The 994,607-nt window shown below is 40.5% G+C and overlaps 1 protein-coding gene across 6 annotated transcripts; it reads left to right on the forward strand.

The window, feature by feature from the left end:
- The first annotated feature begins 57,147 nt into the window (after positions 1-57,147).
- PCDH9 (protocadherin 9) lies at positions 57,148-974,817 on the forward strand. 6 transcript variants are annotated; one of them, XM_050947401.1, is made up of 5 exons: positions 57,148-57,692; positions 58,869-62,039; positions 646,696-646,897; positions 647,677-647,733; positions 969,292-969,371. In XM_050947401.1, exons 2-4 carry the CDS (start codon positions 59,004-59,006, stop codon positions 647,715-647,717), a joined length of 3,279 nt encoding a protein of 1,092 aa, XP_050803358.1. In that variant the 5' UTR covers positions 57,148-57,692; positions 58,869-59,003; the 3' UTR covers positions 647,718-647,733; positions 969,292-969,371. The 6 variants fall into 6 exon arrangements, with proteins under 6 accessions (XP_050803358.1, XP_050803327.1, XP_050803347.1 ...); XM_050947370.1 differs by lacking the exon at positions 647,677-647,733 and having other exon boundaries at positions 969,292-974,817; XM_050947390.1 differs by lacking the exon at positions 647,677-647,733 and having other exon boundaries at positions 646,822-646,897; positions 969,292-974,817.
- The last annotated feature ends 19,790 nt before the right edge of the window (positions 974,818-994,607 follow it).

A 994,607-nucleotide genomic window follows, 5' to 3' on the forward strand; every position in this document is an offset into this window, starting at 1 on the left:
TTCTGGTTTTAAAAGCTGTGACTGTATGGCAGTGTAAGTCCTGCCTTGTGATAGCACAGTGGATATACGCTAGAGCAATGGGCCCCAAATGGTGGGTTGCGGGAAGATTCCAGATTGGTCACCACATTTAGATCCAAATTAACCCATTCCTGGGCCTTGGCCTATGCAAACATACACTTCTCCCAGCCTGGTGCGGAGAGGAGGCACACACCTCTCAGCAGCGGCTCCTGTCCCATGGGGCTGGGCCCAGCTCCCACTCTAGACATTGAAACCCTAACACACAGGCTCACAGAGCCATTCAGATTTGGGCCAACCATCCCTCCATGATGGGCCAGATGGGTCAGATGGGCCAAACCTGAGTGTCACTGTGATCCTGTGTGCTTGGTCACAGAGAAATCACTCAAATTTGGCCTGGCTGATCTTCTATCATGATGGAGGCGTGGCCAAGCCAAATCTGTGTGATTCTGTAACCACATGCAGCAGGTTGAAACACCTGGAGCAGGAAGCCAGGCCCAGACCCGCTGGACAGGAGTTGCTGCAGGGTGAGGGAAGGGTGGGCTTATTCTCTCCCCTGATCCTTGAACCTCCCCTCTGCACCAGGCCAGGATTAGGGTGCAGTGCCAGGATGAAGGGTGAATATATGTAATGGCAAGTCACAAAAAAAAGACAAAATGCAGTTGGTAATCATGTTAGCAGGGCTGCTGCAAGGATGTTTCGTGCCCTAGGCAAAACTTCCACCTTGCGCCCTCCCCCATCCCCGAGCCCTGTGGCAGCTCCCCACCCCACTCCTTCCTGAGGCTCCCCCCTGTGGCAGCTCTCCCCCCTAAGCTGATTGGCACCACAAGCCTGGGAGGTGGGAGAAGTGAAGCAGCAACAGCATGCTTGGGGAGGAGGCAGAGCAGGGGTGAGCTGGGGTGGGAGTTCCCCTGCAGGCCGCCCCCCCTTACTTGCTGCAGGTGGCCCTCCCCATGCCTCCCTGTCCCAGCTCCCTCCGCCTAAATGCCAGTGGCGACTGGGGCAGCTGAAGATCTGGCCACCCCGGTCACCGCCGAAGAAAATGCTGCCCCCGCAAATCCTAGCGCTCTAGGTGACCACCTAGGTCACCTAATAAGTTGCACCGGCTCCGCATGTTACTAACAAGTTTGGGAACCTCTACATTACAGCTTTTTACTGTTTTAACTACACTGATGTAGATAAACTCTGAATACCCTCTGTATTTCATTAATATAGACAGGAACCAAGGTCCAGCTCTTCAAAGCTATTATGGTGCCTTACACCTCTTAATTTACCTTTAAGAATCTGGGCCCAAGCAAATGTAGTTTATATGTCAAGGAGCTGGAAGAATCTTGACATATAAACTTCCCAATCTTGACTTATAAACTGCATCAATTTAAACTCACTTATACTTGACCAGACTTGAAGTAGATTTATTGGAGTCCAACTGAGTGTAATAGGGAAGAGATCTAACTTACACCACCTTACACAGCAGGTCTGGATTTGACTCACAGAAATTAAAGACAGAAAATGCCTTTTCCATCACCTGCTGTCTATTTTCTAGCGCACTGTGCAATCCAGTTACCTCATGTTCACTCACTCACTCACTCATGCCCGTCACCCCAATCGGGGTATGGGCCGCCAACAACAGATCTCCAGAATCCTCTATCCTGGACCATTTGTTCTAACTGGTTCCAGGTATAGCCCATTTTTTTGCTATCAGCCTGAAGGTCATGTCACCAAATGTTTCTTGGACGGCCTCTTTTCCACTTGCCTTGAGGGTTCCACCGCAGTGACTGTCTGGTGATGTTAGTTGGCTGCTTGCGTAGTGTATGTCCTATTCAGCCCCACCTTCTCCTTCTGATTTCTTCCTCTGCTGGGAGTTGACAGGTCCTCTCCAAGAGGTGGATGTTACTGATGGTGTCTGGCCAGCGGATCTGGAGAATCCTTCTGAGGCAGCTATTTATGAAGGTCTGGATCTTCCTGATGGTTGTTTTGGTTGTCCTCCAGGTTTCAGCTCCATACAATAGGACTGATTTCAGACTGGAGTTGAACAGTCGAATTTTTATTGCCAAAAACAGCTCTCTAGAGCTCCAGATGTTCTTGAGCTGTAAGAAGGCTGCTTTTGCCTTACCAATCCTTACTTTCCTATTTCAGATGAGAAGGTAAGGTGACCTTGTCTCAGCGAGCAATTAGTTGGCCAATAGTTTCATGGAAATTCTTGACTAGCTAGGAGGGCAACAGTGCAACATTATTTAAGGTCATACAACTCTCAAGCACTTAGGCACGCAGGAGTAAAATGCATATGCGGAAAATACCTTGCTAATTTTCACTTCACTAATCTATTTGCATCATAGTTCACACACAAAACCCAGCAGTTTATCCACACCTGTCTGTTACTGTTTAACAGAAGAGTGCTGTAGTGATTCCCCATATGAAATATTACTAAGACTTCTTTACTTTTACAAAATAAACTAGACAAATGTACTAGTATTTTATGAAGTGTTATAATACATAAGTAAAACTAAACTACATCTTTCAAATATGTGAACAATGCATAGGTGTGATGACTTATCCTTGGGGTTTTTTTTTAAACTATTTGTTCACTCTGGGCAAAATTCAGTTCTCAGTCAGGAAGAACTCATTAACTTGTGTGTGTGTGTGTGTGTGTGTGTGTGTGTGTGTGTGTGTGTGTGTGTGTGTGTGTGTGTGTGTGTGTGTGTGTGTGTGTGTGTAAGAGGGGTTGAAGAGAGAGTGTAAATATATCCTGCAAATTAATGTGCATTATTCACCATTGATTATTTTTAGTAAAAAATAAAATACTACCATACATATGCTATGTCATCCATGAAAAATATTTCTCTTTGCTATGTAATCAACATAGAATCATAGAAATGTAGGTTTGGAAGGGATCTTGAGAGATCATGGCACCCAGCCCCCTGTGTTGTGGCAAGACCAAATAAACCGAGACCATCCCTGACAGATGTTCATAGAATCATAGAATATCAGGGTTAGAAAGGACCTCAGGAGGTCATCTAGTCCAACCTCCTGCTCAAAGCAGGAACAACCCCAACTAAATCATCCCAGCCAGGGCTTTGTCATGCCTGACCTTAAAAACCTCTAAGGAAGGAGATTCCACCACCTCCCTGGGTAACCCATTCCAGTGCTTCACCACTCTCTGAGTGAAAAAGTTTTTCTAATATCCAACCTAGACCTCCCCCACTGCAACTTGAGACCATTACTCCTTGTTCTGTCATCTGCTCCCACTGAGAACAGTCTAGATCCATCCTCTTTGGAACCCTCTTTCTGGTAGTTGAAAGCAACTATCGATTCCCCCCTCATTCTTCTCTTCTGCAGACTAAACAATCCCAGTTCCCTCAGCCTCTCCTCATAAGTCATGTGCTCCAGCCCCCTAATCATTTTTGTTGCCCTCTGCTGGACTCTTTCCAATTTTTCCACATCCTTCTTGTAGTGTAGAGCCCAAAACTAGACACAGTACTCCAGATGAGGCCTCAACAATGTCGAGTAGAGGGGAATAATCACGTCTCTCGATTTGCTGGCAATGCCCCTATTTATACAGCCCAAAATGCCATTAGCCTTCTTGGCAACAAGGGCACACTGTTGACTCATACCCATCTTCTCGTCCACTGTAACCTCTAGGTCCTTTTCTGCAGAACTGCTTCCTAGCCATTCGGTCCCTAGCCTGTAACAGTGAATGGGATTCTTCCGTCCTAAGTGCAGGACTCTGCACTTGTCCTTGTTGAGCTTCATCAGGTTTCTTTTGGCCCAGTCCTCTAATTTGTCTAGGTCTCTCTGATTCCTATCCCTAGCCTCCAGCGTATCTACCACTCCTCCCAGTTTAGTGTCATCTGCAAACTTACTGAAAGTGCAGTACACGCCATCCTCCAGATCATTAGTGTTTGCCCAACCTGTTCTTAAAGACCTCCAGTGCTGGAGATTCCACAACCACCCTTGGGAGCGTATTCCAGAATTCAACAATCCTTATAGTGAAAAGCTTTTTCCTAACCTAAATCTTTCTTGCAGCTGTGGACCTGAAGAACAATTGATCACAGTCCTCTTTATAACAGCCTTTACGATATTTGAAGACCGTTATCAGGTCCCCCGTAGTCTCTTCTTGAGACTGAACATGCCCATTTTTTTTTAACCTTTCCTCAGAGGTCAGATTACATAAACCGTTTATAATTTTTGTTGGTCTCCTCCAGACTCTTGCCAATGTAACCACATCTTTCCTAAAGTGTGGCACCCAGAATTGGAAACTGTACTCCAGCTGAAGCCTCACCTATACCGAGTACAGGGCAACAGTTATCCCTCATGTCTTACATATAACACTCCTGTTAATACACTCCAGAATCATATTAGCCTTTTCCACAATTGCCTCACATTGTTGACTCATAAGCAATTTGTGATCCACTATAACCTCCCAGATCTTTTTCAGCAGTACTGCCACCTAGCCAGTTATTCCCTATTTTGTAGTTGAGCTCTTGATTTTCCCTGCCTAAGTGTCATTACTGAATTTCATCTTACTGATTTCAGACAACTTTTTTAATTTGTCAAAGTTATTTTGAATTCTAATCCTGTCCTCCAAAGTGACTGTGCTGCCCATGGGAGCCAGATGAGCTTACTCAATTAGGGTGAACTGCAAACAAAATGGGGCAGACAAACCCAAGAAGCTAGTGGATATTCCAATACTTAGATTTACCAAGCCAGCACAGAACAGCTTCTATAGTACCTCACTGGTTACTCAGAAGTTCAAACACCGCAATTCCCTTAAAGTGCCCAGCCTCAGACCTCCATCCAGACACACATGTCAGATATGATGATGATTACTGAGAATCTTATCTCATCATACAAAATAAAAGGTTCTCCTGATCCCAAAGGATCAGCCACATACCCAGGTTCAATTATAACTTAGATCTTACCCAAAATACACACTATTAGCCAATTCTTATTAACTAAGCTAAAGTGTATTAAAAAGAAAAGAGAGCGAGGGTTGATTAAAAGATCAATATACATACAGACTTGAATTCAATTCTTGAGGTTTAGATACATAGTAGAGATGACCTTGTAGTTGCCAAAAGTTCTTTTAGAAATAGTTGATAGGTTATAGTCTAATGACTCCAGTCTGTGACTGGGGGTCTCAATCCTTATGGCTTAGGGTTTCCCCTTCTTGAAACCCAAAGCAGATCTGAGATGAAGCAGGATTGTTTCCCAGGGTTCTTATACATTTCCAGCAGCCTTTCGGCCTGAGAAAACAATAGACTTAACTCTCCCAAACATCCTGGCAATTAGCACAGGGTAATTTATCCATTAAACTGTTTAAATACAGGTTACCACAACCTTCAAAGAGACATAGAGACAATAATACTATTTCACTCAAGTATCTTCCTAAACGTTAATATTCTTTTTTTGATCTTTGAATCGAAGCTATAGCAATAGACAAGACTTGTTTGCTTACATCCTAAGACCTGAGCAAACACCTACCCTTCTACTTCTAATAATGCAGACTCGCATTTCAAAGGGCTATTCATTTACATATCTTCCTAACAAGTCTCTAAATTTCACCCATGAGTCACGGCCCTCTGTGAGTTAATTAACTCTTTCTGGCTCTGTCACCTTTCAATGAGATATTATATTACACTCATAACATCACAACCATACTCTCCACTCTATTATCCAAGTCACTAATAAAAGATATTGTATAGTACTAGACCAGGGGTAGACCTGTGCAGGATCCCACTAGATACATTCTCCCAGTTTGACAGCAAACTGTGATAGCTCTATTTTCACTTCAGTTTTTTAAACAATTGTATATCCATCTTATATTAATTTCATCTAGATCACATTTCCCTAGTTTACTTATGAGAATGTCAAGTGGGACTGTCAAAAGCCTTATTAAAATCAAGATATATCATACCTATTTCTTACCCCCATCCACTAAGCCAGTTATCCTGTCAGAGAAAGAAATTAGGGTGGTTTGGCATGATTTGTTCTTGACAAGTACATGCTGGTTATTCGTTATGACTCTATGAGTCTACAGGTTAAGGATCAGCAACCTTTGGCACGCAGCTCACCAGGGTAAGCACCTGTCTGTTTACCTGTTGCTTCCACAGGTTCGGCCGATTGTGGCTCCCTCTGGCCGCGGTTCACCACTCCAGTGCAATGTGGGTGGTGGGAAGCAGCAGCCAGAACATCCCTCGGCCCACGCTGCTTCCCACAGCCCCCATTGGCCTGGAGCAGTGAACTGTGGCCAGTGGGAGCCGCAATCGGCCAAACCTACGGACTTGGCAGGTAAACTGGCCCGGCCCACCAGTGTGCTTACCTTGTTGAGCCGTGTGCCAAAGGTTGCTGATCCCTCCTCTAGGTGTTTATAAATTGATTATTTAATCATTTGTTCCTGTATCTTTCCAGGTTTCAAAGGTAGAATGACTGGTCTATAATTCCTGGGTTCCTATTTGTTCTCCTTTTTAAAGATAGGTACTAGGTTTAACCTTCTCAGTCCTCTGGAACCTCACCCATCTTCCATGAATTGTTCAAGATAACTGCTAAAAGTTCCACAATTTGCTTCAGCTAGTTCCTTAAATACCCTAGGATGAATTTTATCAGGCTCTGCTGATTTGCATACATCTAACAAATCTAAATATTCTAGAACTTGTTCTTTCCCTATTTTGGCTTGTGTTCCTTCCCCCTTCTTCTTAATATTAATTGTGTTGAGTATCTGGTCACCATTAAACTTTTTTAGTGACTGCTAATTAGGCATTAAACACCTCAGCCTTCTTGATGTTGATTGTTATTAGTCTCCTTCCTCACTAAGTAGAGGACCTACACCGGGGATTGGCAACGTTTGGTACGCAGCTCACTCTGGCACACAGCTCACCCAATGGGGACTGCGTGAAGCGGTGCAGGCCAAGGGATGTGCTGGCCACCGCTTCCCACCGCCCTCATTGGCCTGGAGTGGCGAACCATGGCCAGTGGGAGCCGCAATCAGTCAAATCTGCTGACTTGGCAGGTAAACAAACTAGCCTGGCCCACCAGGGTGCTTACGCTGGCAGGCCAGGGGCCAAAGATTGCTGATCCCTTACCTACACATTCCTTCATCTTTCTCTTGATCCTAACCTATTTAAAGAACCTCTTCTTATTGCCTTTTATGTCTCTTACTCAGTGTAACTTATTTTGTGCCTTAGCCTTTCTGATTTTGTCCCTGCCTGCATACTTGTGCTATTCTTTTCTACTCTTCCTTAGCAATTAATCCACATTTGCTTTTTAATTGTCAGGTCACAAAAGAGCTCCTGATGGAGTCTTATTGTCCTCTTGCTATTCTTCCTACCTTTCCTTCACATTGGGATAGTTTACACTGGGATAGTGTCTTTAATACTGTCTCCTTGAGAAATTTCCAGCTCCTGAACTCCTTTTTCCCTCAGTTTTTCTTCCCTTAGTATCTTACCTATCAGATCTCTGAGTTTGTTAAAGTCCGCTTTTTTGAAGTCCATTGTCTTTATTCTACTACTTTCATTGCTTTTCCTTAGAATCATTAAATCTATCATATATGATAATTTTCACCCAAATTGCCTTCCACCTTAAAATTTGCAACCAATCCTTTCCAGTTGGTCAGAATCAAGTCTAAAATGGCTGTTCCCATGGTTACATCATCCACTTTCTGAAACAAAAATTTGCCCCCCAATATATTTCAAGAACCTATTGGAAATTTTATTTTTGCTGTATTATTTTTCAAAAAGATGTTTGGGTATTGAAAGTCCCGCATTATTATGAGGTCTTATGTTTTGGATATTTCTGTTATTTGTTCCAATCCACTGCCTCTTTCTGACACCTATCCTGATGTCCCCTCTATTTTTCCACTTCTATTTTTACCCAGAGACCGAACTGGTCTGCCTCTCACCTCCTTCTGGACCTGAGAACAAGTGTATATATTCTTGCAGTAAAATGCAACACTACTTCCCTTTCTATCCTACCTATCCTTCCTCAACAGTCTATACTCCTCTATACTAATATTACAGTCATGACACTTATGCTACCAGATCTCTGTGATACCAGTTAAACAATGGTTTAGCTTATGGACTAATACTTCCAATTCTTCCTGTTTATTCCTCATATGTCTTGCATTTGTGTGTGACATATAATGTTGGGCAGATTGCCTCACTGATTTCCCTCTTGTTGCTTGTATGACCCTACTGTCGCCTCCCAACATCAAGCCCTCTGTAAAGGTTGCCTTTTTTATGCTTACCTGTGGACTTTTACCTGCTCCCTTTGAACCTAGTTTAAAGTCCTCCTCACCAGGTTAGTAAGTCAGTGAATGAAGATACTCTTCCCTTCTTGGTCAGGTGGAACTCATCTCTTCTCAGCAGTTCTCCTTCATGGAAAAAACATTCCATAGTAGAGGAAGCCAAAGTCTTCCCATCTACACCATCTGCACAGTCATGCAGCCATCTCCATGCTCCAGTCTTGGCCCTTACTATCAATATGACACCTCCCTTTCAAAAGCAGATCTAATAGCATCAGAATTATCATTATGTATTTTGAATACCAAACAAATCAACAATGTTACACACCTGTATCACCTTTAATTCCAATCTACAGTTGGTGCTTATTAAAGTGGAGGAGTTTTTAAAAATATTGCATTCAAAGATGAAAATTTACTAGAAATTTTTAAAAATTACAGGTCCTTTACAGCAAATGAAGGCGTACCGCTTAGAGAAGAGTAAATGTACCCTCACATATACTTGATGCTGATTCAATCCACACAGATGGCAACAGGGATGCAAATGAAATGTGTGTTTTTTATTGTTATTATTTAATATTTACATCAGTGTAATGCCTGGAGGCCCCAGTCATGATTAGAGCCCCATTGTGCACTAGGCTCTATACAAATATATACCAGTGTGTTTTGGTTCCAGCTCCATCACTCTCCTGCTGCACAGTAAACTCATTGATGACTCATTTGTATTGCTCCAAGAGCCATTCAAGCATATACAGGGTTGAATTCTTCCAGCTGCTCTGAAGAGTTTACAATCTAAGCAGACAAGTGACATACATTATATTCCCTAATAAAAAACCCTTTGTTTAGGCAAAATTTATACTTGAAAATATACAGCAGTCACCTCAAGGTGACAGTCCTCACAAGATTACAGTAGTTGCAGTAGCAAAAAAAGTAAGCATTAAGGAGTGAGAAAATCAAAAGCATTTAACAGTACAGAAATATGGTTACGTTTCCTGCCTTAAATCTCTTAAGTTAGACAGATACATTGGAATGTCCCTTCACACTGCTGTCCCTGTGGTTTCCTTCTCCCTAGCCCACTACTCTGCTGTCCCCCATGCTCCCTCTCGCCTCCTGCTCCTCACTATGCTGTTTTTCTCTTTCTTCTCTGCTCCAGCATTCTCATACTCCTTGCTCAAACCATCACATCCCTCCACACCAATCCCTGCACTTCGTTCAGAGAGCTTAAGGGGGGGTTGCAGTAACTAGCAGTTCCAGGAGCTAGATGAGGGCTTTGGAGACAGAAAAGCATGAAGACATTTCCTTCTGTAGACAAGATGAATCCAATGCACTTAATTTAAAATAGTCCCCAGTTTTAATTCTCAAGGTAGGGCCTGACAGAAAGTATTAGAAGATTGTAGCTGTGGTGACCACGACTTTGAAAATGAGCCTTAATTTACAACACATTGTTTGACGAATGTCTGTTGTGATGGAAATATTAACCTATCCCCACTGACAAGCCTCCCTTACCTTTCAGTTTGAAGTCTATTTCCACCAGGAAACAGGATCAAAATTTCCTCCCCAACCCCTTTTTTAAGTGAAATTTTGGGATGTCAGTGATCACATAACTCAATATTTTAAGCTTATCATACCTGTTGTGCCATTCTGATATTAATAACTAAACTCTTGATAGTGTTTGAAATTACAGTGCAATCAACCAATCCTGTGAACTAGTTCTCAACTAGATATTCTGGTAACCTTCCTTTAAGTTATCTCTCTCTCCTTTTTTGTAACTATTGTGACAAAGTCAGTTCTGACAGATATTAGAGAGTGATGGAGGGCAGATATAGCAGCTCTAGAATGGTGAAGGACCTGTTCCCTATGAGCTGAAAAAGGGTTACCTCAGGTTAACTAGAGACACCTGAGGCCAGTGACCTTTATAAACCCCTCTTCTGGGAGAAATGGGAGATAAGCTGCAGCAGGGGAAAAGTTTTCTCCTCAGTAGAAGACAGCTCTCCTTCCTACTGGTTAGGCACCTAAATACTTTTGAGGATCTGGGCCTACTGTAATATTAATAATGAATGGTGGGGGTAAGATGAGGATATTAATCTGTACATGTCCTTGTTCTGTACAGGATTAAAACATTGGACCAAATTTATTCCTGGTACAATTCTATTGATTTCAGTGGAGTCATACCAATATCGGGCTAAATTTATATCGGGAGTAACTTTATTGATTTCATTGGAGTTATACCACAGGCTCCTATTGTTAGAATCAGAAAGCACTCATCAATTTGCTTTTCAGTCCACATTCCAAGTAATGTTTTTGGAATGTGTTTCCTTTCCTTTTCTTTTGAAATCAAACAAGAACATGATGTACTGATTCTTTGTAACAAAATGTCTCTCAGCATTTGCTGGGCATCCCACTTAGTCTCCATAGGGCTTAACACTATGTCATTTAAGTGGTGCTACATGAGCATTACAGTGATTGCAACGGGACAGGCAGGGGCCGTTTTCTGTTTCAAAGTCATAATCTGAACTCTGACATCCTTGACAGTGGCACACATCAGATCAGAAGTTCTTGCTCCCAAGTTTGTGCTAGCGTGGAGTGACATAACCAACAGCCTTGATTATCTCCCTTTTTAGATAGTCAAACCGCACAAGCTGCAAAAAGACAATGATAAGAGCATGGTGTAAGATCAGAAATTCAGACATTAGCACTAAATCATAGGCTTGCAAATGCCAATAAATATAGGATTAATGGATGCCACTGATAGAACCTCTAGGTATGAAAAAAGTCTTGTAATGCTTTTTAAAACAACATAAATAGAGCTTTGGAAAGCATAGAAAGCCCTGTTTTGGTGACACAGATGGGAGTAGCAGCCCTTACCAAATGAGGGTCAGATTCTGCTTGTAACAGTGGCCTGAGTTACTCCAGATTCATACTGGTGCAACTGAGAGCAGAATTTGACCCTGAAAGACTTGCATTTCAGTAGCAACTCTGTTCCTTGCCAGAAACAGTCCTTAGAGAACACAGTTCAGTATGCATTGCTCTCATGATATTTGGTGGGCCCAAGCATACTGTTCTTGTGGAATGGCATAGCTCTTATAAGTTTTTGATCCTAGGAGAGTGCTGCACACATGACTGAACCCCAAGAACAAAAAAAGCTGGTTTGGGAAATGGTATGTTTTGCAAAAAAATTCACAATATCATTTCCAGAATTTGTTGTGAATTTTGAAGGAAGACAACAATATTTTATTTTAATTTTATTTGGTAAAAAATCATAAATATTTAAAAACAATTCCATGACATTTTTTGTTAAAAAAATGCCATTTTTCATTGAAAAAAAAGTTTTGAATTAAAATATTTTGACTAGCTCTACTGAGAAAGAAAAAAAGAAAGCATAAAGGAGATGGTAGCATCTGAGAATGTGGAAGACAAAAGTGCAAGAAACTCCCTGAATTATGTTACAAACAGTCATAGAATCATAGAATATCAGGGTTGGAAGGGACCTCAGGAGGTCAGTCCAACCCACTGCTCAAAGCAGGACCAATCCCCAACTAAATCAATGAATAACTCTAATTTTTTTCAGTGTGGAAAAAGAGGAGCAAGAAGATTCAATCTGATCTATGTTATGCTGAACCTATATTTTAAATTAACACCGTGACCTTGAGTCTTTTCTCACTCACACTTGTTTTTTACTGGCTACTCCACTGAATTCTGCTGGTTCATGTATATTTGTGTGAGAGGAGAATCAGGCCCAAATAATATAAAGAAAAGGATATACTGTATATTTCTGATGCTATTTTGGGTTTGAAATTTTTTTTATTATTTTTCTTTTTAAATTATTTTTTTTAAATATCTATTTTGCCATTGAAATCAGAAAGTCAAATTATGTTTTGTTTTTTTTTAAAGTATTAGGACTTACAGATTGGCCACAAAATTGGCCTTTAATAAGGGTGGCCTTCAGTATTTACAGATGAATTAGCCAGCAGCTGAAGGTCATCCTTATTAAAGGCCAATTTTGTGGCAAATCTGTAAGTCCTAATACTTTAACAAAAAACAAAACATAATTTGACTTCCTGATTTCAAAGGTAAAATAGATATTTTTTAAAAGAAAAATAATAAAAAAAATTTCAAACCCAAAAAGCTTGTTTTTAACATATTAGTGACTTAAACTAAAGAACTGTTAAAGGTTGTGTAAAACATGCATTCATTATCAATCAAAGAATAATCAAGCAATGTTCAAACTCTGCATTTCAACAGAAGTCAGCGACTAAATTGAATCACTAACCTTTATGTAACTGCAAAATATCATATCGAAGAATGACCCTTTTGCATTTCTGCACAACAATATGGAATGGGAGTGGACAGAAAAAACAACAATAAATCATATCAGGGTATAAGGAAATATGTAGAAAGAAGAATTTGTGCAAGGTGTTACTCAGAGTACTTGTAGCTTTGGCCTCATAACTCACATGGCACTTGAGGCATGTTCCAGTAGCTGTGTCTACGCTTCAAGCTGGCAGTATGACTTCTAGCTCGAGAAGGCATACCTGCACTATCTCTGATAGAGTCAGTGCACTAGAGTGTAGCCATGGTGGCATGAGCAGAAGCATAGGCTAGCTGCTCTGAGGACAATCCCGGCTGAGACACTAGGTGCATACGTAACCTGTGTCTGCTTGATAGGGTTCTCTGTCCCTCTCTACTGGCAGCTAGGTCAGCTAGAGTAGTGGTTCTTGAACTTTATTTTTCGTGGACTGCTTGAAAATGGCTGAGGGTCTTGGCGGACCACTTAATGATCTTTCCAAATGTTTGTACCATTAGCTAACTATTGTAAAGTCCTTTGGATAAAAGTGCTGTTTTTAAAAAGTAATAATAATTAACATTTTTGTTTCTACAAATAAAAGCAAATAACTCATATTTTAATATCAGTAGTCTTACCTTTCTAATGTGATGGATGTGTCCTCGCTGCGGCAGCCCCTGGGTTGGGACTGGGAAGGAGGAGGGTGTCTCCCTCTCTCCCCTGCTGTGGCAGCCCCTGAGCTGGGACTGGGAAGGAGGGGAGTCTCTCTCTCCCCCACCATGGCAGCCCCCGAGCAGAGGCTGGGAATGAGGGCCGTCCTCCCCAGCAGCCACAGTCCTGGAGCTGCAGAAAGTCACCTCTTTCTCTGGCCGCTGCAGCCCTGTACGTCCCAAATTTCACCCATCCCCTATATTCAGCCCACTGCCCCCTCCCCCAAGGACACCACCTCACCTTTCATGTTCATCTTCTCCAGAGACCAGGCACCTAATTAGTGGAGCCACGCTGGTGCGGCACCATTAATTAGGCGGGTGGCCCTTCATTCTCTCGTGTATGGCCACCCAGGCACACACGTTAGAGGGAACTATCCACGGATCACCAGAATGGAACTCGCGGACCATTGGTGGCTCATGGGGATTGGTCCTGCTTTGAGCAGGGGGTTGGACTAGATGACCTCCTGATGTCTCTTCCAACCCTGATATTCTATGATTCTATGGACCACAGTTTGAGAATCTCTGAGCTAGAGATTGATGAGTCTCCTACAGCCTTGGCTAAGAGAGATTTGTCTTTTAGCTCATGCATTAAGCTCCAAAGGTACCACGTTTGATCGCACCAACAATGACCAGGGTCTGTCTGTGTTACACATACTAAGGGTGGCTAGCCACACAAATCTCTACCCCCTATTTTTAGCACACTATCTTGATCCAAGTTAGCACCAAGTTAGCAGGTTTGTCTCCTCGAGCTAGAATTTATACCTTCCAGCTCAAAGTATAGACATACCTGCAAATACACATCCTGCTGTGGTTTATAGTCCTAAATTGGAAGAATTATAAACTCTGGCAACAGTTAACAAACCCATATGAAATGGTATGATGTAGTGAAAGTGCATTTGCTTGCATTTCAGAGCCTTTCTTGTCCTTGGGTATGTGATGCCCTTGTACAAGTGCAAGGCAAAAATAAACTGTTTTCCCCTTAACCAAACAGATATAGCCCCACGATGTGAAATTACTGAAAAGATGTGATTTGGGGAAATTACAGTTCCTTGCTTAGTATGTATTGTGCATGCCCTGCAGCCTTCCCTAACCAGTAACTCCCAATTTCATTTAAATTGTAATGATTTCCTTTAAGGACAATTACGTGCCCAAGAGCAATGCATGCATAATAATGCTGCTTTGGCCTGGTTGAATGTAGAGGAGAGTAATAACTGTTTATTAATATGATAATTAACTGTTAATGCTTAGCAACCTAATTATATCTGTTAAACAACTTACAGTTTTGAGACAAATTTTGGAAGAAGGAATTCTCTTAAAAATAATAAAATGCTATGAATATTATAGGAAAGCTACAATTACACTTTAAAAGGCTGTATTCTGCCTTGACTTATACCAAATGGATTCTGGATTTTTACGTATTGTGAATTAAAATTGGCTGTAAGGCCTCTCTTGCGAGCGGTGTTAGATTCTGGTGCATATTCAGAAAAGCCCAAGTACTTGAGGTGGCTGTGCATAACTGAAAAAGTCAGAAGAAAACTAACTAGTCCCTCCAGCTGAGAACATTGTATATATAGGGCCATTTAAAAAAAAAATCACCTGTTTCTGTACTCGCATACACTCACGGGGTATTTGACTCTAAGTGGGTGAATCTCCACTGAAGTCAAGAGAGGTACACAAGCTCAGAACAGTGAGGAATTTAGGACCATTTTATTATAACTTACGTTTCAGTGGCACACAGATTGTTCTACATGATGAACAGATGTAAAGGAAGACACAGCCCCTGGTCCAGAAAGCTTATAGTACAAAAAGACTAGCTGGAGTTTGAAAGATTTTAAAAGTTTAGGAAAAGACCCACCAGTGGTCCTAAATTAGGGATACATTTGTCCCAATACATTTATGATGTCCTATCACAACACCTTAGTTATTGGAAACTTCTGATAATTTCTCCTAATATTACTTGTACTTGCAACCTATATGGTGTACTCCAAGGGCCACTTTTCCCCCATCCATGTACTATAATGTTACCAAATTTCTCGTTCATAGACATTAGAGTGCTTTACAAAGGAAGGCAGTATCATTATCCCCATTTTACAGATGGGGAAACTAAGGCCCAGAGAGGGGACGTGACTTGCTCAAGGTCACCCAACAGGCCAGTGGCTGAGCCAGAAGTAAAACCCTGGGTACCTATCCAGTGTCCTATCCACTAAGTATGATGCCTCCAAATACTTGCCCCTGATCCCCCCGGCAAACAACACTTGGTTGAAGAGATAAGAAGATACTCTAATGCCTTTTAAGTTTCTTTGATCATCTTCTATCCCTGAATTTTGATAAAAGCCACTAGTCCTGATACCAGTTATTTCTCTAGTACTTGCTATCACACCAAGTCTGAGCCTGGAGTCTGAATGGCTGGTTTGCTGTCATTTCACCAAGTGCACTTTGACTAATCTATCCCACAGTCATCACCATTGTATCTGAAACCCTGACAAAATTATATAAAGCCAATATGTTTGGGGTTTTCTTTTGTTGTTGTTCCTTAACATCTTCTAATAAATCTAGCACATGTGGCCACTGCTTTATGAAAATATATTTAGAAAAGTAACATCCTGAATGAAGTCATATCTGTGATCCTTCTGGTCTCTTGTAGAAGGAGGCCTATGGCTGCAGGGTAAATGCTATAAAATCTCTGTTTCCTGTTCTACAGTTGTCACAAGCTATAAAAGCTCTGTTCCCTGTTGCTATAATTCTCAACATAGATATTGCCAGCTCCATTCTTCAGCATAAATAATTGACGTGGTAGGACCTAATGCTGGAAAGAAAGGTATCTGTGATGCTTGGGTGAAGTCCATTTGAATATCAAGACCATGATCTTGAGTTTAATCTGGTATTGGAATTGAAAGCAAGTGTCATTTGCAGAGCACTGGTCACATGGCCTGTGTTCACTTAGCTGGAAGAGAGACACATATTGAACTAGCTGGACAAGCACTTTACCATATGATGTGTTTCTTGTAGCCATGTCAGTGCCAAGATATTAGAGAGAGGGTGAGGTAATATCTTTTATTGGACCAACTTCTCTTCTTGGTCTTATTGGACCAAGCTTGTCTCTCACCAGTAAAAGTTGGCCCAATAAATGATATTAGGTTAACCACCTTGTCTCCCTAAGCACTTTACTGACATTCCAAGGGCCTGGCAATAGGTTTATATTAGAAGGGAAAATGGGATGATGAGGAAATTATGGCCTAATTCAAAGCCTACTGAAAATGTCTGTCTTTCCACTGACTTCAATAGACCTTAGATCAAGCCCTTACTGAGCAGATATCATAATGCCAAAATGAAAATGTATCTTAATAATAGGGATTTGAATTCTACAGTTATTGGTTAGAAAATTGATTGACAAAAAATTTATCCTCGGATGCCTTTTTAGATCTAGTGTAGGATAGTTTCATTTTCTTAAAGGTGGAAGAAGAAAGAATGCATGCTGAAATCTTTGATCTCATGTAAGAAAATCAAATATAAAATGGGAGCTCACAATATCATTTCTCTGTGTTTACAAACTTGGGGAAACTCATCCATCTTTCAGCAAAGAAATGGATTATTGGCAAACTAAAATGGCTGAAAGTGTTTCGATATCTTTCACCAAGCTATTTCAGGATGATTCATTTATTGCATTAAGAGCTATTAATACAAAATTTAAGATCCCTGACTTTCCACTTTTTTCTTTATTTCAGAATTAGAAATTTTGCTGCAGTGAGGACAATTAATTCCTATATTATTACAGAGCTGACGAAGTAAAAAGACTTTTTATTTTTCCATAAATCTTTCATGGATCTTGCAGGCAGATTACATAGAGCGTTAGGAACTGGACTGACAACAGAGGTGAAAGGCTTGCTAGCCAAATCTCAATCTCTTTAGCGAAAGTATTTTTTAAACCCATGAAAACATGCAATAATTATGTTTTTCTACAACTTGGATTCACATGATTATTAACAGAAGCCCAATGCACTCCACTGCTTTTAAAGGGAATCAGTTCTACAGTGCTTTGTTACCCCCAGTTACAATCACTTGCCCATAGCTCATATTATCCAGAGAGAAAAAGAATACAATTTAGTGACTCCCCATACATCAATGCTTTCTTTCAACAACCTTGCTCCCTAGACATACAAAACAAATAAGCAAAGAAAATGCAAAATAGAAGCTTTCAATCTTCTCCCATCTTTTAGGAATTCCATACTCAAGGACCTAGTACAATTGCTATGCAAAAAAGAGGAAAATATGGAGTGTAAAGTCCTCAGAACAGTGACCTTGCCATTTTTTTAACTTGTCTGTAAAGCACCAATGGGTTTCTGTAAATAATCAGTGCTTACATGTGTTTAGTAAAAAGAGTTTGCTGACCCGCAAATAACATTTCTACAGCTGGATTCCTAAGAGGCACACACTTCAACCCTGCCAAGGAGGTGGGGACCCTTTCATTGGTTGCATTCCCCACCTCCCAGGATGTAAGCAGCCAATCAGATCCACAGCAGAAAGTAGACATAGCTCTTCTCAGGAGCAGAAAATGCCCAGGCCATCACTGCAATTCAGGGTGACTCTGCTCCTTCTTCTCAGTTTGTGAGCAAGGGGACAGTTCTTCTGCTCTTCTCCCACCCCTTTTTCCTCCCTGCAACATCCAGCCTTGGATGAGGGAAAAGAGTCCCCACGGCAGCCCACTCCAGGCTTGAGAAAGGGGACTGACGAGCCCCAGGAGCTGCAGGGAAAGCAGTGTTGAGGCTGGAGGGTAGGGAGAGAAGGGCAGAAGATTGAGGACAAAATTGATTGAGAACTGGAGGGATAGAGCAGAGGTGGGGCAGAACTGATGTGGGAGTAAGGGGACCAGAAAATGGGATATTGCTTTCCTTTCTGTAGAACATATTAGACCTCCACTTTTTTCAGACCACTGTAAGCCTTGAAAATAACAATATTAAAAGAAAGGGAAAATTATTCTCTGGTAAGTCCTTTAGTTGTTATCTTCTTCTCATCACCTTATATCATTGCAAATCTTTCTTCCAGTTCTCTGTTCTTTGACTTCCTACCCTAGAAATTTCTCAGGAAGGAAGTGAGAGGACTAGGTCATCATATATATGTGTGTGTGGGTGTGTAGTGTGGGTGTGTATCTATCTAATCAAATCTATCTATCTATATACACACACAGACACATTTACACATTTTATATATATATATATATATATATATATATATATATATATATATATACACACACATCCACACATACTCACACACACAGAGAGACAGATTTTTGCTTCCTTCCATCCTAATGGGCAGATCTATAGGGCTGTATGTCATTACATGCTGTCATAACATTTCTTCCCAGATCTGGACCTTAGCGTCCAGAATATGGGTGTTAGCATGAAAACCTCCAAGCTTAGTTACCAGCTTGGACCTGGTACCGCTGCCACCAGCTAAGAATTATACAGTGCCTAGCTCACTGTGGTCTCCCCAAAACCTTCCCTGGGGGACCCCAAGACTCAGATTCCTTGAGTCTCACAACAAAGGGAAATAACCCCCTCCCTTTGTTTCCTTGCTACTTCCTCCCAGGCTCCCCTCCCTGGACGACCCTAGGAGATTCCCTGCTTCCAATCCTGGAAACACAAGTACCGAGAGATCTAATCTCTCCCCCTCACCCAGAGGGTATGCAAAGTCAGACTTAGTAAATCTAACACAAAGAGATTTTCCCCTTGACTTCTTCCTCCCACCAATTCCCTGGTGAGCTGCAGACTCAATTCCCTGCAGTCACCACTAAAGAAAACTCTAACAGGTCTTAAAAAGAAAGCTTTATATAAAAAGAAAGAAAAAAGGACATTAAAAATGGGCTCTGTATCAAGTTGACAATATACAGGGACAACTGCTTAAAAGAAAAATGAATAAACAGCCTTATCCAAAAAGAACACAATTTAAAAACATTCCAGCAATTACACACATGTAAATACAAAAGAAAACAATATAAACCTATTGTCTTACTATCCTTGTACTTACAACTTGGAAACAGAAGATTAGAAAGCCAGGAGATAGAAAAATCACTCTCAGAGCCGAGAGGGCACAGACACAAGACAAAGAACCAACAACTCACACCGAAAACTTCCCTCCACCCAGATTTGAAAAAGTCTTGTTTCCTGATTGGTCCTCTGGTCAGGTGTTTCAGGTTACTCCTTTCCAGGTGAAAGAGACATTAACCCTTAGCTATCTGTTTATGACACATGCTCTCTCTATAATGTCAACACATACAAATCCTGGAGCGTGTTCTCTCCTGGAGCCCATTTATTGTTCTTTGTTGAGTATAGTGATTGTCCTCAGCAGCGCACAGAATAGGGAAGACAATGCATGCCACAAGGCACTTACCAATACCATATGAGTTAGACACAGTACAATTCACATGAATTAATACACAAATAAATTCAATGATACATAAGTCCCAAAGTATAAGTAAGTTTTCATGATTTTTTTCCCCATTGTGTTTCCCTGTGTTGGTGCAGGGTGAGGAGTTTCCTTATCATCACAGGTGTAAATTCAGGCATGATCAAATTTGCTGATGATGGAAGAATTGGAGTAATAAAACAACAGAAGTGGAGAGAAGCAAACTGCAATGTGACGTGGAAAGATATGAATAGTGGGGTAAAGGCAATGAGAAAAGTAAAGTGATACAAATCAAGACAGAAATAAAGAGGCAAAAATTAGGGAAGAGCCATCTGGAAAGCAGCAAGTCCCAGGAAGACCTGCAGGGAAGAGTAGCTGCAAACTAATTAAGAGCTCCCAATGCAAGTCCGTTGTGAAATGCTGTTTATATCTCACATCTTTATATAAGAAGCTTCCATATTAATTGTTTATGAGTGCCTATTCAGAACTGGAATGGGCTGGAGTTGCAGAAAACCATAAAATAATTGCAGTGTTGTGAAGCGATTTCATTGCAACATGTCAGCATCATGTATTGATGCAGCACTGTGGTGACCAGGGTCACAAAACAGTATCAGGACATTACATCAAGATTCTGTGGCTTTTTTCCATTGTTAGATATCTTCTTCTATGTGTGGGTGCCTCTTCTTCTCCTCCAGTTCCATCACTCAAGTAATGGGGATGGCTCTGGATCATTTCAGTCTGTTTCTTAAGTCCCACCATATGTGGTCTTGCATGTACCAAGTGTGGGGAGAGCTCCTATGATCAGTATTGCTCACTCTGTTCATTCCAGTCAAACACTGAAGATTCTTGAACAACTGCATAGACTGCCCCCAAGAGATGCACATTGAAAAGTTTTGTCTTTAACTTCTTGAGCCTCAGACTAAGTATTGTTGTCTTGAAGGTAATATACAGAAAGGAAATTAATTAATCACACTCTCAGAAAATATTAGGATAAGAAGCAATGGCCAGAAACTAAGGAAGGGAAAAGTTAGGCTAGTTATTAAAAAACGTTCCCAAATGCATAATAAGAGTTAAACACAACCCTCATGCACACAGGGACAACTATATTATCTTCTCTGGAGTTGTCCCAACTTACAGCAGGCTGAACTGGTTCTCAGAGTAATTAGTCAGCAAAAGAAACTCTTAGGAGAATGGACTGAAGCACTATCAACACAGACATTCAGGAAAACTTTACATAAGACTAATGACACAGAGTTGTGCTAGATCAGTTTTACCTTCCTAATAAGAATAAGATTAAGACTATAATATCAAGTGTGGAAAGAAAATGTGTGTGCCAGAGTATCAGTTTACTAAGTATTTAACAGTGTTGCACATCTCAGTGGTATCTGGGATAGATAAATAATTTGGTAAATAGGCCACATGACTGATACACTCCACCATTCCGAAGTAAGAGCTGAACCCTGGTGTTACCGCACATATAGCTGAAGTCTGCCTTTGGCTACATGTGGGAGACTTCTGCTGACATCAATAAGAGCCACAGGCACATAGGCAAGGGCAGAACTTGGCCCACAGTAAAAGCCTTTCTGGAAACCAGTCAGGGTTGGGTGGGGGGAAACGGGAGGTTTGGAAGAAACTGACTGGAATGTAAGGGGAATAATGATTTCCTGCTCAATTAATTTACAAGATTTATCCTATTACATATCAATTAAATGTATATTTAAAACATGTAATTGAAAATGTTACTAAAATATGGAAATTGCACTTAAAGTAGGGGAATTTATTTTGTTCTACCTCGAATATCCACGGCTGTAACTTACTAAATGGGGCATGAAATGATTTAAATGTGTGGCTTCAGTTTTGCCACTTTTTGTAAAACTAGCATAAAACATAAGCATCATGCTTTCATAACAACCACAAGTCAAAGAAATGTAGTGAAAAATGTTTTTTACCATACAAACAAAAGTCCATATCCACTGACATATGAAATATATAACAAAGGACAATGTGCAGAGGAGAAGCAAGGAAGATTCTTTAAACTCCATAGCTATATATTAGACTATTATTTAATCATTATTTTTATATAATGTCATAATTATGCATGGTGTTTTGCAGAGCAAATAAAGATGTGAAACTTAATCCTGGTCCTTTTGAAATAAATGGCATAACCCCAACTGATTTCAATGGGACCAGGATTTTTAGTCAGGGTCCCTACTTTAGGAGATTACAGTTTGCGGCCCTGATCATGCAAATACTTATGCACAAAACACTCGGTGACATTACTCACATTCATAAAGTTATTCACATGTGTAAGTGTACTCAGGGTTGGTGGGCTATCTTAGCCAGGACATGACATGACATGACGTGATGTAGGAAGAAATGACGTCAGGAAAGCAGAGGGAGGTTTGTACAGGTGTTAAAATGTTGCCTGATCATATCAGCAGCACATTATAATTCCCTCTTCTGGTTACGTTTTTGTTATTTTGTTTTTATTCTGCTTTCATTAGGTTAAATTGGGAATGGGATTGTTGGAGAGACTGAGCGTTTTGAAGAAGGATTACAAGGAGCAGGTTGTGTGGGATGCAGGATGATGAAGTATACGCCAGGTTCAGTGGGAAGCGTAAGAGAAGCACAGATGTATTTGTCTGGAAATCATATAAGGGTGGGGTTGCCAGAGAGCAGGAAGGGCTAAGAGGGAACTGAAATTAGCAGAACACTAAGCCTGAGCTGGAGAGCTGAGGGAGACAGGGGACAGGTGTAAGAGGTGCAGAGGTATGTAGAGATGTGAAGATGAGAACACCATCTTGACTGTGACTCTAAGAAGAAATAGACCAAGTCAGAGCAATAGGAGAGAGCAGCATTTCATAGACAGAAGCTGGGAGCCGGCTAGACCAGAAGGGAGGAGGGGGAAAACTCTGAGAGACTGGCAAAGCGGGGAGAGAACAGAACAAAATTGGAAGAAGTTGCAAAGGAATTTATCAACAGCCTGGATGAGTGGATTATGGGAGAGAGAAGTCAGAGTTACACTGAAATTATGGGAGTCCCATAAACATGTTGAAATTATCTACAATGATGGAGAAAGAGGGAATAAGGAGATTTTGGAGGGGACAATGAAAGATTCTGATTTTGTAATGCTGAGTTTATCAGAAAGGCTATAAATCCTTATGCTTAAAGACATGAATCACCCCTAACTAACAGAGGCTAGGAAGAACTGTCCCCTATAGGCATACTATTTCATAATTGCCATTTCATTTTAGTGTCCCAGGTATCTGGTTCTAACCACCGACAAGGCAACACTAGATTGGATGGACTACTGGTCAGGTTTGGTATGGTGATTCTTATGCTCCAGTAAGGAAGCCATTGAAGAAGTGGTCTAAGAGGTAGGAAGAACACCAGTCCAAAACCAGAGTCACAAACCCGAGTGAGGACAGGGTTTAAAGGATGAATATGAGAAATCTGAAGGGACAGAACAGAAAATATTAAAGGACTCTAGAAAATGTCAGTGTTACTTTATTCTGAATTTGATTTTGAATGCACAAATGCAAGTATTCCCAAAAAGGAATATTAAGCGTATATACACACACAAATATATGTACGTATCTAAATGGATCTTTAAAATATTGAATATAACAACAAGGTTTAATGAAATCACATTTTATCATTGTAGTCATAATGACTCTTAGGACTTTAGTTCCTTTTCTATCTATGAGCTTGGTTCAGCAGAACGATTCATGGTTTCTCATGGTACATGAGCATATGAAGGTCATGGATTTGGACTCCACACCTGGCTGAACTACTCAGCAGAAATGCAGCTGGGCCATGGAAACCAACTTTGCTAAATTCAGCATGTGTCCCGTACAACGCTGCTAGGGACTATGATTTCATTTAGACCAGTTTCTTTAATTCTGTTCCCCCTGTACAGCACTAATTCAGGTTGGCCAAGAAACAGTATTCCATAGTGGTAAAAATTTAACAAGAAAATGGATTATCACCCTCTAAAAATCACAGATTGCTAGCTAGGTGCCCAGAACTGTTTTCAGGTTTGCTTTAAATCATATCCTCTATAATCACAAAGGGGTCCTTCACTTTCTCAGCAAGGACTCCATGACCTCAGTCGACATTTTAATGTGTAGCATTAATCTTCCAGTTACTGCATTCAGGATTTTAGAGATGAAAGTAGCTGCCAATCAGCCTTGAATAGTTCTTTCTGCTTATATGGATATCAGCCAATCTGATACCATGATCTAAGGTCATTTTCCAGATATAAGTGTATAAAAATATATGATTCCAAATTTGGGTGTTTGTGCACACGTAGAAGATTATCATTGTTAATAATATTTCCTATTTGCTTATCATCATCATTATGTTAGCACTATGCAATACACAAAAATCAAGAAAACCTTTCCCTTCAAGCCCTTAAGAGATCAAGAAAGAAAGAAATTTGTTTTCTTTTCTTTTCTTTGTTTAATTTATCCCCTTAAATATAATAAACTAATTTCTTAGGGCCAATACCGAAGAAGCGGTTTTTAGAAGAACTTTGAATAAGTAGAGAATGCTGTCCTAATGGAACTGGAATTGGGAGAACATTTTGCAAATGGCAGCACCATGGATAAAGGAAAAGACAAGAGTGCAAGAGGACATGAATGGGGAGTGAAAATTAGAGTAGAAACTTGGGACAAATTGGTCTGGAACTAAGGAGTTTGCTGAGCCTGCAAATATCATATGCATTTCTGCTGAACTAGTCTTCTAAGTAATAAAGTACTGCAAGGGTGTGACCAAGAACAGCAACATAATTATTTTGAAATTAAGATACACCAGCAACCACACCAATAAATTGATAAAGGGCCTTTTTTTTATACTGGCATAAATTGGTCTAGCCCCATTTAAATCAGTGGAACTGCCTCGCATTACACCAGAATTTGGCCCATAGGATGTAGCTATCAGACAGCGCCATATTGAATGTTAAGTAAGAAGGTATTAAATATGATCATTATTTTCTTTCAGTGTCAGTTCATGGCATCCATAGCATAAGCAGTAGTTTGGAGAGCTATGTCACATTTTCAATTACATAGAACTTACGGATAAACCCAGTTTGCAGGTTATTGTTGCTCTGGACCTTTAGTTCTATTGCACAGGTGGAAAGATCTTCAAAGATTTACAAAAAAATCCCAAACCCAATTTAGCTTCTGATGGAATCTAAATGATAAGCTGTGGAGGTAATATCTGCTGTCATTTAAACCTGCTAGCCCCACTGAACCCAGCAGGGCTGCTCAATATATATGACCACAGAATTTGAAGCACTGTTTCTGAACTGCCTTATTATATATTTTTTAAAGCCTAGTAATTATCCCAGGAAATATTTTACAGGAATAAATGTTGCTTATGCATAAATGCACATTATTTGACTCCTTCTACACTGATTCATTTTCTCCAAACCAAATGTATACAATACAGTTACATCTGTGCCAATTTTCCCAGCTTGAACATTTAAATATACTCTTGCTTCTTATCCAAATTTCCATATTATGTTTTCTTCAGCCATTTAGAAGTTATGTTACAACTATCAGCAGCAATAATTCTTGATTTCATAAAATGCAGAGTTTGACAAGCAGTCCAAAAGTCTCCATAAATTAATTGAAATGCTTGCCTCTGCAGAGGTATTGAAATCCTTTCTTGTGATCACACTTCCTTTGTTGTTGTTAAGTATCAGAGGGTAGCCGTGTTAGTCTGGATCTGTAAAAGCAGCAAAGAATCCTGTGGCACCTTATAGACTAACAGACGTTTTGGAGCATGAGCTTTCGTGGGTGAATACCCACTTCCTCAGATGCATGTCATGCATACATGCATCTGAGGAAGTGGGTATTCACCCACGAAAGCTCATGCTCCAAAACGTCTGTTAGTCTATAAGGTGCCACAGGATTCTTTGCTGCTTTTGTTGTTGTTATTGTTCTTCTTTGCCTTTTTAAATTGAGAAAGTCTTGAGAAAACTGGATCTCTTTCAGAACACAGAGGAATGCACTTCCGTTCAATACAAGAGCATGGACTGAAAATACTTTTTCCATTTTAAAATGTTTCTGTGTTTTTAATAAATGTTACTGTCATCTCCTGTGAACCAACAGGAAATAGCAATGAGTCTTATTGAAAGGAAAGATTTTGTTACAGAAAATGTTGATCTTCTTTAGGAATCATGATACATTAGCCCTAACTAGCTCAGGACCATGCAAGATGGGGTTCTGAAAGGCATTCACCATTTTACCCCTTTAAACCGCTTCATCACTCTTCTGACATACAGATAAAACCAGGGGCGGCTCTAGGTATTTTGCTGCCCCAAGCACGGCAGGTAGGCTGCCTTCAGTGGCTTGCCTGCGGGAGGTCCCCGGTCCCGTGGATTTGGCGGCACACCTGCGGGAGGTCCGCCAAAGCCACGGGACCAGTGGGCCCGCCGCAGGCAAGCCGCCGAAGGCAACCTGCCTGCCGCCCTCGCGGCAACCGGCAGAGCGCCCCCTGTGGCTTGCCGCCCCAGGCACGCACTTGGCATGCTAGTGCCTGGAGCCGCCCCTGGATAAAATAGGAGGAGTGTAAGAATCACATCTTTCTTCCATCAATACTGCTTCACGGTCAGCTATCTGGAATTATTACTGAGTGATTCTTGGATTATCACTGCAGTGAACAGGAAGTCAAGTTGTGAAATCAGGTTGTTGGTCCTCTAACAAGTAACACTAATGACAGTATAACAAACTGACACCAAAGGGACCTGTCTGTTAGTTTTCAGAATAATATTAATGTACAATAGTAAAGTATCCACCAATAACGATCTAGATTGTGAGTTAACGATCTGATCTGAGCAACAGGTAGTGTGTTGTTGCACTGATACTGGAGGAGACTGGGACAGAGATTGTGACTCACTAAGTCACTGTGGCCTGGAGCCACAAAAGGAGTTAGTGTCACAGTGTCAGTGTCACAATCCCTAGCTTTCACATGCCTAGAAAGTCACAGCTATTCACAAAAGTTACATGTGGAGCGCTAGGTGCCTAAGAATGGGATTGACAAAAGCTAGCACATTAGACAGGGAGCTGCCTGAACTAATGAATGGGAGATGCTGAACAGAAGGGGGAGTGCTAAGCCCAACCCTCTCATGGAGCTAGGCACCTAATTGCAGCTTGCAGAGAGGCTCCTATCTCCTCTTGCGATTCTCAGCTGTGAACCTTCTCCTGGAGTTAGGCACCTATGCTGTTTTAGCCAGAAGCTGAGGAGAAGGAGCATCTCCCTCGTAACTTTTAGCACAGCAGTTAAGGTACTCACCAAGGATCTGGGATCCCACCCAACCCAAGGTTCTCCTCTGCCTGAGGGGCAGAAGTGATTAGAATAGGGATCTGCAATCTCTCTGGTGAGTGCCCTAAACTGTGGGATACTCTGATAGGTGAAGTAGTCCTCTGTCAATCTCTCATGCTGAAGTTGTTGCACTGTGGCTCAATAATTACAGAGTCATTACAGCAGAAGGACTGGACCCTGGGTCTCCCACATCCTAGGTCGGGGTTGGCAACCTCTGCCATGCAGCTCACCAGGGTAAGCACCCTGGCAGGCCGGGCCAGTTTGTTTACCTGCTGCGTCGGCAGGTTCGGCCGATCGCGGCTCTCGCTGGCCACAGTTTGCCGTCCCAGGCCAATGGGGGCAGCGGATAGCAGAGCAGGCGAGGGATGTGCTGGCTGCGGTTTCCCAGGTAAGGTAAACAATCTGACCCGGCCCGCCAGGGTACTTACCCTGGCGAGCCACGTGTCAGAGGTTGCTGACCCCTGTCCTAGGTCAATATTCTAATTACTAGTTTCTCATACTCTATCTCTCTCTGGTCTAAATGACTCCAAGTATTTTTTTTACCAAGGCTTGTATGGTTCCCAACATACCTATGCATACACTGCCTGACACATGAGAAGCAGAGTCAAGGTTCTATCCATTCCTTCCTATTTCTCACCCACCTGCAAAAGAATGGAACATAGCAGATTTGCAGAACACGCTTTCCTTCCTATGCTGTGAGTGTTGGTATAGATAGTTAGTGTAATGTATTTGTGTGTATCTTAACCCTTTAATAAAATCAATGGAGTCATATCAGGACTGTATTTGACTTGGTAATAATAGATACATTTTATTTATATGATTCCACTCATTTCAGAGGATCCAAATCCTTTTACAAACATAGGAATCAGTTCAGTCACTAATGAAATGCAGTCCCCCTAAGGTAAATTCAACAGCTTTTTAACAGCACACTACTCTATATAACAGTTTAGCACTGGACATGAAAAAAATCTGGAATGGGGAAAATACTGAAATTAATAGGCAGCAGGTTTAAAACAAACAAAAGGAAGTATTTTTTCACATAACACCCAGTCAAACTCTGGAACTCTTTGCCAGAGGATGTTGTGAACGCCAAGATTATAACAGGGTTCAAAGAAGAACTAGATAAATTCATGGAGGATAGGTCTATCAATGGGTGTAAGTCAGGATGGGCAGGGACGGTATCTCAAGCCTCTGTCTGCCAGAAGCCAGGAATGGGTGACAGGGGATGGATCACTTGAAGATTACCTGTTATGTTCATTCCCTCTGAAGCTCCTGGCACTGGCTACTGAAGGAAGACAGTCTATTTGGCTAAATGTACCTTTAGTCTGACCCAGTATGGCTGTTCGTTCTTATGTTATATACTTCACATTAGATTCTGACTTAGTTTATACTGCACTCCACTGAGTAACAAGAAGATTTTGTTCAAAGTTTTAGGAAGCACCTAAATTTTCAAATAGCAAACATTTTCAAAAATGGGTGCTTAAATTTAGGTTGCTAAATCAATATTTATGCAACTAAATTAACTGCTTAATGTTGTGGCAATAAACAAGGGTTTTATTAAGATCTTAAAGCCTTTTGATGTGAGATCTCCCACTCCTCCATTAACACTATAGCTCTAAAATCCATATTTAGACACCATAATAAGTGATCTAATTTTCAAAAGTGCTTAGCATCATGCAGCTATCAGTCTGGATGAACTAACAGGTGCTCAGCACTTCGGAAAATCACACCACTTCTCTAGGTACCTAAATATAGAGTTAGGAGCTATACCATTAATGGGGTTGGGGGAGGTCTCATGCCCATATGGGTTTAAGAAGTTAATAAAACCCTTGATTACTGCCACAACATTAAGAGTTCAATTGTGGTTCAAGATGTTATACGCCCAGAGCCCTTAGGTTGCTAATTACAGTTACAACTGCACTATTAAAAAATCCCCTCAACTATTTATTAAGTATAAAGACAAATAATTAAGACAAAATGTTAGAGCATTTGAAATTTGACAGTTGACCGGAAGGCACCACTTTACTACATTTGCCAGCTCTTTCATGAATAAAGAGAAAAAGAAAAAAACATTAATTGAGGACATAGAGGGGATTCCCTTAAAAGGTTCTTTATAGTTTTAGAGATGTTCCTTATACTTAAAATGGGGAATAAAGCTAGAACTGGTAATAGGTAAAAAACTGGCAAGAACTTTGTAAGAGCACCCAGTGGATGGAGAATTCATGTCTTCTTACTGCCATCTTTCAAAGGAAAACTCTTGAAGAAATTTGGTTTTGCCATTGTAAAGAGTGGCAAATTGTTCTAGCTCTGGAGTTAACCACAGGAAAATATCCAGAATGAGGGAGGGTTCTCATTGTATGTATTTTCCCCTGAAACATCTGCCACAGCCTCTGGAATGTTGAACATGGAAAAGTACTTTCTCCTGTAGTATAACCTCAATATTTTATGGTCAGGTTGGTCATCTGTTCAGACTTAGATCCCTTGTTCAGTCAGTAATGTCTACTGACAGCAGCTGAATCTGGATACTCTAGATTATTAGTACCCATTCGAAAGAAACTAATTTGTTTGCGTTTAATGGAGCCTCTGACAAGTTCTCTGACTCATGTATTTTGTGGAAACTGAGGAAGGCCCCACTCTGTCTTTGAGGTACTTTTTTGCAGGATCTCTGGGATAGGTAAGTGTAAGAAGATATTGGTTACAATACCATTAATTTCCTTCTCCTTCACATGAGATGTTATTGGTAAACGTTTTGTGACCAAAATCCCTGTTTCTTTCCCATTAAATAAGAGTTAACACCCTGCTAAGACCTCCCATGTGCGTAGGTTAAATTAAAAATGCAAGACTGAAGAATGAAGTCCCAATCATGGTGGCTAATAAACAATATAAATATCTGTTTAATAGTTAACAAAGATCAAAAGCCTTTGAGAAGGCAGAATCAGACATACAAGCCAAACTGTGGTATCTATGCCCTTGTGGGGACAGCGTGCAAGCAACCTAATATGCAATGGGACTCTTCAGGCAGTAGCAACCTTTCGTATTCTGTAAGAAACTCTGTGGACTAGTGTACGGCATGGACTAGTGTACAGCCTTAGTTGCAGTGGGATTCTTAGTAGAACAATCCCTACAACTGCTGGGCCTACAACAGTTTAGTGGCTCTTGTACAGAACAAGCAAGGGTAAGAGGAAGAGGTTACCTACATACTCTCTCCCAGCCTATGCGTAAGAGCTTCTGACAGTCTGGCCTCACTTGTGATAAGGCTATCTGTCTGTCTGTTGTTTTGTCACATTAAACCGGGTTTGTTTCTCTTATCACTAGAGCACTCTAAAATCTCAAGAATAAAACTGTGAGAAGGAAAACCTGTTGGTTGACTACTCCTTTTCCCTTAGTACTTCCCAATTGGTTAAACTTTTCTTTAATCTCTGGTTGCTTCTGTAATAAAATTGAGATTTGGAAAGACTGGGAATAGACCAGCTAGGGACTCCAGTAACCCACTATAACCCTTGACAAAAACCCTTTGTGTGACAGAGAGCAGACATCACTGCTTGATAAGTTTTTGCCATGAAATTCTCCTTGGATAAGAGAATGTTTAAGGTCAAATCCATGGTATCTACACTGAATGCCAGAAAGTTTAAACTAGAAAGAGATAGAATGAGTTTTTTTACTGTTAGCAACACCCCCCACACACACACACCTCCACTCTCAACCCCTGGAGACTTATATAGAGAGATATAATGTGGAAGAAACTCTCAGCCTCAGAAGCCATTCTTACCCTGTTGAAATCAAGTCATAGTCTAAGTAGATAAGCATTTTCACTTCCACGAACCACAGGAATTGGATGACAAGTGTCATAACTAGATTTGGCAGGAATTTTGCATTCCATCTTTTGAAAGAAAGAAAGAAAGAAAGAAAAGAAAGAAAGAAAGAAAGAAAGAAAATAGCTTTTAAGAAAAATTGACAAAAAAAGTTATTGTTTTTTCAAAATTTTCCTATAAATTTCAAAAATGAATGTAAATATGGAGGTTTTAGATTTGTTGTTTTCCTGTTTTCTCTCCCTACCCACTTCTTTCTTTCTTTCTTACAGAATAGCAAAATGAAAAAGGCAAAAGTGAAAAACAAAACATGGACGTCATTCATTTTAGTGCACATTATGGCAAAAATCAGAAAAAGGTTGGGGGAAAAGGCATAAAATGAACATTTGAAATTTCAAAAATGCTATTAAAAATACTTTTATTAAAAAACTGTTCCATTTTGAGCTCTGCAAAATAGAAAAACCTTTGAAATTTAATTTTGTGTGTGTGAGTAAAATTGCTTTTCTATTTTCAACCAGCTCTACTGCTAATCTGGTAAATAAGTAAAACAGAAACCAAAGACTTTAACCTGATACATCATGCATTTCTATGAGAATGTTATGCTTTTTAAATTTTTTGAACTTATTTTTTATTTTATTTCAGTACTTAGCATGCATACTGCATGAATATCATTGAAAGTTTTGCTAAGGTCTATTTTTGTAAATTTTATATTATATATTTATTTACAGTTGTTTTAAGACTTCAAGTTTTTCATGTTGTCTGTGTGGAAGGACTGGGCATTCATGAAAGAGTTTTTGGTCTAATGCTTGCAAGTGGATGGTAACCCCACTGAAACATAAATATGAAGCTTTTCCATCTCAAAGGCCTTTACTCTCAACATTCTGGATCTTCTCTACAGTAAGGAAGGCACCTCTGCCTAAGGCCTGGTCTACACTGGGGGGGATTGATCTAAGTTACACTTCTTCAGCTACGCGAATAACAAAGATGAAGTCGATGTACTTAGATCTACTCACTGCTGTGTCTTCACTGTGGTGAGTCGACTGCTGCCGCTCCCCCGTCAACTCTGCCTGCGCCTCTTTCAGCAGTGAAGTACTGGAGTCGAAGGGAGAGAGCATGAGGGTCGATTTATCGTGTCTAGACTAGATGCGATAAATCAACCCCCGCTGGATCGATCGCTGCCCGCCGATCCAGTGGGTACCCTAAGTTTCTTAGTAAAAAGAGAGCTTTGAAAATGGAAAATATATGCATCACTTCTATCACAAATTTTAGAAGAAAAAGTCAGTGATGAAGAAAAGAAATTATTGAATTCCCTGTATACCAATTCTAGAAACCCAGGTAACAAATAAAAGGCATTCGAATTGTTCAGTTATGAGTATAAATTTGATCTAGTTGGTGTTACTGAAACAAGGTAGGATGATTCACATGACTGGTGTATGAAAATAAATGTTTATAACATATAGAAATAATCTACTGGGGCAAATGGGGAAGGGGAATCACACTCTGTATCAAAAATAATGTTGCCAATTTCCAAGTCACTGATAACTTGAATGAAACTGATTTTGAATGCTTATGGATCAATGTCCTAACAGATAAAGCACAAGATGGGGTATTAGTTGGTAATGTATGTATGGTGATACACCGTAATGAACAGGATGACTTCCTCTTTACGCACCTATCTATAATGTCTAGGGCAGGGGAAAACCCTGCACTATCATGGGTAACTTCAAACTGAGGTTTCATGCTGCCAGTATTAAAATATCCTTACAATTTCTAATGTTATTGATGACAATATCCTAACTCAAGAAGTGTTACAAAGGCAATTGTATATTAGACCTTGTCCTAACAGATAAAAAGGAACTGATCACAGAACTAAAAATTAATGGTAGTTTAGGTATAAGTGACCATTATTTGATCACATTTATAATGTGCAAAGAGAATAAACTCCAAACCGGAAATATACATACACACACACACGGTGCTTTAATGGGACCAATTTCACAAAGCTGAAAATAATTGAGTGAAATCATTTGGGAGGAAGAATTTAATCAAAAAATGTAAATGATAATTGTGAATCATTTAAGAAGATCTTCTTAGATGCTGAAAAAGCCACAATTTGACAACTGAGAAAGAAGGCCAAGCTGGTTAAAAAAAATGACTTAGTTTAGTGTGAAAGTGAATGCAACTATTTTACACACACACACACACAAACACACACACACACACACACACACACACACACACACACCCCAAATGGAAGAAAGGTAAAATTGATAGTAATGAATATAAATCAGAAACTAGGAATTGTAGAAAATTGATAAGGGAAGCAAAGAAATGCAAGGAGAATTTTTTAGTCATCTCTGAATCCCCAAACTATGAAGGAGCCATGCCTTCAGATGAAGGAGACATGGATTGGAATGGAGGATTCAGCTGAATCCTGCAAGAGGAGGTATCGACTCAATTGCATGGTGATCGAAGAACACACCACACCAGGAAATAACAACACCAAATTTGTCATGGCCATGCTTGGGGCTATGAGGATGACTTGGGCTTATTGCACCTATATTTTCTGAAGTACCTTGAACAAGAGGGAGAAAGGTAGAAAGGCATAAAATAGTGGAGCATCCTATATAATAAGGAAGGCATCTCCCAGACACCCATGACCTAGATCTGCTTGTGAGCAGAAATTGAGGGCATTTCACATCCTCTGGTGTGGCAAAAAGATCTATATGGGGAAATCGCCAGCAGATGAATATGCACTGATAGACTCTTATATCTAATTCCAACTTATGGTCTTGTGAGAATTGTCTGGTCAATGAGCCTGCCATGGTGTTCTGGAGTCCAGGCAGGTATGCGGCTGAAATGCTGATGTCACACTGGATACAGCAGTTCCTTAATTTCAGTGATTCTGAGGATAGAAAATAGGACCCTGCTCTGCCTTGTCTCTTGATGTAGAACGTGCAGGTGATATTGTCTGTCATTATTTTATGGTCCAATGTCTGATCGGTGGTAGAAAATGTTGGCACATGTTGTGAACTGCTCACAGTTCTAAAAGGTTGATGTGCATGGAGAATTATGTGGGGGACCACCTTCCCTGCACTGTGTGGGTCTGAAGGTATGCTCCCCAACTAATTAGGGAGACTTCAATTGTTAGAATCAGGGATAGTGCTGGTTGGAGAAAAGAGACCTCCAGACAGACATTTTGGGGTTGTTTCTACCAGTGTAATGAGTTCTTGATCTTGTTAGGCATGGATAGAAGTTTCTGAAGACTGTGTCTGTGAGGTACATATACTGTGCATAGCCATGCCTGGAAACAGTGCATGTGTAACCTGACATGTTTTACCATGAAGGTAGCTGCTGCCATGTGGCCGAGCAGCTGGAGATACGTCCTGGCAGAGAACTGCAGGCTGGTTCTCCTGGTGGATACAAGGTCGATTATTGTAGAAAGTCTGTGAGTGGAAAGAAAGACTCTGGCCTATATCACATCCAGGTGTGCCCCAATAAACTCTAGATGTTGTACAGTGTCGATTTTTATATGTTTATTTGAAGACCGAGGTGCGAGAAATGATCCATCTTCTTTCATATGGCATGAACTGCATTGGGTTCGGATGGAGCCTTGAGGAGACAGTTGTCTAAGTATGGAAATATGATGCTGTGTTTGCATAGGTAGGCTGTCACTACCACAAGGACTTTGAAGAATACTCAGGGCGCTGTAAAGAGTCCAAAAGGTAGCACTTTGTATTGGTAATGATCAGTGAGCAGAGTGTATGGCGATGTGAAAACACATATCTTGGAGGTTGAGTGCTGAGAACCAGTTCCCCAGTGCTGGGATAATGCTTGATAGTGTGACCATCTTGAAGCATTTCAGCTTGGCAAACTTGTTGAGGTTTTCTAAATCTAGGCTCAGTCTCCACGCAGCAGATTTCTTTTGGATCAGAAAATAGTGGGAATAAAAACTTTTCCCTCTGTGTTGTATAGTACCGGTTCTATGACTCCCAATCACAGAAGGTGATTTACATCTTCTCATAGAAGGTGTTCATGAGAAGGATCCCTGAAGAAGGATGGGGAGGGCATGGGGTGGGAGGGACAGTAATGGAATGGAATATGGAATCTTTGTTGATTATTTCCGGGACCCACTTGTCTGAAGTGATTTGCCACCATGATGGATAAAAAGGGGGTGAAACGGTCACCAAAATGGTGGGTTGTTAAACATGGTTGCAGCAACTGGAAGTGGGGGAAGCTTCTTGGAGTGTCGACCAAATCTTCAAAATTGTTCAGACGAAGGTGTGTGACAGGTAGACCCCCTAAGGCGGCATTTGTCTGCACTTCAGAGGGGGTCTTTTTGCTTTGTGATTGAACAAGTTAAGTCATTTCCAATCCCTTACATAGGGGGTTGCCCTAGGGTCATGTTGAATCTGGATCAATTAACCTGTTAGTTGTGTAGCCCTTTCTGGTCCTGTGTCACAGAGGGTAATTAAGAGAGGTTTACTCACCATGTGCAGTAACTGACATGAGAAGAGAAGAAGTAGCATGGTGGTGTAATCTCTTTCTCCATTTCTTCCTGCTGTTCCTCCATCATTACTGAGTTGACATCAGGTGGTTGAGAGATGGATGAGGATGACAATCATGCATGTTTCTGGCTCTGCACTATAGATGGTTTGGGAAACTGTGTCCTGTACAAAGCCTATGGGTCACTGTAGGGCCAATATGTAGGAACTGGTATGTGGGTCTGCACTCACAGGAGTCTGTACCAGGGCCCTGGTTTGGTTCCAGGTTCTGAATAATGCGGACAAGCAGAGGATTGTCTTTGTGGGTGTTCTGGATATGCAGGTGGCATAGAGTACTCTTCATCCTCTTCCTCACTGGGAAAGGATGGTGCAGGTCTCAGAGGTGAAGAGGAGCAATGTTGTGACTCCAGAGAAGAGGCATGAAGTATAGGGAGCTTGCTACAGTGGAGCAGAGCCTCAGGCGTAGCAGAAACAACCAGGTGGAGCAGACAGGAGCATCACTGGCACCAGTGGTTGTTTGGAAAGTGAAGGAACTATTACTGCCAAGGGTAGAGTGCATTCCCTTGAGCAGTCAGTGGATGTAGATAGCTTATGTAGTGCCAAGAGTTTGCCCAGTGCTGAGGGTTTTGTCGGTGCCAAGGATTTGATCAGCGCCAGGTAGTCGGTGCCAAAAGATTTGTCGATACCAACATTGTTGTCAGTGCCGAAGCACCCAAGATTGTCTTGGATGAGGCAATTGGTACCATTTTTGGATACTCTTGCACTGTGCTTCTCAGTCCTGAGAGTCAGTGTGTCCGCCTGTGGTCCTGCCCATTGAGGGTCCTTGGACTTCTGTTTAGCTCCAGTACGGGAGGTACCTTGAAGGCTGTAGAAGCTAAGTCTCAGCCCTACGGATGTTGAGGCTACTGGCCTCACAGGGGATGGCTTTCACTGAGGTGGTTCCTTGGCAGGCAATGTAGTGATCCGTTTATTCCTGTCTGAGCAGGAAAGAGAGGATTTCCTCTTGGATGGCTGCGGCAAGTGGGTGTGGCTGATTGAGCTGAGGTAGAGAGCCACCCCAGAGAGGTATCAGAGCCGGGGTACAGCTGGGCATAGAGAACTCTCCATGAGGAAAATTTTCAGTTGGAGTTCTTTGCTCTTTTTGGCCCAGGAGGTCAAGCTGATGCAATGGGTGCACTTAGGTGCGACATGGCCCTCACCGAGGCAGCAGATGCACCATGTGTGACCATTGCTCATGGGAAAAGCCTCCTGACAAGAAAGAAACCTCTTGACCTTAGGAGATCTCAGCATACTCCAAAGGGGGAGAGCTCCCAGTCAGGGAGGGTTTAAAACAGGTAAGAATAAGGTAATGGGGAGGGAAAAGTAACTAAAAGATTAATTTTTTTAGGGGCAGAAAATGTACAGAAATGGCTAATCACTACTAACATAAGGTAACTTAATGAGAGTACATTTATATATTCTCGTATTCTATATTCTCTATATATTCTTTTTAGGTAACCTCATCCTGTCCCATAGCTTCAGATAACTCCTTTTTTCAGAAGGTTCCCACCCCCCATGTCTCCACCCATAATCTTTATACTAAAAGCTCCTTCTGATCACCACCAATGCCCTACTTCAATGTTGTGTGGTGTGTACTGCAATCTGCATCAATTCTTTTCCCTCAGTGTCCTCTCTCCCTATCCAGTCTCTAAATAAGTCCTGTCAATGTTTTCTTTATAATATAACCACAGTCCATCCTTCCCTGTCTATCGTATTGGTCACCTTGGTTAACTCCCATTTTGATTTCTTTAAATTTCTTTTCTGTGCACACCTATCCTCCAATCCCAGTTCTTACAAAATTCCTCTGATAAAATTGTCTTCCTCCCTTGACATTATAACCTTGAAACTCATAATTTGTTTCCTTTCTTTAACCACATTACATCTCTTAATTTTGCCCTTATATACATCTCACTTTCATTAACTTTACTTGTGCTCCCTATTTTGTCTTTCCTTGCAGTTTCATCTCTTGTCTCATTCTTGGTCTTCTTTATTGCTGCCCTCTCTGCTTAGAATAGTTTCCAACTTCTTTTCTACCAAATTCTCCCTGCACCTATGTCATCACTAGTGCCAAATTTGAACATCTTATCTGAGGTTAAATAATAAAGGGTTTTTTTTAAGGAGCACACTTACTATTTGCTTTCCTCTGACATTCTCCCCTCCCCTTCTGCTCTTCCCTGTTGGAAGGCCCAGCTGTCTGTTGCTCATGATTTTGTTCTGAAGGGTCTTCACTTTCCCTCTCAGTCCTTTGGCTGAGATGCCTGGCATCCCACACCAAACCCCTAAGCGGTATCCTCCAAAATTATGGATGAAGGCAAACATTAATGGGTATATCATATGGGCTAATGTGAAGAAGCCTGCACTGCAACAACATATACTGACCCCAACTTGTGGATACCAAGGGTATGTCTACACTTAAAACACTACAGCACACAGCTGCAGCTTCTCCACTGTAGTGCTTCAATAGTTACCACCTACACTGATGGGAGTGGTTGTCCTGTCAGCATAGGTGATCCACCTTTCTGAGAGGTGGTATCTAGGCCAATGGAAGAATTCTGTCTTCCATCAACCTAGCATTGTCTACACTGGTGGTTAGGTCAGCATAGGTATATCTCTCAGAGGTATGGATTTTTAGTGAGAGACATAGCTATGCCAATGTTAATTCCCAGCATAGATCAGCCCTAAGAGATCTTCATTATCCAGTCTGGTCAATCTATGACGAGAAAGGTGGATGGAGAGAAGGGGTAGGTCTCTGTAACTGTGGGACATTTTACTAATCTTCTGTCCGTGCATAGTTGTTCTGAATCATGTCCATTGACTTTTGGACTTCATCTTGAGGTGGTGGGCATTCTTTGCTCAGTGTCCCCCACTGGATCCCTTTAGTCCATGTAACCTGCAGCCCAGTCCTTGTTTTTCATTCTTTGTCTGTCATACACTCAGTTAAATTCTATGCTCTGTGGCCTCTCCCTCACCTGAACAAGTGGGATCTTTGGTGTAAAAATGGGCTCCATCCACCATCCCATGATTTAAATCAGATTAGGATCTAAAAAATTGTGAATTTCACTTTGATTTTTAAAAAATTCTGATAAGCAAGTTGCTGAACAAAGATTTTATTTATTGTTATTATTAGATTAGTGTCTAGGGGCCTCAAATGAGGTTACAATCGTGTTGTGTTTATCACTGCACAGACATATACTAAGACACAGTCCTTGCCCTGAGAGCTTATCCTTTAAATATACAAGACATACTAAGGGTGGGAGAAATAAAATATTACCATCCCCATGTTATGGATAAGCAACAGATTAAATGACTTGTCCAGAGTTACACAGGAAGCCTGTGTAAGAGTCAGGAACTGAATTCTAATCTTCTGCACTGCAGACTTGTACTGTAATCATCTAAATAATGGGAGACTCAAATGAAACTATTAAAATATCTGCTATTAAATTATTCTATTTTATGGCGAATTAAGTGTATGAATTTCAAATGTCTATTAAAATGTAAATAATAGCACATAAATAAAATATTAGATACATGAACAACAGGGAGAAATCAAAATATTAGAAGTAAAATAAAATCAGATAAATTTAGCTGAATAGTACACATAGTCATCGAAAAGAAAAGATAAAGGAAGGTAAGTAAAGTGTAGCACATAGATGATTTAAATTAATAGCGGAAATCATGTATATAAAAGAATTTGGAAAAGTACATGAGAAACAATGAAACATGAGCAATCTTAAAAATTCCCATCACTTTGAAAGATTATAATAGTTTCAAGAGCATTCCCCATATGAAAGAAAGAGATGGGAGAATCTTTCTATTCAGTAAAACTTTTGAAGTGCAGGTATCATAGAATTATAGAATATCAGGGTTGGAAGGGACCTCAGGAGGACATCTACTCCAACCCCCTGCTCAAAGCAGGACCAATTCCCAACTAAATCATCCCAGCCAGGGCTTTGTTAAGCCTGACCTTAAAAACCTCTAAGGAAGGAGATTCCACCACCTCCCTCAGTAACCCATTCCAGTGCTTCAGCAACCTCCTAGTGAAAGAGTTTTTCCTAATATCCAACCTAAACCTCCCCCACGGCAACTTGAGACCATTACTCCTTATTCTGTCATCTGCTACCACTGAGAACAGCCTAGATCCATCCTCTTTGGAACCCCTTTTCAGGTAGTTGAAAGCAGCTATCAAATCCCCCCTCATTCTTCTCTTCTGTAGACTAAACAATCCCAGTTCCCTCAGCCTCTCCTCATAGGTCATGTGCTCCAGCCCCCTAATCATTTTTTAGTCCTTCTGCTGGACTCTTCTCAATTTTTCCACATCCTTCTTGTAGTGTGGGGCCCAAAACTGGACACAGTACTCCACATGAGGCCTCACCAATGTCCAATAGAGGGGAATAATCACATCCCTCAATCTGCTGGCAATGCCCCTACTTATACACCCCAAAATGCTGTTAGCTTTCTTGGCAACAAGGGCACACTGTCGACTCCTATACAGCTTCTCGTCCATTGTAACCCCTAGGTCCTTTTCTGCAGAACTGCTGCCTAGCTGTTCAGTCCCTAGTCTACAGCAGTGCATGAGATTCTTCTGTCCTAAATGCAGGACTCTGCACTTGTCCTTGTTGAACCTCATCAGATTTCTTTTGGCCCAATTCTCTTATTTGTCTAGGTCCCCCTGTATCCTATCCCTACCCTCCAGCTATCTACTACTCCTTCCAATTTAGTGTTGTCTGCAAACTTACTGAGACTGCAATCCATGCCATCCTCCAGACCATTAATGAAGATATTAAACAAAACCGGCCCCAGGACTGACCCTTGCCAACTAGACATGGAGCGATTGATCACTACCTGTTGAGCCTGATGAGCTAGCCAGCTTTCTATCCACCTTGTAGTCCATTCATCCAGCCCATACTTTAACTTGCTGACAAGAATACTGTGGAAGACCGTGTCAAAAGCTTTGCTAAAGTCAAGGAATAACATGTCCACTGCTTTCCCCTCATCCACAGACCCAGTTATCTCCTCATAGAAGACAATTAGGTTAGTCAGGCGTGACTTGCCCTTGGTGAATCCATGCTGACTGTTCCTGATCACATTCCTCTCCTCTAAGTGCTTCAAAATTGATTCCTTGAGGACCTGCTGACTGGCCTGTAGTTTCCCAGATCATCCTTCTTTCCTTTCTTAAAGATGGGCGGTACATTAGCCTTTTTTCCAGTCATCCAGGACTTCCCCCGATCACCATGAGTTTTCAAAGATAATGGCTAATGGCTCTGCAATCACATCCGCCAACACCTTTAGCATCCTCGGATGCAGCACATCCAGCCCCATGGATTTGTGCTCATCCAGCTTTTCTAAATAGTCCCAAACCACTTCTTTCTCTACAAAGGGCTGGTCACCTCCTCCCCATACTGTGCTGCCCAGTGCAGCAGTCTGGGAGCTGACCTTTTTCATGAAGACAGAGGCAAAAAAAGCATTGAGTACATTACCTTTTTCCATATCCTCTGTCACTAGGTTGCCTCCCTAATTCAATAAGGGGCTAACACTTTCCTTGACTTTCTTCTTGTTGCTAACATACCTGAAGAATCCCTTCTTGTTACTCTTAATATCCCTGGCTAGCTGCAACTCCAAGTGTGATTTGGATTCCTAATTTCACTCCTGCATGCCTGAGCAATATTTTTATACTACTCCCTGGTCATTGGTCCAATTTTCCACTTCTTGGAAACTTCTTTTTTGTGTTTAAGATCAGTAAGGATTTCACTGTTAAGCCAAGCTGGTCGCCTGCCAGATTTACTATTCTTTCTACACATCTAGATGGTTTCTTCCTGCAACCTCAGCAAGGTTCTTTAAAATACAGCCAGCTCTCCTGGACTGCTTTTCCCCTCATGTTATTCTCCCAGGAGATCCTCCCATCAGTTCCCTGAGGGAGTCAAAGTCTGCTTTTCTGAAGTCCAGGGTCCGTATTCTACTGCTCCCCTTTCTTCCTTCTGTCAGGATCCTGAACTCGACCATCTCATGGTCACTGCCTCCCAGGTTCCCATCCACTTTTCCTTCCCCTACTAATTCTTCATGGTTTGTGAATAGCAGGTCAAGAAGAGCTCTGCCCCTAGTTGGTTCCTCCAGCACTTGAACCAGGAAACTGTCCCCAACACTTCCCAAAAACTTCCTGGGTTGTCTGTGCACCGCTGTATTGCTCTGCCAGGGTGATTAAAGTCTCTCATGAGAATCAGGGCCTGCGATCAAGTTGCCGGAAGAAAGCCTTGGCCACTCATCCTCCTGGTCTGGCGGTCTATAGCAGACTCCCACCACAACATGACCCTTGTTGCTCACACTTCTAAACTTAATCCAGAGACTCAGGTTTTTCTGCGGTTTCATACTGAACAGTTTATATCCATCCATGACAGTACTCCAGTCATCTGAGTTATCCCACCAAGTCTCTGTTATTCCAATCACATCATAGTTCCTTGACTGCGTCAGGACTTCCAGTTGTCCCTGCTTGTTTCCCAGGCTTCTTCCATTTGGGTATAGGCACTTAAGATAACTTGCCGATCGTCCTGCTTTCTCAGTATGAGACAGGAGTCCTCCCTTCTTGTGCTCTCCTGCTCGTGCTTCCTCTCAGTATCCCATTTCCCCACTTACCTCAGGGCTTTGGTCTCTTTCCCCCGGTGAACCTAGTTTAAAGCCCTCCTCACTAGGTTAGCCAGCCTGCTTGCGAAGATGCTCTTCCCTCTCTTCATTAGGTGGACCCCGTCTCTGCCTAGCAATCCTCCTTCTTGGAACACCATCCCACGGTCAAAGAATCCAAAGCCTTCTCTCCGACACCACCTGTGTAGCCAGTCTTTGACTTCCAGGATTTGACGGTCTCTACCTGGGCCTTTTCCTTGCACAGGGAGGATGGACGAGAACACCATGAGAACACCACTTGCATCTCAAACTGCTTTTTTCTTCTTCCCAGAGCCACGTAGTCTGCAGTGGTCCGCTCAAGGTCATTCTTGGCAGTATCACTGGTGCCCATGTGGAGAAGCAGGAAGGGGTAACAATCCGAGGGCTTGATGAGTCTCAGCAGTCTCTCCATCACATCGTGAATCCTAGCTCCTGGCAAGCAGCAGACCTCTCAGTTTTCCCGGTTCGGGCAGCAGACAGATGACTCAGTTCCCCTGAGGAGGAAGTCCCCAACCACCACCACCGGCCTCCTTCTCTTGGGAACAGTGGTCGTGGAACCCCCATCCCTAGGACAGTGCGTCTCATGCCTTCCAATCGGTGGAGTCTCCTTCTGCTCCCTTCCCTCAGATGTATCATTTAGTCCACTCCCTGCATTACTACCTGTGGAGAGAACATGAAAATGGTTGCTCGCCTGTATCTCCATTGCTGGTACATGGACGCTCCTCTTTCTTCTTCTGGAGGTCACATGCTGCAATTTTCTTCCCCGTCCTTCTGTCCCCACTTCACAGCCTGCTCTGATTTTTCAGAAAGCTGTGCCCATAGAAGCATATCCTGATGTCTGGCCAGGAAATCTTCATTTTCTCTTATGCAATGCAGGGTCAATACTTGTTTCTCCAGACCTCGAACCTTCTCGTCCAATATGGAGACCAGTAAGCACTTTGTACAGACAAAGTCGCTTCTGTCCTGTGGAAGAAAGACAAACATGGCACAATCTGTGCAGCTTACAACAGCTGAATGCTCACTCTCCATATTACTGTACTTTGCAATTGAAGTCTAGAATTAGATTTTCTTTCACAAAATAAAAATGTATTAAATGTAGTTAAATTATATTTTCAATAGCAACCAATAAGACATATTTTATGCTTCCACATACAGTTGTGTGTGCAAGTGTATCCCGTTCTAAAAAGCATTCACAGAAAAACAACCTTTCACCAGGAAATTAGTTCACATTATCTGTCCATTCCTGATCCCATTAAATTCCATTACAAAACTCCTACTGAAGACAATAGGAGCAGGATGTAGCCCAATTTGTAGTCATGAACAATTATGTACCAATTTAAACCCCATGCAATTCGATGGGGTTCCACAGGATATAAATCAGAACAGAATTTGGCTCAACATATATTTAACGCTCTGAAATGCCAGTATCACTTAATTCCAATAACAAAAATTTTAGGGAGGAAAATCAAATTAGAATAGAAGTGTACCCACACTAAATTAGATAAGCCAATAGAACAGCGGAGTCTCATCTGAATGTTATCCTCTTCCTTCCTCACTTAGACACCTTCTCATTGCAGCAGTTGGTTGTTTGCAACTTTTCTTGTTAGACAATCATGTGTTAGATGTAATATTGCTCATAATTACAGCAGTCACAGTCCTATTACTATCATTATTCCTGTAATTTGTACTTACATAAATGTAAGCTTATTGTTGAATGCAAGTGATGTCAACCCTCATAATGGATGGTCACTGTAATTATAACAGAATTATTAAAAGAAAATAGCTTTTTAGCCAGTATTATCTTGTCAAAGATTTCATCTCCAACTAGTTAACTTGACAGCTTTACTGAAACTTTGTATAATTAAATTCTTGTATCATGTAGCTGTCTTGTTTGATTTTATTTCATACTGCATTTTTAATTAATTTAATTAACTTTATAGCCTGATTAACAATTGGCATGCTTCTAATGCAGGTCATTTATAAAACAGATATTAACTGGTGTTCTAATCAGTCTATCCCACTATACATTCTTTACAGGTTGCAATCTTGGCCCATGACTTAAATTAGACTGAGCCACAGATATTTAGATTCTTGCAAAATAATGTAGGATCATTGTACCTTCTCTAAGTCCAATCTTTTTTGAGATATATTGGAAATGGAAAAGGCACAGAAAAGGGCAACAAAAATGATTAGAGGTATGGAATAGCTTCCACATGAGGTGAGTTTAAAAAGACTGGTACTTTTCAGAGACTACTAAGGGGGGATATGATAGAGGTCTATAAAATCAGAACTAGTGTGGAGAAAGTAAATAATGTTCTTTACTCCTTTCCATAACACAAGAAGGAGGGGTCACCAAATGAAATTAGTAGGCAGCAGGTTTAAAACAAACAAAAGGAGGTATTTCTTCACAAAACGTGCAGTCAACCTGTGGAAATCATTGCCAGAGGATGTTGTGAAGGTCAAGACTATAAAAGGGTTCAAAGAAGAACTAGATAAGTTCATAGAGAACAGGGCCATCAACGGCTATGAGCCAGGATGGGTAGGGATGGTGTCCCGTCCCTAACCTCTGTTTACCAGAAGCTGGGAATGGGTGACGGGGACAGACCATTTGAAAATTACCTATTCTGTTCATTCTCTCTGGGGCAACTGGCATTGGCCACTCTCAGAAGACAGGATACTGGGCTAGATGGACCCTTGGTTTGACCCAGTATGGCCATGCTTATGGTAGCCAGAAATAGAAAAAGGCCATTGAGAACATCAACTCACTTTCCTGGTAAAGGCAGTGGATTATGGAGTGGGAGCACAAGAGAAGTTTTGTTTTCCAGAAACAAAGGAGCACTACATCAATTAAAATGCAAAAACAATTTTTTGTTAGGAAACAGTTAATAGAGTTTTTATCCTGAAAAGGACATGAGTGAAAAGCAGGATTGAGGTCAAATTGTATAGATGATATTCAGGATGTTTTTATGTTATGTTTATTATTATTACTTTAGTTATTGACAGCATATATCTCATGTTGGCAATGGAAACCTCTTGCTAATGTCAAGTTGTCTGCATATGAAGAGAGCCATAGGGTACTTCCTTTTTAATCGTTTTAACGAGTTACGGTCCTACAGTGCGTCAGCTGCTATTGATCAATGAGTGACTCTGAATAACTTTGAAATCAGCACATGGTGTAAGTTAATGGAATACTGGAACAGAAAAAATGTTAAGTTAAAAAAAGGAATGAATGACGAGAGATCTGTAACAAGTAATTTACTTGTTTGTTTCGTGTGTAAATATGTTTGAAAATGGGATATGCTGCTGCTATTCATCGTCAGTGCAACATTGCTTTCTTTGGCAATAAAGATATGGTATGGCTAAACATAAATTTTATCAACTTTTATTTACTGTTACTTAGACTTTTCATTATTTTATAAAGCATCTTAATACAATTTGAATTGCATCAAATTAGGGACAAGTAACTAGAGCTAATTATTTTAACATGCATTGGTCAAAACTACATGATATTACAGCCTATGGCCTTATTTTCTATTACAGCAGTTTATATAATATTATGTCACCTTAATTGAGCTAAACCAAAGATTCACAGCAATAATGGATGTTAGTTTTAATTTCTTTAAAGCAGGTTGATTAAATTAACAGCCTTGAGGCATCCAAGCATTTTGTTGTGACAAGGTACTAGGTTTTCAGGTGTTCATAAAGAAAAGCATATTTGATAGTACTTCAAAAAAATAATGCCATGGTAACTGGTTATCATCATGCTTTTACTTTGCTTGTCAAAGTCTGTATAGGAGATATTGGTTTGTCAATGACATGCAATACCATAAAATATCCTCTAGATGACACTGTTTACTGCAGTTAGAAGACTTGCAAGGCTATAGAAACAAGAGTGGTGAATTAAACAGAATAAAGTTGATAAACTGAGCCTAATCCTGCCCCTGTTGATGTCTAACATCAATAGCCAAAATCTTAATGGCTTCAGTGGGAGCAGGAACAGGCCCACTATTTGTCTCTTTAGTTTCATGAACTTTTTTTTCTTTTAACAGAAAAGACTGATCAAAATTGAGAAAAATAGTTCTTATCAAAACCTAAACTATGAAATGTGATGTCTCTTAGGATTTTTAACATGCCCCCATGCCACTCCCAGTTAATTATCCTGACTGGCTTTGTTAAACAGTAACACTATAAATATTACAACTTTTTTTCTAGCTATTCTTTGTTCTGTGGTGTACATTTGTTGTAGCACACCAAATTTACCTTAATTAGATCAATTAGCCCTATTTAGATGTACATGCCTTGAAGTAGGATTAATTATGCTAGTCTGTGTGTGTGTGTGTGTTTGCTTGACTTTTATAGTCAGGATAATAAAGACAACCTGACATTTCTCTGAAAGAAAAAAGGTAATAGAAACTCCATCTTGAATTTCTCCACCACCAAACACTTATTGGGTAAAATTTTGCAAAGTGTTTAAGTCACTTAAGAGCTTTGGAAAATGTTACCTACTATTTTCAAAGATCGCATACAGTATGCTTTGGAGTTATGAGGGCTACATTCTACTGTGTTACCAGAAAAAAACGTTATGTCAGGGTAACTGAGAAGATAATTTGCTCCATTGTACTTTTAATCCCAACTATTCCTTGATTAGTGTCACCGGAGTATTACCATTTGTAACTCTATCTCCATGCTGTATCAATAAAAATAACCCGGACCTTTTGCCTAAATTTCTGCCGTGTTGTCTGGATTATCAATGTTATTTTCACTCCAGGACCCAGATGTTAAATGGAGACATAGGCCCTGATCCTTTACTGAGTTTTGTGTGGGTGGAATCCTGTGTTAATGTATTAGTCATCATTCCAGACTGTAGCCCTAGGACTGCAAACACTAGGCTTTCAATTCACAGTTTAAGTAAGTTCAGTCATTGTAGGTGTGTTAGAGGCTTGAGTATGCTTTACCCAAACATCCAAAGAGAAATCCTTACAGCTGGCTGCTTCAATCTATCAAGCCAGCCCCTCCCTCACAATAAGTTCTGGGATCTCCCTCTTCTTCTCTTACATATCTTCAGGTAAGTGCAGTGGTGAAAGTAAGCTGGTCCGGTCTGGTACAGCTTCTGCAGCGGTGATTTAAAGAGCCCAGGGCTCCAGCCACTGCAGGGAGCCCCGGGCCCTTTAAATCACAGCTGGAGCTCAAGCAGCCGGGCTTGGGCAGGGATTTAAAAGGCCTGGGGCTCCAGCCCCTGTGGGGAGCCCCGGGCCCTTTAAAGTGCTGCCCGAGCCCTGTTGTCGGAGCTCCGTTGAAGCTTTAAAGGGCCCAGGGCTCCTCATAGTGGCAGAAGCACTGGGCCCCTTAAAGCCCCACCTGAGCCCTGCCACTCTGGAGTAGCGGTGGCACGTCTCCGATGGTGATTTAAAGGGCCCGGAGCTCTGCAGCGGCCAGAGCCCTGAGCCCTTTAATTTGTCCCTGAGCCCCAGGGCTCCCAGCCACCTATGCAGCTGGTAGCTCTGGGGAGATTTAAAGGCCCTGGGGCTCCCAGCCACAGCCAGAGCCCCAGGACCTTTAAATCTTGAAATACCTCACCTCTTCCGGTTGAGGTCCTGCCTCTTCCGGTTGAGGCCATGCCCCCGCTCAGGAGTCCAGCGTACTGGTAAGTCCTTTAAGTTTCACCCCTGGGAAAGTGCTGGGCTCACTGCTGGAGAACAGGATATCTGTTGTGGAGAAAGCAAGAGAGACTGACTAAAGGTGACTCTTTATGAACAACGTTGGCCCATGTCGGCCCATGTTACTTGAGCACAGGCTGAGGTTTGCAACTGAGTATCGAACCAATACTTTTGTGATTTGAGTAGAACATTCTCCATGGCACTAAAAAAGACCCTGCATAAAGCACACAACCAAAATAACAAGAAACAGCAATGTGAGGATCTTCTCTTAAACTTTCATATAGATCTCATATATGTCTACACTACAGCAGGTGCCATTGCAATCAGCATAAATTTGCACCTTTTTGGCAGGCTCACCTTAGAGGTCATGCGTGCAATAGGCATGACAACCGAATTAGCCCCACTCAGAGCTGCAAAAACATCTAGTGGAAAAATATGGGGACATTTGCACTGCTGAGCCCTGTGCTATACCTTTTGTAGTTGAACAAAAGTCTTTAGTCCTCTGGCCTATGAAGCCGACTACTTTCATGAACACTACACTCATTTTAAATATGTATTTTAACAACTTTTCTATAATATCAATTTCAAAATTTCCTATTTCTCACAACATTCAGCAGTGTCTTAATGCCCCAAACATGCCTGACCACACTCTTTTCACATCCACTCTACATCTTCTCCCAGGAACTTATGCCACAAGAGGAACAGTCCTACCTCTTAAGGCTCCCTGTGTTGTTACAAACAGGAATACATAACTGAAAAGTAACACAAGTGAGTCAAACAGTAATTGTAGGCCAAATGCTGCTCTCAGTTAAACTGATGTCAATCCAGAGTAACTCCAAAGACTTCATAGGAGTTACTCTAGATTCAATCCAGGGTAACAGTGGAAAACAATTAGCTTTGTGATTATTGCTTCCCATGAGTATGATAACATCTGGAGTGGAATGGAGAGGTAAATCTGAATTTATAATGAGTGACATACTTCAAAATGAACTACATGTAAAAAGTCCTCCCCAATATGAGCTAGAAGAGAAGCTTAGCTACATTTTGCATATTATGCTTCTCTATTTCCTCCCCTAGCTTCAAATATATCTCATTAGGAACTTTGATCCCAGTGGGTTTGCTTTTCTATTATATGAATATCCCATCATCAGTGATAAACAGTCTAGGGACGCTGAACAAAAGGAGATACACCAAATGTGAGAACAATTTAGAGATACACATAAAATGCTAAATGAACTGTATACCTTATATAAACTTAATGTGTTCATTTCAATGGAAAAATGTCATTAGGAGATGTACAATAAAAAAATTAAAGGATTTCCACATAAAACTATTGACCAAAATGACCCAGTGGGAAGTAGGCTTTGTCTCTGCAGCGCCAGGCTTGGGTATGAGGCAATCAGGGTTAACGTTTTAGAGAGAAGGCCCTCAATCTTGTCTAAAAGCTGTTTGGGCTTTAGACAGATATGGGGGAAATGCAGGATGTGAAGGAGAATCCAAGTACTGGGCCCTGTAAGTACATCTGAAAATAAAACCTCTTGGCATATGATAGCAAAAACAAACATTGCCAGAAAACACCATGGTAATTCTGGGAAATTTTGAATTTTGCTTTCCTGTAATTTAACTCTTTCATCCCCAGCATAGACCAGAGGAATCTTCTCTCACCCCATGCTTTCAGTGGTTGGACTAGCTGCTGGGTGGATTTGAGCTCAGTGCCTGTGAAGCTTTGCTATGAGTCAGGGAGCCCAGTCCCACCTGCATTTAATCTATTGGTGTAGACAAAGCTTAGCAGCACTATAATTTGCTCTAGCCTGGTTCCTCTCTTTGATGTTTCTTGTAACAGCTAGAAATTTGACAAGGAAATCCATTAATGATCAGTCCACGGTATGTTGTTGCTGTGATAATTGTGTAAGCACGACTGAATGATGCTTCTATAGATAGGTGCTTGCTTACCTCCTAAAGTGTGTTGCCCTTGGAACAACAGATACATTGATAAGGAAGAGGGCAAAATGACAAAGTTTGATTGTGTTTGTGTTGAAAAATCTATTGTTTGTTTATATGGGAGGCAAAATCCAATTTATTAGTAGAGATTAGGGGAAGCCATGGAAATCCACCACCAATTCCGTCCCCTAAGCTGTTTCCTGGCTCCAAATATTCAATAACTTCCCAGCAATAGAGAGTACCATCTCATCCTCTATATTTTTTCCTGTGGTTTGCATTATTGTTTGCTAAATATATTACAACACACTATTTACCTTGCTTGTAATCTTTGTGTAGCTTATGCCTTCCTAAAGAATTTTCTTAGTTAATCACTGGATGGGACAGTGCAAATCATGGAGCTCGGGGAAGCCAGAGTCTGGAGTTAAGGCCTTTTCAGTAGATTTTGAACTCTTCACCAGAATCTAAACCCTGCTAGTTGCAAAGATAGTTATCACTATGTAAATAAATGCATAGCTCTCGTTACACCTACAGAAACACACTGAAAATATAGCACCTACGGAGGTGCAAGTTCTACCTATTGATTAAATGAGCTATTAGCTTCAATTGGTTCAATCCTGACATTCAGACACAACCCTACATTAGGAACACTCTGGAATCACACAACACTAAAGGGAGTTCTGAGAGGACTTAGGCCTCAACAAGGGAGAATTTCAACTAAAGTATGCTGGCAAGCAGAGGGAGTGTGCCCACTATGCATCCTTTAGTCAATGCAGAAGGCTTTTCCCTGCTGCTCTATCTGGAGTGTGTGCACGAGAAGAAAGAAGGCAGGGGCTGATGGATCCTCTCCTTGTCTTTGAGGTATCTTGTGTCTTGAAGATGCACAGAGGGACTGCAGTTGGGCTAGCTTCTGGAAGGAAAGGAGAGGAAGAAGACAGATCTGAGTTCCTTATGCCCTCCCCTCTACTGCACACATGCAGAGTAGTTGGGCATAGTCTTCCCCAGTGTAAAGCTGTGACCCTTTAAATGCTTGTACTGACATAAAGAAATAGGTCCCATGTCAAAAACCAGAATATAATAAATTTTCCTTAGACATGTTAATTTAATTTTTGGACCCTTGGTTTCATTCATAAGTTTAGGAAAGGTAGAAATCAGAAAACTAAGATGCCAACTCATGCCCTTAAACAAAAAGAAGTCATATATCTATCTATCCTTGAAATCAAGCATCTCTATGTTGGATAGATGTAGTCCTCCAGCGGATGTATAGTTTAATCAGGTTGCACCATTCTGATAACCTTTACAAATGGTGATGTGTGGGGCTTAGATAGGGATGAGGACTGAAGAACAGAAAATATTTAGCATAAAATTCAGAAGTGATATAAAGGACGGTGTAAATTTCACCTTGATAAGTGAATGTGATTGAGTGGACATTGGTCTAAATTGCATATTATTTTAATGTGATCAGCATGAGCAAGGACAGAAAATGTAGACTTGAAGCTGGAAAAAGTTATGCAGAAGATATAACAAGGCTCTTCCTGCTTGTCTCATTTTGATCCCAGTTTTACACCTGTGTAACTCCATTGATCAGATTTGCATAATCTTGTCAGGGGAGATTATTATTACCCAGTGAAACTTTCTTCAGATGCTATTTTGTCTAAAAGTCCTTAGAGCCCCTGGTTCCTTCTGACTTTTTCTTTTTCACACATCTGAACAATGTCTCTCAGCAAGTTATGCTAGTTATTTGCAAGTCTTGGAACATTTTCTCCTTCCACAATAACAAATTGGTTGTATTCTGCTTCTAGATTCTGATTCAAAAGCTATTTTCATCAAAATAAATGACATGAGGGTGGCAAAGAATAAAATATATTTTTTATGTGCCACATGTAATTACATACCTTTTAAGTGGACAAATAATTGCATTTTAAACTTTACTTGTTTATTATTCTCATTTTGCCATTTCAAAATTGATTTCCATTGTTTTTATTAAATAGTTGCCAGAGCCCTGGGAGGTAAAAATTCTCCTAAGCAAACAATTCAAGTCTGTCCATTAATCTGTACCTTTAAATAAACGGCAATAATGAATGAGAGTTCAGCACCTTGTTGCATTGTATGACAGTGATTAAACACTGGCACTGCAAAATGCCAGTTTTCAGCTTTTGAATTTGGAGACCAGTTAGAGCCATGAACCTGACATTTGTAATCTTTGTCAGTCAAAATATATGGCAAATTCAGTTAAATTTAGTTCTGTCATTCAAATGGAATAAAGGTTGTCACCTGCCCCTTTTGTGATTTCATTACCCAGGAATGAATTTATTTTCCTGAAGAGAGACCCATTGAAAGGGCCTGATCCTACAAACATTAATCACTTGACTAGTCCCATTGGCTTCAATTATTCAACATTAACTGACTTTTTATTGCTGTTTTTAAAAGTTCAGATTAATGTACAGATTTGAATTGTTTGCTTAAGTGTTTTCCCCCCTCTCAGGACTCGGACAACCATTTAGAAAAACAATGAAAATCAATTTTGAAATGGCAAAAAGAGAATAATAAACAAGCACTTTTTATAATGCAATTATTTGGCCTCTTAAAATGGTGTAATTACATGTGGTTACATAATAATACAGAAATATGCACGCTTTTCTTTATTATTAGATTAAGTTCTGTTTACTCCCATTACTTAATGTCATCAAAACCAGAATCAATTTTGTGTGTGTGTGTGTAATACAAACTTTTTGGACACAAATATAAAACAGAGTGACAGGAAGGTTTTATCTTTGCACAGCATGTGATTATTGAGACTGCAGCATTCATGCACACTTATATCAGGAGCATCTGTACCAGTGTGACCACCATGGGTGTTTAGATATGTGACTGTAAGGATCAGGATGTGCCCCCTACATATACAGTAAATATTTTTTTTTATTGAGTTCAGTGAAACTATTCATGCAAGTAAGGGCTCAAAAATCAGGCCCAAGCACTGTGGAGAGTAAGACAAGTAATTTTTAAGGAGCTTCCCACATGAGACATGAATAAAAAAGGAATTGTAAAATCTAAACTATTGCGTGGTTAAAATATGAACTAAAGTAGAAGCAATATCATCTATGAGGAGAAAACAACAATACACCTATTAAGATTTCTTAGAGCTATATGGTCCCTTCTGTATATGTATTTCCCTTGGTCTGCACAGAAAGTGGGGACAGCATCCTTTGTGGCATTATTTGGTGAGGTTTTGGAAAATGGGGGTGAAGCAGGGGACTACCTTATTCTGTGGCACTGTCCTTGTCTTAGCCTCTGGATTTGCCTGTGGAATTCAGGACGTTGCCATATTACTCAGCAGCAGTGGAGGAAACCAGCCAGCCATGGGATGAGAAAGAGGCAAGTTTGAACAAAGTGGAGGCAAGAGCCCTCCAGGTAGGGTCTCCTACCTCCATGGATCAGTAGGATTCATAAGGGGGGGAGGTCTTGGCCTCTGTCAACTCCACTGGACTCCAAATCCCCACTTTTGAGGGGTCAATTAAAGGAGGAACCTCATAAGGTTTTCCAGGCAACCTCCACTAGGTTTCTGCAGTATTGGCAATCTCACTCTGAGTTATTCCCTAATTATTATTGAAATTCAATTGAATTTGGTAATTTTTAATCAGCATTTCAAAAACAAAGCCTCCAAATATTTGCTAGCATACAATATTTCATTTAAGCACATAGAGAAATCTGTACTACATTTATTTCACTTTCTGCTATATGTTAAGAAAGCAGGCACGCCATAGGTACACTAGGTTAGGCTCTGATGCACATCGTGATGGCATGCAGTAGAGGAGCTCATTCACCAAAATATGAATCAGCAATCCATAAAAAGTGTTAATGTTCTTATAGGATTGTCCTGCAGTCTCCAGGAATTAAAGATTATGTCATGTGATGAAACCTCCAGGAATCCATCTAACCAAAACTGGCAACCATAATAGATGAAAAGGCGTTATGCCTCCTTAATATACCAGGAGAGGCAATATGAGGTATAAAATGATCAAGTGACCATAGCCAGTTCAGTGAAGCATGATAGCATTTTATGCTCAACAGTCCAAGATTAAAATCTTTAGTTAGCTAAGCATAATGTGAGTCAGTTTCATGTATAAGGTATTGAGTGAGCCTGTGTGATACAATGTAACCAATTCCATTTAGTGCAATTTGACTATAGCTAATACAGAATAATTGGAGTCAGTTTCTAGCATGCTCCAGTTTGAGTCAAATGTGATATGGAAAAGAACTTGATATATAATAATATGAAGAGGAGACCATATAATGCAGTGGATGAATAGTTAATATGCTAAAATACAGAAGGCAGTCTAACAGGTTATAATGTGATTAGGGGCCTAAATACTCTAATACATAGACAAAAGCCTAATATATTATGAAAAAGATAGGAGACTATTAAAGAACAGTATAAATAATAGTACATAGCTGAACAAATCATAACATCAAATACTATAGTTTTTCCAAAAATAAGTGTACTGGGAGGAACATTTTTTAGAAGATAAAACATGGCTCTTCAAGCAAACATTAAAATAAGGACTTTTTAGAGCCATTCTTCACATTTAAAAGGCTGTATAACAGTGTACTGGGCAATCCTGATTCCTGTGCCAGAATACTAGTTTTTATTAATTTTCTTTCTGGAAGATTAATAAAAGTAGTTATGACAGTTCTAACCCATTTGATACCAGGAGTCATGATTTCACAATTTATTGTACTATACTAATGCAAACAGTGTAGTCTGAAGACCTACCTTTTCCAAGAGGTTAACGAAGTCAGATTAGTTAAAGAACTGCAGCATTTTACAGCAAGTACACAAACATTTACATGACAGCTTGTATTTCAAGCAAACATCTTTGGCTTTTTAACATATTCAGCTTCTGAAAAGAGCAGATACGTTTTAACTTTTTTTGACTTGTGAATGTGTTACGTCCAGCAGCCATTAGTTTAATCGAATTTGATTATTTCTCTTCCTAACCTTTTATAGGGCTAACCTTGTGTACATGTGAAGAGCTCATTTATGAGCGCAAGATAATCAGTTCTGACTAGGAGTTAAAGTTATCCCTAAGCAAACAGAAAACTATTCAGTTTAGCAATAAAGTTAAATAATTATTATTAGACAATGTGATGTGACTACAATGTGACTTTGAAATGACTGCAGTGTGATTAGAATAAAAATGTTATGTGTCTGTGATGTTTCTAGGAGAAAAACGTCTGTGATGCCATACGCTGTGACATGACTCGTGTCAGAAAAAATGTGTGCATTATTAATGAATACATAGGCACAGTATTTCAGGAGCAGAATATGTTATGCAAAATGCTAGTAGTTCTAATTATCTTCTTTATTAATAGTTGTACTGCTTTGTACAGTAATATTATGAAGGAATTATATATTTAATTCTTTCACAGCAAATTATTTCTAAATGTTTTGGCAGTAAGGTTACTCTTTCTTGTCAATTCCTTGACTTTTGATGCTAGGGCTACAGCCATCCTTCCTGTATTACAAAATGCACGCTTTTCTTTATTATTAGATTAAGTTCTGTTTACTCTCATTACTTAATGTCATCAAAACCAGAATCAATTTTGTGTGTGTGTGTGTAATACAAACTTTTTGGACACAAATATAAAACAGAGTGACAGGAAGGTTTTATCTTTGCACAGCATGTGATTATTGAGACTGCAGCATTCATGCACACTTATATCAGGAGCATCTGTACCAGTGTGACCACTAAGGGTGTTTAGATATGTGACTGTAAGGATCAGGATGTGCCCCCTACATATACAGTAAATGCCTATATTTAATTGAATGCACTGGTTTTCTGTATTTGTACATAAATACATATATGAAAACCTAATATACCATGATAGATGTCTACATATAATTGATCAAAGATATGCAACTTAAAATGGGCACAGTACGTATTCATGTTATGGTTTTAAGACCTGAAAATCTTATATTGATACTATTCTTGTTTTTATATACATAGATTTGGTGGTCATAAACAATACCATAATTACTTATTGTGGCCATTTTAACCTGACTTGTTAAGTTTCATAGGTGTTAGATGATGCAGTATGTAAATTCAGGCTGAGAAAAGCTAGCGATTTCAAAAAATATTCAGAATAGTTTATTCATGCTGCAGATGTTGAAGAAATGCATTATGATCCTATTCTTGTGGCACGTTTAAAGGTAATTAATTGCAGAGTAGGTTATCATTTTATTCTAGCAGGCTAGTTGGACAAACTAAATGTGTCACATGCAAGAGGAGCTTATTGTTTTTATTACTGATTAGACAATAATCAAGAATGTCTTTCCATTTAATATTGCAGGGAGTAAAAAAAAAAGGGGGGGAACATTTTTTTTAGAAAATTCTCCTCTGAGCCTTCAGAAAGGAAAATGAGGAAGGTGTACAGGAGTCAATGGGAACCGAGACTGAGCTGGAGTCAGAGAAATCTGAATTATAGATGAAGAGGCATGTATTAAATATAAAGTTGAAACAAGTTGAGGAGGGCCAGGGAGCGATATTTCATACAAGAAGAGGAGACATGCCGGCCGGAGAGATCCCTCCAGCAACTCTGAGGGGGGGAGGGAAGGGTTTGACGCACAAGCAGCAGTACCAAGCACAGCACCGGGCTCCTGCGGTGTCGGAGCCAGGAGAGCGGGCAGAAGCGGTGCACGGTTGGGGAGCGGGGAAGTCTCCCCCTCCCCTGTTAAGAGCAGCTGCCCCCACCAAAGGAGACTGCTCCGTGAGAACCAAAGGCAGCAGCTGTATCCAGGGCAGACTGGGCTTCTGCTCTCAACCAATCCACTCCCGCTGCTGTTGCTGTAAAGGCTGCACCAGCTCACGCCATGCAGCACCCCTCATTCTTCCCCTCCCGCGCACTGCTGTGACTGGGGACCGGGGGCTCCCCGCTCCAACGCCGCGGCTGAAACGCATGTGGCGCCTCGCGTGGCTCCCCGCAGGCTATCGTGGGGCGTGCACACGCCGCTAAAGCCAGCGGAGAATATACCGAGCCGAGGCCCGCCGTCCCGGGGCAGTTTAGCACCGTGCGGGGCAGCACTGCCGCCGGCCGCGCTCCCCTCCCCTGCATTGCAATCCAGGAGCACACAGCCACGTCCCGCCGGCAGCCGGGCGCATGCACCGACTCCCCTGCCCACGGCTGGAAGGCAGCGGCGGCAGGAGCCTCCTCCCGAGGGCTGAATCCACAAGGTCCCGGCTCCCGCGCCATCCCCCCGTGCGTCTCTCGCGCTCCAGTCCGCCACCACCGCCGCCGCCGCTGCCCGCAAACCTATTAACCATTCCGCGCGGCGGCGGCGCCAAGCTCCGCTCACCCCCCTCCTCAGCTCCGCCTCCCCTCGGCCCCGGCTGCCCGACCGACGCGCCTGACGGCTAATGCCAGGGCAGCACCGCTCCAGCCTCCACCCCCTGCCGCTGCAGGCCAATCGGGTGCCACAGGAGGGGGGGCTTAGCCATGCTCACACCCTTCCTCTGGGCTTATTGAGAGTTATATCAAGAAATTTCAGTTCAGAGAGAGAGAAGGAGAGAAAGAAAGAGACACTAGGAGGGAGAAGGGCAGAGGAAGCGCTGTAGCTTCCTTCCATCACTAAAGCAATAACCTATTAGGATTTTCTTTGGCACCTATCACCCCAGAGATGCAAAGAAGGAGAGAGAAGCATCAGCCAGCCCAACTCTGACATTTCTAATAAGAACTTACAGACTTAACATGCCTGCCTCTCTACACTGAGGAGACAGGGATGGAAAATGTGTGCAGTGTAGAGTGGAAAATACCCCTGATCTAAAGAAGTGTACTGGCTTTTGTGTTTGCTGGTTGGTTGCGGTGGTGTATGCACGTTAAGCACCAGAAGGATCGTCGCCGGATAGAAATGAAACGTGGAGAGGATGACTAACGACAGAACTGTGAATTTGTTCTCTGGAGTTGCTAATTTCCCACCCCGAAGCAACACATTTCGCAAAGAGCAAGCGTTTGGCTGCTGCTGATTTCTCCAAAACTGGTGGTTTAGCAGATGCTTTGTGCTGTATGTGTTGGATCAGATCCTTGCTGAGCCGCAGCAGATCGGCAAAGGTACACAACCAGTGTAAGTGCAAAGTTACACGTGCACCGTGCACTGATTTTTTTTAAATACTAAATATATTTATCTAGGTAGAGAATCTGTGTTTCTGATTCAGTTGCTGTTCGTGGCAAAGGCTCACCTACTCGGCTGTCTCTGCATCCCTACCTGCATCACTCTGCTGGAAGTGATCACAGGCATCAGCTACTGTGCAGCTTTAATGCAGATAAGATGTAGTGCTTAGGCGCTGACCAGTTCCACTCAAGTATGTAGATGCCTGGAGCCTTGCACCATTTAATTTGCGGTTAATAGAGCATTTCGGCAGAAGTCCTTTTTTTTTTTTTTACCTGCATTATCAGTCTGCAGTATTTATGTGTGGCAGCCGCTAATAACATCCCGAAGGGAGATCAGTGTCAGTGTAAAAGACTGCACCTTTTCCTCTCCTCCTGTGATCAGAACATATTTTTTCCTGCATGTTCTTTGCAAACATTTAGGTTGCTTCTAAGTTGCATTTTGAATCCCCAATCCCTCTGATTTAGAATGTTTTAACAATCAAATAAAGTTTAACGTTATTAAACATAAGGTGAAGTAGCCAGCATCTGGAGACGAGACATCGAGCTTACTGTGTAAGAAACTGAGAGTCCTGTTATTGTCTCTTTAGTTAACAGGGATGTGAAGTAGCCAGTGACGACTGCTGCAGCAGCAGCATGTCCGGGTGTTTATTTCCCAGTACGATAGCAATAGTGGGAGATGCAAGGCACCAGGAGGAAAAAAAAATCTGGTTAGCCAAAAAAAAAAAAAAATACACGGAAGGAAACAACAAATTACATTTGGCAGCTGACATTGCAGTTAGCACAGAATCCTAGAGAAGTACGGCAAGATTTTTCAATGGCACCAAATGGCTGGGTGGAGTGGAGAATGCACATTACTGATTATTACACCAGGTGCTAACAAATGATTTGGAAAGTACGTGTCGAAACTGTAGCTGCCTTTAGTACGGCAAGTAGTTAATTCCATTCTCGGTATGTGCAATTAACGGGATATTGGTGCATTCGTCCGGGATTGGTTGTAAAAGGGAGAAGCAGGGATATGTACAGTCTGCAAGTGTGCACTGCAAAAATGAGTAGTAGTTCTTGGTGGTTGTGGATTTGTTTTGGTTTTTTTGTGAAACAATAATGCTCGTCTGTGTGATTGTGTTGACAGTTGCTGTCTCCAAATAAGAAATGAGATGTAATGCATCCTGCAGTCCATGCACGCCTCCTCTTGCAAATCGTGCACCATTCCTCTGTGGAAATCTTTAAATCCTAAAATCCAGAAAAAGAGAATAAACACATTATCATGGACCTGAGGGATTTTTACCTGTTGGCTGCTCTGATTGCCTGTTTAAGGCTGGATTCAGCTATAGCTCAAGAACTTATTTACACTATTAGAGAGGAGCTGCCTGAAAATGTACCCATAGGAAACATACCAAAGGATCTGAACATTTCTCACATCAGTGCTGCCACAGGGACCAGCGCCAGCCTCGTCTACAGACTGGTTTCTAAAGCAGGGGATGCCCCTTTGGTCAAAGTGTCCAGCACCACCGGGGAAATCTTCACCACCTCTAATAGAATAGACAGAGAAAAACTCTGTGCTGGAGCCTCCTATGCTGAAGAAAATGAGTGTTTTTTTGAACTTGAAGTGGTTATTCTCCCCAATGACTTTTTTAGGCTGATCAAAATAAAAATCATTGTAAAAGATACCAATGACAATGCACCTATGTTTCCATCTCCTGTCATCAATATTTCCATACCTGAAAACACGTTGATCAATAGCCGCTTTCCAATTCCATCAGCAACTGATCCTGACACAGGTTTCAACGGTGTACAGCATTATGAATTGTTAAATGGGCAGAGTGTCTTTGGACTGGATATTGTTGAAACTCCGGAAGGAGAGAAATGGCCTCAACTGATCGTACAGCAAAACTTGGATAGAGAGCAGAAGGACACCTATGTGATGAAAATCAAAGTAGAGGATGGAGGAACCCCTCAGAAATCCAGCACAGCCATACTGCAAGTCACAGTAAGTGATGTCAATGATAACAGACCAATTTTTAAAGAGAGTCAGGTGGAGGTTCACATACCAGAGAATGCCCCAGTAGGCACCTCTGTAATTCAGCTTCATGCTACAGATGCAGATGTAGGAAGCAATGCAGAAATCAGATATATTTTTGGTGCCCAAGTTGCCCCTGCAACCAAAAGGCTGTTTGCTTTAAATAACACAACAGGGCTGATTACAGTTCAGAGGTCCTTAGATCGAGAAGAGACTGCTATTCACAAAGTGACAGTGCTGGCCAGTGATGGTAGCTCTACTCCTGCTCGGGCAACTGTTACCATCAATGTCACTGATGTAAACGATAACCCTCCTAACATAGACCTCAGGTACATTATAAGTCCCATCAATGGCACAGTATACTTATCTGAGAAAGATCCTGTCAATACAAAGATTGCCCTAATTACAGTTTCAGATAAGGACACTGATGTGAATGGCAAAGTGATCTGTTTCATTGAGAGAGAGGTCCCATTTCACTTGAAGGCAGTTTACGACAACCAGTATTTGTTAGAGACCTCTTCCTTGTTGGACTATGAGGGCACCAAAGAATTCAGCTTTAAAATTGTTGCCTCTGATTCTGGCAAGCCCAGTTTGAACCAGACTGCACTGGTAAGAGTTAAACTGGAGGATGAAAATGACAACCCTCCAATTTTCAGCCAGCCTGTAATTGAGCTGTCAGTTTCTGAAAACAACCGTCGTGGTCTATACTTAACAACTATTAGTGCCACAGATGAAGATAGTGGGAAAAATGCAGACATTGTTTATCAGCTTGGCCCTAATGCTTCCTTTTTCGATCTGGATCGAAAGACGGGAGTTTTGACAGCCTCCAGAGTTTTTGACAGAGAAGAGCAAGAACGTTTCATTTTCACTGTAACTGCAAGGGACAACGGCACCCCTCCTCTGCAGAGTCAAGCGGCTGTAATTGTTACTGTGCTGGATGAAAATGACAACAGTCCCAAATTTACTCATAATCACTTTCAGTTTTTTGTATCTGAGAACTTACCAAAGTATAGCACCGTGGGAGTGATCACAGTGACCGATGCAGATGCAGGGGAAAATAAAGCAGTGACCCTTTCCATCCTGAATGATAATGAGAACTTTGTGCTGGATCCTTACTCTGGAGTTATAAAGTCCAATGTTTCTTTTGATCGAGAACAGCAGAGCTCGTACACCTTTGATGTCAAGGCCATTGATGGAGGACAACCTCCTCGCTCTTCTACAGCAAAAGTAACAATAAATGTCATGGATGTTAATGATAACAGCCCAGTTGTCATCTACCCACCTTCTAATACTTCTTTTAAGTTGGTGCCACTCTCAGCAATCCCAGGCTCTGTCGTAGCAGAAGTATTTGCTGTGGATATAGACACTGGAATGAATGCTGAACTTAAATATACAATTGTAAGTGGAAATAACAAAGGTTTATTTCGTATTGATCCAGTGACAGGTAATATTACTCTGGAAGAAAAACCAGCTCTTACTGATGTGGGGCTGCATCGTTTAGTGGTCAACATAAGTGACTTGGGTTATCCTAAATCCTTGCATACTCTTGTGCTTGTATTTTTGTATGTAAATGACACTGCTGGAAATGCCTCTTATATTTATGACTTGATACGTAGGACTATGGAAACACCCTTGGATCGGAACATAGGGGACAGTAGCCAACCCTATCAAAATGAGGACTATCTTACTATCATGATTGCTATAGTGGCAGGTGCTATGGTTGTGATAGTGGTGATATTTGTCACGGTTCTGGTTCGCTGTCGACATGCATCTAGGTTCAAAGCAGCACAAAGGAGCAAGCAAGGTGCTGAATGGATGTCTCCCAATCAGGAGAACAAACAGAACAAGAAAAAGAAAAGGAAGAAAAGGAAGTCTCCTAAAAGTTCTCTTTTAAACTTTGTTACCATTGAGGAGTCGAAACCTGATGATGCTGTCCATGAACCTATCAACGGGACAATAAGCCTTCCAGCTGAGCTGGAGGAGCAAAGTATAGGAAGATTTGACTGGGGCACAGCACCACCAACAACCTTTAAGCCTAACAGTCCTGACCTTGCTAAGCATTACAAATCTGCCTCTCCACAGTCTGCTTTTCATCTTAAACCTGACACTCCAGTATCAGTGAAAAAGCATCATGTGATTCAGGAACTTCCGTTGGACAACACCTTTGTTGGTGGTTGTGACACCCTTTCCAAACGCTCTTCCACTAGTTCAGATCACTTCAGTGCCTCAGAGTGCAGTTCCCAAGGAGGCTTCAAGACAAAGGGCCCCTTACACACCAGACAGGTAAATGAGCACTTTTACTGGTCTATAAGTACTGCATACAAATGCCCAATCAACCAGTATTAAAGTGCCAGAATGTCTTTTGTTTAGGTCTACTTTTAGCTTGGTTATAATATGGAGAGAGAAAAAAACAACTACTTACCATCTGTCTGGGGACTTGTAAAATGCCTCTGATATTTCACAGTTTTAAGAGTCACTGATTATTAAAAAGAACTACATGTGCACATATACACACGCATGCAAACACACACACTCTCACATATCTATGTGTGCATAAACAACAGATCAAAAATGGAAATAAATTGTTAAAAGTCAAATTGTTTTCCCACAAGTGTCCCAGTGTAAAGGTTACTGAAGAAGAAAAACTGTGTTTTCTAATATGCCAAATTCCACTCAAAGAGAAAATTTGACTGTTTCAGGATTAATGTGTTACTTTGGGGATATGTAAATTCACTTTTAAACTTCAAGTGAGGCTGGTTTGAGTGTCTCTTATATTTCAAACTAATTTGGAATATTGTTAAGTTACTGTTGTTAAAGGGGTTCTTATTTTTTCACTTACAAAGATAGCAGACTTTCCAAGGAACTTCAGCTGTGAAGCATATGGTTTGTTGGTAGGATATAACTAAGCCATAAGGAAGTCTTCCTCTATTTTGATTTTTAATTATTTTGTTGTTCTAGAGTAAAGTAGGGGGTCTAATAGAAAGTTTTTTGCATATTTTCAAAAATGGCCAAAATATACTTTCAAAAGGAATGCATTTGCTCTAAATATAACTTAATTATGCAGAAAAAATCAGCCCATTGTACATATTTTCTCATCTTAGTTATGCATGTGATCTCTCATAACTCATTTTAAACTGTGAAATATGCCATATGAAGAGGGATTAGGAGGCTGATAAACTCATATTTCAACCAAATCCAGCATTAGTTTTTCTTAGGTCTAATAATTCTTTGCTAATAAAGATTTAAATGCAGCGCTGTCTAATTTATTTCATTGATGCTTGTCTTTTGCCACTAAATTAGTATGTCAATATAGCCTGTAGATGGCACTAAGGTACTGTGTCGCTTGTGCTGGCCAGGTGCCAATCCTGCAGTAGATAGGAAATGGGGGAGGGAGGATCAAAATAGTACTACAGCCAAAGAAACCTTTTGTTTAATCATAGTTGCACTGGAGCAACCAGTAGTTAAATTTACGGGTTTGCAAAGCAGCTTCTTAGTGCTTAGCTTTCACTGCACCAACCTTCTAGGGTTTAGCAATCAACTTCATATTACTGTAGTCATTGTAATCTTCAATATATGGTGATTTGTCTGAATTTATTAGGGGTCCACAAAGTATGTATTTTAGAACAGCAGGCAAGGAACATTTAACCTCGCCTTTGCAAAAAAGATTTTGTCAGTAGCAAATTTAGGACCAAGTACTTCCCTTGCTGTTGCATTAGCCTTATCTGAGATGAATGTGATGTTCCCCAAACCATGTCTTGACTTTTGGGTATCTGTAAGGTGTCATACTAACAAGACACCTTGTTTAAAACAGACACTTACAAGGCATCTGCTGTCTAGGTAACTAAAATCCAAAATCCAAAAATCTTCAATAGACTTGAAATGAGACACTGACTAAACACTTAGAAAACTCTCCACACAAAAATCTATCTTTTACAAGGACTATAAAGCCAGGTAAACTCTCAGAATGTTTTATGCACTACAGTAGCACTCCTGTCAGCATATTTTTGTTTAAATGCTGGTTTAAAAACCTCCACTGCAGAGCGCTCTGGGTAATCTGTGGTTGTTCAGATGAGGGAATACACTCTTCCCCCATTTTAGTTACAAAATTTGAAAACCTCCTTCTTTGGTGTTCAGAGGTGCTGTTAATTTAACTTAAATTAACTTCCAATGTTCTGTTAAAAGAATCACTCTTAATCCCCTTCAGCCTCCCAAAGAAGTTAAAGGAAGTTCAGTTCACTAAAACGATTTACCTGACAGAATATGTCAGCACTGAACAGTGATGCTGAATGTGGGCAGAAAACCTATAGGCAACATTTTCACTTTCTTTTTTGTTCTTTACGTTAAATAAATGTTGCTTGAGTTTTAGTAATAATACCAGCCAGTATACTCACATTCTTGTATTATGGACCTGATTCAAATCCTGTTGTAGACAATGGAAAGTTTTTCATTGACTTCCATGGATTTTGAATTAGTCTATAGAAGAGGTATAATGCTACATGGGACTGAAAATGCAACTATATTTTATTGTTCTTTCGATTTGAAGAATTATTATAATTGAGCTTTTCCATTCATAAGCTTGATTTTTTAAAATAGATTTTCCAGTTGATCAGTGTTACAGGAACTAAAGTTTTTGACCTTATAACATTTTCTGATGGTTGAGTTCAGCCAACAGTGGCAGCATGAGTTAGCAGTCTGGTGTTTTGCTATCTATGATCTCTAGAGTTGGAATGTATCTTTGCTACTGTTCCCTGTGATGATGCAGAAATTAAATATAGTTTAATAGGTATGGGTTGTTGGGGTTTTTTAAAGCCTTGTTGATATAGAGTATGTCCATAAAGTAGAATATAAAATTTTAAATAAAATCTTTCTTATAGAATGTTAGGTGAAAATAATGTAAGATCTGAAATGCATTTTTTAAAGTCCTTTGTGAAAAAGTGTTTAATTCTGTGCCATTGTACTGTTTTCTTGCATTTACAATTGAGGATTTCTGTATTTTATGCTGAAAAGCTATAGCAAAGTGGTCATCTGCATCTTTTGCAGAAAGTATTTATTTCTGTAATTTGGAAAGGGTCCATGAAATGTTGCAGAGAATGTTGGAATAAAAAAGGGAGAAGGTTAGGGGAATACTTACCTGAGAAATGTTATTAGGATATATTTTCCATTAAAAATGTTATTTAAGATTATTATCCATAATGAAAACACATATACATAGCATTAAGTACTGCTGATAAACTAAAATCAGGCAAAACTCCTATTGACTTTAAGTCATCTGCTTAGACTGGATCCCATGATAAAGTCTTTCAGGGCTCCTACATTTTCAGAATACTTTGTTGGGCTTTGGCTATGTGATTGCCATTAAATCCAATGGGAATTGCTTGTCTAAACTTCTGTACACCACTTTGAATTATGCTGGTTGGTGTTTCAAAAAGTGCCCAGTATAAAAACGAAAGCCCTCCCCAAGTGCCTATGATGCAGAACACCTGGTAGCTGCTCTGAGCAGAGCACTTCTGAAACTTGAACTAGGAAGTGTCTTTTCAGAGCTAATTAACATAAATAGGAATGTGAAAAGAATGTTACCCACTGTCAGCTCTTCTTGCTCAGATTCTGTAGTCACTAATATGACCCATGAATAATACTGAAATCTATGCAGGGTGTTCCATCAGTGTTCATTTCAGTATTCAACTGAACAAAAACAGTATCCAAAATATTGAGCCAGTGCATCAAACAACTAAGTACAAAATACAGCAGAAGACAGCATGTTGCATTCTTGTGTGTGAAAAGTTTTCTTTTATAAAAACCCTACTCAGTGCCATAATTTAGCAACAGGATAAATAGTGAAATGATAGACAGTGAAAGTCAAATCACCATGCTTTATTCCAATTTTACACTAATGTAACTCTGTTCCAACAAATTTGGAAGGAGTTAAACCACTGTAAAACTGCAGTAACGTAGGCCTAAAAACCTTACATTAATGTCACATTGAAAGTTACGAGCAAAGACTTCAATTCATGAAAGCATTCCTATTCAGAATAGCGCTTAAGTGTGTGCTTAACTTAAAGTGCATACATATATCCCATTGAAGTCAATGGATGTAAGCACAGGATCAGAGGTAGTCATCTGCTTAAATGTTGTCCCAAGTAGGGATGGACTACAGTACATTCTTAAGTACTTTTCGGTATCTGGGCCAAAATTAAACCTGTTCAGAAATGTGTACAATTCCACTGAATTCAATCAAGGTAAACAAGCACTGACTTTGACCGTACATTTTCAAGCACTCAAAAGACAGAAAATACAAAAATTTAAGGTTCTAATAGTAAACTTAACTTACATATTACTCATATTGCATATTCAAGTATATATTTAACTGCATAACAGTAATGCAACATTTTCTGTGGGGCCAATTCTTTGCTCCTTATTCAGTCAATAGGAGTTTTGTCTGAGTACGGAGTGAATATGAAGAATGAAGGCTCAGTATTATGAGTGAAGATCACTTAAGCTTGCTCTGTCATATGTAATTTTTGGCATTTTTTGACTTTGGTTTGTTTAAAATTGTAACCTGAAGCTTCTATATTCAGTTTCTCTATTTTTTAAGGAAAAAAAAAAGATTAAAACATTAATGCATCAAATGTATTCTTCCACAGTTGCAAAATTGAAAGTGTGCGCAACTGTGGTAATCTACAGTGAAATAGCAGTACAGAATTTTTCATAGCTTGTAAAGATTACCATTACATATTCACAGCATTCCATAGTCCCATAAATAGGATTGTTCTTAGTGGCAATTTTTTACTGCAGATGCGCAAAGTTGCATTTTCTATCAACTATAATTTCATTGTTTCAATTATTTATGCTTATGGCTATTTTATTTTTACATGTTAGCCTGGACATGGTGAGGGCTAGCCACTGAGAGAACTTCAACATATAAAATACAGCTGTTTTTGAGTTATGTATGTCTTAAAAAAACTGGAAATGCTGAAAAAGTACAGTATGTTTTTCCACCTTTGCATAGCTCAAAATAGGATAACACATTTTGCTCAAATGGCTAAAGAAATTTATCTTTGAGCTGAGACTAAGCATGGAAAATTTCAGCTGAAAGGGAGAGTTTTTCAGCAGTTAAGAGCATGTGAAAACTCATGGTTATAATGGAAATCTGAACATAACTCTAAGCAATAATACTGTTTTCAATTGTGGCACTGTAAATGCTAAGCTATAATAAGGAACATTTTGTGTATACAGTTACATACGTTAAAAGCCTAGCAAGCTTCCTTTCTCTTTAAATCGGTTTTCCATGCAGACAGTTTTTGTCTGAATCACTGCAGTCTGTTCTCACCTGGATGTGCAATGCATAACTTTCGTAAATGCTAATCAGAATCACATCATACACAGCAGAGAGAATAGGATCCTAAGAGTTTAATGCTATTGGGGTTTTGTGATACTGTTCTTTTGTGTTTAGGGACAAGAAGGGATCTTTCTAGTTACCATTTCAGATTTTCATTTCCAAAGAATCTATTCTTCTAGCAAAACCATATCAGCCACACTTTATTGACAGCAATTTTATTGTAGCTAGAGGCTTTACAGTAGGCTGTTTATTGCTGTTCCCTAACTCAGTTGACAGCAATTGGGGAATTAATTTTCTTGCCCCTGGTGTGCTTTCTTGGATATAAACAACAGATGTTAAAGATATGAAAACAGTGACCCATTTACATTTGACAACTCTTTAAGTACACAGTTTACCTGTGTGGATTATGCAGAAGTTCATATTGGGGCAGAAAACAAACACATACAAAATTTAATGTGAGGGAATGCTAAATAATAGGTAAAATTGCTCCATGGATGCTATGCTATATATTTTCACATTAGAGTTGTTTATCCATATATCAAGCATGTAATACACTGACACATATTTCATATATACGCACACACACGCACATGTATCAGTATATCTATCCAAACAAACACACACACACACACATATATACAGCTCTTATTTATGAACTAGCCTTCTCAGTTCAGTCTCATTGTGCCTGCTTACTATGGGCCTCATCTGACCCATCTGGTATTCAACATACTGAATATAATGTACCAGTCAGAAAGCAGTATGTTCTGAAAAATCTAGCAATAGCCACAGATAGTATTTGGATTTACTTAGCACCTTCCATCTAAATAGATTCTAAAATCCTTTAAAACCTTTATTTATTCATTCGCCTCTGAAGTGCAGTTCTCTCTGGTACTTCCTTTAGTGCAGGTGTTGATTCAATACAAACACGGAGGGAAAAAGTGAAACTAAATCATCAACATTTCCTGCTGCAGTCTTGGTTTTTCCTTTTAATTCACAGCCTGTGGTGGAACATCTTGAGGATGATCTGTAAAATCATATATGCCAGATATATCACTGGAGACAAGTTTTCTCTGATTTACATCCCACTCAATCCCATTAACAAGAAGAGTATTATCCAGGAGGATGTAAATCATGGAGGAATTTACCCCATATCTATAGTCATTGTCATATTTCTGTTAGAAATCAACATGAAGACATAAAGGGCCAATATTTTTCTCTAGCCAGGATTTCAATCAGCAAGAAACTTAAGATTTGTCTCAGTTAAAGCATATGACTAGTCCTAACAGGGTTTAAGTTTGCTTAAGATTTAGCATCTTACAGAATTGTGATCTTAAGGGCTTGTCTACACACAAAAGTTGTACTGTGTTAACAATACCATTATAGTTTGAGTGGTATAACCCTCTTATTGTGGATGCAGTTATATCATTATAAATATGCATTAAACCAGTGTAATTTCTGTATGCGAAGGGGAATAAGATAAATTGGGATAAGGCGCTTTTATAGTGATATAACTGTGCCCTGTACCAGTATAACTATTTTGGTTAAAAAAAACAAAAAACAAAAAAACATACCTCTAACCAGAATAGATTACTGGTACAAAAACTGTGTGCAGACTAGGCTCACACAGCATGGATGTAAGCCAGATAAACATAAGGCCCTTATCTCTTTATGTCTATTTCATATTGTTCTCATTAAAAAAACTGCACAGGGTGTAAATCATGGAAGAATTTGGCCCATTTTGTCAATTATCTCCACATTTTTAAAACAGCCTCATCTAACCTATGATTTTGGGAGCAGAATGCATTGTGAGTGAAAATACATTGTTGTTCGATTATCTGATTTGTAGGCATATTTAGGTAATTAGGTGTCTAAATGCTAGCAGGTTCACCTACAAAGATCATGCCTATAATTTCCCCTTTCATTTTCTATTTCAGCAGTTAGCAAGGTTAGCAAGAATGAAAAGTTATTATAAAACCTCTGTGTATCTTTGTAGTGGTTCTGCCATCATACCACATGAAAAGTGAAACTTGAATTGTTCACCCTTTGTCAGGAGATTATCTAGCATTATTTCAAGTTGCCGTGCAGTTGCTGTAGTTTTCTGTGAAGTCTCTTTGTAGTCATATTACATTTTGCAAAATACCACACTATATTTTGCATTAATAAAATCTCTATGTCACTGTTGTAGTATTGTTTTAATTAGAATATGCATGCTCTGCCGACAGGAAGAATGCAATGAGCTCTCATTTACACACTGTTAATAGTAAGAATTAAAATTTGAGGCCAAATCTTCAGCTGGGGTAAATCAGCATAACTCTACTGAAGTAAATGAAACTCTGCTGATTTACCCAAGCTGAGGATCTTGCCTGGTATTTTTGTTTTTAGAAAAAACTACTGTGTCGGGGAATAGGTGATGTCGATATTAAATATCCAAAATATAAAATAACGCTGAGTAAAATAAATGTTGTCTTGACTGAACTCCAGATTAATCCATTTTGAATTCAATCAAACACAGTGCAGAAATCAATCTGTCTATCACCTTTATTGACTTCAGTGGGAGCAGGTTTTGGATAGCACCTGCAAACAGCAAAAAAGACAAAAAAAACCGAAAACAAATATTTCTGCTGACTTATGGATGGAAGGTGAGAAATACAGAATTTTATGTGTTCATTGAAATCAATTTGTAAGTTGCTCAGATCTCAGAAATGATAGGAATGTTTCAAAATGCCCAGATACCACTAAAACAGAAGATCTGACTGTCCATCTATCCATCTATCTGTCTATGCATCTCTCTAGAGTTTAATACTATTGTTGTTTTAAGGTACTAAGTGCAGTCTACTTTTGTTGAAGTCAATAAGAGTTGAAAGATATTATTTTGTAGAAAGTGTTCAGCATCTGCCAGTTTGAGGTATTTTTATTAATATTCTTAATTGTATGATTTTTTGTGAATCAGTTCCTGAAAAATATATACAAATATTTTTCTATCAGTAATAATGTTTACTTTTTAGCCTTATATAGCAGTATTGTCCTTAAAATACAAATAAAACCCAAACAAAAATTCTTATTTCAGTTGTGAAAGAGATTTACCATCAGCCTGACCTGTTGTTGATTCATCCAGTTGGAGATCTGTATATTTATTTATTGACATTATTCAAACTTCTGGAAACAAAGTAACTTTGGATATCTTTACTGTAGATGCCCATCTTAGTTATGATAGCTATACATTCAGTGGCTTCATTAGAACTGTAAAGCACAGAAAGTAGGATACCTTCACATTTTATACTAACTCCAATGTTGTGTATGAATCTTTGGGCCTGATCCTTCAAGTCTTCTGTATATGTTAATTTCACCACTGCAGGTTCAAGCCAAAAACTCTTAGTGAAGTCAATAGTAACGCTTGCAGGATCTGGCCCTCTGTTTATAAAAGTATATTTATGTCCATAGTGTGTATGTATAGAAACATGCACCCAGTACACAGTAACATTTGAAAAGCTTTTCTTTGTAATATGGGCCCAAACCAATGTCCCCTCGAGTCAATGGAAAGACTCCCATCGACTTGAATGGACATTGGATTCAGTCCTATATGCAGTTAGTTCTCTTCCTGTAGTAAGTGCATTGGAATGCAAGTTATTTTGGTTTGCTGCCTTTGAACCAGGGAGTGAGCTTCCTATGTTTTGTCTCACTGTAGATAATTCCTTGATACAACATTTTATGAATTTACTATCACTATAAAAAGTGTGTTATAGCTTTCTGGTATATAACTAGAGCTATTAGAAAAAAATACTATTCTGTTCAACTATTCAAGCCATTGTGTTAAAATATTTCCAGTATCTCTTTTTGTGTATGTGTCTGTAGCTGCCTGAATTTTCAGTTGCTTGTCAGTTTGGTTCACTTTAACCGTGTCAGAAATACAGGTCAAAATATCAGTAAAGTGTTGGTCTAGTTGGTAACAGGACTTGAAATTGCATTCAGGTTGTGACAACTGTATCCTGAAACATGCCTCACACTGAAGTCTTCAGCATTCCGAGCAGCAGGAGGTAGACTGTGCACCAATAGTAAAGCTATAGTCATCCCTATATTTTTAACAACTGCCAGATAAATAAATTAATTAATGAAATCTGCATCTATCTAAGGGATAGTAGTAAACGTCACCTGTTGAAATGTAATCTCTCATGTACAGGGGATGAACTTTTCTGTTTGAGGTTTCATCAGTTTTTATTTCAGAAAGCTGTTAAATCTGTCAAACATTTCAGATGGAAAAGAATGCCTGCCTTTTTAAAAAAATTTTATTTAGCCTTTGTTTGCTACAAGAGCGCAGGGCTGTCAATCACCAGAAATACAGAGTGAGACAGGATAGACATGTTGCCATGATTGACAAACTCCCATTTTCTTCCTGAAACCAAGATTAGTTAAAAATGGCAATGCCTGATTATGACCTGGCCTTCCTGTGAAAGTAGATGAGAGGTGTGGATATGGCCAAGGGAAGCCACTTATAATATGCTCTGGTACAGTTGTTCTGGACTCCTGGAGGCATCCTTTTGAAAGGGGTGGTTCAGTCTATGGGGTTTGTGCAGCTGTAGCTGAGCAGCATTGTAGAGCATTCTGAACTGACTGTTCATTTAAGCTGTTCATCTATCATGGATCTGTTTTTGCATCCTCAGCCATTAATTGAATGAGATGTGAACATATTTGCTTTGTTTTCTTTGTGTGTGTGTGTGGTATTGATGCATTAAAGTTTACCTCATGCGGTCCATCAGATTTAGAGTGATGGAGTGAGATCATTTCTACATGGATTGCCTAGCAGTCATGGCACATAGTATGGCAAAGGTTCGTCAAGGGCTTTTGGAAAGCTACTTAAATGCCATAAAAAGTAGTTTCCTGTATCCACTTCTCTTGAGCTGGCTGTTTTGGATGCCCTCTGTCATTAGAAACATCAAATAATAACAACAACAGTGTGTTGGTGTTGTCAGCTTTGTGTGACCTCATTAAAAATCAGTGCACTGGTTACTGTCATGTGATTCCTCAAAGTTGTATATTGCCGACAAAGAAACTGCCAAGTTACTAATTGGTTTTCAGTAGATTTTAATAACTGCTGCACTTCTTGCTGTGATTGTATCCTTTGCTTCTTGCTGTGATGGTATCAAAGCTATCTGAACATCTTCAAATTTTACTATTACCCAACTTTGCTAATGTGTAGGCTTTGGCCTTCTTCTATGCTTTAGCAGTTGATTAAGAAATACTTTAATCCCTTGCAGGGTACTGAGAAACTAATGGCTTGTGTAGTATTTTAGTCTTTAAGCTTCCATTGTAAATGGTATGAAAAACTGAGTCACTTGGCTGATGCTTAAATATATCTTTCCCTTTTACTAAATTATAGTCACTATCATTTCTTGTTTCTCTTTTTAATACTCAGAAAATGAAATCTGGAGATATTTATTTTTGTAGGAAGTGTGCATGCACATATTAGAAATCTGAGATTTCCCCCCAAATGAATATTATCAGAGAAATGATTCACAGATGATTTTCTGTATGATCTGTTATTGCACAGTGAACTCAAAAGCATTGACTGTAGTAAGTACTTTAAAGGAACTAAGTGGCTTCTTTAAAATTTGAATAACAGAATGCTTTTGGAGGAATATTTTTATAGAATGTTGATAACGTGAAGTAATGCTTTCTAATCTAGACATTTGCTTGTACTTGTTCCTACATTACTGTTTTTTTTGTTTTTTGTTTTAAATCAGATTAAATAGAGTGATTTAGAGATGCTAATGAAAGTCAGAGGAAAAAGACAGAGAACCCAGCCCTGCAATACTTATTCTGGAAAAACTCCCATTGAAGTTTGTACAACTAGGCTGAGAGAATGAGGGAGAGGAGAGAGAAACTAAGACCTAAAAATACTCATCATTTGTAGGTGTGTCCATTTTCAGGTGCCCAGCTTGAGATATCTTGATATTGATTTCCAGAGGTGCTATCTGGTTGCTGCTCCCCTTAGTTGCATTTGGAATTGTGGGTGCTAAAAGTCAGACTTCTATGATTCTGAAGTTGTGCTCCAGAATTTGAGGTATTCCTAAAGTAGTGGACAGACAGTTGAAAATGTAGTGCTAATTAGATTAACAGAGACTGTTAATTGTGAACAGTCATATATGCTTATTTTAAAATTGATGAAACCTGCTTCACTTGTAACCTAAATCTGATATGAACCCCGTGACGTCTTCTAGGTATAATAGCCCACTAACAAAGGCAGGCTACTAGTATGATCTGGTAAGGTAACTTCCATGAATCACTTTCTTTCTGAGTATTTAGGACCTAAAATGTATGCCAGAAATGTGTAGATTTTGGAGTTAAAATGTTGCCGTTTTTGGAGAGCTATGAAATATTTATTTTGAAGTAGCCTGCTGGAATCCATTGGCTAGTTCTGTAGACTACTATATTTGTGATAGTTGAGGCAGGCACACAAAATATCTCATTAATGTTTTTTGGGCAGACTCTGTTGATACCACGCTGGCAGAAGGCAACATCCGAGTTAGGTCTGGTGTCTTGCTGCGATTTATGAAAGAGGATTGATTCAGAAAACAAACAAGCAAACAAAACTATAAACAACCACAAAGCAGGACCATACAAGTTGAGTTTCAGTAAGTGGACAGTACTTGAATTCAACAGTTTGCAAGGAAGATTGGGATGAAATCTGAAAACACTTATGAAACCATACAGCTGTCATTTGGCTAAAAACTCAGTGTGGATGTCTGAACTTTCAGGAAACAGAATAGGTCTGTTACTAAGAAAGCTGGCAGTGCTTATATGATACACAGGATGATACTGACTCTTGAGTCTGCATGTTTAAAACAGTATGTTGAGAACTTTTAATAGTACAGCTTCATAAGATCCCTCATGGGTCTCTTTGTATATGGCGCACATCACAGATGGCAACAAAATGGACTTACCTTGTCTGGAGCTGATTTCTGATGTCTGTGTCATAAGCAATTCTTGCATTTGGAACTTAGGTCAAATAAACCTTTAAGTCTGTGAATCAATTTAGAAGGAAATGACTCGCATTGGAAACTATTTCTATGTTTGGTAACATTTACTTGCTACTCTTGCACCATTCTAGGTATTTTGTTAATGCTCTCACATTTTGGGCCAAGTGCAAGCCTGGTGTAAGAATGTGCAAGCCTGGTGTTGCAGAAGCCCTTATTCAAAGAGTCCCTAGCTACCATAGAGCCTGTGTAGCCAGCTCCCTGCGTCCCCCAGTATAGGTGATGATTCTAGGTTTGCCAGCTCGATGATTGCAGAAAACCGAACACCCTGCCCTTCCGTGTGGCTCAGCCCCTGCCACGGGGACTCAGCATGCTGACCCTGCCCTGAGCGCTGGTTCCGCAGCTCCCATTTGTTGGGAACCATGGCCAATGAGAGCTGCGGTGGCGGTGACTGGGGGCAGCACACAGAGCTGCCTGGCTGTGCCTCCACTAGGAGCCAGAGGGAAATCTGGCCACTTCCTGGAGCTGCGTGGAGCCAGGTAGGGAGTCTGCTTTAACCTCACTGTGCTGCTGACTGGACTTTTAACAGTTCAGTCAGCAGTGCTGACTGGAGCCTCCAGGTCCCTTTTTGACTATGAGTTCCGGTCAAAAAACAGATGCTTGGCAACTCTAGATGATTCGGGAGCAGGAGGAGAGGGCATGTCTGGAGTACTATTTCTCCTGCTGATGACATTTGTAATCTGTCAGTTGTTACTGGTAGATATCTCTTTGGGAACCATAGTCAGTGAGCATAGTGTAAAGCAGCCTCAAGATTGCGCTCCATTATGCCAGGGCTGAAGGTAAACCAATCTCAGAATCAGGCAGCTGCTCTGGGTACTTTGTGGTTTTCACCAAAGCAGCACCCAGCAGATATTGGTCCCAGCTGAGAATCCAGGCCAAGGTATCTAGGGCAGTTCTTTTGAAAGGCCTAAATTAATCATATTCCTTTTTAAACAATTGAAATTAATTCTGTCCTAATTTTCAAAGCTGTAAGTGTTTTTTGCCTGTTGTGATTTCTTAGTGGGCTTTCATTACCTTTGCATCTATACAGTTTCACAGATAATGACAGGCCCTCAAAACCTGCAGAACATTGCATGTAACATTGCTTCCGCAACTATTTACCACTTCATTAGCTTTTTCAATAGTGAAGATAAGTTAGCATTTTGTCATGAAATTTGAATTGCCAACTTGTCTGACTGAAACACATGAACCAAGGCATAATCACTCTCACGAAGTACATTAATGCTTGTATAAGCAGATGCAATCCCCTAAGAAAAGAAAATTTGAGTGGGGTGTTTTTTGTGATGGCGAAGCCAATTTTTTTTGACATTTTCTCCAGCAAATTTTACTGCTTTGCAGAATATCTGAAAATACAGTGGGAGACATTTATCTCTTGTCTAAGTGGGAGCAAATCAACTGACTGCAATAAACTTGATCAGAGCTACATTTGTCCATACAGTTCACATGTTACACTTTAAATGTAATTGAACCACCGGACCTGTTTCAGTGTGCTTTTTGTCTTAAAGTTATCAGGCCAGATTCTCACTAAGGACTTTTTACATCACAGGAAAGCGTGCACAGCTGTGATCGATACCCACTATACGGCATCTTTATACTGCCGAGTGGTGGTAAAGTGGAAGTTGGCTATGACTTTGCTACAGAAAAACGGTGTGGTTTTATACTGTGGTAGCCATCTTAAAATAAAATTGTAGTGGAGATGGACACTGTGATTTTTAACCTATGTGTAACCAGTTGAGGTTAACACTAGGTGTGTAGTACTGGGATCAGCTAGCTACACTGAGGACTTTAACCATCAGTAGCTGTCTCACATTAGATATCTCAATGTAAAAAATACCCCCTTTTTTCCCCATGAAGACAAAGCCTTAATGTAAATGAAAATCAGGCCTGATACCATTAAGGCAGACTTTCACTGAATTTGGTCCCATGGTTCATGGAGTGAAATAACATTACTTTTAGGTTATCAAATTTCTCCCCAGTCACACTAGTGGCAGAACCCTTTAAAACTCCTGCCAGGTTCTCAGCACCATCTGTTACACTACTGATACATATCAGCTTCAATGTCAATGCCATACTTCTGCAAACTATTCATTGTTGCATCAGTGGTTATCGTTCCATTCAGTGAAGATAACTCATTGAACCCAAACAAATGGAATAATCTCTAATTTCACTAACAGAAGTAACTACTCATAGCCTTTCTCTTTTACACCCATAGCTTTTCACTTTTACACCGTCCAGAAGTTTTGCAGTTTTGACTTCTGTCAAAGTTTTTAAAAGTTTGGTGATGGTTAGAAAAATCACGGTAAAAATAGCATCATTTTCCTCAAGAGATCTATTCCTTGTGTACATTGAGAGTCTGTTCTGTTTGCCTTTTCTAAGAAACAAACAGGCAAACTGTTTATTGCTTTTAATTCTGTTAGCACACCAGCACTGTGATGGCAGAGAGAAAGTTGTATCCTCTTCTGGCTCACGTATTGTCAACCACATTTTTAACCAAGATACAATTGCAAAATATGTAGTACTGATCATTATGATTGCGTCAGAACAATCCTAGTTTGATTTCCAGTGTTAGCAATTAGAGAAAAAAAAAGTTTATCTGTAAATAAAGCCCTTTATTGCTTTTCAGTAACTCCAGCTCCAACACAGAACCCCATGATGCCATTCTGACCATCATTTTTTTTGGAGTATCACCACACTTCAGGGTTTGCTAGGCCCAATCTTGACCTCGCACTTGAGATTCCGAGGATTAGAAGGGCCTGATCCAAAGCCTATTGATATCAGTGGGAGTCTTTCCATTAACCTGAATGGGATTTGGATAATGGAAAGACTCCCATTTATATCAATAGGTTTTGAAACAGACCCTTTGGAAGGGCAGAATTTGGCCCACTGCACTAATCATTTTTGTGCTGTTCAGCTTCACTATCACTAATCAAAAGAAGGGTTGGATTTTTGCTTAGCATGAAAACATCGGGACAAGACTTTCTTCACAGTTACAGAATGAAGGAGGCAAGCAGGTCAGAATAAATGTGTTGTTTTATACCTTGTGCTTCAACTTTTTCCTTTTATCTCTCTTGTATCTCTTTGAAAAAATTCCTTTACAATATCTTATCTCTTCGCTTTTGATCTACCTCATAGCCAGTTTTTAAATGTAATTTCCACTTCTGAACATTCTTGGTAATTTGCTTGCCTCTTTATCCTCCACAGATGCTCCACCCATCTGAGGATCCTCTCCTTTATAACATCTTCGTTGCAAAACTGCCTACAAGACAGTGAATCTGGTTCACAGTCAGTACTTACTCAGCAGGAGACATTTCTCACTCACATTTGATACCTGCTGGCTGCTGCTTTCAATTATGCCCTATACTGGAGAGCAGAACTGTTGAAGTAATGGAATCAATGATGTAATCAAACTAGTTAAAATGCTAGCAAGGTAGCTACAGGGTTCTGGACATTGTCTAATTCCTGCATAAGCAAAATAGTGACAGGTCCTGCTATTGTTTTGTTGCTTTCTTAGATGGCAAAAAACTAGACATTTGTTCATTGTGAAATCACATCCTGAGATATTGTTGAATCTGCCCTGCTGCTAATTATCAGATGACTGTAGGTAATGAAAATAACCTTTCTTTTCCACTAGAAATATCGTATTGATCAAGTAGATGCATTATTTTTGTGCGTTCCTGGTCCTGTAGTACATATGGATTTATTTGATATGAATTAATGGTGCTGTTTCCCAGAATTTGGGTATTGGTATTTTACCAGAGGAATGGGCATTTCATACATTGCATCTTGGCACTGAGAATGACCAGAGAAAGTGGCTATGATTCACATTTACACTAAGACTATTTAACAATGCTCTGGTTGTGGAAAGGGGCCTTAAATTGGGTATAAACACAATGTACCCTGGGCCTAATTCTGGTCTCACACTGGTTTTCCACTAATGCAATTCTAGTTATATCGCTGATGTTATCCTGTGTGGCAGAATAGAATCAGACCCATAGCCTCTATGCAGTTGTCCTCCTCCTCTTTCTCACACACCCCACAGCACACATTATATGGGAGGAAGGTTCTACGGCCCTTCTGGAGCCCTCAGAATCACCAGCATACATTTTCCCCCTTTGCACTGTGTTACTGCCATCCTTCTTCTGCTAAGGCTGCCTGGATGGCAGTCTCTTGGGCACTCTTGAGTGGTTGCTGTTTATTAATGTGAGGTATTCTGTCTCTTTGAATAGCAAAAATGCAAGAAAAGAAGGCTAAGTCCTTCCCCCGTATGGCAATTCAGAGCATGACCAGTAGGCTGGCCATTTGATGTTATTGTAATAATATCTTCATTTCAGTGCTGTATCTAACATGTAGCTCTGTCTTCTGTTTTGATTGTTTTATCATAAGGTTTTCCAAGTATTACATACGGCCTTTAAAAGCTAGAGCTCAAATCCCACTCTGAAGAAGCATGTGGTATCAGAGGACTCATAGACTCATAGACTCTAGGACTGGAAGGGACCTCGAGAGGTCATCGAGTCCAGTCCCCTGCCTTCATGGCAGGACTAACAGTAATAAAAATCTAAGTAGTGGTGTGATTCACTAGAGGTGACCTGCAGTACAGTGAGTAGTTATAAAGGCATTGTAATAACCTCTGATGTTACATGCCACTTGTTGTCATGCTCTACATTTTTCCTCTTACACATCTCCTGCATGCAATTTCCACTTGAGATTCATTTTAATGTATCCTTAATATGTTCCTTAACATGTTAATGGCACTTTGACGTCTTAAGAAAAGAGGGCCAGTGCCAAAACTGTGGAAGATTCTTTAACCAACATACTAGTTTAAATAATTCAGCACTCATAGTTTTAAGACTCAAAGGCATTTTTACCTGTGTAGATGTAAAAATTAGATGCATGTTTGGGGAGATCACTACTGTCAGACTTTAATCTTAAGGACATAAAGAAGCTGTACACTTAACACAAGCTTGTACTGTTTTGAAATAGATGCCATGATTTTCCGATCATGTGTGAGAACAGAATCTCAAGTTTAGTGTAGGAGACCTGTGGTAATTTAAGGTAGTATAACAAAACAGTGACATCCATTATTTTAAATCCAAGGCCATCAGAATTTCAAATTATGCTTCTCCCACCTACTGTGGCAATGTACTTCAGAGGAGACTTTAGAGAAATTACTTACTTGACTCTTAGGGCAAGTATACACTACAGCACTACATTGGCGCAGCTGCACCGACGCAATTGCGCCAATGTAGCGCATCTGGTGAAGATGCGCTATGCTGACAGGAGAGCAGTCTCCCGTTGGCAATAATTACTCCATCACTGCAAGAGACAGAAACTATTTTTGTCGGAGAGTGTCTTCTGCCGACATAGCGCCGGTGTGGACAGCACTTAGGTCACTGTAACTTATGTTGCTCAGGGGGTGTCTTTTTCACACCTCTGAGTGATATAAGTTACATCGACTTAAGTGGTATTGTAGACCAGCCCTTAGAAAAACACCATCAAGAGGAACTTGGCTTGTCCCTTGTCTGGACTGGAGTAGTCATTCTGATAGATTAACCTGAAGACAAAGAGCCAAATCATGGAGTGCTTACTCAGGCGAAACACCCATTTGCATCCTTTAAAGTTTTGCTTGAGTAAGGACTGTTTTCCTGGAATCACTGAGTTCCTTGGACAAACCATTTTGACTTTGATCCACTAAAGCAGAGCAAGCTCCTTCATCTGGCACATTAAATGGAAGCTCTGCTAGAAGCGGAAATGTAGTATTTTGCCTTTGCATTTCAATTGAGTCAGAATTTATTATTTTAAGCTTAGGTGATAAGCATCTCCAAGCAATGTAACATCATTTACAAAGCCAGGTGACAGATCGCTTAAATACGAGGATACAGTTAGGCATGTGGATTCTGTTAATGACAACAAAAATAAATGAATGTCATATTCAAGCTTCCCTGTTCAGTTCTTTCAGAGTAACTCACTTCTGACTCGAGTCTGGGATCTTTCTTTGACACAGAAAATCTTTTATGCACATTTGCATGGTGGGCAAGCATCCAAGAGAAAATAGTTAGAAGTCTAAACCCACTTCCACTTTTGACCAGATTTAGATTTGAACCAGGGTGGCTAATGTTGAAAGACATGTATAGCACTGTGCAAGTAGGACCTCTCACACACAGTTTTTCTCAAAAGTCCCTAGTCCTGATTCTCTTCTCACCCACTGCATTGATTTCAGTGGAATTACTCATGATTTATACCAGTGTGAGAAGAGAAAGAATTAGACTCATGATTTCTAAAAGAAGCAGGGGATTTTTTCCACTTGCACTCAGGCTTGTGATAAATTCTTAGATTTGTGCCAAAAAATATGAAAAGAAGTCACCAACTGTTCTGCAGCTCTTTCGGCAATTATCACTGAACACACACCATGGTTCAAAATGGCATGAGCACAAAGAACTGCAGAAAGCAAAATCTATGTAAATTGCAAACAAACAAGTGATGCAAACACTAATAGTACTTGGTTAATACATATTGATTGTAAAATCTAAACAACATTTCCGTAATCCAGTAAATGTTTCGATTTATATAATAAATGATTGGAGGGTTCATGAAAACAGAATGTTTGGGAATGAATTTCTCTCTGAGCAGTATTGAATATATTCTATTTATGGACCCATAATATTTGTTAAGCAGCTCAGTGAAACCAGTGGACATAACAGGGTGGGCATTAGGCTGAGATCATAGCAGCAGCTCCATGCTTTGGTTGCTGTGAGAGTCACAGGAAGAAATAGATAATGTTGAATAGGAAGTGAGAAATACTGTAATCTGATGATTTCGTATTTTGGCAGAGTTCTTTGTCTTACTATCAAAGCAGATATTTAATACTATACTGAAAAACTTGCCATTGTTACTGTGACATAATTTTTGCTATCATTCATGGATTTGACAATACAAAGCAAAAACGTTTGTAGATCATGGGAAGCAGTAGAGGGCAGAAGGACTTGGACACCTCCATTGAGTAGCTCAGTACTCTCCATCTTTAGGATGCAGTGTGATTGGCTGGAACAGTATGCCTGCACCAGGCCTCAAGTTGGAATCGGCATGTTCAGGGTGCCTAGAAGTAAAGGTGGTTGCTTTCCCTGATAACTTTTTGCCCTGATTTCCCATTGTTCCCCTGGGTCCACAGAGACTAGGGGTTGGATTCTGCCATCTCTTGAAAACCAGCTTATGGGACGTTTGTGATTTTAGCACTTCTTATGCTGCAGTGGGCTTAAGCCCTCCTTCTGCTCTGGGGACTTCGGCTTCTCTGCATGTTTGCTAATGGCGGGGAGCATGACGGCACTCCCCCCTCTCCTTTGTGCTACTACTCATGGTTAGTTACCTTTGTTTTATTTCACAGAAAAATAAACAAATGCTTACAGGCAAGACTCATTAACTTTGTGAAGTAAAACAAATGGGGACATAAGTAGTTCTCTGGTATCTCCTTTGACGTGCATTGTTTCACCAGAAGATAACTACGCTAGTTGATGAGGAGGGCTGGCGTAATGTTCAGCACAAACTTCTCTCTTCCATGTTTGAACACCAGCGGGAATCCCAGGCCTGATTCTGAGCTCTTTTGTGCCTGTGCAAATCAAGAGCAAATCTAGAGAAGAAATAGGGATACACTGGTGTAAAACTGATAGATGTGAGAGGAGAACTGGGCCTTCTGGACAGAAGTGGAGGTTTTTCTAACTTGCTGTTTTCAGTATGTTAGTTTAATTTGCATTGTTCACAGAATTTCATCTATTTCTTGCACATTTGTCTTCTTCCTCAGTTATAGCTCCCTGCTTTTGCAGGAGGAATACATATAAATGAAAGTGTGTGCTCTTTAATAAGAAGTAGAAGTTTTTTACTAGGAGGGGCTGAGATTTGGCTTGAAGTGATAATTGCAATAAATAAGCTTGAGAGAAGTGAATCCTGCTTTTTTTGTTGCCATGGTGTTGTCACTGTGGGTGTTACTACTACGTGGACTTCAGTGTGTAGGTGGCTTAGACAAAGGCTTGCTTGGTAAAAGACGTTCTATGTAGATACAGCTGTAAATTATGCTCGGACCAGCATTGTGGACTTGCTAGCACACATTGCACTTTGCTGTGCCTACAGGGACTATTGTGACCTTGGATTAAGTCCATCCCCAAGGGAGGGCATCCTCAGGACAGCCCTACCCACTGCTGTCACTGTGCCAATTCCCTGCTGGATATCAGGCAGAGTGGAGGATTCAGGACGCTTGCCCTGCTGCAGCTCCCTTCCACACAGATTTAGTCAGTCTGCACTAGAGCTGGGTGAATAACTATTTCTATTCCGTGGCAGTTCTGAAAAAATAATGTTAATAATAATAATAAATATTGGCTTGAGTCAAAACAGATTTTTTTTGGAAATTCCTCACTATTTGGTCCTATTTCACTTGCTTTGATTTCAACGGGAGCCCAGTCATCTCAATGGAGCTTGGCCCAGTATGTGTTCATTTTTTCACTAATTTTCTCCTTCCTGTGCTTGCTCAAGATGCCCTCCATTCCTAGCATTTGCTCACATTCTTTCTGAGCCTGATAAGTATGTTTCCAGGCTGGGAGGATGCGTGCTGTGTATGCATAAGGGAGTGTAGTGGGGCACAGATGAGGAGTGATTGCTGGTACAGTTAGGATGAAATTAGGGAATTTATGTCTTTTAAAAGTATGGGCCCAATCATATTCCTCTGTAGATGCATGGAAGATATTCTGTAAGCCCAGAGAGGTGAATGTATGTATGGGGGAGTCAGGGGAGGCAGTAGAGCTGATAAAAGAGGAAGAGGTTGAAGAAAGGGGTACATTCTGCCCCTGCTGGATCTGCAGAAATCAGGGTGGATGGATAATACAGCTCCAAGTTGTCTTTCATGTAGGCCCCCTCTACAGTGAAAATCCCCTTTTAGGGTATCCCCAGGGCAAGCGCTGGCTGCAGAAGCCCTGATATCACAGCTTCAAGAGGTACCAGGGAGTGGGAAGAAGGCATAGAACCTCTACATTGATGGCCTTCACCTTTGTCAGATCCTGCAGGAAACTGGTTTGTGATGGACTTTGTCACCTTTTCCATGGGGAAAACCCCAGTTTTTGCCCTATGACATCCCCATGACATGTCTCTGTCAGGAGACCTTCTTCCAAACATGCCTGCATAAAGTTTTGCCAAGGGAGGACGTAATCAGGATATCTTCTCCTAAGGCTTTCTAGACATCCTGGCACACATTCAGCTGGTCTGGGGATGGATACTTGACCTAACCATAGTGGCTGGATAATGCCATTATTCTAGAGAAGCATTTTTTTTAGTGGGATCCCTGCAGCTTTGTCTAAAATTAATATTCTCATTTGCTTCTTGTCTCAACAAATACTCTTGATACAAAGTGAAGCATCTAATGTGCTCAGATTACCTAGACAACATGATAAAATTAAATTTGGATTAATAAAGGAGAATGATATATATTCACTGTGATCATTTTGTAAGATAATAAAAATACTGGAAGGTTAATGATGTCCCCTATCATCAAATAAATTGCGTTCACATTGTTTCCAGTAGACCCAGTTTAATTAAAAAATGTTTTAAAATTTGTTTTTTGTATTACAGATTAAAATAATCAATTCACTGTTTAAATGGCCCAGATAGCACAACATATAGCTTTTCACAGCAAATAACGACAGGATAGTATCAGAGGGGTAGCCGTGTTAGTCTGGATCTGTAAAAGCAGCCAAGAATCCTGTGGCACCTTATAGACTAACAGACGTTTTGGAGCATGAGCTACAGGATAATAATACCAATATTAAATTAAAATAGTGCTTGGTGGATTTTTGTTTGGTTAACTCTGTGTTATCTGTGGGTGCAGTATTTTCACATACATGCACAGATTCTCTTAATGCAACAGTATAACAGTATTCATTGTCACACATATATAGTGCTTTAGATGGGAGAGAGACCTTGGGTGGGAAAAGGAACTATTGGTTTTGAAATCTAAAACTGCAAGTTATGAGAAGTGGAGTTGTTGGGCTTGATCCTTGTTTACATGAAGGCCAATTTACACCATTTTGGTAGTATAAAGCAGCATAAAATTAGATGTAAATTATATTTACACTCATGTGAAGACCTATTCACATTCTCAGAGCTATGCTGAATGTCTTTAGTATAAATGAGGCCCGTCAAATATAAAGTAGATAGTAAATATAATCTAATATTATTAGGTAGCTAGTGTCAAACATAATGAAAATAAAAATAATACACTAAATAAAAAAGTATTTCATACATAATTTTTGAAGTATTTTATGAAGGAAGGTAAGTCTCAATATCCCCATTTTACAAATGGGGAAACTGAGGCACAGTGCAGTGAGTGGCACAGTGTCACAAAGCAGGTCACTTTCAGAACCAGGAATAGAATATAGCTTTTTATTAATATACAGAATGATGCACGGTAAGTGCAATGAGCAGTATGTAGAATAATTAATTGAATGAGGTGTACAGTTGATGTTTTCATGAGGGAAAACTTAGCAAGGTGAGAGATGAGCATGCCAGCACTGGCAATTGCATCAGCAGTTTTTTGCATAGCACTGTCAGGGACAACTATTCTAGAGACAAAGCTGTTTGATTAATCAAATCAGATTTCCACTGTAACAATGCAGAGAGGGTATGTCTGCCGGCAATCTAATTTGAAATCAAATGTTTATGGATTAATGAACACAAGACAATTGCTTCCAAGCTTCTTTTCAAACAAAAGATCTTAGGTCCTTAGAAATGTGGATAAGTAGACAATCATTAGCCAGGGCTGGCAGTATAAGTAGACCTCACTCCCCAAACAAACTCTCTTTACAACCAAAAAAAAATAAAAGTCCTTGGGTTGTTATTTATTTGGTTAAACCGTAAAGTGGCATAAATAAGGGTAACTCCATGTATTTCAGTGAACCAGGCCCCCCAAGTTTAAAGGAAATAGGAAACTAATAGATGGTCTAATATTATAATTCAATAACATTGAGTTCAATGGAACTGTGCCTTTTTACATCAATGGAGGTTGTAAATCATAATCTCCTTCAAAAAAAGAAATCCAGGGCATGTTTTGGAATGACCCTTTTGCTAAAATATATTGGAAAATTCAGCCTCCCTTTTGTACTCTTACGTGAGGTTATTCATGACATTATCTTTAAATTCCTCAAACAATTGGCTTATTATAAAAGGAAACGTAATCTAGTTGAGCATAAATGAAACTTCTTCTGCTTTTATAAGAAACAACTCTGAATTAATTCAGGTACCATTTTGTGTTCCCTTTGGTCCCTTTCTTCCCTAAGAAGACTATTTGCTTTGGTTTGATTCTAAATTGGTGGTATCTAAATGCTCCCCATTGAGTTTAACAGTTAATTTTGCATATTGGAAAAAGAAATCTTTGCTCTGATGTTTTATGTCATCCCCATGGTGCCATAGACAAATAAGAAGCATACAGCTCTTATTGAGTCAAGAGAATAGTACAACTTTTCTGAAGAAAATTGGCTGGCTTTCACTCACTACATAAAAAGTGGTCAGTTAAACACAGAAGCAGCTGGAAGTGAAAATCCTCCTGTTGTCAAAGGTGAAAATTAAACTGCTTCCTGCTTTGACTTGTTCCTTCTCCCTCGAAGATTATTTTATCTTTATACTGTAATGTTTATACCACTGGTTAAGGCCAGCTTGTTTACGTGAGCTGCTTGGACTCAATTTTACAAGCTTTCTTCACTTTGGGTAGCACTTGCTTTATGAGTAGTTTCATTGATTTCCATGCAAAATATACCTGAGTCTCTGAGTTTGAGTTTTAAGACTGGTATTTTCAAAAGTGTTCCGTACTGGCCTATGTTTACTCTGTTTGAAGTCAGTGACTCAGCTATTGACTACTGACTCCAGGAACAGCAGAGAGGCCAATCCTGAGTGCTTTGGAAAATCCCTTCCAATGATTCCTGTGAGATGGCTTATGTGAGTAAGTGTCACTCAGTATAAGGGTCACCGAATCAAGTTTTATGGGTTTTCTGCAGGACTTTATCTAAAAGTAAATGAGAACATTTTGAATGGACACTTTAGTGCAGGGTTTCTCAAACAGGGGTCGCCGCTTAGGTAGGGAAAGCCCTGGTGGGCTGGGGCTGGTGTGTTTACCTGCCTGTCCACCGGTCTGACCGATCGCGGTTCCCACTGGCTGCGGATCACTGCTCCGGCCCAATGGGAGCTGCTGTTCTACTCATCCACATTTCTTCCAGCAGCTCCCATTGGCCCAGAGCAGCACTCCGCGGCCAGTGGGAGCTGCGATTGGCCGGACCTGCAGACGGGGCAGGTAAATACACCGGCCTGGCCTGCCAGGGGCTTTCCCTACACAAGCAGCAACCCCTGTTTGAGAAACCCTGCTTTAGTAGGGGAAGAAATAGTTGCGAAAAGTTGGACAGAGAACATCATGTTTAAAATCCGTTGAACAGGTACTGCATCCTAAAATGTTGTCTGCAACTATAGAAAATATTGTTTTACAGTTTAAGTGATATGTTGCATTGGGACAAAGCTCCTTGCATTGGCTACTCTACATTAAGCAACATTGTCTGCAAATCCCAAGCAATTGTTCTTGGCTTAGAACATTTCACTGACAAATCATTTTCAGTGGTGTTTTAGCTGTGGGTTGGTCCCAGGATATTAGAGAGACAAGGTGGGTGAAGTAATATCTTTTATTGGGCAAACTTCTGCTGGTGAAAGAGACAAGCTTTCGATCTACACAGAGTTCCTCTTCAGATCTTCCAGCTACATTCAGCTCTTCTGGGAAGATCTAAAGAGGAGCTCTGTGTAGCTCAGAAGCTCGTCTCTTTCACCAACAGAATCTGCTCCAATAAACATATTACCTCATCCATCTTGTTTCTCTGTATCTCACATTGTTTCTACTGCTTCTTTGTAATTTCAGAAGTTATGACGAATAATATCCATGGCAAGGTGAATAAGATGATATAACAATTGTCTCACAACATTATGCATATATAGAGCAATGTATAAGACAGTGTATAAGATGGAGCTAGGCTGTTCCAGTGGTGGCAGATGACAGAACAAGGAGCAATGGTCTCAAGTTGCCGTGGGGGAGGTTTAGCTTGGATATTAGGAAACACTATTTCACTAGGAGGGTGATGAAGCACTGGAATAGGTTCCCTAGGGAGGGAGTGGAATCTCCATCCTTAGAGGTTTTTAAGGCCTGGCTTGACAGAGCCCTGGCTGGGATGATTTAGTTGGGGATTGGACTAGATGACCTCCTGAGGTCTCTTCCAACCCTGATATTCTATGATTCTATGACTATGAGACATGTAGGGAGCTTTGCATCAGGAGAGTGAGACAAAGTTATTTTACTGCACCAGAAAATATGGCTTTGTACAACTTGCCCAGAGAACATCAACATATAGGCAATATAGGAATGTGTTACCACAGAGTTCAGAGTCATTTTCAGTACTTTTAAGAAGACCAGCTTTACTTCTCTTTTGAGAGATCCCAAACTACTTTTCATCTTTATAATAAAAAAAATGTCTAGAGATCCTCAGCTGGTGAAAATTGGCATAACTCACTAAAGTGTTTGGTGCTACGCTGATTTACATCAGAGGAGGATCTCTTCTTATGAACTTTGGGAAAATTTAATTTTGTGGGATTAAAAGAAGGGTGCAGAACATTTTATGGCAATGAACTATGATATGGGCACTGTCCGACTTCCACTGAAGTTACTGGAAACATTTCCACTGGAGTCTTTGGATCGGATCCTAAGAGATAACAGTTGGCAATTATTTAGGAATGTCATTAGATCAAAGGGAGTTAAAAAACCAAAGGGCATAACAAGTTGTGAACTTCCAGCCTTTGACTGAAACAGCTTACAGTATAAATTAGAAATAAAAGAGTTAGTGAGTCAGTGGATGGGATATGGAAGGATGAGGATTAGAACAGTGAGAGCATGCAATATGTTCATAGTCATGTACGAATCTCATTTGCTACTGTTAGGTTTTATTATTATTATTTTATTTATTTTATATTTAGTATTTGTTTTTTGATATAATGTGGTAAAGTTTGGGGCAGTGTGTGGAAGAGTTCAGGAAAGGAGCCAAATGGAACTTTCCTATCAAACTACAAGGGCAGGTCTTTCCAAACCTTCTGCACTTGACAGAAATGTGTTTCAAGACAGTGCATGGCGCTAACATTTCCCTGGTGTAGCTAGGGCTTTGGCAGCCATGTGATTTTTTTTAAATTGTGCTAGACTAGAGAGAGCATTATCAAGAGCACAGATTTGTAGACTGGTTTACAATGATTATACCATGGTTTAGCCTTGTCTACACTGACAAGAGAAACTATCCTACCACCTCATATTTGAATATAGCATTGACTAACATAAGCTGCAAAGTAGACTGGGGTGATCTGTTCAGAAGGACCCATATTACTTATCTGCACTTAAATATTTCTGCTAGAATCAGCAGTGGGTAGAAGTTTGTCTTTTGCCTGACGTCTCTGTGCTGGTGAGCAGCATTTCTCAGTTGGATACAAACTCTCTAAATATATTTAGAAATGTATTATTTTTATACCCCCATTACCACAAGAGACGTCTTGCTGTTTTATACAGTGTTTTGAATATACCAGCCTTATGTTGCTAGTTTCTATACTGGCACTTTTTTATATGTGCTAAAATATTGCCACCTCATGTTAAGCTTCCAATATAATCCTTGAAACTGGTCATAAATAACGTTTACAGTGTTCTTATCAGTAATGAATGTGTTAAGTATGGTTTAAGTTTGAATGGAGTAACATCAGATTTAAATATAATTCTGCATTGCAGAATTTTGTGCAGGTTAACCTCTGTGCATATTACAGAATAAAATAAACTAGCTCAGTGATCTGGAGATGGTGTACACTGTGCCCATGGGTGAATGAGATTGATTCTTGCAACAGTCTGCTAACAAACTTGTTTAGTGTGTGAAGTGCATGTAGATCATGTAATCAGATTCATGGCTGCTGTTCTTATTTAGGGCACAAGGTGTTGCAGATTTCTAGAAAATAGTAAAATACAATCTTAATTTAAAATATGAAAAAAGAGGAGCCATACGTAGGAGGTAAAATAAATCAACTTCAGACACCTCAGATATCAGAGGAACAATGCTTTTTAGTTTTCCTGTGTTTTGATCATTACCGTTCAGTTATTTTGAGGTTGATTTACTTATTTATTTTTATTTATTTCAGAATTAAAATTCTAATGAGCTCTCATATGTGGAAGTGAAAGTTTTTACCTAATTAAAAAATGCTGTTAAACATGTCACTGAATGCGGACCTTAGTGCAGTTAATTAGCAAACAAGCTTTTATTGCAGAGTTCACTAGATGATCAATCATAGATTTTTAGATAGTTGGATTCAGCTGTTAACTCTTCCTGTCACTGGGATAAAACCAAGATTTACAAGTTTTAATTCATCAAGCCAATCAAAGAAAATAAACAGTGTTCTCTGATATGTGTATTTTTAAAAATTGACTTCAGACCAAATGAGATGGAAATAGAAATACTCGGGGTGTGTGTGTGTGAGAGAGAGAGGAACAGTATCATTTATGAAGAATCTCGTATTTAACTTGAACAACCCTGAAAGGGAATGCTCTCAGTAATCACTCTTTAACAGATTCAGGTGGAAGAATGCCAAGATTTTTGTTACACAATAGGTGCAATCATGTGATAGAGTTTCCAGTTGGGAGTTGAAAACTGAAAACCTGACATGCATAAGTGAATGAAGCTGCCCTGTGTGATGTGTTGATTTAGTGTTTTTCCTCCTTAAAAATACAGCTGGAGTTCTGCCTTTGTCTGGGAACTGAACAGACAAGGCTATGTGAGACGCAAAATTAATTTCACATTGACATTCTGGATGTTGGTGATAATTTGTACTGACATTGTGACTATTGGTTATTATTGTGACAAGCAGGCTTGATCCAAGTGGACATTGTAAGAGCCAAATTTAATAGACTTATCATTGTAATTTTCTGCCTTGAGGACAACTGAGACTTTCCAATGTTCCTTTACCACAACAATCATGGATTACAATATATGAATATAACAAGTCCACAGGATTGGGGGAGGATTGAGGGGATTAATGGAGTGTGACAAAATTGCACCTAAGGGGGAAAAGTCTGTAGCAGTATGGTGATGTGGTAGACCAGGCAAACTGGCAATTGCTACTGATCTTTACACATGCATGTCTTCAAATAAAGTGTGTGAAAGTCAAGCGGAATGCAACTATGTGGCTAAGGCTGTCACAATCATTCATGTCATCAAATGCACAAATCACTTAATACTATCGTTTTAAGTATTTCAGTGATCAATTACATTAAGCATCAATAGATTGTAGGCATTGCATTAAATCATTTTATGCTCTGTTATAAGCTCTTATCCTGCTAAACTAAATCCTAAAAAAGATTAAAAATGTAGGGTTAGGCCAAGTCTCTTTAAGAATAATTAAGAAATATAATTCCTGTTCTGTAGGAGTGTTCCAGCCTCAAAATGTTAGAAACACTGATATTAAAATAGGTTTGTTGTCTGCATTTATTTGCTGATATGCTTTTAAATAAGACCCCAGTTCCTCATCTCTTTAAAAATGTCCATCTTACAGCAGAATATATTTTAGTCCTGCTTCTCATGGAATATATTAGTAACAATATTGGCATAAGCAGGGATTGCCAGTTTTGGGTCTGGTTCTCCTTTCACATAGTTGTTCACATGGCAGTCTATTGACTGCAGTGCAGTTACATCTGGGTGAAAACAAAGAGATTAGGAGTATGACACTGGTTTGTGTCATGAAATCCCGACTCTTCATTTCAAGCATATTTAGAGAATCAGAACTAGATGCTTTTCTCTTTTCACTCGTGAAAATTTGGAGTAATTTCTTAGACTTCAGTGGTGTGGTTTTAGATTTATGCTGGTGTAAATGCCGGCAGAACCTGGTCCTACAACATCCTTCTTCCATGGATATTACTGTGAGCGCTGCATTATTAATTAAAAAAAATAACAAAACAAGTGGTTAAATGTTGATCTAGGAAGAACTATACAAGAGGGACAAAATTAGCAAAAGAAGAAAAATCACAAACATTTATCAGTGGCTGAGGTCATAGCTCATGTGTTTTGAATCGTTTAGAAAGTGCTTTTGCAGCAGTGTTGACTGAAGGTCATGTTGTTATTTAGGCTTTTTGCTTGTACGCCAGCAGGCAATTCATTAATTCCATTAGCCATCCACTCCGCACACTGAGATGTGCAGATGTAATTGTCAACAATTCCTACAGTATATTTAAGCTGTCAAGGCTTCTGTAAGACTTCTGTTATCCTGTTTGGCGATATCAGTAGAAGCAGGGAGGGTTATTTCATGTCGTTTAAAAGCAGAAATAAAGAGAACTTTGTATTACATAATCTATCCTAAAAGATTTCAACTTCACTATTAACTTAAAGTGACATTCCAGCACAGAAATGCTGAGTAGATTTCTAACTGGCAAAGTTTCTGATTTTTTTTTAAATGAGTTTCGAAGCCATTACAGTGTTCTCTCTAAACCCAAACCTGTATTCTTTCTAATAGCCAGATGGACAAGTTCTCTTCTTGTTCTCAATGGCACAGTGATATATCCAGTGGCCCCTGCACACTGCTCCATGTGGGTTGATTCTGGTGCAGAGTACAGCTGAAGCCAGTGGTGCTCTGTGCAGATACACAGGTTTCCTCCCGCATGGATCCAATTGCCCGATTGGGGCCTATATTTTTTTATACCAACATTTCACCCTAAAATTTCGGGTCGATAAGTGAGAAGAAAAAGTGACAAATGACAAACATGTTTTGTCTGTCACTAGTTTATATTCTTAATATTAACTGGTTGTTAGTTGCTTTGATGACTTTTGTGTCTGAGTGATGGTCAGAGCCAGATGTTTAGAAATGAGAGGCAGGAGATATTCTTGATTTATGAGCTCAGTCAAAAGTAGATTATATCAGAGTGTGTGTGTCTGCCCTCCAAGTGAGGCACTGTTACCAAACAATGCCCTACAGAGAAAAGTTTATTTTCTCACGTAGAAGAGACTGTTACCTTGAAAAGATTGCAAGACTGCTTGGAGTGAAATGCCTCATATTTAACCGTGATGCGTGAGTCCTGGAGAGATACACAAGAATTTAACTTGCTCTTCTGCTCTAGTAGCCTACATAAAAATAGCCTGCTCTCTCTTGAGATCTTAATACACCATAAAGCCTTAGTGGCATTTAAAAATCTTTAACTTTCAGTTAATATACATTTCAGCATGTTGCTTTTCTTTTAACAATAATGACTATAAAGCTGTGCTGTCCTTTGCCATGCTTTGAGCTGTTCAGATAACGCACTGCAGGGTGGTTAGGTGTGACTCAAATAGGCCCACTGTGCGCTATTTGAATGGAAAGTACTTCTTTTCATTCATCATTGCTTAACTAGTTTTCTGGTTATGTGTTTCTTAAACTTTCTGAGTGACACCCCTATGCCCACAATTCCTAATTTGTTTAAGGTCAGTGCCAAATATTTGACACTCTGTTAAAGCTGTTATTCCTTAAACTCTGTTTGTAAAATGGTCAGGTTGCTGATCATTTTCTGATCTTGCAATAGTAAATGCATTTCATATATTTCTGGAGAAATACTTTGTCACTGTGTAACGGATGATTATTCTCTGAAAGATGACAAAATGTGGTAAAGGAGTATGTCTGGGAAGAGGTTCCCCCTATTGTGTGATATAATGTATGAGTAATCATAAATGTAAAACACTTGATGTGAAAATTTCCTATATAATTATTATTCAGTAGTTAGTAGGCACAGTATACTATATTACTCCTGTTATATATTTATATGGTGGACGCTATGTATTCATAATATGGTTTAACATGTATACGTAGTATCTACCCATCTGAGGGATATTCTTCCCCCAGATTGACAATTGAAAACTGACAGTTTTTTCTTTTCTTTTCTTTTCTTTTCTTTTCTTTTCTTTTCTTTTCTTATGAGCCACTACAGCGTAGAAAATATTTAAGGATAGCAGTGTATTTACTTCTTCTTTACAATTCTGATTGTTGAAAATCTCTCTCTCTCTCTCTATCTCTCTCTCTGTATATATATGCAAGAAATAGCTGAAAAAATCAGGTAAAATGTTTCAGTGTTTTAAAGTAGTAGTAGATACCATTGCTATGTATTTATTACAGATATAGTTTAAAAGAGAAGAAGATGCTGTCAATGATTCTGGAATATTTTCTTCCTTGTAGTGGCCACTGAGTTGAATGGGAATTAACTGATGTGTATAGTAATGCATCTTTCAATTTATCATTTCTAATCAGTGTTGGGCAGTGAAAACCAACAACTGTCTTTTACAAAATGGATCTTTGTGCACTCTGATTTGATTTAAGAATTGATTTAATAAAAAAAGTATTCAAATAGTTGTACATTTAAAATGTATTAAGTTCAATTTTTCTTTTGCTATATTTTGTAAAAAATTTTCAGTGTAAACGGTATGCTTCTCACACATGTCAAATCAAAAGTCCTACTATTTATTCAAAAATATATTTACCTAATGTAATTGGAAGCTTATTGCACTCTCATAAATGTATATATTGTGACTTCAAAAGTATGTACTGAACTTTTGCTTAAACTACTAGTATGTGGATTTCTTTCAAATTTATTTTTAATTAATGATATTAAGGATAAGGTCCTTTACTATATGTACTTTAAAATTCACAATAAAGTTTCAGAATTTGTTTTATACAATGCTGAGGTTTTGTGTTGAATTTTATTATGGAAATCTGCTTGCACTGATACCTTGGTAAGGTCCATTCCTTGAGCTGCGTATGTAAATCTGCTTCACATCATAATGATTTAAATCGGGTCTGTCAGATGAGAAATGGCCATATCTCCTTTCAATGAAGAGCTGTCTTCTTTTAAACAGAAAAAGCTGCTCTGCTGAAGAAAGGAACTACTGACACCTATGTAATCTATGCTTGAGAAGGCAAAAGCCAAGAATTCCTAGTATTTCAGTGTACTGGGCACAGTGATGAGGAAATATATACAGTAACTGGTGGGTCGTTCTAGCCAGAAGAAGCTACAGAAGAAGCTAGGTGGGCTAAGGAATAAACATGGAGGAAAACATTTAGGTACATTGGGTATATACTAATGAGTATATCCATTTAAAAATTCTAAATCACCATTTTATAACTTCCTATGAAGGAAAAAATCATTCACAGATTTACAGTGTTAAAATACACTGTTCACTCGCTTTTATAGCTTTTCATTTTTGCTGTTTACCTAGCTATTTTTTTAATGCTCTTTTATTACCGCATTCTGCAGCAGTTACTTAGGCAAAGCTTTTGTTGACAATCAGTGAGGATTTCTCCTGAGTAAAACTGTTTTGGATCAGCCTCTTAAAAGCTCCTAATTTTTTCACTTCCTTTCTCTATGTCCTTTTGTAAATTTAAAAAATGACATTGTTTGCTTATAAAACCTCTCAGTAGTCTTTTTCTTGACAAAATATCATCACCCATTTATAACATCATCAACTGATTGGGACAGCATTGCTCAGGAATAGAGGTTTTTTATTTCAGCTAACTGCTGTGGCAGAGCTAGCCAAGAGCACAACATGTTATAATTTTTCCCTGGGAAACAAAAAAAATTAGGGGCATTAAAAAAATTATTGACAACACATTCTTAGGGCCTGAGACTTCTCCCATTAAAGTCCACAGTAGTTTTGCCATTCATTGTAGTGGAACTGGGATCAGGTCCTTAGATTTTATAGATAGAATTTTCAAAAACACTCAGGGTCAGCCTACTGATTTCAGTGGGAGCAGAGTTAGGTGAATGCTGAGCAGTTCCACTCTATACAGAGATATATATCCCTTTACAGTGCAGTCATTCACATTTACATTTTTGAAATCTAAGAACATGCCCATTTCAGTATTTATTTCAGAAATCCAAATATATTTTCTAAACTCTGGTTCTGCTAAAGGTTAGCTAATTCAAATAGAGATTTTGTAATCAGAACCTGGCAGAGCTATTATATAATTGAAGGGTCAAATTCTGCCATCCTTCGTTTCCTATATGTATGGTTCCCAGTAAAATCCAGGTCAACACTGGATCCCAATGTAGAAAACACTTTGGCCAAGTCACTACTGACAAACAACTTTAATAGAGTTACACTAGTGAAGAATTTGGCCCCCTTTCTTTTCATGATTCCTTAAAAAATCTGAAAAAGAAAGTTGAATTGTAATTTGAAAAGCTGAATTTGAAATTCATGCTCTTAAAACACCTTCTGGTCATTGCAGAGATACCTAGTATCTCCATGCTTTGCTGTTTCTGCAACATTTTATATCATTTGCATCATTAAAGCTACGCTATAGACAGCCTCTCTCAACATGCTCAGTTGAATTAAAGCCCTGATACTCCAAGCAAGAAAGAAGCAAACTTTTTCATCCCTAAAATGGAAAAGGATATTAAAGTAGTCTCATTCGAGGAAACACTCAGGACCAACAGAAGGTAGGCTGGATTGTCTGTATCTTGCAAGTATAGCCAGGGTCAAGGAATAACACCAGTGCTATTCGATAGCATAAAAAAAGAGGATTATTCATAATTTTCAAGAATAAATGTCATACCATAGTCTATTGCCCATTTTCATGCTATCCATCATCAGTTCTATCTGTCTTATTTCCATGTCATTCATACTGTAATTGTCTTTTGATGAATGCCCTTCTGTTGCAGGCTGTTACTGGTGTTCACATTCCCTCTCCTCCTTATCACAATATACTCTAATATCTTTTATTTTAATACAGGTGACAATGGTCAATGATTTGTGTAATTTAGATCCAGATCTCATAGTCTCAACTCAAGTTGGTGAGCACTTCTAGATTTTACGAATGGTCCTGTTGATTTCAATATCATACAGTGCTCTTGTGAGTTAGTGCTCAATAACTCATGAAAGGTTGTGTGATTTGACTCTTAGTATATTGGTTCACCTGTGCAGAATTTGCACTTGGTAAAGGTTATATTGTCTTTTGTTCATTATTAAGTAACATGATGTTAGGGCAGAAAGAATTAAACCTGCTGTCCCTGAGCAGTGGGCCCAATTTTGATAATAAAATATCAGTTTTACAATACTGTAACTTGATGGGTATAATTTCTCCACATGTGTGAGATCAGAATCAGAGCTTGGTACTGTCCTCATACAAACCAGAGTGCAGGCTCAAGATCCAATTTTTCAAGTCATAGAATCATAGATTCATAGAATCATAGATCCCTTAGGACTAGAAGGGATCTTGTGATGTCATCTAGTCCGGCGCCCTGCACAGAGTCAGGACCAAGTAAACCTAGACTATCCCTGACAGATGTTTGTCTAATCTGATCTAAAAAACCACCAGTGATGGGGATTTCACAACCTCCCTTGGAGGCCTATTCCAGTACTTAACTACCCTTACAGTTAGAAAGTTTTTCCTAATAGCTAACCTAAATCTCCCTTGCTGCAGTGTAAGCTAATTACTTTTTGTCCTACCTTCAGTGGACGTGGGGAACAGTTGATCACTATCCTGTTTATAACATCCTTAGACTATCAGGTCCACCCTCAATCTTCTTTTCTCAAAACTCAATATGCCCAGTTCTTTTAAGAATTCCTCATTGGTCAGGTTTTCTAAACCTTTCATCATTTTTGTTGATGTCCTCTGGACTCTCTCAATTTGTCCACATCTTTCTTAAAGCATAATGCCCCATACTGGACACAATTCTCCAGTTAAGGCCGAACCAATGCAGAGGAGAGCAGAACAATTACCTCCTGTGCCTTACATACAGAATAATATTAGCTTTCTTTTTGCAGCTGCATCACATTAAAGACTTACGTAATGATTACCGTGTGGGCCTAAGAAACAAGGAAAAATGGCAAATTTGTTATGTATCCAATAGGAATGTAATAAATATTCAAGCTCAGCAGCAATATTCTACAGAAGTGTTGAACTTTAAATCAGGCATTACTCTGACTGAACAAACATAACAACATTGTCAGCTTTTAGTTGTTTGATGTTGCATACTTTTTCTACATTATGTGACATTTCTTTATCCGTCAAGTTATATGTTAACAAAAGCAACTGGAAGTTAGACTCCAGCACTTTCCTCTATATGTACGTATTTAATGGGATTTTTTTAAACAAAATAAAACATTTCTTTTGCCCATGGATTACTGCAGAAAGAGCTTGAGCATCTTTGTCTTGCAGTTTACTTGAAAGAAGAGGCCGAGACTGGAGTGAACTTTCCAACAGCCAGTGTGTGACAAAGCATGCTTAATAGGAAATGAAGTCAAATGTTTTTCTCTTTGACAATGGCTTCCCCTAGATTTGATGGAGAGCAGATTTACTGTAGGAAATTGTTCAATTCCATTCTTGCTTGTTCACTTTGCATTTCATACAAAATGTTTTCTTGCATGCAACATGAAGCAGAATTTTGTCACTGTACTGTAGAGGAAAGAAACATAATGTTCTTTGGCGGTCCCTGACAAGATACATACATTAAAACTTTTAAATCTAAATTTATGGGGGAAATGTATGTCATGTCCCATCATAGAGCTTCACAACCATTGCATTCATTGCCACTGGTTACTAGCAAAGCTGTTCTTTCTTGTGTTTGTAGCTTGTTTCCTCTGTAAGTGCAAATACTTACACAGAGCTATATTTGGGAGATTGCTTTGTAAAGCTCTGCAAGTAAATAAAGTCTTGTTCATAAGCACTTTAACATGTAACTGTTGGATATCTTTTTTTTTAACCTATTTACAAAAAAGTTCAAGTCTTTTTCTCAAACTACCTAATTAGATTTTTTTTTCAGGTCACAACTCACTGTCTTATCAAAAGGAGTGGGTGGATTAGAATTTGGATGTATGAGAAATGCTAAATGGAACTGTTCAATACTGCTTTGACTGTGGCCAGTCAGACTGTGGTGTCAATTAAAAACTAAGAACAACGTACCGGTAATCCTTTGCTGAATCCAATTGACTATGACAGTTTGTAGAGTTAGTAAGTGTGGAGCATGTTTTAACCAGTTATAAAGCTGTTTAGATGGATCAGAAAATATATTGGAGAAAGATTATGACAAACGTAGAATCCAATTCCTATGTCACATCATCCTTCTTTTTACCTTTTCTATTCTTATTTTAATGTTAAGTACTTGAAATACAGTCCAACATTCTGAACATGTTTATTACAAAATAACTTAAGACCCTTAGTTCCTCTGAGAGTCAGTAGCACCATATTTTCAATCTGAGAATACGCAGCAAAATGCTCTGACAATGCTGAATCCCTTTTCTTTTTCCATATTCTGTTTTACATATCCTACACAAGGATTGTACTTGGAAATTTGTCTTTCCTAGGTAGTGTCCTAACTTCGAAGACCCAGTTTGCATCCCCTGAGCAGGTTCTTGCATTTGTTATTAAAGTTGAATGATCACTGAGGCTAGTGCCAGTTTAATCTTGAATGGGGAATGCAGGATCTGCCCACTCTATTGTTCTTTGCAAACCAACTGTCACAGCTCGGACCTCCTATGGTTTTGCATGTGGGATGTTTATAGAAAACAGTGGGCGTTTCTGTGGGGATTATGGCAGGATTAGGAGACATTGCAATGTATCTCGTGCACTGAGAATTTATCTCTATACAGGCTCTTAACCCATGTTTGTAAAATAATTATTTTTGCAGTGGTATGCTCCATATTATAGAAGTCTTCGGGCCCTGTGCAGTAATACCTGCTCATGATAGGCTTGAATTAAGAGTACTTCAGCAGTGTTAACTCTGCATGCTTCTGTGTGTTTTTGTATTTTACTCATAACATTATTTTGACATAGCTTTTTTTTGCTTTGCTTCTTTCTCTTTTCTGTTCTACTGATCTGTAGCTCACACCGGCATGGTCCCCATAGGCTTCCACTGACTATGTTTCATATTTTTTCTAATGAATATTCTTTCTTATGTGGTCTCTCTAGACTTGTGCTGACATTGCTTCTTTTCACCGCGACACAGTGTCATCCTGTTAGAGACAAATTTTGACATCTTTAAAACTTATACTCTTAAAAAGGAATATGTCAGTATTTTTACAGTAATGGTCAGTATGTGGGGCCATTACAGTGAAATGCTGTAGTGTTCTTTTTTAAATATGACAAGAATGTCAAGTTAGAGTACAAGAGGATGGTAAATTAGCATCATTTAGAAGAAATAATAACTTGATCATATGCAAAAAAATAGTTGTTTGCCAAACGTAGATATCTGTTGTTTTGCTTGAATAACTGAAACTCTCAAGCTAAAATTAAAGGGACACTGTCAGTACATTTAGGCCAAAAACATAAGTTTGAAAATAGAAAAGTTTTACCAGTGCTAATACAAATACTTCCATGCTTTAAAAAAAATAATTCAATAAAACCGTCATAGATATTCTCTGGCACTGTTGGAAACACAAACATTACTTCATTGTATTAGTGCCAGAGCACTTAATGCTGAACCTGACTAAGCAGCTCTTAGTCAGTGTCTGTCTCTGTAGCTTCTCCATGCTTGATATTCCCAAGTCTGTCTGTCTACCTACCTACTCAGTCTATAGTATTTCTCTAGCGTCTATCACTGTATTCAAGTACTGAAAGTTCTGTACTCAGAGTGAAATTCACTGCTCTGCAGAGGTTCCGTATCACTGTATCATTTAAATACCACTAAGGCATAGGCTTAAGTGGGAGTGAAATGGTGCATAAACTTTGCTCTGGCCTTTTGCATATTGATAAGCTTCATCAAGTGACCACGGTTGAGACCCTGATAGTCCATTACGAGTGAAATACACTAGTAAACAGCATACGTGATAAACCTGTATTTATCTGATTCTTTCACATTAATAATTTAAAGTGCTATGTGTAATAGAGGTAAGGACTTTTTAAAAATTAGACTAATAAATACAAAGTCCCTGTAAAAAATAAAGTTTTATAATTAAATATTAGGTGCTTTTTGTTTCTATAGCTTGTTTGAAATAGATGGAAAAAGGCTGTTCCTGTGATATTTCTAGGACTGGGCACTTAGAGGCTGTTAAAAACTGCATAACTAATTATCCTTATTTTTTTGTAGTTGACAAAAATCTATTAAACACATTTTAAATTCTGACCGACAATTAAGTTTAAACCTGATATAATAAAGCCAATTTATCCTTACAGTGTGATTCAGTTCTGGAAAGTGACTGTGTTAAAGTGTTATCCTGGTGTTCCAAGTTCATTGTCTCTCAGTCATTAGCATATGAAATATACCCAATTTTGCTATTCAGAAAAGATATTTTTCTAATGGCTAGCCCAGAAAACTCATCTGGCTTCTGGCCGTCAGGCCAAATTCTGCTTTCAGTGTCATGGGAATGAATCCTCTGTCTTCAAATTATGCCCTTGTTATAGGGGTAAGGTGGGGTTTGCTTCTTTGTGGAAAAGGTGGATCGAACCCAAAAATGTGGGTGGCCCTGTCTAATCTGTGTGGAACTGCATTATTTCCAGAGCCCCTCCATTCCATTGCATGTTAATGGCAGCACAGAGGGGGCTCACAGCATGAGATAGTGCTCTCCAAAGGTACTTTATGACCTTTTTGCTGAATCTCAGTTGGGTTAATATGGGGTGACAATGCATGAAAACTGTCATTCCTCCATCACGTCCATTCCCTGGCCACTACCTCCCGAGGCACGAATCTGGATTGCTACAGAGGAAGATCCAAGCGAGGGAGAGACAATGCTATTCATGTGGTATTGCCTCCCTTTGTACTTTGTCTCTTGGAAAACACCAAGTTTTCATACCTTCTGACCATGATGGTGGAGGAGAAGATTTGGATATATACCAAAAATAAACAAATAAGAAGGAATATAAAAAAGAAAAGAAAAATATTTCCAAATGTAAACTCTGAAAGGAGGAGCTGCAAGCTTACGGCCATATAATTCCTGAGTCCTACAGAGGCACTAGACTCCCGGTCTGATCTTTTTTCCAGGTGTTCTGCCTCTGTGGAAGCTGTGGAGTGGTTTGGAAAGATGGGAGGAGAAACAGTCCGGAGGCCCTTTAGGACCTCTAGCATGATATTAACAGCTCTCTACTTAGAGCATGCAGGAGGTGATCTTTTTCAAAACACTTTCATTTTCATGGTATTAAAAAGATGTACAAAAACTGACCGTGCCCATGAGGTCCAGGAGTCGGATCATTTCTCTCTTTTGTGAGTGGGCAGCTGTAACTTAAGGGCTGCATGTTGAACGTTAGCTTTCTTGAGATAATAAAGTCTTGTAGAAGAGAAATATATAAAACTAGATCCATGGAAATAGTAAAAGGTCATTGCCATGGAAACCACAGGAAACTCTCAAACTATGATTTTGAAAGAGTCTGTCTCTGAAGCTGCAGAATGCTTGAACAATGAGATTTGTTTTAAATTAGAATTCAATCTCTATCTTTTAAGTGATAGACACTTAAAAGTGTTATTTCTAATTTAATGCAATCTTTTGCTAGGAAAGAGATGAATGTATATGTCAAAGCCCACTATTGTTAAGATTGGCCTTCAATAGAACTCTTTTGTATCTTTCCCTGCTTTTGCCTCCTGTTGTGAATGGCTGAGCTTTTATACTGAGCATGCCAACCTTTTAGGATTTGTGGCTGAGGTTTCCATTTGCTGTGGTTTCATCTGCTGTCTACACCTTAGGCCATAAATCCAGCCTCAACAGACTGCTGTCTGGAATACTTTATGTATATAACTTATTCACACACAGTGATGAAACAAGGTGAAAATAACTATACAGCAAAAGAGCTACCTTTATGGGTAAGTTCTGTATAACAGGGGTGAAAGCAATAGGGTTCTATATAAATTACTGTAAAAGTTTATAGAAGTTAATCTATCCTAGATTTTTTTCTTAGATCTCCTTTTTAGAGAATTTTTAAAACATCCTATAATTAAACAAAAAATATTCTCTAGCATGTTACAAAATTCTGTAGAAAATGTATCATTCTCTATTTAATTCTATAGGTGTTTTTTCCTGTAAGGGTAGAGAAGATTTCTGAAGTTTTCATAATAAGAAGGTAGTAGCAGGATGAAAAAAATGGTGGAAACAAGTCAATTAAAGGTGGGTTTTAAGCCACTAAACATATGTGCACTTGCTTTCAGTGCAGAGATATAGGCAAATATGAATGTTGTTTGTCACAGCCTCAGAAGTCTGCTACATTGTCTGTTGTTTTTTTTTTAAATGATACTATATCAACATTTCAACAGGCAAGAGCTTTCAAGCAAGGTAACACATAATATAGGAATCCTTAACCAAGATAAAGTTAAAAGTAGTAGTAGAGTAGAACAAATCATAATGAAAATAGGCTCAGAGATCACTTCTTCCTTCCTTCTTCATCCTCATCTTCTTCCACATAGTGTCTTTCATCCAAGGCTGTCAAAATGCTTCACCTATATTAAGCCTCTCAATCTGTGAGGTAGGTAGATATTGTTATTCTGAATTTGGAGATGAGTCAGTTGAGACTCAAACAGATTAAGGCTAAAGTTTCAGAAGTGTTCCTTAATTTGACGTGCCTCTGGTTTTGGATGCTCAACCCGAGACCACTAGTGCCTGATTTTCAGGGGTGCCAAGGACCTGCAGCTCGTTCTGAAATCAATTGCTTTCCTATAGAAAGGCATCTGATAAATCACTGTAGAAGCAGAAAATCTGTTTAGGAAGTGACAAGTGAGAAAGCAGAGTTAGTTATCCACTGGACTGCAGTTCAACCTGGATATGCCTTATATGGCTTTTTTTCCTGCCATTTACAGTGTTGGTAATCAAAAACAGAGCACAGAAGACACTATTAGCCTTGTGCAACATCATTGATATCAAGGTCACTGTCCAAGGTAGGAGTCAGCACAGTTGGCCCATACTGTAATGTTGACATGTAGATACTCCATTTTAAATGGAAGACGTTTTGAATAGGTATAAAACATTCAAATATTATAAAAAAGTATAAACATGCAATGGTGCGCTGTGAGGGAATTACAAGTCGAGCTCCTGGCAACAAGCAGCTGGTGCTTTTTGTTGTTGTTTGATGCCCTCAGTACATATATGTAAAAGGCTGTTTACAAATTTTTCCGAGTGTTTGGCATTATGACTAACTCTGCACTGCCTCGTAGTGGATATTGTTGTAGTCACCCCAAGTATGTATTACATTGCTATGCTGTTACTTGGGTGGCATTCGCCATGATGCCTCATTTTCTTAGCGAATATCAGCTTTTGCTCTTGGTTTGATTGGATGAGGTTGTTAGAAATGACACAGCGCCCTTCTGCTCCTTTCTTTGTTTCTTAGCTTTGGCCAGCTCAAGACCCACAGGTGGAAGGGAACAGGTTGCACTGATATTAGACTACCAAGATGTCCATGATCCATGCAATTTTAGGCTGAGATTTTCTAAGGGACCTAGAGGAGATAGATACCCATCTCTACTGCACTGTATCTAACTTCTGCCAGCTCTTTGAAAATTGCAGCCTTAATTAGTAAATCTACAGAATACAAATTAATTCAAATACATTGAATTATTATATGGTGAGCTCTTTTTGTCTTCAGATTAGCTGAGCTGCCATTGAAGTCATACCCCCTGTCTGACAATGTCCTATTTCCTGATTGTTCTGGAAATCAAAGCAAATATTGTCCATAGACATCGAGACAACATCTCTTATGTGAACAATTGTTTCCATGAGGAATCTGCTGAATCCCTACTGGAGTCTTCTATCCCGCTGCTTCTACCTCTCCAGTGTAGAAGCTTTGTGTCAGAGCTCTCATTTCTCTGGCGAAGAAATACTGAACTAGATTCCTCTCAGAGGCTATGTACTTTGACGGAGAGATTGCTGTTGAACTGCACTCTGAGCAGCATCCACAGCTCTCTCTCTCCCTTCATCTTGGTCCTGATCCAAAGCCATCAATGGAAAGAATCACAATGACTTCAAGTTTTGTCTTGCAGGGAGTAAGAAACCAAAAATGAAAATTAAATTGAGCTCTTTTAAATGGCAACAGAAACTCCTGGGGCACTTCATTATTTTTCTGCTGTGAAGTATTACTGGTAGGGATTTCTGATTACAAGTCTTTTACTCCAGTATGTGGTGGATATAGGGTCTGATTCTATAGTTGCTCTATGTAGGAAACTTGCTTTGAAGTCAGTGGGAGTTGTGGAGATGGGGTGGGTACATCTCTGGATGGGTATGTTGTTGGTGTTTGCCTGAGAGTCAACCTGAAAAAATGTAGATCAGTCATTTTTATATGAATTACTTCCTATGTTGTAGGTGCTGGAAGTAGGAGTGCTGGGGGGTGGCAGCACCCCCAGGCTTGAAGTGGTTTCCATCATGTACAGGGTTTACAGTTTGGTTCAGTGTCTCTTAGCACTCCCATTATACAACCAGGATCGATTGGTCTGATTCGCCCCTGCCTTACACCACTTTTACATCCATATAAAGGTATTGACTTCAGTGGATTTACTCCTGATTGTTCTTCATTTAAATGAGAGGGGAACCAGGTCCAGTCCAGGTCAAATCCTGCTGTCATTGGGAGTTTTGCCGTGGGTATCAGTGGGACCAGAATGTAGCCTTTTGTGTATTCAGTTGTAAGGTATATTGTTGTTGGGTTTTTTTTAAAGATGGCCTCTATTTGCACAGTGCGTTTTCTCTTACACTGTTATTATCATCAAAGGAAGTAGGACATCATTAAAACTGCCAGTGCTCAAATGTGAATTTTCAAGATTAAAATAAAAGAAAATATGCTTTTAAATGTTTAAGGTAGGTCAAAGACTTCACTTAAAATGGGGGTTGGTGGTTTGACCACACAAAAAAAAGTACTAGGCAATAATTCAGTAGTAGTTTTCCTGCTCTCAATGACTATGAAAGTGGGAAGGTGGGAGAAAATCAGTTTGATTTTTTGATAGTATATTTAGCTGTTGAAAGGTCAAATGCAAGTTTATAAGAACATAATAAGAACATAAGAATGGTCGTACTGGGTCAGGCCAAAGGTCCATGTAGCCCAGTATCTGTCTATCGACAGTGGCCAATGCCAGGTACCCCAGAGGGAGTGAACCTAACAGGCAATGATCAAGTGATCATTCACTTGATCATTGCCTGCCATCCATCTCCATCCTCTGACCAACAGAGGCTAAGGACACCATTCTTTACCCATCCTGGCTAATAGCCATTTATGGACTTCACCACCATGAATTTATCCAGCTCTCTTTTAAAACACTATTATAGTCCTTGCCTTCACAACCTCCTCAGGTAAGGAGTTCCACACGTTGACTGTGCACTGCGTGAAGAACTTCCTTTTATTTGTTTTAAACCTGCTACCTATTAATTTCATTTGGTGACCCCTAGTTCTTGTATTATGGGAATAAGTAAATAACTTTTCCTTATCCATTTTCTCAACATCACTCATGATTTTATGTACCTCTATCATATCCCCCCTTAATCTCCTCTTTTCCAAGTTGAAGAGACCTAAACTCTTTAATCTTCCTTCATATGGGACCCTCTCCAAACCCCTAATCATTTTAGTTGCCCTTTTCTGAACCTTTTCTAGTGCTAGAATATCTTTTTTGAGGTGAGGAGACCACATCTGTACACAGTATTCAAGATGTGGGCTTACCATGGATTTATGTAAGTGCAATAATATATTGTGAGTCTTATTCTCTATCCCCTTTTTAATCATTCCTAACATCTTGTTTGCTTTTTTGACCGCCTCTGCACACTGCGTGGACATCTTCAGAGAACTATCCACAATGATGCCAAGATCTTTTTCCTGACTCGTTGTAGCTAAATTAGCCCCCATCATATTGTATGTATAGTTGGGGTTATTTTTTCCAGTGTGTATTACTTTACATTTATCCACATTAAATTTCATTTGCCATTTTGTTGCCCAATCACTTAGTTTTGTGAGATCTTTTTGAAGTTCTTCACAATCTGCTTTGGTCTTAACTATCTTGAGTAGTTTAGAATCATCTGCAAACTTTGCCACCTTACTGTTTACCCCTTTCTCCTGATCATTTATGAATAAATTGAATAGGACTGGTCCTAGGACTGACCCTTGCGGAACACCACTAGTTATCCCTCTCCATTCTGAGAATATACCATTAATTCCTACCCTTTGTTCCCTGTCTTTTAACCACTTCTCAGTCCATGAAAGGACCTTCCCTTTTATCCCATGACAGCTTAATTTATATAAGAGCCTTTGGTGAGGGACCTTGTCAAAGGCTTTCTGGAAATCTAAGTACACTATATCCACTGGATCCCCCTTGTTCACATGTTTCTTGACCCCTTCAAAGAACTCTAATAGATTAGTAAGACACAATTTCTCTTTATAGAAACCATGTTGACTATTGCTCGACAGTTTATGTTTTTCTATGTGTCTGACAATTTTATTCTTAACTATTGTTTCAACTAATTTGCCCAGTACTGTCGTTAGACTTACCGGTCTGTAATTGCCGGGATCACCTCTAGAGCCCTTTTTAAATATTGGCGTTACATTAGCTAACTTCCAGTCATTGGGTACCGAAGCCAATTTAAAGGACAGGTTACAAACCTTAGTTAATAGTTCCGCAACTTCACATTTGAGTTCTTTCAGAACCCTGGGGTGAATGCCGTCGGGTCCCAGTGACTTGTTAATGTTGAGTTTATCAATTAATTCCAAAACCTCCTGTAGTGACACTTTAATCTGTGACAGTTCCTCAGTTTTGTCACCTAGGAAAGCCAGCTCAGGTTTGGGAATCTCTTTAACATCCTCAGCCGTGAAGACTGAAGCAAAGAATCCATTTAGTTTCTCCGCAATGACTTTATTGTCTTTAAGCGCTCCTTTTGTATCTCGATCGTCAAGGGGCCCCACTGGTTGTTTAGCAGGCTTCCTGCTTCTGATGTACTTAAAAAAACAGTTTGTTGTTACCTTTGGAGTTTTTGGCTAGCTGTTCTTCAAACTCCTCTTTGGCTTTTCATATTACACTCTTGCACTTAATTTGGCAGTGTTTATGCTCCTTTCTATTTGCCTCACTAGGATTTGACTTCCACTTTTTAAAGGAAGTCTTTTTATCTCTCACTGCTTCTTTTACATGGTTGTTAAGCCGCGGTGGCTTTTTTAGTTCTTTTACCGTGTTTCTTAATTTGGAGTATACACTGAATTTGGGCCTCTATTATGGTGTCTTTAAAAAGCTCCCATGTAGCTTGCAGGGATTTCACTTTAGTCACTGTACCTTTTAACTTTTGTTTAACTAACCCCCTCATTTTTGTTTAGTTCCCCCTTTTGAAATTAAATGCCACAGTGTTGGGCTGTTGAGATGTTCTTCCCACCACAGGGATGTTAAATGTTATTATATTATGGTCACTATTTGCAAGCGGTCCTGCTATAGTTACCTCTGGGACCAGCTCCTTCGCTCCACTCAGGATTAAATCTAGAGTTGCCTCTCCCCATGTGGGTTCCTGTACCAGCTGCTCCATGAAGCAGTCATTTGAAGTATCAAGAAATTTTATCTCTGCATTTCATCCTGAAGTGAAATGTTCCCAGTCGATATGGGGATAATTGAAATCCCCCACTATTATTGGGTTCTTAATTTTGATAGCCTCTCTAATTTCCCTTAGCATTTAATCATCACTATTACTGTCCTGGTCAGGTGGTTGATAATAGATCCCTAATGTTATATTTTCATTAGAGCATGACATTTCTATCCATAGAGATTCTGTGGCATAGGTCGATTCACTTAAGATTTTTACTTCATTCGAGTCTACATATTCTTTCACGTATAGTGTCACTCCTCCCTCTGCATGACCTGTTCTGTCCTTCCGATATATTTTGTACCCCGGAATGATTGTGTCCCATAGATTGCTCTCAGTCCACCAGGTTCTGTGATGCCTATTATATCAATATACTCCTTTATCACAAGGCACTAGGTTCATCCATCTTATCATTTAGACTTCTAGCATTTGTGTACAAGCCCTTTAAAAACTTGTCCCTGTTTATTTGTCTGTCCTTTTCTGATGTGCCAGGTTCTTTTTTATGTGACTGTTTATCATCTGATCTGGCCCTTACATTATCCTCTTCCGTCTTCTGCTCCTGACTATAACCTGGAGATTCTCTATCATCAGAGTCTCCCCTAAGAGAAGTCTGTGTCTGATCCACATGCTCCTCTGCAACAGTCTGCTTTCCCCCATCTCCTAGTTTAAAAACTGCTCTACCACCTTTTTAATGTTTAATGCCTTTCTTATCTTTATTTGATATTTTTGAGCATTATAGGAAGGGATGGATGAAATGAAGGACTGTGGAAAATATTAGGAAACTAGATAAAAAAAAATCAACAGAGAAATTATCATTCATTTTGCACTTGCAGAAGAATGCATATTAAAAAGTCCCAGGGAAGATAAGCATATTAGTCAAGAACTCAAATTTTCATTAAGAGAAATGAAACCATTCATCATCATTATTAGTAATTTATTACTTATGTTCATTTTGTTAGTGCTTGCCATGTGGTAGGTGCTGCCAATGCACACAAGGAGGATCAATCAGTGCCTGGAAGGGTTTACCACCAAAGGCTTTCATTGTAGAAACTGGTCTGCACAGGCAGACCCCAGGTCTCATGTGGAAACCAATTGACTCCAACAAGACTCTTTATGTGCCCAGCAGTCTCTCTGCGTGGAGTAGCTTGCAGGGCTGGGGTGTAAGGGCTTAGTCCTAATAACACTCAAGTTTAGGGAACTAAGTTATTCATGCCCATAGGTGTTTTTAATAACAGGTCCTAATTTCAGAAGTAACTTAAGAAATGGAGGATGAGCAATTCTCAACTGTGTCAGCCAATGGACTAAAATATAAATAGAAAGGCAACCAGCATGAAATTTTAAACTAAAATCCTGTCCTCAGTCCATTTGTATTACATCATGTGAGTGTCACAAGTGGTTTAATCTTTACTGCTCTAATTGAAGAGAAGAGCAGAGAAGATTAGTCCTGGAATGCTAAAGATTATCAATATTTTTCTATCCAAAACCACAATGAAAACAAACAAAAATATGTGGTAATCATTCCAACTGCAGTCTGATCTAGACTCATCCAACCTAATTTAATCTGACCTATCAATCGTTAAAAATATTTTCCTATTAATAATAAATATATATGATTGAACAGAAACGATACACGTTTTATTCAATAGCAATGATAGCCAAGCATTTATAATTAATGTTAAGATTTTATCAAATAGGGCCATATTGTGTTATCCAATGTGACCCTGGTGTGCCATCTGGAAAGTTAAAGGGAGCTAGAAACTGGCTCTGTCAGAGATGAATGTCCTGCTTTTGTCAGCCTACTGGCTTCAGGCCTCTCCCTCCCTCTTCCCTGCTGGGGTGTGTTGGGGGCAGGAGTTGGAGGGGTCATTGTGAAGGATATTCATTACACTATACCTGTGTTGCATTGGCATTGGGACTATTAAGGACTCTGGGCCAGTTTCACAAGTTAAAGCTGTTTGGAAACATTTCTAAGTGTCATAATGGCTGGAGCAGACCTTGAGAGTCATGGAGCTAGAACCAGCTTCATTTCACTGCTCCTGAACTCAGGCTCAGGAAAGGATCAAGTCCATTATGACTGCTTGTTAATAAGTTCAATAGCTGTATATAATTTTAAAAGTGAATATCCTGCTCAAGATTATCAGCTTGTGTACAGTCACATAGCTCTTTGGTGGAGATATGGTCTTTATTTTTTGTTTAACATAATGGTGAGCTTATTGTCAGTGCTGATAAAAATAAATATTAAAGTGTAATCAGAATAATAATTAGTAATAATGAGGTCCAATATCCATTTTTTTCTGTGATGTAAGTCAGTTGTGAATAATGGAAGTTGCACCAGGAATAAATTTGGCGGGCTAGGTCCTTGGATAATATGTGTACACTGGGTGCACAATATGATTGTCATGGTTACTTGAGGGTAAAATTCTGCCTTCATATATACAAGTGCAGGACCAATCCATTAGAGTCTATCGGAACTCTGTGCATGAACTCAAGGACTGAATGTGGCCCTTAGCTGCGCATTTTCGACTCCTTAAAGTGTTTTAAATCTCTCCTTAATATTCCATGAATGTAGTTGTTTGTACTGAATACACTGTAGTTGCTTTTGTGCAGTATTCTATGTATCTCTGTCTGTCTCTGTCTCCTTTTGTCTGTCAGCCTCTATTTTTTTCCCTTTCTTTCCCTAACATATTACATTTATTTACATGGGTTTGCACTGAGTGCATTACTTGCAAGTAGCAGAGTGAAATACAGATCCTATATGAGTAATAAAAGCACTGGTTCCTAACAACTGTACATAAATATAATATTTTAAGGAAGGTTATAATGTTTGATGTATTTCACATCTTCCTAGAGATGCATTGTTGGCCAGGTAAGCGATTTTCATTATTATTTTTTGTCTGTTTCCCCAAATCATTACAAGAGCTTGTGCAAAAAGAACATATAACCATACCCCCTGCAGCTATAATGTAGGGCTGATGATTTATTGCAGTTAATTCACATTAACTCAAAAAATTACTCATGATTAAAAAATTAATTGGGATTAATCACACTTTTAATCACACTGTTAAACAATAGAACACCAATTGAAATTAAATATTTTGGATGTTTTTCTACATTTTCAAATATATTGATTTCAATTACAACACAGAATACAAAATTTACAGTGCTCACTTTATATTATTTTCAATACAAATATTTGCACTGTAAAATGATAAAAAAAATAATATTTTTCAATTCTCCTCATACAAGTACTGTAGTGCAATCTCTTTATCATGAAAGCTCAACTTACAAATGTAGATTTTTTTTTGGTTACTTAACTGCACTCAAAATCAGAACAATGTAAAACTTAGAGTCTACAAGTCCACTCAGTCCTACTTCTTGTTCAGCCAATTGCTAAGAGTTTGTTTACATTTAGGGGCGATAATGCTGCCTGCTTCTTATTTACGATGTCACCTGAAAATGAGAACAGATGTTTGCATGACACTTTTGTAGCCATAATTGCAAGGTATTTAGGTGCCAGATATGCTAAATATTCATATGTCCTTTCATGCTTTGGCCACCATTCCAGAAGATATGCTTCCATGATGATGATGCTCGTTAAAAAAATGTGTTAGTTAAATCTGTGACTGAACTCCTTGGGGGAGAACTGTATATTTCCTGCTCTGTGTCGTACCCACATTCTGCCATATATTTAATGCTATAGCAGTCTCGGATGATGACTCAGCACATGTTCATTTTAAAAACACTTTCACTGCAGATTTGACAAAACACAGAGAAGGTACCAATGTGAGATTTCTAAAGATCGCTACAGCACTTGACCCAAAGTTTAAGAATCTGAAGTGCCTTCAAAAATCTGAGAGGGATGAGGTGTGGAACATTCTTTCAGAAGTCTTAAAAGAGCAATACTTCAATATAGAAAGTACAGAACCCGAACCACCAAAAAAGAAAATCAACCTTCTGCTGGTGACATCTGACTTAGATGATGAAAATGAATATGCATCAGTCCACACAGCTTTGCATAGTTATTGAGCAGAACCCATCATCAGCATGGACGCATGTCCTCTGGAATTGTGGTTGAAGCAAGAAGGGACATATGAATCTTTAGCGCATCTGGCACGTAGGTATCTTGGAATGCCAGCCACAACGGTGCCATGTGAATGCCTGTTCTCACTTTCAGGTGATATTGTAAACAAGAAGTGGCTAGCATTATGTTCTGCAAATGTAAACAAAATTGTTTCTCTGAGCAATTGGCTAAATAAGAAGTAGGACTGAGTAGACTAAAAAGCGCTAATGTTTGACATTGTTTTATTTTTGAATGCAGTTATTTTTTGTACATAATTTAACATTTGTAATTTCAACTTTCATGATAAAGAGATTGCACTACAGTACTTGTATTAAGTGAATTGACAAATATGATTTCTTGTTTTTACAGTGCAAATATTTATAATAAAAATAAACATAATGTGAGCACGGCACACTTCATATTCTGTGTTGTAACTGAAATCAATATATTTGAAAATGTGGAAAACATCCAAAAATATTTACATACATGTTATTCTGTTATTGTTTAACAGCGCGATTAATCACAATTATTTTTAAGCTTATGATTAAGAATGATTAATTTTTTTAATCACTTGACAGCCCTACTATTTTGTTCAACATCCATTGCCTCTATCATATGCAAGCTGACAATGCTGATAACATAACTTTTACAGACTGAAACAATGTCAGGCCTCTCCTCTTGGATATCAATAGGGATTTTGCCACTGACTTCAGTGGGAGCAGAAATGGGCCTAGTTACCCATTTAAATCATCCATAGTGAAATGTAGAATCTTCCCACAATTTCTTGGATCCAGTTCTGAACTAAGTGACACCAGTGTAATCAGTAGAAACTCCTTAGAAGTCAATGGACTTGCATCCACACAGCATCACTATCAGGGAGAATCATGCTGAATCCTTGTATAAATGAGTGCATATACAACGAGGAAACATGATATTTATTTATAGATATTTACTTTTAGCATGCAAATTACAATTACAATTTTAGGAGTGTCTTTTCTTCCCACATATATACATAATTCCTGTTCCCTTAAAGGGAGTTGCACACATATAGAGAGATAAGAAAAGCTTCATAGAAATTTGAGCTGAAAAGCGATTCTAAAAATGACACTATGGAGTTCTATTTCCATTTTCGCTCAGTGACTTCCATGTCAGTGTAGTTCAGAAGCCAAAAGATGACTTTTCTAATCGGCAGGTCTGCAAACACAGTCTTGGATGTGAAAATCAATGTGTGTTCCTTCTGCCTCTCACATCATCCTTACTAAAAAAAACTCTGCAATTCCAATTTAGATAAATTATTTTGTTGATGATAGGCGAAACAGAACAGAATTTAGGTCATTCTTCTACAGTGGTGTTGTCTGTGTAGTGCAAACAGTAGTAAAAACTTGATATTAAAATAATTGAATGTGAGTTGCAAACAGTCTGAGCAGATAGGATAAGTAGGAAGAGAAGGTATTATTATAACAGTTAATTTTCCGACTATGACCACATGTAAATGTTAATCACTAAGGGCCAGATCCAACTCCCATTAAGTCAATGAAAGGACTCCATTTGGCTTTGGATTGGGGCCTACATCATAGAACATATCACTTATGTTATTGGTTCTGTCAAGTAAATGTAAATGACACTTTGGAGGCTTGTCTGTGTATAGTATCCTTCACAAGAGTTCTTCATCTAGACTGGACATTTGGACTTTGTTGTCAATCTTGTTGGTCTTATCTGGTGTTCTAAACCTTGTTCCTGAAAGAACATCATTTTAGTGTTTTTGGAAAGCTAGGCTGATAATTAATGTGTCATCTTTTTTTCATGCTTCAAACAGAACTTTAAGAAAGCTGAGTATTTATTTCTCTCACTGCGCTCTTCTAGTCAAGAGAAGATATAACAGGCAAGAATGATTTAAAATTAGTTTGATGGAATCTAATGATTCTTGTAATACAGCACCAATATGCACCTGATCCAAGAATTTTTAATGGCTAGAGACCACAGGTGTCTCGAGACATGCCATTTCCCAGTTTTGGCAGGCTAAAAGCACTGAGACTACAGTGTAAGTCAGCTCTGTCAGAGGACATGTTTATGTAGATTTCAACACTCTGACATTGCACAGTTCCCTGAGGGCTCAGGGAAACATGAGGAAAGATGTTTATTATTGGTTTCATTTATTGAAGAAGAGTGCTCGTGTTTAGTGGGAGGATCACAGAGGCACAGTGAAACTCAGAGAGGTCCCTAAGGTTCACATACTAACTCTCCCAGGCTTGTTTGTTCTTTTGTTTGTCTGTCATTGTGCACAGAACAGCATGGCCACTATGTTCCTCCTGAGTCCAGATGCCAATTGGGGATCGGTGAGAAACACAGTGCAGCAGAAGGGAGGAAATATGTTTACACAGACCTGTTCTGGTGTTGAAGTTTATGCAGAAAAGAGTGAGGCTGTTCTGTGTAAGTCACTTGGTAATGCTAAAAGTGAGGGTTGCTTGTCATCTAATGGAAACTTGCTACACCTTCTACTAACTTTTATTTACTTCATAGAGCAAAGAACTCCCAAGTTCACTCAAGCACATATAAAGTTTTCATTAGCTTCAGGTCAAGCTGATCAGACTGTCTCCCCCAGCTGAAACTGGTAAAGCATTGAATTAAGGCAGGTCTGTGACCCAATGGGCAGTTGATACATTTTTGTTCCTTATGGATAGTTGTGGCTCATCTCCAGCCTGTGTAAACACTTCCTCATTCATTAGTGTCACCTAAGAATTGATTCTCTATCAGTGTTCAGACAGCTTGGAAAATGGCTTTATTTTTTATCTTCCTTCATGCTGACCCCTTTCCACTGTGTGAAAAGACTGGTAGCTATTTGTTTTCACTATGGAGCATGGGGCTGTTATTCTGCCAGACTGCAGGAGCCTGAATTAAATAATACATTTTGGGTTAGATTTAGCACCACCTAGAGCTGCCAGGTATCTGGTTTTTGACCGAACTGCCTGGTCGAAAAGGGACCCTGGTGGCTCCAGTCAGCACTGCTGACAGGGCCGTTAAGGTGCAGCTGGGCTAAGTCAGGTTCCCTGCCTGCCCTGGCTCCGCACAGCTCCCAGATGAGGCCAGCATATCTCAGCGGCCCCTAGGTGCAGGGACAGCCATGGAGGGTCCGCACACTGCCCCCACCCAGAGTGCCAGCTCTGCAGCTCCCATTGGCCAGGAACCTTGGCCAATGGGAGCTGTGGGTTGGTGCCTGAAGACCAGGGCAGCGCACGGAGCCCCTGACTGCCCCTGTGCATACTGTCCACTACCATGAGCCACTTGAGGTAAGCGCTGCCCAGAGCTCGCACCCTAACTCCCTGCCCCAGCCCTGAGCCTCTGCTTGCACACAAACTCCCTCCCACAGCGCACACATCACATTCCTTCCCACACTCTGAACCCCTCAGCCCCAGCCCAAACCCCCTCTGCACCCCAAACCCTCATCCCAGCCCCATACCAGAGCCTGCAAGCCCAGCCGGAGCCCTCCTGCCCCTGCACCACAACACCCTGCCCCAGCCCAGAGCCCCTTCCTGCACCCAAAACCCCTCAACCCCAGCACCACCCCAGAGCCCGCTCCCCCAGCCAGAGCTCTCACCTCCTCCCACACCCCAACCCCCTGCCACAGTCTGGTGAAAATGAGCGAGTAAGGGTGCCACAGAGCAAGTGATGAAGCGAGGGAGGGGCAATGGAGCGAGCAGGGCCAGGGCCTTGGGGGTGGGGCCTCGGGGAATGGGGTGGAGCAAGGGGCAGGGCAAAAGTGTTCAATTTTCTGCAGTCAGAAAGTTGGCAACACTAGCCTCACCACTGTATGGAAGAAAATGCAGCGCTGCCATCCCCCATGAGGAACTCCTATAAAGAAAGTACTTCAGGGGTCACAGTCCTTTCTAGAGCTGCCAGTGCATGATGGGAGCATGAACGCTGCATCATCCCTTGGAAAGCCGCAGCCTGCTTCTCTTTTGGGGGCTGGCCAGCTTCATTGACTGGGGAGAGGAGACAAGTGGTCTCACCTAATCACCTTCTCCCCCATTTTGATACTCAGTGGTGTGTTGAAGGGGCAGTCCCGAAATGCAGGGACGGCAAATACTCCTGGTCCTTGCTCTGTGTGTGCAAAGGATGAAAATTTGCTCCCATGCACCAGAACAAGGTCTAGCTACAATGGGACTCTACTTCCTTGGACTATAAAACAATATCAGTGTAGTACACATCAGCACAACTGTTCTATATTCATCTGTTAAAGGTGGCACACAAAGATAAGACATCAAATAACTGTATGAGTAGCTGCTGATTGCTCCAAATAGTCAGGTTAGAAGAGCACAACTCATTCTTCCTTGTCCTTTTTCGCAGGTCACATGACATCCATCCCTGTCATTGCTGACTAGCTCCGATGTGATGCCCCCAACATATGCATTGCAGTGGTGTCACAGCCACCACACAACCTCATGGGAGCATACAGCTATCCCATAGTAGGTTCAGTGTGTGCCAGATTTTTAATATACTGCAGAGTGTTTCAGAGTTTCACATGCATTAATTTATACTCTTTGTAGCTATAAATTAGTACAAAAGAAATCTATGCAATATAATTAAAATAAAAGGACACTTCAATGCCTCCTTTGTCCTCTAGTTCCAATGTGTTTAATCTCTCTGTTACAGTAATGGTCAAAATCACCTCAAATCAAATTGTCCTGTGTGTAACATGGGTGAGACCACCAGGACTTCCCTGTAGCAGAGAAGAGAGTTTTGTCTACATTTAGCAATAGCAATACTGTAGTGATCCAATCACACATTACTGGGCTAGTGCTGTAACATACTGTAATATTTCTTTTTAAGTCTCCTGTAGTATTTGCAGTGTAACAACATGATTCATGCTGGACATCTCTTTGGAGACAGAGCTGGCCATCCACAACATCACTGTTCACTTGAGTGAAGTTACTCCTGGGCATAATCTTTGTGGGATTAGACCCTTAGATAATCATATGCAGATTTTCCATCTTGGTGTGGCTCTTGGGGGCATTCCAAAACATTGGTACTTTTATTTTTAATTTGGTACTTAACTTCTTCAATTCAATTTTCAATGACACAATTCTTAGATTCTGAAACAACTTTTATAGAGATGTCATATTGTATCTCACCAGATGTGTTGATTTTCTGGTTACAAAAATTAATTAAAAAAATACATTAAAATATTCATAACCTAGAGTGACTATGCTACATGCAATTTTTTTGCTATTCTGTATGCAAAATATTTGAAAACCATATCACATAAAACTTTATTTTTACAACCCAACACGAAACCTCACTGAAACTGAATCACATTTATGTCTGTCCTTATTATCTGCCTGTCTATAGATCTTATTTGTCTGTTGGTCTAATAGATGTGTCACTCTTATCTACATATTTTATCTGCCTATACTGTCTACCTACCTACCTATCTTATCCATCAAATCTAATCTAGTTAATCTATTTTAGGCTTTTCTATCATGCTTATCATGGTGGTGCATAAGCACCATATGCCTCGATCCATTTCTGCTTTTTTTATTTAAATGAACATTTTAAAAATGTTGTTAATTGGAATCAGCTACCAAGCATAATTTTAGCTCATAATTAGGCCTTTTCCTTCTAGAATCCCTTCCCAGTCTTCCTAATCACAATGAATTTTAGCTAACTCAATAATTCTACAGGGGGGGAAAATAGCTTTAAGTTAGGATTTCTGAAACAGGGGTTGCCGTTTGTGTAGGCAAAACCCCTGGCAGGCCGGGCCAGTGTGTTTACCTGCCCCGTCTGCAGGTCTGGCTGATCGTGGCTCCCACTGGCCGCGGACTGCTGCTTTAAGTACTTTTGCAAATCCTTATTGCATAATTGTACTAAGTATTTTTGTGGAAACCAGAAAATAAAGTTCATATCCTCTTCTGTCATGAACTGGAGTTAGTCCATTGAAGTCCATGGAGCTATGACAATTTTCACCATATGAGGACCTGGCCTAAGACATTTAGCAGAGAATGATGCACATGATGTAGTCACTTTAAAAATAAGTTAAGTCTTTGGATGCATTCACAGGTTTTCATTGGTGTAAGTGACCACAGAACACATTTACCTGAAGGCTGAGTTTGACCCTAACATTTCTTCCCCATTTATATTTTGATACTATTTAACATTTGTTTATTATTTCTTTACTTGTTATCTGCCTAGAGCCAGAAATAACTTGCATAGATTAGTTTAAACATCTTTTCCTTTGCGGCCTATTATCCCTGGACTTAAATAAGCCATGTAATGTTCAAGCAGATAATGATTGTTGTTAGTAATGGTAAGGTACGTGTGAGGTAGGTGAGCTCTTTGTGCATATGCCATAGGTTTATTTGTTTACCTGCTGCATCCTAGGACCCCACTGAAAATGTGACATTGCATCATGATTTTGTCCTGCAGAGCAAGAGTTTAATACATCATCAATCCCAGTACACAACTTACAACTTATTCAAAGTAATGTTATAACTGAGGACCATTAGCAACCATTCTCAGCTCCTAGGAGAGCAAAGGCTTACCTTGGATGCAACTTTGTCTTACTGGGGAAGTATGAGTTAGTGACAATACAATGACAAGTCTGTCTCACCCTTGATCTTACTAGTAAGGCTGAACCTACCTGTGAGAGCTTTCCCCACAGCTTCTTTGTTGGACTTATTGTCACTGATCCACCAGTTATAAAGTAACATGAAGACAAGATAGTGCTTCATAGAGTAGTCACTATGCTACAAAAAGGGAGTCAAATATGAGTGGATTAGTTACACACCAAAATAGCTTCCTGGTGTTTTTAAAAGTGGTGCAAGTGCTTCTTGGGCAGGGTCAGCAACCTTTCAGCAGTGGTTGCCGAGTCTTCATGTATACACTCTAATTTAAGGCTTTGTGTGCCGGTAATACATTTTAACGTTTTTTAGAAGGTCTCTCTATATGTCTATAATATATAATCAAACTACTGTTATATGTAAAGTAAACAAGGTTTTCAAAATCTTTCAGAAGCTTTATTTAAAATTAAATTAAAATGCAGATCTTATTAGTTTATTGTGATCCTTGCCCTTGATTTTCCTTGCTGAGTTTTCCAATGTCTGGTGGCACGTATTTGGATACTTTAAGCTGCACACAGGCTTCTGAGTGATCAATTGTTAACCGGCTGGAACCCCAGATCAGCAACTGAGGTGAGTGAAGCTGGCAGGACTGAGCAGGGCCGGAGGCCTGGACCCCGTCTGGCACGGGGGCCTGCCCTGGAACTCCAACCAGAAGCAAGGTGAGTGGAGCTGCGGCGGAACCCAAGCTGGCAAGGAGCCAGCAGCCAGAACCCCAGAGCGGGGGCTGATTGTGTCAGCCTGCCCAGCTCTGGGGTTTTGATGGTGGGCTGCGCGTCTCCGCCCGCCACCGCTCTAGGCTTTCAGCCACCAGCTCCTGCCAGCTGGGGTCACAGCCCGCTGCCAGCCTGGGATTCCTTCCCCTAGGCCAGCAGCGGGTGCTGAGTGAGACCCCAGCTGGCAAGGGGTCAGCAGCGCTCAGCACGCTGCCGCTCTGGGGTTTGGCTGCTGGCTCTTGCCAGCTGGGGTCTCAACCTGCTGCCAGCCTGGGGGACGGAACCCCAGGCCAGCAGCAGCTGCTGAGTGGGACCGGTGGTGGGACCCCAGCTGACAGGAGCCGGCAGTAGAAACCCCAGAGCAGTGGCAGGCAGAGCGGCTCAGCCTGCCCCGCATGCCAACAAAAATCGGCTCGCATGCCACCTTTGGCATGTGTGCCATAGGTTGCCGACCCCTGTTCTAGGGTAATAGCTTTTTTCAGAGATATTGTGCACTTAAGAAAGTAAATTACTGTAACATTATAACATATGTGTATAACTTTAGTGGCAGGGTGAGGAGGGAGACAGATGCTAAATTTAAGCTGCTTTAAATCTAAGTCTGCACAAATGGGTTTGAAAAATAACCCTTCTACCTTTTGTGCCATACATTTAGAACTAGTTATGAGTTGAAGACAAAATAGCTTTGCTTAATTTAACAGCCATCTTTTCTTTGCATGACATTCTAATAGTTCCAGCAAAACTAGATTTATTGTCTTGCTCTCTTGCTTGCTTTCTACCTTGTATGTTGGATATTATACATGCCAAAGATTCAATGAAAACCTGAGCATTGTTCCAATTGTAGTACAGTTTGATGCCATTCAGCGTCTTATGATCCAATTTAAGTATCTAACATTCTTGAAACCTCTTTGTCTCAAATAGGCCCTTATGTACTCTTCTTTACTTAGGCAACATTCCAATTGCATATCAGACCTATGTAGATCTAAAATTAAATTATATTATTATAACATGGAAAATCATGTTTAGCTGGGCTAATTCAACTTTTTCAGAAGAAATATCTAGAATTAAACAAAAGTATTTGTTTCCCCCTCTACCTACTGTAACTTAATTTCAAACTGATTTGGTCATATTCTACAATAAAATTGCAATTAATATATTTTATCCTGTTCACACATGTTTACATTGAAGAACTCTCACTTTATAAAATATTTTGCTTACTGTCATTTAAGGTGCTGAAAAAGAACAATACAACTTATTGAATACATGCCAGTTTGTTCTTACGATAGCCAAGAACCAACATCACAGAGTTCTCCTCACCATGATAAATATACTGGGCATGCAAACAGAGCAAGACAAGCTGAAAATATTAATGCATCTTTGCCTTGAAAATACTAATTGACTTAGTCTTTCCAATCTGTTCTTTACAAAGGTGGAAGGCGGATGTTGCAGATTAAAATCAACAACAAAACACTAGCTACTGTGAATTAGCAGGACAGAACTAGGGGGCATCTAGCAAAACATAAAAACATACTAGGAAATATAGAGCAATAATGTAAATTTGAACAAAGACCATAGCCCTAAGGATAACAAGGGAAATCTTAAAATCTATAAGTAAAAGCCAGTGAAATTAACTTAAATTCTGGAGTAATGTGATGGGTTGATTTAGTGCAAGTGTCTCCTCAGGCATCTACAGTCTGTAATAATAGCAATACCATTGTGCACAGTGAAGCATCAAGGAAACCAACAGTGAACTGTAGTACAGTAGTTCATTGCTGAGATAGCAAAAGCTTACAACAGCAATATTAGCAGAAGTGGACTTAATCATGTAACATTCCTGAGGGAGATGAAAAAGCAGCCCCGCTAGAGTATTTATATTGTCATCTATAGTCAAATAATAGTCCATTAACCCCTAATCAGAGCGGTCAAAATACAATGCATCTTAAAAGGCGGCATTTGAGAAACTGCCTTCCCTAGGAAATACTGAGGCTCAGTCCAAAGCAGCTTTGCCCTATTGCCTATAAGTTCAAATAATGGCCAGAGATCCAACTCCACTGTTCAGCATCCGTGGGACAGCCCAGATGTTGCAGAGACCAGATCAGATAAGAGTCTTGTGTATCTCCAATGTTGTATATGAATTTGTGAACCTCTGATGATTAGAAAAGAGAACACCAGGGAACATACAGATTCTAAAGAGCACTGTCTCCACAAAGGATCATCTTCTTGGGATGGCACCCTATCTTGAAGCTAGATGGCGGTGAAAGTACATTTATCAATGGCAGATGATAACATTTAAAAAAAAAAACCCAAATTTTCTCAGGAAGGTCAGCTGCCAAGGTCCCCAGCTCTCCTGAAGTAAAGATGCTGAATCCTAAATAGCTGGGCCAGAAAGCAAGCTTGTATCAGAAGCTGGGCATTTGCCGTTCTTCAGCAGGGCAGCTTTTGTTCCATGTTAAGGCCGCAGTTCAGCAAAACTTGTTTTTCTTTGGGGAGCAGGGGCGGGGAGGGGCTGACATTGGACTGCAGCTGTGATACTGATACTACCTCAATGGATCTCTTCTTAACACCGTGAAAGGTTGAGACAGAGCAAACATTTTTACCAAGCCCCAAGGGAGAAAGTAAGATCCCTGGAGCAAAGAACTGATTATCACAAATTCACACAGTAATCTGACATTTACAGTTGACATGAAATCTGAACTTTACACTAAAGGACACTTAGGTACTATGTAGTACATGCAGTGTCTAAGCCATAGGGTATTTCTTCTTTCCTCCTTAGTTCCAGTACATATTAGGATTAGTGCTTAATTATTTTATCTAAGAACTACTAGCTTTAGGCGGTCATTCTTACATAGAAGCTTGATTTAGAGGGGTGTGTTACAAATTTGCACTGGGTGTTAAGTAGTATAGCAACACTACTCCATCTCACTCAACTTGGCTCCAGTCCCATCACCTGACATTAGGAGTTCCTGTCACTTTTTCAGCTATTCTAAGTGCTGGCCATACTAATACATAAAGACAGTATTTTGTATTGGGTTTAGACAGCAAATATTTGCAAATACATTTCATATATATAATCCTGTTAAAAATTAAAGGTTATGGATAGAAGTCTGGGCTAAACTGTGACAGACATTAGCCATGGAAGAATGAAAAAGCATCAACAGTGCAAAAAAATGTAATCTAAAATACCTCTTCCACAGTTTCACATAGTTATAGATGTATGTGTATTTTAAATATAGACAGTCTGACTGACCTCTTTGTTTTATTACAAATTTAATCAGTGTTAACGAAAACAAGGCCCCCAATGTAGTTTTGGAGTAAGTAGGTATGTTGCTAATTCTCTGCCTTCTCTTTTCTTTATTTTCACCCAGGATGTATTTCAAGGAAGCTGTTAAGCTACAGTAATTGCAGTAATTTCATGAATCTGTATGAAGATTTTCCCTTTAAAGTTTAACACTTTGCTAGTTCAGTTTAGTAGCACCGGTCTTTGTTCTGCAAATTAAATGCAATATGTTTGCTGTGTTCTTGTTTTTTCCACAAAGATTTCTTTTAACTCTGCCGGAACTGACTTTTTGTTTTGTTCTGCTTTTAAAAGTAAAAAAAATAATACCACTAAATAACTGGCAGTTCATTTAATTAAATCCACCACCCCGAAAGAGTTTCTCTCTTGTACTGGACTTGAAACTCACAGTGTAAATGTAAGCCTTTTCTCCAGCTTACTGGTGCTGGGTATATGTGCCCTATTCAGAGTGTCAGCTAACACTAGTAATTATCCTGGACTATATCTGATCTCTACCCAGTAGTGCTGGAGATTCATTAACATGGCCTATAATCTCTTTGGAGCACGAAGAAGAGGCTTTTCCCAAATTGACTCCAGGGTCTGTGCTCTGATTGTGCTATTACTCGGTGGCCATGGGTGTACTGATGGAATCACTCCACTTCAAATACTACAACCAAAAGCCCTTTTCTATTTTGGTTTACCCCGTTCAGTCTCAGATAGAGCTCTGCTGGCATTACCAACCAGCTGCTCCTGCAAAAGAGCTCTATCCAATCCTTTCTCTGATGCATCACACTGGACTGCCAGTGGTTCCTGTGGCTGGTAGTACTTCAGGACGGGGCACCGATTAATCATTTATTTCTGCATGTAAAATGCTTGGTGTTGGGGACCTGCCCACTCCTATTCAACATCCTGCCTTGTGAACTCACACATGGGTTCTCCTGCTGCAGCCAGGTGTGGACAGAAATTGGACAGAAAATGTATGATGTCTTTGAAGTGCTGTACCCCTTTCACATCCACTGGAGCTGGCTTGTCTCTATGCACTTCAATCTTGTTGGGAACTGCTTTCACTCCCTCTGCTATGAGCAGATGTCCAGTATATGCCACCTCATCCTGGTTGAGTCACACTTTCTCTGTGTTCCATTTTATGTCCTTGTACCTGCATCGCTGTAGAAAAGCTTGCAGATTTTGGTCATGATTCTGTCACAGCTTTGGTAGGATTATTCCCTTCACCTGCAATGAGGATATCCTCTGCACCCAAGGCAGTCCTTCAAGCGCTTTGCTGAGTCTTCTCTGGAACACCTCTCAGACATGTCCATTGGCATGTGCAGGCATTTGTAATAACGAAATGGTGTGGTCAAAGTTGTCAGCATGTTGGACTCTTTCTCCAGGCCTATGTGCCAAAACCATTCTTCACATCAGACCATAAAGATTCTGCTTTGGAAAGTTCTGCCAAGTTGTCCTCAACTGTGAGCAGTGAATTGTGGCATCTTTTCAATGCCCAGTTCAGTGGCTTTGAGTCTATGCAGATGCATAATTTGCCAGATGGCTTCTTTACTACCACCATGCTGTTTACCCAGGCTGTACTGGCTTTTATAGACGCACACTTATAAGCTCCTTCTGTATTGGATTACATAGTATGACTGGAATTTTCCTTCATGGTAAGCACACAGGTTTCATCGTGGGGTCTTCTTCCAGTCACAACTCTCCTCTGAGGCATCTGTTGCTTTTGAAAACATCCTCATGTACCTTTAAAATTGTCTCCGTTGCTTCTTGCACTGCAGTTATAAAATTCTGATGCTGCACGTTGATTAGATCCATGGCTTGTATGTATAGAGGGATCTGTGGTGCTTACCATCCCCCAACACAAATGTCAGCCGGTAACATCTGTTCTTTTTTGGGTTAGTTACTAGGAAGTCTCATTTTCCTGTGTGCTGCATTATGCCCTTTTTGTACATTTTTAGATTGTGCCTGCTCTTTGTAATGTGTGTTTTGGAGTCCAGTACACCCCGAGGAATCACACTGCAGGAGACCCCACTATCCAGCTGAAATCACACAGGGTGTTTCCCCATTAACATTGTTAACTTCATGGAAGTTGGCATTATCCCTTGTTGCTTTCCTGTCTTGAAAACCTGAACCTGATATGCTTTTTGACTTGAGAGAATATGATCATGGCTATCTGATGTGCCATCCCCCCTCTTCTACACGTCTGCATGAATCTTTCTGAAACCTTCCTCTGCTCTTGCACACACTGCTAAAATGGTTAATTTTGCCAGATTCCTGGCAATGCTGTCCTAATGCATGTCACTTTTTCCTTTACCCCCTCAGGCTGTCTCCCACAGTAAATGCATTTCACTATGGATACCCTGGCCACCTGCTTTCCTTCACTGTTGACTTACTGCATATACTTCTGGGTGTGTTGCTCCTCCTAGGGCTTTCATCCTTTCTCTTGGGGCTTCTGCTGCACGCCTCTTGTCTAAGCATCTGCCTAATATCAGATTGCCTAGTTGCAGGAGTGCTGGAATAATCTGTGTAGTAGGGGTGATGAGGGTCATTGAACCAAACTGTAAACCCTGTATATGATGGAAACCACTATGCCTTGTTGGTACAGCCATTCCCACAGGTGGTGATCCCAAGTGCTGCAGACTATCTTGTCCCAAGTTACAAGAGTGTGTCAAATACTCAAAATTGCACGTAGCAGCCAGTGTGCATAAACAGTAACATAGGGGTTTAATCTCCCTCCCCTTCAGATTGGTCTGTAGCGAAACACCTCTGTCACTCCACAGTTTTGTTCTGCTTTGGAGAGCAACAGTTCCGAGGACTCCTAGGAGTGCTGTGAGGCTTGAGGCAGTGCTGAGTTTCAGAGTGGTGCAGACCTGTCTGCCTTGTTCCCCAATAAAGTACAACACTACTTTCCTATCATCATCCTCCTGCACGGCCAGGTCTGTGTACAGCTGGAACTCCTCCTTCTACGAGCTCCTTTGTGTCTACAAAATCCAGGGCTCCCAGTTCCATGGCTCAGGCTGCCAGCTGCTGCACTTCAGAGAACTCACAGCCCTGATGCTGTTGCCATGTTTCCTTCACAAATTGCGAAGCTGAATGCTTCTTAAGTTGAAAAAGTGGAATTTTATTCAACACTGTTCCATACATGTGGCTGAGTTGCTTCCAGGCTAACTATCCTCATTCCCTATTCTACTGATGTCCTGTCCATAACAGTCCTTCCAGGGAACATTGGCCCTCTGACTCCAATGATCATGATAAAAGGATGACAAATCTAAGTGTCCTGATACCCACATTGCTAGCCTGTCTTCTTTGACTACTCTACTCTTGGGCATCCTAACCCTTGTAAACAGATGTTTGCCAATTTTTAATCGACAAGACTGTCAAAGACCTTGGCCTTTCTTCCTCTGACCTCCTCCCTGTAGAAAATTTCTGAGATACCTAGTGATCAAATGTGTTCATCTTCCATTAGGTCTAAGCTGCCACCTGAACTTCCATTGCAACAGCTTCCATGCTCCCTTCAGAAAGAGAATTTCCATCCATTTCTTTGTCAAAATGTTGTTTAAAAGATAAGATTTACCATTGTGGGTTTGTGGTCCTGGGAAGCATTCTACCCAATTATGACTTGTACAAAACTTAGAATAAACAACTATTCCAGTTACTATACTGGCCTACGGACCAAAAAGTTTGCCCACCCCGATCTATATGAATAGCAATCAGCTCCACCACTCTGGAGAATCACCCATAGGTCTTCATTTATTAAGAAAGAAAAATAACTTCCGTATTAAAAAAAGTTGTGGTATTATCTGGGCTTACAGAGGGCAAAGTAGCTGCTATGACATGCGAAAGACTTGAATACTGATTGACTCAAGTTTTGATTTACCTGAATCATGGGCAAAAGGGAGGGGAGAATATTCCTTCCAATGTAGCAGATCTTCTGAGTCACAGAATGAAATTTCCAGGATAAAAATGGCCTTTTCCCCAAAACTTTTCTTTCGTTGTAGCTCTTTTTCTACACAAAACCAGAGCTGTTACACATTTTGTTTCCCACACTGTTAGCCTTTATTGGACAGATGGAATTTGCTGATTTGCAAATAGGCTATGGAGGAGGGAATGGTTAGACACTTAGCCATAGGAAGTGTCTGAACACTCTCCCACATTAGCTTGGCATTGGTATCATGGCATTTTGCCTTGGCCTTGACATGTACATTTCAGTGGCTGGACTGTAAGCTCTAGAATAAACTACTGTTTGGCTGATAAGAGAGACTTTTTATCGGGTGATCTTTTCTTTTGTATTTACAATAAAAATTAACCTTTCAGAAGTTGTGTTAACTTTCAGTCTGAGGGGCCAAAACAAGCAGTGAAAACAAGAATTCCCCAGCAACAATCTAGTGCGTAAGCTCTTTCATTTCCAAATGAAAGTGCAGACAGGGGTTTCTTTTTATAGTAAAGATGTAGATGCACATGAAAATATCAGACTTTTAAGTTTTCCTAATTAAGCTCCTCCTCCAAACATGATTATGAACCTCTCATGGCAAAATAATAATCAAACCAGAGACTAACATTTTTAGGATGTCACAGCATTGCCTTCCTTGTATTTTGTACTTTTATAAATAGTCTTTGACAATAGCTACCTCACTGTGTCTTTGATTTTGGTCTGCATTTTGAATATATTGCTCTTCTTGTGTGCATTGCCATCACAATGTATAAATAGTATGATTGTGGATGCCTGTTATGCACCTCTTCATACACTCTTTAGTGCTGCAGTTGCTGTTGCATCTTTTCTAATATTTACATAGCAAATTGATCTATTTCTAAGTGTTTCTGTCTGTTCTTTATTTCTTACTGCTGTGGTTATGATGATTATTCTGTATCAGCCTTCCAAATCTATGTTGCTGCACTACAGCAATGTCAGATAGTGAAATCATCCAGAAGCTTAGTAGGGGGATTATATATTGAAATGATTACTAAGTCAGATATTTTACGTTAAGAGAAATCTATGAGAATAAAGGTTTTGTCATGACTTGTCACAGATGTGGAAATGGATTGTCACATACTGGAAGATGATAAGTGAGATCCCCCAATGGTAGTCCACAACATTGTTTGGCTTATCAGTTTGCATTCTGCTCAGTTAAAGTTATATTTATCATTTTTTCCCCATATGAACTTTGGTTATCTATTGCTGTATAGCCAGACATTTATTTATGTTTGAAGCAGTGATCTTCTACCTGAATATATAACATTAAACCACTGAAAATTCCCGTTTGGCTGCTTTTTAAAAAAAAAATTTAGTACCTTTGCAAAAGTTTTATTCTTTGCTCCTTTAGATGAAGATACATTGTATTGGTTTGTACATGAAGATAAACTAGGACGAATGCCAGTTCTCTTGATTATTTTACAGAAATTCCAGACAGCTTAGAAAGTAGTAGCTGCTTAATGTATGTTTACTATGGTAAGTCTACTGATGGTGCATTAACAGCTGTCATCAGGAGTATCATACAAAAATGTTGGCGTCAGCAAGCGCTGAGCCTAATGGCACTCCTTGCGAGCAGATTATAGAGAGAGTGAAAAAGGATAGATGACTGTTTTAGGCTCTTGTCCTTCATCTAAGGGCAAAGAGGGGTGAGACTGTCACTTTAAATGATAGTTCTCTACTTCAAGCAATAGTTTGTTAGTTATTAACGTTACACCAAAGTTGATTTTTATGTACTAGAGACATTAACTGAAATGCAGAGGGCGGATACATACTCATAATTTTGTTCTAACGTTTAAGTGCTTTCCTTGTAAAGCCATCTAGCCAGAGATCCTGTGAGCACCAAAAGCAATTACTTCACTCCTTCAGTTTGGTCTAAAAAGAATACTATTAAACTCCTTGTTCAAAATGTATTGTTCCAACAGGCAACTAGAAGAGCGGTCTGCTGGGACACAAGTACAAGGAAAAAAGTATAGAGCTCTCCAGTGATAATTTGTGGCAAAGAAAGTGAGACAAATTTACCAAAGGAGAGACTCTTTTTCCAATTTAAAATGCACACTTGAGATTCTTAGGAAAGAATGCTAGAGTTTCTAGGGAGTGGTCACCTGGGATCTTTAGAAATCACAAGATTTGTGAAAGTTGATATAAACTATAATGTACTGTTGGATACTCAGCAGTTTTGAAAATATGGACACTTAAGTGCCTAAGTATGGATTTAGGAGTCTAATGTTAAGATCCTAATTTTTGAAATCCTTGGTCATGGATGTTGTGGATAGGCACGAAGATTGCTGTCTATCTATCTATCTACAGTAGAGACCCGTTTATGCGCAGATGTCGGGAATCAAGCCATCCCGACCGCATGATAACGGACCGCGGGTTAAGAGGGCCATGCTGAAATCTTAAGATATCTATATATACATGTATAATTATCTAGGGTTACATACGTATTCACAGCGTCCCAAATACTGCAGGCCTATCCGTTAACGGCGCTTTGCAAAAATATAAATTCAAATGTGTAATCTAATAAAAAGATTATTACTATTACACAGGGGTGAAAGTAACTCAGGACGCTTACCGGTACGGGACGGGGGTGGCTCTGGCCCCTGGAAGGGCAGGGCCTGGGGTGGAAGGGGCAGGGCTAGGGATCAGCATCCCCCAGCCAGCCCTTCCAGGCTGCCTGGACCACACTGCCTGTGGTTTCCGTGGCAACTTAAAGGGCCCAGGGCTCCAGACGCCACTACTGTGGTAGTGGCGTCCAGAGGCCTGGGGCCTTTTAAATAGCCAGTCCCGGGGCAGCTGATCCCTTTGACCCCCCATCGGTGGCCAAGGGTGAGCAAAAGGGGCAGGGACCTTAAAGCGCTGCAGGGTCCTTTGCTGCGACAGCACTTTAATGTTGCTGTCCCTTTCCCCTGTCAGTGGTAGAGACATACCACATGTTTCCGCTTCGCATTTCTTGTTGATTTCTGTGTCAGTGAGTTAGTGAGCAAAGCTGTAGCGCTACATAGCAAGTTCCTGTATCGCGTGTTAATGAGTCTTGCATGTTAAATAGGTAGCACTGGGAGGCATGGCGCTAACGCGCATTAAATGGATTTGCGCGTAAACGGGTCACACGTAAACAGATCTCTATTCTATCTATCTATCTATCTATTTCTACATAGGTTGTGGGCATGTTCAAGTCGTATTTTTCAATAGTAAGTTTATTTACTAACAAATAACAAGAACAAATCTATTGCTGATTCCTTCTTTTATAATAAGCACTGACAAGTTTAGGTCAGAGTATTAAAAGAATTAGGGATATTTTCTGCAATCCTTACACAGTCTCAACTTTGGCAAAACTCTCACTGAATTCAGTGGCATTTTGTCTGTTTAAGGACTGGGAATAAGAAGTTGGATTTTGTTCTTGATGTGTCACTTGAAGTTTTGTGTTAGTCCATCAGCTATCCCAGCTATTCATTAATTCTTAAGAAATTATCTGGACTGTAGTCGTTACTTAATTAAGTGTGTACTTAAGAACTTTCATGGAATGTGTTAACTGAAGAAATGTTCTTGGCAAACACGAGACAGGCAAGCTTTAATTTCAGTGCTTGTGATGATTTCCAATAATGTAAGAAATTAAAAGCAACAATCTCTTCTTTTAAGCTGCTCTTAGTATAAATGAACGCTACTTACAATGAGATATTGCAGTCATTGTCAAAAGCCGTTTGGTATAAGATTAAATCATTTCATAGTTGTATTATTTTCAGTTGGGGAATTACAGATTTGTTTTATGAGAGCTTGCTAATGAAAAACTTCACTGGAACTTGAAGGAATAAAGAAATTGCTTTTGTGATGATTTAATATTATAAGTGTTTGGGTAAACAGAGATGATAATTTTAATATATTTGAATTGTCACCTGAGATTATACAAGCGCCTAGTTTATCTTTTTACTGAACAATCACAGGTAACAATTTACAATATATTTTTCATATATGGTCTTGGAGATACTTCCCTTAATAAATAGAATTCTTCTATGTAACAGAAGCAGCTTTATTCCTCTGCTCTGAATAAACTTAAAATGTAAGAAACTGTAGGAGTAATCTCAGTCAAAAAAAATGATGTTTTTTACATCCTCATTTTGACGTAGTCAGGGCTGGTTACAATCTTTGTGTATTTATTTATACTTGATGTATTCCAATTCTCATTAATGCTCATGGAATCACTACAGTAACTAAATCTGCCAAAGCTTTTGTTTGATTTCCATTCCTCTGAATGGGCCCAGTTTAAAAGAGCTACTTGTTCTACAAGATGTCTACTTAATTATGGCAATTGTGCAAGCACATTTGTTGGTCTAATTGCTGAGAAAGATTAGCCAAATTCAGGAGAAAGTAAAGAAGGATGGGTGATCAGGAAAGTACAGTTTGTATGTAAATAATTTTACATAGATTTTTCCTGTTAACTTTTTCAGATGTTGATATTAAAATTTAATGGTGCATTTAACAAAGATTTTCTGTTTCACTGATCATGAGCCATACAGCTATTTTCTCTGCTTGCAGAAGCAATTTGTTTCACAGAAAGGATCTTTTCCCCCCAAATACATTAGCACCAAAACAGTGAAGACCAAGGAATGCACAATCAGTTTTCATTTTTCTGTGATGCAGCGAATGGTGTTAAAGGCTCTGTAGCGCCTTATCTTCTTCACCCACTCAGGCCTGTATCCTCTTAGTTAAGAGTACTGAAGTGAGGCCAATTTTTATTTTCTGATGCAGACTCCTGCAGAGTAGAATCTAGGTCAAGACCTTCTGACCTTATTCTATGCACAGTCCCTTCTAGTGCTCAGTAGACATGATATTTGATTGCTGCAATGTGGGTTGGGAGTCTAACAATTGAAAATTCATGGTGCTTATGCTGTTTGGCCATGTCGTGTGAGTGCTGTTGCTTTACAGTAAACTTTTTTAAGCACTAGTTGCTAGACATCACTAAACAACCAACCAACCAGGCCTACTTCTCTAATTCAGCAATTATATTTTTAGATTTAAGAATTTCACAGACATTTGCAACACTGTTGCCATATTATCATAGTACAGTGGCTCTCAACCTTTCCAGCCCTACTGTACCCCTTTCAGGAATCTGATTTGTCTTGCGTACCCCAAGTTTCAACTCACTTAAAACTATTTGCTTACAAAATCAGACCAAAAAACAAAACAAAAGTGTCACAGCACACTGTAACTGAAACATTGCTTCCTTTATCATGTTTACCATATAATTATAAAATAAATCAATTGGAATATAAATATTGTACTTACATTTCAGTGTATAGGATCTAGAGCAGTATAAACAAATACTTGTCTGAACTTTTAGTTTGTACTGATTTCGCTATAGCTTTTTATGTAGCATGTTGTAAAATCAGGCAAATATCTAGATGATTTGATATACCCCTTGGAAGACCTCTGCATAGCCACAGGAGTACTTGTAACTCTGGCTGAGAACCACATAGCATGAATCCATTGGCTTCTTCCAGATGAAGATGACAATTTTAATGTGTGCATTCTTTGACACAAAATCAGCCTGAATAACCAATCTGCTATTTAGCTATAGATAATAGCTATACACACACCTCCTTAGGGGGACTTAACTAAAAGTAATGGGACTAGAGAATAAATGAAGCAAAGAAACTTAGCTTGAGTATCAGAGAAAATGCCTAATGGTGAACTCTATTAGATGGTGAAATAGCTTCCTTTGGGAAAATGTGGAAGCTGCATTATTTGGACATTTAAAACTGAACTAGATGCAGCGCAAGAAAATATACTGAATGGAACAATCCGGCACCAGCAAACTGATGGACTAAGCGAATAAATATGTCTTTTATATCTGTAATTTCTAGAGCTAGGGAAAAATAGGAAAAGTAAATGTAAATTACATTTTTATTTTTTTTATTTTTGTTAGAGTAGTCGCATATTACTCAGTTCAGTAAGAGCATCAGAATCTGGCACTTAATTTTAACAAGATAAACTTGTAACAAGTTTGTAATTTTAACAAGATAAACTGTGTTCTACAAGTCCCTTTTAATTTAACTCTGTCCCGGAGTTTCCGCAATCTGTAGTACATTAAAATCCCAGTCTTTCCATGCACCTGTTGACATAATTAGCATGCACGTGCCTGCTGATAAGCATAACATGCATGTGAAACTATGGCTGTCAAGAAATGAAATACTCAAAAATCTTCCAGACATTTGATAGAACTGTGCCATCACATGAGCTGTATGGAGCCTTAGGCTCCTTAGCTGACTTAGTTTTTAAAGAAGAGGGAAAAAAGAGATTTAGATATTTAGAGGGAGGTAAAGTCAGAGAGTGCTGTGTCAGGTGTTTCAGTCATAGACGAGCTTAAAGCATGGAAGGAGCAATGTATTAGCAAAGCAGGCCTGATGAATAATTCATCTCTGTCTTACACATGTCTGCTGCTGTACCATTATTTAGGTAAGAATATTATATTGTTATTGATTGCACCACTTGCTGATACATTTCATTTGCTGTGAAGTGTGTGTGTTGTGTGTGTGGTTTTTATCTCTGACTCTTATACCATCAGCAAAGAAACTTATATATGAGATCTATTGAAACTTAAGAGGCCGTGTAAGTGTCCCAGATGACCCTCCAGATGGGAAATGAAAACTTGCATGAAGTTCCAGAGAAAGAGAATAGTAAGAATTCCCATACACACTTTTTTTCTAATTGACAAAAATTATTTGTGAGAATACCACAAGCTGCCCTGTTTACCATAACAACAGAGGGAAAGCCAGAGACTGCATGTCATCCTGCAGTGCTGCATGAATGTTCTGAAGAGAAACCCATAAACGGATTCTCTCATGAGACTAGGTCTCTAATGTAGCTGTGATCAGAGCCAGTCCCCATTTAAGAGCCAAGCTCTTTGCTTATGCCCCTGCAATCGCTGATACAAACAGAACTTCAGCCTGCAGTGGGCTAAATGCCCAAAGCATTCCATGGGCAGGCGTTGCAGTCAATGTGTGTCAACTGAATGCAACAAACAAAACTCAAGTTTAGTGGAGAGAGGACACTGCAGAGAGCCGTTGATGACTCCCTGAACCTCAACCACCCAACCATGATACACGTACAGCTTCACAGAAGTGGGTGTGACTCACCTCACTGGTGTAGGGTCCCTAAGGAACCTTTACCAGTGGAGAGTCAGAAAGGCCATTTCTGGATTACTGTGTTCTGTCCTGGTATCCATGCACTAAAAATAATGTTGGAAAAAATAGAGAGAAAAGAGCCACAAAAATGAGAATCTGCCTTGCAGTGAGAAACTAAACAAGCTTAATCTGTTACTTTTATCCAAGAAAAGGTTAAGAGATCACTTGATCATGATCTAAAATACGTACATAGAGAGAAGACTGCAGAGAGTAGAGGACTCTCTGACCTAGCAAACAAAGGAATAACAAGATCCAGTAGCTGGCAGATGAAGCTAGATGAATTCAAAGTGAAAGCAAGACACTTTTTTACAGTGAGCGTAATTAACCATTGGAACATGGTGGATTCTCCATCACTTGATGATCTAGCTCAGCCATGATCTATAGGGTTTGAGGTTAGAATCACTGGATGAGGTTCTTGGGGCCTGTGTTATGCAGCAGTCACACTAGATAAGTATAATGGTCCCTTCTGGCCTTAAATGCTATGAATCTTCACTTGAAGAAACGTGGCCTTAAATCTGACAATCCAGGTGTGTGTTCGTGTGTGCACGCACGCCTGAAAACTGGTGGAGTGGAATATGTCTAACACTGCATCTGTTGGGTGCAATGAATGCTACAGCCACCTCTTTAATCCAAGAGGCAATAGTTTTCCTGTACACTGGGCAGATGCATGAAGTCTGAAAGCTTGTATTAGTTCTACCATTCTTTCACATTAGATGCAAGAGAACTTAGAGCCTGGCAACCCACTCTGAACCTGATGGGACTCAACTCCTTGTGTTGGGTTTGGGTCAGGTCATGTCTGCAAATAACTCAACCCTCTCAGGCTTGGGTTTGTTCAGATCATCCCTGATCATGTCCTCCTGCCTGTGGAGTTGCCGCTGAAGAAGCTCCTTGTCCCATTCTTGGCTGCCGTTGCTTCTCTGCATTGTGTGAGCTGTAGAGTGGGTTTGCTGATAAGTCACAGCACCTCTCAGTCTGAGGGGCTTGCAGCCACCACTGCGACAACCCCAAGGGCAAGAAGCAACCAGAGATAGATTGCGGGCACGGGTTGTAAAGAGTGGGAAGCCCCCACCATGCTGAATGACAAGGACGAGGCAGTGGAGCTGGCCCTGACACGTGTTCAGGGGAAGTGTTGGGGTCAGGTTGGGTCTGAAAACGAGACAGCATGCTTGGATTCGATTCAGTTCATCTGTGCTCTGGTTGGGTTTGGTTCTGGGCTGGGCTAAGACCAAAAGAGCTCTGTGAGGAATAACTTAAAAAATGGTAAAGGCATTCAGAAGGGCAGGAATATTTTGTGTGTAACCACCCTAAATTAAATATTCCACTCAATTTATACCAGTGATAACTCAGCCTGTGCCTCTATAGCCACAAATCTCTATTTAGGGTTCTGCATGTTGATGTACTGGAGCCCATGAACTCCCAAAGAGATCTCCTTATTCCACCCAGTTTCAGGCAGATTGAATAGATCACTGTCTACACATGAGCTTGAGGGAGGTTTAGGAATTATCAATCAATAGCATGCTTTAAAAACTTGTCTTTCCACTAACAGTTGGAAATTGGTTCAGCACCATAATATGGACTTGGGAGTCTACCTTTAAACACCCATTTATGAAAAATCTTGCCCTTAAGTTTTGCCAAGGAAAATTGTGTATGAATAACTGTATGGTCGCAGAACTTTGTTGATTCATATGTAGGCGAATTCAAGTGTTTATCTTACATCAAAGAGTTCACACAGTTCTACAATCTAGTTATTGAAGATCAATTGAAAAAAATACATATATCTGTTTAGTCAGTGTTTTCAGTTTTGGTATCTCAGAGTTAAAATGAGTGGAAGGAATCCCATCCATCTTAACAAACAACTTATGTACAGTAGATTCATTATTTACTTCTAGACAGTGATCTGCTGCTAAAATCTTAACAACCAGTTCTCTATAAAAAGTTCTGATTTAAGGGATGTGCCACAGTATGTATTTTTTGTACCAATAGAGTTAGCATACGTCCGTATTTTCCCAGGAGAAATTTTTAAAATTTACCACCCAGACAGCAATTTAAGAACCTAAAAGCCTGACATCTCCGGGAAAATACAGATATATGTTAACCCTACCTAAAGTTCTTTTTAAAAAAGATGTGCCTGAATTAGAAATTAGGTCCATTTCACATGTGTGGGTCCCCGCCACTCCCTTGGGGTGTGCTAGGGTGACCAGATGTCCCAATTTTATAGGGACAATCTCAATTTTTGGGTCTTTTTTTTTATATAGGCCCCTCACCCCCGTCCTGATTTTTCACACTTGCTGTCTGGTCACCCTAAGGTGTGCACACGTATGGGTCCCAGCTGCTCTCTGCCCCCCTTGATTGAAGCAGGTGTGCAGGGTTACTGCCCTGAGAACTGCAGGGCACCAGTGGACATGGGGCTGGCTGCAGACAGGGGCGTGGGGCAGGGCAGCTAGAGGGGAGTGTGACACGGGCCAGCTGCAACAGGAGCTGGCTGTGGGCAGGTGGCGCAGACGGGCTGTGGCGGGAAAAGGGGCTGTGGAAGCGGTCACAGGGGCTGTGGGCAGGGAGCAGGGGCTGGCTGCGGTCAGGGGCTGTGACGGGGGCAGGGCGGTGGCAGGGGCTGTGGGCAGGGGCAGGGAGTACAGAGAGGAGCTGGCAGGGGGTGCAGACTGGCTGTGGTGGCGAAAAGGGCTGTGGGCAGGGGTCACGGGGGGTGGCAGGGGCTGGGGCAGGGGGTGCAGAGAGGGGCTTGCAGGGGACGGGGGGTGGCAGGGGCTGGGGCAGGGGGTGCAGAGGGGGGCTGGCCGCGGGCAGGGGGTGCAGAGAGGGGCTGGCTGGGGACGGGGGGTGGCAGGGGGTGCAGAGAGGGGCTGGCAGGGGACGGGGGTTGGCAGGGGCAGGGGGTGCAGAGAGGGGCTGGCAGGGGACGGGGGGTGGCAGGGGCTGGGGCAGGGGGTGCAGAGGGGGGCTGGCCGCGGGCAGGGGGTGCAGAGAGGGGCTGGCTGGGGACGGGGGGTGGCAGGGGGTGCAGAGAGGGGCTGGCAGGGGACGGGGGGTGGCAGGGGGTGCAGAGGGGGGCTGGCCGCGGGCAGGGGGTGCAGAGAGGGGCTGGCAGGGGACGGGGGGTGGCAGGGGCTGGGGCAGGAGGGGGCCTGGCCGCGGGCAGGGGGTGCAGGGAGGGGCTGGCAGGGGACAGGGGGTGCAGAGGGGGCCTGGCCGCGGGCAGGGGGTGCAGGTACTCACACGGGGAGAGTGGCTGGGAGCAGCCCGAGCCGGAGGACGCAGCCCCGAACCCACCATGCAGTAGCAGGAGCCCCAGGGCCAGAGGTCCAAGGAGCAGGAGCAGCAACAGGGCCAAGAGGCAGTCCACATGGCTCTCTCAGAGCTGCACATCGCCCCCTGGTGGTCGGGAGGAGGAATTACATGCCACCCGGACCGGAGCCCATCAAAGCTTCCCTCACAGGTTCTAAAACCGCTTCTAAGTTTAACAACCAGATCCTGCGAACCCCTGCAGCTCACCCCTGCTTGTAGAGCTTTTTTGTAATTCTGATTCATTTTTAAGGATTAGGGGTGGAAAAAGATATTAATCCAGTGGGCTGCTTGCAAAATGCTATTGAAAATTTGCACTAGCTCTGGGACAATTAGTATAGGCTCATGTTTACAATAAGTCATATAGTATCAGTTATTTTACTTCTGATGTACTGTAGGAGCAAGATGTTCCTGATATGCTTGTCAGAAGTAGGACAAAATGTGCACTCTGTTAGTCTGGTAAACACACATAATCAATCTGAACTTCATATCTTAATTTTTGCTTTCCTTCAATTACCTTCTGCAGACAGACATACCTCTCAACCTCCTAAATGCTGAAGTTGAGATTTTCAGGAAATTTAGATAAATGATTGCAGAATTTGGCTCCAGATGTACAGGAGTCCTTCAAAATGTATAGCAAAGAACTAACGTTGCCAGCAATCATTTTTTCCATGAATATAGGCAATTGTATCTTTTCTAGTGTGATGACTATACATATTTTGTGATTATTGTAGTTACTGTGATAAGTGTACCATATCTGTAAACTTGGCTGTAGTTATTTAAGTTTAAAGTCAACTAAAAATGCAAAGATTGTGCAATGTTTTTTTCCTTCACCATAAAACGCTTGATCCTGTAAGATTCTGAACACTATGGTCCAGTCTGGAAAAGCATTTAAGCATGTGTTTAACTTTAAACATGTGGTCCCATTAAAGCCAATGTCTCTCTCTCGGCTATGGGAGGATTTCTGTTTCCTGCTTTCTAATCTTCTGTTTCCAGGTTGTGAGTACAGAGATCATAATACAATAGGGGTTATTGTTTTTTCTTTTGTATTTACATGGTATAGTTGCTGGAATGTTTTAAATTGTATTCTTTTTGAATAAGGCTGTTTATTCATATTTCTTTTAAGCAATTGACCCTGTATTTGTCACCTTAATACAGAGAGACCATTTTTATGTATTTTTTCTTTCTTTTTACATAAAGCTTTCTTTTAAGACCTGTTGGAGTTTTTCTTTAGTGGGGAACTCCAGGGAATTGAGTCTGTGCTCACCAGGGAATTGGTGGGAGGAAGAAGTCAGGGGGAAATCTGTGTGTGTTAGATTTACTAGCCTGACTTTGCATACCCTTTGGGGGAAGAGGGAAGTACTTGTGTTTCCAGGACTGGAAACAGGGAGGGTGGCGTCCCTCTGTTTAGACTCACGGAGCTTGCTTCTGTGTATCTCTCCAGGAACGCAGGGAGGGAACACCTGGAAGGGAGAAGGGAAGGGAAATGGTTTATTCCCCTTTGTTGTGAGATTCAAGAAATTTGGGTCTTGGGGTCCCCAGGGAAGGTTGTTGGGGGGACCAGAGTGCCCCAAAACACTCTAATTTTTTGGGTGGTGTCAGCTTTACCAGGTCCAAGCTGGTAACTAAGCTTGGAGGTTTTCATGCTAACCCCCATATTTTGGACGCTAAGGTCCAAATCTGGGACTAGGTTATGACAACTGCTCATGTGGTTAAGGCTAAGCGCGTGCTTAAGCGCTCTGATGGATCAGAGCCAGACTGCAGTCAGTTAGTTCAAAGCTAGAATAATGGCAGTGCCTGCATAGCTATCCCCTAACTGGTTGCTTACCTCTACCTATTTCCAGAATCTGTCTTTTACAGTTTCAGCTGCTTTTAGATCATGTGGAGGAGGATCTACATATGCTACTACCCATGGGCAGGAACAGGCCACAGTCATCCTCAAGATTGGCTGGTGATAAATGGATAGCATGAACATTGTGGGAAAGAGTAGAAGGAATACTTTTTGTTTTCTTGTGCAAATGTATCAGGCTCTCAAAAAGAGAAGCACTCAAATTATTTGGGGACATGTTTTTGAATGCCGGTGTTTTTCATAGAGATGTGGACAAAGCAGTGAGACATCTAGTAAACTTATGTATGGGGTTACCAGGCTGAGGGAAGATGGAAAATAATGTGAAACTGAACTAAAAACCTTGTAATAGAATGAGAAATGGTATGATGTGGGAGTGTTTGTTGAAGTGAATGAAAAGTGTTTCTGCTGAAAATAAAGTAATGTCTTGCTCACTATGAATCCGTGTGTCTAACATGTGACCCATGAATGGAGAAAACACAAACCCACAGTCACATGACCAACTAATGATGAGTACACAGACTCCCTAACTGTCTATCATGTGATTTGGGGACATGTTTTTGAATGTTGGTGTTTTTCAGTGAGGCCTTTTGACCTGATAATATCTAGTACCTACCAAACTGATGCCTTTCAGTTACACTAAACAATTTACATTTTGAGGGGACTGACTGTCTAAGCAGCAGTTCTGCAGAAAAGGACCTGGGAATTACAGTGGAAGAGAAGCTGTACATGAGTCAGCAGTGTGCCCTTGTTGCCAAGAAGGCTAATGGCATATTGGGCTGCATTAGTAGGAGCATTGCTTGCAGATCGAAGAAAGTGATTATTCCCCTCTATTTGGCACTGGTGAGGCCATATCTGGAGTATTGTATCCAGTTTTGGGCCCCCCACTACAGAAGGATGTGGACAAATTGGAGAGAGTCCAGCAGGGGGCAATAAAAATTATCAGGAGGCTGGGGCACATGACTTATGAGGAGAGGCTGGGGGAACTGGGATTGTTTAGTCTCCAGAAGAGAACAGTGGAATCTCCATCCTTAGAGGCTTTTAAGGCCCATCTTGACAAAGCCCTGGCTGGGATGTTTTAGCTGGTCCTGCTTTGAGCAGGAGTTGGACTAGATCACTTCCTGAGGTCTCTTCCAATCCTAATCTTCTATGATTCTATGATTATCATACTTGTAACAAACTGGATTGGTTTACAGAAGATTCTGAAACAGTGTGGGGTCTGTAACTGTTCTCAGTGACAGACTTTCAGCTTCATAATGAATGATAACTGACATTAATATGAAAAGGCTACTGTGGGCAAAGTGTCTTTTTATGTGGTTACCAGTCTGAGAGAAGTTGGAAAGAATGTGAAACTGAATTAAAAACCTTGTAACAGAATGAGAAATGGTATGATGTGGGGTGTTTCTTGAAGCGAATGAAAAGTCGTATGCCACAGAATAAAGTAATGTTTCGCTCACCATGAATCCATGTGTCATGTGGCAGATTCCTGAGACTTAGAAAATACAGTATGCTTTCCGTCTGCTCTTCTTCTACTTCAAACCCTCTCACTTTCCCCCTCCCTCTCCTTCCCTTTCGTCACTTGTACCTCTTTCCTTCCCTTGCTTTACAGTGAATATTTGATTAGCAGCTACTCAAACACTGTATTATCCAAGTTCCGCTTCTTGTAGCAGTGCCCCTCTTCCTTTTCACGTCTCTCACAGTGGCTCTTTATCCTGGCAGTTTTCATCACTGCTGTATTTTTGCAACTCTCGCTCCCATCACCATTTTCCTTTCATCTGCTCCCTATGATTCTCTTCCCCTGTGGTTTTTTTGCTGGAGCGAAGGGACGCTGTCAAGTATTTTTGTCCAAGACAGAAACAAAATCAAATAGAACTGTTCAGTGTTAAAACAAACAAAATCACCTCAATGGAAAAAAAAAACTTTTTATCTATTGAAATATTATCCTGCAGTGGTGGAAACCCAAACATCACTTTGCTGTGCAAAGGCTTGATACAAAAACCACTGACGTCTATAGGAAACTCCTGTTGACTTAAAGTGGGCTTTTATTAGAGCTGGCTGGAAGATGTGAACATTTTTGTAACCATAGGATCTGAGCGACTCAAATATTTATTTATTTATTGTATCTATCCTCACAATATCTCTGTGAGCAAGGGATTAGCCCCATTTTACTGATTGGAAACTGAAGCACAGAGAGACTATGTGACTCAGCAAAGGTCATACGGGAATTCTGTGCTAGAACAGGACTCAAACACAAGTCTCCTGAATCCCAAAGCTAGCACCGCAACTGTTGGGTCACCTTTCTCAGTGGAAACAAGAACCAGAAAATGAAATTGGCTGTAAACCAAAAGTTAAGCTGCCTCATAGAGTGTCACTGTCTAAATAGAGCAAAAAGTAAAGAAATAGTATGAAAAGTTTTCAGAAGTGCCTAAGTGTCATGGAACTTAGGCACCTAAGTGGTTTACAGGACCGTAGCAACAAAGAACGTGGCCCTCTCCGAACATATGTCCGGGGCCCCTTACAATGCAGAAACTGGAATGCAGTATTTATTTTATACAATATACAGGGTTCATATTATGTATACATAGGCCTACAGTGTACATGTGTTCCGTATTTACGCAAAGCGCTTCTTTCGAGCCTTGTTCTCCGCAAATTGGTTAATCAATGCATCATAGTCCAGAGATCTGGCAATCTTGTTTTCGATTGAGATAACTGCAAGTGCAGAAAGCCTGTCATCTGTCATGGTTGAGCGCAGGATATTCTTGATCAGTTTCATTCTGCTGAAGCTCCTTTCAGCACCAGCGACAGTAACTGGTGTGGTCAGAAGAATTCTGATGCAAATGCAAAGATTCGGATATATTTCCTGAAGGCTGTTCTTGTATATGTAAATTAAAAAATTGTTTGCCATGACAAGTCCTCTCTATTTCTCGATGACATAAATAGAATGATTCAATTCCATTATGAGTTCGTTGGCATCAATGTCTCCCATTTTTCTTTCAAAATTTTTGCTGTGATTCTCCAGTTCATTTTCTCTGTGACACTGCTTCAGGCTGTTAGCGTTGTACAGAAATCCAATTGTTGTACCACTCCACGAGTTGGTCAAATCGCGACAAAACAGAAGATATGGCCTGATCAGTGAGAACAAGAAAGAACTGCGATTTGAATTTTTCTTCGGCAGAAAGATGACTCGAATCATCAGCACATTCGTAATCAAACATTCTCTTCTTACGTCGCACCCTGGTTTCTGGAAACACCTGCTCAATACCCATATGCTCTGCTATTTCACGTGCATTTGTGACCACAGAGTTATATCCTGTATTTCGATAGTCTTGCAAAAACTTCATTATAGCACCGACTTCTGCCTGCAGTACGTCAATTGACACATCTGGTGACTGAATTAATTTGCTGGTTTTATTGATGTGAAATAGTATATCGTACCACGTGTAAACAGTCAGAACAAAAGGCCACGTAGTAACATGGTCTAAAAGCGCATCGGCTTCTGTTGCTGTATTGCCATCTTTCTTTTCGAGTGCATATTCTCGCAAAGATGACAAAGCATTGCACAATTCTTCAAAGTGATAACGCAATGGCTTCACAGCATCAATTCTCGACTCCCAACGAGTGTCGTATAACACTTTAACAGATATTGGCATATGTTCTTGAAGTATATCCCAACGTGAAAGTGAAGAAGAAAAGATAACGTATATTCTGTTAATCAGACCGAAAAAGTCAACGGCATATTTCGATGACTTTGCCGTGTCTGAGATCACAAGATTCCAAGTGTGAGCTCCACATGGTACATACAAGGCACGGTCATTTATTTCTAGCATGCGGGCTTGAACTCCTTTATTCTTTCCTCTCATATTTGCGCCGTTATCATAAGCTTGGCCTCTCATGTCAGCAATGTCTATTCCTAAGTTGTTTGCCTTTTCAAGAAACGCTTCCAATAAGCCCTCGCCAGTTGTATCAAGAACATTAAGAAAACCAACAAACGCTTCACGAATATTGACACCATCTTCACCGTTGCATTCAACAAAGCGTAACACCACAGACATCTGTTCTTCATGTGACACATCGGGAGTATAGTCCAAATTAACTGAATAATATTTTGCTTTTTTAAGCTGCGCTATGTTGGCCTCTTGAATGTTACTGGCAACAAGTTGAATCAGCTCGTTTTGGATCTGTGGACTGAGGTACTGAACATGTGTCTCTGCCTTCTTAATCCTCTATAAAAGTTCACTGAGGACAGTATCATACTTTGCAAGCAATTCAAACAGTCCAAAAAGTTGCCATTCGAAGGATCGCTGAGCTTTTCATTACTTCCTCGAAATGCCAAGTTTCTTTCGGACAAGAAAATAACGACATCAGTCATGCGTTTGACAACATTTCTCCAGAAATCTCTTTCTTTCAGAAAAGCCTGCAATTCGAGTTGGTCAATAGATATACGGTTTACTATGCCTGACCGAAGGTCAAACCATTTCACCATACAGTCTTGATGACCTTTGCCTGTTTCATGCTGCTGAAGTCTTTTTGACAGTGCTTTCCAAGCAGATGTTCCACGACTAGCGGTATGTCGCCAGTGCCAAATAATTTACAACAAAAACAAAAAATGGCATCTTTCTGAACTGAGTACATTAACCATGAACGTCTTATTTTCTCGCCATTTGCCATGGTTCGATAGAAATGATACTTGTGAACCTCCGTCTTTCCTCGTTAAATGGAAATTCGTAACTTTCATTCTGCTGCGGTGGGCCACGTGCAACAATGTCACACACTTGCCTGTCCAATATTATAGACGGCCAATCTCCTGGATCATCAGTCAGTGGTTCAGAGTCAGATACTTCTTTCCCGGCAGCAGCTGGAATATCTGTCACAGTTGTTTGGTAGAACAACTGGCTTCACCTTCGACCTCACTTGAAGCACTTCTAGATACTTCTGGATACGATTCGTCGCTGCTAGCGCTGTCCATTTCATGTGCCTGTACCTGTACGTTGGATTGCAGCGCAAAATACGTTGACAACTTTGGAATTTTCTCAAGTTCCTTCTCGGCATCTTTTGCTGCCTTTCGTTTACTAGCTCCGCTCTTATACATTCTCTTAGACATCACAAAGCATGCTTCTGCATTGGAAACGAGAAAAAACTAAACAACTAAATTAATAAAATTCATCCGCCGACCGCCATTATGAACGCAAATACACATTCTTTGAATGGGTCCAACTAAAATTCGAAACTGACCGACAGACAACTGATGTAGCCAATAGCATTATGATGTGTCATAACGACTTCACGGTTTTGTCAGTAAAACCAACATGGATTGTGCAATAGCGTCAATAAATGTCACTTACCTAATTATACCTTACATTCTTTTTGCCACTTTTAGGGGCCCCCTTCCTTGCGGGACCCCCTGTGGTCGGAGGGTACGGAGGGCGCTCACTACGCCGCTAGTGGTTTAGCACTTATTAAACCATTGTCTGTAACACAGATGAGAATTTTTAATGCAAATTTTGTGTTAAGAATTTGCGTTATAATTTGTTATTCATAAAATGGATAAGTGTGTTTGTGTGTGTGTGTGTGTATGTGTGTGTGTAAGTAAATGGCTGCTCCTCAGGATTTTGGAATGTTAATGTAAATCCAGAGGTGCTGGAAAGTGGACACAGGACATAGTATGTGATTAACAATAATACATTAATTTCTCACATGGCTCTACAGCTTACCACATGCATATGCATATATATGTCTATGCATATTACAGGTGATTCCCATGTAAGAAAATTCAGAGCCACATAAGAAGTATAATATACTCCTTTGACGGTCACTTTGCCCACTTATTCATCTCTCTGGAACTTTAACATCCCAAACCCCAGATCAGCATCAAAAGCTGATACTTGTTTTATTCTTTTTAAAAGATAGAAATCAACCTATTGGAGGAATATTCCTCCTCCTCCATCAATATGTGCAGATACCCTTCCTTCCTGCCCAAATTTACCTCTGCCCAAGGCCCAGCAAGAACAGTGTTCAATGTGGATCTTGAAACAACCTTTCCTATAAATAAAAAATGTAACAGCTTTAAATTCCAAAACCCCACAGCAAGGCTAGAAATGGGAGTTTATAGCATTGAGAAGCGGAGATACTCAGTTCCCCTGTGTGGACTCAGCACTCACTTGAATATGTGGTTGCATTATACATAGTGGATTTCAAAGTCAGGAGATTTTATGTTTAGAAAAGCTGCTTGTGAGATATCAGGCTTTTGAGAATAGATATCTGAAAAGGACTGTGACACAAAGATGAGATAAATAATGAGATATGAGTACTGAGGAGGACAAGTGTGGAAACAGTAGAGAGGAAATAGAGTGTGTCACTTGTTGCTCTTCTGGTTTAAATGGTTAGATAGCAGGTTTTCTTAAGTGTTTGTAGCAATGTGGGAAACCCTTGGAACACTACTATGGAGAAAAAGGAGTAGGCTCAAAAATATCCTTTGCATTTCAACCAAGAGTTTTGTATTTTTCCCTCTATACATAGTTTGCCTTTTCTGGAGATAAAACATGCTCAGAAATTTACTGCCTTCCACATTGGTGCCTGTCTTTTGCACACACTGTCTTCACTCTCCTAACGGTATTTAAATTCTCCTCCACTATTTCAGCCAATGATATTTCTTTGCCAGTGGCTTAACGCTGTCCAGTAGCGTTTTGTCACCGTTTTACCCGCTCTCATCTCTTAAAGGGGAAGTAGTAGTTTTGCTTTCCTTGTTTTCTGAAAAAAAATGACATGTCAATTCTTCCTTTATTCTTTGAATCTAGCCCCTCCTGGTAGTCTGTATACTCCCTGATTTTCAGTGTGCTGAATTGCAACATCTGGATGAATCACCCTATGTTCTAGGGATTGGCAAAGGGTGTCATACTTCAGGAAATGCATGTTTGGAATGGTGCCAGCAGGTGTGACCGCCACCATCTTGGTGGCCAACGGGATGGCAGCAGTGTGTGGAGCCCCGTGGCCCACCCGCCTAGGAGCCAGATCTGCTCCTGGCCACTTCCGGGGTGCAATGCGGTGTCAGAACAGGTAGAAACTAACCAGGTTCTGAAGCTGAGAGCTGTAACAGACTCACAGTCTGTGTGGATCAGGCACAGATGGAGATTCATAATGCACACTGGCAAGTTTATATATTTCCTCTGGTTCATCCTCAGCAGCTGAAGCTTATAGCAGTTTGAATTCCAGATGAGCTCCATATCTATGATGGTCACCATGCTATGAATTGTGCTGGCACCTTTAACAGACTCATTCCTCTGTGAATCAGGCACAGAGATGGACATGGAACACATACTGACCAGTGGGTTACACAGGCACAATTGAGTACACTGTTGGAGGCAAAGCAGTAATACATATTATTCATGTTTGAAATGTCATGCTGGGACAGTGTGCTTAATGTAGGCCATCTGGTCATTTTACATGTTGTTATTCATAAAATGGATAAGACAGTGTGCGGGGGCAGGGGTGGGAGGATGCTCCTCAGGATTTTGGAATGTTAGTGTAAATCCAGAGGTGCTGGAAAGTGATGTGATGGACAGGTCTAACTACAAGGCTTCATAAGGAGCACAGAATTCCTTTTCTTTATCTACTTTATGTATTTGCAGGTTAGCAGTTGAAATAAGTCAATTTGTTGGGTGAGGAAAAAAAGACTCTCTTTTTGTTAAAGTGAGAAGAGAAAAATATTAATCTCTATCAGGCACTAGGCTTTGAGAGTCTCCTCTAATACTGTGGTAGTCCTGTGTTGTGCTGCCAATTCTATTTTTTGGAGCCACCCTGCCTTTCTTACTTTTTCTCATCCTGCTTTGGAAACTGTACCAATATTAGTAAAAGCTATTACTCATAATTTCAATGCAGACTTGGTCGGTATCTTTTAGGCTCCAGACCTGAAAGAGGCTCCGAAAAGATGAATGCATTTTAAAACCCTTATTAAAGTGAAGATTCTTCAGCAACATGCTCTCCTCTTTCTTTCTTTCTTTCTTATATTGCTGGTGCTTTTATGAGAAATACAGGGGTAAGTACCTGTATATATTGCCATCCAGCAGGGCCATCAATCATTTTGAAGCTGAAGATATTTTCTGGAAGATGCTCAGGTCCTTTCATATTGGAGGTAGTGTGATTCAATCAGAGATATGAAAACATTCTTTGACCTTACCATTGAGACCCTGATTTTCACTGGTCTCATGTTGTCACTGTAAAATAAAAGCAGAAATATTGGAGATGCATGGTAGTGAAAGAGACATTCTGGTTTTTTTTTCTATTAGTAAAGCAGAATCAGAATTCTAATGCTTGCTTCTCTGGGCAGTCTGGCACAGATTTGTTTCAGATACTGGCTGTAGATTGCTAATTTTGTAAACTTGAACAGAATTAGATCAGGCATGGAGTTCTGAAAGTTACTAATTCATTAGTTCACTGCTTGGCAGAGAGCTGTTTCCCATCAAGAGTGAGGAGCTGCTGTTCATGGGCAGACTTCTGCACCTGTGTGGAACCCAGTGAATCACTGGGACACTGCATGAGTACAGGCGTTCAGTACAGGGGTGTTGCTTTCATGTTATTTAGAACACATCATCCTGAAAACTAACAGAAGGTGTTTGTTCCTTTTAACTTTTTTGGTGTGCTCAAGTTTTCATGTATGTGATAGACCAGGGGTTGGCAACCTCTGGCACGCGGCTCGCCAGGGTAAGCACCCTGATGGACCGGGCCAGTTTGTTTATCTGCTGCGTCGGCAAGTTTGGCCGATTGCAGCTCCCACTGGCCGCGGTTCGCCGTCCCAGGCCAACGGGGGCGGCGGGAAGCGGCGCAGACAAGGGATGTGATGGCCATGCTTACCCTGGCAAGCCACGTGCCAAAGGTTGCCGACCCTGTGATAGACAGAAGTGATTGGCAGCATGCATTGTGTGCTGTGCAAGCTTTATTCATTATACACATTTGTCATTACACCTACTTTAAGTCCTTACCTGCAACATCATACTTGGCTGCTTCTGAGCAGAGACTGTCAACAATATCAGCTGTGTTCTTCATCCAAGCCCACAACATGACCTGCAGAACATAGCTCTTGCCTATCACAGGACCTTCTTCTCTACTCTTGACCAACTCAGGCCACCCAACTCAATGCTATTACACAGTGCATGCAACCTCTTCCTTCACTGAATCCTCTGTGCCCTCCCCTTCTCCATATTAAATCCCCCCTTAAGAGAAAGAAAGTTGCAAGGACATTATTTATTATTGTATATTATCATAGGACCTAGGAGCCCTAATCATGGATCAGGACTGTGTTGTGCACTGTTCAAACACAGATCAGCAAGTCAGTTCCTGCCCCAAAGAGCTTACAATCTAAGTATCAGAAAAAAGACAGCAGATGGATATGGACAGATCGGGGAGCACATGGAAACAGACAGTTTTGGTCAGCATCATAGGCCATGGTCTCTGCTTAGCATCAGTCTAACTTGTCTAATTTTTTGTAGGTATCACAGCAAAGCAGGCCAATGCATGTCACACATCACTGCTGCTTGTTGCCTCCCTTCCCCTTTCCTACATTAGTATGTACTGTCTGTCTGGACTACAAGCTCCTGGAACCAGGATTGTTTCTTTTTTAGTTGTCTGTAAAGATCATAAGAAATTATGTGGGCTATACAAACGATAAATAATAATAATAACAATTTGAAATCATGCTACACTTTTCTGGTTTAGGCAGACAGACACTACACGAGGTTGAGGCCACCACAATCATTTCATTTGTAATATAGCACAATGAATGCCTGATGCTGTTTGCATTGAGACCAATGACACTTCAGTTGATGGGAATGGGAACAGGATCAGGTCATACATGCAAAATTCCTGAGGTAATAAATTACTCATATAGTGATTTTTATTATTTTAGCTCTTCAAAATTCAGTACAAACATGAACTAATTAGTTCTCCCAGCTCCCCTCTGAGGCAGCGAAGTACAGTAATCACCATTAAACAGAGAACATTTACCAATAGGTACCATTCTGTAATATTTGACTTACCACAGAATTTCTAGATAGTTAGATTAGGAAATAGGGAATTTTGCCATTAATTTAGAAGAGGGCAGGATTGTGCCCTAAATGTGGAATCGCAGGTTAGGTGGTGTGGTTACCATTGGTAAATATTGACTTTTTCATGGCAACCATTAACTATTATTATCCCCATTTTACAAGTGAAAAGGAATCAAAGCAGAGAGGGTTAGTGACTTGTCTCAGACCCCAGATGGAATCGTGTGAGAGCTAAGATTAAAGCTCGGGAGCTCTGAACTGAGAGCCATTAACCCTGCCCACAGTCCTTTAGAGCACATTACCTTGCAGGTGAATCACATCTGACTACTCTTATACATTTCTTAACATGGTCCAAGTTTGCTTTTGATGTGCCTCAAAGGGGAACACGTTCAACATTTCAGTCTCTTAATTAACTGCGCACTTCACTGAAAATTTATATCTGTGTGACTGGAGTCGATTATTACAATTAGGGTATTAAACTAATATTCAAACTATATATTTTGGACATGTACTACAATAACCTTAACCAGTGAGATGAAGGATGGTAGAAGGAGCAGCACATATTTATATAAGTGAATGCTAATTTTTACATCATAATTTAAGCAGTATTAAGTATTAGTCATATCCTCTAGATAGATATTGATAGTTTCTGTTAGGGTGAGCTAGTATAGCTGTTTCTTTGCTCAGCTTGAAGAGAGCTTTAGCCTTGAAGAATGAGGTTTTAGTTGCTGCAGGTACTTACTGTTAATGTATTATTTGATGTGTGCGTCTATGTAGTTAGGGGTCTGTGTAACACACTGTATATAGTGTTGTATCTGTGCATTGATAAAAATTACACAAGTTGCATTCCAGCATTGGGGATGCCAACTGAGTCACTGTAGCAGCTGGCAAAGCAGGCCACAGTATAGTGAAACTTAAATAATTTTTGCTGTGTTTCCAGTAAAACTGCTTCAGAACCTAGGTCTGTGAAGCAAAGTATGAATATGGGGAGAGTGTAAGAAAATAAGACCGGTTTGTGTTCATGTTATCCTTCCCTACAGATTCATTAGCACCTTCTCCACACATTGACTCTTTTAATATCCTAGTTCTTCACACTGCTCTGCTTGGGCAGAGCCTTGCATGTGCAGAATCTATTGAAGTCATTGGAGCTCCGTGTGGGCACAAGAGTCTTCTATATGGGGTTTGGTGCAGGATTAGAGCATTCATTTGGAGGTTTTGTGTAGTGAAGGGAATTCTCTTCATGCTTTGTCGATTTTTAGGGGGCGCCATTGGCATATCCCAGGGCAGAAGTTAGTCAAAATACTTTTTGTTTTTTTGCCTTCCCCATGAACTGCAGAAGAAGGTTTTTCTTTCCACAGTAATCCATAATACACAGTTTGCACAGTTTTAAAGCTGTCACTACCTAGAGACAATTACCAAAAGGGAATGTCATGGAGAAGGAGAAAAAAAAAAACGACTCAAAACCCAACTCCCTGATCTGAAGGATCACCTTCATGATCCTGGCTTAGATATATAAGTCAAAATCCAAAGTTTTATCATTCCTCCTCTCACCGGGATCTGCCACATAAAGCTTTCATGCACTGAAAGAAAGGCATGTGCCTTTTTTAGCTTCAAAATGGAGCTTCTCAAAAGTAGAACTTTAAAGGTATACAGTAGTGGTTGAGAATGCTGATCCTTACATTCGCTACTCAATGAGGTTTGACAAGGTCATACCATAGGATATGCATTGTTTCACTGTCACAGTGGGAAGTACAATTGCAATATGTGGGTATATAGCACCAAATGAGCCTGCCTGTCTGGTATGCTGAGGACTTGTCTACACTTACTAAGGGTTTGACGTGCAATGATTGATGCATCGGTGGTCACAGACCTGCTAAATCGACTGCCGATTGCTCTCCTGTCGACTCCTGTACTCCCTCTGAATGAGAAGCGCACAGGGAGTCGACGGGAGAGCATCTCCAGTCGACATTGCATAGTGTGGATGCCGCAGTAAGTAGACCTAAGTATGTCGACTTCAGCTATGTTATTTATGTAGCTCAAGGGTTCTCAAACTTGGGGTCAGGACCCCTCAGGGGGTCACGAGGTTATTACATGGGGGGTCGCGAATTATCAACCTCCACTCCCCCAAACCTCACTTTGCCTCCAGCATTTATAATGTTGTAAAATATATTTAAAAGTATTTTTAATTTATAAGGAGGGAGTCACCCTCAGAGGCTTGCTGTGTGAAAGTGGTCACCAGTAAAAAAGTTTGAGATCCACTGATGTAGCTGAAGTTGCATAAGTTAGATCGATCTCCCCCAGTAGTGTAAAGAAGGCCTTAGTTTAGGTAGGCTGAGATTGATATAACTAGGTTCCTTTAGACCACAAAGCACAAGAAGGAGCTGAATGAGCAGGTCAGATGCTCTTTTAACCTTACAACATGAAACTCTTTGCACTGATTAGCTTTTTCTAAAGGCCTCTCAATGAACAAGAAAATTACTTTGGTTTAAAATGATGTAATCAGTAGGACCCACAGTGCTGGGAGGAGGAGGCTGTGAGCCCTTTGCCTAGAGGATGTCACTGTCTGGAGTTTTTGCAGGAGGAGGAAAATGACAGATCTAGAAGATGGCAGGTATGCAAGGTAAATTGATATCCTTCTTGATTTTGCAGTGTGCTTATTTTCTTTAATGAGAATTCTTGTTTAATTAAAACTAAAAATTAGCCATGTCTTTATAACAGAGTGTGAGGGTTACTGTACAGAGCTGAAAAGAAAATAAACACATTTGCTTTCTGTGTCCCACTGCACATGTGCAGCATGCTTGTTACCTAGGAGAGGAAGGGCTGCTCCTCAGCTGTAGAAATTCAAAGGAGGGAGGAAATTTCTCTAATTGGTCCCTAACTGACTGGGGAAAGAGGTGTTTCGCACAAAGAAAGTGACTTAAATATGTACTATCTTGTTAGAAGGTGTTTTTGTTTCTACATAAACTGAGACAAGGAGAAAAACAAGCACAAATTCCGGACCCTTGATTAAAATTAATTAATCTTGCAGAAATCACAAATAAAGGATGACAATATATATATTCAAAATATCTATATCTATGTATTCTCAGCACCACTGTGAACTACTGGCTTCTGAGGACTTGTGTTAAAAAGGTAGACCTGCATTTAAATGCTGATCTCAACTTTTCACTAGGGACCACTAAAAAGTCTTTCAGTAGAAAAGGCCCGGATCAGCAAAACATGAAATCATTATAGCTGCAGACTTTCTAGACCTGGTTTGTATTAGATGTTTGGAAAAAGACATTTGTTTAAGGATGTGAGGGTTTTAATCCTATCTGTAATGCTTAATCATCTGCTGTGAAGAAAAAAAAACAACCAGTGTTCTCACTGTAAGGTCACTAAACAAGGACCATGTAGTACAGTTTTCCATCCTCGAGCTGACATTCAACAGTTCACCTGCAAACTCATTGTTAGGATTAAAAGAGACCCTGACAAACTAGAGTAACAGTTATGTATAAATGAGTGATTGGAATGTAGAGATTATGAGCCTGATTCTCCTATCATTCAAAATGGTGCAAATCAGGAGTGATTCCACTGAAGTCAATGGCATTGCACTGGTTTAAAACTGTGTTCAGTGTGATCGAAAATCAGACTTTATCTATCTTTGGCTACATCTACAGTATGAGCAAAGAGTGTGATTCCCAGCTTGTGTGCACATATGCGAGCTTGATGAGTGCTTGCATGAATATAAATAGCAGTGTAGCCACAGTAGAATGGGCAGTGGGAGTGGTGGCATGGCTTGGCTGTGTCAAGTATGTATCCATGGGGTTCAGGCAGGTTTGTAGTTGGCAGGGCTAAGCGATGCTTGTGCAACCACTGCCTATGCTACTATGGCTACAGTACCATATATACTTGTGCTAAGTCTCATTGAGCTAGAGTAAGAGTGTGTGGATGTAGCTTTTGTTGGAGAAGGTTTCTAGAATATCCCAATATTTTGCTTCTTTACTTCTTGTCACAGTCTCAAAACAAAGTGTCAGGACAATGCTTTGTCCAATTACAGAGTGTTGTGTCTCTCTCTGAAGCCTACCAATGCCTTTCTGAATGTCACCCAGAATTTGGTCACATGAAAGTAATATTAAGCACATCCCTCCTCCAAGTCACTGAGCAAGGCTAAGACCTTAAGTGCATATCCACACATGGTAGGACAATGTAGATGAGGCAATATTCTCCCCCAAATCTCTTTACTGGCAAGAATAAAGTACTTCAGTTTTAGTTCAGATAATTTCAGTAGTTTTTCTATTTATTTCCACAGAGAACAGTCACTATCCGCACAAAATATAGGTTCTGTAAGGAAGTAAGACGGGCCAAAATTTTGCTGTTTACCCCAGAGTTGTATTTACATCCTGTGTCCCTACTGTTGTTATATTGTTACCTGCACTAACTGGTTTGCTGTGTAGATACATCTTAAGTGTGTCATGGAAAAGATCACATACAAAACAGATGTAGGAAATCAACAGGTTGAAAAGTTCAGAGTTTCAGTTCAGTAGTTCAGTTCCTATTTGCTTGCACTAAAAATATCAACCCAAGAGCTGATTTTTCAAACTCAATGATGCATGCCAGGTATCTGAGACAAGAATTTGGCACCAGTGGTGTAGGAACCATTCCCATTAGGAGATTTGTGTGTAACTCAGTGCTGAGTGCAATAAAGTAAATGTGTTGCTTCCCTTAAAATAATGGGAGATAGTCATCTAACCAGCTTTGAAATCCTCCCTCCACAATAACTATTGAAATCTTGACTGCTGCTGAATATTCCAGTTACAGTAGATATGCCCATGCACCTGCTGACCGCTGAACAATCCAAGTATGTCCAGGCAGAAAATGCTATGCTGCTTGGTGAACCAACCCTATGTAAGTAAAACATACCTGCTGAGCTGCTGAATATTATGGATATATCCAGGTGTTGCTGCTTATGAGTGTTAGGTGGAATGTACTCATCCAAATGAAACAATGGTCACACACTAGGACCACTGGAACATCAGTAACAAAGAGGCTTATCTTGCCCTTTTGTTCTTTCTCTTTAATTTTAGTTGACAATGATCTATATATAAGAATAAGACAGAATGTTCATCATAATCCTGGCAGAACTTTCCCTTTATAAAGATGTCACAGAGCATTTTTGTTATAATTATGAAAAACAGAAGTGGCTCAGCCTCAAAAGCTGAGTAACATCTGGTACATACAAATCTAACACAGTAGAATCTATTTGCAACTTGACTTCACAGCAGATCACTAGCATGTTAGCAAACACCTATTTAAGTAGTCTGAGAAGTGATAATTTGCCTTTTTTTCCTTTTGGACTGTGTGACTCTCACTTGTGTATGTGCTTTCCCTCTCCCTCCTCCCCCCGTTTTAAGCAGAAAAAGCCTCTTGTCATAGTCAGTGTGTTCTGAGCCTCAGTAGATGATGTAAAACAAAACAGCCAAAACACGTGATGTGACAGAATCTATCTGAGCTGTTTCTCATGTTTCCCACTGAGGGGGTAAAAGACAATGCATAGTACAAAGAGTCTTGAAGTGGGATTAGAAATTCAATGTGACTGAATGTGAGTAAAATGTCTAAGCATATGCCTCACAGAAAATTGGCAAAAGGAAACTGCACATGGCTCAGACTAGTGCTTCTATGGTAAGCTGTAATTTAAAGGATCAGAATCATTATTTTTGTAAACATGGAACAGTTTAGAAGTAGGTTGAAATACATTTGTGTATAGCTGCTTTTGTTATAAAAATCATCAGTTTAACATTGAATCAGCCCAGATCCTGGTGAACAGGTGTCCAGAATGCAAAACTCACTTGGCAGTAATGAGTAGGCTTATAGGCAGTCTCAGAAGAATAACTGAATGAATACTGAGACTAAATTATCTGCTCATGCCACAAGTAGTTGCTTCAGGTCAAAGACAGTGTAATTATTGCTGCATCTGCCTATGTTGTGCCTGTTTCAAGGATAGCAGTTTTCGGGGAATTCAGCCTTGCACCTTTCACAAGCAATGAAAGAATAAGACGTATGGAAGTTGTGTTGAATCTGCTGGGAAAAAGGAGGCCAGATCCTCAGATAGTATAAATTGTCATAGCTGCATTGTCTTCAGTTGAGCTACAACAATTTACACAAGCTGAGGATCTGGTCCAAAGGCTGTGTGTGTATGTGTCTGTATGTGTTTGTGATAATATATATTTGTATTTAAAATGACCTTGCACAGGAAACCCTACTCCCAAGTAGAGTGAGATGTTGCAGGTAATCAAGTAAGCAGATTTATAAATGAGAAAGAAGCTTGCTGGCTAAACATGCCACAATCAGACGGTTAACTCAGTAGCTGACAATCATGTTCTCATTGAAATGGCATGGTTGCAACATCACAGGGTTGAGAATAACATGCTATTGTGGTTGAAAAAAAACAGGGCATTTACCAGCAGTAATCAAATAGTGGACTCTGGGATATCAGAACTGTTTCCTATTCTTAATAAAGAGGACTACAGTCGTATAGCAGATGCCATTGGATCATAGCAACTGGTAAATGATGGTTTTTCACGGTGCCCACTGGACAATTTGTTTTCCCAATCCTGCAGGCTCCTTCATGGTGATGGACTCTTGCACCCATGTAGAACCCCACTGACATAAGCAGGGGTTCATGCAGATACAGGGGTTCATCTACACAAAGAAGTGTCATCCCTTTAGGAAAAAAACCCTCAAAAACAAAAGAACCAATCCCCGCCCCCCGAAACAATTTGTTGTGTGTATAAATGTGAATTCCTCTTATAATTTCAAATGTGTTACAAGTGAGCCATATGCAAACAGAATTAGAAAAGTTTTATCTTTGTTAAATGACTTTATACAGATCAAAAATAAAAACTCAATACTCGCTCAGTAGCCCTTGGAAAGTTGTATTTCCTTCCTGTGGCAAAATGGCTTATTGTTTGGACATCAAGCAAAAATAATAATTCATGAGTCCAGCAATAACTTTATTAAATAGTCTTCCTTATATTGCCTATGAGATACATATTTTCTTCTCAACATACCAAGAAATATTTGTTTGTTTGTTTGTTTATAAATACTACATTAAATAGGCAGGAGAGAAAGAGGTTATTTAGCTATTACAGAAATAAATGAATTATAAGCAAAAATAGGAGATAAAACTAGAAAAAACCCTCACATGAATGACCAAAGATTCAAGGCCAGATTGAGCATGAGTCTCACACACAACTTCCAGGAAAATTTGTGGTAGAGAGGGGAATTGAGTCTACATCTACTAAGTGTGAGCCCAGGGCCTAAACCATGAGGCCATACTTCCTTTTAATTAAGGTCTCCATTTGAGAGATGGTGCATGTTAAGGTGGCTAGGAAGGTGGAAAAATGTTCTGCTCTGACAAACATAGGCTCATGTGTGAGGGACCTTGTATTGAGGTATTTGTACCATGATCCCTGTGGTACATTTTAATGGGAGACAAGGCTGAGGTAACCATTGGAAAGAAGAAATCTTGTGTGAGATACTTAAGACTCCATACATTTTGTCTGTTGTCTGTTGGAGTGATAGGATGTGTGTTAGAAAACCAGACCTACACTTCATGCTGATGAGGTATCAGCTATCCATGGTTTCATACAGGATGAGGCTCTTTAACTGTCTAGAAATGTGGAGCATTCTTTCCCAAAAGGTTTGGTGGTGCTGCTGTCATGATACGTCCATCCTTGATATTTCAGGTCTAGGAAGTGAGAGTCTGGGAGAGGTATTGAATTTGGCTGTTCCATAGGACAATACAGAGAGCTACCATTAAGCCTTTGGGCAAATCAAGACAATGTAAAATAGTCCATGCTCACTAACATGAGCAAGGGTTGACAAGTTGTCATAAACAGATAGCTAAGGGTTAATGTTCTTTTACCTGGAAAGGAGTAACCCGAAACACCTGACCAGAGGACCAATCAGGAAACAAGACTTTTTCAAATCTGGGTGGAGGGAAGTTTGTGTGTGAGTTCTTGTCTTCCGCCTGTACTCTCTCTCGGCTATGAAAGGATTTCTGTCTCCTGCTTTCTAATCTTCTGTTTCCCAGTTGTAAGTACAGAAAGGACAGTGGTTTATATGTTTTTTTTTGTATTTACATGTGTATAGTTGCTGGAGTGTTTTGAATTGTATTCTTTTTGAATAAGGCTGTTTATTCATATTTCTTTTAAGCAATTGACCCTGTATTTGTCACCTTAATACAGAGAGACCATTTTTATGTATTTTTTCTTTCTTTTTATATAAAGCTTTCTTTTAAGACCTGTTGGAGTTTTTATTTAATGGGGAACTCCAGGGAATTGAGTCTGTAGCTCACTAGGAAATTGGTGAGAGGAAGAAGTCAGGGGGAAATCTGTGTGTGTTAGATTTACTAGCCTGACTTTGCATACCCTCTGGGTGAAGAGGGAAGTACTTGTGTTTCCAGGACTGGAAACAGGGAGAGTGGCATCCCTCTGTTTAGACTCACGGAGCTTGCTTCTGTGTATCTCTCCAGGAACCCAGGGAGGGAACACCTGGAAGGGAGAAGGGAAGGGAAATGGTTTATTCCCCTTTGTTGTGAGACTCAAGAAATTTGGGTCTTGGGGTCCCCAGGGAAGGTTGTTGGGGGGACCAGAGTGCCCCAAAACACTCTAATTTTTTGGGTGGTGTCAGCTTTACCAGGTCCAAGCTGGTAACTAAGCTTGGAGGTTTTCATGCTAACCCCCATATTTTGGACGCTAAGGTCCAAATCTGGGAATAGGTTGTAACATGAAAAAAAAAACATATAAACCACTGTCCTTTCTGTACTTACAACTGGGAAACAGAAGATTAGAAAGCAGGAGACAGAAATCCTTTCATAGCTGAGAGAGAGTACAGGCGGAAGACAAGAACAAAGAACTCACACACAAACTTCCCTCCACCCAGATTTGAAAAAGTCTTGTTTCCTAATTGGTCCCTCTGGTCAGGTGTTTCAGGTTACTCCTTTCCAGGTAAAAGAACATTAACCCTTAGCTATCTGTTTATGACACAAGTATTCTGTCTTGCCATCAGCCCATAGTATTCTGGTTTACTATTCTACAGTCTGATGCATGTACATATGCAAATGTATTGGAAGGAATATAGCCAGAATTGTATTATTGCCACAAAATAGTATTGTCATGAATAGCCTAATAAAGGGATCAGCAACCTTTGGCATGCGGCTCGCTAGGGTAAGCACCGTGGTGGGCTGGGCCAGTTTGTTTCACTGCCATGTCCGCAGGTTCGGCCGATCGCGGCTCCCACTGGCTGCGGTTTGCTGTCCCAGGCCAATGGGGGCGGCGGGAAGCGGCGGCCAGCACATCCCTCGGCCTGTGCCACTTCCCGAAGCCTCCATTGACCTGGGACAGCGAACCGCGGCCAGTGGAAGCCATGATCGGCCGAACCTGCAGACACGGCAGGTAAACAGACTTGCCCAGCCTGCCAGGGTGCTTACCCTGGCGAGCCGTGTGCCAAAGGTTGCTGATCCGTGGCCTAATAAATGTTCAAATATTTGAAGCCCAATAAAAAGTTCAAAATATTTTATAAATTTGAAAAGTAAGAATCATTGACTGTTTACCAAATAGAGTTCTGTGTTTCCTTTTAGAAATAAACAGGATGATAAATAAGTTACTAACTTGGCTCTTCTGAACATTGCTCAGTCCTTACAAGGAAACCTGTGAAGTAGAATATGTAGACTTCTAATGAAGAAAGAGATTCTAGGCTTTCTTTTAAAAGATGATTCTCCTGTGTACCCCTGTAAGATATGAACATTGACCAGCAAGGCAGTGTGAGTAACCTATATGTTGGGTTAGGTCAGGGAGCAGAGGAAATACTCTACAGAGTGTGGGCAGTAACTGAGTTTGGACACAGCAAGACACAGAGAGAGGTGACAAGTAGCATTTTTAGAATCTCACAAAGAGAACAATATTTTAGACTCTGTTATTAAAGGGAAATTATCCTGACTGTACATCTGTCTTGCTGCGTCTGAACTCTTACTCCCTGCACCCTGTAGTTTGTCTGCTCTTACTTTTCTTTGCCAGCCTCTGTGACTAATTCTTAACACCAGTTCAGAATGAAGTCTTCAAAGATCCCCAAATTGATCGTCTTCCTTCATTTCATCCAGAAAAATCTTAAGTAGCGACCTCTCTTTTATTAATTTGTATCACAACGTAATTATTATGCTTACTGTGGATGTTTAATTTATTTGTGGTAATAACACTTCACACCTATGTAGTGCTTTACATTTTCCAAGTGCTGTGCAAACTGACTAATGTTTGTGTACTTTAGTGAGTTGCTTTGTTAAAGGTAGGGTGGGGAGTACAACACTGCTGATGTTTTATTTTAATTATCAAATGGTGCAATTAATAGTTTATTTTAAAGTCTCAGGTAAATGGCTGACACTGTCTCAATGTCAGCTTGATTGAGAATGAATTTGAACCACTTCTTTGTTTCCTTTTCCAAAATATTGGGCAAAATGAGACCAGATCTGAGAACAAAGAAAAGTCAACATTATTGCTGGTCAAATTAAACTTTAGAATATATAATATTTTATAGTAAATATGAAATAATTTATATTAAAGGTATTCAAATATTTATTATTTGCATTTCAATAGCCCCTGAAGACTACAGCTATGATCAGAACCCCACTGAGTGAGGCAATATGCAAACACTTAGTAAGAATTTTCTTTCTATCTATCTATCTATCTATATGAAGGAGAGGCAAAATAATGCATTATCATCAACTGCATTTTACAGATGGGGAAACTGAGGCAAGGAGTGATTAAGTGAATTGCCCAAGGTCGCAGAAGAATCCTGCAGTAGATTTGGAAATTGAACCTACTTCTTCCAAGTCCTAGTCTAAGATCTTAACCACAAGGGCATCCTCCCTCTCCAAGGCAAATCTCAAGGCAGCAGCAAGGGAATGGAGTTATTATCCCTGCATTATTGTACTCTGATCCTGCAAGAACACTTAATATAAATATTAGGGATGAAATTCTGGCTCAGATGAAATACATAGGAGCTTTGCTATTGACTTTCGCCCAAGATTTTGGTATTCTGTTATTGACCTCTAAATTGGCCAGTACTAAGAGTTTATCATATTTATGCGTATTTTCTGTTGTGCTGCGGAATGTGCAACCTATTGGTAAATTGTATTTGATGTAATACTAAAGTATGATTTTGCCTTCTTTTGTATCGTTTAGTAATTGCAGTTCCTACGTTAATGGTCAGGCTGGATTAATGTCTGCATAGTATACTAGAGATTTTTATTTTATTGCTAACATGACAGAAAAGTCCATCAGGTCTATGTCAAAGTCATTCAGAAGGTTACTGGTGAGACACTTGATACTCTACATATATGTGATTAATTTGCATTGGACAGTATTAGAGTCTACTCTTATTAGGGATGACAGTTTATTTCTAGCTATTAAAGTACTTTAAGTGTTTTGTCTTTATTAAAATTCTTAAGCTTTTACCATCCTAATTGATGACTAGTCAGATCCTTTATCATCCCCATAATGGATATGAACTCATGAAAGGATGAACCATAGTTCGTGATTTCTTTTTTCAAATAATTTCAAATGGGGGAAGCAAAGAGGACAATAAATAACTGTATATACAACTTCTGCAAGTGGCTTGTATCAGAGACTGGAGTTAAATGATCCCTGAATTTGTGTCTTGTAGAATGCAGTCACGGCACACATGTATTGCCGAATCAATGTGAAATCTTAGCCCCCTTGATATCAGTATTAAAACTTGCATTGGGGCCAGGATTTCATCCTCTGGTATCCACAAGAAAAATTTTGTAGAGCTATCAGAGTAGAGGGCCTGAATCATTTACCCATTTACCCTCAGAGTTTAAATGAGCTTTGTATCTATGACTGTTTTGTTTTTAGTGGTGTCATCGTATTTGCAAAGTGATGCTATGTTTTCCCCAATCTGTGTGACCTGTGTTTTTCTGCTCTCCAAACATTCTTCATTATGAACATGCTGTAAAATTTTAGGTATTGTTTAGTTTCTTTGATTTGACTGATTAACCCTGACTGTGTGTTTTAGTTAATCATATCCTAGACTGGATTCAGCATGCTATTTATAGACTTGGGTGTCTCTGTTAAAGATATGGGAAGTAGATGGGTTTCTCTTATTTTTAGGGAAAGCTCTAACTTGTATGCCAAGTTATTATTCCTAACTAACATGTTCAATGCTTGCTTTTCAGTGTTCATTTTGGTTCTAGTTGAAGGCATTGGGCCAAATTCAGTCACAGTGTAAGCAGGTATAGCTGCACTGAAGTCAATGGAATTAAATCCTGTAAGTCTGAAGCTGAATTTGGCCAAATGCCCGTATACATTAACTTTCAGAGGATCTGATCCCAGAGCAGTGGACATACAGAAAGCTTTTGCCTGTCAGACTTTTTCAATTACTTTAGAATAAAATGTATGACATATTTCTCTATTATAGTAATTATTGTTCTCAAGGGATAATCAAGACACGAAGCTTTCCTTTCAGACAATGCTTGCTGCCTCAAGGGGGAAATAGTAAGCATGCAGAGTATTCTTAGACAGCCTTTGTCACTCACAATAGCTTTTCCTAGATGTACAGTAGCTGAATGCCAGGGAATCACTTGATTCATTGTGAGGACACTTTGTTATGTATCTGTCTTACAGCCCCAAACTGGTTCGAAGATTGGAGTAGTTTATTAAACTTCCAGCTAGGTTTGTACTGATGGTCCATTGTAATGAAGAGCAGAGTGGCATAATACTTCCCACAGTGATATAATGGGGGCATTTTTAAGCAGAGCGGTTTGAAAGTACATTTTAAGAGGGAGGTTATTCCAAAATCCAAAACGTCTACAAATCCGGCGGAGTTAGGGAGATGAACAAGGAGACTGCATGGAAAATAAAATAATGTATTCCCCTCCAGAATTTGTTTAAATATATGAGGACCTGATTTTCAGAGGTGTTGTGCACCCCGACCTCTCATTAACTTTAATCAATATGAGAGCTGCTTGAAAAATATATAGGTATTTTCTGTATAGAAAATATATTTTCTGTACACTGTGATCCTCAGCTGAAGTGAACCAGCATAGCTCCATTGAGATCACTGGAGCTATGTCAGTTTACACCAGTTAGCTCCCAAACTGGAGAGCAGGAGGAAGTAGGGGTTGGAGGCCAATAAGAGCCCTTCTATTGTGTAGCATCCACAGCCAACAGACAGAATGAGTAATCCTCTCACTCTCTCAGCTTGCGGCTACTACTTCTGTGTGACCTAGCATCTGGAATCACTAATGGAAATGGAAGTAGGTTGTCATTTCTTGTCACAGACAACTGCTGTTCAGAAAAGAGAACAAAGGTTTTAAAGTAAAGGTAAAAAATACTTTCCCTTTACAATTGCCATTTATTTAAATATCAATAACACTGTAAAGATATTTCATTCATTTCCTTTCTTTTACAAAGCTAAACTTCCACGAAATTGAGGGGAAAATGCCTGAAAGTTACATCTAAATGATCACACTGCAGCAGAACACGGAGAATGGTATTATCTGTTGTTTACCTCTGCATCCCCTGTATTTCAAACCAGAAAATGAACCTCTCTGTGATTTACAATGAAGTTACTTTACACCAAAGCGGCAGTATCTAAATGGCACATTTGTTTTTTGTCTGTGTTTTTTTTAAGTATATAATTCTGTAAAACTGTAAATAAACAAGCAGAATTAATGCATTTATCATGACTGCCTGTGCTGGATATACCATGAGTAATGCTGTTAGTCATTCCACTTTCAGCCACTATAGGGGCCATGTGTGTAATGGATTGTGCAGCCCAGCTCTGAGGGATCAGGCTTCTGTACATAACATTACATTGACAGAGGGACTAGATTTTCGTAGCGAAAGGTGGGAGACCTGTTAGGGTAGGAATGTAGAGTGGTTTTTGTGGTCATCACGGAGGTAGGCACAGGAGATGTTTGGTGACCGGGAAGGGGAAGAGAAAAAGGCTGCCTACTCCCTCTTGAGCTCAGTAACACACATTCCTCTTGCCAGCTTGCAGGTTTGTTTCTGCATGCAGGGTTGAGCTAGTCAGAGGATGCATTCAGAGGAGAGGGAGTGGGCTCACGGGGAGGTCTCCTGGGGTCTGCAAGTGTTTATAACAAGCAAGACAAAATGCTTGGACAGACCCTGTAAACAGGGACATTCAAGTGTTTCAGGAACATACTGTCACCCTAGGCATCACATTCTGTGGGGATTCTGTGAAGGGAGAGCTATAGGGATTATTCCCTGTATATCCAGCCCTCCACCACAAGTTCCCATTTACTTGGGCTGTGCTGTCAGGCTCTATCAAAGCAGAGAGAGGAATGAGCTGCTCATGTGGAAACCTAAAAATACAATGCTTTATGTAATGATACCTTGTGAAACTGATGTGTCAGAGCCTCTTGGCCTGCTGATAAAAGTGCAAAGTGGTTTGTTGAATCTATCTACTCAAGAGGTATTCCTCCAAGTGAGCCCACTTCGGCAGCTGAGCAGGCACCTAGTCTGGTGACTTTCCAGGATTCCATTGCTTGATTATAAAGAGTTCCCAGTTTCCTGCCACCTAACCCCAAGATTAGACAAGTTGACAAGTACATCATTTATACATGTGGCAGGAGACCTGGCCTTGGGTGTTTCCACATCTTCAGCCAGTAGAAATGGTGCATGTTACTTAGTGACATATTTTCCTCCCTAGGGTGGAGGTGGTGAAGGGTAGAAATGCGGTCTGGCTGGAAAATGATTGGTGGCCAGCCACTGAAACGGAATTATTGTGACTATTTTATTCTTGAAGTCCTAGTCAGTGAATTTCAGAAGTCCTGAGCGCTAGCAACTCCTATCGAATTCACTGAGAGATTCAGCCACTTGGAAAAGAGCTGCCTTTGAGTAGGTCAGGAGTCGGCAACCTATGGCACGTGTGCCAATTTTTAATGGCACGCTGCTGCCTGCTGGAGCAACGTGCCATTAAAAATCCTGCCCAGCCCGGCCCACTCTTCTCTGCCCTCTGCCCCCCCCATGGCGGCAGGGCATAGGCATGCACACGGGCTGTGCTGGGTGTGCCCAGGCACACCCTAATGCAGGGTGTGCAGATGGCCCCACTCTCCTGGCACCGCATGCCATGGAGTCTGCGCTCCCGGGCTGGAACGCCCGGCTGAGTGCAGCAAGCCGCCAGCCCCTCCCCCACCTTCCCCCCTTCCCTGGAGCCATTCTGCCACGTGCAGCACTTTAGGGGCGAGGCTGCGCGCTTCTGCGGGGCAGTGTTTGGCTCTATGGGGAGGCAGACACACTCCCCCCTCCGCAGGAGCCCTGCCACCGTGCGCAGCACTCTGAGGAGCAGGGCTGTCTGCTCCTGTGGGTCAGTGTGTCTGGCTCTGTGGGGAGCAGAACATGCTGCTAGAAGCCTTGCGGTAAGGGGTCTGGGGCCGTGGGGGTTGGATAAGGGGTGAGGGCAGTCAGAGGACAGGGAGCAAGGTGGGTTGGATAGGGAGTGGGATCCCAGGCGGGGTGGTTAGGGGCGGGAGGTCTCTGGAGGGGGCAGTCAGGGAGTGGGGGGGGGGTTGGATGGGGCATGGGAATCCTGGAGACTGCAGAGAAGAAGCGGGGGCAGGGTCTTGGGGGAGGGGGGTAGGTGGCATAGGAGCATATCCCCTCCAGCCCTCTGCGTGACCTCCCCCCACACCCAGCCCTCTGCCCTGACCCCCTGTCACACATACCCAGCCCTCTGCCCTGAGCCCTGTGACCCCCCAGGCCCCTGCCCTAACTCCCCCTACACACCCAGCCCTCTACTTGACTCCTTCACCCCTCCCATGACCCCAGCCCTGACTCTGGCACCCCCACACATACTCAGCCCTTCCCCCCACCCTGACACCTGCACCCCCTCACATGGCTACAACCCTCTGCTCTGACTCTTGCATCCCCTACATACGCAGCCCCCCCACACCTCATGCACACACACCCACATCCTGACTCTTGCACTCCCCACACCCCCACCCCAACCCTGAGTACCAAATAGGAGCTCCTGCACACATATCTCCCCTCCACATTCCCACGTGCACCCCTCACACCAAATGGGAGCTCCCCAGGTAAGTGCCCCACACCCAAACCTCCTGCCCTAACCCTGACCTCCCTCCTTCATTCTAGCTCCAGGCCAGACCCTTCACCCCCAGCCCTGTGCTCAGTGCACTCCCACCCTCATCTCAGTGCAGAGAGAGGAAGAGAATGGGCCAAAACCAGGGAGAAGGTAAGTACCCACTGTATGTGGGCAGGGCCAGGAACCCAGACTGGCCATGGGCTGAGCGGGTCCAGCAGCTGGGATCCCAGCTGGCAGGAGCTGGCAGATGGAACCCCTGAGCGGTAGTGGGCTGAGTCACTCAGCCCACTGCTGGTCTGGGGTCCTGGCCACTGGCCCCGCACAGCCCGCTGCTGGTCTGGGGTTCTGGCTTCTGGACCCTTGCCAGCCCAGCTCAGCCCACTGCCAGCCTAGGTGAACAGAACCCCAGACCAGCAGCAGGCTGAGCGGGCTGGCAGCGTAAGATCAACATTTTAATTTAATTTTAAATGAAGCTTCTTAAACATTTAGAAAACCTTGTTTATTTTACAATACAACACTAGTTTAGTTATATAATATATAGACTTATAGAGAGAGACCTTCTAAAAAACATTAAAATGTATTACCGGCATGTGAAACCTTAAATTAAATGAAGACTCGGCACTTCTGAAAGGTTGCCGACCCCTGAGTTAGGTGCCTGCGTATGGAGATAGGTGCCTAATAGTAAACATCCTTGTTGGAAAGGTTTGGTTTTGGAACAAATGAAGTCCACAGCTATGCAGTTTGGGAAAGAAATATACTAGCTCCTAAAATAAGCCTAGATGGTGCAGGGTCATTTTCTGAAACAGAAAATGAAATGTGAACAGTCTTCGTACCTGAAACCTGCTAGATGGCTTTAGTGCCAGATATTCATAATTTGTGACTGATGAGGATGGTTTTGCAGTTAATGAAAAACATAATATCTTTTCTTCCAAGACCTCATATCCACAGTTAAAGTTGGTGCTGTAAAATAGATACCAGTGCTATAGTGCAACCTGAACCTATGAAACTCATTACCTCTCAACTGGATTGTGTAACCAAATGAACATCTCATGCTCTTTAAAGAACAAAATTGCCAATTGTCTAAAATGTTGTTTTTTTTTAAATTGCATATGCTGACAAAACGTGGGTAGTTCTTACTGATCTTTACATATTTTCATGTAATTCCTATTTCAAAAGATTACATCTCTAAAATAACTCTATTTCTTTTTGTTTGAAGCAAGAGTAGCGAGGCAGAGATTTCACAGAGTTACATTGTTAAGTGTTTTGTAACCTCTTGTTGCATTCCAGTGCGGGGGATTTGCTCTGATTGCCTCATCCTACATCTCTCTGTTTCTAAACTACTAAGCCTTGTTAATAGTCATGAGAGTCTATAAAGATGCTCAGAGACAAGGACTGAAAAGTAGTCAGAACAAGAAATGAATTACTTTAATGGAGCAAATTTAATGCACATACAGTGTGACAAACAATGTCAGAAGAAAAATCTGCAAATCATATTTGAGACTATTGTGCTACATTTTAGCTCGCTTGACAGAAGCCACTTTGATTTACACAGAATCAAGGATGAGTAAAAAACTAAATGTACATAAAGTGTCATGAGCAGCTAGACTGCTCAAGGGATTATTCTGGGGAGCATGTTAGTAACTTCATTTCCCTGGCTCTGGTAACAGCAGGATCATGGAGAGATAGGCTGCTGGTGGCCTTCTCTCCCCCATAGTGACAACTCTACCTTGCATACCTTTCTTTATAGATATCCCATAACAGAAACTGCTTTTCCCAGGAAACATCCATTCCCTGCATATGCTTATCTACCATTATATACTCCCCTTCACCATGCATGCTTTCCTTCTGAGCCATATGCCCCATGTGCTTTCATTCTATGAAACGTCCACCCCATATAGAATATCCTTTGACAGTTCACATAGAGATCCATTTGTCTATGGGTCTGACTATTCAAGTTGGCTCTCTAAGAGAGGGATTTTGCTTTCATGCACATTCACCTCCCCAGGCAACAGGAGATGGCCCTTTTTGCCAAATTTTGTCAAGCCCTCAAAAGAACAACAACAAAGAAAGAAGGAAAAGCATAATATTGCCAGCCCCAAGCATTCTAAAATCACAAAGTCGAGGTCCCAAAATCACAAGATTAACTTAAAAATTATGAGATTTTGTGTTGGCCTTTTGGTTTTTGAGAATTTGGGGTCAACTTGGGTAATGTTTCAAGCTTTTCACTGCAGTTGCAGGGGCTAAAAACTTTATTTACGTATTAAGGAAAGCTGAGATTCACATGTATTCCTATAACTCTAGGTTTGGGGTCTACAAGGAATATTGCAAGCCTCGTGATAACATGTTAAGCGTAGACAACACAGGAAGTGGAAGCATTTTTGCAATCCTTCCTTCCTTCAGCGATGCCCATGAAGATAGATGAGGATCCCAGTTTGATCCTTCCCCCTCACACCACAAAATAGGTGGAAGTGGGCAACTTCTTGTGGCCTAATCATTGCTTTCCCTTGAGTAAAGAGATATAAATGGGAAGGGAAGAATTACTCCATCCCTTACCTTCATCTAAAGGAATTTCCAGACTGGACTTAAGGCATACATTTTTGACAGTGAGGGTAATTAATCATTGGAACAATGTATCAAGAGTCATGGTGGATTCTCCATCACTGACAGTTTTTAAATCACGATTGGATGTTTTTCTAATATTATATGCTCTACGGATTATTTTGAAGAAGTTCTGTTAACTGTGCTATACAGAAGGTCAGACTAGATGATCACAATGGTCCCTTCTGGCCTTAGAATCTATGAATCGTGAATGAAAACCCTCTATCCAGCAAAAGGAAAGCAATAGGTAGTTTGTCATAACCAAATATCTGTTATTGGATCAGGGAGGTGACATTGGAGGAGGAAGTATTGCTCAATCTGATCAATCTCCTCGATGAAGGAGAATTTGAGGAGGCTGTTGGGGTCTCACCTGCAGCCACTGTTTATCTTCTGTGCAAGAAAAAGACTTGTTCATTAGAGGTCTGTGCACTTTGTTTAGAATTGAGCCCAATAAAGTAAAAAATAAAGTATTAGCCAATAAAGATAATGTTAGAGAAAAGGGACACAATATGTTTGTTTAATTTAAATTGTTTGGTTTTGGGTAGTCGGGCTAATTTCTCTGAGGGACTGCAAGCACATTCCTGGAGAAAGGAATTCATTGTGTATATATAACCTAAGCTGAGAGGATCACAGTAACTCTGCCTCTGCCATTGCAGAGTAAATCCAAAAAATATTGAAAGGCAAAAGGCTCTGAAATCTACTTTGATGATGAGGAGTATGAAAGACACGTTTCATAACAGGACAGGAATATGCAGATGTCTGTATTTGTGCAGCCCTCTAGTGTTTTAGAGATTAAATACCCATGAATGATGAGACATCCTGCAGTTTTTCTGTGGCTAAGGAAGCTTGCCTGCTCTGCTAACCAACTTCCCTATTGTGATTATTAGCTGAACAGTAGAGAGGGAGCAAACCTGATTCAAGTAAATGATACACGCACCAGTAGCTTACACACATACTACTTGTATGGAGAAAGTGACAAATTCCAACAGCTTATCTGATGCAGTGCAGCAGCTCACTGAAAGTAGGCATACTTTCTGCAGATATTTTTTTATAATGTAACTCTTTTCTGTCAGTTCCATAGTTGCTAGAAGTAGTCTATCTCGTAAGAAGTCCTGTAAACTAGAAATTCCTGCCACACATATACTAGAATAAATGGAATTGTGCTGTAACTCTGGCTCAGTTCCATTGAAATCAGTGGAGTAGCATCTGTTACTCCAGAGCTGAATTTAGCCCATTACATCAAATGTGTGCCATTCTACCACGTTAACCATGTACTGGGTATTTGTGGCAAAATGTTTCTGCAGAGCTGTCCCCTGTACTGTATGTATTATGTCCCTGTTGAGCCATAGTGCATTAAAAAAAAAAAAAGCATGTCACTATATTGCTGCAGCATAAGAACTGCATAGGACTGAAGTAGTGAAGAGGTAAAGGGAATTGACAGGCCTGACAGAGGATGAAGGACATTGATTTTAGACTTCTCAGGGCAGAGACTGTCTCTCGCTACACTCAGTGTAGACTGTAGAGAATCATGCACATTTAGGGCACCATGTACCCTAAATAAAGTAAACTAATGTTCATTGTGAATTTTGAGCAATAGGGCTGTTTAGGTAGCAGCAGATTTACAGGAGATGCAAATGAGCATATGTGTGTGTGTGTATATATATATTGTCCCTGTTTATTTAGAAATCCTACCGTAAGTAGGTTAGAATTCCCCCACCCAGTTGGAAGGTTTTATTCCTATAATAATAACATGCTGGATCTGTATTCATAGTCTGTTGCTCTCTCAGACACTTCGGCCATGGAAGCTGGACAGAGGGATCAATAGTGTAATACATGCGTGGTCATTCCCATATGCATGAGAAGCTCCTTGCATGGTCTGTTTATTAACCCATGCTTGAAAAAGTATTTTAAAAGTCGTGTTCTTGTGACAAAGAAGGGCAGCAGAAAATGCAAGTAAGACAAAGCTAGAGCTTAGATTTCTGTCCAAGCTCAGCTATGAAACCAGAAACCTTTTTTTGAGTTCTCTCTAGGCTTTTTGTTTGTTTTTAATCTATAGTGTTGCTAACCTATTGGTAAACATCATACAACAATGCTAAAAAACACAGCTGGCAGAGCTTACACAGTCACCCAGAGCAACAGAGGGGATTGTTCAGGGAAAGGTGACAAAGTTTCTGCTAGTGTACGTTGATATGTCACTTCACTGGGAAAGTACTATATTAATACATCTGCTGCCTTCTGTGTAACAAAATTCTCCCTTCAACCTGCCTCCCCCACAAAAAAAACCTCCAAAGAAACCTAACAATACCAACCTCACTCACCAGAAGCCCCATCTAGCTGTGGCCTGATTCAATAACAGCTCCTCCCTATTTCCCCACTACAGAAGCCTCCAAAATTTTGTGGGACAAGGATTTTTGGCTCTTTTTGCATAGAAAACAATGAGAAGACCACTGAAGCTTTCACATGGAAGTGTAATTTACCTCCCTAAATCAGCCTGGCACCCTGGCCCCAGTAGGCTTCAACCAGAAGAAGGGGAAGGAGTATTATCACCACCATCTACTCTTTGAGTTTCTGCCAAATTAGAGAAAGGAGAACAGCTTTGAAAATGGCTGGGCTGTGTCTTAACCTTTATGGTGCAGGCTTTTAGAGGAATATTCCCAACCAGTATATTTGCCCTGGCAAAACCCCTTACCTGATCGAATAACTTACTTCTTGAGCATTACCATCCCCTGGCATAGGGGATATTAGTGAGAGGAGGGTTTCCGTCTCCTTAACATCCTCTCACTGTTACTTGTACTTATGTGTTTATGCTGGTGCAAGCCCAGTGAGTTCAGTGGAGTTGCACATATATAGCTGAGTGGAAAATTTGACCTATTGAATGCATTTAATAGAATCTAGCCTTCTATGCTGCTGTATTTTAGTTTATTTTACTAGAAGGTCATTTCTGTGTTGCTCTGTTTCAGTTAAACTTCAGTGAATACTAGCATAGCTTTTTTTTCTTTTCCACAGTTTAATGATGTGTCAAGCTATTGTGGTAACAAATTAACACACAAATTATCAAGAAATATTTGACATTACTGTAACAATACAAAGGGTTACGGTAATACAAAATACTCCAAGTCAGTGATAGGTCTTCAATACAACATAACCACTATGTTCCTTCATTTTACTATCCCTCACATTTTTATGCAATCATTTTGAGGTGCTTGAAAAACAAGTGATTTTTAAGCTATGTAAATTGGTACCATGACTCTTGACAATGGTACATGTTAAAAACAGTTTGTCATTAGAAGTTAAAGCTGAGCATGGAAGAAACCATACTTACATTATATTTTAAAGGCAAACCTCATGCTCCCTTGATCAGGAAAATATAACTAGCAGCCATTTTGCTGCATTAACACAACATCAAAAGAAATCAACAAACTGGCATAGAAGAGAACTGTTCTATCTAGCAGAATCCACATGCTCCTTATGTCTCTGTCCCTTTCTCGGTTACTTTTTATATTCATTTTTGGGTGAATTTTTAAAAGTAAAGATTAGGAAAAACACAGATATAAAATTTTCCTTACATAGCAAGTTTTGGTTTATTGCTTGACAAAATGTACCTTATTTCAGTGGGCGTAGATACTATTTGCTAATCATGTTGAAAGCTACAGGGCATTCTCAAAATTTAAACTCTGTTCATGCATCCTTAATTCCAGTTTTGAGGGACAACAATATGTGTTTGGAGAGATTGAGAACACAGTTTAAAGCCATTCCCAGCACAAATAGTTTATGGCAGTGGGACATGGGCAGTGTTCTTTTGAAATGTCATTTGTCCTTTGGAATATCAGTCCTTCACATGTGAGAGGCCACTAACACATGGAGGAGCATTGGAGGTGCAATCAGTGACATATACTGTGACCAGAATTCTTCCATCAATGACACTCATGCCCTCTGTGGTGTTACCTGACTATAACTGGGGTAAGCATTTCGATTGATGCCTAGTAGAAGCAGGGGATATTTTATGTTGAAATCTTTCTTAAATTACTGTGTGTAAAACAGATTCTCTAATCAATGATTTTTCAGGAAAAATATAAATCAAGAATAGCACTGCTGTAGTACCGGTCCAGGTTTGTACTTTTTGTTTGTAATTGACTAGGCTTTGACAGAAAAAAAAATCAGTTAAGATGCAAGGCTTTGCATTTTAAGTGAGGGAGGCAATCATTGTCTGATACCCTGCTCCCCTCCTCCACCAACTTTCATCAGAAGGAAGGGCAACTAGTTGAATGTTTCTAATCCTCAATTTATTGACCTATAATATCAAGCCTGGTCCTGAAACCTTTATTTTCTTTGAAGAATTCTGTAATAATCATTTCCTGGCCAAACAACCCCATTTTCTAAATCACATACTTTGTCTCCTGTCTGAGTGAGCCTTGCTCCAAAAATATTCTCTCCTTTTTTGTTTTCATCCAGAGCAGTAATAGTATTTTGGACTCAATCCAAACATTTGTAGAGTGTCTAGCTTCCTAGTCAAATCTTCTCTCTCTCTCACACACACACAACTGCACACACTTTATATATATAATGGGGTAAGGACAGGAGGTGAGTGCAGAACTCACATATAGGACTGGGGTCAGGAATAAATGCACAATAATCTATAAAGTGGCTTGTTTTAAGGATGCAGACTTTGTGGTTTAAAAAGAATACCTTGCTCTTATATAGCCATTTTCATCAGTAGACCTCAAAGCACCTTACAAAGGAGATGAGAAATCATCATCTCTAATTTAGAGTTGGGGAAACTGAGGCACACAGAGAGATGTGACTTGCCTAAGATCACCCTGCAGGCCAATGCGGAGTAGAACCTCAGTTTACTGAGTGCCAATCCAATGTGCTATCCATCAGGTCTCACTAACTCTCTTAAAGCAATGTGTTTTGTTCAAATAAATCACACAGACATGAAGATAGCACAGTATTTTGAGAAGAGTGGTCTGAAGGCACCTCTCACGTCTTCCCACCCTGCAATCCCAACATTTAGGGGGCTAATTATTAGTATTATTTATTTGCTGGGGATGTTCTGAGATGTTTATGGTAAATAAAATATTCCAAACTAAGAACAGAATTCCTGATCTTGCCCTTTGAAAAGAAAGCAGCAGATGTAATACAGGCCAATGAAGTACAGGACATATGCCCAGTGGCTGGAAATTAGTGACTAGCATAGCTGTGATACCTTGTGAAACAGAGAGAATTTTCAGAAAGTGGAAGAAGGGGGTTCCTTGGGTACATTAGTTGATATGCTGTTACAAGAATGAGGGGCAACATGGAAAAAGTTACAAAATTGAGAGTGGCTAATAGAGAGAGACAGAGCATGCAGGAAAGAGGCTTGAGCAGAGTGTAGGGAGCATTGTGGAGTGCAGGAGGAGAGGAGGGAAAAGATGTAGGTGGGAGCAGAGTTATGGAAAGCACTTACAGTTTAGCAGAAGTTTGGACATTAGTGAAAGAAAATGCAGAAGCAGAAGAGAGATATGGTCAGTGGGAAAAAGAAGATGACCTTTGCATTTGCCTTTTGGAAAAGAGTAAGCAGTTGCATTATTTCAGCTAGGAAATAGCTAGAGCATGCAGAGGTGTGCTGGTTGAAGGGAGGAAAGGCACATTTTGGACAGTGTAAATAAACAGGCAATGGGATTTGAAAAAAGCCTGGATGAAATGGAGAATAGGAAAGAGGGGCCAGAGATGACACCTGGATTGTGAGCCTGCTGGGTAGGAAAAATGTTAATGTTGTCAACAGCAATGAAGAAGTGAGTGCAGTGGAGAGGATTTTGGTGGAAGATGCTAAACTCACGTTGTGGTGATGATGAGCTGTCCAAAAGAAACAGGATGCAAATGGACAGATAATAGAGAGGTGGCTGGCTAGTTGGAAAAAAACTAGACTGGGCAAGTGGCTAAAAGTCAGGGATAGAGAATTAGGCTTTGTCTACATGCAGAAGTTACCCCAGTCTAATTTAAATTTTTTATTCTGAGTTCATTATAAACTAGTGCAAAAAGTTTATACTGGTTTAAGCTTAAATCAAACCAAACTAAACATGATTTCCCAACCGGGAAAACCGAGAAGTATACTGCTTGCCAGGAGCTAGGATTCATGATGTGATGGAGAGATTGCCGAGACTCATCAAGCCCTTGGATCGCTACCCCTTCTTCTTCTCCACATGAACACCAGTGATACTGCCAAGAATGACCCTGAGTGGATCACTGCAGACTACATGTCTCTGGGAAGAAGGATAAAGGAGTTTGAGGCGCATGTGGTGTTCTCGTCCATCCTCCCTGTGGAAGGAAAAGGCCCAGATAGAGACCGTCCAAATGTGGAAGTTAACAAATGGCTACGCAGGTGGTGTTGGAGAGAAGACTTTGGATTCTTTGACCATGGGATGGAGTTCTAAGAAGCAGGAGTGCTAGGCAAAGATGGGCTCTACCTAATGAAGAGAGGGAAGAGCATCTTCGCAAGCAGGCTAGCTAACCTAGTGAGGAGGGCTTTAAACTAGGTTCACCGGGGAAAGGAGACCAAAGCCCTGAGGTAAGTGGAGAAGTAGGATGCCAGGAGGAAGCACCAGCAAGAGAGCACAAGAGGGGAGGACTCCTGTCTCACACTGAGAAACCAGGACGATCAGCGAATTATCTTAAGTGCCTATACACAAATGGAAGAAACCTGGGAAACAAGCAGAGAGACCTAGAAGTCCTGGCACAGTCAAGGAACTATGATGTGATTGGAATAACAGAGACTTGGTGGGATAACTCGCATGACTGGAGTACTGTCATGGATGGATATAAACTGTTCAGGAAGGACAGGCAGGGCAGAAAAGGTCTAGGAGTTGCATTGTACGTAAGACAGCAGTATGACTGCTCAGAGCTCCAGTATGAAACTGCAGAACAACCTGAGAGTCTCTGGATTAAGTTTAGAAGTGTGAGCTATACACCACCAGACCAGGGGGATGAGGTGGACGTGGCTTCCTTCAGGCAACTAACAGAAGTTGCTAGATCACAGGCCCTGGTTGTCATGGGGGAGGGACTTCAATCACCCTGATATCTGCTGGGAGAGCAATACAGCAGTGCACAGACAACCCAGGAAGTTTTTGGAAAGTGTAGGGGACAATTTCCTGGTGCAAGTGCTGGAGGAGCCAACTAGGGGCAGAGCTCTTCTTGACCTACTGCTCACAAACCATGAAGAATTAGTAGGGGAAGCAAAAATGGATGGGAATCTAGGAGGCAGTGCCCATGAGATGGTTGAGTTCAAGATCTGACACAAGGAAGAAAGGAGAGCAGCAGAATACGGACCCTGGACTTCAGAAAAGCAGACTTTGACTCTTTCAGGGACCTGATGGGCAGGATCCCCTGGGAGAATAACATGATGGTGAAAGAAGTCCAGGAGAGCTGGCTGTATTTTAAAGAACCTTACTGAGGTTGCAGGAACAAACCATGCCCATGTGTAAAAAGAATAGTAAATATGGCAGGCAACCAGCTTCGCTTAACAGTGAAATCCTTGCTGATCTAAAACACAAAAAAGAAGCTTCTGAGAAGTGGAACATTGGACAAATGACCAGGCAGGAGTATAAATATATTGCTCTGGCATGCAGGAGTGACATCAGGAAGGTCAAATCACACTTGGAGTTGCAGCTAGCCAGGGATGTTAAGAGTAACAAGAAGGGATTCTACAGGTATGTTATCAACAAGAAGAAGGTCAGGGAAAGTCTGGACCCCTTACTGAATGGGGGAGGCAACCTAGTAACAGAGGATGTGGAAAAAGCTAATATACTCAATGCTTTTTTTGCCTCAGTCTTCAGAAACAGGGTCAGCACCCAGACTGCTGCACTGGGCAGCACAGCATGAGGAGGAGGTGACCAGTCCTCTGTGGAGAAAGAAGTGGTTCAGGACTATTTAGAAAAGCTGGATGAGCACAAATCCATGGGGCTGGATGCACTGTATCCGAGGGTTCTAAAGGAGTTGGCGGATGTGATTGCAGAGCCATTGGCCATTATCTTTGAAAACTCATGGCAATCGGGGAACATCCCAGATGACTGGAAAAAGGCTAACGTAGTGCCCATCTTTTAAAAAAGGGAAGGAGGATCCGGGGAACTACAGGCCAGTCAGCCTCACCTCAGTCCCTGGAAAAATCATGGATCAGGTCCTCAAGGAATCAATTTTGAAGCATTTCAAGGAGAGGAAAGTGATCATGAACAGTCAACATGGATTCATCAAGGGCAAGTCATGCCTGACTAACCTACTTGCCTTCTATGATGAGATAACTGGCTCTGTGAATTAGGGGAAAGCAGTGGATGTGTTATTCCTTGACTTTAGCAAAGCTTTTGTTACAGTCTCCCACAGTATTCTTGCCGGCAAGTTAAAGAAGTATGGGCTGGATGAATGGATAGATATCTGTGGATAGATCATCCGGCTCAATGGATAGTGATCAATGGCTCCATGTCTAGTTGGCAGCCAGTATCAAGCGGAGTCCCCCAAGGGTTGGTCCTGGGGCTAGTTTTGTTCAATATCTTTATTAATGATCTGGAGGATGAGGTGGATTGCACCCTCAGCAAGATCGCAGATGACACTAAACTGGGAGAAGTGGCAGATACATTGGAGGGTAGGTATAGAATACAGAGAGACCTAGACAAATTAGAGGATTGGACTAAAAGAAATCTGTTGAGGTTCAACAAGGACAAGTGCAGAGTCCTGCAATTAGGACAGAAGAATCCCACGTACTGCTGCAGACTAGGGACTGAACGGCTAGGCAGCAGTTCTGCAGAAAAGGACCTAGGGGTTACAGTGGACAAGAAGCTGGATATGAGTCAGCAGTATGCCCTTGTTGCCAAGAAGGGTAACAGCATATTGGGCTGTATAAATAGGAGCACTGCCAGCAGATCGAGGGATGTGATCATTCCCCTCTATTCTGCATTGGTGAGGCCTCATCTGGAGTACTATGTCCAGTTTTGAGTCCCACACTACAAGAAAGATGTGGAAAAATTGGAAAGAGTCTAGCGGAGGGCAACAAAAATGATTAGGGGGCTGGAGCACATGACCTATGAGGAGAGGCTGAGGTAACTGGGATTGTTTAGTCTGCAGAAGAGAAGAATGAGGGGGGATTTGTTAGTTACTTTCAATTACCTGAAAGGGGGTTCCAAAGAGGATGGTTTTAGATTGTTCTAAGTGGTAGCAGATGACAGAACAAGGAGTAATGGTCTCAAGTCGCAGTAGAGGAGGTTTAGGTTGGATATTAGGAAAACCTTTTTCACTAGGAGGGTGGTGAAGCACTGGAATGGGTTACCTAGGGAGGTGGTGGAATCTCCTTCCTTAGAGATTTTTAAGATCAGGCTTGACAAAGCCCTGGCTAGGATGATTTAGTTGGTGTTGATCCTGCTTTGAGCAGGAGGTTGGACTAGATGACCTCCTGAGGTCCCTTCCAACCCTGATATTCTATGATAAACCAAAATAAGTTTTCACAGAGCCTTTCCACTGCTTTAAATAAATTAATTCAAAAATGAAATCTTAAGTGTCTGCAATTTTCCTGTGTAGACAAACCCAGAGCCTCAAAGAGAAAAAGGTATCTGGGAGAAAGAGCATATATAGGGAGAGATGTAATGGGTCAGGGATGGAACTCTGTTCTACTATGACAAGAGAGAAGGAGACAAATGGATGAGAAATACCAGTCTCTCCCCTAAAGCAGACAACAGGGGACTGATTACTGAGATAAGAGAGCAGGGGTAGATTAATACAAAGTTCCTGGATACTTGGAATGGAATCTCCTGGTCGGATGGGGGCTTGAGTATGTTATATTTAGAGTAGCTGATGCAACACAGCATTCAGTGGGTTGCTAACTGTTTCTGCCTCCCTTGAGTAGAAAGTCACGGGCTCAAGGTTGGAAGGGAGAGTAAATACTTTTGAGGGGCTGGAGGAAGTGTCTGTCTGGGAGAGATGAAACTGTGACTGATGTGGGCTCCATTTAAACTTGATTCACCCAATGAAAGGGAAATCACAGTGAGAAAAAGGAGAGAAGGATCAGCCAGTGACCAATTATCTGACACAGCAGTAAGATCAAGAGCAATGAGAATGAGAAGGCCATTGAATTTGAAAGAATTTCAAAGGCTTTTTCGATGAGATGGGTAACTGAGAAAAACTGATGGTAAAGGAAGAGGAAGCAAAAAGAACACCTGAAAGGACTACATGGAGCTAAGAAGGCATAGGGTTTGAGAGGAGGAAGAAGGGAGGCCCAAGCTCCCAAGCCCATTATAAATGATTTCTGAATCTGAGGACTGTGCCTGCCTTTGCAAGGATGAGGAAAGCAGGGATGAGTGTAAAAGGGGCCTATGTTTCTGACCTTTCTCACTCATGCCTTGATCCTGTGCCAACTGAAGTCAATGAAAAAAGATGTCGGTGGAGGATCAGGTTTCACACAAGGGTCAGGCACAGTGGTACTCACCTGAGTTCAAGGACCATTCAAGTGTAGCTGCTTGTGTTAGCCTGTCCAGAGAGGGTGGAGAGCAATAAGAAAGGTACAGAACGTTTCTGAGCTGAGAACTGTTCTCTTACTTTTTACAAGGCTTTAAAAAGGGCAGTGCTGAATCCTGGGAATCCTGCATTTTCTCCACATTTTCCTGCATTTTTGGTAATTGTCCAAGAAGCACTGAAGCAGAATCATCCCTCAATAGAGTAATGGTGGTGCTGCTTGTATTGGCACTGTGATGATAAAAGAGGCGGAGATCAAAAAAGTTGGTGCTGAGAGAGAGACACACAAAAAGGGGAGAGTGGCCGTTCCTTACTTTATATACCTTTACCATATTACTGCTTGGTCTTCTCTCCAAAATAAATAGTGTTATTATTTTAAATCTGTCTTCATATCGTGCTTCCAGTTCTTTTCATTGCGTCTCTGGATTTTTAAAATTCTTCTTTTATGAGACAAAGTAACCAGAACGAAACAGAGTAGTTGAGGTCTCACAAATCCATATATATACAGGCATTATTTTCATTATTGTTCTTCAACCATTTCAATACACTTAATTTTCTGTTTGCTTTTTGACTATTTTTATACTCCAAACAGTTTTTTTTAGGTGACAAATCTGAGGAACTGTCCCAAATTCAGGTGAAGTGGAGGAGGTCTTGGAGCTAATTGATAAATTAAATAGTAATAAATCACCAGGACCAGATGGTATTCATCCAGGAGTTCTGAAGGAACTCAAAGTATGGGATTGCAGAACTACAGACTGTGGTATGTAACCTATTACTTAAATCAGCCTCTGTACCAGGTGACTGGTGGATAGCTAATGTGACACTAATTTTAAGAGACACCAGAGGTGATGCTGGCAATTACAATTACAGTAAATAACAGAATTATCAGACACATAGGTAAACATGCTATGTTGGGGTACAGTCAACACGTTTTTTGAAAAGGGAAATAATATCTCAACAATCTATTAGAATTTTTTGAGGGTGTCAACAAGCATACGAACAAGGGTAATCCAGTTGGTATATAGACTTACTCCTGTGGGAATTCTGTGCCAAAAAGCCAAAAATTCTGTGCACAATATTTTAAAATTCTGTAAAATTCTTCAAATGTTATTTGTCACATAAATGTGGAAGCTCCAGCATGACACTGGAGAGCAGAGACCACAGACTGCACAGAGGTGGGAAATCACTATGCAGGTTCCCCCTGGGACACAGACTCAGGGGTGAGGCTGCACCCAAGCCTGACACAGTGCAAGGACCAGGGCCTGCCCTAGAAACACTCAGAGCCATGCCCCTCCATGCCAAGTGCACCAGGTGTGGGTAGGCGGGCTCAGCAAGGGAGGATCCAAGTGTGGAGGGGTGGTGTCTGGGTTTAGGGGTGATGTTGCTTGGTAGGGTGGTCTGGAGGACTCAGTGTTGGGGTCCAGATGTTGGGGGAGCGGGGTGGGATCTGTGTGTGGTTGGTTCATCGGGGTGGTCCAGATGCTGGGGAAGTGGGGCTCGTCTGGTGGGGTTCTAGGTGCAGGGCTGAGGTGAGGCTTCGTGGGAGGGTCTGGGTATGAGGGGGTCTGGATGCATGAGGTTGAGCGGATGGAGGAGCAACTCCCTGTACAGTGATCCCTTCCCCTGCAGCTGAGGAGTGATGAGCACAGGAAGGACGAGGGGTGACGGGGGGAGTTTGCACAGCTTCCTACAACCCGGGGAGAAATCTGGGGGTGGTTCTGACACAGTTCTGGATGCTGTGCAGAGAAAGAGGAAGTCCTGTCTTCTCCAGCACAGCTGGGATTAGACCACTAGACCAGAGTAGGAGCCACTAGCCGGATCTTCCCCAGTCCTGCCCCCTGCCCCACAGTGATTTTTCTCTCTGCTGACTGCTCTGGGCACCTGAAACATACTGCTGAGGAGGGTTGCATGACTGCTCTTGTGGTTTCCATTTGCTTCCCTGTCAGAAAGTCACTTTTCTGCAGGGGAAGCAAAGAAATCTGTGGGGGATATAAATTCTGCATGCGAATGGCGCAGAATTCCCCCGGGTGTATAATAGTGTACTTGGACTTTCAGAAGCCCTTTGACAAGGTCCTATATGAAAGACTCTTAAGCAAAGTGAGTAGTCGTGATAAGATGGAAGGTCCTCTCATGGATGAATAACTGGTTAAAAGATAGGAAACAAAGGGTAGGAATACATTGTCAGATTTCACAGTGGAAAATGGAAAAGAGTAGGACCCCTCATAATCTGTATTGAGACTAGTGCTGTTCAACATATTAATAAATGATCTGGAAAAGGAGGTAAACTGGGAGGTGGGAAAGTCTGCAGACAATGCAAAATCACTCAAGATCAGAGATCGGCAACCTTTGGCATGTGGCTCGCCGGGTGCCAAAGATTGCCAATCCCTGCTCAAGATAGTTAACTCTATTCTTATATACCATTCTTAATACTACTGAGATCTTTTTTTTTTTTTCTGAGTAGTTTCAGTTAATTTAGAACCCATATAAGTATAAAGTAGTTCACATGATTTTTTCCCATGTGTATTACCTCACCTTTGTCTACACTGAATTTTATCTTCTTTTGTGTTTCTTAATCACCCAGCCTTGCTCAGTCTGTCTGAAATTACTCCCAGTCTTCTAAAATCTTGATTAATCTGTGTCAATTTGAATTTGAGTTTTAAAGGTCCTATTAATAAATTTAATGGTTTTTAATTTTTTGTTTTGTTTTGAGAATGGCAAAATAGTATCAAAGGTTCATTCAAAATACAAAAGTTCAGCAGAGCTACCATAAGCAGTTTTGTCTCTTGTAGTTTGTGGGAAATGAAATAAAGTGAAAATATCCATTCATAACAAGAAAATGTAAAGTCAAATAGGCCTTGAGTTTTTAATATTTAATTTTCTGCATTATAAAGCAGACTCTTCTTCTCTGCCTCCCCATAAAGGCAGAAATGGATAGGATTAATTAAACATTAAACCATAATTCTTCCTAAAGAAAAGTTCTTGCTGGTCACATTTGATATAATTTATTCCCAAAGTGATCTTTCCCACATTTGATTTTTAACCCCCATCTTTGGTTTAAAAATAATTTATAATAAGGAAATAAGCATTGTGCTATCCTATTATTCCTTTATCTTTTTCCTGGGAGAGAAGGGGTATTATTTAGTCATTTTTTCTTTAATTAAATACATCATTTGTAGACTGATTCCATAGTGGAAATGTTTTATTAGATTCAGTTCAGCCACTGATTTGGAATTGGATACAGACAGTCATTCTGTAGAAGTAGGTAGGTTTCTAGGTTCCTAGACCCTTGGGAAGGAGCAGATTACTTCCTACAGCAGTGGTTTTCAAACTGCTGGTCGCGACCCAGTACTGGGTTGCGGAATGTAAGGCACTTTGTCATGGCAGCTCTGGTCAGCACCACCGACCAGGCCATTAAAAGTCCTGTTGGCAGTGCTGCCCGCTAAGGTAGGCTAGTCTCTACCTGTTCTGACACCACACTGCACCCCAGAAGTGGCCGGCAGCAGGTCTGGCTCCTAGGTGTGGGGGGGCCACAAGGCTCCGCATGCTGCCTCCACCCTGAGCACTGGCTTCCCGGCCAATGGGAGCTGTGGGGGGCGGTGCCTGTTGGTGAGAGCCACGCGGAGCTGCTGGCGAGCCTCTGCCTGGGAGCCGGACCTGCTGCTGGCCGCTGACTGGGAGTCAACAGAGGTAAGCCTGCACCCTAACTCCATGCCCCAATCCCCAGCCCTGAGCTCCCCCAAACCCAGAGTCCCTTCCTGCACCCCAAATCTCATCCCCGGCCCCACCCCAAAGCCTACACCCCTCAGCCCAGAGCCCTGACCTCCTCCCGCACCCCAACTCCAGCCCTGAGCACCTTCCACACCCCAAACCTTTCATCCCCAGCTCCGTTGGGTCGCGGGCATCAACAATTTTCTTTAACTGGGTCACCAGAAAAAAAGTTTGAAAACCACTGCTCCAGACTGTTTGCCTTCTAGAGGAGGGAAGGAAGCCAAAGGAAGAGCCACTTGCACGTTTAGCTAATCCTATGCAATGTCAAGAAGGTGCTACTTCCTTCAGTGGAGTATTGCTATGGGCTGGCAGGATAAGGAAAAAAAGAAACATGTGAAGGGAAAATGTTAAACTTAGAAGGAGCAAACTGTTGGCTAAAAAAGAAAAAATATGTAACATATATATTGCTGTCTCTTGAATAGTATAAATATAAATCATAATTACTTAAATTACAGAGAATAAATTTTTGAAACTGCAAACATACTTATCATGAACTTAATTGCAGCACTTACTGTATTCTTTTGTTCTTCAGTCTCTTGCTCTCTTATTTGCTAAGTGATGACATACCATGTGCGCTCCTCAGATCTATCAAAAAAAAGCTGCACAGCTCTTCCAGTTCACAATATAAACATAACAGCAGAGATGATAAATAATGATTAATGCTGTGTTTCCACAAATTGTCCTCATAGAATTTTAAAATTAAAAAAAGGGAATCACTGGAGTTTGTGTATGGGTATGTCCAAAAAGAAAATTCATTGCCATCAGTCAGCTAGAAAGCGGTAGCTTGGTCAGTGTCTCTCTTAATTTTGAGAAGATACATAACTATAGCAGATAGGCTGAAAATGTATTTATTCTCTCTATGTCCCTTTGTGAAAGTGAAGAGCAGTTCTATAGATCACTTAGCCAGTCCCTTTTGAATAATAACAGGAATCTCCAGCACGTCTCATCCTTCCCACAGGGGTATATTATGTTACAGCCTATGCCATGGCACCTGTGGAATCCTAAAGAAATTCAAGAGAGGAAGAGAGAGACCTACCACTGTTCAGTTATATAGAACCCGTGACTGACAACAAAATCTATCAACCATTTCCTCTATCTAAATTGTAACCAAAAGAGGAATTGACAATAAATGCGAGGTGCTTGGGTCTCAAATGTTAGTGGGAGAGGTAGTGGAAAGGAGAGAGTAGCCCACTGAGTGCTATGAATAAGAAAATTCCATCTAAGGGAGATCTTTGTGACTCCCAACTGCCATAATTTTGATTAACCTTGCTGTGTTTCAGCACAGGGTCATGCTATCCTGTTGATACTCTTCCTTTGAGATGTCAGTCACATTTCAATAACTTTTCAGCATGGGCTTGTAAGAGCTCTTCATTGACTTTGAATAAGGCAGGTTGCTTATGAATGCAGCTTGAGGTGTCATTCGCATATTCTTGCATTGTGTTATCTTTGATTGGCGTGTCTGAAGTTCTGGAAAAAAAATTCAGGATATCCAACTGCCCCTGTTTTGGCAGTGCAGTCCCTTCACTTTTTATTTTTTTTAATATCTTCCACTCATGTGAAGATAATGAGTTTTGATAGTGCTTTATTTCAATGTTAAAAAACACAGAACAGAGTTAACATACAGGTGTAGCTTCTCAGGTTTTCTGTTTGTCTGAAGTTTAGCTCCCCCCAAGCCTGCAGGGCTACAATTCCACTAATGGAACACATTAGATGTCACATGCCAAGTCAGTACAACAACAACCTAATTACTGTGATGAGAATTCCTGTGTGATCTTCTCCTTGGCAAAAGAAGAATTGTTAAAAGGATCATATAGTATCTAGTTTGATCTAAAAATATGATGCATTCATCATAATAAAGAAAAGCAAGTCTAAGAAAGGACCTAAATGTGACTCCCACTAATTTTAGACTTCCCGGTAGATTTTTGTCTGCCTTGCATGGTTTCATAGGGTTAAGCTCAAAGCAGGTTGAATGATATAAACTCATTTCTAGTTTTGCAATTGTTATTATTAGCAACAGACTCCATAGCTGTTTTTGTGGAAGTTTCATTGTGCAGCTGTCAAGGTTCCTTCCCCACTCTGAACTTTAGGGTACAGATGTGGGGACCTGCATGGACACTTCTAAGCTTCATTGCCAGCTTAGATCTGGTATCGCTGCCACCACCCCCAAGCACTACTTTTCTTCCCTGGGTAGTCTTGAGAGACTTCACCAATTTCCTGGTGAACACAGTTCCAAACCCCTTGGATCTTAAAACAAGGAGAAATTAACCATCCCCCCTCCTTTCTCCCATCAACTCCTGGTGGATCCAGATCCAACCCCCTTGGATCTAAAAACAAGGAAAAAAATCAATCAGGTATTAAGAAAAAGGCTTTTAATTAAAGAAAAGAAAGGTAAAAGAAAACCCTCTGGGAGAGATTAGCATACCAGCTACTCAGATTCAAAGCACAGAGGATGTTCTCCTGGGCAAAAATCTTAATACACACAAGAATACCCAAATTTGATAATTCCCTTAATGGTACCAAGACAAGTTACAAAGAAAATAAACATAAACCTATTTATCCCTTTCTAAAACTTACTACTCTGATAAGAGGCTGGTTCCTTGATCTTTTTCACTCTGGCTGAAACTGAAACTGACTAAACAAAGGAAACTTCCCTCCTTCCTTTTGAAACATTTTGTTCCCCCATTGGTTCCTCTGGTCAGGTGTCAGCTAGGCTAGGTGAACTTCTTAACCCTTTACAGGTAAAAGAGGCGTTAACCCTTAACTATCTGTTTATGACAGCAGCGAATGTTGTGTCCCAGGACAGTGGTTGTTGTAAGACAGTATTATTCAATAATCGGATTTATAATATAGTGTTCCAGTTGTAATTCAAGGGTTGTTCCATTAATTTTAAGCAAAATAAATATTTCTCTGACACAGCTTCTTGAGGTTTATCATCTCATTTTCAGGAGTGCCCTAGCTCACATAAACAGACACTTCCCTTGTCCAGTGTTAGCAGAAAATACAAGGGTTTGTGATGGGGGAGTGGGGAACTGTATAATGTAAAATACTTCATATCACTCAGAGACAGAAAAGTAAATAAGAGGAGTTTCTGTTCTCATAGCTACTACTGTAACTTCTCTGCTCAGTATGAAGGAAAGAAGGAGTATGTTATTTTAAGTAGCCGAAGACTAGGAGTAAAAAACCAAACTAAAATCCCTATCACAAACTTAGTCCTCTATAACCAGAGAAAGGAGAAGACATTATGAAGTCAATTAGGAACCTTACGTTTCTAATCTAGTCTTGAGATACTGTGCTGGGGCAATGCCAGTACAACCACCTAAGAACTATACATAGATACTGTTGATGGAGTTGTTAATTTACAATGGAACTTTGAACTAATCAGTTAACTTTTGTATGCGTCAGTTTCCCCACCAATTAGATCTACCACATAGGAGTTTTGTGAGTCTTGGTTAACTATTGTTTGTGGAGGCTTTGAGATCCTGGGCTAAAAATGCACTAAGTGCAACATTTTTCAGTATTAGCCCAGACAAAGATTTCTCTGATTGTAAACAGTAGTTTCTTCCTCTGACACATTTCTTATTTTCCTGGGGAATGCTATATTTTATCTGCAGCAGCTAATAGTATTTGAATTAACCCCAATGTAGCTTCTTTTGTTTTTTTGGAAAAATAAAGGGCCTACATTGAAAAACAAAAAACAAAAACAAACCCAAACCAGTCCTGAGATATGCAGGACTGTATGTGCAGTTGTGTATGTGCATTGGCTTGCCAGTTATGATTGTATATGAAGATGGAGTGGTTGCATTCATAAATGGCTAGATGCCTAGCTAGCAATTATCATATGTTATCATCTTATACAATCACAGTAATTTCATGTGAATCTGAGACCTCTTTTTAATTAATGAAAAGGCCCAATATAGTACTGTAATCTTTACCTGAGTGTTTCTTTTAGTCAGCTTATATGTGGCTTCTGTTACTGTCTGTGTATGTGAGAAATGAATATTAAACTATAATGAAAGTTTTCTGGCTAGATAATAACATTATGAGCCTCATTAATATGAGAGTTGTTAGAATGCTCAAGAAGTATCATTTTTTGAAATGTACTGAAAACCATTGATATACTGACCTCATTCTCCAGTCACTTGTCTTGAAAACTAACTAAGCTGTAAAAAGAAAATGTGTATTTCCCAGTGGAAAACCAAGAGCGAAAGACAGAGCTGCGACACGACTTCAGATAGTGCATTGTGAGGGTCATTGTCTAGTTGCTGAGAAGCATATGAATGTCACTAGAAATGATTATGGGAGCCCTTTTATGTAAAATCATAGGTCATATTTAACCAGCATAATATAATGTGTAATGAAAGCCTCATGAGAGGAAAAAAAAGCTAGATCTACATATTGAGCTCTGGGTAGGAACTGTTATTAGCATTCTCTTAATTGTTCAGCATTATCTCCAGAGAGAGCTATTTTTTTCCCTAGAGCCTCACACTTGGAATTACAGAATCTTGTCTGAAGAATCAGAGAAGTTAGGAAAAGATAGGAGAAAGATGGAACTAAGCATTTAGTCTTCCCTGCTCCCAATGCTGTTCGTTCCCTACAGTGCTTTATTTTCTAGTACCTTGTTCAATCCTGTTTTAAATGTCCCCAGTCCTGGGGCTCCCACCACTTCTGTTGGGAGATTGTTTCACAGTCTAACAGGTCTGGCATCATTAGAAAATGTTTCATGATATTCTGCCTAAGGACTCTACTGTGGCTTTTACAGCAGGACTTCAATAATGGGGCAGTGAAGCCGTATTGCACGGTGGCAGTGGAAAGAACCGCTCTGCCTACAGGGAGTTAAAGCAGGCAGAATGCCTCCTGGGCAGAGTGGGGCGCATGCTTACGAGTAGCTCTTAAACCTCCAGTTCAGATATGCAATATGAGCTGCTCCAATTATTGCTCTCTTACCTGAAACCCTCGTATAGGAGTTGGAGGCCTTGACCACACCTCCATTCTCTCCAGCCATGTCCCCTGTGGGATAAGCCTCTGGCCATTCTAGCCCATTTTAATGAAGAAGCACTATCATTCTAGCTGCCCCCTGAGCAAGCAGAGTTTGGATATGGGCTCCCTGCCCCTCTCATAAGAACACAAGAACATAAGAATGGCCGTACTGGGTCAGACCAAAGGTCCATCTAGCCCAGTATCTGTTTACCGACAGTGGCCAATGCCAGGTGCCCCAGAGGGAGTGAAGCTAACAGGCAATGATCAAGTGATCTCTCTCCTGCCATCCATCTCCATCCTCTGATGAACAGAGGCTAGGGACACCATTCTTTACCCTTCCTGGCTAATAGTCATTTATGGACTTAGCCACCATTAATTTATCCAGTTCCCTTTTAAACATTGTTATAGTCCCAGCCTTCACAACCTCCTCAGGTAAGAAGTTCCACAAGTTGACTGTGCGCTGTGTGAAGAAGAACTTCCTTTTATTTGTTTTAAACCTGCTACCTATTAATTTCATTTGGTGACCCCTAGTTCTTGTATTATGGGAATAAGTAACTAACTTTTCCTTATCCACTTTCACTACATCACTCATGATTTTATATACCTCATCATATCCCCCCTTAGTCTCCTCTTTTCCAAGCTGAAGAGGCCTAGCCTCTTTAATCTTTCCTCATATGGGACCCTTTCCAAACCCCTAATCATTTTAGTTGCCCTTTTCTGAACCTTTTCTAGTGCTAGAATATCTTTTTTGAGGTGAGGAGACCACATCTGTACACAGTATTTGAGATGTGGGAGTACTATGGATTTATATAAGGGCAATAAGATATCCTCTGTCTTATTCTCTATCCCCTTTTTAATGATTCCTAACATCTTGTTTGCTTTTTTCACCGCCTCTGCGCACTTCGTGGACATCTTCAGAGAACTATCCACAATGACGCCAAGATCTTTTTCCTGACTCGTAGCTAAATTAGCCCCCATCATATTGTATGTATAGTTGGGGTTATTTTTTCCAATGTACGTTACTTTACATTTATCCACATTAAATTTCATTTGCCATTTTGTTGCCCAATCACTTAGTTTTGTGAGATCTTTTTGAAGTTCTTCACAATCTGCTTTGGTCTTTTAAAATGGTCTCTCCTCTTAGTTGAACTCATGCTGGGATAGCCAGTGCAACTGTTATCTTTTCTTAATTTTATTCCACTTCCCTTGGCTATATAAACCACATACGTGTGTACCACCCTAAACAATTTATCTCTCTGAAACATTAGGCCAACTTTTTATGTTATAAAAGAGGCCTTTGCTGGGTTATCTTAAGTAAATCGGAATGCTGGGGCACTCTGTCAAAAGTACATTCACCTAACATTAATATTTATGTAGCTCCTTACATTCAAGAAACACAGCATGTTTCACAAATTTAACTGAATGTCTCCCAATACCCATCAGATACAAAATGGAGGAGAGCGCCACCACCATTATTCAACTGTGCATATGGGACAGAATGTAAAGAAGGATACCATAATTTATGGTATGGAGTTACAAAAATTACCAAAGTTTCTCAGGACTTAGTTTTAACCTTTTTCACCTATATGGAACTCATGGAAACTTCTCTGTGGAAGGGCTTCAGCAGGGTAGATTCAAAAGGGAAGGAATTCTTAAAGACTAGAGGAATATTCCTCTTCTGGGGGGGCAAAGCTCCCTTCTATGTGCAGGGGAGCATGATCCTGATTTAATAAAAATCCAAATCTGAATGTGAAAGTCTACAGTAGTAGCAGCTGGAACTGAATTTTCGTTTTTAGTGGGTTTAGGTTAGACCAGGGGTCAGCAACCTTTCAGAAGTAGTGTGCTGAATCTTTATTTATTCACTCTAATTTAAGGTTTCACGTGCCAGTAATACATTTTAACATTTTTAGAAGGTCTCTTTCTATATGTCTATAATATATAACTAAACAATTGCTGTATGTAAAGTAAATAAGGCTTTTAAAATGTTTAAGAAGCTTCATTTAAAATTAAATTAAAATGCAGAGCCCGCCAGACCAGTGGCCATGACCTGGGCAGTGTGAGTGCCCGTGAAAATCAGCTTGCGTCCTGCCTTCGGCACCCGTGCCATAGGTTGCCTACCCCTGGGTTAGACCCTTATGTACCGAGCACCTTGTTAAGAATCTACTGTTTGCAAGTCACAGAAGGATAAGGTACCTGTCCACTGAAAGTGTTTGTACAGAGATAACACAAAACAGACAGAAAACATACTGGGGCACTTAGACATTCTGCCACAAAGGGGCTTGAGGTTTTGTTGTTGTTGCTTGTTAGTAGAAGCAACATTTTTTACTGTTGTATCATCATGATTGTTCAGCTAGCAGAATTATTGTGTTTTGAGTAGGGATTTGAGATTTGAAAGCATATTGCTCATGCTAAACAAACAGTAAATAATGAGACTGAAGTGTTTTAAGAAAGTCATGAGTATTTTTATATATTTTTATAGACAAGGCAAACAATCAGTGGTTATTAGAAGTAGTTTGGTTCATGAGGCTAGCTCTCATCTGCACCACACCTCTTGAGTCATTCACAACCAGATGAAAATAAAAATCTTAAACCTCAGTGCAACTGTTATAAACAGAGCCTCAGATCTGTTAACACGAATCACTGTACCATTTGGAGCATCATTGATTTCAGCGGTGTTTTGCCTAGACACAGGTGTCTGTACTTACAAATTGCAGGATTGAAGTCTAGAAGGGAACATTACAAACCTTCTCAAACTTTGAGTAATTTTGGGTCCAGATCTAAACTTCCTGGCTTTAGCCCATCTCTAAGTAGAAACATGTTAGAATTTCAATCTCATGATAGACATATCCACCACCTAAATCTTGTATTTTGTAGCCAAAAGAAGCACTGCTGAAAAGGGATTCTGTTTTTCCTTGATATAGTCTAAACCAGTGGTTCTCAAACTTTTTTTTTTGTAGACCACTTGAAAATGGCTGACAGTCTCGGAGGACTACTTAATGATCTTTCAAATGTTGTTTGTACTGTTAGCTAACTATTGTAAAGTGCTTTGGATAAAAGTGCTAAATATAAAAAATAATAATAATAATGTTTTTTTGTTCTACAAATAACAGCACCCAACTCATATTTTAATATCAGTAGTCTTACCTTTCTAATGCGATGGATGTGCCTTCTCTTCCCCCCTGCGGCAGCCCCCGAGCTGGGTCTGGGAAGGAGGCGGAGGGGTCTCTCCCCTGCCACAGCAGCCACAGAGCTGAGGCTGGGAAGGAGGGCCATCTTTCCCCAGCAGCTGCAGCCCTGGAGCTGGGGAAAGTCACCTCTTTCTCTGGCCATCACAGCACTGCATGTCCCAAATTCCTCCCAAATTCTCCCCCTCTTCTCACCCCACTTCCTCCTCCCACCTACCCCTTATTCCCCCCAAGACCATCACTTCACCTTACACGTGTGTCTTCTCCAGGGTCTTGGCACCTAATTAGTGGATCCACGCCTGCATGGCTTCACTAATTAGGAGGGTGGCCTTTCATTCTCTTGTGTGCGGCCATCCAGGCGCGCAGCTTAGAGAGAGCTATCCATGGACCACCTGAATGGAGTGGTCCACGGACCATGGTTTGAGAACCTCTAGTCTAAATATTATCCTACAAAGCTTTGTGCTTAAATTCAGTGTTATAAACCACTGCTACTGCAGAGGAACTATTTTAAATCCCCAAGAACAACCAAATTAATAATTATATGATTAATTCCAGGTCATATTGCTCTTTCCTGACTAAATAAACTAATTTAAATATGTTGCTTGTACTACATTTGGATGCTGACCCCAGTAAATTGTGGTGACATCCAGAAAATTACTCATTAGGAAAAGGTATTTGGAACAAATGAGCTGTAGTTTGAAGGAGCAAATGTGCTATAAATCTCAATTTTTATGAATTTGATGTAATTTCTATTTTCGGTTCTGGTCCATCTTGTCTGGAACATTTCTTCTTAACAGGGTTGCTGTACGATTTGTGTATCCACATAGTAAGGGACTTTGAAGAAGTCTGCTCCCCATGGCTTTAAAGATTAAGTGAAAAAAGCACATTTTTCCTCACTAGAAAGGTCTTTCTGAAACAAAAGAAGAAATGCTGAGGACCCATTTTTAATGAAAAGCTGTTAAACATAACAAAAATCCAGTGTACCATATGGCAATTATGCCAAAAGATTGAATTTATTATCAAATAAAACTGTTGGCTTGTACATTTCACAGTTTCCTCTTTTCTCAACCAGTGTGTTTTTAGAGGTTTTCTGTAGGGTTAGTTGCCCAGACTTCTGCAAAAACAACAGTTTGTCCTTGTCACAGGAGGTGTTAGGAAATCAAATCCAACTGAAACAGCGAATGAAATTACAGACTAGTTCTGTCCCAGCTGCATAACATGTGCCAAAAGCTGATTTTCCATAAAAAAATGTAAGGCAATGGACATAAAAATCTATTTGCTCTGTTATGGGAAGGTGTTTCCCCTGTTATGGTCTTTCATAATTTTCTCTGATACTTAATCTTTCTGCAAAACCCCAGTTCATTCTCACCACAGTTAAAGGAGATTCAAGTGTCTTTCTTCAAAGGTTTTCATATAACAATTTTGGCTGGATTACTATATAGCTCCAGTGAAAAACGTTGAGCAAGATTCTCAGATGGTAAAAATCAGCATAACTGGATCATTTTAAACCAGCTGCAAATCTGGGCTGTTGTTGTTCATTTGCGGAATAATGTTCTTTTTTCAAAAAATATATTGTAGACTCCAGAGTAGTTTAACCATTCATAATACAGAATTTTCTTCAGAAATTTCCTCCAGCATCTTCTGGTTTGAGGGAGTCTCCCAGGGGACACTTGTATCCTTTTTAGTTCTGAGAATGTTTTCTAAACTTTTTAAAAAAACGTATATCTTATATCTGACAGTTTTATGATACCTATCCCCTTTTTCATCTATGATCTTAATTAGGAGGTCACATTAAGAAAAGTGCTTCCTCTCTTCTCCCCCCGCCCATCTCCCCATGTAGCCATTCATCTATGAAAGTGGAAGTTGATATTATTGCCTCAGATAAGATTTGCTCTCTGAAGTTGAGTCTCTGAAGCAGTTAACAAGTGTAATTTCATAGCATGCATACTTAGACGACATTCATTGAGAGCTTTCAATGCAGCCTGCATTCAAACCATAAAATTATACTTTCTTATGCAGCCACTTGTCGAATGAACTTTAAATGAGTGATCAGTGATGCTTATTACATTCAAATTCTATTGCCAAAAAGTGTGCGGAGGGGGATCAGAGACGTGAGACCCACTCATTTTCACTTGGGTATGAAGTGCGACTTTCACAATTAAACTGGCAAAGAGCCTTGAGGCGTGAAAGGGAATCCTTCAGTAAGGACAATGGTGCTTTTCTTTGGCAGTAGGAAAAGATGCAAGAGAACACAAATAAGCTCCCTACTCCTGCACTGAATGGCTTCATTCAGCTTTGCTCGTTCACCAGTATTTCACTCCTATGCCAGTGATTGGCATGGAGAGGAATACAGGGAAACTAGTCCAGTGAAGCCCTCTTCACAAAGAGGGATAGCCCAGTGGTTTGAGCCTTGGCCTGCTTAAATCCAGGGTTGTGAGTTCAATCCTTGAGGGGGCCACTTAGGGATCTGGGGCAAGAATTGGTCCTGCTAGCAAAGGCACAGGGCTGGACTCAATGACCTTTCAAGTTCTAGGAGGTTGGTATATTACCTTACCTAACTCACTTATCTATAACCTGTCAAATTTGCCACCAATTAGTGTCAGTATAATAAACTCTCTACAAATGTATCCAGACAGTTTGTTCTTTAGATCACTTCCATTATCACAGCACATCTTTAAATTTCTCCCACTCTTTCATTCCCCTTCTAATTTTCCTTTTTTGGCATCTAATGTAAGAGAAATAGGATAATATGAAGCTGTGAACAATGTTTTGGACGAGTTCATGTTGGTATTTTATAATAATTCATGCTGATTTCCCTGAGAGGAACATTATGGGTTTAATGCCTTGATTGCATTTCTTTGGTGCATTTATTGTTGCTTTGGGGAAAGTGTGGATGTTGGGTTCAATGGACCATAGAATTTTGAATTAACCTCTTTTTTCCCTAATCATGAATATAATGGTTTTCACAGCCTGTTCTTCTTTGGTTCTTTTTTAAGAGGGGGGAAGAGATGTTCAAGTTTTTAAGGTTCTGAGATAGGTATAGAGAAAGAAATATTCATAAGGAAACTTTGTTTCAAAAGAATTTCTTAGGTTTCTGTGACGATGCGGTTCTGGCGGGACCCAATTGAGAGTGCCAATTCAGGACCAATTGCTCAAACAGGGCAGTTACAGCCCAAGGCCGGGGTTTTTCCACCTCTCAGGCAAACCAAGCCAGCCAGACAAAAATGACTTCAGTTTCACCCCACTGGCTAACCACAAGTCACACAAGCAATTTCCTTAGACACTCCAGTCTCCCAGTATCATCACCAGTGCCACCTGTCCTGGGGATGAATGGTTATGAAAACCAACACCCCAGTAAAACAAAAAGGTTCTCTCGATCCCAAAGGACCAAGCCCCAGACCCAGGTCAATATACACTTCAGATCTTACCCACAAATCACGCTGTTGCCAATCCTTTAGAATCTAAAATCTAAAGGTTTATTCATAAAGCGAAAAAGATAGAGATGAGAGCTAGAATTGGTTAAATTGAATCAATTACATAAAGTAATGGCAAAGTTCTTAGTTTAGGCTTGTAGCAGTGATGGAGTAAACTGCAGGTTCAAATCAAGTCTCTGGAGAACATCCCCCGCTGGGATGGGTCATCAGTACCTTGTGTAGAGCTTCAGTTTGTAGCAAAGTCCCTCCAGAAGTAGGAAGCAGGATTGAAGACAAGATGGAGATGAGGCATCAGCCTTTTATAGGCTTTTCCAGGTGTAAGAACCTCTTTGTTCTTATTGTGGAAAATTACAACAAAATGGAGTCTGGAATCACATGGGCAAGTCCCGGCATACTTTGCTGAGTTACAAGGCGTATCTGCCTCCTCTCAATGGGTCAATTGTGTAGCTGATGCTCCTTAATGGGCCATCAAGCAGGCTAAGCAGAGCTAACACCAACTTGTCTGGGGCATCACCCAGAACTACAGCACCAATTTGAAATACAGACAGTATACAACCTATACTTATAACTTCAACTACAAAATGATACAGACATACAGACAGCATAATCATAACCAGCAACCCATAACCTGGTCTTAGACACCTTATATGACCCCCTTTACATAAGATTTGGTGCCACTACAGGACCTTGGTTGCAAACCATGTTCTATATGGTTTCAGTTTATACCAATAACATTACAGTTTCTTTTCCCATAAGAATGCCCCACATTGTTTCAACAATGAAATATTCATTGCAGTCCCTAGGAGTGAAGGATGAAAACCATTTGTACTACATTCAGATGTGGCAGTTTCAGTTATACATCCCTGTGTTTGGTGAACGCTTACGATGAATTTGAGAGGCTCCCCTAGATGATTTTCAAGAGTCTTATTAAACACTACCAGGAGCCCTATTTTAGGTAAATGCCTCATTTTCCTGGAAGTTCTAATTAAATAATGTAATTTACAAGATGGAGATTAAAGAGAGAGAGAGAAGGAGGGAGAGAGGTTTTCCGTGATTCCTGGTTGCTATGTTCAAGGCATATTCTGGTTGTAAGGAACAATTCAGTCAACTAGAAATTTTGCTTCGGGGATCCCCATGCATCAGAGGATCAATCTGAACTTTCCACTGTTTGCAAAACTTAAAATGCTTATTCTTCATGTGCGTGTGAGGGTGGCAGTGAGGGGGACGGAGGAAGAGATGGAGAAGAGAGGGAAATGGACTGGTGGCGGTTGAATGGGAAAATAGAGGAAAACATAATTGCAAAGGAAGTTTCTTCATTACTGCATTGGTGTCATTGTCGCAGCAAAGACAGAATATGCCTGGCAGAGGAGAGCATGAGTAGTATTATAGATGGTGAACATGTACTGGGGCAATGAAGGAGTCACGTTGGGACAGGACAGGGAATTAGCAAACTTTGTTTCAAAATAATAGGATTTGTATGTAACAAAAGAATAATTGACACTTGTAAAGTGACTCTCAAAAGAGATTCTCAGAGCATTTTTCTAACATTAACTATGCCTTACAAAAGCCTTGTTGATTAGGTACAGTTACGCTCATAGTATAGATGGGTAAACTCAGGCAGAGAGGTTTAAGAGACACTATCGGTTTAAAAATTATACATGTTTGAAAACACACAGATTTCTTTAATGACTGTTGGTACTGCTTGGTTTATTACAGTTGAAAGAATTTTTAAAATTAAATTTGTTTTTCATTATTTAGTTTCAGCTGTGTGTTTATTCTGTCCATTTTACTCTATTTGAATAACGAAAGTTAAAATGAAGAGTTTAACATGAGGTGGTTTAATTTACTGGCAGACATACACTAGCACCATGCTGCAATATTTAGGTTGAAATACTACAAGGGAATATTTGAAACCATATGAGCTTTAAATTGAAATAAATAAATAAAAAAACTCTGACAAATATGTTTAATAGTCTTGTTATTTATTTTAAGCAGATCTGGGTTTAATTTTATATTTTTGGGCTGGGGGATTCATCTAATAGCAAGTCAGTGGAAAACTCTGAGTCTGCTCATCTAAGCACGAATCATGATTGTGGACATTTAATAATACTGTGTTGTAATTTACAGTTTTGCAAGTGCATTGAAGGCAGTGGGTGTCTTTTCATCAACTTCAATGGGCTTTGGATTAGAACTGAAATTTGGATTGATGTAGTAAACCTTTGGGACATTCTACCTGTGTTTCTGGCTTGCACTAAATAACATGGGCAAGATTTGTTTGCACTCGGAATTAGTTTAACTGAACTGGTATTGTCCACAGCTTAGTTCTTAGTGAGGACAGGGATGAACTGTGGTCATCACCTGTTCAGCAAAATCATTTCAACAATCAGTTGTCAATAATTTGTTTGATTTCTAGTGCAGACAAGGTTTAAGAGCAGCCTGCTGAAATCAGAGTCTGTTCTCGCTTTGTTCAATTCACTCCAGTAAGCAAATAGGACTTGCCACTTGTTTTTCCCTGAAGCTGAGTTTCTTGCTAAAATTTCCCACCATTCTTAATACTGTTTCAGCTGCATTGTTGATGGGAAGCAATAATGTCGGCAAGACTCTGGGCAGCTCTGGCATTTTAACGACCATGGGCTTGTTTTTCTGGAATGCCCAGCACTCATAACTGTAAGTGATGTCAGTGGGAGTTGTGAGTGCTCAGCTCTGTTGAAAATCAGGCTCTGTGTCATCTAACCACACGTGTGACAGGGGTTTTGGCAAATGTTATCTCTTCCGCTGTTGCTACCGCCAATGGAGCTGAACCATTAATAGTGAAATTGGGAGATTTCAACAACAATTTCCTGGTATTGACAAGGCCTAAATGATTGTACTTCCATGAGACAAAGTATGCACAGTTGTGTTATCAGAAGATCAAACAATTTGGTTAAACAAAAGCAAATATAAGGTGCTCAGCTTGATAACATATGGAACAAAGGTAATTACTGAGGATGAAAGGCAAAGCAAGGCACTTAGCATGCTTGTTATTTGTCAACGAGTAACCTTCAATATCTCAAAATGGTGCAGTTCAAGTTTCATGCCAGGGTTGTGGGAATGCATCAGAAATGGTGATTTCAAAGTCTGATTATTTAAAATGTATTGCAGTGACAAATGCAATGGAAAGCTATTCATAGGCTTGCTCTATACTCAATTGCTTCTTTTAACATATTCATTTATCAGATATTTGACTAGGAGGAACACAGCCTAACGTTATATTGATGTAAATTGGTGCAGAACAAAATACATTCATTTGTTAGAATTGCACATGCAGCAAAGCAGCTGATCTTTACTATATTTCATATACTAGGTATTTATTTGGTAAATATTAGCATGTGTGAACTTATTCTTCTTGTAAATGTATTTCTGTATTATTTTAGAGTGCCAGTTTTTTATGATAAATGTAATGAAGCTGTGATACACAGGAAAGAGCCTGCTCTTCATTTCCTGGCTTCTGTCATATAACTTGTGTCAAAGTTACAGAAGCTTATACCTTTGTCACATGGAAGGACATTAAGTTATGATGAGTGTGCTTTACAGCAGGATTTGGCAACCTCTGACACGCGGCTCGCCAGGGTAAGCACCCTGGCAGGCCAGGCCAGTTTGTCTACCTGCCGTGTCAGCAGGTTCAGCCACTTGCAGCGCCCACTGGCTGCGGTTTGCCACTCCAGCCCAGGGGGGGCTGCGGGAAGCCGCGGCCAGCACATCTCTCGGCCCATGCTGCTTCCCGCAGCCCCCATTGTCCCAGAGCAGCAAACCACAGCTAATGGGAGCTGCGATTGTCCGAACCTGTCGACCTGGGGTTAGGGTGTGGGAAGAGGCTCAAGAGTGCAGGCTCTGAGCAGTGCTTACCTCAAGCGGCTCCTGGAAGCAGTGGCATGTCCCTTCTCCAGTTCCTATGCATGGTGTGTCCCCTGACCTGGAGCGCTGGGCTTAGTTTGCCCACCCCGGGTTCAGACAGAGCCTTAACATCACCTCATGGTATTGTTCTATTTATAATATGTCAATCTGAGTGATTTTTACTATACTAGAGAATATGACATTCCAGATAATATACTGTTTTGGAAGGTATCTGTACTAGAGTGTTTCCATATAAAAATTCACCTTATCAGTTGAATCTAGTAGGCCTGTATTCTTTCCTGTAACTTGAAATCATAAAAATAAATAATTTTTAACATTGGCACAGGTGTCCTTTTGATCTTAAGAATGGTTTCCATTCATATTATCTCTTATATATATATTTTTCAGACATGTGGATCATTATAACATCATTTTCATTTGTATGCAAGTATTTTTTCAAAGTACTAGCTTTTGTAGCCTTTTCTAGTTCCATAGCTCCATTTCCTAGATTTATTTCTGAGAGCAGCATTCAAAGCAGCACTATGAGCCTTAAAATACCATATTTCAATCGGTTTTTCTGTGAAATTTGAATCTGATTTAGTCGCCATTTTGAAAACAAATGGAATAAACATACAATTTGAATGTGGTAAGATAATAACCAAGAATTCTAGATTTCTGTGTAAACTCTGACATACTTACTTACGGTATCATAACATTTTGGGCTTTCCATGAATATAGTTGTAGGTTCAGCTCTAAAATCTCCAACATGCACTGCTACAGAATAAGGTTGGATGTCCCAGATTATGAGTGTGTGGTGGGGATTGTTTTGTTTTTTGAACCTGATTGGATCAGTGTAGAGCTGCATTTGAAGGCAGTTCTGAAGTTGATTTGCGTGGGATTAGGATCTTGTCAAAAGTCAAATCACTAATACTTCTGCAGTATTTTATGCATGTAGTTTCATGTTACAAGAAAAGAGAGACAAGCTGGGTGTGGTAATATTTCTTATTGGACCAACTTCTGTTGGGGAGAGAGACAAGCTTTTGAGTTTACACAGAGCGCTTCTTCAAGTCCTTCTTCTGACCTGAAGAAGAACTCTGTATAATCTCAAAAGTGGATTGCTCTTGAAATGGTTTTGACAATGTAAACAATGGGCAGGAGATTATTCTCCTAAATTCCACATGCCCAAGATGGAGGCTACCTGCAGCTGAGGAGTTAAGTATCCTGTTGGCAGTACAATATTGGAAAGGAGTCTCTCTCCTTCCAGTGCAGTAAAAATATCACTAATTGGAAATGCTAAAATATAATCTTATGTTTAGTGATACCCTTGGCAAATTTCGGTACATCTTGTCAGTAGCATCCATTTGACCTTCTTGGAAATAGGCCAGTTTCTTATAGATTTACAAGGAGCGTTTATAAGTAGTTTGTCAGGAGATGGGGAAGGGGAGAAGGAGAATGTTGGCTGTGGAAAGTAGGGGAGTCTACATCTAGAGCAAGACATGGTATCAAATAATTAGATCACTTTCTGCGAGGAGGTGGCTGTAGTTTATGGAACCGGGAGGTGAAAGGAGAAACCTGTAGCTGGAGATCTTGGGTGCATTTTGAAGTGAGTACAAGAGTGGTGGCTGAGGAATTGAAATGAGTGTTTAAGGGTTAAGTGGAATCTTTTTATAGATTATGTTATTAAAGATATATACTGCAGTAGGTATATAGTGTATCGATGACATGCTAAGAGTAATTGAGTAATCAACTGCTACAACTGACATAGACCATATAAAATTTTCGATGCTATTAGGTCATAAGAGATTTCAGCTTGTGTTATTGTAACTAGACAATTGCAAAGAAAGACAGTCCTTTGTTATAATATTGTTTGTCAGTAATGTGTCAGGATTGCTAGTGCACCATAAGCACTTAAGGGCTATTTTCTGAAACTGTGATAACTAAATTTCATGCCAAAGATGTCTAAATTTGGGAGATTCTAACAGCCAAAATGTAGCCATAATCATTTCTAAGGGGTTGAAAACATCAGATTTAATTTTACAGTGACAGTAAATTTTGTATAAGGAGAGAACAAAACAATGTTTTTAACCCAGCAGTATCCAGAGAGCATAATATTGCTGCCAGCAGGGTTTTTTTTTTTTGTTTTGTTTTGCTTTGTTTAATCCCAAGAACTGCTTGCTCCTGCTTAGTCAGATGATGTCAGATGCCTTCTTGCTGGAGGCAACAGGGTGAAAGGAGGCAGGTCCAGTTTAGTCATCTGACATTCATGCCATTTTAGTCTATCTGATACTAATTTATCACTGTCCCATATTTCACAAGGATGAAATGAATCTCCCCAAGATAATACCAGAGTTGATTCACTATGCAGCTACTGTATACGTGTTGTAGAGTTCATCATATCCTGTTCATCAAACACTGTTTTGAATGGCGTGCAGTGTTTGCAAAACACAATAAAGGAATAAAGCAGCCTAAACAGCAAATAATAAAATAACTACTACTTTTTAATTTAGGGCTTTTGAGTCCAGAAAATATACTGGATTAACAACCCTATTGCCACCGTCAACTATGATTTTTGAAGTGCCATCATGCAGTTGACTTAGTTAGAGTGTTCATAGTGAACTTTTAGCAAGAGGGTAGGTCCAGTCACTCTCAAAACTCTAATCACTAATACAGAACAGATTATATTTAAAGGGAGTGGTGGAAGATGTGATGTACAAATCGCCTAAGAATTTTGGATGTAGTCTTTAAATCAAGAGGTGAGGACTTTAGTAACTCAGCTAGGGATTATGGGCCTATGACAGGAGTGGGTAGATGAGGTGCTGTGGCAGGAGGTCAGACTAGATGATCATGATGGTCCTTTCTGGCCTTAAAGTCTGAGTCTTTTAGCTGTATAAACTGAAATGTTCTTGATTTGCAGTGCAAAGAGCAGTTGTTATGGCCAGGTTGTCATAACCTTCGTTCAGCTCCCCAAGACCACAGAGGAGTAAAAGGAAGTGAGTCCAGCCACCCCCGCCCCCAGTCCTCTCTTTGGTCTTGCTCAGATTGTGACTCCAGCCATGGGTAGGAGAGCAATGGCTGCTGATTAGATACTATGAACGTTGGATGGGGAGAATACAGGAAGTTGGGGTCTAAACTCCACCCCCAACTTCCAGACCATAGTATATGGCCAACATCAGGGAGGAGCAAAGTAGTTTATCTCTCCTCCACACAAAGTCCTATCTCCCCAGATTAAGGGGTAGCAGGAGAGGAATTGTGATTGAGTCACAATTTATTCTTTGGATTGTTTGTGTGGTAGTGCAGCTATATGGGTTCCTAGGTGCGATGGTAATACAAATAAATAATAATTAATAACAATTAATAAATGATGCTCCTTATTCTGAGCTACATTATAATTTTACAATCTGTTCTGTGTGAGAACTAAATCCATCTACATTGCATACACTGATTTTGGTAGATATTGGACAGCATGCGATAGGTACTATCATCTTAAGGACACTATTGTCAGTGGTTAGAAACCATTGAAGTAGACTTCAACACTTGGAATATTGGAGAGAATTCTAATATATGTTACTATGATTAGTACTGGAGAAATCCTCTCTATTATTGATTTCCTTTTTCTTGGAGAAAGAGAGTAATAAAAATAGATTCTAGAACAAATGTAATTGTCTGTGTTCTCTGCTGTATGAAAACTTCCATTTTAACTATTAAAGAGCCATGTGCATTTTCTGCTAACATGTATTACTTAACCAGAAGATGGCACTGAAAAAGAAGTTCCAATTTTAGCTCTGTTATCACTACATTTACAGAGGTAAAGGGACAGCTGAATTAGAGAAGAGACTGTTTCTTTCATTTTGTGTTGATACAGGCGACTCATTAAATCTCATGTCAGGTTTGCAGCCTCTACAGAAAGCCAGACTTTTCAGAGAACTTCAACCTCTTAAGAAGTATAGTTTGCACACTTTGGAAGTTAATGAGCTATCCTGCAGTTATTAGTTGATGTTTTATCAATGGGTAGGTTCTGGGATTTGATTTGACTTTCAGATTGTAACTTGCTCTCCTATGTGCTCCATGACATAAGAGCTAGAGTAACTGTGCTTTCCAGTCTGCTAAAATCCTCCCAAAACAGATTTGACAATAATAAATGTTGCACAATGTAGAGAGTTAGCCAAAAAGTCTTATGTGATTATCAAAATACCTGAATTGCATAATTCTTCTTCCACAAAGAGATTATATCACCTTCAGATTGTGAACTCTAAAATCTACAAAGTTGGCCCTGGAATAAGTGAGCACATCTCCCCTAACACAATCCATACTTGGGATAGGCCCCCATTCCAGCCTTTGATGGGAAGTGAGCAGGGTCGCTGTACCTGTGCAAACCCTTAATGTAGAGAGGGTAAACCCCAAGGATAAACAGCATTGCTACAAATGACTACTTACCTTGCTTACATTAGGGATTTGTACTGGTACATCTATGCCAGTAGCAGGACTCCGGTGGAATAAATTGAGACACTTGTCCCAGTGCATACAAAGTCTTAGGGCCAGATCCAAAGCACCTTGAATTCAATAGAATACCAGTAATGCTTAAAGTGAGGGGAGGTCACAGACCAAGCAAAAATATTTTTTTTAAATTGTTTTTTAAAATGAGCTGGGTCACTGAGGGGTGCACTTTTAAACACTCTCTTTTGCCAAAGCTGCTGCTCCCAGTTTATGGTCTTCAGACCACTTTAAGCACTGGATCAAATTTTGTCAGCTAAAGGTATCCCTTCAGGGAACTGCAGATAAACCCAGGAGCTGATGTCAAGTCTGATTACCTGTTTCTGCTGTGTGCCCAATGACTTTTTTCATGTCTCTTGTTTGGCTCTCTTTGCTATTAAACCAAAAATCAGCAGAACTAAATAACGTAGTGGCATGTTTTATGAAAAGGGAGATAATTTTCATGTACTTCACCTTCTTTCATAGCCTACAGAGAAGTGAAAGAATGCGGGTCAGTTAAGCAGAGATTAATTTTGCTTGAGGATTAATTTTTGAGGAGGGTCAGGACAGGAGGCTCCTGGGGGGAACTGAAAAAAAAGCATTTATTTTATACCAATCAGGCCTTCTTGTACTGACATGCAGTATTTTTCCACTCCAGGAAACATGGTTAGACATCCTCTGATACCCTGGAGGGTTTAAATCAGGGATTGAGCTTGTTAGCCTTCTTACACTCTGGAGAAATGTACCCATTTTTTGAATGATTGTTTTTCTTTCCCAAGTGTATTCCTGCCTAAGTGCTTTCAGTTTAAAATAAGAACAAAGCTCCCCACACACATATCCTCAAAAGACAGAACAACTTTTGACGATGTTTCTTGTTAGCATTGTAGTGCACCAAGGAATTTTTCCAGAGGTGCTGTATGAACAGCCTGAAGTACAGCTGTTCTGCTCCAGCTAAACAGGTTCAGAGGGAATGAGGAACTTAGAGAAATTTGTAGGCAATCAAGCAAAAAGAGAAATGCACAAAGAATCAGCGGATGTTAGCAGCTTTTGCAACGATAAAAAGAGAAAAGGAAGAATAGGCAATGGAACAAGAGCAGCGAGAGAAGATGACTCTGGAGGCAATTTTAATAACTATTTCTCCAAACCAAAGAGAAGCCGGAGTAGTTATTTACTTTTGTAAGTCAAAATTTATTCAGTCTTGGATTTCATTGGGATACCTGCTGAACAATATTTTTGCTTAGAATATGCAGACATTAAACCAAGTGTTTTCTCTCTTTTCTAGAATGTTTTCCCTCATTCACACAGTGACTAGAACATGAGACTGGCAGCCATTTAGATTTTATTTCTGTCACTCTCACTCACTCATGCCCAGGCTCAAAAAAGCTCTTAAGCACATGGTTAAATCCCATTGATTTCAGGGAAGCTTTCATGAAGTGGGGCCTCAGGGTATGACTTTGGGCAAATTAATAAGTTTTGGTGCCTCTGTTCCCCATGTTTAAAAGTGGGATAATAATACCTACCTCCTATAGGTGTTGTGAGGCTTAACTCTTTTTAATATATGCAAAGCATTTTTAAAACTTTTAAACTATAGAAGTGCGATGGATTATTATCTCTCATTAACACTAACAGGAGTTCTTATATGCGCATCTTGTTGTTGATTACAGATTGCTCTCGCCCCTCGCTCCACCGATATGGCCACCAGGTGCCCGTTATCTACCGGGTAATGAGCGTTGGAATAGGGCGGAGGTTCGATCACTGGATGCCCTGGGGGGGGTGACAAGTGCCCAAGGGTAGTGACGGGGATAACGCAAGCAATCAGTCGTAGTGTTAAAGATTGAGGATTTATTAAATGAGTCACAGATAAGGATAAGGGACCACACGATTAGTTACAACTTGAGCTTACAATATAATACTAGAACAAATAACACAAACACTACAATTACAAATAGAAGCTGGCCCTGGTATTTTTCTAAGTCCCAGTAATTATTCAGGTCGTCCCAGGGGTTAGTAAAAGTGATATTGGTGCTATTAGTAATCATAAATGCAGCAACTAATCTTATTAAACACAAATTGCGAGGCTCGACTGGTCCCCCTTGCGTTCAAGGTTTCCTGGTCAACGGGTTTCCCCTAGCAGGAGCCTTGGGGCGGCTGGAACCAGTCTCTGCCTCTTATCTAACAGCACAGATATACAGATATCCTTAACAGCTAATTCTACTTACACATACAAACCACAAAAGTTTCATTACGGCCGGCAAGCAGTCAGGCTCTGGGAAACGCGTGAGCCAGGAGAGAGCTTCAGGTTGATCAAGCCTGGATACGGTTCGACGGGAATTCGAGTTCTCTCTCCCCGTCCCCGGGAGGGGGCCAACAATATATAACGAATTTTTCGTCATAATTTATGATAAGCCAATTGCGGGGTCGCGAGTGGCTCATGCCCATACAAGGGAGGCAATCGGGCCCCAGCATCTCTACCCAGGAAGCAACCGTCGTGAGGGGAACTTCCCCTCCTCAGGTCGGCCGACCGCAAGGTGCTGTTTCCTGTTACAAGTTCTGCTTTCTGAGCAGCTATGTGATCAGTGGCAGTTCTGGGGGCTGGGGGAAAATTCCGTTGGGGGGTGGAGGCCGGAGCACCTGCTGTCTGGCCCTGGGGCCCAACTTGGGGGTCTAACACTTGTAAGGAGAATGAACTTTCTTACTATCACTTGTTCTGGGGATGCTCTTAATGGGCAAATTCTCAGTTCCTATAAATTGTCATAACTCCATTTAACTCAATATTGAAAAGTATAATCCTTCAAGTAGAAGCTTCTTGGATCACCTCCCAGCAATGGGGTGAGGAAGGTAATGTTTGCTCAGTGGGACTGATTCTTGCTCCTGGTGCACTCATTTAAATCTGTCCAAAGTGGATGTAAAATGCTCCCAAATCAGACTAGCATAGCATTTTACACACTTTGCACAGGGGTAAATGACTATACTAGGAGCAAGATAGGGGAGACTCAGGTCCAGGGTGTTTACAAGATATGGTATTTTATCTGCTATAATACAAAATAGTCTTTTAATATACGTATGGGACAGAGCTTAGAGTAAAGGTAAAAGAGTATGTCAGATAGTGTTATAAATATATTCACATATATGTATAGGAGTTTATCACGTGAGATGTTATTGAAAATTTGAATGTCACAGACATTTGATAAACCATTAAAGACAACTGAAGAACAGTTATGTGAGAGAGAGTGAGAAAGAGAGGGAGAGAGAAAGGGTGTAAAAATGTGTTGCGGCTACTGCAATTTTTAAAAAAATATTTCAGTGATTTAAAATTCCCCCTAGGAGTATGTTTGATCTTCCTGAGGTATATAACAGAAGTTATGGAGTGTCATGGAGCACAGGGTCCCATTATTATATTTCATTTGTACTTTTATTACCTGAGGGTAAGTGCAGGCAATAGAACAAGGTGTCAAAGTTACTTTTAACCTTTGGTCTTCGAAGATGCTAGATGAAGGGTTGAAAAGGATTTTAAGTTATTATCCTTAGAATCTCCTCACGCCCTCTCCGTTTGCAACCACTGCACATGAATGTTATCCAGTTTGTAATGTCAGCCCCTCCTATTGTGCTCCATTTAGACCTGTTGTTTGCTCCACAGGCAACTTCGTGCCTTTGCTTCTGCTTTATGTGACATGCTATAGGTTTTGTCAGATATCTTCAATGTAATTCCTGCTTAAGGAAAAAAAAATTAAAAAGAGAAATACTTCATTTTGTGTGCTGGGTAAGAAGCAGTAGCATGATGTAATTGTTTAGAAACATATATGTGGGCCAGAGATTCGGTCTGTCGTGCTTTGAATAATATGTGGCTTATCCTTTGGTGCCAGAGAGTAAAAATTGGAGAAACTGACGAATGTACTTTGAAGTTAAAAACTGGACTGTGTTTGTCATTAGGGAAATGTTGGTATTGGCAGCATTGTTAAAGGACTTCTGGCTCCTGATGTTCTTAACTTTGTTCTTAAATTGAGACATAAACTGCTCACAGATTTCAGACAGAGAGTGTACCGGGTTAAGTACCGTCTCTAAGTTAAAGAAGCCATTTAGAATGTCTGGCAGGAGAGCAGGGCAGTTAGCTTTGCTGTACATTTCAAAAGGAGCCAGAGCCACATTATTCCATTTTTCCCTGTGTATCTTCAGAGATTTACATGAACTGCCCAAGACTAGAAATTCACTTTGAAATCCAGAAAGCCTCTGAGAAAATACTCTTCCTCTGATAATGCTGAATATCTACATCTTGATTTTTATGACAACATGAGACTCTAGTCTTGGGATATTAACATAACAGTTCTCATGAAGTAAGTATTCTCCCTAGTACTAAGATATCAGTTTCTCTTACAATGACTGGCAAATTTATTGATTGCTTACAATAGAGGATTGCCATGGAAAGTAGGGACGTAAATATCGTTTAAAAAGTTAACCATTTAAACTATTAAAATTCTATCATTTAAACAGTTAACTTATTAAAGGGAGAGGGGCTGGGGTTGCTCTGGCTGGCGAGGCGAGGGATGGGGCCAGTTAGCTGGCTGACAGGATGGGCTGGGGGCCGGGGTGCAGCTGGGCTGAGGTCTTGCCTTGGTCGGGGTCCAGGGTACAGATGGTGCAGCCGGGGCTGGGGGCCAGATTGCTCAGCCGGGGATTGGGGCCAGCTGGCGCGATGTGACGCAATGGTTAATGTTGGTTAACATTTTAATGGAAAGGTGTAAAAAGAAAGAATGAAACAAACAAACAAACAAACGAAAAACATTGTTAAGTCTCATCCCCTCCCTCTCCTCCTCAGCGTATGATAGTATCAAGCCACATGACATTTCTTCTGGTTTTGAGTAAAAATGATGAACCAGACCTCCATAACTTACCCATGGCTTTAGAAAGCACAGAAGTAAATATAGAACATTACAAAAGTAATACTAAATATTTTACTTCGGAGCAGATCAAGTAAGCGCTTCAAAGAAGTTAAATCTTCAGCACTCTGTAATGCAGTGTAAAATATTTTTAGTTTCTGCTACAAAAATATATATTGAAAGAATGGCACTTGTCATATTAACCCTGATATAAAGCTGATAAAAGTAATCCATTAAATGGGTTTGAGGGGCGGGAATCTAACAAAAATCTAACTTCCAACAATTGTAAAAAATGTCTTTCAGATTCATTGTCTGTTTTATTTTCCTAGTCCAACAGTCTTCTTTTGTTGTGGCCTCTACCATCCAGTTGGTGCCATTTGGTGCCTTAGCCTTGCATACGAGACAAAATTTTGGTTGAAGTCATGTTGAGTAAAGCCAGCTCAACAACAGGGATGATTGGTTAAGTAAACTTATGTGTTACGGATTTATTTCACAACTGTGGTTTGCTGATGTTTTTTAATTCTGTTTTTGGAATTTTCCTCATTTCCTAAGTGGTAGCGTCCTTTGTGTTGCAACCCTTCTGCCAGGTGGGTTCAATATCTAGGGGTTCCTTTTTAACAGTACAACACAGAACTGGCTCGAGCCCTAACTCAGTAACCTGGGAAAATTACACACCACCTCCTAGGCACTTCTAAGAGGCAATACTTCCCCTCTTGCAAGCACTAAGAGAGAAGAAACTTTTAATAAAAAGAGAAAAGTAACCCGGCATTAACTTGGGAAAATGCTGCAAGCATGATTCATAAGCATAAGCTACAAACATAATTCATAAGCATAAGACCACGAGAAAACACCCATCCCAGAGTACCTTGGGCAGTATCCTTTGCCTCAGGTTCTCACCTTATGGTGAAAAAGTCCAACAAACAAACTAAAGTTCCTTTACTGTGCCCCTTCCTTCTCCCTACACCACACCCCACTCACAGTTGTCCTTAGTCAGTGAAAACCAAGTTCAGAGTGAATTTGTGTGAGTTCATATCTCACCGTGGGGGGAAGGAGAAGGCACTTTGATCGCTCTGGCAATCAGAGCTTGCTCGCTGGCTGCTCTGCCGGTGGCTGCTCGGTCTGCCGGCCACTCCACTGGCCACTTACTCCACCATTGGCTGCTACACCACTCACTTGCTATACTGTTGGCTGCTCGCTATGCCATCAGCTGTCTACTCACTCCACCATTCAGTCGCTCCACCCTCAGCTCCTCTGCTGTTGGTTGCTGGCCCCACCAGTCAGCTGCTTGCTCCACTGCAATCTCTGGGATGTCTTGAAGTCTGACCATTTAGCACAGCTTTCAGTGTGTTCAGCTGTTAGTGGGGAAGCTTCCCTGCTAGTGGAGGCTGGGCAGTCTCTTTCACCAGAGACACTGTCCTACAGCAGGTCTAATGGATAGATCTGGTTATCAGTGATTTCAACTCTATTGATCCACAAGAAAAGCCTCTCAGTTGAATCCTAATCAGCTCTTGTCCTTACACAGTGGAGAGTCACATGGTGTCTAGGACCCTTAGGCAGAGCCCATACCATCAGGTACAAACACTTATCTCTACCTGCTCTCATCTCCACTGAGCTTTGACACCCGTACCCCATACCTAGCAAGAGCAGTTCAGTTGAGGGTGAGTCCCTCAATCAGGGCATGCCAAGCACAGTTCTCTGCCCTTTATTCACACAACAAGTGTAACCACACTTTATTACTTCTGCCCCTGCCCCAAATAACAAAGTAACTTGTGATCCAACACCAGCCAGAAGTGATCATATGGGCAAAGCAGTTCGATCATGCTGCTCACCTGGGCACAGGACTGTGTCTGTGCAAACAAGGTCAGTTCCTGGAGTCTTCTCTCCTAGGTCATCACTACATGTCAGGGGAGAGCTCATTCAGTTTGAAGTGTTTATAACTTTTCATCCATTCCCAAGCAGTGAGTGAGACATGAATTTTTACTTTCATTATATGATTCGATATTAAAGAATGTATCCGCATGTTGCATGTGACTTGGGGAACATGTTTTGTTTTTTTCTCTCTGTTGTTTAATTTTTATTAATATTAATTTACTGATATCCAGGAGAAGTATTAATCTATCGGTGTTACATAGTGGTATGTGACTTTTGAATGAGCTCTTCTATAGTACTTTTTATCCATAGATCTCAAAGCACTTTACAAAGGAAGTCAGTATTATTATCATCCTAATTTTACAGATGGGGAAACTGAAGCACAGGGAGGGAAGTGACTTGCCCAAAGTCACACAGTAAAGCAGCCACAGAGCCAGGAATTTAACCCAAGTCCTAGTTCAGTGCCCCTACAAACTAGGCTACACTTCATCCTTTAGTAGACACTGCCTGATGTTACGCTCCCATACACACAAGAAAATAAGAATGAACCAAAGATTTTTACAATGAAAGGAGCATAAAGAAATACTTAAAAATTAATGTGCAAGCTTACCCCCTACCACACGGCTTCGTGTTCACATAGCGGGGACATATTATATAGTACCATTGTATATTCCCAGGAAAATTAACTGTAGTATGCCGTTTGCAATGAAAATAAAAGGTACCATGCTTGTGTAGAGTTCTCCAATATATTAATAGTCCCTCAGTTTACATTTAAATCAACGTTTCTTGAGAAAAACATATTTTTTATTCAGCAGTACATTTCCTTTTTATCAAAGTGTATATAGATTGCATTAAGACCTTTGTCAAGCAAAATTTCTGAAAATGTAGCTGACGTTTTCATAAACAGCAATTTACATTACAGAGAAACTGTTCACTTTTAAAGTAGGTAGCTAAACATACAAATATCTTTGTAACATGTTTCTAAACATACAAACATGTTTGTAAACATACAAACATGACATGGCCATGTCATTTGCCAATTATCTTAAATAGTCCAACCTTTATATATATATATATATATATATGGACACTCAATTTAAGAGTAATCCTTAAATTTGTTGGTGCCAAGAAATCTTTGTGCCTCTATTTAACATTCAGAGATGTAACTGGAATTTACATACCAAAACAAAGTCCATTCCAGAAAATGGAAAAGTGTTTTCTAATGACATACTGCAAAGAAATGAATAGGCTGAGGAGGAAATCTGTCTGACACTGCTCCATACGTTATGGCACATTCTTCCTTCAGGTGTATATATGTGCAGCTCCCACTGAAGTGAAGATAACAGGCACTGTGTCTGGACATTCAAGAGCAGAATTCCTTGTCAGGAAACATGTAAAGACTGAAGCTCTTAGCCTGTAATAAAACTCCATTCATGTTGTGCTTCTAAAAGGAGCTGGCCAGCCCTATAGACAGCTGTCTTCTGTCCATAGAGAAGGTTTCCATGCAGGCAAGTTGTAATGCTTACTTCCCCACATGTCTAGCAAGTGTAATTTAAACCTGACCTGGAAAGATCACATTTAGGAGAAGAGAAGGTAGGTCAGTCTCTGTGATCACTCAGTTCTTGTCCCTGTTAATGAGATGGCCAACAAGGTGCATGTTGTTTAGATATATGTCCATTGGGAATTGGGTAGAGACCATCAACTCATTTCACCAGGACGATTAAGCAGCCATTACTTTATGATGTTGCATGATAATAATTTTCACTGTTGACCTTGACCAGATTAGAACTGGTGATCTAGAGGTGACCCATCGTCTGATTATTTTGATTAAAGTAAATAGACCCTAGTAATACATCCCTGACTCACTCCTGTGACATTTATATGGTTCTTCGACTATATACTTTTGAACGAGTATGTATTTCTTTCAAACTTTCTTCAGCAGAGCCTTACAGCAGACAGTCTGAGTGACTGGTGAACTAAATAGAGATAAGGCCAGATTGAGTCATAAAAAAAATAAAACCTATTTCTGCCATAGACCCGTCATGCGTGAATGAACATGGAAGCTTGAATAAACATAGGAGCATGGTCAAAAACAATTTTGAAGGGATCATTTCCATGGATGAGCTTTTTGAAGTTTGAAATGAAGTCTTTTGTGGGCAGGAGGAGTATACATAACAAATGATGAAGGCAGTTTTTCTGCTGATGACTTTGTTGACCCTTTTGGGGGGCTATAGGTCTGTTTCCTGTCCTACATTTTCCCTGCCAGTTATGCAGCATATTGCATGCTTCCAACACAGTTCATTCATAGTGATTAAGTCTCTTTCAAAAGAGACTTAGAACCAGCTTTCTTTGTAGCAAGAAACTGAACTTTGGACAGCAGATTATCCTCCTTTATTTAAACAACCATGACGATGATCTTGGGATATGACCTCCAATAGGTAAGCATTCTCAATGTTCTGTGATCTTCTAGGACTCACTTGAGGGAATGTTAATTTTTATTACCAGTACGGAAGATCAGGAAGAAAATAATTGCTGAAACTTCACATAAAGAGTAGTAGTGGATTTTGTGCTTGGTGTAAAAATCCAAAATTTCCAACTAAGACTACAAAGTCAATTTAGCTTTCAGACAATCAGACAATGTTATGTCTCCCAAAGTTCTGTTGTTATTATCTACTCAGGAATTGACTTCTATATGGTATAGTTTAAAAGTTGATTTTTGTTTTTCTTCCACTGCTCAGTAGCATAAATCAGTGGGTAGTAGACTTCCAATCACTATGTGGCTCCGATAATACAAAGCATCACAGGAATGATATCTCACTGTGGGAAAAATGGATACTCTATTAATTACGTATGCCATTTATTTTATGTGGGGGGGGGGAGAAGGAAATATAGGATGTTTGTAAAACTGAACAATATAGTGATCTGGAGCATGGAGCTTTGACTTCTATTGCATTCTGCCTCTATGTGAAATAAACTATAATAATGTAATGCAAAAAATCATTTAGTTTAGCAGTATATAATGCACTTCACTACACATTATGACTACCTGTTAAGAGAGTGCTAATATGTCTGGACAGTAAAGGCAGCATCAGCTAACAAGGAGAAGATTTCTCCCACAACGTCATTCAGCAATGGAAGCTTCTCTTTGGACAGGGAATACAGAGTAGAAGATTAAGTTGTGGAGTTAAAAGAAATACAGGTGGTCAGTGGACTCAAAGAAAATGTTTGAGCCTTATCCTCCTGTATATATCTGCAGATAATGATGTTAATATTTATGTACATAAAGGAAGATTCATTGTGTGTATATGTACAAACAGAGTCCCTATTCAAATATACACATGTATTTTTATTTTCCTTTCTTTTATGAGTCACAACCTTAATTTTAAAGTTAAAATGACTGTCTCCTTAATTCATTGGTTTGTTTCTGCATCACAGCATTTCACTGCTCTGAGACCCTCGAATTATTGAGGCACAAATTGGAAGGGCTAAGAGCAGAGCATCAGCCGAAAAGAACAAAGTTTGTAGGTATAAAAAAATAATCCTAAAATGACAATGGTCCCACAGGAAGGTCTTACCTTCCTGATACTATCCATGTTTTTCGTGTTTCAGAATGCTTGTTACAACTGAAAAGGAAAAACAAAAAATGTGGCTCTTAGACTCCCAGTAAACATAAACCATTTCTTATCTTACTTCTGAGCCCCTCTCCTCCGCCTCCCTTCCCTGTCTCCATTTACAACTTCACTATTCTTCCTGTCTCCTGGGACCATAACCTTAGTGTAATCTTTGACTGTTCTCTCTGCTTCCCTCTGCATATCCAAGCTCTTGCTAAGACAAACTGCTTCTTTCTGACTTCACCAAAAAATCCATATTTCCTCACTGTTGCTACTGCCAAAAACCCTTGTCCGTGTGCTTTTTACTCGAAATCTTCTTCATTCTGGCTTCACTGCTTCTCAGCTCCCTCTATCAATCCACAGTGCTGCTGCTAAAATCTTTGCAGAGCAAACCACAAAGGGTGCCAGTTACAAAGGTGTTTTCTTTCCCTAATGTGAGCACTGATCCATTAGGAACTAGACTGAGATCTCACAAACTTATGCCATATAATGAACAGCCATCAAATGGTGCCAACTTAATTTATTCCCAAACTGGACTGAATTTGACACAGTAACCTAGCCCAGAGAAGGCCTATAATCCATTATCTATCAATTCTCTGAACTTTAATTTGCTTGCATTTGTCAATGTATTTCACAGCTTTTATGTTACATATTTTTTAGTACATTTTACCTTTTGTCCTTCTCCCTTCTGTAGCAGGGTATATGGCCCAATAAGTAGGATACTGGATAGGAATTCAGGAGTTCTATTCCTGTTGTAACAATAGGAAAGTCATGGACTCTCTTTTCCCTAGTTTCTCCATCTGCATATTTGCTGCTTTTATAAAGTGCATTGAGGTCTACAGATGAAGAGAGCAATTTAAGAACTAGGTATTATTGTTATTAGGCTGATTTTGACAGAAGCCTCAGTCCAGCCTCTAATTTGGCATTCACATTTTTTGTGGATACAAATACTTACAAGTGCAAATGATGCCATTTAAACATATAGCTTCCAGAGTTTACCCATAAAAGCAAGTGCAGTAGTTATATGTCTAACTATGCTTAAGTGGCATCAGTTGTAACTACACAATTGTGACGTATTGGGAGGCCACATCTAATAATCAAATCCTCTGTATAAACCTTTCCAGCTTCTTATCAGAGTTTATGTGGACAACTCAGGAAATGAAGTTATTCATATTCTGCATTAACTTTTATTTTAATCATCTGCATTTCGAAAGGCATATTGTTTTAGAAAGGTGCAGATATGATGTATAATCATGATGGATTGAGAGATGTAATACTATGCTATAAAAAAACAAATATATAAACTTAACTGTGGCAGCTGTTGACTTTTTTGACAAGTCAGGCACAAATCTCAAAATAGTTATTTCCACCCTCTTTCAATTTATAATTTAATAGATATTAAAAGCTTATTGTAATAATACTTGAAGAAACAGTAGGCAGACCTGGGAACTGGAGGTGCCACCGTTATCTCCTCATAGACACACAGGGCCTGCCCTATGGGAAGAAGGTTGGGGAGGCACAGGGCACAGGCCTCATCTCACCATCTGCAAACCACCTGCAGGCTAGGTTTAACTGCTACAATTCTGCCATGGCCTCACCAAGCAGTAAATCCCACTTCAGCACCATTACAAAGAGCTTCTCAGTGTGCTGAGTTGCTGTGGTAACAAGGCATCTCCATGAGGCACCAAGATTCAAACCTCAACTTTCTCTTGCTGCATTTTGCAATGGCAAGAGTGAACTGTGACATTTAAGTGAAATCAGAATTTGCCCTAAAGTCTGTATGTATTTATCAGCTGAAGAAAAAAAAAGAATATGCAAAATGTATTTTTTAGCTTTTAGGACTTCTTGGTTAGGCTGTGACTCACTTGCCTGGTCTGACAATCTACCTCTGAAACCAACTGGGCTTGAAAGTTAACATATCTTAACATATGGAATCCAATTCTGTTTTTTCCCAAATCCATAAATCACATCAAAATTTCAATGGAAAATGAATGGCTACTGGCTAAATTCTCAGCTGCAGCTCCATTTACAGCAGCACAGTATTTGGCCCAATATCTAAATAATTGATAACAGAATTGTGACAGTCAGGGTCCAGATATCCCACGGGGAGAATAGGGTTTCTGAACCCCAAAGAATAAGCAACTGAATCAACTGATTGTATACAATAGTATTGTACTGTAAAAGTGCATGGAGTAAGGTCTTTTATGAACGCCGGTGACACCGGTCATGAATATAATTGTGTGATGTATGTGTGGTTATTGTATAAATTGTTATGTATGTGGTCCGGAAATATGTTTCTAAAATATATTCAGACCAAGCAATCTGAGTAGAGCAGATAAATGGGTTTGTCCCTGACAAAGAAATATGGATTCACCCTTCTGCGAGGGTCAGGTTTTGCAAGCAAAGGACAATAGAAGTATATTTGCATACAAGGTAAACAAAGTTGTCAAGCTAATCAAAAAAGCAAATTGACCTGGGAGTGAATTAAAGGACTGAAGAACGAGCAGCAGGAACAAGGGAGTTTGTCTAGACTGACTTTTCAAAGAATACAGTCCAAAGGCTTAGTGGACTATAAAAAGAGGGCAAAGAAACTAGCGATTTATATCTATGAAAGATGGGTCCTCCTGCTAAAAGAGATCAGAGAATGCTGACAATTTGGGTGATTAAGAAACTATGTTAGGCAAAGCTCTATCTTTCTAGAATTAAATTTTAGTCACTAGAAAATGTTATTTTTGTTTTGTTTGTAACCCTTTCATATCTCTTTCACTCTTACTTGAAATCACTTAAATCTATGGTCTTTGTTAATAAATGTATTCTTCGTTTTATGCAAACCTTCTCAGTGCTGTGTATTAAGCTGGAGTGTGTAACCCTAGCTGAGCTCACAAGCTGTTGGGTATACTAGCTCTTTGGAGGCAGTGAACTTGATATTTCCTCTGTGAGTGTCCAGTAAGAGGAATAGGACGTTGCCTGAGAGACATGTCTAGGGAACTCAGGAATTGTTACTTGCAAGGGAAGGTTTGGACTGGCAGAGTCCTGTCGAGTTTGCTGGCAAGGCAGATGGGCTGGTTTGCTAGGAAACTGACACACAGCTTAGCAGTGGCAAAGCTCTCACTCTTGCTAAGGCAGAATTGTAACACAGTGGCCCTCGATTCTGGGTGTCAGGATGTCACAGCCTTCTACGATTTTATGAGTCTACCTAAGTAAATAGAAAATAGGCCATGACAATGATTAAAAACAAACAAACAAAAACATAAGGGACAGAAAGAGAGAGATCAATATCTGACAAATAGAAAGGGAGACAACTATTATTTTCTAACTTCTAAGAGATTTTTGCAGTCGATAAAGGATAAAGTTCCCTTAAAACAAACACAAACAAAAAGTCCTGGGTAATTTCATGTCTGTGTATCTGAGTAATAGCAGATCTATTGTATTAAAAATCTGTTCCTTTAAGAAGATTAGGAAGTTTAAACCTTCAGCAGGTATTAGACTTAAAGAGGTTTTCTGACACACAGTATTGATATAATTGATGCTAAGGAGATTTATTTATGTAACTCGGTCATTATTTTTTATAATAATTTAAGAGAGAGGTTTCTCCACTAGACAGTAAATTTTGAAAGCCCACACATAGCTCAACATGACACTCCTATTTAGAGAGTCACTCAGCTAATGCAGATCTTTGAAAATGTACTCTTGTAGGAGTATATTCTACTACAAACACAGGAATCTGCACAGAGCGGTGCAAAATCTAGTACATTTAATTTGTGACAAGTTACAGTGGACTGCCAAAACTGGGCTAGTGCTTTTTCTTGTTCATCAGTGCATTTTGCTATCAGAGTACAGGGACCTGCATTCTCCATTTAGAGGCATCAATGCTTCATGCCCTTTTTTTCTGCTGACCATTTTTCTTGTTAGTTTGCTTCTTCTCATTGCTGGTGAGTAGCTTATGAGAAATAAACCACTGAGGCACATCAGACCTTATAAGAATAGTAGACCAATGAGTAACTCAGTAGCTAACTGAGTTTTTCCATTCTGCTGTCTTTCTGTTGTGTGGCTTGTATTAAAAATAAAATGAAAAAAAAAGACTCCTGCTGCATCTCACATTGATATTTAACATAACTGTAGAAACTCCTTTTACCTTAATTATGCCAGTGACATGTATTTTTGTTTAGCTTTCTAATTATTTATTTATAGTTGACATGAAAATGTTTCCCACTAGACATCATTGACTGCACCTAACCCAGTAGTGAATTTCCTTTGTGAGACTTTTGTTATTATAACACAATTAAAATAGCACATTAATTATGCATCCTGCTATAAAACTGGATACAGCAGAGGAAATAAATGCATATTAATAATACATTAGTTATTAATCTGTATGCTTGTCATTTGAATGAGATGCAAACTACTACGTCTTCTATTCATGAAGACTACCAGCAGTCTGCATGTTAAGTCCACTTACATCTCACCCCTGCAGAGGGATAAACTTTTGTTCAAGGTCATCTTGTGCTACAAAATTACTCTGTTGTTAGTTGTCCTACCCAAGATAATGTACAAGCGTAATTTTGTTATTAAGCCAAAATTTAAAATTGACTATGGCAACTGATTTGATTGCATCATAAGAACATAACATGAGAAGGGCCATACTGGATCAGACCAATGGTCCATCTAGCCCAGTATCCTGTCTCTGACAGTGGCCAGTGACAAATATTTTTGAGGGAATGAGAAGAACAGAGTAATTTTGTGTGATCCACCCCTGTCATCTAGTCCGAGTTCTACCCATCAAAATGTGCTAGAGTCTCTATTAGGTTTGGCAGCACAGCTTTGTGCTCATAAAAAAAGTAGTTGAAGCTTAAATCACTCAAATAGAGGACATTGTTGGAAGAGTCTCATAAAAAGTACAGATTTGTGCTAACTGCAGGGGATGCCAATTATAAAGCCAGTCCCACCTCTTGAGGCTATCCAGAAGGTTCTGGGAAAATCAACACTTCATTGGATTGCTTCTGAGGGTTGTTAATAAGGCTGAGAGTGGACTAGGTTGAATATCACAAAACTGTGTCTCTTTTGGTTGCAACCAAGAGAGGGTAATTAATGTCTTGTGCAACAGGAAAACCCCGGCCACATCCTTCAAATTTTAGTCTAAATAGTACAGCTGCAGAGTAAATAGGTCCAGCTCATTATTATGCCATGATTTTGTGGGAGACATTTGTTTTTGTTTTCTTCAAAGAAACAGTTTATTTAAATTATGGACTCTTTGGGCTGAAATCTTTATTGGGAGCAGGACTGTAAAGCAGAAGAGTTTAAGGGCAATTTTTATGTTCCCAATTTCAGTTCCAGCATGAAGAGGATAGTGATATTTTCCTCATTGCTTTGTTCTCTGAATGTTTAAATAAGTTCTGAATATTAGGGCCAGGGTATGAGTATTTTTTTTTAATATAAGGTTTTGAAGTGAGCCTTTGCTCCTTAACCTAACTAGGTATATGTCACCTCTCTCACCTTGTCTTTAAATACTATATACACATTCAGTAATTTCGGGTGCTAACGTTTTTGTCCAGTTGCCTCAGATTTGGCACTGCAAAATGGATGCACCTAGAATTAGTATATGCTTTTTTATGACTTGATTAACTGGATGAAAAGGGTCACAGAGGTCAGCACGTATAATAATACTTAGCACTTATGTATCACTTTTCATCAATAGATCTCAAAGCTATGACTGAGGAGGTTAGTATTAAATGGAAGCACAGAGAGGGGAAGTGAATTGCCCAAGGTCATCCAACAAGTAATTGGCAGAGCCAGGAATAGAATGTAGGTCTCCTGACTCCCAATCCAGTGTTCTATCCTCTAAGCCAGGCTGTCTCTCCTCATCTACATCACACTATCTCTGCAACAGATAGACCCAGTCATTGTTAGCGACATAGATTTAGATTTTTGCCAGTTGGCTTTGTATCCAGAGAAGCTGCCATACTGTTGATTTGTACAGCATGATTAATGAGTCTGAGCAGTCAATCATCTGTATATAATGATAATAAGGCTTCTCACTCTCTATCTCTTTCCTTTCTGTGGCTTAATCTCTTCTTACTATTTTCTCCCAACATGTCCTTTACTGTAAACAAACATGCTGGGTTTTACTCTGAAAGTAGATGGTGGCAGGAAATGAAAAAGTGTCTGGCAGAATATCTTGTCTAAGAGAAGAACAAAGACTAGAGACCATTTCCTCTTTCCTCACATGCTAAAAACCTTCCAAAGCTCCTACCAGAATGGTCAACATCCCCACCTACTGTTTCACCTTGAAAATGCAGTCACACTACAGCTCTTGGGACAAGCTCAGTTCATTGCAGAAGCGGGCCTCTGGGGATGGAGAAACCAACAGTGAACTGCTCAAGAAGACCCCATCACAAACAAAAGGAAAGAAAGCTGAAAACCCAAAATACTAATGTTTTTAATGTTTGTGTCATTAAATTGGTTTCATTTTAAAATGACATTGCAAAATTATATATTCACTGTTTACTTTGTGTTGTAAAACCCCTGAGTGTTCTCTGTGAGACTAAATGAAATGATCTGGCGGGCTGCTGAATGTTTTGGCTGCTCTAGGGTTCTTAAGTAGAAGTGGTTTTGCATTTTTTTTCTTTTCCTTTTTTGGTTGGATAAGTCATAAATAATTACTCTCTAAAGACCTGGTTCTGCCATACTTACCTAAGGATTGAGCACTGCATTTTATTAACCCTACAGAGAAACAGCACATTCATTCAGAGTGAGCCACAGTGGCATTCTGGAAGAACTATATTTTCATAAATGCTTGTAATCTTGTGGTGTAAAGCCTTAGTTATTCCTAACTGTTCCTTGTCTTGTAATCTGCAGAGCACAAATAATCATGGTTGTTCTGTAAGAACAAAAGAATTACCCTTTAATTCCAGCACTGTTACATTGGTGCTTTCCACATTTAAAACTAACTGTTCCTGCACTTCCCTTTCAGCTTTGGTGGTGATGTTAGTAATTACAGTACCACACAGCCTGTCTATATATGTTAGTGATTATGCTGTATTAATCTCTCAGGGCCTAAAGGCTGTGAGAAATCTGTGAAGATGCTAGAAGATCAATTGGAAGTGAAGGCCTTCTCCACAGAGGATTTCTGCTCCCCTCCTCCATGTCCTGCCAATAGTGCTCCAGTGGGAATATGCTTATGCACTGTGGGAGGAGGATTTCTACTGCACATAGGAAACACTCAAATTATATAAAGCATCCAACAATAGCTTTATAAACCTCAAACCCATCTCTAGTCCTGAGTTGAATACTATACATCTTATAGCTAAAGCCACTGGTATTTTGGTGGGGAAATTCACTTTGGAGGGAAAGATATTTTGTGGCATTTTTGTTTTTGTTTTTAAGCAGACAGCTGCTTAAAATGTATACAGAAGTCCAGTACAAGAATAGATAGATAGTGGGTAGGGTGTGAATGAAGTTGTCAAAGGTTCTTTGGCTGGGAAGCTGGGAAAAGATGTAGTTGGACTTCTAACGTTCTCACCAATCTGACAGATGTAGTGAGAGAATCCTTTGTCAATACTTGGGAAATACATGAGCCTTAGGAGTTGAGATTTGGTAGGGATGGTTGCATATGGGATATGAAGTTGTGGAGTGATCTAGATTTCTTGATAAGCTGGCCGCAAACAAACAATATATGTTTTAATATGGGTAAATGCAATGTATACATCCAATAACAAAGAATGTAGGGCCATACTTATAGGACGGGGGGACTCTATACTGCAAAGCAATGACTGAAAAAGATTTGGTGATTGTGGTAGATAATTAGTTGAACATGAGCCCCAAATGTGATACTGTGGCCAAAAGAGCTAATGCAATCTTGGATGAATTAACGGGGGAATCTTGAGTAGGAATAGTAAGGTTATTTTACCTCTCTGCTTGGCAGTAGTTCGACTGCTGCTGTAATACTGTGTCCAGTTCTGGCGTCCACAATTAAAGAAGAATGTTGATAAACTAGAGAAGGTTCAGAGAAGATCCAAAATAATGACAAAAGTATTAGAAAACATGTCTTATAGTGACAGACTCCAGGAGCTCAATCCATTTATCTTAACAAAAAGAAGGTTAACAGGTGACTTGATTACAGTCTGTAAGTAAGTACATGGAGAACAAATATTTGATAACGGACTCTTCTTCGAGTGATTGCTCATATCCATTCCAGTTAGGTGCGCGCGCCGTGCGTGCACATTCTTCGGAAGATTTTTACCCTAGCAACTCCGGCGGGCCGGCAGGTCGCCCCTAGAGTGGCACCGCCATGGCGCCTGATATATACCCCTGCCGGCCTGTCCGCTCCTCAGTTCCTTCTTACCGCCATGTCGGTCGTTGAAACTGTGGAGCACGGCATAGCTGTCCTCCACGTCCCTAGCTCTCCATTGTATCGTTGTTCTACTAGTTGTATTTAGTTGTAGTTGTAGTTAGAGTATAGAATATTAGTTCAGTCTAGCAGAGAAAGGTATTATCCAATGGCTGAAAGATAAAGCTAAAAAAATGCAGCCTGGAAATAAGGCATACATTTTTAACAGTGAGAGTAATTAACCATTGGAACAATTTACCAAGGGCTGTGATGGATTCTCCATTATGGACAATTTTTAAATCAAGATGGGCTGTTTTTGTAAAAGAGCTGCTCTAGGAATTATTGTGAGGAACTTCTATGGCCTGTTTTATACAGGAGATCAGACTATATGATCACAATGGTCCCATCTGTCCTTGGAATCTATGAATATATGGAACACTTTCCATCTATGGAATGGTTATTTTTTCGTCTTTCCACCACCAGCCAACTTTCCCTCTCAATAGCATCTGTGGTGCCTTCTGGGCTTTATGAGGCTGGGAAGGTCATATATATATTTTGGCAGAGTAGGACCCAATCATTGTTTTCTCTCTTTCTCTCTCTCTGCCTAGAAACTATTGAAAAGAATATGCCCAGTCTGTCTAATGATAAAATAAAAACACAATACAAGTGAAGTGCCCTGGACACCACTGCTTTGTGGTTTCTCCATACTAATGCTTTGACAATATGCCAAGGCATGACAACTGAGCCTGAGACGCAAACCAAATCTGGAGTGAAAAAAAAAATAATGTAAAGTTAAAGTGAGTAGGATGTCAGGTTTTTTGGCAATAGGAGCATCTGTAAAATGAAACAATGGAGAATTCTCCCCTCCCCCATCAGCTGTCACTTTTTTTATTTTCTTATTTGTTTGTAGATGTTTGTTTTCCTTAAGATTAAAATGTGTCTGATAAAGGATGTCATGATAGTATCAGGTTAACAAAGGACATTTTGAAGTGATTGCTACTCTCTTTTTCTACAGCTCTCTCTCTCTCTCTCCCCCCCCCCTTCACGCTCACAGAACGACAACTAATAATACTTGCACATAGGGCCCAGTTTGACAAACCGTCTGTGTACAGAACTTCCATTGACCTCAATGAGAGTTCCATACCTGGAGGGCTTGCAGGATCTGCCCCTTACTGTATATAGTTCTTGTCAGCTTCAAAACACTGTACATACATTAAGTAATCTTCCCAATACTCCTCATAAAGGGCATGTTTTATTACTGCCCATTTTACAGATGGGGACACTTGTCCTCAGGAAGCTCAGGTGACTTATTCAAGGTCGCACAGCAAGTCAGTAAAAGAGACAGTGTTCCAATTCAAAATTACTGGCTCCTCATTCTGTGCTTAGTTTACGTGAAATAATTGGCACGGCAATTAAGATACAATTTTAGACGTTTGAAATATCTAGGGAAAAACATATTTGTACATATTTAGTACACGAGCAATACAGGAAAATGGCTGAGCTATAGTAACTAACATTTGAATGATATGTTAGAACCCCGCTTATTTCAACGTAAGTTTTAATTTTCTATCTGCTAATACCTACATTCCTTTCCTCTGACTCCTTCCCCTTTGGTCTAGTTTCCCCTGCAGCTCTTTCATCCCTCTAGCCAGTATCTGCTCCCAAGTATTTTGCTTTCAAGGAGAGATTGTCTCTTTGTAGCAGATGCCAGTTCCACTCTGTGGGATTGTAAACAGAAAGTACCCATGACAACTGATTCATTCCCCCATAGAGACCACACAGGGTATCTGTGAAATGTCTGCATTTTCAAAGAGCAAATCTTGTCTCTGACTCAGGTTCACAGAACTGAGTGCCAGAGCAGGTGCCAGGAGAATTCTTTTTGGCTTGTGGTGTGTGAATGAACTAGTGTATGTTGAAAACCACAATCTCCATTGATGCTGCTTTCAGCATTCTCTGTATGAAGTGCAGAGAACAGCGTTCAGTCCACGGTATAATCATTTCCCCCACCCCTGAATTGATAATAATAATTTGTACCTGTATAATGCCCCTCATTTGAGAAGTGCACGCTCTGCAAACATTACTTAACTGAGCTTCACGATCCCTCTGTGAGGCAGGTATTATTAATCTCTTTTTTCAAAACAGATAAATCTGGGAACTGTGAAATACAGGGCTACGTTGTGTCTAGTCCTGCACAAGTGTGCAAGAAGGAGACTATAAGAAGCCTTCATCCACCCCCTCCTACATATGCATGGGGATAGACAAAGTGCCTTCCAGAACTGCAAGGACTGGAAAAAGATATAAGATGTAGTGCTGACAGTGCTACTCTTCTTCCAAAGGTAGAGAGGCAGAGAAGGGAAGGGCCGTGTACTAGGCTAATGTGGCAGGGGAATGAATGCTGCTCTGTATAAAAGGGTGTAGCAAGAGTTGCAAGTTACACACGCTCTCCTGTGCTCCTAGAAGACATGGTGACTGTCACAGGCACAATGACTTATCAGTTGGCCTCCTGTACACAGCTCTACCTCTCTCCCTTCCCCCAAGTCTAATGCCAACTTAGAGCTACAATCTTCCCCATTGTGATTTGCCAAAATCATACACAGGCTTTGTGGGAGTAAAACCCAGGAATACTGTCTCGTAGACTTAACGCTTTATTAGAAACCAGACGGTAGATACCTCTTTCTTTTGTTCATTTTTTCTGTTATTAATCCCACTCTTGCGTGTGGAGTAACTTTCATTTTTTTGGAACAACAAAGCTATAGTGAGCAGAATATTATCAGCAGAGACACTAAGAGAGAAGAAAGAGAAAGTAAATGGGTGTGAGTAAGAAAAGGTGTCTGCAGGACTTGGGGCTAGAAGAAAATTTAATGCTGGCTTTTAAGGGCCCAGGCGGTTTGCGCTGGGATCGAACATTGGCAATGCTGAATTATTTTAAAATGACAGAATCCTTTATGCAGCCATAAAAATTGTTGCTTCTTTAAAGCTACTTTACCAAGGACAAAAAAAGGTTGAAACATAATCTACTTGAAGAATATATGTATTGGGGTTTACCCACCATTAAATATACATTCTAATCGTATACTAGGTGTATACGCTGGCTCTTAAAGCCAGAGCCTGATTGGGAGGGGGAGTGGAGGACATGCAGTATCAAGCAGTGGGTGCTAAAGGCATTTTGACTGCCTAGGCTAGGAGTAGGCATAATGCCTCCAGGGGTGCTGGGGAGATCTGTGTGCATTGGCAGTACTTCCTGTTCTTTATGTCTTGTGAAAAGCTGTAGCATGCACAACCAACGGCAAAGCCCTGAAGCTGCTAATCCACAGAGGGAAGAAGACTATGGCCATGCTGCCACCCAAGGAGACACATCTGCCTTAGGACATTGGCAGCATCACTAAGCCCATCATTTCTCTTGTGCTCACAAAATGTCTACATTGTTGCTGCCCTCTCCTGTTAATTTGGCCCGAAATGTGTATGACCTGATTTGTCTATTTGACATTTCTAGAAGACAGAAACCTGAGAGGTTTAAGTCACAAAATTAGCATTGGTTTGGTAGCTAGCAGTTCAGAACCCGTGAAGCACTTCTAAACACTTCACAGTTCAGGCAGGCCCAGGATAGATACACTAGGACAGAGCCTGAGGTGTGTGAGTGTAGCTTTGTATCTATCCAGTGAGAGGGCTTGTATTCACAACAGGGATACGTCGACCTAAATTACACTACTCCAGCTACATGAATGACGTAGCTGGAGTTGACATAACTTATGTTGACTGATCCCAGTGTCTTCTTGGGGAGCAGGAGTACTGGGGTTGACCAGAGAGCACTCTGCCGTCCATTTAGCGCGTCTTCACTAGACCCTTGAAATCGATCCCTGCAGAATTGACTGCGGCAGTGTTGCTGTCCCTGGTAGTGGAGACTATCTCTAAGCTCTAGTTCATAAAGCTGCCATACCTGCCCCCAGTGGATTTTCTGTGTATAGCATGATACTCTGGTGCTTAAGGGTTAATGTAGTGGCACCTTCTTGCAACTGCCCTAGGGTGTATGGTTGGGGTGTAGCTCCTGGTGATCTCAAGATGCTGGAAGGATCTGTCCCTTGAGGCCATAGACAGCCAACCCATAGTAAAGTCTTGACGCTGGCCCAGTACAGATCAGCCCAGGATTGGTAGAGCACAAAGATGGTTTAGTCCCGTATGCACAAACCCTTCGTGAGCTGCACCATGTAATACTTGAGGCAAGTCAAGATCTTTCTTCTGATTGGGTTCAGAAAAAAAACTTTTAATTTCTTTAGGCCATTTTTATTACTGCCTCTTTAGTAGTTGTTTGCCAAGTCAGCACTTTCTAAGAGAGATCTTAAATTGTGTTCCTCAGTTCGGAGTGGTGTTCAAAGGAAGTCAATAAAGAACCAAAAAAAAAAAAAGTAATTGAAGAGGGAAGGAACTCTGACTTGTCAATCTGTACATAAACATTTGAGCATTGCAGAACTCCTCCCGCAGCACTAGAACTGCAACATTTATATGAGCCCTGAAATTTCTAATCTGCAATAGTTTTATTGAATCTGAAGCGAACTGTTTCACTCATCCAGAAATTCATCCATTTGAAACATGTTTTGACACATTGTCCTGGGAATACCCAGTGAGATCTGTTTTATTATTTTTTACTTTTTGCAGGTTCCAATAGCCTAACTTGTCAGTAGCACAAGCAGAAGAAAGGGGAGGGTTTGGTTTCTGTAACTCACTTCCTCCAGTGTGGACATCTTTGCTCAAAGTAGTTTCCTATTGTTGATGAGGGACAGATTCAGATATCTTAGGATCAGATGCCTTTGTTCCTCAAAGGGTAAATTTCACTGATATTAAGTATCTCCTGGCTGAACTGAGTGGTAGAAAATGAAAGGGAGAATCTGAAGGAGCCAAAAATTATACTATTAAATTGCTCTCAACCAGTTTTGAATTAGAAGCAGAGGGATAACCCTTTGGTAAGGGATCATGGGTCCCTAATGGAGACACCAGATTCATTGTAAAAAAAAAATCCCTTACTTATGTTTTGGAAATACAGAATGATGAAAATTCATTATAACATTTTAAGGGGAAATAGAAGGCTGAGAGTCTAATATTCAAACTTTCAATTTATACAGAAAATCCAGGCTTGATTCTGGAGACAATCCTTTCAAAGTAGCTGAATGATGGTCTATGTGTGATTTAATAAGTGACAATTGTAATGCTTGTGACAAGTGGAGAAGCTCTCAAACACTCTGGCTTTGTTTTGATTGCTCAGTGAAATCATTGTAAATGAATAAACCCAACATTACCGTAGTCACTGAAATAAATTCCAGCCTAAAGGGAAAAAGGTTATCAATACCAGGGCCACTTTTATGCATAATTCAAATGAGTTAATGTCACACAAATTATATAATTAAAAGGCCATCCTTCTATAGGTGTACCAGTAGCAAAGTTACTGATTTCAAGAGTCTAATAACATATGTGAGTTCCTGAATAAAGTAGACTGTTTTCAGCATGAATGGTTGCTTCTGAAGTGACATAGTCTGTTGCTAAAATTGACATAAATTACTATATGCATAGCTGTATTTAGCAACAAGTAGAGATTAACTGTATGTTAGCTTTCCACTTTCTAGTTACAAATTCTCCTGTAAAGATCTGGTTCTAAACAGAAAGTGAAGCATTTCTTTTTGCCAGCTGAAAATCACCGTGTGTTTTGATGACACAAAACAAGTATCACTAAGCGTCGGGCGACTCTAGACATTTAGCCACCCCAAGCATGGCGGCATGCCACGGGGGGCGCTCTGCCGGTCGCCGGGAGGGTGGCAGGCGGCTCCGGTGTACCTCCCGCAGGCATACCTGCGGAAGGTCCACTGGTTCCACGGTCCTCTGGTTCCGTGGCTTTGGTGGACCTCCCGCAGGCATGCCTGCGGGAGGTCCTCCGGAGCTGCGGGACCAGCGGACCCTGTAATAACCTAGGTCCCAGATTTGGACCTTAGCGTCCAAAATATGGGGGTTAGCATGAAAACCTCCAAGCTTAGTTACCAGCTTGGACCTGGTACCTGCTGCCACCACCCAAAAAATTAGAGTGTTTTGGGGCACTCTGGTCCCCCTGAAAAACCTTCCCTGGGGACCCCAAGACCCAAATCCCTTGAGTCTCACAACAAAGGGAAATAATCCTTTTTCCCTTCCCCCCTCCAGGTGCTCCTGGAGAGATACACAGACACAAGCTCTGTGAATCCAAACAGAGTGAATCTCCCCCTCTGTTCCCAATCCTGGAAACAAAAAGTACTTTCCTCTTCACCCAGAGGGAATGCAAAATCAGGCTAGCCACTTCAACACACACAGATCTCCCCTGATTTCTTCCTCCCACCAATTCCCTGGTGAGTACAGACTCAATTTCCCTGCAGTAAAGAAAAACTCCAACAGGTCTTAAAAGAAAGCTTTATATAAAAAAGAAAGAAAAAATACAAATAGTCTCTCTGTATAGATGATACAACACAGGGCAATTGCTTAAAAGAATATTGAATAAACAGCCTTATTCAAAAAGAATACAAATCAAAGCACTCCAGCACTTATATTCATGCAAATACCAAAGAAAAGAAAACCATAGAACTTACTATCTGATCTCTTTGTTCTTATACTTAGAAACAGAAGACTAGAAGGTAGAAAGTACTTCTCCAAAGCTCAGAGAAGGCAGGCAGCCAGAAAACAAAGACCTTAGACACTCAATTCCCTCCACCCAAAGTTGAAAAAATCCGGTTTCCTGATTGGTCCTCTGGTCAGGTGCTTCAGGTGAAAGAGACATTAACCCTTAGCTATCTGTTTATGACACGCCCCCCAAATTGCAGACAGTGGGGAAGCTCACTGGCGGCAATTTCCTTCTAGAACTTGAAAATAAACAGATTAATACAACACATACACCTTTACATATACTCCTAAGTATATAACTAACAGACTTGTACATTTTAAGAACACTTTTTAACTACTGAATTCTGGGAAACTCTCACGGGAGAGTGCATCAGCAACTTTATTAGAAGCTCCTGTGATGTGTTGAATTTCAAAATCAAAATCTTGGAGAGCTAAACTCCAACGAAGAAGTTTCTTGTTGTTCCCCTTGGCAGTATGAAGCCACTTTAGTGCAGCATGGTCAGTTTGTAGTTGGAACCGCCGTCCCCAAACATATGGGCGTAGCTTTTCCAGGGCGTACACAATGGCATAGCATTTCTTTTCACTGACTGACCAGTGACTTTCCCTCTCAGACAGTTTCTTACTGAGAAACACGACAGGATGGAAGTTGTGATCTGTTGCTTCCTGCATGAGCACTGCTCCTATACCACGCTCAGATGCATCTGTGGTTACTAGGAATGGCTTGTCAAAGTCCGGGGCCCTGAGCACAGGGTCAGACATGAGCGTTGCCTTAAGTTGGGTAAAGGCCTTTTGACACTCATCAGTCCACTTAACTGCATTTGGCTGGGTCTTTTTGGTCAGGTCGGTCAGTGGGGCAGCGATTTGGCTGTAGTGGGGTACAAATCGCCTGTAGTATCCGGCCAAGCCTAAGAAGGATTGGACCTGCTTCTTGGACCGTGGGACAGGCCACTTTTGGATAGCATCCACCTTGGCCTGTAGGGGGTTTATGGTTCCTCGACCCACCTGGTGCCCCAGGTAAGTCACTCTGTTTTGGCCTATTTGACACTTTTTGGCCTTTACAGTTAGTCCTGCCTGCCTGATGCGCTGAAAGACCTTTTCCAGGTGTAGTAGGTGTTCGGGCCAGGAGTCAGAAAAAATGGCCACATCATCGAGGTAGGCAACTGCAAATTCTCCCAGTCCAGCTAGTAGACCATCTACCAGCCTTTGGAAGGTGGCGGGTGCATTTCGAAGGCCGAAAGGAAGGACATTGAATTCATACACCCCCGCATGGGTGACGAATGCTGACCTCTCCTTGGCAGGTTCATCTAGCGGTACTTGCCAGTACCCCTTGGTTAAGTCTATTGTAGAGATGAACTGGGCACGTCCCAACTTTTCCAATAGCTCATCGGTACGTGGCATTGGATAGTTGTCCGGACGAGTTACAGCATTGAGCTTACGGTAGTCCACGCAAAAGCGTATTTCCCCATCTGGTTTGGGTACCAGAACCACTGGAGATGCCCATGCACTGGTAGATGAGCGGATTATACCCATCTGTAGCATGTTCTGGATCTCCCGTTCTATAGCAGCTTGGGCATGAGGAGACACTCGGTAGGGTGGGGTTCTGATTGGGTGCGCATTACCTGTATCAATGGAGTGGTATGCCCGTTCAGTCCGTCCTGGGGTGGCTGAGAACAATGGGGCGAAGCTAGTGCACAGCTCCTTGATTTGTTGCCGCTGCAGACGTTCCAGGGTGGTTGAGAGGTTGACCTCTTCCACGCCACCGTCTTTTTTCCCGTCGTAGTAGACACCGTCAGGCCACTCAGCATCCTCTCCCTGGACTGTAAACTGACAAACCTGTAAGTCTCTGGAATAGAAAGGCTTGAGAGAATTAACATGGTACACTTTAGGCTTTAGTGAGGAATTGGGAAATGCTATGAGGTAGTTTACAGCTCCCAGGCGCTCTTGGACCGTGAATGGCCCTTCCCATGATGCTTCCATCTTATGGGCCTGTTGCGCCTTCAAGACCATAACCTGGTCTCCTACCTTGAAGGAACGTTCTCTGGCATGTCTGTCATACCAGGCCTTTTGCTCTTCTTGAGCATCCTTTAGGTTCTCTCTAGCAAGGGCTAAAGAGTGTCGGAGGGTGCTTTGTAGGTTGCTTACAAAGTCCAGAATGTTAGTTCCTGGAGAAGGCGTAAACCCCTCCCATTGCTGCTTCACCAACTGTAATGGCCCCTTAACCTCGTGACCATACACAAGTTCAAATGGTGAAAACCCTAAACTGGGATGTGGTACAGCCCTGTAGGCAAACAGCAACTGCTGCAACACTAGGTCCCAATTATTGGAGAATTCGTTGATGAATTTTCGTATCATGGCCCCCAAAGTTCCATTGAACCTTTCAACCAGGCCATTGGTTTGATGGTGGTACGGGGTGGCAACCAAGTGATTCACCCCATGAGTTTCCCACAGTTTTTCCATGGTCCCTGCCAGGAAATTAGACCCTGAATCTGTAAGGATGTCGCAGGGCCAACCTACTCTGGCAAAGATGTCTGTTAGGGCCAGGCACACAGTGTTAGCCCTGGTGTTGCCTAGAGCGACTGCTTCTGGCCATCGGGTAGCAAAGTCCACTAAAGTCAGTACGTACTGCTTTCCTCTGGGCGTCTTTTTTGGGAAAGGGCCCAGAATATCCACAGCTACTCGCTGAAATGGGACCTCAATTATGGGGAGTGGCTGGAGAGGGGCCTTGACCTGGTCTTGAGGCTTTCCCACTCTTTGGCATACCTCACAAGACCGGACATACTTGGCAACGTCCTTGCCCATCCCCTCCCAGTGGAAGGACTTCCCCAACCGGTCCTTGGTTCTGTTCACCCCAGCATGGCCACTGGGATGATCATGGGCTAAGCTTAAGAGCTTCCCCCGGTACTTAGTTGGAACCACCAACTGTTTTTGCGGCTGCCATTCTTCCCGGTGTCCACCAGAAAGAATTTCCTTGTATAAAAGTCCTTGGTCTATAACAAACCGGGATCGATTAGAAGAGCTGAGAGGCGGTGGGGTGCTCCGTGCCGCCGCCCAAGCTTTCTGAAGGTTGTCATCCGCTTCCTGCTCAGCCTGGAACTGTTCCCTTGAGGCTGGGGTCACCAGTTCTTCCTCAGACTGTGGACTTGGGCTTGGTCCCTCTGGAAGCGATATAGGTGATGGGGTTGTTTCCGTTGCTGGTGTACCGCTCTCCGCTGGTGCACCTGAGGGTATTTCAGGCTCTGGCTGAGCCTTTTGGGTATGGTTGTCTTGTGCTTCTGCCAGTTTTGGCTCGCTGGCGCCCTCTGGCGTTGAGTTTGAAGATGTAGTTGCACTTGCTGGTGCTGGTTGCTGTTCCAGTTCCGGGCCTGGGACTGGAGATGCTGTGGCTGTTTCAGTGGTAGGCATGGAATCCGGGTCCACTACCTCTGTCTGGGTTTCTGGTAACACAGACGGGGCCTCTGTGGACGGCTCAGGAACAGGAATGGGTCTGGAAGCTTGCCTGGTTTGGCTACGTGTAACCATTCCCACTCTCTTGGCCCGCCTCACCTGGTTGGCCAAGTCTTCCCCCAGTAGCATGGGGATAGGATAATTGTCATAGACTGCAAAAGTCCACATTCCTGACCAGCCTTTGTACTGGACAGGCAGTTGAGCTGTAGGCAAGTCTACAGCTTGTGACATGAAGGGGTAAATTGTAACTTTGGCCTTTGGGTTGATGAATTTGGGGTCAACGAAGGATTGGTGGATAGCTGACACTTGTGCCCCCGTGTCTCTCCACGCAGTAACCTTCTTTCCGCCCACTCTCAAATTTTCCCTTCGCTCCAAGGGTATTTGAGAGGCATCCGGGCCTGGGGATCTTTGGTGTGATGGTGGTGTAATGAATTGCACTCGCATGGTGTTCTTGGGACAGTTGGCCTTGATATGTCCCAGTTCATTACACTTAAAGCATCTTCCATCTGATGGGTCACTGGGCCGAGGTGAGTTACTGGAGACTGGTGAGGTTGAAGGGTAGGGTATCTGTGGCTTTACTTGGGTGGTATGTGGGGTCTTTGGCTGTCCTCGGTTGTAGGGTTTATGGTCTGTGTGCCCCCTGGGGTAATCGTTCCCCTTGACAGTAGCTTTCTTGCTTTCTGCCAGTTCCATCCATTTGGCTCCAATCTCCCCCGCCTCAGCGATATTCTTGGGGTTTCCATCTTGTATGTACCGTGTGATGTCTTCAGGAACACCATCCAAGAACTGCTCCATTTGTATGAGGAGGTTCAGTTCTTCCAAGGTTTGAATGTTGTTTCCTGTTAGCCAGGCCTCATAGTTTTTTGCAATGCAGTAGGCGTGTTTGGGAAATGACTCCTCTGGTTTCCACTTTTGGTTTCTGAAACGCCGACGGGCATGATCTGGGGTTATCCCCATCCTGTATCTGGCCTTGGTTAGGAAAAGTTTATAGTCATTCATTTGGTGCTTAGGCATTTCAGCTGCCACCTCTGCTAAAGGTCCACTGAGCTGTGACCTCAATTCTACCATGTACTGGTCTTCGGGAATGCTGTACCCAAGACAGGCTCTTTCAAAATTTTCCAAGAAGGCCTCGGTGTCATCACCTGCCTTGTAGGTGGGAAATTTCCTGTGCTGTGGAGCAATATTTGGCGCCGGGTTGTTAGGGTTGGCTGGCACAGGCAGCCCAGCTTTTGCCAACTCCAGTTCATGTTTTCTCTGTTTTTCCTTCTCTTCATTCTCTTTTTGTTGTTTTTCCATTTCTCGGCGGTGGGCCACCTCTTCTTCTTCTAGTTTTCTTTTGTGTGCTGCCTCCTTGGCTGCCTCTTTGGCTGCCTGTTCTCTTTGGTAGGCTGCCTGTTCTCTTTGGTAGGCTGCCTCTTTGATCTGTTCTTCTCTTTCTTTCATCTCCATCTCTTTTTGTTTTATTTCCAGTTGCTGTTTGTGTTTTTCCATCTCTCGCCTGTGTTCAGCTTCTTTGATTTGTTCCTCAGCCTCCATTTTTGTCTTGGTAGACATGGTTCCTGTTTTCTTGTGTTGGGGTGCCCTCCGGTGTTTATCTTCTGAACTGCAGGTTCTCTGTTGCCTCCTGAAGTCTGCCTAGCAACAGTGCCATTAGCTAATCTTCAATGTCAAGTAAACCTGAAAAACCACTTTATTTGCATTCATATAGTGCTGGTATGACTCTCAATGGGAGTGCTATTGTGTGACAAAAGACTGTTAATAGTCCTTAACGACTTCTGCTTAACATGCAAGCCACAAACTGCCAGAGAGAGCAGAAAAAAAAAAATTTCTCTCTGGTTCCCTTTTAAAACCAAACTGTTTCTCTCTGCTAAAAAGCCCTTAGCAGAGAAAAGAAAAATATAATATTCCTACTGGCTTCTGGATTCTGTCTATATCCCACCGCTGCTACTCATGTAATAACCTAGGTCCCAGATTTGGACCTTAGCGTCCAAAATATGGGGGTTAGCATGAAAACCTCCAAGCTTAGTTACCAGCTTGGACCTGGAGATTCACTCTGTTTGGATTCACAGAGCTTGTGTCTGTGTATCTCTCCAGGAGCACCTGGAGGGGGGAAGGGAAAAAGGATTATTTCCCTTTGTTGTGAGACTCAAGGGATTTGGGTCTTGGGGTCCCCAGGGAAGGTTTTTCAGGGGGACCAGAGTGCCCCAAAACACTCTAATTTTTTGGGTGGTGGCAGCAGGTACCAGGTCCAAGCTGGTAACTAAGCTTGGAGGTTTTCATGCTAACCCCCATATTTTGGACGCTAAGGTCCAAATCTGGGACCTAGGTTATTACAGACCCTCCACAGCGGACCCTGCACCGGCATAGTGCCCCCCGGGCATGCCACCCCAAGCATGCGCTTGGCATGCTGGGGCCTGGAGCCGCACCTGCTAAGCATTCAAACTCTGCATTTTATCAGCTTGCCCCAACTCTCGTTTTCCCTTCATCTTTTCCTATAGACAGCTACTACCAGCTGATGCAGTGTATCAAAGAGGGTTGGTTGGTTGCTTTGTGATTCTGGGATGTCTGATTTTTCACATGCTTTCTCCCCAGTTTTTTCCTACCCTTTGTGCTATTTGGCTTTTGTGTCCTGCTTCACATCACCAGCTTTTTCCACAGGAGCCTCCCACTCCCAGTCTTTCCCTCCAGGCAGCCCAAATACAGCAATGACTTTAGGCTGAGAGGACAAGATACAGCAGCCTCTTAAAGTCTATCAAGGATGCTTCTTTTTAAGCCAGCGAGAGTTCCTCTCACAGCTGCACAATGCAGTATGTTTTGGTTTATTATGCTTCCTTCTATCCACAGGGTACCTCAAATGCTTTATAGATTAGTGAATTAAATACTGATAAATGAAGGCAAAGGAAGACAACACCCCATGCTTAGCATAGACAGCCCTGTATAGCAGAACCTGTTTTACAGAGAGGAAGAGATGTTGTCTGGTTATTCCGTACTCTTGGCAAATGCTTTTTAGGAGATTTTTTTATCTTCAAATTTGGCTGCCACCAAGCCAGTGCAAAAGGCGAGTTGATACTTTCTTTGAATGCTTCATTGCGTAAATGCTTCATTAATTAAAATGTGCTTTATTTCATGGATATGTGAAATCTTTTGAAATCTATCCTACGGGCATAGAGTTATTTCAGAATCTAGTGGTCTCACTTCCAAAATGCCCATAGCCAGACTGTTGGTTCTTTAGTCCTAGTGTGGATTTGGTCCAACGGCCCCCAGGCCCAGAAGCAATAATGCTACCACCTGAGTCATCATGATAGAATGATATTGATACAGTGTTCACTCTACCAGAGCAAGGGCACAGCCCCCACATCACTCAGCTTCAGAAATAATAGGCTATGTACTTGATTGTTCCAAAGTCAGCATATAACCATGCCCCTAACAGGTCATCGAGCCAGCTCACAAATCAATTTGTAATTAGTAAAACCTAAATTTCACTCTAATTACCATTAAAATATTTGTTGCTTGTCTGCTGCTGTGGTTAAAATTCCAAGTTAAAATTCTGGCTTTATGTCACATATGGAAATGAGCTTGCTGGCCCATCCCAGTCTCCAGGTATGCCTATCACAAAAAAAAAAAAACATGCACGGTTTAGTATGATTAACAGCATTTGCTCAAATGATGCTCAGGACCAGAGTAGCTGATGTGGTGTTGGTCACAACTGAGGTGTGTTGGCAGCTCTGTGTAGCGATCTGTATACCTGCTCACGTTCTGCCTCCAAAGACCAATCTTCAAAATTGGCCCTATGGCTATTCCACTGTGGATAAATAGTCACTAAGACAGAAGGACTTTGTAGGCCATTGGTTAGAGCAATCATATAGGAGATACCAGGTCCTGTCTCCCTGTTCCAATCACTCTTTCATTATTTTTCCATAGAGGAACATCTTCAACAGGAAAGATTGAATATCTCATAGCTGGAGCACTCACCTGAGAGGTTGCCCTGTTGAAATCCTTTTGCCCTCTCTGGTGAGGACTGGAGGTTTGAACCAGTGTCTCCCACATCCCAGGTGAGTGCTCAGACCACTCCACTGAAAGTTCTAACCTAGGCACTCATAGCAGATTTTCAGTGGGAACTGATGCAGTAGGCAGCCTCTGAGTATGCGCACTGGACCAGGCCCTGCATGCAACGTAGTTGTCTAAATTGCTCTGGGACTTAGACGGGAAATAGGTATCTGGATGCTCACAGTGAGGCAGCAGTGTGGATGCCCTGAGGGAACTTTTATCCTGAAGACTTTGGCGCTGAGTGAGTAGAAGTGCCTATCTGGTTTGGTGGGAATTCTGTAGATCACAGTGGAGCCAAAACTGGACTTAGGCCCCAAACCTGAGACTTAGGCACGAAAGGACCTTTGTGGAGCCCACCCTGAATGCCTTGTGTGCATGTAAATGTTGTGAACACTAGACTGCAAGCAGAAACTTATAGGTCAAATGAAACATACACTGAAAATTTGGACAATAATATTTTGGGAATAAAACCATGTTTGCTATGCTTGTGATTCAACACAGTTTTTACTGCTACAGAATCAGTTTGGACGAAACCTTTACACAGAATGCTGAGCTCCTTTCAATTTTATATTAATGCGATACTGTTTGTGACAGTAGAGGCCACTGACTTTAAACGGGAGAACAATTTCATAAGGAGCAACATCATTTTAGGAAACTTTTGCTGTGTAAACAGGCTGGGAAAAACGTTTTCAAAATGATTAAAAGGTCTTTGAAAATATATTTCCAGCAATCGAAAACAAATTAGCTGCCAGTTAACACAATGATATGCTTTAAAAAGGGGGTATTGAGTATGAAACCAACAGCTTTATATGATGCAAGTTCATAAAAAGGAAAGACATAAAAGCATCCCCACAACTGTAAAATGTTAACAAAGCATTTGGAAAATTAACTGAAGATTGCTCTATAGGTGATTAGATTTATCTGGAGATCTTTTTAAAGAGATATGATGACTACATTTTAATGAAAACACTTACTTTGGTGACTTTAATAAATTGGGTTTAGTCTGTAAGAAAACATGAAACATCAGATTCTTTGACAAGATAGAAAACATCACCTTTCAAACACCAGGCAGAATTTCAGAGTAGCTATTAATCTATCCATTACCTTGCCAGTGCTGGGAAATGATTGCTACATTTCCAAATGTCATCAGAACTATTTGAGTCACAGTACACATAAATGGAGCTGCTGGATATTATTATGAGCCTTGTCTACACAGTTTAGCTCAGGGATTGGCAACCTTTGGCACGCGGCCTGTCAGGGAAATCTGCTGGCGGGCCGGGCTGGTTTGTTTACCTGCAGCGTCTGCAGTTTAGGCCGATTGCAGCTCCCGCTGGCTGCGATTCACCATTCCAGGCCAATGTGGGAAGCGGCAAGGGATCCAAAGGTTGCCGATCCTTGGTTTAGCTCCTCCAGCATTACCGGTGTTGTTGAGCATTGATAACCCACCAGAATTTTAAGCACTTTGTCTATCTCTGGTCTCATTAACACGGTGCTTAAAATGCTGGCAGCAGCAATTGGCTCACAACATTTCTACCACTAGAGGATCTCCACCATTGTTAACAACAGTGGAAATTGTTTGCAACATTTCACTACGGTAAATAAGATGTCTTTCACAGGAGTGTAATGGGCTGGGGCTCTTTGTTTGAAACAACCTGTTACAGACGTTGAACTGCTGCAAAAGTGTTAACTGGGGTTTGTTCACTCACTGGTACAGCTAACTTATTGCTCCACCAAGGTATAAGGGAGGTGGATCTAGTCAATAAGTTTGGTACAAACAATATCCCTAGAAGAAAGGTTTAGTATTATTTGCAATCGTATTTTTGTTAATATCTGTCCCCTAGCAGAGTGACTTTTTAAAACGATTCTATGTTGTTTTGTTTGAAGTGTAGTACGTGGTTCTAGAAGATTCAGTAAGAAAATATGACCCTCTTTGTTTCTAAGAAAACTTTACAACCAGAGTGAGCATTAACAATGAACTTCCATCTCTGCATTTGTTGAAAATTTTACACATTCCATTGTAGTCTTTCTTGTGTGAACCTAAAAAGTTAGAGGCTTCTTAGTTGGTGCTTAGCGTTTATAATGCATTTGCTTAGGCCGATGTGCTCATAAAATTACAAAAACATTCAAAGTTATACCATGGTGCATAGTGGTTTCATCTGTATGAAAGAAACTGAATCTTTCCTCTCCAGACATGCTAGAACATGAATATCATCGCTGCAGTTTAGCAGATTCTATTGTGCTGTCAGCTGGTGTTTGCATTGTTACTGCAATTTTTTGGGGGGGATATGTTTATTTATAAAGGAGTTATGAGATTGTGAGTGAAGTTAGAAAAGATGGTTTCCTTTGGCTTGAAAAGAAACCAACCCTAATCAGCAGGGCTTGTTGTCAGTGGTGCTGGAATCTCTCCATGAGTGAATGTAAAGCGGTTTCCTGTCAAGTTTAGTTAGAGTTCTTTTTCCCAGTGTTGCCTGTCATCCTTGTTTAGTATACATTGAAATTGTACATTAATCCTGTGCTTCCTTTAAAAGATACATAAAAAAAATTGTGTCTGTTTTTTTTTAAACTGACCAATACAGCTAAATTCTGATTTGAGAAGAGATGTGATGTAGATTATTGCTCACTGAGAGAAATGGAGATGTTTCAATCAGTGGGACCTGTCAGAGTTCTTTAAAAAATTCAGCCATATTATTAAGTATCCCATTATAGCCCAAACTACTTTAACGTCTACTTCTCCAGTTTGAACCTAGTCTTGAAATCTTTTGCAGCATGTTGAACTGGGGAAATGTGAGGTTATACATATAGAAGAAAGGGGAACTATGATGCATTGGGTGAAAGGGAAGCAAAAAAATTCTTCCTTTGAAACAAGAACATCTCTCCATACTGTGGTTGACACAGCTCCAGGAAAACTGTAGTACCATTTTCCTGATCAGAGATTTCTCTGTTTCCTGATGAACAAATTTTGATATGGATTATCTCTTTTGTTAGTTAATACATGGTTTTATAATGGAAGTGTAAGGAAGAATCCCTATAGTAAGTAGAAAGGGGATATTTTTCAGACCAATAGTTTATTGGCCAAAAAATGCGGTTTCGGCTGAACCGAAACTGTTCGAGAATTTGCCCAGATTACTTTAGGTTGGATAGAAAAAAAACCAAAAAAACCTTTTCCAGGCTAGCAAAGTGTGTGTCCCACTTATAGTCATTAGGCCACAAATGAGGGCACGTAACTAGGATGTAGAGGCTTTAATTGCTATACTTTAGAACACAGATGTAAAATCAGATTTTGTTTGAGCATCCTAACCACCAGGGTATACATTGTTCGGGGGTGGGAGTGGGGAATCTCTCCTGTTGAAGCTGTTCTACTTTTTATGAAATACTTCAATATTAATTGAAGACAACAAGTGAGACTGACTCTATAGTCTGTAGATTAAGGCACTCATTTAGCAAGTAGAAAATGTGGATTGAGATCTCTCTGCCTGTTTCAAAGGAGGGATTTGAATCCATCTCTCCTCCCATGTGAATGCTTACTCAGCAGATTGTAGAGCTGTTTGCTTTTTGGCCCAATGAATAAGCAGTTAGTCAAAGTGGAACTGCTTCAAGAGGCTCAAATGAGAGCATCCGTATAACACAGTGGTTAGCATGCTTATCTAAAGGCAGGGAAGGTTTAAGTTTAAGTCTCTGTTCTAGAGTGGGGATTCAAACCTAAATTTCCTGTATCCCAGGCAAATGCTCTCTCCAGTGGGCTAAAAGTTAAAAAGGGAGAAATTAATGCATGTGGTTTGTTGAGAAATTCCAAACATTTCTGGAGCCATTTTTTCTGGTTTTTCAGTTTGCTGGTTGAACTGAAAAATTATTTATTCGCCCAGCTCCATTTATGACAGGCACAACACAGACACACCTCATTCCTAAGAATGACTTCCTAGTTCCTGCTAACTTTGGCTAAGTGAAAGTTTGCCCACTTATAGGAACTTTTTTCCCAGCATGCTCTTCTAGGGCTGACCCATTATATTTGGCAGAACCAAGCAACTAAAGTCCTTATATGGCCATATTGCAACTGGCTGCTGTTTACTACAGCTCCTTTTTTCTAGCAAGTTAAGTGTTCTTAGCTCCTGTTGTTTCTCCCACCATGGTCACTGGATGAGTAGTTTTCTGTTCCCAGAGTGACCAGAGCAGGGGCTGCATGAGAGTAATCAGGAACCTGCTAGAACCAGTTAAGGCAGCCAGGCTGATTAGAACACCTGCAGCCAATCAAGGCAGGCTAATCAGGGCACCTGGGTTTAAAAAGGAGCTCAGGGAGGGGGGGAGCCAGAGGTGAGGAAGTGCATGTGAGGAGCTGGGAGCAAGAGGCACAAGGAGCTGAGAGTGAGAGGCTATGCTGCTGGAGGACTGAAGAGTGCAAGTGTTATCAGACACCAGAAGGAAGGTCCTGTGGTGAGGATAATGAAGGTGTTTGGAGGAGGCCAGGGGGAAGTAGCCCAGGGAGCTGTACCTGTCATGCAGCTGTTACAGGAGGCACTATAGACAGCTGCAATCCACAGGGCCCTGGGATTCCCTCAAGCCTCCCAACTCCTGATCAGACACAGGAGAAGTTGACCCAGACTGTGGGGAAGATCACTGAGGTGAGCAAATCTGCCAAATAAGCACAGGATCCACCAAGGTAGAGGAGGAACTTTGTCACTATATATATCATGAGGAGAAAGGTATAGTTTCACAGCTATTCATGTCCTGTCAAGGAAACTGTTAGAACTGTGAAACCAATAAAAGAGCAATTCTTAACATGGTTTCAACTATACTGTCAGCTTTGTCTCAGGGCTGTGTGGTTACAGAGTCCAGTTCTGAATCAGGCTGTGGAGTTTATCTCTAAAGCCCTCTGACAGTTCCAAGCACATGAGCTGAAATAATAGTTTCCTACCTCACAAGATTGTTGTGAGGATTAATTAATAATGTAGTGTGCATTGCGATGCTCAGATGACAGGTGCAGTGCAGTAGAAGTGCCAACTGGTCTTAATTATTCGTAATAGTGTTTAGTTGGATGCATACTTTGTGGTAGTGAGCACCTGCAAATCTAACAGTCCTGAGGTTGTTGGGAGGTGCCAGTGCTCAAATTTTCAGAATTCGGCTCATTATTACTGGAAGGAGCCATGATGACATGAAAGGCAAAGTATTACTGCATACTAGAGGATTACTTCTGTTTCAGCGAGATCTGAAAACCAGTGCTTTTTTCTTTCTTTTCATTTGTCTGCTACCTTTTGAGGCGCTTACAGTAAAGAGCGATTGAATATCTGATTAACATCGTGTAAGAACCCTTTTTGCCCAATTTCCTGATGAGATGCCAAACCAGTCCAAATCCCCTGAGTTTTATAGGAGACGTAATCCCACGATCCAATGTCAGCATAATCCCTCCAAGACAGCTTAAATATTTGTAGTTCTTTCTTAAATCAAGAAATCCCTTGAGGTTTATACCAATCCCAATTTAAAAAAAATAACTTGACCTGAAAACCCTGGAGGAATATTTGAATGAAGTTGTCTCGCCTCCAGCTCCTTGGCTAAATTGCTCTAACAAGATATGAATAAGATATACAAGGTCACAATTTATAATGGGATATGAAAATTATGCATCCAGTGAAAGGCTAGGGGAAAGAAAGAAGGGGTAGCCCTCAGGGGAGAGGCAGCATTTATTGTGATTACTAGAAGTGGGCCTCAGTGGGCTAGGATTATTGTACTTTAAGTGAAATTGATTTTGTACATGATTTGATTTTAATCTAGTTTAGATTAATCAAATTCTACAAGGAACAGATATTTAATTTAGTACATTAGGATGAAAAGGACATCAGTTCAGAGAAGTTTAATGCATATGATGTGATAAAAGCGGTATCTGATTATGAGAGGATTTTTTATAATAATTCCTTTTTATTTTGCTACTACTTGGGTAACTTTTTCTGCTCATAATATTTTTTTCTTGTACTGCTAAAATTTTAGCTTCTTTAATGGTATTTAGTCTGATTTCCTGAGGTAAGATAATAATTAAAAAAAGCGGGGGAGAGGTGAGGGTGAAGAAAGACAGTGCTGTAGGTGTTCTACTGGGGCAAGCCAAAAGTTCTCTCTCATAGTTGGACACTTGCCACAAGCAGGCTCCTTAGCAAAGCGAGTCATAGCTGTCTTGTTACAGAAAGCAGTTGTAAACAGGGGGCCTGTGAAAACCAGTGTCCTGCAATTTTCCAGTCTACTGTTTTCTAATCTAGAGGAGTTAAAACACTTTTCAATTTTGAATATGCTGCTGTTGAACAGAGGTCTGTTACTCTTTAACAGTTAGGACCAGATGGAACTGTTTTCAGAGGTTAATGTTGGAGCGGGGAGAGCCATCCATGCACAGAATGGAGACAAAGGAAAGCTCAGATGGTGCATATGCAGGTTTCTTTTTCTTATAGAATAATTTTATAAGTATTTTTCTTTCTCTTTTTTTTCCTGAAGTCTGATTATTGGAAGACGCAAGTGCTGTTGATTCACTGGCTTCCCTACAGGTTATTGTAGATGAATCAGTGTACCTATTCTTTCTCTTTCACTGAGGAATAATTTTGGTTCTCGTGCTTAATGAACAAACCTTTTATATGCTCAAGGAAAAGATTTGCTGTGCTGGAAAGGACTTTATATTATCATCTAGCATTACAATGATTTGCATGGGTCATAATGATCTACATGAGTAAATAATAAAAAAAAGAAATGAGGGAGAATTCTTACATCGTAGATGCAGGGCATGAGTTGGCAGAAAAGCACTTTAATACATCATCTAGAGATGCTTGATTATATGTCACCTGGTTGTGCTTGTGTTGCAACAAATACAAATGCTTTTTCCCCTTTTGTAAAAATATTATTAAGCTTTCCCGTTTGCTGAAATGCTTTACCATAGAAGAGGAACAGGGGGAAAAAAATTGTATGTATTTAACTGCCTGTGAGTAGCACTTAGAGCCCTCCCTTTCCATGCAGAGATCCAAGCATTTGTCTCAGACATTGCTGATATTACAAGTTTAAAGATGTGTTTTTTTAAATCAATTTAGTTAAACTGGGGCAATGTCCCTGTGTGGACACTCATAAGATAGATCGATATAAGGCAGTGTGTGTGGGGGGGGGTTGCATTGGTTTAAATCAAATTAAGAACTGATTTTAAACAAGTGCATGTTTTCTGTATAGACAAGGGTTTGGGATTCCCCCTCATAAGTATCATTTAAGGCAGCAACCTTTCAGAAGTGGTGTACCGAGTCTTCATTTATTCACTCTAATTTAAAGTTTCACGTGCCAGTAATACATTTTAACATTTTTAGGAGGTCTCTTTCTATGTCTATAATATATAACCAAACTATTGCTGTATGTAAAGTAAATAAGGTTTTTAAAATGTTTAAGAAGCTTCATTTAAAATTAAATTAAAATGCAGAGCCCCCCAAACCGGTGGCAAGGACCGGGCACTGTGAGTGCCACTTAAAATCAGCTCTCATGCCGCCTTCGGCACATATGCCATAGGTTGCCTACTCCTGATTTAAGGCCATGCTGCCGAAAAGTTGCAGTCATTGTGTCTCCCTCTCACAGACTGCTGGGAATTGATAACAAGGATCTCTGGTGGATAGGGCTGCTCATGCCCCAGGAAATGTTTGGAAAGACAAGCTGAGTGAGTGGTCTGGTCTGACAGGGAGGCACTATGTCCTTTCGTGGTTTGGAAGCTGGGCTCCTTTGCTAACCAGCCAAGCAATAAAAGTCCTGATGTCAGTCTTGAGCCTGATGAGGCAGCAAAATTGGACAGTGCAAAAACTATTGGTTTAGTTGTAATATTTCACTCTGATGTTTTGCCCATGAAAGGAAACACTGTACTCGGTCATCCGTAGATGAACATTTGCTGTAGAGAGAGATTATCCACTCAGATTGTTCACTTTTAATATATTTTTTTAGCTATCAACTTTGTTTACTTGTCTGCATTTCACTATCTGGCGCAAATAAGGCTTATTTTGCTTTTGGTCACATGAGGTCTGAGTGAGGCAGTATGAGATGCAGTCAGGGTTGAAGTAACAAAGTATTAGTTTGGTCTATGCCTTATCAATAATCTTTGATTTCTACCATGTACAAATGCTCGTGTTTCAATCCAGCTCCTTCTTTTTCCTTGAGATTCTGGAAATAATGAGAATTCCTTTGTCGTCACCAACTGTAAATCCTGTGCTGAGATTACCTCAGTTCATTTAGCTGGAGCTTTTCAGGGACACGTTGGCAGGAATTGATTTCCTTATTTTAGTCCTTTAGCTTTTTGGATTCAGATCCAAAGGCATACTTCAATGAAGTGAATTCTGCCCTTACATCTATTTCAGACAATTACCAGAAAACATTATGCTAGGTAGGGGAGGAAAGCAGCTTTTCTTTTTCCACATATAAAAGTGCTTCACAATTGTTAAACATTTTAAAGCATTTTGATTCATGTTACAATCCTAACTGGTCTTTCTTGAAAGTGGATGAGGTGGAATGGAGCAAAACAAAGAACCACTTAACTCTGGACAGTGACTGATAGGATAAACAGAACACCAAGAATATTGTCATTTTTATAGTGTCACATTTGCTAACCCTTTTTGCCCTTTAAATAGTCTTAAAACCTTAAAGGCTACATTCAGCATCCCAAATCTACCACAGAGAATTTGAAGGAGGTTGGCGTACTTGGCAGTGTCTGCTGAGAACAGAGCTGGCACGGAACAATAGAGTAGTGGTATCTCCAGGAGAGTGGGATTAGGTAACAAAGCAGATGGAGTGGTAGCTTTAGAGGTTCAGCTAATCCTCTGTAAGTACAAAGAGTAAGAATTTAGGCTTGATCCTGCTGCCCTCACTCAGGCAAACTCCAGGGTATACTTCATCAGGCCCAGAGAGTCCAGTAATTTTGCCTGCCTGAGCTTGTTTAAAATGTTTTAACTTTTTCATTACCACAGAGTACATCATATGAAGTATGTGAGTTTATTGCAGGAGTTGGCAACCTCTGGCATGTGGCTCGCCAGGGTAAGCACCCTGGCGGGCCAGGCCAGTTTGTTTATCTGCTGCGTCAGCAGGTTGAGCGGACCGCAGCTCTCACTGGCTGCGGTTCACCGTCCCAGACCAATGGGGGCAGTGAGAAGGGCCAAGGGACGTACTGGCTGTGGCTTCCCACCATCCCCATTGGCCTGGGACAGCGAACCACAGCCAGTGGGAACCGCGATCGGCTGAACCTGCTGATGCAGCAGGTAAAAAAACTGGTCCGGCCTGCCAGGGTGCTTGCCCTGGTGAGCCGTGTGTCAGAGGTTGCTGACCCCTGGTTTATTGCGTTAAGTAGATCCAGGAAATGGGCCTATATGAGCTAATTATATTATTTTATTTATTTATTTGTTAGAGAAGTGTAGATAATGACATGTATGATGAATTTTGCTTAACAGTTTCCATTATGAAACCCTGTCTTCAGTTGCTTCTAACTTTTCCAAAGCTGAACTGTTTAGGTTGAAAATTTCCATACAGAGTGTCTACTTGAGGTTGAATTTTTTTGGAAACTAAATGGCTGCTTTTAGCTGAAACAAGACTGCGGGCAGTTAGGGAAAAGGTTATTTTGCCCATGTTAAAAAATAATTTATACAACAGTTTAGAAGAGAAGCTCCGGGGACTCCATGTTTTGTATCAGGGACTTGAAATTTGGCTGTGGGGAATGTATCTTTTGCCATTTTTGTGAAAGTTCACCCAAATGTTGAATTCTAATTATCTGAAGAGTCTCAGTTACCACATGCTGAGGAGAGACTTGTTAGAGTCTGGCAGTTAAATTGTCTGAGGACTCCATTTGTACTGAGCATTTTCCAATACATGCTCCTATCTCCAACCAGACTTCTCATGCACCACCCCAAAAGAGCAACTGAGCATGTTTCATTCCAGGGCTGTAACTGCTGAGCAGGACTTCCCGTTCCCCTTCCCGTTCCCCTTCCCCTTCCCCTTCCCCTTCAATAACTCCTTCCAATTCCCAGAAGCCACTGTGGGGTAAGTGACACCGTTTAGGGCAACAACACCAGTATTCCCCCTTTATGGTCCTGTAAGGGTATCCACTTTAGGCTTCTGGCTCACCGGCTTTTGCTTCTCTTGGGTGGAGACGCATGTCTCCCTCTCTCTCTCTTCTGACTGGTATAGATGCTGCTCAACTCCTTCTGAGAGAGTCGTTAAAAACTCTTAAAAGGCTGCATAATGATACAAAAATCCAAGATGAAGAGGAGAATTCTGTGCTGACTTTCATGTGGTACCTCCTCTATTGTGTCCACTGACATGCACATGTTGTAAATCAACAGAGAATTCATCTCAGAATATACCTACTAGGTCATTGGCCCCTTGGCCACTGCAGGGTTGTTCACAGTGAAAGCAAAAATAGACCACACTTTTCCTGCAGTACTTCTGTCACTTCAGCACACTGAACTTGCTCTGTTCCAGCAAAATAAAGACAAGAGTGATTCCTCCTATCTCTCAGGCTACACAGTTCCTTGACTACTATGAATTCCCTTGCAAAAGACAGGCTGCCTAAGCAGCCCACTGCTTCACTTCTCTCCTCAGAGACCATCATAGTGTAACTGTCACAGTTAAGAATTAGATAAGTTCACAGAGAACAGGTCCATCAATGGCTATTAGCCAAGAGGGTCAGGGATGCAAGCTCATGCTCTGACTGTCCTAAACCTCTGACTGCCAGAAAGTGGGACTAGATGACAGAAGATGAAACAAATCGATAATTGCCCTGTTCTGTTCATTCGCTCTGATGCACCTGGAACTGGTCACTGTCAGAAGATAGGACTATTGATCTGATCCAGTATGACCACTCTTACGTTCTTAATGCTCATCATTCTGTTGTGAGATATTTACCACATAGCCCTTTCTAAGCAACTTTTATTTTTAATGTGAAAGCATTACAGAGAAAGACTATTAAAAACAAGCAGGCAACCTACATGTAAGCTAATAAGCTTAGCAGAGATCACCCCAACTCCAACCTAGGGCTCTGGTTGGTGACTAGCACCTCAGACCCTACACTGGGTTTTTTCCTGTAGTCACAAGTTCATTACAGCTTCAGCTCAGAACCTGCCTTAAATCCTGTGGGTCTCAGTGGGCTGAAGACCTGCCAGCTCTTCTCCTAAATTGGAGAGGGCCTGTCTCGTTGCTGGATCAGAAAGAAAGCCCTGAGTCAGTTTTAACTCAGGCTATTTAGTGAAAAATCTTTTCTTCCCCTGGTCCCTGAAGAATCTAGTTTGCCATTTGTTAGCCTCTCTTCAGGTAGTGGTAGCACTCTGGAGATGTTACAACCTGAGTGAATTTGCCTAATCACCTCCAACTGTTTTAGAATTTAAACATTTGTGGTTTTTAATACAATGAATTCCTAAAATGCTTAAATGTAATTCAGTAATGTTTGTCGCGGATATTGTCATGTCTGTCAACGTGGGACACCTGTACTGAGAGTGGGAAGAGTCTCCTGTGCTCTGGGAACTCCCCCTGTTCATGCCCTAGCAGCATGCAGCTGGAGTAGGAGGCAGCAGCCTGATGGAATGAGGAGGAGTGAAGAATGGGGGAGGGAGAACAGGCCGAAGCTGGCAGGGGAAAATAGCTGGAAGGGGGAAATAGGAGCCGAAGGTTGGAGCTGCTCTGGGGATGATTGAGGTTTGTCTAATGAAGGGGCTTGTTGTCCATAGAACTCCTGCCATATTTGTTGCATAAGGTGGAAAGTGTGTAGTTAATATGGCAGGGAATGGCAGGAAGAGAAAAGATGGTCTAACGCCTAGGGCAGTTGAATGCTCCCCTGGAGAACTAGATTCTGTCTCTGCCTCTGCCACATGGCTGCTGTATTATACTAGGCAAGTCATATAAATGTTGTCAAGTGATTAAAAAAAAATCATGATTAATCGTGCAATTAAAAAATTAATCGTGATTAATCACACTGTTAAACAATAATAGAATACCATTTATTTAAATTTTTGGATGTTTTCTACATTTTTCAAATACATTGATTTCAGTTACAACACAGAACACAAAGTGTACAGTGCTCACTTTATATTTTTATTAGAAACATTTGCACTGTAAAAACAAAAGAAATAGTATATTTCAATTCACCTAATACAAGAACAGTAGTGCAATCTCTTTATAATAAAAGTTAAATTTACAAATGTAGAATTATGTACAACAAAAAACTGCATTCAGAAATAAAACAATGTAAAACTTAAACAACAAGTCTACTCAGTCAGTCTGAACCAATTGCTCAGACAAACAAGTTTGATTACAATTTTCAGGAGATAATGCTGCCCACATCTTGTTTAAAATCAGGCATTCACATGGCACTTTTGTATCCCGTGTTGCAGGATATGTACATGCCAGATGCACTGAAGATTCATATGTACCTTCATGCTTCTACCACCATTCCAGAAGACATGCATCCATGCTGATGATGGGTTCTCCTCTATAATGATCCAAATCAGAGCAGACTGTCACATGTTCATTTTCATCATCTGAGTCAGATGCCACCAGCAGAAGGTTGATTTTCTTTTTTTGGTATTTCAGGTTCTGTAGTTTCTGCATGGAGTGTTGCTCTTTTAAGACATATAAAAGCATTCTCCAGACCTTGTGCCTCTCAGATTTTGGAAGGCACTTCAGATTCTTAAGCCTTGAGTCGAGTGCTGTGGTACCTTCTTTGTGTTTTGTCAGATCTTCTGTGAAAGTGTTCTTAAATCAAACAACATGGGATAGGTGGTCACCCGAGACTGCTGTGACATGAAATATATGGCAGAATGCAGGTAAAATGGAATAGGAGACTTATAATTCTCCCCCAAGGAGTTCAGTCACAAATTTTATTAACATGTTATTTTTTAACGAGCATCATCAGCATGGAAGCGTGTCTTCTGGAATGGTGGCCGAAGCATGAAGGAGCATATAAATGTTTAGTATATCTGGCAGGTAAATACCTTGCAACACTGTATACAAAAGTGCCATGTGAATGCCTGTTTTCACTTTCAGGTGACATTGTAAATAAGAAGCAGTCAGCAGTATCTCTGTAAATGTAAACAAACATGTTTGTCTTAGCAATTGGCTGAACAAGAAGCAGGCCTGAGTGGACTTGTAGGCTCTAAAGTTTTACATTGTTTTGTTTTTGAATGCAGTTATGTAACAAAAAAAAATCTACATTTGTCAGTTACACTTTCACAATAAAGAGATTGCACTGCAGTACTTGTATGAAGTGAATTGAAAAATACTATTTCTTTTGTTTATCATTTTTACAGTGCAAATATTTGTAATAAAAAATAATATGAAGTGAGCACTGTACACTGTGTATTCTGTGTTCTAATACAAATCAATATATTTGAAAATGTAGAGAAGCATCCAAAAGTATTTAATAATACTTTGGTATTCTGTTGTTTAACAGTGTGATTAATTTTTTTAATCCAGTTAGTTTTTTTGAGTTAATTGCGTGAGTTAACTGTGATTAATCGACAGCCCTAATATAAGCCACAGGTCGTCAGTAACTGCTTCATGTGCTGGGTGCACAGCTTGGGACACTTACACTTGGATATTAATTTACAGAAATACTGAGCACTCACATCTGTAACTGAAATAATGGGAGGTGTGCTCTGAAGTGCTGTGTGATGCTAAGTACTCTGAAAAGTCAGGCCCATGATTTGTCAAATTTGACACCCCAAATTGGGCAAAATTTTGACAATGATGAGGAGAAAAAAAAATTGCATGTGATCATGTAATTAAAGACTATATGATAATTCATATGCACAAGGGTGGTGAATTAAGGGTGCACTGGCACCTTTAATTCAGACATTTCCAAACTTTTGGATACTCAATTTTGCAACCTTAATATTCTTTCAAACACAGGGATTTTTTTCTGTAATTATTGGGGCCCACCTTTTACATCCCCCTAACATTCCGTTCATTTCACCAGGCTTTCTGTAAAGAGCTGCTACCAAAATGCATGCAACAGTGAAGGAAGTTAAGCTGCACATTATCTTACACACCCATTTGTTACTCTGGGAATAGGGTTAACCTCCTACGAAACTGTACATTTATCTTCCCTTTTAAAGCTCACAAGAATTTTCAATGATGCTCATTTGTTGTAATACCTGTTGGGGGAGGGAAAAGCCTGTGCAATTACAAGTTTTCTTATAGCCATTGCTTATCAGCGTCTGCCTCCTAGTCAGCAGCCTGTTCCTGGCTTGAGCAGTGCAGTGAAGAATGACTTCTGTGCCAGCAGAATGGAAACTCAAAATGAGATTGAGTTTAAATCCACAGCGGGGACTTGAGCACTTGGCACAGGAGATCATAGGGTCATTGCAGTAAGACAGGGAACATTCATGCTTGTTGTGTAAGAAATACACCAGCTATTCTAACTGCAGTACTTCAGTGTTGTGTGTGTTTGTGCGTGGTATACACATAGCTTACCAACCTGTAGAAAAATAGCTACTCCATAAAAGTCTTTGTCGTCTTAAACGAAGGCATTTTAGTTTTACAAAAACTAAGTATTTATTTTATTATTGGACTCATCACTTCCAACACAGAACAAAATGGTGTTTTTATTTACTTTTTGACAAATGGCAAATACATGGTATCCTGTGAAATATGGGAAGATTCCCCTGGATATCAGAACTCACATAACCGAAAGCAATTGTTTTTCCAATTGCCACATTTTTAAACAAAATAATAATTCTTTTTCTGCAACATTGTTTGTGATTCATATATCCTTTTAATGCCTTGCACATACACCATGATGTGTCTGTTCTGGAGTTATCGATATTATATTCAGAAATCAGGATCAAGATCGTTCAGTAGGAAAAGGTTCTGCTAATAGATACCTCTAGCTTTATAGCAGGTTTTCTCCCCACTGCTTATTCCAGGTTAGGTGGGTTACCTTGTATAGTTCTTGATAAACATGAAAGACCAAAAGAGAAAGTGCTCCTTCATAGAGAGCCAATGTGACCTCTGGAACTAGAGATGCATATTAATCTTGCAGCCAATAAAGCTGCCTGAAAAATACATGAAATGTGTTTTAATAGCATTAGCAGTAATAGTTTCTTACTGTGAAGGGTAGGTGAAAGATGACTGAAGCGGATAGAAAAGAAACATGTATGGCTGCAAGGAGTTGACATTCAGATTGTATTAGAAAGACAGGCAAAATTCTACAGACACAGAGATGAGGGGAGCTGCAGGAAGCTGAGTCTCATGAGTGGACTTTTATGGGCAGAACGTATTAACAGCTGCAAAAGTTGGGTTAGCTGACATCACTGCAGGGTCATTTATGAGCTCTGTTTTTCTTTCATGTTTACGGAGTACTAATCATCAAAGTATCTAGATACTGCATATCTTTTGCTATGCGCAAATGCCAGTGTTCAAAGGTACCATCCAAAGAGCATGACAGATTCTTTCATGTGGCCAAATGGGATATAACTCGGAGTGATATTTAATATATTCAAAGGATAATATTGGTTGAATATCAGGGAAAATATCAAATTGTGACCTCCCAAGGAAAGTGCTGGCAGGCTAGTCACTTGTGTCATTTAAAAATAGATACCACAAAGCTCTAGAGAATACTCTAGAATATGGTATAAAGGAGGATGGACTGGATGACCTAACACCAATAGATATTGTACATCTCTTATTCCTACGATTCTGTTATTTTTATGAGTTAGTTGTAAATAATGGTAGTCCCGAATGAAGCCATATTTTTTTTAAAAGCCAGATTCTGACTTTGACCAGACTAAACAGTGACTTCAGTGAGGATACACTGGATTTATTCTGCACTCTGAAGAGAAGCAAAGCTTGGCAGGGCCGCCCAGAGGATTCCGGGGGCCTGGGGCCATCGGCGGCAGGCGGCTCCGGTGGACCTCCTGCAGGCGTGCCTGCGGAGGGTCCGTTGTCCCATGGCTCCGGTGGAGCCTCCGCAGGCATGCCTGTGGGAGGTCCACCGGAGCCGCGGGACCGGCAAGTGGCAGGGGGCCCCCCGCCCGGCGAAATGTCTAGAGCTGGCCCTGTTCAGCGGCGGAGGGCCCTTCCGTTCCGGGACCCACCGCCAAATGCCCCGAAGACCTGTGGTGGGGGCCCCCCGCCGGCGAATTACAACCGAAGCGGGACCCGCTGCCGAAGTGCAGCCCGCCCCTGCCCTGGGTCTTCGGGGCACTTCGGCGGCGGGTCCCGGAACAGAAGGGCCCCCCACCGCCGAATTACCGCCGAAGACTGGGTTGCACTTCAGTGGCAGGTCCCGCTTCGGCAGTAATTCGCTGGCGGGGGGGTCCTTCCCCCCGGAGCAGAAGGACCCCCCCGCCGGCAAAGACCGGGAATGGAAGAAGCTCTGGGGCCAAGCCCTGCAAGAGTTTTCTGGGACCCCTGGAGCAAGTGAAGGACCCCGCTCCAGGGGCCCTGAAAAACTGTCGTGGGGGCCCCTGCGGAGCCTGGGGCCTGGGGCAAATTGCCCCTCTTGCCTCCCCCTCTGGGCGGCCCTGAAGCTTGGAAGGAATACACAGGCATAGAAACACTCCCCTTGAGAAGCTGAACAGAACTTGTAATAAGACCGGAAAAAACTCCTTCTGGTGCTTCCATAACGTCCCTGGACAGGGCTCACCTTCTGGAACAGGAATTTTGTAAAGCTTGCTTTAACTGGAATCCCCTTTGAATTGGGCTTCTCTGACTGCCTAGCACATGGATCGGCAACCTCTGGCACGCAGCTCGCCAGGGTAAGCACCCTGGCGGGCTGGGCCAGTTTGTTTATATGCCGTGTCGGCGGGTTCGGCCGACCGCAGCTCCCACTGGCTGCTGTTCGCTGTCCCAGGCCAATGGGGGAAGCGAGAAGCCGTGGCCAGCATACCCGTTGGCCTGCGGTGCTTCCCGCAGCCCCCATTGGCCTGGGATGGCGAACCACAGCCAGTGGGAGCCGCGATTGGCCGAACCTGTCTACGTGGCAGGTAAACAAACTAGCCTGACCCACCAGGGTTTTTACCCTGGTAAGCCACATGCCAGAGGTTGCCGACCCCTGGTCTAGCAATTTACTAAGTAAAGCTGAAGTCCTCTGGTCATGTTAAAGGACCCAAAACATCTCTCCAAATATTCATTTAATCTTGTGTCTTTTTCCTTTTCTTCCATCTGTGTCAGCTTTTTCTTGCCCCCACTCTCCTCATGTTTTTTAGAGTGGCCATAGTATTCTTCCAAAGGGGCCTCTCAATCAGTGGCACACACCCAATGGCCTAGTTTGGAACTAAGCTACCCCATTGAACCTTCCCATTGCACAATGTTAATGATCATGTTTGGTTTTTTAAAATATCATTCTACTATTTGAATGTTACTATCGTCTTCATAAATAAATATGACCTGACTCATTTCTGGCCCTACATTTACTGTGGTGTATCAGAAATTGGGGACTTAAAACTGTAGGCTCCTAATTTTTAACCTTTCATTCTCGTTTTCTATCTTCCACAGTGTTTTCTCTTATTCTGATTTATTTTTATTTACTTTCCCAATAGCCATGCAGTAATTCTACCTTCCTTGTCTTCTGTGTGCAAAACACTAGCTCTTTGCAGAGATTCCTATTTTGTTTGTTCCTCTGTGGGGTCTGGCTGAGAACAGCTTTAGCATGAGAGGAAACATTAGCATGATGGCTAATTCTCTTCATCGTCTTCATCTTAGAACAGTCTTTGAACAATATTGTATTCATAAGTGCTCAATATTTACAAAGCAACATCACCACATAAAGGAATGCATTAATGTTCTTCTGTTACACTGTGTGTGGTTGTTGTTTTGCTTATCTGCTATGAAAAGGTTCTAATGCATATTGTACCGAACAAATATAATATATTCTGCACAGCTAAAGTAGTGTGTGATTACATCAGTGACATTTCAGCTATTGAATGTGGCTCCTCACACCCTTAAATAGAAAGTCTGAGATGGCTAGATCTGTGTGGTTCCTTTTTCAGGAGGAATCATTAGTTCTGTAGGGTACGTCTCAGGGAAAAAGCCTGTCCTTCAATGAGAGATGTGTGTTTGGGGTTCAGGGGGCAGGGGACGCACACAGGTGCTGGATGTTCATCTGGTACAAGAGCTAGATGGCTTAGGGCTAGCAGTATTCACTGTGCTAATATATTCCTCTTTAGAAAGAAGTAGTGTGCATGTCACCTATATTGTTCTGCTGGCCTACACATGCTCCCTACTCCCTGGGCCTCTGGTATGCTATTCATTATGATGAACAAGCCTCAACCTTGAGATACCAGTGCAGCTGCTAATGGAAAGAGGTTCTTTGTATCTCTATACTTCTCTACCAAAGTGGAACTGCAGAGGTAGAATCTCTAGCTCTTGGAATCTTGGGGACTGCTGAGATGTTACAGAGTATACAAGGAAGGAGGTGTTACTTTGCTAAATTCCTACAAGTACCTCACGCACTGTCTGCTTTACCTTGAGTTATGGTTTTGCTGCAAACTCTTGAAAGAATGAGAGTCAGCGAAGATTTCAATTAAAATAGGCAGCAGGAAGGTACAAAAGCAGCACTTGTTATGTTGTGTCTAGGGGAAAGAAGGTGAAAGTGAGGAATATGGAAATCAGAGAGCTAGAGTATGTATAGTGCTGCAAGATCTGCTGTACAAAATACTCGCTTGCTTGTCAGTAAGACCTGATTTTTGGGAGCAGATCATTTGCTATCTCAAAGAAGACAACTTGCCAGTTTCATTACTTATGTCTCATCTACAAGATATAGACCCTGTTCAAATCATTAAAGTACCCATCCTAAGCTTTCATTAAGTTTGAGCCAAATGTCACCATCTCCTCGAAGTGTGCTGTAAGATTACAATATGTAGCTGCCTTCTGCTTACACATGAGTAAGCTTGTGATAACTTCACTCTAAAATGGATTTTCTCTCTCTCTCCTCTCACCATCCCCCCATTTTTTTACTTGCTTGCAAAGGTTTAATTTTCACAGGCTTGCCAAAAGCATGATTATACTTGATGCCTATAAATACCCAGTAGAGATCAGAGAGAGAGAGAGAGACTCGTTTTTAGAATTCTGGAGAATTTGCAAATGTAAACTGAAAGCACCAACAGTGTTGGAAGTGTGTGAGTTGGATCACTGATTTCCACTAGGGCAAGCTTTATTCAAGGGGAAAATATGGTTAAATTAGGTGCAGGCAGGTATGAATTACTTTCACATCTCTAATGAGAATTTCAAATTGCCTGCTCTTAGAACCTCAATGCATCTACCTAAAATTGGATGGAAAACTATATCTACAAACAGCCAATCTCCTGCTGGGAAAAATAATATATTTACCTTTTAAAACCTGGGCATTTCATTACACTGTGTCATGCTAAATGATCAATACATCTGATCAAATACATCACATACATAGGATGCTGTATGTGTACGCATGACCTGGTAACAAATATTGAAAGGAAAGTGCATACTGGATGCTGCTCGTTCTTCTTGTTATTGTACTGGAATTCATTGGGCCAAGTTCTGCTTTCTGTTCATCTGCAAATTTGACACCATCAACTCAGGATTAAACAAAGACTGTGAATGGCTTGCCAATTAAGAACCAGTTTCTCCTCCCTTGGTTTTCACACCTCACCTGCTAGAACAGGGCCTCATCCTCCCTGACTGAACTACATCATTATCTCTAGCTTGCCTGCATATATATACCTGCCCCTGGAAATTTCCACTACATGCATCTGACGAAGTGGGTATTCATCCACGAAAGCTCATGCTCCAAAACGTCTGTTAGTCTATAAGGTGCCACAGGATTCTTTGCTGCTCTTTCATCATTGTGAATGGTGCAACTCCACTGACATCTGTATAATGAAGAGCAGAGTTTGGCCTTTATTCTGGCTAGCAAAGAGGAAGAATAAAATCTGCAGTAACACAGGACAGATCACTGTTTGCTGACCTCAGATGCAGTACTATGTTTCAGGACACAGCATGTCTTCAGGGCACATTTTTTGCCTCTTTACACAGCACTTGGCTCAAGGAGCTCCCTGAAGTTTGGATAATACTGTTCTGACATATATGTACAGTAAATAGTATTTAGATTCATGATGATCCTTTGAAACAATCTACACTCTTGTTAACTCAACCTGTGCCATGTCAGAAAACATGAATGGGGTGCGCTACTGTTCTTCTCCGTCTTTAGAATGCCATTGATGCCCTGTCTAAATCTCTTCACTAGCTATCGCCTTCTCCATCAATTTGAACCTCATAGGGTATGAACCAAAGTCCACTGAAGTCAACAGAAAGAGTCTTGTTAACACCCGATGACTTTAGATTGGGCCCATATCCACAAAAGGACTTTAGGCCCATAGAAAATGACTGGATCAGCAATGTATACCCCATCACAGGATTACAAACTGCAAATGGACCACAAGGGGTTAAGGAGCTGCTCTGGGCTCTGCTAGATCTGCCCCTCCAGACCAGCAAGGCATTCAAAGCTGGAGCTTGAAAAGAGAGCAGAACATCTCACTTGTTGGCAGCCCCAGGAAGAGAACAAACCTTTAACCCTCAGCTTCTGAGGAAAGGGCTGACTGAAGGCAGGAGCTTTGCAGAAAACTACTGCTCCTGAGGCACGGGAGAGACAGATTCTGATACACCTTCACGGGGATCGCTCCCCTCTATCTCTGACTAACTCCATTTATTTCTGTTAATTCCCCTTGCTCTTTGTTCACGGACTACCCTGAAACGAGAGAGACTTTGAAGTGACTTGCCAGAGTGCCAAGTCCCAGGAAGAGGCAGGCCACTGCAGAGGCAGAGCAGCCACTGGCAGGAGACACCAGTGGAGGGAGAGCTGCCACACCATGCCTGGGCATGAGGAGGTGGCACAAGTGACTTGACCCTTTCAAAGCTCCACAAACCCTGAAATAGATTCCTAGGCTTCCTATATAATGAATGGGAAGAGGGAAGTGAATAAGAATGTGATCCACAAAAGCCAGCATACTACACGGGGCATTGTCTGAACTAGCCAATGGTAGATGCTGATGAGAGGGGTGTGTGCTATGCCCCGTCTGTCAGAGATATGTGCCTAAATCCTTACTGCTGGGAAGCATCTAGCTCTGCTATCGATCCACAGCTGGGAACCCCTTTCCTGGAAGTCATTTGGCAGGCATCTAACTCTGCACAAAATGGCGGTGGCTGGGGGAAGAAAAGGAGCTCCCTCCTAAAACTTAGCCCAGCGGACAGGGTAATCACTTGCAATTTGGGAGACCCTGGTTCAAATCATCCCTCTGCCTGATGAAGAGAGAGGATTTGAACAGTCTCACTGGACTATGGGATATTCTGATATGGGTCTCTCTGTCTCTCCTGTTGAAATTGTTCCACGGGATGAAATAATTAAATATTAGTTATGTCAGAGTGAAAATCACTTCCTACTCCAGCGTTTAGGGCACTCACCTGTGAGATGACAGATATCTGTTCAGATCCCTTCTCCTCAGCTGGCAATGGGGGAAGTGAACTAGGGGTCTTCCAAATCCCAAAAGTGCTAAAGTGTGTAACAGAACTCCTCTCCTCCTCAAATCTACCCCCTGCCATTTTGTATGGAGTCAGGTAGCCGCAGAGTACACTTACTGGATGAGGTCCTGCAGGTGAGATAGGCGGAGCAGTGCCTATCTTCTCCTGCTTTGTGGATCATGTTGGGGTTTAGGTAGGAAATAGGCCATCTATACATACAGTGGGGATGCGGTGTGCATGCCTAGAGACAGAAACTTACTAAACTTACGTGATTGGGCAACTTTTAGTGAAAAGCATAAGCACTGAAGTGAGGATCCTACAGGGTTAAGTGGCAGTCAGGTGGCCCTGTTGTCCATTGTAGTGGTGCCTAAAACTGGGATTTTGGCATCTAATCCCAGATTTAGACATTTATATCCCTTTGTGCATCCAGGCCAAATTAGTCACTCTACAACTCTTTTCCTGCTTGTATCTTTGTATGTTTCTTCCTTTCCTCTTGCTACCTTTACTTCAGTGAACATCTTGTCTAACTGGTCTCTTCTTAACTCTCTTATTTTGTCTTAATGCCTTCTTCTGTGCTGCATTTTATTCTAGATCTTTCCATTGACTTCAGTGGGCTCTGGATCCTAGCCAAAATGATTACACTCTCTTCATTCAAATACTTCCTTAAGTCATGTCTTCTATAAAGCATTTTAGAAAAAAACCTCACCCTGGTGGAAGAAATTAAATTTTTAAATGATATATTCACACAGAGATGCAAAGATTTTAGAAGCTGCTCTTCTTAGAAAACTGCACTCTTCCAAAAGGCATGATTTTTTGGTTTCCTTCCATGCACTTCTCTACCCATTCTCCATCAAAGTCTGTTATCATTTCATTGTGTTGACATTTTCACATAGATTATATGCAGCTGATGGAAGTGACCTTGTCTTTGCACAAGGCACATTACAGGAAAATGTACACATGGTCCTCATATAATAATAAATTATAATACATACAAATGAAAAATATATTGTGTACCCTAAAATATTATGTTGTTTTATGATCCGATGCTGTCACCTAGCAATTATGATTTAAAACACCCAACCAGATTCACCTTATCGGCTCCAGGTCAAAAGTTAAATAAAATGATAGTATTGTAAATGCTGGAATGTTATCTTGGCTCTTTAATCCCTTCTGGCTGTTGCACATTCAATTCATGTCGCCCCATGCGAGCACAAGGGAGGCTTTCCATTACTTTCAATGGAGATTGCCTAGGGGCACATTAAAGAGATACTGACAGGTGGATAGACATATTTTTTAACCAATCTGAATACATGAAGGGTGCATGAGTCATGTGGGAGTGAATGGAATGGCTCTCTGTTCCCTTCTTTTCCCTGCTGGTTTTTTGTATTTGTTTTTCTTTTGTTTAAAAAATATCTGACAACTTTCTCCTCCCTGTCAAGCCATGCATGTAATTTAAACAGCAATTTCTGTTTACATCTAGTATATGTATGTCTCTGGGTGTACAAAAAAGCAGGAATGTATAGGCATGAATCCTCTGGGTAACCCTGGAAAGTAAAAATGTAAACATAAGCCATCATTTGGTGTATTTCCTCCAATATTGTGTCTTGTGTTTGCGTGTGTGTGCTGCGTGGGAGACCTATTTTGATGGAGGCAAAGATTGATATTGTCCGTCTAATGGCAAAATGAGTCAAATATAATATGAATTTATATTTATAATTTAGATACAATATTGGAAACAGAATCATTACTTCATTTATTAATAAATCCATCTGTACTGATTTCCAGTAAAACCAGTACAAACTCCATTTACAGTGTTGAGGTGGCACTAATCTATACTAGAACCTGTCTCATATATTAGCGTTAAAAAATGAAATTTCTTACTAATTGATCAGATGCAATCAAAGTTGAAGCTAATAAATATACAAAACAAATTAAACATCAAGACATATTCTGAAATGAAAGGTTCAGTTGTTCCCCAGCTGATAAGGACTCAGATTTAAATATAGAAGGATTACTGTAATTTTTACATATTAATAAATTGGTTATGGATACAGAAATAATTATTATATGTACTTATCATAGCATCATATGTCAGGCAACAGGGAACCTACTTTTTTAAGATGCCTTGAACATCTAGCTGGCTAATTTTTATTTTCACCTGATGTAACATGAAGCAGACGTTTGTGTCTGAAGAAATAATGATGAGTAGGGCTGTTTGGCGTAAAATAAATAGTATATGGAAGGCATTTGCATGTTGCTTACTTTAAGATCAGAAACCTGGTAGATTATGATTGGATAGGTTTCAACAGGAGATCTCTTTTTTTTCCTTCCTTCTTGGAGACATTTCTTTTTACTGTTGGCATCAAGCCTTCACATTTATAAACAAGATCAAAAGTTTGGGGAAAAACTCAGTCTGAATCACTTTTCCTTAGTTCAGATTACTATTACTTACCAGGATGTTATGTGATTCTCTTTCTTATTGTCTTGCAGACATCTTCTGTAACTGAGATAGAGAATTAATATTGTTATATACACAACAGTGGGCCATGGTTTAGGCAGGATGAGGAGGTGTAACTTGCATGAGGTGATAATAAGGGATACGACAGAATGGGCTGCGTTCCTTAACTGTTGAAATTGCAGACTTTCATACTTTTAATGGCCTTTTTTAAGTTGAAGGATAATTCCATAGAGATTATAATATATTTACTGGAGGTCAAGACTCCAGAGATACACAAGGACAGATCCCCAGCTGGTGTAAATCAACATAGCTTCATTGACTTCATATGGAAAAAGGTTGTAGCTAGCTGCTTTGGCATAAATTAATCTCTGTTGATTTACATTAGCTAGAATCTGGCCCATACTTTCAACCTGAACATTTTCATATCTTTTGTTTGTTTGTTATTATCTTTAGCTAACTAGTTATATACAGTACAATTGGAGAGATTATTTTAGGTTTTGTTTAAACTTTCCTTCTCCACATGACTCACATTTCCTGACCCTAGAAAGTTAACATTTACACTTGTTCAAACAGGGATGCCTTAGTCCACGAGACTTTGTGACATGCTTTTAGGTGCTGTCCGTTTTTGTTAGAATAATTTGTTGTACAGTTCATCTAACTTCTTTGAGTTCAGTAGAAGGTCTTGTGTTGGTTGCTGTAGCTATCTGTGCAAGTAAATGAGTTGCCACTAGTTACAACCTTTTTTTTCTTCTTCTTCTTATGCAGCAGTAGTCAGGGAATGAAGGACGGGATAAAAAAATCAAATTGGATGTTAGAAACCTGAAGATTCCGAGAATCATCATTTTCACAATTAACTGTGGAAGTTGAATAAGTTAACCTTTAAAATGTTCTTTATTCTGTTATGATCAAGGAAAAAAGTGTCACTCTTTTCTTTTGCTGATGCCATTTACAGGTTAAGATTAGAGATGTGTGCCGCAGGTGCCCTGTGTACAAGCAGCCTTTGCTCAGTGAAGATCCTCACTGGGTAAAATAAATCAGCCAAAACAACTAAAGAAACTAAGGGAAGGTTTCCAATTTTTTTGGCAGCAAGTGATCCTTACCCTGAATCATCCTGGGTAGTAGTCGGGTGAAGAGACTCTGACTCACATGAAACTGGAACTCTGGGTAGGGAAAATCTGAGGCAAACTGAGCAGAGCTTTTGCTTCTCTCATCTTTGTCATCATATTTTTAATTTGTACGATCGTCTCCTCTTACTCCTACATCTTTGGTACTCTGAGATTTGCAGCCTTATAATGAGCTGGTGACATACAACATGGGTCTGATTATCTACTCTGTTACACCAGTGGACTTACTGGTGAAATGGAGTAGAGAATCATAGTTTAGAAGAAATTATTTCCATGTGCTGAAATAGCTTGAATAGTTTCAGGACTTTATCCATTGTTGTTTTAGTTATGTATCTTGTGCACCATTTTCTAAGTGTGCAACAATATACATACTGGTGTTAACCACTTGATATTGGGATCACAGATGAAATAACTCAAGACATGTGGTGAGCTTCATTAGGAAAGGGTGCTGGAAAATGTCCTGGATTCCTCCCAAGAGACAGGAGGAATCACTCTAGTCCTTATTTTGCTCAAACAGAGCAAGTTCAAAGATTATCGTGTTTTTCTCTCTTTCTTCCTGGTGCTATGCATTGTCTGACACTAGTCACAGTGGAGATAGGAAGATCTTTAACATAAAATACCTCACCTTCACAGACACATGCTAATAAGTGCGTTGCCAGCATTGCTAGGAGAAACAGGAATGTGTTGGGTAGGGCTTTCTTATCAGAAAGAAAGCAGCAGAACCCTGTTGAAAGGGGAGTGGAAAAATGGATTAGATCCACAATCTCAGCAGGACTCAAAGAGGACTTAAAGCTTCTTAATGCCAGCCCTATTTCAGTTGCTCCTGCTTAGCAATCCAGCAGTTCTGGCCAGAAGAGAGGCTTCTTGGGAGCTGTTGTCTACTGCACAAATTTAGAGCAGTTCTGAGTATTGGAGAGGCAAAATTGTAACATAAAGCAACCTGTGCTGTCCCTGCTCAGGTGTGCTGAGTGCTGCTCTGGCACATCTGGCCTCATCCATTTAACAGACAATGCAAATATTTCTGGATAGCTGGAATGGGGTTTTCCTGTTAACCAGATAAGCTTGTTTGTGGGACAGGCAACATTATTTCTACTGAGCAAAACTCCTGCTAACAGTTGTGGGGTTATAAAAAGTGATAATATCTAGTATAATAATATTGCATTTCTCTAGTACACTCCATAAAACAATCTCAAAATATATAGCCCTTATGTGTTCCAGGGATATAGTATTTCACCAGGTCCTAATGTATGCCATACCACTTCAGCTGGTCCATTGAAAATTTGGGGTTTGCTTTATAAATCATGGCTTGCGGCATGCCTTAGGGCATAGTACTTGTGAGGCTGCAACGATACAATAATTTACTGTGTATGTACTGTACAGTTACCCATACTTACTTCAACATAAAATGGCACATTTACACATAAGACGAGCACAAAATGGTCCATGTGGAACTAGTTGCACTTCAGGTAAAGTTTCCTTGTAGTGGTCTGAAATGTGAAGTGAATTTTATTTTAAACTGTACAAAAAAGCAGAAAGTTGATCAGTATTCTCTTTTCCATTTCAGGGCAATGGGGGGTTTGGCCTTTGTTTCTTTTAGGAATGAAATTATTTTCTTTTTTCATGCAGCCAAGCCCATTTTCAAAGTAATACAAAGTAAAATAAAAATGATGGGAAAGAAAGGGAGTCTAAGCCTCTTGAGGTTGGTTGGTGTGTGTGGAGAGTAAACTCATTTTATTTAGTGTAACATGGAGGTTTCTGCTTGGCTGGGTACAGAGAGAGAAGGAACTGATTTTATCTTGCATGTGCTGAAGTGACAGAAGTACTGCAGGAAAAGTGTGATCTGTTTTTTGCTTTCACTGTGAACAATCCTGCAATGGCCAACGCGGCAATGACCTAATAGGTATATTCTGAGATGAATTCTCTATTGATTTACAACATGTGCATGCCAGTGGACAAAATAGAGGACGTACCACATGAAAGTCAGCACAGAATTCAGAATTCTCCTCTTGGAGTTTTGGACTGGGCTTGGTATCATTATGCAGCCTTTTAAGAGTTTTTAACAACTCTCTCAGAAGGAGTTGAGCAGCAACTATACTAAGAGCTGCTTTCTCACCAAAAGTAGCTTTCTGAAAGATGCTCAGCAATATACACCTCGGTAAGCAGAGAAACTTGAATTACTCACACTGCCATTCAAATGCAAGTATCACCCGTACACAGTGGCTGATCTGACAAAATTGTGAATCACAGGTGGCAAAAATGAGTCCAAGACCAGAATCAGCTCCTCTGAGCCTCAATCCGGTGTTGCTTATTTTGGTGTAAATCTATAGGAGTAACTTCACTGAACTAGTGGGACTACTTGTGAAAATAAGGGAGCTAAATCCAGTTCACAAGAACAAAAGGGGAAAAATACCCCACAGGTTAAAATGCCCACTGAAATTGCTGGGGATATTTTTACATTGTTTATGAAACTACAGTCAGATATCTTTCATAATGTAAAAATGTTTGAATCTCACAGAGAGCTGAGGAGTTTGGGAGACCTGTACAGCTTGCCTCTTCCTAAATAGATGGGGTAATCTGGAAACCAGCCTCTCCAACATGTAGTGTGGTATGAGTTAAGCCCCAATTTTAATTTACAGTCCATAATATAGTTTCTTTGGCAGGGATTCATAAATCTCAATTTCATCCATACGACTGCTGCATGGTAATGGTGCTTTCTCTGGAGCTGCCTCTATCTCCACTGAGCCTGCCTCTCAGAACACGTAGGCTTCAGCTGTAGGAATATCACCCGATACCAGTCTTCTCAGACGTGTAGCATTATCAAAAATGTGCTGGTGCCTCACATTGTTATGCGGGTCCATAGTCATTAAAATTTTATCATATAAACCATGCTGTCTGCATCGAAGAAGAATTGAGAGCCTTGGTAGAGGATGATCACATATTTTATCAGAATCTCCCGAGAGGGAAAAATCAGCAGATTCAGAGCAGGAGGGAGCCAGGACAACATTCTCTTTCATTTAAATATAATATAATGTCAAAACCCCTGAAATTGACCTTTATCTACTGTAGTTCCTTTCCCCCTTTTCCCCAGAGTGGCTCATTGTCCCATGTTTGCATGACAGTTCAAGCCAGTTGCACATTGTATCATTTTCATATGTTTCTCTTGTAAGGCAGGTATTAATCGAGGGATGCCAGTGAGAATTAAAGCAAAATAAAGGAATCTATTGATTATAATGTTGACTTAGTGGTCAGACTGTCATGTCAGTAGTTTCAGAGGCTGTCTGGCTCTGCTTAGTATGAATACAGATTTAAATGAATAGCCAACTAACCACACAGAAAATTCTATAGTTGAATCAGTCAAGAAGAGGTTTAAATAAAAAGAAATAAGCTAAAACCATGCTTAGACCAAAATCTTTGGATTTCCTGCTTTGCCAACCAACCATCCTTTCATGTTGTCCCTAACAAATCTGATTCATTTTGGGATTTTCTTTTGATTGTGAGTACAACAGAAATAATACAGCAAGCACAAATAAGATACTTCACTTTTCTTTTTTCAAAGAAAAAAAGTACTTCATATAGCTCAACTAGTTCATAGGTATTCAGGATTGATAAAAAGTAGAAAGAATGCATTTCACACATTTGGAACTTGAAGAAAAGAACAGAAAAACTACATTTTACAAAACATCGACTAAATTTTAGGTGCCTTAATTTTAAGAAAGTACGTGCAATTCCAGTTGAAGTCAGTGGGAGCTGTTGGCAATCAGCAGTTCTGATAATCAGGCCCTAGATGTCTCCAGACAGGTACCCCAAAAACAATACTTAAAATCAGTTGGTACTTAAATCAGTGGACACTTTTGTGAACGTTAATGCTATTAACTTGCCAAGTGCTATAGAGGGAGTTAGGATCAGAAGTTGTGAGTTCCTGGCACCCAGTCCAGGGTTCAGATGAGAATAAAAAAGAACTTTCTTAAAAGAATAAAAATAAAGACACTCCAGATCCATTGGAAGTATAGAATATGTCCCCTTTCTCATGTCACATAATCACATGGCTTATCACGTTAGGCTGAATGGAATGAGTCAGGTTCATAGACAGGAAGAGGCAAACCCCTAATTTCCCAGTAGTAGAATAAGGTTGGCCTCTAACTGTACATAAAGTGAAAGCTGAATTTGGCCTTTTTGCTGTAAAGCTCAGGAACAGTGTCAAAGTCTTCAAAGGTAATTAAAATAAATCCATGAAAAAACACTCATGCTCCTGTAATTAAGGAACCAATATTGTTCATATTTTTTTGTTCAGAAGTAAAGTTTGCCCCTAGAACTAACAGCTCCAAGATTTGCACATAGTTTTCTTTTAGCTTTTTCTCCCCACACATTTTAATCTGGCAGATGGTGTAGATCTAGGGGCTAATTAGTAAATCATTATTTTTACACGTGTGCATGGCCTCTCTGTAGTTTTACTACACTTAAGACTTAGAAACTTTTTTCAGCTGTTGTCTTTTCTTCTACCTTAACAGGAGAACCTGCAGCTTTTTACCCGTGTAACAGTGATGGGCCAGCAGTGCCAATTCTGAATAGAATTACTTTTGAAAGCGGTTTGTCCCATGCCCTATAATGACTTAAACAACTATTTTAATCAGTTGAAGTAGTGCATGATGTCCCGCTGAGGGAACCCTGGGGAAGTACAGACAAGCAAAGAAAGTTCAGTGCTCAAAGATCCATCTTTTTTAATGTGTTTTCTTATCTAATGCACCCCCACTTATACTACGTGAGTGAACCTATATGTGCCAAACTTACATTTTATATCTTCGACTCTTGGAAGTGAGAGGTTGCTAGGCAGGCTCTGTAAATGCAAGACCCACTTCTTCTGGTGTGGAAGCCTCCACAGCAGAGTCTCTTCGCACCCTTTCTCTGTAATGCATGTCCTCTGTAGACCCAGGACCTGTGGGGAGGGAAGGTTAGTGAGAGGAGCATGAGTACTAACCTGGAGCCATTGTGGAGGTACAGGTCATCTTCATGGATGGCCTCTCACAACTGGCAAATCTCAGGGGATCAGTGGGCTCATTTAACAGAATTCAAACCTGTGAGTGGCAAATAATTCAGAGACAACTCTGCACAGGGAATCTTATACAGTTTACTTCTTCCCCAAAGCAACTTCCGGTGGGTTTTCCCAGGGGAATGGGTGATGTGGTGTTTGGGGATTGTAGTTGCTAGGCAAATAATTAAAGGTTTTGACAAATACAAATTTCTCCCTGTCCCCATAATCCCTGAATATGATGAACCTGTAAGCAGTTATACTTCTAAGCATCTGCTTACTTTCCATAAAATTCAGCTAGATTACATTGTTTCTGTGCTTTTGACATTTATCTCCTCTGATTAATTTCTGCTTACAGGGCTGCTGAGACGTATTTAGGCCTAAAAGTTTGACAGAATTCAAAAGGGCACTGTCAAGGTACTATTCTAAATACATAATATTTTTTTCTCACTTCTGTTTATATGATAACATTTTAGATACTTGAAGCTGAAATCTGGTTCCGTATCAGTGTTTGGTTTTTAAAAAAAATCAGTTGATCCAGAGCATAAGCATGGATAATTTTAGCTTCGAACAGAAAAAAATGTTTGGCAAAATTTTAAGTAACTGAAAACAAGTACTTCAAGCATTGTGCAACCTTAACCATGAACATCGCTCTGCCTATAATATTTATTTTAAAATTTCTTGACACTCATGTTTTTTTTTAGCTCTGGGAAATATGATGAGTAAGGAGAGATTTATTGTGTTTCTAAATCAATCTAAGCAATACTTAGCCCTTGCATAGCACTAATTTTCATTCTTTTTAAATGAAAGCCCTTTTAAAAGGTGAAAGGCATGTGTTTTCTCCATATTGCTTATGGAGAAACTGAGGCAGGATGTGACTATGTGACTTGCCTGAGGTCAAACTAGCGAGTCAGTGGCAAAATTGGGAATGCCTATGATTGGAATCTATAAAGGAAAACACAGCTGCTCCTGAAAGTACACAATACACAACAAAGAAACAAATGGTGATAATTGTAAAACAAGGATTTTACAAAGTGAAGAGGCGGGTAACTAGTGGCCTCAGAATGACAGATGAAGAATCAAAAGGAATCTACAACATTATTTAACTTATCTGTTTTTTTGGAGCAGAATCAGAATCAGAGATTAGAAGAAATGAGAGCACTGTCAATACTTTGTATGTATGAGTATGTGCATTACTGATACGTGCATGTGTATAAAAAATATCTTACCATAAGCTTTGCCTTTCCCACAACTCTATCCTTTTTCTTTGCAATGTCCTTGATTGAGAAATGCTATTTAAGTTTCCTAGGCACCATGCAGTAGGCTTTTTCACTTGTCTTTCTTATTTTGGCATTCAGTCACTTGATGTGGGTGAATACAGAGGCAAAATGAGGACAGATGCATGGAATTAAGTGGCAGGCCACAACTTTTATTAAAATTAAATGCAGAAAGGAGAGCTGTAATTAGACATTTTAGCACCTGGGGCAAGCAAGCATATTTGTGCCCCCTGCCATTTTCCACCCAGCATTTTTCTCCGTCCCTGTTTTTTTACTGCCTGTGCAGCTTTGGGCTGCTGCCCTATTTGCCGCCGTGGTTACGTCCCTGTTAATTGGTTGCTGCATAGGGGTTACAGGGCTCATGGAGTAAGTTGTCCTCAGTTTACCCCTGAGGATTCAGCTCTCTCTGAGTCCTAGAACACCCCTCCAGCCCTGCAAGAGGGACAGAGGGTGCACAGGGTGAGGACCTAGGCCTGCAGGGACCACATGGTCTCAGATTATCACATGAGCTCAAGGCCCAACACCCCAGATCCCAGGTCTTTTACCTCTGGGAACCATTCATGTTATTCTTTTAACCGCATTGGAAACCGGCCACAAGTTGTGATGAATAAATAGCTCCACCACAGTACCTTAGTTAGGTACTAAGGACGTTCCTATTCAACCCACTGTGGCTTGAAGGTGCTGCGAGGAAAACAAACAAAGAAAAAATCCCATGTCCTCTGCCAATTGCCCCAAGGGATCAAAACATTCCTTACTGACCCTCAGATGGGTGATTGGGATTGGCTAGAGCCACAGCACCTGTCAGGCTGGTGTCCCATTCCTAGTTCAGGTGGATAGGGTGGACTGCTGGAACAGAGCTGAGAGAGGCTCCATATACAGGGCCGGTGCAAGGATGTTTCACGCCCTAGGCGAAACTTCCACCTTGAGCCCTCCCCCGTCCCCGAGTCCCTGCCCTGAGGCACCCCACCCGCAGCAGCTCCCCACCTTCTGCCCTGAGGCACCTCCCCTCGCCCCAGCTCACCCCTGCTCCGCCTCCTTGCTGAGCACGCCATCGCTGCTTCGCTTCTCCCATGTCCCAGGCTTGCAGCGCCAATCAGCTTAGCCATGGCGGGGCAGGGGTGAGCTGGGGCGGGGAACTCCCCTGCGTGCTGCCTCCCCTCCCTTACTTGCTGCAGGTGGCCTTCCCCGCACTCCCCTGCCCCAGCTCCCTCCGCCTAAATGCTGGCGGTGACTGGGGCGGCTGAAGATCTGGCCACTGCGGTCGCTGCCGAAGAAAATGCCGCCCGGTCGCCTAAATGGTTGCACTGGCCCTGTCCATATGGTCCCTGCACTGGACTAAACCCTGGGAGCTGGGGAATGCTGGCCGATCAACACTCTTCTCTCCCTGCTGGCCAATGGATATCAGAGACTCCTGGGAGAAGAGCTTCCTATTGTCCCTTAGTGAGTGTCTCCCTCCCTTGCAACTGGGACTGTTCCCCTTTCCCTGATGGTATTCCTGGAGAAAAGAGCCTGCTCCAGATGTAGGATGCTGTAGGAAAGCATCATTCAGCACTTCTGTTTTACCAGGCACTGTACTTCGTTTTTATCTCTTTCTGCCAGTACTCTAGCAGGAATTTACTGGAGGGATAGGAGGATGTTCTGTGAGAGATAAGATAATATAGTTCACACACTGATTTCTAAACAGTGCATACCAGATTGATAGCACAGCAAGTAAACAACAATAACTACTTCTCTGCCATACATGTCTACAGCTATCACTAAGGGACACTGCCATGTGAAACCTTTTCTTCCATGCAGTGCTGCACAGCTGGGCATGGATACCGTGATTTACAGGCCATTGAACACAATTCCAGCCATCCTACTTTGAATCAAAGTTTGCTCTTAAAGGATAAGTCTGTGCTTTGTTGTTCTTTCAAAAAAAGTCAACTGAATTTTCCACCAGATTTGTAAAGTCCTAAATCTTTTTTGTTTAAATGATTAATCGTTTTCCCACTGAGCCTTTTACACGGCAGAACAGAACTATTCCCTGGCTGATTTAAAGGCAGAAGACAGAAATGGGCCACTCCAGGCTTCCTGTAAACAATTTAGATGAGAACAATGTGCTAACAGTACCATGTAGTTTTCAGAGGCTGCTTATTTTGCTGAGTCACTGACAAGCTGTCACATCAACAAGAAAACAATTTCTTTCAATTAGAAACTAAGACGCATGATGTCCTTTAAATATGGCTGGGATAAATGGAAATTCTATTATATTTCACTTTTTTGTTCCTTGCTAAGGAGCGAGAACCTGCAGAGGGAAGCTATGTATATTTTCATAAATGTCAAACTTCTTTCATTTTTATTTTTCTTTAAATATTTCTGAACTACCTTTTCTAAATCCATTTTCCTGTTGGCTGCTTGTCACTGGTTACCATAGCAACAACCTCTAGTAGCAATGAGTCTGGGTTGCCCACTGTGAACATCCTCACATTTAAGCCTTGCCAAGGCTAGCTATTAATCCAGGGCTCTATACTGGCTCAACACAGTAAGATTGCTCTAATTTCCTCCCTTCTGCCATGCTGCCTTCCTGAACTGATAGCACTTTCCCCAGGTGCATGCCTGTCAGGCAACCCACCATTAATTTTCATGCTTGTGATTCTTGATTTGGCTATGGGTATTTTCAGGAAGTGGACTGTTGGTGTCTTTAAGTGCCTTTAATAAAATATCTCGAAGAAACAATTACTTAAAACCAATTTTTAAGGATAGCGCCTCTCTCTCTCTCTCTCTCTCACGCACACACACACACACACACACACACACACAAAAGAAAGAGAAACTTATTCTTTAGAAACATACTATAGGCAGTTTATAATGGAAAATTACACCCGCCAGTAATTCTACTTGTTGATGTTTTTGAATTGCTTTACAAACCATAGTGAAGTGATTACCTTTTCAATGGGTTTGGGGGTGTGGTAGGAAACAGGAGACTAATGCAGAACAGGCGTGGATGATGCAGGACTTACACCCAGCACTCCAGCAGTCTTAAAAATATTTCAAGACCCAGCATCTTCCCTTTAGTCAGCCCCTAAGGGCAGCTGAAAACTCTTTGTAAAGCAGAAGTAGCAAAGTGGTTAAAAGTAGTTGAATGGGAAATGAGAGCTGAAGGAGAAAACTGCAGTGTAGTGATTGGTTTGATTTGCTGAATAAATTGCTATTTTCAGATTCAATTTGTATCAGTAGGCAAAGCACTGTATACCTGGAGAGCCTGTCACACTTGGTATCCAGAACTCTGACGCAGCCAGTCTTAAACAATCTTTTCACTGTTGTCAATAATTATAGCAACCTGCCTGCCCCCTCCCAAAAAACACCTTGATGGCATTGGCGTTTTATTTTAAAACATTTAATAGCAGTGTTTCTCCTGCTTGCTTCCTGGAAAGGAACAATTCACTCCATAAATACGCAGAATAATGTTGCTATTCTCAACGGGTAATTTTCAAAGTAGCCAAGAGGTGCTGCTCATTCGCCAGAAGGATTTAGCTTTATTAAATGTGACTGAAAGCTGGAAGCATAATGTGCCGTCTCCCTAATGCACTGAAAATTACACTTTGTTAATTTATAACATATGATGTAACAAAGAATGGAATAGGTTAAGCATGTAAGTATGTACAATCACACTCAGACAGTTAACATTTATTCTCCTTTGCAATCCATATAGTTTTTCAGGATTGTGAATATTTGGCTTCTAGGTAGGGCTTTTTTGCAAACCCTGCTGGGTTTGTTTTGCGTGAGTTCACAATCTGAACCCTGCAGGTTTGTTTGGAGGTTGGAAGAAAATCCCTGTGGGTTTGGAGATCTGAGTTCAAACTACTGTGATGGGGAGGGAAGGAGAAACCCAGCTGGGACTTGCAGGGGGCATCTGTGCAACCAGCATCAGTACATGTGTGATAAATTTTTGAGATCATAGGCTGAGATGTGCAAACACCAATCTTAAACATAAGGCTCTGTTCAAGAAGGTTCAGTACAAATAATTTCCAGAGTCCCACTTTGTATGTCAAAGGCAGTTGGAGCTTAAGTTTTATGGTTCAGTATCTTTGTCCTGAGGCCCAAATTATGCTGGCCTTACTCATCTATATAATTCCACTGACTCTAATGGAACTGTTAAATTAATAAGTCTTTGGCCGTGTGTGTGTGTGTGTGTGTGTGTAATATTTTTATATGTATATGTATTTTATATATGTATGTAATTTTATGGAATGGTCTGCATACAACTAGGTCACTGACAGAACAAATAAAATTAAAAGCATGCGTTTACACTCTAATTCCTTGAAATTTGTGAGATTAAATCTTGAGTATCAAAGCATACATTAAAAGCTTCAAATACTAAGGTTCAGTTTAAACTATGAGCTGTTTTGTAAAAATTGCAGACTCTTTGGGATAGGGAACATGTCTTATGTGTCCAGGATATTTCATAAACACTTGTGATGCTATAGAAATGATAAATAAGTATTCAGAGTATTATTTATTATGTGCAAAATGTCAAAGTTCAAATTTTAAGAGAGATGAAAGGACAAAAAAGTAAGCGACATTATTGGTCTATTAAAGTTGATAGAAAAAGTCCTATTGACTTGAAATGAGTCTAGGATATTCACTGTATGTGTTTTCTGGTTGTATCTGTTTTTTGCACTGCTGAAACTTTTGCATAACATCATTTTTTAAAATATGATGTGATATAGATTTATTCCAAAATGTAGACTAACTTGTTAGCAAGTGATGGTGAGAGGGGAGAAAAAAATTACGTTTATCTTTGAAAAGTAGTATGTGTGCATGTTTAAATACTACAGCATTCTACAGCAGTTCTGCAACGCTGCAATAGTATGTAAACTGTAGTGTTTTAAGGACCTGATTTTGTACCACTAAAGTTAATGTCTAGGGCAACCAGACAGCAAATGTGAAAAATTGGGGCAGGGGGTAATAGGAGCCTATATGAGAAAAAGACCCAAAAATCAGTACTGTCCCTATAAAATCAGGACATCTGGTCACCCTATTAAGGGCAGATTTACTGTTGACTTCAGTGGGAACAGAAGTGAGCTTTTATAAATGCATGATGTGGGGATACCATTGTATTTTTGGAGAATGAAGGGAAATTTGAATCTCAGGAGAGTCACAGGTTTGGTTTGTATAATTCTTCCTAGGGTATGTCTACATGGTAATTAGACACCTATGGCTGGCCCATGCCAACTGATTGAGGTTTGCGGAACTTGAACTGCAGGGCTGTTTAACTGTGGTGTATGCAGCTCACACCTCACAGATCCTAGAGCTAGTAGTGCAAGTAGGATGGTCCGGTCTGGTACGCCGTACCAGTAAGATATTTATAGCCAGTATGCCATGCCGAAAAGACACAGCAGGAGCAGAACATGTAGCAGCTGGGTGACCTCACGTCGGCAGCTCCTCCAGCATGGCTGTACCATCCCCAACCCTTCCACTCAGCTGCATCTCCTGAGTCCTGTTTGGGGTCTGTACAGCAGGAGGACAGGCTGGGGGCGGTACAGATGCGCCGGAGGAGCTGCGGCCCCACGTTCTGCTCCTTTTGCTGCTGCGGTTCCGGGGAGCCCTGCGATTTGTTGCAACGGTAGGAGGACAGAGCCTCCCCACCAGGTAACATGGGATGGATCCTGGGGATAGGGGGGAGTGTGGGGTCCTGGTTTGGAGGCGGGGAGGAGTCATGTGAAGAGTCACGTAGGGAGGTCACGTGCCCCCCTCCCTTTAGCTAGTGCAGCATACTGGTAAAAAATGAATTCTACTTGCATGACAGGCTCTAGGCTGGGGTTCTGGGCTCTAGGCTCAGGTCCAAGCCTGGACATCTACACAGTAATTAAACAGCCCCTTAGTCTGAGCCATGTGAGCCAAGTAAGCTGGCACAGGCCAGGCCAGCTGTGGGTGTCTAATTGCAGTGTAGACATATCCGTAGTGTAAAAGCTTATCCAAGGCTTATCTGGACCAAACCAAATATGTTTGGTCTAAGTAGACTTTAGGGACAAACCTCTTTTTCCTTTTTAAAGTTAATCGTGTTCTCACTCACATCAGTATATACTGGTATAACGTCACTGGAGTTACTTCAGTGTTTCCAGCTATCACTGCATAAAGGGGCAATTCATTGTTCCTTCTGGTGAGCAGTTGTTCTCCACACAATTATGTAATTGAGAGGAGAATCAGATGGATTTGCATGTGGTGGATCCTTCCCCCTGCTTGGAGATCCATTGATTTCAAACTGCAGCGGGAAGCGGAGAGCTGCAGCCCAATATTTGTCCTTAAGAGACCGGGTGTCCTGGAGGCACGGGAAGAGGGAGTGGGGAAGGACTGTAAATGATTTATCTGCTTCTGTTGAATGGTAAGACCTGGTTATCATCTGGGTTTTACCTCATGTTGTCCTGTGTGTGTGTGTATAGTGTTCCAGTTGGGTAACTTTTGTCCTGACCCTGCAATTTGTTAAGTTCAATTCCAGTTGAAGTCAGCACCCTGCAAGATATGTTCCTTAATGCAAATCTGCATCTATTTTGCTCAGTCCAGCAGTATGAATAAATTTTGAAATGTTATTCTTAATTACAGTTGACATTTGTGAACCCGGGGTCAAGCCAGTTGCTGAAAAATGGCAACTTAACAAATTTGGAGCAGCATTTTTTGACAGTGTCATCAAAGACCAATGGAAGACACTAGAAACTAGTTTTCAACCTGCCTTAATATTGGTTTAACACTCTATGTTTAAACCAAATGTTTGATATTTAAATATTAAACATAACCATTTTCCTCCAGACTGTTAAACCAACATTAAAGCAGATTGAACACTGACTTTCTGTCCTTTACACTTGGACTCCTGTATTGCTCATGTCACAGTAAACATATATTTGCAGTAAGATGGCACACACTAGAATGGCCTGATTCTGTTCCCATTGAAGTCGATGGAAAACTCATGCCAAGTCAAGGCTGAGACTCAAAAACATCAATGGTTATTACTCATTTGAAGAAAGAAATACACTTCTGAGTTTATTCATGGTGACAAGTGTTCTTGTTACCACGCAAACTAATGGAATGTTGGGCTGGATAAAACTAATGCAGCCTTCCTTTAAAGATGTTTTCTCAATACTTCTGCAGGAACTTGAAGTTCAGGAAAAGAAAGAGATGCTTCAGCTTGGATGACTGACAGGAAGAATTTAAATGTCCTCTCTAGTATTATATAGGGTGTACTGTTTTCAGTGATTGCTACTTTGTGGTCAAGAATACACTAGTCATATACAGAACAATGTATGTTCTATGCTTGGTTGAGCAATACAGTTTACCCAATAGTCAGTTTTTCTCAAGAACTTGCAAGGTGATTAAAATGAGGGCAAAGACTTCTTTTTCTGACTGTATTGTCAGTCAGAGATATGTCTGCTTAAAGGAGTCCTCAGTGCAAATTCCTATCTAGTAAATACTCTCCTTTCTCAAAAAGATCAAAGATAATGTCCAGAATTCTGCTCTCACATTTGCACTCCAGAGAAGTCAGTATTTTAAGGGTAATATCTTGCTATACATCGTGATGTATTGCTTATGCATCTAAAAAACAAGATCAGTAAAAAGAGAAATGTCACTCATGAATTGGTAGAAGACAGACCAACATTGTACTGTTATGTTGGAAGGTGTTAATGGCTGTCATCAATAGCACCCGGGATAATAGGTGTACTAAGTACCCTTCCTTCAGGTTGAATCATAGCAATGAAGGGCTAGAAGGGGCCTCAGGAGGTCATCTAGTCCATCACACTATGCTGACGCAGAACCAAATAGACCTAGACTGTCTCTGACACGAATCCCATACCTAGACCATCCTTTGTCTATCTTGTTTTTAATAACTTCCAATGATGGGAATTCCACAGCCTCTCTTTGTAACCTAGTCCAGTACTTAACTCCATTATAAAGATTTCCCCAGTATATAACCTAAGTCTCCCTTGCTGCCGATGAAGTTGATTACATTTTGTCCTACTCACAGTGGACATGGAGTACAATTGCTCATAAAAAGAGCAAAAATGCCCCTTTATGTGGTGCTAGCTAGATACACTAGAAGCCACCACCCAAGAAACTGGGCCACATGGCAAGGCCTGATTGCAGAGAAAGGAACAGGAAGTGGGTGACAGAACTTCTTTTGGCTCAAAAGAAAGGCAGTTTTTAATTTCTGAGCAAGGGAACTGCCTGTGTTCAGGGAAACATAACTTTGTGTGTACTCTTAATAAATAAACAAGATTGCAGGAAAGACATATCTGACATATTATCCCTTTCTTCTTCCAACAGGAATAACTTGGCAAGGCCCTGAATATTAGCTAAGCTGTCATATCCAGAAGAGGCAAACATATTAATTATTGTACTATATTAAAGACTGAAGTCACAGGGTGTATGTATTGTCCTGTTCATACAGTATGGAATTTTCTCATTTTGTTCTTCAATACACCATTTTGCTTCAAATATTGTAGGAATTCATCACTTGTTATAGGTGGATTTGTCTGACTTCTTGTCAAATCAGTGTTCATTTACAGAAATCTATAAGGCACTTTACCCTGAAGGCATTTGGTTAGTCAGTGCCAGCATGAACTGCCAGCTTTTACTGATTTTATGATTCCAGCTGCTTTCTTGGTGAACAATCTGCTCTGTCTTCCTTTACTTTGTGAGAGCTTGGGCTCCTTTTAATCAGCTTGTTAATGAAAGTGAGGCATCTCCTCTTTGAAATTTTTATTGGCCCCGACCTGCTCAGTAGAAGATGACAGAGGATTGATTTATCTTTTCTTTTTTTCTGTTTTTAGCCATTTTTATAACAAGATGATTAAAAGCTGGCACTGACTTACTGAATATGAGGCATCGTATTTAGATAATGATGCAGACAATAACTCTGGTGATAGTTTAAATCAAATACTGGTAAACATGATCACAAATAAAACCTGGTTACTTCTTGAATGGTTGGGCCAGGTATGAATGTTTGCTTGTGTCTCTGGATTATTTGTCATTGGTAATAGTTAATGGCTTTGGATTTCAAAAATTGATGAAGAACAATCAAATCGAAGTAGCTATCCCCAAACAAATTAAACTCCTGTAATGGAATTATTGTGCAGGGTGCATGGGTATTCACTGGTGCACACGTGCACAGTCTCCAGAGGTATGGCTCCTTGACAGATGGTGAAGAAATCATTCTGAAAGGGAGTTTAAGGGTGTTTCTGCTCTTTCTTCCTCTGTAGGAAATGAAAATGTTAAGTAACTGCAGAGCAACCCCAGCAGCAGGAGGGGAGCTGCTTTTTTGTACTAATAAATAAGTTATTTTACTAACTGACTTCTGCCTGCATCCTAATTCCATTGATTGTTTGTGCTAGCTCAACAACAAGTAGATTGCAGAATCATATAACATGCCCATTCTGTGTCGCTCTTGGATGTGTATTGAGGTAGAAACAATAGTAGTCCCTTAGCTCAGGATGAGATGAAAGGGGGAGGGAAATGGGAACATTTTTTAATCTTCTGCAAAGAGGGGGATATTTTGCATGGTGTCACATTCCATTGGGCTCGCTCTTTACAATATATTCTTCACAACTTGCCTGGCAAGGTGAAAATGAGTGGTAGTATAAAATGGGTGTAAAATACTACCTGATCAAGGTAGGTCTTTACAGCCACATTGTGAAAGTGTAAATGACTAAACTGATAAGTGAAGAAGTAAGCCCTTCATACTAAGGCCATGTCTGCACTACATATGTCTACACTACACTACACACTACACTGCACTGTGCTATGTCAGCTGGAGAGCTTCTCCCACGGACATAGCTACCACTGCTTGTGGAAGTGGTTTTATTGTGTTCACAGGAGAGTTCTCTCCAATCAGCATAGAGAGGCTACGTGGGTGATCTTAAAGTGGCTCTGTTGCATTGGTACAGCTGAGCCGGTGTAAGCTTGCTCGCATAGATATGACCTAATTTTCTTGAATGCTTGGAGTCAAATTATAACACTGAGAGTGAGTGGAACTTGAGGGTGAGACGGGCTTATGGTGACTGAGGAAAACAGTATGTTTGAATAAAGCATAATGACTCCAGGACAATGATGGAGGATGTATGGATGTGTAATTTAAAGTGGCAGCTTTATACCTGTGCAAAAGACCAGTGTGCCTTTTTTCCATTTCTTTTTCTTGTGATGTTCGGTTAGTGTGTTTACAGCATTTTTCCTTTTTTTGCCTTTTAGCCTCTTAAACAGTTGTTATTACTGCTGTGCAGCACTGCAGCTGCTCATTCTCTCGCATGCATTCAGGACCTGGTCATGCAGCCGTTTCACATTAGGCATTCCCATTGACTTCGCTCAGAGAGACTTGTCTGCAGCAGCACAATCATTTCAAATTCTGTGCAATGATTTTATTCGAACCAGGTCTCCTTCTGCAGTATAGCTGTAAATTGGAAAAGCTTCTTAAGTGCCCATTCTGAGTTTCCTTTTTGGGTGTGCAAGTTTCTCTTCAGTCTTAAATTTTTTTTCAACAAGGATTATTTTTTATAATGTGTACTTAGGAGAGCAAACTGAGAAATACATTTCACCAAAATTCAGGGCCATTTGATCTGGTTTTTCAGTTTGGTTCATTTAAATGGTAAGATCTTGCTACAAAGATCAGATCTGTAACTAAATTCAAACTTGACTAAAGTTTGGGATGTTAGAATCCAACATTGGTTTATGCCCACCTCTATTACATTGCACCCAAAGTGCTGATACATCCAGTTCCTCAGCATTAGAAAATTTAGGGCCTGATTCATCATTGCCTTGCAGCTCGTTGTGTAGTTTACCCGACAAAGTGGATGCAAAACACGACTAAATCTGTATGCACTCACTTTGCACTGAGGTAAAGCTGTAGGGCAACCATGACTAAAACCTAGCTTATTCTGGAACATTAGCACATTCCGTCTTCCTCCACTGCATTGTACAGTGCCCAGTGATGTGGGGCAGAACAACAGCTTCTTTGTTACTTTTCAAAGAAATCTGGAAATCTATCTGACTGCCTGTAACTCCCCATAATGGGGGACAGAATTGGTGCAATTGCTGGGTGAATTGCAGGGTGACCAGGTGTCCGATTTTTGGCTGGAACACCTGATCGAAAAGGACTCTGGTAGCTCCAGTCAGCACTGCCAACGGGGCCGTTAAAAGTCAGTGGTGCTGCGACACTAAGGCGGGCTAGTTCCTACCTCTCCTCACTGCCACCGTGCGTGTTCCCCTGCCTCGAGCACCGGCAGGACAAGAGTGCCTGCAGTGGATAGCAGTGTGTGGCGCCTCCTGCCTCCCCACCACCCGCATAGGACCCTGACCTGCTGGCTGCTTCTGGGGGATGCACAATGTGGTGCCAGAACAGCAGGCAGTCTGCCTTAGTCCCGTGGTGCCATTGACCGGGAGCCACTGGAGGTAAGCCCACACCCCCAGCCCAGAGCCCTCACCCCTTCCTGTACCCCGACTCTCTGCCTCAACCTGAAACTCCCTCCAGCACTCCAAATCCCTTGGCCCCACCCCCCAGCCTTGAGTCTCCTCCTGCAAACCCCTCATCCTCGACCTACCCTAGAGCCCTCCCGCACCCGAACCCCCTGCCCCAGCCAAGTGAAAGTGAATGAGGGAGGGAGAATGTTGTGAATGGGGGCGGGGCCTCAGGGAAGAGGCGGGGGTAGGGCCTTGGCCTTGGGGAGGTGTTCGGTTTTGCGAAAATAGAAAGTTGGCAACCCTAGGTGAGTGCAGAGAGCCTTGACTCAGATGTTCCTGCTCCCCCCCCCACACACAACCCTACCTGCTCAAGAAAAAGGTGTTTTGATATCTGCTTGGTGAGAGCCCTATGTTTGTTCCAGAACAGAGTGAGACCATGGTTGTTTTCCGTAGCTTGTTTAAATCCTTCCTAGGTTGCAAGTCACTTGTTCAGCTGTCAATCTAATCTGCTCACAAGAGCAATGCTCAAGTTATAAGCTTCAGATAGACATCTTTTAAAAAGATTTTTGTTATTTCCCACTTTCCACTAAGAGCCACTGGAAGAACACTTTAATATAGGAAATAAAAAATGCTGATGTCACTTGGCAACCCTGCCCAAACAAATGCAGATCACGGCATAATGTCCATGATCACAGACAAGTGGAGCAGATAGATTTTCTTTGCCATGCATGCCCCATCCGTTTGAACAGGCAGCATGCTGAAGTGCACCGGGAGCTGGTTCTCTGAAGGGCTGGGAGAGCTGGGTTGGTTTAAATTTCAATACACTTCTTACTCACAAGGATAAGGCAGACAGGCACAGCAGGGAAAGTTGTGTCACCTGCAACCTTTGTGACCCAGCTTGCATTCAAAACAGTTGGTAGTAAATCAGATATTTGGCTCAAGTTTGGCAATTTCAAGTGTGTAGTCCACTGATATGTGCCATTTCAAAGGATGTGTACATTTTAAAGAGATTATGCTTTTAAAAAATAAACAACTTTCCAAATCGGACTACTTTTAACATTGGATGTTAGACACTCTGAAGCATCTCATTGTATTCTGATATCGGTCCACAGGTGATTTATACACAGTTACCATATGCATCAAGGAGAGGCTAGATCTCATTTCATTTTTTTAAATAGATGCTTGTGAAAAATTTCAAATTGGAGTAAAATTCATCTTATTACTTTTAACAGACTCAGCTGAGCACAGGAATATATATGTAGTAAGAAGAGAGAGTTCATGAATCATAATATTCTAGTCACAGTTTCTGACATTTCCTGAAGTGGAGAGCTGCTATGTTGTTTTAAGATTTAGAAGTCAATGCATTTGCCTTTTAATAATCAATAGTGGCTGTTGATCTGAGTCATTCATGAGATTTAGACTGCATCCACATTTAAACCTTGTATATTCAGCAGGAGATGGAGTATGCTTGGAAAATGGGATTTCTCTCATGGTTATGTAACCCTTCTGCCCCTCTGAGTTGGCAGCAACAAGGGCCAGGTTCAGTATCCAGGGGTTCCGTTTCAGTAACACAATGCATAACCGGCTCGAGCCCCCACCCAGTGACCTGGGACACTCACATACCACACCCCCCTGGGCGCCTCTAGGAGGCAATACTTCCCCTCTCGCAAGCACGGAGTCTGAGTGTAGCAAAATCTTTTTAATAAAGGAAGGAATCAATGCGGCATCCCATTGGAGAAACACCACAAACAGGGTTATAACACAAACCATAAACAAAAACCCACCTCCAAGTACGTTTGACACTGTCCTTTTTCCCCTTAGGGTTTTAAGTCCAATCACCCCGAAGTCCAACAACCCAAAAGTCTCTGGTCAATGCCACCCCAGAGTTCGAGAGTTTATCTGTAGAGGTCCCTCCCCCCAGCCTGCATAGAAAGGGGCATCTTACGTGGTCCGGGGCCAACTGCCCTGCCTCTCCATGGGTTCTGCTTCCACCTTCTCCACGAACTGCTCCACTCCGCTCCTCCAACCATCCTCAGAAACTGCTCCGCTCCGCCAGCTGCTCTGCTCCATGAGCTGCTCTAGTTTTCCCTGCAAACTGCTCAGCTCCGTTCGCTCTGTGGGCCGCTCCACTCATCCCACAGCTACTCCGCTCTGCCAGCCGCTCCGCTGCCACCAGCTGTCCCGTGAGCCGCTCCAGCCGTCCCCACAACTGCTCCACTCCGCCAGCTGCTCGGTTCCACAGTATAGCTTCAGGCTCCCCTACTAGTTAGCACAGTACTCAGTGCTCTCAGCTCAGTAATTTCAGCTCTTTAGTGATTTCAACTCTTAGTGATCTCAGCTCTTAGTAGGGGAGCCCCAGTGCTAGTGCACCATTAGCCCAAAGTGAATTCAGCTCAGTAACCTGTATTTAGATTCTTGAGGGAATAAAAAAAATCAACTCTGACATTCCACAGTGGAGAGAAGAGGGGGTGGAACTGGTGCTTCTAGCTCCACAAGGAGACTGCACCACCAGGCACAGATACTTGTCCCCAGCCTCTCTCAATTCACTGGGTTTTGGAACCCATGTCCCTTGTCTAGCAAGTACCACCCAACTGAGGGTGAGTCATTTGTCACCAAGCAGTCCCACAGCTCGGCAGTCTGGGATAGGGTAGGCGTGCCTATGCAAATACATTCTCTGAAATTCTTTCCACCAGATGTCAGGGTAGAGCTTATCCTGACTCTGCTTACATCCTCCCCCCAGCCAAGAATTTGTCGTCCCGACAAATCACATTCCTTACTATACCAACTTATTGGTCCCCTCCAAAAGGCATTAGATAGCCCACTTTAGCTTTCACAAACCTGTGAGCTAAATGTATAGGCTCCTCACTAATCACCCCAGGTGCATCGTAAGTTAACCGTTTCACTGGTCTTATTACCCTGTCTCGCCTATTGAGAATCTCTGTTGCTATGGTAAGGGGGACATCCTCTTGAGTGACGGATGGGGAGGTTTCCTGTGAGTTCCCCTTGGATAATGGCATAGGCCCCTGCATTTCTAGTTCTAACAGTGGAGGGTCGCAGGTGCTCTGGACATTCTCCATCTGTATGTCACCACTGTCCAATAGCCTGTGTTAGTCATTACACGGGGGTCCCACCAGTGGCTCAGGGATGTCAGGAATGGGCCTAAATACTTCTGCCACAGAGTTTAGGGCGGAAGAGGATGTGCTCTCTTCTGATTCAGCGGATCGAGACTGAAATCTTGTCTTCATCCCAGGATACACATGTCTTCCTCCTCAGACTCACTCTCAGATGTGCTGAGTAGGGGTAGGTTAGCTGCAGGGAGCCGGCTGTCCACGTTGGAAGGCGGCTTTGGCACAGCACCTTCGTTCTGCCCAGTTGCCCGGTTGTGGCCAATCTCATAAGGGCTGCCTACCAATTCCCCCACAGGGAGCAAAAGGTTTCTGTGCACGGTCTTTGTCTGCCCTGTACCCTCTTCAGGTTTGATCTTATAAACCAGCAGGTCTCCTAGCTTTTCCATCACTAGGTAACGTATTGCTTTCCACCTGTCAGCTATCTTGTGTTTGCCAGCAATACCCAAATTTTGCAGCAGGACTCTGTCCCCTGGCTGAAGCTCTTGCAGACGTACCCTAGCATCATATCGATGTTTGTTGCGGCCTGCATTCTTCTGAGCTGCAGATGTAGCTAAGTGATAAGCATCCCGCAGCTTTTCTCGTAGTCGGGATAGTTATTGCTGGTGAGTTTCATAGCTATCTCCATCCTCGGATACACCAAAGCACAGGTCTATGGGTAATCTTGGTTCTCGCCCAAACATTAAGAGATATGGGGTGACTCCTGTAGCGTCGTTCTTTGTGGCGTTGTAGGCGTGCACTAGAAATGCGACATGTTGGCTCCAGGTTGCCTTCTGCTCTGGCCGCAAAGTCCCTAACATATCTAACAGGGTTCGGTTGAACCTCTCTGGCTGAGGATCACCCTGTGGGTGATAAGGCGTTGTCCTTGACTTTTTAATTCCTGCTATCCTCAGCACCTCCTTCAGAAGGTGACTGTCAAAGTCTCGTCCCTGATCCGAGTGTATCCGGGATGGGAATCCATAAACTGAGAAATATTTTTCCCACAGTACTCGAGCGACGGTAGTGGCCTTCTGATCACGTGTGGGGTATGCCTGTGCATATCGTGTATAATGGTCGGTCACTACTAGAATGTTCCCAATATTCCTCTTATCTACTTCTAAGGACAAGAAATCAATGCAAACCGGCTCCAGAGGTTTGTTGCTGGTGATGTTCTTCAGATATGCAGCCCTTGTGGGCAGAGTTTTCCTTTGAACACATCGAGCGCAGGTGTCACATTTTCTGCGAACATCTTCGGCCATCCGAGGCCAATAGAACCTACTGCAGATAAGTTGCAGGGTCCTCTCCATCCCTAAATGTCCAAAGTCATCATGCCGGGCCCTCATGGCCAGGGCTCTGTACTCTTTTGGCAGCACTAGTTGATTCCGTTGCTTTTGCAGAGGGTCTGTGTTCACGCTGTGTAGCACTCCCTGAATCAGTTTCAGTTTGGTCCATTCTCTCAATAGTAGTTTACCCTCTGGGGTAGGTGGGACAACCACAGCTGGGCCTTGCCCCTCTCTTTTGGCAAGTAGTGTATCACGAATGTCAATATCTTGCAGCCGGGCTTCCTGCCAGTCAGCTGCATTGAGCATGGGCAAAGGAGATTGGTCCAAAGCAATATAGTTCACTGAAGCAGAAGGCACGCATTCAGGGGGCAGGCCCAAAGCTTCAGCAACACATCCATGAAGGCTCTCAGGGGCCTCTGGCTCTCGGCCACTCACACTGCAGATAGCTCTCACGCCATCCGTGGGTATCACAGCAACGTCAGGTGCCTGCGGATGTCTGGACAAGGCATCTGCATCTACATTGCTCCTCCCTGATCGGTATTGAATGCTGAGCTCATAGCTAGCCAAGGCGGCCACCCATCTCTGGCCTGTAGCATCCAATTTAGCACTTGTTAACACATAGGTCAGTGGATTGTTGTCTGTCCACACCTGGAACTGAGCACCGTACAAGTAGTCTCGAAATTTCTCAGTGATGGCCCATTTCAAGGCCAAGAACTCCAGCTTGTGGATGGGGTAGCGAGTTTCACTGTCAGACAGACCTCAGCTGGCAAAGGCTACCGGTTTGCGTTTGCCTTCCACTTCCTGATACAGTACTGCTCCCAGACCCTCCAAACTGACATCAGTATGCAGGACAAACGGTTTGCTTGGGTCAGCAAAGACTAGGATGGGAGCCTGAGTTAGGCAAGTAATGATTTCCCGAAAAGCCCTCTCACATCTTTCATCCACCGTGGCCCAAATGGTTCGAAGGGGCCATAGTGTCTCTGCAAAGGAGGCTTTGGAGGCCTCCGCTTATTCTGGGTCTTAGATTTGTTCTTGTTGGACTTGTATCCCCTGGTAAGATCATTCAGAGGTTTTACAATCGTAGCATAGTTCTTCACAAATCTGCGGTAGTAGCCACTAAATCCAAGAAACGTCTTGAGTTCTCTGTAGTTAATGGGACGTGGCCAGGTAGTGAGTGCTTCTATTTTATCGGGGTCAGTACTCACACCCTCTTGGGACACGATGTGACCTACATATTTCACTGAGGTTTGGCAGAACTGGCATTTATCGATTGAAAGCTTCAAACTGTATGCCTCCAACCTATCGAGCACTTTAAGAAGTCTTTCTTCATGTTCCTCCAGGGTTCTTCCAAACACAATCAGGTCATCCAAGTAAACTAACACCTGCAGTAAATTCATGTCTCCCACGACTTTTTCCATAAGTCGTTGAAATGTGGCAGGGGCCCCAGAAATCCCTTGTGGCATGCGTTCGAACTGGTAGAACCCTAACGGGCAGATGAAGGCTGTCTTCTCCTTATCCTCGTCTCCCAGAGGGATCTGGTAGTATCCACTCCGAAGATCCAACACAGAGAACCACTGACTACCCAGCAAACAGTCTAAGGCATCTTGTACTCGAGGCATGGTGTACTGATCAACTGTAGTGCGCCTGTTTAGGGTGCGGTAGTCAATACACATCCGGATTTTTCCACTCTTCTTACGAACGACCACAATGGGTGAGGCATAGGGGCTTCGTGACTCTGTGATGGTACCATTCGCGATCAGCTCTTGAAGATGATGGCGCACATCTTCCATCTCTGAGAGGGCAATCCTCCTAGACCTCTCCCTGAAGGGTCGGGGATCTTGTAGCCTGATATGGTGTTCCACTCCCTTTGCACATCCCACGTCCCACTCATGTAGTGAGAATACCTTGGATCTCTCACAAAGCTTCTTCCTCAGGCGATCCTTCCACTCCTCAGACAGCGGTGAGTCCCCGAAGTCAAACTTCACAGGATCTATCACTGGAACTTCAGCTTCACACTGGGGTCTCACAACGCTTTCAGGCTCAAAGATGTCTGCAATCTTCTGCCCTGGTTTTACAAACACATCACGGCGTGTTTCATTAGCAACCGGTATCGTCACCTCCTCCTGGGCTTCAGCAGGTAGGGTTATGACTCCACTGAGAACCAGCACTCCTTCTGGGAGCCCTCCCTTGGTTGGCTGCTCTACCACAGCTAATGTTCCCTTACTGCCTTTTAGGCAGGTACTCCTGACAATCACTTCCTTTTCTGACATGGCAGGCACCACTAAAGGGACCGGGCCCGCATACCTCAGTGCTCCTACTGGCAAATCAGGCATCACTTTTCTTGTGTCCTCAATTTTTCTGTAAGCCGTGGCACAGTGTGTGTGTATCACCAAGGTGTTCAGATATTGGTCTCCTGCTTGCTGTCTGCAGTAATCGGCCAGTATCCTAAAGAGGCTGGAGTTGATCCCTATTAGCACAGACACATCAGAGGCTCCTTTGGGGTCAGGACATATTAAAGCAGCAGTGTCTACCTCTTGCTTTACCCCAGCAACCTCCTCTGGGAATTCCAGGTGCACTATGGCATACCCTTGATAGGGGTATTCATCCATGCTGAGGCCACACAGACCAATGCCAGTCAGTGGCTGTATGGGCAGGTGCCTAAGCATCTGTTGGTAGAATGACTGAAATATAATAGTCACTTGAGATCCAGTGTCAAGCACGCCCCTTCAATCCTCACCATGACCTCTGCTCGAGGCCCTATCAGTCCTGCAGGGATCCCAGCTGGATGGTCTCTTCTGGGGGAATCTTCAAATCCTCTAGGCCTAGGTGGTCTCTGTCCCCGGACCTTCTGGCAGCTACTGGATCTCTTCCAACTAATCCTCAGCTTTTCATACACTAAGGAGGGGTTCTCTTCCTTATGGCAGTTAGCAGCACTGTGCCCATCCTGACCACACCGGTAGCAAAAGAATTGTCCTTTCCCCATTCGGCGAGGTGGGACGGTGACTCTAGATACTGACTACTCTATCATCACTGTCTGAGGCTCCTTATTCCTGGAAATCTTAGCTCGGTCAATGATGCTTTGCAGCTCAGCTATCCGTTCTGTCAGGACCTGCATTTGTTGGGCAAGTTCCTCTGTGGTGCTCACCATCAGTACACTGGCCATTGGCGGTGGTGTCGTTCTGGCTGGTTCCAATGTTTGGGCTTCCCAACACTCGCTGGCTGCCTGCCTTTCTTCTTCTTGCCTGACCTCCTTTATCAGCTGGGAGTAACTTGGGGGATGTTCCTGCCGTTCTCTTAGTCGGAGATGAAGTAGGATTGGGTTCTGATACTGAGTCCCTCTTACAACTTGAGCCAGTCTGGTCTGATCCACCTGCTCAGCAGTCACTGCTCCCCTCATAACAGCTCTCTGAAGTAGTCTCTCCAGCCTCTGTATATAGGCTGAAATTTTCTCACCTCTTTGCTGTCGGGAATTAATGAATTTACAGTAACTGTCTTCAGGGCCCTCTACGCTCCCAAAGGTATTATCAAGGGCCTCTAGGCAGTCCTTCACACTGACCTCAGGGTCAATGAGCTTCAGGGTGCGAATTACATCTAATGCTGGGCCACTAAGGCTCTCTATTAGACATCGTTGCTTTTCTACATCAGGTACGGCCCACTCCTGCAGCATTTCAGTCGTATGGTCCGACCAGAGTTCAAACTCCTCTTCCCCATCAAATAACCTTAACTTACAACAAGAATTAGACGTAGCATAGGCCAACGCAATCTTTTCCAATATATGCCCCAGTGCTTTTGCCCAATCATAGGCTGAGTCTGCCGCCCCTGAGCTAGAGGCTGCAGGACTGGGGCCCAACAAACCCGACATATTAGCCATTATATAAACAGTAGTTTCCTCAAAATATAAACACAATTATTTCCCAATACAGTGGAACACTCAACTGGTGCTTGCGAGGGGTACTGACCCAGGCATCCCGGACGAGCCCCCAAAAATGTAACCCTTCTGCCCCTCTGAGTTGGCAGCAACAAGGGCCGGGTTCAGTATCCAAGGGTTCCGTTTCAGTAACACAATGCATAACCGGCTCGAGCCCCCACCCAGTGACCTGGGACACTCACATACCACACCCCCCTGGGTGCCTCTAGGAGGCAATACTTCCCCTCTCGCAAGCACGGAGTCTGAGTGTAGCAAAATCTTTTTAATAAAGGAAGGAATCAATGCGGCATCCCATTGGAGAAACACCACAAACAGGGTTATAACACAAACCGTAAACAAAAACCCACCTCCAAGCACGTTTGACACTGTCCTTTTTCCCCTTAGGGTTTTAAGTCCAATCACCCCGAAGTCCAACAACCCAAAAGTCTCTGGTCAATGCCACCCCAGAGTTCGAGAGTTTATCTGTAGAGGTCCCTCCCCCCAGCCTGCGTAGAAAGGGGCACCTTACGTGGTCCGGGGCCAACTGCCCTGCCTCTCCGTGGGTTCTGCTTCCACCTTCTCCACGAACTGCTCCGCTTTACCAGCCACTCCACTCTGCTCCTCCAGCCATCCTCAGAAACTGCTCCACTCCACCAGCTGCTCTGCTCCATGAGCTGCTCTAGTTCTCCCTGCAAACTGCTCAGCTCCGTTCGCTCTGTGGGCCGCTCCACCCGTCCTACAGCTACTCCGCTCTGCCAGCCGCTCCGCTGCCACCAGCTGTCCCGTGAGCCGCTCCAGCCGTCCCCACAACTGCTCCACTCCGCCAGCTGCTCGGTTCCACAGTATAGCTTCAGGCTCCCCTACTAGTTAGCTAGTGCACCATTAGCCCAAAGTGAGTTCAGCTCAGTAACCTGTATTTAGATTCTTGAGGGAATAACAAAATCAACTCTGACATTCCACAGTGGAGAGAGTGGAAATGGTGCTGCTGGCTCCACAAGGCAACTGCACCACCAGACACAGATACCTGTCCCCAGCCTTTCTCAATTCACTGGGTTTTGGAACCCATGTCCCTTGTCTAGCAAGTACCACCCAACTGAGGGTGAGTCATTTGTCACCAAGCAGTCCCACAGCTCGGCAGTCTGGGATAGGGTAGGCGTGCCTATGCAAATACATTCTCTGAAATTCTTTCCACCAGATGTCAGGGTAGAGCTTATCCTGACTCTGCTTACATCTATAATGAAAGTTTTACATGTAAAGTTTTACATGTTTAAGCTGAGGGAACACTACAGTGAATCCTCCACCTGACACAATGGAAGCTAAACAATGCAAGCTTTTTCTCTAATGAGGAAGCATATGAGCAGTTTCTTGTTGAGATTTTAACTAGAGCCTCTGGTTTATGAGCAAATGGCTCTTGGGTGGAAGTACTTGCCATTTCTGTGTTTGAAAACTGTTTGAAAGTCTTCTTTAAGCAAAATGTGATTTCATAGGTAGCCTGTTCATTAGAATGCTACCCACTAGTGGCATAAGAGCAGCAGGTTACCTCAAAGAGTGACAGGCCTGTGTACAACTGGGGAATGTTCAGTATAATGCCAGGGTAATCTACACACACTGACTCTGGATACATTAAAACTCCACCAAAATTAGAATAGAATTAGAATAAAAGTCCAAAAATATTGTACACATTATAATTCTGATCTATAGTGAACTTCCACTTATATTTAGGTTTTTCTATGGGGAAAAATGATTGAATTGTCAGTGGGCTCCCCTGAAATAAATCCTAGAATACTCAAGGAGCTGAATGGGGAGATATCTGAGCCATTAGTAAGGCTATGATTTAATTACGAGTATTTTTAGTAATTCATTGGCAAGTCATGGGCAAGAAACAAAAAAGCGTGACCTGTCCATGTCTTATACCATAAATACCCCTGATTGAAGAATCTAGGGGTAGGTGCACCAGCGGCTCCTATGGCCACCACCATGGGGGGAGCACCGGGAGGCAGTGCAGGGAAGAGAGCCCAGGGGGGACAGACGCTGCTCTGGCTGCCCTGGGACAACTGTCAGGAGTCACAGAGCTCCAGCTGCTCAGGCATTCCCCATGGCCAGATGCATCGGCCACTGCTCCGGTGGTCCCTGGAGCAAGCTGCCTGGAGCCGCTGGAGCAGCGGCTGGGGCCACGACCGCTCCAGTAGTTGCTGGTATAGCTGTTTCCAGGACTACCAGAACAGCTGGCTCCAGGGCCAACCACTTGGGCAGCCCAGGTGTCAGCCACACTGGCTGCTGCAGAAGTCATGGAGGTCGCAGGAAGTCATGGAATCCGTTACTTCCTCAACCTCTGTGACATACACGGAGCCCTAGCCATTAGCTATTATCTTCAAAAAGTCAGGGAAGATGGAAGAGGTTCTAGAGGACTGGAAAATGGCAAATACAGTGCCAGTCTATAAAAAGAAAAATAAAGGCAATGTGGGGAATTACAGTCCAATCAGCTTAACTTCGGTACCCAGAAAGGTAATGGATCAAATAATTAAGCAATCAGTGTGCAGACACCTAGATGAAAATAAGGTGATAAATAACAGTCGGCATGGATTTGTCAAGAACACATCATGTCAAGGGAACCTAAAAGCTTTCTTTGACAGGATAACAAGTCTTCTGGATAGGAGGAAGTGGTAGATGTAGTATGTCTTGACTTTAGTAAAGCTTTTGTCTCGCATGACCTCCTCATAAACAAACTAGGGAAATACAACCTAGACGGAGCTACTATAAGGTGGGTTCACAACTGGCTGAAAACTGTTCCCAGGGAGTAGTGATCGGTGATTCACAGTCAAGTTGGAAGGGCATATCGAGTGAGCTCCCACAGGGATCCGTTCAGGGTCTGATTCAGTTCAATATCTTAATCAGTGATTTAGATAATGGCATAGAGAGTACACTTATAACGTTTGTGAATGATACGAAGCTGGGAGGTGTTGCAAGTGCTTTGGAGGATAGGATTCAAATTCAAAATGATCTTGGCAAACTGGAGAAATGATCTGAAGTAAAAAGGATGAAATAAGGACAAATGCAAAGTATTCCCCTTAGTAAGGAGCAATCAGTAGCACACATACAAAATGGGAAATGAATGCATAGGAAGAAGTACTGCGGAAAAGGACCTGGGGGTCATAGTGGATCACAAGCTTAATATGAGTCAACACTGTGGCAAAACAACAACAACAAACAAAATAAAAACAGCAAACATGATTCTGGGATATATTAGCAGGAGTGTTGTAAGCAAGACACGAGAAGTAATTTTTCTGCTCTACTCTGTGCTGATTAGGCCTCAACTGGAGTATTGAAGACATTTCAAGAAAGATGTGGAAACATTGGAGAATCTCTGAAGAAGAGCAACAAAAATGATTAAAGGTCTAGAAAACATGGCCTGTGAGGGAAGATTGAAAAAAAGGTTGGTTTAGCCTGGAAAAGAGAAGACTGAGAGGAGGCATAACAGTTTTCAAGTACAATAAAGGTTGTTACATGGAGGAAGGAGAAGAATCGTTCTTCTGAACCTCTGAGGCTAGGACAAGAAGCAATGGGCTTAAATTGCAGCAAGGGCCATTCAGGTTGGACATTAGGAAAATCTTCCTACCTGTCAGGGTGGAATAAATTGCCTAGGGAGGTGGTGGAATCTCCATCATTGGAGATTTTTAACAGCAGGTTGGACAAACACCTGTCAGGGATGGTCTAGATAATACTCAGTCCTGCCATGAGTGTAAGGGACTGGACTAAATGAGCTCTCGAGGTCCCTTCTAGTGCTATGATTCTATGATAAATAGTAGCCAGCTCATTGTTCAACACCAACAGAAGAAAAAAAATATGCTCCACTTTTTTAAGCTGAAAAAAGAGAATTTCAACATTTTTTCTTTTTTCTCTTGTGGTTTTTCATGATATACGTGTTTCATTAGCCTTTTTCATGCTTTGACTTAAAAAAATATCCGTCTGTTTAAGAGCCTTCAGAGGTTGCATTCCTTAATTTGTCCTCCCCAGCATGCAAAGGGGAATTCTTTATGTAATAAACAGACATAAAACTCTTCAAGATAGCAGCTACTGAAAGTGTGGAAAATGAGGGAATAAAATACAGAAAGAGTATTCTTGAAGAAGGGCTATTGTAATTTTGCACCTAGAAGTCCAACTGAGAAATGAAAAGTTCCTCAGTAGGAAGCTTGTCTTCATCATGAAGCCAGCACTCATTTTTGTGCCACTGGCCAACTCACTCAAGAGAGGCCTTTCAGCTGAAATAGCAAGGATATTGTGTGGTAGGACAGGTGTGAGATGCATTGGCAGAGTTATTGGAAGAAGCTAAGCCTGACTGGAGACTGTAGTATGACAAGATCAAGCCAGTAGTTCAAGTAATCACACTTTCCATGAGGATCCACTTTATCAGACTTGCCTAAAATTTAAGACAGAAAATAAGCAAAAAAAGTCAGCAAGTGTAGCTCACTATCTCAGAATTACAAGATGCCATGTGAGCACACCAGGTGTGCTATTGATCTCCGGTAGAGCAAATAATCCCAGTCTTAGCACCACTGTCCCAGAGGAGGGAGTGTAAAGCATCCAATGTCATTTCTTAGAAGTTGCATTATGGGATTACTCAGAATTAACTCCGATTTTTTTTTCCATGTTGGATGGTCTAGAAATAGACAAAATTCTTATTTGGCTGGTGGAATTAAGGACAATATTGGACACAGTGTTAAGGTTTGCAAAAGTGCTCATACCCTTCTTTATCTTTCTACATCTTTTTCAACACTTGCCCATGTGTGATTTACATTACCTTTAGTACTCTGTTCCTCCTCTACAAATGTTTCTTTCCCTTAAGTGCTTGACTCATCTGTTTAAGTCACTTACCTTCTGCAATGTCCATCCTCAGCTGATATTTCAGTTTTTGTCATACTACGTTGCAATGCAGACTCAGGGAATGTTGAATCACACCACACTGAGAGCACAGGAAAAAGCTAAAAAAAAGATGATTTCCAAAATTTGTAGAAAATATTTATTGTTTTTACTTCAGCTTTGCACATCACATTGTGGGGGGAAACTGTCAAATACTACACAGGTAGGGGCCATATAAATAGATAGGTTGGAAGCCACATTGTCAGCCAGATATAAGTTCATGGTGTGTAGTTGAGGTTGGGGCATGAGTTTGTCAGTAATGACTCCCTGATGCTAGGGGCCAGTCCTGCAATAGTCTTGGCATAAGGTAGAACATCCTGGGTGCTGATCTACATCAGCTGGCTATAACTCCAGAACTTTGTGAAAGGAAAGGAGGATTGGGCCAGAGAATACTGCCTGGCACATTAAACTCCAGCAATTATGGAGGTTAGGAGAAGTGAAATAGGAGTGGAGCTGTCTCTGGTACTCATGAACTGGAAAGCAATGTAATTCACAAATTGTTTAATTTATTTGTGGGTTTTCTGGTCATCAGTCACTGAATAACATAAACCAGGTGAAACAATGATTCCGAATTTGCTTATCCATGTTCATTCACCAGGAGAAATTGTGCTGTCCCAGAATTTGTTTTTGCTTTCCATCATCTCTCTCTGTTTCAGTGATGAATTAGGGAAAAATACTCTAAGTAATAACTTGTCTGTTTCTATAGCACAAGATGACTTTATGGAGGCTTTTAAACACGATTAACCTTTGAACATTGGTCTTCCTGCTGAAATGACTGCTGATTTAGAGCTGTGTCATCATCTCAGGGCCTGGTCCTACCAACCCTTATTCACATTGGTGCTCCTTCTCACATGCAAGTAGTGAAACCCATGGGCCTAATGATGGGGCTAAGGGTTTTCAGATGGATTTGGGCTTCCAAGACCCTTGTGTAGCATGACCAGATGTCCTGATTTTATAGGGACAGTCTTGATTTTGGGGTCTTTTTCTTATACAGGCTCCTATTACCCTCTGCTCTCATCCCAATTTTTCACATTTGCTGTCTGGTCACCCTACCCTTCTGTGTGAGCCCTGAATAATAGCTGAACTTGAGGCATGTTATAAATAAGTTTTAAAACACATTCAAAATCTATTTTAGTTTATTTGAAAATGCCTACATTACTATATGGGAATGTCAGTGACCAACTTAATTGTATTTTGGGCTGCATAAGCTCCAAAGGCCCAAGATATTTATAATGTGGCACTCTCAGGCCAAGCACCCATGATGTATTTCTAAATCAGGATGCATGCTGAAGATTTTCATGTTTTTTTTTAATGACACTGTGGTGGACTTAAAATGCACAAACATGAATCATAAAGTTCAACTATACATGCACAAAATTATTAATTTTTAAAGTTCATAACTTTAAAGCCATGTTTGTAGGAAACTTGTTCAAATTATCAACTTCTAAAGTCTCAATGGGATCTACAAAACAACTCAGCTTGATGTTTGTCTTGCATCTTATTTTTGGTCACACAAGCACAATGTATCTGACTGAAACCTATGAGAAAAACAGCCTAAAAAACCCATTAGTAATAGTTCTGTTTGTTCTTGGCGGGAGAGGAGGCGTGTGGAGATTTTTGGCCTGAGAAAGACCATGATAAGTTTCAGCTCCAAAATAAGTTGTATGAGACATTTATGAGCAGCTTCAGGGGTAGGGGGGAAAGTGGTCCATCTGTCTTAATACAACTTGTGTCTCAGATAGTTGTCACGCAGTTTCTGACTAAAAAGCTAAATTCTCTGCTGTCTCAGAATTTGTTTGTGCTTTTCCATAATCTCTTCCCCTTTCAGTGATGAATTCTTGTTTGCATATGGTCGTGATTTCCTCAGACTTTTACATTTGGTATTGAAGTTTTCAGTGCTTGGTGTCTATAAAGTTTGAAATGGAAAGTTTGAGTTATGAGAGTCTGAAAAAAATATTCCTCTCTAAATTGCCTTTTCCCCCATGCAAACAATGCATAGTGGTTGAATTTGAAACTTCAGATTCAGTATGTAATCAGTCCTTAGTACTTTTGGAAATTTTGGCCAAAAAATTAAAAGTGACTACTGATGTTTGGATGCCCAAATTTTTTGATGCCCAACTTGACACCTCAAAAAGGCCAGGTTTTTGATGCTGAGCCCCTTAAGGTGACTCGAGTTGCTCAGCCAAAAACTGAAGGTCCCAAAATCACTACTTGCTTTTGAAAATCTTGGCCACATTTAGTTGGATAATGATAAAGAGCCATATTATTGCTGGCTGTCATCCAGGTGCTCTTTGTATGCATTGGGGTGACTGCAAGTGGAATAAGGGACTATCACATGTTCACTCCCTGCACTGCATTCTCAGAATGTCTCCACATCACTGCAAAGGGGTTGGAGAGGCAGGTCTGTGTAGGCAGCCTCCCAACACATTGGAGTTTAGGGAAAGATCATAGCTTTCTGGGGTACAGTTCCCTCCTCAGTCTCCCTGTGGGGCAGACACAGTGGCTGCTGTTTTGTGAACATATGCACAACATTATACATGTAAATGTCTCATTGAAACACACACTGATTAAGTCCTCCAAAAATACCACCAAGAATTTTAGTGTTTCTATGCCATTTTTTGTTGCAGTGCAGAGTATTCTACAAATTCTAAGCTTTTCAAATATTTTTAACATGCATTGCTATCCTTTTCTGTTGCCATGCTACAGCCATCATAATGTAAGCAGATGTGGTGCTTCCCTGTAAATGTTATTTGCAGAAGTCTCCAGAAAGCAATAACAAAAGTATCCATGTATCCTTCCCGTATCCTTCTTTCATCCTAAGCATTTTAGTAAAGTTCTAAATTCTGTCCCTTCCATAGTCTATTCATTCCATGGAATGTGTGAATTCTGTCCCCTAAATGAAATGTGAACTTCAAAGATTAGATGGTACCATTTTAATGGTAAGATTATTAACAAAGAATGTTTTCTCTCTCCTTAAAACCACCAACTTTATAAAAAAAAAAAACACCACCAAGCAAAACACAACCTATGTACAGTTAAGTCAGAATGTTAACAAATATTTACTTGCATATACTAGGCATTTTGCAGAAGGTATTTTAAAAATCTTTTAATGCATGTGTGTGTATATATATACACATATATAAGCTACATTTACTTATATAGCTAAATTATGTATATCACTATATATATTATTTAGCTACCAGATTAAAAGGTAATACTCAATGAGAGACTACCTCATTTGTGCAATATGGATGAGTTAATGTGACTGTAAGAGCCTTAATTTTGCATAACTGAATAATACAGTATATTGTGTCATATGTTAATTTTAATATACAGTTTACAGGTTTTTCAAATCTGAATACTAAGCAGAAAGGCAGTGTGGAATCAATTGCAATAGTTTGCAATAATTTGAGTTCTTTCATGCAGCAGGGCTATTTCAACTTCATTCTTTGCTTTTTAAGGTAATTGAAGGGTTTAAATTGAGAGACTGGAAAGAAGTCAAAAGAGCACTTGAAACATACATGATCATTATTATAACAGTTTGTAACCAAATCTCGTTCTCCTAAGCAGTATTTATGCTTATACTATTTTTTCATTTATTATGAGCTAACAAGATAATCACTTACATTATGTTAGTATCTATCAGTAAGCATACCTTTACAATAAAAGAGCCCAAAATATGGACCAGAATTGCTGTATTTAGCTGCAAATGTAGCTTCATTATATTTTGCATTTGTGTTGTATTAAATAAGTATGAGGCTATATAGTTTTTTCCCACTAGGTGGCTTTCAGTTGAAAGATATTTAATTGTTTTTATTGTCCTGTAATATTTCCCACTAAGCCCTGATCCTGCCCACATTTAAGAAAGTGAGCAACTTAATACATGAGGAGTCTTTTGAGCTCACATCCGTAGCAAAACACGAGCAGTAATTCTTCCATTCTACTCCACGCTGATTAGGCTTCAGCTGGAGTATTGTGTCAAGTTCTGGGCATCACAATTCAGGAAAAAATGTGGACAAATTGGAGAAAGACCAGAGAAGAGGAACAAAAATGATTAAAGATCTAACAAACATGACTTATGAGGGAAGATTGAAAAAATTGGGTTTGTTTAGTCTGGAGAAGAGAAGACTGAGAGGGACATGATAACGGTTTTCAGGTACATAAAAAGTTATTACAAGAAGGAGGAAGAAACATTGTTTTTATTAACCTCTGAGGATAGGACAAGAAGCAATGGGCTTAAATTGCAGCAAGGGCAGTTTAGGTTGGACATTAGGGAAAACTTCCTGTCAGGGTGGGTAAGCACTGGAATAAATTGCCTAGGGAGGTGGTGGAATCTCCATCATTGGGGATTTTTAAGAGCAGGTTGGACAAACACCTGTCAGGGATGGTCTAGATAATACTTAGTCCTGCCTTGAGTGCAGGGGATTGGACTAGATGACTTCTTGAGGTCCATTCCAGTTCTTTAATTCTATGATTTCTATGATAGGCATTTGCAAGATAGGACTTCCTTTGTCTCTGACAGTGACCAGAATGAGAGGCCTCAAGTGAAAAGGCAAAACCCCCTTGAAATAGGTAGAGGTGGGGTAGGTTCCCCCCCCCCATGGAAATCTTATGCTAACCCATTTAGTTATATTCTGCTTTTTTGCTAGTATAAGGATCACAAGAATATCCAGAGTTATGTATCCATGCCCTTGTTGAATCTTGCTAAATTCTTGGCATCATTGACATCCTGTTGGCAGTGAGCTCCACACTCTGTGCTGTGTGGAAAAAATTACATACTTTTATAAGTTTTGAACCTGCCGCTTTTCAGTTTCATTTCATGTCCTTTTCTTCTTGAATTCTGAAACAAGAATATAGAAGCTCCTGATCAACCTCTGCTTTCCTACTAATAATTTTATATACTTTTATCATACTCCCTCTGATTTATCTTCTAAGATAAATTATTCCACTTTTTCAATCCCTCTTCATATTCATTTCCCCCCTGTTTATTCTGATGACTCTTCTCTGAACCACTTCTAATTCACTAATAAACTTTTTGAGATGAGGTTACCAGTATTACACACTGTATTCTAGATGAAGCCAAAGTATTAATTTTATATAATACTATTCCAGGGGTTGGCAACCTCTGGCATGCGACTTGCCAGGGTAAGCACCCTGGCAGGCCAGGCCAATTTGTTTACCTGCCATGTTGGCAGGTTCAGCGGACCGCAGCTCCCACTGACTGCGGTTCGCCATGCCCGACCAATGGGGGTGGCAGGAAGCAGCACGGGCGAGGGATGTGCTGGCCGCAGCTTCTGCATGCTTACCCTGGCGAGCCGCGTGCCAGAGGTTGCCAACCCCTGTACTATTCTCTATTATCCTCCATCTCATTTTTATGCATCCTAACAGTGTGTTGTTTTTTTTTGACTGCAGCTGCACTTTGAACAGAGCTCTTCATTGAGTTGTCTACCATGATGCCTGGGTCCTTTTCTTGAATTTATGCTGTTAATGTAGACCCCTGTAAAGTGTATGAGTAGTTATATTCCCTGCCTCCAACATGCACCACTTTGAATTTTATCTGCTGTCCTGTAGTCCGTTCACCTAGATTGGTTAGGTCCCTCTGAAGATCCCAGTTTTCACTGGACTTGGCTAATGTAAATAATTGTATGTTATATGCAGATTTTGTTACCTTGCTGCTCATTCACTTTTTCACACCATTAATATATATTAAACACCTGAGCCCTTTATGGAACCATGGGGCACCAGCTGTTAACTTTTGCTGTACCATTTATTCCTACTTGTGGGGAAGTGGGTTTGTTTTGTTTGTTTGTCTCAGTGAGTTTTTGATCCATTAGCAGTACTTTGTTTTTTACCTTTTAACTACAGTACTTAATTCTTTTAGTAGCTTCTTGTGAGGGACCTTTTCACCACTACAGCTATTCAAGTGAGTCCAACAAGGTTAAGTGGCTGTTTCCATCATGCCTGGATCAAGCATATATATGAGACCACTACACTGTGTCTGTAACTGTGGAGAATAATGGCAGAAGATGGGAGATTAGTGAATTCAATCAGTGTTTTAGGCAGATACATTAAATATTGTTACATATTGAAGTGACATTTATCACAACATTTCCAAACACTGTCTTAATGAGACCCTGGCACTTAAGAAATTAGTCAGGACCCCAGTCTTTACACTTAGGACCTAGCTTTGTGTGAATGTGACATGAGAAAACTGAAGGTAAACTCTAAGCAGCTATTTATAAAGATCTTATATCTTTCTTTCTGAACATGTCTTCAACACAGATTTTTTTAAGGTTGGGATCCACATATGTAGTCAATTGTAATGCTCTTTTTTTGTTGGGGAAAAAAAAGCAAAGAAATACCTATTTTTAGGTTTAAATTGTCCTAAAAAATCCCCGTGCCTGCTCATCTCCTGGTATTTCTCTCTTTCTCTCATGTGCTCCCCACCCTCGCCCTGAGAGAATCAATGTCTGCACCATCAATCATAACTACCTGCAGCCCATAACAGAATCCAGGAGCTATCATGCTCCTTCTGTGAGAAGATTACTTGCATACAGGAAGGCTTCTCAGGCAGCCTGGAACCAGACACCAGGAAGAGATGCATACTACCTTCTTTCCTTCTCCTGAATTCAGTCTGTGGACAATGAAAGAAATCTAAGACAGTGCTTCTCAAAGTGGTGGTCAGTGGACCGAGCCATCAGCCATCAGCTGCCAGTCTGCGGTGAGTTTCCTCATAAGAGCGTTGAATAGGATAATAATATGGCACCGGTCCCTGGCACATTGGAAAAAAATTGCCGGTCTCCCACATCAGATAGCTTGAGAAACACTGATCTAGGATGTATGAATGGAGATGTGACTCAACACTTACAAATCACTCCCTTCCTGGTTGGCAAAGGAGTCAATGACAATTAGGACTTCTTCTGACTAAGTCTGATAAAATGTTACTTGAAAGGGGCATTGCACCTCACACATTAAAGCATGCTATAGTCCGACCAACCCTAAAGTTTTCTTCTATGGATGAAGTGGAGATTACCAACTGCTACCTGATATCAAGTCTGTCTTTTCTGAACAAGTTTATTGAGAAAATCTGTCCAGAGCTGGTACACAAACATTCCTGGTCAAGTGTCAGGAATGAAACAGAAATTTCACCAGTGGATATATGTGGATTTTTCATACTCATACAACTATATTATCACTCATTGACTTTTCTGCATTGTTTCACAGAGTCCATCACAAGATATTGTGACAAAGTTCCTCTTCTACCTTGGTGGGTCCTGTGCTTATTGGCAGATTTGCTCACCTCAGTGATCTTCCCCACAGTCTCGATCAACTCCTCCTGTGTCTGATCAGGGGTTGGGAGGTTTGGGGGGAACCCGGGCCCACCCTCTACTCCGGGTTCCAGCCCAGGGCCCTGTGGATTACAGCTGTCTATAGTGCCTCTTGTAACAACTGCATGACAGTTACAAGTCCCTGGGCTACTTCCCCATGGCCTCCTCCAAACACCTTCTTTATCCTCACCACAGGACCTTCCTCCTGGTGTCTGATAACACTTGTACTCCGTAGTCCTCCAGCAGCACATCCTCTCACTCTCAGCTCCTTGTGCCTCTTGCTCCCAGCTCCTCACACACACTTCCTCTCCTCTAGCTCCTCCCTCACTGACTGGAGTGAGCTCCTTTTTAAACCCAGGTGCCCTGATTAGCCTGCCTTGATTGGCTGCAGGTGTTCTAATCAGTCTGTCTGCCTTAATTGGTTCTAGCAGGTTCCTGATTACTCCAGTGCAGCCCCTGCTCTAGTCACTCAGGGAACAGAAAACTACTCAGCCAATGACTAGTATATTTGCCCTCTACCAGACTCCTGTACCACACTGGCCTGGGTCTGTCACAATATCAAGAGGTCTAGAAAAGGATAAATAGAATTGTCTACAGTGACTTCCTTGCCCTGCATACCAATGCAGAACATATCAAGTGTTACTGATATTAATACAGAACAACTTTAACAAAGATGTATAACTTTACTCTTTTGATAGAAGACTGAAAAGAAAAAAATGCTTCATACTAGTAATCTTGTCTATTTTTGGAAGACACTAAAATACTACAGTGTGGATGTATAAGAAGTTGAGTAGGATAGGATATCATAATTTGTTCAGACACTCCTGCTATTAATAAAGGTTAGGAAATCCAATCAAAGAACAGAAATTCTGCCATGTGATGTAAATGACCACCATATAATTTATTTACAAAAGTACAAATGTCAAATACTTGAGTTCACAGCAAAGAACCATCCAGAGGCAAATTTTCAGTCTGATTCATAACAGTTTTGCCAGCCAAACCCGAGAAACCTATTTCATGTTAGGCAAATGAAGGCTCAGGTTTTCAGCCACTTTGCATTTGGAATACACATAGGAAGCCTTGGGAGCACCTTGTCACTCCGGGCTGGCTCAAACTTAGAATATGTTATCTGCGTATGCTTGAGTGGAATATATTTTCTGAAATGCTTTCATGTTAAATAGCATAAAGAATGAATATATGCTTCTTTCAAGAGTGCATTGTTTGGAGGGGGTGGAGGTGGAAATCACAGAATATGTGTTGGTATTTCCGGAGGCTGTCACTCATTAAATGGTGCTTCTAGCCCACGCAATTTTAATGTTATCCACCATGATTTAATACATCAAAGAAATAAAGGGTAAAATATTGTCTGGGGTGGTTTCTCCTTAAGGAATAAACCCTGAAAATACTCCAATACAAAATGGGAGCATTTTTCACAGGCATTTTTTTTTTCATTCTCCATTTCACACAGAACCTTCATCAAAACTAATGTGAACATAGAGAAGATTTATCAGAGGCTCTAAGGCAGGTTTCTTAGATCTCCCTTACACTGAGAACGGTACACATCCATCTGCCTTCCCAAGAGATAAGCAGCAAATCAGAACCCCTGACAGATATTATGTTTTAAAGAAAGTGTTTTTAATAGCTATCCTGTTAGCCTGTAATAATGACTGGTAATAGTTCCCAGGAAGTGGTGTTTAAAGTTTACAGTTTTAATATATAGAAGAGTAAGTGAAATGATATATTGTGAGTGAGTCGTGAAAGGATTTAGGGTGGAGAGGACACTTATGGTACATTTGAAAGATCCTGTTCCATATTTTTAGACATATGAAAAAAAAAACCATCAGTTTCCATTTACATTAGTTTCAGTGAATCTTAGCAGCAGGTTTGGTCTCAAATTTTTTGCACCCCTCCCTCTTATGGTCTGGCTTTCAGGTTCATACTAACATTAAACTCAAGATGAAGTCTGAACAAAGGCGACTTGTGTTTTTTATTTTGTTCTAAGCAAACAAGTTTAATTAGGAGTCTCCAGAGATGAAACTTGCTATTTACTGAAAACTTGTTCATGAACTCTCTGATAAGTTTTCTCTAGAATCCAGAGCCAGCAAAATGCTTCAGGAAATGTTTCTTTAATCAACCTTGACCAGGTTCATCATCTCACCCAACAACTGTGAGAGCAAAATCTGTTCCATGGTCTTTGATGGCCCATTAATCCTTCAAATACGTTGATATAATATTTTGATATCATTTCTGCACAATTCTAGTTATGCATGTCTGCATAAGATAACCTGCGATGAGGGGTGAAAAATAAAACTCTCTACTCAAAAAAATCGTATGGTGGAACTGTATACAGTTCCTAGAAAGAAACTACTGAAAATTGTAGTGCTAGATGGACAAATCCATTAATTAATGTTAGTTACAAATTCCTTTCATATTGTTTCAATTTGGAGAAATAGAGAGTCTATCAAATTTAGTGTTTGACAGGTGATGTACAAAATATGTTGCCAGTTAGCTATAATGAAAAGAAATTTCTCTTCCAGCTGTCTCTGATTACAAGATACTTGCACAGTTTCATACATACAAGTGTCTCTGATTCAAAAATACCGATGTTCTTGACCACTTTGTGATGTGATATTCATATTTAACCTGCAGTATAGACACTTTAAAAAAATAGTATATAGCAGACTACACTTTGACACCAGCTTGCTCACATGATATTTATTCTCAAGGGAGCTCACTTTTGAGAACATAATGGCCAGTGTTCTTCTGTCTAATAGATATGAAACTAAGGGTTTAATCCGTTGGAAGGCTTATTCTGTGTCCTTTTCTGTCAAGAAAATAAACTGCTGTCATTTCTTGCAATAAGCTTATGCCCAGTGTAGTCAAGTCATTATGAAAAAGAATCAAAGACTTTTACCTCTGCTAAAAATGCATAATTTGTTAAGTGCAAGCTGCTCCAGTTCCAGGACTAGAGTTCCTATATTTACCTTTGGAGTTTGCTGAAAGGGACACCATTATGTAAAAGATGATACTTAATAACATAAAAATATTTACTTGTGTGCTTTAGTATTAATGAAACAATTATTACAATTTTAGGGCCAGATCCTCAGCTGGAGTGTATCAGTGAACAGTGAAATTAGAGTGGTCTGTATCTAGTCAATTTCCATTTGATTTTTCTTTTATCGGCAGGACTATTATGTTTGGGCAACAAACACAAAAGAAGAAAGTTTTAAATTCTTTAAATAAATATTTCAATTGATATTTTCCTTTAATTACTAAAATATTTCTATTACATTTTAAATTTCAATTCTGTTTTGTTTATTTCATTATTTTATCAGAACTAAGTTGTGGCTCAAAGATACTGCAATGTTTCTCTTTAACATGTTGATGCATGGGAATATTGGATTTTCAAAGTGACAGAGCTAACTAGCCAGATACATTTCCTCTCTCTAACCACAACTGTCAATAAGAGTAACACTGTCAATGTCGCAACAGATTTGATGTTGCATAATACTCATCCTTTTTTCATTCAGTGAAGCCCCTGAGACAAATATTTAATTGACAAAAGAGATAAATGGTTTGAAAATGCACTATATCCATGCCTAATCATGAAGGGAGATTGTTTATGAAGCAGCAACAGTTAGTTTTTATTTTATTTTGATATTCTCTGAAGCACTTTACAAAACACTTAGATGAATACAATACGTTGGGAGAACAGTCAACATGTCTTTTCTAAAGGGAAATCAGGCCTACTCATCTATTACAATTTATGAGGATCAACAAATATGTCAACAAGAGTGATCCAGTGGATGTAGTGTACTTTGACTTTCAGAAAGCCTTTAACACGGTCTCTTACCAAAGAACAGTGGACAGGCATGAGATAAAGGGGAAAGTCCTCTCCTGGATCATTAAATAGGTAAAAGCTAGGAAACAATAAATTGTCAGTAATAAATTGTCAGTTTTCACAATGGAGGGAGGTAAATATCAGAATCCCCTAAGAATCTATACTGGAACCAGTGCTGTTCAACATATTCATAAATGATCTGGAAAAAGGGGTGAACAATGAGGTGGCAGATGATACAAAATTACTCAAGATAGTTAAGTCCAAAACTGGCTGTGAAGAGTTACAAAGGGATTTCACAAAACTGGGTGACTGGACAACAAATTGGTAGGTGAAAATCACTGTTGATAAATTCAAAGTAATGCACACTGGAAAACAATCTGAACTATACATACAAAACAATGGGGTCTAAATTAGCTTTTACCCCTCTAGAAAGACATCTTGAAGTCATTGTGGATAGTTCTCTGAAAACATCTGCTCAATATATAGCGGCAATCAAAAAATCTAACAATGTTAGGAACCATTTAGGAAAGGGATAGATAATAAGACAGAAAATATCATAATGCTCCTACATAAATCTGTGGCATGTTCACACATTGAATACTGTGTGCAGTTCTGTTCACCTCATTTCAAAACAGATATATTAGAACTGGAAAAAGTTCAGAGAAGGGCAACAAAAATGATTCAGCTTATGGAGCAGCTTCTACACAAGGAGAGATTAAAAAGACTGAAACTATTCAGCTTAGATGAGAGATCGCTAAAGGGGGGATATGATAAAGGTCAATGAAATCATGAATGGTGTCTAGAAAGTGAATAAGAGTTATTTAACCCTTCAGATAACACAAGAACCAGAGCTTCTTAGTTAAAGACGTAAATAGGTAGCAGGTTTAAAACAAACATGAGAAAGTACTTCTTTACACAATGAGTTAGCCTGTGGAACTTGTTGCAAGAGCATGTTGTCATGGCCAAAAGTGTAAATAGATTCAAAAAAGAATTAGATAAGTTCATGGAGGTTAAGTCATACAATGGCTGTTAGGTAAGATGTTCAGGGATGCAACTGCATGTTTTGGATATCCCTAAATCTTTGATTTCCTGAATGACAGGAGATGGATCACTTGATAAAATCCCATGTTCTGTTCATTCCATCTGAAGCATCTGGCACTGGCCACTGTTGGAAGACAGGATAATGGGCTAGATGGACCATTGGTCTGATCCAGTATGGTCATTCTTATGTTCTTAAAACTCACATATAGTTTCAGAGGGGCAGCCGTGTTAGTCTGGATCTGTAAAAGAAGCAAAGAATCCTGTGGCACCTTATAGACTAACAGACGTTTTGGAGCATGAGCTTTCGTGAGTGAATACCCACTTCGTCGGATGCATGTAGTGGAAATTTCCAGGGCAGGTATATATGTGCAAGCAAGCTAGAGATAACGAGGTTAGTTCAATCAGGGAGGATGAGGTCCTGTTCTAGCAGTTGAGGTGTGAAAACCAGGGGAGGAGAAACTGGTTTTGTAGTTGGCAAACTATCAGTTTTAAACTTAAATCATGAGTTTAAAGAACTGAATACTGGAAAGTGGTGATAGATAGAAGCAAATACAATAACTGAGAAATATCACCAAGGTGGTTATTACAGAAAGATATTGACATGTAGTGCCTCTTAGGAACCCAATGTTAAAAGAAGCTTCTGAACTTTGTCCTCTTGGTAATAACAGAGTTCCCAGAAGACCAAATCCATGCCATCACTGCACTAATTGACACCTTTGCTACTCTCAGCAGAAAGGTCAAGACTCAGTGGGGCACAGGAGATGGAAGTACCATCTTATCCCTAGGTAGCTGCATAGATCACAAGGCCTTCTCGTCTTGCAATCATCTAGTCTGACCTCCTGTGATTTAAAAGTTACCAGTGATGTGGCACCACTGGCTGAGGATTCAGATTTATTGGCAGGCTATAAGGAGCAGGGGCAGTTCTTATTTCCACTGGCAGTGTTTTAGCCAATTCTGTAGATGAGCAGATTGCCACTTTATTTTATATAGTGCTGTTTTTACAAGCAACATTCTATGCTTATTTAAATAGGTACCTATAGATATATAAAATAGAGTAAGAGACAAATTAAGAGGTATGAACTAGGCAAGTGGGAAAAAATCATTTCAGATATGGAAATAGATGGTCAGTCAATGAGTCAGACTGTTCCTGGTGCAGGACGACTTACTGATAACAGAAACTTCAGAGGTTAAGTCTTTCACACAAACATTTGTTGTGAAGGAAGAGAAAGGAGATGAGCGCTTGACAGGTGGAGTGAGTGAAGAGAGCAATATAGTATGCCAAAGTCTATGAAATATACTGAATAACTCCATAATGGACTTTAAAAAAATCAAACAGGTCCATTTGGGTCTTGGTACTGAATGAAGTGAGTTAACAAAGTTGTTTGATGCAAGTGACATGGGCATACTTGACACAGTATGTGCACCAAGATGGGTAGCATCATAATAGGCATCTGTCTTCAGGCTGTTAGTATGATACCTTCAGAAATACTTGTACATATGTGTGGACACTTTTATTATTATTTATTAACTGTTATAATAGTACCATCACCAACAGAGATTGGGGCAAGTTTTAAGCACTGTACAAACACATGAGAGATAGTTCCTGCTCCAAAGAGCTTATGGGCAAAATAAACAAGATATTGGGAGAGGAAATAGAGGCCCGGAGAGATGAAGTGATGTCCCTAAAGTCACACAGTGTGTTGTAATTTTTTCCTGCCATTCCATGGATGGTAATGTGGTTTGCATGAGTTAGAGAGAACTTACAATACACACACATTTTGGCCAGTCATTTATGAAAGCTTTTACTTTCAGCGATAAAACAACCATTTCTACTTACAAATGGTGGTATTTTAGTAAACAGGCTCATTTTCATTCATGAGGAATCAGTGGCCTTCTTAGAGAATTAGTTCTTATACACTATTTATGACTCTTCTATTTTTAATTCATTTTGATTATTTGACACATTTTTAAGAGAATTCAGGAATTCCGCAACCAGCTGTCTTTAAATTTATTGGGTCATTAGTCACTGTACATGTGGATGGGAAATCTCAATTTTTCATCTTCAAAACTGAAGGTTACTAAAGGACACTCTACAGACTTAATTTACAGTTAAAATCCTTTCAGGTGTCTTTATAGCATATAATGAGTGGAAAGGGAATTTCTAACCGGAGCTCCTTTCTGGATTCCTAGCTATATCTAAAATAAAGAATTGTCATATTATGTTTGAATAAAATTGCTCAGATCTCGTCAGAGCTGTCTGCCTCCTTGAGAACAGTTGTATCCTGAGAGGGCAAATGCTGAAGGTGAAATCCTCATCCCATGTAAGCTGGACTGGCGCTAGGGGTTTGAGCGCCCTAGGCGCACGGCAATTTCGCCACCCCGCGCGCTGGTCCTGCGGCTCCACTGGAACTGCCGCAGCCGTTCCTGCGGAGGGTCCGGTGCTCGTGGCTCTGGTGGAGCTGCCGCAGTGATGCCTGCGGGAGGTCCACCGGAGCCGTGCGAGCAGCCGACCGTCCGCAGGCACGACTGCGGCAGCTCCATCGGAGCCTCCTGCCGTCCCCTCCGGCAAAATGGTACCCACCAATTATTCTGGTGCCCTAGGCGATTGCCTAGGCTGCCTAAATGGTAGCGCCAGCCCTGCATGTAAGTCAGAAGGAGTTCATTTACTTGAATGCAGCCACTTTTTGTCTCCTCTGCTTGGGTGTGACATTAGTCACTTGCTGCAGATCTGGAGGTGCTGAGGGTTTATCAGGCCTTATACGGGGAGTTAGTTCCACAGCTTTTCTGGTTGATGAAAAGCACTAGGGAACTATGAGGCTCATTGTTGGTTGAGGTTCAGTGTTCCCCATTGCTGGGTTAGGGAAGTCTTGAAAGTGGCCATCTTTGGATCAATCTGTATTCAGCCCTCTTTTTTGTAGGGGAGGAGGAGAAAACATGACTAAATAGACTGGAGCAGGGCAGCTCTTATGTGTGGAGTCCTCAAATTTCATTGTCATGTAAGTTAGGTTTTCATTCCTGGCATGGGACAGCAACTTCCCTAGCTATATTTCAGGGGTCAGCAATCTCTGGCACGCGGCTCGCCAGGGTAAGCACCTTGGCGGGCCGGGCCAGTTTGTTTACCTGCAGTGTCGGCAGGTTCGACTGATCGCAGCTCCCACTGGCTGCAGTTCGCTACACCAGGCCAATGGGGGTGGCGGGAAGCCGCAGCCAGCACATACCTCGGCCCGCATCACTTCCCACAGCCCCCTTTGGCCTGGGATGGCGAATAGTGGCCAGTAGGAGCTGCGATCAGCCAAACCTGCCGACACGACAGGTAAACAAACTGGCCCGGCCCGCCAGGGTGCTTACCCTGGCAAGCCGCGTGCCAGAGTTGCCTGCTATACTCCTGCTATATTGGCTTATGATGCCCTCTCAGTGATGTGTGAAGATAGTGTCCATGCTAATTAGCTCTGTCTGTAGCCTTTGATCCTGTTGACCATGAAGTTTCCCTAAAATGTCTAAAGCAACAAAGAGTCCTGTGGCACCTTATAGACTCACAGACATATTGGAGCATAAGCATGCTTCTGACGAAGTGGGTATTCACCCACAAAAGCTTATGCTCCAATACGTCTGTGAGTCTATAAGGTGCCACAGGACTCTTTGTATCAGAGGGGTAGCCATGTTAGTCTGGGTCTCTAAAAGCAGCAAAGAGTCTTGTGGCACTTTATAGACTAACAGATGTTTTGGAGCATGAGCTTTCATGGGTGATACCCACTTCGTTGGATGCATGTAGTGGAAATTTCCAGGGGCAGCTATATATAAGCAAGCAAGAAGCAGGCTAGAGATAATGAGGTTAGTTCAATCATGGAGGATGAGGCCCTCTTCTAGCAGCTGAGGTGTGAAAACCAAGGGAAGAGAAACTGGTTTTGTAGTTGGCAGACTATTCACAGTCTTTGTTTAATCCTGAGCTGATGGTGTCAAATTTGCAGATGAACTGAAACTCAGCAGTGTCCTTTGAAGTCTGGTCCTTAAGTTTTTTTGTTGCAGGATGGCCACCTTAAGGTCTGCTATAGTGCGGCCAGGGAGGTTGAAGTGTTCTCCTACAGGTTTTCATATATTGCCATTCCTAATATCATGACTCTTGGTTGCTTTTTACAGATCCAGACTAACACGGCTACCCTCTGATTCCTAAAATGTCTGTGTTCCATAGCACAGTTGGATGTGCTATCTTTTTGTGTTCCTTTTGTTGGTAAGATATTTGAGGGTAGTTCAGAACAATTGATCTGCAGGGAGTTTCCTTTGTCTGCTGTTACTGCTCAGTGAGTGCATAGCAGCTTTGGGAGGGGTAATGAAGGGTCATGGACTGTGCTGCATTTAGTATCGCTGTCTGTGCCACTTTCTTTACACATGTTCAAAATTTGGGATTTTTATTAAACAAAGAACTTTTTGGAGTTCAGGTAGCAACTGTAGTCAAGAGTAGGTATTTTCCTCTCTGCTCCTGATGAAGGGAGTGTAGCCTTTAATTTCATATGCAGGGCTTGGTAATATGCAGGTAATAGCTACTGTGCTTCCTCCTGTCTCTGAAAAAATGACCAGGTACTTGCATGTGTCCTGGGCAGATACTTTAGTCCTGTCTAGAAACTGATATTGGCTTTGGTTCTCTACTGCTTCGTACCTTTCATAGTTATTTATATCTGTGCTGTATGGTGTAAAGTGCTACCATTCTCAAATTGTGATATTTTACATCCACTTTGCATGGATGTAAATGACTACACAAAGTGCAAAGCAGTAGAGAAGCCAATATTGATTTCCCTTCGAGAAGATGAAATTGCCTGGCCTGCTTGAGTTCTCATAAGGATGACCAAAATAACTGCTGCTTAAACTGAGTAAACTCCTCACTTTTCCTAGTACCAAAAAAAATCTGATTCAGTACCCAATATAATAAAAATAATCTAGTGAAAGAAAGGGAGCTACATAAGAGATGCTAATATTGTAAAGCATTTTTTTCAGATTACATAATAACAAAAGGTTAACAAATAATAATAAAGAAATAAACAGCATTTATAAGTTCATCCTTTTGTAGTCATACCCTGCATATAAAGTATCTCCCCAATCAGTTTCAAAAGCTTTGGAGGAAATTCTGTTTTCAGTTGCACCACTGTAACCTTAGGATAACCTCACTGTTGCCAAAATTATTATATACTCAGATAATAGAGGGAGAACCTTTTGGGCCTTTCATTTTTGCACCCAAGAAGTGAATCAGATCATCATATAGATAGAAAATTTTCATCAGAAACTACTCAGTCTGAGGTTATAGTTCACTACATAAAAACTATGGCTTCATTACCTAAATAGAGATAGTATTGAGTACAGCCTTACTCAATATGATTCTTTGATCACTTTTACTAGCAATGACTATATCTTTCTGTTTTGTTTTTACACCACTGCATATTCACTGCCACCTCCTTCTGCTAATATTTTACTGTTTTAAAGGAGAAAGTACTTCTTCCTCCCTTTGAATCAGATACAGAAGTGTGCCTGGGGTTGACTTGACATTCAGAATTTCATCGCACTCATATGCTTTGTTTTGTTACTCACTTCGTTTTTTTATTGTACACATCCTAGTAGGGTTACCAGGCAGTTGAACATCCGGTCAAAAAGGGACCTTGGCAGCTCTGTTCAGCACAGCTGACGGGGCTGCTAAAAATACAGTTGCCCACAGAGGATGACACCTCACGGTTCCCGGAAGCAGCCAGCATGTCCGGCTCCTGAGCACAGGGGTGGCCAGGGGGCTCCATTTGCTGCTCCTTCCCTGAGCACTGGCTCTGCAGCTCCCATTGGAGCCAACCCCCATCCCAACCCCCTGTCCCAGCCTGGTGAAAATGAGCGAATGAGTGAGGGTGGGGAAGAGCGAGTGATGGAGGAAGGGGAATGGTGTGAGCGGGAGCAGAGCCTCTGAAAAGTGGTGGGGCGGGGCTGGGCCAGAACAAAGGTATTCAGTTTTCTGCAATCAGAAAGTTGTCAACCCTACATCCTAGGCATTCACTCTTACATCCTGGATATTGCCATATTCAGAGAAAGTTTTGGAAACATTTTCCCTTTTAAACATGCTCTTATTAGTGCAGTAGAAACACATCGGCTGTACATGAACAAGAAGCACAAACTACAAGAGAGAACATTTTAGCATATCTTAAGTCAGTATTTTTGCACATTTGGTATTACAGCTTGTTATGTGCGGAAATGGGAGATTGATGGGCACTGAACTCTGAAATTTTTACTCTTCTAGGAAAAAACAGTGCTAAGTATATTTGTTTATTCAATGGAAAAATCAAGTTCACTGCCTGTTGTAACACAGTCCATTTTTTTTAAGGAGCAATACTGTTCCTACTGAAATAAAATTAGATTAAACCCAACAGACATATATGGAAGGATTCATCTGTGCCATGGTATTGCAGCCTGGTATTGCATCAGTGGTGCTAAGCTGCACTACCTCATAGATGCCCAAAGAATTAAAGACAACATTGATCTCAGAATTCTCAGAATGTTGGGGCTGGGTTAGAAGTGGGGTGGGGGAGGGGTTGATTGAGGGACTTTCTGAAGCCAAATCATATACTGATATGGACATCAGTTCTGTAGGGGGACACAAGTTAAAGCGGTGCAGGTACCGCAAAGAAGCATAGAGAAGGAAGAGGGTGATGGAGCAGGTCTGTCAGCCTGCCCTTTGTGCTCAAAGTAGAAAACAAAGTTAAAAAAATTAAAGACGGGAGCAAAATAAATATATTAAACATGCTTTGTGTGCTTAAAATTCATAAACATAGTCTGAAATATAGCAGCAGCAGAGTGATGAACTTGCCCCTTTTCCGTTTTCTCAGTAGTGGACACTTTCATGCAACAGCACTCAAGCACAGCTTCTTACGGCAGGTGTTTTTCCCATACTGGGAGTTCACTGCCCTTATTTTGTTAGCCTCAGCATTTTGAAAGCGTCTGCTCACCCATGTGCTTGTGAATATATCACTGTCCATGCTGTCTTTGCCTTTTGTATTTACTGGTGTCTTATGCTTCAGGGTTTCTGATGCCCTTGAGAAGTTGTGACCATTCTTTACATCTTTAAGAGTGCCAACTCATTTATTAAGACAGAGTCTGTGAGGCCTGGATGAATTTATTCTATCTAACATTTAATAAAACATTAAATTAAAAATGTGATATGCTGTGACATGCTCAGTATTACCTTTCAAGGTTTAAATTTGAGAGGCATTAGGCCCTCCTGTTCAGAACATGACATGTTATCAATCTTGTGCTTAGGTGACAAGGCCACTGATGTTTTCCTGAGGCAGTTGTTTAATAATAAATTTTTCATTGCTGGCATGTTCAATAAATGGATTGCAACATTTACACCCTATCTGGAAGTTTTACAAGTTCCTTATAAATATCAGTAATGATAATAGTTAATAATAGAATAATGAATTTATGCTCAAAGAACCCAAGATCAATCAAGGAAATTAAATCTGGCCTGGGCCTCTGCTGCTGCTTTTGGGCTTTTATACCCTAAAGTGTACCCTGTGCGGATAGGCCTATCTGGTGATTTCTTGAATTTCTTAAATGTTTCACTTGTCATATTAATTTAAATCTTTAATCTGCAAACATGTCAAGTGTATCAAGTGGCATATTAAATCAATATTATATTGCAGATGACATCTCTGAAGAGGTTGCAATTGTGTAGTGGAATGTAATAATAGGAATAATAAAAAGAAATTGCATTTTGATCTTCCCACACTTGTTATCACAATGCTGTTCACCCTTCTTTTAAAAAGAAACATACAGCTCTGCTTGTGGAGGCAGACCCTTTTATAGAGCTTTGCCACACATTCAAAATGCAAAGTAACAAACAAACAAACAAACAAATCCAAATGGGGAAGGCTTGTCAGTTACTATTAGGAATCTAGAAAATCATATCTATTAAGAGGGATTCCATTGCTAAACAAGCGTTAACTTGGCATTTAAAACAAATGGTTATGGTCCCATTGGAGTTCCTGATAGTCAGGGATAATATCATTAAGAGGGTTAATAAAGGAGGAAGCAGAAGTGTATATCCCTTACTGTTTTCCACTGCTTTTCACCTTGTGTGCAGGCATTTCTGCCTGTGCAAAGTAGGAATAAAACACTATCATTCCATTTTGGCAGTGATCCTGTTAACAGGCTCTTTGCACAGGCATAAATGATTATGCAATGGATAGAGCACTGGACTGGGACTTGGAAGACCTATTTCTTGCTCAGCCACCGGTCTGCTGGTTGGCTTTGGGCAAGTCAACATCTCTTCTCATTTATCTATGCCTCAGTTTCCTCATTTGTAAAATGTGGATCATGATACTGACCTCCTTTGTAAAGAGCTTTGAGATCTATTCATGAAAAGTGTTATATAAGACCTGGGTAGTAATATTACACAAGAAGAATGTCAGTGAAGAATTGAGCCCTGGCTTTCTAAAGTCTTAGGTCCTGACTCATTATATTGTCACACCAAGTATTTTGAAAAAAAGACACAGGCCTGCTTCCAAAGGCAACACTTTACAAAAAGCTTCGCTGTGCATTTAAAATTCAAAGTAGACATTTTGTTAAATGGAGAAAAATTGTCAGTTATTTGGAAGCTAAAAAAATCAGATCTATGAGGGAAAAAATCTGGTTCTAGACTAACAGAGGGCCTGATTCTGCTCCCTTTAAAACACTTTTAGACCAGCTGGCATCAGTGGAGCTATTCCTGAGATACCTTGAGAATAATCATGTTCAGTGTGTATGTGTGCACAGATTACAGTTGCTAAATCTGCAAGGAGCACTACTAGATTCTATGTGGGTTGTGAGTGGCATGGATAGCTTTTTGAGTGCAGATTTCCTATAAGAGTGTTCACCATAGATGTGCTATTAAGTCTTTGACATACAATAAGTGCACAGAAAGAGTTACTGCAGTAAACCTGTCAACCTATAGGTATTTAGAAGTGAATTTGAACATATAGTATCTAGTCTCTATTCCAGAAACTGAAGGCAAATTTATTAAGTTATATCCTACTTAAAATACTAGACCAATCCAGTTTTATATAAGTAAATGCATTATTTTCTCCTTTATTCTGTTCAAGAGATTAATTCTAATACTACAGGCCTGCAAAATGTACCTATGTTTGCATGAAGCATGGACCTTTTAAAATTTCCTCTGTCCTGCAGGAAGAGAGGAGGGACCTTTTTTAAAGAACCCCAAGTTTTTCAATAGACTTTACCCTGAAGGACAGGAGGGATTTGAAAGGGCCAAGAATTGAATACATTGTGAGTAAGAGGCTGCATTATTATAGATGTTGGAATCTTAATGAAAAACATTTCATAGAAATCCACATGGAAAGATGTGGTTTTAAAATGTGTCCTCAGCGGATTCCCACTCCCATATCATTAACATGAATCTCATATGTACAATCAACTGCTATTCATTTACTGTTCTCTCACTCTCTTTATCTCAGAGCCACTTAATTCAATACACTCTGGTTTTCAAGGAATCTTGAAGTGACAAGTAATCTCATTTCTTCCACTTTGCTGTACAAACAGATACAGTTTTGAATGAGGCAAACCTTTGCTGCTACTGAATAAAAATCTTCCTTTATGGTGATCCATCACAGTATTAAACAAACTCTCCCTCACTACTTTTGGATCCAAGCCTAAGGATGCACCCCTCTCCTCATTTAGTGTCTCTCCACTTTAGGGTATGAATCTTATTTTCCCCTTAAGTACAACAGTAGCCTCTATTTAATACATCAGTTGCAGTTTAAAAATCAGCCCATGCTAACAAACTACTATGTGAGGTCTCACAGTTATTTCCTATTCTAAGTAGATAGCAAAACTGCTTCTCTCAGATGTATACGACTAAGTTGTTTCTTCCATTTTAATACTGCTCGACTGCCTGAGCACATGAAAGCCAGAACTCCATTTTTTTTAATTTGACTGTTTGAATTCAGAATTCAAGTGCCACATTTTGGCACTCAAATGCACGTTTTTATATGTGAGCATTTGAGCACCCTAATGTGGGATATTGGCACCCAATTTTTAAAAGTGGGCTTAAGATGTTAATGATAGCACAGTGATATCAGTTTTTTAAAAAGGGAAAATAAAGATGCACATGAAACTTTGAAATTCAGGTTTCCTTTCTGAGTTTCCAGATTCTTCAGGCTTATTATATAGAAACACAGGAATTGCCCTAGTGCATCAGAGTAGTGTTCTACCTAATTCAGTATCCTTTCCTCTAACTGTGGAGAATGCTAGAAGCTTCAGTGGAAGGTGCAGAGAACTCCAAAGTGGACAATTATGTAATATCTTTCCCAGAGAAATTCTTTCTTTCTAAGTCATCAGTTAATGGTTGGCTTATGCACTGAAGAATGAGAATTTATATCCCCCTATATAAAATAATGTATTGTGTCCAGTGCTACTGTGGATCTTTTTGAATCTTACTGAGCTCTTAGCTTCAATAATTTCTTGTAGTAAGATGATAAAATAGTTTCCTGACACCAACTTTCTCTCTGTCTGGGGGTGAGTTGCTCATTCTGATGAGATCATATTCACCAGAGTCTTTCCTGGCCTTAATGTGAGATACCCTTTTTCCTAGAAGTGGCCAGCTTCTTGTCCCCTGGAATGGAAAAAAATGTGCTTCATCCTCTCAATTCTATTAATAGTGTTTAGATACTAATGGATTGGTCTTGCAGTATTGAGTTTGCACCTGCTGATAGTTACCAGCTCAGTCTTGATTCAGTCAGATGTATCAATCATTTATGGACCGTGGACAGATTTCAGGGCAATGTCTCTTGGAAAATAAATAAGAAAGGATTATCTGACCTGTGATCTACATAAGATTTATAACAAGTGGGGTTGAAGTAAAAATAATTTTAAAATAGACTGGTATGGATTACAGGAATATGAAATAATAGGCAATAGACCAGCTCCTCAGCTGATGTAAATTGGCATACCTACCCTGAAGTCAGTAGCTACGGAATTGGCCCAGTAGCAAATCCTAAAAGGTATACCAAGGCACCATTGGTTTGGATGTTCACAGGAGAGTTCATACCTGGATGCTGAAAGGGCAGGGATGAGAGTTGGTATATGAAAGCAAGTTTAAAACAGAATATGAAGGAAGGAAAATGTGTATATTCCTGTAATTTGTTACTTGAGTAAGGGAAGGTGCTGGGCTAAGACAGGAGCGGTGCCTGGGTTTTTGGCGCCCTAGGCGGGGGTCCTTCTGCGCTCCCGGTCGTTGGTGGCAATTCTGCGGCAGGGGGGGTCCTTCCACGTTCCTGGTCTTCGGGGCACTTTGGCGACGGGTCCCAGAGCGAGTGAAGGACCCACCGCAGAATTGCCAACGATGACCCACCGAATTGCCGCCCTCCCAAATCCTGGCGCCCTAGGCAACCGCCTAGGTCACCTAAATGGAAGCGCCAGCCCTGGGCTAAGAAGACTCATACTTAAATCATAGCTCTACTCTGGAAATTGACTAGGTAAAAATGACAGTTTCATATACACCAGGCCGGACCAGGTAGTTTTTGTTCTTTAATGCAACTGTCAACCCTGTGGAACCAATGCAGCTATGGGAGAGTAAATTGGATTCTTTTGTGGCTCATGCATCATCAAAAGAATTGTTAGCCACATCCTATTTTCAAGACTGTTCAACTCACTGTCTTCAAATTAAGTCTTCAGTTACACCCATGCAACCCCACTGAAAGCAATAGGGTTTCACAGGTGCAACAGAGAAGAGCATTCGGCCTGCAGAATCTGTATTGATGGTGGTCATGCATGAGCTAGAAAGGCAACAGATTGGCTTTTAAATAGCATGCTGAGCAGGGCCGGCTCAAGGTTTTTTCTGCCCCAAGCAAAAAAAAAAAATTGTCTGCCCTCACCCCAGCCGTGGGCTCTCCCCTCTCACCTGCACTCCCTGCTGCCCCAGCCCTGGGCTCTCTCTCTCCCCCACCACGTGCTGCCGCAGCTCTGGGATCCCCCATCCCCCTTTCCCGCCCTCCTCCAGTTCCCCCCACGCACACACCCCCTGCTACCCCAGCCCTGGGCTCTCCCTCCCCCCCCACCTGCACCCTCCTTCCACCCCAGCGCTAGGTCACTGGCAACTTGTTCCCAGGGCGGGTCATTCAGCAGGAATTTTGGATGTGCACAGAACACAGACAGAATTGGTTCCCATATGGTTACTGAACTGCAGTAGAGTGTAACAATTTTCAGTTTGTGTGATTGGAGGATATCTGGATGCATATTATAAGACTGTCCTCCATAAATGAGGAAAGTTGAGGTGCCTTTATTATTCTTTTGTTCCACTCTTTGTTTCTATGGGGAATTTTCCAGTGCAATATCGCTGTCTTCCTTTTAAATAATAAAACAAAAAAACAACAAAAAAGGCAATGGCTGTTGAAAATAGCAATTCCAGTCCTAAAAAACACTGGGAAGCATTTCTTGTTCAATTTTATCCTACTTTTTCTACGGCAAATTACAGTGGCTCAGTATATTTGATTTGGGAGAAATGAAGTAACAGCTGCCCAAATTGAGCTTGAGCACTCTTGAATTTTGAGGTGTTCAAATCTGGAAGGCAGGTGCTAGATTCCCTTTCTGAATATTAGCTAAATCTGGAAAGGAAAAGTCAATTTCTGCTTCCATAGCTCAGAAGTGGAAATCCTCCTACATGCCTGGTACTGTATCTAAATCTGCCCAGGTCCAGAGCCTACCCTCCCTTACTTTTCATTTTAAATTCTAGTGGGATCCACGTACCTCCCTTGCTAGGCTTCAGATAGAGACCGGCACTGTCCATTTAGTCCACCCAATTCCTTCTTTGGGGGCTGCAAGGTGATGTCACACTCAGGGGCTGCTCCAGGCCCGAGCATGCCAAGCATGTGCTTGGGGCGGCATGCTGCGGGGGGCGCTCTGCGGTCCCCGGGAGGGTGGTAGGCAGCTCCGGTGGACCTCCCGCAGGCACGCCTGTGGAGGGTCCGCTGGTCCCGCGGCACCGGTGATCCACCAAAGCCGCAGGACCAGCGGACTCTCCGCAGGCACGCTTGCGGGAGGTCCACCAGAGCTGCTTGCCTCCCTTCCCGCGACCAACAGAGCACCCCCTGCGGCATGCCGCCCTGCTTGGGATGGCGAAATGTCTAGAGCCGCCCTGGTCACACTAGTATCCCTAATCCAGTCTGGGGATGTCTTCTGAAGGGGATATCTGGGCCAAAGCCTTCCAGTCCTTGGGCACACTTGTTCCCCATTCACAGTGCCACCCTGTTCTAGCAGTGAGCTCTCCGTTCACAGCAAGCTGCAGCATGAGGTTTCAGCTACAATACTCCCTCACCCTCCCTTTCCCGTTGATAGTGGCCAAGGGAATGCTGGGACATGTAGTTCTTTCCCTGCTCCAGGGCTAGCTCTGTTGGTAGGGAGCTAACCAAGGAACTACAGCTCCCAGGGCTCCCTGTTGGTTCTCAGCTCCCAGGCTGGATCCCTGTGGGCTGCCGCCCCTGCAAATGTGCTGCCTCAAGTACCTGCTTGCTTTGTTGGTGCTTAGAGCCACCCCTGGTGCTGAGACTACAGTGCTGGAAGATAAGCTGAGCAAATTTTGATGGGCAGCCAATGTGGAACTGCACTATGCCATTTTTACAAAGCTGCTTTACAGAGAAGGGCCATACTTGAAAGTTGTTATGTAGGCATCCTGCTTTCCAAAATACAGAGTGATCTCTGAAAACATTACATTTGATTGACACTGAAGTGTCTTTGTATTACAAAATCATCTGAAACTTTGAATCTCTATGTTTATTATTATTTTCCTGCGAGCTTTCCACTTGTTTAGCGTGGTCACTAGACTGTATGTAATAATGAGGGGGCCAGTGAAACATCCAGTGCAGAGAGAGCACCCTGGAGTGGGGACACCCTAGTTTTTGCCCTAAGTGACCACGACAAGGTTGGAGGTCGTGCCCTCCAGGAATCCTTGGCCCAGTCTTGTTGGGGTTGCAAGGACTCTGCCACACAGGAGAGTGGAAGGGGAGCCCTTGAGGTCAGGCAGGCCTCTGGGTAAAGGAAGTGGAAGTGAGGACTCAGATCCTTTCACTAACCCATTTCACTGGGGTATTGTATAAGCCAGGAAAGTTCCCTACAATAGCTTTCACATGCATGTGTGTTTCTCTTAGTATATTCCAGAATACAATCCTTGCTGTCTCACTGATAGAGAGAATTTTATGGACATAATCATTTGATGTTCGTTTCCTAAGCTTGCTTGATCTTGTTTTGAAGTATCAAGATTTTTCTATCTCAGGAGAAGAATAGAAACAAATGTTTTGTTGGGAAACCTTCCATGATATATCCAGATTTTTTTTTCCCCGGCCAGCCTTCAAAACCTCCAGAGTCTCTTTACCAGACATTTATCAAATTTAGTTAAGGTACCATCAACTCTCTTTAACACAATATATACATAAGTTGCACTGTTGTGGCAGACTAATAAAATATATCAAACTTCCCCCAAAAACAGATTTGTTTTTTTTCCAGGTTGAATGCAGCATGTCACGCATGAAAGTAGTTGTATTTATTTAACTAAGCTGTTTTGAAATTTAATTGCTTCCAAATGTTCTTTAAGGTATATTACTCTGGGAAGCCTCCTAGGGAAAGCAGTGGATATCTTGCAAAGAAGTAGCTTTCAACTATTCCAACCTGCAGGCTAAAACAGTACTAACATTAATGTTTCTACTATAACTTGTTCATCATGCTACTATTTCATTTCCTGACTTTTTTTCCCCCTCCTTTAATATGCTGTGAGAGTCTTAGGAAAAAGAATGTGGCAGTTGCTGGTATGTCAAGAGCTTAGCAGATTAGACACTCTGTCACATGAAGTGAGAAAATAAATTCTAACAAAAAATTAGGTATCTAAAATAATGTACAAGTACATTGGGTTGTTAGCTCATTATTCCTAAGAAGTGTGGCTCAGAGCAGATACTTAGAGGAGAGTCTATCTGGCGAAGTGGCATTATGAATGGGACTTCATAGGGACATGGGGTAATTTCGTAAAGAGCTATTTCCACTATCAGAAAGTTGTATTCATTACTTGATCAAGTTAGTTGGGGAAATAAAGTGAAGACAGTTTCTTAAACATATCACATTTGGGAAAACACCATTTAAGCAGAGGATTGGAATCTATTTACTGTTACTAGCTACAACATTTAATTCAGAGGAAAATTGTATATATTAATAAAAATTCTAATATTTTTTGGGCATTGCCTGGCACCAGGTTAACAGACACATGGTGTGGGATCAAACTGCTGTTGGTAAGGTGCAAAGTTATGGAAACCTAGGAGCAGTTTTGCTGTGCAGTCTGCTGGGGGAGTCTTCAAATCCTCTGATTTGCATCTGCAGAGTGGTTTGCAGATGACCAAACAATAGCTCAGTCTGCTATGTTGATCTTTTTACACAGTGTGTCCCCTATCTCCTCAAATGCCAGCAGTTCATTTGATACATATCCCAACACCATGTGTGTACAGAAAGGGCTTGTCATTTGATTCAACTGCACTTTGCTTTATTTGCAAGGACCACTCAACATGCCAAACAACACGCAAGCTGCACTGCACTAGAAATTTAAAAGTGAGCAGTGTTTCTGGATTGTGCAAATGGTAGAATCTGTAATGAGACAAAACCAACCATGAAACATCAAATTATGTTAAAAAAAAAAAAAGAAAAAGAAACAAAAAAAGCAACAACAAAACCCAATCAGGAAATTGCTCCCTGACCCCACAGTATGATAGAATCTAATCCTGCAGTTCCTGAGTTCTGAATAAGAGAGTGACTTATAACATCTTTTTATGAAGTATCAAAATTGCCCCAAAGTGACCACATCATATGATAGATATCTGGCTTAAGAAGAATCAAAATGGAGGAGATGTAGATTGACTCAGTTTCGAAGAAGAGAAATTGGTCATACTGGACTTGTGAAATATCCCTGTACACAAAGATAAGCAAAATCCCAGATGGCCAGGCTACACAATTCTGGGCCTTACCACTAGCTCTATGGGTGGCTGGACCTGAATGACAGCTGTGAGGATGTTCAGAATGTGAGACTTCTAACCCAGGCTTACTTGATTGGAACCAGACATCAAGGCTAGTCACTCATACTTCACCACCTTTAAAAGGAGCAATTTGGGCCAGAGCCCTAAAGGGAACCTTGGATAAATGATGGTCAAGGAAACATATTGGGAAACATTGTCGCTAATGGCAGTATTGCTAGAGATTCCACATGTGCCAGAACCAGCTCATGCCGACGGGTAAACACTCCTTTACTCGCTACCTGACAGCAAAGAGGGGTGAGCAGTATTGAGGCTACCTTCCTAAAGCACTATGTAGGTGTTTATCCCACGAATTCCCAGGGATTATACTGAGATCTGTGCGGCAAACACTTCTTCCTCATTATAATGCTTCAAAAATAGAACCTTTTTTGCTTTTTGTATTAAAACTGAAATGAGACAATTATTCTCTCTGATTTCAAATATTTCCTCAGCAATGACCTTTTCTTTGGGCAATCTTTAAAAGACAAATACACCTCTTCACACTTAAATTGATGACTAGTATAAAGGGTTTATGAAACAACCTATTTGACTTCAAAGGAAGATATTTCAATCACCATTCCAACATTTCTGCCTTACTAATAAGTGAACTAGATGCTTGTTTGATAATTGAAAGGATAGTAAGTACGTATGTTCTGTCTATTTAAATACTTCCTATGGTACTCGTCCTTCGTACATTATGAGAGGGTCATTTCCTGAATGTCATGGAACACGTAGACTTGCTGTGATGAAAGCCAATCCTGAGTTGAGAACAAGAAGTTCTTTTTCACATTGGAAAAACTGGCACAGGACTGCTACATAACCATTCACTTTTTAAGGTCAAACCATAAAAAATGAAGGACAAATCTGATTCTTGACAATTTTTTACACAAATCCCGGTTGACTTCAATGGGCGCGCCAGTTGTACTACAATGGCAGGACATGCCTGAAATTTACTTGAGGGTTTCAAGCTTTTTTATAGGTTACACTGAATACTGATCTGGTTTTAAAGCAGTACGTAAGGGTTCTTTTTTTTTTTATCAGAACTTTCATTGCATACATGGTTTGTTAGTTTGTTCGTTTGTTTGAAACAGTTTTCCTCTTGCAAAGATAGCTGTATTTGGATATGGAAACTCATTAATCAGTGACAATAGAGGCTTTTATATAGATTTTTTTATTTAGTTATTTGTTAATTTGTGAAATTTGGGCGGTGGAAGGAACCTTTTATGATGACACCACCCATAATGCATGTTCTCCTCAAGGCTGTTCACAAGTTACTGAGCCTGAGATTCATGACTTTAAAGCCTTTTCCTGTCATTTACTGAATGATGCTCATTCACTCTGTTTAGAATTGGGTTTGATGTGAGGTCAGATGCAGGGTCACTAAGTCACTTGACCTGTTTTCAATGTTTTATTTCAATCCTGAAACCTGAATCCTTTTTATCTTGTGCAACATCAACTGAGTGCAAATCCTCTTGGTATGCTGAGTTGTTTTTCTACTTACTTTGTAGTGCTTTTGTTTACTCAACATTGCTTTCTCATATTCTATTTACAAACATCAGATAACTTCTACTGTGAATTATGTAACTTAATGCCTTGTAAATGTTAATAGTCTTGATATGCAAAATGTACTCTATTTATAGGTGCCAACAATGATAGCTTGACTATTCCACAGGAAATGCTAAGATCTGTGTATAAATCTCTCTCTCTCTCTCTCTCTCTGTCCTCTCACTCACACACACACACATGCTTTAGTGCATTAGGGATGTGTGTGTGTGTTTCTGATCACTGATAGGCTATCCAGGGCCTAATCCTTAAATCTTCACTGTCAGGTGAATAGAATTGTGTGGGAATTAGAATTTCTGTTCCATGGAAAATTCTGCAATTTCAGGGTTTTGGGTTTTTTTTAATTCTAAATTGGAACAAAAATTCAGAATTGTGAATTTTACTGCAAAATTGAACTTTTGAAACATTTCAGGACCATCTGAGCAGCCCCAGAGATCCTGGCTTCCTGCCAGCCCACCCACCAGCCAACTGGTTCCGTCAGGAAACCAAGCAGGCAGTTCAGTTGTCCAGCCTGCCTGGTTTCCATCAAAAGTTTTGATAGAATCAACACATTCCTGAAGAACATTTAGGTTCCATCTAATCAGCATTTTCCAATGGAAAACTGTTCTGTGGGAAATTTTTGACCAGTCTTACATGTGAATAATCCTTATGGGCCACTTTCTCACATTTTACTCACATCAAGTAGCGTACCTATTCATGCAGTACGGTTCTTCTCAACTTGATTAAGGGTGGCAGAATATGGCCCTATGTAAGCAGTTCTTTGGAAGACACTAGAGCACTGCTTGAGTGGGTAAGGATTACTCATGAGTGTTGTTTTTTCATCACATAAATCTATTACAGCGCTAATGCATATACCATAGGTCAGGGATCAGCAACCTTTGGCATGCAGCTCGCCAGGGTGAGCACCCTGGCGGGCCGGGCCAGTTTGTTTACCTGCCGCATCTGCAGGTTTGGCTGATCGTGACTCCCACTGGCCACGGTTCACCGCTCCAAGCCAATGGGGGCGGAGGGAAGTGGCAGCCAGCCCATCCCTAGGCTGCGCCGCTTCCCGCAACCCCCATTGGCCTGGGACAGCGAACCGCAGCCAGTGGGAGCTGCGATCGGCTGAACCTACGGACGTGGACGGTAAGCAAACCGGCGTGGCCCTCCAGGGTGCTTCCCCGGCGAGCCGCATGCCAGAGGTTGCTGATCCATGCCGTAGGTTATTGAGCATGGTAATTCTTTGACATTGGGATGAATCTGAGGTTCTCAATCTTTAAAGTAGTCAATAAACCAATTAATGTATCAACAGCAAAAGCTGTTAAGCAGCAGTGCAATAACACTACTGATCCTGCCACTGATCTCTGAATTGGTATAGAAGGAAAATAATTCAGTATTGTTTTATTCTTTGTGCTACTGGATCAAAAATATAATAGCACTTGGCACTAGAATAATGGAAGGAAAGGACAAGTGTCTTTGAAATTATTTGTTAAATAATCACTTTTTGAATAGATGGTAATTTAAAAAAGAAAACAACAGCAAAAACAAATTGATAGTGTTAGCTTGTAAAATCTTTGTTTAGAAAATATAAATGCCCTTTATAAAACTTGCAGACTGCTATCAATGGAATTAAATGAAGATTTTCATTCTAGTACCTGACACCCTGTGTAGCAGACTATGCCACACCTTGCATCTTGTTTCCCCCTCCCTTCTTCCTAATCTTGAAAGCCTCACGTATCATTAACAATCAAGTCAGGCTTTCTGTATCATTACAAATAAATACCTTAACACTCTGTGCACGTTAATGCAACAGAACAAATCTTAGCACCAATTTGGAGGCACTAAAACCCATTAGAGCACTGGCCCCAGAAAGGGTAAATCGTTGAAAATGCACTAATTATTACTTGGGCTCTTTGGAAGGATTTTGGGTTGATGCCAGATGTTAAAAAGTTTTTCAGTGACTGAGTTATTTGGGCAGCTCCCAGAATGAAACCAGTAACCAGAGACATTTTCCTTACTAGCTTGGACTGATGCGTTCTGGTTTTGTAGAATTTTTTGTGCAAAATGACCCATATTTGTCAGTTCCAGTGTGTAGCACTGGGATGTGAAATGAAACTACCACATTATGATCCCTAAGACCGCTTTATTCAGTATGCATTTTGGATGTCCCAGTTGTATTACCATTGTCATCTTGCTGCTCTTCAGCAAGGAGCTGAAAAGTAGCCAGCGCATATTAATAAATTGGTAAATGTTTACACCAATGTCATGGCTGGTACAGAGCAGACTTTCTGTAGGGGAGCTAGTCTGTGAAAAATGGGGAATATGTGAATTTATGGATCTGTCAGGTCAGTTTCATGGCTAAGGGAATGGGGTATAGTGAGTATCGACCAGCAGAGGATTTATGGCTAGGATTGACTATTGTTGTTTTGCACAATGGATTGTTTCTCACATGTCTCATAAATAATGTGCAGCATTTCATTCAGACTGATGAATATACCAAAAAAAGGTTTCCCCCCTTTTGCTTTGCTCTGAAACAGTGAAAACATCTTGTCCTTTATTTGTTCTGCCTTTGCATCTACAAGGTCTGAAAGAGAAGAGGGTAAACCATGCATACATTCATTCAGGTATTTTTTTTTCTATGAAAAAGAAGCCATATGCAATAAGCTGCACTGGTTCTTGGTCTCTCTTTATCTAATTTGAGTCAATGCTTTATTAAACTTTAACATCCTTCATGTTCGTTAGGGTGCAAACATTCATGGAAAGTAGAAGGCCAAATTCTGTACGAGTGTAAATGGGATGCTCTCCATTCCATTGACTTCAATGGAGTTTCACCCATTTGAACCAGCAAAGAGTTGGCTCACAGTCTTTAAAATGCATGTTTCTTCAAATAAACTTTGAGTAAAGCTTCTTCCCATGTCTATAGTTGTCCATTCATGTGTGAGTTGATAAAAGCACCTGCCTTTTAGCGTTACCCTCTTACTTATAAAACTGAACTTTATTAATTCATTATAATCCCTTTCAGTGACAACATCAGACTACTTCTACCTCTCTTTCCTTTCCTATATTCACTATCATTGAAGATAGTGATGGGGAGAAATCTGTTTTAAATACCCAGGAGAAATATTGTAATTTCTGTTGTGCTTTCCCCTCATTGATGAGCAGTTTCCAGCCACAAGTAGTGGCAGAGCTAATGGTATTTGAATCTTGTATGTTTTGAGGAACAGCAAAAAAATCAGGCCTCAGTTCTAGGGCATCCAGCAGGGGTTGTTTTAGATACTGAAACAGGCCTTTTCATTCATTGATTTAATGTACATTCACTTGGAAATATTGTTTGCAAAGTCCTGCAATCACACAAGATTGTTAGTGGCATGGCCAGGATAGCAAACTCTTAATAGATCTGAATTAGAATAGATCTGAATTAGATTTGCACAATTTTCCCCTGATATATTAATATCTGCCTTATGTATTGAAGGGAAATTACTTTTTTGAAGGCACAGTGAGAAAGATACACATTTTTATTTTGATGAGGACATCCAAGCAGTGGTAAATCGAGTAAATATCATCAGTCTGTTGATTTAGGTCTTTATTGGCAAGGTGCCCAAAGCTCAACACAATTTATATCCACAGGTCCATCTGGAGCGATGCCTCACCACAGACGAAATGGGGGTCTAGGCCACTGGTTCTCAAACTAGGGCCGCCGCTTGTTCAGGGAAAGGCCCTCGTAGGCTGGGTGGGTTTGTTTACCTGCCACATCCGCAGGTTCAGCTGATCGCAGTTCCCACTGGCCATGGTTCACTGTCCCAGGCCAATGATGGCTGCAGGAAGGGTGACCAGCATGTCTCTCGACCACGCCAGGGGGAGCCGCGATCGGCCAAACCTACAGACGCAGCAGGTAAACAAACTGGCCCTAGTTCAGGGGTTCCCTGAACAAGCAGCAGCCCTAGTTTGAGAACTACTGGTCGAGGCAACATAGAGGGTGATGACTCAGGCAGGAGTGATGGCTGGTGATGTGCCGAAGTTCAGCTACTTTTGTGTTGTTATGAAATGAGATTCAGAATCAAACACACATTCTGCTAATGGCAGGAGGGCCATGAGGGACAAAAACTGAGGTATCTAGGATTATCAGATAATCACACGTTGACAATATCACAGTGATGATGACCTTTCCAATTGCTTCTTTTACCTAAGGGGAGAATAAACCATCCCATCCCTCTGGGTACTGTGGGTGACAGAGGGTAAGCACGCATCTGCCCAGAGCACTGTGAAAGGAAAGTGCTTCCTCAGCCCAATTATGAGCCCAACGTTATAGTCTTATATTTAATACTTTTGTGAATCTCCTAATCCTGTCCCACTTCTCTAGTAACACCCACACCTACCGCTCCCTACAGGTGTTCACATCTTGTATTCGAGTAAGCAATTGATAGTCTTTGAAAACTGCTTTAGCTATATGAATGTTTAATGGCGGGTTTTACTGTTGTAAAGTATCTGTATCAAGCATCTCATCTCTTGAAACATATAATTACCTGAAGAGAGCAGAAAATTTGATTCATGTTCATGATTTGTATGTAAAATCTTTTATTGTCTATATTTTTACCTGCATTTTTTGCATATTGTGTATTTCTAGAAGATCATCTAGTGTATATTTTTATAATATAAATTATTAGGTGCTAAATCATGTACATGATAAATAGAATGGAGTTGTTTACTAGAACTCAGAAGAGCTGAGTTCAATCTCTGACTCAGACTTCCTCAGTGATCTTGGGCAAGTCAATTAATTTCTCTGTGTCAGTTCTGCATCAATGATATTGGCATAATTATATATTTTAATCCATCCCTTGTTCATCTTGTCATTTAGACGGTAAGTTTTTGGGAGCAGGGCCTGTCTTTTAACAGTTGTTTTATATAGCAACTAGATCAATTTGGCCAAAAATCTCATTGGGAGTCTGCAGATGCTCCGGTAATAAATAAAATGTAAATATGCAAATGACTATAACATATTACAGACATATGTGTAAATATTAAACCATAGCCAGTGAAACCAGTTCCTGGTCCCTGTTACACTATGTAGTGAAGCAGAAAGAGAAAGTGCAAATGTTGTACTATATATTTTCTGTGTTTATCACCAATCTATTTGAACTTTCTTTTGAATTCATCAGACTGCTGTGAGAGGATCCTTGTGCTTTAAGCCTACAGCGTCTGAACAGAGTCCAAGCACTACCCCTGATTGGGGTCTCTAGGCACATTTTTGGGGTGCAGATCATCTGTCTAGCACAGGGTTTCTCAAACAGGGGTCGCCACTTGTGTAGGAAAAGCCCCTGGCAGGCCGGGCTGGTGCATTTACCTGCCCCATTCACAGATCCATCCAATCATGGCTCCCATGGGCTGCTGATAGCTGTTCCGGGCCAATAGGAGTTGCTGGAAGAGGCGGCCAGTAAGTCCCTCGGCCCGCGCCACTTCCAGAAGCTCCCATTGGCCTGGAGCAGCGATCGGCCAGACCTGCGGACGGGGCGAGTAAACACACCAGCCCGGCCCTCCAGGGGCTTTCCCTACACAAGCGGCGACCCCTGTTTGAGAAACCCTGGTCTAGCATTCTGTCCTGAGAGTTGAGATGTTGTGGTCCCGATGACCCCTCAGACTCCTACGTAGCTTAGTATCAGAGGGGTAGCTGTGTTAGTCTGGATCTGTAAAAAGCAACAAAGAGTCCTGTGGCACCTTATAGACTAACAGTCGTATTGGAGCATAAGCTTTCATGGGAATACCCACTTTGTCAGATGCATGAATACCCACTAAAACTTAAGCTCCAATACATCTGTTAGTCTATAAGGTGCCACAGGACTCTTTGTCGCTTTCTAAATAGCTTAGACACCCTCTCTTCCAGAATTCCAGCTTTGTGGGTGCTCTGGGTTCACAGGTTAACTCTTCAGGGGCACACGACAGGTATAACATATAACACACATACAGACTTTGCACATGATTCTAAAACACTATTTCTTATTACTTAATAGCATGAGAAATACACAGGTCTATAAAAAGTAATAAACCCTACATATATTTCCCTGACTTGGGTTCCTCACCACTCTGGGGCATTACTTGGGCTGGGGTCAAGGTATTATGGGGGTCTCCTGGATCCTTCTGCTGCAACTCTTGATTTCTGATCTATGGACCCTCCATCTCACTCTGTCAGCTTGCTTCTTCTGATGTTGGTTGGTCCTGCAGCAAAAGCGGGCCCTCCCCTGTTATTAAATCATATCCATTTCCTGTCCAGAACTTCCTGCCTTTCTCTCTAAAGCCTTCCCCCATGAGTCCTTTTCAACCCCCTGGTCTGTCTCCTCTGTGTCTGTCTTGTTTGAGAATGTTGCACTCTCCAAAAGTCAGCCCCTGGTCCATCGCCTGGAGAAAAGTGGTTCACTTTGCTTTAGCCAGCCTCTTTAGTGTATCCATTGTGCAGCCGCCACAGAGTGGTTAAACTTAACTACTCTCCATTGTCCTTAGTCTGATGGGTACATGATACTGGTCCTGTATGCCCATGATGGATTCCATATTTACATGGAGATATTCAATGATACAGCAATTTTCATAGTAACCACTTCATAATATCAGTCAGAACTCATAAATTGTACAGACAAATTCCCCAAATCATCATGGAGTAATACAAGAAGGAGTTGTTTTAAAATCTGGTGTTGTGTGGAGAGCTCTTTCTCTGCCATCAGATAGGGGACAAACTTACCTTGGAGGCTAGGTTCAATGAATTTTCCCAACCGCCTCTTTTCCCTTTTTTTCTCTGCTACAACAATCACATTGCTACTGTGATCAACCCTCCCTTTGGCTAAGAAAGGGCAATATGGTCTCTAATGCTAACGTGTATCTATTATTTGATACCACAGGGGATTGTCCAAAGACCATCCCAAATCTCACTTCCCTGTTTCCCAGTTCTCTTGGGCTTTTTGTATGGCTGTCCTTACTATGGGACTCAACCTAGGTTCAGTCTATTATTAAGATCCTTTTACTCAAGCATACCCCTCTAACAGCCTAATCAAAAGGAGTGCTGTATTTTTCCATCAAACATTGATTTTATCCTTGAATCCCATGTTGCTCTTCAATTTGTAACACTCTCAATATATATAAGGCACTGATTTTTATTTAGAGCTTGTTGGTTATCTTTGCCACAGATGAATAGACATCTCGTCTTAGTAATAAGTGGGAGGAGAAGCAAAGTATTTATATGCTGCCAAAAATGAAATCCTTCAGGAAAACAGGTAGTTTTGGGCTAAGTGCTACAGTCTTTGCTGAGAGCTCTCCCTGCATTGACTTCAGTGGCAGTTCTAAAGATGGAAGTATAGAAAGATTGGTCCCTCAGTCCTTAGTTGGCTAAATGATCATTGGAATCAATGGACACTTTATTGATAATGAAGATTCTTTACCATTGTAATGCAGTTACCAAAACAAACTCTGAGAGTGAATTAAGCATTATGGTCTTGAACTTGTAAGGTGTTGAAGATTCCAACACCTCACAATGGAAGTGCTTGTTACATTGCAAGACTGAAGTTTTTGAGACTAAGACACTTCCATATGGGCAAAACTAGTTACAATGAGTGTGTAAGAAAAAAGGTCTTAGAGTTACCTATGGTATAGATTTATTTAAAAATTATTATTCATGGGAATTCACTGAATTTATACACACATGCTTGCTATTCTCTCTTTAATTGTAGCCACAACATACAAAAAATAATGTTTCTATTTCTACAGTTCCTTCAGTCTGACAGAGTATACAATATCACCAGGGAAAATATAGATAAAAACATGTTTACAAATTTATTTTGTTTCTTTACCTATCAAGGTACAAAAGTCTTGCAGCTTCCAGAAGTTATTGCAATAAAAGTAGTCCGCATTCTGATTACCAGACAGATAGACAGATATTTTATCCATCCATCCATCCATTCACATTGTTCCTTTTTCCTTTAATATTAGTGTGGCTCAAGGAACATGGATTTCTCAGCAGGACTCCAGGATTACAGTGGTTGTATTTTTGGAATGGATTCTAGATCGTTAAATAATCTCTAAATATAACCTTAGAAGAGCCATATAAGAATACCACGTCTAAAACTGTCAGAGACATTTCACCATTTGGCTATGACCCAAGGGCATTTTTTATTTTAATTTAGAAATTTTAATGCAGACATGCATAGCATTAGGGTCCAATTTTCAGATGTTATAAACACTTTAGTGTCTACACTGTTACATTTAATGACCAATAGTGTAACTAGTAATTCTAGAGTATTATTTATTTTTAGTGCTACTACTAATGTAAGTAAATGTATTTATGAACCTCTGAAATCTCCTCTCTACCTCCACTTTGATGCTCAGAGGACTGCACAATTAAAATACAAAGTACTTAACATAACATTTAAAAAGAAAAAAAACAAGTATAAAGATAGTGCTAAGTGCATGGTTGGGCAGCACTGACTGAAAAGCCAGCCCATTTCCCATTCCAAAACACAAAATACACATAATTATGTATCATGGAAAATTGGCTTTGCAGGGGGAATTGCAAGGTGGTTGGGGAAGAGGAATAAAATCCAGTTGCAGGACCACTCCAGAGTTCCTACCTCAGTTTCTGGGTTATAATGTTAGGCACCTAAATACATACAGTACTTTAGGTATCTAAATGATGATTGTGGCACCAAAATGTCAATTTATATTCTTCTTCTTAAGTTTAGGCACCTGCGTATGAAAATTAGACCCACATTTATCACAGAATCACTTTTACAGTTTGATTTGAAAAGTTGCTAAGCTCCTCAACCTCCTATTGACTTCAACAGAAGTTTTGGGTATTTAGCATATTTGAGAATCAGGCCCTTGGTTTTAATTAGACCAAATATTTGAATTTTCAATGTGTTAAAGATTAAACTTAGCTATAGTAAAAGCTAATAATTAAAAAAAAATTAAGAAAAAAGCATATCTGTGCTCTCTTTATGAGATATCAGTGATCACTTTCCACAACTTGTAATGCTTCTTTCATTTCCTCACCATTATATGTCTTCGTTGGCAAAATTAATTCTCAAATCTCTCTACCTTCCCAGTGATGATAAAACTGTGTGTGGTTAGTAAGCCTTTCTTTCTAGGCTCCTCTTAAGTTTAGGTAGTGTAGGATCAATTGGATTTGCTTGAAATCTTAAAATTTGTTCAAAAGATATTTCCACAAATTTTGAAAATAGACATTTAATAAAAAAAAAGAGTAGAGACTAATGCATGAGACCTCAAGGAATGTCAGAAAAGAGATGCTATGACATTATTCTTTATGTTGGGCAAAGCTTAGAAGAATCTGCCTGGCAATATTTCTTATTTTCTTCTCTTTTTAAGAAGAAGAAGAAGGATTTTCTAAGTTTGCCAGGCTCACAAGTGAATAGTAGGCAAAAAAGAGATGCTGATAAAGTTGACAGGTCAAAACACATTGTGTCCAGGGAATTCTGAGGTGAAGAAAAGCTTAGAAAACAGATATAGATGCAGTCACCAGATTCCACAGCTAACTTTTTTGTAGTGCCTCACAGCAGCATATACAGACATACATGCAGGCTTCCCTAGTATCATTTCCTAGAAAAAAATCTTAAATTTTTCTTGACCTCTGCCTTTGTGAGAGTTATGAATCTCCTTAATGTGTAGAGATAATGGATATTTGCCACTCTAAGGTGGTTTAGTAGGAAGATGCAGGTAGACCCATTAACTCAGACCAAAGTATATGGGGATGGGATACCAGAGTTCCAGAAGCTGGCTACTTCTCCAGAAAAAAAAAATGTCTCTCTAACTCCTCTATTTGTAGTGACTTCCATGTGTAGGGATATTGTCTCATAGTCCTTTCGGAAGAGTTAAAGGACAGCAGTCTATGGAGACTTTTATAGGGTGAAAGTGAAAAATGACACTGCTTTACTATTCTACATGTTTGTTTTATATTATGTTTCTACCTGTATAAGACTGGATGAACCAAATACAGATGGGATGGTTTTTCTTAAAACAAACAAACAAACAAACAAATAAAAACAGTGTACCACTTATGAGCAAGTCTACAATAACAAACCAGTGTGTACACGTGTTGGATAGAAGCATAAATTAGTCAGGAAACTTGAGTGTTGACTGAAATTTCTAATTAAATAGTAAATTCAGTGGAAGTAGGATTAGGGAACTGAGAACTTTTGAAAAACCTTATTCCAATTTAAAAAAAAAAGCAACTTTACAAAATATTCTTTGGCACATCATTATTCAATCTTAAGTCAGTGAAAAATAAAATTATTAAGGGCCTAATTTTGCCATGCTTGCTCACATGGAGTAGTACTTCACTCTGCAAGTAGTTAAGCCTTCTTTAGTAGTGACTATTTAGGAAGCAAGGATGGCAGAATCTGTTTTGCAGCTCTGAAAATATTCTGCTTGTGTCAGCTGTAGGATTTTGTACTGTGAGCAACTCTAGTTCCTGGTCCATAGTTCCTTTTCATGGTCTTTGCTCTCAGAATGTTTCACATATCTTTTTGGAAAAGAGAAGGAAAGAACAATTAAAAAATGTGCTTTGGAGGGTTAATTAATACTTCTGCCCGTGTCCTCCCTCCCATGCAATCTCCTGTATTCATTTTTGAAACACAGCACTTGAAAGCGTTGCTATGAGGCTCACTTCATGCAGTCGTTCTCCTTTCTCTGTTGGAAGTCACTGGTTACGCCTCAGGCTTGCCTCAGACATGTGCACAAAATTACCATTTGGAATAAGTATGAGCTGATCTTGCTCAGAGCACTACCTTACATTTCAGCATCTCGAGTCAGAACTGTTTTACTTTCCTGCTGACTCAGTAGGGATTTGCATGAAATAGTAAAAATTAGGGTTTGAAGAAATCTTAGGTCATATAGCCCACCTGCATATATAACACAGTGGTGGGCAACCTGAGGCCTGCAAACCATCAGGGTAATCCACTGGCAGACTGCGAGTCTGGGTTCACCACTCCCAGCCAATGGGAGCTGCGGGAAGCAGTGGCCAGCATGTTCCTGCAGCTCCCATTAAAAATGTCAAATGTATAATATAATATAATTATAACATACTGTGAATAAAATGTCAGCTGTTTGGTACTTTTATTTTAAAATTACTATATATGTTTGAGATTTTTTTTATGATGAATGAAATGAGATAATTAGTGAGGTAATTTCGAATATGACATAATCTAATACATAGCACTCATCAAATTAAAATGGTTGATCAGGAATTATTCTGTGTGTAGTAGCATTAATTTTTTTGTCCTTCGTATAATGGCATAAAAATGCTTCTGGAATGGAATGAGGTCTTTCCTTGAAACATATTCTCTATTTACATTGCTTGTAATTTGTGTTATGTATCACCAATTATATCTTGGCTCTTTGCCTGTCATAGTGGATATTCTGTTACAGTTTCAAAATCATCTCCTCTAGGAGATCGGGTGGCTTAGAACAGTGCATTATATTTCCAACTAAGACTGAATTTAGGAAAAAAGTAAGTTTTCCGGAAACTTTTACTAATGGAGGTTGGATAACTACCAGAAATGATGCTACTACAACAAAGATCTGAGGTAGTCTAGATTGTGCTCAGTTGTCACTTGAGTAGCAGCTTGCTGTGTCAGTTGTCAACATTGCTCTTTCTAGTGTCCTTTAATTGTATTCTGTTTAAAATAAATACTTCAAAGAGACACCTGCTGGGGAAACCAGAAAAGAATCTCTGCAGTATTCTGGCAAACAGATGCAGTTACCCAACCCTGAACAGTTAATTAATGTAAACTTGAAGACAACAGACTTGAAGTAGTCATGCCTGTTGTTTTCGGTAAGGAGACAGGTGAAGTGACTGGGCCGCTGAAATGTATGTTGTATTCATGCAGCATGTATTCATCGGCATAGTCTTCTCACCCAGTTGCTTTGGCTATCTGCTCATGTACTTAAACACATGATCTGTAACACAGGACAGAAAATGCAAATAGACTGTTAACTTTTTATCTCGGGTTCCCCTGCCCCACATATTTTTTCACTTCCTTTGAAAATATGAGAGACGTTAGAAGATATTAGAAATCTTAACTGCAATCTGTAATTGTGAAGGGGAGAGACACATTATTAGTAAAGCAAAACCCAGTGGGAAATGTAGGACTCTCAAAGCCATTTTATAGAATGACAGATAAAAATGACTAAGTAATCCAAGACAAGGTCTACAGTGCATGACAACTATCTATATTCCAAACTTAGAATCTCTACTGATATGATGTTTTATCTGATGGAGGATAACCTACTTCTGGTGATTAGTTTAAATGGAGCCCCCAAGAAAAAGACCATTTTACTTGAAGGAAAAAGTAATCAGACTCTTTTTTTTTAAGTCTTTCCTATTTACAGAGAAAGAACAATTTGACTGTCAGAGAATAGCTAAGTGTAGCGGTCCATGGTAGTCAGGTTAAAAAAAAATCTGTTGGTCAGCTCATTTAATTGAGGATAAAATGTGTAGCCTTTCATAAATTTCCAGCTCAGACACTCGGGATTTATGATGCAGTAACTTTACTGAAATCTCCTGGGAAACAGAGTTCAGCATTCAACTCATATTTTTCCCTCATCAGGATGATTTTTGAGCTAAACTTCTTTTTTTAAGGTGCCTATGTTGTACTCACAAAATGTGTACGTACATGGTGAAACCGTGCATTGGGATGCACAAAACACACATTTGCATAGTTATAAGAATGCAACTTTGCACACAGAAGGTACTTGCATGTCCAAATACCCCCTTTACACATGCAGTTAACTTTTAAAAATGCAGATACATACTAGTGCATGTGCACACACATTTTGTGAGCACAACTATATGTACTGAATATTTGACCCACTGAGTCAATTATCTCACATAGTAGGGATGAGGGGGCAGTGACTATTTCTAGTATATATTGTAGATTAAAGTATCTCTTTTATTTGCTGATTGTGATTTACAAAAGACACTTAAACTCATTCTGTTGTTCTATGAACCTAGTGTAATTCCCTTATTTTTTTAAGGGCACAGGCCACCACTAACACACTAATATGGGGCGAACTATTGTTAGTGTCAGATCAGAATTCATTAAACTACAATGTGGGATACAGCAGTCCATTATTAAAGCCAGGTTATGTCATAGCATTGTTGTCAATGAGAAGTTGAACAGTTCATGGAGGATTACTAGTGCAGTCACTCATAATTAGTCTACAGAATGTAGAATGTCAATTTGCAACAGCTTCAGATTGTTTATGCCCACAGGGCCTGAAAACTCAGTTTAACATATTGTAGTAAATCTTACTGTTATTTCCTTGACTTGTACTGCTCCTTGTCTCCCAGTGAAAATTAGACCTGCCACTCCCCCATCTACCCAGCTCCCTATGCAAAAAATATTCATTTACACAAAATGACAGTATCAAAATAAAATGACATTGATGCATTTTTTCCTAAGACCTGAAATGATATTTTCCAGCTTCATGAAGGACATAAAGCATGTTCTATGGTTAGCAGGAGTGTGGCAATAGCTGAGGTCTAGCTAAAGTTAATGTGGGTGGAAGTTGATTTGCTTGTCTAAATTCTCTGCATTGTTGTGTGCATCTATAGGTTTAACAATTATGCTAGTGAAGTACTCTGCTGTCACAGCTGGGTAGCATGAGTAAGAGGTGACAAGAAGATCACGGTTAGGGTAATTTCTAACTGATGCTGTTAAGCCTTGATTTAGGCTTCTTCTGCACAGCTTGGCCCATGCGCACAAAACAAAACTGTTGGACTGTGCTGAGATCATATAGCCTGACTGAGCATGTAAAGTTAATGTAAAATACTGTGGCATTGAGATTGCAGATTCAACTCAGTTGCTGTGAGAACTTGAAAACAGACAGAGACTCCACTATTCTCTTTGCTCTTGTACATCTTGCAACTCTCAAAACCCTTAAGTTCATTTTTCTTCTGTTTTGGAGAGAATGGGAAATTACTATTCATCACAAAAATCAACTTCTGAAGGGCAGATCTGAAGGATAAAAGAAACCTCTGCTTATCCATATGTGTATTAGGTTACCAGCCTCTCATAGATTGGTGAGACTATTAAACAGGCATCCTAGTACAAGCAGCTAGTGATGCCAAAGTGTAGCAATGGCTCAGTGGCGATATAGATCGAATAATCAGAATGTGTATTTTGAAAAGGAAATTAGGTACAGGCATTTGGATCTCCAGTACATTCATGTCACATCTTTGACACTATTAGATGTGTATTTAAGAACAGGAGAAAAATGTTTTAAGTGGTTGTAAGAAATGATTTCTTAATTGCCAAAAGCAGCTGATAATAATTTGGGAATTTAGTGTTTAGTTTTTATTTGTGTTTATTTCCATATAAGTGACTGTTTACATAATAATTAGTGCTCTCAATTAATCGCAGTTAACTCATGTAATTAACTCAAAAAATTAATTGTGATTAATCACAGTTTTAATCATGCTGTTAAACAATAGAATACCAATTGAAATTAATTACATATTTTGGATTTTTTCCACATTTTCATATATATTGTATTCTGTGTTGTAATTGAGATCAAAGTATACATTATTTTTATTACAAATATTTGCACTGTAAAAAATAATAAAAGAAATAGTATTTTTAAATTCATAGAGTCATAGAATATCAGGGTTGGAAAGGACCTCAGGAGATCATCTAGTCCAGGGGTCGGCAACTCTGGCATGCGGCTTGCCAGGGTAAGCACCTGGCGGGCTGGACCAGTTCGTTTACCTGTCACCTCCGCAGTTTTGGCCGATCGTGGCTCCCACTGGCCGCAGTTCGCTGCTCCAGGCCAATGGGGCGGCGGGAAGCGGTGTGGGCCAAGGGATGTGCTGGCTGCTGCTTTCCACCACCCCCATTGGCCCGGAGCAGTGAACCACAGACAGTGGGAGCCACGATTGGCCAAACCTGCGGAGGCGGCAGATAAAAAAACTGGTCCAGCGTGCCAGGGTGCTTACCCTGGTGAACTACGTGCCTGAGGTTGCCGACCCCTGATCTAGTCCAAGCCCCTGCTCAAAGCAATCCCCAGTGAAATCATCCCAGACAGGGCTTTGTCAAGCCTCACCTTAAAAACCTCTAAGGAAGGAGATTCTGCCACCTCCCTAAGCAACCCATTCCAGTGCTTCACCACGCTCCTAGTGAAAAAGTTTTTCCTAATATCCAACCTAAACCTCCCCCACTGCAACTTGAGACCATTACTCCTTGTTTTGTCATCCACTACCACTGAGAACAGTCTACATCCAACCTCTTTGGAACCCCCTTTCAGTTAGTTGAAAGCAGCTATTAAATCCCCTCTCATTCTTCTCTTCTGCAGACTAAATAATCCCAGTTCCCTCAGCCTCTCCTCATAAGTCATGTGCTTCAGCCCCCTAATCATTTTTGTTTCCCTCTGCTGGACTCTTTCCAATTTTTCCACATCGTTCATGTAGTGTGGGGCCCAAAACTGGACACAGTACTCCAGGTGAGGCCTCACCAATGCCGAATAGAAGGGAATGATCACGTCCCTTGATCTGCTGGCCATGCTCCCACTTATACAGCCCAAAATGCTGTTTGCCTTCTTGGCAACAAAGGCACACTGTTGACTCCTATCCAGCTTCTCGTCCACTGTAACCCCTAGGTCCTTTTCTGCAGAAATGCTGCCTAGTCACTTGGTCCCTAGCAGTGCATACATCTCATACAAGTACTGTAGTGCAATCTCTTTGTTGTGAACGTGCAACTTACAAATTTAGGGTTTTTTTTTTGTTACATAACTGCACTCAAAAACAAAACAATTTAAAATGTCAAAGCCTGCAAGTCCACTCAGTCCTATATCTTGTTCAGCCGATCACTAAAACAAACAAGTTGTTTGCATTTACAGGAGATAATGCTGCCCTCTTCTTAATTACAATGTCACGAGAAAGTGAGAACAGGCATTTTCATGGCATTCTGTAGCTGGCATTGCAAGGTATTTACGTGCCAGATATGATAAATATTCGTATGCCCCTTCATGCTTCGGCCACCATTCCAGAGACATGCTGATGATGCTCGTTAAAAAGAATGCATTAATTAAATTTGTGACTGAATTCCTTTGGGGAGAATTGTATGCCCCCTGCTGTTTTACCCACATTCTGCCATATATTGCACGTTATATCAGTCTCAGATGATGACCCTGGACATGTTGATCATTTTAAGAAAACTTTCACTGCAGATTTGACAAAACACAAAGAAGGTACCAATGTGAGATTTCTAAAGATAGCTACAGCACTTGACTCAAGGTTTAAGAATCTGAAGTGCCTTCCAAAATCTGAGAGGATGAGGTATGGAGCATGCTTTCAGGATTCTTAAAAGAGCAACACTCTGATGCAGAAACTACAGAACCTGAACCACCAAAAAACAAAATCAAGCTTTTGCTGGTGACATCTGTCTCAGATAATGAAAATGAACATGCATCAGTCCGCACTGCTTTGGATTGTTTCGAGCAGAAACCATAATCAGCATGGATGCATGTCCCCTGGAATGGTGGTTGAAGCATGAAGGGACATAAGAATCTTTAGCGCACGTGGCACGTAAATATCTTGCGACACTGGCTACAACAGTGCTATTAGAATGCCTATTTGACATTGTAAACAAGAAGAGGGCAGCGTTATCTCCTGCAAATGTAAACAAACTTGTTTGTCTGAGTAATTGGCTGAACAAGAAGTAGGACTGAGTGAACTTGCAGGCTCTAAAATTTTACATTGTTTTATTTTTGGGTTTTTATGCATAATTCTAAATTTGTAAGTTCAACTTTCATGATAGCGATTGCACTACAGTGCTTATATCAGGTGAATTGAAATATACATTTTTTTACAGTGCAAATACTTGTAAAAAATAAATATAAAGTGAGCACTGTACACTTTGTATTCTGTGTTGTAATTTAAATCAATATATTTGAAAACGTAGAATACATCCAAAATATTTAAATAAGTGGTATTCCATTATTGTTTAACAGTGTGATTAATCACATGATTAATCACAATTAATTTTTTTAATCGCTTGATAGCCCTAATAATAATACCACTGTTGTTTCGGATCACTCCATGATAACGACTCACACATCACAACTGTACATCCTTTTTTTACATACTCTATTGAATTCTAGTTAAGTATTCTGTCTGATTTTTAAGAGTTCACTATATCTGAGAGAATGCAGTTGGATCATGTCAACAAGGTTTGGATACTAAATTACTTAACTGTTGTTCAGTGAATTTCCTGAGGTTGATAATTTAGTGGGTGAAGATAGAAAAAGGCAGGAGAGTGGAGCTAACAACTTAGAAAATCAGTATATAAAGAAGAGGGTTTCAGTGTACACTTGTCTCAGTTCAGATGGAGAATTACTAGTTCAATGGATTGGCAATGAGAGAAGAAGAATGGTCTTCTGGTTAAGGCACTTCAATTGGGATGCAGATGTTCTAAATTAAATTCCAATTATTTCTTCCATGCCTTAATTCTGATTAATCATGCGATTCTGTAAAACTGGAATAATACTTCCTTATTTCACAGGCATTTTGTGATAATAAATGCAATCATATTCGAGAGGCCTATCATGATGCTGACATATAGGATATGGTCTACACAGCATTTTGGAGCCTGGGGAGTGAGCCTCCCAGCCTGGCTGACAGACTTGGGCTAGTGGGGCTTGTGCTAGCACTCTAAAAATAGCTGTATAGACATCGCTTTTAAGTTGTGGCTCAGGCTGGAGCTTGGGCTACAAAGCCACGGGTAGCATCTCTGTCTCTCTCTCTCTATCTAGTTGAGAGCTAAAAAAGAAATTAAGGGCAACATCTTGTTTTAATGTGGGTTTTTAAAAACAGCAATGACCTTTGGAAGTTGTATTGTCTTTTTGCTAGTTTGACAGAATCCATACTAGCCTGATTTGTCACAACATAGCATCAACCGCTGAGGAGAATTGTAGAACCGCTCTCTGCTTCTTATCTTGTTCTCTTTCATCTTCCTTATTTCTTTCTGCTTTTGTGTTTAGCCTTTAGTTCAACCTAAAGACACCTTCAGCTTTACCCACGGGGAGGAAAAGCTAAGAAGAGGTACAAAAACACATCTATATGAATATCAGTATGTCAGGGAGAGAGGCATTCATATCAGAAGAGGATTAATGTCTCTTTTCTAGTGACTGGGGAGTAGGAAGAGGGGTGAGAGGGGAATGGCAGTGTGTAGAAAATGAAATGAGAGAGCTTTTGCAGGTAGTGCCATTACAGAAAAATGGTGTGGTTTAAGGGTTAAAGCAGGGGACTTGGAATTACATTTCCTGGAACATATTTAGGTTTGTACAACTGACTTCTGTGACCATGCGTAACCTACATGTCTGTTCATTCACTAATATAATATATTTACTTTATGTGTGTGTTGAGACTTATTTACTTAATGTTTGCAAAATGCTTTGAGGCCCTCAGGAGACAAATGAGTATAATTAGTAATGGCCGATATTAATTGGTCCATATTCCTTTTATACCCACCTTCCACTAACTGGTTAGGAAGAATGGCGAAACAGAAAAACTGTTAAACCTGATTCTTCCCTACGTTGCAACTTGTGGAGTCTGGGAACCTCCCACCTCACAGGGTGTGAGCGCCTTGGCTCCAGTCCAAGCTCAAACATCTACACTGCAATTAAACAGACCTTTAGCCTGAGCCCTGCAAGCCTGAGTTAGCTAGCACTAGGGTTGCCAGTTTTGGTTGGATGTATTCCTGGAGACTCCAGGACAGGGGTGAAAGTAACTTACCGGACTTACCGGTATGCAGGGCAGCCGGAATCCTGGGCAAGGTGGAGTGGGGGTCGGCTCTGGGACCCCAGAAGGAATGGGGCCTCAGGTGGAAAGGGCAGGGCTGGAGCCGGGCCTCCTGAGCCAGCCCTTCAGTGCTGCAAGGCCCGCACCACCCAGGGCTCTGGCAGTGATTTACTGGGCCCGGTGCTCTGGCCACTGGCACGGTAGCAGCAGCAGCAGCAGCAGCAGAGTCTGAGAGCCCCAGGCCCTTTAAATTGCCATTGGAGCCCCAGGATAGTGGCGGCGGTGGCTGAGAGCCCCAGACCCTTTTACATTGCTGGGACCCGCAGCAGCTGCCCCTTCCCTGCCCTCCCATCAGCGGCCCTGTCAGCTGTGTATCAGCAGCCACTTTCTTACTAGAATGCTGGACCAGACCAGACTGGCTTACTTACTTTCACCTTTCTCCAGGACAATCCTGGAGAACCCCAGCTGATATGATTTTAATGGCAGGGAGACACACACAGAGATCTTCTTATCTAAGTAGACAAGCCAACGTGTAAGAAGGCAAATCAGAATGGAGCAGTGACATATCAGTGACATAGTGGCACAACCTAGAATAGGACCTAGCTCTCCCAAGTCCCAGTCCAGTGACTTGGAACATTTTGCTTCTCTACAACAACCTGCTTGTTATAAATTATAGAGACTTCCAAGATACTAAGGGAAGATTCTTTGGTATATTGTTCACAACTTTTCTGTCATGTTATCAATGACATCTGTGTTTTAACAAATTTTCAGATGAGTTAATTCTCAGGAAGCTTTTATAATATAAAGAATTGTTAGACAAACTATGACTGAATCTCAGGTAGACAATGTGTTCCCTAGGGAATGTAAGTTTCAAAGGTCTGACAGATGTATTTCAACTCAATATCAATATTAAGAGCAAATGTCTGTTCTATAATTGTGTATATTTTTATGACAATTTGTAGAATATAGAGGGAAATAACTGATACTGTTGATCAAAGTACCAATATTTACCTATGTCTTCTCTAAAACAGACCCTTTGCAGTGAGTTACCATTCCATTAATTCACCTCTCTCTTACCTGTAAAGAACTGTCCTGGAAAGACAGTGTTTAATTCACCTGCAGACAGTATTGTTTCATGTAGTTAGTACTGCGCATTAAAAATGATTTTACACTTCAAAAAAAAATAAATAGAAAAAAATAGGACACCAGATTCTTAACCTGTTAGCTGGAGGAACACTGACCTGACATACTCTGTCTGTGTAAATTAGATGAACATTGATCAAAAGAAATTTGCTTGTGTCTTTGTGAAGACAGTTTTTTATGAAGCATTATTAATTTTCAGTTGTATATTTAAAATCTTATTTTTGGTTTCCAGATGTTAATGAATCCTACCATTTATTAGTAGGGTCCTACTAAATTCATGGCCATGAAAAAGGCATCACATACCATGAAATCTGGTCTCCCCCCTGTGAAATCTGGTCTTTTGTGTGCTTTTACCCTATACTGTACAGATTTCACTGGCGAGACCAGCATTTCTCAAATTCGGGATCCTGCCCAAAAGGAAGTTGCAAGGGAGTCGTAAGGTTATTTAGGGGGATTGCAGTATTACTACTCTTACTTCTGCACTGCCTTCAGAGCTCGAAGGCTGGAGAGTGGCGACTGTTGGCCAAGTGCCCAGCTGTGAAGGCAACTCCACACCAGTAGCAGCACAAAAGTAAGGGTGGCAATACCATACCATGTCACTCTTACTTCTGCGCTGCTGCCTTCAGAACTAGGCAGCTGGAGAGTGGCAGCTGTTGACTGAGGGCCCAGTTCTGCAGGTAGGAATATGATACCATGCCATTCTTACTTCCGCGCTGCTGCTGGTGGCGGCTCTGCCTTCAGAGCTGGGCTCCCAGCCATCAGCTGCCACTTTCCATCGGCCCAGCTCTGAAGGCTGTGCTGCTGCCAGCAGCAGCACAGAAGTAAGGTCAGCAGTACCACCACCTCGCCTACAATAACCTTATGACACCCTCCACCCACAACTCCTTTTTGGGTCAGGACCCCTACAATTAAAATATCATAAAATCTCAGATTTAAATAGCTGAAATAATGAAATTTACTATTTTTAAATCCTATGACCATGAAATTGACCAATATGGACCATGAATTTGGTAGGACTCTATTTATTAGGAATAAGTTACTTGGTACAGTTCGTTCAAATTTTGTTGTATATCAGCTGATAGGCATTCCTTAAAGTCAATATGTCTGCCTCCATAACTGCAAATACAGAGTAAGCTGCTCATACTCCCTATGAGTGTTCCTGAAAGTCCTACTTAAAATAAGAGGGCTACAGATTTTCTTTTTGCTTTGTTTTTGTACAGCGCTTAACACGATTTGGTCCTGGTCTATTACTAGGGCTCCTAGACACTCTAGACTCTCATAGTACAAATAATAAAGAATAATACAGATTGCACTTGTGGTCACATTTTTTTGGAGTCTCTGTGGGAGTCTGAGGGTTTGTTTACATGGAGACAATCAGGAAAGTTAATCCGAATTAGCTGAAGGTGTGAATTAAAAATGGATTCATTAATTATTTTTGGGGCTTCTCTAAGAATAATTTTGGGGAAGTTCCATGGTGTGTGTTTTCTACAAGAGTCAGGCTACACCAGGGATCGGCAACCCTTGGCACACAGCCCGCCAGTAGCAGGCCAGGCTGGTTTGTTTATTGGCCACATCCGCAGGTTCGGCTGATCGCAGCTCCCACTGGGTGTAGTTCACTGTTCCAGGCCAATGGGGGCAGCAGGAAGCGGCACGGGCCAAGGAATGTGCTGGCCACCACTTCCCGCCACCTCCATTGGCCTGGAACGGCAAACCGCAGCTAGTGGGAGCCGCAATCAGCCAAACCTGTGGACGCGGCAGGTAAACAAACCAGCCTGGCCCAGCAGGCTGCATGACAAAGTCTGCTGATCCCTGGGCTAGATGAACACAATGGTTCCTTTTAGCCTTAAATATATGAAAACCACATTAAACCACTGTGTAGACACTCAAATTCGGAATTAAAGTGCCTTTAATGTGGTTTAGTTTAATTCACACGCAAGTGAAATCACCTTGTCACCTGAAATCATCTTGTCTCAACACTGAGAGCCGTCTGGCTAAGAATATCAGACTAGAAAAGGGAAAGATGCAAAGTGGAATGCAAAGGAAACTGTGAAAACCTATTGCAGATGTTTACGTTAAAGCTTTGGCTAATACTATATTTCCTGAACACCTGTAAAAGAAGAAAAAACCATAAACACAGAATTTGAAGAGCATTAGTTTACTGTAGTACCTTTGAAAGTGTGTGTGTGTGCACATACATTATGTCTTGTTACAGCATATGATTAATTTAGTATAGTGTTTCTCAAACTGGGGTCGCCGCTTGTGTAGGGAAAGCCCCTGGCGGGCTGGGCTGGTTTGTTTACCTGCCCCATTCACAGGTCCGGCCGATCGCGGCTCCCACTGGCCCCGGTTCCCCACTGCAGGCCAATGGGAGCTGCTGGAAGCAGTGTGGGCCGAGGGACGTACTGGCCACTGCTTCCAGCAGCTCCTGTTGACCTGCAGCAGCGAACCATGGCCAGTGGGAGCCGCGATCGGCCAGACTGCGGATGGGGCAGGTAAACAAACCGGCCCAGCCCGCCAGGGGCTTTCTCTACACAAACGACGACCCCAGTTTGAGAAACACTGCTTTAGTATATATTGATGAATTGATTAAATTTCCATTTCACATTACAGGTGATATTTCCTGAGTCTGTTGCCAGATACATTCAGGGCCGGTGCAACCACTCGGCGAACTAGGCGGCCGCCTAGGGCATCAAGTGGTTGGGGGCGCCAAAAAGTGCACTCAGGGGAGGCAGTGGAGTGGAGGTGAGCTAGGGCAGGGAGGCGCAGGGAGGGCTGCCTGCAGCAAGTAATGGGGGAGGGGAAGCGTGCAGGGGAATTGCTCCCCACCCCTACTCACCTCCGCTCTACCTTCTCCCACTGAGCATGCTGCCCCTGCTCTAATTCTCCTCCCCTCCCAGGCTTGCCATGCCAAACAGCTGATTGGCGCAGCAAGCCTGGGAGGCGGGAGAAGTGGAGCAGCACTGGCATGCTCAAGGGAGAAGGCAGAGCTGAGGTGAGCTGGGGCGGGGAGCTGCAACGGGGGGGAGGAGGGGCTGCCCAGGCGGAGTGGGGGTGGGGAGCTGCTGCGGGGGGGGGGCGCCGAGGGGGGGTTCCCCGTCTCTTCCCCATGGCCTCTGCTCCGTCCCAGCCCCAGCCCCACCCCGCCCCGCCCCGCCCCTACTCCCCTAAAGACTGCAGCCAGACCCAACTCTGCACTCACCGCATGGTAAGTGGAGAGACCTGGCCCCAGCCTGGTCTGCTCCCCTGGCTCCCAGCCGCGCAACCGGCAAGTACTGGGGGGCGGTCCTCCCACCTCTTCCCCCAAGCCTGGGAATCAGGGGAGCCGAGCAGCCTGGGCCCAGGCCTCCAGCGGAGCTGCATAGGGCACCAATAGCTAGGGACTGCCCTGGATCCCCGGGCCGGAGGGGGGGCACAAGGTGGAAGTTTCGCCTAGGGCCGTGAAATATCCTTGCACCAGCCCTGGGTACATTAAGTGACCCAGATGTTCTAATGTAGAGGAAAGTGACATCTATTTAAAACAAGCAGCATGTTAAAAGTTATAAAAAGAAAGGAGGGCATCTGTTTAAAGAAGAGATAGCTATAAACAGACCTGAGTTTGAAAAGGGCTTTCTATTAACATAGCCAAGTTGAACAACTCTCATTAATCCTGCCTTTTTTATGCTTGTCCCTTTATCTCATACAAGTCTTAATTTTCATTTGGCTACCATAATTAGTTAAAAGATATAGCCCTTTTCTAAGCACCATGCTATATGACAAGTAAATAAAATGTAATTTGGTATAAAGGTTTTATGGTTATGATCTCATTACTCACCACAAATGGAATTTTTTGTGCATGTTTCATGACTTAAGATGACTGATTTATTCATAAATAACTACTCTGTTTCATTTGTAAAGGAGTGTCTTATAGTTTGATTTTATGTTAATAAGCCATATTGTGTAGATTGCTGAAAACTGGATTTAGGGATATGTGAAATTTGCTTCTGCTGACTTTCTTTGTCTGGAATTCTAAATAGCACTATTTGGGCATTAATAGATACAGATTATATAATTGCCTTTGAACTACAAGGTAGAGTAGTAGTGGTATGCATTCAGTGGTGAAACAAATGGGAGGTGCAGAAATGTTCCAATGGCAAATTTTGCCTCTGTTGGTGATTGTCTTAAGTGCATGGTGTATAAAATACATTGTAAGGTAGTAGTGGTGGCTGGATATGCCTCTCTGACGAACAAGTAGGCAGACAAGATTGTAATCCGATATCACTTCATAAATTAAATGGGACATCAGTATAGCTTTATGCAAAATTGTGCATGCATATTGCATAAAACAATGTATAACAAGGTCTCAAACTTTAAAAAAAAAAACCCAAACAATTTTGGGAAATGGAGCTTTGACTAAGTAGAGTTGCAATGTTTTATGCACATTGTTGCTGGTGGGCTGTAAAAGACCTGCAATTGTCCTAATCCAAAAATTTCAGTTAAGCAGAGGTCGGGTAATAGGGTTTGTACGGTAGTTTTATGCTTGGATGTGATATAAGTAAATATATAGATATCTTCTTACACAACCATACATATAAAATATATTATATTTTAAATGATTGTCTCTTTCCCTGTGTTACCGCTGTGAGAATGAAGAATTGGCCTCCCATCATTCTCCACTTATTTGTGAGACTCAGTGAGAATATGCGCACTGTGTACCGTAGAATCATTAAAATGTAGGGCTGGAAGGGACCTTAAGAAATCATCAAGTTCAGTCCCCTGTATTAAAGCAGGACCATGTAAACCTAGACTATCCCTGACAGGTGTTTATCCAACTTTTGTTCCTAAATACCTCCAGTTTCCTAAATTCCTCCAATGACGGATTTTTCAACCTCCCTTGGGGGCCTGTTCCAGAACTGAACTACCCTTATAGTTAGAAAAATTGTCCTAATGTCTAACCTAAATTTCTCTTGCTGCAGGTTAATCTCACTAACTTTTGTCCTACCTTCAGTGGATATGGAGAGCAATTCCTTTTCACAACCCTTATATTTGAAGATTGCTATCAGGTCCCCCAAGTCTTCTTTTCTCAAAACTAAACATGCCCAGTTGTTTTGTAAGGTTTTCTCACAGGTCAGGTTTTCTAAATCTTTTATCATTTGTGTTGCTCTCCTCTAGACTTTTTCCAGTTTATCCACATCTTTCCTAAAGTGTGGCACCCAGAATGGGACACAGTACTCCAGCTGAGACCTCACCAGTGCTCAGAACAGGACAATTACCTCCCACGTTTTACATACGACACTTCTGTTTATAATACACCCTAGGATTATATTAGCCTTTATCACAGCTGCACCACGTTCTTGATTTATATTCAATTTGTGATCCACATTAGCAAAAGAGGAAAAAAATCAGAGGGAAAGGTTGCAGACCAAGCTGGTTAAGCAAGCATCTGAAACAAGTGATTAAGAAAAAGAAAGCCTGCAAGGAATGAAAGATGGGATGGATCAGCAAAGAATGCTACCTCTTGTAGGTCAGAAAGTGTAGGGATAAAGTGAGAACTGCTAAAAGCCAAGCAGAGTTGGACTTTGCAAATGGAATTAAAACCAATAGTAAAAGGTTTGATAGCCATATAAATAAGAACACAAGGAAAGAAGTGGGACCTCTAAACACTGAGGATTAAAGATAATCTAGACATGGTCCTGTCATAACCTTAGTCCCAGATTTGGACCTTAGCGTCCAAAATATGGGGGTTAGCATGAAAACCTCCAAGCTTAGTTACCAGCTTGGACCTGGTACTTGCTGCCACCACCCAAAAAATTAGAGTGTTTTGGGGCACTCTGGTCCCCCTGAAAAACCTTCCCTGGGGACCCCAAGACCCAAATCCCTTGAGTCTCACAACAAAGGGAAATAATCCTTTTTCCCTTCCCCCCTCCAGGTGCTCCTGGAGAGATACACAGACACAAGCTCTGTGAATCCAAACAGAGTGACTCCCCCTCTCCGTTCCCAGTCCTGGAAACAAAAGCACTTTCCTCTTCACCCAGAGGGAATGCAAAATCAGGCTAGCAAATCCAACACACACAGATCTCCCCCTGATTTCTTCCGCCCACCAATTCCCTGGGGAGTACAGACTCAATTTCCCTGAAATTTCCCAGAAAAGAAAACTCCAACAGGTCTTAAAAGAAAGCTTTATATAAAAAAGAAAGAAAAAATACATACAAATGGTCTCTCTGTATTAAGGTGACAAAATACAGGGTCAATTGCTTAAAAGACTATTGAATAAACAGCCTTATTCAAAAAGAATACAAATCAAAGCACTCCAGCACTTATATTCATGCAAATATCAAAGAAAAGAAACCATATAACTTACTATCTGATCTCTTTGTCCTTACACTTAGAAACAGAAGATTAGAAAACAGAAACTACTTCTCCAAAGCTCAGAGAAAGCCGGCAGACAGACAAAGACCTCAGACACAAAATTCCCTCCACCCAAAGTTGAAAAAATCCGGTTTCCTGATTGGTCCTGTGGTCAGGTGCTTCAGGTGAAAGAGACATTAACCCTTAGCTATCTGTTTATGACATCCAACACTTAAGTACTTTGCCTCAGTTTTTATTGAGGCGAATGAAGAAGAAGGGATAGTGGCAGACTAATAGGAATGGAGATATGGAGGTAGAAATTACCAGAAACTCAAACAACTTAATGAGACTAAAATAGGGCCCTGGATAATCTCCATTCAAAAATATTAAAGGAAATGGCACATAAAATTACAAGCCCAATAGCAAGGATTTTTAATGAATCTGCAAACTTGGGGGTTGAACCATATGACTGGAGAAATGCTAATACAGTTCATATATTTAAGAGAGGGAAAAATGTGATCTGGGAAACTACAGGCCTGTTAGTTTGGCCTCAATTGTGTGCAAGGTCTTGGAACAAATTTGGAAATGGAAAGTAGTTAAGGACATAGAAGTTAACTGTAATTGTAATAAAATACAAATGGTTTTATAAAAGGTAGATCATTCCAGACCAACCTGATCTGCTTCTTTGAGAAGATAACTGATTTTTTAGACAAAGGAAATGCAGTATATCTAATCTATATGGATTTCAGTAAGGCATTTGATTCAGTTCCACGTGGGAAATTATTAGTTAAATTGGAGAAAATGCAGATTAATATGAGAATTGACAGGTGGATAAGGAACTCATCAGGGTGAACTGTCCAGGAACTCATCAGGGTGAACTGTCCAGCTGGAAGGAGGTTACTAGTGGAGTTTCTGAGAGACCAATCTTAATTTAACATTCTTATTACAGACCTTGGCACAAAAAGTGGGAGTGTACTAGTTGGGAGGTGTTGCCAATACAGAGGAGGACCCGAATATCGTACAAGATCTGGATGACCTTGTAAACTGGAGTAATAGAAATGGGATGAAATTTAATATTCCAAAGTCATTCCTTCAAGGATTAACAACAAGAATTTTGCTATAAATTGGGGATGCATCAGTTGGAAGTGACCAAGGAGGGAAAAGATCTAGGTGTATTGGTTGATCACAGAATGACTGAGTCACCAATGTGATGTGGCCATGAAAAAGGCTAATGCAGTCCTAGGATGTATCAGGCGAATCTTTCATTAGAGACAGGGAAGTGTTCGTACCATTATTCCAATTACTGGTGAGACCTCATCTGGAATACTGAGTGCAATTCTGGTCTCCCATGTTTAAAAAGAATTAATTCAAACTGGAACTAGTGAAGAGATGGGCTACTCGGATGTTCCCAAGAATGGAAAACCTACCTTCTGAGAGGAGACTCAAAGAGTTTGGCTTGTTCATCACAATCAAAAGAAGGCTCAGGGGAGTTATGATTGCTCTCTATAAATATATCAGAGGGATAAAAACCAGGTAGGGAGAGGAGTTATTTAAGTGCCAGTGTGAACACAAGAGCAAATATATATAAACTGGTCATCCACAAATTTTAAGCTTGAAATTAGCAAAGGTTTCTAACCATCAGTTAGAGGAGTGATGTTCTGGTACAGACTTCCATGGGGAGTAGTGGGGATAAAAAACATAATAGGTTTCAAGACTGAGCTTGATAAATTTATGGAGGGGATGGCATGTTGCCGAACTGTGACTGCTTGCAGCAAATGTCTCCCAACAGCCAGTGATGGGATACTAGATAGGTAGGGCTCTAAGTTACTGCAAATAATTCTTTCCCAGATGTCTGGCTGGTGGGTGTTTCCCGCTTGCTCAGGGTCTAACAGATCACCATATTTGGGGTTGGGAAGGAATTTTCTCTTGCGTCAGATTGGCAGAAGCCCTGGGAAGTTTTTGCCTTCCTCTGCAGCCTGGGGCACAGGTCACTTGCTGGTTTAAACTAGTGGAAATAGTGGATTCTCTATTACTTGAAGTCTTTAAACCATGATTTGAGGCCTTAAGTAACTCAGCCAGAGGACCTATTACAGGAATGGGTGGGCCAGGTTCTGTGCCTACAATGTGAAGGAGCTCAGACTAGATGATCATGATGGTCCCTTCCAACCTTAAAGTCTATGCGTCTAACCCCAGATCCTTTTCAGCAGTACTACCACCTAGCCAGTTGTTTTCCATTTTGTAGTTGTGCATTTTATTTTTTTTCCTTCCTAAGTGCAGTACTTTTCTGAAGTGCTGCACTTGTCTTTATTGAATTTCATCTTGTTGATTTCAGACCAATACTCTAATTTGTCAAGGTTGTTTTGAATTTTAATCCTGTCCTATAAAGAACTTGCAATCCCTCCCAGCTTGATGTCATCAACAAATGTTGTAAGCGTACTCTCCCCAGCCATTATTCAAGTCATTAATGAAAATAAAGTACCGGGCCCAGGACTGAACCCTGAGGGACCCCACCAGGTGTGCCATCCTTGTTTGACAGTATGTCTTGTTTTCGATTATCAATATGAAATGATCTCCAGATAGTAAGGCAGACAAAAAGTGTGTTCTGAATGGGCCAGAGAGAAATCAACCAGTCAAACGAATGAGAAATAGAATAAATAATCTGCAGCAGTGGATTATTAAGGTGAATATATGCAGTCTTGCAACATTTTTGTTTGTGTAGTTTTCTTGCTACCTAAATATACCTCTTCAGCAAACAGACATAATACACACTGTAAGTCATCCTCAGTAAGATATCTGTTTAGAACTGGTTATAGAGCAATAAGAAATACAGCCTAACTTATTCATTCTCACCACATTTTTTTTGTTTTTTCCACTGAAATGTAAATAATGATTGATGTCGTTAGACTTTCTCTCAAACACATCATAGTTACGTTATCTTTAGTGAGTATCTGAGACATTCTCTAGAATGATAATGAGCAATAGTAATACTTCACACCTTTTGAAACTTTCATTCAAAAATCTTAAAGCGCTAGAGAAACATCCATTAATTACTGGAACTCTCACATCTGTAGGAATATATACAGTAGAATCCCATTCATTCGGCCCTCCATTATCTGGCTCTCTGTATTAAGCGAACAACCAGTACTCACAAATCCAGAAGTGAGTGATCTCTCTTGTGGTCATTAATTGGCACTTTTCCATTCTCCAGATTATCCAATTTTTTGATTATCTGATATGGCCTTGTCTCGATTAGGTAAACGGGGTTCTACTCTATATCCTTCAAGCTATTTCACATGCCACACAGTCAAAAAATCAACTATATCTGGCATGACTCATTTATTTATTATTTATTCGTTGATTTATTTATTTATTTATTTATTTATTCGATTTATTCAGATATCAAGGAAGGCTCAATGGCAGACAGGTAAATACATGGTTTCACTGAAGTTTAGAGTTCAGATTTAGCTATCTATCCAACCTTCTTAGTTCTTATATTTTCATTTATCCCAAGAGAATCTAAGCACCTATATACTGGGGTATCTGAATTCATACAAATGATAGAACTCAGAATGAGAACTGTCACAGCAACTTAAAACATCTGGAGTAATTCCACATGTAATAATAGCTGTTACATTTTTTAAAGGGTGTTAGTCCATTAAGGCAAAATGGGTCACATGCTACTTGTTCAGGCATCGTGTTACTCTACCTTATTAAACATGGTGACATTTAAAAACAAGTACTTTGTGGGGCTACTTATGATATTTTTCTTTTGCCATAAACCTCATATTTGCAAGTCAAGGGAGGGGAGGGAGACTAGGTTCACATACTAGAAAGTGGGTCAAAACTATGTGGTATCTTTTTGTCAATGCCATCTTATAGCGTACTGTCCACACTATACTCCATACAATAGTAAATCATCGGGGTTCAATTTGATCTTCCATAGAGCAATCCCCACTGACTTTTCCCCCCATAGAATTGAATCCACTGAAGTAATTTCCATGAATGGAACTGTTGGTAAAATGGCTCTGGAACTATTAAATCACTAGTAATTTTCAATAGGAAAGTAAGGGAAATTAATACTTTTTGTAGGTTTGCTGTGATCATCCAAACTGTAAAAATATTGAGCAATTCGTCAAGGCTCTCTTTTAATACAAATAAAATTATTTCTCACAGGATGATTTAAAATAGTGTCCTTTGTTCCTTATTATGACTGACTACAACTTATCAGAGTCCTTTGCTGTATATTTTGGTTGCATTAGCGCAGGGATTGGCAAACCTTGGCACACGGCCCACCAAGGTAATACCCTGGTGGGCCATGCTGATTTGTTTACTTGCCATGTCTGCAGGTTTGGCTGATCACGGCTCCCACTAGCCATGGTTCGCTCCTCTAGGCCAATGGGGGCAGCGAGTAGCAGTAGCCAGCACATCCCTTGGCCTGTGCTGCTTCCCGCAGCCCCCATTGGCCTGGGACGGCGAACCGTGGGCAGTGGGAGCCGCGATCGGCCGAACCTTCAGATACAGCAGGTAAACAAACCGGCCCAGCGCGCCAGGATGCTTACCTTGGCGGACTGTGTGCCAAAGGTTTCCAATCCCTGCATAAGTGGATTCCTCTAACCAGACAAGGAGAAGTTTTCTTTAAAAAGCTGGGTGCAGCCCCCTGCTGCACCCTTGCCTAAACCTACATTTTTGATGGATTCATTCTGTTTCATTTCAGAGCTGGATTTTTATGTAAGATTAAAAAGATTTGTATTTATAGGTTAAATGGAGATAGACCTGTCTGGAGTTGCAATTTTAAGGCTAGACATGATGAATATCTAACAGAAACTCAACCTGCTCCTATTTCTGTAGCACAGATGCAAAAAAGAGTAACAATGAATTTGAAACAGGAGCACTAATATGATCTTTACAGTTTCATATTTAACTTGGCTTGACAAAACTAGGCAGTCAAAAGACTGCCTGTTCTTTCAGTGGTCACAGCAGCTGCTGTTTTCTTCATATAGAAGTAGAAATCTATGTAGGATAAATTGGACCAAATGCCACAACTCACTGTTTTATGAGTGGCAAGGTATGTCAACAATGCAGAACATTGGAATAAATGTCAATTTTCTACCTTAAATATAAAAGAATTTTAAAGTATTTTGCAAAATTCAGGCCACTGAAACTCACATACATTACTGTTGCTTGTCCTGGAGAACCAGTCACCTTCATCACCAATAGGTGGTGAGTTTCATGTATTAAGTTTGTGGGTAAACAGATGTGTGGACTGCAAAAGTTCTAATCTGCTGTTTGGTTTAGTGAGAAAGATGCATGTGAACATGTTCTGGTCCCCACCAAGCAATGTAGATGGTGTCGGATTATGTTTGCGTTCAAAGTGATATAGTTCATTTCTTTGTCATTATGATTTAAGTTCTTTAAACAGAATAGATTACTCTGAGAATAGATCAACAGTCAGTAGACTTTCTAGATGAAGTCTTATGTAGAGATGTTTCACTGCAGTGTACAATGCTAATAAAACAAAGAAAATACTTTTTTTTTTGTTTAAGGAATTCACCATTTGATATGAAAGGTACCCATTAAATTCTTCAACAAATGTTTAAGCTTGAGTGAACAACATACGGCATAGGGTGCATGTAGCCCAGCAAAAAATATTTTCATTTCATGTTTGCCTGAGCTTGACTCTTGACATCTCAGTGGTTTTTGAGGTCTCAATCCTGGAGCTTGAAGGAGGAATAGAAGACGAAAACTCAGAGTGACATTGAAGGAAGAGAAGAACCAGCAGGAAACAGAGTTAATAGAGCATGCTAAATTCTTGATAAGAATACATCCATAGCCTGTAAAGTAATTAATTATATACTGGTATATTGTTAATAGCCCTACATGGGCTTGCAAGAAATAGGGAGAGAGAATAAAAAGAGCCATCAAACACACACTCACTTATGGCTCTGAACAGTCACATTTCCTGGACTAGGCCACAATCCTAGTCCAGGAAATCCCTGGATGAGACATGAGGAGCTGGAGAATTTGCCACTAATTGATGTCAATAGATACTCCAAAGAGTGTGGGAAGGTGGTGAAGTTGTCACCTCACTGTATACTGCATTGACTGATAGCAGAGCCAGCAGGACAACGAGCTCCCACTACACCCTATATAAGGATGAAACAGCAGCCGCTGTGGTGCACATTCCCTTAGTGCAGCTAGGAGCATTGTGCCTGCCTGATGCAGAATGCTTACAGGAAATCACTTCAGAGTTCTGTGCCCCTACACCTTTTCTTTTTCCTTAAAAGCTGTAGCAAATTGCCTAGAAGTTAGGGAAGATGGTGTATATTGAAGGATCAATGTACAAATTAAAATGGGAATTTACAAGTGGCTTCACCAAATATATCTTACAGCTCTAGTTTTTATACTCTAGTAGAGTATCCATAGACTGACTAAATGTATGGGGAAAGAATCTGACATTACTATATATACTTTAAAATGATTGGGCAAACATTAAAAATCTTTGAAGATTTTTTAGACCACTACAAAAGGCTTCCCAAGGAAGACAGATTCTGGGAAGACGTTGAATACTAAAGAAATACTACAGTCCTGAATAGAGAGATGCTGTAGTGTGCTGAAGCCAAGAACTTTGACTCTTGTCTGTTTAATCTGAAGGTTGGTGGCCAGCAGTCTCATCACTCTGAACTGTGACTTTTGTCAGATTTTATAAGCCTAGTAGGATCAGGCCTGGTCAGTGCTTGGAAAGGAGCTCTTCAGTGAAAATCCTGTGGGTCGGTTCTTCAGAAAGGGTCACTCTTCCTTTAGAATCTGTACTGCACATACACCCCAACTTGTCTCGAGGTGCAGGGCTGCTCCTTTCATTAAAGTACCAATTACTTGTGGTTATTAAGAATGCCAGTGCACGTTCAGCAAAAGAATGGTCAGTAGTCCCAGTACGTTGAGCAAATTCCAAATACATAATGATATCAGCTTCCCTAAAGCCTAAACTGGCACTTCTCTCCCTATTTTAAAGAGAGTTGTGTTTTTCATCTGTATCCAGAATTTCTTTTTCAAGTAAGCTTCAAATGACATACAGTAAAAAGTGATGGACAATGTCAATATAAAATGATTTCATTCAGTAGAATTTTACAAGACAATTGGGAAAGAGGGAAAGAGAGAATGGGCAGAAAAGCCATAAATAAATCCTTTAAAAATGAGATAGCATTCCTTATGTAGGTTTCTCTAGAATAAGGGTGAAAAAAGGTGTTTTGTTTTGGTGTGCTATTAAATGTGTGCTTTCCACTCTGATAGTGGCTGGATGTCAGAACTAGTTATTCCTGTAAATGTATAATGAGCAAGGTGGATTGAGATCCTTCAGGATGAAATTATTAATATTTTACATGCACACGCATGCATACACACAAAAGATCTTGAATTTTAGACCCTTATCCTGCAATCAGATTCATGCAAGTGGTTCCTGTACACAAACGTACAGCTTCATTGATGTCAGTGGGGTTCCACGTGAATCTGATTGCAGGATCAGGGCCAGTATGTGTGATGTTTGAGGACGCCATGTTGCAATGTGTAGCCAGTAGTTATTTTCTCTGATACTGCAATGACTTAACACATGTGCTTAACTTTAGGCATTCTAAGTAGTCCCATCGACTCCTCACAGTGCGTAACATTAAACACTTATGTAAATCTTTGGAGGATTTGGGGCCTTAGGTAGGAAAGGACAAGCTGGTTTGATGGGAAATGAACTATATCTGATTGTGTTCACAGATCACCTTGGATAATTATCTTTCCTCTCTGGTTTTAACCAATCACCTTGTTTTGCTGAAATGCATCCAGGAGTCTTATTGAGTTGAATGGTCCTGAGGCACAGAATGGTGTTAACCAGTCAGATTTCATATGCTAATAAGTGAATCCTTATTTGTTGCCATGAAGCCTAGAAAAATCTATTATTTACCTTCTGGGAGGTGAACTGTAGGTGCTTTCTGTGTTGCCAACTTCATGTCTTATATAGAATGTTAGCTGTGAAGGAAAAACTGTTACGCATTTGAAATTCATGGCCTTAAAGGAGAGATTTCCACATTTCTGGCAAAGATGATTAGAATGCATGTAGCAACACATTCTGTGAAAACATTACACCTCTACTTCGATATAACGCTGTCCTCGGGAGCCAAAAAAATCTTACCGCGTTATAGGTGAAACTGCATTATATCGAACTTGTTTGATCCGCCGGAATGCGCAGTGCCCCCCCACCCTGAGCGCTGCTTTACTGCGTTATACCCAAATTCGTGTTATATCAGGTGGTGTTATATTAGGATAGAGGTGTATATTAATATGTCTGAATTACTAAAACTGCCCTTACATGTAGCACAATCTGTTTGAGGATATTGCTTTTAATTTGTCATTATAAATATGTTGTTACAAGGATAAAAAAATATAAATGAAATAAGCACCAGGTATCAGTGCTCCCAATAGACAGTCTGTAATTATTTCCCAATAAAATAGATGACTGTACACACATTCACTGGTTTTTTTTGCCCTTTGTACTCTATGCCATGAATTCAAGTGTTGGATCAGAAGGATTTATTGCTTGGTAATTCAAATGGTAAACATAGGGAGGATTTGATTAAACAGTTTAAGACAATGTTTCCTAAAGGCAGTAACTTATTTAACACTTCAGGAAGATTTTCCAAAAGGCTGTGTGTTATTTTAACAACAGATTATTTCTGACAGCAGTGCTCTTCATATTAGAACATTGTCAAAAGAGGTACATACACAAGAATGAAAAACAGCTGAAATACATCTCCTGCCAAACACATTCCTGGGCATGCTTAATCTGGCTGTCCAATCATATAGCGCAGCTCAAGGAAGGTATTCAACAAACATCATTATCTTAGGTAGTGAATCTATAAAGTAGTTTTTATGTTCTTGTTCTTCACTGAGCCTTGAGATCTATAGTCTTTTTTGGGTAGGAGGAAGGAATTCATCTTCCTAATTTTCATTATGGTCCCATTTCAGCTTTTTGCAATCTGGTTGCTACAAAATTAGTTACACTATTCTAAGTGATGATGAAGAAAAACACAAAATGTGGCTTCATTACAGTAAATTCTTAATCTGAATTAAGATCCTGCATCTTCTATTGTAGTCACCTGGTATATGCCTGCGGCATGTTTATCTGGGGAATCCCACACATTATTACACCTATTGACAGTGAGGACAAATTCAGTATCATAGTTCTCTTCATGTGCTGTGCTAATATTTACTCAACCTTGTTAAAGTGAAAATGTAATTTTGTTTTTGAAATTCTAGTTGTCATCAGTGAGGGGCTTGATTCAAACCCACAGATCTGCCCACTCTCTAGTGTTTGGGAAGATCTCATTCAAATCAAGATCCAAACTTTGTGACTCAGGCCTCTCCTCCCTTCTTTTCACAATCCTCTGCCAGGTCACTGGATGTCTGTCACTACCATTAACTTCAACACTATAATATCTAATATGTTCTGAATTTTAACATTCCTAATGTCAGGAATTGATGCCATGTGAGGCACCATAATTCACTTTCAAAAATCCAAAGCTGATCTAGCCTGACAGAGGAGGTGGCTGAAAATGTACTAGACAAATTCAGAATAGAAATAAGTTTCACAGTGAGAGCAATTAGCAACTGGAACGGTTTACCTGAGGATGTAGTGGATCACTTGACATCTTTAAATCAAGATGAGGAGGGCTCTGAGTTACTACAGAGAATTCTTTCCCATGTGTCTGGCTGGTGGGTCTTGCTCACATGCTCAGGGTCTAACTGACTGTCATATTTGGGGTCAGGAAGGAATCTTCCATTGTGTCACACTGGCAGAGGCTCTGGGGTAGAGCGCTGCATGGATACACAGTTTATATCCACGGCTACAGATAGTGATCAATAGCTCCATGTCTAGTTGGCAGCTGGTATCAAGCGGAGTGCCCCAAGGGTTGGTCCTGGGGTCGGTTTTGTTCAATATCTTCATTAATGATCTGGAGGATAGTGTGGATTGCACCCTCAGCAAGTTTGCATATGACACTAAACTGGGAGGAGTGGTTGATACACTGGAGGGCAGGGATAGGATACAGGGGAACCTGGAAAAATTAGAGGATTGGGCCAAAAGAAATCTGATGAGGTTCAACAAGGACAAGTGCAGAGTCCTGCACTTGGGATGGAAGAATTCCATGCACTACTACAGACTAGGGACCGAGTGGTTAGGCAGCAGTTCTGCAGAAAAGGACCTGGAGTTATAGTGGATGAGAAGATGGATGTGAGTCAACAGTGTGCTCTTGTTGCCAAGAAGGCTAACAACATTTTGAGCTGTATAAGTAGGAGCATTGCCAGCAGATCGAGGGACGTGAGCGTTCCCTTCTATTTGGCATTGTTGAGGCCTCACCTGGAGTACTGTGTCCAGTTTGGGGCCCCACACTACAAGAACGATGTGGAAAAATTGGAAAGAGTCCAGCAGAGGGCAACAAAAATGAAAAGCGAGCTGGAGCACATGACTTATGAGGAGAGGCTGAGGGAACGGGGATTATTTAGTCTGCAGAAGAAAAGAATGAGGGGGGATTTGATAGCTGCTTGCAACTACCTGAAAGGGGGTTCCAAAGAGGATGGATCTAGACTGTTCTCAGTGGTGGCAGATGACAGAACATGGAGTAATGGTCTCTAGGTGCAGTGGGGGAGGTTTAGGTTGGATATTAGGAAAAACTTTTTCTCTAGGAGGGTGGTGAAGCACTAGAATGGGTTACCTAGGGAGTGGTGGAATCTCTTTCCTTAGAGGTTTTTAAGGTCAGGCTTGACAAAGCCCTGGCTTGGATGATTTCGTTGGGGATTAGTTTTGCTTTGATCAGGGGATTGGACTAGATAGCCTCCTGAGGTCCCTTCCAACCCTGATGTTCTATGATGCTATGATATCTGTGAATATAAAGCAGGTATCCATGAATCTACAGGACTCTAGCGACAATGAGCAAGACCAGCAAAGCCATTGCCAGTGAATGGGCCAGGAACCGCTGCAACGAAAGCAGCTACATGTTGGGCCACCACTCGCAGGAGCCAGTGACCAGCCCAGGCAGCTCCTCTGGTGTGCCTGTACTGCCCTCTGCTCTTCCTACTGGGGTGGGCTCCGGGCTCACAGGAAGCTGTCCTTGATCACACTCATGTTTGCAAGCAGCTCGCACGCTCCCGGATAAGAGTTGCTGCGTGATCGTGATGATCCTTTCTGAACTTATAGTCTCAGTCTGTTGGGGATATTTGTAAAATATATGCTGTAGCTCAAGAGATGTTATGGACTTGATCCAAGAAAAACTGGGTGAAATTCAATGGCCTTTTTTTTTTCCAGTAGGTCAGATTACATGATCATAATAGGCCCTTCTAGCCTTTAAAAATAAATCCTAAGAAAATCCATATCCAGTCATTGTTAAAGGGTCTGATAAAAAGCCTGATCCTGAAATCATTGCTAAGGCAGAATTTCCATTGATTTAGTGGAGAGCCCAATTCTAAAATCCCTGTGGAAAATGAAATTGCATTTGAATCCAATAACTATCCTGGAAGTCCTGTGGGGAATAAGTCAATGGCTGTATTGCTAAAAACTGAAATGAAGAGTTAAGGAATGGGCCCTCTGATTTTTTTATTTTTCTGAAAAAAAGTGAAGAATTGGATCCTAAATGGAACAATGCTGTTGTATAGATTTTAACATGTTGTTTTGTGCTTAGAGCAGTGTAGTGGCATACAAAAATACATAAGTACTGTCCTTGGTTCTACCAATGACTCACAATGTTCAGGGACAAATTATCCTCTTTGTAGTTCAGTTTACGTGTCCACAAGCTCAGCAAATGTTAACTCATTGGGATGTTGTGAAGCCTAATTAAATAGTTCCAGACTGTGTAAAGAAAGGCATTGTTCTGCTCTGAACAGAATCTACAGACACTGGCCAAAACTGAGGCTCTTTCTTTGTTTTGGCTTAATTAGTAACTCAACAGTAACAACCAAAGTAACCCTCAACTTACTCTTGTCTGTTCCTACAGTATCTACTCAGAGTCCTCTGTGTCCTAGACCTCCGTTCCCTCTGTTTAAAGAGCCACTCCCATCTCCTATCCAGGTGGAATTAATGAGCAACCTGCCACAATGAGTCAGTAGGAATGTACTCTTCCCTCCTGGATTCCAACTCCTGCCTACAGGGTGGTTCAACAGAAGAATGCTTCCCTTCAGTTACAGGCGCAATGCAAATAAAAATGAATATTGCTACTTTCTTTTTATATATTTTCTTTGAGTATGAGATCATGTCAGAGTAGAAAATATCTGGTCTAACAATTTGGGCAGTGTTACTGTGGCATCAGCAGAGACAGAGAAGCTGGATTTCTGTCACTGACCATTTCCATTATACACCTCTACCCCGATATAACGCGGCCCAATATAACATAAAATTCACATATAAATCGGTAAAGCAGCACTCCGGGAGGGTGGGGGAAGGGCAGCACACTCCAGCGAATCAAAGCAAGTTCAATATAACTCAGTTTCACCTATAATGCTGGAAGATTATTTGGCTCCTGAGGACAGCGTTATATTGGAGTAGAGGTGTATTTTACTCTGTGTTAGAATGAATTAAACCCTAGAGCAAGCTCATGGAGGAACAGCTGACATGTTTAATGTTCATCTGTAGATAATGTCAACTGTGCAGGCTGAACCCCAAAAAGCAAGGTAATTCAGATTTAAAATCTAAATCTTTAAATACATCCTTCAATAAATAAGCGTGGTTGCCACATGGTCTTCCAAGAGCAGGCCTTTGTAACTATCTTGCTATAATGTAAGCAGAGTATTGGTCAATAGGCATCCATAGTAAAACATGGTAAAAACGATTATGTGGAAGTTAAAAACAAAAAGAAAACAAACAGAAAAAATCTCATTATTTTCAATGATTCCCTATGAACATGTCATCTTAACTTCTCTCTATTAAAACAGAAATTCTATTTTACTTCCTGTTCTCATTTACTTAATATTTTAAATTTCTTATGTATATCTATTATTTACACATATTTCTTAGAAATACGAGTACTTTCAGGTCAGAATTACCTGTGTGTTTGATTTTGAGTAATTAGATTTGTGGATTGTGGATGGGTGTTGGTTTGTATTGAATGAGGAACATGTTGCAGTGTGAATATCATGTCTGGTTGTGATGTTAACTCATTTAGCTTTCTATAAAATGTCTATAGATGTTTAAAAACAAACATATGTACTCATCTCATATTTACTGTATATACGTATGACTTGGGCTGCTTTCATCTTGTTGGCAAATGCAAATTGGGTGGTGAGCTTGCTGTTACTGTTTCTATCTGGGGAAAATTAAATATTAAGTAAGCCAAACAAAGATAAAGCAAAACCCCTCACAAGGCTTTATCATTAGAGCTGTGTGTGCAATGTACATGTTATTCTGTATATTTATACATATTTATATTGGCACTAGAAAGGGTTCAGGAAAGGGTAACTAAAATGATTAGAGGTGTGGAGAGGGTCCCATATGAGGAAAGATTAAAGAGGAGACTAAGGGGGGATATGACAGAGGTATATAAAATCATGAGTGATGTGGAGAAGGTGGATTAGGAAAAGTTATTTACTTATTCTCATAATACAAGAACTAGGAGTCACCAAACGAAATTAATAGGCAGCAGGTTTAAAACAAATAAAAGGAAGTTCTTCTTCATGCAGCACACAGTCAACTTGTGGAGCTCCTTACCTGAGGAGGTTGTGAAGGCTAGGACTATAACAGCGTTTAAAAGAAAACTGGATAATTTCATGGTGATTAAGTCCATAAATGGGTATTAGCCAGGATGGGTAAGGAATGGTGTCCCTAGCCTCTGTTTGTCAGAGGATGGAGATGGATGGCAGAAGAGAGATCACTTGATCATTGCCTATTAGGTGCCCCAGAGGGAGTGAACTTGGCATTGGCCACTGTCGGTAGATGGGATACTGGGCTAGACAGACATTTGGTCTGACCCGGTACGGCCGTTCTTATGTTCTTATATGTACGCACGACTGTTAGTTTATAAATGTGACTTCTTCAGTTTGTAGCCTATAGAGCTATCTTAGCCTTTTATTCTACTTAGCAGTAATGCTTAATCCAATGTTTTTACAGCAGGGATCAGCAACCTTCAGCACACGGCCCATCAGATAATCCGATGGTGGGCTGCAAGACATTTTGTTTACGTTGACTGTCTGCAGACATGGCCCCCCAAAGCTCCCAGTGGCCGTGGTTTGCAGTGGGAGTTACGGGAAGCTGCGGGCCACAAGGACATGCTGGCTGTCACTCCACACAGCTCCCGTTGGCCGGGAATGGCACACCGCAGCCACTGGGAGCTGCAGGGACCCATGACTATGGATAGTCAACATAAACAAAATGTCTCACGGCCCACCAGCGGATTACCCTGATGGTCTGCATGCTGAAGGTTACCCACCCCATATTACAGGATACAGGCCTGTAGGTTCTTTTGGGCCACCAGGCCAACCTATTGCAGTCTGCGGGTTGACCTGATGGCCCATAAGTTCTAAGGGGATTGTGCAAATCTTGCTTTGGTTTCAGTTCAGGTTAAAACTCAACTGAAATGATCAGGATTTGCTTGATTTTACCCCAAATTATAAATTCTACGTTCTGCATCATAACTTTAAGTTTCAACTAACAAGTTTTTTAATCTAGCCTAAATTTTCGATTTGCAAGAAAATTTTTGGCCACTTTTGATTGTGTTAAGAGCTTTTCAACAGTTGCATATGTAAGGTTGAGTTTACATACAATACAGGAGTATTGCCTCATTTCTGGTATGTGGCTTACATGCCACACTGCTCTTAATATGAAATTCACATTATAAGATTCAACTCTGGCTCTATGATTTTTAACTTAAAATATGGATTTCCTGTTAAGAGTAGGAGTCCTAATAACTCAGTTTGCAGTCTCTTTGTTTGATCAATTGAGTTGAGTCTAAAGGATTCTCTACATTGATGGGTGAAACCTTGAACGAATAGAAATGTATTTTCCATCAACACATTTGGAGAAGTAATTTTAAGTCTTCACAATATGAAAGACTTGTCTGGGAATGTCATGTTCCAAATGCTCTGCTGAGCAGGGGCAGCTCTAGGTATTTTGCTGTCCCAAGCACGGCAGGCAGGCTGCCTTCGGCAGCTTGCCTGCGAGAGGTCCCCGGTCCCACAGATTCAGTGGCATGCCTGTGGGAGGTCCAGCGAAACTGTGGGATCAGCGAACCCTCCGCAGGCATGCCGCCGAAGGCAGCCGGCATGCCGCCCTTGCGGCAACCAAGAGAGCGCCTCCCGTGGCTTGTCGCCCCAGGCACATGCTTGGCGTGCTGGTGCCTGGAGCTGCCCCTGCTGCTGAGCTACTCATTAAAGTGTGTGTGTGGGGGGGGAAATCTTGGGGGGAAAAACTGTTGCTCGGCTAGATTATGACAATCTCCTCTCTTAAAATGAATCATAAAATCAACCCAGGGAGACTGTAAGTTGTTTTCAAAACTACCAACTTCTCTGTATGAACCATATTGAGAAAAAAACAACTTTTTTTTTTAACTAACAGTTTGAACAGGGTAGATAATTAAGAATAACAATCACTCTCTTTTAATGTCAATTTAGCATTTAATGGATCAAATTAGGTGTTTCCGCATAGCAATTTTGTATGCAAAACAGACAACCTAATGTGTGGTTCAAGCCTAAACAGCTGAATATCTCAGAAATGTTTTTAATTAGCTATGTTGATGATCAATTAAAGAAAACTTAACTTGACCCAGGAAATACATTTGTAATGTAAAAATGTTTGTGTCTGTGTATCTTTTGTCATAGGAAGCAAAGCACTATGTATGCAAAAACTCCAACTAATTAATCAATTAATTTCCCAGTCTTTGTCTGCAGCATAGGATTATTTTCCATACTCTTTTTTTAAAGTGTCTGATTTGTTTCTCATATGAATACTTGCATAAAAATTCTCTAGGCCTTTAGATCTTCTCCTTCTATTTTACATATTTCATTTTCCTCAGGTTCTAAGAAGGCTTTGTGCTGAGGGACTCAACTGGCACAATGCCCACAATTAATGATAAGCCTTTCCTTGTCATACATTCTCTGCATCATTGGAGAGTAAACTAAAAGAACATAACATATAAATCCAGAGGCTGAATGCAAAATCCAGCACTTCACCTTTTCTTCCTGAGAGTGAGCATGAATGATTTTATATAGTTTAAAGGTAAAATGGTGACAACTGATGTCCATGTCTCCGAGGAGGATTTAGAAACTTGCTTTTTAGAAAAAATAACTGCTAGGAGCTATTGTTTTGTATATTTATTTTTAAAAAAAATAATTGTAACCCTTCTGCCCCTCTGAGTTGACAGCAACAAGGGCCAGGTTCAGTATCCAGGGGTTCCGTTTCAATAACCCAATGCCAAACCAGCTCGAGCCCCCACCCAGTGACCTGGGAAAATCTTACACACACCCCTAGGTGCCTCAAAGAGACAATGCTTCCTCTCTCACAAGCACAGATCTCGGTGTAGCAGAAAAGGTTTAATTACATGAGAATAACAATAAGCACTGAATTGGGAAAACACCTCAACTAGAGTTCCTAGACCAAACCGTGAGCAAAGACCCACCCCAGGAAATTGGGCTGTGTCCTTTTCCCTGGGCTCTTGAGTCCAGCAACCCCCAAATCACCCACAGTCCCAAAAGTCCTACAATCCAAAAGTCTCTGTCCTGGGTGAGTGCAGCCCCAAAGTTCAAGAGTCTATCTGCAGAGGTCCCTCTCCCCAGCCTGGGTAGAAAGGGGCACCTTACATGGTCTGAGGCCAACTGCCCTGCTTCTCCGTGGGGTTCTGCTTCTGCCTTCTCCACGAACTGTTCCGCTTTACCAGCCACTCCGCTCCGCTCCGCCAGCCACTCTGCTCTACCAGCTGTCCCATGAGCTGCTCCAGCTGTCCCCGCAAACTGCTCGGCTCCACTTGCTCTGTGGGCCGCTCCACCCGTCCCACAGCTACTCCGCTCTGCCAGCCACTGCTCCACCAGCTGTCCCGTGATCCGCTCCAGCCGTCCCCACAAACTGCTCCACTCCGCCAGCAGCTCTGTTCCGCAGTATAGCTTCAGGCTCCCCCACTAGTTAGCACAGTACTCAGTGCTCTCAGCTCAGTAATTTCAGCTCTTTAGTGATTTCAACTCTTAGTGATCTCAACTCATAGTAGGGGAGCCCCAGTGCTAGTGCACCATTAACCCAAAGTGAGTTCAGCTCAGTAACCTGTATCTAGATTCTTAAGGGAATAAAAAATTAACTCTGACATTCCACAGTGGAGAGAGGAGAGGTTGGAACTGGTGCTTCTGGCTCCACAAGGTGACTGCACCACCAGGCACAGATACCTGTCCCCAACCTCTCTCAATTCACTGGGTTTTGGAACCCATGTCCCTTGTCTAGCAAGTACCACCCAACTGAGGTTGAGTCATTTCTGTCACAAAGCAGTCCCACAGCTCGGCAACCTGGGATGGGGTAGGTATGCCTATGCAAATACACTCTCTGAAATTCTTCCACCAGATGTCAGGGTAGAGCTTATCCTGACTCTGCTTACATAATATTTTCATATATTTAAAGCCTAACACATTGCAGACTTGAGTGAATGCTTTTTCTCATTGCTCTGGCATTTCTAGAACAGTGAATAGGATAAGACACCATGTTGGTTTCAGTACTGCAGACTGACACATGATGTCATAATATATTCTGATACTGCAACCTGGAGGGAAAAAAAGGTAATGGGGAGGAGGTTATTAGATCTTTATAAAGAGGAAGAATCTTTTAGATGAAGCAAGGAGGGGGAATTTCCTAACTCTCCCCTTAAAACTAAAACTTTGAGGGCTTGATCCTGCAAGGTGCTCAGCACCCTTAACTCCCATGTACTTGAAGGAGGACTGAGAGCATTCAGCACCTTGCAGGATGGAATTGTATATGAATAAAGCCTTTGAATAATGTAACAATTAGGGCTTTCTGCAATGACAATTATGTTTATATTGTCTTGTATTTGCTATTAAGGACTTGATCCAACCTCTCCTGAAGTCAGAGGAAGGATTTTCCAGTGATTTCAGTGGGTTTTGGATTAGGCCCTGTAAATTAAATCCCACTTCAATTAAATCAAACTCTTCTCCTCCCCCCCCCCAAAAAAACCAAACACTAAAAAATATATGGAGCTTAGTGATGTAAGCAGAGTCAGGATAAGCTCTACCCTGACATCTGGTGGAAAGAATTTCAGAGAGTGTATTTGCATAGGCACGCCTATCCTATCCCAGACTGCTGAGCTGTGGGACTGCTTGGTGACAAATGACTCACCCTCAGTTGGGTGGTACTTGCTAGACAAGGGACATGGGTTCCAAAACTCAGTGAATTGAGAGAGGATGGGGACAGGTATCTATGTATGCCTGGTGGTGCAGTCTCCTTGTGGAACCAGAAGCACCAGTTCCACCCCCTCCTCTCTCCACTGTGGAATGTCAGAGTTGATTTTTTTTTATTCCCTCAAGAATCTAAATACAGGTTACTGAGCTGAAATCACTTTGGGCTAATGGTGCACTAGCACTGGGGCTCCCCCACTAAGAGCTGAGATCACTAAGAGTTGAAATCACTAAAGAGCTGAAATAACTGAGCTGAGAGCACTGAGTACTGTGCTAACTAGTGGGGGAGCCTGAAGTTATACTGTGGAACAGAGCAGCTGGTGGAGTGGAGCAGTTGCGGGGACGGCTGGAGCGGACCACGGGACAGCTGGTGGCAGCGGAGTGGCTGGCAGAGCGGAGTAGCTGTGGGACGGGTGGAGCGGCCCACAGAGTGAGCGGAGCCGAGCAGTTTGCAGGGAGAACTGGAGCAGCTCATGGAGCAGAGCAGCTGGTGGAGCAGAGCAGTTTCTGAGGACGGCTAAAGGAGCAGAGTGGAGCGGCTGGTGAAGCGGAGCAGTTCGTGGAGAAGGTGGAAGCAGAACCCACGGAGAGGCAGGGCAGTTGGCCCTGGACCACGTAAGGTGCCCCTTTCTACCCAGGCTGGGGGGAGGGACCTCTACAGATAAACTCTCGAACTCTGGGGTGGCATTGACCAGAGACTTTTGGGTTGTTGGACTTTGGGGTGATTGGACTAAAAACCCTAAGGGGAAAAAGGACAGTGCCAAACGTACTTGGAGGTGGGTTTTTGTTTATGGTTTGTGTTATAACCCTGTTTGTGGTGTTTCTCCAATGGGATGCCGCATTGATTCCTTCCTTTATTAAAAAGATTTTGCTACACTCAGACTCCGTGCTTGCGAGAGGGGAAGTATTGCCTCCTAGAGGCGCCCAGGGAGGTGTGGTATGTGAGTGTCCCAGGTCACTGGGTGGGGGCTCGAGCCGGTTATGCATTGTGTTACTGAAACGGAACCCCTGGATACTGAACCCGGCCCTTGTTGCTGCCAACTCAGAGGGGCAGAAGGGTTACAGTTACAGTGATACAGGATTGGGCTCTTAGTGTGGATTTAAGAGGTATAATAAATGTCTGTTAAATAAGATTGCCTTTGTGAGCCTTAATGGGGAAAGGATAAAAAGAAAAAAAACCCTTTGAGACTCACAGAGCAGGGAAAATAAGTTAGTTCAGATAAGGAAAGAGAAGAGTTTAGATCTTGTTTGAGTGATACAGTATGTGTTCCCTGTGATTCATTACTAAAGTATTTCAGCAGCGAACAGTAGCAGTCTTTCCTATTTGTCACAAAAGAAGTGGAATCTGATTTAAGGGAGGAGGATTCTATTTTGCTGTTCTGTCAGTAGCAGATGTACATGAGTTAGGATCAAATGTGGTTTCTTTCTCCGATTTCTCTGTTATTGCGCCGAAGGCAGGGGGGGAGAAAACAAGTACTTACAGAGATCCCATCCTTGATTGGTTTCAGTGGTGCTGTTAGGAGGTTTGAAAAGAGAAAATCCCTTCTAAAGGAAGATGTCAGAGAGGCACAGCCATGTGAGCCTGTGACAATGAGCCGAGTTTCCCAGGATCTTGACCAGCGGTGGATCAAGGAAGTTGCAAAAGTGACAGTTTGTGTATGAACTTATTGTGCAGAGGTGCACGCAAAAGGGAGAACATAAAGAGTCCAGAGAGCTGATGAGGAAATAGGGTAAATAATTTCAAATGTCTTCTCATATTCTGGGAGCTAACATTACCATTGAGCATCCAGCAGTGTGTACATTATGACTGATGCAGTTGGTGCCCTTCCCAGGAAACCAAGCACATTATTTGCATGACTTGTCCAATCTGAACAGCCCCACCTAGCAGTGCTATGAGCTGCCCTTAAGGAAATGCCCTATAGAATTTATTAGAATGTAACCTTTCTCTAGCTTTTCTAAAAAAAACTTTCAGACTCTAACCGAGAATTATATCCCTACTATTGAAATCTAGAGGAAGATTTAAAATAAATGTATATAGATATAGATACTCAATATTCAATAAATATTCAATTCTATAAGTTTTTAAGTATACCTTCTATAGAACTCTGGTTTCACCCCATTACATTCTATGGCACTTTCCTACAAAAGCGTTGAATGCCAATCAACTGCCTTTTAAACTACAGATTTAATGGGATCATCAGCTAGCGTTCAGAGATAAGGAACAAAAAAAGCACTGGTTAGTCACATATTTTACATTGTGAGAAGGGCACTCACCAGACTGGTTTTTGTTGTATTTGGATGCTACTGAACTTACACGGAGCAAGACAGGTGTGCCACATTGAAGAGCCTTTTATTATAAATAAAAAAGTTTTAATCTGTATATAATTTAATAGCTCAACATGCGTAGTGTTAAATGGGACAATATTCAGAACAGTTCAGTGCATTTTCCCCTTATTCCACAAAGATGTAGCCCTATTAGCCTTCCTCCCATGAGATGCCATGGCATCACAGCAGAGCAGAAATCCTTCTGAGAGAGACGTGCCAAAATACTGACTATTCTTATGGGACACCTTAGCACTTGAAAGGAACAGGACAGATGAGGTCCCACCTCATGAGAGGGAGTATGACATCAGACTTCAAAGGAACCAGAAGAGCTAAGGGAGGGGCACCTGAGCCATCTTTTTGACATGTCATTTCTTCTGCCAGCTTGTTATATTACAATAATACATATGACTTTATGGCTCTATGAATGCACACACACACACAGACTGTAGGTGTTTTGTACTTGTAGGGTACCTATTATTTCTTATAAAGAGAAAAATATGAAAATTATAGCAACATAAAGAATTAAAAAAAGCAGTGAAACATTTGATATGAAATTCAGTCCAATCACACACAGTATCCAGAAGATTTCATCAAAATCTTAGGTGTCTTAGATCTAGACATCCTTTTTTAAAACTGTTAATATTAATATTTGCAGGCTAGGTAAGAGAGGGTTCCAAAATAGTGAAGTGTTTTCCCCTACCTGTCCTCCTTTACAGTGTTACCCTTTCCTGTCTCCCCACATCGCCTCCCATCCACACACTTTATCCTATCCATGCTTCTTTGTGCTCCCTCAGTCCTTTTGTACACTCCAGAATCATTTCCATATTAGAACACACTTACCAAAACATGACCCTCTCCTCCCAGCTCTTTGGCTTTGCATAGACTGTCCTGTCCTTGCCAGGCCTAATGCATTCCTTGGATCCCCTCCGCCAATTCAGTTCTTTCTATCTGTAACATAGTGTGTCTGTGTGAAAAGAGACAGGCTTTGCTAGATGGAACTGTGGTGATGCAATTTGCTGGTTGGGGATTCACACAGTACATGGGCCATAGTAGAGGGCTGCCAGGCAAAACCAAAGAGATGGAGGAGATATCCATTCAGGGGTATGCATTAGAATAACCGCTACCACCAATGAGCTGCTCTTGAAGATTCTAAGGCAGCAGTCGGCAACGTCTGGCACGCAGCTCTGTAAGCACCCTGGCAGGCCAGACCAGTTTGTTTACCTGCCACGTCCTCAGGTGTGGCCAATCGTGGCTCCCACAGGCCACGGTTCTCCGCTCCAGGCCAATGGGGGCTGCAGGAAGCTGCGGCCAGCACATCCCTCAGCCCACGCTGCTTCCCGCAGCCCCCATTGGCCTGGAGCGGCGAACTGCGGCCAGTGGAAGCCATGATCGGCCGAACCTGCCAACGTGGCAGGTAAACAAACTGGCCTGGCCCGCGACGGTGCTTACCCGGGCAAGCCATGTGCCAGAGGTTGCTGACCCCTGTTTTAAGGATATGTCTACATTGCCAGCTAAGGTATGTCTGAAGATTGGGGAGGCATACCTGTTGATAGCTTTAATCATGGTAGCACGGGTAACAATGTATATGAAGATGTAGTGACCTTGGCTTCCATGCTGACAAGCAACTCAAGTACATACTCAGGGCCTCTGGTGGCATTTTATTGGAGGTGGCAAACCCAGACTGCCACCTCTTCACTACTACTGTTACCTGTACTAACTAGATTAAAGCTAGCAGGGCTAGCCTCCCTGTGCTGCAGTCACACTTTCACTTGCAATGTATAGTTGTTCTAAAAATCCTAGAGACTAACAAATTTATCTGAGCATAAGCTTTCGTGGGCTAAAACCCACTTCATCAGATGCAGGCAGTGGAAAATACAGTAGAAAGATATATATACACAGAGGACATGAAAAAATGGGTGTTGCCATACTAACTATAGCTGTTACTTTCTTTGTTGGGTCTGTCCTGTAGTAGGTGACTTCTGAGTACTCTTCTGGCTCTGTCAATCTGTTTGGAATTAATTTGCAAACTGGACACCATTAAATTAGGCTTGAATAAAAACTGGGAGTGGATGGTTCATTACACAAAGTAAAACTTATATCCCCATGCTAATCCTCCCCCCCCCGTTACTCATACCTTCTTGTCAACCATTGGAAATGGGCCATCCTGATTATCACTACAAAGGTTTTTCTCCTTCTGATAAGAGCCCAGCTTAACTGATCACTCTTGTTATAGTTAATATGGCAACACCCATTTTTTCATGTCCTCTGTGTATATATATCTTCCTACTGTATTTTCCACTGCATGCATCTGATGAAGTGGGTTTTAGCCCATGAAAGCTTATGCCCAAATAAATTTGTTTGTCTCTAAGGTGCCACAAGTACTCCTTGTTCTTTTGGCTGATACAGACCAACACGGCTACCAATCTGAAATCTAAAAATCCTGTAGTTGAAAATATCCTACCATTTTTCTTCCCCACTCTACTCTTGCAGAGCCATTACAGTGACTACTGCAGAGCTATGGGATAAAGTTATTGGGGCAGCACCAATTTTTTTTCCACTTTGAAGTAAACTGTGAAGAGCCCACATCCAGATTCTTTAGCATCTATAACTAGATCTGTGGTATAGGACTAGTTAATTGGACGCATGTGTAAGTAGGGACCCCAAGTGTTGCCTAAATAGAGTTGCTAGTAAGTGTGCATTAGGGACACATATCCAGTAGCCCAGAAAGAGAGCTGAGAAGTGAGGAACAGAAAGAGGCCCATGCTAAGCCCTGAATGAAGTAAGTGATGCCCTTGCAGGATTCACCTGCTAGGGAAGAATTCACTATGTAGAAGCAGGGTTAAAATGATTCATTCTTTCTGATCATGCATGCACTGCAGTAACTGGAGTAAGTACAGGAGGAGAGAAAGCCACATTAGTTTTCCTTCCATAGGTGTATAATCTCACCCAAATTGTCATCATTAAAAGTAAGGAACACTTTTATTGTTTTCTTAGAGACGTACCTCTACAGCACAACATACTATTCTTGAATTAAAAGGAATTGTGTGCACAGCTGCTTGTGAAAGGGAATGAAGCTGACTCTCTAGCTCTTCTGTCATGATGAATTCTGGAACTAGCTGTTAAGAATCCTTTTGAATGAGTAGCTTCAAATTGATCCAGTTTTCTGAAGAGGTTGGGGCCCAGTGAATTGAAAAATAGCATTGGGATTAAAAAAAATAGAAATAAAGTTTCTATACTATAGATTTAAGTTTTGTGCACCCTGAGGGTGAGGTTGTATTGCAGCGATAATTCGATAGTATATGTTTGCGTATTTCAGCATTCTTTTTAGCTTGCATTCTTTATCTTTCTTTTCTGCAACTTATCTAATGCTTTTAAAATATACGTGTATATATTATACTTGTGTGCATATAAAATCATTCATACTTTATATTAAGATTTCTTTTAGAAATTGTTTTAAAGGGTTAATAACTTATTAATAAATGTTATAATCGTGTTACCAAGATGAGTAGTATGTAATATAGTAACCAAGAAAAGATGCTGGTTATAAAAAAAACAGTCTATTGACCAGTTGGACTCTTTAACGGTCAACAATTGCTCATTTATTAAAATATTCATTATTCATTTATCATCTCTATAAACTATTTATAAATGGAGCTATAATAAAGTGTGACCTATATATGTATGTACCATAGAACACTTTAAGTTCTAGTTTTTTCCTTTTTCTTTTTAGTGATGATGTTTTGAAGACTTCATCTATTAGTAAGATACCTAAAATCAGTATGAGCATTTGTTATGAATTGTCAGTTGGACTTTTCTAAGCAGGGAAACACCCGATCCTTGATCTATTTTGCAGTTCTCTTATGCTGAGTGTTATATATTCTGTATTTATTCTGTGTGAAAGTGGTCCAGATATGAGTTTTGCAGGTCAGAGGGCACTTACTTTCTTTTTGATTTTTAATATGATTTCCATGAGTATTTCAATGTTTATTCCATTTCTCTAGAAAGCTATACTGTGCCCTATTGTTTTTTATCTAATTCAGATTTCTTAGGTTCTCTGTAATGTGTATAACTAACTTATTTCCAGTCTACTGGAAACAGTATACTGCACAAGTTAATATAAATTCAGTGAGAAGAGAACTAAATATATGTATCTATAGCCACCTCCAGGCTAGTCTGTCACAATGTGTTTTACCTGGGGCTGACCCTCAAGGCCCACCCATAAAGCAACATCTGCTGCACCATGCTGTAGCCCACCTCCTAATCAGGTCACCAGGCCATGATCTCTATTCAGTATAAGCTGCTAGTTCACGACTGGGTCCAGGTACTTACCTTCAGTAACTTAAATGTATTAGGTTTTGGCTTAGAAATTGCCTCTTTGTGCACCCTGAGACAGCAGCTGGGAAACTTTGGTAACAGTACCTAATTTTGACTGGGAGGGTGAAGGTGTTAGGGAATTCTTAATGGAGAGCTCGAACCTGTGGAATTAATTATGTGAACAAACCTGAGTCCACTTTTAGGGTTTAAGCAAGATTCTCTTCCTTGTATGAGCCTCCTAACTGAATTTTACAGCCACCACCTGAATTTGTATTCCTTTAAGAGAGATTCTGAGGAGAGAAAGGAGAAGAGGAGATTAATGTTCCCGTGATAGGTAATTAACGTGCTTCAAAATTTTGTCAAATGAAGGGTGCACAGGTACTACAGTGACGGAGTGCTTGAAATACAAGTGGGTGATAATTGTGTATGTGCATGTGTATGTCCACATCTATCTTTGCATGCTGACGCTAGAAAAATCTTCAGATCCTTGTCTGCAGTTCACAACTGGCTCCTATTTTTATGCAGAGCTGGATCCCGTCACTAGAACAAAACCACAAATGTCATGGACTATTGCAAGTTTGACATCAGATCCAAATTTATGCAAGGGTCAGATGTATTTAGATTTGGGATTTTGGTGCAGTTCACCTGTAGTAGAGGAGGTTCCAGCTCAGGAGTCTAACTACAGAGCAAACTTCACCAATGTAGAGGAAAGTTTGAATGTAAGATTTTGGTTTGGGCTCACTTGTAGTAGAAACTGCTGGTTTGGTATCTCCACCCCACTGCTGTTTCCTGCCCTCCCAGTGTTGACCTTTTATAAATGTTACTTCTGGTTGTTACAGTAGGAGGAAAAATGCAACATATGGCCCTGGTCCTGTATCATTAAATTGAATGGGAGCTTTAACATTAATTTCAATGAGCATGGGATCAAACCTTATATGTGAGGAAAGGGTAAACAAACCATGGACCTAACTTTCCTCTCACTTGCACTGTTCTTATACTGGTGCAACATAATTGATTTCAGTGGAGTTAGTCCTGATTTTCACTGGTTTAAGAGAGAGAGAGATATCATGGCTCATGCCTTTTCTGATGCCTTCGGAAGAAATCTTTACCCTGTCTCTTCAGCCCAGCAGTAAAAGTTCACAGGGTTAGAAGCGCTTCTCACCATGAGTAAACTGTGAAATGTATGTGTCTCAAAGCCACCAGTCATATCCTGTTCCAAAGCCACACAGCAAGTAGTGTTAATTCTTTTTAGCACTCAGTTTATACATCCTGGATTTCCAATCACTGCTTCTTGCAAAAGCAAATTGTACTCTTTAGAGCTAATGATCCAAGTTTATCATACTCAGTAATACCCTTTGGATGGTAGATTATAGTCAGGCTTTAGCTTGGATCATTATGGTCATAGCAGAAAATACAATAAATGTTAATATATTAATTATAGTATAATAGGATAGCATGACACTATAATCTATTTACAGAAAAAAAAGCCAAGAGTGATTAAAATAAGCATTCTTACAGAATGCCACCAAAGGTGCTTGAACAAGTTGCATTATTGCAGTGAGACAGCAGAGACAACTTGAAATCTCCATCATAATGTATTGGCACAGCAGCACAGGAAAGATAATTTCAGGAACCCTATTGGTATCTGAACAAAAGCAGAAAATCTAAATAATTTACACCTACAATTTCATAGATTCATATATTTATAAATTCCAAGGCCAGAAGGGACCATTGTGATCATCTTGTCTGACCTCCTTTTATAGCAGTCCATAGAATTTCCCCAAAATAATTCCTAGAACACATCACTTAGAAAAAAATCCTGTATTGGTTTAAAAACTGTCAGTGAGGGAGAATCCACCATGACCTCTGGTAAACTTTGAGTGGTTTATGAGTTCATACCTTTATATCCCACAGAATCCAAAGTCAAATAGTGGTTCCCATAGCATTCCCACTTGAATTTCTCAAGTAAGTCCATTGCTCCATAGTCTCCTTTGTATTCTGCCATATCTCATAATGTCATGGGAGGAAAAGAGTCCTTATTATAGGAATTGACCAACAATCCAGTAAAAATTATAGCATAAAAATAATGTTGTTAATAATAAACAACATATTCATCCTTGGATGAGTATAGCTTGACAGTGTCAAACTAGCTTATCTTCTATAAGGGAAAATCATGCCTCAGTAACCTATTAGAGTTCTTTGAAAAGTTTAATAAAATAGCAGCTAGCAATGAGAAAATGGACACAATTTACTTGGCTTTTCACAAAGCTTTGGACAGAAGACTATTAAGGGAAATAAATAACCACAGGTTAAGAGACTAACACTTGTCGTAGATTAAAAACTCTTTAGATGATAGAAAACAAAGAGCCATAGTAAAAGGATGTTCCTCAGAACAGAAAGAAGTTAATGGGGTAATGAAGTTGCCTGACCCAAGGATCAAGACTGGAACAAGGATGAACAGTTTCAAGAGAGCATTGTGGAAATTTGACATCATATATCATTTTCCGAATATAGCCTTTAGTTCACTTTATATCAATTTACTTTATCATTGCTGCAGAAAGAAAAATTTTATATGACTAGTGCAAATATAATCTATATGTTTTCTGGTGCAGGGTCATCATTTTCAGTCTTATATATATATTTCTGAAAAAGTCACCTGTCTTAAAATCCGAGTAACTTTCTCCAGGGTGAGTATCTATCATGTAACATGTATCATTGTCATGCTTTTACAACATTCCATAATTAACAATAACTCTGCACCTTTGAAGAGTTTGGATGCTTATATGGATAGCAAGAATATCCAGTGTTACAATAATTTGTTAATAATCACAGAATCATAGAAATGCAGGGTTGAAAGGGACCCCAAGAGGTCATCATGTCCTGCTCCCTGTGCTGAAGCAGAACCAAATACAGTAGAACCTAAGAGTTATGAACTCCTAGGGAATTGTTCATAACTCTGAACAAAATGTTATGATTGTTCTTTCAAAAGTTTACAGCTAAACACTGACTTAATACAGCTTTGAAACTTCACTATGCAAAAGAAAAATGCTGCTTCTTTTTTTTATCTTTTTTAGTAGTTTACATTTAACACAGTACTATACAGTATTCATTTTGTTTTTGGTTTTTGTTTCTGCTTCTGCCTGATTGTGTACTTCTCATTCCAAATGAGGTGTGTGGTTGACTGGTCAGTTCGTAACTCTGGTGTTCATAACTCTGAGGCTCTACTGTAAATCTAGACCATCCCTGGAAGGTGTTTGAGACCATCCTTCACAGGATGAGAAGGGAGATAAAAGGTAGTGTTTCAGGATTTAAACCAATCTCTGACTCCTAAGGATTATAGGGAACAGTTCACTTCACATCTGCTTAACATGGTTTTTTTTTCTTTGCACTGTGCTTGGAAACATCTGGCACTTGCCACTGGGAGATAGGATATTGGACTAGATGGTTCACATTACTAATCCACTATTGGAGTTCCTTTGTTTCTGTGTAGATAGCTTGTTGCTTAATTCTGCATGTAGGACTTGGTGCTAGATTTGTACCTACCCCTATGCTGGTCCACAAGTTGGAAGCTGTGACATAAGAGGCCCCAGGTCAGGAGCTACTAATCCAGTCACTGTGCTCTGAGTGCAAGGATTGAATGAAGATAGTGCCCATGGCAATGCTACCTGTCAAAGGAAGCAGAAGGTGGAATTGGGTGGAGAGTTGGGAGTGTGATGGCTGTGCCTCCTGCAGCAGCCAAAGGAGATGGTCTGATACAGGAGTCAGCAACCTCTGGCATGTGGCTCACAAGGGTAAGCACTCTGGCAGGCGGGGCCAGTTTGTTTATCTGTCGCGTTGACGGGTTCAGCCGATCACGGCTTCCACTGGCCGTGGTTCGCCGTCCCATGCCAGTAGGGTGGCAGGAAGCGCCGCGGGCTGAGGGACATATTGGCGTGGCTTCCCGCTGCCCCCATTGGCCTGGGAGGGCAAACCACGGCCAGTGGGAGCTACGGTCTGCTCAGCCTGCCGACACAGCAGATAAACAAACTGGCGCGGCCCACCAGGGTGCTTACCCTGGTGAGCCGCGTGCCAGAGGTTGCTGACCTCTGGTCTATTATGAGGGAAATTGCACATTCTTTCAAAGGCTTTAGCCATAGGATATGTCTACTCTGTAATTCGACACTCATGACTGGCTTGTGCTGTTTAACTGCTGTGTAGATCTTCAGGCTTTGCCTGGAGCCCAGGCTTTAGGACCCTGTGAGGTGGCAGAGCTACAGAGCTCAACCTGTAGCATGGGCCTGAAGGTCTCTACCATAGTTAAACAATTCCTTAGCCTGAGCCAGCTGGCATGGGCCAGCCACTGGCTTTTAACTGTAATGTAAACATACCCATAGTGTCTCTGGCTTGCACTCCCTGCCATTCACAGAGGTAGTCTATCTGAGGGTATGTCTACATCTACAATTTTGCGGCGCTGGTTGTTACAGCTGTATTAGTACAGCTGTATAGGGCCAGCGCTGCAGAGTGGCCACACTTACAGCAACCAGCGCTGCAAGTGGTGTTAGATGTGGCCACACTGCAGCGCTGTTGGGCTGCTTCAAGGGGGGTTCGGGGAACGCGAGAGCAAACCGGGGAAGGAGACCAGCTTCCCCGCGGTTTGCTCTCGCGTTCCCCGAACCCCCCTGCAAACCGCAGGGAAGGAGACCTGCTTGCTCGGGGGTTCGGGGAACGCGAGAGCAAACCGCAGGGAAGGAGACCTGCTTGCTCGGGGGGTTCGGGGAACGCGAGAGCAAACCGCAGGGAAGGAGACCTGCTTGCTCGGGGGTTCGGGGAACGCGAGAGCAAACCGCAGGGAAGGAGACCTGCTTGCTCGGGGGTTCGGGGAACGCGAGAGCAAACCGCAGGGAAGGAGACCTGCTTGCACGGGGGTTCGGGGAACGTGAGAGCAAACCGCAGGGAAGGAGAACTGCTTGCTCGCGGGTTTGGGGAACGCGAGAGCAAAATGCAGGGAAGGAGACCAGCTTCCCCGCGGTTTGCTCTCGCGTTCCCCGAACCCCCCTGCAAACCGCAGGGAAGGAGACCTGCTTGCACGGGGGTTCGGGGAACGCGAGAGCAAACCGCAGGGAAGGAGAACTGCTTGCTCGGGGGTTCGGGGAACGCGAGAGCAAACCGCAGGGAAGGAGACCTGCTTGCACGGGGGTTCGGGGAACGTGAGAGCAAACCGCAGGGAAGGAGAACTGCTTGCTCGCGGGTTCGGGGAACGCGAGAGCAAAATGCAGGGAAGGAGACCAGCTTCCCCGCGGTTTGCTCTCGCGTTCCCCGGACCCCCCTGCAAACCACAGGGAAAGAGACCTGCTTGAAGGAGAGGCTTCCTCAGGTATGCTGGGATACCTGCTTATTCCACGGAGGTCAAGAAAAGCGCTGGTAAGTGTCTTCACTTGATTACCAGCGCTGGATCACCAGCGCTGGATCCTCTACACCCGAGTCAAAACGGGAGTACGGCCAGCGCTGCAAACAGGGAGTTGCAGCACTGGTGATGCCCTGCAGATGTGTACACCTCCTAAGTTGCAGCGCTGTAACCCCCTCACCAGCGCTGCAACTTTGTGATGTAGACAAGCCCTCAGTCACTACAGCAAGACAATGTCTTGTAATCTTACACATAGTTTATTCTCAGAAAGTATGGAAGCTCAGGAATTGGCTTTCACGCTGATTGTTGGCAGTTACAAGTAAATGAAGTAATTCAGCCCTAAGGAGAAAAAGAAGCACAAACTTTTGAAAATAATCAAAATGAAAGAAGCCCTTTGCACTAAACTCATTCAGGGGCATGTCTCACCCTTATCCTGTTTTCCTTTTTCAAACCAACATCTAGTTGCACTTTCATATTTGCTAAGTCTCTAGATTGTCAAGCTTCGTTGTATAATAACCAGCTTATTATAGAAAGTGGCAAATGCCATGCTGCCAATCATTTGTCCCTCATACTAACAGGTGCACTGCCATTGTCAGTGTCAGGCTGAATGCTGGGGATCAGTTAGACAGGTGGAGTAATTTGCTTATCTTGAAGTGGCAGGAGGGGACACCTTATCAAGGACAAAAATGGGGCTTCACGTGGTACATTTAGTATTTGGCTGTATGACCTGGGGTTTACACTATCCAGGCAGAAAGTGATGCACTGAACAGATACTGCTCTTTAGAATCATATTCCTATTACTTTCACTTATCTTGAAAATCTCTCTATTTCAGTTCCTCCTCCCCACCTCTTTTTCTTTCTCTGCCAAGCTGGCACTGAGTGTCGAGGAGTCAGGGCTCTGCACCTCCCACTGCCTGCGATTCACTGTGACTCTCAGCCAGCCAGTAAAACAGAAGGTTTATTAGATGACAGGAACACAGTCCCAAGCAGGGCTTGTAGGTACAGCCAGGACCCCTCAGCCAGGGCCCTCTGGGGGGCAAGGATCTTAGACCCCAGACTTGGGTTTCCCTGCCTCTTCCCAGCCAGCCCAAAGCTGAAACCAAAACCTCCTCCAGCAGGCTCTCTCTCGCTCCTTCTCTCCCCCCTCCCTTTGTCCAGTTTCCAGGGCAAAGGTGTCGACTCCCCCCCACCCCTTCCTGGCTCAGGTTACAGGCTCAGCTACCATCCCTCACCTAAAGTCATCCCCTGCTCTCCCATCCCCCATGCAGACAATCCCAGTAAAACTAAATGACATTCCCAGGTCAATCCACCCCATTCCCTGCTGCATTACACAACCTGTTACCAGTATCCTTTTAGTAACTGCTGAATGCTAAATTCTTGAAAGGCCTGATCATTTCACATAACAAAAAAGAAAACAAATAAAAAACCAACAACACACCACTCAGGGAAAGAAACTCACTTTGTTACCTATCCAAACTGAGAGGCACAATTTATCTTGTCTGTGTATATGTCTGTGTATCTAATCTGTCTCTATATATCTTATCTATCTAGGGCTTTGTTTTGCATTCACCACTATTATATGATCTGGCTGAAATATTCTGAAATCAGATTTTGTATAGACAGCAGTATAGCCCTTGCATTGGACATTTAAATTAAAACTTTTTTTTAATCCACTCTGTGAATCCACTTGGGGATTCATGCACCCCATTAGGAAATTAGGCTCAATCAATCTATTTTATTGTGGTTGCAGTGCTAAATCTTGAAAGGGTTTATTCAGAATGAGTGCCAACTTTTGCTGTACTATTGGTATTATGAAAGTAAATCAGCTCTGTGGTGTTAATATATACTGTTGACAATGTAATTTTAATGTTTCCTGTAGAGTTTAAAAAATTGGGGGCTTTCCACCCCATTGGATTCTGATAGTCTTGCTTCTTTAAATATATGTTTTTGTGATCCTTCCATTAATGATGCATAATCTTTTTTGAGGAAAACACCATTGATGCCAGAGATAAAGGGTACAAATTTCCCAAGAAAATTTGACCTCTAACGAAGAAAATAATGGGTTTCCAGGAGATCGTAAATTAGAACTCTTTTAGCAATAGGACCTCATGCAGAAAAATCCTTGAGGTTACAAGGGTTTGTTCTCTCTCTCTCTCTCTCTCTCTAATGTGTGTGTGTGTGTGTGTGTGTGTGTGTGTGTGTGTGTGTGTATTATATGATAAGGCCTGCTTCCATGGGATACATTAAATCTTCCACTGGAAAAGTTGATTGATCAGGGAAAAGCCACGCTTTGCTTTTGTAAGGCTCTTCTACCACAACAACTCCAAACCATCACCTCCCCACATAAAAGACACAAAAGACTAAACTGTGCCAACCCACTCTTGTGAGACTTTGTGGTCTCTGCTAACCCTCATATATGTCAGTGCCACTAGGAAGGGACTGAAAAAGGCAACAGCAAAACATTTATTGAAATAATTTGAATCAGGAGACTAAATCATCTGAGGGAACAGGTTAAGAGAACCATTAAAAATGCTTGTGACTAACAGGCCATATGAGTGCAGAATGGACCCTAGGACTGCTACTCTCTAGAGTCCTTCACTTCCAGGATGGCAGTTGAAACTCAGTTTTCATCTGGTAGGGAGATGCTTGTTTGTATCTGAACACTGTTAGACAGTTAAGATTTTATTTCACTCAGTGGTGTGTGAAAGCAGCTCTTTAGGAAAGCTGAACTGTTCTACTAGACCTTGCTGCTGCATTAACGGTGCTGCATAGTAAACTGTAAAAAGTTTTGCCTTTGCCATCGGATCATTCACACATTCATATGAGCCGCCGATGCTAACTTTTTTTATTTTTAACAGTTTACACAATATAGAACTCAGGTGCATGCTAGCACTTGCCACAGTCAGCAGTGGCTGCACACGGGAACATTTAAAAAAATATATTTTTTTTGACAGAGCAGCAATGAGCAGAGACACAAAGCCCTGAGGGGGCTTCTCTTAAAAAGAACAAGTTTCCTCTGCGTGGGCATTTATGTGCACAATTCTCATTAGCATTATAGAGGAACACATAAATCTCCAAGCATCCAGACAAGGCTATATAAACTGCCTAAAAATCTACCTGCTTTTTGCAGTATAAAAGGCTGCAAGTGTGCATGTATGGCTAAAATTGTTACAGCGTGCAAACCCCAGTGGCTAACTTTAAAATGAAACCTTGTGCTCAGCTTACATACGCGGCATTCATTTTTCAACAAATTTTCAGCCTGCCATTTAAATATTATCACTTAAATGCACAGGGGATTTCATGTATTTTGTTGTTAACTTCAGGTGCCACACTGGCAACTGCATGTGGAAAAATGGTTTTTATAGTTCTCAGCTTTCTGCTCTTACAAGGGTCTGAAAAGAGATGTCTCCGCTGTAGGTATTTTTGGGATGTTTGTGTCACTGCCAGCTTACTTCTTCCAATGGAAACGATTGTAGAACAAGGATTATGTTGAATAGGTATTGGCAGATTAGGCAGAACAACCTACCCTTACAAACATGATATTGAGGAGGAGGAAATGAAATACTAAGTGAAAATGTCAGCAGTATCCGGTATATGGTTTTGTAGGTTCCACCCCCCCCCCGGCCATTTGCTTTATAACCCTCCAAACCACTTGATGTGAGTAAAGTGTCCTCTAAAAGCATTTTTTGGATGTCAAATGCATACTAAGGAAATATGCATCATCATACGAAGAAAATATGCCCAGTTTTTGCAGTGGTATACCACTGAATTTTTATGCTGCAGTCCTCACTAAAATTGCTGTATGCTTTTACTGCTGCTTTAGGAGGATTTGAGCGGTAATTGAAGATTGGGGAATGGTATGTGCAAAAGCAAGCTACTTGGACAAGTACACTCCTTTACACCCAAGGAGCTCTTGGCTTCAGTGGGAAAAAAGAAAGGCAAAATATAGACCCAGGTGTTTGAAGCTCCAGGGCTTCATTTAAAGGTCTCACTTCTGGTCAGTCACTAAGCACTCATTGAAGTCTACTGAAGTCTTGCAATTGATGTCAGTGGATATTGGATCTGACCTTAATAGAAGCTGGCCACTGAGTTTCCAAACCAAGGAAACCTCATGTGTGGATGCTCAGAGCACACACTTTGACAGGTGTAAGGAACTGAAATCCATACTGTCTCTCATAGGACACAGTGACAGATCACTCCTCTAAAACTATGTATGTCCATAAATATCAATCAATATAAGCAAAAAGCAAAAGTAGGTGACAGTCTATTAAAAGCTATTTAAAGATTAGAGTTAAAATTCCATCGGATTTATTTAAGATGAAAGGAAAGCTACCTCTTGGAAATTAAATCTCATTAAGTTATCTCCCTATCTCACTTCATGTAATGTAATGTCCCCTGCCCTCAATCCTTGCTGTTCTGCAGATCTGAGATTCAAATAGGGTGCTTCAAGTGGGTCACCCATTGAAGTCTCTTCTTTTATAAGTGTCTGGCTATTAAAAGTAAAACTATCCAAATTATTTTCTAAAGTATAACAATATATTCATACCACAACCAAGTTGACGTTGCTGAAGAGATTGGAAACTTACCACTGTCGCTTATTTTTTTTTCTAATTGATCAAACATGCATAATGATTTGTTTTTCTATCACTGGAAAGCCTTTTTGGCCTACAGTATGTGTTTGTGGTGTTCAACTAAAATATGTGTCCCATTTTTGTAAGTGTGTAGATGGCTTAAACTAAATGATGAAAATCTAGTTATTCCTCCCCATAAATTCATGCAGCTGTTAAACTATCAACCAGACATTTTCTCATGCCTTGCCTTTATGATGATTAACCTGCAAGCAAGCAGATTTAATATTAATTCCTCTCAAGTCGGCTACATCTACTCTGACCTACAGGTGTGAAGCCCCTGCTCATGTATACCTCTTGCTCTAGTTCTCATTGAACTAGAATGAGCATAAATAGCAGTGTAGCCACAGTAGCACAGGTAACAGCAGACCCAGCTAAATTGTGCTGCATATATACTCACTGGTTTCAGGTGGGTTGGTACTTTGCATAGCTGTGATAGGCCTCTGCCATGTTAATGTGGCTATGGTATTATATATACTAGTACTAGTGTCTCTGAGCTAGTGCAAGTCGGTGCACATCAGCAATGGAATTATACTCTTCGCTTGTAGTATAGATGTAGCCTTTGTTGCAGGCTCCATAGATAGAGATCATTAAAATGAGTAAAATTCATTTCTATTTTGTCTGCAGTGTATACTCAGTGGATTGTGCTAATTTTGTTGCTGAATATACCCAAATATGAAAGATAATCAGCATGGATGTTGGATCAAGTTCAGAGAAAATGTAAGGGAAATACTCCCAAAATCTTTGGTGTATTTAGGATTGGGCTTTCTAGCTAGTCTGCCTTCAGATAGCTCCACTATATTACACAGAGACTAAATTAATATCTAAAGTGTTACAGTTCATTGTGGATGAGTGATAATGGGATTATTGCTTGTATGCCCAAAGCATGACATTTTAAATCACATCATTCTTAAAAAGCAGTTATAGTCAGAAAAGTGACTGCGTGAAGATGACAGTGTAGGGTTCCATATTTATTCTCTTTCAACAGCTTCCCTATCAAATTTGCTCAGCTTATGAGTGAAAAGATGATTTTTTCTAACTGCCAGCTGTGCAACTGAAGCTGCGATTTGAAAACTGACTCACACACCCTATCCACACAACAAATAAAAGACTCCGGTATTGAAACTTATATGACAATTCTGTTGATGATGGATGAGACAGACTAGAAGCTAGCTCAGTCTTCCATCCAATAATTGAATTGGCTCTTGTTGCTAACAGTTGTCAAAACATTCTTTATCAGTACAGTAAACAGATGTGACTCTACAAATAAGGAGCAAATATGGTAAAGAAAAAATGTTCTTTTTTACGTCATAATTTTCATCCATAGATCCCAAAGTGCTTTTTACAGGGAGGTATTGTTATTCCCATTTTACAGATGGAAAGAATGAAGCACAGAGAGCTGAAGTCAAGTTTCCCAAGGTCATAAATGATTTTCATAGACTACAATTTATCATTTTAATGCTGAGCCAGGATTTACTCTCAAGAATACCAGAATATTTTTTCCATTCATAACAAGGTATTGGAGCTGTAAATTGAAAAGACATCTCAAATGGTGACTTGCTTCTCCTGGAATAGTATCACTAAACTCATGTTATGTACATTATGCTCCTTTCAGTGTTTCCTCTTCCTCTCCATTTCTGGATACCTAATCTTCCTAACAAACCCCAAACATAAGAATAAAGAGAAGCAAAACCAAAAGCCAATCTCTGCTCTCTCCACTCTGATTGTATATTGTAACCTCCCATACCCTTTGTCTGTCTGTCTCTTACAGCGTAATGGGTCCCTGATCTCAGCTGGTCTCTAGGTGTTACTGTATTTGATCAAGTCAAAAATCTAACATAAACTTTATCACTCCTCACTACGCGTTCTTCCAAACATTTTACTAGACCAAAGCTTCATTATACAATAAATGAGTCTTTTAGCAATAGCCAACTGCTACATATAGCAAGCTCCTGTCCCTTTATTATTTTTGGGGGAGAACAATGGAAATTTATTGTTACTGGCCACATGAACTGGAGTTAAATTCAAATGGGAAAATTGAAAGTGATTGTCAAGTTCATCATTTCTAATACAGTAGAGGCAAATTAGAGTTATTTGCAGCAGAAGTAGCAGCAGATTGCGTTATAAATCATATCATTGACAGACAATTACATTCAAAACTTTTCAAGCATGAGGCAGTGGCAGTGTTTATCTACCAACAAACTTGATCAAGCCAGAAACCACAGTGATTTTGAGTGCATGAAATTTTTCGAGGATCTGCTTATCCTGTGCTCTGGGTGTCCCTAAGCCTCTGACTGCAAGAAGCTAGAACTGGATGATAGAGGATGGATTGCTCAATAATTGCCCTGTTCTGTTCATTCCCTCTGAGGCATGGGCCGCTGTCAGAACACAGGATGCTGGGGCTAGGTAAACCACTGGGCTGACTGAATATGGCTGTTCTTAGGTTCTAAGGGCCTTACTTTTTTTTTTTAACCACACCTCTTCCTATTTGCTGGTAATACACTCCGTGTTAAGAAGGGTGTCATACTATCTGGAGTGGCTCATGATCATGAGTGTGTGTCTCAGGGCAGACTGTCAGAAAACTGGGCAGATACCTCAAACTGGTAGTGTGTTCTATAATAATATTTCACCAAGCCAGTAACAAATGTGAACTCCTGGATCACTATACCAGTCTTACATGGAGTCACAGATACTCCAGCCTATCTTACCACCCAAACAAATTGGAGTGTGTGATAAAAGGCCACTTACACCAAAATCACATCACATTTAGGTTGTGTATGGTCCCAAGAGACCAGTCACTTACCTTAGATCAATTGGTACTCTAGATCTTACCCAAAGGCAAAGCTGATAGCCAGTTCTATGGTAAATTATCTAAAGGGTTTACTAGCTAAGAAAAGGAAATGAGCATTATTGAAAGGTTAAAGCTAGTAAAATGCGTGTTTTGGTGAGTCACAATCAAATGGTAGAAGTGATGTAATAAATTGCCAGTTTCCCAAAAGTCTTTTCAGCGTACCCAGATTGTCTCTGGGGGTCTGTGCTTTCCACCTGGGACACTTCCCTGTAAGAGTCTAAATAGTCCAGGGATGAAGGATCTTTCTATGAATCCACAATTATAGCTTCTTCTCACAGAAAACAAGCTGACAGGGTCACGACCCACGTGGGTGTTTCCTTTGATGAGGGAGAGTGAGGAATGCCTTTTGAGTCTTTGGCTCTGATAATCAAATACAATGACCATTGCTTGAAAATTAACACTTTTCTTTTAAAGTTTTTCATTTGAATTTCTCATTTGATGGGTTGTTTAGTTACAGGAGTATATACAATGTAAATGTTTGCTACTACATTATAATGGGATACAGAATCACAGAGTTAGAAGGGACCTCAGGAAGTCATTTAGTCCAACCCTCTGCTCAAAGCCAGGGCTGCCAGGGGGCAAGTGGGGCAGTTTGCCCCAGGGCCCACAGGGACCCCATGAGAATATAGTATTCTATAGTATTGCAACCTTCTTTTTAATGGAAGGAGCCCCTGAAATTGCTTTGCCCCAGGCCCCCTGAATTTTCTGGGCAGCCCTACTCAAAGCAGTACCAATCCCCAGACAAATTTTTGCTCTAGATCCCTAAATGGCCCCTTTAAGGGTTGAACTCATAACCCTAGATTTAGCAGGCCAATGCTCACTGAGCTATCCCTCCCCCTATGTGAAAACAATGCAAGTAACATCTGATTAGTTTTCATGATGTTTAAACACCAAATACAATCTTATACATTTAACAGTCACTTTGATCTAAACTAATACACAAGTAAATTGGCCTGGCTATGCATTTGTAAGCATTTAGTGAGGCCTGAGGCTTTCATATGAGCTGGCACCTGGTCTGCCAGCATCATAAGGGGGATGAGCTTTGGCTATGGCTACACTGGCGCTTTACAGCACTGCAACGTTCTCGCTCAGGGGTGTGAAAAAAACACCCCCCTGAGCGCTGCAAGATACAGCGCTGTAAAGCCTCAGTGTAAACAGTGCCGCAGCGCTGGGAACATGGCTCCCAGCGCTGCAAGCTACACCCGTAGAGGATGTGGAGTACGTGCAGCGCTGGGAGAGCTCTCCTTCTGAACACAGAAGGAGAATAATCTTTTATTTTGGTTACTGTCTGGGTCAAGGAATAGAGAAGGAGATTTAATTAAATAGTTGCTGATCTACAGGGGTGAGGCCAGTGGATTTAACATAGCTGGATTGGCAGAGACCTCTTGACAAAGGTTTTCCTGAAGGGTTATTGTATGAACTCTATAAAAGTGAGGACTTGATTGCCACATTTAGGCACAACTTAAGGGCATGGCTACACTTGCAGATGTAGAGCACTTTGAGTTAAACCAGCCTTCGTAAAGTGCTGTAGGGAAAGCACTTCAGTCTGTCCACACTGACAGCTGCAAGTGCTGTGGCGTGGCCACATTAGCAGCTCTTGCAACAGTCACAGAGAGCAGTGCATTGTGGTAGCTATCCCAGCATGCAAGTAGCTGCAACATGCTTTTCAAATGGGGGAGTGAGAGGGTGGAGTGTGACAGAGAGTGTGTTGCGTGTATTTGGGGGTAGAGAGAGTGGGTTTGGGGGGGCTGAGAGCATGTCAGCATGCTGTCTTGTAAGTTCAGACCCCTGTTCCCCCCTGCCTCTCTCTCTCTCACACAGCATTCCACAGTAATGGCTTGCTTTGTCTCCGAGCAGATAAGCATGCTGGATGTAAGAAACGGAGCTTTGAAAGGGCATATCCACATTCCTGCAAAAATTCCAAAACAGTGACAATAGTGGCCACTTGACTTAAGGGGATTATGGGATGTTTCTGGAGGCTGATCAGAGCGCAGTAATGCAACACCTCAGTCATACTGACGCTGGGGTGTTTCAGCTGAGGCACACCAAGCGTTAATCTTCTCATGGAGGTGGATTACCAGGAGCGCTCCAGCTGCAAAGTCCAGGTGCTTTAAGTGCCTTGCTAGCATGGACAGGTAGTGAGTTACGACGCCCGGAGCTGCTTTAATGTGCTATAACTTGCAAGTGTAGCCATGCCCTAAGAGGGGTGTTTTAGAGCCACACAACCTCAAGGGGAGAATGGTTGATGGAGCTCCTGATCATGCAGTGGCCGTCCACCCAGTGCCTCTCGCCAAAGAGGTCACAAATTTATCCCCACTGTCGCACGCCACTGCTATGCCTCATCACTGGCCACCTGGAGGAGAATAGGGAGAGAACAATGACTGCATTCCTTTGAGCATAGGAACTATGATTCTTCTGGGCCCTTATACAGAAGGGGATCCTTAGGACATTCTATCCACACTCATGTAAAGGCATGCAGAGCCTAGTCCTGTTGTATGAAATGTCTGAGTAATTGGTTAGAAGGTAGAAAAAGGTTGGACTTGACCTACCACAGATTAAGCTGTGGAGGCCGTGATCTGGCTTGTCGGAAAAAGTGTGTGGACCCTTCAAGGGCTAGATAGCCAGAAAGTGACTTGCTGCCGCAGCTTGAGACAGGTCCGATCTATCTTCCCCCAGATCACTGGAAGTGGGACAGTGCACTATTTAGGTCCATTTAGGTGCAGGAAAAGCCCTCTTTTACCAGGGTAACACCCATCCTTGCGCCTGGAGTAGTTAAATACCAGATTTTGTCATGTTCTGCTGTGGGCATTACACTAGTTGCTCCTTAGTCGGAGGAATGGGAAGGAATTTCGCCTTCACCACCAGATTGGCCAAGGCAAGGTGATTTTTTTTTTCCTTCTCCACAGTGGGTTGGGCGCTTAGTTGGTGTGAACATGAAACGGGATTTATGCTATGATGTCTCTAGTCATTATGTAAGCATGGGTGGATAGCCAGTCTGGATACTACATAGGGAGGTGATCAGAGAAAATGAATTGGGAAAGGATTTAAAGAAAATATTCTTTAAAGGAGCAGAAACTGGGAGGTGAGAGAGGTTCAGGGCTCTTATGAGTGGTACAGCAGAGAGCCAACCCCACTTCCTTTATAGGCCCCCTCATTTGAAAAGGGGGAGTGGTGGGATTATATATATATATATATAAAATTACCCGCACTGTACACTTTTATCTGCTGGGTACTCCCAGACATGCAGGAATAAAGTTGTGGCCTGATTAAATGACCTCCAGTGTCTCCTCTCCTTTTTCCAGCATAGCTGGACAATGAAGGCTTTCATTCTTCATGAATGTCGGTAAGGAACATTGTCTCCAGGGAATCTATTCTGAGTCCCATTCCCTTAGAGCTTTGTTGAAAGCATTATAAAAATGAATGTGAAAGCATTACATTTGCAGATAATATTGAATTAAGGGGAGTAGCTGACAGAGAAATGTAGCTGTTTTGCAGGAGAAATTTTATAAGATTGAACTTTGAGGAGTATGAGATTTAGGGTCAGCCACTGTCTCCTGAAGGGATCCCTTTGTGCTCTGGATGTCATCAACCCTACATCACATTATATCCCTAAGCACCTGTCTCCTGTTATGAAGAATTGGGGGTGTGCTAGGGATCCAGCATAAGTTAGAACAGCTCTCTAATTTGGTCTCTAATTTGTCCCAGGAGCTGAACCATCCCAACAGATCAGAGGAGCATAAAGTTGGAATACCATTTTATCACTTTCCCCTCATATCCCTACTCATGAGCAGCTTGGCTAGTCCTGAGGATTGATCTAGGGTTGCCAATTTCTGAATTGCAAAAAATGAACATCCCTGCCCTGCCCCCTTCCCTGCTCCTTCTCTGAGACCCTGTCCCTGCTCACTCCATCTCCCCTCCCACTGTCACTTGCTCTCCCCCACCCTCACTCACTTTCACTGGGCTGGAGCAGCTGGTTGGGGTTTGGGAGGGCTCTGTCTGGGGGTGTGGACTCTGGGGTGGGGCTGGGGATAAGGGGAGTGGGGTGCAGGAGAGGGCTGGGACCAAGGGGTTCAGAGTGTGGGAGGAGGTATGGGCTCCAGCTCGGGGTGTGGGCTTTGGAGTGGGACCAGGAATGAGGAGCTTGGGGTGCAGGAGTGGGCTGAGGGCTGGGGTCAGAAAGTTGGGATATTGGGGTGTGTGCAGGGTCCCAGCGGTGTGGCTGCCAGGTCCCTGCAGCCCCTAGGCACATAGCAGCCAGGGAGGCTCTGCACGGTGCCCCCGCAGCTCCCATTGGTCACAGTTCCTGGCCAATGGGAGCTCCAGAGCCGGCAGTAGGGATGGGGGAAGCGCATGGAGCCTCCCTGGCTGCCCAAGCACCTAGGGGCTGCAAGGACCTGACGGCCGCTTCAGGTAGACACACGGAGCCAGGGCAGGCAGGGAGCCTGCCTTAGCCCCGGGTCCCCGCTGTGCCACCAACTGGACTTTTAATGGCCTGGTCAGCACTACCAACTGGAGCCGACTGGGCATTCTAGTCGAAAACCAGACACCTGGCAATCCTAGATTGATCCCCTAATATGTTTAGGTTTAAAATGATGAATGTGGACAGAAATAAGGTCCAAGGCAAGTATAGTTTCATGGGAATGAGTTCAAGTGGTAGAGTAGAAGGATCTATACATAGGTGACCAGACATCCTGATAAAATCAGGACCATCCCAATATCTAGGCGTTTGTTTGGTCAGTACGCAATTTGTCCCAATATTTCATGGTACTCCATTTTTTTTCTCTGTCGGTGACACCCTCCCTCTCCATGTGTCCCGATATTTTCTTCCTCTCATCTGGTCACCCTATATGCATAATGATAGAGCGAAAAATTAAAATATTACTCAAATGTGCAATAGTAGTAAATAAGTTTAATAAGGTCAAGTATTGTATTACGGGACACATATTAATAGTCTGTGGATACTATAAGACAGTAGATTCTGCTATCACATTATAGTATACTGACTAAACATACATTAATTGTAGGGCAAAATTTAAAAAAGAATGTGATTGGGTCAAGTCCCTTAACTTTAAAATGTCTGCATTCACTTACACCAGGAGTCAGTTTGATCGTACATTCTAGTTTTGGTTACCTTACTTGAAGGAAACTATAATTACACTGGAGCAAGAGCACAGCATAGGGGTACGAAGACCATGCATGGAGTGAGAATGCAGCTCATATGAGACAGTGACAAGATCTGAATTGAGAGTGGCTAGTATTTGTTGTAACATCCACATGAGATCTCTGGATGGACTAGAACTAGAGGCCATGAAGTTTATATGGAACATACAACATACAAATAGTTAATCACATATTTTAGAGAGAGAGTGATGAATAGGAGACTGGGCTTCTGAGTTTCATAATGGGTTCAAATGATACAGCTGTGGGAAAGAAACAGACATTAGAATGTATTACAGCGGTAGTAAATTAAAAAGGAAAAGAAAAGACCAAGCTGTGTTTCCCTTTGCAAGGACTTCTACAAACATTTTATCTGGTGAATCTACATTAATTTGCATTCCATATAATTCACTGACTATGAATAAGTAAATAAATAAATCAGGGGTCGGGAACCTCTGACACACGGCTCACCAGGATAAGCACCCTGGTGGGCCAGACCAGTTTGTTTACCTGCTGCGTTGGCAGGTTTAGCGATCGCAGCTCCCAATGGCCACGGTTCGCCGCTCCAGGCCAAATGGGGCGGCGGGAAGCGGCGCAGGCAAGGAATGTTCTGGCCATGGCTTCCCACCGCCCATAAATTTCACAGAACTCTGCCCATAAATTTACCATGGTCAGTAACCTTTATCTAATGTGTCTGCTAATGTCCTTTTCCTATTGTATCCAATACTGTAACATGTAAAGAATGGAGACTAAATTTGTTCTGCAAACTGTGAACTTGTAGAGGATTCTGTTCTACAGCCTTCCCAAAGTCTAGGAACATCTTCATTTGTCTGTTTGGTTTTTGTTCTAACAGCTAGAATTTGGTAGGAAGGCTCGGGGGCGGCTCCAGGCACCAGTGCACCAAGCGTGAGCCTGGGGCGGCAAGCAGTGGGGGGTGGCCTGCCGGTTGCTGTGAGGGTGGCAATCAGGCTGCCTTCGGCGCCATGCCTGTGGGAGGTCCACCAGTCTCACGGTTTTGTAGGTAATTCGGTGGATACAGTGAAGGCACAGGACCGGCGGACCTTCCACAGGCATGTTGCCAAAAGCCATCTGATTGCCATACTTGGGGCAGCAAAATACATAGAGCCGCCCGTGGGAAGGCTTTAACAAATGGGAGAGACTTGCAGCAGGTTGTAAAATTCATTTGCCTTTAGCTAAGGCTAATCTCTTCTAGTAGTTTGTTCCACAAATAAGCGCTCCTTGTTCAAGAATGCTTTATCTCATCTCTTATGATATTGTTAGCTGCATTGTTCCAAAGGAGCATGACTTTCTTAATAACACAAGGAAACAAATTTTGTCTGTCTGCGAGTCAAGTGATATGGTTCTGTATATAAACATATATTTAATAACTAGTATGCAAAATAATTATATATTTGAAAGTGAAGGAAAATAGCTTTGAAAATATATTAAATACAGGGACAAATCTGAGTTAGAATACTTAAGCTCCAATCAAGTGATATGATCTTATCATAGTGATATGATTATAGTGATATGATCTTATTGGCATAACAAAATACTTAGTGGACAAGTTTTTGTAATCTGTTATCCAGCTCCATTAATCTCTTGGTGTCAGGTTCAACAAATTTCTTTTTAATTGTGTGCATAACATTTTTAGTGTATTCATTTTGCGCTTATAAAGGGGTATATACACCTGTCTGTATTGACTGAAATCAATAGGACTAATTTTGTGCTTACAACTATGTACAGACATTTACTTTTGGCAATGGAATCTGCCTTTGCAAAGCTGATTCTTTTTTATGCATTCCACTATGTAAAGGTCTGTTTAATATTTGCCATTAACGTCCAGGCAGGGCTTGTACAAAGCAGCTTTGTGGTATCCATCTTTAGTTTGTTTTCAAATCACAAGAGCTATCACCTGAAATCGCTTCCTTATTCAAGTATCAGAGGGGTAGCCGTGTTAGTCTGGATCTGTAAAAAGCAACAAAGAGTCCTGTGGCACCTTATAGACTAACAGACATATTGGAGCATAAGCTTTCGTGAGTGAATACCCACTTCGTCAGACGCATGCTTTTTCCTTATTCAAGTGTCTACCCTCCCAACGAATCATCAGGATTATGTTCAAAACCTAGGTATTGAAGTTATTTTGTTTTTTGTTTTTTTTTTAACTGATGAATGCTGCATTTGAGCCTTATGATAAGATTTCATTATAACAATAAAGAATCCTGCGGCACCTTATAGACTAACAGACGTTTTGGAGCATGAGCTTTCATGGGTGAATACCCACTTCGTCAGATGCATGTAGTGGAAATTTCCAGGGGCAGGTATATATACGCAAGCAAGAAGCAAGCAATAGATAATGAGGTTAGTTCAATCAGGGAGGATGAGGCCCTGTTCTAGCAGTTGAGGTGTGAAAAGCAAGGGAGGAGAAACTGGTTTTGTAGTTGGCAAGCCATTCACAGTCTTTGTTTAATCCTGAGCTGATGGTGTCAAATTTGCAGATGAACTGAAGCTCAGCAGTTTCTCTTTGAAGTCTGGCCCTGAAGTTTTTTTGCTGCAGGATGGCCACCTTAAGATCTGCTATTGTGTGGCCAGGGAGGTTGAAGTGTTCTCCTACAGGTTTTTGTATATTGCCATTCCTAATACCTGATTTGTGTCTATTTATCCTTTTCCATAGAGACTGTGTTTGGCCGATGTACATAGCAGAGGGGCATTGCTGGCATATGATGGCGTATATTACATTGGTGGACATGCAGGTGAATGAACCGGTGATGCTGTGGTTGATCTGGTTAGGTCTTGTGATGGTGTCACTGGTGTAGATATGTGGGCAGAGTTGGCATTGAGGTTTGTTGCATGGATTGGTTCCTGAGCTAGAGTTACTATGGTGCGGTGTGCAGTTACTGGTGAGAATATGTTTCAGGTTGGCAGGTTGTCTGTGGGCGAGGACTGGCCTGCCACCCAAGGCCTGTGAAAGTGTGGGATCATTGTCCAGGATGGGTTGTAGATCTCTGATGATGCGTTGGAGGGGTTTTAGCTGGGGACTGTATGTGATGGCCAGTAAAGTCCTGTTGGTTTCTTTCTTGGGTTTGTCTTGCAGTAGGAGGCTTCTGAGTACACGTCTGGCTCTGTTGATCTGTTTCCTTATTTCCTCGTGCGGTATTGTAGTTTTGAGAATGCTTGGTGGAGATTTTGTAGGTGTTGGTCTCTGTCTGAGGGATTAGAGCGGATGCGGTTGTACCTCAGTGATTGACTGTAGACAATGGATCGTGTGGTGTGCCCGGGATGGAAGCTGGAGGCATGAAGGTAGGTGTAGCGGTCGGTAGGTTTTTGGTATAGGTTGGTGTTAATGTGACCATCACTTATTTGCACCGTGCTGTCTAGGAAGTGGACCTCCCGTGTAGATTGGTCCAGGCTGAGGTTGATGGTGGGGTGGAAGCTGTTGAAATCGTGTTGGAATTTTTCAAGAGTCCTCTTCCCATGGGTCCAGATGATGAAGATGTCATCAATGTAGCATAGGTAGAGAAGGGGCGTGAGTGGACAAGAGCTGAAGAAGCATTGTTCCAGGTCAGCCATAAAAATATTGGCATATTGTGGGGCCATGCGGGTGCCCATAGCGGTGCCACTGATCTGGAGATATATATTGTCATCAAATTTGAAATAGTTGTGTGTGAGGATAAGGGCACAGAGCTCAGCAACCAGTTGTGCTGTGGCATCATCAGGGATACAGTTCCTAACAGCTTGTATTCCATCTGTGTGTGAGATGTTTGTGTAGAGAGCCTCTACATACATGGATGGTGTTTTCTGGAAGGTCACCAATGCATTGTAGTTTCCTCAGGAAATCAGTGGTGTCACGGAGATAGCTGGGAGCGCTGGTGGCATAGGGTCTGAGTAGAGAGTCCACATATTCAGACAGTCCTTCAGTGAGAGTGCCAGTGCCCGAGATGATGGGGCATCCAGGATTTCCAGGTTTGTGGACCTTGGGTAGTAGATCGAATAACCCTGGTCGGGGCTCTAAGGGTACGTTGATTTGTTCCTGGGTTAGTGTAGGGAGTGTCCTGAGTAGATGGTGCAGTTTCTTAGTGTATTCCTCAGTGGGATCTGAGGGAAGTGGCCTGTAGAATTTGGTATTGGAGAGTTGTCTGGCAGCCTCCTTTTGGTAGTCAGACCTGTTCATGATGACAGCAGCACCTCCAGTTTCTTCTCCCTTGGTTTTCACACCTCAACTGCTAGAACAGGGCCTCATCCTCCCTGATTGAACTAACCTTATTATCTATTGCTTGCTTCTTGCTTGCATATGTATACCTGCCCCTAGAAATTTCCACTACATGCATCTGACGAAGTGGGTATTCACCCACGAAACTTCATGCTCCAAAACGTCTCTTAATCTATAAGGTGCCACAGGATTCTTTGCTGCTTTTACAGATCCAGACCAACACAGCTACCCCTCTGATACTTGACATTATAACAATATCTCTGCTATCAAGCTAGAGCAGGCGTCGGCAACCTCTGGCACGTGGCTCGCCAGGGTAAGCACCCTGGTGGGCTGGGCCAGTTTGTTTACCTGCCACATTGGCAGGTTCGGCAACTTGTGGCTCCCACTGGCCACGGTTCACCCACCCAGGCCAATGGGGGTTCGGGAAGCGGCGCGGGTAAGGGATGTGCTGGCCATGGCTTCCCACCGCTCCCATTGGCCTGGGATAGCGAACTGCGGCCAGTGGAAGCCGCGATCAGACGAGCCTGCTGATGTGGGAAGTAAACAAACTGGCCCGGCCCACCAGGGTGCTTACCCTGGCAAGCCGCGTGCCAGAGGGTGCTGACCCCTGAGCTACAGTCCCTTGACTTCCAACTGTACTAATACCCATTATATTATCTTAACACTCACAATCCTGGACTTCTGTGTCAAGGTTTAAAATAAGGTTAGTCTGTTTTGTAAAACAAAATACCCCTTTCCTGGGATTATCATGGGTTTCTTGGTGGATTTTGGGAGGGAGCGGTTTTTCAGTTCCTAAAATTGTTTTCTATTAGGAAGTAGGTTTTGTTTTGTTTTTTTTTAATTTAAAAGCCCAATTTGGAAACCAGAGTGTTGTATCAGAATAGCCTCCTGCTGTAGCAGTGCATATGATATCATAATTGTATGTTATATAAAGAGTGGAGTTGGCACTTGTACCTTTTTTCTTTTATAAATATTATCATGTGGGGGTAGGGAAATTATGGATTGTCAAATTGTGTTATATAGTTTAATTTTTTATAGAAAGAACAGATTTTATTTATAAATGGTCACCTGTAGGTATGGTTATTAATGTGAGAAGTTATTTATTGAGGTAAACCACCTCTGTTAGACAGTGAAATTCATCACTCAATACTTGTTTAGATACATGCAAAATACACTGTAAACGTTCTCTAAATTTCAAGGGTATTAATGCTCCCGCTAAGATCTTTTCAGACTGCCTTGACATTAGGGCTGGGGATTAATGACAACTATACATTTGTTGCTTTTCTTTATATAGGTTTATTGACTTTCATATTCAACCTTGCATGTTCACTCCTTTCCATAACCTGAAACATTGCTCTAGAATCCCATTTTGTTAATATTCATCTTGCTTCTACATCTCTAATCTGTGCAGTTTAAAGGACACAAGGTCTCATTCCCCCCAACTACTGAATGTTAAAAAGGTCACAGTACCCAAGTGACCTGAACTGAAGTTGCAAGCCAAGCTTCTTCAAAATAGCTATCATAGAACAGAATGCAAACTAAGTTTAGTTCTCAAATATTTGGCCCTCTAGAAAATATAGTACATATATTTATACTAGGCTTATACTTGCAGGCCCAGCTCCAGGGTTTTTGCCGCCCCAAGCATAGGAAAAAAAATAAAAGCCACGATCACAATCGGCCCCACTGCACCGCTTTCTTGTTTGGCAGCAATTTGGCAGCAGGTCCTTCCCCCCGATTGGGACCTGCCGCCAAATTGCTGCCGAAGAGCCCGACTTGCTGCCCCTTCCCCGTGGCTGCCCCAAGCACCTGCTTGCTGAACTGGTGCCTGGAGCCAGCCCTGTATACTTGAATGGTCAGTGACCAATGATAACTTATAAAGCACAAAAGGCCAGACCTGAAGAAGAGATCTGCATAGCTCAAAATGTTGACTCTTTCACCATCAGAAGTTTTTCCAATAAAATCTATTGCCTCACTTATCTAACCTCTCTAATATTTTGGGACCAACACAGCTACAACTCTGCAAGTGACATATGAAGCATAAGGTTATTTTAGGGTAGGGGTTCCCAAACATGGTTCGTGGCTTGCTCAGGGTAAGCCCCTGGAGGGCTGTCAGATGGTTTGTTTACCTGAGTGTCCACAAGTATGGCCACTTGCAGCTCCCAGTGGCTGCGGCTCACCATTCCTGGCCAATGGGAGCTGCGGGAAGCGGTGGCCCACTAAAAGAGCTGTGGATTAACAAATAAATATTAACAGTATATAACATGAGAGAAAAAAATATGGCAGTATAATCCAATAGTCACAATGCTGATGTGGGAAGTAAACTGAGTATAATCCAATAGTCACAACTGCTGATGTGGGAAGTAAACAAACTGGCCCGGCCCACCAGGGTGCTTACCCTGGCAAGCCGCGTGCCAGAGGGTGCTGACCCCTGAGCTACAGTCCCTTGACTTCCAACTGTACTAATACCCATTATATTATCTTAACACTCACAATCCTGGACTTCCGTGTCAAGGTTTAAAATAAGGTTAATCTGATTTGTAAAACCTGGGACTCTGAAGACCTAGGTTCAATTCTCTATTTTCCCATAGAGTTCCTGTTGTATCCTTGGCTGAGTCAAAAATCTAGGCACCTAATGGCATCTTTAGGAGCCTAAATACTTTTAAAAATCTGGGTCTTAGTCTCTCTGTGTCTCACTTTCCCAGCTGTAAAATGGGGATAATAACACTTTCTTACCTCATAGCGGTGTTGAGTATTAAATACATTAAACATTATGAAGTGCTCAGAAACTACGGCTATGAGGGTGGGGGGCACATAAATACACTTCTAAGAAGTCATTGCGGAAGTGACATCTTGAAGTTCTTTGTCTGAATTCTGCGAGCTCAGGTTGGCTTGGAAAGTGATTTGATAGAGCTAAAAAGGAAACAATCTACTGAGTTGTTCTCTTTGGGTCTCCTGGATCATTTGGTACTATAATAGATAATGTTTCTGGGAACTGCATTTGTATATCTCCAATTCCATCTCTGAAGGAATGGGTAAGAGGGAACCATCTCCAGGGGTTGACAGAACCATTACCTCCTTGGGAAGAGTGGCTCTGCTAACACAGATTCTGCTCTAACGCTCACAGGAAAGGATCTGTTGTTACTAAACACTTCTCAGAAAGGAGGTTGCTATGATGTGACAGTATAAATGTTTAAATTAATAACCAATAATAAATTACTTTTGCAGACATTTGTGGTTTATAAAAGAGATGATGAGGAAGAAAGATAGATGATCTTTCTTCAATATATTTTGCTTCATGCTATATTTTGATCACACTTACGAACAATAAAACTATTGCTCCTTAACTTGCTCAATTAGCTATGTGGTATTTGTGAAAGAGACACTGAAACCAAACCCTGATTACTACTGGATAATGCTTATCTCATTTTCATGTCAAGGTTCCTTCCCCACTCTGAACTTTAGGGTACAGATGTGGGGACCTGCATGGACACTTCTAAGCTTAATTACCAGTTTAGATCTGGTATCGCTGCCACCTCCCCCAAGCACTACTTTTCTTCCCTGGGTAGTCTTGAGAGACTTCACCAGTTTCCTGGTGAACACAGATCCAAACCCCTTGGATCTTAAAACAAGGAGAAATTAACCATCACCCCTCCTTTCTCCCACCAACTCCTGGTGGATCCAGATCCAACCCCCTTGGATCTAAAAACAAGGAAAAAAATCAATCAGGTATTAAGAAAAAGGTCTTTAATTAAAGACAAGAAAGGTAAAAGAAAACCCTCTGGGAGAGATTAGCATACCAGCTACTCTCAGAGACAACAGATTCAAAACATAGAGGACGTTCCCCTGGGCAAAAACCTTAATACACACAAGAATACCCAAATTTGATAATTCCCTTAATGGTACCAAGACAAGTTACAAAGAAAATAAACATAAACCTTTTTATCCCTTTCTAAAACTTACTACTCTGATAAGAGGCTGGTTCCTTGATCTTTTTCACTCCGGCTGAAATGAGACTATAAACAAAGGAAAAACTTCCCTCCTTTCTTTTGAAACATCTTGTTCCCCAATTGGTTCCTCTGGTCAGGTGTCAGCTAGGCTAGGTGAACTTCTTAACCCTTTACAGGTAAAAGAGGCATTAACCCTTAACTATCTGTTTATGACACATGCACTAGGAGATAAATCCTGTAGCCCTCAAACAGACAAAACTCCCACTGATGTCATTAAGAATTTTGTTTGAGGAAGGATCACATGATTTTATGCAGGGATCATTTAGATTCTCTCTTATATAGGTTTATCATGCACAATATTTACCAGTACTTGTCTTTTGTTTTCTTCTACATCACATCATGATGCATCACCATCATAATAACAAATAGCCTGTCAACACATTTACTGGACTGCAGCCCTCTTGGGATAATCACTAAATTTTCATCAAGACTGCAATGATTAGTGTTTGATTATGATAATCAAATGACTAATTAACTATCAGATTTCAGAAAAGATTTATAAAATTAAAAAAAGAATGTTTCCAGAATAGTTGAAGACTGAAATTTTAGCCACTTCCATTTTCTACAGAACGCTTAGATAATAGGAGGGAATTGAAGAAATGTAATCTTTTGTGGAAAAGTGGTGTTCTCTCTCTGTGTGTGAGTGTGTGTGTGTGTGTATGTGCCTATTCACACATTTTGTTTAGGCCATCATCATTGTAGTATCTGAGCACAACTCAGATTAATTAGAACAACATGATGGGGTTTCTAGTGCACTTCATATCGCAATACATAACACATCTTTGTTCCTGCCTGTTTTGCCCCTCTCTATTTTGAACCTTCTGATGAATTTTCAGAGGTGTCACAATCAGACTAGACATCAGACTAGAAGCAGGAAGGGGGTCACATCTCACAGATTTACCTCACTGCAGTACTGCATAATAGTGCTGACATGCTGTATATATCTTTATTAGTCAATCATCATATGTGTGCAGGGACGGATTAAGACCTTTAGAGTCCTAAGCACTGAAAAGATTATGGTGTCCCCCCCCCATATGTAATTCAAAATAAAAACAATACCAAAACATGAAATAAAAAAATATCAAAATGACACAAAACTTACATGTATGCTGAAGTTAAAATAGCTTCTTTCTAGATTTTCTGATTGCAAAATTCTGGATAAGTTCATCAAAGTTGATTCGATGAAGCATGTCCGCTTCCATACACAATAGGGAAAGTGAATCAAGTCTGTCCTGACACGTTGTTCTCTGAGGGTTTTTTATTCTGTTCAACTGAGAAAAAGAGCATTCTGCAACACAGTTAGTAATCATCAATGTTAGAAAAATACGTAGTGTGAGCTCTACATTTGGAAATACACATTGTATTCCATCTTTCAGTATTGTGTCATGAAGATCAGTGTGACTGAATTTCATTTTTCCTGTTTCATTAAACTTTGCGCGCATATAACAGTGGAACTGCCATACTTCTCCACATGTTCAACAGGGTATGAGTCAACTAGCTTTTGGGAACCTTGTGAATATTGTTCGTCAGATAAGACCATATCATTTAGAAAAGAAAATCTACTTGATACTTCTTTGTATACTTCACCTCTCCTCTTCATATGAGCTTCAGGTCTATCAATTATAGTGTAGTAAGTAAATACACAAAATTTGTCTCTAGGATTCAATGCTGTTTCTGTTGCACTCCTATCATTTGCTTGTTTTTTCCTGACTCACTTGCCGGACTGGGCTTCTTTGTAGTTAGTATCAGGCAAGATATCTTTTGCTATCTCTTCAAATCTTTCGAAATCATTCCTCACAGTGTGTAAGTGGTCTGCTAAAAACATGACAGAGGTCTGCACCATGTTTTCAATTCAATTGTCTTTCTTGGAGAGCTTGACCTTTGTGGTAAAAGTGTTGTAAAATTTCATTCCACATAGTCAACATGAATACAAACTCTAGTTCTGGCGTCTTGTTTGCAATGTTTTCTGGCTCTCATATAGTTTCTCCCTTTTGTGGTTGGTCTTCAGCTATACTTTCTATGCATCCACAATCTTTGAGCAGGACTCCAGAATTGCACTTGATGCCACTGCATGTGCCTCCCAGCGAGTATTAGAAAGAGATTTCAACACACGATTATTGCCTAAATATGTTTTAAGAACTGCCCGTCGGTGTGTTGAGGCAGAGAAAAATGTATAAAGTAACTGGACTGTTAAGAAAAAACCTACTGCCACTGGACAGCAGTAAACAGTACTGTGGCCAACAAGATTGAGAGAGTATGCAGCACATGGTATGAATATGGTATATTTGTTCAGTTCTAAAAGCTTCTTCTGCATTACTTGATAACGCCCTGACATATTGGCAGCATTGCCATAAGATTGACCTCTGCACTTTGAGAAATCTATTTTGCAGACTTGCCACAGATAATACAGTACTTGATTTGTCATTTCTTCACTACTGTGGCTTTTCAGATTGAGGAATATTATAAATCGTTCAACTGGTTTTCCATCTGTGGGAGACACATATCTTAGTACAATACTCAATTGATCAATATGTGAGAGATCAGGTGTAGAGTCGTACACTATTTTTTTCTTTCTTTTATATATATATATATATATATATATATATATATATATATATATATATATATATATATATATATATATATATATATATATATATGAAAGAAAAAACGAATCAAGTACGTATAACTCAGGAGAATATATTGATGATAAAACATAAATTTATTGCAATACTGTCATAAACAGATAGCTAAGGGTTAATGTCTCTTTCACCTGAAGCACCTGACCAGAGGACCAATCAGGAAACCGGATTTTTTCAACTTTGGGTGGAGGGAATTGAGTGTCTGAGTCTTTTGTCTTTTGTCTGCCTGCCTGCTTTCTCTGAGCTTTGGAGAAGTAGTTCTACTTTCTAATCTTCTGTTTCTAAGTGTAAGGACAAAGAGATCAGATAGTAAGTTATATGGTTTCTTTTCTTTGGTATTTGCATGAATATAAGTGCTGGAGTGCTTTGATTTGTCTTCTTTTTGAATAAGGCTGTTTATTCAATATTCTTTTAAGCAATTGACCCTGTGTTGTATCATCTTAATACAGAGAGCACATTTGTATGTATTTTTCTTTCTTTTTATATAAAGCTTTCTTTTAAGACCTGTGAAGTTTTCTTTACTTCAGGGAAATTGAGTCTGTACTCACCAGGGAATTGGTGGGAGGAAGAAATCGGGGAGATCTGTGTGTTGGATTGCTAGCCTGATTTTGCATTCCCTCTGGGGGAATAGGAAAGTACTTTTTGTTTCCAGGATTGGGAACAGAGAGGGGGGAGTCTCTCTGTGTAGTTTCACAGAGCTTGTGTCTGTGTATCTCTCCAGGAGCACCTGGAGGGGGGAAGGGAAAAAGGATTATTTCCCTTTGTTGTGAGACTCAAGGGATTTGGGTCTTGGGGTCCCCAGGGAAGGTTTTTCAGAGGGACCAGAGTGCCCCAAAACACTCTAATTTTTTGGGTGGTGGCAGCAGGTACCAGGTCCAAGCTGGTAACTAAGCTTGGAGGTTTTCATACTAACCCCCATATTTTGGACGCTAAGGTCCAAATCTGGGACTAAGGTTATTACAAATACGTGACAGGATCTGCTTTCCTTGCATTATTTCTATCTACGTTATAGGACACCTCCCTCGGTTTAGGTGGTGATAAGTAATAAAAAGAGAACAGAAAAACAGGGAAAGAGTGTGTAGTGGACTGTAAGGAAGTCTAATAAAGTTCTGATTTTTCCCATGACAACTACTTCGATGCTTTTTTTTCAAATATCAAATATCTTTTTTTTTCAAAATTCTCTTTTTTTTTTTGGTGCCCCCTGCTTTGCTGGTGCTCTAAGCATGTGCTTAGTCTGCCTATTGGGTAATCCAGCCCTGAATGTGTGCATGATGAAAGCTGTGTTGTTTTGGGGTTGCCCTCCTGGAAAAGTGTGTGTGTTCATGCACAGGAGGTGGGGGAGGAGAGAAAGACTTAATAAACTCTCATGTCGTTTGTTAAAGGATGCTTTAGGTGCAATTGAAGGTACCAGTTCCATAGGCAGCTCCTTCTGTCTCATGGGGTTCTGTGCCACACATTTACCTTGATGTCTCACTTGTCCTTCATCCTAGTTCAGTTTACACATTTCAGAGGGAGATGGTGGCATTATGGTAATTTGTAATAGATTCCAATGTTACATTTCTCCACATCTTTGACCATAGCAAAGCCAGTTGCTAGGATGAATAGAAGGTAGTGAACATCCCTCTGAGAAAGAACTAACTGCTATGGCTATATGACAAGGGTAGGCAAACTTTTTGGCCTGAGGGCCATATCTGGGTATGGAAATTGTATGGCAGGTTAAGAATGCTCACAAAATTGGGGGTTGGGGTGTGTGGGAGGGGGCACAGGCTCTAGAGTGGGGGTGTGGGTTCCAGGGTGAGGCCAGAAGTGAGTGGTTCAGGGTGCAGGAGGGGGCTGTGGGCTGGGGCAGGAGGTGCAGGGGAGAGAGATCGGGCTGGGGCTAAGGGGTTTGGAATGCGGAGGGGACTCTGGGCTAGGGCAGGGGGTTGGGTTGTGTGGGGAGGTTAGGGCTTTGGCTGGGGTGCAAGCTCTGGGGTGGGGCTGACGATGAGGGATTTGAGGTGCAGGAGAGTGCTTTGAGCTGGGACTGAGGAGTTCAGAGAGTGGGAGGGAGATCAGGGCTGGGGCAGGGGGTTGGATTGTGGGAGGAGGTGAGGGGTGCAGGCTCTGGGTGGCATTTACCTCAAGCAGATCCCAGAAGCAGTGGCATGTCCCTTCTCCAGCTCCTAAACAGAGGTGCGGCCAGGCGGCTCTGCATGCTGCCCCATCCGCAGGCACTGTCTCTGCAGCTCTCAGAAGCAGCAGCAAGTCTCCCCTCTGGCTCCTACGTGGAGGCATGGTGCCAGCCAGGTGGCTCTGCATGCTTCTCCATCCACAGGTGCTGCCCCTGCAGCTTCCTTTGGGCGCAGTTTCTGCTCCCTAGCTGCCTGTATGCGCAGGAGCTGGACAGGGGAATGCTGCAGCTTCTGGGAGCCGCACGGAGCCACAGCATGCACAGAGCAGGGCAAGCCCTCAACCCCGCTTCCCGGCGGGAGCTCAAAGGCTGGATTAAAAGGTCTGATGGGCCATATGAGGCCTGCAGGCCATAGTTTGCCCACTCCTGCTATGTGAGATTTAAAGAATAAAGTGTAAAGTAGCTGTGCAGATATCGTACATGTTTTGTGCCTGGGGGGGAAAAAACGGATTTCAAAGGGAAGAATTTTTCACCTATTTTTCACTTAATCCATAGCTGCTTCCTCAGAAAGTATCTCTTTCATTCAGAGATTCCTATCCAAGCATATAAGAAGATCAGTTTTTAGTGAGTTTGAAAAGAAAGGTGGCCCACATGTATGTAGGATCTGCTTCTTAAGAGATACCAAGCTTTTATAGGGAATTAGATGGAAAGACTATCTAAACATCATACTTTATAATCTGAGTTCTTCGCTAAAGTTAGACAGTGTCTGAATCAAGATAAGGATCTTGCCTCAAAGATCACTGTAGTTTGTTTCTCTTGCAGCCTAAACATGGGAATTATTGAGCTTTTAACTATAAAAGGACTCTCAAAGCAGGCCCTGAAACCATAGAATTTCTCTGTTGCTAGAGTAAAATACTGGTGGAAGCATCAAAGGCACAGTTCAACCATGTCTGCTCTTTTAAAAAGAGAACTGAGCAGGGGTCATGTGGGAGGACACTATGATAGGTAAAATTGAAGTAAGGTTTCAGTCTACCTTTGAATATACACTGGCATTCATATGATTTTTGAGAGCATGAATAAGAAACTCTACAGTCAAAGAACTGCTGCAGGAGCCTGGTTTTGGCCTTTTTAAAAATCTCAGTTACAATTACACTTTATCTCCAAAAAAAGAGGCGAATAAAGCCCAAGGACTTGATTCTGCATTCCTTACTCACACAAAACTCTCATTGAGTTCGGTGGGAGATCTGTGTTAGTAGTAATTGTTTGCAGTTATTGACTCTATTTACTCACAGTGGAAGAAGTACCTAACAGGTAACTTTCCTTATTCTTCAGATTTCTAGGATACACAAGCTGAACCAAAGGGAAATCTTGATGCAAGCAAAGATTCAATGCCCAAAATTTTCATTAAAATGACTATTTACTTCAGGTGTCACATGGTGGTTGGTTTGCTTGGTTGGTTTTTTTGGATGCCCAACTTGAGATGCGTTAAAGGTGCCTGATTTTAAGAGGGCAGATGTTCATCACTTTGTGAAAATCATGTACCTTTACAGCGTCTTAAAGTGGGAACTGAAAATCTTGGTTAACATCTTTAATTTTGGGACCAATCATTTATTCTATTGTATCTTTTTGGTGATAATGAGATTGTTAATTGACACAGTTGAACTCATCACAGAGGTTATCTTTTCTTGACCTATCAGCAGAAAAATATATATTTCAACCCTATCAGACCAATTTCATTCTTCCTTTAGAAGTGCATTAGCGAACATTCAGGTTGTAATAGAAGTTACTGAACATGAGAAGTAAGGATGCATTTTCTGCTGAGGCAAAAAGAATATCAACTCTATGTCGGTGTTAATATTCTCTCTTTCCTGTATTTGAGAAAGATTTATATTTGTGTCCTCTAGGGGCTTTGGGACCTTTTAGGGCTTCTGAGATGTCGGAATGTTGGGTGGATTAGTTTGTCACTAGGTTCTCTCAATTGCCTTACAAATATAAAGTGAAAATGATCTTTTCATATGTTTTTTTAAATTATACATTGGTATTACATTATTACACAGAGTTCAAAATTCCATCTATTGCTCTATTCTTATCCCTTTCATTATTCAGTCCCCAGAATTAAAGAAAGGGTTCTGAATGCAGGAAATCCAAGATGACCATGTCCTTATAACCATTTGGTTATATTCTATTCAGAGAGTGTCTTTCTCATCTTAAAGGACTCCCGAGTCACTTTTTAAAATATACTGATAAATTATACCTTATGTTATAGCTGTATATCCCCATAAACTTAAGTGGGATTACACAGATATAGCTGTGGAAGAATTTGGCCCTATCTATTGATCTGTCTGACTAATTATCCTCTCTTCACCTGCCACCTTGTCTGCTGAAATGCAGATGCTTCTGTGGTGGATCATAACAGCTGTTTTATACTTTCTCGCATCAAAACTGTACAACCACTTGGGGAGAGAAAGTAAAGCTAAAACCTGAAGACAGGGAGTAAGCACTGTAATTCCACATACCAGTAGATGTTCAGTCAGTTCTTTTTAGCAGATACCAGAATTATTCTGTGGTAATTCAGCTGGTTGGAAAGTTCATCTGTTGAAGTACAGAGCAGATTGAATTCCCCCTCAAGATATAAAAGGGGTTAATCCTCCAGAGTATAGAAAAGAGCTCAAAAGTGCCAAGTAAGAGTCAGATATGAGCTGTACTTATACCACTTGAATTCTTTAGTAGAGGCTGTCTACTTAGAAACATGCTGAATGAATTCCTTTATCTGTTAATGAACATATCTGATGTATTATTCCTTAGGCAGACTTTGGTCCAAAATAGCATTTGTATTCAGCTGGATGTGAAGTTACAAATGCCTATATTTCCTGCATCAGTTTATTTAAAACATAATGTTAAGGTGCAGTCAAGAAATCACCGTGGCCTGTAATGCAGATTCGCAGAGCCAATCCAACATGTTCTTCTTTTTTAATTAAAAACCTTTCAGTACATTTTTCCTTTCTATGAAATGGATTTTTGGCAAGGAAATAATAGTGTGTGTGTGAATGGTGGAGTAAAAGGGAGATGAAAACAAAGAAATTGAAAGTACACTTTGATATACATTTTATTTAAATACATACCCATAGCAACTAGGTCAGAACAGGTGAATAAAAATCAAATCTAACAGCACGAACCATTTAAACTTGGTCACCGTTATGTGTGCAGAACAGCTAACATTTGTGGCCCAAACCAAAGGGGTTTTGCATTGCTTCTGTTTTGTGAGTAATGACTTGAAATTGCATCTGGCATGGACATATTAAGATGGAATGGTGGACAATAATTGAATGTGAATGGTCTTTGCAGTTGGACTTCAGAAACAAACAATTGGTCCTTCTAAGAGCAAGGCTTTGTTTCCCATTTTGCCCATACACTCCCTACTTTGCAAGGTTTTCATGGCATACTTAGTGCTTTTGTTGAATTCTAGCAAGTCTAGTCTAGTTTGTATATTACAGCACATTCAGAGAGACCCTGCTGTGTAAGTTTCACACCGGGTGCTGTTGTTCAATTCTTAATTAAATTACCTAGAATTCCATTGTAATGGTACACTTTTTAATATGTTTCTTGCAAACCTTTGGTAGATTACTTACAGCAATAACTGAAGTCATTATTTTTCTTTTAACAAGTGTGATGACATAAGTAATACACACACACCTCTTTGAATCAGGGCTAATTCTAGCACCAATTGTATCATCATTTAAGGAAGTCTTTTTTCTTATTTTTATTAACCTGTTAAAGGAAGAATTTTGAAAACAAACATACTTTTACTAGCAACATTTCCTTGGATATTTTTAAGCAATATCTTCAAACTATGTCAAAGGGACTGCAGTACTGAGTATCCTGAGTACAAAGTACAAAGGGAATTAAAACAAAACAAAATAAAACAAAACAACAACATGTAATCTCTTTATCTCCTAATCCTGATTGAACATGAGCCTTTTGAAGTTGGAGAAACTGACTAGCCCATGTCATAACCAGTACCGGTGCTGAAAATCTGCCTCTGTTCTCATCAAACTGAGAGAAAAAATCCAGTATTGTGTGTATATTTGTGAAGAGATTTTTTTGTGTAACAGCTGTCAGTACGGCTGATTTTAGAACTAGCCATAGGCCTAAACTTTTCCCCTCCTTTGTTTTGACCTTGACTTTAGTTCTTTGAGTTTGTGTTTCTTTGGCACAATCCGTTCAAATATATACACTGGTCTCATTTATATTACCATTATTATTATGACTTTTTTAAAAAACAAGCTAACGTAATAGAATAGAAGCAATAATTTACTCACTGTTTTGAGGTGTGCCCCTGTCATGGTATAATTCCCCACTCTGAACCTTAGCGTCCAAAAGATGGGGTATCAGCATGAATTCCTCTAAACTCAATTACCAGCTTAGTACTTGTAGCGCTGCCACCAACCAGGAATTCCAGTGCCTGGTACACTCAGGTCCCCCCAAAACCTTGCCCGGGGACCCCCAAGACCCAGTCCCTCTGGATCTTAACACAAGGAAAGTAAACCCTTTCCCTCACCATTGCCTCTCCCAGGCTTCCCCTCCCTGGGTTACCCTGGAAGATCACTGTGATTCAAACTCCTTGAATCTTAAAACAGAGGAAAATTCACCTTTCTCCCTCCTTCTGTCTTCCTCTCCCAGACTCTCCCTGAGAGAGACAGTAATCCTAACACAGAGAGAAAATTAACCTTTCTCTCCCCCTTCCCTCCTTTCTCCCCACCAGTTCCCTGGTGAATCCAGACCCAGTCCCTTGGGGTCTCACCAGAATAAAAAAACAATCAGGTTCATAAACAAGAAAAGCTTTTAATAAAAAAAAGAAAAAAACAGTAAAAATTATCTTTCTAAATTTAAAATGGAATAGGTACAGGGTCTTTCAGCTATAGACACTGGGAATACCCTCCCAGCCTAAGTATTCAAGTACAAATTAAAATCCTTTCAGCAAAAGATAAATTTGAACTCCTTCCAGCCAAATGCACATTTGCAAATAAAGAAAACAAACAAAAGCCTAACTCGCTTTATCTACCTAGTACTCACTATTCTGAACTTATAAGAGCCTGTATCAGGGAGATTGGAGAGAAACCTGGTTGCAACGTCTGCTCCCTCTGAGCCCCCAGAGTGAACAACAACCAAAAAACTAACAGCACACACAAAAACTTCCCTCCCTCAAGATTTGAAAGTATCCTGTCCCCTGATTGGTCCTCTGGTCATGATAGCCAGCCTCACTGGACTTGTTAACCCTTTACAGGCAAAAGAGAGATATGAAGTACTTCTATTCTATTAACTCTTACTTATCTGTTTATGACAGCCCCATGAAAACACTTTGTTCCGTCATACTTTAACCAAAAGTGTTCAGAGTGTGACAGACCATAACCAAATAGGGAAAGTTATGAAACACTGTTCCCTTAAAGCCGACTTTTGTTTCATATTAGTTAAAGGCTTCAAGGTGGTGACACCATCCATTCACTATCTTTGAAGTTAATGGGAATTGATGAGCTCAGCACTTTGATGGATCTCTACTTGGAGTGGGTGCATTTTTTTTTCAAAGCATATTCAGTGAACTGGATGTGATGGCCAGGGCCAAATTAACTCTCCTGTGGGCCTGGGGCTATCAGATTTTGTGGGGTCCCTGGGGGTTTGGAGTGGGGGAGTGGGCTCAAGACTGTGGCAGAGGATTGGAGTGAGAGAGAGGGTGCAGCTCCAGCTGAGGGGTGGGCTCTGGGGTAGGGCCAGAGATAGGATAGAGGGTTGGAGTGCAGCAGGAGGTTTGGGAGGTGGGCTCTGGACCCCCTGCCACGGGTCTTCGGGACACTTCGGTGGCAGGTCCCAGAGCGGAAGGACCCCCCGCCACCGATTTGCCGCTGAAGACCCAGAGCAGAAGAAGCTCCGGGGGCCCGGGCCCCGCAAGAGTTTTCCAGGGTCCCCGGAGTGAGTGAATGACCCTGCTCTAGGGACCCTGAAAAACTCTTGTGGGGGCCCCTGCGGGGTCTGGGGCAAATTGCCCCACTTGCCTCTGCCCTCTGGGCAGCCCTGGTTCTGGGTAGGAGTTTGGGTGCAGGAGGGAGCTCAGGGCTGGGACAGGAGTTTGGGGTGCAGGTGGGGGTGCAGGGTCTGGGAGGGAATTTGGGTGCAGGAAGAGGCTCTGGGCTGGAGTAGGGTGTTGGGATGCAGGTGTAGGCTCCATCTGGTGGGCATTTACCTCAGGCGACTTCTGGTTGGCAGCACAGCAGGGCTAAGGCAGGATTCCTGCCTTCCCTGGCTCTATGCTGATCTGCTTCCTGAGGTGGCTGGCATGTCTGATCCCTAGACAGAGGGGCTATGCCGCTCTGCGCGGTGCACGCTGCCTGTGCACGCAGGCGCCACCCCTGCAGCTCCCATTTACCATGCTACCCAAACAATGGGTGCTGCAGAGCTAGCGCTGGGGGCGGGGGCAGTACACAGAGATTCCCTGAATGCCCCGGTGGGCGGTTGCTGAGGCAGGGACTGATGTCCGGCCTGTGGCATGGAGACTTGCCACAGGCCAGATGAAAAGAAGCAGCGGGCTGCATCTGGCTCACAGGACTGCAGGCCTCTCTTAGCCCAAGGCCCTGGGCTGCAGCCCCTAAAGCCCCTGCATTAATCTGGCCCTGGTAATGCGAGGAATTAATCTTTATAATCCTGAATTTTCCTGCTTTCTGATATGTTAGACTGAGGTTTTCAAGCTGTGGTCCAGAGAGCTGTTCTTGGTGGCATTTAAAGCATCCTCTTTCACAGGAGTAAATCATCCATTAGTCATCATGCAGTGACATTTGTTGTACTTGCAGCCCATTCAGGATTTCCAGGAGTTTTTTTGGACTAGGAAACTTCCTAAACAAAGCCCCATCTGCACCTCTATGAATGATTGCTGGGGTTTCTTTGAAAATCCAAATTGGAGTGTTAGCAATCACACAAGTGGACTGAAATCAGGTTGCAAAGCAATCTGAAGAGATTCACAGATTCCCAGGCCAGAAGGGACCTCTGTGATCATCTAGACTGACCTCCTGTGTAACACAGAGCAGAGAACTTCCCCAAAATAATTCCTAGAAGAAATCTTTTTAAAAAAATCCAACCCTGGTAAATTGTTTCAATGGTTAATTACTGCCACTCTGAAAAAAATTACACCTTATTTTCAGTATGATTTTGTCAAGCTTTAGCTTCCAGCCATTGGATTGTGTCATGTCTTTCTCTGCTCAATTGATGAGCCTATTATTAAATATTTGTTCCCCATGTTGGTACTTATAAACTGTAATGAAGTCATCCCTTGACCTTCTCTTTGTTAAGCTAAATAGATTTTACTCCTTGAGCCTATTATTATGTTTAGGGTTTGGGGACTACAATAAACAACTAAAGAGTCAATATTAATAAATGTATAGTCCTAGAATCAGAGAAAGAGAGGAAATAAACAGCTCAGATACAATATTGAGAGTTATAATCAAGCAGCCACATGCTGCCATGTGACTGGCACATGCATATAGTGCCTAGTGGTTTGAACGGGAGTCAGGTCTAATGATCAGTAGGAGTCACTCCTTGTGGTCAGAGCTGGAGTCAGGAGCCTGGAGTTGGAGCGTGAGGTCAGAATTGGGGTCAGAGGCCAGAGCCATGGGTAAGAGCTGAAGTCAGGGGTCAGGAATCGAAGTCGAGGCTCAGAATTCTGTCATCTGGATGTTAGACAAGGAAGGGCCAAGGCTGGGGCCAAGGCAGGAGCGAGGCTGGAACAAGGTGCAAGAGGGTCTGGGAACAATCAGGCAAAGGAGCTGTTACAGCCATGTGCACATGCTTTGAGTAGCCACTGAACTTCAGCTGCTGCTGCTGAAATTGACCAAAATGGATAATGAATTTGGTAGGGCCCTAGCTATGATGGTGGTGCTTTGCCACTGGACTGCGTAATGCATCTAGTGCTGTGTGTTGCGTTCCGCTTCTCATGTCATACCCAGTTGCCACCTAGTCTTGGCGAAAGAAGGGCAAAGTATAGAAGTCCTACTTGCTGGCACATAGCTTCTGCACTGTCAAGACTCTTGGAATGCCTCCTCTTGGCACCAGCTGGGAACTGACCATACTTTGTAGTTTCAGGCTAAATGTGTGAGGGATCTCACTGCAGCATGGGCCCCAGAGGGGCAGTGTGCAGTACCTCCAGTGTGTGCATATGCTCTGGTGATCACCTACCATTCCCCAGTTATGGGTAAATAGTCCCCACTATGTATTTATATATTGAAGAGGGAATAAGAAAGATAAACAGAGCAGGATTGCATCCTAGATGCATGCCAGATACATTCTTTCACTTCTTTCAGTCTTTTTTATTAAATAATAAACATTTCAAAATCATGGAAATGTTATTTTTAACAGTTCTGTTGCATCAGTAATGATTGGTAAATATTCTGAGGAAAACAAATAATATTCCAGGGGCCATATTGTGTCGTTTCTATGCAGTCCCACTGTCAATCATGGGAAATTCTACTCAGAAATATATGACCTCTTTTGTGCTTATCCTTTCTGTGCCAACTCGTGGCACAATGCACTTCAAAATGACCGACATGTTAAACCCCACTATATGTGACAGATCCTTAAGTGTTCTGCAGTTACTAAACACTGTGATAATATATGATGCTAAAAAGAAATCACCTTTCTTTTCAAACCTTTCTTTTCAAACAGTTATTACACTAAAATATGTACTGTGATTTAAGGTAATTTATGCTGTTTTTTCCCCTGTTGTTCTGTTCAGTCTGTTGTGGTATCTGGTATAGTTTTTGTCTCAGTAATTGCATGCTTAATCAAATTGGTTTGGACATGCTCCAAGCAAATTTAACATGAACTAAACTTGACCAAGCATATATCAGCCATAGTGAAAAATATTCTCTGCCCTTCATCAAATATAGTTATTTCAGAATAAACAAGTAAATTCTCAGCTTGTTTATCATTGATATTTGTTTCTGGTAACACCACAATATTTCAGAGGCTGCACAAGCATAGAAGAAAGCACAATCCCTGCCTGAAAGCAGTTGTTGTCTAAGGCCTGGCTCCTACAAACACTTAAGTCTAAGTCACTTTATTCATGTGAATAAGTTCGTCTTTGGTGGCAGTGTGGAGTACTCACATGTATAAAGCTATGCACATCATAAGAATTTGCAGTATCAGTGCCTAAACTATATTTGGCCTGCCTTATTTAATTTGATATAAAATTTGCACTTAATTTTTGCTTTGAGAACTTTACAGAACAAGGTTGTGTGATAGTCTTTTTTTTTACTGTTGTTCATTTTAAAGCTCTTCCTTCCCTCCTTAACAAGTGGGGTTGGGGGACGAATGGCATGGACAGATCACGACACCTCCTTCAGAACTTGGATCTCAGACAAAGACAGGACATTTGACAGATATTGACAAAAGGGTTCACTCTAGCTTCTAGATGGAATCAGGAAGTGCTACAGAAACATTTTTTAGGAGAACAAAAGACTTGCTAAAGAAATAAAATGCAAGGAGCTTCAGCACTGGATGTCTACAGCACTGAATAAATGGTAAAGCTGAGGTAGTGCTAAATCAGTCCTGATGTTGGTTGGGATTTTAATGCAGCCCGTTGCATGAAAATAAGACTCCTGCCTCCTTAATTATAGCAAATCCCTTTTTGTAATTACTCTGCTGATCTTTTGCAAACAAGGCTGATTTTGTTAGGAAGGGTAGGAGGAGTAAGTGAATAATAGCACAAACTACTGTTGGATTCCAGAATGGAAATAGTATTTAAAAAGCTGGTTTAACAAAAGAAGCTACTATTTGTTACTGATGCAGAATATATTTTCAATAGTCCAAAAATAATTCACTCTCTCTCTGTTTCCTGATTAGAAGTATTACCAGCTTCTGTATTTTACAGGAAATTATGTGCAAAAATCTCTATAGAGAACATATAGCTGTTTTAGAATTCTAGTGAGATGAGGTAATGCTATGTAGCCAGTGCAGATTGACCCTGGCATACTGAATATAGTGTTGGGAAGAAATTTAGGCATTCATTAAAAATCGTGGCTACATATTAAAATAAAAGCAATGAATTGAAAGGAGACTTCTGGGGAAACAAGTGATAGATAAGTGATCCCAAAGTGATGTCTAATCGATAAAGTTACATGAACTATTTGCAGCTAATTAGTCAACTAATTTTGTCATTTGGTTCTCAAATTATTTGCAAAAATGCTTTGACCATTAAAAATGTGTTAGTTCAGAATTTGAAGATTTATACTGTTTATGGATTTTTCATTATATATTTATTTTGACTATATATTTAACTATTCTTTATTTGTGGTGTGACTAGCTACCTATTGGATATGGTGTTACTTTTCTTTTGGATTAGATGATGATGTATTTTACTGAACAAATGTTGGGATTTTTTTTTAAGTATCTCTCTAGTGCTGAGCAATTAACGTTGTAGTGATATAGTCTGAATAACACTGGTCTACAATTTTTGAGAAGTTGTCTGCTTCAGAGGTAAAATGTGATATTTATTATATATTTTGATGTGCTGAATTCAAATATGACAATTAAAACAACTGATTGGCTACTGTTTCTAAGATATTTAAGTTTTTACATTTTATGTCTATGTATATTGTGTAGATAGTAGAGTTTTAATCATAAATTGTAAACCTAGGTCTTTTCATGTGTTTATGGTTGCTTTACATGATAATATTTCACCTGTCCTGTTTATGTAACACTTTAAAAATCAGCAAAAGGGTTCTATAAATAACATTTATTATGAAACAAAAGGCAAAAAACTATTATGTACATAGTTTAGTCCTATTCAGTGTCTACTCGGCGCTTCTTGGCTTGTCTCTTGTATTCATTAAATGGAGCATCTCTTGCCACTGTCCAGCAATAGTCTGCAAGCATTGATGGGCTCCATTTGCCCTGATAGCCTGCCAGGAGATTCCACTGCTGTAGTCTGGAGCCCAACAGCTCTGCCTTACTCTTGGGTAGTTCCAAATCCCTGACAAGGTCATTCAGTTCACCTTGTGTTATGAGTTGTGGTTCAGAGGAGGAGGATGGGAGAAAGTGTGGGTCCTGTGACATTGATGGTTCAGGACCAGAAGTTTCATCCTCATCCTCTTCCTCGTCTGACTCAAGTGAGAATGATTCTGGTGCATCAGGAACCGGCAGTCCTTCTCCGTGGCGTACTGGGCGTATAGCTGATGGAATGTTTGGATAATGCACAGTCCACTTTTTCTTCTTTGACACACCTTTCCCAACTGGAGGCACCATGCAGAAGTAACAATTGCTGGTATGATCTGTTGGCTCTCTCCAAATCATTGGCACTGCAAAAGGCATAGATTTCCTTTTCCTGTTCAACCACTGGCAAAGATTTGTTGCACAAGTGTTGCAGCATATGTGTGGGACCCACCTCTTGTCCTGATCTCCAATTTTGCAGCCAAAATAAATGTGATAGGCTTTCTTAACCATAGTGGTTAGACTGCGCTTTTGTGATGCAAAAGTCACTTCACCACAAACATAGCAGAAGTTATCTGCACTGTTCACACAAGTACGAGGCATCTCTGCTCACTTTGGCTAAACAAAAATGTGTCCCTTTGCAAAATCAAACACTGACAAATAAGAGAGCACGACACTGTATGATTTCTAGAGCTGATATAGGCCAATTTGTTCAGCAGAGTGATGTAAGCTTCGTTATGATTGCATCATCCATGACTTCTAGGAATAACATGATGCAATTCGTATCATGTATGACGCAATACCAGCTTCAGATTGCATCATTCATTGTTTTGCTTAAAAAGCAAGTACTGTCCAAACCCAGTCAGAGATTTATTCATAGATCCAGTCAAAGATGTATTTTAGTCATTTCTGGTTTAAATTGAGATCTCTTCCCTTTATAACTCACTTATCCTCCACCATTCCCAAGTCAAGGGTCGTATATACTGACCCAATAGCATATTTTGAAAACTAGAGCCAATCAACAATTTTAAGTATCATTTTCGTTCTCAGTGACCCAGAATTGGTAAAGTTGGACTACATTTATTTCAGAAGCATTTTGGCTGTAGAGCAGTGTAATTGAATTTGATTTACAGAAATCATCTTACATATTAGGTACACTTTTTGCTACTGATCTGTCATATGTACCGCAAGATCTTGGAAAAACACTGCAAAATGTAGATCTATATATATATTTGTGATGTCTTCAGAGCCAATAATGTTTTCTTGTAAGAATGGTTTGGAAGCAGATGGTGACCATTTAATCAGTTTCGAGACTCTGACTCTAAAGTGGACAGTAGGGAGCCAAGTCCTCTTCACTTTACTCACAAAAATAAGTCCCGCTGACTTATGTGAGTGCTAATCCTGTGACTAAGATTAACAGGATTTGTGAGAGGATATTTCATGAATAAGAGCAAAAGATCATACAAGAAAAAAAAAAGTCCATCACTTGCAAACATCAAAATGCCAAATACAATATATGCTAAATGTCATGCATCATTGTAAGCACCCGGAGAGTAAAAGGGTTATTAGGAATAGTCAGCCTGGATTTATCAAGAACAAATCATGCCATACAAATTTAATTTCCTTCTTTGATAAGATTACTGACCTAGTGAATAGTGGGGAATCAGTAGATGTGATATACCGTGATTTCAGTAAGGCTTTTGTCACAGTCCCACATGACATTCTCATAAACAAACTAGAGAAATGTGGTCTAGATGAAATTACTATAAGGTGAGTGCACAACTAGTTGAAAGACTGTACTCAAAGAGTTGATATCAATGGTTTTCAGTCAAATTAGGAGAGTGTATCTAGTGGGGTTCCACAGGGGTCAGTCCTGGGTCCAGTGGTAGTCAATATTTTCACTAATAACATAGATAATGGAGTAGAGAGTAGGCTTATACAATTTGCAGATGACACCAAGCTGGGAGGGGTTGCAAGCACTTTGGAGGACAGGTTTAAAATTCAAAATGATAGTGACAAATTGGAGAATTGGTCTGAATTCAGCAAGATGAAATTCAATAAAGACAAGTGCAAAGTATTCCAGTTAGAAAGTAAAAATTAAGTGAACAGCTACAAAATGAGGAATAATTGGCTAGGTGGTAGTACTACTGAAGCTTCTGCAGGCTATAGTGGACCACAAACTGAATATGAATCATCAATGTGATGCAGCTGCAAAAAAAGACTAACATGATTCCGGGGTGTATTAACAAGATTGTTGTATGTAAGACACGGGAGGCAATTGTTCTGCTCTACTTGGCATTAGTGAGGTCCCAACTGGAGTACTGCGTCCTACTCTGGGCACCACAATTTAGGAAAGATGTGGGAAAATTAGAGAGAAACCAGAGGAGAGCAACAAAAATGATAAAACGTTTCAAAAATCTGACCAATGAGAAAAGGTTAAACTTTCTAACTTAAGGGTAGTTAAGCTCTGGAATAGGCTTCTAAGGGAGGTTTTGGTTTCCCCATCATCAGAAGTTTTTAAAAACAAATTTGACAAGGATGGTCTAGGTTACTTGGTCCTGCCACAACACCGGGGCTGGACTTGATGACTTCTTGAGGTTCCTTCCAGCCCTACATTTCCGTGGTCTTTTTTTTTTTTTTTGGCGGGGGGGGGGGGCGCTGGGAGATGACGAATAGAGGCGGGGAAGAACCTGTGTTGGATCTGACAAGTTATAAGCACTATTTCATGGTAATTAAAATATATTTTATTATGAATTTCAAGCTACATTATTACAATTTAACAAATATTTCAGAGAATGTAAATACTCTTCAAGAAAATAAGCAGTTATAAGAAGCAGACATATTCATTTGTTCTGTTGAGATCTCAGAATTAATTCTGTCTTCCCTCACAAGGTGGAAAAGAATTACCTTGCAAAAAGATAAGAAAGATATTATGCAATATTAAAAAATGGATGTTTATAGTGGTGTTACAGGAATTCAGTTTGTTTGGGAGAAAGCTGAAACTAGGGGCTCAACTCAGTGGTGATTGTGCAAGATAATCTCCCATTGAAGGTAGTAGCCTTCTGGGACTGTTATAGAATTTGAAGCAGTATTTGATGTAAATGGCTCATAAATGTTAATAGCCTTGCAGATTAAGACCCAGGCCTTCATTTGACACCAGTACTGAACTGGGAACCAGTGGAGAGTGTGAAGCAGTGGTGTTATGTATTCTTAGGGAGTTTTCTCACAAAAGAACTGGGCAGCTACATTTTTAACATTACTGGAGAACCTTTACATTTAACCCCAGATATAGTGAATACAGTGATCTAGTCTGGATGGTTTAAAAAAATGGAATTGTGTGACCGTATTCTCATCCAAGATAAAAGGGTGTAGCTTACTGGGTAACTAATGGTGGAAGTAGGCATTTCTTGTCACTGTCCCTGTCACTACACTATCTAGTACAACCTGACTTTTATGATCTACAATCTGGTTCTCATAGTTGATTTAGCAAAGAAGACATTACGACTTCATCACACTATATTACAGGATTTTGTCTTTGTATTTATGCTTAAGTTTCACATATCTGCAGCCATTTGCATAGACTTGCGTTGTTTGGAGCATATTACATCTCATTTTTCCTGAAATACAGCTCATCAGTGTGATAATCACCTTGCGCTATATCTAGTTGACTAGCTTGTCATGATCATTTTATAATGTAATGCAGTGTAACACAACTTAGTAAGGGCGACAGTATTTTTCTCACTACTTTGGAATCCCTGTGCAATAGTTTCACACATGCTAAAGATGGGAGAAAGACATTCTGAGGTATATTTCTAAGGAGATGGCATGTTTGTACTGATCACTTCCTCTTTGATCACTTGGGATGCTTTCTGTTATGTTATCACTTCATTATGTTGCCTTTTTACATACTCTGCTTTTCTCATGACCTTTTGTATATGTTATTCATTTATAAATACTGCTCATATAAAAACTGAACAACACCCAAAAAATAAATCCCTTCTCTTTTTTTCATTGCTCTAAAGTAAAAATGTGCTCTAAGATATGCACCTAAACAAACACACATAAAATCTACTCTGAGAATGAGTTCAAAGTACTGATGTTTTCTTAACCTAGACAGCCTCAGTATCAATTATCATCTGATATCATGATAATTTATCAGCAGATATGATTTAAGAATTGCCCTTGAATCCAAGAAAAATTAGGGACCTTTGTCAACTAAATTTTATTCATGTGAAGCAACATTCTGATATCGTGCCACTTATTTCCTATTGAAATGAATGGGACTACTCACAGAATAAGATCATATCCACTAGTAATAATTGAAAAATATACCAATCTGCTAGAACTGGAAGGGACCTTGAAAGGTCATTGAGTATGTCCCTGCCTTCGTTAGCATGACCAAGTACTGATTTTGCCCCAAATCACTAAGTGGCCCCCTCAAGAATTGAACTCACTACCCAGGGGTTAGTAGGCCACTGCTCAAACCACTGAGCTATCCCTCCTGCCTCTGAGTGATGGTGACAAAACCTGACCACTAGAGTTTAGGATTTCTACAGCTATCAGGAAGCCTGGCAGAATTTCCAAGGTAGTTTGATTTAAAGGAATAATTTTATGCATCTGAAATAATTGTTGTATGGAAACAAGAGGCCAATTAAAGTTGTTCGGGTAAATTGAACTCTGTATTTCCATACTTAGTAATAGTTTTTGTAAATACATAACCTTGCTTTTAAATGTCCTGTGTGTGCATATATGTGTGTACTATACACACACACACGTAAACTGCAGCATTCTACGTACTGTACTGAATCATATTTACCACTTTTTTCCAGGTTAATGATTTTTTGGGGTCTGAGATTAGCATTTTGTAGAATAATACAAAAGTTCCATCCAGCTTGTCAAAAACCGACACAATGGTGATGTGCTATAAGAGGGGACACCTCAGCAACCCCTTGCTAAAATTCCACAACCAAACTGAAGGAAGAGTTGGAATAAGGTGCCTGACTTTGACTGGGTTCACAGGTCTAGAGGAGCTGTTGTATAATCTGCACCAGGACATGGTTTATCTTTGCAGCCAGAGTTCCCTAACCCTGTACTTGGGTGGCTACACACAGTGCTGGCTGGATCTATATTAGTTCTCTCAAAGACTATGGGTGAGTGGAGGATTATGGGCAACTGCTTCCCTGTCTCAAACAGTTGGAGGGGAGGGTGGAGACATGATCCTGTTCTGTGATAAGAGAATATATTTGGGGATCATAACAATGGCTGCTGCTCTTTTAAGAAGATAGGTGATGTAATGAGGGGAGAGCAGCTTAAACACTACTATTTTTTTTAGGATGAGGGGTAGAGGGAACAGAGTGGTTCAAACACCTATGCTGATTTCTTAGAAGGGTAGGGGGGAGCAGGGTGATTTACAATCTCTTTTAGTCTGTGAGTGGATGACTGCATATGTGTGGCTGAATGAGTGTGTGCATATAAATATGAGTGAGTAGATGCCCAAGTGCATACGTGGATACCTGTGTGCAGGTGGGTTCATACATGCAGGCAAGAGAGTAAGTGTGAGTCATGCTGGTTAGGTCAAACTGTCATTCTGTACAAAGCGGGGAAAATACTTACGAAGAATAAACAAACTTCTATGTCAAAAGGACCAGATTTTCCCAAATGGCTGGTATTAAAAGAAATAAATATTCAAACTAGAGCCTCCCTACTTATCTTTCCTCAAGTCATCACCTTTTGAAATAAACAGGTGGAATGTCCAATTGAATTTAGCATAATTTAAGATTTTTTTTTCTGAACGAAGTGTCAACCCCTACAGAAAAGCATAGCTAGTATAAATTTGTTTGTCCCTCCTTCATTACAATTAGGTAAATAAATTTCTGAATGAGCAAGCTGGGAAGGAAAAAATGCATGGATGTGGTAGGCACCTCTTTCTTTCTCCCCTATGTCTTTGTAGGTACATGTACCACAGATCAGCTAAAGGAGACTATTTTCATGGAGCCTTAGAAGCCCATCATGAATAACACGGCAATTTTATTTCTCTACTTATTTGTTTTGATTAATTAAAGAACCCATCTTTAAGCTCTGGCAGATTTACCATTTCAAGCCAAAAATAAAATCTTATTACATACTTGGTGAATTCAATGCACTCCGTGAAATTAATAAACTGTGTGGGACAACAACATGAAAAGCTAATAATTAACAATAGTCATCAACAATTCAGCCACCTCCCTATCCCATAAATCTGATTTATCTCCAAAGCCTAGTGAAGTCAGTCAAGGATGAGGTCAGGCCTAAAATGCCCCAGAAGAAAGGATGAGCTTTGCAGACTTTATTATACCATTTAAAGTAAACGGGGAGGGGGGAATAGAAATGTTGTGTGTGTTTAATGTATTTGCTTTGTTTGCTCACTCAACCCAGTTGTGGGTTTGGATGTTCAGCAAAGAAATGGACCTTACCTTCTACTTCAGTGCGTTAACTTCCTTTTTTTCTTTTGCCAGCAGAAATAGATAGCAATAGCAGTGGTACAAAAATTTCAGATGTTTTTTGCCCCCTGAGAGCAGAAACCTAAAATAATATGGTGATAAATAAAGTGGGGGATAGCTCCCTTTGATGGATACCCCGTCAGCCAGTTAGCTGTAAAATCCCTGTTGGTAGCTGTTCCGTGCTTGCTTTACCTGTAAATGGTTAACAAGCCCACAGGTAAAAGAAAAGGAGAGGGCACCTGACCAAAAGAGTCAATGGGAAGGCTAAAACTTTTTAAAATGGAGAAAGAAGCTTTCTCTTTGCCTGTTGTTCTCTGGGCTGCAGAGACATGGAGCAATAATACTATAAGTAGGAATGCTGTGTAAGATTTGAATCAAGTATGAAAATGTATCTTCCATACTTAGAAGACATCATTTGGATAGGGAATGTTTAGTTAGATGCTATCAGGTTTATTTCTTATTGTGGTTTGTGGATCTCTTCTGTACTAACCTCAGATGCTTTTGTTTGTTTGTAACCTTTAAGCTGAACCCCCAAGAAAGCTATTTTGGGTGCTTAATTTTTGTAATTGTTTCTTTTAAGATCTAGCAAAAAGACTAAGTTCCAGAGGTATTTTTTTTCCTTTTTGTTTTTAATAAAATTTACCATTTTTAAGAACAAGACTGGATTTTTGGTGTCCTAAGAGGTGTGTGCATATGCTGTTTGATAAGCTGGTAGGCACAGCTAATTTCCTTTGTTTTCCTTCTCAGCTCTTCCCTGAAGGGAGGTGAAAGGGCTTGAGGGTACCCCACAGGGAAAAATTCCCAAGTGCTCCTTCTGGATCCAAGGGGTGGGTTTTTTTTTTCTTTTTTTTCTTTTTTTGCATTTGGGTGGTGGCAGCATTTACCAAGCCAAGGTCAGAGAAAAGTTGTAACCTTGGGAGTTTAATACAAGCCTGGAGTGGCAAGTATTAATTTTTAGAATCCTTGCAGGCCACCACCTCTGCACTCAGAGTGACAGAGTAGGGATTCAGCCCTGATAATATGAAAATCAAAATCTCGGTATTCTAATGCTCACAGAATGTAAATGAATTCTTGTAATGTCTTAAACTGCATGGCATGAAACTAACAATAGAAATGGGCGACATTAGAATTGCACATTAGTAAGCGTTTGTCTTAGTGGGCAAAGTATAGCAAAATAAATGTCTGTTATTTGAGACATTCATTTCTAATATTTGTTATTTAAACTTACAAAAAAAAAAACCCCAAAACAAAACAGAACACAATGTAATATCCCAGAAGCAAAAACAAGGGGCAGCCAAACTTCAATCCTGCCTTGCCATTCACGGAAGTACAGAAGACCTGTTATCTTTTAACTGATGAATTGCTACAAGTTTTTCTCTCCTCTTACATTCGTCTCTTTGTACAGAGAACACTGAAAATCTGATTTCTAAAGGAGACTGCCAGATCTGTAATATAATTTAAGTATTTATAACATAAGGTTGGGCAATAATTTAAGGGCCTTTGTCAGGCTTAAAAGTATGCATTTCCTTACTAATTTTACTTACAACACTTGAATGCATTTGATTAAAAACTACTTTTTAAAATTTTGTTCTTCTTGTTTAAGTTTTGCAGTTATTTGCTTGGAAAATGAAAAGAGACTAATTATACTTCTGAATAGCTGTCTCTGTGCATTGTTAGTGTGCCCAGCCTTTGTGGTGTCTAGGTACCAGTTGTTACAGACTGGACAGTTTCACTTTTGTTTGTTTGTTTGGTACTTATGCATGAGCACAGTGCTTTGGTATTTAGCTTGAATGATTGCTTTTGTTAAACTGATTGTTTTAAAAGCATTGTTTCCAACGGGGTGTGTTGTTTGTCTGTTTTTTTAAGAAAACATTTCTATTGATCTTACATTTTGTAAAAACTTTTTTAACAAACTGAATTTTGAGGTAAATTGGAGCTGTCATTGTCCCTTTAAATGTGATCTCACTTGTCTGATAAATTACCATGATCATTGCTCCTGCTATATCACCAGATTTGATTTAAGGAACTACTCTTGAAACCCTGTCAGAAGTAACCTTAGTCTAAGGAGTAATTCCACTGAAGTCAATTAGATTACTTGTGTGAGACAGGATTATTCCTCTGATCACAGATTGCTGGATTAGGCTCTTACTTGTGAAAGAGGAAGTGGACACAATTCTCAGTTATTAAACAAAGATTAAAAACATAGGACCTAGTCTAGCAAACAGTTACTCATGTGTGAGGTTAAGCATTGTTAGGCCTAAATAAAAATATAGCAAACAAAACCAGGTATGTCAACCTGACCAAAGTCAGGCTAACAGAGGTTTGTGGGTAATCCCTGAGTGAAAAACACTAAAAAGCAGCAGCATGTCTCACAAGCGCTGGGAAAAAGTGAGATAAAAAAGAAGCTGCATTCCTGGCATAGTACCAGATGTGCTGTGTTTGGGGCAGCTCCTTCAAAGAACTGATAAGAGCCCTAGTTTCCCAGCCTTCTTGTTTTCACTCCCTGGTTTTGTTCTTTGTTTGTTTTTAACTCCCCTACATTTCTAACTTTAGGCATGCATGTATACTAAAGGTGTCTAGTTTCTAGTTGTTAAAAAAAGGGGGTGGGTTGCTCCAGTAAATAATTTATAATGCGACGGAACTGTCTATATAGGCTTATACTAAAATGTAAAGGGGGGGCTGGTTCTCTCAAAAAACAAGCTGCTCTCTATTAATGCGTGCACTTGTCAATAAAAAGCTTTTAATCAAACCTTGCTGGTGTTGCCTGTCTCTCTCGCGGTCAAACAACAAACTTTGCCGTCTGGGGTAAAGTCCCTAACAGCATGCATGTATAAAGGTTTGCAGGATGGGGAGCAGAGATGAGAAGCTGACCAAGCAGAGGAAATTGAAATTGAAAGTTCTCAGAAGTACTGAACATTCAAAAGTACTGAGTAAAAGTACTCAGAAGTAATCATGTGAACTCCAGAAGTGGTTTAAATTCTTTTATGGTATCTTTTATCTAGCTAGGTATTCTTAGCTATGGACCACATCACTGTAGTAACTGAGTAGATCACATGAATTGGGAAAAAAAAATAGAAGTCAATGTACACCTTCAGAGTAATGCTTTTTTTCAGAACCCCGTTGGTTGTGCTAGCAGGTGGAAAATTAGTGTGATGCACCAAAGATCTGGAAACACAAAGAATTTGAGTGTTTCCTAGAATTGGCTAAAAGATAGAGTAGTGGGGTGAGAGATGCAATTTTGTAAATTTTGGCTCTTGTTTTTTTCCATGAAATTTTCCAGACAGCCCCTCACAACACATTGATTTTGAAAACAGAATTTGAATGCCAGGCTGCTTTGTATATTAGATTGTCTCTTTGGACTTATCCGTCCGCCTGCTCTTCTTCTCTTGGAACTGTTCAGTTCTCTTATCATCCTCTCTGGCTACAGCCTACACCTCCTGGTTTTTCAATTGCTGGAACACTGTATGCACGTATGTCTCAAGATTTTTCCCACAACTGTAGAAATAGTGTGTGTCTATTTGTGTGTCCATACCTTGCTGACCCAATCATTGATCTAAAGAATGAATTCAATAAATAAATGGATTAGAATATTAAAGTAATGGATTATCTGTGTCTTTTAACCCACCAGAAAAAATTATGTCTTTTTTTTTTTTTTTTATATTTCAGGAAGGTCAGTTGGTTAACTGAGCAGAGTTTGGTTCCTCGTCAATTATGGATTGATCCAAAGCCAAATGAAGTTAATGGGTGGATGATGTGTGTGTGCATGCACACGTGCATGCTTTGATTTAGTCCCGTAATGCACAGATGTTTGCTCTTTGGCATTTAGCCATGTTGTTGATTGAATCCAATTTCTAATAGAAACAAAAATAATTAACTGTTGTTTGTATGCTGTTGATGTAGTTTTAAATTGTTAAAATATTTTAGAGAAGTAACATTTGACATGCTTTTAATTTTGTCAGTGTAGATGTAGTATGTAGTGAAAGAAGAACCTGGCAACACATCTAATTAAATGTATAGCTTTGTTATAGAAAAGGGTTTTAAATTCAGAGACTTCTGTTATTCACCTTGAAATAAAAGATGAAATACATAACCATGTTGCCCTCCCATCCCTACATCGTGTAAATGTCCCAGATTCATCAAACACTGAATCAAATACAGCAACCAACTATTGCCAAATTCTGGAATCTCTGCTAGGATGCCTCACTGATATTAGACGTCACACGAGGCTGGATCTCAGTATGAATAGCTGTTCCCTGTCACTGTCTTTGACGCATGACCTGAAGTAGTTTTACAAAGTGATCTGGTGTGCAGTGTATGAATTTCTGCGATAAGACTTCTTTCCTTGTAGGGATGAAATCCCCAAATCAATGTCAGATTAAAATCTAAACTCTCAGAGTTTGGGGGAGTAGTGGAAAGGGTTTTAATAAGTGTGAATTTTAGATTTTACCCTGGGAAATTTGGCAGATAGACCAAGTGTGAAATTCATGGGAGCAGATGGCTGATTAAGATATCTGAAGACAGAACTAAGAAGGTCTAAATTAAAATTGGGAATAACATTTTGGTGGAGTGAGCAAATATTCTGTGTTTCACCTGGATTTATAACACAGACTTTGCTGGCATTGAGAATTTGAGAAAATTAAGTTCTTGCCTGCACCTTTGTGAAACTGAATGATAACATTTCAATATCTCTCAGTAAAAAGAGTATCAAATTTAATTGCTTCTATTCAAATGTAAAAAAGAAAAAAATAGCTACTTGAACTACACACTCACGTGTGGACACACACAAAGTGGATACAGGATTACTAACATAGCCAGCAGAGTGGATCAATAAGGTGAAAGTCATTATATATTGAACCAAAAACATTGCAGCACAGAATAAATAAAAAAGCACAACTTTGATACAATTTCTTTTCTAAAAAATTGTATTTACCAGGGTAATACATACACATTCTTTGCTAGCTAGAGTTGATTTTGGCAATGATTGCCTAGAATCTCTGTGAAATTAAAATATAGGCATATTTTATATGCCTTTCTCTGATCACTATTGACTTCTTATCTCATCATGCTTAACACAGCAATTTTGGCTTTGCTAAAAAAAATTATTTCTTTATATAATATTTGTATTGGCATTTAAAGAACTAACTTAAAACTATAATTGACAAATCATTCATGTGAAAATAGTGGAAAGTTATCTTAAAGGAGTTTTCTGTTTCTTGAGGTAACAATGGAAGTATAAAATGAAAAGGGAGTAAAAATTACTAATAGAGATGGAATTTCATTAGAAGCCTTGTCATCACAGAAGCCGGGCCCTGTGGCTACTAATGTCAAACTGGAGATCTGTCTCCACTTTCTCATATATATTTTAAGAAAATAAGAAAAATCTATCATAGTTTAAATAAATAAATAAAGCCTGGGCTGGAAAATGACTGCAAGGGACAATCTGGCTTGGAATGCAGTGGATCATTGTTTCACAATGGCCAGTCCATGGATCGGTGCTGGTCCCTGAGATCTCCCTCACACAGTTTAGGAAGGTAGTAAACTGGTTCCCTGGTATCAGAAAGGATAAGAAACACTTCACTAAATGATGTATTATAATGTGGGGGAGAGAAGTTAACCAACACCTATTGAAGCCATAGGGAATTTTTCTGTTGACTTCAGTAGGCATTGGATCGGGTCCCCAAGGTCCTTGTACTATCTAAATTGTGTGGGACATATTTTTCTTCACCTCTGCATGAGTGTGCAAGAGAAGAGGGCACAAGGGAATTTCTCCTCTTTTTGCAAACCTACGGTAAGGATCTTGCCCAACGTTCAGGAAATGCAGCTCTGCGGAGCTAATGTGGCTGTGAATGCTATTTTGTGCCTGAAGTGGGGTGAGGGAGGAGCCATGGCTTTACTCCTAGTTCTCCTGCTGTAGACAGAGGTGGTCAGTCACAGAAGGATGCAGTGACCGTCTTTAAAGTCAGCAAAGTGATTATTCCTGAAGCCTGTGGGATTGTGCCTCTGTGAGATACCCATGTCACCTCCAAGTCCAGGGCTGTAGCTAAAATACTACAGTTGAGCTCAGTGACTGTTGGAGTTCAGTCGAGTAAAACTTGTTGAAATTAGACACGGTGGTTTTCAGTGACCTAATTATCAATTTTTTTTTTTATTTCCCCACTTGCTTTATGAAAAAGCTTTTGCAGTCTAACGTTCACAATTCTGGCTACGATTTGGCTTCATCTAATTAGAATTGTGAGTTCCTAACAGTACTCAGTGTACATAGAGTAAACTTTGTATTAGAAAAGAGCACAAGAGATTCTACATTCAGGCAAGGATTATGTACTTATTAGCGAGATGGTTTTTTTGGAGGGGGGAAGAAATTTAGTGAACAGCCTACAGTAATTACAAATCACTGAAACAAATGAAGTCTCACCAACTGTAATATTCTTACCTCAGATATTTTTATTAAGAGAGATATAATATAAAGTGTAAATTTCCTCTTAGCTCTGAGATACCAACATAGAGATTTCATAGCTCTATGAAGCTGAAAAGCAGTGTTTCTCAAACTGGGGTTGCCGCATATGTAGGGAAAGCCCCTGGTGCGCTGGGCCAGTTTGTTTACCTGCGTCGTTACCACTGGCTGCGATTCGCTGCTCCAGGCCAATGGGAGCTGCTGTAAGTGGCGCGGGCCGAGGGACTTACTGGCCACTGCTTGCAGCAGCCCCCCTTGGCCTGCAGCGGCGAACCACAGCAAGTGGGAGACGTGATCGGACGGGGCAGGCAAATAAACTGTCCCAGTCCGCCAGGGGTTTCTCTACACAAGCAGTGACCCCAGTTTGAGAAACACTGCTGTAAAGCATTCAGATAACGAAGGTATCTGTAGGAGGTGTGAAATTCCCTTATTCACTGAACTCTGTGGTAGAGAAAGAGCATCCACTTTGCTCAGTATTTTTTAAACCTGTGTTCTACCATCTTTCCTTAGCCACAAAAAGAGGGTATGCCAATTTTCTCAAATGAGGAGCAAGACATGACAGGACACTTGATGGTGTCGACACTGGCAGTAAATTTGATGGACAGCACCAAACCTTGCTGTGGCCTACCTCCTGCTAATTAGCTGTTCGGAGGAACTCTGTGCCACAGGCACAGTCTTATCAGTAAAGGACATCTTTGCCATTCACACTGACAGCTGTGATGCAGCTGTTTGTGAAAAGAATGGAGTATGTAGGGGGATGAGGCTGAGGCGGAGGAGGATTTAGAACAAGTTACAGCTCCCATGTCTTGCTCTGAAGCCATCCTGAACTATAATAAATATGCAGAGTAGAGAATAGAAAGGTGGGAATCAAAATGTATAGAATCAAAATGTAGACTGGACATAAAACAAGAGTGAGAGTGAAAGTGAGAATAAGAGAAAGAAAACATGCTGCCCCACGAATACTTTGTAAGACAACTGGCGCTGTATACTCCCATGATTAATGCAGGCCTAGGGATTTGCTTATGGATTTAACGTACAAATGTTCATGTTTTTCTGTAGGTTGTGTGCATGTCCATGGATATTAATGGGGAAGCATGCCAGGAAGTCCCACATTTGAGCAAGATGTAGAGAAGCATGGCTATGAATAATTTATTGAGGTGCCTTAAATCTGATGGCTTTGGAGACAAGCTGGGAGGAGGAGTTTAAGAAAAAAAGAAAGGAAGAAGGTACTTGCTTAAGAAATGTTGAGAGATTGGGTGCGGAATTAAATGGAGAGAAAGCACCCATCTGCTTGTCAGAGAGAGCTTCCTTTCTGATGCAGTAAACCAGAGTGGTTAGAGGACACTGGTTGTTGTTGTTATAATTTTTTATTGAGTTGTTTTTCACTTTTACAGTGTGAACTGTGCGTTAAGTGCTTTACTGACAGGTTTGAAGACAGATCCCTGACCCAAATTGCTTACAGTTTAAATGAACAATGTAGAAATAAAGCTAGGAGCAAAAAATCAAGAGATTGAGATGGTGACATTTTGAATAATGCATTTTTGTTAGTCCCATTTGATTTTTGTTTGGACTTTTTCATAGGGTAGGAAAGATTATCCCCTCTGGATGGACGGCTGGAGTATATTTGCCTTTTGGCTATACAAACCTCACAATACAATGGTAGGCTGAGACAGGGAAGGCCACTAATAATGGGGAAAAGTTCATTAATACTTGGTTAATTTATCTGTTTCTGTATTTTTTTTCCTAACAGTTGGTGTCATTAGAGATGAATGAACTGGTAGGGTGAGGGAGAAGAGAGAAACCTGGGCCAGAACACAAACTAAACAATTGTTGAAGCTTGAGGGGAACAAAATATCACTAGTTTATTCTTCAGTACTTCCTAAAAGCAGAAATATTGACAAAGTTTCCATCCTAGACAGGGGCAGGGAGTATCAGAAATTTCTGGAAAGAGCTTGCTCCAGAAATTTCTGAAAAGAGCTTCTTTAAAAGTTTCCAGTATAATTTTACAAGTCTCTGTGGGTGGACTGATTTGGATAGTACCAAAACTTGAGATGTTACTGTGAACCAAACCTTTTAAGAATAATCCTTTATTACTGATTGAATGTGGGTTTCACTGCATCCAACGTCTCTCTTCTCTCTTGACACATAGTTAACATAGCTGATAGTACAGTGCAGTCAGTTGCCAGAAGTGTCCCAAAGCTGATGTTTCTACTATTATTGCAAAGAAATTACACACCCACTGTCAGAGTGTGGCTGGCCCTTGTTAAATGAAGAAGATCCAGCTCCCCTGTGCCAGAGCAGGTGCTCCCATTTCTCCAGTTAAGAAGGCAGGGCAGTGCTTGAAGCTATAAAGGATCAGGGAGATCCAGTAAAAGAGTGAGCTCTGGTGAGTCTGGACTGCTAGAGACAGTTGAGGGGTGGGGAAAGCATGTGAGAGTTACTGGAGCCAGAAGGTGTTTCCTGGGGGAAGACTGAGGGCAAGGAGAGCAGCAAGAGGGGTTTTCCGGGTGGCCTCCCCAATTCAGAGAGCCAGAATTAAAGGGGTGAGGGTAGGAGGAGCAGCAGAAGGCATTGCTTTCTGGCTCTATGCTGGATAGTCTTAGCTGAAGGGTGGAGAGGGCTGAAGGCAGGGGAGCAGCTTGTGAGCGGATGTGTCCATACCGGAGAGGTCGATCCAGGGAACAGTGAGAAGGTGAGGAGGAGTGAGGGAATGTCGTTTGGTAAAGATGAGCTCCAAGCAAAGAGGCTGTGATGATTCCTGCTAGGAAGAGTGGGGTTCCACTCTATTTGGAAGGCCTGGGGTGGCTGTCTTGAGGCAGAAGAAGAGCACTGACAAGGAGTCTAGGTGTGGTGGAAGACACTTGAGTATGGTATGGAAGGTCTCCCAGCAGAAAGGCTGCTGCAGGTGCCTGCTGGAAAGAGCAGAGGTTTAAGAACTGCATGTGCTGGGGGTTATATGGACTGTGTTTTGGGGGCTTTGTTTACAGACTATTTGCACTATGTTTGGTAATAAACTGGCTCTCGGGAGGGGTAAGCAAGAGAGCCTGGTGGAGAGTGGTTGGGTTACCGGAGGGACTGAGCCGAGCATGCCGCTCATGCCATGGTCTGCTGCAGGAGGGTGCGCCAGTTGGGATTGCTTTATGACACACCTTTACACACCTCCCTGAATTTAAGCTCTTGCTAGATTTTACTGCCTAGCCAGCTTCTTCATTCTATTTTGCAGTAGAAAAACAACCTTCACTTGCCAGATTTTTATATATATATATATATATATATATATATATATATATATATATAATGTCTTTGTTTACTTATAAAAAGACATCAGATAGGAAAGATGAAGTTATGCCCTGGGGACTCTTTCCCAATAAGAAAATAAGAATAATGGATATTCGTCCTCTGCTTTATAGTAGGACTGTTTCCATCATTTTTTATTTGTTTGTCTATTATATATCCTGTACTATATGTGGAGAGACATGTAATGCCTTCTGGTGACATTCTGTTGATTTTCACTCATGACTTGTGGGGTAATTCCTATTATCCTACTGGAAACTGTTAGGTATTCCTCATAAATATTGGATGCGGCCACATAACCTCAGGTTTATCTTTCAGGTTTCATACGAGTCTAATGATGTCTCTGAAATTTATTTTTAGGGGAAAGCAATTTTGCTCAGAACCACAACTAGTTGAACCCATTTGTTGTAAACACTTTGTCCTTTCGATTAGCCCTTCTTTCTGAACATGATTGTCAGAGAATTGAACTTGGTTTCTACAAATATGATGATGTTTTATAATTGTTTAAATAGTTTTCAGAAACCATGCATGGTCAGTGCTCCTTTGAATAGTTAGCATTTGATATCCAATCTATATAAACTAATAACCTAACTCAATTATTTAAATGAGACTATTTGTGTCAGTACCACCTAATCATCGCAGTGATTTAAGCGTTCACTGTCTCTCCCTAGATTTGGAGAGTGAGCATATTTCTATATCTTCCAGATGGAGAACTAAAAATGTTTTAAAGGTTTGCTTGTACTGCATTTATAGTAACATTTGTTCAGTAAACGAAGTGTGATGGTTTGTTGTGCCACTAATAGTTGATGTTCCAATATAAAGAACATAGATTTATAAGCAGATATAGCAACATTAAGATGCATTCATATACTAGTTTTGTTTATAAAGATTTTTTTTAACTATGGGTATGGATATATTATTGATCCATAGGAAAACAATATCCTTATATACTATTCACATAGTCTTGAATTGCTAAAAGAACATCTTTCTGAAATATGCATGCATAAAATCACATCTTTGTGCAGTCTTTGCATTAACAAGAACAAAGTGTTAAAGATTTACTGCACAGTTATTCAAGCAAGTTATTTGATGGATACTCTTGCTATGAGCTGTTTAGATCTTGGCAGTGGTTGAGTAAAAATAGAACCATAAGGAGGCATGAAAGTTAAACTGGACTTCAGTTTGGATGGCTTGGGAGAATGGCGGGGAGGGTGGGGAGTGGAAATTGGGTAGAGAGAGACAGGGAAGAAATCCTCCACCCAGGCCTTTCTGTAAAGTGGGAAGATGGATGACACTAGTAGGTCCTCTTAGTCCTATCTCCACCACACACACCATTTTGCTCAGTGAGAGCAGAAGCCTGTTGTGAAGTTGAAGAAGGTAGAGATGGTCGACATTTTTCCAAATGTAGGATTTTCTTCTGAAATGTAGAGGTTTTTGATCAGCTCTAGGGAGTTGTTTAACTCCTTGCACACACACCCCACAAGCCCTTCTCCTACCCTCCTTGTACATAGGGTAACCTCAATTTGCTCCTTAGGGCCTGATTCATACCCACTGGAGTGGCAGATTTCATAATGATTTCAATAAGAACAGGACTGAGACAAGAGTTTTCTACAGTGTGTGTGCCTTCTCATTGCTCTGTGGGGATGCTCTACTTAGAGAAGTAGCAGTAGCTTCTCTTTGCTATTTCATTCCTGAGTACAAACCCATGGCTTCCCTGCTCCCCTATGGGCTATTCTCCTATAGGGGATCAGGAGGCCCCTTCTTTGGGGGCAGGGGGATATATGCAGAAATTGCCTCCTGGGCCAGAGCATTAAATAGTTGGCCCTGAAGACAGGTTGTGACATTCCCCAGAGTTCCATCTGGACTGTGGAACCATTGTGCCCCATTTAACTCTCCTGCCCAGGCTGTCACCTATACTGCTATGCTAGTGAACAGCAAACCCCTATAGGCTCTGTTCACTCAGCCATCAGTATGCAGCAGCACACCCAACAAAGTTACATGAAGGCTCTCGCAGCCACTCATGAACTGTATACAGGGAGACACCCGCAAATTTTCTTACCCCCAGCCTTGCACCTCAGGAATGTACATCTTACACTGCTCAAGACCCCCTTGATCACAGTAAGCTCATTATTAGTTTGTCATACTATTGAAGGGTATGGATATGCACGAGCCCTTGTAACCTGAGTACATTCCCCAAACTTCAATCAAAACCACACTGGCGTAGATAAAACATTAAAACAAGTGTATTAATTACAGAAAGATTTTAAGTGATAAGTAGTATAGGCATAGAAATTCAAAACCGGTTACAAAAGGAAATAAAAGATAAAATTACCGTCTAATTCCTAAATGTTATCAAGCTAAGACAAGTTTGAAGTAATACAGTTTCTCTTACCCCAAAACCTTCAATGGTCTGTGCTAACTGGAAAAAACTTTTTTCAGTTATGACCACTCTTCTCAGTTTAAACGTGTCTCTGTCTTCCTTCAGCGTAGGTTAGGCAGGAGATGTGAAGTGATGATGTCACTTTCCCTTATTTTATACTCTCCTCTAGATGTTGGAAAGATCCTTGCTGTGTAATGGGGGTTAAGCAGCCCCATGGTGTATGTGCTCGAGCAACTGTCTTTCATGTTAATTGTAAATCTTCTTACAGTGGTTCTCAAACTTTTGTACTGGTGATGCCTTTCAAATAGCAAGCCTCTGAGTGTGATCCCCCCTGTCAAGGTATTTTTCCCCCAGTTTGAACTTCAGCGTCCAAAAGTGGGGACCTGCATGGACACTTCTAAACTTAATTCCTAGCTTAGATCTGATAGCGCTGCCACCAGCCAAGATATAGTGTTTGGCACACTTTATGTTCCCCCAAAACCTTCCCTGAAGATCCAAGACCCAAACCCCTTGGGTCTTAAAACCAGGAGAAATAAACCATCCCCTCCTTTCCCCCTCCCAGACTTTCCCCTCCCTGGGTTACCCTGAGAGGCTGCACTGATCCAAACTCCTTGGATTGTAAAACAGAGAGGAATTAACCTTCCCCCCCGCTTTCCCCCCACCAATCCCTGGTGAGTTGAAACCTAATCCCCTTGGGTCTTAAACAAGGGAAAAAAATCAATCAGGTTCTTAAAAAAGAAAGCTTTTAGTTAAAGAAAGAAAAAAGTAAAAATTATCTCTGTAAAATCAGGATGGTGAATGTTTACAGGGTATTCAGATTCATATAGCCTAGAAGGACTCCCTCCCCCCTAGCCTGAGATTCAAAGCTACAGCAAACAGAGGTAAAAATCCTTCCAGCAAAATACACATTTACAAGTTAAGAAAACAAACATAAGACTAATCCGCCTTTTCTAGCTAGTACTTACTATTTTGAACATGAGAGACTGTTTCAAAAAGAGTGGAGAAAGACCTGGTTGCACGTCTGGTCCCTCTTAGCTCCAAGAGCGAACAACGAACAACACAAACAGCACAAACAAAGACTTCCCTCCACCAAGATTTGAAAGTATCTTGTCTCCCCCATTGGTCCTCTGGTCAAGTGTCAGCCAGGTTCACTGAGCTTCTTAACCCTTTACAGGTAAAAGAGACATTAACCCTTAACCATCTGTCTCACACTCCCTTATAAATTAAAAGCACTTTTTAATATATTTAACACCATTATAAATGTTGGATGTAAAGTGGGGATTGGGGTGGAGGCTGACAGCTCATGATGCCCCATGTAATAACCTCACGACACTCCTGAGGGGTCCTGATCCCCAGTTTGAGAACCCCTGGCTTACAACTCCCCTGCTGCTGAATGGCTGGTGATGGTCACTTAACACCTGGCTGAATATTAGTCACCTCTTTGTTGCCACTGAAGAGCTAGTCTGTGGACATTTCCCAGACTCACGCCATGTTTCAGTAACCAGGACATAGCAAAATCTCATAATGTCACATACAATGATCATACATACATTTCAATAGGACAGTAATGGTCTACAGATTATGCCTTTTCCAAAGATGCCTTACAAAGCATACTTTGCACAAGCCTTATAATAGTTTTGTAAAAGCAGTGACCAGAATAGTGTAGACTGTCACACAGGTAGTGATGCTTTCCTGCTCTACTAGCCGTGCCAGCATTTTGGAGATTGCGGGCTATATAGGGGCTGGAGCAGGATTGTACTCGGATGGCTAACTTGAGCTGTTGCTTGAGCCACCATGGCCATGGTACTACTATTGGCATGCTAGCTTTACTTGAGGTAGCATCTGCCTACCCGTGCTTGACACACACTCCCAGCTTCTGTGTAGACATCCTGCAAGGGAAGAAGCAGGCTTCAACCTGGGTGGATCTGAACATAGAGACCTAGAGGTTGGGCAGAGGCAGTGAAAAATCCCAGAGAGAAGATATAGATCAGACTTTGTTTTACTGCTAATTTGTTTGTTAATTGTTCATAGTGCAGGCGATGGCAGTGTGCATGAATTTGGAACATACGGAGAGGATGGGAAGTCACCTTTTCACAATCACTCATGTGCAGGCACACTCTCACACATTTGAAGGTGCCAAATTCACTTGTGAGGGGGGAAATTGGAGTTGTTGTTTTTTTCCCTAGGAGTAAAACAGTAAGGTTTCTTAAGTGTTAGTGTCACTTGAGTGCAGCTGTGAGATAAACTCCTTGGGGAAAAATTTTGACACATACTCATGAGTACTCAGCATATACCATTGGGGCACCTGCTTTGCTTTTCCAGAGTGGTCTGTCTTGTTTTAAGCAAAGATCTTATATTGGAGATTTTTATGATAATCCATAATGCACTGGTGCCTGCTACAATCATGAACTATCAGGTCTCTCCTCTCTGTGAAATTAAAATAGTGCCTCTGGATGCTGTAGATACAATCTGTTTGTTGGCATTTCTATCTGTTTATTGAGTTTGTAAAGAGATGAACAGGAAGTGGTTGTTCAAAGAAGCACAATTTTTAATCTAACGTATCTGATATACTCAGTGATAGAGTTCGAATATACATAATTTTCCTGTGTAGCTGAAGAGTCCATATAGCAATGCATTTTTAGTGTCTCGGATTCTATCTCTTCTAAATGAATATTTTAAATAAATGAAAAGAAGCATTGAAATGGAAGTTTTTGGGGAAGCTTTGTTTTTTGAGCTTTCTTTCCTGAAATTAAATTAACAGTTGCTGCCTCCTTGTTTAGTTTCCCGAAGCTTCATTTTTAATCATTGACGTTTAATAATGTTATCTCAACAACAATTTTAGGGCAAATGTTTCATTGCTGGGACTCAGCAGCTGACCAGGGATTAGTGAGGCAATGCACTTGGATCTTGGGTGCAGAGACCTCCTTATGAATCTTGTTAACTGGATTCACAAGAGGGTCGTTGTTCTTGGTTTTTTAAAGTTCAATCACTTTATTGAGGGGAGCTAATTTAGCAGCACCAGTAGACATAGGCGTAACAGCATCAGTCAATCAACACAAATACTTTCCTACTGAGACTCCCCTGTGACCTTGAGGAGTGTGACAAATGACTTGGAGGATGGAACAGACAGATACCTTGTGATAAACCAAAACAAATATGTTCTGCTAGTTGACGAATAAAAAATAAAAATGAAGAATGCGTGTAGATCTAGGTTTGATTTAAAACAAGAGTTGATAAGTTCTGTAACTACCTTGTGCGGCTTTGGCTCTGGTTGGAGAAGTTCAGTTTCTCAGTAATCAAGACTTCTTTAATAGATCTTAGTGCAGTGTTTAGTTGGTCAGTGCTATAGTACTTTATGGTTATCTGTGCTTGATTATGGTTGGATGTTGTAGCAGTTACTGATAATGAATCTGGAAGCAATTTATCTCATCAAATACAAGCAGAGGGAAGGGAATCTGCAAGTTGAATCTCCTAGCTTGGATTTACTTGGCTTATTCTAAAAATCTGCAGAATAGCAATTAAATGACAGGAAGCTTGATAATCAAACATTAAATACAGTAATAGCAACAATCTACAGTCTTGCTAGAGATATTGTACACAGAGGATTTTATTTTAAAATGAACTTTAGTTCTTGTGAAAAGTGATGTAAAACTGTTCTCTAGCTCTTCTGAGAACAGTTTTTGCATTGGTAGCAACAGTGCATGCTCTGCCACCCTCCAAGGTGGGTCTGAACAGGAGAAAACTCTGCAGGAAGAGTAGCCTCAGTCTCCATATCTATTCTGTCTTGGTGTATCATTTGATACTGCCTATTACAATGTAGACTGCTGCCACTGTACAGAGACCACCAACTCCTATCCCATCCATACACCTGCCAGCCCTCATCTAGTATATTTGCCCTCATCACAATATTATCTGAACACTTTCCAAATATATAATCATAGATAACACTAATAATATATCTCATGCTTTCTTTCTTTCCAGCCTATAGAAGAAAGCTTGATGGACATATATTTTTGATTGAATGATTGCTTTTGGTGTATGAAAGAAAGAGAAACTGAGTATGGAAAAGCCAAGTCAAATCTGATGAGTTCTTTAGCTTATTCAGAAAGCAGTGAGACCTCTGGTTATTGTTACCTCTTGTAGGAGTGAAGTTAATAGGTAGCAGTTTTAAAAGAAACAAAAGGAAGTATTTCTTCACACAATGCACAGTCCACCTTTGCAACTCTTTGCCAGAGAATGTTGTGAAGGCTAAGACTATAACAGGGTTCCAAAAAGAAGATAGGTCCATCAGTGGCTGTTAGCCAGGATGGGCAGAGATGCAAACCCATGCTCTGAAGTGGCCCTAGCCTCTGTTTGCCATAAGTTGGGAATGTACAACAGGAGGATGGATCACTTGATTACCTATTCTGTTCATTCCCTCTGAAACACCTGGCATTGGCCACTGTCAGTAGACAGGATGTGGGGCTAGATGGACAATTGGTGTGACCCAGTATGGCCATTCTTATGTTGAATATTCAAGGCCTGTACAAACTGGTTTTTGCCTTTAATCCTCTCACTCCTGGGGAATCATTTCATTGTTTCAGCAAACATAGTGGTCACAGAGGAAGGAACAATTTCTCCACTAGCTAAAGCTAACTGCATGGAGAGGTGAGACTATTAGAACAGAAAGCTTGCACAGATCTTGGTAGTCAGTGGGGAGATAGTGCAAAGAGCAAAGTATTGGGGTGATAGTCTACTATTTTTTGTACCTGAGAGTTTCAGGGTATGCGGCTTCATTCTTTGTATGAATTAGTCAGCCGTCCTGATATCACACAGTCATGGGTCACTATGGCCAGACTGGGGTCACAGGGTGCCAGGAGGAGCAGCAAAGGGAGTTGCCTGCAGGCTCTAAGATGGAGCCAAGGATCAGAGAGGGCTGAAGTCTGGGGAACGGAGGAGGAGCTTTCTTACTGACATCTCCACTGAACCCACAGGAACCATGAGAAGGCCAATGAGAGTGAGGGGTGCTCCCAGTAGAGAGGCTCTACTGGTTCCCATTGGGCAGAACAGAATTGCCTTCAGTTGGAAGGCCTCAGGTGGCTGTCCTGATCTAAGACAGCAGCGGACTGAGCGGGAGTGTGGCAGGGGATGTGGGATCAGTATGTTACATGTCTTGTTTGAACTATAATGGGGGAATTCTGGACTATGGTTGTGGGACTCTTGTTATGATTTATGTGCATAGGACTGCTGTAATAAATAAACCCCACAAGGGCTATATTTATACTAGGAAAGATGTTTTGGATAATCTTGGGGGAGGGGAGGTCTGAAGGAGAGAAACTGAGATAGGTGCACATTTCATGCCACAAACTGAGGCATGAGGGTGCTCCAAACAGGCCTGCCCTTCTTACAATATGGCATAATCCTCTGACCAGTTGCAGATGTTTTCTTGGTACCCCACAAGGTCATTACAGATCTGGGTGACTTTCTTAATGAAATATAGGCTGCTGCACAAACATCAGAAAGTAATAACGTTTGGTCTCCATCAACATGGCTTCACTCCAACCAGTAGAAGCTAAAGGCTCAGTACCCCATTTCCAAAATGGAGGTTGTCTTTTTCTAATGCCAGGCTAGACTTGTCAATGCATGAAAAAATGTTTTGGTTCATTAAGATCCACAGCACCACTAGTTAATCAAAGGGAAAATGAAAGGAGTGGTATAGGCAATAAAATACCATCCTCTTCCAATACTGAAGCTGGTCAAACTCAGTGGTAAGATGCCCAGATTTACACTCATAATCAAGTGTTCGAATGTGGTGCTGAAGTGGCAGAATTGCAAGTCAGAATAAAATAAATATATAAAGCATTACCTTGTGGAGTAGTTAAAATAATCTGGAGGAGTGTATGCCTGTATGGGGAGGAGGGAATGACAATCGCTACAAGACCCTGGAAAATGATTGTTGAAAGAATTCTGCTGCAGTTCCAAAAGTCCTGTGTTAAATTTACCAACAAGGGATGTGCTATCAGAGGGCAGCAGACATGCATCAGGAAAAATCCAGGTAGCTGCTTGCAACTGAGGTTTTTAATGAGGTCAGTAACTCAGCCCCGTTGAACAATTAATTTCTGCAGCACCTTGCTGAATGTGCTTCTTCTTTTGAAAGTGTTAGATTCCTTCCCCACTTAGATTTAGCTGTACTTTTCATTCATGCGAGGCCAAATTGGCACTATTTAACTTTGCTGCCCACTCATTCCCTCATTTGCTATAATGAGGGCTCTCGGAGTGGGTTTGACTATGGAAAATGACAAGCAAATGGGATTATAGGATTAGACTGAGGTTAAAAAAAAGATATCAAGTCAGAGCATTTAAGGTTAGAATGAGCCATGAAATGAGAATCATAATTACGACATGCTGTGTTTAATTAACAATAAATAAATAAAACTTAAAATTAAAAGCCTCAAGATTCAGCACCTTTTCTGTCTGGAAGATTCTACATAGCCCAGACATTTGCCCTAAGGGTAGTTCATATCCCATCTGAACACGTCTTATGAAAAGATTTTCAGAACTGTTTCTGTTCCATACTCCCTATCTTGTCCATCCATGAGTTCTGTCCATATTAAAGATCTTAAAATGGTTTTTAATCTGTGTAACTTGGGTACCTGTATGGCCTCCTTGCTACCTGAGTGCCTAACAATCTTTAGGGCTTCCCTGCCTCATGGGGGGATGTATATTATTCTTACCATTTCACAAATGGGGAACTGGGGTATAGAGAGACTGTGCGACTTGCAAAAGGTCAAGGAGGTAGAACAGGGAACTGAACCCAAGTATCCAGAGTCCCAGACCAGCACTTCAGCCATCATATCATTTATCCCACTGCTAAATCTGCTTCTTAATGACTTTCCTCATAAAACAGCAACAAACTTCCATGGAAAGTTACCATCTGTTATCCTTAATAAAAATTAAATCATAGACTTTAGGGCCTTATCAAAACAGATTTGGTTTGTCCCAAGAAAGAAGTGGTAACCATTCCTCACTAGTTTACGTCATTACTAGGGGGGGACACTGCCTTAGAGTTAAATTTGCTTCCATAATACAGAAAACGGATCCACTTGTTTTGTTTAATATTGAATTCCAGAAATACTTAGGGACAAATTCTAGACAAACTTGCTCCTCATGTTCTTTAACTGAACCAAAGGGATTTCCACAGGGTAGAAGTCCCTTGAATTTGCCTTCAAATTATTACATTGTAGCTATGGCAAACTTTATTTTTTCTTTAGCCTTACCTGCAGAGTTCACAAGCTGTCAAATCAGGGACTTAGAGGACTCTTACTGACTTCCTGCATGATCTTGCAAAAGTAACTGAGGGACTAATCTTGATCTTTTTACTGTCAGAGCAGAAGTAGCTCCAAAATTTTCTGTCTTGGATTGGCTACATTAAAATGTACTTCATATGGATTTTATGAGGCATAATTACTTGTTTGTGAAGTGCATTGAGAATCTGGGATGAAAACAGTCTATGTATATGCCAGTTTATTTCTTTAACTATGTTGGTCCATAGGAATTTTCAGTCATATGTGTCATATTGGATCACTGGTCAAATTTAGGATTTATTCATTAACAAAGATGGGATGGAAAAAATGAGCCAGTAGATCCTGCTGTGACCTACTAACATTGGGAAATGTTATGAAGCCTAAGGATCTCATGATTTAAGAATGGTGTGCAGGATGTTACATGAAAGGGAAGCTGACGTGCCGGGGGGAGCTAAGATATTACCAAATGACATTGTTTCTGAATAAGGTTATTTTTTCCCCGAAAAAAATGCTGACAAGCAATGAGGTCTATATTTAAAAAAACAAAATAAACACATCCTACTGGGATCAATGCCAATAAGATGCTAAATTGAGACCTTAGATTTTGGTTATCTTTTTCATGCCAGATGAAGAGTATGGTTTGAAAAAATTAAGTATTCTGTATAGTGTGAGCTATAAGCTCCTGAGCCCAGCCTGAAAGAGAGAAAAAACCTTGAACTGTAATGAAATGAATTTTATTTTGCAGGCACAGGGCCCATGCTATTTCATTTCATTACCAGGACATGCTGAGCGGGCTGGGAGCAGCAAGTACTTCAGGCAATGCAAGCAGATGATAAGCATTTCATCATGGTCCTAAACATATTAAATTTTTAGCTATAAATTTAATCAACAGCATCTACGTGACATGGTAGTACTCCCCCCGCCCACTTTCCTTCTCCGCCCCCTCCTTCTCTCCTGCACTGCAAGCATAACTTGCATTTGACCATTCTGAAAAGAACTTATTGGAAAATTTGCTTGTCCATTAACTATCAATCAGGTTGTTACGTGCTGTGCTTAAGGAAAATGGGGAAACAAATATTACAGCATCAGTAACTTTAATAACAGAGAAATACCATTAAGCACATTCAGCTTTTTTTTTCTTGTGCTTTCTAATCATCCTTCATATAGAAATTCATCTAGTTCTCCTATCAGAACTCTTTGCCTGTTTATTTTATTGGATCTTTCTTTAAGCATATAATAGATTTGATTAAGAAAGATAGTGATTTATAAGCAGTGATGATAGGCAAACATCAAAAGGAACTTCAGAATTTCTGAAGCATTTTTTTATACCTTTATGGACAACCGTGGTATTAAAAAATTGGCCTGGAAATCCTGCTAGAACAAACTTTTTTGGATGTTGAATATACAACCTTAACTTCATTTCTTAACTTGAGCGCAAAATGATGCAACTAGAGCTGACTGAAAAATATGGACAACTCTATACATTTCTGGGGAAAAGTGTTCCTATTTTTGAGCATCTCTACTTATGAGTTTTCATGGTTTTATAAACAAAGGTATGGGTTTCTTTGTGTTTTTTTTTTTGTTAATAGAAAAAACAAGTTTGAAAAAAAAAAGCCATAGTGCAGCTATGTGGCTAGACACCAGGCAAGCACCCTACTCCATGCACAAATCTGCAATCAGTGGCATTTTTACAGCTCACCTGAGGAAGACCATAGGAAAGAACATCTCTCCTGCAGGTTTTAATGCAGAAGACATGTAAAGAATCTATTTCTCTAAGTTCTTATATGGCCCCTGCCACCACAGTGCTTTCTTCAAATAAATATAGCAATAGGGATCTCTCTCTCTCTCTCTCTGTCTCTCTCTCTCTCCTCCTTCCCTGCTGGTGAGACTGTGGCAGGGATTCCACAGCATACTTTAAAGCAGGGGTTCCCAAACTTGGTTCATAGTAAACAAAAGGAGGGGCAGGGTTCAGTCCTTGAGGGGGCCATTTAAGGAACTGGGGTAAAAATCTGTTTGGGGATTGATCCTACTTTGAGCAGAGGGTTGGTCCCTTCCACCCTAATATTACCCTGAAGAAGCCACAAACCAAGTTTGGGAACCCCTGTCTTAAAAGATGTAAAGTGGATATGAGAAGGCCTCTACCTTGACTTAAATGAACTTTTGGATCTAGGCCTATATGCCTGCAAAACATTTGTCCCTGTGTAGGAAAGTTATCCAAGCACAACACAAACAGTGTTGCCATCTTTACATGTGCACTTTAACCATGACCCAGCAAAGCACTTAAGCATGTGAGTAGTCCCATTGACTTCAGCCTTTTTTTTTTTTTTGTAAAGTGTACTTCATGTCTAGGGAGTGCAATTTTTAGTAGATTTTAACTCTAGTATTCTGGTGAAGACTGGTTTAGAATTACCTAAGTATTTCTGCTCAGTGACATCTAACTCCATGCCAAGCTTCAGCTTTATACACATACACTAAGCAATCTCAGGACTAGAACAGGAAGCACACGGCACGAACAAAACACTAAAACTCATTTTTTAATAACAGGGAACGGTATGGGTTTGATTTTGTTTTGTTTTTTTTTCCATCCACTCTCATCACACTCATTAATGGCTGAACCATTTTGCTTGATCTTAAAAAAACACCAAGAGGAATGAAAATGGGCAGCTTTGTGGGGAAAATGGAAAATTATGCAACTTTAACTATACCTTTTGTTGCCACTTCTCATGTAGAGCCATATTATAATACCCTTGCTCAAACGGAGTGGTCCCTTACTCCATGTACACCTCTACCCCAATATAACGTTGTCCTTGGGAGCCAAAAAATCTTACCGCATTATAGGTGAAACCGTGTTATATTGAACTTGCTTTGATCCACTGGACTGCGCAGCCCCGTTCCCCCCGAGCACTGCTTTACCATGTTATATTTGAATTTGTGTTATGTCGGGTCACATTATATCGAGGTAGAGGTGTATTCATTGATTTCAACGGCGCTCTTCTGGAATATGGTGCTGCTCAGTGTGAGTAAGAGTAGCAGAATGTGACCTATAATAAATAATGTCATTAATTCATAAACATGGACCTTCTCTCACTCTATTTCCTGTGGAACTATAAATCCTGAAAGCTATGCCTGAATTTCCAGGAAAACCTCAGAATTAACAGGGAAAATAAATAAATCCTCATATGGAGAGGACACTATTCAGTAAAACTAATATTTGTTTAAAGATTAATTGAGGAATATTAAACATAGTTTATGTAATAAGATTGGGATTAATATGTTCTGATATGTAGGTTAATCTTAAAATAACTCTAGTCTTGCATGACCTGCACAGTCAACCTTATTTTACTCTGTCCTCACTTCTTGTACTTTGGCTGATTAATGAATTGGTCTAGAACTCATTTCTTCTTTTCATGATTTCTATAACTTTCTGAAAACGTGAATTGAATGTGAATTAAATTTGCTGTGTGATCTCAACATTCCTATCATGACAACAGGAGGCTTGGAATGTATAAGTGATGATCTGTGCTGTGACCTTCAGAGGGCAATTATATCCAGAAGCTTTTTTAGGCAGCTGTGTTTGGTGCCACATTCTATGTCCTGATCATCAAAGGGGTCACATGCAGAAATTTTGTTTTGAAATCTCAAGAGCCCTTAGGAGTTTCATTCTTTCAGGGGTTGTAGAAAATTCTTGCTTCCTTTCTTCACACAGTGCCCCACAGTTAATGAACTACCTCTTATCATAGCTTTTAAAACAAAATGCTACATACCACTTGGGATTGCAACTAGTGCTTTATATAAACATTTTGTTTTCTTTGATTTATGCACTAGTGCTTTACTAATGCAATTCTACACAGAGTTTGTTCGACTTATTCACTGCCTCTGTGCAATGGGTTGAGAGATTCAGAGATTTTTTTCCCCTGCAATAATAACTCTCAAACCACTTTTCTATGCCCTTTTTCCTAGAGCACCTTTTCAGCTTGCACATATTCCTTCTTTGTCCTTTCGTTCCAGAATTTATTTGCACTGCATAGTATTTTTGTCTTGAAGCCAAGACCATAAATTCATTTCTAGTTTAAAGATAACTTCCTTTTCATTACCTACTTTGCCTTCTAATTTTGTATTACTAGTATCTTAGCATTATCATTTGAACACACACACTTTCTCGTTCTCTCTCTCCATAGTTAGAATTTGGGGCCTTAGAAAAGTTTTCATGATCTCCCTTCCTTGTGTTTTTTTTTTCCCTTTGGGGATATAGTTTTACTGTCATGCATGCATTTTCATCTTGCCTTTTTTTTAAGATTTTGAGCCAGCTGGCAGGTTCCACTCACCAATTTGTATGATACTGCACATAGCGCTCTGAACAATTGCACTTGATGTGGTCCTCAGGAGGTAGTATTTCCTGAAGTGATGTCACTGTGTCAGCCAAATGACAGTCTTCTGAAAATAAAGTAAAGTGTAGATACTGGCTTTGGCAGCAAACCAAATCATCAGCTTGCAGATCATCAAACACGTGTTTTATGAAGAACTTTGTCTGAAGAGCTTGTTCCAGGCACATCTAGCTATTACGCACTCTCAAAAAACTTGTAAAACCAACTGTGTTTTATCTACAACAGGGCTTCTCAAATTGGGGGTCCCCTCAGGGGTGTGTTCTCGACCCCTCAAGGGTGGGGTTGCAAGCTGTCAACCTCCACCTGAAACCCCACTTTGCCTCCAGCATTTATAATTGTGTTAAATACATTAAAAAGTGTTTTTAATGTATAAGGGGGGGAGTCACACTCAGAGGCTTGCTATGTGAAAGGGGTCACCAGTAAAAAAAAGTTTGAGAGCCACTGATCTGAAACAATGCCAGTTAAGCTGGATGATCAACAAGATGTGTCACAGAAACACAATAGTCAACTATCCCTTTCCTGAGGTCGAGAACATCACTTGAGCATAATGCATCCAGCATCCACTAGGTGAGAATCATGATTTCTGAAGTTCCATTTCCTAATCTGTTCTGATAGTCCCACCTCAGATAAGAATGCCTATACAATACTTGAGCTTACTCAAACACTACCACTGTGTTAAGTAAGTGACAAAAAAAAATCTATAACAGGAATTGAAGTATATAATTATCACAGAAAAGAATGCAAGGATTTTTTTGGAAGGAGAGGTGCAGAGGGATTGGTTGTCGAACAGAGGGTCAAGGGATAACTTGATTACAGCCTAGAAGTACCTGCATAGGGGACAATTATTTGATAATAGGCTCTTCAATCTAGCGGAGAAAGGTACAACTTGATCCAATGGCTGGAATTTTGAAGTTGGACAAATTCAAACAGTCAATAAATTGTAACTTTTTAACAGCGAGGGTAATTATCCATTGGAACAGTTTACCAAGGGTCATGGTAGATTCTTCATCACTGGAAAATTTTAGATAATGATTGGATGTTTTCTTCTTAAAGTTCTGCTCTAGGAATGAATTTGGAGAAATTCTATGAACTGAGTTATGCAGGAGCTCAAAATATATGATCACAATGGTCCTTTCTGACCATGGAATCTATAGGAATGTCATTTTAGTTAAGTAGCAAAAAATTATTGAACAGCGAGTGGAGATAGTTTTGCAGTGCATTTCTCTAAGAGATTTGTCTGGGGCGAGTGTGAATGCTTCATCCTGAGTCACATGCTTCCGTCTTGGCTTTGATCTACATAGTTCTGGAGGAATACAACTGTCTTTGTAGTTCATACACTGAAATGTGATCTCTAATGTAACTGGGGTCAAATCCATTAACTGTCTTGAAGACTTCAAACTGGAAGTTGAAACAGAGGGGTAGTCAATGGATGGAATGGAACACAGGTTTGCCTAAACACGGAGGAGGTGATCAGTTGCTTTCTGTACTACCTGGAGAGTTTACACTTTATTTTCACATTCAGCTTCAGATACAGTGAATTGCCGATAGTTCAGTTCAGAGGGGAGAAATGCATGTGTCACTCTGGCCAGGAGGAAGGGATGAAGTTTGCTAGAAAACAGAAGGTGCTTTTAGATACTGATAGTGCCTTGTTGTCAAAGCTTAGTAGTGAGCGAAATGGAATAATGAAACATTGTCAAATGAAGACCTCAATTCAACGAGAGGACACATGCCCATTATAATTCTTCAGTGTGCTATTTCCTTTCAACCAGCATCACTCTGGTCTTCCTTGGGTTGAGTCTGAACACAAACTTTCTCAAAAAGTCATTGTTTTGTGTTGGTGATAATGCAACAGCAAGTGGCTTACCTCTTCTTCAGCCCATAGGCGGGGTGAGGTAAGGGGAGATAAATGCATTCTGTTCCAGCAAGGGAGGAAGAGTTGCCCACACCTCTCCTGTTCTGGCCCATATCTGATTAGCTCTACCCTCCTGGCCAATCAGAGGACCAAAGGAGGAGACCAATTGCGCTGCCCGATACAAAGCTGAGCTGTAATTGTTTGAAAGTGCAGTGGTGCCCTTGACATTGTCTAGGTTCCTCCAGTCAGTGAGGGATTGGAGTGGAAGCTGGGTGTGTCAGTTTGGGAGGAAGGGAACACCACAAAGAAGTTCAGCTTCGTATGCTTAAATAGCCTGAACTCCAATGTTGTAGCAGCTACTTTTTTAGCAGATATGCATATTGAAAGCAAAACATTGACTCTCAATTTCCATGCCTAGTTGTTGCTACTGTTGGATCCTGTAATTGTCTGCTGCTTCCAATGTCAATATCACTGTCCTCTTCACTGGTGCTGAGTAGCTATAATTCCCCACCCCTGGGCAATGCCTTGTTTTCTTTCTTTCTTTCTTTCTTTCTTTCTTTCTTTCTTTCTTTCTTTCTTTCTTTCTTTCTTTCTTCCTTCCCCCAAACAAAAACCCATTGACTGTGCGTGTATATATGTCCATTCTATTGTACTGATTTTTCCACAGTACTAATCATGGCTTGTATTTGTTGAGCCTGGAACTGCATCAATAACACCTTATTAGTGATCTCATCTCACAATTCCAGAAGAATGGAAACAGCTGAAAGTCTGTAAATAGGAATCAGAGTATCAGCCCTGTTAGTCCGTATCCGCAAAAAGAACAGGAGTACTTGTTAGAGACTAACAAATTTATTACAGCATAAGCTTTCGTGGGCTACAGCTCACTTCTTCGGATGCATAGAATGGAACACACAGACAGGAGATATTTATACATACAGAGAACATGAAAAGGTGGAATTATGCCATGTACATTGGCCAAACCAGACAGTCTCTATGCAAAAAGAATAAATGAACACAAATCTGACATCAAGAATCATAACATTCAAAAAACAGTGGGAGAACATTTCAGCCTCTGCCACCTTCAAGTCTGTCACTGAGTGGTTAGAATTTTGCAACAAAAAACTTCAAAAACACACTCCAAAGAGAGACTGCTGAACTCGAATTAATATGCAAATTAGATACAATTAACTTAGGTTTAAACAGAGACTGACTGGGAATAGTTGGGTCATTACACTAATTGAATCTATTTCCCTTTGTTAAGTTCTCCTCACACCTTCTATGGGTCATCTCAATTATCACTTCAAATTGTTTTTTTCCTGCTGATGATAGCTCATCTCAACTGATTGGACTCTTCCAGTTGGTATGCATACTTCCACCTTTTCATGTTCTCTGTATGTATAAATTTCTCCTGTCTGTGTGTTCCATTCTATGCATCCGAAGAAGTGAGCTTTAGTCCATGAAAGCTTATGCTGAAATAAATTTGTTAGTCTCTAAGGTGCCACAAGTACTCCTGTTCTTTTTGTAAACACGAAGAGGGTCCACATTTTTGACATTACACAGACTTTTTTTTTTTTAAATTCTGATTCCAACCCTATGCCCCATTTCTCATTAGGCAGATGAAATCTTAGGTGTTATTATGTCTGGGACTCAGGAGTTCTGAAATTTGATTATTGGATGTGTAATGGAAGTCCTGCATGATGTTGGGGAAATATTTAGTCTCACTGTCTCAGCTCCCTATCTGCAAATGGAGGATACTACCTTTCCCCAGTCTTTGTCTGTGTTATCAATCTATTTACACTAAATTCTCCGAGGCAAGGGCTAGCCCTCATTATGTGTTGCTATACTGCATAGTGCAATGGGACTGTTAAGTACTACTGAAATACAAATAACTAACAATAATAATGCTTTCCTTTCCCAAATATTGTGTACTCTATCACACTAAAATCAACAGGACTATTTTAACTAAACACCTTCAGGTTTGATTTGGTGAAAATCATACCCCCTTCTTCAACACACGTGATGTCCAGCTGCTTGGTCTATAATGTCCCGTTCCAGTTTAAGTTCCATTGTTCTCTGTAGTGGTATTCAGTCTTGGTTAGTCTGAACCAGTTTGCAATGTACTTTGCCCATTACTATTAATAATTTTATGGTACACTTGTTAAAAATTGGGTTACATCTTCCACTTCTCAGATATCAAAGCATATGGCAACACACTTTCAAAAATTGGCCTCTTATTCTGGGTAATTCAGTTTCTGGGTAACTAACTTGAAGCACTTTAAAGATTCCCAAGTTGCCCACTCAAAAATAGCCATTTCACTTTTGAAAACATTTCCCTAAACACACACATTGCAAAGCTTTGCATTAGCAAATTGTAGATTTCATTTGCTAGGGGCTTTGTAGGGGCATTGCCTGACTATGGTGTCTTCTCACTTTAGAGACCCTGACCTTTTCCTAAGACTCATTCTTTACCCTTTTATGGAAGTGTATGAATTCTGTAAAATATGAAATTCTTCCTTTTCAATGCCTCAAAACTCTGTTTTATAGCAGACACTAATCTCTCAGGATATGTCTACACTAGAAATGTAAGTCAATGTATAAAGTCTAATTACAGCCACCTCAGTAATTAACTTTGGAGGTGCATGTCCACACTACCATCCTTGGGTAAGTGGTGCTTGTCCTCACCAGGAGTAAGCAGTGTGGGGGGCTGAGAGGGGGAGTGTGGGGAGCTGAGAGACCAGGCTCTCAGCTCCGCTGGCAGCTCTCTGCTGGTAGCCAGGCTGCCCCCCAGGGTCCTGGGCAGGCTGCCCATCCCATTCCCCACTGGGAGTCGAGGAGGGGAAGCCACCCGGGGCTTCTTGCCCCTGGGAAGTGGGGTCCAGCTGCACTGACTTCTTCCCCTGCTGCATGAAGAAACGACAGATGCTGTGCCACTCTAGCTGCCTTACCTCAACCTAACTGTGTAGTGTAGACCAGGCATCGCCCTTCTCATTCGTGAAGACAGATGTACGTTAAGTGTGTGTGGGTATAGGTGGTATGTACTTTTCATATTCTCACTAGCTCATGTTATAAGTCTAATCTGTGGTGAAAAAAGCTGAACAGGTTCTGCTCCATGGTACTGGGCTTGATTTGCTGTGGGTTGCTGTTATAATTATTGAATGTTTTTGTAATGATTCTTTGTTAAATTGCTGGATGAGAGTTTGTCAGCAATAATCTTTCATAAAACTACAAGGTTGCAAGTACAGTATATGATACAGGCACCTCATGCAAAAAAACCAGACCTCTAGTGACTGAAAACAACATGACAGGGACTGAACATTAAAGAGTAGGATAAATTGACTACGGAAATAGGAAATCAATATGCAAGTGTACAGCAAAAGCCTAGAGAAAAGCTGCTAGCAGTGCAGAATACTGGGGAAAGTGTTAGCACTGAAAAATCATCATCATTTTTCAATATATTAAATATAACGGCTTCTTGCCAAAAATGGGAGTGTTTCCCTTCTGGCAGCACTTTGACATTTTATAATGTGTTTCAGTATTGCTGGCATATTCCCAGAGAGTGGAAACTGATACATTATTGTAATAGGAGAAAAAAATGTCCAAACCACCCACTTCCCTCTGTGGAGGCTTTACATTTGTGGTTTTGTGTGCAATTAATCAAAGCCCAAATGCATTTGTATCCTCTGAACAGTTAGGGAACACTTCCATATTTTCACTCTGGAGCAGAGACAACTGATGCAGGATGCCAATGGAAAATTATTCTGGGAACAATATTTTTATATGCTAATACTGTTCATATGGGTTTTGTAACTAGAGTTTGAGATAATGGATTGTGACTTTTCAGTTGTTTGCAAGTCATGGGCTTTACATTTGTTCCCTGCACTATCAACATTCTTATTCAGTTTGAAAATCCCAGCATTTTATTTAAAAGCAATATTACGTCTTGTTGCCACGCCGGTTGGTGGTGTTCTAGAAAGGTGGTTAGGATCGGAGAAATAATTTGTTAATTTTACTGCAACATAAAAGCTCAATACAGATGTCTGCAAATGTTTTTGAATTAGCAACCAATGGGGCTGAAATGTAAATTAACACAAAACCCTTCTGAACTCTCAGCTACAAAGCACTCCCTTAATATAAATTCGCTGACTCAAAAGACTGAATATCTGAAGGCTTAGTAACATCTAAAAATGGTGTCAGTCCCCCTAGAACAGCCTTAGAGAATAAAATCTCCTTTGAGGCATGTTATTATATATGGCAGAGATTACTGGATCTGCTTCAGCAAGACGAGATCAGAACACAAAAAATTGCCATTTTATTCAGTAGTGACTGTAAGATCAGGCTTCTACTGCTCATCAAGTGATGGGCTTTAATTTAGCTCTAATCTTGCAAAAGAAATCTCTGCAAGAATTTGAGGACCTTGGAGCCGCACTGCAACAAGACCTCTTTATTCGGCTGTGCATGAGATGGGATTTAGAAACAAACTGAGAGCTAGAGTCACAAAGATTCTGCCTTATCCAGAGCTGAAAAAGTGATTTCAGAAATGTCAAGTTTATGCATTTATGGAACCCTCTGAGGCACTCACTCATGTGTATGGCTTTTAAATAACAAGTTTAACTTGACAGGATGATGATGCTGTGTTGTCTTCTCACTCCTACAACCTACCTTTCCAGGCAACTTAGTCTGAGAGTTGTGTATCACATTTGTATGGGTGAGGCTGGTTTTGTTTGTTTTAGTTGAGTGAGGAAAGATCCAGGTAGTATTTGGTCTTCCAAAAAAATAATAATCTGAAGACATTTTTTTTGTTTGTTTTCAGATGCAGTTAAGGAGATTCACAGTTTATTGGCATTATATTTATAGACAATATAATAGATAAAACTGAGTAGAGAAAAATGACTGACTGAAAATGAGACTGGGGCAAAGGTAGCTTGGGTATCTAGCCATGTACCTCTATGGCTCCAAGTATTGTATTGTCTGAGTACTTCCCAACCATTTAAAAATAGAAGTAGCAGTACTATACCTTTTTTCTTTCTTCCTTACCAGCCTGTAAGAAAAACAGATGGATTAGTTTCTATGGTTTGTTTGGGTTTGTGTGAGCAGGTGAGTGAGAATCTCCCTGTGTGTATGTGAAGAAACTTGTGAAAGGAAAGCTAAGTCAAGTTTTGCATTTAGTTGTGAAAGTAATGAGGTCTGGGGTCATTCTTAACTCTTGCTGGCTTCAGTTGAACCTAGATGTTCCAGAAGATAATAGTGGGAGAGAAGATTTCTCGAATAGTTTAATGTGATGAATATAGAGACAGAAACCTTTAGCTGAACTGTATATTAAACAGAACGCCTGTGCAGAGAGAAGAGCGCATGGGTGATGTGCTTGCAGTGATTTATGCTGCAAAGTAGATGGTCTGCTTCATTTTGTACCAATAGGAGGTGTTTTTTTTTTAGGATTGTTCCTGCATATAATGATGAGCAGAGTAATCAAGTGCATAAGTCACAAATGTGCAGCTCACCATAGCCAGATCATGATCTAATAGGATGAAGTGCAATAATGGATGGATGTTGTGCAGGTTTAAGGATGAGGACAAAAAACAAGAGATATTACAGTGCAGGCAAATTCTCTGAAGCATTTTGTTTATCCTACTGCATAAGGGAAATGGCATCTTCTTTGCTTCAGTTCAGCTATAGCCAACATCTATTCCTCTGCATGCTCATTTGCAAAGGAGATGATCATGTAACTTGTATTAGTTTGTGAAAGAAAAAAATCCAGAAGAGTAAGTAAGTAAGGGCTAGGTCAGCTTCAACCAATAGATTTAAAAAAAATTGCAAAGGGGAATTTGTTCTAAGGCTTGAGGTTGTAACAAAACCTGACCCAAGCAAATTTGCACTGTGAGCATTTAGCAATTGTAACACAAATGTAGGTGTGTGAGCCTGTTTGCCTCCACAGGTGATAAATAAGAGCATGCAACTTACTAATAGTTCATCTAGTTACTCCTTTAATGTGAGGGATGTGCTTTTGGTGATGATCTGGGGTTACAAAATGACAACCAAAATGTGTTTTGGGGCCCTGATCCTGCAATTCAGTACATATTGGGTCACCACTGCATCCGCCCAGAGCCTCACTGAACTCACTGAGGCTCAATGGGAGTATGGCAAATTGCCAGATCAGGGCCTCAAACTCTTGTAGACCTCAAATACTTCACATAAGCCTTGTCTACTGTGGGGCAAATGCAATATATTAAGTGTATGGAATCATGCCTCTCTGAGGTGGGTGGATCGCAGAGAATAAAAATCTGTTAGTAACAGTAGTTCCTCATTTGGCTCATGTGGTACGTGCTTGTGCTTTTAATGCTGAAGTTTGAAAAATCTATCCCTGAAGACAATGCATGATGCCTCTCTGTGTGCAGCCACCAGTTTGTTACATGCTAGCTAGTCATTTTGTATTCTCTCTGTCACAAAGCCACAGGACTGATGCTAGGGAACAGTTCTGGAACAGTCTCTAGGAGGAACCCCTTCACTGTGCCAGACCTTCTCCAGCGTACACTTCACTCCCTCCTCAGACTGAGCCATCAGCACTCCTGCTTCACACTGTGAGCTCCACTCAGTGAGTCCAACTGAGACAAAGGCCTTGGTTACACTGGCGCTTTACAGGGCTGCAACTTTCTCATTCAGGGGTGTGAAAAAAACACCCCCCTGAGCGCTGCAAGATACAGCGCTGTAAAGCGCCAGTGTAAATAGTGCTGCAGTGCTGGGAGCACGGCTCCCAGCGCTGCAAGCTAATCCCCATGAGAAGGTGGAGTACGTGCAGCGCTGGGAGAGCTCTCTCCCAGTGCTGGCGCTGCGACCACCAGGGTCGCCCAGAGGATTCCGGGGGCCTGGGGCCATCGGCGACAGGCGGCTCCAGTGGACCTCCCGCAGGCGTGCCTGCGGAGGGTCTGCTGGTCCCGCGGCTCTGCTGGAGCATCCACAGGCACGCCTGCGGAAGGTCCACTGGAGCCGCGGGACCAGCGGACCCTCCACAGCCATGCCTGCGGGAGGTCCACCGGAGCCATGGGACCGGCAAGCGGCAGGGGGCCCCCAGTGCAGCGTAATGTCTAGAGCCGGCCCTGTTCGGCGGCGGGGGGCCCTTCCGTTCTGGGACCCGCCGCTGAAGTGCCCTGAAGACCCGTGGCAGGGGCCCCCTGCCGGCAAATTACCGCCGAAGCGGGACCCGCCGCCGAAGTGCAGCCCGCTCTTCGGTGGTAATTCGGTGGCAGGGGGCTCCCGCCACGGGTCTTCGGGGCACTTCGGCGGCGGGTCCCTGAACGGAAGGGCCCCCCGCCGCCGAATTACCGCTGAAGACCAGGTTGCACTTCAGGGGCAGGTCCCGCTTCGGCGGTAATGCGATGGCGGGGGGTCCTTCCGTCCCGGAGCGGAAGGACTCCCCTGCCAGTGAAGACCGGGAGCAGAAGAAGCTCCGGGGCCTGGCTCCGCAAGAGTTTTCTGGGGCCCCCGAGTGAGTGAAGGACCCCGCTCCAGGGGCCCCGAAAAACTCTCATGGGGACCCCTGCGGAGCCCGGGGCCTGGGGCAAATTGCCCCTTTTGCTCCCCCCCGGGCGGCCCTGGCGACCACACTCACACTTCAAAGCGCTGCCGCGGCAGCGCTCCCACGGCAGCACTTTGAAGTTTCGAGTGTAGCCAAGCCCAGAGACTCCTGATGAACACTTGTACTTTCTTCAGAGATTAATGCATCTCACTCAGCATTTGCCTTGACACTCACACAGCGCTGTCAGAATAGGATTTATTAGTCAACTGAAGATTAGGATTTAGTGCATTCTGATTAGCGCAGAGCCCTGCAAGCTGTACTGAACCCCTTGGTTCAAACTCTGTCTGTCTCTCCATCTGACTTCACTTGTCACAACCGAGGTGAGAGCCCCTTTCCATCCCCATGCCTCATACCTTTCCTATCATTTGACAAAGAGCTGCGATATTGTTCCACTTGAGCTTCTCTAAGGAGAGGTGGGAAGTCCATGTCCCTCTGGTAAGTTGGTTGCTAGGTGTCAGTGTCCTCGCAATTGGATTTGCCATTGTTTTCTCAACTAGTTCATCAATATAAAGATTAAGGGCCAGACAGCTAGGTGACACCCACTCCTGTGTGTCTCAGCCTCCGGAGAGAGCAAAGAGTCCCCTTCCATTCACTGGGTAAAACCATGTAGCACATAGGGGAAACTGAGGCACAAACAGGACTCAAAAATATTACAAAGTATTCCCACTTTCCACATTCTCGTTCTAGCATTTATATCAAACCATACGTATTATGAAACTGTTTGGATAAAACAAAACTTTTGTTTTTAAATGATTTATAGCAGCAGCAGGCTGAATTATAGAAATTCTGTGTATAGTGGTAACAATTATGTTAGACAGATATTATGCTAGCACTAACTGGCCAATGTGAAAATTAATATTAAACAAATAATCATAACAATAAAAAGTTCAGTGTTTTTCTTCTCAGCAGTGGACATTTCACCCTTAAGACTCATAGAGTGCTGCTTTGAGGCTATTTTGACTCTTCTTTTCACAGCACCGTTCATGGTCTAAATGTGTGCTTTAATCTCTTACCCAGATCCTCAGAAGAGCTAGCACTTCGCTTGATACAATGGTAAAAGGAGGGTGTAAACTGGCTTTAACCCACTTTTTTGCATTTTCTTCATCCTTCGGGCATAACTGGTGCAGATTTCTTCCCTGGTGCCACTTATAGCAGCTTCAGAATGGTTCTGAATTATATCAGGTAGTAATAGCCCCCATAGCCCTTTGCATATTGTGGGGATTGTTGGAGGATACCATGCTCTGTTCAACCTCCTTTGTCCTCCAGAATGGCCTATATGCCAACAGATTGGGGTGTGTGGGAAGGTGGTGTAAAACTGGCTATGCAACCTAAAAGTCTCAGCAGCTGGCTGCTTAAAGCAGCTTTCCATGATTGGCACCCCCAGGGTAGCACAAAGGAGCCAGAGATGTGACCTGAAATCTTTACATTTATCACATTTAGCTGCCACAGATATTGAAAAGGCTGTGTAATTTTTTCACCCATTCATATCACCATTTTACCATTCATTGAGAATAATCTTTCCTCTTGACGGTACAGGCTGCCAAAAACACAGACTGTATTCAGTGGAGTTAGTACCTGTTCTCATTTCAGTGGTGACTGATAAATCTCAGTAAGTAAAACGCTGCAATCCATAACTATCACTTATCACAAAAAATGGTGCATGTCTCAATCTTTTTTCTCTTTGAAGCCAGTGTGAGTTTTGCCATTGACTTCAGTGGAAGCAGGGTATTGATTCAAAATATATGCATGTTGATTTGCCTCACAGAAGAATGTAGACAATGTAGCGTGTTTTTTGTGTGTGTTTTTTTAAAGAAAAGGAACTCAGGTGATTTGATCAACAGAGTTTTCCTCTGTTTCATTTTACTTTATCTTTTTATATTATTTGTGAGCTATTTAAGTTTTTTTGCTTTTTTGTTCAAGGGCTGTAGCAGTTTCTAAACTATTATAGGTTTCAGAGTAGCAGCCGTGTTAGTCTGTATCCGCAAAAAGAACAGGAGTACTTGTGGCACCTTAGAGACTAACAAATGTATTTGAGCATGAGCTTTCATTGGCTACAGCCAGGGCAGGCTCCAGGCACCAGCGCAGCAAGCAGGTGCCTGGGGTGGCCAATGGAGAAGGGCAGCACGTCCGGCTCTTTGACGGTGGATCCCTCAATCTCTCTTGGAGGAAAGGACCTGCCACTGAATTGCTGCCGAAGGATGAAGCGGCAGCGGCAGAGCTGTTGCCAAAGTGCCGCCGATTGCATTTTTTTTTTTGGTCCCCCGCTTGGGACGGTAAAAATGCTGGAGCCGGCCCTGGCTACAGCCCAGTCTCTATTCAAGCCTATGTTTGCATATTAATTCAAGTTCAGCAGTTTCTCTTTAGAGTCTGTTTTTCTGAAGCTTTTCTGTTGCAAAATTGCCACCTTTAAGTCTGTTTCAGAGTAACCAGAGACGTTGAAGTGTTCTCCTACTGGTTTTTGAACGTTATGATTCTTGATGTCAGATTTGTGTCCATTTATTCTTTTGCATAGAGACTGTCCGGTTTGGCCAATGTACATAGCAGAGGGGCATTACTGGCACATGATGGCATATATCATGTTGGTAGATGTGCAGGTGAATGAGCCCCTGATGGCGTGGCTGCTGTGTTTAGGTCCTATGGTGCTGTCACTTGAATAGATATGTGGACAGAGTTGGCACCGGGCTTTGTTGCAAGGATAGGTTCCTGGGTTAGTGGGGGTTTTTTGTGTGGTATGTGGTTGCTGGTGAGTATTTGCTTCAGGTTGGAGTGCTGTCTGTAAGCGAGGACCTGTTTCACTCCCAAGATCTGTCAGAGTGAGGGATCATCTTTCAGGCTAGGTTGTAGATCTTTGATGCGCTGGAGAGTTTTTAGTTGGGGGGTGAAGGTGATGGCTAGTGGTGTTCTGTTTTTTTTTTTTTTGTTTTTTTTTTTGTTGGGCCAGATCTTGGGAGACAGACCAGTCCTTGCTTACAGACAGCGCCCCAACCTGAAGTAAATAGAGAATAGAGCTTGAATAGAGACTGGGAATGACTGAGTCATTACACAGATTGAATCTATTTCCCCATGTTAAGTACAGCTCTTGTCAACTCTCTGAAATGGGCCATCTTGATTATCACTACATAAGGTTTTTTTTTTCCCTCCTCTTGCTGATAATTGCTCATCTTAATGAATTAGCCTCTTAGAGTTGATATGGCTACTTTTACCTTTTCATGTTCTCTATGTATTTATATCTCCTTACTCTATGTTCCATTCTATGCATCTGAAGAAGTGGGTTGTAGCCCATGAAAGCTTATGCTCAAATAAATTTGTTAGTCTCTAAGGTGCCACAAGTACTCCTAAACTATTATAGAGTGTTAGGTCTTTGCTAAATGTTGTGACATCACTAGATGATGCATACTGATGATTCTCTTTGGGGGCAGGGAGTCAATGCAAAAAGACAAATTTAATATTGTTTGTGTCTGGGAAAGTACCAAACAGTGCTAAAACAGACAAAATGCATATCTAAAATACAATTTTTAAAAGAATTTTCTTTGCATGTGATTCTTTGGGAGCAAAAGTGCTGCTTTTAAAATAAAATAACTTTGGCTAATTTTTTATTGTTATCCAATAACACAGTAAATGACTTAGTGACTACAAATGCCTGCTGTTTATTAGTTGCTTCTGATTTTTAAATGCAAGGGCAGGGATTTATTTTGATGTGTTTATGATGGAAGCTTTTTTTGTTTGTTTGGGTTTTTTTTGGATTTTGTTTTGCTTTGCCAATAGAATGTGAGGGAGGAAATAAATAAAACCAAGATTTGTAGGGTTTACACAGATGATGTCAGTTCTGTAGTTTTTACTACTGTAAAATCTATGAAAAAAGTAATGGATATGATAAAATGATTTCTAATTTCATCAGTGTGCTAATGTTTTCATATGATATTGAGATGCACTCTCAAAATGCTGAAATAGTATTGAGTTTCAGAGTATATTGGCTTTTCTGATATGACGCTAAAGTCAATATAATATGAAACTTGTTTAACTAGTATGTTGGAAGTTTGTTAAAGCAATAGCCTTATCATATTACTAATTTTCTTAACGGAAGCTCTAAAGTAATGAAGAGCTGCTTAAACTCAAAACAAGATTAATAAAACAGTAGCATCTGAGCCCAGCTCCTGATGATAGTCTTTGTATGATGTTTCATGCAAAGAGGGAATATGTAAATGAGAGAGTAATTTTTAGTATAATATTTTTGTTGTCATTGAAATGAAAGATGTCATGCAAGTGTCTGGTAATGCTGGCATTCAAAGAAATGTGCTTGAAAACCAAAACCCTCAATATTGATTTATTTTTCTCCTCTAATTTGAGTATTTCTTTACTAACAAAAAGGATGATTTGTTTCAAGTTAATTATGTATTTAAACTATTTATTTAAAAATGAAATACCATTTCACTATTTTAGCCTGTGTATTAAGGCAAATCATCGACTTTTTAAGGCTAAAAAGGAGCATCATGATCATCTAGTCTGACCACCTGCATAAAATCATAGAAAATTAGGGTTGGAAGAGACCTCAGGATGTCATCTAGTCTAACCGCCTCCTCAAAGCAGGACCAATCTCCAACTAAATCATCCCAGACAAGACTTTGTCTAGCTGGGCCTTAAAAACCTCTAATGATGGAGATATCACCACTAGGTAACCCATTCCAGTGCTTGTCTTCTCTACTAGTGAAATAGTGTTTCCTAATATCCAGCCTAGACCTTCCCCACTGCAACTTGAGACTATTGCTCCTTGTTCTGTCATCTGCTACCACTGAGAACAGGTTAGCTCCATCTTTGGAACTCCCCTTCAGGTAGCTGAAGGCTGCTATCAAATCCCCCCTCACTCTTCTCTTCTGCAGACTAAATAAGCACAGTTCCCTTTAACCCAGGGATTCCTTTTGGCCCAGTCCTACAATTTGTTTGTGTCACTCTGGACCCTATCCCTACTCTACTTTTCCCTGCAGCTTAGTGTCATCTGCAAACTTGCTGAGGGTGCAGTCCATCCTATCATCCAGATCATTAATGAAGATGTTGAACAAAACTGGCCCCAAGACCAACTCCTGGAACACTCCGCTTGATACCAGATGCCAACTAGACATTGAGCTGTTGATTACTACCTGTTGAGCCCTATGATCTCGCCAGCTTTCTATCCACCTTATTCATCCAATCCTTACTACTTTAACTTGCTGGCAAGAATACTGTGGGAGACTGTAAAGTTTTGCTAAACTCAAGGTACATCACATCCATTGTTTTCCCCATATCCACAGAGCCAGTTATCTCATTGTAGAAGGCAAGCAGGTTGGTCAGGCATGACTTGCCCTTGGTGAATCCATATTTACTGTTCCTGATCACCTTCCTCTCCTCCAGGTGCTTCAAAATGGATTCCTTGAGTATCTGCTTCATGAGTTTTCCAGGGAGTGAGGTGAGGCTGTAGTTCTCCGGATTCTCCTTTTCTTTTTTAAAAATGGGCACTAGACTTGCCTTTTTTCAATTTTCCAGGACTTCTTCTGATCACTGCGAGTTTTCAAAGATAATGGCCAATGACTCTGCAATTACATCAGCCAACTCCCCCAGCACTCTCAGATGCATTGCATCCAGCCCCATGGACTTGTGCATGTCCATCTTTCCTAAATAGTCCTTAACCTGTGTTTTCACCTTCTCCCCGTACCGTGCTGCCCAGAGAAGCAGTCTGGGAACTGAACTTTTCTGAAGACCGAGGCAAAAAAAAGGATTGAGTAATTCAGATTTTTACACATCATCTGTCACTAGTTTGCCTCCCTCATTCAGTAAGGGCCCCATGCTTTCCCTGACCTCTTTGTTGCTAACATACCTGTAGAAACCCATGTTGCAGGCCACAGAATATCACCCGTCCAGTCCTGTAATAGACTCATAACCTCCGACTCAGTTACTGAAGTTCTCAGTTTAGGATTTAAAGACTTCAAGTTACAGAGAATCTACTCTTTACTCTAGTTTAAACCAGCAAGTGTTCAGTGCCCCAGGCTGCAGAAGAAAGCAAACAAACCAACAACAAAAAACAGCATTTCTGCCAGTCTGACGTGAGGAAAATTCCTTCCTGACCCCAAATCATGGAATCATAGAACTGGAAGGAAACCTTGAGAGGTCATCTAGTCCAGTCCCCTACACTCAAAGCAGGAATAAGTATTATCTAGACCATCTCGGACAGGTGTTTGTCCAACCTGCTCTTAAAAATCCCCAATGATGCAGATTCCACAACCTCCCTATGCAATTTATTCCAGTGCTTAACCCCTCTGCCAGTTAGGAAGTTTTTTCCCTAATGTCCAACCTAAACTTCCCTTGCTGCAATTTAAGCCCATTGCTTCATGTCCTATCCTCAGAGGTTAAAAAGAACATTTTTTTCCTCCCTCCTCCTTGTAACAACCTTTTATGTACTTGAAATATGGCAATCAATTACACCCCGAGCGTATCAATGAGACCTACCACGCAGACCCCTGGGAAGTAATTCTCTGTAGTAACTGGAAGCTCGCCCCATCTAGTGTCCCATCACCAGTCACTGGAGATACTGGCTACAAGCAGTTGCAGATGGGTCACATGCCATTCTAGGAAAACTCATCATACCATCTCCTCCATAAACTAATCAAATTCAGTCTCAAAACCTGTGAGGTTTTTTGACCCCACTATGCCTCTTGGAATGCTGTTTCAGAACTTCACTCCTCTGATCGTTAGAAACCTTTGTCTAATTTAAAGCCTAAACTTGTTGACGGCCAGTTTATATCTCTGTTCTTGTGCCAACATTGGTGTTTAAATTATATTATTAATATCCCTGTGATGAATTTATAGAGAGCAATCATATCTCCCCTCAGCCTTCATTTGGTTGGAGTAAATAAGCCAAACTTCTTAAGTCTCCTCTCAAATGTAGGTACTCCATTCTTCTGATCATTCTACTAGTTCTTCTCTACACCTGTTCCAGTGTGAATTCACCCTTCTTAAATAAGGCAGACAAGAATTACACACAGCATTCCAGATGAGGTCTTACCAGTGCCTTGTATAATAACACTATCATTAATGGAAATATCATCTTGCCTGATGCATCCTAGGATTGCATTAGCCTTTTTCATGGCTGCATCACACTAGTGGCTTATAGGAGTCCTGTGGCTGATCAGGTCTTTCTTCTCCTCTGTCACTTCGAACTGATATGTCCCCAGCTTCTAGCAAAAGTTCTTCTTGTTAGTCCCTCAGTGCAGGCCTTTGCACTTTTCACTATTAAATTTCATTTCATTTCTATTACTCCTGTTTTTAAGGTCATCCACATCTTCTTGTAGGATATTTCATTCCTCCCTGGTATTGGCAATATCTCCAACTTTGTGTCATAGACTCATAGACTCTAGGACTGGAAGGGACCTCGAGAGGTCATTGAGTCCAGTCCCCTGCCCTCACGGCAGGACCAAATACTGTCTAGACCATCCCTAATAGACATTTATCTAACCTACTCTTAAATATCTCCAGAGATGGAGATTTCACAACTTCCCTAGGCAATCTTTCCAGTGTTTAACTACCCTGACAGTTAGGAACTTTTTCCTAATGTCCAACCTAAATCTCCCTTGCTGCAGTTTAAGCCCATTGCTTCTTGTTCTATCATTGGAGGCTAAGGTGAACAAGTTTTCTCCCTCCTCCTGATGACACCCTTTTAGATACCTGAAAACTGCTATCATGTCCCCTCTCAGTCTTCTCTTTTCCAAACTAAACAAACCCAATTCCTTCAGCCTTCCTTCATAGGTCATGTTCTCAAGACCTTTAATCATTCTTGTTGCTCTTCTCTGGACCCTCTCCAATTTCTCCACATCTTTCTTGAAATGCGGTGCCCAGAACTGGACACAATACTCCAGTTGAGGCCTAACCAGCGCAGAGTAAAGCGGAAGAATGACTTCTCGTGTCTTGTTTACAACACACCTGTTAATGCATCCCAGAATCACGTTTGCTTTTTTTTGCAACAGTATCACACTGTTGACTCATATTAAGCTTGTGGTCCACTATGCCCCCTAGATCTCTTTCTGCCATACTCCTTCCTAGACAGTCTCTTCCCATTCTGTATGTGTGAAACTGATTGTTCCTTCCTAAGTGGAGCACTTTGCATTTATCTTTATTGAACTTCATCCTGTTTACCTCAGACCATTTCTCCAATTTGTCCAGATCATTTTGAATTTTGACCCTGTCCTCCAAAGCAGTTGCAATCCCTCCCAGTTTGGTATCGTCCGCAAACTTAATAAGCGTACTTTCTATGCCAACATCTAAATCGTTGATGAAGATATTGAACAGAGCCGGTCCCAAAACAGACCCCTGCAGAACCCCACTTGTTATACCTTTCCAGCAGGATTGGGAGCCATTAATAACTACTCTCTGAGTACGGTTATCCAGCCAGTTATGCACCCACCTTTTAGTAGCCCCATCTAAATTGTACTTTCCTAGTTTATCTATAAAAATATCATGCGAGACCGTATCAAATGCCTTACTAAAGTCTAAGTATATCACATCCACCGCTTCTCCCTTATCCACAAGGCTCGTTATCCTATCAAAGAATGCTATCAGATTAGTTTGCACAATTTGTTCTTTACAAATCCATGCTGGCTTTTCCCTATCACCTTACCACCTTCTAAGTGTTTGCAGGTGATTTCTTTAATTACTTGCTCCATTATCTTCCCTGGCACAGAAGTTAAACTAACTGGTCTGTAGTTTCCTGGGTTGTTTTTATTTCCCTTTTTATAGATGGGCATTATATTTGCCCTTTTCCAGTCTTTTGGAATCTCCCCTGTCTCCCATGATTTCCCAAAGATAATAGCTAGAGGCTCAGATACCTCCTCTATTAACTCCTTGAGTATTCTAGGATGCATTTCATCAGGCCCTGGTGACTTGCAAGCATCTAACTTTTCTAAGTGATTTTTTACTTGCTCTTTTTTTATTTTATCTTCTAAACCTACCCTCTTCCCGTAAGCATTCACTATATTAGACATTCCTTCAGACTTCTCAGTGAAGACCGAAACAAAGAAGTCATTAAGCATCTCTGCCATTTCCAAGTCTCCCGTTACTGTTTCCCCCTCCTCACTGAGCAGTGAGCCTACCCTGTCCTTGGTCTTCCTCTTGCTTCTAATGTATTGATAAAAATTTATCCACACATTTATTAGCACACTCCAACTTCTTGTGCCAAAGTTATTAATGAAAATGTTAAATAAGATTGGTCCCAAGACTGATCCACTAGAACTTCACTAGTAACCTTCCTCCAGCCTCACAGTTAACATTTCAGTATGACCCGTTGAAGTCTCCCTTTTAGCCAGTTCCTTATCCACCTCATATTCTTATATGAATTCTCATATTAAATTCTGATCTTCTCCAATTTAACGAATAATTTCCTATATCAAGTGACATAATGAAATCCAAATAAATTAGACCTACTGCCATGGGCGCTGATTCTGTGGGTGCTCCAGGGATGGAGTACCCCCCACCCCCACAATATAGCTGATGCTCGCACCCACTGGCAGGCCCTGCAAATCAGCTCCTTCCCCTCCTGATCCTGGCATCTCCTGCCCATCAGGAATCAGTTGTTCAGCAGTGGGCAAGAGGTGCTGGAGGGAGGGGCGGAGCGAGGGCGGGGCATACTTGGCGGAGGGGGCAGAGTGGGAAGAGGCATGGTAGGGGTGGGCCCTTGGGTGAAGGGATGGAGTGGGGTGGAGTCTGGTATGGAGCAGGGGGTCGAGCACCCCTAAGGAAATAAGGAAGTCAATGTCTATGCCTACTGTATTTCCTTTGTCTAAAAAATAATTTATCTTCTCAAAAAAAGGCATGAGGCTGGTCTGGAACAATCTACCTTTTGTTAAACTGTGTTTTGTTTTATCCCAATTTCTGTTCACCTCTATATCCTTAATGATTTTTTTCAAAAAATTTTCTAAGACCTTGCATACAATTTAAGTCAAACTAACGAGCCTCTATTTTCCTGGATCACTTTTTTCCCTTTTTAAAAAATAGGCACTGTATTAGCAATTCTCCATTCATAGGGTCTGACCCCTGAGTTTACAGATTCATTAAAAATTCTTGCTATTAGGCTTGCAATTTCATGTGCCAGTTCTTTTAATATTCTTGGATGGAGATGATCCAGGTGCCCCCGATTTGGTCCCATTAAACTATTTGAGTTTGACTTCCACTTCAGATGTTGTAATTTCTACTTAAACATCCTCATTTCCATTAGCCAACCTGCCACTATCCCTAAGATCTTCCTTACCCTCATTAAAAACAGAGGCAAAGTAATTTAGAATTTGGGCCATGCCTGGATTATCTCTAATCTGCATCCTATTCTCAGTTCCCACATTTCAAATCATATCATAATGCCACTGTATAAATCCATGATATGCCTACACCTTGAATACTGTGTGCAGTTCCTGTCTATTAAAACTGGAAAAGGTACAGAGAAGTGCAATGAAAATGAGTGGAACATCTTCCCTAGAAGGAGAGTCATCTCTTTTGTTAATCTGGGGGGGGGGCGGGTTTGATAGAAATGTATAAAAATCAAGAATGGTATGGAGAAAGTGATTAGGGAAGTGCAACTTTTCTCTTCACGTAACACTAGAACCAGGAGTCGCCTAATGAAATTAATAAGCAGCAAGGTTAAAACAAACATAAGTAAGTACTTCACACAATACCCAGTGAACATGTGGAATTCATTGCTAGGGGATGTTGTGAAAGCCAAAACTATAACTGGATTCAATAAAGAATTAGATCAGTTCATGGAGGATACGTTCGTCAATGTCTTTAAGCCAAGATAGTCAGGGACACAACACCATTCTCTGGGTGTCCCTAACCCTCCAACAGCCAGAAACTGGAACTGGACAGCAGGGGCTGGATCATGTGAAACTGTCCTGCTCTGTTCCTTCCCCTTGAAGCATCTGCTACTGTCAGAAGATAAGATACTTGGCAAGATGGCCCATTGGTTGACCCTAGATGACTGTTCATATATCTCTGTTATGCATCAACAGAGAAAGTACTGACAACAGAAGAATGTAGCCTCCTGCCCAAGAATGCTTGCTTAAAGCATTATGGTTATGTAAGTCATGAAGGCTACAGAGGTATTGGACTTTGTGCTGTGAGAAGTAGCTCTTGCCAAACCTTTAACCCCCATCAACAGCCATACCCAGTTGTCCCCATACTGCATCCACCTCATTGACTGAGGAAGTGAGCAGTGGGATGGGACAAAAGCAGCACCTACCCTAAACAAACACATCTTTTTGTGTCAGTATGTAGCTGAAGTAACAAGCCAGCCTTAACTTGGCCTTAGATTCTGAATTGTTAAAGTTAGGGATGGTCTTTTTTAGATTCCTGTAAAATCCTGTACAAATGTAAGCTGTTACATAAAAATAAATGTTGTTTCTTTTGCTCACACACTATGGGTCCTATCTAACTGTCCCTTACTCATTACTCTCCCAGAACTCCCATTAATTTCATTGTGGTTATCCCTAAGTAAGAAGGCAATGTCACAAGTAGAGTTGGGAGAAGACAAGGGGGAACAAAAGTTAAAAGAATAGCATTTCATATTTTAAATGAATATGTTTCAGTGTGTGTTCTTGTCTGGAGGATTAGGGCACCAGAATTATTTCTTACTATCTTTCTGTTCAGTCTCTCTGGTGCGAAAACAGACGCTCTGGGAATTTTTTGTGCTTGTATCATCACAGCTTATTTCTTAGACAGCAGTTTAGCCTAAAAGTTCATCTTTCACATGCACTGTGAAACAAATAAAAGTAGAACTCTGTCCAGACATTCAAACAGCTTGAGAGCTCAGCTTTCAAGAGCTTTTCACCTGAAAATTGGTCTTAGACTTGTGAGTTCACCTGCAATTGTTGAGCCTTAAATCTACAAGCTTTTCAAAGAGCTTTTCACAATTCTTGGATTCTTATATCCCCTCCTAGAAGTTTTCTGAAATGGATGTTTCCTGACATTGATTATACACTAGAGGAGACCTACATCTGTCTTCCCAATCCAGTAGTGAACAAATAATGTAAACTTGAAGACTGACAGTAAGATCTTCATGTTCTGATCATAATAAAATGCCATTCAAGAAAGTATGTGCTGTCATATTGGTACTGGAAATATGCACTCCTTTAGCTCTGCATTATGAATCAAATGAAAATACTTGGGGGATAGGTGTGTGCCTGTGTCAAAGAGAGAGAGAGAGAGAGAGAGAAATCTATAGTTAAGGTTGCCTGACATTATAAAACTACATTTACAGTTACTTATAACTTTACCAAGCTTTCGCCATTTGTGCTGAAATTTTCCATGATGAGTGCCTGCCTCAGGCTGACATGTATTTGGGAAAATTTCATTAAATTGTTTCAGTTGTTTCCAAGAATGGGGTTGTGGGGAAAACTGTTTTTTCCCCATGTTAAAAATAAAATGTGTACAGACATTTTGTTGAGAAGTTCTCTTGTTTCCATGCTCTGGCATAAGGGTGGCAGCGGTGCTACCTTGTTGTCGTGGTCTGCCCCAGGACTCCTGCTGCCCCTCTCCTGACTGGCTTCCTTGTAAGAGCCCTTGATTGTCAGTCTTGAGACTGTCAGTAAGAATATCTTGCAGGCAGAACAGAGGGGACACAGGCTTCTGGAAGCAGGGTAAGGCTGGGTAGGTTCCTGGGAGGAGGCCTGGTGCAGAAGCTGTCTGCCCCTCTCCCCACTCAAATTGTTCCCCATGGCCTCTCGGTCATGATGATGGGGCGGCGGAGTCAAAATTGAGTGGCATATCAACCTGATATGCAGGGAGGGGGAGTACTGCTACTGAGGCTTGGCCTTACAGCCCCAACATTGTGTCAGGTGAATGTTAGGGACAAAATTATGTAAGAGGTATTCCGACCTGGTATGCAGACCTGTAGGGCCAAATCTGAGTGGGCGGTGGGGCAGCCAGCACTGATCCTCCTCACCGCTGCCAATGGGAGGTCCCAACTCTGATGCCTTGGCATGGTGCCACTCCCAGTGGTATGCACCATGCTGAGCGTGTGTGTGTCTGTAGGCACTACTGGTCCGTGTAAAAATCTGCCAACATTTGAATGAGGCAGAGGTTACCTCAATTTTCATACTTTCTAACTTTTGAGTGCTGTTTTATATAATATATGTACATACACTCTCTCTTTCTCTTTCTCTCTCTAAGTTAAGGCTAATGTTCCCCCAAACCCATTAACTCTACACTTGAGTCAGACTGGTGGAGGGGAATGAAAATAATTTATCTTTAAAAATCAGTTTAACCTGGGTCCACAAACACTAACATGTCTTCATCATAATAGCATAGCTACTGCACAGTGGTAAGGCTAGTGAGCTATCTATACCCACACTGTATGCTATATTAAGCACATAGTTTTTACATAATTAAAATGGAATAAATCTGGCTCACTGACAGACAAATTGGAAAATAGCTTTGGTCAATGAACGTCCAATGCTTTGTTGTAACAATACTTCAGGGCCCATCCTGCAAATCCTTAGTTATGTGAATGAATAGTTCCTTGATATTTATGTGATTATTCATGTAATGACTATTCACATGAGTTAAAGGTTGGGCCCTAAGATTCCTTTAATAAAAATATGGATGTGATGAACAATATTTTTCAGGCATGTATATGAATGCTAAAGCTGCATGTATATGATTTTCATGGACTGCATGCTAAGGCATCCAGAATGCTTCTAATATATAAAATGTTAGGAAATCTTAAGTATAGGTGGTGTTTTCAGCTCTGCCTATAATGCAGCACTCGTAGAATTTGGAGCCCTATATTTGAATTCATTGCTAGGAAATATAGCAAAACAATATGAATACATTGTTTTTCTGTTTGAATGTTTCACATTTAGGGCCTGAATTAAGTCCCCAGGAAATCAGTGGAAAGACTCATGTTGACTTCAGTGGGCTTTAGATCAGGCCCTTACTAGGGTGTGTGTGTGTGTATGTGTGAATGTATAATATATGCACACAAGCACCATGGCTGAAACATGGCCGACAGCAAAGAAGCGCCTGTCACATTGAGCAGGTTGTGTGTAAATATTGTCCAAGGGAAGTTTTTGCGCTTATCACGGGGATGAGAAATGTGTTCACCGAACAGCAGGATTTCTTTAAAGCAGAAATTCTCTGGCCATAGTAACACCTATAACCCCATCCCAGTAAGCGGTAAACACAGGCTATTGAACAGATGCTTTCTTGGCTAGCAATCAAACTTCTTTAGCAGAGCTGCTTTTGTGTATGCACTCCCATTTGAGCTAATGGAATACTGACAACATGTTTTCTAAAGAAAACCTATGTATGAGAAAATTGCTTAGACATGCACAATCTCTGTTCATGTGGCTGTCAAGGATTTGTATTGCTGTTTGATGATATATTATTAACATGCTTACAAAACTAATTTAAAGGCAGTGGAGCAATGCTGTTTATACTATTTGCAGTAATATTACCATTACTAATTACATTATATTGTTATACTCACTGATACAAATCAAATGCTGGTAAGTCAGGATTGGTGTAGGATGATAGAACTAGCTGGTTTTCACACCCTTTAATTCAGCTTGGCACTATCTCATCTTGGTACTTGTCATCTCTTTAAAAGAACCTGAAATGATGCAAATACAGTTTGCCTTTATTTCACGTCCTCTGTTTTCACCTTAGGATAAACTTCAGTTTTATAGAGCAGAACACTGTTAAGTCGACTGAAGGCCATTTCATTTCTTTAAGAGAGCAGCCGTATTTATTGATGAAGTATAGTCTGGAAGGTGTTAATTTTTATTTTTCGTCTTTTGGGTCAGAAATAATGGGTGAATAATGTATAATGGGATCAACATACTTCATTTAAGGCATTTTAGTGTCCAGAGTGGAGCAGCCTGTGCTGATTAAGTGGTCTGACTTTATTGACTACATTATTAAATATGAATTCTATTAAACTTAAGTACAGTCTTTTCTCCACTTCAAATGTTAACATCAGTGCAAGTGCCAGGGTAAAACTCATGACATTTAGAAAGAAGAGAGAATCAGATAAGATTTACCAGAAACAGGATGTATGAATAATTGAAGAGGAACGTCTGTAACAATGCAGCTCCTTTAGATAAATCTTGACAAAATATTTTTCCATTTTTGTGATGAGAAGTTGCCGAGGGAGGGTTCAATCAATTGTTTCTTAGGCACTGTAATCAGAACAATTTCTGAGGTTTTTTTCTGAGGCTTGATTTATCTCCCCTGTATCCCAAGGGTCATCAGTATGATTGCTTTGGCACCACTATTTATGGTGGGAAAACGAAACCTGTCACAGTAGACTGTGCATATCCTCGTTCCTGGATCAGAAGTGCACCCCTATTTATCTGATAATGAAGAGTAATTCACATACTATGACTGTCTTTCTCTCTGTACCATCCATGCAAGGTTGTCACTCTCTTCGTAACTGGGAATGACCCTGCTACCTTTGTAAATGAGATCCAGGAAGTCTGACTGTGCATTTTTGTTCTCAGCTGGGATTCTAGCTCATGGTACAAAGTAGAGTCAATGAACTAAACTGGGATAAATTAGATCATTGAGTCATAGTGCCAGTTTTACAGCTGAATCCTGGCTTCCTTTGGGGTTCTAGCAAAATGTAGCTTTTCATGCCTGATATTCTTCCTATCACATTGCAGCCCTCTTTTGAGGTGTAAAGAAATGACCTTTCTCTTTTTCAGCATAGCAAATCACTTCTCTGAATGCGAGAGCAAGAGAGATTGCTATTGCTTCTGAAGTGATAAGCTTCTCTTGAAGAATATTCTGCTACTACTATGGGTAAAACACCTAGGGGGAGGGGAGCTATGGAGAGTGTATAGTCTCAAAGGTGTGCTCCTTTTTTTTCTTTTAGGGCATTTGGGTTTGTCAGTGTCTTATGGTGTCAAAAGCTTTTCCTGCCTGCTGATATGCCTTCTAATAGCAGATCCATATATAGCCTCCACTGCTTCCAATTTTAAAGGCATCTTATACTAGTGAAAGGTGATGTATTTGACAACACTGGAGGCTGAAGTTCTTTGTTCATCCCAGGTGTAGTAAAGTGTACAGTAATGCAAACTTTTTCACACTGATGCAAGAGTGTATGTCAACCCTGATCTTGAGGGTAAGTCTCAAGGGGCTAGAGAGCAGTTTGAATCCTTCACCTCTTTTTGCCTGAGACTACTACCAACAAGCATGCCATTTGTAATTGTGTCTTTTGGTATCTAGAATGCATCACTTTTGAAGCAGATAGAAAACACCAATGTATTTCACCTAGTACCTCACAGTATCTCCTTGGCTGGAACACAATTTATTTTTGTTCATAGAGGGCCAAGTCTTGCAGCCCTTCCTCAATCCTTAAATAATATCTGACTGAGGCTGGCAGAATGTCACCCTTAAAACATATCTTTGTTGGGATCTAGTATGGACAAAGGAAACAGACATGGAATATGCTAAGGAGGAGGTAAAGCAGTTCATAATTGCTGAATTTAGGGATTAGCTGTCAGGACAAAGGCCAGTCCTTGTCCCATTTTAACTGAAAGGGAGTTTTGCCATTGACTCAATAGCAGTATCCACGTCCGTGTGCCCAGTGTTATATTTTGTAACAGTGTGTTACTGGATAAGTGTGTTAAATCCTGTTAAATTACCATTTAAATAGCTGTGGCTCATCTCATCTAATGGATAGAACCAGGTTGCAAAGACAAAACAACAAAAATCCCATAATCCACAGCTAAGATGTTATTGGGTGGGTATAGTTAACCTGGATCTAAATCTTTAAAGGGTAAACTAAAAATAAACAAGAAATCCTTAGTTGAGAATTAACAAGTGTTGCCCTTTGGAATTGGTTTCTTAATAAGCTAAAGCCTCAAAATAACTTTCATATGTATTATTTATTCAGTGCCACAGGTGTGATGAAGCTTTCCACACCTTAAAAAAAAAAAACAAACCTCCATTCCAGGGGTTCAGTCTTAATTAGATATTACATAGACAATAAACAAATGTGAAAAGGGGGAATAAGAACAGAAGGGTTGGAACAGTGGAAGATCTTGAGCGAGAAACTGGCTATTGACAAATTTAGGCTTGAAATTAGGCGAAGGTTTCTAACTATCAGAATAGTGAAATTCTAGAACAACCTTCCAAGGGGAGCAAAAAACCTATCTTAGGACTGCCAATTTTGGTTGGACTTATTCCTGGAGACTCCAGGCCAAACCTGCAGGGTTGGCACCCGAAATAGGCTTCAAGACTGAGCTTGATAAGTTTACAGAGGGGATGGTTTGATGAAACTCCCTACAATGGCCTATGGTTGACTTGTGACTTCTAGTAGCAAATATCCCCAATGGCTGATTATGGGACACTAGATGGGGAGAGCTCTGAGTTACTATATGTTCAGTCTTGCTAAAATGCTCAAGGTCCAAATGATTGCCATATTTGGGGTTGGGAAGTAATTTCCTCCTGAGTGAGATTAGCAGAGATCCTGGGTTTTTGTTGATTTTGTTCGGTTTTTTTTGCCTTCCTCTGCAGCATAAGGTATGAGTCACTTGCAAGTTTAATAAAAATGTAAATGCAGGTTACAGAGAAATCACAAGTCTTTAAATCATGATTTAAGGACTTCAGTAACTCAGCCACAGATTATGGATCTATTAGAGGAGTGAGTGGGCAAGGTTCTGTGGCCTGCAACATGCAGAAGGTCAGACTAGATGATCATGATGGTCCCTTCTGGCCTTAAAGTCTGAGTCTGTGTTTACTATTATGTTTGTATTGTCTTAGTTTCTCTTTAGGTTTTAAAAGCAATTAACATAACACTTTATGGTGTCTGGAATGAAGGTTGGGTGTAGGTCAGCAATGTAATGCTGAGTAACAGAAGTAACCTTAAAGGAAGATTTATAGTGTGTCACGGCTAGGGTGACCAGATATCCTGATTTTATAGGGCCAGTCACGATATTCGGTGCTTTGTCTTATATAGGCACCTATAACACCCCACCTCCTGTCCTGATTTTTCACACTTGCTATCTGGTCACCCTAGTCATGGCAGAATACAGAGTCACACGTAGGAGACTCGTAACACACTCTTAAAGTAGAACTTGGATCATGATGCTTCTTCTGTAGTTTAGATGCTTCTCACAGAAGGTCTCCACTGTAATATTTTCCCTTCCATAACTGCCATTCCCACCAATGTGAAACCATCCCAGGCAATTTCTTGACAAGCAATAAGTCAAAGAAAAGTTTATTAGAGAAAAATGTGTTTTGAGTCCCTTTGACCTTGTCTTTAACACAGTGAGTGGGTGTGTTTGTCTCTTTAAAACAAGCAACTTTGAATGAGTGGCTATCTGCTGCAGCTGATTTGTTCCAAGATAGCGGTGGTGTTCACGATAAGGCACAACTGATTTCACATTTATCTGTGGAGTTGGGTTCTTTTAATGCACAGCAGTTTTGATGGTTTTCCAGGTTTTTGTACACTAAAATACTGCAATTTCTATAGACCACACTTGGTTGTTTTTTCCCTTGCACTGTGGGGTGCATTCCTCCCTGAGCAAACAAACAAACAAAGGCAAGCTGCAAGCAAGAGAATGGTGAAGACAGTATAGATCATGCCAATTGGCATACACAGGAGCAGAATAAATTGGCAAGGGCTTATCTGGTGCTCTTTCCTTGAATTAAGTGTTTATTATGGAGGTATTTTTGTGTGTATCAAAATGTCAACTAAATTCAGTTTCCTTGATTTTATTATTTTTCCTTCTTTCTTGGATCCTTTATTTCCTTGACATAAATAAAGGGGAAAATTTAACTTTCTCCTCTGTTTTTGACAAAGGTCTCTTTCCTTGAAGATGATTTTATATCTGCATATAAAGGACTAGTCTCATGTAGGCAGCAGTGCAGAGCCACATCACCGCAGGAGGTACACACAACTACCCCTGTGAGTGCATTGATTTTAACACCCATCTGAAGACACTGAAGGACTGCAATGTGGCTTAGCCACACATCTCTGTGCACACATACCCATGAAAGGGACTGGCCATAATCTGGCCTAATGTCTCGTCTTAGACTATTTGTATAAAATGCCTCTTGGTTTTACTAATTATTATATTTTAATTTTATTTCCTTTAATGTATGTGGGGCCATACCTGAGAGAATGTACTGCTAGGGAAGCAGGATCTGTCTTCAGAGGGGTATCATACATGATGCCAGTAGATAAGTACAAAACAGACATCGAATTCCTGAAAATTAAGAGCCTGACTCTGCAAGCCTATATTCACACAGGTAGTGCTGTTGATTTCACTGGGAATTGTGGGATGACCAACACCTCCAAAAATCAGGTCACTTATTTAGAGGTCTAAAAATAGATTTTGGTTTATCATTTGAGGCTTCCAGGTTGGAAAATTGTGACTTGCCTAAAATCACACAGAAATCTCTGGCATAACTGGGAATAAAATCCAAAGGCTTGTCTGCACCGTGCCTTAGTCTGGAATGTAAATTTTAATGCGCACCAACGAGTCCTCCTGCTGTGCACTAAAAGTTCTCTAGTGTCAGGGGCAGCTCCAGGCACCAGCGCCGCAAGCGCATGCCTGGGGTGGCAAGCCATGGGAGGGGGCGGCCTGCCAGTCGTTGTGAGGATGGCAGTCAGGCACCTTTGGCGGCATTTCTGCAGGAGGTCCGCCAGTCCTGCGGTAATTCGGCAGCGGGTACGCCGAAGGCGCGGGACCGGCAGATCACCCACAGAAATGCCGCCGAAGGCTGCCTAACTGCCGTGCTCGGGGCGGCAAAAAACATAGCTGCCCCTGCCTACTGTATATTAACATAGCACAGCTTGAAATAGGAATGCATAATGTGCCCTTGGGAACTTTTAGTGCATGCCAGCAGAGTCCACGTGGGTGGTTAGTGCGCAACACTCCAGTGCTCATTAGAATTTATTCTTCATCTGTTGTGCTCCAAGTCTCTTAACTCCCCTATTCCCTATCCTATCCATTAGCCAGACAGTGTCGTCTGTCTCACCTATTTCCCTCTAAATCTGCAGAAGAGTAGAGCATGTGCTACTCCAGTTGATGACAGCGAGAGATACAAGTACAGCATTTCTTATGTTTGCTTCATTAGCTTCAGTGGGAGTTTTGTCTGAGTAAAGACTTAGACATTTAATGTGTGGAATTGAGACTGCTGAACTCCACAAGCATTATGCACACCTCTCTGTATGATCTGGATGAAGAGACCCAGGTTAAGATTTCAGGTCTAGGTAGCCAACAGTTTTCAGCACCAAGATCTCAGTTGTGGAACTCCTCACCAGAAGAAGGAAGATTTGACAGTATTTGGTTTAAAATCCGAAACTTGTCTTTTTGATTCAGATCTCCCTAATTTGGGATTCTGATTTTCTTTTTTAAATATTTTTTTAAAAAATTCAAACTCTTACACACTTCTTGGATCCAGGCTAGGGGTAGGAGGGTGAAGGAACAGAAAACTCATATTTTGATAGATGGATGCATAGGGGAAAAAAAAGATTTCAGGTCTGATCCTGCTGTTCATACTCTAGCAACAGTTCCATTAATTTTACTGGGAATTTTGCCTGTTTATGGACTGCAAGATCAAGCTCTTTTAATAAACAAGAAAGATGCAGAATAATTATAAATGAAGCATGGACAGGATTTTACTATGTATTGGATTTTTTAGCTGACAAAAGCATGATTATTGTGGGAGTTTTAGGCTAATCTGCCCTTACTCTTACTTTTGTGCATAAAGTGATGACACTGTAGACAGTTTTCATTACATTTTGCAGATCTGTGGTTCAGTCTGCTCATTTTGTTGGGAAATAGAGCAGTGAGCAGAGCTCCTTGTTGTTATCTGCCTTGCTGCTGGATTGCAGTACATCACCCTTTATGCTGATTTTATGTCACTTTCCCCCAAATTGATATTCAGCCAGGATATTCTCCCAACCCTTCTGTTTGTAGATGGAGAATGTTAGATTAAATGGATTGCACAACTGTATTTCAGCTGAAGGTTTTTGCTAATGTCAGTTTATAAAAGCCAGGCACAGTCAGAAAGAAAAAGATTAGAAAACTGGACTATGTTCTACAGGTACAAATCTTACATGTTTTATAGTATCTTAAATTTTGCTGGCTTTTAAATGCCTACTGGGGAAGAAACTAGAGATATTCAAGATCTCCTTGAACCTGACCAGAACCTGGAAAGCGTCTGCTCTTTGATGATGATGACTGTTCAAGGATTCTCATTATATTGTAGGTCAGGAGGTGACTGAGTCTTCCCTGTCTTGCACTCTAGGTTATGGGTCTCATCTGTGGCTATGACAGCCATCTTTAAACTATCCTTTACCATTTTTAACACAATTTTTTTAAAGCTTTTTAGAGGTGTTTTCTTTTTCATTATAGTCAACCTCTCAAAGACTCTCCTCTCCTCTCGGGCTATCTCTAATTTATCTGGGCAGGGAAGTAAAGTCCCTCTTACTCCCCTGTCTAGATGAAATGGGATCTTGTATCCCCAACCTTCTTGGGGCCAAATAGGTAGCACACAGAATGAAATAAGCTGCGCCACAGAGCAAAGGGAGATTAAGGGAGGAAGTGTACATATGGGTCATAACTCATTCTCTGTGCAGCTGTGTGCCTTCCATTACTCAAGGCAGATTGTAAGGATACAGTCCTTTATATTTAATAATCCCATATTATTTAACATGGTTTCATTTTATAATATAATATTTGCATTGTTGCATTCAATATTTGCATTGTTTTGTTTTATTATGGTTCATCATTTGTATTTTAATGATCTCTGCAGTGTCTTTACCTGAAAGGGGGAACACATTATTTTCTTACTAACATTACTGTTTTTATTATACTTCTTTACAAAACCACTTGTAGGAAACAATAATTCTGAAAGCTATCTAGAGGAATTTTAGGAGTTTTGATAGTTTAAGATGATGTATTTGATAATGTATGCCAAATTCTACCTTCAGATATATTCATATAACTCCTATCCAAGTGATTGGGAATTGCATACATTTATCTGAAGACAGCATTTGGCTGATTCTCCCCTCTATGTGGTTCTACACCTGTGTAATTCCATTGACCTCAGATGAGTTTCACTTGATTTATACCTGTAAGAGTGGAAAGACAAACAGGCATAAAATACCGGCAAGTGAGGCAATCTTCTGAATGTGGCATGTATTTTAAGACCTTTTCAGTTGCTTTTATTTTTTATTTTTTTAGTTAAACTATATTTATTAATCTCCATTGAGTGCATAAATACTTTTGATTCAAGAGCATAAGAACCAAATAACAGGTTTCTTTTGCTTTAAAGTGAGTTTTCTTTCAAATGAGGTGTTAGTTGGCAAAGAAAGGATCTCCCCACGTTAGTCAGAAATATCAGTCAGGTATCCGAGGAGACTGCTTTTAGTGGACATAAATAGTTAAGAAGACATGCTGCTTTCAAGGCAGAGTTTTTCAAAAAGCTTTTTAGAACTGTGATATAACTCTATAAGAACACAAGACTCACGTAAGATATCTGAGATATCTGCTGGGAGTACTTTGGAGCAGAATGTGTTTTCCATTGGGGTTGACAACTCTTTTTGATGTAGTTTTCTGATGTTCTTGCTTACCATATGATGATAAAGGAGTGGGCAAACAATTCTGAACAGAATACTAATGTCCTCCTTGAATATATTGCACAAAGATGTTTGTTTGGAATTCAGAATCATCACTCTGTAGAGAGTGGATTTGAAGTGATCCAACTTTCCACATATGTTGTTCTTAATCTAATGTTAGCTGTCTAGGAAGGCCTTCTTTTCTAATAAAATAATAATTGAATATCTGAGCAATACAATACACAGAGAGAAGAAAATAAAAGAATATACATTTCTGGCTCCCCATTTGCTTCTCAAGTAAAATACATGATTTTTTTTCCTGTTTACAACTGCTTAAAATTACTCTGCCACTACTGATCTGTTGTCAAAATAAATAACTCAAAGAGTCATTTCCTAGAGCGATATGCAGCACTAAAGATTCTGCAAACTTTTGGAACCCAGGAAACTTCTTCTCCACAGATGCTGTTTTTATCCCACACATATAGATTAAGATTGTTGTTGAGGTGTCCAAATCCTACACCAGAAGGGGATTTGATCTACATAGTGCTATTTATATTCAGCAGTTAGTAACAGAGCATGAACATCCATTAATGCTCCCATATTAAACACAACTTTAATTGCAGTTTTAAAGATCTGCTGGTTTTGCTTTTTAGAGTCTCAGGGTTGATTTAATAATATCTTAATAAAAAGCTTAATAGTGCATTAAATTAAAAAATAAGTTTCTTCTTATTATGAGACAGCAATTTCAGTGGGTAGTTCACTAAACAGAAAACTAAACCTGCTCTGCTGTTTCAAAAATCTGTTGCCTGATTGCAGCAAAGTATAGCATAATGCTGTAAAATCAGGTTCAGAAAGTAAATTGTTTCTTGATGTAGCACTTCAAATGTTACAAAGAATGTACTTGGATAACCAAGATGTAAGCTTTCAGAAGCCTGAACACCCAAGAGAGAATTATTTCACTTCCTCTGCCAGAGATTTGCCCATATTTCTGCTTTATATATTAGCCAACGCTGGGCCAGCGGGTAGTGGGATATCTGAAAATCTGTAGTAAAAGTAACACATCTTTTTATTTAAATATTACTTGCTTTTTAGGCACTGAATTTTGGAGATATGCCGAAGTACTTGTGGGAGATTTGGGTACCTGACAAACCATGGGTGGTAAGATATCAGATCAATGAAATAAATAAACAAAAAATATACATATATTTTTAAAAGTTAAATATTGTGGGCTGTGTTCCCATTGAAGTCAATGGTCATAACTCCCATGGGCTGCTGGCAACTGGATTACTGTGATTTTGCACACTGTTGATTTCAGTAGCATCGCTCTAGGGTAAAACTGAAATAAGGCAGTGGTAAACTAAGATCATGCACTTCGGCAGGAGCAGAAATTGGCCATGCTGCAAGTCTAAATCATGCTTTCAAATACTCTGACACTTGACACCCTGCAATCTGTACCCTATAAGTAGCCAAGATTTTTTATTTTTGGTGAGGTGGGTAAGATTTACTTTAGGAATGAAAATGTGTTATTTCTTATTTTAGTTTGAACAAAACTATTATAGGTGCATTACTACCACCCTTACGCTGCCAAGCAGTTACTCACATGAGCAATCCCATGGATTTTAGTTACTATTGTGAAATCTTCTTACCAGTAAGATTACGGGGGTCAGAGTCTGGCTCACTGAATAGTACCTTGTGCTACCACAAGTCTCATTAGTCTCAAATGGCTGTCATCTACATGCCTGTGCTAAGTGCTTAATTTGTAATGGGAGGTGCCTGGGCTCAAGCATTTTATTTATTTATTTATTTATTTTTACATTCATAACTGATGCAGCAAACCAGAGGTGCTGGGGCTACAAATTGCCAAGCCTAAAGGTGCTGGGGCTCAGCCCTGGCACAAAGTAAGTATTGCCCATGCTGAGGCATAAAGGACTAAGACCTTCCGTACAGCCTAGTTTGGAATACCCAGAAATTAGGCCCAGTTAGTGCTCTGCACCTACTACCTACTCCCCCTCACCCAAAAGGAAGGAGAAGACTCTACCCCCTAAAGCACTGACCATCACATCTGAGCCAATGCAGGTAAATGGTAATTTGCTACTTCCCCTAGAGTCAGGGGTAAATAGATTCCTCTCAGAAGTATAGTTAATTCTCTGTGCAAAGCTACAGTCCTGCCCTTTGGTTTCAAAGGACTCAAGCAAAGGTGGCAGCATCTGCTAATTAGGTTGTGAAAAGGGGATATTGTAGAATTTGTATTAATGATCCAAGTCCATTTAGATCCTTATAAATTCACAAGATTTCAAAGGTTAAAATTCTAAATAAAATCTAAATTTTGATGCAATTTATAAATCTACAAAAATTATTATTCCTTCAGCTCTTCAAGCTGCAAGCCTTCAGTGAATATTTGTTTCTACTGTGAGTTAGTTAGTATTTTAAAGCTAAGCACTGTCCTGCAGCAACTTTGAGTTACATGAGGGCCAGGACAGCTTCCCAACAATCAGGAGGCAACCTTAATTCTGGCATTCTCTAACTTTTAGGTGCTTGGCTTTGCTACCTTAATGATCATTGAATGTAATTGTTTTTCTATATCATATAATAAATAAGCAATATTAGCTCTTGAAGGCTTTATGGTCTACTGATAAATATTAAGCACTTAAATTAATATTTATATGTTTATACAATTAACTGTAATGGCTCCAGAAGAGGTATTATGGTCTGATAGGACAATAGTCTTTCTTTTGAATGGTCTTCACTTGTAGTTAGCTTTTAGTGACTGATCTCTTTCTATCAAGACAGTGATCCTAAATGTGTATTTACACTCTTGGTCTGAGTTTTCAAATGTTCTTGTGTATGTATTTATATGATAAACTTGAAACACTTCTGCAGAAAATGACCTCTCATACATTTCTGTTAATGGTTTGCATTTAATTGAATGTTAAATAGAAGATGGAAAAATTAAAGCCACATTGATTTTCTAGGCACAGCATTGTTTTGTATACTATTTTTAAGATTTGATTTTCAAACAGCCTAAAGGAGTTAGGCATGCAACTCCTATTGAGTTTCAACGGAAGTGAGGTGCCTAGCTGCCCTTTGAAAATCCAACCTCAAAAGGTTGTTATTTAATTTGACTGTGGGATTTAACACTCAAAATTTCTCCACCTTTCCTCGGCTCAATTGTTCTTTTTCAAGTAAATCCTTGATGCCATGAGAAAGTCAAGTAAACACAAACAAACAAACAAATAACAGCAACAATAACCTATCATGAGATATATTCTAGCTTTTGGGAAAGCCTGAAGATCTATGCTGGGTAACAGTTAATGGGTGTGAACGGTTTTGTGTATATATGATCTAGTTCAAGGATCGGCAACCTTTGGCCCGCGGCCTGCCAGGGTAAGCACCCTGGTGGCCTGGGCCGGTTTGTTTACCTGCTGCATCCACAGGTTTGGCCGATGGTGGCTCCCACTGGCTGCAGTTCACCACTCCAGGCCAATAGAGGTGGTGGGAAGGAGTGACCAGCACATCTTTCGGCCCACGCCACTTCCTGTAGCCCTCATTGGCCTGGGACGGCGAATCGCGGCCCGTGGGAGCTGCAATCGGCCAAACCTGCAGACACAGCAGGTAAACAAACCAGCCCAGGCCTCGTGACAAAGGTTGCAAATCCCTGTCCTAGACTGTACTCAATAGAAGTAATCTTGCCTTTATTTAGTAACTAATTACATCCAAATTTAGTATGTTCAGTTTTATGGAAGAATTCCTCTAACTCTCTCATTTTGTTTACGTTGTAACTCTCATTTTGTTTATGTTGAAAGTCCAGTTTAATTGTGGTCTTGCTCCCTCTGCCACTGCTGAGGCTGTGCTGAGACATTCTACCTTTGCATTGATTCTGCACGACACCCGAGTGCTGTATCAATTTCCTTAAACTTGCTTTAGAAAGGAGCATCATATATTCCCTTTTGTTCCTGCTGCCAGATGCTAGCAGCAACTCTCAGTGTCAGGCAGGGTAGGTCTTTGGGCCCTTGGGTCCATGGAGTCTAATTGGGGACATTAACGTGTGCTCAAAGACACACTAGTTCTGTATTGTGCTTGGCTTCAGAGTGACTGTGCTGAGGTGGGGGAGGGACATGCTAATTGAAACTTCTTTCCACCATTGCTTCTGTGAAGTGTTAGCCAGTGTTACCCACAAAGGTAACACAGTTCTTAAAATTTAATAAGAAAGGCCTGATACATACTTAAAGGAAGATAAGAGGAAAGCCAATCATTCTATAACTCAGTTGATTCTATCTTAGTTTTCAGGGACTTGAGTCAATTGGGGACCAAATTCATTGATTTACATTAAAGATTATTTTGGTCCCATCAATCATATTACAGGTTATTCAAATTAAAGATTTAATTCCCCTGGGGGATGGGGAAGAGTTTGCACTATTCATATAACAGCCATTATTTTAAATGTCATGATAGCTACAGTAAGATGGAAAAATATCTGCAGTCAAATGTATTGTACCCTCACAGTGTACGCTAAGAAGAGGCCTTCCATGTGAGGAAGTCCTCCTTGCCCTCTGCTTTTTGGGTTAACCCCTCACCTTCCCTCAAATCTCCAAGGGCTCCATAACTCTGGGATCTGAATGAGGATGCTGGTGGGAAATGAGTAAACTGGGGGAATGATGCAAATTGCCTTCCATTGGCCTGAGGAGATTTCTCTCCCTCACCTCCCATAGTATAGTCTCAGGTTGTCTCTCCCCATTCTCCCACAGCTGGAACTGTTTCCCATTAAACAGGGGCCCCCAAAGCAGCCAGTAACCATAGAAGCCCTATCAGTGTGGCTTTGCAGGAGCCAAACTGCTGGAGAGCAGTCGGGGTTGCTGGAAAGCAAGAGCCAATGTGGATATTGATAGTCTCTTCTTCCCACTGAGCCTCCAGAATCCTGTGGCTTCCAGTGGGCCTGTGAGTTTTCTGGGATTGCCCCTCTACCTACTGTATTGGAGGAGCAAGCCCTACTTTCTCAAAAGAACAACTGGAGAGCACTCCTTGAGGAAAACCTCGCCAAGGCTGTTTCCTTTTAGTCCCTTCTCATTTGTTTCTCTTCAGGAGGGGTGTGTCTGAAGTAATGAGACCTTACATACTGTAAATTACACACAGAGAGGCATAGCAAGTCAGTGGAGTGTAAATAATTCTATGATATTTCCCCGCTATTGGGTGAGGAAATACAGGTCTATCAAGCATATATATTTTCATATAGGTATAGAAATTGTACTATAAACTCATACGTTAACAGTATTTTAATATTAAAATAATTCATTTAGAAAAAAGTCTGTTTGTGTTGTAGGTTTGTACTTGCGTGGAAAATTGCCCTATTTATTATCCATTCAGTTTTTAATGAAGCAGAACAAAAAGGCAGTAAAATGTATTGAATACATTGAGTCTAAATATTAATGATTGCTGGGCATATTCATAATATCTGTGCATAATGCTGAAATATATATTCACAGAGATAGACGCAATGTGTGTCTATCTGTGGGCGTTTTTACACACAATATAATGGAGCGAGGGAGGGAATACATAAAATTTCTTAGTGTACTTAGTAATTCCCATGTGGCTAGGATTTTTTCTTCAGTGATATATATTCTATATGATCTGTTGATACTGTTATCTGAGTCTGATATTTCAAATGTCTCAAACCGTCGTATGCCATCATGGAAGTGAGAAGCAGAGATTTGTTCATATGTCTGGCCAATTTGATTGCAATCTTTTCTTTCTTGTAGAGAAGGAGCTGTTTATTTTGGATAGGCTGGTGGGATAGGATAGGCATACAGGGTTGCCAGCTTTCTAATTGCACAAAACGAAACACCTTTGCCCCACCCCCGGTCCTTCTCTGAGGCCCTGGTCCCCACTCACTCCAGTCCCCCTCCCTCATTTCCAGCCCCATCCTGGAGCCCACGCTCTCAGCTGGAGCCCTTACCCCCCTCTTACACTCCAACCCTCTGCCCCAGCCCAGTGAAAGTGAGTGAGGGTGGGGGAGAGCAAGCGACGGAGGGAGGGGGGCTGGAGTGAGTGAGGGGAGGGGTCTCAGAGAAGGAGCAGGATGGAGTGGTGGCTCGGGGAAGGGGCAGGGCAGGGGCAGGGAAGTGTGTTTGGTTTTGTGCAATTAGAAAATTGGCAGCCCTACCAGGCATTCCGGTTGAAAACCAGATGCCTGGCAACCCTACATATATATGTATTCAAAACATCTATGTACGTTGAGAAATTTTCATGTTCTGAACATTTTCTTGCGAAACCAAAGGCAAGAAAAACTTTCAACCTATATAGTGTCATCTCTGACAAAAGCATAGCTGAAGAGTGGGACCCACTATCCGAGATGACATTTTGTGTTCCTCCCTCCAGCTACTTGGGAGGTTTAAAAGCTCTGTTTATATTTGAAAAAATGCCAATGGCCAACAAACAGTTCCATGCAGTTATAATGCCTTTTAAGTACAGTGTGCATGACTTTGGTGATCCTGTGATGCAAGATCTTGTGGGATTTGTGCCTCTTTAGTTACCAAATTCTCTTTGTGTCACTAACGTGTGAGTGGTGAGAAATCACCAAGGCACTTGTGTAGGTTGCATCCTGTTATTTACTGTATGCCATTGTTTGTATTTTTATGAAGCTAATGAATGTGGGAGAAGTGAGCCTGTGATGCCAGCTGTTAGACCATTATAACTTCACAGGTTTTCTTTGTATTTTCTCCACTTTCTAAAGAGATTTCTTGTTTCATATGTGGGGAAATGCTATATTACCAGCCAATTACAAAAAAGAGAGAGAGACTGAGAGAGGAATGTTAAGTGTCCAACAGTGCATTAGCCTTTTTAAACCAATTTTGGCCAGCCCTAATGTTGAGTTTAAATTTCCTAGCTACCTGTAGTTGCTGAGAGTTGATTTATGAGTGCAGGGGATAGGATCAGTAGCCAGCAAATTTTACAGAAAAAAGGTGCATGTGTGGGGGCAGGGGAGAGTATTATGCCACAAAATGCTTCATCAGTGCCCAATTAAAACAATCAATCTTTTGTCAGCCAGCTGCACTTAACACCGTTTGTTCTGAGCTGGAGTATTTGTCACAGAGAGTAGCCTTGTTAAGAATGTACTAGCTCATGTCATCCTTTAACTCTTTGAGGACCTTTGGGCATACATGCACAGAGCATACATGCATGAGCACAACAACTATGAAGAGGTGTGGATTAGAGTGAATATGGTTGGAAAGCATTGCTGTTTTTGCAGTGTTCTCTGATGCAACAGCGTGTTGCATATCACAGGGATTTATTGCAAGCCATTTTTAATGATCTCCACTGTACTTCGTTCATTATGCCATTGCATTGCCCAAAACTGTAAATCTATTAAGATAGTCCCTGGTGGTCTGCTGTAGACTGGTCTGAAATGGGGTAAAAATAATCCTTACATTTTACCCCACTAAAGCTAACCCCCCTCCTACTAATACTGTGACATAGATCAGAAGCTTAAGAAGGCTGACATCTGCCAAGTGTGTTTGCCAACAATTCATTTGTACACTTTTCAATTTACAGAACCAGCCCTCGGTCTCAGTTTTTAATTTGGTGCTTTAGATGAAATCCTATTTGGGGAGATCAGTGAGAGGTTAACTGAAACCGAGACAGCTGCAGTGGTTAAAAGTCCACAGCTTTGATTTGACGCCAAACTGACATCTAGGTTTTGTTTTCTGTTTTACATTGCTCATTTCCCCAGCCTGCAGCCACATCACATAATGCCACTGTTGTCAAGCATCGGTGAAAAACATCAGAAAGCTTATCATAGTATCATTCATTACCATATATTATTATGTTACAAACCCACAAATATCAGAGAAGATAAAAAAACAATGGATATTTAACATGGATGGATTTCTGAAAAAGCTTGGCTTTCTTGCTAGGAGGCCTATTGCTCCGACACCCTCCACTACCCCCAGTTTAAATAAAGCTAGTGATTAAGTCACAGCATTGTTGGAATGTAAAAGGCCACAGATGTATTTATACACTACAAAGTGATACACATAAACAAAAATGAATCACAGTGTGCACAGCATAGCAAATTAACATATGCCAGATTGTGCTTTCCCCTGAACTGTCTTACCTGTCTGAGATGAAAATCCTGACTGTTGCTGAAACATTTATATCACAGTGGAACTGAAGGATATAAATGCGCACATCCTCTCTCACCCTAAAATAAGTGGAAGGAGAGCAATAATTATAGACCTTTTGTATCTGTATATAACAGTGTTTTACAAAAGTGAGCTAAGCATTAGTAAATTCATGTGGTAGCTGATGGCAAGTGGTTATTTACTTGACCAAAGTCCAATGGACAACAAACACTCCAGACCCACAACAAATCCAGTCCCACACTCAAGTCTCTTGTGGATCCCAAAATAGTATGGCAGTATGAGCAATGTAACAATAGTATCAACAGTCTGTTGATATTGACCATTGCCATGCCAGTTGTAATATTCTGCATCGGGCCACAGACAGGAGCTTTCAACTGAACAAATTTCTGAGTTGGCTGAATGGAATTAGGGCACATGTAGGACACGTATTTGATGAAAGAGTTTTACCATATCCAATAACATAGAGGAAGTTGTACAAATGGAAAGTATCCAAAAAGTGAAGCTTTATAGAGATTCATGAACATGCTAACATAGATACTTATGTGTAATTTGTCATATTTAAGTGTGCCACTTCTAATGCTGCTTGAGGATGGTAAAGAATGGAACTGGGAAGACTGGGAACAGCCATGGGGAGATTTTTTGTTTTTGTTTTTTGTTTGTTTGTTTTAAGTTGTCACAGAAGCACTTGCACTGAAATATTTTGTGATTAATGAAGAACATAAGGTCTCTGTGGATGTGAACTCACTGGGGTTATCAGCTATCCTTTAAGATGACTTCCAAGTGGCATATGCTTCTGTGCTAACAGAACTATAACCAGATATGCTGACAACTGGTTTTAGTTGGAAGCAATTTATATAAATGTTTATGGACAGTAGGCAAATGAGGCAGAAACAGAGTGCAATGCTTTGGAAATCATATTACAGACACTATGTAAAAGTACCAACTAGATTTCAGAAAATGACATTGTGTACCTGATTTGGTACCCACTAAAGTCAATAGAAAAAGTCCCACTGATTTCATATTAGAGGATGAATGGTCCTAAACACAAACATACTCATTAAATGTTCAATAGTGTTACAAAATGGAATTTTTTAAAACAAATATGCTTTCAAGACCACTTATTACTAGGATCCCTAGGAAGAGGTGTTTCAAGTAAATATGGCTCAAGTTACTTATTTCCAAAACAAAATTTTAATAAATGCAAACAAAAATGAAACAACCTTACCATTATTTCCCACCTTTATTCCAGTATCCATATAGTAAATTTCTTCCATCCTATAAAGTTCATGATCCTGGCCAGAATCTTTCTAGTAACACTGCAGCTTCCAGATAGCCTGATTTCTCTCTCCACAGACATGTAAATCCCGTTAAAGTCAATGAGAGTTTTTCATGTCATGGGTGTGGATGATCAAGATGAGAAGCTCCGGATCTTCTTATACTGTTGAGTGATATTATATTATATTTCCACTTAAGAGTAATGCCCACTTCTACTTCATTGCTGTATTTCTGCTGGTCATGGCATGTAATCGGCAAAGCAGGAGAGGGAAATTCCTTTTTTTCTGTTTCTTCCCGTAAGGAAGATATAAATAAGTTTAGTATTAAGCCTAAATGTAGTCACCCATAGGTGCATTTGCTGCTTTAGATTTGTGAACACTGATACGATAAGTTAAAAGAGGGACTGCTACCTTGTCTTAGTGAAGTAAATTATTGAACCCAAGAATGGTAGCATTAAATTTATGGAAGTTTTACAGTGATTTTTGTGAAATGTCAAATTATACCTGAAGAAAGATAGACAGCTGTAACTTATAAGCACTGAAGACACAGATGAATTGCAAGGTCAAATTTCATTCTGGAATACAGCAACTGAATTTATGATTGATTTTTGTTGTGTTTCTTTTATCTCCACCTGAAGAAAAAGTGAAATTAGGCTCACAAGAATGTGTGTGAGTACACACAGAAGGGATAGCTCATTAGAAGAAAAAAAAAGATGAAATGAGCTAGGCAAGAATATTTTCTGTTTGGGGGGAAATTGAAAATTTTGTGGGGAGGGAAAAAAGAATTCATGGCCAATTGTGATTGATTTTTTTTGACATGTAAAATGAAGACTCAAGCATCTTAGATATATGAAACTAATATCTCTTTATGATGTAAAGCTTAGAAGAATAACCTGAGGTGAATTAGTGATATCAGGATATGAGATACCCCAGGGATCCGCAACTTCTGGCATGCGGCCCACCAGGTTAAGCCCCCTAGCGGGCTGGGCTGGTTTGTTTACCTGCCGTATCTGCAGGTTTGGCTGATCGCGGCTCCCAGTGGCTGGGGTTCGCTGCTCCAGGCCAATGGGGGTGGCAGGAGGCAGCGGGTAGCACATCCCTTGGCCTGCGCTACTTCCCGCAGCCCCATTGGCCTGGGATGGTGAACCGCGGCCAGTAGGAAGGCATAGATCAGTGGTAGGCAATTTGGGGGCTGCATGCAGCCCATCAGGGTAATCCGCTGGCAGGACACTAGACAATTTGTTTACACTGACCATCCGCAGGCACATCCACCCGCAGCGTTCAGTGGCTGTGGTTTGCCGTTCCCAGCCAATGGGAGCTGCGTGAAGCAGTGGCCAGCATGTCCCTGCAGGTTGCCCACCACTGGCATAGATGGTCCTAGTGTGTTTATAATCCAGAATGTACACTTCAAATAGGATTTAAACCTCAGCCAATGAGGGACTAAGGAGAGTGGTTATATTTATTGTGTTAACTCTCTTTAGCATACTTAGAAAAGAACAAGACTTAAATACAAAGAATGGTTAACAGACTGAGCAGGAATGGAATGAAATATAAATCCTAGAGCCTATCTCAACCAGTTTCACACTGGTGCCACTTCATTAGAGTCACTCTCAGGGTTTAAATTCTTATAGAGTATTTCCTGGAGCCCTCCATATGCTCCCAACAAGCTATAAAAACTCTGTGGGGGAGAGGGAGGGAATATTTACCTATGTTCCACTCTGGACAGCTTCAGCTGAATTTAAGCCCTGATCACTCCTGATTGACACTTCAGCAACTGAGATCAGAATCTAGTCCTAAGAGTTGTGCCCACCTTTTCAAATGGTCTCATTAATATGTTAGCCACCAATTAATGTGCCCTGGGTCTCTCTGGATATTTTGGTGGCTCAAAACACAAGTTGGATTATCATCATTTTACTTTAAAATAAATTTTGTCTTTTACAAGTAAACAATCACATTTTGCTTGCACTTTAGTACAATAGCTCCTTGGTGTGCTGGCCTTAAACATTATCTAAATTAATCTGAAGCCGATTCATATGTCAACATTTACCCCTGTAATCTATATGTGATTCACTTTTCCTTACCATACACCTTTGCCCCTAGATGTTCAAATCAAGGAACTGTTAGTGTGAATGCATCTGCTGATATCTGTTGCCACAGCTGGTGCAGAGGAAAAGGTGACCACTTGAGTAGTGAGGGCCTCAATCAAATATGCTTTTAAAGATTAAAATAAACAACTTGAAGTACACTTGAAAGCAAACAGGATGCCAGTGCATAGTTCCCGCCTCTAAGTATAGTTCCTTCCACACTTTTTTGTACCAAATGAAGACTCTGAGTGGTCTGTAAAAGTGTAGTCTCACATAGAAAGTATTGCATTAAACCAGTCTGGGGATGATACAGCACCAGACACAAATTCATTTGGAATTAGGACATATTTTTTGGGGGGAGGGCGAAGAGGGGGAAGCTTGATTTTCAAATTTAAGGGCCTTTGAGATCTTAATATTTTTATTGCAAAAAGATAATGATTTATAAATGACTAACCCCTACATTGAGTTACAATGTACAAAAGAAAAAAAATCAAGTTTTCAATACAATCAATTTTTGATTTAAAAACAGAGAACTCACTAGATTATTACAATTAGTATGGACAGAAAAGTAATATATTGTCCCTCTCTTTCACAACTCTTGTCATACCTGAAAATAGGAGGGAGAGAGAATACATTAGGAGCCAGTGAATGCACAATACGTATATAAAAAGAAGTATAGAAGGACTCACACACCATGTTTCTTGATGTTTATGGGCATCATATTGGGATTTGTATAAGACACAAGAGCCCAAATATAACCATATTCAAACTCCAGGCTACATAGAAAACTTCACCATAGTTATTGATAGGGTAGGTCTGTCTCAGAAGGCTAAGTTAATTTTTTTTTTTTTTAGTGTTTCTGAACTGCATAAAACCTCAGTTCATGACAACACTTAAGCATGTGTTTAAATCCTGTGAAGTCAGTGAGACTTGATCACACGCTTAAGTGTTTTCATGAATCATTACCAAAATGTGGATGTTCAGGAGATCCTGTAACTGTATTCTTCCCAGTCCCCAGAAGCATTCTATATGTTTTAAGCTCTTTCTGTGTTAAAATTTCACTTAATTCCACCATTAATGCTGCGTTTGGGTTTAAGGTGGGTTTTTTTTTGTTTGTCTTTTTAAATTGCCAAGTGCATTTAAATGCTCAGACCTAAATTTAAGCGTGTTAATGCTGTCATGGATATTATTTTAGGAATATTACCATCACTGTGCACATAAATCCAATATTAGTGTATTGAAATTGTTAGTTTCACTCCTATCTACACATGTCTATGTGAATATATATATATAACTTGCAGGGCAGTTGTGGTAATCATTTTGAGTGTAGCTTTTTACAGATAAGACACTACATTATAAGATATATGTGATCCAGGTGTTTAGTTGTGCATACTTTGAACTCTCTTAAGTTGCACCCTCTTAAGTGGAAGTCATTAACATCCAGTGTTTGGTGGTGGAATTTGTGCGTTGTAAAATAAATAAATCCAAGCAGTTAAAAATCAACATATAATTTAACTGATATATTATTTTATCTGTTGAAGATATAGAAATGTACAGCATTTATTAAAATAAAAACAAACCTCTCCCTACAAAAAGTGTTTTCAGCTGTTATGTTTTCAAATTGTTCCCTAACAGCACATGCTATGATTTCTTGAGACAGGAACTTTACAGAAGGGAAGTGGATGGGCCCTCCCAGTAATGGTATAAATCAGTCATCTTCAGGAAAACGTGGCTATTTCCTCTCCCCACTAGACCATATATGCTGTTTCTGGCTTCTTCATTGCAACTATATATTGTAGTCCCCTCTATGGTTTGAGGTCCATTACAATTTCCATTTTAGATTGTTTCCAGGAGAGCATGTCATAGAGCAGTGATGGGCAACCTGCGGTCCATGCCCCTCCCAGCCCCCTGCATCTACCAGTGAATGCAGTTCTCTGTTCCCAGACAATGGGAGTTGTGTGAAGCAGTGGACAGCACATCCCTACGGCCCTTCGCCTGCAGGCGCTGCTTCCTACATCTCCCATTGGCTAGGCACAGAACTGTGTCCACTCGGAGCTCCAGGGGGCAGTGCCTGAGGATGGTCAACTTCAGCCAAATGTCTTGCGGCCTGCAATCAGATTACCCTGATGGGCCACCTGCGGGCTGCAGGTTGCCCACCACTGTCATAGAGTGTGGCTACCTCAACCCCCAAAATAAAAACCTCTACACCTTTTCAGTCATCTGTGTCCTCCCAATGTGCAGAGTGTTGCTGGCATGTGGTATATTTGGAGAGGGGAAGTTTTGTGTTGAAGGAGATATTAAAAATGTAACACAGTATGGTTTAGGTGTTAAAATTGATGATTTCCAGAGCATCTGTCTATAAAACATTCTAAATTTATTCTTTACTGATCAATTGGATGGCTTTAAGGAGGAGTGGGGAATTATTAGTTGTCTATTTCCTGCTCTGGAAACAGTACAAACCCATATTTCGAAGGATTTGAAATTTTAGAGAAGTTATATTTCATTAACACACACACACAAACACACAAGCGCGCACACACACACACCCACACCAATTGCCATATCTGATTTAGTTACGTCCAAGCCACTTGACTAAATTGTTATGGGCACAGATTCCTACAACAAATTAAAAATGGACTTCCCATAGGGCAAGAGGTATAGAAACCAGAAAGGTTTCTAAACCAGAGTAATATAGCTGGAACCTAAGAGTAATGCACAAAGTCCACAAGTTGAAATAAATGAGCCCCAGGGAAAAAGAAAATGATGCTTAGCTCTGTGTGTTGGAGAAAGCAATATTTTATTATAAATTGCTATATCAGTATTGCCTAAGGTCCCACCTGAGATCAGATTCTCCTAGTTATAGGTAGTCCGTACCCTAAAGACATGCAACTGTAGCCAACAAAAGGCAGATGACAGGAAGTATTATCCTCATTTTAGTTTCTTGTCTAATTTTTGAGGTTGGATTTTTAATAATAAATAGTTGGCAAGTATTCACAAAACTGTAAAGTGTCTATTAAATTAGTGTTGTGATTTTTATGAGGATAGTAGGTTTCAGTGTGTTTATATTAGTGTACAGTGTATCTAAACATTTACCCTTTGCATGAGAAATGTATCATTTCATTAATTAATTAGGTATCTACCATTGTCATAGGCTGTTTCCTTTTAAAGGTGTCGACATTCTCAGTATTGAATTGTGACTGGGTTTGAATAAGGAGTTAGAACAGACTTCCAACTTGGCACTTTATCATAAAGCGCACTGTACATATCGATTGTGGTTTCATCCCTGCCAGATGCAAAGGAATGTTGCTTAGGGTAGAAAACAAGACTGAGGATTTTTGAGGAATGCCGGTGTTTTTAAACTGGCACACATTAGCTCAAGTAATGATTGAAAATTGGCAGAGTTGTGCTGTAGGGAAATCTGCTCCAGCATGTCTATTCTTGCAGGGTTGGCTTTGCTATTGGTCCAGCAGATAGGGAAGGGAATGAAAGCAAACATAACAAATATTTGGAGGCATAATCTTATCTCCCTTTATCCAGAACTTTTCAGTGAATTAAAATAATAAATCCTATGAAGAAATATGGTGATTGTTACGCTGGTGAATAATGTATTCAGAAGAAGGCTGTCAGACCAATCTTGTTCTCACAAAAATTATACAAAAGAGCTATTCAGTCATACCCTATGCACTTTAGTAAAATACTAGATCTTCTAAACCTGTTCCTGCATCTATAAAAGTGAAGATTGCAGAAATATTCTCCATCGCCCTTATGCTCCATTTGAGAAGTTGATGAACTATAAAATACCATTTTATTTTGGCTGCTCTAAACAATCCTTTCTTATGTGGATATTTACTTCTAATCTTTTGGCATTATCACTTGCTTTAGGCCGCATTTTCAATTCCAAGAACTTTTTCTGAAATAAGATACTCAGGAGTACAGGAATTCCTTATTTTCTCTACTTATTTATCAGGCTTTTTTTCAGCATGTGTAACTAAATGATATGTGGGGGACAGATAAATGCCGAATGCATCATTAATCCAAGTATTTATTATTTCCAGTTTAGCTCTTTTCATTGGTTGAATTGAAAAGGCGTTTTCTTTGTTCTGCTTATGGTGCATCAGAACAATGAATGGTTCATGATCATTCTTGACTTTCATTGTTCTCCTCAAATTTCCTGTAATATGTTTGAATAATATGGCCAAGATTTTCAAAAGTGATTATGTGTGTGTGTGTGTGAGAGATGGATGTACTGTATACCCTTCCTTCCTCTCTCCCTCCACCCTGGTCTTGTAGGATACACTGTATATATGACAAACTTGGAGGTAAGTGCCTCGGAGCACTCAGATGTACAGACTCCAGCCATCCAGTGAGTTTCTACTTTTTACATTGTGTGTAGCAGAGACTTACTTTACTAGGTCTTCCAGAAACTGAAATACCCCGAGCACAGTTCCTTTAAATTGCAACACAAAAGATCAAATCAACAGTTTTCAAACCAGATCTTTGGTGTAGGTCCCTAAAAGATAAATCTCAGAACCCCTCCATAATATCCTGGCTGGATGCTGCTGCCCTATGTCTTCCTCCTACAGCTTGTCTGGCCTGGCAGCCACAGGATGTCTCTCTGTTTGGCTCTTAAATGCTCCATTTCCAGCTGTGGGTTGTTTGCTGCCCAGTCTTGCCTTCACAGCTTACTGCCTGTGGCTCACACATAGCCTCTGGCTTTGTCTTGAGCCTGGCCTCAGACTCTACTTTTCTTTTCCTGTACACTGGGTATTATGGATCTCTTCACTGGCTAGATGTAGAAGTGAGGGACAATGCAGTGCCCAACATTTAACCATTAAGTTCATTAGAATATGATATCCTAACAATTTATAGGTATTGCTGAACAAGAATTTTAAGACTTAAAATTTCCTCCCTTCTGTGTTAAAACAGCAGCAGCAAATTATAGTAAGCTGATTTAAGGAAAGTTTGTTTGACATATTTTTATTAAAATTCATACTTTGGCATTCTCCCAGGCTGGTGAGTTCTTTCCCCATAGGTGTGAGAAACAGTAAAACCCATACAACTGTATTCAAAGGAGAAGTATGTATTGCCAGGGTAACTATCTGAAAATGGATGATTTCAAACCTAGATGATGAAACTTTGTCAAGGAATGAAGAAGTTATGTAGGGAAAAATGAGAATCTGCCTTAGTGTATTGTTTATCCTACATGTTATACTCCAATAACCAGGATCTTTTCCAAAACTGCAAAAACTTTAATGACATGTATTTTTCAATCAATAATGACTTGATTCTCTAGAATCATCCCCCTGACTAAATCAAATTAAGTAATATCATAAAATTTAGTGTGACAACCATTTGTCAATATAAGCATACAGATTCATTAAATTGAATATAATTTATGTAAGTAGAAGAGTTCACTGCCACAATATAGGATGACAAAGGTGGAAATCTCCATATAAATCAGGCTGTTAATAAATGCTTTTAATGTTTGATTAATGGAGTGAATTGAGATGTCACATGGGGTGGGTTCAGAATCCTTTGCTCCATCATTGTCTTCACTTTGGGTGAAATCCTCGTCTCTTTAACATCAATAGCAAAACTATCATTGACTTATTTGGGAACAGAATTTCATCCCTTTCATTATCAATGACATTAATCAACACTGTGACCAAATGGAGAGATTAAAAGAGAGCTAGAGAATTTTTTGCAAGAGTGGATCAAAAGAACATATTTGTTTAGCAAAACAAAAAATGCTAGTATACTTATGGAGAAGAAGGTCTCAACTTTGCAAAAGAAGAAGAAAACATGGACTTCCCCCGGATGAAATTGAGAACTTGGTTTATTGCCATGGTATTGGAATCTTGATAGGTATGACAGAGGAAGGAACAGAACCTGCCATGGCACTCTAAAATAGGACCCGTTGTAGGATCTCAACAGTCAAAGGACCCAGGAATAGGTTTTAAAAGATGTTTAGTGGGCTGGGTATCCTGTTATTTTGGGTAAAGAGACAACCTGTCTGTGAGATTTCTCTACACCTAAGAGACTACTAGGGAGCAGTCTTTTATCCCAACAGTTAGAGAAGACATAAAGGGAAACAGACTCGTTGAAGATTTTGGACTTTTGGACTTTCAGTTGATGCAGAAGGAGTGGAGCTTTTGATATAGTAATGGAATTAAACTATTCACCAAGAATAGAAAGTATGATAGCAGTTGTATTACAATGAGGATGAGGTAACCACTGTTATAATACTATTTGAGTTTTGGAAGGTGAGAACACAATTCAAAAAATCCCAGGGTTCAACATTTTTTTGTCCATCAGGACCACATGCCACAGATTTTGAAGCACACAATCATGCAGTAGACAACTTCAAACAACACTAATGGCTGAAAAATATTATTTTTTTAACAAAAAGTCTGTGTTTTTCCATCAAAATTTAAAATTTTCCACACAAGATTTAGTCATAATTTAGTAAATTTTAACCAACGCTAATCATAATAGTTTTCAAACAAACATACATCACTGCCAAAATAAACAAAGCATATTGTTGCCTGCTACTGCTATCACGTATCGGACTGAAGCATTCATTGAATTTTCTATATATCTTTATATTTTCATTCTAAAAAGGAGAACATAGTTAAATTGGCCACATGTCTGTGGATTGTCCCTGCTTTAAAGAACTTCCCTATTATCTATCTGTTTTGTTTCAGTTCTAATAAACCAATACAGATTGCCCAACTGACAGCTATTGAAATTAATGTCAGGATGAATGATAGCATGTGAATCTCAAGAATTGCCTACACCAAGCTTTATGATTTGACACTTTGTCCTCCTCTTGGATTCCACTGAGCCCTCCAAGAAAAATGGCTAATAGCAGTGTTTTAACTAAAAAAAACAAAAACAAAAAACAATATAATTTAAAAAGAAATTTACCACTTTTTAGTTAACTGAGTCAATAGTAACTGGCTACCAAGAGAATAATAATTAATATAAAATAACACCCAATATTGCAGACAAGTATAAACAAAACAAAAACCCTAGATCAGAACCAGTTTGAGTTCCAAATTTCACATTTCTATTTTGGGCCAACCAAAATCAAAAAAGATATTTGGGTTTTGCATTCTAGATCCAAATCTAAACCTTGTGAAATTTCAGCATACCTGGTCCTGACCTATTACAATGAAAAATACAACCTGCAAGTTTAGATTTAAAATCTGAATGTGAATCTATATTTTGATTTTCTTGAATTTTGTATTAAGACCAATTCCTAATAAGAACTGTTCAAAATTAATGTTTTGTCCCTTAGCTTGAATTTACAAAACTATTAAAGGTCTGCCATGAAAACACAAAGTATTATGCAGGGGATTAGGAAAAGTCACTTTCTTTTTGTACCTAATCTCAGGAGTAGCACGTTCCCAGCCTTTCTCTGTATGTTTCTCTTACTGGGGCATGAATCCTAGGATGGGATGAGGATGGACTTGATGTTGGAGAAGCAAAGGAGTTCTGGATGAGTTTCTCGGGTTTCTAAGTGTTCAGGTGCTGGAGATACCAAGTCTTGATGCTTGATGACTTTAGTGTGCTGAGAGATGGTGATTCTTCTGGACAGACACAGAAGTTTGTGGCTGCCATGGCAGCCATGGGACTATCCTCAATTGGTTCTGGCTCTGTTATTATATTTGACTAGCCTTGGGGCTGGGATTGAAGGTTGTAGAAGTGAAAATTATACTCTTCTTAGATTTATAGTTTCCGAGGTCAGAAGTGACCACTGTGATCAGCTAGTCTGACCACCTGTATAGCACAGACCATAGAAGTTCCCCAAAATAAGTCCTAGAGTATATTCTTTTAGAAATATGTCCAGTCTTGATTTTAAAATGGTAAGTGATGGAGAATCAACCATGACACTTAATAAATTGTTCCAATGGTTAATTAAACTGACATTTTAATGGTATGCTTTATTTCTGTTCTAAATATGTATCACTTCAATTCCAGTAATTGGATTGTGTTATTTTTTGCTAGATTGAAGAGCCCATTATTAAATATTTTGTTTCCCTTGGAGGCACTTGTAGATTGTAATCAAATCTCTCCTCTTTTGGTTAAACTACACATATTAAGCTCTTTGAGTCTATCACTAAATCACGTTTTCTAATCCTATAATCATTCTTGTGGCTCTTTTTGAACCCTCTCCAGCTGATCAAGATCCTTTTTGAATTATGAACATCCGAACATGACACAATATTCCAGCAGCAGTCACATCAGTGACAAATGGTACGAAGGTAAAATAATCTCTGTTCCTACTCAAGATTCCACTGTTTGTGCATCCCAGGATTGCATTATCTCTTTTGGCCACAGTGTCACAATGGTAGCTGATGATCCACCATGACCCCCAAAACATTTTTTAGAACCATTGCTTTCCAGGAAAGAGTCCTCTATACTGCAAAAAATGTAAGCCATACTTATTCTTAGATGTGCACATTTACATTTAGCTGTATTAAAAAACATATTGTTTGCTTGTTCCCAGTTTACTTAACAATTCAGATTGCTCTGAATCAGTGACCTGTCTTCTCCATTATTTACCACTCCCCCAATTTTTGGATCATCTGCAGACTTTATCAGTGATGATTTTATGTTTTCTTCCAAGTCATTGATAAAAAATGCTTAATAGCATAGGTTCAAGTACTGATCCCACTGTAAGCACACCTGGTAGATGATGGTTCCCTGTTTACAGTTAATTTTGACACCATCAGTTAATTTTTAATACATTAATGTGTGCTATGTTAATTTTATATAATTTTAGTTTTTTTCCATCAAAATATTGTGCATTATTAAATCAAATGCCTTGCAGAAGTCTAAGTATATTATTTCAACATTATTATTTTTATCAACCAAACTTGTCATCTCATGGGGCGGAAAAAGACGAAAGATATCCAGTTAGTTTTATAGGGTCCATATTCCATAAACCCATGTTGATTTTCATTAATTACTTTACTACTTTATTATTCAAGTCACATAAAAAGCCTCTCCATTACCTTGCCTGGGATCGATGTCTGGCTATAATTATCCAGGTCATCCCATTTACCCTTTTTTTTTTTTTAAATTGGCATAACATTAGCTGTATTCTAGTCTTTTGGAATTTTCCCAGTGCTCCAAGACTTATCGAACATCAACATTTAATGGTCCACTAATCTCCTGGACACCTCTTGTATTCAAGAATTTCAAGTTTATCTGGACCAGCTGATTTTAAAAACGAATTTGATTTTAGTAGTGTCCATTTAGCTTCCTCCAGAGATGATAGTGGAATGGAAAGAGTGTTATAACCACATTATAAGACTATATTGTCTGTTTTTTTTCTCAAATACAGAACAGAAATAGTCACTGAACACTTCTACCTTTTCTACATTATTCTTGATTATTCTATTATTTCTATCAAGTAACAGACCAATACCATTTTCACAATCAATTTTGTTCCTAATATATTTTTTTAAAAAATTCTTCTTATACCCCTAACTCTAATGGCCATAGATTGCTCCTTGTGTCTCTTGGCTTCCCTTAGAAATTTTCTACATTCCTAGCTGCTGATTTATATTCATTACTATCAACTCCTTTCTTTCATTTGTTATATATCATTTTTATTTTTACAGATGCCTTCCCTTGCCCTTTAAACCAGGTAAATTTTATCAGTATCTAGTATGGTGTTCTTAAATGATTCCCAATTATCATTCACATTTTTCTGATCAAAATATTTCTCCCAGCTGATTTCTCTCATAATTGTTTTCAGCTTTGTTAAATTAACCCTATTAAAGCACTGAGTATATCTATTACTGATTGGAACTTTATTCTGCTTGCACATTATAAATCATGTCATGAACACTTGTACGCAAGCTACCATTAATTTTTGGCTCTGTGATCTGTTATGGAAAAGGCTAATAAAGAATTCCCCTGTGTTTGCTATAACATTTTTTGAGTTAAGAAATTATCATCTATAATATTTAAAAGTTCCAAGGATATTTTAATACTGGCAGCATGAGACATCCAGCATATGTCACTAAAATTGAAATTCCCCATGATCACGCAGCTTTGTTTCATACACACTGTAGAAAGATGCATAAGGAGCTAGTCATCCTGATCCTTAGTGTGATTTGGTGGTCTGTTGCAGACACCAGCTAACACCACTTCTTATGCTTTATCTGTTAGACATTGATCCATGACCATTCAAGATCATTTTCTTCTGAGTTTAGTGACTCAGAAACAGGTAATGCCATTTTTTTTACCTTAGTGCCACACCCCTACCCTTTTGCCCACTCAATCTTTCTGAAATACATTTTAACCATTGATTTTTAACATTCCAGTACTGTGAATCATCCCACCTGGTTTCAGTAATACCAACTATATCAAATTTATATTCATAAGTGTGCAATCCCAGTTTCTCTTATTTGTTACCCAGGCTCCTAGCACTGATGTATAGGCAATTAAAGAACTTCTTCTCTTCATGTCCATTGGTTCTCTAATTAATTTTGTCCTCAACTTCTCAATTTTTCTGCTGAGTGCTCATGAACTCCCTCTTTTAAACCTTCTGATTGATTTCAGATGGGTGTGAAGGAGCCTGTCTTGCCAACACTGTATGCAATAGATGGACCTGATTTAGATTGTATAAATGTTGAAAAATGGATTAAATCAGGAAGCACAAACTATGGGAATGGGGAACTGTGGCCAATGGGAGCTTCGGGAGTGGTACCCACAGGAGAGGGCGGTGTGCAGCAGAGCCATCTGCCCCACCACCAGGAGCCACTGCTGGACATGCTGACCACTTCTGTGAGTGGCGTGAGGCCTGGGCAGGCAGGGAGCCTGCTTTAGCCCTGCTGCATATGCCGCTGCCACCCTGAAGCTGCTTAAGGTAAGCAGTGCTGGGTCGGAGCCTGCACCTTGAACCCCTCCTGCACCCCACACCCCAAACCTGCCCTGAGCTCCCTAAGCCCCTGCGTTGAGCCCCCCTGCCACACCCCTCTTGCATCCCAACCCCAACTTGAGCCCCCTCCTGCAATCCTTAGCCCCTCTTGCATCCCAACCCCCTGCCCTGAGCCCACACCACATCCTGCACCCCTCCTGCACCCCACACCCTACCTGCACCCCATCCCTTTGCCTGAGCCCCTTCCTGCAAACCACACCCCATCCCACACTCCCTCCCGCACTCTAACCCCCTGCCCCAGACCTACAGTCATGGCCCTGCATACAATTTCTGCACCCAGATGTCGCCCTCAGGCCAAAAAGTTTGCCCACCCCTGGGTTAAATATTGTTTAACTGATAGTGAGTTTTCAGGGTTTAGACTCAATTTAAAAGGATTCCCAGATACTTCTATTTATATGTGTGTGCACACGTACACACTTTGTTACCCCTCATCCTATCATTTTCACATATCACAGTGAGCAGTGTGTGAGTAGAAATCATCATGTAAAGCCAAATTTGTTCCATTGTCGAGACAACTGACAGCAGATTTAAATAGCTGGACTAATCTGATCATATGGCTGGGATATAAATATTTAATCGATATGATTTATGCTTCCCCAGGTTTGATTAAAAAATAAATAAGGTAATGAATTCATTTGCACAGCAAAGATCCACAAACCCTTTACTGAACAGCCTCTAAGCTATAATACTAGACAGCAGAAGTTGGGAGTGACCATTCTTGGAGCACCCTGGACTGGATGTTGCCTCATTCCCTTGCCTCCAGTGAGAGGGAGCCTTTCTTGTAGCAGATGGATGTCAGTTCCCCTACTCTTCCAGCCTTTGAGCCACTCAAGCACTCTCCTTTGAATTGTTCCACTGTGATATCCAGCTGCTGACACTGGCTACTCACAGAAATTTGCAGTGTACCACAGTTTACCAATTTTGCCTTAAACTCTTGCTCCTGTAAACCACACAGCAATGTGAGCACGTATAATAAAACAGCACTAAGTTTATTTGTAAGAGAGTAAAGATTTAACTATTAATGACAGAAAATGATGGAAGCAAATGGTTACCACACAAAAAGAAATAATAAAATGCGAACTTAGGTCTACATTTATCAATAGTTACTTTTCCTAATTAATAAAGTAAGTTTCCCCTATAGAATTCAATCTATTTTAGAGCTGGGTGGTTTCACAAGAACCAGGATCCAACTATTCATGAAAGTCCCAAATTTGTTAAGGGGTTTCCTTAATGAATGGATAGAACGCCTTTTCCGACCCTCCATCTTTTGTCTTTATTGATAGCTATAGAGATCCCCTGCCGGCTATAATATTCCTTTTCACCTCTAAATTATTTCAGTTGTTTGCAATTATATTTGATGCTTTTCCATGGATTGTTCTGGGATGCGGCAAGTGTAGACAAAAGAAACTTGCATTACCTCAGTGGCTGATGAGGAAGGGTTGACAACTCCTCTTGCTTGAATGGGTCATCACTGAGACACAATACTTCCTGGTGACTAATTTCTACTTCACATACGTAGAGCATACTTTCAAAATAAATACATTATTCCTTAAATATTACCTGTACATATAGCTCACAGTGATTGAGTCTTGACAAGTTATGAGCTTTCTGTAGATACCTTACATGTTAATCTTTTTATAGATAAATATCCAGATGTGTTTGGTGTAGTGAGTTTAACATGTCTGAGGTGAGATTTATTTGCAAAGAGCAGGGGATCCTTTGCCAAGGAGTCTGAGTCACACTGGGGATATAAAAAATCATATTCAGTTTACTAAGTAGTGGTAAAGAAATTTAAAGTTTTCATATCAATAATTCTACATACACAGATAGAAGACAGCCTTGAATCCTAAGCTACTAAGAAAGTTAATAGGAGCTGGTGAGTGCTCAGCACTTTTCAAAATCAAGCAGGGGCCTAAATATGGAGTTAAAAGGAGAATTTTACGCTATTCAAGAATGGCTGTGTTGTTGTTTTTTTTTATTGTGGCCCTTCCCATTTTCAGGAGCTACACTCACTATATAGAAAGATACAATTATTTTTGGAGTATCCTTGTACATGTGTGCATGCACACACAGAGATACAAATTATAGTAGGTCTCAAAACAATTTTACAACTCTTTCAGATTTTGTAATTTCTTACTCACAAGATGATGTAGAATTTACAAGATAGATGAAATTACGCTTCTAGTACCTCTAGTTAAGATATTTGTCCACTAATCTTTACTTCATAGCTACCATTCCTTCTTACCTCCCTGCAAACCTTGTGAGGAGAGCCATTTTAAGAATCTGCTAAAATCAGAAATAATATTGCAGTTATAAAGAGTGACAAATATGTTCTCTGCTACCCGCAGCATGAGTTTGAAACACATTCTATAGAAATGTTTAAATATTCTGGGCTTAATTCTTATTTAAACTAAGGCAATTTTTACTCCTTTCTGTAAAGTAAATTTGTAAAATAAATTACTGTTTACACCCACTTTAAACATCCAGTGCTTACCCTGGCGGGCCGGGCCTGTTTGTTTAAAATACTAGAGTGGTATAAAATGTAAATAGAATCAGGCCCACTATGTTTGGAAGCAGCAAGAGGATGTCCAGACAATTACTCCACTTAGCTACAAATATTTCCTCCTGAATCTTCTCTCACTAATCCCATTGATGGAGTGTTTCAAAGACTGATGCCATTAGCCCATCCTACTGTACGTGCCAAAGTGCAGTGGAATAAAAGCATGGTACATTCTAACAAGAGGTAATAACACTTTTGCTAAAAATAATAGGTTCATACTATATGATGAGTAATCTCTAATCAAGGGAGGACATGCTGTCCATGATTCATCACTTGACAGGTATGTAGCTTTCAGAAATAAAGGAAGCACAGATATTTATATAAAACAATAAACAGTGGTTTGTACATAAATGCTTAACTTCACTCTGAGTCTAGATGGTTGCATGGGTTGTCATTAGAGGGTCTGGGACGGTAACTTTAAAGCCCAGCCCTGCTGTCAGAAAGAAATGGAGGCAGATCTCACTGATGGGCTCTCCTAGGGGCATGGAACCTAAGGCAGACACAGTACCTCCAGGAACAATGTTGGGATATGTGTCGTGCCCTAGCATGCCTTTTACAGGATGCAGCATGTACTTCTTCCCTGAATAAGTCTACACTGCATTTGGGAGTGAGCCTCCCAGCCTGGGTCCATAGATTTGTGGCTTGACTAGAACACTGGAAACAGCTGTGTTAATGTTGCTTTGACATTGTAATTCAGGTACCCAAGCCTGAGGGAAGAGGTAGGTTTGAGAGCCTGAGAGCCAACCCGAGTCAAAATGTCTACACAGCTATTTTTAGTACAATGTTGCCAGCCCTGTAGCACAATCTGTTGATCCAGGCTGAGAGGCTTGCTCCTGGACGCAATGTAGACATACCCTCTGAGGTCGCTTCTGCTGCATTTGCCTTATATCCCTGCCTCCATGGGGTAGGCCAAAGGTCGGCAACCTCTGGCACACGGCTCGCCAGGATAAGCACCCTAGCGGGTCGGGCCAGTTTCTTTACCAGCTATCCCCGCAGGTTCGGCAGATTGTGTCTCACACTGGCCAATGGGGGCAGGGGGAAGGGGCACGGGCCGAGGGATGTGCTGGTCACAGCATCCTGCTGCCCCCATTGGCCTGGGAAGGTGAACCGTGATCGGTGGGAGCCGCGATTGGCCGAACCTGCAGACGCGGCAGGTAAACAAACTGTCCCTGCCCGCTAGGGTGCTTACACTGGCAAGCCGCGTGCCAGAGGTTGCCGACCCCTGGGGTAGGCTAATGTTGCTGTGAACATTAACCTGGACCCTTCCTTGTCGTTCAGCACTGGACTGGGATTGTCTGTCTTTGGTACAAGTATTTAAAAGGAGGAAAGGTTCCTTTCATCCTCTCCCTATCTTGCACTGCTGCACAGGACCAGGCGCAAATTGTTTTTTTGTTTTGCTTTTTTTTTCTTTTCAGAGGTGCCACATTTTCTGACAAGATCCAGGCTACAGACTTTCAAAGTCAAAAGATCCAATATGAATTTTTGATCATCCTTGCTGGGTCTATTAGAAACCAATGGATGCTCCCAATAGTTATAGTAGAGGGAGAGTCTATTACTATTTTCAGTCAATTTCAGTTGTTGCAGTATTGTGGTCACTTACATTGTTGTTATACCATTGGAGTAAACCTGAATTCAGCAGATGAATACTAATTTCAGTGTTACCCTCCTCATTTTAAAATTAGCTCCTGTGTTCCTCTCTTTCTCTGTTCCCCGCACCCCATTTATCCAGCCCCCATCAACCACCTTGGAATTTTCTTAGTCCTCACGTGGTTCATCTGTATCGACTTACTATGTCCTCATTCTGTTTGTTCAATGATTTTTGTTTTAATTCCATCTTGTTTCCTTCCCTTTGTTTGTTATCTTTCATACGTTAAGACCAGGTAGAAACTTTTATCAAGAACACATCTTTAACAGGTATAGGAAGTTAAACTAGTCTTTCATTACACATTGTGGCTTGGTGTGAATCAGTGAGGGTATTGTAGTCATTTTGCATTCATCACAGTCTAGAACCCAGTAGATGTATGTTTGGCTAATTATGTACGTCTCTACTATAACACAATATCTAGCAATGGAGAAGAAAAGTCAGCTGGAAGTTGTAACAGTTAATGTTTTAGTTTCAGTGTTGTATATTTTAGGTTTACAGAAAGGCAATCATCATTATTACGAAGGTTAAACAAGAATAATTCCTTTAAAAAAAAATCTCTTAATCAGTATTTTTCCAGATGATGAAAAAGAAAGCAAGAGAGATGAAATTGACAAATGTAATATGTAATGGTCCTTCTTGGAGCAGTGCTACAGGGGCCTCATTAGTAGACATTTTAGTGCAATCATTTTTACCCCTGTGGCTGTCATTTCAGACTGTACACAGAAAAGGTGGCTGTAGGAGCTAATCACAGGTATGCATTTCTCATTTTTTTCCTTGTAAAAATGAGGCACAAGAGAGCTAGTAAGCTCTAATTGAAATAAGAATTAGCATTGCCATAGACGCATGCTATGTCTGTAGGGTCCTGTTTCACCACTGGATAATTGTATGGAAAATTTCCTCCCTACATTATCTTAGAGTCATGAATTCAGTTTTTAGACTTAAATGTGAAGTTCTGCTGAAATCAATATCAATACAAGTTCTACTCTGCTATTCTGAATGGGACCAGCACTATGTGTCCCATCTTGGGCCATTTAATTCAGTATTCCTAATCGTGGTTGAAAACGGGTATGCTGAGGCCCAGAGGGTTGCGTCAGATTCAGAGCCAAAGCTGCTGCTTCAGCTGCAACTTCCACACTGCTATGTTTAGTGTGTTAGCTTGAGCTTCATTAGCACGAATCCGAAGAAGTGGACTGTAGCTCACGAAAGCTCATGCGAAAATAAATTTGTTAGTCTCTAAGGTGCCACAAGTACTCCTGTTCTATTAGCATGAGTCTGTCTACCCAGGCTGGGAGACTGGGAGGCTCACAGACTTTGGGAATGAACTCTCACATTTGTATTATAGTTTAAATTTGACGTCCCTCTCCGTTGGCAAGTTTGTGAGTGTTTTATTTTTAAATTAGCTATTTAAACAGATTTCCCCTAGAGGAGACTGAAGGGAGCAGTGGTTGTTTGCAATTTAAGTGCTCCCAGGCTTCCAGGACACCACAGGACTCTTTTGGCCTTTCTCCCCAAATAAGCTAAAAAGGTTGTTTGGGAACAAGGGAAAGGATTTACAGTGGTATTTAGGCTTGGAAGGGTTACATCTTTATTGGTAAATGTTGATTTCACCATACACATATAAACTGAATAAATATTCGTATCTATTTCTGTTTTGATGATGATCAAAATTTAGAGATAGTCAAAGTAAGAAAAAAGCTGCTTGAAAACTTGATGTCCTTTTCATGTTTTGACATAAGATGTTGACAATTCGTGTTTTATCAGTTTATAAAACTTTAACTTTTTGAATCTCAACATCTACTGCCATTAAACAAATATTATCTGATCCTCCATATTTTCCCAGACCTGAAAATTTAAATAGATACAAAGCGGAAAAAAAAAGTTTAACAGTAAACATCAATACTATCCGGGGAAATTCTTTTTTTCTTTTTTTTTAAAGTAAATTCTGCGAAGCCTACTTGTATTCCAATTTAAAAAGAAAAAGAAAGCTTCTATTTTGTTCAGGTCTAGGTAAGAATCTGGCTGTGATTAACCCATGTTTTGCAGCCAACAGACATTTTAAGAAATGAATCCCTCATACTTCTCCATAGCTTGTACTGGGGGGAACTGTAATCTTTCTGCTAAAAATCACAGTTAATGGATCATATATTACTAGATCCTTTGTCAGCTCTGTAGGCCAGCCACTAGAAGGCAATAACACATCCAAAGATACACACAAATGCCCCAGTTCTGCAAGCCGAATCTATTTGGGTAGTTCTGCAAGCTGAGCTTTTCCTGCTCAGAGTCCCACTGAATGGTTCTTTTTGTGATGTCATCCTTCCCTCTCCACAAGGATTTGTCTAGTTAAGGTGATAATTACCCATCAGCATTAGGTTATGTAGTGATACCTCCATTCACCATGAAACTCCCCTTCCCTGTCTTCCCCTCAGAACAGGAATTTGAGGTCAGTGCTCTGGATGGACTCCACTACACTTCCATGAAAGACGCTGGTGCAGAGATCTTTCTGTTTCTGTGGAGGGCACTCTTGGACTCTGTAATTCTCCTAAGATCTTCTAGTTCTAAGAGACTGTAGCATCTGTTTACAATACTGGGATGGGAGAAACCCTGTCCATACCAATGGAGTGATTAGGTGGATCATCTCCTTGAAAATATTGAGGAATTTTAATAGAATTTGCCTTCTTTAATGGGTATCTCCTTGGAAAGGGGATGTTATGACACTGAGTGAAGAACAGCTTAATTTAGGCCCAGAGTCTTGTTTTGCTCTTGGTAACTGAGAAGTGATGTGACGACTTGGTAACTGAGAATTTAGACCCTGGACTTCAGATACTTTTCTCATAAAACCTTTGAAAAGCACGTTTGTTTATGCTATTGGATCTTTCATCTAAAGCCTGAAAATACAACTTAGAAGAAACACATTTTTATTGCATATCCGTATTCCTTTGGGGGGAATTTGTTAAATGTTGTTATTACTGAACATTCCAAAGTAAACAGAAGCCACAACATTGTTCCTAAAGGCTTAGAAATCAGTAAGCCTTTCAGTAAGTTAATGAACTGTGATTTTCCGTTATAAGGAATACAAAACAACATGGCACAGCAGTTAAGTATCATTATAACTACTGAACAACAACATGTCCAAAAATGCATCTTAAAAAAGAAGGAAAAAAAAAGGAAAGTTTTTTTTAACAACAACAAATGTTGATAACAGACTGATACCAGGGAGAGAGATTGTCATTGCTTACTGTATTCTTGCTTATAGTGTCTGTCAAATAAAGATAAAACAACTCATAGATAAACATTGTTGTCAGAATCCTAACAAAATGTATATGTTTTGAAAAACCATCTACTTTTATCCATAATTCCTTCCTCTGTGGCTGAGGAAATGAAATTGTTTTAGAGACCAATAACTGAAATAGAACAAAGAATTAGAGTGCTCTCAGTTCACCAGAATACTACCAGAGCAACATTTAGAAGATGAGTGTTTGAAAACAGGCAGCTGTAATAGAAACTATTTTTCAACCTTAACTGTAGCAGGCACTATCAGACACTTGCTATAATATTGACTTCTGTTGAAGTGATCATCAGGAGTTATTGACCCAAAAGGTAACTATTGACTGAGGTGAAATTAAGGTCAATATAAAACTAGAGAGACTATGAATTTTGATGTTCACTGAAACCCCAAGTCAATATAGTTAGGTATATACATGGTTTTTTAAAAATACTTTCAACAGAGCTAGCTTTAAATCTTTTGTTGTTGTGGTCATAATTTTCTAACATTTTACAGGGCTTTTTAAAGCTAACATCTAATTGGAAGATAGTTTTTCCAATTCAAACTCTAAGATAATGAGGATGTAACTACTTGTGTATGTAATCTAATTAGTTAACATATCTCAAAACCTCAGAGAAGGGACACATCTGAAACTTAGATCTCATATGTGACTGGTTTTAGCCAACCATATGACAATTTGTTTTTCTTGTAATGTATATATGTCTGAATAAAAGCAGTGCACTAACAGATGACATTAGAAATTCCTGACCAACACACCACTGAGGCTGCAGAGAGAAAAAAACAAACACCAATTCTCTAGCACTGAGGAAGTAAGAGGATGGGTGAGGTAAGTGTGTGTGTGTGTGTTTCTGTGTCTCAGAGAGAGATTTTGAAATATTTCTATTTTTGTTTTTAAATAAGGAATCAGCCCTGAAATTAGGGAGGGAGTTACTGATTATGTGAGGGAGAGTACACTGATATTTTATTTTGGAATAATGGGACAGTAGTAATTAGAGATGAGGGTCAAGGAGGAAACTTACTTTCTCCCTTTGAAGTCAGTGAGGTTGAATAGGTAGGTATAACTAAGGGCAAAAATTGGCCCTAAAGATGTGGGTGCTTTTTCTTTGGTTGGCTCGGGGAGGGGTGAGACGGGGAGTATAGGAGGAAGGGTGGTTCAGGGCCGCCCAGAGGATTCTGGGGGGCTGGGCAAAGCAATTTTGGGGGCCCCTTCCATAAAAAAAAGAGTTGCAATACTAGAGAATACTATATTCTTGTGGGGGCCCCTACAGGGCCTGGGGCAAATTGCCCCACTTACACCCCTCACCCCCGGGGCAGTTCTGGGGTGGTTACTGAGCTGTGAAGACAGCTAGTAAAGTATTTATATTAACACTTCACTGCTGCCACCTCTACCTTGGGCATAGCTCTTGTATGCCTCATGTAACCGGGGTATATTTCATTGTTCTATTGTGATTTCTAAAGAGTGAAAGGAATGCTGTCCTGCAGCTGAAGTGGCAGAGTCATCGGGGAAGTATGTTAATAACAAACATATACATGTTTCTTTCATTTTTATTGGTAATATGAATGATGCCCTAATTTTCTAGGCAGTTGTCTGGTTCTTTTGCCTGGATAAACTAAACAACCTTCACACTAATCTAGTTCCTTTATCAGGCTGATCAATTGTCTGGTTCCCTTATGCAAGCAAACTAAACAGCCTTCATATTTTATCCATTTAAGATTTGAACTATTTCTTTGTAACATGGAGCTGTCTTCTTATCATTTTGTTTTAATATATAGCTATATTGAGTGATTGATTTAGTAGGACTACTTCTAATTTAAGATAATATAATTCCGCCCCCCCCCCAAAATTTGTTCCTGTCATATCCTTAAAAAGCATAAATAATAAATAGGGAAAATTCAAACTGAAAAGGGTAAAAGAGCTCACAAAATATTTTTTTACAGTGAGAAACCCACCTAGGGTGGCATTCATGATTTAGTTACAGAGGTAAGACATCAAGATACATATACAGAAACCTTGACGTATTTGTAGTGTTATCACTTTAAAATTATGGCAGATTGTCTCAGGGTGATGGTCCAGTGGAGCTATGATTGATATTATTGCTGCCCAGTTTGTCCTGAGGGAAGATACCTGGCCTTGTAAAGGGAAGTGAATGCACTATGGGTAGAGAGAGAGTGGAGAGCTACTGCTGAAAAGGCTCAGGAGGGTAGCAGCTGGGGAACCTGCTGAAGGAGCAGCCTGGAGTTCAGCAGGCACAGGCTCAAGAAAGGGGCCTGTGCCTACTCCCCACCCCACGATCTCAGTGGGTCAGAAGAGATTTTACTTTAGATTGATTTTATGTTAATAAACCAGTCCCCAAGCAGGAGTTTTGTTACTGAGCATAGGCCTCTGTAGATTAGTCTGGATAACCTGTGGGGAAATTGATGCAGGGTGCCACAGAGCCATGGTTGGCAGCATGCCCTTAGATGCAGACCAATGTATCTCATTTACATTGCATTGTGGGAGCCATACATTCTTGTCACACAGTTGTTTGCAAAATGGCGGTAGTACAGTAACTCCTCACTTAAAGTCATCCCAGTTAAGGTTGTTTCGTTGTTACTTTGCTGATCAATTAGGGAACATGCTTGTTTAAAGTTGTGTAATGCTCCCTTCTAATGTCATTTGGCAGCCTCCTGCTTTGTCTACTGCTTGCAGGAAGAGCAGCCCGTTGCAGCTAGCTGGTGAGGGCTTGGAACCAAGGTGGACCAGCAGCCCCTCATCAGCTTGCTGTTCCCTGTGCAGCAGCTGCACAGCAGGCTAGCAATTGCAGTTGTCCCTCTCCCCACTGCCGTGTGGTGCTCCTGTCCTCTGCCTTGGAGCTGCTCCCTGAGACTCCTGCTTGCTGTGCGGGGGGGGAAAGGGGGAGGAGAGAAAGAGGGGACTTAATGTTAGGGTGTCCTCCTCCCCCCTGCTCCTGCACCCCACTTACGCCATCTTCCATAGAGCAGGGGGGCACACCAGGGCTGCAGTCTCAGCAAGCTGATCTAATTAACAAGGCAGTGTACTTGAAGGGGAACTGTGCCTATCTCCCTCATTCCTGCTGCCTTGTGGAATGAGAGAGTTAATCCTTGACAGAGAGAGAGAGAGCGAGCCAAGGGGTCAGCAACCTCTGGCACGCAGCTCACCATGGTAAGCACCCTGGTGGGCTGGGCCAGTTTGTTCACCTGCTGCGTTGGCAGATTCGGCTGATCACAGCTCCCACTGGCCGCGGTTTGCCACTGCAGGCCAATGCGGGCAGCGGGAAGCCGCGGCCAGCAAATCCCTTGGTCCGCGGTGCTTCCCGCTGCCCCATTGGCCTGGGATGGCGAACCACGGCCTGTGGGAGCCACAATTGGCCGAACCTGCCAAAGCTGCAGGTAAACAAACTGGCCCTGCCCGTCAGGGTGCTTACCCTGGTGAGCCACATGCCAGAGGTTGCCGACCCCAATATAGCCTTTTGTCTAGTGAAAAAAAATTCCCTGGAACCTAATCCCCTGATTTACATTCATTCTTATGGGGAAATTGGATTCACTTAACGTCGTTTCGCTTAAAGTCGCATTTTTCAGGAACATAACTACAGCATTAAGTGAGGAGTTACTGTATCTCTTTGAACTTGACTTAATAGAATTGTTTTAAAAGATCATTTTTAGTTGGCGGAAAGCTTATTTGAATTTAAGGTTATAAACCACAGTTCAGACAAATCCCATTAACAAACATTTCTTATATCCTGTATCCATGAATGGCAAGTGGTGCTCCCCTGCTTATCCAAACCCCTGTTTTTCCACAATAACATAACCCTTTCCAAACCATAGAATAAACAGTTTTCTATTGTAATCCACAGTTTATAACGTCTGTTATTAAAGATGCCCTCCTGGGGCTTCCTCTGCTGAAAGTTCTCGATTGCCTGAAGCACATTCAAGGGGGGACAAAAAGCCAGACGCTGTACTGCTAATCTGCATTCTGTTAATGCAGACATTGTAATTCATCTCTCAAGTCAATTAGCCTTGCTGGTGGCTTGTGGGGAAAGCACAGACATTAATATTTCCAATAAACCTGATTGTAGTATGGTAAAATTTGAAACAATTTTCAAGCGGGAAAGGAAATTAGGGCAGGAGAAATAGCCAGCACAAATTAACAAGCCTATTGATAGCTTCAGCATAAGCTTCACTATTTCCATAAACTATTTTAGTGTTGTAGAATTAACCATCACAATTTATTTTATTGACTGGGGGGGTGGGGAGGACAGGATGTTTTTAACATTTTTCTTTTTTAATGCATTGTAAATGGATGCTGCTAAAGCAAACACACAATAGATTAGAAGTGCTAAAACTGGGCAATGGGCACTGGTGTATGTTTTGCTGGTTGGCCTGTATTACTTATGACATTGTAATATTTGTCTCCATTCTATGAAGAATTAATTATCGTTCTGTCTCATAGCAACCCTGCTATATATCATTGGAGACCTGTAAAGAGAGAGAGAGAGGAGAGAGAGAGAGAGAGAGAGAGAAGTAGCAAGATTTGAGCATAGAAATAGATAATGTAAATCTATTTAATTATAATGAATAACATTTGCCTTGCAGAGTAAGTCAGGTGTGTGATGCCTATTCTTCTACACACGTGCTTTTTCTATTATTATTTGAAAAACAAACTTAGAAACGAAGCTCCCAGCAAATGTCTAGTCACGAATATGCTTTTGGATGCAAAATCACATGAATGATTTATTCCTCCTGAAATAACTCTCTCAGGTCAAGACAAAGAAATGAGTCCTGAAGCACTATGTATGTATATGTAATACAGTCATTCTCAAACTTTTGTACTGGTGACCCCTTTCACATAACAAGCCTCTGAGTGTGATTCCCCCCCCCCATATCAATTAAAAACACTTTTTAAAATATTTAACACCATTATAAATGTTGGAGGCTGTCATAACCTAGTCCCAGATTTGGACCTTAGCGTCCAAAATATGGGGGTTAGCATAAAACCTCCAAGCTTAGTTACCAGCTTGGACCTGGTAAAGCTGCCACCACCCAAAAAATTAGAGTGTTTTGGGGCACTCTGGTCCCCACAAAAACCTTCCCTGGAGACCCCAAGACCCAAATCCCTTGAGTCTCACAACAAAGGGAAATAAACCATTTCCCTTCCCCCCTCCAGGTGCTTCCTCCCTGGGTTCCTGGAGAGATACACAGAAGCAAGCTCCGTGAATCTAAACAGAGGGATTCCACCCTCTCTATTTCCAGTCCTGGAAACAGAAGTACTTCCCTCTTCACTCAGAGGGTATGCAAAGTCAGGCTAGTAAATCTAACACACACAGATTTCCCTCCAACTTCTTCCTCCCACCAATTCCCTGGTGAGCTGCAGACTCAATTCCCTGGAGTTTCCCACTAAAGAAAAACTCCAACAGGTCTTAAAACAAAGCTTTATGTAAAAAGAAAGAAAAATACAAAAAAAATGGTCTCTCTGTATTAAGGTGACAAATACAGGGTCAATTACTTAAAAGAAATATGAATAAACAGCCTTATTTAAAAGAATACAATTTAACACATTTCAGCAACTACACACATGTAAATACAAAATAAAAAAACATATAAATCACTGTCTTATTTTTTTTGTACTTACAACTGGGAAACAGAAGATTAGAAAGTAAGAGACAGAAATCCTTCCATAGCCGAGAGAGAGACAGGCACAAGTCCAAGAACAAAGGACTCACACACAAACTTCCCTCCACCCAGGTTTGAAAAAGTCTTGTTTCCTGATTGGTCCTCTGGTCAGGTGTTTCAGGTTACTTTTTTCCAGGTGAAAGAGACATTAACCCTTAGCTATCTGTTTATGACAGAGGCACAGCAGGGTTTAGGGTGGAGGCTGACAGCTCACAACCCCCCATGTAATAACCTCATGACCCCCTGAGGGGTCCCGAGCCCCAGTTTGAGAACCCTTGATGTAATGCGTGAATGTGCCAGAAAAATGCATACTATTTAACCGTGGCCTTTATACCTTTCCCAGGTTAATCCTCAAAATTATTTTATACTGGGATGTGTATAGTTTTAGTTGTGTGACTGAAGCAGAGTGGTAAGCAAGTCTGGAAGTTATAAATGGTATGCTTTTCTATGGATATCTCACCAGATCAGCAGACCAAACAACTGCATTGGCCTCTGAGCAAAAAGGGAGATTTTGTAAATGTAGCAAGCTCGCTTTCTAGTGGGAGATGAGAACTTGTTCGTATTGGATGAAGCTCAGCCTGTGCAGATGGGTGGCTACAGGTCTGTGCACCACTTAAGTTCTACCTAAATCCATTATCTTGAAGCATATAAAGTGCGTACTACTTAAATCCTGCTTAAAATCCAGCTCTGCCACTAGCATACTGGGTGACCTCGGGCAAGTCACTTCACGTCTGTGTCTTGGTTTCCCCATTTCTAAAATAGAGATAATGATACCTCATTTGTAAAGCATTTTGATATCTGCTGCTGCAAAGTGCTGTAGAAGAGTATATTCCTATTGTTACGTAAGCCTATTAAGGTATTAAGTAGGATTTAAGTGGTGCATAGACCATGTGCCAGCCCTCTTCACAGGTTGAATGTCACCCATTAAGAGTACAGTACGAGGAGTCAGACAATAACGACCTAGGACTGAGAAAGAAGGTTATTTTCCCTGTGCCAAATGTGTGTAGTTTTAGTTTGTGAGAATTAATCCTACAGCACAACTTTTCCCTTCCCCCACAAAAATGACAACATCTTTAAAGTATTCTACTGCCTATGAGAATCTGTCTAATCATACAGATACAGAGTGAAATGGCTTTTTAATGTCATATGATCAATTTTAATAAGGGCATGTGAGTATGGAAGATAGACACCTTTGTTCAGTATACATTCCTTGCCATTATTTATTCATCAGAATAAGATAAAGCTGTCATTTATATATATATAATATTTTCCAGTCTTGTTTGGATAAATCATATTATCAGGTTCAAGGGGATTTGAAATGGGAGGACAGTTGCAAATGGGAAGAAACTAGTACTAATAAACACGCTACAGATATTCACATTTGTAACATCCTGGAAAATATGGGAAAAAATGTATGAATCAGTTAAAACTATATAAAGGCAACTTTGCAGTAAATCATCACTCCCCCCACAAAAAAGGTAGATTTGCATTTTCTGAAAATGATCAGAAAATTAAATGTTTGATTTCAGACTAACCCGATCTATATTAGAAGCTAATTGTTCAAGTCACTTGGGGCTGAGATGGAAATCAAGGTGAAGAGTGTACTAGAAACATGTGCAGATGTGTATCTGAATGCTTTTCACCTAGCCCAGTGGTTTCAAAATACAATCAGTGAACCACTAGTGTTACTCCTATTTTAATGCATTTGTGTTACTCCTATTTTAAACAATTGGTTTGCAGTGCCACTTTGTCATGCTGAAGAAGCATCTTTCAAACAGTGACATTTATTGTTAGTTGTAGTACAGTTCAAGACTCAACATTTTGAGAGGGTTTTTCATCCAACCTAATGAAGGAAGCCCCAAAAGGGCATTCTCTGTCCTGCTCTGCCACTGTTCTGTGTGGATTTTAACAGACATTTAACCTCTCCGCGCCTCAGTGTACACACGTGAGAAGTGCTTAGAAGTTTAATTAATTAATACTAATAAAATGTTTGAGATACCCACATGGAAGACTTGTTGAGTAACTATTAGAGTGTCTGTAAACATTGCTGTCAATGGTTGCTTGGAACTATATTAGAAAGATTGAAAGGCTGTAGGTAACTAGTAGAAAGTAGACATTTATCTAAATATTCCCTATTGCTGTAATAGGAACTCACAAATATTAAAAAGCAGTATCATAGCATTGCTGTACGGTAGGGAATCATTATTCCTATTATATAGATAGTAAGCTGAGGGACAGAGAGCTTAAAAGTAAAATCTTGGCCCCAGTTAATTTAGTGGCAAAAATTTCCATAGAATGAAATCCTGCCCCTATTGACTAGCTGTGTATTGTACAGGAAGTTTCAAGCAGAAGCACGAAATCAACTCACATCTTTCAAATCCCAGACCAGTCACCTAATTTTGTTTCCCACTCTGTCTATGAAGATTATGCACAGTCTTCAGCAAAGAGATGCCTAGTGCACTTTTGGGTGACTGTGTTTGGGCACAAAAGCCGCACACTGGGGAACCAAGGGATAACGAGCAACTCTGCACCCAGGAGAACCCCACCCCCTGTCTGTGTGTGGATAAACAGACTCCTGTTGAGACTTTGAAGGGGCAGAGGCCACAGTAGGAAGTGACCCAGGGAACAGGCTTGATGGTATCCACCCTAAGGCCGCATACTCTGCCTGCCATTCGCAGGGCCATGGGTTGAAACTTGGTAGAGCAGAAAGGGCCTAGAGTCCCCTTCCATCAGCCCTGCAGACTCTTGCCACTGGGTGATACTTCCAGGCTCAGAAGCAGAACCTGTGGACAATGACACATAAAAAAATAATAATAGAAACAAAGTATTTTTACTGTGGATCCTCTACATAAGTCTGGTAACACAGAAGTTCTGGGAGTATGCATATTTTTCCCTTGGAAAATAATTGCAGTTTTATGGAAGGAATAAAATCAATTATTTTAATGTAGACTTGGGAATAGCCAGAGAATGCCCCTTGCCCGGTCACTCAAAGATTGTATATGAGTAACAGCAGCAGAGGGTGTTGAGACAATAGTTTTTCATTCATTAGTGTCTGAAAAGTCATTATGTACGGACTGTGTTGATAGTAACGTCTGCCAAACATTTCCCATGAAGCCAAGCATTTTTGTGCGTGTTCAGATTCTGCCTCTTTCTGCTTAGAATCCCCTTGGTATGGTGTTACAGGGGAAGCCACATGCCTCACTAGAAAACCTCTCCAATCCAGATCATTCTGTCCAAAGTGCACATTCAACAGTCACTTTTCCTATATATTCTTTAAGAAAGATGGTCACTCCCCATGCCCACAGTTGAAATTTTCTGTCAGTTAAACTCTATTTGGAGGTCATAAACTGCTGTGCATTTTGAACATTCCTTGGCAAAAATACTAAGCACACAGTAGAACTGCCCTGCTGTGCAGAAGACCAGCTGGGAAAAAAGATACATAACATAGATGTTAAAATAGTCAGAACAGGGCCCCTTGTTGATAACAGCAGAGTGCTATAGCCAAATACAACTATTGCCGCAGGATTCTATTGATTTAAACTGGGCAAAACTGTGGTGCTTTTATCAAACAGTTTTGTGGCTACTCAGTAGTCCGCGTCAAGCCATAGGCAGAGATTTTCAAGATTTCCTGGCACTCAGTGAGCCAAAGACAACTGGTTATTATACCAGGCAATTCGCTCAAATCACTTAACAGCATGCCTTCCTCAGTCAGATGGAAAGCACGTTCACATTATGCGGATTATACTGCCAGCCAGCACAGCAGAAAGATTAGGCCTCACAATTTACCAGGTAGTGTTTAAAATCTATTCCCCAGCTAAAGGATATAGCTGACAGTTCACACTCTGGAGTCAAGTTAATCTGTAACATTATCCACCCATTTTGCACTGAGCAGTCCCCAAAGCAGTTTGTAATATGCATATGAACTGAACCATTGTTGTGATCAAATTTTAAATACCCTTGTGAAATGGGGAAAAAGGGAAGATAAAATAACACCCTGCTGCTCTGGTACTGAAGATTGACAGCAAAAGGAAAAATATTGCTTCAGTGAATGCATGGCTTTGGTACAGTGGATGCATTAAGTTGCTGGTGGGACTTTCTAGTCCCTCTTCTAATGCATGGCTAATAGCTCAGCATTAACTGTATAGAGTTCTAGATGAAGCTTTCCCGTTCCAGAATATTATGAAATTGCGGTGGTGTGAAATTAGAGTGATTGTCATTGTAAATTTGTTTTGGACAAGGACACTTGGTTCATATAACTCATAAGTGTAGCTCAGTGTCTAACAGTTGCTCATTGCTGCTGCTGTAGCCGCAGAACAATGGCAATACATATTCCATTTTCTGCAGTTGATGGCTTTTTAAACTCACTATTTATTGTACCAGGGATCACACATTTGTATGAAAGTGAGAAGAAAAAAAGAGCACATGGAAACAATTGCCATTATGGCAAAAAGCAGAAAACAACACATGCTAGTTCTGTACCTCTGCTGGCATGATGCCCTCTTCTTGAGTGGCTGACACCATAATTAATTATATCCATTTGTTTCATAGTAGTGAAATTCAGTGTTGGCTTTACTGTGTACTCAGAGTTGATCCCATTTGTAAAACTATATAATTCACTTTAATAACCTGAACACCAGAAGTGTGCCATGAGATTAGTAACAGCTTCTGTACTTTATGACTATACTGTTAAATTAAAGAGCTCTCTGTTGGTGTAGTCCCTAAACACAGAGGCGAAATAAAAAAAAATTAAAAATGAAATTTTATCTATGTAATTTGTATTATATACTGCTAATGTGCTAATCTCCTCACTGCTTTGTTAACACTTAACCTTTTCTTATCAATGCCATGGGAACCCATCTGGGGAGATTCCAACACTATAAGTGAATTAGAAGGAAAAATAGGGGTTTTGTTTTTTGTTTTGTGTTGTAAATTTCAGGTGGTCATGGAACAACACAAGTTTGTAATTTGGACTTCCTTGAAAAAGAACAGAAAAACCTAGGACACCATCTTCCCATTTCATGTGGTATATTGAAAACCTTTACTGTAAGGAATTGCATCTCTGCAGCTTGTTTGATCTGTGTTTAAGAAGCTTATTGAATCAGACTACTGATCCAAGCAAAGAGAAGGAACAGGATTTGTATAGGAGCAAAATTGATTAACTAGCATTGTCATTATTTGGCAACACTTTCTTTTTTCCCCTAGGCTGAACCAGGGGCATCCCAAGGAATGTAGTTGTTCAGGCCTTGACCCTGTGAGTTACTTCATGCAGGCTTAGCAGTCTGTTTGCATAGAGCAGATCACAGGAGCCTTAGGACTGAAAAGATTTAAAAAAAAAAGTGGACTTTGTTAATGTATTTCCAAGAATATTCTGTATATTAAATCTGTCATGAAGTTAGCACAGATTTTTAATATAAATTTGATTTGAACAGATTCAAAGAAGTTATTTAGGTCAAATTAAAACAAGCAAAAAACAACACCCCCCCCCCCATAGATTAAACTTGTAAAGAGAAAGCTACAGGACTTTCCATGCCTAGATACTGCTGTTGAAGTTTCACCTTATTAGAACTAGCATCATAGTTGTTGCAAAGCCTATAAATACTGGTGCAGAATCAGAAGCCAAACCACTAATTTAACAATAGTAAGTCATGAGTTTTATTTATGGATTTGTTCACTATATGTCTGGAGTCTCTTTTATTATTATTTTTTTAAATCTTCATATATTTTATACTCAACTAAATGTAATTAAATTCTGACACAAGTATGATTTGCATAACAATTGGTCACAAAACATAATTCATTAATATGCAATGATGTGTTAATTTGGAGAGTGCCTAGAGTAATTGTAAACTTCATTTTGCTTTTAGATGGACATTTTGTTACAGAGCAAATATAACTGTATAATTGTATTAATCAGACTCAAACAGTGTGTGAGCTTCAAATCTATAGTGTTTGTTGTTTCTGATCTAGAGCTTGACAAGAGGAATTGGTTAAGGCCAAAGAATTCATTGCTGCCTTTTATTACATTTCAAATATTATTATAATCCTTAACTCTTTATACTATTAGAAGGACCTGCACAGTTTAAGATGAGACTTCTTCGTCAATTTGCCCTTGAGTTATGAAATTTGGCATTCTATTTTCTGCAAAGGTGTTACCTGGTCGATTTAAGGCACCCCCACCCTTTCCCTACAGAGGGATTGGGGTATAAGGCATCTAACCTTTCCCACCAGGCTCAGGGAGAAACCTGGTCAATTTAAGTATCCTCCCATACCCACAAGGCTTTTGGCTCTGGGTTCGTGTGAACTTTTCCCAGTGAAAGAGCCTGGCACAGCTGTGCTCTAAACATCTATTTATTAGCAACACACACAATACATATGCCAATCAAATCTCTAATCGTCATCACTCCCAATATACAAACAAATTTCTCCTGATGGCCAGTCAGGATCCACTCATCTGGGGGTTCCTGGCAATGCCCCTGCACGTCACGGTCATGAAGAGGGGTCAGAGTTCCAGCAGCTTGACGTTGATTTGCAGTCCAGAAATGGTTCGCAAAGAGCATTGTTTTTCATTTACATTATGAAGGTAAAACTAGCTCCCTCCTTCAAATTTACTAAACCTGTCACATTATCCCACGCTCCTAAATAACAAAAATGTTAAATTACATACTGGCACCTATGTGTCCGCCTTGCTGCCCTAGTTTACATTTTATCTTTCATGCTCAAATAGTAATTTAGTTGTGACCTTCTATGTTTATGCTGATGATCAGTACAAAAACACTGGTCAGAGCTTTCTGTCTCCTTCCTAATTTCCCAATGCCTGGGTGTCTCTACTTTACAATTTTGTTGGTTATAACTCTTATTAGGGACATTCCTGAAGAGGGGGTGCTTTATCAGCTGCGGAACATTTTGTTTTTTCTTTTTTTCCTCCCCCCACCCATTTTAGTGGTGAACTCCAAGGGGGCGGGGGTTGATCAGGTCTCAGGTCAACAGTGGTGCTCATGCAGCACAGTGGAGATGAAGCGAAGTTATAGAAGAAAAAGCAGTAGGTTCATAGATCAAGGAGAATGGAAGCATTAAAGAAATTGGGCAAAATTCTTCTCTATTGTTCCCTTTAAATCCTCACATTATGTGGAAATAATTGATAGCAATATTTGCCTTCTTTGTCCATTTGACCACCTGAGGGACTTTGAACAGGAAACTGATTCCTTTTTGTTTTATTACTATGTAATTTCAAACGTGGTGTAAGCAGGATTGAATTCAGTAAACCAGTACCTGCTCTCATCAGGCCTGAATTATGAGGTGATATCTGGAAGCTCAACATTTGAGAGTTAGCTTCAGGATCATAGATTCCTCAACTTTGTGTAGTTGATCAAGGCTGCAGTGGCAAAGCTGCATGGAGGGGGGGCACTATTGTAATCAATAATAAGAATCAAGCCTGATGGCCAAAAAATTCAAATTCTGCCCCGCTCATGACAACATATGGCACTGTGCACTTTGAAAGTGTAAACTGCAATATGCTACAAATGGAAGTTGTCTGGAACTGTGATGCTTTAAGGAGAGGTTGTCCATATATGTGATTATTCCCCCTCACAGCCCTTTAAAAATTTTTTGTACCATGCAGTTATTTTGTCAGGAGAGAATGAAAAAATAAATTAAGAGCAGGCAAAGAGACATGCACTGCAGAGATGCCCATACCACCAAGAAACAATTTGGGAAGTCAGCAAACGGATACCTGCAGTTCACAGCAGGTTACAGTGGAAAATTACTACCTGCTGAGGAAAGGAAAAGCTTGTCTCACCGTAGGTGGACATGGTGGAAGTAGGTCAAACATCCGCAGGTGTCTGACCACTGTGGGTATGTTAATACCTATAGCTTGCTCGTGCATTGTTTTTCAAAGTGTCTTCAGTAGTGGACTCCTTGCAGCTTGCCAACCATCTGTCATTTCTCAGAATGTATGTGATTGCAGGCTTTTTGCAGTGTGCTGACCAGTGCTCATTATTCAATCTGTGCCATTGATACCTGACCTTTTGCAGTGAAAAATACCTACAGTATTATGCATACATGAAAGGATGTGTCATGAAAGTCTCTTATGTGAAAACAAATCTTGTTTCAAGATAGAGCAGGTACATGGGACCAGATTTGGTAAAACAACATTGTTTGTGAAGTCGCAAAGAAGCACAATCATAGGTTATAGAGCTTTCTAATATGTAAAGAGATTTTGCAGAGTACATCTTTTCAGATGCTGTGCACTGAGAGAGAGGGATCAAAGGAAGGTAGAATTTTTTGATACTGTGAACAACACAGTGAGTGAATGCATGTATCCTCATGTTTAACATCATCGGGCTTTTGGATTGGTGTGGAAAAAACAAATTATAATTATCTGCCTTTAATGCTGTAATGCCAAAATCTTATTTCATATGGCTAGCGGATACAGACTAGAATATGATTTCAATATTACCTGCCTTTATTATGTAATAAGTTTTTACCTTCCAAAACTTGTCAGAATTCTGTAATTTCAGTCCAATATCTTGAACATCTCGTAAGATGATGGTGCTTTTAAATCGAAAACCTGCCCTTGATTCAGCCTCATACCAAACTCTCTCCCTAGACAAAGGGTTTCCCAAGCTTGGTTTGCAGCTTGTTCAGGGTAAGCTCCTGGCAGGCCACAAGATGCTTTGTTTACCTGAGCGTCTGCAGGTACGGCCGCTTGCAGCTCCCAGTGGCCGTGGTTCACCATTCCCGGCTAATGGGAGCTGTGGGAAGTGGTGGCCCAGCCCACCAGGGGCTTACCCTGAACAAGCTGTGAACCAAGTTTGGGAACCCCTTCCCTAGACTAACCTTAAATGATATGCCGGAACCAGCTCCTCTGCAAATCACTTATAAGTAGAGACAGAGCCAATTTCTGTGCTGGTATAAATGGGTGAAATTCCACTGACATCAATGGAACTACACTAGTTTACACTGGCAGCAAATTTGGCCAACAATATTTATACCATATCAGACATGCTTGTATTTTGGCTTTTCCTTTTACCAAATCAGAGTAGAGAGTGAGTGTGTGTTTTCTTTTCCATTGCTTTTAATTGGATTTCAAGTAAAGAAAGGTCTGCTTTACACAACTGACCTTTCAGATCTATGCTAATGTGATCCAGGTGAGAAAAGGAAAGCTTCCCCTTCCGGGGTTTATTAGTTCAAACCCTGGCACTTTTTATATATTCTCCTTCCCCATAAAAAGCCATCAACAAAACAAAAATAGACTCCAGGAAATGTATCTCTTCAAGGACCAAGCCAGGCTAGTGTTAGACCTTGTCTAGTGCTATGTATCCACACACCGTTAGTGACATGAGATTTTCAAACAGCAGTACTGTACTCCATTGTTTTCTGCTCCTATTTCTTCACACAGCCAAAAATTGTGGCTGGTGAACACTAGCCTTCCCCAATTTACTTTCCAAATGAGAGGTGCAAGCTTAATGTGGTAAATCTGCCAGCAGCTACCGCAGGCTGGGGGCACTGCTTAACTGACTGCCACTAAATGAAGAGAGAACGTTAATGGTTACAAGTAATATTTCTGCAGTAATGAGAGCGTTCCATTGACACACTCATGTTGCTCTGTGACAGACTACCCTATTTTAGAGATGGCAGTGCATTTACTATTCTCTGCCCCCACCACCCACACAACCCAAATGTCCTAATGCAATATACAAGCTGACTTGGCTGAGAAATTCTATGCTTCTTCCATTCTCATTCAAAATAGGAGAGAATTGGGCCTGGTGGAAAAATGCCATCCAGCTACAGCTGAAAGCCAGGAGTGCCACTTAACTAACATAGAACGATAACTAGAAAAATGTCTGCATACAGGTCATGGTAATTGCTGAGTCATGGTGATAATATATTAACATGACTGTGTTACCCATTTTGGTTTTGCTTTGGGGTATTATTTTTTAACATAATTTATAAAGAGAGGGAGGAGATGAGAATAAAAGGAAGCCATTCCAGTAGATGCAGCAAACAGGGAACCTGCCAAAATAAATGCTGGACTGCAGCCACTGTCCCCATAGGGTAAACAAGCAGGTTTCATCTAGAAAACCCTGGGATGGAGCTAAAGTAAAGAAATGTTGGGAAATACAGGGTGCAGCTGAACTCCCTGTTCAAAATGACTGAGAGATGTTGTTTAATGGCTACAGTAAATGTTCAGATGTAGAAGAAAATCGTCCTTACCATGTTCAATTTAGCAATATGATCATGTTCACCATTATTTTCAATTTTTGGTGACTAGCTGTTTTGGCAGGGACGCAGGCCATCTATGGAGAAATAGGAGACAGCAGCTGTTTGCCTTCCAAGGGAAAGGAAGACACCTTGTTTGGAATGGTAGGGCAACCGCAGAGCTACCTACCTAACCACTGTCCACCAGATACAGATGTCTTGTCATAAATAAATGTAGATAGTAATGAAGTGGAAGGGATGCAGTGTCATGAGTTGGGCCTGGAGAAAGAGGGTTGGAGAGGTCAACGTTTTATGCCAAACAAGGGTAGTTTTTAATGTGTAGAGGGGTTCAAGACTATTTTTATCCTGTTTGCTAAGCATAAAATCATTGATTATTTATTTTTTATTTTTTTTAAACAAAACATTACCACTAGAAAAACCTATTGTAGATTTTCACAAGGCAATATATTGTATATATCCCTTTGTTCCATCTTATTTTTGAGCCACTCAAAATATTTTTTTCATGCTAGGGCCCATAGACTGTAGGTGACATTAATTGTAATATAAGTTACTCACTGGTGGACTGGCTTCAGAGTGAGTGTAAAATGGTGATATCTGCATTCCAAAGGAGTGAAAGGCTGGGATTATATAGCAGGTGAGGAGGTGAGATCAAGCAGACCCTCTCTGTATGATTTTATCTCCCCACTGGTTGCTTTTCCTGCTAGAACCTGGATCCTGATTTCCCAGCCCCTCAGTATATAAGGCCGTGGGTAAGGAAACCATTTAAACATGTGCTTAAGAACTTTCCTGCATTAGAATATTCTCTGGAAATGGGGCCTAAATAACACTAATTTAAATGCACACTCACAGCAGCATATTGACACATCACTTGCACACAATTTATATCACATCTGAATTTGGCCTTGTATGTCTGTGCTAAATTCCTAGCTTTATTGGCTCCACAACACTTCTAGAGTAGTGGTGTGGAAGGGTAGAAATATTTTCTCCTCCTCCTCCTATTTATATTTCTAAGAAGAAATAACAAAATTTATTTCTCTGGGCGATATGTAACTATTATATTTTCATAATGATATCTTGTTGTTGTTTACTAGCAGATACATTCAGCCTGGTTTTTCATTCCATACTTGTGGTTAATCTCATTTGCAAAATTATCTGTTTAACAATCTTAGCATTGAAATCTAGTTCAAGACTAGTGGCAACATTGCCCCTTATCTCTTGAAGATACCAAACAAACAACCAGTGGTGTATATTTGGACATGGTAGGTTTTTTTTAAACAAAATTTTTGAAAGTATAAAACATGTAGGTATTGACTGGATATTAATTGTTTCACCTGCTTAACAGATCCTGCAGATAAATGGCAGAACACTGTCAACACAGAATTTTAGATGGTACAAATTATAGCGCCCACGTCATATTTTGTGTGCAAAAAGTTAAGGTCAGAGTACACAGAAAATGAATTGGAATTGGTTGGATGCTGCTAGCTATTCTTCACTGTAGAGCTAAACCATAATCCATAAAGACTGTTAGAGCCTCTGAGTGGAGGTTAGGTGACTGTTATCCTAAGAAACAGATGGTAGAGTGAGTGACACCTATAAATGTGCAGGCTGTGTTGCTTCATTGACAAGATGCTAAGCCCGTCTGACACTAAAGTAGAAAGGCAGGTGGTTTTGACACAAAAAAGTAATATTGAAACTATACCTCAAGCCATTTGGAGAGGAAGAAACAATTTTTCAAGTAAAAGTAACTAAAAAACTATATTGGGATATACATGTAAAAGCACAACAGCTTCAGACCTTTCCCAACAATGTAATTTTGGTGAGTTCTAATGCCTTTCTTATATCTGTAGAAGTAGCTGATCACCTTTCAGGGAAAATTTTAATTTTCAGGGCTTGAGAAGATTGGTAGCTTTGCTCTGGAAACCTTATGCTGTTCATTTCCAAGGCAAATGAAATGGCAAGCGGCATTTTTGGCTTCTTTGATAACACCCATTATATTTGACGGTGGAATTCTGCAATTACCTTTATATCTGCCTTAAATATAGCATGAAGTTAATCAAGTGTTCACGTACCACATATTATAATTGTAATTAGCAATGTCAGGTTTAGAGATTCATGTGGCCAACAGGGAAACCACCATAGTGTAAAAACCAATTTAATGAGTATACTTACTTTAAAATCCATTATCACTTCAACAGATTACTTTGTTTAAAAGGGTATTAAAGCTAATAGCATTTAATCTACTTGCTTGAATGTGGTGGTAGTTTTCAGAAGCCAATGAAACTAAAGCTTCAATAATTGAGCACTTCCAGATGGTTAAATTTGCAGTGCAATTCTTTCTGAGAGAAATTGAGTTCCTATCTCTTTTGCTGCTTTCAAATTATAAAAACCTATCTATTTTTATTCTGGATGGAAGTAAGTTATGAAACAATAAAAACAGCCTCATATTATTCACCTAAACAAATTCCACTGAAGCTCACCTAAACAAATGATGAAAGGAATAAACCTTAAATTCTGTGGAAGATGATACAAGGGTAAATACGTTGTATATCTCTTGCACTGAAATGAGATGGTCCGCTAGATTGAGTTACTTTGAATAAAACAAAATTCTTGTTTGTCAGGAGTAGTGGTTTTTGAAATGAAAGAACCTTCTGGTTTATCGGTGGCTGAGTCTCCCCCCGCATCCCCACAGGTCATACGCTTATATGTACTAATGCAATAATAGAATATTTATCTTGCAAATGTTGTTCACATAAATATGACAGCTGTTTTTATATCTTCCTCAGTACATCTTTTCAAAAAACGTTCAGTACAGAATCTTGAAAACTACCCTAGTAATCAATGTTGGCTTATGTAAATAATGTATTTTTTTTTATATCCCATCCTTCTTTGCTTCTCCTTTCTCCATCTTTCCCTCCCCTTTCATTGCTTGGTCAGGAAGCTTGTCTTGCCAACTGGTTTCTTCTTGCACTAGGGATATGCTCCTGGAGTCCACATCTTTTGGGAGAGCAATTTATTACTGTGGTAGAATCCCTCTCTCAATAATAATGCACCCTTGAAATATGGCTACTGTGTACCTTTTACTTCATCTGTCGCTGAAGTGTCCCCTGCTAAAAATAAATTTTCTTATACTATAACAGATCATCAGTTAGAAGGTAGAACTAGTTCAGTATCTGTGCTGAAGAATACATGTGGTATATACATAATGTTATTTAATTAGTTGATATCCTCTGCATGTAATATATCAGATGTCCATTCACCATACAGTGGATACCACTTATCAAAATATTTGCAAATATTTATTTAGTTACTACATTCACAGTTGTCAGTGTTAAAAAGTCAACTTTTACGAAGTTATCACGTGGTGATATTAGTTACCACAGTTTACCCTCAGATTTGTAATAGGAAATGGATATTTTAACTACGGATAAATGATACTCTTCTATGACTACACTGTGTATGCTCTGAGTTCATATGATTTGCTGCATTATCTATGATGCCGAAGCAAGGTTATATGGAATGTGATTATATGCAAAAGACTGATACCCATTTCTGGTGTGCTGCATACAGTCCAGAAACATCATTATTCAATTAAGAATTGTGGAAGTGTAGAGGATCCTAATTTTTTTGAGTTTTATTAAGAGGATAGTTTGTTTTATTATTATTATGTATTCATATCATTATTAAATGTATATGAAAATGACAGAAAAATTACATCAAAACGATTAACAGTAGTCTCTTAATCACTAACTATGCAGCTAGATACTCGGTGTGTTGGATGCATTTTTTTCAATATGCAAGGTAATTTATATTGGTTTCTCCTTAAGTAAGTGTTTTCAACTGTTCAGTTCATATAGAGTGTTTCAGATGAGGGGAATTATCTTAATCAGAGTGAACTTATATATATATATATATATATATATATAACCCAAAACTTTTTTTCTGAGAGCTCAGTTTAGGCTCAGATGGCAGTACTCTAAACCCAGGACCAACTTTTCATAGAGTAAGCTATTCACTTGTGCATGTACTTTATTGTCTCCTTTTTCTGTTTTAATGATATCCACTATTTATACATCTGTGCTGGCCATTATCTTGGTTGATAGGATTGAACTGAAGATCTCCAGAGCTAAAAGCATGAGTCCCAGAAATTTGATCTAAAAAGACAACCTGTGTCCTTTGGGGTTATTGCACACATGTCCTTTGTGGACTAGGCACAGCTGGATACATAGGCTTCCAGTACATTGAATGGAACTTTTTTGCTTGGATAATTGAATATGCTGAAGATAGACCCTCACTAGCTTACATTTTTTTTACTTCCTGTCCTTGGCTAGGTTTTAAAAGGTATGTGTGTATCCTGCACCTGAATCTCTTTGTCTGGTATTGAAGTACAGGTACTTGTGGGCTGAAATTCAGCAAGAAACAGTGCCCGACAACACTGTGCCACAGTTGAGAACAAGTAATGAAGTATATCTTATTTATGCAAGAATTTGTCTAGTTGAGCACTGACTGATTTTTGTCCCTTTTTATTTTAGACAAATGATGACATATTTGCTAACATTTCTGTAGGCAGCAGCAGTACTTCATTAATGGTGGGAAGTTTATGTAAATTATTATTAATTTTGTAAATGAATGCCTAGCTGCCACAGCAATGGGCACGCTATAAAGTAATCAATCATGCTCCACAATAAATGAAGATTTGTAACACTGGGAATGTCTGAAGTAGGCCAACTTTTAATTACTCAGATTGAAGTTTGACAAGGACAATAAGGCTAACATATTACCTCTGAAGCACCCAGCATTGTTCACTGTCAGAAGACAGGGCACTGGGCTAGATGGACCTTTGGTCTGACTCAGTATGGTCATTCTTATGTTCTCTACTATTATGAAAAATATCATGGGATTTTAAATACTCACTAGTTTGTTTTTTCTTTCTTATCTGAAATCTGGCACTTCCGGCATCACAGCAAACTCAGTCACTATGCTGAAGCTTTCTAAATTAGCTGAGCGAGAAGAGCATCTACAGTACATAGGCTTGACTGCTTTCCATCTAAGTCAGGGGTCGGCAACCTTTGGCATGCAGCTCGCCAGAGTAAGCACCCTGGCGGGCTGGGCCAGTATGTTTATCTGACACGTCGGCAGGTTCGGCCGATCGCAGCTCCCACTGGCTGTGGTTCGCCGTCCCAGGCCAATGAGGGTGGCGGGAAGCCGTGGCCAGCACATCCCTCAGCCTATGGTGCTTCCCGCCACCCCCATTGGCCTGGGACAGTGAACCGCAGCCAGTGGGAGCTGCAATGCGCCGAACCTGCAGACGCAGCAGGTAAACAAACTGGCCCAGTCTGCCAGGGTGCTTACCCTGGCGAGCTGCGTGCCAGAGGTTGCCAACCCCTGATCTAAGTACTTCCCAAGCCAGACACTGTATAGTTCTTGGGATCTGATGAGCTCACAGGCCTTTGATTAGTACATTTCCCATTTAAGGGCATGATCCTATAGCCATTGAAGTAAAGTGAAAATCTCCCATTTATTTCAATAGTGCAGGATCCAGACCCTAACACATTTTCCCATGAAAATGAACCTTTAATGATGCAAACAGGAACTCTTTTTCTTGTTCTTTAATCATAAACCATAGACATTTATTTTAATTTAAAACAAAATGGTAATATTCAAGTCCATTTATCAGTTAGAAATGAATTTAATCTGACATCAAACTCAACCATTTAAAAATTATACAAATTAAATGTGATTAAAGTACTCAATATTATCATCTAAAACTATTAAGTCTATTGAATAAGGTGATGACTTCAGTTATTTAATTCATTAAATATCATCCCATCATTGCCCGACATATAAAATTTAGACCTTTCCCAGTTACATTTAATTGAAGGTCAGTCAGTTTTGTAAATAAACATACTAATATTTTAACCAGATTATTCTATATAAACACCATACAATCAGCCATTTAGATTTATGTGCTTAACTCATTGGATACTCTGCTCCTCAGGCTGCACCTTCAGGGTAGACTGCTACATGAGAGATGTTGAGTGTTCTCAATTTCTATTGATGCCTCTGGTAATGAAGAGCACGCAGTACCACACAGGAGTAGATTATACATTAACAGTTCTTAACAGAAACTCTGCATAAAGTTACTGAGCCAGATCCTCTGGTATACTAGGGCATCGTTGCTCTGATTTATCTGTACAAACTGCCTTAAAGATGACTTACCTGGACACTGAGATTTTGCTGTGCAAGGGATCCTTAAATAATCTAGAGTGACTGTAGCTGCTATGTGCCAATAGCTCCCCCTCCTCCATGGTGGGTGCAAGAGGGATAGCTGGGTAAGCAGGAATGCCCAAGGCATCTCTGTGGATCTCATTACAGCCCACTGAGATCATGTGCAGCCACTGCAAATTATAGCCAGCTGCTCTAATTTGCACCTGGGATTGGACATGGTACAGAGCAATCCCAAGGTTACAAGAATGCAAAGGTGGCCTAAATCAGGCTCCCTTGCATACCCCTTCAGTTCTGTCTTGGAGTTGGATAAAGATCTGGGACCTTCCATTCAATTTAAGTCTCGATACACTGTAGTTAGTAAAGTCCATTGAGCTGTACTGGTGTAAAATTGGTTTAAGTGAGAGGAGAATCAGGGTCTACAAATTCAAATGTAAATGTTGCTGAAAAACTGTACCTCAACAAACGTAAACCCAGCAATCCAATTCATATTATATTTTTATTTGCACTAGTGGCTTTCTCTGAGGTTGATAATCTGTGATGGCTGTATAAAATAATACATAATATAAAATAATACATAATACATAATATAAAAAAGAAGATGATTGTTAGAATGCATTACACCTTTGGTTTGGCAAATACAAACCAATTGACTGAGATATACATGTGACGTAAAATGGGTTTTCCTTTTTGCCATGTAGTTACTTGGTAGATTTTTACATTGTCAGACCTCACTGAAATGCAGCTAATGCTGAGATGAAACCTGAGTTGCACCATCAGCACCAGGAGAAAAAATTATAGTTTACACAACCAAAAGTACAGTGGAAATGTAGAGTTAACTCATCACTGGTACAAAGCCATAGTAATAGGGATTTACACAGGAACCTGAAGCAATGTTATTAGGTATGTAATATTTCTCCACAACCTCTAAGCACTCATGCAACTACTTTGCAGCCAGGACTTAAAATTCACAAGTCAGACTAGTGTAGGGTGACCAGACAGCAAGTGTGAAAAATTGGGACAGAGGGTTGGGGTGTAATAAGAGCCTATATAAGAAAAAGACCCAAAAATCAGGACTGTCCTTATAAAATCAGGACATCTGGTCACCCTAGACTAGTGCCTGCTGCATGCTCCGTAGACTTGGTTTTGATCTGGTGCATCTGTGTTGTTTGCAGTCCCATTAGCTACACCCAGTCCCTTCCCTGGCCAACCATAACCTCACTAATCAAAGCCTTGGTGTTGTCCCTCATAGATTGTCTTGTGCATATAAAGGCCCTGTGATGATTTCACAGGTTTAAACCTTGCTTACTCACACAAAGGGTAAGACAGGATTTCCCTGCTTGAGCAGGTCACCATTCCTAATATCCCTGTTTTTGCAAACAGTGTCATGGAATGTGTAATGACCAGGAGTGTTCAAGACTCCTGTATGACACTATCTCTTCCAAAACATAGTACCATACCTTCAACCCCATGATGATCCATAGGCATAGTATTACACAAAAGGATGAACCTGTCACCTGTTGAGTCAGGTATATCACTTCAGTTAACTTTTTTTTAAAGCATGAAATCTGTGAGTTAAAGTGAAATGACTCAAAATAATGAATCAAAATAACAACTATCTAGAAAATCTTACCTCAAAATGGCATAATTAAGACCACTATCCCTGCTCTAGAATTAGATCTGATACCTGCAAGTTAACCTTAGATAATCCTGCCTTCTAGAATTGTTGCTGAATGTACCACAGTTTGGTGTGTCTACTGTATTAAGTTTTTGGCTTCTAACAAGTATCATGACTTAGATATATGCAAGGCTGCATATGTTTAAGTGACACAGAACTGTTTTAATACCTAATCTGATATGGGTTTACCTTTCTCCTCCCCTCTCTTAACTGTTTTCTACACGCCAAGGACAAAATTCTAGATCTGAACTAATAAGCCTTTCATTATAATTTTCAATACTGCTTTTTTTATTCCTTTGTAATCTTGGTAACAGTTATAACACCTTGTCAGGCATTCAGGAGCTTCCATCTGTGCAGCATAGTGCGTTTGTGAAATAAACCCATCTGTACAGCTGATTAAAAATTGGATGTAGTCCACGTTTTGTCTTTGCTATGAAAGAAGCAATATTGCTGCGGTGGTTGTTGATGTAAGGGCTGGGTGTACAGTGGAATGCACAAGGCTAATGGACCAAAATAGCTTTTAATGTATTCATTTGTATTTAATAATAGTTAAAAATAAAATCAGGAAAAATTAAGTGTGACAAGCAAGACCAATTAGAAAGACTGCAAGTTCGTATTTGCAGTTGTTTCATGCATGCAACGCTTGTTATTAGTGCCATTTCAAATGTGTGTAAAACAGCAAGGTGAATCCAGTGCTGATAGCATCTTATTCTTATTCTCTTTCAGCAGTGTTTCTGACTGAAATGTAAATCTTCTTGCCTCATTTCTTCTTTTGTTTTGTTTGACATCTACTTTTGCTATAGGCCTTCTCTGGTAATATATTTTCAAAGGGGTTGAGGCAGAGTCTACTTTTTCATAGGTGCAAAATAAATTGTAGATGTAAATCCTAGAAGTTGTGCTTCTAGTTACTTGATTTACACCCACAAACAGGCAGCTATAGAGAGACAATTCCTCAGATTTGAACCCACAAACCCTTGGGGCAGTGCTTAATTTGTAACGAAAGAGGTGCCGGAGCGCAAGCATTTTTTTTATATTTGTAACTGACACAGCAAGCCCAGAGGTGCCGGGGCTATGAGCTGCCAAGCCTAGAGATGCCAGGGCTGAGCCCTGGTAATCCCTGGCACAAATCAAGCACTGCCCATGGGAGTAAGTGCAAATTTTGTGGGTGTAAATTGCACTTGCAACAGGGAGGCCAGTCTTTTTTTTCTAAAATAATTTTTTTTTCCTAGAACAAATACACAAGCTAAAAAGGTTCAGCATACCTGTCTGGTTGAATGGGGCTTTGAGTTTTCACCCTCTTCCACAGACACTATCCTCATCACGCATTTAAATAGTGGAGCGCTTCATCCATCTGAAAGCAGAAGGCAAGTTGCTCCCTTTAACTGCAGAGATAGAGGCTTGTCCTGCAGACTAGTAGGAAAGAGTTCAGTGTCCCCCTCCTACATCCTCGAGAGGATTAGCTGTTCAAGTGAAGAAGCAGCTGACTGACCGGGTCCCCTTACCTCAGCTCACTGGAAAGGGAGTAGATTTATACTCAGGGCAGTTCTGGGAAATCCCTCTTTACCCCAGATCAGGGTAGGCAGGAGGTGGTGTGTGCCTGATCCCCCTTGGTTTATATACTCTGTATAGTTTTCTTTGAATAAATGTGGTCACATATCTTGCTCTTAATGTGCATAAAAATGCAGACATATTTTCTTGCACAGAAATCTTCTTGCAGCTTTTATGTGTCACAGTAATGTTGTGGAGATCATTCATAATATTTCCAAGCTAGTAGGAGTTATCACAGTTTCTAAATAGATGGCAGAAGGTGTAATTTACTGAGAAAATATTATTTACCTTTGGAGAGCCAACCTTCTGTGAGATAATTTCATCCTACAAGGCCAAGGAGCATATATTTTAGGGTTGCTTCTGAACCTTAGCTTCCTGTCTCAAGGAACAATTACTACTTTCTGAGCAACCAAAATATGTAGGTGGGGCTCTTATCCTGCAAAATGATTCACACTTATGCCTGCAGAGAATTTCTTTGACTTGGGGTAGGGAAGACCTGTGGAGTTATTCTGGCTTTACACCAGTGTAACTGAGAGTAGAACTTGGCCTTTTGTCTTTAGAGGAGATTTTTTGCTAAACTGTAGGTGCAAACAATGCTGTGCAAACTGTCATAATTCATGAATTTTGAGCAGCAAAGGGTTTGGGTATAGCTGAAAAGATGCTTGCTTTTGTCAAGGCATTTACAGTAATCAGCAAAAAAACAAGACCTTAATTATAATGCAAATATTGTTTGATAATTATACAGGATTGCAGTGTCATACTCCAAAAATAATATCCCATTTTAATACAGGAATAGCCATACAGGAAGGAAGCTAGCTGCTCATGGAGAAAAGTAATAGTTTGAGTTAGATTTACTCTGAGACAAGATATGTATTTAAATGTTATAACAAACCTCCCTGGATGAATCTTTGTAAATATGAACACAGATTAAATACTGGGATGGGGGGAGGGGGGAAAAGTATTGTAATTATACACAATAGAGTTGTGGTCCACTGAGTACTGTTTGGTTGAATATGGTTCATTTTAGTGCTTATGGTGATAATAACAATACGTCACTTGGTGTATTGTGAGTCCCCTCAAGGGATATGTGATATAACCCTGGAGTGAACAAAGCCCTGGTGTTGGTACCTGAGTTAAACATGATAAATACAAGTGTTTCCTATATAAAATGAGTATCACCATAATATATACATAATTTTTTTTTTAACTCTTAGGCTGTTTTAGGAGTTGCAACTTCAGTCTGTCCAGTTGTAGAGGCTTCATTCATTCTATTAAACATATTTTAAATTTTGCTGATGATTTTTCTCAATGGCAAAACGTAATAATGCATAGGAAAAAATAGCTGCATCACCCCCTCACCCCACTTTCTCCCATCTGCTTAAGGTATGTCATATTCACCTTGTCACATGCATAGACAGTGACTCACTCAGGGATAGCCTACTCATTGGTGTCTTTCCACTAAGTTGTGTGAATACTTGGTGATTCATACGCTGGCTGCTGTAATAGACTAATATAGAGAGAACTTTCTCATTCCATGGGGGTGTACGACTGAAGTACTCCAGGGAAGTACTGTACAGTAGAAAATAAAAGGAATTAATGTAAGCAATGTTGTAGGTAAGTCCCTCTTAGTACCAAAAGGTTAATTATGGTTCTTTTAGGGATATGTGATCCTGCTGGAGTTTATGTCAGGGCAGAGCCTAAGAGAGGATATTGGTGTATACCACAGTTGAGAGAACAGCTTTTGATTTTGAATGATATTGACTTTAGTATGATGGGGACAAATTCACCCATTAGTTACACTGGTGTAACCCATTTATGTCAATAGGTTTGCACTGTGTAACCGAAAGAATTTGGCCAAGCATTTCTATAGGGAAGATAAATAGGACAGTTTTATAGAGCGCCTAATATTTTTCAATGTAATATTTAATCAAGCTGAATGTAAAAATGTTCCAGGTGTCATTATTGTAATCAACTACATTTAAAGGGCTAAAACAAAATATTTTTTCCCCCACTGTATTTTATTTCAGGCAGGCATTTCTTTTAGCCAACCCATTTGAACAGCTGACTCAAACTCATTAATGTAACAGTATTACAGTAAAAGTCATGCTGATAGCAATTGGTTCATTAGTAACTGCATCCAGAAGGCATACAGAAGTAGTTAGAAGCAACTGACAATCCTGGCTTCTAATGCAATGCACTGATAAATAGTTTAACAGTGTTTTTTTGTGATTCCTCCAGTAATGTGAGGGACATGTAGAAGCTGTGCAGTGGGGAATACGCCTTCCAAGAGAGCTAGTGAATCAGTGAGCTCTTACTTACAAGGATCAAATTCTAAATCAGTTGCATCATAATCAACCATATTTATGCTTATCCTCCTCAAACATAGCAAACTGGAATGCCTAAAATAAATCCCCATGGGCCATAGCGGTTCATTGACTAAGTCTGATGCATGCAGTCATTACGCAGATGAGGCCTATACAGAATTTGAAATCTCATATCCAGTAACTTAATAAGTTTAATATAAGGAATTTGGTCTGAGACAATTTAAAGTGCATTATTTGAATGAATTGAGTATGTAGTTAAAGGCTTAGGCCCTGATTAAGCAAGAACATAAGTCTCATTGATGTACATGATCTTACCCATGTCCTTAAGTGCTATTCTAAATGGGAGACTTTGGGATGATTCATTATCACCCTTTTAGCCCTGTTTTAATGTGGTGTAACTCTACTGACTTCAGTGGAGCTACACTCGTGTAAAACTGGAGTAACATAGTGATGAATCAGGCCCCTGTATTAAACACTTGAACATTTCAAACACCAAATATGATGAGGATAGCCTTAAGAATGCGGTAAAGGAAACTATATGGACACTTTTTTTTTTTCCTGCATGCAAAGAAGAAAAAAAAGAAAAGAATTTGGGCTTGAACTTTGCCTTGAAAATTAGCACTTAGCAAAAGTAATGATAGCAGGAGTGTATAGCAGCATGATTTCTCTTCCCCTTGCAAGTGCTTTTGTTGCACACAGGGATGATTGCAACAGCAAATCTGACCAGGTTTATATACAGGGCCTACTGTACTAATAAAGATCTCTACAGTGCTTACCAGGTGGTCTAATGGACATACAATTACAGACTACCAGCTGGATATCAAGGGCTCATAACTATTGTATAGTACTGAATCATTTATATTTTAAATGATATAAGTGAAATTAGATGACACATCAATTGTGAGAAGTGGTTATTATTTACAATAATTTACCAGGTCTCTGGATATGATTATCTTCACTTCTTTATATGAATGAGCATCCTCAGAAAAGATTTCCAGCAAAAGACCATTAGATGTTAGTAAATACCTTTAGAGACTATTGTGTGGTGTATGAAAGGGGGAGCCTGAAAAAGGCTCCCCCTTATAGTTTAGTATCACCCATTTCATCTGTAATCACAGAGTGTAAGACAGGGATGGGCAAACTACAGCCTGCGGGCTGGATCCAGCCCATCAGGGATTTGGATCTGGGCTGTGGGATTGCCACCCCCTGGCGCTGTGGGCCCCGCATCGCTCCCAGAAGCAGCCTGTACCATGTCCCTGCAGCCCCTGGGGGAGGGAGGGCAAAGGGCTCTGTGTGCTGACCTCGCCTGCAGGCACCGCCCCCCACAGCTCCCATTGACCAGGAACGGAGAACCGCAGCCAATGGGAGCTTCGAGGGAGGTACCCACAGGTGAGGGCAGAGTACGGACCCCTCTGCTCCCCCTCTCCCAGGACCTGCAAGTATGTGGTGCTGGACGCTTCTGGGAGCAGTGTGGGGCCAGGGCAGGCAGGCAAGGAGCCTGCCCTGGCCCTGGTGCGCACAGCTGCCACCCTGGAGCTGCTCCAGATAAGCGGTGCCGAGCTGGAGCCTGCACTCTGAACCCCTCCTACAGCCTACTCTCACTGTCCTGAGCCCCCTGCCGCACCTGGCCTGCACCCCAACCCCCTGCCATGCCCTGCACCCTTCCTGCACCCCAACCTCCTGCCCGGAGCCCCCTGCTGCACCCCGCCCTCCCTCCCGCACCCCAATCTCCTGCCCCAGCCCTACATTCATGGCCCTGCATGCAATTTCCCCACTCAGATGTGGCCCTTGGTCCAAAAAGTTTGCCCACCCCAGTGTAAGATGTTATTTGAATTACTAATGAACAGAGTAGCCTACTTGTGGTTTATAGGACAAGGTAAAATAGCCCAAACAGTTTTTTGACTGGTACAAATTGTAACCACAGTTATTAACTTGGCTCCAAGAACCCTACACACTTGTGTTGAGGGACCAGGATGTAATAATGTAGCTTTTAATGATGCCAAAGTATTTCAGGAGATTGCCTTACCAAATATTAATTCTTCTATACAAGTTCTACTTTCCTTATAGTGCTGCTCCCAATTAAAGCATTAAGCACTTAACCTGTAGTTGTGAAAAAAGCAGTTTATGATGGGTGTAATCTTACTCCCAAAGGTCTAATTATCTCAGTTGGTTCCCAATTAATCCATGAAGTTGTTAGGGCCTCCTTTTTAATTAGAGCTGTTCCTCCTGAAGAACAACCTTATTTTTCAAATTTCACTTTATTATTTCCTTTACTGGAACCCTGCAGGGTGGGAATACTACTTTCAAATGTTCTTGTTTGTTTGATTGCTAGTTGATGCTTAATGAAGATGATGCTCTTTACCCAGAGCTCGCATTAAAGTTCAGAGTGGAGAGCAAAATGCAAGTCCTCTAAGCATGAAAATTAAATGTAAATATGTGTCAAATATGACTGTGCATACTTCAGATATTTTAAGGCCATTATTCAATATTCAACTTTTTTCTTATTACTGCACATTAATCTTTTGTCTAATCTTGCAAAATGAGAAAATCAGTGGTGAATTTGTCATTTTATGCACCCTCTGAGTTACCGTTGTGGTTTATTAACTTACTGAAGACATAAATTTATATTTAAGGGGAGTTGTTATACATATGAAGGAGAAAGTTAGATCTGAAATGATCGTTCCTTTTTCTTAGTTCGGTGTGAGAGAAATTACTGAGTTTAAAAGAGATTTAAAGAAGAATTAATTAATTATTCCTGATAGCACAATATATCCCATGACTTCACTGCAGCCTCTATCAGTAATGCTCATTGTATCCCTTGAAAGAAGCCACTTCTACACTAAGTAGCAATGTATTGTTTTTCTAATTAGAGAGAGTTACTCACTATTGACAAGGTGCTTTGTTGTCTTTTTTGGGAATGGACTATTTCCTCTCTGTCTATAGCCATTAAACCAATCATGTCCTTTGTCAACAGTGACAGGAATTGGACAGCCTGGAACACAGACAAGTTCATAGAAGCATAGAATATTAGGGTTGGAAGAGACCTCAGGAGGTCATCTAGTCCAATCCCCTTCTCAAAGCAGGACCAACACCAGCTAAATCATCCCAGCCAAGGCTTTTTCATCCACGCCTTAAAAATGTCTAAGGACAGAGATTCCACCACCTCCCTAGGTAACACGTTCCAGTTCTTCACCACCCTCCTAGTGAAATAGTGTTTCCTAATATCCAACCTAGATCTCCCCTGCTGCAACTTGAGACCATTGCTTCTTGTTCTGTCATCTGCCACGACTGAGAACAGCCTAGCTCCATTCTCTTTGGATTCTCTGTGACAGATTTTTTTTTGGCAATCTGCCTGAGGCATTAGGTGATTAGGAGGCGATGACTGAGCACACCAAGTAATTGAGTTTTAAAGCTTTATTAATAAAATAATAAAATAACAGCGGAGAGCACTGGAGGGGTTCCTACATCACTCAGAAGAAGGAAGAAAGTGTTAGAACCTCAAGCCCTAACCCACTTTCATACTCACAACCGCAGTACCCGAGGCTGGCCAAACCTGGGTGTAATGTAAGAAGAGGGGGAAGGGTGGATGCGAGTTCTTGTCCCGTGCACGGGTCGTCTAGGGTCCTCTGTTGATCTCCAACTTGTTTTGGCTCTCAAGAGAGTTTTTAAGTCCTGGGTTCTTTTGGCTTTTTGTTCAGGGACCTCTGTTCCTGGTGCTCTTTGTACCAGTCCAAACTGGCTCTCTGTGGCCTCCCTAACTTTCCCAAAACACAGCAGCTCCAGGAACGTGAGAATGGTTGTTTTCCCCTGCACTGGCCTTCACTGCCTTGCTTGCTTTTGTGGCTCCTGCAATTTTGTTCCACAACTCTCCTTTCTCACGGCTGGTTGGGGGCGGGGTGGACCGCCCCCCTTCTTTCTTGGCAGGTAACAGAATGTGTGCAATGGTCTTGGGCTGAAGTCAGCTGCTTATCTTCGAGTTTAGCTGGAACATCAAGTTAACCCATTTTTTCTCCTTTCCTCCTCCTCTGGCCTTTCGCCTTTGTTCCACATTCATACCTTTACCCCTTCCTGCAAAGCCTTGCAATGCTTGCAACAGTGTTAGCAACATACAATGCTAATCTGCCTTCCCAGGGGACCCCCTGAGGGAGGGGGCCATTGGATTGTAAAACCTCCCTTCAGGTAGCTGAAGGCTGCTATCAAATCCCTCCTCACTCTTATCTTCTGTAGACTAAATAACCCCAGTTCCCGGAGCCTCTCCTCATCAGTCATGTGCCCCAGCCCCCTAATAATTTTCGTTGCCCTCTGCTGGACTCTCTCCAACTTGTCTACATCCCTTCTGTAGTGGGGAGCCCAAACCTGGACAGTACTCCAGGTGTGGCTTCACCAGTGTCGAATAGAGGGGAATAATCACTTTCCTCGATCTGCTGGCAATGTTCCTACTAATACAGCACAATATGCTGTTGGTCTTCTTGGCAACGAAGGCACGCTGCTGACTCTTATCCAGCTTCTCGGCCACCATAATCTCCAGGTCCCTTTCTGCAGAACTGCTGCTTAGCCAGTCGGTCCCTAGTCTGTAGCAGTGCATGAGATTCTTCCTTCATAAGCGCAGGACTCTGCACTTGTCCTTGTTGAACCTCATCGGATTTCTTTTGGCCCAATCCTCCAATTTGTCTAGGTCACTCTGGACCATATCCCTACCCTCCAGCGTATCTACCTCTCCCCCAGCTTAGTGTCATCTGTGAACTTGCCCATCATCCAGATCATTAGTAAAGATGTTGAACAAAACCGGCCCCAGGACCGACCCCTGAGGCACTCCACTTGATGCTTGCTGCCAACTAGACATCGAGCCATTGATCACTACCCGTTGAGCCCAACAATTTAGCCAGCTTTCTATCCACCTTATAGTCCATTCATCCAATCCATACTTTTAAAACTTGCTGGCAAGAATACTGTGGGAGTCCCTATCAAAAGCTTTGCTAAAGTCAAGATATATCATGTCCACCACTTTCCCCATATCCACAGAACCAGTTATCTCATCATAGAAGGCAATCAAACATAAACATTCTAGAGTCCAGAACTTCATTTTATTCTAGGCAGCTAACACTTTCTAAAGGGCTTAAAAGCACTATAAATATGTATATTTATTAATAATACAACCCAAAATGTTTATAGTAGTATCTACCACATGTAAAAAATTACTGATTCATGCAATGATCTATTGACTGAAGGGCCAGTGGATCCTGCCTTTCTTTCACATGTTGAGAATTACCTTACTCAAAAATCAGTCCCACCGGGTTAGGTTGTCTACTTCAGATTCCTATGCAGCATGGACCTTCTATGCATGGACCTTTCCCCTTTTTGTATGGAATGGTGGGGAGGAAATGAGCCCCTCTGTGGCATGCCATTTCCATGACTCTCCTTCTTCGTATATCCTGCAGAGGCACTTGTCAGTTTAGGGTCTGCTGTGGAGGAGGTGGCAAAGAATTAATAATTGGATGTGAGGGAGGGAACGTTGGGGAAGGAGTGAACAGGAACAGGTGACACTTTGAACTTGTCAGTAAGCACCCTGTGACTTGCAGGATCTGGCCCCTAAATCTCATATCTTCTGTGATCCTCACAGCATATTAGTAAAAAAATTACATCCTTGGTTTCCATTACTTTTATTAAACAAAATATGCAAACCAAAATCCTTCATAGTATCACCCGGATTTGCATACACATTAAAATCCAGACAAAATCAAGGGAGAGACTCTTTGATTTAATTGGCTGTGGATCAAGCCCTTCCTGAGTATCTGTATAACTGTAACCACTTAACCTTTCTCATCCATATGTTTGATTGTCACCCTTATTTGGATAAAATGTAGACAGTAAGCTCTTTAGGGATTATATATTTGTATGTCATCTGTTATGTACCTAGAACATATGATGCTACGAAAATAGTATTTAGTCTTATTTTTATGACATGGGGTCAAGAAAGAATAATATCTTAAGCCTAATTTTTTCAGCATTATTTTAAACTAGATTCTTTTTTCTTTTCTTTTCTTTTCTTTTCTTTTTTCCTTTCTTTTCTTTTTACTAATTCACAAAATTATTAAATAATGGATGGTCAGATTACAAACGATGCCTCTGCAATGCTTAAGAAGTGACTTTTTTTTAGTCTCTTACTTTTCTGATGACTACATTTAAAAGACAACATTAAATAATAAATAAATAATGACAAGCATTCCAAATACAAGTAGCCACTAGGCAGAATATTAGCAGAACTTTCTTGGAAATGTAGCTCTTTGTTCCCACATACATCAGCTATGCTACATATGATACAAAACTGCAGTAGTTTCTCTGTCAGTACTTACTCCTTTCTTGCATTCTCAGTGATATTTCCTTGCATTTCACCAGAAATCACGCTGTTTATCCACTGGAACTATGATTCTCAGAATGCATGGGAAAGAATTGATCAACTGTGGTCTTTTAAACTGTTGAACTTAGCCAGCAAATGACTGTGATCTACTGTCCTTATCTGTCATAAGGGACTTCAGTGAACATGTTTCTCTTTTCTCCCAGAGGCACTTGCATTCCTTTTACAACTGCATCAATTTTTATATCCACTTTTTGTTTAATTTCTGTTTAATAGTTGAAACTATTAACCAATATTGGTTGTGTAATTTAACATTTGGGGAGCAGTCGGTGCTTAGCCACGAATGCCAGATTCTTATCATGAACAATATATACTGTACATAGTATTCTTTGTGTCTAAATAGAAAAGTTTACTGATTGGAAAAAATAATAAGTATAGATGATTGATGATGAAAGATGATTAATTGTCTAAATAAAATAATAAAAATCATTTGCTTATGGTATTCAGGTTCAAAAGCATAAAGGAAGCTAATAACAAGATAGCCACTAGAAAGAATTACTCTGCGAAGAACTGGTCTGATATAGTCTGTACAGTAACAAGCAGTAGTACAAATCATAAACAGATCAATGTTATTTTAGAGCACAAGGCATCAGTGCAAAGAAAATTTTCATTTTGATCAAAAAATACTGGGCTATTTTGTGACCCTGGACAAATCTCTTGGCCTTCTTTTGCATCATCCAGTCCACCTAGAAAACTGGGTAGAAAATCAGATAATGCATCACTCCTAGGCAAGTAAATAATGGGCCAGATAAATCCCCTCCAGAAATTAGTAATGGAGGGAAACTCCTCTTTATTTATGTACACATCACCTCACTTCTCAAGCACTCCAGAGGCACTGTGTAGATTGGGGTAGGCAACCTATGGCATGTGTGCCGCCTTCGGCACACGAGCTGATTTTCAGTGGCACTCACACTGCCTGGGTCCTGGTCACCAGTTCGGGGGGGCTCTGCATTTTAATTTAATTTTAAATTAAGCTTCCTAAACATTTTAAAAACCTTATTTACTTTACATACAACAATAGTTTAGTTATATATTATAGACTTCTAGAAAGAGACCTTCTAAAAATGTTAAAATATATTACTGGCATGCAAAACCTTAGAGTGAATAAATGAAGATTTGGCACATCACTTCTAAAAGGTTGCTGACCCCTGTTGTAGATCATCTTGCAGAGGAGTGTGTGAAGACAAGCAGACTGAAGGAAGGAAGAGGTGGGGCAGGGCCAGAAGACATTAGTCAAAATAGATAATATAGCTGAGCACTGAATTTTCTTTTCTGCTCTCCAGGATTATTGTGGCTGCTGTGGCCAGGGGGAGTCCCTAGTTGTGCAGATCTTAGAGAGCTTTACAGCCAGGGATTCAGTGTGGGGGAGAAAGCATAGGTCTTTAGGATATATGTAATTTATGGGTAGATTCAACTGCCTCTCCCGCAAAAGTGGGAGAGAAGTCCCATCCTGCCCCCGATGGGCCATAATGGGAGATTCCCTGAGAGGTTCTCCATTGATATTTCTCTTCGAAGAAGGGGGCAATAGATATTTAAATAGACTGATTGTGTCACATCTCCTGTTTAAAATAACTTCATTGTTCATTCCCACTCCCCAAACTATGTAGTTTTTAGTAATCTGTGACTTCTGTGCGTATCTGTGTGTATGTGAACGTGGTTTTGGCATTTGAATTATTTTCTCTGTGGGAAGTAGAAAGTGACTTTAATATTGATTTGAACAACCACCACAAAGTACCTAAATAAATAAATAAATGAAAAAGTACACTGGCTATACTCTGGGCAGGTAGTTTCCTGCAAATTCAGGTATCTATCATGTGCTCTTTTACTCCATTCAAAGTGACTTTCATATAAAAATTAAGTCCTGCTTATTTTTGTTGGAAGGAGTCAGCTCATGTTGGGCTGCATTTTTTGTCCTTTCCCTGTCCCTTTCCCTGTCCCCCTCAGTACATTCAAACACCTACAAGTTTTAACTGAACAGAAGGTCAGTAAGCAGCAGATGTGATTCTTGAGTTCTTCAAAGGAGGTCAGAAAATATCTAGCACAGTTAACATATTTTTTAAAACTCTGTGACCCTAAGTTTTCCAGTTAATCAGCAGTAACAGCAGAAGCTTTGGTCATGTTAGTTTTAAAGGGTTAATTTAATAAAACTAAAATTGGCCTCTTAGCCAGATGGAAGTGGGGTAGCAAATTGCACACATGTGTATCTATATTTGCAAGAGAGAAAAGCATGACCTTATTCTATTACTGAGAAATAGTATAGGATCATGTAACTGGAGATTGTACTGAAATTCATAAACATAAAAGGCAGACTTAATTTTTCTAATTGAATCTTAGCTTTAGCAAATCCTGTCTTTTGATCTTATATATTTGTAACCTTGTTGTTACATTAGACATTGTGTTGTGATGTTATGTTTTATATATGCATCAACACTGGATGGGTAAACAAACTGCTAGGCTCCCTAATTGCTCATGAAACTTGAGGAGTCAGAAGGGTCTTAGAGAATGACATGCATTATAATTTAGATCTCAGATATGGACCTATCGTAGGGCCTGATCCAGTGCCCATTGAAATCAATTGGATTGTTACCATTGTCCTCAATGGACTTTATCAAGTTCCTGGGGGTTGCCGACTTTTGATCCTGTAGCGTCCCATCATTACTTACCACAATTGCAGATGTACCTTGAAAGCACTTCTATAAAATGTTTGATGTTTTAAAAATATTGTTTATTTAACAAAATTGTTCTTAGCAGGTGTGGATGAAATGTGGCCAGCTGCTGGCTCTTCATCTGCATTAGAAATCACTACATTGCTAGCACCAATAGAGTTGCCACAGTGGGAAATTTTGGAAAAATAAGTCTAATGTAGACAAGGTCTGACTGTTTTCTAAAATGAAGTATTGGTTTCCAATTGCCAGTATGTGGTATGACCGCTTCCTCTCTGCTTTACATGCTCCCAGGAGGGGAATGAAATTCAGTTAAGTTCAACCCCAGAGAGGTGATCCATGAAAGTTAAGTACATTTATGGGAGAGTGTAAAAAACAGAGATTGCAAACTGTTTCAAGGTAGATTAGAGGGGAATAGAAAGAACTGTAAATTTTATATAATCAGAAATATTTATACGTATTTGAAAACAAAATTAGCTCTTTTGGGTGTAAATTCCTTACATTACGTTAAATGGGCAAGAGTGTAGGTGGATTTTTTTCTTAAGTATAAGGAGGGTTGCTAATTGTAGTGCCTATCCTCTGAAATTGCTCTGTCAGACCTTTGTTCATTATGCAGTAATTAGAAAGGGAACATTAGCATCTATGTTGTGAACTTTTCAATGTAGTTCAGGACATAGGGCAGTATAACCAATTAAAACAAAAACATTTAAGTGGGTAAAAAAAAGCCCATTAAAGCCAGTTCATTAGACCTGCATATTTTGGGGTCAGTGGTACAGAACACGCACATCAAAGCAAAAAAGCTTAAGTTGCTAATATGCCCAAAGCACTGAAGTGAGCGGCATTGCAGATTGTGAACTTGAGAGGTAGGGCAGCCTTAGGGTAATGATTACATTGATGAGGATACAGTAATGACTTAAGCAGCTGTCAAGACTTATAGAGACCAAAATCCACAAGGATGTGTGGGAAGGTAGCTTTTAGATGTTTTTAGAATTGTCTGCTTCATATGTGTTGAATTACTTATAACAAAGCTCTGATGAGATCATTTCTGGAATGTTTATTCACAGACTAGGTTTTTCAGTTGTCAAAAATCAAATGTATTGGTATAGTGGATGAGTATACAATGGCTACACCTTACTTGAAGAGTTGCCAATAGACTCATCTAACCAGGGAACAGAAGAAGCAGAAAATAAATAATATGTGTGTCTAGTCTAAGTAGTTTGAACTTTAAACTCTTGTGACAAACTGATCACAAACTGAAGACCAAGAATTATCAAAATGTATTATTTGGTGAAGAATTCTGAATAAAAAAAGTCAATAAAACCAGAATTGGTTTGAAAATAATTAATGACCAGAATAAGAGATTGAAAGGTGTCCAATGGCTTACTTGTTAACTAATTAGCCACCTAGTTTGTCTAAAGCGTATAAACATTACATTCTATTCCTACTTATTTTCAAGAACCATATGATGCATCGTTTTACAAGCAAATAATTTAAAAGACTTTTACAGTCAATTGTCTTTTTTGCTATACTGGATTGCACTATACAGACAAAGTCATGAGAACATAAGAATGGCCATAATGTGTCAGACCAACATTACATCTAGCCCTGTATCCTGGGTTCCAACAGTGACCAATGCCAGATGCTTCAGAGGGAATGAACAGAACAGATAATCACCAAGTGAGTACATGGATGCAAAGTTATACTGACCTTGGGGGGAGTCCAGGGGACATTGATGTGGTGTCTAATCTCAGTTAAATTGGTACAACTGCTAAAAAGGTTGCATATTGGGGAACACAATTTACTAGTGGTGGTTATAATTCTGCAGGGATCACCATTCCACATCCTTTCCCCCGGTCCACATAACATTTCTGTTTAGTGAGCAGTTTAGCAATCTTGCCTGCACACATATATAGAACAGTGAGCTGTTGAGTACCAATCAACAATATGATTAATCACTGTTAACATAAGACCACGGTACTATAGATGGAATGTCAGTATGCATTGTTTGATCTGAATGCATCTATTTCAGGGGTGGCAATCTCTCTTTATGCTTACTGAAGTAACCCTGCTGTTCCCAACAACTGCTGAAATCAGGCTTGTTTCATTCCTATTAATTCAACAGGCAAAATTGTTAGCATTGTTCTGAGGTGTTGGACGCATGTCATTCCTGCTTGGCTGATTTCTGAGTCAAATTAGGAAGATTTATGTGTGCTGAAACAATTAAGTATTTATTGAGTAAATGGCATTGTCCTGGTCACAGTTCAGTGCTGTTGCTTTGCCTTACAAACTGACGCAATGAAGTTTCACAGCTCAAGGATAAAAGAAAAATTATTGTAGTTCTACTTTGCATCATGTGTGAATAGCTCTTCGTGTTAATATGCTGTTTGATAAAAATCAAGGTCCTGTTTTAGTAAAAAAATAAATAAAAAAATAAATGCAAAAATAGAGTTGTGCTTTCTTCCTCTTGCAATTGAAGCCAGGACATTTTTAAGGCATTTTCTTTGGGTTGGCTCCCCATTAGGGATGATGAGTAGTTCCTGCCCTTTGGAGTCAGTCAGCCTGCAAGTGACCAATTAGGTGTGGAAGTATAAGACAGGAAGCCCATTCACTTTCAGTCATTCTGTCTCTAGGATCCCTAGTATCTCTGCCTCTCAACTGCAAAGGAAGGCACAAAATCTAATGTTACCCATCTTAGTGTTCTACACTGCTGCTCATCACGGTAATATCTGAGCACCTTCCAAGTAAAATGAATAGCAATAGCAAAGTCCATAATGCACTTTCTGAAGTTACCAGTGCTTCTTCCAAAATTCTGCTTAAGGAAAGGGTATATTTTGGTAGGGGTTGAAAGGGTTGTCAGTGTTGCAACCATTATTCTTATGGTGGAAAGGCTTTTTTGAAGAGGAAGGTTTTACAGCATTCCCTAAAGTTGGTCATATTCTAGATTTGCCTAATCTCTGGATGTTTGTTCTGTAGCCTATCAAACTACTCATTAAGGTGATTGTACTGCACTCATCACTATAATATATCTCTGTCCCTTACATGGGTGAAGAACCATTAAGACATTTCTCTCTTCTTTCTCTGTTGGCATGAGGCAACCTTTTAAAAATAAAATACACAATATGGTTGTGTTTCTGTGTGCAAGAATATTATTACACAGGAAGTTTAGAACAAAAAGGTGGGGTACAATGGATTATTTATTTCTTTATTCATATACTACTGCTCCTTTGCAATCACTTTGCATACTAGTAACTCTACAGAATTAAACATTTGGTTTTAAAATAATTAAAACCTTTAAAGTATTGTTGTGCTATTTTGCTCGTTAAGGAAATGGATATTGCCACTTTAAGCTGTCATATTGGTTGACACATGCTTCTGTCAACTAAATGGATGCCTCCATAGCTGTCACAATGTCACACCTAGGTGACCACTTTGTCCATCCCGATGCTCAGAAGAGCATCTTCAGGGTCTGAGCAACAAATTGAGCTGTTTACCCTTGCTGTTAATTTGTAGCATATGGGTGTAAAATCCATGGTTTGCACCTGTCATTTCAGACCATAAATTCTTGGCTCTGGGCATCTGCTTTGTGTGTTTTTGCAATCTGATCAATGAAGAATCCATTAAAAATGATTCAGGTGGATGCAGCCTGGTCCAACCAATTAACTATAGGATGATTGAATGGCCTTTTTTTATTAAAAAGTGTGGTGGTAAACTGCCTATGTGTACAGCTAATAGAAATTCAAGGAGCTGTAGAAATTTCAGTCTCCCGTTATATTTAAAGGAACATTTTGAGAATTGAAGACATCTTGAATAGCCTCAGTATATAAATGAAATGCAAATATTCACTGATGTGTGTAAAACTGAGATTATAAAAAAGATATATATTTTGGTATTCAATGTTATATTAAAACCCAGAGAGCCAAATCTATACCATGATAACATCTTATATTGCCTCTGATATTTTCTATCTTATTTAGTACTATAGAGGTGTAACCAAAGAAGTAATATTAATCTTAGCATCTCAGCCTTTACTTTGATAACCAAACATCACCAAAAATAAATGAATCTGAGCCATTAGATTGGTAAATTTAATGGTAAAATTATTAATGCTTTCTGTCTTTCCTGAAAATAAGCAGATGGTGGATAACAATTTCTAAACAAAAATATCGTTTATAATGGAATGTTGGCCCATTGGCAAGACAACTTGAGCACACTCAGATTGATCCATTGCTAAAATAAATTGATTCAGAAACTGGAAGTCAGAAGTGCTAATGATTGCTTCAGTACTATGAAGGTGAAACTCATCAGCTAGCATAGCTAGGATCATGCCATTAAAGGTAGGCCAACAGTTGTTGTTAGTTTGTCAAGGCAAATAGTCTGCCAGGTGGGACAGCTTAATGTGTCCTTATAAAATGTATGTTGTAACATATCTGTTTCATGACTCTGCCTAAAATAGGTTTATGACCCTTCCTTAATGTTAGGCTTCTAAGTCCATAGTTATGCATCTAGAACAAAATTTTCAAAAAGAATTTTGGCACCTATCCAATTTAGGCTCCTAAGTGCTGAAGTCACTTTTGAAAATGGGACTTGAACTTGTAAATCTCAGCTCCTAATGCCTAAGTATGTTTTGAAAATAAGATTTGGGATCCAAAGACACTTAGGTGCTTTTGAAAATTGTTCCCCTCATGACCTGATTTTGAAAAGTGCTGAGTTAAAGAGGCTGCTTGGTGCTCAGCATTTTTTAAAAGAGATTTATTTACCTGCCTTAATCTGGATTTAGGAATCTAACTTTTGCCATCTGATTTTTAAAATGTTGACTTTGTTGACCTTGTTGTTAGTATTGTTTGCAAACTTTAAAATAATAATTAATAAGCTGTTGCCTAACTGGATATGTGAACTGTTTAAGAACCTCACCATGAGTTTGTGAGCTGAATCAGGGTTTATATACATTATGTGTCACGAGGATATCCTTTGAATAGGTTTGTCTCAAGTTGTGGAATTTTCCTCTTCTTTGTGGAAGGGAATGCCCTCCCCCCCCCAACCCGGCAATTCTGAAAAGCTACTTTGTGGTAGCTTCTAAATACACTGCAGATTAATAAGGACTGATTTCAGGCCAACAAGTTCACATGCTCTATCATAGGTATTCAAAATTACATTGCAGGTTAAAAATCTGGAACACAGGATACTATTAAATCTGCACATCAGCTTGTGCTCAGTTTTGATTTGACTAATGTTACCTCTTGACATCCTGAAATTTATCAATAACTTCTTGAGTGCTGGTGTGTAGTATAGGATTAAGAGCCACAGCAGTTTAATGATGCTCCATTAATTTCAGTGGAATGCTGGGAGGCATATTTTCAAAATGACATATTGGTACCACAGTTCTGGGAGTACATCATGCTTTGTGACAATTACAACATCCATAGGGTACTGAATCTGTTAAGTGGTATCCCTCTAGGCCCCAAAAAAGAAGTAAATCACCTTTTTCAGATATAACTTTTTCTAAGATCATTTAAATTAAGATCAGCTGGAGAGAGAGAGAGAGAATTAGCAGTGTTCTTTAAAGTGCATTAAGTTGAAAGGCAAGAGAGGTACACAGGTGTAACAAATTGGTACCAGACAGCGTTTGTGAAGAAGGGTGCCTTTTGTTTGAGTGTACTGGTTGAGATAATGGAAGTGGGGAGAAATATGCTGAAAGCAATCTCTTTCTATGACGAAAACTGAAAAGGTGAAATAGGAAAATAAAATGAGGACTAATGTTCTCTATGTTGTAAACAATGTGCTGGGGGCTTTGCAATCTTCTTCCAACTGTGGGGATGGGGGAAAGAAAATAGAATAAAACCCTCTGGCCAAAATGTCCTTTTAACTCCTGGAGTGTTCCTGGCCATGAAGCTGATCTAAGGCTGCAGACATTCTAACATTTCTGCTGCTCTGTTGAAAATAGTGTGATGTCCTAAAAAAATACTAGGCGTGCCAAGGAATGTGATACTCAAGTGATTATTCTTTCATTTTAGATAGCATGAATTTAATTGTTTCTTAACTTACAGTGACACAGCAGTATTTTCAGGTATTACAAAAATAAAAAAATAGAAAAAGCCAATTAGATAAGTAGGAAACATACTGAAACTTCATAATAATAATGTTAATGTGAGGTATTTATAATGTAACATTTATGGCTCACTTGAGAATATGCTACTCATTAATAATATGGACTTTATTCACTTGTGGGATATGCATATCTTATTCAAACTCATTAGGATTTATCTCTTGCAGCAAAAGAAGTTATATGTATATATACAGTGAGATTTTTCCTCTTCATACCACTAAAGATAGGGAGACCTGCTGAGTAACTGAGGCCTCCACAGGAAATAGAAATACTTGTACAGGAACTCCTCACTTAAAGTTGTCCTAGGTAACGTTGTTTCGATGTTAAGTTGCTGATCAATTGGGGAACATGCTCGTTTAAAGTTGTGAAATGCTCCCTTCTAACATTGTTTGGCAGCCACCTGTTTTGTCCGCTGCTTGCAGGAAGAGCAGCCTGTTGCAGTTAGCTGGTGGGTGGTTGGAACCAGGGTGGATCAGCAGCTCCTCTATCAGCTCCCCACTCTCCTAAGTTCCCTGTGCAACAGCCAGGGCTGGCGCTTCCATTAGGCAACCCTAGGCGGTGCTAGGGTGCCAGGATTCGGGGGGCGGCATTTTGTGCCGCGGAAAACAGCGGCAGGCAATTGAGCAGCTCAATGACTACTGCTGTTGCCTGCAGCATTTCAGCGGAGGGTCCTTCTTCAGCGGCGTGACGGGAACGGAACCGGAAGCTTCTGTGCGCCCCGTGGGGAGCATATAAAATGCCGCCCCCCGAATTCTGCCTAGGGCACCAGAAACTCTGGTGCCGCTCCTGGCAGCAGCTGTCTCTCCCACATGGCCACTGCTCCTGCCCTCTGTCTTGGAGCTGCTCCCAGAGACTCTTGCTTGCTGGAGGGGGGAGAGGGGGGCTAATGTCAGGGTGTCTCCCCCTCCCCCCTGCTCCTGCACCTGCTTACCCCATCTTCCATAAAGCAGGACACAGGACAGAGGGAGGGAGCTTCTAGGCAGTAGCTGCCCTCTCAGGTCTCAGCAAGCTGATTTAATTAATAAGGCAGTGTACTTAAGCCTGGGATCAGCTACTTAAAGGGAAAAAGCGCAATTTTTCTCTCTCACACAGGGTATGTGTCTCTGTCTGCCCTCTCTCCTTTCCTGCTGTCTCGTAGAGTGTGAGAGTTAACCCTTGACGGTTCAGTCAATTTCTAATTCATTTAGCAGTAAGGAATTCCCTGGGAAATATCCCCCGCTCTGACTCCTCTCCCTCAACCAAGCTTTGCATTCATCATCACTGTGAATCAGTATTAAATTGTTTGTTTAAAACTTATACTGTGTGTGTGGTGTGTCTGTGTAAATTTCCCTGGAACCTAACCCCCTCATTTACATTAATTCTTATGGGGAAATTGGATTTGCTTAACATCGTTTTGCTTAAAGTCGCATTTTTCAGGAATGTAACTATGTTAAGTAAGGAGTTCCTGTAGTACATGAAAGGCCTGATTCATCTTGCATGTTTTTGTAAGTCAAAGGAGGTATCATAGTATAAAAATGGTGTGAGAGGAGAAACAGGCCGGACATTTAAAAGGCATGAGAATGTCAGAACACAACAAACTGAAACTAGGTTTAATAAAATATATGTTTACCGTCTAGTGTACCAGTTGTAGACCCTGGGAAATCGTTATATAAGAATATGGACACTTTGCCATAATTCAGTAGATTGGAGAGATTACAAGGATTGATTTATGACTACAAGTTACAGATATTGTTACAGTGGAACCAGGTTGACCACAATTTTAGAATTTCATTATTTATTTGGAATGAATTAAACTGCGAATGTGACAGCATCCCAATTAATGCATTATTTTTTGGACATTTTACTGTGGAATTGTTTTTGGCATTGTCGGAAATTCTGTCTCCAGAACATTTAAAATGGAAATGTTGTCTCCATTAAACTAGGTTAGTTACTGAGAAAGAGTGGCTGATGCATTTGAAAAAGCAGCAAAGAATCCTGTGGCACCTTATAGACTAACAGACATTTCGGAGCATGAGCTTTCATGGGTGAATACCCACTTCATCAGATGCATGTAGTGGAAATTTCCAGGGGCAGGTCATTTGAGTGAATTGTGATATTCGAAATCAGGCCTCCATGAGGTGCAGAGCTAATGCATCTTCTGCAGAATTATTTGCCCCTCTGTGTAGCTTCCCCCACACTTCCTATCACATAGAAATCTTAGCTAAATATTTCTAACTGTTAACAATATAAAACAGTTCATGGCATGGCAGAGGCCTTAGAAGGATCAGCAGAGACCAACATATATATGGTGGTTCCACATTTTCTCTGAGAGACAACACTATATAATGTATATGATCTGTGTTTGTGTGGTATGTATGTATATCCACACCGAATTAAGTAATCTATAAGGCTATTGTCAAAGGATTTACAGTGGCTTCAGGGTAACCAATCAAGTGGTTTGTTAGATCTTGAAACTTTGATTTATATTCAGAAATGTCCCTTTTGCCTTGAAACCACCTACATATTTTCCATTTCTGCACCTTAAACTGATTCAGAAATTGGGATGACTATAGAAGGCAGCTCTCCATTTTGTAAACAGTATAGAAAGCATGTGATACCAAAAGGGCTGCAGACTCTCTCCTATCTAAGAGACCAACTCTCTCCTTGTGATACACTTGCTGCTGTTAAGTAAACACTGATGCTAGACACTGTTTGATATAATGGAGAGGGTTGTCCCAACAAGTCTTTGTAAAGACCATGAGAAACTTGGAGCACCCTTCCATCTCAGGTCTGAAGTAACCTGGATTTTCAAAATGTCATGGTGTGCTGGAGGGCCCACTTTTTTTCACCTGGCCTTTAAGGACAATACTGGCCAATGTGCTGGGTGCTTGTTAACTTGTATTCAGAGCTTTTGTTGGTCACAAAGGGTAAGCTGACTGAAGTAAGTACTTGGCTTCATAATTTAAATAATTGACAAGATTCTTAGAACCTGTTTATGGACACTTTCATTGTTTAAATAGGAAGAAATAAAGTTAGTAAATTTTGTTGGTTGTGATGAGGAACATTGTTTACATGTATGTTTTAAAATGTAGTTTGGTTGCATTATAGTTATGGCTTTTCTTGCCTTGTGGGATTAAGATAACACTGTTTGTAAGCTGCAGTTTGGTTAAAATTTTTGAACAATTTGGTCTGTCTTACACTTAAAAGGTAATATTTTGTGACTGTAGCCTCAGCTGTGAAATTTGCACTTTTAAAAAAATTATTACTGGCAGGTAGTGGGTTCTCGCTTCCATGCTCCCTCGCCCTGCCTTCCCCTGCTACTTCCATTATATAAAGTATTTCCCCCCCCAGGGTGCCTAATACAAAACTCAGAAAATAAAATACTGGGTCACTTCAACTGACAAAATATATTTTGTTATATATAAAAAGTGGATGCTTCAGTCTGAAGATATGACTAAAATGTTACTGGAATTTTTTGGGAGGAACACAACACCATAAAGCTTTTAAGGGCTGAATCATGTGTCATGTGTCAGGAATGTGCCTTTTGCCATTGCATGAAAATCTGCCCAAAATGGGCAATTTTTTGTTTTTAGTAGGAGCTATTTTTTGGCAGCCTGGACTGAGCAGGACTTTCTCTAGAATTGAAACTCTGGGCTGTGCCAGTTCCAGATCTGGGCACCTGAACTGAGAACAGGGAGCCTGTCTCTCCTGCCTTCTCAGTAACTGCCCTACTAGGCTCAGGCAGTGGGGAGGAAGAAGCTGCCTTATTCCAATGCAGAGGGAACAAGAGCTGGACCTGCAGAGAGTACATTGAAACAAAGAGTATGGACAGAGGGACTGGCAGGGAGAGGGAAATTGGGACTGAATGCCAGGGGAGAACCAGGGTAATGAGACTGAGATCTAGTGGGGACTGGGAGCTGGGGACAGAGAATGTGACTGGGAGCCAGTAGAGGTGGGATTGAAATCTGAGCACACAAGGTGTACGTGTGGGGGAGTGGGGGAAGGCAGGGGAGCTGTAGTGGAGGAGACTGGGTGGGTCTGACAAATCAAGGCGGCTGGGCTTGAGAACCAGTGAAGTAGAGGGAAGGATGTGAGGGGAAGAGGAGACGGATATAATGTGGAGTAGGGATCCAGCAGGAGAATTGAGAATTGCTGGGCAAAGAGACTGAGACAAGAAAGTGATAGTGTTGGAAGAGTGACACTGAGATTGGATGAGGAGTTCAAAAGGAGATTGGACTGAGAACAGATGGGGGCAGGAAGCCCATCTGTATTTGGTGTGTGTCACTGGAGGCTAGTAGTGAGGGAGAGAGACAGATGGGATGAGGAGTCAGAAGTGGGAGGAACTGGGACTGGCTGAGCAAGGAGACTGAAGGGGTGCTGGAACAGTTTTTATAGTGGGGGTGCCGAGAGCCATTTAACCAAACTGTAAACGCTGTATATAATAGAAACCATTTCAAACCAGGGAGTGTGGCAGCAGCCCTAGTTCCAGCGCGTATGAGAGACTGATGCTGGGAGTTGGGGGAGATTGGGATGGTAAGTCTGGAGGGATGAGACTAGGACTTTCTGGACAAGAAGATTGGGACTGGGATAAGAAGCTTGGGAGTGGAGCCAGGGGTTCTGAAAAGATAGGTTGGGGGTGATGGGGCACGGAAGGCCACATTTGTAGGAAATGGATAGAGTAATCTCTGTTCCCTAGGGTACACTTCCCTTGAATGGAATCCAAGATTCATGAGTCTCACCATTCCTCAACACTGGCAAAATGTCGCATCCCCCTCTAGTGGTGTGAGCATGGAGATGACAATCTATTACTGCTATCAGTAACTGTTAGTTCAAGGAGCAGCACTGTCTATAGAGAGCTAGAAGCTCCAAACTTGCTAATGACCCATATCATTCTCAATATAATGCTACAGGATGGAATTTGTGGGTTTTTGTTTTGTTTAGTTTTTTTTCCAGTTTGCTTTTTTTCTATTAAAAATAAATTAGGTAATTAGACAACACACTGAAACAAAACATCAGTGCTAAAAGAATATTATTAATTTTGCAAAGTCAGTCACTCAAATTTGAGGACATGTCAGAATTAAAATTGCCTGTGCAACCTTATTTTGCCTCTCCTTTTGCAAATGTGTATGATAGTCTATAATTACATGAACACATACATTTTTCCCAAAGGACATTTACCTCATTTGGAGCTGATCTGGGGATGAACCAGGGTTGGTTAGAGAAAGAGATTGTCTATCTGTAGAGCACCCACTTCCTTTGTTGCAGAAGTTCGAAGGTGTGTAGTGGAGAAATCAGGGAATTGAAGGAAAAGAAATGATAATCGGATTGTAAAGGTATTTGAAAGCTGCCCTGGAGAACTGGATTCTGTCACTACAACTACTATAGAGTTCCTGAAGAAGAACTGTGAGCTCAAAAGCTTGTCTCTTCCACCATCCAAAGTTGCTCCAATGAAAGATACTACCTCATGCACCTTGTCTCTTTAATATCCTGGGACCAAAATAGTTTCAACAACACTGGAAGCATAAAGTTCCCGTGTGATGGTAGACAAGTCATTTAAACTAAACTTTTCTGAGATGGTCACTAATTGTGTATTCTTCAGTGTCTGGATGCCTGACTTGAAACCCTGGGGTCTGATTTGCAGAATCAGTGTTGAGCACTCACAGCTGCAGCTGAAGGAAATGGGAGCTATGTTTTGAATAGGTAAAGTGCTATATAATGCTTACTCTGAAAAATCATGTTACAGGTGTTTCAAATTGGGCACCCAAAGTTAGTAGATAAGGTTCACTAATAGTTTATCTGTGTCTCATTTTCTAATCTGGAAAATGGGGATAATACCACACCGACACCTAACAGGGTTGTTGTGAAAATAAGTTCATTAATGTCCGTGAAGCTCTCAGCTACTATAGTGATGAGCACTATTGAAAATACCATAAAGAAATTAATAATTCTGTCTTCTGAGTTGGTTTGAATATTGTACAGTAAGTAAGGCAGAAGGTCACATTGAACAATGAGTAGAGAACAGAATATTGAATAGCTACATATTCAGTGAGTAATGTCCATCCTATTCACTGGAAGACGCAGGGTTGGCCGGGGGAGTGGAATCCTGTGGAAAGAATAGTACATTATTATGTAACTAAAAAATATATCGAAGTGCATATTCTTGGGCGACCAAATTAAGGTTGCATAGGCAACCTAAACATTAGCATGTCTCAACTTTTGAGTGCTTGGCTTTGAAACTTTAATATTATTTTAACATATTTTTGTCTGTAAAATGTGTCAGCTGGGCAAGCCCGTCTTCTTTGCTTTTATTGTAACTGCAGCTGGTCCTACTCATCTGTCTCAAACTCTTCAGAGAAGGCAAAGAAACATGTTGACAGGAAAGCATGTATTGTGGTTGCTTAGTACAGGCTCATTGAAATTCTCATATTTTCTAGGAAACTTTTGATAGAAGCCTCAGCTAGAACATCCATACGCCTCCTGACTAAACACAATTGATACTTGGAGCAAAGTATATATTTTTCTTAAATAAGTAATATAGATTAGAGTCAGAGAATCCAAGTCAGATGTGGGATGAAGTCATAATTATTTCTGATTGGTTTGGAAAGACCTGATGAGAGAGGCGCATGACCAGATTTTCAACTGTGACTAGTGAGTTTTGGGTGCCTCAGTTTTGGGGTACCCAAACTGACACACCTAAAAGTCAGAAGGTTACCTTTCCAGAGTGTGAGCCCTCAGCATTTTGTGAAAATCAGGACTTTGTAAGATGTTTCAATTTGGGCACCCAGAATGATTAGTAACTTCTGAAAATCTTGTCCTAAATGTTCAGCTGTGACCAACTTCTTATTTTCTTACTATTTTCTCCCTTCCTCTTCCTTCTTTCTTGTCCTTTCATTCTCTTTCCTTCTATACATGCACACTTTTTAAAACATAACGAAACCTTTCTCCCATCACAGAAATCCCTCCAAAATCAAACAGCCTCCTTCCCTTTCTTTACATTTTGAAAGGATCCTGAACTGATTTGTCTAGTTATCTGCTCTCCACTAAAAAACTTACCTTTCTAGGCTGCTATGTACTCTTATATGTTACTCTTTGGCTACAATTTGTCCAGTCATGGAATATTGTGTATCACTTTATTGTGTTTTGTCTATTTGTTTTGATTTGTTTTGAATGGTAATCTGGTAGAGTTTTAGGAAGAGATGTGAAATTGCTGCAGTGAAATATGTTTATACTCTCTTTCATAAATTCTGTAACATAAATATTTCATAACTTGATTACACAGTTACAGGGTTAAATAATTGCGGGGAGAGAGAGAGAAATCAAGAGGCACAGATTTAGAAGAAAATAAGTTTTCAAACAGATCATATCTGAAAAGAGTGAGTGAGCTGATGAGACGCTCTATCAATATGCAGAGGAAGGCTGGCCCAAGCAGCACAATGTTCACAAAAGACGCACTCCACAGAACAATAGTGAGGACAGAGAAACATCTATGTAGGTAGACTGAAAATGGATAGACAGACAAGATCTGTGAGGGTAGTTGGAACCAAGTGATGGAAGATTTTCAAAAGAAAGGAATTATCCTCTAACATTTCCTTTCTTCTTTGCAAATAATAAGGGGAGGGGGAAAAAAACACCCCTGATTCCTCTAATAAATGTATAATGTGCAAAGTTGTCCCCTCTGAAGTTATTAATCTTATTTCAGTTACACTGTATTTCTCTAATTCACTGAAAATATTGGCCTATTAATATTGGCCTTTTTAGTACATTACATTGCGTCCCAGCAGTACTTAAACAAGGAATAGGTTTTTTTTATCCTGAATCCGAATTGTACTTCTACACCAATAACACAAAGTTATCAGTATTAATTTTATTACAGAAATCTTGCCAGCTCCTTTTTCTAGTAGCTTTAATGATTCTCTGTGCTGTAGCTTGCTTTCTTGTATTCTATCAAATCCACAGAATTCATTGTTCTGTTAACCTTATTTAAAATCTTTGTTTTTTACACTTAGCCTCTGACCATTCATCATTCCAACATGAATTGGATTTTTGCACACATCCCTTTTAATGTTAATTTTTTGAATAGAAAATTATGCAGCAGATATAAGAATTTGGTGATTTTTCTGCACAACTCGCCCACATCTTCATAGATATTTATGGAAGTGTTTTATAGGTCTCTAAACAGTCTATGTTCTTTCCAGTCTTGATCTTCACATTTTAGCTGCCTTTTCTTTAATTTTCCCTTAACTATGCAGCTAATAGCTCTTCCACAACATTTAAGAAATTATTACTCCCTCAAGAACGTCTTTATTTTTTCCACACTATCTCTACCTTGCTACCTACCATTGGCAAAGTCACAACACTAAACTATTAAATGGCCTTGAATCAAAAACAATTCTTGTATAATATAATTACAAGTTTCATACAAAATAGACCAGTATATCTTATAAACAATGATGGCCTAGATAGGCAAATGAAGGTGAATTATGGTAGGTTACATTATAGCATGCAAGATACTTCTATACATCTACCAGATGCAAGGACAGGGGGAAAGATGAATGCAGTGATTACATTTAACTGAGTTCAGGGAAATTGAATGTCCTGTTGAATTTGTAGAATGTGGAGAATATGATTTTTCAAATGGGATCTAAAAATGGCTGTGGTAGTTGGTTAGGAGCAGAGGCAGAGGAGACTCTTCCAGCAGGCTGATGCAATGAGGAAGAAGGATCTTCTACCACTTTTTAGGTGGTGAAACAGAAAGAGATTTTCTATTGGGGCAGAATATAGGAAATGAGTTGGAGCATAGAAAGAGATTGGTTTGGACAGGCAAGACCATGGAGGACTTTTAAAATTATAATCAATGTTTTGATGAAGATGACCACTTCTAATTCTCCCGAATTAGGAATGCTTCATACTATTCTCCTTGTGGCAGGTTGGCAAAAGGGGGAGAGAAGACGAGGGAGAATCTTGTTAGTTTTGATTTTGGTTTTGTCCAGATTTGCAGGGGCGGCATCAATCAACCACATCTAATACTCTGTCCCAACATAGATCAGAAACCAAATTATTTTATTCAGTACTGTGATTTAAGAAATAAACACTGGGAAGTTGTGCAGATTTAAATCTGAACAATGGGAAAGACCATTTAGTTACATATTATTTTGGGATGATACCTAGAAAATTGTCCTAACCTGAATCTACCCCTTCTTCCACTTCCTCACTGTGCTAAAAAAAACCAAAACCAAAAAAAAAACAAACAAATCCTGATATCTTCACTCTGTTGTTAATTAGATAACACTTCTATTGATACCAATTGGCTTTATGAATGAGTAAATACTCAGGATTTGGATTATTAATGTTAAGCAGTGTAAACCCCATTAAATTACTTCAGGCACAGATCAAAGTTAAATGAAACCAAAAAAGAAATCTCATTTGTGGGACACCAGTATTACTAAGGTATTGTTGTGTCACTCTACCTATTCAGTATACTGCCACTGTTAATAGTATAATGAGTTTCGCAAATTCTCGAGTCTACCTCTCTATTGATTTATGTTTGTACACTTATGAGACTCAGAAGCCTCAATAAAACTTCTTTTATGTAAACAAGACAACTGTCCAGTGGCCTTGGAGAATGCATAGTTTGGGAATGAGGATGTGAATTTTTGAAGTTCATAGGAACCAGTCAATCTCATAGTTACTTATCCCTTCAGGTGAAATCCCTATGAAACATATTCTAATCTCCTTCCTCAAGGTAAACAGTACCTTACCCCACAAAAAGCACCGTCAATGGGTTAAGATGCTATTCACTATGGATAAGGATGTCCAAATCTACCTGCATATATACAGGGCGGGTGCAAGGATGTTTTGCGCCCTAGGCGAAACTTCCACCTTGCGCCACCCATCCCCTGAGCCCTGTGACAGCTCTCTGCCCCCCCGCCCTAAGGCAGCCTCCCATGGCAGCTCCCCTCCCCTGCCCTGAGGCGCCCCTCTGCAGCAGCTCCCCCCCTCTGCCCTGAGGCGCCCCACCCGTGGCAGCTCCCCTCAGCCCAGGGAGCCATGCAGCAGCTCCATGCCCCAGCTCACCTGTGCTCCGCCTCCTCCCCGATCATGCTGTCACTGCTCCACTTCTCCCACCTCCCAGGCTTGCAGCACCAATCAGCTGTTTGGTGCCCCAAGCCTGGGAGGGAGAGAAGCAGAGCGGGGCAGCGTGCTCAGGGGAGGAGGTGGAACAGAGATGAGCTGGGGCAGGGAGCGGTTCCCCTGCATGCCGCACCCCCCCTTACTTGCTGTAGGTGGCCCTCCCCGCGCCCCCCTGCCTCAGGTCCCTCTGCCTAAATGCCGACAACGACCGGGGTGGCTGAAGATCCAGCCGCTGTGGTTGCTGCCGAAGGACCCAAAATGCCGCCCCCTTAATGCTAGCACCCTAGGCGATCGCGTAAGTCGCCTAATGGGTTGCATCGGCCCTGCATATGTAACTACAAGAACCAACAGTTTTGTACAATATATGTCTCAAACCTTTGGCAAAGTATACCAAGGTATAAAACCAACTGAAGTCTGTTGGGGGAGACTCCAATGGGTCTTCGATGAGGTCCTAAATTTGTTTCATATTATACCTTACATATTATGTATACTGGTACAGTTTGTTGTAGTTCAGAGCCCATTTTCACTTCATAGTGGCAGATGTTCTTTGTTGTATGAAGATAGAAAAGATAGATGCTTCATTCCTGTCTCCCTTATCCTTCGTAAAAGGAATGTACCCAAGTATTACGAAAGTGCCATTTTATTAAAATATGTTTTTATATATATATATAACATTTGGAGTTTTCTTACTCACCGGTTAATCTCTTTCAGACTTGGCTATGAGCCACCAGGCTCCTAACAGTCTAAAGAATGTAACATTGAACACACTGGAGCCATTACTTGTTTGTACTGCAAAGAATTATTGAAATAAAATCAGCTGATGCTTCTTTAAGACTCCACTGCTTCTAGTGCAATTATAGTATCTTATTCTTTGCAGTGGTTGAGATGAGCAAATTATAACCTTGGTGATGTAAGTGAGGAATTGATTCCTATTAATCAGCAAAGTACTTTCATCAAGGGTGTTCTGTGCTAAGAGTATACTTTCATCCAGAAAACAAGCTGGATTTTTAGCAGACTTTATTCTTTTGTAACTTTACCAATACTCTGCTTTCAACTTACCTTTTATTCTATAGCCCCAGGAACCTCCCAACTAGCATTAAAAAGCAAACAGCTCCCTTCCCCTACTTTAAAGGCTTCGATAGTGTGTGATATCATAGATGTGTTATAGTTCAAACCTGTTGTACTTATTTTTCTAGGGACAACCTGTATACAGTATTTACTTTTCTCTTCCTCCTAATTCTCAGTACACACACAAGATATGAGTCCTTTCTACTCTAAAAGAGGATGTCAAATGCTTGACTGACTTTTTAGAGATCATGACAAAACAAAGAAAATTGAGTTCTGACAACATAATGAAGTGGGATATAGTGTGAGTCTATCTGCCATTGACAGATCTGGCTTGAGTGGCTGACCTTCATAAGAAGAGCTCTAAAGTAGCTGATGTCATGACACCAACATTCTCTGTTACAGCCTTCAGATTATGATCTGTGGCATATTCCTTCCATACATTCAGTACTTCAGTGTCTCAGACACGGAAAATGGATCTGTTGGGTTAATATGCACTTGATCTGTGGGGTTCATGCCATTTCAGTGTGGTTTCCCTGTACAAAAGAGAACTATCTATCGAGCATTTTGGACTTTTGTTTATTTGTTTAACCCAAGCATTTAGCTGTCCCTTGGTTGTTCTGATTTTGCATCCGAAAGTCTCCAGATGATGATTACAGTTGTTGCCTGTGCAAAATTAACGTCTGGCATTAAAACTACCAAAGGGATGGTAATAAATCTTGGGAATACTGAAATAATTTCTGATCTTATTGTGTTAGATATAGCTGGGTATAGAAGCTTCTTATACCTATGTAATTAAATAGAAACTGGCTTAAAAACCACTGTTGAAATTGTGCTGCTGAGTGGCAAGTTTCCAGATCTCCAATTGCAGGCTCACAGATGGGTGTAGGGGTCTGGTAGATAAAGTTTGAAATGTTATGGAAGGACCACTTGACATAGACTATTTAGGTGACCTTATCTTACAGATAATGCAACAAGTTGCTGGGTTACCATGAGCCTTCAATGCTTGGTTTGGTTTGAGATTTATCTTCCTCAGCAACCTTATGAATATATGCCTTAAAGAGAGAAGCTAGCTTGAGACATAGGGGAAAAAATAGTATAAAGAGATACTCTGAAATATTTCTTAATACAATAATAATTATTCCTTGAGCAGCAACAGAAACATTTGGCATTGTTAATCCCATTTTTGATGTATTTTTTTCCATACATTTCTTCATGCATCGTGACAATGTGACATTTCAAGCCTTGTTAATTGTTTAAGTTTGCCTTAAAATGTATCTAGCTTGACAGTTTGATGTCATGTGATATTCCTTTGAACCTTTGAGAAAATTGCTGTTTTGAGACAAATTCTTCTCATCATTTTCCATGACAACTACTTAATGAGAAGATGTAGGTGCAGCGGAAGTGCAATGATTTTCTGTTTGAGTGGTGGAGTTTTCCTTTGAATTTCCTTTGCATTATAAAGACAGAATGCATGCCCTAATGTTCAGCTCATATTGATCCATCCACTATCTGTATCTGTTTAAAGCTACATTTATTTGTTTATCTTTGTCATAATTTATTTATGCCTACATTCCTTGATGGAATCTGATAAAGACTAGACAAGGTGGCATGTTTTTGTGTGTTTGTTAGTTATTTAGTTTGTGGTATTGTTTAAAATTCTGGACAAGAGAATAGGGAGAGAGAAAGAAGCAAAATATGAGAAATCAAACCTATATAACACCAGCCTCATTATAATACCCAGTTAGCTATCAGTTTATTTATGAAGTTGGAAGTCGATTATTGAATCACATGTAGTTCAAATGTATTGTGAAATGAAACCTTATTACCACTAAATTATTTATCCTTCTGTTTGCAAGTAAATAAATATCAAACATCTCCTCATACTTTTTTCTCCATTTTCAGATGAAACAAATATAATCTTCTGTCACAAAAAGACCTGTATTATTTATGAGATTGGATTTCAGTTTGATTCACTTTAAATTAAATTGTTTTAAATGTTTGGTTCATGTTCTTAGGAGGCTCAGGAGGGAAAAAATTCAGTTATTCATATTTGATTGGAATGCAAACTTTACAACAGAGAAATGTGAAATCAATGTAAGCAAGCAACAAACATTGTCACTCAGTTTTAAATTCTGAAGACCTTTTACTTGCCTGCAGTCGTCTTAGAACCACTACAAAGCTGTGCTCTTTATGATTCTTCCAAAAATAAATGTCCTGAGACCAAGTTCAGCTCTCAGTTACGATTACCCATTATCTTCAATGCACTGGTGTAACAGAGGGCAGAAAGTGTTCCAAGAAATGGGACTTAGTTAACAACTGGATTGAGGCACAAGGGGAAAAAATCCATCTCCCTTCCTCTTAGCTGCGTTTGGTTTTCAGGGCCAATAGGAGTAAAAAGAAGCAGACACATTATTGTCACTAAAATCAGCATATATAAATCTGAATACACACAGGGAGGGAGCTAATCTGCTAAGTAAAAGGTGCCCTTTTTGCCTTGTCATTATTCAGAATAGAACTGCACTTTAAAACATGCATCTACTGTGAGGTGCTGAGCCCGTACTCACATTGGAGTGTAGTTAAGGTTAGGCAATACTCAGCACCTTCCATGACTGGGTCCTCAGTTTTCAATGATGGCCATCAATTCATTGCACTCCCTTATGGCACACTTGTAGTGCATTCTTCCCCTGCAGATCCCACCCAATCCTCATAATTTCAAGAACTCTGTCCAAGTAGGCCAACAACTCTATTAGCCTCTCTAATACTGGTGCTTCCACTTGCAGATTGTGTGTTGGGGTAGGGGGGAAGGACTGATTCTCTTCTACCTTACAGTCATGTACACCTGTGTAGAGTGCAAAGCACTCTGGGGGCAGATCTCCAGACTCCATGCACTCTCAGGTTTCCATTGACTTCAGTGAAATGATGACAGTTTATATCAGCTGAAGATCTGCCTCCTACCACTGTTAAATGTGAGTGAATAACCTGATTAGGTAATGACCAACATTTACTTTGCAGAAGTGTAAATGATTACACTTTATGTTTATATATTTATATTTCTATTTGCTATATAAAGTTGTTTTCTAATTAGATTTCCAGACCATTATTCTAAATACAATTAATTTTTTTTTTGGTAAACAGTCACACTTCATAAGAATCTATTATTCCAAATAAGAGGAAAACTGGCATATTGATAGCATTTGTGTGTGTGTGTGTGTGTGTGTGTTTATACACACAAACATTCCTCATTACATGAAGCTTCAATTTGTATTAATTAAGGATGTTCCTGTTCTTGGGTGGTCAGAGACACAAGGTGAACATCTAGGCATGCTGTTTTTATACTACAGCCACACACCCTGGCATTTTCTTGCTAATTTTCACTGCTGTTCCGTATTGCTTTGGTGGACTGTGAAATTACTCTCTACTCCTATAAAATAATATAATGTTTGCTGTAGCCTGTTAAATTGGAGATCTTTTCTAAGTTCTGATTTTGAAGATCAATCTTTATGTTTATGCTTTAAATAGTTTTAATTTCCTTTTTGGTAATAAAGAAAGTGTTGAGATATGTAGCCAACAAGGGATCTGATTCTCCTTTCAATTATACCACTTTTCTTCTTAAAGTGGAGTTACTCTTGATTCTCACCAGTGTGAGAGAAGAGTCAGGCCCAAATTCTCAGAATCTGAACATGCAGCCACCACCACTAACAACAACAAAAGTCTGGCTCATAGATTTTTTCTATCTATGTATTTTAGTGAAGTGCGGCAATACAAAACTCTGCAGTATGAGAGTTCTTTCCGCCTAAAAGAGTTTGGCAGTTGTGATGTTGTGGTGGAAAAGCTTTCTCAAATGAGAAGGTTTCCCCCCACACCAAAAATGTTCAGATTGTCCGTTTATCAACCTGATGTGGATGGATATTCATTCCACGGCTATTTCCCCTCTATTAAGAAAGATTTGTCTCCAACTCTCACACACTTTTACTCTGGGCTTCAGTGTCCCACTTTTCAAAGCTTCCTTGATAAGAAATACCAGGGGGTATTTCCTGATTTCAACTACAGAGGGCAAAAACCTATATCTGATGGGTTATTTTTTCCTTTGGCACCTTCAAGCTAAGAGCCCAACTACAGTTGCCTTCAATGGAACGATGTAAGGTAGTAAGCACATGTCATAAACAGATACCTAAGAGTTAATGTGTCTTTCACCTGGAAAAAAAGTAACCTGAAGCACCTGACCAGAGGACCAATCAGGAAACAAGACTTTTTCAAATCTGAGTGGAGGGTTTTTTGTGTGTGAGTCCTTTGTTCTTGGTCTTCTGCCTGTATGCTCTCTCAGCTATGAGAGGATTTCTATTTCCTGCTTTCTAATCTTCTGTTTCCAAGTTGTGAGTACAGAGTTCATAAAAACAATAAGGGTTATTGTTTTTTTCTTTTGTATTTACATGTCTATAGTTGCTGGAGTGCTTTGAATTGTATTCTTTTTGAATAAGGCTGTTTATTCAATATTCTTTTAAGCAATTGACCCTGTATTTGTCACCTTAATACAGAGAGACCATTTTTATGTATTTTTCTTTCTTTTTATATAAAGCTTTCTTTTTAAGACCTGTTGGAGTTTTTCTTTAGTGGGGAACTCCAGGGAATTGAGTCTGCAGCTCACCAGGGAATTGGTGGGAGGAAGAAGTCGGGGGGAAATCTGTGTGTGTTAGATTTACTAGCCTGACTTTGCATTCCCTCTGGGTGAAGAGGGAAGTGCTTGTGTTTCCAGGACTGGAAATAGAGAGGGTGGACTCCCTCTGTTTTGATTCATGGAGTTTGCTTCTGTGTATCTCTCCAGGAACACTTGGAGGGGGGAAGGGAAAAGATTTATTTCCCTTTGTTGTGAGACTCAAGGGATTTGGGTCTTGGGGTCCCCAGGGAAGGTTTTTGGGGGGACCAGAGTGCCCCAAAACACTCTAATTTTTTGGGTGGTGGCAGCTTTACCAGGTCCAAGCTGGTAACTAAGCTTGGAGGTTTTCATGCTAACCCCCATATTTTGGACGCTAAGGTCCAAATCTGGGACTAGGTTATGATAGCACAATGGGATGAAATCCACCTGCACCCTATCAGCTCATGTCTCTTCCTTGATCTGTAGGCTTCTCCCCGGTCTTTGCTTGCTACAACTCCCAGTACACCTTAATGGAAGAGGGCATTCCTGTCCAGTGCCTCATATGACTCAGACCAGGAATGTGAGGGTTAGGCAACAGAAATTCCATACCCTTCAGCAACTCTTCATAGAGGTAGAGGTGTTCTCATCTTGTTGTCTGGCTAATCTCACGCAGACAGAACAAAATCTTCTTTAAAACAAGTTTTATTAAAAATAGAGAGCTAATGATAATAAAACAAAAGAAACAGTTTGTATAGCATACCTCAGCTGACTATTTTGCAAAATAGTGAAGTAGGCTTTTCTTAGCTTAGTTCTGGAGAAAGGAATATCTATAGAAATCAATTCCCTCTGATCATTTTGCAGTCAGCTGTGATCAGGGCCAGCTCTAGCCATTTCGCTGCCCCAAGCACGGCGGCACGCCATGGGGCGCTCGCCGGTCCCGTGGCTCCGGTGGACCTCCCACAGGCGTCCCTGCAGAGGGTCCACTGGTCCCACGGCTCTGGTGGAGCATCCGCAGGCATGCCTGCGGGAGGTCCACCGGAGCTGCCTGCTGCCCTCTCAGCAACTGGCAGAGTGCCCCCCGCAGCATGCCGCCCCAAGCACGCGCTTGGCGCGCTGGGGCCTGGAACCAGCCCTGGCTGTGATGCAGTCTCCCATTGCTGTTTCCAGAATAGTGCAGGTATATTCCCCACATGACCTCGGTGTATCCCTGTACCAGGTGATAGAGTTCATTATCATTTAAAGATGAGTTTGCAGTATTTGGAACAGTGGAATGTTTGGTCAGGAGTACTACCTGGAAGAAATGCTAAATTCTTTGTCCCTTATGTAAGGACCATTGTTCCTTTGGTACCTCTGAGGAGCTCTGCCATGCTATTGCCTCTAAATCCAGAATTTCAAAGGCCATTTTGAATTTCACTTCTGATGACTGACTTTGGATTTTCATGTCTGTCTGGGCTATAGGTGTTAGTTCATGCCCAGGGAGTATCTAGTTTCTTTCATAACTGATCACAGAGGTAACATGGATTTGCTTTTTCTAAGTCCTTTGTATCAACTTTTCCTTGACTTGAACATGAATTAACAGATCTCGGACCTGTGCCACATAGAGTTTTGAGTGTACAAATACACACCAAGGAGAACGGTTTTAGTCTCAGCTTGTGCTGGGATCCTTGGAAAAGAGAGAGCTTTTGGTGACAAAGCTGGTGCTTGGAAGAGAAATTTCTTAGAAGGAGTAGGCTAGGGTAACATAATTGATTATATAAAGCTCTGATGCATCTGAGACTATATATATTGAATCAATTTACTACGGTTTCTGAGGCACTTTTAACTTTTTCTTTTACAAAAAGAACCAGCTTTCCAGAAAATATTGTACCAGCTCTTCTTAAACCTCTTAAAATCTATTTTGCTTGTTAATTGTCTCTCAAAGTAAGGAAATGTATTTTCGTAGGACTTTGTTCATATACTACTTTTAATAATGGCAAGACAGGGAGTTGTGCCAAAGTTAGAGATTCTCATTGGGGATTATTTGTTAGCTATGTCTCTGTATTATAAGAATTGCTATAGTGGTGATATGATTCGTATCTGTATCCAAAGATATATAAAGCACAAATGTGTCAAAACTGAGAAGGTCTTGGATTACTGTTTCCTGCAGAGGTAAAGAACTCCTTTTCTGGCGCAGTAGATGGCACCTTTCCTGATGACAAATAAATTGTAGAGCAACTTTGTAGGAAAGGCAAATATATTGATTACATTTAGCCATCCACCACAATTCCTCTTATGATCTAAGCATGGAAGTTGTTTCTGCAGAGCTCTAATGCTAATGAATTAATCCACTGCATCATTGGAACAACTGATTTTTATTTTATTTGAAATTTTTGAAAGATATAAAATCATGCATTGCTGTGCAGTTTTTTTGTTTGCTGTAACAAGCATTTTATTTTGTGTGCAATGTTTTTAAAATACGCTGATCGCCATAAGATTTTTTCCTCAGTTGCAAAAATAAGCATAGGAAATAATTATAAAATTTCAGGGTAAAGGTTTAGTTTTAATTTCAATAGGAGCCACTGAGTGTGTGTGTGTTTGGCTATGTTGCTTTTTAATAAATATTACATGAAATCATATCTATATCTGACAGATATTTTCTGAAGGAAATGTTATTAGCAAGCCAGAGCACTGGACATAATAAAAAGGCCTATGTAAAAATTCAGCTGGCATTTGGTACTATGAACAGAGAACTCAGCTAATTCCCCTGCCCTAGCCTGATTGTGCTCTGGCAGTTAATTCTACCCCTCTTGATTATCACAATGAATAGGAAAAACAAACGCTTTTCTCTTTCCACAAGAAGGGTGTTTTTTCTTAATTTTATGCAATGCATCAGTTGCATATTAATCTGATATTGATAAAAGAAGCAAGCCACTCATTGTAAATTATAAATTTTAAAGGCAAAAGAAAACAAGCCCCTTTTGCACTCACATCTATAGCTATCTGAATGCAAAGTTAAACTATACATTTGTTCATGACATAAACCGTATTGACCCCTTTATGTAGTTAATGTTCATGACAATGCATCTTAAAGATACAAATCTTTTCCTGACTGCTGTTGTCAAGATTATAATACAGATAATAACATAATTAGGGATAAAGTCTTAGAGAAAATTTAAGTTTTGACAGTGTAGGAGACCTTTATCTAAATCTTAAAATACCTTCATGTTGCAAGGCCATACAGTGAAGGTTGTAATGATTTCATGATTCCAACACATCCCTTGAAGGATAAATTGGATTTAAATGCTGATGATTTAGCTGACTAGTAGCTTGTGCAAGTTCTTTCAGGTGGACAGCCATATGGATTGAAAGACAGATAGACTAAGACATGGAGGCATTTTCCTTCCCCAGCTACCCTCTATAAAATCACGCCTGATCTTCAGAAAACAAAAACTGTTCATTTCCATTACTGTTTGGATAATATTGCCCATGGTATGAAGTGAAATACGCTGATTGAATTTACACAATATTGTTCAAAAATGGATTCTCAGTGGAACACTTCTGATATCTTCTTATAGCAGCACATAGTAAGCATTATGCACAAACAGACCATTAGTGTGCATCTTGAAGAAGGCACAAGTCAGCCCACTGTGCTCTAACTGGGGCAGGAGAAGGAAATTCTCCGTCTCAGTGATTTTCAGATTTTGGAAGCAATGCCAGAGGAGAAATCAACTCGGCTTGAATTCTCCTATTAGGAACTGGTCTGTGTTGGAGACAGCTTAGCAAGCATAACAATGCCCATGTTTGGGTTGTCTTTGAGGACTAAATCAGGGACCTCTGGATCTAAAAGCACAAATTTCTGCTACTTTAGCTAAAGGACAAAGCTCACTACCATGGAAGTGGTAGCAGACACACAAACCCCTGTTTGAAATCTAACCATCAAGGGGACTAAAGACTAGCATTGTGTTAATGTAGGTCACATAAGCACTTAATATAATTCGTGTCTTCAAAAAAGCAGTTTGGAGAGGTGGATGACCCTTGGGTCTGTTGTATTAGGGTAGGAGATTTTAGTCCCTTCGCTGCCTGAAGAGACCTTCACTTATCTAATTTGTAAAATGGATGACAGATGATTGCCTTCCACTAAGGTAGAGAAAAGTGACTTTGGTTAATAAAGGTTGTGAAGTGCACAGACATATTAACAGCAGGCAGAGGACGGGGGGTCGCTCTCTCCTTCTCTTGTCAAAAATGTGTTACATTTTACAATGAATTTGTGACAGATCTGCCACACATGGGACACTTGGCAGGTCTGCTCCAGTAAAGATTAATAAAAAACCAACAGCAGCAGCAGCAATAACTAAATGAAATGAACCAGACATAAATGCTGGGAAAGAGCTATGTTTCTTGTATATGTTTCTATGCTCTTACCTAGACAGTTATTGGACACCATATCTAAAGCAACATTTATACCACAAACAAAGGGTAGTTATTAGAATTAGCTTATTAAAGGCTCCCATGTCCATATAATTGTCAGTTATCAGCAAAATACAATTTCATTTGCTATTGTGGCTTGACTAATAATCTAAAACCAAGCAAAGTAATCACTTCTGGTGGATAAACACTGAGAACGAATGAGGAATAAGCAGGACCAGGCCTGCTTAATGTTAAAACTAGTTCTAGATTTCCACTAAGGACAGATCAAGCTTTATTCCTTTTTTGCGACTTCAGAACTATAATTGGCTAAACAATAAAATTGCAATTCCCAAGTGAGGATTTCTATTGAGGCTATTGTTCTATAACTCATGAAGGAGACTATAATGGAGAAAAAAGGGTATTTCATGAGCCGGACAGGGACTGTGAAATGCTGTAACACTGCGAGCTGAGAAACAAACATAAAAGGGAAGTTAAAGATGCTGTTTTGTTATCTTGGATCAAATCTCAGCCATCTATAGCTGTTCACAAGCAGAGGTCAAGTGCCAGTTCCCCCTGCTGAAATAATCAATGGCTACAGATATTGCACTCAACTTCTGTTAATCCAGGACCGCTGTGAACCAGAGACACACTCACACACAGCTGTAAGCTCTAAAGTTTTTTATACATATGCATCAATTGTAGTTGGTGTCACATTTAATAGATGCATGACCAGAAGTAGTGGTTTGATTTTTGCATACTTTTCTATAGTTGTTGAGAGGAGAGTTTTGTTGGCACAGTGGTTTACATTTGAGAACACAGGTTGAGTATAACTGGGTTTTTCTGACTAACAGGTGACACCGCTGGGCATCTATGCATAATGAATTGAGGACCTAGGAAGATCAATGAAAGTCTCTCCATTGACTACAGTAGAATTTAGAGAAGGCTTTGTAAGGTCTCACTGTAATTCTTGAGATTTTTCTCATCACCATCCTGCTCCCATTCAAGTCATTTACTCCAACAGTTAAGGATTGAGGCCTATGTTAGGCAAATCTTTTCTTATTGATTTCAAACACTTTCTCTGAGATTTCTGCACTTTCCATTTTTAATACATTTTTAAACTTGTAAAATGTTTAAATGTAAAGCCTGCTCTTCCTTCACTTGAAGTCATTGGCCAAAGTCTAAAACAGGAGTGAGTGAGTTTCTGTAGAACTGTGTGGAAAAGATAGTAGGAATGAAATATAGCGGAAGTCTGGTTGGTTAGTTGTATTAGGGAGCTTGGGGTAGGAGTGGAGTTGTCTGGTGTATATGGTGAGTGTTCAAGTAGAGGGGTGTATGCCTCTGACTGTCGAAATTAAGGGGAGTTGTACGGATAGATGCCTTTTTCATTGCTTGCTTTTTTGGTTTTGTGTTAGGTACGTTAGGTATCCTGACCCCACTGAATTCAATGACAGAAGTCCCATTGACTTCACTGGTGCCAAGATTTCACCAATTTTATATAGACCAATGTTGACTCGCATACAATACTATTTTTGTGCATAACCATAAATATGATATGTATGTTGGACTTATGTCTCCTATATGAACTATTATGAAAGTGATCTCTTTGTATTTTTGAACCCACATATGTCAACATAGTATTTTAATGTCATACAAAATAAATGCCCTTTCTACAGATGGAGACCCCTTTCTAATGATTAAAACTTTTTTTTGTTTAAAAAAAAATTACTTGGGGATCCCCCTGTATAGGGTCAGTATTATGCTTTGAAAAGTTGAAGACATTGATCTAGGGCAATGCATTGGATCCAGTTCTGAGTATTCCTGCAAACTTGGACTTGTGGTCACTAGATCAATACAATCTATGTTGTGCTTCTTTGGGACCTGATCCATTGAGATTAACAAAAAAAGATTCCCATTGACTTCATTGGGCAGTGGATTTAGGTTTCTAATACATAACTTTAAATTCAATAATAATGCTAAGGGCAGGGCCGGCACTTCCATTTAGGTGACCTCGGTGGTCGCCTAGGGCACTAGGATTTGGGGGGGTGGCATTTTGCCACCCTCGGCGGCAATTTGGCTGTGGGGGGTCCTTCTGCGCTCTGGTTCATCATCGGCAATTCTGCGGTGGGTCCTTCACTCTCTCCGGGACCCGCCGCCAAAGTGCCCCAAAGACCCCCGCCACGGAATTGCTGCCAACGACCGGGAGCACGGAAGGACCCCCACCTAGGGCGCCAAAAATCCTGGCGCCACTCCTGGCTAAGGGCCTAATTCTAACACCCTTATATTGCAAGTAATCCCTTAAATTGCAAGTAAGTACTGCTCAGTGTGAGTAAGTGTGGCAGAAGTGAGCTCTAAGTGACTTTATTCTGATCTTGAAAACAAAATTACAATCCACCTATCTGTTTGTACGTGGTGACAGATTGATTGTACATGCATCCGACGAAGTGGGTATTCAGCCACAAAAGCTCATGCTCTAATACGTCTGTTAGTCGATAAGGTGCCACAGGACTCTGCTGCTTTTACAGATCCAGACTAACATGGCTACCCTTCTGATAAACTGATTGTAGTTCCTCATTCCCTACTCAGTAGATCAGAGATTTAGGGCCAGCAGGACATAACTGCTTTACATTCCAATCGCTCCAGCAACCCCAACTTTTTTGATTCAGTAAGAAGCAACAGAAGGAACACGGGAGCTAGTGCCTACAGGGTATGTCTACACTACAGGATTATTCCGATTTTACATAAACCGTTTTGTAAAACAGATTGTATAAAGTCGAGTGCACGTGGCCACACAAAGCACAATAATTTGGCGGTGTGCATCCATATACTGAGGCTAACGTCGATTTCTGGAGCCTTGCACTGTGGGTAGCTATCCTGTAGCTATCTCATAGTTCCCGCAATCTCCCCCGCCCATTGGAATTCTGGGTTGAGATCCCAATGCATGATGGTGCAAAAACAGTGTCGCGGGTGATTCTGGGTAAATGTCGTCACTCATTCCTTCCTCCGTGAAAGCAACGGCAAACAATCATTTCGTGCCCTTTTTCCCTGGATTGCCCTGGCAGACGCCATAGCATGGCAACCGTGGAGCCTGTTTTGCCTTTTGTCACTGTCACCATATGTGTACTGGATGCTGCTAACAGAGGCAGTACTGCAGTGCTACACAGCAGCATTCATTTGCTGTGCCATTGTAAATTGGCGATGAGATGACGGTTATCAGTCCTTCTGTACCGTCTGCTGCTATCATGGGTGCTCCTGGCTGGCCTTCGCTGAGGTCGGCTGGGAGTGCAAAGACAAAAATGAGAATGACTCCCCGGGTCATTCCCTCCTTTATGTTTTATCTAAAAATAGAGTCAGTCCTGCCTAGAATATGGGGCAAGTGTACTAGAGAATCAGTGTACCAGAGAACCAGAGAGCACAGCAGCTCCGTGTCTGATCCCGCAGAAATGATGAGCTGCATGGCATTCTAGGGCATGCCCCTGCAACAACCCCACCCGTTGCTTCCCTCCTCCCCCAACCCTCCTGGGCTACTGTTGCAGTGTCCCCCCATTTGTGTGATGAAGTAATAAAGAATGCAGGAATAAGAAACACTGACTTTTTAGTGAGATGAAATGACGGGGAGGAAGCCTCCAGCTGCTATGATAGTCCAGGCAGTACAGAATCTTTTCTTTACACATGAAGGGGAGGGGGCTGATGGAGCTCAGCCCCCTGTTGCTATGATGAAGACAGTTACCAGCCGTTCTGTACCATCTACTGGGAATGACCAGAAGTCATTCCTATTTTTACCCAGGCGCCCCCGGCCGACCTCACCTGAGGCCAGCCAGGAGCACTCACGGGCTGGTGATGATGACGGATAGCAGTCATATTGTACCATCTGCCACTGGGGAGGGGAGAGGGTACTGCGGTTCACTGCCTCAGCATCGTATCTACCAGCAGCATGCAGTAGACATAGGGTGACACTGAAAAAAGTCTTTTCTTTCATGGAAGGGGAGAGGGGTAAATTAACAAGCTATACCCTGAACCACCCCGGACAATGTGTTTGACCCTACAGGCATTGGGAACTCAGCCAAGAATGCAAATACTTTTTGGAGACTGCTGGGGACTGTGGGATAGCTGGAGTCCTCAGTACCCCCTCCCTCCCTGCATGAGCGTCTATTTGATTCTTTGGCTTTCCGTTATGCTTGTCACGCAGCACTGTGCTGTGGACTCTGTATCATAGCCTGGAGATTTTTTTCAAATGCTGTGTCATTTCGTCTTCTGGAACAGAGCTCTGATAGAACAGATTTGCCTCCCCATACAGCGATCAGATCCAGTATCTCCCGTATGGTCCATGCTGGAGCTCTTTTTGGATTTGGGACTGCATCGCCACCCATGCTGATCAGAGCTCCACGCTGGGCAAACAGGAAATGAAATTCAAAAGTTCGCGGGGCTTTTCCTGTTTACCTGGCCACTGCATCTGAGTTCAGATTGCTGATCAGAGCAGTCACAATGGTGCACTGTGGGATACCGCCTGGAGGCCAATACCGTCGATTTGCGGCCACACTAACCCTAATCCGATATGGTGATACCGATTTCAGCGCTACTCCTCTCGTCAGTTTAAAGAGCCCTTTATATCGATATAAAGGGCCTTGTTGTGTGGACGGGTGCAGCATTAAATCGGTTTAACACTGCTAAAGTCAGTTTAAACGCGTAGTGTAGACCAGGCCTATGTCTATCATAGCCTGGAGATTTTTTCAAAATGTTTTATAAATATCCCCGTCCTTCCGCATAAAGATTTTGAATGCATCTGTATAATGCACCTGTGTGTATGTGTGTGTGTGATATGTGAATATCTGTAAAATCTTTGTGAATGGGTTGAGGGTTTTATTTATTTGTTTTTTGTGATATATGTCAAAGTTAGAATCAGGACTCACAATTTGTCAGACCACTCTGTTTATTAGCGCAGCGCTCCGCCAATAACATTCAGAATATGTGAGTGGCCATGCAAGGCCCAAACAGTCTTATTTATACAGATAAAAGAGCGGGAAGTAGACAAAGGGACAAAGAAATCAAAACAGTAAAATTCACCTGGGGCACAGCATGCATATCCTATTTCTTTACTAACTGTTATCGATTTAAGGCTAATGCTTCACCAATTGCCCTTAAACGGTGCAATTGTTCTATGTTAATGTCTATATTCCTGACACCTGGATTGCAGCATTCCAACAATTTTGCTTAAAGATACAGACAACATTTCTTTAATCCTTTCTATTCTTACTATATAATTCGTTCTACTTTCACATATATAATATATAAAATATGTGCAGCCAAAGGAATAATAATCCTCCTTCTCACCTGATATTTCCCAACCACTGAAACTTTATTTATTGGAGAGATTGGCTAAGGTATAAACATGTAATTCTTCTTTTATTGGCAACTGTTTATACTTTAGCAACAGATGCTGTAAGCATCACTTTCTTATATGCAATAAAAGCTAATCTTAAGTGACCACTCTAGTGACTTAAAATAAATAAATCAGTTGCTTGAGGTGAATTGATTAAAAAGAAATGATCCAGAGTTGTACTCAATATGTTTGGTGATACTTAAGATTGGTGTCTTAAGACAGAAAGTTGGCTAATAAAGATAGCTTCTAATAGAGCTTTCACTGTAACTGGTTTGTTAAAATGTTCTGTTCTCATGGACAAATATATTCATGTAACTGTGTGATTTTGGGGGCTAATTAATTAAAATAAGTGTTAAGTACAGACCCTTTATAGGAAATTAAATTCCAAATTGCTTTGCTTTCATCACAGTGAACTCCATTTTTCTGGCATTTCTCAGAGAGTTGCTAATTAGGAATATAGGTGAGCCAGTTGGGTTAAAATTAAAGCAGACTCCCACCCATGATCAATTGTAACAGCACCCCAGATTTAACCACTTGTTTCTTTGTAATTGTTTAATATTGTGAGTAATACCCCAGGCAATATGAAGCATTCTGATTCATACAGATGGAAAAGTTCTAATAGACCACTCTGCCCCACCCTACTTCTGTTCTCTGTTGTATGTTTTCCAGCGTTTTGTCCAGTGTAGTTTTTATATGTCTCAAGCAATGAACCTCCACCACTATCTTTGCCAGATTATTCCACAGCCAAATGTATTTGTGTCATTATTTTTCCAGAAATTTAGCTTAAAATTTCTTAGAATTTTACTCTTATACTCAGTTACTATGATGCACTTTCATAATAATTGCTCTGCTTTTTTTACTGTTAATAGCCTTGAAATATTTGTAGATTTATGTCACTCCTCAATTCTGTTGCTCTTGCCAGAGCTTCCTTCAACTTATCAATAACTTTGTGGTTGTTCCAAGTGCCTTTGTTACTGCAGCCTGTTTGTGTTGCCTTTTCTTCCTGTCATACGGTACGCAAACTCACACTTAATTTGCTTTAGACTATTATTTGAAAGTCTGTTTCAGCATTACTACTGTTACATTTTTGTCCTTCCCATTGGAAAGTTTTCTTTTATTTCTAATTTCTCTATGACTGTTACTGTTTTTTTATTCCCTCCCAATTCAGCATCTTCTGTGAATTTCATTAAATGCTGTATCATCCTTGTGAGCAGGTGGCATTTCCACCTGCCCTGAACAGAGGATACACACAAGGGATGTAGTACAAAGTTGTTCCCTTCCTGGGGTTTACCTTTATTGTTAATTTAAGTGACATCAAAGCATAAAGCTCACCCTAAGCTTTTTCCTAAATATTGGTTATTCCTAGGCATTTCCATGTAGAACTTTTTCTGTCCTGCTTCCTCCATCTCAAATAGACGTTCCAGTATCTCATCTATCCTGGTTGGAGTTAATAAGGGTCCCCTCCTGGTGTGACCCTTTGCTTATCCTTATGCTCCCTTATCCCTTTATTTGAATGATCAGCAAAGGTCACAATCTCATACATACATTGTCAGCAATTTGAGGCAGGTGATGTACATTTGTAGAGTGTCTACGATGTCTGCTTTCTATGGGAAATGTTGACCTGTTATGGAAAAAACAAAAAACATGGGGTGTTTGGACAAATGCAGGAAACTTCCCCACTGAAATCAAACTTTTTTTTTTGTATTTTTTTTTTTGTTTTTTAAATATAATGTTGAATTTTCAATGTTGGGGGAGAATAAAACCCACATCATTTTCTGACCAGCTCCAGTCTGGGTGCTTGCATGCATACTTGCCCCCAGACCACTAAGATTTAATTCACTATGGAATATTATGAATTTCCAGTGTTTCTAAGTATAGTACTTTCTGTAAGTCTTATACCATTTTTCCAATAATGCCCTTTGCTCATTAATCTCTGTTGCTATCTCAGGAACACACAAGTTTTGTTCACAGTTTGGGAATGAAATAGTGGAGGAAGCAGACTTCAAAATGTATGCTATTGTTATTATGCCTTTAAAGAACGAAGGGCATGGGAAATGAACCCTTCTTTTCAGATGGAGAACATGTCTGTTTCACAGTGAAAGCATAATTTTGTACAGGCAAAAGGAGCATTCTTGTCATGTTGTCTCATGGGTTTTTCCTATTTAAAAAAAAAATTTAAACAAGGTCAAACATTCTTCTAGAGTGTCAAGATAACACAATGTATTCAGTTTCCTTATCTAGCCAAAAATGAAATCAAAGCAGAGCTACTGAGGAACAATGATAAATTTAAAAAGCTATAAAGCATAATTAGAAAACACCACAAATAAAATTTTTATATTTTTATATAGGGAAATTCTTGTAACAGCCTATATTAAATAATAAGTTGAACATTTGCCGATTTAGACAATGCCTATTGGGTCCAAATCTTTTCCTCTATTTTCACTTGTTTCTTCAGATGTATTTAGAAGTGCCTGCCCACTGCTCTTGACACTTGCACAGACAATTAAAATAAGCCAAATGTATAGGATAAAAATCCCAAATGCAGCAACTTGCCATCCACACCAACCCTGACCTCAAAAAAAAAAAATGACTTAGTGAAGCAGCCAATATTAAAAGGGACAGTCTTTCTCATATTGCTTGGGCCCTCCACACTATCTTCTCCTCAAAAAGGCTTGGGAACGATTAACAAATCCAGGCCCTGCTGAACAAGCGGAGAGTGAGTCCCAGCGTTTCCGTCACAAGGAGAAATGAAGTTTTAATTTTCTTCAATGGAAGTTTCACCCATGTGAGCCAGAGAAGCATGGGCCTTGAGGGGCAAATTTTCCAATTTAGCCATGCAGCTGTTTCCCCATCACTCCCAGCAGCCTCAGCGGTATGGAGAGATTTGTCTTGGTCAGCAGGGACAAGCCTATGGGGCTTTTTTAAAGGTTGATCCCCTCTTCTCCACCCTTACATGGGCACTCAGCATCTTCATGGGATTAGAGGAGGGGACTAGAAAGGGTTTTCTGTCCACAGAATAGTGGCTGATAAACTACACCCTTTCATGCAGGGGTCAGCAACCTCTGGCACGCAGCTTGCCAGGGTAAGTACTCTGGCGGGCCGGGCCAGTTTGTTTGCCTGCTGCATCCCACTGGCCGTAATACCCGGGACAATGGGAGTGGTGGGAAGCCTTGGCCAGCACATCCCTTGCCCGCGCCACTTCCCGCCGCCCCCATTGGCCTGGCTCGGCAAACCATGGCCAGTGAAAGTCACGATTGGCTGAACCTGCCGACGTGACTGGTAAACAAACTGGCCTGGACCGCCAGAGTTCTTACCTTGGCGAGTCGCGTGCCAGAAGTTGCCAACCCCTGGTCTGAGCAATGGTGCTGGGACCAAGTTAAGGGTTTGGAGGAAGGATAGTGTGTGGATGGGGGTGTTGTTGTCTCCCAGGTGGTGTGGATTACAGATGTGAGGTTGACCTGTACTGAGTGAGTCATTGCCAGATGTGTTAAGTTAATAAAGTTGTATTCCTGATCATATCCCAGAATTTAGAGCAGAGTTCGGCAGCCTCTGGCACACAGCTTGCCAGGGGTAAGCACCTTGGTGGGCTGGGCCAGTTTGTTTAGCTGCTGCATCGGCAGATTTTGCCTATCACGGCTCCCACTGGCCATGGTTCGCCGTCCCAGGCCAATGGGGGTGGCAGGAAGCACCGCGGGCCGAGGGGCATACTGGCCACGGCTTCCCGCTGCCTCGTTGGCCTGGGATGGCAAACTGTGGCCAGTGGGAGCTGCGATCAGCTGAACCTGCCAACACGGCAGGTAAACAAACTGGCATGGCCCACCATGGTGCTTACCCTGGCAAACCGCGTGCCAGAGGTTGCCGACCACTGATTTAGAGGTTTAAGCATGAACCTATAAGGTATGACAAAGTGCATCTCTGTCATCCCAACTACCATAAATTTAGCTGGGGTGCAAGTCTCCCTCTACAGGCCTAGTCTCACTATAGCATGTATGGTCTCAGAACAGCAGTTGGATGTCATGGATTTAGCTGCAAGTTGGAATTTCTGTGTTCAGGAGATAGTTTGCATCCATTCCACTTCTTGGATACTGTGCCCAAAGCATGAATTTAAATTAGGCTTAGTATCCTTAGGAGTGATGCCCACTGGTTTAAGTTTAAAAAAAAAAGTAGTTTAGACATATTTATTTGTACTCCTTGTGCATGTGTCTATATATAGCTGCAAAACTGTCTGCCGCACAGGAAATAACCTGTTTGATCTGGGCATACTAATTTCCTTCTAATCCTCTGAAGTTGAGTTGAAAAACGTTGATTTGATTTTAAAGATCAGAGTTAGTCTTTAGAATTGGGAAATAAAGTTCTAAAAAAACCCAATTATGAACATTTGTTCTATTTTAAAAATATGCATTGGCTGTATTCACTTCTTGTGAACATTGAATTCCTTTGATTTGTATTGGCTAAAAATATTTGACTTTCACTTTCTTGCTGTACCAAATAAATACTTCCAGGGGAAAAGAAGAAAATGAATGGGAAGGGAAAACAGAATGTGAAAGACCAGTGTCAGAATATTAATGCCATGATCTTGTGTTCTGCTGTGCAACACTTCCAGTGTGAGGAGAGGAAATTCTTCTCCTGGCTCAGCAATCCTGGGATTTTAAGAGATGGCCAGTCTAAAGTCCTTATAGGAATCTGCTTCAGGCCAGTCTTGGCCCGTACTTGCTTTTGTATTTGGATGACCTGAACAACAGCTACTTCCATCCCTTCTGCACTAGACCTGCACACAAAGTAGCAAGACAACTAACTGTAGGAAGTCAATTTTGTTCCTTTGCCAGCTCTGATAGTTTCTCACTCCTGCGTAATTGTCCTTGGTGTTTCATGAAGAACTTGTTAATCCCTATAGGTTGTATAAAGTTATTCCCTGTGGATGACCTAATTGAAGCAATTAACATGTGTATATTGTCAGAGTTTAGTAACTGGGCCCACAGCCTCCTTATTGTATTTCCAGAGTGATACAAGTTGTTTAGGAAAAGTGATGGGCATTTCTTCTTTATAAACATGGACAAAATTAAGGGATATGCAAGTTAAACAGATAATCAAATGGTTCAATTGGGGGTTAATTTACTATTAGAAGAGCTTTATTATCTGCTCTTTTTTTTTTATCTTTTAAATTAAATTTCTGTTGAAAGACAGTTTTTTGCCTTGATGGCTTCTTTGTTTTGTCAGGTAATGACAATGGCTCCGATAAAAGGGAGGGATTCATCTGTAACATGATAAATTCATAAAAATCTGTAGCTTCAATAAAAGTCAGAACTAACTAGGTTCATGATGGTTAGACAACATATTACAGCATCAGGGTTGTGGGAGTGATTGTAGCTTGTGTAAGAGGTAATGTGGTTCAGCAGATAACAATGTTGACTGCAACTCAGGCGATCTGGGTTCTGTTCTCATTTCTGCTACTGTTCTATCATATCTTTGTATCTCTTTTTCCTTTTCCACCATTTGTCTGTCTTGTTTATTTAGGTTGCAAGCTCTTTAGAGGGAGGAGGATTATCTCATGTGTTTGTGCAACACTATCCTAATAATTAATAATAATTTCACAGTCTACTTCAGGACTGCATTTTCTGAAAGACAAAAATATGCCTGATAGAACCAGTTGTTTTGTAGGACAGGACCCACGTCTGAAATGGGCTTAATCTCACACAACCATCAGACAGAAAACATTCTTTTTATCATTCTCAAATCATGTATTGTAGTAGCTCTGTTGAAGATTTGGAACAAAATTGTACTCAGTTTCTCCAGTTTAATACAGGAATAGCTGCACTGAGATCAGTGGAAGTTTTCTGGGCTCACACTCATGTGTCTGATAGAATTTTCCCCTTGGAGCACAGATGTCTCTATAAATGATTTTTTTGCCATCTCAAAGCTACTAATACAATAGGTGAAGATAATGGTGACACTCCTGTTCTTTCCGTGCCATATTTATTTATTCATTTTTTAAAAAATGATAGACTTGTCATCAATTAAAATGCACAGTACAATAGCAAAGACTCCCCATAAATATCCTCCAACACTCAGCTCACTCTGGTCTTAAAAGCCCAAGAACAAAGTTTACCAAAAAGCTTCTATTGTCCCTGCCTCCCTCTTTGTGAATTCCTGAGCCCTCTTCTGTGGTTTTAAAATCACATTTTTCTATTTTTAAAATGTGTTTTTTTTCTGTCCCCTATTGCTGTGTGAAAGTCCCACACAAGCAAGAGGGAAGAATGAGTGTCTGTGTACATACTAGATTATTGTTGGAATCTCCAGCATTATATTCAGTACTGGCATTCACTTGGTTAGAGAGAAACATATCCAGTTGCATTCCTTTCCTAGGTCTTTGATTTGACATTCCTCAGAAGTGCAGTTAGTGGCTAGAGACAGGGCTCCTGAGTTGTATTTATAGTTGTGCTAGTGATTCACTGTGTGGCATGGGGCAAGTCACTTATGGGGAAACTTAGTGAGATCCTCATCCCTGCTCTAGCCCCATTACCCTGCATATAAGGACTGTCATGGCATAAAAGACTCTAAAAGCACAAGAACTACTGAAGTTATAAGGCTGCCTCCTGAGGACCCTAACAGGAGCCATGACTGAGGGCAGTCTCATAGCACTTCAGAGATTATAAGCAATAGCACAGCTCAGAGGGCAGCCCAGAGAGGCTGCTGTAATGCAGATGGGCCCTTAATGCAGTCTAAGGTATGCAGTGTAGAGCCCCCGCAGCCCAGGATTGACAGAGCCCAAAGATGTCTTAAAAGCCTTCATAGCCCTCCTTCTTCTCTGCAAATCCCTCCAGCCATTTTTCTTTTGTGGTTATAAAAATGTTTTTGTCTTTGTTACTGCTGTATAAAGACTTACACAAACAAGGAGACAGACTGGATACATAGTAGAAACAGTCAAATTTGATTATGTACTAAGTGATGTCAAATGCACACAGTGGACAAACAAAAATTCTAAACTCTTAAAGCAGGGGTTGGCAACCTTTGGCATGCAGCTCACCAGGAAAAGCACCCTGGCGGGCTGGGCCAGTTTGTTTACCTGCTGCATCAGCAGGTTTGGCTGACCGCGGCTCTCATTGGCCAATGGGAGCAGGGGGAAGCACCGCGGGCCAAGGGACATACTGGCCGTGGCTTCCCGCCACCCCCATTGTCCTGGGACGGCAAACCGCGGCCAGTGGGAGCCGCAGTCGTCCAAACCTGCTGACGCAGCAGGTAAACAAACTGGCCCAGCCCACCAGAGTGCTTACCCTGGTGAACCGTGTGCCAGAGGTTGCCGTCTCCTATCTTAAAGTAACTGCGGCCACTGGGAGCTGCAGGCAGCTGTGCCTGTGGATAGTCAATGTAAACACTGTCTCGCGGCCCACCAGCAGATTACTCTGATGGGCCGCAGGTTGCCCACCACTGATCTATGTACTGGGGCTGTAGGACATAAGGAAGAGTAAACCTAGAGGTTGGTTCACTACTAATAGCAATTTCTGAGTATTTTTCCCCGGCTGTGTTGTCGAAGCAGTGAGCACTGATTGTTAATGCAGATCTTTATTGCATAAACTGCTCTGAGACTGTGCATTGAGGTGCATAGAAAATGCAATAGAGATCTGCACTGCAGGTGGGAGTTTTGCAGTGTGTCCAGACAGAGAATTTTGCCTTATTTAATATTTCAGAAGTTTCTAACAAAAGATACGGATTTCCCTTTGTACACTATGATTCTTATCTGCCAGACATCCAAAAGGGAGGCACATGCTCTTCTGTTTTGAAACCCGTCTTCCCCACTTTTTGTCCTTTTGATGTCATTGCAGGTTCTGTTGCAATCGCTTTCACTTCCTTCTGTAAAAAATAAACTGGAAATAACATTTTCAATGATTATTCACCTTAGATTTCTTCCAAAAGCCAAAATATTGTTTTTGGTGATCTTTTCTTCCTTTTGGGATTTTATCTGGAAAAAAAAGGCAAACTGTATGGAAACTGCATCTATTTGAGCTGTGCAGTAAATTGTGAGTCATCAGTGTGTGTCTGGTATCTTGCGCAAAGACAACAACATTAAGAAATGCCTAGTCTTCTTGACCCTTATCATTTTTGCCCAAGCCAACAATACTACTTGTCACATACTCTGTAAGAATCAGGTTCTGCCTTAACTACATTGCTGGTATGTTCTGTAATAGAGGGCATTACCACTTAACAAAATGGAGAGAATTATTTAATCTGTATTTTATGCAAAATCATACACTGTGTTCATAAATACGTAGCTATGAATGAACCAGTCAGGATCTATTTCTGATAGGTGGATGAGGTACCCTGAGTGAACAGATGTGTTCTTTTCATGAGAGAAGCTTTGAACAAATCATTTAAATTAAAAAAAATGCATAATAAACTATTTAAAATCATAATATAAAAAGCTATGTAACATTACCTGATAGCTTGGCTTCTCAAATATGTGAAATATATCTCAAATATTCTTTGCAAAAGGCAATTACAATAAAAACAACTTAGTACAACATCTTGACAAACCACAAAATACCAAAGCAACCAATTTACAGTGGCCAACTTGCTACAGCAGGGGTCGGCAACCTCTGGCACGCGACTTGCCAGGGTAAGCACCCTGGTGGGCCAGGCCAATTGTTTACCTGCTCTGTCAGCAGGTTTGGCCGACCATGGCTCCCACTGGCCGCGATTTGCCATCCCAGGCCAATGGGGGTGGTGGGAAGCCGCGGCCAGCACATCCGTTGCCTGCGCCACTTCCTGCCATCCGCATTGTCATTTGATTCTGTCAGGAAGGACACTTATCACATCCTCTCAAATCCATTAACTTGTGTAAGTAAAGCAGTTCGGTGTGTACTCTGATAATTTAATTTAGGTAATATATAAATGATTCAATAAGTGGTGCCCTTCTAGATGAGTCAATATTGAATGAGTGTTCACTCCATAACGCTGTTGGATCGGGGACATTTTGCTGCTGGTAGTGTCAACTTTCCATGAGATATAATTATTGTTCTAACCACTTGAGTTCATTAAAGATCATGCTGACTTTGGTATCTTGGCCAAACTCCTTTTGATTACCAAAGTTTACCCAGAAGTTTCAGACTGGAGGGAATATTCAGCCTAATTTGTCCTTAACTACTGATGTGTCCAGCTTCAGTGTGCTGTTAAATAGATGTTGAAGATATTATACTGTAGAGGAAATAAAATCAGGATAAGGTATTGTTTTAAATCATTAGGCTCCAATATTGTAGATTCTTTGCAAGCAGAGATCACTATTGTTAATGATAGGCACTGTGCTTCTTGTGCTGCAAAAAGGAGCTACAAAACTTCCCAGAAGTCCTCAAAATCTTTGTCTTTGTGAAACTCTTGACAAAGGTCTGGAACTCTTAATCTACCTAGCATCACATGATAGAATATAGTTGCATATTGAATATAAGCATCTTGCTCAAAAGAGCCAGTGACAGTAATTATTGAGTTTCTTGATGTCTTACCTAATTTAATCACTGACATTGGCCACAATGAGCATTGAAAGAAGCTCACGTGACTAGAGGCAAAAAAAAACAAAGGAAAACTGAGAAAATGCACTGTGGAAGTACATCCAGAATAAGACAGATGGTTTGAATAAATATAATATTCCTTTAATCATGGAGTTCTGCTAAAGTCAAAAAACAAGAATACATCTCAAACAGTTCTTGAACAATGACAGAATCCTGTAAATGAATTACAGCCTTCAATCAGGTTTTGTGTATTCGTTGTATATACAATATTATTTCTGTAAGCCAGTTAGGTGAATATACTGTAAGAGTCTATCAAGCCATAACTATACAAAGTTTACCCTGTAAGTGACATAAGACAGTGATTATGTAGCTGGAAGTGGCTAATTAGAGTGATGCTAAATGATATACAAGGTAGAAGAAAGATTAGCGTATTCATTATGTTGCAGTACTCATACGATATATGTTTACTGATATATGTAATAAAGGATTGCCTAGCATAAGGGATGGGTTTGTTTGGGTTTTTTGCATCTGGTTTTTTAAAGTGTGATTGTACGGCACCTAGCACAGTGGAGTCCTGGTCCACATCTAGAGATCTTAGTTGCTATGGTAGTACAATTAATAAGTAAGTATTGCATAGGCCACGTCTACATGTACAACACTGCAACGGTGCAGTGTTGGTCTATGCCTACGGGAGAGAGCCCTCCCATCAGCATAAAAAAACCCACCCCTGTGAGTGGCATAAGTTATATTGGCAGGAGAAGTTCTTCCACTGACATAGTGCTGTGCACGCTAGTGCTTATGTCAGTGTAATTTATGTCATTTGAGGGGATGGCATATTCACACACCTGTTTTGCCGACATACGTGGTTGTGTAGACATAGCCTTAGTTTTAAATACTGTAGCTGTCATACTTAATGAAATTAAATTGCTAGACTGGGCCAGCTAATTGGGCTATGCTCTTTCCATTATAATAGTTGTACAAAGAAAACAAGTCTGTTCAAAAACCGTATCTTCACAAATGGCTGATCTATTCCTTGTTAAAATTCATATTAATCGCACTGGGCCTGATTCTCTACATTCACAATTTTTTACGCCCATGTAATACTTTTGACTTCACTGGAGTTACTCTTGATTTATCCAAGTTTAAGTAAGTGGAGACTAAGATCCAAGATTTTTAATCTACCATAAGAATTATCTTCCTTGTCCTATTTTTGGAACTCTTCATCGTTGTTCCTTTTAAGAAATTATCATGGTAGTTCTGGGAGGGAATAGGTTAAGATAACCTCTATTGAATAGGACAAAGAGTGTTAGCCTGCTGCTGTGCTATATAGCCCGTCTGTTCTGCCAAATTATTTTTGATGAGCTTCTTAGAAGTTGCTGCTTTTATCCCAGTGTAAGGTAGTCTGTAATTATGTTGTAAGTAGCATTGCAAGAGTAAAGGAAGAAGAGGGGAAAAAAGACATAGGTCTTTTATGGGACCTTTTGTAGGCTTCTGTCTCATTATGTTAACAATCTGCCAAGAGAATGGTGTCAGATTTGGAGAGCAGACTAGATTGATCTACTTTTCAGGCCCTTCTACCCAGCCTAATTATTGCATTACAAATGGCAATTCTTTCACCCCTCTGAAGGAGCACTTTGATTAGTGTCTGCAGTACAGGTGCCAGGGCCTGATACGGTAAGTGCATGTCAACTAGCTTCTTTCATCACATAATCAAACTGTATAAAACAGCCATTGCATTGGAGGAGACGATGCACTGTTTTATACTGCTTACAAGAGCTTAAAATTGATAAGGTTAGGACAGTTATGGGTGTTGTCATCCCCCGTTTTTAATGCCCACTCTTGTTGCACCAGTAAATACAGGAATGACAAGTAGATATAACCTGAAAATAAAATTGATGTGAGCCTGTAGTCTGTCATCATTCAATTTTGTTTAAGATTCAGGTCAGATTTTTTCCTCTCTTTCATAGACAAGGTTGAATTGTTCTAATTGCAAATTGGGATGTAGTTCCAATATCACGGGCACACTTATCAGCAGATGTGTTTAGTGATTTGACATGTGAATTGATTTGGCATTAAACAATAGAAGAGTGGTTTTTCTTTTGGGCTGGTTAAAGATTTATTTATAAACAACATTTTTAGCAACTTCCAGTTTACTGGACAAACACAGAATCCCACATCAGACTAGACAAACAGTAAGACCAGGTCCGATCCTACACTTACGTTGAAGTATTTAGTGTAAGTTCCTTCATAAGGAAGAAAGTCAACAGTAAGTGCCTGATCCAATACCACTGAAGTCAGCGTGAGGCTGTTCATTGACTTCAGGGTGGTCCAAGAGAAATATCTAGATTGATAAGATCACAATAAAGACAGCCTGAATATGCAGTGAAAATAAAAAGACAAATTTCTTCATGGCAAGAGCTATTAAACTGTAGAATACTCTGCCAAGTGAAGTAGTGGCAGTCTCATTTCTTGAATCATTTAAAGTGGACTAGACAAAGAACTGGAGAATCTGCTATAGGAGAATCCTGAATCTACAGGAAGGCAGAAATGGAAGAAAACTTAACAGGTCTCTTCCATTCTGACTTCTGAGATTCTATGAACACCGCAAACACTTTATTCAGATTAATTCATGCAATCTTTCCACATACTGTGGCCCTGATCCTGCACTATCTTGCACCCTTTGTACTCATTTACACTTGTGCTGATAAGTGCAAAATAGATGTAACATATTTCCAGATGAGAATAGTAGCATTTTACATCCAATTTGCACTCAATTTGTGTAGGTGTAAATGACTACACAAAGTGCAAGGCAGTAAAGAAATCAAGCCTTGTGTTCTGAATATATGTGAATAAACAGAAGGCATAGATTTATCTTTTATTTTCTGTCTTGTAATTAACATCAAACATCTTTTTTCAGGAAGAAACAATTACTGGGGTTTTGTTATCTTTGCATTAAAAAAAAGTAAAATTAAATGCAGCAGGCAACCATCTTGATTAGCCAGAAAAACGGGATCAGTTTGCTTGATATATAAAAAGGCTGATGTGTTACGGTGTATTATGGTTGTCACGTGATCACATCTCCTTGGACTGTTTTTGTCACATCAGAATGTACCAGACTTGTGAACTGACCAGTCATACCTCGTTTGGAACTGGAAATGCGCAATCAGGCAGCATCAGAGACGGGGGAAAAAAGCAAATACAATACAGTACTGTATTAAACATAAGCTACTAAAAAAAAAGGTGGGGGAGCAAACATTTTTCTTCTGGACAGTAAAGTTTTAAAGCTGTATTAAGTCAATGTTTAGCTGTAAACTTTTGAAAGAACAACCATAATTTTTTTTAGAGTTACGAACATTTCTGAATTATGAACAACTTCGTTTCCTGAGGTATTCATAACTCTGAGGTTCTACTGTAAGTTGTTTCAGTGATCTAGTGGATGTCCTAATTCTAGATTAAGATGGACATTTTCCTTTACAAATTTTTTGACAGGATTTTGTTAACAAAATGGAAATTTTTGAAAATAAATGTTCTTGTGGATTCCTCCTCCCAAAATACTCCCCTGAAACCCCCCAAACTAAATGTTTTCTATTGTTCATTGTCAAAAAACAAACAAAATTTTATTTTTATTTTTTTTGTCATGGAAGAAGAAATCCTTTCCTGATAAGCTCTATGGGTTTCCCACTGAGTCACCACTAACCAAATGCTGCAGACTTTTCTAAGGATGTTGTCTTTTTTGAGTGAGATACAAACCTGAGGCTCTGATTATTTGAGGTCACTACAGAGACCATGGTCCTTTTCACTAGCCTATGAGTTAACTTCAGCTTCCTTACTGAAAGCTTACTTTGAATTCTGCCTATCTAAATTCCCTCTGAAGCTTCATTTTGCACTTACTCAATTATTGTCCTAGGTTGCTCTTTAATGTGTGCATTATTAAACAGTAGGTCTCCATCTCTAATTTCTGTGATTTCGTGAATACAGCAAATACTTTGTTCAAGTTGATACATTCAGAATCTAATGGAAAGGGAGCATACATGTCTGAATATGTGAACATAGTAGGCACAGATCTGTTTCTCAGTTCTCTAACTTGGAATGAATGTAGTGTAATTATCAGAAAATGACATTCCTGAAATCTAGAACAGTTTAATCTAGTGAGTGTAGGTCCAAAGCTCATTAACTTAGAAATTTTGCTGATTGTTTCTCTTTGTCTTTTTCAATCTTTCAATTTTAGTCTGTGAATATCCACAAAGTTTACAGGATGTCACCTGGATTAGATCTCTGACTACAAATTGTGCTCTTAAAATTCTGATAACATTTTTTTCAGACAGACTGCATGTTCCCTTTCCTTTTAATGGGATAAATATAGAACAAAGAAACAGGGTGAAATCTTGGGTCCGCTGGGACCAATAGCAAAACACCTATTGATTTCAGTATAGCTAGATTTTCACCCAGTATATTCATATGTCGGGATTTTGCTATTGATTTAATTGGGGTCAGGATTTCATCTTTGTCTCTATTTTGTATTTGTCCCATTAAAATAAGAGAAGGAGACTATAGCCTTTTTTCCCATATGGAGTTGATTCAGTCAGTCCCTCTCACTTGGAATTAACTCTTAGTCCACAATTAAAGTCGTATTGAAATTAGATACAGTAGAACCTCAGAGTTATGAACACCAGAATTACGAACTGACTGGTCAACCACACACCTCATTTGGAACCAGAAGTATGCAATCAGGCAGCAGCAAAGACACCTCCCTTCCTCCCCCCACCCCAAACACACACACAAAGGAAAGTTTAAAAAAAATGACAAGGTAATAAAACTCTTTCAGTGCTTGTTTCATTTAAATTAAGACGCTTAAAAGAAGCATTTTTCTTCTACATAGTAATGTTTCAAGGCTATATTAAATCAATATCCAATTGTAAACTTTTGAGAGAAAAATGATAACATTTTGTTCAGAGTTATGAACATTTAAGAGTTATAGACAAACTCTCTTTGTTCTACTATACTAGTCAACGTAAGCTCTCAAGAATTTAGATCAGAATCTAGCAATCACAGCAGTCCTTTATACAAAAAACATTCCTCTCCACCTGTATTCAAAACTTTGCATATACTTTGTTCAGCTCTTTTGTTGATTAGAGTAATATCTGCTCTGGTCTTTTTACTCTCAATGCTCCAGATCATAGGTGTTGGAACTAGGGGTGCTGTGGGTGCTGCAGCACCCCCTGACTTGAACTGGTTTCCATCATATACAGGGTTTGCAGTTTTGTTCAATGGCTCTCAGTACCCCCTGTATACAAATTGTTCCAGCATCCCTGTTCCTGATGCCAGCCTATCCAAAATAGCTATTGAGTCCTCTTCAACTCCTTTTTGTAATCAATATCAAGTGTGTCACCAAATCATGTAGATTTTCCTATATAGCATTTTTTTAAATCAGTCCTTTCCCTTTGTCTCTACAGCTAAAACGTTTTTACTTGGCCTTTACTTATATTTGACCTAATTTCTTACTCTACTCTTGCTCATTTTGCTTTGCCAACAAGTGATGTCTCACCACTCCTATTACATCCTACTCCCCACCTTGTGTCCAGACTATCTGCTGTTCTGCTGCAGCTCTGCAGGTACAACTCTGTACAAATCTGCAGGTACAAGCCAATTAACTTAATGTCCCCGAGCACAGGTAAAGACATGGCAGTGAGGCTTAATCCTCTGTTGTTGTAAACCAGTATACATTCAAATCAATTCTCAGTTGGAAGGAACTTCCAGAAGAATAAAGCATTATTATGAACAATGATTAACTTATTTTTAATTATTTATATTACTATTGTTATTTATAAAGTGTATACAGCATCCTACATAGTTAAGCCTTCCAAGGAGTGGACCACTCCATGCCTTTAACTGTCATTATAAACCTGTGCATAAATAATGGCCAAGATTTTCAAGAGTTACTAGTGAATTTAGTTTTTGGATACTCATTTGGCGTTGCCTTAAAAAGACCCAGAAAATACTTGCTTAGCATATTATGAAGGCTCCTTTCAGGTGTCTCAAGCTCTAGACCTAAAATCACTAAACTTTTGAAAATTGTACCCAATAAAAATAACAACAACATTGTCCTTAGGGTCCTATAATGTCCATGTCCATGGGAGGCCCTCAAAGTACTTACGAACATGTAAGAATTAAGTCTCACCAGTAGATTTTAAGGAGATGGAATCCATATTTTACAATCGGAAATAGAGACACAAAGAGATTAAATCTGACCTCAGTTTTAAATATTGGCCATTTAAGTGCTAACAGTGCATGCAGGGAGCAGTTTCTCTTCTTCCCCCTGCCCCACCACAAAGAAAAAATGGGATAAAGTTACATTAATGCAATATTGGGGATAAAAATGTAAATGCACAGAAATTCAGAAATAAAATTGGGTACTCTGGAGTCACAATAATCCACCTATAATGTCATAAAGCTCATCTTCCACACTCCATTCCACACCACCATCCTTCATCATTCCCACTCATTGTGTCGTGTCCACAACATGTGGTGTAAGCTCTTTTGGGCTGGGATTGTGATTTTCCATTGTATTTGCTAATGTCTAACATGCCTTTGACTATAAAAATTAATAACTATAAAAGCTGATGCTGTTCTGATTTACACATCGCACAGCCCCAGTGATCTCACTACTTGGCTTGCTGTGTAGATTTAGGTATGCTTTTAACGGCCTAAGTACTAAAAAACAAACAAACAAAAAAACAAAAAAAACCCTCAAATTTCTCCACTGAGAACAGAAGTTGCAATACGGGTGAGTTAATTACAAAGTAACCTTAACTTAATATCATGACTTGTACTTTTCAATTCAATCCTTAATGTTGCAGTAATCTTTATTTTTCTTCACTCATTTATTCAAAATGCAGCATGAGGAATACTGAAGTTGTGGCAATATAATGTCATGCTCGCAACTTTAATTAGCAGGTAGCTTTCTCTTTCTGTATCATGTACCACATTATGATGTTTATGCCATCACTCTTGACTTGTATAATTGTGATCTGAAACCTTAATTTGAATTGTCCAAAGGAAGGTTGAATTAACGTCCTTTGCTAGTAAATATAACAGCTGGGCTTCTCTTCATTCCCCAGGCAATAGTTATTAGAAATTTCAAGTGTAAAATAAACTGTTGTGCTTCAACAGTCAGCTGGCATAGTGATAGGTCTACAGCTGTGGAAAGTGGCAAAGTACATAAGAGCACAGTGAAGTTCGATCCTGTTATACCTGTGCTAACCAAAGCATTGTAAAATTTCAGGTTTTATGATGAATAACCACATACTTCATTATGTCTTTTGTACACATGCCTGCAATTAACAGACAAGCAGTAGGAGCTGGATGCCCCCTTATAGAATCTCCTATATTAGTAAATAGAGGGTTAATATGTTGTAGAACTGTTATGTGTTTCTATTTCTTTGTTAGATAATCTCTGCTTTTAATCTTCATTCACTAATTAGTGTGTATAAGTATGTTTTACTTTTGTGTCATTGGATGCTGTCATTCTGAGAATGCAGTTGGAAAGAATTTAGGACTATGCCCCTTTAAAAGAGGGGAGAGATTCTGCAATGCTCAATCCCCAGCCCAGGCTTTTCTCAAGTGACTAGAAATGTTTTGTCAACAGCTCCATCTGCAGCCCTTGGGTAGCCTGTGTGCCTCACATTATCATCCTGGTATCTGCTCTCAGAACACAGTTGTCTGTTAAAATTAGATTTGAAAGGCAACACCTTAGAACACCTTTTTTTGCAGTTGAAATTTTGGCAGTGTCAGGTTTTATATGATTTTTGAGAGTATAGCCATAGGCTTTGTCAATGGAAACTTGCTGAGAAAGAAAGGGGGGAAATGAGGAAGGAGCTGTCACTGTTGCTGAAGGCCTACAATCAGGCATAATAAACTCTCCAGTCAGCTGTTTAAACAAGTACACAGCAAATTAAATTCATTTCTGATTATTTTTCCTGGGAGAAAATTGATTAATCTGAGGTTGTTTTGTTTTGTTTTTGAATATTGTAGTTATTAATAACAATGGCAATTTCTAAGCTGTCTTGTACTTGGTACTGTCTCCCTTGTCTTTTGAGAATGAGCAGTGCAGATCTGTCTGCCAAAGTTATTTGAATAATATCTATGCCCAGCAGTAGTATTGTCAGTAGTGTTTCTCTAGCAAAGGTGTGGTTGAGGGGAAGAGATTGATAGTTCGGGTCTGAGGTTTTGCAACACTAGAGGGCTGTGTAAGTCTTTTCTAGTAACCTGCAATGGAGATAGCTTTGTATGTTTGTTTTTAGTTTAAAAAAATGTGGAAAGGTGTGGGGGATGGTGTTCTAAACTTAACTGTAACCTTTGTTTTACAGAACTGAATTCTGGTAATTTAGAGGAATGTTTCATCTGTTGTTTCTACCACACCCAGATGTACCCCTCCGTACATGGCTGCATAGATGGGTTTTCTAGTATCCTCTAAAAGTCAACAAATTTGAGTCACTTTGGTTGGGCTGGGAAGTGAATTGTAAAGTCAAGGAGCCCTCACACAGTACTGCTTACCAGCAGCTCCCTCTCTTTCTTATGCCAAGGGAGCTCTGGTTTAAGCGCTTCCGATGATCTCAACACATGGGGAGAGTCGGTCTCTCAGGTAGGCAAGTCTCAAGGCATTTAGGGATTTATGGGTCAAAAACAACACTTAAACTCCTCCTGGAAAACTTGAGGCAGCCAATGCAGAATCTGGAGAGCAGGTGTTTTATGCTTATAAAATAACTCACACCTTAACAAGCAGACTGCTACCTTCCAGTTTCCAATTTTAGGTGTACCCACATAAAGGACACTGCAGTTGTCAAACCTTGAACTAACACAGGTATTGATGATGGCAGCGAGTGATAATTATGATATTGCCTTGCCAAGTGATTTATAAGAGTGCATTAAGACAGAGGGGCAGTTTGTCCTTTTTAGTTTTGTGAATGGGAGTGAGAAGGGTGAAAGAAAGAGAGTGCCACTTCTGTAGTATAGTTTTCCATTTCTCCAGACCCCACAGAAGTCCCATACAGGACATCATCCTGGAAACGTATAGTATCAGCACAATCTTTCTCATTCCCTGTCATGGGAACTCATGGGTCACACTGTCCTACAGATCTTGGGTAGGACAGAAGGATGGTCAGAGGCACAAGACTTCCACATGGGTCTCCCTAGCATTAAGCAGAGCTCTTAGGAATCTTGATGGAGTTATGAGTTTAATTTATTATATTTTATTTTTGTGGTTTAAATATACTGCTAGATTCATATGGGGACATCACTCATACCCCTAAGGGGGGAAATCTGGTAGAAACTGTGCAAGTTCAAACTTGGAGAGTTAAGGAAAAATATAGGAAAAATCTGCATAGGTAGCTGTATGGACAGTTATAAGTGTTTATTGTTGACTTCTGATCTCTGAATATTTTTTTTCACTTTAGAATTCTGTTTTCAAATGTTTTTTACAGACACTTTGCTGAAATAGATTTTGTTTTATGTTATTTGCTTCTAGAATTGTATGGAGTACTGCATCTGTTTGCCTAAGTTATCTGCATAGCTCACTGGAAATGTTACTGAGCATCCTATTTATTAATAATGACTTACATTTTTTAGCACCTTTCAAATGCTTTATGAACTTAATTAACTGAGGTATGTATTATTCATAGAGATACTTCACACGCTGTTGAAATGCAGCCACCTCTGGGGTAGAATGTGGCATCTGTTTAGCAATATGCATCAACATCACACAATTTAAAGCAGGGAGTGAAGAGTACTTGAAATGTTTAAGAAATATGTTCCCCTCGTCAGCTTTTTTAACCACACTCCTTATTGTGGCCATAATCAAATGGATTTCATTTTAAATTAAGGGAGAAAAGCAAGCTTTTTTCTTGTGCTTCCACTGTCAAAATATAGTGCTGGCAGGATATGTTGTGATGTATTCATTACAAGGGAAGAAAACAATATATAGTCAGTCTGAGAAGAGGGGGAAAAAAAGCCACAAACACAGAATCAGATTCAACAACTTCCCAACAACTCTGTTAGTTTTTCAGCTGTCAGCAATGATAACATGGAGTCTAGAGTAAACACTGTAAAACCGAACACCAACAGGAGCTTCCTTTCTAATATACTATACAGAATAAAACAAACACAAAAAAGGCAAATGGAAAATGTGACACAAGCTCGTGCTTTTATCACAACTAAGCAGAAACAAAATAGAGTGTCAAAGTAATCTGAAAAATAGCAACTTTATCTTTGGAGAATGTAGGTCATGTTTGCAATCCACATGTGTTTTGTTCTGTAACTGCACATCATATATGGTGTCATATTAGGGGAAAATGTATAGAAAACTTAGAAACATATATTTTTGTTTAATTAATGACTATATAGATTTATTTAATGATGATATTCTTGCTCAGAATCCCAAAGAGCAGGGCTTAACATCCCATGAATTGACCATTCCGGATGATGTCTCTGAGCTGTTTTGAAACATTAGTGCATTACTGGCATGTCCTTAAAGTATTAAAGGAAAAAAAGAAATTATGTGATACCACAGTTACTTAATTTCTATTATTGATTTAGCTGACTATGTAAAAGGATTCCCATAATTTAATGTGAGTAGCATGACAAAACTGCATCAAGTAGATTCTTATTTCATTACACAAATAAAGTGAGAGTTGGAACTTTCAAACTGAAAAGAAAACCACCCCAGAGGGCTTCTGCACTTCACGAGAGGAATTGTGCAGGGGTTGGTCTTTGGCCCTACTTTATTTAATATTTTTATCAGTGACCTGGAAGAAAACTTGTAATCGTTACTGATCAAATTTGCAGATGACACAAAGATTGAGAGTATTGTAAATACTGAAGAGGACAGGTTATTGATACAGAGCAATCTAGATTGCTTTGTAAGCAGGGTATAAGCAAAAAATATGTGTTTTTCGCATGGTCAGATGTAAATTCATACATATAGTAACATACAGTGTAAGCCATACTTTATACGGTGTGGGAATCTATTCTGGAAAGCCATGAGTCTGGAAAATGACGTGGGGGGTCATGGTGGGTAATCAGTTGAACATGACCTTTCAGTGCAACTCTGTGGCTACAAGTACTAATGTATATAAATAGGAGAATGTTGAGTAGTAGTATACAAGTTTACATTATCTCTATGAATGAATTAGGGACTGGTGTAACCACTGCTAGAATACTCTGTCAGTTCTCTTCATAATTCAAGCAGGAGGTTGGAAAAATTGGGGAGGATTCAGAAAATATCCATGAGTATGAGTAAAGGATTAGAAAACGTGCCTCATAGTGAGAGACTCAAAGGCCTGGAGCATCACAGTTCCTAAGCTTTAGTAACCCAGAAAATCACTGTAATTCACAAAACCTGAGTTTAGGTGCCTTGGGTCCCTGTACAATGAATGGGGAGATACAGGTTCACAGAATGGTTATGCTAGGCAGGGAGCCCCCTAAGCATAGGCATGGGAACTAGTAGTGTGGGAGTGCTGCAGCACCCCCAGATTTTATGTGGGGTCCTGGCCACCAGCCTTGTGTCTAGGGCTCTGCACCTGGTACCCAGCCCCCGGCCCTGTGCCCGAGAGCCCGCTCCCTGGCACTGTGCCCAGGGCTCTGCTCCCTGGCCCTATGCCTGGGGCTTGAATACCAGCCACTGGCCCCACACCCGGGACTCCATTCCTGGCCCCGTGCCCACTCCCAGCTGTGGACCCAGCCTCAGCCCCCTTATACCTATCTGGGTTCTCCCCTCCCAGAGACATGGCCCCAGCTCTGGGGGATAAGGAGAGGTGTGGACTGGGATAAGGGGGGCATGAGGTAAAAAAGTAAAAACTGCTTTCAGCATCTCCATTATTAAGTGTTCCAGCCCCACTGCCCCTAAAATAACCTATGGGAGATACTGACCAGAAGGGTGTGTGCTAAATCCCACCCCTCTCATGGAGATAGGCCCCTAAATCCAGGCTGCAGGGTGGTGTTTATATCTCCTAGTGATTTTTAGTTATGAACCATCTTCTAGAGTTACAACCACCAATTTAACAAGAAGCTGGGGGCATGAGGAAGAAGAAAAAGGTGCTCCTTTGTTACTTTTTAGCCTAGTGGTTAAGGTACTTCCCTGGAATGTAGAAGATCCCAGTTCAAGTCCCCCAACCACTTAAGGGGGAGACAGGATTTATTGTCTCTCTGGTGATCCTCCTGACTGCTGAACTATGGAATATTCTGATGTGGATTCCCTCAGTTCTCCTGTTGAATCTGTTGCATTCTGGATAAAAAATGAAAGAATGATTGAAGCAGGGGGGCTGGACCCATGGTCTCCCACCGCCCAGGTTTGTGTGCTAACACACCTAGGTGGTGGGAGCTAACCAGTGGACTACAGAGTCATTCACATTCTCTCTCTCTCTCTCTCTCTCTCTCTGGCCAATGACTGTTCCACTGTGAATAAATCACTTAGGCCACAGAGAACGTGAGAGAGATTTGTATATTGTGATGGTCAGAGCACGTACCCAGTGTGTAAGAGACCCAGGATCCAGTCCCCCTACTCCAATGAGCCCCAACATCAGAATATCCTTAAAGTTATGAGAGAGGTCTTCCCCCTATCCCTCTCCCCTGCTGTTTTGTGTGAACTCACCTGTGGTACTCAATCCAATAGGCATCCTCTGAGCACACCTACCTGACCAGGCCCTATGTCATAAACAGATAGTTAAGAGTTAATAGAACAGGAGTACTTCGTACTTAAAGGTCTTTTAGGGCTAACCCGGGTTGACTCTGGCGATCTCTGCTCCCATTTCGTAGCCCCTGCCCTCTGAGAGTCCAAACAGAAAAAGAGATGAAAATTTTTCCTGAGAGCTATTTTTATTTCCTTCCTCCAGAATTCAAGATGATGGGACAAGCCCTTTTGTAGGTGACCTCTTTGTGTTGACGGGGCAGTTAACAAAGTCTTTGTATTCTGATGTTCCACAGTGGCCCATTTAGTTTTAATAATGCTTTTTGATGGGCAGGAAATGATCCATCCTGACTGGGTTCACAGTTTCAGAGCAAACATGTTATACAGTTATAAAGCAGAAAGTTAAATATTATCTCATAGCACGTGATAAAAATATTGTAAGTGAGATTAATACATGCAGCAATTTACAAGCATTTCATAAAGCCTAAACACTAAACACACAATGCCCAACTTAACCATACTAACACACAGGTGAATCTTGCTTGTTTCCAGCAATGAATTTGTCAATTCTCAGCTGAGGCTTAAAGCCTTGGCAAGAACTGGCACCTGGTTTGCCAATATCATACTATAAACATGTTTGTTTGTTTTTGTTTTTATTTGTGCTCTAAGTGCAATCTAATACATTGTGTACTAGCTTGGAGTTCAATCCTGAAAACCTTCCAGGTGGTGAACCTCCAGTGAAATCAATAAGATTGGGGATGCAGGATCAGAAACCTTAATCTTCTTCTTTGCCTTCCCCTTGTTCCATTAGTCAGGGCTGGCAGCTCTTTTTCTTCATCTCCAAGCATTCCTGTCAAGCGCATCTTCTGAACTGACACCGACCCTCTTCGTGTCTTCCTTCTGCATCTCAAACCACCTTTTTGGGGAATCTTTCTTATGGTCTCTGCCCCGTAACTACTAGATACTGTACTCATGCAGGATATGTTGGCCAGACATAGTGTCACATGACACAGCCACCTCAGCTTTTCTATGATGGGAGCAACTTGCATCATGGCACGTACCATTGCACTGCATAGCTTATACAGACGTCTCTCACCTAGTGTCCACATGAGCATTCTCATTTCTCATTCAAGATCAAGCTGTTAATATGAAATATAATGTATTTGGTTACATTCAAGCTGTCTTCTGGTGTGATAACAAATTCCTCTCACAGGATGAGCTTTTTTTTGTGTGTCTTTTTTTTTCTTTTCTTCCCAGATGTACAGCATTGAGCAATTGACCAAGTGTGTTAAGGGGGAGGTGTGTCTTTCTCTGGAGGATTAGGTATTGTCTTGTTCCAGACGCAGAATGTTGGGTTTGGTGGACCAGTTTATCAGGTCAAATTGTATATTCCTGAAACATATTCAACGAAGAGTTACTGTCTGTTGTCTACCATCTGCTGAGCATCTGATATCATTAAATTTAGTTGATGGATGCAGTCAATTCAGGTAGTAAATTATTCTGTTAAATATCAAAAATGACACTTCCTCACATGAACACTGCTGCTGTTCTTACTTTTGGTTTTGAGATTTTAGTTATCTGGGAAATAAGACTGAGTAGAAAAGTCCTTATCAAGTATTTTCCTATAATCAAAAATACCAAATCAGATTCTTCACTGCCTTGTGCAGTCATTTACACCTGTGGAAAGGGAGTGTAAAATGAGGTCTGAATGATTACATTTTGAATCAAGTTAGCATGTACAAATATGCTAAGTAGTAAAGAATAAGCCCCCACCAATCACAGACGGTAATAGTACTGCCGGTCCATTAGGGCAATCCATTGGTGGGCCGTCAAACAGTTTGTTTACGTTTGCCCGGCCGCCCACAGCTCTCAGTGGCCACAGTTCACCGTTCTGGGCCAATAGGAGCTGCAGGAAGCAGTACAGGCCACAGGGATGTGCTGGCCGCCACTTTCTGCAGCTCCCATTGGGCGGGAACAGTGAACTGTGGCCACTGGGAGCTTTGGCCAGCCGGGCAAATGTAAACAAACTGTCTGGTAGCCAACTAGTAGATCACCCTGGTGGGCTGCATGTGGTCTGCGGGCCACAGGTTGCCCACCACTGGTTTAAACTGTTCTTTGCTGGATAGTGGGGAGGCTGAATAGAATGTACAGATGGAAATGTGTGTCTCTCTTGTTCTAATACCTATCTGAATTTGTATCTCATGAGGATACTGTGAGAACAGTTTCACTGAGAACGGTAACTAGTGACAAGCATGACTTGTCAGTTAAGCCATGTCAATTGATAGTATGTCTGGACTAAACTGGTGTTAGTCTGATTGTTTGAATGCCCATTGGGCTAAAAGAAAAAAAAATACAAATTGGATGTGTCCGATAGGCTTGCTGCCGTAATTGAAGCTTTCTTGATTGTGGACATTACAGGCAGCCCACCTTCTGTGTCATAAAAGGCTCTAACATTGTATTTAAATAACAACTGCCAATGTAGACTGAGTTCACAAGTCTGTAGTTCTCAGAGGTACTATAAAAATGTTAACAAGCCAAACCTGTAACATTTGTTACTAAGTGCTCTGTGCACTAATAAGGAGGAAAGAGCAAGAACAGTAAGCTTGTTTCTGTTGTTTTTTTCACTGCAGTGACTGGAAAATAGCATTAATCATATGATGTGTTATTTTTCAAGTTGCCTACAACCAGATTAAATAATACTGTTGAGCCCATACTAAGCTGTTGGCAGCACCTGCAAAGCTTGCCTAACCCTAAAAGTATGAGCAGAGGATGGCAGCACTGGGAATTGTTATGTAACCTGGAGGGGTGGAGAGGGAATAGCTAAAACACAGACAGTACTAGAGTATCCCAGTATTAAGGGCTGGTCTACAGAGGGATACCTAGGAAAATTAATCCAAATTAACTAAAAGGGTGAATTTCAAATGGATTGGTTAATCCACTTTAAATCCCTGTTTGGTGGCTGCTATTAATTAAATGAAAGTGGCCTTAGTTTGTTTTAGTTTAATGAAAATGAATTAAGCTAAACCAAATTAAGGTCTCTTTCAGTTTTGAATAAGGAAGTTCACACAGGAGTTTAATCCATTTCAAATTCACACCTTTAGTTAACTTGGATTAACTTTCCTGGATATCCCTGTGTAGATAGACCCTTAACCAAATATAAGGAAAAAACACTGAACAAATATGACTGCATCAACCCAATGCTGAATATCTCTGTCAATATTTCAATATCTTCCATAGAAAACAATCAGTCTGTTAAACTGTACGTGACTATTAGGAGAGACAAGGTGGGTGAGATAATTTCTTTGATTGGACTATGTTGGAAGCAGATTGTGTAGTACCTGTCATTATTGTATGCTGGAATGGGATGCTAGTTCTGCATGATCACATATTTAATGAGGGGTCAGAGTGTGGCTTCCTGTCAGCATTAGTACAGGATTTTCTACTTACTGTTGAGGATCACATATCCCACCATGCCTCTCTTTAGTTGGAATTGTGTTCACATGCCAGGATGTCTCTTTCTACACACACACACACACACACACACACACACACACACACTAGCAGGGATCGACAACGTTTGGCATGTGGACCACCAGGGTAAGCACTCTGGCTATGGGAAGCAGCGGCCAGCACATCCCTCAGCCCGTGCCGCTTCCAGCAGCCCCCATTGGCCTGGGATGCATACCAAAAGTTGCCAATCCCTGCTATAGTGTGTGTGTGGGGGGGGAGGGGTGTATAGTAAGCAATAACTACTAAAAGCTTTATGTAAATAGTTTCTCATATATTTTTAAAATACCTTTATAATTTGTCCTTTATAACCAACAGTAATTAAGTTCCATATCAACCATGTGGTGTGGCTTCAGTGCCTTGTGCTACATGGAATCTTAAAGAATTTATGCTAGTGTATGACTATTTCTTCTGCTATTTACTGATTTTGCTGATTGACATTTGCCCGGCAGAGTCTTTAACAATGTAATTAGGCTATTTGCATTGCCTGGAATTAGGTGACCTTGCTTTTGCCAGTAATTAGAGTATCCCTGCTGTACTTGCTGGTAGGCACTAACTAGGCAGAAAAGGTGACCAAGCGCCTCATTTAGTAAGCTACAAAAGCTTTTCAAATGTCATTAAAATGAATATGAAATGATAATTAACAATGTGGTCTCATTTTATGGATGTGTCTTACAGATAAAATGTAGCTAGGAACAGTTGCTTACATAGCCAGAAACAAATTCAAGTAAATTAAAATTATCTTTGGCATAACTACTTTAACATCTAATATCAACATCCAGTTATGGTGCTGGATCTTGGAATATTTGCATTTGCCAATTTGCCAGGCAAGTGAGTTCTTTGTAGGAAATGTGTGTATACAAAAGGAAGGAGGTACAGTGGTTGAGATACTAGACTGGGCCCAGGAGAATCTGGATTCAGTTCCTGTCTCTACTACAAACCATCTGTGTGACATTGGGCAAGTAACTGTTTCTGTAAAAGGAGGGTAAATAACACATTATCTCTAAGGCTGTTTTCGTGATAAATTCATTGAACTTTCTGAGGTGCTCAAATACTTTGGTGATGGGGGTCATAAATACATAAATGGATATGTATCTACTGTACACATACATATACAGATCCTTTCTTGCTTTACTAGTGCATAGAAAGAACAAGGTTGAACTGCATTGTCCTTGCTCGCTGAAGGACAGTATGGATCAGGCCAATAAATTCTTTAATATTATGACCTCAACTGTAGAACTCCTTCCTTGTGGATGTCCCTTGGATTCCTCATGTTTCTGTATTTTTTGGGTCATGAATGACCCAAATTGGAAGGCCCCAGGTTTAATCATACCCTGTGTTTCCATTTACCTTTGTAAGCATAAGGTTATGGGGTAGTTTTTGTTGAAGGTATGTATAAGCCTAATTTTAAGACTTTTAAATCTTTTCACCTTTATATATGTTTCTTAATGTTTATATTCAAATCCCTCCATAAGGCAGAACTCGTCCAGGATGCTCAAAGGAACTGTCACTAAATATTTTCTTGTCAAGAAGAAATAAGAATAGTGGGAAATTATGACATACTATCTTTTGGCCCCATTCATACAGACTGAACATTAAGAACCCAATTTTCAGGTACATGTATGTCTGAATGCACACACAATGTTGTGTGTTCCTGACACAGATACATAAGTCCGCTGATGCATAAGTGTAGGTCAGGTTTGTCTATGCACATACTGTATAAACATGGGCACAGGCAACAAGACTTCCAAGTATACATTGAGGAATTTGTTAGGTTCACACATTAGATGTATACTGGTCTGAAATTATGAGCTTGAGTTTTGCAATGCATTCAGGTGGATGCATAATATTTATATATATTTGGTGTGAGCCCTTTCACAAGAAGTCTGAATTTGACTCATAAACTCATTAAGGCAGCAACACAAGAGTGCAGCCATGTGTGTATATGAAAAAAACTTGAAAATACAGAGAAGCTCTTCTTTAGTTAAAAAATATAGAACCTCAAGATTACATTAAATACTAATGTTGTTTCTAAAATTATGGGTTCAAATTCACAAGTGAGCACTGGCTGTTTTGCATCACAAGTCTGTTTGAATTGGCTAGTATAGCCAGATCTATGATTGCTTTGTGATACTGCAGTGATGCAAGGCAGCTGGAGCATATCAGTGACTATGGCCCATGGTCAACAGGCCACTATTAAAAAACTGAAATTAACATACTCAGCACTTTTTTGATACCTTACCCTATTATTGATCATAATAGGTGTTCCATTAAATGTAGAAGCCTTTATATGAATGTAGGAATACCACAAGTTCAGCTAAATAGATTTTATATAGTACTTGGAATCTTTTCTAATAATTTTACAAGCATTAGTCCTTATACTGCCATTGTGAGGTCACTAAGGAAGGTGTGTGTGAGAGAGAGAGAGAGAATGTGTGCGCACATATAAAAGTTTTAAGATTTTTTTATTCTTTCTCAGCTGGATGTACTGTTTGTATATTGTACCACTGTGTGGATTATGTCTATATTTTTTTAGACGACATATTACAAAACAGACGTTGAGAATGTGTCATTACAAATCAAATTAATGGTAACATAGCAGTTAAGTATGTGAATTTGCAATAATTTAATTTCTATTATAGATACGAGCCATTGTCTCACCTTGTTGTAACAACTGTGCTACATAGCTTCATTCAGGAAATGATTAGGAAATACAAGCAAGTTGGTTTTAGATATTATGTTTCTTTGCTTAAGCAACTGTTGTGGGCCCTAAAACTATCCTAATGCCATAAACAGGTCCGTCCTTAGGAGGACGCGGGGCCCTGGACAAATCAGCCTGGATAGGCCCCCCTTAATATATTTTTTATACAGGTGCTGAAGTCCCTTTCCAAATTCTCATGCCAGAGATGCTCCAGTTCAGGGGTGCTCGGCTCTGGGGGAGCCCAACACAGCTGCTGGCGCTGCAGCCCCTGCAGGTTTGTCATGTGACTGATCCCTGGTCTCCAGCCACAAAGTGGCAAGCCTCGGGCTCCTTGCCTCTGCCAGCCCACCCGGTACCGTCCAGATCATGCATACCATGACTGGCGCACACTCACTGTGATGGAGGCAGAGCAGCTGGGCAGGTTTGGTGCTCAGGGTTGTGGACCCTGCTGCAGACCCAATGCACAGTGTAATTGGGGCATCCTCTGTTTGCAGCTAGGACATGCAGCATTGGCCTAACCACTCCCTTGGGCTCCTCTAAGGGACCAACTCCACTGCTGGGACTCCTGGGCCCCGGAGGGACATGCACAGCTTTGAGACGCCAGCAGAGCTCAAGGCCGAACCTGTGTTATGTTCTGTAGATGTCTGTGTGTGTGTAAGTGCCGCAGCTGGGTAAAGCTAGCCAAGGGCCTGACCGGCCGACCCCATGCAGGGCCAACACTGGACCCCACATCGGCTCTTCACTGAGCCCTGAGCAGACCTGGGAGCAGCCTGCAGAGGCAGGTGCTGCAGAAATCTTTTCCTGACTTTGAGTGCAGGCCTGATCTCTGCTACCGGCGCCAGGCCCCCTGCTAATCCCCTGGGCAGGCCTGCACCCCCGAGCTCCTAACCCCACCTCTGGGCCAGCCTGGCCCCCCAGGATCCCCTAATGCACACTGAAGCGTGGGGCCGGAGCAGTCGCCCCAGTTTGCCATATTCAAGAAAAGACAGACATTGTTTGGAACAATGTGCCTGACCCTACTCCCATTAAAACCGAAATGAGAATTTCTATTGATTTCACTGTCCCAGTGTTTTCATCTTACTTCACTCAGGTGTCCTAATCAAACCCATTCAAGTCAGTGGAAGCCTCTCCATTTCGTTGAGAGTAAAATCAGACCGAGTTTGTAGATATCTGTTTATTCATAGGTATCATTATTACTTATCTGTATTACCACTGTATTAATGCTGAAGGTGATTAACATTTCTAGTCTATTCGTGGCATGGTGAGTAGATCCATTTGTTATTTATTATTTGTATTATCATAGCACCTAGGGTTCCTAGTCCTGGACCAAACCCCATTGTTCTATGTACTATGCAAATATAGAACAAAAAGATCGTTCCTGCCCTAATCACTTGACAGTATTGATGAGCATAATAGGTAGTGATTGCAACACACAACCAACCTAACCATTGTCAAGTTGTTTTTATTTATTTTTTTATAGGCATGATAGCAAAGCGTTGTTTTGAGAAGGGATTTGAAGGTGGATAATGAGTTAGATTTGTGGATGTTTACTGGGAGCGCCTTCCAAGTGAGGGGCAACATAGAAAAAGCATGAAGTTTCTTCTTTTAAAACTTGATAGTGGGTGCTCGAGGCTGGCATCATGGGTTGATCAAAGTTGAGTGTCAACAGCTGCATAGCAAATGGGAAATGATAGGGTGGGGATTGACTGTGAAGGGCCTTCTGAATGGATCCGTGTGAGGCAAGATTGCTTTTGCCAAGGCCAAAAAGAAGGATGTTACAGAAATCAAGATGTGAGATAAGAGCTTGGATAAGAGTTTAGCTGTGAGAATGGATAAATGAAGCTGGAAATTTACGCAGAAAAAATCAGCAAGAGTTAGACATAGCAGAGATGTGAAGATCTAGAGAGAGGTCTGAGTCAAAGATGATGCTCATGTCCCAGGCCTGAATGACAGATAATATGGTGATGTCAACAAAGATTATGGGGGGGTGGGGAGAGATAGTAGGGATGTCTTAAGAGCTCTGTTTTAGTCATGTTGAGCTTGAACTGATGGCTAGATATCTAGAAGGAGATGTCAGAGATGCAGGCCAAGATTTTAGTTTGGTCAGAATGAGAAAGGTCTGGAGTTGAGATCTGTAAATTGTCAGCATAGAGATGGCTGTTTGTGTTTATGGCTGAGATTACTCAGAGATAAGTTGTCATAACATTTTTTTCCAGATCTGGACCTTAGCGTCCAAAATATGGGTGTTAGCATGAAAACCTCCAAGCTTAGTTACCAGCTTGGACCTGATAATGCTGCCACCAGCCAGGGATTTATACAGTGCCTAGCTCACTGTGGTTTCCCCAAAACCTTCCCTGGGGGACCCCCAGACTCAGATTCCTTGAGTTTCACAACAAAGGGGAATAAACCATTTCCCTTTCCCCTCCTCCCCTCCAAGTGTTCCCTCCCTGGGTTCCTGGAGAGATATACAGAAGCAAGCTCCGTGAATCTAAACAGAGGGATTCCACCCTCCCTGTTTCCAGTCCTGGAAACACAAGTACCGAGAGAGCTAATCTCTCCTCCTCCTCCCCCCTCACCCAGAGGGTATGCAAAGTCAGGCTAGTAAATCTAACACAAAGAGATTTTCCCCCTGACTTCTTCCTCCCACCAATTCCCTGGTGAGCTGCAGACTCAATTCCCTGGAGTCCCCACTAAAGAAAACCTCCAACAGGTCTTAAAAAGAAAGCTTTATATCAAAAGAAAGAAAAGGACATAAAAATCGTCTCTCTGTATTAAGGTGACAAATACAGGGTCATTTGCTTAAAAGAAAAAAAATGAATAAACAGCCTTATCCAAAATGAATACAATTTAACACATTTCAGCAACTACACACCTGTAAATACAAAAGAAAACAATATAAACCTTATTGTCTTACTATCTTTGTACTTACAACTTGGAAACAGAAGATTAGAAAGGCAGGAGACAGAAAGATCACTCTCCGAGCCGAGAGGGCACAGACACAAGACAAAGAACAAAGAACTCACACCCAAAACTTCCCTCTACCCAGATTTGAAAAAGTCTTGTTTTCTGATTGGTCCTCTGGTCAGGTGTTTCAGGTTACTCCTTTCCAGGTGAAAGAGACATTAACCCTTAACTATCTGTTTATGACATAAGTATAGAAGGGAAAAAGAAGGGAACCAAAACCAGATCCCTATGAAGGAAACCCCAAAGAAATTTGGAGGGCAGATGAGGAGGATCCTCTAAAGGACACTGAATGAGCAAGATTGGAAGAGACTCAGGAGAGGACAGAGTAATGGAAGCCAAAGGAGGGCAAGATTTCAAGAAGAAAAATGTAGTCAGTGGTGTCAAAGGTGGTAGACAGGTCAAGGAGGATGAGGATGGAGTACTGGTTCTGACCTTTACCTAAGAAGAGGTCATTAGAGACTTTGGCAAGAGCCGATGCAGTGGAGTGCAAGGGGAGATGGCAGATGAGAGAGTGTCTAAGATGGATTTGGAGGAGAGAAACTCCAGGTCACGATTGACAGCGTGTTCAGTGTGCTTAGAGAGAAAAGGGAGATGGGGCAGGAATTATGTGTCACATACCTGCTATAGTAAACATGCAGTGTCACTATTAAGTTTTCTGAACATTGAATGCATACTTAGTTTTGATAGTAACCATGGACAGGTGGCTGGCCAGAGACATACATTTAAATGCATTCTGAAAGTGCATGATTTTATATTTTAACTAGAAAATTAGATTAACGGTCTACAAAACTTTTCCTTCAAGGTCAGACTCTTGGTGGCCCCATATTTCACAGCTTTATCCAACAAGCAATTGTTTTGATAGATGCCTTCATATTTCCTGTAAATATAAAATTCAGTCTCGTTTTTGTGTCTGGATTTTTAAAAAATCACTCAGAACTGAAACAGTTAATCCTCAGATTACCACCTATTGGGCTGCTGCTGTTTAATATTTTCATTGCAATAGCTCCCAGATGCCCCAGTCAAGATCAGAGCCCTGTTGTGCTGAGTCTTGTAGAAACATTTGAAAACATGGTCTCCACCCTACAGTCTAGAACAGAGGTCAGCAACCTCTGGCATGCGGGTCGCCAGGGTAAGCACCCTGGTGGGCTGGGCAGGTTTGTTTACCTACTGCATCGGCCGGAAAGCGCCGCGAGCCAAGGGATGTGTTGGTCGCGGCTTCTCGCCACCCCCATTGGCCTGGGACAGTGAACCGCAGCCAGTGGGAGCCACGATCGGCCGCACCTGCTGACGTGGCAGAGAAGCAAACCTGCCCAGCCCACCGGCGTGCTAACCCTAGCAAGCCGTGTGCCAGAAGTTTCCAACCCCTGATCTAGAAGAAGGGTAAGAAATGTCCCTACTCTATTCCATAAATGTGACTCAACCCCAGAGTCGGTTTAAGGTTAACATTTAATCAGCATTTATCTTTCATAATTTCCATAAAAGATTAATCAATATCTATCCATATCCCTTTAAAGTGCTTTTCAACAGATCACAGAAAGCTACATAAAATCTGAATTCCTATTCAATTCTTGCTCAGTCTGAATGCTGACTCACTTAGAATCAACTCCAACATACATTGGTGGGCAAAAAGTCACAATATAAATGATTTAATGAGTAAATGTTTTTGTAAATAGTTACTCAGGAAAAACTACGTTCTTTAGTGTTACAGACCAGAATATAATTCAGCTGTCCCTTATTTCAGGGGATCATCACTTATTTTAGTCCCCAAATTAATTGTTTATTTAGTATCCCCTCACTTTTATTGTTGAAAATAATTTCTTTCAGAATATCTGAACTGAGGTTATAGAGTTATTTTTCACAGTAAAGGAATGAGTTCCATGTCATTTTAAGTTTCCTGAATGAATAGATTTTTGTGTCTATCATTTTGGGTTTATTGAATCCCACGTTTGAGTCTTAGCACATTGAGAGGAATGGCTTAAGATTTTACAGCTCCAGTACAAAATTGTTTCAAAGGCTTGCTCATGGTTTCAGTTGTACTTACGGGAGTAGTCTAGTCTGGGGAAGCTTCCATGGATGCACTGTTATGTGGAGAAGACTTCAGTGTCTCTGACTGCTGGTTCAGCACCTTTAAAGAATATGAAGCAAGAAAGTGCAAACAAAATAAAAATAAATAAATAAATAAATAACCCCAAGAAAATTCCAGGAACTGAAAAACTTGTTTTAGATATATAGCAATCCGTAATACTCATATCTAGAACAGGGCAAACTGGTTTTAATCAAAAGAATTTGGGGGGTTGGCAAAAATGTCAGTAAGACAAAAACATACATCTTCTCAGAAAATATTTTATTTTGTCCAAATTTTTCATTTCTTCTACACAAATTTTGATATGAAAGAAAACTAAAATCTTTGTTAAAAAAACAAACAAAAACTGTCTTAGTCTCTCTTCGCTCATCTCTCTCAATTATACTGTAATGAAGGAAATGTAAAAAATGAAAGAAAAAATAATTTTTTTTGGAGTCAAAATTGAAATTTTTGTCTCAAATATATTTTGTCAATAACATTGGGAAACAAATACTGAAAAAAATTAAACCAACAAATTCATCGTCATTGGAAAAATTTCTGCACACTCATATCCATTTGTTATTTCAGCAGCACTCTTTGGGGCACATTTTACCACCCTTACGGACTTTGAATAGTCCCTTACTCCACAATTAGATCTGTTGCCTTGTATCAGTTTTGAGAAGCAACTATTAATTTTACTGCAAAAGTGATCTTTTGGATATAGTTTTTGACACTATAAACAGGCCTGTTTCTCACAGTTTAAAACAAACAGATCTAGGAAACCACTATAACTGTATTTAAAATATCTTCCCAAATACAATCTCTCCAGTAGCCTATAAGACACAGCATTCTTCTTTGACCTCATGAGGCAGAAATCAATTGTCATTATACACATTCTAGGCAATGATGGGAGGTAATGAAATTGCTCTTATTGTTATATCTCACAAGCAGCTGTTTATGTTTTAATATGATAACTAGGCAGTTAAAGAAGAATACAAATTATGGTATCACAGATTATTTGGGTTGGAAGAGACCTCAAGAGATCATCTAGTCTAACCTCCTACTCAAAGCAGGACCCATCCCCAAATGGCCCCTTAAAAAATTGAACTCACTACCCTGGGTTTAGCAGGCCAATGCTCGAACCACTGAGCTATCCCTCCCCCCCATGTATGAAGTAGAACTGGTTAAAATTTTTCCATCAGAAAATATTTCATCGGAATTGAAACTTACTTAGCTATCATGTCAATTTTGACAAAATTTTGTTAAGAAAAGAATTGTTTTGGCATTATTAGAGTGGAATGTTTCAATGTCGCATTCTGAAATGACCTTTTTTGGTTTTGAAATGTATTTGTTATTTATTATTCATTATTATTTTATGCTAAATCACTTAGATAACTATAAATGGGGGATAGCGTACACAGTGAAGGCACACAGCATTCCCTTTACCTTCTTCGTGGCGGAAACTTGTATCCAGACTTAATATACATGCATCTAGTAGTCAAAACATCTACTGAAGTCATGTGGAAGGTAGGTTGGTGGAATGGTAGAAATTTTGTAGAATTGGGCCTTTTTCTATGCACAGTCTTGGGAAAATTAAATATAAGTATATAGTTATATTAGAAATCTGGGTTCAAAAATTCCCTAAACATGTGGAGAGCAAACCTTCCAAATATATATATATATATATATATATATAAAATGGTGTGGTGATTACAGTAGTTTGTATTGTTTAATAGCTTTTCAAATTTGGTGTTAAAATGTTTTTGAATTGTAACACTGAAAAATGTACAGAAATCTTCCCCCCTAACCCCCCCTTTTGTAATAAATATTCTAATACTCTAGAGATACCAACAGAGTCTGTTGTTAGTATGTCTGGCTTTAGACAGATGGATTTGTAAATTACAGTATGAACTGGTAAAATTAGGAATTTATAAAACACTTACTGAAACCTTATAGAGGTGTCTAACACCTGTATTAAATTCAGTACTAGCATAATAGGCTCCAGAGCTATTGAGAAAAGGTTTATGATTAGTCTGACACAGGATTAGATTTTGAAGTCATGTAGTAGAATTATTTTAAAGGTTTGTGGCATGTTGAACTTTAAAAAAAAAAAAGAAGTGTAAACTCAAAACTTTTACTATCCCCATTTTAACATGGGCTCAAACTAGAAACACCCGCCCCCCTCCCCCCCTGCCACCCCCAAGTACTTCACTTTTGTTCAGATCTGGTTTTAGACCTAAAATTTATGGTATGATCTACTCTATTTATTTGCGTAATATTTTTAAATGAAAATATAAGTTCTAGATGTTAGGATTTTTTGTATTTTTTGGTTTAAACTGAATTCTATTATAGCTCTGACCCAATTTTCTTGAGGGACAAGTGATAAATTTTTAAAAAAGGGCAAGGGATAGGTAGACTCATTTCTTTCCCTTGAAAGTGAAAAAAATAATTAATTTTTATTTCAAAGTAAGAAACACAAGAGTTAGGAGGAATTCTTTGGTAGTTACTAAAGCAAAATGTCATTGACATCCTAGGATGTGAAAATAGAAAGTTGTCACTGTCATTTTATCTATGCAAAAATGACTTCAAATCTTAATATGTGGAACAAAAATGACAGATAAACAGTGAATGGAAATAAAGTATAAAGGTGTCACGTGTCTCATGCAGCTCCAGCTGCTTCCCTTCTTAGACTTATTCAAATTTATTGCTGGTTTTTCTGGGTTATAAAATCCTGGAGTATAACAGAAGTCTCGCATAATGCTCCCCTCAACTTTTACAGCAGAGGTATGATTTAGTATAGTTATAAAACTCTGTTTTCAAATATCTTTTAACAGCTTTTAGTATTTTTGTTTATGAATAAGCTACAAAATGATATTCTCATCTGAATGTCTAACTGAAGACAAAATTACATTTTGTATACTACTTTAAGAGGCAAAATGGGTTTTGGTGTGTTAGATTAACACTGAAATGTGTGTGAAAATATCTCTCAGTGTCATTCATATTCTTGCTTATCCAGGAGCTTGTGAATTAAAGTAGGCAAGTGAGGCCTTCATAAACTTGGCTCTACCATTCATAAGGGAAAGAGTAACCACAAGAATTTAAATGTCAGACATTTGAGTCATTGTAGCTGTATTCATAATGTGATTGTATGCAGTAGTTCATTTTGTTCAGCTTTTCTGGATGAAGATGTACATTTCTGAGTAACAAATTAAATTTTATTGGAAGGAAGAAATGTAAAAAACATTCTGAGGACACAGACAACATTTCCTTGAAGTTACAAACGTAACAGTTATTAAACCTCCTCAAAATCTATTTTTCCTTCCATTCATCGCTAATTAGTGTAGCACTCACTTTTCCCAGCCATAGGACATGTTTATAAAAACAGTGTAAAATAATAAAAAAAAAATAAAAGGGGCATGGCACAACTGCTTCATGTGTGACAGCTTTGAATCCCATATACCAGAAGCCTTGGGCTCTATTAAACATACTATGCCATGTGACTTCAAAGTAAGATTGGTTCCTATTAAATTCAATTATTTTCTCCTGCAGCTTGCACGGTGAAGGTACTTATAATCTCAAAACTATCAGATGCACAGTATGGGCAAGGAGATTGGAGTATGTTTTTACTTCAGAATGTTGGAATCTTTTCATGGAATTAGTCTAGGCATGAAGTGAGATGGAAGAGTTGAATTATGTGCCTTTATTGCACTGCTCATGTCAAATTTACCTACTTCTTCCCTGCTGGTTTCCGTTCACAGTTAAGTAGTAGGGATTGTATTTATTATTTGTTGCAGATTCCATGATAGGTTTATTGTCTTGTCAGATTTATTAGAAAGAACTTTGGAGCAGCAGAATATTTTTTTATAATACAAGCAATCACTCATTAAGAGTACTTGTTAAGAGAGCTGTGAAGAGGATGGAAATTCCATTGCATGAAATATTTCATCTTTCAGAATTTGGCTTCATTTCAAATTGGAATGAAATCTGTAAATTTCAAAATTATTTGCAAACTAAAATTCCAAAAAAAAATAAATTGGTTTGGATTGAGCATAACAATTTATTTTAACTGAATTGAAGTTGAATTCACATTTTGCTTTAATTTTAACATATTTTATATTTGTAATAAGTAATATTATACAAAATAGAAAAAAATAAAAATGGACAAGTCATCTTAAAACAAAAAAAAACCTATATTTTGTTCCAAAAATGTCAAAAAGGGGCACATTGTAAACTTAAAGGAAAAAAAAATCTTCAAAGCAAAGTTTTGTGAGTAATCAACACAATATTGTGAAGTGTTTTGATTTCGACAGAACCCTGTTTTTCAATTAAAAAAGATTCTGTCAATTTTTTTTCTGACCAGCTCTCCTTGTTAACTAACAGTTAAAAATAACAGGCTTATTGAAGCAACTATGCTGCTGTTTCTTAAGTGAAGTTTTTTAACAGTCAATAGACATGAGCAGGGCAGTAAAATAGACACTTCTAGAGCGGGCCAGTTTTGATCCACATTTTTGATTATGAGAAGCTGAAGTTCCTGTTGCTGAAGCAGAAATGTACACAACAGAACTCGGCAGAGTCTTTGCAACAATCTGTCGCCCACATTCTTCTCTTAAAGTGGTAGTTTTATTAATCCTGACAATTTTGGTAGAACGAAGGGACTATCTTACTGGCATTATTGGTGGACCGTGCAGTTAGCAGATAAACAGGAGTATATTGCAGAACCTGGAGTTTGTGAGATTTCCTCTTTATGGCCGAGTAAAAACAAGTGAAAGATTTGAATTGATCCAGAAGCACAAAAAGGCATATAAGGACAAATGACTGCACTGAGCAGAACTTTCCTAGATAGCTTTGATTTAAGAAAACTCACTGTGTCATCAAGGAGGATCTCCCACAAAAATAAATAAAAAATAAAACAAAATACCCAAATCCACTATAGAACTTTTAATCAACAGACCCCAAACACTTTACAAAGGCTGTCACTATCACAATCCCCTTTTTCTATATAGGGAATCTGATTGTGAGAGACTTACACTATTTTAGGGATGGGTAATTGTACAATATAGATTATACCTAAAGAATACTGAGTAAATGTGAAACTGTGGCAAGCATGCTACCAAATATAAAACAACAATCTGTAGCTCTCCATGTAATCATAATGGACTGCTACAAATGTTCTGTTAATAAAATTGCATTGCTCTAAACAACTCTTACTTCCCAGCAACTCATTGTTATTAATTTATTTGTCATTGTCAAAAACGTAAAGAAAATTTCACACAATAAAAAAGAAGAGGAAGGGGAAAACCAAGTTTTTCACTATGTACAATTAAAAGAAACTGAGGGCCAATGCTGATCTTTCTTGTATAGATGCACTGGAGTAATGAAGAAAGCTAGTTAGCATGTGGCAATCCTGTCCTTCAAATAAAGTTAATGAATGCTATTGAAGGACAAGTTAAACCTCTTCCTGTTTGGCTTTAGTGATGGTAAATGAAAAATAATAAAGAACAGAAATCATAGACTAAGCCTTCTCTCCAAGCCTTCCTTGTATGTTCTAGGATTTTCAGCAGGACCTCTCTTGCTATGACCTTACTTTTCTGTGACCAAAGGGTCCACTGCCACCTCTAACAGCATACGGTGATGGGAACAAGCCAGTCCAGCAAGAGTGAGTCAACAGAACATACTCTGCAACTTTCCTCAGGGTTTTGTATCTCCTGATAACAGGATAGGTAACAAGAATAGTCCTGCATCCTAATGTGGGGTTCCATTCTTTTAAAGATCCTTTACCACCAATACAGGGGCAGGGAAGGATATGTATCTGGGACTCACACGTGTGCTAGGCAAGAGAGAGCAGCAGGCTGATTATATCTAGTAATGTTTCATGAGCATGGCTAAGAGTGCCAACTTTCTACTTGCACAAAACTGAACACCCTTGCCCTGCCCCATGCCCCTCCTCTGAGGCCCCACCCATGCCCCGCCCCTTCTCAGATGCCCTACCCCCACTCACTCCATCCTCCTCCCTCTCTCTCTCACTCCCTCATTTTCATCAGGCTGGCTCAGGGGGCTAGGATGCAGGAAGGGGTGAGGGCTCCGGCTAGGGGTGCGGGCTCTGGAGTGGGGCTGTGAATGAGGAGTTTGGACTGTAGAAGGGTGCTTCGGGTTGGGACCGAGGGGTTCAGAGGGCAGGAGGGGGATTAGGGCTGGGGCAGGAGGTAGGAGTTCAGGAGGGGGTTAGGGGTACAGGCTCTGGGTGCCTCCTACCTCAGGCGGCTCTAGAAGCAGCGGCATGTTCCCCCCTCTGACTCATGTGCAGAGGTGTGGCCAGGGGACTCTGTGCACTGCCTCATCTACAGGCACCAATGGCCTTCTGCTTACAATGTGTGAGAACCCACACATTGTGTCTCTGCTGAATTTGTCAGATTTGTCTGGCATCTCTTGGCCATATAGCAGAGATGGCACAGCTGTGGACCCTGACAAGGATAGATAGTCATTTGATTATTTTCTTACTGAGATGATTGAGGCTAGTGTGGAACAATTGCTTATCTGCCACAAGACCCACTTACCCGGGGATCCGTTTTGTTGCCTCTCCTGCTCAACATTTGAGAGAAGGTGTTTTATCTCTGACATGTAATTGTCACTTAGCTATCGGTCTGTAGGCCCTGAATGGAGGTATTTTATGGCTATCTAGGATCTTGCTCTGTTGAAGCTTTGAGTGAGGGCAAATGGTTGCGACTCAGACTGGATTTATGTGTGGCTATGCTGGTACATTGGGTAAAATACAATGAAGAAATAGCGGAATTGATATTAGCTCCCTCTTTCTCCAGTCTGATGGAATTCATCTGCCTTTGATAAAATCATAGAAATGTAGACCTAGAAGAGAGTTCAAGAGGACATCTAGTCCGTCCCTTTGTGCTGAGGCAGGATTAAGTGTACCTAAGCCATCCAGGACAAATGTTTGTCTAACCTGCTTTTAAAAACCTCCAATGATGGGATTTCCCCAACATCGCTAGGTAACATTTTGAACATGGAATCACAATTAAATTATTTCTGTTGTTGCAAGCTGGGATCCTTACTCCCTTTATCCTCCATTGTGTAGACAGATTTCAGCCACAGAGAACATGAGAATAGAAGAGTTTATGCCTATAGCAAGGGGCAAAAATTCCTTGGCTCTGATGCATATCCAATCATCTTATTCTCTCTGAGTGCTGGGTGTACTCATTGCTCTATTATAAACATCTGCTTCAAAGGCTGATACCTTCATTTTCCCAATGTATATGTAGATAGAAAAAAGTAGCTAAACCTTGGCTTTTGGTGTCAGATTAGGAGTTTGTGAAAGTTTGGGTATATTTTTGCAGCTTACAATAAAGTAAAATTGTATTTACTGGTGGGTAAAATTGTTGTAAACTAATTTCACCAGTTTGCTTCAAACCTTTTCGTTTAAACTGACAGAAGCAAATTATGGTGCTATAGTTTGTTCATCCATGATTTCATGCTCCTGCACTTCAGGAAACAAGAGGCAAATCTTGAGGGATTTCTGTGTGGTAATGCAGTTTTAATTAGTAAATAATCATGAAGTTGCACATTCAAAACAAATCCTTACTAAGCAAGCCATATTGGCACTTCATTCACAGCGTTTTCAGATTTCTCAATGACTGTGTGCAGAGGTTCACTTTCCACAACAGTTTTCGCTCCAAGAGGGCAGAGAGTCCTGAAGGTGGTTGCTGTCTCTTGCCAATTAGAACAGCATACGAATTAAGCCAAATGGAAGCGTCTCAGTATGCAATCCGTGAAATTCATACATAGAAACTACATTGTTGTAAAGAGTGAGGGAGTGTCACACAAATATACATTTAATTTAATAAAATATAGTAAAAATAATGTTTCTGGTGATGGCTCATGCAGGGCAAAACAAACAAACAAACAAACTCTGGAATATGCTGCTTGGTGTCATTTTGTTTTATTTTATAAAAGAAGACAGCAAATAAAACTCCTGGGTTAGAAAAGTAAGGATATAAACCTAAACCACAATTCAAAAAGAAAAACAAAAGAACAGTGGGAGGCAGGAGAGAAGAAGACTAAAAAAGTATTTAGTGTTATATATTTTGTATTCAGGGCCTATGCTTTCTTTTATCTTAGTACTGTAATACCTGTTCAGCTGTTTTGGTGGATAGTTCGGCCTTGTTGTGAGCCAGGAAATCCCCATTTCAGAGATTAAGATCTGATATTGTCACTGAGATACCTAGGACCTGATTTTGCAGAGTGCTGCCTGAAACAGACACCAGACTGCCAACATGGATAATTTCAGCCCAAACAGAGTTTTGCAAAGTTATAAGCAACTCAAAATAGAGTCTGATAATGGTATATTCCAGGCAACCTTAATAATCAGTGCTGCCAGCCTCACCTATAATATGTATGGATTTATTTTCTTTGTTTTCTGTATTTTGATTTTAGCTACGACGGAGTCTGACCTTTCCTTTTTCTCATTAAAGGCTTTCTTTTTTTTATTATTGCTGGTATCCCAAACCCTGTTAAACTCTGAACAATGCATGGGGACTTAGACTCTAAATATTACTCTGAAAACAACAGAGCACATCTTTTTAATCTGGCAAAAGCCATCTCAACAGTATTACTGAGCCGCCAGGGGAATTTTCAAATGCCAGTTTCTTTGTTGTTCTTCCTTTTGGCATCCTTCCTGGATTGCTCCCAGATCAGAGAGATATGAAAGTCCCTTCTGATTAAGAGACTGTGTGTGAGTGGCCATGTGCCAGACCACTTCCTTTCATTTGTGTAAAGCCCTTCACCTACAGATGACAGGCGGAGCTGCTGAGTGAGAGACCTTGTTAGAGTCAGAGGAGGCAAAGTGGACAGAGAGCTGTCACTGGAGAGTCGACAGATGCACACAAATGAGACTACTCTTCCACACTCTTCCTAAGGTGGGAAAGCTGCTACTGTAATTGGATATCATTTCCCATAACCATTGGCATCTCAACACCTCTTTTGAAGAGATGTGTGTTTATGGAGGGATGGTAATAAAACCTGTAGGTGGCTCAGGCAATCCACTTTAATGAAAAAATACAGAGAACACTGAGAACGAAGAAGTTACTCACTGTTATTGTCCCTAGCCTTCTGTTCTTGCTGGTGTTCAGATGCTGGAACTGCTGCAGATTTCCTATCAAGAGCTGGTTATGTTCTTGCACTTTCCTTTATCCAGGCACTCTTTACAGAGTTTAATCTGGGCCCCAAACTCAGATTTGAACATCTCAAAATATAGATCCAAAATATTCAATTCAATATTGAGCATCTGAAATTAGGCACCTAAATCCATATTTGGGCAACTTGGTAAGTGTCTAATTGTCCAAGGTACTGAACACCCACAAAGTCAATAGGAGCTATGGATGCTTAGCTTCTCTGAAAACTGGGACATTTAGCTGACTAAACATAGATTTAAGTGCCTGATTTTAGGCACCCTAGTTAGGAAACATTGGCTGTAATTTCTAGGTGTTATTCCCAAAGATCCCTGCGTGTCTTCATAAAAACTATTGCTAGTAAATAGGAGATATTACCAGATGAAACTTGAGCAGGAAAACTCCATATGCAACCAAAATTACAAAAAAACAAAAACAACACACCTAAAAATGAAACCATTTCTGAAACCTAATCCTGAACGATGAGTCTGCTTTGCTTTTGTGTATGTCAAGGTAGGGGACCGTATTTTACAGCTGCGATCTTTCATTGGAAAAGGTTCCTCTCTCCTATCCTTCTCCCAACAGTTGCAAGTATCATGTTGATTATTTAGACTCCAGTCCTGCAAGTAAATGTGCTTTGCAAACCCTTGCATCTATGTGCACCACTGAAAACATTCATGTCATCTGGTTGCAGGGGCCATAGACTTTATCAACATACTGATATTCTGAGTGCATAGATCTTGCACTGAGATCCAAGACCATATTATTATTGTGGTGAAAAAATTATGGAAAGTAAAAACAATAATTTTTTTTTAATGACTGGAGACCAAAGTGTCTAATTGAATAATCCTAGGGAAACATCTCATGGTGTATTTTAGCTCGGTATTTGAACTGCATTTCCTGCATATTCCTGAATATTTGCAGGCATAAAATATGCATTGCCTGCATATTTTAGCTGGTGTATTTTAACTGTATTTCAACTGCATGTTGACATTTCAACTCTGCTTCCTTTAATTAACTTGATTCACTAACATTCTGACTGAGAAGTTTTCCTTTTCTGTGTTTTTGGAGGAGTGGGGTGTTTTTTTGTTGTTGTTTGTTTGCATTTGTTTTTGTCAGAGAAGCTTCACATATTGGTTCACTGCAATTTGTTTCATTCAATAACAGATTTTAGGGAATGGTCTTTCGCAAAGAATTTTCCTTTGGTTTCTGTGGTTTTACCCTTTCAGACTCTTTCATTTGTTTTGCCAACATGTCTGCTTTTTTTGCACACCTGCTTTCCTCCTTAGACTGTGTTAATTCTTCTCTCAGAATCAGTCGTGAGCAGCTTGCAACCAAATGCCTGATTAAAAAGTTAGCAGACCTTGAGTGCAATTACTTCAGCTCTATAGCTTTCACGTATTAAACCCAGTGTTAATTGTTTCCCATTTTTGTAACGATCCTTATAATAGCATAAAAACAGAAGAGATCATTTCTTGTAGTTAAAACAGCAGAAAATAAAGACATTTGCTCTGATTAATCATTGCAATATGAAATTAAATGCAATCACGAGTAAACACACTCAGGCAGTGAGCTGTATGCCAGCAAAAATTGCCATTTGTACAGTGTGAAAAATTTATGTCGGAGGACTGGCACAGCACACACATTTGTCATGTTTGCTTTTAGTTGGAAACGATCATATGATGAGACAGTTTTATTGTTGCAGATTAGGCTGTTGGTGCCCATTGTATTCATTCTGTTTTCTGCACTAACTATTTAAGAATATAAGTGTAACCCTTCTGCCCCTCTGAGTTGGCAGCAACAAGGTCCGGGTTCAGTATCCAGGGGTTCCGTTTCAATAACCCAATGCCATACCAGCTTGAGCCCATTAGCCCAAAGTGAGTTCAGCTCAGTAACCTGTATTTAGATTCTTAAGGAAATAAAAAAACCCAACTCTGACATTTCACAGTGGAGAGAGAAGCCGGTGGAACTGGTGCTTCTGGCTCCACAAGGAGCCTGCACCACCAGGCACAGATACCTGTCCCCAGCCTCTCTCAATTCTCTGGGTTTTGGAACTCATGTCCCTTGTCTAGCAAGTACCACCCAACTGAGGGTGAGTCATTTGTCACCGAGCAGTCCCACAGCTCGGCAGTCTGGGATAGGGTAGGCGTGCCTATGCAAATACACTCTCTGAAATTCTTTCCACCAGATGTCAGTGTAGAGCTTATCCTGACACTGCTTACATCAGGGGCCAAATCCTGATACTACTGAAATATAGGGGATTTTTGTCAAAAACAGAAATGCAACTAAGATCTGTCCAATGACACAATGGCTAAGGCCAGGTCCTGCAATGATCTATGCATGTGCCAAACTTTAAATACGAGTAGTTCCACTGACCTCTGTAGAAGACATAACATATGTTAAGCGCACACATAAGTCTTTGCAGAACTGGAGTCCATGTTTGTAAATCTGCAAATCATTTGTGGGCTTGAGGCGAAGGTTTAATTTTGCTTGGGTACCACTAGCTCTTGGGTTTTTTTGTTTATTTTTAAAAGAACAAAACCAAAACCTTAAAAAAATCTGAAAAGCCTGAGTTCTTGACTAACATCTGGAAGTATAAAAACTAGAGACATAAAGTGTCTGAATTTTACAGCTGTAGGACCTTTGGGGATTTTGTTCAATATGTGTCTTCAGTAATTGGGAAAGCTAAACTTTAGCTATCTTCAAAAAGTATTCCTTGTATATGTTGTCACTGTGGGTCACAGCTGAGAATACTGGATTCAGGACAAACAGCTGATAAATAGAGTAGACTCACCCCACTCTGGTCCTTATTCTACCATTAGATATATCAAACCAGTAAAAAAAGTAAACTTACGTCTCACCATACTGGTTAACAAGAATTCAAAAATGCAGTCTGCTTAGGCATTCCGGCACTTCTTTCACCACCCAGACACTAGACTTCATGATGAGTAGTTATAGAAAACCAGTTTAATCAAACAAGGAGTCCTTCTGATCTCAAGAGACAGAGAGGTCAATATATAACTCAGAATTTACCCAATAATCATACTGTTGCTAATCCTTTAGTAACTATAATCTAAAAAAGGGGTCGACAACATCTGGCACGCGGCTCATCAGGCAGAATGTAAACTATGTTACCCCAGGAACAACACATTTATGGTAGAGAGACAATGCTGATACTTTTCAGAGTGGTAGCTATGTTAGTCTGTATCAGCAAAAACAATGAGGAGTCCTTGTGGCTCCTTATAGACTGACACATTTATGTGGGCTTTTGTGTGCCAGAACCCACTTCATTAGATGCATGGAGTGAAAAATACAGGAGCAGATATAAATACATGAAAGGATGGGAGTTGCTTTACCAAGTGTGAGGTCAGTCTAAGGAGATAAATTAATTAACAGCAGGATACCAAGGGAGGAAAAATAACTTTTTTGAAGCTGTGAGAAAGAGGCCCATGTGATGATACTTGGATTTAAACAGGATAATCTCATTTAGAAAATCATAACTTTTTTCTATTGACATCTTTCAATTGTCTATCAGTGGTGATATCAATGATATACATGGTCATATTTCAGTCATACAGTATCACACATGTATGTTCAGATGACATCCTAATGCCTGACATCAAGAAAAAGGGTTGATAGCTAAGAGTTATGAAAGTGGATATTGACAAGGATCAAATAACTAACTTTTTAAACAAAGAAGCAAAAAATGGATACCCATAATGATTCGGATCCTTTAAGTTGTGCACGTGTAAAACTACTGTATTCGCTGTTGGCATCATCATTGCCCCCTGGCGCTCTTGTATGGTTCGCTACATTTAATCTTGAACAGGTCTGGAAGTTTTTTAGGAAGAACAAGTGTTTTCCTGTATGCTTTGAACAGCGCCTAACACAGTTCTTATGGGAGGTCTTTTGCCACTACAAAAATATATATGATTAATATCTCCCCAACGAAAATAATGATAATAATTAAATTGTTTTTGTAGTGTTTTCCATCCGAGAGTATAACATTTCTTAACAAGCATCATGGAGCTTAGTTCCCCAGCGCTTCTCTGGTGATGCTGTCACCAGTTTACAGACAAACAAAGAATGTGTGCATCTCAGTTTTAAATCAGTGACAGCTGATAACATTTGGCACCTCTCAGGAGGTACCCAACACCTGGAAGGATCAAGCATTAAAGATCTGATCCAAAGCCCATTGAAATGAATTGGTTTTGGATCAGGCCCTAAGTGACTTCTGTTAGGTCACACAGGAAATCTGTTACAGAGCGAATAATGGAAGCTATAGACCTCCTGTCTCCCAGTCTGTACTTCAATCACACTCCTCTGGGTGAGAGAGACTCCTTATATTTCCTCAAATGTTGGCTTGTCTGTCATTTTGAGTTTAACTTAGAAACTCAGTATCATGAATTGTTTAAAGTGCTTCTTGTCTGACCTGGCCCCTGATTTTCATTGTTAAAATTCAGGCTAACATTCCATATGGTCCTCTGTGGTGAAAGGATGCACAAACTGTGACCTGTCTGGTGTTCTGCCGTTCCTGAGGAAAGTGACAGCTGTTGGGTGTTTACTCATTGCTGAACTCCATTTGAGACCACACCAGTGGGCAAAATCCTGGAAAAAATCCGGCATTATTGCTCTGGTATATATCTTCAGTCAAATATATTGAAGAAACAGTTTCATCTGTGCCTGATATTCACTTTTTTTTTAAATCAAGAAATTAGAGCACATCTGCCTTTCTTTCCCTTCCATCTGTCAACCCAGAACATGCACTAGATCTGATTTTTTTTTCTAGCATGGGAAGCATTTGGCTTCTTCATTATAAAGTTAACTATATGCAGCTAGACTCTGGATTATTATTATTAGTATGTAATAACATTTTGAGGTTTAGATAATTGAACCATAAAGTTTCCCCTGAAATTCCTTTAAACAGTTTTAACTTGTTTCTGAAAACAAGGGGTCAAGACTGTACATACTGATCTTTTGCAACATATTCCTAGCTAGGTTGGCTAATGCGTGTGTGTGTTTTTAGGCTGCAATTTGTATTATGTACTGAATACATTTATCTCAGAAATTAGATTTTTTGAATAATCCCGATAATAAAAACAACCTATGACAATTCCAATTTTTTTTAAGATTTCCATTTTGTCTTAGAATCTCAAAAGCTTGTCTCTGTCACCAGCAGAAGTTGGTTCAATAAAAGATATTACCTCACCCACCTTGTCTCTCTGACAAGACCTAAGATGTTCAAATGTGCCCTTAATTTTGCCTTGCCTATTCCACATCAGGAAACTGTTCTTTTCCAAAGGAGTGAAACAGACAGAAGAGATTGATCTAGTTAGGTGTTAAGTTGTCACCCACCGCATCATTTTGGACTGTCATTTTTCCCACCATATTTCTACTGTCCTCTGTTAATTATACTTGCTGCACTGCTCCGTGATACGATGCATGCTAACCTTGCTCTGTAGGGGTAGAAGTCCCAACTATTGCTGGAATTCTAGAGTCACTCCTTTTCCTACGCGTTTCACATGATGAGCTGGACCTCAGCTGTATCTTAAAGGCACAGCCTTGTGTTGGAAGAGGTGCAGGGTCACAGGGTACTATTGTACTCTATGAGGAAGTCTTGGCAAGCAGGGAAGAGCTTGCCTAATGCCATATTCCCCCAGAAGGCAAAATATACTCTCTCACTGTGTGTCTTCTCAATACTACTATCTGATTCATTGGGAAGGTGCAGCCATGGGCTTCTTGTCCCTTGCCTTTGCACCCTAGGCAGTGCACAGATAAAACAGTCACTGTATGAAAGTTTAAGGCCTAGTGTGGCCCATACATTAATACTTTGTGCCAGCCACCATAGTCTCATTCTCTCTCTCTCTCTCTCTCTCTCTTTCTCTTTTTAACAATGGAAATTCCAGTAGAAGAATTGCTATTGAGCCAAATCTACAGTCTTTTGCAGGGCAGGATTCCCACTGACTTCTGAGTAATGACTTCAGGAATTTGTCTTTAATGAAACAAGACATTACCAAGTAGCACTTTGTACTGTACTGTTGACCTCGCTTTTCAGTTACTATTTGACTACGGGTTTTTTGGTCAAGATATAATTCAAGTGTATTAAGGCATATTTTACATATGCTTCATTAATTATGCATAATTAATGGTCTCCGTTTGGAAACTGGAGAAGTATTCAATAAAATACGCTATTAAAAGAGAATGTGTCTGATTCAAAATCCTATGCCATACTCGAAATTTTATTTAGATATATTTAAAGCTTATTTAATAAGTCCTAATCAGATTGTGTTTTGAATATAAAAATAGCAATTATTATCACATAGTAAAAAAAGCATCTAGGGGAATACTCATTCAGGAGAAATAAGGCAACTGGCATCTCGATACAAATGATTTTATCATTGTTAATTTAGGACAGAGAGACTGTTACTAGCTATCGATAAGAATCTGAGCCTTTATGCTAGTGGACATAGTGGTAAAGGGCCTGATCCAAAGCCCATTGAAATCAATGAGTTTTTTCCATTCAGTTTGTGTCTCTTTTTTGGAAGTTTATCTCTCCTGGCGCAAACAGACTTTATTCTATTGAAGTCAACCAAATTCTGTCTGCTTAGGTCAGATTTGAATTTGGCTCAGTCAGTTGTACACTTTCACTGATTTTCAGAAGTGTTGGGGAAGTCTCAAGTTCTCCTGCAGCGTTAAAAACTTGTGTTCATGACCATGCAAAGTTGCATCTTAGGAAAAAATGAAAGCCTATGCTCATGCTCATATGATAAAAAAGTTTCCACTTTCAAGATTTCTGTGAAGCAGGCAATGGTTAACTGCATGTTTGATCAGTTATCACCGTACCTACAGGCCCTGGGAAAATCGTTCAAATGTTTCTATCTGTGATCTGTCAAAGTTAAAGATCAAACTAGGAGTCTGAGCTTCATTCTGTGTGTTTTGTCAACCCGTGAAGCCTGAGATAAGATGGCTTCTACAGACATTAAGCTCTGTGATGTATTCCATAGAGAGCGAACACCTTAAACCCAAAACTACCATCATATTTTCTTCCATCTGTCGGGGGAGGACATGTAGTATATCAGGATTCTTTTTGATATAAGAAACATTTAACTTCAAAATGATGAGGCCAACTTGGTAAAATTTTCTTCTAAATACATCCAGTTTATTTTAGCAATCATACTAAGGTTGAACTCTAAAGTCAAAAAGAGCTTTGTCCATTCTTCCTTAAACCCAAGTAATCTCATGTATTGCAAATACTGAGCATTCCACAACTATAATGCATTTACACCAGTGGTTTTATGTATGAATGTGCATTTCTGTGCATAGATTGCTCTGTGTATACTCGCTCTTAAAGACCTTGAAATGTCATGGTAGCTCTCCACCGTTTACAAGGTGCAGTTGTATAGCTTTGTATGGATTTGTGTATGAAATCCTTCAGTATTTGCACCTTGATTTTTAATGCTTTAATTTAAAATATGATTGTTATCACAAAATAGAAATGTGAAATATTACATTGGGGATTTTGCTATCTCATCAAAGTACATAAAAAAGGGAGGTAGCAACTACAAAAGGTAGAGATTACCATTGGTAGGTTGTCAGTACAACTGGAAAGTTTTTAATGAGCAATCACAGTGAATATAAATAGGTTTTGTGGTTCACATACAAATAGGGATCGATCCACTTTAAACTCTAGACTCAGGTTGCAGCCTCAGATGAATTGCGTGAAATAAGGCATGAAACTCACACTAAGAACAGTTTACCTGGCTAGTACCATAGTTTAGCATGGCATTAATAAATATAGAATGAGGGTATGATGAATGACCACATCAGGAGCTAGGCTGTCTGTCATAAACATGGACCCAAAGACCGGAGGTTCATAGTGCATTAAAAACATCAACTTTACTTTAAACAATAGCATGTAAATTTTGGGGGGGGTGGGAATGCACCCATCAGAAAATATTTTCTGACCAAACTTGATACCGACAGTGTCTTGCTTCCTCAACCCCCTGTGGTTATATGTGTGCAATATGGAGAATTCATTGTGTGCCAAGAATATTTAAAGCTGTATGTTCTTGAATGAATGTATCATTAGAGCAGGGGTTCCCAAACTTGGTTCATGGCTCGTATAGGGTAAGCCCCTGGTGGGCTGTGAGACACTTTGTTTATCTGAGCGTCCGCAGGTACAGCCTCTCGCAGCTCTCAGTGACCGCGGTTCGCCATTCCTGGCCAGTGAGAGCTGCGGGAAGTGGCATGGGCCGGGATACCACTTCCCGCAACTCCCATCAGCTGGGAATGGCAAACCGCGGCCACTGGGAACTGTGAGTGATGGTACCTGCAGAAGCTCAAGTAAACAAAGTGTCTTGTGGCCCCCCAAGGGCTTACCCTGAACAAGCCTTGAACCAAGTTTGGGAATCCCTTCACTAGAGGAAACTAAGCAGAAGTTTTGAGAATCAGCTGAAGCAACTCTGAGGCCTGGTCTACACTACGCATTTATACCGATTTTAGCAGCATTAAACTGATTTCACGCTGCACACGTCCACACAACGAGGCCATTTACATCGATATAAAGGGCTCTTTAAACTGGTTTCTGTACTGCTCCCCGACGAGAGGAGTAGCACTGAAATCGGTATTACCATATCGGATTAGCGTTAGTGTGGCCGCAAATCAACGGTATTGGCCTCCAGGCGGTATCCCACAGTGCACCACTGTGACCGCTCTGGACAGCAATCTGAACTCGGATGCACTGACCAGGTAGACAGGAAAAGCCCCGCAAACTTTTGAATTGCATTTCCTGTTTGCCCAGCGTGGAGCTCTGATCAGCACAGGTGGCCATGCAGTCCCAAATCCAAAATGAGCTCCAGCATGGACTATAGGGAGATACTGGATCTGATCACTGTATGGGGAGATAAATCTGTTCTATCAGAGCTCCGTTCCAGAAGACGAAATGCCAAAGCATTTGAAAAAAACCTCCAGGCTATGATGCCGAGTCCACAGCACAGTGCTCTGTGACAAGCGTAATGGAAAGCCAAAGAATCAAATGAACGCTTATGGAGGAAGGGAGGGGGGACTGAGGACTCCAGCTATCCCACAGTCCCCGCAGTCTCCGAAAAGCATTTGCATTCTTGGCGGAGCTCCCAATCCCTGTAGGGTCAAACACATTGTCCGGGGTGGTTCAGGGTATATCTCATCAATTTACCACCACCCCCCCCATGAAAGAAAAGGGGAAAAATTGTTTCTTGACTTTTTTCAATGTCACCCTATGTCTACTGCATGCTGCTGGTAGACGCGGTGCTGTGGCACTGAACCACAGCATCCTCTCTCCTCCCTTCCCCGGTGGCACACGGTACAGTGCAGTAGGACTGGTAGCCGTCCTTGTCATCATCCCGTGAGTGCTCCTGGCTGGCCTCTGGTGAGGTTGGCCGGGGGCGCCTGGGTAAAAATAGGAATGACTCCCAGTTATTCCCAGCACAGGGTACAGAACAGCTGGTAACCATCCTCATCATAGCAACTGGGGGCTGAACTCCATTAGCCTTCCCCCTTTCATGTCTAAAGAAAAGATTCTGGACTATCATAGCAGCGGGATGCTGGGCTCCTCTCCCCCCCACCGTTTAATGTTCTGCCTGGACTATCATAGCAGCTGGAGGCTGCCTCCCCTCATTTTATCTCACTAAAAAGTCAGTGTTTCTAATTCCTGCATTCTTTATTGCTTCATCACACAAATGGGGGGACCCTGCAACTGTAGCCCAGAAGGGTTGGGGGAAGAGGGAAGCAACGGGTGGGGTTATTGCAGGGGCATGCCCTAGAATGGCATGTAGCTCATCATTTCTGTGGGATCTGACACGGAGCGGCTGTGCTCTCTGGTTCTCTAGTACACTTGCCCCATATTCTAGGCAGGACTGACTCTCTATTTTTAGATACAACATAAAGGAGGGAATGACCCGGGGTATCATTCCCATTTTTGTCTTTGTGCCCCCAGCCGACCTCAGCGAAGGTCAGCCAGGAGTACCCATGACAGCAGCAGATGGTACAGAACGACTGGTAACTGTCTCTGCTACCTTGCAAAGGCAAATGAATGCTGCTGTGTAGCGCTGCAGTACCGCCTCTGTCAGCAGCATCCAGTACACATACGGTGACAGTGACAAAAGGCAAAACAGGCTCCATGGTTGCCATACTATGGCATCTGCCAGGGCAATCCAGGGAAAAAAGGGCGCAAAATGATTGTCTGCCGTTGCTTTCACGGAGGAAGGAATGAGTGACTACATTTACCCAGAATCATCCGCGACACTGTTTTTGCACCACCATGCATTGAGATCTCAACCCAGAATTCCAATGGGCGGGGGAAGCTGCGGGAACTATGGGATAGCTACGGGTTAGCTACCCACAATGCAAGGCTCCAGAAATCGACGCTAGCCTCAGTACATGGATGCACACCACCGAATTATTGTGCTTTGTGTGGCCGCGTGCACTCGACTTTATACAATCTGTTTTATAAAACCGGTTTATGTAAAATCAGAATAATCCTGTAGTGTAGACATACCCTGAGACTCCACCTAACTATTCCTATAGTGCCCCACACCTGCAAAGTCAAAGATTCACCCATAAGGGTTCAGATTATCACCACAGAGCTGAGTAAGCACAAAATCAGCTCAGGATCCAGACTAACAGCACCAAAGCATATGAAGTGAATATCAATCCAACATCTCAGTCTGTCTCTGTTGGAGACCCCGTGGCTGCAGATTTGGCTGCATTTTCTAAAGCTAGCCTGCTGGTAAGAGAGCTCTTGTTTTCTTTATAACTTTAAACAGGGCAAGAGCACACCATCTGCTGCATAAATGACTGAAGTGGGTCAAGTGTTTGGTGGTAGTGGTGGTCCCCAATGGTTTGTTTGCTCCCCATTTTAATTCTCTCCTAACCAAACAGAGATTATATTGGATTATGCTGCTCTACTATTGTGGTAGGAGCCCTGTTTTGTGCATGCTACTGTACAAATGGACTAAGGGACCTTATTTGCTTTTTTTTTTTCTTTATGGTCTGCTGCTAAATGAGATTCCAGATGTATTTTAAAAAAAATGCAAATACAGATGTACATGCATCTTTGTCAAATTTATAAGAAATCTCTTTACCACCAATACAGGGGCAGGGAAGGATATGTATCTGGGACTCACACGTGTGCTAGGCAAGAGTGATCAGCAGGCTGATTATATCTAGTAATGTTTCATGAGCATGGCTAAGGGTGCCAACTTTCTACTTGCACAAAACTGAACACCCTTGCCCTGCCCCATGCCCCTCCTCTGAGGCCCCACCCATGCCCCGCCCCTTCTCAGATGCCCTGCCCCCACTCACTCCATCCTCCTCCCTCTCTCTCTCACTCCCTCATTTTCATCAGGCTGGCTCAGGGGGCTAGGATGCAGGAAGGGGTGAGGGCTCCGGCTAGGGGTGCGGGCTCTGGAGTGGGGCTGTGAATGAGGAGTTTGGACTGTAGAAGGGTGCTTCGGGTTGGGACCGAGGGGTTCAGAGGGCAGGAGGGGGATTAGGGCTGGGGCAGGAGGTAGGAGTTCAGGGGGGAGTTAGGGGTACAGGCTCTGGGTGCCTCCTACCTCAGGCGGCTCTAGAAGCAGCGGCATGTTCCCCCCTCTGACTCATGTGCAGAGGTGTGGCCAGGCGACTTTGTGCACTGCTCCATCTACAGGCACCAATGGCCTTCTGCTTACAATGTGTGAGAACCCATACATTGTGTCTCTGCTGAATTTGTCAGATTTGTCTGTTTGTTTGTACTTTCAGATCTTGTATCAAGCACAAGCCTTTTCCACTATGTAATGAGCATGACACTGGAAAAAAGCACACAGCGAGAAACCACAGTTCAACAGTTGAAAGACTTGAACTTTCTTATGGATTTAGTTTTTCAAGATTTGACATCAGGAGATATTTATAAGTAGGGATCTTTCTGTGTGCACATGTGCATACACAAGCAAATGAAGGGGATGTTTTGTAGCTGCTGCTTCCTGTCATATGTGTTGTACAGTCAAGAAGCACAAGAGACCCTTTGGATATCTTATCCAAACTCCACAACTTCTATTTAAGCAAACAAACATTTTCTGACATGCTGGATTTCAATGCAGTGGTGTGACCAGCTTAGAAGTCTGCAGTCTCCTGAGCAGCTTTTCAGGACCGCTCCATGTCCACAATGGCTAAACAGAGGTGCATGCTGAACATATGTTGCAGCACTGCATTCTTGCCAGAACTTTCTAGACAATAGGAATGCAACAGGGTCATCAGGTATTTTAACTAGCATATAATATATACAATAGATCTGGATAATCAAGAGATTCATTTCTGCATTAAAATATTGCATAAAGCACATATTTCACATTACATACTTAGTTAACCAAAATATCTTTGACAGTCATGTCCATTTTTGGCTTTTCCACATAGATCCATTTGTCTAACATGACTGTTATGATGTCCATTGTGTCAATAGATGTATGGTTGCTTACGAGAATCACGGCATGTAAAAGGGTTTATCCTCAAAGGGAAATCCTGCTGTTGTTGCCATTTCCCATGCTCTCAGGAGAAGACGTGAGTGATGACTCAGAATTAAATGTAACCCAGTGAGCTGTCAGTGACAGATATCCATTACATGCACTAGTACTAGTTCAAGAGGCAACGTTCTAATGTACTATTCCCGTGATAGCAGCCTTAAACTGAGATTCTACATTTTGTACTTTAAAATATCCTGAGAGCCATTGTGAGGATTAAAGTTGTTGTTGCACAGATTAGTGTTTGTTTTATCTAGGAATAATGCAGTATTTTCTGCAGTTCTGTTTATTCACAAATTGCTAAAATGTGAAGATTAATGCTAAATTGCTGATGTTTATACTGACAATTTAATCCTACTGCTCATTTGAGATAGTGAATCAATTAAATAGTCAACCTTTAAAAAAAGTTTCCTTTTAAAAACGTATTAACCTGAGTTACTTTAATGTCTAGTGTCACAGAGGTTCTTACTGGTTAACTGGTCTTGTATTGTTGAAGCAGCACATTGCAAAAGTTTAAAGCACCTTTTTTACTCTCTTCAAGTTAACAATTTTGTAAGCCAAGTGTTCAAGACCTGAGGTTAATCATAATATATAGTGAAGGCCACATCCCATCAGACACAAGCTTGCTACCTTTACACAAGAGCCATGGCCTGCTTGATTTCCAAGGTCATACACCGTGTTAAAGAAAGCTAACGGAACAGAATACTAAAGGGATTTTCATCAGCTCTCTTTTACCTGAAGATCTCTGGGAAGTTTCCTGCTTTCTGGCACCACATAAATTTGCATTTGTACTTCAGTGACTGATAGTGTTGAAACCATAAACAGAGAGTGCATTTGTATAGCAGATGAATTAGCAGCTAGGCCAAGAAAATGCCGCATCAAGAATAGTTATTGACATTAGACCATGTAATATATTACTGAACTCAATATAATTAGTAAGCCTTAGTTGATGACACTGATAATTTGCAAGTGTAATTAATTAAATGGTTATAACCTTAATTTATGTTGATGATATAAATATCATTACAAATATCATAACAGTTAACATTTTTACTATTTCATTTCATGGAGATGGCGCTATAATAGATTTGTTGATATATTAACTTCCAGATTATGCATCTTCTTCAGATAGGACAAATTCTTGCTCATTATTTATTTTTCTTGCTCACATTTTAAAATGCAACATAAAGATAAAAGACCCAAATGATATCCTGGCATACACCCCATGCACTTCACAGAACCTAGTGGAGTTCCACAGGATTCAAATAGGGACATGATCTGGCCTATTGAACTTGTAAAATTTCAGCAACAGCTGCTACTTTTTAACAGTCGTTGTCGTCTTCTTCAATGCTTAGCCAAATGGCAGGCCATAGCGATCGTTCAACATTTGCTTCATTTCTGTGCAGTCACAAGGGCTTGACGGGCCAAAAGTCCAACATTGGAACAGATTTGATGCACCCATTTAATAGGGAGCTTGCCTCTGGGCCACCTCTCACCCTTGTTTGGTGGAATTGTATCCCTAATCTTACAAGCCACCCGGAAAAAGGCATTTGATGGAATGTCTTGTGGCATTCTTGTAGGATGTCCTAAAAGCAAGATGTCATTTGCAGACAATGGCCCCAATAGTCTGTAGACCAGTGCAACTGTAAACATCCGCATTAAAAATAAAGTCCTTCCAGGTTGCCCAGTATACAATTTTGGCATTTTGTGTGGAAAGCCTCTAGTTTTGCCCAGTCTGAATGGCATAATGTCCATGTTTCACAACTCTACAGCAGTATGGAGAGGATACAGCTTGAATAGATCCTGAACTTGGTTGGCATGCCAAGATGATAATGATTCCATATTAGTTGTAAATGACCCATGGCAGATGCTGTGATGCTAATCCAGTGGAGAATCTCCATGTGGGAGTTGGAGGAACTGGTGTATAGAATCCAAATAGCAAAAGCTGGAGACTGCTTCAACTGTTTAATTATTCAATGAGATTGGGGTCACAGGTAGATCTAATCCTAGGTTTTACAGCTTTGTGTTAACCCACGAAACATGGAGGCCAACTTTAGTCAACTCCTTCTCCATTTGCTGGAGTGCCTTGTGAGACCTGTCAGGGCTCTGCACTGGAAGAATGTCATCTGCATAGTCAAGGTCTGAGAGCGCGATATCACCAATCTTAATGCCCATTGATCTGATGGAATGCTACATTATGAAATCCATTGCCCGACAAGAGGAGTACAGGAGCCAACACATAGCCCTGCCTGACACCAAATACAGATTTGAAAGGTGTCAACATCCGATTACCAAGATATACATGGGCACTAGTTCCATTATACAGCTTGATAACCAAGTCCAGCTGAGTGGTTAGGACACCTACGCTCTTTACAACCTTCCATAGTGCAACTTCACCAGCTGAATCAAACTCAGCCTTAAGATCAACATACACCATGTGCAGAGGCTTCTTGAAATCATGATGTATCTCTGAAAACAAACAGAGGGCCAAAATGGCATCTAGCGTGGACCTGTTCCTCATAAAGCCTGACTGTTGTGGACGATGCTTCCGATGCATGTTAGCAGATGGCGTCTGCAGTATATGTATTCAAACATAGCTGGGATCTCTGCCAAGCCTTCAAAATTGCAACCTGGAAAGTTGTAAATCTTTAGAGACATGGTCATCAGATTGCTGTCTCACATGAAATGGATCATCTTGGCATATTAATGGCTGGTCTAATGGAAGCAAGACTTGATAGATCATGGATGGTGCAAGGTGGAAGATTCATTATTTCTGTATTCCAGCAGTTCTAATCACTCGCATGGGGTAGCATTACTATTGCCAAGTCCTCCTTGATAACTTGGATGCCCAAGTTTTCTTGATTACTTATTGCATGTCTTAAACATTGGCATGGTCACCTCACTGTCATAGTAACCCATGTGTTGACAGAGGAATCTGCAGATTTAGTCAAAAAAGATAATTTCTATGATCAATTGGAATCTCTGCACCATCCTTCCACATGATAATCTTGTTATCCTGGGTGACCTAAATGCAGTTACTGGCACTCCCTGCAAATTGGGCACATTCTGCATCTCCCAAAATTGATTCTTGGGTCATGGTGTAAGCGGCGACACATACAACAAATGTCCTGGATCTCTCATGATGGCATCACTCAGAAGGAGTTGGATCACATCATTACATATGACAGGCCTCTCTTCACCTCCTGCAGAGTGTATTGCAGTGCAGAATGTGCCACAGACATGAGTCACCACATAGTGGTTGCCTGCACGACACATGCTTCAACGAGCAAGTAAGCCCTCTGCAATTATGTAGAAGTTTGACATTGATGCCCTTCTCTGTGCTCCAGGTTTAGCCAACAGGTTTTGTATCGATGTTAGCAAATGTTTGTTGGCTTTAAATGACCTGCCAGACAATGTTGAGGTCTCCTGATCTCTGTTCACCTACATCCTCCACCAATCTGCCAAGCAGATGATCAGCTATAGGCACCCAGCACATCAACAGTGGCTGTCAGAGGAGGCCTTCCAGATAATTAAATTGAAGGCCACAGCCCACAAGCATAGTGATAAGCTCACTCATAATTAACCAACGTGAAATTTCAACACTCTGGCACCTTGTGATCACAAGGCATATTATAATCAAGCGGTGGATGATGTTGAACTCAGCTTAGCCAGTGGAGACTTAAAGCTGGCATTCCATGCGATCCACCATCTCAGCGGTCAAGAGGTAGTTGCTATGAACGACATCCAGAACAGCAGCCAAGGTTGTCAAGGTAAATTGAATGACGACATTCTCTCATGCTGGCTGGAATATTATCACAGAGCCCTGAACCACCCTCCAGCTGCCACATTCTCAAAGCTGGATGATCTGGCCACCGCTGTGGTTTCGGATGCAGACACTTGGACTGATGCACCAATGTTAGATGAACTGAAGTGAGTCATCTGCAAACTGAAAAGCGGAGTCGCAACTGGCATTGATGGCATATCTGCACAGCTGCTAAAATGTGCTATTAACCTAGTAGTGGAATCACTTCTGGCCTATCTTTCCCCTAAGAACTGGAACCTTGCCAATCACCTGGAAGGAAAGTATTCTGATCTCACTTAATAAGGGTAAGGGACTGCTCAGTAAATGTAAGAGCTACAGGCCAATCACCTTGTTTTCCATGCCAGGGAAGGTGTTTGTGCATGTTTGGAGCCCTTGTTGCATTGGAAGCATTGCCCCCAACTTTTTAACAATCAGGATGCATTATTTGTCCACATAAGTTTTTTACTACTGCAAAATTTGTAAGGGTGTGGAGAGAGTATAGTAAGTGGTGCAGTGCTTCTGTGGTTCTTCTCCAGTTTAGGGCACTTATACTGTGCCATCTCAGTTCTGGCAGCTAGTTACCAAAATCAAACCGAACACTTAAGTCTTTCAGCCTCTAAAGAGCATATAAAACATAATTCCATTAAAACTTAATTGTTTGTATCTGACTTCTTTGTGTTCTGTCTTGCAAAAACAACCAATTTAATAGACTATAGAAGAGTAACAGGATGAAGTAATGTAGAGTTAGTGTATTACATCTTTGTCACTGGCATCCACTCCATTGAGGCATCCCACCTAAAAAGCAAATGGCCAGACTTTTCAAACTTAGGTGTTTAAAGTTATGTTGCTGAATCCATAGTAGGGCTGGTAGGCCAAGATTTTCAATCTCGAGTAACTAAAGTTTGAAGTTTACCATCAGGCTCTTAAGTTTGAAAACACTGTCCTCAGTATCTATCTATGGATTTTTTAAACTAAGTTTAGACATCCAATTTGAAACTTTTATCCTATATGTTAGGTTTGGCCAAACTGCGGCTTGCAAGCCACGTGCGGCTCTTTTACAGTTAAAGTGCACCTTGCAGAGACCCCCATGCCTCCCTCATTCTTCACCTAACAGACTAGAGGGAAGAATCTCAGGACCTCTGCTTTGCTGTGGGGTAGTGGGGTAGGGTTCTGCTTAGCGGGGAGGGAGGTCTCGAGGCTTCAGCCCCATGGGATGCACCTGCCAGTGCTTGGGGCTTCAGAAGGAGCAGGCCTGAAGCCCTGAGTCCCATCAGCCACCTCCCAAAGGCTGAAGCCCTGAGCCTCTCAGGTGCACCCCGGCTCTCGAATTTCTGAAGATTGTTGTATGCAGCTTGGAGGGTCAGGAAGTTTGGCCACCCTTCTATATGTCCAGAGAGAATCACTTGATAGTACTAGTGAAAGAATTAAAATTTACTAGATTACAGCAATTTGATGACCAGTATCCTAAGATTTGTTAACATGTTAGCTTAGTTGCCTACCAAGGAAACCTTATTGATGTCTCCTATTGTAGAGTGTTGCCATATTCTATACAGCATATAGATTTCCCCTCCCTCCTGAATGAGATATTAATTTACCTATCCATGAGCCTAGAATTCACTTGGTTTCCTAATCCTTAGACACATTAATTCTGTTTTTAAAGACTAAAATATGAAATAGAAGTATTATTGTTAGCTGACTCACACATTGAGCAAGGCAATACCATTAGTTAAGTGAGATTAAATTTTACCACTTACTTTTCTTATGTCAAATTTATTTTACTTTGAGTCAAGACAACTGTAGATAAATAATCCTTTTCCTAATAAGCACCTAATATCTATATTCTAATTGGAAATTAGGAAGGCAGTACTTGAAGTTAAATACTTGACAGAGTTGTGTTTATTTTCTGTAGTTAAATGTACATCAGTCTTTCCATTGTCCCAGAAAAAGCCCTTACAAACTAGACACAAAGATGGCACATTTATTAGATAAATAACAACAATATTAACATGAGAAAAGGGGACGGCTGAATATAGTGCAGCAAAAAGTAGCTGCAGTCACTCAGAGTGACCATGAGCCACCCTTTATTCTGACTGGTGGACTCAAAGTCAAAACCACTACCCAGGCAGCTTGGGCCACACCCTCCATTCCCAATGAGAAGGTTAAGGTCACCTCTGAGGCTGCCATTGAGTCCCACAGTTCTGGGCAAGAGATCGCCCTCCCTCACTTTGCAGGAGATTAAATGTATGTCCATCTTCAAAGTTACAATATAACATTCCAAAATATGTGGAAACCCAAATGAGATTCTGCATTGAGCTGAACAGTAAGGTTAATTGGCACAACAACAGTGATGCATGCTCTAATTCAACACCAATATCATAGTCTGAGGAAAAAGTCTGAATGCTTGGCTTAAGACCCTGCCCCAGCTTGTGGGTGGAAGGGAAAACACTGCTGCAGCAGGAGGAGAGACTGAATAGCCATCCACATATCCCTTAACACAGTCTTAAAGAAGAGGTAGGTAGCACTCCCCTACTCTTACAAAAGAGGGGGCTCCATAGACAAACCTGTGCCTTGGTCCAACACAAATCTGATCCGCAATTGGTTGAGAGAAGCAAGGAGCCCTTCATTCTTGGAAATTCCTAGCAAACCCTGCCCAGCCTGACACTGCCCTACAATTCTGTTTGAAAGAGAGCTGGGGAGTACTTCTGGATGTTGATTGATCTAAATTACATAAATCTTTGTTTTGAGGACTTTTCAGTCTGCTCGTAGAAGTACATTCTAGGCTTCCAGAGAAGGTCAGGGTAGAGGAGTGATTTGTTTAAAGGAAATATAAACAACAAAAACAACAACAACAAAAACTGGCCTTCTGAGTTGTAAGCTTTTTTTTTCTTACACAATTTAATATGTTTTTTAAAGCTAGTGAAAATCCATACATATATATGAACTTTTGGAGACTTTTAATCCTTTTTGTAAACTCATTTAGCAGAGTTACTTTATATTATTGAAGAGAACCTGCCTCTTAGAAGTATCTGGTCTAGTTCCACCCTGAGGGAAATATTATTTCAGTTCTTAAAATAATTTAGATATATGTCTGTGGATTTACTGGCCTCTTTTGGCTTTAGATAAAAGAAATAAATAGGGTGTCCCCCATCACACAACTCCATGATCAAATTAGAATTCATACTCCAAATATCTCCAGCCCTGAGAAGACTTTGGCCAGCAGAGACTAAGAAGTAAACATGTATTGCCTGTGTTATGTTACACTACTTAAATTTAATGGTACTTTGGAAACCTGTCTGTCATTTCAGGCTAAAACTGTCAATCTGTTTTTTTCTGGGTTTATATATTATTATTATTTTATTAGTATTTATTTTATTATTTCAGTACATCTGACCTTCATCTCTTCTGCTCCAGTTACAGGCTCAGTCCTATCAAGCAAATTATGTAAGAGTACACTGGGTGCTGCAATGCAATAAATGACAATATCTGATAGGACCCAAAGAGGGCCAATCTACAGAAAACAGCCCCAACCTGGGCCACAGTAGAAACATAGCCTTTCCACACATATATTTATTACCTAACATTTTCCTCTAACAATGTACACGTACAACTTCTTCTCTTCTCCATTTTTCCCTGTCCTTCAGGAGTATATTTTCCTCTTTCTGTTGATCTGACTTTGTCTGTTGTTCATGTGTAGGTTTTAGAATCGGTAGACAATGTGGCTTACAGATCTTTCTCTCATTGTTCTCATTCAGAATATATTGTTTTCATGCTGTTTTCTGAGCTTCCGTAGATTAAGCAATTCTGTCATGTCATCAGAAAAAATGTCAGATTGGCTTTGCTTTCTTTTTCTCCGCCGTTGTTTCTCTTTTTTAATCTTCTTCTTGCCTTTATTTTCACAAAGCATGGTCAAATCCAAAACTGGGATTGCAGGGGATGGGGTGGGAGACAGATTGTGAGGTGATGCAAATATATTCCAAATTTGACTTCAATACTTCTGACAGTTTGCATCAAATGAGGATCTATTCCCTTGTTGGATATAATAGGTGACAATGGTTGGCCATTCTGCATTGCTTATTTCAACTTGGTTTGAACAACAAGGTTTGGTGACTCTTACTTGTCTGGAGAAACAGTAATCAAGGTCCTTAATTTACAGTTGTGTTGAGAAGAAAATCAGGTCCATTGTTTAGGCTTTTGGTTTACAACTAACGAGGACAACACTATATCATTTCATACGTGGTTTACATTCAGCATGTTAACTGTGCAACAATACAGGCTAGGGGATTTTTTTCTTTATAAATTTTAGATTATATTCTGCAGACACATTCTAAGGCAAAGGATGAATTTGTGGGCAGTTCTGTAGCTCTGGGAAGCAGAGACCCAGAGCAGTAATACAAATTTTGTCTTAGACACTTTATTAATAAACATAATACAGTAATGGTACAAAACACCATGGGTCAAATTTTCAAAAGAGCTCTGCACCCAAAAACTACCATTTTGGCATGTATATAAAGGGGCCAGATTTCAAGAAGTGCTTATTGAGAACAATGGGAGCTTTGGGTTGCTGATCATTTTTTTCAAAACTGGATACTTAAATTAAACTACCTTGACAAGTCTGGCCCAGTGGAGAGGGCACTGAACGCTTCTGAAAATCAGTCCCTAAAGCTTACTACATTTTTACAGGGGTTTCAAAAATTCTTGCTCAGGCAAAATTACTCGTAAAAGTCAAAATACACTTAAAGTCAATTGTTTTGCCTCAGTAAGGACTTTAAGATTGTTCTGTGCTATTTACTGAAGAATACTGTAGTAAATCCCAAATGTAAATCTAGTATCAACCTATATTTACAAAACCTGTCTGCTGAAAATACAATACTTAGGCACAATACATTTAACATTCATACCAATCTACAGCATTTGGAAAGCAGCCAAAGAGCTCCAGATTTTTTACTTTACTTTTTTAAAAATTTGTGTTTGTTCATTTTTAATTACGACTCATGACATCAAGGCAACAAAGGTGTGAAAAACTGTGACAGTAGAATATATGGGGGGAAAAGATAAGCAATGACTAAAGGGTATTTTAAATAGGTTTTAATGCTTTGAAATAAAACAAGTTTACCATGAAAATGTAATATGCTGTGGCAAACACAGCTTTATTGTTCTGTACCTGAACAATAAGATTAGGAATATTTTCAAAGAAAGGCATTTTGTTGTTGTTGCTGTTGACATTCACAAAATACTATAACTATTATTGATATCCAGTATTTAAGCAAACTGAAATTCATATTCTTGGAAAGCCACAATCAGCTCTCATTTTTTGCGATGAGCAATAGGCAACTAACTCAGTTTAACTCAGGGTTGTTTTGCTGTTGTGTGCTGTAGTTTTTTTTGTTGTTATGATGAAAGGCATAGCTGACTGGCCAACTAGTCTCAAATACCTTCCCCAGAACAAAATTGCATTCACAGTGTAACTTGAATAATCTCTACATGTTGGAAAACACTGATGATTCTTGTCATGCTGTCTAGAGTGGCTCACAACTCTGAATACTTACCTCAGGGCAGACTGTGAGAAGACTGTCAGGGCAGACACCTCAAACTGGTGGTGTGTTCTATAATAATATTTCACTGAGCAGGTAACAAATGTGAGCTCCTGGATCTTCACACCAGTCTTACTATGGAATCACAGACAGTCCTCTTGGACTTCTCAGTCTCTCTTGCCACCCAGGCACACTGAACTTTGTGATAAAAGGTTATTAAAACCAAAAATCACACCATGAGGTTGCTTCCAGTCCCAAGGGACCAGCCACTTACCCCAGCTCAATTGGTACTCCAGATCTTACACCAAAGACAATGCTGGCAGCCAACTCTATAGTAAACTAAGGATTTGTTAACTTAGAAAAGAAATGAGTTAGTGAGTGTTTAAAGCAGCTAAAATGTAACAAGAGATAAATCAGTTAGTAACTCCAAATGGTGGGAATGATGTACTAAACTGCCAATCTCCCAAATGTTTTTCAGCACTATCCATAATAACTCTGGGGATCGCTGTCTTCTCATTCAGTTATTCTATCCCGTTAGAATCCAAACAGTTCAGAAATACAGGCTCTTTCCTTGAATCCATATTTATAGTATCTTCACAAAGAAAGAAGTCTCTCTACTAGTATGGGCTTTTCCTTTGATGACTGTGAGTGAGGGATGCACTTAGACTTTTGACCTCGACCATATACATGATGGACAACTGCTTTGAAATTAGCATTTTCTCTTAAAGTCCTTAAGTCCTTCATTAGCATTTTACAAGATTTCTTTGATGAGTAATTTAGTAACAAGGCTATTTACCATACAGTGTTTGCTGTTGCATTATGACAGGAACAGATAAGCAAAAACAATACCAGTAAAATTTCACTAGTTTTCATTAAGTTGAAACATCTGAATACGCACTTATACATCTAACCCTTACTTTGATCTGCACAAGTGAACTGACCAGAATACACTCTAGCATGATGTGGTCAGCCAGTGTCACAATACTATAACACAGGGATCGGCAACGGGCTGAGGGACATGCTGACCGCCGCTTCTCGCAGCCCCCATTGGCCTGGAGCAGCGAACCACAGCCAATGGGAGCTGTGATCTGCTGAACCTGCGGATGCTGCAAGTAAACAAACCATCCCAACCTGCCGGCAGCTTTCCCTGATGGATCACATGCCAAAGGTTGCCGATCCCTGATATAACAATATCAAAGGCATGAAAAATGTTCTGTATCATTCTCATATGTGAAATAATCCTTTAGCGGGATGAGCTGTATAGAATCTCCTGCACCAGGTGACTAAAGGGGGCTGTATTTCAGTGACACTTGAAACAGCGCAATTTTTTTTTTAATTAAAACTCAGCCCAGGTTCAAAAAGCAGTTGAGGAAACCTGGCCTGCTTCATAGATTTACATGGGTGGTTTCAGTTGAATTTTGATTTTTGTGTCCATCTGAAACTCAAACACATGCAGTGCAAATACATGTACATCAGGAATGAGATAAATTGAAAGGAATTCTTAAACTATGGAGTTTTGCCAAGTTCTAATGATAATCTAGGATTGAATATATGAAGAAAAGTTTAGATTTCAATTCTGACCATAAATGGCAACAAAACTGATAGAATCATAGGACTGGAAGGGACCTCGAGAGATCATCTAGTCCTGTCCCTTGCACTTGTAGCAGGAGTAAGTATTACCTATGCCATCCCTGACAGGTGTTTGCCTAACCTGCTCTTAAAAATCTCCAGTGATAGAGATTCCACAACCTCCCTAGGCAATTTATTCCAGGACTTAACCACCATGACAGGACGTTTTTTCTACTGTCCAACCTACACCACCCTTGCTGCAATTTAAGCTTATTGCTTCTTGTCCTATCCTCAGAGATTAAGGAGAACAATTTTTCTTTCATCCTCCTCCTTGTAACATTTTATGTACTTGAAAACTGTTACCATATCCCCTCTCAGGTTTCTCTTCTCCAGACTAAACAATCCCTTTTTTTTTTCAATTTTCTGTCGTAAGTCATTTTTGTTCTTCTCTTGACTTTCTCCAATTTGTCCACATCTTTACTGAAATGTGGTGCCCAGAATTGAACACAATACTTTTGTTGAGGCCCAATCAGTGTGGAAGAATTACTTCTCTGTGTCTTGTTTACAAGACTCCTGCTAATAAATCCCCGAATGATGGAGTTGTTGGTTTTTTTGCAACAGTGTTACACTATTGACTCATATTTAGCTTGTGATCCACATTACCCCCCTAGATCTCTTTCTGCAGTACTCCTTCCTAGGCAGTCATTTCCCATTTTGAATGTGTGGAACTGATTGTTCCTTCCTAAGAGCATTTGTCCTTATTTAATTTCATCCTATTTACTTCAGATCATTTCTCTGGTTTGTCCAGATCATTTTGAATTTTAATCCTATTCTCCAAAGCACTTAAAGCCTCTCAGCTTGGTTTCGTCTGCAAACTTTATAAGTGTACTCTGTATGCCATTATCTACATCAATGATGAAGATATTGAACAGAACCAGACCCAGAACTGATCCCCATGGGACCCCATCGTTATGCCCTTCGAGCATGACTGTGAACCACTGATAACTCAAATAAATTTGTTACTCTCTAAGGTGCCACAAGTACTCCTGTTCTTTTTGCGGATACAGACTACGACGGCTACTACTCTGAAACCTGTCTCTGGAAATGGTTTTCCAACCAGTTATGTACCCACCTTATAGTAACTCCATCTAAGTTATATTTCCCTAAAATCATGCTCAAAATGTGATGTGATATAAACAAGTTTGCATCAATGTTGTGACACAAACAGCCTCCACACTGTCATGGTGTATATTGAACCTTCACTTGCAACATTTGGATTCAGCTCAGCAGAATCTTAGAGGGCAGAAAGGTTTTCAAATGGTTTGTCCAGCCTTAGTGATTTGTAGGCTCATTTGATGCCTTAATCACATGCAGATTGTTGCATGGTTGACCTCAAATGGGACTGAAATCCATGATGTCAAGATCTAATGGATTTGTTAAACGATAGAATGTTACTCACACAATGATACATGGTTATATATTATGCAGATCTTTAAGTTTTGCTGTAGTCACTGCAAAAATTTAGTTGCTGATTAATTTCTGACACTTGTACATTCCCAACTTGCTTTCTTCTTGGACCATTTCTTACTGCTTCAAAGTGGCTATGGTATCTGCTAAGAATGTATATTTAGAATAGTTTTGGTTATTAATACAGTCTCCATGGAAAAAGTCACTCATTTAAAAATACATATATTTTAAAAAGTGAATTTAGTGCAGACAGGTTTTGTAAATAGAAAAGTGAAAAGTGCTAACAAGCTAGTAGAGGTATTATATATGTGCATGAAATACAGCTAAAAGCTTGCATTGAGATCATAAGGGCTTGCCATCCATGACCAGGATGTTTTAGGTGTGCTGTACATTGATCATTAAGCTTGTTATTCAGCAGAGACTGATCCCATCTGGAGGAAAAATGCATTTGAAATGCTGTAGTTAATGACTGTACAGATGAGACGGAACAAGGATATTGGGAGCTCCTTGGCTGCCAACAGTTTGACGTAACTTAGTGAGGAAAAGAAATATGGGCAGCTTTCCTTTCAAAACAAAAGCACAGTGGTCCTCAATGCTGTTATTCCTCAAGGAGAGTTCAGTATGTTTTGGAAGGCGAACAAGGTTAACAAAGCGAGGGAAAGACTGCTTGGGAAGGTGCTTGGAATGTTGCATGCTCACAATACTTCCTTATTTTGGGTGCCTGATGTGTTAGGATGGATCACATTTTGGACTGTAGGGAAAGGAAAGATTGTCTTGGGGTTAATGAACCAGAATGGGACTTGGGAGATCTTGTGTTGTATTCATGGCTCTACCTTAAGTTTCCTGATCGACCTTTCACAAGTCTCATATGGTCATATGCCTTGGTTCCCCATCAGTAAAATTGAGATAATGCTTGCTGAGCTCAGAGTTATGAGAATAATTCCATTGATATTTGTGAGGTGCTCCAATACTACAGGTGAAACCTTTCTTCTTTCACTGGACAACTTCAAAAACTGAGCTGTCAGCTAAGGAGCTCCCACTGTCATTGTTGAGGCTGTGAGATGTATCTTCAGCTGACTAATCAGCCAGGAAAAGCCTGACCCATATTGATCTAGGTACTTTTATGTATCCAATCCCCTTGTTATAACACCCCGACATGACAATGGAATGGAAGCAGCCATAATGGATTGTGTATGCCTGTTAATATCAGGAATTATTGTTTTAACTACAATCAGCTTTCTTTGCTATATAACCCTACAGGCCTTTGGAACGCTCTTGGAATTGCAGATGATTCTGTTTAGCTGAATCAAACCCTATTGTTTCTTAACTATTTTATATAGTCCTGAAGAGACGGACTTTTATTGGCTCCCTAATTTAGAGATCTGTTTTCCTCAACCGTTGATATTGCCGTATGTTGTCCTTTTACTTCACAAATATTAAAAGAATATGCCTTTCTTGTGTTGCTGAAAGTCCTGCTGGTGTCATCATCTCTTGTTTTGGAAATACAGTACTCTGAATGTGGTTGTTTGGAGATAAAGGCAGAATATTACCAGATTTGCCCGTTACTTTGGGGTACACTCATTTATTAGGGTTACTCTTGGGAGGGGTGTCTGTAATTCTATCAATGTGCTGCTTGAGTCACTTGTGTTTTCATGTGGAGCTCTACTTCTCCCTTCTGCAAGTCCCCTCCCAATGAAGCTATCCTGCAGGACCTAGGTTCTCCAGGGCTGGGTTCTTCCAGCTCCAGAATCAGACGAACATTCGCACACACATTAACAGAGTGCGTCTGAGAGGACCGGGCTAATCAGCACTCTCAAGCTGACCCCTTATATGTCCCTGGACTCAGTAGACTGGATTGAACAGACCTCCAGGCTGTCACCCTCATATACCATGGGCACTGCACCGGAAGAGAGGCTGCACTGAGCAGGCTGGGTCGAGCAGCACTTTAGTCTGCCACCTTCATGTGCCGCTGGACTCAGCAGACTGGGTCAAGTAGTACTTCCAAGCTGCTACCCTCATATATCCCAGGTTCCACACATCCCTATCCCCATTTTCATATTACAATTGTTCTTGTAGTAAACACCACAGGATTTTTGGGTGCTGCAGGGATCTTTTAGCTTAGGTATGAGAAGTGCTGCTGCAGAGCGAATGGGGAAGCCAGAAACACCCATGAGCGGGGAGTGAGAGAGAAGCAACCAGCCTGACCATGAAAGTTATTTATTGCCAAGTAATAACTATACAAGGAGAGCCAAACAAACAAAAGTTATGATATTAAATCTAACTTAAATTTGATTACAAAAGTTAGGTTTACAAAACTATAACTGATCACACAAGTCAGGGTCAGAAGGCTATACCTAGCTAGAGAGAGAGTGAGCGAGCTGGGTTCTCACCACTCCGTGAAGCTTGAATCAATCAGGGTTCCCAGGCAGTGGTGGTAGCTGTGTGTCTGGAGTGCTGGAGACAGGTAGAGCCCCTAGTATGATCAGTCAGGTGAAGATGAAGTCCCAATGGAACTGATGCAGATTTTGGATCCAGGCATCAGAGTATTACTTGAGCATGGGTAGGGTTTTCTGTAGGGAAAGAACAGTGGTTCAAGGAAGAACACTACATGGGTTTGTGGGTAAACTGGTGGCTCAAGGGAATATACAGGCTAGACAATGGGAACAGACCATTCCTGGCTATGGGCAGCTCAAAATGCAATTAGGCAGCTTCAGTATTTTGGATACCAATAAAGGATTTATTACTATAATTGGTCTGATACTACTGAGCTGGGTGTGTACAGGTGTGGGTTCATTAAGGTCTGGAGCAGAGGTTACCCATCATGCAGTGCTTTTCTGGTTCCAGAGTTCATCAGTGTGGTTCTTGCCTTGGAATCTCTGTTCTCCCTTTTGTATGCTAATGAAGATGCTTCCCTGTTCCACTTTTGGAGATATACCTATCTCATAGAACTGGAAGGGACCTTGAAATATCATCAGGTCCAGTCCCCTGCCTTCACTAGCAAGACCAAGTACTGATTTGGCTCTAGATACCTAAACGCCCCCCTGAAGGATTGAACTCACAACCCAGGGTTTAGCAGGCCAATGCTCAAACCACTGAGCTATCCCTCCCCCTGAATGAGCAGTATTGATGCAAAGGGATTTAGATGTCTCTCCCTGCCTTTTCATTGCTTTTTGTAAGTCTTTCTTCTGATCAGCTTTGGTTCAAGCAGAGGCTGGTGGGGGTGGGGAGGGGTCGGAGGTCTTTTGTGAGTCAGATAGGCTGGTACTGTGCCCTGGTTTCCCAAGAACACAGAGCTGATAGGTAACAAGGGAAAGATATTAAGCTATATTTGTTTAGAATTGAAATGTATTCTGTTCATCTCTAAGGGAAAAAGAATCTGCTAGCAATACTGATTACATAGTATGTTCAGAGAATCAATTACAGAGTGAAAGACGTCTAAAAATAAACTAACTGGTATAGTTTGATGTAAAATTTGGCCTAGTCATAAAACACTGAGAGCTAAATCCTCGGCTGGTATAAATTGGCAAAGGTCATTGACTTCAATGGAACTACACCACTTTGCAACAGCTGGGAAACTGGTATTACAGTGTGAGGAATATCTTAAAAGTGAAAAAAGAAGCTTATTTGATACTAAATTAAGCAATAATCCAACAAAATGGGTTCAATCAAGCATCTAGGTTTGACCAAGTACGATGAATAAAAAGGAAGCCCGGAGGAGGATATTGATTATCTTGCACAACTGTTTTCAAACGACTGAAATGAGTAAACACACAATTAATAGTGTTATCTCTAGATTTTCTCCACATCATAATGAATATGGGCGCAATGCTGCTCCTATTGACTTCAGTCAGACAAGCCGGGGGGGGGGGGGCGCATTAGAATCTAAAGGCTTCCAAAGCTCAGTACTAAGATTGTGAATCTATCCTGGATCCCATACCATCTCACCTAACCAGATCACTCAAACTGTCTACTACTACAATTCATATTGTGAGGGAAGAGGTGCTTAACTTAAAGTATCCCCTCTCTTGGGATGCTCTAGTTGCCTCCAGTGTCTGAGAATGTAGCGTTATCTCATGATACACTTAATATTATGATCATACTGCTTTTATGAAAAACCTCATTCTTTTCCGTAGCCACTAGCTGCTAAAAGGGGGAGTTTGCATCTTGCAACACTATGTGACTCATGAGGAATTACTTGATCATTTTGTGGTCTCAATTCAGAAAGTCAGCTTACTTCCTTAGTCGAGAGTTGTTTAAAAATCAAGATTTATTATTATTTAAAAGATTGTTTGTTAACCATTTCAGGTGTATCCTGTGCAAATATTTTGGTCAGATTCCCTTAGTCCTGTCCTGTAATTTGAGATAACTTTTAATCCTGGCTCTGACTCACTTTGTTCCATTGAGCAAAGCATCTAACCTTAGTCTTCCCCTCTGTAAATTTATTGTAGTAATCAGCTACTCCATGGATGTGTTTTGTTAATCACTGTAATTTCAAAGCAATGTTATAAATGCTAAGTGTTAGTATCATTAAATAGAGAGACAAGGTGGGTGAGGTAATATCTTTTATTGGACCAACTTCTATTGGTGAGAGAGACAAGCTTGTGAGCCACACAGATCTCTGCCTCAGATATGTGTAGCTAGAAAACTTTCCTCTCTCACCAGCAGAAGTTGGTTCAGTAAATATGACCTCATGCACCTTGTCTCTCTAGTATCCTCAGGCCAGCATGTCTACAACAACACGGCACACAACAATGGATAATATAATTAAATAGACTTTTATCATTCTGGTTCTGGAAAGAGTGGGGAAAAGTTTTAAGATACACCCACTGATTGTGTAGGTGATATGTTCACACTGTTTGCTGATTTCAATGGATGATTCAATCATCACTGTTCCATTGCCTACTTTTCTTAGCATAGTTCCCAAAGATTTCTGTTGTTCGAGACAAGATTTGTATGTCGTCCCTTTTAACATAGCAAGAAACACATAAAAGCGCTTTCTGTTGGGACGCTTGCTTCAGAGATGAGCTCATGGAAACTTCTGAACCTCCACTCTCCTGCATGCTTTCTTCCCTGGGTTGCTGTACAGGGTTAAAAAAAAAAAGTGCCACAAGAGTCTTTTTTTTTTTTTTAAGAGAAAGAACAGAAAAAAGAGCACTAATCAGCATGTCCTGTGCTCTTCTTTGTAGTCCCAGCGCCGTGTTACGTTTCACCTCCCTGATGGCTCCCAGGAAAGCTGCAGTGACAGTGGTCTAGGAGACCATGAGCCTGTGGGTAGTGGAACCCTGATCTCACACCCTCTCCCTCTGGTTCAGCCACAGGACGAATTCTACGACCAGGCCTCACCGGACAAGAGGACTGAAGCTGATGGCAACTCTGACCCCAACTCTGGTGAGTTGACTTTCAAGGCTTTGGTAGTCTTTTGTAGAGGTTGTTTGTTTTGTTTTCCCTTTTTACTTTAAAAAAAATGTTTAAGCTGAGGGATGTGGAGCATGTGCATGGATATTTAGTCACAGCAGTTCAGTAGAATTTACAGCATGTTAAATTAGTTGCCTGAAATATCATGTTGCAATGTTGATTGTAAAAAAAATCCACAAGTTAAAAAAAAATTGTGCTTATTTGGGAAAGATGTATAAACAGACTACATGATGATAGAAAAAACAAGAAAGAAGGAAGTTCTACAAGGCAGTTTGCTTGTCTTTGTTATCATTTGCAGTGTTGTTTAGTATTCACCTATGCACTTTCTTCTTACAATGATGTGTCTGTCTTCACTGTGGGATGGGATTTGAAATCATCCTAAATACCTATTGGAGATCAAAGGAACAATCAATTGTAGGTGATATTTTTCATTGAACTAAGTTTAAAAATGGAGCAAAATAGGGTACATATAGTTTTCTGGCTAGTTTGCATATAGGTACTACTTCTTTCTATAGCTGTCACATTGAAAGCCCTTCTGCTTGCAAAAGTAAATGGAGATTCTCCGTTAGTTTGAGAGGGTGGGGTAGCTCATATTTGGCTCTAATGGATATGAGTTTCATCTATGATGTTCCACATGGGCAGTTTGGCTGGCACCCACCATGTCTATATATTTGGTAAACTATTTTTTCTTTTTAATTTTAATTAATTTTTACAGTATATTGAAAATATAATGCTTGCATCCTGCACTATAGATGCAGCTCAGCAAGTGATAATGGGAGAATCATACATCTGAACTGAGGACTCTACAGGTAATGTGACTAGGGCTCCTTGGGAATTTTTTGACAGTGTCTTGTCTTTGGAAAATGCTGATTCATCAAAACCTAAACTTCACAGAAACACATTGGTTTTGACAAAATGTTTGCTGGGAACATTTCTCAAGGGGGAGAGAGACAGAAGGACAGACACTCCATATAATAACCAATAGTTTAATTTAAAGCTGAGATTTGAAGCTGGGCCTACCATATCATATGTAAGCATGCTAACCACTGGGCTATAGGCTGTTATGGGGTTTATGTAATCTCTGTCTCTCTAGCACATACATGTTTTTGTTGTTTTTTCATTAAAACTGTTGAATGGTCTTGGTCTTGTTCCGCAAAAACAAATTCCCAAAGCTTGAAATTTTTCACAAAATGAAATGTTGTTTTCTGGCCAGCCCAAACCATGACCTTAAGTCCACAAAAACACAAGGACCAGTAAGAACGAAAAATGTGTATAGTATATGTAATTGATTAGTTTAAGTGGAATTATCCTGTTAATTCCCTGTCCATGCAAGAGAAGAGTGACATATTTAACTAGAGTACAGGGCTGTCTTAAGGTTTCATTCATTACCTGTATGCACTGTAGCATGGACTTTGCTGATACTGAGCTGTATATCTCTATATAGCACATAGCATACAAGTCCATCAAACAAAGCTGAACAAAGAGCAGGATCAGTAAACTCTGTACAAAGGTCTTACATGAGAGTGTTTCTCCATTAGTGAATAGGTGTCAACTGTACCGTGCAATCGTGCAATATTAATTACAAATTATCTGACTCACCGAAGTCGGCAGATGTGTTTAAAGCTCATATGAATATATCTGTTTTAGTGATGTCTGTAACTGATGTGATTATACACAATTTAGTCTTTGGGGACACTAAATTCATGGCAAGTCTATGAGAAACTAGTGGTCAAGCTGTACTGAAGGTTAGTGAGGCATGGGAATATAGTTTCCTATACTAATTATTTTATCAGACTGAATTAAAACATACATTTAAATAATGTCTTTTATATCTCATCAGATCTTACAAGCTAACCGGACCATAATAATTTATTTCACAGGCGTCATCCTAGGAAACCAAGGTTATGAGACACTGGTGATTATGTAGATTCCACTCTTAACTCTTGAGTCCTTACTTAGTTATTGCCCAAGCAACAATGAAGTGGTCACTGTGTGGCTGAAGATGCCTATTTTTTTATTATGATATGTGAAATAGTTTGCAACAGTTTATGGGCCTGAAAGATCCTATGGCATCTTTACAGGAGTAGAAGTTCTACCCAGCGTTAGGGCAAAATTAGGATGTGAGTAATTACATTCTGCCTACCTAAATTACTGATTTTGTGTCAATTGGATATGGTAATCTTTGACACTTCCTGTCTTCATCTGTAGTGTATTATTGCTGTGCAATGTTAAAGAGTTGTTGCATTCAACCCTAGAGGTAGTTTGATTTCAGTGGTTGTTGAAGTGATTCCTACTGTAGTGTGCATGGTTTAAAAGCACTGTGAATATTCGGGATGACAGGTGCAATTATGCGGGGGGACTGTGGGGGTGGATCTTAGTGAAAACCCATATTGTTATATTAATGAAACATATGCATTAGATTAAATCTTTAAAAATACAGAGAAATAGACAAGCTTTGTGATTTCTTTGTAATCCTAATATTTAACCATATCTGTGGTCAAAAGAAAAAAATGGACACATTAAGACTTTTGAGGGGCTTTATGTTCCTCTCTCATTCAACACACCCATGATTTACACTGGAACAAAATACTCAAAAAGAGAGTGTAAAATGTTTCCAAATCAGAATGGTCACATTTATATCCATTTTACAGAAAATATAAGGAGGTCATAAATGAGGATTTTTAAAAGAAATCTGTAACTTTGATGTTAATCTGGAGGTGTTATATATGTAAAATTATCTCAGAAAACAAAAAACTGTGTAATAATAATTACAGGTTAGACACCCAACCTCATAAATAGCATCAAAGTTCAATATTTCTTTAATAAAAAGCCTCATTCTCCATTACTCTTTCTCTTGTGTAATCACAACAGTAAATGACACTATCATGTGTAATAAGAATTGTACTAGGTAGGTTGTTGTACAATTGCCTGAATATTCTATTTTTTTCAAAGTTCCTTATTTGTGTTACAAAAAATAACACGTTCATAGAATCATCAGGCTCAACGGGCAGTGATCAATGGCTCCATTTTGAAATTTGAAATTTTGAAACTCCAATTAACTTTTCTCTATTTGCACTGTGTATTTGTTTATTTATTTATTTTTATTATTTCTCTTCAGGTGTCAATGAGAACAGACTAGGCAATTTCATAATTTTTTTTAGTCAGTATCTAGTATCTAATTTCATGTTAGTGTTCCCATGCACAAGTACTGCTGCAAATGTAGTGTGGTAAATATTACAGAGCAAGGTTTTGTAGTGCTCTTTAACTGTTTCAACAAAAATGAAAAGCAGCATAGTCATGGGACTATTTGTAATGATTGTCTAATAATGTATCTGTACATGTGGGGCCAAACTTGTCCTTCACTATCCCTTGCAAAGTGAGTTCTAATGCAAGGTGTGTTCAGTTTGTTGAAGCAGGATGCTATTTCTGCCCGGAAAGACCTGTTAAATGGTGACAACCATTTTGGTGAATGACTTCAATTTTTTTGTGAATGGTGTGTTTTTATTGTTGCATACCATAAATTTATGTAAATAAAGATGTAGCCATTGTTTCCTGATAGTGGTATGTTGCTGCTTTAATTAAGTTTGGAAAGGAGGCAAGGGGCAGTTTTGGACAGCCTGCAATGTTGAAGAATGAGTTAAATATTCTCATAGCTGAATGATCTACTGCATGAGAAACTCACTGTTATGTTTTGTAAGTGTTGCCAGCCTATGAAGAGACAAGGGAGTTACAATTACACTAGTCTAATGAAAAGGGCATACACAGCCAGAGGAAATTCCCCCAGCTAATATTAAAGACACCAATATCTTATGAAAGTAAGAGAGATTACAAACACTAGTTTTGTTAGCTAAATATTGTCACCACTACTGGAGGGCAGACAGGAGAGGCAGGACAAATAGAAAATAAATAAATAAGCACTTTAATCAGGATCTGCATACTCCAAGATTGGTTTAGGACACTTAACCTGTCAACTTTGTGTAGGCTCACATTGTCCAGCCATGCCAGAAGAAAAACAGAAGGCAATGGATTTAGTTTAATTAGTCTGCAATTTTATTCACTTAAGATATCTGGGAGTAACCAACCACAAATTGTACAGTGCAGGTCATCATATTTCCTTAATCATTTACCCTGCCACCCTCTCCTTGTAAGAGGATTAAGGGGGCTAAAAAGGAGGGGGCTTGCTTTGCTTTACATCCTTTTTTGATCCATTTTCTCTGATAACAGTAACCCTTCCATACTGATACCCAAACTGGACATCTACCATAAGTTTTATGTACTAATTTGTGACATTATAACCTAACTTCCCTGCCCCACCCACTGGATCCCAGACCCACTATGGGGAAGGAAAAAAATATTCCACTTCACTTTGGCTGGTCTAGGAGTGAGGGACAAATTACTTACTCCCCAGCCCCCAAGGAAGAAAGGACAACTAGCATGATGCCTGCAGCAGATCATAAAGGGACCTGACTCTTTTTTAGATTCTATGAGTCGGAGGATGAGTACTGCCAGCCCAATCTAGGCAAAAACAAGCTTTTCTGGGACTGCACATAGTATAAATACTCCCACTCTTCCAGTCAGCAGGAAGGGCAGTGTCCCTCCCCACCCCACAACCTGATTAAGCTATTTTCTTATCCTCCCTACTCTGTATAGGTCTACTTTCTTCCTTCCTCTGCCTCTGCTACCAGTAGTAGAGAGAGCCTTTAAAGAGGTAACAACCCCCTTTTTTCCAGCCACCTCACAAAGCTATGATGAATGAATATCTTATTCTTGAAACTTTCACCTAATCCACCTATAGGTGTTTGTCATCTCAGACTTGTGTGATCAATGATAATTGACAATTAAACAACTATAAAAGTTCACCTTTCACTTGATGCACCAGTATATCCCAAGGTTATCCTATTTTATCAGAACTCTTCTGTCAGTGGGCTGAAAAATTGCATCCTTCCATACATTTTCATGAGCTCTGTGGCATTATTATAGGTTAATAACAACAACTAATTCAAATTCAAGAGTCATGACTGAGATGACTTAATTTCACACACAACATTAATTTGTAAAATGTTGCCATTCTTAAATACAATTATGAACAGCCATGTAAAATGACACCATGTTGACCATGACTTTGTGGTCAGTGTAGAGCAGGACAAATTGAAATCAGTCAATTTATAATAAGTCAATTGTTTGCAACCATCTTGAAACATAATAAAATGAAGTATTATGTCTAAGCCCAAAGAGGAAGTAGAACAGGGATTTGTGATTGCTGCATTGAGAATATATAATTAAAAAGAGAAAAATAATGAAAAAAAACCCCGAACTCTGTAATTTGACATAAAAGGAGAACTTTTAAAGGAATTTTCAAAAGTAGAGGTTTAAATATTAGCCGGCCACATTTTGATTTCTGATGTATGTATTTCTGACCCAAGCTGTTTCTAAATGAAGAATATTTTTTAATTTAAAAGACTATTCATTTCACTTTTCACTCTTCCTAAGAAAGCTATTAAAAGGGAAAATAGTTCCAAAGGTTTCAATTGTTGCCAGATTTTATCTCTCAGTATGTCAGATACGAACCTGCAAAACCACCAAATTGCCCTAAAGTCTAGTAGAAATTGCATATTACCAACATGACTTTATTGCATCTCTTCTGCTTGCTTTGTGGCTTTTTAATGTGTTTATTACAAAGTGTAATGTTAACAGAAACATCCTGTTTTATGACCTGTTGACATTAAGAGTAGAATTGGATGTATTTTAATCTAGAATGTTTCTTTTGTAGTTCAGCAGGCAGGTGCTCAGTGTTGTTTTCTTGCTAGTACAGTTTTGATTTTCATCAGCATTAAATGAGCCCTTATTAGTTAAGGATCCTGCTTTCACTGCTCGTTTAGCAGCCTTTACTAAGTACTCTCATTTAAACTGGAAATATTGGCTATATTGAATGTAACCATTAGATGGATTAACAGAATGATAGAATTGTATGTAGGAAAAATGTGCCTCCTAGTGTAAAGAAGGTGAAATGTGTACTTTCATGAACTTGCTTGATGAAATTACATTTTGATAGCTTCAAGCTGTGGATGTGATTCATTCTCCCTCAAAGAGATAAAGAGAAATAGCATATATTTAACCGACTGTGGGAACTGCTCTGGGGAGAAAGCCTATTATACATTTCAGATGTGCCTCTGTGGAAATAAGTAAGAAGCAGAGAGAAAAAATATTTGTCCTTCATATGTTTGCCTAATTTCTACCCATAATTAATAAGCAATATAAATAAATGTTACATAACCCAAAATTATGCCTTCATGTAAGGAAAACAGGGCTTGGGTGAAAAACTATAACACAACCTTGGCATTTTAAAGGTTTCACTTGTAAATATAAAAAGAAGAAAATTGTTTTATAATGCCTGAGGGTATTCAAAATAAAAATAAAAATTTGGAAGTAATTCCATGTTCTTGGAAGCAATGTCTAAAATAACCCAAGTCTGCCATTAATGCTATAATTACAATGCTTTTTATTTCCAGTATATTAAAAAAAAATTGTTTCAGTGTGGCTTACAAAACACGAGACCACACATTTGAATAAGCCTAATGATACAGTTGTTTAGTGAAATGATTTCAGGGGAATTAAATCATAATATAATTCCAGTAATAAGCAGGAATATTTCTGTGGCATAGTTTAATTATTATTACAATTCAGAGTTATGGCAAGTGTCTTGTATTAAACTTGCAAGAAAGAGTCCTGTGGCACCTGATAGACTAACAGATGTATTGGAGCATGAGCTTTTGTTGGTGAATACCCACTTCATCAGACACATGTATTAAGCTTGGTCATATGACAGGTCCCATGTGCAGAAGCTAATCCTTTCATGCAAAGAACTCTGGTTTACAGTGTTACTATCACAGGGGCCAGTGGGTGATGGTGTTTTAACCTTAAGTCTATTGCCACTGTATAATCCTTGCTTTTCTTTACTGCTCCAAAGTTGCTTGTTCCACTTGGCCAGACTGAAGTTCATAGCGGAGAATTTACAGTTTAACATGTAGCCAGGGAGGCCTCTATGTTAACTTTTTCTCTCTAGATAAATCACTGTCCATAGCTATTTTTGTGTTTCATATTCTGAGAACTGAAAGAGGAACATTTGCCTTTGAGACATTTCCTCCATTTCATTAAACACAAGTTCATATCTCACACAGAATCTTACACTGTCGCATTTAGCTACAGGCAAATAGTAGCAAGAGGAACTGGAGACAAGTTGGCTGAATTACCCTACTGAACAGCTAAAAAATAGACTGAAGACTGGATTCAATCTTAGCACTATGTATTTGTTTCTTAAAAAATAAAACCCTGAGAGGCATGATATGTATCAACATTTTATTAAGATTTCTACAGCATTCTTGGTTTAGAAAGAAGACACAGAACCAAATTTTATCCTGTTTTCCTTTCTCTTCTCCCCATGCACCAATTCAGGATGTGTGGAATGTGAGTCAAGTTTGAATCTGATCTGTGCAACTCATTTCGTAAATGTGGAGTGGATATTTAGTGCAGGTACTCCATAGGGAAGAGATACAGAGACTTGATAAATGGCTTGGTAAAGGACTTAAAGGAGGTGTTTGTTAAAGGAGAGGAATGAGGAAGGTAGCCTAGAGGCTTCTGTAACTTGCATGGCAGGGAGCCAAGCCCTGTTTCCTTGATAGCACGCCTTAACCCTCGTTTGAGAGTGGGGATAGTAAGGTCCCAGCAATGGGTTGACTGGGGACTAGAATGGAAAGAGAGGGGGGCTGGCAGAAGCCACCAGGTAGATATTGAATGAAATAGGGTTATCCGCACTGTACACTGTACACTTTTATCTGCTGCTTTGTCCCAGAAATCCAATAATAAAGTTGCGGCCTGATTAACACATATGCAACGTCTCCTGTCCTCCTGTCAGGATAGCCGGACAATGTCTGATATACTAAAAAGCCATCTACACTCAGAAATCTTTTCATTATACAGATTCATAGATTCTTAAGACCAAAAGTGATCATTTTAATGTCTGTTATAACTACAGCAGGGGTGAACAAACTATGGCTTGCGGGCTGGATCTGGCCCTCAAGGCTTTGGATCTGGCCTTCAGGATCACCACCCCCGTGGTGCTGCAGGCCTGGCACTGCTCTCACGAGCAGCTGGCACCACATCTCTGTGGCCCCTGGTGGGAGTGGGGCAGAAGGCTCTGTGTGCTGCCCTCGCCTCCAGGCACCGCCCCCGGCAGCTCCCATTGGCCGGGAATGGGGAACCACGGCTAATGGGAGCTTCAGGAGAGGTATCTGGAGGCACGGCAAGGGCAGCAGATGGAGCCATCTGCCCCCACCCCCAGGAGCCACACAGGGACATGGTGCCAGCTGCTTCCCGGAGTGGCACAGTGTAAGGCCAGGGCGGACAGGCAAGGAGCCTTCCCTGGCCCTGGTGTGCGCTGCTGCCACCCTAGAGCCACTCCAGGTAAGTGGTGCTGACCTGGAGCCCAAACCCCTCGCACACCCCAACTCCCTGCCCCGAGCCCCCTGCCACACCCCAATCCCCTGTCCTGAGCCCCCTCCCGCACTCCGCACCCTCCCTGAACCCCTGCCCTGAGCCGCCCTTGCACTCCACACCCCTCCTGCACCCAAATCCCCTTCTCTATATCCTCTCATACAGCCTGCACCCCTCCTCTTCCCCAGCCCTGAGCCCCTTCCTGCACACCGCACCACCTCCCACATCCTGCACTCCCTTCCACAACACAATGCCTCCCCTGGCCCTGCATGCAATTTCCCCACCCAGATGTGGCCCTCAAGCCAAAAAGTTTGCCCACCCCTGAACTACACCATATTTTCAAAAGATATCCAGACGTAAAGACTTCAAGTGATGGAAAATCTATCCAACACTCAGTTACTTATAGACAGCAATCAAATTACTTCTTTACCTTCACTTTGATAAACTAAGCAGACTGTGCTTCTTAACCTGACTGTAAGTCAAGTTTTCTAAATGTTGACTCATATTGGTAGCTCTTTTCTGAACATTTTTCAATTTTTCAACATCTTTTTTAAGTGTGGACTCCAAATCTGAACACTATATAAGAGAAAAGTGACAAATGCTGCATGCTTAACCACTTAATCATCCAGACCTTTTATAATAGTCTCAAGGTTAAAACGACATAACCACAATTTCAACTTAAATGCCCACAATAGGGGAAAAAACCCTCCTCATAAAACCCCTAAAACACAGGGAGTGCTTTTATTGATTTCCTTCTGTACAGATTCTTATGTTTTGATGTCAGCGGGTATTTCTTCATGCCTCAGCAGCTAAACACAAAGGTCTCTTTACATTAGGATTAAAACAGAGAAACTCAAACCAATTTTATAGCTATCCCAGTAACTGATAAAAATTAGAGCAACAAAAGAAAATTGCAGTTTCAGTATCAGTTAAGTTTCTTATGCTACACTCCATGCTGGGAAATCATTTGTAAATAAGGCTAAGATTTTGTCATGGATATTTTTAATAAAAGTCAGGACAGGTCATGGACAATAAAGAAAAAATCATGGAAGCCATGACCCGTCTGAGACTTTTACTAAAAATGTATGTGCCAAAATGGTGATCTTTGGGTCCCCACACCACCTGAAGCAGGGAAGCTGTGCAACAGCTAGGAGCTCCAAGGCCCCCACTGTGGGTTAGGTGTCAGAGCTCCAGGGACCCCTTGCCACCCATGGCTGGACGTTGTGCGACCTTCCGCCACTTGCAGCAGCTGGGACCTGTGGGGTACCCCTGCTACCTGCAGCTATGGGGGCCCTCCCACCACCTGTGGAGTCTGGGAGCTGTGGGGTGCCCCTGCGGTATCCAGGAGCGGTAGTATACTCCCACTGCCCACATCCCCAGGGGCCCATGGTGGATGGGAGCTGGAGCTGCAGGGTTCTCCTGCTGCCTGTAGCTCCAGGATCCCCCACTGCTCACAGCAACTGAGAGCTGTGGGATACCCCCACTGACCATGAGGGCCAGGAGCTCAGGGGTTCCCCTGCTGCCTGAGGGCTGGGACCTGTGGGGGCACCAGAGGCGGCGGGGGTACCCCACAGCTCCCAGCCCCCATGGGTGGCGGGGGATCCTGCAGCTCCCAGCCACCGCAGGCTGGAGTCATGGAAGACACAGATTTTGTGATTCCATAACCTCTATGACTAAATTGTAGGTTTATTTATAAATAATCATGCAGATTTTACAAAATGGGTAACAGTAGCAAGTTGCAATCCTGAAAACCCTTTTTCAAGTAAATAGTTTCCCTGACTTTGCAGCACATGTTTAAAAGTTCTCCCTGTGGAGCTGCATGCACGCAACTAGTAGAAAAATGTAACATGAGTGGAATAAAGGCAAAGGTGGAGGGCATGTTGCTGCACAGATCCTCTGTAATTGTAACAGTGATTTAGAATAAATACTTTTCTCTATTTACAGCAGGCTATTAAACTAAAATTAATTTCTATAAAGTTTATTGGCATCACGTAAAACTAAAATTAGTGAATTATGGTACAGAAGCTCAACTTTCCATCATACTCTAACCTAGGGGTTGGCAACCTCTGGCATGCGGCTCGCCAGGGTAAACGCCCTAGCGGGCCAGACCAGTTTGTTTATCTGCTGCATCGACAGGTTCAGCAGACCGCAGCTCCCACTGGCTGCAGTTCACCATTCCAGGCCAGTGCAGGAGGCGGCGGCCAGCACATCCCTCGGCCCACACCAGTGGGAGCCGCGATCCACCAAACCTGCTGATGCGGTAGGTAAACAAACTGGTCCGGCCCACCAGGGTACTTACCCTGGCAAATTGCATGCCAGAGGTTGCTGACCCCTGCTCTATCCTGTTCTGAAACTGGAGTTCCAGATTTTTATGGAAGGGTGTCAAAATAGGAGAAAAACTGATTACTGACTATGTCAAGACTTGCTGTGTGCTTTAATTTTAATACATATTTGTGAAAGTGTAGGGAAATATCTGATATTACTTATAGCTCATATTTCAACTTAATTAAAATGTAAAACTTGTCCTGACTCTTTTAAATTACATTCATACATACCATTATCCTTCCCCCTAGAAGCGGGTGCTCATCTCTGGAAAATTGCCAAGTATTGGTCCAGTATCATTTTTAACTTGGAGTCTATAAACAGAAGGAATTAAGATCTCCATAAACAAGATTATATGTATTATCTTCTAGTTTGTTTGAATAGATATCTTGATAAACGTATTTGCAAAAGTCAGACACTAGGGGACAAATCCAGTGACGAGACAGAGGGAATTTAGCATTGTAAGTAACATGCATCTTCAAATGATCTCTCGGACATGTAAGTTACACTAACATATAAATTTAGACTCACAATCACATACAAACACAATATTTACTACCCTTACACATCACCTCTGAATGTGGTCCACTGAATGTGAATTTTAAAAGTCTACATTGGGTGTATCTTACACACCCAGAGCTAGACTCTGCTCTTAATTACACTGCCATAAATCCAATAGCTCTACTGACTTCAGTGATGGAAGAATCTGACTCGGAGAAGAGAGAACAACAACTAACATTGTGGTGTTTATTAAAGCTATCTTCTGACACAAGCTCCTCAGCATGTAAGTTACATCAGCTTAGATTTCCTTTCACTTAGCCACAGTCAATGACTGAATGGAGAACAAATGTGAGGAAATCTAAGAGAATGGAAGAGATAAGACTTGTACCATCTTGCACATCACTAGGGTTATTTGAAATATCTATATAAGAATTTTTTTTAATTAAAAATGGAGGAAATTTTGCCGACTGTGTTTCTCATTTATTGACCACCTATTACATATTATACATTTATCCCCAGGGTTAAATCCAGGCCTGGCGTAAGCAGTTGAAAACTCTTTTGAAGTCACTGGAGTTTGCATCTGCTTCAGTGGGCTGAATTTAATCTTAGAGCTGTGTGAAAGTCAGTGGTTTCAGTTCACTGGAAGTCAGGTGATGTATTTTCTCTTCTCTCTCCTTCTGTACATATATGTAGGTCTTGGCATCCTTTTATTTTTTTTTGCTGATTTTCAAGATTGAGTGAAACCAAAATATAAGGTGAAAGATGCAAACAAGCAAGCTCAGCTTGAAATGGTTATAGTTTTCCTGAATTCATGTCAAAACCACTGAATTTTGTAAGATTTTCATTTGAAACCACTGAATTTCAAACTGATTTTTTACTAACCACTCTAGCTTGAAACTTGCTTCAGTTTCATTGCAAGTGCTATGAATCTCTGAGAAATGTCTAGTCCAAATGTCAGTTCTATAACAAAAAAACCCAAATATTTGGCTTCATTGTAGAAATTTTAAATTGCATGATTGTTGTGTAAAGTACGAAGCCACTGTATTTTCAGTGAGATGCTCTGCCAGTTAGCATGATTTCTCCAGTTGGCCAGATTTGTCTTCTTTTCCCATTTATCATTCTGTAAAAAATAGAAATAAGATGAACAACTGAATAAAATCCAATTTTTCAGGCATAATTGAATGGATCGGGAGAACTGTGTGTGAATTCTGGGGTATTCCAGAAGGCAAACTAGTTCTAATCGTGTGACACAAGATCAATTAATGATAGTGGTGATTTTTCCAAAATCCTAGGGCAGTGAAGCATATAATATGTCACATACAGTTTGTTATTTGTTTGTTTGTTTTTGAGACTCTTTCAGGAAACTCTAGGGAAATTAGTATTCTAGGGTTTTTGATGAATATCTTGGTTTGTTACATTAGTACTGAGATTGATTATCTGATTAGTCAAATTCAGTTTCTAATGGTGGACTTGACTGTGCAATCTCTGTTTTCGTTGGTAAGCATTTGCTCATTCAATAGGACTACCCTGGTGAAAAAGGATTGCACTGCTGAGTCCCTGGAAATCTCACTTGCAACACTTGAATGGGTACAAATGACCAATGGAGTGGTAGAATTTTTGAACACCAATTAATGCTGTTTTGATGCTCCTGTTAGCTTTCCTTAGTCTTTAGCACACCTTAGACAGACTGGATATTGTGCATATTTAATTCTTATTTCTGCTGCTGTAATTTTTCTTACATTAAATATTCTGAGGGAGAAAACTAATTTGTGATCCTTATTATATTCATGCCCAGCTTTGTCTGATAGAGGCTGATCACAAGATATGCCAACTCTTGAACTAAGAGAGGCAATGCTTTTTTTCAGGTCTTTCACGTACTCTTTTACAAGGTATGGAGTTGACAGCTGATATTATTCTGTAGATGTATATATCCACAAAATCATTCCTGCTTCTGGTTTTGAGAAATAATGGGAATGTGACTCCAATTCCATTCGCTTAGAAAGTAATCTTGTTCCTTTAGAGAATTAACAATATTTGTTACTTTTAAATGGCATTTTTTGAATGAACAAGGTTGTTGTCTAATTTCCAGTCTTTTGTTTTATTACCATGCTAATCAGATACACCAATTAATGACATTCATTTTCAGTGTCCTGTAAAGTCTACCTCTGTTTAAAGACAACTGTTTTTGTTTTGTCCTTTTGCGCTTCCTGGATAATAGTTTCTGTTTGATTCCTACTTCTCTGAGTATCTATGCACCACACAAGGTTGTTTTTTTGTGTTTTTTTCTCTTTTCAGATGTACTAGCTTGTAAGCATATCTTATTGAGTGCCATGACATTGGAGGAGTAGAAGGTAATTTATCTTGGTGCTCAGAAATTCTACAGTGTTACTGAATGCTGATGACTATATACTTGTGCCGTAAATGGAAAACCATCTAGTCAGAAACTGAAATTCTTCATCAAGTAAATAGCAAAATGAGCTTTTGCCTCCCAAAATTGTGAATTATCCCCTTCTGTAGACAGTGTAGAGGCATCATACAATAATTTGGAAGGGCATTTTGAGACATTTGAAAAGAACTCTTAATTTCAAGTACTTGTTTGGTTTTTTTTAAGTGAAGCTCTGTCCTCAGATAAGTTCACGCAATTTCCATTGAAGTGAATTGCACTTCTGTTGAAGTGGTATCCACTTACCTGAAGGTAGATATGGTTCTACATTTGTAGAATGAAACAGAGAGAACTGTATTAACTTGTCTCCATTTACTGTTTGGTTTAATGCTAAAATAATTATATATTACTCAATGATGAAGGCCTGCTCTTTGTACCAACACATAGACATGTTACCATATGACTTAAACTCCACATCAGGGATGGAAAACTTACTTCTAATATCTTCCTTTACCCTAGTACTCTTCCTACCGTCGTTGTGATATAATATTAATAGAGGACCTGGAAAATTCAGTTGTAAAGCAGTAAGCTAGTCTCTGCCTTAGCTATAGTGGAGTTCTCCACTCACTATAATGAGTGCCCTTTGAATTCACATGTATGTGATAGGTATCTGCAACTTTGATCAACCTCTGTCCAGAGAAGAGAAAATCACTGTTTGATTTGTTATTTGTTTTGTTGTTTGTTTCTTTTTTCAGGGGAGTGGTTTTATTTTATTGCACAAGTAGGATACCAATGGGTTGATGTAACCATGCTTCCTCATGGAAGTGTCTTAGAGTAGAGAAATGTGTTATTAATTCATAACATTAACTTGACAACAAGCCTTTATGTAACCTATGAGACTCAATACTTATTTTGTTTCTCTAACATAGGGAAAATAAATATTACATGTATGTAACAAGGTAAGGACTCACCCCTGCAGCACCTCCTGTCGGTCATCCTGGGAATTAGCTCTTTTGACCCAGAGCGCCCTCTGCAGGCCAGTGTCCTGCTTGCCCCCATGTCCCTCCCAGACCTGGTGCCCCTTGTCCTCAAGCGCTTCCCCCTGGCAGTACACCAACTCTCAGGATCTCCCCACCCAGAGGAACCCCCACCCACTAACCCCACCTCGCCTCAGTCACCATCTAGCCCCCGCTCACTGGGCCAGACTGCAGTGTAAAAGCCACTCATCATAGGCAAGGGGGGTTTGGACCGGCTGCCTCTGCCTACCCGGGGCTGCACCCTTGCACCCTAGTACCTTTCTGGCCTTTGACAAGGCTGCAGCTTGGGGCTTTTCCAGGGTGCATCTCCCCAGCTCCCTTGCCCTATTTCCCAGCCATGCTCCCCTCGGATACTCTGTTCAGCTTCTCAGCAGCCAGGCCCTTCTCCCACTAGAGACACAGAGAGACTAACTCTGTTCTGAGCCTGCTGCCCTCTTATAAGGGCCAGCTGAGCCCTGATTGGGGCATGGCCAAAGCTGTGCCTGCTTCCCCAATCAGCCTGGGAACTGCTTGCTCCCAGCCACAGACCACTCTCAGGGCTGTTTTAAGCCCTTTAAGGCTGGAGCAGGTGACCACCCCACTACAATGTATTTTTCCTTAAAAATTTGTATTTTCCACAAACAAAATAGAGTTGTGCCTGTCAATACACAAACTTGGACTGCTCTCCTTACCCAAAAGAGAAAAAAACCTCTAATCTTTTTTTTAATACAAAGGACAACTTATTAACATTTTAAAATATGAATGAATAAATTCTCTAGATGCAGGAATATTATTTTGTGGCTGTGGCTTTCTACTCTCATATGGATCCAGAGAAATACAGGGTTAAAAAAAGTAGGTAAGCAGATTGCAAGCATTCTATGATTATTTTCAATGTTCAGACATGTACAGTACATTACACTGTGATTCCACCACCACAACAAAATACTCATTACTTCTGTCAATCACAGTGAGTAGAGATGCCTTGCTACTCAGATGTGATAATATCTTAGTCTATTATAGTTAGTGCTTATTTACCATGTGTGTGGGGAAGAGTGGAGGGACAGAATACACACATCTTTACATTTACCACAGCCCAAGATGGATATTTTTGTTCTTCTGGAATCATAATAACAAAATCCAGTGTTTTGGCTTGTGCCGTAGGCTTGTGCATTATTCTTAAAAAGTTTTGCAGTTTTAAGAAGGGGATGTGTCAATGTAAAACACACTCTGAAAAGCATTTCTTGTTTTGCTATGTCTATGCATCTTGCAGACATGCAGGAAATCAGCACCTATAGCCGCAGTCAGTGGCATTCAGATACCATGGTGATAAGCGTGATATAACAACCTAAAATGATATATTCTAGACAATATTTACTGGAGTCACATAAAAAATGGTAGACTCTCCCTGGAGAATGTGCCACAGGCAATTTTACTAGAGTTGGTTCATGCAGTTAGGTAGCTTGTTATCTTCAAGGCTATCTTATTAATTTTTCCTCTGAGGAAATATCTCCTTCTTTAAAGAAAAATAATCCTCATAGAGTATAGAAGTTGCTACTTGTATTAAAGTAGGAGAAATGTTATCTCTATCTATCTATCTATCTATCTACTTATCATATAAAATCTAGACTGATGTAATCTCCCAAGTGCACATTTGTATTTCTCCAAGGGCGAGCTTACCATTTAAAAATGATTTTCATTGCTTCTCGTCAAAAATCAAATTGTACTAGTTCCTAAAAATTCATGGTATTAACAGTTGAAAGCATCCCCCAAAATTCCACAACCTAACAAATCAGAAGTTTCATTTTCAAGACATGATTTGAAATGTAATTTCTCTGAGGGTAACTCAATTTCTGCACAGAAAAGACTCTTTTATCATCCTAGTTATATCCTGATTCCTCTTTGAGAGTAGCTCGTGACCTATGGATTTGAAGTCAGTGATTAAGCACTAGACAGGAACAAAAAGAGTGAATATTTTTTTACTTTTGGTTTCCCAATTAATCAGGATTAAAAGTGCTGTATAGTACTTAAAGGATCTAGGTGTGCTCATGTAAAAAATGTCACTGGGCTTGCTATCAGAGGGATGGTTTTGTTGGCTGTTAACATAGCATATTATTTATAAACGTTCCTTTAATTTAAAATGTTTCATTTTTTAAACAAAATATATAAATAAGAGCATTCTCATATCCATGATTCATTAGCATAGATTGTACACAGATAGTTATTGACAGGCATGATTATCACATTAAATAGGCCTTATTTTTTGTACATGTAAAAATATGTATGGGCGGGATTATACTGCCTTGGAATAACTGACTAGTTTTGACATTTAGCTTTCGCTGAGTACATTTTGTATCAAACAGAGAGGTAATAGATCCAGTGTAGGTATCCTTTTAATTGAATTTTATCTTAAACAAGTGCTTAGTTAGTTCAGTCACCTAAGTTAACGCACATCATTTTAAAGAGATGTGCACTCATATACTTGAGTAACACCAAATAAATCTACACTAACAAACTAATGGCATAGAATAGAAGCCTCCATGGAGAAACCAGTACAATTAAAGTGTTATTTTAAGCATATTGTTTTTGCAAAAATGCAACAAAAGAGGCTGGTTTGATCGTTACTGTTATTGCAAGGCCCTTGAAACCCAGCCACTTCCCAGTCCTGAGCATGAATGTGATCTGGCAAGTAGAGCTTAGTCATTAACTAATGAATTGTAGCTGCAGTCTTTCAATAAAAATGTGTAGGTGGCTAGTAGTGCTTTAGCATTACCAGCAATTTTAATGTCATTTGTAGGTTAGCTTGTGAAATTAAAAGTTTAAACTGATTTTTTTTCTCTTGCATTTTGAAAGGAGACTTAACTGCAGATAATTTGGATCATTCAGAAAAGGAGCTAAATGGTGCTTGTCATGGTATAATTCCCCACTCTGAACCTTAGCGTCCAAAAGATGGGGTACCAGCATGAATTCTTCTAAGCTCAATTACCAGCTTAGTACTTGTAGCGCTGCCACCAACCAGGAATTCCAGTGCCTGGTACACTTTGATCCCCCCAAAACCTTGCCCGGGGACCCCCAAGACCGAGTCCCTCTGGATCTTAACACAAAGAATGTAAACCCTTTCCCTCACCGTTGCCTTTCCCAGGCTTCCCCTCCCTGGGTTACCCTGGAAGATCACTGTGATTCAAACTCCTTGAATCTTAAACAGAGAGGAAAATGCACCTTCCCCCACCCTTCCCTCTCCCCCCCCAGACTCTTCCTGAGAGAGACAGTAATCCTAACACAGAGAGAAATTAACCTCTCTCTCCTCCTTCCCTCCTTTCTCCCCACCAATTCCCTGGTGAATCCAGACCCCGTCCCCTGGGATCTCACACCAGAATAAAAAAAAATCAGGTTCTTAAACAAGAAAAGCTTTTAATTAAAGAGAGAAAAACAGTAAAAATTATCTTTTTAAATTTAAGATGGAATATTTTTACAGGGTCTTTCAGCTATAGACACTGGGAATACCCTCCCAGCCTAAGTATACAAGTACAAATTAAAATCCTTCCAGCCAAATACCAATTTGAACTCCTTCCAGTCAAATACACATTTGAACTCCTTCCAGCCAAATACACATTTGCAAATAAAGAAAACAAACATAAGCCTAACTCGCCTTATCTACCTAGTACTCACTATTTTGAACTTATAAGAGCCTGTATCGGAGAGATTGGAGAGAAACCTGGTTGCACGTCTGGTCCCTCTGAGCCCCCAGAGTGAACAACAACCAAAAACTAACAGCACACACAAAACTTCCCTCCCTCAAGATTTGAAAGTATCCTGTCCCCTGATTGGTCCTCTGGTCAGGTGACAGCCAGGCTCACTGATTTTGTTAACCCTTTACAGGCAAAAGAGATATGAAGTACTTCTGTTCTATTAACTCTTACTTATTTGTTTATGACAGTGCTGCAAAGGTGTTCAAACATAACATAATGGATTAACTCTGGATGGTGCAATTTCATTGATCATGTTTTCTCTGTTATGTACAAAACAGTCTAAGCTGAGAAATTGTGTGAGCTCAATTTTGATAGTATTATGCCAGGAATAATCATGGGACTCTTTTTTGTTTGTTTCTTTTCCCAAAACTGGTGAAGCATAATTATGCACTTAAACTGTGTTTAGGGGTCCCTTCATGTGCATGCAGTTAAAAACGTAACTATTTGCTATTTGCATGCACAGTTATGCATACACGTTTGTGAAAATTATGTAATTGTGCATACATTTTTGCACATCTAATAAGTAATCTATACATAGATGAAGAAACATCAATGTGCAAGTTGCAAACTGCAAATGTATACACTGACGTGTAGACTTAATGCCCATCTCTGAATAAAACAGAGGCTTTTAGTGTCTAAATTTTTATCAGTGATGGTATTGACCTTTAGCTATCCAGCTTCTCTTCAGCAATAATGGAGATTGCATAACTGAGACCATAAACATTTACTCGAGAATATGCCACCTATTTTTTTTTCATAGTAGCTTATGTTAGAGGTGGACATGTTTAAAAAATAATAATCTGAAGTCTCAGTTAATGTCATCTGGGTGACACTGTGTACAGTCCAATCAAACTGTTATGGTTGCATTTTCCAACTGGAGTTTCAGAAGCTATGCTCACAAATCCTGTTACAGAAAACTTCATGGTCTCCTGATTCTGTTGTGCTTCACTGAGAGGGTTTGTTGCATGTGGGTTGGGTCCATGGTTTCTGTGCAGTTCACCTTGAGAACCATAAAGCAGGGGGTCTCTGTTGGCCTTACTACACATACTTAAGTCCCATAGACATTAACACAAGGCATTCAGTTATCCCTTTAGGACTCAAAAGCTCTATTCCTTTCTAAAAGTCAGCCAGCACCTCAGGATACCTACATGGATAAGTGAGTGAAGAAGATGTGATGACCAAAAGGCAGGGGTGAAGGAAAAATATTAGAAATGTTGGCAATTATTTTGAATTTACTCATGCCAGTTTATGAACAGTAGCTTTGTATGATGACTAGAAGCCATTTTTATATGGAAAACTGCCTAGTTAAGTAATGAAACTCTTTAATAAATAACAAGGGGTACTGTAACTGCCAAAGTAACGAACCATTTGGATATTTTATTTACACTTTGGCTGAAGGGTGAGCAGCTGGAGTCACAGTAACTTACATAAATAAATGAAACATCTTTATAAAAGCATAGTAGAAGTTAATATTTCTAAGTAGCGGTTAAAAATGCATTTTGCCCCCTTGGAGAACATTTTAGTAATGCAATACAACCTTCTGCTCCACATTCTATCTCATTTTTGGAGGAGCATCATTTATAGCCAGTGTCTTCTGCACTGACCCTCAAATTGAGGCCCTAGTACTTTTTTGAGGTGAAGTGAGGTGGGGAGATTCCTTTACAATACTCGACATAATTGTGTCTCGTTAGAAAGATTTTCACATCATTTATAAACTGAGATTTGTACAGTAACTCCTCACTTAACGTCCTCCTGCTTAATGTTGTTTCGAAGTTACGTCACTGCTCCATTAGTGAACATACCCGTTTTAAGTTGTGCAATGATCCCCTATAACATCGATTGGCTGACTTTACAAGGGAACATTACACAAGTTCCTATTCTCTGCCTCCTCCCCCTCCCTTCCTCCCAGTGCTTCCCCCTCCGCTAGCTGTTTGGCGGCGGTTAGGATTTCTTGGGAGGCCGAACGAGCGGGGAAGCTGCCCCCTCCCCACCCCCCTGGCAAGCGGGGCCACCTGGAATGCAGAGTCTTTAGGGGCTGCAGGGCCCTGGGCTTAAGGGGGCCCCGGGGCCCTGGCCTGCAGCTCTAAAGCCCCTTTCGGAATGCGGCCTTGTGAGCATGGGCTGGAGGACTCAGGAGGAGCAAGAGCAGCTGCACAGCCAATGACTGGAAAGAAGCGGCACTTTTCCCTTCAGAGCTGGCCAGAGAAAAGTGACGCTTTGAAGGGGAAAGTGCCGCTTCTCTCCGGCCATTGGCTGTGCAGCTGTCCCTGCTCCTCCTGAGTCCTCCAGCCCATGCTCACAGGGCCACATTCCGAAAGGGGCTTTAGAGCTCCAGGCTGGGGCCCAGGGGCCCCCTTATCCCAGGGTCCTGCAGCCCCTAAAGCCCCTGAGTTCTGGGTGGCCCTACCTGCGGGGAGAGGAGGGGCAGCTCCCAGAATCATGGTTCCCAGAATTGCGGTCATGGGGGGTGGTGCTGCACTGCGCAGAGCCACCTGCACACCTGCTGCACCAAACAGGAGCTGCCCCAGGGAAATGCTCTGTACCTCCTGGCTGTCCCAGCCCTGATCCTCCTCCCACACCCTGACCCTGAGCGCCCTCCCACACCCTAACTCCCTCCCAGATCCTGCACCCCCACCCTGAGCACCCTCCCACACCCTAATTTCCTCCCAGACCCTGCACCCCACATCCCTGAGCCCCAAAGGTAAGCCAGGGGCACCTCCCCACCACAGTACAGTACAATACTGTACAGTATATAATGCCTTTTGTCTGCACCAACCCCTTGCATTTACATTAAATCTTATGGGAAAATTGGATTAGTTTAACATCATTTCACTTAAAATTGCATTTTTCAGGAACATAACTACAACATTAAAGTGAGGAGTTACTGTATTTGGCTCAGGGCTGGGGCAGGCGGGAGGTGCAGAGCACTTCCCTGGGGCAGCTCCTGTTTGGTGCCAGGGGTGTGCAAGTTCCTCTTCTCCACCTCCTACCCCTCCCTTCCTCCATATAATGTTGAAGTATGAGTTTGTTTTTCAAGCCTGTATTAAAGGAGAATGAAAACTGGTTTGTAATCTGGCACTGGGTCACACTGCTGATGTCACAACTCTTGACACTCTTCAGTTTTAGAAAGGGTGCCAGCAGAAATCCTAGAAAGGTTGGGCCAAATTATTGGCTAGTGTATTTGTACAGCTGCATTAACACCAGCAAAGAATTTGGCCTGCTAATTTTTAAAGAAAAAAGACTTCAGTTTCAAATATGTCAGTTTTGCAGGAAGAATTAAGGACCAACCAGGAGGTATTTGCATCTTAGGTAAATAATTTGGTTGGCATCCTACTTGATACTCCTGCCTCTCTAGCCAACAACCAACCCTTTCCACACCCCAGGTTCTCTTCTTCTCACCTTTCATTCTCCATCTCTCATCATTTCTTTTTCTCCCACTTTAGGAATATTGTCTCTAGGATGGCCTTTCCCCACAGCTTCTGCTCACAGAGATGCCAGCACAGTGTTTGGCTGGATGGCTTCTGAAATGTAAAGCCCCGCATGGTGGTCTATCCAGCCTAAGCCTTAAGCTAACTCTTAGAGAATTTTTCTAACCATTAGATCTAGAAAACATCTAGATCCAATTAACTGAACAAACACGTGCAACTGTTCTATACAATAATGAGTTGACATGCCAGACTAATCTGTTCCTGTACCAGGAAGAGATGGCAGTATATGTTCACTGGTCAAATGGAATAATTGTCTCCTGGTGTACCTTATATTTGGATATATATCAAAGCATTATATTTATTCCTCCATGTATAAGGTTTTATACATGGTGAGAATCTTTTTTTTTCTTATGTGTGTACATAACAACACAATTTCTCGCAATGTTATTGTAGCTATGTGGTCCCAGGATGTAAGAGACACAGGTAAGGTAATATCTTTTATTAGACCAACTTCTATTGTTGGAAAGTACAAGTTTCTGAGCTACACAGAGCTCTTCTTCAGGTCTCGGGAAGGAAGCAGAGACACTCAAACTTGAAATGAGGTGGCAGAAGTAGATCCAGCTAGGAAATGGACGGAAGAAGAAGGTGATGTATATATGCCTTGTCTGTAGTTCTCTATTGCAGGAGGAAGATGATCTTTGGAGTACATATGTGTCCAAATCTCTTCCCTTTTGTTCCATTCAGAGACCAGCTGTATAGATGTGTGACATAGCATACAATCTGGACTGATGAACAGCAGTGTCTTCTCAGCTCTCTAACCTGAGATACCTTTTAACTACTTGGCTGTGAGAGCTACCACTCCTGGTCTTCTCACACGTAGCCTCCAGCATGTAAGTTACTCCCACTTATATGAGTGCTGCAGCCAACCACTCTTAAATTACACTACAGAGCAACAAGAGCAAACTCCTCGTCTCAGATTTTCCCCAGAAATGTCTTTCTTGTGTTGCCCAGCATCCTCCTGGACATTACAAGCTCATGTGAAGTCATTTTATTAATAGAAAATAGTATGCACAAATCCTGTTATCCCAAATGGAGTTTCCCAAACACTTCAATTCAAACAATAAAACATGTTTATTAACCACAAAATAATAGATTTTATGTGAATATAATTAATGAGGTAGAAAAGTCAGAACTGGTTACAAGAAAAATAAAAGTAAAACAACTAATGTCTAACATAAATTAGAATGAATTCAAAGCAAGGTCTCTCATACTATGTTTCAGCAGTCTTACTGGTTGAACTTCTTTCACTCAGGATTCCACTCCCAGTTCAATGCTGTTTCCTTTGTTCTTCAGATATTGTGGAAGCCATGGGCAGAGAGAAAGGGAGAAATGATTTGGGGCATCTGCCCTCACTTCTTATAGTTCTTTCCCTTCTTCGATGAGCATCTATAGCTGAGATTTCCAAGGCAAAAGGTCTATGTGGACAGGAACCTCACACTGTTTATTTTTAAGATGTAGACTTTTCACCCATGTCTCTTTTCCTGCCATGAATAGCCATTTAAACAGGTGTTGGCCCATTTGGTTTGTTTACACCTGGCTGAGGTGCCAAGTTCTCTTTTGTCTTTGAGGAACTGGTTTGGCCGTTCCACAGACTTTGAATATGTCTTAGTAACACCATACAGTGGAATCTTGTAACTTTATATACATTACCACACATATTCTATCAGGACAGTATTGACCAGTGAGTTACGAATTTTCAAATGATACCTCACCAGGAATTACAAAAATTATCATAAAGGTGTGCAAGGGTGTCATAAACAGATAGTTAAGGGTTAATGTCTCTTTTACCTGTAAAGGGTTAACAAACAGGGAACCAAAAACACCTGACCAATCAGGAGACAAGATACTTTCAAATCTCGGTGGAGGGAAGCCTTTGTTTGTGTTTTCTGGGTTTTGCTTTATTCTCTCTGGGTCCTGGAAGGGACTAGACATGCAACCAGGTTCTTGCCAATCTCCTTGCTACAGTCTCTTATATATTCAGAATAGTGAGTATTAAGTAGAACACGCGGTTATAGTCTTTTGATTGTTTTCTGTATTTGCAAATGTGTAGTTTGCTGGAAGTATTTTAAATGGTATTTTGCTGGGGGGAGGCTTCTTTCTAGTGTCTATAAGCTGAAAGACCCTGTAACTTTTACCATCTAAATTACAGAGATAACTTTTACTTTTTTTCTTTCTTTTTATTAAACATTTTGCTCTTTAAGACCTGTTTGATTTTTTTCTCCTTGTTGAGTCTGAAGGGAATTGAGTCTGTACTTAACAGGGAAGGTGAAGGGAGGGGAGAAGGGTGGAATCCCTTTGTTTTAGATTCACGGAGCTTGAATCTGACTATCTCTCCAGGATAACCCAGGGAGGAGACACCTGGGGAGGGGGAGAGAAAGGGGGGAACCAACCTGATTTCTCTGTGTTGTGATTCAAGGAGTTTGAATCACTGTGATCTCCTAGTATACCCAGGGCGGGAAAGATCTGGGAGGAAGAAAGGAGAAGGGGAGGGAAATGGTTTATTCCCCTGTGTTGTAAGACTCAAGGAATTTGGGTCTTGGGGTCCCCAGGGAAGATTTTTGGGGGGACCAGAGTGCCCCAAAACACTATATATTTTGGGTGGTGGCAGTGTATCAGATCTAAGCTGGTAATTAAGCTTAGAGGAATTCATGCTGGTACCCCAACTTCTGGACTCTAAGGTTTAGATTGGGGAAAGATACTATGACAAAGGGATAAACAGCTGTATAGACCATCGCAAGAAGATCAGGTGCCAAGATGATGAGGTGGAGGTCATCTTTGTGTGGCGTGGACCAAAGAAGGACATTGCTTGGTGTATTCTGGATTGAATGTGGATTTTTTGTGCGGGTTTGGAACAGGGATAAGAGGAAGACGAGAGACAGGTTTTATGTGTGTTTGTGGTACCTGGATGGATAATGGTGTAGGAGTAGGGTATGAGAGATTCTGTGCGTGAGACCTGGCACCTTTCTAGGTAATTCTTGTATGTATACTGAAAAACTTGAGGACAACTCTGTGCAAGCCAGAAGGCAGATAGTTATTTTATTTATGGCTCATAAGATATCCATGAATCATTCTGCTTGCTGTATAGGCTTGAAGGGAACAGTTGTCCTCAGAAGGCTTCAGAATCCCAGAACCTGGGCCAAAGAAGGGTTGAACTCAATGTGATTGAAAATAAGAGAGCTCAGTCGAAGGAAGAATGAGTGCCATATTTCTTATGTCAGCACCTTTCTTTTTTGGTCTTTTCAGCTGTTCACCTATCAAAAGGTGTTGTCAGCCTGTTTAATGTAGCATTCTCCTGTGTGTAATATGAATTGCATCGCCTAGGTTTGGCAGTTTGCTGACAACTCATAGTACTACTTTGCTTTAATGTGAGAATGTCCTCCTCTCTTCAGTTGACCAGTAAAGGCTATATGATTAAATTGAGCTTTGGTAATTATATATTAACTACCTAGAGGAACTAAACTTTGTTGATGTGATGCTTGATGTGAAAAGGGGCCTGGCACTCACCAGAGACATGTATTGAGGGAAATATTTACACATTGGAGTCTTTAATAACTTTAAAAGTAGAAACACTTATGTTTGTGAACATTATTTTTCTTATTTTTCTTTATTTTATCCAAATGCTAAACTGGATTCTGTTCGATGCAACTGAAAATAATTTAGTTCATATATATCCACACTGAGTTAACTGAAGTCTCATTAACCTGCAAATTAACCTGCTAAATCTGGTGGACAGAGATTTTTTTTCTATTTTCTTTTTCTTTTCTTAATGTTGTTTAATCATTACCAAGTGAATTAGTCAATCCAGGTTAATTTAGGGAGTTGTCTAAATTATCTTTTCCTCTAGCATTTTAAGTCTGTAGATGGTGCAGAAGGAGATAATTGTCAGATGTGAATTTGGCTTTAGCACTGTCTTTGAAGAATTCAAAGTGAATTTTGTTTTCTGCGTTTATTCCATAGTTATAATTTGAATCAGTCATCCACAATTGACAAGGGTCAATTCCTGTAGCTAATAGCATGTCTCTGGGTAATACTACAGTAAAAAATCTAGGTTAAAATAAGTGCCTGGGTGTTTACCAACAAAAAAAAAAGTAGTTGAAAAGATTATTGAACTTCTTTATGTAGTTAAGGATCAGCTTTTCAGATAACCAGTTCTCCAGGATGTTTTTGAATTCTCTTTAAGAATGCCCCATTGATCTGTGTACTAAGTGCTGGGATTGAAGTGGCTTGGAAATATTGCATTTCCACCTTTTTAATCAATTGTATCCTTCAATATAAAATGAAGATATTAGAGGGGAAAAGGCATTGGTTTATTTTATTACCAAGATGTTGTTTCTTTGTCAACACGTGAAGAAATGCTCCCTGAGTTGTCACAATTAATTTGATGGACAGGACAAAAAATTAATTAGCATAGTATTAAAGATGCAAAACCCCAACCAAGTGTGCATGAGCATACCTCATTCTCTAACAAATGTAGCTATAGGGAAAGCCAGCATAATCTGCTAATTATAAAGTACTTCGATTACCAGTAGATCTGCCTTGGATAGCAGTTTCATAGATATACTATAGTAATCAAAGTAATTTCTGTTCTGTCATGTAAGGAGAATTATTACCTGGCCAATTACTGGATCTTGTTGTCTCTCTGCTGAGGTTGTTATGAGGAATTTATAAAACTTCTGGCAACTGTGACCTTCTCTCACCCCAAAATCTCCCTTTTAATTTATTGAGGGGACAAGGGGAAGGAGGAGAGGAAGGAGCCCTAGCATTTTGTCTCCATTAATATGTCATGTGCTAAACAGATTTTAACAAGCATGAATTTCTGTATGTTTAGATTAATTAAATCATTAAATTAGCATTTGCTATGCTGCAAATATCCATTTCACCCTGTTGAGTTTATCTAATATCTGTGGGCACTGATTAGTAGATTTGCTCATTATCGAACTGAACTTGTTGCATAAATAAAGCATTGTTTAGTGTGGTTGTTCCCTGAACCATTTTTAACCTTTCTGTCTCAAGTACTACAATTTAGTTTAAAAAAAAAAAAAGATAAATATGTACTATTTCATTTCTCAGGCTTAATATTGACTGTAAATCATAACAATGCATGAAAAGTTCTCTCTAATCACCAAAGGAAGCTCTCCCAATACAGTCATTTAAAGTAGAGTTTAAATGACTGTATGCATTTTTATTTTACTGCTAAATATTTAATATCTTTATAAACTTGTTTGTTTGCTATTTCTATCCTTTCTTCTAATTTTTCTCTTGATCATTTTTTCCAATGGTGTGTGTGCATCCCAAGAACTACTGTATATGCTTTTACATTTTAATTTTATGTGTGTGTGTGTGTATATATATATATATATGAAAATAGTTTCATATTTGGAAGATAAATCAATAGTCATTATCCTGAAATTCCACAGTGAGGAATGAAGGGTTCACTTGAAACAAGAAGCATAATGTTAAGGCTGTTATATAGACCATTTCTGGATTTTTTAAAAACCTCTTCAGTTTAAGCCATCTCCTCTTCATCCTGTTTTGTATCTCTGAGGATGCCCTCAGTGGATTAATAAACACAATCATATATAAAATGCCTAGCAGAGAACTGGTGGATGTTAACTTGGCAGCATTATTCTACAGGAGAATGTGATGAATCATGGCAGAAAATGTCACTTCACTTCTTAACTCATGTGTAAGGGGATCTGTGCAAAAAATATTTTAGACATATATCTTTTTCATTTCAGGAGTCCTTATGTAACCAAATTCTACTGACTTTAGTGTGGCTACTCTCATGAGTAAGAATTTGCAGGACTGAGTATATAAAGGAAGAAATGCTGTTTGCGCCAGGAGTTTTACAGTCTAATTCAAACACTTACACTTCTTTCACCATATCACACCAAGTGCAACTACAAATCTGTTAAAAACAGGTACATTGGTTTTTTTGGTTTTTTTTCCTCACAGTTTAATTTTTCAGTCTGCCACTTCATTATGCCTTCCCACAAGCACTATAACCATAATGTGTAGATTACTATTTACATCTTGTTGGGTTTTACTTTTCCTTTTTTATTAAAAAAGAAACACAAAACACTTTGTTCTGCTCTTCTCAAGCGCTCACTGCTGCTGAATTATATTTACTATGATGCTGCTTCTACCCCTTTTCAGGATCCTATTAGAACTTTCCACATCCTTCCACCCATTCCCAAAAAATTCCCTTACCACACTTACCTCCTCAGACCAGCTGCTTCTCACATTGCATAGACAGACTAACAATTCTCCCCCTCTCAACCTACCTTTGAGCAATAGCTCCCTGCTTCTCAGATGACTCATTCAGATACAGCCTGTAGATCTGGTCAGAGCAGCCTCTGACAGAATATTTGGGTGCTGGTCTTTCTTCCTTGTACAGCTGAACAGAGTGGTTTCTCCTTACAGGTGATTTCCCATCAAAAACAACAAGAGCTTGGAGCAAAGCTCTGACATTTACTAGAATGCAATCAAGTTAGACCTGAACACAGTTTTCTTGTTTCTGCTGTTACCCAGGGTTTTTAGAACCCAAAGCAGTGGTAACTTATCTGTTTTTCTCCAGGCAGTGTCAGGAATAAATCAATGGGGATGCAGTTCCTCTTCTAATTTATATGATTGATACAAACTAAAGTACTTTTACTAAAGTGTACACACACACACACACACACACACACACACACACACACACACACATATGCTATAGCAGTAGGTTCAGAGCATGTTAAACCTTTAATATTTACCAAAGTTAAGATGGTTTCAAGGAATTAGCAGCCAGGCTATCTTCCTTCCCCGTTGCTGCTGGAGAAGTTAGATGTCAGATCCATGCCCAAAGAAAATTTGGTTGGACTGCTCCAAAGCATACTTTCTAACTATATTTATAAATTTTATCCAAACAAAGCACATAACTCATAATAACCCCTAGTAGGCTAACAATTTCCCTAGCAACAGGCAATAACAATTCACTATTCGCCTTACCAGCAAAGCATTTCTAGTCAATAGAACTTACATGTCAGAAGCACCTAATACCAAGGCTGCCCAAACATTCCTTCTGTTTTCATGGAACCTTAACTCTGTGTCCCAACCTCCCATTCTGTTAGCAAAACTGCAAACATGCAGTTGTACAGCCTTTCCTCTCACGGTCCTAAAACTATTTATAGTTATGTGATGTTTCAGCTGGCCATGGTTGAACATAAAATATGGTTGACTATGGTACTCTCAAATTCTGGGGTAAATACAGGAATGTCAAATGTGGGGATTACACTGCAACCGAGTAGATGATTTATTACTGTATAATCCTGTGCTGAGGTCCTGAGATTGTGAATGATTTTCTTCCTTACCACCACATCTTCCAGAATGATGAGCTCTCAGTTATAGGATGGGGTGTTACACTTAGATCGTAAGCTCTTTGAGGCAGGCATCATCTTTTTGTTCTGTGTTTGTACAGTGCCTAGCCCAATGGGCTCCCGGTCCATGACTGGTGTTCCCAGATGCTATGGTAATCCAACATACAATCATCTTACAACAGGAGAGCTCCCTCTCCACCCACTGCCTCCTCCCTTTCCTACTTATTCATGACTCCGTGTTAACCACAGGGAGATCATTACAATCATAAGGACCTGTTGGAATGATTCCTTTTATTTTATTTATATATATATATTGTGAGAGACCCAAACCAGTGTGGTACAGGAGTCTGGTAGAGGGCAAATATACTGGTCACTGGGTGAGCAGTTTTCTGTTCCCTGAGTGACCAGAGCAGGGGCTGCACTAGAGTAATCAAGAACTTGCTAGAACCAATTAAGATAGGCTGATTAGAACACCTGCAGCCAATCAAGGCAGGCTAATCAGAGCACCTGGGTTTAAAAAGGAGCTCACTCCAGTCAGCGAGGGAGGAGCTAGAGGAGAGGATTTGCGTGTGAGGAGCTGGGAGCAAGAGGCACAAGGAGCTGAGAGTGAGAGGCTGTGCTGCTGGAGGACTACGGAATACAAGCGTTATCAGACACCAGGAGGAAGGTCCTGTGATGAGGATAAAGAAGGTGTTTGGAGGAGGCCATGGGGAAGTAGCCCAGGGAGTTGTAGCTGTCATGCAGCTGTTACAGGAGGCACTATAAACAGCTGCAATCCACAGGGCCCTGGGCTGGAACCCGGATTAGAGAGCGGGGCCGGGTTCCCCTCAAACCTCCCAACTCCTGATCTGACACAGGAGGAGTTGACCCAGACTGTGGGGAAGATCACTGAGATGAGCAAATCTGCCAATAAGCGCAGGACCCACCAAGGTAGAGGGGGGAACTTTGTCACAATATATATATATATATATATATAAATGTAGTATAGCTGGTCACAAAACTTGTGATGGAACAATTTGTATGAAAAAATTCAGTTTTGTTGAAATAGAAATCTTCTGCAGGAACATGTTCATTTTGACAAGCTTTAATGGGAAGATATTGAAACATTTTGTTATGACAATTCTGAAACATTTTGATTAATTTTGTTTTGACTTTTAGATTAAATATTATAGTATTATAACTAATATTAGGTGTGTGTATATTGTAAAAGTCAAAACAAGATGAATCAAAGTAATAAAGCTTAAAATGAATCAGATTTTTAGACTATTTCTTTTATAGGTAAAAAAATCAAAATTTCAATTTTTTATTCAGATTCAGAACGTTTCCCCCCAAAAAATGTTGGAATCTCCCACAGAACAGAAATTCTGAATCTCAATCAGCAATAATAAATATCTTAAATTTAGATCCCAGAGAGAAATTCTGACCCTTTAATGTTAGGTGAGAGTGATGTGCACACAGGAAAAGAGGAGTTTTGCAAATCATGTGTAGCTATCTGAAACAACGCAAATACGTGTTGTCATAAACCCCAAAATCAGACCAGGTGCACCAGCGTTTCTAAGCCTTTGGATTAACCATGTCTCAGGTGTCTGAGAGGCATATTTGGGAGAAATATAGACAAAAATCTATGGGTTTTGGCTGTTTTTTTTTTTTATATTGAGCGTTTGTTCATATCTGAAACCTAAACAGTGCAAATCCCTGCAAACTGGAACAAACTACTGAGGTTAGCAGGAAATCCTTGTAAACTGAAATATCCAGTTTTGCACAATTCTAGACTCTACCATTGCTTTAAAAGTATCTTTCACATTTTTAACATTTATTTTGCTAGGATGGATTTTTACAGTTCTTGAAAAACAATAGGAATAATAAATAAATAAAAATCCTGCTTTGTAAATATAACATGAAATGAAAGTATTAGAAGGCCAAAAGCTACATGAAGTGTGTCCCAATTGGTTGATTTGTATATCATAGTGGCATTATCTTAAGTGCATAACTGCATGCGAAATCTTTCATTAACTTCAGAGGGGCAACAAATAGGTTAAAAGAATACAGTTTTGTTGTGGATGGGCCACGGGGGGAGGAAAATAGAGGCATCATAGATGTTTCTCCCCCCACCCCGTCTAAAATAAATTATCATTCTTAAGAGTTTGTCTGGAAACTACTTAAATTCATTCTGAATATTAAGTACCGGTAGTTTATTTCTAAACCTGCAAATGCATTTCAGAAAATTCCAAGGTGAGATTTAATTAAGTTATAGTGGAATGGACTTTTCTAAACAAAACAGTTGCTTACAATAGAATTCTAATATGTTTCCAGTGAGCATGTTTTCATTGCATACCTGTCTGAAGAAAAGGCTTGTAGGGGGAGACCTACCACACTGAAATAGAGCTCTGTTCAGTTTAAACTGATGACCTGCAAACAGCTGTCACTGAATAGTTTAATGTTTCACTAGGCTTGGCTTGCAATCATTTTCTCAAAGTACCGTAAGAGACACTGCTTATGTGTTCTTTATAGAGAGCCTCATTCTTTGCTAAATAGTGTGTGGCTCTATTGTCCCTAGTGCATTATTATTTCATCCTTTTGGAGCTGTTTCTCACTTGGTTGAACAGTCAACTATTTAACATAAATTCGGATAACCTTTGAAAATGTCTTTTCCTGGTATTTATTAAGCAAGCACCATTCCCCAAATACAAACCCCAACACCCTCAAGTTTTTTGTTTTTTTTGTTTTCCTTGTGTGACATAAGCCTTACTCAGGAGAATGCTCTGCTGAGGGCCAAATTTCTTATCACTTGTACCCAGCATCTTTGCCCAAGAAAATCCACATGTAGGACAAAATGTGTCAAATTATTCCTTTGTGTAACTACATTAAAGTCCATGGAGTTACACTAGGAATCTTTTCAAATGGATTCTTATTTCACCTACTGAGACTGGAAGGTGCCTTCCTACTTTCCAAAGCTTATGGAATGTATACCTCTCGCCTCACGCACCACCTCCAAAAAGACTCTGGTTGGGAATCTCTGCTTTCCAGGCTGCTTATGAGCTCTAAGGATCTTTGTAATAGACATACCAATCTCGTTAGACACCCCTCCCACCCTAGAGTTGAAGCTTTGCATGCCTTTAAAGAACCTCTTATGCTGACTTTGGGAATTTCCTAGCCAAAGCTTAGCGTAAGCCCTTCCCATATATCAGTCTGCTAAGCAAGCTTGAATAATACAGAATACAAATGTGGTTGTCATGATTTGTCATTTTTGCTAAGGATCTTTTTTAGGGGAGAGAAAAATGGGAGGGGGGAATGCATAAAGGAAAGTTAAAATAGTATTAAATCATGCCTAGAACTTAGAAAGAGTTAGAGAAGTAGCCTAGCTGTGTTGATTTTTTTTATTCTTTTAAAATATCCTTTTTGTGTTCTGTTATGTGGAAATTGGTCACCTACAGCCTGGCCCTGCCCCCTATCCACTTCCTGCCCCCCGACTGCCCTCCTCAGAATCCCCAACCCATCCTGCTCCTTGTCCCCTCACCACCACCTCCGAGACCCCACCCCACCCCAACCCACCACCAATCCTCCCCTGACTGCCCCAACCCCTATCCACCCCCCTGCCAAATCCTAACAGACCCCTGGAACGTCCATGATCCAACTCCCCATTCCCCGTCCCCGACCACCACCTCCCAGAACCACTGCCCCCTCCCTGTGCCCTGACTGTCCCCGGGACTCCCTGCCCCTTATTCAACCCCCCCCGAGCCCTGGCCCCCTGCCATGCTGCTTACCCTCACCTCTCCCAGAGCCTCAGCGCGCTGCACCCAGGACTGGCCCTGGCTCCTGGACAGCACTGCAGTGGCCTGGCTCCGGCGGGACTGGAGCTCGCAGCCACGCCTCCTTACCGTGTGACTCTGAGTGGGAGGAGCTCAGACCTCACCTGAGCCACACCTCTTTAGCTTTGTGCAGGGCCGCTCCTGGATGCGGCGTTCTGAGGCGCCGGGGGATGGGGTGAGGTGAGGCCAGGACCAGAGTATTCTCTTGGGGGGCCCCTGTGGGGCCCAGGGCAAATTGCCCCCCTTGCACCCTCCTTCCCCCGGGGCGGCCCTAGAGTTCAGACTTCAGCTACTATGGAATACCAGTGAGATGGAGGGGCATTCTGGATATTACTTATAAATGGACATATTTCGGTTATTTTCTCCATGAAGTCAACAGGAATAATACTGCAGCTTCCCTACATAGATAGTCCTAATGGCAGCTGAACTCACATGGTTCAGTTTGCAGAAGTGGACAGGATTCACTGAGCTAGTGCTCCTCCAGGAGTAGCAGTGGAGGGACCGGTAGTCTTGCCATTCCCTCCACTGTGGGTGCTCTTCTAACCATGGTGACTTCTGCAGGAGCAGTCTGGAATATATGATTGCTTCCCTCCTATCATCTTCATGGACTTCCTCAGAGCTCACCTTATTTGAGCTGCACACTGGGCGCCACATGTGGCCTCCAACAAGTAGTTTTAACTGGATTATGGTTTGTCTAGACCTAATATATGATCTGGACTGCATAATTAAAGCTCATAATTAGAGCTCTTCAGCCTGCTGAAATTTAGGTGAAGCTGAATATACATTCTAGTCCAGGAGTCGGCAACCTCTGGCATGTGGCTTGCCAGGGTAAGCAGGTAAACAAACTGCCACATTGACAGGTTCGGCCGATTGTGGCTACCACTGGATGCGGTTCGCCATCCCAAACCAATGAGGGCAATGGAAAGCGGCGAGGGATGTGCTGGCCACTGCAACCCGATGCCCCCATTGGCCTGGGATGGTGAACCGCGGCCAGTGGGAGCAGCGATCAGCCAGACCTGCCAACATGGCAGGTAAACAAACTAGCCCAGCGCACCAGGTTGCTTACCCTGCCAAGCCGCGTGCCAGAGGTTGCCGACCCCTGTTCTAGTCTCAACACAACTAAAATAAAATGGAATCTGAATGTGGGAAAAGACCTTCACAAGCCATGATTGCTGAAAATTAGTCAGATAAATCATTTCTTTTATCATTTGATCTGGATGAAAATGTAGCTGAAAGACGGGGTGGGGGGAAAGAGGGGTTCCACAACATTAGATTTGTAGTTGGTTCTGGCAAATAAATGTGTTTTCTCGGTTCCTCCCTCCCTACAAGTTTTTGCTAACTGCCGCATTGTCTGCATTAAACCAAAAACACGCTATCAGCTGAAGATAAATGAGGGTGTCAGCTGAATAGTGTTGCATGAATTACAGATAAGAAAAGTACTTCTTTAAGCACTTACAAGCGTAACATAAAAACACTACACATGAAGCTAAGAAATAACATATTTGCTTTTGTGGTGAACTGTTGACGATCACAACTAGGGCACTGCAGATGAAAAAGAGAGATTGTATCTGTGAGTACATGGTATGTAAGATGTTTGCATGGAGGATATCGTGGAGGGGCATGTGTCACACATTTCCTTCAGCACTGTTTTAAGATTGTCTTCTTGTGGTTCTCAACAGTTTGAAAAAATATATTCCTGAGGTTCTCCCCTTTGAGTGCAAAATAAAATAAAAAAGTAATAACACTGAAAAGCCGATGGGCAAAAATTGATTCATAAATGAGAAGGTGGCATTCATCTCAACGTTCTTATTGGAAACCTAAATCTCAGTAAATTTGTAGCCTAAGGATACAATGGACTTAAAGGATTTCTGTCTCTGAAGAAAAATTAGAAGGCCTTTGAGGTAAGGTAAATGGAAAAGGTTGTTTGGGCAACCGTGGAACTCCAGCACTATTAAATGTTAAGCACCATCAGGGGGTATCTCAGTCATTAATGAGAGTGGCAGGTTGGAGATTGTTTCAAGCAGGAGAAGAATTATGGATGGCTGTGCAGAGGTGGCCCAATGCCACAGGGAAATTATGTCAAGCAAGACAAAGATTTTTTTGTATCTTATTGTGGGGGCAAAGTGCTGAAATAGTGTCCTTTTTTTTTAAATCTATTTCAGGCATCTCCCTTCTCCTCCCCAGCAAAAATGACCCCTCGTGGTCCTCTGAATGCACCAAGTCTGTTAATTTATCCACTGAGAAGATTTGTCCATCTGATGGTCAGCTTTGCCAATGTGGTGCACTCACTGCTTACTAGTAATGTAGCAATGAGCACATTCACTTTAAATTCAAGTAGTTAGCACTCTTGATTGACTTGGCAGTGTTTTATAGACCCTGTGTGTTAGTTTTATATATAATTAAAAGGATCTCAGGGGTTCTGTTAGCAACTTACGAGTTAAGTTATCCTGTGTGAATGTAATGTTGCTGTCTAGGGAGGGAGATATTTAGAAGCCAACCCAAGATCATCCCTGTTTCAGACTGCTGGAGCCTAAGAACAGAGCAGACGTGAAATGTTATATCTCTAGGCAATCGTTACCAACCTTCTCATTACACTAGCACATCCTTCTGGCTGCTTTGCAAAATAGCCCTGGGATTGGAAACTCTGCAGGAAGCTGCGTGTTCTCTCACAGCTGGAAATATGTTGCTGTGATGACAGCAACTGCATGTAAAATGAGTATTAAAATAGTCCTCAGTGTATTCCTGAGAATATGTTCCTTTCCCAGTATGCCTTAAGTTATTGCCTGGAGAGAACGGCAGCTAGTGTGATCTATGTTGTAATCCCATTTCAGAACAAATACTATACATGCTGTTGAGAAATGCCATTTTTAGGCTTGTCTACTAGTACACAATTCATAGCCATGTGGTAGTGGGTTGTTATGTGGTCTCATGTTCGTTTGTTTTTATCATGAGAGCCACATATTTATGTAGAGATTGTCTCATGGACTATCACCAGCCTCATTCATGATGGCATGGACCACTTCTACTGCCATTCACTGTCAGATAATACTCCTGTTGCAGCTGCTGTGAAGGAGCTGTAAACCAGGAGGAGAGATGGCAGCCTGTCACCTGCCAGTTCTCCATGCACTACCACTGAGAGCTCGGAGCCCACCAGTGAGCCACTGGTCTAATTCAGTTTGCTGTTGCTATAAGCTATTACTTTAATTGGCTTTTCTTCAATTATTTTGGGCCAAATCAAATCATACAATCAATTTAGTCACAGTCTCTATTGAGGAATCTGCCTTGTGGTGGGGACATGTAAGCTGTGCCATGGTACAGCCTATTTCTCTAGTATGCCACACCTGATCAGCAGGCTGGCATAGAGTGAGAGAAGGGCCAGGATCTAATCTCATCACCACCCTTCTCCCTCCCTTGGGGCGGAAATGTGTGCCTTTGGTGGTACACAATTGGAACAGGCTCACTACCATTTCTAGCTACCCCTCTTCAACCTCTACAATGCAGAAGTGGCAAGCCTTGACACAGGATGTAGAGTAGGAAATGGGGATATGAAGGCTCCTGGCCTCCCTCCTTCTCCTCTGCCGCCTATAATCCACCCCTTAATCAACTATATATATATAAAGGCATAGAGAGAGATTGTGTGACTCCCATTCCACCTACTCACAAAGTATGGGGCAGGAACTGTCTCTCACAAATGGTTTTTGTAGCAGTTAGTTCAGTGGGTTCACAATATAAATATTAATCACAGTCAGACAATGGGGCTGGATTGGCAGAAGTTTGAATAGCCTCATAAAAAGCACATTGGAGCAATACAGTTCTTATTGGTAGCTATATGTGGATGTAGTTTGTGCATTTTCGATAACTATACAAGGAACTAGAGTCCAGGGTTTTTTTTAGAAATAAGAATAAGGGAATAAAAAGGTAGGACCATTCCAGTGATGCAGTCAATTCAATTAATTTGAATAATATTGGGGGAAGATCAATGGATGGCAACCATGAAAAAAAAACTGATTAACCATATGCTAGTAGAATGAAGATCTTTATTGTCTCACCTTGGTAGATGTCTCCTCCAGAATAAGGATGGAAAGACCATGGAAAAGTAGGACATGAAAGTTTGAAGTACCATTTGCAGTGCCGAGGCTATTGTATGGGGCTTCATTTTCCATTGCTGTCAGCACCTAGCACCTTTCAGAAGAAATTCAGTTTGAAATAAGAAGCACATATTCTTAGAAATTGATTTCTCTCTCTCTCTCATGCACACACAATTAGATTTTGTAATATCTTGGATTTGTGAAGCTCCTTTGTGGTCTGTACAATTCTGAACCAAGTTGTTCAGGGTATGTAATGTCTTTAAAATTAAAAACTCATTATTCCATCTTCATTTTTAATACAAGCCTCAAAGTTCAAAGTCTGAAGATCTGGGGAAGAAAGAGACCACTCTTAGACTAAGATGTAGTAGACTAATCCTGTGGGATCCATGTGCAGTTCACTTATATACATGTTGCACTTAAACAGCCATTTGGCAAGTGGAATTAAAGATAAAGAAAATTATGTAAAACCCTGACGTGCTGGGTTCATGCCTAGACTAAAAGTTTTAGGCTGTAGATTTAAGTGCAGCTTCTGAAAATGTTAAACATCATGCATACTAAAGATACTTAATTCAGATTTAGCAGTAGGAGTTTTGAAGGCCTGCCACAAACAAAGTAAAGCCAGAGAAGTATGCATTCCCCTTACATTAAAAGGAACTATCACTCAAAATAATATCTGCCTCATCTGAAACCATGGAATTGAAGGCTGAAATCCTGTGGGGGGTTTGTGCTGCTATGAAAAGTTTACAGTAAAACCAGAATAAATGCTCTACCAATTATAGAATCCCATCTGTATCAACAAGAGAGAGTCTTGCCTTGTGTCTTCAAAGTTTGAGTAAAACTGTGAGATAACACCATCTGAGGTCAAAAGCCCAGTTTTAAATTTGGTTAAGTTGCAATTACTGAATATAAAGAGCAGCAATATAAATAATGCATTCATAATAAACAAGCTGTTGAACTTCAATCTGTTTCATCCCAGCAGTTTGTGTGATATCGATTAACACCTCATTGCTTTAGAACAGACTTTAAATTACAATATTTACTATGTATGATAACACATAAGTTGTGATTAATACTTTAAGGGGTACATTTTCCTCTCATTTATAGTTATGCCACTCTTACTGAAATTCCTCAGAGGTATGCACATGTAACCAATGGCAAAATGTGGCCTTTAATTCTAAACTATTAATAGTATTTGTAAGTGTGTTTGATTAAAAATATGCACATTTTGACCCTTATCTTGCAAATTCTTATAAAGACATGTCCATGCACTCTTGTGTTTACAGGTCTGAAGCCTTAGTCGTTGGCACCCACTGACTTCTGGAAAGTGGTTACTGCTGTTAATGATTTGTATACTCTAGCACCATAAAGTTGCATGGTACTTTGTTGAAATAAATTACAAGGTCTCCTGTTGAAGACATTACTGAAAATAGACAAGTGTTGGAAAAGGAAAGTGTAAAGATAAATGAGCAGTGTTGATACAAATACAAATATTGTGAGTTATAGTATAATACATACAAAGCTTATAAATTATGATATTATAAAATGGTGAGTGAGGTAGTAAGACAAGAAGGGAAAAATAGATAGCACAGGAATGGAGATCAACAGCAAAAAGCAAAGTGAAAGAGGAGGGTTTTGAGCAGTGAATTGAAGAAAGAGGCTTTAGAAGGCAGTAATTCCAGTATACAGAGTGACAAGGTAAAAGGTCTGAGGAGAGGGAGTGTAGATGTAGGGCAGGACAAAGTGAGTGGAGTTGGTTAGAATGTAAGTTGTCAAAAAAGGGTCCTTGTCACAAAATGTTGACACTTGTGTTTCACAAAAATGTGAAACTCTACCCATGTGACAAAATGTGTGTTGTTGATTTTTAATAAAATAGCTTTATCTTATCAACATTCCTTAGAAAAAGGAAAATTAAATGTCCATAGATTATAATTTCCTGTCTGAAGTTCCTGAACTAACTGAGGCAGCATGGTCCTGTAGATAGGGCATTTGACTTAGACACAAGAAACTTGGATTCATTTCTGCTACTGATCTGAGGTGAGACATTAGGCAATTCCTTTCATTTCTCCATGTTCTGTTTCCCATTCCATCATTTGTATATTTTGTTTATTTAGAGCTTTGGCGGCATAAATTTTCTCTTACTACATAATGCCAGGTGTGGCACCATCAGTCCTGGCACTCTGGCTGGTGCAACAGTCCTTAGTAGATTATGTGTGTTTGATGATGATGACTTTCTTTCACTGCGTGTTTGTAAGCTCTAATATAATGCAATTATTATTAATAGTATTTAGTAAGCTCTTGGGTGGAGATGTCATGAAACTCGCATGTTTTTTCGTAAACAGAACATGCTGAGGGGAAAAATAAGCTACTTAATACTGATGACACTAATATTACTTTAAAGTAACCACAAGCTTAATTCCACTCTTCAGTAGACTTTACAAACAAGAGCAGATTTCTTCCTCCTGCTTGGAATAGAGTGGCTCATGGTCACTGCAGGGTAGAATTTTCCATTAGAAAAATTTCCACCCTACCTCTCCACCTCCCCACTTGTTCTTGTAATTAAAAGCTCTGCTGGAGATTTTTCTTTATGGGAACTGTTGTTACCAGCTATGGAAATCTGGAAATTGATGGAGAAGAAAATTTTCTTAGGGTTGTATTTGCTTAATAAGAATATCTGCTCATGTCTAATAGCAGGAAAACTATTTCAACCAAGTGCCCAATGCAATCTGATCGGAATACAGAGAAGGTTTTTGTAACTCAAAAGTCTCTGCATGAAACACATTGAGACTTTCGTGATGGAGATTACATTTCTAGGGCCCTATCATGACTTTCTGGTTGCACAGAGAGGGCCAACTATGTGAGGATCTCTGCCTGGCCAGATGATGGGCAGCCTGGGCTGCTTTCAAGGATGCCTACACCCTACGTGCCTGAATACACACAAATATACCAAATTCCACAGTGGGTGCTCCCCGGGTCTGAAATCTACATATGTGGAGGAGTTGCTTGGAGAGGGATGGAAGACATTAATCATTCCCTCCCCAAAACTTCCTGCTCGAAATTCAGGGAGACAGGGAGTACCATTGTCAATATAGAGGCACAGCACCTACTGCACATTCCGCAAAATCAATTGGGATTAACCCTAAATCCAATCTTTTTGGGGGGAGGGAGATGGTTGATCAGCAAACTCCACCCCCATTATGGAACAATTTGATGAAAATTCCATGAGGGGAACTTTAAATCTCTCCACCCACTCAATTTGGAGAGGTAGGTTTGGCCTCTAGAAAATTTGACCATTGTGTTTGGATTATACTGCTTTTTTAACTGTGCACTTTAAAATGGGTATAATGATACTGACCTCTATTGTACAGCACTTTGAGCTCTACCAATGAAAAGTGCTGTATAGGAACTGGAAATCATCATTATCAACATCATGTGTCTGTTATTCTCTCCCTCTCCTACATTTTACATGTCCACTATCTCCGTCCTGTTGTAAGTAAAACTGAATTCCTAATGGTAATTTATTAGTTTAAAATACAGGAGTAAATCTACTTTTCCTTCCCCCCTTTGCTCCCTCCCCAAACCTGACACCTTACTGGATTTTACCTAAGGTTACTCAACCTCAGAGGTCTTCATTTACAAAGAGGTAAAAACCTAAGGATCTAAAAATATTTTTTAACTAGTAACTCACCCACACTACTGTTCAACTCAAGTGGAACACCTAATCTTAGTAAAATAGGAAAGCAATCTTCTATCTCTAAAGCAGGTGAGTTCTATTTCGGTTGCTATGGAGCTGTACAAGAAATGAAAATGCAGACATGAAATATCACATATTGTACCTCATGTGTTCCAGAAAGAGACTAGGGACCCCAAATCTATAAATGTGCAGGTAAAAATGCTATACTCCCTTACCCTAGAAGTCCAAAACTTCAAACAAATAAATCAAATTGGGGTATTAGCAATTTAGTAACATTGAATTGTCATACTAGTACCAACTTAAAATTGCTTATCAAATAAAGTTAATATGAGTACAGTAGAAAAAAATTATGAACAGTACAGATAATATTTTCCTTCTTGTCAAAGAGCTCTACCTGGAAAGGGCCACATTTTGCTCTTGGGATTAACAGAGGCAACTGCTTTGGACCTGCAGCAGTATCTAAAATGAAAAATAAAGGACTCTAGCACATTTTGTGATTATTACCTTTGTTTTTATATCATTTGTACAATTATTTATAAGTTTGTACAGACTGTCAACATTCTATTGTAGTTGGTTCAGTTTTGTTATCTTGGGCTTTATATTTTTTCCTTGTAAGCACTTTTATTTTTTTGCGGGGGAGAGACTGGGGGGATTGTTTGTTTGTTTGTTGCTTTTCGTTCTTTGCTTAGACCTTGCTTCATTTGGCATTCTGGGACAGAAAGAATAAAAAAAAACACATCACCAGTTCTGAGCTCTGGTCTATACAGTACTACAAATGTATATCAGTATAACTACATCCCTGAGTGATGTAGTTATATTGACCTCACGCCATAAACAGCACTATGTTGATAGGAGGGCTTCTCCCTTCGACATCACTACCACCTTTCAGGGAGTGGAATATGGGGGTGAAGCTCTCCGGATGTCATAGAAGTGGCTTCATTAAGTGATACACTGGCACAGCTGCTCCAGTGCAGCTGCTCTGCTGCAGCACTGTAAGTGTAGACAAACCCTGACTGTTGTAAATTCAAATGCTGGTAGTAAGGCAGTCAGTTTTTACTCCTTTGTTCGGGGACATGTTCATAAATCAGATTTAGAAAAAGCTAGCTAAAGCCTAGATAAAATATGGAATCAGGTGAAGCATATATTGCCTTTAATTTTATAAGATTGACTATCAAAAATGTGTCTGGTACTATATTCATAGTGAATCATTTTATTTTTTTCTGCTAAGGAAATACAGCTATATGTTGTTGTAATTTAAACTTGATAACAGTTATCCCATCTTATATTGGTTCATAAGTGAAAGTCTGTACTTTTTTACAAGTAATTTTGCAAGCTAATTATTTAGTGAAGTGTTTTTTTAAAGTACACAAAATAAGTGATTAGAAGTTAATAAGTATTCTTTAAGACAAGAAGAAACTAAACAATGCAAAATCAACATGAAGAAATAAATAGACATTTTCTAGTGATAATAATGCCTTTAACTGAACATTTCACCTATCAAACTTATTTGTTTTTATTTTAATTACCCATAGTAATGCTTTCTGATACCTATGCTATAGTACTGAATTTGGTATTTCTATAGTTCCATCTCTCTAAGGATTTCATGCCATACAAAAATGGAAAATTGAAAAGGAGTAAGCTTATGGCAAAATAATCAATATCCCTGAAGGTTTTTCCCTTGAGAATATTAATTGTTTTGACCAGCCTTTCTGGGGGTTTCATAGTCCATGTTAAATACAGCTCATCTGTTTTGCAGAAACCATTCAATGAGGAATTCAGGCCCTCTGGCTCGCCTATCAAGCAAAGTAAAAATATTGGTGGGTCTTGAACATAGATTAAAATAGTAATAATACAAACAGTATTTTTTTTCACTATTGATAGGCATTAATGGGTAGATTCTGCCACATTTATGTGGATTGCGCACATTATTCAGTGAGTAGCCCCATTGAAATTATTGCAGTTATTTATGAAGTACAGTGTTTCTCTATATGGATAAGGGTTTCAGAATCCAAGCCAAAGTGCTTCTAATAGTCCAATTAAGAATACTACACAAACTATTAGATTCTGCTGAATGTTGCTATGTGTTTTTTTTTTTATTCTGCTTGGATAGAAATATGTTTTCTCTTTATTGATATTCCATAATCATTTCCCTCTTTTTACAGTGTATTTAAATCCCTGTTTTTTCTTCATACAAACCATCATCTTGCATTTATACAATCTAGGGCAAAGTGCTGGTGGGAGTCAGAGGGAAAAAATACATTTTTCTCTTAAAATGTAGTCTAATAATAGGTTGGTAAGCGTAGAGAATTTTTTTAGCAAATACTTAAGTTTCATAGCTGAAATACCATAAACACCACATTTTGCTGTGGTTGCCTTGGTAATAACTTGTTTCCTATAGAATATCAGAACATACAATGCAGTTGTTCAGAATCTACATAACTTGCTACGGGTGAACGGTAGTGCCTCTGGGGTGGAAATTTACATGTTCATTTCTATGCAACGTGATGATGTATTTTTCCCCCAGGTGCTTTTTAAAAAAATATATATTTATGCAAATTATGGTCTTTTGTCACCATTTTTTCAGTTAGCAGGCATATTCTTGCAGTTTTAAAGTTTTTGCGTTTTTGTTTGCTTGTTTGTTTATTTATGTTAAAAAAAAATTGTTACAGCCCAAGGCGTTATATGGGATGGGAAAGTAATTAAAAGAGAGAAGTGAAGTGTGTATATTCTGTCAACTATCACCCCCACCACACTTTGTTGCTGTGGGCCATGCTTGCCCAAATTGTATAACACCACACACTGACTAGTCCCACTAAAGGCAATGCAATGTTAATAATAATAATAAAATAATAATATAATTAATAAATAAATACAGAAATAAGTACAAGAGTCTGATCCCTTATTTGTGTTGAATAACACCTTATTTCTTAGACAGTCCCATTATTCTCAGTGAAACTGGTCATGGAGTAAGGTGCTACTTACTCAACATTAGTAAAAAATTCAGAATCTGGACCTAAAATATTACTTATAAAGTGTTTCATCCTTAGTTCTCAAACTGCTTTATAAAGGTAGGGTATCGTTAATTCAGAGACCATAGCAAAGTCCTGATAATATGTTAAACAGAAAATAGTATTCGGGCTTACACCACCGTGTTATGGAAATTATTCTGCTATATAACATAACTCACTTGTGAGCAATGTTTTCTTATATTCTGCCAACATTTTCTTTTGCTCAGTTTCATCCTCTAATCTATAATTATACTTCTCCAAGCCACTCTAAAAATTCCTCTCCCTCCTAAAGTCCAGAATGTGCTATCTCTGCTGATGTTGACTAAGTATCTTCTCTCTCAAATAGTTCCTTTGACTTTAGTGAAACTATTTGTAGAGTAAAGGTGTACTCTGTCTATTGGAATCTGGCCTTTTCATCTTGTACCTTTTGAGTATTTGTATTCCTTCTCCCGATCTCCTTCATAGCTATCATTTAGAGAAACTAGGCATATTTGGGCAACATTCTGCTCTCTCTTTTTTTCTTTCTTTCTTCCAAACATTTCACATTCCTAAGTGAATAAGACTGCACTGCTGCAACTGGGTGACAAAATTTGGCTTCTTGAGGAGTTTTTATTTTATGGCAGAACTCTCCCTTTTGATCCACCCAGATTATCTTGACTCCATTAGCCTGCTCCGCCTTCATCTGTGGAGCTTCCATGTATGTAGACGGAACACATCATCAGAATTGAAATACTCATGGGTACTTGGAAAGGAGGAATTTACAATTAATCTTTTCAATGATTCAGTTTCTCAAGCCCTATTTATTTTTATTCCCCCTCTCTGAGCTACTCTCAATATAACAATGTTCCATTATTGAAGTATGTAGAGCAACTACTAGGTTCAGTAACTGGCTGAAAAGCAGCAGTTCAAGTGCAACTGAGATAAAACTGAAGTGATATTGTTAGAAATAGGGGAAAATTTCAAGACCTTTCTTTCCATTGATAATATCTGTTCTCTAATTGTCAAGGAGATACTCAGGATCTTTTAGTTGCAATTGGCTTTTATCATCCATAATAGTGGCAGTGGCCAGAAATTCTTTTTTTCCACCTTCTTTGGCTTGTGATGGTTTGCCACTTTAGATATCAGATGTTGACTCAGCCACTAGGTTTCAGGTCTTTGTCACTTCCAAGCTACTTTACTGCACTGAGACACTGCAAAAGCTGCCTTAAAAACATATGTCTGTTCACAACAATTAGGCAGTGTAGACAGAAGACACTCCATTGGCTCTCCATCCAGTATCAGATCATTTTCAAGGTCCTGATGCTAGTATTTAAAGCTATAGATAGACTGGAGCCTAGCTTTCTCAAAGACAACCTTTTTACCTGAACAACAGGGACAGTGAAGCTGAAAGAAGCCAAAGTGAACCTCAAAGGAGCCAAGATCAAGCTTTTTCAGTGGTAGGTCCTTGAGTGTAGAATTCCCTACCACCTGAGATCAGTATGGGCACAAGTCTCAGTGCCTGTAGGATGTGATTCAAGACTTGTTTTTTACAGAAGCCTTCCTTCCTTAAATATAACTACAGAAAGTCCAACAATGCTTTCCCTTAACAATCAACAGTTATCCTTTTGGAAAACAGCAAAATGGAAGGATGAAAAATATGATCCTTTTGGAAGAATGTTGCTTAGTAAATGTGTGTGTGCATATGCTACCATGATATCAGGGTGATAATGCATTGCAAATGCATAAAATAAATAGATATAGGCTCGTATCTAGGGCTGAGTGAACTTGTAGGCTCTGAAGTTTTACATTGTTTTGTTTTTGAATGCAGTTATGTAACAAAAAAAACTACATTTTTAAGTTGCACTTTCGTGATAAAGAGATGGCACTACAGTACTTGTATGCTCTTGTTCTTTTTGCGGATATAGACTAACATGGCTGCTACTCTGAAAACTATTTCTTTTGTTTATCATTTTTACAGTGCAAATATTTGTTATAAAATAATATAAAGTGAGCACTATATACTTTGTATTCTGTGTTGTAAATTGAAATAAAATATTTGAAAATGTAGAAAAACCTCAAAAATATTTAATAAATTTCAATTGGTATTCTGTTGTTTAACAATGCAATTAAAACTGTGATTGATCGTGATTAATTTTTCTAATTGTGATTAATTTTTTGCGTTTATCACGTGAGTTATACATGAGTTATACGATTAATTGACAGCCCTAGTATTAATTGACTATGATTAATTGATGGACCTAGTATTATTGTATCTTGTCTAGACTGGAATACAAACATTTTCTGTGCAGGTAAATCACTGGGCTTTAAACATTTTGTAAATAGCCTAATGAATGTTAATGTTTAAGTTTTGGTTTCTGAGGTGAAGGAAAAACATAAGGGAGGAAACAGGCATAAGCATTAAAGTTAGTAGTATTAATCACTGACTTAATTAGATATTTCATTTTCTGTGCATTTCGTGTCTTATGGCTCTTTTGATATGAAAAGCCTTATTTGTTTAAGAAATCCAGAAGTGTTTGCTGTCGTTAATTTAGTTTGGAACAGTTACTGAGACTTAGCAGAGAACATCACTCCTGTCCTCTTGCTCGGGGCAAGCAGAAGCGGTGTGAGTGACAGCGTGCATACTGGTGTGAACGGCTGTAGCCTGTGCTCTAAAGTGATGCCCCGGAAACCCAGGGGGTACAGAAAGGGCACAAAGCAGCAAACAACTGTCAAGAAGCAGTTCCTGTCAGAGTGATGTAATTGAAATGTCTGATGACTGCTGCTGCAATGAGTGTGATTTCAAAGTAATAAGCATAACTGGCAGATGTAAATGGCTAGTTTATCAGTTTCTGTGATGTCTGCAAGATTTTGTTGGCACCTTTTAAAAGAAAGACTATAGAGCACCGAAGGAATGAGTTTCTGCAATAAATATTTTTCACCATAATAACATGCCTTCTCCCCACTCGCTTGACTGTCATAGAATTCTAGGATCATTTTTTGTAACGGTTTTCCTATCATAAGAATATATGTGATGGCTGAGTTTTTGATTGCAATGGGGACTGGATGTCTATGATAGCAGGGAAAATCTCAATATTTTGAATGGTTTAGATCAGTTTATTTTTTTTTTCATTGTTAGAATTTGCGTTGAGACTTTAAATTAAATAATAAGAGGGTTTTGTGTTTTTTTTTTACTGCCTTCAGGTGTTTTCTGTACCATTGTCTTATTGACTGATTTCTCTGTAATCCGTAATACAAAATTAAAATCGACCTGTAAACTGAAACAAAAGTGTTAAGTACTCAATTCTCCATTTACTAACAGCATTCCCCTCCCTCATCTTTGTTTTAATACAAAAAGTCCTTCCTAAGTACTTCATTGAAATTATAAAACTCTTACATCTAGCCATCAGAAATACCCATATAGTATGTTTACAATCTAACATCCTCCATAGGTAACCACTTTACTAAACACTGAGTGTGTGTGTTAGCACGCATGTCTAGGTATGGAGCGTAGAAACCGGTTTCTATGTCAGCAATAGAATAGTCATAGATTGACGGGCTAGAAGGGAACATTATGATCATTTAGTCTGACCTGCACAATATAGGTCATAGAATTTCACCTAATAATGTCTGCATCAAGACCACATCTCCTATTCGTGCCAAAGCATGCCTTTTAGAATTTGATCTTGATTTAAACACTTTAAGTGATGGATTAGCCATCCCATCACCATGGAACTAGTTACAATGATTAATAACCCTTACTGTTAAAATTTTGCCTTATTTCCAGTCTTAATTTACTTAGCTTCAGCTTCCAACTGTTGGATCTTCCTATGCCTTTTTCTGATAGATTGCCGCGTGTGTACTGTCAGAAATCTCCTTCCCATGTTGGGTACATGTTAGACCAGAATCAAGTTGCTTTTTAATCTTCTCATGGATAAACTAAACAGATTGAGCTTCTTAAATCTGTCACTATAAGGCAGATTTTCCAGACCTCAAATCACTCTAGTATTTCTTTGCCAAACCCTTTCCAATTTGGCAACATCCTTTTTTTAAAGGGTTTACATCAAAATAGAACAGAGTATTATAGTAACGGACTCATTAGTGCTTCCAGCTTCTACTTGATATTCCTCTACTTTTTCATCTAAGGATTGTGTTTGCTCATTTAGCATCACAGTGTGAACTCATATTCATATGGTTACCTATGGCATGACCCTAAATCCTTTTCAATGTTGCTCTTTACCAGGATACAGTCTCCTCTCTTCTACGTGTGGCCTACCTCTTTTGTTTCTGAATGTAGGACCTTGCATTTGGCTGTGTTAAAATGCATGTATGATGGATATGGACCTGTTCTGTAATATTTTCTGGATCATGTCTGTTGATCTGGTTGTTGGGATGTTTACTAGAGAAATGTGTTTGTTTAGTTTAATAGGAGGCAAGGAAAAACAAGAAGAAGAAAAATAAAAGAATGGTTCAAACATAATCCACCCTTCTGCAAACACTTAAGAGTGTGTGAAGAGACAAAGCTCGGAAGGAATAAGATATGTAAATATAGGAGTCAATAGAAATATTGCAGGTTTGAAAAGAACACTCTCTCAAGAGAGTGGTGTTGGGAATCATTTGGGAGAACCAGACTTGGATACAGTGCCCTGCTAGGGGTGTCTGGAGAAGTTAGGCCTGCCTCAGTTATCATCGGGGGATGCTAAACCTTCAGGTAAAAAAATGAGGGTAGACTGTGCTTTTAAAATCTCTTTTCTGTAAGTGCTTTGTTCCTGTGATGGGTTGGATCACAGAAACCCCCTTGGGGCTGCCAAATGATGTGCCAAGACTACTTCAGCTCCTGCTTTCCCTGCCAGCTTGGGACTCCAGCACCCCATCTTGTTGTGCCAGACACGCCAGTCTGATCCAACGCAGACCCAGGGTCTGAACCATGTGCCCCCAAGCTGCAGACTTAACTGAAAGCAACTTAAGAAGTGTCCCTGTCTTTAACACTCAGATGCCCAACTCCTGATGGGGTACAAACCCCAAATAAATGTGTTTACCCTGTATAAAGCTTATACAAGTTAAACTCATAAATTGTTCACCCTGTAGTGCTGATAGAGAGATATGCACAGCTGTTCCCCCCCACCCCAGGTAATATATGCTCTGAGTTAATTAATAAGTAAAAAGTGATTTTATTAAGTACAGAAAGTAGGATTTAAGTGGTTCCAAGTCACAACAGACAGAAAAAAGTGAATTACCAAGCAAAATAAAATAAAACAAAACAAAACACGCAAGTCTAAGCCTAGTACACTAATAAAACTGAATACAGATAAAATCTCACCTTCAGAGATAAGTTTCTTTTACAGACTGGATGCCTTCCTAGTCTGAGCAAAATCCTTTCCCCTGGTACAGCCCTTGTTCCAGCTTAGGTGGTAGCTATGGGATTTCTCATGATGACCACCCCCTTTGTTCTGTTCCACCCACTTATATATCTTTTGCATAAGGCGGGAATTCTTTGTCCCTCTCTGGGTTCCCACCCCTCCTTCTCAATTGAAAAGCACCAGGTTAAAGATGGATTCCAGTTCAGGTGACATGATCACATGTCACTGTAAGACTTCATTACCCACTTGCCAGCACACAGGTATACAGGAAGACTTACAGGTAAACAGAGCCATTTACAGACAATTTTCCTGGTTAATGGCAATCATCAAGATTCCAAACCACCTGTAATGGCCCACACTTTGCATAATTACAATAGACCCTCAGAGTTATATTTTATATTTCTAGTTTCAGATACAAGAGTGATACCTTTATACAAATAGGATGGCCACACTCAGTAGATTATAAGCTTTGTATTGATACCTTACAAGAGACCTTTTGCATGAAGCATATTCTATTATATTCTATTATATTCATACTCATTAGCATATTTTCATAAAATCATATAGAGTGCAACATCACAGCTCCTACTGCAAAATAAACAGTACTTTTGGTATGAGAAAAGTTTCCTTCGCCTCCCCTCTTAACCAGTTTTTGTTTTTCATTTTTTTAACCAAAGTACTTTTCTTTCATGACTGTGGATTTGTGTTTTTTCATAGCTTCTAATAAGACATTCTTAAACAATTCTTATATCCCATTCATGCCTTTATGTTTAAATATTAACCTCCCATTCAATTTTGTTCATAATTTTTTTCAGTTTTTGGAAATTGTGCTATATTAAAGCACCAAGTACATATATATATATTAATGGTCAGAACCACATTCTGTTTGCAAATGAATAGCAAATGAAAGAGGATTGTGATCCTTGCATCTAGATAGCAATCAATATTTAGTTCAGTATTCAATTCATATGGAGTGAAACTATAACATAGACCTGGGGCAAAACACCACTAATGAGCAAAGTGCTAGGTTTAATCTCACTATTGATTATTTTTAAATTTAAATAATTAATTTATGCTATATAAGCTCACACAACTATTAGCAAGTCAAATATTTGTGTAATACCCAATTCCTGTGTCATCCATGAGAGGTCTCATGGTGTAATAATACATTAAATGTTTGATGCATTTAAAATGATAGGCTAAATTAGAGGGTAATTGCTGCTTAATAAGAAGGTCATTGTTTTATAGGGATTTTTCTCCTGTTCCTCTGTTAGACCACCAAACCATCCTAACCATGTCAACTCACTAAAGAAGTTGAGAATAATACAATGGATGTAATTCAATAAACAAAGCTATAAGAGCTCATCTAATCCAGAGGGAAAGAACTGCTTGTCTTTATAACTTATTTGATCCACTTTTCATAAAAAGCAGAGTTTTGAAATGTTTCTGAATATTTTTAAGAAGTTGTATAAGGTTCTAAATTGTCATTTTCCTAGTCTAATACCCTACACATTTTTTGTGGGGGGCGAGGAGTCGGGAAGGGAAGGAGACGTATGGCTTTTGTTCAATCTCAGCTGCTGAATATAAATAGAAACATAATAATATGCTGAACAGAGCAAGTGTAAGAAGTACCCGTAAGGGTTTTCATTGAATTGCATGCAATTTGTATCCCATTATCTCTCAGCCTCAAATTTTAGATTAAAAACCTTCTCCGTGAAATCCACTGAAGGATGTTCTTGCTATTTTTGTATTCACTTTTTCATTCAAAAGAAGGATTGAGAATAGGGATGCAAGAGGTGCTAAAGTCCTGTACAGAATATTTGCTAGCATTTCAATGCTAGTCTTTGAAAGGAGAAGCATTGCTATTTTGGGTTATTAGATGATAATTTAAAGATAATAATTGAATCCCATGTTGCTGTAAAAGTTACAATGGCTAAAGATCACTCAGTGTAGGGTACAAAAAGGAACACTTTGGTGGAGAAATGAAACCTGATGTAGTTACCTTTATGGGAATAGGGGCTGAAGAGAGAGTGGAAAAAGTAATGGACAAACTTGTCAGTTCTGCTGACAGCTCTTGGTTTTCTTCCAGTTCTGGGTGCAGATTCACATTAGAGCTCTGGTGACTGGCCTCTTTAAGTGAAGCAGGTCCAGGGCTTCCGTGCTAGAACAGATGCTCCCAGTGTGCTCAATTAAGAAGGGAGGCCATCACCCGTGATTATAAAGAACTGGAGTGTCAGGAAGGAGGAGGAGGAGTTGTCTTTGTTGTCTCCTGGGAGGTGAGATGGGGCAACCTGCTGGAGAAAAAGGGCCTTCAGGGAGAAAGCCCTAAGAGGCAGTGCTCAGTTAATAGAGCACAGAAGATTCCTGTCATAGGCCATGCAGCAGGAGGGACTGGGAGAGGCAAAGGGGAAAATCCCTGAGAGCTGTAGGATGGGCTGAGGAACTGTTTTAGTGTTTATCTATGTTTGTGAAATCAAACTGTGCCTACAAAGAGACTCTGGGTAGGAGAGTGGGTCCTCTGTGGGCTGGGGGCACGCCAGCATCATACAAGCACCCGTTGGTGCTCCTTTTAAATGTTTTTTTGGCCATAATATCCAAATTAGGGACACTGGGACTATAGTACAGAGAAACTATAAAGAAGTCTTGTTCTGTCTTCTCTTTAGCGCTGGTCAGAAAATGAAAAACACAAATGCAAGCTGTTTTTTAAAATTTCCTATTAACATCAATTCAATGGAAATTTCCCAACTAGTTTCATTTCTCTCTAGTCCCACTTCAGCCAGACATCTCTATTGTGCAAAGTATGTGAATGCAAGATTTTAATTAAGTAAGGTAGAGGGGATCATTGGATAGAACATTGCATGGGTACTTAGGAAGCTGGGGTTCTATTTCCAGCTCTGACATTGCCTGCTGTGGACAGGACATGGCACCACGCTGTATGCGAGTTTCCCTCTCTCTAAAATGGGGACAATGAGTCTCATACCTCTTTTATGTAGAGCTTTGAGACCTGTGGATGAGAAGTTCTATATCAGGAGTCGGCAATCTCTGGCATGCTGCTCACCAGGGAAGCACCCTGGTGGGCTGGGCCAGTTTGTTTACCTGCTGCGTCGGCAGGTTCAGATGATCACAGCTCCCACTGGCCGCGGTTCGCTGTCCCAGGCCAATGGCGGTGGCGAGAAGCTGCGGCCAGCACGCCCCTCGGCCCGCGACACTTCCCGCTGCCCCCATTCACCTGGGACGGTGAACCGTGGCCAGTGAGAGCCACGGTCTGCCAAACCTGCCGACGCAGCAGGTAAGCAAACTGTCTCGCCCCACCAGGTTGCTTACCCTGGCAAGCTGCGTGCCAGAGGTTGCCAATCCCTGTTCTATATAAAAGCCTTTAAGGTCTATTAATTTTAATAGTACTGAAGCATGTGTTTAAGTAGTTTGCTAAATGGGATTAGATTGAAACATGTACTTATGTGCTTTGCTGAATTGAGGCCTTGCCAATGTGTGTCTGCATAGAGTCAGATTGTCCCTTTTTAGGGAAATAAATGTTTAAAGAAATAAATGCAGCTATGAATTCCAATGAGTCAGACATGTCATGAGTAAGGACAGTAATAATAGTGATGGGCTTATTTGTTGCGAGAGGCAGAAAAAAGTAATGATGCAGTGAACACTTTGGCAGAACTGTTCATGAATGGACAGGGGACAGAGGTCTGTTATCGCCACTGTTGCTTTTGATTAAACTGTTTGGAGTAAACTGCTTTAGACTGTCCCATGATGGTGTTGCACTGAGAGTAAAAGAATATGACACTGACCTGGTGACTTCCACAATACTGATAATGTAACGTGATTATTTATGTAATCATCTCTTACCTCATGGTTACACAAAATAGGTTTTCCAAAACAATCATTTAAGTGATATGTCACCATAGTTAACTTGGGAAAAGCAATGTAAAGCAAGTTCTTATATATTGTTCACAAACCCACTGTAGAAAGAATATGTATTTCCACCTTTTTCATTATGTCAGTTCTCTAATTCTAAACTCTTTGAAACATAGCATCTTTGTAAAATGTCATACATTGTTTTCTTCTATAAAAGTAATAATCTTATACTCTACCTTATTCCTTTATGATGGCATCTTGCTATCTATGAACATATAAAAACTGTGCTAGTCTTAGAAGTGTTAATTAAACATTTTAAAAAATATAGTGTGAAATCCTGGTTCTAGTGAAGTCAGTGTGGGTTTTGCCGTTAACTTCAACTGGGCCAGGATTTACCCATTAATTTTAACATATATGATTGAATATAATAGCAATGGGACAGGATTGAATATAATAGCTATGAAACAGACATTCCTTGTACTTTAAGACTAGTTTGTATTAGATAAGTGTCCATTTTTGCCTTGAAATGAATTACTCCAAAATGTTTATAATTTACTTTAGTACTTTAATCTCCTTTTAAATAACCCCTTGGCATATATGCAGTCTGAAAATTATTGTATGAGAGAAGCAGGCAGTGACACTAAATAGAGTTGTGTTTGTTTGCAATCTGAAAAAGAGCTCTGTGTGAGCTAGAAAGCTTGTTTCTTTCATCAACAGAAATTATTCCACTAAAAGATATAACCTCACTCACCTTGTCTCTCTAACTAGAAACATGTCAGTTTAGATTCACTGTCCTATAGTTGAGTGCAATATGAAAGTAAATAGTAAAGAGTAACCCCATTTTAAAAATGATTTTTTGCTTTAGTAAACAGAGTCCCCAGTCCTGCTGTCAAATCTGCATAGAGAGACCCAGAGGGGTGCTTGGAGCACTGTTGAAACCAATAGGACTCTCCATGAGTGCCTCAGCTATCACTGATCCAATTGCAGGTTGGGGACATAGGTTGTTAGTAACAACTAAAGTTTGTTGACATACATATTTTTTAACTTGACAGCCTTCTTTTAATTTACAGTATTTGTGAACAGCTATTTGATTCCCTTTAATCATCCAACATATGGAAAGGGAGGAAGAGGGCGGGGGGGCGGAAGGGGGATGTCACTGGGTGCCTGAATACTCTACCTGTCGTGGATATACCATTTTTTTTATTTGTGTCAAAAGTGTATTGTTATTGCATCAGGATAAGGCACTCAAGGGGTTGTCTAAACCTTTTCTCTATGGTGAGGAAAATAATTGCTATTGATTAGCAGTTGGTACAACATTGCTGGAAGGGTTATTAAGGCCCTCAAGTGCAGTACAAAGTGATACCGAACACATCATGTACTCCCTCATATGTCCTAGAGTAACCATTCTTGTGTTGGAAATGTCCTCCTAACTTTGCTTATGATCCTCAGGAGTTTTGTTATACTCAGTGATTTGAAAGACCAAAAAACATTTAGCTAGTTAAAGGGGAGGAGGGGAGCGGAGGGAAGAGAATTGCCCAGAAGCAGAGACTGTTGGCTATGTCCTCAAATAAAACTTCAAAGCTGTTTCATTTGCAAAGTAATGATTAAAAAGTCAGATCATACAGCAATATTTATCCTTTACAGAGCTTCATCGTCTGTGATAACAAAGTGACAGCAAGGGACTGGAGAGTACATGTTCCTTTCTTTCTTTGTGTTCTCAGTCAAAGAATCCTCGCAGTGAGCTAAGAATATACTGGACTCAGCAAAAATGATATCCCCGCTAATCCACTCATATTTGTCACTTCAATTTCTTAACAGGAAAGGATTTGTCAAGGAATGTTTCATAAACATATGCACAGGGCCACCCAGGGGGGAGAGGAGGGCAAGTGGGGCAATTTGCCCCGGGCCCTGGCCTGGTGGCCGTCCGAGTCTTTGGCGGCATTTCGGCGGTGGGGGGCCTTCAGTGCTGCCGAAGATGCAGAGAGACTGAAGGGCCCTCCACCGCCGAAATGCCACTGTAGACCTGGACTGCTGCCGGGTGAGTATAAGCGCCACAGCTCCTCCGCTTTGCCCCAGGTCCCATGAATCCTCTGGGCGGCCCTGCATATACAACTTACAGAGAAAGGAGTTTGATGAAAACTTGGATTGAAATGGCAGTGAAATTTTCGTATCACAGGACTAATTCTGTTCTCACTTCACTGATGCAATCCAATTGTGTCTATGTACATACTGGAAAGGCACCCATCATTGTCATATTTGAAAACGTCAACAAATATTAGTGAATTTGGATAAAATTGTCAAAAGAGCCTAAGTCCATGTTGAAAAGCATCTTGGGGACTTAGGAGCCTGAGTCTCACTGAAATCAGAGTTAAATTTTAGTGGCATTCTTCATCTGAGGCATCTTGTGCCAGAGCATCATAACAGGTGATCTGCTACAAAAAGATACTCAAAGCATTGAATGATCAAACTGAATGAATGAATTAATCATTTAATAAATGAGGAGCTTTGCTTGGTACAGGAGAAACAGCCATTCTCGGGACCAGTCCCAGTTCCAATGATAGGTTATTTCCTATCTAGGCAACTTTAAGATCCACCTTTGCAATGAAGTTCTTTAATGGACCATAATCCAATGGAGGATTGCCCTGGCAGAGCTCTATATTCCTTCATGACTCTTTCTCCCTGCCCCCAGGACACCCTATACCAGGGTTGGCAGCCTTTCAGAAGTGGTGTGCCCAGTCTTCATTCATTCACTCTAATTTAAGGTTTTGTGTGCCAGTAATACATTTTTACGTTCTTAGAAGGTCTCTTTCTATAAGTCTGTTGTATGTAAAGTAAATAAGGTTTTTAAAATTTTTAAGAAGCTTCATTTAAAATTAAATAAAATACAGAGTCCCCCAGACCGGTGGCCAGGACCCGGGCACTGTAAGTCCCACTGAAAATCAGATCGCATGCCGCCTTCGGCACCCCTGCCATAGGTTGCCTACCCCTGCCCTATACACTTGGAGGGAGGTGAGGACAGAGGCACAGTGTTCAGATCTGACCCAGATGTGCCAACAAGGAGCATCCCTTGGCCAGGTGAACTCCCTGCTATCAGTTTGTGGTCAGAGTCCATCCCATTTACACTTTCTGAGTTGTGTTAAATGACTGAAAATCAAAAGAGTATCTGGCCCCAAATCTTGATTTTTTACAAGTAGATTTTTTATGGCAGTAAAATGTGTGCATATAATATTTATGTCCACACTTCTACTTTGCTACTATTTGCAAATAATGTATCTTTTTCTGAAGAGTGTGTAAAAACTGTTCAACTATATGATCACTGTTAATACCAGTAAGATATCTTTCTTTCTTTTTTTTTCTGTGGAAGAGGAAATAAAGCATCTGTAAATGCTTTATACTATATGATTGCAGTGTTGTTGTAGCCTTGATGGTCCTAGCATATGAGAGAGACATAAGGTGGGTAATATTACCTCACCCACATTGTCTCTTTCATATTATAGGAATAGTTTTTGGTAAATGAAATGTAAATAAGATTAGAACTTACAAATGTGTTATTTAGGAATTACACACTGTAGTTTTAATTTTCCCGACTATCAGATATCCCTGCATAAAACACATTGCATCATGGCTAACGTTAGTGTAAAAAAAAAATTCCTTTTTTTCCAGTTGCTTAGATGTAGTTTGGAAGTCTTGACTAATTATAGCAGCATTCTCTTAGGGTATTATGATTCGGCTGCAAAAAATTTGCTATGGGCTGAAAATTGTAATAGCAAATCCAAGTGCATTATTTTTAATCAGTCTGTTCAGGTAGTGAGAATGGACACTGTATGTACTTCTTTGGCTGAAAAACAGCAAACAAAATTGTCAGGCCACTGTCCATAATATTTTTAAAATAACAAAATAGATGAGGTAATGTTTGCAAAATTGCTTTGTATAGTGTAGTAAAAGAGGAAGAGCATACAGAGTGAAATTAGGTATTAAAAAGTTAACAAGAGAAGACAGATTTGTAGCTCCCCTTGGAGGCAGGACCTGTGATCTGAAATGTAGAGGAGCCTGCAGAAGTTAGGGGCACTCGGTGGTACAAATGGCATCTCTTCAGAGGTCTGGCACTTTTTATGGTGGGACTCAGACTCTGTCTCCGCTAGGGCGTGTTTACACTACACCTGGGAGGTGTGATTCCCAGCGTGAGCAGATAGACTCGTGCTAGCTCAGCTCAAGCAAGCACACTAAAAACCACAGAGTGGCTGTGGTGGCCCTGGCAGTGGCTCAAGCTAGCTGCCTGAGCTTGAACCCAGAGTATCAGGCAAACTTGGACTTGGGCAACTAGCCTGAGCTGCCACCTGTGCCACAATGTCCATGCTGCTATTTTTAGCATGCTAGCTCAAGCTGAATTAATGGGAGTCTGTCTACACATGTTGGGAATCATACCTCCATGATTCAGTGTAGACCAGGGGTTGGTAACCTCTGGCATGTGTCTTGCGGGCCGGGCCAGTTTGTTTATGTGCAGCGTCGGCAGGTTCGGCCGACCTCGGCTCCCACTGGCCGCGGTTTGCCGTCCCAGGCTAATGGGGGTGGTGGGAAACCGCTGCCAGCACATCCCTTAGCCCGCACTGCTTCCCGCCATCCCCATTGGCCTGGGATGGCAAACCGTGGCCAGTGGGAGCTACAATCAGCTGAACCTGCCGACGCAGCAGGTAAACAAACTGGCCCGGCTGGCCAGGGTGCTTACCCTGATGAGCCACGTGCCAGAGGTTGCCGACCCCTGGTGCAGACATACCCCTAGTTTTGCTATACTGACTCATGCTGCACTCACCTGCTAACTATGGTGATATGTCCCTTCTGCAATGTGTATAGGATTTGTACCAATATCAATGTTTTACAATCTTTAACTCAGCCATAACTTGTCGTAAATTTAAGAGAAGCATGCATAGCCCTTTCATCAACATCTCCCTGCATCCAGGCCTTCTTTCTCCACTCTGGTTTCTGTAGAGAGGTGGCTATGTTTTGGGAACGGAGAGGAGGGGGTGTCACTTATTGCCTGAATACTCTACCTGTGTTGTTCCTTTCTGAACTGGAACAAATGTGGGCCCCTTTAATTCAGCACAATGGTTGCCCTCCATAGGGTACAATTATAGCTCACTATTGTCTAGAGGTTTTTGAGTAGCTTAAATTGGTGGTCTCATTCTAGATCCTAATAAACAAATCTGCATTATCACCAAAACAGCTATCACATTGTTCATACTCTGTCTTCCTCTTTGGAAGATTCTGTCCTCTGTCTTTGCTGCAGAATTAACTTGAGTTATCAACACTAGTGCTAACTCTTTTCAAGTTAGCCTAGCTCAAAAAAGAGCAGTGACACTGTGAAATAACAACTGGAGCTGCACAGATTGATTATATTAACAACACAGAACAATTGAATTAGCTGCTGTTGAGTAATGTTAGCTGAAGTACTAGCCAATCCCCTCTGATGGGCCAGTCAACTCAAGTTGAAACCATCACCACACTCATGTTAAGGGTTTATGTGTATGGATGGGACTTGGGTCTGCAGCAACACTTAAGTTATATCTTTAGGTAATTGCAGTGAAGACAAGCCCCGTCTCTGATATGCGGCCTCCACAGCTGAACTGATGTCCCTTGGTATGCTGGCTGGGAAGGGAGAGAGTAACTCCATTACTGATATTTGGGAAGTACTTGTTCTGAAGATAAGACAGCAGTTTTCAGCAGCTTTCTCCAGCACTTTGGCACCTTTCAGGTAAGCTTACTTACAGTAAAATATTTTTAAATACTCTTTTAACTAGATAAAATTACTTTTCAAATGCTTCTCTAGATATATTGATCATCATGGATTCCTGTTCTTTAGGTGATATGATATACTGTGGTATAAAGTATCTGTCCTGGCCTTTGAAGTTGTTGATTGTGTGGCTTTTTCCCACATAGTGGCAAACTACTAAACCCTATGGTTTCACAATTGTGACAGTAATTTACTTTATTTATGTGCATTATAACACTATCTAAGGAGTGCTGTAATTGCCCTGAAATGCACTGCCTGTTGTGTCTGATGTATAATTAATGCACATATGGATTCTTTAGAAAGATTCTATTTTATGCTATCTGCACACCATCTCCCTGCTTCTGCCTAAGCACTTTAGTTATTGCAAATGACCTTTACAGCAAACTTTACAGATGACTATCTGTATCTCAGCTTGAAAATTTGACATACCCAAACCAGTTTACTTTATAGATTTTTCTAACTGTATCTCCAGTATTAAGAAAAATGCTGCAAAATATGGAAAGAATTTAGCAATAGCTTGTAAGAACAGAAGTTTCCCTCTTCACATTATATGGTGACAAATTAAGCAGAGCACTATGGCAGAGTACTTGGAAAACATCTGCTAAACAAAGACATAGTTAATGATAAACTAATCAAACTCTTTTGTGGCTGATTGTCATTCAGCCTTACCTAACAATAGAAAAGCTGTCAAATAAAACTGCTCATTATTAGCGGCTTGTCAGGAAAGACTTAAGAAAGAAGTTCAGTACAATCTGTTCAAAGTGTAACATATGTTTTTTAACACTCATCTGTTCTCACCCAGATATGGGTAGATAGGTATTAAATCAGACAGGTATCTATCCTGGCTTCACCTCGTCTCATGAAACAGAGATGCACACAGTATATAACTCTCATAGAGGGAAACTATTATTCTCAGGTGCATTGTGGGACCATTGAAATTGATGGGATTTTGCCATTGATCTCAATGAGAGCAAAATCAGCTTTGTTAACATACATATAGAGCTATCTATGGCCTCGTCTATACTTGCGGCAGAGTATAGGGTATATGGAACGACACGCTGCAGTGAAAATCAGCCTATGTCAATGCTCGTGGTTTGTGGCTACAATTGGCTCCAGGAGGGGGAAGGCAGCAAGAAAAGGCTCCGGCAGTGAGGAATTGCCGGAGACTTTCCCTGCTGCCTTCCCCGTCCCTCCCCTCTAGCCCCCCGAAAAACCTTTCCTTGCTGCCAGCATTTTTTTACTGCAAAATGGAAAGGCTCTGGCAGCCAGAAGGTAATGGATAGTGACATTGCTATAAATGTCAATGTAGACAGGAGAGTCACTGCTTGGGTGTGTAGAGAGCTGTTTAAGGCGTATAGGGCACTCTACTCTTCTCCACTTGCCTAAGCAGTGCCACACTGTCTACACTGGGCTATTTATGCCTGTGCTAGTTGGCTGTCTGTACTCTGACCATCACTATAAGTTCAGACTGTACCCTATGTATTTTACTGTTTCCATTAATTTGAGGTCAACAGCATAGAGAGCTAAAATTCTGCAATTTCCTGAGTGCTGCTTGAAGACACCCAGAGAATTAAAGCACTAGCAGTCAGCACTCAGCGTTTCCTCAGCTCATCTTCAGAGATATATACACAAATGCCCATGCCTGCACTGAATTGAACTTTGGTCATTGTGAGGGAACATAGACATACTGGGAGCTGCTGATGAAGTGTAGATACCAAAGTGAAAATTTGGAGAATAACTGCATGGTACACCCTTGAGCCCTCTAAACATGAGAGCTGTAGTCACAGGGCATAAGATTAGGCGCAAGCACATATAGGAAACCAGGACTAAAGTTTTCTGCGGGGAAAACAGAGAGAAAAGACCCAGGGTCAAAAAAAGTCCTAGTCTGGATCTCTCCATAGTAGAGCCTGCCTGGCTCTCCATAGTAGCCAGGCAAGGCAAGGCTAACAAACAGGTCAGATATTTCCTCTCCTTCTATTGAAAGAAGAGGAGAAAGCCTTGGGTGGCTAGTAGCTAGTATTTTGAATTGAGTTGATTGCTTTTTGTTTCAGGACATTGGTTGAGGACAGGGACTTGAAATTCCTTATACTTAGCCAGGACTTTATTTTCCCTCCTTTGCTGGTAATCTGCACAACAGCTTACAGACCATTTTTAGGATATTCTTTTACTAAAGCTAGGACTTGTGTCTTACTGGAGCATGTTTACGAGCTGTACTTAGAAGAAATTAATATCAGGGGCAGCCGTGAGGCCAGCCAGTGACATAGCAATGTGTCCATTAGTTCTCAGAAAACAATATATCTCACTGTCAGCCTTTCATTGCTTCATGCTGTAATCTGGGTTTTTTGTTTTTTTTTCCTTCTCCCAGCAAACCAGTCTGCCGTACTCTCTCTGCTCAGGTTACCGCACTTGATTGAGTTGTAGGTAACAAAGCACTTATGCTCAGCCATCTTCTTGTATCTCTCACAACCTTCATCGTACAAGGGTCAACATATAGTGTGACTGTAACAAAAGATGATGTAAATGAATGCGATTCATTAGAGCTGGTCAGAGAAGTTTGCTAAATATGACACTTCAGTGAAAAACAGAGATGGATTTTTTTCTAAAAATGTGGGGGTGGAGGATTGCTTGGTTGTGTGTTTTTCTAAGCCTCTGGAGTCTTTATCCAACAGGTAATGCTATTTGAGTGTCTGATTTTTCAGGTCTGACTCTCTCACAACTCTCACTGACTTCAGTAAGCGTTCTGTGCCCCCTTAAATATTAGGGAAGAATATAAATCTCCAAAAATATGTTAGCTCTTGGAATGGTTAAGTTAAGCCAGGCAATTAGAGAGGCAGTGTGACCTCATGAAGAGAAAACTGAATTTAGAGTTTAGCACATTGGCTTCTGTTCCTAGATCTGCTGCTAACTTGCTGGGTGGCCTTGGGCATGTCTTTGTGCCTCTGTTTCTCCACTGTCTCTTTTGCTTATATTACAAACTTGCTGGGGCAGGGCTGCCTCTTATTATACGTTTGTACAGTGCCTAGTACTTGAGACCTCAATGTCATTTGTAATATTATAATATTGAAATAACCATCAACAAAAACAATAAGAATAAACTTTATCCTCCTTTTCTAATTCCATTTAGGAAGGGGCACAGGCCAGGGAGATCTAAAGTGGACAAAATAATTCCTGATATACCACTTACTCCAGTGGTGTTACTCCAGGGAGGACACTGGTATTGTGTCTTCTTTATCTTAGGCACTCAACTGGCTAAGTCTACTTTTATAATATGTCTTGTCTTCATAGACATTATATCTCTCTCTCTGGCTAAACTATTCTTTTCTAACTTTGGATTTCTGCAAGATGTGAAAAGATTTGATCAGATAGATAGAAAGAAAGTAAAAAATCGTGATAAGCATGAAATCCAATGTAAGATGTAATTTTCCACCAATTTGGTTTCTGCCTTCAAAATATATAGTTGGATAAGAGTTGGGGTAGAAAATAATTTGTTTTGTTGTCTGTGTTGCAGAGTGGTTGGGGCACAACCTGAGCAAATTATGTTTCTTGTAAAACTGTACTAAAGCAATTTGTAGAAGAAAACTGTAGAAAGAGCAAAACACTCTAAGCTATTGGGGTGGAGGACTCAGAAGTTTACAGCTCAAAATATTAATGACGTTTGCACTAACACTCTGGATGCATCAGTCCTTTTGGACTGAGGAGTGAAATAGTATATGATGCTCTCTTAAACCGTTGACAAGGAGAGATTTCAATAGATTTTCTTTTATCCTGAACTTTAATTTTTACTCTCCTCTTTAATGAAAAATTGCGAGATCACTGAGGCTATACACCGCAATGCTGAGGTTTCCAGTCACAGGTCTGACCACCTCTTATTCATGATAACACATGTATCAAAAGTTGTGTGGGTCATTGTTGCATTTTTGTACTGTTTCTTTCAGCAAGGTTACTGATTTTGTATGGTGTCCAGGCCGATGTTATACTGAGCACAACAAAACAACTAGGAGCTCTGTGACCCTGTAGGGCAAGGGTTCTCAAACTGGGGGTCGGGATCCCTCAGGGGGTCACAAGATATTACATGGGGGCTCATAAGCTGTCAGCCTCTACTCCAAACCCTGCTTTGCTTCCAGCATTTATAATGGTATTACATATATAAAAATGTGTTTTTAATTTATAAGGGGGATCGCACTCAGAGGCTTGCTATGTGAAAGGGGTCACCAGTACAGAAGTTTGAGAACCACTGCTGTAGGGCATGTACAAGCAAGTTATATACTTTACTGGTGAACACAAATGGTTGGTAGTGCCCCCACTTTTGCTAAAAGGAAACCACATTCCCTCCTTCAATCATTTATAACTGTAGCAGCATGAACAGGATTGGGATACATTTCATCCTCTTTCTCACCCTGCTTCCTAAAAAGCCACCATTTCATATTTAAAGATATGAATCTTTTAAATTAAAGATAACCTCCTGCTGTTGCTGTCTCTTGCTGCTGCACTGTACAAAGTCCACTCAACCACACATCTGTTTCATTGCTCAGCAAAGTTAGATGTGAGTCACTGCATGAGGTAGAGAGAACTCTGCTCTGTAGCTGGACAGGAGGAGTAGCAATGACAGAGGGATCAGCTAGAGAGAGAGTAATATTATTGCTGTTTTCCTATGTTCATGTGTCTCTTTTCATATGATTGTCTTTTGTTCTCTGTAAAGAGAATGGATAAGGACAATTGATTGGCATGACCTCACATCTCAGGTGTGCATATCCTATAAGCCAAAATCACCCCTGGGTTGTATATACACAATTCCCATTGACTTCAGCGAGAGTGAAAGTATGTGCAAGTAAGGGCAGAATTGGGTCTTTTGTCTACTGTGCTGTTAGTATACACTATGGTGGATGATTGCAAAGGTAAACCAGAATTAGTGTGGTTCCCTTCTCCAAGCAAACATCTGTGTGAAAAAGACTGACTTAAGGAACAGAGACTTGCTGTAATGTCATTTTCAGTATGAAATCCCAGCTTGTGTCACTGTAAAAAGAAAGGGGAGTCTAGCCAAGTTTTTGAAAATGTCAAGAATTCTCTCTGTTTGTCAGAGTTCAGAGTGGTGTCATGGGGCTTAATTAGACATCAGGTAATAGAAGAATGCAGGGATGGTAGGTAGTAGTCAGTGTCTTTCATAAAGATGTAAACATTCATGCTGCTACATTATTCAACATCTTTCTGGTATGCTCGTGAATGACCTAAACTGTAACGAAAGATCATTCTACTATGAAATGTCAGTCTGGTGCTGCAGTATAAATTCTCTATTCTTTGTTTCTGAGAGATTTCCCCAAATCTATTAAAGGAAGATTGGAATTTTTAATTATTTTTTTAATAAAATCCTGGAGGGGACTAGATGTTCAGTTATTCTTTAAGTGTTATTTTATTACTGAGTAGGTTAAAGGACCACCGGGTAATTCTTCCAATATTTTTCTACTCACTCTTCTTTTTCCTTTGAAATGTTTTTAATTTAGAGGAGTTGAATGAGAAGTTTTCACAGTTCTCTTTCTGACGCTAAATATGTGTGAGGCTATTCTGGAAATATTAAAAGCCAGGCTATAGGTAGATACAAAACTTTTGCTGTCCCTTGAAATTTGACATGTGGCATATCTTTTGAGGAATGCCTGCTTTAGCTGTGACTCAGCACTGATAATTATGAGAAATAATAAGCTTAACAATCAATAAATCCAAGATAAGCCCTGGCACCAGGTGTTTTAAGATCATTTCAGAATTAATTTATATTTTCCTACCCCAATTATTAGAGCTTTAGATAAGGCCACAATACTGCATTTTAAATAATTCTCCAGGGGACACACAGCTAATTGTACTGGATTATTTGGGTGTTAATGAAAGGTAATAATGGATGAGCCTTTGCAAAATGCCACCTAAGATTCATGGATGTAATAATGTTGTTTCCCTACTGTGATGCTTGAATAGATACAAAACCATGACAAAAATTTAGGAAAGATTATGAAAAGCTGCATAATAAATGGCTTGTTTATCCTTCTTTAGCAATAATAGAAATAATAAAAGAGGGATTTTTTTCCAAGCATGGGTTTATATTTATGAAAAACATGTGTGTAAAAGTAAAAACCTCTTTTGCAATATTTGAAAACCAAAATCCTATTTCTGTTATATCAGCTCGCAGAATAGCTGTCATTGGTGACAAGCATGTCTTTTTCATGAGCTTTAAGTATCTTGTCAGTCTTCATTCAGTTTTTGAGATGCTATTTTTTATGTGCGTTTGCTAAAAGTTGGCTACGCTTTTTGGTTAACAGGTTCAATGTACTAAAAATATCTTCTAGGTTTGTTATCATAATGGGACTTGTGTAGTTTTTACATAGATCTGTTTTCTGAAATGTCAATCATTTCTCCCACTCTGTTTTCCCCACATTTCTTATTTATATGCTGTTTCACTTTGCATTTTATATATAACTATATACAAATAAAAATGATTGGCTTGCAGAAACCTAAGTTGATAAATACCTTAGAATTATTATAGATAAGGCACTTTTTAGTCATGGATATTTTTAGTAAAAGTCATGGACAGGTCACGGGCAGTAAACAAAAATTCACAGTCCATGACCAGTCCATGACTTTCACTAAAAATACTTGTCGTGACTAAGACTTGGGCGGGTGCTCGGGGGGAGGGCATTCTGGGGGCGCCGCAGGAGCTGGGGGAGGAGGCCTGGAGAACCCTGCTGGTGGGGGGTGAGGAAGCAGGCTGTGGTACGGGACTCCTGCTGGGAGGTGGGAGGGCTGGTGGGGCTGGCAGGGGCTCCCTACCCGGCTCCATGTCCCTGCACCTCCTAGGCAGCGGAGGGGCCAGGGGGCTCAGCGCCCTGCTCCCGCCACAAGTACTGGCTTCCACAGCTCCCATTAGCTGGGAACCATAGCCAATGGGAGATGTGGGGGCAGGGCCTGTGGGCTCAAGCAGCGTGTCACCTAGGAGCTTCAGGGCCCCGGAAGACGGGGAGTCCCCCCTTCCTCCCTAAGGTTAGTGCCCTCCAACCTCTTGCCCCTAGTTCTCCACACACCCAAACTGCTGCTGCTGTCCCTTGAACTTTGACATGTGGCAGCCCCTCTGCAGAAGTCATGGAGGTCACGGAAAGTCACAGAATCTGTGACCTCCGTGACAGACTCATAGCCTTAATTAAAGATGGGTGGAAGTATAGATAACAGCATATGGTATGTCATTCTGGATCAGTTGAGCTAAGAATTCCATTTTTTGTGGTATATACCTGGAAACCAGAAGCATCATTTCAGAAAAATTCAGGGGAAGGGGGAGTTTATAGTATCAGTTTATAGACCATCATATGCAATCGATCATATTATATTCTGCAAAGTGTTTGGGAGGGTTCTGGGTGGGATGTGAATCATATAGTCCTATGAACAATCTTGAGGGGCAGGCAAACCAAAGTTGGGTGAAGCAACTGCCTCCTTGCCCGATAGCAAATGATGCCTCTGCTGGAAACCACCACTGTTCATGCCTCCTTGAACTAGATGACAGAGAACTGTTAACTCAACTGTTCTTATGCACATCAGCCTCCTAGCTGGTGCAGTCACCAAAATGTTGATGTTAAACCCTCAGGGAAGATATTTTTATTAATCTATGTTTTGATCCTTTATTTTTTTAGCTGTTTCCAGGGGATTCTCCCACTACTTTTTCTGCTTCATCACACACACAGACAGGAACTTCCAATACACCCTCTGCTCTGAGCATCTTCTTAATGTTTCACAATAGACGGTGCCCCGCAGCTCCACTTAGCCGTCTGCATGTTTAGATGCAATGCTCAACAGTGTATCTAATGGCAGAAATGCAGAGAATAGAATTACAATGAAGTTACCATAATACTGTGATGTCAAAATTCACTGCTATAGTAGATCTGAAACGAAACATTGTATAGTGTAGAAACCATTTCAAAGTTTAAAAAAATACATCCCAGGGCCCTCACATTAATTTATATATTTGTATGACTGAAATCTGAAAATATGATATATTCTTCTAGTGAATTATCAATCTATTATATTCTGTATATGTTTTTATATCACCCTTTTCACCATAGTATCAGAATAGCTTCTGGTAGAGCATTCAGCAACATGATTAACATCTGTAATGTAGCTCACAGGTCTAATCACTAACAGTTTTATTCATGAAGTCACTTCAATAATTTCTGTGAGGGTGAAGGGGAATAAATAAGGATTGCTCCTCAACTCAAGAATAAGGGTACTTAGTGCAGGAAGTGATGTATGCAACACTCCTGCTAAGTTCTCTAGGTTGAAAGGTTCTAATTCACGTAATAACTGTAATAATGAAAGTGGAACACACTGCCAAGCCAGCTATAAAGCAAGGGATGATGCCAAATCAATACAGAACACATGGCCAAATCGCACATGTAACTTATCTAAACCTCTTTAATCAGTTATTTCTCTCTTTTAGATTGCATTCTTAGGCCTCCTTGATATTGTCCATTATTAGCACTCCTTCCCTGTTAAGTAGAGGATCTACACTTCCGTCATCTTTCTCTTGCTCCTGATAGATTTAAAAAAACTCTTTTCTATTGCCTTTTACATCCCGCACTAGACATAACTAATTTTGTGCCTTTATTCTTTCTGATTTTGTCCTTACATGCATGTGCTATTCTTTTGTACTCATTGTTTGCAATTTGTCCACATTTCTGCTGTTTGAAGGAAGAATTTTTGATTTATAGGTCATTAAAGAGCTCCTAATGGAGCCATATTGACTTATTATTCTTCCTATCATTTCTTGCATCAGGATAGTTTACTGTTGCTTCTTCAATATTGTCTGTTTGAGAAACTGCAACTCTCTTGAACTCCTCTTTCCCTTAGATTTTCTTTTTGTTTTGGAACATCTGTCTACAGTTATAAAACAGCAAAAGATGGAAAACTCTTCACACACCTTTTCTTTTTCATGATTTGTTTCAGTCATGGTAAGAGCAGCAAGGCAGATCTCAACCTGGGGGTTCTCCAGACTATGTCTAAGATTTCTGAAGGGGTTCCCAGCTCCACTTGAAATTTTTATGGGTCCACAGATGAAATAAGCTTGAGATCTTCTGTCCTATGGTACTTACGCTAAAGCATTCTGATAATTGCTAGTGATTCTCCTTGAGAACTCATGGAGGATGGGTGAGGTCCCAGAGGCCTGGAGAAGGGTACACACAGTACCTATCTTTAAAGAGGGGAAAAAGAAGACCTGAGGAATTATAGACAAGTCAACCTAACTGTGATACCTGGAAAGATCCTGCAACAAATGATTGCACAAGCATCTAGTGCAGTGGTGGACAACCTGCGACCGGCAGGCTGCATGCAGCCTATCAGGGTAAGCTGACTGCAGGCCACAAGACATTTTGTGGACATTGACCATCCACAGGCACGGCCCCCTGCAGCTCCCAGTGACCATGGCTTGCCATTCCCGACCAATTTAGGAGCTGCGGGAGGCGGCAGGCCACAGGGACATGCTGGCCACTACTTCTTCCAGCTCCCATTAGTCGGGAAAGGCAAACCGCGGCCACTGGAAACTGTAGGGAGGCTGTGCCTGCAGATGGTCAACATCCACAAAATGTCTTGTGGCTCGCAATCAGCTTACCCTGATGCGCCACATGCGGGCCGGAGATTGCCCACCACTGATCTAGTGGATAATAGGAGTATAAGTAATAGCTAACATGGATTTGTTAAGAAAAAATCATGTCATACCTTCCTAATTCCCTCTTTTGTTAGGGATACTGGCCTAGTGGAAAAGGAGTTGCTGTAGATATATCTTGATTTTAGTGACACTTTTGACACAGCCCTAGATGACATTCTCTTAAGCAAACTGTGGACATGTGGCATAAATGAAATTATTAGAAGACAGGTACAAAACTGGTTGAAAGACCTTACTCAAAGATTAGTTATCTGTGGTTTGCTGTCAAACTGGGAGGTCATATTTAGTGGGATCCTGCGGGGGTTAGTGCTGGGTCTGGTACTCGTCAATATATTCATTAATAACTTGTATAATGAAGTGGAGAATATGCTTATAAAATTTGTGGATGACACGAAGCTTGGAGGGTTTGCAAGCATTTGGAAGACAGTATTAGAATTCAAAATAGCCTTGATAAATTGGAGAATTGGTCTGAAATAAAAAGATTAAATTTGATAAAAACAAATGTGAAACTAAAAAATCAAATGCACAACTACAAAATGGGGGTAGTACTGCTGAAAAGGATCTGGAGTTTATAGTGGATCACAAATTGACTATGAGCCAACAATATGATAAGTTGAAAAACGGTAATATTCTGGGATGTATTAACAAGATTGTCCTATGTAAGACATGGAAAGTGATAGTTCCACTCTCCTTGGCAGTGGTGAAGTCTCAGCTGGAATAATGTGTCCAGATTTGTGCATCATACTTTAAGAAAAATGTGGACAATTTGGAGAGAGACCAGGGGAGAGCAACAAAAATAATTAAAGTTTTAGAAAACCTGACCTAACCTAAAGAAACTAGTTATATTAATCTTGAGAAAAGAAGGCTGAGGAGAGATCTGTGAACAATCTTCAGTGTGTTAAGGTGCTCAGTTGCTTTCCATGTCCACTGAAGGTGGAACAAGAAATAATGAGCTTAGTCTGAAGCAAGGAAAAAACATCCTAACTATAAGTATAGTGAAGCACTGAATTGGCTTCAAAGGGAAGTTCTGGACTCCCCATCTGTGGATGCTTTTCAGAGTAGGTTGGACTATCACCTGTCAGGGCAGGTCTAGGTAAACTTGGTCCTGCCTCTGTGCAAGAAACTGGACTAGATAATCTCTAAAGATCCCTTCCAGCCTACATTTGTACAATTTTGTGGGGTGCACACTACTCCTCAACTTGCACTAATACTTTTGTTGCTGATCTGAGAGCTCTTGCTGGCTCCTCAGATTGCATATGGTAAACTTTTGCTTTGTTGAGAAAGCCAGAGCTCTTGCCACACAGAATTCCTAAATCCTGTTGCATATATGTTAGAGGTGAAAAAAAATGCTTATTAGCTCCTCTATTCCATCTCCCTGCCAGTGTAAGATATTTTTCCTTCAAGAGTTAAAAGTACAAAATGAATCTAAGGCATCTTTAATAGCCACTTTCATAAAAACAAGTGTCTTTTCCCCCCAATTTTGCAAATAATGTACTGCATTGTAACCTGTCACATTACATTATATCCATCATGTAGCTCTACAGTACCTGATTTGACATAATGGGATGTGAAGGCAAGTATTAGATATGAAGAGAAGAAAAGGGTTTTATAAATGTTGAGCATGCTTTTGTGTGCCCGTGTATCTCCACTTATCCTAATATTAAACAATAAAAAGCCACATTCTGCTCACATTAAGGGTTTGACTTCAATACACAAAAGCAAAGACAATCAGAGTTAAGAATAAAGCTCTGTCCTTAACTCACCCTGGCATACTGCAACACATTATTCTCTGGGCTGTGTAGAATCACTCACTGTTTTAGAAACCCGACCTATGCAAGATCCAGTGACATTTGAGTGATTTAAAAATGTTTAATTCTGAAAGAAATAAGTTAGGGCTCACTTCAACCCTTCCCTTTACAACCTGAGCAAGGAACCAGTAGAGCTGCTCACAAAGTTCAGTACAACACAATGTGTGTGTGTGAGGGGGCAGTAGAGGGCTGTGGGCACACAAATCTGGCCCTTGAGGAAGATATTTGAATGTTAAACCTATTTTTCTTTCATTTTTCTTCTTGATCTTACTTGAAGAGTTTGTGATTTAATTGATAGATAAATACTTTCTCCTGCAATGTTTAAGGATCATGGTATTCACAGTTAATAGCTATATGATTTCTCATACATATTATTTAAATAGAATCCAGTTTTTTAGTATTATAGATGAGTTCTTTCTTCCACGTATCTGTCTTCCAGTCCGTAAACTCATTAAGGTATGGAACATCCTTATTTTTTGTTTTGTACAGCATCAGATACAGTGTTATTTGAAAGCTAATAATTAATACCTAATAACATGAATATATCAAAAATAAAATAAAAAAACCTGTGCATGTAAATTAACTTAGTGCATTGTTAAACAGCAGTGTTTTAGCCAAGTCTATTTTAAAATAGTCAAAAAACACCTGCTAATCATTGCCTAATGTTATCGAATCACAGATTAGACCAATTTAGACTTTGTGTTTTGGTGATTGTTGTTTGGAATCCCTTAACACACAGGCAAGACCAAAATGATGCTAGTTAGAAGGAGCAAATGCTTCCCTTCTATTGAAGTCATATGGCCCAAGGCTTAGAGTCGTGGGGCCCTATTTAACTTCACTCTGAGCCTAGATGATAGCCATGAATGAGGCAACATTATACACCATATCTCCATCTGTGAACCATTAAGAAAGTTCTGCTTCTCTGGAATAATGCAGATCACAAATACGCCTCGACCCTGATATAGCACAATATAGCACAATAACATGAATTCGGATATAATGCGGTAAAGCAGTGCTCGGGGGGGTGGGGGCTGCGCACTCCGGAAGATCAAAGCAAGTTCAATATAACGCGGTTTCACCTATAATGCGGTAAGATTTTTTGGATCCCGAGAGCAGTGTTATATTGGGGTAGAGGTGTACCAGGAAGAAGTGCATGAGGGATGGGATTTTCAACAGCATCTAAATGACTTACGAGCACAAGTCCTGTTAACTTTCCCATCTGATATCCAGCAAGAAAGCATTTTCAGTTAAGGAGATGTGATGGTAATATAGACTTTCAGAGATTAGACAAATCCAGAGACTTACCACTATTACAAAATGGTGCAAGATCCTCTTTTTTCTAACATAACGTCAGAATTACGTTTACAAAAGTGCCACGAGCAATTCCCCCATCAGAGAAACAAAAGCTGTAAACAGAGCTTCCCATAACCAAGGGAGAAGAGCTGAAGTGTTCCCGATCTCCCCTTTGCTTTGCCATTGTAATGCATTAGGCATTTATAGTACAGTGTATGGAGTCAATAAAAAAATACTAAGGTGAATAGTATATTTTCTGCTTTCTGAGTAGATGATTAAAACTTTTTAAAGGGCGAATAAAGGCTAATAGATATTGAGTATAAAATCAGATGCCTCCTGTTTTTTGTTTTTGTTTTGTTTTAAATGAACTTTTGGGTTTTGAGAACAGGTCATGGTATCAGTATTCACGAATAACAAAAAAAATTGGTCCTTCTGAGTAGTGGTAGACTGAATTCATGTTTGTTTTTTATTATTATGTGACCAGCTGGATTAATTATCTAAAAATGTGTTTCAAGAAATCTTTTGTTTTTCTGCTAATGTTACTCCATTATCTCTCCAGTGTTATGTCATAACTCTGTGTGTGTGTGTGTGTGTATGTATGTATATACATATAGGCTCCCTTTCTTCCTAGTGATGACTCCAGTTCACTAGTTAACTCATCAGGAAATCCAGGGCAATTTTGGCAAACTTAATGAATTTACTCTGAATTTACATTGGTAGAGGTGAGCAGAATTTGCCTAAATAAATCTACATATTTACTTACATTGCATTATTTTTATCCTCCTAGAAATTTGACATGCTTGTAACTGACAGGACTAAAAGATTTCACTGCCAATCCTGATTAAAATTGTCGTGGGTAAATAATTTGTTGTATAGTATTTTGGCAAATTCTGATTGGCAAATTATATTTATATCTCAGTTATTTCCTACTATCTTCTAGTGATCTAGGGGAATGTGTCAGTGATTTTACAATTTAATATGCAATTGATTTCTCCATTTCCTAATGCCACTCCCTTAGGGAAAAGCATTATGCAAAATGAATGAGTGTGAATAGAAGATTTTTCCCCCCTAGAAACTCTGCATTTGGTTGTTAAAATGTCTATAACAGTGTATTAAAGTGGTTGCTAAATGTAAACATGGTTCACGAAAACAGAAAGCTTTCTCTTTCCATTGTTTATGTTTAGGAACCTTCTCAGTACAAACCTATGCAACACACAGGAAACCAGAAAAAAATGTGACATAACCTCCACAACCTGCCAACAAGCCTTTTGGCTGCTTCTTGGTTATCAATTAAAATAACATTAGAAGAAAATTGTCTCTGTTTCCAGTACTGTGCATAGGGAATTAGCCATGGAATTCCCATTATTGCTAATAGGAGCTGTGCAGCTAATTCCCAGCGCAATTTGCTGTAAATTTACCCCTACGTGCTCCTCCAGATTTCTCGTGTGGAGAAAACTAAAAACAAGTCTATCTGTTGTATCATAATAGAAAACTGGAAGCAACTACTGTCAGTTATATCATCAAGATTCACTGCTGGATTTCTTTGAGAATATGGGAAGCTTAGCAAGATCTGAAACAACAGAAAGCTGATTCTGTGTAATGGCAATATTCCAACAATAATCTTCTATTTTTTTCCTAAAATATTCCTTTAATTTTGAAAATATTTTGTGCTAGTAGATTAAAATTTGCCAAACAAGGTCTCAATCCTGCAAATATTGCCAGGTGTAGTGCTTACTATGGAAATAGTAATAGTACTGTATATTGTAGAGTACTGTATATTGTAGAGACAATTTCATTCTTAGATCTCAAAATGCTGTACAACTGACAGTAAGTCCAGTTTTCCCCATTTATAAATACAGGAGCTGAGACAAAGAGAGGTGAAATGATTTCCTTGTCACTGGCAGATCTCCGGACTCCCAGTCTAGTACCCTATCCGCTAGACTGTGCTGTTCATTCTTCTAGCAGAAGTCAACAGGTCTACTCACAGCATTTCCAGCCACTATACCTGGACATAAGAGTTTGCAGAATGAGGTCCTAACTATTACTACTAGCAATGTGAATTCCTTACCTGTTATTTTCCCCTCCTCCAGTCTAAAAGCCAACTTTCTCTCCAGCCCTTTTGAAACATGAATTACTTAGCTCACTTCCTCTCTCTTCATGAAGTTAAAACTCCTCTTTGTTTGCTGCTATTTCCTATGTCTGAGCTCTTATTTCTATATAAGCAGCAAAGAATCCTGCGGCACCTTATAGACTAACAGACGTTTTGGAGCATGAGCTTTCGTGGGTGAATACATGCATCTGAGGAAGTGGGTATTCACCCACGAAAGCTCATGCTCCAAAACGTCTGTTAGTCTATAAGTTGCCACAGGATTCTTTGCTGCTTTTACAGATCCAGACTAACACGGCTACCCCTCTGATACTTATTTCTATATGTTATCTCAATCTTTATCCTCTACTCTTCGGGTCTAATCCAAGTCCTTCAAAGTCAAAGTCAGTGTCAATCCCTTATTCATCTTTGTGATGTATCCAAGCCTCCTTTTATTCTTAGAACAGTCAGTCTTTCACTTGCTATGTCCCAGAAACCCATCATCTCTTTTGTTTTCCTTCTTAAAACCTCTCCTTTAGGAAATCTTTCCTGAAGTGATTTCCTCACCATCTATACCTCAGTTCCTTCTTTTGTTTGCACTGTTGACCCATGTAGAATATTTGATTGAATTGGATGGTTAGTTCTTTGGGGGCAGAGACCTCTACTGTGCTGGACCAATTGATAATTTAAAAAGTAATAAGTCACCAGGCTCAGATGGGAAACATCCAAAAGTTCTGAAATAACTTTAGTATGAAGTGGTTGATCACCTAACAAAAATGTTATCTCTCTTTAAAACCAGTCAGTGTTTCAGAGGATAGTTGGGTAGCACATTTTGTACTTGTAGTTTAAAAAGGCTCTAGGGATGAACTGGGGAATTGTAAACCAATAAATCTTGCATCTGTATCTGGAAAATTGGTTAAAATGGTAATTAAAAGCAGAATAATAAAACTTCTGGAAGATTATGGTATGATAAGGTCTAACAATACAGTTTCTGTAAAGGAAAATAGTATCTCACTAATCTCTCTTAGAATTATTTTGAACATGTCAAAATGGTGGATAAAGGGGAACTAGTTCATATAATTTATTTAGACTTCTGACATATAATTTATTTAGACTCCTATCCTCCTAATGGGCTATGTCCCCTTTTTTATTGGTGTTCTATAAATACTAACCACTGGTGCAGATTTTTATGATGGAGTTTCAAATCCTTTAAATATTTTAGTAATGGAAATTCAGCATTCAGAGTCAAAGTAAAGGTGGGAATGGACCATGGAATGAGAGAGAGGGGATCATAACAGATGAGCCCAAATCAAAACCCTGAATCTAAATATGCAAGAACTTCGGGGAAATTGGGTAGGAAATGCTGGTGAATAAATAACAGACTCAGGGTTGTATTTTTGTAGCAGGCAAAAGCTTTATTAATTTAATAGGCGGGGGGAGGGGGGAGGGTGGCGGCTATCTTCCCACCGCTCTCATACACCAGACATTTATCTGGATCCAGTACAGGGATACAGAGCTTCCATCATAAAATCTCCTTGGTCTACCCTTAGGACTCAGCTCACTTCTGAATCCTCTTTCTCTCCCACTGCATGGTGATGGGGAGAGTAGAGGATACTGAAGGGTGACTTCAGCCCATGAGGACTTCAGATCTGCCCTTATCCTATAAACACAAGGTGTACCAACAAAGTTCTGGGCCTTATTTACCTCAGGGAGCTGGCTCTTTCAGAATTTATCTTCAGTGTCCATTGGGATGCCAGAAAATAGCTTGGTAAGCCCTTGCATCTGACCAGTGGACTCTATCATCGCTAAAAAGCTCAGGACCAGTGTATCCGAAGTCTCTGTGTTTGATCAACTTCTTCCAAAATTATCTTGGCAGCCTTATGGTTCACATTCTTCTAGTCCAACCCATGGGGGCTGGCTCGATAGCTTCCACCAAACTTGCCTTACAAGCATTTTTGGCCAAAACAACCTTGTGTGTGGCCATGACCCCCTAACCAATTCCACATCTTTCTCAATCCTAATTCCCAAGATTACTGCAGTGCAAGCCCCAAGGTCATTTTCACCATGGTGACATTTGGTGGCTTTAGTTCAGCCACAACAAATGCAGAAGAAGTATAAGCTGATTCCACAACATGTGTCTTCTGCTGAACCATCAAAGACAGACCACTTCAACCCTGGCACTCCATTGGAATCCACTTTCTGATCTAGTTGCCTGTTTGTGGGACCAATGCACAACAGAGTGCTTGCAGATCCAGACATCAACCCTCTTCCCAATGTCTCCTGCAATCGTAAGTGACAGAGTTAGTTCAAAGCCAGGGCATGCCCCAGCGCCCCATCAGGAGGGCAAACATAGGTCCTCATAACAATCAAATTTCGAGGACCCAGTTGCCTGGACCTTCCAAGGATCGAAACCATTTGATGCTACTGATGTCACTGTAAAGGAATACACGCCAAAATATGCCAGATTGAGATCTAAGTAAGCTAAAGCATTATTTATGAATAATGACCTGTGTGACGGTGCTGCCCATGGAAGTCAACTGAGGTCACTCAATCAGGGTGAACTGCAAACAAAACGGGGCAGACAAACCCAAAATGCTGGTGGATATTCCAATACTTAGATTTACCAAGCCAGCACAAAACAACTTCTGTATTACCATACCGGTTACTCAGAAGTCCAAACAATTCAGTTCCCTTAAAGTACCCAGCCTCAGGCCTCCGTCCAGAAACACACACGTCAGATATGATGATGATTACTGAAAATCTTATCTCATCATTTAAAAGAAAAGGTTCTTCCAATCCCAAAGGATCAGCCACATACCCAGGTTCAATTATAACTTAGATCTTACCCAAAATACACGCTATTAGCCAATTCTTATTAACCAAGCTAAAATTTATTTAAAAAGAAAAGGGAGAAAGAGTTGGTTAAAAGATCAGTATACATACAGACTTGAATTTAATTCTTGAGGTTCAGATACATAGTAGAGATGAGCTTATAGTTGGCAAAAGTTCTCTTAGAAATAGTCCATAGGTTATAGTCCAGGGTCCGTGTTCAGGGTGACTCCAGTCAATGACTGGGGATCTCAATCCTTATGTCTTAAGGTTTCCCCTTCTTGAAACCCAAAGCAGATCTAAGATGAAGTAGGATCACGTCCCAAGGTTTTTATACATTTCCAGCAGCCTTTTGGCTTGAGAAAACAATACTTAACTTTCCTTCTTCTAACCATCATGGCAATTAGCACAGGATAATGTATCCATTAAACAGTTCAGATACAGATTACCACGAGAGACATATAGACAATAAACCTACTTCACTCCAATGTCTTCCTAAATGTTAATACTCCTTTTTTGACCTTTGAATCAAAGCTGTAGTGATAGACAAGACTTGTTTGCTTACATCACAAGACCTAAGCAAACATTTACCCTTCTATCTCTAACAATGCAGACTGCATTCCAAAGATCTATTCATTTACAGATCTTCCTAACAAGTCTCTAAAGTTGGTCCATGGGTCAGGTCCATCTGTGAGTTAATTAACTCTTTCTGGCCCTGTCTCCTTTCAATGAGATATTATATTACACTCATAACGTCACAACCTGGTACCTGGCTCCCTGTCCCATATGGCTAAAAAGCTTTGACGGCATTCCTGGAACATACTCCTTTCATCTGTGCATTCCTTTTGCTCTATTGTGGCCCCCTTTCCTGTTTGATCAGCTTTTAAATATCTCAGTTTCAAGGATATTTCTCCTTACATAAGCTGCACAGCCGCCAATTCTAATTCATGACTGGAGCAGTCCTGCTGCCTGCAGCACAAGCTCCCTAAGTTTATAAGCACCAAAAAAGGCCACAGCAAATGCTGTGTCACGACCAGGCCATGGGCAATCAGACCTAGTGGATGGGGCCAGAGTCCATCATTATTAGACAGGAATCAAGAGTCTGGGTCAGAATACTGGGAGGTCAAAAGCAGGAGACAAACTGGAGGTCAGGAACCACAAGTCAGATGCCAGGAGTCATGCTGGGTTGGGATGCCAGTAAATCAAGCTGGGGAAGCAGGAGCAAGGAGCAGGAAGAACAAGGCATACAGTTCAGAGCAAGGTGGAGCTCATTTGTTCAGGAAGCTTCCTGTTCCTGCTGTTGGCTTAAATGTGGCCGGTGGGCTAATCAGCTGCTCGGGGATTCCTCCAAATAGACCTTGAGGTAGAACCGCATACTGGGGCTGGGCTTCATGGGTCCCAGGTAAGCTATTATCAGCAGGTGAACAAGCAGAGGGTTGCAGCATGGCTACTCCCATAAGACCACCCCACAACTTTACACTCTGGGTAAAGCTTCCAGTAAACCTATGCATGGTTATATATGTATGGTTATAGAGTGTCTTTATCTTCTTTGCATCAATAGCTCATGGAAGGATGGTCCAGATGCTAACTTAATTAGAATCCCCTACAAGGGTAAGCAAATCCTGCTCACCTACTACAACTGGCCAGGACAGCATGGCAACTCAATCCAGGATGAACCCAAATCCAATCTATGGTGGATCAGACACACCTCATATCTCGTCATCTGAAGCGTGGGGATGGGCCAGATGCACTGGAGTCCTTCCCTAATTCTAATTTATATGAATCCATAAAATGGGCCTTCTAAAACCTGAGGGGCAATGACGTTTTCCATCAATCATGAGCCAGAATTCCCCAACTGATGAGGCCTCACTTGCAGGTCTCAGCTGGCAAAGTATGTGAGCTTCTGGAATCTATCATCCTAGAGACATAGCTTGAGCAGTGTTATTATTACCAGGACTGTGCACTGCACAGAACAAAAATGTTAAACAAAAGACAATACAAAACAAATGCCCTTACAGCCACTTTCCCTGTGCCAACTTTGCTGACTGATTGATAATGTGAACCATTGCCTGGTTCACACACAAAAAATGAACCTGGTTATTCCCAAATAGTGACTGCCACCAATAGTGGAAAAAAATATCAAGAAAAGTAATATCACTAGTTGTACCCTCTGCTGCCCACTCTTCGAGTCATGTCTGTGCAAAGCAATTCTTTTGATAATATATTCCAAAACTGATTTCCACAGCGGCAGCAGATTGTATCATATGTTCTGTTCTCAGCCTCCAGTCAGATCACCTAATAGATATATATCTGAAACAACTAATAGTGTTTCCCATACCACCAAATCATCTTTTCATTTCTTTGATTACTCTAATGTAATGAGCAAGCTTCCCAACCCTAAAGGTGGCAGCGCTCTAGTGGGCACAAAAGGTCCTACCCAGAGTGACCACTCTACATGCAAAATTCAGATACCCCGTGATTACCTGTAACTGTTTGTGTAACTTTCCTAGAACCTTTAATTGCCCTTATCTACACCCTACACCCTTTCATTGTCTAACTATTCTTTATATCCAATTCAGCTTTCAAATACATCGACTTCTGTGTGGGCTTTCAGTCTTTTCTGAGGCTAGGGGGACAGCTTCTGAAATGTTCTTAATAGGCAGGCAATTTGCCCATCCCAGATTTATCTGTAAAGAGAAAGTCATCAAGATAAGTAGGTGCATGGTGCAAGCCTGTTTCCTTCACATTCATGCATTCTACCTTGTGCTAAACCTTTCAAAGACTGAACACAATGTGGAGAAACCGTGGGCCCAGCCTTACCTTGTAGTAATAAGCTTCAAAATGACACGTCTGTTAGCCAAGGCTGTAGCAGGCTCACCATTCTCTAGGGCCCTTAGCCACCACTACAGGAGGACAGAACACCACATCAAGCAAGCAGGGGGTTACAATAGCAAATTAAAATCTCGGGTTTGATGGATTTGTCTTCCTTCCTTACCAGCATCTTCCTTCCAGTTTTCTACAAAAGAAGACTGATTTCGTCTACATAATCCCCCTTCCAAAGTTTTTCTTTAGCAGGCTACAGCCTGGGACAGATGGCTGAAGTGGACTATAAGTTCCAGGCATCAACACCTGCATCCCCTATGGTGTTATTATTTACAATTTGTATATTGTAGCACCTAGGAGCCCTAGTCATAGACGAGGACTCAGTTGTCCTAGGGGGCTGTAAAACAGAACAAAAAGTCAGTCCCTGCCCCAAGAAGCTTAGTATAAGACAAGAAACAACACAGAGAGAAAACAATGAAATTATATTGGTCAGCATAATATGCAGTGGTCTCAACAAACCAACTGCTTTGCTGCTGTCAAGGTTTTTTTTGTAGGCCTCACAGCCAAGGATAATTTTTTAAGGAGGGTTTTGAAGAATGCATTTGTTTTGTGGATGTTTATGAGGAGCTTGTCTCTAGCATGAGCAGCAAAATGGGAGAAAGCACAAAGGTGCTTGTTTGAAAATTTAACAAGTGGGTGATGGACAGGGCAATGGTTGATCGGAGGTGGGAATGGACCTTTCATTTCTGAGTGAGAAATTATAGGTATGATGGATATGGGTCGTGAAGATCCCTGAAAACAAATACAAATAGCTGAAGTCTGATATTTGTGTTTCTCAGTAAAGAGGGGTCCAGCGCGTGATAGCCCATGTTTTTCTGCTAAGGCCAGTGCCATCTTGGGAGCACTGACCTTACTGTTGGGGCATCTCGCCTCAATCCCATGCACCCCTTTTCAGGTGTCTGTCTCTGCAAATAGTAATTTGCTGGAGGATTCTGTCAGTACCACAAAATGTGCGCTTCCTCCTGAATAGCAACTACCCAAGTTGGGCAGGCCCTCTAGCCTTTTGGGAATGAAAGGTGCTAGAGATTCTTTAGGTTCCCCAACCTCTTATAGGGCTGCTTGTCTGCTACCCTTGTTCTAGGCTGGGGCATATCTGCAGCTGCTCCTTTTACGGAGTTGGAAGCTGTGCTTCTGGCTCCATCCTATGCAGTCTCAAACTTGCAACCCACCTGGGTTACGTGTATACTCCTGCGGGGAGGCCCAGACCTCTTCATCCTTTAATCATCACTTTTCCTCAACTTAGCCTTCGTGTCTGACCCTGGATGCCTGTATCAGGAAACACTGGACTCGTGTCTGAGTCCAGTGTTTCCTGATACAGGCATCCAGGGTCACACCCCAGCACATCAGACAATCTGCCCCTTCCGCTGCTCTTTGTAGTTCAGAGAAGAGAACTTATTTTCACATACTCCTTGGCTGGAGGAATTCACCATTCCCCTCTGAAATCCTCTGAATGAGGGGCATTGACTCACCATCTGCTCCTGGAATCCTGGTTCTGGACAGCTCCTGGAATCCTGGTTCTGCCTCCATCAGTAGAGACGCATAGACTTTAAGGTCAGAAGGGACCATTGTGATCATCTAGTCTGATCTCCTGAACGTTGCAGGCCACAGAACTTCACCCACTCCTGAAATAGACCCCTAATCTCTGGCTGAGTTTCTGAAGTCCTCAAATCATAGTTTAAAGACTTCAAGTTACAGAGAATTCACTGTTTACACAGTTTAAACCTGCAAGTGACCTGTGCCCCATGCTGCAGAGGAAGGCGAAACCCACCTGGGGTCTCTTCCAATCTGACCTGTGGGAAAATTCCTTGATGATCTCAAATATGGTGATATTAAACCCTGAGCATGTGGGCAAGATCCACCAAGCAAGAATTCTGGAAAAGAATTCCCTTAGTAAATCAGAGCCCTCCGTCTTGATAAACTTATCAAGCTCAGTTCTGAAGCCAGTTAGGTGTTTTTCCCCCACTGCTCCCCTTGGAAGGCTGTTCCTTGACAACTCTTATGGTTAGAAACCTTCGCCTAATTTCAAGCCTAAACTTACTAATAGCCATTTGTTCTAGTATCCACATTGTTGCTTAACTTTAATAATTCCTCTCCCTCTCTTGTATGTATGCCTCTGATATATTTATAAAGAGCAATCATATCTCCCCTCAGCCTTCTTTTGGTTAGGCTAAACAAGCCAAGCTCTGTGAGTCTCCTTTCATAAAGTAGGTTTTCCATTCCTCGGATCATCCTAGTAGTCCATCTCTGTTCCAGTTTGAATTCATCTTTTTTATACATGGGAGACCAGAGTTCTCTCCAGGCTGTGGCAGTTGTTTCTCATTTGATCCTTGCCATGCCTCAGAATGCTTCCTCTCACTCACACATGTCCAGCAATCTTCACCTGGTGAGAGAGTCCTGACCCCCTTCCTTCTGCCTGTGGGTACTGAAAGTCTGTCCCCACCCAGGGAGGTGGTCTGAAGTTTGGGATTCCTTTGCAAAGCTCAGTGAAGGAGTAAACCTCTAGAGGGGAGAGTCTGCCTGACCACTCCCCGCTGAGTCTGGACAATGGGAGGCAGCACAACTTCTCCCTCCCTCCTGGACTGTGTGTCTCTTGACTGTCAGTCCGACCAACAACCCCTGGCCATTGAGATGGTGTCATCTGCGTATGGATCCAAACATGTTTGGTTTGGACTGTCTCTGGTCAGGGACAGCAGGAGAATAGAGTGATTCAAAGGCTTTGCAGAAAAGACAGCTAGTTCCCAGAACAATAAAATATCTTTTTAAAATATGTTTTTAAAACACTTTAATTATTACTTTTTTCTGTCAGAGGAAAATAACTTCTGTTTGAAAAGTTTATAGACGCCTTGTCAATGCTTCATTGCAGAATTTCATTATTAAGTTTAGCCGTGTTGTTATTATTGCTGCTGTTATTTTATAATTAATCCCTTTGCTACTGGTTCCAAGTGAATACGTCATGTTAGACCTTGGTAGTTATTGGAATACAGAAACTTCATAGTACTTTGTGCCGGGTATAGTTCGCAGGGCAAAGTTAGAGTATTTTGCCCCATATATCTGGCATAACAAACAGCACTTCAGCAATTATGTCTGGAAAACTGTTGTATTCAATGCCAAATTCTACCTTTGGTTATGAGCACATAGCTCCCATTTACAAGCCCCCCATTTTTTTTTTCCCCTGAAAGTAGAATTTAAACTTACCACTATATATTTTGGCATATAGAACCTACTCTTCTCTATTCTCAAACAATCTTATATGTGGATACATGGAAGATTTTTATCTGAACCAGAGTCAGCAGCTGAGCCTGTCACTTAATAATATGCTCCACAATGTTCTGATGTCCTGGACATCTCTAACTAAATACTCATTAAGCCAAGCTAATTAAATAAAAACAGTAAGCCAAATAATTAAGATGCAATTCATGACCTGTAATGATCTCAGGCTCTGTCTATGACACAGAATTAATCTTTAATCACACCTAATGGTCTTTTGCATATTTAATGCATGCTACTGTTACTATCTCCCCAAAGGGAGTCCTGGGTTTCTTTCCTCCTTCCAGTCCAGTTGCTCCTCTGGGAACAGGTATTAATTGCTCTTAGAGAGAAACAAAAGTAGTCAAAATTTAAAGTTCGCATAGGCATTTTTTGTTTGTTTGTTTGACAATTATCAACAGTGTAAGTGTACATAAACTTTTAATTGTGTCCTCAGTGGTATCTCATGTAAGATTAGCCTCAAGAGTTTTCAGAGACCTTTTAACTTTAGTTACCATGTGAGAAATGCCTAATAACTAATTTGCTGATTTTATTGTTCAGGCAGCTCAAGTTATATTTAATTTAGGTGAATGGAACTGACAGTTTGATGTGTGGTTCAAGTCAAATTTAATTTTCAGCTGATATTACAAAATTTGCAAAACCAGCACTACCATGTCATATGCTGTACCCTAATGTTCCAAATATTTCTTAGCATAGTGGTGGGCCTCATGGCATATTTTTTTATTCTTCTTCCTGTTGCTTTCTGTTCGCTCAAGGAGCTGGAGACTGGGTTTGCAGCATGGTTTTCATGTTCTATTTGCTCTTAAATTATCTAAATGAATGTTGTTTTGATTTGGGTTTTTTTTTGGCAAGGTGGAGAGTAGAAGGGATTTTTCTTGGCTGGTCAATTTTTTGTGAGGAGATGAGGCTTCAGGAGGAGTTGAGAGTTGTCAGTACCTTTCAGGATCAGGCCTATAATGAAGCATTTTTGACTCCATAGAACAGTGTCCCAGGCAAGAACAACAGCAATCCATCAGAAATGTGGTTTATTAGGTCTGCAACTGTATTAAGTACTACATCTGGGAAGTATCCAGCAATCACTTGTCCAATGCAGGTCACTCTTTCTTTGTCATTTGTATTACCTGGTGGAGGGCTGCTTCCAACCCCCCCTCCACCATTAATTTGTTCCTAGCACTGTTGCTGGGACACTATCACCCTCCCCTAGTCTGAGAAGTAAGGAGAAGGGTAGCCGGTTTCGCGGCTCAATTTAAGGCACCTCACCTATACCCTACCGAGGGCTCAAGGCGTGACCCAATCAATTTAGGTACCGCCACCCTTTCCCTTTTGAGGGCTCAGGGTGTAAAAGGCACCTATCCTTACCCATGGGGCTCAGAAAGAAACCTGGTCCATTTAAGTATCCACCCTATCCCTTGGGGCTCAGGGCTCTACGGGTCTGTGGAATCATTTCCCAGCAAAAGAGCCTTACATGGTTGTGTTCAAAACATCTATTTATTAGCAATACACACAGAATACGTATACCAAGCAAATCTCTTATGCTCACCACTCCCAATATACAGACAAATTTCACGTGATGGCCAGTCAGGATTCTTTCATTTGGGGGTTCTCAATGATGTCTGTGTACGTCATGGTCGTGCAGAGGGGTCAGAGTTCCAGCAACGTGATGTTGACCTGCAGTCCGGAAATGGTTGCCAAAGAGGATTGTTTTCATTTACATTATATAGGTAAAACTAGCTCCCTCCTTCAAATTTACTAAACCTATCGCATTATCCCAAGCTCATAAATAATACAAAATTTAACCAATGATGCATTGGCATCCACGTATCCTCCTTGCTGCACACGTTCTTTACATTTTATCTTTCATGCCCAAATTGTAACTTAATTTTGACCTTCTCTATTTGTCCAGATGGTCAGCATAAAACACTGGTCAGAGATTATTTTACCATTTGTTGAGTCTCTTTCTGTATCCTCCCTAATTTCTCAGTGTCTTTACAAGCTTAGTGGTTATAACTCTCATTAGGGACATTCCTAAGGTGGAGGGCAGGGGGGCTTTATCAGCAGCAGAACATTTTCTTTGTTCAATTTTAGTGGTGAACTCTCTGAGGGTACGTCTACACTACAGGATTATTCTGATTTTACATAAACTGGTTTTATAAAACAGATTGTATAAAGTCGAATGCACGCAGCCACACAAAGCACAATAATTCGGTGGTGTGCGTCCATGTACCGAGGCTAGCGTCGATTTCTGGAGCCTTGCACTGTGGGTAGCTATCCCGTAGCTATCCCATAGTTCCTGCAGTCGCCCCCGTCCATTGGAATTCTGGGTTGAGATCCCAATGATGGTGCAAAAACAGTGTCACGGGTGATTCTGGGTAAATGTCGTGACTCATTTCTTCCTCCGTGAAAGCAACGGCAGACAATCATTTCATGCCCTTTTCCCCTGGATTGCCCTGGCAGACTCCATAGCATGGCAACCATGGAGCCCGTTTTGCCTTTTGTCACTGTCACCGTATATGTACTGGATGCTGCTGACAGAGGCGGTACTGCAGCACTACACAGCAGCATTTATTTGCCTTTGCAAGGTAGCAGAGACGGTTACCAGTTGTTCTGTACCGTCTGCTGTGCCATTGTAAATTGGCGATGAGATGATGGTTATCAGACATTCTGTACCGTCTGCTGCTGTCATGGGTGATCCTGGCTGACCTTCGCTGTGGTCGGCCGAGGGTGCAAAGACAAAAATGGGAATGAGCCCCCAGGTCATTTCCTCCTTTATGTTGTATCTAAAAATAAAGTCAGTCCTGCCTAGAATATGGGGCAAGTGTACTGGAGAACCAGTGTATCAGAGAACCAGAGAGCACAGCCGCTCCTTGTCAGATCCCACAGAAATCATGAGCTGCATGCCATTCTAGGGGGTGTCTGTGCAACAACCCCACCCATTGCTTCCCTCCTCCTCCAACCCTTCTGGGTTACCATTGCAGGGTCCCCCCATTTGTGTGATAAAGTAATAAAGAATGCAGGAATAAGCAACACTGACTTTTTAGTGAGATAAAATGAGGGGGAGGCAGCCTCCAGCTGCTATGATAGTCCAGGCAGGACATTAAATGGTGGAGGGGAGAGGAGCGCAGCATCCCGCTCTGTGATAGTCCAGGCAGTACAGAATCTTTTCTTTAGACATGAAAGGGGGGGGGCTTATGGAGTACTGCCCCCAGTTGCTATGGTGAGGACAGTTACCAGCCGTTCTATACCATCTGCCGAGAATAAATGGGAGTCATTCCTATTTTTACCCAGGCGCCCCCAGCCGACCTCACCTGAGGCCAGCCAGGAGCACTCATGGGCTGATGACGAGGACGGTTACCAGTCCTACTGCACTGTACTGTCTGCCACCAGGGAAGGGAGGGAAGAGGATGCTGCTGTTTATTGTCCCAGCACCGTGTCTACCAGCAGCATGCAGTAGACATATGGTGATATTGAAAAAAGTCAACAAACGATTTTTTTCCCTTTTCTTTCATGGGGGGGGGGGGAGTAAATTGATGAGATATACCCTGAACCACACCAGACAACGTGTTTGACCCTACAGGCATTGTGAGCTTGGCCAATAATGCAAATGCTTTTCAGAGACTGCGGGGACTATGGGATAGCTGAAGTCCTCAGTCCCCCCTCCCTTCCTCCATGAGCGTCCATTTGATTCTTTGGCTTTCCGTTACGCTTGTCACAGAGCATTGTGCTGTGGACTCTGCATCATAGCCTGGAGATTTTTTTCAAATGCTTTGGCATTTCGTCTTCTGTAACGGAGCTGTGATAGAACAGATTTGTCTCCCCATACAGCAATCAGATCCGGTATCTCCCGTACAATCCATGCTGGATCTCTTTTTGGATTTGGGACTGCATCGCCACCCGTGCTGATCAGAGCTCCACGCTGGATAAACAGGAAATGCAATTCAAAAGTTCCCTGGGCTTTTCCTGTCTACCTGGCCAGTGCATCCAAGTTCAGATTGCTTTCCAGAGCGGTCACAGTGGTGCACTGTGAGATACCGCCCAGAGGCCAATACCGTCGATTTGCGGCCACACTAACCCTAATCCGATACGGTAATACTGATTTCAGCGCTACTCCTCTCATCCGGGAGGAGTACAGAAACTGGTTTAAAGAGCCCTTTATATAGATATAAATGGCCTCGTTGTGTGGACAGATGCAGCGTTAAATTGCTTTAACGCTGCTGAAATCGGTATAAACGCATAGTGTAGACCAGGCCTGAGTTTCTCCCAAGGCTGGTTTAATATGGGGTTAGGGGTAGGAGGGGGTTGATGAGGTCTCAGGCCTACACTAGCACTGTTGCTGGGACACTATCACCCTCCCCTAGTCAGAGGGATAAGGGAAAGGTTAGGGGGTTTTCCTCACTGTACCATCATTAGGAGCCCCAACCCCATTCCCCACCTTCTTTAGGAGATGGCATCTCCTAATCCGCTTCTAATTCCATTTTATCAGGGAACCAGTCCCGCTACTGAATGAGCAACTGTGCTGGGCATCTGCCAGGTTGTGACATGACAGATTTTACAATCTAACCTACCTACTGAATCCGTGGGATGATGAGAGGAAATCCTTCCTATCTGTCTATCTGTCTTTCTATCTATCTATCAAAAATAAAAATTGAAACAACTGCTGGTCCAATTAAGCAGTAAGGATAAACTTCTTCCTATCCTCATGATGCCCAAAGCAAACCTTGCTCCTATTCTAATCACAAGGGGGGAAAGACATCCTGGGCAGGTGGAGGACTTTATAAGTCCTCCTTTGGGTACATGAGAGCCAGTAGGCTTAACTGTCTCGACAGAAGGATTCAAATCAGGTAAAGACCCCCCCCTCCTCAAGTCCACAGGCAAGTTGTGGCCCCAAGCGCGGTTGTGTGCAATGTGTAAAGGCAGCATGAGTTTTCTTTCCCCTGCTGTTCTCGTCAAAGCCGCTCCCTGAGGTGCTTTAAACTGCCACAGATCCACTGAACACAGTGGAGGTATACTGATTAACACTAATTGAGGAGCAGTCCCAGTGTCTATAACCAGAATTGCAAATGGTACATTGAGCTATTTTAGTATTATTATTCTTCAGTATTAATTTGAATTTTGTTTTATGCTTAAATCCTCTGTTAGGGGCTTCCACTGAATAGTACAGGGCCATATCTTCAGGAAAACTTAACATTTCCACTCAAGTCAATAGACTATGCCAGCCCTTATTGTCCGCCTATATTTATTTATTCTGCAGACTTTGGAAAGTATTTTTCTGGCAATTATAACTAGTATAATTCCTGCTGGGTTATAAAATTAAACATAAGTGAACAATATGGAATTCCAGAGAGCAGGGTGGAGGAGAGGATGAGAGTCAGGGTGAGTGAGTGAGTTTTTAACATTACTATAACTTTTTTTTAGACACTATGTTAAAATCAGTACGTAATCTACACATTTCAACATAGCTCCATTTCTTGAAATGGAAACTTATGTGAGTCAGCTCAGTCGGCCAACAGTCTCCTCAGACTGTTCTCGGCCAACAGTCTCCTCAGATCAGCTGGTGGTGAGGGAAGGAGCAAAAAGCAGAGAAATCCCCCTTTCTTCCCCATATGTTCAAAGCAATGAGAAGTAGGATTGTGGTGGTAGAAAGAGGAGAGAAAGGAGTTATTGGGCAAGAGCTATCCTTTCTGTAGCTCCTGTCAAGTAATTAAATGTACACCATGCCCATTGCATCAAATGGAGCTGCTGAGAGACACAATGAGTCACTGTGGTGCAATGTTGTGCCAACAGTGATGGACCTGGAGTGATGCAGAGATGATAATCACAATGTCAAGATGTCACTCTGTGGCTTGATGAGTCAACTGCATCTGATGATCTGTTTTTCTCTTTATATGAGCAAGATTGAGCTCTAATTGGTTTTAACTATTAGAAGAGCTAAGGGATGTATTGTTTCTAATTGCTAGCTAGAAGGTTTAATTGTCTTTTGTATACCCTGCTGTAAGCCTAGTATCTTCTGCTCATCACAAGTCACTCTTACCTCTGACTCTTGCATGTGGGCATCATGAGGAATGATAGGCTCTGGATTACCATGAAAGCTTCTTCTTTAAATTAGTGCCCTTATTTGATAAGAAGTCCTGCTGTCACAATTTTGCTTTCTTTAAATCAAAGAGACCACACACACAGTTCAAGTTTGCTTGGGAATGGAAACTGCAAACAGCTTTCCCTCTGATCTGAAGATGTTTGCTATGGAAATATCAGTATCTTTAGGAGACAAGTACTCACAGTTGTAGGACATTAAAATGTATGTGAGTTTATGCTATTGTTTGCTGCTATCTCCTTCCATTCTCTCTTTGAAAGGGGAGAGGTAAGTGAGCTAAATTAATGAAAAGCACAGGTAAAACATTTGCATTGTCTGTTCATGTGTCATTAGGATGGAAAGCTTTACTTAAGTGAACCTTTGTCTCTCACCTAGACAAGCAGAATGACTCTAATGAGTATGAGCAACCAACTCATTTCATTGCTTGTATCCCATATAAAGCCTATCTGAGCCTTTTGTCAGGCAGAATAACAATGATAAAAAGGAAAGAAGATTAGCCCTTTGACAGTAGCAATTCACTATAAAAGACTTAACAGGTACTGACGGTGTTTAATGTAAAACTGCACTGGATAACATTTACCTTTAAGATGAAACTGAATAAAGAAACAAAAGCATTAGCCTACTGGATTTCTAGCCTAGTTGGACATTGCATGGTGCACAAATCCCAGCAGAGCTTGCTATTCAAAGACTTCATTGGTATTCAGTTAGTTAACATGACAATGATCAAAGATATCCAGACTAAAACACTCATTTATTTTAATTAAAATAACTGTTCCAATCTCTTATAGGTTAATCTTTACAGTATGTATATCTAGTTAAGGAATAATTGGTAACCTTAAAATGTAAGAAAGAGGCATAGTACATTCTATTTGCAGTAGCACTGTGGTTTAAGATAGGAAGACTAGAATTTTATGAGTAGTCTATATCTTCTTTATCTCATTTGTGGTAAAGATAGTGGCCAGTTACTGGGTTGCTGGCCTTTGGCCAAATAGTTTGACACTGTGTTTGTTATTACAGTTGAAAATGCAAGGATGAGAAATGACATTAAACACTGTGATTTCTCCATGCTCCTGGCTTTCCTTTTCATTAAGGAGAGGCACACACTGGCAGGCTTTATGTGATAGTCTGATTGATTAATTCCAATCAGAACCAACTCTGTGGTATATTGATTTTTTTTGGTACATTTTAGTTTCTGTGTGTCATGTCCTGCAAATTATTTATATTTAATTTAAATTATCTGGCTTTTTAAAATTGCAAAATAATTATGTGTCTTCCTTACAATGAGATATGCGCTGACCCTGAATTACCCAGCTTGCTCAGCAATTTCAACACCACCAGAATTGCTTCAAAATATCGGGCTGAGCAGTGGACAGATTCACTTCTATTCCCTTTTTATTCAGGTTCTTATTCTACCCTCATCACTCTGGTATCTGAGTGCCTTGCGGTAGTGATGTGACTAATGTCTGTCACATGTAGTTCAGTCTTTTGCTCATCTTCTTCCCAGGGGGAAAATTGTGTGTGCAATGTAATGCTTTGTTTTGGTTGGTGCTCTTACCCCCAATAAATTATCTGTACACTAGGCTATATGTCTATATTAATAAAGGCAAGATCAATGAAGTCACTTGGAGTGTAGTTTTCTGTCAGACAGATGTGTCTACCTAACTTTCAATAAGCTTCCCACATCATATACAAATCTCTTGTAGGGCTTGTGCATCCATTGCCTCCCTTAACGTAGTCTCCATTAATATAATTTTATGTCTTTAGTGGCTACTAAATTTTGTTTTCTTAGAAATCTCTAAAAATGCTATTAATTGTTTCCTGGTTGTAAGTGCATATTGGAAATTCCACAGCAGATGCATACGTCCAACTTAGGTTGAGTGCATTGTAGATCAGAGACCAAATTGAGCCATATCATTACCAACTCCCATTTAATTAAAGGAGAGTTGTACTGTCTTAAAGCAAAGCTGAATTTAGTTCTTCGTTCTTTGTTAATTGGCTGAAACACTAGTGCAGGGGTAGTCAATAGGCAGACCACAGGCCAAATCCTTACTGCCACATGCTTTTGAATGGACCCCAAAATCATTTTATTAACTAATTATTATTATTGTTGTTGTTGTTGTTTTGTTTTGTTTTGTTTTGTTTTGTTTTATTATTTTCTCTGGAGTCTGGACCTTGACTATACCTTGACCAAGAAATTTAGACCTTGACCAAAAAAAATATATATATATCACTAGTCCTGTGTAAGACCGACAGACGCCAGTTCTCAGTGGGCGGGATTGAACCTGAGATCTTTGGAGTTTAGTGCATGAGCCTCTCTCTCTCTCTCTCTCGCTCTCTCTCTCTCGGTGCCACTAGATGGGACAGAACACCGCACCCAGAAGGTGTGTTGATTACACCTGCACTAATGGATTTCCTATGTGCTCCCTCTTTTCCCCATCTTTCTCTCTTTTTCTCTCTCTTTGTGTGGAATTAGTTATGGAATATTGTCCAAATTACCCACTTCAGCTCTACTGATGGAAACCTTTCTGAAGTAGTTTAGTCCATTGTATATTACATTTTTGACATGGCAGCAAAACAACCTAATTGAAAACTATATCAGTAGCTATTAACACTATGATATATAATATCCATTAAAAGATTCTCACATTCTACTAGCCTTACTCATTCTGAATACCACCTAACTCCATGAATAGTCCCACTGATGTCAATGGGACCGCTTGTGTCAAAAGATGCTACTCATAATCCAGCCCTAAATTTGTCAAATGTGTTCAGGACAGCTAACTGACTAACTCCATCACAGAACAGAAGTCAAATATGAGCCTCTGCTACCTTGTAAAAGAGAAACTTAACATGATGCAATGGCTGCCTTATCACTGGTGTCCGGTAGCTTTTGGGGAGTGTACTTGTTGATTTGTCCACAATTCACCTAAAGCAGGAGTTCTTAAACTTCGTTGCACTGCGACCCCCTTCTGACAACAAAAATTGCTACAAACCCCAGAAGGGGGGGGCCAAAGTCTGAGCTTGCCCTAGCCCCGCCTGGTGGGGGCCAAATCCAGGCAGGGGGCCTGTAACCTGAGCTCCACTGCTCAGAGCTGAAGCCCTTGAACTTTGGCTCTGGATCCCAGCAAGTCTTAAGTCAGTCCTGGTGACCCCATTAAAATGGGATCGTGACCCACTTTGCAGTCCCGACCCACAGTTTGAGAACTGCTGACCTAAAGTATACATACAGTAAAGAATAGTCATCTCTGAATTAAACATTCATGGAAGCTGCTGGCTATTGACAGCGGCTAATACAACTGTGATTAAAGGGCAGGTTGAAGGCATGTTCTCAAAGGACGGTGTTCCGGACATCTAAAGCTTAAGTAAATAGCCAATTGCAAGTAAAATATTTGTCCTGTAACAAGATTTCTAAAGTCACAGTCAATGCCAGGCAAGGTTAACAAGAAAAATATCATTTCCCCCCTCCCACTAAAAAGCCTTAAAACCAAAACTCAGGCTATTTAATTAGTGATCCAACTAATATTTTCTTTTTGAATCCATCAAGTAGCTTGGAGCCGATAGTTAAAATACCTGACAGAAACTCTTCCTAAAAGATTAATGAAATGAACTCTTCAGCAGTTTGCAAATGGGATTTTTACACTCATAAATTAAACAATATACACATGTAGAGCATGCCAATTCATTGTGAAAGAATTATAATAATTGTACCAGCCTCCCACCCCAAATAACAATCTGGAGACTACACTCCTAATGAAAACTAATGTCAGCCACTAAAACAAAATAATTTGCAGGCTGATTATGCAGTCCTTATTCAAGTTGTCATATCTTATGCCATAAGTAGCTCCACTGATTTCAGTAGGACTCTTTGAGTAATATAGTATTACTCATTGTGAATAAGGATGGCACAATTGTGGCCCATATTGTCTATCCAAATTACTTATATGGTCCCCATTATTGTAAGCGTTTGAGTGCCTCACAACCTTTAATGTATTTATCTTTACAACACAGTCTAGTAGGGAAGTATTACTGTGCACACTTTATGGATAGGAAACTAAGGCACAGAGGAGTAAGATGCCTGGGCCTTTTGAAAATCTGCCTAGCTGAATCTTTCAGTGACTAAACACCTTTAAAAATCTGGGTCTAAGTGACTTTCCCAAGGACAGACAGGAAGTCTGTGACAGAAAAGGGACTTGAACACAGATTTTCAGGCTAGTGTCCTAACCATTGGACCATCCTTCCTCTCTACAGTATCCTGTAGTCCTGAGTCAGTCACCACTCCCGTAGAACTCGATGGGAGATCCAGAGCAAAGTTACTAAAATTGGAGATAAAAGAAGGAAAAAAACTGCTTTGATTTTCCTTTGCCCCCTCACTAGCTCTTCTTCAAAGAGCTAAAGAATCTACTTTTTATGGCCTGCTACAAAATACTGAATTGTGCAAAAAACAGTACAACAGAGAATAATGTTTGAATAATGGTTAAATAGGAAGAAAAAACTCAGTTGGGTTATTGTAAGCCTCAGAAGGTTTGAACTGGTAATTCTGGTTTATGCCATTTTATCCAAACAGGTAAATATTAACTTCAATATTTGTGTTCAATGAAGCAAATAGCATTGTACATATCTACTTTAAAATTAAGTAGACCTTTTTTGTGCATGTATAAGAAGTAAAATTGTGATCTTGTTGAAGTAAATGAGAGTTCTATCTTTGATTTGAACAAGCTAAGATTTCACTGTGTATTTGCAGTCTAGCTAACAGGTTTTTTTTTAAAGTACCCTCTATTGCAAACTATTAAATATTCTTGTGATTACAGAATACAGAAGATCCCATTTTCTAATTTGTTATGCTCCAAAGAGCAGTGTTTCAGGGGAGGGAGCATTTTCCTGTTCTTAGCTACTTACTTAGTTCAAGCATGAAAAGGTTAATGGTTCAGAGCTAGTCGTCTCAGTCTCTCTATGCTGTATAGTGGATAACCAAGTATAATCCTCTCTCAGCTGGCAACCTGAATTTAGTTAGTGACTGTTGACTTGACAGCTTGGCCTATTAATAGATGATCTTTCTTGCAGCCACTTTTTAGCCAGAAGTGTGTTTTAAAACAGCTGGCCTATAGGAGTGGTGGGAGGAAAATATTGTGCCACAAAAAAGTATGGAAAACAATATCCAAGCATCTGTTTTTGCAGCCAAAAACAAAGAAAAGTGACACTAGGTGTTAATAACTATATTTTTGTCACTCCTCACAAAAAGCCATTTTTAAATTTCTGATGTATTTCAATAACTCTGAAAACAGATTACACTGGCAATATTCACAGAAGCACCATAGGCTCTGTCAGTGCTGATGTATGCTACACTCAGTGTAACAGTGCTGTGACTGCCTCAAAGAATCCTGTGGCACTTTATAGACTAACAGACGTTTTGGAGCATGAGCTTTCGTGGGTGAATACCCACTTCTTCAGTGCTTACCCTGTCGAGCCACGTGCCAGAGGTTGCCGAGCCCTGAATTATAGCATGTGGGGGAAAAAGCAAAAACAAATGCCAATTTATTATTTATATTTGTATTCCAGCAGCACTGATAGTCTTAATTGAGATTGCAGCCCCATTTTGATGGGTGTTGTATAAACAGAGAATAAGAGAGTTTCTGCCATAAAGATCTTATGGTCTAAGTAGACAACAGAAATCGGGTAAGAGAAGAAGGTATTTTATCCCCATTTTACAGTTGGGGATCTCAAACACAGAGAGGTTGCTGTTTTCCAAATTTTATTTAATAAATTCTTTCCTCATCCTCCAACAAACCAAAGTCAAAAGTGGGCTGAAATAACAAATACTGATATTTCAGATGCTGAAGTCCTTCCTCGGATGAATACATTATAGGTGCCACAGTACATTTCAGTTAAAGGGACACTAGCTGGATGCTTAAGATTAGATTCCTTTAGCAGTATTCAGAGGGCTCATATAGTCTATATTTCTTATGCAATTGATTTATTAATTTTTATATATAACTTTCAAAATGCAGAGAAAGTTCTGATATTAAAAGCTAAACAGTATTGACCCTGATTAATAAATATTGTGTGACCATCTTAACATACAAAGAACTGGATAGGGCCAAATAAGCAGCACCTATGTTTTCAGGGAATGCAGAGCTACACTTCTGCATCAGAAGTTCGAAGAATTTGCCTCTGCAGGGGGCAGCCATCCAGCACCATTTGTATTCATTTTTTGTTCAGACTCACGTTCAGGGAGTGGGGGGGAAGTTACATAATTATGCAGAATTGAGTAGAAAAGGATGTTCTTGTGATGTGTGAGATGACTTTGTATATAACCATATACATACAAAAGGTTTGGCCAGCATCCTCATTTACAACAGTTTCTTTTTACCTTGAAATTGTAAAGCATGAATACACCTGCAGAGCTTAAACAGGTCTTAGTTGCGCCACCTCCTATAGTAGTTAAAATTGATTTAAATTAAGCAGCAGGATTCTTTTCATCCTATGGAGATAGTGTTATAGATTCTTTGTGGTACTGGTATGTTTGCTTTCAGATTTAGAGTACTGCTAACTAATTGGTAGATGTTGTCCTTCTAAGAGGATAAGGAAGGTAAAGGAATCAGATTAACAGCCACCAGTCTCAGAGAGAATTGGCTGTCAGAGTACTTAAAAAACGTAAAGCTGGATTCTTGAGAGAATTTGATTTTGTGGCTTACACTGCAGTCCATTAGTTTCCCTTCTTCAGGTGTGGGATGCTGCGGTTCTTGCGCATAGAAAATACAAATAGGGGAGGAGCCCTACAGAAATGGGAGGAGCCTGCTCCACCCTACACTGGCTTATTGGATCCACTCCAATGTCCTATTTCTATTCTTTACAGCCTCAGTGGAGTAGTTTTTCTTTATCAGATATTGCCTCATTCTTGGACCCCTCACAACCACCATGACTAGGAAGGAAGCAGCTAAGAGATCAAGTGATGAAAGTTTCAGGATCAAAAGGCTGAGCTTCCCCAGAGGAGGAGAGTCACTACTTACTGTCAGAAATTAGAATGTGCTCAAGAGGTGCAGGAATATTTTAAGTGGACTGTGGGAAGGGAAGAAGGGGATATGAGCTTTTATGAGCCTCAACACAACTTTGGTTTGTATTTCTTGTTTATCTGGACTGCTTCATCTAGCCCTGCTTCCTGTTCAACAATTTTGACGTTCATTATTTGACTCTTTGGACTCCACTAAAATTCAGGAAGTACTAGGGAGGCAGGGTGAATACCTCACTGCTGGGCTGACTGTTGAGTCACGTGAGTTCTATTTCCATCTCTACCACTGATTTGTGTGTCATTGGACAAGATATTTCACTGCTCCTTGCCTCAGTTTCCACACCTCTAAAATTAGGATAGAGATATTTCCATAGTAAATAGCTTGTTATTTATGGATGAAATGGCCTGTATAGGGACTATATTATAAACCCAACCCATCTTATTATGAAGAAGTTACTAATCAATCTGAAAAGTTACCATAGTTTTAAAGATGTTCCAGTAATGTGGAGTTACTGCATACAAAAAAAAGAGCTTACTGAAAACAAAACATATTCAAACACTATAGTTTTCCAGATATTACTGGAAAATACCAACATTATCTATGGAGCAAGTTGCGTGACCACAAATAATGCAACCATTATGGTCATGGTTTATTTGGAAAAAACACATTCCACATCTGGGCATAGGATTGAAGTGAGAAACCATTAAACAGATATATCTCTCTACTCCTCCCCCCCTTTTCCCATGTCAGCATCTACAGGACCCACAAATCGTAAGGAACCCCGCTTGCACCATAACCTGTATTTCCAACAGTTACTGGTTTATTTGCTTTGTCTGAAATAGGATGGTTCCAGAAGATTCCCGTGGACAAACAGGGGGGAGGAAACAAGTGATAGCCAAGGACAATGTGTCTAATGTGATATTATACTGAACTGTCAGGAAAAATTAAATCAAATGGTTGTCTAATCTCAGGGGATAACTTTATAACTTACATGCTATTTTGTGTTACTTTTACTATTAATCAAGTCTCTAGCTCTTTCTGCACTCTCTCAATCTTTACTGTTGTTTAAGACTGACAAATGGCCTATCAGGACTCAATATGTCATCATAGAGGATACAAGGCCAGCTAAAACTCTATTCAGAAGATGATATTAGGCTTTGTAGCTTGCTCAGCACTGGTATCTCTGCCATGTTAGATAAAAAAAAAAAAAAGACATATTGTCAAAACCGAACTGCTGTTGCACAAGTATTAGTATTGAGGAAGGAATTTTGAAATGCTAACCGTTCGATACAAAAATTTGGCAGGTATGTCATAATGCATTAATAAATTTGCATTAGTGCAGTTAACATAAAAAATGCTCAGATCTAGCAGGTTGGCATGTAGCTGGCATTTAAATGAATCTGCCATCATAAAGACATTTATCGTGATCAAACATAACTGACTGTGATCAATTATTGTTTCATAATTCCTGAAGGTCAGAATTTGAGTTTAGAGGAATAAATGTGTACACAGGCAATGCTTTTTAAAAAAATGGAGCTTTTGCTGCTTAAGTAGTGGCAGCAGAGGTGCCCTCTTCAAGGAGAGAGAGAAGCTAAGATGTCTGTCTCTGAGTGGAAGGGGTTTGTTTGTGTGGATGAGCAATTTGCGTTTTGTGTGACCCTTATGTCTGCCAAGTCTTGAAGTGACAGCACTATGTCTGTTTTCCCCCTTCATTCTGTATTCTTGGTGATGTTTCAGTCTTATTATGTACTTTGCTGATGTCCGATTGCAAACAACAATTGCTAATCGGCTTATTCTAGGCTTCCATATATAACTTTTTAAAGAGCTTATGAAGGTAACCCATTGAGATTAAGCAGGGATAAGGTCTGTTGTTTTCAGGTACCTGACAGGGAGATAGAAATACACCCACCTCCCCTCACATTGAATGTAAAAGTAGAACAGCTTTCTATCAGCAATTCTCATTTATCCTTTGTGTGTCAAACTCAGTTCTTTATCATCCCCTGAACTCAATGCCTTATTACCACCTGAGTCTAATACCAGCAACATGCCAAGAATGTGAGGCACAAGTGGTTCAAAGGTGGAAAACTCAATTCAAAGTGTAGCAGCATTGTTTTTTCTTCAGCGATGTAAGGTTGTTCTTTGAAAGAACTAAAGAACACCTCTGGCATGCAAATAACTACGCAGAAAACAAATGTGAAATGAGAGAAGAAAAAACATTGTCTCCCCTTGAGGCTGTACAACAGTGCTGGCCAAAGGGCAAGACCTCTTCTAAAAGTCAGAGAGGTTTCACACAGGTCTATACAAAGTGATTAGTGATGTATTTCAGAAGGCAGCATTTCATACTTTCCCCAGAGTGTAAACTTCCTGGGACTATGATGCAACTAAATCAGTGCTGAAATCAAGATGTGTGGTATTTAACTGGATAAAGCATACAATTTATTCATTGTCAGGCCAACGACTGGGAAAAGAGAAGATCTGTATATAGAATAAATAAAATGCCAAAATAAACATCAAATATTTTATGTTGGATCTGATTTTTATGGCATACTTTAGGATATACACTGATATATGGAAATAAGTAAGTTTGTCGATTTCTAGGTCTTATTCTCAATGATATACTTGTTCCATGGCTAAAGGTGAGTAAAGTTAAAGGACCTTGATGCATTTTAATTTCTTTTCTCACTTCCTTTATTACAAAATACTTGGCCATTAGGACATTATAAATACATAGAGGATTTAATACAAAAAATATTTTAAAATTGCACATCGGCCATTAATCAGTATTCTGATTAATACAGTCTTATATAGAACTGGTCAAAATTCTTTAAACTTTTTTTTACTAATTTTTTTTTTTACTAATGTAAAAACTAATGGAAAATCTTCATTTTGCTCAAGAAATTCCAGTTTTCAATAATCACAAACATAATGGTGATGAAAAACAAAAACAAAATGAAACACATCTTCTTTACAAAAGAATTAGTTGTAACAAAAAACTGAGTAAGTTTTGCCCAAATCTTTTGATTTCCCCCTTCCCCCCAATGTCCTATGAAAATTAATTGGCTTCTTAAAACTAATTGTAATTAAAGTATTGGTACATCATTACTGAGCCTTCATTTAATTTATATTGTTCTAAGAAAGAGGCCATCTACTGTTTAAAAATAATGGAGTCTGAAAGGCTGTTGAACAGGGGGACCAGTGTCATAGAATCATAGAATACCAGGGTTCGAAGGGACTTCAGGAGGTCATCTAGTCCAACCCCCTGCTCAAAGCAGGACCAATTCCCAACTAAATCATTGCAGCTTGTCAAGCCTGACCTTAAAAACCTCTAAGGAAGGAGATTCCACCACCTCCCTAGGTAACCCATTCCAGTGCTTCACCACCCTCCTAGTGAAAAAGTTTTTCCTAATAACCAACCTAAATCTCCCCCACTGCAATTTGAGACCATTACTCCTTGTTCTGTCATCTCCTACCACTGAGAACAGTCTAGATCCATCGTCTTTGGAACCCCTTTCCAGGTAGTAGAAAGCTGCTATCAAATCCCCCCTCATTTTTCTCTTCTGCAGACTGTGTCTGTAAAATATATCTTTATTTCTCACAGTATTAATAAATATTTTTCTATTTACATAAATGGGGCCATCAAGTCCCTAAGACTCATCAGAATTAAAGATGGGAAAGAGCCACTTCCCTTGTAAGTGACAGTTATAGAAGCTGATAGCTAATATTGTGAAATAATATTTTTAAAGGGTTTTACCAAATGCTCCTTTGAGGAAGAAGGGAAAATAATTCCCGTTGAGAAGTCAGAGATTTATATATAAACTTGACTATTTTTGTTCAAATTCTTTATGATCCAACTTAGTAGAGATGAGGTTGTTTCCTTGCAGACATTAGGACACCCTTCCCTGCCTTCTTTAGGAAATACTTTCCCTTAAATCCACTTCCAGGGGCCCCCTAAGTAATGAATACCTGCAGTGAGCACTTGCAGAGTGGTGTCAGAATAAATTTTGCAACCTACCCTACCCAACCAGGTCCCCGAGTTGCTGAGAAGAAGGCAAATGAACCCCACAGTGCCCATGCCAAGTAAGGAGAAAAACTCATTTCCAGGCTATCGCAAAACCCCAAACCTGCTCTTATTCTTATCTCAGGATGGTGGTGGAAGAGATTTTTCTCACGTCACTCTGGGCAGGGGGAAGGCCTTATAAGATTTCTTTTGAATGTGCAAGAGCCAATAGGCTTATTCATAGACTTAAGGTCAGAAGGGACCATTATGGTCATCTAGTCTGACCTCTTGCACAATGCAGGCCACGGAATCTCACCCACCCACTCCTGGAACAAACCCCTAAGTCTGAGTTATTGAAGTCCTCAAACCGTGGTTTAAAGACCTCAAGGTGAAGAGAGTCCTCCAGCAAGTAACCCGTGCCCCATGCTGCAGAGGAAGGTGAAAAACCTCCAGAACCTCTGCTAGTCTTCCCTGGAGGAAAATTCCTTCCCGACCCCAAATATGGCGATCAGTTAAACCCTGAGCATGTGGGCAAGACTCATCAGCCAGTACCCAGGAAAGAAGTCTCTGTAGTACCTCAGATCCCACCCCATCTAACATCCCATCACAGACCATTGGGCATATTTACCTGCTAATAATCAAAGATGAATTAATTGCTAAAATTAGGCTATGCCATCATACCATCCCCTCCATAAACTTATCAAGCTTAGTCTTGAAGCCAGATATGTCTTTTGCCCCCACTACTCCCTTTGGAAGGCTGTTCCAGAACTTCACTCCTCTAATGGTTAGAAACCTTCATCTAATTTCAAGTCTAAACTTCCTAGCAGGGCCATCCTTAGGCATAGGCAGAATAGGCAGCTGCGTGGGGCACCACTCTGCCTGGGGGCACCACTCTGCAGGCAGCCCAGACAGTGTAGAAGCAGGGCTGCTGGGTCCTAGAGAGAGCCCAATGCAGCACAGTCTGAGGAATGGGATTGGCTGCTGGGGTCTCTGGGAAGGGGAGGGCGTAGGGGTTGGGGAAGGAGCTCACCTGTGAGTGTGACTCTTTCCCCCCGGCTGAGGTGAGGTGAGGCAGGCTCTGTGGCTCTGGAACCAGTATCCTTTGTTGTCTCCCATAACATCCATTCTTCTCCCCCCGCCCCACGGAGCACCCCCTCCTTTCTCCCTCCTCCCCAGGAGCACCCCTCTCTCTCTCCTCCCTCCCCTCCGTCAGAGCTGGGTTGGGTGAGGTGCTGGGAGATAGGTTGGGGGGAGGGGAGGCTGGCTGGCTGCCTGCTGAGGAATGAAAGTGAAAGTAACTCACTTCCTCAGCAGGCAGCCAGGATTGGAATGTCTCACAGGGCTTGGCTGGGGTTAGCCAGATGTGTGAAAAATCAGGATAGGGGATTGGAGTACAGTGATCAGATATCCCTATTTTATAGGGAGAGTCCCAATTTTGGGGTCTTTTTCTTATATAGGCTCCTTTTACCCACCCCCCCCATCCCTGTCCTGATTTTTCACACTTTCTGTCTGGTCACTCTAGGTAGGGGTAATTGGTGCCTATATAAGACAAAGCCCCAAATATCGGGACTGGCCCTATAAAATCAGGACATCTGGATCTGGCCACCCTAGCTGGGGAGCGCCTCTCCCCCGGGCTGGCAGCTGCCAGCGATCCATCTCATCCGGGGGGAGCTGCACAGGGCAGGATGAGCTGCTGTGGCTCCATGAGTGCCTGTCCCTGAGATCAGATGCTGTGCTAACTTCATCATGGTCCGTAAGGCTGGTGGTGGTGCCCATTGGCATGTGATTGGACCTGAGGGTTTGCTGCTGCTGTTGCCACTGTGCACCCCAAGAGGTGGATTTTGGGGTCCTGCAGTTTTCCACCTATCTCCTCCTCTACTGCAGCTCATAGACTCATAGGTCAGAAGGGACCAATATGATCATCTAGTCTGACCTCCTGCACAAGGCAGGCCACAGAACCCTACCCATCCACTTTTATACAACCCCTAATCCAGGACTGAGTTATTGAAATCCTCAAAACTGGTTTGAAGACCTCAAACTGCAGAGAATCCACCAGCAAGCGACCCATGCCCCACGCTGCAGAGGAAGGCGAAAAACCTCCAGGGCCCCTACCAATCCGCCCTGGAGGAAAATTCCTTCCCGACCCCAAATATGGCGATCAGCTAAACCCTGAGCATGTGGGCAAGACTCACCAGCCAGCACCCAAGAAGGAATTCTCTGCAGTAACTCAGTTCCCATCCCATCCAACATCTCCCCGCAGACCATTGAGCAGACTTATCTGGTGATAATCCAAGATCAATTGCCCAAATTAAACTATCCTATCATAACATCCCCTCCATATACTTATCCAGCTTAGTCTTGAAGCCAGATAAGTCTTTTGCCCCCACTACTTCCCTCGGAAGGCTGTTCCAAAACTTCACTCCCCTAATGGTTAGAAACCTTCGTCTAATTTCAAGTCTAAACTTCCTAATATCCAGTTTGTACCCATTCGTCCTCGTGCCTACATTAGAACTAAACTTAAATAATTCCTCTCCCTCCCTAACGTTAACCCCCCTGATATATTTATATAGAGCAAGCATATCCCCCCGCAGCCTTCTTTTGGCCAGGCTAAACAAGCCAAGCTCTTTGAGTCTCCTTTCATAAGGCAGGTTTTCCATTCCTCGGATCATCCTAGTAGCCCGTCTCTGGACCTGTTCCAGTTTGAATTCATCCTTCTTGAACATGGGACACCAGAACTGCACACAATATTCCAGATGGGGTCTCACCAGCGTCTTATATAACGGTACTAACACCTCCTTATCCTTGCTGGAAATACCTCTTCTAATGCATCCTAAAATCGCATTTGCTTTTTTAACAGCCGTATCACATTGGCGGCTCATAGTCATCCTGCTATCAACCAATACCCCAAGGTCCTTCTCCTCCTCTGTCGCTTCCAACTGATGTGTCCCCAACGTATATCTAAAATTCTTATTATTAATCCCTAAGTGCATGACCTTGCACTTTTCACTATTGTATTTCATCCTATTACTATTACTCCAATTTACAAGGTGGTCCAGATCTTCCTGAATAGTATCCCTGTCCTTCTCCATGTTAGCAATACCCCCCAACTCTGTGTCATCTGCAAACTTTATTAGCACATTCCTGCTCTTTGTGCCAAGGTCAGTAATAAAAAGGTTAAATAAGATCGGTCCCAAAACCGATCCTTGAGGGACTCCACTAGTAACCTCCTTCCAGCCTGACAGTTCACCCTTCAATACGATCCGCTGGAGTCTCCCCTTTAACCAGTTCCTTATCCACCTTACAACTTTCATATTCATCCCCATCTTTTCCAATTTAACTAACAGTTCCCCATGCGGAACCGTGTCAAACGCCTTACTGAAATCGAGGTAAATTAGATCTACCACATTTCCTTTATCTAAGTAATCCGTCACCTTCTCAAAGAAGGAGATCAGATTGGTTTGGCACGATCTACCTTTAGTAAATCCATGTTGCAATTCGTCCCAATTACCATTGACCTCTATGTCCTTGACTACTTTCTCCCTTAAAATTTTTTCCAAGACCTTACATACTACAGACGTCAAGCTAACAGGCCTACAATTACCCGGATCACTTTTATTCCCTTTCTTAAAAATAGGGACTACGTTAGCAATCCTCCAGTCGTACGGCACAACCCCCGAGTTTATCGATTGCTTAAAAATTCTCGCTAACGGGCTCGCAATTTCACGCGCCAGTTTCTTTAATATCCTCGGATGGAGATTGTCCGGGCCCTCTGATTTTGTCCCATCAAGCTGTTCAAGTTTGGCCTCTATCTCAGTCGCGGTAATATCCACCTCCAAATCCACATTCCCGTTTATCATCCCTTCATCATTGCTAAATTCCTCACTAGTCTTATTAAAAACTGAGGCAAAGTACTTATTTAGATATTGGGCCATGCCTAGGTTGTCCTTAACCTCCATTCCATCCTCAGTGTATAGCGGCCCCACTTCTTCTTTCTTTGTTTTCTTCTTATTTATGTGGCTGTAGAACCTTTTACTATTGGTTTTGATTCCCCTAGCAAGGTCCAGTTCAATGCGGCTTTTAACCTTCCTCACTTTATCCCTACATGTTCTGACCTCACCAAGGTAGCTTCCCTTGCTAATCCCGCAGGCTGGGAGGTGAGCCAAGCATGAAAGCAGTACTGTGTTGCGATTTAGATTGTCATTTAACAACTTTGTTTGCCAAAAATTCTAGCTAACAATCCTGAATCCAATTTCAATATTTTTTTTAAATCAATATCTTAGCCAAAAACAGAAAATTAAGTTGTTGACAGTTATTAGTGACAGGTTTGGTTTGAGGCAGGGAGTGGGCCAGTTTTCATCAGAGAAACAAAAAATGTTGACTGACTTTCCTATAGCCTGTTACTCCTGATAAGAGCCCTCCAACAACTGTAATATGCTCATCTCCTTACTAGTTTATAAAGCAGGGGTCGGCAACCTACGGCACACGTGTCAAAGGTGGCAGGTGAGCTGATTTTTGATGGTATGCAGCAGCAGGCTGAGTGGCTTAGCCCATCACTGCTCTGGGGTTCTGGCTGCTGCCCTATTGCCAGCTGGGAAACCAGCCATCGGCCCCACTCAGCACTTGCTGCTGGCCTGGGGACCACCAAGGAACCCCAGGCTGGCAGTGGGCTGAGCAGGCCAGCTGAACCACTCAACCTGCTGTCAGCGTGGGGTTCCATTCACTCAGCCAGCAGTGGGCTGAGTGGGCTGGTGGCGGGCTGAGCAGGGCCGGTTGGGGGTTGAGTGGCTCAGTCTGCTGCCAGTCTGGGGTGCCAGCAGCACTCAGCCTACTGCTACTCTGGGGTTCCTGCTGCCGGCCCCTTGTCAGTCAAGAGCTCAGCCGCCAGCCCCACTCTACCTCCTGCCAGCCTGGGTGAGCAGAATCCCAGGCTGGTAGCGGGCTAAGGGGGGGTTGGCGGCCGGGATCCTGGCTGGCAGCAGTTGGTGGTCAGAACCCCAGACCAGCAGCAGGCTGAGCAGGGCCTGGGATCCTTGTTTAGGGTTCCAGCCACCAGCCCGCTGCCGGTTTGGGGTTTCATTTACTCAGCTGGCAGTGGCCTGAGCAGGACTGGTGGCCAAGACCTCAGATAATAACAATAGTTTATTTATATAATATAGACATAGAGAGAAACCTTCTATAAACATTAAAATATATTACTGGCACGAGAAACCTTAAATTACAGTGAACTTGGCACACCACTTCTGAAAGGTTGCCGACCCCTGGTATAGAGTGACCATATGTTGTACTAAGATTCTCCTGCTTTTTTTTTTCCCTGTGAGTCAGTATAACTTTTGCCAGCCCAGAACTTGGGCAGCCAATGTTTTACGTTTTCACAATGTTTTCTCCAACTTTCATAAAGTAAATACATAGTTAATATGAGTTAAAAAGGCCAGGGACACTTCTTTGTGAAGAATCTCTACAGCAGATCATGCCCATAGACGATCCAGAAAAGAAATTTGAGATTGAATTTTTTAATGTTGTGATGGATAAAGCAGTATCTGCTGTTGATGAAAGGTTTAATACCTTGCAAGTACACCACGAACAGTTTGGATTTTTGTATGACATAACTAAATTCAACGAAATAGGAAAACAAGAGCAACTAATGACAAAGTGCAAGAACCTAGAGAGCCTACTAAAGCACGGTGATAGTTTTGATTTAAATGGACTTGAACTGTACGAAGAATTGAGTACACTGTCATCAATGTTGCCACATGCAAAATCGGCGATGGACATTGTACAGTTTATTCATACCCGCAAACTTGTTGACATATATCCTAAGGTGTACATTGCCACTCGTATTCTACTGACAATTCCTGTAACAGTAGCATCAGGAGAACAGGAGTTTCTCAAAACTAAAGCTCATTAAAAACTATCTCCGCTCTACAATGAGTCAGGAACGCTTAACTGGTCTTGCTATTCTTGCAATCGAACAAGACACGACTTTATCTTTGTCATACGGTGACATTATTACTGATTTTGCAGCCAAAAAAGCCAGAAAGATTGCTTTTAATTAAAAACAAATCTTTGTTTCAAGACCTCTTCATATAAATTTCCAATAAAATTTTGATAAATTAAAAAATATATATTATTTGCATCATTCTGTCATATCAGAATTTTGTCTATAGTGCTGCTTCTTTAGTTCTAGTCCATCAGCATTACAGTGTGCTTAATTAGTTTAAACTGGTTTTAATAATGTGAATGTGGCAAGTTTTCCAATACTGTAAGCTTATGTTTGTGTTGCTAAGAGCAGATCAGGCACAGGGGCACCAGTTTAATAATCTCGCCTAGGGCACCATAAATCCTAAGGCCGGCCCTGCTTCCTAGTGTCCAGTTTATATCCATTTGTTCTTGCGTCCACATTGGTACTAAGATTTATTTATATTTATATTTATATTTATCCTTCTGATATATTTATAAAGAGCAATCATATCTCCCTTCAGCCTTCTTTTGGTTAGGCTAAACAAGCCAAGCTCTTTCAGTCTCCTTTCATAAGACAGGTTTTCCATTCCTCGGATCATCCTAGTAGCCCTTCTCTGTCCCTGTCCCAGTTTGAATTCATCCTTCTTAAACATGGGAGACCAGAACTGCACACAGTATTCCAGATGAGGTCTCACCAGTGCCTTGTATAACGGTACTAACACCTCCTTATCTTTACTGGAAATACCTCGCCTGATGCATCCTAAAACCGCATTAGCTTTTTTAACAGCCATATCACATTGGCAGCTCATAGTCATCCTGTGATCAACCAATACTCCAAGGTCCTTCTCCTCTTCTGTTACTTCCAACTGATGTGTCCCCAATTTATAACCAAAATTCTTGTTATTAATCCCTAAATGCATGACCTTGCACTTTTCACTATTACATTTCATCCTATTACTATTACTCCAGTTTACAAGGTCATCCAGATCTTCCTGTATGATATCCCGGTCCTTCTCTGTGTTAGCAATACCTCCCAGCTTTGTGTCATCCACAAACTTTATTAGCACGTTCCCACTTTTTGTGCGAAGGTCAGTAATAAAAAGATTTGGTCCAAAAACCGATCCCTGACGAACTCCACTAGTAACCTCCTTCCAGCCTGATGGTTCACCTTTCAGTATGATTCGTTGTAGTCTCCCCTTTAACCAGTTCCTTATCCATCTTGCAATTTTCATATCGATCCCCATCTTTTCCAATTTAACTAATAATTCCCCATGTGGAACTGTATCAAATGCCTTACTGAAATTGAGGTAAATTAGATCCACTGCATTTCCTTTATCTTTATGATGCACCTTCCACCAAGCCATCAGCCAAGAAGCTCCCCTCCTCAAGCCCATGGAAAAATGTAGTGTCCACAAAGAGAGGGTATGTGTGCAATCTTTAAAAGCCTCAAGGATTTCTTTCCGCTTCTGGCCCAATTCTGAGGCATCTGGAGAAAAGGGGGCACTTGGGTGACTCAGTTTTTGGTCTGAATAGGGTTGCCAGTTTTGGTTGGACACATTCCTGGAAGTTTCATCACATGACATAATCTTTAATTTAAGATTAATCTTTAATTCCTGGAGACTCCAGGACAGTCCTGGAGACTTGGCATCTTTAGGTCTGAAATGGTGTCTCAGGTTGGGCTCCCAAAAAGCTGGAACAACTAAAATCTGTGGCCACTTTTGAAAAAAGATAGAAACTATTTAATTCTGAAAAGAGGCTGCCCTTCTTACTGTCATGTATTTGTGGTATAACATCTCTCTATAGTGAAAGAATAAATCTGTCTGTTCACCTTGTAGTATTGATTGGTGCAGGCTTGCCTTTCTGTTTTATGTCTTTGTTCTTGTAACTGTAATACTATATATCATCTATCATATTGCAGACATTTGCCACTAAAGTTTTACTATATAAAATAGGAGAGAAGAAGCAAAGTGTTTGCTTTGCTGAATGTAGACTGATTTTAAATCAAACTGTTTGGGTTAGGAGGATTTAAGGAGGCATAAAATGAAGCAATGAAGATTTGATATCTGAGGGCCTCAGCCAGGCCCCTGAATTTTGATTAAGCCAAAGTAGAAAAAAAATATGACTCCTTTGAAGTAATGTCTTGATGTCTGACTCGTTTTCCAAGATTTGGTGCAAGGGGCACAGATCACTTGCTGATTTGAACTAGAGTAAATGGTGGATTCTCTGTAACTCAAGAGTCTTTACATCAAGATTTGAGGATATCAGTAAGTCAGACAGAGGTTATGGGCCTATTGCAGGAGAGGGTGTGTAAGCTACTGTGGCCTGCAATATGCTGGAAGTCAGACTAGATGATCATGATGGTCTTAAAATGGGAGTCTATGACACATTTTACTCCTGCAGTTTTTTTATTATGTAAATAACTATCTTCTTTCTTGATCTGATTAAATCAGATTAGAATCCTCAGCACACAAGAGCCTCATCTTCTTTTCATTTTGGTATTTAAGCTTTTCTCTTTAAGTAAACATTATAATCAGCAAAGGAGGTTTAGGTTGTATATTTAGTTTTTTTCCCCTAACTATAAGGATAGTTAAGCACTGAAAAAAGTTACCAGGGGAAGTTGTGGAATCCTCATCACTGCAGGTTTTTAAGAAGACAAACACCTCTCAGGGATGTTCTAGGTTTATTTGGTCCTACCTCAGCATGGGGAGGATGCACTAGATGACCTTTTGAAGTCCCTTCAAGCCCTTCATTTCTATGATTCTATTAATAGAGCTCATTGGAAAATGGATTATTTTTCTTTTTACTTCAATTTTGACTTTAAAGATAAAATCTTACAGCTGAAAGCTTTTGATTCTGAAATTTTGAGCTGCTGTGATGCCTCATGGGAGTTATAGTTTGGATGCCTCATGCCTCAATTCTTTCTATTAGCCAAGTTCCCTGGCTGGACATCTCCTATAATGTACCACAGTCTCCCCTCTTGCTGAGCGGTTGCAGTGCCTCATGGGAACGCAGCCCATAGAGCACAATAGGGACATGAGGCACTGAAATTTTCAAAATCAACAATTTCAGTTTTTGATTGACTGAAAAGATTTTGATTTTCAGGTGGTTTTTTTTAATTTTCTAAGACAAAATTTTCAGCAGAATGCAGGCATTCTTTCCGTAAAATTTTGTTTAGTCAAAACCCCAATTGTATGTTTAAAAAAATAGAAAATTTTTGACTAGATCTAGTATACATATATATGATTATAAAGTTTCTTATTGTCTCCAAAATATGAAATTGTGGCCAAAAGAGAACTTTTATTCAGTAGATTATTCCTGGCGCTGATACATTGTTTCCTCAAAAGTCAGTGCTATTATTGCTAAAAAAACTACATGTATAGCTAGAATTTTTCATTTCCCTTAAGTGAGAATCAGTTTGTGTCTGAAGAAATGGTGCATTTCAAGTCCTCTTCAACCTGTCAGTATTTGAGGAGTTATTAACTTCAGCTTCCTTTTCTGCCTTCTCAAATCTGACACAGATTTGTCCCACATCTCCCAGAGGCCTCTGTGTGCAATTAGCCATTGGTTTCACTGAGTAATTACTTCATTTTTCATGTAAAATGCACTTGATTTACTACATACTTGGGAGGGGATGGCAGAGATGGGTCAACAGCAGTTAAAGGAGATTAACGGAGATATTCTCCGCTACTATGGTAGCAATCAGTCCCCAGGGAACCTGACTGAGCTGGAGCGGGAGCAGTGCCATTCAAGCCTTGGCAATGGTATGCCAATTGACAGTGCCACTCCTCTGTGGAATTAGAATGTGTGGCTGCAGGGCAGATTTTAATCCCAACCTATCTCTATGAGCCAGGAGATTGTGGAAATGATGAGCTGTTAGAAGAATGTCTTTCAGAGGAAGCAGGCTCTTAATTCTCAGTAGGAGTTATGTGAGTTTTCAGAAGCTCTGCTACAGGGGAAGAGTTAAAGTGCGTAGGAGGAAAATATGTAGACTGTCATATTTTTTTGGACAGGCACTACTTATACTTAGCGTTCGTAGTTAGTATCTTACTAAATAGCAGTTTCAAAATAGTTATGTTACTTTAAATGAATGCTTATGACAATTAGTGCTATTGTTCTCACAGTGAGAAACATTCGGTGGCTTTTTCCTAACAGAATTGAGCTGATAAAGTTATGTATCTGGCACAGTAAATTCTGGTTAAGTGTTATCACTGTTTTTTCAAAAATCTTAGTTGTGGTGAGAAGCATGATATTTATGGCCTTATATCACCTCTGTTGTTGATGGGAGATATTTTGTGTTTTTACGAGGCTGTGGCAGAGGTTAGATGCTGGAGTCTGAAACTGGAAAAATTCAAGTTGGAAGTGAATGTGTTGTATATAAACAGTGATTGTAATAAATCACTAGAATAATTTACCATAGAATGTGGCTTGAAATGTTTAAATCATGATTGGGTTTTCTATTGAAAGATATGGTTTAGATAAAACAAGTTATTGGGCTTGATGTAGCAACTACTGGGTGAAGTTTTATGGCTTATGCTAATTAGAAGATTAGACTGGGTGATCACAGTAGTCCTATCTGGCCTTAAAAATCAATGGGTTTAGGTAATTTTACACTGCTGACCTGGAATGCCAGTTTTGTACCACAATATTCTCTTGTGAAAAAACTTCCAGAGATTTGTCATTACATAATGATGGGAGAGCTTGGTGGATCTTCCAAAGATTAAGAAGACATTATTTCATAGAATATATAATCTTCTTTTGGAATTTAAACCATTTTATGCTTCTAATTCTATCCAGATCCATAGTCAATATAAAGGGGATCTTTGATATTGGAAGGAAATTGTGATATGGAGCTGATTAATTATGTTGAGAGAGCTCTGTATGTGTATATTAATCAATCATCCTCTAGAAAAACTCAACTAAATTGTAAGAAATTAGAAGTATTTTTTGTGTTAATTATAAGGATAATGTAAGAAGAAATTATGATAAAACTGAGAAGGTAGAAGGGAAATTAGCCTTGAGGCACTGAAGTAGCTTTAATATTGATTTTCAAATTCAGAGGGCCACTCCACTTTCTCTCCAATAATAAGGAACAAGCAAAAACACAGCTATAACAGAAACTTTTCTGCTCCACAATTGCCATTCTTTCTTTTAGTTACATGAATAAACAGGATGATCAACTAAATCTCCCACTAACACAAAAAGTACACCTTGTACAGGATTCACAGAATTAAACAACAGAAGTTTTCTGTAATCATACATTTCCCTAAGAGTAGCCAGTATAGTATAGCTATTTTGTCAGAAAAGTTTTGTTGAGGATTAGTGGGTGTCAATGCTGACACACTGTGGTGAAGTAGTCCTGTCTTGGACAGAGTAAATCCTACACATAGCATATTCAAATACATCTGCCATTCTTAAACCATAGATATATTTCATATATTCATCTTTCTTATCAAAGTGCTTGAAACGAGGTTGAGGCAGGAGTATTGTAAAATGGGACCCTACCCCCCCACCCTAAATTACCTTGGTGGAATGAGAAGCAACCCATCTCTCACCACCCCTGGTGTTACCCAGAGGGATAGTCTGGGAGTGGTTATAATAGCTATGGGAAACGTCTTTTCCCCAGAGCTATCTAGCAAGTCTACACCAGCAGGACCTTGCTTGCTGGATCCCAGAACACTGTGGGATTTTGTTTAAAGCTGCAACTTAATTACCCTCCCTCTTCAGGGATGTTACAGCTGCTTGTGAGACTCTGGGCCTCAGTGTGCACACTGGAGACTATGGCGACTATGACCTTGCCCTCCTGCCATGGTACCTCTTCCTCAGTTGCTCCTCTTACCGACTTCAGATGTGTCTGTGAGGTGGAGTGATTCCACCTGGTTACTAGATAGATTCACAATAAGTAAAACACCCCTAACTGGGGTAACAGCTTTATTTTGAACTAAACTGGTAAAAAGGACAAACACACATGAAACAAATCAAACAGATTTACCTTTTTCAGGAACAGCCTAAAAACAGGAGAAAACTTGTTAGCAGGTTTCAGAACATACTAAGTAATTAAAAGTCATGCCAAACTATTTATCCTATACGTACAAATTAACCCACTTTAAACAGTACCAATCTCTTCCGTGAGGTGGAGAAACTTGGCCCATTGGTTTGATAGGGGCATGTGATGAGGCCAATGCCATGCCCCCTGGAATTCAGCTTCACTTGGTGTTCCACACAAACTATCAGAGCAGTATCCAGACCCACCCTTTTTGTGCAAGCCCCAAATTACCCCCTACAACAGAGAATCTGGTTTGAGAGGTCATTAGGTGCTTTTTCATAGGGCTTTAGTGAATGAAGACCCACCTCCAAGGTGGGTGAATGCACTGTTTGTGCACTCACCAGGGGAACAATCATTCACTCCCCGTGGTCAAGAGTCGTCCTAAGAAGAGCGAAATGGAAAAACTACCCTTCTCTGAGCAGTGCACTCCCCTGCCTGCTGTGACATGGGGCCACCATTGCCCAGGCTGACCACAGCTGACACAGGCCTTTGCCAAGAAGGACCAGATGGGACAAGCCTCACAGATCTGGCTGCAGCTACCCTGCATGACTTGCCACCTTCTCCCTGGCTCAGGGGCCGCTGAGAACTCCCCAGGCCAGTGGTAGTCACGGCTCCCTGTGCATGGCTGGTCTCAGGGCAGTAAGTTGGATGGTGATGTGGGGTGTTACTGGGCTGCCACACTTCCTCCTCTCTGCTCCACTCTCTCTCATTATCTGAGGTCTCCATGACTGTCTCTAATTCCCTTTGCCATCACTGACCCCTCGCCCTGTGCTCAGGCCTCCTTTATATATGTCAGTGGGTTTTTGGGCAGGGGCCGTGTGAGTCCCAGAATGCTGACTCTTCTTTGGCCCTTACCCTTTCTCTAGGCATGGGGAGAGACAACTAAAGATCCATGAAGTTTTTGTAAGGAAGCAATAGGCTGTGCTGTTGACTAATATTGCATGGATAACCTTAGAGCCTAATTTTGTTTTCTCATTTAAGAGGCCAGTGTAATTGACTATATTGTTAGTGTACAATTTGCATGATTTTTGTTCAGGAAACAAAACTCTTTAAGGCTCTTTTTTTCTCCTTATGTAACGTGCTCTAAGCCACAGGAACAATCAGATCAATAGATTCAGTGAATTTCTGCAGCCTAAAGCATGTTATGTATAAGACAGTTAAACGATCTCATTACTGCTGCATGAATATTTTTTCTGGCATGCTGGTGTGGTGTGAAAGTCTGAATTATGTTCAGCAAACCCAGACAAGTGATTAAAGTGCAAATGTACCCTTTTCTTTTAATTTTGAAACCTTATCAATTTTAGTTATGCAGGAGAATGAGAATAAGAAAATTGGTTTCCTGAAATAGAGAAAGGTAGGGGAAAAGATCTTTAAGCATTGAATTTACATGTGTAAAGAACTGTTTGCTTACGTTTTTTCATTGTCATTAAGTTTGAAAATTATGCATGTTAAAGAAAAAGGAGAGGGTGTTCCTTTAAATCATTAACCCAATATTAAAAAATCAACATTAGCCAGTATTTGCAACTTTATGGTTTCAGATGACCACAGTTTTACCATTTGATTATAATAGAAACTAACTATGGTATCAGGGTGATCATTCTTGGGAGATACTGCCTTTTTAGAAGCTTCCTCTTTCCTTCATATTCAGTTATCTCACAGTAAAGGTAAGCTTTATGAATGACAGATATTGGGAGGTAAAAGAGGGAAAAAATATCCCAGGAATCAGACTAGCACAATTATTGTAGAGTTGCCTATCCATGCTACAGTAGGTCAGCTTCAACAATATTCCTATCTGGCCTTGAAAACATGGATTTAGGTGTCTTCAGAACCACATTTAACCTCAGGCAGGATGTTTGGAATTGATGGCATTCATTTGCAGCTCTTCTGAGGGAATAGTAATTCTGCATTTTGCCCACTTTGATCTTATAGCAAGAAAAGTGCTTTACACACATGCTAAAGCTTTTGTAACAAAAGTCTATGTATCATTCTAGCAATTTTTGGCTTTGCCTACTTGCAACTTCACTTCAAAAAACTCTGAAATAGCTAGTTATTTGTAAACCAAAGTCAGCACTCAGCATATGTATCTAATATACAAATTTACAGTCGGGCAAAACTTATTTGTTTGCTTCTGGGACAGATAAAACTAAAATATGAACTGTGTATTTCAAGGCCCCATTATGAATTCAAACCTGCTTCGGTAAACTTAGGGTATGACGCTTTGAAGTGTGAGTGTAGTCAGAGCGGCAGCGCTGGGAGAGAGCTCTCCCAGCGCTGCATGTAAACCACATCCCTTATGGGTGTAGTGTGCAGCGCTGGGAGCCACGCTCCCAGCGCTGCTGCCCTGATTACACTGACGCTTTACAGCGCTGTATCTTGCAGCGCTCAGGGGGGTGTTTTTTCACACCCCAGTTGCAGCGCTGTAAAGTGTGAGTGTAGCCAAGGCCTTAGTTTCATAGACCTACACTTTTCTTTTAGCACCTATAAGGCTAATTAAAGGTGAAGAAGAAATGCGTCTCATCTTTCTACATGAAAACATTTTTTTTTTCACTGAGAGGAGCTCAGCAAAATTTCTGCATCGTGTGATTTCAGCACATTTTGGTAGTCTGGCATATTGCCTTTACAGACTTCATGTATGACACTTTCTCAGTTGATAGCATAGAGAGAGAGAGAGGGGTACTTTGAAGGGCCAGATTCTGAGCTGTAGTGGAGGAGGTTTCTGTGAATATCAGAAGGGGACCGAGGTGTGGTTTACACTCACGCTGATCCTTGGCATGCTCAGTGCTGGCTCATTACCCTGGTGGAGATTAGAAAAGCATAAAAGGCCACTCCCATCATGTGTTAGTTTCCATTATTGGGGCATAAGGGTGGCCAGTCATCATCTTATTTGTCTAGCCATGCTTTTGCCCTGGGAGGTGGCGAGAGAGGGGCACAAGAGCTGCTATGGCATATCTGAGCAATCTGAGGATTCTCTTGAGCAGGGGAAATATTCAGGTAGCCAGATAAGCATCTTCAGGGTGACTTTATGCAGCTGAAGTTCTGGCTCTGAGGTTCACTTGTGTGGTTTCACTTTTTTCATATGTTGCATCACACTGTATGGAATCCAAATGTTATCTCTGTGAATGATCACTTAACTCAACAATATGCTATACCTTACCTTTGACTTCTGAGAGGCAAGAATTCTGCCAAGTTGCTGCAGGCCTGATTTCCCTTTTTCTGATTTCCCTTTTCCCATTGTTTCAGTCCAAGCTGTACTTTTTCAGTATTCCTCTTTTGATTTTCTAAATATAGTTTTTTAGCTTTCCCCACAGCTGATGTCAAATTGATTAGACACTAATGTCTTGGTATGTCCCTAGACTATTTTTGTCCAAGCAACAGAGGTAGGATAGCCACTTTATGTTCCTCTGAGATTGCTAGCTGAAATGAGTTAATGTGAAAAAAAAACTGCTAAAGTGTCCCTACTTTCCATTCTCAGTCCTTTAGTTTCATCTTTACTAAGTCTTCAGAACCATTAACCTTTAATTAACCTTTCCTGTTAAGTATATATTTCCAAATTTCTCACATGATCTCACAGGAATCCAGGTCCCCATTTAAACAAATGTTCGCAGATTATTTCAACTTCATATGAGAAACCTGAGTTTCAAAAATCTGATCCCAAACTGGAAGAAAGATGAGTGCATCATATCTAGGGATATGTCTACACAGGGACTCTCTGGAAAGTTAGTTTAAATTAACTAAAGGTGTGAATTTAAAGCATGTTTATGAATGTGCATTAAACTCATGAGTACATTGAGTACACCTTTAGTTAATTCGGCTTTAATTTTCCTGAGTGACTCCGTGTAGATATGCCCTAAAATTTCTTGGAGAGGAAGTTGTTGTTTACATTCCTCATATCTAAAGCGATTGCAACTAGGGGTCAAATATTCCAATGGCAGCAGTGGAATAAATATAAGGTGGCCGTTCCTCAAAACAACGGAAAATGTGCCCTGTGCTTCCGGTTTCCCCTGCCTCTTGCTAATGCATATGTCATCCTGTACCCTGGCAGGCCCCATTCACTTTGTTTTTTATGTGCCCTTACCACCACTCATGTAAGCTCATGATTTCATCCAACAATCTGCCTGTCTTGATATACTTTACCTTGGTGTTATCTGTTTTTTCTTCTCCTTTTGCCACCTTCTCCATATTCTTTGTTTGTTTGTTTGTTTGTTTTAAATCTCTTCAACTAGTGGTGCCATGAAAAAGTTTTGAAAAGTTCCCCTCCTCCTTTCTTCTATCACTTCTCCTTTCCTCTTCCACTTTTTCCTACTCTCTAGCTGTTACCCCAAATTTCCTAATTTCCCATTCCTTATCTCTGTAAATCCTCTTTTCTTTACTCTTCTTTCTGAGTTCTTTTTCTGTTCCCTCTTCTCTTTTCCTGCTTCAGTTCTCATTTTCCACTTTTCTTCAACAATTCCTTGCCCCTCTTTTCTGCCCTAGTGCTCATTTACTACTACTGGAGACACCAGAGTATTGTACTCTGTGTGTGTGTGTGTGTGTGTGTGTGTGTGTGTGTGTGTGTGTGTGTGTGTGTGTGTGTGTGTGTGTGTGTGTACACCAGAGTATTGTACTCTGTGTGTGTCTGAGAGAGAGTGCGCACTAAAATGATGCTTCAGTGCAGCTGTTCTGTCCCTCACACCTAATCACACTCAGTGTCACAATAACTAAAGCACTGAAAGATAGCCAGTGAGCACTAGATGGAAGAGGAAGCACAGCACTTGCTGTGGGTCAGAGAGAGGGGACACAGGGTAGCTGGGTAGTAAGATGAGCAGGCGACCAAATGTTTTCAGTGAGACCTTGACAAAACACATTTTTTTTGTAAAACTGTGTCTGAGGCAGTGGAACTGACCTTGCAAACTGGGGCACTGCTGGTAAATTAGGATGTCTGATTATCCAAGATCAATAAGCAGAAAGAGGAATGATAAACAGTAAAATAAAAACTATAATCTGAGGCCTGTCAGAAAAGGACGTATTGAGTACAATATTCTCCTGATATGCCTTGCTCCGTGAGAAATCGCTTAAACTACAATGAACAGAGGGTTGGTTTTTTTCGTATTGGGTTTTTGTGCAGATGTGCATGAACCCAGAAGCAGAAAGGAATTCGAGTAGCAAACAGAAATTCAGAACCCTAAAATGAGAGGAAAAGCAAGGAAAGAATAATGGTTTTAGTCTCATAAACAATATGCGTACATGCACATGCACATACGCTATCTGTTCAATATAATAATTAGAACAGGAAATTGAGAGTCATGATTGCTCGGTTTTATTCCTGCTCTGCTAGTGGCTCTCTTTGTGGCTCTGTATGAGTCACTTGGGCGCAAGTTCTCCAAAATGGCCAGTGACTATGGATGTCTTCGTTTTGGTGCTCAGCTTGACACATGTTAGGTGAAACCCTTGTCCCAGGGAAGTCAATGGCAATACATTCCACTCTAACTGAAGTGTACTGGTGTTTTTTGCAAGTATATATGCAGATGTAATACGTATGTGCTTAAATTTTAAATGCTCAAATATAGAGGACAATGAAAAAGCGTTAATCAGAGAGTAATGGTTCTCCCTTCCTTGGATTTCCCGTCCTGTTGTCTATTTGTCTGTTATTTATACTGTAGGCTCTTCAGGGAAGAGGCCATCTTTTTCTTTGTATTACATATAACTCAAAGCACATAGTCAATACTAAATAATATGAGGTCATCTAATTTATTCCCTGATGATGCAGAAGTGTTCCCTGCAATGTATTTTTCCAGTGGTTGGACAGTCTAGTTTTACATAATGCTTGAACTCTACTCTAACCACCTAAATTTCTTTGTCTAGCTGCCATTGCCCTGGTTGACCTATCACAGGGGTCAACAACCTCTGGCACACGGCTCACACAGGTAAGCACTCTGGTGGGCCGGGCCAGTTTGTTTACGTGCCACATCAGCATGTTCAGCTGATCACCACTCCCACTGGCTGCGGTTTGCCGTCCCAGGCCAATGGGGGCTGTGGGAAGTGGCACGGGCCGAGGGATGTGCTTGCCGCAGCTTCCTGCTGCCCCCATTGGCTTGGAGGGCGAACCACAGCCAGTGGGAGCCAGGATCGGCCGAACCTGCCAATGCAGCAGGTAAACGAACTGGCCCGCCCCCCTGGCGAGCCACGTGCCAGAGGCTGCCAACCCCTAACCTATCATATCCCCACGTAGTATAGCAGTGAATTTTTATACATAATACACAGATTTTATAATTAAATTGCCTGCTTCTTTTTAGACTAGATTTCCTTATTGATTTAACTTCTTTTTACTGGCAACTTTTTGTACCAAAGACAGAATTGCTGCTATCCTTATAATATATATAGAGAGAAAATCATATTTAATTTTTGGTCTGATTGCTTAGCTACTTCAGCCTCTCACATACAACATATGGTATGCCTGCATGACAGATGTTGGAAGATCAGAAAGGAAAAGATTATCCTGGATTTCAGAGTGGCACAATTGTTGGAGGGTTTGACTATTCATACTATTGTAGGGGTCAGCATCACTGGGGATACTTTATCTTCTAAAGCTCCCCTTTGCACTAAATTTTCCTTAGCACTACTAATACTACGATTCTTTGCATCTTAGTTGGTCTCTGCAACATTCTTAGCAGGTGTCTAGCTTCCAACTTAGAAGAGCTAAGAAAAGAAAGACTCTGTTGTGTCTTTGCTCTTTTACACAACATTAGGGATATGAGGAAACCACATGGGCACAGTTCATTCCAAATAACTGTTTAGTAACTATATATAAACATAGAAGGCCCAGCTAGACATTGCTGCTCTATTAGATTCTGGTGGCTTCTGCAATAAGACAAGGAGACCAATTAGATGGTCCCTGACAGTTTGAAGGAATACTGACTTATTCCTAATACACTACACTCTCTCCAAGGAATGACACAGGTTCATGATGGGTGTTGTTCTCTTGTCTGTTCTGGCTACTTTTTTACATACTTAGGTATATTTCTGCAACCGTCTTGTATCTTGTAACTCTATTATCTGATTATTTTCCCCTCCCTCTCTCTTGTTCATCATTGATGGATTTTCCCCTCACTCTATCATAGCTTGAAATGCTCCTTCAGTTTTCCCCATATACCATCACATATTATTACAGCTAATGGCCAATACACAGAAACACACATGGACACACGCACATTCTTGATATAATGCATTGTGCACCATCAGCGCACTAGAAATTGTACAAACATGGCAGGATCTTGGGCTCCTTGCAGTGAGGATGTTACAATGATAAAGTTAAATTAATAATGAGGAATATTTTGACGTCCTTGGAGACTAAAGTTCTTTTTCCACAAAAGAAGTACAGCATGGAAAGTGACAGTATCAATCCTGCCTATCTGCTCCTACGATGTTCCTGGAAGAGACAAATAGTTGTAGAAATGTTGCGTATTACTATTATTATTATTGTAAGAAAGAGCCATCAAAGAGTAATGACTACCTCTAATGATGGTCACTAAGAAAAAGCTGTGTCTTCTTATCAAAAATGTTCTTTCAATGGCTAACAACCAAAATTCAGTGTCACAGCAGCCTACGAAAGCAGCTGTGATACTAACAAATCCAATACTTTTGTTCCAGCTTCAAAGAAGAATAGTGTACCATTCCTAGAAATGACTGACAGAAAGCTTCTGTCTATATCCTGTTGTAGAAACTGCAAACCTCATCATGGCCCATTTCCTTTCACATTGCTCAGAAAAATAAATGAGGAAAAAATGTGAAGCAAATGTTTCAGAAGCAATTTTTTCACACTGCTAATAATGTTCCACAACACACAAAGCCAGCTCATTTTATCTGTAGTAATATAACTCAGATTCAAACTTGCAAAGGGCGTGGGAGGGGGAGAGATTTAAACATAGGTCTTGGCTTAATTTAGAAGTGATTGCTCATTAATCTTTGGAATAGTTACCCAAGCTGTCTTCCAACTGCAGGGGAGGCAATTGGCTGCTAACATCAAACCATGCTGTGCTGTATTCAGTTTTTTTATTTATTTAAGTACACTATTTAGCCTTTTCCTCAGTGTTTACATAAAATTATTACAGAAAAATATTTCTTAATGAGCTGATATAGTTGGATGAAGACAGTTAGACACTCAATGGCTGCAAATGTTTAGCCTACTTGATCCACAAGGCTAGTTAGATGTAATATTTCACAGTTTGATTTGGTGAAGCAGAAACATTAGACACCATGGAAACGCTGAATATTAGGCTGAGGAACTCCTTGAGCTGCTGATTCAGACTCAATGATAAAATATGCAAAGAGCAGCTTCCAGCCGAGAAGCATTGCTCAGCTCCTTCTTCCCTCCCATTTAGCTCACCTGGTAGAACTGCTGCCTCTTGGCCACCAGGGTTCTGATTTGTCTGCACTGCAATAATTTATAGGATAAACAGGCAATATCTTGTAACAGTAGATTGAAGGATTCTAATAACTGGTTAAGTCTATTCTAGTTCCTACCCTCTAGCTGGTACATATATCAGGTGGAAACATGGACGGTATCAACTCTGGTAAGCTTCTGATAAGGCAGAAATATAAGGTATAGACAGTGTGATTTCCAGCTGTGACATGTAGCATGTTGGCCAGGTGGAAGCCTTCCTTTTGAACACTTAATGGAGAGAGGCTGACATATGAGGTATAATTAAATGACTGATATTTGTGTATTATTGCTTTACTCTTCTTTAATTCAAATGAAAAAGCCTAGTGTTTTTGGAGTCCACATGATAACTTGTGGAATAGGGTGCATAAAGCCCTGACAGACATATTTAGATCCAGATCATTGACTATCCATTTGAGGACTGGGCCATTAACTGGTTGATTCCACTATGGTCACAATTGGCAGGTACAACAGTATTACTCATAAAAATATATATAATGAAATAACTGAAGTTCATCTAATTGTATCTTTTTATTTCCTGGAACCAAAATAAAACACTAAAGAATTATATATATGGCAATAAAAGTGCAATTAATGTGAGATGAAAGAATAATTCTGTAAAAGTGGAAAAATGTCAATATAAACCTATTGTCAAGAAAATCTTAACACTAATATATCCTTTGAGAAACAGAAAAGATAGATACAAACATTAAGAGCCTAAGTCAAGAATTTAGGGGACAGTTGAATTTCAGGAACAGTTGAATAATACAGTATGTCTCCAAGTATTTACAAAAAGCCTGAGGATAAGGATTTCCTTCTTATTGTGTTCCTGTTTTGTCAGCAAAGGACAAACTGAGTGATAGGAAACTCATATCAGTCAAAAATGTTTTATTTAATGTAATCCCTTTTCAGGATAATGTGAAAGCATATATCTTGTTTTAATGGGACTGCCACAGATCAGTCACATAAAAAAAGTTGTGCATCTTTAAACACTAGTCATTCTGTCATGCAAAGACACTCTAATGTAGTCCGTTACTGTTTCTTAAAGTCACATTACCAAAATGTCTAATGAAGTTCACATAAATTCCAATAGGTGATATGTGATGCAGACAGTCCATTTGAGAAGAATTTTAGCCAATGTGGGCTTTGCTACTGTAGCATAAAATTTTGCAAAGGAAAGATACTGCTCAGTGCAAGCGTAAGTATAACAACCTAACCATTCACTATTAGTGTGGGTGTCTAGATGTGTATGGGTATATAGGGATGGATACTCAGATTGTGTAAATTTAGTATAGCTTCTGTGACTTATGTGGAGATACACCCATTTGTATCAGCTGTGAATCTGTGCCATACATAAAACTTGAGGTTTAGGAAAACAGATGACAGTTTTGCTGGTGTGTGAAATATTTCATTGGTTTATTTCTGTGTTCTTGATATTCCACTTACAAAATTTTTGAGGGCTCAACCCACTACCCCTCTTGCTCACCCCATCCCAACACATAAACACATACATCAACTTACAAAATCCACCTCTAGTTCAAAATGTTGTGCTGTGGCAATTTTGCTCATTTATAGTGGCATCCAGAAGTACCGTGTACTATCACTAGCAGTTTTGACTTGGGGAGAGAAGATGAAGGTGGGGGAGAAAGAGGGAATAATATGAAGGTAATTAAACACAGACTGTACACAGACATGCTATCGACATTCTAGGTGAGTCAAGGAAAGGAGAAGCCAGGGATAATAGTCTATAGACAAAAGGGGGAGTGTTGCTCCCAAGAGGAGGCACAGGCTCATCCGTTCATTGTGGAGAAAGTGGCAGATGTGTTGCCAGTGGTTGGTATACCCATGGAGGTGGAAGCAGTAAATCTCGGCATCTCATATAGTGCATTTTCAGTAGTGCTGGTCCCATCTTTGGATCTACTCTGCTTCTGCCACATTTAACTCCTTTGCACTTCATCCACCCCTACTTGTGTGGCTGCAACAGACTCCCAAACACTCACTCTGCCATGGAGGTGTGTGATTTTAATCCAAAAGTTTGGGCAGCTGAATGAAGGCAATAATAGAGGTAGTGGTTGGTTTGATTTCTAATGGTGCAGATCTTTTGCTGGGAATACCCATGCTGTGCACAGAAAGGCCATAGCAACAACGAAAGGCTCTGGCAAGGGAAAAGTCACTACTTTCCCCCTCTGCAGGGGCCTTTCACTGACATGTGTAGCTACACACCATAGTGTGGATATAGCCTGCTTTTGACAGCAGCCTATAGCTATACATAGCCTAAACACCACCTGTAGTGGTGTGCAGTATAGACATAGCCAGAGAGGATGAGTCACAATGGCTTATGCCAACTCTTTGTACTAATCAGGGTAGGCCCATTCAAACAGGGAGTGAAGAGCAATACCAGGTGACTTATAGAGCCAGTTGCTGCTTGACAACAGCTTGAAATTAAAAAAAAAAATTGCTGTAACGTTCCCAGACATCCTACTACCAAAACATTTTTCGGTGAGCTTTCATCCATTTTTTAAAAAAATGAAAAATTGGTCCATTCTTGCAAACATTCTGCAAACATCAAAACAGGAATATTTAAATGAAGAAAAAAATACTATGAAAATTACTTCCTTTTCTGACCTCTGTCTGTCTTAACCATATATTAAAGGGGTACCTGCATTCATTTATGAAGTTAAGAACTTACCCTTAAAACCAAATCCATATCATAGACACAACTGATTGTTCATTCATGTTCTCTTGGAAATGTACAGAGTACATAATACACCATACTGTATCTATTTATATTTTGTGGAAAGCAGCATCTTGTGTTTGACCTTTTATGGTTTGTTCTCCTGAATCGTGTAAATCTTTGGTTGTAGGGGTTGCTCTATGGTAGTTCAGGTTTCAAAGAGTTTTAATGAAATTCATCACTGTTGTTGCTATTATTATTTGTATTCCTGAGGTGCCTCCAACAAGCTAGACACTGTCCGCGCACATTCAGGAGGATGCAGTCCTTCTCCCAAAGATTTTATGCTTTGAATGTAAAGAACTGACAGCTTTATTGAATACATTATTATTGGATGTCTATGTGGTATTAACTGAAATATGAGAAATCTTGTGCTAACACTTACTGGGTCCTGATTTGTATTATTTAAGGATGGTCTTAACTTTGGTCATTCCAAAGGTTAGGAATACAGAGGAGAGCTTTCCAGGTCCTCATAGGGTCCTATGACATGATAGGTGTATGTTGTCTTGATATGAGTTTGAATGAGACAATTGCAGAGTAAAGTTGCAGACAATTGCGAAGTAAAGAATTATGCAACTCAGACACTAGCATAATAATGTCCCCTGTGCTTTCTGTGGCTGTCTGGTTAGGAAGAAAGCTCTTCATCTCTATCTCTGCAAAATAAATAATAATAAAAAGAAAAAGTGGTCCGAATTGAGGGGTGGAGTTGCACTAGGCAGTATGCCATTCTGCTGCTCCTAAACTGTGGGTTGATCCTCAGGAAAGGTTGTGGAGAATTAAAAGATGTTTCAGAAAACACTAATTGTGCATGTTTTCTTGTTCCCTTATGTAGAATCAAGAGAACAGTAAGGGCAATGGATTAAAGGTGATCCTGGTGCTCTCTTTTTGTTTGGATGAGTAATCTATCACCAGCCAAAAGATGAGATAGATATGGGAGAGCCTTCAAAAAACTTCCTGAGATCTACCACTTTGTGACCTAGATCCACAAGAATCTCTGTCATTTGCTGCCTCTTTTAGCCTGACCCCCTGTACACTCGATATGCCTGCTGGTTCTTGATAGCATAAAGGAATAATGTGCAGAATGTAGGTCCAGTGGGGCTACAGAATTTGGGGATTTATTGGGCTGGCAGCCAAGAGAAGATAGAGGGTGGGAGACCATTAAGGGAAAAATGAAGAGTGGAATAGAAAGATGTCTGGGGCAGAGATGAAGGACATTTGTAGCCTAAAAATACCATCCAGCATTGGGAAAACCTGAAGAAGCGCAATAGAGATCTGGCCAAAGGTTTCTGGGAAACTTCATGCAGGTCAAAGTAAGGTAATTAATACTGAAGTAAGTACCAGGGTGTGTATCTCACTATAGGGGTGGAGGATAGGAGGAAATTTATATTGCTTGGAGATTGGTGGGAATAGGGAGACACGGTACTATTGGCCCATTGACCTGAACAATTAGCCAATATTCAGGACTTTGCAATTGTGAAGAGAAATTAATGATAGAGTGAGGTATTTCTTGACAGGTGCAGTCCTATTTATATACAAAGAATGTACACAGAGTCCCATTTCCCTGAATACAGAGAACATACAGCAGGCAGTTTCCTTGATGACCATTTCAAAACTTGCCTTTCCAGTGACTTCTGTGTCCCAAGGGGGCTCTGTGGCTCTGCTCCCTAAAAGGGCCACTCTCATGATTACAGATTTCAGAGTGCTTTCCGTGTTAGTCTGTATCAGCAAAAAGAAGGAGGAGTACTTGTGGCACCTTAGAGACTAACACTTTTATTTGGACATAAGCTTTCGTGGGCTAAAACCCACTTCATTGGATGCCTGCAGTGGAAAATACAGTAGAAAGATATATATATATATACACACAGAGAACATGAAAAAAATGGGTTTTGCCATACCAACTTTAACAGGACTAATCAATTAAGGTGGGCTGTTATCAGCAGGAGGAAAAAAAAACATTTGTAGTGATAATCAGGATGGCCCAGTTCAAACAGTTGACAAGAAGGTGTGAGTAACAGTAGGGGAGAAATTAGCATGGGGAAATAGTTTTTACTTTGTGTAATGACCCATCCACTCCCAGTGTTCATTCAAGCCTAATTTAGTGGTGTCCAGTTTGCACATTAATTTCAGTTATGCAGTTTCTCGTTGGAGTCTGTTTTTTTGTTGTTGGAAAATTGCGACTTTTAGGTCTGTAATTGAGTGACCAGGGAGGAAGTGTTCTCCAGCTGGTTTTTTAACATTATAATTCTTGATGTCTGATTTGTGTCCATTTATTCTCTTGCTTTCTGCCTCTCTTGCACAGTGACATTCACAGTCATTAGCACATTATGCACAGTGTATACGCTGGATGTGTCAGGGCTGCCGGGGAAGAAGGGGGAGCAGTCTGCCCCAGACACCCCATTGATAGGACCACCAAACTGAGTAACACTGCAACCCTGATGAAGCGGTTGCTGGGCCAAACTTGAGTGGCATCATGCCAACTTAAAGTGAGAGTGATTCAGCTGTGTGTGACATATGAAGAATTTTTGAGGGTGCCTCTGCCCACTCATGCAGTTTGTAAGGTCCTCACTGCTGAGAACCCAAGGTCTTTTCTCTGTTTGTACAATTGCAAGCGCACTGATGATGTACAATACAGAATATTGTGTGTGTCCTGGTCATTAATTATAATAGCTTTGAAATGTGATATGGGGAAAATTGAATGAAGATTTCAAGCTGGGATAGGGTGGGAAAGAAGCTATCAATGACAAACAAGAGAAGAGGAGGGAAAAATGAATCAGTAAATGGAGTTACAAGATTCAAGTAGCAAAAATATACCTAAGTATGTAAAAAAGTAGCAAGAACAGGCAAGGGCACAACGCTTGCCATGAACCTGTGTCATTCCTTGAGGAGGGTGTTTGTATTAGGAATTGGTCAGTATCCCTTCAGATAATTGGGAATCATCCAATGGGCCTCCCTGAGTTTTTGCAGAAGCCTCCAGAACAGAGCAGCATTGTCTAGCTATGTCTTGTATGTTTGCCTATAGTTAGTAAACACAGCTTTTTGGAAGCCAACTGCATCTATGTGGTTGCTTCTGTATTAGTCACCAGTCTTAGGTCTAGCCTACACTGGGGCGGGTCGGGGGGGATCGATCTAAGTTATGCAACTTCAGCTATGTGAATAACGTATATGCAACTTCAGCTATGTGAATAACGTAGCTGAAGTCGACATATTAGATCTACTTACTGTAGTGTCTTCAGTGTGGTAAGTCGATGGCTGACGCTCCCCCATCAACTCCGCCTCCGCCTCTCCCCCTGGTGGAGTACTGGAGTCGACAGGAGAGTGCTTGGCGGTCAATTTATCACGTCTAGATTAGACAAGTCACAATAAATTGACCCCCGCTGGATCGATTGTTGCCTGTCAATTCAGCTGGTAATATAGACAAGCCCTTAGGTCAGCCCCTCAGACCACATGGCTTAGATCCTGACCAGGCCTTGCCAAGAGACTCATTGCCTTGGGTGTTGATGTCTACAGTTTCCAGCTGTCACTGCATAAATGACATTTAATTGCTGATTCCATTTAACCCGAATGAAGGGTGTTTAGCACTCCACTTAGTTTTAACTGAGTCTGTGATGGTCCATAGGTCAAAAATCCGCTTGATAGCAGCCATAAACTTCTTCCAGCATAAAAAGAACTATGGGTGAGGGTCTTTGCCCAATGCCATCCCCACCCTCGACTTTGTGGATAATTTTGCCCCACTGTGGCCAGCAGTGATAATATTAGTAATGTTAAAATTAATAATAGACTAAATCCTGATGTCTCAACTCTCTCCTTACTCAAGTAGCTGTCTCATTGACTTTAATGGCAATTTGCCTGACTAATGATAATTAAACAGTGAATAGGGATTTAGGGTTATAGGCTCTGGCTTAATAATGAATAATTGGTTTCTAGCACCTTTTCTCTGAGAATTTTATAGTGCTTCATAACACACCTGGCAGGCATTTTAACAGATGAGTAAAACTGAGGTACATAGACCATTTCAATCTCATAAGAAGTCAATGGTCCCATTCTGGACCTTTATTGGTTTACTTGTAACTGAAAATGGAATATGGTCCCTAGTTATTAAATATATTGCTTAGCCAGTGTTCCTACTTTTCTGTTAATACCTAGAGCAATGCAGTGTATAACAGCAGATGAAGCCTGCACTTTACAAATTATCAATAGTTTTAATCATATTAGATAAAAAAATACTCTCCTAAGTAATGCAAAGCTACTGATTTAAATGCTTCTGTTCAGGTCTTACTACTTAATTGTAACCACTGTATGCCATATATGCTCTACTATCTCCAGCTTGGTGTTATTAATACAGAAGCACTGTATGCATTATCCATTGAGTTGAATTACTTTGGGGAAATATAAATTAAATTGAATTATTACAAACTTCCTCAGGTTAGCAATAAATGAGAAGTAGGAAAGAGAAGTAATCTCTGATGATACACTAATTCCTTTTAAAACAGTAGATTTTAAATCAGGTTAGGATGATACTTCAAGAATCTATAATATAAAATAACTTTACTCAATGGTAGCAGAAACCTGCAAGTCTTGTTTCTGATGTTTCCTCAATATATTTTCACTTCATCATGTTACTCTTAGTGCAGTACACTCTCCTTCCTGAGTGCAGCAAAATGGCCGTAGAAAAATGTAGATGGAATATCTCTGTGTGTGTGTGTGTGTGTGTGTGTGTGTGTGTGTATAATAACTAAGTGGTGTGTATGTGAGTATGGATGTGTTTGCAACATCAATTAATCATCAATCAAGGATTTTTCCTTTAAGTTATACGATCTGAAATATGTGGTAGAAAAGATGCCTGATATCTGATCTTGGTAAAAGTAATTACACACAACTCTTAGGTCCTTGTGCAGGGAAATAAAGATCTTTCAAAACCTCTGATAGCTAGATCAGAAACACATACACTGTAGGAGCCAACAGAGGTGAAATTTCAAGCTGGTCCTGCTGACCTGCTAATGTGCATTTGGCTACTTGCAGGGGGAAGGGAGGGGAGAAAAAGAAGCTCTGGGTGGCTCTCTGAGAATAGAGTTTTCCTGTATACAACAAATCTCAAGAAATATGTGTTAGTTTATGATAATCCAAGCAGGACTCCCACAATTCACAAGGTCAAGTCCTGCAGAGAATCTGCCATTCATTTGTGGAGTTAAGCGAACACTTCATAAACTTGCACATTGTGTATTCTTGCACATATGTATGCTTTGTTTCAAGAATTTTCTCCAAGGATATTATTCAGGATAGGAACAATGAGCTTGAATCTTAATTATATATTTAAAAAGGTATCCCTGTTTTTTAATTGTGTTATGTCATTGTCCTTAACAGAAAATTATCTATGAAATATTACATGTAGAAAAACAAAGCAAATTAACTGTAAAATATTTCATGTCAGCTGGTGTATAAGAATGAAAACAGATACTGCACTGGCTTTCTCATCTTTTTCTAAAGGTGAATAATCCTTTTAAAAATACGAGGCCTGATTTTGCCCTAACTGGCACCAGCGTAACATGAGTGAACTCAATATGATTGTGTGGGCATTAACGGTGGTAAAATTAAGAACATCATTTCAAAACTGCAAATCCTGTTGAATCTGTTATAATTATTTAAAATATTACTTATAGGAGCGTGTGCCATTTTACAAACAAGTAAAAAAATGAAGGTCCTTGCCCATAAATTGCTTATTGTCTGAGAGACTGAGTATCTTCAGTGCTTATTGCTTTTAATCAGTGTTGAAGGTTCTGAACCCCCTTCATAAGGTACTGGACCCTTTGCAGGATGAGACTGTAAGAGACCAGGCCTGCTGCAGTTAAATTTAATGGTTATTCTGCCACTGATTTCTGTAGGGGATTCAGAACAAGTCATGGTTAGCAGCCCCACCTGCTTTGTAGCATGCACATCTATGTCAGTCATGGGGAGAGATCAGTATTGATGTACCAAGCTAAATTTAGTAGTATTTTTGAGGCTTTTAGCATGTTCTGTGGGCTAGATCACTTACTCCTACATACAAATCCAAAAGATTCCTCTTTTGGAGTTTCTTTGGAAGCATCTCTCAAGGTATAAAGTATTTTTGGAGGCCACAAACTTGTCAAAAGGCTGCATCTCCCAGCTCGTGGATCCCTTAGATCTAAAAGGAAGAGTAATACTAGATCTAAGGAGACAGGTGTTGTTCTCCATGTTGATCTCTACAGCAGTGTTTCCCAAACTTGGGATGCTGCTTGTGTAGAGAAAGCCCCTGGCGGGGCGGGCCGGTTTGTTTACCTGCCACACCTGCGGGTCCAGCCGATCGCAGCTCCCACTGACTGCAGTTCACTGCTCCAGGCCAATGAGAGTCGCTGGAAGAGGCAGCCAGCACATTCCTTGACCCGCACCACTTCCAGCAGCTCCCACTGGCCTGAAGCAGCAAACCACAGCCAGTGGGAGCCACGATCAGCCGAACCTGAGGGTGCAGCATGTAAACAAACCAGCCCGGCACACCAGGAGCTTTCCCTATGCAAGCAGTGTCCCAAGTTTGAGAAATGCTGATCTACAGGTATCCCCTTCCTTTGTGAGCATGACTCCTTTCAGGAGGATCAGTCACTTGTGACTGCTGAAAATTAGCTACAGAGCACATTTTTTGGCCATTATTGATACTCCCAATGACATTTCCACATGGGAATTACAGGGCTAACCAAAGGCTGTGCAGAAGATACTAATTCATGTCCTTTTCCACAACCATCTACCCTGTGGAATCAGAGTATCTTCCATGCATCACATCTATAAAGGGGCTTCCACAGTCTTCATGAGTTTGCTTTGGACTCTGGCTGTTGCTTTGACAGATTTTTTTTCTATATATTTCATCAAGTTTTTTATCGTAGTTCATCTGCACAATGGATTATTCATCCAAAAAAATGGAAGTATAAAGTTCATCCCTGTACACAGGGTACATACCAAGGATTTAACAACACAGATTATCTTGTTTACAATTCCTGACACTGATGCACGTGCAGTTGAGGAGCGGGGTTTAGTTTTTATTGTGGTAGCCTTTTTCTAGATCAGTTTCAAATTGGTATGTTCAATGGCAGACTTTTAATGTATGTTTAATATTGATTTTGGCAGCTCAAGATTCATTATCGAAATATACTGCAGAATGTCAGTGGGTCGCAGGCCCTTAACTAGTGGAGCAACACAGATGACACATTACATGAGTTCAGCGCAATTATGTTAGGAAGCAGATTTACAATTGAAATTTAGCAAAATTAGTAGAAAAGATATCAGTGTCTATAAATAGTATTCTTTTTCCCAAAGGATGTTTTTTCCCCTCAGGTGCTTATTGCTTACTAAATAAATTAGAGAAGCTCTCTGGAAATCAAATGATTTGCCCCAGTACCTGAATAAATTTAATTTGCTTACAGTTGAACTCTGAAACACACACACACACACACACACACACACACACACACACACACACACACACACACACACACACACACACACACACACACACACACACACACACAATTCCTTTGTGCTTTTTCGTTCCTCGTTTACTTGTGACCAAACTTTCGCAAACACTGTTGATGCTCTCATTAGTAAATGCAGATACTAAAATGTGAAACTTATTGAGAAATGTTAGCTTTTCGCTGGTAACCACTCGTCATTTCTGGTCAGTATCATGATAATCCATTTTATCATCTATACTACATTATATTCATGCAATTTATTTTGTGAAACAATTCGACTTCTTTTAAATAAGATTTTTTTTTGTATCAGAAGGGTGGTGAGGACTGAATTATTAAAAAAAAGGCTACAAAACTGAATTTTGAAAGTCACTACATAAGTCATCCAGGCAAGGTACCCTAGCATAAAAGTAGAGTAACAACAATGAATCAGGACCTATATTTTTCAGTCAGAAACATCTGCCTTTCAGATCAGTAATTCAGAAACATGTGACATTAGTCTTCATTTCATGTAGCAGAGCAGAATGAAGAAAAAAGGATTTTGTTTTTAGAGTGCCAATGACTTGTCTATTGAAATTTAAATGCCTGATTTTATAAGTGGAGGGCTCCTGACTCATTTAAGGAACTGCAGTAATGAGGGACATTTTGGCAATTAGTAGTATTTGATTGGTGGGCAGTGACTCCAAAGGGTAAAGCCTCGTAAAGCACCAAGTCCTTTAAATTAAATCTGCATCTGATTAAATTAAACCCACATCTGATTATAAAAATGTATTTCATTATTGAGCTGTGAAAGGAAGTTTTTCTTGGACTTTGAGGAAAAAAATCCTGACTTCACCTGACTTCAAGGTCAAGGCAAAGTATAATCTCTCCATTCCAGCACATTTTAAAGCAAAAAAAAGGTCACATAATTTGTATGCTGACATCTTTGCTATTGTTTTCATTAAAAGAGACAAATGAGAGACTGAGAAATCTTCCAGCTGCACTGATAAAATTTTTTAAAAAGATGACCCCAACCTGTGGAAGATGATTTATGAAATCATGGTTTTCATTATTAGACTTAGTGCTGACTGTGATGTTTCTGATTGATATGCCTGGTGCTTATAGGCTTCATCTTTTGTCTAAAACCTCAGAACAAGGGCATTGAAATTCTTACTGGAGAACAAACTTATGTAAAATATGGCAAGATTTAGGGACAGGTAGTATGGAAGGCAGAACTGCAATATAGTAAAATGTTTTTGTTTTTTTTAATTACTAGGTAATGTATTCAATTTTGTTTTAAGTGGAAACTTTAAACAAAGCATTATGACTAACATGTTTGAAACAAAGGAAAACAATATTTACTTATTTCCACAGAATAAATGAATATAAGATATTCCAGAAAATTTAGCTCCATCTGTATATCTGTCATTACAGGGCGGGGGGAAAGAGAAAATAATGAGAAGTAGGATGATGAACATGTTTACTCACATTGGCATATGCGTATTTACTGAATTGACAATGTTGTACATATCTTTTTATCAGGTTCACAAAAAGACATCTTTGCAGTATAAGATATTGAAGATGTCTGAGCTGAGTTGACAGCAGAATATGTCTTGCATTAAGAGTGTAGTTTAAATTTCATAGGCAGTTCACCCATCCCATTATCAATGTCCAGATGACAGTGTAATCTCTCTCTCTCTCTCTCTCTCTCTCTCTCTCAAAAGTGTAAATTGTTAGAGTAATATTTCACTTCAAAAATTTCCAGTAGTATTTGGCAGTACCTGTAGAAGACCTCCATTGGGGGGACAACTTATGCATTATTCCTCTAAACACAATGCTTTTTATTAGTTTTAAATGCTAAGAGAAAAAAACTATGATTAAGTTAGGGGAAAACATACACACACACACACACACACACACACACAGTCTGACCAAGACAAGAGCATAGGTCTGATGTAGATTAGCATTCTCGACCTCTTAATCGGAGAATAGGTTTTGTCCACAAAAGCTTTTGATAGACTAGCACTTAGATCTATGGAGTGATATAACACCTTAAAAAACAGGTTTCAGTGACCAGCGAAGAAGATCCTCTGTCATATCAAAGTCCCAAGGATATGGTGTGCTTTCTGACCTTGTGATCTGGTTAAGAACATCCTGGTGTGATACGAGACACACTTTTCAAACCACTCCAGCAGCTGATGCACAAAGATCCTTGGATTTTTAGAACTCTGCCAAGTGCTATAGTAAGACACCTGTCGCAGTCCTAAAGCCTATGCTCTAACATGGCATCTGTTTGGCCAGTTGTCGGTCAAAAGGTCACATTGGTACCGTGTGCAACACCGGAGTGCGGTGTGCAACATTATAGTGCCGTGTGCCTATTTCTGCTCTTTTTCCCTGGTCAACTAAGGGTCAGACTAGTGCCATGTGCAAAAATACCAGTGTGCCTGTTCTCAAACCTTCTGTCAGTCAAAAGGTCAGTTGGTGATGTGTGCAAAAGCATAGGGCTGTCTGCAAAAGTAGTGTGCTGGGTGCAGCTCCCATTGACGTAGAGGGCACCAGCTCAGAACGTGGTTGGTGAAGGAGCTAGGGACCAATCAGACGCTGACACGAGTAAGAGTCTTTGAATAAAACTAAGTCTCGCGCCAGAATCTCAGGAGTATCTGCGGGTTAGCTGAAAGGCCTGATCACCCTTTCAGCCAGGGTCTCTTCTGGATTTAGCCAGCTCAGGTCATGTAGATTTGCTTTCTTTTTGGATTATTTTCTCCCCAATTCGTCATGTCCTTGGTGTCTGTACTGCTGGTCAGCTGCGCCTGGAGTGTGCCATAAATACTCTGTTTGTTTAACTTCTTCCCTTTTTCCCCTCCCTTACTTGATACCAAGCTGTGTATATAGTATATGAAAGTTGAATTGTTGTATTGATTGCTATTGTGGTTAATTGTTGTATTTTACAATATTCGGTTAATGTGCACACAGTTTACTTAGTTTTGTGTATCTGTTCTGGATTTTAGTAAGCAGTTGATTATAGACTGTTTGGTTTTTTGTTGTTGGATGTAAATAGATTGTTTCAAGTTGTGTGTATATTCTTGTTCTGATAGTACTGTTAGTTGGTAAAAGTGCTCCTCCCCAGCCCAAGTTGCAACTCATTCCCTATTAATAAACACTTGGTTTTGAATTACAATCTGTTATCGTTTTAATTTTCCTCTCTCAGTCAAAAACTTACTCGAACCTGCATTGGTCTCGGACAACACCCTGCTTAATTTATAGGAAATACTGAGTAATCTTCAAATGCACCTATCTGTGGAAGTTAAGAAGTACATTAGGCATTACAAATAAAAGGAAAAAGGGGTTGCGGAAGGATGAAGAATGGAAAAGAGATTCTGTTGGTGAAAGGATTCTCTTCCTGCACTTGCCTTCATTTGTTGAAGGTATAATGTGAGCTTATGTGTGCAGAGCATATGTGTTTGTTGTAGAGAAATCGATAACACTGAAATGATATTGAAAATAATGGACTACTGAATACAAGACCCTGGGCAATGACTCCTTTTTACCATAGCAGCTAAATATGGTCCAGAATTGTAATGCTGAACCTTGCTGACCATGCTCATTATATAACAATGGAAATATTGGTGTCAGGGGAGGAGGGGCATTGGTGAACCTTTACTGCACTGATGCTACTTACGTATTCTCTACATACTGATTAAACACCAGGAGCCTTTTAGATCGTTAATAATGGAGTCCACCAACGCTTTTAAAGCCTGTCTGCTTTTTGTTTTTTATTGATTCACTGATTTGCCACCATTTATAAAAAGCTTTGCATATGACATTGGCTTTTATCTTTGACCAACCAGAGAACAGCATCCAGAACATCTTTTTCAGCATCTACAAGTTTTGTGCCTAGCCCTTTCTGACCAAATCATATCCGACATTAGTTCAATGAGAGATCTCAATGGACATCTTTAAAAAAAAAAAAGTTTCATTATACTCACTTGTGTCTCACTTATGACACGAAACAAATTGCAGTGTTGCATACCAGCAGGGATAACAGTAGCAAAAAAGACCTCCTCCGAAGCTAGCAGTAAGCTGTTTAATGTGACAGTATAATAACACAAATATTTATTCAAAGGCTGCTATAGTAATCAACAAAACAAAACAAAAACAACCAAACACGCAGATTTTCCACAACATTTCTGGAGAGTGAGGAATATTTCAAATGTTGTTAAAGCTTTCATGGGTTCCCAAAAGATATGTTATTAAGGTGCCTTTGGATAGGAAAAATGGATTTTTCATTTGTTCAAGAAACTGTGCATGATGAAAGTTGAGATAGAGTTTGACACAAATGAAAGATACAGTCAGCAGTGGGTTCTGGTAAACATGGCCAATTTCATGTCTGGTAAAGATCTATATACTTATTTACTCATATGTACATCTGGAGTAAAACTGGTTATATTGGTATATTTGATATAATTTTACTACTGGAAGCCAAATTCTTGTCTCTGTTACATCTCAATAAGGCCTGATTCAGGAAAATACCTAGGTACATACTTAAGACCATCCTTATTCAGATCAGCACTTAAGCATGTCTCTAATTTTAAGCATGACTTCAATGGGATTTAAGCATTTGTTAAGAGCTGTCCTGAATAGAGTTCTTTCCTGAATCAGAGTCTAAATCTGAAATTGATTCCATTAGCCTTTGATTTACCCTGCTGTAACCATCCCTCACAAACCTCTATAGAATATCATAGGGATGAAACCCATATGGGTCTGTACAATTTAATAATGTTCTATAGAAATAACTCCAATTTAATGGGAAATTAGCTCCTTTCTGTTTATTTTTTAACCATCCTATGGAGAAATTATATAAATCACAATGTTGATTATATAAATCACAGAGGGGTGTGATGTTTTACAGATGAAGAAAAAGACTCCTTTGTCCATAGGAGTTCACAAGCTAAGGTCCCAGTCCTGCAATCAGATCCACGTGTGGGCACTTTTGCCCATGGTGAGCCCCATTGATTGCAATGGGACTCCACACTTAAAGTAAGGTACTGCCCATGCAGGTGCATTAGGACAGGGTTTCTCAAACTGAGGTTGCCGCTTGTGTAGAAAAAGCCCCTGGCGGGCCAGGCTGGTTTGTTTACCTGCCCCATCCGCAGGTCTGGCCGATTGTGGCTCCCACTGGCCGCAGTTCGCAGGCCAATGGGAGCTGCTGGAAGTGGCACGGGCCGAGGAACTTACTGGCTGCTGCTTCCAGCAGCCCTCATTGGCCTGCAGCAGTGAACTGCGGCCAGTGGGAGCTGTGATCGGCTGGACCTGCGGATGGGGCAAATAAACAAACCTGCCCGGCCCACCAGGGGCTTTCCCTACACAACCAGTGACCCCTGTTTGAGAAACATTGCATTAGGAGGATCAAAGCTCAATTTTCTTCACGAACAGAATAAAATGGCAAATGACTATGGAAGGAGGTAGACAAGTGCAGGAGGTAAGAAATATAAAACACCGAGAGGAAAATAATGTATTTAGGGGAGCATAGGTTTTCTATGGAGTAAATTTTATACATCATTCCACATTTTTCGTTTTGGTTACATTTATTGTTTTTAAGCTTTACATTTCTTTTGTTAGTGGGTACTGTGCAATCAGTATGTGAGAAGGCAGTCAATCTGTATATTTAAAACTATAGTAGCGTTCATTGATCCAGAACTAACGTTAGATGAGCTGTAACATTTCCTTACAGAAAAGTTCACATTTTTTATCTGTCTGCTCACAGATTTTTTGGCCTTTTGAAGACTATTTCATCACAACACTAAAGGAAGATGGCAGAAATCAATTTTGAACCATTTACTGTCAATATAATTTTCAACTTTCATAGATTTACAGATGGCTTAAGTACCATCATAAACACCCTGCTACTTGAACAAATTGCTATATTATTGATTATAGCCTGTCAGATTCTAGTTTTAAATGATTGAGATATGATAAAAATGATAAGATGAAATGGAAGAATCTATTTTCATGGATTAAGTTACTTTTAAGGTTTGGGGGTTTTAAATATCCTTTCCCCCACTTTCCTTGAACTATTTTCAGAGGAAACCCATCTTTAAAAAAGGAAGAGTCCATACATTAAAAATTTGCTATCTCTGATTTCTTGCTGTTAGCAAATATTTCGTAAAGCCTGAGTGAAAATGTGATTTTATTAATATGCTGAGTTCCTATCTGTTACTTTTGTCTTTATTCAAGAAGCTTTTAATATATAACAATGTCTATATAGATAAAAACACATAAGAATAATGGAGATTAGGTCAAACAGCAGGATCCTGAACTGTTAAATCACTATATGAACTCCATAGCAATTTCATGTACCTCTCCTCTGTTTCCAATTAGAAAAGTTAAAATTGACCTAATTTCACACACAAATATTTAGTCTTTGTCATTAATTTTATTAAGATTGTGTTAATTTGATCTAATTCAGCTAATTTCACTTGAAAAAGTAAGACAACTGAGCTTTTTGCACAACCAAAGGAACTTGGAATCCATTTTAAATGATTTTTTTGTTCAATATATTAATAAAAATTCATGTAGCAAATAATAGCTCTGACTCAGCCAGTAACTTATGACTTTATACTATTTCCTATAACATTGATATTATTTGACCAAAAAGATTCTATTAGGACAGTATGTGAGTGATATAGTATGTCTTAAATTACTACCTTGATTCCCACAATGTTAGAATGCAATATTTGAACAAATATGCAGGAATCCATACATTCTTAAATAGTGAATCCAAAAATGAAATTACAACTATTAGTTCCAGTATTAATTGTCCCTCACAAAAGAATACATTTATCTCCTATAGCCATCTCACTTTGAGACTGAAATGCATGGTAGAATAGTACGGTTCAAATAACATTGTCTATGCATTGAGACTAGATGAGAGGAGGACATACTTTTAAATATACAAAGAAATGAAAGGGATTGACATATGCATTGGGCAAACAGAAATGCAATAACTTGAAATTACATTAATAATTTTAATTGCTTGCATTTACAAGGGTACAAAAAGAGCATGTAAACTTCCAGATATAAGTTACAGAGAAATCATCCCTACCTTTTCCTGTCCCTCACAGTAAAGGAGCTTACTGATACCTGCCAATTTTATTTTAGCATTGTTCCAGTTGGAAGAAAGATGGTTTAATTTTGGTAAAATGTTGATCAGTTGTGTGTCTTTTTTTTTTCTTTCTTTTTTTTTTTTACCAGCAGGACTGGATAAAATGTCATTTCTGACAAGACAATGAGACAATTATGAAATATAATTTACAAATTAATATAATGCTGTATTCAAAAACCCTAATGTTTTATGAAATTCTTATCCTCCTGTTGTAACACTTGGGTTTTTCCCCTTGCCATGGAAAGGTTTTGGTCATGTGCTGAAACTTTTCAAAGTAATTGGGTGGAATTGTAAGTGGCAGCATACTAAATGGATAATTCAGCTGCAGAGTTCCTATCACTTTGACACTTTGGGTTGAAACCCACAATGAGAGAATTAATTGTATCCCTGATGCAAACCTGCCTGAAGGTAAATGGTCTGCTAGGATTTCAGCAATGAGTTAAAGAAACACTTGCAACTGAAGGGAAGTTACGATTTGAGGCCATATATGCAACGTTTAGCCATTATGCAGACAGAACATATGAGGCTTCAGCAGGGTAGGATTTGTCTCTTTCATTATAACAAATAATAAAAATGTGTTTGACAATGAAAATGAGTCATAAGTGGTAGATTTCATATGAAGAACTGAGTTTTGAGATATCCCATTTACCAGTGAACATATAGTACTGTGTGCCACACCAGCTTTCTTCCATCATTAGGCCCCTGCCATATCCCACAATTATCCCAGAGGAATAAAGGAATTTAATCACATTGTTTGTTATGTTTATCCTCTTGAGCTGATTTCCAGTTTTTGAAACAGGCATTTTGATCCATGAGAAACCAACAGCAATTGCCTTGTTCTTGTCATTAAGAAGAATTAATGAATAAAGGGGCTCTGTAAAGCTAGACAAGTTTTACAATTACATTCTCCATGTTTACTGCATGGATTAATACATATTTCCCAGGATGTATTCTTGGCAGATTCTAGGTTTTGTCTGTACTTTTAGTAAACATGTTTAAACAATAATTAAATATATCTTGCTGTGCTGTTCATCAAAAAGAAACAGAGAAAAAAATGTGTGTGTTCTGCAGTTAGCACCCTGAGTTCTATCTTACATAATTGAGATAAGACATCTGCTTATATTTAATCTATAAGTAACTATACTACACAGTACCAGGCATTCAGAAGAAAACTATTGGGTCAAGACCTATGCTTTCATGTGGAAGGGAAGCCTAGGGAGAGGAATATTGTTAGAAAAAAAAAAGAAGAAGAAAAACATGAATGTCCCAACTTTACATGCAGGGCTCTCTAGCGTTTTAATTTCCAAGAAAAATGAAGCTTGAATAGAGAATGTGGAATGAAGACAAATCAGATATTGAATTTCAAGGGAGTTGGAACTTCCCTAAACAGAGAGTAAGCCTGAACTGTGATGTTTTGTGTTTTAAGAATTGACTCTGCAGTCTTGGTATCACGGAATTTCACCCGTGTAGCCCAGGATGTCTTGCAAAGAGAGTTCCATTGAATTATACTGACTTCCTACAATAAAAAATGGGCACTACCCTTTCTGCAAGAGGGGTTAAATTTCAAGATTTTCAGACCAAATTTTTGTGCTTAGTTGGATCTGCTTAGCTGAGCAACAAAGAATGAAAATGCCTGATATGATAAACCTCTCATTGCTCAAGTCAGGAAATCCCTGAACTGTGAGCCAGAATCCTTGTCTGAGAGTCCACTCAGCTGTAGGCTGATTTTTTTTTTTAACTGAGACCTAGGATTTACTTAGCAGTAAAGGGACCAATTCTCACTAGTGGTAGCAGCTATTCACCACAGCCATCACTGTAGCCAGTGGATATTATTTAAATCATATAGGAGCAGAGCCCTTTGTTTCCCATTGAATTTAATGGGAGCATCAGGAAATGCAGGGGCTGCTTTAACTATTGGCAAACTAGGCAACTACCTGGGGGTAGGGCAGATTTCTTGTCTGCTCCTCTGTACCGTCAAAGGGGAGGCTGGGCCCAATCTGCTGCCCTAGGCCGATGAGAAGTGAGGCAGCACAGTGAAGTTTTGTGTAAAATGGCAGATTGTCTTGTACAGCCTCTGAAGAAATGTATATTTTCCCTTTATTGTTCTCTTAACGGGAGGCTGGGTTTTGTTATTTCCCATCATCTGCATTTGCATTGATGTTTTCTCTGGCCTTGTCTACACCAGCAATTTTATAAAAATCTCTCTCAGATTCACTACCACCAGCTTCACAAGTGGTAGCAATGAGAAGAGTAATGTAGGTAAGGTGCTGGCACTCATGTTCTTATGACCTGCTCGGGGTAGGATTAAGTGATATGGTGCTTAAAATGACTGAGATCTGTCTATACTATTGCTTGCACGGATGGAGCAACAATGGTGGTAATAGAACGGGGTAGTTTAAGAAGAATGCTGCTAACCAATGCTTGACAAGGCTAGTGTGCTTCCCTCTTTGAGCACACTGATTAAGCCACGCCCAAGACTACGGGTCTGGATTCTCTACATAGTTATGGCTATAAACTGACTGCAAATACCAAGCAAAGAATTTCTGTATTGGTGGAAAATAATCAGCTGTCTGGGCCCTGTACCTCCTACTCCTCACATTATGGATCTGTTAGAGGCATTGTAGAGCAGTGCCGGTTAAGCTTCCTGTATTAATGGTGCAATTTTACAGCAGTCCAGTAGGTATATTTAATTGTGTCAGCTTCCTGACACAAAGCCTTCCAGTTCCCTCCCATGCCAAGCAGAGTCTGGTACAGGAGAAAATTTAGTCTTAGATCTCCAGTTACTGTTTTTAGGACTCATTTTTATGGGCATCTGACTGTTTTTCCTTGAAGTAAGAGGGTCTGCAAATTGCTATTTTTGCTGTATCTGAAACTGCTGCTCGTAAGGGCCTGATTGTGAACGTCTTACTTACAGCGGTACGCAGTTACTCATAGACTCATAGACTTTAGGGTCAGAAGGGACCAAAATGATCATCTAGTCTGACCTCCTGCATAAAGCAGGCCACAGAACCCTACCCATCCACTTCTATAACAAACCCCTAACCTATGTTACTCATGTAAGTAGTCCCTTTAAGTTAAATGAGAACTACTACATGATTAAGGGTTGCACAGTCCAGTCTAGCCCTAAATTCTTGTATCATTTTCCTTTCCATAGCATAACAGCACCTACCAGTTGTTGGCTGCAGTACTGCCGTGCCTATCAGTAAAAATATAATCAGGCTGGAAACAGTAGTTAAGTTGGCTGAGCGAGCTAGTTGGAAAGCAGGGGGAAAATAATCCACATGCTAAAGTTCAGAATATATGGTTATTTGACTGTTTGTCCAGCCCCAATAAATAGACATCCTGAATTTTTTAAAATGAAAAAAACCTGCTGCAATTTAAACACATTTTGCCTTAAGGAGCTTCAGTCAGTTTGAACTTGAAATGCAGCCTTTGAATGAATATTTAATTTGTTGAATCATTTCTGCTAGTCTGTGGGTGACAGTTTCAAATTTCAGCTCAGGCAGGCAATCAACAGAGAATAATATTGCAGCAGGGCAAAAACTTGGTGATTCGGTAATGACATTTTAGTATTACAGAGCAGTGGTACAGAGATCTGCAGTCCCTTGTGATGGCTTTCTGTTGACTTAATAATCAATATAATCATAACAAGGAGCATATGTAAAATCATAGCTAGAGGCACTGCCTAATAATTCGGGTGAATGCATTGTTCATGTTTTCTAAAAATCTCAGTATATGACTCCCTTTTTTTAATGGTTAAGACCAGTGATAGTCAACCTATAGCCCTAGAGCCATCCATGTATTTGAAGACCCCATTCTCATTCTCATGGAGTCCCCAGATCAAAGTTTCTCATTCTCCCTAATGTCACACAGAATGAGCAGAGTGCCAGTCAAAGGAACATGCTGTGGGTCTCTAGGGTCCCTTACTCATCTCTGCCAGGATCCTGAAAATGGTGGGATGGCAGGGAGATAAACCCTCTCTGCTATCAACTTTCCCTGAAGGCAGATGAGGCACTGTCAAGTAGAGTTGCACCGGAGATTGCAATATAATGCCCTGGCATGGCTTTGCATTGTTTTTTCCTTATGATGTAGGCTTCCCAAAAGATGATACTGTGCCCTAACAGTGCAGTGTCACAACATAAATACTGCAATGTCAGAACACTGTCACAATAATGTTCTCTCTCTCTGGAAATATCAATGATCTAGCATGCCCTGAACAAAGAGAGAATGTCTATTTACCTAAATTAAATTAATGTTTAATAAAATTATAGTAATACACTGTCAGTTTTTCAAAATGAGCAATTTTATCAGAAAGTATGAAAAGATGATTCACTTTGTGAGTGGACTTAATAAATTGTAAGTTATGTAGGTTTAGAAATTCATCTCTGCCTGAATCTCATCAGATCAGAATCCCACTCATTCCCTGCTTAGCTTAAGTTTATTTGATAGAAAATGTACTTGTCTATATGTATGAATGTGTAATCTATAAAACATGTGTCTATAACATTTTCCAAGCAGAGAGATTCACAGTTTCTTCTTTAAGATTACTAATAAATGAAACAAAATGGCTATATTAATTTAGCTGTGGAGATGAAATGGAGACATGGAATAGTAAGAACAAAGAACAGCATCTAAAAAGGAAAGATAAATACTTTAAAAAAAAAAACAATAGGCCAAATGCTGAATTCCTTCCTCATGGTCTTATGTCTGGCTACTGCATGGGGTGAAAGGGAGAAAAATATGTGGAAAAGGCTAACTAGACCAATATATATATGGGAAAAGACACTTCTCTGTTCCACCATGTATGGGAGTGGAAAATACTTGGATTTTGCCTTCAAAACTCAGCAAAGCGCTGAAGCACATGCATAACTTTAAGCACACAAGAAGACCAGCTGATGTTAGTGGAGTACCTGAACATTTAAAGCTGGGCACAGGCTTACATACTTTGCTTTATCAGGATCTAATTTGCTTAGGAAGGGAACATATGGGGCTTGTTCTCTTCAAAAGCAAACCTCTAACTGAAGTTAATGGGAAGCTTGGCTTGAGTAAAGAATGCAAGATTTGTGTCAGCATTTTAAGTTGAGATCTGTGAAATTGTCAATTAGAGAACAGGAGATTTGGAATTACTAGGAAAAAAAAGTCACTGTTTGATGGATCATACAGAGATAAGAGATCTCTGAACCTAAATCAGGTGTATCCCTGATTAAGATCCTTTATGCATACGACAGTGCCTGCCCACTATCTCTTGCATGTTTCATAACTAGTGGGGGAAATGTAATCCAAAAGGAAAGTAGAGAACAGACCTCGCAAATAATGCATGTGTTAATTTTAATATCTCTTAATAGCCTTGGGACTAGATAATCTTCTGCATATAACAGTTTTTATTTTAGAAAAGGATTCAGTATAGTTTGTTTTAACTCTAGCATAGAACTGAATATATTATATCTAGATGGGCTTTAAACATGATCATGAATACCATCTATAATGTTTTTTGATATTTTAGACTGAATCCCATTGGTCAATTTTATGCTTTTAAAAATCAAGTTCCATGCTAATAAATGTATTGAGATTGTGTTCTATGAAGAGTGAGTGTCTCAATAAAGAAAACAAAGTAGATTATCATCTACGTCTACGGGGTAGGAGTGAGGAGGGACCCCACAGTATGATAATTATAGACTCAACTGAAGAGTGCATCTTATTAGCATTGAAGTGAAGATATTAAAATATTAGTAGTGTATCACTGAAATATGGACTGCAGGGATAAGCTGCAGTGAGAATGCTGGTAAGGAATATAATTTTGGAATCAATTAGTATATAATTATGTAGACTTTTGATCTGTATTACATTTTTACATTTTCACAGGTGATAAGGATCAGTGATAACTACGAGTACTAAATCCTATAATTTTAACCTTTTTTTTTGCCATCAGGAAGTTTTCATTAATGTTCGCATTTATTGGGGCTATGCTATTGCCATTGCAATTTTCCAATATTCTCATAGCCTTTATTATTATTTTAGCCAGATTAACTGCTAAACCACTAGTACTATCTGTGTCTACAACAAACATATTTCCACTACTATATCTACGCTCCAGAAATACGGTTTTCAAGCTTCGAGTTCAAATTGCAAAGTATTTGCTATTCAGCTATTTGTCTTCTGTTTTTAACCCCTTGTCTACCTTATCCTCTTCTAATTTTAGCTACGTATCTGTGAATTCTTGTGATTTGACTAGAGTATGGGCAAAGAACATTTAAGTCTGATGTCATTCTATCTCCTGATAATTTGTCTTGCTGAATTCCCTGCAAGTCTCTTCTTGAGTTTCTGCCACGTGAGGTTGCCAACTTTCCAATTTCTGGAACCTGGACACCTCTGGTCCACCCCTTTTCCCTTGAGGCCTGCCCCCTGCTATCTCCCCTCCTCCAAGATCCCGACCTCCGTTCACACCGTCCCCCCTGCACCTCACCCAGCCTGGGGATTGCTGCACTCTCCCCACCCCATCAGTTACCTGCAGGGTGGAGGGAGTGGAGAATCTCTCTTCCCACTGTGCCTGCCCCCTGGCACATTCAGCCCCTGTCCCTGGCAGCTGGGCCTGGGCAGGAGGCAGCCTGCTGCCGCTGCCTCCTACAGCCAGTCTCTACTCAGGCAGCCCTGCTACCATGCTGGGCAGGTAGGCTATCATGATGACCCACAGCGGAGCAGCCGGCAGGAGAAGTGTGCCACCCCTTCCCTCCCTGGCACATTTCCAGCTCACTTAGCCTCTGATCCTGGCAGCCAGGCCCAGGTGGGGAGAAGAAGGGGTGGGACCACCCACTTCTCACACTAGCTGCTCCGGTCTGGGTCAGCATGAGAGCCCTTAAGCCACCCATCCAGTGGGGCGGCTGCCTGCAAGAGAGAGAAAGAGCCTGGCTGTGAGAGGCAGCAGTGGGAAAGGACAGAGCCCCTCTCTCTCCTGCAGGCCAATCTCAGGGAGTGTTTACTCTCAAATGCCTCCCCATGCATTGCCCATACTCCTACAGGTGGGAACCGGACTTTTGGTGTCCAGTCAGTGTTTCTGACTGGACACTGTCAGGTGTCCTTTTCTATCAGATTTTCCCGTCGAAAACCGGACATCTGGCAACCTTAGCCATGTCGCATTTGAGAATCAAATCCTAGTCACATGTCTTTCAGGTAAATATACACTGTTCCGGAAGCTTACATTTTGTTGATGAAAAGTAAACTAATGTATATGATAGATTTAGCTTGGTGCTTATGATATTCACGCATAATAAGATACTCAGTTTGCAAGACTTCACTCATGGAATGCTAGTATATCCTTCTAAATATAGAACATTCATTTTAGGCGAAGAAATTAGTGGCTATTATTATTAATAATAAAACTATTAATGACACTAAAAATTGCGTACTTGAAAAAATCATCCATATGTGGAACCTGACTGTCATTCCTCTCAGTCCCATGGGAATAAGTACCACAATTCCCATTGACTTCAATGCAAGCACAGTTGGGCTTTGATACTTTTTAGTGATCCATTTTCTTTCGCAAGTAGAGGTGGTTTTGTGCTGAAATGGTCAATCTGAATTGTCATAAAAATAAACCAGAAGAGCTTCTGTAAAACTAATAGTATCTGTTCAGGCTTTGGTAAATTGTAAATATGGAATTCTTCTCATATTTAAAGTATTTTAGTGGAATAGTTGGATTTTTATTGTTTGGCCAAATAGAAACAAAGAGAGAGAGAGAGAGTGCATGTGGGCACACAAGCGCAATGAGAGACAGCAACAATGCCTTATTATAAGAGAGAGGAAAAAGATGGACTTCACACTTGGCACTGTGTAGAACGCCAGTCTTTATACCAGACAATGAGGATCAGCCTGTATCCTCTACGTTTTCATTGTTCTCTTCCATCTGTTGAACTTGGATGCCCTCCTAGCACCTACTGGGAGAGTGTCCAATTACAGTGTAAGTAGGTCATTATTAGTCTGAAGTTCACGAAAATTACTTGGGAACATAATGTTTTTGAGGAGTCAAAGTACCTTGGAAGAAGGTACAGGAAAAGAAATACATGCAGAGCAGGTGAGGATGCACGTTCCTTGAAAACTGAAGTCAGCTTAGCTGTTTGTGAAATATATTTATTTCATAGTGAAGGCAGAATAAAATTCTCAAAAATAACACACAAACTGAATCTCATATTTTTTAAATTGTATTTCCATTCTTTTGTCAGTATATGCCTTGGGGTCATAACTAGCAATGTGTACATAATGGTTGATGTTTTGTATTCCCATCTGCAGTATCCAAATTCCCCAAGGTAGACATGCCCTTACATAGAATATGATCACTAACCCAGCGGTTGGACATAGATACAGGTATCAAGCAGCATGTTAATAAAAAGCCTTGATGAAAAACAATGTTGCCTCCAGGAAATACAAAAATCTACATCATGGCATATGCTTGTCTATACCCATGGTATGTCTTAATGCCTACCAGAAATATTTTTGTTTTAAAAAAGGAATCTATTTTCTCCCACTAAATCTGGAAAGAAAAAAAGATCAGTAATGCATTTTGCTAAATAATGTGTTTTTACTTGCACATCCATCTGATGTCATGAAATTAGGTTGAATGCAAAATTATAGGAAGCAAATAGTAACCTCAAAGGCTAGCTAATAGTATACACTTTTGAACACGTCATGTAGCCTTCTGAAGTGGCCTCAATCCAGATTGTGTGTTAATTTTGCAATCACAACTGCTGTCTCCTGTTAGCTGCAATATATAAAATATATGAAGCACTTAATAGATTTTCATTTTTCTATCAGAATCACACTGGTTGCTTGTTATAATGAGCAAACTGTCAAATGATAAGGCTCTGTTCAGCAGAAAATATCTGTCTTGGGAAGCTGTGGATTGTGGCTACAGAGGAGGCCATACATACAAGTTGACAGCATCTCAATCCCAGCTTTAAAGCTGGATGTTGTGGATTCAGTTCAGAAGTAGAACCTTCATACAAATTTGCACCTGTCTTTTGCAATCCACAAGACCAAATTCTCATTTATGTATGTAACCCATCTGCCAGGTGGTATTGGCAGCAACAAGGGTCAGGTTCAATATCTAGGGGTCCATTTTACAAAATAGAACTATATTGAGCCCCCAGCCAGTAAACTAAACACCTCCCCTGGATGCCTCTAAGAGGTAATACTTTGCCACTCAGAAGTATTGAGTGTAACAAGAGAACTTTTATTAAAAGGGAACAGGAACCCAGCATTAATTTAGGAAAACACCATAAGTACAATTTAAAAGCATATAACCATAAGCAAACGCCCAGCTCGCAGGATGTTGGACAGTGTCCTTTGCATCAGTTTCCCACCTTGTGGTTTGAAAGTCTGAATAATAAATGTTCCTGTAACACACCAGTCCCCTTTCCTTTTACTGCACTCCACTCACAGTAGATTGCAAAGTCAGCAGTAGTCAGAAAAGACCCAAATTTCAGAGATGCATTCATGTGAGTTCACCTGCAACCTTTGAAAAGTGGTGTGGGGGTGAGCACTGCCTCTGCTGCTGCCGCTACCTCTTCCCTCACTTGTTGCTCACTGCCACCTCTGCTGCTATCTCTGCGGCTGCTGCTTCATGTCACTGCCCATCCTGCAATGCCATGTTCTGAGGTTCCACCACTTAGGCCAGCCCTTAGTGATTTCACTGGTTACTAGGGAACCTCACAGCTAGTGTAGTCTCTGCATTGTCTTTCACTGCATTCTGTCCCCACATGAGAGATAAGGTTTAGCCCCTGAACCTCACCAATAACAGATTTCAACAGAAAGAAGGGCTCATAACTGATTCTTATCAGCAACACTGGAGAGAGGATGGTCAAATGATGTCTCTAGCACTCTTTGAGCAAAATCCACGCCACCAGGTAGGAACATCTGTCCCCACTCCATCTAACTTTTGCTAGGATTTGTCATCCCTATTCCCTGTTTAGCAAAGAGGTTCAGTTTAGGGTGACACCGTCAGTCAGGGCAAACTAAGTACAGTTCTGCTGTTCATACAATAAGGAAAACAATATTTCATTGTGCCTGCATTCAGTGTTAAAGTGAATTGCAACCCCAAACAAGCCAAAATGGATTACTTTGGCAAAGCAGCCCTGTCTGCTGAACACCAGGGCAGAGTAGGTGTGTCTGCAAATGTTCCTGAAGTCTGTTCCCCCAGTTTGTCACCAGATGTCAAGGGGAAACTCATGCAGACCCTGATTATATTTAGTCGCCCAAACAGCCCTACAGCCATGCTGGAAGTGTTAATACGTCTGCAGTAGCTCTCATTTGCTTCATGGCTGTAGGTGACAGGAAGTGTAAAGAAAATGAATATTTGGTGTTGTGCATCCTGGGAGGTGGACAGCTCATTTGCATAATCTCTCCACCTCCCAATCAGCTCTACAATTTTCAACCTGAGAGCTGTTTCAGTTTTGATTTATTTTTTGTTAAATGAGTTTATATGGGTGGCCTCCTGTGGAGTCAGAATCCACAACTTTCCAGTGTGGATGTTTTCTGCTAGATTGAGTGCTAAACATTTTATTTTTTTTATAATTCTGAGAAGCAACTGGTGACATTATGATGGAAAGTATTTTTAAAGCTATTAAGTACTTATTGTACTTACTACGTATTCTATATTTTACTTAACATCTGATAGCCGAGTAATTGCAATGTGAACATTTAGTGTAGATTAAAGCCACTATTGACAGGAGTGGCTGTGGGTGGGGAGAAGGACAGGCTTGGTGGCCTGTCTTTTGCTGTTTGATGAAATATAAATAAATAAATTTATATTGCGGACAGCCTATATGTCTTGCCAATGGTATTTTCTTATCATTTGCTGTTAAATCTTTTGGCCATTCTTGGGTCCTTTTACGTTCGTTGTTGAGTGACAGGTTAATTCTGGTGTTGGTCTGTAATTTAGCAGTGTAAGGGGAGGTAAATATAAAAAAGTAGCCTCAGTTGCTTTCCCCTGAATACCGCAGAAAATCAGCTTACTCAGAAGAAAACGTGTTAGCCAGCAGAATTCTCCACTGCCTGGCTGATGTTTGGTTATTCAAGGAAGAACACTTGCATTGTGCTTTGGTGTTTCCTGATCATACTCTGAATGAGGCCCCACATCACGTTGTCTTGGAAAGAGCTGATAATGGAGGCCCTGATTCAGCAAAGCCCTTATTCATGTGTTTAACTTTGAGCACATATAGTCCCACTGAAATTAATGAGACTGCTCATGAGCTTGAAGTTATGCACATGCTTAAACTTTGCTGGATGGAGTCCATAAGTGTTTGTGAGAAATATTTGTTACAAGTTTTGATTAATTTTCATAAACTAACTATTTGAAAATATATTTATTCCATTACTTGACGAGCTCTCTTTTCAGGATACTCAGTCAAGCATTCTGTGGGCACTGAAAAAGGATTTTTTTTTTCCTTAGGAAAAAAACCTCTTCAACTGCTGAGCACAGAAGACCCACAAAACTTTCATGGGTTTTCAGTCTCAAGGTTAATTTTGGTTTGAGTCCTTAATATTTTGGAGAAATGGTTCTCAAATCAAATAATCTGAAATTAATGTCCATAGATATTGGAGGATACATGATGCATAATATATTTTGCATATGGATTTCCTTGCTTTACTAGTTTGGATCTCAACCTTAACCTTTTTAAAAAAAATTATTTGTGTGTGTGAATAGTTCTGATCATTTTAATGAGATGGGATGTTTGTCTCGTTAATATAATTGCACTGCTGCACTGCATTATCATCCTCAGCACTAGGCTCTTATTACAGGAACAATTGTTGTAACAGTCATACTAATTTGTACATTTTCCCTGCCCTAATATTCCATGGAGATGCTACTTTAATTAAAACATGACCTTATTATTCATAACTAAATGTGAAGCATAACCTTTTATCCTCAAGGAATGGCATCAAAGGTTGCATCTCCGTTCTGCATCAGATCGATGACTGTCATGCAGGATGAGACTCCTACCCTCTGTGACTGGCACCTGATGGTAATTTATAACATTACCTGCCAACTCATCTATCTTTAGAGACATGCTGCAGTCATCCCCAACCTGTGTTAGATGTTTTTACTTAGCGCGGCCTGCCGTCACTCACCAATCACAATGTCAGGTGACACATTCATAAAATCAGAGTGAATTACCCATGTTTGTATGTGACTCTGTGCGTGAAACATAGAAAGCAAGTCTCCCAAGGCTGAAATTAATTTGTATATACTGTTCTATCAATTTATATAGTTATTGTACCCTGAGGGAAACTCCTGTTGTTTTAAAAGGTGAGCAGTTCTGATTCCAAGTTATGGGACTGTGAAGCAAAACAGAATGGTTTTCTCTTAGATGAATTGTAAATGGAACACCCTACAATAAAAGCAGCTTATCTCTGGCCAGCAAAAATGCAATACCAAAGCAGTAGATAATGCCATAACAAAAATAACTAACAAAATAACAAAATTAAGTGTATTTCCCTGTCAGTAAAATACATGAATTTAAAGTTCAGATTGTTTTCTCCTTCTTAGTTTAAGCACATAGCAGAATTAAGAAGAATCAGTTGGAAGTCTTTATACTATCCTCAGTCTGCTAAAGTATATCTCATTTTCATCATAACTATTTATGTCCCATAGAGCAGTTGATTCCACCAAGTGAGGCACCTTCTTCATGCAAAACTATGCACTAAGCTTGTCCAGTCATCTGTTGACTCAGCAAGCCTTCCTGCTAAATTAATTATTTTTTACTAGGGCTATCAAATAATCACAGTTAACTCATGTGATTAACTAAAAAAATATTGCAATTAATCGCACTATTGCTATTTGTATTAGGTGAATTGAAAAAATACCATTTTGTTTTTATATAGTGCAAATATTTGTAATAAAAATAAACGTAAAGTGAGCAGTATACACTTTCTATTCTGTGTTGTAATTGAAATCAATATATTTCAAATGTAGAAATCCAAAATTTTTTAAATAAATGGTATTCTATTATTGTTTAACAGCACAATTAATCACAATTATTCTTTTTTAATTGCTTGACAGCAATTTTTTCATTCTTCAGGATCCCTCAGGTCAGAGGGATTAGCTCAAAATAACAATAAATAAGTAAAAATTCAACAGAAAAAACACTGAGAAATGATCCAAAATGACTTGACTTACAGTTATTGGTTGATTTATCCCGTACTGCAAACTTTGGGGTCACATTGATGTTGGCCTCTGTGAGGTTGCTGAAGGGTGGGGGGGGTATAAGGAGTTGTCTCCTGTTTTTGTCTCCCATCCCTCAGAGAACAGAGCATTGCACTCACATAAGAAGAAGGCCTGCTCCTTCCTAGCTCCATCAACAAAACAGTGGAGAAGTCATGCCCAGGGGCTGCCCTCCATCCACACTAACCAGCTCTGCTGGCCAGGCCAGAGAGCGCATGCTGCATCACCATAAGGCACAAAGCCCATCAAGTTCTCCTTGAGGCTATGTGACATCGTGTCTAATGAACATGATTAATCGTTACATGATACAGAGAAGCTTTATTGCAGTAAGTTTAATGTCAATTTTTAGCAACAAAATTAGCATGATTCAATGTGAACTTTTCCAGACCAAACTTGTAGTTAATATCATGAATCATAGAGTGTAGGTAGGGAGTTTCCTTGTAATGAGGAATTTAATACCTGGCAGATGTCACCATTTAAAGCAAGATGAAGGCTGAACATAACTTATGTTGTACTTGGAGATTTTTTATGATGAATCTTGCTTAGAGTTACAAATCTGTGATGCCCTTGTGAAAATATGGGCCTTGTCTAAGAGCATGGCCAAAATCCAATGATCATTCTGATTCTACTTTAATCTGTCATTGGTGGCATTAACTGTGCATTTTGCTTTACTTTTCTGTGTCATAGCTTTCTTTACAAAATAATAGTCTGGTTCGGGGCTCAAACAGTTCAAAACTGTAATTTAATTAAATTAATATTGCTTTACCTATAGGTTTGCTACCAATTGATTACTATTGTAACATTTAATGGAACTAGTTCTAAACAAAACGTCAACTGACAATTACTTTTAGCCTTTTTTAGTACTTTGCTCTTTTGGAAGAATACAGGATCTGTGCTTAGGTGTTCTAAGAATACTCTCAGGCTGTTAGCTAGTTTAAGGAGGTGCTCTCCCTTTCTTGTAGTACTATACAAGGGTACATCCACACTACTTGCTGGATCTGTGGGTAGTGATCGATCTATTGGAGATTGATTTATCGTGTCTCATCTAGACGCGATAAATCGATCCCCACCATGCTCCCGTCGACTCCGGAACTCCACCAGGGTGAGAGGTGGAAGCAGAGTCGACAGGGGAGCCATGGCCATTGATCCCACGCTTTGAGGATGGGAGGGAAGTTGAAATAAGATACATCATCTTTAGCTATGCTATTCTCGTAGCTGAAGTTGTGTATCTTCCATCGACCCCTCCCCCAGTATAGACCAGCCCCAAGAATGACTCACCAAAGTTGTTGACACTTCTTTTTTTATAAACGCTGAGCAACCAAGAATTGTAGAGTAAGAGTTTTTTAAAACTCAGTTGATATATACAGTGAAACTCACTTAAACCACATGGACACTCAATCAAAAAAATCCAATCAAAATATTATGAATTTTGACTTTATGATAAAAAGTTATGTGAACGTTTCATGCATCTCTCTTTACAACCAAATATCAAGAACTGAAGGAAAAAATTGACAACTTTCAAAAAGCTTTTTCCTGTTTTTCATCCACTTTGAAAGCCAAATTGGTTATCAATAGCATCTGTGTTATTTAAGAGATATAGATTTTTTTCTATTGATAGTTTTCAACTGTTCTGAATTATTCCTTCCCCCTTTGTCTTTTGCCACTTAATAGTTCTTATTCCTCAAAGTTCACCCATTTTCATTGCACTTTTTGCACAGCGTCTCTATACAGTTTCTTACTCTCTTGGGGAAAAAGTCATTTGGAATGGGCACCTGATTTAAAAGGACTAATTGAACATTCCTATATTACAAGGCTTTCACTTTAAAGTGAAGGGATGCTATCCTGAATTCTGTACTCAATGGGTGAAAAATCAAGTTATCTCTATGACTGATTCATGAGTAATGATTCAAGACAGCCCAGTTTGGTGGGTGTTTTTGGTTGAGGGGGAGTTATGTAGAATAAACCTGGCTTCTTCTGGATGTTTCAAATTCCTTATATTGAGTCTGATTCATGTCGTGTGTCAGTTCAGTTTAAAGGACTTTTCCTCTGTTGCTTCCTGCTCAAAAGAGGGGATTTTTTTGAAGGTTAGTTTTCGCAGTATGTCAGTGTGATGGTGTTGGTCCCAATTGAAGAGAAGAAAAGATGAAATTAAAGTGTGGTTTTTTTTTTTAATCTTGGAAGTAATTTCAGAAATGACATTGTTTGGTTTCTCAGTGACTCAATATGAACTTTGCTCTTTTTACAAGTAAAAAAAATGGCTAGTTTTGTTGTATTTATTTTCTGAATCTGTTGGTTATCGTTAAGGCTCTGTGTTTGTCACAGAGGTCACAGAAGTCACGGATTCTGTGACCTCCATGACTTCTGTACTGGCCCATGCGGCTGTCCTGGGAGCCACCTGAGCAGCTCGGGAAGCCACTGGACTAGTCGCACTGACTGCTGCTGGGGCACTATCGGCCCCCCACCCCCGGCTCTCCAGCAGCAGGAGTTTGTGGGCGGGAGAAGCTCAGGGCTGGGGATTGGCGTATGGGGTAGTGCTTACCTGGGGGGGCCTCCCCAGAAGGGCAACAGGAACTCCCCTCCCTCGGCTCCTAGCTCCATGTGCTCCCTTTGCCCGCAGACATCACCCACACAGCTCCCATTGGTTGTGGTTCCCAGCCAATGGGAGCTGCAGAACCATGGCTTGGGGCGGAGTGGAGGCAGCACATGGAGTTAGGATCTGGAGGTTGCCGCTTCCCAGGAGCCGGGTAGGGAATGACCCCATCCCCACCAACCCCACCCCAACCCCAACACCTGCGATGCTTTCTGCACTGTGCCCCCACCTCCACTCAAGCATCCATGATGCCATCCCTGGGCTGTGGATACCCCCCCCGAGGATCTGCAGTGCCCCCCAGGCCATCCCCCCTCAGCACCCGCAACACCTCCCTGGCTGCTCCCCCAAGCCACCCCCTCCAGGTTTTAGTCAGGGATATATAGTAAAAGTCATGGACAGGTCACGGACCATGATTTTTTTTTTACTGCCTGTGATGTGTCAATGATTTTACTAAAAATACCACGACTAAAACATAGTCCTTGTTATCGTTCATTTTTATTTTGAGCTGTAAGCTCACTGGCCTGGGTATCATGTCTTTCTAGAAGTTTGTATTTAGCACACTAGGGCCCCAATGCTGATTGGGATCTTTGAGTCTACTGCATTATGAATAATAAGTAACAGAGGCGTAGCCAGCGCCCTCCGTACCCTCCGACCGGAGGGGGCTCCGCAAGGAAGGGGGCCCCTAAAAGTGGCAAAAAAAATGTAAGGTATAACTAGCTAAGTGACATTTATTGACGCTATTGCACAATCCATGTCGGTTTTACTGACAAAACCGTGAAGTCATTATGATACATCATAATGCTATTGGCTACATCAGTTGTCTGTCGGTCAGTTTTGAATTTTAGTTGGACCCATTCAAAGAATGTGTATTTGCGTTCATAATGGCGGTCGGCGGATAAATGTTATTAATTTAGTTGTTTAGTTTTTTATCGTTTCCAACGCAGAAGCGTGCTTTGTGATGTCGAAGAGAATGTATAAGAGCTGAGCTAGTAAACGAAAGACAGCAAAAGATGCCGAGAAGGAACTTGAGAAAATTCCAAAGTTGTCAACGTATTTTGCGCTGCAATCCAACGTACAGGTATAGGCACATGAAACGGACAGCACTAGCAGCAACGAATCATATCCAGAAGTATCCAGAAGTGCTTCAAGTGAGGTCGAAGGTGAAGCCAGTTGTTCTACCAAACAAACTGTGACAGATATTCCAGCTGCTGCCGGGAAAGAAGTATCTGAATCTGAACCACTGACTGATGATCCAGTAGATTTGCCGTCTATAATATTGGACAGGCAAGTGTGTGACATCGTTGCACGTGGCCCACCGCAGCAGAATGAAAGTTACGAATTTCCATTTAACGAGGAAAGACGGAGGTTCACAAGTACTCATTTCTATCGAACCATGGCAAATGGCGAGAAAATAAGACGTTCATGGTTAATGTACTCAGTTCAGAAAGATGCCATTTTTTGTTTTTGTTGTAAATTATTTGGCACTGGCGACATACCGCTATGTCATGGAACATCTGCTTGGAAAGCACTGTCAAAAAGACTTCAGCAGCATGAAACAGGCAAAGGTCATCAAGACTGTATGGTGAAATGGTTTGACCTTCGGTCAGGCATAGTAAACCATACATCTATTGACCACCTCGAATTGCAGGCTTTTCTGAAAAAAAAGAGATTTCTGGAGAAATGTTGTCAAACGCATGGTTGATGTCATTATTTTCTTGTCCAAAAGAAACTTGGCATTTCAAGGAAGTAATGAAAAGCTCGGCAATCCTTCGAATGGCAACTTTTTGGGACTGTTTGAATTGCTTGCAAAGTATGATACTGTCCTCAGCGAACTTTTACAGAGGATTAAGATGGCAGAGACAGATGTTCAGTACCTCAGTCCACAGATCCAAAACGAGCTGATTCAACTTGTTGCCAGTAACATTCAAGAGGCCAACACAGAGCAGCTTAAAAAAGCAAAATATTATTCAGTTATTTTGGACTGTACTCCTGAAGTGTCACATGAAGAACAGAAGTCTGTGGTGTTACGCTTTGTTGAATGCAACAGTGAAGATGGTGTCAATATTCGTGAAGCGTTTGTTGGTTTTCTTAATGTTCATCATACAACTGGCGAGGGCTTATTGGAAGCGTTTCTTGAAAAGGCAAACAACTTAGGAATAGACATTGCTGACATGAGAGGCCAAGCTTATGATAACGGCGCAAATATGAGAGGAAAGAATAAAAGAGTTCAAGCCCGCATGCTAGAAATAAATGACCGTGCCTTGTATGTACCATGTGGAGCTCACACTTGGAATCTTGTGATCTCAGACGCGGCAAAGTCATCGAAATATGCCGTTGACTTTTTTGGTCTGATTAACAGAATATATGTTATCTTTTCTTCTTCAACTTCACGTTGGGATATACTTCAAGAACATATGCCAATATCTGTTAAAGGGTTATCGGACACTCGTTGGGAGTCGAGAATTGATGCTGTGAAGCCATTGTGTTATCACCTTGAAGAATTGTGCAATGCTTTGTCATTTTTGCGAGAATATGCGCTCGAAAAGAAAGATGGCAATACAGCAACAGAAGCCGGTGCGCTTTTAGACCATGTTACTACGTGGCCTTTTGTTCTGACTGTGTACACATGGTACGATATACTATTTCACGTCAATAAAACCAGCAAATTAATTCAGTCACCAAATGTGTCAATTGACGTACTGCAGGCAGAATTCGGTGCTACAATGAAGGTTTTGGAAGACTATCGAAATACAGGATATAACTCTGTGGTCACAAATGCACGTGAAATAGCAGAGCATATGGGTATTGAGCAGGTGTTTCCAGAAACCAGGGTGCGACGTAAGAAGAGAATGTTTGATTGCGAATGTGCTGATGATTCGAGTCGTCTTTCTGCCGACGAAAAATTCAAATCGCAGTTCTTTCTTGTTCTCACTGATCAGGCCATATCTTCTGTTTCGTCGCGATTTGACCAACTCGTGGAGTGGTATAAGTTGTTTGGATTTCTGTACAACGCTAACAGCCTGAAGCAGTGTCACAGAGAAAATGAACTGGAGAATCACAGCAAAAGTTTTGAAAGAAAAATTGGAGACATTGGTGCCAACGAACTCATAATGGAATTGAATGGTTTTATTTATGTCATCGAGAAAGAGAGAGGACTTGTCACGGCAAACAATTTTTTTAACGTACATATACAAGAACAGCCTTCAGGAGATATATCCGAATCTTTGCATTTGCATCAGAATTCTTCTGACCACACCAGTTACTGTCACTGGTGCTGAAAGGAGCTTCAGCAGAATGAAACTGATGAAGAATATCCTGCGCTCAGCCATGACAGATGACAGGCTTTCTGCGCTTGCAGTTATCTCAATCGAAAACAAGATTGCCAGATCTCTGGACTATGACGCATTGATTAACCAATTTGCGGAGAACAAGGCTCGAAAGAAGCGCTTTTGTGTAAATACGGAATACATGTACACTGTAGGCCTATGTATACATAATATGAACGCTGTATATTGTATAAAATAAATACCACATTCCAGTTTCTGCATTGTAAGGGGCCCCGGACATATGTTCGGAGGGGGCCACGTTCTTTGTTGCTACGGCCCTGATAAGTAGTAATAATAATACTACTATTTTTGAAGAGGGTTGTCTTTCCTTGACATTTCCATGTGTAGAAGTACAGAAAGAACTGACAGGAATTTGAGGGGGATCTTAATGCATGACAGTCTCTGTTAGCAAGAGTTAGACTAACTGTAACCCTAATAATGCGAGATTTGTAGAAGCGAGGATTGTTTGAGGCGAGTGGAAAAGAACTGTGTGAGAAGTTGTTTTTTGACCTTGTGTAGATAATATGAAATGTAGACTGGAGTCTCTTAAGTGAGAAAAACCAAGATATCAGGATGACCTATGTATAAACAAAATGCAGCTGTTGCTTATTATTGTCTGTAACAAAAGTATAAATGCTGCTGAAATTGTTTACCTGTTGAGAGACCTGTCTAGGAAGGGGAGACCCTATGCACTCTCGCCCTGCTGTAGCTGCTAAACAGAATAAAGTATTTGATTTTGCTGCACCCAAACAAAAAGTGAGAACTGAGTTTTTCTCCCACACGTGTATTCTCACTGACTTTATTACTTTTATGTGCCTAATTTTACTTCAACATTTAATAATCTGTGTATTATGGATGTCTAAGAATATGGTGGAAATTGTGACCATGGTGTAATTTCACTGTCTTCAAGGATATTATACCAGGGATTAATTTTGACTCATTGTTTATATTTCTGTGATGTGCTTTTGAAGTTCATGGCCTTTTGCTGTTATGTATGACTAGGTGTTCAGAGGTCTTAAGGCATAAGCACATTATGATTGATCATAATTTTAGTTTATGCATTTATAAAAACTAGTATAAATCATCAGATCAAAAATCAGTGAGTGATGATGATGATAATAATAATTAAGAAGTAATACTTTGCTGTAACACCTTTGAAGTTCATAACGAATATTAAATATCCCCAGAACAACCCTGTGTGGTAAATATTCCTACCCCATTTTATAGATGGGGAAAATGAAATAGAGAGGTTAACTAACTAGCCTGAGGCCACAGAATAAATTAATGGTCCCGCAGAGATGAGAATTTAGGTGTTCATATCTTGCAGTCCAGTGCTCATTTCTCTAGACTGCACTTCCTCCTTTGCATTGATTGTAGCTTTGTTTAGGTAATTATTTTTACCTCTCAGGTCAATAAATCTTGATTATCATTGCAACTGATGTCATTGGGACAAATTCAATGCTAGGTGACGCCTGTGTTAACTCCACTAAATTATTCCAGACTAGAGTTGTACTGGCTTTTACAGCTGTGTCATTGAATGCAGAATTTGGCCCAATATCTGATGATTTATACTAGTTTTTATAAATGCATAAACTAAAATTAGGGATTTTATGATTTAAAGAAATTCATGTTATATGCTTGTGACAGTGTGAAGAAAAGAACTCAGGAGTCCTGACTCCAGGTTTACTACTGCATCTTAATTCTCAGTTAGCTGCATTGCAGCTATGGCACAAAATGTTATAAATTTATCTCAATCTCCTTAAATATCTAGGCCCAACCATGTGGCTTAAGGAAGAAAATCCCTACATTTTATGTGGGCTGAATTCATAATCCTTATGTCACGTAACCGCTGTGTGCCTTAGTTTCCCCATCAGTAAAATGAGAATAATGATACTTACCTCCTTATAAAGCACTTTGAGATCTACTGATGAAAAGCACTATATAAGAACTAGGTGATTTTGTGATTAATTGTTCTGTATGTAACATGATTGTAGTGTATAATCTGCCTATTCACTTGTAGTATAAATATTTTCTGTTTTATGTGACCCATCATTGCAGGTACAGTCAGGGCCGGCTCCAAGGTTTTTGCCACCCCAAGCAGTGGGGGAAAAAAAAAGCCGCGATTGACACCTGCTCCACCGCGCCGCTTTCTTCTTCAGCGGCAATTCGGCGGCAGGTCCTTCCCTCTGAGAGGGACCAAGGGACCCGCCACTGAATTGCTGCTGAAAAGCCCGATGTACCGCCCCTTCTCCTTGGCTGCCCCAAGCACCTGCTTGCTCAGCTGGTGCCTGAAGCCGGCCCTGGGTACAGTTACAATATTAAAGGCAGACTTGTACAAACAAATGTAGATCTTGTTACAAAAGAAACAGAAACTAGAGAAGTCCTTTGGTGGATAATGTGAAATTTTTGCATATAACTGCCAGGAGAAAAGCAAGGAGTTTTACCAATCTCCAGGGAATCTAAAGAGCTGCATTTAAATAAAGATACTAATACTGAAGCTAGGACTTCTTTTACAAGGATGTTAAGTGTTGTAAGATGTTTTGTAGAACACGTGAGCAAATTCCTAATGGCACTCAGGAAGATTCTGAAGAGCTCATCTTTTGTCATTTATCATATCTTATGCAGTAAATTGCAGGCTACATTGTAGCATGAAGTCTAATAAATGCATTATTCAGGAGTTATTGGTAGAATTCTAATAAAGTAATACAAGTTGAACTTCAATATGCATCTGTTAGGAATGTTCATTATGTTCCTTAAGAGATTAGTAAAATACCACAGTAATTAAAAATGTCTTCCTTTTCAAGTAAAAAGTATTTTCATAAAGTTGATGGCAATGTGTAATATAATTTGGAATTATTACTTTGGAAGGAGTCTGGTGGACCAAGAATGCAGGACATAGAGAAGAGTGTACTGGACTAGGAGGGATATAGGGGTAGGGAGCTGGGTGGCTCAAAATTGGGCTACCCAGCCTTGGAATGAGTGTTCTGTGGGAGGCAAGAATAGGAGGGCTATGTGGAGTGGAGACAGGCTATTGCAGGGCATGGAAGAGGGATGGAGGGGAGTTTCAGAAGTTGAAGGGACATAGAAGGCTCAGAGAATGTGTGGGAAGAATATAAACAAGTCAAATAGAATGACAGTGACAAACTATAGGGCAATGGGGAACTGGCTTGATCCCTGAATTCTTCTTTCCTACATACTTTTATTTTTCTTTTGCTATTTTTATATGTGTAGAATTTCTATAAAGAAATATAATATTGTTTTGGTGTGATAGGTGGACTCCCTAAAACACACTTTCAGTCTTACCACTCTTTATCTGATCTTGTTGTTTGTGACCGTCTCTATGCATAGAGACACCTTAGACCACATTGTTAGATAACAATTCCTCCTTGCATCTCATAGAATGTTTTTTTTCCTACTTCATCACTGACAGTCCTGGAGTTCCTCTGCCTTTCAAACCCTTCCTGATGACTCCTTTTTCAATCACTATGGACAGTATCACTGTCCTGCCTGTCACTCAGGCCTATAATGTGAGAATCATTCTCTCTAGATACTCATATCCAGGCTATGTCTAATTTTGCCAATTCTTTTTGTATATCATCTGTAAGATACAGTCTCTCTTATCCATCTGCACAGCTAAAACTCTGGTCCTGGCTCTCATCAGCTCACAGCTTGATTACTGCAAAATCCTTCTCTCTGGCCTTGACAAATGCAACCTTTTCCTACTCATATCCCTTCAAAATGCTGCTGCAAAATTCATTTTCCTAGCTCATCATTTAGACCATGTGACCCCTCTCTTTGCATCCCTCCACTTGTTCCCCATTCTCTGTTAGATTGAACATAAGGTGCTTGTCTTCACTTTCAAAGCCTAGCACAGTCTGTCCCCATTTTACCTAATATCTCTCATCTGTTATTGAGATGTCGACTTTTGTCTCTGATCCGTCTTTCGTAATTCACATGTTAAACTTTTAACAAGCTTCCTTTGTGCTTTCTCTCCTGCTACCCCTTATGCTTCAGAGAAGATGCAAAGGTACCTCATTATCCACCTTCAAAACCTACCTCCAAATTGTCCTTTGCTCTGATGCTTGCAGAAAACCTGACAATGGTTACGCTACTGTTGTGTTGTGGTCAGCCTCTCATGCTGACCAATATTGTCTCATTGTTTTCTTGTACTGCCCCATCTGTCTGTGTCCATCTGTTGTCTGTTTTCTTATACTGTGAGCTCTTTGGCCAGGGATCATCTTAGTTCTGTGTTTTTACAGTGCTCATCACAATGGAGACCTAGTGACTAGGGCTCCTAGGTGGTACGGTAATACATATAATAAGTAATAAATTCTCTCCTCTAAAATTGTGGTTTTTTTTTAAATAATCCTCTTAAATTGTCATTTTTATGTGCCCATGAGAGCTGCCCCTTCTACCTCTACTTAAAGCTCGCAGAGAACTCTGGCAACCACTATAATTGTAGCCCTTTTGATAGGGCCCCGCAGGGTATATCTACATTGCAATTGAAAACTTGCAGCTGGCCTTTGCCTGTGGTATCAGACTCATGGGGCTTGGACTTAGGGGAGTTTAATTGTGATGTAGATGTTTTGTCTTGTGCTGGAGCCCATGAAGGGGGACTCCAGCCCAAACATCTACACTGCAGTTAGGCAGCCCCTTAGCCCAAGTTCTGCGAGCCTGAGTCAGCAGGCATAGGCCAGCTGCAGGTTTTAACTACAGTGTAGATGTACCATTAGAGGCTCAGTCTGGCACTCCAGGACCTGGTAAACTTGAAGCGGGGGTAACACTACTTACAACAGTTAAGGTACAGTGTTTGCCAAGGGGGTGCCAGCCAGAATAATTTATTCAGCCAGTTACTGGAATCCTCCATTCTTGCTTTTATATGACTTTGGTGAACCCCATAGTCAGCAGCTTTCAGGAACATGCCCAAGTAGTGCCCTTCCCAGAGAGCCAAAATGGACCCTCTCTTTCTCTCAGCCAATAGAAATCTCTCAATTGAAGATAGCTTTTTGGACGTCTTGTATCTATAGCCAGTCAATATCTCTGGGCCAAATTCTGCTCTGACTCTTGCATTCCTCTACAATCCTCTTGACTTTAATGGGACTACACAAGTTGTCAATCTGTGCAGAATTTGGCCTTGTGTTTGTTGCCTTGGTAACCATAGCAGTCTCTAGTAGAAACAAATAGCAACCGGCAAATTCTATTCTTTAGCTATGTGCCACTATTATAATTGTGACCAAAATATGAATAAAAAATACTGCCATTTAAGCAATTGAAATAATAGCTGGAAGCAGATTAGTACTTATTCATTCATGCATGAAGGGGAGGAACTGCAGAACATGTTTGAAGCTTTGTCTCTTTTAAGTTATGATCCTTCCCCTCTCTTGTGATCAGTAAGAAAAAGAGTACAATGCCCCAGCAACCTCTTATGTGTGAAATACATAAATAAAACGAGACTGGAAAAAGATCTTTGTCATGTTTTCACTTTCTATTGTTATATTCGCAATGTTTATCTGCTTTGCTTTTTTTGTGAGACAACATAATGTGGTTTTGTCAAAGCACAATGTTTCTTTGTGCTGAAAACAGGTGTATTACTGTCCTCATTAAAACAAAATTGAATTGTCAACCACAAGTGTATATCTAATTATTTAATTTGTCAGAATTTTCTAAGCAGATGTAGTGAATGGAAATTATTTGTGAGTCTGATTGAAATACTGCTTTCTTAGCACTCTGTGCCAGGTATGTATGGATATGTGTGCATGTTGTTGGTATTTTCTATACCTTATATCTCTTCTAAAATAAAGATGCTTGGGGCCAGATCATTTACTCAGATAAATTGACAGAGCTCAGTTAGCTTCAAGTTAAGGCTCTGGCTTCAGGAGTCCTTGTGAAAATACAACAGGTTTTTAAAAAATGGTAAGTATGTTTTACAAAATATTTCAAATTAATTTTTCCCTTTTGCGCCTGAAAAATGGGCAAAAAACTAATGAAGGGAGAGAAGGGTGGGAAGCAAACAAAGAAAAAACATAATTGAACATGATTTAAAAAACTGAGCAAAAACATTTTTGGGACTTTGTTTTTCACCAAAACATGCAAAATTTGTGTGGGGTGGAATGAAAATATTCTCAGAAAATTAAATTTTAAAAGTCCATTTTGTCATAGAAAGTTTTGAACAAAAATTCCCATCAATTCTTATAGTAAATGCAATTAAGAAAATTCCATGTGTTTGTACAGTAAGCACAAAGGGGGAAAGATCCTTTTATGGTATAAATCAGCACGCTGTACTGATTTTAGTGAAGCATAGTTGTTTACATCATCTGATAATCTGGTCCTTTAACTCTTTTGATTTTGGTTTAACAATCGAAACAGATATTGTTTGCTATAATAATTATAACCAATTACTGGTTTGCATTAGAAATGGGCCTAAACCAAAGTTCCACATCCAGTCCGTAGATCTGAGTTAGGATCAGGCTTTTCACCTCAAGACTTTCTCATTTATGGATCAAATCAGGAACATCTGGCATATTTTGGATCCTGATTTGAACTCTCTGTGTCCAGATACAGAGGCGTTGTTCTCTCTGTTAATGAAGCAAATATTTTTTGAGTCCTTCTATAGTTCCCCTGGGCAGATTTTAAATTTTGCTTTGTTAGAAGAAAGGAACTGAGGTCAAAGAGCAGTTGGCTGGATCCTGCAAGGTACTAAGCTTGAGCATCTGCTTATCTTTAAGCACATTTGTAAATGTTTGTTGAATCCAGGCCAGAGTGCTAAGAACCTTCTAGCATCAAGCCCTATACCAGGGGTCGGCAACCTCTGGCACACGGCTCGCCAGGGTAATCACCCTGGCGGGCCAGGCCACATTGTTTATCTGCTGCATCAGCAGGTTTGGCCAGTCATGGCTCCCACTGGCCGCGGTTTGCCATCCCAGGCCAATGAGGGTGGCAGGAAGCCGCGGCCAGCACATCCCTCGGCCCGCACCACTTCCCGCAGCCCCCATTGGCCTAGGACGGCGAACCACGGCCAGTGGAAGCTGCAGTTGGCCGAACCTGCGGACGCGGCAGGTAAACAAACTGGCCCGGCCCGCCAGGGTGCTTACCCTGGCGAGTCATGTGCCAGAAGTTGCCGACCCCTGCCCTATATTCTGCTCCCAGATAAACGGTCAATTCTCATTCACTTCAGTGGGAGTTGTATGTCTTTGTTCGAGAGCAGTATTTGCACACAGTGATCCTATGACTTGACCTGATTGTCATGAGGAACTTTCTGGTGTTGGATATAAGATTAAAAATCTCTCTCATTCTTTCATGCAATTGCATAGTACCTTCCATTACATGCAAATTGCTCCTCAGTACATTATTTTTATGTCTTATTTTCATCTGTTCATCCACATGTTTACTGATAAACAATTACTACATATGTTAGCAATTACACTGATACTATTATTAGTAATCTAGCTAAACAAAACCATAATTATTTCAAGGAAGAATGTAGAAACGGATAAAAAATGAGAAAACTACAGGTAGTACAATAGTGAAGAAATAACTACTTTGAATACTATGCATATGAAAAAATTAGTAACCAAACAGCTCCAAACAGAGAAAGTCAAGTCTTGAAGGAAAAGAGTACTAAATAAATATTATTACAGCAATGCATAATATTAATGAACAGAATGAAATATTGAAACAAGTGATACAAAGTAGAATCCCTAATGGTAATAATCATGCAAGGTAGATGATGGAAACCCCATTGCTTGAGTCATTTAAAATGGGAGACACAGCAGGACTGTAAGGAATGAATCTCTACTGCAATTTTTTGTAAGACCAAATGTTACACTCCTCTTCCAAGAGCAAAGGAGAGAAAAAATAGTGAACCCAGGCTAACGATGGTGAGAGGAGAGTTAGATCTGCTTTATGCTCTCTCTCTTCCTTCTGGCCTCTCAGGGGAATCGCTGTAGGTACTCTGTGAGTGTTAGACTCCCTGAACATGGGCAGAGTAGCACCATATATAGGCCCATCTATGCAGCAGGATGTCCCCTTTGACTCACAGGGGTTATAGCAGAGATTGGCAACCTCTGGCAAGCGGCTCGCCAGAGTAAACTCGCCAGGGCCAGGCTGGTTTGTTTAACTGCCGCGTCGGCAGGTTTGGCTGATCGCGGCTCCCTCTGGCCACAGTTTGCTGCTCCAGGCCACGGGAAGCGGCCTGGGATGAGGAATGTGCTGGCCATGGCTTCCTGCCACCCCCATTGGCCTGGAGCAATGAACCGCAGCCCGTGGGAACTGCGATCAGCCGAACCTGCCGATGCGGCAGGTAAACAAACTGACCCGGCCTGCCAGGGGGCTCACCCTGGCAAGCCTCGTGCCAAAGGTTGCTGATTCCTGGGTTGCAGCTTCATCTTCTCAACATTAACTTAGTTTCTCCAGAATGATATAAAAAACTCCCTGTCCTATCGCCACAATCCATATTTGAATTTGAGAGCTGTGTGGAAGCCAGTGACCATAGCTCCTGACAATGGGCACTGGGAGGCAGTGAAAATGTGCAAGGTTTTTGTGTGCGTGGTTTGGGTCTCCAGCAAAATATGGGGAAGGTTTCTGGGGCAGTCCCCTCTGAGTTCTTTGAGGAGATGAGACTAGGGGAACAGGTGGAAGCGGAAGTAGGGATGAAGACTCTCCATTCTATGCCAATCAAACTACCAATCATAAACATTGAAGTTTTTTTCATGTATTCTGCCTAGGAATAATCTGCATAAGGAACATTTTGTCTCTAGGGATTTATGGTCTTGCACCATGCACTTTCCCTCTCTTTTGGAGTGATGATATTCTTTCTTAGGGAAGAGTTTTGTGTGGAATATTAATTCATTTCACAGATTCTCAAGGAGTAGTAAAGAATAGCATTAGATGGGGCTTGCATAGTCAAATATATGCTTACTTCATACAGTACTCAATTTGTATTAAATTACTAGTTTTCAAAACAATTTTGTTTCAGCTTGAACTGACATTTTCAGAGTCAAGGCAATTTAAATTTACCAACTTGACTGCACTTTTTAATTCAAGTGCACGTTTGAAAAGATTGAAAAAGCTGTTACAATAGCTTAACTCCAGCTCAACAATTTGAGAGCCAAGAGTAATAGAGAGTTAAAGACGTTGCTTTCTCACTCGAGGCTGCTCAAATAATCTGAGGATTAAATCTAACATTACAAAGGTGGAAATGTACAACAAAGGGAAAAAATGCTTTCTGTCCAGCCAGCTTCTCAGACAACTGCATTTCCAGGCCCATTTAGTAAAGAATAAGTCCAAGTGCCTCCAGCTGAAATCTGTGGTGGCAGGTTTTTATAACATAATCAGGAGGGCTCATGGATCAGCAGGAATAGTACATGTAATTATATGGTCCCCTCTGCTGGGTTGGATGGATGGGAGCAAAACCACAGTGATAAAATGGGCACCTTATAAAGAGATATGGGAAAGGCCAAGGCAGCTAGATTAAATGTATCCCTCCTCTTCCTAGTCCAGAGGTCAGCAAACTTTGGCACATGGCCCATCAGGGGAATCCACTGGCGGGCCATGAAACATTTTGTTTATGTTGACCGTCCACTTGCACAGCCCCCCACAGCTCCCAGTGGCCGCCAATGGGAGTTATGAGATGTGTTGGCCACCACTTCCCGCAGTTCCCATTGGCTGGGAACAGCAAACCACGGCCACTGGGAGCTGCAAGCAGCCATACCTGCAGAAGCTCAAGTAAACAAAGCCGTCTTGTGGCCCACCAGGGGCTTACCCTGAAAAGCCGCGAACCAAGTTTGGGAACCTTGACCTAGATGATCCCTGACAGGTGTTTGTCTAACCTGTTCTTAAAAATATCCACTGATGAGGATTCTGCAACCATCCTTGGTAACCTTTTCCAGTACTTAACTGTACTTATAGTTAGGAAACTTTTCCTAATGTCTAACCTAAATCTCCCTTGTTGCAGAGAAAGCTGATTACTACTTGTCCTTCCTTTAGTGGATGTGGAGAATAATTGATCACTGTCCTCTTTACAACATTCCTTAATGATGTATCTTAATAAAAAATGCAATAAAATAGAAAACTAAGGGATGGAAAGCACTGTCCCTTCAGCTTGTAGCTGCACAACTCTTGAAAAATAAGTGCATTCTAAGAATCAAATAGAGGAAGCTTTGCAGAATATTTTAACTGCCTGATTATCAGAAATATACTTGAAATTGAGTGCAGTGGGGGAATTCAGGAAATCTATTTACATTTCTTATAACTTAAAATGTATGAAAGATTTGTCGTATACAAACTTTTGTGCAGTGATGAGAGGTTGTGCAGTTTAGTAGTGAATCACTTCCTTTCCCCCTGGGAAAATAGAGAGAGACTGAATTTGGAGTTTGTTTCTCACTGAAATGTCTACTTATATGGCTTCCTTCACTATTGTGCCTAATGAATGTATGCTCATAATACTCTTGAGAGAGAGAGAAATATTATTATCTACACTTTCATAGAGGAAGAAGAGAGATTAAGGTCCAGATCCTCATCTTGTGTAAATCAGCTTAGAGCCACTGAATCTTTACACAGGAAGTCTGTTGCAAAGCAAGGAATTGACCCCAGATCTCCTGAATCCTATCTTCATGTATTAACAACAAAAGTAGACTCCATTCCCCCAAAGGAGGACAGTTATCCTTCACTGTGCCCTTCTTGACTCCTTTAGTTCTGAATTTGTTTGATGGGCCCAATGTAACTGAGGAACATGACCTTTCCCATATTATGCTGTGATGCCTAGGGAAAGGCAGCATAATGGTTAGGAGTGAACAGATAATCTTTGGCTGTGGGAATGCCACAGGCTTTGCTTTAATAGCATATGATGCAAACTTGTGTGATATAAAATCAGAACTATATCTCAGGAAATAGGTGGGAGGGCTGCAATTCCATTTGAAATTCAGTATTAAAAGAAAATTAATGTAACAGAGACTATGATCTAGCAAGTCTCTGGACCCCAAGTCTGCCCTGAGATGAGCATCTGAGGGCCGAGAATTGACTGTTAACAAAGAGTGTGAATAAACATCTGAAAGCAGAGAATAATATGTTCACTGCCTTACTCCTCAGATTACAGTTGACGGATTTTTTTAAATGAAAGAGTGAGAGAAAACCTTTTGGGAACTTTTTGAGTTCCATTTTTCAGCTACGTCATATGCTTTCAGATATTTCTTTTTAAAAGAGTTCAATATTAATTATCTGAGATGACATTACATTTACTACAGCTGGTTCAGGCTAACATGAAGATCTTAACTGGGCTGAGGAACCGCTAGTCAGCAACGGTTTTCAAAGAGTTCTGGTTCCTATTGGACTCACTGCCACCTTGACTAGGAAATGAGAAATGTCTCTGGGTTTTTATACAAGTGGAATTTCCAAACAATCCAACATTGTTGGCTTACAGAGGCATCAGTGGAAATTTTCAAACAAAGCAATTTCAGTTAAAATGCATTTGTTTATTGAAAAATGTTTTAAAGAATATTGGTCAGTCTAGAGGCATCTTTGTTTATTTTATGTGAATTTAGTTCTTATACAAAGTGACCATGGATGAGTAGCCTGCGGATGCTAGTCATCTATTTGCTGCAAAGGCAGTATATGTAAACTTCTCTACCAATGCTCAGCCAATGTGCAACAACCTTGATGTTGAAAGGCTACTGCTATGGGTGAGAGAGTAATTCATTCTCTGTGCTCATTCAAAATTTGACATTTCTGCCCAGACTGACAAAAAGTATTTTAGTTGTTGCTGGTGCTTTTTGTGATTCAGAGACCTACCAACCAGGAAATAGGCACATTCATTCATCTGACAAAACTTCAAATACTGTTTGAGCTCAGGAATATTCCAGAATTCTATAAAAGTGAGATGGGGAGTATGGGAACTGTTGACCAGAATTGTGGGTTGAGGTGTAGCGCATAGATGCCAAGGCCAGAAGGGACCATTATGATCATCTTGTCTAACCTCCAGCATAACACAGTACATAGGATTTCCCTGAATTAGTTCCTGCTTTAAGTCCAAGAGCTGTAGTTTGACTCAGCATCTCTTTTAGAAAAACATCCAATCTTGATTTTAAAATTTAATTTAATAGAGAATCCACCCAATCAATTAGTAAATTTTTCCAGTGTCTAATTATCCTCAGTGTTACAACATTGTATCCTCTTTCTAGACTGAATTTGTCTAAGATGTCAATTCTGAGATTACGGAGTCCTCTTGCCTAAGGACAAATAACTAGTGACACAGGATGATAACAAAAAGCCTATAAAAATAGCCCCTTGGTCTAGGATTGAAGCACGAGGAAGAGAGTCTGGGCCACAATTACCATAGGGTGGGATATCAATATATTAGGGTATAATTGTTTCTTTTTAACTGATGAAAAAGTGGTATCAAGATGTTGGTTTAACTCTCACAAGTGGTGTATTGCTGGGGCATTTTCCCCACGGGATTCACATAGGTCAAAAATTAACAACAGAGGTTTGGGGGAGTTATTGGCTCAACCTCATGAACAGTTTTCGTGTTCCCTGTGCCGTATCCATGTATATTTAGATTTTATTTCAAAATTGTACATGAGTTTAAAAAATTTCCTGAAAGCTTTTTGATTCTGCCACCATTATTCATGCTGAGTAGTACCTTACTCCACAAGAAGCCCCTCTAAGACTACTCAACATGTTAGAATTTGGGTTTACATGAGGGTTTAACGTGATGAGCTTACTCATATGAAAACCACACACCGCCTTGTTCACACTGGATTTTACTATGTGTGAACTACCACTTAGTAAAAATCCACCTTTTTGTCCTAGTGAAGACAAGGCCAGTGTGGGTGCTTGTGTGGGAGGAACTCAAACAGAGGCAAAAAAGGGCTTGTTCTTTCCAAACCTTAAGAATGTTATCTTTCCCTTGCTTAATATTGTTTATATGATGGGTTTCATGATATTATTATTATTTATTATTTATTATTATGTGAGATAACAAAATGTGTCTCAAGTTTATATCACCCTAAACCTATGTTGTCTTTTAAAAACACGTATGTGTTTTGGGAAGGTAACCTGCTCACTAATTGCATGTAGGAAGTGACCCAAGCAAGGTATTTAGTCTTAACTTGTGTGGCTGCAGCTTACTCAGCAAATTGTTCTGGATCTCACTAACATTTGAAGTGTCCTTTCATCACACAAACAAATGACTTCTGAACTTTTTTTGTGCAATATAATTGAGCACAGGGATGTTTTTCTTTAACATTTGCCATGTTCAGCTTGTTTGTCTACCTTTTTTTCCCCCTTAAGGTTACTTTGCAGTAGCTAATTTAGAGAGCACAGTGAAATTCACCTACTTCTTCGTCTTTTTTTTTTCTTTTCCCCCCTAAGAGGACATAAAATAGGAAGAAACCTTGAGTAATAATTCACTTGCTAAATAGTCCCACTGAAAACAACATCATTACTGAGGAAAATAGAAAGGAGCATAGACTCTGGCAAGTCAAGTATAAAAGTATAATTAGGCAGGCCAAAAGAGAATCTGAAGAGCAACTAGCCAAAGATTCTAACTCTTAACAGCAATTTTTTTTCCAAACACATCAGAAGCAGGAAGCCTGCCAGACAATCAGTGGCGCCACTGGATGATTGAGGTGCTAAAGGAGCACTCAAAAAAGACAGGGTCATTGTGGAGACGGTGAATGATTTCTTTGCCTTGGTCTTCACTGCAGAGGATGTGAGGAAGGTTCCCACACCTGAGCCATTCTTTTGAGGTGTAAAATCATAGAATTATAGAACTGAAGGGACCTGGAAAGGGCATCTAATCCAGTCCCCTGCACTCATGGCAGGACTAAGTATTATCTAGACCAGGGATTCTCAAACTTCATTGCACCATGAGCCCCTTTTGACAGCAAAAATTACTACTTGACCCCAGGACGGGGGACGAGACCCAAGCCTGCCTGAGTCCCACCACGCCGGGTGGAGGCACCAAAGCCAGAGCCCCACCACCCCAGGCCGGGGGAGGGAGAAGTCAAAGTCCAAAAGCTTCAGCCCCAGGCTGGGGAGGTAGAGGGGACTGTAACCTGAGCCCTGCCGCCCAGGGCTGAAGCCCTCAGGCTTCGGCTTTGGCTACTGATGGTGGGGCTTGGGCTTTGGTCCTGGGCCCCAGCTATTCTAAGCCAACCCTGGTGTCTACATTAAAATGGGTTCTCAGCCCACTTTGGGGTCCCGACCCACAGTTTGAGAACAGCTAGGGAACAGCTGGGAACAGCGAACTGTGGCCACTGGGAGCTGCAGGGGGCCATGCCTGTGGACGGTGAATGTCAGCCAAATGTCTCGTCGCCCTCAATCAGATTACCCTGCTGGACCACGTGTGGCCCATGTCCACCACTTGTTTATACCCATTTGTTATGTGAAGTTGTGTTACAAGTAATCAAAGTTACATATACATTCCAGAAGAATACAACATATGTAAATCAACAATATGCTGTGGATTATATCTCAGCTGGTATTAATTGCTATAGTGCCATTGAAACTGATGGAGCTATGCTGATTCACACCAGTTAAGGATATGACTCATAGATGCACCTAATTTGGGCCAGTGCATGTTTGTACTTGAAATAGTCATCCAGCCCTAGTATGTATGTAGCTCACAATGACCCATAAAAATATTGTGCAATGCACTAATTGCTTATTATTAAACACTTGTAATAATGATTCCTATCTAATGACAAGTGTAATCAAATGAAAGATGGCAAGACCTCTCCAGCTTCTATTGCTATACTGGTTTGACCTGATCAGCAGAGTTGGTCCTAAACACCTGAGAACACTGTATTTACATATTGCACCCTTTCCCTGAGGTACCTCCTAGACAGACTAAAAATTAGGGCTCAGAACAGTTATAATAAAATATTTGCAGTCTGAAGAATATGCCAAGGTTGAGAGTAGTGGAAGGGGTAGAGAATTGTAGGAGTTTCATGAGACAAAAGGGGTTTAAGAAACAGCTGTTACCTTGGGTGATTCTTGCATTTTTAAAAGACCAGATTGATGAAAATTGATCGATTTGTTTGGTAGTTTAAAAGTTAATTCCTCATTCTGCGCTCTATCTTAACTTTGGCCATTATAATTCCCTCTCCTAACCAAACTTGTTTTGCTACCACTGTTCCCCATCACTCCTGGCACCACTGTGTCAGTGTTTTAAAAGGTGCCACTGCCATTCAGTATTTATTGGAAAACTATATATTAGTCTTCTGTGACTTGCTTCTGCTAGAATTGCTGCAGGCTGATAAAACCTTTCAGCTATTCCCAGAAATTAGAAAATGCTGCACCTCTGCAATTGGCTCCTGCCATTAATTTTTACAAGTTATGAGACATTTCACTTCTCTCTTCCTCTCTTAATCGTACCCATAGGTCCCTTATTTAGTTTCATAGTTTAATTCAGTTTTTTTAGAGTCTAATATTGATTTTTGATATGTAGATCTCCCTAAAAGATGCTTTTAAAAAATTATGCAATGTTTATTGTTTTAAATCGCTGTCCGCAGTGTATATTTCACTAAATCTCTGAAAATACAAAAATTATAGTGAAGAGATATAAAAAGCGACATTAGATTTAAGAGTGGTAAAATGTGTAATTTAATAGTACAGTTCTCTTTTGGACTCAGTGGCTTCTCTCAAAGCTATATCATAAATGTCATTGGAGCCAGCAAACTTTAAGGTCAGTTTAAGGTCTGGTACAGATAGTGGCCACATTTAGATGAACATATGTAGTTGTGATATGTACCTTCTCTCCTTCTGGTCTTGCATCATCTCTGTGTCATGCAGATTGCATAAAAGCTGTAGGTATGATATTGCACAAAGTATGTGATACTGAATTTGCTGCCAAATATGACATGCAGATATTTACTAAATGCTGCAATATTAAATATTACCCAAGAAGCTTTATGCTTGATAATACTGTATATTATGCTGGTGAAAAAAGTCAAATTAACTGGTGATGAAACCACTGGATAATGACTCAGTAAACTGTTTTTAAAAAGCAATAATAAAATACAGAACACCACATGCTAACTATGTTTGTGTAAACTTTAATTTGCTTCATCATTTTAATTGAGCTAATTCCAGTCTGGCATATAAAATATAGTTATTTGCAGTGGTGTAGTAGCCATTTTGGTCCCAAGAGATGAGAGAGACAAAGCAGATGGAGTAATATATTTTATTGGAACAACTTCTGGTGGTGGAAGAGACATTCTTACAAACTACACAGAGCTTGTCTTCTTCAGAAGTTAGTCCAATACAAGTTATTACTCACCTATCTTGTCTCTGTCATAAAATATAGTATCTGTCAAAACTTAGTGGATGGTCTAGGGAAAACTTGAATCAAGACACACCAGATTATTATTATTTTATTTAAATTAGAGCCTTTTGTCACTGCAAAGGCTTTAAAATATGTTCATCTGTGGTGACATTGAAAATCCAGATATTTTGTCTCCAAGTCTACAGATCATTAATACTTTTAGTCACTCACTTGTTTGTTCCTCCTTGTACTTGTTTGCTTTCTGAAAGCTGTAGTTAGTGTCATGTCATACAGCCTTCCCTAGAGCAGAGTCCTTTGAGTATGTGCATTATTGTTGTACTCAGCTGGATGGAATATATAGCTCCATGTCAACTGCTGCACACAGGCAGCCATTTAGAGGAGAATGATTCACCTCTACACGGTATACTACTGTTGCCATTGTCAATTCTGAATGTAATCCTTCTGCCAGGTGGAGCTGGCAGCAAGCAGGGCCAGGTTCAATATCTAGGGATTCCTTTTCAACAATACAACACAAAACTAGCTTGAGCCCCAACCCAATAACCTGGGAAAATTACACACCATCCTTGGACGCCTCTGAGAGGCAATACTTCCCCACTTCACAAGCATAGAGTCTGAGTGTAAAAAATAACTGTTAACTTTTAAAGGAGGGAAGTCACCTGACATTAACTGAGGAAAATGCCACAAGCAGGATTTATAATAATAAAACTGTGAACAGGACATCAACCACAGAATTCATGGGGCAGAATCTTCTACATCATGTTCTTGAGTTCTACAACTAACAGTTTCTTTTCTGTGCCCCACTCCACTCCCTCACTGTACCCCACTCACAGTGATTGTCCTTGGTTAATGAGGACCTAGAGTTCAGAGGTGCATCTGTATGAGTTCACCTCCCGCCCGGGGAAGAAGGGACCTGCCTTGCTCCACCATCTGACCACCTCTTCTGGCTGGCTGCCCTGCTGGTTCCTCTCCAGTGGCCACCTCGCCATCCACTGTTCCTCACCTCCTGGCCACCCCACCAGTCCTGGTTCCTCTCTACTGGCCACCCTGCCAGCTGAGGTTCCTCTGTACTGGCTGGCTTGCCAGCTGCTGTTCCTCTCCGCTGGCCGCCCTGCCAGCCACTTGTTCTGCTCTGCACCTCACCAGCTGTGGTTCCACTCACTGGTCACCTTCTGCCATTTGTCTTTCTGCTGTGATCTCTGCAAGTCAGTCTCTTGAGGTGCCTCTGTAGCCTGACCCAAAGTTGGGTGTATACAATTATAACATGAAGATTAATAGATTCTTGTCCTAAGATCAGGCCCAGTAAGATTATTGTAAAATTATCGTATAATTTGGGAACCCTGATGTGCACAGGTGCAACTATACTATAGGAACTCTTTATATATATATTTATACAAATAAATGATTTATTAATAATTTAGCAAAGTTATAAGCATACTTAAACTCAACAAGGCAGATAGAGATGAAATAGAAAGTACATTTGGATGGCCATATTTACACCCTTATTTTTCTTAACCTACTTAACAATTATCTTACATACTTAACTATTATCTTTCTCATCACTATCACCGTCTCCATCCTCATCTTCCTCAGTGGCCATCATTCTGGCCCCTCCCAAGGTCTACATTTCTCTCTTTGCTACCCCTGGGATGTTACTTTTATACTAGATTATGCTGATGTTACCATGTCCAATGCATATTTAATAGAGGTCCTTATTTGTATTTCCTCCCCTTAAGGTGTCTGTTTTCTATAGGTTATGATTTTACTCTATTAGCATACACGTCAATTTGTTATCATGGCACCTTTGTGGTCAGACATTCTGTCCGGAACCTTCCAGATGCTGGCATCAGCTATGTTCTGTAGGTGGCTGATGTCAGTATTCTGGACAAAATTCCCCCTCTTACATGCTACTTTCAGTTCCCTATATCTTATGAGTTACTTCAATTTATTTATGCCACAGGTTATAGGCCTCAAGCCTCACGCCATCTACTAAAGCCAAATCTTACAGGATAAAAGCCTGTAGGTTCCTTGCATTACTACTAAATATAATAAAGCAGAATAACAAAGCAATGACTATAATACACCAGGAGTTGGCAATCTCTGGCACGTGGGAAACCGCAGCCAGCACATCTTTCACCTGCGCCACTTTCCGCTGCCTTCATTGGCTTGAGACGGCGAACCGCGGCCAGTGGGAGCTGCGATTGGCCGAACCTGTGGACACAGCAGGTAAAACAAAGTGGCTTACCCTGGTGAGCCGCATGCCAGAGGTTGCTGACCCGTGTAATACAGGTGAGCTGCCCCCTGGGCTACACCACCCAAATCTTAGTGATTTTCAGTTCTGAGGATGGGCAGAGATGCTGTCCCACCACCACAAGTGATTGTCATTTCTTTTGAGCATTTAAAATAAACAAAAGGCTTGTAATGAAGCCTATTTAGCTCTGTCTTTGAACAGTGAGAAGGAATGGGTTAAATCAGACCAGGGATCCTTAAGGAGAGTCCACACCTCCTGGCTGGAACACCTTTCCCTGCCCCTCTCCCCTTTCACGGGGCTCTGGCATTTGAGCCTCTGGCTTAATGAGGTCCTTTCAGCTGAGGGTGGCCTCCTCATTTGGGACAGGTTAAGAACAGTTCTGCACCCCTTTACTCAGACAATAAAGACAACAACATTGATAACAACATTTCACTACCCCTGCATTCGGTACTAAAGTGATTTGTAATTCAGCTTCAGCCAAAGTTGATCACTTGGAGCTACACAACTCTTGTCTGCTATATACCTATGCAGAGTAGGTATGTTTATGTAAATACAGCTTGCTCCTGAAGTCTCTCGCCCTCCCCAGCTGACTGTCGGGGGAGATTCATTCAGACCTTGCTTACATAAATGGGGAATACTGGGAATCAAACTGATGATTTCAATAACTGGAGGCTCCACTATTAGTCCTTAATTACTTTTACCCATAACAATCAAAAAGAGAGCATTGCTTTAGTTTCGTACTAGATTTTTACTTTAGTCTAAATAGAACTTAAATTATATTTTAATAGACAGTTAGTATTGCATAGTATCAGTAGAACATTAACACATTGGGTGCCTGGTGGGATTTTTGTTTTTATTTAGATACACTGTCCTTAACACAACTTAAATTAGAGATTTCTTAATTGATCCGTTCTTTTTCATTACAATGATCTAACAAATACAGTTCTAGTATATGCAAGCTGTGTAGCATCTTAGAGAAGGTCATGTGTGTTGTGATCACCTACACTACAAGATAGTATCTAACTTTTTGAATGTCACAGTTCATCTTTGATATAGCAGTGCAAACTGTCTTTGATTACTTCCCAGATAAGATCAAAGCTTTGTCCTATTCTTCTGCTGATGTAGCTTTCTTGTGTTCTACTGAATTTTCAATTAAATTAAGGTAAGTGTAGAGCACTAACTGTTCATTGTCCCTTGCCTCCTCTTTAAAAGAAAAATGAGAGAAAGAAAGAAATGGAAGTTAAGCAATAGAAATCAGCAGATTGTCAAGAATATATGGAGAAGCCAGAATCTTTGCAAAGGATTTGAGGAAGACAAACAAGGAATTTGATTTGAGGATTAAACAATAACCTAGTTCAGCTCACGGAGTTCTCAAGCAATGATTTCTTCAGTTGGGAGTTCTCTGAAGGGCTTACTGGGTTGCCACAAGGAAACTAAAAAAGCAAGGTTTTCCATACAGTGTCATGTTCCTGCTCCGATGCACCATGAAGTGAGAAGTTATTTGCACTAATAGGTTTACCAAACCTTGATACAGTATTAGCAGAGTAACTTTTTTTAGTTCCTTTGTAGCAATCAAGTAGCAGCCATGGAGGTGACTCTCAGTGACACAGCATTAACGCCAGCCTGGGTTTCCACCTGGAAATCTACAGAAAGAGCAGCGGATAGTGTTGCAGAAACTGGCTGGTCCCTGGTTTCACTCCCAAAATAGTATGGCTCCAATTCCCCTTAGATCCTCAGCAGAAAGGCTCTCACAAGGCACTGTGGGAAGGGGGAGGGGGAAAAGAAGACTGCAATGGGGATGAAGCTCCCACTCAGGGGAGACCTACTGGATTTCATTTCTTTCTGCTAATCATACTGGAAGGGAAAGTCTTTACTCAGTAAAAACTAGAAGTTTTTGTTCAAACCTTTCTCAATTAATGCTGTGATGGAATGTAGTGGGAATTTTGGCAGCTCTGCTTCCTTCTGTGTTGTATGAAGGGACATGGTTTGACACACCTGGAAGCCAATTGTCATAAATTAATACAAATTTTTCACCCCAGCAAATGTATTGAGACTAAATACACGTCATAAACAGAGTGTTAAGGGTTAATGTCTCTTATACCTGTAAAGGGTTACAAGCAGGAAACTGGACACCTGACCAGAAGACCAATCAGAAGACAAGATACTTTTACATTCGGGTGGAGGGAAGTTTGGGTGTGAGTTCTTTGTTCTTTGTTCTTCTCTCGGAGGGTCTGAGAGAGAGACCAGACATTACTACAGGCTCTCTAAGTCTCTTTTCAAGTAGGAGTAAAAACCAGGCGGTTTAGGCTTTTTAATTGTTTTACACTATTTGCGTTTGTGGATCTGGCTGGTTAACTTTTATATGTGTAGTTGCTGGGAATATTTTGATTTGTATTGGTACTGGGGGGAAAGTCTTTTTCTGGTATCTGTAAGCTATAGGACCCTGTATATTGACATCTTGAAGTTACAGAGATAATTCTTTACTTTTTCTTTTTTTTTATTAAAAGATTTCATTTTAGAGAACCTGATTGATTTTTTTCTTGTTTCCCTTGTTTTATCCCAGGGGATTGGGATAACTCACCAGGACTGGTTGGGGAGACGGGAGGAGGGAGAGATAGAATCTCTCTCTGTTTTCCTTGAATCTGCTTGCCTCTTTGTGAGAGGGAAGGGAGATGCTTCTCTGTATGGTGATTTAAGAGGTTGGATCAGTATATCTCAGAATAGCCCAGGGAGGGAAATTCTGGGAGGGGGAGAGGTGGGGGAATGGCTTATTTCTCCTTGTTTTAAGAACCCAAGGGATCTGGGTTCTTGGGGTCCCCAGGGAAGGTTTTGGGGGGACCAGAGGGTATCAGGCCCTGGAAAATTCCTGATTGGTGGCAGCATATCAGACCTAAGCTGGTAATTAAGCTTAAGGAAACTCATGCTAGTATCTCATTTTCTGAACTCTAAGGTTCAGATCTGAGAAAGAATGCTATGACAACACAGGAAATAATAAATTTAAAAGAAACTTGTGCAAATAACCTTCCCTCCTCTGAACAAAAGCATATTTTAAAATAATAAGTAAAACCCAGATAGGTATTTTACCAGCTTCCTGGATCTCTGGTACATTAAAAACATTATTATTTTGAGACCCTGGGCATCATATTCAATTTTATCAAGGTCAGCTAATTGCTATAAAATATTTTTATGCTCCTTGTAATTCTATGAAGGACATAAATCCACACCGGGTAGAAGCCAAGCATAGGAGTTTATTACACACAGCACTGGCGGAGTGTCACCTAGCTTATTAGGCTCAGAGACACTGTCAATCAGTTGATTACAATAGAATATGTAGATTTTCCATGGGAGGAGGAAAGTGACAGGGTAGGCAGTTCCACACCCCGGGATAGGTTTTGCAGCAAGACAAGATAGCACATTAGCCAATGGTTAAAAGGTTACATAATGTCTCCGCCCATGGTCTCAAGTTAGCAAGTTAACATATAATTAATTAATACTTTGATAAAATGTTATTAGTATAAAATATATATGTTGAATTCTGATTTGGGGTCCATAGGAATGGAGCAACTCCTTTGACTGTATACCAGGTACATTCCTAGGGGTTAAAACAAAGAAACAGTAAAAGTATATGACAATAAAGATTGTCCTCTTTATGTCTTAAGGCAGGCACTGGTGCCTGGGAAGGGAGGTGGAAGGATGCCATATCTTATACTGACATGTGCCAGCTTTTCATAAACTCAAGGCTGGATCTGTGGGAAGAATGTTCTCTACAGAAGAAACTGACACAATAGGACCAGGGATCCTTTGTTCAATTTGCAACTCCGAATAAGACACAGTTATTTAGTTCTTAGCTCCAAGACCTGGCAATTTGCTGACCAGGCCTATTTTAGCAAAACAAGATTATTTGTTTACCCCAGCTTTCTCTTAACTAATCACTATTTGCTAGGCCTCTGGTCTCTTGACCAAACTCTGGACTTTGGGTCTGAGAAAGAGCTGGCACAATCCATATACCAGGTTGTTATATAAAATGCACATGGATTTTAACCCTTCATCTACAATAACTACAACAGTGTTTTTAATGTTACCCAATGAAATATAAAATGGACCAATTTTTCACAGGTAAAGAAATAAAAATGTCATTGTTCTACATCTCTGAGAGCATCCATAAAACAAACAAATAATATAATTAAGTGTAGATCAGGACTGTTAAATGATGAATAGCTGAGCGTCACTATACGGTTGATGGGTATTGTATCAAATCAGGCTTGCATCCATTTGTGGATACTTGCATCAATAAGAAATGTTCACTGCTGACTAACTACACATATCAGTTCTTGTTCATTTCAGATGCTTTTATGCATGTGCAATATGGTTCTTTTTTCCGTCCTGATCAGCACAGAGATTAAATGATGATGAGAAGTTAGTTAATGTCACACTTAACTGTCTTTCTAGCAGTGTATGTTCTTTAGGACTTGTATTTGCTGACAAGGACACAAGCAAATGCTGTGAAGGTTAAGTAGTGAAATTAAACAAAAGTAATCCTCCTACATGTTCTTCCAAGGACACTTCTAGAAAATAAGCAGCAGAGCTGGGAGTCAGTCCTCCATGGGAAAAGATTTTTTCTGGTTTGTTTTTTTGTTTAAAAAAAAAGTATAGAAAAAAATCTATTTACTCTCCCCAAATATGTCCATGTCTTTTACTGGAAGCCTGCACATTGCAATTACTTTCCATTACTGAACAATGATGACAAATTGGTTTCTATACAAAGATCTGGTATTAATCTACATATATGTTGGGTAGAGACGTATCTTCCAGTGAGCATTGAACAGAAAAAAAAGCCATTTTGTCCCATCAATTTATGATAGTGAAATACAGGGTCATGGGATGAAAATGCCAGCAACCCATGCAGTAGTCATTCTTTCAGGCTCCAAATGTTTTAGAAGAATAAAGCAATAACTTCAACAGCAATGTAGTAGTATGAAGGTTCAGTTTGAGAGTCTTCTGATCAAGTACAACATCACTGAGTATATCCTGAGGGAAATGAATACCTGGCTTCTGTAATTTAGACCCACTTATTAAAAGGATATAAGTGGTGAATTACAGTCTTTAAAAAAAATATGTAAAGAGAGGAAAAAGGAGTAATATGAAAGCAGCATTGTTCATTATCATTATATACCTCATTGCTGCCTAACAGATCTAGTATGTGTATACTTACCTGTATACTTGGCGCATTCCTATCTGGGGTCAATGGAACTTTAAAGATAACCACCATGTTCTGCTGGGATGGATTTACACTATGCCCTGCATGTCAACTGGCATGGGCTTTGGTTAATTCAGGGGGAGAAAATGATTTCCACAGTCAATGCAACCAACCCCCAAGTGTATAAATCGATAGGCTATTAGTAGAAATGCTTCAGCCTAAATTCAGCTGCAGCAGGACCAGCTGGAAATCAGTGAGTGGGGGAAATGTTGCTTAATGTGTTATTTGTGGTTTAAATTTGAGATGTTTTTCATAGCTGCTGCTTTTGCAAAATTCTACATTGATGCATCATTCTTATTTTAAACCATTTTTTCCTGCCACTTGTCACCTGTAAGTTACATAATTATTAGCACAGGTCTTGTGAAAAAAAAAAATCAAGTACACTTAAAAAACAGTTTTACTATTCTCTTTTTAAAAAAAGTTTTCAAAAATTATTGTAATGTTCACTCAAGGATAAAGCTGCTTTGTAACTATTCTTCAGCCAAACATTGTTTAGTGTCCTGAGTAGATGGTGCAGTTTCTTAGTGTATTCCTCAGTGGGATCTCAGGGAAGTGGCCTGTAGAATATGGTACTGGAGAGTTGTCTGGCAGCCTCCTTTTGGTAGTCAGACCTGTTCATGATGACAACAGCACCTCCTTTATCAGCCTCTTTAATGCTAATGTCAGGGTGGTTTCTGAGGCTGTGGATGGCATTGCATTCTGCACGACTTAGGTTATGAGGCAAGCGATGTTGTTTTTCCACAATTTCTGCCTGTGCACATCAGCGGAAGCATTCAATGTATAGGTCCAGACTATCATTTCGACCCTCAGGCAGAGTCCAGGTGGAGTTCTTCTTCTTGTGCTGTTGGTAGGAGGGTACCTGTATATCAGTGCGCTGTTCAGGGTTGTCCTGAAAGTATTCTTTGAGTCCACATGGACTCTGCCTGAGGGTCGAAATGATAGTCTGGACCTATACATTGAATGCGTCCGCTGATGTGCACAGGCAGAACACAATGCCATCCACAGCCTCAGAAACCACCCTGACATTATCATCAAAGAGGCTGATAAAGGAGGTGCTGGTAAGAAACTGCACCATCTACTCAGGACACTCTCTACACTAACACTGGAACAAATCAACATACCCTAGAGCCACGAACAGCTACCCAAGATCTACTACCCAAGATCCACAAACCCGGAAATCCTGGACGCCCCATCATCTCGGGCATTGGCACTCTCACTGAAGGACTGTCTGGATGTGTGGACTCTCTACAAACACCCTATGCCACCAGCACTCCCAGCTATCTCCGTGACACCACTGATTTCCTGAGGAAACTACAATGTATTGGTGACCTTCCAGAAAACACCATCCTAGCCACCATGGATGTAGAAGCTCACTACACAACATCCCATACACAGATGGAATACAAGCTGTCAGGAGCAGTATCCCTGATGATGCCACAGCACAACTGGCTGCTGGGCTCTGTGCCTTTATCCTCACACACAACTATTTCAAATTTGATGACAATATATATCTCCAGATCAGTGGCACTGCTATGGGCACACAATATGCGAACATTTTTATGGCCGACCTGGAACAACACTTCCTCAGCTCTCCTCCACTCACGCCCCTTCTCTACCTACGCTACATTGATGACATCTTCATCATCTGGACCCATGGGAAGGAGACTCTGGAAAAATTCCAACACGATTTCAACAGGTTCCACCCCACCATCAACCTCAGCCTGGACTAATCTACATGAGAGGTCCACTTCCTAGACACCATGGTGCAAATAAATGATGGTCACATTAACACCAACCTATACCGAAAACCTACCGACCGCTATGCCTACCTTCATGCCTCCAGCTTCCATCCCGGGCACATCACACGATCCATTGTCTAACGCCAACTACTGAGGTACAACTGCATCTGCTCTAACCCCTCAGACAGAGACCAACACCTACAAAATCTCCACCAAGCATTCTCAGAACTACAATACTCGCACGAGGAAATAAGGAAACAGATCAACAGAGCCAGACATGTACCCAGAAGCCTCCTTCTGCAAGACAAACCCAAGAGAGAAACCAACAGGACTCCACTGGCCATCACATACAGTCCCCAGCTAAAACCCCTCCAACGCATCATCAGGGATCTACAACCCATCCTGGACAATGATCCCACACTTTCACAGGCCTTGGGTGGCAGGCCAGTCCTCGCCCACAGACAACCTGCCAACCTGAAACATATTCTCACCAGTAACTGCACACCGCACCATAATAACTCTAGCTCAGGAACCAATCCATGCAACAAACCTCGATGCCAACTCTGCCCACATAGCTACACCAGCGACACCATCACAGGACCTAATCAGATCAGCCACACCATCACCAGTTCATTCACCTGCACATCCACCAATGTAATATATGCCATCATATGCCAGCAATTCCCCTCTGCTATGTACATCAGCCAAACTGGACAGTCTCTACGGAAAAGGATAAATGGACACAAATCAGACATTAGGAATGGCAATATACAAAAACCTGTAGGAGAACACTTCAACCTCCATGGCCACACTATAGCAGACCTTAAGGTGGCCATCCTGCAGCAAAAAAACTTCAGGACCAGACTTCAAAGAGAAACTGCTGAGCTTCAGTTCATCTGCAAATTTGACACCATCAGCTCAGGATTAAACAAAGACTGTGAATGGCTTGCCAACTACAAAACCAGTTTCTCCTTGCTTGGTTTTCACACCTCAGCTGCTAGGACAGGGCCTCATCCTCCCTGATTGAACTAACCTCGTTATCTCTAGCTTGCTTGCATATATATACCTGCCCCTGGAAATTTCCACTACATGCATCTGACGAAGTGGGTATTCACCCACGAAAGATCATGCTCCAAAATGTCTGTTAGTCTATAAGGTGCCACAGGATTCTTTGCTGCTTTTACAGATGCAGACTAACACACTACCCCTCTGATATCTGATATTATTGAGTTTAATACCCAATGCTGTGAGTTTCAATGTGTCGATGAGACAATGGTGCAGAGAGGAGGGGTTTAGATTTATTTGGAACTGGGAAAACTTTGGGGATGGAGGAGCCTATACAGGAGGGATGGGCTCCACCTAAACCAAAGTGGAACCAGACTGCTGGCGCTCAACATTAGATGCACAAGAGAATCCTATGACTCAGCTACCATACTTAGGGTATGTGGGGGATATTGGAGATAGAAAATAAATATATTACCATATTTTTCAAATAGTAATTATCTTGCCATTGATTCAAACAATAGCATTATTCATGAAACCTTTTCTCATTGACAATGTTATCACATTTAACAGGGTTTCAGATAGAGTGCAAGTTTTGTTGTAGTACTATTTTCGATCATCACCATATCATCAAGAGAGGTAAATGAAAATTAATATTGCATTGATGCCTAGTGACACTAGCTGGATTAGCTTATTTTACTTTTATTGAGAAAAAACAGAATTTTTAAAAAAATAGAGGCACTGCAGGAGAAACAAATGCAACAAACAATGTGTCTGTCAACGCTACTAAAAATTTACTTGGGTTTGCAGAAACTTATTAACAAATCCACGTAATGATGCATACAATTTAATTTACTATAGACTTGAAGAGAAATAGAAAAAGAAGAGCTGAAAGAGTAACAAAACAAGATTAGAGTAGAGATATGAGGAGATGAGAGGAGGATCACAACAACAGAGAGAGAAAAAAATCTACAAATGTCATCTTGAGAGACACTCATTTAAAAGCAGCTTCCCTTATTGCAGTTGTTATCTTAAAAATGCTTACCAATGTATGGAAGATTTGCTAGCTATATTTAAATTTGTCTTTTCCACTTATGCTAGACAGGAATAAAATAATCTTCCTTAACTGCTGGTCCAAGGGGATCACCTAATAAGATATTAGTTAGGCCCTTTTATTTTGTTCTGATTTTACCATCAGCGAAATCATGGTTTGTTTGTACAAAGTAAACCACATCTCTAGCTGGTGATACTCATATGGTTATTTAAATGGACTTATTGTGGTTTGAAATGCATTCTTGATGGCTAATCACTTCAGATACTATACCTCCAAGTCTCTGTGTGTATGTGTACACATAATGTGTTTTCTGAGTTCAATATCAGGTTGTTAGTAGTATCTTGTATCCCTTCTTTTTTCTTTGGAAAAAAAAGAGTATTGCACATTTGTTACAGGAGAGATGTTGGTGATATTGACATTATATATGTGCTTTATATCTGGAGGCTTTTTCCCAGGGTACCCGAGCTGCTTCAGCTGAGGTGAAAATTACGCTGGTGTAGGGGATAGATGGAAAAGTTTGTTTGTTTTATGAATTTGGTTCTTTCATGTAACAAATATTCTGAAAATGGCTTAGATCTAAGCATTATGGAGGAATGCATTAGTCATGTTCCATATGCTTTCCAACTGCGCATCTTTTACACAAATTCGATTTAATTTTGATGTCTTTGTGATCTTACCACAGCTACTCCTTCTGTTCTGAATTCATGCCTGAGCTCAGAAAGATGAGTGGTTGTGCATGTGTCCACTCCAATGCATAGCCCCTAGGAAACTTGCAGAGAAGTGGAGATGATAGAACTTTGAGTAAATCAAAAATCAGAAAACTAGATTAACCTCTTGTGACTGCTGTGCCTCAGGGGACCAGGTTGCACAAGAGGCAAACCTATTATAATTGAAGTAATGGCATTACATACTATACAGTGTGGGCCAAATGAATGGCCGTTCATTGAAAATACACTATATTCTGGAATTCTTAAGAGGTTAAAGAGTGAGTTATCTATAGATCAAATATTGCAGTGAATATGTGCATGTGGCAATTTGAGTCATTCAGATATAGCACAAAGGATATTTAATAGTTTTCAGGAATGAATTCAGCTTGCTACATTTTACTCTGTTATATGTGTAATAGAATGCAAATTACACCTGTTATCTTCTGAAAGTCAGTACACCAGCCAGAGATACATATACAGTTATTATGCAGTATATGTCTCTGTTACCGGTCTAAAACATCTATTCTGTGTTCTGCAAGAAATGGAGTTAGAGCACACTGGGCAGGCTCATCATTAAGACACTGTCATAGTATATTTTATTTGTTTATTTATTTATTTGTATCACTTGTGTTTTAGAATTCGAACTTATCAGTTCTCTGTCAATGAGCTCAGACCGCAGGGAGCTGGAACTGCAGCTAAAACAAATCCGTCTGCTTATCAGAGTTGACAAAGCTACAATGAAACTAAGGATGAATCCTGATTTTTCCCTGAGTTTTTGTCCATTGCATTAGGATCTCATGCTGAGCACATGGAAATGGGACTCACTCCTTTGCGACTACAAACAAACAAACAGACTAACAAAATCAGGTTTTTTCTTTTCAAGAAACCAGTCTCTATCTAGTCTCTTCTTTTGATGCATGCCTTTAACACAAGTTAATGTAAACAGACCTTATTTTTGTGTATCATCTGATAGGGAATCCACACTTAAATCTGATAGACTATTACGTGTATCTTATTAAAGAACTCAACATTACTTGCTACCTCAACCTGTATTTATAACCCTACCTAAAATATAATACCATGACTTTTTTGTGCATGCGTCCTCTCTCTCTCTCCCCCTCCTGTGTGTGTTGTTTTTAATAAGAGGGAGCATCCTTTAATTATTTCTTTAGTTTTAAAGTATCTCTCTCCATTTCTGCCATCCTGGTTCATTCTGCCTGCCCACAAAACCTTGCAAGGCAAAATAATCATTAGATATAGGATTCTCTTCCAAATCTCATCGGTGATGTTCCTGAAGGGAACATTGAAGTATGACATAACATGCTTTCTCCTTTCCTGAATTTGCACTGGTGTATATAACTGCAAAAGTTGCTAGGGAGTGGTGAATCAAGCCCTTAGTTTCTGTGTAAGAAAGCGTGAAATGTTGCTTCTAGTAATGTCTATCTCAGGGCTGGTCTACACATAAACTTCACCTGTAATAACTAAATTAGTGCAATGCACGTATTTTGTTACTTTGCAATATTGAAATAGAAGACTTTTATTCCAAAATACAGTAACAAGGTCTGCATAAAAGCTTGCACAGAAGTGACAAAAGGTGTAATTAAAAACCAACATAGTGATTTTGGTGAATGTTTGTGTGTAGGCAAAGCCTGAAATAGGAGTGCAGCTTGTAAATAACTAAAATTATTAGTTTCCCAAAGTCTATTAACTTTTCAGTAAAAGAAAAGGTCTCTGATAGGCTAGAAAGGAGCATGGACCAGTGGTTAGTCTTGGACTTGGGAAATCCAGGTTCAGTTCTCTACTTTTTCACAGGCTTCTGGGGTCACTTTAGGCAAGTCACTTAGCTTCTTTATGGCTTATCTCCCCCATCTATAAAGTAGTGATAGTAGCACTTCCCTACCTGACTGGGACATTGTGAGGATAAACATATTAAAGATTGTGAGGTGCTCAGATACTGCAGTATTAGGGTTGTCGTTAAGTGAAGGGACAGGTGTTTGTTAGCTTGCATATCTAGAATGTCTGGTTACAGAAAAGACTTGTGTTTTGTTGTGACATATCTGTCTCTCCAGCCTGAAGGAAAGCTGTAGAAAACTCAATGTGCTGACTCACAAAAGGGGTAGCTTTTCTGCATAATATAGCTGGATGATACTGATATTTTTCTAAAAAGTGATTTGCAGGCTACATTTTTATTGATTCACTACCCTTCAAATAATAAAGTTGTTGTTTATTGAATTATTGGAAGGGCTGAAGGCTGCTTCTCCATGAGCTATTTTGTAATTTATGCTCTTATTTGCAAAAAGCAATGTTCCAGTTGTAAAATGGTTGTTTAGGAAAGGATAGAATGATAAAGTAGGGCAAATTATTTGTGCACTGAGTTTGTATGCTTCGGCTTAAGAATGGATATTAATATATGTTCATAATAAGAAGGGACATGATTTTGTGAGAACTGCAAAGAAAAATAATTCCATTCATTATTACCTGGCAAATGTGAACTCTAATGGTTGCACTGTATGCGTAAGACCAAAAGGATACAAAATCTAGTCATTCTTTATTTACTGGAATTTTCTGGAAAAAATATTTCTGGTGCTGATTGTGTCAAAAGATGCTGAAGGTTAATTGTGATATATAAATTTACTGGGGATTAAAAAAATTCCAATGAATTAAACCCTACTGTTAGTAGTTACTCCTCGTATCACAACTTCAAGAAGGAAAAAAGTCTATGTTCTTGACATAGGACAGCCTCTGACTCTGTCCTGTCCTGTGCTATAAATATAAAATTAATTTGGAAGCTGTCATTGTTTCATTGTGTAAATAGTAGAATCATGAAACTGCTGTTACAAGCACCTCACAATTTTCAGATTCCTTTGTCAGTTCAGGAGCATCATAAAGCAATTATCATTGTCTACATGTTCAGTGAGATTAAAAAAAATCTAGTAATAGCCCTACACAAATAGCCCTTTTATGCCTAAGATAAATTTTTAAGAGGCATCATTGAGAAGAACAGATGCTTCCTTCACCCTACCCCCCATATTTCCTGCTGAACTGCATTAAGCAGGTTGTCTGTACTTTTTCATTTATTTATATCCGGCTTTTCGCCTCTGCCATGAGGTTGAAAAGAAAAAAAAAAAAAGAAACTAAAAAGAATTAGACCAGGCTGATAGTAGACTAAAAAAAAACAAACGTGTGGCCTTCTGTGGGAGTCTGAAAGATAAGATGCTTTCTATAGTTTTGCTGAAGAACAGGCAGTGTTACCTTGCTGTACTTCAAGATGAAATATATTAACCTGTTCAGCTTGGCTTGTGCAATATTTTCAATGGATGACTACCTTAAAACAAAATCACATTGAAACTAATCGTTTGCTGCCTCCAAAAACAGACCCTGCTGTGTATCTAATACTTCCTTAAATAAGTGTGTATCTGTTCCTCACAGTCCTATTTCCAAATATTTATTTCCTTTTGTCTAAAATACTGTATTGTAGCTTTAAGTCTGGGTCAAGTTTATTTTTCTTTAGACTCATTTATGTCTCCTTAGCCAATTTCTGTGAAGTGGCCTTATCTATACTAAATATGAATTTGTCCACATCACTGAGAGCCGGCTGTAAATAGGTTTTGGACTTTTTTTTACATTAAGGTCTTTAATGTGTCCTCATAATTCATTCCCCTTAATCTAGGGATTAACCTGCTTGCTGTTCACTACTGCAATATCTTTTTTGCTAAGTGGTGAAAAAAGCACAGGACTTCAGCTAAGGTTTGCCCATCCGAAATGCACAAGAAAGCACATGTTCTTTTTGTAATATGCTATACTTGCAGGCAGCAGGTACACACATTTGCCGCACATATTATATAATCGTGTTATTAAGAAAGTGAATGGAGAAATGTGGGAATAATCTAGCTAGAATGAACCTCCACAGCTGCTGATCAATGAAAATTCTGTGGGGGCTCTGGCTCCCTCAGCATGTTCTTGATCCCTTCTTGCAGTGTTGCCAACTCTTATGATATTTAGCACTTTTTCTTAAAGCCCCAGCTGCTGGAATCAAAAGATTACATGAGAATCTCAGCCTTCTCTTGTATTGTCATCTCTTCAAGGATGTTTCTAGTCCTCATGATTGCAGAGAGAACCATGAAAATGTAGAGTGTGTGCACCCTAAGAATTCTAGAATGCGAAGTGGAAAACTCCCACAATTTATTTAAAAAAATCATGAGTTTTAAGCCAGTCTAATGATTTTGGGGGGCTTGACTTATGATTTTTGAATGCTTGGAGTTTGCAGTACTTCCTAAGTAATGTAAAAAGAGGCATTCTCTAGTTACTCCCATCCTAAACCTCAGGAGTGTAGCCTTTGCTTTTGCCCTGCCAGGAGAAGAATTTGTGAGGGACTCATCTTGAATTAATCAAGCCCTTCCCAAATATCAGCTGGGGAGATGGAGGGACAACATCCTTCAGATCAAAGGGCCAGGTTAGTCAGCTAAATACCTTTAACAAGCTGGCCAAAAGACTTTCCCCTCTCCAGCTCCTGAAATCAGGGAGTGTGAATAAAAATAAGAAGAGTAATGAGCAGAAAGAATACGCACAAGGGATCTTGGACAATGGAGAGAGGTCTTCCCTGCAATCTGTTTCCTACCCCTTCCACCCACACACAGAGCCATATTTTCAAAAGAGCTCAGCTTGTAGTAATTCCCATTGACATGTATGCTACAGTTTTAAAAGAGATCAGTCCCAAATGTTCTGAGATTTTTTGAAAAATCTTGATGCTGATTTTAGTGTCTAACTGGAATCATGAATGACCTTGGCTGAAGGAGATGAACGTTTTGGAAATTCTGATTAACAGTGTCTGTCTCTCTCTTTATTGAGATGGGAAATGTAAGCATGCATGTCCACTCACTCAGAGCTAGTTCTTTAAATCTGGCCCAAAGGCTGATCGGGAACTACTTACATTTTATCATCCCGGAACATACTTTTGAATGGTAGCAATTCTCTGAGTTATGAAGCCCACTAAAGGTGGACAGAATTATCTATATAATAAGATTCCAGGATTGTCACTCTTGTGTTTCATTCCAAAGCCTAAAATGTCTGTTGAATCAGTTTGAAGTGATGGAAAACACTGCAAACATGGTTGAGAATATATTTAATTGGTAAATTAAACAGTAATATCTCACCAGGACCAGATAATATTCACCTAAAAGTTCTGAAAGAATTCAAATAGGACATTGCGGAACTACTAACTATGGAATGTATCAGCCTCGGTACGAGATGACTAGTCGGTAGCTAATTTAACATCAATGTTTTAAAAAAAGATTCCAGATACCTGTCAATCACAGGCCTGTAAATCCAACTTCAGTACCAGTCAAATTGCTTGAAACTACAGTAAAATACAGAATTATCAGACACTGATAAACATGATTTTTTGAAAAGAGTCAACATGGTTTCTGTAAGGGAAATCATGCCTCACCAATCTATTAGAATTCTTTGAGAGTGTCAGCAAGTACGTGGACAATGTGGTTCAGTTGATATAATGTACTTGGACTTTCAGAAGCCTTTGACATGGTTTTTCACCAAAAGCTTTTATGGAAAGTAGACTGTCAAGAGATAAGAGGCAAGGTCTGGTAACCTAATAACTGGTTTAAGGAAACAAAGGATAGGAATAAATCTCAGTTTTCACAGTGGAGAGAGGTAAATAGGGAGTCCCCCAAGGATCTGTACTGGGACCAGTGTTTAAAACATTCATTAATGGTCTGGACAGTGGAGTGAACAGTGAGGTGGTAAAGTTTACAGATGGTACAGAATTACTCAAGATAGTTAAGCAAAAAGCTGGCTGCAAAGAGTTACAGAGGCAGCTCACTGAATTGGGTGACTGCATGACAAAATGGCAGATGAAATTCAATGGTGATATATGCAGAATAATGTATTAAAATAACAATTGTGCATACAAAATAATGGAGTCTAAGTTAGCTGTTACTGCTCAAGCAAAAGATCTTGAATTAATTGTGGAACTTGTTCTCTGAAAACATGTGCTCAGTGTTCTGGTTCAGTAAAAAGCTGACACAATTAGCATTAGAAAAGGGATAGATAATAAAACAGAAAATATAATGCCACTTTATAAGTCCATGATCCACTCACACATTGAATAATACATGCAGTTCTGTTTGCCCTCTCTCAAAAAAAAAGATGCATTAAATTGGAAAAGGGTCAGAGAAAGGCAACAAAAATGATTAGGGGTATTGTATAGCTTTCATGAAACGAGAAATGAAAAGACTGGGACTGTTCAGCTTAGAAAAGAGGCGACTAAGGGGTGATATGATAGAGGTCTATACAATCATGAATGGTGTGGAGAAAGTGAGTAGGGAAGTGTTATTTACTCCTTCAAGTAACACAAGAACTAGGAGTCACCCAATGAAAATCATAGCTGGAAGGTTTAAAACAAACAAAAGAAAGTACTTCTTCCCACAATACGTAGTCAACCTGTAGAACTCATTGGCAGGGGATGTTGTGAAGTCCAAAAGTATAACTGGGTTAAAAAAAGAATTAAATAAATTCATGGAGGATAGGTCCATCAATAGCTATTAGCCAAGAGGGTCATGTACGCAACCCCATGCTCTGAGTGTCTCTAAACCTCCAACTGCCAGAAGCTGGGACTGGATGACAGGGGATGAATTGCTCAAAATTGCCCTGTTCTTTTCATTCCTTCTGAAGAACCTAGCACTGTCCACTGTCAGAAGATAACATATTGGGCTAAGTGGATCATTGATCAGACCCAGCATTGCCATTCTTATGTTCTCACAAGGTTGAATCATCTCTGGGTTTCATAGTCTGTTACTGTCCAGTTTTTAAATTCTCAGCCATTTTGACATTATGAATTACACCTGTGCAGTGCCAAGCTACAGCAAGATATTTATTCATGCCATGCCAAGAATCCTAGAGGACTGCGATATCAGAAGCAACTCAATCACTACCCTTACTGTACAGCTAATTTGCATGCAACAAGTTCATTGGTTATATGAGGGAGACTGCTCAGATGGTTAATTACTTGGCCCAATTGCCAGAGTTCTACAAAACCACCAGCGCACCTCAACCAGCACACACCATAACCCCAAACACACATAGTCTCTCTTGGCAGCACACTCCTGTGATTCACCACCTGCACAAATCAACACAAATTTCCCAGCACAATCCCCAGACACAAATTAACATAACAACTCATACAATACAACCAGCATACATAGTAATAGCAAACACATATAGCCTTTCACTGCGGCACACACCTCTCATTCACCACCAACATGAATCAATACAAATCTCCCAGCAAAAAGCACAACCCACACACAAATCGACACAACCACTCACAGAACAACATAATAATCCCAGCACACACAATAATTCCAATCATCACTCTGAAGCCTAGAATGTCTATGTCAGCGTGAAGCGATGGAAAGCTACAAGCATGGTTGAGAGTTCTCTTTGTTCAGAATATCGCCAGGTTCAATCATAACTGGGATTCACAGTCTGTTACCATCCAATTTTTAAGTTCTCAACCAATTATAGCTTTTTTACACACATGACTTTATGTATTACACCTGTGTGATAGCGTGGACTTTCAGCTACTAGTAAAGTAATAAAGTGCTGAAGATCTCATCCCAGTTTCTGCCGTGATGGCTTTTCAACTTAGAATCATAGAATTGGTCCTAAGAAATAATTTTCATTTACTTTCAGGGAAGGTAGGCTTTGTGTGAGAATACATTTTTATTTGGCCTAAATTCTTGTTTGGCTTGGAAGCAGAAGAGAATATTTGCTGCAGTGGGTCTTGCACTGCATGTATGTTTGGATATCCTTTTAGTTCTATTTGCTATTTTCTAAACACAGTATCTGAACCATCTGGGTTTTTTTTTATGCTGTTTTTCCTCAGTGTTTTGGTATTTTGGAAATTTGTCAATGTTTCTTTTAAAAGGTCCAATCCTGCATAAATGTAGGTTAATAGGAGTTTTGCCAATGACTTTAATGGGCACAGAATCAGGTCTTTAGGCTTCCTGCTCTAATGTGATTCTAATTATGTTGCACTTTTGTCCTTCTTTTCTGCTTTCCCTTGCAACATTAAACTTAATTTGTTAATTACCCAACATTTGCAAATTACAAGGCAAATCTGGAACTCATTTTCTTTCTTTTGCTTATTGCTTTGTGTCCTCTCTGTTAAACAGATGCGGTGATAAGCATCTGACTAGGTTTTTTATAAATTTAGTAAACTTTATGCACTCCTTTATGCGCTCCTCAGTTTTGTGTACAGCAGTTACCCTTAAAATCCTGTCAGTTTGCATTAGAAAATTTAATTGTTTACCTTAGTATGGTGCTCATTCAGTAAGGTATTTAAGCATGCACCTAACTTCAGACATGTCAGTAGTAGCCATTGAAGTCAATGATTCTACTCAAGCTGAAAGTTTGGCATGTATTAATTACCATGCTAAATAAGTATACCTTATTAGAAGCCTATGAAAATTTATGGAATACTGCAAATATTCAGGGAATATCCATTCATCTAATGTAAAATAGGCAAGTTTTAAAAAGTGTATACAATATATTGAAGAAGATCATCAAATATAGGAACCAGTCTGAGCATCTCCTGACTGCTTTTATCTTGCACTAAAGTTGCTGATAGTGTCAGTCCCATGATTGTTTGCATGGAGAAAATGATTAGAAAAATTATCCAAAATTCTCCACTTAAAAAAAAAAAGTCTTTATGAAAGATAACATGTTTTGAATACCTCCTTAAGTTGTATCCACATTCACTGTATTCATGGCCTTTTTGCTGATACTGCCAACAAGAATGTAGATTGTGGTACAGATACCATACGGTGGGAGTCATTTCTATACGATGGCAGTCATCAGATGTTAATGCCATTTGACCTAGACATACTGATGAACGAGACAAACAAATAGCCTATTATAGGTAAATAGGCAGCATATCCCTTTACCAGGCCTTTACAGTTCTCCCAGTTGTTTTATTTCACTATTCTTATTCTTGTTTTCTCTGCAGTTTTGTTTTAATTGACTCCTTGCTTAACCATGTTATAATTCATCTCATAGAGCTTTAGTTTTCAAATGACATTACACTTATAATTTGTGTACAGATTATATCAGTTGTTGTAAATCTGTACTGAACTATCAGATATTTTAGTCTATTTCTGAAAAATATTCTTAATTATCCATTTCAGTGAGGGACCTTTAGCAAACATCACATCGCCTCTAGGCAAAATTAAGATTGAAATGTGAGGCTAAGGATGAAATTTTCAAAAGCACTGACATCCCGTTTTTAAAGTGACTTTCAAAGAGGGATAAGCTTCTCAGTAAAGTTGGGAAGTTTGGTGGCCAGATTGCAAAACTGAAAAAAAAAATTCTGAACAAATTGAAATGAAAATTTTTCAAGATATGAAAAAGTTAAAAAAAATTGTTTTGGGATGAATTAAATATTTCATTCTAAATGGAACATTTGTTTTGTCTGTGGTTTATTAAGCAGTTTTCATTTTTTAAATAAAATTTAGCAAAATTCCAAATCAAATATCTTCCCAAAATTCGAAGTCAAAATGTTTCATTTTGAAAATGCTGCTTTGACTTTTCTGATTTTCCCCACCCCCTGTAACAATTTGCTGAAATCAATCTGAATTCACAAATAGTTTTGGTTGACCCAAATCTGTATATTTCAGTGAAAGAACTATATGTGCGAAAAATGTTGCCATGTTCTACTGCTAAGCGGCTAAGTCACTTTAAAGAACAGTATGCAGTCTCCTAAGTTACTTAAGCTCTTCTGCAACTTTTACCCTAGATCAGGAGTTTGCAAACTTGGTTTGTGGCTTGTTCCGGGTAACTCTCTGGTGGGCCGTGAGACAGCTCGCAGTGGCCGCGGTTTGCTGTTCCCAGCCAATGGGAGCGGCGGGACGCGGTGTCCTGGCCCACGCCATTTCCCGCAGCTCCCATTGGCTGGGATCGGTGAACCGTGGCCACTGGGAGCTGTGAGCGGCCATACCTGCAGATGCTCAGATAAAAAAAAGCATCTTGCGGCCCACCAGGGGTTTACCCTGAACAAGCCGTGAATCAAGTTTGGGAACCCCTGCCCTAGATCCTAGTGGTTCTAGTCATAGAATCATCAAAATGTAGGACTGGAAGGGATGTTGAGAGGTCCATACAGTCCAGCTCCCTAGGCTGAGGAGGAACCAAGTAAACCTAGACCAGCCCTGACAAGTGTTTTTCCAACCTATTTTTAAAAACCTTCAGCGATGGGGATTCCATTGCCTCCTTTGGAAGCCTATTCCAGAGCTTAACTACTCTTGTAGCTTTTTCCCAATATCTAACCTAAATTTCCCTTGCTGCAGCTTACTCCCATGACACGTTCTCCTACCTTCAGTGGACATGGAGAACAAATGATCACCATCCTCTTTTTAACAGCCCTTAACATATTTGAATACTGTTATAAGCCTTTTCTCAAAACTAAACATGCCCAGTTTTTTTTAACTTCAGGTTTTCTAAACCTTTTTTCAATTGTATTTTTTTGTGGCTCTCCTCTGGACTCTCTCAAATTTGTTCACATCTTTCCTTAAATGTGGCACCCAAAATTGGACACAGTACTCCAGCTGAGGCCTCACTAATGCTGATTACAGTGGGACAATTATCTCCCTTGTCTTACATACAACACTCCTGTTAATACACCTGAGAGTGATATTAGCCTTTTTTGCAGCTGCGTCACATTGTTGGCTCATATTTATTTTGTGATTAGGATGATCAGATGTCCCAATATTATCGAAACTGTTCTGATATTAGGGGCTTTGTCTTATAAAGGCAACTAATACCTTTTTCCTCTCCCACCATCCTGATTTTTCACAATTGCTATCTGGTCACCCTATTTGTGATCCACTATAAGCTCCAAATTCTTTACAGCAATACTACCACTAAGCCACTTATTCCTCATTTTGGAGAGGTGCATTTGATTTGTCCTTCCTAGGTGAAGTACTTTGCACTTATCTCTATTGAATTTCATCTTGATGAATTCAGACCAATTCTCTAATTTATCAAGGTTGTTTTTGAATTGTCCTTCAAAGTGCCTGAAACATTTCCCAGTTTGTTGTCATTTTCAAATTTTATAAGCCACTCTCCATTTCATTATCCTAGTAATTAATGAAAATATTGAATAGTACTGGATTGACCCCCTCAAGGTGACCCCCGATACACCCTCCCAGTTTGACAGTGAAGCATTGATCAATACTCTGAGTATGGTCTTTCAATCAGTTGTGTACCCACCTTATAGTGATTTAATCTAGACTGCATTTACCTAGTTTGCTTATGCGGAGCTGTTCCATAAGCCGTACTAAAATCAAGATATGTCATGTCTACTGCTTCCCCCAATCCACTAAGCCAACATAATAATATAATGGCTCAGGATGTGTTTCTTGAGTGCATCATCCCTTCATTCAAATCCCTTCAAATCTTAGTAGTCTTAAAGTTTACTTTATGGAATTTTAAGTGTAAGTAACTACAGAGTTGCAACACACCATGCACTTTCAGTCTTTAACGATGGCTTCCTTTAATTACCACTAGAAGAGAGAGTTGTATTATCATTCCTTCTTGCAAATTACTAATATTCACTAACTCGCTAAAAGGCTAAGTGAGAGGGTCAAAGTCTGAAAAAATATCAAATTTCCATATGCACAACTCTACCTGTGATAGGACACACACAAAGATCCACACCCAAAAGTTGGTGGACTGAGACTGGCTAACTACTTGTTCCTACTCTCTGTCCAAATACACATTGATTCTCTCCTTTTACCCCGCCCCAAGTCTTCTCACGTGCAAAATAAACTCCACATTCCAAACTCTTGATTTCCCCCTTCTATCTTCCACCTTCTCTCTTCCCTAGGTCTGCCTGGATCCTCTTGGAATCTTTATTGAAAATTCATCACCGCCCTTTGAATTAAACCATGTCTTGGTAAATGCCTATTATATCATCCTTTTCAGCTCCCTTCTTTGCAGTTTTCATTTGTATTCTGAACAGGCACCAACCAGCTCCTGAATTTGCCATTAAAATAAAGATTAAGTGCTGATTTGGCATGCTTATCGTATGTTGGCTAGCGTTATGCTAGGGGAACCAGCTGGGCACTGGAATGAAACTCTCTTAATGGCTGTTCCCTAGGACTTTCTTTAAAAAATTCTAGTACGGCTGTTTACAGCACAATTTTGAAAAACTGATTGTCCCTGCTGCTCGAATCACCTGCCTCTACTCTCCTTGAAACTACTGGACTGTAGCTTATTTTGGCATAAAGTTTCTGAAGACCTAGAGCAATTTAAAAGTTACCACCATTAGCACACTAAATACTCACTAAAAACCTCATTGTTATAAGACTACCATTAGCCTGGTTTGGGTTCACATTCAGTCCTTTTTATAAAACTCCTCTTTCTAATTGACAATACCTTTGGCTTAAAAAAACCCAACTTTATTAGAGAGGGCACTCTCTCTTCTTTCCTAGAGGAAGCTGTCTTTTGTGTGTGCCTCTGAGCTACAAAATGTAAAAGTCAGTCCCACTAAGTTTTAATTATAAGTATAGGATAATTCTAATGATGTCTTACAACTGATGAAATCTGCTTCAACATTGTCTACCACCTGATTACCATGGAAACCATTGCTGGCCAACAGAGTAATTCTGATCAAAAGGAATTGTTATTAATCTTCCCTGTCTATAGTGGATGGGGATTTGGCCAGCTTTTGTTAAAGTTTCTGGTAGAGGCTGAAAGGGGCAGGAAGGGTAAATATTAATTCTTAATGTGCTAGAGAGCAAGAATGGCTTATTCTCGGTGGGATACAACTGACTTTCACAAAATCAGATATTAGCAGATTACAGGATCAGGCTTGCACCACCCAGGGACTGGAGATAAACAAAGGTGGTTTGGTCCATGGAAAAATGCAACAAGAAAAGCTGACATAACAAAATTATCTGTCTATTTCAAGGACAGTCAAATTTCAGTTTAAACTTTAATGCTGCAAGGAGAACAGGGGGGTAAAAATGTAGTAAACAGACTTGTTTTCAGTGAGACAAATGATGGCATCACAATGTGGTTACTTTGTGTTCAAGTGTCTAGGAAATTTACTTAATGGGACCCTTTTGCTCTGTTGATATACAGGGACAATAATCTAGTCCATAATGAAATTTGAAATGTAAACAGTTTGCAGAAATTTGACTTAAAGAAGGCTGCAGAAAACTGAAGCATACTTATCCTACAAAACACACACACACACATAGAAACTTATTCTACTTATTAAAGAGATCTGAGCTCTGTAGAACAGGCCAAAGTTTTCCAGGAATCCACCCTTTCTTTATTATCATCAAAACAAGCTGACAATAATGTTTAGAGTGTCTGAGACTTCCTAGTTTCTCATCAGTTTATAATCTAAATTGAATTTCTATATTTGTTTTTTTTTTAATATTGTAGTAACTGCCAAAAGCCCCAGTCTGGATCAAGGTCCTAATATAAACACAAAGAAAGGCATAATCCCTGCCCCCAAAGAGTTTATCATCTAAAAATAATAAAAGCACACAGAAGGTGAAAGGAAAACAATGTACGTGCCAAGTGATCAGGGAGACAATTGGCACGTGGCCTGTTTTGTTTCCCTTCATTTTTTTTAAGTATGTATTTATGTATAACAGAACATTAGTTTTAGGTGGTTTTTTTGTTTTTTTATTTTGTGTGTGCAGGTAGAGATGGGGGGGAAGAATTGTTGGAGTAAGCATAAAGGTGTGGAAGAGGAAACAGTGGGGGAGAGATGTAAAGAGAAGGGGAGGGGAATAGTGAAAAATACAATGGACATAGAGCCTCATTGGTTTTAACAGGGTGCTGCTGGTGGGACATTCTGTGTCAGAGACCTTTGATTTGGAACTCATCCCATTATTGGTTCTAAACCTGATGATCTTCAAGACTTGGTGTAAAGCGTTTTGGGACAGGGAGAAATGGTTGAGGATTGGTCTCATTGGGGGGGTTATTATACCTTCTAAGATTATTTTTGTTTGGTTTACTTTTGACTATGTGAATAAAGCCATGCTGCTAGATTTGATATAAATACAAAAATGAAGACAAAAACCTCTTGTTCCAGTTTAACTATTTGCATAGCATCAATAAGCACTAATATGTTAGAAATTCAAGGCATGGAGAAACTCTGAAACTCATTGTAGAATTTTATAAGCTCGCACTCACTGTCACCCCATTGGGAGAAAAAGTTCTTCTTTGTTGTTAGTTCACACCCTGGGTGACCAATTAAAAAGGATCATTGGTGCCAGTCGAAGAATTGGATGTTTATTGCTTTGGGTACAATGAAGAGAGAGAGGGTGCTGAACACAGTGAAAGTTTGATTTAGGCTAGAGTTCAACATCTGAGATTGGTTTGGCATGGTGTCCATGTGTGAGGATAAGGCAAGGAAAAGTCAAGCTAGTGAAAATCTTCTAATATTGTTTCTTGGCAGTCACAATGACCTCAAATGTCAGTAAATGCATTTATCTTTTCATATATGTATAGTCAGCATCAATGGCTTGGCTTCTGTCTCACTCAGAGGGACAAGCTCGGACCTTGGCATGTCTCCACTCCCATATTTCTTGGCTCATGTATCTGTACTAACTGAAGAGAGAGAAAATCTCTTTATTAAATGGCAATGGCAAGCCAACAACAGACTTTATTATGGGAATCTTCAGAAGTTAAAAAAAAAGTTTTACAGTTTTTATACCTTTTAATTCATAAATTCTGTCTTTCAAAATATTAGGAGATTCTGTTGTATTTAAAAGATATGGGGATTTGAAAGTATGAGCAGACTACTAAATAAGAATCCAAATTTATGTGGTGAAATATTGGAAGCTTTGCCATTAATTTCAGTGGGGTCAGAATTTTGACCCCGGCCTTTTGTATTGTCTTCACAACCATACATACGTATATGAATAGATTCAGCATTCTGTGCAAACATACATCCACTCACCTAGATACACTGTAATTAAATAAATGAAGTAAATATTTAAATACTTGTTTCTGATCCTTTTGGTGCAGATAATGAGTGTTCCTACTATTGCCTTTGAAATATTTGAATTGGGGTTTCCTTTAGAAGCTTAGCTATGCCATTCCTTCTGTCTACCACAGACATTACTAGAGGCAAAAACAAATTAGCCCCCCTTACACTAGAAATTCAGTTTTGCTGCTTCTGAACATGTGATTTTCTATGTATGGATTACTCTATTGAGACTAAACAAAGTAATAGCTGTTAAGAATTTGCACTGGCATATTCTTTTACTGCTGTTTTTCCATAAGAATTAAAATGTATTAAAATATAGTTCTACATGGGGAAAAAAATTGTGATTAATTGTGGATAGTAAAATACCTTACATTGACGTGTCCCACTATTAATCAGGTTTTAATCTGACAATCTATAGTATCTTTGATAGTCCTGTGTGGTATGGGTATTTTTTACTGAGAAAAGGATATTAGGATTTAATCTGCGTAATTAGCATGGCACAGAAACTCTATTTCTCTCATTAGGAAAACAAATTTACAAAATTAACTAAACTATACATTTTCATGTTTTGTAATTTTCCTAACCATTAGCTAGCCATTATTATACATACTCATAAGATGAAACCCCATCAGGACCAAATCCTATTCACCTAGCTTACATGGGTAACTCCATTTGGCCTGATTCTGATTTCACTCATGCTGTCTTTACATTAGTGAAATAACTCCACTGATTTTATAGTCCGGACAACTGAATTTAAAGGAATTAACTATTCTTCTTCCAAAACTAAAGTCAGTGGAACTACTTGTGGTACTGATTCTGGAAAGGAATTTAATATATGCTTAACTTTAAGTGTTTTCCTGAATAAAGATGGTTTCTTGAATCAGAGTCTGTGTGAGTAACTTCAGAACTGGCAGCGAATGCTAGACTTTGGTTTCAATGTTAAATATGATCGTATTATAAAGATACTACTTGAACCACAGTAGATTTATACTGTCTTCTGTAGTGCCAGAATAAACCATCAAGATTAATGTGTGTGTGTGTGTGTGTGTGTGTGTGTGTGTATAGGTATGTATTCTTAGAAATAGAGCTTATACTATTATTCAAGATGAATGTTCCAAACCAAGAATATTTTATACTTCCCCAGTTTTCCATACTTATTCTCCATAAAATAACATTTATATCAGAAGGATTAAACTTTCATCTACACCATTTACGTGTGTGTGGGTGCACATGGTCTACTTTCTGTAGCTGACAAAATTGGTGAAATTTTAATGTTAGAGTATGGAGGAATTAGAATGACAGAGAGAATTTTTTTTAAAGTCTGCAGATGTTGTATTTATAGGATGCAACAGCAGACTGGCAATCAGGAAGCAATATAATTGAGTAGGAAACCCATTTCCAGGTGCATTTCCCATTTAAGGAATACTGTATGTTAAAAAAAACAAAAGACATTTACAGTCAATATTAACAGAGCCAGTCTAATCTGAGAAAGAACAGATGTTATAAACTTATTTACGTTTCAGATACTGAGGACTGCTTGCAGTGCATGTCACATGAGTGTTGGGTATTTCTGCACACTTCTGTTTCATTCAATACATAAATATTAGTTTTACTGAGAGAGAATCATAGATGGTTTCTCAACTATAAAGATTTATTGGTCCTATGCTAAATAACATAGGGAGGAAAATTGTATTAGGTAAGTTCTATTATACAAAGACTAGACAAAAGAAATTATACTAATTTAGAACAAATAACCTTTAATAACAGGACACTGTCCAAATATCCAAGCCTGTAGTTTGACCTACTGTGCTGTACCTCCACATTTATTTAAAACATATCAGAAAAAATCGTTAGGGCTAAAGTGGGGCATTGACACCAGAACTAAGTGGGGCAGTATTATAGTGTTCTGTTCAGGAGCAGACCAGAGACCAGATTGTGACTTGGAAAATTACAGTCTTGTCCTTGGTTCTTCCCCTTGTTTCAGGGGGAAGTAAGCTGTGCTAGTCCTAAACTTGCTGCAGATTACTTCTCCTTATGTGCTACCAGGGCTGCACTAGCCACCACAAAAGTGGTTTGGAGTAAAAGCTCTTGTCATCCATGCACTCACCACCACCTGCCTGGAAGTGGGAAGTAGCAGCTCCATGAGGGATAGTCCATGATGGGGCCTAAGGGTGCATTTTACTCCATTTATTGCTGTAAGTAGCTATGTCCAGCAGGTGACGCTCTTATATTCACCATTCCATCACTTATTTAAAAACTCTCCACCATATCTTTATTTTGGGTGGTATAGGTCTTCAGATCTGGCCAAGCTTCATCTGGTGAAGGACTTTGCAGAAGGAGGAAGATGGTGAAAGTGGTTTAGGAAAATAGGAATTGACATGCTACGTCAGAGCTGGGGCCATTTAGTCTAATAGCATTTCACTTACTCTGGTCACAACTGGCTGCTTCAGAGATTAATGTAAGAAACCCTGCAGTGTAGGCAGTTATGGGATAATCCATCCCCATCGCAATTTCCTCCTAACGTCCCAATAGTTAGAGGTTACTTTATGCCTTGAAATATGAGGATTTACATTCCTTCAAAAATAGTTTTAATTCTGGATATTCTTTATATCTGTGTATATGATTCCTCTCTAAAGCCATTTTTGTTCCAAATTCCTGTGGACAGACCCTATCCCACCTCCAACATGCCCCTGTGCCAAAGGGACTAAGTGGGTAGTGTAATGCTGGATGCTATGTGAGCCAAGGATTCCCTTTCCCTGGGGAATAACCTTCTGGAAGTGATAGGAAAAAAAGACGAGAATCCTGAGTTACCTCAGTAGTTGTACTTCTGTCATTGTATCCTAGAATATTGAGTTAATGCAGTAGCTGTACTGTGGAGAGAGGATAACTGGAGTGGCCATGACCGTACTGTTAAATAGAACATGTTCATCTATCTGTTCCATGTATGATATGAGGGAAGTATTACCAATACTGTTTTGCCACACCAATTTGGTGTGGCAAAACATAAGCATGTATATTTAAAGAGTTGCTTACACAGTGACACTTTTGTGTCATATCTTCGGCCTCCCTTTTGTCTTAATGAATTTCATTTTGACTAATATGATATGAAAGGTACTTGGCTGTATATGATCTGAGAGCTTTATCATGTTAGTGAAAATGAAATAAACTAATCTCATGAAAGTTGCTAAAAAGTCTTAAAGTATTATCAACATTTTAGCATATTATCGACTCACATGGTAGTATGGAAAGGGGAGTTGGCTAATATGATAAGAAAGCAATTAATGTAATACAAAAGAAAGTAATATGATACAACCTTTGTACTGAATTACTAGCTTTGATAAAACCATTAACAGTCTTTCAGTAGTAGCTTGTCCAATGTATCTATGATAGCTCATTGAGGTCCACCATGGAAGCAATTAGATATACATCACTTCTGTTCTTCCTAATCCAAATATCTCAAATAGAACTAGGTGAGAAATGCTTTTTTCCCTTTTGTGAAAATTTTTGTGACTTCAGAATTTTTTTCTGCCCTCATTGAGGCAAACCTGACACCTTTTAAATTTTCTCATGGAAAAAAAGAAAAACACATCCTAGAATAGCCAATAGCCCAAGTTAAGCAAAGCAGGTATTTGAATTTGGACCTCCCTTATCCCAGCTGAATGTCCAAAGCACTTGGCTGTTGACTAATCTGGGGTTATTGGCATGCATCTGCTCACTGTCTCTCTTGGTTTGACAAGAACTTACATCAAGGCACTAAGAAACTCTCCCTGACAAATTGCCATTGAAACAAGTATGCTGCTGGAGTCCCATGTGTTACTCCTGCCTCCGGCCCCAACTCACCTCAGCAGGCACCTGAAAAGCAGGCAGTCGTGCTGGAACTCCAGCAGCAGGGAAGTAGAAGCAGCAGATTGCAGCTGTTGTGGGAGGAGGGGCTCATCTGGCAGCCAGTCACCCTGCTGCTTCCTCCCTATCTGAGCTACAGGGACTCAGAGAATCACTGCCGGGGGAGCTTCTGCCTTCTCCTGCACGGCATCCCAAGAAATGGGAGGTGGTTACACAAACCTTTCATTTGTGTATGTTTAATGTGCCCCTTCAAAAGTATTCAAATTGAAATTCTTGTGCATGTTCCTGAACATATGGAACACAAGAGGTTCAAATAGTGTAAGTATTGATAGCATGGATATGGTTTGAATAAGCAGATGAACCTGAATGCTTAATTGAACCTAACTTCCCACCATTAGAGATTAGTGTATCACTAGTTAGTATTTATATTTCTTTATGCTATACTATTTATCAATGACTGAATATTTAAGGAATTCATATAAAAAATGAAAGGAAAACAGTTTTAACTGAATTAGGTGCTTATTGAAGTTGCTGGATTGATAGTCCTTGAGACTGAAATCTGTTAATGCAATAACATATAGCAATGTCCTACCACTCCTTTACGTGAAACATTTACCTGGATGACACTAGGAATGAGGCAGAGCCAGGTGAGGTAGAATGCTGGCCATGTTCATCCCCAGTTTAGCTCCAGAGATGAATTTGACTCATTTTATTTTAACTATTTTCAAAGAAAAGCACATTTTTATTGTATGTCAAAAACATTTCCATTTTTTTTATTTGTTTAAAGTTCAGAGCAACAAGAATGCTTAGGAAAGATGGGTAAACTCTCATATGAAGAGAGATTGAAAAGATTGTTTCCCTTAGAAAGAAGGTAAATTGAGAACTTCAGAGTTCCCTTCTTATACATGAATGATAGAAGGAAAAAAAGCTATCATATGTTTTGAATTACCACTTTTTGAAACTGGTTGCCAAAATCAAATTCTTAAATACTCATTTGCTTTCTTGAAGCATGGAATTAAAACCTCAACCAACCCACCAAGTAAGATGAAGCTTCCCTTTTGGCAGTAGATTCTGAACTTGATGAACCTTAAGATAAAGGCATTGTTTTGTGTATATTACTTCTATTTTTAATTACATTTCCTTAAATATTTTCTTTGAATTGCAGCAGAGAGTCCTGTGGCACCTTATAGACTAACAGACGTTTTGGAGCATAAGCTTTCGTGGGTATTCACCCATGAAAGCTCATGCTCCAAAATGTCTGTTAGTCTATAAGGTGCCACAGGACTCTTTGCTGCTTTTACAGATCCAGACTAACACGGCTACCCCTTTGATACTTTCTTTAAAATGTTCTTTTGTGATCCTTATTTTTAGTTCACTAGGTTTTTTTTCTAAACATCATTGAGCTTGTAATTGTCTGAGGCGGAAATGAAAAAAGCAAAGTTGTTGAGGCTCCCTGAAACACCCAGGAATCCAGTGGAGGCTTAATGTATTTCTATACCCCATTTCTAAAAGGTTGTTCTTTCTAGTTCTAATTCCTTCTCTGGCAAAGTACATTTCAGTGATGCGTAAATTCAGGGATGTAAAGGTTATGAATGTAGTACTCTGCTTTCCTGTTTATTCCTCCAGGGTCATGAAAGCTCATCCGAAGTTACTAGTGTCTTTTTAATCTTTTTGACAAAAATTGTGGGATACAGGATACAGCAAGAATTAGCTGGTCTGTCTATCCATGACAAAGGCACTCAGTAACACTATTTATTACTTTTTAAAATTCTGATAGATATTGTACTGCAGGTAGAGGCTCTTGGATAATCAGAATGCATGGCTCCTTTCATACTGAATATGAGTAAGGGGTGAAACTAATCTAAATTGACTTTTTCCTCTGAGTCTTCCAGCCCATCTTGTCTTTCCAGGCATGCCTTCTACATTATATGCTTTCCTGGACAGAAACTCTTATGGTATCTGTCTTGGCAGACGGTGCTTAATAACTACTTTTATTATTCCACAAAATGGCTATTACCTCTGAATAAGGAAGCTGATATTTTTACAAAACCAAAGCATTTACCTCTTTCTTTTCCTGGGTCAATGTCACATAATCATCTTAACTTCTACATATAGTAGCTACTGAAACTGATTTTTAAAAAGTTTTCCTGTTTCTGTCCCCTCATATTAAAATGTTGCATTCTTTCTTAATTAATACATTTTCCTCTCTCCCTCTTCCCAGCTCACTACCACAGACACTATTTAAATCCACAGTCACTCCTTTTACTTCATAGGAATACAGTTTCCTTCCAGTCCTTCAGTACCCTGCTTTCTTTTTCATGGTCAATTAATATAAAGTTTAAAACAATTAAATTGCCATGTACTAAACCTAGCTTTTGATTCACATTTCCTGCCTTTTGCTCCTGGAGTAACTGGGGCAGAGATTGCTGTGAGGGAAATACACAGGGTCTAAAGGACTAATCTGATGGCCTCTGAAGTCAATTGAAGAATGGGATTCTTTTAATCAACTTCAGCAGGCTTTGGATAAACCCCTAAATGTAGAGCAGGCATCCTGTTTTTCAGTAAAATCTCAGACTAATTTAAAAATCGCTGCTGACCAGTCAAAATGTTTTTGGCCAGAAAGATGGTGGTTGTGACTAGGGGATTCAGGATTGTGTGGTGGAGTTGGGTTAAAAAAGAGATAGGAAACCACTCTTCTGAGGGAAAACAATGAATTTTATGCACTTGCATCCATTGTTCCCAAATTCCCACAAACAAGTGTGTAGCAACCAGCTGAAGCACTTAGCACAGTAGCATTCTTAATCACATGTGTCTGATCTAAGCCAATCAGTGTGGCAGCTGCCAGCTGAACTCATCATCCAGATTCCTGGGGGGGGGGGAAAGCTCATGTTGAGTAACATTGACTGATTGTATTTAATATCTTTACAAACTCATGCCAATATCAATGGGGATAGGTAGGAACTGCCATAACACATAAGACCAGTGATCCATCTTGTTCACTATCTTGCCTCTGATAGTGCCTAATACCTTGAATACATATAAAATGTGTGTGTGTATGTGCGTGCACGCGTATGTGTATGTGATGCAAATAGAAAGTCTATATTCTAACTAATAATTAAACAAATCATCTTATTCTCTATTTTAGGTATTTATATGCCCCTTATCACCCTACTATCTGACTACATCACAGTTTTTTAATTTATTGATCCTCACAACAGCAATCTAAGGTAGGGAATTGCTTTTATCCCCATTTACAGAAAGAAAACAGAGCCATGGAGGTACTCAGTGACTCGACCAAAAGGAAGGTCCTACAGGATGTCTCTGGTAGAGCAGGTTATTGAGTCCAGGCTACGAAAATCCTAGGCTATTTCCCTAACAACTGGACCATCCTTCTACTTTTGTGTGCACTGTTTGTACACTGATTTAAACAGAATTAGCCCTGATTTACATCAGTGTTGAGAGCAGAATCACATGCTATTAATTCATCCATTGCTCAATAGTTGTAATAGCAGTGATGCCCTCTTCTCCTCAGCTCCAGCCAGATTTCCATACTGAAATAAAACACTTGGTTTTCCTCTACTAATTTATGTATAGGAACCACACAGCTACTCTGTAAAGCTGAGTGTCCATTTAATTCTTTCTTAATTACATGTAATTGTTATGCAGACTTATGGAAAACAAGATAAATTGACCTATTGCTGTATAATTAAATACAAATTCAAAAAACCATAAAATTGCCCATATATTAAAAAATTAAACTTGTAGTTAATGCATATATTTAAATTGGCATTTAAAATGATTGTGATTTCAGGTTAATCTGTGTTAATTTAGTTGATAAAGTTGCAAATTTTTATTTAATAAATGTGCTAATGAAAATATATAGTGGCTTATTTTTATTTTTGTATGACAGTTATCTTCCAAAGCATTCCTTTCAGTGTATATTGAGTGTAAATAATCAATACACTGTTGCTTATTTAGTCTAAAATTGTTATAAAAGGAGGGCTAGTAAATACTAGAGTTAAGCTTATATAAGCATTTCCATTCTAACCCCCTAATTTCTATCATGTACTAATCTCTGAATCTGTCACTTTTGGGCCAGAAAAGTTCTACACTTGGTCTGTGTCTGAAGGTGTTTTTGTTTTGTTTTGTTTATCTCTGCAGAATTTGAGCTCAGCTGTTTTGGAATTTAAGGAGATTTGAAAAAGTATACTTTCCCCACTGTAAAATAAGATCTGTGAGTCTGTTTTTTTAAATTAAAATTGAAACAGCACTGATGATGGAGGTAGGCATTTTAATTTTAGAAGGGAAAAAGAAATGCCTTTGCATGTTGTGGTTTAAATTGCTCTTGATTTAAATAAATAATGAGCATTTAAATGTATGCTTCACCCATTTGTTAGAATTGGTATATGTGGGGGGTTTTTATCACAGCAAAACCAGGCTGTGGTGCACATACAAGCATGGCTAACATATCTCCATAGTTAAAAATGAAGTAAACATGCAGAGAACGAGGGCAGTCTCTGAAGAAACTCTCTCTTTATTCATTGTGAATTTTGTACTGTGTTCAGTGAATGGGACAAGGGACACCTACATTTCTGCTAGTGGACATATGCAATGCTGTCTAAGCCCTGATGCTGCACAATTCATGCCTAAGCCTTGCCTGGATTCAGAAACTAGGCATTCCCCTGCCTATCTTGTCTGCATACCTCTGCCCCTTCTTAGACAATAACTCAGTAGTTGGACCAGTCCCCTCTTCAGAAGCAGGCCATTTGTCTCATTTTAAGATGGACAGTCCTGCTTTCCTAAGTTTTGTGCCCTATCCAAAGAGGCATCATTTGGTCCATTACTGGATTGGGGGAATGAAATTGTGAAGAGCACACTGCCCCATCTTCACCAGGGGAACGGTGATGTGCTCTTCAAAATGGTGTCCCTGCGCAGCATGACCTCACATGCACATTGCATATGAGATCATGCCAGCAGGAGTGGGCCCCGACCTTCCTAGATGTATTAGAATGTTTGGTATTTGGAGATGCATGAGTGGCCAGCCTACTTCTTTAAATCCCCACTCTGCCTGATTTTGAGCAGAGACTTAAACCTAGATTTCCCACCATGGAGGTGAGTACCCTAACCACCTGGCTCTGCGTTGCACCACCTAAGTCCCCCTTGTAAATCTAGCCCTAAAAAATCAAGGTGTTTAGAACCCCTGTGAAAATAAAATTAGTCTAAGTAGAAAGGAATAGAAAGCAAATATTACAATATGCTACACTCTGATGCCAAAGCTTTAGAAAAAATGTATATTGTATTGTATTATTCAGATCATAGTATTTGATCATGTAATTAAAGACTATTACAGAATATACACAGACAGGTGGGGTTAAGACTGTGAGTGCAACCTTAAATTTGTCATTTCCTCATTTGTGAGTGTTCAACGTGCAATCCTAACATTCTGTTGTTATTATTTTGATGGCATAATTATACAGCTTGGTTTCTGTTTTGCATTAAAGCAGATGGATTGTGTGCTGCTCCTTTATAGTGAAATGTCAACAGTCCCATTTTATATCTCAACTTCAGGGCATATACTCCACTTACAAATGTTTTCTGTGACCTCCCGTTGAGCATTAAGGTGTCAACCTAAAGCACTAATTTGTATTTATAAAAGTTGGAATACATTAGTTCTGTGAGTTGGATGCAAAAATGTTTCTAAATACTGGTTTTTTGCTAAAATGTTGTAGGGGTTTTTTAAAGGAAAGAAATGTGGTTCACAATAAATTGCCAGTATCTTATTTGCCATCATGCTTATAATATATATCCAATGTACAGTGACATCCAGTAATGATATATTAATATCAACCTACATTTTATTAAAAGCAGCAGAGAGTCCTGTGGCACCTTATAGACTAACAGACGTATTGGAGCATGAGATTTCGTGGGTCAATACCCACTTCGTCGAATGCATCCGACGAAGTGGGTATTCACCCAGAAAAGCTCATGCTCCAATACGTCTGTTAGTCTATAAGGTGCCACAGGACTCTTTGCTGCTTTTACAGATCCAGACTAACACGGCTACCCCTCTGATACTTGACTAATTTTATTGCATTTCTAAAATGTGCTTAACAATGATAGATCATAATGAATACCACATCTGATATACTGAGCAATAAACATATGGATGTAACTAAGTACCTGGACTGTATGTAATATGCCTGATTTTGAGGGCAGAAGTGAGATTTAAGGAATGCACATGCACTTCATTCTAAAAGGAGTCTCTAAATGGATGTGAATTTTACCCTTTGGTTTTGGGAGATCTGGCAGGGATCACTACAGCAAGAGCCTCAGAAACAAAAGTGTTGGGTGGGGGATATGAGGAAGATATAGATGACACCACTGTGTGTTGGGTGAGGAAAAATATTATAGTTCTTATAATAAGCATTATTTGATTTAACACCTACTAAAGTACAGGTTTTGGTGTCTACTTTTCCCCGAGTCTTGCAATAGGAGCTTGTGGTTGAAATATGAATATAATGTAATGTTTTTGAAGAGGACAAAGTAGCTCTTGCTACCTTTTGAACATTTTATAGTGAGAGCAGTATTAAACAAAATATTGCTTTGAAGGCAGTGTGGCAGCACATGCTTAGAGGAAAGCACCCCAGAGCTCATCTATCATGTTTGCGGAAAGTCCCAGAAGCTTTCTCTTCTCGTATCACCCTAGCTAGGCCTGTTATATTGCAATATTGTACTGTTCATTATTATCTGCTAGTGTCAGACTCTGCCTCTCTGGAGCCTGTAAATAAGCTTTCCTTTCAGACTAACACAACACAATTACAAAGCAAGTGATTGTGTTATCAGATGTTACTTCATCGCTGCATGATAAAAGCCTTAATATACGGTTTATATACATCTGATTACTGTGTCATATCGTGCCCCTGTCCTGTAATCAACAATGTAAAATTTTTAGGGGAAAATAAACCTTCCTTGCCCCTTAGAAGGAAACATCATTCAAAGGTGGTTTTTTTTTGTGAGTTTTTTTTAAATCAACTTTATTACAAGTATTCGGGAATGAATTGATTTTAATTGTTACTATGGAAATGCAGAAAATCACAGGATTCCACTCTCACTGTCTTGTGTCTATCTAATTTTGTCAATCGATTTAATACTGTTTTTTTCCAAATATATGAATTTATAGGGAGCTAATCTCCAGATATTTAGGCCACTAACTTCAATGGAATCAAGAATTTACCCAAAATATTGTTTCAGTGAAGTCATGTTTGCTTCCCCTTTGTTTCAATCTCCTTCTTGAAATATGATGCCTATAATGAAGACATATAAATGAATTATTCTTAGGACTCAAATTAAAATAAAATTAATGGTGACTTTTTAAAAATATTATTTTTGTACATCCTTTCATCCTTCCACTCACTGGCGATATTACAAATTTAAAAAACCAAGGCTCAAAAAAGTTCCTTTTAAAATTATATTTGTGGTTAATCTGAGTCCAGCTGGTGTTTACAAATATATTTATGCAAGAGAGTTAAAATAACTTTATGTAAAATTAAAGCCTTGGCAGCAATCCAATCAAATGCTAAAACATTTAAAAGTTAAAGCTTAAAACTATCAGCAGATGAACTAGTCAAAATGTAAGCAGCTTGACATTGATATTCATAATGTTTTTTTTACAAATTTAGGCCTCTGTTCTGGCTTTACTCTTCTTTGGCATGTACAGACTGTGACACTTAAGGGCAACTGAACTGCATGTGTGATACTATAGTCTTCATATACCAATGGTAAGGCTAAAACACTTCACACTGGTATCTAGTCAGATCTCTTGCCTATTTTTCAGGAATATTTTCTACATAATTCCCCACTAATTATATCTCCTCTTTTCTTCACTATCTGCAATGACGGGACCTGAACCACCTTCCCATAAGGCAGAGTTTCTCAAACAGGGGTCGTCACTTGTGTAGGAAAACCTCCTGGTGGGCCGGCCCGGTGCATTTACCTGCCCCGTCTGCAAGTCCAGCCGACCGCAGCTCCCACTGGCTGCGGATTGATGCTCTGGGCCAATGGGAGCTGCTGGAAGCGGCAGCCAGTAAGTCCCTTGGCCTGCGCCACTTCCAACAGCTACCATTGGCCCGGAGCAGCCATCTGCGGTCAGTGGGAGCCACAGTCGGCCAGATCTGCGGACAGGGCAGGTAAACACATCGGCTTGGCTTGCCACGGGGCTTTCCCTACACAAGCGGTGACCCCTGTTTGAGAAACCCTGCCATAAGGTGTCTGTTCCACCAACCAGGTGATCTTAATGTTAAGACCTTTTTCTTATTAACTGCCCCACATTTTTCCTTTTTTTGCTTCAAGTCACTGTTCATTGTCCTACCATCTTCCGATAGTGAATGAATCCTTTCCTTCATTTGTAGTTTTACTTCAAAGGAATTTATAGACACTGATCATGTTCTGTGAGTCTTCACTTTTTTAGACATTATTAGATCATTCAATCTATCTTCATATGATTTATTTTCCAATCCTTGTATTTCATTTTTGTTGTCCTTCACTGTATTCTCTCAATGTGTTCAGTATGTTTCATTATCTGTGTAAGAGCATTGCACGTAGTGGTCAAAACTGAACCTTGGCTCCATTAGCTACAGTGGAGTTTCACCAGTTTATACCAGAGCTGAATCTGGCCCGTAATGCCTGGGGTAGCTGGCACCAGAGCTGATTCACATGTGTGACATCCCTGCGTAATGCACGAAATTCATCTCTATGCAGAGAGCATGCACAAAGCCATGTACTGCTTAACTCCCACTTTGCATATGCTTTGTGATGGCCAACCTCACAGAGATGAATTTCGCCCAGTGTGCGGAAAGACCCATTATGTCTAGACCACAAAGGGCACAGAGTACTTGAAGGACAGGAAGGGAAATATTTTTCCCTTGCCTTGTTCTCTGACTCCTCAGAGTCCTCACATTCCATGATATTAATTAGCTCTCAGATCCAAACTCAGAGTGGTGTCAAATACTTAGTTTCTCCAGATCTTCCTTTAATCATTGCACACATAGAATATTAGGGTTGGAAGGGACCTCAGAAGGTCATCTAGTTCTTCTCTTTTCATCTTACAAATTCATGTAATAACACTGGAATTAACTCTTCTAACTTCTAGTATAGTTATCTCTGTCAGATTTTTTTTTTTCTGTCTATGGTACGATAATCCCAGGAAAAGAAAAAGGGAAGGCATAAGTTTCAGGGTTGCTGACCAAGCAATCTTCCTTCAGTGATGGGACTTGCAAGGGCTCTGTGCTGCCCTAAAAGTGAATGGTGTTAGCCAGAGAAGGCCATATTCAGTGTATTCCTGCTGCAACCTCCACTTTTATGGATCCAGAAAAGGGGATACATAGATGCCCTCTCCTCATGTAACAGTGATCAGACAGCCTTCTGAAAATATAAGTATTGTTTATTTTAGCTGTAGGATCAATTCTCTTGGAGAAAAGGGGTCTTAAAACAGTCTACATGCATGTCTATCTTACCTAAATGTTTGCCATTCCTAGATTTTAGCCTAGACATCTTTAACTTCTTCAGACATACCCTTTGGGTGCTGGGTACCCTTTGTTCTTCTGTGTTTGCAGGCTTTTACCTGTCCTGGTTCAAACCAGTTTTGTAGGCTGGCTGAAGAGGAAGTAGAATCTTCAAAGCTAATAGGTCAGGCATTGTCTTTTAACAATCTTTAAGCAAGGGGTGGCTTATCTTGAGTCACTCTTTCCCTTCCTGCTTGCTTTTCCAGGCAGCCCCATATTGAACTAAACCAATACTCATACTGTACATGTCCCTTTAATGAGGTCAACATGCAGTGTTCATAAATTATTACAGAACAGCTTTAAATCTGTCACACAAGTTAAGTGCAGTTGGAGCTGAGCAGAATGGCATTCTGGTGCCCCTCAGCAAAGACTCAGTTAACCGCTTGTGTTGAGCAAGCTTCATCCACCTGAGGCTTAGAGATAATATGGGTGTGAGCTGTAAAATATGTGACCCTTGAGGCTGCAGCCCAGTTATGTGCATTATTTTCTCTCAAGATATGTTAACTTACAGCAATTAGTCTAGCTACAGAAAATTAACTGTGAGGACAGATTAACTGATTGGGCCAGCTTCGCTGTTATTTCTGAAAATACAGTCTCCATGTTCTATATGTTAAATCCTGTTTAAATTTCTTTAGGTTTCTAAAATGTTAGCTTATTTTAATTTTCCTTGTCCAGAAATTGTGTGGTACTGATAAAAATCCCATTGATGTCAATTGAAATACATCAATTGACTAAATGGGTTTTAGCTTAAACCCTATTTGAAGCTGTCTGTTATGCTGAGTGTTTAACAGTAACTCTCATTTTCCACCATTATAAAAATATATAGCTATAGTTGCTGTCACTGCTTGGTAGAATGAAGCAAACACACGGTGGAGTGCTGGATATTTAACCATAAAGTAACCAGACTTACAAGGCTGAAGAGCCTTTGCAAAAAGGTACAAGGCAAACAGATGCTTCTGATTTATTACATATGATGACATACTGTATGGCAGAAATCATATATCTGGGATGATGTCACAGTGCAATATATATATATACATGCACTTGTATTTATGTAAATTAGTTCTATCTATTGTATATAGTATGTTCTGCAATAAATTTATGTACTTTTAATATAGTTCATAACTCTTTAAAATAAATGAAAATAAGAAAAATATTAGGCTAAAAACACTTCTATACTTGGTAAAAATAAAGTGTATATTGTTCCTGAAAATTCAGATGGAACAGCATACATAGCCATCATGCTACTGAAATGATTTGTATTAATATAAATGTATTGTTCATATTAGTGTGAACAATTTGGAGTATGGAGTTCAAAAGAGAGCATTTTAAATAAGTTCTTTCTGTATTTCTGAAAGAATAAAAATACTATAATTTACCATACTTCATGCTATCACCAGATTTCCTCTGTATAATTATATATATATATTTTTTAGAGGTAGAGAGCACCTACTACTTTAATGTCTGCCAAAAGGCACATGTCTTGAGGTTTTTGGCTTATCTATGGTGCTTGTCTGGTAAAACATCTGTAGTGTGAAGATATACTAAATATGTATTTTTCAGTTTTACTATAAAACAAAAGCTGTTCCAACAGCAAAGTGAATCTCATATCCTTAACACTCTTCTCTCTGTGTTTATTTTATATCTCAGTAAATACTTATCTCCTCAGCCCACTAAGAAAAGCAACTTTCTGTTACTAAAAAATGTCCTACATGATGGAAAAGGGAGAATAACAAGAGCAAGAGATGATCACAGCCACTCCTATAGAAGTAATCCCACAGGCCGTGCAGATTCTACTGGGTTAGCAACTGTACCTGAGGTAAAGGGGCAGGCTACCACTTCAGCTGCTGCCACTGCTCTGTCCAGTATCAGTAGGGTCCATTAGAAGAAAACTTCATGAAGAACAGCATAGTGTCAGTGTTGGCTGCCAGCACTGTGTCCCCCTTGCTGCTCCCCTCTCTCCCACCCATGATGCTAATAGACCCTAAAGCCCATTTTTATTTTTCTTGCTGTACTAATTTAGCTGGGGATAGTGTAAGACCTGTTTTCACGAGTAAATGTAGTACAAAAGTTACAGATGTTGCAGGTAAGTGCATTGGACATTTGAGTATGTCTGACTGATGTGATGCTGTGGCAAAAAAAGGCCAATACATCCTTGGGTGTATAAATTGGAGAGTAATAAGTAGGATTAGGGAGATGAGATTTTACGTCTGCATACAGCATTGGTGAGACTGATACTAGGCTACTCTGTCCAGTTCTGGTGTCCACATTTTAGAAAGGATGTAGAAAAATTGGTCTGCCCTTAAAATCTATTATTCTAGTCAGATTGATTAATTACATCATTGCACAAAAAAGGCAGATACTCATTCTATATAGAGGGTCAATTTCCATTTTTAATCACAATTTGTGTATTGGGTTTCAATTTAGGACTTCATAGAACCCTGAATCCAAAGAAAAGTTCCCAGTGATGTCACTGGAAGATTTGAATAGATCAAGTGGCCTTTATATATAAAAAGCATCTGCTTTATCTTCACTGTTCCTTGTTTGCTCTGTATCACATTGTTACATTCAGCATCAATCAGTGGGAAATATATGCTCTCCTTTAGAATGATCACTATTTCTTCTTTTTGTTTCTCTTTCTTCCTCCTCGTATGTTTTCTTTCTCTTCCTTATCTTTTTCTCTTATATTCTTCCCTTTACATTCCTTTCCTTACAGAAACTCCTTGGTCCCATCTCCTGTAGGCCACGCTTCCACTCTCCGGTTCTTCTCCACCAAAGTGATGGCAGTTTAATAGTTAATGCTTACACTAAAGTGTCATCAATTGGCTGTAGCAGGGGTCGGCAACCTCTGTCATGTGGCTCACCAGGGTAAGCACCCTGGCGGGCCAGGCCAGTCTATTTACCTGCCATATCGGCAGGTTCGGCCAATTGCGGCTCCTACTGGCCACGGTTTGTTGTCCCAGGGCAGTGGGGGTGGCGGGATGCTGCAGCCAGCACACCCCTCGCCCGTGCCACTTCCCGCCATCCCCCCTATTGTCCTGGGATGGCGAACTGCGGCCAGTGGGAGCCGCTATTGACCGAACCTGCCAATGTGGCAGGTAAACAAACTGGCCCAGCCTGCCAGAGTGCTTACCCTGAAGAGCTGTGTGCCAGAGCTTGCCCCCCCCCCCCAGGCTGTAGAGTCAATATCCCATTCAGTTAATTAGCAGCAGGGAGTTCATTCCTCTGAGTCATTGTTTCAGGCTGTCTTTAGACACAGAATGGCATCACTGCATAGAATTGATTCCTATTTGGAAGGCTTTCTTCACAACCACGGGGACTAGAAATTTAGGATGGAACCCTAGCCCCATTGAAGTCCATGATAAAACTCAGTTTGACCTCAGTGGAGCCAGGATTTTGCCCCTGTCCCACTTTTTTATGGTTTCAAGTCTGCCAAATTTGAACATATCATGCAAACCACAAAGAGATGAGGGAAGCCAGGTCCACTAGTTGTGTGTTTGACACCTTTGTATTACTGTGTCCAAATTATAGCATGTACAGGCTAAGCTTCCTAAGGCATACTGAGATAGTAGTGCTTAAACCTGGAGACAGTGGATCCGCAGTATTTTCTGAGTATATCTCCATCAGCAACTTGGAATCTCTATCCCATTATGTCTTAGACTGAAGTAAAAATTGAGCAGACGTGCAGTAGGAGGAACACATCATTACTAAATTCTGAGAGTTGTCATTCACATCAGTGAACTCAAAGCTGCTTAACTAGGCATTACTTTTTCATCCAAAACATAAAAAAAAGAACCTTAAGTATAAGGCAAATGGGTCTCTCTTGTTTCTACTGAAGTTTTACTATTCACTTATAGAAGCAAGCTTTTATATGTGCTTTACAGAGAGTATACACCTCAAATATTGTTAGCTCAGACACCACTATAAGGTAAATAAAGTGATATGTTAGGGTAAAATTTAGCTCTGATATAAGCATCTTCAATCTCCTGATGACAGTTGAGCTACTCTAGACACCTCAAGATTTAAAAAAAGAAATAACAAAGATAAACCCTAATTACAGAACCATAGATATCCATGGTGGTCCTTTAGTGACAAATAAATGAGTTAAGACCACATTTCTATTATCAATCTTTAATGCATCCACCTAACTACAAAAGTGCTCATCTCCCCTAGAGCTGACTAAAGGCAGCACAACAATATCCACTTCCAGTGTTCATTCCTTGTTCCAGCCCTATTCACATGCAAGTCAGCTAAGACTGTGGGGGAATTGTTTAAATGACCCCACTTACAAGTTATAGGTGAGGGGAAATAAACTCTGTCTTTTCACTTTATTTAGAATTATCTGTCTTATCTGCATTTCTTCCTCTTCCTTTCCACAAACACTTTCTCCACCCTCTTTTATCACCCCACACATTTTTAATTCTTTAGTGTTTTATCATTCATTTTACATGGGTTCTGGGGCTTGAAATTTAATTTATCAAATCTGTAGGAGTTGTTTGTTCTTCCTCCTGTTTTGTTCCAAAGTATGGTTTGAACCTCCTTGCACAGTGAGGTGAAGGTGAACACTGAAGTGTTTTGTGTATTTCCTTAGGCTCTCCATGTATGTCAACTTTTTTTTAAGGAAATGGAAAAGTAATCCTTTCAAAATGCTCTACAGTGAAATATATTATCTCTGTTTCTATGGAAGCAAGCCAAATTGTTGTGCATAGTGATTAATTAGAGGATTCATTGTCCTTAGTAGTAGCCAAAGAACATATTTAGATCAATATGAAATAAAAAACATGTGAAATTGGTCAGAAGTGCAAAGGCATATATCATACACGTTATCTGAAAAGAAATACAAGTGTTCATACTGATATTTCTGGAGGAGAGTGGGTATCTTTGTTTACTTATTTGGTGTGTTAGAGATATTCTGAGGAAAAAAAATGACATGTTCTAATGCCTGGGATTCTGTACGACTGCTGGATTTGAGGAATGTGCTGGGTCTCACAGATCCCCAGGAAAATGGCTGTAAACAGATTTATTAGAAACATTATGTATGACAGAAACATTGTTACAACCTCCTCAAAGCTGCATGTTCTGAATGGAACCTAGAAAACAGTGATGTTTTTAGTTGTTTCCCTATATGAGCTGTTTGTCAGGTATCATCTAGTGTAGGAGTCGGCAACCTTCGGCACATGGCCCATCAGGGTAATCCACTGGTGGGCTGGGAGACAATTTGTTTATGTTGACCGTCCACAGACATGGACCCCCGCAGCTTCCAGTGAACACAGTTCATCATTCCTCCCCAATGGGAGCTGTGGGAACTGGCGGCCAGAATGTCCCTGGGGCCCGCCACTTCCCGCAGCTCCCATTGGCTGGGAACGGTGAATCGCGGGGAGCTGCAGGGGGCCGTGCGTGTGGACGGTCAACATAACCAAAATGTCTCATGGGCCACCAGCGAATTATTCTGATCGGCCATGTGCTGAAGGTTGCTAACCCCTGATCTAGTGATACACAAGATCACAGCCACCCACTCTTTATACTTTGCAATGGGTGGTAAAACTTCTTTATCCCTATAAGACTTGCAGTACCTCACCATATTGCTCAGCATTATACACATGCAGTTTCTTTTCCTGGTTTCCCATCCTCTCCTACCCCACCTTTCCTTACATTCCTCCTCATACTTGCTCCTTCCTCTGAAGTCACCCAAATATTTCACCTCATTCCCATATTTCTTTTTCCTTTCCATCTCTATATTATTAGTTTAATAAAGAGGAAAAGACTGGAACTGGAAAGAGCGCTACATATCCTAAGCTTTGCAAATAATTGGTTTTTGTATGCCATACAATGCCCAGGTATGAACTGATGGATTCAGTAGATGCAACTTACAGACTAGTTGAGAGTTCATCCTTATTTGTGTTCTTTGAGAGAGCCCCAATCATTTCGACTGAACTAAAAAATAGAATGTAATGTTTTTCCTACTAGAAAATTTTCTTTCTTCAGGATTTTCTATGCCAGTCCAGACCCCATCTCATTTCAGCTGGTGCCACTTCACACGTAAATTCTCTCATATTCTCAACATTCTAAGTTTTAGAAGGTTTTAGCTGACCATTGCTTATTAAACTGAGCTATGTGAGGGAGAAAGCTGCTTATATAGAAAAGGAATGTTATCACCGCAAAAGACTCCATGTGGTGCCTTTAGTTATTAGTAATGATATTAATTTCTTCCTGTCTATGCATATCTATATTATAGTTGAGCAGTGGCAGCGCTATACTTAAGGTTGACATGAGCTTACTATTTAACAGCCAGTGTTTCTAAATGCTCTAAAATCCACATAGGTATCTGAATTTTCTACTGCTTTCCTTATCTTTGTGGGCTGACAAGAACCAACCTCACACTTGGCATGGAGAACTGTGTCAGCATTTTATTGTTACGGGAACTTCCATAAATCAAAAACATTTTTTTTCTCCAGTAGCTTTTGGAATGTCTGCCATTATAACTATTGGATTAATGAGCTGCTTGGTTATTGCTTGATGAGGTCAGTGCTCTATTTCTTGTGGTTGATTCCCCAAAATTTGTAAACAATAAAGAAAATATTTTAATTATTATAAACCCTGGGGTCTGTCTTGGGGGGAAAAACAATTTTCTAGCATTTTTCCTTCATATCTTCACTGCACTTCACATGCTTTTTTCTCTTAATATTTGTAGCAGTTCCAAATCCTAGTTGTGATTTATAGCTTTTCAGTAACCAGTTTCTAGCTTCATGCTCAGCAGTATCACAGTCTTCAAGGAGCTGACCTGCTCAGCAAGCAATTTAGGTAAAGTTGTGACACCTGGCTGGTTTCCAAGTGTCTCTGGACCTCCATTATTCTGATATATCAGAACTCATCCATTGTGAATGGCAGTTTCTGGCCCTGCCAACTGTAATAATAACTAAACTAAACGAAGTCAATTTGGCACAAACCTAAGTTAACAATGACCGCTGAGACCCGTTCGCTAACACTTGTGGGACTGTATTTAATTAGTGTAGTAGTTTCACTTTTCTATCTTTAGGTTGCTTCCAAAACATTGTATAGGCAACAGCTGTGGCATGACATGAAAGCAACTAATAATGCACATGCCCTTTTTGAAAACCAGCTGATGTAATTAAAAATTTTAACAAGACAATGTTCTTAAAGCTTTGTGTAGTTATAAAATAAAACTGTGAAGGAAAATTTGATTTTCATGTGACAGCTTAAATACTTATCAAAACAGAGAGGGGAAAAAAGGAAGGGAAAAGGCTATTGTTTGGGGATTTGCGGGGAGGTGAGGAGGTTTTTGTTTGTTTGTTTGTTTTGTTTTGTTTGTTTTTGTGTGGGCTTCCTTCACTGTTACAGTTTATTATCAGAGATCTGAGCGGAAATCTAAAACTTATTTTCTGGGTGTACTGAGTTTAGCCAACCATGTGTGGAGGGACGGAGATGTGCTCATAAAGCCTATTCCTTACTGTGTCCACTTTACATTGCTTCATTACTGAACATCTCCAGTTGGATGGCTGCAGGAAGCTGCTGGCTTGAGTAGTAGCATCACACGTGGGTTCCTAAAAGCTGTTCATATCAGACACAAATTTAAATAAGATATAGATGTCTCCTGGTGTTCTCCAAGCTGAACACCAGCCAGATCTGTAGCTTCCACTGCTCAAGAGGAATCTCAAAGGGACTCTTTTAACAATAGGCAAATATGAACCAGCTATTCGTTGTTCAGAGTTGGCTATGTTGTGGTAGCTCTTTGTTGCTTATTGTTGTTTGATCGGTGTCTTATGCCACCGATTTATCAATGAAAATTATGTATAGTCCATTGAGTATATTGGACTGCATTCACGATTAGTATAGCATTAAGAACCTGTGGTGAGCAACTGAAGGTTTAGTGCTAAACAACAATCTCTAGGCTTAGCCCTATTTCAAAGATTCTTGCATGTGGCTTTCCTTATTAGATATCAACCAATGTGTGACTAATGTGTTATTGCCAGCTATTACAGCAACCTAAGAAAGACTATTTTATTATTGCAGAAATCTAGAATTAATGATCACCTCATATTAAGAAAAGTCAAACAGTTTTTAAAAGCCATTATAGTGTATAATTGGAGCCAGGAAAGCTTGCTCTAAACTATTCAGTATTTATTTCAATATAGATGATCAACATACACAAGTCTTTTCTATACATGAATACTCTGGGCTAGCTTTACCATTATGGGAAGCCTCCCTCTTTTTAATCTCTCCTTTCACTCTTCCCTCTGGTGTTCCTTTTTTTCATCCAAACCCTTTCCTCTAATTACTGTCTCTGTTTTCTTTCAAACTCTGCAGATGGCATGCTAGTTTGTTCAAATAGCACCTGGAACAGTTAGGGGACTGTTGTGTACATTTGTCCCCTAAAAATGAAAGGCCTCCCTAAATCATAGGATTAGCAGGTCCCTAGAGCTGCCTCGGTGACCAACCCCTCATGTTAGGAAAAATTGACGTATAAGATTCCACTCCTCTATTTCACAACTTTATTTGTCCTTAACTCTGTATTTGTTATCTGACACTACGCTTGAAAGGATCAGAAAGTTTCATCGTTACGTGTTTTTCAGGGCATACAGAGACATTACCTGCAGTGCTAGACCAAAAATTAACTGGGAGAATCTTAAACGTTATAAACTACAGTAGGTGGTCAGCAGAGTCAGATAAGTAAATTAAATCTTGATGGCTGGTAAATGCCAGTGCTTTAAACTTCTGTTTTATTTTAAATATCAGTGTGAATCTTATTAGAGTTTCAAGCAAAACTGATTGCTTGCAGTGATTCAAGCTAAACCTTTTAGGCTGGAGATCTTCTATGACTGTAGGGAGTTTACTTTATTACTTTGCAACTGGGCACAGTGAAAATAAACATTTTCCTATGAAATCTGTAAGTGTCATAATCAAATGGTTAAGGCTGTGATGTGTGGCGAAGCCTTGAATTATATTTTCCCTAGATTGGGATCACATGTGAAGCAGCAGCAGATTTCTCCATGGCTGTTTGCATTAGATGAATGCTGCTCAAGGGCATTGCAGCGGAATTGGCTCCACTTCTTACAAAGTTATGTAATGTATTTGGAATGAAAAAAAGAGGATTCTCCATTAGTGAATCCAAATACTGTGTCCCATTTTGAACCCAGTGTATAATCTGCCAGGGAGGATGAAGTTGGGGATTGGGGATAAGGAGGCGGTTGAGAGGAGAGGAAAACTTGTGATGCAGTGCTTTTATACATCTTCCTAGATGTATTGTGTGTGTTTTAATTGTCCTGTACTGTGCCTGAGAATACTAATTGCTTCTTTTCTCCTGCCTTGTTAGTTCTGCGAACACTTCAAACTGCAGTACGGTAATGCCTTACATCAGAGGTGACAGGGTGAAGATCATCTGATTATATGACTCTGCTTCAGTGGAGAGGTTTTATCCTCTAGCATTCTTTAAGTAGAGTCTTTTCTGTTGTAAGTTCAATGTGTGTCTCATTTCTGAGTTGAATGGAAGGTCTGTTTCTGAGGAACACTATTTCTTTTCTTTCTTTCTTTCCCTTGGGTCCCTTTTTTCCTAACCAGTATGTGTAGGTCATATGAATCATGGCCAAAATATTTCCTTGGGATCCTTTGCCCAAAGTTATTTGTATGATATACCCATACAATCTTCTCTAAGACCCATTAGAAGGGACTATTATTGTGATGCTGGAACAGAAGAATACATTAAAGTGAGTTTCTGAGCTGAACATTGACTGAAAAAAATGTCAGTGTGCATCTCTGTATCAGATGTGCTCAGTCTACAATCAAAATGATGATTTTCTAACTGTCAGCCCTGCAAAGTCAGCCTAGATTCTGAGAGTGACAGCCTAGACTCTGGCTTCTTCTTGGCTGACACATGGCTGATCTTAGAGAGACAAGGTGGATGAGGTAATGTCTTTTATTAGACCAGCTTCTGTTAGTGAGAGAAACAAGCTTTCAAGTCATACACATTTCTTATTTAGAAGCTGGTCCAATAAAAGATATTACTTCACCCACCTTATTTCTCTAACACTCTAGAACTAACACATCTACAACCACACTACATACATTGCTGATAGTAAAGCAGTGGTGTACCATCTTTGTATGCTAGACATGCATTGTGTGCCCCAGGCTCATCTGTGCCTGTGGAACAGTTCTGTGCAGCCCCCCAAAACAAACATGGACAATGCCATTTTGTAGAACAAACCATACAAGCAAGGTCACGCTGCACAGAGGATGCCATTTTGCATTCAAGTATACAATTGCATGCCTGACTAAAAATGTCATGGCATGCCACTATAATAAAGAGCCTTCATTTGTCATCTAATAAAAAGTTTTGTTGCTGATATATGAATCTGAAAAAAACCCAGCGTACTCTCTTATACGTTCAGGAGTAAAAGACTAGTAAGCTTACTTTGTCACTAAAATAAGCTGATATGACTCTGATTACATATGAGAAACAGATCTAATAATGCGTAATAAAATCCAGATTTACCCTAGTCACTTGTCTGATCTACTCACTTAAAGGCAGTGTTCCTACTAGCACCTTGTGAAAGTGTACTAATTAATGCCCTACACATAAAAACTGATCAGTTTTAAATATTGATGAATATCAAGTAGTCAAACTGACTATTTTAGGTCTATCAGCTATAATTAATCCTTTTCTCCTGAACAGAAATGGGCAAAGTCGCTCCTTTCTGTGTCTCCATTCTTTTCTTTTTCAGACGACCTAAAAGCTGGTGTTGGGTGATTGCTTATCTGCAGGAGTAAATTCAGTTTTTGTTATTTGGGTTCCTAGGTTGGGTTTGTTGTTTGATTGGCAATTGCTCCTGAATCATTGCGGAGCAAATGATTGATTTTTTTCTTTCTTTCTTTCTTTTTTTTTTGTTTTTTTGTTTCAGTGGCTGAACTGAAAAATCTGGCAAAATAAATCAGTCAATTTCTACCTGAAGCTGAATTTTTAAAAATATGTTCTCAGCAAAATGAAAACCCAATACATAAATAAAATAAACATTCATTTACATGGAACAAAATTTTTGAATGTTGATTAAAAAGGACATTTTCTTTGTTTGAATCAACATTTTGTTTCTAAAATGTTTCAGAACAGAATGTCAAAATGATTTATTTCGAAATGAAACATCCAAAAGAAAACAAAGTCATGTTTTTTGGCCAAAACTCTTTGTATTATTTGCTAAAATTTCTGTGCCCTGAAAAAATCGTTTTTTGCCAAATTTGCTGGAAATTTTTTGCCCAGCTCTATCCTGAAAATTCTGATAATGATTGTTTCTTTTTTGTCTATACTTATCCAGAAGGTTGTTAAGTTTTCTTGCAGATGCTAACATTGCAACACCTTTACACTTCTCGTCATGACATTCGATTACTGCAGTGTCTACTTAGGGCTACACCCAAAAATCATTAAGAAACTTCAACTGCTTCAAAATGCAGCTACCTGTCTTCACAGGGTCTTTTTTACAGGAGCATGTTATACCTGAGCTCCATGATCCACATTGGCTTCTCATTAATTTCCTGGTACAATTTAAGATAGTTTTAATATATACAATTTTAATTGGTTGAGTTACCTCAGTCTCACTCCCCTCTCCCCCCATCCCCTGTGTTAACAAAAATTATCTAAAAACATTGACTGAAATTTTCTAAGTAAATAAGGAATTATTGGATCACAATCCATAAGAAATCTGATAGTAGAGGATTCTTTAATCTATCAGCAGACATGATCCAAGGACTGGAACTTGAATCTAGACAATTTCAGGACTAGAAATAAAGCACACATTTGTAACTGTAAGGTTAATTAATCATTGGAATAGCTTATCAAGTGTTGTGGTGGCCTCTTCATCAGTGGAAATTTGTAAATTAAGATTAGAGATTTTCTAAAAGATATGCCCTATTTCAATCACAGCTATTGGACTTGAATTAGGAATTAATTCAGGGAAGTTCCTATGGCCTGTATTATGCAGGAGGTTAGACTAGATGATCATAAAGGTCCTTTCTGGCCTTAAAATCTGTGAAATAACCTTTAAGAAAGTAAGTGTAAATATGGTATATATAACTTCTGTGGGTGGAAATGGGAGCAACAATTATGGTAGATGGGTAGTCACAATCACTAAAAATACTTCTTTTATGGAGAGAATTTGTTTGCAAGAAATCCCCCGTGTGCCTTCAATCACTGCACTTTTTGAGTCTGTGTTTAGGAAAAGGGAAAATCTGGTGGACCAAAGAATTCTTGGATATTACTATTAGAAAAGAAATAAAAATATTTTGATACATTTCAGAATCAGATGTAGAATTTTAAGTCAAAGTCCACAGGTTGCAGTTTAAGAGATCCCCTCTAAATGGTCTTCTGCTAAATTATCAATCGCTATATTATGGCTACAATGATATAACATTACCCTTGATGAAACAAAATCCCTTAGGTTTTGAAAGTTAATAAAAATAATGTACATTGCAGGGCCTGTCTGAACTTTGTTTTTATTATTAATTTTGTTATTAGTAGAATATTAATGTTCACAATGTTTAGTTTCACAGGCTTTCTGTTACATTAAGTTTTGGTTTTCTATTACATTAAGTGCATTTTCCGTGATTAAGTTCAGAGTCAGCACGATTTTGCTTTAAAATATCGGGGAGCAAAACATTTCAGTAAGGTGAATTTAACATATTATACATCACACAGCATGTCAGTATTAATAAGAACTTTAATTTATAACAAAATTAATAGCTAAATCTTTGCTGCATCCATTAACAAGATTTAATAAATCAAAAATCCAGGTCAATCAACAACAATATTGCAAATAATTGTGACTTTCAAATACCTAAACTGAAAGGATGAATATTAATGATTATCTTAAATTACCTTGGCATGTACATCAGCATAAGCCATGATAATAAAGCCAACATTTATTTATAAAGGCTCAAAGACAGTGGGAATTTTTAAGAGCATGTTTCTTGGAACGTGCTGTATAAACTAGCCAAGCTGTTGAATAACTGTTGTGACTATTATTTGTATTGAATTATTTGCTGACATTTGTGATCTCTCAGATTGGATATGTTCAGCAGATTGTTGGATTTCACCATTTAGATTTGGCAATTATAAAATAAAATCTAATTTCATATGACTCTTTGCTTACCTATTTTCTAACTGTGATCTCAAAGCATGCAGAAATGTGCTATCATGAGAAACATGTGATGTTTTGTTCCTGTTATGCTGTATATTAGCATTTTGCTGTATATTAATGACCTGGGCTTATTTTTGTCTATCCATCTGTGTGTTCCCATTTAGATAAAATGTCTGGTTTATTTAGTGATTTTTATTCCTGACTCAGCAAAATCTTAATTTGTAACCTAAACTGTTTTGGATCTAGCTTACTCATATAATAGGATATTATATGACATGAATATACTCATAAATAACTTTTACATAAAAAGATATGCCTATCTGAAGAAATACTTGTCAAAAAGTGACAGACATGCTGCTTATTAAATTTATACCAGTACAAACACAGCTCAAATGACTCACTTCAAGTATGAGCACATTTTCTACAAAGCAACTTTTAAATCAGTAAATTTCCATACATATATCCGTACAACATTAATTGGTTAATAATTATATTTCTTTGGAGCAGAAAATAAAATCACCTTTCTGTATTACCGATTGCTTGTAGATAATGCATCCACTTATACCTTTCTGAAGAGCTCATATACAGATTAATTGCCAATAGATGCAGGTATATTTATGTCCTGTTAATGCTAGTCAATCTATGTTACCATACATGTAGATATTTATTTTAAAAAATATCCTTATTGCCAAATTCATAATGGCCCAAAAATAATTGAGATTCTCATTCTGGAACATTTCTAGTGGTACTAGAGAAGGCATACAAAGCGTGGGCAAAAAGCAGAGGATTGGGAACTGAGACATTGGGAGATTAACTAACATATCAAAAGTCACACAGGAAGTTATTAGCAGAGCAGCGAACTGAACCCATATCTCCTGAGATCCAATTAAATGCTTTAACCACACAGTTCCTATGTCCACTTCCTCCCTATGTTAATATAGTTACATCATAGATGAATTAGGTCCTATCTGTTGTAAATGGGAAATTATTTCTTTTTTTAATTAAATCATCAGATCATAAGGTTTAATTCTTTTTCTTAAATTTACTCTTTTGCTCTTCAATAGAATCACTTCTGATCACTCAGAAAAAAAAGTATATTTTAAAACCTTGGAGGAGTGTATCTCTTGTCCTGAAATAGAAAATGTATGTAAACCAGTAATGCATATCTTGAAACTGATGAGTAGCACAAGCTGCCCACTGAGATCATAGTGAGTTAGGGAGATGCTTTGCTTTTAAGCAGAGATGCAGATTCTAAGACAATGACTGTACAGGCAAGAGAAGAGTGATCATTTGTCTAAATCAGGCTTTTGTTTAGGCAGCCTGTGACAGCTGGCACCTGCTGCAGTGAGATGAATAGGCTGGATTGTCCTGCAGTTTTACTTCAGGTCACGCAGGACTGTGGAACCACTTGAACAGTTAAAGGACAAAAAACTGTGCTAGGCTGAAACAGAGAAGGGTCTTGAAATGATCTTCCATTTTATGCCACCTTTCCTGTAATAATAGTTTGAATTTGCATATCAAATTGATTAAATTACATCTAAGGGATTAAATTACATTTCCATGTTCTAATATGAATTTGTTGGGGTTTGTTGATAGTTGTGTGGGCTCTTAACCATTGAATTACCATTGAAGATATACCATAGAGAATGTACAGTACTTTATGGCTCTTGCTACTTGATGGGACCACATTGTTTTGTTGCACAGGGCCATAAATTCTTTCTTTTTAAAAAGAAATCACATTTAGCTATGTCTAGTGTGGAGTGGAAAGTAAATCACTAGTATAGTGTAAAAGAGGCAATTCCTTTACCCATTTAAAGCCTGATGTACAATATACCTATTTGCAAAATGTTGTTGTCAACAGTTCAGCATCACTGGTAGTAGCAATGATAGAAGAACAAATGTAGACTGGTGGCCATCATTCTTTCAAGCATCATGTTGCAGTGACCTTCTATGGATGGCAGTGAGATTTTTGTGTATTTATTTGCAAAAAATCCTAATATAGACACCTTCTAATTGAAAAACCAAGTTACTAAAAGGCAAGTTAGAAAACAAGCCACAGCATTTCTCTCTACATGAAAACTTGATAAGGAATCTGGGGTATTTTGTGGAAACTAGCCATTCAAATGCTATTTGGCACACCTTATATTAAATGTACATTTAAACACAGTTTATAAAGAGATAATAAATGATTAATAGCTGTTTAGATAAATGCATAGTCAGTTGTTGTATAGTCCAGTAGGTCCATAGGTAACTTCTGGCCATCTAGAACATCTATTGATCTGCTTATAACCATCCGTAGCCTATTACATCCAAGAACTACATTAAAATAATGTTAGGGCTGCAAAATGAATCCTTCAGAAGTTATTAAATGCCAGAACTGGGGAGACCATGCATATCTAGCATAAAAATGACCTGTTTAACAAAACACTATAGAGCTCTCTTTGCTAGCATATAATACAAATATGCAGCACAATATGTTATGGGTTTCATGGTATTTTGAAGAAAAGTAATTTGAAGTTTATTTACTAATAGTTCTTTGATTCCACACCAATCATACAATGCATTAATAGATATAGACATATAGTTATAGATATGGTTACCGCTGTAATAAAGGTTTATTGTGCTTTTACTTTTAATTTTAATGCTGCCATGGCTAATCATTTTGTTGGTGGTTGCTTTTTAAAATTTCAGTTACTTTTTTTTATCCATGTAATTATTAATTAATTCATTCTTAATACTTCCTTTAAAATTAAAAAAAAATAAAATAAAAACAGTTCACATGTTAAAAAGAAGAGGCAAGTGAGAAAAACAACAGTTCTGATATCTGGTAATGTGATATATATGAACAGTCACATCAGGAAAGGTACTGATAAATAAGGTAATATTGCCATCTATCCCTTTATCTATCTGTGTTGGTACTTATACAGTCCTCATCACCATAGTATCTATTCACCTAACTTAGTGCTAATTTAATTCCCATGTATAGGTTCAGTAGGATAAGGCAAAACAATCTTGTTTGAGTTAATTTAATCATTTCCACTGTTAATCCCATTCTAGTATGGCTGTATCCATGGATAGTACATCTTCATATGGCTGAATTATTGTTTTTTCAAAACTTGGAATTTTGAAATGTTTCTGACCAAACCAATAACATTGTATATTTAGTTCTCCGATTCCATATTCTTTCTTATTATTAAAAGAGTTGCTCGGTAATGTTTTGGGCTACTGATAATTATCATCCAACAGTAAGTGCTTGCCTACACTCCAGTTCCTCAGTGTCCATATGGCACACTGACACTGGCTTCAAGGCATTTTGAAGAGACTATTTTATATAAACTCCCTGCATGGATCAATATTTTTTAATAGAAACTCTCCCGAAGGCTATACTTATATAATTAGTTTTCTCATTCATATGAAATCAAACTCAGTGCATTATTGATATGAAATGGAAATCCCCTGAGTACACAGAAATGCAGGCACCATGAAATATTTCTCTAGCCAGATTACCACACCTTTAAGCAGGGACAGGGAGGAATTTGTCCGGCTGGTGGCTGGCCAAAGGAAGGGAACAGTGCCTTATGGCTGGGATGGAGGAAGAGGAAAACTGCTGGAAAAGGAGACAAGGGGCCAGCATGGCAACACTGACTCATCCCCTAGGAACTGGATGGGCAGAAGGGTTTAAAAGGGGCAGCCCTGTGTATGAAGACCCCCTTTTACATTGAGCAGACCGAGGCAGCAGCAGGGAACAGAGGACTTCAGCATGTTTCAGCATGGCTCTACTTAGATGCAGGACAGTGAAAATGGGGTGCATTGATTCCCCCTTCCTCTCGTGAGAGGCAGCCAGACAAGAGTAGCTCCAAAAAGGGTGGGAGAGCTGATTAACCTTCTCCCTCCGGGTTGGTCTCACTGGGACAAGGATAGGGGGTGGGATCTTATACTTGCACAGCCACTAATCTCTTACTTGCTCTATGATTTCATGATACTACAGTAAAAAAGAGAACATAGCAGGTAGCAGGAAACAGGGCATGTTGTGGAGGGAGGAATATATGTGTGATGGGAAGAGAGGATCTGTTGGATGTATACCTGAACTGAGTCAAGGAAGCTCTATCGATTTACCCATCACTACTAATAACATGCTTTCTGAAATGTCCAGGTTATGAGTCTGATCTTACAAATAGTTAATCATGCATGTATAGTGGGACTCCAAGGCAGAGTAGCTATGTGCGTGCAGGTAACTATTTGCAGAACTGGGCCCCTAACTGAGTTTCACACTAGTACATGATGAATTATTCTACTAGAGAATGCTATTATTTAGAGATTGCTGTAGGCCACTTATGAAGCTGAGAGCATGATCGTTCACATTTCAAATATCTCTAAATTATAGCACCAAAAAATAAGCATAGAAACCTTGACATGCAACACTGCCTTTAGATGTCCAGCTTGAATATTAATGCAAATGCCAGGTGTTCTGCAAGAAGTTTCTCTTTTATAAAAGCAATGAATCATATAACTCTACTTGATAACCCTTGTTGACACTTACGTACTAGAAAAATTTACCTGTTCACTTGAGAGAAAAGATGTGCCGTTAACAGACATTTGTAGCTCTCTTAGAGCCGGAGCCAGGAAAACTTAACTACTCGTAGAATAATAAAAATATAAGACTGGAAGGGACCACAATAGGTCATCTAGTCCAGTCCATTGCAGTGAAGTAGGACTAAGTATTGTCTGGACCAGGGATCGGCAACCTTTGGCACATGGCCCATCAGGGAAATCTGCTGGCAGGCCGGAACAGTTTGTTTACCTACTGCGTCCGCAGGTATGGCTGATCTCAGCTTCTACTGGCCGTGGTTCACCACTCCAGGCCAATGGGGGCAGCGGGAAGCCATGGCCAGCACATTCCTCGGCCTGCACCGCTTCCGGCAGCCCGCATTGATCTGGAGCAGCAAACTGCGGCCAGTGGGAGCTGCGAACGGCCGAACCTGTGGACCCAGCAGGTAAACAAACCGTCCTGGCCTACCAGCAGATTTCCCTGATGGGCCATGTGCCAAAGGTTGCCGATCCCTGGTCTAGACAATACTTAGTCCTACCAGTTCTTAAAAACCTCCAATGACGATTTTATAACCTCTTTAATTAATTTGTTCCAGTGCTTAACTACTCTTACCCAATCTCCCTCACTGCATTTTAAGTCCATTACTTCTTATCCTGTCCTCAGTGCTTAAGGACACAATTTATCACTCTCTTCTTTATAAAATCTTCTACATACTTGAAGACTGTTATCATGTCCCCCCACAGTACCCCAGGTCAGGTCTTATCAGTGCTGAGTAGAGTGGAATATATACTTCTTGTGCCTTGCTTACATCCCTCCCTCTCTAATGCATTGGAGAATGATATTTGCTTTTTTTTGCAACAGTATTACATTGTTGACTCATATTTAGATTTTGATCCACTATAACTCCCAGATCCTTTTCTGTAGTACTCTTTCCTGGGCTGTCATTTCCCATTTTGTATTTGTGCAACTGATTATTCCTTCCTATGTGGAGTACTTTGCATTTGTCCTTATTTAATTTCATCCTATTTACTTTAAACAATTTCTCCAGTTTGTCAAGATTATTTTGAATTCTAATTCTGTCCTCCAAAGTGCTTGCAGCCTCTCCCAGCTTAGTATCATCCATAATCTTTATAAGTGTACACTCTTTGCCATTATCCAAAACATTTATGAAGACATTAAATAGAATCAGGCCAAGCATGGATCCCTGTGAGACCACACTCAATATGCTCTTTCATCTTAACTGTGAACCACTGATAACTACTCTCTGAGAATGGTTTTCCAACCAGTTGTGCACTCACCTTATAGCAGTTTCGTATAGGCTATATTTCCCTAGTTTGCTTATGAGAGGGTCATGTAAGACCTTATCAGAAGCCTTAATAACGTGGAGATATATCACTTCTACTGCTTACCACTTATCTACAAACCTTGTTATCCTGTCAAAAAAGGATATTAGGTTGGTTTGATACGATTTGTTCTTAGCAAATCTATACTGACTGTTACTTACCTTATTATCTTCTAGATACTTACAAATTAATTTTTTGATTATTTCCTCTATTCTCTTGCTGGGTACCAAAGATAAGCTGACTGGTCTGTAATTCCCTGGGTTGTCCTAATTCCCTGTTTTTTATAGATAGGTACTATAGTTGCCCTTTTCCAGTCCTCTTGGATATCTCCCATCATCCGTGAGGTCTCAGAGACAATCACTAATGGCTCAGTGATCTCTTCAGCCAGTTCCTTAAGTATTCTATATCACATATACAACATAAGGAATCGAAATAAATTGTATGTGTTTAAGACTGTAGCTTGCAGGCTCTCTGTTTTTGGGCAAGTCCATGGAGTCTTTTTTATTTTGGTGCACTTATTTCTTTTTAAAAAAGTGCAACAGTTTCTTTTTTCAAATGTTGTTAATATATTTGCTTCAGTGCTTATATGCTGAATGCCATGTTTTGCCCAGAGTGAATTTTTATGGATAATAAACCCCTGAAAAGAGCAGAAATGTAGGCAGCCCCTTAACTAAAGTGCTATAAACAGCATAGTTGTAATATATGAATTTTCTCTAGTTAAACTAGGAATCCCTTTCTATTTGACTCCACTTCTGTTAAGTTGGTGAGAGACTGGGCTGTCTTGTACACAAGGGAGAAGGGAATTAATGAATCTTAAAAAGCACAGGCTTTATCTTGGGAAAGCACAGTCAACATTCTGTTGGCAATATATATGGCAAACCATCATAAATGGGAGTGAGTAGCTGTTAATAGCTTGGGCTTGGATTGTAAATTAATTGTGAGGGGCCCTGTGGACTGTATTGTATAGCAAACAAACTGAACACATTGTTTTGTGTATAAACTCAGTAATGACACATGGGAAGTGAGATTCCCACCCAAAATGAGTGCTACCACTGATACCTCCTCCTATTGAGTTCAATTGTACATTTTAAATTTTAGTTTAGCCATAGGCGCTGACTCTGTGGGTGCTCCAGGGCTGAAGCACCCATGGGGAAAAATTGGTGGGTGCTCTGCACCTACCAGCAGCCAAGCTCCCCACACCCGCAGCTCACCTCCCCCCCTCCGCTCCGCCTCTGCCACTTCCCCAAGCGCATCGTGTCCCTGTTTCTTGTCCCACACTTGCCGCCACAAAACAGCTGTTTCACAGCGTAACAAGCTCCAGGAGGGAAGGGAGAGGCATGGGAACTTGGCATGCTCAGAGGAGGTGGGGAAGAGGCGGGGTCGGAGCAGGGATTTGGGGAAGGAGTCCAATAGGGGCAGGGAGGGGGCGGATTTGGGGTGGGAACTTGGGGAAGGGGTTGGAATGGGGGCGGGACATGGGTGGGAGGGGGCGGGGGGGGTCAAACACTCACCAGCACCAGGAGAAGTTGGCGCCTGTGCCTCTAGCTAGGGGTCGGCAACCTCTGGCACACAGTTCACCTTGGCGGGCCAGGCCAGTTTGTTTACTTGCTGTGTTGGCAGGTTCGGCCAATCACAGCTCCTACTGGCCGTGGTTTGCCGTCCCAGGCCAATGGGGGCTGCAGGAAGCGGCACGAGCTGAGGGATGGGAGCAGTGAACTGTGGCCAGTGGGACCTGCAATCGGCCAAACCTGCGAACGCGGCAGGTAAACAAACTGGCCCGGCCTGCCAGTGTGCTTACCCTGGCAAGTTGCACGCCAGAGGTTGCTGAGCCCTGCTCTAGCATAATCCAAACCTGCATCTCTTGCTGTAGACACCTTCCATCTTAGATAGCAGCCCACCCCTCCACATATTATATATAGAGAGAATGAATCTTTTCACATGCGCTTTAGGGAAGGAGCCAAAAGCAAGCAAGGGGTTCATACTAGCAGCCCCTGTGCTTCTCTCCAGCAGGATCTCAGCGATTATGTGCTAATTCAGTGCTTGCAATCAGTGAGAGCTGCTAGCATGGAACTCATGTGCACATAGTTACTCTCTTTATAAAATCCATTTGTAATAAATTATTTCAAGATAGTTCTTTAATTATTTATAGTACCAAATGGTCATTCAACTTTCTGACTCATGGCTTGATTTACTTAGAAAAGCAATGCAATGCCCTGCATTGACTTCAAGCACTGCTAAGCATTTTCATGTTACCCAAACCAGTTTTAAAACACCATGCAAATTATAGGCACAGACTAAAATTACTAAGTGGTTCTGAAAATCTAAACCATAGCTTAAGACTGCTATATTTTAGTATTGATTTTAATCAGTAATATTGTGCTAAGGATGAATTGTTTTTAACTAGATTGATAATGTTCATGTCAAATGTACCCAGAGAGCTAGAGTGTTCCCTGTAAGTGATGTACAGTAGCCTGGCCTTACTGTTAAAACTGGGCAAGAGCTACTGATCTTAAGGAAGCAAGTGAGTAAGCTGAGATGTGCAAACTGGAATGTAGGGACCCTGACTGGAAGAAGTTTGGAGCTATGTAAGGTCTTAAAGAGGAGAAGAGTAAATGTGGCATGTGTACAAGAGACTAAATGGAAAGGTTGAAAAGCCAAGATGCTGGTGGAGAGTTACAAAGTCTATTACTCAGAATTCAACCTCTCGAAATGGTGTTGCAGTTAATCTTGATGAAACCATGCAGAGGGATGTGATGGTGGTTACTAGAAGTTCAGACCGGCTGCTGAGCATTGAACTGTGTCAATACGAGTTAACTATCCTTATAGCGAGTGAGTGTGCAACACAGGTAAGGAGAGAATCAAGAGGTAAGAGAGGTTTTTTACGAGCCATTGTGCCTTATTGGAAATGTACCTTCCCATAAGAAGATAATTATCAGGGCAGATCTAAATACATACTTTGGAGCAATGAAGGCTGGATTTGAAACAGTGGATGGGATTGGAACCAAAAACTCTGAGCAGCAATCAGTCCTACAGACTTGTCTGAAACTGGATTTGGCAATTGCAAACATACATTTTCAGAAGAGGGAAAGACATTTAATAATGTATGCCCATGGAGGGCACAGCCCCCAATTAGTGCCTTTTTAATAATAATAAGAGAGATCACGAATAACGATTTGTAAGGTAGTACCTAGTGAGTGCCTTTTGAAACTGCACAGATCTCTGCTTATATACTCCAGAATATGGAGACCTCAGAAGCATCTGAACTGCTGGGCACTGGAGAGGCCTAAGTGGTGGCACTTAAAGATGGGAATGGAAAAACTTTCAAACCAGGGGTAATGCACAGACTTTAAAAAAATGGCAGGCCAGAGTCTTGAATGATGATAAGATGGTGTAACTGATGGCAAAAAAGGAGGCCTATATAACTAACTAGGATGACATGAGGGAGAGAAAACCATCTATAGACTTGCCAACGCATGAGTTTACTTACATTAGAAATGGATATGGTATATTGCAAACAAATGGTGCATCAACAAAGTTTAGAGTGATTATTCTGAAAAAAAGATGAATGAGGAGAACCAAATGAAGGAATTAAGAACAAGATGAACAGGGGTTTGATAGAGTGCATACAAGAGGAAAAAAGATCCAGAGGCACTTTGGAAAATGGAAAAAGGAGAAAGCACCTAGGCCAGATGAAGTACCAGTGAAGTCATTGGGAAGGGAAGGCATCAAATATCTTATAAGTTTGCTCAATGATACTCTTAAAGGGAAAATGCCAGATGATTGGCGTAAAAGCTTTATGATGCCTATTTTTAAACATAAAGGAGATATTACACTGTGTGCTATCACTTAATTATGCTGACATTGCATGCTGTGAAAGTATGGAAGAAGACTACTGGGAAAAGTAGTTAGAGCAGCTGAGTGAGTAGCTGATCACAGGTGACCCAGCTGGCCCTGATAAGAAGGCTGTGGGCCAGGAACTGAAGCAGTCTCCCTCTAGCCCAAGGATTGGCAACCTCTGGCAAATGGCTCGTCAGAGTAAGCACCCTGGCGGGCTGGGCCATTTTGTTTACCTGCCTCATCAGCAGGTTCGGCCAATTGCAGCTCCCACTGGCTGTGATTCGCTGTCCGAGGCCAATGTGGGCTGCGGGAAGCGGCGCGGAGATTTATTTAATAGAGCGAGATTCCATTTTAAGAGGAAGAAGGTAAACGAAAAGTATTTTGTGTTCAAAATATGTAACTTGTAACTCCTCTAAGTAACTATTTATATTACCTTCAAGGCAGGATGAAAATAATGACTCAAAGCTTCCTGTGGGCTTCCTATTTGTATGTGTGTTTATGAGTGGAACTGCTCTAACAGACATCCATAAGATTTCTCTATCTATTGGCGGGGAGGAGGGGAACAAATTGATTTCACAAGAAATACGTAGTTTCATGAGAAACCTTTTAGTTAGCCATTCATGCCAGGTACTGAGTATCCTGACTTGCAATTGATTTCAATGAGAGTTCAGGGTCCTCAGCACCTTTTGAAGCACATGGTAGCTTGTAGTAACGTCACTATTGCAAACTCCAAATGTATAAACTTCATGAGAGTGACCGAAATATCATGAGATTTAAAACAAAAAATATTATATTGTGGGTTTTTTGGTCTGTCTTTTCATTTTTGGACTCTCCATTTCCCCAGTGTGAGTATGTGACTAGTACTGTCACCAACATCCACCAAATATATTAGGTATGGTGATTTTGGCCCTTTCTCCGGGAACTTTTTCTACCACATCTACCCACTCCCTAAACCTGAAATAAATCCTTTGCCCCCAGGGACCAAATCAGTTATGCCTCAGTCCTTCCCCCAGCCTCACCACTGCTCCTCCTGCAGTTCCTGGGGTACTTCACCCCCTCTCCTGTGGGATGGGAGCTACAGTGAGGTCCTTTTCTCTCAATTCCAGGCTTGAGTGGGCAGTTCCAGAGGTTCTTCAGCCTTCTTTGCCTATTTTCTAGGCTAGATGTTGTGGAGAGGGGGTGGAGCCAAGGAGCAGTCCCATTGCTCACAGTATGGGAGAGAGTGGAGCCACCCTTAGTTGCTGGGTTATTTCTGCTGCCTCCTCCCCTCCTGTGATAACAATGTCAGTTCCTGAGGGAAGATGGGGGAGAGAGCTTTGCCTGCCTCTGCAGCAGATGATTGGCTGCTCTTACCCAGGGGGTAGTTACGGAAGAAGGCAGCCAACAAAAGGGGTGATTTTCAACAGATCAGGCTGACATTTGTAAGAGTGCTGAAGTTCTGGTGTGATTGCAAGACAGGCTCCAGCCTTGGCTGAAATCCCATGAATCGCAAGGAAAAAACTCAGAATTAGCAATGCTGGAAAAGGGCCTTAGGGTTGAAAAGTAGAACACATAAAAAAGCTCTAGATCCTCAGCTGCTCTAAATTGGCAAAACTCTGGTGACTTTTTAATGGAACTAGACTGATTGAAACCAGCTGAGGATGTGGCCCATACAGTCTGAAAACGTCAACTTCTCTTTTTAGAACATAATCAAATCTGGTCGTTTCTAAAACGGGGGATATGTGACATGTCAAATTTAAAGATGTTTTGAAAATTATATTGAGAACTGTTTTGTGGGTGTATCACCAGTGCCTCTTTTGTTCAAGGAAAAAAATGTTGAAACTTCTGTAAATATGCTTTTGGATATCTGCATCACAGAGCATTGTCAGTGCAAAATCTACATTAATCCAGGAGACATGCAATCCAAATTCAATTCAGTGAATGTAAAATCATTATTGTATATAGACTAATTCTTCTCCCAGTGTGTAAGGAGTGGAATTTCTATGAGAGTATACACAGTCATGCATTCTCTCACTTCCATAAACATAAATTACATATATTCACTGCCATTAGAATGGAAAACTTCCATTCAGCTGGCAAGCATAATTATTTTAGAGAAATTCATCTTTATTCCGAATGGTTATAGATGTGGAGCAGAATCAAATATCAAAGAATTAGATCTATTGGTGATGTACTGCTAACATTAAGAGTGAGGTTGCTCTCCAGATATTTACATTACCCTTGCAAATTAGACCACAATGAGTCATCTAGGCAGCCCTCTGCAGTACCTCAGAAACCATCTAGTACAATGTTCACATATGCTGTTGCCTGTGCAAACTGTACATTACAGAATGAACATAGAATCAAATTCAGAATCAAGGCTTACTTTGGGACCATTAACATAGGTGGTACATGTTCGGGGAGGCTCACATGCGAGCGCCAGAAGCAACCTGGAAGTAGAGGAGGCCATCGGCATCCAGACCATGACTCCACCCCTGAAGCCCTGTCCCTGCTCTGCCTCTTCCCCTGAAGTCCTGCCCCTGCTCCATCTCTTCCTGCCCCCTTCCCAAGGCCCTGCCAGCCACTTGTTCCTCTCTGGTCTCCTCCCCCGAGGTCCTTCCACCCACTTCTTATTTCTCTCCACCTTCTCCCATGAGGCCCCGCCAATCCACCAGTCACTCCATTCTGCCCCCATCTGACATGGCCCCATCACTTTTTCTTGCCTTAGGCAAGTGACGGAAGGAAGTGGGTGGAGATGAGTGAGCAGTGGCTGGGGGGCCTCTGGGAAGGAGGCATAGTGGGGGCAGGAAGAGGCAGAGCAAGGGTGGGGAGTGGTCCCACTTTTACAGAGCTTTGTGTTCTGGCACTGTGTTCTGGCAGTAGTGGGCCAGCATGCTTCCGGAGGGGTGAACCATGCCACCTCCACAGCATTTCCCTCCTGCATGGCTGGATTTGTTGGGGAGGCTTTACCTCCCCTGGCCTCTTATACTCGCCGCCCATGGCTAATAACTTTGGGGTGAAGAGGCCCTTCTTTTCTCTGTCTAGAAAACTAGTTAATGTCATTATATCTTCATTCATGACACCAGTGATAGAGATGAATGTGTGTTAGCATTTGTTAGTGGTCTACCCCTGGAAATGAGGTAATATATTTCCCTACCACAGTTCACTGCCAGTGGTGCTCTGTTTAACTGTAACAAGATGACCAACTTGGGCAATGCTGTAGATTTGTATTTTACTCTTTTCACTAAAAGGCTATTCAAGGGTATCATTCCAAACTAAGGACATTGCATGAGACTATTACATTTCAATGACAAACACCTGCATGAATGTTTCTGTAAAGGCTCCAGTTGTAGAAGAGACCAATTCTTTGGTTCATGCTCCCACCATGTGATTAGCAGGACAGCCTGCTCCCTGAAGCTGCTGGTGTATACTCTCTCTCTGCTAATGGTTGTCATAGTTCCTAGTGTCCTTTCAGTTCCTGGGTGCTGTTGGTAGAGGAGATCCTCTGTCTACTTCTCTTCAACCATCCCAAAAATCATCTTAAAGCTGAGAAGACTTAAAAATATTCCTTTGGATTTAAATGCAGCTAAAAGGAAATTCAGTTTCTGTCCATCCTTTTCTTAAAGTGAGAAATCTAAGTTTGTGCTCTGAGGGCATGGCTGAGGTACTGATGAAGCCAATGAGAATTCTGCCATTGACTTCAGTAGGAGCTACATCAACCCTGAGAGGTTCCCTCTTCTGAGACAAAGCTATGATAGAGATGACTGATGTGGCAAATCCTTTCTCTTCCTGCCCAGATGTATAAGTGTTGAGGTGAGAGGCCAGTGGGGATGGTTACTCTATCACTCCAACTGGCCCTGAAAGTTTCTGTGTTGAGAGGATGTGCCAACAGTCTGATTAACCAGGCTCAGGACAAGCAATAGAAATGAGACTGCCTACTTATATCTAAAGTAATCGCCCACCCTGAACCTACTGCTAGTGTTTTGTTTTGGTGAGGGCTTTTGGGGGGAGATTGGGGATTGTCTCAGCTGTACTGTGTATAGTCCCTTTTTGGTGGCTCAAACTGGGTCTCCTCTAGTTAACTCAAATTAGCCCAGTCCATGAAATTAATAAAAAACAAATCAGTTAGCCCTTAAGCTCTAAGTTTTAAAGTTTTCCTTCTGGGTTTATCTTCCTTCTTGGTCCCAGCTGTGGATGTGTGGGTCCATGACTGGCAGTTTTGGCATCTGTGCTTGGGTATAGTCAGCCTGATTGCTTGTAAGCTGGGAAGGCTCTCCTTCCTTCTGCTATATTCTATATAACCCATTACAGAGGGGTAAAGAAAACTAGCAAATTTAGTAGTTTATTGATCTCTAGGCAATCTCTAGTAGAGCTTAACAGTCTCCTGAGGCTGGGCCATCTTGAAGATTCCCTGCTACTTAAAACAAACATCAGTAGGGCCCAACTTCCCTGCACCACTACTAGTAGAATTGAGCGGTCTCTTCCAGCTCCATTATCAAATAACCTGCACCACCTCGATGACTAAACACGATCTGGCAGCTCTTTTACACACATGGCAGCCATGAGGAGCTGTGTACTGTCACCACAACTCAGTCCACAGGACAATGCTCTTCAAACTCCTCACTCCCATGCAAACTTAGCCCACATAAGGCCCTTCTTTCTACAGAAATTTAGTTAAACATACATATTCTGAAGGTCATCAGAATTATTTTGAACCAAGATGAGCAGTAAAGCTGGAAGTGGTTTTCCTGTCCTGCAAAAATTAAGATTTTTCAGAAAAAAAATCCTGTCCCAAATAGGAAGATTTTCTTTTTTCTCTCTTATTGTACTGACCCTCCCCGCCCCCCCATTACGCAAATCCTCACTTAGGGAAAAAGTTCCATACGCTAGAAATAGTGTGGCAGGGGTGTTTTGTTTGGGGTTATTTTATGTAATGGCTGGGTATACGTTTCCGACTTATGCAAAATTCGAGTTACGCAGAATGGAATGCTTGCATAAGTTGGGGAGCATCTCTACTAAAACTTGCATAAATTTTAAACAAAAAGTGAAAATTTAACATTTCGCCAATTTCCAGACTTTTTTTTCCAAAAGAATTGTGGGTCAATAAATTTGTCAAAATCAACCCATTCCTGAAAAAAAAAAATTCAGTTTTGGTGAATTGGCATTTGCCAATGAAAAAAGTTTAATCAAAAAAATCCCTATCAGCTGTAGTGAACTCCAGTTTGAATCACTCCGCCGATCAGAACTGTGGCAATACAGCACAAGGCGAGAGGCAGTGTGTCATGTAAGATATTGTGGAAAATACTGGTTACTAACTATCTTGGTTCAGAAGAAAAGGCACTATTGAGAATACAATATTTTTAATTGGCTCAAGTAATAACTTGTGCTATCTAAGCTTTCAGGCTAAATAGATAATTTTCTAAGTGTAGGGGGAGGCATGTAAGCTTCTGTATAATATAGTGGTTGGTCCAGAAAAAGGTTTTGCATTAACTACCTTGTCTAGCTATCAGAATTTTTTTCCTAAGAAGAAATACAGTTGTAACAGCATTCCAATTTCTTCATTACACACTTTTAAGTGCCTGTCCACTAAAGACTCTTACGTCCCATGATTCCTCACAAGAAGGTTGACATATTATTCCCCAGTATTCTAAACCTGATGTTAGTTTCTATTAAATCCTGCTAGACAGGCAGAACAATATTTGAAACAAGACTGTTTGAACTAAAATGTAATTGGACTCATTTAAAGTCTTATTACAATGAAATCTGACTTCTTCCTTGTAATTTGACTTGTAGAAACCGCTCAAAAACCATTACCTTTTGCCACAGGCTGTAAATTTAAATTCTATCCTAGGTAAGCATAATGAGAAAAGAAAGTTCTGATGTGGCTGGAGATCATATCAGCTTCAGCCTGATTAATTATTTCCACAAGATCAATCAACACCTTATTTAGATAACCGGAGGCACTCACTAGTTAATTTGCTAGAGTAGAACAATGAGGGCAAGCATTTATCCGGCCAGTCAATAGGCAGATTAGTACTAGAAAGTCAAACACTGGATTTGAAATGTGGTGGTGAAGAAAGGAAAAGACTGGAAAAATACACCAACTTTGCAATTCTTAACCCCTTTTCTGATTACATTTCAGTGATTCCACATCCTGCTGCTATCCCTCCCCCAAAATCTCATCTACCACATCCACCTGCTAGTTTATTAAATGTTCAAAACCTACATTTAGAAACGGTGTATTAATTTATTTATATACATTTGTGACCATCTAAAAGAAATAGATGCCTCAGTTGCACCTGCAAAGTGACACATGAAATCTACAATATGTATCCAATTACCCAGTTTGTATATGCACAAGAATAATTTACAGTCACAAGATAGACATTAGTTCTCATGTGTAATATTACACCCTTCTGCAATGGAAATGTGCATATTAAAGCTACAAAACACTGGTAATATGAGTCAATACTAAGATCAACAGCTGCTTGATACTCTGCCCTGTGCAGATGAATTGTCCCTTTCATGGTTAACCTACATGAACTGTGAGGGTGCCCAATCAGGAGACATGCATCTATATTCAGTTCACACTCTCTGATCTCAGTGACAGAGGATCGAGAGTGTTTTGTAAGAGGAGGGTGCAAATTTACACTGCCATAATTCCCGTGGTTTTGCAACATGCATCTAAACACTGACAAATGCCTGAATTGGTCTTGTTGGATAATAAAGGTTCTATTTTGTTTAGAGAGAAAAAAGAAATATTAACTGTATGTAGAATATTTCCCTGCCTCTGCTTTTCTAGCTTACTGGGCCAAATTAAACTCTTGTGTATTCCATCAATGGAATTACAGCAGTGATAAATTCATCCCTGTGTTTGATGGGAAAAAAACATTGATACAGCCATTATTAGAGGACAACAAAACTTTCTTTCTGCCTAGCTGAATTGAAAGAAATGGAAGGATACCTTCCCATTCAATTCCCAGCTCTGCCCCAGAGTTACTGCGTGACTCTTGGTGATGGGCCTAATCTCTCTGTAACAATACAGAGGTCTCTATAATAATACTTTTGTTCTAATACTCTTTGTCTGTCTGCTCCATTTGCACTGCATGTTCTTTGAGATAGGGATTGTATGTATATGCAGTGTATAGAGTAGTAGAACTGCAGTCTTGGTTGGGGCCAAGAAGTTCTGTAATACAAATAATACATAATAATTAACATAAGTAGGAGGATTTATAGCCTTTTGCCTTTAGGTCACTAATTAAGAAAACAGAAATTTTGGTCAGTAGTAGCTTAAAGTCATTATCATCTGATGGCTTTTGATGGTCTTTGTGAAATATGTTAAGAGGGAAGATATCACCATCACTGAAATTAAACACTATAATTTCAACTAATTGTTACCTCACTCATTATTCTTAGCACAAAGTCTAGGCAGGAGACAAGAATGATGATTGCACTGCCCCCAACACCCGTGGAGTCCGTCCATTCAGAACAGGGTTGAGGAGCATTGCTAGGAGAGTGTGGAAAAGTCTACACAGCATCTACCTTTGCTATGCTGTTTGGTGGTTTTAGTTTCCAGTATTGTCAGACTGGGAAGGAGAGCTAAATATATATAAATATAAATATAAATAATGTGCTCTATCTAAAAGTGGGGATTTAATGATGAGTATAAACAAAAACCATTTTGACGTTGCATTTTTGTGAAAACTGGGTCTGGGTACGATATACACTTTTTCAGTAAGGTTCTCCAGTTGAAGCTCTCTCAGAACCTTAGTAGACATTTGAACCATCTGTTAAACTTTTTCTCTACCTCACATTTGTACACTTTCGGCAATCCATGTCTTCACCTGTTCTTCCTAAGGGATGATATGATTCACATATTTTATCAATCTTGTATCCCCTTACTAACTGGGTACATTAGAGTCACCAATTTGCCTAAAACTTGGTTATAAAGCAGTTTGGAAATGTCATATTTATTTTCACAGAACTTAAAAATTAGTGGATTTCTAGGTGATAGTTGTAAGATCAATACTAGGTTTTCGGATGAAAAGGAGTGAAGGTTCAAAGGTATCAGAAGGGTAGCCGTGTTAGTCTGGATCTGTAATAGCGGCAAAGAATCCTGTGGCACCTTATAGACTAACAGAAGTTTTGGAGCATGACCTTTCGTGGGTGAATACCACTTCGTCAGATGCAACTGACAAAGTGGGTATTCACCCACGAAAGCTCGTGCTCCAAAACATCTGTTAGTCTATAAGGTGCCACAGGATTCTTTGCTGCTTGAAGGTTCAAAGTTACCTATCCTGTCCACACCCACTGCTTCTCCTGCAACAGCAAGTCTTGTAGAAATCATTGAAGTGCTAATGTATGCCCTTTACACATGGCTCTATGCCAAGTCACAGGGTTTTGTTATAATTCTCCTCCTGTACACCTCTTATCATGTTGAATTTGTCCTTGGTATGGATGGCATCGCTATAAGTGAGGATTTAATTATAGCCATTTAGAGACAACTTAAGAACTCTTGTCTAATTTACTGCAGTTTTAAAGTGGAATCTGGATAAGAGTTCTAAAGTTTTAAAATACTGATGGATAAGCCACTTACTGAACAGTGTGTGTAGTGTGAATTCATTTTCAAGGAGAAGTGAAAGAGATATGAGCCCTCAGCATAATTAAAATCACATGAATAGAACCACCTTACAATCCCTGCCTTCATCATTTCAGGCTTTTAGGATTGTTATGATTGATCAATTGGCTTTCTATTAATCAGATCAATTATTGTATTATAACATGTTGTGGGATTTGTTCCAACTTGAAATATGTGTCTGACAGATTTTCATGGAAGATTTTATTTTAAAATCCTATAATATATATCTAACTTAATATTATTATTTTAGTCTTCATAATTTTGGTCTTTCTTTTCTGATCTCTCTACATATGCGCATTCGAGAATACCCAGTAGATGTCCTACTATTGTAAGTCTTGTTAGTCTATGCCAGTGATCAAGCTGTCTACAGTTTACTGTAGTGAGTTATTTCAGAGTATTTATTTTTAAAGTACTTATTTGTTTTCCAGTGTTGTAAGGCCATGCTGACCAGTCTGGTGTGCCTAGAGCTTTCCAGTAATTTGAAAGTTCAGCAACTTGTATAAGATACAGTTCTTCACTTCTCTTCAGGTGCATAGGAAGGGATATAACCATAACCCAAACTATTTGCTTCTTACCTAGATATTCAAAAGACCATATTCTGCTCTTGAGTGAGTACATGTGGATTAATTTGACCTTAATGCTATTCTTTTTCCTATCTGCTTTACCAACATTTTCACTATTAGAGTGATTTCCAGTCGTAACACATAATATTGAATAAAGTCCCCATTATCTGGACATAAAGGACCAGATTCTCAGCTGGTGTAAATCAGTGCAGTACCATTGATTTCAGTGACTTATATCAGCTGAGTTTCTGTGATAACCATGCTTGATTCTTCATGCTCTTATTTATTTATCTATTTCTACATCGGAAGTTGCTTCACACCACTGTTTTTGTTTTTTTTAAGTAGATGGTTTTAGATGAAAAATTCAATGGTGATATAGACCTTCTTTCCTATTTCTCTTAGAAGAAGGCTGACATGGATATGACACTCCCAACTTCATTCAGGGCTGAATGCTTCTGCGTGAGGAAGTTAGAGTGGAAAACAGATATGGCTATATCTTGCAGACCATGAAAACATGTTTGTTTTTAATGAGGTGCTCCATTACTGTTAGGGTTCCCTCAGAATAAGACATGCTGTCTGCTGTTCCAGTTAGAAATTTATAATGTCTATAGAACCACTTGTTGAAAATCGAGGTCTTCAGCAAGAGAAAATTATTTGACTTTTGTTTCAAAGTTTTTAGTGACTTATGAAATTTAGCAAGAACTGTATTGGGCTCACAGGTGGTAATGATGCTCAGAGTAGCCCTGAAAACTTTTTTAATAATCCTGTAGTGGTTGCCATTTCAGTATTAGCAGTTACCATTTTAAAATTATAACCATTACCATGATGTTACAGTGAATGCCTGTAATGCAGGGGTAGTGCTTGTAACTTCCAAATGCTAAATATCAAGTCAACAATCGTCATATTCATAACACATGTTTCATTCGGAATAAGGCTTTTCCCCTTTCTCAGCAACATATGCTATTAATAGATCTTGTCTTCATTTTATACAAATTTTATACAATTGGAAGTACCTCTTATTAAGAGATAATTAGTCTCTATAGTTAAGGTGGCAATTGGGTTTCATTACAAGACTTCTTTTAGTTCTTGAAGTTGAAATCTGTATGCTTTCAGATATTAAAATCTGCTTCTCTGCATGAAGAATAGTCTCCATTAATGCATACTTCTCAGAGAAACCAAGAGAGAAATCTACAGACGGAGAAAATTTTTAATGACAAACCAGGGACAACTGCATCATCTTCAAGAAATGGATTGTTTTCACATCCAGGTTGCTACCCATGGCTGCTTCCATGGCAGGACTGATTCCCTGGAGAGGGTCAGGTATCCCATATCCAGGGTAATACATTATTGTGATCCTAAGGGACTCTCACTGCCATCTGACAAAAGAGTCATTGTCATGTGATAGCAACTCCTATCAGGTCCAACAAACTCTCTGTGCCTAGACACATGAGATTCTTTATAGATAAATACTATGACAGCAATGTAAGGTATCAAATAAAAGTTTATATCATACTGGCCAGCATGAGTGTCATGCAAGAAGTTGTTTGTATGTATGAAAAATATTGTTAGACTAACTAACCAGAAAGAGTTGAAAAACAAGCTTTTCCCAGACAAGGGAATGTTGATTCACCTGTCTGCATAAATCTCTGATGAAAACAAAGCAGATAAGTCAGGCATAAAGGAAGACCCCATGTGCTTTTCAGTCAATAGAAAATAAAGAGTCTGGAGGGGAGATGTGAAACCAACAGGGAAAACTCTCATCTGAGGGCTACACTTCAAAAGAACACATGCTAAGGGTTTACTGGGCTATAAAAAAGGATGCAAGGACATTTTTATTGTCCATCACTGAGGAAGAAAATGAGACAGTGCTTTTTGTATCCAGTAAAGTTGGATCCTGGTCCCAGGGGTTGGTGAAACAATGATGTTGTTTTAGGTGAGAAACTTAATTTAGACAAAAAGAACAGGAGTACTTGTGGCACCTTAGAGACTAACAAAGTTATTTCAGCATAAGCTTTCGTGGACTACAGCTCACTTCTTCGTATGCACCCGAAAAAGTGAGCTGTAGCCCATGAAAGCTTATGCTGAAATAAATTTGTTAGTCTCTAGGGAGACACAAGTACTACTATTCTTTTTGCAGATACAGACTAACACGGCTGCTACTCTGAAACCTTAATTTAGACAAGGATTTTACCTTGCAAAAGTGATGGTTAGTCTCTTATAAATGTGTTATAGTTTTGTTTTATTTGTAACCATATTTTTTCGCACCACCCTTACTCAGTATCAGTTGAATCTCTGTGTTTGTTAATAAACTTCTCCTTGTTTCATCATAAGTGGATCTCATTGAAGTAATGTCAAGCAAAGTGTGTCTTTTTAGTTGAATTAAACAAGCTGGTGTTTACACTGTCTCATTGGAGATAGCAAACATGATAATTTCTGAGAATGGTCATTGATAGCAATCAGGTACACCAGGGGAACACTCTTCCAAGATCTGGATCTGGGGTGCACCAAATGTTACCTGCAAAGCAGAGTAAAGACTGGCAGAGTCCTGAGAATTTGTCTGGGTTAGCTAACAGACTGGGGTGACAGGGAACAGAGAAAGGTAAAAGATTTATACGATCTGAAGAGAAACCATATAACCCAAATAAGATCAAATGGCTGAAAACTGAAGCTAGACAAATTCAGACTGGAAATAAGATATAAATTTTTAACAGTGAGAGTAATTAGCCATTGCAATGGTTGTGAAGGATTTTCCATCATTGACAACTTTTATGCTCTAGAATTATTGTGGGGAAGTTCTATGACCTGTGTTATGCAGGAGATCAGACTAGATGATCACAGCTGTCACACAAATCTCTCTCTCTGAAGCAAGGGGAAACATGGTCACCCACAGGTTTGGGTGGCTTGAGGGAGTGTAACAGTCATTTCCTGGTGTTGGGCCATGCTGAAGTGCAAGAGATATCCCTGAGTAGTAGTGCCTAGCATTTATGCTTTCCTGGGTCTTTTAGTTTATCTGGCATTCATTGTGCTTATTCTCTCCAAACCATTTTGGTTGTCTGGTATCTAGCAAGTGCATTTCAATTGTGCTTTAATGAAGAAAGCCAAGTTAATAGAGAACCAATCTGTCGGAGGGACAAGTTGCTGTCCTGTGTCCTTTAATGGCTTTATTTGATTTTACTTGAATTTGCTGTCCTGTGTCCTTTATTGGTGGGATGTCTCGTGGCAGAATCTCAAGAGAATAGGATTCATGGCCAACTTTGTCAAGCACAGATAATTACGGAATCCCTTCTCCCTTAACGCACACTAGAGTACACTTTCAGATTGTCTGTGTAAAAAGAAAGGCATGTTTACCTACTTTTATTTTTATCATTTTTAAGTAAGGAATTAAGCCATAAGGAAGCAGATTTACTCTGAGAATTTTTATGCACCATTGGTTTTGGGGTTAATAAAGGATGCCATGTGGATTTTATGATTCTTTGTAGCATCAGCTATTGTCACAGCAAGTAATGGATTCCTTCTGAAGCAGGATGTCAAAGTAATTCTCAAGTTTGAGCAGGTCGGCATTAGTAATTAAGGTAAAGGGGTTACCTTTCAGCTTTACTTTGGTTTTTTTGTTGAGTATTTCTGTTTGTTTTTTGACTCTATACTGTTTTGAGCAGGGGTGGTTCTATGTTTTTTGCCGCCCCAAGCACAGCAGGCAGGCGGCTTTCAGTGGTGCGCTTGTGGGCGATCCGCTGATCATGCGGATTCAGTGGCATGCCTGCAGGAGGTCTGCCGGTGCCGTGCCATCCGCATCCCCACTGCTGAATTGCCGCTGAAGCCGCCAGATCAGCGGACCTCCCACAGGCACGTCGCCAAAAGCTGCCTGCCTGCTGCCCTCACAGTGACCAGCAGGCCACACCCTGCGGGTTGCTGCCCCAGCCACACACTTGCTGCGCTGGTGCCTGGAGCTGCCCCTTTTTTTGAGTGTGTGTTTGTCAGATGATGATGTCTAGCTTTTAAAGAGAATATCTTAGTTATATTTTTGTTTGCTGCATGGATTGTCATATAAATAAAAGTTTATTACTGTTGCTTAATAATTGGCTAAACTTCCAATTAATAACATACTCAACCTGTTGGACATGTATGTATCTTTATAAATCTGGTAATACTGTTGTCATATATTGTATTTTGAAGTTAAATTAAGCTAAATTCATCTGACAGATCTGTAGAAAATAACATCTGTATTCACTGTCATAGCACATAGTAGCTCATTTTGAGTTTAATTTTGATATATGATATAGTTTTCAAATATCCTTTAATGTTTGTGTTCTATGAAGAGCAACTACTGTATAAGAAGTATAGTCCCTTCAATGTTCCTATCTATCTTCTGTTTTAGGATTTTATACTGCCCTTCCTAACCACGGTATCTGAGCACCTTCCATATAAAATCAATCACATATAACAAAGTCCTTCGGGGACATCATAGAGTCTCTTGCTCTTCTCGTTTTTTGGGTATAAAAACTCTGCTTGGGGTAGAGTTGGTTTGTTTTGTTTTGTAGATTTATTCATCAATTTTGGAGAGTTTGGGGTTTTGTTTTTCAATTTTTTGGTTTTGATTTTTCAATATTTGAATCTAGCTTTGTCTGATCACTTTTGAAAGTCTGCTCCAAGGTAGACATCTGCAACCAAGAATGCTTTGTTCTTACCTCTCACACACTTCGTCCTGGGCTTTGTCAGCTGCATCACCCCAGAGGAGTACAGCAGTCTTGGCAGCTCCTGGGTCAAATATTGGTCTTGTAATGAAGGTGGAGATTGGAACCTAATGTGTTTGTGGTGGCCTAAACCATGGAGGAGGCAATTACCTGCACCTTATGGGAGCTGAAGCTAATGCATTGTTTTCACAGTCAGATGCATACTTAGTACAGCACATCTAGAAAGCATTGTCCATCCCTTTGTGTAGGGTCCAGCCTCTTCAGATTTCCCATTTATTTGATAGTGTTTACTATCACTGCTGAACCACGTCTTGCTGAACTGTAGTGAAGGTGTTAAGAAAAGAAAAAAACAAGCAAAGATTTCACATTGATCAGATCTTGAGGCTGGAGTTACTTGTGTTGTTTCTTTGTGCCTGAAATGGTAACAAGAGAAAGGGAAAATACTGTACTTGCACATTTGCAGTCTGAGCTAAGAACGCCAATGAACCAGAGATGGATTATTCCTTTACAAGAGGCTCTGTGCTGCGAAGCCTTTATAAAATATTATTACACCTCCAAAATGCTGAATGATAGCAATTTCAGTATTTCATGTGTTTAAATCTATTTTCATTTAAATACACAGTTTTGCACTCTGCTTCTTCCTTGAAGCTTTTCAGCAAAGTTATTTCCATAATTATTTCTATAAAGAGGAGTTTAAAATGTAGCCCAGAAATACACTTTGCATGAATATTTCTATTTCTGTGTAATTTAGCTTTCTTAGGAAATACATTTTTAATATCTAATCATTTTTACTTATACACAATGGAACCGCGTAACATCATCCTACAGTGTCATTTGTAGGTAAGACCACTTTCACTTTTCCTCCAGCAGCAACCCGTCTTAGGGCTACTAATATTTTGTTAAAACAACCTCCAGAAATACTGACATCTAGAGAAAGAGAGACTCTTGTATAACTTATAGTGAAAACCCACAAGGCACAGTTTGTTGATACATTACTCCATTTTTGCCATTGAAACACCATGGTCTGAGAATTAGCATCTGAAGGAACAGAGTGTAAATCAGACCCATGTTTTTATAGGTTTGGGAATTAGGTAGGGATGTAAAATCTGTTACAGTGAATTATTAACAAACGCCTAACCACTTTGGACTACATTGGTCATATTTGGCATGCATTGAATTCTAGTTCCTGCTTTGAGTTGTGTTTTATTGGAGGTTCTCTCTGACATTGTATTGCTTCTCATCCCAAAATACTCAGTGCCCCTCAGGCTGCTGACAGGATTTCCAGTTGTCTGCTAAGTGCTCTGCTTGTCTTAGCTGCTTTTTAAATAGTGGGTACTGAAGGTTATTGGTCACCTCTTTCATATTGATTGCACTATGACCCGTATGTATGACAGACTGATGTAAAAAGCATTCTCCTTTATGTAATTTCCACATTTAAACTAAAGACTCTCAAACTCTTAATTACAGAGTTACAATTTTTTCTCCTCAGGCCCAGTGCTAGCCATAGTTTGAGTGGCCAATGGTTTTTTCCCCTAGTGGATTATTATATCTATAACTGTAGTTTTACATTCCTTTGATGTACTCTCTGTGAACTAGAGAATCCATAGCAAGAACTTTCAAACACACAGAGTTAACAATAGTGAGCACAAAGTTTTTAAGGAGGATTTGCACAGTGGAGCAACCTTGTAAAAGATAGTATTTAGTACAAAACCTTCCCAGAGGCCCCATTGTTCTCTGCCTAGAAGTGCTTGCCAAGTGCTAAGACAAGATGCAACAACTTGATTGAGTGTGACAGACAAGATGAGGGCGTGGTGGAGAGAGGATCAGGATACAGATAATAAGACCACGTGGTTCACAGAGGAGTTGTGAGCTCAACTCGATGGTTGGGAATCATTCATAATATCTGTTAACAATCCCATCTGTTCCTCTAAACTAGCCATCACCAGTTAGCCCAGGGATCGGCAACCTCTGGCACGTGGCTCGCCAGGTTAAGCACCCTGACAGGCTGGGCCAGTTTGTGTACCTGCCACAGCAGGTTCGGCCAATCATGGCTCCTAGTGGCCACGATTCGCTATTCCAAGCCAATGGGGGCGTCTGGAAGCCATGGCCTGTATGTCCCTCGGCCTGTGACGCTTCCCACTGCCCCCACTAGCCTGGGACGGTGAACCGCAGCCCTTGGGAGCCGCGGTCCGCCAAACCTGCCAATGTGGCATGTCAACAAACTGGCTCGGCTTACCCTGGCGAGCCGCGTGCCAGAGGTTGCCAACCCCTGAGTTAGCCCTTTCCAATAGATGCCATTGCAGAAGTTCTAGTTGAACAAAATTTGTGTTTTAACAAGTACCTTATTTTTCACAACTTTTGTAACCCTCAGCTTTTGTCATCAGTTTGCAGCCATGGATCTTACTTTGATAATGGAGAGACAAGAGGGGTGAACTAATGTCTTTTAATGGACCTAATTCTGCTGGTGAAAGAGATCACCAAGCTTACACAGAGATCTTCAGGTCCGGGAAAGGCAATCTGTCTGTCTATGATGATACAAATATAGCAGCATGATTTTTTTCCCCCTTGTGACAACTGCTCTACAAACATATAAGAAGTCACATTTTGGATGCTACTAGAATACAAGCTGTCAGAGTTCAGGGCAATTTCACCTGTATTTCCCCCCTTGTGGTCCACCAATATAGACCTTTAAACTTCCAGGCCCCGGATCACATCTTCCCCCTAGAGAGGTTGCATACAATCCTGGCCCACAATAATACAGAAACTTTGTATTTAATACAATAAGATTTTTTTCAAGGCTATTGCAGGAAATTGTCATAGCTGTCTCACAAGCAATAACAATTGGTTATTTCATAAAATTAAATAAGCAGAGGTGGGCAGGGCTAGAACAAAATCATGTTCAAACCTACACAATGTTGGGCGTTAAGACAGTTATGAAAATCTAATGAATGGAGCTGCTATCTGGATTTATATTTGTCTGATATACTTGAGAGTTTCACTCAGTTTGAAAGTCCCTGGTTAGGAGAATAATATTGCAAAAAGTAACTGTGTGGATGTGTTCTTTATCATCTAAAGAGATGAGTTTCATCTGGGTAATGACTTGTTATGAAGATTTTTCACAACTGCAGAGCTCCCAAACAATAAGCCAGATTCCATCCTCCTTTAACTGTGGTTTAGCAAGCACGAATAAGAACTGTAATGTTTAAGTGAAATTCCAGTGTTAAAGCAGAGTGGAAACTGATGGACAGCTGCTCACATTAGGCTCCGACATTGTTTTTGTGGCTCAAGAGCATGAGTACTCAACCTTAGGGCAGATTGTTAGGAACCAGGACACAAACCCAAATTGGTTGTGAGTTCTGTACTTAGATTTCAGCAAACAATTATCAAATATAAACTCCTCAGGCACTATAACAGCCTAAACATGAACTCTCACAGTCCCCCTGGGTTCTCCAATCTGTCTTGCCACACAGGGGAGCAGACCTTTGTGAAAGATGGTCCCCTACCCCAAAAATCACTGTAATATTCAGGTTACTCCCAGTCCCCAGGGATCAGTCACTTACCTCAGGTCAATTGTACCTTAGATCTCATACCAAAGTCAACTCTTGTAGCCAGTTCTATAATAAAATTTCTAAGCATTTATTAAATAAGAAAAGGAAATAAGTGTAATGCAGGTAAACATAGATACACAAAATGAGTTATAATCTTAAGTTTCAAAAGGTAAGAGAAGCTTCTATAATAAGTAAGATCTATATGTTCTTTAGAGCTAACCTAGTCTTAGCACTGTGGTTTTCTTGCTTATGCCTAGAAAATCTTGCCCCCAAAAGTCCATGCAGAATGGAGATACAGTTCCTTTTTGCTAAGGTTTTTTATTTCCCTCATGCCATGTACTCAGAGCTGCACAAATAGCTGATGGGAGTAATTCACTTGCATGACTCATCTTCATGGTTGGAGAATAGCTGAACAAGAAAGTCTTTTGCCCTCTTTCATGTTTCAGAATAGTCCACCTGGTGTGATGTTCCATCCCTGTTGGGCAGGATGTAACACCTTTTGTTGGAGACTAGCACTTTACATTTGTTAATGTCTCTCTCCTGTCTGGTGATGTACACCGTCACAGAGGCTTATAGTACAAATGCTTAAGTATTACCTTACAACATGTGATACAAATGATATAAGTGAGATTAATGCATGCAGCAACTCAAAAGCATTCAATAAAGTCTAAACACATTCTTATAATCCTAATGCCTATTTTAACAATACTAGCATACAGGTGATCCAGACTGGTTTCAGCTATGTATTTGTTAGGGTTAAGTTAAGACATGGGGACCTTGACTTGAGCTGGCACCTGGTCTGCCAGCCTCACAATAACCATGTTATTCAGCAAGATGAATAAAAAAAGAGAGGAGAATTTGAGATAGGGAGTGGTTGCAAGAGGAGAGCAGGAAAGGAGGAAGATGGTGAAAGTTGTTATGGGGGAGAGACTAGGAAGTGCCAGTGGTGGGGATGTACTGTGATGAGAAGAGAAGTGGAAAACTCTAGATTGATAAGATTAACAGAAGCATTGCTGAGAAGAGGACCAGGAATGTGATCTGAGATGCAGATACCTTCAGCAGCGGACCAAAGTAATAATAGCTGATTGTAGACTGGTACCCATAAGGCAGAGTTCAGGGACTGAAAATGATTGGTGATGGGGAACAAATTTGCACCCTCTTTCCGCAAGTCTAATAATACATTTGAAAAATGTTAAGATGGGTTCACTTTCCAGCTCCTGACTCAGTGGGGCTGTGAAGAAGCTTTTGCATGTGTTTATTAATATGATTCAATTTTGTTGTGGGAGCTGGTAGAGGCAGAATAGGCCATGGCCACCTTTCATGCTATTAGAAGTTGGTTGAGCAGTGATTTTCTGTCAGCATCTATGCACACCTACCAGAATTTTTTCCAATAGTATGTTAAAGAGTGGTGTTTAGCTCATTTGATAGGTAAGAGCCTGTTATTTAAACAGCTTGTTAGCCTGAAAGCTAACAATTCAATTAAAAACTAAACTAATTAAGAGTACTTTAATATGCTTGATCCTTTAGGCCATGTCTCCATTATGTACAGGAAGGATAAGGAAACCTTGTGAAACTCCATTGTTTCCCAGTCTGAAAATGTTGGAGTCTGTGAAAGAAAATAAATAGGTGTAGATGTTCATTTCACAATGAGGAAAAGATTCAATGCATAGAAGTTAAATACAATAGAGGCAATTTGTTAATACTGACAATAAGTTACACTAATTCATTGGGGCTAAAGCATCTTCCTGTAAGGCAGAAGTCCTTAAAATACAAATTCAATGAGGACTGTGCAAGCTTTATGGAATGTTTAAGTCTGCAGGGGACAGGAGAAAGGACGGTCCAGTGTTTAGGGCACTAGCCTGGGACTCTGGAGAACTGGGTTCAGTGTCATGCTCCCATACAGACATCCTTTGTGCCTTAGACAAGTCAATTAGTCTCTTTGGGTAGGATCCAAAGTAGCACTGTGTGATCCACAAAACTCCTTCCAAACCCTGTGGGTTCTTAAACTCACTCAACACCTCCATCGTTCAAAGTAAAAATTCCCTAGAAGCATATATTCCTACCTCTTGCCATGTGCACTGCTGCCTTGCTCTAGGCAGCTGGATGCCTACCTACCACATAAACCCCAGATTTCAATTCACAAATGAGAGGAAGATAGACATTTAGCTGCCTAACTTGCCCAAAGGGCCCAATTTGGTAGGTGCTCATTGAGCACACTTACCAGATTTGTCCCTATTCAAAAGCCAGCTAGTGGTGCTGTTGCCACAACCCATCATAAAATTCCCCCTCCCTTGCAGAAAGGATTTGCACAGGGGTCTCCCACCTCCCTGGGGAGTTCTGTAACTGCTGAGCTGGGATAGGCTGATGTGGGGCTCCCTCAGTCTCTCCCATTGAAGTTCTTCCACTGTGGATAAATAAATGAAGAATGATTGGACTAAGGGGACTTGACACACACTCTCTCTCTCTCTCTACTCTAATTTAGAGAAGGGGGTGGGGTTCAGCACATTGGGGCCCCCCATTGCCCAGCTTAGGTAGCTCTGTGCCTAGAGTGCTGGCTTTTGTGAGCTAAGGCACCTCTCTTTCCCTAGTCATAGTACAGGAAACCTAATTCAGCTTTGTGAATCACAGTGTTGTTCCTGTGATTTTCTAGGCACTTAAAAGTTTGGTGCTGTGAAGCTCAGTATTACAACGCTTAAGTCCCTTTGTGGCTTCTGCCTTTTGTGCCTTAATTCCTCCTCTGCAAAATGAGGTTAATTGTACTACCCTACCTCACTGGAGTGTTGTGAGGGTAAATACATGAACAATTGTGAGGGGTCAGTAATGGGGGGCCATATGAGTTCTGTAGTTAGAAAGCCATGGTGGGTTTAGGCCCATTTATAACCTGTGACTATTTGCTGAAATGTTTGGCAGGATTAGCGAATGCTATTCACGCAGCACTAGGCCTCCTTCCTATCCTGCTTTTTCCAGAGCGCTCTGTATATCCCTTTCCATGCAATCATTCTGCTACTTTTACCATTATGTATCTTCAGGTGGACCCTTGCCTTTGAGAGTTTTCAAGGGATCATGGGCGGTTGACTTTAGCAGGTTTTATGGAGGAGGCACTATGAGGCCTCCACATCAAAGTCCTCGGGGGGCTTAGATTTAGTCACGGTCCTCAACAGGACAGCAAGAAGTGGGGAAACAGTTTCACTCCCACTACAGCCAGCTCCTACATATCAGAGATAAGTACATCACACTGTTCTTGTCTAAAAACCTGCATGCAACACTCCGTCTTTGTGTTCCCACCAACCCAAATCATTCTTCAACTCAGCATTCTATAAATGGTGCCTCTTGGCCTAACATACTGGCTTGGCAATATATGTTAAAGTTTATTTACATTTGGAAATTACGTGGTCATATGGCCACTCTCTGTAGCCCTGGATGTGAAAAAAATCTTCTTGTTTTTGCAAGAAAACAACATGTCTATATAGAAAGTATCTCTGAAAACTGGATGCATAGTGCTTCACATGAGACTTTTTGCTCATACTCAGTGCCTCTGGCTCACAAGTAAGTCTCATATGGCTGCAATTAAAAAGATGTCAGAAAAACTTCATGACAAGTAGGGTAACATATGCTCTAAAGGAGGTTGTTTCAATTTTCAGTGCTTTGAGTCCTGTTGTGCTTGGGAGTCAGATCTTTCACAGCTAGTCACCCTTCCTACTCTAGATATGTCAGATGACAGGGTGCCAGTTAAAACATTTTTTGGAAATGTTGACAAGTATCTGAAGGGAGAGAGCCAACTGTTTCATATAAATGAAGATGACTGAGGAATAACAGTGGAGAGGTTTGCTCCAGCAGTAGTATATCAATGAATCTGAATGTGAATGGCAAGAGAAGTTTTGCTGGGGGGAGTAGAACCTGCAGTAATTCCACTTTCTGCTGTATGATCTGCCACCACGGCTGACACTGATGAATTGCATAGAGGGAAGTGTGAGTGAAAAAAGGGAAAGGTTATGCATTGGTGTTCGGCAAGGAAATAGAGAGATAATTAAGATAATGTGTGACATCTCTCTTATTACAGAGCAAGGCTGTAACTGTGCAAATTCAGGCAAGTTAAAAGAACAAACTGAATTAGTGAGGGATACTTGTCCTTTGTGCCTACATTCTTTTAAAATGTATTGCTGCAAAATTAGTTGGATGTGTTTACTGGAAATGGTTTGCAGAGCTATTTTCTTCTTTTAAATTTGTTAGAAAAGGGGCAGACATTTGACTCAGGTCCTCAATTCACTGTGGAACATGTACAATTATGTTCTCCCAGTTTTCAGCATAATCTTTGCATCTACTAGGCAAAGGAAGAAGGGAAATCAATCTGCAAGCCACACATTTGAAGGCTATAACAGCATCTTGCCATTTGGTCTTTCTTCACATAGCTTTTTTCCTTTTTATTTCTTCTTTTTTTCTTTTTTAATCCTTTGCTCTTCAGTAGATGTTTACTCCCCGCATTGCTCATTTCTCAATATACACAGGCAATTCATTTCTCTCTCAGAAAATTAAGCAATTTAATGCACTGGGCAGAAAAAAGCTATTTCTAATTATTTCTCCATGTATCCTAAATATATTATTTCTACTATGAAGGTTAAAAGAGAGAAGAAGAATTAAAAAAAAACTGCTGGTGGGTACGACTCTACTTCAGTCAGTTGTCTGAACGAAATCATTTTCTCTACAGTAAAGGTCTTAAACATTTCACATTTCCCATCTGTATTAAACCAGAGTGATGATAGAATCAACTAAGATTGCAATTTTGCAGTATCTGGTTAGCTGGAGGTAATCATATCAAAAATCATTCATCAGTCAAGGATTATGATAGCAGCTCTACAGTCTTGTAGCATGCACACACGTTTTAATCAATTAAATACTATAAGTGAAAATGCTAAACTGAAAAAAAACAATGTTAACTATTTGTGTTGGTATTAAGAAAGCAATTTGTCAAATTCATTCTGTTTATGCACAGTAGAGGATCTGTCTAAAGGGACACAGTTTAGTTACTGTGTTTGTTGCTCACACCTCAGTTTTATGTTTCTCTTAACTGCAGTGATCACTGAGGAAGTGACATTGAAAGTATTAGATATACAAGTTGTGCCAGCGTTATTGTATTGTTTGCTTTTCCTTTGAAATGTTTTAGATTCTTTGGATGAAGTTAGTTCAAAATTCTGCAGAACAGGATGTGCTTCTTAGTTGTATATTCTACCATGTGAAATCAGTATTCACTCACTCATTTTGCCTAACCCTTACGAATATCATGTCCTCATATGTCTGCATAAGATTGTAAAGGGAAGTGAGAACACTAAAGAGAGCCAATAACGTGTCTGAGTGAGCCTCAGAAAGGGATAGGAGAGAGCTAATTGGCCATATCTTCTTCCATACAATTCTAAAATAATTAAGTAAATTATGAAGAATTTTGTTTTTTTTCTTCCGTTCTGTACTGGGCCTGAGACTGGTTTCCCTTTTTTTAATCTGGCATGTTTTGGAGGTTTTCTGTCAGTGATATGTGGTGCATCATAGGGCATATCTAACAAGGGATCACACATACTTTCAAAAGAAAAAACAGTCTTGTCCCAGCAGAGGTACTGGACATCTACTGGGCCCAAAAACAGGATTAAAAAAAATGTGTTGGGGGAAAAGGCAACTTGGACCTTAAGGAATTTGTGATAAGTGGTAAGTGAGACAGAAATTGCAATGTTATGCAGTATTTTGGGGAGAATATATTGTACTAAGTTTATGAATGGTTTTGTATCATTGTGAGCCAGGGATTGTGTGCAATTCTGGCAGGGGGATGTTTATCACAGTACCTCTGGGAACTAAGAACAGTGGAGAATAATTAAGGTTACTCCCTGTAACTCTAAACACCTCCAAAGAGGTACCATCCCCTGGGATGGCTTGTTTGTACGGGTTCACACTGGGTTTTTCAGAGAACAAGGAACAAAAAAGAGGTTTAAGTTAACACAGGGTCCTTCTTTTGTTTCAACAGACAGACAGAACAGTCTGTCCAAGAGGGGATGGGCAAACCTTGCAAAAGGCATAGAAAGACTTTGCCATACTACTAGGGCCCCATAAGGCTGATGGGTGACCTCTGGTAAAAAGGTTGAAAAAAGGGTTTAAAAGAGAACTGGATAAATTCATGGAGGTTAAGTCCATTAATGGCTATTAGCCAGGATGGGTAAGGAATGGTGTCCCTAGCCTCTGTTTGTCAGAGGGCGGAGATGGATGGCAGGAGATAGATCACTTGATCATTACCTGTAAATTTCACTCCCTCTGGGGCACCTGGCATTGACCATTGTCGGCAGACAGGATACTGGGCTGGATGGACCTTTGGTCTGACCCAGTATGGCCATTTCTTATGTTCTTATGTAAACTTTTTGCATATGTGTAGGAGTGTTAAGTATTTTTATATGGTTTCCCTGTAATGCTTTTCCCTTAAGTATAAAATATATTTTGCTTTGTGAAGGCTGGTTGGTAACTGATATACACTGTTGTAGCCCCTGGAGAAAGGTTAACCATAGGGCTGAACCCAGGTCAGACCTCCTGGGGGAATCACAGTAAGGTGCAGATGGACTGCAAGCCTAAACCTCTGGGTTGGGCGAAAGAAAGCTGCAGGTCTCCACCCAAGAGAGCCTGAAAACTTAAAGCAGGTGCCCTCAAGAGACCACAGAGGGAGAATACCCCTGAAATTGTGACAGTGTTGCAGAAAGTGTTGGGTGTAGGGGGACGAGGAAGGCTACTGATTTTGTGTGGTTGTGAAGAAGGAGAAAGACTTTTCAGAGTACATGGTGGCATAGTGAAGCTTATGATGAGAAGAGGGAAGGATCTCTGGCCTTTTAAAATACTTACTGCATTATTCTACAGTAATGGGCCAGAACATTATAGTGTATGAACCGTAGTGTTAGTAGAGTGTTTCTGCATTTTGATCCAGTATTGGGGAAGACAATGATATTGTTTTATAAGTGTGGATGCGAGGCAAAAAAAGCAAGGAAACAACACTTTGGAGACTCCAATAAGCTTCAAGTAAATCTGGGGCAAGTTTTTCAACCTCCTTCCCCTGTCTCCTTTGGCTTCAATGCCCAAGATCCATTGTTTAGCTTTCTTTGCCTTCATCATGTACAGACTTCTATTTCAAACTAATTAGAGGGGTTAGTGGGCTCTGGCACTGGGTTAGGTAAAATATGCATCCAGGACTTTTGTGTGTGTTTGAGATAGGAGTTAGGGGAACAGTAGATTCAGGAATCCTGTGAAAGAGGAAGTGTCTCAGGCCCCACAGGTCTTGAATTTGGGTCTGTGGGGGTCATGGGAGTCATCACACTCCAACCCTCCACCGGCAGCTCACAAACAATAGCTTAGACCAGGGTCCATGAAGCCCAACTGGGGCACAATCTTTGCCCCTGTGCTCTGATTGGGAGAGATCCAAGGTTCCTGATTGGGCCACAGCCGCTAGTAAAGCCAGAGGAGGAAACAGGAAGTTGTCCATACAGTTGGTCTCATGGTCACTTGTTCCTGCCTTCTGATCCTGTAATCCTGGTATCCTGACCTGCCCTGACTCTTGGTAACTGACTCTTGATTCCTGCCCTCCCGTTTGTCTGTCAGTTTGGATCTCCTGGTGTTCCTGCTTGGCCTGATTCCTGGTAATTGGCTCCTGGCCCCTTGGTCTGTGCCCAACACTAACCCCTAGGCCAGGATGCCCATACACCCATAAAAAGTAGCATGCCCTGGCCAGAGCTATGTTAAATGGAAATATATTCTGATTTATAATGGTGCTCAGGTGATTTTTGCTACAGTGTTCTTCTCCTGCATGAAGTAGCTCTGATAATATCCATGTAGTGCTGAAGCACAAGGGGCTGTCAAAAAATGATGTAACACATCAGGGGATTGGTGGGGCCTTAATGTTGTATGTTTGGTTATATGTTGCAGGGGGTAGAGGGGGTCTTAAAAATCATCAAAAATGTGTTACATCATTTATGGACAGCTCCAAAGGTTACTCATTTCTACCAGTATTTCAACCTATCCTTAATCGGAAGAGAGAGAGGGTATGTCACATGCAGCTTCAGGTATGTCAAGATTTGCTTAGCCATACTGAGCTTTTGGATATTAGCACTTCAATCTTTGTGTTCTTTTCTCAAATGATATTTCTGAACCCCATGAGGTGGGTCTGTGACAGAAGTGAATGCACAAAAATGTTACAAATACTAAAGGAGCAGCTATGTAAAAATGCAACAACCTTGATAGTAACCTGTATTTGAGAGAGACAGTATAATTTAGATAGGGGCAGGAGAATGTTTAGTCTACACCATAATGCTTGAAGTCAATAAGGACTGTGGGAAGAACAAACAGGGAAGCAACATAATGTTTTTCGGGGTATGAATAGCTAGGTACACACTTGAAAGACAATGGTGCCCAACTAACTATTAGCATGAGAGATCCTGCATCTAGGTTCCAATGCATTCTAAACCTTGTTTTGCAATACTTGATCAAAGGGCTACAAACAATTTAAAAATGGTTTTGATTCCTGTGAAGGCGGAGGGCACTTCTCAGAAGCTGTCTGTGGGAGACAGGCTGACACAGATTGAGACTGGCTCTTTGAAGCAGTCTAAAGAAATTGCTCCTTCCCTGATGGTAAGCATTTGGGGAATGAAAGCTCTGCATTTAGCCTGGTTTATTCTTTTTAAGGTATATTTTTTCTGCTGTTCTAAATTTGTTCTAAATTAACAATGCTTTACTCAAAGAAGGCTGTTTGGTCACGGATTACCATAGTCATTAGCTGAGAAGTAACAAAACTACAGGGTCTGAGCATAAGCCAGACCTGTTAAGGTGGTCACAATTGATACACAAGGGACTGCCACCAGGCATCCCGTCTGGAAATGGGAGAATAAAGTGATTCCATCCTAAGAGAGAAGTAACAGCCCGAGAGCTAGTGAGGGTGCATGCAGAGAGACCAGGAGAGGTCAGAGGCTAGGGTTGCCAGGTGTCCAGTTTTTGACAGGCAAGTCCAGTCAGAAAGGGGACCTAGTGGAGTCTGGTCAGCAGTATCAGTTATTAAAAGTCTTGTTACCAGAGTATCTAGGATCAGCCTCCCTGTCCAGAGGGCAGGAAGAGCCGAAGCAGCTCAGTTGCTGCTGTTGCTGCTGCTGATGGAGATAATTAGCTGGTTCCCATACCTAGCTCCAGCATCTCTGGTGGAGAGGTAGGTAACAGTGTCACAGCTGCCGGAAGAGGGGGGCATTGATCCTGTCTTCCCTCCATTACCCTGGTGTGCTGAGATTTCCCCATTCCAGGGACCGACTCTCGCCTCCGCACTGCACACAGTGCATGCTTCCCTGCTGCCTGTTACTGCCTCCCTGCACACACATAGCACGCACCCACTCACTGACCCTTACTGCCTCCTCCCAACACATTGCCCCCATCACTGCTAGTTAGTGGTCCCCCAACTTCAGCACCCTGTCTCTGCCAGATAGTCACCCCACATATAGTATTGCCCCATCAATTTCTGTTAGTCTTCTCTTCACGCCCAACCAACGGCAATTACTGCTCCCTCCACACCCCCAACGTCTCCTAAATGACATTTACTGCTCCCTCAAAAAATCTTAGTGCCCCCCTACAGCATTTCTCCTCAATGCCAGACAGTGCCCCTACAATCCCAGCTCCCCTCAATGCCAGTTACTGACCCCCCCCCATCTTTGGAAAGTAGGTCAAAGCTACTTTTTTGTGAGTTATCAAGAGTGTGAATTAATACATTTCTAGTCAAACAATGTTCTGAGATGCTTATTTTAGTGACAATTTTTAAAATAAGTTTGGTTTAAACTACAATACTTTCTTAAACAGCCAAAAATCACTTGTCATCTTTTCAAAGGAATATTTAGACATCAAAAAAGACTTAATTTCTGAAAAACAAAGATGTGCATAATATGCCAGAAGCCATAACAATTGTACCAAATTTAGAGATTCTAAAACAGAAACAAGATGATTAGGACTATGAAAAATGGGCCTTGTACATAGCTGCAGCCTGGCAAATGGGTTGTTGCTTTATATAGACGAATTACATATGCTGCCAAGTTTGTTTGGCATAATCTTGGGATATTATGTTTTAGCAAGGCATTCTTGTTTGTGTAGCATAAACTTTCTAAGTTTGTGGAACTTCTCATTTGCCCTTACCCCAAGAAAAAAACCTCACTTTCGTGTTCCATTTGGTATCTAATAACACATAGAAAAGAAGTGGGAGGGGTTTTTAATCAAGTTATAGGAAGATTTTTCAACTTTTGTTTTTGGATATTAGTGGTGGTGATACTTCTCACTTAATATAGATGCACTTAAACCTGTTTAACCTTCACTTAAATCCATTTGGTTTAATTTAGTAATTTACTAGTACATGCTAAACAAGGACTAAATAGGTGGACGTATATCTACATTAAGGGGTCTCACCTATTTAATTACACAGACTTCAAATTAATTTAGTTAAGTCTGTACAACTTTTCTAATATAGAGAAGCCCTAAGTATTAGGACACAATTGCAAATAGTTGCACTTTGGGTAAATATCAATATGTATTTGTATAATACAACACTGAATCTGCTCATTAGGTTTACTTCAAATATGCATTTAGTTTTATCTTTTAAAAATAAAAAAGTCCCTGAGAAGGTATGTGAGTAAAACCTACCTACAGAACAGGTAAGACTATTTAATGAACGCTTGTAAGGCTAGAGGTTTTTTTCTACATGATTTTTCTGTGGAGGGTTTTGGTATAAAAAGGAATCAAAGTATGAGAAAAAAGTTTTCCAAAAGGCAAAGAACAAACACTTATTTTAAACATCTCATGCTGTTCTAAGTCTCATGAATCAGCACCGTCTTGCTCAATCACAGCAGCTTCCTGGGAGGGAGAAGCAAGCGGGGTGAGGGTGTGGCCTCAAGGTGAAGAGGTGGGGCAGGGGTGTCCAGTTTTCATCAATTAGAACAGGGGTCAGCAACCTCTGGCATGTGGCTCGCCAGGGTGACCACCCTGGCGAGCCAGGTCAGTTTGTTTACCTGCTACGTCAGCAGGTTCAGCCGATCGCGGCTCCCACTGGCCGCGATTCTCCATCTGAGGTCAATGGGGGTGGTGAGAAGCCGCGGCCAGCACATCCCTCGGCCCGCACCACTTCCCCCATTGGCCTGGGACAGCGAACCGCGGCCAGTGGGAGCTGCGATAGGCCGAACCTTACCTGCGGCAGGTAAACAGACTGGCTCGGCCCACCAGGTGCTTACCCTGGCGAGCTGCGTGCCAGAGATTGCCGACCCCTGATTTATACAATTCTTATCCACCTATTAAATTCAAGTAATTACATCTCTATACAATGCAATGCATTTTATTGTATACAGAAGAAAGAGTGCTTAGAATTATTCACATTTTACTCCTAACAAGCAAAATTTGGAATGAATGAAGGAGTCTAGGAGTATAATTATGAGATCAGTGTACAACCCTTCATGTCAGCTGAGAAAGCCATTGTGGGGCTGCAGTTTCTGTCCCCTTAATACATTCCAGTCGTGCTTTTGTACAGATTCAGCTCTCCATTGATTTAGCAGAACACACAGTGGGGGCATGTTATTACGCAGATTATCTCATCAACCAGCCAGTGCTAGACTCTATGAGATCTTAGCAGGAGTATTTGAGGAAACAAAGTGGAAGACCCATGTGAAGGAATTGTCTTCCAGCTTGCTCTAAGTGATCTGCTCTTATCAATGGGAATATATCACAGAAATATTTTAGTTGGGAGAGGGAAGGATTTTCCAGATTGCAAAGAATAAAAGCAAATGACTGAGAGAATAGGACAATTGGCTGGAATTCTGTTCGTGTCTATAGTAGAATTCTATAGTATAAATAAATATAGATGTGCTTATATGACAGTAACTAAAGATCCAAATAGTTAACAGATTTTCCAATTAACATTCATTCTGTTTCACCTTGAATTCTGTCTTCCTTTATGGCAGTCAATCATTGGAACTCAGTTTGTGGATTAGAGTGATTTTCTATGTATTTTCAAACAGCCTTATGTAAGCGTACAAACTCATTCATCGATTGTGAGGGGTTTTTTTGTTTTTTGTTTTTCTGATGCTACAACTTTCAAATCTATCATCAAATACACACGCTATCAAATACAGCCACAATCAATCAATTGTATGATCAAAGGTACTCTACCAGGGTTTTTTATTATTAATCAAAAAAGAGAAAGCTGAAATGCAAAGTTAAATGGAAAGTTAGAGTGATCTATTGTATGGCAGCCAGCATGAAGTTGATAACCCCCTATGCTCCATATTTGTGGATTAATAAACACTCTCCTGGTTCCTGCATCTGGAGTGAGAGTTCTGTTTTGCATAAGATGACCTTGGTTGAGGCAAGAAAAAGAATGTTATTTATAATTTGCCATTAGCACCAATTTCAATGAAATAACACACCCAGCTCTTTCCTTTTTTTTTTTTCATTTCTTTATAGCTTTCATCTTTCAGGACATCAGATAAGAGCACATACAAAACAACACCCTTAATGCTACTGCTGCTGCTGTGTGCACTAGGTTGGTTACGTGAGGGATCATGGGATTCTCTCTGACAGTCCTTTTTTTTTTTTTTAAAGGACTGAATTCAACACCCATTAAAGTCAGTGGAAAAACTCCCATTGACTTCACTGGGTTTTGGATTGATCCCTGAGGTTTAGTAACCCTGATCTCAGGTGAGAAAGACAAATCTTCACAGTTTCTGCTTTGCTTCATAAGGCCAACAGGAGGTATATTTGCTGCTAATTTTCATTGTAGTCTGTTTTTTGTTTTGGTTTTGAGTTCGTGTTCAGAGTTTATCAATTCAGTGGGTAAGAGGACTGTTCTGCACCACCATTGCTGTTTGAAGGCCCACCAGTGTGCAAGTATTATGGGTCTTCTGGATGTTTCCTCTTGTACACAATTCCTGTCCTTTACTTCTGTGAGGACAGGATACAACCTGCTTACAAATTTTATAGCTAGCAATATTTTTATTGTTGCTCAGAAAAGAATCCTAAGAGACCTTCTATTTTATTTTTTTTAGAGACATTCACTATTATGAATGATGACCCAACTGTACCTGGGAAAAAGTTTAATTGGCGTATATTTTTAATGGATTGCGCTAACACTTTAATTTATTACAACAGTTTCAGGCCAAACCATGCCCCGATCATTCTTCAGAAAGAAAACGGGTGCTCCCTATGCTGCACATTCAATGTACCTTGTGGGGTGTTCACAGTATCTTCAAAGGAGACACTTTTGGGTCTATATGCGAGTGTTGTAGGAATAAACATCTTCAGTTAGATACATATATCCTTTAAGATACTGACCCAAAATCATCCCTGATTTAAATCACATTGAAGATGATGAGATTACACTAGGGATGAAGTTGGCTCATTATATCTGTCCTAATTGTTTTTAAAAGCCTTTCCAATTAAATAATGGCTAACAACAAAACACAGTATGGAATTAATAGATATTTTGTGATACAACACAATGTCTGATTATTTCTCCTTGAATGTTTTCATTTACACTCCCTGTATAGTTTGTATCCAGTATGAGCGTTCTTATTCGTGACACAAATTAAAGATCTCCATCTACTGAATTGCAATACTCAAGTATTCTACATGGTACATTTAATAAAATAGCAGAATAACACATTTGAGAACTCGGTCACATAATGTAGACTCATAGATACGGAATTTGAGACCATCTGTATTGTGAATCTAGCAACAAAGTCATTCACATCATTTACCATACAATAACATCCAGGGAGATATTTTAGGAGCATTGGGCCTTAGATTGCAGACATTGAGCAAGCAACTACAAAATGCTTATATTGACCTCATCCCTATGAAAGTCATAGTGTCCAAATAGATCCTTGCAAATACAAAAAGGTAACAAATATGAGAGTTTGTAAAAATGAGACTTTTTCTTGTAACATGGAATAAATGTAATGGAACAAGCCATTGAGCCATATATTGTAGTTTGGTATCATTTTTGTGAATATTTTTGTGGGGATTTTCAAGTATGGTGCCTAATGCACTTAACAATAATAATGTGTTACTACAGTACAGACATATACTAGAGAACATGATGTAATTACCCTTAATGTTTTGTTAGCCTTCCTAACTGCAGAAGTTGTATTTGTTAATACTGTCAGTGATTATGTTTTAATTATGATAATTCAATTTATTTAAAAGCAGGGGTCGGCAACCTCTGGCAGGCGGCTCGCCAGTGTATGCACTCTTGTGGGCTGGGCCAGTTTGTTTACCTGCCGTATCAGCAGGTTCGGCCAACTGCGGCACCCACTGTCCGCAGTTCGCTGTCCCAGGGCAATGGGGTCGGCAGGAAGCCGCAGCCAGCACATCCCTTGACCCGCACTGCTTCCCGCCGCCCCCATTGTCCTGGAACGGCAAACCATGGCCAATGGGAGCTGCGGTCAGCCAAACCTGCTGATGTGGCAGGTAAACAAACTGGCCCGGCTCACTAGGGTGCTTACCCTGGCAAGCCGCGTGCCAGAGGTTGCCGACCCCTGTTTAAAAGTATTCTCTGAATTCTACAGTCAGCTTTTTTGCTTAGTCTTGTTTCTGTTGCTTTTAAAAAGAGCAAGGTCAGGCCCTGTTGCAAACTTCTTCAGTCGTATCGTCATACTGAAAAAGTACAGGCTCCAATGATATCTAACACAGCATAGAATATATTTCTGTGGTTGACTGTACACGTACAGCCATAGACATACTGGACAGAATTTTGGCCTAATTTGCACCAGTGAAGCATGGAATAATTCTACTCAACTCAAGGCTTTTACTGTGGATTTGCCTTGGTGTAAATGAGAGCAGACTTTGGCCCTATATATTTCCATAGAAATAGATTAATGTTTTCTGGTGTCATAGGGGATCTATATTTTAATGTAATGTGTGCACCATTATCATGCAGATTATATTAAGTGTAAAGTAAATCAATAACATTTTAAATATTGTATGCTGGATATTTTTGAATTAAAAAAATAAGAATTTTAAAGTTTTCATTGAATTGAAATAGCAGTTTTTTCTTAAATCAGCAGTTTCACTGAAATGAAAGTTCTTAAATATTTCCGTCTACATTGAATACTAAAGTACTTAAAATTGAGAAGCTGTGTTGTCAATCCTCAATGTTAAATATTTATTTTTAAGCAATTTAAATACATTGCATATGTTAGATTTAATGTTAATTAGAATGACACTTTAGCATGTATGGCACAGAGTGTACTGCTGATTAATATTTTTGCAATAGGTATGGAACTAGGGGCAGCTCCAGGCACCAGCGCAGCAAGCGCATGCCTTGGGTGGCAAGTCATGGGGGGTGGCAGTCAGGCTGCCTTCAGTGGCGTTTCTGTGGGAAGTCCGCTGGTGCCGAAGGCTGCCTGACTGCCGTGCTTGGAGCACCAAAAAACGTAGAGCCGCCCCTGTATGGAACCAATGGATTTCCTCTCCCCTTCAATTATGACAATATAATTAAAGCCTCTTGAGCATATATATATATATATATATATATATATATATATATATATATAATATCTTATATATATAATCTTTTTCTCTCCCATCTCCTCTTTGTGTGATTTTCTGACCATTGAGCACACTTACTCAGCTTGATGTGTGAATCAGTAATATACTGCTGTGCAGTTTTGTTCATTTCTGGTCCATTGGACTTTTTCTTGTAAATATGCAATTTCTGGGCATTTTGTGCAGAAGGAGAACATGGTTCAATATGCAGTGTTGCCAAATCTTCCAATTGTTAGTGTTTTGTTCAAAGCGCCATCTGCTGAATTCATGCTATTGCATGAGAATTTCAACTTTCATTTTATTTAGAAACAGTAAATTTTTATCTCATGTTTGCAAAGAAAAGTTTGCAAACATGAAGTAAAAGCACCATAAAGGCTGGGCAGGTGGGGGTGGGGGGAAGAAGAGACACAAATGACAATGAAAAAGAACCCAACATTTATTGTTTTAGAAAAAGAGCTCATTTTGCAGTGGGGAGGTAGTCTCATGATTTTGGAACATTTGGAGTTAGCAGTACTGCATATGTGTGTGCTTCTTTGGAGAACTTTTCCTCTGTGGTATATGTTGACATACAGGGTGGAGTTCTGGCCCCACTGAAGACAGATGGAGGCTTTCAATTTACTACATTCGGGATCACGATTTCATGCATCGTATGTTTTAAATGCTGTTCTTCCTTTTTGTATTTAGGGGTAGATAATATGATGACTACCTGCTATCTATACTTCTACATTCACACTTCCATTCACAACTCTATGTGTAGCAATTGCAGGATCAAGTTCTCAAAAAAGGTCCCCTTCTGAGCCAAATCTGGCACAGTCATGTAAGCCAAGAAAAAACAGTTCTGTTTATTTTCATCCTGGATGGAGTTAATGAAGCAGATCCTCAGCTGGCATAACTCAGCGTAGCTATTTGGCCTGAGTAATGATTGCTGTTCCACCGTTACTATGACTTATGCACACACTCTCAAGCGTGCACACACATGCACATACACCTAACACTCCACCTACTTTCAAGGTATATCCTATGATTCTAGCCAATTTTTATATTGATCTTGCATTTCTTTTCTCATGAAAGCCAAGGGAATTTGTGGTCTTCAATGAGTGCAGAACTGAGCCTACAAATTAACAGGGAAAGAACATGTTTTTTTCCATATATTCTCCAAAGTAAAATAATTAAGCAATGTAAAGCAGAAATTATGTGACTTAAAGATGCCTCAGGCAGATTAAAATGATTTGATTATACTGCTGCGTGGTTGACAGTGGGATGAGAAAATGGGCACTCTTCTTTAAGAACAAATTGCTATTAAACAATGTCTGTAACAGCCATAATTATATATTGTGAATGATGTTCTTTGTAAATCCCCTTCAACAATAACATATCATAACAAGTGTTCTAATGATAATAACGATTATGATGATGCAAACATTGTAATCAAATTTGCGATTATAGAACTGTGTATATCTCTCTTTCTTAACATATATATAATTATATTGAATCCTCATAACAAATAATAATTTTATAAATCAGCTATAACGTTTCCTTAAATGATCCCAGTCTTTTCCACTGATAATTGTCAGTGTCATGCCATTGCCTTTCTTGTATCTATTCTATCTTGTCACACCATCAAATTCATTCCAGTCTATGATTGTATCTTTATATATCTGTGTATGTGAGTCTAAGGCAGAAAGTGAAATTAAAACAATATATGATTGGGTTTTGTTTGCTAAAATGTTTATGGAAGAAGAGAGTTACAGTGGAAGATTTGCATTGTCGTCTTGAAATCTCTTTGTGGGTCTGGCAGACAGTCAGGGACCAGAAAAAGTGTAATATGACATATGAGACCTAACCCCACGGACCCTAAAGAAAGTAGTCCATGAATTGAAATGTGCCCACTTACACTATACATTCTCATTATAAACAATCCTGCCAAGATTTACACAAGCTCAACTTTATATGCACTGTGTGTAGTCCCATGGAACTCACAGAACTTCAAATTAAGAATGTCCATGAGTCTTCGTAGGCTCGGGGACTACAAAAAAAATCGTAGAAAATTCACAAGTTGAAAAAAGGGTAAAATTGTCAAATACATTGTTTCTGTAAACATTTTACTCAGATTCTAACTGAAATTTGGAATCTATATGACAAAGTGTAGCTTCCTGCTGCAGATGCTTCAGTACAATCCTTGTCTTCTACACACTGAAGCAGGGCAATGTGGGAGGAAAGAGAACATATTTTTGTGCAGGTTCTTCTTTTCTTTTTTAAGTGCCAGGTTTGATGGCTCAAAGTTTTGGAATGTTTAGTCCCAGCAGAAAAGAATTAGTGGGCAGAGAACAAAAAGTACTCAGTAAAAGCAATCTGTCACATAGCTGTGAAGTTTACTGCATTTATATGGTCACCACATATTTGTGTCTGTGCTATCTCTTACACATCTTTTCATGGGATGGTCTTTTATGGTTAGATATTGAAATGGGCTATCCTTCCACCATTTCCTGTGTTGCAGGTAGGCATGGGTTGAGAGAAAAGCTGGAGGTATAGTACTGAAGCAAAGTGGTTTTGATGGGAGGTACAACCCGTCATCTATAAGCCAGTTGCTGCTGTATTAGGGCTAGCGCTATGATCGTATTAAAAATGTGTAGGCTCAATGTTACAGTACTTTTAATTAAAAGAGGGAAGGCAGTTGCATCATGGGATTCCCTACCCATGATCCAGCATGGGAAATGTAGTCCAGCCAAGATGCTCCCACAGAAACTATGGCAGCATATCAAAATCAAAATATTTAGTTTTCAACCAAAATATTTTGGGGGTTTGAACATTTGATTTTTCAATTAAAAATGAAAATTTCCACAGAAAGCAAATGGTTTTTGCAAAAAAATCCTTTTGTTGAAAATTGAATTTTCTGCTCAAAAACAGTTTTATGGAAAATTTTCAACCATCCTTAACATGTATGTTATATGTTTTATCCCTGGTTGATACTCATTCAGACAATTGGTGTCTCACTTCAGTTCTTGTCCAGCCTATAATAGTTTCTGGCACATATTTTGGGGAAGTGGGTGTATATACCATTTCAACAGTTGACATTAGAAGATTCTACAGCATTACAAAAGTTATGAAACCTTCTATTTCATACTATGCCTCCTTTCATGTAAAAAATAAAATCTGATAAAAAGATAAAACTATGAAAAGACCATTAGAGAAGGTATTTGTGTTTCCCACGAAAACCACAGGCATCCCACATACCTTTTTCCAATTCTTGTTTTGCTGCAGAGTTAGAAAAAATAAAAACTATCAAAAATAGAATCAATTACCCCTCACCCCACCATATGACAAGTTTCAACAGATTGCATTAGCAAAAGAATAAAAATAAGGAAGGAAATTGAAAACATTAAATGCCATCAAATCTATTAACTAAGACAAATATTTTGTTTCACTCTTAAACGTGAAAGTCGGTTGGATTCTAAGAAGTGGATTTTCTATTTTGCCAGTTGTTTCTGTTCACAATATTTAGCTACCTAGTGACTAATTTGTGCCAAGTGGCATTTCTCCAAGAGTATGATATTTCCAGTTCTCTGTTTACTACTTTCTGGAGACAGATAGATAAAAATATAGCAGCAAGTCATTGTGCTTGCAGATAGAGGAGCATGTCTTTAAGACTCAGACTAATTCAATTACAGACCAAAAATGTAATGGACAGCAACAATTTATTAGTGGTAAGCTGAAAGGTAGAGGGAAAAAATTGTTTAGTATTAGGAACCCAGGGAAAAGCTAAAGAGAATGGTAAATTTAAAAACTAAAATGAGAAATATATCTAGACTAAAAGAAATAGCTGCAAAAATAAAAAATAAAATACAGTGAAAATAGTAATCTCCTACAGTTTGAGAAGTGAGAAACATATAACAAGAAAAACAATTTAATAAAAAATGGCCCTTTATTGACCTAAACATGGAAAAAAACAAGAGAGAATCAGAAAAACCAAGAGTAGCAAATGCTTTCTTTACCACAAACACTTTTTGACATCTAAAAAGCAATTTTACAGATATTTGGAAAATACATAATTTTAACGTTCTGTTTAATATTTCTATTTTGTTTCAAACAAACTGTAAAAGAAGTAGTACCAGTAGAACTAGTTTCACCGATAAATCTAAGTACTGAACCTTTAGAATACTGTTACCTTAAATAGGTCTTTTCATTTTTTTGATATCTGGAGAGGATTCTTATGAAGATTTTGAAAATAACAAAGTAGAATTAATTAAGCTCTGCCCCACAACATAGCTAACCATTGCCCAATATGTGGATACTAGATGCTTAGCAAAGTTCTCTAGATTTTCAAATCCTGCTTTTTAAAATGCTATAGAAATTTAGCCATTTTAAAAAATATTATATATATTAAATATATATTCTCTTCCGGTTTTGGCTCCAAGGTTTTACAGAAATATTGATCTTCATGTCAGAGAATCATTATGTTGTTCCAAGACCACTTGTTTTCTGTTGCTATGTAAGTGCCTGTAAGTAAGTGCTATGTAAGTAAGTGCTATGTAAGTAAGCCTCTGGGAGGGAAAAATGTATTTTAAGGAACTCACTTGAATTACAAGCAAATGAAAAGTGGGAAAGGCAGAAGAAGGGATTTCATTGACTCTACAATCAATAATATTTGACCTTATCCAGTTGTTTAGTTGTTGGTTCTTCAAATCTGTAAAATGGTGGATTACCCTCCCTGGTTAGAGAAGCTATTTTACAGCAACTATATGCATTTGTATTGATCAGGGCCATGCACCAGGTCATGATTACTGTTTAATGGATAGTTCGATTGGAAGAATTAATTTAAGTGTTTCAGAGCACTGTGACCCTGTAATAAATTGTGAAATGGAATTGATGCAAGAATAACAGTTTTATTCTGGAACTGCAGCCTGCTGGAGCCACAATAGTATGAAGCAATTTATAAAATGGTGTTTCTAAATTGGAGATATTAAAGATGATCTTAAAACAGTATCACGCATTCACAGGTGGCAAGGTTTTGTCTGAGTCAGCCATACAAGTCGCAATACTTTTGCTTAGCTCATCTTCCTCAGTTTCATGAACATGATACATTTGTACCTGTGTATATGTACGTATTTAGGTGTGTCTTTATGTGCACAGATGTGTTTGCACACACAAATATGCATTTCCATGGACACACATGGGTATAGAGTTGTGCACAAGTGTGCATCTGTATATTTATACAAGCTTTTGTGTAGATGGCATCCATTTTCCTCTTCTAGTCCTAATCTTATTCTTACCTATTACCTAGTTTACAATAAAGGCACTGGTTCTGAATTGCTGTCTGCTGACAGCTGATATTAACAAAATAGTGACATTTTTGGCAAGGGCATTTTCTCCCAAAAGCCCCAAGACACCTGTCACTTGTTCATTTGCCCATTTATTTCATTGTATCAAGTTTAAAGCTATCCTTGCAGCCTGTGGATAGGAAGTAATGTGATGATCCACATTACATATTGTTTGGACCTTGGCTCTGAGGGTCATATACTTCCCTAGACTTCAATCATACCTCTCATTGACATTAATGGGAGTTCCTCTGCTGATTGAGTCCTTAGTGAGGATTCCAGCAGCATGAAGTCCAGATAATTTGGATGTTCTTTCCGGCAATACTGAAACCCTAACGAGTTCACTTCAATTGAGTGAGAAATGTGGTTTGCAATGTGTACATTCAGTACATAATTAGGTGACCCAGGCTTATCAATAATACAATAAAAAGGTATTCAGTAATATCCAAAAGGAAAATAATATGCTGAATATCTTTTTAATAAGACACTGTCCACTATTAGTTCATATAAATTCTCCGCTGAATTTTTTTTTTTACTTCAAAATCCAGTGCATCCCCGTTAGCCCTTTCACATGAAAGAGAAAGTAATTGAGGAAATTCCTTATATTATTTATAGAGTTCACATTAGCTTAAAATTCTTCTTAGTTCAGAAATATTTTCTCTAAGTTAGAGGAGAAAACCCCTGAGCCAAATCCTCTGTATAAATTCAATTCACATTACTGTTTATCAGCTGGTGTGGCAATACTGGTTTTATACTCAGACTTTTGAGGTCCTATGTCATGGTGCATCTTTTAATTAAATTATCTTTAGTGGATTATGATTTGTGGAAAAAAAGATGAGATGCTGAGGGAAGTACAGAATGACTAGACTGGAGAATATACCACAAAGGTGTACAAGACAAGTAGCAGAAGGCAAATTTCGAGACATAATACAGTTTCAACAGGCTGCATTTAGGAGCCAATACATTCATATTGTAGTGTATGTTCATATTGAGGTTCAGTAGAGTTGGCTGCTAGAGTTCAGTATCTTTATATCAAGAATAATCTTCTTAAAGAGACCATATAACTATATTTGTATGAATAGGAAGGAAGTCACTGAATGTTTTATATTCATTTTTTTTCACTGTAAAGACTACATGGTAGAGTTCTAGCAGTGAAAAACTTCCTCTTCTCAATACAAGTAGTGAGCATAGCCATTTTTTGCCCCACAAAAGCCTTTTTCTTGATCATCCCTTTAGGGGACATTTTTCCCAGGTGACCTTTTAAACAATCATCCTTAAGCAGATAAGGGTTATGAATTGTTTTCAGCCTTCACTTCCCAGTCCCAGCTGGTATTCATGACAAAGTATTTCATTACATTGTTTTCTTTTGGAAGTTTTCTCAAACTATTCCTAGTAAAACAATTCCCGCCCCCGTTTAAAAATAATTGAATAAATATATTTCAGAAAACACTTCTTGCAAGAACAGTGAAGGTTAGTCAGTAATTCCAGGAACTGGATGGAATGTTACATAAACCAGGATACTTTTGCATCAATAACATTTAAGTTAGGATACACAGTTGGAAGAATTAAATTAAAATCCAGTAAAGACTATTTTCATTAGTTGCTAACTTTTTGTGGCCTATTCATCTCGACTGCAATCCATCCATCATTAACATTAGGTTTTCCATGACAAACGGTCCTGCCACAAGTGATTTCAGCTCTCAGCAATTTCCAACTCTGTGTAGGCAGGGCAGAAACACAGTCTTACTATCCCAACTAGTTTCAGCTCTGATTGAGCAATTAAAATGACAAAAGCGCCTCCTAATGAAGCCTATTTAGCTCTATTCTTTGAATAGTGGGTGAGGAGAACAGGTAAAACCAGCCTAAGGAGGACCCTTGAGTATGTGCAGCCTCCTGGCTGGTATTCCTGCCCCTACCCCTCTTACTTTCCTAGGGCTCGGAAATTCGAGCCCTTGTTTTGCCAAGGTTCTTTGAACTGAAAATGGTTCCTTCTTTTCTGTATTCTCACAATAATTACAAACATTGGTAACCATATTTCACTACCCCTGCATTCAGTACTAACATTTGTGATCCAACACCAGCCAAGTTGATTACAGTGAGCAAAACACCGCTGCATCAGCTGAATATCTAGCAAATCTCAGCAAAGCAGGAGTAAACTGTAGTTACATAAACACACCTAGAGTCTCTTACCCCCTCCTAGCTAGCTGTCAGGGAAGCATTCATTCAGACCCTGATTACTTGATTTGTACAGTAAGTGTTATACTCTAGGTGTAAAATCACGCTATCAGAAAGGAATAATTTGCATCCAGCCAACATCACAAAGCCTTTACCTTACATTACTGCAGGGTCTCATCTATAAAACACTGCAATAAATTTTCTCTCCAGATGTAATATTAGAATTTTGTGTTCTCTGCACAGTATATTTTATTTAGAATGCATTCTATTTAATAGTCATTGCTTTATAATATTTGTATTTGCTATTTGACTTTAATTCCATTCCTCTCTATGGTGTGTTCATTAAAGACAGAGAGCTATGTCATTTGATTTCTAAATTCACAATAATAAAGTCTAATGTGAAAAAAAATAATCTTTAAGCAAGTGGCTATGATTTTGTGGTGATCTATGTTTGTTTTTTTAAGTGATAGGGTAGTTTTAATATTTGCACAGGACTCTTCTTTGCTTAAAATATATTTTAAATGTGTATGGAAAGAATATATCAATATTTTTCTTTATAATAAAATAAATATCCCTCAGATTTACTTCTAAATGCAACAGTTTTGTTGAGCATGATCCTGCTCCCAATCAAGCCAGTGGCAAAATATACATTGACTTCAGGGAGACCAAGATTGGAATCTTAGGTCCAGATAATGTGCTCTCCTTGCTGAAGTATGGAGGAGCAGGCGGGAAGTTACCCTCTGTCCTGTTCAGCTACTCAAAGACAGTACACAAAAAAGCAGTCTCTGGCTTTCCTGTGCTATGAGGCACACAAGGACTACTTCCTCTTGCCACTTTCTGGAGAGAAAGCTGGCACCTCTCTCTCTCTCTGCATTGGCTGAATATTCTTGGCACACTATGGGGGGAACATTCTGTGCCAGCATAATCGTTGGTGGAACATGCGCACGTCCTTATGCTCTGAGCAGTGCTGAGGAAACTGCCTGCTGAGGCATGTTTTCCCAGACACACAGAATGAAAGGCAAGATACAAGGGATGTGCTTTAATTAGGCTGCAACTTTAGTAACTTAACTCATCTGGGAATTATCTGACAATGGCTTGTGCAGTACAGGTCATGATTCCTTCCTTTATCGTTTTCTTCTGGTGAAGGCTGCCATGAGTTCACCACAGCTCGTCCATAGCCCACTGCTGGGACCTCACCAACCTCCCCCTCATCTGAAGAAGAAGAGGCTAAGTAAGGGGTTTTCTTCTCTTTGTACCAGACATTAGGAGCCCTAGCCCCATTCTCCTGCTTCTTTAGGACATGCCTTCTCTTAAGACCACTTCCAATTCTTGTTGATCAGGGAACTGGACTCCTATAGAATGAATGCCTGCAGTGGACACACATCACCTGCTGAGTTGTGACACCTTGAACCATATCTCTTGATCTACTCACAAGGTCCTTGAGCTGATCTGGGGAAGGTGTGGAAATGCACCCCATTCTGGCCAATCCATTGGGGGTGAGGGACGTCTGTCATAAACAGATAGCTAAGGGTTAATGTCTCTTTCACCTGTAAAAGGGTTAACAAACAGTGACCTGAAACACCTGACCAGAGGACCAATCAGGAGACAAAATACTTTCAAAACTGGATGGAGGGAAGTTTGGGTATGAGTTCTTTGTTCTTTGTTCTTCTCTCGGAGGGTCTGAGAGAGAGACCAGACATTACTACAGGCTCTCTAAGTTTCTTTTCATAGAGTAAGTAAAACAGGTGGTTTAGGCTTTTTAATTGTTTTAACTCTATTTGCAATTGTGGATCTGGCTGGTTAACTTTTATATATGTAGTTGCTGGGAATATTTTGATTTGTATTGGTACTGGTGTGAAAGTCTCTTTCTGGTGTCTGTAAGCTATAAGATCCTGTAATATTTACACCTTGAAGTTACAGAGATAATTCTTTACTTTTTCCTTTCTTTTATTAAAAGATTTCTTTTTAGAGAACCTGATTGATTGGTTTTTCTCTGTTTCCCTTGTTTTATCCCAGGGGATTTGGTGGGGGAGATAGGGAGTGATAAAATCTCTCTCTGTTTTCCTTGAATCTGTTTGCCTCTTTGAGGAAGGAAAGGGAGATGCTTCTCTGTATGGAGATTTAAGAGGTTAGATCAGTATCTCAGAATAGCCCAGGGAGGGAAATTCTGGGAGGGAGAGAGGTGGGGGAATGGTTTATTTCTCCTTATTTTAAGAACCCAAGGGATCTGGGTTCTTGGGGTCCCCAGAGAAGGTGGGGAGGTCAGAGTGCCCCAAAACACTATATTTTTGGGTGGTGGCAGCCTATCAAATCTAAGCTGGTAATTAAGCTTAGGGAAATTCATGCTAGTATCTCATTTTCTGGACTCTAAGGTTCAGATTTGGGAAAGATTGCTAGGACAACATCCTTTCCAGTCTCAAAAAAATGACAAGCACAAGCCCACAAAAACCTGGCCTTCCACTAATGCCAGGAGTGGGAGGGTGGGGGCATCTAATACAGGGGGGTCAGGCTGGGGCAGGACAGGGTTTATATACCCTTCCTCAGGTGTGCAGAGGCCACTGGCTTACCCGAGGCCCACCAGCTCCAGTGATACCTATCTGTCTCCCAGCCACCCGCTCACAAATCCTCGGTGTCAGAGGACCCTTAAAGGAGTCACTGCCCTTTTTTATCCACCTGTCTAGACAAAACCCTCTTGCCTTTCAAGGTGAGGAGTTGCTTTTCTGATGATGTGGTACTGCACATAATTAAGGGAGATGGCTACATGTCACAATCTGGACCTTAATGTTTTCTACATCACAATTTAGTCTATAGTATTTTATACACCTAATCCAGTAAATAGATGAAGATAATAACAATGCAAAGTGAGAAGGATGTGAAGTTTCAGAAATACATGACATTCTTACCTATTGTATACAAGAATAAATAACCCTGAGCAGGTCTATTTTTAAGGCATTCCCTCCCCCCCCGAATTCTAATTCTTTCCTGATTTCATTTATTGGCGGGAAGAGAAGTAAAAGAGGGAAAACTGACTAAGCATTTCAAGATGAATAATTAAAGCAGTATGATTTTCAAAACCCTCAATCCACCCAAAACTGTAACTTTAAAACTCATTCTCAGATATTTTATTAATAAATTATTTGTTTGGCTTATTGATTGTTGGCCCTTAAATTCAAGGGTAACAAGGTACTATACTGGAGAGATAGCAATATAAGATAACATGCTTATTGTGTATTTAAAGCAGTTCAAGTGAGTTTGTGGTTCTAATCACATTCACACTAGTGGAAATTGGAAGTAACTCCATTGACATCACTGGAGTTTGACCAGTGTGAGTTCAAAAGCAAGCCCTGTGAAAGAGTAGCCAGTAGCTCAACTATACATTAGTGAATATTATTATTTTATATCCCAGGGTTTAGCAACGTTCCAGCAGTTCGTAATTACCAAGTTGCAGGGCAGTGGCCAAAGAATCCTTCTACACATGGGGAAACCGGAAGTGGGCTGCCAGACCAGTTTTAGGGAAGCTTTGTGCCACCAAGATGACGAAAAGGGGAGAGAAGGAATCTGAGATTGGGGTCAGCCTTTAAAGGGTGAACTTGGGCAAGTCACTTTCCCTTTTGATACCTCACTTCTTCTGCCTGTAAAATGGGCGAATGACACTGTCCTCCTTTGTAAAGCACTTTGAGATCTATTGATGAAAAACCTCCTATAAGAGGTAAATATTATCTGCTGGCTAATTAGCACTAGCAAGGGGCCATGATATTACTCTTTGAGCACCCAACATGGAGTCGTAAGAACTGAGGCATAGAGGACTAAGTGACTTGCCTGGGGTCATAATGAGAATCTGTAGTGGAGCAAGGAATTAATCCTGAGTCCTAGGCTAGTGTCCTAAGCACCATGCTAACATTTCTGTCTGGAAGGTGATGAATCTACTTTTAGTTCAAACGACAAAGGAAAGGGGGGATGAGTAGGGCCTGAGAGGTAAAAAACTGAGGGGGCTGAGGAGAATTGTTCTTTATATATAGTATTTTTGACATTAGTTTTCAATAATATTTATCTAGCACCCAAAAGTGCAGTAGGCACCTAATAGATGCTTAGTATTTATCTTCATTAGCATCAGATATCTTGGAAATGACAGGACTACTTCACACCTTTGTGATTAGATATTGCAGGGGTCTTGCCCTCTGTATGTTGATCTTACATACCATATTTATCATCAAGAAACTGTGAGGATGAACTTAGAGCCACAGACATGATTTTCTGGTTTAGAAAGGTGTTTATCTTTATATTATATGAATATGCTATTTTTTTCTTCACCACATCCTTGAAAACCAAGTACTTTATTTAGCTGCAACAGGACTACTGTGAACATGTTCAGTGATAGAGGAAATGCTTCAGAAAACTTCTGTAAGTCCACAAAAATTGTGTCAATATCAGAGCTCTATAAATCTGACCCTCGTAACTATGCTATCAATAATTCAGATAGCATAAACTAACATTGGGTCTTAGCAAAAGGTATAACTGTTATTGTTATACTGGGATGGATGGATTTTTATAGTAATGTCAAAAACTGATATTGATTCATGAAGGTTTTGCTACTTTCAAAATAAACAACCTTCAACTTGCCTTCAAAATTGGTAAAAAATAGTTTCACTTTTGGGGATTGGATGGATATTTCTAAAAGCACACTTTGTGATAGTTTTCATACCCACAAAATATGTGCATTGGCACTTTGCATGATTTACAGCAGGGGGGATTCAGTCTGCATGAGAAATCATTGTCTGGAATAAATATTACAGTGGCTGTCTACACTGCATAGAAGATAATCCAAGGTGAATGATGACCAGACGTGTGTGATGTGAGTTAAATTATTTACCCTGTACATATAATTATTTTACATCCCTTTGTGGCACGTATGCAGTATGATGCATGTGGTGAGTCTTAAATACTTGTATATTTGTCCCTAATAAAAAAAGGGAGAAATATTGTATTCTGTATTAATTGGATATATTTGGCTAAGCTTTTAAATGTGACAAATGGAAACATGCCAAACTGCATGAAAGTAATTCTGACCATCAGTGAACCACAGTGGCTGCCAGTTTGCAGACAATTTCTAGTTTTCTTGGTTTTGTCACATTTCTTTCATGCTAGCTATTTACCATGTGAATAAGGAGAAAGTACCCTGAGCCATAAATAAACGTATTCGTCTTCTAATATGAGAGTTTCAGTGAGGGGCTTGTTATATTATGTCACACATCAAAAACCAACCTGAGCCTCTGTAATAGCATAGTTTGCAGACAGATCCCTTCAAATAAGCCACAATGAAAGTGCTGCTGGAAGCCTTAGAACACAGTTAATAAGCAGACAAACTTTCAGGCCACCTTATCATTTCTTCATGTAGGAATGAGGTTTGTTTTAGATGAGCTAATTCTCTTCAGGACACCTGAAAGTGTGTTTATGACAGTGCACACAACATATCCCTGTGGATCCAACAGGAGAAGGCTTTGTTGATTTATGAATGTGGTCCAAAGCAGCCTTATGCTTCTTAATTTACAGAAAATCCAGGGTAAACCATTTATTTACAAACAGGGGAACACTTGCCAAGAGAGAATAAAAAAGCAGCTGATTAATCAGCATGCAGCTTTCATCTTGAAGGGCCTTGCTGCCTGGACCTTTTTAACATTTGGAAGATTGGCCTTGTGTGAGAGAGATGTCATGTGGAAATGCCTTTGATAGCTCTGTGATTGAGAAAGGGACAGTTACAGGTTTAAACAACTATGCATGATAGAACAGAGAACATGCATGCTGGGAAAAAGTTACAGCTCTTTTGCCCTTTGGAGTAAAATGAGAGAAAAGCTTGCTCTGGTACTTCTACTGATGAAATTTGCTTTCTGGAACATGACCAATCCCAACATATATCATCTGTGAGAAATAGTGCAATCAAAAGGTTGTGTTCCTAAATAGGCTTGGAATATCTTGGCAACGGCTAAGGAAATACAAATAAGGAATAGTGCCCTCCTAGCTCGACCCTTAAATTACGCAGCTGTTCATTACCAGAATTATATATCTCATGCTGCCCTTTGGAAGAAAGGCATGGTGCACAGAGCTGGAACAATCACTGAATTATAGTACAGTAAGAAAGACCTCCTAAAGTGTCTCATGCATGTACAGGAAGATAAGAAAGACCAGCTTAAGTTCTTGGCATTTTGAAGAAGGCAATCAAGAAACCCTTTGAATTCTTTGGTTTTCTTTCTCTGCAATTCATCTACATTTTATTGCCAGTCTGACAAAGCATCCCATTCATGTGTCAACACTCTTCTCTCTCTTGATGCATGGGTGTTTATAACACGCTGAATTTGCAGATGCTACCATTAGAAAACATTAATACAGCCAGTTGCATGGTGTTAATATTTATATCATTATTAATGATTTTATGGTTTCCTCCTTTGTGCTTCTGAAATACAAAGGCTATATTAGCATGGTCAAGCATAGCAGTGTTTGATGCAATCCTGTAAACCCACATTTTTTATCCATAACAGGCTTTGCATTTCAGACTGAAATAAAGTATGTTAGGCTAATCAGTTTACTGTAAATAAATGATCTGAGTGACGTTTGTCAATTTTTTTTAACGTTTAGTTATGATCTGACTAAGAAAAATGGCACTGCAGCATAAAGCAGATACTTCGAACATGTGTGCTTGAGAAACCTGAAATTTTTATGTTCATTCAATTGATAATTACTTGCTTTTATGTCTCCTGAGAGTTTGTCCAATATTATATTCTGGCAAACAGTACAAAATAAATGATACAAAGTTAACATGGTACACATGAAACTCTGGCTAAATGACAGCTCTCAAAATGTAGTTGTAAACGGGGAATCATCTTCAAGTGGGTGTGTTTCTAGTTTAGTCCTGCATGGATCAGTTCTCAGGTCTACAGTATTTAACATTTTTTTTCATTGACCTGGAATAATGCATAAAATCATCACTCGTAAAGTTTGCAGATGACACAAAGATTGGTGGAGTGGATTAATAATGAAGAGGAGAAGTCACTCATACATCATGATCTGGATTGCAAGGAAACAATATGCACGTTAATATAATCAAATGTAAAGTTATACATAGGGTTGCCAGGTGTCTGGTTTTCAACTGGAATGCTTAGTCAAAAAGGGTGCCTGGCACCTCTGGTCAGCACTGCTGACTGGGTCTTTAATAGTCGGTTTGATGGCAAAGCGGGGCTAAGGCAGGCTCCCTACCTGCCATGGCTTCATGCAGCTTCCAGAAGCAGCTGCATGTCTGCCCTCCGGCGCTTACATGTAGAGGCACCTTGCCCTTGCCCCAAATGCCGGCTCTGCAGCTGCGGGGTCGGCGCCTGCGGATGGGGCAGCGCACATTGCCACCTGGTCATGCCTCCATGTAGGGGCCAGAGGGCAAATATGTCGCTGCTTCCAGGAGCTGCCTGAGGTAAGCGCTCCCCAGAGCCTGCGCCCCGACCCCTTCCATGCCCCAACCGCCTGCCCCAGCACTAATCCCCCTCCCAGCTTCCAAATCTCTCGGTCCCAGCCCGGAACACTGCCCTGCACCCCAAACCCCTCATCCCCAGCTGGAGCCTGCACCCCTGACCACCTCCCACCCTCTGAACCCCCTGCCCCAGCCCTGATCTTCCTCCTGCTCTCCAAACCCCTCAATCCCAACCCAGAGCATCCTCCTGCACCCCAAACCCCTCATCCTCAGCCCTACCCCCAGTCAGAGCCCTCACTCCCCCTCCAAACCCCTCAGTCCCAGCCCAAACCACCCTCCTACATACCAAACCCCTCATCCCCACTCTACCCCAGAGTGTGCACCCTCAGCCAGAGCCCTCACCACCCTGCACATTATCCCCCTTCCCCAGTCCAGAGCCCCCTCCCGCACTCCGAACCTCTCAGCCCCAGCTCAGAGCCCCCTACTGCACCCTAAATTCCTCATCCCTGGCCCCACAGCAGAACCCACACTCCCAGCCACAGCCCTCACCCTCTCTGAACCCCAACCCCCTTCTCCAGCCCGATGAAAATGAGTGAGAGAGTGAGAGTGGGGAGAGTGAGCGACAGAAGGAGGGAGGGATGGAGTGAGCAGGGGAGAGGCCTCGGAGAAGTGGTGGGGTAGGGCAAGGATGTTCTATTTTGTTCTAGTAGAAAGTTGGCAAGCCTAGTTATACATCTAGTAACAAAGAATGTAGACCATACTTACAGAAAGGGGATTTTGTCCTGGAAAGCAGTGACTCTGAAAAGACTTTAGGGTCATGCTGGATAATCAGCGGAAAATGAGCAACCAGTGAGACAAGAAGACCTAATGTGATCATTAGATGTATAAACAGGGTAATCTGGAGTAGGGCTAGGAAGGTTATATAGCCTCTGTGTTTGGCACTGGTGTCCACAATTCAAGAAGTCTGTTGATAGATTTCAGAGGGTTCAGAGAAGAGTAATGAGAATGATTTCAGGACTTGAAAACATGCCTTATGGTGATACAGTTAAGAAGCTCAATCTATTTATCTTATCTTATCTTGATTTAATCATAGTCAGTAAGTTTCTACATACAGAACAATATTTGATAATGGGCTATTCAGTCTAGCAAGCAAAAGTATAACACAGGGGTCAGCAACCTCTGGCACACGGCTTGCCAGGGTAAGCACTGGCCGCAGTTCACCGTTCCAGGCCAATGGAAGTGGCAGGAAGCCACGGCCAGCACATCCCTCAACCCACATTGCTTCCTGCAGCCCCCAATGGCCTGGGATGGCAAACGGCGGCCAGTGGGCGCCACCTGCTGACACGGCAAGTAAACAAACTGACCTGGCCCACCAGGGTGCTTACTCACACGAGCCGCGTGCCAGAGGTTGCTGATTCCTGGTAAAACAAGATCCAGTGACTGAAAGTTGAAGCTAGACAAGCTACATTGGAAATAAAATGTAAGCAGAAGCTTTTAACCATTGAAATAATTTACCAAGGGTGTGAGGATTTTTTGTGACTGACAATTTTTTAAATCAGGCCTGGATTTTTCTTTTAAAAGATATGCTCTAATTCATACAGGTGTTATTTGAAGGAAATTCTATGGCCTGTGTTGCATAGGAGGCAGGAGCGGCTCCAGGCCCCAACACACCAAGCACGTGCTTGGGGTGACAAGTCGCGGGGGGCGCTCTGCCGGAGGCAGCCTGCGGGAGGTCCACCAAAGCCGCGGGACCAGTGGACCCTCCGCAGGCAAACTGCTGGAGGCAGCCTGCCTGCCGTGCTTGGGACGGCACAATCCCTACAGCTGCCCCTGATAGGACATCAGACTAGATTATTACGATGTTCCCTTATGGCCTTAGCATCTGTAAATCTACTAAATGAATTATTGCCAAATTCCAGAAAAGCCTTTCTACTTTTACTAATACTGTGTATTTATTTTGATATTGTTTATGTTTCATTTGGACTGTACTGAGAATGAACATGTTCATTGCAGTATTGATGATACAAGAGACAAATATCATTTCCAATTAAAATATTACTTAACGAGAGTAGAAACTTGTTGATGTAGACTTGTTAATGGCACTCGTCAGCCATACAAAAACCATGTCCACACTCTGGAATTCTTGGAAAAAACTCTGACGAGTATTAACACTGGTTTAGCTGGTCTTAGCACTGGTGGGAGCCTGTCACTCTCTGCTGGGGATACTCAGATCTATGAGTCACCATGTTACCTTAGGAAGAGTGAGCGTTGCTGGAGACTAGACTGTACGTTAGCTCTTTGCCACACTGGTCTATCATCTTCACCAGCAAATTTATCAAGGCTCTCCCAGCCCCAACCTTGCTAGCAGGTAACAATCAGTGAACTTTAGCCTCAAAGCTCCTTAGAGATGTTTCTCTGCTGTGCTTGGCACATCTCTCTGTACATTCACAGAAAGTATTAAGTTTGCTGCTCTGTTAAAGAGTCAGTACATTACAGCATATTAATTTAACTGGGGGCTAAAAACACCTTTCCCTTCAACCATAGCACTGAACTGGCTTATAGTAAAAGTAAAACAAATTTAACAAATGTAATAATTTTAAGTGATACCAAGTAGAAGAAATAAAGGTAGAAAGGGTTACAAGCAAACAAAAATAAAAATATGCTTTCTAAAAATATGCTTTGGCTAAGACCAAATTTAACAAGCCACAGCTTTGTTCAAGGTAGTTTTCTCACCAATCTTCTCTTTCCCAGCAATAGCTGGTTAGTTCTCAGCTAGGATTCCCACAGAATTCAAGGTGCTGGTTTTCCTTGTCTCCTCGGGTGAAGGATAACTTAGGGGTTCTCTGCCCCTATCTTTATAATCCAGTAAACCTCTCAAAAGTATATCTTTCAAAGTTAATTGATCCTACTTCGAGAGGCAGGAAGGCATCCTGAGGTGCTTTTTCTCCACTCGCTCTTCTGATGTCTTTGTTTACCTTTTATGTAAATATACTTTCATTATCTCTGCCTGACAGCCAGGCTGCTCAGACAAACAAAAACACATTCCTTTGTCTAGGGCAGACTGGGCTTATGCATCATTAGCCAAACACATTTTAGGAAACATAATCCTAGCACATATCCATAGCTCTGTGTACACACCCTGTAGATACACCACACAAGTACATTAATGATCAGTGAGTTATTAGTTTTTCAGTGATACCTTGGAAGGCATATTTTGTACAAAAAATATGGAAGTAGTGTGTAGGGTGTAAATACAGGGGTGCCTAGGGCGATAGGCCCCAATGTGGAAAAGTGTTTGGAGGCTTCTATCATGTTTAACACCATATTAGTCAGTATTATTGAGTGCTAGCATAATATTCTTTCTTAAAATTCCCTAGCACAGACCAGACCAGAGAGAGGTAATTTAAAAACATACACAGGTTCCTTCTTTTCCTATAGACTGTTAAGAGAAAGAAAATATTGTCTGATAAGATTTATTTTGTTTGAATGTGCAAAGTTCAAAGAGTTAATTCAGGTCTGAGGAGCTGAAAAGTGTTTATGGAAAAAGGAAATATATCTCACACGCTAGTTCGGTTCCTGCAAACCTAGTTCAAAGAGTTTGTTTGAAATAGACATGAGTCAAACACTTTCTTTGTAAATCAGGATCACCTCCTATATGATTAAGGAAGGAATTCTCAAGGAAGATGCATGTTCTAAGAACAGTCTCTGCAGTGTGTAAATGTGCTGTGAATTAAGAGAAAGAAAATTATATTTTTTGATTGTAACAGCTAAAGATCAAAAGTGGATGTGTTTGTTTTAGGGGATTGAGCTAACAGGGTGACATCTGGAGCTAGGGAAAGATATGTCAATTTAGAGGTAACTCTAGCAGGCTAAGAAAACAGCTATGCCTAAGGGAACAGCCTTCCCATTATGGGAGCGGTAAGGCAGTATTACTGCTTTTATCTTCAATCCTGTGTAACTCTGTTTATTTAATAGCTTTACAAGAAAGTCTAATGAATTGTGAGTGATAGTCTTGATGTCTACTGTATTTTATATTCCATGTCTTTCGCACTAGTGTAACCTAATCAACATTAAAAGCCTATATTAATAGAAATAGCAATAAAATCTCTGTTGCACAGATTGGGCTGAAACCACTTGCCCCGTTGCTACTTTCTCAATGACCAAATGATAGGAGGCTTGAGAAAGGGAAGGATGTAGCAAGGTCAGTAATACCTGAAGGTGGTTATTGAACCTGGACATATCCACTGCCTGTTTAAATGTAGTTGACAAGCCTTAACTATCTATGGCAATAATGGCTCAAGTCTCTTCTCTAGCCTTAACATTAAAGATGTGAGTCCTTCTCACAAGTGATTTGTTTCCACTTTCTAACAAAGACCAACACTGGGTAAGCAAAACAGGATGAAAATCAGCCACCAAAGACAGTTGCATGATTCTCCACCCTTTCTGTACTGTTCTTTGACAGAAGAGCCACACAGGGAACCAGCTGCAGCTTCTGGATATAGGGCCACTCAGCCCTGATGCAAATTATGACTGCTCAAAGGCAGCCCTAATTTACACCACTGGCATAGCTATGTGCATAGGTGTTTAAATCTGCCAACAATTCATACAACAATTAATGCCTGGAAAATGTTTGCCACAAACAATATTGCATGTGCCCAGGAGGAAGCTGTGGTCTGAAAATCAAGCCCAAAGAAAGCATGAAGGCAAGTGGATTTTGCAGATCATGAGGTGCGTGAGGGTGAATCAGAGGGGATAGAGCACAGAAGCAGGAAGGGGCAGAATCTTGAAGAGCATGAAAGGTGAGGCTGAACAGACTGAGCATGATGTGTGAGATAGTATACCAGCAGGGAGGCTAGAGGAAGGCAAATATGAGTGTGTATTGGAGTGATACAACATTTTTTTCAAAATTCTTATCATAGAAGTCTAGAAGATAGAAATGGAAGACACCTATTTGTCCACTAACACCCACCATTCTCTATAATATATGTTCTAGAATTTACATGATGTTAGCTCATTATTTCTTTAGTATAACCCATTGTCTGGTCTGCTTAAGTCAGCATAGCTCCAATGGGAGGGTTTGGTCTGAGAACTGGGGAAATATAGAATTAGGAACAGGTAAATCTATATTTCAAAATGCTTCAAAGTAGTGATATATCCTACAGCATATATCTGATAACATAACCACAAAAACTCTGTAAATGTTTGAAGTCATGATCATGTTGGTCTCCCTTGCATGGGACTTTTTTTTCCAGGTTGCAGTTTGTCTTTTGCAGGTTTTCACAGCTGCTTCCTCCTCCAGAAGCAGGGGCGGCTCCAGGCCCCAGCATGCCAACTGCAAGCTTGGGGTGGCAAGCCGTGGGGGGTGCTTTGCCAGCTCCGCGAGGGCAGCAGGCAAGCTGCCTCCAGTGGCTTGCCTGCTGAGGGTTCGCAGGTCCTGCGGCTTCGGCTATGGGACGTGGTGTGGGCCAAGAGATGTGCTGGCTGCCACTTCCCGCAGCCCTTATTGGCCTGAGACAGCGAACCGCGGCCAGTGGGAGCTGTGATCAGCTAAACCTGTGGATGCTGCAGGTAAACAAACCATCCTAGCCCGCCAATGGATTTCCCTGACAGGCTACATGCCAAAGGTTGCCAATCCCTATGGTAAATCATCATCAAGCAGGTACATTTTTCATAGAGTCTCACAGGGATCAGTTTTTGGCCCTACACTATTTATCATTTTTATCGTTGACCTGGGAAAAAAAATCACATTTGCAGATGACACAAGGATTCAGGAAGTGGCAAATGCTGGAAAGGACAGATCTGGATCTCCCTGTAAGCTGGCCATAAGCAATCAATAAGAGTTTTAATAGGGTCAAATGTAAAGTTGTACATCTAGGAACAAAGGATTTAGGCTATACTTACAGGATGAGGGACTCTATTCTGGGAAGCAGTGACTCTGAAAAGACTCAGTGTAGATACTCAGCTGAATCTGAGCTCCCATGTGATGCTGTGATCAAAAGGGCAAATGAAATTCTTGGAGGTATAAGCAGGGGGAATATGAAGAAGTAGCAGCAAAGTCAGGTTACCTTTAGTTTTGGCACTGATGTGGCTGCTACTGGAATACTTTGTCCGGTTCTGGTGTCCTCAATTCAAGAAGGATCTTGATGAATTGGAGAGGATTCAGAGAAGAACTATGAGACTAATTAAAGGATTGAGGAACATGCCTTATATCGGGGTCAGCAACCTCTGGTACACGGTTCGCATCGGCAGGTTCAGCGGATCGCAGCTCCCACTGGCTGTGGTTCGCCATCCCAGGCCAATGGGGGCTGCAGGAAGTGACGCGGGCAAGGGATGTGCTGGCCGCGGCTTCCCACCACCCCCATTGGCCTGGGACAGCGAACAGTGGCCAGTGGGAGCCACGGTTTGCCGAACCTGCTGACGCGGAAGGTAAAGAAAGTGGCCCGCCCGCCAGGGTACTTACCCTAGTGAGTTGTGTGCCAGAGGTTGCCGGCCCCTGCCTTATAAGATATTCAAGAAGAGAAGGTTAAAGGGTGACTCGATCACAGTCCATGAGTACCTATGTGGGGGAAAATGTTATGATAATAGAGGGCTCTTCAATCTATTAGAAAAAAGTGCAAAATTTAACAGTGAGGGTAACTAACCATTGGAACAACTTCCTAAGAGTTGTAGTACATTCTCCATCACTGGCAATTTTAAAATCAAGATTGTATGAGGTATTTTTTCTAAAAGATGCTCTAATTCAAACAGGAAGTAATTCAGGGAGGTTCTATGGCCTGTGCTGTATAGAAGATCAGACTAAATGATCACTATTGTCTGGCCTTCTGACCTAAACATCTATGTTTCCAGATATTGAACCAAATGTTCAAACGGAAAATTTCAGTTTACATCCTTTGACAATAAATTATATTGGGTTATTTTGAATCACACAGTATATGCAGTTCGGACAGATCCTCGCTGACTTCATGGGGCTATAACAACTCACGCTAGCTGAGGATCTACTCCATATAATTAGCTACATTGACTTGTCAATACCTCTGTGAATGTTTGGTGTTGCCTAAGCTTTTTCGACTTGCAACTTTTTTGAAGGAAAAAAATGATGTAAAACTACCTATATTTCTGCATTCTTTATTCCTGTGGAAATTCATTTCATGTTCTCTCAAAAGTCCCTCTATTTATCCATTACTTAAAAATAGCTGATTGTATCAATGGGGAGTCTACTTCAGGCAATAAGACAGGGAAAAACAAAAAACAAAAGAGCATATCCCAAACAGGCAAGTTACTTTTGGCAGGAACATAGAAAACAAGGCAACCCACAGGGCTGGCATGCCTGGGGGTTACTAGCCCATCATCTCTAGCACAGTTATCTCAGTACTTGTTTTGAGTGGCACAGAATGACTCAAATTCAGGCCTGTGAGATGCAGATAACTCTTCTTAAATACCAGGGGAAAAATATCTAATTTGGCTTTAAATTGTGAATTGCAAACACAGTGCTATGTTTATTCTTGTTGCAAACCACTTTCTCTGTTCCTATTTCTCTGCACTCTCCAAATTCCAGCACCCGCCATTTGTTTTAGAAGGCAAATTTTAGTATTTCTAATGGCTTCTCTTCTGCTGCTGTTACTGTAATATTAGTATCCTTGGTTTTAAATAAATAAGCTCTCTGTATTTCTCTGAATCAATGCGGTTAAAAATCTTTACTCCTGGGAAATTCTGAATGTATGCCAATCTAGCCTTGGAATAAAAGGGCAGTGTAGTGATGGAGATACTCAGCCTTTGGTTGAAATATGAACTGAAAGTATGTGGCTGATTCTAGTATTAGTCATACTGCTGGATACTGGGAGTAACTTGACTCAATTTGATGGAGTTTGGTGTAAGTAAGATCAGAATGCAGCTTTCTGCCTTTGCATACATGAAACGAGCACATAGCTTGTCAAAAGACTCAGAGAGTAAAACTGGAAGCGCATTGCAATATTTTCATCCAAGAGTTGAACACTGGCAAACATTTTCCTGGTAGCTGTCTGGAAAGAGGGCAAAGATAATTAAAACAAATATATCACATATCAGTAGGCAGATTATACAGAGGAAGCTTTTGTTGTTGCAGTGATTGTTCACTTGAATTATGAAACAAATGGAGCACGTTGTGTGAAAATAGAAAATCATATTATGCACAAATTGGTTTAAGTAAGAACGGGGTTACAACCTTTTTTTTTTTTTTGAGGATCACTTTGGCAGCCGTGGCTTTTCATGGAGTGTTTCGCAGCCCTTTCTCCTGGAGGAGCCCCCTTCTTTCAGGGGCAGGCTTACTTATGTAGCCCAAGGTCCTGTGTGCATCAACAGCAGCCGTGGGAACTACAAGTTGTAGACTACAAACTGCGGCATGTTGAGAGAACTTCCTGGTTCCTTCCAGGATGTACCCTCTGCCCTCCCAGTAGGAGGTCTCAGCATGGACTGAGCTGGGCGCTCTTGGCAGGCAAGAAGAGAGGAAACTGCTAGACCGGGGCGGGCAAACTTTTTGGCCTAAGGGCCACATTGGGTTTCGTAAATTGTATGGAGGGCTGGTAAGGGGAGGGGTCGTGGCCCAGCCCTCAACTCCTATCTGCCCCCCCACCAGGATTCCTGCCCCATCCACACACCCCCACTCCCTGTCCCCTGATCTCCCCCTGACTCCCGCTGCCCCATCCAATCCCTCCTCTCATTCCTGATGCTCCCTCCCAGGGACCTCTGCCTTCATTCAACCCACTGTTCCCCCCCCAACCGCCCCGACCCCTATCCACACCCCACCCCCTGATCACCACCCCGAACTCTCCTGCCCTCTATCCACCCTCCTCCCCTGGCTTCCTGCCCCTTTACCGCACTGCCTGGGAGGCGCTACAGCCGAACCATCCGGATGGAGCTGGGCCATGCCGCCACCATGCAGCATAGAGACTGGTTCAGGCCGGGCTCTGCAGCTGTGCTGCCCCAGGAACTCACAGCCCCGCCGCCCAGAGCATTGCATTGGCGGCGGAGTGAGCAAGCTGAGGCTGCAGTGAAGGGGGAACAGCAGGAGAGGGGCTGGGGCTAGCCTCCTGGGCCAGGAACTCAGGGGCCAGGCAGGACAGTCCCGTGGGCCGGATGTGGCCCATGGGGCATATTTTGCCCACCTCTGGGCTAGACTATAATCTTGTTCTATATTCTTCACAGAATAAAGCCTTGTTCCTGGTAGCTTGTCTGAGGTGAACACACACTGACACACAACGCAGAGCACACAAAGGAGCCTCAGGCCCAGTTTCCCAAAGTTATGTAAAACGTCGCAAGGCAAGCTTCCCCTATCTTGAACTGGGCCAGTGAACAGGATGGGGAAGGAGGTGGGGTGCTACACTTAGAAAGTTTGAGTGGCCCTTTCCTTGGTTTGCTGTGAGTAGAGGTGGGAGAACAACCGATTTTTCTGTTGCTGACATTTCCAAAAAAATATAAAAAAATTCTTTGTTTTGGGTCCAGTCAAATCAGAAAATTCTTAAAAATTATGATGAATCAAAGTTCCATTTGGAGTCCAATGAAATATGTCATTTGACCAAAAACATTTTGTTTCTGAACACTGTTAAAGGTCTAGGTCCAGAAAATGGCTGGAGGGGGAGGTAGTGGTGGTGCCCACCTTATAACTTTTAGTATTGGATTTAAATGTGTCCCCATCTCTCAGGTGAGTTCTCTAATCACCAGGATATAGTCTCTCTCTCTGTCTCTGGCCCAATGACTACTCAAGTATTTCATACAAATTTTGTAGCTTCACCAGAATAGCCTATAACCTAGAGTTTAGGAAACTCACCTGGAAGGGGGAAGAGCTGGGGTCAAATCTCTGGTCAAGAGTAGGGATTCAAAACTAGGTCTCCCACATTCCGCATGTGTGTCCTAACCACCAGACCAATGGCTAAAAATGGTTGAGGGGGAGGTTACCACCTTCTTCTCTGACCGTTTTGTGACTCCAGCCCAAATTTGTGCATTTTTTTGTTTCTGTTTTTTTTCCTGGCCAAAGCTATCCTATGAATGTGTGTGAAGTTCATGAATAGTTTTGGGTTGACTAAAACTACATTTTTAATTAATTGATTATTTGTCAAAAAAATGCCACCCAACTTTAGTTGTGCGGTCTATCTTCTTTTCCAGACTTCATTAGTGCTACTCTCTTTAAATGTCATAATCTTAAGGCTGTGTCTACACTACCACTTCTGTTGGCAAAACATATGTCACCCAGTGAGTGAATATTCCACTCCCCATAAGTGACACCAGTATAAGCACTAGTGTGCACAGGGTATGTCGGCTTCTGTCATCACCATAGCTACTGCCGCTCATTAGGGGTGGATTATGTTGACCAGAGAGCTCTCTCCCATCAGCATAGGGTGTCTACAAGAGAGATCTAACAGCGGCGCAGCTGCATCACTACAGACATAGCCCAAGACACTTAAATGGCCGCCATTACTGTGTATCTTTGAGCCCTACAACTTTGAACACTCTCACGGCATCCTTATAAGGCAATGAAGTACTATTATCCCCATTTTACAGATGGGAACCTGAGGAACAGAGAGACTAAGGGCTCATTTACATGGGGAGTTATTCCAGAATTTCTATTCCTGATTAAATGTTCTTGTTTAACTCCCATGTGTAGACATTCTAGTTCTGGAATAAGAATGTCCACACCTGGAGTTAATCAGGAATAGTTAATCTCCTTTAAATTCACATTATACTGTATTCCAGGTTAACTTTCATGTGTAAGGAAAACCTGAGTCTTTGGCCCATAGTCATACAGGAAGTCTGTGGCACAGCAGGGTACTGAATCCTGGTCTCTGGCTAATGCCTTCGTCACTATGCCATCTTCCCTAAGTCTGAAAATATGAATGTACATCCCAGATGTTCTCAGATATCTATCAATTGGCACATCAGATATAGTTGTAGGAGCCCAGTGCCTAATTTTCCTAGATGACTTGCCTAAATTTATACAAATCTGAAAAAAAAAAAGTCAAGATTTAGTTGGGGAAAGGTGAAGGTTTGGCCGCTTCTTACTTTGCCTACTCCTAATTGAACTAGCTCTCAATTTCTTTCAAAACTGAAAGTGCCTGAAAGTGTCATGTGAGATTTTCCTAGACTCCATGCCCAAGGTTCCTGTGGAGCGACATGCAGCCTGAAAAAAACAGCCCAGCATATTTAATACTGCAGATTCTCATAGTGTGCATTTGATTAACAGCTTTACATTAAGAATTGTAGGTGATGACTAAAATCTATTAGGATATGATTCCTTAACATACATGATATATCTGAAGTATATTGAACACTAATTGTAAACAGTGTGTAGCCAGTGAAAATAATACAGGTCTATAAGGAGGCTATACTTCTTCTATAATGAATGGGGAAAATCAAGGTGGAATTTTTCTGTGACATTTGTTTTTTTTTGGTTGGTTGGTTTAATGTGTCTGGGTTGTTTTAGGTTTTTTGGGGGGTGAAGTAGGATAGGGTAGGTTTGTTTGTTTGTTTTTAATTTTGCTCTCAGTCTCCAATACCATGAATTATTATTTTTTTAAAAAGGCGCAATAATGGACCTAGTACAGCACCAGTAAATGCCTATCCAACAGGAAATACATATAATAAAGCAAAGTATGGCCAGTATTGACAGGGAGAATAAGGTGATTCTCAGGCTTGTAATATTGTAAATATGCAGTATATGCAAGTGTTTATGGTGGGTGCTGTGATTTGCTGCAGGACATGCTGAGGCACTCACTTGTGTAGATCAGTGCATCCCAGTCTATTTAATCAATTATGTCACTTGATCAGCATAAAACAGGGAGATCTCAATACCTCCTTTTTTTAGTTGCAAAAATGGGACCCCAGAAGCAATTACATTGTAAATTAGCTGACAAGCAGAGAATACCTAGTGGATGCATAACTACTGGAGTAGAGAATGTTTTTACTGTTATTTCTTTTCTGGAAAGGAACATTGTGAAGAGGAAGCAGGAGTCATCCTTGAATTGGTTTCCAAGCTGTTCATATGTCATGCCCGTTCTCTGTGAGTGGATGCAATATATGAACTGACAAAGTGTAGTGCTTCTTTGCCACTATGGCTACTGAGTGCTTACTAAGTGTTTATACCTGCAGTTGTGTGGAAATCGGTTAATTTGCACAGTAAAAAAAAACATTTAGTAAAAATAAAACGAGGCAAGCACCAGATGTTTTCTGTTATCAGCACTTGAAGGTTGGGGTTGTTTTTTCTTTAGTATACTTATATGTAAATGTGTTTTGAGCAGGGGTCCAAAAGCAGCAGCAAATTTCCTTTCACCCCTATGAAGTGATATTTTTTTTTCCAGAAAAACTCAACTGTCACCTTGACGTTTTACATTCCTCCATACATCCGCTCTTAGCCCACCACATGCACCTACGTACCCCCTTTGCACCATGCCTGCACTACTTACATGCTGCATGGGCTCAAAAGTAATGTGAGACTCAACTGCCTTTGCAATGCTCACAAACTGAGACTGGTTGAGAATTTTTTTTTAATTTTTTTTTGCAAATTTTGAAAACAATTTTTGCAAATAATTTCTATATTTTTTTCAAGCAGCTGCACCAGACTCTTTTTGTGTGTTCTGTGGAGGCTAATCTCTCTGCCTTGCACCTATGCCTAGAATGGATAACTTTATTCCCTTGCATGGGCTCATAGGATGGGCCACAATCCTGCCATTCTTATTACTGGGATTTTCTGTTTTAAAACTATGGGTCTGAGCCACTGCTGCAATACTATTCTTCTGGCACCATCATTCTACTGAAATCAAGGATGTTACACTGATGTAAAACTGGAGTACCACGGCTGTAAATCAGGCCCCAGATGTTTTGCTTGGAGGGTCAGATTGTGGGGTTTTGATATTTGTTTGAAAGTCTATTCAGTCTCCTTGTCTCAGGGTGGATAAAAGTCACACTGATGCACTAACTTGTGGGGAGGATGTCTGCAGGCCTTGTCACATTTGATGGCTGTATTCCGTCCAGGCAGAAAGCTATTTTCAGTTAGTGATCAACTGGAAGAAATATAAACTATTTCAGTGGCCTCAAGTACTACAGGAGTAAACTTTGGCACTTAGAGCTTTCACCATGTGACAGTCCAATGAATATATAACTAAATCCCCATGCACAGTTTTGAAAATTTACAGCTTTAGTTATATCCATGTAAGTGATCTGCAAGCCTCTTGAGCATAAGGACACTCATATCACAACCAGTGGCAATTTCCAAATGCAGCTACTAACATTATTTTCCTCCTGCGCTATTCAAACTATGTCACTACACCCACTTGCTACTCGAATTCCTGTGGGATCTCCATTGTCCGCCACATCAAGTTTAAATGTTTATTCTTGCATTCAGTGGACCTTCTTAACTCCACTTTGGCCTACGTCTTTGAGCTACTATACTCGTAATGCCCTCTGCACCAAATATATCCATCGCCACTCTTGATACTTCTCTTCTGCTATCTCCTTGCCTTGTGCTATCTCCTTACTATGTGTGGAATGCCCCTAATGCTGGTTCAACCAGCCACCACCCTCTCCACTTTCCAGACTCAGTTGTTCTGTGATGTCCATGGGAAGTGAACACACACAAACAATAAAAGCACTGTAAAACTAATACTTCTTCTGAGCCCTTTCAGTCTGTCCTATCCTCGTCACTTGTAAGTGGGGCATAGAATGTCCTCATTTGGTTCCTTGTACATTGAACATGAATACATTCTTCTTGTAACTATATATTTGTTAAGTATCAACAGTGACGTGGGCAATAGCAACATTTAGAGTGTGGTCTGTGCCACAATCATAGATTTCAGGGCCTTGACTAACTCAATACTGTGCATCAGTGGTTTTCAACCAGGGGTATGTGTACTCCTGGGAGTACGCAAAGGTCTTCTAGAAGGTACATCAACTCATCTAGATCTTTGCCTAGTTTAACGACAGCGTACATAAAAAGCACTAGTGAAGTCAGTACAAACTAAAATGTCATAGATGATCTTTGTTTTTACTTCTCTGTATACTATACACCAGGGGTCGGCAACTTCTGGCACGCGGCTCGCCAGGGTAAGCACGCTGGCGGGCCGGGCCAGTTTGTTTACCAGCCATGTCCGCAGGTTCGGCCTATTGCGGCTCCCACTGGCCGGGGTTTGCGCTCCAGGCCTGTGGGGGTGGCGGGAAGCCATGGCCAGCACATCCCTTGACCCATGCTGCTTCGCACAGCCCCCATTGGCCTGGGTTGGCGAACCGTGGCTAGTGGGAGCCATGATTGGTCGAATCTGCAGATGCGGCAGGTAAACAAACTGGCCCAGCCCGCCAGGGTGCTTACCCTGGAGAGCTGCGTGCCAGAGGTTGCCGACCCCTGCTATATACTGAAATGTAAGTACAATATTTATATTCCAACTGATTTATTTTAAAATTATATGGTAAAAATGAGAAAGTAAGCAAATGTTCAGTAATAGTGTGCTGTGACACTTTTGTATTTTTATGTCTGAATTTGTGAGTTTTAAGTGATGTGAAACTTGGGGGGTCACAAGACAAATCCCCAGACACAAAAACACAAGACTCTTAAAAAGGGTACAGTAGTCTGGAAAAGATGAGAGCCACTGCTGTATGTTACTTGACTAATTCAGTTAAGGAATGACTGTATATAAGTCATTTCTGATAATATGGAATCTGTGAAATACACAGTGCAGGGCATTACAGAACTGCTGATATAATCATGATCTGTAATTTTTTTGAGACTAGCCCTATTAATTACCATTATGTAAATTTAATGTATCCCATAATAAGTAATAGGGCAAATGTTAAACGGAAAAATACACGAGAATTTAGGCAACAACTGTATAACAAGGAATAATTTGTTACACAACAGCAAGAGTATGCTGATATCTCAGACATAGGTCATTTTATAGCTATTAAAATTAAAAAAACAAAGAACTATGGGTAAAATTTTCAAAAGCAGCTAAAGTGTCTTAAGAGCCTAAGTCTCATTGAAAGTCTATGGGACTTAGGCTCCAAAGTCACTAAGGCACTTTTGAAATTTTTGCCCCATCCCCCTAAAATGGGATAAATATTGTGATCTGCACCAAGACATTTAGATGACACGGCAGTATTCCATCAGCTACTTCCTTTTACCTTGCCACAAGTCTGGCTGCTGGTCTCATCAGCTGCTCTCAGCACATACCCCTATAGAAACAGAGAGCTAGTCTGGGCATCTGAGGGCTCATGGGAGGGAGAGGAATGGAACTACTATGAATAAGAGTGTTGGGGAGGTCTGGGAATCAGAGCAGGTACTAGCAGGAGTGTGGAACTTGGAAAATAAGTGGATCTTGAGCTTAAGCATCTGGAAGGACAGTAAGTGGAGTGGAGCTATGCTAAAGGAACCACCTGTGGTTGGTTAGAGAAGACATCTTCTCCTCTGCTTCCTGTACCCCTAGCTCAGTTCAAGTTACTTCACCTACAGTTCAAGTGACCTCATTGGCATTCATTAAATATTACATACAGATAAAGGGACCAATTCTGCTCCCAGTGAAGTCAATAGCAAAACTCTCATTGATTTCAAAGGAGAAAAGGTTGGGCCCAACGAAGACGTGGAGAAGCAGTGGTCCGTTTCTTGTTCCATGGAACGAGAGGGCAGATTTTTTTCTAACAATGAAGTATTTTGACATCTCAGATAATGTTGTTGCATTCATCAGAATGTCTTTCTGCCATTGTTTCTAAATGACTCGCTGACTCTGAAATTGCTACTTAATAAATTAATTCACTCAATGCAAGGGTAATAATCTGCTTAAATGCTCATAACTACAATTATATAACAGTTCCTCTGCTAAAGCTAAATTGTTGGCACAAAGCCAATTATTACTGGAAAGGGTTTGGAGGGAGTGAAGCTGAAAGTTTTAAACTACCAGGGATCATTTTCATGGTAGCTGTCTAATCCAAACCTGGTACAGAGCACGAGCAGGTCAAAGATTTCTAGGTGTTTTGACAAGGCATTTTATAAATAACGAGTAACATCTATGCTGTTATTCCTGTCAGGGAAGTGAAACACTGAATAAATGAATCCTAATAAAACTTGACAACTGGAATTCTTCATTTCATTTTCATATTTCAATAAATCAGCTAAATAGATCTCTTGTGAAAAAAAATTGAATTTCATGTTATATTGATTTGTCTGATAGCTTTACAAAGCTCTGTAAAGTTGATCATATTGTCTATTGTTTTCAGAGTCTTTGTGCTAATTGTTTTTAAATATTTTTATTTAATTGAATTGTTGTTATACAATAAAATAAAACAATATTATCTTTAATATCAAAGCACTCCTTACCACTTATTAATGTATCAATCTCATGGGGACAAAAATAAAATGAAATAATAATAATAAAAAAAACCACTGAAGCTATAGGTCAGGGGTCGGCAAACTCTGGCACGCAGCCAGTTTGTTTACCTGCCGTGTCGGCTCTCATTGTCCGTGGTTCGCCGCTCCAGGCCAATGAGGGCTGCAGGAAGCGGCACGGGCCAAGGGATGTGCTGGCCACGGCTTTTTGTCTTGGTATACTGCTATTCAAATCTGAGCTGAGATTTTGTTTCAGATATGAAGCAATGTTTTGTTTTTGCTTTCCCTGGTAAATTTCTTAATGACTAGATGTGATTTTTTTGAGCATGATATTATGGATAACTTGAGAATCCGGATGCAAAGAAGCATGGACAGTATTTAATGGCGCCCCTTATGCTTATATTTGATTCTGATCTCCGTTTGTATCAGTTCTAGTATTGATTTTTAGCTTCCTGTTGCCTTTCTTTAGCCTGACAGTTTGAAGTAGAGTTGGGTTGAAAATAGTTTTCCCATTTCTGAGAAAATGTTTGAGATTTCAAATGTCTCCTGTTTCAGATTGGATCAAAACAGAGACCTTCCAAAATGTTTTGTGAAAAAACTAGAGAAAGATTGCTTCCTCCAAGAATAACCTTCACTGATCAGGCAGAGCAAGGACTTAAAACTGAGTTTTCTAGATTCCAGGTGATTGCCTTAACCTCCGGGCTATTGGCTATGCTGGGTGATAGAGCCCTGCACAGGACTAGCGTCGAGCACTGCAGTGGGACTGGGATCCCGCAGAACCTGCGGCCATAATAGTGGGAGTGGTATTAAACTATACTCCCACACAAGGCTCTGCTGAGTGACTTTCTTGCTCTCTTTCTGTCCATAAATTCCATCCTAGAAACCTTCCCAAGGAAAGTTTTGTAGAAACCAGCCCTTTTGTGTGAAAAGTTTGTTTGTACAATTGGCATTTTCTAATGAAAAACCATTTTATCGAAAAATTCCCAACCAGCTCTAGTTTGATATTAGCTCATTAATGGTTGTTGGCTGAAAAAAAATCTCAAAAGCCTATTGGAAATAATCAAAATAATAATTTAAAACAGCTCACACTTCTATAGTCTGCTGTTTCCTAAGAGGCCTCAGGAACTTAGCTGCCCAACTCTTTACCATAGAAAGTCAATGGGTGTTGGGTGCCTAACTATCTTAGGCCTCTGGAAATCCCAGTTGTCACTCATTTTATTCCAAAGGATCCAAAAGTGTTTTACAAATTTAAATATTATTCAGTAATATATAATCCCATGTATCTGAATTTTGAGGAATCTCTTATACTTTTGAAAACTCTTTGGTTTGCTTAAGTGTTTTTGAGGCAGAAGACAAAGCTTCAGTTCAGTTAAATGAATTGTAGACAAAGGGAGTTCTCCATTAAAATATAGCTATTTTTGGTTGAAAAGTGATTTCATTTGTTTCTGTGAGAAAGCAATTTAGAGTAAAAAAAAAATGGCTCTCTCCCAGGTAAGAGTTGAAAGCCCAGAAGTATAAATCTTACCAATGACTATAATATAATTATATGCCTAACCAAAATTATTCTGAAAATGGGATATGCTTATATTACATTAATATTCATTTGCAATATATTAGATTTGATTATTTAGATGTAAACATGAACAAAACGTGGAGTTTTTCAAAATTCATTTAAAATAAATGTGTTTTTCACTGCTTATTTGGCTTTTGGCACATTTACTTAATGATCTTCATAGGAGTTTTACCATACATATTCTAAACCGATTTAGAAACTAGTGGGAACCTCCTGTAAAGAAAATTTGTGAGTTAATTTAATATTCAAGAAAGTGAAGAAATTATAGCATGTATCTGAGTTAGGCGTAATGCAGGAAAGCACTGTCCGCACTTTACCTTCAGTTCCTACCTTTTCACTAATTCTGAGCTATGTGATGTGTACAAATAAGAAGTAGAACTACATACAGTTTAATAGCAATTTGTAATCAGAATTAAGTCATGGACTTCTCAGATCTGGAATAGTTTAATGGCAACTCTGTCATCTTATCTTGTTCCGTTTTGTTTTGTTTTTGAATTGTGCGAGAAGAGGACAGAAGACAAACTTGTAGCCAGTGTGGTGAAGTGTTGTATTTATAGGAAGGAAAGTAAGTACAATCAGGGGGAAAAAACAAAATCACTCTTGATCCCAAGAGAAACCAATGTCAAGGACTTAGCAATGAAAATAAACTCTTGATTTGTAGTAATTTAGTAAACTATTACTTTCATTTATTACATATCTGTAATTTTGCAGGTTTTTCATGCATACACTGATGCCTATATGACATAAGCATAACTTTTTAGATTCCTATTTTTGAAAATCTGATCCCAAATCTTTCTGATAGTATAGGTACACCTCTACCCCGCTATAACGCAAATTCAGATATAATGCGGTAAAGCAGCCCTCCGGGGGAGGGCGGAGCTGCGCACTCCAGTGGATCAAAACAAGTTCGATATAATGTGATTTCACCTATAACACGGTAAGATTTTTTGGCTCCTGAGGACAGCGTTATATTGGGGTCGAGGTGTATATTGGCTTCTTCTCAGTACTGTTACGGAATGAGAGAAGCGTAAAGGAATCAGTCATTTTTGATTCCATAGGGCCAGCTCTATACTGGCCTTGGTCATGAGATAGATTAGAATAGCATTATTAAAGCAGCAAATTTCCAAAGACTCAAATAATAGATGAGCTATCAAAAAGACACAATAAACCGTTGTTTGCATGGAGTCTCACATCTGTGCTCACCATCTTGTTTGTGCTCTTGCAAATACAAGAGTTTGGAATTCAAAGAGTTGTTGTTTCTTTTTTGTTATTCATGTTCTCCATAGAACTGTCTGTTAAAATAGCAGGAACTCCAAAGGGGAAATGGCTCGGAGCATTTTTTTTTTTTACAGATTTCCAAGGAATGAAGGTGGGAAAAAAATTGCTGGATGTACTATGAAAATACTCCGAACCACAGGATATTGTACCCATGGGAGACTTGAACTACCCCAGTATTAATAAGGTGACTGATAAAAATAAACATGGAACTTCAAAGGGATTTTTCAGTTATAGAAATAGAGAAGCCAACAATCTTTTATATGCTTTTTAGCATATTAGAATATGAGGGAAATGGAGAAGTCAAAGGGTTAAAAAACCTTAATAAAATGTTTGTATTTGTTTTCAAGAAAGCAGGTTGTGGGTAATTTAGAAATTTAGGGCTTAGGTGGTGTGACACTAAGCATCAGAATGCCTAACTTTTAGTGCCTAGAAAATCACTGTGATTCATGAAGCCTGAGTGAGGCACCTAGGCTCTTATACAAAGAATGGAAAGAGGTAGGTGCCTTAGACTGCGATGCACAAAAGCCAGCATGCTAGACAGGGAGCTGCCCACGCTAGCTAATGGGAGAGGCTGTCCAGCAGGTATGTACTAAACCCCATTCCTCTCATTTGGATCAGAGAGAGAAAGAGCATGTACAAGAATGACTCTGTAGCTTGGTGATTAGAACACTCATTTGGGTAGTAGGAGACCCAGGATCTGCTGCAATGACTCTTTAATTATTTAGTCACAGTGCAGCAGCTTCAACAGGAGAGACTGGGAGCATAGGCGGCAGGTTATGTTCTTTTTTGGTGCCCGAGCTCCAACAATATTCAGGGCCGGGGGCTCTGCTCCACCAATATTTGGAGCTGGGTTTCTCCCCTGGCCCTGCCTGGAGTGGGCCCCAGCCCCCGAGAGTCTCTCTCCCACCCCGTCGCATCCTTGCTGGGAAGAAAGCGGCGCGCGCTTCTCCCATGCCTGTTTGTGCTGCCCGTGTAGCACATTCCTATGTGGAGCCCCACTTCTGGCAGCAACTGCTGTCTGCTGCCCCAGGGTCCTAGTGCCCCCCAACCACTAATGGCAGGGCAGGCTGCCCTTACTCGGCCCTTCCACCCTAGCTAGCCCTGAGCCTCTCCAATGCCCCAAACCCCTCATCTCCAGCCCTCATCCCCCACACCCTGATCCTCTGCCCTAGCCCTGAGCCCCCTCCTGCATCATGAACCCCACATTCTCAGCCCCAGCCTTATTCCTCCGCACCCTAATCCTCTGCCTCAGCTCTGAGCACCCTGCATTATGAACCTCTCAGCCCCAGCCAGAGCCCTCATCCTCTCCCACCTTAATCCTCTGCCCCAACCCTGCACCCCCTCCTATCCCCAACCATCTTCCCAAAGCCTGCACCCCTTCCCTTTGCACCCTCTCCCACCCTCAAACTCCATCCCAGAGCCTGCACTCCTCACCCTCTCCTGCGCCTAAAACAGGGACTTAGGCACCTAAATCCTTTTGTGTATCCAGCCCCAAGGCTCCAATTCTGCAAACACTTGCATATTTCATTAATTTCATTCAACTCAGTTGAGCTACTCATATGTATAAAGTCACTTACATGCATAAACAATTGCAGAATTGGGGCATTAGAATCCATATCACCTCTGACTTCCATGTGACACAGCTGAATTTAGCCCCACGGAAATAGTGCAAGCAAAGAAACTGTAGTCAGTCTTGACATAATGATAAAGTCATATCAGACTGCATGTCTACTCGGGAATAGTGCAAGGAGTGAGAGAGTGTAAATAGAAAATGGAAACATACAGAGAAAAGCCTCCACTGCTTAAGAAAAACTAAAGAAAGAAAGGAGAGAAGGAAAGGAAGGTTGGGAAGGATAGTCAAACCAAATTACTTTGCAGGAGAAACATAATGGGAAGGTTGCAGGTAGAATGAGTAAACTAAAGAGAGAATATGAAAATCATTTGGTATAGGTAAAGAGAAAATGAACCTGAAAATAAGGCAGGATTGTTAATAAATGAATTGGTTTCATAATACACTTTTATGTCATATGATAACTGACGTTGGCTACTGTTAAAATCTTTGCTGACCGGAACAGAAAATCCATGATTTTTGAATAGTGTCTGCTTTTCCAGTTCCGCATTTATTCCTTTAGGTGACCTGTAGGTTTTCCCATTTCTTTCAGGAGTCATGGGAAGATGTTTACGTTGGCTAATATACTGCAATGGATATAGTATTTGGGGTATATTTCAACATGATTAGAAATATACTTAAGATAGATTTTGAACTGAAGCCATACTGATTGTTCTGGATGACAGCTTAACTAACATTATAAATCTTGCCAAAGGTTTCAGAGCTAGGAACTTTGGACTGCTATCTAAATTAAAAAGAAAAGGTTCACGTCACAAGGCGCTTCTATTAGAGAGAAACAACCTGACATCCCAACCAATATCAATAAGAATTAAATGAGCCAGCTGGCTTGTGGATTTGGTTAATTCAAAGAAAGAGACAGACAGAAGGAATATGGCAAAGGATTGAAATTGAGTCATCCAGCTGGGAGCAGACCACAGGAAGTTGGAGTCCATGGAAGTTTAATAGTTGTAGATTAGTGAAGCAAGTTGTAGGAATGGAGTGAAAGAATCTGTTTCAGAAGCATTTGCTCTGGTCACAAATTTCACTGCTTGAACTAAAACACTAAGTTACATCTTGCTACAGTTCTTGGATGTTCCCTTTATCTTTGGCGAATGATGGCAGCAGGAGCTTTCCCCTTCATACGCTCCTGTGCTCTCTGATCCTTTTTTCTGACATGTTCTGATAGGAACTCAGCCAGCTCCAACTCTTGGCACTGTTAGAAACAATTTACAGGGATTTGTTATCCTTAATAAGAGAATTACATTGTATCTATAAAGAACAGCAGTAAAATATTTTCCATCAGAAAACACACTGTGATGGGAGATACAAGCCCTTGGACTTAAGTTATCAATTATATTTTCAGGCAGCAGGAAAATGGAAGGGGGAGAGAGGTATCTTTTAGTCATCATGCACACTCAGACTACAGGTAATACTGGAATACTGACTGAACCTTCAAGGATGCTGAATATAAACTAATAATTATTAAAGTGTGATTGCTGAGCCCAGATTTCAGTGGTTCTGTGTGTCAACCAACATACTTAATGGTCTTTTCAATGTACAATCAAACAGCTTACTTAAAGAGTGGGATAGAAACTATAAGTCTTCTGGTCTTCTGTTGTGCATTTAATTATGTTAGTGCACAGAATATCATGGTGATAAGTGCAATATAGACACGTCAATCTCTATCAGTCTAAAATTGTACATCATATAGGGGCTGATTCTGCCACCCTTATGCATTGATATTGCACCTTATGGAGAAAGATATACTCAGAAAGAGTTAGAGTGGTAGCATCTGGTCCATAGGGTTTAATCACTACTCCTTTTTGTCTCCACTGCTCTAGGCCTCTACTCCTATCACCTCTCCATTCTCCAAGCCATGAGTAGTCTCACCTAGATTACTTCATAATTTTATAGGCAAAGGAACCTGTTGGAATTTTGGATATATTTTAGGGTTTTGTATTGCCACCCATCATAGTAGTAGCTGAGCACCTTCCATGTTAATTAAATTGGTAATGACAAACTAGTGGACTTCATGGAGTCTCTGGCTCCTTCTCCCTTTCTGGAATTTATGCAGAGAGAACATATTTGGGTTAGGGAGATTAGGGGCCAGATTCTGATGCCCTTATTTGTGTTAAAGTAGCAAATTACTCCATGAGTGGACCCATTGATTTTAACAGGATTCCTCAGCTCTAACCTGTAATCCCGGCTATTTGGGAGGCTAAAGATGGCAAATTGCTTGAGCTCAGGGGTTCTGGGCTCCAGTGCGTTATTCCGATGGGGTGTGCGATGGCCCTGACAGCCTGGCCAGTAGGTGTCTGAAGGAATGGCTAGAGCAATACAAACGTGGTGTTCTGATCGGTGCTTTCTCTGTGACGGTTTATGGGCCAATTGATCAAGGTGACTCAGCTCCTTTTTCTCCTCCCAATGTCTGTCACAGAGGGAAGAAGATTTTTCTAAAAAAAGGGCCAACGGGCTGAATTGTGAGTCTCAAGTCATGTTTTGGCTCCTGCCTGTCCTGTGGGTAGTGCAGTTACACTCTGCCCCTTAGTTAAGGAAGATCACAGAGTACCAATCCTGCCCTCGTGGAGTAATGTGTATTTAATATGAGATGGAGAACCAGTATCTGGCCATAATATAGAGAGACGCTCAGGGAAAAATAAGTCTCTTATCCAGATTTTTTTAAAGAAAACAACCTTAACCAGACTGAGGCTCAAGCTGACATTTATTTTAATTGACATGGTGGTGAGGCCTAACATACACTAGCTGTAAATAAAATAAAATGAAAAAAATACACATTGCAATGGCCTACTGTAATGCTATAAATGTTGCTAACATATCTCAGTTGCAGTAGTTGTCAGCATTCAGCCAAGCTTGCTCACACTGAGTACTACCTTTCTCCACAAGCAGTCCTCTTGAACTCCAGGGCACTATTCATAGAGTATGGTACCGTTCAATCAGGGCCGGCTCTAGCAGTGTTGCCGCCCCAAGCATGGTGGCACGCCACGGGGGGCTCTCTGCCGCTCGCCGGTCCTACAGCTCCAGTGGACCTCCCGCAGGCGTGTCTGCGGGAGGTCCACCGGAGCCATGAGACCAGCGGACTGTCCGCAGAAATGCCTGTGGCAGGTCCACCGGAGCTACCTGCCACCCTCCCAGCAACCGGCAGAGTGCCCTCTGCGGCATGCCGCCCCAAGCACGTGCTTGGCATGCTGTGGCCTGGAGCCGGCCCTTCGTTCAATGTAAGTGTGTCACAATCTAGTACAATTAAACCAATATATCTACATGTTCAATCTCAATTTAACACCAGATGGATTTGTGTTATTGATAAAAATCCTCTAGTTAAGTAAACATTATAGAAATATTTAAGAATGTATATATAATAAAGAAATAATCTATAGAAAATTTGGAAATGAGACTTCAGGTGAGCTATTTCGACTGGCAGCAGGCTGGGATAAATTAACAGAGAAGTAATGTAAATTTGGAGTAAATTAATAGAGAAGAAAATGTAACCGTGTCAAAACTGGTGTTGTTTCAGCTTGTTGCCTGTAAATCTGTTCAACAAACTATTTTGATCAAGTAACATAAATATTAGGTATGGAGGGGGGAAGCTTGTAAATGACCACAGGATATTTTAGAAATATGTTATAATCTGTCACCATCTTTAGGGATTGAGGTTTGTTTTGTTTTGTTTGTTTTTTAGGCAGCAGGATCTTATCTAAATAAGGAGAGAGACTCATACTAAAAAACAAATTCTAGTCCAAATACTTAACAGTAAGTGTGCTGTGTTCTCAGTAAGCGATCCAGTGAAATTTAGAAGGTTTATTTGTATCCTTTGTGGAGAGCTCATTTGTTAGATTGTCCCCCAGAAATTGAATGGATTGCAGAAAAAAATGCTAATTTTGAGAAGATAGAATTAGTTGAGATAGTGCCCTCTTGAGCCATAGCTTGTGCAGATGAGAAGAAGATAGATAAGGTCCATATCATGCTGAGGAAGAGTGCTGATTTATAAAGATATGCTATCTGTTATTTGTGTACTATAAAATCTGTCTAAATAACATTATGCTCCTGGGGAGAGAATTTGCTGCTTTGGCTGCCCATGTGTTATTGTATTTGGACTGTCTCCATGTACAAATGTTGACTTTTCACCAAAATATTAAATCAGTATGAGAGACACGTAAAACATTTAATCCTTATTTATTTGTTAACAAAACATTTTGCAAAATCTTATTTGCTCCCCTTCTGTTCTGCCCCAAGGTGACTCTCCCTCTGCAGCCACAATGTGACACTTAAATCCAGGTTAGAGTACTTTTTTTTTTTTAATCAGAATGAGGTTTTACCTTTAGTCAGAAACCAGAATCATATTCCCAAATGTGGACTTACGGCAAACACCTTCCACATTTCTAAAGCAGCTCCTCTCCCACACACCCATTTGTCTAAGTTTATCAATGAAAGTTGATAAAAGTTCAAGCACTTTCTGCTAATATTTGCTGATCTATAAATTTTAAGGTCAAAATGGATCATTTGATCATCCGGGGCTTTTCTACAGGGGGACTTGGAAGTTAATTAAGCTAAACCTAATTAAGAACACTTTAATTCTGAATGAGTGTGTTCACACAGGCTTTATTATGGTTTAACTAATGCAATTTAAATTCACATCTTTAGTTAATTCTGATTAATTTTGCTGAGTGTGCCCATGTGAACAAGCCCCTGTGCCGAGCTCCTCTATAACATGGGCCATGGAATTTCATCCAGTTACCCCTGTAACAAGTGAGTAGTAAAGAACTGAAAGCAGGTTAACTACCCATATGTGATAAATAACATGGGGCTATATGTTTGCTCAGCTGTGTGGCCATGGAGGGAACAAAATCTTGCCCCTAAGGGACTGAAGTTTATGAACCAACCCTTAATCTGAGCTGATCTAATAGCCAAAAACAGTGCCCAATGAACTCTGTTAGCAATATCTGTTGTAAAAGAACTGGAAACAAGATGATGATGTAGTTAAACACCTCCATGATACTATAAGATTCCTTGAAGGAAAGCTATATGTAGTAGGGCATAGGGTACACTACACTTCAAGTCTGGAAAAACTTGTACAATGAAAATGACCTCATTATGGGTCAAATTGTATCTGGCCCTTTTGCTGCCATGCAGAGGAGTAAAGGAGCAGAACCTGTTCAGGCTGTCCAGATTATGCACTTAACAGTACAAGTTCCACAGTGCACTTCTTCCCATCTTGTCTCCCTCCGACCACCCTACACACAGGTGAACTGGGAATGGGCAGAGAAAGGCAAGTAGCATGGAACCTGCACACTTATCAGTGCAACTAAGGCAGCGTGGGGGAGAAAGTAATCTACACCTGGTAAAGGAATTACTTTTTCTTAGAGTAAGGTGGGGGAACCTGGGAAATGTGACAATTACTTCTGCAGAGTGAAAGTGATGCTTTTGGAGTGGTCTGCTACAGTCATCATATACATGGTTATATTCTGCTACACTTAACTCCTCTTGGTTAGTATTTTATTATGTGAATAGTCAGATTCCTTTCAAAGGGACTACTCTGTATGTCTAAGGGTATGTCTACATCTACAATTTTGCAGCGCTGGTTGTTACAGCTGTATTAGTACAGCTGTATAGGGCCAGCGCTGCAGAGTGGTCACACTTACAGCAACCAGCGCTGCAAGTGGTGTTAGATGTGGCCACATTGCAGCGCTGTTGGGCGGCTTCAAGGGGGGTTCGGGGAACGCGAGAGCAAACCGGGGAAGGAGACCTGCTTGCTCGGGGGTTCGGGGAACGCGAGAGCAAACCGGGGAAGGAGACCAGCTTCGCCGCGGTTTGTTCTCGCGTTCCCCGAACCACCTGCAAACCGCAGGGAAGGAGACCTGCTTGCTCGGGGTTCGGGGAACGCGAGAGCAAACCGGGGAAGGAGACCAGTTTTGCCGCGGTTTGCTCTTGCGTTCCCCGAACCACCCTGCAAACCGCAGGAAAGGAGACCTGCTTGCTCGGGGGGTCGGGGAACGCGAGAGCAAACCGCAGGGAAGGAGACCTGCTTGATTACCAGAGGCTTCCTCAGGTATGCTGGGATACCTGCTTATTCCACGGAAGTCAAGAAAAGCGCTGGTAAGTGTCTACACTTGATTACCAGCGCTGGATCACCAGCGCTGGATCCTCTACACCCGAGACAAAATGGGAGTACGGCCAGCGCTGCAAACAGGGAGTTGCAGCGCTGGTGATGCCCTGCAGATGTGTACACCTCCTAAGTTGCAGCACTGTAACCCCCTCACCAGCACTGCAACTTTGTGATGTAGACAAGCTCTAAGGGTGGCAGCATGTGTCTCTCAGTCTAGCCCAATTAAGGACCAGATTCTGCTGCCAACCTTATTTGGCTTCAGTAATGCCAAATGGGACTAGCTGTGGAGTATGATGTCTTTCAATGTAAGGGTGACAGAAGCTAGCTTAATTACTAATCAGAAAAAGCAACTTGTACAGCATGTGCCTGGGAGTTTTTGTTTTGTTTTTTGGAACATAACCTAGGATTCAAGAAAGCACTTTCACATTAATTCTTTAATTAATTGAAGAGAAAAATATGTCAGAACCGTCTTTGTGTTATAAACCATTTTCTCTCTTTTTATCGTATACAATATGTGCAAAACCTTCATGAAATGCAGGAAAATCAGTTCTGTAATTATAAGTGGAGGGGGCGGAAGGTTTTATAAAACTTGTAATATGTTGTCTCTTCAGGAAAGGTCATTTAACAATGCAGCGTATGAATGTGTTGCCCAGTCAACAAAAGGCTTTCTATATCCAAGGTTAAATAGAGCTGAATTTTGTTAAAGGTCTCATGTGAAAAGATGAATAAATATGATTGTATCAACTTTTAAATGAAGCTGTGGCCATTGTAGCCTCTCATTAATTGGAATGCAAAATTGCACAAGTCATTAATAACAGGTTTTGTATGCAGGAGCTTCATAATATTATTATTGAGTGAGATTGGTGAATCACACAAACAGAAACATGAAGACTTACCTTAAAATCCAAATAAAACCAAGCATAAGTATAACTGTACACAAACAGATACATATTACAAAACACCTCCAAGGCTGGCCTATTCGCAATCTTATGGACACCATTAGACATTAAGATGAAGACAGTAGTAAGTGGAGAGCACCATAAGTGGGCAGTGGTGAGCTAGTTATCACCTTTCTGTCATCCCAGTGTTCCAGCTAGGGGTTGGTATGACCATCTTTTTATATTATTTTCCTTGCATCCTCTATACAACCAGGACAATCTATGATTTAGGTCTAAGCACCCTGCCCATATTTGTCATTCTGGGGGACCATAATTAAGGTTCCAATTGCTACCATAGGCTATTTGCTTCATGCATTTCCCAGCAGTTTTGATACATAATGTGGTTATTCCATGGTTACAGGTATTCCAAAATCCCCTAGGAATTTGGTATTTCAACGTTAAACTGCTCTTTTTTTCTTTTATTTGCTTATCACAATATACATATTGCTAAATCTTAAGTACTTTATCTAGGCCTCATACTTTTGAAATACCTACAACAAATACTTTTACATTTGTTTTCCCTTCTTACATTACAAGTCTAATGGCCTCCATTTTATGATCTTAAAACATTTTAATTTGTTTTAACACCTGATATATAGTTTAATCTTGTATAATAACTTTCCCTAAGATCAGGTCAGGGGCAAAGGGTGAACCCCATGTTCACCACTATACCTAACAGCAATGCATCCTGGCTAATGAATCCTAATTCACAGAGGAGGCTGAAAAGCATCTGAGTACAACTTAACTTGTGGTCTTGACTCTTTCACATTTAAAGAATGAGCCTCCGGCTTTGAGCAAGAGAGTTTTGAAGGAGCCAGTTGAAAAGCAGCTGGTCAACGTGCCAGGAGCTAGTTGCTAATTGCAGCAGTTAGTTAATCAATGAAATAACAGTTCAGCTTCTGGGCATAATAAAATGAGATAAAAGACCACTCTGAATTTCCACAATTAGGGTATAGCCAACATTTGACTGGCATTTAACTGCTTGCACCTGTCTCCTTTTGAGGCAGCAAGCCATGCAGTTGCCTGACAGCTATTAACAGAATAAAATAATAAAAAAGGCTTGGGGGGGGGCATAAGATTTGCTATCAGTAGTAACAAAGACAATTTAAGGGAGGGTTTGTTATGTACTTTTGTGTTTGCTTTCAAAACATTTAAATCCAGAGACAGATGGCTTGTACAGTTTTATCAGCAGTTGTGTCATTATGTATTCAAGCAGCCAAGACTGATAACTGGGCTCATGCATTACAGATTGTTTGGAGAACAAATACTTTGAAAAGAACATATCAATAAAGTACTTCAGTGTGGAAAAACTTGATACAGAGATTCCAGTGACATTTTTTGGACAGAAAGGAAACAAATTAATGCAATTATGAAATTAAAGCATCAGGAATAGGTTTTTAAGTGGTGTCATTGTTTGCAGTAATGAAGCAAGTTTAGAAAATCGGATGAAAGCTATTGTTTGGTAGTGGTGAAGGGGAAAGATAATTACCAGTAAGTCAACATTGTGCTTTCTCAATACAAAGCAGCTAACGCTACCATCCTGCATATCCCAACAGGTTCTTTTCCCCATCATACTGTTCATGATTATTTCACTTGTGCCACTGAATACTAAGAAGACTGTTAAGAAGGAATGAACTGTCTTCACAGAGAACATAATTACACAAGGCAGGAGCTGAAGAAAACCATGCTACTGTGCTTTAGTTTTATTGTGCTGAGCTCATATTTTCTCCAAAATTAATTATTTTTTCTTCTAAATCACATGCATCTTGCATAAGGGGATTTGCAGAGCCTCCCAAGCATCATAATGATTATTATGATTTATTAAATGTATTGTGGTTGCATCTAAATGCCCTAATCAGAGATCATGGTACCTATGATGATAGTCACATGTACACATTATAAATGAGATTGTCCTTGTCCCAGATGGAATATACTGTTATTCCCTTAGTGTGGTATTAAAAAATATTGTCTATAATCTGAAATGTACCCCTGGGTGTACACACAATGTAGCATCACTTCAAACAAAAAGTAAGAGGCTGTTTTTATGTTGTGATGCCTTAAAAGTAAAGTATCAAAATGTTATTTGCTGATTAACAATTATATAGAGTCCTTCAAGGCATTTTATCTAATTATTCCATAGTTAATCCTCAGAATTCTCTAGTGAGACTGGTAAACACTCTGAATTTTACAGACTGGGGAAACTGAGTCAGAGAGCATCAGTGACTTGTTCCAAGTCTACAGTGGGAATGAGTATTACAGGAGTGCTCCTGGCTCCCATGCTTGCACTGTGAGTGCTAGAGCCCAAACTCTGCTCATATATTTGCAGATGAAACCCCACAAAGAGCAAGATTTGCCTTCTACAGAGAGGACTACACTCCTGTCAGGCTCGTCTGCATTTGAAATCTATAGATAGGGAAAGTTGAGAACAAAAGCACATCCCTCTTTGAAATGAATTGGATTGTGATAGTCTTTTGGAGAGTCAAAGTAAGAAAATGACATTTGGCTAACCAGAAATATGAGAAGTGCCCCTTCCAAAGTGACCTGAAGAGGAGCTCTGTGTAGCTCAAAAGCTTGTCTCTCTCACCAACAGAAGTTGGTCCTCTAAAACATATTACCTCACCCACTGAGTTCCTCCAGAATAAGTGATTATCTCCGCAGCACCATCCTGTCTCTATTTATTAGACAGCCCCTTTTTCTTAGTAATAGATATTTAAGTAGTACCTTTCATCCAAATATTTCAAAACTATCCACAAACTTCACCAACTTCAGAGGAAATCCATTCTGAGATTAACTGTATTATCACTCTAGGACTCTGACTAAGGAAAGCTAAACACATGAAGTAAATCTCTCCAAGATTAATTTGACATGGCTTATAGGTCCACATGCATAACAGCTTATTACCCATTTAAATTCTAAACTTAAATGATTGCCATATCTCTTTGAACTTTATTTTATTTTATTTAGCTAAACAGGGCAACATAACAGATCCTCTTCATGAGTGTGGAGCTGAGGGTTCTCTTGTTAACCTGCTATTACACTGCAAATTGGAAGCCCAGGGTGCATGCACTGTATTTCTTGAACTGTGTCACTCTGTGGTGAAGGCTTTTCTTTGTGTATTGAAAGTTTTAATCTCTGCCAAACCTTTCCTCTTTGGGTCAGCAAGATAGCATTTTACTGTGTGATCAGGCTGGTTGGAAAGAGTTTTGCCAATTCTACTTTCTTCCTGTGAAAATGGGAAAAACCTAATTAAAATTACATTTCTGTTAGCAGCAGAAAAAAAAATCAGTTTTTAACCTATAGATAACCTTTGGAAATGTTAACAATATACTGGGATTGCTTCCTTTACTTACTATAGGTTTTTGTACTAAATACTTGCCTCAATTTGATTATAACTGCGTAGTGCCGAATTCAAAGAGGGGCTTTATAGAACAAGAATCTCTCTCTTCCCATGAATTATCACAGCTCTTATTTTAAACCCAAGATTATTGGCTCTCCTTGAAAATTTGTGCTAAACTTCTGCTTTGCAATCACTTTTTTTACCCTAAATTATTGCAGAACTGATTATTTCATTTTATATTGCCCCAGTGTCATTGGGTATATATATTTCTTAAATTATTCCAATTGCTTGTACAAGGATTGCAGCAGCTTCCAGTCATGGCTCACCTAGTTAAAAAGACATCATTACTTTTGCTGGCCATAGTACCCAGAATCTACTGTTAGGCTATGTCTACACTACAGGATAATTTCGAATTAACATAAACCGGTCTTATAAAACAGATATTATAAGGTCGATTGCACGCGGCCACACTAGGCACATTAATTCGGCGGTGTGCGTCCATGGTCCGTGGCTAGCATCGATTTCCGGAGCGTTGCACTGTGGGTAGCTATTCCGTAGCTATCCCATAATTCCCGCAGTCTCTCCTGCGCCTTGGAATTCTGGATTGAGATCCCAGTGCCTGATGGGGCAAAAATCATTGTCGCGGGTGGTTCTGGGTACAGCCTCACCCATCCCTTCCTGAAAGCAGCAGACAACCATTTCGCGCCTTTTTTCCTGGCTGAACTGAGCAAACGCCATAGCACAGCAAGCATGGATCCTGCTCAGATCAATAGCGCAATTGTGGACGTTGTAAACATCTCGCGCATTCTCGTGCAGTCTATGGTGAACCATGAACTGCAAAGGCAGGCAAGGAGGAGGCAGCTACGGCAGCGCTGCGACGAGAGTGATGAGGACATGGACACAGAATTCTCCCTAACCGCGGGCCCCTGTGCTTTGGAGCTCCTGCTGGTAATGGGAGAGGTTCTACCCATTGAACGCCGATTTTGGACCCGGGAAACAAGCACAGACTGGTGGGACCGCATAGTTTTGTGGTGTGGGACGATTCGCAGTGGCTGCGAAACTTTCGCATGCGTAAGAGCACTTTCTTTGAACTTTGTGACTTGCATTCCCCTGCCCTGAAACGCCATAATACCAAGATGAGAGCAGCCCTCACAGTGGAGAAGTGAGTGGCAATAGCCTTCTGGAAGCTTGCAACGCCAGACAACTACCAGTCAGTCGGGAATCAATTTGGAGTGGGAAAATCTACTGTGGGGGCTGCTGTGCTGCAAGTAGCCAAAGCAATCATTAAGCTGCTGCTACGAAAGGTTGTGACTCTGGGAAACGTGGAGGTCATAATGGATGGCTTTGCTGCAATGGGATTCCCTAACTGTGGGGGGCGATAGATGGAACCCATATCCCTATCTTGGCACCAGAGCACCAGGGCACCCAGTACATCAACCGCAAGGGGTACTTTTCCATGGTGCTGCAAGCACTGGTGGATCACAAGGGATGTTTCACCAACATCCACGTGGGAGGGCCAGGAAGGGTTCATGACGCTCGTGTCTTCAGAAGCACTACTATGTTTAAACGGCTGCAGCAAGGGACTTACTTCCCGGACCAGAAAATAACAGTTGGGGATGTTGAAATGCCTGTCGTTATCCTGGGTGACCCAGCCTACCCCTTGATGCCATGGCTCATGAAGCCATACACAGGCAGCCTGGACAGTGGTCAGGAGCTGTTCAACTACAGGCTGAGCAAGTGCAGGATGGTGGTAGAATGTGCATTTGGCCGTTTAAAGGCTCGCTGGCGCACATTACTCACTCGCTCAAACCTCAGCCAAACCAATGTCCCCTTTGTTATTGCTGCTTGCTGTGTGCTCCACAATCTCTGTGAAAGTAAGGGGGAGACCTTTATGGCGGGGTGGGAGGCTGAGGCAAATCACCTGGCTGCTGATTACGTGCAGCCAGACACCAGGGCGATTAGAAGAGCTCACCAGGAAGCGGTGCGCATCAGAGAAGCCTTGAAAACAAGCTTAATCACGGGCCAGGGTACGGTGTGACTGCTGTGTTTGTTTCCCTTCATGAACCTCCCCCCTTTATTGATTCCTTGCCTGTAAGCAACCCACCCTCCCCCTTCGATTACAGCTTGCTTAAGGAAATAAAGTCACTATTGTTTAAAAAGCATGTAATTATAAAAAGAGGAAGAGAATTAACAAGGTATCCCGGGTGTGGTTTGGGAGGAGGATAGGAGGGAAGGAAAAGGCCATTAAGCACATTTCAATGTAATGACAGCCTTTTGGTTGGACTGTCCATGGGGGTGGAGTGGGCAGGTGCACAAAGCCTTCCCCCACGCATTCTTACACGTCTGGGTGAGGAAGATATAGAACATGGTGAGTACTGAGGGTGGTTAAACATGGGCTGCAGCGGCACTCTGTGCCCCCGCTGCTCTTCCTGAAGATCCACCAGACGTCGGAGGATATCAGTTTGATCACGCAGCAGCTCCAGCGTTGCATCCCACCACCGCTGATCTTCCTGCCTACACCTCTGATCTTCCTGCTGCCACCTCTAATCTCGAGCGTCTCTCCTATCCTCACGTTCGTCCCTCCTATCCTCACGTTCACTGGCATCTTTCCTGTACTTTGCTACCACGTCCTTCCACTCCTTCAGATGAGCTCTTTCATTGCGGGTTACTTCCATGATTTCAGAGAACATTTCATCTCGCGTCGTCTTCTTCCTCCGCCTTATCTGAGCTAGCCTTCGGGATGGAGTAGGGAGGCTTGAAAAATGTGCAGCTGCATGAGGGAGGGAAAATAGGGAGAGAAGGATTTAAAAAGATACATTTTACAGAACAATGGTTATACTCTTTCACAGTGAACAACACTATTCACCTTACATAGCACATGTGGTTTCACTGCAAGGTCGCTTTTGGAAACTTTTAATATTGAGTGCCTGCGGCTCTGGTGTTACAGATCTCACAGATGCAGGTCCGGGCATCACAATTCAGCTTGCATGCGGTCATGGTAAGCCACAGCTTCTCCAGCTTTCATATACACAGTGCCCTCTGATGCTTCTTTCCTGTTAACAAGCAGCAGCAGACACCAACCCCTCCCCTCCCCAATCCAATTCTCTAGGATTGCTTTACCCCTCCCCCCACTGCATGGCTGGTATCATGGAAGATCACTGCTAATCACCCCGCTTTCTCCCCCTCCCCACTGCATGGCTGGTAGCTGGGAAGATTCCTGCTGGCCAAACGCTAAAAAGCTCAGCACCATTACCCCACCCCTCCCCCCGCTTTGCTACGTGCAAGGAAGACTTTCTTTTAAGCAACAGCCTAGTAGGAAAATGGCCATCTCTGTCCCCTTAATTAAATTCCTTAATTTCAACCAGGTTACCATGAACGATATCACTCTGCTGAGGATAACAGAGCGAGATAAAGAATGGATGTTTCTTGAATGCCAGCAATTACCGGGACCGTACGCAGCTATGCTTTGTCATGCAATGATACCTGATTACTTGCTACATGCATGGCGTGGTAAAGTGTCCTACCATGGTGGACGGAACAAGGCTGCCTTGCCCAGAAACCTTCTGCAAAGGCTTTTGGAGTACCTCCAGGAGCGCTTCATGGAGATGTCCCTGGAGGATTTCCGCTCCATCCCCAGACATGTTAACAAACTTTTTTAGTAACTTTACTGGCTGTGAATGCATCCCAAGCCCTCATGGCAAATCAATCATTAAAAAATGCTTGCTTTTAAACCATGTTTTATATTTACAAAGGTACACTCACCAGAGGTCGCTTCCATGGCTTCACTGTCTGGGCTAGTGGCTTGGGAGGGCTGGGAGGGTAATTCCGTCTGGGTCACAAAAAGCTCCTGGCTGTTGGGGCTAACGGAGTGCTGTGTGCTCGCTGCAAGGTCGTCCTCCTCTTCCTCATCCTCCTCCTTATCTCCCCCCTCTGCTGAATCCTCAGCCATGGTTGAGATTATAACCCCCACCTCGGAATCCACGGACAAGGGGGGGTAGTGGTGGCGCAGCTCATAAAATTGCATGCAGCTCAGCGTAGAAGCGGCATGTTTTTGGCCCTGACCCGGATCTTCCATTTGCTGCTTTGGTTTTCTGGTATGCCTGTCTGAGCTCCTTAACTTTCACTCTGCACTGCACTGAGTCCCTGGTGTGGCCTTTTCCCATCATAGCCTTGGAAATTTTTTCAAATATTTTTTCATTTCGTCTTTTGGAATGGAGTTCTGTTAACACTGAATCCTCTCCCCATATAGCGATAAGATCCAGTACCTCTTGTGCAGTCCATGCTGGTGCTCTTTTTCTATTCTCAGGAGACTGCATTGTTACCTGTGCTGATGAGCTCTGCATGGTCACCTGTGCTGATGAGAGCTCCACGCTGGCCAAACAGGAAATGAAATTCAAAAGTTCGCTGGGCTTTTCCTGTATACCTGGCCAGTGCATCAGAGTTCAGATACCTGTCCAGAGCGGTCAGTGGTGCACTGTGAGATACCGCCCGGAGGCCAATAACTTCGATTTGCGGCCACACTAACCCTAAACCGATATGTTAATATCGATTTTAGCGTTACTCCTCTCGTTGGGGAGGAGTACAGAAATCGATTTAAAGAGCACTTTAAATCGATATAAAGTGTATTGTAGTGTGGACGGGTACAGCGTTAAATCGATTTAACGCTGTTAAAATCGGTTTAACTGCGTAGTGTGCACCAGGCCTTAGATACTAATATGCAAAAAGGGTTGTTCCTGCGCCGGTAACCTCACAGTCTAAGAAAAGATATTCAGAGGTAAGGATAAAGGAAACAATAGTTGACATGTTTTTTAACAAAATGTATCTAAATTATATTTGCTAAAACTGACTCTGAATGCCGCAGATGATTAATATGTGGAACTCACTGCTACAGGATCTCATGAGGACATTAGCTTAGGAAGATTAAAAAAACATTAGGCACATTAAAAGAAATAGCAGCTACAATTAGACTAATTAGGATGATCTGGGGATTTGAAAATAAACCTTCTATGCCACATTTGCTGCAACTGAAGAGACTGAAATCTCCATTTTCGCTACAGCACAAACATTAAATATCTTCAGTGATAATTGCGGGCCCAAATTCACAATTATGAAGGTATCTTTGTGCTGACACAGCCCTGACAGACTGTTTTTTCTGTGGTCTGTATTTTTCTTCTGATTAATGCTAACCTTCATGACTTCAGCATTCATGCCTATTTGGTTCATCTTATTCTCAAAATCAATCCATAATTCCCTTCCTGTCACTTCACTGTTTAATCAAGAAAAAAATGCTTCTTAACTCTTTGATTGTCTGGAGGTCTAGACCAATGATTTGCTCTGAAGTCAAGGAAGGATTTCCCATTGAAGGTCTTCATCAAAATCATCATATATCTAGCAAGGATCATGACGAGGCATTGATCATTAGGTGTATATATTCTCAGATGTTGAGAAATAGGTAACAAAGACATGTGGCAGTTTATCAGTCTTTTGGAACATCATACCCTATATGTAAATCCAGTCTGATCCAATCAGTGATTCAGCTGCAAGTTCACTCACTTAGAGATATGTTAAGACTGGGGAGAAGGTCAGCACTTTCTGGAGATATGGGTGACTTGTCCACGGAGCTGATAGTCAGGCCTCTGAAGCAGGCCAGTTGTGCTCTCCGTAGTGGGTGAAAGATGCAATGGATCTTTAATATGCATAGCATATTACAGACTGCACGGTCCATCGCCTGTGATCTCATATTAATGTGTGTAAGAAAACCATAAAAACACAAGTGAGTTACGGAAAGTTCACATTGTGTGTAGCCTTTGATTTATGTAGTTCTATAGCAAATCTTTGAGATGTGTATTAATGTCCAGTGGGGACTAATGTATTTCATCTATTTGGTGTACCAAATGGTGATCTGTATGTGGCAAGTCAATTTGACAATGGACAATTTTCTCATCTCCTCATTCTGTTTACTTTGTACCACTCAGGTGCTGCAGAGTAGTAGGATCTACACCAGGGATCGGCAACCTCTGGCACGCATCTTGCCAAGATAAGCACCCTGGCGGGCTGGGCCAGTGTGTTTATCTGCCGCATCTGCAGGTTCAGCTGATCACGGCTCCCACTGGCTGCAGTTAGCTGTTCCAGGCAAATGGAGGCGCCAGGAAGTGGCCGCTAACAGATCACTCAGCCCGCGCCTCTTCCCTCAGCCCCCGTTGGCCTGGGATGGCAAACTGCAGCCAGTGGGAGCCGTGATTGGCCAAACCTGTGGACATAGCAGGTAAACAAACCTGCCCAGCCCGGCCCAAACCTGGTGAGCCATGTGCCAAAGGTTGCCAATCCCTGATCTAGACCTAACTAGCCAGCTGAGAATTCTCTAGCATTTCTGCTCCTACATCCAGGGCCACACCTGGAAATTGCAGCGAGATGAGAGCATGCCTGGGCTATGCCAGTTCACCCCAGCATAAGGTCTCAGAGAGAATCTGGGTCATTGTGTTTGCTTATCACTGTTTTTCATCTGCCCAAGTGTTTGCTTCCTTAATAGGGAATTCTTAAAAATTTGATTGGAACCGATTCATATCCGTTGTCTGAGCCTGTTGGCTGATGACTAATTTATCCATCATTCCCTTTTTGAGGAACAGGGAAGTATACAGGCAATGACATAGAAGATGTTTTGATCACAAAAGTCACATTTCACCAAAGACCTTAATAACAGATAACCACTCTCTATTAGCATGCAAGTATATTTTGACACTGTGACATTAACATAATGTCTCTTTTTTAAGTCAGTGGCATAGTTGGTTGTAGGATTAAGAACATTGCAATTACTTTTCCCATTTTAGCAAATGTCAAGAGTACATGCAGCTTTGATAGCAATATATTCAGAGTGAAAGTCTAACACTATTTCTTTCTCTCTTTTTTGTTTTTTTTGTTTTTCGGTCCCCTTTGTTGTCTTCTGCAGATGGGCCTCTTGGTCCACGAGGATTAGCTGAAGCTACAGAGATGTGTACTCAAGAATGCCTGGTTTTGGGTCACTCAGATAACTGTTGGATGCCTCCCAGCCTGGGTCCATACCAGCAGCCAAAGTCTCCTCTCTCCACCTTTGCACCTCAGAAAGAATGGGTTAAGAAGGACAAACTAGTGAATGGACACACGTTGACAAGAACCTGGAAAGAAGATAGCAACAGAAACCAGTTCAGTGACCGAAAGCAGTATGGTTCTGGTGAGGGTCATTTCAACACTGGCAATCACATGACTGACATTCCTTTGGCTAACTTGAAGTCTTATAAACAGGCCTCAGGACCTGCTGAGAGTCCAAAAGAGCACCAGCTATAAGAAATGGCTACTTTGGATCAATGACTTTAATCTACTTAGACTTGCTAATACTGTGCGTGTGTGTGTGTGTGTGTCAGAGCTTTATGTACTGGGTAGACCTCTACAACTATGCTTCACATAGCAGAAATATGCATATCTTTGTGTTAGCCCAATGGAAAGTATAATGTTCTGCAACACAAAAGAGTGTTTCTTCTAGTTGTGTGGTTTTGTTAAATAGACATGATTAAACTCTGCAGAGATCTCTCCAGTTTGCAAATATCCTTTTTGTTTGTTTGTTTTTTGACCCTGGACTGCTGCTACAAACAACAGAAGATGCATTTGGAGAGTGATAGACCGAGAGAGTTCAGTGGATTATAATGATTGAAAAGCATATCCTGTTAGAAAATTGTGCTCTTGCTGTCATTGATCTGTGCTGGGACTGCTATACTTGATATCATACCGCAAACAAAACAACTAAAACTATAAATATTAAACCTATTGTGCTATTAACAACATTAGTGGACACTTGTAAGTCAATCAGTGTTCAAAATACTTGTAAATAGGAACAATTATTACTAACAAAATTTGTGTACTTATAACGTTCACCTAAAAAGGATACTGTAGCATAATTCTTTGTTTCACAGTTGCTTTTTACTTTCTTTCATTTGCTTCCTGTTGTTTTGTTTTTAATTTCAGTGATGATGTTTCTGTGTTAGTAGTCTGTCTGACACACAAAGTTCCAAGGAACTCAAAACACTTGTGTTTAAAAAATAAACCAAACAAAAAACCTCTTGCTTCTGTTTAACAGCAGATGATGCTGGCATTCTAGTAAGCAGAGCTGTTTGCAAATATTAAAAAACAAAAGGATTTACGCAAGGGCTTTAAACTTTAATAACTTTAATTTCACTTCCATTCTGTTTTGCAAAGCAGAGGAACTTAAAAAAAAGAAAAAAGAAGTTAGCTATGTGGGTGGTGGCAAAGGAGCGTCAGATGGCATTTATTTAGGAACCCTGATCAGTTAACTGTCATATCACAATTAATGAAAAGTAACATTGAGCTAATCTGGAGTAGGAGAAGGGAAATTTGGAGAAACAAAATACAAGGATCATTTTCTTTCCAATTGGGCAAGTGTGTGTCTATAGCTAAGACAGTTTGTATTGCTGAAAAAGCGGCATTTGTGTTGATCCTCATCTGCGTTAATGTTGTAGTAACACACGTGTTTTTAGACCATAGCCACAAAATATTTAATGTGTTGTGCCTTCATGATGTAACAGAGCATTCTCCTGGTAGGCTAGTTGGGGAAACTAAGGGTTAAAACTCTAATTATTGCTGTTTAACTGTTTGTTATCATAGTTGGTCAATGCCTGGCAGGTACCGGCGTCATGTCACTTCAGTCAAACCGGCAGAGTGACTCTTACTATTAATAAGATCTAAGTTGCACGTAAAACAAATCCAAATCTGGACATTCATAGGCGGTTTTTGTTAAGGCATGACAGATGATTTAAACAAATAAATAGCATGCAGAAAAAAAATAAGAAAAAAAAAAGAAAAAAAGAAAAGAAAAAAAAAGCCCTTACAGAAAAAAAAGGGAAAATTATCTTATGCCACAGTTGATCAGTCTTAAAATAACAAACTTAGGTAGTCTGAAGGTTAATTTGTTCTTACCAAAAAAAACAAAAGGGTTTTTTTTTGTATATAGCAGTTCACAGTTTTTTTCCTCCACAGTATAAAGACATAAAATGGGTTAGGAGTGCATTGCTTATTGTAGTACTTATGTCAGTTTGTGAGGGGTGTTTGATGACTTTGACAGAATAAATATCTAAACAGTTATTCTTGTTACTGCTTTGCCAGTTCACCGTTATTTACAGTTATTCAGCTCTTGCAATAAATGTTCTGAATTCCTGATTGTCTTGTGTTAGTTCTTGGGCAAATGCCTAAGGGACTTTATTCCCATTCATTTCCTTTGGTGTTGTTGGTGGTTCATTATGAATATATAAATTATTCTTCTAAACATATTCATTTGGTTCACCTAGTCCTGGATGAGGAAGGTACATAGAGAAAATTGCAAACATTTAAGGCCTTATTCAGTGACTCCTATGGTGAGTTGGACTGAAAAAGAGTTCTATAGAACTTCAGGAGCAAGGTACCACTTACCAGGAGTTAAGGGTGTCAGCATCTGCCCTACTTTGTTAGGCAAACCTATGCACACAGAGTAACCAGGAGTCATTGGCAAACGGCAGTAAGGAAGCATTTCCCCATAATGATTAGTAACCTTAGTGGCCACTAAAAAAACCCTGCATTCACGTCATTGCAGTTGTTAATCTTATCTCAGAGTAGTCTGTAGTATTTTCAACTTTAAGTATAGAAGATACCACAGTAATCTCAAAATACTGTGATGTAGTAAATGGGGATATTTTTAAAGATCAGTCACTGTGGTCACGTAATAGTTTTTTGTTGCTTTATAGTAAAAGAACACACTGAGATAAAGGGGTAATGAGAAATGTAACCTATTTTTTGATTGTGCTGACTTTCAAAACCTAGAGATGAAATGAATTGCAAATTAAAAATAGAAAAACTGTTTGAGATCCTAAACATCTCTCAAAATGCCTTAAAATAAAAAATAAGGGCTCTTTCTAAGATGACTATTTGAAAACTAGTTCCTGTTTGCTTACCCATCAGGAACAGAGTTCCCTCTCTGGCCAGTAAGAATTGAGTATGACATTTCCACAGCCAGGTAGGAGCCGTATTCCTTAAACTACTGATACTTCCATAGTTTGTGTTGTCATCAGCTCTTGCAGGAAAAACACAGAAATCCAAGCTAGGATTCTGGCAGGTGAAATAATATATATTTTTTAATTTCACTCTAAACAAGTTACTCATTTGTAATTGTAAGTCTTTAATATATTCACCAGCTTTTAAATTTTAAAAATAATCAGTTCACCATTAATATGGTAATACACTATGTCTTAGTCCCATTAAAACAAATGAGAGCTTTGCCATTCGCTTCAATGGGCTCTGGATTTGGCCCTAAATATGTAGTCAATGAGTACTCTTTTATTTACAACTAATTGGTTGGCTATGTCCCTGTACTAGCACTGTTGTGTAAATCTCATAAATTTAAAACAAACAAACAAACAAAAAACCCAACAATTGAAATGCTGAGAAATTCACTGATGTACCAGACAAGGAGCTCTTCCCCCTCCCCACCTTGCAGAGGCCTAAAATGTTGATGAATGCCCAGAATTATTCAAATGTTTCTTCAGCTTTCATGGCTTGGCACCAAGCATTACCGGCAATAATTGGTGAGCAAGCTGGGCTGTATGTGGATGCCTTGCTTGTGTCAGTTCCAGACTGCTTCCTTCAGTTGGGCAATGTGGATGCGTTTTCCCTCCCCCAGATGTACACATTTAAAGGACTGTATGGAAAGATAAACCACAGGCTGCTTTGATATTTGTTTATTTTTAAGATCAGATAAGTAGGGCAGGGCAGAATCAAGCAGGACTTTAAAGGCACTGACTGAAAGTTTAATTCTAAAGCAGTTTGAGGAGTCGGCAGCCCTGGAGGGATTTAAAGAAGGGGATGACATGGCCAAGCATAACTCTTAGGATGACAGTATGGAGGGGGAAAGTACTACAGTGATGCATGCCACATACGAAGGTAACAAACAATGCTCCCATTGCCATGAGAAAACTCCCATGATATACAGCATGGTCATAGGAAGGACTGATCTTTGGCAGGACAGATTCTCTATGACCACAGGTTTCAGAGTAGCAACCGTGTTAGTCTGTATCCACAAAAAGAACAGGAGTACTTGTGGCACCTTAGAGACTAACAAATGAGAGAGGAATGAATTTAGCTTTCAGAGTAAAAAAAACATCCTAAAGACAACAATTTAATTGTTAGCATTATTCATATTTCGTTGCTGATCACTTTAGCAAATAATGTGTTTATCTCACAATCTGATAGTGCCTCTGGCTTCTTGCCTTGTCCCTCAAGCCCTAAGAGGTTTATGCCCCACTGCCAAAGCCTTCAGCTTCACTTTCCCTCAGTTTACTGACTGCATTTTCTAATTCTGCAAAATTGGCTTTCAGGGAATGTATTCCCCTAGTATAGTTGTTTACTATGCTCTATTAAGTTCCTTGGGGCAGGGACCATTCTTTGTTTTGTACTGCCTGGAGGACAGTGACAACACAGCATAGGGCCAGATTCTGAGTCCATTGGCTTCAATGGAAGCCCTTTAGTGGGTATTGGTGTCTGGCTCATAATCAGGGCTGGCTCCAGGCACCAGCCCGGGAAGCATGTGTCTGCGGTGGCACATGCTAAGGGGCAGCAAAAATGGTAGAGCCGGCCTTGCCCATAATTAGTAAAAACAATAAACTGCAAGTGCTTCAGTGCCCCTAACTATCTGCTTTATAATTAAATTAACAAGCGCATATCTAGCAGCTCATTCTCTTTTTGATCTACCCACATAGCTTCCCTGGAGACAACTGGAACGTATGTGCTGACATGTGGCCTAATTCTGCAAAATGCTGAACAGCTCCTTCAAGGAGCTGAGCACCTTCTCCTGACCTTGCAGTCAATGGAAGCTGAGAACAGTCATCACCACCTTGTAGGAGAAGCTCAGCATCTGCTAGGACTGGGCCCATGTTGTAGCATGTTGTACATTAAGTTTTGAAGCATTAATGCTCTCAGCTAACTGTGTCACTTAATGTAAAAGTCTATTTGCAGCTGTAGTATTTGTACTGCTGCCTGACTGATGGAGTGTAAAGTAGCTCTTTAGCTACCAGACAGGATCTCGAGTTCTGGTTGCCTTAGGACTGGAAAGAATTCAAAAGAAGGCAATATCCCTCACTCTGAACATCATGCTCCGTAGAACACAGCCACTTTGAAATCAATTTGTTGTGCCCAGGTATTGAAACACATTCTAGTAATGCATGACATGTGAATAGATACCTTATTTATTTGTAATGATATATATTTAAATATTATCAAGCACATAATTGCTCAATATAATTTAATGGAATTTTTTGGATCTACGAATCTTGTTCAATGTACTTTAAATTGTATGAAACAGCATATTCTGAAGACAACCCTCACCTTTATTCATGAAATAAAGTTCTTTCTTTTGTGTGTTGTATCCCTGTTTGTACAAACATGCGATGAAGTTAAAACAGCTAAGTACTGTACAGGCATTGTAACTGTTTCTTTTATTGTCTAAATATATGCTTATGACAATTTTAAGTAGTTATCCGAGTTTTAAGAATGTGTCGTCTGTGTTCATTGTTGTCTAGTATATAAGCCCAAATTCAAAGGAAAGTTGAGCCAAGGTAGTTCCTTGTGTAACACTGAATGAATTGTTTAAAAATGTCTAAGCTGCCCTAGTTTGATGTGACCAACACACTTAACCAAGCCATAAAACAAACACACAGTACAATGCTTATGGCTCACTTACCGCAGATGTCACAAATGGATGCATTTTTTTTAGTTCTCATCCCAAGTACTGTGAAACGCCAATGCTGCATGGTCATTGATTAACAATTGTCCATCTTTGTGAGCCTACAGTACCCAAAAGATAATATTGTGAATGGCTGACTTAATATTAGCTAAGTCAGGGAATCTGGTGCCTTACTTACAGAAGCTGTCATGTGTATTTCATATATTGGGCAATTTTTTAGGGATGTTCAGCCTAACTGTTAACCTGAATGGTGACCTTTTTGAGGGACTTAGGTTGTTCTCACTGGTAAGCCAGAAATATTTTAGTTGAATACTGGCTCTGTTGAAGTCAGTAGTAGTTTTGCCCTTGCATCTGATGGGGCCAGGATGTGACCATTTGAGCCCTAACTATTTGGGATGTTCATTTCCTTCCAGGACATTTCCCTTCTTCCTTCCTGTCTCTTCTCCCTTCCACTAGCCTTGAAGGGACCCCCTTCCTTACTTTCCTTGCCTTTGGCATTTTCTGGAGAAGGGGGAAAATACAGCGAAGAAGTTGCTAGAATGTTGGCTGGAGGCAATTAGTTGCTTCAGATCTCCTAGCTCCTTTCTGTGCTGGATGGTTTTCCTTTCCTTCATAACTCCTCTTTGGGGATCCCAGACGGCTCCTCTCCCCATCAGCCATCTTCCCGCGTGTATTTGTTTTCCCCTCTCCAATCCTTGCACCACCTGCACTGCTTGCATACTAAGAGGTAAAGCCAAAACCATCAACAACACCTCTTTCGTGACACTAACAGACACATTTCTCAGTAGCAATCTCCACCAAGGTGGGCACCCATGTGGTCCTGTAACCACACAGGGCTTGGGAATATGGTATCAAATGAATGCTGATATGAAAGAGGGCTACTAACTCCCATGGCTGTTATAAGGAAGAAATAGGAGGGCCAGCAAAGAACAATTGTAATGGTTCTGGGGGCACCCAAGACTGCATATCACCTTGTTACCTCCTGGTCTCCAGTGAGAGGGAGACTTGCTAGTACTTAACTGGATATCATCTCCCTGACACCTTCTGTTGGTTAGCCATCTAAACAATATCTTCTGAGCTATGCCAGCCCTTTCTTTGCCTTGCAGGTTAACAATAGATGTACCCCAGTCCCTTAGCCCCTTCAAAGTGCTCCCCAGTAATGTTCAGCCCCTTATCCACTGAACACTCACAGTAATACCAAGCCTACTGTCTCCAAGGGGTCTGTATATATGCCAGCTTCTTTGATTCAACTCAGGATCAGCTCCTCATATAATACCACAGCACTGAGATACATTGTGAAAACACTCATCAGTTTTTTTTATCAAAGATCAAAATAATGGAAGGGTTGCATATAAAACAAAATCAAAACAAAATTCTGAGAGACTAGACTTAACAGGATAATCCTCTGTCTAAATAAGTTCAACTCACCCGAAATGTTCTTTGCAGCATTTCAACAAAGTCTAAGATCCTTTTTTCAAGCTTGTAATTACGCTGCCCTGTTGCTTCCTGTGTTCAGGATAAAGAGGTGTCTTCCTTGCCTCCTTCATAGACCCTCACCCCACCAAAGTTAATTGTCTTTGCACATAGGCAGGCTAAATACTATGGCTTGCTTTTTCTTGCGTGTTCCTTTCCTGTTGACTCTAAAATGGGTCTTCCATTGCATCGGCTTTAGAGTGACCAATTGTCCCAATTTTATAGGGACAGTCCCGATATTCAGGGCTTTTTCTTATACAGGCACCTATTACTCCTCATCCCCATCCCGAATATTAACACTTTCTATCTGGTCACCCTAGTCGACTTATAATACTACATTTACATTTTGACAGAGAGATATACACCTTATCTCCTGTCTGGGTGAAAACCTGTTTTCCCTCTGTGATTATTGACAGACTTTAAAACTTATTTTCAGTACATATAAACAACTCCTTAACTATCAGCTGTATATACATAAAACATTGATTGAGGATCAATATGACATAAGCTTTTATAAGAGACTTCACAGGACATTCTTTGGTGAGCTGAATGTACATGCCAGACTCAGGAGATAGCTGTAACATTTATGCAAATAGGAAAAGAATCACATGGAACAGTTTGTGAACAACCCACGGGCCTCAATGAATAAGAAATTATAATTGTGATCTGTGTCCAATTTGCAATGAGATTAAAACAAAAGACCATCTACAAAGAAACAAATTGCCCATAACTAACAGTTCGATCAGCTGTAGCCAAAACCAAAGTATAGTTGATGAGAGTAAGATTTTGAATGCCCTGATAGTGGATATACTTTCACGTGATGCAAGTTCAAGAAGCTATGTATTGAGAAGATGTTCCTTTAATCTGACATTCTAAAATGTACAATGATGATATTCTGCAATATAATGATATTCTATAATATCACTATATACTGTTTATTTTTCCTATTGCAAGTCATTTTCCAATTAATTAATATGTGGCTAGCACTCCATTATCTTTATTAGTACTTAAAATTATTTCTGGTTAATCTTTTAATTTCTTCTTAAAAGAAGAGTGGATTTTCCCCCTACGTCAGGGTGGGCAACCTCTGGCACGTGGCTCTCCAGGATAAGTACCCTGGAAGGCTGGTCCAGTTTGTTTACCTGCCGCATCCGCAGATTGGCTGATCATGGCTCCCCCTGGCCGCTCCAGGTCAATGGGGGAGGCGGGAAGCTGCGGCTTGCACAATCCTCGGCCTGCACCGCTTCCCGCAGCCCCCATTGGCCTAGGACGGTGAACCATGGCCAGGGGGAGCTGAGATCAGCTGAACCTGCAGATGCGGCAGGTAAACAAACTGGCCTGGCCTGCCAGGGAGCTTACCCTGGTGAGCTGCATGCCAAAAGTTGCCGACCCTTGCCATATATTGTGGGTATTAGTTTTTATGCTTTCCACAGCATAATTATATGTTTTCCAGTCTGTTTTTCCAGTATTTTACCTCTTTTGGCTTTGAATGTGATTTCTGGCTTATGTGCTTTTGATTTTTTTAAAGTATTCCATATGTATTGTTTTCTGCAGTGAATGTTCAAGGCCTGTGTTTTAATGCATGATCTTGTGTTCCTAGGACACTTAAACTATATCTTCTTTGTGAAGTTGTATCTACATTATTGATAAAGATCATGCATAATTGCTGACCACCATGTGGTGTTAAACCCCCGAGAGCAAAACAAAAAAGAACAGGAAGCAGCCACATAAAGACAATTGTTTTATCTACACATGAAACCTGTACTGTGGTCTGAAAGCAAAAGGTACAATTGTTTATTCAATCAGCAAAACTACATACTGTTGCTGACTGCAGTTCAGCAACACATTGTTACTTCCCTGCTTTGCAAGCCAATTTGAATGAAATCAGGAAGTCTGATATACATAAATTCATGAAAGAAGAAACTTATGTTTAGAAATGGGCCTAAACCACATCTTTGGATCCAAACACTGCTGAACTTTGGGGGATGTTAGCTACATATTTGGATATGAACTTAGTGATTTGCCTCATGTATATCAATGTCTAAAATGACTGTAGCCCTGGATCCTAATATCTCTGAACTACGGGAAAGTTGAGAACACAACATGTTCCAAATGTTGAGGCACAGGCCTTATGGATATGGAGATTTAAGAAGCCCCGAGAGGGCTTGTAAGGAGGGGAATATAAACCTGCAATGTGGAATCAGGTTAAACAAATATGTCATTTATTGTCCTGATATCTATCTTCTCCATTTTTTCTTTTGTTTCCGGATATTTGCAGGGTAATGTTGCTAGAGTACTTGAGCATATTCTTGCAGAGTCGGAGCCAACTTCACTCTATCTTTCTGTAGCTATCTCTGTACAGATAGCACTCTAGAGCTTCCATATGTGAAACCTTCATAATAGGCTCAGCCAGCCATTCTTAACTAGCTTAAGGCTTAAGCATCTTCAGTCCCCAAAGCCTGGGTCACCTAATGAGTGTGCCCAGTTGGAACAATGTCTATTTTACAAAAATGGTAGTTGAAGGAAAGTATCCTGCTAGCATGTTGTTTTATTTGACTGTCCTACTGTATATGTTTCATTTACTACTGCTGAGGCTAAGAACAATAAGCTTACAAGCAGTAATTCTATACCAATATTCGTTCAATTAATATATGGTTTTTGTATGGGAAGTACAAAGAAATTGAGTTTCTCTGCATTTTCAGAATATCAAATATGTGATTACTGCATATAATAAGCTTGCAGTCACAGACTGTAATTCTTTGGCCCTGAACAATTGCACAATTATTAATTCAACTACAGTAACATAGGGCATAGACACTGATGATTTCAGAAAGGACACTGCTGACTTAATTAGGCCTCAAAATTTACCTTTTCAAAATTATAGCAATTCTTCTTGGCATACTTTGATGTCTTTGGGGTATTTGAAGCAAACAATCCAAGAAGAATATTTAAAAAAAAGAGAACAGAAGGAGAAAGAAAGACAGAGATAAGACACAGAAAAATTGTTTGGGTATTCAGTTACCCAAACAATGTTTTGGCTCTGTGCTCATGCTAGAGTGAACACATCAATGAATATGCATCATGGGCACATACAAGCCAAGACTGCTTCTAGCTGTACTGTCCTCACTTTCTCACCTCCTCTAGTTCCCATCACATTGATTCTAGTTTCTGGCAGCAAATGAACAGATCCTCAAGTTGTGCGGAAGATATTTTGCATCAAGATGAGCTGCTGCTCCCCTTGAAGGAGACTTTATAATAATATTCCATTTTGCTGTCAAAGCTGTTAATGTAGTCATTATGCTATAAGGGCACAATTCAACTTCCTTGAAGTAAATGTGCAAGCTCCCATTGATTTCAAGGGAAGATGGGTTAGCCCAAGCAAAAGTTTTCAGGCCTGGTGTCATTCCATCAAGCTGGGTTGAAAGTGGGGGCTGCCGTGTCATGGCAGAACCTCCACATGCATACACACAGAATGTATCCTGCTGCATAGAAGGCAGTCATTGAGACCCAAGGAAGTGAAGGGGCAGGAAGAAGAACCTCATTTACTCTACCAAGAAGCTACTTCGTCCTACTGCAGCTTGTCAAGTTTCCTTCCTCCTCTCCCATCAACTTGCACTGTACTCAATTCTGTGGATGTTTAAAGAGATTATGGTTGACTAGACCCCACAGCTCCCGTTGACAGAACTCCTCTGACTTCACACCTGCAGGCAATGTCTTCTTAGGAAATAAACTGACCTGAGCCAGAGCTGAAGGTGCCACAGGTGAAGTATGAGCTGCACCAAGCAAACAGAGATAGCATGCATTCCAGGTTCACTCCTGTTTTCCTCTCACAACTGTCTCCTCCTCAGATTAGCCATTTTTACAGCAACGGGTAAATATGAATGCTTTGCATTTTCAGGTGGGCCATTACCATGTCCAGGCATTGTTTGAAGACTCTTGGCAGTATCTGAATGTACTGGTAATGATTTTGTACCACCATAAACCTCAGGTACTTCATGTCAGAGGGACAGCTAGGTGGACATACGTGTCCTTCAATTTGAGAGCCATGGGCCAATCTTGAGCCTAGAAAAGATGGAATGAGGAATGTACGCAATACCATCCTGAATCTGAGGCAGTGTTTGCATTTGTTCAGTCTCCTCAGATCTAGGATAGGACAAAGACCCCTTATTTTCTTTGGTATAGGGAAATATTGTGAGTAGAAGCCTATTCCCCCCTACTCTCAAGGTACCTCTTCTGTGGTTCATACATGAAGAAGCGACTGTGAAACCATGTACCCCATGTTCATCACTTTTATATGGTTATATCTTGAACAAAGTCCACCTTGTGAAGTATCATTTGAAAATACGTAGTTCACTGAATCTCATTGTCTTGTTAAAATGTGTGTATCAATACTGTATGTGGAGCTATGAGATATTTATGATTGTTATTGAAATATATTGTATTTCTGGGTAACACCCTCAGATCATTTTCTCAAAGACAAAGGCACACCGGCATGCCAGCTAGGTGCGGAAAGGCCATTACCTGTTTAACTGGAGATTCACCTGCAGAGGAGTTATAAAGAAAATATATACAATTCATCTGATTAAGTGGGTATTCACCCACGAAAGCTTATGCTCCAATACTTCTGTTAGTCTATAAGGTGCACAGGACTCTTTGTCACTTTTTACAGAAAGTATATACAGTTCACCTGAAGGACAGCGTGCAGAGCATGTACACAATGAAACTGCTGACCCATGACCCAGCAAAGACTTTTACAGTACAAAGGGTCAGAATATAAGAAGGGTGGAAAAGGCTTCTGGCCACCTCTCCTCTCCTCTCCACCTCCCATGACATCAACGAATACCTGAAAAACACTGAACTAAGGGGAGTGGTCCCAGGCTGGAAAAAGAAGCAGTCTGTGAAATGTATTGCAGCTAATGGGTAAGCCCCTGGCAGGCCGGGCCGGGCCGGGCCGGTTTGTTTACCTGCTGTGTCCACAGATTCGGCTAATCGCAACTCCCACTGGCCGCAGTTCTCTGCTCCAGGCCAATGGGAGCAGTGGGAAGCGGCGGCCAGCACATCCCTCGGCCCGCACCATTTCCCGCAGTCCCCAGTTGCCTGGGACAGCAAACTGTGGCCAGTGGGAGCTGCGATCAGCCAAACCTGCAGATGCAGCAGGTAAACAAACCAGCCTGGCAAGCCACGTGCCAGAAGTTGCCGATCCCTGGTTTAGAAATTAGATTGCAGTTTTATCCTTTTATTTCTTTTCTAACTAATTCTGATTTTAATGCTTTATCACTTGTGACTCACCTAAAAATCTACTTTCTCTAGTTAATAAACTTGTTTTACTGTTTTATCTAAACCAGTATGTTTGATTCAAGTGTTTGGGAAATCTCTACTCAGGTCAATGGGGCTGGAGCATATTCATTACCCTTTGTTGGAACGATAAACTAATTTATGAGCTTGTCTGGTCCGGTGGGCTACTGAATGGTACAAAATGAACATTTCTGAGGGACAAGGCTGGGACTGAGGTGTATGTGGGTATATCTAGTCATGGATGGGTGGGCAGAACATTCATGTATTCAGCTCGGAGTGACTTTGCATGCTACTGGCTGTGAGTGATCAAAGCCTGGAGAGATCTGCTATTCTCTAGCAAAGCTGTGTAAAAGGCACGCTGAGCTAGAGTGTTAGGGGGGCACAGCAGTTCAGGCTGTACCATGGGGTATGTCACAGTAAGGTCGCTTCTTTTTTATAATAGGCTTTTGGAGGAAGGGTCTCTGAAGGGCGAGGAAGTGAATGGAGAGTGAAAAGGGGGTGGAAATGAGTAGGTATCCAATAACAGAGTATGTAGTTATTTGTGGAGCTTTTATCACTATCCCGTATCCCCAATCCATACCTGGCATATCCCCACTTGTGAACTTCCATTCTCCTGAATCCAGCTCCCAACCAGCAGAACCAATAAATGTTGCTGACAGATCATTTAGAAGTAAGAGTTTATTCTGTGTCCCTTAATGACAGAATCTGACATCTCCATTATGTGCCCATTTGAAGAGATACGGTGTGACTACTGTTTACCAATGGCTGAAAAAAGTTACTGTTCTTTTAATCTTTAGAAGTTTTAGAGTCAAAATACTGATGATTTCCACACGTTAAACACATTCCATGATTCCATTTCATAATGAAAAAGTCAAAGCCACTGATTAAACATTACATTGAAGTCCTTTGAATTTACAAATTTCATTTGAGGATCACGAGTACAATATGTTATTTTGTTAAACCAGGATGGAATACAAGGCATGTGTGAGACTATAATTTAGTTACAGGTATTTCTAAGGCAGAGGTCAGCAACCTCTGGCACGCGGCTCACCAGGGTAAGCACCCTGGCGAGCCGGGCCAGTTTGTTTTCCTGCCGCATCAGCAGGTTTGACCGATCGCTGCTCCCACTGGCTGCAGTTTGCCATCTCAGACCAATGGAGGCGGCAAGAAGCAGTGCGGGCAAGGGATGCGCTGGCTGTGGCTTCCCACCACCCTCAGTGGCCTGGGATGGTGAGCCACGGCTAGTGGGAGCCACAATCGGTCAAACCTGCTGTCATGGCAGGTAAACAATCTGGCCCAGCCCACCAGGGTGCTTACCCTGGCAAGCCGCATGCCAGAGGTTGCCAACCCCTGTTCTAAGGCACTGAAATCCATTGAAGCCAGTTAAGTCTTTCCCATTATTGTGCACTCAGAAGACTGAGTGTTTCTGTCATGCTTCCAGCACTTCAAAAAGGGGAGTGGGGAAGAACAACAGGTTGTTCCACCATGTATCCCCTCTGATTGACTGCTCTTCCTCTGGAGGCAAGGAAATGCAAAAAGGACAGGCACACAGGTGGGGGTTTTCTTTTAAAACAGGGGTTTTCCCCACATACCTATATAAGGGTTGGGAAACCTGTTGTATTAGCACCTGTGGAATTTTACAGATAGGAAAACTGAGGCACGGAGATGATTTATTTATTTATTTTTGACTTGCCCAGGATGAGGCAGGCAATGGCAAAGCTGGCCTGAGTACATTTGCATGAAGGCCTATCCAAAACCCATTGACTGAAATAGGTTGACTTCAATGTCGTTTAGATTAGGTCATGATCCATTGTGTTTGTATTTGCAATAAAGTATTTAGATGAGACCACTGTCTTTATCCCTATTAATTTGATTTTACATTTTCAATCTAATTTTGTAATTATGTTGATTTATAATTCTGCATTGAAAAGCCTGATTGTGTAGACTGGTTGAGATTATATTTACATATTTTACAAATTTTACAGATTTAATATCTTTTACAGATTTTTCATCCCTGATTGGTGGGAGGGTGAGCTTTTCTTCCTATCATAACATTTTGACAGTGAGAGTTGCAGAGAGAAAATCTGGTGCCATATGTGTTTAAAAACACTTGAAGTTTAGGCAATTCAAATGAGAGAAATTTCAAACGTCTTACTGAGCCTCTTTGCAAATACTCTCATTGCCTGAAGGTGATTTAAAAAAACACACACCCAAAACCAAACCCTGATGCATTTGCGATTAATTTTTAAGGCTGTGTTTAAAAGTATGATAATAGATTGGTTGCAAATGTAAAGTTTCTAGAAGTTTAATGGCGTGATTTGTGTCTGGTTTGGTAAGAGTACTACATGTTTATGTTTATTGACAATTTGGATAATCTTATCATGCTTTCATTTTATTTCTGTTTTCTGCATATTTTCTGGGAAGTGAAAGTCCCTCAAGGGCTTTTGCTGCAGTACTTTCTTAATCTCTGTCCTACTGGGATAGCGTTTTTACCATTTTAGAGGTGGGTTTTTTTTTCTAATAGTGAGTTACTCTTCTTTTTAACCTCTTCATTGCTGGGAATCTGTTCCCTGGGGAAAAGGAGATGCACAAAAATGAGTAATTATAACTGAATTGTTAAACACAAGGGTATTTCTGATGTGATTTAAAAGCTTAATTATTGTTGTGATGATCATTATGGACATTTCCCATCACTCATGCAAATAAGCTAATACAAGCAATTCCTTGTGTGGATTTAATTGACTTTTACTGTGCAATTCACTCTACAATGCAGCATGTGAAAGAACTCCCTGTGACCCATAAAGGTCAGAAAAACTCCTCCAACTGAACACCTCATGAGTTACATAGGACAAAATTTAGCCTTGCCCAATGGTGCCCATGCATTGGTTATACCAATGCAAAGGAACCACTGGAAAGGCATCAGGTCCTGTAGGGAATAGCAGTGGCACAAGTGACCTTTGCACCAGCTTTGAGCCATTTGCACCAAAACTCCCAAATGCAGGGGTTGATGTGCAGGAGATGAGTAGAGAAAGATGAAGCTGTCATCATCATGTGAACTGATGTATTCTGCCTACATGGAGCTCTGCAGCAGGGGGCACAAGTTAGAAGAGTCACAGTCCCCCATGTCCTTTGTCTCTTTTCAGTCCCTGCACCAGTCTAATGTGGAACTGGCTGGATAAAAATTATACTGAGATGTAAGGGAAATGTAGCAGTGGGTTTATTAGGAATTTTAGACATGAGTGTGACATCACTAACGGCCAGGAAGCAAGCTTCACTTGTTCTCTGTTTCCAGAGCCATGTGATCAATGGTGAGTCGTGAATGTGAATGGTAAGTCGTGTTCAGAATCAAACCTTCTAATATCATGACCATTTTAAGAATAATGTCATTCTGCCTCCTTGGTTAGCTTTTCTCGTGAGCCAATGCAGACATCTAGAGCTTTCATTTATATTTTGTTCCCATGTCCAAAAGGGAAAACAAAGAAGAGATATTAAGAGGTGAAATCAGGTCATACAGCAGTTCAGGAGGAGTGCTTAGTAGATCCGGGTGAATTTTTTGGGAGAATATTATTTGCTGAAAATAGAGGTTCAGTTGACCCAAAACTGTTCACAAATTTGCACAAATTCAAAAGTTTCAGCCTCCAAAAGTTGTTCTGGCTTGATTAATAAGGGTTCTTTGGCACCATGCACAAAATGGCTAGGAGAGGAAGAAGTGGTGGTGTCTCTTACAATTTTTAGCTTACTGTACTCACTCCAGATGTAGTATACATTGGTTTATTTCTCTACTCTGCCTAATACTGAGCAGGAATTAGAACTTTGGTCTCCCTCCTCCTAAGAGAGTGTCCTAGCTACTGAGTTATGGGGTATTCTTGGGCAGGGCTTTCTCAATTGCTCTCTAATGCTAAAATATGGTATAGCTCAGTTGCATTAGGCCAGAAAGGCTATCGCTGATGGTCCAGAGTGATTATTCCTAGGAACAGAGTATCATGATACTCTCCTCTCTTTTTTTAGTGCTGCTTAGTAAATATCTTTGGTAAACATTGTTTATGACAGAGACTGACACTCCCAACAGGAATTGCTGTGGTAGAATAACTATCACAGTGGGATGCATGATCTGGGGGACAAAGTGCAGTTTTGTACCACATTGAGGTAAGATAATGATAATGTAGATGAAATATGGAGATCAGATTTTTAACTCCTGAGAATGCTTGTAAAGATTCTCCACCAGAAAGTTGTGACATGGTGGTAGAGACAAGTGAGTCAGTTACACCTTTCTTTTAACTAAAGCATATTAACTTTTATTTGAAATGGTACCATGTCTAGGAAGTATTTTCATCATCAGGCTGAAAGTGGTGTTGCTACATTGCAGGCATTCTGGCTGTAACTTTGTTGAGAAAAGAAACTGTACGACTGCGTCTACTGGTAATCATGCAGAGAGGCTCTGCAGGCAAACTTCTGGACTTACTCCAGTCATTACCCATTTGGAAAGCACTTCACACAAAGGTATTTTGTGCATGAATAGTCCAGAGGAATAGGTTTCTGGACCAACTGGTGTGTAGCTAATTTTAAAAAGTCGGTTTACCATAACAATTATTTTATGGGCTGTAGAGCAGATCTCATTAAAGTGGGAAGGGAATCATAAAGTAAAGGAGAACAAAACACATTAATATGTCTAATGCTGCCTCCTTTTAACAGGAATGTTACAAATGGCAACAAATACACCAATTTATCTTAGCTTTGTAGGGGATGGATTTTCTTTTTAAAAAAAATGATTCATGTTTTAACTGGAATATTTTCAAATATAAAATTCGGCTGTTTTTTTTTTCCCTCTGTGTTTCTTTTCAAAAATCTACATAATGGCTATTACTTTACTAAGAGACTCCTACATTGTCATCCTAATTATTTTATTAGGTTGTTTTGTTATTAGCATATAATCATCAGTTTTTCAGAAATGCTTGCATATGAAGTACCTGTAGTCTTGCCTCAGCTGGAGTTTACAGATTTTCATTCTCATTATTATCCATTCTTTGTTATTGTATATTTTTGTTTGTTGATTTTTTTTTCTTTCCTGAGAGACTTTCTTAAGTCTCAGAACATTCCGGCTCATCTAGTTCTGCATGCTTCTCAACAAGTATGCATTTGTCTTTGTACACTCGCATGCTAATTAAGCTAATTGGACCAAAAATGCTGTGAAAAAAAGACTCAGGCAGTAACACTCCTTTTCGTCAGCAAGATCCCAAAATGGAACCGGCATCCAAATATGTTGAAACAACTTGGATCCAGTTGTGCAAATCCTGAGTTTTTTGAAATAAAAACATAATTCACTATGTGAAGGACTGCAAACCACCTTCATTTGTTGCAATGTGTGGACAATATCTGAGTCATTCAGCATTTATTTTAATCCATATATATATATAGCTGGTATATGTGAGTGAAGATTGATGATTGTGTTTACATTATTGGAAAGTTAACATGCATTTAAAAAATGGATTTTCCTTCTTTTCCCCCTTTGGTGTTGATAATATATATATTTTTTTCAAATATTGTATGCTTTATACTGCCTCTTTTATAAAAAAAACAAGGTGGATGCATGCCTCTTCTTCATCTGGTTCTTGAAACATTACTGTTTTCATTACTTCAGCAATAAATATTTAACAACAGCAATAACAGTTAATGGGAGATTTACCATTGACTTCAACAGAACCAGATTTAGATCAAGGCTAGGCACTTTTTAAAACCTCACCCATTATTATGCAGTTCTGATATAGAATCATAGGACTGGAATAGTCCTCGAGAGGTTATCTAGTCCAGTCCCCTGCACTCATGGCAGGACTAAATATTATCTAGACCATTCCTGACAGATGTTTGTCTAACCTGCTCTTAAAAATCTCCAATGATGGAGATTCCACAACCTCCCAGGGTAATTTATTCCAGTGCTTAACCACCCTGACAGTTAGGAAGTTTTTCCTAAAGTCCAACATAAACCTCCCTTGCTGCAATTGCTTCTTGTCCTATCCTCAGAGTTCCAGAAGAATAATTCTTCTCTCTGCTCCTTGTAACAACCTTTTGTGTACTTGAAAACTGTTATCATGTCCCCTCTCAGTTTTCTCTTTTCCTGACTAAACAAACCCAGTTTTTTTTCAATCATGCCTCACAGGTCTTGTTTTCTAGACTTTTAATCATTTTTGTTGCTCTTCTCTGAACTTTCTCCAATTTGTCCACATCTTTCCTGAAATGTGGTTCCCAGAACTGGACACAATACTCCAGTTGAGGCCTATATGTGCAACTGATTGTTCCTTCCTAAATGGAGTATTTTGCATTTCGCCTTACTGAATTTAATCCTATTTACTTCAGACAATTTCTCCAGTTTGTCCAGATCATTTTGAATTTTAATCCTATTCTCCAAAGTACTTGCAACCCCTCCCAACTTGGTATTGTCCACAAACTTTATAAGTGTACTTCCTGTACCATTATCTAAATAATTAATGAAGATAAGAATTCATCCCTGTGGGACTCCACTCATTATGCCTTCCAGCATGACTGTGAACCACTGATAACTACTCTCTGAGAATGGTTTTCCAACCAGTTTTGCACCCACCTTATAGTAGCTGCATCTCGGTTGCATTTCCCTAGTTTGTTTATGAGAATGGCATGCGAGACAGTATCAAAAGCTTTACTAAAGTCAAGATATACCACATCTACCACTTCCCCCCTATCCACAAGGCTTATTACCCTGTCAAAGAAAGCTATCAGGTTGGTTTGACGTGATTTGTTCTTGACCTAATGCCACAGTAGCACTTAAAATCATAATTTTGCATCTAGAAAGGAGTGTGCCTTTCTCCCCTCCTTTTAAGCAAATTTTCTACAGTGATCAGGGGCCAATGGCTCTTTTCCAGGATAGCTGTCTTGTGTATGTTATGACATGGTTATTTAGAAAAATCAAGATTAAAGATGTTAATCTTGGAACATGCCAGAAGATGGGGAGGGGAGAGGGAATTGATTCAGGCTCAGTTTGTTCTTCAGTGAAGCTGGTTCTGTGATCATGGGCAAGCCACTTAGAATGCCTTGCTCATGAGTTCAGACCTGGCTCTGACCAATGAAAGTTCTCCCCTGTATGCAGTACACATGGTAGAGAGCAGACAGACTAGTGGTTATTGAGATAGCTTGGACTGTCTCCATGTTAGGCTCTTATGATAATGACAAAGACCTTAAAGCAGACATGGAATTTGTTTGGCTGGCAAAGTGGAGCGCTTGTGTAACACTGTGTGTACACTATCAGCTAGGGGTGTGATTCCCAACCTTCACAGACATACTTGTGCTAGCTCTCATCTGATGTAGTGTGAAAAAATAGTACTGTAGCCACAGGAGCAAGAGCAGCGGTGGAACGGCTGCCCCAAGTACAAATCAGCTTGAACCCCATGAAATGAGAAACAAAGAGATACATTATCTTAGAAACCCAGCCTGATAGTTCCTCATATGTAATCATAAATGTCATGTAAGTGATCAGATCGACAGAGGAAAAGATTTGTCTGTTTTGCTTTTTTCTTGAAGATCAATTGTTTTAATGTGAAAGTTCAGGCACCAAACAATCTGGTCACTTCATTTGAAAAGTCAAATGCTGCTTTGAGGAGCTTTAACAATTGGGAGTGAAGGTGGGAGAGGCAGGGGTGAAACTAGAAATAAGGACTTACCAGTACGGGGCTGGGTTGGGGCCGGCTCCAGCCCCCAGAATGGATGGGGCCTCCAGCAGAAGGGGCAGGGATGGGGGGGTCAAAGCCAGACCCGACCCACCCTGTACTAGTAAGTGCCCTCCCCCGCCAGGATAGCAGTGGCAGTCGGAGGCTCTGGCAGCAGTTTAAAAGGGTCAGAGGTTGGCCACCGCTACTGCCCCAGGCCCTTTAAACTGCTGCCAGAGCCCCTAGCTGTCACTGCTACCCCAGGGCTCCAGAAGCAGGGCTTCAGCGGCTATTTATGTCAAACCTTAGTCCCAGATTTGGACCTTAGCATCCAAAATATGGGGGTTAGCATGAAAACCTCCAAGCTTAGTTACCAGCTTGGACCTGGTACTTGCTGCCACCACCCAAAAAATTAGAGTGTTTTGGGGCACTCTGGTCCCCCCTGAAAAACCTTCCCTGGGGACCCCAAGACCCAAATCCCTTGAGTCTCACAACAAAGGGAAATAATCCTTTTTCCCTTCCCTCCTCCAGGTGCTCCTGGAGAGATACACAGACACAAGCTCTGTGAATCCAAACAGAGTGACTCCCCCTCTCCGTTCCCAGTCCTGGAAACAAAAGCACTTTCTTCTTCACTCAGAGGGAATGCAAAATCAGGCTAGCAAATCCAACACACACAGATCTCCCCCTGATTTCTTCCTCCCACCAATTCCCTGGTGAGTACAGACTCAATTTCCCTGAAATTTCCCAGAAAAGAAAACTCCAACAGGTCTTAAAAGAAAGCTTTATATAAAAAAGAAAGAAAAATACATACAAATGGTCTCTCTGTATTAAGGTGACAAAATACAGGGTTAATTGCTTAAAAGAATATTGAATAAACAGCCTTATTCAAAAAGAATACAAATCAAAGCACTCCAGCACTTATATTCATGCAAATACCAAAGAAAAGAAACCATATAACTTACTATCTGATCTCTTTGTCCTTACACTTAGAAACAGAAGATTAGAAAGCAGAAACTACTTCTCCAAAGCTCAGAGAAAGCAGGCAGACAGAAAACAAAGACCTCAGACACAAAATTCCCTCCACCCAAAGTTGAAAAAATCCGGTTTCCTGATTGGTTCTCTGGTCAGGTGCTTCAGGTGAAAGAGACATTAACTCTTAGCTATCTGTTTATGACACGCCCCCCAAATTGCAGACAGTGGGGAAGCTCACTGGCGGTGATTTCCTTCTAGAACTTTAAAATAAACAGATTACTACAACACATGCACCTTTACATATACCACTAAGTATATAACTAACAGACTTTTACATTTTAAGAACACTGTTTAACTACTGAATTCTGGGAAACTCTCACGGGAGAGTGCATCAGCTACTTTGTTAGAAGCTCCTGTGATGTGTTGAATTTCAAAATCAAAATCTTGGAGAGCTAAACTCCAACGAAGAAGTTTCTTGTTGTTCCCCTTGGCAGTATGAAGCCACTTTAGTGCAGCATGGTCAGTTTGTAGTTGGAACCGCCGTCCCCAAACATATGGGCGTAGCTTTTCCAGGGCGTACACAATGGCATAGCATTCCTTTTCACTGACTGACCAGTGACTTTCCCTCTCAGACAGTTTCTTGCTGAGAAACACGACAGGATGGAAGCTGTGATCTGTTGCTTCCTGCATGAGCACTGCTCCTATACCACGCTCAGATGCATCTGTGGTTACTAGGAATGGCTTGTCAAAGTCCGGGGCCCTGAGCACAGGGTCAGACATGAGCATCGCCTTAAGCTGGGTAAAGGCCTTTTGACACTCATCAGTCCACTTAACGGCATTTGGCTGGGTCTTTTTGGTCAGGTCGGTCAATGGGGCAGCGATTTGGCTGTAGTGTGGTACAAATCGCCTGTAGTATCCGGCCAAGCCTAGGAAGGATTGGACCTGCTTCTTGGACCGTGGGACAGGCCACTTTTGGATAGCATCCACCTTGGCCTGTAGGGGGTTTATGGTTCCTCGACCCACCTGGTGCCCCAGGTAAGTCACTCTGTTTTGGCCTATTTGACACTTTTTGGCCTTAACAGTTAGTTCAGCCTGCCTGATGCACTCAAAGACCTTTTCCAGGTGTAGTAGGTGTTCGGGCCAGGAGTCTGAAAAAATGGCCACATCATCGAGGTAGGCAACTGCAAATTCTCCCATTCCAGCTAGTAGACCATCTACCAGCCTCTGGAAGGTGGCGGGTGCATTTCGAAGGCCGAAAGGAAGGACATTGAATTCATACACCCCCGCATGGGTGACGAATGCTGACCTCTCCTTGGCAGGTTCATCTAGCGGTACTTGCCAGTACCCCTTGGTTAAGTCTATTGTAGAGATGAACTGGGCACGTCCCAACTTCTCCAATAGCTCATCGGTACGTGGCATTGGATAGTTGTCCGGACGAGTTACAGCATTTAGCTTACGGTAGTCCACGCAAAAGCGTATTTCCCCATCTGGTTTGGGTACCAGAACCACTGGAGATGCCCATGCACTGGTAGATGAGCGGATTATACCCATCTGTAGCATGTTCTGGATCTCCCGTTCTATAGCAGCTTGGGCATGAGGAGACACCCGGTAGGGTGGGGTTCTGATTGGGTGAGCATTACCTGTATCAATTGAGTGGTATGCCCGTTCAGTCCGCCCTGGGGTGGCTGAGAACAATGGGGCGAAGCTAGTGCACAGCTCCTTGATTTGTCGCCGCTGCAGACGTTCCAGGGTGGTTGAGAGGTTAACCTCTTCCACGCCACCGTCTTTTTTCCCGTCGTAGTAGACACCGTCAGGCCACTCAGCATCATCTCCCTGGACTGTAAACTGACAAACCTGTAAATTTCTGGAATAGAAAGGCTTGAGAGAATTAACATGGTACACTTTAGGCTTTAGTGAGGAATTGGGAAATGCTATGAGGTAGTTTACAGTTCCCAGGCGCTCTTGGACCGTGAATGGCCCTTCCCATGATGCTTCCATCTTATGGGCCTGTTGCGCCTTCAAGACCATAACCTGGTCTCCTACCTTGAAGGAACGTTGTCTGGCATGTCTGTCATACCAGGTCTTTTGCTCTTCTTGAGCATCCTTTAGGTTCTCTCTAGCAAGGGCTGTCGGAGGGGTGCTTTGAAGGTTGCTTACAAAGTCCAGAATGTTAGTTCCTGGAGAAGGCGTAAACCCCTCCCATTGCTGCTTCACCAGCTGTAATGGTCCCTTAACCTCGTGACCATACACAAGTTCAAATGGTGAAAACCCTAAACTGGGATGTGGTACAGCCCTGTAGGCAAACAGCAACTTCTGCAACACTAGGTCCCAATTATTGGAGAATTCGTTGATGAATTTTCGTATCATGGCCCCCAAAGTTCCATTGAACCTTTCCACCAGGCCATTGGTTTGATAGTGGTATGGGGTGGCAACCAAGTGATTCACCCCATGAGTTTCCCACAGTTTTTCCATGGTCCCTGCCAAGAAATTAGACCCTGAATCTGTAAGGATGTCGGAGGGCCAACCTACCCTGGCAAAGATGTCTGTTAGGGCCAGGCACACAGTGTTAGCCCTGGTGTTGCCTAGAGCTACTGCTTCCGGCCATCGGGTAGCAAAGTCCACTAAAGTCAGTACGTACTGCTTTCCTCTGGGTGTCTTTTTTGGGAAAGGACCCAGAATATCCACAGCTACTCGCTGAAATGGGACCTCAATTATGGGGAGTACCTGGAGAGGGGCCTTGACCTGGTCTTGAGGCTTTCCCACTCTTTGGCATACCTCAAAAGACCGGACATACTTGGCAACATCCTTGCCCATCCCCTCCCAGTGGAAGGACTTCCCCAACCTGTCTTTGGTTCCGTTCACCCCAGCATGGCCACTGGGATGATCATGGGCTAAGCTTAAGAGCTTCCCCGGTACTTAGTTGGAACCACCAACTGTTTTTGCGGCTGCCATTCTTCCCGGTGTCCACCAGAAAGAATTTCCTTGTATAAAAGTCCTTGGTCTATAACAAACCGGGATCGATTAGAAGAGCCGAGAGGCGGTGGGGTGCTCCGTGCCGCCGCCCACGCTTTCTGAAGGCTGTCATCTGCTTCCTGCTCAGTCTGGAACTGTTCCCTTGAGGCTGGAGTCACTAGTTCTTCCTCAGACTGTGGACTTGGGCTTGGTCCCTCTGGAAGCGATGTAGGTGATGGGGTTGTTTCCGTTGCTGGTGAACCGCTCTCCGCTGGTGCACCTGAGGGTATTTCAGGCTCTGGCTGAGCCTTTTGGGTATGGCTGTCTGTTGCTTCTGCCAGTTGTGGCTCGCTGGCGCCCTCTGGAGTTGAGTTTGAAGATGGGGTTGCAATTGCTGGTGCTGGTAATGACTCTCAATGGGAGAGCTATTGCATGACAAAAGACCTGTAACAGCTCCTTAATGGCTTCTTGCTTAATATGCAAGCCACAAACTGCCAGAGAGAGCAGAAAAAAAAAATTCTCTCTGGTTTCTTTTTAAACCCAAACTCTCTCTGCTAAAAAGTCCCTAGCAGAGAAAAGAAAAATATAATATCCTACTGGCTTCTGGATTCTATCCCACCACTGCACCACCATGTCAAACCTTAGTCCCAGATTTGGACCTTAGCGTCAAAATATGGGGGTTAGCATGAAAACCTCCAAGTTAGTTACCAGCTTGGACTGTGGTACTTGCTGCCACCACCCAAAAAATTAGAGGTTTTGGGGCACTCTGGTCCCCCTAAAAAAAACCTTCCCTGGGAACCCAAGACCCAAATCCCTGAGTCTCACAACAAAGGGAAATAATCTTTTTTTCCCTTCCCCCCTCCAAGTGCTCCTGGAGAGATACACAGACACAAGCTCTGTTGAACAAAACAGAGTATCCCTCCTCTCCGTTCCCAGTCTTGGAAACAAAAGACTTTCTCTTCACCAGAGGGAATGCAAAATCAGGCTAGCAATCAACACACAGATCTCCCCCTGATTTCTTCCTCCCACCAATTCCCTGGTGAGTACAGACTCAATTTCCTGAATTTCCCAGAAAAACCTCCAACAGGTCTTAAAAGAAAGCTTTATATAAAAAAGAAAGAAAAAATACATACAAAATGGTCT

Source organism: Gopherus flavomarginatus, chromosome 1 (assembly GCF_025201925.1).
Source record: "Gopherus flavomarginatus isolate rGopFla2 chromosome 1, rGopFla2.mat.asm, whole genome shotgun sequence".
In the NCBI taxonomy this organism is placed as follows: Eukaryota; Metazoa; Chordata; order Testudines; family Testudinidae; genus Gopherus; species Gopherus flavomarginatus.

Coding starts and splice junctions, on each gene's coding strand:
- PCDH9 (XM_050947370.1), top strand. CDS start 59,004: ATGGACCTGAGGGATTTTTACCTGTTGGCTGCTCTGATTGCCTGTTTA. Junction 62,040..646,695: donor GCCCCTTACACACCAGACAG/GTAAATGAGCAC, acceptor TCTTCTTTGTAG/TCCCAGCGCCGTGTTACGTT. Junction 646,898..969,291: donor CAACTCTGACCCCAACTCTG/GTGAGTTGACTT, acceptor TGTCTTCTGCAG/ATGGGCCTCTTGGTCCACGA.